Source organism: Cavia porcellus, unplaced genomic scaffold, assembly GCF_034190915.1.
Source record: "Cavia porcellus strain 051 isolate PalLab524CR breed Dunkin Hartley unplaced genomic scaffold, mCavPor4.1 scaffold_11, whole genome shotgun sequence".
Taxonomy (NCBI): Eukaryota; Metazoa; Chordata; class Mammalia; order Rodentia; family Caviidae; genus Cavia; species Cavia porcellus.
The window spans coordinates 18,220,294-19,373,726 of NW_026947494.1; the positions used below are offsets into that span (position 1 = coordinate 18,220,294).

Sequence of the window (1,153,433 nt, forward strand, 5' to 3'; positions counted from 1 at the left end):
AACATGCACATTCTGTTCAAAGTAACCTAAAAGAGCTACCGAGATAAACCACAATATGAGATATAAACTCACACAAACACCTTTAAAATCTAGAAATCACACAAAATGTGTTCTCAGTTTGCAATTTAATTGAAAATGGAAGTCAAAAACAGAAAATGGAAATTTCCTGAAATACGTGTAAATTAATCATTATGATTTTAAATAATGTATAAGCTAAGGACATTTCTGGAGAATTTAAAGATATTTTACACTCAGTGAAAAGTCAGCCTTTTGCAGTTTTGGAAATACAGAAAATAAAAAGTGTAAAAGAATGTATAAGATTTAATGCATTTATTCAAAAAGAAGAAAGAATTCTAACACATGCTAGCATGTTAAATTAAATCACTATAGGGAAAGTATGTAAATATAAAACTATAAAAAGACAACAAAAACTAGAACATAAATCAATGAAATTGAAATTAGGAAATAGAGAAATCAATAAAAATAATCACTGCTTCATTAAAAAGATAAATAAAAGCTACAAAAATCTAACCAAAATAATCAAGAAGAAAATGAGGGGAGTAGAAAGTCATCTCTATCACCTAAAAGACATTAAAATGAACAGGAATGAATACTTTGAGCAGCCCAGTCTATAAATTTGATAATTGAGAACTTATGAATCTATCATTATAAACATAAACAAACACAAAATTCACATAAGAAGAAACCGCAATCCTTCATCTATCTAATTAATTAAATTCCCAATAAGAGGCTATCAGAAAAATAACAGATCACAACTTCGCTTGAGATTTCTCCCAGAATAGTAAACAAGAACTAATTCTATTTCTACACCATTTCTTTCTAGAATATAGAGGGAAAGGATACTAGCAAATGAATGTCTTGATGCTTTCACTATTTTAATAATATAACTAGAAATAATATTAAGAATAAAAAATCAGTACAGATTTCTTGAATAATGAGGCAAGAATTCTCATCATATTACATCATATAAAAATTCAAAGGTATTCCAATGTTCAATAGATAATGGAATCTGAAATACTGTTATGTTTACAGAGAAAAAGTTACATCATATAATGCATAGAAAAAAAAGATGAGCAAAACCAACCATTTATAATTTTAAAAATCTCAATAATAGAATAGAAACAAATACCCCAACTTGATTTTATCTAAAAAAGACAACATGTATTCTTATACTTGGTTTCTAGCAGGCTCCTTGTAAGAATGTCAGTGCTCATAACTCTACTTAGCATCATAATGAAGTTTTTGCATAGAACAATAAAATAAATATAATAAAAGGAATGTATTGATTATATAAGAAGAAATAAAAAGTTCTTTATTTGAATGTGACATGCATATCATTGCATAAAATTCACATAATGTATAAAAATTGCCTGAAATAATCATAATATTAAAGGTTACACTTTTTCTAAAATAAAAGTCAGTTGATCTCATGTTTATCAGTAACAGTAATTAGATTAAATTTAAATGTCACTTATACATATCAAGATGAAATATTTAGGTAGAAATCTAATTATGTACAAGATTTTTATAAATAAAAACATAAAAACTTTCAAAGAAAAAATAAGTACAGAATAAGTAACTAAGTACAGAAGTAATCTGTGTTTAGATTAGAAAATTTAATATTTTGAGCTGTTAGTTCTTCCCAACTTGATTTATAGAATAAATAAAATTCCGATATAAATCCAGGCAAACTATATTTTAGGTAACAACTTGACTTCAATATTTCTAGGGAAACATAAATATGCAGAATAATTAACAAAACAAAACTTAGCTTGAACAGCAAATTAGAAATGTTGGCACTCTCCTATTTCTAAACACATAACATGTCAATGATCAAGACAGTGCGGTTTCAAAAAAAAAACACAGAGATCAAAGGAATTTAATAGTTCACAAATAAGCTCAAGCCAACATTATTAGCTCATTCTTGAAAATGTGCAGATAGCTCTCTGGAGAATAAATAACTCCATGAAAAGTGCTAGAAAAATTGGATAACTTTATGTGAAGAAGTAACATATATAAATTAATAAAAATTATCAAGAAGAAAGATCATAGACATATACTTAAAGTGTAAGGCCATAAAGTAGATTGAAAATAACAAAGAAGGAAATGTAAGTGATCATAGATTTTGTGATGAATTTAAGATAACATCCACAAAATGTGACTTATAGAATAAACAGTGGATTTTTAAAAAATGTTTAAAAGTTCGTTTTTTAAATATATATATACATATATATATGTATATATATATATATATATATATATATATATGAAGGAGGATGTCAAAGATTTATATTAAAACTACATAGAGAACACTTATGAAAAATGAATGAGGAGCTAAAATACACCCTAAAAAATACTGAGCAGAAGAGCTGAATACACACAAAAATAAAGAATACACAGAGATTGCATGACATATAATCATATGAATAGATGTTAAATATCATTTGTCACTAGGAACTCCAAATTAAAATTAACAAAATACTACTGTACATCTATTACAATTGCTGAATTCTAAGAAATGGATACTAGAAATCCTGGTGAGAAAGAATAGCAACAGAACTTGCACCCCTGGTGGAAGTGCAAAGCATTCTTTAACTTTGTAGCACATTTCAAGAGTGTCTTTTAAAGTGAAATAAAATCTTACTGTATCAAAAATTCAACCATGTGGCCTCTAGGTAATTTCCAAACTGATCCAAAAATGTATATTCACATAAAAACCTGCACATGAATATTCATAGAAGCTTTATTTGTAATCAGCAAATGTTCAAAACACTCAAAATGTTCTTCTGTAAGGGAATAAACTAATACAATGTGATGCAATTCCATAGAAATCAATGCACTGTTGCACAACACAAAATCATAGAAGAGTCTTAAATTCATACTGGTGAATAAAAAACATCTATGAAAGCTATACAGTGTACTTTCCCATTTATATAACCATACAGAGAGCAAACTTCTAAACAAATCTTTATTTCAAGAGTTCAGGAAAGGTGTAACATATATGAAGCACAAAGGATACTTTAATGATGAAATTATTATTTTGACATTGTACTGGTAGATAAACAACACTGTACATATGTCAAAATGTATGCAAGTTTATAGTACAAATAATACACTAATAGTTTTCAGGTGCATAAAGGATCTATGAGTTGAATGAACCACATGCTAAAAGAAACTTCTTATTAATAAATGGATGAAAATAACTGAGTGAGAAATTATATGACAAGAAACACTGAAAATATGTGGTGTATAAGATTAACAACAAAAATAAAACTTTGATAAAGCCTCCTGCATGAAAGTCTGGCTGAACAACATTTAATATTACACATACACACTGGCATTGAGCAATCTTCTAAATCAGTGGGGATGTAGGGAGGTAGCTTTCTCAGTGCTGGCATGAACGGTCATATACCCAACAAAGAAGACTCTAGGTTATGAGCCATGTAGTAAAGGGTATTTGGAGACATTAGAATGAACTCATACTTAGCTTAATATAAGTCACATGAAACATCTATTGACATAAATTATAGACACATGGGTTGAGACACACACATCTGTTTCCTCCTCCTTCCAGAAAAGAAATATATCAGTGTGCAAAAGTACATTTAGCATCCTGATATTTATTTATAAGATAAAAGGAAATGAGACTTTTTGGAGATATTGCAGATTCCAGAAATGGGTCTAAAATAAATTTAAGATGAGCTTGGAATTTTCAATGGCAGACTGTAAAACATACAATGCATACAATGAAACATATAGAAGACATATTAACATACAACTGTAGTGAGGACAGGTAAGGGACCATAGAAGCTTTATAAAGTAATATTGGAATATAAATCTAAGTAGCTAATGAATGTCTGTCTATATAAGCAATTGTTTATATTTGTGGATCCGGAAACACCTCTCATGCAGACAGTCCAATTATCCCATGTATAAAGACATTCCTTGAGACAGTGAGATTAATTGTGCACTGTTTAATGTGAACAAGAGCTGCATTAAGAGGCTGTGTAAAAAAAATACAGTGAGGGAACTTGACCAACTTCCTCAAGATGGTCCAGGTGAACATCAACAGTGGTGAGTCATTCAGACAGTAGAGCCCTGGGACACAGAATGAAAGTACAGCACTTCACCTCTGTGGTCTTCCCTACAACACACATCTCCTGTCTAATCACAAGAATATGACAGTCAGACAAAGGCCATAGAAGGGATTTTCTTCAAAGAACTGATCCATAATCCTCAGCACTGTCAAGAACACTAAAAAAGATGGCTGAGGAACTCTCACACCAATGCGACTCTAAGGGAATGAAAAATATGCTGAGTTAAAAGGTTTTGAAAAGATTTGGACTATTTAAAAAGAATTGACATTGAAACATTAATTGGGAAAATGTACCCTATTTATTTAAGGTGTTGACAGAGAAAACCAGGTGTGACTCTACACACTGGTGATTTTTGTATTATCTTAGTAATTTAAAATGTATTTTTCAATGGTTATTTCAGTAGTAGAGCAGAAAAACACTGAGACTCTCAAGAACAGAGTTGAAATGAGATCTTGAATATCAAAATGGAAACAGACCTGACCTGGCAGAGTAAGTGATAGGGAATCAAGACTATCGGGGAGAGAAAGACAGACAGAAACAGAGAGAGAGAGAGAGAGAGAGAGAGAGAGAGAGAGAGAGAGAGAGAGAGAGAGAGAGAGAGACACCAAAACAGAGTCCAGTGCCTATTTAAGAATAAAAATATAAAATTCAGAAGAAGAAACTTTTAAAAGTATGCTTTTGCATAACAAATTTGAAGCCATTGGTGTAAATATTTAGAAGACTGTCCATACAACCTGTATAGAAATATGTCATATCTAACATATGCGATCATTCTATATGTAAGTTCCACATAACATATAAAACCTATAGCTATTTAAAATTTATGAATACTGTTTGTAAGGAAATAAAAATTGCTCTTAGAAGAATCCCAAATATTGTTTATACAAAAGAAAGCTAAATTCTGTGGAATCCCTTGCATATACTCTATAAGGAGACAGAAGCCTTGAAACAGAAGAGAGGAAAAAAAAATCATTGAAGCCAAAAGAGGAAACAAGACTTTGACGGTGAGATTTGATGGTGTGCTTAACTTCAGAAAACCACAGAAAGATGAAAGGAGAGGAAGGATCACTGAACTTTTTCAATTAGGAAGTTACTGGTGAACTTCAAAAGAGAGATTTCAGTTTGGGAGTCAGTTTTAAGTCAGTGAGGTAGGAAAGTGTGGTGAACTGTATGTTACTTGTAGAGCACTAGAGCAAGTATTTCAGATTTCTGCTAGGGTCCTGGCTCTGAAAGGTGATAATTGTGTCCAAAAATGCACTTCATTTTATAGGCTTAAGCCTAATTTGCTAATTACTAAATAAAAAATAATAATGCACATCTCATCAGGTACTCTAAGCACTAAATATTTATCACATGATTTTCAGCCGGGCACATAGTAGTTAAGTGCTCTATAATTGCTACACTTTTAAAGTGTTGACGGAGCAGAAGAAGAAAAGAATTACTGATGGTCATATGTAATTGTCAATCACAGCAAACATCATATGGACTGGATAATGGAATGGGAGACACATAATTTATATAAATTACACTTGGAAATAGAAGATTTAGGTGACAATAATGATTATGTTATAGATGAAACCACTGAAAGCTAAAAATAAAGGAACATACAAATAGCTGAATTGGAAGGTCAGAAAGCTAAGGGTAGAGTAATACTGTTAATAATAAATAGATGCGTAGTTTACATTATGTAATAACTTTCGCCTACATGGGGCGAAAACTATTGTGTCTAACGATTTTGATTGTTGGGTTGAATATTGACAAGAGAATCAATGATGGCTGTGGTGACTTTTCTTGATGATGTATAATAGGATGCTGTAGCATGGACCAAAATTACTTTAGCTCACTATATCATTTTAAGGCCATAATTAACAGTGTAGAAAGTGGAAAAACAGGGAAGAGAACCCAAGTGCGGAAAATGACTTTAGATTTATTTTATTCTTCATAATTAAAGGACTTTGTCCCCTATTACTTTATTATTGTTTGGTTTTACACAAATTGGGCACTCTTGTCTCCTTCATTTTAATTTGTAAGTGAGGTTGTAAAAACAATATGTGGCTAAGTATGAACTTGAAAAAAGTCAGAATTTTTGAGAGGGTTAGTAGAGCAGACTGTTACAAAAATATGGAATGCTAAGCACAATAAGTAGCCACCCACGCTGGCGCATGACTGTAATCCCTACTGGTTGCAAGGCTGAGGCAGGAAGTTCATAAATGCAACTAGGCCTCTGCAACTTAGAGATCTAGAAAGATTCTGCGTCAAAAGTAAATTAAATAAAAGTAAATTAAATTCCTATCATTGGAAAGAAACAAAATTTAAGGAACTCAAGTACCAGCCCACAATGCAAATCAGACATTAATTGTCATTACTTATGTGTATACACACAGGCTAGATTATCATTTTATGAAAAATGAATAAAACAGCTAATTGTCAGAAAATTTTTTCCAGTTTTGTTTTATTTTGATGATTTGTTTGTATCACCTCTGCTTACTCAGAAATTACTATAATGATGATTAACTTAATAACATGGGGAATATTTACTTATAAAGTGTGTGTGTATGTGTGCATGTGTGTGTGTGGGCATGTAGCATGTTATCCATGAGGAAAAAAATACACTGCATAAATCATTGGAAGATAACGGAAAGTGATGGACGACACAGGACAGCAAATGGACAGACTGGACAGCAGTCCAGCAAAGTATGGAGAGCCCATCATCTCAGCAGAGAGCTGTACAGGTCAGGATATGGCAGATTAAGTGGAAAGAGAGATGAAGTTGAAATGAAATAAGTTCAAACTAGTACCTACACTTTTCTTTCCCTGGTAAGAGAGAGAAAAAAAAATCGCATCATATTGCTTTTAAAGCTACAATAGTCATCTGAAAGAGCAAACTCATCTAAAACAAGAGAAGAAGAACTGGGTTAAGGGAGAAAAGAGAGCAACAACACAGTTCTGCAATTAAAACAAAACTCTTACAAAGAAAATCAATAAAGTGGAAGACAAAGATGTAAAGATCATCATACAAAACCAGAAACCACATATAAAAATTCCAACAGAGGAAACAAGCACACCAACAGAGAATGAATAAAAGCAAATGTCCCATGCCAGGACTGGATAAAGAGGCTCCCTTTTGAAAGGGGATTTCACCATTTAGCCTGTGAACCACAGAAGGCTCATCTTAGTTATTGGTATGAAACTGAACTAAAATTAGAGTGTAAGAAAATTCAGAGAATTGTCATGCAAAATCCATATCACTCATAGAGAGGAGCACACTGTCGTTCATTTGTCTTACCAACTCTGTTGGCAGTTCAAATATGAAAGAAAAACACCTTCACAAAACTGAGAAAAAATTTAATTCCAAGGAAGATATAAGTACATAGGTGAGAACTACAAAGTAGGTGAGAAAATGAAAGGGAAATTTTCAAGCAAAGAGTACTTTATAAAATGATCCCTCTCCGCATACTTTGTGTTAGAAGGCAACTGAAACTGTGTACTACATTTTAGACTTTAGTCATAAATTGAAGACCATTTCAGATATAAAGCTTGCATATTTATATCTACTTTTAGGAATTCTGTTTTTATTCAATCATGCTAAACTTTGATTCCATCTTAAACCAGCTAACTAATAGTAAGCTTATATCAACCTTTATTTGCCATTTGGAAATACAACAGTTACTGAGGCATTTGCAGAAATGACTCTATGGAATATAATATTCTTCTTATTTTTTCTATCTATCTTTTATTTTCCTCTTTGTATTAAATCACGGGTCTAACTATTTTAATATTCTTTTTATTTTTCTTCCAGTGCACAGGGTTAACTTCCAACTTTCTGAAGAATTTCCACTTAAACAACAATGGTTTTCTTGTTGCGATGGAAGTGGTGAACTTTAATGCGTGATCCGTGAAATCTGTAGAGCAAATATTTTGAAGTAAATGTTGTGAGGATCTCAACAATTCTTAACATTTTATATAATCAGTATGTAAATTACTTAATGACTTTCAAGTGAGTGTAACTAAAATTTAGGAGTCAAGAAATTTCTGGGGAATCTGACATGATATAAGTGATACAGTTAATTTCACCAGTGTTAGTGGAACACTGAGAGGGGGGGGTGCTTGCTCCATAAGATATTTTTAATGAAAAATAGCATTTGGCATAAAAGAAATTTTCGGTTACTTGTAGTGTATCAATTGCAATGTTTGACTTACATGTGTTGATCTAATATTTATTTGACCATGAAGGAAATATTTTCGACATATATGATTACTGTATATGTTACTTATAATATGTACAAATATACTTCCTTAACAATAAACATGCAGGGAAATGAGAAAATTATGACTTAATACTAACATTAAAAATTACCTAGATGAATTCCAAACAACTATATAACGCTATTATTTGAATAAAGGACAATGACTCTATTGTAACTAAAAATACACAAACACTACAAATATTGAAAGAGTAAGTCTAGTGATTTACTTAGCATAAAAGATATCCCGTATTTCCAATGTATGAGCATCAAAAATATTTTCCTAGCAATGTAAACTTTGAAGATTCCCACTGTATCTAAAGTATTTCTAAGCAGTTTTTCTTCAAACATATTTCTTTTTGCATTTGTAAATTAATTGCTTTTCGTGTAGACAATCTGCATGGAGCTATGGAATAAATTCCTATGCTGAAATCCTAATTTCTAGTACCTCAGAGTGTGACTGTGTTTGGGGCAGTGTGTTTAAAGGTGAGGAAGTTCACAAGAAGCCACACTCACAGGTCCACTACTAATCGAACTGATGTTCTTGTAAGCAGAGAAATGAGAACACAAGCAAACACAGGAGGACCACATGAAAACAGTAAATACGGCCGCCTGCAAGCCAGCTAGAATGGCCCCTATCAGGGCACTCACTCTGTGATAGTCTGTTACAGTAGTCTAACAAAAATAAAGGATAGTAGTGAAAAAATTAAAGATGAAGACATTAAGGAAATGATTTTTGTTGTCATGAACTAAGGCCTGCACATTTCATATTTTTGCTTAGCATCATAAGCGTGTGCTTTGAAATGACCTCCCACCCGACTTCTCTTTGCAATGTCGTAGAATTTGTTGGCTGACTGCATGTAGAGGCGGTTACACTACCTAGCAAAATGCAAATGTAAAATGCAATGGAATGGCTTCTGACAAGAATCATTGTGTTTGTAGAAAGCGCTCTTGTGTATCAACCTTCTTCAGGAGATTATTCATCCTTCTGGAGAGAACCACGTTGCTTGAGGAAAACCACAGAGTATCACTGTTTTTCTTCTTGACATGAGCTTTTTAAAAATTTTATAGAAGTGGTTTCTAAAACATGTTATTCTGAAAGCTGTTTAAACTACATGGATATCAAAACACGGTTTCCATGGCTGAAACAAAAGCAACTTTGGGGAAAGGAATGGAGAAAAATAAGTGCACTAGTCATCCCCGATCAGAAGGAAAAGGGAGTCAGCAACTGGGTGACACCAAAAAAGGGGGAGAGATGCAGATTCCCAGGGACCCTGCCACCGCATCCACACAGGCCGGATATTGGAAAGTGAGCATTTATGAAACAATAATGCTGAATAAATACTGTCTGTGGGATATGGATTTCAACTCTATTTTCTCATATGTGAATTTTTATCTTCACACCCTTGCATGTTCAGTATGTTCATAGATGTTTTATAAGTACAGCAAGATACTGTCCACATCTTTTGCAAGAACCTATAAGAAAATCTACTCTATAGTGTCAGTGTTTCAGTAGTTACTTGTCTGGTCATAATACTGAGAAAATATACTACTTTATAATCAGTCCATTCCTTTTGTGTGATGTCCAGTTGTGGTGTACAATCTACTTGAAAGCAAAGTAAATACAAATTAATAATATACCAAAAATCTCATATTTCTCAGCAGCTTACATCGAATCAAAAAAGTTGTGTACCAGATGACTGTAAAGGAATTCTTGCACATGAGACAGGAAAGAGATAATGCTGAGCTCAGGTTTAAGAAACCTGTGTTTACAAACTGAAATATACCTCAGTAAAATAAGTGGACCAGCTGCCTGATTTTGCATTTGTGTTTCTTTTAGGCTCTACTCATTGGATTTAACTTTCTGAAGGCCTTGATTTTCCCTTTGTTAAGTAATAAGTGATACAGATTTGTGAGCATATTATAAATCTAGCCCAGGCTACTTGATGTGTATTTTCTTTATATATCTCATCAAAAAAATCCCTAAATTGTAAGGAACTCTGATAAGCTGTGATCAACACTTTTTCCCATGTTGAAGTTTAAAAAAAAAAACAAAACTATTTTTTCCTTAAAAACACTTTGCATATAAACACAAGCTGAAATCTTTTCTTTCAAAACAAAAATGATTTGGTGATTTTTAAAACCAATTTTCACACACAAGTTCAGTATTAAACAAAATCATTATTTATTTTAATTTGGAATTTGAGCCCTGAGGCCTCTCTTTATAAAGAGGGATAGTTTATTTATGTTTGTAAATGTGTAGTTTTTGGGAAAAAGTAATAGTTTAATTAATTTGCATCTTTAACATGAACTAATGCTATGATCAACCACTGTTTTAGAATCCATTACTTACATACTGAATTTGATATTATCACATTTATTTCCATTTTTGGAAAGTGTAGGAAAAACAAACGTGTCTTGGCATACAGTTTAGGAGACAAAAGCCGTTTAATTATACAAAGATAGAGTTCTGGAAGAGTTCTTGTTTATTTCCGGAAAGGAATGGGAAGAGTCAGCGTGCTGCTATTGCTCCTGGGCACAGAGAGGGTGTCTTTGTTTTGCTCCTCTTTGTCTCTGAATCCTGCGGCGCCATCACAGCGGAGGGTAGTGTCCACCACTTTAAATGATAAGAGTTTCAATAGGCACTTTAGTGGAATTAAGAACAATCTAACACTCTTCCACTGCGATGCCACAGAGTTACCTTCATTCTAGGTTGTCATGTCAGTCAGTTGTACACAATAGGCCTGAGCTTGTCTCAGTGTATTTCTGAAATAAGAAAACAAAACAAAGCAACTGTATGTTATAGGATTTATCTTGTGTCAGCAGAATGAACCAAAACTGAGGAACTGACAACATAATTATAGGAACTTGCTAGAAACCAGATAATCAAAGGAATCTTGTCTATGAAGCCTGTGTGTGTGTGTGTGTGTGTGTGTGTGTGTGTGTGTGTACATGTGTGTGAGTTCTGTTTGTCATTTTCTTTTTGTTGTTGTTGTTAAAATGTCTCCTCTCAGGTGTGTCAGCCTTCACCTCGCCCCTAAGTGACTTTATCAGGGTTATAGCTCTCTTCTTCTCCAAACATGTCTGCCAGGACTTTGAAGCGGGGTCCCCAGTCAGCCAGGTAGTCGTAGTCCTGGTCAGCGTCTGTGGTGAGAGAGTCTATGGAGCTGAGCGACTCTGCCGTGGACCCGTTTCCCTCATAGGCATATGTGGCCAAGGAGTCATAGGGTGGTGCAGTTGGGTCCCCATCATTGTCCTGCAGCCTTTGATTGATGAAATCCCTTATGTCCGTGTTGTCTTCCACAGGTGGCCTCTGACGTGGTAAACAGAGAGAGTCTGGTTTAATATCCCTGCGAATTTTGTTCTCTTCAATCACTTTTGGATTTCGCAGAGCCCCGATGTCAAAGGCCTGGGTGTCCTCTTCCCCGCCACCCTCATCATCATAGTGGATGACATTGTCTCTGATGTCTTCCTTAGAGGTCATCAGGGTGTCTTTCTTCTTCTGCCTTCGCAGAGCTACATAGAGCACAACTATGGCTGAAACAAGACAGTACAGTAACTTGAGCAGAATGCAGAGAAGTCATTCTGTGTCACCATAAGATTGAGCAGGGCTGACTGAATTGCTTTAATGATCCACTATTATTTGATATATTACCCACCCCCCTACTGGGGACTGAATTTACAACCTGGAGCTTGTTAGGCAGGCACTTGTGCCATGAAGCGAAATTCCTGACTGCATCATACTATTATTTTCAAAGTAAGCATACTGTAAGATTATAACTATGCTGATTTTTTTTTTTTTTTGTACCAGGGATCAATCTTACAACCTTGTGCTTGCCAGGCAGGCACCTGTGCTGATGAGATTTATCCCCGGCCCCATGCTGCATTTTTCCCTTGTCTAGAGTCATCTTCATTTTGGAGCCATAAAAGAAATTCAGTAAAGTTATTTTCTGTTTATTTTATCCAAGCACTTCTATACAATTTAGATGAAAAAAGACTGTTTTTTGTCTTTTTGTTTTTTCCGGGGAGTTTTTTGGTACTAGGGATCTAACTCATGACCTCACTGTCACCAGGCAGGCACTTATACTGCTTAGCTAAATCCCCAGCCCAGAATGCTTTTTAAAAATTATGAAAAGAGAACATAATGATTGTTCTAATTATACCTAACTGTAAAAATTTATATAATAAAATTGAACATTATATATTGTAAGTACAACAGAAATGTCAGTGATAGCTAATTTTCCACTTGTATTATTTCTCAATTGGATATTACATATTTCCATCTTTAATTAAATAACTCAAATACTCTGTGAAATAATGAGTTTTAAAAGGAATATATTAGAGAGAAAGATGAAGAAAAAAAAAGAAATGGAGGGAAGAAAGAAGGAAAATAAAGTAGAATATAAGGACTATAATTTAATAAATCGTGTGACAAAAGATTTCTGATCTTTGTAATTCTGTGTATTTGCTATTGTAACATTTGGTTAACCTCATGGAGCTAGATAATATTTTGAAATAATTGATACACTTTCGTGTTTTTATTCCTAGTTAACTCAGTGCTCTCCATTAAGTTGATGGGTTTTATTTCTCATTTTCTGATTTTATTTTTAGGGCATATTTGCAGTATACAATGATCACATTCCTTGCAGGGAGCTCATCTGTATACATATCACACATTAATTCTCTTTTCATCCCTTCTCCCATCCCCTCTTCTCTTGGTCTCCCTGTGCCTTTTATCTATCTTTATTTCACACTTTAATTTGTCTATACTTAGGGTGCTCGTTACTCCGAAAGGAAGATGAGCCCAGAGACTAGCAGTAAACTCTGCTCAGCTTTGCTCCATGGTATCTCACTTGCACAGTGATGGAGGTAAGATAAAAGCAGTTTCCTTTGCCCACCATAATTTGTAAGATATCTGTCAGTGGATTAGAACAGAGAGAAGTCTTGAAAGTAAAAGTGCTCGCGTTCCCTTTTCTTCTCAAGGGAGTTGGGTCAATCCAAGGGAGGAAAGAAAGCTGGACAGCACGTCTATGCAAAAGGCCTTAGAGAAATGTGTGGCACTCTGCCCTTTGCCCAGAGCACAGGGAATCCCAAAACTGAAGAGACCATTGTTTGATTATCCAGAGTGTGTGAGAGATGCCACAGCTCGTGGAGGAATCCTGCATAGAAAATATTGCCATTCTTGATGTGTCCAAGGACCACATAAAAGAAACTGCTAGATGGCATTGTTCCCATGATTCCATTCTCTGTGGGAAGGATGTGAAAATGAAAAGCCTAAGAATTCTGTGTTTGGTAAACAAATTGAAGGACTACAGAAGTTTTATGGTGGACACCATAGGAAGATAAAAACAGACAACAAACAACAGAGTGTGGAAGGAATCTACACTACCTGAAATGATTAGGGTGCACTTGCACATGTGACTTACTGAGGTAAATGAGTGTACTACAGGAGTCACCGCACCAACATCCTGAGCTGGAAGACGGACTGACTCAACATATGAGGGCAAGTAAGCCAAAGATCCAGACCCAGAATTTGCCCGGTCTTGTTAAATTTGTAGGGAGTGCTGGGGGGTGACCGCTACCACAGAAGGGAAGCAAGTGGGAGCAGGATATTGATTTGAAGTAAAACACCCAAATCAAGCACAGCTGTAAATATGCAGATGTTATTTTCACTGTGTCTTTTTGAAGTTTAAAGCATCTGAAAAAAAAAAAAAAAAACAGATGGGAAGGATGATTTATTATAAATTATAAGGACATCAAGCACGCTTTGTTCTGTGCTCCAAATATCTCGGTGCAGAATTAATAGCTGCCCTATGCAAAGTGAACTGGAACTTTCTTGTCCAAGTCAGTGTGACTGTCTGGCTCTGCATAGTCTCCACAGTTATCTGACGTCGTCCTCCTGCTTCCCTTTGTAGTATTTGTTTTTAAAATTCCGTTTTCAATCCTAGAGATGAAATTAGATGTTGACAGGTGTCACAATACTTTTGGTTAGATAGTGAGTATGCATATGTAATTGATACCACAATAGTCCTATTTGTTGTACATTGATTGGAAAGGAAATACTGGCAAAATGCATCACATGGACATGGCAGCGAAACCATGACTGATGGAAAAGCTGAGCAGAGTTGACAGAAGAGAGAAACTCCTAATCTAGTTTTGCATTCACTTACAGAAAGGCTACAGAATACACTGACTTCTATCCCTTTTCATTACAATAATTTTAGATATTTTAGTACACCCTATTCTGTAAGAGTAAAATAGGATTTTGGAGTGGGATGTGGGGAAAGTAAAATTACTTCTGGCTGGCAGTTTGAACAGAACAAAAACAAATTTGAAGTTCTTTTACACTGTATTTCATTCCTGTCTTTTTTCCAACCTTTGGAATTGGATTTTTGAACTATTTTGCATCAAGTATACATTTTTAAAGATGACATAATCATGTAGTAGATGATCATGTAATAGGCTTTAGTGATTACTGAAATGTAAAATAAGCAAAGAAATATTTTAAGTGCAAGATGATTATAAGAATTTCATTGTGCCAAAGGCCAAAATTTAAAAATTTCTCTAGAAGTTATGTGAACGTATCCTGTGTTTGATAATGTTATTCATTAGTTACAAAATAGAAAAGTAATCCATAAAATTTAACTTAGGTTTAACTCAAGATCTAGATGATCTTTTATTTAGAGGTGGTAGGTCAGTGAAAATGCTCATTTATAAAGTACACTGCAGAATGAAACAGACAGATAGGAGAGAAAGATGAGAAGAGGAGAGGAAAAGTAGAAGAGAGAAGAGGAAGAGATAGGGGACAGAGAGCAACAGAGAGAGAGGACTAATATTTAAACCAACCTAAAAGTATAACAATGCACAGAAGGATTGCGATCAAGGCCCCCGTGCTAAGTCCTACAGGTAGAAAAATCGCTTCCACATTGCAGGACAGAATGGTACCATCAGAGTCGCATCGGCAGACTCTGATAGTCATTGTGTTCGTGCTGCTTTGGACCGGGTAACTGCTGTCTTCTATTACCACAGGCAGGAAATACAACTCTTGCTGCCTGCGACTGTATCCGTTTCTTCGGGTTTCAATTCCAGCTGTGTTGTCTACAAAACAGGACATTTACGATGATATGGTTAACCTGAGCATCATTCAAAGGCTTACATTTGGTATCTAACAAACAATAGGAAGCTCTTGAGTTAGTAAAATGAATTCTTTAATGATTCCTTTTAACTTTATGAAAGACATCAAAAGGCAATAAATGTAATTAAAATATATCTTGAAGAAAGAAGAATCATTGATCTTGACTGGTGTAAGAAATAAATTTTCTTTTCAGAAAGAATATATGATGATTTTAAAGACAAGAAGCTATTACATTGCTTTATATTTTTCTGCTGTCAAAATCTTACTGAGAAAACAATCTACTTTTTGCATGTTCTCAGACGTATCACTGGAGGAATAACAAAGCATGAATATATAGATATTTTACATAAAAATCTGTTCTTTAAAATATATTAATAGTCAGTTGACTGCCTCATATTAAAACTTAGTTTCTCCTGTCATTATTTATGCATATAAATAATGTAACCTGGATATATATTTTTCCATAGATTCCACAAAAGAATATTATATTTGCAAAGAAAAGATGTACAGAGAAATTATTTGGAAAGAAAACATGTATATATTGTTATTATTCCCTAAACAACAAAATTAACAATTATTTATATAACATTCATATAGTATAATAGTCTAATGATAATTTAAGGATCTAGCAGCTTTGGCATAGACTGTATGCAAACACTGTAACTTTTTATATAAGAAATATGGGTATCTATATATTTTTGTATCCACAGATGGTAGGGATTTCTGATATGAATCCATCCTGAATAGCTAAGAAAGACTGTATATGCATGTATGAAGTTTTCTTGTGTTTTCACTTTTGTGGATCAGAAAATGGAAGGAGCATGGCAAAAATGATATATTATTTAAAAACAAACTTTCATTAAAATTTGTGTGCACAATGAGTTACAATACCTACTACATTAGTGTAATGACACTAATGTAATGACAAAATTAAATATATGTTTAACTAAGTCAAGAGTAATGTTAGGAATGTGTTATACTGTAAGACAATAAAAATTATAATTTTATATTTATTCAATCAATATTCCCATTGAAAGTAACAGGTGTTTTATTTCATTCCTAATGCAACTTTATTTTTGAGCCAATTAAAATAATTTCTACAAAAAATTTGTTATTTTAAAAATATACAGCATTTAGTATATTACACTCATGCATGATTACAAATTAGGAATAATTTTAAAAATTAGAAAAGTGTGCTACTCAGGACACTGTAGCTTAATATTTCAATCATGTTTTATTATTGCATTTGTACTCTCCAAATTGAACAATCTGAATTTAGGAACCTTGTCTTCATTCATTGCAATAGAAAATACCTTGTTGTGAAAACAATACGTAACATGATGAGACCTTCCTTTGCTAGGATAATGTGCTATGGTTACAGACAGGCTGTTTACAAACTGAGAAGCAAGAGATTATACTATTCTCTAGTAGATTCACTGAGGGCTAATGCTTATGGTGATAAAAGATGGAAAATGGGGACCGAAGTAATGTTGAAATCATTAACACTTGATTGTTAATATTTGATGATTAGGGAAAGGAACAGAGATTAAGTTTGCAACCTGATGAACATTATGGACAGAATTTTGATGTGTTCTTGATTAGAAAAAGCTGAGATTATTTACTTTTTAGTTTTTCAAAAGACAACCTAGCCTCAATTTAAAGTTTATTTTCAATGTATTTATTATTGAGAATTGATAATACGAAATTTATTGGCAGCTGGATAGATGGTCACATCATCCAGTAAAGATAAGTGTCAAATATCTCCTACACGTATAGACGGAAGGGTCTACATCGGGATAATCATGAAAATATGTGTCACGGAGCACAGTGCTTTCTCACAGAAAATTTATTATAACTTTAATCTTTCACTACACAACATTATAAAATCAGCCGTCTTAGTTCTTGTCTCATAGAATATAGAAGTTTAGAGTAGATAAAATGCAAAAAGTCACAGAACTAACACAGCCAGGGCAACTAAGACTCAACAGATCACACATACACCTTAATTTAGACACTAAGTTCCCAACATTACAGTGGGTCAGGATATTATTTTTTGGCTTCACAGTGGTATGGAAGGTTACCTATGCCACCACTGTTTCTCTTTTAGTGGTACTTAAGATCTTATGTGAGTATTTGATGCTTTTTTATGAAATAGGCTTTGTATTGAAGACTTTCCTCATCCTTAGGTAAGTGTGTTTTGAGCACATTTAAGACAGAGCAAGCTATGATACTCAGTAGGTTACACATAGTGAATATGTTTTCAGTTTAAGGTGTTTTAAAATTTTTGATGAGTTGTTAGATGGAAGCCATAATCACTGAGTAAGGAGTAGCTGGTTTCTAATGAAGTTTTTTTTTTTTTTTTTTTTTTTTTTTAATAGGCAGTAGTTTTAATGAAAATAAATTTAATAGTATTAGTAAAAATGGTGGCAGAAAGTGTAACAAAAGTATAAGAGTAAACACAGTGGCAGAAGTGTTATCTGAAACAACTGTGACTGCTGCATATTTTAGACATTGTGTTACAGCATATGAAGGTATAATTCTACCACAAATAGTGTGAAGCTGACATTCTTTAGTATAACTGTACACACTAAGAGTATGCCAGTCAGGTGGTGTGGAATGAGACTGCTGGCCTTTGTCATTCTTATTGCAATGCTCATACTCATAAGCTCTATTGAGCAGTGTATTATTCAGACAAAACCATTTCTATACTCTTAACTACTTGTATTTACAAGTAAATTGCTTCATGTAAAACATGTAAAATAAATGATATACTTAAAGCAAGTCTATTTTCTTGACTGTTTAAGAGATTGTCTCCTTCTATAATGAAAGTGTGTATTTTACTAGAGACCATCTAGATGGATCAGGCATTTCATACTGCCCAAAAGATTTTTGATTTCTCGTGGAGGGTTTCCATACTTCAGGAAATGGAATGCTTTGAGGTAAAGCATCAATTCCTGGTGTTTGCGCCCTTATACTTGAGAAGAAGTTCATCTTTATGGGGTTATACTTACTCCTGAAATCGCGGACTGTGAAATTTGGTTTGATGGCAGCCTCCGGTGATAATCTAAAGGAGAACTGCTGCCCAGAGGGTGAGAGATCGCGGTCTGCAGCACTGACTGTCTGAATGATCTGAAAGAGTTTTGAGACGAAACTTGCAGTCAGTCATCAGCTTCAGAGGGAACTTACACAGTGGACTAATGAATTTAATGCAAGTAGACAGCAATAAGTCTTCTGAATGGATATGGAGCAGGCAAATTATTTACACATAATTTTTATAAATGATTCTTTAAACACTAACTGGTAATAGTGGCAGGTACAATTATAGGACATGGACTAATTTTAAATCAATATGTGCATAATAAAAAGACTTACCAGCATTGCTAATTCTCACTAATAAAACAAAACAAATTAAAATGCACTTGCTTGCATTGAAGATCAGAAGAAATATATGCTTTCTCCCTAAAATTAAAAATGCTTATTCGAAACAATATCTGATTGTCGAAAAGTCCTTGCAATAGCAAGACTTTTGTAACAATTATGTTTATGGAAATGTTTTATTTTCATAAACAAAGCGATGAGAAAGAAAACCAAAAAGATTTTCATTTTATTTCTTTTTTTTCTTTTCCAATTTTCTGGGGAGGAAAATGGCAATTAAAAAAATACAAGTTAGTTTGCTTTTTTTTAATTTCAAAAAGTTCTCTAACTTGGTCCCATACATTGTATATCTTACAGTTAAAATCTGGGTACTTCAGGATGATATCTGTAACAAGGTAGACACAAATTAACTCATGAAAATTAAACTATAGAATTTATAATTCACTACACAAGTAAGCATACTAGAATATCTTTCTGTCATTTTGTCTTTTTGTTTTTTGAGATAGGATTTCACCATACAGTTCAGGTTGGCCTGAAACAGTCTTCTTTGCTCACCCTTTGCGTGATACAATATTTTTAAATTAAAATATTCAGTAACTATGTCAGATAGCATTTCCAAAAGTTTATATGGAAAGATAAAAGTAGATAAACTATTCAAAAATCCTTGAAATTAATTAGAAATTTCCAAAGGAAGACAGATTTCAAGTATGTTAGACTGGCCTCAGGGCATAAACAGCACATTGTATCATTGTAGGTTGTTGCCACTAAATTTGTTCCATATTCTGCTTTTTGTTTGCATTTGTAATTATAATTCAATGTCATGACTGTTGTCTACATCTCCATATAACTGTGCACATGCAATGGTATATAAAGGATGCAAAATAAATATTATAGGTATCATTTGGAAATTCAGTATCAGTGTATTAGTGGTAACTTGATAATTAGAAATTAATTGGTCCTCTACTAAGAATTAAAATTCCTTGTCTTACTATGAAATTAGTTACATACAATTGATTTATCTTGTAAAGTGGCCAATGGTTAGACTGCCACATTTCTGCATTAAAGACCCCATCCGTCATGCTCTTTGTGAATGCAGGTGAGCAAAGCAGAAAAGCTTATGAGACAGAAAAGCCATTATGACAAGCGACAATTTAGTCAAAAAATAATTATACAGACCCTATTAAACTTCAACTTCTATTTACTTAGGCCACTTTTCTCAGATCACACTGTTTCACTCACACAGTTTTTGTATGTTATGTAGGAATCAATATCTGGTTGACCAATCTAGCAAGCAGTATATAACATCAAAACTAATCATCAAGGCTATAACTTGAAGGAGAGCCTTTTAGGATTTCAGAAAGCATAAACACCTACCTGGAAGTACTACTCTAGAGTCTCTGTCCTAAAGAAAAATCTCCCATACAGATCTTGCCAGATCTACATAGCACCATTTCTCATCCAGTTCTTTCCCTCCTTTTCTGATAGATATGCACATTCAAGAACCATCACTAAGAAACAGAGGATTCCTATGCATAGTTCTAATGCCAGAGGCACCAAGAGAGGGAGACTGAAAATGCAAAACCCAAGGCCATTTCAGGGCTATACTTCCTGCACAAGTGTTGCCAAGGAGAGCACACAAACTCAGACACTAGAGTCTCACATGAACCAAAATTAGTTCATCTCTAGAAAATTCTCCATTTTCTTTTTCAGGTGAAAAAGATTTTAAAAATGCTCTTTTTAATGAAATCAAAATTTAAAATATTAATATTTACTTCTATTAAGAATTAGCAATTATCAAACTTACTCAAATAATTCATCCTGGTTATAGGTGAAATACACAGTAATTCAGTGCACATCAACATATCCTCCTGTTAGAACTTAGGTACACAGTGTTAGATTAATCATATTCTTGTTTTATGATACACTTTTCTCATATACACATGTTTAATTCTCCTTGTGTCATCATTCATTTTTTCACAGGAGAGTAGGAGAAAACAGGAAACCTGGCTATCCACCTTGACTCTGTAGAAAACTGAAGACTCTGGCAATCACTTTTAGTAACAACTTGATCCCATTTTAGAGCATCACCACAAAAAGAAACAAAACATAACCTAATGGACATAGTTCATATCAGGTATTTTAAATAGCACAGATGTTTTTAATACACAAAAAACTTTATCTCCCTCCTCAATAGGCTTACAGCTCCGTCATGCTCTTTGTGAATGCAGGTGAGCAAAGCAGAAAAAAAGAAAAACGGAAAAAGGCTCCTCAAGCTCTGCTTCTTGAGATTATAGTCACAAGTTCTTCAGAAATTTCACAATGATAATGTAAGAAAAACCCACAGAATCAACAATTCTAGATCTCTAATGATCCAAAGAGCTTTGATTAGGCAACCAAGACTTCCTCCCCTTAACATGTAGGCCATTAAATCTGGCCATTAAATAATATGAGTTTAGTACTGTACGTGGTTTACTTCATAAACAGTTTTGATCCAGAAAAATAAATACCATATATGTGGATGTATTCTTGTGTGGGTTTATGAGTTAATACACACACATAAATCTTTACCCATTCTAATTAACAGTTTTGGCAAGATACCTGTCCTGGTTTGGCATTTTCACAGACCGCTGTCTCATATGGCACAGATATTTCTGGTGGAAATTCATTGACATCTAGGACATTAATCAGTACGTTGACTTTGCTGGTTAATAATGGGTTACCTGTTAGAAACATTAAAGGATAAATGATGGTTATCAATTTTTGCTTCTTAAAGAGGATTTATTTCTAATTAGTCTTCATTAGTGAAAAACACCTTTACTATAATAAAAATTCTGAAAGTTCTGACTACAAGAAGATAACAGGATTAATAACTGAGGTTTTGATGATAAGCTGTCCAAGCATTAATGGGGAATAATACAAAGGCTCATCCCAGAAACCAACTGCCAGATAAGACCAAACATTAAAGCTGATGCTCTGTACTAGTAAGGCCTAAAGAATGAGTTAATCATTCTATCAAATTTTCTTCAGAAACAATCTTCATTAATAGTTTTATTTTTTCTGCACACAAAAATTTAGTTTTCTATTCTAAGTCAATATCATGGAAAGTTCACTGTCTGAAAGATGCTACTTATTTAAATGGTTCTAGAAAGCTAGAATACACCTTGAAATTATTTGCTGGTGATAAGAAAGGAAAGAATAGTAGTAACTTCTCCTGCAACAACACAAGTACCACCAAGAGGATCTCTCTGCTCAAATCCTATCACAGGTTTTGACTCCAGAATAATGGCATAGTGTCTTCATCTCTGCCATTTATTGAAGCCTAAAAATAACTTAAAAAACAAACTACAGAACAGCATAACACATGTATTTAACTCATTAAAACTAATATTTTACCTTATATTTTTTACACATGAATGCATTTTGAAGATCCTGTTCATAATACAGAGATTGAAGAATGGAGTTACAGTGCAAATCCAAGATTATGAAAACCCAACAATTCTGTATACTTTCTGTATTGATTGATTCTATTGGGTCGTGGGAGATTAAAAATTATCTTGCAACAGTCCACTGATGTCAAGGTCCAACACTGTGCCTGTATAAGTATTAAAACCTGTCTTCTTATCTCTTTGATGCAGTCTTTGTTTTGATTTTATTTCACTTGGGTATTTTCCCACAACTGTATTACTTAAAATTTCTTATTATCCAAAAGGTATTATCTTATTTCATGTAACAATTGGATCTGAATTGTGTGAGTTATTTAACCCTTCTTAATAATTATTTAACTAATGTATTTGATAAAAAAAGACACAGTATTTATAGACTACGCTTCAAAGGTAGTGGTATATAACGACACAGTGTTTTAAAATATTCAATACAGTTTTATATACATTGTTACTGCCATTATTAGTATATTCTAAAGATTATATAAACAGCCATTTTAGTGATACTTATAATTTAATTTATACAGAGTAAAATATAGAGAAATATAGGTCATATAGTGTAAAACGTAGGAAGTTGGTTAAACTAGGCTCACTTTTCTAAAGAAACTGGAAATCAACAATAGTACTAAAATTAATGCCTAATGCCTGTGTGATGACAAGCCAGTAATCCAAACAGGAAAGGTGGGGCAGAAAGATCTCAATAATGCTTTCAAAGTACCACTGTGATAATACCGTGCATAGATTAATTCAGAGTTCATAGAAAATACAGAATAGACATTATTATTATCTCTTTATTTGTGCAGTACTCTGATGAGAAGGGAAAGTATGCTTTTTTCTAAAATATAGAGGAACAGGGGGCTGGAGGTTTAGCTCAGCGGCATAAGCGCCTGCCTTGCAAGCAGGCAGTCGTGAGATCGATGCCTGGTACCAATAAAAACGAAAAAGACATATATATATATATATATATATATATATATATATATATATATATTAGTTATTCCAATAAATTCCAATATATATTCCATATATATATATATATATATGAACAATATAAATTTAAAGTAGAGGAGTTATGGCTTCTCATTTCATGGTTATAAATTTTATCACATATTATTAGTAAAACAAATAAGTTAACAGTCAGATAACTATTTTTTACAAAAGACAACAAGTTAAAATTTAGATGAGACTTTTATCACTAGCATGTGTAATGAATATTCTGCCTCTGGATGGTGAGACAATGACTACTTTCAGTTTTATGTGGTAAGCAAGGTGCAAGCCCTGAAGTCCCATGAAGGACAGATTTTCTCTGTTACTTATCAAGAATTAGTGTTTGAGTACATAAAGTTGCATTAGAATAGAATATTTTAGAGGGAAAATGTTTTCTTTCTTAAAAATGTATTTTAGCAATTTGCTTTCAAAGTATAAACATGTTATTAAAATACATTTAAGCCTATTTTTATCAAAAATTTTCTTTTGTTCACTTTAAGCTATCCATTCACTTGAAATGTAGTTTAAACTTGACATCAACAGTAAATCATCACAAAAGTTATCATCAGTATCATGATATCTCATTATTAATAATGTTTCTCAAAAGAAGGCATGAAGCATTTTAAGGAAGACCAATCTTTGCTGTGAGAAACTCTCCTATGCATTGTGAAATATCTCTATTTATGAAAAGTTAAGTATGGTAGGCATTGGAACAACTAAAAAATAATTCAATCAAGGACAGAAGAAAAATAATAACAACACATACATATTGCTGAATATGAGCAATGGTTTAATTATGATATTCTCTCTTGTATTACATATTTAAATTTTTTTCATAATTGCACGTTTAAAAATGTCACTTTATTTCTCAGTGCCAGCTAATGCAGCAATAATGTCTCTGAGTACAGAACTCAAAGCACATTGAATTTCTGTAGACAGTATATAATTTATGAGAGTAAAGTGGCATTCTTTCATATAGATGTATAATTTGTCAAATTGTCCTATAAAAACAATGATCTAGTTCCATTCTGATTTGTATAATCTATACTGAGTCTGTACAGCACCAATGAAGTTGATTTAAAACTGATTTAGAATCCATATCTTGATCAAATTATTTGACAAAATACCATACAATATTTAGTTTTCATGGAATGATTATAAAACCAATACAAGTATAGATTTAGTGAATACCAAGTTAGTAAAGACATAAGCAATTAATTTAATTTTTAAAACATCAAATCTTTTACCTTACAATCATCTTTGTGTTTAAAATGAGTTAACTTACATTTTTATGTTTAAGCTAATTGACTATTTCCTACTCACATAATCAAAAAGTAATTACATGATGCTCCCAAAAATGATCTGTTAAATTTATCTCCTAATCTTGATGGTATGTTAACTCTTACAGTTCTCTGAATGAATTTGAGTTAGAACGGCTTTATTTTTTACTTAATTTTAAAGTTCAGCTTTTACTAAGGAAAAGTGTAAGTTATCAAAATTAGGAAAGAAGGGAAATACATGATTTCATATCACAAGTGAAATATGAGGAATTGTGGTAAATATTTTTATACCAAAAATTGTTAACTAATTGGACAAATTTTTATAAAAATTTATATTAGGAAAATAAATATTTTATCTAAAAAATGCAATAACATTTAGGTACAATGCAAAAACTCTACAAGAAGATTCATATTCTAAAGGCTTCACTGGAGAATTCTATCAAGTTTTAAATGACAATATTATTTTTTACAATCATTTTTAGAAAATAAATGAAGAACTAACAATCAAATAGAAACATAACTGAAAATGTAATGAAACTATATAAAGTCCTAACAAAAGCAATAGTCCTGGGAGTATAGCGCAGGGGTAGAGCATTTGACTGCAAAAACAATAGTCCTATTATATCAATCCTGCTTCCATGCTTTTCAAACAAAAGACATCAAATTTTGAATACATATAGAAGATAAAATTCAATATGTGCTATGCACTAAATTGCAACTGCAATAAATTCAGGAAATGAATCATAGACTTTTATATCAAGAAATTAAATTATAGCAGTTCAAACTGAGTAAGATATAATGACTGAATAATGCTTTCTTTGGTTTTTATCTTTAAATCAGTTTATTTTTAAATTACAAATTAAGTTATATCATGTGTAAAAAAGCTCTTTTCAAATTACAGTGGTGTGATCCGCAGCTGGACTGAGGAAGATGTAAAAAGTATTTAAAATTTTGCATACACTTATCCCAAAGTCCAATATTACCTTCAGTGTTGTTGATGATGAAACAGTCTCCAAAGAAAAACAAATCTTTAAAAATTACTTAAATCAAATTTTTCCAAGAAAACTGCAGGAAAAACATACCACAGACTTTAAAAATTTGCAATAACATTAACCTTTTTCTACTTTGAGTTTGTTAATCCTCAGAGTGAAACAAATCCTCAGTATCTGCTAGGAAATTAAGTATCTAAATGAGTAAATATACATTGCTCAGCAAGCTGAATTGAAAAGATGAAATAAGCTAGATGTGGATACTTTTACAGGAAAGCTCTCTGGATCAGGACCCACTAATACTGTAATAACATGTTTTTTCTTGAATTAACTTATAGAATATAAAACCTGAATAACTCTAGAGGCCGTGTCACTTTACACTGAATTTTTTTCCATTTTAAAATTTCTTCTAAAATGCCTGGTTTAAACTAGTCACCTCATTAACTTATTATTCTGTGGCCCAAATTTATATGAAAAGTCCTAAGCATAAGTAATCATCAGGGAGAGTCTGGGGATTTAGCTCAGCGGCATAAGAACCTGCCTTGCAAGCAGGCAGTCGTGAATTTGATCCCTGGTACTGATAAAAAAAAAAAAAAAAAAAAAAAAAAAAGTTTCAAAAATGGCAGCTTGCTAGGGGATTGGGCAGAGAGTCTCTCCGGAGAAATCGTGTTAGATGCTAGAGAGGGCCAGATGAATGGATAAAAATTCTTTTAATCAAGATGGCTGGAGGATTTAAGATCATTCTGAGACTGCGATAGCTGATAATGGGAGTCTGCAAATCCTGCGCCTTTAATGTGGCAAACTGACCAGTGGACCCAAGAGAAAAAGCTGTATTGGCTTTTGGTGACTGCAGGAAGTTGAGACCCGGGACCCCGTGAAGCAGCCAGGGCTGCCTGGCTGCACCGGAGGAGATTATGAGAAGCTCCAGAGTTCCGAAGCCGAGCACCGTGCAGTTTTATGACTGTTCCACGCTATATCGGGAATGCAGTGAAGGCAAGCAGCATAGTGTGCAGTAGACTCAAGAGGGAGACCTGCACTGAGTCCTGGTGAGTACTGGGGACTGGGTCCCATGGCTGCTGTGGCTGGCTGGAAGACATCTTGAAACTGGGCAGAGCCACCACAGCGACATCAATAATACAGAGAGTCTGGTGGAAGATATCTTGGAGTCGGGCAGAGCTCGCAGCTCAGTGACATCAGACAGTCATCCCTGGCTTATAGAGGTCTGGTGGAGGACATCTTGAAAGTGGGCAGAGCCCAGCGCCATATCCGCGCCAGCGACATAGAGAGAACTAGTGGAAGACATCTTGGAATTGGGCAGACCTGTAGCCACGGGGACATTACATAGTCGCTCCTGGCACAGAGATGTCTGGAAGAGGACAGCTGGGATTTGGGCAGAGCCCTGTGCCATGGTGACATTAGCCAGCTGCTTCTGACACAGAGAGAACTGGCCAGACCTGCTGGGGCTGAACCAAGCCTCTGGTTGGGACCCAATAAGCAGATACAAAATAGTCACGATTCTGTGACACCCACAAATTACAGCCTAATTTGCAGATTGAATGGCACAGAGGCTGGAGGCTAGCCTGTACCATCCCTGCATCCCTGCCTACCCCAGATAAAAGCAAATTGGGGTGGACAGCAAAAACTCAAGTCAACACACTTCCGAAAGGCCCTAAGCAATACGGAGAGGGCCACAGACCCCCAGAACACTCCAGTCTGAAAGAAACCAGAAACATGACAAGAGATAGAAAAAAAAAAAGTCTCCAGCTGCCCAACATGAGAAAATAAGTCCAGGAGAAGTAAACACTGAAGAGAACAAGCACAGTAACCATCCAATACTGGACATAGCATCAGAAAAAAAAAAAAAAAAAAAAAAAAAAAAAAAAAAAAAAACCTCCATGACCTCATAGATGAATTTAAAGCAGTACTCCTGATCCAAGTGAGGAAAGATATAAAGAGATTAATTAAAGAAATGACAAGCCCTGCCCAAGAGAACACAGATGGAAGAACTGAGGAAATCAGAAAAGAAAGAGATACTTCTGAAGAAGAGTTTAAACATAACTTAGAATACACGAAACAGATCCAAAGAGATTACCAGGAAACTAAACACTCCACTGAACACTGGCAAAATGCCTTGACAGAAACTAAAGCCAGCCTTTTGAAACTTGAAGAGAGATTTAACATATATAATTGTGAAAGAAAAGGCCTCTTAAAAATAACAAGGAACCAGAAGGAAACAATTCAAAGGCTAGAAGATGACAAGAGGATACATAACTTAAGAATAAAGTTGTGAGTGAGAAAGCAGGAGCAACCAAAAATAAAATACAAAGAATATTCACAGATATATTAAAGCCAAATGTCCCATGTATAGCAAAAAGAAATGAGGTCCAGATAAAAGAGGCATACAGAACACCAGCTACCTACAATCAAAACAGATCTACACCCAGATATATAATAATCAAGATTCCAGAAATCCACCAAAAGAACAGAATATTAAAAGCAGCCAGAGAAGAAAAACAGATTACCTACAATGGGAAAATTATCAAAATAACAACAGACTTATCAACACAAACTCTTAAATCAAGAAGGGAATGGGGAGAAATATTCCAAGTCCTGAAAGAAAATAATATGCAACCAAGACTCATATACCCATCAAAACTCTCTCTCAAAATTAATGGAAAAGTAAGATGCTTCCAAGACAAGGAGGAACTGTGGGAGTTTGTGGCCACCAACCCAACCCTACAGAGAGTGCTGCAGAACATTCCAGAGAAAGAGAAGAAGGGATACCAGCATTCCAGCAACAGTGGCAGAGAGGCCTCAATGAATGGGGCAGACAGTGGAAAGAGGGAGTAAGGTGGACAAATTATAGCAGTAAAGTGGAGTAGCAGACATGAGGCAGAGACGGTAAGCTATAGGCTTTAGTATGGATAGCTTTGATACAATACAAAAAAGGCAGAGGTCATTGTTAATACTGTATCAGGATTTAAAAGTCTCAGTAGTCTTATTGCCCTATTTAGTTTGAATTTAATTTGTTCTGGTCTATCCACTCATATTGGATTTGAGGTCACAGACATCTGACCCAAACATAGCAGGTTATACTATGGTAACTATCCTTAATTTCCTATTAATTTGAGCTAAAATCCTGTACTACTTATATTGTCTTACTATGACTGATCTTATTTGAATCCAATTCATAAGACCACAGTTTTGCCTTGGCTGATTTTATTTAAATTTGATATGCTAGATAGTATCAACCCTAAAAGCAGAGCCAACTACTCTGGAGATGACATGATGTAAAAGATATCCATACCAGTATTAATTATTAACAGCTCTCAAGTCCTACAATGTTTTCAAAGTTGTGTTATAAAAATAGCTAGGTAATACTATGTTCAACTACATTAAGCCCGATGATGTGGACAAGACTATGGAAAATAACAACAGAAAGCATAGTAACTATGGTAGATCACCTAATATTGTGGTCTTATGTGTCTTTTTCACTGTATGTTTTTCTAGAAATTTGTTTTGCTGTCTAGTTATGATTTTTTCCCCTATAATACAGAGAGGATAGATATACATGTAGAAATTCATGCATGAGAAGATTCTTTAAAAAACTATTTATGGGAACAGATTATATAATGCAATATGTAATGAACAGATACTTTGAAGAAGAGACACTAAGAAACCCAATGCTAGTTTTATAGCATTATGATATAAAATCTAGCAATACTATTATTCACTAATCAGAGTGATATTAGTCTAGTCTCTTACGTTCAATATCAGCATATGTAAAGATAAGGACAGCTACTATGAAGAGAATGAGAAATGTGATGGTAGTTATTATTGTCTTCCACAATGTTAGGTCTTGAAGACCTAAAAAGCCTTCATCATCCTGTAATGATTTGATTAGTTCTATAACATGCAATATGTATTTAATGTGTGTGAAGATGGTAGCAACTATTTGGAAGAAACTAGAGACAATTAGATAGACAGTGAAAATCTCCAGTGGACTTGCTTTGAAATCTGTATTTCTTTAAAGTGTTATTTTTTAAAACTGTTTTGTTCTGTTTTGATATGTTTAATCTTTCCCTCTTTAAGATATAAAGCAAGTGTGTAGGACTCATAACCATATTACTAAGTTTTTGTTAGATCATTGAGTACAGCTGTTGGCAGTGTCATTATGTGAATGTCATTTTACATACTCTAATTTTGTAACCTGAACAGCTATTTCTAAGATGACAATATGTAACTTACCAACTGGTGATTTCTTACCATTTATTTTTCTGTAATTCTTTATTATTTCTACCATTTTTTATATCCATGTATTTTTTTTTTAGTTTCTTTCTCCTTAAATAAATAAAAAAAGAAATCAGATAAGGAGAAAGAAAGAAAGAAAGAAAGAAAGAAAGAAAGAAAGAAAGAAAGAAAGAAAGAAAGAAAAAGAAAAGAAAGGAAAGAAAATCTGGCACAATATTAATGTGTAGTAGACCTTGTTTGGGGTGACAATAAGTATTGTTATATTTAAAGTATTCCATGTTGTCTGTCCAATGCACATTTGGGGAACAGATCTGGCTCTGAACTTGTTTATTGTCTAAGGAAAACAGTGGGATGTTATGATAGTTTGAAATATGTTTTCTCTAAAAAATGTTGTAGTTTCAACTTCCACTACTAGTGACTATGACCCTCCTTTAGAAGTTATCTTTATAATTAATAAAGTCAAAGTGCAATAATTACACTCAGCTCCCATCTAATATTACTAGGTCTTCAGAAAAAGATGAAACTTCGACATCTTAAACTCCATTGCTTGTGTAGAGATTGGAATGGGGCTACCCCAAATCAAGGCCCTATCGGAACATAGAGAGAGGCCTAGAATAAATCCTTTCTTCCTGTTCATAGAGGAGGCACGGGCCAGCCAGCAGCTCAATCTCAGATTGCTGGCCTCGGAATTGTGAGATGATTATAAACATCTATTATTTACTCTCAAAAAAAAAAAAAGTAATCATCAGAGAAACGCATGTTAAAACCACTCTGATAAGAACAGATATTACACTTGATCTTAGCCAAAAGGCCAAGAAGCAATGATGGGGCTGGGGATTTAGCTCAGCAGCATAAGCCTTGCAAGCAGGCAGTCATGAGTTCGATCCCCGGTATCGACAACAAAACAAAACCAAACAAAACAAAAACAAACAAACAAACAAACAAAAAAAAAAAACCCACTCTGAGCTAGTGTATCACCCCAGCAAGAATGATTTATAATTAAAAGAGCTGACCTAAAAATGTGCTGGCAAGAATGCAGAGAAAAGTGAACTCTTGGACATTTGCAATGGTAGAGTATAAACTAGCACGGTCATTACAGAAAGCAGTAAGCAAATTCTTCAAATATAATAATTTAACTACCACATGATTTAAATTCACACTCTTGGGTATATATCAAAGGGAATGAAATCATCATGTGTAAAAGTCCCTTGCTTTGTTAATTTCTCTTCACAAAAGCCACAAAATGGACACAATTAGATTGCCCACCAACTGATAAATGAATGAGGTAAACACAGTCCATTTAACAATATTAATCATCTTTAGTCAGAAGAAGTCCCATTGCACAGATGGAAGTGGAGATCATGATGCTGAGTGAAATAAGCCAGACAAAGAAAGACCAGAACTGTATGATCTCCTCATGCTGCATCTGAAGACACTTATCTCCAAAAGTGGAGCTTAGGCTCCTGGATATCAGGCGCTGGGGCGAGCAGCAGAGGAAGGGCAAGGCGGACAGGAAATGGTCAGTGCTAACTAGGTTAGAAAGAGGTTCTGGTGTATGCAGAGCAAGTCATAGTGTAGGGCTCTACACGTTTTCATTTTAGTCGGCTGGGTCACAGAAATGGTGAGACTACCATGGACACAATCCTAAACTATATTTTATCCTCCATCCTTTCTTTTCCCAAACTTCCCTCGTTAAATTAGGTAACCGCGTGTTGTGCTGTGTCTAATGGTGCCATTGCTCCCCTCCAAAGCCACATCACGTCTGCCCTGTCTTCTCACTCACATCCAGAGGCACAGGACTGGCTGACCACACTTTGCACTTCACACACACACACACACACACACACACACACACACACCCCACAATCTGTATGTCAGGAGTTCCAAGTATGTTTTGCAAAACTAAGTTATTTTACTGATTGTTGGATCAGTGTACACAACTGGTCATGACTACATGTAAGATCAGCATGCACATTAAACTCGACCTCTTCAAAACTAAACCCAAAGCCTGTGCAGGACGCCGCTGTTCCTGGGCACCTTCCCTGTTCTCTTACTGCGGCCCAGCCTCCCTCCTCGCCTGGCAAACCTCATCACCCAAGGTCGACGTCCCATGTTCCCTTCATTCTCACCTCCCTTCAGTTTTGAATTTCATGATTTTATGGCTTCACTTTCTCCAAAGTCTTTTCTATTAGACATATCTGCCCTACCATTATTCATTAAAAATTCTTAAAATGTTAAGGAATTTCTATATTTTTAAAAATTTTTCCATATATTTAGTACTTTTAATATTCCTCAGTCAGTATACAGTTTCATGAATACCTGCATATTACACTCTCTGCTGCAACTTTTCAGTCTTTAATTCCTTAATTTGGGATCTTATTAAAACATCATAACAAGTTCAAGAAAAACCCAAGCTTTCACATTTCAAATTTGCTTTCTGTTATTACTGGAAGTAGTGAGTTATGGAGAGAGAGAGAGAGAGAGAGAGAGAGAGAGAGAGAGAGAGAGAGAGAGAGAGAGAGAGAACAAGGAGAAGGACAAAGAGCAGAAAACAAGAAAGGGAATGAGAGTCACGCAGGGCTGAGTTCTCACTTTGCTCACTCCCAAAATAGAAGCAGGAACCTTTATCTTTAGGTTTGCATTTTCATGTGTCCTCACTAGCACACTGTGCCCTGTTTGGTGGTGCTTGTATCCCAAGTACATCTGATGAGGAGGGTATCCTTTATTTTTTAATCTTGTGTCCTCAGCTCTAAGTATGGTGTGCTAAAATATAATGATCAATAAATAAATGGACTACAAAAGGTGATTTATATTGATATACATGTATTTATGTTTATAATACATAGTTTCTGAAAAATGAATAGCAAATATAACATTTTTGAATTAACAAGTAATATTACACACCATTTTGAAATATTTGTATATATGTGTGTGTGTGTATGAAAAATACAATAACTCTAAAAAGGCTTATTTACTAAGGAAATAAAAATATGGATCAGTAAATTATTTGATACAAAGAATTTCACAATTTAGAATTCCACAATGCAAGTAGAATATTATAACATAATACATGATGCCAATAAAATACTGTCATTTAAAACTACTTCCGACTTTTAGAGTTTATATAGTATGTGACATGCAAAAGAAATTTCAGGGGGCTGGGGATTTAGCTCAGCGGCATAAGCGCCTGCCTTGAAGCAGGCAGTCATGAGTTCGATCCCTGGTACCGATAAAAACGAAAACAAAACAAAAGAAATTTCAGAATATATATAAGTATATTTTTAAATCAAAGTTCAACCTTTAGGAAGAAGATCTTCATGTAGTTTGAACTTTTGGAGAAAATCAAGTGCTTATTAAGAAAAAGTAAATTAGCATTGATGTTTTGCATGTGATATTGATGAAACAATTACATTGATTTAAAGAACTTCTAAGATTTTCTTTGCCAAATCTGTGCTGGAGAATTTGGCACAGTGGTTACAGAATCAGTTTCCATTAGAATGTACATTTCCTGATAATGTTATGATTTATATTCCTTGAATATCCCCAACACCTGTCAGGTAAAAAGTATCTCAAGTGACTCTGATGCAGGTGATCATGGCTCAAACAGAGGAACACTAGTAAAAAAATGAAAGGCCTCAAGCTGTATTCAAAATGTACCTTTCATCCACAATGTGATGCAGGGTAAGACATACACACCACCTTAAAAATTGCATATTTTCTCTTTTATAAGTAACTCAAAATACAAATAAAGGGAAAATAAAAGATAGATGATAGTGAATAAAGAGATTTCCTGCAAAACAGAAGGGGGCTGAGAAATAGAGAAACAAGGGAGGGAATAGAGAGGGATGGGAGGTAAGTTAGTAAAGATGTGTCATGTACATGGAGCAACTCCTCAGGAGGAAGGCAATCATTACACACTGCAAATCCATAGCAATAAACATAGCACTGTGAAAAAAAGAAGGTTGCTCCAAGCGTAACTACTTTAAATGAATGTGCATAGAATTACTACAAGTCTTTGGAAAAAGGCAAACCATATTAAGGTGGAAAGCACTACTTTGAGGACAAGAGAAAATCTGTACTCACTCTTGATACTCGGTCAATCACAGAGAAAGCAGAGGATACTTGGTGACAGGATGCAGGTCCAGGGATAACATTCTGCTTGCGAAGTGGGCTGTCCCTTTCCACCTGCAATGTCTGATTTCAAAGGGAACTTTGATGCCTTAAGGTCTATGATGTACCTTAAGCAAAGATGTTTCCTCAGTCTAACAACCACTACTTTCTTCCATCACAATATATAGTTTACCTTTTAAACACTCACCTAAAATGAAAACTGCTATTCAAAATATTATGTTTATGCCTCCAAAATTATTTTTTTCTCTCAGGACACTTTGTATTTTGAATTTTAATTTAATGTGTGCTACAAGAAGTTTGAATCTCTCACAGCATTTATAGGACCTAGACGACATTAAATATGATCACAAAGTTTTCTTCTTTTTGAGAAGTAACATTAATATGATGCTTTTAATTTTTACCAATGGATAACCAAGAAGGGGAATAGCTTGGTCAAATGGAAACTCTAGTTTCAAAATTTTGAGAATACTCCACACTGATGTCCATTTTGGACAAGGCTAAACTCCACCAATAGTGGATACTGGTTTCTTCTTCCCCCACAACTCCTACAATATTTGTTATTGATTGATTTCTTAACAATAGCCATTATTTGGAAATTAGATCAAATCTCAGTGTTATTTTAATTTGCATGTCTCAAATGACAATTCACACTAGATATTCTTTCACGTATTTTTTGTACTTCATCTGAGAAGTTTCTATTCATCTCAGATGCCAATTTTTCGATTGGGTCCTATTATTTTGGTTGTATAATTTCTTTTAGTGTTTTATATATTCTGTTCTTTGTACATTAGTTCTTAATATATTAGTCCACTATCTGAGGAACTACTAGCAATTTTTTCTCACTCCCATGGGTTGTCTGTTTACTCTGTTGTTGGTTTATTTTGTTGTGGAAAAGCTCTTTAATATGATGAGATCCCATTTGTTGTTTCTTGTGATATTTCCTTTGCAGTCAGGGTTTGGGTCATGAAGGTTTTACCTACAACGATGTGTTCTAGAATTCTACTTATCTATCCTCCAAAAGATTTAGTGTTTCTGATTTAGTACTTAGATCTTTGATTCATTTCAATCTTAATATACAGCTTGGGGAGATATATGGGCCTATTCTTGTATGTTTAATCTTCAGCAAGAGTAAATCCAGTATTTCCATCACCATTTATTAAAGGAGCTATCTTTTTTTTCCACTGAAGGTGTTTGAATTCACTGTCAAAGATAAGGTGGCTGAGTATATTTGAAGTTGTTTCTGTATCTTATAATCTTCACACACATGTTTATAAAATTACAACTTGGAATAGCTAAATTTTAGAAACAGCTCAAATGCCCATCAATGATTGGGTAAAAAAGATGTGTGGAGTACTACTCAGTCATAAAGAATGATACATTTGAGACTTTTTTAGGTAAATGAATGTTCCCTGAGACTAGTCTAAGTGAAATAAATTGAACACATATGTTTAAGTATTATATCATTTCTCTGATATGATACATTTGAGACTTTTTTAGGTAAATGAATGTTCCCTGAGACTAGTCTAAGTGAAATAAATTGAACACATATGTTTAAGTATTATATCATTTCTCTGATATGATAACCCAAAAGTGTGAGAACCAAACTGCATAATTGAGATTAAGTCCTAAGGTTTAGTTCCTCATAAGCTTCTGTAGGGAGCGGCATATCTCACTACTGCCACCTTATCTCGCCCTCATGTGGGCCTCTGCCATGTCTGCCTACATTTCCCATGATCCTCATGTTTTCATACATTACCCATAATCCTCTCCTGCTTACGTCATATATCAGGGTGTGATGATGACCTATCAGATAACACTCGATGGCCTCTTCCTGCCCCTTTGGCCCGCCTCCACCCTATGTAAGTTGTAGCCATTTTAAGAATAAATGAGACTTGAATAGAATCCCGCCTTGTCTTCATCTCTCTTTTCTCTTACCCAGCCCCCCATCCCTATCCCCTCTCCAGGCAAAGACCACAGCCTTGATCCCCAGGCCGTATCAAGTGGCACCCACATGGGGGCTCGACCTGGCACGAGAGATAACAACGCGGGACCATTCATGGGAATTAAGTGCTGGCCAGCGTGACTGATTAAAGGGCTTCGTCCCTGTGATCTGTGTGAATGGCCACCTTCGTCTCACCTGAATCACGTTAGGCGAATGGATCTTATCTCTCTACTGGCATGGGGCAAGCACTAAGTGAACACGAATTGTTCCTCAGTGGCTTCAGGGAGGCACTCAAGATTTGAGGGATCAAGGTTAAGACTAAAGACTTGCTACAGTACTTTCAGTTTATAAATTCACTGTGTCCATGGTTCCCTCTAGATGGCACCATTGATTCAAATAGGTGGAAAAGAGTGGGAGATGCTCTCAAAGACTACTATGGGGTTTGGGGCCTGGAAAAGGTTCTGGTAACTGATTTTTCATATTAGACTTTAATCTCTGAGCTGCTGACACAATGCCATGCAGATCCCCAGTTTGCAGAGATACTTGCTCAGGGTGAGGCTGCATTATCTGCCTCCCGCACTTTTTGGCCCCCTTCCCAAGGACACTTGTGGATTAGTTCTTAGATGTGGCAGCACAATATTGAAAGGGTTACAAGTTGTTCCAGGAGTCACAGATAACGACTATACTGGTGAAATTGTTGTCATGGCATCCTCTATCTCTGGCCTGGTTTCCATTAGCCAAGGACAATGTATTGGTCAATTGGTGCTATTGCCTTTAGTTCAAACTCCTAACACAAGTGTGGCTTCCTATAAGGGAAATTCTTCCCTTGGATCCTCAGATTTATATTGGGCTCAATTCATGTCCAAAGATAAACCTCATATGGCTTTGTTGCTTAACGGGAAAAGTATCTCAGGGCTCATAGATACAGGTGCTGATGTAACCATCATTAGAAAGGAGGACTGGCCTCCCACATGGCCCTTAGAAACCACTATGATGCATTTGCAAGGGATTGGACAATCTAAAAATCCACAACGTAGTGCCAGTCTACTTACCTGGAAAGATAAAGAAAACAATCAAGGTCACATACAGCCCTATATTGTGGAAGGGCTACCCCTTAACTTGTGGGGCAGAGATTTGCTAACTCAAATGGGAATGATGATGGGCAGCCCTAATATTATAGTCACCAATCAAATGCTCACTCAGGGATTCCTTCCTAATCAAGGTTTAGGTAAACAGGGCTCAGGCATTAAAGTTCCTATCTCCCCAGCCCCAAACCCCTGTAAAACAGGCCTAGGCCATTTTCAATAGGGGTCATTGACACTCCTGCGGCCCATGCAAAAGAGATTACCTGGTTGTCAGACAAACCTGTTTGGGTCGACCAATGGCCCCTTACCTCTGAAAAGTTTACAGCCCCACAGCAACTGGTGCAGGACCAGTTAAATGCAGGCCACATTGTCCCTAGTGATTCCACTTGGAACACACCTATCTTTGTTATTTGAAAAAAGTCAGGGAAATAGAGGCTGCTACAAGACCTTAGGGCAATAAATAAGACCATGGTCTTAATGGGACCCCTACAGCCAGGCCTCCCTTCACCCAGTGCAATTCCCCTGTGATTTTTTAAAATTGTCATAGATCTTAAAGATTGCTTTTTTTCTATTCCTTTACATCCAAATGACCAAAACTGTTTTACCTTCAGTCTCTCATCAATTAATTTTAGAGCCTCTAGGCAAAGATTTCAATGGTGAGTTTTACCACAAGGGATGGCTAACTCCCCCACGCTATGCCAGCCTTCTGTCACTGCCGCAATACAGCCAGTTAGAGATCATTGGCCATATATATATATATATATATATATATATATATATATATCCCATTATATGGATGATATCCTCTTGGCAAGAGAGAGTCAAGACCAGACTTTACAGTGTTACCAGGCACTACAAGCTGCCTTACAAAAGGCTGGGCTTCAAATAGCCCCTGAAAAGGTCCAGTGTACTGACCCATATACATATTTGGGTTTTCAGTTGCAAGGCACTCAGGTGTTTTCTCCAAAGCCTCAACTAAGGCTTGATGGCCTTAAGACACTTAATGATTTTCAAAAGCTTCTAGGTGATATTAATTGGCTTTTACCCTATTTGAAATTAACCAAAGATGATCTACAACCCCTTTATGAGGTCCTCCGTGAAGACATTGACCCAACTTCCCCCCAAGAGCTCACACCCAATGCTAGAAAAACACTCCATACAATAGAAGAAGCTATTGCTCAACAAACTGTCTCCTTCATAGATTATAATAGGTCACTACAATATCTCATTTTTAACACAATACTCTCTCCCACAGCAGTATTTTTGGCAACAAGCTCCTCTTATGTGGCTTCATCTGCCAGTCTCCCCAAAGAGAGTATTATTGCCTTACTACCAAGCAGTCTCTGACCCGATAATTCAAGGCAGAAGGCTAGAAAAATGTTATTTTGGAAAGGAACCAGATGTCATCATTCAACCCTTCACCAAAGTTCAAGTGGACTGGCTGCTCCAGACGACTGAGGCATGGCCTATTGCTATAGCCTCCTTCTCAGAGACCATTGATAACCATTACCCTCCAAATAAGTTGATTGCTTTTGCTAACCGTCAGCCGTTCATATTCCCCAGGATTACAGCCTTACAACCTCTTCCTGATGCCCCAGTGCTATTCACTGATGGTTCCTCCTCTGGAAGGGCTGCTTACATAGCACAAAACAGTGTTTTTACCGTACAGACAGATACATCATCCGCGCAGCTGGCAAAACTACAGGCTATTCTTGCAGTTTTTACCGCTTACCTCGATCAACCCTTCAATTTGTTTACTGATAGTGCCTATCTCGCTCAGTCTGTTCCATTATTAGAAACTGTTGCAACCATAAGCCATGCCTCCCCAGCTGCAAACCTATTCAGGCAATTACAGGACATGATTTGGCTCCGCAGTCATAAGTTTTTCATTGGCCACTTGCCAGCTCATTCTAGCCTCCTGGGTCCCCTTGCTCAGGGAAATCATTTGGCTGATATTGCCACATGGACACAGGTATTCTTGACCCATTTTGAGGCCACAGAGGACTCGAAAGTATCTGAGGCCCAATGGACTCATCAGTTACAGCACCTCAATGCTCAAACCTTTTGCTTCCTCCACAACATTACTTGAGAACAGACAGACAAATTGTAAAAATTGCCCCTCTTGTGCCGTTCATTTGCCTGTTCAACACCTGGGAGTCAACCCAAGAGGTTTAATCTCCAATGCCTTGTGGCAGATGGATGTCACTCATTTTAATGAATTTGGCAACTTAAAATATATACATGTAATTGTTGATACATACAGCAGTTTCATCTTTTCACACTCCAGACTGGAGAGGCTACTAAACATATTATAGCCCATATGCTATCAGCTCTCTCAGTTCTGGGATGTCCCCAACAGCTCAAGACTGACAACGGCCCAGGCTATACTAGTACCTCCTTTGCCAAATTTTGTAAGTGCCTTAATATTCTCCACACCACTGGTATACCTTACCATCCTCAAGGACAAGGTATTGTTGAACATGCACATCACTCCCTCAAATCCACTATAGATAAAATAAAAGGAGAAGCCTAGTACCCAACCCGAGGGTCTCCTAGAAATATTCTCTCACATGCTCACTTTATTTTGAATTTTCTATCCCTGGATGCCTCAGGCTGCTCAGAGGCATCTCGTTTCTGGCACACACAGACAGCAACACAATTTGCATCTGTGCTATGGAGAGATCCCCTAACCAACACATGGAATGGCCCTGACCCAGTCCTCATCTGAGGATGAGGCTCTGTGTGCATTTACTCCAAACAGGAAAAAGGAGCTAGATGGCTCCCCAAATAGCTTATAAAACAAGTAGAGAGCCCTTCATCGAGGACCCTATGTGATGCCCAGGATAACATTCTTTCCTGAGGCACAATCCCCTGTGTTCTCTTACAGATGGTGCAACCTCTCAAAACTTTATGGACCATCGTTGGACTTTTGACACAACTACATCTAATGGATAGCAACCCCCATCAACCCTGGAAATGGAGCTTAGCTGCTGGAACAACCAAGAGACAGTTTGGACTTGGGTAGGGTCAGGAAGTCCATGGTTTGTGCCCACACCCTGTTGGTTCTTTTTGGGGCTCCAATGTCCCAGACAAAGTCAATTCTACCTTTATCCCACAGCAACAGGGGGCAGATCATATTGTAATTCCCCAGGAGAATATTCTTGTGCTTATTGGGGCTGTGAAACAGTTGCAACAGGATGGCAATCCGCCTTCCCCGATAAACACCTTAAACTGACATGGGGGCTACCCGGGTGCAGCCTAGATGACTACCCACTGGCCAATCAAAGACCCTGGCAGGTTCTAAATGTCACTGTCACCACTCCTGAGGACCCTGGCTGGCTGACAGAATGCACCTGGGGACTTCGAGTCTATGAGTCAGGCAAAGATAGGGGAAATCTTATTCTCATAAAAAAGATTCCCCTACAGGTTTCATCTGTGCCCATAGGCCCAAATCTTGCTCTAAAGCCAAAATACAATCCAAATCCAAAATACAATCAGTCTAATACAGATCCTGTTACTGCTGTTCAAACAACCACAGTAAGTCACCCAACTATAAGCGTTTCTCAAACCCCCCCACACCAGGCAGATCATATACCTGCCCCCCAATATTCACATTCTAACCTATTCAGTTTGATTAAAGGGGCATACACAGCTTTAAATCATACCCGACCTGATCTCACCCAATCCTGTTGGTTATGCTTGGCTGCTCCTCCCCCATATTATGTAGGAAAGGCCCTCAATGTAACCTTTAACAGTTCCGGTAGCTCATCTGCCTGTGACTGGGGCAATCACCACAAGCTAACTCTCCCTGACGTCTCTGGTAGAGGGACTTGTCTTGGGAACTCCAGCCGTCCACCAGCACTGACAGCATGACTCTGTGCCCAGCTTCATTCAGAGTTCAAGCCAAATAATTACCTCATTCCACCCCCAGGAATGTCTTGGGCCTGCAATTTCAGCCTCTCATCCTGTATAATAACCACTGTTTTTAAGAAGTCTGCAGATTTTTGTGTTCTTGTACAGGTTCTTCCTCACATAACATTCCACCCAGGAGACTACTATCTCCAGGCATCGCAGACCAGCTATATGTACAAGAGAAAACCTGCGAACTCACCTTAGCTGTGTTACTAGGGTTAGGAGTTGCAACAGGAATAGGAACAGGGACTACAGCTCTAGTGTTGGGAAATCAGCATCTAGCTCAATTACAGGCAGCAGTAGATAAAGATTTTAAAAGAAATAGAAACATCTGTAGTGACTTTACAGGCATCTCCAACGTCTTTATCTGAGGTAGTCCTGAAAAATAGAAGAGGACTAGACCTCCTATTTATGAAGGAGGGTGGCTTACATGCTGATCTCAAAGAAGAATGCTATTTTTATGCGGACCAGTCAGGAGTCGTCAGAGAGTCCATGACTAAACTAAGAGAGAGCCTCAAAGAGAGAGAAAAGGAGCACCTCAGAGAAATGACCTTCTCTTCCATGTGGGGCTCTTCCCTTACATTGCCCCCCTCTTGGGACCCCGGGCTGCTTTACTGCTACTCCTTACTATAGGCCCTTGTATTTTCCAAAGTATCATGACACTCCTTAATAACAGGATTGACACATTTATTGCAAAGCCCATTCAGGTACATTACCATCAATTGGAGATGGCAGAACAACAAACTTATCGGGAAAGAACATGTCCACATAATGATGTGGCCCCTGAGGCACTGGACAGGCAGCCAGAGACTGGTAACTAGGACACATATGTTATGCCATCGACCACCTAAGACAGGCACGGGACCAGATGTTGTCCTGCAGGCCCACAATGAGTAAGGCTGGATTGGGTACATATGAAGAGTCCTTGACCCAAGACAGGCGCTGTCCACACAGGGCCGGCCATACTCCTAAAAAGTATAATAAAAAGGGAGGAGATGTAGGGAGCGGCATATATCACTGCTGCCAACTTATCTCGCCCTCCTGTGGGCCTCTGCCACGTCTGCCTACATTTCCCATGATACTCATGTCTACCTACATTACCCATAATCCTCTCCTGCTTATGTCATATATCCGGATGTGATGATGACCTATCAGATAACACTCCATGGCTTCTTCCTGCCCCATTGGCCTGGTTCCATCCTATATAAGTTGTAGCCATTTTAAGAATAAACGAGACTTGAATGGAATCCTGCCTTGTCTCCATCTCTCTTTTCTCTTGCCCAGCCCCCCATCCCCGTCCCCCCTCCAGGTGAGGACCACGGCCTTGATCTGTGGGCTGAATCAAGCTACATCTTAATGAAGCTCTATAAAGAGCCTGTCATCTTCAGAGTTAATAATACTAAGTCCTTAATTTACTTTGAGCTTGAATAATAGATATCAATTTCACAGTTTGCTCTTTTGTTATTTGATGTTAAGAAAAAGGAAAGCTTACATCATAAAACATCTGTTATAGAAGGCAACATTAGAAATCATTTAACAAGGAAATCCAAACTCATAAAGTGATTCTTCATGTAAACATTTCTCAAATATAGCATTTAGTAAGAGGTTTCAGTGATTGTTTGCTTATTGTAGAAGTGTGGAACCAATCGACCAATATTTGCATAATTAATATTACCAAGAAATAACTATATCTACTATATTCTGTTTATAATATAAATTACAATGTAAGGCTTTATTGACATCAATGTCCATTATGTTTAACGAATGACATTTATTATAGGAACATCAAAAATAAGTCAAACAACACACAAATGAATAAAAACATCACCATGTTCAAACTTTCTGACACTTTGAAGAAGTATATTTTTAGAGCTTTCCATTCTCTTAAAATTCTCAAGGTCATCATCATAAAAATAGGAAAGCAATAATGCATAAAATAATTATTAAATCTAATAAATTTATTTGATCCTCCATCTACAGGAGTACTGATTAATGACTGCTTTTTAATTAACTGAAAGTTGTTGAATCATTATACCATTTCATTTCACCTGAGATTTCTTATAGATGGGACAGGCACAAACATATGCTGCTGCGGCCTGCAGTGAGGTATACTTACACAATTTTATTCCTCTTGACAGAGCAAGTATGGGCTATTTAGTTCTCATTCATTCACTGTGATGATATTCCCTGCTCAGCTGGCTAGTGTGATCAATAAGGCAGTCTTAAGCTTTATAATATGAATAAAATTTAATTTTAAGGTAGGCATCCAAATAAGATAAAGCATACTGTCTTAGTTAATTTTATGGTTTCTGAGACAAAATATCTGACATCCAAAGTTTAAAAAGGAAAGGTGTATTTAGCTCAAAGTTTATAGAGGTTTTAGCCTACAATCTGCTGGTTTCAAGGGAAGGTATCACATGGCACAGATTCAATTGTTCATGGCAGCAGAAAATAGTAAAAGCATAACAGCAAAAAAGAGGAAACAAGCCTCTTTCTGTCCCTTTTATCCTATCCAGACTGCTGGGATTACACTGGTGCTAATCCAATCAGTGAGCAGTCAACAATCATTCACACTTAATCCCAGCTCCATTAAACCTAGCATTAAACTATGAATGAATCACAAATCCTAGATTTAGTTAGTCCTAAAAGCCCCATCTAAAAAATCCATGAGCCTTGTGGGAGATATCTAGACAACAGCCAAAATTCCTACAATATTCTTGTATTATAGAATCTTTAATTATCTCACATGTTTAGCATCCTTATTTTGCAGACCGATACAGCATGCAATCTATATTTTAGCAGACTGTCTTCCTGGTTCTGAAATTTATTCAATGGTCTGTGAATAGATAGTCAAAACATCTATGGGTCAGTTTTAAGGATATTAGTTTGGCATCTGTGTTAGATTTTTTATACACTATGTGCTTTATTCCTAATTCTGAGTATGTGGCCCAAGATAAGGTATTAGCATGTATGATCTACTGTTTCCTAAATTTCAACTAATATAAAACTGTAGCAGCAGGGTGGTGTACTATGTTTTCCTAATCATATTGATAACTAATTCATTAGGATTCTATGAATTTAATAAATTTGATCTTTCAAGCATCAAATAATGCTAAGATGCACTGCAATGGTTCATGCTTTCTTTCATTCTCAAAATATTTGAAGTTCAAAGCTCTGAAAGCAGTCACTAGATCTTATTCTTAATATTTTGCTTATATCATGATGATGGTTTGGGTAATCTAAGAAGTACTGAGAAAAACAGGGTTTCCATAGCAACTACCATTGAACTACCCACAGACCCTTAGCTGGATGGAAACTAGGACAACTTTCCACTCCTAATCCTAAAATATGCACGCTGTGTGTGTGAGAATGCATGCATGTGTGTTTAGGCAGGTTCATGTTCAATAATAATCAATTTTTGATTGATTGTTATTCTATTACAGACAAATTATCCAGTAGAAGTAAAACATGATTATAGACTGCGTTTGATCACTTGCCATTTATGTTTAAACCAGCAGAGTGAAATAAGGTGGTTCATAGAAGATGTATTCCATGATTTAGACAACTCACTTTTACTGTTTATCAAAAATCTTAGAAAAGTAAAATTCATTTTCAGATGTAATATAATTAAGCTGCTTTCAAATTTTTTGTGAACTGAACATCAATTTATCATGAAAGGAGTAAGATACACATACAGAATGTAAAACAATAGAAGAGGATAGGAAATAAGAAGAGACTTCAGGAAAACACCTTGAAGAGAATACAAGTATAAATGTAGCTCGAAAAGGATGCTTGCATTCTGTTTTTCCTATAGAACATCTGCTTGGAGAGATTATTTAATAATCTTCTATGGGAGCCTATCGTAGGACAAAAGGTCTGTTTGAAAGAAGTTGCAAGGAAGAGAAAACGTTCAGCAGAGGAGGTGCCTGTAATGCTCCTGATTTCACTCAGCACAGTGATGGCAGTGTCCCCAAGGTCAGAGGGACGCAACAGAGAAGATCTGAATTTGAGAAATTTGCTACTAACTTGCTGAAGAAGACCACTTGCTTAGCAAAATGCGATGGGAAATGAAGAAGCTATAAGACGATGACTTCATCTAGTTTCTGTTCAAATGAGATGCCCAGAACACCCAACTAAAATTTATAAAAGTCACATAAGAACTTACAAAAACTACACAAGAAGAGTGTTAGTTTTGCACAACTACCTTCACTTTTAGTGCATCTCAGTCCTATCATGTATCAGCTATTGGAGCACTGCATGAGGAAGATAGAAGATATTTGTGCATTTTAATGCCTTATTCTATCCCTGGCACCAAGGAATGAAAGCTACAATTCATGTTGTCTTTATGTTTACCAGCTATGTGTATAGCTGTGTATCAATAAACGTCTCTGAAATGCACTTTCTAATAACCAGGTCCTATCTGCCAAGGAATTGTAGGTATGATTCAAAAAAAAAATAGTCTGCATTACATTCCTTTCACACAGTAAGTATAAACATTAAGACATTCAGGCAGCAAATGAACTATGAACTGTACTGGACTACCAAGAGATAGTCACAAATCCAACCAAAGAATAGGAACAGTGGGAAGACCAAGTGGAATAAGCTGGACCTGTGTTCTGAACACCAACTTGTGACTTCTCTGGTGTCACAGGCTAGTCAGACTTCTGGGATGACAGTCAGAAACCCAAGAAGATGCTTTCCAAAAGCAAGGAAGAAGCTGCATGGTCTTTATGTCAAACTTACTGTTATGAATCAGAGTAAACTGAAAATGATGATATGGGCTGAAGATCTCACTGAAGTCTGGGAAAGTTGTCTGACCTTTTGTGTCTGCCTTGGGGTATAGCACAGTGGTTTAAGCACCTGCCTGGCAAACGCAAGGTCCGGAGTTTGATTCCAAGTACAAAACAATCTGACTGTTCATGTTTGGAAGCAGATGTTATAGATTAATAAATTCATCTCCTATTTATACTCTCACCATTTGGAACCTGAACAAAATCTGTCCACGGAAATGTTATAAATTCTTCCTGGATTTAAAATTTTAAACTACCATTATACAGTGTTACAAATGTGCACCAGATACATAAAAGGATAAAGGAGAAAAGATGAAATCTCCTAAGAAAGCATTTCTCAAACTTTCAAAAAACTGCAAGCAGATAGATTGAGGCAATGCACTTGTTAAAAACTATGCCAAAAGTTGCATGTTACCATCTCTGCCTGATTATTACTTGAGAAACTTGTGAGCATATCTTTGGGTATCACATCAAACAAATAAATCTTGCAGTCACTCTCAGTTCAGAGGATTGTCTTCTTAACCAAGGTGAAACCAACTCAAATGATAATTTCTGCCAATCCTACAGATTCCAAGCAACTATTTGAAACACAGTTAAAATCCCCATATATGCCACACTTGTACTCATTAAATGTAATTTCTAGTGAAAGGAGAAAGAAAAGAAAAAGGATGCATTAAAACTCTCTTTAATATCAGAAGACATTTCAGAGTGAGTGATTTTACATGAAAATGTCTTCTTCCTGCACCACTCCAAACACACAATGCTAAAGATATGAGGATTGTGCAGGAGAAGTTTTGAAAGTTCTTCATGGAAAAAGATGAGGTCACATCAGGTATTCATGGAATCCTGCAAGACAGAACTTGTTGGCAGCTGTCACTATTTCTCTAGCCTTATGTTATGAGGAAAAGGAACAGGTTTCAGAGTTTCCAGGAGATCACTCAGCTGTCAGACCAAAAATGAAAAACTTCTCAGCAGGGACTCATTTAAACGTGTTAAATCCAAAGTAGTGCAGTGTAACATTGATTCATTCCATGCCATACTTACTAACTTTCCTCGCAATTATGGAGAAATTGTACTGCGCAGTGCTTTCTCTGTCTAGTAATTCATTGGTAGCGATGGTTCCTTCGGTTCCATCTATTGTGAAGGAGCTGTCCCCGTCTCTCTTCCAATCTATGAAGTACCTGTGCATGGAAAGAAGAGATGCAAATGTGCAATGATTCCACATTCATCATAATGGCAGTTAGGCTAACTTGACGTGATTCCTTAGTTTGCTCCCTGTAGCTATTATCCACATTGCAATAAAGAAGAGTGTCAATGACAGCTTCTTTATTGTGAAGTCAGTATGCTCAAGGGGAAACGGGAAATAATGAAAGATTTAGTAGTCCTGCTGTTCATATTATTTCAGGGTCTTGACACCTTGAAAGCTCAGCAGAGACCAAAATTCTAAAGCTGACCATGGATTTCCTTAACCTGCTTAATATTAAAAGGTTTCAGAGCAGTAAAAATTCCTTCACAGGAGGCTGTGGAAAGTGTTAGGGAATGGGGAGGCATCTGGAAACAAGTAGAAAACCTACTCCAGAACACAGGTAGAATCTCTGTGTGCCCACAAAAATAGAAAAAAAAATGAAAAGTTACATTATGGAAAATAAAGAAAAGATTTTATTTGTCAGTTTGGTGATGTTGCAAAATTATTTCCCCTCAAACACATAAAAAAGTGTCATTGTTGTTTTATTGTGTTATACATCAGGACAACTTTCTTTAAAAAAGAGTCACCTTGGCTAATGATGTCATTTTATTTGGTTTATTATCTGATATATTTGGTAATAAAGGTGGCTGACTTACATGGAGCAACTGGGCTACAAAATACAAGAAAATGAATAACAAAGAAATGGAATTGACCAACACTTTGATAGAAACATTTCAATCACAAGAGTTAGCATTTTTAAAGCTTAATTTGTAACAGGCATTATTTTCAAGGATTTCATATATTAATGTATTACTCCTCAAAACATCCCCAAAATGGGTGCTGTGAATCTGTGGAAACATGAGCAGAGCAAAGCATAGAAACATAAAAGGATGTTTCCAAACTGACTTAGCTTGAAAATTTTATGCCAATACTTGGACCAGATCATTATGAATTTGAAATAGAAATTTTATGGGGAAGATTCTTCTAATCACAAGGCACAGTGCACAGCACACTTATTAACATTATTATTCGGGCCTAGTAACCAATAAGAGATCCTTCAAAAGAGTGCTGAGAACAGACAACATTCTTGCAGTCCGCCTGCTGAAACCTCTTGGCTCAAGAAAGCGATTCCTTTGTTTGACATGAAATATCAGTTAAGGGATGTTTATCTTCAAACAGCATGTTACTATTTTCAGAAAGAAATCTTGTTATTTGAAATTGTAGTGGTTTGCATTTCATTGCAGTGGGAGTATCAAAATAGTTTGCCATTACAAACGAGATTTCTAAGCTTAACTTGCTGTTGTTTGTTACTTATTGATTTCTCAACCAGAGGTTTCTGAGTATTGTAGGATTAGCATAGAAACCATGCTGTTCATCTGCTTTTCATATCTCAGATGTTGATTTGAGGTGCGAGTATATACTGAAGGCTTCAAATTTCAATGCAATAGCTGTCTCACGGCAATCCTCTCAAAAATATAAATTAAGACACCTTTAAATTTAGGAAGCACAGGGATGCCTTGAGCTTTGTTTTCCCTGTGTGTTTTTCTGAAAAACAAAGCATTTGCTCACAGTACCCCTTTTTCAGTACCTGCAGTAAACCAAGGATCTGCCTAACTGAGAATAACTTGCCACTGAACAGCATTAGTATTAGTGAGCAGTTTGGAAGAAGTTTATGTAGACTGTTGTTATTTGTGCCATTCATTAAATATGTTCTGAGCATCACCTTTTCACACTGAAGCATACACAAAATGAAGTGTGATGAAAGACTGAGGAGAAGAGTGTCAGCAGATGATCTCTTGTTTAGGAGAAGACAGAGGGAGAGAGAGAGAGAGAGAGAGACAGAGAGAGACAGAGAGAGAGAAAGAGAGAGACAGAGAGAGAGAGAGTGCTTTACAGGACAGTCTAGGATACACTTCATGGTAAAATCTAATGATGTTAGGCTAAAGTTGGAAAACTACTTAGAAATAATATAGGAAAAATATTAGGCTCCCAAAGAGAAGAAAGAAAAATGACATTTTGAGAGGCTGTAGTAACACACCACAACTGGGGAAAGAGAGTGGAGAATTACACTGTCAGTAATTATTGGAAAAAATACTGTAGAGACCCAACAGCATTAAGATCATCATATTACCAATATGGTATGAGATGCTGTTGGGGCATAATTATAGTGTAAGTGCACACTGAGAGAATAGCACACTTTGGGCTGGGGATTTAGTTCAGTGGCATAAGCAGCATCTGCTTGGCAAGATGAGTTCAATCTCCCGTACAAAAAAAAAAAAAAAAAAAAAAAAAAAAGCAGACTTACGGGTATTTCACAGTAAAAGCTAGAGCTCAATCACAGGCCTGTGATCATGATCCTGCTGCTCATGATGTACCATCCCTGCTAACTTCAGTGACCTGGAGTGTCTGCATTGAGATAATGCATTGAGTTACCTTGGCTGTATTACTCACTTCAAGTACTTCAGGCCCAGAACAGACTGGCCCTATCAGGGACACATTTAACTCTGACTTTCCCTCAAAAAACCCTCTCCCCTACTTCACAGAATGTTCTTATATTATGATAAAAAAAAAAAACCATACGTTTAGAATGACCTGACTGACAACGTATATAACCAATGTGTAATAACCTTCGATTTGCTTTTGTACTTCTTGCTTACAAAATGCACAGAAGTTTCTGTTTCACTATCATTCCGTGGTAGTGATTTGAACTTGGTCCCTGTAGTCTACTAGCATAATAAACATTATCTTCTAGATTCCTCAGTGCAAAGTGTTCAACTCAGTTTTCTACTGGCTTTCCTACTACAGTGTTTCCTGTGATTTGTCCCACTAAGGAAGATCACTAGGGTATAGGCTAAAGATCAATCACTTTGAAAGGAATAATTTGGCTAACTTTGGAGGGAAAGGACTAACACATTTTCTGTACTTCAGAATCTCACCAACTGATTGAGAGGAAGAACAAGGCAATTTAGAGATTCAAGCAAAGAGGGATGTAATTCAATGACAACAGCACAGGACCTGCTTATAATGCTGCTGATCTAAGGTTCAGTGACAATGTCAGAGAGATACAGACAGAGACAGAGAGAGACAGAAACAGAGAGACAAAGACAGAGATGACAGAGAGACAGAGACAAAAAGAGAGAAATGGACAAGAAGGAGGAACAGACGGAACAACTGAGACCTGGAGACAAGACAGAGAGACACAGAGACAGAGAAACAGTGAGATTTGATCATACCTACATTATATAAGAATACTAGATGGAAAGAAAGAAGACACAAAAACATGGTATCCATTTCAACTTAACAGAAAAGAAGTTTATGTACAGAGCATGATTTGTTTGTTTTATGTCAGTTGGAGGAAACAAGGCAGCACTGATCAAAGGATCTTCATAAATACAGTCTTCAGATAAACAGGCAGGGCTTTCAAATCAGGACTGCACAGATCTGCAATGGGTTTCTCAGGAAACAGCACCATAGTAAATTCCCAGTCACTCAACAACATCTAATTTTGCAAAGAACGGTTCAGTTTTTCATAACATTTACAGAGATATAATTCATAATTACATGCTGAACAATTCACTTATATAAAATGTATAATCATATCACTGCATCATCAGAATTATGTAAGGAGGGAGTGGTTTTTAGGAAAGGGTTTAAATGTATAAACACTGAAATTTTTGCTATGCTGTTCTAAGAACTGATTATCTGGAATTCTCATTTATATGGACTGTGAATTGGCATGGTGGTAATACAATATAAATACATTTGAAGTGAGGGAAAGGACTTCAGAAGACATTAATTGCTAAGTTCCTTTTATCATGATAAACTTTTAAATTTTACATGTTAACTATTTTTATCACCTCATATGAGCCATCAGTAAGACCTTCCTATGATGTGCTACTCAATAATCCATTGGGATGAATTCCTGATTTATATATAAACATGGATGAATATCAAGTATTCTGCTATTTGAAAGAAGACTTACATTTTTAAAAGTAGATATTAAACATAAGAGAGCAAGATGACATTGAATCTGGGAAGAATTAATGACAAGAGGTGTACTTGAATATAATATTTAAAACTTACTGATTTGTATATGAATATTTCCCTGGTACAAGATTGACACTGGGTATTCCTTAACATGACTGACAAGTATCACCATTTTGTTTTATTTCTAAGAGATTAAATGTATGAAAAATTTTAACAATGATGCAATGGATTTTCACATGATGTTCCCTTTTATGCCTCAGGTTAATATCTTTGTGTATTTACTTTTCGATGTACCTATGCATAGTGAAATTTTTGGCAGACACATTTAGAAGCAACTTACAGACAATATGAACCTTGAAAATTAAAAGCTAAACTTGTTTCTTCAAGGATCAAGACAGTAAATTTAGCCACGTAGGGGTAATGTTAATGCTAGCCCCTTGGTAATGGAGATGCTAGGTGATAGTTTGGAAATAATTATTCCCACACTTGGTTTTAGAGCAGAGACAGAATAGAGCTGAATTTACTGCAATGTTAGGCAAATGTGATGATCAGGGTTACTAAAAACTACAGAAAAGAATGAGAAATGTCAGCTACTTTTACTCTTTATTGACAGAGGCTACAGGGCAGAGGATAAACATCTTTCTAGATGAGGTAGGTAAGAAATGTTTCCATATGGCCAGCTAGATTAACCTTAAAATGCAAACTGACAGCCCTTCAAGCCTACTCCTCTGCTCCCAGACAGAGAAATTGCTATCTAGGTTCACATTGTCTCAATTCCTATGTTTTTGGCAACGAATAGCAGACACAGGCAACATCAGACTCAGTGTGAAATGGGTGAGGTGAACTGGAAAGTGGTAAGAACGTTGTCTGTGCACCCTGGGGCTGTGAAGGCAATAAAGAGGTGCTAAGAGACAAGGTGGCCCAGCGCAGCTCAGTGCTGCGGACGCTGAAAACCTCACAGGGGCTTTCACAGACTGTCACACACGCAAGTCGGCTTGCGTGGCTGTCACTAAACTACAGATGTGCACCTCATCTGTTCATCAGTTTTTACACAGTTTTGTAGCTTTTGCACTTTTGTTTTTAATCCGTTCACATTTAGCTACTGTAAATAAATAATGCCCCGTGCTATTATTTTATATTATATAGACATTTAAATTTATAATAATATATTATATCTATGTTTCAGCACTCTAACAAAACTGTTGACAAGTATGCCATGATATGATTTTATATCTTTTAAAGCTGCATAACAGCAAATATTTGTGGAAGAACTTCAGAGTTGTGTGTTCCTTTTTACTGTATTCTATCCTGAGCATATACTATGAGCTTTTGTCCCAGACACTGAATGAAGAGAGATGACCCTGGTCTTCTTATTCACCTCTCCTGGGATGAGATTGAATCTCCATGTTATCTCTCTGTCACCCTAGGGAAGAACTTTTGCCCATAAGTGGAATTGGGTTACGGAAATAAGATGTTTATCTCAAAGACAATTTTACTAGGAATCTAGCTTTTGAAATTTGGAATTGAAGGGTGTAAGTAATGCTGGTACCCAGACCCTCCTGCTGGAATGTTATATCCTTGGGTTGTTTGCAAAGAAGGCGTGTCACCTCAAGCATACATGTCAGGCATGGCGTTTCTTATCATGACATCATGAAACAAATGAGAGTGAGGAAACAGGTTTGAAGTCAAAGTCTTTTGCTATTCATAGGAAATTTTGATAGATTTTCTTGACTGAATAATACTTCATTTGCTGTATGACCTTAGAAAAACTTCCAGTCGATAAATGACAATTTTTTTAAAAAATAACAATTATTGTTTTCATGTACCTAACCAAAAGGTAAGTATGCAGGATACCACATATGAACTTCATTAAGTGGATCTTCATTAATTTCTGTAATTCTTTGTTTCTCTTGACTTCAATTGAGCTAATATGCTGTTTTAAATCATTCTTTAATTGCACCTTTGCAAATATTTATAATGTATAAATCTTTATTTGATGCTGCATAATATTCAAATAACATGGAAATTTTGGCAAATGCAAAATGACAATCACTCATTTGGTCCATGTAATGTGACTGATTTTTCTTGTTAAAGGTTTTTTGGAAAGAGGGCAGTTTTGTTCATTTCATAGTGTCAATTGCACAGGATGTTTTTCTACATAAATCATATGCTACTTGAATAATATATTGAATTCAATGCAGAGAACCCAATTTTTAAGATAACCTACATGTTAAAGAAACATATCTATTTAATAAGAAATAGTAAAGCAGTAAATTTAACTTTAAGAATATTTACTGAGGGGGCTGGGGATTTAGCTCAGCAGCATAAGTACCTGTCTTGGAAGCAGGCAGTCATGAGTTCGAGCCCCAGTACAGATAAAAAGGAAAAAGACAAAAAAAAAAAAAAAAAAAAGAATGTCTTACTCAGATCAAACAGAATTTCTGATTTATTATGTACATTTTCAGCAGTAATACCCAGTGTCCTGAGAGCCAAAAATCTACTAGTCTAGACAAAAGTGGAAAAATTAATCCTCTTACATAAATTAATATTTCTATACTATGTTATTTACACTTGATTCAAACAGAATTCTAATCAATACAGAAAATCACAACCAAAATAAACATTAATTAAAATTTGAAATTTTTCTGACAATAAAAATAACAGAAAATAACATATAAAGTTGAATATATAGCTCAGTGTTGCCTATTTTGTACACGGATCTGGGCTGAAGATCAATTTACACACAAATATAAACTAGTGAATGTTTATACAATATATTTACATCAACCAAGGATTCAAAATCTTGCAGTCTTAGTCACTGAATTTCATGTAGTTCATTTAGTTCTTCTAAAGCTGACATAAAGATTATCATATATAAATTAACCAACCCTGACATACAATAAAATATAGAAAAAACAGGACAATAATTGTTGGGACAGAGATTATTGGGATGACATACAAATTCATTCTAAAATCAATATTGGACTCTTTCTTTCTAATGCATTTTCCCTTTCCAATGTATGAAATACACAAAATACCACCTGTTTCACAGTGTCACCATGGGCATTGTTATAAAAGCGAAGTGAGAAAGTATATATTGCATGGACAGAGAATCATGCATACTAACTTATGTCTCTTCCATGTGTCTTTCCTTCCTTTTGCCTTTGTTACATGTTTTATGTTATTACCTAGAAAAAAAAATCCTTCCTAAATGTATGTTTTGTTTTGGTGTCAGTTTGCAGCATACATCACTTTTACCTTTGAAATACCTAAAAAATAAAGCTGCCACACAATCTCTGAAGAACAAACCACATGTACAGATTCCTGGGCTTTATTTCCCACAGTGGTGCCTTGGCCTGACTCTCACTCACTATCGTCAGCTCTCTAGTTAACATACTCGTGACCTGTGAGAGCTCACACTCCTCTTTCTCTGGATGTTAGCCTACTAGAAAGCTTAATGCCTTCTAGTGTATGACAGGGAGTGATTATTTTTACTAAGCATCTTCAGCATGTGTCTCCTACCCAAGTAAGATGGACTGTAGTTAGAGTACTAGCACCTGGGATTTTCCTAACAACTTGCTTTTACATGGCCAGTTCCTATGTTTAATTAAAGTGCAAATGTTAAACAATAAGTGACCTATGTTATTGAAATGTTTTGTCCAAAATAATATCTAAGAGATAATTATGAGAAAAGATTATGAATGAACCAACACTGAAACCACTTCCATATTTTCTAGACATTTTCGCAGAAGATACGGCATAGGGGGCTGGAGATTTAGCTCAGCGGCATAAGCGCCTGCCTCGTAAGCAGGCAGTCGTGAGTTCGATCCCCGGTACCAATAAAAAGGAAAAAGACAAAAAAAAAAAAAAAAAAAAAGAAGATACGGCATAATTTGGAAATATGAATGGTTTTCAGGAGATATGCTCTCTCAAAGTGAAGCATCAAACATTTTAGTTTGGATTAGAAACAGCCTACTTTCAATCTAGGTTTTGTTATATTTTCATGTCAATTAGTCAAAACATTATAAAATATATTGTCTTAATTTGGCCTAATTTACCAGTTATGATGAGCATGTCTTAAGGATAAATATGTTTGAGTTATATTTCTTAAGTGTGTGGATACTGAAGTGAAAAAGTAGATATGATTTATGAAAAAATGTTTCATGCAATAGTACAACACTGTGTAAGAAATGTGCGTCAGCAACTAAATAGAAATCCAAATTTGAAATATTAGGCTAATCTGTACTGGTGATTACCTGACAGAGTCCAAATTTATTATTTTTCTGTAAGTGAGTTTTCAGAGTTGCCTTGAAAACTTTTACTGTCTTCATGAGGTAAGCAGTCACTTAAAATTGCTTCTTTAAAATTGCCTAATAATTGTTATTGCTGTTGTTCCAGGTTTTTTTTTTTTTTTGGCCTTTTAGCAAACAATGAATTAAAAGTAAATTCTGTTCAACACTTTTGCTAACAACCTGTCATATGCAACACTGAGGTTGCAACTGCACCTTCAGCAGTAACTACGTTTTTTTTTTTTTCTTTTACAATTAACCATGCTACTTGCAATTTGTCTATGTGCTGAATTCCTAGTAGTTCTTTGAAGTTTAGTTTAGTGTAGTTTAGTTTAGTTTAGTTTTATTTTCACATATCTTCTTCTTCATGATTCTTTTTCTCTTAGTAGATTTAAAAGTTGTATCAATTCAGATAGCTTCTACTTCTGTTCTTAAAATTTTAATGTTTAGGAGTATCCATTGGGATAGTTCATGCTGCCCTTTTATTCTAGTATTTAATTAGTAACTGAACACTTTAAAAGGTATAATTCTTCTGTCCTTAAATTTTCAACTTAAATATGTGTTATATGTTAAAATAAGTTTCTACAGGAGAAAAAATAGCATAAGCAATGTTATTAAATTTTAATTTTATATGTTTAATTTCCTCTATATTTAAAAAATTAAAGTCCCGTGTGGTAGTTAAATTGTGCATCTTATGTTCTTGCAATCAATGTTCAAACTCTCCTTTATTCTGCCATTCTCTTGGTCTATGTAGCCTTGCCCTGTTTCTTTAGATATTATCAGGTCAAAAACTTTATAACTATATCTTCCCCCAACGATTTGTATTTGGCCTTTGTTTATTGTGTGGAGAACCTGAAACAGCATACTCTGCTCAAGAAAATAAAGGTTTACACAAATATTTAAGCTCTATTAATAGCATGAGTCTTGGGATTTTTAATATATTAAAATATAGAGAAAGTAATATTGGAATATACCATACAAGTAAATATATAAGTAAAGAATGTGGTCAATATATGTTGACTTTTATTCCAAGAAATATCATTGACTTGAACTCTTAAAAATCCTTTATTAAAATGCTGTAACCTAGTTCTAACCAATGCACCTCCTCCTATTCTGTATGCATTGTTTCAATAGAGATTAAAATTTCATCTCCAGTGAAGATTTAAGTTTCAGCACCTTGTAAATCTCCTTCCCTTCCTATCTTTCTAGGTTAAGTTTCAGTTTCCTGAGACAGCTGTAAAAGCCTTAGGTATCAGTTTCCTGTAACCCCCTCCCTTATCCCTCTTCCAGCTATCTGAAATAAAATGTGCTGTTCTTTAAGAAATGCTTAACTTCAAGGAAATTACAGGAAGTTCTGTAAAGCCCAGATGCCACCTAACTGTGTCAGCAATTATAACATTCCTGTGGTTTTCAGCTTTAAAAGCCTAATTGCCCAGCTGTAAGACATGCAGTCTCCAAATTGGCTCCCGGGGATTGCGTCACCAGGCCTGGGCTAAAATAAAGCCTTTGCCCCCTAAATTTTAATTTCTTGCTTCCTTGGGTTTTTTTTCAGGGTCCAAGCTATCACATTTGGGAGCTCGTCCGGGATGGGAGCAAGACCCCGGACTCATTTCTGAACATTTGCTAGTAAGTACTCTGGAGGGTTTGTTTGGGCTACAGTCAGGTTGCACTCTTGGGGAGGGGACGCCTTCAATTTGGGAAGCGGGGACTTCCCGAGGACAGAGTCAATCAGTTTTTTGGGACAAATCTTGTCCATTTGTATAGTTTTCGGGACAAACTTCATCCAATTGTGACTCTGCCCCGGGTGGGGAATCACTCCGTTGGTTAATTTGTTAATTTCTCCAGATCCCAAAATTTGACCAATTTTTGAGCAAAGGCAATTTTGCTGCAGCTTGTCTTGTCTTGTATGTCTGTTTGTATGTCCATTTGTTTTAATTGTTCTCCTTTTGGTCACCCCAAATGTAACAGAACATTTTCTCCTAGGAACCCCTTCTATGAACCCAAAACAAAGGTATTTATATATTTATGTTCTGTGTTTTTGTACTTTAGAATTGTTGGCCTGTTTGAATTTGTTACTAACTTAGGGACTCACTGCCCATTTCTGTTGCAGGATCCATATGGCTTATTAGACTCAAGGTTCATAATAAGAAAATTATTTCCTTTTTAGCTCACCAAAGTGTGCACAAAACAATCTTTGTTTGTTTCTTCAATGTTGTGTCACCTTGTTTAATGTTTTAGTCCTCAACTGATTATTTGCAACCTTGGCATGCCTTTTTAAAAAAGAGTATTTTTCTTTCTAGTTAAAATGTAAACATATGTGCACATATATAGGTATATTTATGGTTTTTAAGAACCATATCAACTTTACCAAGTAAAAACCAGGTCATACTATATTTGAGCCAGTTAAAAGATTACAGGTTTTTTTTTTAAAATACAGCATTTTAATGTGGTAAAATACTTAAAATAATTAAATATGTTTTAGACTACTAAAAGGTGACTTCAAGGGTTTTGTTGAGAGTTTTAATGTTGTCTGAGAAGTGAGAGGAAAGGTAATTGACTGCTAATAGTAACAAAAGAGGGACAGAGAAAGTGGTTTTGTCTTCAAATAAAAATGTCTGGCTGTGCCAGAATGTGGAAGAAGATAAAAGCTCAACCTGAAGGTATATTGTAAGTTGTAGAAAGCTCGAGAGGATGTGAATTTTATTTGTCTTGGTTTATAGTACTGCAAGAAACAGGTTTCAAAATAATTAAATGTGTTCAGAATTTGACAGTATTAGATCAGCTTTGGTAGAAGTATTCATAAGATTGGTCAACCTTTGCTGCAAAATGTTTCCATTAAAATGAAATTTTAGGTGATTATAGAGATAAGATACAAGTTCTCACGTGTGCTGTGATCTGGAATGCTAGAACCATGTTTTCCTTTTGTCCCACCCTGATTGGACAACCAGAGGTAAGGAGGTTTCCCAAGTATCACCAATTGTTCTCCTTGCAGTCGGCCCCACGTTAGACAAAAATTGCAAAGCTTTAAGAGATTTGAGAAAATGCCCCTCAGCCAGTTAATAGAGGTAGCACAAAAGGTCTTTGAGAACTGAGAGAATTTACAAGAAGCTACCAACAAAAGATAATCAAGGTGTTAGAATTGCTCCATGAGAGAGAATTAAAAAAAAAAAAAAAAAAAAACAGATGAGGCTTTCTGGGGGTGGTTGGATACTATAGGCTATTTTATTGAAAACCTCACATTTATATGACTCCCATAAGGGAGAAACTCAAAACTCACTGAACTGGACTGATAAATGTGAATGGACCTTCCAGCAGCTCAAGTGGGCCTTGACAGAGGCCCCAGCCCTGGGACTCCCTGATGTCACTAAGCCATTCACCTTGTTCATAGATAAACTCAGGGGCATTGCCAAAGGAGTCCTAACCCAGGACATTGGCCCTTGGAAGAAGCCTATACCTACCTCTCCAAAAGACTTGATCCAGTGACAGGAGGATGGCCCCCCTGCCTGAGGATCCTAGCTGCTGTGGCAATGTTACTTAAAGAGGATAAAAAACTTACTTATGTACATGACATTTCTGTGGTGACCTCCACAGTTTAGAGAATTTTATCAAAACCCCTCCTGAAAAAATGGCTTTCAAACACTAGAATTTTACACTATCAGGCCCTGCTTCTAGACCCAGAGATGGTAGTTTCCAAGACTTCTTCAGCTTTAAACCCAGCCACCCTTATGCCTGATGACGACCCAGAGGAAAAAAGGACATCTCTCCATAAGTGTGCTGGCATCTTTGAACTGCAACAGAACCTAAGGACTGATCTTACCGACCAGCCTTTGGGAAATGCCGACAACCATTTCACCAATGGAAGCAGCTTCATCCAGAACGGCAAACGAGTGGCCAGGACAGCAGTGACCACCGAAAAGAAGGTACTCTGGGTTAAGCGGTTAGAGCCTGGCACTTCTGCCCAAAAGGTGGGGCTCATTGCTTTGACTGAGGCACTAAAACTAGCCACAGGAAAGAGGGTGAACGTCTATACTGACAGTAGATATGCTTTTGCTACTGTACATGTACCTGGAGCCATCTATCAGGAGCGAGGTCTCTTAACCTCAGCTAGGACTAAAAATGAGACACAGATTCTAGACTTGCTGGCAGCTGTCTGGGTACCTGAATGAGTTGATATTATTCATTGCAAGGCTCACCAGACAGGAGATGACCCTATCACCTTAGGAAACAGTTTGCCAGATCAAGCCACTGGAAAAATAGCAACCACATCAGAGGGGCCAACCAAGGAAGCAACTGCTTTGATGCTAGTCCCTCCGACCTTGTCAGAACCATTCTACACAAAGAAAGACCTACAGTTAGCATCTCAAGTTGGAATAAAGTCCTCCACCCCAGGGGGCTGGTACCAGTTACCTGATAAACAAGTACTGTTACTGGAGGCACTAGGACAGGAGCTGTTACACTGGGCTCACCAAACTACCCATTTAGGGAGAACTAAACTTGCTGAATTTTTCAGAACTCAGCTTTTTATTCCAAAACTCTCCAAACTGACCACCTCTTTGAGCTCCAGATACCTACAATGCTTGTTAGTCAACTTAGCCAAGAGCTTCATGCTGGAGACCACCCAACATAGAGGAATTGTTCCAAGAGAACATTGGGAAGTAGACTTCACAGACATGATAAAGCCTGGTTTACAAGGGCACTGCTATCTCTTGGTATTAGTAGATACCTTCACTGGCTGGGTAGATGCTTTCCCTACTAAGTCTGAGTCAGGCTTAGTGGTAGTAAAAAGCTATTACATGAGATCATAGCTTGATTTGGCCTCCCACTATCAATGGGGTCTGATAATGGTCTGGCTTTCCCAGCCCAAGTCACCCAAATGTTATCCCAGCTTTAAAGATTAATTGGAAAACTCCACTGTGCCTATTGGCCACAAAGCTCAGGGCAAGTAGAATGTATGAAACAAACTTTCAAGGACACATTAGCTAAGCTGTCTTTAGAAACTGGCAATAATTGGGTGAGCCTTCTTCCCTTTACACTGTTAAGAGCTAGATGTACCCCATGTTTCTGGAATTTCCCCCTTTGAAGCTATATTTGGGAGGTCCCCGCCATTGGTCCCAAGATTGTCAAAAGATAAATTAGCTAAAATAGCTAATTAAGATCTTATTAAGTCCCTGCAGACTCTCCAAACCATGTTGACTTCAATCCACCAGCTGTTTAGACAAAAACACCCTGATCTGTCTTCAGAGATGCCACTCAAAACAGCAATCCAGCTGGGGACTCCAGTCTTGGTGCAATGTCACCACGGTGACTCCCTCAAACCCTGCTGGGAAGGACCTTTCACCATGGTGCTCAGCACTCCCACTGGCGTCAAAGAAGCAGGAAAGACTGTGTGGATTCACCATACCCAAGTCAAGCCACTGGAAGCAACAGACAGTGAGGAGCATTCTCCATGGACTATACAGCAGACTGGTAACCCCTTGAAGTTAAAATTGACTAAATATCATTAGATTATGCTGGTCATGAACTGTTTTAGCTTGCTTGCTTTGATTTTAATAACATTGATGCTGACCTTGCATGGCAGCCTTGGGCCCCTGTAAGCAAAGAACAATTGTTAAGATCTTTGTATGGGAACCCTTGTGATTGTGGAGGGGGCTATATTACTAAAGGTAAAGAAACCAACTGGGGGGATTATACATACACTAGGAAACAAGGATCAAGGTCCTTCCCACACAAATGATAAATTGTATACATACAAACTTCGGACAGATTGTGGGGACAAGTTAACATTCCTCATTGCTATACCCTCAGTTACAGGGGGCTTGATTCAAAGGTGCATGTGTATGTTAAAGCCCTGTGTGATACCTAACAAAGGCAGCCAGCCAGGGCCATGCCTGGAACTCAGAATTGTTCTTAGTATTCAGAAATGCATTCCTCCTGCTATGACTCTGTACAAGAATGTATAGGCATAGATAGCAAAACTTACTTCACTGCTGGGCTTATGAGGACATGGGCTGAAAGTGTTGCAGCTGATTGGTCCACCAATCCTACAGTAATAGGAAGTTCAAAGTATACCCAAGCCTCATGTCTTGGCACGGTTGGTATATCAGTGTGCTGGAGCAGGGTGGCCCCTATACATGTGTCTGATGGGGGCGGCCCACAAGATAAGATCAGAGAACTCATGGTAGAGGAACAAGTCAAACAGCTAATAAAATAATGTTTCCCCAGATACATTACCACCCCTTGATGCTACCTAAATTGTGGGGAGTTGATCTGGATGCTCAAACTTCTGATATTCTAAGGCCATTCATAAAGCCTTAAATGCTTCCAACCCGACTTCGGCTGAACCATGCTGGTTATGCATGGCACATCCATGGCTTTAACCATGCCCCTTGCGATCCCCACCAATGTTTCTCTGACTATGCTGGAGGAACAAGATTACTTAAATTCTAATGTTGGTCCCCCCTGTAGAGTACAACTAGTAGGCTTCAAAGACTCTCTCTGTCTCCAAGGAGGTTTTCATAACAATACCTCAACATTGACATGGGGTTCGTTGCATTTACTAATTGTAGTTCCATAGTTAACCAGACTACCTCCCTTTTTCCTGCCAAAGGGCAAGTATTTATTTGTGGAAAAAATATGGCCTATACTTTCCTCCCAACTAACTGGACAGGGATATGTGTCACAGCTGTCCTATTGCCTGATATAGAGATCCTACCCAGGGATGAGCCTGTCCCCATCCCTGGTTTAGATTAATCATAGGCTGATCAAAGAGGGCAGTTCAATTTATCCCTTTATTGGTAGGCCTAAATATGAGGCACCTTAGATATAGGGGCAGCAGGAGTAGGGGTTTCTGTCCAACTTTCCAACCAGATCGTTAGTGATATGCAGGCATTATCTAGTATCATTCAGGTCATTCAAGACCAAATAGACTCATTGGCTGAAGTAGTTCTCCAAAACAAAAGAGGACTAGACTTCCTAATGGAGGAACAATGAGGGATCTGTTTGGCATGGCAGAATGATGTTGTTTTTAGAATGGAATCCTGCCCTATCTCCTGCCCTTGCTTGAACCTGTTAGTAGTACTGCTTTTGGTCACAGTAGGTCCTTATATACTCAATAGAATAGCTGCATATGCCAGACAACAAATGCAAGGCATAAAGTTTGTTTCCCAAACTGGCCAAGGATTTGGCCTCAGTCACAACATCAGAGGGGAATGTTGTAACCTAGTTCGAACCAATGCGCCCCCTTCCTGTTCTGTATGTGCCATTTCAATAGAGATTAAAATTCCATCTCCAGTAAAGACTTAAGTTTCAGTTCATTGTAAATCCCCTTCCCTTCCTATCTTTCTAGGTTAAGTTTCAGTTTCCTGAGAAAGCTGTAAAAGCCTTAGGTATCAGTTTCCTGTAACCCCCTCCCCTACCCCTCATCCGGCTATCTGTAATAAAATGTTCTGTTCTTTAAGAAATGCTTAACTTCAAGGAAATTACAGGAAGTTCTGTAAAGCCCAGATGCTACCTAACTGTGTCAGTGATTACAACATTCCTGTGGTTTTTCAGCTTTAAAAGCCTAATTGCCCAGCTGTAAGGCATGCAGTCTCCAAATTGGCTCCCAGGGATTGCGTTGCCAGGACGGGCCTAAAATAAAGCCTTTGCTCCCTAAATTTTAATTTCTTTCTTCCATGGCTTTTATTCCAGGGTCCGAGCTATCACATCAAATCCAGCTGTCAATCCAATTATTTTCTTCCTTTTATGTCACAACATCTCTCTAATTTCCTCAAATGCCAAATAGGCACTTTGCCTCATGTATTGTCTCCCTGTGAAGCCTTAAAAAACCTTCCAGGCAGCATCTATTGCTTCTTTTGCAACATTATGCTGTCTTATTCCTTTTATCTCACCTATCTACTTATCCTGGTGCTAAGGGAGTGTTTCAAATGAGAAGTGTAAAACAAGTAAATTTTGTTTTAGTAAATGAACAGGCCATTTCTTTCAGTGAGAAAAGATTCATCACTGAAATTGTTGTCTTATCCACAATAGCTTGTACTTGTACCTGTGCATTGACTTATTTTGTAAGAACATCTCCCTTACATCCTGATTAAAGTTTAGGAATGTTATGTCTTAATATGTATCACTGAGACTTCAACATATTTTTTCTTAAGTCGTTTATTCATCATAAACACTTTTGCAAAAGAAAATCAAATGTTTACGGTTCCGGATCTTTATTGCTTTTGTTTATATCCTCTGATGCTGTGGCCAAATGCTCTGAGGATAAATGCCATTTCACCTAGAGTTTTAACATTAGAAATTCAAATCATTTATTTCTCTTCTATAAAAAAAAAGACTTTTGTATCTTCTGCAGCTTGAAAAAAATGGATTAACTTCTTTAGTTTTCTACCAAACACTAAACATTACAGTACTTCCAATAGAAGAATTTCCAGTATGTTATTATTAATTCAAAATAATTCAACTTTAATAGTGAAAATATACAAAATTTTAAGTAAAGGGTCTACTATTCAATGGTAATTAAAGAAATTATGCACAAAAAGGAAAGAGGTCTTAACGTTGGTGAGTAAAGTGAATGATCTGAACCTTCAGCAAGCAAAAGACAAACACACACACACACACAGTTTAGATCAGTGATGCAGGTTATGCTGACCTGGACAGTAGCTTATTTTGGAAAATTTTGTGGAGCATAATGATAAAACCTTAAAGATAATCATCACCTTAACTCTCATCTACACACTTAGTATGGAAATATATTACTATAACAATGTAAAATGTATTTGAAAGGAATGTTCATTGGCGATTTTTTAATCACATACAGCATAAAAATTAAAGTCATAGGTCAGCATTATATGTCCATAGAGTTTGGTGAGTACACCCTTGTTATGTGTAGATCATTTACAAGCTTCATGATTCGGTATTTTTTTTAAAAAACTGGTGTTTAAAATCAATTACAAGTTGGCTTTTATCTATCTTTATGAATATCAATATTTTCATAGTGCAGTTTAGCACTTTTCTGACTTAGATTGGTGTAATTTATAAATCATTTAGGTGAATGTAAATAATTTAGATTCATTTAAGGTGTACTGCAGAGTCTACAGTTCCATCGGCAAAGCATCTAATGTATGGTTTTTCTTTCTTCTGTTGATATTTTAGGAATTTTTAAAATATGTTTTTGAAAATTATGGAATTTTAAATTTTATTCCCAACCAGACTAATACTAAAAAGCAATCAAGATTCAGATAACTTTTTCAGCTTGAATGAGTAGCAGAGCAATTAGCTGTGTGACCTGTGGTATCTGTCTGCGTTTGTTCAAATATTTTCCATCTTTCCTGAAAATAAAACTTGATCTTCCTGAACCTCAATTTCTCTATAAATTAGTGTGTTTAATGATATCTGAGCAATCTGTTCACCCCCAAACCAGAATAAATAGCCACTATAATGTCCTTATATTTGGATAGTCCATTGTCATCAGACTAAGTACTTTCTTAATATTCACTTGGTGTAAATTTGGAAAAAATGGCTTTTGTTCACCTATGCAAACAAAATGATCAGGGAAAAATTATAAGAGAATTATCTTTCTTTAATAGAGCCATAAATAAAAATAAGATTTCATTCTATGAAGGAAATTCACATAGACCTATAACTGGCTGGCTAAGAGCATATGTAAAATGAGTTAATTGAATTGTCTCCATGGAAGTATACACTGCTGAATTTCTCAGCAATGACCATCCACTGAGACAAGGAGAGCTTACAGACATGTACCTGAAGTCACTAGTCAGCTAGAAAACTCACACTAACATGAAGAAATGAGAGATATGGTTGATGGAAACTCAATGTTCTCTTTACCTTGTTCACAAAATCCCATTTATTATTGCAAATATAATATCTATTCCATTGCTGCCATCCAAAATATATGCACATTCCATTGCTTAATCCAGATCACTTCCCATGGTCCCTCATTTGAGTATCTAATCCTTCATGATTTTCACAGACACTGAATCCACCATCCAGAATGTGTCATGGCACTTGAAGCAATTTTTTCTTTGTAGCACAATTACCTATGTATCTGTTACAGTTTGCATTTGGAGTAGCCCACAAAGATTCTATGTTAAAGACTCAGTCACTGCACTGTGGTATATTGGGATGTGGTAGAAGCTTTAGTAGATGAAATCTAGTAGACGGAAGGGACTTAGGGGAGCTACTGAGACCTCAGCCCATTTGGTTTTTCTGTGGTTACTGGGCACTATAACGTGGCAAGCCTCCTTGGCCATTTTCTGCCACCATCAGGATGCACTGAACTTTCTCAGGTCAAAAGTAATGGAGCCAGATAATGATGGACTGAAATTTGTGAAACTGTGAGACCAGAAAAAAAAAAAAAACACAAACAAACAAATAGCAGCAATAACAGAAACCTACCTTTATTTTTAATTGCTTTTCCTCAGGCATTTTGTCACAGCAATGAATGGCTTTTTTAAATATCGTCCCCCAAATGTATACACACTTGGTAATCAGGACTCTATTGAATAAGTTCTCACAGGCTATGTGCAAAATTATTTAATATGTAATAAAATGTTATTGATGAAAAATATGTGTCCTAATATACAGTGCAATGTTATTAATGAAAGGTATTAGTTAAAACATTTGTGTATATATGCAAGCGCATTTTTTAATTGCATCATAAGCAGATTAATATGTGCAGGGAAATGAATATCTAATTCATAAACATACATAAGCACAATATGACCTTTTTGGTTAAGATATTCTGTATCAGAATATTCTGATATGACATTTATTTAAACTTTGTTATTTGAGTTAAATGTTGCCTTGCCTGTTTCTTCAAGAAATTATATTTTTGTGATAAAACAATTTCTGCATTCCTCAGCTTCTATAAATGCAGTTAATTAAAGCTAAATGCTATCAGCATATTTGCAAGTAGACTTCATGAAAAAACAGCTTCATAAAATATTTCTCATGAATGTACTAAACATGAACTATAACATATTTGTACCAAAATTGAATAGGACAGTCTCTGCAGAGAATCATATACATGGGTGTTCCTGCAGTTTCTAAATTCCAAACTACATATCTCTTTCTACTATTTTGCCTTTGCTTGAGGATTTTTTAGGTAGTTCATATTAAGTTCTGTCTACTTTTTTTATACACTCACAAATTCAATCACTAGCTTCATCTTTTTAATTATACATTTTTGGATTGTTTCTATACGTTTGTTTCATGCCTAATGTCATATGATGTAAAGATCTACAGAGTAGCATTTAGTGTTACTATTGTTAAAATTATTGTTATCTGTACTTACAATTAATAAAATAACTCACAAAGGATACTTTCTGTGGTACAAACTGACATGCTAATTTTAAAAATATTTTCTTTTATATGGTACACACTCCAAGTCCTTATTTTATATAATTGTATAATTCAATTTACCATATATTATTGCTCAAACGATAAAAGTAACTTGTTTTATGTCATGGATTTTAAAACATAATAAAGATTTGAATAGCTACAGGAAAGAAATTTCATATACATATATCTATGTAAAATGTGATTTAGGATAAAAAGTCCCTTTGAGTACTCCTCTCTAGATCCCTTATAAAATTTAAAATGTGAATTTTAATATAATGTATAAATTCTTAGTGTTACTAGAAAGATATATAAAAAGTATTTCTAATTATATATAAAGCTACAAGGTCATCATCCATATCAAAATAAATGTGATATTTCTTTGAATTAATTTCTATCAACTCATTATTAGGGATAATTTTGAACTAATACTTTGGAACCAGTCTAAGAGTTTAACTATAAGTCTCAATAGCTTCTTACACATTTTTCAGTATTTACCTATTTTTGTCTGTTTGAGACAGAATTTCATCATGCAGTTGAGGCTGATTTTGAACTCATTTTGTCACCCAGGCTGGCCTTCAGCTTACAGCAATCCTCCTGGCTCTGCCTCCTGAGTGCTATTTTTTCAGTACCTAAAGCAAATTATTTTGTCCTGTTGAATTTTTATGTAAAAAATAAATACAAATGAATACTATGCTGTTTTACTGTGTGGCTTGAAATTAGCAATATTCAAATCAAGTCATTCATTTAGCAAATATTTATTAACTATTCACTATGGACTACACAATGTCTACCTTATGTGGCATGCAAAAAAAGCAATGTGGAAAAATTCCTATATTATTAAGTTCATTTAAATGGAAAAACCAAACAAATAAATCACATAGGTAGCTCTCAGATGACACCAGGCACAGGCATAGAAATATTTTCCACCCATACTTTCTTTAATCTTCTGGAAGCTTACCAAGTAAAAACTAGAAAATTGATAATTTTCTAATCATTTAATATTTCCCACCTAATGTACTCAATAATTAAACTAAATCACATATATCACTTCATAATACTATACATGAAAAAGGGTGCATTCTCTTTCTTCCTTCGGGGCTGGGGATTTAGCTCAGCGGCATCAGCGCCTGCCTCGCAAGCAGGCAGTCGAGTTCAATCCCTAGTACCAATAAAAAAGGAAAAAGACAAAAAAAAAAAAAATACCAAAACTGTTTCTTCCTTCACCCAAATAGTATGCTGTGACAGTGTGAATTTACACATATGGTACAATTTTGATTCTGTTGGAAATTTCCCTTAAGTGAAAACCAGACGTTCCTTGCTAAATTGATCTCAATCCTATTTGACTCCCTAGGAGTAATTGCTATGAACTGCGTCATAACAAGTCCACCTAAAATACATACAACACCAAACAGCAAGGAGTAGAGGAAAGGAGAGAATAACTAGAGATTCTGTTGAGAATCTCTAGAGGAAGTGGGAGTAATGGCCTGACATGGGCTATTTACCAGGCAATAAACCAAGGTTAACCTTTCCTCCAAGTGCTCCAGTTCTGGGGAATGCCGTTGATCTATGACTATCTGCTGTATCCCGTGATAATGGTGATGATTATGACAGTAATAAAATACCCAGTGGCAAAAAACAACACGGCCCTAAATCAATACCTCACACAATGACCCTGTGAGCCAAAAGTTATACAAAGGCAAACAGAAATGAGCAAATCTCACTGTGTCTAATAATTTTATGTTTTGAACTCACTCTTCTCAACATGCTTGCACTGTCTTTCTTAAGTGAGCAAATATATATTTTAGACCAAAGCAAGATGACTCATTACCCACATTTCCTCAACTGATGTGACTCACGCTTGTTTACTCTAGGGACACAGAATGAAGACAGGTTTGATGTTGCTCACAAAACAGCTCATCTTCTGACAGCCCCTCAAGGGGGTCAATTAGATCCATCTGTGTGGAGAGCTGAGGTGAGGAGGAGATGCACGTTAGAAGGAAGACGGGCCCTCCTTTACTTCCTACAGGCAACGCGTGTTTGATGCTAGCTGCTCTGTTGTGAAAATTAAAAATTAAAAACAGGCTTCTCACAGGATTTCTATATGTGTGGCTTTTTTTGTTCCTCACACCAGGAGCATGACAACAGTTTTCTTGGAACTGAAACTGTGTTCCTTCACCAAGTAATATTTTCTACTTAGAAACTTTCCTATTTGTATCTGTGTTGACGGAGGAATGCACTAAAATTCTGCCTTATAATATTTCTGTTCATGTTTTGGCAACCATTGTGCTTTTATTTGTCTTGAAAATGGAAAACTAAGCATATGAAATTACATAATAAAATCTTTAAACATGTAGTTCCATTAGTTTACATAACTTTTCACTTATCGAACCTTGAGAACTTTCAGTGTTTATCTTTTATTTTTTTATTATGACATTCAATATTTTCTGAATAACTTTAAATTCATCAAAAGTACTATAATGCTACTCAGTGGGCATTTCCGATTTTCTGTGTGTTACCTGGGAATCATGCATATTTTAATAATGACAGGTAGACACACTACCTAAATCCAGTGAGTAAATTGGCCGTATTTGGATGAAAATGCAGGGGATGATCCAGCAATTGCTACTTTTATTTTTTCTGCTAAGAGAGATGGTCTTTTTTAGAGTTCTTTTCTGATCACAGAGATGACATAAGAAAGGAAAATATTTGCTATGGATCAAATGTCTGTATTTATCCAGAATGCGTACGTTTAAGTCTTATTCCTGGGAGTGTGGCGTCAGGGGCAGATAGAGATTTTGTGAAATGAAAGGATTAGGTCACGAGAGTGGTGTCTTCAAGCATGGGTCAGTGTCCCAGTGAGGAGGACCCTAGCCTTTATTAACCCTGCCTGTATTAACACAAGGAGAAAAAATTTAACCTCAGCAGACACTGGATCTGTTGCCATTTGGATCAGGGACTCTGTATTCTTTAGAATTGAAATATATAGGCAACGTTTATTGCTTAAGCCAGTCTTTTGGGGTACTTTGTTATAGCACCCTAAACTGGACCCCCCCAGATAAAAGCCTTACCAAGCAGTAGGAACACTGCTTGAATAATTATTTAAAAATGAATTAGAGCTGCATAATGGGTAAAGGCTAGTAGAATTCTGAATTTGTATAAACTTTAAGCATTCAGGGTGAATCTGGTTAAGGCTCACACAGAACAAAAAGAAAGATAGAAAGGATTCTTCCTTCCTGGAGAATAAATTCTCATGAACAGAATATTCAGAAAAAGGAAGATATAAGCCATTCTGAGGAATGCGGTCTATGTCATTGGAATCCAGAGGAAAACCAATCTTTGTTATCAAATGGCAAAGGTTCTCATAAGTAGTGTATATATTCTATTGTTTTGTGGAAGATAAAACTCTCAAGGGTGAAAATTCGATATTTATCTCATTTCTATAAACTAAATTTTGAAGAAGTAGCTGGGTTCTTTGTGAATTGCAATAACAAAATATGAGAGGAGAAATTTTAATTGAATATAAAAAGAAGTCAAACTTTAAAGCTGAAAATAACCTGTTTATAAAACCAAAAATGCGAAAACTCTTTTGAGAAGAAAGGAGTAATAGGCTGATTACTTGATAAGATGTACAAGTATGTAAACCGCAGTTTTCATCCACTATGTCAACAAAAGTAATGAGTAAAGATGGTGTCACAGTAGCCGACACAGTGCCAGGTGGGACTAAAGGAAATAGAGAGCTATTAAGTATGAAAGGAGACTTTCAGACTTCTTAAACCCTACAGGACCAGATCGATCATATCACTTGACACTATGTACTGTTCCTCAAGTAAAAGAACATTAAAAGTAACTCACCATCTCTGGGGCCAGGATGTAGCCACTTTCAATATTATTCCAAAGTGTGGGCCCAGCCCCTGGCAGTGACACGTGTGTGCAAGTTGCCTGGTGGAGCCCGGAAACTGTGATCTCCACACATCCACGTGGGCAGGGTGGGCCAGGTATGGGCACAGCACCACCCAGCGGTAGGGCGATGCCACAGATGGCAGCGTCTCTGCCTCAGTGAACATGAAGGCTCTGATCCAGGGGAAAATCATGCTTAAATGTTAGGGATTTATGGAGTTTGCCCTGATGGTTTGTTTGACTTGCATAAAACTCAGAACCAATTTTTTTTTTTTGTCCCTCTTGAAACAGGAATTCCTGCCTGCCCAATGCTTGTCACACCATTGTATTTTGGAAACAGAACTTGTTTTGTTTCATAGATTCACAGATGGAAAGACATTTTGCCACAGGTTGGATCTGCCATCCAGTCTCCTCTCTGCTTAGTACACCACACTTCAATGAAACTTTGGACTTCAGAGAGCAGTGTGGATGGTGGAATAAATTCATGATTTCAAGGTTGTAGACACGTAGATTACGAATTGCACAGGACAAGAGCATGGATCTCGGTGGGTCACTGCGGGATTTAGGACTCAAGATCTGCACTCCCCTCCCCAAATCATATCTTCGAATCCTCACTTCCATTATGATGGTATTGAGAGACTAGCCTTTTGGGGAGGTAATCAGGTCATGAGAGGATCCCCACCAAGAGTTTTGCTATAGAGAAAGCACAAGATCTTGGTTCTAGAAGACTCCGGGTTTAATGACTAACTTTTTTTACTTTATATTTGTCTTCTTTTTTTCATACAAGACAAAAGAAAAAAAAAAAAAGAAAACAAGTTGTGTAGGTTTCCTTTCATAAGGCTACTAGTCACTCATTTTCTTGGGTTTTCTTTTCTCCACATGTTTGAGAAATAAATGTTGCTGAAATCACACAGTCTACAGTATTCTAAGATAGCAACCCAAACTAAGACACTGCTCATGAAACTGGGGGGGGGGGGGGGATGGATTCAGATCAATGCAATAGGACAGACACGCAAGATTTCAAAATGCTTTCTACTATGTGAGATTACTGTACGAAGTCCTCCACTGCATTCACGATTCATTTTTTTTTCATTATTTTCTGCACATGACATAAAATGTTATCAAATATATCTATTTTTCTAAGTCAGTACAGACCTTTTCTTAATTGGTTCTTACTAAGACTCACATGTTTAGAGTTGTATGATTCAGAACAAATTTCATGCTCACCATTTGGTATCCCAATAATTGAAGCTGTGTGTAAATAAAATGCAACAAAGTACATGGGAATAAAATTCAAATATATTTTGGTATTAGTGTGTAAGTGAGGAAAAGGAGGGGAATTCCTGAATTATAAGGGAAAGAATGGGAGAGGGAAAATCAGAGGGAAGAGGTTGCAGCTCTCACCTGACCGCGCTGCTCCCCACGTCCAGGTCCTGCGCGGTCACCGCGCCGATGACGGTGCCCACCGGAGTGTCCTCGTACACCTCCATGGTGTACAGGGGCTTGCTGAACACGGGCGGCTCGTCCACGTCCAGCACGCTGATCTTCACCGTGGCCGTGTCCTTGAAAGGGCCCGCGGAGTGGAACCGGTGGTCCAGGTGGAGGTTGGAGGCCTCCACTTTGAAGGTGTAAGCCTTCTTGGTTTCAAAATCTAAAGGCTGCAGTGAGCACAAACAAAAGTGAGAAAGCGCGCGTGCACAGATGGGTGTGAAGTGCGCCACAGGTGACGGCTTTGCTGCCCAGCATTAGGCATCCGAGCATCACTGCAATGGCCTCACATTTTCCTGTCTTTTTCTCTTCCTAGGATACTGGGGATACTGAACCCCAGGGTCTCTGCACAGTTACATTCCACCGAATACCTACATTGTGGAGGAAGAGCTGGAACTTTTTTCTTTTTTCCACTGGGGATCGAACTCATGACCTCGCGCTTGCAAGGCAGGCGCTGTGCCTCTGAGCTATGTCCTCAGTCTGAGCGGGAACTTTCTATTATTCCCCCTCAGTCTCCTAACTTTTTCTTTTGTAGTTATTAAATGGTGAAAGCACAATGTAAATATTTTAATAAAAGAACCATGCACAAATAGGAAGCTATGGGTCGCTTTTATGGATACTCCGTGGCAGATATTAAAATAGAATAATACATGTATAGTGGATAGCGCTTTTTAACCTTATTTGTATGAGCAATAGGAAAGCAAGGAGAAACTAAAGAATTGCTGCTTTACTTTTATCCTGTACTGCCCTCTAGTGAAACTAAGAAATAACGACCAAAAGACCGAATAAAAAGAATTTGGATGATTGAAAATCTCATAAGATTCCCGTTGCAAATTCGGTATAACATACTATGGGATCTTTGTTTGTTTGGTTTTGTTGTTTAGGCAGGTTTTCTTGTTGTGACATTAATGCACTGTGTTGTTAAATACTTTAAATGCCAAGCTATTTTATTATAGAAGTTCTGAGGCAATATTTATAAACATATACAGTGGATAATGGTGAAAAAAACTTAGATTGCAGCATTTCTAGAACTATACATAAAATTAGTGGGATTGTACTGTATTTACAGGATGCTTTTAATTTCCATCAAGACATAGATTTAAACCTTAGTAATCAAATTAAAGAAAGCTATGGAATGTAATGCATGAAGTCACCTGCCTTATAATCACTGATGCTCACTTTTAGTTTACCATTACTGTAAATACTGTTATTTCTTCCTATAATTGAAAATAATATATTCCAAAATATGTTACAGTTTTGCTTTAAAGTGATACATCAAATTCCTGTGGCTCTGATTTGTAATTGCCAAAGAAAAACTAAGGCAATATAAATGCAAATTAACATGATGATCTTGTTACTCTTAAAAGTTTCTTTTCTCTAAAATAATTCCCTCTGGTGTGTCTCTAGTGATTTGATAATTGTTATGTCTACATCTGTTCTTTTACACAACATGCTATGTATGTAAACGAAAGGAGATTTTTTTTTTCTGTTTTAAATATATGAACCCTGATTTATGTATTTCTTCTGAGGAAGTTATAAGGGAAAAAAATCACTGTGAAATACTCAACTGTCACAGTTCAGTAGCATCTACTGCTCCCAAATTTGTAAAATATATTTGTGAATGACATCAAGTTTATTTCATAACAATTGTTAAAGGTGTGATGTTTATTTTGACTTTATGATTGTATTTTACCTGATTTATTCTATTTTTTCATGTCTCTGTAGTCATTTTTTGATTAAACTTATTTATCACGTACTGCTAACCTATAATGTTGATTTCTTTCAATTTCTTGTCAAAATTATGATTTCTCTTAAAACCCATAGAAATAAAAATTGAGACACCTAATTCTACTGTTGATAATCTAGCCTTCGGTGGCAAAATAAAAATGCATTATCTAACAAACGGAGAGTTTGGAGTCCCATAACCCTCTTTTGAGTGTCTAAAATTTACCTCCTGTAGTTTGTTAAAAAACACCAGGCTTGAGAAAAGACAGCCTCTTGAATATATGCCTGAAAGTATTAAAAACATCACAGTACAGTGATATACACATAGTTGCATTTATAACAGCACGAGTCACAGTAGACAAACTGTGGAAATATCCTACATGCCTATCTACACACAGATGAATGAACTTCTTTTAATGTGCTATGCACACATCATGAAATATTATTTAGTCAAAGAGGAGAGTGAAATCATGTCATGGTAGAACCTGAGAAAAAACTAAGTAACTCAGACATCGGTGGTTAAAAAACACACGAGTTTTCTTATATTAGAAACTTAAAATATAAATATCTATGTGAATGAAATACAGGATAGATGTTAGGAAAAAAAAGAGGGCAAACTCTTGGCTATGTAGAAGTTCAAGGAGGGACAGATAAAGCAAAATGTGGTAAAGAGATTGAACATAATGAAAATGTTTTATGAGTTGCCAGCTCCAAAATGAAACCAGGATTGAAAATGTCTGTTCAAACTGAGGATTCAGTATTGCAAACATGTGCTAACACAGAAAAGAAAAAAAAGCACCCAATTGCCAGAAGAAGATGGGAAAATTTTATTAAAAAGAAGGAGCGGATGCAATTGGAATGTTTAGTTTCCAATAAAGAATATCACAGCAAATTACGACAAACACTTTCATAAGTTAGGTTTAGTTTCTATGCCTCTGAGTGGTGAACTGAGAATAATAATATTTGAAAACAGTACTGTAGATAAAGAAATGACTAAGAAAAAAGTAATTCAGCATATAATTAATTAAAATATTATGGAAGTTTTCTTTAAAAAAAACATATGGTGGCAAAATCAGAGATGCATCCTAGGAGAACAACAAAAGATGTAAGGATGAATGATAAGGTTGCTTTCTTTTGACAACCAACAAATTAGAGAATAGTGGCATCTTGTCTAATGAATGTACCTGGAGAAGTAATAGCTTTCTAATAAAAACTTAGGACATGTCACAGAGAGAGAAAACTATCTGATGGAGAGTGCACTACCTAATTCAGATTAAAGAGCATGTAAAACTGTATTAAGTGAAGTAAATGAGACAAACTTTTATATTGCATGATTTCTCTCACATGGGAAATGCAAAAAATATAAATGACTTAAAAAGCTAAATGAAAAGTAACAGGAAACAAGGGAATGGGACAAAGAGATAGAGAGATGAAAAAGGGAGAGGAAGGGAAAAGTTAGAAGAAGATGTGTGACGTGCGAGGATCCACTCCCTATGGTGAAGGCAGTCGTACATGCTGCAAATGTGTACTAAACATTAAAATGTAAAACAACTGTACTTTCTATGTCTTATAAATCTAAACACTTGATAACTTGTAAGCAATATGATGTTTCTATGTTAGTCTTTCCAAATTCCACTATAAAACTCATTTGATTTTATCAACGTCGTTGTCCTTCAGCCCAGATCAAACCTGGTCTCCTTTGACTGGACTCATATGTGAACTTAGATTGAGGATATTGGTTCTGATTGTTCCTCTTGCCTTTCTCAGCTCTCTCCTTGAAACTGAAAGATCTCTCATTACCTGGATAAGTACACAAATTTCTTTCACATGAGATGTTCATCTATGTTCTCATTTGATATTACATATGTGGATAAATGTGATTTCTTAATGGTAAGTTCAAGCTCAAAATGAGAGCATTCTGATTTTTTTAAGAAACACAGGAATAATCTAGACCTCTAATAATTATTGACCTATCACAGCAGGTGAAAATTTGATGGTCAGTGAAGGAGAGAGATGAAAGCATCTTTTTGTACATACAAATATTTTGGAACTGAAAACATATCCCACAGTGATCAAAGAACTGTAATATCCTAGGTCTACTTACATTTTTTGTCTCTGACCTTAGGCAATCTCTTATTACAAAATAGAAGAGCAAGGGGAACTGATAATCATCACTCCCTCCTTCACTGTATCCATTCATCTGACTGACTACTTTCATTCGTAATCAATGAAAAATCTGAGCATTGAGATAAGTATAGGCCAACCAATATCTGTTTGTAATTGTAAGACAATGAATTAAATTCTGTGATAATGTTATATTATGAGATCAAAATAATTTACTTAAATTTATTTTTAATAAATTAGATAGATTTGTGACATTACTTAGAGCTCAGAAATTTATGAACCTTTCCAGAAGGATAAGAGAGAGAGGGAGAGAGAGAGAGAGAGAGAGAGAGAGAGAGAGAGAGAGAGAGACAGAGAGAGAGACAGAGAGAGAGACAGAGAGAGACAGAGAGAGACAGAGAGACAGAGACAGAGAGACAGAGAGAGAGAGAGAGAAAAGAAAGCAAGAAAGCAGAAAAGAAAGGCATGCTTGGTTCAGCAGCTCCTGGTTCTTTTGCTTGTATCTATCACAGAAGATTAGTGAGGTCAAAATTTTCAGGAGTCAATTGACATGTAAGGAGCTATGCAGGAAGAGACCAAACTATGACAACTATGAATTGTTATGTGGCATATAAAGAATCAACTGGGAAAGCTATAACCTTTTTCATGACTTTTTTTTTTGCTCCTGCATCTGCTGTTATTTTTCTCAAGTTCACCTCACAAAAGGTAAACCCTTGTGTGTAGCAGTGCACCCCTGTAATCCAGTGCTCTTGGAGGTGGGTTCCTAGCTGAAGCCCAGCCTGGGAAATTTAGTAATTTAGCAAAATTCAGTCTCAACAAATAAACAAACAAATGTAACAGTAACAAAACTTAAAAAGTTCTGAGGATATACTCACAGGGAAGGAGCTGGATTTCATCCTCAGTACCATAAACCAAAAAAGCAAAATAACATCATCAAAAAGTCTGTAGAGTGTTTTGTGCCAAATGGTTTTCTCCTTCCCCGGAGGGATAAAACGTTTTTAACATGTGCTATGGGAGAAAAACTCCGTTACCTCTTGCACACCTCACAGGGATTCCACACAATGTCTAGTGAAAATGAATGGCTACGGTTGTAGTTATGTTGAGGGATTTAAAAAACAATGTCTAGTGAAGGCAGAGTTCAGAGCTCACTCTGTCTTACTTTGCTTTTTTCGTGAATGATGCTCCACCTCTTGCGGGAAACACCTCTACCCTTAACTGTGGGAGAGACTTGGTCACTTAACAGCATATCACCTTCAACTTGCTGAGTTCAGTGGAAGCATAAATTATGTAGATGTAATTAGAGCCTTCATAAGTTGACACTGAGTTAAGACAAATTTTGCTTAATGTTCTGACCTAATCATATTAGCCTTTAAAAGAAAACTGTGATGCAGAGGAATTCTGAATTCTGGCTGACCGTGACGAAGGAATTTTTGAAACCAATATGGCAGGTGCCTAAAGCATACCTGTAGGAGCTTGTTAGTTCACATCTTGATTGTGAACTGACAAAAGAATAGGGACATCACTCACAAACTGACAAAGGAGCAATTCTACAGGGAATTTAGGAAAGGACTCTGAGCTTCACAGCAGAGATCAGCTGCAATCTGGACTTTGGTCCTTGAGGAAGGACACAGTTTCACCTCAACCTGACCCACAGTGGCTATGGCTTCCCATACAGATTTGCATTCTACTGCTCTATTGCTTCTGCTTTTGTGATGATAAAGCCATCATTCTAAAAGTGTGTTCATTAGTAATAAAATTCCATTATCTCAAGCATCTATCAGGTCTCAATGAGAAGGACAAAGGAAAATTATCTGCGAACATAGATGATCAGATTATAAGACTATCTGAAGAGATTAAAGATAAGCAGTTAGAAAACAGATTTATATCTGACTGAACAAGTGTGAACAAACAGAATGAACAAAGTCTTATAGAGTTTTTATACCAGGCTGAACGATAAAGATAAGATGTTCAGAGCAAGTAGTTTTTCAAAGGAAAACCAAATTTTCCAAGATTTAGTTTTATAACCAATAAAGTCAGTTCTTATCTGCAAGGCAATGTGGGAGAGTTTGTGCATATTTTATCATCACTGAGGAAAGCACTGGAGTCAATATCCATTAAAAGCAATCCAATTATTTGATGAATAAAGGATTTTTATATATCGAGTAAGACAGTTCCTGTAACAAAGGGAAAAATGCAAAGAAATATGAATATTTTTAAAGTTTAGTATTTAGTTTTGACTAAATTATTATAATATTTAAAATGACTTTACGGTGAAACAATATATAGACAAAAGTATTTTGTAAATAAGGTATTTCATCAAATAAATATATGTGCCATAAAATGTACTTCTGAAAATGTTTAGTTTGACTAATTATTGAAATATACTTTTTTGTGGAAAGTGAGTACTGTATTTCAGTTAATTGTAATGCTGCCCAATTTGATTATTTTGAAAAATGAATATAAAACTCATGCATTTTATTTTAATGCCAATATTTTAGTGACAGCGATTTTGAAAATATAATCAGCAAATGAGAGAAAAAGGATTTCAAGAATCTCCAATGATTCTAATTACAAAATTTCAGTGCTATTTCCCTAAAAAATGATAAAATATGTCACTGAATATTATAAGTACTTATATAAAGTATACAGAGTCTGCCAAAAACATATACACACTTCAGGAAAAGAAACATACTATGCTGTTTCTTTAACAGATGATGTTAAAATTGTACAGGGGATTTTAGGGGATGTTGTATATTGCAGAAAACATCTCCCTTACAGCCAGCCTTGAGAAAAGAAATTAAAGACAAGTGTACAGCAATCTCTCTGACCAAGGTTAGCCAAGCAGCAGTTCATATACTAATAAATGCTTGGAATCTCATGGTCACCACTTTGAGCACCTCTTTTAATTGCAGAGACCAAGGATAACTTGTATTAACCTCATGATATCTCAGTGATCTTAGTATTAAAATATTTACACAAGTCTTTCTTTTCCTGAAATGTGAATACATATTTTGGCACTGTATACATGTCAGACACAAATACAGCACAAATGACAACCTTCTGGGATGGCAGCTTAACCTTTCTAACATTTAAATCTGTACAATAGTTGAAAATATGTGATTTTCAAATATATATTAAAACACAAAGCAAGTTCCATGATTTAGAAAAAGCTACTTCTGTGAATTTAGAAACTCACATTTGTGAAATCAGTATTGAAAACTAGCAGTATTTTTCTGCATACTTTGCAAAAGATTATGAACATCAAATTTTATTCGAATAAAAAGGTAATAAGTTCATCAGAGATGAAAAATACAACACAAGATATTGTTTTTCTTTTAGCTAATAAACATTTTTAAATAGCTCTATTTTCAGGAATTTTCTTTATGAGAACAAAAATATGAAAGAATACTTCTAGGCACTTAAATACAGAAAGAAGAATCAAATGTCCTGTAAACATGGGCACCAAAAATATTACAGGTACTTTGAAAAACAACTTTTTGGGAAGAAAGTAAGAAGTAGTCAGCTTTATCTGATAGACTGGAGAAAGGGAGAAAATATTAAGCAGGAATGAAGTAAGCTGACATTCATGTTAAGCAGGGCTTTCTATGCAGGGTGAGGCCAAGCTAGCCACTGCTAGCAGACACATTGTAATAAATTTGATGCACCTGATAAATAGCTTGAGCTTGGCTGCACTGAGTTTGGAGGAGATGGTAGTGGGAAATATGTCATATACTCTTTTTCAGCAGTGGAAATCAGGAAAAAAATTATGGAAAGTGACAGAGGTAGTTTGACCATTCATTCATGGTGTAATGATAACTTGCAGGTAGATTAAGAGTGAGACTGACGGAAGACCTATTGTAACTGGAATGTTGAGGGTTGTAAGTCAACAATAGGAGGAGAAACTGAAGTTTTAACCCCTACTCGGAGGAATCCCTGGCCAAGTTTCTTGGGAAGTCAGTGGAATTAGGCTCTAACACAGCAATGTAAACAATCCCAGCAACAGGAAAGGAGAAACAGGATTAAGTACATTTTTATTGTTGTAGAAAAAATACATCTGTAGACACTTGGAATATGAAAAATTTCATAGAATATGCATTTATAAAAATTTACAAGGTAGCAGACAAACTGTTGATTATATTAATTTGGAGTTAATTTAGATTTGAGACTTCAAGAAAATAATGCAATGTCAACACAAATAGCGATAAACACAGGTACATCACATTTACAGAAGCAAATAAAGGAAGACAACTTTTCTTTGGAAATAGATATGTCAGAGTGCCTGAAAATAGAAGCAACTTACATTTAACAAATGGAGATATATTCCTGCCTATGTAAATATTTCCAAGTTTTAAATTTTGTTCTTAGCAGCTATTTAAAAATTAACCACATGATGGTGCTATGTTACCAAATTTTATGATATAGAATGATTTAGACATTTCTAGTATGGTAAAAAGAGAATCAGTTTTACTGACAAATGAGTAAATGTAAAATGCAAATCCCCATTGGAACTAATTACGGATTTAACCTATTTACTAAAAGGTTCACGTGAGTAGAAAAGCATTTCATCTCCTGTGCTTAAAATCATTTTACTCCAGTGTTAATGTAATTTAGTTATATGTGTTGAAAATAAAATAATATGCCCAGTAATATCAAAATGTTAAATAATTTAGATTTTAAATTCACAATTATTTTTGTTTCATAATAAAATGCAACCACCTTACTATTTCTCATTTTACGCAAATATTATCACTACTTATTAATCTCTAAGTGATTTTTTTTTAAACAGAAATGTTACTGACTCAAAATTTATGCTGGATGTAAATGAATTCATAATACTTAGAAGCATTGCCATTTTTAAAGACATAAATTGTTAAATCAATAAGAAGACAAGCAAAAATCTTCTGTATATATTTTTATGTTTTGATTCCTTGGAAAATTTTTACTCATGTACCTTTCTACTATACTTATACCCAATAAACTATGCATTTTAATACTATTCATCGGTTAGGAAACAATTGACTAGCATATATTTCATTTATCTTTCTATAAAAAAATGTTAAACTTAAAGGTCTTATTTTCTCATTTTAAATATAAGCCACTTCCTAGTTGTTAGATGATCTTCATTCTTGTTTTGCTAGTGTTTATATTGCTACATTGTTTAACAATACATAAGGTGATACTCATTTCGGTATAGTTTGTTCAGCAATATGGTGTAAGTAGACTGAGTAATTTTTATTTCATTTCATTTCTTAACCAAATCTGAGCCTAGGAGAGGTTCATGGAGTTTTGTGATGTTACTCTGACTTCAGAGTGACACAATGAAATGACATTTTGGAAAAGTCTTCATAAAGTGAATTGAAGTTGAAGTTTAAATATGCAAGAAATATTTTTTTCATAATTCTTCTCAGCACATGTAAACCTTAGTGTTATTCTTTATCTTCTTACATCTTCACTGTACACAGAAGAAAATGAGAATGCAGTAAAATAAAAGTAAATAAATACTCTTAAGATGAAATAAATGCTTTAAACAGTGATCCCATTAACTTATTTATTCGAGTTAGGAAAAAACCTGTGAAATCAAAGAATTTCATGATTTTCTGCTGCACCTTAAAATCGGCTACTCAAAAATTAAAATAACTGATATTTTGAAAAGCTACAATCCACATGTAGAATATATAATTTTGGTTTTCTGAGAAACTTCAGTATACTAAAACATTTGATACCATCATGATCTTGATTTTTACATTCAAATTCTTACACTACACTTCTATGCTGAGATATTGAAAGAAACTTACAGAAAACCATTTAAAGATCACTATTAAACTGAGATGTTTTTGTTGATGTTTACACACACAATTATTTTAATATACCTCTTTTTTCAAGGATGCTTAACAAGTATCAGCTAAAAGTTCCTAAGAATTTACTAGATATATGTCTGAATACTCTTAGTCTGCCATTCTCAAACCCTGAAAAGATACTGTACTTAAAGTAATATGCTTAAAATATTTTTTACTTTTTCATGAGCTTTATTTACATAGATATCTTCCTATTATTTTCATACAATCATATAGTCACATTAAATCAAGATTTAATAATGTTTGCACACATACATTCCACAAAATATATACGTATTAGAGATAGATGATGGATAATCTCTAAACTTTGTTACAAAACTTCAGTAATAGCTTAGTTTGCTGGTTGCATTTGACTTTTATGCTAGACCTCTAGTGGCCCAGTTAGGGATTGCTTCCGATCCAGTCTTCCGCACAGACATCAAACTACACTGTAACACTGAAAGCACATCCACTTGTTCTATTTGGCTGCGCATATATTCAATCACTGTATAAGTACTTAGGATATTTATAAAGCCATGCCTTCACAGATTCTTTTAAAATGTAGCTGGAATCTCGTCACTTCTCGCCATTTCCATGGTGATAAGCATCATGCTTTGTGTCACTCGGTTTCTAGGACTCTCTTAAGTTTCAACTGTGCTATTTCTAGTCTTTTTTTTTTTTTTCCTGCTAGTGATTGTCCATAAGCTCAAGGAGCAACCTACTTCTCAAGTATGAAGGTGGTTTAGATCTCCACTCATCCCAAGCTCTCAGATAGTATTGAAATTCAGAGTCCTTGGCCTGGTTCAAGGCACCTCATGAAGGCATCTTCCGCTAGGTGACCTCATCCTCAGCCAAGGACATCTCCAGTCAGTCTCCTCATCACTGCACACTCTCCTCAGAGATTTGCCAACAGATGCTCAAGTTTTCACAGCACACATCAACCAGACACCACACTGCTCCTGTTCCTTCAGATTTCTGCCCACACTTCTTCCTCACCAAAAAGTCTGATCAACTCACTGTAAGTCTCTGCCTCTCAAGCACTTGCTAGCTTTTTACCTCAGTTTATGGTCTTTAAAGTTACTGCCACAGTGATTTTTAATGTCTTTGTTTGTTTTCAGGCTTTCTTAATTAAATGGAAGCTTCTGGAGAATAGACAAAGTATCTGTTTAATTCAGTGCTCTGTGTGCTGAGACCAGATGAGTTCTAGCAAATGGTGACCATTCTGTAAATATCTGTAGATGGTACTCGCAAATAAACTATAGGTAACATTCATTTATAGTAACAATATCAATATAAATACATATATAAACATAAATATGTAATGCATATATATCATTGATCATTCTGAATTTGTCTCACTTTGTAAGAATTTAACTTTATATTTGATTTATGATCAGCTGGTATAAAATAGCTTCTACTGTTTTTCACAGTTAGAGAATTTATGTTTTTCCATTTAAATAGATGTTTGTAAAATATTTAACTATTAGTCTTTTCAATGAAAAAAACAGAGACAAGTCTGATTTGGTACTGGGGGGAAAGAGAAAAATAAACTAACAAAAGTAATGGATGAACATCGATAAGAGTTTAATTAAATTCCTAAGACTACCTTCCACTATCTTGTTATCATTTTGCCTTATGTTTTTCAAGTTTGAAGGTGTCACTGCTGATAGTGATGGTTTTTAGATCCTTTGTTTACTTTCTTTGCTTACTATCTCTATTTGTAATTTTCAAAATCAGCATAAATACACAATTTTGGTGGCTAGAATTAAATTCTATTCAGTGTGGTCATCATTTCTTTCACCGCACCCTTCCTCACGCTCCTCCTCTCCCCGCGTGTTTCTCTCTGTCTCTGTTTCTTGCTTCCCCTCCCTGCAGCCTTCTGTTCACCTCCCTCTTTGGTGCTCCCTCATTCCTGTGATTTCTTTCACTCCTGTGGTGACTAAAAGTGACCTGGGCTAAGGTTCCCCCGCTCTTTCCCCAATTCCTGTAAATAAGGGGTGTTTCAGATACTTTTAGTCTCAAAAAATCATAAAATGATCAAGACCACACCACACCAGGATATAGTAAAATTTGATTTCTGTATCTTTTTTTATAATTGACATCTATATTTATAATAACAAAATTAATTTAAAATGAAACTCATATGACTGTTAATATGCTCAAAATAATATGAATAATTTATTGTTAAGTGTACAAAAACTGCCTGTTAATTCACAGCATAACAGTGTTCATGGATATAAACATTTCATAGTTACTGGATCTATTTATATAAAATATTGACAACTGAGGGAAAATTTAAATTATCTACAATTTTTAATTCTTCCATTTTTCTTACATAATCAACTGCCAAAAATGTGTCTATGTACCTTTTTGAGTTTGATGACTCCTTCTTGGGTATCCTCATCTGTGACAATGTCAAACAAATTTCCACCATCTCCTGGAACAATATTATACTCGATTTCTGCATTTTGTCCAAAGTCAGGATCCACTGCTCTTATTCTTCCAATTGCTGAACCAATAGGAGATGACTCAGGAACTTTCAGGTGGAAAATGCCTGAAAAATAGTATTTGTATTGACAGTATATATTTAGTAAAATGTACAGTAAAATTTTGGATTTGAATATTATAAACCTACAGAAAGTAAAACAAATTTGCAACACTATCGAGTGAAATGCTCAAAAGGTGAATTTGTAGAGCTAAGGATTATAAAAACAAGACATAACTTCATTTTTCACTTCAGTAGGACCAGTTGTGGAACTCTAATTTAGAATTGAGAGTGTGTTAATTAAATTATCAAGTGGAAATATTATATATAGTAGTGGTATCACAATACACTGCCTACCAAATGTGAGGGTAGAGATACTCATACTCAGTACCAAATACAGAAGACAGCAACTGACACCATTATAAAAAATACGGGTTTCAAGATTCACATTACATATGTAGAAAAAAATAAGACAGATAAAGAGACAGATGATAAGTAGTAGTACATATAAGACAGATTCTTATGTATTAATAGAACGTTACGGTTGTAAATCAGTCAAGAATAATCTGCAATGATGATTTGTAGAATTAATGAATATCATAATTGCTCTATTTAAATGTAATATATTGATGGAGACTATGATGTTACATATTAAATTTTCACTGTGTTGATAATTTGCAAATTTTTTAATTCAGTATTTAAAATTTGATTTCCCATGTTAGCATTAAAAGAGCAAAAAATAAAATGATCATTGATACCACCAGGTGGAGCACACATATAACACTATGAAATTGACACTGAATCACAAAAATTAAAGAAACATACTCCAAGACACTGAAAAATTGTAAACCCTATAGAAGTAAAATTATATATACACACACACATATATATATATATACATAATAAGAATTGTGTTCATCATTTAGAAGTATGGCATGAAGAAAAATGTGCCTACTTTTACTGATATCTCATCAAAGCAAAAATATGAGGGTAAATATTATATACAAATCAAAGTAAGGAAAATAAAAGGAGGTAATAAAAATACGGAAGCAAAATTAAATACAAAAATCCAGACTTCTGTTTTTGATATTGAAATTGTATTTCACAGTCTGTTACCGGATTCTGATGGGTAATTTCACACTACAAAAACAAACATTGATTACTTTAATGGAAATAAAAGCTTATAGAAATTGAGTCATGAACGTAAAGTTCATTCAACAAATCACATTACACTTTTACAGTTATTTGCTTCAGAAATGTTTGAAAAGCATAATCCTGCATGAAGACATTCAGTCACTGTCTTATTTATAATTATTTTTTAAATGTTTCCTAATTTTTTTCACAACCAAATGTACAATTTAGCAAATTCTTTAGCCCCAGTACCAGTAATATCTTTACATCTTTTACATCATCATAAAAATTTTTCATTTGCTTTTGTAATTCTGTTCAAATTAGCATTATTTATATCCAATAGAAACACCACAGTGAATCATATAATTTTTCTCAACAGCGATAAATATTCACTAAAAGCTTTTTCATAAGGTACAAAACAGAAGACATATTTTTCAGGCTCTACAATACTATTAAAACTAACTGAATTACTTTTATATTTATCTTCAAGGAGCATATGAAATATTTTTCTAAAGTAATGTACTGTCAAGTTTAAATAAATAACCAACACAAACAAAAAATAATAAAACCTCCCAGTAGCAGTGCTGATATGTTGCACAGACTTTATGAAGAAGTCTAACTGATGTAAAATCAAATTAATTGATCACCCTTGTAAGTATTTATACCCTAGAATTCTACTTTTTTAAAAAATCATTTTCAAATATTTTACATAGTGGTTGCCAGATGTTTAATGGTTGTCAAATTTAAAATACAGTCTGAAATTGAAATAATCAAATCAAAGAAGAAAAATGTAAGTATTGTTATTTTTTCTCTGTTATCTCCAGAAAAATAGAGGAAGACATTGAAGTTCAATTTGTCTGACTTTTTTTGGTTTTTGTACCTGCAGTTGAACTCACAACCTCACGCTTGCCGGGCAGGCGCTTATGCCACTGAGCTAAGTCCTTGGCCCAATTTGTCTGATTTCAAACAGCCATAATTACATAAGTGGAATCTACTACAGCTTCACTACCTACTTTCTTCAAGGCACACATATTATATAGCTAACTTAATTCTATTAAAGATCTCTAGGGACATAAGCAAATATGAGGATTGGTGAATTACTGTTGATTGTAACAAGACACAGACATACTTATTTAAGTACAAAATACATGAGTTATTATTCATTTCCTTTTTTTTTTGTTTGTTTGTTTGAGGTTAGCTAAATAGAAATACAGTTTTCAGAAGCTGTATCTTGTATCCTTTGCCTGTCACTTTGTGACTGGTTTAAAGAGCTAGAAGCAAAAGACAGTTTTGAATCAATAACACAAATAGGCTACTCCAGTCTAATAGCCCGTCAGTATTAGGATGTCTTGATTTTTTTCTGAAAAGATAGAAAAATGGGAGCTTTTGTTGAACATTGTACTATAAATCCTTCCCTAGCAGAACATTTAGTTATGAGTGTCACTGTTAACAATTAACAAGGAAATGGGTAAAGATATTTGAGAGTGAGTATTAGTGGTGGCAGGAAATGAGCATCAGAGCACAGAAGGACAGATATCTGATGAGGTCTTTAGCACAGCATGGCGTGGAATACTCCATCTAGTATATTCACAAGCCATCCCATGAGAGCAACTTCAAGATAATGGTAGATTCACAAGTTAGCTTTTCCTTTGAAAATCTGTTAAATGTAAAAATAAAGTAATTAAATGTCAAGGGAAATAATATACTCAGAGTAAACTCTAAGGGATTGTGGAAATGTGAAGAGTTTAGCCAGAATTGAAATAGTCCAATAAAAATAATAAACTTTGAAAGGTAACTCAAAGGACATCCAATAATATCAACTACAGATGAGACAGCTTCCATATTAAGATAATGTGCCAAGATATGAATTTCATGGTTTTAAAAGAATGTTTTATGAGGCTAAAAACAATAAATGTGAAGAAATCCATTCTTGGTAGTACTCTATCAATATCTTATGTGAGCAGTTAATTTGGATAAATGGTTGTTTTAGAGCATGGCCACAGATTTCATTATCGTCTAATGGCTTTGGAAAACTTGCAGACAGCTGAAAAATAGCATTGTCTCAAAATTGAATGAATTTAGCATCCCACTAACAAGCATCACTCAAAATTAAGATATGATCAAAGTATAACTTTGATTCACCACTTATATTCCTTTGTGCATTTAGCTTTTAGTGCATATAAAACTGAAATATACAGAGCAGTGGGTTTTGTGTGCTGTATATAACAGACATACATTTTAGGAAGGCAGACAACAAACACATTCATTAAGACAAGCATTTCTCAATGGAAATATTGCAGTTGGTAATAAAATCTAAAGAATATGGAACAAGTCAGAGAAACTATGCGTTAGTCATGTCAGAGTGTTTGGACTATTCCCAGTGATTTGACATTTTATCATTTCTAGAATCTCAACAGCAGTAAAGCTGGGGTCACTCAGATTAATTCAAAACTCTAAACTAATCTCCAACTGTGCCAAAGTTGGAGCATTTATGATGTAGTATGTAATTACACTGCTATCACTTTCCAGGCATCTTACTTCTGACGCATATGAAGCATCTTGATGGCACTACCTGTACAAAGCAGATTAAGAAATAAAACAGGTGACAAGAGATGGACCACAAATTCAATAAAAATACATACTTACATATTCATCAAATATACACACTATGTTTAATAAAATCACCTTGTCCTGTGGAAAATGAGAAAATTGTTTGCAATGAACTAATCTGGAACTGTAATGTTCAAATTCTCTTAAGTTTTTACACATAAGGTCTGCAGCTAATTATGAAAAACAGTAACTGTCAGTGATAAACAGGCATTCAGTAAGAACTATGTCATTTAAAAACACTTTTATGATATTTTAATTATGAGGACTTTCACTGTGTGTGGGGGGGTAACAGGGAGTATTTCACTGCTACCAAAGGATAAAGGATATAAAATACATTTTGCCACTGGGCATGGTGGCACATGCTTGTAATGCCAGCAGTATTAGGAAGATCATTAAGACCAAGACCAGCCTGGGCTGCATAGTGAGTTAAAAGCCAGCCTGAACTACAGAGGCAACCCTATCTCAAAACACAAAATGAAACAAAAAACCGAAACCGCAATTTTCCTTTGAGAAAATTCTTCAATATGAAAGTACACATCACATCAAAGGACGTATTTCCTTAACAGAATGAAAATAAAAGGCAAAATTTACTCACATAAGTTGAGAATAAATATGCTATATTAATAAGTTTTAAAATTCTATAATATTCAGCAACATTAATAAAAAGAAGATGGAATAATTTAATACAGATTCACTTTTGACTTATACTTATGTTTACAGTAATAAGTGTTGCTGTATAATAATGTTTATACAGCAATACTTCAGCTGATGAACATAATTTGTGCTATGATTTTGGAAAAAGATGGTCACATTTGTATTTGTGTGGGAAAGATGACAACAGTTGTGGCTGTCTTCTGATGCAGTTTGCACACACATAAATAATTGCCAAATGCTTCTGTTTCTGAACCAAATTACTCACCAAGAAAAGCATTTGTGAACTAAGCTGCCACTATATAGAAGTCAAAGTTCAACTTTATGTAACAATTATCTATACATATGAGGAAACTAATGTAGACATAATTAGCTCTTAAAACAGAATACTGAAAATCCTGGATAGTTTAAGAGTCACTATTTCAAAGTATAAAAACATCAGACGCTTTTAAATGTTTAAAAACATATTCCTGAGACCATATAAATTGAATATTAAATGACTATGTACATTTACATTGAAATTTAAGAAAATAAATATATAGCCAATGAAATGTCCACCCTGTGCATGAAACTTAATAAGCACTATTGATTATTATCAACAATCTTTTAATGTATGCAATAATATTTTCTTAATGGAATGGCAATATGTAACAGGCACCTACCTGAAAAGACAAGGAACTGAAAGAAAGGTAGTGATCAAGAGAATTATGGATGGTTATTTTAATTTTAAAAAAATAATTTTTCATACTTTGACAATTGGATGACTCAGGAATAAAAAACATTTTGATGATTGAAATACATTAGTAGTCACTGATTTCTTTAATGCCTAAAGCCCTACTTTCAAATTGAGTAATAGAAATAGAGTCCACATAGAAATATCATTCTCCTAACTAGGTATTCAACTGAGCTTTAGTCAGGCACATTAAACATACTATGAATAGAATCATTCAGCAATGACAAAGAATCCACTCTGTCCTTGCTTAGAACGAGACAAGGCTGAACATGTTTCTAGAAGTGTCAAATATTTGGCATTATGGCTTTATTATATTAGATTACTTAACTTTTAAAGGCTTCAATAGAAAAAATAAAAGAAAGCAAAAGGAGTTGGGAAAACTGAGGTACTGAGGATAAGAAACTATTAGTGAAATGTAGTGAAAACCAAATTTAAGGAATTATGGCAGATTACAAATGCTTCTGTCTATTATGATCTCAGTCATTTTAAAAGAAGGAGGAAAACCATTTTTAGAATGCTATAATTACCTATTCTAAGACTGTAGCCATAAACATAGATACAAATGGCCAAGAACACAGCATCCAATTTCTGAGTGAACTAAATTTCATAATTTTCTGCCACACTAGTAATATTTTTTCTCAGAATAAAAATAAATTCAGTCATCTAAAATTTCTTTTTCTCAGCAGCTATATGCCACACTAAAATATAGGTCTAGATATTTACTTATCTTTGGAGGTTGAATTAATTATTAAGTGTTCCAATAATTCAATTTTGGTATTAAATTCAACTAAATCTTTTAGTAGACTGGTTCATAGAATTAATAAATGAATATTTATTCATATTCAAGATGAATAAAAATATGTTTTAACCTTTATTAAACATTATAGTTTGATTGCATTTATAATCTAATGATTTAAAAGACATTAATTGAAGATCACACATGAAAAATAGCAATGTATGATAAATATTTAAAGGGAAAATTCTATAATGCTATCGATGTTTAATACATCTAGGCTAAAATATGAGATGAATCATTTTGATATTGGGTTTGTAATGTCCCTTATTCAAAAGCAGTCCCAACTGAAATAACCATATGACAGAGATGATGTGATCATAATTTTTTACCTTATGGGGTTTATTTTCTCAGTCGCCCCACTTTCACTTATTAACTCTAATATCAAAGGACCTTCAGTATATTAATTTTTCTCTGCTCATCTTGTCCCCATTCTTACTCTTCCAATTGAAACGCACAGTGAATGATTTCAATATCATAACCTTTGGCAAACATATATATCCCAGATCTTTTTGTTACTGAAATATGGAAAAAGACAATGCTTAACAATAATTTTCCTCCTGAGGATGGAGTTTTCATTGACAGAGGACACGAAGGAGGCAGCTAAATGTCCCCATAAATTAAGAGAATTAACTTCAGACACACCGTCAGCATTGCCTGCAGAGCATACAGGTAACTGGCTGTCAATTGTCATGCCGACGGTTTTAAGCAATTACTCTCCAGGAACTTCACCTCACTGTGCTCTTCCTCTGTTATTGGTTTTGGCCTTGAATTCCACAGAGACAATTATACAAAATGATGCCACCTGTGAGACTTTTCCACTTTCCAAACCTTCACACTATCCTTGGCTCAGTGTTCCTGTTAGTATGAACAGGCACACACATGTGATGGCACACCCTGTTTCCTTTCCCCTTTCAATGTTCATAAGATTTCCTCTGTGAAGCGCAGTTAAGCTTTTGAATGTTTCGATTGCTACATGTTTGCAGTGTGTAATGATTACCTCCCCGTGGGGATCGGTGCACACATAGAGCTCGGTGATTCTTTCTTCATCCCTTGTGCCTCTTCTGCCTTCCTCTGCCCTCCATCTCGTGGTCACCTTCCTTTGGGCAAATGGTCTACCTTCCTCCTTTCTGTTATCTAGCCTTTATTTTGTTCTTTATTGAGTTCCTCATAGACAAGACACCAGGGATATTTAAGCTTGTGTCTCGTTTATTTTCACTTAACGCTGTGATCTCAAGACCCTTGATTTTCTTACAAACTTATGCTTCTTTAAATATTAGACTGTTTGACATTTTCTTTAATTCCAGAAGTTCTTAATATATCTTCTAATTAGTACAATAGTATGCAAACAAATTAAAGATTTCCTCCTTGCCATTCCCCTTCCATGTGGACTGGCCCAGAGGAGAGTGGGAATTTGCTCTGAGGACTGCATGGCTGGCCAGGTGTCACACTGCCCTGGTGCTTCTTCACCATCTCATCGCCTGGGGCATTCTCGCCTGTGCGCAGAGGCAGCAGGTGCAGGGCTTTGGGGCATTCTCACCAGGTCTCCGCCTTCTGTTCCTCTGAAGCACTTTCCAACAGCCTTTGAAGGATCTCTTCCTGGAGCCCCCCAAAGAGCATCATTGCCTCTGCTGGATGGAACACGACTTTCAGCTTCTGGATCTCCATGTACAAACCTCACTTAGAGGGCAGTCTCTTTGGGAGGATTTAATGTGACTCCGAGTTGGTTTCTCTTTTTGATCACTGAATTCCTATCTTTCTGCTTATTATCATGTAATCATTTTTCTAAACTAAGTATTGTCTTCCCTTTCTTTCTACTTTCCTAAGACATATTAGATTTCTTAAATATAATGTAAGCTTCCAGGGATTCCCTTTTTGTCTGTGAAAATATATCAAGTATTATTGTCATTCATAACAAAAGGCTTGGAGATCTAAACCTGAGAAGAGGAAAATGGCAAAAACCCTACTAACTTTTAAGAGATAGGATACCTACATCACTCATTTTCTGCCCAAAATTTTCCTTTTACCACTTTCTCTATGAAAACTTACTTTTAAAAGACTGAAGAATACTTTCTGACTGAAGGCTCTAAGAGTCCCCCCTCATGCCTGGTTCTTATTAAACTTGCAATAACTTGTAAATATTGTACAATTGATTAGAGAATCTGTTTTTACAGCTGGTATTTTTTTCTAATTTGAGATATTCCCAAGAAGAAATATAAGTTTCGTACTTGAGCATCTTAAACAATTAACCATTGTCCCATAATTTAGTCCAAATTTTCACTTTATATCCTTCCGTTCCAGCAGAATTTTTCACACATCATCACTACTATCGTTGCCTCCCAACAGTGACTCACAAGGACACTTTCTGTTTTCTGAATGAATCACTGAATGAAAACTTTTCTCTGATTATGGCAGAGACCTATATGTCAGAAGTAGAGATCTTCACAGCATTCCCAGCTTTCTCTTTTTTTTTTTTTTTTTTTTTTTTTTTTGAAGCATCTTTCTCCTTAATATCTCTGATACTCTACTTTCCGATTTATCTCACCTCACGGCTTCCTCCTTTTCACCTTCTTTTGTTAAGGCTGCATAAGTTGATTCTCACTGCATATTAGCATCAAATGGAAAGATCTGTAAAAACCTACTGCAGCTGCTGTATTGTCTGTGTTTAGACCAGAAAAATAGTATTAGTAAAATTCCCTTTGACTCTGCATAAATTCTCAGGCTCCTTTGACTTCATTTACTATCTTTATATTAATTTTATCTCCTCAACATTAAAGTTCTAGCTCCATACTTGATAAAATATTGTCTTGTTTATAAAATATCACTTTAGTCTGATCAGGACTTTCCAGCCTTGACAATATTCAAAGTTCACAGACTTTGCGCAAGCCCCACCCCAAGACCTGTCCTGATATTCACTGTCTCAGCAAGTAGCCTTGCGAGCTCTCCAGTGCACTGAAATAGAATCCAGCCTCCACCACAAATCACTGCTTGCAGTGACTGTTTTCATCACTTAAAAACCACTCAATTCTTTCACATAGTCCCATTTTTCACAACTACATTAGCCCTCATAATCACAGATTCAGCAACTCACACTTCGTATCTGTGGTGCCACAACTGCTTGCTGGCTGGCTTTCCTGTGCTACCCTGGGTCTCTGCAGTTGAAATGTCTTTCCCATGATGCACTGCAAGGGTAGAAGAGCTCACTTCCATCACTCCAGGGAAAAGCTTCGATTTTTGTTTCTCTTTTGTTTTGTTTGTGTTTTCTCTTACAGGGATCACTGGAAAGGAAATGTATAAACCCACGCCCATCGATACAAAAGAGTGGAACACTTTTTTTCTTGTTGTTTGTTTCTGGTTTGTTATGAGATAGTCTTGCTAAGCAGTTCAGGCTAGCTTTGAACTCACTATGTAGCCCAGGCTGGACTTGAACTCCTGTTTCTCCCCAGGGCTGGGATTACAAGCATGTGGCACCATGCCCCTCTGGAAGACATTTTTTTTAAAAAATAAAGATTATCTTTGAATGTAATAGACACTTATTACTGTTACTTGCATGGTACTTTCTAATTTCTGGAAATTTTTCTAAACACTTCCATAAGCAATATAATCCTTATATTAAGATTTATACATAATAATTCCTCACATGTCAGGTCTTAGTAAATGTTTAAAAACAGTAACAAAGTGAGAATATTTATTAGCCCTCAGTTTTAGTAGTAGTGTATTAATTGGGTTAGGCCTAATTGAAGAAATTTATTTTTTTTTAATTATCAAAGCTTGGAGAACAAAATCAGTCATAACATAGAATAAAAGAGCGTTAGGAGATGTGAGGATATTCTACAAGAGGTTGAAGCTCTAAAGATGAAATGACATCTTCTATCCACAAGAGAAAGAAAACTATCCCTTGCATCTTTCCAGAATCAAAGTATAAGTTATTAATACTATAGTTAAAATAATATGTATATTCAATAAACATATATTTGTGTTTCCTGGTAAAACTACTTTTGCTTGATAAGATTTAGAAAAAAACAGTGAATTAAAAATCTCAAACACACTCCAACTGAAATATGGAACCCCGCCCACCTATATAACTTAATGATTGCCAAAATAAACACTTTTTTCATTCTCAAAACTATGTATATTTAATACATGTGAATTATGTATCCATGATTCTTGTTACATAATATTAAACATGATGGAGATCTTGGCCTGAATTCACATTTTGAGTGGATCAATAACTTTCCATTGTTCATCCATTTTACAGAGTATGGTTAATATTTCCTTAAAACCTCTATTAAATATGTAAATATTTTAGTTGTTTTGTCTATGCAATTTCTGATCCAAGAAAATATGGCACATGGGTAATTTTCAGTGCTATCACTTTATAATTCATAAGGATATGCCATAAGTAAAAATTTCCTAATAAACTGGAAATTGAACACCTTATAAACCGTTCTCCTGAGAATTACTACGAAGTAAAATTCAGTTGAGAATATCTACAGATGAAAGTTTCATTTTTCAAAAATTTCCTTTTGAAACTCTAGGAAGATAGCCTGATAGCCTGAAAAATGAAACTTTGGTTTATTTTATTGAAAAAAGTTTTTTTTTTTTAATAACAGCCCATTCATTGATCTGCAAATTTAATTTTTAAAAAATTGTCATGTGGCCTAGGGATTTAGCTCAGTGGCATAAATGCATGCCTGGCAAGCACTAGGTCATGAGTTCAATTCTTGGTACAAAAAAGAAAAAAAAACCTGTCATGTGTTTATACATTATGTATATACACAATGATTTTAAATTTCTGCCATTGTCTGTGTTTTAATTCTTGGATACCCTCTAATTTTACTTAGGTATTTTTTAACTTAAATACTAAGTGTTTTACTTGTCTATAACTCTAAATACTTCTATATAAAAAATCTGTTCTTTTTGATAGCAAGATGAAGCCATTATTCAGTTATTTTCTTTCACATTTTCTTCATATTTTCAAAATTTCACATTTCCTTCATATTTTCAAAATCATGTATATACACTTGCAATGATGCAATGTTTTCCAGTTGTCTATATATTTAAATATACTTATTCTACCCCTGACTGATGCTTATTACAGATTTCAAGAATCAATGAGGATATCATTTATTCAAACATCTGATAGATGTGTTTTGTACTGATATGAATATATTTATTTAGCATTTTGGGCATAAGTCAATCATCATCTTTATTCCAAAGTTTGTAATTGTCAACAATCTAAATATTATGCATTAGCTGTGTGAAGGAAGAGATTAGACTTTTTATGTTCTTTGTAAATAGATTAAAAGTTTTATGTTCTTTATGAAGTGCAAAGTACAAATGATATAGTACTTTTTGCATTTGTATTTAAATTAAATTTTGATTTATAAGATTTTTTCACTAAGATAGTTTATGTAATATTTGTTAATAAAGTATTTCTTAATAGAAAACTTTTGTTCTTACATTCATTTCTGAATAGCATTCATAATGACATACTTTAGATATCCAATGTATAGGTGTACGTAATTTCTAAAATCATTAATATGGCAAAAATAAAAGTGTAACTTGAATCATATTAAATAAGTTGTAGTGCTAGGATGCACTATATTTGCCACAATGTTTGATAATCTATGCATTCAATGTTTGAGATGGTTATATTTAATATTCTCCTCAGACCATCATCCTCAGTTCAAGATTTTCTAATTTTCAAATTTATACGGAGCATGTTTTCCTAATCTAGTTTCATTTGTGACTTTGATGCCATGTATCACTTCTATGTTTATGTATCTTTGAAATGTTTTGACTGTAACTTCACTTCTGAGAATTTATATTTTCAATAATTTCTTGCTTACTTCAACTCAAATCTTTACATTAAGCAAAAATCATTTTCCGACTAAAATTATTTCCTAGGGCACACCTCATGTTACTTAATAGGTGCTATGAATGAAACAGATTTCAAAGTCATTTTTCTTTTATTTATGAAATGTATTTCCTTTGTGAATGACTGATCTAAATTTGCCCCACACTAATCTTTTATTTACCACAAAAGTGAAAGTAATTTTTAATACATTGGGATATAATATTCCCCTTTTACTCAAAAGCACATACATAAAACTTTCTTCATCTGTAGCTCTACCTTTTTAAGTAAGTGATGCACATGTAGATGTAGGCATATATAGATGTGGATACTGACATACATAGCAGCAATTCTAGATTCCTGCCTCATGGTCAATTGTAGAGCAGTCACCTGATAGCGATATATTGGGGGTAAGATTTAACCATGTGTTGGCTTCATTTTCTCTCTTTTTCTCCTGTTTATCATAATGGGTATTTAAATATATTCTTGTTTTAAGAATAGTGCATACACATCTATAGATTTGCCTTAGGAGTGTTTTCCGCGATTTGACAAAAGTGAAGATGTTTGTTTCCATTCATACATTTTCAGCATTAAAAATGAAAGGTAGCCAAAGGTTTTAGCTCATCAGCATAAGTGCCTGCTTGGCATGTGTGAGGTTGTGAGTTCAATCCCTGATACAAAACAAACAAAATCAGAATGAAGATGTATATATCTATGTTTTTATCTGTATACGCATGTATAATTAGATGAAGTTACAGGAAAATTAAACAACTTAGATGTTAATATGATTTTTAATCACTACAAAGTTAAAAATAAGATATTTAATAAAACTAGGTAAATACTAACAAAAAACAGAAAATGCTTTCCTGTTGTGTAAAATAAATAAATAAATAAATAAATAAATAAATAAATAATAGTAATACTGTCCTATAGTTCCATCAATGTTGTGACCGGCAAAATTTCTTTCTTTTCAAGCATGAATCAAAGCCCATTGATATTTTGATCCATTAATCAGTTGATCAACAGATGGCTTTCACTATGGATATTATGTTAAGAGCAATAGCTCATGCACAGAGAACATATGATTTCACTCATTTGTGAGACCTGAAAATATTGATCTCCCAGAACTTCAGAGTAGAATGATGGTTATCACATTACAGATTCATAGAAAAAAATAAAGTATTTGCTTTCTACTGTATAGCTGAGTAACTATATATCAAGATAATGTGCTTCATATTCAAAAATTTAGGAGCAAGATTTTTTTATCCACACAAAAATTTAAAACGTGTGATGAAGTATGTATGCTTGGCTGGGCATGGTGGCACACACTTGCCATCTAGCACTTGAGAGGCTGAGGCAGGAAGATGGGCATATACTCAAGGCCAACCTGGGTTATGCAAGTGAGATCAAGACCAGCCTCCTGCATATTGAGATTCTGCATCAAAAAAAATTAGTTATCTTTTCATGTTGAATAACATCACACTGTACCCCATAAATATGTACATTTTAGTGTGCAAACAAAATATTATTTGAGATACAGTTAGTGGGTCTCAGATTGCATAAAATGATAATTGGTTCTGCTGATTGTGTTAAGGAAGCATTTAGCCTCGCTAATATTTGGGCTGAATGAAGAGGCAGCTAAATTTCATGGGAGAAAGGATTTCATTTTTTTTCTTTCTTTAATTTTTATTTTGAAAAGAATAAAACCTAATGAGAAAACATTTTGGGGTCAATCAAAACAAAAGAATGGACATAGTACATGACTTAAAACCAAAATGCAAGGTGATCCACAATGGTTACCATGATGTCTCTTGTTATCTTCAATAGAATTGCCCATATCATCAGGTACAATAAAATTGCACATAGCAGTATGGAACTAAATTAATAAAAACAAAACATTGGAGACTTACAGGACTTCAAAAGAGGGTAATAGACAAACCAGAAGGGGTATCATAGTGAATCTTATTCCTGCAGAGTAGTTGCCTATACTCTCATACTGTCTGGAAGAAACCAGAAACATGACAAGAGGAAGAAACCAAAGGAAATCTCTAGCCTCCAACCCAAGCAGTAGTGGCCCAGAGGAGGTAAGTACAAAAGAGGTCAGGGTTTGCACACCTGCTGTTTGTGAAGAAACAGCATTTGACATAAAGAAATATCTTTGTGAAATTATAAAAGAACTAAAAGCAGAAATATTAATACAAGTAATGGAAGACATAAGAAAAATAATAAAGGAAATGCTAAGCACCTATCAAGAAGACACTGATGGAAGAATGGAGGAGTATAGAAAAAGGAGGGAAACCTTCGATAAAGAATATAAGAAACATCTAGAGTACATGACACAGATTCAAAGAGATTACCAGGAAATTAAAAACTCTATTGAAAGCTGGCAAAACTTCTTGAAAGAAACCAAAGATTGACTATCAGAACTTGAAGATAGGTTTACAATGAGTGATCGTGAAAAGAAACATCTTTTAAAAATAACAAGGAACCAGGAAGTAACAATAAAAGACAAGAAGATCTATAATTTAAGAATTAAAAAAATGTGAGTGAAGAGGAGGTATAAACACAAATGATATACAAAGGTTATTTACAGAAATAATTTAAAAAAACTTCCTAAGCATATGAAAAGGATATGATATCCAGTAGAGGAGGCATACAGAACTCCAGCCAGCTATAACCAAAATAGATCTACACCCAGACATATAATAATCAAGATCCCAGAAATTCAACACAAGAACAGAGTTTTAAAAGCTGTCAGAGAAAAGAAATACATCACCTAATAAAGGAAAACCTATCAGAATCACAACAGACTTCTAACCATAAGCCATAAAATCAAGAAGAGCTTGGAGCAAAGTAAAGAATTCACTTTTACCTGCCTATAATATTTTAATGGTAACAATGTGGTGATCATGAAGCAGACACAGACTTCCTAGGCAATATTACTCTGGCAACTGTGTCTAAGCCATGCAGTAGTATGATGAAATCAGAGTATCATTATTCAAAGCAGTACAGTCAGAATAGATGCATAGATTTAGAGGTGATAATATTTTCACCAATGGAATAGGTTATAATATTTTGCTGATAGAATTATTTGTTGTCACTTCCTGAATATGACCATGGAGTTGGAAATTTTTAAACAGATTCTCCTTATCTATCCTGGGATTTAAAATAGTTATTTTTGTTGATAACACCAATTAGAAATGTAGATGTTATCAGTTTTTTAAACTGCTTATCTTTGGGTTATGAAATTAATTGGAAAACATTATACACCAAGAGAAGAAAATAGTGAACCAATAAAAAAAGGATGTAAAACATTTTAGCCATAGAGAATGGGAATGTTGTGGAAAAGAAGCAGGGAAAATGAAAGACGGAGTAGAGGAGAAAATAATAAAAACTTCATTGTAAAAGTTGTATTATTTCATTTAATTGTTGCAAAAATACAGAATATTGATAGCCACGCAAAATATAACCCAAACAAAAACAGCTCTGAGTCTAAAAAGAATCACGTTCAGTAATTAGTTTAGAGTCACAAATAAAAAGTGAGATTTTCTAAGGTAATCGAGGACATTTGGTCACCCGATTAATTGTCTTACTTTGATGTTGCAGATATAGAGTGAGAATTTATTTGACTGACTCAGTTCCTAGCTGAGTTTTCATCAAGATTATTCCTGTAGTCTAGGTTCTCTCTACTTTACAAATCACTTTATAAATGTGAACAGTACGTGCTGTGACTTCAACACAGTGACTTAGCTCAGCTCTGAGAAGTGGAGCAGTAGATTCCAAGACCAATGTCACGTTCCAGGCTTTTACTGTTACCTTATTGCATCAACTCTGGTACTGGCAACTCCAGCTCTAACTAATATTTCCGTAATCTCAAATAGTTGACAACCTACCTTTAATACATTATCGAAGTATGCTGCACAACATCACAGTTGTGACTACAAGTTCCCTGGTCATTTCTTACTATCTTTTGTATTATTTTGTTTCTTCTTGTAACAACATGTAAATGAACAGAGCCTATTTATTAGGATTAAATACACAATGTGCAGTGTGTCTTTATAGACTGGGAATATATGTGAAACTAATTCTAGGGGTTTTTCTATCATCATCCTGTTTCATAAAATGTACCAAAACTGTACACCCTGGACACAAATCCAGTAGCTGATTTTCAGTTCAAGCATCCCACTGGAGAGGAGCAGGCTGAGTACTAGTGTGCTTGAGAATTTAATAACAAAAGAGATGTGTGCGGGGGCTGTAACTAGCACCTTAAGAACTTTAAAAGAAACTTTTGCTGGTGTCTATGTAGATGTATTTGCCAGGTGACTAAATAAAGTGGCACTTTTTACTTGCAGGATGCATGGAGGGGAGCTTTTCAAATAGGATGCTCTTATATGTTAATATATTTACCTATATAGAAATATCTCAGTAAAGTCTCATATCTGAACTATGGATTATGTATGATCACACTAAGACAGCTAAGGAAGGTCTCTGATATTTTAATTTTAGAAATTCCAATACCATATTCTTGAGCTTGAATGTATGCAAATTAATTTTAAGCTACTTTAAACATTCAATAGAATCATAGTCCTTAAAATTATTATTATTTTAACTGTTATTATTAACATTGGTGAGATTAGGGACAGATTAGGGATGATACTTAATATCATCTAAAATTTAAACTATTTAATCCAGTTAAGGAAAAACTCAAAACTGAAGGTCAGAATTCTAAAGGATTCCTGCATCGTAGTATGCTTATGTTTGGTTCCAAGTTTCTGCTGCTAAAGACACAATACAGCAAAGCTCCTCCATTCACCCACCCTCTCCCACATGGAACACAGGAACAAGTAACCGAACTCTTTCAGCACCACTTATAAACGATTCATGTGTGCGGTGGGGTCTGTGTATGTATCAGCCTCATCACTTAATTGATTTAATTTCATGATGCATAATTTAGATCTGCTTATTAGATGGTTCTGTCATTTAAAATTCAAGTAATGGAAACCATTGATATTTTCCTGTAGCTTATGAACAGATGGAGAGGCTTTACAAGTCTCTTTGACTGATGTAGATTAAAGTTCTATAACACTTACAGAAAATATTTTTCAGAAAAAATGCTCTATCTTCACATGGCTTCAAGTAGAGGTCTTGTATTACTCTGTGCATTATTTCTCCATTTGAAACGATACTTCTGGTATTATTTTGGTATAGTTTTCTTTGAGACAGACATGGGTATCAAAGACATGTTAACATTTAAGAAACAGACTGATAGAAAATTGAGGTTCTCATTTTGTGGCATTGGAGAGTGAACCCAGGGTGTGCACACTGAGCCACATGCCAAGACCTTGAATTTTCTCTTTTCAGTTTTGAAATAGGTTCTCCCCACGTGGACAACTCTGCTCTTGTCGAAGCCTCGCACAGTGCTGGGATTACAGGCATGGCCTTCTAGGCCCAGTAAAATTTAAAATTCCTGGTGTCTTGTATTGTGAATTTCCTAAAACAGTATTACTTTTCTATTTAGTTTCCTAAATTGGTACAAAAGTACACAATTTAATGAGAAGATGGGTACACTTGCTTTGCCACAGTGTGTGACAGAGTGGCTTGCTAGTCCTCTCATGCTTGTTGTCCCCAACCTTCCAAACTACAGGAAGTCATGATATCCTGGGAAGAATCTGTTTTAAAACAATGACAGCAGGCTATTTGGTAATGCATATTATAAATGCAAGTTCCTTTCATTTTCCCCATCATATTTATAGAATAAAATGCATGGAAATGTGTCCTTACATAAGCCCATATATCCATTAAACACATAGGGGCTGGGGATTTAGCTCAGCAGCATAAGCACCTGCCTTGCAAGCAGGCGATCATGAGTTCAATCCCTGGTACTGATTAAAAAAAAAAAAAAAAAAAAAAGAAAAATAAAAAGAAAGAAAAAAAAAAACATAGCCATATAAATATGCAAGAAGCCATCCCACGTTACAGTCAATCAATTTTAAGAAATTATCTTGAATGTTTAAGCACTGAATTGGTATGTGTTAAAGTGCAGCTGAAGAAAGTTTTATTTATTAGCATAACTATTATAGTTATAAACAAATATAGCTAGCTGTGAGAAAGTCTCTTTTGAGTTATTTATGTGTGAGATACATGTTTTGCTGACATTAACATTCAAATGGATATTATTTCATCTTGTAATTGTGTCACATTTGCTGTTTAATTGCTTCATATGAGAAATATTCCTGCTCAAAGAACCTTGGTTTCTAAAGAAGTGGCTCTTCTGTTTATAAATATGTTCTTTCTTTTTCTCTGAACGATGTAATTCAGAATGACAGCATAGTAAAACGAACGTGACACAAAGACTTGTAATTTTTCAGGGGAATTAAATTTATCTCTGCAAAACAGGACAACTTCTTTGTTTCATAGGATTCCAAACATTTTTTACCTATTACAGTTTCAGACAGTAGTTCAAATGTGCGTGTAATATAATAAAAATAATTTAATTACAGTGATTTACTTGATAATCTCTTTTGCTCTCTCATTTCTCTGTTTATGAATGGTAGCAGTTCGATGCATGCCAGACTCTTCAGATTCCATTGGAATGCTATGGTTTAACAATTGCAGATAAAGGAGGATGATAATCTTTTATTTAAATATCATGTTAATTTATAGGGAAATTGTACTTCTGAGTTTAAAAACCTATAACTTATATTCATTGATCTTGACCAAATGCTTATTCTCTATAAGGTTCAAGGTCTTATAGGTAAATTGTGCAGGATCATATATGCACATGAGTGCATTCTAAACAGAATACTCGTTGAACAGGAAATAGTACCAAAATTAATAATTGGGATAATATTGAACTCAAAATGTCTGCACAGAAAAACAAATAATCAACAGATTGAAAAGACAACCTACAGAATGACAAAAACATTGCCAGCTATTCCTCAGACAGAAAACTAAAGTCTAGAATGCAGAATGAACTAAAAGAAATTGGATACTCAAAAATATAAGACCTGATCACAAAATGGAAACTGAAATGAATGTATATTTCACTTCACATAAGAATTACAAATGGCTAATTGATGCATGAATTAATGCCTTAAATCTCAGGCCTTGGAGAAATTCATATTAAAAGAACATTGAGATTTCATCTTACCCAGTAAGATTGACCATTAGTAAGAAATCAGATGATAAATTCGGGTAAGACTGTACGGAGAAAAGCAACCCTTCTGCACTGTTAGTGAGACTGTCAACTGATACATCCACAAAGAGAATCAGCATGGAAATTAACCAAACACTGAAACTTGAAAGTCCACTTGACCTAGCCATGTATCTTCCAGGTATCTTCCTGAAAGAGTTAGACACCATATGACAGTTATACATGTACACTTATCCATGTTTAAACAACACAATACATATAGCTTAGTCTTGGAAGAAACATGTGTGTCCATCACCAGGTGAATGGATAAAGAAAAATTGGTTTTTATACATAAGACTGACTCAGCTATAAATAAAGGTAAACTTGTGTCATTTTTAGGCAAACAGATTCAACTTGAGACTATAATATTAAGCGAATTAACATCAGGCACATGAGTTTAAATATCTTCATGGTTTCTGTTATATGAGAATCTAAAAGTACAGATGAGCAAAATGAAAGAGAGATCACAGGATGTGGTGAGATAGTTCTTTTTCAAAGAGAAAGGGAATCAAGAAATGTAGGAATGAGGGAGAGAAAGGGATGAAGAGGGAATCAATATGTGTAATAAAAAAGTACCACTCCAATGAAGACAGCAAGTATCAGGTATTGCAAATGTAGGAAGAAAAAGAGGGAAATACCACGAGGTAGGTGGTAGAGGAGGGAGGGAAGAGAAAGAGGACCAAAAAAGATTTAAGGTGAATAAAGAACATGTAACAACTCTGTGCAAGGAATGTAAATATCGTGTACTATAAACATGTACAATGAAGAATATGATCTGGAAAATACTGATCTCGATGTAGTGAAAAGTTAAAAAAAAAAAAAAAGCAGTAATGGCTAAGTTTCTGAAACTGGATTCATTGTTTTACCAGTTGACTTTTCATCCCTTGTATATTTTCCTAATGGATCATGCCTAATAATGCTTAGACCTAAAAATTAATACTTCAGTACCAAAGAGATCTACTACAGTACTGTACCCAGATTCTTTTTCATTAAATAAGAACTGAAAAGGATCTTCAGGTTACTGTGAGATGCAGCACACCACGCATTTTCTTAAGTGTTTGCAGCCTCTCTGACACCGACCTCATCATGTCATGTGTGTCACGCTATTTGCCTGAGGTCTGCCTTATTTGTCTACAAACCACCCCTCACCCCTATCCACAGGGACTGTACCTGGCCTCCAGTATTGGTTTTGTATCCTGCTATGAAAACCTCGACTTCATATATCATGTAAGCGGGAAAATTTTTATTATCTGGGATACATTTGCTGTTTTATAAACTCCAATTTCAATATGATTTATATGTTCAGGCCCAAGCTCCTAGTGCCATCCTTTACATAGAAGCGAATTGTTCTTATCTGTCCTGTTCAACTCCAGCTTGCTACACTTAAACATAAAAGAATGAAAAACACAGGAAAAGGAAGAGGAAGGGAAGGAGAAAAACTATAACTGAAAAGTGTTGGAGTTGGAATCATATTCTTCAGTAAGTCCATATGCTATAGACTTAAGGTGCCTTGTTTGTTTCCTTTTAATTTCTTCCTTAATAGCAAAGGAAAATATTATTCTGTATTACTAAACAAATATAAGCAGTTGTGATAAGCACTTTATAACGTAAAGTATGACTTCTTATCCTGTAATAAGCTTATTTTTAATCAACAAAGGTAAATTCTATACATTTATAATATACAAGATAACCTTTTATGATATATATATCGGGAAATCATTCAGTTGAGCTAATTAACCTGCATTGAACTGTGGTAATTTCTAGTTGCGTATGATATCTTTCTGATCACTAAGGAAAAAAATCCTTAAGAAAATATCCGATGACAATATTTTAAAAATTTGACAGAGCAGAATAGTGTATGTAAATATATAGCCAAAAAATGAAATAGCCATTTAGTTATAAATATTCTCAGTATTATATATTTTATTACTTGGTCTCTAAACTGTTCTTTGACAGTGGGAAGGGGAAACACATTTTTAATTACCCAGGCAACTAACTACCTAGTAATTTAATCAGGTTATTTGTAAAACCAAGAATAAAAGCATTCTGTTCCAGTATTATAAATTTAGAAACCCAGAAGCAATACCTGAAAATGCACCAGGAAGTGAATAGGTTCTGATTGGTGTTAAATGTAATACTGAAAAAGAAAACTAGGTGAAATCCAAGTGAGAAGTACTCATTTTCGATAGAAAACAGAGTTATAGAGAGGACACAGGTGTGAATCATTCTATTACCATAGAAACTGTAGCAATTTTCACGCATTGCAAAACTAAAATGAAATAACTACTCAGAATTAAAGTACCGTAAATAAAATCAATATTACCTGATATATGGAAATCGTTCGCCCATATAATTGCTAGAAAATGTATAGATTTCTTACACAAATCATATGAAATATGAAAAGCATATTTATTATAAATCTAATGTCTCCCATCATACTTTGCATGAATAAATATAAATGCTTTTCTTAATAAGTTATCAGAGTCAGATCCCACTTATTGTAAGTATTTCAGTTTAATAAGAATTAACAGCACATGACTATGGTCAGTGATTTCTATTTCATATGAAAACATTAAACATGCTTTTCTTGAACATTTAAATTTTAAAAACATGTAATTTTTATCCATTAGCTTGTGCTTTCTAAATAACAGAAATATATGGGAGGTATTTCGATTTATGTAGCATACAGTGACATTATAAATAATAATTTAAATAGCATTCCTAAGATTTCTTAGGATGTAACATACTTTTGGGGAATCGAGGTGGATTGTCATTGACATCAGTGAGGGTAATGTTGACAATTGTGGTTCCAGCTAATCCTCCCAGCTGTCCTCCCATATCCTTGGCTTGAATGAGTACTTGGTATTGTTCTTTGACTTCTCTGTCCATGTTTGGCAAAGCAGTTCTAATAATACCTTGGGGGAAAATAATAATACAACATATGTATCATATATACTGTGCTTTCCAAACCAAAACGAGGTGGCAACAACACAGTGTTATATCCAGATTCACTAATGAGTATGTTGGCTAAATTAATAAGTCTTTTACAATTTAAAACACTCAAAATTGCTCAATACTTAGGATATAATTTACTTCATTATGGATCACTAAGAAACTGACCAATGAACAGTGAATACCTGGATGACAAAATGAATGTACAAATAATTACATTCAAAATCAGGAATCTTATAATATCCACATTTCCATGTGGTCCTCATTTTCCATACTTGTGGCCAAGTACAGAACTAATTTATATTTATAAAGGAATAAGTGAAACCTTTGGGGTTCTTTGCAAGTAAATTCATAAAGAAATTTTATACCAAATTCCAATTTGTACTAAGTGATTGTAGAGGTAGAAAGAAAGACTTTTGCTGTAAAGCTACATGGTTTTAAAGTGTGGTTTCAAAAAGAAGTAGCATATGTGAAGAACAACATAAACGTCAACCATGAAGACAAACATACACCGTTCAAATCAGAGATGCAATATACAACCGCATTTGATCTGTGCTTTCTGCCATCTACTTACCAAATGCTGTTTTGTTGCTAATTTGGACTGAAACACAGTCTGAGATTTGTTCTGACACTTGGCAGGAAATAGTTACAAAAAAGACATCTTCATTTTTGTTACTGATGTTTTATTCATGAATTGGTACTGACACCATTTTGATTCAATCTGTTTGTCGTCTCCTCAGCTCAAGTTTCTGAGGCTTTCTTTGCAAATCTCTTTCCCTAAGACTTTTCATCTCTGTGTTTCAGTGTTTTGGTCCTACAGACCTTAAATTCTGTGACTTCTGTCTGAAGTACAATGAGCTCAACTTCTAGATAAATGCCTGGGTTTAGCTGATGACCATGCTTCCTTTCCCTGTTGTTAACCAAGGTTTAAAAATACTTCGTTAATTTCCAGTAGGGAAGATATATAAATATATACATTCTTCACTTAATTCATTGCTGTGTAAGAATTCCATTATACATAAGAAGAGAGGGAAAAGTAGAAAAATTTGTGGAGTCTTTTCTCTCTGGTTGTTTGTTGAATTATGTAAAATGCTGTCCGCCTCAACTAGTTAAATTAAAAACTTAAGATGAAATTGAGAATAAAAATAAATAGGTGGTATTAATCATTTTACGAATCAATGCATGGTAGGTGAATTGTTAAAACTGTCACGAACTCTCACCATACCAACACTTTGTCCTATCACTAACTCTTCCCATGTCTGACAAGTGACCTGCCTGAACTTCCCAGCTTTCTCCTAACCTGAATGCAATGTGGGAGCGTTTGATAAGAGCGGTGGCTAGTTGATGAAGTTTGAAAGTCAATATCTATTGATAACAATGATGTACTTCCTGCTCCACATCCCCTCTGAGTCAAGTAAAACTGTTTCAAATAGACAAAGTATATAGTCTGCATATTTTTGAGAGGCAAGATTTGGAGAATCAGGAAGCCTATGATATTCAGCATGAAAAAATAATCTTTGTATTGTTTTGTAAAGCAAAATTCCTGGGGAAATTTTATTTTTCATGAAGCTGATCTGCTTATGTCTGTTCATTGCATACCACCTGCTTCAGAACTGAAAACAAACAAATACAGACTTTGTAATAAGGGGAAACTTCTTAGAGGAATGAGCTAAAGTATTTCAAGAGTAAAAGGAAGGAACAGTGCTGCTTCTCAAATCTTAAGTTTTGATCTAGTTATCTATTTATATCTTTCAGTATATGTATGAGATTACAGCAACCAACTCGTAGGACCATCGCTGAAGACAAAAATAAATAATAAAGAACAGCATAAATATTCCACCAAGGGTACCAAAATTTTAATTAATTTCACATAATCCTGAAATAAATCATACTTATGCAAAAATAAAGTTAATTGTACATATGAACTGGAATGATTTAAATATCTTATAAATGGTTTAATTTTCGAAAGCAAATAAAACAACTAGATTTTAAAAAAAGGAAAAAAAAATCTTGCAGATATTATTTTCATTAATATGAATGCACATATATGACTCAAAGACTTACAATTTTAAAATAATATATGAAATGATGTGAGTCCCCAAAGGATATATTTTCTCCCTGCAGGAACCTCCTGATATTAACATTTTCCCAGTCTTGATGGAATTTATTCACTTTGTAAAACTGGTTTAAATACTCCAATGATAATATTTTGAGATTTAAAAACAGGCAATATTTTGTAAGAAAACACCATAAGTAGTACCTGTGAGGAGTCAGGGTATGATTTCATGAGAGTTATTTTTTGGCAGAAGAATAAATTGCATTAGTAAGACCTAGGGAAGCAGATTCAATTAGGACTTGAACTGATTCGCACAGTGTTAGTGGGATTGAGGCTATAGTGATGGACACCATTCTCTTTGCCGGTCCAGGTCCACTTCATATACTTCTTTAGACTTTATTCTGCTCCCTGGCCCTGCTTGCCTGAGCTAACTGGCAGGAGGAAGGAGGGTGCCATGAGCTTGGCGTCCCATTCCTGTGGGTCTCGGTCAGCTCTGCTACCTCCTGTGTAGGTCCCACCCCTGACAGTGCATGTGTCCTTAGCTCTCTTTTTTGTCTTTGGAACCAGAAAGATAATTTACCTGCTTGTTTTGTTTGTTGGTTGGTTGGCTTTTCCTTTATCCAGTTCTTGCCCTACCCATTAGGCATTCTCTTCAGTCGGCTTGCACCTTTGCAAATACTCCTCTAGGAAACTAGGCTCCAATTTGCTCCTCAGTGCCACCTAGGAAACATCTGGGCTCATTGCTGATGTAATCTCAGTGCAAGTTTGTTCATGTGATTTATATTTAAGGAGTGGGCGTGTATGAGAATACTAATCGACAATAGGCAAAAAATTAAGCTGGTTTCACATAGTGATGGATGTTACAAGAAAAAGAAAATGTCAGAATAGATATCTCTGAGAAGCCTTCTTGTGAAAATCTTAGATGGAGGATGCAAAAGAGGAAAAACACATAGAATAAAGGAATCCAATAAGAAGAGTTGAAAAAGGAATCAACTTACAAAAACCAGCACCACCCCGCCTGGCTGCAGCCGAGCAGAGAACAGAACAGGTCTGAAGTGAAGCTGTAGGGAGCCCAGTAAGACAGTGGTTCTCAAAGATACATAAACTGTCTGAGAAGCGTCTCGAAAATTATGTGATCATTTTCGACCGACACAAAAAGGCGATCTTGTCCTGGCACCTATTTGGTGACAGGAATGCAAGTCAACTTTTGAGAGCCTTTTGTAATTCCAAAATCTTTACAGGCCCAGCTGGATCTCAGCACAGCTCTGATAAGATCATCACCATTATTACTGAGTCTATCAGGTAGATTGTTGATAGATGATACATCCCGCTTCTCATTTAAAAACTTCTCATTTAAAAGCATGTAGTGAATGTGTGACTCATGGAGAGAAGGATTTATATAAGGTATGAGGGAGGGTGATATACTCTAGGATTGATAACAAGGCTTCTACTCCAGGAACTAATAAAGATTTCACTGGAAGAAATGAATTCAAAAACAATGTTGAGTCAAAGAAAGGACAACTCAGAAGGTCACTAATCCTGCAGTTTACACAACTGTTCAGTTCCCCTCAGCAGAGTAAGAACCAGCAGGCTTCCCCACCAGGCATCCATGCCTGCAGTCATCTCTTGAGTGGGTGGTGCTCTGCATCCAGCTACTTTACCTATCCCAGAGAACCAGAGCCTCGGTGCTTCCTAAGCTTCTTGGACTCACTCTCTCCCTGATGAGCACCTTTCCAGTGGCAGGGCAGACTAATCGCTGTATTTTTGACTTCGGTCTTTTTCTCTTCTATGAAGTCATTTCAGCCTCACAGCACAACTCCAGGAAGAAAGGGGTACACCCTCGATGGTATGCAGTTACAGCAGGAAGAACGTTTCATTTCTTTGGCATTTTGCTGTTTATCTTCATTCACCACACTAAAAGCTATTACAGGACAGTGAGACCTTTATAATCTTTCATGAAAGTAGTTCACTTTTCCTATTTCTTCTTGTATGACAGAATTGCCTGTTTTCAGTATATGTGTAATAATTAAGTTTTTAGCTTTTAAATATATATATTGAAAAGCAACTTGCATTTTTAGTCTTTTGCCCCTAAACCAGAACATGCAAGAAATTTTTCTTTTATTTTTAGTGAAGTTGTTTGCATATTTCTCTCACACCCTCCCTGCATTCTGAAAATTCCATTTGTACCCGCTTCCTTCTCCCACTGATATTTTGCAAAATGAGTGAGGATTTTTCCTAGCAGAAGACCTTTTTACTCTCCCCAATTCACCTTGTTCTTACCTTGAAGCTACACGTTTAGGGAGGAAAATCTAGGATTTATTCTATTTTTTCTGAAAAAAAAAATCACTTACTACAGGTAGTATAGTAACTCAAGCCTCTTTTCCTTTAAAGTATTCAAGACTTAGAGAAGTCATGGATTCTTTTGTGAGTTTGGGTGAAGAAAAATAAGGGAATGGTTTTATTATCTTCTTACTGAAGATTATAGATACAAGAAGATCCACAGGCCATGTGTCTGTTCTCAGAGAATCAGCTCTCAAGACGAGGTCACTGTGCTCCTCTTCTCTGAAGTCCCCAGAAACTAGGTCCCTCTGACTTCCGTCTTCCCTCAGAGTTCTTGATAATCCCCAGGACCCTTCTTTCACTTGGCCTTTCCTTTCCTGGTCTGCTGCTTCAATGTCCATGGCATTTCCTTGGCGTGCTCATGTGAATTTTCTCTATTGCCTTCACATCTTTTCTCTAAGCTATGTTTACAGGGTTTGCTTGGTCACTTTGCCTCAAAATTTGTGTTAAACTTGTTTCCTATTTCTTCCATGACGATTTAATAGAAATGCAATGACATAAAACCATTCCAGATTATTATGTTGCAGTTCCAAAGATCTGAAATTCAACATTGGCCTTGCTGGGCTAAAATGAAATTGTCAGCAGAGTTGTGCTCCTCTAAGTGTCTTCATTTCATTTCCTATCTCCCCTTTTGTATTGTCCAAAGCTTCAGTAGACATGCTCTTCAGATGAAACAAGATAATTTCCCTCATCTCAAAAACAGGCCTTTGGCATCTTAACCATCTTAAAACTTAAAACATCTTAAACTTAAACTTAAAACTTAAAACATCTTAAAACTTAAAACTTAAAACAAAACCAATACATGTGGATCAAATATAAACCTCCTTCTGATCATTAATCTTGACTGTCACTTAGAGTGACTAAGAGATATCTAGTAGATTAGTAAAGTACTGTGTAGGTGTGTCTTGAAGGCTGTCTTTAGGTGATTGGCATGTAGGTTAGCAAACTGAATGGGGAAGATACAGCCTGACGGTGGCAGGCACCACCAAACCATCTTAAAACTCAGAAGAAATAAGAAAGGGAATAAGATAATGTCAGCCCCATTTATAAATAACTTCTCTACTCAAGGTGGGTACATCTTTTGCTACTGCCATTGTTTATGGACATGATGACCCCAGTTTCTTCAGATTGTCATGGGGACCCACACCAGTGACTCTGTAGAGTACTTCCAATATCAGAGTACTGCTGCACACTTGATTTCTCTTTTGCTGAGACTTAAGAAAGCAGCTACAAGGTCATGTGGTTCTCTAGAATTTATAGTTATTGTGGACTATTCCACTTGTGTCAAGTATAAACCTATTGAACAAATCTTCTTGCATATTTGTGTATTTGTTTTTTTCTACTAACTTTGTCCCTCTGAAGAACCTGAACACATACACTAGCCAATATTTAATACTCTTTCTTTATTATTCTCTTCTTTGCACATATTGATATTCAAAATCCCATGTTATGCATAGGTGTTATAGTTGCTGTGTCTTGATTAGTATTTTTTGAACATGAAAGGGATCTCTCTTAGTAGATCATAGGCTTCAGTGTTGGTCATCTCACAATTGCTCTTTCTTTTTGAATAAGGATTTCATAAAAGCATTAGAAAATGTACTTAGTGCATAAGTTTATTGAAGAAAGTTAATAGGTGGCAAGATAGGAAAGATAATACAGAAAACTAAAATTTTAATGATAGTGGGTATACTATATTTTCCTTTTTTAATTACTCAGTTATGTAATGTTAAAAATCAGTTAAGAAGACACAAGGTGATTTTGTGTCAATTTATATGAAATTAATTATAGTCATTTCACTATAGACTTGCATTAGCCTAAACTGTGGAATAGTTTCTTTTTTTTTTTAAGTTACTACATTTTTTCAGTAATATTAATAATAATGTTGTGTGCATCATTGTATAGATGAAATATTTGCATTTTAAAATTTATTATTATATTTAGATGATGTGAATAGTATCAGTTTACCTCATTTAGAGAAGAAAAGACATGATCCAAATTCCCAAATATTTAATGTTCCTTATACATTTACAGGTATTTCCCTCAGGGATTTTATTCTCAAGAAGTTTCTTTCTCGCTTTTTTTTTTCATACCTCATATTGCATTGTAATATTGATCATGGAACTTTGTCTGAAAAAGTGCAGTGTGATTTTCTGAACCCTTGATGGGTTCTCCTCATACATGGAAATATAATTATGGATTGATATGATTCATTTTAGAATGTAAGTTGTAATGCACCTCTCAGTGCATAAATGTGCATCAAACAAGGATCAAACTAATTGATAACCAATTTCAGAAGAGCATCATGGTATGTTTATGTTAGCGCTTCCAGGAATGTGAAGCTCCCAATGTGGTGGGGCGCTTCTTGTATGGATAAGTGACATCCTCTTTCATCTCTCTCTCTCTCTCTCTCTCTCTCTCTCTCTCTCTCTCTCTCTCTGTGTGTGTGTGTATATATATATATATATATATATATATATATATATATATACCCATGGGAGGCCAGCATGTTTTCTTCCTTCTATCACAATCATGATAGTGTTTTTCCTCTAGAGCAGCATGGAGTACAGCTAGTTGGTCTTCTGCATGACAGTTCTATGACTTCTGAAAGACGTGTATCGCATAAACCCAAAGTAGTTTCCTTTCAAGGTCGTGCATCCATTATTTCTAAAATTGGACATATGAAGCTCAAACAGAATTCTCTTTAATGTGATAGTGAAACCAAAAGGAATGCATTATCTGCAATGAATTTCTGATAAATTATTACAACATAGATGCAAAATATTACATAATAGTAAAATACACGTTAATCTTCATCAGTAATTGTGTATTTTCCTAACATAGTTACTTATTGTTTATTTGCATCTATTGATTTTCTTGCCCTTGCTATGTCCATAATCAGTCATTGACTGAATCCTTCCTGGAAATGCATTTATCTGGAAAAAATAGATAATAGGATTTAAAGGAACATTTTGTAGGCAAATCCTCTTTTATCTTTACATTAAAAGGACATCGTTTTCTAGTATGAATTGAGATGCTGGATTTCTGCAAAATTGGTGTTTTTAATTTCATGAAAAACAAATTTCAAGCCACCAAAAATAATAAGCCTTTGCATAAGACTATAAAAACTGACTTAAATATTTAGTACAGTACATGCTGAATTTTTACTATGGGGCTTTATAACCCCAAACCAGTTTGAAACCTTAAAGAATAAATGTCATTCAGAACATGAGAAGGTGTTGCCTTTAATGCATAGGCTTGCAGATTATCTCTACATGAAGACTGATAGCATTAAGAACAAAAATCTTATGATATAATACAAAATGCGCTAATTGTTAGTTATCCACGTCAGACTAGTTCCTTGTTACAGTTTATGAAAAAATACAGACCTTTTGAAAGAATTTTTATCATAAGTTAAGTCGTAGGGATCAATTACTTATAGCAATATTTGCTTTCCTGATTGGAATGTATCTATAATAATGTTATGAAGATACATACACCCTGATTCATGTACTGAAAAATATTATCAAAATGTCATATTAGTTTTCCTCTCATTTCATGATTCATGAATTATAGATGCTTTTTTTAAAATAAACATTATGTATGGTAATTTATATAATAAAAGGAAATAATGGTAATGTAATAATCACATGCTTCACAAATATGAATTTTAATTAGTATAATTGTTAATGTTTTATAGATTTAACTATATAGGTACTTAGAAAATACCACTTAGTAATAATTTGAGGCACTTAAATGAATGTATTAGGAATGTATAATTTTTTAGTTTAAACAGATAGTTACCAAACAGGACAATTTTTAAGGGAGCTATTACTTCTTATATTAGTTCATATATTATATTCATTCATACTAATGTTGCATTCCTATGTTTAGGAATAATTTTGCTTAGAGATTGTAGAAATATTTATGAAACAGAAATATTAATGCAAAAAAGTCCATTTTTATTGTTTCATTTCAAATGAATGAAAATGGCTGTATTTATGTTTTCCTAAATATTTAGGCATCAGAATTTGTAATGAGACTGTTCTTTGAAGAATTGTTTTAAACTTTTCTATGCTCAAATGTGGAAAATTTCAGATAATATTGGCTTTTCATGCATTTTATTTAATAACAGCAAAAGGAATCATAAAAGGAAGCTATATGGCTGGAACAAATGGAGACTATTTCTGAGAAACTGCACTCATCCTTGATTTTTGATTTACTTTTATCTACCGCAAGGTGATAAATTTGACAAAAGTCTTCTTAATGGGTTCTCTGAGCAGAGAACTAGTTTTCATGCTCTTAATGAAGTGTCTCATCATCCACTCTTTTCCTGTCTAGTGGGCTGAGGCGCTGTGTGTATCAAGACTTCTGTCTCCAGTGAAAATCAATGCTTCAAAAATCTATTAGGCAGTTTATGCTAGAATTGTTTCACCTTTAGTTCTAAATAAGAATCATTTATATAAATACAAAATACTAAGTCATAGTATGCATACACATATTCTAATGTAAAACAATGCTTTTTCCAACCATTAGAATTAATCTAAATTTTTTATCGGCCAAGGAAATCGGTCAGTATATGCTCTAAGTCACATAATTGATACCATTGATATTAATCTATGGAAATTATATTCTTAATTTAGGCCTTACGCTTAAACCGCACTTTAGTTTCATTAAATTTTTACCTTAGCTTGTCTTTGCAATACCTAATGGATGTATTCATTTTGAAGAAGTGGCACATACACGTCTCATCCTGATCCTTTTTACTTCCTCTTCCTCTCCTCATTCCCCCATCCCAAGATCTCCTAACATTGATTTCATTCATATCACACAAAGGTTTTAGCAATACTTAATCTTTAGTCTTGTCTTAGTCACTCTTATTCTGAATATATAAACTCTCAGACTGTAGAACTCATCTCCACAAACCCACAGAAAGACCTGAATTCAGATCCTCTTTTCTATTTTGTAATAATAATAGTATTAGTAAGAGAATCAATATTACACAGTGGGTATCACTACAATAAAATCAAGTGCTTAGAAAACAAAACATTTCCAAAAGATTCTTGTTTCTTTATACACTTCATGCTCCATCTTCTCTATTTTTTTCCTAGTACTTTGTCTCTGAGGACTAGTCCTCTGAAAGAAGCTAGAAGTGTTGGTACCCACACATCCAAATCTAGTCGATTTCTCATGATGGTAAATTTGGAAGTTGATATTTCCATACATACTCTTTATTTATTGCTATTTGTTCTGAAAAATAACCTGTAAATACCATGTCTCCATCACACATTCACTGGTATAAGTTAGTCCTTTGACTTTTGACTTCCAACACTCCTTCAAACCAGAGGAAGTTTAGCCCTTCGAGATATTCTCTAGCTTATACTCCTTAGAATATTTTTGAAGTAATCATGTGTCCTTATTACACTTTACTCATTTTTAAAGATTATATTGGCAGTATCTCCCTGCTTCCTCACAGATTTGATGTCCTGCTGACTTGATGAGGAGTATAAGAGACGAGGAGAGGAGATGGTAATGTGTTCAGGTCATTGAAAATTTTGCAGGTTCTGCATTTCTATTTTAATTGACAATCATTAATATTCTGTATGGTCTATGCAACATTAATAAATGCTTAATTGTTAATTATCACTATATCATAGATATAGTAGATTATAAACCTACTTCTTCATACATAGAAAATTTTGCAATGTTAGTCCATGTGTTTGTGTGCAGTACACAACATATAACTTCAACATGACTTTAGTCTTTAGTGATTAATTTACAAATATAAATTATAGGACTGGTCACACTTGCCTATAATTGAAGCTACTTAGGAAGCTTAAGCAGAAAGATCACAAGTATGAGGCGAACTGACAGCTTAATAGGACACTATCTCAAATTACTTTTAAAAAATCTTTTACATGCACCACTTCCTGTGCTTTCTATGCTGTCCAAATTATACTTGGCTTTAAAACCTGAAATCTATTTACTTTTTTATTTAGAAGTGAAATTTGCTTTAAGACATTGGCTAAGAACACCATTGATCTCGATGTTTCAAATCTCTCTAGTCTCTCCTTCCCCTCACTAACAGTATGCTGAAAATTTAAAATAAGGCAAACAGAGAACCCCTAGTTGAAAGTTTGGACTCCACAAATATAATGGGAAAAGATTTATGTTTACACAAAGCTCAATCAAAGGAAATAGTTCTGCAGCCAGCAGGTAAGATGCTATCTTATTTGCTTAATGTGCGGCTCACTGAATCTTTATTGCTGTATTAGAAGAGGCAATTTCCCATGCCAAGATTTAATTAAAGCTTAAATATTTGAAGGAGCAATGATAATGCTGTCTCTAATAAAAAATTTACCTGTCTTGGGATCGATAGAGAAATAAGGCTGTCCCTGAAGGATGCTGTAAACGACTCTGGCGCTGTTTCCATAGGTCGGGTCATCAGCATCCGTGGCCTTGACCTGCAGCACATAGGCACCTGCGAAGAAGATAATACACTCTAGCACTTTTTCTTTACAGATGTCAAGGTCATATCCATTATCTGGTGGACTCCATTTTTCACTGAAATGTGAAATTTCTCAGGGATCGAAGGATTCTATTATGTCACAGAGGATAATGCTAGCCACAGTGCTGAGCAATGATTAAAAAAATCCAAACTATTATGAAGTATCATGTCATTCTAATAAGAATGGATATTACAGACAGACACACAAAACTGATTTTAATTAGGACTACAGAAGATATGGAAAACACTCCGGCACACTGGTTGTAGGAGGCACACTGGTTGTAGGACTATAATTTGCTGCAGCTCTTACGGAAAAAATTAGAACTTCCATAGGAATTGGTATTTCCAGTATTGAGTACATATCCTAAGAATAAGATATTCGTATTTTAACATGGGAAAAAGACCTTGGCACTGCCATGTTCATTTCAATACTATTTTAAAAAAGTCAAGAAGTAGAAAAATTCCAAGTGTCCACTAGCTGATGAAAGACAAGATCAAGCATAATCTCATTCTTGGAATCTGAAAAAGCAGACTCCATACAAGGGTGCCATTTTGTTTGACAGAAGTGAGGAACACTACAGGAAGGCTGGTAGAGAGAGGTTTTTTGATGAATGGGTTCTGAGTTAGGGTTACATAGGAATGAGAATTTCTGACACTCTATTGACTATTCTCTGGGTGTAGAAAATAACATTGGGCTCTGTGTGTGAAAAACTAAAAGAAAACATGTTCAAAGTTTTCGCCACAAAGACATGATAATTGCTTGAGGATACAAGTGTGTTTAATTTAAAAATTATGTAACATACGCATGTATATAAAATAATGACCACTAAAACATGCAGTTTTTATATTTTATCAATTAAAATAATGCTGTTTAAATAACTGCAATCATATATGTTACTACATATTTTAAATGTCAATCATGATAGCTATATTCATGTCTAGTAGCTAGATCATTGAGCTGAAAGTCATCACAATAACGCTATCGATGTGTGTACCAAAAACATGGAAACCACTTCCATTAGCTCACCTACTTACTATAGATTCTTTAATTTCATGATTCAAATATCAATAGACAAGCTAAAAGGTTTAAAATGGCTTAGTGAGCTATGAGTGTCATTGAGTTATTCGCCAAAGAAATTTGCAGATCAACAACTACATGTTAGCATCGGGAATCTTTTAATTAGAAAAAAATATTTAAGACATTGAGAAATAATAAAAAATTGCAATTTCAAAGATCTACATAACATCTGTTGGTCTCAGGACTAAATTGACTTGAGAGTTCATAGAGATAGGAAACCCCTATTGATGAGCTAAATTATTGTAGTTTTTCTCCTGTTTTAAAACTCTAGAATATACACGAACTAAAGGAAGTCAAAAGTTACTCTTGTATCTTTCTTTATATTTTCATAAAAATGTATAAATAAGTCTCCAATAAATTTTAAGTACCCCCTTTCTAATGTTCTGTTCAATTTACTAACTATAATTGAGACATACAAAAATTGAAGCTATCAGGGGCTGGGGATTTAGTCCAGTGGCATAAGTGCCTGCCTGGCAGGTGTGAGGTTGTGAGTTCGATCCCTGGTACCCCCCCTATTGAAGATATTATTTGTAACAAATAAAATTCATTCCTGTTACTTAAAAATCTTTACTGAACACAAAGGAATGGGAGTATCTCAGAGTATCTCACACAGCCCTCTTTCACAAGTTTTAGTGTTCCACAATTCTATCCCTTGGAAGTTTTCATGGCTTGTATATAGATTCCTCCCAAAACCTTATGTCATCATAGGTGGGGATTTCCAAGGGTGTCTAGTATGTGTATATCTGTACTAAAAGTATGTGATAAATAAATTAGCTCCCAGATTTCTTCAGTTTAGTTCTGGTCTGGAATAATGAGATGACCCATCCTGGGTGTGGATGGTGACCACCATTTGGCTAACAGCCTTAATGGAATGAAAAGGAAGTTGGTCCAGTGCTGTGGCTCTGCTGCCTCCTGCCTCCCAGGGGGTGCATTTTTCTCCTCAAGGATGCCTCTCTGCACTGCTGCCCTGCCTGGGAGCCCCACTGAGTGTGAACTAAACCCTCAATAAACTGTGACCTAAAAGAATCCTTTCCTCCTTTAACTTGAGGGTCTTAAGGGTTTTGTCCCAGAGAAAAGAAAAGAAACTGAAGTGGAGGCCTTCTAATAACTTAAGCCTTCTGTTTGCAGAAAGCAGTATTGCCCTTCCTGTGCAGTCATCTATTCATTGCCTCTTCTTAAGAAACTACCAATTTAGATATTGAGGCCAGAAGGAGTCACGCTTTTAGCTTTCCTTTATTATTTTTTGTAATAAAGCATTGCCCTGATGACAATAGCCAGAAACTATAGTCTTCTGTATACTTTCATTGTCAAATACTTTTGTTAACAGTACTTCGATGAATTCTAGCTGTATGAACAGATGAAAAAAAAAAAAAATGAAAGAAGCTTTCCCCAGCACAGGGAACTTCTAGAAGGTAAGTAAGAATATATTAATAAAAAGCCAAATGTGATAGTTAATCGAATCTATCATCATCACCAGCATGCACATCAACGTCAATATTTGCCCTATCATTAATCATAATTTGGCAAATGTTTCTTTCTCTGAAGCATGGTGTACCCGTCTTAAAGATTTATTAACTCTTCCTTTTACTTACTACTGTAGAAATACAAATTTTATTGACAATAAATCTCAATAGGGATTTGTACCTCAGACTTTTTACCAGTTTCGCTGCATTTCCATTTACAATGCATGTGTCAGGTGGACAAAGTCCAATAATTTAATTGTACTCAATTTTAGATATAAGTAAGCAGTTGAAAAACAATGAATTGTTCAAGAGAGCTGGTGAATTTGAAAAGTAAAGTATTATATTTAGCATAATAAAACATAACATATTTAGGGAATTAAAATACTTAAGTAAGAGAAATATAGCGTAACAAATTTCATAAATGCTTCCCAACCTGACACTAGATGAAAAGCACATGAGGAATGTAATTAGAAGCCAATAATATCTTTTTTTTACAACTTTGTTTTAAATTTGAAAATAAACCTCAACTTTGCATAAGAAAAAAATTATTTCTTCCAAACTTGATAATATATTATTTTTGTTTGAGGTTTTCATCTTTAAAGAAATGAATTGAGAATTTTTTATTAATTAAGTTTCTTGGTACATTTTAGTGCACATAAAGATGACATAGGTTATAGGAAATTTATACCTGTTCCTAATATATCTTAATTTTCCTCCATTCCATCAGCCTCCCTTCAACTCCTCTTTCTTTCCATATTTACAAATGCTTTGTTTCAATTTTTCTTCCTTTTCTCATCATTTTTCTCTTTTCCTTCCTTTTCCCTCTCTTTTCTTAATTCCCTTTCCCATTTAAACATTATAGATAAAAATAACAGATATTTATTGTTCTTTCCCAGTCAAAATGTTCACAGAAGAGCAAAAATCACACTGAGATATATTTCTGTAGTTGATCTAGTTATTAAAAATAACTATTGATTCAAACTCAGAAAGCCCAGTCCTTTTTCATCCAGGGAGCATAGTTCAGTATGAATTCTCCCAGAATACTTAGCTTGTTTTAATAAGTGTCTTCAAGGGCACCATTAAGCACCTTCCTATCATCTTGTTTTTCCAACTGCTCTATAGCGTTCACCAAATACAAGCAATTAAGAGAAATTTCATGTTCCTCTAATCAGGAAGCCTCTGTGTATGGTCTGCAGGATATAAACCTCCCTTCCACAACAGCTCTTGACACTGTTTCTTTTTTCATTATTAATTGTGTTGATATATTTTAGATTTATATGATGATTGCATGCACCCTAGAGAGTTTGTTCCTGTGCAAAATATATCTTGATATTTCTTTCTTCAATCCTCTACCTTCCCTTTAATTTCTCTCCCCTTCCTTATTTACCAAAGCTTTGTTTCCATTATTTGTTTTATTGCGTTTTTTCTCTTTTTTCTTTCCCCCACTCTCCTCCCTTGTTCCCCTTCTCATTTGAATACTTCCTCCCCATTTCCTGATTTCTAGTATACATTTTGGTCCTTACTCACATTTTCTGCTTCCCACATCAGAGAAACAATGCAATATTTAAACATCTGTGTGCTTTTATTCTCCTTCTTCATATTTTCCCAAAACAATTAAAAGCCTCATGCTGCAGTCCTATATGCACAACCATGTGTAGAGCAGCACAATGTGTAATAGCTAATTATTGACATCAGTCCACATGCCCATCGGTAGATGAATGGATAAAGAAGATATGGTATTGTATATCATACAATACTACTCTGATATGAAGATGATAAAGTTGAGCCAATTATATGAAAATGGTTGCACCTTGAGGCTCCTGACACTACTAAACACTAAATACCCAAGAGATGGACGTGAAAGCTATGGAGAGAGTCACATATGATGTGCATCGTGAAAATAACACAACATTCAATAACTTGCACAGAGACTGCATGTTCCTAGTACTGTATGCAGCAATCAGCCTGGAATTTATTCTCTTATCACTTAAAGCCAAGGAAGGAAATTCAGCCCCAGGAGTAGAGAAAGAGAGAGAGAGAGAGAGAGAGAGAGAGAGAGAGAGAGAGAGAGAGAGAGAGAAAGAGAGAGAGAGAGAGACTACCTCAGAGAAAGCACCGCTTTATGCACCACTTGACATGGAGTGCAGAAATTATAGCAGAGGACCTAATCACTTCAAGTTTCCTTTAACACTGTTCTGATCATCAGCAAATCAACTATGTCATTTTTCAGTAACAGTTAATGTCAATACTAAAAGTTAGCCTGAGAGTAATAGCTCAATTTTAAATTTAAACTGGCGCTCAAAAGAGAGTAAAATATATAGAAAATAAGAACAAGGGAGAGATGATCACTGAAAGCACAGAACCGTGATGAACAAAGAAAACGTGTCAGGCAGAGCCTGCTTGGTGGAGACCTATGCAAATATTCACTAACTTCTAAATGACTATGAATTAGAGTTCATCTGTGAACCGATTTGATTATCATATTAGCTCAGGATACAGTAGGCTGGATAATGTGACAGAATTTTGTGCTCCTGCAATTTTGGAGGCATTAAGTATAAAATAAAAGAGTGGGAATTATTGGTTTCTGATGAAAACTCTTTCTGCTTCCCAAATGATGATTCTCTGTCTCTGTTTCTGTGATCTTTTCTCTGTGTACATGTAGAATGAGACAAATATCAGCTGTCTTTTCTCCTCTTCATGATATCATTTTTATCAGTTTAAGTCCAGTTTGTAATGGGTTTATTTAGTTTAAAGATTTTCAATTTATGTTGAAAACACTAATAAAACCGTACTCTTTGAATTTTTCATTTCACTATGGAAAAATAATAGTTGATAGGATCAGGCAATGCATAGGAAGAAATTCAGTTAATTAACAGTTTCTAGTGACATTTTCAAAATTGTGGGCATTTTTCATAGATTGAATGAGTTATTTATTTTACAAATATTCTCATACTTCCCATCAAGTGACAGGTATGTTGATTGTTACACAAATAATATGATCAAAAGTGCAAGACGAAAGGCTTAATATAATATGCTACATAGAAGGAAATAGAGGAGAAACAGATTTTAATTGACGAACTTCTATAACTATTAAGAAAAAGATATTTGAGCCCTTCATTTATAGAGTCCTGAATCAAATGAGGTGATATTTGCAATTTTACTCTGGTTTACTTGTTTAATTAACAAATAAAAGTTGTATATGTCTATTGTGTGCATCATGATTTAAAATAAAGAAAATCCTTGAGTTAATGACAATGCAACTAAAAGATTTTTGACATAATGACGACGTGAAAACCTTTGGAAGTATTCAGGAGCCATATCTCAGGTTTTGAATCCTAACCTTTAACTGAGCAGGTGACACAGAGTAGGGTACTGTGCCACAATGGTGATCTACACCTGCTGTCAGCCACAGTACAATCACGAGAGTAAACCACCAATGCACTCTGTCAGGTGCAGGCATTCAACAAGTAACACATTCAGCATTCCATCATAAAACAAGATTTGCATTGATTTTGTACAACTGTCAGCTAAAGTTAGTTTTGAGCATATGTAAGTTAGGCTATGCTGAGCTACAATTTTGATAGGTTAGCTATAATAAATACATTACTGAATGCCCTTTCTGTGGCAGGTTATTGGGATGTAACCCCATCTGTACATTGCTGCTAACTATTTTCTCCATGATGCACGATACATCCCTTGAATACATTTTTCCTATATTTTTTAAATCTTTGGACCAAGGACTCCCTAATTTCCACCCTCTGAATCTCTGGTAGCCTTTATTCTACTCCCTGCTACAGCGCGGTGTGATAAAGAAAGCTTACTTCGTGCAATCAGGAGTACCTACAAAACGCACCTAAGCAAGATGTCTTTATAGTGTTGATGGGAATCTCAGAGAAATCAGAGCTGCTGGGGATCACAAATGAGAGAGAAAGAATGGTAGAAAAAAGGACCTGCTTAGATTTTTTGTCTTTCTCCTTTATTTTTTCTTTTTCTTCTGTTTGCTTTTTTGCATTATTATTATTATTATTACATCTTTCAGTCTATGTGGTTAGATCCATGTTAGGCAGTAGCTAATGCTATTTAACACCTTTTTATTCTTTTTATTTCCCTTGTCCTCCCTACCAATCTCCCCCCTCATTTTCTAGTTTCCCTTTTTTATAGTCATGTTTGCAGTTTACCTATAAAGCCTCTGTGTGCAACATAGCTAGCAAATATTTTGGGGTTTTTAGGCAGTCTCTTTATTTTGTTTGCTGTTTCCTTTTTTGTTTAGATGCTTTTAAATTTATATAATCCTATTTATTTGTTCTTACTATTTCTTGTGCAAATAATGTCCTTTTCAGAATAGCGCTGCCTTGAACCTATGACTTCAAGAGTCATACCTATTTATCTTCCAGTAGGTTAAGTGTTTCTCATTTAATATTTAAATATTTGACTGATTTCTATTTTACTTTAGTATGTGCCAGGAGATGTGGGCCCAGATTCTAACTTCTGCCTTTGTTAGCCAGTTTTCCCAGCAACTTTGCTAAACAGGCTGTCCGTCCTCCAAAATACAATTTTTGTCCCTTTGTCAAAGATCAAATTGCTGAATGCTTCTGGGGTTATTTCTGTATGCTCTATTCTGTTCCATTGACCCACAGGTCTATTTTTGTGTGACTACCATGCCTTTCTAAATCACTGCAGCCATATATTTCAAGCCCTAGAAACAAACAACTTCAATCTCAGATTAGCATGTCCTATGAAACCTTTTTCTTTCAAAGAAATGGAAAAAAATATTACATTTCAGGCAAGAAGAACAATTTAAAAGATATATAATATAAAACCAGTACTCCAGAAAATAATTAAGAATATCATACACAGAGACATGACTCTCAAAAAGTCAAACATGCAGATGAAATGAAAATAAAATGCAAGTAGCTAAATAAAAGAGAAAAATAAGGAGTTAGAAAGCTAAAATCAAGAATAAATCAACACTTTACATTAGTTTCTGTCAGTGTTAATATCCTCAGTGTCCCAACTATGGCTCAGATTGACAGACGATCCAAAAAACGGAATCTGACTTTCAGTTTCCTTTAAGAAACTCCACTGTGATATTCATAGATCAGAAATGGAAAGAATGGAAAACAATATTTCATGCACCTGGACAGCATAAATAAAAAGTGGTAGACATTTTGATTTCAGAAAAATTAAGCTTCAAACTAAAACTAATCCGAAGAGATAGCAAACCACTTCATAGTTCTTAAGGGAATAATCCAACAGGAAGAGATAGCACTTGTAACTATATATGCATCCAATACTTCCAATTTCATAAAACAAATACTAATAGCCATAAAAAATCAGTCATCACCAACATGATCAGAATGGGTGACTGACTCAGTTAACACTCAACTTTCCCAATGAGACAGATGAACTAAGCCAAAATAAATGAAATATCAGGGTTTAACCAGACCTTTGAACGAATGGATTATTTATAGTGTGTTTCACCCTGCTACAGAATCACATTTGTCCTCAGAAGCACATTGAACTTTCTACAAGACATATCAGATTCTAATCTACAAATCATGTTCAAACAAGTACAAAAGAAGCAGAATTACTTCATGTTTACTATTAAATTATTACGCATTGAAACTAGAAATCAATCACAGGGCGAAAAGGCACACAAAAATATGAATACTGGAGAAATTAATAGCACACTTTTCAATACCCAACATGTCACAAAAGAAGTCAAGACAATCACAAAAGAAATTAAACAATTCCTGGAATCAAATAACTATGCCAGTACAGTAAACCAGAACCTAAGAGACACTGTTGGGAGCCGCGTCTGTGATAGCTCGCCTTGCGCGGCGGACGTGCGGCCTGTGGTAAAGAGCAAAGCCTGAGGTAGATTACCCCTCCCATCGAATATGTTAGTTTCCTGCTTACCGCGTAAACAACCCGCTCAACAATATAGTCTGCCTGGCAACTGATGATGTTAGCCAATCAGCTTGCCTTGCTTACTTTAACATGATTGGACACTGTACCCGTATATATACCGGTGCCACCCCTGGGCGGAAGAAGAAGCCAGGTAGAAGCCCAGAAGTAAAAGCCCAAAAGGAGCCGCGGAGAGCGGACCGGTAGAGGCTTTGGGGCAGACTGAAGCACAAAAGGAGCCGCGGGGAGCGGACCAGAGGAGGCTTCAGCTGGGAGAACCCAGGGCAGGCTGTACGGAGAAGGAAAATAAAAAGAAAAGGTTGTCCACTACCAGACTTTGTCATGTGTCCTTCCTGCCGGCCGGGAGCGGACATCGACATTTGGTGGCCCGTACGGGGACTGATCACCCCCGAGACGTGGAAGTGGACAACGCTCCAGTACAGAGCTGCGAGACAGGTGAGTTGGGGATAAGCCTGGGCTCTGGGTGGCGCGCACCTACAGGGCTTTTAGACTCCCCTCAGGCTCACGCGTAAGTGGCGGATTCCTTGGGCCTCACGCGGTGAGTAACATATTAAAAGATGGGAAACATGTTAGGTAGCAACACTAAGAGCGAGGGTGGTTGTGGAGAAAGCTCTCAAGAGCTTACAAAAGTACGCAGGGTATCTGAGCAGGCCCAGTCAGGGAGCTCCCGAGAGGGGTCCGTCAAGGGGAACAAGGATGCTAAGGAGGAGGACGGGGCTCTAGCCTCGGAGTCGTCTGACTCCGAGGACGAGGGAAAGTTGAATGGCAAGGAGGCCAAAGAGACCAGCTGTCAGGAGCCTAAATCGCTCAATAAGGAGTCGCAGGGTTCTTTTCCAGCGTCACGCCGCGAATTGCGCTCTGCTCAACCTGGTCTGCGGAGGAGTAGAGAGCTCCTGAGCGCTCCCCGGCACGAGAGGGAGGCGAAGCCTTCCGCCCCACCTTGGGGGCCGTTTCCGGAGGCGATTCCTCGCCACGAGGCGGCCGCCTGGGAGCTCTCTCCCCTTTCGCCAGAACAGGAAGTGATGCACGGGCCCCCATTTTCTGCCCAATCAAGGCCGCTGTCTTATGCTCCGCCGCCGGCGGGTCGGTATTTTTACAGGCGGCTTTGGCAGGGGGGACGCTTGTCTCATGAGGTACATCCACCTGGGATAGATAGTGGCCCCTACGGGATATTTCCTGTACAAGTAGCTATGGGCCAGGGACGCAATGTATGGGAGCCTTTTGAGATAAAGCAGATTAGAGAACTTAAAAATGCAGTTACAACCTTTGGGCCGACTGCGCCTTACACCATTGCCATGCTGGAGAATCTGTCTTCTGGGCCCCTCACCCCCGCGGACTGGATTCAGCTGGCAAAGGCGTGTCTGCCCTCGGGCAGTTACCTGGATTGGCGAGCCTGGTACGCAGAGTTCTCTGCAGAGCAGGCTGAGAGAAACGCCAATCGGGGAAACCGGGGGTGGAACAAAGAAATGCTTATGGGAGAAGGTCGGCACGCTGATGACCAGACCCAGTTCCCCGGCGCTGTCTATGAACAAATCAATGCCATAGGGCTCCGCGCCTGGAAACAGGTAAGTGGTGCCGGAACAGCCTCCTTTTTCCTGATCCGGGAGTGGCTCAACCGCTGGTAAGACAGCTGATTTTTGAGCAATGTACAAAGGAGTGCAAGGCAGCGATAGCTCCTCATAAGAACAAGGACCTCAACGCCTGGATTAGGATATGCAGAGAGATAGGGGGGCCGCTCTCCAACTTGGGAGTGGCTGCTCTCCTGGCCGCGGCTGTACAGCAGAGGGGACCTCGCGGGTTAGAAGGGGAATGTAAGGCTAAAGGGTGTTTTGCCTGCGGGGGGCCAGGACACATTAAACGTCATTGCCCAAACAATGCAGATGCTAGGCCTCGCCCTAGGAATGAAGAACCATATGTTTGTGGGCGATGCAAAAAGGGATCACACAAAGCTGAGGAGTGTAGGTCGGTCTTTGATGCTCAGGGCAACCGTATTTGTGGACAAGATGCTAGAGAGCCAAAAAACGGCCAGAGGGGGCCCCCTTCACAGGCGGGCCCCCGCCCCAGAGACAGGACAGCTCAGGGTGGCAGCCTTCAACAAGGGCCACCCCTGGGTCAGCAGGTGTGGACCTCAGTGTCGCCTCAGGACTTATATTAGTGCCTGATATGGGTGTTCAAGTGGTTTAAACCACCTTTAAGGGACCGTTACCCGAAAATTCCGTGGGTCTGGTGATCGGGAGATCCTCCACGGCCCTTCGGGGTCTCACAGTAGTCCCAGGGGTCATAGACTCAGACTACACAGGACATATTAAAATTATGGTTCAATCTCTTGTGGGTACTATGGTAATCAATAAAGGAGACAAGATAGCGCAGCTCTTGCTGCTCCCCAGTCTCCACAAGAGATTTCCCTCAAAGCAGAAAATTAGAGAAAGTCAAGGTTTCGGTTCCTCAGGGGAAGTCTTTGAGGGACTCCATATGACACTTGGTAAAAGGCCCATGCTCTCACTTAAGGTCAATGGCAAGAATATAACAGGGCTCCTAGACACAGGAGCTGACCGTTCCATTATCTCCAGAAAGGATTGGCCTTCCAACTGGCCCACCAACACTGCAGATAACACGCTGCAGGGCCTGGGGATGGTGTCAGCTCCTCAGGTTAGTGCTTCAACCCTGCTCTGGTGCGATGAGGAGGGTCATCAGGGCCATTTCCAACCATTTGTGTTGCAGTTGCCAGTGTCTCTATGGGGAAGGGACATCCTCACTCAGATGGATGTCACGCTTACGTCAAACTGCTCCCCCCAGGCTAAGGATATACTCAGGAACCAGGGATATACCCCCGGCAAAGGCTTGGGCAATGCCCTGCAGGGTCGGACATCCCCAATACCAGTAGAAAACAAAAAAGGTAGGCAAGGATTGGGTTTTTCTTAGGGGCCGCTGAAGAAGCTCTCCTACCCACTTCGATCAAAATCACCTGGAAATCAAATGATCTGGTTTGGGTACCTCAGTGGCCCTGCCTAAGGAGAAGCTATTAGCCTTGTCAGAAATAGTCAGTACACAACTTAGATTAGGACATATTAAGCCGTCAACCTCCCCATGGAACACCCCCATTTTTATAATTAAGAAAAAGTCTGGCAAGTGGAGGCTGCTCCATGATCTAAGGGCGGTCAACGCGCAGATGCAGCCCCTGGGGGCGGTCCAGAGGGGGCTGACAGCTCTCTCAGCCATCCCTCAGTCCTGGCCAGTTTATGTTATAGACCTTAGAGACTGTTTCTTCTCAATTCCCCTGCACCCAGAGGACACTCATAGGTTCGCCTTTACTTTGCCCACCATTAACCAAGAAAGCCCTGATCTCAGATACGAGTGGGTAACGTTGCCCAAGGTATGGCCAACAGTCCCACTATGTGTCAGATTTACCTTGATTCCCTACTGGCCCCCCTACGAAAATCCTTTCCCAAGATAAGATGTATGCATTACATGGACGACCTTTTGCTCAGCGGCAGGGACCCAGACATGCTAAATAATATGCTCAGCCAGTTGGTCGAGGCCCTGAGACAAGCTAATCTGCATGTTGCCCCCGACAAGATTCAGGGAGGAGAAATGGTGACCTACTTAGGCGCGAGAATCTCCCCTATGCTAGTCTCTCCGCAGAAGGTCACCATTAGGATGGATGGCGTTAGGACCCTAAATGACATGCAAAAGCTATTGGGAGACATTAATTGGATTAGGCCATATTTACATATACCAAATTCAGATCTCAAACCCCTGTTCGACCTTCTGAAGGGAGACCCAGATATAGCCTCCCACAGGAGGCTCACTCCTGAGGCAAGAGCTGCCTTACAGAGAGTGGAAAAAGCCTTATGTGGGGCTACCTTACACAGAATTGAACCAGGGCGACCCTTTGATGTCTGTTTGCTACAGACTAGTCTACAGCCTACAGCGGTGATTTGGCAGAAAGGACCACTACTGTGGATACACCCTAAGGTCTCACCTGCAAAAGTCATAGAGCATTACCCGGAGGCAGTCGCTTCATTGGCCCTTGAAGCGCATGATAGAGCTGTCCAACATTTTGGCTCAGGACCACAAGCCATCCGAGTACCCTATACCGCCAGCCAGATCAAGACCCTGGCTGCCTGCATAGATACCTGGGCCATTCTGAGATGTGTTTTCCATGGGGATATAAACAATCAATACCCTAAAGACCCTATCTTGTCATTTGTCACTCAGCACCCTATAATTTTTCCAAAGGTTACTGCCTCTGAGCCATTAGTCCTAGCAACTACAATATACACAGATGGCTCCAAGACGGGGATAGGCGCCTATGTGATCCTAGGCAAGCCCCCGGTTACCATACAATTTAAACCAGATCAGCCTCAGGTGGTAGAACTGCAGATCGTTAAAATGATTCTTGAACGGTTCTCAGAAGCCATTAACATTGTCTCCGATTCTAGGTATGTGGTCAATGCTATGCAAGTGCTTGAGACTGCCAGTTTAATTAGATCCACTTCCACAGTGGCTGGACTGTTCCTGTCTATCCAGACATTGCTTCAGAACAGACACCATAAGGTCTTCACCACCCACATAAGAGCACATACATCCCTGCCGGGGCCCATGGCACAGGGGAATGCGGCTGCTGACACTGCCACTCGCCCGTTATGGATTTTTACCTTACTAACACCAATCGAGCGAGCCCGTGCCTTCCATGATAAATTTCATGTTAATGCCAGGACACTAGCAAACCATTTCCATGTTTCTAGAGCAGATGCACGAGATATCGTGCGACTATGTGACTCCTGTGCCACATACAAACCTGCCATACCGATGGGAGTAAACCCTCGAGGTTTGATCCCTGGTGATGTTTGGCAGATGGACATCACACATATACAGGAGTTTGGGACTCTTAAATATGTTCATGTTTCCACAGACACCTGTTCTCACGTCATATTCGCAACAGCAGAAACAGGTGAAAAAGTGTCTAATGTGATCAATCATTGCCTGGCAGCTTGGGCTGCATGGGGCAAACCAAAAATATTAAAAACTGATAATGGACCAGCCTATATAGGCAAAGCCTTCAATGAGTTCTGCAAAATGATGGAGGTTCAATTAAAACATGGTATCCCATACAATCCCCAAGGTCAAGGAATCATTGAGAGGGCTCATAGAAGCCTCAAAGAAATTTTACAAAAACAAAAAGGGGGAGTAGGCCAAGGCCTGGCCCCAAAGGCACGATTATCCATGGCACTATTCACACACAATTTTTTAAATTTAAATAATGATAATCGCTCCCCAGCTGTGGAGCACTGCAACCCTTCCCCCAACCATAAAGGGTGGGTGAAGTGGAAAGATGTCCTGACAGGACAATGGATGGGCCCGGATCCAGTGGTCAGCTGGAACCGAGGCGCGGTTTGTGTTTTCCCACAGGAACCGGGACGAGAACCACTGTGGATACCGGAGAGACTGACACGGGCAACAAAGCCCTCGACTGAAGATCAAACCTGCCCTACTGGAGATCCATCACAGACCAACCAATAAGATGAATAGAAATAGCGGTAGCCCGAAATGGACAAGAAGATCCTCAGGCATATGCATGGCTTGCTCAATTGGCCCACGACCGAGTCTAGATATGGCGGGCATCCCTCATTCTCCTCCATAAGGTGACAATACACAGCAGGGTAGGTGAGTCAATGACGGGTAAGAGCGTGCCTCCCCAGCACGACTCGACCTAAGCCAGGCCCTACCCCATCCTTCACGTAAGCCGCTGGACTGTTAGATGCTGCCCAGGTCTAAATTTCTCTCCGAGGGGATTTCTTTACGGAGAGGAAATGAGTGTAAGCTTGTGTGCATCCAGGTTCCGTCCAGTTTGTGCCTGGCCCTAGAAAAAGGACGAGGGCCTCAGGGCCTTGGCAGACCATGGCATGGCCAACCAGGGTCTAAGCCAAGGACCTACGGTGGACCTACACATAGGGCATAAGCCTCTGCACCCAGTCCAGGAAGGGCTACGATGCGCACATTCATAAAAAATAAAATAGGGGGAGATGTTGGGAGCCGCGTCTGTGATAGCTCGCCTTGCGCGGTGGACGTGCGGCCTGTGGTAAAGAGCAAAGCCTGAGGTAGATTACCCCTCCCATCGAATATGTTAGTTTCCTGCTTACCGCGTAAACAACCCGCTCAACAATATAGTCTGCCTGGCAACTGATGATGTTAGCCAATCAGCTTGCCTTGCTTACTTTAACATGATTGGACACTGTACCCGTATATATACCGGTGCCACCCCTGGGCGGAAGAAGAAGCCAGGTAGAAGCCCAGAAGTAAAAGCCCAAAAGGAGCCGCGGAGAGCGGACCGGTAGAGGCTTTGGGGCAGACTGAAGCACAAAAGGAGCCGCGGGGAGCGGACCAGAGGAGGCTTCAGCTGGGAGAACCCAGGGCAGGCTGTACGGAGAAGGAAAATAAAAAGAAAAGGTTGTCCACTACCAGACTTTGTCGTGTGTCCTTCCTGCCGGCCGGGAGCGGACATCGACAAGACACCACAAAAATTAGTCCTAAAACAGAAGCTTATTTTAGCCAATGATTTAGAAAAGCACAGCAAACTGAAATAATTAACTTACTGATAAATATTATGATAGTCAAAACACACAACAAAAATTCAAACCCTAACAGAATTTAAGGAGGGCAATCATAGAGATCAGAGCAGAAATTTATGTATGAATTTTTAAAGTTCCTCTTAATAATGTTCTAGAGTTTACTAGTCTAACCTATACTTAAATTAATCTCTGTAACTATACATTTACCATATACTTATTTTTAAATGTTTCTTTATAAAAAAAATAGAATGATTCATTTTCTCTAACCTTACTTAAAAAATAAGATGTTGAATTGATGTTATACAAAATCATGCAGAAATGCATCTCAATAATTTTTAAATGTCTCCTTTCCAGTGACACTCTTCTCAGAGCACTTTATTTTCCTCTTATAAAAATTCTGTGGTGGCCAATTTTCCTCTCCCTGGAATACATGTTTCAAAAACATGAATTTAGCATATTGACAAATATTGCCAAATTGATTATGAATAGATTTGGTAAGCTTTCAACTCAAATTTCAAAAACACATTACAATTTCTTTTCAAATAGAAGTAAAAAAGCTGCATATTTTATAACCAAAAGAAATTAAGCAGCATAGAAATGCAATGCAGGGGAGTGTTCAGAATCAAGTCTAAGTAGGCATGTGCACAAGTGTGTGTATGAATGCAAGATGCTACCAATGAGTGCGGCATTGGAAGACATTTAACATGGGGTGTTTTAAGGCAGTTTCATTACAAAGTAAAATTAAGCATAGATGGATGACAGGGGTGTTTAGTTTTTAAAGTAACGGCTTTTTAATCAATGTTTGCATTAAATTTCAGTGAACTTCTCAAGGACGCTGGATTTTTAGACTCTTCTTATGGACACTCTAGCTGTGTTTTCCCCTAACCTCATAAATGAATTCTGCCCTACCATCCACTGGTGCTAGATACAAAGTTTTTAACCAGGGTTGTTAAGAACACCAGTTCCTGAAACCCACATGCGAGCGCAATTTATCGCTTTTGACTGTGTCAGTTGACAAAAAAATTTAAACCTCCACTCAGATTTGCAACAAGGCTGGAAGGCACAGTTTTATATATTTTTTCTAATCTAAACATCTATTTGAAAAAGCTGCATAACTTGACACTGTGATTCAGAACTTTGTTCTTGGGGCCCACATGTCCACTTTTGAATCCTAACTCTATTTAACACAGCAAATTACCACAGGTAAATTCATGTTTGTTTTAATTTATTCCTTTACAAAACAATGGAAGACATTTCTCACATTATCTAGGATTATTAAATGAGTTTAGGGCTGCGGATTTAGCTCAGTGGCATAAGTGTCTGCCTGGCAAGTACTAGGTCATGAGTTTGATCTCCGGCACCAAAAAAAAAAGTTTATACTCACAAAAATTATAGTAGTGTTTGCATATAGTTATTATTTTTATGTGTACAGAAAGCAAAATCATATTAACTTATTTTCTGTCATTTTTGTATGACACAGAGGATGCAAACAATTTAAATTTTAAACCTAGCATATGTCCTCAACACCAATACAACCTTTAATTTCTCAAATATCTATCTGGTTTTTATATCATGCCTTAGCTAAAGTTGATTTTGAGATGCTTTCTTAAAGTACATTCAAATAAAAAGAAGTATAGTTTGATGACGCTTTCTTGGAGATGCAAGGAAAGAGAGTTTATGTCTAGTTAAAGCTTTCTCAAATAATTAGAACATTTAAGATAGACTAGGAAAGACAATGGTTGGAACAATTTCACGGAGTAGAAGTTATGCTCCCTTGAACTATATTTCTAGGATCTGAACAGGTAGTTTCACTTTGCTTTGCACATCCAGCCTGATTCTGCTTATCTTGACCCCAGAATAACCTCACACACCTTGTCCTATGACTTCATTTTTTTGATTTGTCATTCAGGCAAGGACCCATAAGTACTCTGATGTTATAAATCTCTCCTTCTAGGTATGTCCTAAATATTTTACACTGTACATATTTACACTTGTGATTTAAAACTATTTTGATGGATAAGTGAATGTATTTTTATGAGCACTTTGTCTCTCAGTTTGTGCCAAGATTTTTATACCTTGAATACCAATACAAATCCTGATACCTGGGTCCAGTGACACTCACTGATCTTCACTGATGGTGCCCTGTGGCCTCCTCTAATCCTAATGCCATTTGAAAAACATTTTCACAGGTGTTATCAGGAAATTCCTCATTAATTATGATCAAATGTATGTATCTGGAATGCATTCACTCGGTGGCTTTCAACCCTAATTCAATAAGCCTTTTCTCAGAGTAGCACTACATCCTTGAAGGATAAAGAAGTCACTTTTGATTCAAATATACTGGCATTGTGATTAACTAGAAATTGTTTACATATTAACATGATGTTATTTGTTTATATTTGCTTGGATGATTTTCTCCTGATGAGTCAGATGCATCTATTTACCTATCATACTATTTACATATTCATTTTTCTGTTTTATCTATTAGATAACATTGTATACAGTAGACTTGAAGCCAGAAGTTCTGAGTTCCAGTACAACATGTCTAATCAAATGGAAATATGATCTTGTGATAATTATTGTAATTATGATGCAATTTTAATATAGAAAATCTTACCCTCCCATAAATTAAACCACTTACCATTAGAAACTTCCTGAAAGTTACTGATTCATATATTACTAACTTCTTCACACTGATGTGACATACAGGTTGAATACTAGAGTCATTTGGCTCAGTTTGAAAACAGTACAAGCTCTTTCTTTTTCTTTATTTATTTCCCATAGCCCCCAAAAAGCTTATATTTTACACATGTGATCATTGGCAAGCCATTAAACAAGAAGACATGTCTTCTAGGGCAATCTAATAAGTGTGTTAATCCTCTCTCTTTCTCTCTCTCTCTCTCTGTCTCTCTGTCTCTGTCTCTCTCTCTCTCTCTCTCTCTCTCTCTCTCTCTCTCTCTCTCTCTCTCTCCCTCTCTCCTTTAATCTGGACACCAGTATGCAAATGTCTGGCATAGATGCAGCCATTATAACACCTGCAGGGAAATTCAGAGAAACTCGCATACAAAAGGCTACACACTCTAGAATGGAAATGAATAATCTTGATAAAGTTTGCCCAAAGCTCAACTTCCAATGATTTTGACGAGTTGAGGCAATAAATCCCCTTTGTGTGTTATTTAAGATGTAGAGTTGAACTGAGATTTTCTGTTACTTCCAAATTAAGAAACTTTTGAAACAGGAATCCTCTCTGTCTATATTACTTCAAATCTAAATTGGGAGTGTAAATAGCCAAGGCCCCTTGGAACATATCTGTACATAATTTCATACAAAAAATGAAAAATAAGCAGTGTAATAACTGGCACATACTGAGCCCTCCTCAAAACAGATGTTAAAATCCATCAGCTTTGTAATGAAAGGGTAAAGTTTCCATCCATTTCTAGTAATTTGTTTTACAACTTGGAACAGTGATATATGAACTGTTTCCAAAATAATTTTTCTATTATTGCAAATCAGTCTTTTGTATACAAGGTTTTCAAAGCTCTGTCCCAAAACTTTCAAAGGAGTGGCATGAATAAGTTTATATTATGTGAACATCAAGATAGTCTCCAGTCTGATAGCTCTGTTTTTCAAAATTTATTCAGCTTCTCTAAACAACTTCTATAGGAGTTTTTTCTATCCATTAATGAGCAAGAATTATAGCTCCACTTCTGTTTGGGTAAAAAGACTAAATTTATCTAAGAATAAAACAATACTGCATTTTATAAAGAACAAGCAAGGCAAAGTTTAGCAATATATGTGAGACATCTTCTGCTGCTTTTTCTACCATTCTTGGGTGGAACTTCCTTTCCACAGTCCATCTCACTTTAGGAAGGACTGGAAATTGAGTCCCTCCTGCTAAAATTTCACACAATGATTCCATCAGCAGTTTACTTTATTGAAAGTCTTGTTTTCCCTGGACCTGTCCTTGTGGCTTTGGGTCCCAGCCCTGCGGTCCTTCAGTTTTCTAGCAGTGCTTCTCACTAACCCAACTTTCTTCCCAAGGGAGAGGAGCCCCTCCTGTGCAACTGTCTTTTTGAGAATATCTAATTACACCACCCAAGTCGTTTTTTTCATATTCTCCTCTATGGATTCTTCAACATTATTGCTCATTGCTGTTCATGGATCTTCTGATAACCACTTTGTCTTCTCTACAGTATATTTTCCCTGCTTTTAAAGCTTCCTGTGATCCAGATTTTTCTCACTCTGTATACCTTACAGCACAATCCTCATTCACTTTAATCCCTTAGGTACTGAAGACTAAATCCTGATTGCTACAGCTTCTATCCAGATGTCTCTACAAAGCCTCTTGTAATCAGCAGGTGAGACTTTTCAAAAAGGTGTGACAAAACTTTACTTACTGTAAAGCCAGCCATCTCTGGAAACACCCACATTCGAGCACATGAGATGTGGGGGTGTATTCTGATAGAAGCCATGGCACTAATTAGTATTCATATTTTCTTTCAAGTAGCAAAACTACACATGTGCTAGACCAAGATGATAATCTTGGTTTCATGCTATAAATTTGCAATGTTTTTCAAAATTAATGTAGTTCAGGCTCTTTAACTGAACAAATATTGCTAAATAACATCTTTCCTCTGTGTTCTGTGACTTCTTTTTTTCCACAGTTGGATTCTCACCTAGATTATGAAGTTATATTTAATAATACAAATGCTATTTATTCAACACCTACAATTCACCCAGTATACTTCAGCCATGCTGATGTTTCAAAAATTTAAATTCAATTTCTTTTCCTGGAGTATTTACCTAGGTTGGGAATCTTTCCATTTTCAAGTTCATCTCTTTTGATGCCATGACTACTTTATGTTGCCACAATCCAGTAATAGTTCATTACAACACTGTGTTCCTTCATGTTTGTCTTGCTTACTTTTCTCTCATTGCTGAGACAAAATACTCTACAACCAAAATTAAAGAAGGAAAGGTTTATTTAGCTTACGGTTTGTGGAGATTTCAGGCTATAATCAGTTGTCTCCAAGTCAGGGTGCCATGGCACAGGGGCAACATTTCCAGATGGCAGAAAAGAGCAAAACAATAAGAGCAAAAGTGGGGAGTTCAAGCCTCTTTTCCTCCCTTACACTGACCACAGTCCACCCCTGCTCCAGAGCAGGTATAGTGCTCACACCACCTCTTGACCTCCTCTTGCACAGACTCCAGACCTGTACAAAGTAAAGACTCTGGCTCCGTGCTGAGTCTGTTAGCTCTAAACTTTTCAACTTGACACAATGTATCAATCATAACAATGTTCTTTCCTCCATGTATCTTGTTTTGAATAAGAGAATTGTCATCATTTGACAACTTAAAGGACTTTCCTCAATCAGAAGCAAGTTCTGTTTTTAGAAACTGACTTTGTATGTTTTGAATATCTTTTATTCCTGTCTGTCATTTTCACTGTAGCTTCCACTATTCTGCAGATGTCATCTAGAGACTGATACTGATGATTTTTCTGTTGTTGTTGTTGAAATCTCAAAATCTACTATGGATCTTGATACCCAATAGGTAAATTCATTTGTGTCTGTGTTGTAGGTTAATAAAGGAAAAACGTGCCTGCCATAACTATTTTGGATAACTCATGCTAGATGTTTTCAATTAAGGATTGGATTCCTTGATTCGGCTAAAAGACTCAGAATCCCATCCCGTCAGTTACTGTGACAGGATTGTTATTGCACTGTCTGTTACAGAAATAAAAAGAGCAACTTCAAATCAAAAGTGTTCGGAGTACTGCTAAGATCTGTGACAAAAGAACACAAGAAATCAATACTACCATATCAGCAATCTTGAATCTTCAAGGCCTGGGAAGTCTACAGAGGAAGGTACAATACTACCTTTAGGTTGCAGAAAAAAAAAATATTTTCTTAAGAGCAAAGCAAATGCATTGATACCACACACATGTAGAAAATTCATTATATATGGTCTAGAACTAGTTACTGCAATTCACATTGCCTGAATCCAAGTGATGATAACTATAGATTGTTCACAAGGCCAATTGTAGCATGATACTCTTTGGTTTTGCCTCACTTGGTGAAGTGGTCAGGAATCCCCATGAGTAGTGACAGGTATAGGGTGTTGCTACAGGGCAGAAATAGTAAAGCAGGGCTGGGGATTTAGCTCAGTGACCTAAGCGCCTGCCTTGCAAGTGTGCCGTGGTGAGTTTGATCCCCGGTACCAAAAGAAATAGTAAAACAAAATTTAAGATTTATTTTATATGTTTTTGATTCAAATTATCCCAATTTGTTTATCTGACATCAGTTTCATCATCTATAAAATGGGATGTTTGGAACAGACGGCTTTAGACTCTTGCATACTGCATATATTATGAATCCGTCCACAGAGACTAATCGTGTTCATAGTTGCTGAAGTTAAATGTTGCTGGATTGGTCAGTCTTAATTTTACAGATTATTAAATTTCATTCCTCATAAGTTTTTCTGAAATATAGAACCCAAGATTTTGATTTGAGTTACAGTACAATAATCATCAACATGGTGTTTTATATTTTCACATTACAAAAGATTTTCAAAATTTGGGCTTCTTTATCAATGTTCACTTAAACAAATATGTACTTTTGTATTCTTTTATACGAAAATATTTAATTTGCTTACCACTCTGACTTTTTCAGAGTAGTATGGAAAGGCCACAAAAGAGGCATTATATTACTCACCTGTAATTTTGATGTACACAAATGCAATGCTGAATATCATTTCCTACCTGTGCTGTAGATGCCTCTAGCCAAGAGGCATCCTGTGACTTACAGAAGCAAATATTTTTTGTGGTGCCATAAAGTGTGTGATGATGAAATCAAAACTAATTATGCTATTGTTATCAAATGAAAATCATGGTTTTTAAATTAATTTATGGCTCCATTATTTATTTTGAAGCTTCTCCTACTACACTAAACGTATTGTTTTTCAGTATTTTGGCAAATGCATTCTATGGAATTCTTTACTTCAAAATGCTTTCGAGCTATTCAGTGATATGTTATGGTACTTATTAAAAGATAAAAATGGAATTAAAAATCTAAAGACTGTGAGTTATAGCTAAACGGGGTTTCCAGTGGATTTATTTTAATGACGCGGGGAGAAGCCACAGAAAAGAGACCCCATAAAAAGCAGCAAGAGCGAGAGATGATGCTTCCAGAACACAGGAAGATTCAGATACTACGGTAATGAATTTAAAAGGCAGACTGCCAATTTGCTGAAGGCAATTTTACTTGATACAAATTATGAGTGATTGGGATATATAAAAAAATCTTGAGAAACGTTTTGAGTAAAGTTTTGACAACCTTTTTCACACTAATTTCACAAATGAGCAGAAGTTTACCTGGCAGAAGGGTCACTGATGCATGATGGAGCTGAGTTTGAGCTCCCAGCTTACCTCTCACTTTTTAGAGCACGTTATAGACTTCAGGCCACCTTACAGCACAGGGTACCACGTGTCTGAAGTTCTGGACAGATGTTTGGTTTGTTCTATAGATCCCAACTCAGTGAGTTCCTAGGACTCAAAGTTGTAGTCTTCAAATCATCTTACTCCCAAATCAATGCTCTTGTGGCAGTTTTATGATATTTTGTGCAGAAAGTGTTGGTTTCCTTCCACTGGAATTAAGTCCAAGTGTGAAAATTGCTTTTACTTTGCAACTTCCAAACACTAAGTTGAATTTTGTTGTACAGGGGGATTGTGTTAGTTACATACAGAGTGTGTATGTGTGTGTGTGTGTGTGTGTGTGCACATGCACACACTGACATTCTGTCCAAAAGGATTTATTCTGTATGAAGTCTAAGTGATAGAATATAGTCCAGTGGATTAAAATTCTCAGAAAATTGGTTAACTGACACTCTAAATAGAAAACTTCAAAGACATACAATTGGCATTAAATTTTTGTTCTGCAGGGTAGAATTTACACTGAAATAAAAGGATGAGTTTTGCAAAACTTCACAAAATCACAAGAACTTCCAGCTGCTTTTATAGTGATTGGCTCAGATCTCACATATTTAATATCAGGATACTTGCTAGATACCTTATAGGCAGGGAGAAATCGTAGATTTTCATTTTTATAGCATGTGTTAAGTCACCATGGCTGCATGGCTGCAAATAGCCTGGACTGCAACAAGCGTATGTGATGAAAACTGCGGGCCCACAATAGAAGAGAGAGAGAGACAGACAGACAGACGGAGAGAGACAGAGACAGACAGAGACACAGAGACAGAGAATACAGAAAATCTATACTCTCATTTTTCAATGTGTGTCACCCTAATTTCCTGATGAATTCAAAGAATAATTCTCATCTGCAGATCTTTTTTTTTTTTTTTTTTTTTTTTTGTCTTTTTCCTTTTTATAGGTACCAGGGATCGAACTCACAACTGCCTGCTTGCAAGGCAGGCGCTTTATGCGGCTGAGCTAAATCCCCAGCCCCTGCAGATCTTTTCTAAAAGACTTGGAACATAATAATATACACAAAGCTACAACAATATATCAAACACTTTGTGAAATGTTTTGCAATTACACTTAATGATGTTATGGTTTGTTTAAATGACCCCCCCACCCCGTCCTAGAGCATAATGCCATCATGGAAATGGCTGAATCTAGCCTCTGTGATTGGTTCATTGACTAGTGCTGCATTTGGAGTTGTGAGTACTGCACTAGCCTGGAGCAGGGAGCTGGCACAGTATAAGGAGGGAAGGAGGTGGGTTTTACCCTTCAGCCATTTGCTTTTGTTGCTTCTGGTTTCTGCCCCAGCTGCCATGCTGTCCCTCAGCCCTGCCACACTGACTTGGAGCCAGCTGGTTAATGACTGAAACCTCCAAAAACTGTGAGCTGAATAAACCTTTCCTTCCTTCATTTTAAGCATAAGGAGTTTCATCTCTGCAAAGAAAAAAAAAAAAAAAAAAAAAAAAAAAAAACCTAAACAAATGGGCAAACCTCTTTAATTTGCAATAGTTTCACAAATCTTAAACTAACACTGGATGGAAATGGCAATTTTTTGCTAAATAGTGACTTGTAGCAAATGATGGAACAGCAGCAAATTCACGACTGACACCAAAACTTTGCTGAGAGCCAGCATCCTGTATCACATCTCAGGGATACACGGTGCTGTAGAGTTGCTAAGATGTTTTACTTTAGTCAAAATTAGTGCAATTTGTTTTTTCTTATGACTTTTATTTTTTAGATATGAAATTAAACTTCTTAGAAATATATTATGTGGGGCTGGGTTTAGTTCAGCGGCATAAGCGCCTGCCTTGCAAGCAGGCTGTCATGAGTACGATCCCAGGTACGGATAAGAAACAAAAAACAAAACAAAACAAAACAAAACAAAAGAAACAGAAATACACTATGCATTGCTGTGATTTAGCATAGTATTACTGCTACATTTATCTGCTCTGATATTAAATAATCACTGCTGGATTTTTATACTCAAAAAGAGATTTCAAATTAACAGAATACTTAAAAAGTACACAAGGACTTTTAACTTAGTTGCACAAACTTAACATCAAGTACAATTTATGCACGCACACAAACACAACAGACAACAAAAATATGATGAATGTTGTATTAAGCAAAAGGCACACACTGCCTTGCGTGAACGCCTTTATGTGATATGATCAAAATCCTGTGGCTGTGCTGCTGCTGTGTGTGTGCAATCTAACAAGAAAACAGTCTTGGAAAAACCAGTACAGCAGTCTTCATCTAATTTACTTACCTTGCTCATTGGTTCTCACACTGGGTGCCTTCTTGGATTCTCATCAAAGTCAAAATGACCATGAACGGTAAATGTTTTGCAATGATTCAAGTCATCAAGACAGCCACAACAGCACAACTAAAGACCTACACTTGGGGAGCTCCACAACTGCTTCAGAAAGTGGCCAGAACAATGGGGTAACTGTGTCTAAAGAAATGAAAAGTGTTGTGGTGTTTTGAGTGTTATTAATAGCAATCAGCCTTTTTACCATACATTTTAAACATTTAAACATTCACTATACATTTGGAGACACAGAGAGACAGACAGACAGATAGACAGAGAGACAGAGACACATAGAGGGAGAACTACCCTAGCTCATATGCTAAACTCCACAAATAAGGAGTAAATTGATCTGTTATCTAAGCCCTAGTTTTAGATGAATTTTTATATTTTATGATTATTGATTTCAAATGTCAAAATAAATAATAAATGTCTTGCTCAAAGTAAAAAACAGATTACACAGCATCATGTGTAAAGTTATACCAAACAGTGTTTCCAATGTTTAATTAAAAGGCAATGTCCAGGTTTTCTATGTCACTTTTTAGCACCACCCATTATGACTAGCTGGCTGTTTGTTGATGTCATAACAAACTAAGCAGCAGTGCACGCTGGTGATTTGCCATTACTGGAAATCAAGTTTCAGCGCAATTTATTCTCATGTAAAGATGTTCATGATATATATGTAATTTGCTCTCTCAGAGATACACACAGATGAGGTGAAATTCCTGTAGAATTTATGAGAAAGATGTACTCATATCATTATTTTATCATCACTATTTCAAATTGAAATTTTAATGAGAACCAAAAGGTTATTTGAACCAAACATAGACTGGCTGTATTTCTCCTACAATCTGGCAGATGTCTGTGCGTTCCATTTAGAGGCCAGCCACCACTCCAAGCACGTGTAAATACTAAGCTCCTGAAAATGCTACATATTAGGCAATCCTCTGAGTAGCCTGTTTAAAAGTATATTCACATAATTTCTGCAAATACTTTATCAGGTGATAACGTATTATAACAGGCACCAATCAAAACCTTGTCCTTGCTTTCACAGATTTAACACTCGCGGGGATCTATTGAGAATAACACTGAACATTGCTGCTTAGTTTGTTATGATGTCAACTATCACCCACATTTCACATTGAGGAAACTGAGGTTTTACGCAATTTCACAAGGACTCAACGTATGTAGACCCACAGCAAAGCTAAAATGTCTCATTTACTGCATTGCTTCTCAGTTTTCATGCTTCCGAGACTCTTGATTTACATCAAAATATTCATTTGTTGATTGCCTTAAGTAGCTACTAGCATTTTTTCATAATGTTTACAAAGGATCAGCTGGTAAGTAATTTATCTATTTCCCCACTTCTTGTTTTCTTTCACCCCATTCATTATTTTTACTGCAGGATTTTAATACAAGAGAAACAATGTGACCTTTAAGCTCATGTGCCTGATTTGCTTTATTATATTTAGCATTATGGCCTCATGGCATATTCATTTTTCTACAAATGACTTAAGTTTAACTTTCTTCAAGACAGAGTAGCACGTCCCAGTGTGTAAATACCACATTTTCTTTTAGTCCATTCATCTGTCAATGGAAACATGGGCTGCTTTCAAGGTTATAAATTGTGGTGCTCATTCTCAAAAGGGAAGTACAAATTTCATTAAAAATGTAAACTTTATGTACTACACATATGTATAAGCAAAAATTTTAAAAAGTAAATAATGAATTCATGCCAGTTTACTCTATACAGTAAAATGCAATTTGTAGATAGCAAACTAGAACCTATATTGTGATAATATAATTTTATATTTCACTGTCCTTAATTTGATCTGAAATTCAGTATTATTTTTGCATACAGATATATTTATGGTACATCCAAATACCTTCATATTAGCCTTAGAATAATGATTCTTTTTCCTTGTCCATTTATTATACTTTCTTTTTTTGTTTTTGTTTTTTGATTTTTTATAAAGTATTAATTGTATTTTACACCCTATTTCATCACAAATGCTTTTCAACCACTCAATAATATAGAAGAATACTAAATCCTATTGTTGACATGGCTCACTGTTCATATTTCTTTCTTTGTTTGACTTGCTGGACGAGTACTGTTCTCACTGTGACATGTTATCTCTTTCTTGATATGATCCCTTATTTTTACAAAGCAGTTGCTGGCATAACATCTCTAAATGTACTTGGAAGCTACATCTTGGAGTAGATTTATCTGTGGAGTGGATTGGTAATTTGGCTGCATATAAAAATTCTTAATTCAAACTATTTATTTTTAGTGTAAACTCATCACTTTGTTGATTCCTTGTATCCATATGTCATGACGTTCTTAAGATATCTAAAGTTCTGATTGTCTTTTTAAAGTGATTTATTTTGTATTTTCACCTATACTGTTTTGATAGCTGATTTTTTTTTCCTTTTCATTGGATTTTGGAAATGTCTCTCCCACTTTGGGATTCTTATTCCTAAAATGAAGTATGCTTTTTCACCCCATAATCTGTATATTTTTGGTGAATTATAAACATAGTCTTTTCAGCCGTCTTTTTTGGAAAATTTGATTTCTTTTATTATATATTTCACAGTTAAAGACATCCTCATAATTGATTCTATTTCTTTGGAAAATTCCTTTTCTTAAACATTTCTTCAAATATTTCATATAAAAAGTACTCTTCTCAATTTTTTATATACCTTTTGTTGTATTTCAGAGACAAATCCATCATAAATTCTACTCATCATGGGAAAAAGTTTCACTCTTTTCATGAAAATATTACTGCTAATTTTTCTAACTTAGCATTACATTTTCTCTTTGGTTTTTAAAATATCTTTTTTCTAAATTAATTGTGGCCTTTGCTTCTGAGCACATCTTTTAAGATGGAACAATAAAAGCTTTCTGAGAGACCTGTGTAAAAGTCCAGATTTTGATTACTTGGAGTGTAGTCTTTTAGTTATTGTGCTACGGACCAATGGTGTGCTCTGGTGATCATAACATAGTAGGTTTGGTCTCTGAATAACTCTCTCTCTCTCTCTCTCTCTCTCTCTCTCTCTCTCTCTCTCTCTCTCTCTCTCTCACTTTCTCTTTCTCCTCGAGCAATAGCTGTGTGACTTGAAGCCGAGAAATCCATGGAGTCAGTAGACAATTATCATTTTCCTTAGTGTAAGCTACAAATTTTCTTTCTATCAGCACATGTGACAGGATAATATCAGTATTTTAGGCACTTAATAATGTGATAAAATGTGATAGAAAAAGAAACAGGAAAATGTAGTTAGGATTTTTAAACATACTCCAATACAATGTAATGTAATTTCTTCTTTATTATATTTGAACTTGATAATATGTGACAAGATATTTCATGTATATGACGATTCTTGTCTAGCTTTATCTTCGCTTAAGAATTTCTCCCTGATGACAATTCTTTGAATCCACCTCATTTGCCCATTCTTTCCCTCTTTAATGAATGTTGTTTTCAGACTTTTGGATACTTCATAAAAATTCAAGCACAATGTATGTGATTTAGTTGATGACGATATAAAATATGACAATAGAAACACTATATTGAATTTAATAATATGAATAATAGTGAAAGGGATTTTCTGCATGAATATTGGTGTGAGTACCCTGAGTTGTCTAGAAAGATCTTTCTTACACAACGGAATCTGGCCTGTGTGCTTTTGTTTTTGGGACTAATTATGAATCTGTAGTTTATATAATGAGCTTCAGAAACTGGATATCAGCTATCTATACCCTTGGTCTTTGATCTTATTCTAATAAATATGACCACTTATTTCTAGTAATCCTTTTATGATATGATTTGTCATCAAGTGTTTTCTTGTCAAACATCCATGTTTATTGTACTGCTACTAAAAGTCTCTCCTTGAATTTAGAAATACTTTTTGAGTTGTAGACACATCCCTACCAGGCTGTGAGAGGCTGCACATTAATATTAATTTAGTGAAAGCCTATTTTAACTTTTTCACATAATTTGTTACATTATGCTGCAACTAAATATTTAGGTCTATTATGCATCCAAATTTAAGAAAGGAAAGTAAACTATATGCTTACATACGCACTTCCGTATAGCTTCATTTAGCAAAATTTAATTACATAATATGAATTTAACTTCTATGTTTTCATGCATTATAAAGATAATTACTAATTAATTAAAAACACCTCATCCATTAGTCCATACATAAACTATGTCATTAGCAGCACTGAGAGCTTTGGCCCTGAATTATTGAAAATGAATTATGATAGTTTTTTATAATTCCAGAAGTAATATATCTTCCTGGAGAGTCCAGTTCATTCATAATTCTAATATCTATGAGTTACTGTGTTTTATATAAAGATTTTTGTTATTTATACATAGAGAAAATAAACTGATAACAATATTAGCAATTTGCTCTACTAAAATTCAACAATATGTAGTAATAATCTCCCACTTTCTTAGCATTGCTGTTGGCATGTTTTTCATAAAGACATGATATTACATCAAGTAATCAGAAAGCTTTTTCTTTAAAAATCCTTTATTAATGACCTACTAATTTGCTTCATATTTCCATTATAAGTAGGGGCATATTGTATATTCTTGTACATAAAAATGAGTGCATGATATTTAATTTACCTTTAGATATTTAATGCGCATCATAAAGAGAAATGCATTTCCATTAATTATATGCATGAAATAAAACATTTATATACTTTAGACACTACTCTTAGATACTCAACTAGGAAATATAAGGTCGCATGCCTCACGGTATGTAATGTACATAATTCTTGTATTTTATCTTTAAAAAGCTTTTCGATAAATTAAAGAAAAGAAATAGCCTCAGTGTTTTCTAGAAAACAAAAATGATACATTAAAAGGATTTTTGCACTGAATTTGTGAACTGAACATTTTTTTGAGGGATGGGCTTCCTTCAGATATTATAATTTATGAATGCAACTGAGAGCAAGAAAGTTTGGCTGCTTGCCCCTCTAAGGGTGCCTTGGGGCACATCACAGAAAGACCACAGTTTCCTGTGCATTCCAAGACCTGGTTTCCTGATTTTGCAAAGCTGTGTTTGTCTCTACCTTAAACTAGAGAGGCTGACACGCCTTTATGGAGCCTATCTTTGTAAAATAAATATCTCTAATAAAATACTCTGAGGCTACACTTCTGGCACTACATGCATAGAAACATTGATTTTCCAAGAGAAGCCTCTTTCCAATCTGTATGTTCACACATGTGCAATCTTAGTAATACAGGCTTCCTGTACCATCAGTACCATAGATTCTAAGCAGAGTAGGAAATCCTCATTCTTTAGCTCTATTGCATTCTAGATATAGCAAAAATACATAGTTTTCTTTTTCCTCTGTGCTGGACACAGAAGTAACCATATCCACAAAGCAGTACTAGTCTTTCTCAATTCAGATAATTAATGGCTACCTTTCCCTATGTCCTCTATGTTAGCATCAGAGGCCAGAGACACTTTTAGTCAGTAAATTACATAGTCTGACTTTTATTATCTAAGGATCCAGGTAAAGAATCAGTTGCAATCTAAGACAATTCCTCTTACACTACATGACCAATACCTTAAACATCTCAAAAGCTTCATTCTATGTGTCAGGAAATATGGGAAGCAAATTTATTTTTATTCATTTTTTTCAAGATTTTAACTTTATTTTAAAGAGGATGAAATTAAACAGAACAAAATGGATCATAAAAAAAAATGTAAGGTACACAGATTTCAAAGCAAGACAACAGGAAATCTTCACTGTCTATCATATTGTCTCTTGTTTTCTCTCAAACCGTTGTCTATGTCTTCACATAAAATGAATTCATACAAAACAAATTAATGTAAAACTGATCAGAACAGGATGATGAAGGTATTTTAGGTCTTCAAGACCAGACAATTAGCAAGCCCACAATGACTGCCATAATGTCTCTCATTCTCTTCAAGATAGCTGTCCATACCTTCACCTATGTTGAAATTAAACAAAACAAAACAGACTAAAATCACTCTGAACAAAGAATAATAGTATTTCTGAATTTCACATTGTGATGCTACGGAATCAGCACTAGGTACCTTCGTGTGTCTTTTTCTTCAAAGTAGTAAAGTAGAATCGCGCATGATATAATGGTGTCTCATAAACTGTTTAGGAGAAGTTCTACACATGTATGAGTCTCTATATGCATACCTGTACTTTCTATACTAGAGGGAAATACAAGACAACAGAAAACAAATTCCTAGAAAAACATGAAATGAAAAAGACAAATAAACAACAATAGCAAGGAGCCCAGATATGGCAAGCAAATCTAAATGACTGAAATATAAATAAATAAAATACAAAATGTAATATATTATTTTCCTATTTGCAAACTAAAAGTACAGTTAACCCATACACTTGCATAGTCTTCTGTCATAGAATAAAATGTGTAAACAGTAAATTCAAAGCAAGAAGAATAAAAATACTGTACCCTTACTTTCAGATAATTAATTGTTAGAAAAGGATTTCTCATTTGATTTCTAATGTGATTTCTACAGGGTTTTAGACTCAATAGAGTGTTGTAATATAGTTGTAAGACTTACATTATTTTATTGAATTTGCTTACCAATAAATATGGACATGTTGCGTACTCATTAAAATACATTTGTAGAGACATGCCTTATCCATTTTGTAGTTTTACGACAGACATGCAAGTAATTTTTTTGTAAATTGGTGATTTTATCTCTATTTGGAACAGTAGGATAACTCAGTAAAAGTCATTTTTAAAAACTAAAAATATGAGAACATCATCAAGTGTAGATTATGAGAATAAATTTAAGCATTTAGAGGAAAAGTAGAAACTGACAATATATCAAAATGGGGGCCTGGGATTTAGCTCAGTGCCTTAAGTGCCTGCCCAGCAAGCAAGAGGTCATCAGTTTGAATCCCAGTACAAATATGTATATGTATATGTATATGTATATGTATATGTATATGTATATATATATATATATATATATATCAAATTAAAAGGTGTAGAAAATTTTTGCCACTCTCAGATCATTTCTAAACATAATTCAAATTTTATAAACACGTTTTTCAAGGAATGTTGAGTATATTTTCATAATTCCAATAATAAGTTAAAAATTACAATGTGTCAGCATACATGAGATACCTTTCAAAGAATTATCTACCAGATTTATCAAAAGAAAGCTTACATATATCACAAGATAAATTTATATTTCATTTTAAACCTAAGGTCTCACTCATCTTATGATAAGCAAGATATTTGAGATAAAGCAGCACTAGAGAGGTAAGAGTTCAGAAAAGGTTTTCCTTAGATATTTGATACTACAGTCAAATTCTCTTTTGACTTCACACATAAAGTCAGCTTACAAATACGGGAACTTTAAAGTGAATATTTTTTGAAAATCTAACAATGAAATATTAATGTTATATCTTTAAAAGGCTCAGAATTTGTAGTTTAACATTATTTAAAATAAAGTCTCAGATGAGACTTAAATGAATTATTCTACACCACATGACCTACCTATACCATCCATCAGGAAAAGAAAGTCAGATACCTCATTCTCAGTGCAAAACAACTACCTCTGTTCAACATTAAAGAAAAAATAATCAAAATTTTCGACCAGAGAAACCATGATGACAGTGGGTGATGTGCACTATGAAGTAAACACAATTACAGTGTATAAATATTTGCCAGGTTTTCTGCAGCTTATTTTCATGATAATCCTGCACAAAGTGTGTTATGAGATGAAGCAGTGCCAGAAGTTCGTATTCATGTCACGTCATCTGTTTGTGGATAGGGCCAGAGGACCTGGATTTATGTCAATGTGAGTTGGTAAAAGTTTCCTACCAGAAAATCAATATTCCGTGGTTACAGTGTCTATTTTTACTTAATTATCCTTGCTAAATGCACCTTGTTAACTTTTTAGAAAGAAGGAGCCGGGTTTGTGGCTGGATTAAATCAAAACTTTTTTAAAAGGAAGGAAGGAAGAGAGGGAGATGGGTGAAAGGGAGAGACGTGGTAGTAGACAGAAAGATGGTGGAAAGATTCCAGCTGGAGTCTTAATCGATGGCTGCTAATTTGTTCTCTTGGATTTCCTCAACTCTGTGGTGGGAAATTTAGCTGATGGTGGAAATCATGTCAAGCTGATGTGACGCATTCAGGTTTCAGTCCTGGATAGCATCCTGGACTCCACAGTAATAATACCACACTTGCATTCTTATGAATGCTATTTAAGGAATTAAAAATGCACAGCGCTTTGAAGTGAAGGTTGTGATAATGTTAACAATGTCATTGAGATTTTCTTTTAACAATAGAAGCTCAATAATTGACAAACAGCATCTGGGTTTAGCAATACGTATTTGGCAAGGCTCAGAATGATGTGACTATCAGTTGCGGTAATGAGCTGTCCTACTGGATTATAGGACTCTTCCTGGAATATAATAAAATGCCTCCGTAGAGAATCTTACAGCTATGGAGTGGACAGTGATTCTAAAATGGAAATAGAAGTAATTCACTTGTCTCAGGTTTCACAATCGGATAAATTTAGTTATTTGGGCCAGAGAGTAATATGGGCTATAAATAAATGACGTTTTTCATTTTGTCTAGTTTTGTTCACTAGGCTATTAAAGAAGAATCACCTGTTCTTCCCATGCCAGACTCACAATATATATATTAAAGTTTTTATTTGAGTTCAACTACATAAGCATAAATACATTTCTAAAATATGTTCATTGATATACATAGACTCATAATGGTTAATATTTTGGAAGCAAACAACAACAACAAAAAAATCTTTTGGCAGAGATTTGAACTACAGTTCTAATCTTCAAAGAAATGGATGCTACCTGATCTGGATTTACAAAAATCAAAAGCAGGTTTTGCACCTTTTTTTTTCTGCTCTACAAAACTATAAGTAATGGTTTGTTCATTTTCAAATATAAATAACATAGTAATCAAACCGCTGGCATTGCTACAATGGAATGGGCCTGATTCTTGATAAAATGACTGCGTAGATCAGGGGTACCCAGCTCTGTCTCTAGTCCTATTCTTTCTCCTGAGCCACCTACGTTAAGACCACCCTCCTGCACCAGCTTCTGTCTTTGTTTTTGAACTTCGGCACCTGCTAACAGGTACCTGTACCACACAGCAAATGCTTCAGCACAGGGTTGTTCATTACATCCACGTTAATTGTAAAATTACAGGCCCAGATGGATCATTTTAATGATGCTTGCAGAAAATATCAAGACTAAGGCATGTTTCAAGGTAGAAGACAGAAACAGAAAATTACACTTGAACCGAAAATTCCACAATAAATAGAAAGCTCAAGGGAGTGGTGAAGATAATAAAATTAGGTTCAGAATGCAAGTTAGTCAAAGAATGAACATATCAGAGAAGAATGGGGCTGGAGAAATAGCCCTTGTGCCGTTGCATTCTTCCTACGTCATGCTCTCTTCCTGTATCTAACAATCTTTTTATTTTTGGTATAATACAAATCAGCAAACCATTTTGCGGATCACTTCCCAAAAGCAAGAGTTTGAAAAAATTCATAATCCCTCTACTTATTGCAAAATGTAGAGAGTAGTTTGCTTCAAAGAATTGTATATATTTTCTTATTTGATGGAATCACAACAAATAAAAAAATATAACATTTTGAGATGATTATATCACCATTCTTCAATACTGATTTTGATTTCTAGTAGACTTCAAAGCAATATATTCCTAAGAGAAATATACCAAATGAAATGCATCTTTAAACGAATATTTTATCTGTTTAGTTAATTATAATCTTGGAATAAATATTTTAAAAATCTTTCAACATAAAAGACGAATTCATGAGATTTTTCTTTAACTATTCACTGAAATATGTTTTGAATGCTTGTGATGGTTGCTGTCGTGTGATAGTATTGTATACGATGACATTTGAGGGAAATAAATCTTGACTACTTATAGTATAATATATGCTTAATTTTATAAAAAAAATATACCTGAATACGTACACACAAACCCAAACCATAATCAACAAACAACTTAAAGGAAAGAAAACACATTCTTACAGAATTAAAACTGCATACCATGTATTTATAGTATATTCATAATTCAAGAAATATTGTATCTTTGTTCAATTGCAGTTTTTTTGACCAACTTCCAGAACTGAGGCAATGTTTATTCCATTTAATTTCTATCCATTAACAACACATGTAATCACAGTCTAGCATTATCTTTCAGTTATTTATAAGCTCCTTCTTCATGAATTACATCTTTGTTCCACTAATATCCTCCGTCTTTACAAGAACAACTACACAGAGCATAGATGATTACATCTTCTGAGGTGAATCTACATAATAAACATAATGAAAAGGACTGGTTTCCAGAGAATTATTGCTTACCTATTTATCCTCTTGACAGGTTATTTAAGGCTGTTTAACTGTTCCTACTATGAAATGGAAGACAGCAGCCTATAACACAGGTAAGAACACAGCGCGAAAGAGTTGATGCATTTGCAACTTCCAAAGGCATTTGTTCTGAGAGAAATAGAATACATCTCTCCAGCTACCCTTCCTCACTCTGTCTCTCACATCTTTTTTCCTAAAGAGATTACTTGGTGATAGTGCATGTGTCCAGATCAGAAGTGTGTCCAGGTACGTTCTGTTTCCCTTAGGAAAGGAACAATAGACATAGTAGGCCAGCAGTGGAACTGAGAAAAATGTGGGAGCAGTGATTGTGTATCCATGTGTTCACTAATGCGTAGAGGCAGCTTGGCTAAGCATAACACAAGCCTACATCTCTCCATTAAAAAGCTTCCATTCCAGAACTCCTCCATCCGTTAGAGCAGCAGGGAGTTTTTCACAAGCCCCATGTGCAACAGTTTAGGAAACTGTATGGCCTTGTTAACCACGCTGCTGTCCTTTCTTCATTCAGCTGCTGGCTATAGACAGCCTCTTATCTCAAGGAATGAAAATCTGCTGCTCAGAAAATGTAGCCCAAACTACCTTCCTAGAGAAATCCAAATCCAGCTAAAGTAGCTACATTCACCATTCAGCATAAAATACATAGTAAACTAGTTTCCATCAAACATTCCTGTGTGATGGTACAAATACAAAGTCACCCACATCTCAGACCAACAAGGCAAGCATACTCCAACACTGGATAGCTGACAGGAAGACTGTGGTACCTCATCTATTCAAGATTCAACATGTAGGGTCTGGGGATTTAGCTCAGCGGCATAAGCACCTGCCTTGCAAGCAGGCGGTCCTGAGTTTGATCCCCAGTACCAATTAAAAAAAAAAAAAAAAAAAAAAAAAAGGATTCAACATGTAAACCTCCCCCTGTGCAAAATAATGGAAATTTCATTCTGCCCAGCTATTCTCCTTCTAGGTATCTTCCTGAAAGCGTTAAAGTCATCATGTTAAGTTATGCATGCATGCCCTTGTTTATAGCAGCACAAATCTTAGAACTATATCCTGGAAAGTGTTTCATATATAAATTTCTTAAATACTCTGGGCATAATGTATAAGACGAAAACTCACAGCTAAAACTCACTAAATTATCTGAGATACTTGAAAGTGAAAAAAATTAGAGAGAAATTAACTGTGATCATGTATAATATATCACAAGGCTTCTTTATGTCTTTGGACAACAACCAAATATTCTAGAAGACTGGAACTGTAAATGAGCAGGCACTATAATTAGATGAAAAAATATCATCATTAAAAATGTAAAGAAAAATTGAGGTTATGTGTCAGTTAATATTATAATGGCTCTGATATTTTTATTACAGCCACCATAAAATTGGCATGTTCCTTCTTTAATGACAAGCATGACCTTATGTAGTTAAAGTAGTGTTTTGAATATTCAATGGCTGCTTAAATCATCAGGATACATCCAAAGGTTGGCTTACCTTAGGAATAAATTATGGGAGGAAATCATACTTGCAGCTGTTAAATGACATTTAAAATTTCTTAAAGAAACAATTTGAAACTAGTTGATTTAAATTTTATTTTTAAAAACCTGATATATGTGTAAAATCTTGTCACATTTAATGAGAAGTCTTCATGAAAACATGGAAGACCAAATAGTGACACTAACACTTAAATTAAATCATGGTACGCACATGTAAATGACCTTATCTAAAAAAACCAACCAACCAAACAAACAAACAACAACAACAACAAAAAAAAAAAAAAAAAACAGGGAAACAGACAGTGGTTCAGACCTCTTTTCCAGTTGTCTGACATAATTTGTCTTGTCTTCCAGGAAAGCTTCTATTGTGTACTATGATCTTGTTACCTGTTTGGTTTATTTAATATTCTTCTTCTCATCTGAGAAAGTTTACAGGCTGCTACGTAATACAAATATGCTTTCATTTACTCTTTTTGTATTTGTTGTAAATTTACATATCCTTGAGATTTAAACTTTACTATCAAAACCATCATGAATTTATGCAAGGTCTTTCTTGCCTAAATTAATTTTTTTTCTTCTGTTCATCCAAAATTGTGCTTTATTTAAATATCCATTGAATGTTTCCTCACAGTACAGATCATTACATATACAGCTTCATTCCTGGTGTGTAGCTTTCTAATAGCAAGAGTGAGGGTTAGGCTTAGAGTTAGGTTGGGTATAGGGTATCTGATTTCCCTAAATCATCCCTCATACCAAGAAAGATGATCACTTCAGATCATAAATACCAGACACATTGTCATGTAAATGAGTTATGGATACTGCAAATAGAAACTTTAATTGTAGAGCTTGCTATAGACAATGGCAATGTTACAAAATTTTAAATCATTGTGTAGAACAAAAGAAGCAAGCACACAGTATAAACCTAAGATTCACAGCATTTCACATATATGACGAATTCTAATGGCATATTAGTCAGAGGCTTTAAAGAAATTTCAGAGATATCTCAAGGCTTGGTATAGAAAAACATTAACTGCAAGATATAAAAAACCTGTAAAACAAAACAAAATTATTTGAAAGTTTGGTTCAAAAGGAGTGTCTTATTCAGCAATAGTTATAATTGATGGTGATATTAACAATATTACTACTGTGAAATCTTTGAGTTTTGAGCAGGAGCCAGAATCACTAAGCACATCTCTTTTTATGATATACTTTTACAATTTTGATATCATTCAATTTTGTTCACAGGGAATGATTATCATAACTTTTATTATAAATTTGAAAAATCAAGGTTAAGGAATTTATCTAAAATTTATAAATCTTAATTTATTATTTTAAATATTTTATATAACTAGATGGATAGAATGTATATGGAAAATTAGTTACAGTTATACAATATTCATGGCTTAGATGTCTAATAACCCACATTGATGATTTATCAATTCTTTCATGAATCTAAGAGTCTGTATTCATGAAACCAGTATCAATTCCAGAGAAAAACATGTTTTCCACCATATGTGTTGCAGGAAAGGAAAAACACCAGAAGGAAAAAAAGAAAGCAAGGGGTAAATGCCATTTATTGGCTAGTTAAGTTACACTGATACATTTAATATTGTAGTGACAACAATCAATCAAGCTTTTGCCAGTAAACAATAAGATATACATAGGACAGGTAGGTATTCTATTAATAAGCTATTGTAATCGATTCAAACATCAAGGAGTGTATGGTATCAGTTTCTATCAATGTTATATGAACTTAATATACATAAATTTTATTACATTATTTATTACAACATAATCACATTAAGCACATTAAAATTTGGTAGTTACTTGGGAAATAAAACACAGAAAAAAAATAACGTCAGACACTGCACAGGAAATGTCATGACATTTATTTCTTCACCATGGCTGATCAATTTTAACTTGGACATAGACAACAAATGTTTCCACAAATTCCTTTAAAACCTGTCCCGTTAAAGTACCCCCTTGCCATCATTAAATAACCTGTCAAAAGAGTGTTAAGACTCTGCAGTTGACTCTGAGTAAAGAGCAGTTTTGAAGCGAAGCACACAGAGCGTTAAGAAGCTGCCGTATGATACAAATATCCCCTAACCCTCTGCCATAAAGACGCGGAAGCCTTGGGACAGCAAGTGAGTGTCAAGCCCCGCAGACAAAAGACTTAAACTTGTTTTTTCTCCCCTCATTATTTCTGTGCACAGAGTGCAGGGTACCCGGCTTGCTCAGTAAATATTTTGGAGTCTCATAAAGCAACTTCAAAGTTTGATTTAGACTCGTTTGAAGGCAATGCAGCTTCCTCAGGGTTTTCTTCAAATGCATGCTGAACAGCACACCACAGTAAAAGCCACGCACTTATCTGTAAGATATAGGCTGAATTGTGCTCAAGAAAATTTTTGAATTTGCTTTTTCTCAGGCAACATTTTGAAAAAAGATAAAACATGTTTCTAGACAGTATTCAGGGTACCTAGCATTTAAGAATCACATAACTTACTGGTGTTGAGTTTTTAATTCTGAATATGGCCAAAAGAGGCTGAGAGTTGTTGTATCTTTTATATCTATTTTATTATTATTCTATCTATTTCTGGCCTGTTCTCTTGCTATGGATTCATGTTACATGTGATAAGAGCCTGTATAAATATTCACCTATGGAAATCTATTCAAATAGTCACAGATTTACAGGTTTCAAACACACTCATTTATCAGAGAGTTATTGGTACTGTCCTCATTCTATGACATGAATTCTCAACTAATTTAAAGAATCTTCTGGTATCATTTGCTTTAAATCTCTAAATTTGCTGTTTTCTGATTTTATACCTGCAGAATAAAAATCCCTGTTTGGTCCATCAAGTTTTGGCAAAGACCACTTCCACAACAATTTGGTTAATGTTGTTGTCAAGCCTCTAGCCTCATTTCAGCCAAAGACTGTGCTTACAATGTCCAGCAATTTTGAGGTTCCAAACATCTAGGCATTCGCCTGTGTCCTAGTCTTTTGAACCGGCTCCAGGCTTTGCAGATAGAATCACCACCTTACAAAATTTGTATCCTATCAGCTTTTTCACACTTTATTCATTCAATTATTTCCTTAGCAATTTTTCTCCATTTGCATATCACTCTGATCATTCTTGACTTGATTATGTAATAAAAAGGAAATATTTTTGTTTCATATGCACAGAGATTAACGCTGGCTATGAACGAAGTCTGAAGATTTTTCTCAGGAAACATCTGATGCAAAATAAAATGGACAAGTGAAGTTGTGACTAGGTGGATCTGGTAAAATTATGTGTCAGAAAAACAATCCTATTATTGAAGTATGTCTCTACCCTACTCTATTGTGTAGCTCTGCCCTCTCTTGTTTACTTGCAAATTATAATCAAATGTTGAAATTTACTAAGGAAATTGAGGCTCTCCCTTTTTCAGAATTGTATTACTCAAAATATGATTCCAAGACCAGCAGAATAAGTCTTATGCAGGGTAAGTTTTAGACTTGTAGAATCTTGAGCTCTGTTCCAATTGATGCATGCAGGCTAGATGGGGCAATATACCCAGGAGATCCATGTGCACATTTAAGTCTGCTAAGATTTTTTCTAAATGGGACTAGGAAGATTTAAAGACTAAAATTCCTAAAGAAAATCTGAAAAGGACAGGTAGTTTTAAATGTGTCCTAGTGTTGCTTAGATCTAAATGATTGTCACCCATTCACAGAGTTTACAATGACAGAAACGCTCTGTATCTGGACTGGCTGAGATTGTCTACAGTGATCACTTCAACAGAGATTACAATGAGTAAGAAGATAAACTAGTAATTACATTAAAATTTAACTTGCAATTATTTTCAATTAGCCATGTGTGGCTAATGACTACTTTATCCGGAGACCAGAAATCTATTTCATGCAATGTTCTTAATTAAACATTGGGAAACAAGGATGCAAAACGAAAGACCTTGTAACACTGAAAGAATATATAATAAGATAAGAGATAAACCTCAGTGGGGAAAAAAGCCATGCATCAACGTTATTATGTAGTACATTTTTACTTATTCATTTATTTATTTTTGGTATTAGGTTTCAAACTCGTGACCTCACACTTACAGGCAGGCACTGCACCACTGAGCTCTATTCTTGGCCCACATAGTAGATTCTAAAATGAGTTCATGAATTAATTATAATGTTGTGAATAATGAATAAGACAAATGAGTCTTTAACGGAAATATAAAATCTATCAGTATGCTTTGATTTCTCCTCCAAATCCTATAAAACAACAAGAAAGGTTAGTAAACTTAAAAAAGTAGATATAAGCTTTAGAAGACCAAAAAAATTAAACATAGAAAGAGGACAAATAAATAGAGATAGACATGATATGTCCCCAAATCCTGAAAAGTATAAATGTATGAATATCTGATTGAGAAGCAATTCTACTTATTCAAATTTGAAATGCTGATGACTGAAAGAACCAAGATTGGTGGAAATCAATAGTTCTTTTTAGAAATAAGACAAAGTAGAGGTGGTAGCATATTTGAGAAAAAAGTACCAAGCACACAGACACCAATATTTTTTAATTTTTTTTTAAATTTTATTTAAGGAGAAAAAGGAAAAAAAACAGAAAAAGGGTACAAGTTGTACAGAATTTAAAAAAAAATAAACAGTAGAAAATAACTAGTTAATAGATTACATATTGTCATCTTAGAAATAGTTGTTCAAGTTACAAAATTAAAGCATATCAAGTGGACATTCAGATAGTGAGAATCCAACAAAAACTCTCTCCTCAATGATCCAACAAAAACTCAGTAATATGGTTATCTACATTATATGCTTAAATATACATGCAGTTATATCCTTTAGAGCACTTTATTTTCCTCTCTTTTTTACAATGACAATTACATATTTTGGGTTTTATTACTCCCAAAGTTATTACTTTTTTTGAAAAGAATAAAACCAAATGTGACAAAACAAAACAGAATCAGTCAAATCAAAAGGATGGACATAGTACATAATGTAAAAACAGAATACAAAGTGATCAACTATGGTTACCATTATGCCTCATGCAATCTTAAAAAGAATTGCCTATATCATCAGTTACAATAAAATTGAACAAAACAGTAAGGAACAAAACCAATAAAACTAAACCATTGGAGACATTAAAGGACTTAAAAAGTAGATAATAGTCAAACCAGAATGGGCATCTTAGTGAATCTTATTGTCTTCACAGTTGTTGCCTATACTCTCAAACTTGGTACTATCAAGCAAAACAAAATAGAGCAAAACCAGTCAAAACACGATGGCAAGAACAATACAGGGTTTCAAATCAAGTTAATAGGAAATCAAAGTGGGTTACTATAATAATCCTGCTACTTTTTATTTATTTTTCCCTTAATTAAAAAAGATTAAAAAATAATAATAAAAAAGGAGATTGAAATAAAAGAGGACATAACAACAAAACAGTACAGGTCAGAACATAACCATTTAAGAAAAATAGTGTTTCACCACATGACATCCCGACATAAAATTAGTTACTACAGTGTCTCTTTCCTTGAAATCTTTGAGTATAGTTTTGTATACTGAAGCATCAAACATATCAAGACAATGTAAAAAACCATTCAGGGAATGACAGTATTACAGGATGTTTAGAACCAACTAACAGAAATGAACAATGGTTTCTGTATAATCTAATTGTCTATAAAAGTTTTTGTTTATATTATCACATATAATAAAATCCAATAAGATACAACATGATAAGACCAATGGAGACAGAAGAACAAAAGATTGATGGGACTTCAAAACAAGATGATATTAAATCAGCTATTATGATGTCTTGTTTTCTCCAAAATAGCTGTTCATACCATCTGACCTTCTCTGCCTCATTTCTGTTGAGCTCTTTTTCTATCATTAGTTGTCAGTTTGTTTTCTTCATTTCACTTTCTGCTCCATTCATTGTGGCCTCTCTGCCACTGTTTCTGGAATCTTGGTATTTTTCTCTTTTAGAATGTCCTGCAGTATTCTCTGTAGTGTTAAATTTGTGGTTACAAATTCCCGTAGTTCCTCTTTATCCTGGAAGCACTTTGTTTCTCCATTAATTTCTAGAGACAGTTGTGCAGGATATATCAATCTTGGCTGGAGGTTATTATTTTTCAAAGCTTGAAATATTTTGCCCCACGCTCCTTGTGATTTGATGGTTTGTGCTGAGAAGTCTGCTGTAATTCTGATGGGTGTTCCCTTGTAAGTGATCTGTTTCTGTCTTTGACAGCTTTTAATATTCTGTTCTTATATTGGATATCTGGAATTTTGATTATTATTTGCCTGGGTGTAGTTCTGTTTGGGTTGTGGGTGGCTGGGGTCCCGTATGCCTCATACATCTGAGTATCTTTAACTTTTGCTAAATTAGGGAAATTCTCCTTTATTATTTCTGTGAATAGCCTTTGTGTTCATTTGTTTGTATCCCTGCTTCTTCCTTTACATTCTTTGTTCTTAAGTTATAGATCCTCTTATCATCTTCTAGCCTTTGTATTGTTACTGCTTATTTCTTGTTATTTTTAAGAAGTTTTTCCTTTCATGCTGCCACATTACAAATCTGTCCTCCAGTTCAGATAATCTATCCTTAGTTTCTTTCAAGCTGCTATGCCAGGTTTCAATAAAGTTTTCAGTTTCCTGGTAATCTCTTTGAACCTGCTTCATGTATTCTACGTTTCTCTATTTTCTCCATCAAACAATTCTCCCCTTTTTTTCCATTCTTCCATTCTACCATCTATTTTTTTCTTGGGAGATGCTTAGAATTTCTTTACCATTCTACTTATATCTTGCTTTACTTGGTTAAATACTTCACTTTTGAACTCATCTATGAGGTCCCAGAAATACCGCTTTATGTCTATGGTGCCATGCCTGATATTGCATGTCTTCTGTCCTCATTCTCCTTTACATTTACCTTTCCTGGATCAGTGTTCTCAGGATTGGACCCTTTCTTATTGTTCCCTCTTCCCATACTTTTTGTTCCTTCCATATAAGTGTATATAGGAAGCCCAGTTTCTTTCTTTGTCCGTTACAGTTTGTTTGAATCATGCCGGCTAGGTGTTCACATCCACTGCAGTGTACTAGGGAGACACAGACCTGGGCAGCCTATGCTGGGCCTGCCCCTCCAGGTCAGTCAACCTGCTGAAGGTTTCACTGCATTAGGGTGCACTGCCAGGTGCAGGGACTGGTTTGGGCTAACCCTAGGGTCTTAGTCTGCGGCATCACCCAGGTCAAGTGCTCCCCACCAATCCCACTTGAGAGGAGAATATGTGACTGAAGTCACTGCAGTGTCCTGTTCCGGCTCATCTGCCTGGTCCCAGAATGTCCTCTGTTGGAGCCTCCTAGTCTATGGCAGGGCCCCGATCTTCTCACTCACTGCAGGTTGATGCAGGTTTTCCTAACAGCTCTGCTCTGAATTCGGTTTGCAGATTCCTGCTCTCAGAGCTTTCACGTCTCTATCCTTGCTGTGCTGATTCAGATGCAGCAGCGGGGTCAAGAAATTCAAGCTGTGGTTTCCAGAGGTGCGGGTTACAGCTTCAGCACTGAGACTTTAGCTGTTCCAGTCGTAGCACCAGGATTGCATTTCCAGTTGGCTTCTCTCAGCTTAGTTTATTCCTGGGTCAGCAGGGTATCTCCCTCAGCTTAGGACACCCCACACTGCACCATTCCAGGAATCTAAGCTGGCTATCTCAGAGAGCCTCCATAGCTGCTGTTATCTATCCACCATGTTCTCCTGGAAGTCCAACACCATTTTTTTTTCTCATTCTAATTGTCTAGAGCTCCTGCCTGTCATCATCATGGCAAGATCTTAAGAGAATGATTCTGTTTTATTAAAACAGAAGAAAAAATCTTGAACATGTTAAGTGTGATGAATTTGGAAATTAGAGGAATTAAGAGAATTTTTTGCTCCAAAAAGTTGAACATGGCTGTGTTCTGCCTACTTGGCTTATAGAACTGCAGCAAGTAGTTATGTCAATAAATAAAGAAAAACTTTGGGTAGTCAAATTGGGTAACAAAATAGGAAAAGAGAAGGGAGAATAAGAACAGAAGAGAAGAGAAAAAAGGATAGGAAGGGAGGGAAGAATAGAGGAAAGAAGAGAAGGGGAGGGGAGGGGAAGGGAAGGGAAGGGAGGAGAGGGGAGGGGAAGAGAAGAAGAAAAAAGTACATATACGAATGAAATACACAGATAAAGTTGAGAAAATCTTTATAACAGCAAAGCAAATGATAAATTCATGAAAAGTAAGAGCTAAAGTTAAGAAACTTTAAAGGAAATTAACTAAGAACTAGGAGTTCCAGCAGGTTTTAAACTTTCTGGAAAAAAATATCAGTACAGTAGCTTTCAATTCATATTGTAGAATAAAACACATGAATATCCGATCAAAACTAGTTTAATACTCCTGTACAATAGGTAAAAACTGATTCATAACCTTACTTAAGGTTAAGAATTTTCAGAAACGTCCCAGATCTTCCTCTGCAGTCTCTGCAGAGAAGCATCCTTCCTAGCCAACCCCAGCCCCTTATTCCACGTGGAACAATTCTAAGCTGCCGTCTGCACTGCTGATTTTGTTTCTTAAATTATGCCAGTAGACCTATTTAACAACTTTACTGTGTGTCTCTAGCAATGTTTGGCCTCTTTCCTCTTGCCCAACCTGAGATCTAAAAATGTTCCCAAACACTTGTCCTTTCTCAGAGTATGTGAGAGATTTTAGCCAACACAGAAAGAGGCCAACTTGGGGCAGAGGCAGATCAGAAGTTCTAGGACAGTGGCTGAACCCAGGAGCCAGGTGGCAGTTACCAAAATAAGGTGGTTACACAGTCGTCAGTGTTTGAATTCTACACAGTAGCCAAACCAGTTAGGAACAAGTCAGTGAAATCTGATAAAGACTTTTCTAAGGTCAAGGCCACAAAATGGAAAAACAAAACAAACAAACAAACAAACAAAAAACAACAAAAACCGTGATTAATACCACTGAAAGTGGGACTTAGGATGCATTAACACATACAAATAAATTACACCAAAGTAACCAGAAGGGAAATGTGGAGAGGAAAGCTAACCTCATGGATCGGTTTAAAAGTATTTATTTGCAACAATACAATAATGTTTTTTTGTTTGTTTGGTTGGTTTTTTTTTTTTTTTTTTTTTTTTTTTGTCTTTTTCATTTTTATCAGGGCTCAAACTCACAACTGCCTGCTTGCAAGGCAGGAATAAAGTATATTTTAAAATGTCAGTCTGTTGGTTTGTTTTTTTTTTTTTTTTAGAAATGAACATTAAGTGGCAGTAAAACCAACAACAAATTTTTACTGGATACAGTTGAGCATACTGAATGCAAAGATGTGAAATCAGGAATGCTCCAACATGCAAGACTGTGAGCACTGTCGTGATGTCCTAAGTGGGATACTGGGATCTCACCTCATGTGCCATGTCACAGTTACGGTGCTGGTGCACTAAATATGTTGTACACATTTCCTTCTGGCCTATGGTGTATAGGAAACATTAATAACTTTGGTGGTTAGATTTGGGTCCCATCCCAGAGACATCTCATTATGTGTATGCAAATGATCCAAAATAATAAAAAGTATTATAATTCAAAACATTTATGTCCTAAGCATCTCAGGTGAAGGATAGTTAGTTTGTATCAATGATGTTGGAAAATGAGTGTTGTGCCTAATATCAGGAAATTTCTACAGATTTCTAGTGCACGTTGGAATATGCTGAAATTTATAGAGTCAGTCTGCCCCATAAGCAACCTTATCGCTATCCAAAACCACTGAACTCAACCTAACACTTATGCCAAAAATTAATGCGAACACAAGACAAGATTTACGCTTTCAGAAGATCAGGAGTTGAAAGAAAAGGTTCATTCCTATTGTGACAATAACTATAGTTGGGACTCTTTATTGATTTCCTACTAGCTATTCTCCTTGCCATTGGGCCACACAGTGATGAAGAGATCAGCCTCAAATCACTGATTTTGTGATTTTTCTCTCCTCTTTGCAAATTGGAACCTGTGAAAGCAAGGTTGTTTATAATTTTCTAAATCCATATTTTAGGAGCTTCAGAAGTGACCATAATTTTCAGGCTCAGTCCGCCCCTCTGACCTCTGTACTGTTCCTCTAATCTCCTCCCCAATAAACTCTGATATTTCTCCCTAGCCTGTCATTCCTGCTTTATTGGACTAAAAACGCATATCATATATCCTGACACCACCTTCGTGTAAGTCCAGGAACAAATACTGTCTCATAGCAGGAACATCTTTGTCACTGAAACGCTTGCCGTTCACTACCTCCCTCTCCTCTTTCCCTATTTTATTTTGATTTCCTGACACTTTCAACCACCACATAATGTGATATGCATTTATTTGCCAAGCTATTAATTTTCAGCATTTTTTTGAAAGAAGCTATTTCCTTCAGTTTATTTCTGACTCTGCATTATTCAAGTCAGTTCCCAACATAGTAGATGCTTGACATTTACATTTTAAGAAAGCCATGTAAGAAAAAAGTATAATGCTATCTGGAAAATAAAGACTAAAATAAAGTTTTATAATATGTTACCAGATGTACATATTTGTAAAATTGTTTTACCTTCCAGTCATTAAATAAAGATCAAAAATGTTCACAATTCATTTCATTTTTTAAGCTAAATTATTTTCCTGTTTTGAATCTAATTAGACGAAGAAGAGAGATCAGGGTTTGTCATAATTGTTTTCATTCTTTTTAGGGTTCCGGAGATATCTTTTCTTTTAAGAATATTTTTTGGTTTTGCACATTAGTTAAAAAATGAGATTTCCAATGCTCTGTGTAGCACTTAATGAAGTTTGGACACATCCCTTAGAATACAGCAGCACTCTATTAGATATGGTGTAACAAAGAGGTAGTGAGCTGAGGGAAATAGACCACTCTGAAACCCTTCTTGCCACATTACTCTGGAGAAGAATAAAGAGCTAAGAGGTGCTGAACAACGATGAAAGATGAGGTACTGTGTGACACTGCTGCTTTGCATGATTTGCTGGCCATCCTTCAATAGCCTGCTTTGTTTTTTCCTGCCAACTTTTAAAAGGACAGATGAATTTTTATCCTGATTTTATCTTTAAATGTGCACAACTTAACCAGTGTCATGACTGGCTTGATCTCTGAGAGACTTGGGCTGCCCAACACAAATAATGGACGCTGCGTTGCTGGCAGTAGCTTGCCCTTGATAAAGGAGAAACAGGGACAGTAAAACGTCTAATACAGGAGTAATGTCACCCCGCATTCCCTTATGCCAGCTCCGTGCCCCAAAATGCACTCACTGCCCCCAAAGCCTTATCTAGATTTTTTGAAATTTATTAAATTTGCACCCTCAATCTTAAATTTTATATTTACTCAGTCTCCCCTTTAGATATTTGCTGACATTCACTCCAGTGTCAGTCTGCCTGTAGGCAGAGGAATAAAATATGATCTTCCCCACAGTTTCCATCTCAGGGTGATTTCTCACAAGGCATTGTGAGACAAGGTCTTTGGTGCTCACCAGTGCTTTTGAGTCTCCAGCAAGTCCTTGCTGGACTCCAAACATGGTGCAGCACTTTGAGGTACAGTCTGGTTCCCCCAACCACCGCCTTCCAGCTGCCCCCTGCCATTATTCACAATTCAGAGTAAGAAGTTATAGTTTTCTTCCGGTAGAGCCCAGCTTCTGTGAAAATCAGCAGCAAAAGTGATAAACCAGCTATTACACAAGACAGTCTCGGTCTGGACAGAAATACAAGCTATCTTGTTGTTTATGGGGCAGACTGACCTATAAGCTTCAGCATATTCCAAACGGCACTTGAAAAACCAGCGTTGTGGCTGCTGGAAGCCTCCAGTTAAAGGGCAAAAACAAGAAAGAAGGGTTCAGCTGCACAAGCCCAAATACAGAGGAATTAACCGAAAACTTTGTGCTAAAGGTCTCTTGCATTTGGAGGGGGGGGGGTAAGAAGGGCAGTGACCCAAATAGGATGGGAAAGGAGAACTGGGAAGAATTTTCTCACTAATTTTAGGTGCATTTGGATAGGATTTAAGTGTTGACTATATGTGAAATTGCAAAGCAAGCACATAAAATGTAACTTGATTCTATGTTGGCAAAAGGAGGGGACTGCAGGTGGGCACTGTGAAAATCTTCAGCGTGTAATGTAAGCCTGATGGAAATCATTTTAGGAAAGTGTGTGATTACAGCAACCAATTTGAAGTTAGAAATAAAAGATGATTTCTCTGATTCTGGGAGCTCCTGCCCCAGTTCTATCCCAGGTGGCTATCAAAGAATAGCCACTCAGAAACATCCTTCCCCAAACCCTGGAAAGACCTCTAGAGAAAATGACTGGTAGCATTAAGATTCTATGTCAATATGTTGGAAAAAATTACATGAAATTTCATTTCTAATTGTTGGTAGCAGATTCAGGTGTTCTTCCCTTCCAGAACATGAAAGAATCTTTGCCTAGAACGTTCTGGCCTGATGTCTTAAATGACCACTAGGGTGTCACCTCCATACTACCCCTCAGTTTTCTGGAGTGCACCTCCATTTTCCTTTATTCTGAGATCAAGGTTGATAACTAATGCCTTCAGCAACTGAGAAGCTCACTATGACAGTGACTTAAGCAAAAAGATAAATCCCAAACTTACACACACTTTCAACTTCTCTTTGTATTATGGCTCTAAATATCCCTTAAATCAAGCATAATGCATTACCATGTCTCCAAACAACGTGCAGACTGGCACCTTCTAAAGTAGGAGGAGAACTGGCAAAGTCACTCAGCAAGCCTACAAAGACAAGATGAGCCCTAATCTCTAACATGAAGCTGCTCTGTCCTCCTGTCTATCACAAACAGAGCTATCTTTTGTTTCTTCACTGTGTTGGAAGTAAGGCTTTGATGTTGGCTGGGTGGCTGTGAGATACTTCCTACATTAGAAGTAGCACATACATAAGCCTGCTACAGAAGAGTTATTTATTTGGAATTTAGTAGGGTTTCTCTGATTTAACAGCTTTCTGGAGCTCAATATTTTAGAATCATCTTTTTTTCCCCTTTTGTGTGTATTATTGTTCTACTCTTCCTGTATGTCAAATAGAATAAAGAAAAACAATAAAGAGACACCTGCTTTCCATTCTTTAATAATTTAGACTAAACTTATTTGAATATCACTATGGAACCAATTTCTAGGGAAGTCTTCATACGTTGCTCCTGCACCTGGGATTTGTGACACATCTAGAGATGATTATTCCCAGACTCTCCATGTCACTGTGAATGATCGCATTTTTAGATGTTTAATCTTTCTGTTTAATTACCCAGAAGACATTCATTATGCTGAGGTCCTCAGGGAAATCTGAATAATTAAAAAAAAAGAAGAAGAAGAAGAGAAAGGAAGATTTTTATAAGCATTTTTAAAAGTTTGGCAATGTTACATTCTTAAAAATGTAATGAATTGTCCTGGATTGCAGTTAGAATAAAGCAAAGAATAGCTAGATGTACTAAAACATTGGTGCCAGCCTGCAATGGTAGTGCACGCTTGTAACCCCAGCACTCTAGAGACTGAGACAGAAAGATCACCATAAATTCCAAGCCACTATGTGCTACATAGTGAGCTCAGAACAATGTTTAGCTACATAGTGAGACCTTGTCTCAAAAAAAAAAAAAAAAAAAATGGTTGCCACAACTTCAGATTTTCAAATCAGTTGCATTTAACCATCTTTATAATAATAATGATAAGAAAAATATTAATATGCTTAAATGATAGGCTTGTCAGCAATTTATTTGCCTGAACAAGGCCGTTACTAAATCAACAGGAATGTTACAAAATCTACAATCATTCATTAAACTCTTTAGAGAAAAACAGTTCAAAAATTGGCAAGAGGTATTCTTAGAATAAAGGACAATTTATGAGAAAAGGCATTGTCTTTACATTTCCTTACTTTTTTTTTTTACTCTTTTATGATTGACATGATGATAGATTGGAAGCTAAGAATAAACACAATACACATCCTGTTTCTTTAATCTCCCAAATTGAAGACGTTTTTAATTGGTACAGAATTTCAAATGCTATGGGAGTCAAATAGAAATCCCATTTGGTCACACTGGGAAAATACCTGCTATTTGATACAGAACAGGACTGGTTCAGTTTAGAAAAATCTATTGTTCTCAGCTATTTGACTGTCTGCAATAGTACAGCTAGCGGTTATTCCTCACTTGACATTCAGGCTACCACTTATCTAAATGAGTCTCCGTGTGGCAAATGTGTACCTATTCACACACAGAGCATCCTGCATGCATCCTTCAGGACTTGTCCAGGGAGAAGGAAGAGAGAATCAACGGGAAGTTTCTTAAGTGAGAAGTAGCATTGATTAACTCAAACAACTGAGAGGTCAAGCATGGTCCAGCTTCAAGCACGGAAGACTCAGGGGCTCTCAGCTTTTCAGCAGGACTCCCAGTGCTTCTTTGAGGGCTATGTTTTTACCTGCAGTGTCCTTTCTTAGACCCAGAGACAGGGCACCTGCCTGCAGCTTCAGGTTTACACATGTACCCTCAGAAAATATTCCTTTCTTATAAGATAGTTCCAACATGAGCTAGGAATTGGAATCCCCAGCTAGGAAACCATTTGGAATGGGCTGCATGCATGAATTCACAGCATTGGGCATAAGTCTTTTTATCTCTGGGCCTGATGCTATGGTTATTTACTTCTCATGGAAAAGAGAAAGGAGGAAGGGGCTCTAAAGAGAAAAGCAGGGTTTTCTTTTCTAATCAAAAGAAGAAAGAGCTAATGCTGGAGGGCTGACAGGCCAAACCACAGATTCCAGCACCATAAAACTGTCATCACATGAAAACCTCCCAGAGGCTTATCTACAACAAAAGTCACCCCTGCTCTGCATCCTGGAGGAGTGATTTATAGTTTCTTCATCTTACGTTTCCAAAGACCTCAATGTGTTAGGTCCCAAGTGCTAAAAGCTCTACAGGATTCAGCAATAAAATTCCAATTATCAACTTTGGTCCCTGGAAACAACATGAATTCTGAATATGTCTGTTGAGGGTTTTATGCATAGTAAGTGAAAGACCCTAATAATGAGGCCCATGATGTTTTGAAGAATTTGTAAAGTGCATTTACAATAAATAGAAACCGTATAGTTTTTCTTCCACATCAGCATGTGCTATATTTCCATTCCTAAAATGGTCCCAGACAGAGATAGCAACCATTTCTCTCCAGTGATTCCTAGTAAATATCTTAGTTTGTATAGTTCTTGTAAAAACATGGGGTTCATTAAAGTCAGAACTTACACTCTAGTCCCCAGAAGTATCAAATCTCATCATATCATATGAAAATTAAATAATTGTATGCCTCTAGAATCCATACCCATGGCTTATTTTAAAGTGCCTATTAGAATTCCTATCGTTATTGATCACTAGTAACTTTTGCTGAAAGTTTGGTCATATTGTCCAAATGTTAGGTGCTGCTCCTTTAAGTAACATTACATTGTTGATAACATCTTTTAACTTGTCATTATTAAAATTCATATTCCACAAAGCAAATATTAGGTGAGACAGAAGAATGATTAAATGTGGTTAAAATCATTCAGAATTTCATCTCTCTGAAGTTTTGCTTATGAAAATCGTTAAAATTTAAAGAAATGCACAGCATTTTAACCTTGAGAGCATTTATGCACTCACATCCAAAACAGGTTATAACTCTTATTTTTGAAAGAACACATATGTGTGTTTGCTGTTTTGATTACTGTCATTCTTCAATTTATAAGATAGAGGTTTTATATAAAATAGAGCTTTATTTTATATAAAATGCTATGTACTTCATCAAATATTAATTCTCATGTACAGCATAATAAGGTTCAATTTCCAAGCTGTTTTAACTTCAAAATAATTCTTATGCTTCATTTCACCTGGAAAGTTTGTAATTTTTGTGATTATGTTAAATTTATCTGGAATATGATAGTCATGCTACATGACTTGAACTATATTAAATATACTAACTACAAAATCTTGAAAAACTATCAACTAAGGAAACCTTTATATTCAAAAAGAAATTTGATTGGCAATTCATGTACAGTGCACATGGCAACAATCAGAGAACAACAGAATGAAGACTCCCCAAACAAACACCACACACACACACACACACACACACACACACACACACACACACACACGAGAAAAATAAGGCTCAAACTGTGTGATTTGGGGCTGATCTTTTTGACACTTTTTGATTCTTATAAATAGTGGGTAAGGTGAACATGATACATAAAGCCAAGGGCATAGTATATTTTTGAGTGAAAACAAAATGAGACACAGAAAGGAAATGGACTGGAAAATTGTTTAGTAACTTCATTTTTTTTTTTCCCTCAAAGGACTTACATAACACCTAATCCTATCCATCAGCTCTGCATTCAGTCATGTCACTCCAATAAACCCTTACACAACCAGATTTAAAATGAAATTCCTGTTTCCTTGGAGCTTGGACTAAACTCTCAAAGCAGAGAATAGTTTGTCAGACTTCTCATATTTGTAAAAAGCCTCCTCAGTGTTCCAAACCAGGCTGTCTCAAATGGTTTATCCAGTAAGCAGCCTGTGGGCTATTAGCCAGGTTATCTAAACAAAACCTGTTATTGGGAATTCCACATATTTCACATGCCTGGCACTTGTATATGATTTAAAACATTTATGAAATAGATGAATGAATACAGCACATGTTAACAGTGAATAAAGTTAGCTTCATTGGCACTGTACACACAACCAAATTTTTATCATGAAATATAAAGTGAACAATTGGTAGTTTAAACCCGCATTTTGCTAAAGACAAATACCAAAGCCCATCTTCTGATCCCTGTCTCTGAGTTCATCAATTTTGTTTCTTCTGTAATCTATTTTGCCCACTTTTAGAACGTCAATGCCACACAACAATGCAAACATTATGCATGGCAAATTCTGTTTGTAGTGAAAGAGGAAGAAGATCAAGAGGTCGGGAGGAGCCTTGGAGGGGAAAAGGGATGACAAGGAACGCAGATGAGCTGTGACCATGGGCCAGCTGCCCCTGAAGGATGTGGACCCTGAGCGCTGCAAACATGCACTCGTGAAGAAAAAGGTACAGACTCCCCCACATACTCCCATAGAGAGGTTTTCGCGTTTTACCGGTTTATGCATTCATTGAACTATGCCTTTCACATTGGAGTGTGTGGCTGCCACTTATAAAAACCTACTGAGCAGTGTCATGCTGAATTATGCCGGCAGCAGATTCACACATCTTGTGTCTACAATACCTCTTGATCTTCTTCTCTTAAGTTTGTCGGTACAATTAGATATCCATAATGATCACACTTGTCCCAGGGAATTTGTACTTGTATATGAAATCTCTTAATGCCTTTTTTCCATCCCCTCCTTATCTACAAAGCTTTGTTACAATTTACTCTTTTCTCACTTTTTCTTTGCTTCCTTTTCCCCTCCTCCATCTCGACTTCACCTGCACTTTTAACATATTCCTATTTTACAATTTTTACTCTATATTTGGTTTTTAGTTACACCTTCAGCTTCTCACCCTACAGAGACAATGGGATGTTTATACAATTGTGTCTGATTTATTTCACTTAAGAGTGTGGTCTCTTCACAAGTGAAATAAATCAAGCCCATGTGTGTAAACATAGTATTGTCTCACCAGCACCTTAATGAGTAAGTAAAATCCAAAATGTACTATAGATATTGTGAATTATGAACAAACTGTTTAAAAAGAAAGAGAAACTGGAATGTAGGAGGGAGAAAAGAACAGAAGGGAAAATTATATATATATATATATATATATATATATATATATATATAATCGTTAAGATAGTTCCACAGCTATTTAAAGGAAAGGTTTGTAGTAATATTGCTTGGACAAGCTATCATGCCTATATCTTATACACTGAGAAACTACTATGAAGGTAAAAAATCACAGTGTATTAATTATTGTTACTCTCTGTCTATTTTGAAACTGTATTTTATTGGTTTTTTATCTTTAAAATAAAAAAGACATTATGGCCTCAAGTTCCATCCATTTAACTTTAAATGTTTCAAGTTTATCATTCTTTAAGAATGAGTAAAACTCCGTTATACTAAAAAAATACTTATTTTTATGCATTCATCTGTCGATGGACATGTGGGTTTTTTCAAAGATGTAACTACTATAAACTATGTGTAGCTGAATACAAACTCAGCATTAAGAGTTAAGAGCAAAATTCAAAAAATATGAAAGAGAAACACAGTTAATTTGGGGAAATCCTCTGAAATGAGTCACAGTGGGAAGAATGTGACCAGAGTGAAGCCTGTCGAAGACCTCTTCCTTTTCTCCCTTGAGGGATAACCTCCATCCACACTTTACCCCTTCCTCAGTGTCCCCACCAAGGAGCAGAGGCACCTGCATGCTCCTGTGGGAGGCATTAGTGGGTGAGGGAAGAGGGCAAAGGCCGTGGCTATGATAATGGATCTGTCTGATCCTGGCACATTATAAATGAAAAGAGCTTCCCCATCTGCAAGCAAAGCCCACGCATTCCAAAGTAACTCATAATGAAATAGATGTGGCGATCTGGTCTTGAAACCTCTTATTCTTACGTCTATTCTTAACCTTGCTCAAAAGTGAGGTTGTGCTTCTTTCAGGAATCTCAGTAATCACCTTTGCCTTTTTTCTTGTCTAATGAGAAGAACCTCAGTGGTTTAATTTCTGGGTTTTGTTTTGGTTTTTATTGTTTGTTTCGATTGTTTTTGTACTTACCTTCTTTTCAGACTACTTAAACTTCAGTTATTATTTTGATACATATCATTTCTCATTCAGAATGAAAATATTATATTTGTACCAGGCTTCGCTAATATTCAGGCTTTCGTTCAACTTACGCTATAAAATAATAAGATTAAATTTATCTTTCCAAAAGGCAAAACTGCTTATCCTGCATTTTGCTGAAAATTTTCCAGGGCTCCTGGTTGCCATCAGAAAACAAACAGGCAAACATGCACACTGAACACACCGATGCTGACTTAACCTGACTTTCAAGATTTTCCTCTTGCTTGACTCCCTCTTTACTCTCTACCTGGCCTCCACATGCCCGCAATGCACAACCTAGAGTAGTGCCTCATCTCCAGTGTCTCCTCTACATCTTCTCTTTTTGTGGGGCTAATCGCACATTTTGAGTATTATTTATCAACACAGTGGCACACACTGTCATAGACTCACACACATGGACTCATTTGATCAAATGACAATTTATGAATCCATTAAGAATGTGCCACCTAATACCATTTTGATCAATGATGAGCAGCACACATGAGAGTGACCCAGTAAAAATCCAAAATCTAGTTTGTGCTGATGTACTCGGTGATATTTGTGAAATGGTCCAGTTATTTAATGAAACTATGAGATGTCATGGTGAAGCTGTCTGGCACATGTGGTTACCATCTTCAGGAAGCTGAGTTAAAGTTACAGAGCTTTCCCTAGGTGGTTTTTGGTCAGCCTTAGCCTATCAGTTGAGTTCATAGAAAAACTGCAAGTCTTGTGGGAAGGAAGAAATTCTGCCTTAAAACTGCATAATCAATATTTGTCTGAGTTTTCACACTCGAGAAATCCTCGAATCACATCTCTCCAAAGGACATAAAATGATTCTTTATCTCTTATATGTAGATTTGCAGCTCTATGATTCCATGTATCTATCATCTATCTATCTATCTATGTATCTATCTATCATTCATTCATTTATTTTCTGTCTGACATGAGCCATAGACTGCTATGCTCCCATAAGATTATACTGTCTATTGATTCCACAGCCATCTCTACAGTTCGTGTTAGTATAACGTACTCTATAATGTTCACACAAAAGTGAAAAACAACCTAGTAGTGAATTTCTTGGAACATATCCCCATACACACAGATGTGAACTATACTCTTAGCATGCCCTGTTGGTACGTTTTTTCTTGAAACAGCAATGCATGCTCTGGCTGGCATTGCTCACTACTAACCTGCCTGTACACACATTCCTCCTTTAGTGACCTGTGTAATGACTGTTCAGACTTTTGATCCATATTCAGACATACAGCACAGGAACATGAGTTCCACTAAGGCCTTACGGTGCCTTCTTCTATAGCACAGTACTGTCATTTTTGTGATTGCAGCATACCGTGCACTAGTTTTATGTTGTTGTGTATTACAGTACTGCATTAAGTGTTATGCAAATAAAAAGAAGTCATCAATTTGGAGTTTCCTTTGACTACTGGAGTTTCTTTGATGAAAATATTGTAATGCACTAACTCTACCCAATACTTCATTTAGTCACTAATTCATTTAATGACCTGTTGGCCAGAAAAAACCTGGGCGGTTAAAAGAGGAATGTCTGTTTTGTATTCTTGCTTGCCCTTTCATCTCATTAGACATGTACAATTTAGTGTCCTATGGTAGGTCTTTGTATCTGGACATTAATACCTGGTTGAAGAGAAAATCTGGACTCATTGATCCCCTATCAGTTATTTTCTTACTTCAGCCCATTCCACTGTAAGGATATTTTGCATGTTTCCAAACATAGGGAGAAAGGTTTCCCATGTGGACTTTTTATAAAGAGGGACTGATGAAGGGGGGTCCTCCGAGGAGGCTGGGAGGAAAAGCAGCACTGCCGCCCTGATGCTGGGGACGCACGTCACGTAGGACAGAGGCTTTCTTCTTTTACAACATAGAAATGGTCCCATTTAACAAACACGGAGAAATCATATTTCAAAAGTATAAAAGAATGTAATCAGTCCTCGATTTACATGTGTCAGAGCACATATTAACTTAATTCTTTAAAAAGTATACTTTACCAGAAGTAAGTTTTGAATTTTACACATTATTTATATTTGCAGAAGCAAAAGCCATGAATTACGTCTCAAAGAGAATTTTATTTTTCCACGCTATGTGAAATCACTTGAATTTTCCTTTCCTAGAGGTACAAACAACATTCTTCTGATTCCTTAAGAATCTAAAGATTGTAAGTGAAAATAAGAGGTGTAATCAGTGGGGGAGACACCGTGAAAGCTGCACTTGTAGAAAGCATGTGTTTATTCTCAGCTCAGGGCAGATTCAGACCATCTAAAGATGCCATTTTTGCTTCTTCTTTCATGTCCCTTTTCCTTAGTCACTGTATCAAGAAAGGAGCTACTCAAGTATGAAGATCTGACAGCAAGATGAAGATGCCCTGAACTTTTCCTTAGTATTCGCCATCTGATTTTCAGAAAAAAAAAAAAAAAAAAAAAAAATTATCCTGGATTTGTGAAAACATTCTTAAGACACAGCCCAGAGTCATTTTAGGAGAAAGCTATTAAAAGTAGACATTCTGAGTCACTTGAGAAAGATAAATCATTCAGGTTTTTAATTCTTTCTTTTATGAAAGTAACTTACACATGCAAAACTAATTTATCCTTAATGTGAATTTTCCCTTAAAGAAATAGTGAATTTTTGAAAGTGTTGAAAATGATAGCATTAATATTAGATTTTAAAATGGCCAGTTTAATAGGTTGAGAATCAGTGTTTCCCATTGTTATTTTCATGCTTCTTTTTAGTACATATATTTATCAAATTAAAAAAAATGAGCAAGCAGCAAACTTTAGGTATTAATTAGATACATTTGCCGGAAGTATAAAGTTTAAAGGGAAGAAGAAGGAAGGTGATTGGTTTAAGAGTTCACATTCAGGTAGTTTTCATCTCTGCTTGCGCGATTCCCCATAAAATTCTCAGGGATGGCTACTTTCTGTCACACTCAGGTAACCCCGTATCTGCCTGCGTGGCCATGCTGGTTCAAAAGCCAAATACCCCGAGGTCAGAGTTCTTTTTAGAAATCTCCAAAATCACTCCTCCACTGCTCTGTAAGAATACTCATTGCATATTCTAAACAGAGACATGGTGTCAGCCTCAAAATCATCTCATTTGAAAAGAAAAGCAAAAACATTTTCAACAGCAAACAACCACTAGAGAGAACCAGGTAGTCCACTTTCCATTATCATAACAAACTAGATAATGCCCTTACAAAGTGAGGTCTATTTAACTCATGCTTTTGGAGAATTCAATTTTTAATCAGATGGTCCTATAGATCACCTCAAGTAGCAAGGTGGCACATTTTTGGTGGGAGTGCATATTGGAGTAAAAACACTGACTTGTTTGTCTTGGAAGCCAAAGGAGAAAAGCAGGAGGGGGGGGAGTGGTGGTCACATGACTCCATCCTAGGGCACGCAGCCAATGGGCTAAGGTTTCCCATGAGGACCCACCCCTCCCGGAAGGTGTGCTCCCCTCCCTCGAGCACCACTGGGGCCTAGTCTTTACCTCTGGGATTCTGCAGGGCACTTCAGGTCCACTCCCTACTACAGCTGGACCTCTGTGACAAACTGTCTCACTTAGGGCATGCCAGAATCCAACACTAAATCATTTTTTTTTATTAAATCACTGAGGGAAAATTTTGTAGAGACTACTGTATACTACCCCAAACAATAAAGCATTATTGATCTGCAGATAATTACGAGGCAGCATACAACCGAGCAAAACTTCAGATTTCACTTTTTCTAAATTGTAGGAAATAAAGAAAAAAGCCACTTCTTTGAGAACAACTCATTCTTTGAGAGTCTCCCATAGGAAAAAACACATCAATAAACACGTTTGTTTTCTCTTAATCTTCATTTTTCAAGAGGGGTCAGTTTCAATAAAGAACATTTTCAGGTTAATATTTTGTCTTACACATCTTGACAAATATCTGTTGTATACCTAAAGTGTTCAATACAATATTAAATTATGTGGAAAAACTTTGCTTTTTGTTTTATTTGTACTGTTGAAAACCAGTGCATTTTAAATATTATCTCAGCTAGTTTTTAACAAACTTTCTTGAGAAAATTGGTTTTACTGATTTTTTTTATCTGAAGAAACTGAGGGAAGTAGTTATATAATTAACCCAAGATTGTAGAATTAGTGCAGTCAAAAGACCATTGAAAGGCAGATTCATGTAATTGTAGAACATAGTGGACTTTTCTCTAAGCACGATAAGTGGTCTGGAGAGAACCTATGTGCTAGTCATGGAGAAAGTACAAAGTACAAGAAAGTACAGTGATGTTTTAAGAGATATGCAAGGGACTTCTAATTACAATTTAGGCTAGAGTCAAAATCTGTAAGGCATTTCAATAAACTTGTCTTTATCGAAAGATCTAAATTGTCTACTAGCATATCTGTCTAGCATATCTGTCAGTCCCCAAAATGGAAGAAAATGAAAACATATATTGTAGCCAAGTATAAGCTGTGATCAGTGATCTTCTATATGTTACACAGCAGGATCATTTTAGTACTTGATAGGGATCCAATATTTACATTCTCATTGGTCAAACCAAATAAATATTTCCAAAGCCATTATCAATGCCAATTATACCACCATATTTTCATTTTCTGAAGGGAATTAAATAACTCTTTGAATTAAAATACCTTCTGTTTAACATTTATTTCTTATCTATTTCCAGTAGAATCTATACGGTTCTGTTTCCCATGGTCAGATGCACAAAAATACTAGTAAATGTTTTTTTTGTAAAATAAAATCTTTAGTTGTTTCCCTACTAGTGATGTGCTCTTTGCACGATTGCTCCATTTTCTATTTCAAAGGCCCCTAAAATGCCATCAGAGCAATAAAACTGTAAGAACTTACACGGATCACTCACAATTGCATCGACATCTATTCTTAATTGCAAAGTTGTACTCTCTTGAAAAAAATGGATTTAAAAGTGTTTTAAAAATAAACTAGAAATAGGTTATTGCCAGACCAAATGGCCTCAAATGTAGAGACGACCTTATGTTTAGTGAACACGTAACAATGCTTTTACAACAAAGAACTGCTTTTTTCCCTCTTTTTCTATTATTTATGCTGAAATGTTTGCTTAATTTGCCATAAAAATTTACTAGGGGATTTATAGACTATTCCTTACCAAAACTGAAACAACTACTTGATTTATTTGGAAATTTATTCTTTGCGTTCGTTTTGAAGGCTTGATACTTTTATCACAAAAAGTGTAATTTATACAGACTTCAATAGTCCCTACCTTTAGTCACGTGCAGTATGAATTCTTACCACAAGGTGTCTCCACACTCTTTGTATGAGACAGAGGCCTCTTGGAGAAACAGACTGATAAATACATAATTTATTAAATCTAAAGTCAACACTATCTGTGTGGAATCATTTAGATGCATTAAAATTTAATTAAATTGTGCTTACTACTTAAATATAATTATAAGCCTGACACATGAGGATCCAGCTTTGATAAACATTATCATTGTCAGAGTTAAAAGAGTTTTAATGTCAAGATTTCTGAATAGCTTCCCTTCAAATATTTAAGGACAGAAAAATTTTACAGCCACTAGAGTGTTGGTGCTCTAAATGATGATGTTAAAGTTAATATCCTCATATCCACTTTAAAGAAATAAATGAGAGAATATTGAATGTGACAGTTTGTTTTAGTCCTTATTTCCTTCCTCATAAATGATACAGTGTTTTATAAAGAATAATTATGTATACACCTCTCATACTTAGACTTACAAAGGCTTCATAACATGGTAAATATTCATTGATTCATACCTTTGCTCATCCATTCTTCCAATTATTTACAGGACCAATGCTTTTTAAGCACTGTAGTAGAAATTTAGGATTTATAAGTGAATAAAAAAATAAAAACAAATACCCCATCTTGAACCTATATCATGCTAATAGACACATAGTGATTATATTAGTTACAACATGTAGAATAACATACAAAAAAGTCGTATAAAAAGGGGGCTTGGGTCTAAAATCAAATATTTTGACTCCATTAGAAGCTTGGGGGACATGGGGCCACTGTGACTCAGGAATACACACCCAACTGCCAACACCCTACACTGTAAGCAGCGCAGCCTGTGATGCAGCACAAGAACCAATCAGAGGGCACAGTCAGGAATACTAGGATGCTACTGTCAAACTTTGCTTTTGTGTGGTATATTTTCACCCATGTGATTTATATCTAATTTTTATAAGCTTACAAATATCTAAACATATTTAAGGTAGTAAGTTGGGTGACATGAGAATAATAAGGAGACAAGAAAGTAAGCACAAGTAATGTTTAGATAGTCAAACTTGTTTCAGTGAAAGAAAATCTTCTGCAGTAGATGCTTGCAAAGTACAGATTTTCCTTAATTTTGCGATCTGCTGCTCACATTTTAGAAGGTAGCTACATATAGAATAAGCATTTACCCACCATTAAAATTGTAATTTCTCTTTTGTATGTGACCCTGAGCAACACAAAGTTGATCGATGTATTTGTTAAGGACTTTGTTCTTCAGAAATGTGGGGAATAAAGATAAATTTAAAATGACATATTGATGATGTCTCATACCTTGAAGCACAGAATTATATAGCTTTAAGTGACACATCTATGTTTTTTAATTTAAAATCAGAAAGATTTTGTCATACTGTCATAAAAGTTAAGGATCATGTACAGCATCTCATCCATCTGGTCCTGAAAACCAGGCTGTCTTGGTTACTTTCCTTACATTGTTGATACAAAATACCCAGGACCCAAAATTAAAGAGGTAGGAAAGGTGTATTCAGCTCACAATTTGTGGAGCTTTCAGTCCATAATCTGATGGGTCCAAGGCAGGGTAGCTCTTGTCAGTGGAAAACAGCAAGTCAGCAGCACCAAAAAGGGAGGAGCACACAGAGAAGACTCTGTCTTTCCTTTTTATTGTCAGCAGGCTCCCCAGCCTAGAATGGATGTACCACTCACACCAATAACTACAGCACTGGACCAGGAATCCATCATAAATTTTACAAGCCTGCTCCCATGACTGCATGAGACTGTGGAGGACCTTCCAGACACAAGCCATAACAAATGTACTCACTTATCCCACCAGGGAAATGAATTTACTTTTTTTTTTAAATTTAACTTTTCTTCTGAAAAATATTAACTTTCTTCTTTCACTTACTTCTGATAGAGGCTATTCTTTCCAATCAGTGTGAGGTCAGAATCGAGTTTTATATCCCACTATCATCCCATCCTTACAAGGCCTCTGTGAGACCTTCAAGTTTAGTGGGATTATTCCCACCACCAAAACCAATGAGAGCATTTTGAAAGACATCTGTTTCAAGTTCTCTTGTGCCTCAGAGATGCCATGACATCATTTGTTTTTGGGTACAACTGGAAATTATCTGACACTATAGATTCCCTTCTCCAAAGTGTGAACTGGAGTTCTCTATCTGTGCATTCAGCTGACTTCAATATGAACAGCATACAGCTTGGAAATCTCAGGCCCTCCTGGAGAGGTGGACACTTCACACTGTTTCCTCTACAAAATTCCTTGCTTTTCCTCTTTTGAAATGTGCTAATTTTCACATAACCACTTCTACACATTACCTAAGGTCATTTAGTTCACTGGCTATGCCTGACACACTATTTGTGGTACCATCCTGAATCTAGGGTTTTACAATTTTGATAATTTTAAATACAGAAAAGGCCCTTGATTTCTACTTCCTAAATAATCACTGTTTTACTACATTTCATATCATTTATAATTAGGAATTCAAAGGAAATAGTATTAAGAATTTTTTAAAAATGTTTGTGCATTACACCTTTTATTAACAAAAATATTTATACGTGATTATCAAAGAATATAAAGTATAGGATCTATAAAAAATCTAAGAGATAATAAATTAGCTTACTGTGCAATATGATTTTTTCAGGAAAAATGAAAAAAATATGCTTTAGAATACTTTCAGGTAAACCTTGATTCAAAATCTGAAATTATTTCTCTTCCAGAAATTCTAAATAATTTGCCCTTAAATTTAGAAAAATAACATTCAACATGTAGATGAATATTTTAATTTATAGATGTTTTCATTATGTGTTGTTAAGGATTCTTGATGAATGAGGTCAATTCTGACAACAAACATTGCAGATAAAATGATTAGTATTATGATTATTATTATCATGCACCATATTTTCAGCTTTGTGGTAATCACCTACAAATTTCAAGCAGAGATAGCCAAAAAGCTAGTCTTTCTTTCAATGCTGAAAATCTGTCTTATCTAATGTTCTTTATTTTCTGAATTCATCATACACTTCTAGGGAACATAAAAGAAAGTGCTGTTCAGATCCTTCAGTCAAGTGAATAATACAAGTCTATTTTGTGTCCCTCCATATCTTATTTACATTGTAATCTTGCCTTTTCCTTAAATAAACCTATAATAAATAAAATAATAAAAACCAAAATAACACATATTTGAGTATACATGTTTGTAGTAAAATCAAAAGAACTTGGGTGTGAATAAGTGAGTAAGCACACATATGAGAATCTGTACTTTGTAGTTGCACCATTGAAATTGTAATGTTTTAATTTTGTTTTTAATGCCATGAACTTGTAATTCATGCCAGACATGAGATACATTTTAAGGCACAATATATAAATGTCTGATTAGGATTTTGATGACACTGAACCATCAAAAGCTTGTTTAAAAATTTGAAAAGCACAGCTCTACTATTATAAGTACATTACAGATATTTGACAGTGAAAGACACAATCCAGACAGGTTAATTCAAATTTGTTCTCAAATCGAGAGTCTTTTTATTGGAAAACAGTTTTTGATGTTTATGTGAACACAGGAGCCGTTCAAACTTGAAAACTTTTCACTGTTCAGGATTTTTTGGTACCAGATATTGAACCCAGTAGCTCACGCTTGCCATCCCACTGCTGGGTATTAATTACAGGAACTGAGATGTTTTTCTCCTGGTTTATAAATCCACCTTACTCCTTCTCATCTAAGAGCTTCCTTTAAATCTTGGGCAAGAACTTTTGTCTCTCACCGAAGCAAAGCTATATAGTACAGTCTTCCTCCCACCTCTTCAAATGAATAAAGGAACCACTATAATTCTGTGTGTCTCCTACATCTTCTACTAGTTAGAGGGTCTTTGGTTTCTTTAGTGGATTCATATAGAAAGCCTGGAAGTCTTTGTGGCACATTCATGAATTAGTTTGACAACATTGGATAATTCCATAATTATTCTTTCAATAAATTCAAATTATGCTTCCAAGAGATAGCTTTCAACTCATATAGATTTTGGTGTAAATTTTATTCACTTAGGATAAACGTCTGTTTTTGTTATTGCTGTACTTCAATTCTATGTTTTAGAAGCTTGGGTGGTTTTAATATCAGATATTTAAAAAATGTTTTAAAATCTTCGTTGACAGGAGTAAAACACATTTTCTCTCCTGTAAGAATTAAGGATCTGAAACACTGTTTCTAAGATGATAGTGAGTAATCTATTAACTGGTGATAGCTTATTGTTTTATTTTTTTTGTGTGTGTAGTTCTGAATTACTTGTACCCTTACACTGTTTTGTTCCGCTTTTTTTCTCTTTTTCCTCTTAAATAAAATAAAAAAATAATTAAGGATCTATGTCTATTTGTTGGAAGATGCATATAAACAACTCGTTGTGATTTATTGGATGTACAGTGTCACATTGGACCGAGTTAAGAACTGGATTTCCAGAGAAGAATCATCAGTTAGATACCTTCCTCGCTTTATAGATTTATTTATTTATTTTTGCTTAAAATAGTCAATATAGACGCTGTAATGAATCCACTAATTCTTTTGTTGATTGAAACTTCAAAACAGAAACACTGGAAGAAAAGATTTTAACCAGTCCTTGCTTTTCTTCAATGAACTAGAAAAAGCAAGATGGATGAAGACAAGAACCATGTGCCCAAATGTGAGATGTTTACTTAAAACTTCCAGTACCTTCTAACACGTAGTCTCAAGCTTAAGCTAGGCTGAGGCTGCAGCACCACAAGAGGCTGCTTGCTTACATAGACAAAGCTCTCTGGTCAATGTGTCACACTTGAAACAAAACAAAACAAAATGACAAAAACAACAACAACCACAGCAACAAAAATCACTGAAGCTGCTAAGAAGACACAGTGTCTTATTTGTTCCACTGTTCTTATTAATGCCTGTCATATTTCTTAAGATGCTATTTCAGGAAGCTGGAAGAGAGCTTATTTTATGCCACATTATGTTGGAGACATAACTTTATGTGGCCTGCGTTTGCAGCCAATGTGAAAAATTGCTTTGAACACTTATTAAGCAAAATTATTCAAATGCATCCACTTTTTATATAGACTTTATTGATGCTAGCTCTTCTCCGGATTTTCCATTAATAATATAAATGACTGTACTATTTAGAAGTTCATACTCACTGTATCTTAATTAATGATGCTTCTTCCTGATTGAGATTATGTCTCAGACCAAATATACAATGGAATACACTGGAGTATTTCTTCTAGCTGAATACACCATACTAAATTTGATCAACAATTCAGTTATCTTTGCTCACCATGACAAAACTGAAAGTATAGGCAAAACAAAAAGAAAAAAATAAGTATGTGGAAAACAGATGACTGCATTATTATGCCAGCAAAGACTGGAGGGTCAAACCCTGATTGTTCCCCAAGCCAGTTTCACACTGATTTAATACATGTGGAGTCTTCCTGCCATTTGCAAATACATTTTACAGCTTTTTTTTTCCTTGTGAAAGAACATGAGTCAATTTTTTAAACATCATGATTATATGCAACCATGGTTCTAAAGGAAACTGCTTCCCAAGTCCTCTCCACATCATTGTATTTCTGAAACATTTGACTCAATAAACATTTCATCATATAAGTGAAAGACCAGAAAATGAGACAAGTCTCCAAATTATAGTTGACAAAAACATATGGAAGTGCTACCTCTTGTGCCTTATTTTATTGGCACAGTGAGTCTTGTGTTCAGGCGATGTTTTTTCTACTAAAAACTAAGAATATTTTTGAAAATTCAGTGTATGTGATCAAAGTCAAAACATACTATATTTTAAAAGAGCCTACTGCCATCACATAAAGTGCCATTATCAGTCATCAGAAATATTTCACATATTTATCCACTGTAACTAATTTAGAACACTCTTGCTTAGCCATTTCTGTGCATGCTAGAGTTTTTAAGTGAAGATAAGACATGAAATATCTTTAATTCAGTTTTCTGTATACAGTAATATTATATGCATTTGATATCACCAGACAATGCTCCCCGAATTTCGGTTTTTAATTAAAGAGTATGTGTTCCAGCATACCCCACAGTGGACAAAAGCAAGCCAGGAGACCGGTGAGAACACGTAAAAGGACATTGTTCTGTGCTACTGATTTTCCATTTCATTTCTTAGCAGTGAATTATGAGTCCAATAATATGCTTTTGATAAAAAAAAAAAAACAGAAATGATTTCTGGCATCTTGAGGGGGAGGATATGAAGAGGTTTTAAATTATATTTTGTCATGAAAATACACATCTTGTCATCTTTCTTTAGATGTTAGAATCTTTCATCTAGCTTGGAAGTTCAGATTGATCTGTAACCTTTTTTTGAAAAAAAATCTTTTGTTAGACACTTTGATGTGTTGCGCATATTTTTGCTCAGGAAGCTATAGGACTTAGGCAGACCATAACTGAGAAATGCAATTGAATTTTATACAGCATCCGTTGACCTTGGGTGGCGTGGGGATGCCCTGGGAATCAGACTGGCCTACTTTCAGTTTCCCTGCACAATTCAGTGACATAATTATTGACTTGGCTTAAAATCTGGGGACGAAGTGTACACAAACAGAATGACCTTCGTCTCATAGACACTGGGGGATGGTCCAAGGAGAAATCTTGACTTGTTGATTAAAACCAATTAATATCTTAATCCGAGTTCCAGACAATGACACTTCCATAGTCCTTCCTCTTTCTTTCTCTCAATTTTCCTTAGGCACAAATATCTTTTAGGAAGCGTACTTATGTTTTTAGAAACTTATTTTACAGCATTTGCAAGTAGACTACTTAATGGGTTGAGCTGGTGAGATAAAGTCCTATAGATGAGACTGTAAGTAGGACATCGTTTGTTATTCTTGCTTAGTTGATCGACCTATTTGGTACCTTAATGAAGGTTTGATTCTCCTGATTCCATGCGAAGGAGAGAGAGAAGAGAGGAGAAAGTCAGTCTGAATCTCTGACTCAAGGTGAAAAGTAGTGGAAAGTGATACATGATTGAACAAAATAGCCTCCACTCATAGTAGCAGGACTAAATAAAATACATGTATAGTTGTGAGAACTGTATTAAATACACTGATAGATATTCTCTTCGAGTTTGTTTTGTTTTCTGTATTTTTCTAAGCTGGAACCTCAGTTGCGAGAACACTTGGACAATGTGTTGGAGGTTTGAGAAAATGTCATAAGATCAAAAGATTTTCTAGAGTAGAAGACTGGGTGAGGAAATCTTGCTGGGCAGACAACTGTGCATTGTCACACACACACACACACACACACACACACACACTCATCATAGCAACTACAGCAAGGCATCAGGATCATGGTAGGAGGATGCGGAAAGGCAGATGCAACTGCAAGCAGTTAAGAAGAAAAACGTTTCAAGGCATATGTAGAGGAGTCATGATAACCATACTCATAAAATGTAAGATTTGTAAAAATGTACATAGAGTCATGTATGAAAAGTGAAAGAGTGCTTAAATAAATAAATGAATACATAAATAAATAAATATGTTAGTGTGTGTGGAGGTAAATTATTAGAATTGGATTATTGGGTAAAAGGAATTATGCAATTATGGAATGTAAATGTACTGGTAATGATGAATAAATTGATGACAAAATACAAAAATGATTATACTCATCTATAATTTTTATGACAAACTAAAATCACAATTTCATAATAGAATGACAAAATACCAATATTTAGTAGACTGTGTAATGTTAACTACAAAGAAGTTACTCAAGTGCAAGACATGAACCAAAACAACTGTTACAAAAGGGAAGCAAACAGGCAATAAGACAAATCATTTTTTTTAACAAGCTAAGATAAACTAGTAGGACAAATGGAACTCATTTTCATATCCCTTTATCATTTTATGCATATATGATTTACTTGGAATTCCAAGCAGACATTGTACAGGAGAGAAACTGACAGTGGGCTTCAAGATTGTGTTTTAATTATCTTGGGGGGTTTCCTTGGAACAGCAAAAGCAGGATCCAGAACTGACCGTGAGGAGAAGGAAGCAGCGTTATTCTAGCTTCCATTCTCATCTCCTAGAGCAAAAGCTATAGGGAAACACATCAGTCGTGATTTAATAGGAATTTGGGGTTAAAAGATGTTGGAGAAGGCCCCGTGTTAGAGCATGAGAAGGAAGAAATAAGAGATTAAGAGAGGAAATTTGAGTTTTAGCTTAGACAGATTACAGATTTCAAAGAACAATCTGGACATCTCCAGATACATATTTACAATGATATATTTCCTTGCTCATATATATTAATTCATATGAGTAGATGGCTATTATTTTCAGCATACGTTGCTTGTGTTTAATCCTAAAAATGGTAAATCGAAATTTTATTTTGCACTTTTGGAAATCTTAGTTGTTATTAGTTGTATGGATCATTGCTCAATTTTAATATTCTTTCTCTAAATGTATAAAAAGTTCTTAGCTTTTTAATCATTTTTTATTTTCCTTATTCATTCTTTGCTCATCCATCTATGTCAAGATAGATGATACTAAAGTCAAAACTTGTCCTCCCTGCAGAAGTTTCAGTATAAAAAGGAGGAAAAATTAGAATTATGGAAATGAGAACACCCCTAGGGAGTGAAGGGGAAGAGTGAAACCAAAGACACAGTAGAGATTTGGCTGTGGGAAGTTATTTTTTTTCCCATTGGCCAATCAACATTCAACATACAAAATCATTATGCTTATAAAATGAGAGACATATTGAAAAATACACAATATGGATTTTAAACTACAAAAACTGCCTCTGCATATTTTCCTCTGAATCATGATTTTGTTGCATATAAATGTAGATAGAATATTTGCATTTCCATAGTACACATATGTACGGAAGTGCTAACATGAAAGTGACAAAGTGCTTACATGAAAAATCTGTGATTTGGAATAATGTCATACAGAGTGGTGAATATTTCTTCATTGCATACTTTATTCCCAAACAAACCAAGAAAACGTATATTTTTATTAAAAACTTTGTAGTGGGAGTATGGGTAGCTATTTTAGGGAGTGAGGAGGGGGGGGAAAGAGAGAGAGAGAGAGAGAGAGAGAGAGAGAGAGAGAGAGAGAGTGAGAGAGAGAGAGGAGATAGCTCACTAATAATCCTAAGGTATCGTAAGTTTTCTTTCTTTTTCCAAAGCTTCCCTCTAATCTTGTCCTTTACTGACTTCTGTTTTTCTTTATTTTCTCCTTTATACCACTTCACAATTATTTTGGGGGGCTTATTTTTTTTTTTTTGGTCTTTTTGCTTTTTATCGGTACCAGGGATCGAACTCACGACTGCCTGCTTGCAAGGCAGGCGCTTATGCCGCTGAGCTAAATCCCCAGCCCCTTTGGGGGGCTTATTTGAGTCACTTAAAAATTTTAGATTCATTTTTTTCTCACAGTGGTAGGTACAAAATAGTCTAATGCAAGTATATATTATTTATAATTAATTAAAATTAATTATGTCAATTAGACGTTTGATTTTCAAACTGAAAATATGTATTTGGAATCATTGCATGTCAGTATGCCTTGCTACTTGTATTTGTCCACCAAAGCAATTCTGACTGATGATGTTGACACTGTAGTGCAAATGTCTTCTAAAATTCTTCCTTCAAACATTAATTTTGAAAAAACAAATATTTTGTAAGACAACAAAAATTCTACTCCCTGATTTTGTTGTTTGTTAATTACCTCAAAAACTCTGCTTTACCAATGATTTAGTGAAGAAACTAAACCTTAAGGACATTTGTTATTGCATCACTGATTTTCTGGGTGACTCATGAACAAGAATGCCTCATGTTAGGCGCTGTGAAGGATCGGAGTGATTTATAAGAACCAAAAAACGAATCGGAAAAGGATTATTATTAATTGTAAGGAAAAGAAGATGCTGCAGTTCTTAAGTGCTTGATGCATGCCGAGTTGATGGCACCACTGCTTCCTGGCCATGATCACTGAGAAATTCTTTCACTAATGATAAATCTAAGATGGAGAAGCTGACAGGGACTGCATGTATCTGAAAGTTTTGTTGCAGTGTGGGTTCAGGAATACTCCACGTTGGTGTGCCAGGAACAATCCTGATTTCTGGCCATTCCCCCATTACATCTTGGAGCTAACACTTCTCTTAAAACCACCTGTCTAGCTTGCAAGGAACAGGATAGGGATGTCCTCAATATTATTTAGAGCTTGCACACTGACTGTAGCAATATTTGATAAATATCACTATCACTGGGAAGACAGTCCAAGCTATGTTATGTTCTTTGTATGCCAGAAGAGCATTCACTTAGATTCTTCACCCTTACTGAAATAACATAGAAAGGATATACCATAATTTTTATTATTAATAGATGTATGGATCAATAACTTTATTCAGTAAGGCAAACTCATGTGATTCTTGATAATTATTATGTTTTAGTAGTAAGTTTTACTGTTTCTGTTATTATAAAATAAGAACATACTATTATCAATTAACTATATTAAGATAAACCTAAATTACTGGAACAGTGAATCACATTCCATAAGCCATAATCCCAAAATGAATTTTAAAAGGATTCAGGATGATCATACAGGACTCAGGGAAGTCGATGTGCCTCAAAAAATGTAGAACTTTAATTGTGTAAAATGTTGTGTTGATTTTAATACATGGAACACCTCTTACAAAAGAGCTCCTGAGTGGATTATTTAGAAGTCCAAGTTCAGCTCTGCATCCACAGACCCTGCATCATCGCAGCAAGAACAGTGCATCTTATTAGTATGCCAGAGAATCTGATGTAACAATTTACAGTATTCAAGAGCCTGTGAAATTGTGAGAATATTAAAAGTTGTGTTAGAGGGGAATAAAGCTAAGAAAAGAAAAGAGTAAAAGAGGAACATTTCCTTCACACTTGTTCCCAGCTGGGATTACAGCTGCTTGATTCATACCATCTGGGGGTGTCTAATTAGAAACCACCTAGAATAGTCTTTTAAAGAAGCAATTTGAGAATAAACTTAACATCAGCCGCAGTTCAGATGCCTGAGTGCTGGGAGTTAAGGCAGCATGAACTAATGGATCAATGAACAAAAGAAATATTCAGTAATCACAGTGCTAGAACCATGTTACTCATGAAGGAGGCAAAATGTCTCTGGTTCCTTCAGTGCACAATGAATCCGCCTGAGACTGACCAACCTTTAACTTAGCAAATAAAAATAGGGTAGCAAAGGCCTGCAGATTCACCTGCTACAACTGGTTTTAAGTGGTCTACAAGTTTAAAGCCAGTTTCCAAAGTACAGTGCTAATTCAAAAACAAACTGAACTTTTGTTAGCAAATTGATGGGCAAATTATAATAGGAATGATATACTTAAACTCTTTGGTTGGACCTTTATGAATAGACATATGGACAAATAAAATTCACTTTGTTTTTATGCAATGTTCACATAAATAATATAAATTAAACTTATTAATCAGATTGATTTGTATTTGAAGATTTCATGGAGACATTTTTAAGATATCTCTAAATCAAAAGCATGCTGCTGCTAACACATATTGTTAAAAGTCAGGATATAGAAGCCGATGTTAAAAGAAAAATTTTAAACATTTAAATTTAGAAAAATTCATTTTAACTGTATTCAGATTTTGACTGTATTGAGATGCAGTACATACTGGTGGCTCTGATTCTTACAAAATAACACTTTCATGTCATATATAAATGAAACAAAAATCAATTATTTTTATTTTAACCATAATAGAATGATATTTGTTTGAAACTTTGGGGCTGAATAATAATTAAATTTACCACTGTAATTTAAATCAGTAAAACTATGGCAATTCATAATGTGGCACAACCAAACTAAAACTAGAAACAGGCTTAAAAGTTTGTCTCAAAATTCATTTTTTTATTAATTTGGCAAATTATAAACAATCTTCATGTTTCACTGCCATTATTGTCTCTTCTACATAAAAAATAAAAAATAATCATTCTGTGAAGAGAGAAATATCTAGATGAGCATGCAAAATTAAAATAAAATTGAAAGAAAATTGTCCATGAAATAATTAGAGATACATTTTTAGATAAGTGCCAGGCCTTTTTTGTTTTTGTTTTTGTTTTTTGTTTTTTGTTTTTTTTTTAAGAGGGAAATAGGAAAAACTGAAGTTTAAAATTTCTGGACCTTTTTCATTGCTCAAAATTTGTTTTTATTACCCTTTCTATTATTAAACCGTAATAAAATATTTTCCCCAAGACATGATAAAAAGTAAACTACCATTATATTCTTTGGTAAAAGCTGTTAGATATTATAATACTAGAAAAGCCATCCACAAGTACTTATCAAACATAAATATTGTCAGTGACCAGTTCATTTATTTTTATCTTTGCTTTTTGGTTCTAGAGTAGTTATATGTTTCAAAAATATACATAAAACTAAAGTTAATTTCTTTATAATAGTTCTTATTTAATTCTTTATAATTAGTTTCTTTATAATCTAGTACCTGAGGAACTGCTGCATTATTTTCAATTTTAGAGAAAATACAAAACATTGTATATTAAATATTAGCAAACCATCATGAGGCATAATAGCTAGACTACATAAACAAATGGATCATGTTCTCATGGTAAATGAGAATTTAATATTTGTATCAGAGTCATTAAGACAATCTAACACCAAAAAGGACCATAGTTTCGCATCCCTGTTCTGAAATTATTAAATGCAATGTTTGCACCATTATTAATTTTGTTAATTTGAACAGTAATCATCTCCAGTTTTTAAATGTCAGAATTAAGTATGAGGTTAATAAACAGCATAATTTAATGAGATTTAGATGCAACATAAATGAAAATCCCAGAAGATCTAAACATAGTTTTACAATGAGAAACAGGACAGATCATCAAAGACACATTTTATTATTCCCAAATGGTCTTCAAGTAAATAAAACTTGGAACAGAATAGCACTTCTAAATAATTAAGAAAAGAGCAATTTGCACATAACAGGACATATTGCAGAAGTAAAACAGGGATTATATTAGTAAATTTTGAACCACAAGGTACACATTCTGCAGAACTGGGAAATGGGCAGCTTTTGCCTGGATATTTGTAGGAACCAAAAATTGCAGCTGATCATTGAAGGAAGAAGAAAGGAATTTGTCTACTGAGAAACTGGAGTTTACTCCAGGAATATAAATTGAATGGTAGAAATAGCAACCCAAGGTTGGGATGTGATAATACACCCTGACACAGACGTGGAGGAGAGAGGTTTATATATGGCAAGTCTTAGAAAGAAGAGATGCAAGAGAAGCAGTAAGACAGAGAGAATTCATTAAACATGTATTCACTGGACTCAAACGTGGCAGTGTACTGCCATGTGAAACTTCTGTAATCAGAAGATAAAACAAACAGAAAGCGTGAAGCAGTCACTAAATCTTTTCAGTATCTATGGATTTTAGGCAGAGCCATAGATTTATTTGACAAATGGATTGCTTGAAAACAGAGAATTGTGTCATTGGGTGTTTTTCTTTGGAAAATATTTTATCACCTCGACTTTCTCAAGTTCAGGTTTTACAAACTGTGATTCCACATTGGAGTCACACACAGAAACATCATCAAAATTACATGGATTTTATTGATGAATTTTATAAATTTCAAATTAATCACTGAAGATTTATTTTGTCCAAAATATCTCATTATAAAAGGAAACATATCTATGATGGAGATTATTCAACCATTTGGAGGACAACTTGAATAAAGTGATATCCAGCATTCAACATTAATGCTGATGAGAAAAAAGACTAAGTCTTGTTATATTAACTCTCAAAATTTATATTAATTGTCCAAATTTGCCAAATAAAAATATAATACTATTTCAACTCGAGTAATTGTATTAATATATGCATTGCTTCTTTTGACTATATACTGTGTCTTAAAATCTTGGATGATATTTGTTATAAATTAAGAACTGGTGGTCAACTAATGTCAGCTGGATTACATCAGCATGGCATTGAGCGTAGATGTTCCGCCTGAGGAAAGTTGCCAGCATAAGCAGAGATGTAGAGAAGGAGAAGATATGCATTGAGGCATTGTGGGTTCTCCTACAAGTTGCTGTTTGAGCCATTGGTTCTCCTGGAGAAGCTCTGGTCCTCTCACTGAGCATTGCTTTCTGGATCCTCTTCCTAGATGGGTGCCTCTTGGTCTCCAGGATGAATTCCTCATGCTGGCTTCCTGTAAAGTACTCAACAGTGCTTCTTGTCAGAGGAGCTCAGGGCCTCCATATCACTGAGGATGGCTGTGGTGCTTTTCAAGACAGTCCTGGTCTTTGTTGCGAGTTCTCAGCTTCAGTGTAGAATCCTCAACCTACCAGTACAGCTCCTTCACCCCACTGGCATGGACTTCCTGGCTTCCACCACTGACCTTTGGGCTTTCCCAGCTCGGATCGGTAAAAGAGACTGGCATGCGTCCTTGTGAACTTTAGACCTCCAGTTGGACTTGTGGGAGGCATTGTCATGAGCTCCAGGTCTTCATCTGGACTCATGTGGGACATTGCTGTGGGAGTTAGGACCTTGGTTGAATATGCTGTCTTCGGTGTTGTGTTTCGATTTCTTGTATTTTCTTGTGTTAACTCTGGGTGACCATCATAAAACAATATTATAAACTCCATATCCTATTTTTAATTGTTATCCCCACAACCCCTAACTACAGCAATATTTAACTACAAGGACATATTTAGAGTATGCTGAATATTTAGGACAAGTTAAGATATTTTGCTGATCCATAGAATACTTTTCAAATATCGCAAGTTTCTTTAGCCATAGGATAAATGTTAAGTTAAGTTTAAGCTCTATGGTTAAGTTTGTAAGTCCCCATAACTGACAGCAAGTCAAGAAACAAAGAATCAAACACCAGAACCAGTGAATTTCCAAAGAAACATGATTACACTTGCTAAAAGTTACTGAGTCTAGAGTAAAGCTCAGTAAAATGGATATAAGCCTGTGCTTCTCCATGTGATATACATAATTTTTTTCTGTAACATAGTATACATGTCCTATTTATAATGCAATGATGTGAAGTGTAAATAGTTAATGAATAGAACAATTATTTTAAATAACAAATGCAAAAAGTATATTCTTTTACTATAAATTTAAATGAATTTGTAATTCTCTTATTTCAAATTAAATTTAAAACTTAATTATGTATAAAAATACATGCCAATTAACAAGATTGCTCAAAAAAAGTATAATATAATCACCAAAGATATGACCATTCTTCAAAAAATATAGAAAGTGTGTACAAATAGAGAAAGGTCTTCAGGAAACAATACCAATGCATAAAGATAATAAAGTTGTCTTCATTAAAAATAAGAAAAGGGGAAATGAACACCCACATACATATGTGCACAAAAGATGCACACACCATGTGTATACACACGTGTGTGTTGTGTTTGTTCTTGTAGTGTAAAATGAGTGTGAGGAAAGCGTAGGAGCTCTCCACAGTGGTTGTCGTTAGTAAGAAGGGTATTACAAAACTAAAGGAAGCTTTAGTCTATTCCTCCTTTCTTACCCTTGTCGCTGTTTCTCCTCCTTCTCCTTAAGGATATTCCTGTGCTTTTAATCCTCCCTCCTCTCTTCTTTCTTTCTCCTTCCCATCTCCCCTGTACTTTCTGATGCTAAATTGCTGACTTGTCATGTCAAACTGGAAAACATTAAGTTGTTTCTCAGTGATTAGATCATGGGTTACTTTTAGATTGTTCATTTTCTGTAATTTTCCATAAGAAAATCTAGTATTATTAGAAATTCTTATTCAGTTCAATAGTGAGTATGTATACATTTGTTGATGAATTTTACACATAACTGCACAAACCTGAAAGGATAGGCCAGTGAAAAGTGACCCTTGTTTAAGCTAACTATTTCTAGTAAACTGAAATGTAATGTGTCCCTCTCAATTTTCCCCTTATACATTTCTGAATTAATTCAGGGAAATTTTACAACAATCATAAATTTCTCTTACATTTCCTAGGTAGTTCTATTTCTTTTCATGTTATAATTATTTATTTAAACTGCTGCATATTCAGAAGATACACAACCTCAGCCATTGTAATATGTGGAAAGGAAGCAAAGATGAATTAAGCAGAAGCACAAGAATGAAACCATTTAAATAAATGATGCCTATAAATTCTCAGAAGCACTACAATAAAGGTACACATGTTAAGGACGGAAAGGAAGGGATGGGAGAGTACAAAATTTGCTTTACGTTCTGGCAGGAAAACCTTACAAAAGATGATATACATCAATAGAATATTTAAGAAATTAAAGTTACCAACTGACATGCAGATTGAAAGAATTATTTTAGCAAAATAAATACAAAGCTTAGCTATATAATATTAAAACTACATGGGGAGTTCAGAGAATTAGAAAGACAATAAAAGTGCACAGAACAAGAAAGTGATAGAATAATAGAAGTCTTGCTCATCAGGAATGAAAATCTTATATAATACAAAAAGAGAATTGCTCAAAGAAAATGCAGGCATGTTTTTCTGGAATGTGACTACGCTTGGTTTTCAAAATTTAAAGACATGGTCTATAAATAAATATGGGTACAGACAAATAGAAAAGAAAGAAGTTACAAGATTCTTACAAGAGTCCAATGAAACTTGAACTATGGCCAAGATTCAGAAAAGATGAAAATGCAAGCAACTGAAGCTTCACAGGCCGTGGATTTCAGGACAATCAGTGAATCAATCAATCCATCAAAAAGATGGCTACAATATTCTCTGAATGTGTTTACTATATTTTACTAAATAATGTGATACAGAATTGATGTACTGTCTGTATATAATAAAATATTTAGAATGTATAACATTCAAAGCATAGGGAAAAGTAATTGCACTTGTAGTTTTGAGAATATGTGCATTATGAATAAAACTTAAATCTTCCTAAAACATGATCATCATAGTTTTAAAATGGCAGCAAGTTATTCAATAACATGTTTAATACTTGGTAAAATACTGGTAAGACATATATTAATAAAGTTTCCATATAATACAGGTACCCAGTTAAACTTAACATGGTATTTTCTTTTCAGTTTCTTTTAATCATATATGTAAATGTACTTCTTTTTTGTGTCCCTATATGTTTCCTATCCACCTATCGTGAAAGGAAATTAATAATATATAAAATTATTTTGGCAATAAACATAAGCAATGTAATAACATAAAAAGAAAGGGATAGCGTGCATTGATCATTATAAATACAAACGTTGAACTGTACTTAACATAAAATACAAAAAGACTAACATAGGAATTTCTCTTTTTAACTCTGAATACTTCAATGGCTCTTCTAATATTAAATTAGTTGTTTTTAAAAATACTTTGAAAATTTCAGCCTAATGTATGCATACTTTTGGCCTTTTCCTAGTGATTGAACATTTCAAGAAATTGATTGAATATTTCAAGAAATTGATTGAATATTTCAAGAAAAAGGTTGGAAAAAATTAATTGTGGGGAACAGGGGTTTAGTTCAACACCTGCTTAGCAAGTGCAAGGGCATGAGTTGGATCCCTGGTATCAAAAATAAGTTAATTGTTTATCATGATGAACAAGTATATAAAAACCCGCTTAATTTATTGAATGTAACTCTAAAACTTAGCAAGTAAACTAAATTTTTACGCTTATTTTCATTCTGGAGAAAGCATGGGCAATTTTTCCAAAGAATATATTAATAATGATTCTCTGTTTTTAACAAACACAAACCTTTGTATATTACATTTATTTGACATAAATGTAAGAATGTTTCAATATTGCTTCTTCAAGGAAAGATTCTTGTGAAGATCATTTTAATTAATCTGTGAAGTACACAAATATTTTTAAAAATGTGTTGAGTTCATTATACAAATCCACAATTATGCCTCAACACACACATATATTCTAGAACAAAAAGACTTGTATTTGTCTATCTATTTAACCCAATTCAATTTTCCCCAGAGAGTTACATAAATTTGGCATAGAGTTAGCAGATAATCAAAACTTAACGATCACAGAAATATGTACAGGTAAAAGTGAATAATGTGTTTTTGTGAATTCTGAACTGTTTCTCCTTGCTAACACTTATTGAAAAATATCAATTTGATATTGTGGCATAAAATTTTAAATTTGATTGCAATCTTTTTTATAGCTACATTCGTACTTGAAATCTACAGTGCTCAGGAAAAGTCACAAAATACCAAGTTTGAATATTACTTCTTTTCAAATGCATCTGAAGCCCTGAACTATACTATCGTATGCTTATATTAATATTCACCACTGGCTCAAGCTTGCTGCAGGTTATTTTAGTTACTAGAAGCAGCACTAATGTGTAATAACTTGCTAAGACTGTTTGTAGGTAAAAATTTGCAGGCAGCTGATTATAGCCAAAGGCATGCTTTGGGATAGCAATTTAATCCTTATAAGAAAATGAAGAAATAAGGTAAGTATCTAAACACGAAAAGGAAATGCACCTTGCCTTTCAATTTTTAGAACAACATACTGGTTTCAGAGACTGTTCTACTTTTATGAAAGATGAAAATTAAGATACTCATTTAAATAGCTTCTCTATTTTAGTCAATATAATCATTTTTAATTTTATAGAAAATGCTTTTTAAAAATTTTGAGTCCAGATGTTTCAAATTATAAATAATTAGTCAAGTTATGTTTAAAACCAAGCTTGAAATATTTGACTGGCCATTCCCATTAAAAAGCACCAACTCAAAAGTGTATTCCACTGAATTGAGCAAATTAGTAAGCCTGTACTGGACGCAGTTGAGTTCCAAGAACTTTCTTGACCAAAACTTTTAAATGAACTGTAGGTTTGGCAACATATTTGCTTTCTTTGAATTCAAAGTGCTGGCAACAAATTAAGTAACAAATCATAAATCAAAAAGAACATTATACAGAAAGTCTTTCTACCTGGAATCAAAGTATAACCAGCTTAAATTTCAGTGGAGACAGATGAGTTTGGTTTTATTTCCTAACCTAGATTCCTTGCAAAAGTGAACTGCTTTCAGTCACGGAAAATTGAGGTAGAACATCTCCTCAGGGTCATTTAATTAGACAACATTTTGGCTTCCCAAAATACATGGAACCTGTAACTCTGCTAGCTACATAATGAAGGAAAAAACATGTAAATGCAACTATTTAGTGATCCTTAAATGAGAAGATAAATGTGGGTTACCTGGTGGGACCCACATAATCCCAAGGGGAGGCAGAAATTGGAGAGATGGGATTTCAGGAGGGAAGAGATCGCCTTAGCAAGGAAAACAGATGGCTCTATCTAGATGGAAGAAGCTCCTGACAAAGTTATAACACATTCTTGACTTTATACAATATTAATAATACTAATTTCATAGAATTGGATGTTTGACTTTAAAAGACATGCTATAAATGTATTTATGGTATCATTAGAAACAGGTCTAAACCTAGATTTTCTGTCATCTAGTTTTTTATGTATTATATTATATATATAACTAGAGCTCCATGTTCTTCATATATTTTTCTATTTAGAGGCATCTTGAAAAGCTGTCCATCCATCTATTTATAAATCTGTCTATTTATCTGTGTATCCATGTAACCTTGTGTATTTGTGTGTAAATATATGGGCAGGTGCATATGCACTGACAGTGTCTTTCATTTCTTCATTCAGCGTGCCTTTTTTTGAAAGCTTAAGACTGACTGTCATGGTTTATGTCTGTGTCCCCCAGGCCTCATGAGTTTGCATTGTGCATTTGTGATTGGTTCATTGTCTAGTGCTTGGATTGATGGTGTCAGTGCTACACTCACAAAGGGGTGGAGCCAGGATGTGATGTAATGGCAGGAAGAAGGTATGTCTTGCTCTTTGCTGGTTCAAGTTTGCTGTTTGCAGCTGCCATGAAAGGCAGCCCAGCCATGCCTGCCTGTGTTGGAGCAAAAAAACCTTTCTTTTCCCAACTTTGGGCTTCAGGTATTTTGTCTCACCAAGGAGTATAAAGTAACTAAGACACTGACTAACTTGTGGATTACTATACTCTATTGGAGAGAATACAAGAGTAGAAGCAGTTTACAATCTTCAAATAAAGATCAAATTTCCAGTTGACTTTATTGTTTTAGCATTGACTACTATGAAATCCAGGGCACAGAGAATTAACAAGTCATGCATTTCTATCAATAATATATATGTACATTTTTATATGTTGAGTTAGCATAAATAAGCTGAAATAAGAATTTTAGTGGAGAAACATATAATGTTTAATTTATTTTTAAAATATTATGAAACAAAAAACTGATAGATTTTTAAAAATCCATAATTGGCTCTATTTTGTCCAGATAATTTTTGTGGTACTCCTCTTCAGTATAGTTGTGTGGAAATAAAACGTGATCTTAAAATTTGGTTCATGAAAGTGAAACTAACCAGAATACCCACACCAACACACCTAAGGGGTCCTCTGGAGATGTGCCTTTGATTCAGAGCTTCTGCTAGCATTATATTCCATAGGGATTCCTTTTGCTTTTTCACTGACTATTATAGCAACTGAAGAAAAGATTACACATAAATTTTAAGAATGGACTCAATGAAAAAAGGAGTCAGTGTGTGTTAATATTTCAATATTGCTGTTAAAATTTAATAATATATATATAAATGATTTTCTTTCATAACTACCTTATTAATTTTATATTTCTAAAGAGCGGTTTCAGCAAATTAGGAAGTCCAGCTTCAAAATTTCCAGTACCCTATCCAAAATTATAGAGCAATGTGTTCAAACATTATCTAAATTCATTATAGTAATATGAAGTGGGATATTAGATAAACACTGGACCCATGTAATTGCTGAAATCTAGCCTTGCCAAATTTGAGTTAAAAATATAGTTTCAAGTTAGAGACCAGGGCTATATTTTTATCTATATTTGCATCACCATCTATGCTCATCTAAATATAATCCCAGAGCTTTCTTCTTACAAGACACTACTAGTAGTATTTATCATACAATATTACACTACCTGACATTAGAAAAAAAACAGGTATTCTACACACGTTTTAAAAACGATATTGTTGCATAACTTCAAAAACTGGTACTTAAGGAAACTATATGATTCATTCTTGAAAACCTGAAACTGAACTGAAACACTTTAAAGATTAAACAGGGACTGTATTATTAATTATAATATATTGAGGAAACAATGAAAACATTACTGTCAAACATAACTAGATGCATATACTCTTTGTGTAAATGAAGCTAACATGAGAATGAAATTTAACACTTGGCAGCCACTGCTTGAAACACTTTGTTTGAATTAAGTTCTGGGTTTCTTACAAACTTCTGTGAGAATTCAGCATTCTGGTTTTAAAGACAAGAATATTGAGACACAGACAGGAAGCTCATTTCTTTTTACAGCTGCACAGTTTTTGAATGAATATGTTCATTTTTTATATGAAAATGGGTTCCAAGCCATACCTGAATATCTATATTTTGAAAGAAACATTCAACACTGTCGTGTATATATTCCAGTGTAATAGCTTGGCACAGATTATTTCAGTCCTGAGGCAATAATTACAGTGAAAACAAGTATTTGGCATAAGTTCTTCAATTATCACACCAGAATATTATGAAGCTTTCCTTCACTCTGCACTGCTTGGAAAAAAAAAAAAAAAAAAAAAAAAAAAAAAAAAAAAAAAAAAAACAGTGTCATTTCAGTACTCTGAGTATAACTTTGTTAAAGAACACGCATAAGTGAATCTGTACCCCACTTTTACCGGAGTTGCTGGGGGTTTGAGTAGGAAACTAAATTTCCAGCTCGTTGGTCTGCAGGAGCTAATGAAGTATGAATCAACGCCTACTTTTGGCACATTAGATTTAATCGGTCCCAGGAGCAAGTTGAACATGGACACCCACTCTGCGCAGTAACCAAAGGAAGAGATGTAATAATGGAAACGATTCTCAGCATGTAGGCGCAGAATAGACTGGAGAATGCAGAGGGTGCAATCACTGAACTCTAGTGCGTACTGATCGACTTAATGAAGTCAACCAACTGGGTTAAAAAGTGAACAGAATCACACCGACTCATTGCATATCCAAAAGGTGAACAGTTTGTATTCTCAGTAAAAGAAGAGGGAAATTAAAGAATGAAAAAGTATTCCAAAAATGACTGAAATTTTTCCAAATTTGGCTGATACCATAAAACTAATATTGAAGGATCACGCAAATTCTCAATATAACAAACAAACCAACCAAACAAACAAACAAACAGAAAAGTCAAATCCATCGCAATAGCAGACAGAGTAAAAATGAGATATTTCTCATCAGGAACCAATAAGGAAATTCAGTGGTCCCCAACATTTTTGACGCGAGGAGCCCAGCGTACGGGTCAGTGTCAAGGTGGAGTCAGCCGGAGCCACCGGGTCACCGAGGCAGACCCCTCTCGTGTCCAGTTCTCAGCAGCCTTCACATGCTGGGAGTATCTAACATCTAACACCTCAGGTATCTGATGGGACAGGGTGCTCAGGAGGGAGTGGGAGCCTCTGCTGGTGGATGACTGTAAATACAGGGAAGGCAGCTTCCTTCCCTTCCTTGTGCCGGCCTCCTGCTCTGTGGTCGGTTCCTTACAGAGCTTAGAACGGTGACCATCCATTGCCCTAGCGCAGGGAACCCCTATGGAAATGATAGCAGATTTTTTTTTTTTCTCTCTGAAACCGTCAAGGCTAAAAAGGAATTAATATTTTCAAACGACTGAAACAAGAGAACTATGGACTTAACCATCTTAAGTATTTCTTCCCCTTTCAATAGCACTTCAACAGACAGTGTGGTAAGTGTTAATTCAACTGTAGAAATAGCATAATGAGTTCAAGAGAAATTTTGTATGCATTCTTATATGGTCTCATTTTAACTTAATTTTTTAAGCTCCTTTTATCATGTCTTCTCCATTCTGACTCATTCTTCCAGGTGACCTAGAGGATTCAATATAATTTCATTATGATAAAATCTCCACCCAGGAGATTTTTAGCCTGCCATTTTTGAACTTCCTAACCATAAATTCAAACTGCACATCCCCTAGAATATGCTCATCTCAACACCTGATGAACGGTCCTTTTCACTATAAATGTACTGTGTTTGTGTTTCCCCATTGAACTCCTGCATAGTTTTCTTTCTTTCTTTCTTTCTTTCTTTCTTTCTTTCTTTCTTTCTTTCTTTCTTTCTTTCTTTCTTTCTCTCTCTCTCTCTCTCTCTCTCTCTCTTTCTTTCTTTTTTTCAGGGAGATGCTGCTTTAGGAGTTATCCTCTCACCTGCTCAGTAATAAACCTCTCTTAGTTCTGTATTTCCTGGCTATGCTTCTTGATTTCACAGTTGCCAGAGGCGAATTTACAGTGCTGTCTTGTTTTGTTTTGTTTTCTATCATTCCTGGGACAAAATAAACAACAGGAAGAAAAGATTTATTTAGTTCACAGTTTCTGGAGGTTTCAGTCTGTAATCAGCTGGCTCCAGCACAGGATGGCCTGTCAGAAGGGCAAGTGTTTAAGGTTGCAGAAGACATCAAACCATAAAGAGCAAAATGGGGAATGGGGAGCCAGCCTCTTTTTCTCCCTGATATTGTAAGCAGGCCACCACCTCTTGTGTCCTCCTCTTGCAGAAGCTCAGGATGGGTATAAAGCAAGGTTCTTTTCTCCCTCATGAGTCTCTTAGTTAAATTTCTGAACTCAAATTGACACAGTGTATCCACCATAACAAGTGCTTAGCTGCGGTTTGAATAAGCTCAGGAGAAGAAAAATATCTGACTGTCAGTGTTATCTCTGAGAATTAAAGCAAGTTCTAAGCTTTAACATACAGAGTCAAGACTGACTGATATCAGGATAATGGTTAAAAAATGAGAGTAGAAAAAGGAGCTAATTCTCCACTTCCTATTTCGAATTTTAGTTAATTGAACACAGAAAACGGTCTTGTATAGATAGAGCTTCTGTTGAAGTGGTTTAGTTCAAGGCTATTCTGACACAGTGTAAACATTTTGTTTTCAAAGATAATCAACTCTACTGTAATTTCTTTTAAAATATTTAAAATAGGCTCTATTCCAACCTTTTCATTATTTTATGACTTTAATCCCATGTTTGGCATATATAAGCATAGAGAGATATTTACTAAACTTAAGAATATAGTTCAGTGTTACAGAAATGTGACTTCTAGCAGAGTTAATGCATGACAACTCAATTCATAAACACATCTGTTTGTGAAAAACTTGGTTCATAAAAGCATCATTTGGCCAAATTTTGCTTCTGTTGGCAAACTCTGCGCCATGTGACTAAAAGCACCGAAGCCATCTTGCCCGCTCGGACACATATCCATGGCTTCCTCTTGTCAAGACAGCACTCAGCCTTGTGCACACTTGCTGTGACACTTTGTGTGTCTTTTAGCACATGTAGTCCTGTACAGTATTATTCAATCCATCATGAATCCAAAGAGCAAGGAAAAGAAAGTGCAGGGCGATAATTAAGGTGACAACAACATGCATACCAATAATGAATGTACCCCTCAAAAAGTGCAGAGCAATAGTGGTAAGAGGATTTTAAAGTAAATAACCATTGAATTGAAGAAAAAAATTGTGGAAAAGAATGAATGTTATATTCACATGCCTAAACTGGCCTCAGACTACAAGATGCTGAAGTGAACAATCTCAATTAATTTGAAGAATAAAGATGCCACCAAAGAAGCAGACCTGGCCAAAGGAGTAACAATGTTAGCCGAGCTAGTACACAGTACTGAAATGGTGGAAAAACATCTGTTAGTGTGGCTGAATGAGAAACAGCTGACAGGTGATAGTGAAGCTACGATCTGTGGAAGGGGCAGGAGCTGCACAGTGATTTCTTACAAGAAAAGCCCTCTACAGGTTCAGTGGGAAATGAATTTGAAGCCAGTAGAGGGTTGTTTGATAAATTATGCAAGAGAAGTGGCATCCACAGTGTGGTAAGATCTGAGTCTTCAAGATCTGACAAAGCCTCTGCAGAAACCTACAAGAAAGGATTTCTGGAATTCATGAAGGCTGAAGGATAGCTCACTCAACACCTGTTCATTTATAGTGAAACTGAGCTCTTCCGGACAAAGTGACAAAGTGAACCTGCACCTTGAAGGAGAAGAGGGCACTGCTGGTACAGGACCCCTGAAGGATAAACTGACCCTTTTGCTGTGTGTGATCTCAAGTGCTGATCTGAATATTAAACCACTATTGATGTGTAATTCGCACACCTTCACGCATTCACAGAACAGAATGTAAAGAAAACCAGCCTTCCTGTCACGCATAGGGCCAGTGTGAAAGCTTGGGTCACAAGGAAATTGGTCGTGCAATGGTTGCATGAGGTGTTAACATCCACTGTTAAGAGATACCTTTGTGATAAACAACTGCTTGAAAGCTGTCTTCTTCTGATATAGTTCCCCAGTGGCCCAATGTCCGGCCTTGAGGATGTTATGGTCACTGAGTATGACCTCATAAAGGTCAATTCCCCATCCCCAACATGATACCTTTTCTGCAGTCCATGGAGCAAAAGTGATCTGGAACCTTAAGACGCTACACACAAAGCCTCTCCACCATGTGTTTTAACATCACCAAAGAGACAAGCTTGACTTTGAAAGAGTTCTGGAAGAAACATTTCAAAGTCCTCCCCTGCATCAAACTCATTGACAAGGCCTGGGACGATGTCACGTACCATACCTTTAGCTAAACCTGGAAGAAACTATGGCCAGAATGTGTCACTAATGTGACCTCAAAAGCTGCCATGCATGGCTAGTGGACATTATGTATGTGCCTGAATGTTAATGGTGCAGACTTGAGGAGTGTATGGAGGACCACGAGGAGCATTTGATCATGGAAGAGCCTGCTGAACTCCACTGTGAGCACCAAAAAATGCTTGTGAGGAGTTTTCCACTAAGGAAAAGTAGACAGGAGGCTAGCAGTGATGGGTTAAAATCCATTATGGAAAAATGGAATGATTACCATTATTTCTTTGAGAAACACCCCAGTGTAACTGTAATGAAAATAATGTTTAATCTGAAACATCTGATGAAAGATAATGTATCTCATTTCTGAAGGGTTATGCAGCTCAGGTGAAAAACAAGTGACAGTAGATAGCTTTTTTTAGAATCAAAATTGACCCAGTAGCAAAGGAAAAAATAAACAGAGTACAAACCTTTAAAGAGGATCTTCCCAGTGCCCATATGGAAGGGGATTCTCTCTCCAAACAATACCTTCCTCCCAACCCACCTTTCTCTACACCAAAACAGAAGCTGTCTCAAGAAAGTTTTTTTTTTTTCTTCATACAGTACTGTACTATTTTGTACTGTAGGTTGTTTTATATTTTTTTCGGTTATAAAGCACATGTTTTAGAATGAATTAACCTTATTTACATTGACCCTCATAGGGAAATTTCATTCAGTTTGCAACCAATTTGGCTTCTGACCAGAATGATAGAACAGATTAAATTCATTAATTTAGGTAACACTGTGTAAGTCTAATGCACTATTTCATTCACTATATCAATGGAAAACTTATAAGAATGTAGAAAACAATTAATAGTGACCCTGAAATTCTAAAATACTCATTCCTTAAATAAGCATGGATAGAAAGTAATTCTAAGTTTTAAAACAATGACAAAGCATTTGTTTAGTCTATACAGGTAAAACCACTGCACACATTGGTGTTAGTATTACAACTTTAAAATGATAATCATAATGACATTTCTTGCTGTATTGCTGGGTCCTGGAATACAGATTTGCCATAAAATATATGCTTAGCACACAGTTCAGCTAGTGAAATTTATGGGAACTCTTTGCTTCCCTTGTTTCAATGAAAATTAAAATTAGATGCTACATATTGTTTCTATGCCTGTGAATATGTTTTTTGTGCCTACCAATCACATCCCCTCACAGTTCTGTGCATTTGTTTGTCTGAACTTCTTATATCTAAATTAATGTTATTCATTATTATAAAGTAGTATCATATCTAGCTTACAGCATTGGTGAAAGAAGTATGTGACTTGCTTTAGGTACTAACATAATGTAGCTTTGTAAATCAAGTGTTCTTTAAGAAAATGTATGCCAACATGTTAATATTCAGAAGCCAGGCTTCACTCTGAAATGCTTTGTGTGGCTTTTACCTGTCGGAGCATCTGTCTGCATTTTTATTGTAAAACAAGGGGGATTTTAAGACTAGAGGAAAACTGATGCATATTTCAAAGAGATAAAAATCAGTTATTAATTGAATTGTGTATTGAATTGTCTCAGAAGCTTTATTTCTCTAGGTAATATTTGATTATGATTATGAACAAGTAATTTATCCTCCATTAAATGTAAAATCAACAGGAGAATAGCAAAAATTTCGAAGGCATAGAGCAACAGTTTGTGAGTGACAGAGTCTCATATGTTTGGGAGAAATAAATGCCCCAGAAGTTCCCCAATGTAATACACGTTATTGAGCAAAGCGGTTATGTCATACATTCCCTTGGGAAATTCTATCAAGGAATTTCAGTAGTGGATAATATTGCTGAGACAGCTACAAACTTAATAATTTCATTTACAGTGATAGTATTTTTTTTTCCATCTAGGGATCAAAACATGGACCTCAATATGCTACACCAATACTTTATCACTGAACTACACCTGTTATATTTTGTACATTAATTAATTAATCCACATGCCACTCAACTGGACACCCCCACTTTACAAATAAGAAAATAGGGACTTAAAATGCCAAGTGACTTGCCCATTTTTTAAGGTAGACAAGATTATCTTAATCAAATACCAAGATGGCTTCATATGAAGTTTCAAAGTAAGTTTCAAAAGAAAATTAATTAGAAAGAGACAAGTGTCCCAGTACATAATACTGGTTACATACATGAGTAATCTGGGAATTCATTCTCAGGTAATGAATTAATTCCTACTGAATTTTTAAATATGCTAGCTGTTGTACATTTTAAAGTCATGGGTGGCTTATAGAATTTTGATGAGTTATAAAATCTGAGGCATAAAAAGGATCCAAGAGGGTAAGAGTATTACAGTATTAGCTATATCCTAATGATTACTAACAATATGAATGTTTATTTTTACTGTCTTAGGGTCAATAAGAAATAAATCAAACTCAGGACAACCTTGTTCTAAGAAGTTCAACAAGAGAAATGTAGGTAAACATGGAGAAGTCAACTGCTATACTTTCAGAGTAAGATAATCATATAGTCTAATAGTCTAGCACAGATCCACTATGGGAGTTTGTGTGTCTGCACAAACCAGTAATCTCAAGACTAAAGCATTTTTAAAATTTGTTCTGCTCATGTATCACCTTTGCTATTACAAAATAAGGAATTTTCAGTATTTTGTGAAGTTACTTTTAACCTGAATCTTGCAATATTCTTAAGGAATATAAAGAATGAAGAAAAACAATTGAAAGCAGAACAGGTTTATTTAGTGCAAAATCTTTGGAAATTTCAGTCCACAACTATCTGGTTCCAAAACAATCCAGCAAGGCAGCGGGGTTTGGCAGAGGAGAAACAGTCCATGGCATGGGCGGCAGGAAGCAACTCAGCCTCCTTTCTTTCTTCCATTTACTTCCAACCATGCTAAATGCCCATTTAGTGTTTCCAGCAACATACAAGGCAGATTTTTTTTCCTCTTCACTAAGTCCATCATCCACAATGAGAACAAATCAGTAAAGTAATCCAGCATTACGCTCATGATCTAGTATCACAAGTCGTGACACACTCACTCTCAAAAGCCCCACCTAAGAGGCTTTCAGGAGACATCTAGATGTAAGTCATTACACTTTACATTGAACCTTGGATGTGGTCGTGAATACTCTGCAATTGAACTATTCACACAGTGTTTACATTTTTGGGAGGTAGGGGTTGTTACCATTCCTTTCCTTGGTATTACATTCTTGTCTTAAAATAAAAGTATGTTTCAATATTCTATTATAATGTAAACAGTTGTTTTTTATCATTTGTTGTTTTCCTTTTTTTTGGTGGTTTTCTTGAAAAAAAATCTACATTGATTTTTCTTCAACAATGGAAAGTGTTGGAATTAATTTTTGCTCCTTTTCATTCTGATTCTTTAGGGACTGCATCTATACATATCAGTGATGATTTAATGTCTTCCTAGGTACAGTGGTACCTCAGTTCACGAACTTACTTTTTCACGATTTTAGAAACAGTGACCACCTTGCCCTATCTGCTGGAAAGATGACCAGGATCATATTTGTCAACCAATGAAGCATTTGCAAACAAATCAAACTTTGACGAAAAGTTTCAAAGTAAATATGAGTTTTGAGTGATATTTCTAGAAATATCTGAGTGATTTATTACAAAAATCATAAAGATAGGCATAGAACAGAAAAATCAATACACCTTTTCCAAATCTAAAATCCCAGAAGCAAGAATCTACTGAAAGAAGCAAAAGAATATAATGTATATTTAAACCTTTTCAAAGTTTATTGCTTTTTCTTTCCAAATATTTTCTCTTTCAATTCTTAGAAGAATATTTTAGTGATTAATACTATTTCCTTGTTAAATGTTACAAAAAAATACTTTCCCAAACACTCCTATATCCTGAGCCCACTAGGTCAGTTTGAAAACCAGAACTTTTGGATTCATAAGGTGCATTTTATTTTCCTGACATCATTCTCCTACCTAGAATTTACATAAGTCTTTCGCAGCAGAGTTAGGACAGTACTCTTAGCCTTGTGCTTGTTTATCTTAGTAGTTCTTCATTAGAGTCTTCCCAGATTGCCTCAAGGGAAACAAATGTCTGCACCTACAGAATAATGTTAACAGTTCTTCGTTCTTTTGCAATTTATAAAATAATATTTGAATTATAAGAAAAAATTCCGGAACTACAGAACCGTAATAACTCTCCCATTATCTTCATCTGTTTCTACTAGATGAGAAATCAATATAACACAGACTTTATTCTTCATGATTGAACACGTGAATCTGGTAAGGCTTGGGGGATACATAAAACAAGCTCAAGAGCAAAATAAATCTTAAACATAATTTAATAATGACTTGTATAAGGCTACAACCTATTAGGCAGTGAATTATGCATTATCATAACCCAACATTCTTCATTATCTGGTATCTTAGGTCTATATGAGATCACTTTTCAACAAAAGAAATGAAATTGAGACAGTAAAAATAAGTGACATTAATAGCTTTTTGATTATCTATTCTTACTGATGAGTAACAATGCGAATAATGATACTTTGAGTTTGAGTACATTAATGTATTTAACAATTGAAATATAAACATAAGCATAAGAATGAATTGTTTATTTGATCTCTCTCTCAATAAGCACCTAATGTTATTTAGAAAAATTTTATTTCAGTAAAAGTTGCAAGTTTAGAAATGGTATTTAAATTTTGACAAAAATATAGCAAAATAAATGTGTGGTTTCTATCCATATATTAAATTTTCTACTATATTCTTGTGATAACAATAATCTGGGTGTATAATTTAGTGTTGGAGTGTTTACCTAGCAGAGTCATTTTGGTTTGGATTCCAATTTTCACATGCACAGAAAAAGAAATAAAAATTGATATACTACTGTTTTTAGTGTGAATTGCTTCCGTGTCAAATAGCATATATGTGATTAAGCAAAGGTTAAACAGAGCTGATAAAGTCATGAAATGAAACGATTAAGATGGCCACCAATTGCTTTGTTACTTCATTTCAGCTGTGTAGTAGCTAAAAGAAAATTTGTTACTTTGCAGCCATCAAAGCATTTTATAAAATTATCAGTTTGCTTTCTTCAGAAGCAGAATTCACATAGTAGATACTTTTATTTACATGTATGACACATTTGTTTTCTTCTAAAGACTTTACGAATAAAATAAACTGTACCACATATCAAAATTCACTTTTGTGAATAATTTGCAAAATGCTAGCCTGTGATTTTTTGTTTGTTTTTTTTTAATATGTTTATTGTGAAAACAATAAAATCCCACAAAACAAAACAGAACAAACCAAATCAAAACAAAGCAGTGAAATTGGTACAGAACTTCAAAGCAGGATAATGCAAAAAAGAACTATGGCTACCACCGTATATCTTGTTATCTTCACAGTAGCTGTCCATTCCATCAGATAAAGCAAAATTAAACCAAAACAGAACAGAATAAAACCAATCAAAACAGAACATTGAATAAAGCAAAACAATTAATTGGAACCAAGCAAAACAGTGAGAAATGTATTGGATTTCAAAGACAAGACAGAAGGACGTCCCCCATATTTGTTATACTGCATGCTGTCATCCTTCCAACAGATGCTCAGACCACTGCAAGATCAATCAGACAATATCGGTCACACAATCCAAGTGCTCAGTTCTTTTTGTACCTCAGCTGCTATGGACTTAGCCTGTCCTCCAAACCAGCCAGTTGTTTGGAGTCGGGGTGGGGAGGGGTATTGATGCTCAGCTCACATGCGACTAGGAGGTACTATGTGAATTTGCTCTTCCTGTGCCCTGCATGGCTTTGTGGCTTACCAGAAAGACTGGCTACTGGGCTTCTTGGTGGGCTCCTCCAATCCCAGGACCACCCGTGATCTTTTTTTTTTTTTTTTTTTAATTTTCCAATTTTAGTATCTTGGTTAGAAGAAGAAATAATGTCAATCTTGATAAAAAAAATCCCCATAATCTTACTTCTTAAAGATGTTTTCTGTAATACTTATTTTGGTACAAAGTATTAATGCTTATGACATTTGTAAAGATGTATTTTCAGTAGTTACTCATTTTCTTCTATTTACATCTTAATGTGGTTATTGACTTGAAATTCCTCAGAAAGCAGTTGGAGAAGGAAGGTTGCTGGCCAATGTTGAAATTGGCTCTTTCAACCTTATTAGTATGGTTAATATTTTACCCTTAATTTGAAAAATAAAGTTACAGCGATATGAGAACTATTTTTGTAAAAGAGTTATAAAAACACACCAGCAAAGTAAAACTTTATCATGAACCCTTATCATGTAAAGAAAGCACACAGGAGTATAATAAAGCATAAACAAGTTTTCAGCTGGGACTAAAAGGGAATATCTGATTTCATGTTACACATTGCTACTAGAAGACTTCTAAACACTTTATGTCTGTCTGTGTAATTTATCCCCTCATTTCTGTCTCTCTCTGTCTGTCTCTCTCTGTGTCTCTCTCTCTCTCTCTCTCTCTCTCTCTCTCTCTCTCTCTCTCTCTCTCTCTCCTCTACTTTCATTGCTATGTATTTCTACTTCAAAAAGTAAGATAATGGGAAATCTATCCAGGTTTACACTATTTCCATTTCTGACCAAGAAACTGAATTTAAAGTAATAAAATCAGAAGCTAGGGAATACACTTTTTCATACTTCTGCTTTGAAATCTTTATCATACATTATTCTCCTGTCTGACACCCGGTACATTATATAATGGATCAATAGTTTTCTGAAAAAGATCAGAGAGTATAACTTTTATTCTTTGTAAGACAGTGTAATGTAAGGGTAAATCAAAATCAACACAATTCAGTAAGTGTAACCATGATGCAGTAAAAACAGATTTGTGTTGGATTTGACCAAAGATCATATTTTGGTGCCTCTGTCTTGGATGTTTGGAATAAAAGCTTCCTTGGACTAGAGATTTTTGTCTTTTAAACTTATATTTTTTTTTTACATAAGAACCTTGCCTGTCACATAGGTATTTGATTAGTATTTAAATCTATTGAGCTGTTCAACAATAAAGCATGTAATAGGAAATAATATTACACAATTTACAGGGAAATTGGATCCTGCAGAAATCAGACTTAGTGGATACTGATAATTTGGTTTCAAGAGAAATTCTGTACCTGCATGATACAGCTAATTCATTTTCCCACTGTTTCACATGATATAATTAATTTCATGTGAATTTGGTTAAAATGAAGGGATTTCCAGCATTCACTTCTGGGTAGACATTTATGTAGTGACATCATCTTCATCGTCTTTGACTTGTGTGTAAGCATCACACAAAATGACTTTCAGACATGAATTTCAAACTGTTCATCATGTTCAGGTTAACGATCTCATTAACTTAGTAGTCTTCCATTTGGCCTTTTTTGGGTACCCTCATTTCATAGTGTATCTTCATCTTGATTGATGTGTATAATCTATCAAAGCCTAGTTATGTAGCATTATTTTCTTAGTGCTAATGTTCGCGCATGCCCATCTTTATACTTGAACACATTACACAAGAAAAACAGATAAAAACAATTTTGAAAATAGATTAGACACCCAAGTAGAATATCCAGTAGTATCAACTGATCCTCAGCAACCTCCTGTCTCTAGAACGTTTTTATGTAAGTACAACTGCCCTGCTGCAATTACTAATCATAAAGCAATAGACAATTGAGCCAAGGTAGCCTCTTGCCTGCTTTTGTGTACAAAATATAAATTAAGTAGAGCAAATAAGGAAAAACAGTCCCACAGCTGGAAGGCAGCTTAAAAGAAAAATGATGTTCATAGTGTTCATAGCCATCTTGCCAGTAGCTGGCCAAGCAGTTTTTATAAAACATATTTAATGTTTATAACCGCTTGGAGGCTGGGGAAGGAATAACACTTTGAAAATATGTTTAATGTTTTCAACCACTCTGTGGCTGAGAAGCAAGTCCTGCTAAAATATATTTAATGCTTAGAGTCACTTGGCAGTTTAGGGAAAAATAGAAACTTCTTGTTAATTTTTAACATTTATTGCTGATCAGTGGCAGCTAAAGCAACTATCAGTGCAGCATACTTTATGTTCAGGGACACATTGTGGGTCCACTAAAACAATTCATATGCTTCTCTCAAGGCCTCACAAAAACTGTCAATAGCATTACCTTTGCATTTGCAGCACTAATAAAAACATAGGAATGAAACGGAAGAATAAAATGTTCTCCGAAAACAGCCATAACATCCTCTGGCCCTGAAAATAGTTCTGGCAATCTGTGTGATACGGACACTTCACCGCTGACACAGGAGGGATCATGGAGGTATCATCGGCCCCCTTCAATTCCATTCAATGTGTGAAACTCACTCAGAAGTTTGTGAAGCAAAAGTGTAACCTGATAATTGGTGTTTCTTACAAATCAACAACTTGTCTCCACACATTAAGGTAAAAGATTCCTCTGCACCAAAGGGAATGTAAATAGGGATAGAAGATCTAATTGGTTTTTAAAGAAACTTGCTTTCATTTGTTTAAAGGATCACTGTGAATATTGAGCTTCTAGATGAGAAAAGGGAAGGAGATAATTAGATGGATCCTTTGTAGTGTAGGCTTCTCTGGCTTGTTTCCTGAGAGTGATCAGGAAAATTGTCACAGCCCTTCTCCAGTTAGGGACTGCATTCTGCCAGGAATTGGGTTAAGTGGTATGCATACATTCTCTCTCTGCGACTTCCAATAACCATAAGAAGAAAGTATCATTGTTATTCCTCATTTGCAAGAAAGGAAATCAAAGCAAAATTAGAAAAAAAAATACATTGTACAATCCAAACAACTTGGAAGTGGTAATAAAACTTTTAAGCTCTGATCTCTAAACAAGTTACACATGCATATACTGTGGATATGCACTACATTTCATAGCAAGAGACAGCTGGCTTAGAAGGTGAAACCTGTGCCTTAAAGGAACCTTAGATTCACGGAGAGCTACACCAGATCATGGACTATAATCTGGCTCCCCACATCCACTACCTGGATTTTAGAGTTGTAATGAGCAGTGACTCCTTCCTACAAGACATTATCTCCCTTTTTCAACAGAAATGTCTCTGGAAGTCACCTCAAGCTTACCTGCCCACTGTTCTTCTTGTGCATAGCAAGTAATTGGCCTCTTTGAATCTCTCTGTGTCTGTCTGTCTCTCTCTGAATCCCTCTCTGCGTCTGTCTGTCTCTCTCTGTCTGTCTGTCTCTCTCTGTCTGTTTCTCTCTGTCTCTGTCTCTCTCTGTCTCTCTGTCTCTCTCTGTCTCTCTGTCTCTCTCTCTCTCTCTCTCTCTCTCTCTCTCTCTCTCTCTCTCTCTCTCTCTCTCTCTCCATTGTGTCGCTCACGTTCACACATGGGGAACCCAGCTGCTGTGTTGTAATACAGTCCTATGAGATCCATGCAGCAGCAGTCTGTAAACTACTAATAATCACATGAGGAAGCATGGAAGAGTCCCAAACAAGAGTTCAGACCAGGCTTCAAACTGTTCTGGCAACTTTACTGAAACCTTTTAAGAAATTTAATATCCTGCTAGAAGACTCCTGGACGCTCACACTCCTATGGTATAATAAATTCTTATTACTCTATGTATATTTTGGTTAATGTGTTAGGCAACAACAAATAACTAGTACACATTCTTCACCAAGAAACAAAATGAGTATTATTAGTAATGGATTAGAGCAAAATAATGTTCTACCTGATAGTTTAACAATGAAAAATAAAAACTATGTATTATTGTTTCTGTGACAAATATGACAAAAATGTATTTCCTTAACTCACGTGTGAGGAACCATATAAACCTAAAACAAAGGGTAGTTTAAACAATAATTAGCTAGAAAATTTCGGAAGTATTAAGGTGACGGAGATGTAAAGGACTGTTCCATACTGAAAGGAACTGAAGATGCCCAACATACAATTTTGTGATTTTGAACTTGAATTTTTTAAAGGCCATATGAAGACTTTCAAAGAAGCTGGAATGCAATGAAAGGATTACAATATAAATCCCTGTGTTTAAGGATTGTATGTTGGTTGCACAAGAAGAATATCATGTGCAGAAAAGAGGCAACCTCCTGAGTCCCTGACAAAGGCTGCTAATGAGATACAGGCAGGAGCGAAGTGCAGTTTACCTATTTTTACTGCAGTACCTGAACTACTTTGTCGTTATGGGTGGCTCATGGGATGAGAAGATGTTCGTATTTTATTGTTCTTTGGATTTTTTAACTATGTGACTTCAAAAAATAAGCATGTTTGAGCACTCATATATGTTTCTAAGTTATACAAGTAATACAGTAAATTACTGTATTGTTCAAATCTTCAATATGTTCTGCCTAGAGAAGTATTATTTCAGTTAAACCATGTAGAAAACATTTTGTATTAAATAACCTCTAATAAAAGTCTCACCAAAAGTTTCATATTAGCATTTCTTTCCAAATCATTCGTAAAACAGAATAGAATTTGGAGAAAAAAAAAAAAAAACAAGGGAGAACTTGCCTATTGTTCTTATTAAGTCACTAACCTAATTCTCTTTAAGTGGATCTTTATTTAATCTTATAATGAACTTTTTATTATGGTGTGAATACGAGATAACTTTTCCTCAGCTTTTGTTCTAATCATGGACCACTGATGCTCAAAATATGATATAACATAATGTGATATAATCCAATTACAATGAATTTCAAGCTCTTAACAAGATCATCTGAGATTGAAACCTAAAATTAAATTTTTAAGGATGTTCTAGCAGTTAACATAGAACAAATAGTGTATTTGACTGTGATTAATATTTTGTAAAGAAACCGAGAGTCATTTTCGTTTCTTATAGAGGGGAGTTATTAATTTTTTATGTAAAATTCAAACAGAAAAAAACAACATACAAGTACATATAATAGCTAAGTAAAATGAGAAAACTAATATCTATTTAGATCATCTGGCACCTTACTGCTGCTTAGGAGATTATAAGTCTTACTATATAAATCACCGCTCTTGATTCACTGTTGCAAAATACTTAAACATTTCATAGAGACATGGTTATAAATCATCCAATCAGTTGTCTTAAAAATTACTTAGCTGAGGCAGAGGGAGGTAATACAAGTGTGAATATGGATTTAAACTCTTGAAACCTGTCAGCACTCCAAGAAAAGTAACTCACACTACGTACTCTACTGATGCATAATCATCAGATATTAAAGAGGGCACATTACTGTATTTCACTGTAACTGTAGTGATCTTAAAGAATTAAGACCACATCCATAAAGTCCAAAATTGCCTCCAGGGACTAGATTTGAGTTGGGGAATATCTGGATCATTAAGTAATTTCCTTAGGTCAAAGTAAAAGCACTTTATCTCTGAATATTACTTCCATAGCACACTGGATGAAGCAGAAGTTAGTAACAGAGTGACCTTTCTCTTAAACAATTCATAGATTCCCTAGACTTTTCTTCATATCAGGGAATTAAATGCATTACATTTTGTTGCAACCTTAAATATTAATGTTCCTCTGAAATCCCAACTCACTCTGCTTATCACCAGGACTTGTTTTTACATGTATGTTTCACGGAATTTGGACTTTAATATCCATTTGAAGTATATTTTCAGTGGATAATCCATACTTCCTAAATTGATGGTTGAATAAGATACTTCATTTAAATATTATTTCATCTTCTGTTTTATAATATATAATGAACTACTTCTCTATATGTAATTCTAAATTGATTGGTCCTTCCTTTTTATTGAAAACTGGACCAAAAAAATAATTGGAGAAAGAAAAATAATGCATAGAGAATGTCTCCAACAAAGAAACCTACAAGAGAAAATGAACGTATTTCTATAATATCTGGACTGTCGATATAGCATGCCAAAGTAAATTATGTCTTGAGGAAAAAGCATTTTAATATTCCAAGAAAATGATGCAAAAGAATGAAGAGAAAGATTTAATAAAATTTATAATCTTTTCTTAGTTTGGAGCAGTGGACCATTGCCATCTGGTAAGAAGGTGTACTTGTGAAGAAGTTAAAATTCTCCAGGAAAACACAGTGAGTACAACCTGTGGACAAACAGCAGCTGTTGGTAGTGTTAGGTTGGTAAAGGAAAAGCACAAATAACAGGTGCCATATTTCTAGCTGGCTTCCCAGCGTTTTATGTAAATATGAGTACACTTGTGAGGAAAGGCAAAAGTAATATATAGTAGATATTTTACTTTTAACATTTAATTCAAAGCAGGTATTTATAACTCTTTGGATTCACTTGAAAAGAGCACATTATGCAAATACACTCTGAGAATACCTAGGCTAATTCACAGCGTACTATGTGGTTTCAGATTCAAAAGAAAATACTCTTGCGTTACCGAAAATGTTAAAGAGAACTACATTGAACATTGAATTAAATATTTATTAGTGTCTCTTGAATAACCAAGAAGAACTTCCAGTGATGGCATATAACATTGTATTTTAAACAGCTATGTCCTTGTAGGATAATAAATCATGCCCTACCCTACTATTGCAAAAAGTGGGACCATATGGTTTTTCACTTACTTGTCTTTTTCTTGATGTTCTAGGTTGATTTCTTTGATCATTACCTCTAAGCTTCTTATATAAGGGCTTTAGATCTGTACTCATAACTTTTATCCAAAAACACAATGAAAATCCTGATTGTTTATCTATTAAGACGGAATTCTCTAGTATAGAATGGAAAGAAATATGTGTGTTTGATTTAGAGATACTGTATTAGTATTAAAGAATTACTCAGGGTCCTACATTGATGTTGATATTTCTAATTTACACCTAGTAATCGCTGGGTAAGATTACACGCTAAATATTACTGCCTATGTAAATGTCTTTCCCTCAAATTGTATGTCTTTTACTTTTTTGTCCTTATAAAATCAAAGTTTAAAAATATCTTCTCCCATTTTTTAGAATTACTTTCTAATCAGATAAGGTTCTTCCCAATTGCACTTCTAAATCTCCAGAAATGGCTGCATATAACAAGCAACTCAAAAATGTATCAGAAGGTATGAGATTTGCAGTACTAAATATACACATTAAAACTTGAATCCGAGTGAACTACTTTCAGCTAACTTCTTAGATCAGTGGATGAGTATGGCCTTTGACCTATAAAGTCACATATACAATTGCAATGTGTTTGCAGTGAATTTAAATGACAACTTGTTCAGCCACTAACCTGTTTCCCCCTGGATGTGCAAACTTCACCTGTCCTGAACAGTTGTAAGAGTAGAGAAGCACCCTGAGAAATGCCAGTTTTAGGAAACAGTAGCAGTGGTTCACACGGAAGTTAGTGATTTTAACCATGTGTAAGTAAAGACTTCATCTTCCAAATGTGATAGGAAACAGAGGCTATTTTGAAATAAAAGAGATGGATGATAATGACTAAAGAAAAAGAATTATAAATCAAAATTGTTTAAAGTTGGATCAATTAACTTATTAAATCTGATAGTATATATTAAAAGACTCACTACATTTAAGATTATTCAAATATCAACATTTGATACATGTAAATTATTAAGAATGATATCATCATAGTATAACTGTATATTTTTTCTGACTTCAGAACAGTATTTGCTTTGTGTTTTGATGGGCTGACTACTAAGGAAGGCTTGCTTACACGCCCAATGGTATCAGTCTAGACTTCTGGAATCTCTATTGGTATTTACAAAATGCAAAACAATGCTAGAGAGCACTCAAGGTCAGATGGAATACATATCTGGTAACTTTACTTGAGCTCAATATTAGTATTTTTTGATGCTATGCAGCAGTTATCTTTGATACTGTACAGACTTTAATTCTGTAGCAACTTCTTCAATGGAAATAAAATTTACACTTAAAAGATAAATGCAATCTACTAGTCCAGATGAATTCAAATAAATTAAGAGTTTGAAAAATATTGATATGTTTTCCATTTAAGAATAATCATTTTGATTACAAATAAGATAGTTATGTCCATCTGAAAACGCTAAATGCTGGAAAATTCTCATAGCAGCTGACAGAATTTTCATTTGCCTACTCACCGACAGGAGACATCTCGGGAACGCTTGCAACGTAAGGGCCATCCAAAAACTTTGGCTCATTATCATTAATATCTTGCACTTTGATGATAAATTCTGATTCAGGTTCCAAGGGCTTCTTGGTTTCTATGTCCACAGCCTGAGCACGAAGCGTGTAGAAAGGTTTCTCTTCTCTGTCCAGGCTCCTTATGGCATGAATGTCCCCTGTGGTTTCATCAATGGTAAAAACTGTGCCGGCACCATCTCCCGAGAGGGTGTATTTAACGGTGCCCTCTCCTTTGTCTAAGTCAGAATGAAGCTTTATGGGAAAAAAAAAATAAGCAAAGGAGCAGAGAGAAAGAGAGAGAAAGAGAGAGAGGATTTAAGAAGTGTAGCCATATTAAAATTCATACAAATATATATTGTGTTATAAGTTCTTTAATCAAAAATTTACAGGCACACTATTGTCCTTTTCTTTTGTCTTGCAAAGTTTTGACTATAAACATTTTAATTTCTCCAAAAATTTGAAAAAATGTACAGTAAATGATATATATGTATAATCTCTATCCTAGATATTTTACCATTCATCTTTCACTGCAGTTGGCTTTTCTTAGGTTAGATCAAATATTGAACACTTCCTCAACCCATCCGATTTTTTTAACGTTATAAAAATCAGAATTATACTCCTTAATATATCAACAGGCATGGGTACAATCAATTCCTCATACGATTTATTTCCTTTGTCCCTCTTTACTGATAACATTTGCGCAGAAGTAATTGCAACAATCTTGATTATGAGTATTGCTTCTATTTAAAAGATTGATGTTTAAACATAATTTAGCTCCTAAATACCAAATCATAAAGCCTCAAAAATGACCCGCAGACAGAAAGCAATGAGGGAAATCCATCAAGAAACAAGGAAAAGAAAGTAAAATCAGAAAATACTGATTGCTTTTTCTTTTGAAGAAAGATCATTCAGTTTTATGTGGTAGAGTTTAGTGTATATGACAGTATGTATGAAAAATTTAATTCATTCCACAGTTTAGGGAATTGCATCCTTGTCTCTGTGGAGTGACCATCTGGGTGGTTCTTCCCCCAATGTGGACTTCAAGAACAGAAGCAAAATTTTACCAAAGACTTCCACTTGGGAACCCAATAGTTCAGGAACAGAAGCGTTTGTGAAGCGAGGTATGACCTCATCTCATTTTAACTGATTGTGATTGGATTCCTTATATTATTCAAATGATCAGAAGAATAACTAATTATCCTTTCAAATTCACAAATGATTTTGTGTTCATTCTGTATGTAGAATATTTGTTTTATATGGTGTGTAAAAATATGTATGAAATTTATTTAATTTCTCTTGAAATTTCACACGTGTAGTTCACTATGTTGCAGCATACGGAACAAGATAAACATGAACAATGCTTATAGAGATTCAAAAAGAAGAGAAATTGTAAATTAATTTTCCTCAAATTTGAGAAAAAAGAAATAAATGTCAAAGTCTTGTAAATTTATAAAATACCAACAGTAAAGAAATATATAATGAGACATCATTTAAATAGAATATTAACTTGTAAGCAATTTCATATTTTTATAATATGAACAAAATGTTTCTTATTACTTATATGCAAAAGTATGCATTTTTACAAATAAATTTATATATTTCTGTTTATTCAGATGTGCGTCAAAATATATTCTTATTAATTGTGATAATAATTAATTGTGATAATATTAATTGTGATAATAATTCTGATTCTCCAAGACTTTATATTAGAAGTTCACTCCAATAAAGAGATCACTCAGAAGATTTTTACCTTCTAATTTATCTGTAACTATTTTTACTGTACTTTAAAATTTATATTTAAACACTGCTGTACCAAAAATTTGATTACAAATGAGTTTTGCACTTGTTAAAAACTTTCAACACAAAGTCTCTGACAATATTTTAAATTACATAAACATTTTTATGCAGGTAGTTTACCAGTGCACTAATATTAATAATATAACAGAAATATGTATTAAAATGTAGGCACAACTTTGTGCCCATTATTAGTTTTAAACTCAGCATTGTGGTTTAGTTTCAGTAAAATAATTCTTTCAAATAACTATAATAAAATTGAATTTACTCTTTTTGTATATTCATATTTCAAAATTTTCATTGAAAGTATACATGTATAAGCATAACAATATGTACATGATAATGAGACATAATTAAAAAGACAATAAAAAGGTATACAATTTTGATTTTTCATTAAAAGTGTCTATATATTTTAGTGAAGTATAAGGAAAATTGCCAGGAATGTTAGAAGGAAGGGTTGTCCTCCTAATATTTTACAAACTGCTGTGAAGCATAGGAAATTTCAAGCATAAAAATCAAGCTATAGATAAATGTTCTTTGAACTTAGGAATTTCAAGCTACAAATTTAAACCATACCATTAAAGATATTCAGTACAGTAGATGTCACTTTTGGTTTCAAATTTATTTAAAGAAAAAGTCATCCAGAATCTCAATGTAGTAAGAATGCCTTTATAAACTGGAACCATTTTGCCAATGGCTCACAGAATATGTGGTGATATTTTGGGAACTGAGGGAAAATTCTAAGTGGATTTTCACAATGTGATTCAAGTAGAATTACAAAAAATTCCTCACTTTGCCAACGTCAAAACCATTTTCTTTTCAAACTGACATAGAATAAAAAATATTTTTTCAGCACCATTCAAACTCCAAATTATATTCAGCTGTGCTACTCCTTTACAGACATTTTTCTTCTAATTAAAAGACAAGTTTTACACAGATTAAAGCTTCAGAAGAAATACAAAAAAAAAAAAAAATGGGGGCTCAAAGTAAAGTTGATGCATATAAACTCTTGAAATTTTCAGGCTATTTATAGGGGTTACTACACGACGGTACCTAACAGAAGATCACAGGAAATACTCTATTTTGACTTCTAGACTTTTCTTTTTTAATTTTAAAGAAAAAATGAAAAACATTTACATAAAATTTTGAAACAAAATTGTAGGAGAGTAACAATAATTAGTACGTTGTCTGCTGCCATGCCACCCTGGACACAGCCTCTCCACTGTTTTCAAACTTAAGGAGGCTCAGGACTGTTTAGTACCTCAAGGGAGAGCATCAGATATTTAAAATTAGTCACTAGTCATTTGTTCAAATATGTGAATCAGAACTATAAAGTGCAATTGTTGCTCTTCCTGGTTGAATTATGATATTAATGGTGTGATTATGCCCTACTGTGAATGTTAGGAAATATTTTTAGTGAAATATATAAAATAATTGAAAAGAAAATGCTCTTAAGATGAAAATCTCCAGCATCTTTTCACCTAGAAAGAATTTATTTTGTCATGTTCCTCTTCAGTTGTATACATACAGAACCAAAAGAGCTAAGAGCAACATAAGTAGGTACTGGCCAGATATTCATAAATATGTGTATAATAATGCTATATATTATATAGCACATAATATCATAATAATATGTAATATACTAATGATATATAATAGTAATATATTATTAATATTTCTGGACATTTTAAATGTATTTGATCCAAAAGGTGTTTTGGTTTTGGTTTTGGTTTTGGTTTTTTTTTTTTTTTTTTTTGGTCCCGAGTATCAAACTTGCAACCTTGTGCTAGCCAGGCAGGTGCTTATGTTGCTGAGCTAAATCCCCAGCCCTTAAATGATTATTTTTAAGAACAAAATACCATAATTATTTTCCAGTATCACTTTAAAGTCCTCAAATTTGTTTTTTAAATGGATGCATTATATTTATTTATTCAATGAAACTGAGTGAATGAATGGGATTGTATATCTTTTGACCTTTCATAAAAAATACAGTGACTCTGTGTATGTATGTCTTCTGCTTATTTACTTAAAGATACTACTAGAAAGAGCAAAAATATGTTAATTTTTAAGAATTTTGAAAAATTCTGAAATTTGAAAGAGTTCAGGAATTGATATCTAAAGGTGTGAAATTTCTCAATCTTCTATGTAGGCTTAGCTTCGTCTCCTTTCTATGAAGAAGGAAGCAATATTTCTGAAAGTAGATTCACAAGCTTTGCCTCATTTTTGGGTGGCGTAAAGCACAGGAATAATTCACAGAACATCATTTTACACAGCCACTTTAAGCTACACAGACATCAAGTTAATAATTCCGCCAAAAAAAAAGTGTTGTTTTTTTTTTTAATTTTTGCTTTTCTTTAGAATTGTAAAAATAACAACTGGAAATGTGTCTTATTCCAAATATTAAAAATAAGCTGTTTTCTGAGTAGGTGCTGACTACATTTACAAAGTGAGGCAGCCAAGTCCAATAATACCATCTCTTAGTATTGACACTTAAAATAAAATTATTCCCACAACCAGAGTTCCATAAATGACGGATGTAGAAACAAGCACTGTCCACGCAGTTGTTTTGTGGAAGTGGTGGTGATATTTTCTGATGTGTTCCAAATCATCTCAGATGGTTCGTGAAAATGAGATGCCAAGAAAAGCTTAAAAAAGATCCCAAGAACGAGCTTCAGAGTGAGCCTTGAATCTCAGTGTTTAAAAGTTTTGAAAAGCTAGTCTAAATTTAAATGTTTACTAGTGTCTCTCTGATTGTATTTTGGAATTGCTGCACAAAATAAATGGAGTCTGTGGGTTGAGAAGTGCACATAAAATAGAAAATGTTTTTATATCACTTTGTCCAGTCATGAATTTGTTGTCATATGCCATTTGCCAAGACAGGGGAATATACTTATTACAGAAAAGCCATTGGATTACAGTGCCAGTTTACTGGACTATGTATCCATTTAAAGTTAAAAACAAATGTAAGTGTATGTAATACCTACATCTCGGAGTTAGGGGTATTTCCTGGATAAACAGTAACAAGGCTGAACAGTTAGCAAGGATGGCTGAAATTGTTATGATAAAAAGATTAAAACCCCAAAGTTACTAAGCAATAATTTATAAGGATTTTTAAAGAAAGTATTTACTATTTTTGCTTTTGAAATATTCAGACCTTAAATTCTTTAATATTTATTTTATGCATTTGTTCTTTTAAAATTGTGTTTTAAATTGGTTGTGATGTTCCATGTCCTGATCATTTACTGCTGTCTCTTTCTGAGCATTCACTTTACCTTGGCCTCTGGGTTTGCAAAATGTTGATTTTATTTATTTATTGTTTCAGTAGAATTTGTCTTTGGTTTTCTAAGAGTAAATAATATGAAATTATAGACAAATCAGGAATTGGAGGGTCATATTTGTTATCAGATTCACTGTAAAATTTCTGATTGGATGCACAGTCCTGAAGATTACTAAGCCTGTGTCATAGGTGCTGTGGTATGCTCTGTACTTTTTTGTGATTTGCCTTTCAGAAGGATTAAGCTTTAAACATTTTCAATATCAATAAATATAAATTTGGTGTTTCAATTAATTACAAGTACTTTAACCTTAGTAAAAGAAATTCCTAAAATGTCAACATATGGAAGCATTTTATTTATTTAATTTTATTTAAAGAAAGACTAAGCAAAACAGAAAATAGGTAGAAATAATACATACGTTCAGAGAAAAAATAAACAGTAAGAAATCACCAGCTGATGTTTACATATTGTCATTTTACAAATAGTTTTTCAAGATACAAAAATGGAATATGTAAAGTGGAAATTCAAACAGCGAGACTACAAACAGTTCTGTACGACGGTTCAGCAGAAACTTAGTGACATGGTTGTCAGTCCTATGCACTTAAACATACATTCAGTTATCCGTATCTTCATTTATGTTTAGATTAAACAAACTAAAGCAGGTTCAAATCATTGGGAACAAAGAATAATAGTACTGCTGGATTTCACATCATGACACTCCATGATCAGCACTGGGTATTGCAGTGTCTTTTTTTTTTTTTTAAACTTAATTTAAAGAAAGACTAAACAAAACAGAAAACAGGTAGAAATAATACATAATTTCAAAGAAAAAATAAACAATAAGAAATCACTATTTGATGATTACAGATTGTCTTCTTACAAATAGTTATTCAAGATCCTAAAGTGGAGCATATAAAGTGGGGATTCAAACAGTGAGATTGCAACAGGTTCTGTTCAACTATCCAACAAAAACTTATAAATATGGTTACCAATCCTATATACTTAAAAAATACATGCTGTAATCCACATCTTCAATTATGTTGAGATTGAATAAACCGAAGCAGGCTAATATCCCTCAGAACAAAGAATAATACTATTGCTGGGTTTCACGACACTCTAGGATCAGCACTGGGAATTTTAGTGTCTTTTTTTCTTCAAAGTTATCTGTTTATTTCATCATGTGTCATAAGATCAGTTCTCATAAACTGTTTATAGATTCTACACATGCATGGGTCTTAACATGTATTTCTATCTATTCTATACTAGAGGGAGAAGCAAGACAAAACAAAATATATTCCTATAAAACACATGAAATGAAATAAACATATAAGACCATTGTACAAAGAGTTCTACCATGGTTCCTGTGTTATCTCTTATTATCTCCAGTAGAATTGACTGTATCATCAGACATAGTATAATTGAATATATCAGAACATAACAGTATTAATAAAAACATAACTTGGTATATAGTATAAAACTTCAAAAACAGGTAGTTATCCAGCTAGAATGGGTATCCTGGAGTCTTGTCATCTTCAGTGTAGTTGCTTATACTCTCAGACTTGATACTATCAATCATATCAGTTTTGAATAAAATATTGTCTGTCTCATTTCTGTTATGCTCTTTTTTTGACATCAGTTGTCTGCTTATCTTCTTCATTCTGTTTTCTGCTCCATTCATTGAGGCCTCTCTGCCACTGTTCCTGGAATTCTAGTATTTCTCTCTCTCTCTAGAATGCCTTGGAGTATTCTCTACAGAGTTAGATTGATGGTTGCATATTTTCCAAGTTCTTCTTTGTCTTGAAAGTATCTTATTTCTACATTATTTCCTAGAGACAGTTTGGCAGGGTATATCAATCTAGGATGGAGGTTATTTTCTTTCAGGGCTTGGAATATTTCACTACAGGCTCTTCTTGACTTGATGGTTTGTGTCAAGAAGTGTGCCGTGATTCTGATGGGCCTTCTTTTATAGATTATCTGTTTCTTGTCTCTAACAGCTTTTAATATTCTGTTCTTATATTGAATTTTTGTGATCTTGATTATTATATGCAAGGTGTAGCTCTGTTTTGGTTGTAGGTGGCTGGAGTTCTGTATGCCTCATATATCATAATATCATTTCCTTTTCCTATGTTTAGGAAGTTTTCCTTAATTATCTGTGTGAATAATCTTTGTAGTTCCTTTGTTTGTACACCTGCTTTTTCATTCACATGCTTTATTCTCAAGTTGTAGATCCTCTTACCTTCTTCTAGCATTTGTATCATTACTGCTTATTTCCTTGTTATTTAAAAAAAATTCCCTTTCATAATCCCACTTTGCAAAATTGTCCTTCAGTTTGGATAATCTATGCTTAGTTTCTTTCAAGCAGATTTGCCATCTTTCCATAGAGTTTTTAATATCCTGGTGATCTCTTTGAATCTACTTCATGTATTCTATATTTTTTAATAATCTTCATCAAATGGTTCTCTCCTTTGTTTGAGTTCCTCCCTTCTTCCATCTGTGTCTGGTTGAGGAGTGCTTAGTATCTCTTTTATTAGTCTTCTTATATCTTGCTTTACTTGGCTAAATAATTCACCTTTGAACTCATCTATGAGGTCCTGAATATATCTCTTTATGTCCACTGGCGCCATGTCTGATATTGCATGTTTGGTGTTCTCATTCTCCTTTGTATTTACCTGTCCTGGTCAATGTTCTCAGGGTTGAGACCTGGGGACTTTTTTCTGTTGTTTTCTCTTCCCATCTTTTTTGCTTCTTCCTGGAGGCCCCAGTTTCTTTCTTTGTTGATTACAATTATTTCTTCTGAAGTGCACTAGCTAGATGATCCTTCCCTCTGCTGTGTGCTACTGAGTTGCACACAGGGAGAGTGTATGCTGGCCCCTCCCCTCCGGATCAGTCAAGCTGTTGTGGCCTGTCCTGTATTACTATGCGCCACCTCCTCTCTGGGTCTGTAAAACTTCTGAGACTTCACTGGGTTAATGTGGTTAGTGTGTGCCACCACTGTAGACCTTTGATTTTGGATAACCTATCGGGTCTCAGCCAGGTCATGTGACCCAGGCCTAGCTCACTCCACCAGTCCTATTGAGGAAGAGAACAACTGACTGAAGTCACTGTTGCCCCTTGTACTTGCCAGTCCTGCCCAGTTCCAGAATGTCATCTGCTGGAGCCCCCCTTTCTATGGAATGGCTGCACTCCCATCACTCCCCACAGGTTGATATAGGCACCCGCCAACTCAGCCCTCGATTCGGCTCGCCAAACCCTAACTCAATGAAACTGCGCCTCCAGTGAGTCAAAGTGGCAGGACCTTGGATGGCTCGGCATGTTGCATCAGGACCCCAGATGGGTGCAAGTCGCCCGCTGTGGCGGGAACACTGAACATTTAACTGTTCCAATAATAGCATCAGGACTGTATGCTTGGGTGGTTCTCACCTTACTTTCTTCTTGGGATGAGAGAATTCATCTCCGTATGTTTGAGGCTCCCCACTCTGCATTATGTTGAATTCTAAGTTGACTATCTCAGGGAGCTTCAGTAGCCAGTTGTTATCTACCCGCCATCTTTGCTCCAAGTTTTATGAAAGCATTCTTACTCTAACTATACCCTCTTCTTTCCCATTCTCCTAGAAAATCCTAAAATCCTATTTTATCTGCTTCAGTTTCACTTCTCATAAAATATTCATTAAATAATTAAATGTTATAGTAGTTTGTAAATGTTCAACCTAATGATATTTGTTTACTTTCAAACACCACATCACCTCTTTCCCCAGGAGACCTGTAACACAATTTAATTTACATAATGTCAGTGAAACACTCATCTACATAGTAGGTATTTATATTTTTGTTGCTGAGATCAGTATGGTCAGGTAATGGATCTTTGATCCTCTGTTTTCCAAGGTCATAGGATTAAAACGTTTGCTCTTCCCCTTGAAACTTCTTCCACCTCTTCCTCCCAGTTTCAAACATCTGTGTACATGGATTCTGTTTGGTTTTAAAGATTTGTGAATTCTGTCGTTTTTTATTTTTTAATTCTACATGATGGTTAGATGTATGTGTCAGCTTGACTTGGCCATAAGATGGTCAAATATTTGGTCAATAATATTCTGGGTGTGTTTGCCACGTAATTTCTAACAGAGATAACTACATTAATGCTCTCACCAGATTGATAAATGAAGGCCTTCATACACAGGGGCCACGTTCCATCAGTTGAAATACTAACCTGATGCAAAGGCCTGGCTCTTCTGTGACTTTAGAGGAACTCCTCTTCCTTCACTGCCTTCAGGACTACAATTGGCTAAACGTTTTCATCCTGCCTGTGAATTTGCTATGAAACATCATCCCTTCCTTGGCCTTGACTTGCCCGTCTTCATATTGGAGCCATAACCACAGCTCTTCTGGGTCTCAAACTTGCATACTGTGCTGCATACCTTTGTGCTAGTAATCTCTATAATGGGTCGTTTTTAAAATAAGTCTGGTACATATCTACATGCACATTCACATGTAACCTTTGTCAATATCTAAGTATTTTATTACATATGTTTCTCTAGAGACTCTCTAGTAACATATGAGCTTTTCAAGGTTTTCATAATTGATACTAAAATATTTTTTTCTAAATACCAATACTGTTTTTGCAATAATCAAAATAATGTAAATATTTTTGTTTTATCAACCAGTAATTTATAATGCCTGTATGATGACTGTACTTTCACCCAAAAGAAGAAGTTTTTGGGCAAAAACTTTTTGAAAAACCTATGTTACTTAGTGTTTTGATTACCTGAAGTACATTCTACTTCTTGGGACCAACATGAGACTTCTCTTTATATTATTCCTGTATTGAAGAGATCTATCCCTTGGTATAACAAGAGAATATGCTCAATTGTCAATATGGAATTCTCTACAATATTCTCCTGGCTGGAAACATACTTCTTGCATCTTAAATTGTCTTCTACTTTGATTTATTGCTTTGTTCGCTAAATGAGTACCATATAGTTCCTTAGAGTTATTTGAGACTTCGTTTATCAAAAAATGTCTTTATTCTATCTTCATAATTAGGTATTGTCTGGTTATATATTTCTCTTTCTCTTTTTTTTTTTTTTTTTTTTTTTTTTCTACCGGAAATAGAGCTCATGACCTTGGGCTTACCAGGCAAGTACTTATACCATTGAGCTAAATCCTCAGACCTGGTTGTATATTTCTTGTCTGGATTATTTCTTTTTAAACATATGCAGGCATTGTTGTATTTTCTTTTAGAAACAAAGTTATTCATTTGTTTCCCAGAAATTAGAGTATGGCATTCTGTTTACAAATATTTTATACCCAAAGAATCTTTACTTTCCATTTTAATCTTTAATTTCTCTAAAGTGCTTATAAATTTATTTTTGACTTGGTATTCTAATTACTTAGATACTTTCTCCAAATGTCTATTTAATTTTGAAGCAATTCTCTAAGTGATGATTTACATGTTTATCCTTGGGATGGTCTCTTAGTTAACTTTTCATTTAAAAGCTATTTTCCTGCAACTCTTAGAAATTTCCTCATATGGTTATTTTCTATCTTCTGATTTTCCTGATATTTACTAATAATTCATATGCTGAATGTTGGACCTCATGCATGCTGCATAGCTCATATACATTCTGCTCATATTATTGATTTCCATAAGCTTTGGTCTGCTTTCTGAAAAATATATTATAATTAATTTTTAGTATTGTTTTTCATTTTACTGTCAGTAATGTGTATGTACACATACACATTAATTCCTAAGATTTTGTTCTTTTGCTTTGAATGATCCTATTTTAAGGAATCATATATCAATTTTGGGAAAATGCATTTCCTTGCATCACTTGTAGGAGATGAGTTTTGAGTGCATGCATTTTCTTTTATCTATCTGTTTCTGAGATATTTCTTTTCTGTTTGGAATGTGAGTCTTTGCTATTCCTGTTGGCTCTCCACAAATGCTTACACTCTTTTCTCTTTATATTTAAAGAGAAATGATGTGATTTTGAGTTTGTGAGTTGAAATTATTGCTTAGTTTTGTCGTAGCATGAATAAAAAGAGAACCACTCACTGGTTTTAATGTCAGATACATAGCTGGGGTTGTTATAGCTACAGTGGCAGGCCACCAGCACCTTGGTTGTTTTGATTCTCTACGGAAGAACTTATTTTTGAAAAAAATAGTTTATTGTTTACACTTTGGTTTGCTGCCTGAACTTTATGTATTTTCATAGGGGAGCCTAACTCTGTACATAAACTATTGGTTCATCTTTCAATTATACCTGGAAAGTCTTACATTTTTCCTGAGTTAACTGCCATTGCTGAGTTTTTGTACAATACTGTCCCCCTCTGCTGCAACCCTCATTGCTAGCTCCTGGTTCTTGCTACAATGAAATTGTTTGACAGATATTCAGTCCTCACTCACATATCATTGTACAAAAATTGACTCTCTTCTCTGATGACTTACCTATCATTACCAAAAATATCATGGCTTGAGATTTTTATTTCTATACTATTTAATATTGATGGTCTCACAGCAGGGTTTAAAAGTATGTGAGCTTTACAACACTGACCATTAACGAAACCATATTAAACAAAATTTCAAGTGAATAGTAAAACATAAAGTGATAGAGTTTAAATTTCTGTCCCCAACATCTAGATTGAACAATGATTAATATTTTATTTTTGCTTCATTTTTATACACAATTAGAAAAATATTACAAGCATCACAACAATGCACCACACAAAATCAAACACCATTTTCTTGAACTTAAAGCCTTTCCTCCAATATCAAAAAGTCACAATTTTACTTAAGAGAATTAATCATTATAAATTATCATCTTTTAATAACCATCCCAGAGTCAATATTTCCCATTTGTCTCTCCAAAATAATTTTAACTCTTTATTTCTTTCTGCATGTGGATTTGTGCAATTTTAAGCACTGATTTTTTTTTTAATTTTATATCTCCTTTTTAAAATGTAAAATAACTTTACATTTAGTGTTACCTAACTCATTTGTTATCTTTTTCAAGTATGCAGGTCTTCCTGAATTTGTGTTCTGAAACAAGCAAATTCCAAATGTGTCTTTCAAGTCCTTGCTATTCTGTTTTACTATATCCTTTGGTCTAAAAATAAATACGGGCAAATATGATTATCTATAAAATCAATACAGACATCTTGATAACAAGATTAGCATACTTTGGCAATTCAGGATATAGCTGAGTGGAAGAAATAAACAAGGGTTACATTCCGACACCCATTTCTCTGTATACACACATTCAAAAGTAAGAGTAAAGATCCCTGGGTAGAATACACTAAGAAAATGTCTGTAATAACTACTTATACAGCCAATAATATTTCTTTAAAATGTTTGATCATAAATGATATATAATGCTTGCTAAAATTGTTCATCAATCAGTGCAATAATATTGCAACATTTTTTATTTATGTGCAGAACTGATTCAAACTGACCAAAATGAATACAAGAGTTTCTTTACTTGAAATCATTTTGTTTCAAAGAAAAATAAGTGAATCGGGTTATATCTTTCTTGGCAATCTTATAAAATAATTAAACTTTTCTTTTTCAGGGTTGTTTAGTTGAAGTTAGTATTTATTTTGTTTTTAGAAACATGAGCGAGCAGTGGTGCTACCTAAAATGTTATTAGGTTGTGCTTAAGATATTGTTTATAGACAAAAGAAGACCAGACCTAAACAAAAGCTGTAGCACTGAGCACTCTTAAAATGCAAAATTTGTCTCATCCCAAAGCCTCTGAATGCTCAAGAATATTTGGCATTCTATGCCCCTCTACTCTCCTGAGAGGACTCATTCGTTTTTCCCAGCTTGATTGTTACAATTCCAGCAACATGAATATCACTTTACAAGGTAAGAGATTTCCTGTTACAGCCAAATGGGATTTGAGAATCCCCTGGCTAGGTAAAAAACCCACAACTATTTATCAACTGGAAATATTTCACCTTCTATTTAAGAAAGTAGAAATCCATTTTAAAAAGGCCCACGCCTCCCAGGAGGCAGGGTAAGGAAGAACAAAGAACAACTTGCAAAGCTGAGGAGCAGCAAAAGGTGATGTGCTACGATGTATTATACATTGTACTAAAGAAAATAAAACACTCCTCTGCCAGTCTTCCCTTTCATCTTTCTTTGCATCTTGAATATTGCATGCATGATTGCATGTGAAGGGTAGCCTAACCCTCAGATGGTCATATTTTACAACTATAGTTCATTTAGATTACATACTATTATTTGAGTGTGTCATAATACATTATTCTTCTGTAAAATTTAGAGAGGTCATTGGTCTGGTTCCATGATTTTAGTGGAAACATGAGAGAGGAAGATTATAATTTCTTCCCTATATTCCAAAGCAGTAAAACATTTTTCATAAGTATGTTTTTAAATAACCACATATTATTACAATTGAAAAAATTTTTTATCAAATTGTCAGTAGTGGGTTGGGCGTTTAGCTCAGGGACATAAGTACCAGCCTGGCAAGCACAAGGTCACGAGTTCGACCCCTGATAACAACAATAAACAAAGAATCAAATTGTGAGTGGTCAAATTTATATTTTGAATGAAAGTAGACTTTGTGTAGGATCCCAGGAAGATTCAATATTTTTCAGAATACTAGATATATGTATGTAATTTAGTTTTGATTTCAATACTAATATTAACCAATTATAATATTAACATTATTATAGATATCATCCACAAGTTTATTGTTACTGTTATTTCTCCATTAGATTACATTTACTGGACTTTACCAAACACTATACACTATGTTACTTATTTTACAACTTTGTTTTCTGGTACCTGGATTCAAAATTAAGATCTGCATTTTCCAGGCAGTTTTGGGCCACACAGCTATATCCCTGGCTATACTATGTTACTTATTCTAAGGAACTTATTTGATTTCAGATTAGCCAGTGATATGCTACCAAGATTAATATGATAGTTAATATTTAACTAAATATAATAGTGCAAATGCAAAATATAATTTTCAAGAGCTACATGTATTACACTAATTTATCAGCATAAGCATTTAATAACTAGTAGATTAACACAGATCTTTACTCTAACATTAAATTAAGTGTAATGTTAGTTCTTATTATTAGTAAATTATTATAGTCTTTTCTATTAACAATTATTTCTTCTATTTTTAATTTACCTGTTTTAGTTTACTCTTTATTTCTGTTTGACAATAAAATGTAGTACATGAGACCAAAAATTATAGACAAATATAAGATTTCAAAATGAAAACTAAGTCTAGATAAAATCATGCATTAGTTTGGTATATCTAAAATGTGCATAAATTTTTAATAAAAATGAGTACTCTAGGAAAAAATTTAAATATAATCAATAAAGTCCAAATCCTTTACATCAGTATGTATCAGTGAAATAATAAGCAAGAAACACCCAAAAATATGCTTTCTCTACTGCTGACATATTTCAAAAACAGCTTTTTCTCAAAAGAGAAAATGAAGGTCACTCCTGGGACTTGGTGAATCATTTTTCGACCATAAAGGTAGCAAATTGCAAACATCTGGCTTGCTTTCAAAATGATACTCTCACTTCATCCCCAAGATTTATTTTTCAGAACAGAAAATTTAGGTCTTAAATTCCTGCATTTACTTCTTACTAATATTTAATATGGAGGTAGGCTTGTTCTGATTCAACTCTGAATAATTCTTAAATGTACCATTTTAATCAGTAAAATAATTTGAATCACTGTGTATTGATGAGTGAGAATTTATATGATTTAAAATACATATCACTTATATAATATCTGGATAATAATATAATTTTTACATATACATTCAAGGAGATATATTAATGCTTCTCAAATCAATATTCAGTGTGTTGTTTTAGTTTTACCTCAATTGATTAAACAACCAAAAGTCAAAAAATATCTCCTGTGCAAGGTTACACTTTTTTGCAAAAACTTGCACAAATGGTTAAGGAGATCTGAGGAAAAAAAAAAAACATTGGACTGGAAAATGGATCCAAAATTAATTTCTAACACATCTATTATATTGTATTTTATCTAGAAAAGTAAATCAAGAACTGGCAAATTGTCTTTAAAAGGGAACTACACACTCCTTCATAAAACACTGTAATTGTTTTTTTTTTTGTTATCACAATATGATCATAGTTATTCAATATCAGAAAATACTTAAGTGTAGATTAGAAAAAGGAAATACTCTTAATTTCTTAGTTTTCTGTGCATAAGAACTCTGAGATACCATGGGCATTCTGAGAAGGGTCAAAATACTTTAAGACAAAAAGACAGGAATTCAAAAGACAGTTGGGAATACTATTTGAATGATACTTAGAAAAACAATGAAAAGAAAACAATATCCACAGAAAGAAGAAACTGAGAGAATCCAAGATAATAACTACAAGATTACAAAAAAATTCATGTAGAATACACAATATTATTTTTCTATTAATGAAATAATTAAAATGAACATTATACCCAACCATTAGAGAAATACAGTGAACGTGTACTTCTTAACATAGTCCTTCAAATTACAGAAAACCCTTCCTTCAAAGCAATTTACCTAATTATTGTGAAAGTAATTGAGTTCTGTAGTATCCAGGGAACCTTTTTCACTTAAACCAGTTATTAATTAGTTTTCCTCAGGTGTATCATTTTTTTCTTCCTCTTTTCCCTAGATCTCTAGATTTTCATGTGTTTCCTATCTAGTTAGTACCTTGACAAAAAGTCGCCTCTTCCCCAAGCATGAATCTTCAGGTGGTATAAGACACGGTATTCTTATACCATCCCACCCTCCACTGACTCTGTGGTTTAAAAAGAAATGATTGCTTATTCAACAATAGTAGATCCAAATATGCTGGAATGTAGAATATAATTTAGATCTTCAAACTGTTGCATCAGCACTAGCATAACATGATTGTAAGCACTGGAGATAGAAATACAACTTTTTTCCCATTTAGAGAAGTTTATTCTACATGTACTAGTCGTGTTGGTACCTTCAACTTTTTCTTAGCTTTTGTTTCCAATTTAAAATACCTCACTGAAGGAAATCTGTATAAACTCTCTTTACTAAATCTTATCTTTTGTGAATGATTCATTTATTTCTTCTTTAATATATTATTTGTGTATCAACATCTGTATGTGTCCACAAAGGTTAAAAGTTTTGTTTTCAGTGGCATAAATGATTAGGTACAAATGGTCCATATTTAATGACTTCTGCTTCCACCTGATCTAATTCAGGACAAATTTTCATCCTCCATAACTGTTTAATGAACTTAATGCAAAAATAAAAGCATATAAAGATGAATAGCAAATGCTTACTTTTGTTTACTTCTTTGTTTTCATATTTAGCAAGTAAATAACACAAAATACCCCAAATCCACGATGATGAGCAATAAATATTTTGAGGTTAAGATATCAAGTCTATTACTCATAACCAAATGTTATTGTAAAATCGAAAAATTCTTTGCATTTCAGAGTCTTCATACATAACATGTGGACTATGATATTTAGAGTCATGTCTTGTGCCAACACTGTAGGTAATTTTCCTTTAGACTAGTTGTTTCTGTCCTCTCCATTTATCAAAATACAAGCTCAATTTAACGTTGTTTCCAGCACATTAATTTACAAAACAAAACAAATTATTTTTAAACTGATGATAGAAATGTCTATCAAACTTTTACTTTTGGGCAGTTTTCTAATTGCTTCACATATCCAAAGCATTTTTCCAGCTCAGAATAATCCTATTACTACAATCTAGTATTATGGTCTTCAAGTGGAGATACAAAAATCACACACAAACAGCCTGACCTGGTTCGAGGCACACAAGTAGAAACATACAGGGTGAGATTCAAACCAGGATGTCTAACCTCGTGTGTTTTTAGTCTAGCACTTAAGTCAAATCAATTCACATTTAAATTGAAAATATTGCCTTCAAAAATAAAATGCGTATATTTTATACTATAAATATTACGAAGACAACAGTATGTGATGTATTAACTATTGTAACTCCTTCATTAACCTGTTTTGAAACTCTGTTTTCTTGTTATTTTTATCTTTATCATTTAAAATAACACACACACACACATATGAAATTTTTCCCAATTATTTTTGCTTTATATGTAACACATAAATATGTTTTATATATATATATATATATATATATGTCATATTGATATATGAAAAACTTTCCCAATTGTTTTTGTCTTGAAAATAAACACCCTTAATTTTTAGTCATAGAATTGAATGAGCAATGTATGTAAAATAATCATGAGTTAGTTTTGTGACAGTAGTTTATTTAATCAAAACCAGTATTATTGTGAATGAATTAATAGTTATAGTTTCATTCAAAAACAATCTGAATTTCCCCTTTGTAATTACACTATACATTGCAATAGAAAATATGATATATCATTTGCTCTCAAGGGACAGAAATTCAACTGCAAATAGCAAGAGTCAGAGTAACAATATTCAAAACACTATTTCACCCTAGAGCTTTATGTCACTGAAATCACTTATTTCTATAAAATTTTAGCTATGTATGTGTTATATAAAAATCTTACCATATATGTATCTTATGTACAATACAAAATACTTATAGTTAGAAATTATGTCAATAATACATATGGAGTAATTAACAATCAATGAGAAAAAGTGAACAATATTTATATTAAATTAGAATATAATTTACATTCATGACAATACAAAATTTCAAAGCAAATATTTTCTAGTTTCCATACATTGGTTATACCATTATTTGACTTGAAAGATAAAAAGTAGTATGCTAAAAATATAATAGAATGATTCCTAAAGACATCATAAAGATGTCTACTCTCATCAAATTATATCAGTACACAGATGGCTATGTGTACGTCTGAGAATGTTTATGTAGGTGTGTATATACACTATGAGTGAAAGAGAAATGAGAGGAAGAGACTGTATTTTCTTGTTTCTACACAAGCACGTTTTTGCTAAGTGAGTAAGAAGCCAAGTAAAGGTACATACTATGAGACAATGCTCTTAAGATCCCCCTCTGAAAATACAGCGTCTGCTTACTTTCAAGGGTAGTTTGAAGGTGACCCATTTTCCGTAGCATCCATTACTATGGGGATTACTTTTGCACGTTAGAACACAAAGACATCTCACTAAAGGCTTTATCTCCTTTCTGTATTCCATAGAATCTACTTAAATGGAATTTGAAAGTAAAATATCACAAATACAAGAAAAATAAACCCAAGAACTTAAACAGCTTGCTTTTTTTGTACTGAGTAAAATTGCTTTTTTCCAAATTTATTGTTAAGGATTTGTATTTTCAGTCATACATACTATAATAGTGTCATGAACATTATCTTATTTGCATGATAATTTACACATTACATATTCATTTTCTCCCTGATAGTATGGAAATGAGTAATCTTAATTCTCAATTTCAATGTGTTAATGAGAAGTACTAACAGTACTGCAGTAAGTTATATCTTGCTTCTAAATACAGTTTTGCTAGTTTTTTTCTAAATGTCTCATCACAAACACACTAGGAAGGAATCATTTTCAGGGTTCACTTATTTCCCACTAAGGCTATTAGTGTTCCCAAGATCCCTCCAGTTTGGCTTTAAGAGAGAGAGAGAGAGAGAGAGAGAGAGAGAGAGAGAGAGAGAGAGTTACAAATGTTATAATTTGGACTTTCACAGTTTATTTAAACTGATGTCAAGCTGTTGCATCTTTAAAGGTGAGACATATTGATTTTTTTTGAAACAAAGAATTCAGGATTATGAATGCAGATGCTTAACATGATGTCGGTGGAGGCCTTAATAATGAATAAATTTTTTAAAAATTTGTGTGCTTTTCAGAAAAATCTGAACAACTTTTTAATCATTATTATCTTAAGAGTTCATCAAACTCATTAATAGTGTGCTTATGGTATTATAACACATTTTCCTAAAACTAACACAAGAACACCATATATTTTATGATTTATTATTTCCAAGAATTAGTTTGCTTACTTATTTCCTAATGTTTTACACAATTATTTTTTCCTCTGTGTATGTAATTGGTTGCTGTCATAGACAAAATTTCTAAAATGGGCCAGAGCCAATCACGCATCACTGTACAGTTTTAGATCATAAAATCTGAGCATACTCAATGCAAAACTGAATCTCAGCTGTCAATTGTGACTCAACTGCAGTATCTGGGGAAGAAGACTCCATTCTGTGTTATTTCACAGCATTTCTCTGCCTTTGAATTACGCTTCCCTTATAACTTTCAGGGTTGTGAAACTGCTGACTTCACTCCTATGACTAAGTTTCATTATGCAGCATCATTTCAACTTTAAGCAGAGTGTTTTGGACAGAATTAGTTACTGATACCTTCAAAATATGCATATCATTTTTTTTAAGTATAAACAATGTAATTCAAAGAAATGGTGTGGCTGGGTTAGAAACCAGCAGACAAAGATATTGTCAGCTGCTCTTCTGGAGGAACCAACTCCAGGAGTTGAAAACACTGGCTAAAGGCTTGTAGTAGAAAGAGCATTTCCATTGTCCAATAACAAGGGAAGGACTTCTGTCACCAGCATGAATGAAGTGAAGCTGTTTCATTATTAAGAGTCCCAAAAGACAGCTTAGCCCTACTGAAAACACAGCTTAATTTGTCGGGCTCTGGGCAGAGAACCCAGGCTTGCTGTGCTGGACTTCTGCCTGCAGAACTGAAACTTACTAACTGGAAGTTGTTACAGGATGACAGGGAATTTGCAAGACAGTGATAGAGGAGAGTGACTACAAAACTCTGATATTAATGTTTCTACAGTGTCAAAAAAAGTGATTTAAGGTACTGACATATAGCTACATAGCACAGTGCCTGCCTGGGTGGTGCATGGTCCTGAACTCCATTCCAGAAAGAAAAAAAAAAAAAAGTATTTAGGTCTTAAAGGTATGATTTCACTGTTTTTCTCACTATGCACCACGCTTTTCTGACACATTATTTAGTTTATGCGCTGACTTAACTTTCTTGGCCAATTTCCATTTGATCACTTGCCATTGGTGATTCAATATCTGTAAAACAACTGGTATTGATAATTACTGCTTTGGTGCCTATTGTGACAGTTTGGACAGCCTCCCCAGATCTAGCAGTCAAAGATGTAGTTACTTCTTTATTATTAGCATATTCACCTCAGAGCTCTTCCTCTCTGTTTAATAAAACAGAAACTGCGAAAAAATAGAAAAATGAATTCACACGCAAAAATAGAGAGGAGACAGAAAAAGATCTGATGACCTCATGTCATCTCCCAAGTATATCCTTGATTTTCCTACAAATAATAGACTACTTATCTGAATTTGTATTTGTGAGTAAATAGCACATAATTGGATCAAAATAAAAACAAAACTGGATGAGACTCTCCAAATTATATTTGTCCTCTTTCTTCTTCTTTCAAGAAGCCATCATTTATTTAAAACTGACTGTACTCAACTTCCACACATTTGTGGACAAACCCATCGGTGACTTCCGGAAGATCAGCACGGATGGAAAATCTTTTGTTCTACGTTAAGGTCTGTAAACCAGCAGCACTCAGTGCACTATTGTTACTTCATTCCTATTGCAACTTGAAACAGTTGTGATATTTGTGCAGTACAAAGTGAAATATCTGTGAATCCTAGCATTTCACAGACCATAACCTACAGCACAGTCAACTCAACACTGAGGGCAAAGCTTTCATCAGGAAAACTGTTGCATGAGGTAAATGAAACTTGTAGTTCAGTACAGATACTTGGTACAGTAGGTTTCAGCTTCTGCCATTCAGATAATGAGGTTTTATTAAACTTTAATCAAATGCATAGATTCATTAGTTTTATTATGATCCTATATGTATTTTCTAAACTAGCCCTTCTAAGCATTTCTTTTTAAAGGTGGAATTTTGAAAATGAAAGCTTAGCAGCTAGCGCATTATGCCAAATGTATGTTCAATGAAGGAGGCATCAGGTTTGTAATATTTCTTCACCTCTTTTTTTTTCAATTCAGAATCAAAGACATATATTCCCACATAGAACACTTTAATATCTTCTGCTTGATCTTTTATGATACAAATCCAGCTGCTGCCCAAATCAATATTCCCTTACACTTTTTTTTTTTTTTTTTGAGGAAAATAGTTTTCACTGAAGGTAATCTTTCTTTGTTACAAGTTTTGATTTTGCTCATGTAAAACTTATAGATCTGTGATTAGTTTAAAACAGGCCTCATTGACTGTCTTACAAATTGTTGAATATTGTTACTATAATCTATATAGGCTTGTAGATGTAACAGAGATGCTACTAGTTTATAACCTGAAGCCGACTCTGAGCTCTTGACATGCCATTTGTTGATTCTGAGTTTACACTGTCTGTTAATGAAGCTTGAAATGTATTTAACTGTTCATAAAAATGAGATGAGAATAATAAGATATTTGTATTCTCAGCTCAAACACATCTCAGTTGAAATACAAACTTGCAAAAATAATCTTCCAACTTGATATTTAAAATGTGTTCTTTTTCTTTAAAACTGTCTATCATGAGTCTTGAGCTCGCCAGTTGAGATCCATTCCCAGACTGGGTAGATTAGCTATGCCTGCCAACCCTCAGTGTATTGATCACATCGAGCAATCTTACTAAATTATGCTCATTACCTAAGAACTGACAGTGCAACAAATCTGTTAAAAGGAGGTACAGACTTTAAAAGAAAAGAATGGCCTTACTGTTTTGCTTATGCTGGAATAAAATCAGGCCACTGAAACTAGAAAGTTCCTTAGAGAGCATTGTTTCAATTACTTCATTTCACAAATGAGGAAATTGAGAATCAAAAAAACTGAGTGATTCTCCCAATATCATAGAGCTCGTTAATTACAGAAATGAGAATAGAAACTGGGTTATCCAAATCTCAGCCTAGGGTTCTTTCCATTACGCCAAATTAAATTGCTTGTCACTCTTTAAAGTACATGGCTCATGAAAAAGCATCATGATGTTCAGCCTGTCAAAATACTATGTTGCTACAAAAGTCAAAACGCTTCAGAGAAGAAACAAGCTTAATTTTCTGATGATTTCTGATAAAAGACATCACGTTAAGTGAATTCCATAATAATTTCATTTATAAATGCATCCCTGCATTTATATGAGGGATGAATCTGTACCACCAAAAGGCGTCAAGGACTAAGAATTGATCGATACTGGGAACAGAAAAGACATTAATTTCAAGCTTCATTAGTAACACAGGAAATATAGCATGGGATAAAATTAACAGATACGAGATCTGAGATCAGAATTGGGTGTGTGTGAGGAGAAAAACATGAGTCAAGAGATGTGAGATTGTTTGCTGTTAATATCACAATAATATTTTCTGCTTGAATAGCTTACTTAACTGTGTAAGAAATTTATAACATTTTTCTTTTTTAAATTTACTAACAAATATTTTCTCTTTAGCAGTGAACATGAGACAGCTGAAGTTTGAGGTATTAAAATACTTATCCAACTGAGTGGACCTAGCAGGCTCAGAGTCTAGAAGCACAACTCAGTTTTCGGGACTTAGATAAAATTATGCAGTCCTCTTGATTTATTATTATTTATTATTTTATTTTACTGTAATATATCTCTGAAATTTTTCACCAAAAAAAAATGAAATGCTTTCCTCAACATTTATTCCCATTTAAAAGGCCCAGGACATGTGGATGTGAGGAGGCAGTAAACAGTGAATATTTTCTGCACTTACATCTTTTATTATGTGGTATATATTGTGGGGTATAAAATTTTATGAAATTATAGTTACATGTTTGAAATGGGTTTTAAATCTCTTCATTTCCTATGTCACAAGTGAGAGTTGTAAACCTGAAAAATTAAAGCTGCAATGTAATTTATCTTAACCTCTAATTGTCTACTATACATAATACGGTTTTGAGATAATAATATTCAAGATTTAAAACTGTGATGAACAGTTTGAGATGCATGAATGTAACAAAAGCTATATTATATGGATATAGAAAAAGACTCCCCACCCTATTCTTTCTGACATTTGACATTTATGAAAGCATCTATTACCATGTAGTTTTAAAATATTTTGCTGTTTTCACTGCAAATAGGTGAATCAAAAAGATCTTTGATTTCCCAAACAGATAGACAATTATTTGTAAAATAATATGTCTGATAACTGAGGACTGCTTATAAAATCTACAATGATTTCACACCTCACAAGACTGTTTTAAATTGTAGTTTAAGAGTTGTTTATGCTACTAAGTGATTTGAGGTATATGGGTGGATTTTTCTTTTTTTCTAGGAAATTTACAAAATGAATGTGAGTTTTATATAAAGAGTTATTGTTTGAGCTCTCTCAATCAGATGAAGGTTACAATGCTAGAAGAAAATCTATGTGAAAATATGTATGTGAGGAAGACAAAAAGATACTTTAATGCTTAGTTTAGTAAATAGTCATTCAACCTTTCTTAGCCTAAACTCTCCCATGTAGCTGTTAAATTTTCCCTACGCTGACCCTATGCCTTTAATTATAGTAAGAACTGTTTATGCACACAGCAAAAAGAAAGTTAGTGATAACTACATTTAGTCATGCAAGAAAACAATAGCCAGTAAAAGGAAGAAGGGAGTAAAGTAGAATACTTTGTAAATGTGTGAAAAAATTAAGCTTCTAGAATTTAAACATTACATACACTAAGACCCCAATGATACTGTAATTTTAGCCCATCCTCATAAATCACATAGAGTTTCTAACATTAATTCTGTTTTGAACTTCATTTGCTCAGATGACTTGAAATAAGAGGGATGATGCAAATAGTTTTATGCTTGACATAAGATTTAATAGTTTTGTATTACTGTATCACCATAAATTAAAACTTAAAGGACAATGGTCTCTTCAATGTATTAAAAATTTGAACTTATTTTCTTGTGTTTGGATAAAATTTAATTGGTGTTTATACACTGTTTCCAGAGCCAGCATTTCCCAAATGACAGTAATTAATTTATTAAAGAGAAGACGATGTAAACAGTTCGGGACAGTCTATTGTCATGTGTCATTGGACTGAATAAAAGGGGGTCTCGTGAGAAGCTCTCCCCAGTTCAGTTACAATCCCTGTGTTTTTATTCTCTGTATTTTCATATTGTTTCCCTTCTCATGGGAAACAGAAGAATTTCTTCAACCAAAATACTATAGATAAGGAAGGAATAATCATATACTCACTTTTTATTCACATTTACTTTAAAATGTTACAGGTAGGAAATTAATGCTTCCTCCATCTAAAGAGAGTACAGCATCCTTATTTTTTTATTTTTTTTACAAATTAACTTAATTTAGTGCATTTTTTAGCTGAGACCCACAAATTTTTCTTCAGATGTAAACGATGATAGATATGTATTTCAGCCATGAGAAATTATTGTTTGATAATCTTTGGATTTTTTTGTCACATGCATTTTATCATCATCTTAAAAATGAAGCAGCAGCATTTAAAACACAAACATGGAGCTTTTTCTTCTATCATCCTGGTTGCATCTATTACCTGATTCAATACAAGAGTCTAAGAGCAAATCAAAATTGACATTTTAAATTCGGAATGCAAATCCATTGAACAATCCCTTCTGATTAGATTCTCCATCAGTTAACACTTCTATTTCCACAAGAAATACATTTGTTCTGAGTCCAACCGAAGCAGCTCGAGTCATATATTCCCAGAGCATGTCTCTAAGAGTACAGTAGCCATTAAATGTCTTTCATAACATGCATGATAAATTTTAGAAGAAGTGAATAGTATCCGTTAAAGGCATATCTGAAGAGCTTTTATTGTACCCCACAGGTACTCACCTGGAATTTTCCAATCATAAATACGACACAGACAGTCGATCAAGGTTTTTATCAAAAAGAAAACTCAGCAATAATTTCAAGCGTGATTAAATTGATTTGACATGGCTATGTAGATGCCATGTAAATCATTTAACTCACACGTACAACAAAACTACCTGCGTTTGGAACTGTGACCTTAATGTGATAGTTGCAAAGGTTAAAAAAAGTTATCAGAGTAAACAATTTGGTACAACACAAATAGGAAGCACTATTAAGCTTCACCTATTTCCTTGCAATGACCTGTAACTTTCTTTGTTTTTTTGTTTGTTTGTTTTTGTTTTGTTGTTGTTGTTGTTGTTTGTTTTTTTTGTCTTTTTCTTTTTCCTTTTTTATCGGTACTGGGGATCGAACTCACGACTGCTGCTTGAAAGGCAAGCGCTTATGCCGTTGAGCTAAATCCCCAAGCCCCGCTTTGTTTCTCCATGGCCACTGGAGCCGATTTGCTCTTTTGGTGTTCTTTCAATGTTCAATCATGGCTAAAAATATTTTTGTCTGTTATTCATATGTTTAATGTACTCTTCTCTTCTCATATTTGATTGCCTGAGGTAACATGTAGGTGTGCTATATAAACCTGACATAGATTATGAGAATAAAATCAAACCTACCTGAACAGCAAATGATACCTTAAGGATGAAATGCATCAGGAAGTATTTGTATATCTCAGGGAGGCAGGAGACTCAGACTCAGCTGGACACTTTTACCTAGTTAACATGGATGGAAAGGCAAAAGGCTACACTAAGCCTCTTGGTTTTTCCTGTAGCAAACCCAAATCATTATATAACCATGATTACATCCAGGTGGATACTGAAATTATTATTGTTAAGTCAGGTAAATTACTGTATAACATTTTGCTGAATGGAAACATTGCAACAACCAGTAGAAGAGACATATCCTCCCAGGCAGAAGAATCAAAAATAATTGCATTCAATACAAAAGTGATGAGCACAATAATGTACCCCTGCCACAGATATCAACCCAGTCAGTGTAAAATTCACTTTACAATAGTCTTCAGCTATAAAAATATTTTTAAACTCCGTTGAATGCCTATAAAGTTTAAAACCAAGTCAACCATAGCGCTTAAAATAAGATACTTTAAAAATAGAATTTGCTACATTGTTAGAAAAGATGAGTAATCACAAAAAAAAATCATGGGTATTTTATGTTCCTGAATATTTTAACTCAGGCTTTTTGAAATATTATTAATTACTTGAATTAAGAGAAAAATATAAATCGCTAAATTACTTGCCTATCTACTCTGCAAATTCACACTGACTAAAATTCTAAAATAATACAAATTAGAAAATTGTCATGAAATGTTAAAAGAAACTTCCTCAGTCCTACACAGATAGAAGATAAGGAATAAAAATCGATATGACTCCACTCTAAACTTTCCATCATTCCTTGTTCTACCATTGAATAAATTATTCGTTCAGGTTTCTGAATCGTAAGATAGAGTGGATGCTAATTTTGATTTCACTGAAGCCAGTGAACTCCCATTTTTAAACAATTTCTTCAGCAGCATTTTATTCTTTTACTAATTGCAACTTGTGAAAGACCATGGAAGCTACCTCTAGTGGCATGTCCAATGTCAAATTTCTCATTATTTGTAGAATTCTTCCATAGCAATGATATATATTATAAATAGGCTGTGTCTGAGGCTGTGTCCTGTATAAAAGTGTTTAATTCCCCAGGAAGGAGCCTCGGTGGAAGAGTAACTAAGTTTACCTAATGGTGTAATCATGGCAGAATTTCTTTTAGATTTTTTTTGAAAAATGGACACACTAATCTGATATATTTTTTGCTATTTTTTCTCAGTTTTTGTTTTCATTTTGTTAATGAAACAATGAATAGAGATGCAGAAGCTGGTTTGTGAACATAGAAAAGAAAGCTGCATGCTTAAAACAATGGATTAAAAATTAAAAATCCCTCTTATGATGGTAACAAGGAAGCATCCTATTTTGGGGCTACTTGTATACAAGAAACATAAATGCCCCTTAAAAGGTTTTCGCTGAAAGTGTATTCCAGGGTAAAGTCAACTCTGACTTGCAGAATAGTGGCTATTTTTTCTTCAAGTGATAGCAATTACATGTTTTTAGATTATTTACAAGTTTATAATAAGAAATATAACCATGTAAAACTTACAAAACGAGCAATCTGAAACTCAATTGGCTATACAAAGTAGATAAATAGAGCAAAATATATTGTAAATATCTTTGAGTCAGTGTATTTTTTTCTATATGTCAAATAAGCATCCTATACAAAGAAACCTTATCATAAACTCTGTATTAAATAATTTAGCAATCTTTTCATAAAGCATTTTAAAAACAAGAATATTTAAAGGAAAATTATCTTTATTAAAATACAAAACTATTTTTTCCTTTGAATCAGCTAACTTTCCTGTAAGTTAATGTGCATAAAATTGTGAGGAACCTAGTACTTCAATAATGGTGTTTTGGTTACTTAATTATATTTCCTAATAAAATGTAAATTTCTTTAAGGATATTCATTCTTTCATTGAGTTTCTCTTCCAAACTTCCTTCAAAATGCAATCAAAATTCAGTGAAACCAAATACAAAATACCCAGTTTTAAATTGTCATATAAGCAATCACCTATAAGCAATGTGTTTTCACAAAATGTCATTTTCTATAAAAATACACAGAGAGATTTTCAAGAATCTGTGGGTGTTTCTTTTACTGTATGTATTATATAAACTTTGTCTATATTATATGTTATGTATCTCCATTAGTCTGGAAGTACACAAAGAAATGTCATTTCTGCTTTTAAAATTCAATGTGTATAGCAGTACCAAAGCAATCAGTATAATGAACTTTTCTTGGGCTAAGATTTCTTGGTCAAGCTATGTGTATCTGAAGACTGACTCAGAATGAATGTGAATATAAGTATTTCCCTATTTAGTAATCTAAGAGACATTTTGGAACAACATCACATCTGTTTTGCAGTTGTCCTTTCAAAAAAGTTATCATTGAAGAATATAATTTAAATAATAACAGAATTCTGATTTTTACCTTTGAAAGGTATCTGTATGGGAACTTTATATAGATATTAAGGGGTCTATCATCAACCACACAACACGATTCATTTCTATGTTATAAATAACTCTTGATTAATAGTATATGCATATATAATTTTTCAATATTATACACAGGCATATATATGAACTATAATTTTAATATTTTTGTCCAAGAATTTATGTAAGACACATGTGATTTGGGGAGAGAAACAAGCGCTCATTTAATTGGAATATGTTAATGTAGTCAGTACTCACTGTTAATTTCATACCTTCCTATTATTAGAACATCGTAAGAGCCATCTAGTAAATTAATACTCAAATATATATTATACTTCTAGGTTTAGTTTTATTATAGATTTATAAATTAAAAAGTAGATATTTAAAAAACACAAGTGAAGGTCAGAATGGATATAATCCATGGGAATTAATTTTTAAGAGGTTCACTTACATTGACAGTAAAAATTCTGAATATTGTAAAAAATAATAATTTCTTTGAATAATAGTGATCGCTCACAGGCTTGAAAAATGAGAAATTTATATACATAAGTAAGGAATACTACATTATTAAAACTCGGAATATAAGTCAAAAAGCTCACTGGATTATGAGCTCCTTAAAGGGAATACCTGACTCAAGCCCCATACTAATTTCTGGAACACAGTCTATAAATTAGGGTTGGTTTTATTTTCTTATGTTTTATGAATGAATGAGTGTTCAGTAGGCAAAAATAGAAAAAAGACATAGGCTTATGCTATAAAAAATTTCAGATATATGGTATGAGGAACTTTATTTTTGAATTTCAACATCATGCTATGTCAAATTAGTTTTTAGAATTATCTGCTTTTGTCTCTTCTCTGTCTCAGTGCATGGCAGTTGTAATTTAGCCACACGAACCTGAATAAAATAAGATTCCATGATGTTTTTAAAAAGCTATCTGGATCAAGACTCAATGTATTTTTCTTTTATCACTGAATGAAAAATACAAAAATCTTCACAAAACTTCTGTTCCTTTTCCCTTTTTTCTTTCCTCTACAACCAACCCATTCTTTTTTTCTCTCTGATCATTTCTTAGCTGAAAACATATGGTCTTGCATTTTCATAAGACACTTGTCAAAAGACAATTCTTTCGTCATGATGTCTTTTTGCAGTAACTGTTAAAATGGGTTACGATGCCAAATTTCAGTGTCTACAGTCACAAAATGAACACTGCAGGAGGAATCTGAGGACTAGTGAGCAATGTTAGTGACAAAAATGGCTCTTATTTTACTCAGTGAAAGTGAAATCTTTGTCTTGGCCTTAAAATCCTTAAACACCGTGTCCTCTTGCAGTCCCCGTGTTATTTCTTTAGCCTCCAGTCACTCTCCTTGAGGTCAATCCTTTCTCTGCACGCTGCTTCTGCTCTGATGGCAGGGAGCTTGCATTGTTCCATCACCTGATCCACTGTTCTCCACGTGTCTATGGGACACATGACTGGCTCTCACTTCTGCTAGTCTGGGTTACATTGTGCTGAAATATCCTCCAAATTAAGTATCATTTTCCGCCTGCTCTAACTTCAGTCAAGCCAGATATTTCTCACTGATCTACTTCTTTTGTGAACAACATCATTACTTTTAATGTATTATGTAACAGTTTTTCCCTGAGGTTAGGTGCTTTTGTTTTCATCAGTGTGCTAGACCTAGTTTTCCATAAGAACTAGGGATATTGTCTCTTTTATATCTGAAATAAACCTCAGATTGTAGAGTAATGTCTTGTTCCCTTAGATTATTTAATAATTTGTTTTGAATTAATGAATGCATCTATAATTATGACTTCTAGTTATTTCCCTAATTGACCTTTCAGACATATTCTCTGCCACAGTTATCACAAAGTCATGGGGCTTCCTTTCAATTTCTAGTGTATAGTTTTATTTAAGTAATTTAATCAGGTTACCTGTGTACTCGGGCGGGCTTAATTCAGTGGAAAATTTAAGTCCCTTACATTTCATGTTGAGATGACTTTCTTTGGCTTCTGAGATACTGCACTGCCCTAAATTTTCTTTTATCCATGAAGAACTCTTGTCAGTTTCTTTTGCAGACTGTAATCCTTCCCTGTCTTGTAAATTTTCTCTTTGTTTCAGTCAATTTGTTTTCCTAGTTTAAGCTCCAGGGTTAGAGACTCGCCCTCTGCTTCCATTGCCACCAAGACCATGTTCCCCCATGACTTACCCTAATAATGATCAGGAAGCCTCAAATACTAGTGCCAACCCCCCTCTGCAGAAGCCTCCTAATCTGCCTGACCAATATCACTTCTCTCAGAAGCACTGTGTCACGGGAGGTTTTCTACTATGCAGCCTTCCTTTCATAGAGGTCAGACTTGGAGCACAATCAAGCATCTTCCCCCGTATGCTTGATGCTTTCCTCGTTATTTTTTTCAGACATCCTGCCCCTTAAAACCTCTTGCAAGTGTATTGAAATTTAGTGTTTATAACGTGGGGCAGACACTATCCCAGAGCAAGCAAAACACTTTGCTGGACCAAGATTGCTGTTGGCTCCACTGCTCGAGAATTTACAACATACTAACTTCAACTCCATAGCTATACAGTGATAAATAAATGCATTAATTGTAAAACTTGCACTTTTAAACCTAATTTTTTTGAAAATGATTGTAGTTTGCTATCATCAGAAATGAACTTCAAAACTCTCAGTCCTGAATCCATTTAATTAAGCATGCTCAGGAACTATGACATAAAATGTACCAGAGATGCTAATATACTAAGTGGTTTTAATTTGTTTTCAATATTTATTCTCTACAATTGTTAATCCATTACTTTTCTACAATATCAAGGTTATGTCACCAAAGTTGAACTGTTTTTTATGAGTTATGAGGATGGATAAATATGACTATATCTCAAATAACTGTTTCTTAATGTAATAAAATCACCTAATGGTTTGAGACATTATCTATTCCCTTTCCTTTTCTCCATTTCAGTTTACAAAAAAAAAAAAAAAAGAATATATATTTTTTTCTTTATATTTTGATCACGAGAAGGTTAGATGAAATATTCATGGTTATTAACCCCATCCATTTAACCACCTACCTTGATAGGTCTCAGATTTAACCAGGGTTGACTTAGCAAAGCTTTTATTCTGGGTGAGTGCCCAGCATTCCCTGAATCATGAATGCTCTGTGCTTCACAGAACTCTATTGCTATTCTTTGCAGAACCAATTATATCTTAGCTAATCGCTTGCCCCTTTAATTCTCCTTGATAGTTTTCTCAACAGTGTATGAAACTGCACTTCCATTAGCACTCCCCTTCTTTATCTAACCTATTCACGGATAAAAATCCACCTGATTACACACTCATTGTCCTCAATTATGATTGGTAACAATATTTCTCTTGGCCTGATTCGGCAGTATTATTAATTATGCAATTCCAACTCTATTAATGTGCTATTTAAAATTACTTGCTGGTCATTTTAGATATGTGTCCATAGCACAGCCTAGAGAGGATGTGTCTGTCTCCCCCAAGTTTCACATTCTCTGAGTGTCTCAGAATATTGAGCCCTGATCCCAACCTATTCAATGGATGAACCTTTCAGAGCTTTTGAGAGCATCATGAAAGAGTGCATAAAATCAGTGAATAAGAAAATAAAATTAATACTATATGAATAGTTCATTTCACCTAGTACAGCACACACCATTCTTGACATCTCATACATACTAAGTTAACTAAATGAAGAAAATTAGGGTTTGAAAAAAACTATTTCTTCCAAATGTTTTGTGTATTTGAAAGTACTATTACAGCTGTGGTCATAGTTTTTATCTAAAAATAGTCAATTTTCCATCTGGCAATAAAAAATTACTCATTAAAATGTAATTGCATCCAAAATATACCTACATATTTATATAAATGAAAATACTCATTACATTTTTGAACGGTTATTTTAATTATTGATAATTAGTTAAAATATTGAGAAATATCAGAAAATGTCTTCTACAGAAATTTCTGATTGAAAAGATAATTCCACACCCAGTCTTTAATATACAATGACATTGAAATTTCCTGTTCCCTAGTTTTATTATTATAATGCCAATATCAAAATGTGAAAAATAAAATAATTAAAACATAATTCTTATATAAAGTTATTAAGTAATTGAAAGATACTTAAATTTTGTGGAAACTCTTCTTATAGTGAGAATAAATTCATTATGATATGAAAGCAAAAGAGGAAGAAAGAACATATTTTAATTTCAATTCAGTTATTTAAGCAAAGAAAAGGTATAATATTGTCTGATCATATTAAAACTTATATTTCTCCTTTTTTTAAGAATTAAATTATCTGTCTTTTTACATCAAGTTACATGTGAAAGCTTTCACTCTGATGACATACAGAAATGCTAGAATGTCTATGAAACATAAAAGTGTAATGCACAGAAAATTGTAACGGACTTTTTTAGGATAAAAATGTGAAAGATTTTTCTTCCTTTTAAGATAACATTTTTACCTCTTTCATGAAATAATATCCCAATATAGATAATTTGGAACATCAATAACTTTAATTTTATTTTAGCTTCTGGTAGTGTAACTTTAAGCGAGTCATTTTGCCTTCTCAAACTGTTTCCTCTTACAGATGACAATAACATTTCCATCATTTTATCTGATTTCCCATGAGATCAAAATGGGGGATTAATGTATTTGAAAGTATAATTTGAACCTGGATTTCAGTTATTTTGAAACTTAATTTGTGCAACATGATACCATCTGAAAATAAGAAATTTTACCTCTGAATAGATGCAAATGCACTATTTCCATTATTGGACAGAGATAGACCTAAAACTTCTATTTGGTCCAAATTCTTCAATTTGTTGTAAGATACACAAGAGATCAGATGAGCTGACCAAATATATAAATATCTCAAAGCACAAAGAATCTAAATGCTTATTATATGAGGAACTCAAACCAGAGTGTCATGAGTGCTTTTATTAAATGTAAAATCTATCAAGAAAGAAATAAAGAAAAAAGTATGGTATAAGTCAACATAAACATTTATATGAATTACATGAATATTTATTTAATTACATAAACATTTATATGAATTACATAAATTTAAGACTCATGAACAAAAATACTAGCATCTCTAATACTATTTCTGATTTTTGACTATGAAAATATCAGAAAAGGAAATCAGATTAAGCTTCCATTAAATATTCTTTTTAAAATAAATATTTTTACTGTGTAATTATATTTTATTGAGATATAATTCATGTACTATTAATGTATGATTCGATTTTAATGTGTTAATGGGACTATAAATCATCACTTGAAGTTTTAGTAAATTTTCATTACACACAAAAGAAACACTTTATGCATAAATTTTTGTTTAATTTTTTTCATAAATTTTTTTTAAAACAATACTTAAATGACTATTTACTAACCTGTAAATAGGCTTATACAAAGTACTTCATCAGAGAAGTACTGTTATTTGATCAATGCTTGGAACATAAGTAATTCTCAGCGCCGATTTGTTAGCTATTACTCTTGTTACAATTCTTGTTATGATAATAAAACGATAAGGAGGATATTGTGGAGGCATAAATGATAAATGCTACACAAGGCAATCCAGGAAGCCTTGATCTTTGCAAGTCTATGGCTCTAACAAAGAATAAGGTTCAGGACTCAGAACGTTCAAGGCAGTTCAGCACCCAGTTTCCATGTGACTTCATCCAAGCCAGTGGGTTGTCCGGAAGTGGGACACTTGTCCCTCAATGCATGCTCTATAATGTAAGCAGGCTCAGCCTTTGCTGAGAGTCTGTTGGCACCACTGGGTGGGGAGCTGCTGCTCCCAGGAAAAGGTCAACTGTATGATGAACAGATGGAAATTCTTAAAAATAGATACTCTTAAGTAAAGCAGTGCAGACAGAAATATGGTTAAAAGATTGAATAAGAAAATGCTCACGTGTATCTGATTAAATTTAACCTTAATGAGCTAGTTTTAAGATCAAGATGATTTTTGTGAATATCACCTTTGCCTGTTAATTTAATATACTTCTCTTTACAGCATTGGTTTCCAAAAAGAAGCAAGATGTAAGAAAAGTGAATGGAATATGGAGAGACAACTGGTTTATAACAACAAAAATAAGAGTTATGATCTCATATCTATTTTAAATACACCTAAACAACAAACTATTTATACAATTTCACAAAAAGGAAGATTGCTGAGTCATTGTCCACCTACATATATGGATCTTCAGCATATATATGTATATATATGACTTTTCATACATAAAATATTTGTTATGTTCCAAGAGTAGCTAGAATGTATGTGAGACGCATGCACAATGTGTGCGTATGTCTCTGTTCTCTATAATATATCGTGAAAGTTTTCAGACATGTTCTTTCTTGAGGGTTTAGGTTAGAAGCTGAGTCTCTTAAAATAGACATTTCTGCTAGTAATAGACAAATAGATGTTAAAGCACAGGATGTGGTTGAATCATCCTACAATGGAAACTGAAGCATAAGTAAAAAAGAATTCACAATGAGACAAAAATTGTCATGCATTACAACATTGCTTTAACCTCCACGTCCAAGTTGTCTGTCCTATCTGCAACCACTTAAAAATATCACAGTGTTCATAGTTTGAACATTTTCAGATTCTCCATGCAGTTCCAAACTATACCACCACACACTTGGTATTATTAACTTTAAGCTGCAAAAATATATAAAAGAATGAGAGGTATACACTTAAATTATTATATATTTTTTAATTAGAAGTAAACTTTGCATTTTCTGACAGAAAGAATATAGTTTAATATATGTTCCTTTTACAACTACTAGGTCATTCTTCCAAAATATATTTTGCAGAATATTTCAAATTGTAAATAGGTTTAATTATCATGATAGCATTCCCTGTAAATTCAAGGAAACACCGTTAATGAAAGTTTTCCAGCTACTTAAAACAGGAGAATAAACTGAAGGAAATATTGCAGAAATAGAAATGTGAATTAATATCTTTAACCTCAATTCTTTTTTATTTTTCAGTTCTATATCATTGCAAAGAGAAAACGGAAGTTTCTGAAATACTGTGTCTTTCCTATTAAAGAAACATTAATTCAGTAAGAATTACAATATATATTTCTATGTTTGCATATTTTTGCTCCAAAAATAATACTTCTAAATTTCAGGATACAATAGCACATCACAAAAACCAATATTCATATTGTACCCATTACTTATAAAATTAGTGAGGACATCATACCATGAGCGAAATGTGATTCAACAAGAAAAATGAAAATTTATATTTTCCTTTGAAACTGAACACAAATTCTTCAAAAATTATTTGCTTTAATAAACTCTGTTAGACTGTTGAATATATGCAGCATTTAGACAAATGTCACCATCCTGTCTAGTCTAGACGTGCTATGGGGTCCATGTTCATCATTTCACTCATTATACCATCCACGCATATTAGACTACAAAGAATTTCCGTTATTAAATACATAATTGTGGTATAATATTCCAGGATATTAGGGTGCCAGCATAATTTTACACACATTCTTACATGTGCCTTTTATAGTGAAGTATTATGACAGATGTTAACACCAGAAATTTTTGAAGCAAATATTTGATATATATTCATCTGGCTTACAATATCATACTGAATTTTCATAGGCAGTTTCCAAAAAATAAATCTGACAAACTACTGAAAAGGCAGTGCATTTCCTATTATTACATTGCATGCTCATAATTAATAATTATTTTTAAAATGCAGTGAACTGAGAAATTTGCATAATGTCTCCCTAGTTGGGAGAATGCTATTTTTATCTCATTATGTAGGACAATGTCACAGTTACTTAATATTCTCTTTAGAATTAAAGTAAATTGCACTAAGTTATGACTCATATTGATAATATCTTAAATTAGTTTAATTATTACATATTTTACATTACATTAAATGTTAATGACTTTGTTTTGCATTTGTAGTTCATTGATACTTTTTGATCACTGGGTATACTGAAAAATAGAGAACACTGATTAAAATAGATCACTCAGATTATATTGCATGATCTGTTTTAACTAATGAAGCTAATTTATTCAAATCACAAAAGTATGAAGGGAACATTTTGTAATACATACGAATCCTAATTGAGTGACTGTAGTCAGATACAGGTAAGTTTCTGACAACCAAATATTCTTCCAATTCTTCTGCTAATTGATTATCTCACTTACATAAATGTTCAAAGTCAAAGCCTCTTGGAAATCTGGGCCGGAAGGATCACATGCACCCAGGGGTTCTAGCCATTGTAGAAATTATAGTAAAATCCAATCTCAAAAAGTATGAAATAAATTATATGCTATACATCATACATTAGAGAATATATAATATATTGTATATACATTTCCACTACACAATGCATAATAAAACATATACAGATATATATTCCCTAATTTACTCTTCTTTTAAAACTATTTCTTTTGGTGATGCTTGCCTTTGTGCACTTCCACGTCGTAACTTTTACTCTGCCTTCAAGTAAATTTGCACTATAGACAACTGTGATGCCTGACACGGATCATCTCACGCCAAGCAAAGGATTCACTATTTCCTTCCATAATTGGAATTACTGAAATCACAATTATGTCCTTTATAATTGCTTCCTTGCCAGGGCATATCTTTTTTTATGAAAAATGTCCTCACACCATGCTTTGGCTCCACTCTCTGCATCTCTAGACTTATTTTTACAAATGCTGCCAGACTGGAATAACAGTGGACTCCTAAGTCTGCATTGGTGAGAGTATTCCTCAAGGCCTAGATTACCTGGTTTATCCTTTGACCTTTGACATTTTGTCTCTCTCTGTCTGTCTCTGTCTCTGTCTCTGTCTCTCTCTCTCTTTCTTTCTCTTTCTCTCTCTCCTTGTAATTTCCTTGTAATCCATTTATCTTCCTTCATCCTTTTGCCTTAAGCCTTAAGTGCTAGAAAACCCTGGAGCCTTACTTTAAAAAGACAGAGTCTAAAGGAAAGGACTGCACTAAAAACTGCTTTTTAAGAACTCGCCACAAACAAATATCGTTTGCAGCAGCTACAAATGAAGAGCCTGCAAGCTGGGCTAGACCAAAAAGATTGCATTTTCTTCTTGCTCCTCATCCTGTAACAACTGCGATACAGTTGTTGAAGGGATTAGTTGGTCTTCAGATGCTCCATTATGTGAATCAGTTACTAAATATGCTTTAATCTTTATCTGTATAACAGTGAATTTTACCCTCAAAATATTTTCGGTTTCTCTGATTCCAGGAGCTCAGATAATCAAGAGACTATTCTTAGGGACTGCCCTTGCACAGAGATGATACAGAGTGCCAGAGAACGCCATGCACTACAGAAGCAGCAAAGGGGAGGGCAGGGGAGGGAGAGAGGTGGACGGTGAATACATGCAGACATCTGGGTGAGTTTGAACTTTTTCTGCCAAAATCATTTTGTTTATTCTTCAGTTAGATTATATGCTGTGTGAAAATTAAGAAATGGTATGCCATTCTAAGAAATATTTATTAGCTTTCTGTTATTAAACCACTTTGAAAGTTTTAATATTTGAAATCAGTATATTTTAAATAACACATTTGCAAAACAAAATTTGTCTTACTATTCCTTTATATAATAAATTCTTTCTTTAGAAAAAAGGTAAGAACTTGCCACATTTGTATATTTAATTTATTATGAGAATACTATTATTATCTTGTTTAGGACATTGATATTGCAAAATATGTTCACAAGAATCATAAATCATGCCTAAATGAGTTTCATCCTAGAGCTGTAATGATGATTCAACATATGAAAATCAATAAACTATATCATATAAACATAAGTAAATACAAAAACCACATGATCATATCAATAAATGTAGAAATGGCATTTTAGCAAAATCCAGCACCCCTTTATGACAAAAACCCAGAAGAAGGACTGTGGGCTCAGTGTCAGCCTGGCAAACACGAGGTCATGAGCTTGATCTCCAGTACCAAAACAAAACAAAAACCTATGAAGAAAATAGATATTGCAAGACTATGTTTGAATTTAATAAAAGCTTTTTAAGACAAAATAAGGACCAATATCCTAAATGAAAAAAAAAAAACTGAAATCTTTTACTCTAAATTCAGAAATAAGACAAGGATGGCCACTATCACCACTTCTGTTTGACATAATACTTGAAATATTAGCCAGAGCAATCAGGTGCTGGAGAAGATACATACAGGAAATAAAGAAGTTAAATTATCAATATATGCTGATGAAACAGTACTCTAGATAGAAGACCAAAAAAACTCTACCAAAAAAGCTCTTAACATGAGAACCAATCTCAGCAATGCACCAGAATGTAACGTTAATATATGACAGTCAACAGTATTGGTGCACACAAATAATAAACTCAATCAGAAGGAAATTAGAAAAACAATACATTCACAATCACATCAAAAAGTAAACACCTAAGTATGAACCTAATCAAGAAAGTGAAAAGACATATCCAAAGAAAACATTACTCTGAAAAAAAGATTGAAAAGGACTTCAGAAAATGCAAAGATGTTCTTTGCTTCTGGATAGGGAAAACCAATATTGTCAAAATGGCCATACTCCCTAAATTGATTTATAGATTCAAGGCAATTCCAATGAAAACACAGCATTCCTCACAGAACTGGAGAAAACAATCTTAATATTCATATGAAACTAGAAGAGACTTATAATAAGAAAAACAACAGTGAACAATAAGAGCAAAGTACAATGCACCACAATGCCTGTTTCAAGTTATACTCTAAAGCAACAATGATAAAACAGGCATGGTTTTGGCACATACACTGATATGTAGACCAAAGATACAAAAGAGAAGATCACAGAAATATCCGCCAAACAAATGAACTGTTTGATCTCCAACAAATGGACAGAAAATATGCACTGGAAGAAAACCTGTAAAACAGATAATACTTAGAAATTTGGCTATTCACAGAAGATTGAAGCAGCACCTAAATTTCTCACTATTTAGTAAACTCACATCAAAATAGATCAAAGTTCTGATCATTAAAACTGAAACAATTTACCTATTGGAAGATACAATAAAGCAAAACACTTGAAGTCATAAGTGTACAACCACTTTGGAAATTTGACTCGTTTGACTCAGCTAATCCCCTTTTACTTATCTTCCCCAAAGAGCTAAAGACATCATATTTCAGAGATATGTGTAGAACTATGTTTATAGAAGCATACTATATCAGAACTACTAAATCCTGGAAGCAGCCTGTAGGTCCATCAATGAATGAAATGGATTAAGAAAATATCTGTCCATAATGGAATACCACCATCATATTTATATAAAAGAATGAATTTAAGACATTTCTAGGACAATGGGTACACCTGGAAAATATCATGTGGAGTGAAATTCTACACACAAGCTTAAATATCATATGGCATCTTCATTTGAGTAGAACAAAGTACAAAACAAAGGCAAAATAAAGAAAAGATAGAAGAAAATAAGAGATAGACCTAGAGCTGATGGGAAATGGTCCAGGAGACAGCGGTAATGAGATGGAAGAAAGAAAAGAAAGATGAGCAAGAAGATTCCAGATGTGCCATATACAGGACGAACATTACCCACGATGAATGTGAACATTTTGTCATAAATATAAAATAAGCATAACAATAACTATAACAATAAAAATGAGGGGAAAGGATTCAAAAAGTGAATGTCAGAGTGAGGTAGGAAGGGGAAATGAAGAAGGGTTTGTTATGTACATACACCTATTGCCTAAGAAGAATTTAAACTTCATGTACTAGAAACAGGCACTATTAGATAAAAATGAAAAAGTAAAAAAAAAATCTATTTTTAAAACTCAGTAAAACTTTTGTGATTGCTTTCCCTTAATGACAAGAATTAGCTAAATATAACTCCAATGTTATAAATTTCATAATGAAAGTGATATTTCTAATTTATTACATTGCGTTGTACATATCAGCCTTCAAAATTATTTATGGAATAAGCAAGTACAAGAATCAATTGACAAGACATGCATACCTATTCTTGGACTAGAAACTAGAACTGTAAAAAATATAACGCTTCCAATTTAGCCTCAAATAGAGGAAAAGACACTCTGTTATTTATGGCAATGAGAGTCAGAGCTATTTTTTCAAAATTCTTTCAAATACAAATTGCAAAATTTATTAAAGTATGATTTAATGAAGATTCAAGACTATAGAAGCTAATATGTGTTAAACAGAATTGTTTCAATGTTTTCAGTTAAATGAGTTGGAATGAATATCTATCTATCTATCTATCTGTCTATCTATCTATCTATCCACCGAACTACTTATATCTTATCCATCTATCTATGTGTCATCTATCACCTGTTCGGTCATAGAACTTATGTGTATGCTAGAGAAATATCACTGCAGACAAGATAACATTTTTGGCTTCTTGTAACTTATGTCTTGATAGAGTAAACAAACGTGAAAAAAAAAAATAAAAGACCACATTGTCCCCTAAGAATTTACTTTAGGAAATAGTAGATTACAAAATAAAGATTATATATTGTAACAAATAACACTTACTTTCAATGTTTGCCCCTAAGATGCTTTTCTTGAATTTGTCAACCCAAAATCTAAGGAGGTGGGGCTTTAGGGAGATATTTTTATTTAGATGGGTAGATGAGGTTAGGAAACATACTTTCCAAGATGCGATGATAGTGTCCACACAGGAAGAAGTTACTGCACCACTCCTCTGTGTTTCTGTATCTTCTTTCTTCTATGTTGAGAGGACAGCAAGAAGGCGGCCATCTGAAAGCCTGAAAGGCCATCAACAAGAACTGACAATGACAACAATTTTGCCTTCTTCTTTAGGGTCCCACCTTGTGGAAGTAAATCTGTTGTTTACACCATCCAATCTATTATGCAATAGTACCATGATAGATTGAGGGAGACCGACATCACCTCTAATGGGAGTGACACAATTTTCTTCAGGTAGAACCATGATAAGTGACACCTTGAGGAAATCACAAACAAGAGGGTCCTCTAAGCAGATTCTTACACTTCAGTGAGATCTGTTTTATAAAGTTACCAAGGAGGATTCAGAAAAGTGGGAGGGTAAACAGTGATATGTGAGAAATCAAGGAAATTTTCTTTTAAGAGTGTTTTTCTCACATGACATACATTAGAACTAAAAGAACACTCGACAAGTGCTAACTAGATTGATTTCACTTGAACTTCAGATGCACTTTGATGTATAAAAACAATGATGTTATGCAATAATAATATTGTCATGTAATAACTACAAGGTGTTTTGAAAGTTCAGTCTTCCATAGTAAAATGTCACAGGCTGGTATCTTTAGAAGCAGAAAATTTGAGAAGTCCGAGATAAAGTTTCTGGCAGTTCTGTTTATCATGAAGGCTCTCTTTCAGGTTTATAAATTGCAATCCTATCCTTTAAACATCACACGGCCTCTCCATGTTGTGTGCATGCAATGCTACAACTTTGAAGTCATGGACCCATTGGATTAATGCTGTACCCTAATCATCTCATTTAACCTTACTATTTAAATGCTTTATCTACAAATATATTCACATTGGCCTTTAGGGTTTCATTCCATGAATTTTTGAAGGATACGATTCTGGACATAGCACAAGGATTCCACTTAGCTTCTTTAATGAAGTCGTCTTTAAACAAGCCTAACACATTTAATTGGATGGGTAATATTATTATCTCATTCTACGTAAGCATTAATATTATTATTTCTTCGTAGTGGTCGTAATATTCCTCAGGAAAAGAAGAGAAGAGGTCTTTATCAGAGGATGATATACAAACAGATTAAGCAAAGATTGAGCAAAGAAAGATGATTCGGGTACATATTGCTATCCTATAGTACGTATTTTTATAAATGGTTCTATAACAAAGCTGCTTATAGAAGTGGTTTATATAAATATTTCCTTCGTTTGTACATAGGAAATGAACCACTCATACAATGAATGCAGGTGCTCCTAGACCTACAGTGAGGTCATATACTGACAACCTCAATGTCATTAGTAGCAAGTTGAAAATATTTTAAGATTAAAATGCATATAATGATATATAATCTATGAGAACCACAACCTAGAAACCGAGTGCACTGCAGTCTTTAGTGCTTTTCCTTCTGATCAGTGAATAACACAACCCTGGCTTGGTGCCATTTTCCAGCAACCAGAAAGCAAGCGATCACACACTGCAAAACCAGAAAAAGGAAAAAAAGTTCAGATTTTGAGGGAAATGCCTCCTGCAGAATACTTACTGCTTTCACATAATCATAAACTCAACACATTTTAATTAAAATCATTTTAAATTGAGACCCTGGGTACAAAAAAGGCAAAACAAAATTGAAATGTTGTACTTAAAAAAAAAAAAAAATGCCCTCTTTTCTCATGAACTTCTTAGAACTGCTGATACAGCTCTCTCGGGTGTGTTCTCAAGAAAAGCCACTGGGTAAAGCTACAGAGCTAATGGCCCAGAGAACTGTGACCAAGGACTCCTCAGTGATCCTTCCTAAGACCTCATTTTATCAAGTGAGGAAATCATACTATATCAAGGAAAGAATGCAAGTCAAAGTAGCGGCACACAGGAGAATAAGAAATAAAACTGTCACTCAAATTGAATAGGGTGAGTCAGTGGCCTCGTGTGAGTGAAAAGTTTTATAGACTGCATGAGATTGATTAATACTAAGTGCAGCTAGGTAATTCAGCACTGTCATTAAAACCAGGAGTTAGTTAGGATACACAGCAGTTCTCTTTAGTCATATTATGAAGGCACTATTAGTTTATTATATCATGATTGAAATTCATACAACAATGTATTATATTTTGTTATTTAACACTTTTAAATGATTCTTAAATATTAATAGTCACAGATCTTTCTATTCCATGACTTTTGTGGTCATGCTCTATACCTAGTAACTTTGATAATTCAAAAGTAAATCCTAAGAATCATCTTTGACTTTTTTTCTGTTGATGTAACCATGATCTACCACTCTGTAGTTTTCATTTTAAATCCAAATAATACTTGGGTTTCATCCGATTGTCATTAGCACCTTTGTTACCACGAATAAAGATTTCATTATCTCATCTCATTATCTTTTGTTAAAAAGACCACTAAATAATCCAATTGTTCCCCTTCTTTCTACCCTCACCAATGTTTCAACAAAGATTCAGGCAGAATTTACAAGATCCCAAAAATTTCCACACAGATCCTATTGTTCGCTGCCTTATCTCCTAAATAGCTTTCAAGTATAGTTAGCATCCAAATTCTTCTGTCAGAAAGATAAGATTTGATCTACTCTTGAATTCTCTGATTTGGTCTCTTTCCACTTTCTCCCATACTTCCCAGCCACTCTGACCACTCACAGCCTCATAAAGTGAAGTGCTTTTCTGCTTCATGGCATTTACAAATGATTGTAAAACAGCTTCCTCCCTCACACCAACTTTTTAAAGGATACTTTACACCTACATATTACCCACTTCAATAGCCTGTTATTTCTTTTACCGAATCTTGCCAATCACAATATGCCTAATAATTGACACATAGAAATATTTAAAAATCTGTCTTGAGTAAATAGCAAAATGTTATAGATAGCAGATATTTTGCTATTGTTGATATGTTCTCCAATGTGACCTCATGAAGCTTGCATTTCCTGAGGTAGATGTTTACATCTTTCTGTATTGGCAAATAGAATGAATCAAACTAGGACACCAGAAGCAGGCAGCAGTTGAAGTAGCGATGATTTTACCAAAAAAATACAAATGTTTTCAAATTCAAATTACAACAATCATGGATAACATATTTTAATAAATCTATTCATCAGCACTGATGATTTAATACAGTAAAGATGTAACTAGGTTGCATGTTTCAGTTTTCTAGGAGAGCATTCTTGCACAGTTAAAAGAGAGCCTAACTTAATCTATCTTCTGGACATAGGCTTCTCCAGTCACTAGTGCAGGAAAAGAATGTCACTGAGGGTCCAGTGACAGATCTGTGTAATCTTTCTATTCACAGCCAGAGTTCGTTGATGGTTCCACCAAACTACAGACGGCCTCAGAGCTGGGTAGGAGATATTGGGACCATCCATGCTCTGAAAATGTCCTCACTCATCTAGAAAAGCAATTTGAAGGTAGGTGAGGTGGATGGATTAACCCAATAGATACAGTTAATGGTTTTGTGAATTCAAAATAAGCTTTTTCTCCCCCTGTTCATCTGTAATACATTAAAGTGTTATGCCTTTTTTTTTTTTCTTTCACAACATTTAACCTCATATAACCCTTTAGGCCAGTGAAATAAAACTCTCTATGTCTCTTTGGGTCCACTTTCGATAAAAAATAAATGGCTGACAATAACACGCAATGTATGGAATCATTCATATTTCTTACTTAAAAGAATGCTTAATGTTTGTTTAAAATCAAATGAAATGAAGTTATTCAAGGGTTTTTATCATGTATCTTTAAATGTCATCATGAATAAACAGATGTTTAAATGAATGCACATAATATTCAAATGTATGCACTTATTTTTGTCATATTATACAACTTGTGTTTTTACTTCTCTTACTACATGAATTATTTTATGCAACAGAATAAAATGGTAAAAACTATACATAATGAGTAAGAACTCTTCAATATTTATTGACCAATAATATTGATTTTCATCAAAATCTAAGGGAAGTATTGAATGACTATGATCACTTTAATAGACTTGAGAAAAAAATAAACGTAAAAACAGCCAGCACCATCACAAATCTGATAACTGACTGTGGACTTAAAAAGACAGGGTAAATCATTGTCAAATTCCATAAAGAATAGTAGATGAGTATTTTTTTAAGAAGAATGGTGCACCTTGATACTGTAGTGTTAAGTGCAGTAAAACAGACCCACAAGCTTAAATATTACTAAGTTTTTGTTGGATCATTGAACACAACTGTTTGCAGTCTCACTGTTTGAATGCCACTTTGTATGCTTTAATTTTCTAACTTGAACAACTATTTCTAAGATGACAATATGTAATCTATTAACTAGTGATTTCTTATTGGTTTTTTTTTTGAAATTATGTATTACTTGTGCCCTTTTACTGTTTTTTTTTTCTTTAAATAAAAAAAAGTTTAAATACAGCATGGTTTCTTATATATGGAACTTGAATATATAAATATAGTGTGAAATATAAGACAGATAATAAGGAAAAAGGAGAAAACTTACTGTAATCCAGTCTGAACAATGTACCTAATGGTGTATCATAATTTAATATTGTATATTCTTTGGCCTTTTATTCTGGCCTTTAATCTTTATGTATGATAATTAACTTTATGAAAACATAAATAAAATGAATCTGATACTTGCAAAATGAAAGGGGATAGACTGGAAAGAAAACATAAAGAATGGAGATGTGCTATGCATATGCACCAATTTTCTACAAATTATGCAGCAATTTTTAATTACAAATATGTACTAATGAAAATAAAAAATTGAAATTCAAAAGCTCTTATTTTTTTAGAATTAGAATTATCCGTATTCAGAGTACTAATGATATAAGAGCAATCTTAGATATATAGATAAAATTCTGGACTGGATAATATTTTATTGCTTATATTTATTGAAAAAACAGAAACATTTAATGTGTTATAGATATTGACATAATATATGCATAAAGTATGTATATATTTTACCCACATCATGTACCTAAAAATAAACACACTGAAAATTATCATCATAAATACTAGAAGAGATTTGTACATGAAGAAATGAAAGCATGTTATCACTACAGCAAATATGACACACTAATGCAGGAAATTCGATTTTAAGATATTCTCCTTGCCTGCTTGTAGTCTGCACTGCAGAGCATAACAATGAACAAAGGACTCGGGCCAGAATGTAAACTAGCACACAAGAGGGGCAAGCTGTTTTGCCACAGTGGGACACAAAGAATGTCTATTAACTGTGACTGTCTACTGATAAAGTATTCTTATTCCAACAAGGGACAATACTAATATCTTGCTCACACATTCCTCCAAATTGGGTCAGGTTTTTTTTTTTTTTTTCATTATTTTAAATTTCTTTAATAACATAGGACAAGGTTTTGTAATAAGTGCAAATGTGGAAATTTTTTTTAAAAAGTATTTTATTAAATGTACCATGATACTTATGTTCTATAAGTGAACATGTAACTGTAATGTGTATACCCAGTTTTTCTTCATGTGATCGCTTAGCAGTAGAAGAAAAAATTGAGCAAGGTTGAAAATCAAATCTATTGTCCAAGATTTTTCCCTGCACAATTATCTAAACAATGTTGGATTCATTCACAATGATTACCTCGAATGGAGCTTTCTATTATCTCCATTTTGTCAAGACTGAAAAGAACATAAAATCTTCTCCCAAAATGTTTCAGAACACTGTTATTCACAGAGAAAAAGATGTCGGTGATTCAGATGATCAAATTATATGAAATTTTATGCTTTGTGTCACGTTTAAAAGAGAGAGTTTCTTCAGCAATACCAGTTTGGAACTGGCTTGGGTGGAAATATTTAATATGACTCTGACTGTTATTTGAAAAAGTGAAAAGTCCTATGAGGAAACTAATGGAAAAACACTAATATTAAAATATGATTTTTTAAATGGGTGAAAATAACAGAGAAATTAAAACCTGAAAATTTCAGAAGCACACTTGAGAAATAGGTGGTCCTTGCTCATTGTTGCAGAGTGGTAAGAGCCCGAGTGAATTTCCCACCCATATCTAGCCCAGTTAGACTCATAATATTGCCTCCTTTCCCCTATATTGATTTATTGTTTTTCCATTGCAAAAAAAATGATGATTTGATTGAGAACATTCTAGCTTGAGTATAAATTTTCTAAATGCAGCGAATGTGAATAATTTTTCCCTACTCTTCACATATGTCTGTATACATAATGGGAAGTTGAATAAAAGTTTAAAAAGTTATTACATAAGTAATAGAATTCTGATTATGTCTCTAGAATATTGCAAATTTTTAAGCTTGTATTGAAAAATCATTTGATGCATTATGTATTTCCAAGTGTAAATAAAATGCATAGTAAGGACCATGGAGACCCATCACTGTGTCGGCAATCTCACAAAACTGAACATTTCTGCTGCCTTTGGGTTTATCCTACTCCACATAGACAATATACACAGGAGAATGTCCCAGTCTCACTCTTTTGCATGCATAAGATGTTATCTACCATCTAGTAAACAAAGGGTAAGCCCTACCAAAATCCAAGCCTTCATAATTGAAAAATATTTTGTTATAACTTAAAAGTATTTTCAATATTATATATTGTTTGCAGTGCGTGTATTTCTAACATAAAGATAAGCATACAATTTAGGTGATGTGAAGTTTTGTAAGATGTAAATATAATTATGTTTGAGTCAGATTAAACAAACTTATCTTCTCAAACATTTATTTTCTATGTCAAACATTTTCAAGCTAATTTTCCTTTTTTTTTTTTTTTTTTTTCCGGTCAGGGAGGAATCTACAATAAATTATCATTATATCAAGTTGCCCTACTGTGTGAAGTACACTGGAGCTTCTTACTCCTACTTAGCAATACCTTAAAATCTATTAATCAGCCTCTCTGAAGGCCTCTCTTCTTCTCTGCTCCCAACCTCTGAAGACTTCCAGAGGAAAAATTACTCACCTATCAATTTTCCAAATAATTTATAAAAAAGTATTGTGAAGAATGGAACAATTCATTAAAATTATATGTAAGTCCCAAAAGTAGCTATTGGATAAGTAACTTTAATAAAGTATAACTTTTCACTGTCCCAAATAAATAAAACAAATACGGATATTAATATAGATTCTGTGTTGTCTAATTATTCAGTTTCATTCTAGTGCCTGTAGGATGATATCCTGAGAGACGAGGAAGACAGAATTTATTCTCCATGAGTAACTTCAGCCCAGGGAAACCTGGAATGACTTGGAGCTGAGGTGTTTTTCTCTGTGACACATATGATCTAATTAAATACCAAGATAGTATGAACACTATGTTATGAATAATCATCCAATAAAAGGAAGGATCCAATTTACATAAACGGTTAGGTGCATTAACCTTGGCAGCCGTATATCTATCTGTAACTATATCTTTATCTATGCATATAATGCAAACATAATTTAGAATTCAGTAAAGAACTATGTACTTATTACTTTATTATTTAACACAGTGGAAACAGTTACAGGTGGTAGTTCCTATATGAAACACTATTATCAACAGAAAATCAGAAAAATCAATCATTGGGTATTATTAAATTGACCTCAGGTTAGAACTGAAATTTAGGAAGCAAAATGTTTTAATTTATGAAAAAATTATCTTCTTTTATATTTTACACATATCCACATATTTGTGCATAAAACTCACGCATATGCCTTAGAATCTGATTTAAGTACATGAAAAATGAAAACCTTTCAGAAACCCTGAAAGGAAAGTGGACCACTGTTTTAACTTCTCATTTTATTTATGACAGCCTTTAAGCTATATAAATGTCAGCTGCCAGAATTCATTAGGATTATATGAGAATCCCCTTAAGGATCTCCCGAAATTCATTGATCAATTCTGAGCATCTACCAGTTCTGTCAATTAAGGTTAAGCTAGAAACAACTACCTTCTGTCAGATAGGTGAAGCTGGCATTGACATATTAGGGCCGTTAGCTGGATTCTACTGCATTTTTGTGAGGAAAAAAAAGTATCTCAGATGGTATGATTGGTGCACCAAACAAACAAAGGAGATGCTTTTCCCTGTGACTCAGTGTTTATCAATTGATATATGTGCTCTTACAGGAGGAAATACATTTTTTTCAGCTATGGCTTGTTCCTCTACACAATACTGATTGGTTATGGAGATTAAATGCTGTGGATTATGTAAAACGATAAAGAAGGAACCATATTTGCTGAGAATTATACATTAGTGGCTCTCATCCAGGGACTACAGGCAGTGCTACTACACAGTAAAATAATTCATTTAAAATATAACAGGCCAACATTAATTTGATGAACCAACCTAAAGAAAATCATTGTCAACACTCAGGAAACCAAAATCCTTTAGAAAACTGTAAGTTGGAAAACACTGTATATTCTCTAATAGCTGCTCTTTCATGGAAAGAAAAGAAATGAACTTGGTACTGCTTTCAATTTCATTGTTTGCCCTTTAGGACAGCAGTTACTTTATGATCAGTTGATGCAGATTTCAGAACCTTCCCTTTGCTAATGGGCCTTATGTATACTAGAGATCTTTCTTTGTCATCTGAAAACAGGAAATGTACAAGACTGTGCGAGTTATAAAATTGAATCAATGGGTTTTTAAGGCTTACAAAATTTTCTGTAATCAGAATATTTTTAACATGATCTTTCCTAAACTGAAATGTCTCAGCCAAAAATAGCGAAGGACACCTTTGAGATAACTCATTGCCACGACCTAATACAGTGATTATTCCTAGCCCAAGAGAATTTTGCGTTTTATTACTTATAAAAATGAAAATGGATTGTAGGGAGCAAGAAAGAAAAATTAGTACTTATTTTAAGTTTATAGTGTTTGCTAATTAGCCCTAAATTTGAGAATCAAGAGATGCAAAACTACAAACAAAGCTGAAAGTAAGGATCAAAGGAAAAGTATAACGTGAATGAGTCATATACTAATGCACAAATAAAATAAGAATATATGCAGGAACTATGGTTAAAAAATAAATCTAGTATGTAAGATAAACCAATGTTAGATCCAACCCTTTAGCCACCCACATATGAATCCTGGGAGCGTATGGATATGTTACCTTATATGATATGATTCTACAGGAGTGAATAAGAAATTTGGTTGGAAGCACCATCTTCAGTTTCCAGAGTGGCCCAATGTAATCATGAGAGTCCTTACGAGGGTCAGAGGAGACTGGACTATGAAAACAGAAGACCAGAATGAAAGACCATAGAAAGATCTTATGGGCCACTATTTTTTGTTGTTTTAGCAACAAACAATAATGTAGGCAACCCTGTAAGCCAAAAACACCAAGAAACAAATGCCTGCCTAGAGATTCCAAACAGATTAAAATGCACTGCCATGTCACACTTAGCCTCTTGAGACTCATACTAGACTTCATTTTAGGAGAACACTATAATATTAAATCTGCATTGTTTTAAGCCATTAAATTGGTGGTGATTTTTTATAACACTAAGAAGAAGCTAATACAGTTTACTCATGGATTTAATAAGTAGCCTTGCCAGTTTAAATATTTGAACATGTATAGTCAGTCATTATCAGCCTTAAGAACATGATGAACTCATCACTTATACAAATGGTGTGAATTGTATGTCATCAAACTGGGCAATTTTAAAATAGAAGTTTGAAACACAAGTTTTAAAATTAAATATTAAATATAAATGCTTCTTTTATAGCCTTATAGAAATCTAGATATTATTAGTCCCCCCCCATGCCCTAAATGTTTATAAAAAAGCCTAAATCCTGAATTCAGTTTCCAGACACATCCTGATTGATACTTATAGCATTATCTACTTGAGAAATAACATAATTAATGAATTCTCTTTCATTAGTTCTATTCATTCATTCAGTGAGATTGGGGAATGAACCCAGAGTCTCCTCACAGAAGTATGCCTCCAGTCATTTCTACAGAATTTTAAAATTAAAAAAAAAAATACACATTGGTTTTGAAGCAGGTCCTAAATTTCACAGACCGTGCTTGATTTGCTGTTCTCCTAGCTCAGGCATGAAATGATTTAATATTCTGGGAGTTTGTCCCTGTTGATTCATCAGTTCTGTGGAGATTTCTTTCAGAATTTTGAAATTTAAATGTATGACAAACGGCATGATGCCATGCAGTGCTAAAATGGCCATCACCTTGTGTAAGACATCGCTACACATTTCTGAGCTTCTTTTGAATTGTTTGAAATCTCTGTAATCAAAAAGTTCTTCCTCATATGCCAGCCTCATTTGTGTTTTTATTCTATTTCTGGAGGCAGGAAAGTGTTTTTCTTGGGAAACAAGTTCCAAAAAATGTGAGATGTCTTAGTGTTTTTTTTTTTTTTTTTCCAGAGGTGCTCTAAATCCCCTTGGTTAAATTTTGGAAATGCACCTGCTCCGACGCTGAGGAGACAGGAAGGAAGGGGGCTGAGGTCTCTTTAGGAGCAGCTGCTCATCGCTGCCTCTTAACTGTTTTCTGGCAACTTTCCAGCAGCTTTAAGCCCAAACCCTAGAAACCTAGCATTACTCAGGCACAATCCATAGAAGCTTCTGTTGATGGCATCTACTATTTAAGAAATTTGAGCCCCTGAAAATGAGTTTGTACTTCTGCAACTACTGGATTTATTTCTCACTGGGATGACCTCTTTTTTAACCTACAATCTTCTAGTATTTTCCGAAGTGCCTGCTCATGCTGAGGTCTTTTCCTTAGATGTTTAATTCCAATCTATTTTATTATAGACCCTCTACATTCTTATATCCTGATGGTTACTGCTACCATTTCTTGTCATATATTAACACCTTATATTCTACAATATAGATTGCTTTGAGTATCTTACTCGAGTCTTCATGTGTACATTACATATAACTATGGAACAAAATTTGAAAGCTGGATACAAAGACTCTATAATTTCCATAACTATTGTTCCACTACTTTTTCATCAAAAAATACTCATGCACTGAATACTCTTCTGTCCCAAGCATGAAATAAAGTAAAATTTGTCAAAGCTGACTTCTTGTCTCATGTGATTACATGCAAAAAACTTCCAATACTTAACTGCCTCTTATGCATTGCTGACTTCCAAATCTCTATTCCCAAGTCTACACATAACTCCAGAGTCCAGTGGACACATCTAACTCCCTATTGTTCCTCTTCTCAAATTCCACATGTCCAAAGTTATGCTCATCATCTAGCTCTCTTTTTAGCAACTAGCTGTTTTTATTTCATTCTTCCTTTTTACTGATGTCAGTAGGATATCACGGATATTTCTGTTTTCATGCATCCATAATGGTCTCTTCTTTGAAGAAATGTTATATATTCTTCTATCATTTAATATCACTATGGGGTAATTTTTCAAATGTGATCCCTTTTTCTGCAAAAGAAAGTTGTGACAGAAACTAAATAAATCATTGTGTCCCATAGTCCTTCTATACATATTGATCATGTACTGGATACTGAAGAACCTACTTATGGTAATGACGCATTGTCTGCCTTTCTCATTAGGCTAAATGGATTAAAATGCCATAGATTTACCATAGCTAACATATTAAAGATATACACATATGCTACAAAGCAAAAATCAAATTTAAAATAAAGACTTTTAAACCAAAAATACCCATGATACTTGATACTTGTAGACATTCATTAATAGGTTAAAATTATTCTTAATTTTAAGTTTTGGTCCAATGACTTTTTTCTTCTCTTTTATTTAGGCGTTAAACTATATTCTTAACGTTTGGCATTAAAGGCTAATAATAAAAAAGATTGTATTAGTGCTGGTCAATAAGCAATACATGCTTATTTTAAAACCCAGTCTAACTTGATTATTCTGCTGAAGGACTCAGTTATTTATGAAATACATGAAAGAAATTGCTAATGAATCCTCAAGACCTTCAAAATGAAATGAATAGAGCTGAGAGAGATGGACAGAAAGAGGAATAGGGAGAAACGTGAACAGAGTGTGGACAACAATAGACTGACACAAGAAAAAATATGAGTCGAATGATAATAAAAATGAGTGAAGGAGAATACATTATGTTATGCAACTTATTGGTTAACATAGTGAACAAGGACAAAGAAGTTTTCAAAGCATAAAACATAAGAAATGAAAATGTGTGAAGTACTGATAAAAGTGTTAGAACTATTTGCTGACAGCGATGAAACTTTGGGAAAGGACTCACAAGGGCTGTGAAACAGAAGTTGGCAGCTCCAACACGGGGCTGTGTAGCACCAGTAGTATATATGACAATGAAGATCTGTGCATTTTGAAAAAGATAAATTTATATTAATATTCCAAACACAAGGTATTATATTTTTTCATTATTTATGAGTTATCCATTATGCAGTGCACAGCTTATAGTTTGTTGTTTCTAATTATGTCTGAATCTACCCAAGCATTTTGCATACCATTCCCATTATACAGTACAGGTTCAGTCATTGTCCTCAGATTTTTAGGGTTATGAATCAAAGATCCTTGGCTCATGTCTCATGTGGTAAACACATATACTGGTGCTGATGTGTACATATCCCAGGGAGTAGCGCTTTTTACCTATTCAAAAACAATTCTGGTATCTAAAATTTATCAACTCATAAAATTATAAAGATTCTTTCATTGATGAAAAATTAAATTACTATCATATATCACATTATGTCATCCTGAGTCTTTTCTCTCATGTCTATATTCAGAAATCTTTAATTATGAAACATAGTGCCAGTTTAGTTCATCTCTATCTGTCTATGCTAACTGCTGCAATTACAGATTTGGTACAAATCTTAATGTCTGTGCCAACATCTTTGCATGCACACTTCTTTAAGGGCAGAGTGAGTATAATTCCCTGTTGCCATCCTATTGGTCTATCAAAATAAAAATAGAATAATTTTCCTCTTCTGCTTTAAAGCCTCTCAAAAATGAACCTCATTTTCTACAGAAGGCAGACTAACTCTTTTATCATGAATGAAATCGCTCTCATGAAGTGCCACATTTGAAACACTTTGGCATAATTCTTTTCCTCTCTCATTCTTTGTCTTCTGCCTCTTCAAATGCTCTGAAAATCTTAGAATTTCTCCTAAGGCCCTTTTTGATTTGTGTAACTATTCTTTGAAAACATTTCTTCCTTTGTACCATATCTATTCTTATATATGGATTGATTTAAATGCTGATTTAACTTCATAAGCAAAGATAAGTTATTATGCAATCAGAAAATCTTTCTGAGATTGATTCCAATGCCTTCTTCACTTACCTTCCCATTTTAGGCTGTTCTCATCTGTACTTGAAAACTATTCAGTGCTGTGCTCCTCCTCTAATTTAAATTTTTATAATACCTTTTGCAATTTTATATTGTGTTTATTTGATTTCCATTGGTCCTGATTCCCTGACTGTATTTGGAATGTTCAGAACAAAACATTACCAATAATAAGGTTGCAAAAAGATTTGTTAAACTAATTAACCCTGCGTACTAATTCACTGGTTAGTTTTATTGCAATTTTCTGAGAGAAAAATGAAGTCAAACTTACAATCTCAGCAATTAAATACTTCTAAGCTATCAATGTATGCAATTTCTATTGCTGTATCAGTTCATCTGCTATGTAATTGCATTCTGCTAAGCTCCATGCACCTGGAATTCATTTAGTTTTGGATTACTGTAAAATTTCAAACTCTTTTCTCTGTACATTATGATCAATTGTGGAAATTGCAGTCTGTTCTCAAAACTAGATACTCCAAGTAAAATTTCTGAAAAACCTGACAATTTGGAGATTATGATTCCCTGTTGAGTATTCAACTGTGAAATTAACAACTAGTTTGAGAACTTGTCACTTGTGTTCTCATCTTACAACTGACACATAAGACACATTTTTCCACTAGTCGGGTTTTTTTGTTAAGATATAAAGTGATGTTTCTTGAAGTGTGGTATTTGGAATTCCTAAATACAGTCAACAAGGATTTCCTGATAAAAATGTGGATTTCAGATGGTAAGATCTGCTTGTGTTCCATCATAAAAAGTCAGAAAGACAGATTTTTTTTAAAATCACAGTTATTTTAAGCAATCAATCAATACTAATAACTTCTAAGAAAAGCAGAAATACAATTAAATCTGTTCACTTTGGCAGGACATGTACAGATCCAGACCACAAACTTGGTGCAGAGAAGGACAGTACAAGAGAACAAAAACTAGAAAATACATTTCACAGATGGAAAAGGTGTAGTCAACATGATATATATTTGGGGGGAGGCATGTAAAGTAAAATGCTAAAGAAAATAATAGAGTTGTAAGAATGCCTTCTTTCTGGGCTATGGATTCCTTCTATAACCTATAAGAATGGAAAGTAAGTGATTTGAACATTTGCCATGCATTTTATCAAATGAATACTTTATAACGGCAATTATGCTCTGGGAGTCAAACATATGGGCCATACTTCTTATATATCACAACTTTTGGTCAAATTACTGGAAAAAGTAAAAATGATGGTACATTTAAAACCGTCAGGATTTTGCCCTGCATAGGCAAAGTACAAGTTAAAACCAACAATGTTATTACATTTTCTTTTTCTTTGACTTTTATTTTCTGCCACATAATTTTAACTCAAATATATTTCTGTTGCATTTTTTTTGCTGTATTATCTCACACCAATAAAGAAATTGGAGTTTTGTTGCTGTTTTATTTTACAACTCATTAGTTTCACCTCAGTGAGTAACGCTGACAACCTGACTGTATGATTCTCTTTCCTTTCAGTCAGAGATTGTGAATACTTTCTTGGGAATCGCTAACCTATGACAGGCAACTCTGCTTCCTTCTAAGCTCCCTTCTGCGGAGGAGGCTGCTTAATCATTTGTATGGAATCATAGACCTGAAATTTAATTTTGACATTATTTGTGCAAATACACTGAGGTGTTTTGCATGTCTGTTTCCAGACTTTGCATTTGAATGAGGCAAGAAAATAACAAATTTTGCTCATTTTGTTTTGATTTGCAAGATTTGTTTTTCCTAAGAATCAAGAAACTGTATTGGAAATTTATTTTAGCAAATGGTGTATGCATTTGTTTTCCACATAATTTTTCAAGCATTATAATATCTCTGCTTCAAGGAAAATACTTATTATATTTATTAAATATATTTTAAACTTTGAGCAAGGCAATTCACTTTCCAACAGTTTATCATGACTATAAACAAAAGAAAATCACCAGCATCTTTCTGAATCCAGAGACATTTCAAAACAGAGTTCACAACTGTTTTGGAATAGACCTTATATATTTTGTTGTCTAGCATTTATGTAGTAAGAATAACATTTATACTCTCCTTTAAAATAGATATTTGAAGAGAAGAAAATTTTCTTTCTCTGATACTTTTATTAAAGGAATTTTTCTTAAATATTTCTATTTTCACCAAATAAAACAGGATCTGTTGGTAAAATAAAAATCCAGATAAATGCAAAAGAATGTCTCCAGTACCCCTCAGCATTTATGATCTGTCCCACATTTGTAATGGTGCTTTGCAAGTAAGTCTTCTTGCACCAGAGTTCTTCATTCCCACTGAAATGAAAGTTTCCTCAGCTATTCTTTAACCGATGATTGAATAACTGTGTCATTCTTCTTCAGGGACTGAATTAGCATATGTCTTAAGTTACAGCTCATTCAACACCATTTTTGTAGCTCCTTGAAAGTGACAACATGGGAATGAATAATGTGTGCGATGCTACATGCCTGCCCTGCGATTTCACCCATGACCCTGTCTCATTTGGGAGCTTGCTTTATTCTCGGTGAGTGTTGCTTATATGTCAAGAAGCATACTAAACTCTGCGAAGGATTTTCCCAGTTTTGCAGGCATAGCACCTCCATATGGCAATGATTCTGCGCTAGATTAGTTACCAGCCGACCCAGTGTTGGCCCTCAATGTCCTTGTTTCATGAGATACCTGAGATATGTTCAAAGTTTCCATGCCTCCACTTTCTTATCTTTAGGATGTAAAAAAGCAACAATGCTCCCCTCTTGAAAGTACTGAGAGAATTGATGGTATAATGCCTGACTAATGCCCACATAGATAGGAGAAAATACAGATTTAGTTATAAATAAAACTGCAGTTCATCACCACTTGCTTCTGTTACATCATCTCATCTAGAACAAGCATCTTCAGATGAATCTTATTCTAATTCCTAAGTCTTTTCCTAACGCTGTAGTTTCCTGTGCAATGATCCTCAAAGTAATAGTTTTATAGTCAGGAAGAATAATTTTGAGCTGTTATGAACAATTCATTTGTATTATTTCTCAATCACTGATGTAGTTTCAAAGCTCATTGGGATAATAAAAGTTGGCTAGCACTTGAAGGACCTGGCTTTTTTTTTTAATTTCTTATCTTTTATGTGATTTTAGTCAGCACTTTTTCTAATGTAGTTTTTATTTTACAGCCCAGGGAAAAATTTAAGTGCATTATTTGCTTGTTCATTTCCTCTAAGCTATAATACAGACCACATACTCAATACTAGAAATGCTGCTATATGAAGACATTTTTCTAAGCCTGAGGAAGTAACCCAGTAGCAGAGGGCTTACCTAGCATTTACATATAAGACTGCAATGGTTGATACTTTATGTAAACTTGCAAGGTTTAGAAGTTTAACTAAACAACTCAGCATTGGAACAGGATCCTCACTTGTAAACATCCTCATCCTGTGCATGAGGAGGGCAGGGAGATGGTGTGAGTGCTACACTGTCCTAGGGAGTGTTAACTGCTTAGAATACAGGGGAAGGAACGAAGCTTGCTCTTCCCACTTTTGCTCTTACTGTTTTGCTGTCTTCTACCACCTTAAACGATTGCCCTGTGCCATGTCAGCCTGCCTTGGAGCCAGCTGATTACAGACTAAAACCTCTACAAACTGTGAGCTAAATAAACTTTCCTTCCTTAATTTTGGGTGTCAGGTTTTTGTCTCAGCAGTGAGAGAAAAATAAGACAAAGGTTGTGCATTTCAAGGTCAGTGTCAATACAATAAGAAAAAAAATTATATAGGGACATATTTTGCATTCCATAATTTCCTCTTCTAAAGTCTTCACCTACTCAAATTTTATAAAATTATGAATAATTTCTAGAATTGCATGCTTACCTAACTTTTCACTAAACTATTATGCAACACAATATTATTGGCCATTTGATGAATTTTTGATTGTCATAATTTTGAAAATGTAAAAAAAAATCAACTGGAAAATTTCTACCTAGTTTTTGCCATCTAAAAAACTAGGTTTCCTTTTGTTTCAGACTTTTTCTTAGTTCTACAAAGAATTGATAAAGTATTCTTCTTTACTTATTTAGACACATGAAAAAGAATGTTCTCCTTTATATGGGGTCAAAATTTTATAAAAGGATATTTTTGAAAAGACATGACCACATTTTAGTTTTTTCTGACTTTTAAAATAGCTTACTCTTTTCTCATATTCACGTGATACTTTATGATGAAAAGAAGAATTTCCTGGTGGATTCTAACTTGATAAAGTTTGCCCAAAGCATGTGAAGTTCCAAAGGATTAGATAGATGATAGCTAGAAGGTCTGACAGAAAAGTCACTCTAGGGACTAAGAAAACCCGGTGGTCAAACCAAGTTTAGGCCACAAGCAGGAAATGTTTTTCTGTGCCTGGGATGCACTAACTTACCCAGATAATCCCCTGGACAAAGCAGCAGCATGCAAGTGCAACTTACTAGCGTTTTAATACTATAGAAGGGATCTTTGTGTCCTAAGCATCATTTTCCTTGGGTCAGAGTCTCACTATGTTGCTCAGGCTGGCTTCAAACTAACAATGATCCTCTCATCTCAGCCTCTTAAGGGCTGGGATTACAGGTGTTAACCATAATGCCCAGCCCACTTAAGCTGTTTACTGAATAATATGAATATTATGATGGCACATATGATAGGAACACTGACTAGACCCTGACCTCAAGTGTGTGACTCCATAGCCAACTGAATTCTTGCTGAAAGAAATAGCCTCTTACTTTGCACTGAAAGGCACAGCCTTGGGCTTGGCAGCCCAGCGGAGGTGTCCACTGCAAGGTAGATGTCAGCTGCATCAGCAGTTGCAGGGAAGACTTATTTATGACAGCTACAGGCCACCTGGGAGGACCAGACATTCTGCTCAATTAGCACTTAGGCTCTGGTTTTTCTAACGATTCTAAAATAGCTGCTAGGTGCGACCTGATTTTGTGGATCTATACTATTGAAACCTAGGGCTTAATTGGAATAAATGAGAACTAATAATGCCATTACTGACAATATTTAACGGTTCTTCCCAGATTGTATGTTACTCTTTTCCTAATATTTGTAACAAGTCCTGCTTTTATCCATTTACTTCAATTTTATTTGTTCTTCTGAACTGTCCTTCAGGAAGCTAATGTATTGAGAGCATTTATAATTTTTCTACTGTAAGCAATTATCTTTTTCAGTTGTAGTGGATCATTTCTATACTCAGTTATCTAATTATTAACTAAGTAGCTGCTCTTGGGAGTGATTTGATCCAAAAATATTTACTATCCATCCTTTACTAATGTTCATTAATAATTCATTAGTAAATAAAATCCATAAGTAAAGGCATAACTTTTAATATAGGAATAAAATATCTCAAAATTATCATTTAAATATATTCAAGTCCTACTGTCAGGAAATGATATTTGATCAAAAGTTACATGTTATTAAGTAATCTATACAATGTGGAAAAACTAAAAAAAAACATAGTGAATTAATAAATATTTGTTTGCCTGCATTAGTACAAATATATAAAAGTAAATCCAAATTTTGATTTTAAGTATTGGAATTCTAAAGTACGGTGTGTATAATATCCTCTACAATGTAAAACTTCAATCATGTAAATTATTAAAAAATTCATCTACTCAGTGTGTTTTGTAATGAATATCTTCAAAGTAGATATTACACAAAACAAACATTTAAATTAATTAAATAAAATAAACAGAATCTTGCCAATGTGTTCATTGTTCTTTCCATTATGAATCCTAATATGCATCTAATAATTATTATTTCTGTGTTAGAAATCTCAGTGTCCTGATTTCATTTTATTTTTTGTCTCACATGAATATACTTGATTTTGACCTAACTTCCCCAATACATTGCTAATGTTTAATAAACTTGTCATAGCTGTGCTTTGTGATAGAAATCACTGTACTCTTTACGAAGTGAACTTAGGGAATGCCAGTAATATTTTATGCATCCATTATGAATATATATATATATATATAATATATATGCAATGTTATACAATATTACTAGTACTGTGGATCTATTCCAGTGATGATGAAACTTTTAAAGCTTTCAGTGATACAAACAGCCCATTGTAGCACATGTACGTTGGATTTGCCACCAGTGTGCTAGTAATAAGGCTACATCTTGATAACAGAAAGAAACCATAGAATGTGCTATGATTTTCCTTCTGGAAAATTATTGCAAAACTACAAAGAAGTGCATATGGAAATCTATACTCATATGCATTTATGGATATGGATAGGAGTAATTATTCCTGTAGTCTTCCTTTCTTCCAGTGAGTGAAAAGTACACTTAGATGAATCCAGACACATTTATGTGGAGCCTAAGTCCATACCATCCAGATATATTACAGCTTTTACAGTGGGTGAAAAATAGTGTAATGAAAGTAATTCAGTAGCATTAGAGATACTTGGCTGAGAATCTATATCCATTTCCCATGCGAGGGTAAGTAATCACCACACTAATTATGATTTTATTTCCATATCATCATTACTTAATGGATGAGGGTATTGAAGTCCTGAAATTATTCAGAATTACAACAGAAACCACAGTTTTACTCCTCCACTTGCCATGCTGTCTTCAGCAGAATGTGAATGTTCCTACAATCACCCAAGCCTTTAGGACAGATTGGATGGAGAGATCTGACCTCCACCTTCACAACCGCAAGGCCTCAGCATTCAGGGTATTCCTGCTGTGTCAAATGCACTTGTGTCAGTAAGGGAAAGAAAACATTTCTACAAAGGACTGGGTTGTAAATACTGTCAATTTTATGAGCCACAGTGGAGTTTCAGTCAGAACTTCTCCATCTCGCCATTATAGTGTGAAGTAGTCATTGATAGTATGCAGGCGTGAGCATGATGGGGCACTGATAAAATTTATTTACAGAAATAGGTAGCAGGCTGCACAGGCTCTGAAGACCATATTTGTGTTTACATTTGAACTGAGTCACTACTGTCAGTGTGTGATTTTTCTTTGTTGCCCAAAATATTAACTGAGGACTGTTGACCTTGTGAACAGAGACAGCCTAAACAAAGACGTCTTTTTCGAGGATGAGTACAAAATTGTCAGTTGTTTGAAAATACAAGTATCGGCAATCTTCTTTACCTAAATTCAAAATTATTCCTCCTGTCCAGAAACAATGAAGTACTGGGATCAGTTAAGGGATGGACTCTAAATGGTTTGTGTGTGGGAAAGATTTCTGCAGGACTTCTCAGACACTGGAAACGGTTTCCTTATCCTTCATTTCTATGATTTCTCCTCCCAAATTGTGAACGTAGAAGCCTGCTTGCTTCATGATCCACAAGAGTTTGATATTTATAAAATGTGTCATTAAATGGGAACACAAAGTGTTTCTAAGAATTGTTATGGCGTATTGATGAAGTTGTATTTCAAGACAGCAAGGACAGCTGCCCACAGAAACCCACTGTCCTTTAAGGAACCAAAGGATGGGAAAGGATTCACAGTGAAAATATGTCTCTTGCAGGAATTGTATGGCATTTGAAACGCTACTTAGGAGGTTTTGAAATTCTTTTTCGGTACTATATGGAAACAGACCTAGTGTATATTAACATATGCCTACGGCTTTTTTACAGCTTTTTAACTGTCTAGAATATGTTATATTTTGTTCTAAATTTCTCCTTTCATTGTCTCTTCAGCAGTTTTCTAAACAAAAAAAAAAGAAAGAATAAATGAAAAAGAAGAAAGACAAAAGTTTTATATAGCACTCTATCTTTGATATTTCCTTTTATTTTACTCTAAATTTTCAAACTTGTAAAGGCTGCTAGCTACCTGTGAGGTGAGAAACACATTATTTAGATGAATGAATTCTCTCCAGACCTTTGATTAAAACTAGACTTTAGTTTCCATGTGCTTATTTTATGACACTGTAAGAATACAGCTGTAAGCATAAGGAAAAGATCAATACTTTAATTTGTAGACAGCTACAAAGAAAAGAAAAAACAACTAGGAATTCTGTGATCATGATGACATAAGAAAGATATGTTTAAGAATTTTCCAGCTGGTGGATCAAAAATTTGTAATCATCTGGGAAAAATAAGTGGTAAAGTTGTATTCTCCATCATTTCTTATTAACTAGATTTATTTTCAAAGTTGTGATTTACTTGTGTTTATTTGTTGATTGATTTTTTAATTATAATACTTATTTAGAGATAGTTTGAAAAAGTCTCCATGTGAAACAGATTTACTAAATAGTTTACACTGACAGCACAACTAAATAAGTCTTTCGTACTACTAGGCCATGATTCAGTGTAACATGAATTGTTTCATAGCCTTTAATATGTCATAAATATGTAATTGTACTATGTTAAGGCACTAACATAATTTAACAGTTGAATCATAATCTGACATTTTATAATAGGTGGATGAAAATATAACATTCTATGAATCTCTCATATTTTAAATTTCAAGAGGACTGAAAACTTAGGAAGAAAATTTAATTTTTTTATGAACACTCCCTTCTTTAGCACCTGCAAAAAGTCTTACATTTCAGTCAAAGATGAGATTATTAGGAATTACAAGGAAGATATACCCCAAACAGATATTCCTGTCCAGTGAATGAAAGATAAGTTAACATCTGTCTTTTTGATAAGTAAAACAAATATGTACACTGTAAAAGTTTTGCTTATCGAAAAGATAGTTAAAATTTTTTGTTTAATAATGTCACTGAGAACCACGAATTAACTTGGAAAGCTTCATAAGTTCATTACATCCGTTCTTTAAATTTACAATTCGGAATCTGATATTCAGAAAGGGAGTTTTTAAATGACACAAGGTTTTGAGTTACTCATTTACACACACACACACACACACACACACACACACACACACACACACACACAAAGAAACAAGAGAGATAAGAAAAAAGAAATAATAAAATTGGCCTGTTGCCTGGTTCACAACTGATGAACAAAAACTAGCCAGTCAAAGAGAATATTGAAATAGCTTCTAACTTTTTAAAACAATTACATTCACACTAATGTGTTCATATGTCAACATACCAGACGACCTTGGAAGAAAATTCCTCACTGGTTTTTCATGATAATGCTAATTTTGCATAGAAAAGTGCAAATTGCTTTTCTTTTTAAGACTAAATTTTACAGAATACTAATGTAACATTCTTTTAAAGTATATCTCTTCTTTGATTAATGAAGTTTCAGTGCTTTAGGGCACACGCAGTGCTTGCAAACTCAGTATTCTGTTAGTGTACTTTCGCGGAGTCAAATTTAAAAAAAAAATACAGAAAACAAGTCATCACTCAATTTATAGATTCAGTGTTGGAAATACAGCCACTGTGAAATAAATAGAATAGTGAATTGCAAAAAATTGCTGAACAATTTACAATAGTAATAAAAGCTTTAATAGGGAAAAAGCAAAAATCTAAAAAGAAAGTTTGACATGTGAAAAAATATATTACAAGAATAGATTATGGGAAGTGGTTCTGTGGTAGTCCATAAGAGCTGGCTGATTTTCACAATTACTAAATGTATTTTGAAGTCTTTCATCTTAATAAATAACTAATTTTTTGTCTTTTAGAGCATGGCTGTGATTGGAGAACCAATTTACATTCATTTTCTACATAGCATCACTCATCTTGAACATTTTCTGTGATTCTATACACACCAACTTGATCATTCCCTATTATGTTTGCCCATACTCTGGACCACTCATCTATGTTTGAAGCACATGAAAATTTATCCCACAATCCCTCTGTATATCAAAAATTTAGCAGGCACAATACAATATTGAAACAGCAACATGTTGCAGGGCTTTGCACCTTACTACCCACATGATCATTTTTTTGAAATAATTAGTCTCTTCCTTGGTTCTTAATGATATACAGTTTTAACTCATTTACAGCTCATAGAATTTTATCAACTGGAATAAACATGAACACAGACAAAAAAGACTCATTTTCAAACTGATGTTTGAATCACTGTGATGAATTATTTCCCAAATTTTAATTTTCTATGGCTCTTTAACACCTTTCTTTGCACCAAATTGGAACTGAAATTTTCAAGAGTTGAGGTTTTAAAATTTCAACATTTGGAATTTATATATATATATATATATATATATATATATATATATATATATGGATTGTGATTTTCAATATTTTACAACTAGGGATTTTTGATACTAGGAATTTTAGTATATGTGCTGCCAATGTGAGGATTAGACACTAGGAATTTTGATCTTTCAGGATTTCCACATTTGAGATTATTGCATTCAGTACTATGTCTTTCAAGATTATGATAAACACTAAATGGAAGTTGTTTGATTCTGCCAAATGACTTTTGCACCTTAGTTGAGATAATCATAATATTTTAATCTTTTATTCAGTTAGCTGAATATATCAAATATATTGATATTCATATATTGAGCCATCCTTGCCTCCCAAGGATAAATTCCATAAAATCAGTGTATATGATATTTTAAATATAATCTTGAGTTTGGTTTGCTAGTATATTGTGCAGGGTCTTTGAATACCTGTTCACTGGAAATGTGGACTTGTAAGTATTGTTTTTGTCATGACTTTGTATGCTTTTAGTAACACAGTAATGTGATACTTAAAATTCTAAATTTCCCTTCTACATTTAGGGGATAGTGGTTGAGACTAACCAGTGTCCTTTAACTGCTTCGCACAAATCACCCATGAGGCCTTAGTCCTTTCTTTACTGATAGATTTTAAATTACTGATTTAATCTCCTTTCAATTTCATAATTGACACTTCAGATTTCCTATTTCTTCATGACTCAGGTTTGGTAGGCTGTACATCTCTAGAGATTTATAAATTTATTCTGATTTCAAATTTGCTGGTATACAATTATTCATTGTAGTCTTTATGATCCTGTTTTCTGTGGTATCAGTTGTAATGCTCCTGTTTGATGACCTAATTGAATGCTCTTTCTTTTACCTAAAATTTTGAGGTTGAAAGTAAAGAAGTGGAAAAGATATTACTTATATATGAGGAAGCCAATGGAGAGCCGATGAAGTTATTCTCATATTAGACAAAACAGATTTTAAGTAAAAATGAGACAAGTAAGTTATTACCTAATGATAAGTTAATGTATCAAGGGACTACAACTATTGTAAGCATATGTATATGCACCCAAAACAGGAATCTGTAAATATATAAAGCAAATATTAACATCACTGAATAGAGACATAGACTTCAATAAAGTATTGATAGGGAATTTCGAACCCAAGTACATTAATGGATAGATCATCCAGATAAAAAATCATTACAGAAACAGTGATTTGAACTTCACTTTAACCAAACAGACCTAACAAATACATGCAAAACTTTCCATTACAAAGCAACACAATAATTATTTTTTGTTAGGATACACAGAATACTTTCCTATATATCCAACACACAGGTCTTAGAAAATTTAAAAGTATTGAAATAAAATCAACTATTTTTTCTAATAATAAGTATATGATCAGAAATAGTTTTGACTAACAGGAAGAATTTAGGGAAATTCACAAATACGTGAAAGTTTAACACACTTCTGGACTAATCTATCTTGAGATAAAAATGGAAAGACAAAATACCAAAACCTTGGAATAGCCAAAAAAAAAAAAAAAAAATTCACAGCAATAAACAAAACATAAGAAAAAAAAGTCTCAAATAAACAACTCAATTTTATATCTCAAGGAACTGGAAAATGAAAAAGCTATATCTACAATCAGTAGAACAAAAAAAAATATTAGAGAAGAAGTAAATGAAATTCAAAATTGAAATAAAAAATAATCAATGAAAGCAAGACTTACATTTTTGCAAAATTTAACAAAATTGACAAATCTGTAGTTATACCTAAGGAAAACAAAAGAACATTCAAATATGCAATATCCTTGAAGTACTCAGACAGTGACTCCTTTCAAGGAAAACCAAAGACATGCTTTTTATCTTTTAAAACGTAGCCTTCATCTCCTCCCAAAATAAAGTACAAGATTACTGAGGTGTTTCTATCACAATAAACCTATTGCTTGTGCTGAAATCCACCTGGTCTATCTGCTTTCTCCCGATGTTACTTGGGGCAGTGAGAACCAGCTCCATTTTGTCAATTTCACTCTGCTTACTTTGTTGTAGTAACAGAGTTCCTTTCCTTAACCCATACCGTCTTTCAACATTTACAGGGGTAGTGGGAGACCTATCAGTTCTTTACATTCGATGTACAGTGACAAAAAAATTTACCTAGTAAATTGTTTAATGATTAGTATGAGTCAGTGACAAAATTCTCCTGTCAAGTGGTTGCACTGATGTATTTTATAAAGGGAAATCTCCCTCTTTATGCGGATCCTATGAGTAAACTGAATGCTTTCCTAATAAAAACTCACATGCTAGTTTTATTGATTAAATGTCAGTAGTAAGAAATTGTGCTGTGCTTCATAAATAATAAAAATTATGTAGGTGTTTCCTCTCTACAATAGTTGCACTATTTTCAAAGTCCAGAAAAAAGAATATTTCTCACATGTATGTGTTTACAATTTTCCAAATCATTATTATTTAGGTTAGAGGTTTCAGTTGTGTGTGGTATATATTCATGAATTCAGCAAGGTTTGATGTTATCAAATTAAATTTGAAATTGTTAGCATTTAGCTCACTCATACACTTGATTTTCCCTGTGTTGTTTTCAGAATGGTGACCCCTCTCAGGGTATTTTTTTTTTTTTAATTTTGGTGTTTTGATACAGGATATCATTTTGTAGATCTGGCCTTGAAATCACTATGTAAATCAGGCTGATTTCAAATTCAATACAGTCTTCCTGTTTCAGCCTTCCAAGCACTGGAATTACAGGTAGGGGTCACCATACCTGGTGCCAGGGTTTAATTTATATGATTTGATTTGGGGTTTACCTTTTATTAGCTAGTCTAATACACACTCTTTAATTTCCACATTTACCTCATAGAAAGCACTATTTTCCAAAGAATCTAGTGAATATTTTAGAGAAACGATTTAGGAAAACCACACACACAAACAGTCACATACACAAAACACACCAATTGTAAAGTGCACTTTATCATAAAGCACTTAAAATAGTTCTATCACCAATATAATATGTGAATGTGATGCCACACTACATTATTAATCATATGGTTTGATATATGTGTTCCTACGCATGTTCCTATGCTTATTTAAGATCTAAACTTAGCATCAAAGCGTATCCCAGTTTGTAAGTAACTATAGCCAAACAAACAAACATTTATAATAGAAATAAATAATTGAAGAGAAAGAAGAATTGAAAAATAACTAGATATCTGATGGAAGGAAAACAGATTGAGAGGAAAAGAAATAAAAAAGAGCACAATGTTCAACCATTAGTGTTTTCTAAGTTAACTTTAAAACACTCATTTTAGTGACTCACATATTGATTTAAAGATAGCTGAATGTCATTAAAGGTCTTAGCAATTCAATTGATGTAAATACACTGAGCTTTTATTGAGTAGCTATTGTGAAACAAAGATAGTGCCCTTAGCAAGACATAAATTGCTAGAAAAAGTAAAGACTTGGCATACAATGAGCATCAGCTATTCAGGAAGAACTTTACCGTTCTGTTATTATTGTGTTCAAATTTCATTTCAAGCAGTTTTGCTTTTAAAAGTATTACTATCATCATGTACAAACACGGTTATTTACAAGATAAGCTTAAATTGAGAGACCTCCTAAATTCAAGGATGTTTAAAAATCAATTTGTACACAGAAATATCGGACTTTTCTAAGAAGTCTTCACAAAAGAATTATACAAAATGAAAATATATTGTATAAAACAAGCCCTTAAAATATTTTTCTGCAGAAAGAGAATATAGCTAACAGTTATATGATAAGCATCTAAGTCAACTTCTTTGGCAATAGAATTGACTAGAAATAAAATTTTGATTTAAGGTACTTGAATTCACTAAAATTGTTCTCAGCTGTATAAGTGAGCCTGGACTCATGTGAGTACATACGGATTGTAATAACCAAGTATTATTTTCAAGGTTGTTTTGAAAATAAAATTTGAGTTTTTCATCTTTAACAATTCCCAAGGAGACAATTACTTTGCAGTTACAGTGCCGTAACACATTAGAGCATGGAACAGGCTTCCATGGAGATTGAATTAGTACTTTTAGCCTTAAATCTTAAATGACCAGGAATTACTCTGATAATAAAACCCCCATTTTAAGAGTAACTTACAAAATTAAAGCTATATCATATTCCTTTCAAAAATCCATGACTGAAAAACCAAATCAATAGATGAATAAATAATATTGAGTCGTGAAAACAGTATTTTAAATATTTTAGTATAATTTTATACTTTTCATTTTTGGGGGGGTCCAAGGAGTAAATATATATGGGTCAAAATATGATTATCATACTGTGCTAATTTAAATATTTCAAAGCAAACCAATGACTATTTGCAGTACAATTGTTTCTATTCTAACAAGTTACCATGTTTCTTTTATGCTTTTTGTTGTAACTAAGGTGAATGGAAATTATAATACAGCATTAGTGTCTGTAGTCTTGCGGTGGTTTCTCTTGGGATCCTCCTTTATTAGTTACCTTCTGTCTTTCAAGCCACCACCTTATCTACCATAACACGTCAATCCAATCTCTCTTCACGTTTCTCCCATTTTCTTGGTTTCTAGCTGAAGACAAAATGACATATGCACTGATGATTGGTTCTTTCCCCATAGAATCTCTTTTTAAAAAAATCACTTCTTTTATGTCTGATGAGTAACCAGCACTACTAACTCCTAAGAGATGCATTAGCTGTGACATCTTTATCTCATTTCATTGGGCTTGTTATTCTTGCATTGCTTCATTTATGTGCAAATCTGATTTAACCAACGTGCTCAAATATTTGCACAAACATTACCCTAGATGCCTTTGTGATGAGATTTTCTTTAAATGTGTAGACGGAGCAAAGCAAACTACCACTCATAATGTGAATGAACTTCAGGTAATCAGTTGAAAGCTTTGATCAAACAATTTCTTCTCAAGCACAAAGGTATTGATTTGCAAATTTCTGGGGCTTCAGCTTACAACTCCTAGTCTACAGATTTTTAACTTTTATCTTGCCAACTGCATGAGATGATCCCTTAATTTCTGTCTGTCTGTCTGTCTCTCTTCTTTCAATATATGCACATGCAAACACGAATTCATGATACATACGCACACATGTGAGTAACTTCCTGTTCATCCTACTTTGTAAAGTGCTTGGACTAACGCAGAATTTGGTACCAAGAATGTTTTAGCATAAAAAGAATATCAAGTTTAAGAACGTGATTTTGTGCTGTGGCTTCTGGAAGAGACATTTTTTCCTGTTTATTTTGACAGACATAATTGATTCTGTGTCTAGTGGGAAGGATGGCATTGATAGCCCACTTTAGGAAAAGATGATATTACCAACCGACACTCCCACCTCATGTATGATATCTTAAACATGTCTGTCAAGTTCACAATTCTAGTGTAACTGTCTGATGGCTTCTAAAGTCAGTGAACAAAGAGAGAAAGAAATGGCTCAAAGAATTCCCAGATCCAGTACCACATGATTTCAAAGCGCCTTCAACAGTTGAAGAAATACTCTTTTCCAGTTGTTGATCAAAGTCATGTTTGAATTCTTTGTCCTCAGTGTTTGAAATACAAGGCAAAATATATTCTGAACTTGCAGTCTTTCATTACCGCTATGACGGTGAAGGACCAGGACACAGAACTGCACACTGTGGATTTGTACTATATGAAAAACTCAAGTCCCTAAATTTTGGTAAGTCTTCTGTCCATAGAAACAGGTTCTTTCTTCCATCTGAAATTGACCTCCACTTCCTAAGAAAGTTGCAGTGGTCTTCAGTAGGTCAGTTTGTCAGGAGACCACTGAGTGTCCTTAGAATGCATTTCCACTACCTCTTTTTGCTTCTAGTTCTGTAACTTTTCTTGAGTCCCAGAAAATAGATGAAGAAAAGTGATGAGAGCTACACTCATCACAAAGAATTGCTCCTGGTTTCTAACTTACACAAACAGATATCTGTGGAAATAAGTGTTAAAAGGTGGAAAATGATGGAAGGAACACAAAGCTGGATTGAGTTGAACTTACTGATAAGGACTGAGAAAGCCTGGATTCAGCATTTAACATTGCTGCTTGAAGCTTTAAGGCTCCAATGTTTTGTTTCTTTACATGGCTTAAAGATAGAGCAAAAGATACCCTATAAAAATGAATTTGAAGTGCCAGAGTCACCTTCATTTAGATCTGAAGAAGAAATTCCAAAGTACGGTAAATTGGAATCTTTGAGTGAATTTCTCAGTTAATCTATCAGAATTTTAGTTCTATTGTGAGAAATAAATTTGTAAGAGGCACCTCAGTATTACAGTAATCATTTTTTTTTTCTGTAGGCCAAGTCTTAGCAACAGTGGAGATTACTGCCAATGTACTGGGTAATTTGAATGCCACAAGAAGCACTGCATCTGTGGATTATAGGATAAGAGGGGATAAGACCCAGTTAACTATGGTGCACACTAGCCCAAAAACAAGCAAAAAAAAAAAAAAATCAGATTGTGACTCACAGATATTTAGGCACTAGCTAGTAGATTCAATCTGTCCTTAGAAATGAAATGGATAGAAATTCTATGGAATTTGTATTTGATCTGTACCAGAAGCAAAATTCAAGGTCAAAAGAATAATATTCTAGATTACTAAAACAGAAACCTACTATCCCTGGCAGAATTCCTAAATGTAACCCTGTTTATACACTCAGAATCACCAGGACGAAGGGATGGCTGAGTCTTTGAGGAAGAACTTTATTATTCTTATAAAGAACTGTCCTCAAATCTTTCTCTCAGTTTGCCTCAAAGGTATCTATAATGTGACTGCACATTGATGCGAAGAAAATAATCATAGCTTTGGATGAATACAGGGCACTGGTTCTGAGCTAAAGTTAATTCAAATTGTCATTGGATCTGCAATTTAGTGCCAGGATATATACAGTTCAAGTGGGGAATGGAATTTTGCTTACCATCTCACATTGAAGTCACTGGTTCTGTGGCACATTTTGTGGTTTGCTTCCCAATTGGAGAATATATAACTGAATTAGAAACACTCATTACAGGCAGAATCCCCACATGGGATTGCTGGCCTTTGGAATGAAAGTTATATAATAAGAAAGGTCGACTGTAGTTATCAGAACTGTTCCCACCTAGAAAAATACTAAACCTAAAATAATAATGAACCCTTGGAAGAATTGCTGAGACTAGTGTCACCACCAAGGGCCTGACAGATAAAGGGTGGTACCCCTGTCTCTCTTCTACTTGTGAAGAAGCCAGATAAAACCTAGAAAAGCAAATGGAATACCATGAATTGAATCAGCTGATGAATCCAGCTGAGGCTGCTGTACCAGATGTGGTTTTTTCAAGTATGAACAAAAAGGGACATTGGGGAAATATCAACTCTTTAGTCCTCTGCCATAATCTGCTTCACAAGGATCATGACCACCTTTTATGTCTAAGAATTCACACTGGTCATTACATTGAACATATTTTGCTGATTGGATTCTAATGAGCAAGAAGTAACAACTCCTAGACTTTATAAAAACTATGCATTTGTCAAGCGAGTGGGGGAAATCTTACAAAAAGAAAAAAAAAAAAAAAGTTTTCCTACTTTCGCGAACTTTCTACTTATCCCAAAGCATGAGGCACCCCTGCTAAGGTGAAGGATGGGTTGTGCATGAACTCACATGCAGCGAAAAAGGAAGCACAAAACCTAGTGGTCCTATTTGGACTTTGGAGGCAATATGTTCCTTGCTCACTGTGAGCCATTTACTCAGTGATCCCAAGAGCTTCTCTTTTTGAATGGAGCCAGGAACAAAAATGAGCTCTGTAGCACGTGCTTCCCATTCTGCCACTTTGGCCACTCAGTCAGTGATGCTTCAGATACCAGTGGCAAATAAGGCTGCCATTAAGCCTTTGGTGGGTCTCTGTTGGTGTATTGTACCACATACACTGAAGGTTTTGGAACAAAGCTTTCAACTTTCTGTAGGTTCACTGCTTTTTAAAGAAAATCCTCAGAGCTTGCTACAAGGTCATACTGAAGACTAGAATCCTAGCAATGAGATCACAAATTCTGTGACATGAGCAATCAGGAGCTTGGTATAATGAGATTCAGTGAGCCATAGAGTTGGGTGTACACAGCACTATTTTATAAGCAAATGAAGGTTGCAAATAAATATCAAGATTAAGCCGGTCCTCAAGACACTAAAATTTTATAAGGAGACATGGCCCAAATCTCCATAGTCCCCACATCCAATACCTTGTCATCTTTCTCTCACCTGCACCTACAATTTCTTGAATTACACTCTGTGATCAGTTGGCAGGAAAATAGTGGGCTTGGATCTGATCAACAGATTTTCCTTCATAATTTACAGGTCTCACTTGAAATTGGACATCTGCAGCATTATAGATTTTTCTGGGGTATCCCTGAAGGACAGTGGGGAAGGGAAATCCCATAGGAGGCAGACTTTACGCAGTGTACCTGCTTTTTTCATTTGGCTTAGAATGAGAATTGGCCATTCATGAAATCATTTATTGATCTGTGGGCTATGGCCAATGATTTGGCTGGATGGTCACGTACTGAGAAGGAACACAATTGGAAAATCTATTGCAAGGGAGTCTCGGGAAGAGGAATATAGCTAGACCTCTCTGAACATACAAACAATGTGGAGTTATTTGAATCCTACATGAATGGTCAAAAAAGAGTTTTATCAGCTAAGTAAATTTTATACGATAAAGTAAAAAGATGACTCATTATCTGGATACTAATGAGCTTCTTTCTCCAGTCTCCCCTATTAGAGACCAGTGAGCTTATGATCAAACAGGTCAAAGTGGTAGGAATGGTCTAAATGGGATCTTCAGCATGCATTTCCACCCACCAAGATGGTCTGCTTATAGCCATTGCCATCAATGGAGATTACTCATTCCTTGAGGTGATCAGCCAATTCTATGATGGAAGATTGATTACACTTGACAGCTACGGTACTGGAAAAAAAAAAAATATATATATATATATATATATATGTGTGTGTGTGTGTGTGTGTGTGTGTGTGTGTGTTTGTATGTATGTATAATTTTTCTTTCAATAGGCATTTAGAGGATACGTATATTTTTTTCTAATATTTAATGCATATGTCAAATATGCGAGCTGTGGACTGGTATAATGGCTTACCTAATGTCATGGGCTCCTACATTGCATTACTTTTAATCACATAACTAACTTTACAAGTTTAGTATAGTAATTGGCATATGCTCTTGAAATTCATTGTCTCTAACATGTTTTTTATCAGTATGAGGCAACTGGCTTAATGGATGGATAGAGGCCCTTTCACAGTGCAGTTACAGTGCCAATTAGTTGGAAATATCTTTCAGGGCAGAGCAGGGTTCTCCAGATGCTGAATAAGAATGCAAAACGTTGCACTATTGCTTCCATAGTGAATGATAATGCCTAAAGCAAGATGCACTGACCCTGAATGGAGAGCTGGGAATGGAAGTAGTACCACTGTTTCCTGTTCCTATAACCCATGCTCTGCTCACCTGGTAGGCTTAATCCCCAAGGGAAAAATGATTCCACCAGGATGGTGGTTCCTCTGTACTAAAAATTAAAAATGCCTCCAGCCACTGCAAGATCCTCATCGTCTGAATCAAAAGGAGGCAAGGAAGAGAATTATTGGTCTGGCTGAGGTGGTTCATCCTGACCACCAAGGGGAAGCTGTATCATCATTCCACAATGAGAGCAAGAGGGCAATTATCCAGAACACAGGACACCCCTGGAAGCACCTCTTACAATTCCTTGGCATGTGATGAAAGTACATGGAAAACTGCATTAACAGAGTTTTGTCAGGAACGTTCATAATTCAGACCAGAGCCATGAGGACTGGAAACAGTGAGTCATCTCACCAGGTCCTGAAGTTTCAAGGGGACTTGCTTGCTGAGGACAAAAAGTAACAGTGAATGGTTGAGGAAGATAACCCTGTCACCAACGGAATACAAAAAGCTAAAGACAAACTGTCTTCATCACGACTGTTTCTTATTTTGATATGAATATGTCATATTTGTGTATATCTTTATTTGCAATTATCTATATAAAAGATTTATTTTCTTTCCTCTCTCAGCTACTTATAATGGAACAGAAGCAATATTGATTTGGATCATGGTATTTAAGTATTGTCATTTTTCTATTACACAATTTAAGTTAGTGTAGTCATCAAGTCCTTGTAAGTCATCAGGGAGATGAGTAATTATTACTCAAGGATTTTTTCTTATATGCAGGACAGTTATACCACGTTACACAGAAGTGTGACATTGCTAATGTAAATATTTTATATAATTATTTTATTTTAATTACATAAAAATGTTTATGGGTACCAAGTTGATAAGGAATAAACTAGAGATTGTTAATATTATGTCAATTTGCTGGACTATGGTGCACTATTTAATCAATGACTTTCCTGAATGTACCTGTGGATGTATTTGTAGATGGGGCAAACATCTAAATCATCACCAACTGAGTGAACTATATCACCTTCCATAAAATGGAAAGGAAATACTTAAACAATTTATTACCTTAAAAAATTCACATTTTCTGAGGAGAAAAGGATTTTTCCAGACTTCCCTCAGAATCCAGCTACAACTGCTCACTCTGTCACTAAACTGCAGGCCTAATGTACATATTTTGGGCTCATAACTATGTAATTCCCTCAACCAAACCCCTAAAATTCTAACACTTTTTACGTAAATACATGTCATGTTGGTTCTGTTTCTCTGGAGAATATTCAATAATATAATATCTATCAGATCAGACCAGCATGTCAACAGGGTATTCCTCAGTTTCTCCATCTAAACTTTTGAAGTATCGCTCGCAGCCTGTATTCTCCCTTTTCTGATTTTTAAGTTAAAAGAAAATCACGATTCATTTTGATAAAAAACAGCTCTGACGTACTGATTCCCAGATTCAAAGGGAGTTTTCATGATGATTTAATTTGAACCCTAGGGTTCAGAATTTTTTGTCATTCCTTATTCTTAAAACATTTTCTTCTTTCATCTTCCATGAAACTATTTTCATGCTTGCATTTTTCTTATTAGTAAGAGTTAATTCTTCATCTGCTTTTCAATTAAAAATGATTTTTTTAAACCTCTCCATAGTATAGGCTTTTGCTACAATGCATTACTCATTTATGGGATTTTAACTCTGTCTATATGCCAGATACTCTTTAATGGATTCTACATTAATATATGTAAGCATCTACTATAATTCACCTGGGTATTCTAAGTAAGAATATATAATATCCAATATTGATTTTTTTTCTACATCTTAACACCAAATCTTTATAACATTGAAATAAAAGAGAAGTCATGATCCTGTCTTTTTACTTTCTTTCTCTTTTATTCTGTATATACTAGTATCCATTTATTTTTTAATATTTTATGTCTGCAAGTTTCTCAGATCTGTCTCTTCCTTTATAGTTCCATTGCCAAGCGACTTCGCTAATTTTTATTATCACTTCATCTTTCACATTTTCAACTGTAATATCATAATCCCTTTATTACTTCCGAAACAAACACTTTGACCTTCTCCAAATACTCCCTATCTCTATTTTCAATTCCTTGTTCCACATAAATGACTGTCTCAGGGGTCATTCTAGAAATGTAATTCTCCCAAGCTAATCGCCAAACAAGATTCTATGTCTGGATCTTGACTTAAATGCAACTTATTTGTGCATCTTATTTGAGACATTCCATACTTGTTCTATTTTCTTAAACAGTTGGCTTCACACATTGGCTATGCTGAAACATGGTTACCAAGGCTCACATGTGCTTTAATTGTCCACCTTTACAAAAACTTTACCCTACACTACTTTTCAAAAAAGAAAATCAAATTGTCTGTTTGAGAATTATCTTCTGTGCTTATATATCTGTGAAGTCTTTCTCAAATTTCTCTATCTTCTTGCCATAATCACAAATCTTCCTGGCTTCCTGGAGCATGTAATTATGTCTCTATGACTGTACATTTAGCAAAAGTATTGAAATTGTTGCTAGCCATTGAGAGGCATACATTGGTATTTTTTCTGACGCACTGGAGCTAAACTGCTTGCTATAAAATTTTAGCTTTGGAATGTTGAGTGTTGAGACATATGGAGGCTACTTAACTTTTTCTCTGCCTGAGATTTCTGACATATAAAATAAAGCTTCTAATAATATCCCTCCTACTGCTGTTTGAAGATTGTATAAGCTTATGCATGTATGGCAATTAAAACAGTGCCCAAAAGAAGTGCTCAATAAAACTTACCTAGTATAATAGTAATCCAGGGACCTTCATGCTTATATTTATCCCCACAAGGATTAACATCATCTTCAGACAATACATATTCTCTCAGAAATAGGCTGAGTAAATGAGTGTTTCAGAAGCTGTCTCTACATGTGTTTTAATTTAAAACATTTTTGTGCTTTTAAACAACTTACACTTTTGCTAGCAATCCTTAGATTCAAGGATTTCTGGTAATTGTAATTCATCTAAAGTTACAATTCAGTTTCCTACATTATTCTTTGATGATAAAAAAGGCACAACTGTCATGATGCCTAGCTTTGAGAGGAGAGGTAAAATCAGTCCTAACAGACAGGTATGATCTTATCTCTGTTGGTATAAGCAGTTGACTGCTTACAGTCAATTGACTGGTATGTGTACTATACATGTGTGGGTATGCCTATTAACAGGTTTTTACTTTTTTATTGTGAGTGATTGGAAATAATTGAATTATTTTTAATGTAAAATTGGTTTCTCCCATACTCCACAATGTGGGAACTTAACTCATTTCTAACAGTAAATTCAAAGCACATGTCAGAGAAAAGTATGAGGTTTATTTTCAGATACTCTAATGTTATCTTTGCAAAAATGAAAAATAATTTCCTTTTTATCACATTATTTGCCTTTAATTATTATAGTATTTTGGATCTTATTACTCTTTCAGCCTTTTATTTTTTGTACTTGGGAGACAATCTGCCATTTATAAATGTGAATTAGATTTATTTTATTTATAAACATGGTCTCAAGTTGCCTCTGTTTATCTATAAAAGCCTCAAGATTATCCTCTTTATAGCTGAGTAATGCTCCATTGCATAAAAATACCATATCTTTTTTCATTGTTTTTGTGCCTAGATCTTGTAATCTAAATAAAAACCTCTAAAACTACAATATGCAATATATTAACTAGTGTTAATTTCCAACTTTTTAAAAAATTCTGTATCATTTTTATCATTCTTTTCTCTTTTGATTTTTAAAATTAAAAAAAAAGAAAAGTAGTAATCACTACAAACAGTATCATAGGTTTGTTTTTACCTGAGTGCCAGCTTTTCCAGAAAAACATACAACATGAAACTATTATGATGACAACTGTCCAGTAAGCCACATAAAACTTTCTTTATAAAAGGGAGGATATGATCTTAGATTTGGATGCAGGAAAATCATTTTTTCTTTAAATAAGTGGAAATTTCAATAATAACTATGATAATTAATGTTTTCCTCATAAGCTTTTTCTTCAAGAAAACGGAAAGTCAAATGTGAACCTCACTGGTTGTCTCTTGTCCAATTGCCCTTTCCTGTGACTTTTTCTTTTGCACTGACTTCTGTATTGTTAACAACAATTTACTTTCCTATTGATCATCTACAAGCTTTAAAGAAAGAGCAAGAACATAGGTCTTTTTATATATTTATGCATACATACATACATACATACATACAAACAAAAATTTAAGTCAGTCTCCATGCTCTCATAATTCTATTCCCAAATCTAGAAGCATCAACACTGAGTTAATTTAACTTTAATTAGTTTCTTGTGGAAAGAAAATCTTGGCAACTGATGTTTCATTTAAAGAAGAAATGCATCTGAAAATGGTACAAAATGCAGTTTTGTTACCATATATCTGTAGAAATAACCCTGCTTAAATGTAATCATAAGTTAAATGTCATACCTTTTTTGTATCAAGTTTATACTCATTTGTCTTTTAAGCTAAATGGATAAATTTCATATATTCCCAGGTGTTATATTGGCGGGATTTGGCAATACCAAACAACAGCTTTCATAATCAAAGCCAAAGATCTGTTTCAATTATGCCCACTGGCAAGCAGAATGATATTTTATCCAGGATAAAATCAAAATGCATATTTCAAAAATCTATCGACTTTATTACCTCCAGTTCTGGCAACTAATACCTACAGATTTGATTGAGCCAAAAATAGAGAACAGTTTCATGCAAAAATATTTCAGGAACTTCAATGTGATATCTCTTTTCTGCTATAAGCAAATTTTGCCTGCAAAGTAATTTTAGAGTTGTGCTATTCTTTTACTTCTTAGATTTCTAAACACTATGTTTATATTAAATTTTTAAAAATGTACAAATTCTATTGTGGTACAAGTAAATTAAGTTATCTTATTCTGAAAATGTTTCCAGTAATTGTTATATTTTATGATCACACTTAGAAATCATATAAGCAGGAGATTTAGGAAACAACCACAGATACTTCAGTACATTCTTCAAAAGACTCTACGCAGACTCTGCAACTCCTTGAATTTTTAAAGACACTTCTCTTGCATAAGGCAATCTGACATGAGCAAGCCGCCCTGCTCTGAATTGGACCTGGCTGGGGTTTGATGCCTCTTTCTGCACATTTGGATCCATTCTTACTTTCTACTCAAAGTTCCAGGATTGCACTTAGGGGGTTTGCCCAGGACCATTAGAAAAGACTTGAGATTCTAATTAGGCAGGTTATGAAGGAAGAAGCCCCTTTGTAATGACCCTGTATTTGCTGTTACATTTTTGTAAAATCATTAGATACTGGATGCCCAGAATGGTACTCACACACTGATTTTAATTTTTATATGTAGATAGATGCCTTATAAACAATGTTTGCTAGAGACTACTTACATGTTAGTGTAAACCCTGATTGTAAATGCTCATTTCAACAAAGGTTTTATTAGAAGACCTCCTGTATTCTATTATTCAATAAATATTGAATACTTTTCCACAGGGATAATCTCAAAAATGTAATAAAGGGATTTAGATAGTGAATGGATATGTTTGTACAATCTAACTGTGGAATCCATATGAGGTATATCATATTTCTCTTTAGCTTAAAATTTCAGAAAGCTCAGGAATTTAATGGTCGAAAGTCAAGATATTCTATATCTATTTCCAAATAATCTCCCTGTTGATTTTTCAATTCTGTTATGTTTTTCTTTTTTCAATTCTCTCAAAATTAGATGCTTCTTTGAAACCCATACTACAAAAATTTAGAAAATTATCACTAAGTGCAAAAATTAAAAAGTAAAATTTTTGGATTATATTTACTAGGAAAATTTAGTATAAAGTGTAAGTTTGGCAAGTCGAATAATGTAAAACAAAATCCAAAGAGAATTTATATTTTGAGGTTATCAGGGATGAAATACTTTAAGAGATTCAAGATAACCAATACTAATTTAGAGTACATGTGCCTTCTAACTTTTCACTGTGTCTCTGATTGCTAAACAGTTCCAGAATAGCTGTGAGCAATGACTATATCTTTAATGATATTACCATATTCTGATGTCAGATACTCAGCAAAGACTTCAAAAGTGATAACAAAACACACACATAGACACATGATGTATAATTTTCCTTAAAATAATCAAGGAAATTTGAAACAAAGTGGTGTTAAATGGCATACATTATATAGATAACCCAGGCCATTGAGACAGGATGAGAAACCAGTCTCTTGAATTTCAATTCCAGTAATCTAGTCACTGGTTTTGCCAACTCCTGTGGGAAACATTCATGCACAATACCCAATTCATATTCCCCTTTCGTACCAAGTGGTGATGAAAAGAAATACATCATTACCTTCCCCACATACTGGGGTTCGGAGCCCATGTATTCTTCCAGCACAAAAAATTGATTCCATACCCAGCCACGTTTAACGCGTTGGAAATGGGATCGTTGACCTGGCAGGTGGACAGCATTTTCCCTTGGCTCTGTGGCTGCAGTCCTTGGTGGCTGTGGTTGAAGTGGTGTTAGGAGACCTCCATCAAACAGGACCCAGAGAAGCAGGGATAGACAGTTCCTTGTAAGCATTGGCAAAGGCTTTCCTACAGCAGAGCTCTAAAAACTCCCAGAGTTTAATGCAGATTTGTGGAATCCAGGTTTGAGGTGTCTATGGGCTTCAGCACTCAGCTCTTTGTTTTATTGCAGAAAATCTAATTCAGGCATTAATCTTTTTGAGGCTTCTGTTCTATTATATTCCATCTAATGGGACCTACAAAATAGATCAACAAAAGTACATTAAATTAATAACATTTCAAAATGATATTCACGAGCAGTAGCACTGCAAAAATAAAACAGTGAGGGCAGAAAAACATTAAATGGTTAAATACTCACTGTAATTGGACCTTTAAAACTTAGATAATTTACCTCTGTTCTATACACACTTTAAAACTTTGAAGTTACATTGAAGTAAAAGGTGTATCTTAAAGAGAAGCAATATATATTTAAATGCAATAATAGTTTCAAGGAGCATACTCAAGTTGCTGGTTTAAAAAGTAGAATAGTGCCAACTTTAGAGTTGGCACATCTAACTTCAGCTCTATCCTGAAGGTAAACTTAATTTTAACAAAAGTGTATTGTAGGTTATAATAGTCACCTAGATCTAAAGGAATAGGAACATTCTGCATTTTGCAAGCACATATTTGGGTAATGGACTTGAGTCTGAGTAGATTTCTGCACCTGACACTGGAGGGACAATCCTAAGGCCCGTGAAGTTTCCAAGTGATAGAAGCCAGAAAAACTATATAATGTTTCCAAAACTAAGAAATAAACCAAAATCAATGTAAGTTTAATTAAATGTGTGTAAGTATGGCATTTGCCAATAAGTCAGCTGATATTCAAACCGAAGATTGCTCAGCTCTTAGCATATAATAAAAATGTGCAAAGTATTCTTCATGAATATTGTAATTTAAATATTAGTATAAGAACAATTCAACATGATAGAGATAAGATGCAAGGTATAAGTAGTGTCCAAAAACTATACACCCTATATATTCTAGAGGGGCAGTTTTAAAGGATTCTGGCTTGTCTACTCTCTTAAGATTAATATCAACAAAAACCTAAATTTTATGTATTACATTACATTTTCCAATTCTGGAAAACTAATATTCATATAATTGATGTAGATACACATTGCCCATTGTGGCAGTTACTACTTATACATGGGTTTTTCACCAAAATCTGTTAATTTGGGACCAACATGTAATGCGATATTAAATTATACAGCAAATTTAAAAAAAAATAGTGGAAAACTTGTAGAGTGTTAATTTAGATATTTATGATTTTTTACAAGTCAGTAATCAGAAATACTATATTAAAGACATATATAAATTAAATTATGTTCTCTTATTTTTGCATTTTCAGTGTGCTTACTAAAAAAATAAATTGCACATGCAATTTACATTTTTGACTGTACTTTTTCCTAATGGACATCATTCATTTAGACAACAGAATTTAAATCACAAATTGGTTCAATGTTAGTCTGAACATTCAAAATCAAATGTCGAGCATAAATTATACTTTTTGTGTAGTAAAAATAAAGCAGATCCATGGAAATTTTCATCTACTTTCAACAAGCCCATGTAAGCATGACAGACATATTTTCTTTATCTCCTTTAGAATTTGAACATTCACCTCCAAAGTGCAGTAGTGTCCTGTCCTTTCCTTTTTTTTCCACATTTCTTCCCATTGTCATCTGCATCAGCGTTCAGGGTTACTGAGTTCAAATAGTTATTCATATATCTCAGATCAGTTTATCTCTCTGTTTTCCTAATTTATGGAATATTTCCTCCTCCGTTGATTTGTAGATGAGAGGTACTAAACTGTTGATTTTAGAACGCATTGACACCTAAATTCATTTCTCTAGAGATTTTAAACTAAATATAAATATATTTGATGCTGGACAACTGGTTATATTGATCACCATTGTCGTTGCTGTTTAGGTCCAGCATCCTCTCAGAAGGCAAAAATTATTCTGAGATGAGTTTTGATCAGCTAATACAGAACGAGTTTAGCAATTCTGCTGTACTTATGTTACATCTTCTCTCTGTCGTACTAGATGTGTTTACTGCCGTGAAACTAGATTACAAATGATTGGTGAGTAATGAGATATTCATGTACAACAGGGGAAGTTTGTTACTTTATAAGACAGTCCCCAGCACATCCATGATTGACATCTCCAGAAACAACAAAGAAATGCAAAATATGATAATAAGGGTGAAGTTGGCTGCAGCCACAGAGGACAATGTGCAACCAATTTCCCCTTCCCCTCAGCCAATATCCTCTTTCCATTGGCTCTGATTAGACAGGTACTCTTTCATAACATGCTGTGTTTCTTCTTCCTGTCTATATATTCCCCTCTTTCTCTTTCTAAGTAGAATGGTCCTAATATCTCCAATAAGTTAATTTCATTTTTTTCTTAGATTATTTTATTTGTAGATTTATACATTTATTAGTAATTATTTCTGCTAATCTTTTCATGAAAACAATGACTGCTTTTGGTGACTGGATACATTTTACAAGTTGTATTTTTTCCAAAAATTCTAATATTTTATATGAAATTTACAGTGTACAAAATATAAAGTTATGTATCATATTGCAGTAAACATAGTATACATGAGTTTATCGGGGCCTGTTTAACCCTTGGCATTCTTCTTTTCTCAAATTCAACTCCTTTAATTTTTAATAATACTACTAGTGCCTTATAAAAGAGATACATTCATAAGATTATTTTACTCTCATTTTACTTGAGGTGATGGATGAAGTGGGGGCATTTACAGTATTAAGTGCAATGTGGTAGGCGCAGCATACACATCTGTTACATTTCTGTAAATTACTCATTGAATCATAGTAGCTAATTTTATTGAAACTTTACTATGCCCTCATATATTGCGTACTCTGTAGGAACATCACAGCTCTGAGAAGGAGGTGCCATCGTTATGACAATGCTGCATAAGCAATGGCATGAAAAGATATTAAGTGGGTTGGCCATGCTGCACAAGGTGCTACATTAGTCAGACATGAAGCTGTGTATGCAGTGTGTCCCCAGAGCTCAGCCTTGTGGATGCTGTACTATGTTGTCCCTCTCTTAATGAACACAGGAACAGATAAAAAATACCTCGGGACTGGAGTTCTAGCAAAATTGAGAAATGAACTTGAAAGTCTACATTCTTGTTTCTAAACCAAGGAGCTACTTAATTATTGGGTAGCCTAAGTTTTCTAGTTATTTAATTCTTCTTGAATATAGGAGACTGAAGTTAAATCCAGAACTACCAACTTCCACTCCCGAGATGTAAGAAGATAAATAATTGCAGGCAGATGCAGACGAATTTCAGTAACTGTCTATATTGTGAATCAACAGTATAGAGTGATAGCTGATAATGGAGAAAGTACTCAAATGACCCCACAAATCCACCAAGCAACACGCTATATGGGTCCTCCGACCTGAAGTCACTGCTTGGTGAAACTGAAGCAATTTCATTTCTAGCTCTGCCAGGATCCTTGGCAGTTAGCCTGAGCTACAGGTGCAGGTAGGTGAGTTGGCAGCCTGTTGGACCTACTCAACAATTTTGAATTCAGGGATGGCTTCCAGTCTGTACATCACTAAATGTTAATTAATTAAAAAGAAGATGAGCTGGGGTACCATTTTAAGAGCAATCATACTAATGCTTATGCTAATTAGCTGTCCATTAAATACTGCCTGAAGGGTGGAAACACCATGTTTTTTCACCAATAGAGTTGCAGATGTGACTATATAATTACACTTTACCTTTATCACTCCTTTAGAATATGTGTGCAAATATTTTGAAACTCATCTTATCACTTTAGCACCCTAAAATCCATCCCAAGTCTCTACCCTTCAGTCCTTTAGGGAGTGGATGGACTGGCTTTTTCACTGTAGGTTGAAACTCCCAGCAAAGCTCTGCCTCTGGCACAGTGACAGCCATGGATCTTTGAAACCATTATAACAAATATAATGCAAGGAGATAGAATTCCAACTTGTAATTGGACAGGAAATAACTCTCCTTGGCATAAACCATAGGCTTAATTACAAGGAAAGACTTTATCAAGCTATCACCCTGGGTATTTGTTCCACTGCCAATGGTACTGTTATAAAAGCAAGAAAAGCAGGCTTATTCTGAGGTGTCAGCACCCTGTGGAATCATGTGAACCTTAAGTAGACACAATTGTTACAAAGGACATTGCCAGAGGTGTATTTTATTCCATATACAAGATTTCAGGCATAGTGTTTAAAAATTTATACAGGTCTATTATTTCTACTCTCGTTTAGAGCAGAGAGGCTTTCCAAATACTTCCCAAACCTTATGTGAGTTTTGGGAGTCAAACACTCCTTTTACTGGAGGGAGGGATGTTTAGAAAAATTACATATCAAAGCAGGGAGTGTTTGGCTGACAATAACAATTTCTCTTCAAATGTATTTCCCAAGCTAAGAGAGATACAGGAGTTATGGCTTCCATAGTTATATATTATATTTTACATATGATTACTTATAACACTAAGACCTATTAAGGGGTCTATTTAATCTAAATTATATTGAGAAGGTTCTTTTTGTCAGAGAAGGACTTAATTTGACAGATATTTTAATTATTAACAATAATTCTCCACTATGAGTTGCGTTTTAAGCCTACCTGCATATTTCAGGATTCTTTAACAATGATTTGAGTGTGATATTCTTTACTTTAATATTATATGAAATAATTTTTCAAAGACATTTCTCTAAATTAGAAGATTTATATTTCCCCACCCTTTTTTTGTGACAAATGAAATAATAATTGAAAGTGATTCACAATTCAAAAAATAACATAAAGGAAAGTATTCTAATTACAAACGTAGAAATAGTAACCACAAAAATATTAAAAAGTTAGCCATAAACTTTATATTTTCTTATATGTTAGTCTATATCTTGAAAACTTTTTTTACACATTTAGTTTTAAAATTTACATGTTATTGTTCTTTCTATAATAAGTCCATTTTAATCAATAAACACTTAAAGATTCTAGGGAAATCTCACAGTTTAAGGATATCACTTCTAAGTCAAGCATGGGGGTGCAACCCTAGAGTCCCAGCACTCAATACATTGAGGCAGGAAGAGTGCCACAATTTGAGTCCTGACTGGGTTACATCGTGAGTTCAAGGCCAGTCTGGACTACAGAGCGACACCCTGTTTCAACAAAAACAACAACAACTATTACTACTACTACTACCAATACAACAACAACAGAAAAGTTAAATAAAAACAAAAAAGTAATATGAGTTCTAGAAAAATACCTACATTGTTAAGCAACCTTCTAATGTGTTGGAGAGTAGTGGCTACTTGTGTCTTCTATAAACAAAAAAACAATAAAGGCCAAAAACCTGATTATGGAATATCTTTCCTCATCATTTCTTACTTGATAAGAGAGAACTTTCTCTTTCAACAAGAAAAGAAATTTGAAAATGCATGTGGAGTGATTTGTCAAAAATTCTTGCTATTTGATTCTGAATAGGGTAATTTTAACTCTGTAATCTTCTTTCCAAAGTGTCATAACCACAGTGTAATCATGAGAAAATAATCAGACAACTATCAATGGAGGAACATTTTATAAAATGCCTGAATAGTACTTCTAACAATGTGAATGTCATCAAAATAAGAAAAACCTGAAGAACTGTCACAGCAGAGGGACCTACCAAGAACTGACAACTAAACGTAGTGCAGGGGATCTTAACTAGAACAAGGATCTTGGGTAAGACAAACCAAAATCTGAGTAAGTATGGAATTTAATAACAATAAATCATATTATCTTAATGGTTATGAGCTCCAAAACTCTGTACCTTTCAAATATAACATGTTAATAAGGGAAACTGGTATCCAGTTCCCCTAAACAAGATCGTATAATGTACATTTTTTTCAAATGAGAAAATAGTACATAAGGAGGATCAGGAATGAATGCATCTTAGAAAAGACACAGGAAAGAAAATTTTGAGCAAAATGGGAGAAGGGAATTTTAGGAAGACAACCGCTATACAGTGAAGTATGAAAAAGCATGAATTCTGCCTGCATCAGAAGAAACAAATCTAAGAAAGACAGCTTCAAAAGGGGAAAGGTAATGGATTCAATGTAAGCATAAAAAAAGAGTTTAAATAATAAAGAGTATATTTAAGTAATTTAAATAATAAATGTGTACTTTAAAAGCATTTTTAACAATTAATAATGTCACAAAATCTACAAAATAAAAGACTTTTTCACTTCTTGGAAACAAAACAAGAAATGAAAATGAAGTCATGTTATTTTGATATATCATTATTTCAGAAAGTGCAATTTTGTAAACAAAATTAGCTTATCTATGTTAAGATAAAAGACAACATGCTTATGATAATATTCACTAGAAATAGGTCTTTCACCAAATTTCAGAGGATGACTAACTCTTAAGAAATTGAATTTTGTAAATTAAAAGCTTGTACTCAAGTAAATAAAAGATTTTTTAATTATTTCAAATCATTTGCTGATAAATGTCCTTGATATTGTTATCCAGTGATTTACGTAGGAAGTAAATGACATAATTTGCAGTCAGCAGACAATGTAGAAATATATAAGTAATGAAATAAAAATGGGGAAAATGGATTTAGATCTTAATAAGGGATTCCATTTGTAATGAATAGAAATCTTCAAACTGTAGAAAGATTCACTCAAACAATCTCTATTTTGATTATTGCTTAACAATGCCTGGAAGAAGTATAAATAGTATTAAAAATAGTATGGGTCTTTAAATTGCATTTGAATTTTTTTCAACAAGATAAGAGATAATTGTCCAGCAACAGGGATGAATTGAAAATTATTTACAGGAAGCCAGCCATTAGTGGCTTAGTGTAGGCTTACTTAGAGTAAGCTTTAATTAAATCCCAGATATAGCAGTATGGTCAAGATTATCATAAGGATTTTAAATTGCATCAAACTCTTGAATAGTCTCCCTGAATTCTCAATCTTATGAAGATAATAAAGTATGAAAGAAAAAGTAAAGATTAATAATCAGAATGGAAATTTACATAATAGGAGGGAATATTTTTGAAATGACCAATACAGAGTTCAGGTGACACTTCCAAAATGAAAGCTCTCCTTTTCTAAGAAACATATTTAATAATATTAATCATTTAAAGTCTGTGGAAATAGTCTTAAATATATGCAGCAAATGGAGAAACATCCACACAATTCATTTAAGAGAAACTTCTAAATCATTGCAAAAACAGTAAAAATCCTGTGTGAAAGAATGGAGGATTCAGTCAAGGAAGCTGGGGTTTTCCCTAAAACAAGCTTCAATCTGAAGCTATGATTTCACTTTAGCAGCGATACTATTCTCAGTCCAGTACGATTCTTATTTTTGTTCTCTTCCCTGATCTCCAAAGGTAGAAATACGTTTTCAGGGAGGTATGGAAGAGAGAACCAGACACTGCCTCGCATGTTACATGTAAAAGATAAAAATCTGCTCCAGACTCCTTGGGTCAATGACATTGAAATGTAACTACTCCACACTAGCTTTGTGGAAGAATCCATATTCATAGTGGAAAACTGAGAAGCCTGGAGCCTGGATCTCCTACAACCAACCCAATCCTCCCTCATAGAGGGAAGGCCTGGTTATAGCAAAAGTAATTCTTGGTACCCAGCTTTGTTCCACAGTTGCAAGTTCTCCTCCCGAAGGAAAGCAATGTCAAAAAGTGAAAACACCTCTGTGGCTTTTTCTCAAAGAAAACATTTTATCTGAAATAGACTGTAAATCCTTTTGCGAATTCTTTGTTGAATGTCATGTTAACCTGGTGCAGAGCACTTATTTGGAAGTTGACAGAACCATACTTCCAGCAAAGGGACAATCAGGAATACGCTTCATGGCATCACAGGCAACTCTGGAGGTTGGAAAATAATGGATAATTTCAAAGTTTTCTTAGTAGCAAACATTGAAGTACATGAAGTAGGTGCAAAAACATTCACACACCTCTATTTGGACCTCTCAACTTGAGGCAGAAGCCTGATTTTTACAAGTTGAATACAATATTATGCCAAGCACTTTTTGAAAAATAGTTACTATGACTCAGGGAAGTTCCTAGAAGCCAGCCTTTACAATGCTCCAGTCATCCCTCGAGGTCTGGGAGAATTCTGTGAAAATGTATGCGTCCCCAAATGTGTGCCTCCTTCACGTACCAGTCCATGGTTTAACTCTGATCAGTAACAGCAGCTTACAAGTTACTCCAGTATTCAAGGGTAAAAGGTGAAATCTTAACGTCCTAAGGTGGGTGATGTAGGCAGGGACTCCTGCTGACACATGGAAAATATCATACTTAGCTAGGCTAAAAGCTAAGGGGAAATAAATGTAGCTGAGGATCAGAGGCTGTTTTGTCACTGAACTGTTATATTGGTTAGTAAAGACCAGCACCATCCACAAGGGATTAGTGCTCCAATAACTAGAAATGTTATATTATTTTAAAGTCAGTTTTCAACATTACAAGCTATGTAAAGAAACAAGTAAGTGTAACTCATGTAGTGAGAGACAGAGAGAGAGAGAGAGAGAGAGAGAGAGAGAGAGAGAGAGAGAGACTTTGAAGGGATCCACATGGTGTCCTTGGCAGGTGAAAGTTTCAGAACAGGTGTGACAAACATCATGATTAAATTTTAAAAACTTCATAAAAATACAATGCCAGAGTAATGGCTTGTACTCAAGCAGATATTAAAGAGAATATTATTAAAAATAGATATTTTTAAGAAGCGGAGAGCAGTTTTGAAGATTAAAAAAAAATACAACAGAGGGAGGAGCTTAGCTCTAGCTTTGACCTCACACTGGAGCAAGGTTGAAATTTGGCGCCATTTTTTCAAGTTACAATTGCAATACACTGAAATTAAAAATTAACTACAGAAGTGAATTTGGGGATTTAAGGAGTGGGAAAAGCAAAGCAATCTTAAAGAGCAATCTATTCTGAAGAAATTGCAGAGGAATGACAAAGTAATTTGAGATGAATCCAGATGGCAATAGAACATTCCAAACTTGTATGTGTGACACAGCCATAGATACACAAGCGGGCTGTCTATTCCTATTGTTGGATAGATTTACCCATGTTACACAGTCTCTCATCACTGACAAACACCTGAGAAAACCAGCATAGGCGAAAAATGTGTTTGAGCTCACAGTTTCCGAAGTTTCAGTCCATGATAGCCTTTCTTAATACAAAATATTATCGTGGGAAGCATACAGTAGACTAAAGCTGCTCACCTCTGATGGCTAGGAAGCAAAGAAGGAGAGGAAGGGGCCTAATTTATTCTTCAAGAGTACAACCCCATTGCCCTGCTTCCTCCAAAGAGGCCACATCTCTAACGTTTCTAACCTCTCCCAATTGTGCCATAGATTGGGAAGCAAACTTTGAACCAGTGAGTTCCTATGGGGTATTTAAGGTCTAAATAATATCATGATGCATTAAATAAAAGAAGACATGAAATCAACATTCCAACTTTCTCCTCATGACATAAACAGCATAAAGCAAACAGAAAAAAAAAGAAAAATATTACAGTTAGAATACCTGATATAAAGGTATCCTGATATAAGAAGCCAAATGTTACTCTTTGAGTGTATCATTAATACTCAAAATGTTTTAGCTAAATTAACTATGAAGATAGAAATAAATTAAGTTACTGAAATGAATAAAAAATGGGTATATCACTATCGCATTTATATCAAGAAAGTAGTATGTAACAACTACTATTAAAAAGTTGTTCCCACTAATTTAATGTTTGATCAAATGAGATATTTGTAAAATTAATGAATTTAACATGATTTAGAAAATTTGACGAGACTTCTAATACATAAGTAAATAAAATAAATTCAAATACTTTCTCAATGCAAATGTCAGAATTCAATGTGTTCAATGTTAAATTTTACCCCTCAAAGAATATTTAATAAACTTTCATATGGTAAAAGAAATAAAAGTTGGGGAAACATGTAATGTTTTATTCTATGAAGTCATAAAATTCAATAAAGATGACAAAATAAAATCATACTTGTCTTCACCCACACATGCAACTCTAGACAAATATCTCTTATGATATCAAACTCTGATACACAAATTCCAAAACACATAAAAGCCACTGTGTCTCTCAATAAAGTAGAATTCTCCCTACAACTTCAAAGCTGTCTTACTACTCAATAATCATTCAATGTAGTATATATTCCAACAAAATAAATGATACACAACAAAACAAAACATACATAACTGTATTTGAATGCTCAATTATTTAACAATATCAACATATTTTATTAATAACAGTGACAAGGTGAACAAATAATAAACAAAACAAATGCAACCTGATAAAGGAAATCTACTAAACACAAATAATATCTTGGTGATGACTGTATGTTTTTACTCTGAGAAGAGAAATAAAACATATCTGTATGGTATGTATGCACTTTCTGTTTCTAAACAGAACATTTTAATTGACATTTGGTGGAATGATTTTCCAGAAAAAGGGGAGAAGGTGGCACATTGGAAATGAAAAAAATTCATCTCAGTTTGCAAATGATATGGTCATATATAGAGAATAAACTGAAGAATATATATATATATATATATATATATATATATATATGTCTGGTGTATGCATGTGTGTATTAATATACAAAAATCAGTTGTAGGCTGGAAATGATGTCACATACCTGTAACCCCTGGACCCTGAAAGCTGAAAAGGAAGGATGGCCATAAGTTTGAGGCCTGCCTGAGATACACAGTGAGTACATGATTAGTCTTGAATACATAGCAAGACCCTGCCTCAAAACAGCAAAAGCAACAGCGACAATAATCAATTTCATTTCTCCACCCTGGATATGACATTCTGAACTTTAAGAAAGTAATCCTATTTGCAATAACACGAGAAAGAGAATACTTAGTCCAAAATTTAACAAATGAATTTAGCTGAACAAATCCACAAAACATTACTAAATTAGGGAATTTTGTAATAAGAGGAAATGCATGTCATGTTCATACACTGAAACGGCTAGTGTTAATGAAAAGAATTAAGTCTCCAAATTGATATTTTAGTAATCCGTAGGAAACTTCCAGCTATAAGTATAGAAACTAACAATTATTCTAAAGTTCCCATGAAGATGAAAGGATTATTGAATATAAAAAATAAACTTAAATAAATCTTTTGTAGGGTGAGCAGTTTCCAATACAAACCCTTGGTATACACATTCCATACTAGACTTCTACAATATGAAAATATTAGCATGTGATGAATAATAGGTTTAAAATTAAGATTTAAGGCTATTAATTAATAACAGAGGCTAGGCAATGTATGCTTTTGTGTATTGTAAAAATATAATCCCCAAAGCACAAGTGATAAAATGAATATAAATTGGATTTATAAAAATCAACACTTACTTAAAAGAACAGTAGTGTGGAAGCAAGGAAAAACATAAGCTCAAATCATATACCTGAAAAAGACATTTGTATTCCAAATATACAAAGACACTTATTCCTCAACAGTAAAAAGATTGAAAAAGTCAATAAATCAGAGATTAGAATAGACATTTCTCTAAATAAAATATGTCAATGGATAATAAGCACATAAAGAATGGCAAATATTTATCTCTAGAGGAAGACAAAAGTCACAAAAATGGAAATAGCTAATAAAATATACAATACAAAGTATAGAAAGATCATGTGAAAAAATCAGAACAGTCATTTATTGCTTATAAACATGATGCAGCTTCTTTGGAGACCATTTACCCAATTTTTCAAAATGCTAAATGTAGTCAGAACAGAACCCAGACATTTAAGTCTCAGGTATACGCTCAGGAAAACTGAAGACATCTATCCATGCTAAAACAAGTACATAGGTGTTCACAACAACTTTACTCACATAATCAGGGCCACCATTCAGAGAGAAAAAGCAAAAGATGCTGTTACGGGTTAAGAACTGGTGGTCAACTTAACACCAGCTGGATTACATCAGCATGGCATTGAGTGAAGATGCTCCACCTGAGGAAAGTTGCCAGGATAAATAGGTGGAGAAGAAGGGAGGTGTTGAGGGTTGAGGCGTTAAGGAGGCATTGTGGGTTCCCTATGAGTTGCTGTCTGAGCTGCTGGTTCTCCTGGAGAAGCTTTGGTCTTCACATCGAGCACTGCTTCCTGGCTCCAGAGGGGAAGACATGTGCCACTTGGTCTCCATGATGAACTTGTCACGCTGCTTCCTAGCATGTACCTGACTGTGCTTGTCCTCAGAGGAGCTCAGGGCCTCAGTGTCACTGAGGATGGATGTGGTGCTTTCAGGATAGCCCTGGTCTTTGTTGTGAGTGTGACTTCTGGGCTCCAGCATAGAACCCTCATCCCACTAGCACAGTTCCTTCATCCTGCTGGCATAGACTTTCTGGCTTCCACCGCTGACTCTTGAGTCTTTCCTGCACGGATCCATAAAAGAGACTGGCGTGAGTCCTTCTTGTGGTCTCTGGACCTCCAGTTGGACTCGTGGAAGGCATTGTCCTGAGCTCTGGGTTTTTATCTGGACTCATGTGGGACATTGCCGTGGGGTTTAGGTTCTTGACTAAATAATCTATGTCCTTGGTGTTGCAGATACATTTCATGCATTTTCCTGTGTTTAACTCCCAATGACCATTATAAAAATATTATAAACTCTATGTCTTAATCCTAGTTGTTCTCTGTGTACAACCCCAGACTATATCAGATACTTTGAGAGGAAACCAAGTTTAGACAGGTAATTCACTTATCTAACTGATGTCTTTCTAGGTCAAAACATTCCAAAGGGCTTAGGAGCTTGGAATTCATAGCGAGAAAGCTCTGGATTGTGTATTTTTAGTATTTGTGGCATGAAGCTTTGTAGGGTAAGTAGGGTATTCTCTAAATGAATGTAAACCAACTTCTTTGCATTACTTGAAAAATAATTAAATATGTGAATATTTTTATTTTAAACACAGTGTAGTTTTCAGATAATGGCTTTTAGCCTATAGTCATGATAAAAATGAACTATAAGCCAATCAACGGGGTTCATGCCTGGTTTATTAATATGACACCATGCAGTTGAACTTTATTCAGCAATAAAAAGGGTTAATATCATACATACTAACAGATAAATGAAACTTTAAAGTGTTTTGCTAAACAACCACAAAACATTTCTAAAAAGACCATAATCTATGGATTTAATTTGTATATAATTACCAGGCTGGGAAAATATAAAATGGCATAAACTATATTAGCTAGTATTTGGGACGGGGCTAAGGAAATGCTTATTATTGGATATGGGCTTCCTTGGGAGAGGAAAAATTTTTGAAATCAGATTGTGGTGATGGTTTTTTAATAATGCAAATATGCTAATAAAATCCTGGATTTCATATTTTTAATGAATGAGTTATGTTGTATAGAAATCACACCACAGTAAATCTGTGTGCAATTTTTACTCAATGGCAAAGTTTGTTCACAAGATTTGGGACTATAATTAGAGGTTCTGAAATTACTCTTGAAGTGATTTGAATCTAGAAATATCTCATGCCTGAGTCAATATATTTTATACAATCATGATCAGAGTCTACCTCAATATTACCTGTGGCTCATTTAAACTATTTCTATTGATATACTATTGCTAACACCACAGCACTCCATGATGACCTGGCACCATCTGTTTTTCAGAAACTATCTGGGCTTCAAATGACTCCATGTTTGCTTCATTGAGGATGCAAAAGGTCATCAGGAAGTGACCGACACACGTATGAGTTTCTTTCAACATTCAAAGCCAGTGAACTTGATAGATACAAAATACTAAACCTTAGGCTGAGATGTAGCTTAGAACAGTTGCCTAATAACAGTTGCCTAAATAGCTTGAGGATACGGATTTGACTTTCTCATAGTGTAGAAAAAGCCTATACTATACCTTGACATTTTTGTGGGCCTGAAACTGAAAATCCCTTTACAGATGCCTAACCATAGAGAAACTCAAATCTTTGAAGAACAAGAATACTTAATGAAAAGAGTACTTTTATGCATCATAATAGCAGAGGCTAAAATTTTGGTGAAAATGGAGGTAGGTTTAGCAAAAAGCATATTTCTCAGAGGAATGTATACTGGGGAGTAGGGAATGACAGATACCATCATGGCAGGGTGGACAGCATGCATGCCTTATAGATACCTGGGCAAGAATAGGAGAAAAAAACATTTTTTGGAACCAATTTTATACTTGGACTGTGTATTAGCTAATATCAGTATGTAGCATATGATCCACTCTTCCCAGCCACTATTCTTTGGTTTGCTAGTTGACCAGATAATAGTTCTGGTTATAGTTTCTGTTACTTTGGTTTCTTAGAAACAGCTGATCACTGTGATGCATATTGTAAAAACCAGTTCCCAATTGATAAACTATTCTGCCTCTGTACTTCCTACTTAGTTATCCCATATAAACCCTAGACCACAAGAAATTGGGGCCTAATATTTTAGGCATGATCCCAATCAGTGCCCATCAATGCAAATAAATCGGCCCCTAAATCCTGGTTTCTTTTTGATATTTATGCTTGCCATGATATTTTGATATTTATGCTTGCCATGGTGCATTGACTGGAAAGGCCACCCATGCTGAGCAATTTGGTCCAAGGTCATGGCTCTCACAGATGGAGCAAAGACTTCTCAAGGCCCCTAGAGGAAGGTAGGCCCTCATGATTTGTGAAGCCCCTTCTTAGCTCCCTGCTTGAGTGCTCACATTGGGCCCCAAAGGGAGGAAGACACAATATTTGTGTTGTGGATCTGTCTGTCTGCTTGTCTGCTTGCCTGCCTGATTCTACTAAAACCCCCAGGGACACTCCAGTTAGTGATGTGTGTCAGTCCTGCACAGTTCAAGCAGAAAGATTTATTACCTCTTGTTAGTCAGGACTACACTCAAAGGAAGGGGGTTGGAATTGTTTATCCTCTGAGTGCCAGTTGAATGGATATGTCAGTCACTGGATTGGACAGCATAAGTAATAACAGTCTGCCTTGTCTGTGTTCCAAGATTGGAAGTACTGATTGTAGTGATTGATTGGGCCCTCACCTATATTTCTGTTGCGATCAACATATGGCATAATGGAGGTCTCACATGCTTTTTATCTAAGTTGTACCTAAGTTTCCACAAGGGCACCACCAGGTGGGTACCTGAATGGTCTCTCTTTGAGAGGTATTCACACTTTATTTGTTGCACCATAAATGAAGGCTACACTACATACACCATAAGGAGACAGAATGAAAACTAATTAGTTAAAACCTAGAGATCCTGACAGCAGGAAAAAGGGGCTTTATGGAGGTTAAAGTGAAATCAATCCAATCTCTCTGTTTCAAAGTAAAAAAAAAGGAATAAGGAGGCCCATTTTTTTCTGAAAATTCTTCCTTAGAACCCTCAATGACTTTAGTGGTTGCTGCCAACACATATAGTTTCACTATATGTGAAACTTCTTCTGACTCATCTACTTTCAGTTATTTGAAGTCATTCTACTTAGCTATTGCTTACATTTGAACAGAGAAGTCCTCTCTCCAGAGCCTTCTGTTTCTATCCTAATAAGATGGCATCATCTAATATCCATCTAAGATGACTGTTAATAATTACTTCTGAGTTCCAAATTTTGTGTGACAGAAATTGAGCTGTTAGCCCTAATGAATGAGTTGTCATGGCCTTTCCCCAAAGTCATATTGCCTAGAATCGTAAAACCAGCCAACTGTTTCTCAAAGACAACAAAGAGAGGAAACAAAAAGCCCCTCCACATATACCTAAAAGCCTAATAAAGCCCTTATCAAGTTATAGGCAAGTTTAAAGTCTATGGACATTCCCTTCTGCCACAAAAAGGTTACTATCACCAGGGGTTGATGCCTCTTGTTCCTTCTGCCAAACACAAACTTGCAGCCTATGAGGACATTTCACTAAACATAAATTTCTTTATAAGCCAGTCCCTAAACTGCTTCTCTGAAGAGATTTCATTTTCAAGTTAGAAGCAATGACAGATGTTGAGTATAACTTGTTTATGGATGGAAATAACTGTTAGGAATGGGGTTCAACAGACTGGATATTGGGTGGTCATCTTGGACATAGTTATTTTGGCCAAAGCTCTCCTGCAACTGCCTCCTGCAGCTATTTGGAAACCTCCCACCTACAATACAAAATATGCACTCTAAAGCCTCCTCAGGGGATCCAACTGACAAAAAGTCAATGCCAGTGAAAAAAATCTTTACCCAGTACTCCCAGAAGATCCATCTTAATCACAGCCAGGACTGTGCACACAGTATGTCCTGCAAGGTGAAGCCGTAATACTGATGCTGGTACCCCTGTAGCCAGCTCAGGTTTTAGCATCTGGGTCACCTGTCCTGACCTCACAAAATATATATTTAAAGATATACAGATAGACTTCACAAAATCATACCTTACAGAGGTTACAAATATCTGTTGGTGCTCATTGCACCTGCATATGCTGTCCCTATCTGCTCTGAGTTTATAGGGTCTTGCTATCAGCTATACCTGCAGACACTCCTGCACACACATACAACCCAAATGCCTATTAACTACCTCTGCAAGTTTCAGAAATCTAGCCTTACATCCACAGGAAAATTCACCTGGACCAGACAGCTTACGTATGCGCTCAAGCCCTTTGCCTTTGCACTCATGCCATTGTGCCCCAAGATGCTTACAATGCTATTCATGGCTGAAGTCTGAAGCTAAGTTCACAAGACTGCAGAAAATTCGTATTCACAAAGTACTTTCTCTCTTTAATTTTTATGTGTTTACAGGCTGCTTATACCAGTCCTGGCTTCCTCACTGCCTGATATTACTCTGGTTTCTGCCTTAAACTCTGTGGACATTTGCTTCAAGAGAATAGAACAATCAATCAAATACTTGACCAAGATCTGATGAACATCCAAGGCATATTGGACACTCTCCTAGATCAGATTAATTCCCACACTACATTGCCAAAGTAATGTTTAGAATAGACAGGCCTAAATTATGTCTCTGCCTAAACATAATTTAGAAAAAATTGATGATAAGAAAATCTTAGGGAACTTGCCTAGGGTCTACCCTATGATCACTGACAATCCTAATATTACTGCTTCTAGTTTGGCTTTGTCTCAAAAGACCATACATAATATGCTCAACATGGATTTGCCAGAAAAACTAAACAGCCAGAAAATGTAGCAGAATTTGCCTGCCCCCAGTCAGTATATTTCAGTTTGTTAGTTGCCCAGATAATATTTACAGTTACAGTTCCTCTTTTGTTTCTTAGAAATAGCTGATCACTGTGATGCAAAGCTGGTCATTATCATGCAACTGTTAAGAACCAGTCTCCAAGGGACAAGCCATTCTGCCTCTGTGCTTCCTGCTTATCTCATACAAGGCCTAGGCCACCAGAGATTAGGACCCAATATTTTGGGAATGATCTCAGTCAGTATCACTGACCATCAAAGTAAATAAACCTGCTTCCATGTCCTGGATGTTATTTGGGTGTCATCTGTTTGCAGTAGGAAATAGGTTTCAGGATAAGCTGATTACATATCAGCAAAGATTTCAAGATGCATAAACAATTAAGAGTCACAAAGCAATCAATTTCATTTTAAAAATCAAGAAAACAATTTGTCCTAAGTAAATAATAAATGATGTAATTACTGACAGATCTTTTTAAATATTTTCTGATTCCTAAACGTTATACCCAAAGAAGCATGCTTTATCACTTATCTGAGGAATAATGAAACATATATTGAAGAATATGAATGGAGATTGAATTTTAAACCTCCAATGTAAAGCCAGAGGAGGTGGAAAAAATGTCAGAACATATACTAAAGAGGATGGAAATATTTAAATAATAGAAAATATTATTTGATGTAATAATTCTAGAAAGTATTGAGATCATGCAAGACTCAGAAAACATTTTTATTAGAATTTTCCTTATATTCTTTTGTATTTGTAATCCTTGATATGTCTCATTGCAATGTTTCATATGTAAGACTCCAAAACAATTATATTATTCTCTATAGTCTTAACAATATTGTATCAATATGACTTATTTTATATCCTTTTTCATAGATACAGATCTATGTTACCTATATGATATATATATACTATTCATATTTATATGTGTATATAATATGTAATATAAATTGACATATCTATGTATGTCACAGAAAACTAATTTCAACTTTAAGGTGTATGTATATAATTGATTTATTCTTTTAAAATGTTGTTTTATTAAAGTATCTTCACATGTTTGATTATCACAGAGCATGTAGGGATATAAATAGTTTTCTTCTTGGGGTACCACTCTATGGTTTGCATCCTCATTAATGGGTTAAAGTTCCTTAGTGAATGGATTGTTAACGAATAAGTTAGACTTCCTGTCTCTCTCTTTCACTCTTTGCGTTGTGTCATGAATCCATATAACAGGAGAGCCCTCACTAGCTGCCACAAAACTTGTTAAAACAGGTGGAAACATCAACGTATGTTAGGAAAGATGGAGGAACAGACTGCACTGCATAGGTCAACAGCACTGGATTTTTGAAGAAATGCTCCCAGGATGACATGCATGCTCCTCAATTTCATGATGAATGAATGCAGTACTTCAGCAGATGTCTGCTCTGCTTTCAACACTTAGAGACAGCAGATGGTGACAGAGGAAGGAAAACAAAAGTCATAATTCTATGACAGCTTCTAATCTTGCATCTTAAAGTATCATATCTTATGGAAACAATTCTAGCAGGCATTCTATCTTTTTATTTATGTACTGTTAATTTTGTTCTCTTCATGCTGTGGCTTTATTTCTTAGGAATTATGATGCTGTTAAAATAAGTGGAAATACTTTGACATTGAACTCTAAAGGATGACATAGGTAGCTTCATTTGTAGAGCTGGAAGTCCAAAAATTGAAAGAGAATTTAACAAAAATAAGATCCTGTATCATACATATTTTCTCGAATGATAAACTGCTCTGTCTTGCATGGTGTGCATGTGCGGACAAAAACTATGATGTGAGCTGCACTTTTTTATTAGTTTCAAAAGTTTGCATCGTGTCTTATCTCTGTGCCCTTATTGCTCCTTATACACTTAGTCATTTATTGCTTATTCAGCACCTATTAAAATCCTCCAACTGGATTGTTTTACAGATTAGTAAGTATCTTCAAGAAATCTATATGTCAGTAAATCTGAACTTTTTACATAAAGAAAATAAGATCATACATTTCTCATTCAGCTTTAGGAAGTTATTTGAAATGAATATTTTTAAAACATCAGTTACACAAAAATGTAAGGGATAATGATGCTATGTAATTACAGGAAGTCACAGCTGCTTTTCAAGTTAGATGTTTGACCCTGAACATAAATTTGACATAGCATTTTATCAGTATTTTTTTAGAAGAAAAATCCACACATTTGTAAGGGTTGTATTCATTGAATCTAAACCATGAACATGTCCAGGGAGCCTGATTTTTAGTGAATTTACAATGGACTGTTAGAAAAAAATATAGTGGCACATCTAAAGATTTTAACGTTGAGATGTTAATCAGTTATAGAAACATTGCAATCAAGTATAGACATCATCAAAATTTTCTAGTGTACATAATAAAACATAGAAATTTAGGTGTAATAGTTGTCTTCTGAGTTTCAAATAACTTTGTAAATGGTACATTAGTGAAAGGGTTTTGGTCCAGCCCGGACAGTGCAGCCAGAAAAAGCCTCAGCCTGAACCAGGGAGCTCCTACCTCGCCCGCCCCTAGAGATTTACCTGTAACTCTATCTCCCCCCACCCGTAGGGATCTACCCCTGGCGCCACATATCCACCAGAGAGATCGCTGGATTCCAGCGAACAGGGGGGGAGGATCGAGGGGGGGGTGCGTGTGGGGGGCGGTCATCTCTCTCTGTGTTCTCAGAATAAAGGCCTCTTTTGTTTTATACTTTACATCTTTTGGAAATAATTCTATCATTTGGAATCCTATCCATTAGGTGACTATGAGTCATGTATTGAGAGGAAAGTAAATTATAATTCAGCCCATAATTGAACAGTAAATTTTAAGTTCTTAGGAACGCTACAATATTGTTTGAATGTGCTGTAAATATTGATTCCATGTTTGCTTACTTGCTTTGACTTATGCTAATTTAAACTTTTGTTATAATTTCCATAAATATTTCCAAATCTTCTGTTTATTTTCTGATATTCCAAGCCAATTCTATAACTTCTTTTTTATGTAGATTATCAGTTGTTTTGAATGTATATGCACGCCCAAAATGTGGAAGGTATTGGGCTTAATTTTATCTATCAAATGTGCCAATAGTCCTAATAGCCTTCAGTAAATAATAGATGTATTTAACTTACAAAATTGATATGAATAAATATTTGTCAAAGATGTCTATTTTCTAAAATTCTAACACATTTCTGAAATTGTTGTATCATTTGTTACTCATTATTTATACAGTTTTTTTTTCACATAGTGTCTGTTACCTTCATTTTATGGATGAGAAACCTGAGAGAAAGTAGAGTTTGTCCTGTATACTCCAAATGCTCTGTGTTCCAATGGCCCTAGCAAAGGATGAGTCCATGATGTTTTCATGTTCTAGAGAAGAATGTCCCTCTCACAGACTGAAAAAAATGGTTTCTGTCCAATAGACAATATTTTGGGCTATTTTCAATGTCTCTCTTGTGTCTTATTTATGTATTTTGCACAGTTCCAAAAATCCTTCTGAATGGTAGAGGCAACACTATTAATGTTATGTAAATATTCATATAAATAAAATGTTCTAGTCAGTCTAATTAGTGAATTAAATATATAATACATGAGAATTATTATTTTTTTTTTTAGCAATACTCAGAGAGAAGTCATTCTTTCATAGAAGAAAAGAAATTCCTAAGGGAGTTTGTTTTCATTCATTTTTTGTGACCTCTTCACTTTCCAAAACAGACCCTATAGTATCAGTTTTAGGACAGCTCCTTCAACTGAAATTTCAATCTTCCTCAAGTTCTGTCCAGTTATGCAAATGATGTTAAACCTAGTCTTCAGGAAATCCCATAGCACTGAGTTTCCACATTTTGTGATATAATGCTAGTTGAGAGGCTTCAAACTTTGAGTAAATACAGAAGAACTGGGCTATCTTCAATAGAAAAGCCTTCAGTAATGTGTGATAGTAAAACAGAATGATTAGTTAATTGGGTATAAACTCAGGAAAACTATAGTAAAAATTCAGATATACGAACAGTAATTCACAAATAGTTAATAAGAAGCAAGGCAAACAAAAACAAAAGAAGTAGGTTATGTGTATCTTGCTGGTCTTCATTAACAAATGTGGATATATTGCCACTAATTTTTACAGTGGTTCCTTAAGAAGATACACATGAAAGTTTGTGACATTAAAGGTTTTGATGTAGAAAATGAAAGTAGGCACATAACTATACTTCAATACTGCAGCAAAGATATAAAATGATTTATAGATTTTGGATGCAGCATTACAAAGCAATCAAATATAATGAACTAGATTCACATGTAGCAATATTGATATTGCTCATATCCATAATGTTGAATGAGAAAGCATGGTATAAAAAATAATTTCAACAAAGATTTTGGCAGCACTTTTGGAATCATGACAATCATAATCAAATTTTAAAACACTCATCTAAGGAAATGTATAGAAAGTGAACTGGAAGAATGCATATAACTTGAAAAACTCTTTTTAAAAAAGTGGAGGCTCAGAGAGGAAAGATGAAGGAAATAGCCTGAAAACAATGAAACAAAACATTGAAAAAAAAAAAAAAAAGTCAAGCAATACATTGCACAATGAGGCTATGGATTTATGATCTAAGCTATATGATCATTTCTGCTCTATACACTGAGATTCTTATAAGGAGGATACAGTATTCAAAGTACAGCAGGTAAGTATGTTAGTCCCAGTGTCCAATACTTAGACATGGAGTGATTCTAATTCTGCAAAGATGCCATCATGAATGATAACACAGATGATGGATAATGACAGGCTGTAGAAATGTTCTCTGTAATAATATATCTTATGTCACATTAGGCTCATAATGAATTGGAAGGGACTTGGAGCATTAATCAATGTTTTTCTCAGCAACACTAATAAAATTGAAAGCTTATAGACTTATTAAATTAATTTAAACACTTAAACACATTACTGATTTGAGATAGTTTTTTTTATATTAGCATCTATAATTTGAATAAAGTTTATAAAAGTACCAAGCAGTTAGTGAAGTCTTTTGAGCTGAGGAATTGCTTTGCTAAAATACGTTGTAAAATTTTGCCTATCTGCTCATCACATTTCTTCCTACTTTTTAGACTATTTGAAATGAGGGGTAAACAACTCTCTAGGTATCATTTGCTTCACACAAATGAGGCACTGACTCTTCTTTTGGTTCTGGACTATGTTTTGAAGCATGGAAGACAGAGATGAGGTCTTTTGCTGGAGCAAAGGCTAGATCTACTTAGAGTATGGGAGACAGAAGTTAAATATCCCACTAGAGCAAAAGTCAAGCAGAATTAGTGTGCATTACAAATGATTCACATTTTGAAGACTCAAGGGTCCCTGCCTGAAAGGCAACTCAGTGGTTGTGCAAGTGTCACTTGGTCTTCACATTAGCGTGGGATTCAAGGCACAGGGAACAGGCACAAGAAAATGCTGACAGAATGGTTACTGCTGTCACTGTGAGCATTGAAATACATTGCCTGTGACCTGAGAGTCTCAAACCTTTCACCAGCATTCAGGTAACTGGCAGTCTAACTTGTTAACTTACAGGAAAGCCGAACTCTGAAGCTTTTTACTGTTTCTATCAAGAATCAAGAAGAAACTCATTGGGCTGAAATCTGAATCTGAAATTTGAATTGTTTGTGCATTTGTGTCTATACTGAAATTCACTGAAAATATTAAAAGAGTGATTCCTTAGGTTATCAAAAGCGTAGTCATTGGGAAAATAAAAGTCAAAAATCCCTACTGTTAGGATCCCACGTGACTCAAGAATTAAACTGACATAAGACAACCAGGAGAGCACAAAAATGTGCTTATTAGAAGTTTTAACTTGTTAAGTAACCTTCATAAGAAATGAAGACTGACATAAGAAATCAGAATACTTTAATTATATAATAAAAATAGCAAGTTGTGCAATTGGACAATCGAGCTTGGACAGTTAGTGGTGTATCAAAGTGACTATGGAAGTGAAAGTTGGTTCAATAAATTTGTATGAAAAAATATCACTCAGCTTCAATTTCACGTCTTCATGATAATAATGTTGCTTTCTGATATAGAATGACATTTTCCATATGGGAATTTCAACTCCTGCTTTTAAGCACCAGAATGAAAGTCAGTGTGAAGATTTTGCATCTGCTGGATTTTTTTAAAAGTGTTTTTTTTTTTTTTTTTTGTCTTTTTCGTTTTTATCGGTACCGGGGACCGAACTCACGACTGCCTGCTTGCAAGGCAGGTGCTTATGCCGCTGAGCTAAATCCCCAGCCCCAAAAGTGTTTTTAATTTGAAGTAGTCAATATGTAAAAGCAGTGTATTTTGGGGAGGTATATTCTTAAATCATTCAGTGTGATGGCAAAGATTCCACACAGATAGTTAGACCCTCAACTGTATCATAGGATTTGAGTACTTCACAATACTCCCCAAAAGAAACATGGATGAACAGAGGAGCCCTGCACTCTCCTCCAACACAGAGAAATTGGGGCAATTAAAGAAAGTTTCCATTAAGAATGAATGACTGAGGGAGATCTCTGGAAATCAGCAATGAGGGGTGATAATTGGTGAAAAGCTTAGAGACATAGAAGTGCAGAAATATATGAGAAAGTATTCCACTGCAACTGTGGTCTACTCTTTCCAGCCACAAGGAAGAGTGCATTGCCAGTAAAAATGTAATTGTATAGCAACACAACCACCATCAATCTGCAGACTGGGAGTCTTAACTACTATACAATTTCAGAGTCTTGACGTGTTTTACACCCAGATTGGATACTTTCCCAGGGTCAGTGTGACTGCTTTGCTCTGGAAAAGAAACACATTGAAACTTCAGAACCCAAAGAGTTTCTGCACATCAGCATCTTCAGAACAGAACCACTGCTGGATTCCATCTAGGCCTCAGGGATCAGTGAGTGAACCTCACATTGAAATTGCTACTGACAAGGCCCTAGAGCTTGTGCTTTCTTTACAGTGATAGGACAGGTCTCCCTGCATGCCGCACCTGCAATCACAGAAACCACTGACACTTGACTCAGGATAGCTAAGTACATGCACCTTCAGAGATACATTTACTGTAAGTTACTACTTCCTACTTCTTTGCTATGCAAACTGAAACCAAACAAATGTTCACCTAAAAACAATGGAAAACCATCTCCATCTCTAAAGGAACACAATACTTTTCTATAAATAGACCACAACATAAAATAAATTTGAAATACCTGGAAAAGAATAAATTATGATCCTATGGAAACTCAGTAAATAATAAGAGGATATAGATATAAAATTCAGGTAAATGGGAAGATTAGACCAGAATATAAATGACAAATCAAACAAGAAATGTGCAATAATGAAAAATCAAATAGGAATTTTGAAGCTGAATAAATTAACTATCGGATTCAAAATACAATTCACACGTAAACAACAGGTTAGGCTAAGCAAAACAAAGCACTTTTGAACTTGAAGAAAGTTCTTTCAAAATCCCTTAGTCTGATTTTTTAAAATGAACTAAAAATAATTTTTAAAAAACCTGAGAGACTCATAGGATACCATTAGAAAAATATTTACACTATGGGTATTTCAAAAGAGAATAAGGACTTAAAATGTATTTAAAGAAATAAAAAAAAATTCATAAGCCATTGAAATAAAACTCAGAATTGCGCAACAGTCACTTGGTCAGCACCCCAACTACCATAAAAATTATCCATGTACATTGTAATCATACTTCCAAAAGTCGAAGACACTGATTTCTAAAAGCTGGAAGATAAAGCATCATGTTGTGTATAAAAGTTTTCACATTATTCTAAAAGAATTCTGAGCAGAATCTTCACAGGTCAGAATATGATGAGTTTATTTATTCAAAACTCTGAAATAAACTTTCAGCCAAGAATATCACATTGATTAAATCTATCTTGGAGAAATGAAAGAGAAATAAAGTCTTACCTAGATCAGGAAAAAAAGAAAATTGGTCATAACTAAACTAAGCTTTCAATAAATATTAAAAGAATTTCTACATTTGAAAGCAAAAGTATAATAACTACCATCATAGAAAGAAAATAATAAATGAATGAATAAGACACACTGTTAAAACAGGCATACAAATGAAAAAAAGAATATAGTGAAACCGTATGACACCAGAAAACCGTATGACAAAAGCACAAAGTGAAAAAGAGGTGGAAAGACATAAATAATAGTCACAATAGTTGAAAAAATAAAAATGCCAGGAATAATATTTAAGTATCAACAATAACCTTAAATGTGAATAAATTAAATTGTCTAATCTAATAAACAGAGTAAGAATACAGATTAAAAATCAAGACCCAAAATATGTTGTCACAAGTAACACACTACTCCAGTAAAGACAAAAACAGATAATAAGTGAAATATTGGTGAAGAAATATCCATGCAGATACACAATTAAGCAATAGTAATCTTTTCAGATAGAACTGGATTGTATAAATGCTTCTAAAAGAAAGACAAATGAGTTCATTACATATTTATGAAGGGATCAATTCAGCAAGGTAATACAATAGTTATATGCATAGTTTACCCAAATACTACTCATTATATATATATATATATATATATATATATATATATATGTAAATTAAATTTCAGAGGTAGAATTCAATACACTAACAGTTGAGAACCTTCATACTACATTTTCATCAGTATACAGTCATGCCAAAAATTAACATAGACAATCATAGTTGAAACATATGTTATATATTAAATGGACCTAGTACACAGTTATAGGACATTTCATACAACTGTGCAGGATACACATTTTTTTCATCAGCCTACAGAACAGGTTACAAGAGAGAACATGTAAAATAAATGAAACATTGACACATCTTAAAAAATTGAAATCATAAAAAAAGAGAAATTTTATCATGTATCTTCTCAGATCACAAATTTACAAAGTTTAGAAATCAGTAAGAGAAACAACGATGATTATAAGTGTACTTGTATTTGAACTATGACTAAATAATTGATGGAGCATGGAAGAAACTTTCAGGGAAAGATCAAATTTGTAAAAATAATGAAAGCACAATGCAATAAAAATCTTTGGAATACAGAAAAATCACACTTAGAATATTTATGGACATTTACTGAGAAAAATTTCAAAAAATTAAAACATGACTTCAAAAAAAGGAATAAATCCATCCTACATTATAAGAAAAGAAAAAGCATCAATGTCTTGAAGTGCCTCTCTTTTTTATTTTAGAATTTTTAAATCTTACATTTAGAGTTTGATGTATTTTTATATATGATGAGAGTTATGGACAAAGCTAAAATATTTTTCCTCTAACATCTGTACTAAAACTGATATTTTTTTTCTATTATATAATTCAGTATAGTACTTAAAGCCAAAGCAAGGACAAATAGGTAAGGGAAAAATTAAAAACCTTTAATTTGGAAAACAAGAATGTAAATTATCTTTATTTGCAGATGGTATGTTTATATATGATAGGGAAATCAAACATTTATTAATTATGTCAAATGATTTGAATTAAACAGTATAAAAATATTTAACATAAAAGTGATATTTTAAACCAATACCACAGCTGTTGAAAGAAAATAAAATAATCCTATTGTAATATTGAAAGGGAAAGAAAGTGCTCTAAAAGATATAACTGTATGTATGTTAAAGTGTGCAAGATACATGACTACACTATTTTTTGTTAATTTATCAAATAGAATACTTTATATTGTCATTGTTTATTGTCTTCTTTTTATTCATGCTTTGATTTTGTAACTTGAACTACTACTTTTAAAATAACAATATGTAATTTATCAACTAGTGGTCTCTTACTGTTTTTTTAAAATAAATTCTGTAGTATTTCTACCCTTTTTGTTTTTGCTTTTTTCTCTAAATTAAAAAATTGCTACTCACAGACATCTAAGAAATAGAATAGTTCAACAGTGAAAATTATAAAAGGTTGCTGCACAAATTGCAAGAAGGCTTAAAATGAAATTATATTGCATGTTAAATGAAAGAATTTATACTGGTAAATGTGGAAAGCAAACAAAGGAATCAACAGATTTCATGCAATCCCTGTTAAAATACCAATGAATATTACATTTCCTACCCAAAGAGAACATCAACCCTAAAATTCACAAATAAATAATCCTAATCAAAGGAATTTCGAGGTCAAAAACCTGAATGTATCACAATACAGAACTTGTTTTCAAAGTGTACTGCAAAATGATAGTAAGCAAAACTCAATGATAGCAGCATAAATTAAAGGAACAGAACTGAAAACATGGAAATTAATGCACACACATTCAGTTAACTGATTTTTGACAAAGATGTCAAAAACATACACTGGAAAACGACAATCTCATCAATAAGTGGTATGGGAAAATTGCAAGTCTGTGCACAGAAAAATTAACTAAATTCATAATCTGATCTTGTATAAAAATGAACTCAAGGGTCTGAGGGTTTAAATTAGTGGCTCAAGCACTTGCCTGGCAAGTGTGAATTGGTGAGTTCCATCCACAGTAAGAAAAAAATAAAAAATAAACAAAATAAACACAGTATGACTCAAACTCTAAATGTGAAGCTTGAAATTACTAAAACATAACAAAACAAAACAAAAAGAAAGAAACACTTCAACACATTGATATATAAAAAGATTTTTGGAAGATTTCAAAAGGTAATAAATTCAAACTTATAAAGGTAAATAACAAGGTAATACATTGAAAATAAATTTTAAAAATTCTGCAAAGGAAAGAATCCTAGTGGAGAAGACGTATGCTATGCTATGAGTCTGGATGTCCCGACAGAGCCTCATGCCATCATGGGAGCAGGTGTCTAGAATTTGTGATTAATTGATGATCCGATGCTGTGATTATGAGTATGAGTGCCATACACATTGTGGTGCCCTACATACAACATAAGGGACAGAGAAGTTCTTTCTCTATGCTACTCCCATTTTTCTGTTGCTCATTTTGCTGTCTTCCAGCCACTGTAAACTGTTGTCCTCTGCCATGTGTCACTCTGCCTTGGAGCCAGCCAGGTATGAACTGAAACAGCCACAAACTGTAAGCTAAATTAATTTTTCCTTCCTTAATTCAAGGTCTCAGGTATTTTGTCTCATCAATGAAAAAAAAAAGTAATCAAGACAGTTTATAAACTCTTTGTCTGGAGGGTGATTAATATGCAGACAACATAAGGAATTCAAAATATTCAAACTCAAAAAAATAAAATAAATAAAATGATTCTATAAATTTGACAAAAACTACATAGTCATTTCTTTAAGACCTACAAATGATCACTGCATATGAAATATACACAATGTCTATAATCTTCAGAGAAATAAAAAACCTAATGACATTTTATCTCATCCCAGTTAAAACAGCTATTATTCAGTATATAATGCTGGGCAAGATCTATTTAACGGGAAACTGCTATAAAATGTTTTCAGAGATGTAAATTAATATAACCATTATCATTGAAAAACTAAAAAAAGTAGACATTGCATAGACATACATACAATGCAAACAGTATATATGTATATAGTAATGCATTTATTTAAAGATTATTCACAATAGGAAAGTTATGAAACCAATCAAAGTCACAGATGCATGGATACAAAAAAATATAATACATATACACTGTGGAATATTATTCAACTATAAAAAGTCTAGTATTCTGTCATCTACACAAGTGCAGGTGTCAGTATAGGTCATCATGTTAAATGGAATAAGCCAGAAACAGAAGACAGATATTGCATTTGGTCATTCTATTTTGGAAGTTATAAAACAATGATGATTTCATAGAGTCAGTTGAATAGTGAGCCCTACAGAGAAGTGAAAAAGGAAGAAAGAGGGGAAAGAAGTGATATAAAGTTTCAATATATGAGGAATTAGATCTGGTATTCTATAGACCAGTAGAGAAACCATAGATTTTTTATCTTTTTAATCTACAATACATTTCTAATTAAACAGAAAAGTTTAGTCCCCAATATATATGAATGTTTAATTTTGAATGACAGAAATGCTAATTACTCTGATTTGATCAGTACACATTGTATACATCTATCAAATTATCATGTTCTAAACCGCATGTATGTATCAATACTACATGTGAGTAACACATATTTTTTAAAGCTTCCTGTGTGCTTAATGAAGGTAAGGGTAAAGACTAATTTGAGGAACTTTCCTCATCTCATTTATGTTTCAGTTAACCATATGTCAAATACGTACTTAGATTGGATTATCCTTCATTAAAAATTACTATGTGCTTATCTTTTATTAAAAATATTAGAGAATGTAAAAAAGAATACATTTATATCAGGTACAGGTGCAAATTCTCTATAATGAATGTAATCATTATGTATACATTAAATGTACCAACAAAATTAATTAAAATTTTTTAGAAAAGGGGTTATTCAAATAACCCTAATATATTTTCCTTCAGAAAATTGTGTTGGACACATCTCAGGCTCTAAATTATTTGAGTATGTTTTTTGGAAAAAAACTACTTAAATGCATGTTTTCATTTTAATATCTAATTTTACTAAATCATTATGATCTAATATGATAACCACCAGTCATAAATTGACTTGATATATGCTGAATTTTGCATTGCAAAGACATAGAGCATTGCAAAGTACTTTGCATTGCAAAGACATAAAGCAATTACAAAATATTTTACTGATACATTTTGTAATGACTGCATGTTGAAGTGATAATGTTTTGATGCACTGGGTTAAATGATATTCAAAATTAATTTATAAACAAAGCAATGTTCTCCCAATTAAATTATTTTTAATTTTTAAGGGATATGCCATTATTTACATATTTCCATTTTCCTAAATTCACTTCCAAATAACACCACCGTAAAGGTAATGTTCCCACTGCAAGCAAATGCACGTCCATTTCTCAAATTCTTTCCTAAAATGACAGTGCTGATCTGACAAGATGTGAACACTGATAAAATGAGGTTATGGATAAGAGGGAATTGTATTTCAAAGTCATTGTGTTCTATAATAAATGAAATATAAAACGGTTATGTAACACTAGTGTGGATAGTATTACACTGCTTCTCAATTTTTCCTGAGATCAGTTCCTTGGGCCCAGCTCATAAATCTGAGAGCATTCTTGACACTTTGTTGAATAATTCAGTTTAAGTTTCACTATATATTTGGCCCTCTTGGTTACAAGTGAATTTTTCATTTGCATAATCACATTCTGCCCATGTGAATATTCCCTGCACAGTTGTACTTTTATATATTATACTTGTTCACCATCTGTCCTTGATTTTGGTCAAGAGATACTTCATATTTTCCAATACTTTGCATAGTAATGATGCCACCCCAAGAGTCATTTTTGTTAATACATACCTTGCATACGTACTGTCAAAAACACACTTTAGACTTTTACTTTCCTTAGGACAAAAAGATGGATTTTTCATTGGAAGCTTTAATTCATAAAGTAAAACAAAGAATGCATTTCTACATAGCCATCAAATATAGTAGAAACTTGAAACACATGTATATCCACGTCTATAATCATTATTTTAGAAGAACTTAAGAAATTAAATGACTTTGGAAGTCAAAACCTACACTTATGTGTCTAGTTACATCTGTTTCAATACTGGAATTCTTTTTCAAGTTAAAATGAGATATAAAAGTAATTTAGTATTACGGACATTATTTTAAATTTTTCTTTAGTCATTCCCTATATGGCAATAAATTAAATGTTAATGTATTTAGAGAAAACTCAAAAATATGAGTAACTTATACTTCTCTGCTCTTCTTTGGTGATGTGAATGGACAAATAAATATATATGGTAAATCAAATTATTCTTAAAAAGTGTCTTTAGGTTGACTAAATCCTTTTTCTAACAGACATTTTGATGTGAAAAGTTTTGATAATCCAGAGAGACTTTTCCCTAAAGACAAGGCTCTAAATTTCTATTACACATGAAGAAAAGCATATTTTTCGTTGGTTCTTTTTGATATATTGTGTGTACATATACAGTCTATTGAGTTTACCAGTTTTACTTATCCCTGCACTATACTGAAAACCACAGCTCTAACTGTTTTCTGTTTAGATGATTACTGATGTAATTTATCCAAATATAAACTGATACTGAATTAAAAGATCAAGAGAAATGTGTATTTCCTGACTCATATCATACATATTTTAAAATATGTTAATTTTATTCCTCATCACTGCCCATTTTATCATCTCTAAATTACATTTAATTATCTATCATAAGGATGACATAGATAGCTAAAGTAAGCCAAATTTAATACAAAAACACATCCACAAAATTAGCCAAGTTTTGTAGCGGGAGTGTCAGGGAAGCACATAGTTCAGAGGTCATAGAAACGTCTGATAGTGAAAACCTAGCTTTGGTTAACTACTTTTCTTCCTGACTATAGGACTTTACTCCAAATTCTTGAATACTTACAAGCTTCTATTCCTGTTAAAGCAACAATTTATTTACCAACTGGCACCTCAGAGTTTCGTTAAAGTAAGTATGCAAAGAGAAAAACCCAATCTGATGCACAAAGTGAGCCTTGTAAAGCTCAGTAGTTGTTAATAAAGCAGCAGCATGAATAATAACAAAAGAAACAGTTATTCACCCAGATCTGAAAAGAGAACAGTCCTATTTTCTGTTATTTTTTCATGTCTGTACCATTTTCCCTGAGATTGTGTAGGGCTCATTCCTATTTTGATTATCTTCTATTACGCTTTTAAAGGGGAAGGCCGGAGTAGAGCAGATACTGGTCTAAAAGAAGTTAGTAGGCAACGTATTGCTTAGCTGTTCTATTCCAACAGCAATTTTCAGCCGTTTTCTTCTTTCATATTCATATGCAGCGTTACATATTTCCTCTTAACTGTGCTTCAATAAATCCTAAATCATGTATACAAACATGTCAATCACAAAGGGATATAATTATTGTTTCACATTCTATTTTTCTATTCAATGATAAAATTCATTTTAGAAACTTTAAAAACCTGATAAAAATTAGGGTATGTAAATCTACAAATCATGCATAATCCCACTTTCCAAAGTAAATCAGTGTGAATATTTTGTACTACATAATATTTCTGGTTTCATAGATTAACATTAACATAACAGATTCAATATGTTTTCAATGTAGTTTATAAATGTTTAACTTGGTTATACTTTCTTTGAGGAAATTAATTTTTAGCAAGATAAAAGTTGGTAAAAGAGAATAATCATAGTTTTTTGGGATATTTGTTTATTTGATTTTATATTCTGAGACAGAGTTGCACTACATAGGTCAGGCTGGCCTTGAACCCACAACGGTCTCCCTACCTCAGCTTCCAAGTGCTGCGAGTACAGGTGTTCTCCACCAAGCCCAGCTTTTCCTGGGTTTTAAAATGTAATGATAGTGCTTTCAGTGACAATAGTCTATTTTTAGTTAAGGTAATTTTGAGGCACCAAAAGATGAAGAGACATTACTCAAGTAAGGACATAAAAAAAAAAAAAAAAAACTCAGAAACCTTGAATCTTGATATCTTTGTGTGTGTGTGTGTGTGTGTGTGTGTGTGTGTGTGTGTGTGTGCCTGTGTCAATGTACATTGAAATACTAATAAGGTGCCAGAAAGGATTTCATTAATGGGACCTGGAGTGAAGTCACATTATTTGGTGTATATCTCTGCATCTCTGTGGTTTTAGACCCCTTCCTGGCTTATCTCTGCATGCTGTTTGTTTGGGGGACACTATTTTCATGTACAAGGTCTTCACTAACTGAATTACATCCTGACTTTGGTCTATCAGAGTAATTTTAAAGGGCATTATTATAGCAAAAAAGAAACATCTTAATGAGTGATGGAGAACCCTTGAGAGACTTCAAGGACACAAACAGACCTCTGCAGCATGCGTGCTATTGGCTCACCACCACCAGTTTAGAGACACCTTGCTCCTTCACGCCACACTGGTAACATTTCTAGCAATGGCTGGGCTTCGTTTTCATGCTCATAGAGATCAAATTTCACAAATAATACTTTCCGCCTTTTCACGGGACAACTGCCATGCTAACCACTTAACAGGATATCTTACTTTACCCAGTTTGGTTCTTAGTTTCTCTAGCTCCTAGGTAATGGTTACTTGAATTGAATTTTCCATATTTCAAATGCTTTGAAGACTTTTGTTTTCTTGGCTGGAGTGTAGTTGGTATTGTATACAGTTGAAATCTTGGCCTATATTTTAATTGTACATAGTATAAGCATACTGTTCCCTCTATAATCATTTTCTAATGATATAAATACATGTTTCTAGTATTAAATCTACACATACACTATCTGAGCTTTCAGACCTTTGGACACCTGGAAAACTTATATAATAAATTGTAAAGGATTAGATTATAAAAGAAAATACTACAAAATTGTCTTTTAAATCATTACTTTCCTTACTATATTGGGAATAGCACAACTATGTAACAACCATCATGAAAACTGCTGCACATCTAATATTTGTTTAAAAATTAAAAGCATACAGAGAGCCTGTCTTTTAAATTGTTCTTTTTTCGTGGGGAATTAGTTTCTAAATATGGAATCAATAAGCACTTTACTTGAAGGCACGTTATGTCAAATAGTTTCCTCTTTTCCACTAATGCACAGAAGAGAGAATCCAGCATGTTGATAACTGTGCAGCATCTCTCTCTGAAACAAATAAATTAGGTAAGTGTGTACAAATGGCTTCTTATTAAAGAGTAAAGAATCACTATGCCTCTCTGGTAACACAGGACAATGTCTGTGAAAACTACGAGGTGAGATTTTGAAGCATAATTTATCTGCTGCAGCAACTGTAAACCCCAAGGTTTACAATCTTGAGGCTAACAGTGTAGAAACAAAGAGGCTTAAAGTTTACATCTTGGTTTCAGTCCTTAAATCCCAAAATAATCTATATTGTCTTTTAGGCACACAGATACACACACTTTTGTTTACATAGATGCTATTTGATAGCATTCAAACACTATCAAATCTTAATGCTCTTGATAATATTGACAACACAGGGCGTTCAGTTATCTCCCAGGATTGTCTTTTATAAACAGCCGTGGGAGTGCTCTGCATTTTAACCAGGAGATCACACTGCCTGTGCCCTAATGGGGGTGCTTATGGTGTACTGCTCTGTTCCTTGGATGCTTTCATTTCATTTTAGAAATTGTAATTTATTCTTCATGTTTTAAGACCTCACATAGCTACAAACACATTATTTCTACTCAGTTTCAAGACTGATATGATAATCAGATCAGAGCCTGCATTGTAAGATGACTAGCTAGGAAGCACTGCGACATTACCATCAATTGCTTCACGGCACCAATCTTTTTAGTTATGTTTCATTTGCATATTTGCACTATTCAAGAAATAATCAGTTTATTTTATGTACATCGGTTGTAACACTGTGATGATATTTATCTGTGTTTATTTCAGAGTCTGGATAGGTAGCAGATTTGATGTCAAAACTGAAACCTATTTCTTTTGTCAGTGTTAAAGTCTTGGGTTATAACTTGGACAGACAGAATTTAGGACCTCATCCATTTTACCTCCAGCATCAAGCCTATAAACATTGTATGGTGAAGGGGATTTGCTTATGTAAAAATATTTCCAGTTATTGTTAAAATAGGCAGTTTATCTTGGACTATATAGATTGGGCCAATTTCATAACATAGGTCCATAAGAGCAGATGTCTCTACCACCTCACGGCTGTAGGGAGATTTGACAAAAAAATCAAAACATAAAAATATTACATAGAATTATTTGCATGAACATGAAAGGAGACCACATGCCAAGGAAATGGAAAAATCAATCCTATAATTATAACTAACTGGATTTGGCAAAGGAAGTTTTCAGGAAAAGACTTCAGTGATCTTAGGAAAGGAACTCAAACCCAAGATGACCAGAGAATTCCTAGCTGGGAGGTCAATTTTGACCCAGTGCCCTGAAGTGGAGAGTCAGTCAAGTTGTGGTGAGTTTCTGTTCCACAAAATCGTGAGATAATAAACGGATGTTTTAAAACCATTACATGTGTAGTAATTGGTTACAAGAGCAGTAGATAACAAGTGTTGGGACTGATGTCATCTGTATTTGGCTATGTCACAGCATAAGCATCGTTTCTCTGGCACGCTGCCAGATTTGTTCATATTTAACTCTTCAACAAGTGACTTTGCTTAAAACTGATGCTTTTTTCTTTTTTGGTCAAGGAGTAAATGAATAACAAAGGAATGACAAAGAAGCAGGGTGGTGTAGTGGAACAAGAAATGGAGGTCACAAAGCCTCTTCTATTTTGTAAATGCGTTCATGTCAGGTAGGATTCTGGGTCAAGTCTTCCCTCTCCACTACACAATGAAAGATTATGTAACAATACAATGTATTAATTATTGTAACTCTCTTACCAACCTATTTTGTAAATCTATTTTATTGTTATTTTTCTCTTTAAAACGAAAAAAAAAGATTTCCATTCCACTGTTAAGGTATAGGATCATAAGACATATTTGTTGAGTTTCTTGTATATAATTATTTTCTAGTAACTTTACAGAATATGACAAAAAGTTTAAGACACTGACTCAGTCTTTAAGTAGCCTGTTCATTAGAGGTAACAAGCAGAAGCATACAAAAATGCTTCTGAATGATAAATTTTGTCTTTAAGACAAATTCTTGGGTCTGTAGTTCAGAATCTTAAGACAATATATCACTGGGAAGAGCTTTTGGTGACTGAATTAAAAGTTTGGACCTAATCCAATTCTAAAGTGATGAATAGAAATATTATTCATTTTAAATCTATAAATGTTTATGAGCACTTAAGTGCTGAGCAACATGAGAACAATGAAGACAAATGAGGCAAAACTCCTGATCCCGATAGGATTGCAGGGCCACGGGGCACATATTCACATAATGAGTGCAGCATTAGCGATAAGACTAACTTCAACAATAACATAATTTTATTTTATGGATTGCTTTGTCCTTTGAGTATCAAACTTTACTTATTTTATCGTTTATTCCTTATAATAATTCAGTAACTTTAAGTGCTACCGTTACTGTCTTTTAACAATAAGCCACAACGTGGCACCGGCAATCTAAAAAAAAAAAAAAAAAAAAAAAATTAAAGTCAGATATGCAAAAGTGATAGGAGGATTTCCCGAATCAGCTCCCAAATCAAACCATGCAGAATCAAACCATTGTCCTGCAGATGCCTGGATTGTTAGCTCAGAAAGCTAAATTAGGAATTCCAAATTTCTATATGCTGTATCTGTGTGGATATAAAAAAGATAAGACAAACACCACATTGTTTGAAAATACAAAACTTCATTTTGTACTCAATCTTAGCCTTCTTTTAATTGTTTCTATTTCAGTTTGTAGTACCAACATCTAATTAGTAGTAAACAGCAACGAATCACTTAAAATCTTAAGGGAAGTAATTTTTCGCTCTTCCTGCAATATTAAATTCTAACCCATTACCCATGTGTATTGTCAGCCTTCTATGTATCTCCACTTTTCCCCCTTATCTTGAGCTTTAACACCACCATCTCACTATACAGAGTACCACAAAGACTGCAGACTGTGGTATAAACTCTTAGACAGCACTTTATGGCTGAAATCTTGCAACAGTATCCTAATCCAAATCCATTTAAAAATGGAAATTATTCCAGTTAATTCAAAGCCTCAAGTTATGCATGGACTCCGTGATGATTGGGGTATGGTTTGAATGTGGGTACTTCAGAGTTTCACATGCTGAGCTATGGTACCCTATACTGTTCAAATACTGTTCAAACAGAGGATTTACAATGAGGGCATAGTGGAAGGTAATTATCTTTTGTAAGAAGGTAATTCTTCTGAACTACAGAAATGCTGTAGAATGGATTGGAGCTCCTCTGGAGAATGGACCCTGCTCTCCTCCAGCCTCACCATGCAGCTTTTCTCTGCTGCTTGTGCTGCTGGCCTCTTCCATTTGCACTGCCACACTGGTGATGCTATCCTTCCTGAAATTCACACTAGCATCAAGTGCATTCCAGAAATGTAAGCTAAACAAACCCTTCTTCTGTATGAAACAGTCTCAGGGATGTGTTGTATCAACAAACAGACAAGAAACCTCTTTATTTGCATATCTTTAAAAAACAAACTAGTGTTCCAGGTTTTTGTTACCATTTCTTTCTTGTCCTATTCTCCATGGCTCAGAAATGTCAAAAACCATTTCTGTTCTAGATCACAGCACTAATCTCTTGGTTTCTCCTAATTGACTACCTGCTTCCATCATTGTGGCATTAGTGTTTTCTCCTTGCAACCCTTTTCTATATTACATCTCTGAAATGTCCCGTGCCACTTTCTAAAAAGTTAGTATTCTTTGCATACTGTGTTTTTCACCCAGGCTTCCATCATTATAACAAATACTTGATCTAGTCAACTTTTAAAGAGAACGTTTATTATGGTTTACAGTTTAGAAAGTTCCAATTCATGACTATGTGGCCTCCTTGCTTGTGGGAAATTGTTTAATCTGCACATCCTCACAAAAAGTGTACAGTGGATTAGAAGCACTTTCTTCTATGGCCACTTTTATGGATTAAAAGTAAGTGATCTGCTTAATGCCAACTAAATTGAATCAATTTAGTGCTGAGTGTAGACAGCTCCCCTGAGTATGTTGCCAGCATAAAAAGGAGAGCTGGAGAGGAAACGAGCTGTGGGTTCTCCTAAGAGTTGTTTGCAACCACTTGTTCCTGGAGTAGCTTGCCATGCTGGCTCCCTTGTTATGAACTCAGTTGTTAAATCATTGGAGGTGCTTGGAGCTTTGTTGCTGAGAATGGCTGTGGTTCATTTGGGGGTTAGCTCTGGCCCTTACTTTGAGTATCACTTCCTGGCTCTGGAGGGAAATATGTGTACTGCTCATCTCCAGTAGATGTTTGTTCTACTAGCTTCCTGATATGTATTCTGTTGTTCTCATCATCCTCAGAGAAGCTCAGTACCTCACTGTCATTGAGAATGGCTGTGGTAGTTTTGAGGGGAGCCCTGGTCCTTACTTTGATTGTTGCATCTTGGCTCCAGTGTAGAACCCTCAACCTTCTGGTACAGATCCTTCACCCCGCTGGCACAGACATTTTAACTTGCGCTGCTGATCTTTGGGCCATCTCAGTGCTTGAAATAGACTTGGATGTGTCATTGTCATGGGCTCTAGGACTTCAGCTGGACTTAGGCAAGACATGTGTGTTGGATCCAGGCCTGTGGCTAGATTTTCTACATTTTTAAGTGTTGTGGACAGATTTCCTGTACTTTCTTATATTTAACTCTGGGTGATCATCATAAATAATATTATAAATCCTGTGTCCTGTATGTGATTGTTCTCCTTGCAAAGCCTGACTAAAAAGAAAGAAGGGGTGGGATATCCAATCTCCACTTCAAGGGGATGCCCCAGTGACCTGCAAACCTCTTACAAGGCCGGCTCTGTCAGACATGCAATCTTCTCCCAACAGCACCGTGCTATGAACCATGGCTGAACTTGAAGTCTTTTGGGGGACAAACTATAGAACACCTTTACTTCTCTCCTCTGTAGAAAAAAGGACAAGGCAGGGTGATCTCAGTGGGGAAATATCAAGAGTGAAGTAGTTAAGCAGGCCACAATGAAATGTTCTATTCCAGAGACCTAAAATTGGAAGTACAAAATCGACTGCTGACAGTGAAAATTTTATAAAAGAAACGATTTTAGAAAGACAGAATGGTAATAAGATCACTTTTGGAGTCTTCCTTTGCATATCCCTTGGCTTCTAATCAAGACCATAAGCACTGAGCAAGTAGTAATTGTCTATAATCAATAAAGACTTAGCTTTAAGGAGGAAGGCACAAACCAAACCCTGTTTAATTTAATCCTCTTTAGTCTTACCATAACACAGTGAGCACTAAAACTCCTTTTGATGTCAATGACCTCATTACAGCTAAGAAAAAAAAAGAAGTTGGTCACTGGTATTAGCAGTGGTTGCAGTGTGACATGTAAAACATTCTTTGGGTGACATCAGTACACATACATAACACATCTTAATTCCTTTTATCTTTTCTTTCTATTCTTTTCCTCCTGCCTTAAGAAAGCCAAACTATAAATAATGATTTATTTTTTAAGACTCAATGAAAGGAAGAATTGACACCCAATATATGAATTAGAAATTCTTGTTCCAGTATTTTATATTTTCACCATAAAAGCCCTAACAATCTCTGGGAAGAGACTAAGACTTGATTATCTTTTTTATTAACTCACATAAAGTAAAGCTATTATGCATGGGAAAAATGAAAATGTGATATACATCTAATTTTAAAATGGATATAACTCCAAATACATATCAGTGTCCTAGGTTTCCTGAAATTACAAACTTTCACGATTAAACATTGGCATTATTCCTGAGTAAAAGGATGCTAATAACAGTTCCAATGGAGAGCAGGGAATCTGCACTTGAACAAGGCAACTTCATTCCACAAGGATAAAGTTTGGTTTTCTTAGAGCAAAGCAAGTATAACAAACTTGCCTTACTGCTTTTTATTGATTATTTTTGTACTCCTAGGAAATCAAGAGGAAATATCTCAGATATTTTATTTCCTTCTGTTTTGAACACACTGAATCATCACCTTCTTTTTCAGCATCTGAAACTCCCAGTGCTATTGTTTTCTTGTGGATCAAAATTCTTAGAGGTCAAATGTCCTTTACTGAGTATCATCCTACTTGTGTCGGACCATGTAAACACAGTTAATTTCTGCTTTGGCAGCAGAGTTGAAAACTAAAAGGAATAGCATGACAGGAAAACAAATATACATATTCAGTGGAATTTAAATTATCTTTCAATACAGAGTCAATTGCAAAAACATCCCAAGAATAAAAAACAACATTGCCTCTTGGGGAGGTGTAGTTAGGTATTTTGCATATGAATGGGTTTAGTTAAAGTTATGAAGGTCATGAAAGCAGTTGGTTTTTCAAGTTCTTAGGAAAAAATAAAGACAATAAGAAGCCAGAGTGAAACAAATACAGTGAAAAGCTATGTTGACATATTTTTATGGAAGATATAGGATACTTGCAGCTATTTTATATGATATTTTGACATCATGAAAAATATCTTTTACTGTTTTCTAATATGTGAAAATGTGAATAAATTAGTGCAGAGGGGAAGTGGTTATGAAATCGGTAATAATACATTCTGTAGAAATAATTTATGAAAGTTAATGTGACATTACGGTTTTATACATTGTTTTGTTTACTTTTCTTTATTTTCTTGTGCTGGATTGATTGCCTAAAAAATAATTTCGACTATGTAAAAAGATTCAGAATCCAGATGGAAGGCAAAATTGTTTTTTCTACTCTGCAAATGCCATTTTTTTATTCAAATGATTGTGACACTCCTATAACTCAAAGATATTGTTGTTTTTTTAATTGAATGTAATATATTTTTATTGTCACATGCTGATTTTTCTGGATAATATCAATAGAGATAACACAAAATGTATTTGCCAGGGGAAAATTGCTTCTACAATATTTTGTTAATTAAATATTTAGCCAAATGATGATATGAAATTATATTTTTAATGACAGTTTATCAAAAGATATCTATTAACCATGAGCAATTACTGATTACATTTTGCTTAATTCAAAAAATAGTATTCACATTTTATATTTATATTATATGTAAGGAATAAACACTTTCCTGCTTTTAATGATAGGAAATACTTGATGGGTCTTATGTAGCTTGGGAAGAGTTATTGATGGTTCTTGTTTCAGACTCATTTCAAGTTTGTGTGTCTAGAAAACAACCTTGAAGGATACAGATATTTGCACAGCTTTGAAAAATATTTTGAAATCTTTTTTAATAGGATTTTCAATTTTCTGAAAACAGAACTCCTCCTGAAAACAGAGCTCCAAAGTCTTTGTGCACAGGATATATACATAGGCCACTTTACATCCTTTCTTTGGCCTGGTGGGCAAAAAAAAATTGACTGAACATGAAGCTTATGCTGCTTGGTATGTTGTGAATGACAAAGAATTTTATGTCTGACAGAGCTGTTTCATTATCATCAGCACCTGTGACTTTGCCGCAAGTTCACTGGATAACTTGTAAGGAGTATAAAAAGTAATATTTCAGATAGTAATAAATAACATTACTTTTATCTGGAGCACATCTTATTGTTGTAAGCACATCTTATTGTTGTCCCGTGTGGTTGGAAATTAGGCCGTGGTGTTGCTCTACTCATAAGTGGATTCACCCATGGATGAGTTCAGTCATGGCGGATGCTGTCCCGCAGTGAGGGCTGGTGGGAGTGGGTCCCTAGGTGCCTGATCTGGAAGGGTAGATTCCTTTACCCAGCTCTTTTCTCATTGCTTCCTGATTGCCATGGTTGAACAGTTCTCTCCCCTACCTCCCCCTCCTTTTGTGCCGTTTTGCCTTGGAGTCAGCAGAACATAGACTGAAATCTTGACCCCAAATAAACGTCCTCTTTTAAACTGTCACTGTTGAGTATTCTTATTGTGTTCTGCAATGAAAAAGCTTAGAGCACATGTATTTATACATACTTTTTCTTATAGGAAGATTTGTTAATTCCTGTATTGATGACGTTTCTCAGGTCATCAGTATATAACCAAAACCATGCTTAGAAAAAAAAATCTATATCTAGCACTGAGATTAAGAAACAGGATATTATCAACCATCTGAAAATTCCTTATTCTCATTTCATATTATAAACTCCTAACAAAGATAACAACTATTTGAAACATAAACGCTATGGATTATGTCTTTTTACTACATAACACACAGGTAAAATCACTCGATAGATATTCTTTACACTTGACCTCATTCCTCAACAGAATTTTGAGGCTAATATTATTGTATAAGTTGTAATTGTCCATTTTGATAGTATTTTATCATGTAAATGTAGCATTACTTTTTAATCTGTTCCCTATGTTGTTGGCACACATTTCCATATTATGCAGTTTAAAGCTATTCTCCAGACACTACTGTAAGTATTCTGATATGTACTCTTTTGTAAATACTTAGCTGTATGCTTGTTATGGCTGTCTATGAGAAGAATTTCTGATCATAGGATACTTGTTTCTTTGGTGCTGGTAGAGACCAGCTAAACCACTGTATCAATTTGCAGTCGTAATGATAAAATAAATAGATGAGAATGGAGCCTACCGTTGTCAACCTTGTATTTTCTATTATTCCTATGTTAACCATATCGATAGATAAGTAAACACATTTCACCATGATTTTGATGTGCATTTTCTGGCAGGGTAATGAAGTTAAGCAAGAATATCATCATTTTTATAAACATGTAATTTATCCGACACAATAAATTCCATGTATAACAAAAAAGAGCTCCAAATCTCCCAAATCAGAAAATATCTACTATCAAAAATTTTACAAGTTTTCATTCTTTCATTAAGTCTTCTATTCAGTAAGAAGCTAATGGGCTCTTTTGACTCAGCTGTAAGCTCTTCTAAGCACTGGCATACATAATTATAACAGTCAGAAATGGGATCACAGACTCTGGTTTGGAAAATAGACTGATTATAAGGACTTGGCTTGTGCAATTTTGAGGGCTAAGAAGATCTCTAAGAAGATCTTGCAGATCTCAAGATCTACAAGATATGTTGGCAAAAATTGTGTACTTCCAAGATAAGTTGAAGGCCTGAGAATTGAGCAAGCTGGCCATGTAAGTCCAGTCTGAAACCTGACAGACTCAAAACCCATGGGCAGCATTTCAGGGGAAGCTTGAAACAAGGGGAAAAAAATGTTGTTTTTGTCAAGCAGTCAGGCAGGAAATAACCTCCCTTTTGCGGGATGGGTCAACTTCTGTGTTTCACTGTGGTCTTGGGTGAAAGATGCTGATTTACATTAGGGAGCATGAATGTTTTCAAGTCTATAGATTTTAAAGGCACCTTCACAGGTCCACACAGAATATTGCTTGACCAAACATCTGAACATTTGTTAATCCAGGTAAGTTGACATATATATGGTTCCCAGCTCAGAATCAGAATCTTAAAATATTTTCAACTATTTTCAAGCATATATATATATATATATATATATATATATATATATATATATATCTTATGAAGGCCTATGGGATTTTACCAAGAACTCATCTCTTTTCCCCCAACAGTAAAGCATCTCGTTTCCCTTCTGCTTTGTACTGTCAGGCTTGTTACTTGTTTTGCTTTACCTTTTCTTCATGCTACTTAGCATCTTTGGTGTTTCCTTATACAAACTTACTTGGTCACAGTCTGTTTATTTTAGTAGGATGTAAGCACCTTGAAACTTACTCTGACTTGACTCAAAATAAGTGAAACCACCAAAGAACTCATCTGCCCCTAGACATTAACTTCTGTGGGTATAGTTCTCTTTTATTCTGTTTTTTGAATGCAAGGAGCATTGTTTTTACTTCTCATCCATATCACTGTAGAACTAAATGAAATTTTCTTTAGAAAGAATGTCTCCACTAGAAGACTGTCTAGGATGTGGATTATAATTACACTGGTAATAATTTTATTATTATTTATGTATTCATTATATTTTTAAAATATGAAAATAACTAGAAAAGGATATGAAAAAGAAATACATTAAAAAGTTATCTACTATATAATATAGTTATATTTATTATTCCTTCATGGGAAGTGGATTTTTTTTCAAAGTGTCTATATTTGGAAGATTCAAATTTTAAAATATGCTATATTCAGTTTACTACAGATTAATTTATATTTTTAAGGAACTCAGCCAGTTCTTGGTGCTTTCACTTGCATTATTTTATTTAATTAAAATTATATTTGTATATATATATTTATACATATGTGTGTACAATCATATATTGACATATATTTGCACATAATTATGGAACACTCTATAAAAATCAATACATGTATACATTGTGTAAATCACCAAATAAGTATAATTGGAATTTATAGTTCCTAAATATTCATTATGTCTATGAACTGGGAATTTTACTTTATTCCTACTACCAACTTCTGCCAAGAAACACTTGGCTCCATTTCTGTCCTGAACCTGAACCTGCTCCAAATTCCCACTGAACAGGCAAATTCCAAGCATGGAATCCTCAGTCTTTCCTGAGCATCCTACATACATTTTGCCTCCATTAATGAGTTTTAATTTAGTTTTGTTTATGTTCTTACTTCATATCGAAGTTAAATTCTCTTTGGAAGAAAGAAAGCTGCATTGACTTTGTAATTCTTCATTTGCATACTTTAAATTTCTTCTTGGTCTGAATGACACTCCTTGAACTCTGAGATTAAAAATTGGGTCGTTCCCTATTTTCTGCTTTCCCCTGAGTTAAAAATAGGTAGCCATAACAATAACAACAAAACCAATGAAAGCAATCTATTTTTTATTTCACTCATTTTTTTATGAAATAGATTCTTCAAATTGCTATAATATTGTCTATTTTCTGCTAATATTTATACTTGCTACTTATAATATACTAATAATTTTAATAAAGCTCTTGTAAGAGTAAAGTAAGCACAGACCTTAGTACACAAAACTCCAGATCAATTTATTGACAATAAAAAAAGGGACTTCCTGTTCCAAAGACTTGGTCACTTAGGGGTCCAATTTCTGTTGTCCAGGTGAGAACACTGGATTATATTAGATGCCACCTGGAGCCATCCTAAGTGACCCTCCTTTCCTGCAGAGACAAATGTGCTCTTCTCTACACCTCACTTTTACAGAAAGCAGTTATGAGGCACTGAAAAAAAGTCACAGGCCACATCATGTGGTTCTTTGATTTTTAGATGGAAAGAAGGGCAGAATTTATTTGTCATGAAGAACCGTTCTAAAAGTATTGGAAACGGGTATTGAGATCATTAATTTATCTTGTATTTAAGACAGTTGTATTTATTAAAATTAAAGACAAGAATCCTTCCAATAGCAAGAAAAGTTTGTTTAACACCAACTTTATATTTGTAGCTAATGAGCATATGTTGTGTAGACATCTGATGCACTTCAAGAATGAAACCCATTCATGAGATGACTTTTACTCTACCATAGAATATGACTTCATATTCTCTCATTTCTTCATTTTTACCTGTATCTCCATTCAACTCCACTTGTAGACTGGAAAATACCTTCAAAAGCTCCAAAATTGCAAATTGTCATGATCTTAAGGAAATGACCATTTGCCTTTATTATTCTCACTGCCATATTAAAAAGGCTATGAAATACATTGTCTAATGTTTTGCACACATTGATTCATTTGTGTATAAATCATGCCATGGGGAAAAGGAAACTTTTTGAATAAAGCAGTGTCAAGAGAAAATATTTTAGTATAGATATGAAAAAATTCCAAAAAAGGGTACAGTAGCATATATCTATCTCTAATTCTCTGTATCAATCCAAGACTTTACTGTACGTGTGTGTGTGTATGTGTGTGTGTGTATATATATATATATATATATATATATATATATATTTACATATATAGTATGCATACTGCATATACATATATAGAATTTCATGGTTTATGCCACTCTCCCCCAGGCCTCATGCGTTTTCATTGAGCATTTGTGATCGCTTCATTGTCTAGAGCTTAGATTGCTGGTGTCAGTGCTCTACCCAGATAGGGGTGGAACCAGCATACAATGTAATGGCAGGAAGGTGTCTCTCTCTCTCTCTCTCTCTCTCTCTCTCTCTCTCTCTCTCTCTCTCTCTCTCTTTTTGGTTTCTGCCTTGTTGTTCGCAGCCGCCATGAACTGCAGCCCTGCCATGCCACCCTACCTCAGGGCCAACTGAGTAGAGCCTAAAACCTCCAAAAACTATAAGAAATAAACCTTCCCCTTCCAACTTTGAGCAGCAGGTATTTTATCTCAACAATGAGTAAAAAAAAAAAAAAAAAAAAAAAAAAAAAAACTAAGACAGAGACAGATAGAATGCATATAATTAAATTCATTTTTTAGTCTAGCTACAATAATGAGTGTTTTCATTCAATTCAGCATACCTAAGTGAGAACTACAAGAAGGTATAAAAAGGTTAAAAATAAGAAAAGTGGAGGTAAAAAATACAATGGAGTGTAGATGTTAGGAAAATATAGTCAGATACACATTTCAAAGTACAATTTTAATGTACTTTAAACCAAAGAATATTAGCCTAAGTCTTCTTTTTCTTACACTTGCAAATTTAAAGTTGAGTAATATTCATGTATTTTGCACAACACTCTAAAAACTTAAATGTATAATATGTATTTTCAGTGTATATTATCATGCAAAAAAGTCCTTCAGAATTGGTGTAAATTAGATTATATGAGGTCACTGTCATGTGTTTTCTGGCACAGGACATCATTTAGGTACCATAAAAAGCAATAGTATTTAGTGCAACACAGGAAATATCATTGAATGATATTTACATATCATATCATGAAGGTAAGATAAAATACAATCAGTCATTACATGCTGGAGTATAGTTTATTTGTAGAGGCATGTACACAATAAGATTTTCTCACTCAAACTATGTCCAGTGTAATGACCTGACATTATTACCATTTTGCATTTGTATGGGTCCTTTTAAACTGCTTTATTACTATCAATTTTCTGCTAGCATTAATTTTTGCTATTTAAAATATACTAATAGTTTTAACAAAGCTCACATAAGAGTACAGTAGCTACAGTAAGTAGTGGCCTTTTTCATTGGGACACTTTAGGAAAGCTATAAGCTATGACCTACTGTTCATTACACTTAGTTTCTGAGGTGCCAGTGATTGATACAGGAGCCAAAATGTATTACTGCTCTTTGCTGGACCTTTGCATTTATTAGTCACAAGTCTGATGCTAATGGGATTCACTCATTGTTGGATTGATGTCCAAGGTTAGATGGGCAGATGAGCTCTTGATCTTGACCAGAAATGATTTGCCCATTGCCAATTAGAAGAGGAAAAGGGCATGGTGGAGGTTGAATTTGAAGTTAATAGGAATAATAAATGCTGCGGGTGCATGATGAAACTCAGTAAGATAATGTGCTGACAAATTTACATAATGAAGATACTTCTTAACATTGTCATGCAAACAAAATATTATCCTATTGGAAATGGGCCAGATAGCTACTTTCTCTTTTTAAATGAGCCATAGAATATGAGTTAAATTCTGTTATGTATAGGCATTAATTTATAGACTTTAAACTCTCCTTGACACAATGATAATGAAAACCATGTTAGTAATAATCTTAATACATATATCAAGATGTATTGCCTTCTATAACTATATTGAATATGATGATTTTTCTAAAATGCTATTTCTATTTTTTTCAAGAGTGTCACACACTGAGTCTCTCATTGAAATGCACAGTCCTCAAAATTTTCTGAAGGCATTGGTGTTTACTAAGAAGAAATACTCTTGAATAAAATAGTTGAATGGTATCTTTCACATTTAACAAAAAGATTTCATAGTTAAAGTCTATCAAGAGAGAAAAATGAAAATTTGTACATAATTCCAATATTTGTTATTTATTATAACAAAATAGGTGAGGCTGGGTAATTTTATGAAGAAAATAAATTTCTTTTGTCTGTATTTTGGAGATTCAAGCTCAAGAGTTGCAATAATCAGCTTTGCTGCTATTGGGACAAACTATTTGGCATTTACAACTGAGAGGAAGCCAGGCTTATTTAGGCTCATGAGTTCAAAGGTTTCAGTTCATGATCTGTTAGCGCCAATACAGAAATATGGCAGAGGCACCCAGTAGGGAAAAGATCCTCAGCTTATAGTGGCCAGAAGCAGAGCAAGAGAGAGAGAGAGAGAGAGAGAGAGAGAGAGAGAGAGAGAGAGAGAGAGAGAGAAAGGAAGAGACTAGATACAAGGGAAGAAACCATGTCACTCTGCCAGTGATCCATGTCCTGAAAAAAAGGTTACTTTCCAACAGCACATTAACCTATGAATTCAACAATGAATCAATCCACTGACAGTTTAGCAACACTAATGGTAGATACAATGTGTCAGCTTGAGCAGTTTAGTAGCCCAACTAAGAGATACAGCAGTGCTACCTCCTAGAGTGCAGAGGACTCACCCTCGGCAGGTAGGCTGCTTACAATATAACCAGGAAAAGAGGCTTGCTCTGCCCTCTTTTGGCACTTGTTATTTTGTCCTCCTCCACCACCATGAATGGTTGCTCCTTAGCTTTTCCACCCCACCTTGGAGTCAGCTGAGTAGGCACTAAAACTTCCACAAATTGTGAGCTAAATAAATCTTTCTTCCTTTAACTTTGGGTTCAGGAATTTTGTCACACCACTAAGACAAAAATATCTAAGACAGCAACTTGACTATCAGATTACCTTCTGAAAATCAACCTTGGAAGACACTGTAGATCAAATGTCAACAAGGGCCCACATCAGGTGATGGTCTTTTTTCTGGAATAATCATGATGCTCAGGGTGTCCCATGGCAAGAAAGGGATTATAAAATGCATGTACACATATGTGTGCATGTGTGTGTGTGTGTGTGTGTGTGTGTGTGTTTCTTCCTCGTGTAACAAAGTCACTAAAATTGATTCTCAGGCATTTCACCTTGTTGACCTTTTCTTCTTCAAGGACCCACTGCTTAACCCCATATGCAGATTAAGCTTTTATTCTTTCACTATCTCAAATGATAACTTTATTCCAACATTTGGAAGGTGGGAAACTGTAGTAAAATCCAAGCAAAGCATTGCTTTCTAAACATTTACAATTGGGCAAATATAAAATAAAGGATGCATAAGTGTTGTGTTCCAGTTGCTATCGTTACAGAGATCAACTTACACATGCATGAGTAGAATATACAGTAAGTGGAAAATGACAAAAAAATAAAAAAAAAATTCAAATTCTAAAACTTTCTCTTTGAAAACATGAGAAATAAAAAAAATCCATCTGATAGCAAATATTTTCATGAAGGTTTACACAGGATGAATCATACGCAGGATGTTTTGTGACAGGAAAATAACAGCAAAAATAAGGCAGGTAAAATGGTAACTGATTCTTATGCAATGGATTTGCCAGGATTTATTCACTGTATAACTACAGTAATTTATGTAAAATTTCAGAAGTGCAACTGTAATATGGACTTCACAAATCCAACTTCATAGATAGTAAAGTATGGAAATATGTTCCAAATACAAGGTCTCTGGCCTAAATTAAGCATGCTACAGGTGGCATATAATTTTAAAGCTTATGATTAGTATCATTGTTCCCAAAAGTGAGAAAAATTCTCAACAGACACAAATTTGGGGAAGCACTATGCAAAATTATCAAAGGAGATCATTTCAAAAAGTGCTTGCAAGTGAATGGCAGGGTACAAAATGGGCAAAAGTATATTTTAAAATAGAAATGATATCTTTTGAATGTTTACACATAGATAACACGTATGCTCTTTTATTTTTCTGTGCCTATTACCACAAGGCTAATGCTTTTCAGTTTTAAATGAATATTTTTAAAATTTTGTTTAATTGAAAATAGATATTCTGCTGGAGTGGTGGCTGTCGTACCAGCACTAGGGAGGCAGAGATGAGAAGACTGTCAGGATCTGAAGCCAGCCTGGGACACATAGTGAGTTTAAGGTGAGCCTGAACTCAGTAGCAAGACTTTGTCTCAAAAAAATATGTATTAAAAATTAAATATTCTGATAAAAATGAAAGTGACAGGTAGATGAAAGATCTCTGTATTAAGGATATTATTTTGTGTCAATGTGTAGGATGAATGGAGGAAAGGAGAACAGAGCATGATTCTGCTAATTACGAAATTGTAAATTACCAGGATAACTGCAGAAATACGTAGTATTTGTGGATAAGGGAGATATATTCAAAGAGAAATTCATAGCTTCCATTAAAATCAGTTATATGATAAATCCCAGGGAAAAGGTGTTGAAGAATGTGATCAAGTTTAAGATTCAAAGTGTTTTTTTGTTGAAAAAGGTATGGAAAATTAAACTGAGGTACAATGACTTGATGACAGGAAGTTAAGATGCCACAATTTAACAGTGAATCAGAACTGAGGAGAAAAGTATGTATAGGAGATCAAAAATATGTTTTATTTCTTTTTTTGAGGTGAATAATTTTGAAATTTATTCCTATCATTCTATGATGTAATGGTTAGTTCTTTTTTATTCCGGGTGACTTCATTTTATGAATAATCTACACAAAAAGTTTTAATTCATCCATTTTATGTAAATCATCCATTCAACTTGTGATGGATATTTGGTGATGCCTTGGGATTTGCCTAATATTTATAAAACTATTACTAAGGATTATGTACAGGTACTATGTGTAAATATGTTTAACTGTGGAATTATACAAGAGCACATATTAAAAAATCTCTACTTTTTAGAGAAATTGGAAATTAGAAAAAGAAGAAATTAGAAAGGCAGGCATTTGGAATTCAGCATTAATGATCATATGTAGGTAAGCTATTATGTTCTGATTACTGGATGATGCAAATATTAAAATGCCCTTTTACTAACTAAATATTTTGGAATTACAAACAGTTAATTCAGTGGCCTTGACTATGGTTCCAACCCACTGTGGATCAATATTTTCTGTGACTGGAAAGATTGATTGTAGTCATCATTAGCAGTACTCTCCGTTATGCCTTGATCTTATAGTTTAAAACAATAAACTTAGTGAGCATTACATTGCTTTGACAAATGTGCAAGGTAATCAACTTCTAAGATAAAACTTCTGTCAACTGTCACAATTTGGGAATCCTACTCTATGATCAAACTGATTCATTAAATTTGGCTCTGGCAGAAATCCTTAATGCCAATGACAGGAAATCTTGATAGAGCTCGCCTCATGATCAGACAGTAAACAAAAGGAAGAGGCAGGAGCTGGAACTCCACAGTTCATTTTGGGGGTACACCTCAAAGGCACGGAGACCTCCCCTTATGCCCACATTGTCAAAGGTTTCGCCAACTCCAAATTGTATCACTCCTGGAGTGAAGCCTTCCAGTCTGTGCCTTTGGAGAAGATTTAGTATTCAAACTATAGAACATAGGAGTGTCGAAGTCATTTCCTTAGGGATTCAATGTATCCTTTCTTACTGTTCTAGGTCACCTGATTCCTAGATGAGAAAGAGCAGCTTCTCGCTGAGCTCTTCTCTCATCACTGCACAGGCTCTTAGCAGGCAGGTCTCATTTGCAAGGAATTCCTTCCAGGCAGAAGCAGAGGATTTTTTTTTTTTTTTCTTTTTTCTTTTTGCTTCTGTGCTACTTGAGACTGAAAAGAGCATCCTCTGCATTTCTAGATCTAAGGGAAGACAAGTATATCTGATTTCATTTCATTTACAGAAATGTTTGTTGGGTAGAAAGTCCTAAAAATGTAGTCCATCCTAAAGTTAAAAAACTATAATATATACACGAATGAAAGTGTGCAAAGAGGAATTAGAGGAGGAGGGATTAAACAAAAGAAACAAGCTGCATAATTTATCTGTACCCACTCCTTGAGATGACTGTAAATTGCCTGCTCTGAAAACATGTGCTAATAAAAATAAGTTTTAAAAATGATTTTAAAAAACACTGTAGGAAATACTCTGCTAGTTCTTAACTAACTGAAGTGAAGGTAGGAACAGCATTGTGCTTTACTCCTTGTTCTTGAGCTTAATCAAGGGAAATAAATGGGCTCAATCAAGATAAATAAATGAATTGGAAAAAGAAATTAAATGTTGTTTAAAATTTTAAAGTGCCTGCAAAATTGATATATATTGCCTCCAAGAAGTCCTTTTCCTTATACTGTAGTTTCATTTCTCCCTGTGTGTCTCTGTCTCTCTCTGTGCTCTGTCTCCTGTCTCTTCTCTGTCTCTCTGTCTGTCTCTGTTTCTCTGTCTCTCTACTTGTCTCTCCTTAGATAGAAACAGAAATGATAAATTTATATACAGCAGTAAACACACATGCACAAACACACTTATGCACACTAACACACACACCCATGCAACACACACACACACACACACACACACACACACACACACACACACACACATGTCTTGACAGAATGCATCACAAATCTCTTGGAGTAATGAGCTAAAAGCCCTATTTAAAAAAATAAACCAATTTTGTTGAAAGGAGGGGGTCTTCTGAGAAGAGAAGATAAAATTTTGGGCAGTGGAGAAGCAATATAAGAAAGATTGGAGAACAAAATATCTAACAAGGAGTCAAGCAACAAAATGGATAATGGCCCTGTGGTGAATTTGTTGATATGTTTATAGTATTCTTCTTTTCCATTAGACACTTGCAACAATTATTTTAAGTACCAATAATTTCAAGTTGTTGGTGCTTTTGGATTCTTATTTTCCAGAATAAGTGGTTGAATCTTTTATTTTTCCTTAGAACACAAAAATATTGTACATAATATGAGGAGAAATTATTTTTAAGAAAAAATACTATTGAAAATATTATTAAATATGAAGAAGGCAACTGAGTAATTACTTAGAAAAATAATAGTTAAGTTTCAGATCAAGAAAAGAAATTCTCAAAGTGAGTTCATTACTTGTCTTCAGATATAAGAAAAACAGGAAGGTGGGCACTGAACTAGTCATATTATCCATCCTTGACTACTTCAGAAGAAAAGTATCCAAGGATTGGAAGACCGGGATGATTTAGATTATATACTTTTTTTCATTCAATTTGGCCATACACCTTGAGCCCACAATTCCTTCCTGCTACTATGTAACTGAACTAAAATTCCCAAGGAGTTAGTGCATATTATCATGTTTTGCCCAGAACCCTCTGTTTGAGTCAAATGTGTTTTTTCTTATTGCATATTTTTTTCTAAAACTAAATATTTCTAGAACATACATGTCATTGTAGAAAATAAAACTCTGGATTCATCATTCCATTTTAAAACTCTGAGAATCATCTCAAACACATACATTGAAATTTACTGTGAAATATTACAGGTTTATAATAAACAGCATTGTTTTAAAAACTCATCAAGACATTCTTACTTTCCTCATATAAGAAATGAGTCAAATGCATTTTCTTATTTAACATTTCTGGAGGTGATTTTTTATTTTAACCAGTCTAATGAACCAGAAAACATGCACATCTTCCAAATACCTTTACTGGAAACATTCTATCACGTAATGTGGCACGTTTATCTTTCAGACTGTTCTAATTACACAGTATTGTGTGAGTATTGTGTGGTCACTAATGAATCTATCTCCATCCATTCATTTCAAGTTGAGTCTCACATTTTGCCCTAGATCCAAGTCATAAATCTGCAGGAAAATTATAATACTCTTATATATTAGAAGCAAGTTAAGAGGAATTAATACCTCTAAGGCAGTGGAGATAAAAATTATATCCTTGCTTATAATTAAATCCAAATTAAGAATTTTAGTTACAAAATTTAAAACAGTTTCAATTCCTTATGGAATTTTTACCTGTAAGTTCCAGATAAAGAAATAATATAAAATCTTATTATGGGAACAAGGGTAATTTTTGCATTATAAATTTAATTGTAAGTCATCCTCTGCATGATAGAATGAATTTTTGGGGGTAAGTAAAAATTTAAGTAAATATTTACATATTGTGCATTTATACATAAATAAATGTGAACATGTAGCTAAATATGGGCAATCAGAATTAAATATATATCTATATTAACACTAAATAGTAAAATGGTACATGGTAATCTTCATTTAACCAAGCAAGTAATTTTGATTCAGCACAAAACACAGCTGCTTTTCTAAGTAGAATGTTAATTTCATTTTTGATTATTTTTGTCAAAAGATAAGGTTTTCAAATAGATTTGAAATGGGATAATGATTAAAGATCAAAATTTTTTGTTGCAAAGCCAGGTTAATAATGCGATAGTTTGCACAGGGAAAATCAAGAAACAGTAAATGAACAGACATAAAGCAGGATTGAGTGAATGTTATAGAAGGCCCTTAAATTCAGACATTTTTCTCCAATGTCTGTGTATGTTTAATTGCCCATGTTTCATCAAGCTGCATGTCCACATTGACATGGTATCCCTTTCAGGTTCTGGGAATGGAATAAATTCTATCAATCACTTCTACCAGGTGGAGAAAGTGTCTGTAGTACTGATTCAGAAGCACTCTCACACGTAGTGAGAATTCTACTGCACTCCAGACGCTCAGCTTTCTGAAACACGACTAATAGTAGCTTCAATTGCACTGGAAAGGTTCGCTCGGAGAACCCCATAGTGCCTCCTTTCTGTGCAGAAGTATTTTCCAGGATCAGGCTAGGGTACATTTGGAGTTGCCATCAGTAGAGCAGAAGTGGGGGTGATAGGAGCTTCTGTCACTATGGGAAAAGAGGCAGCGGGCCTTGACAGGAACTGAGATAGATTCCCGCTGGAAGACAATTAGATAAACCTTTGATCTTTCTATCAGCAGCTGGGTAGAAAGAAATAAGCAGCAGGAAAGGAGGGACAGATAAAACAAAGTATCTTTTCTTCCTTTGCATGCTTATGATGTCCTGATTCTTTATCCTAGCATTTTAAATATTCTTGTAAGTACTTGTGAAGCTGTCATCTTACAGTGATTCTGTATGTGTTGAGCTCTGAAAGCTATAGATTCTTTATAAAGCTATAATGTAAATTTATTTCTCTCCATAATCCCTGTCACTTTCCCTGTCTTCACATAAAAACCAGAGATGTAACATTTCATTATTAATTACAGCAACAGCAAGCCGGCTGTCAGAGTCAAACGCCACACACTTCCTCCACCCACCGAGCTGCTGAGCTCGCAGCCATTTACTCATTAAACTTAGGATGATGATGGAGTTTTTAAAACCTGCCGTTTGTAATGGACAGCAGAGCCTAAAAGTCTGCCGTCAACTGCTCAATCGAAGGAAGCAAATGGCGACCAGAGTGAACCAGCGTTAAGAGCAAACAAATTACTCCATAAAACCAAGTTGTGCTTTAAATGAGCTTTTATTTTTCCGGAACATGTGAGGGCAACTCTGCCAGTGTAAGTGGACACTGCAGAGCTGCTTCACTGAAAGAAGTGATTCACTGATTCACCTTAAAGAGGCTGAAAACATTAGAAAAAAATGAAAAATGAAATAACTAATGCATCCTACGGTGGTTTTGACTGAAGTGATATCAAACTTGAGAGTGAAAAATGACTAAATTCATTTTTTAAGTGCATTTTATGCAACATTTTAAAACAAAACGTCACAAGCTAAAAGCACATTTCAAGGTGAATGCAAATCTGGTGAAGGATCTAAGTATATAAGAACTAGTCCAAAAATGTAGTGACTACTTTTTTTTTTAAATAAATTATAGTAAAAGACACATTGGCACAGATACTCCTGAAGGGATTCCCCTTGTGATGGAACGCACTTCTCCCATCCTGCTTGCCACTTTCTGAAACAGTTCTGGAAGTTTTCTTTCTTGTTTTTCCCAGATGTAGTAAGACATATAGTGAATGCTGCTGCCTCTACAGTCCAACAGAAAGGCAGGCTTGTGAAAACAGTATGGTTGGTCTTCACACTTTATCACTCAACTCAGCACTGTGCAACTGCCAGCTCTTCCCTAAAGTCAAAATGATCACGATGGATTAAAGTTTTGAATCAGTTCAGAAAATCAAGGCAGTCAGCACACTGCAATTAAAAAAAGAGAAGCAACAGTGATGGACAACTAACTGTGTTTGAAATGAGAAGTGTTGAGGGAGAGGCATGTCATGCGTCCTTTACTTGTATAATTGGTTTTAAATCTAAATATCTCTTGGGTTTTTCCACCACATTTGATAGCATGGAAGTTTGTCTTTCACTTTCAAATTGCACATGTTCACTAATTTTCATTCATGTATTCAAGTTATATTTGTGAATGTGCACTATGGTCCTTTTCATTCCCTAGGCGTTTTGGAATAAAAAGTTGAACCAAACCAAACAAAGCAAACAAACTAACAATCAATTCCTTCTCTGAAAGACGAAGAAACAAATAAGCAATGTGTTACACACATGTGCAAGTTAAAGCACATTTTGAAAGGGACAGAGGATGGAAAACACGGAAAGTAGAGGAGTGGAAGCAAACTGAACATGCAGAGTGTTGGAAGCGGAGGTTGCAAACTCAGTGAGGAAGAGAGGATAGAAGTACTTATCAGGAAAGTGAAGTTACCTCCCCAGAGAGAAGAGCTGCCCAGGTGGGGAGAGACCAACTTAAAGACCCAGGTCTCTGGGGCAATGCAACTCCCATTTGCATTCAATGGAAGCTCATGAATGGGGACAGTGCAGGAGCAAAGGAGTGGTGACCCCGCTGTACCCCTACACAGCACAGCTCCCTCTCCCATGGTCAGCAAGCATCTGTTAAATCACACCTCCCCCTCGATGATTATATCTACTAGAAATCTTTTCAAAGCATACATTTGGAACCAAAAGTAGCAGTGTGAAGAAAGAATTGTTTGTATTTGTACTGAAATTCATGTCGATCTCAATTATGCCTAATAATTAAGAATGCATATAAGGTTAGACTGGAGATTTAGCTCAGTGGCATAAACACCTGCCAGGCAAGTGCTAGGTGATGAGTTTGATCCCCATGAACAAAAAAAAATGCATACAAAGTAAACATATATTTATGATGTGACTTCTGCCTTATTCATGGCTACAGAATTTTTCTACCTTGTGGAATCATGTTACCAATTATTTAGAGTTTCTAATCCAGGAAACTATTCTACCTGACAAATTTAGATATTAAGTTGGGGAGGAAAAAAACTGAAAAAAATGAATTATGAGACAAAATCTTATTATGACACAAAATAGACTATTTAAGATGTGACATTTTATGCAAGTCAAAATAAATAATTTTGGAATTTGGATGCTGATATAAAACCCCAAGTATAAGCTGGCATCAATAGCAAAAAATTGCAAATATATGAGCTTTTCCAAAATCTAAACTTCATTTAAATTTTAAGTGTGAATGTCCTGACATATAATCCTCTTTATCTTGACCTTTCTTTGTGATGTATGAAGCACAGTTCCCACACTCAAAATCTTATACAATTCAAAAGTATCCTTTAAAGGAAAATAAAAAGAAAACTTTAACAGGAAACATAAGGAATGGGGCTGGGGATTTAGCTCAGCGGCATAAGAACCTGCCAGGTGGTCGAGAGTTTGATCCCCGGTACCGATAAAAAAAAAAAAGAAACATAAGGATTGAGTTTTAGGCTTTTGAAATTTTTTATACTAATTAGCATGCAAATTTTAATAATACAAAATTCTGTGTGTGACCTTATTGGTACTTCTAAATTATATTAAAATACTTTCACAGTGGTCTCCAACAGTTATAACATGTAAAGCATTAAAAATTCTGAATATTTATACAAGGACTGATTTAGTCTCTTTGGCCCGATATGTGGGTGCTGCTTTCAATTACTTAACATCCTACTGCGAACTTCTCAGAAGTAACTGCTGTCTACATTCAGTGGATGTTCCTCTTTACAGTGAGTTCTCCTATAACATTTCTGACTTTCACTTTGGAAAATAATCCTGTGCATTCAAGGCTGTGTGTTCTTCTCCATCCAGACCATCAGATTCCCAGGAGCAAATGGCATGATTTAAATCTTCATGTAACTATTCTCCTTCAACTGTAATTGGAGGCATCTATTTTTAAAGTCAGGTCTATTCTTGTACTGTTATGGTATTTTGGTAATTTATTGAGACTGCACTGCCAAAGCCAGGCACAGAGGTGGTATAAATAAAGCAGTCTGATAATTGCTTAAGTAAAACTGGGCCCGATGGACCAGCAACAAACTCTCATTAAAGTTAGGCTAGAGGAGCATCTGCAGGGTCTCTGGATAATGTCTTTTATTTCTTTATGTACACTACAGCACATTATGTAAAATGATAATTTGAAAATATACGGGAAATTTCTTTAAATTAAAAATTAAAAAATGACCATGGAGGTAGAATTTTTATTACATATTCACATTTTTCAAAATGAATATATGTTGTGGGAAAATTATTTGTCCAGAAGCAATGAGATGTCACTGTAGGGTTGCAGTTATTTTGCAATTTAAAAGCTTGCATTTAAAGTTCCCCTTGTGATAGCTTTTACATGTATTTAAATTTAAGTTAACCTTTCCTGTCTTCTAAAGTTCTAGTATTCATGGTCTTTTACTGTTTTTTTCCACAGTTCACATATAATTCAGAGTTTTATCTGGGCTCAGGAATTGTAAAGACTCAGGGTCTAATGTTAACTCATTTATAAAATTATCTACATATCTTACCCATAATGGGACAGAATTACAAATCTGAAGAAAATTTTGAAAGCCTGATTAACTTGAATATTATTATATATGATATAAAGATATTAAAATAAAACACAAAATTATGAAGAATAAAAAATAACATACATTTAAATAGTCCTTACAATGTTAGGAAAAACTTTTTTTTTTTTAATTGTTAGCCAAGTGGCCACAATATTGATGATTTAAAAGTTACTAAATTTGAACTGGGCATGGGGCACATATCTGAAATCCTCACACTTAGGAGTCCGAAGAAAGAGGACTGAAAGAGGTACAAGGCACCCTGTACCTTGTAGTGAGTTCAAGTCCAGCCTAAACTATACAGCAAGCGAATGCTTTAAAAAAAAAAAAAAAACTAAACTTGAATAAATAAATAGATAATAAAATAAATGTGAATCTTTTCAGGTTAGAAAAAAATTTTAAATTCACAGTCTTTAAATAGGATTGAATTCTTTTGAAAGAATTAACTTTGAATCGAATGTATGACCATGAATTATATCAAAGGATTTCAAGTTATATTTACAAATCTTCCAAAAAAATAAATTGAATACTATTTTGTCTTTCAATTGTTCCCTTCTATATTCTTTGACATGATGAATCTCTTATTATTTTCAGTGATTTTATAAATATATAGGATATATTCAGGCACATGAAACATTTAGGTATAAATAGAAAATCTACAGTTGACAACTATTGATCATCCATAATATCAGTCATAAACCAAAATCCTATAGACAAAACAGGTAACGAGATATTCTTTTACTTCTAATAAATGGACATTTGGGATGAAATTGGTTGCCATTTAATTGTTCAATAAATGTTATTTTCCACCAATAAGATAACAGTTACATTTCTGAAAGATTAGTAACACTAATTTATTAATTCAATCCCTATGATTCAATCCCTACTGATCAAGATAAAGTCTCCAATATGAAGACAACTGATCAGAGCAGCCTTTATATTAAAACAAAACAAAAACCGAAAAAACTCTCGTCCACAGTTAACAAATATATATTCTTTTATAGTTGAGTTTGCATAACAGAAACTCACTATTCCATTTGTAACATAAATATCTTTAGTTTTCTGATGTGGAGCTATGTGTCAGTGGAACTGTTCCATAAGGCATCTGCAGTAACTGTCTACATTATGTTTCCATTCAGCTCTTGGCACCAATCTGTCACTTTCATGCATTCCATAATTTGCACAAAAAGATAACGCGGTACAACAACCCTTTAAATTCGGGAAATGTATGGTAAGCTGTCACTTTCCCTTCTACAGGGTTGTTTATCTCAGGATTTTACTTGGCATACCATTTCTCAATTTCCTCCTTCCCAGATGCAAAGGAAATCCCACTGATCAATGCAGGTTAGAGAGCTTATCAATAACAAAATGGAGACAGTTTAATTCCTTCAAATAGCATTTGGCTCAAGCCAGCAAGGATTTCCTAAGAAAATACTATTAATACATTTAAAAGTATCCAACTTTTTCTATCTTAGTCCTATCAGCTCAAAATATAAGCCTGTGTCGTGTGGCTGCATCTCAATCACGCTCAAGTTGGAGAGGCAGCCGTTGAAAGCCTGTCTGAGTTCATAGATATGAGAGATTGTAATATTTTAACATTTCCTACTGCCAAGTTGCTAAGCAATAAAACTATCTTGGCACTTTGCTGCCAGTTCATCATGGAGAACTACTTTAGTTTTGCTTAGTCTCTTGATGCAACAAATGGAAGGCAGCTGCACAAAAAGGCCTTTCAGAAATGTGTTGCCAAACAAATCCTTGGAACTTTCACCCCTGTGCATAGTTAATAGAGATTGCTGAAAGCACAGAAATCCCACATATGTGTCAGCAAGGAAACCAAGTATCAAATAGCAGCAATTAAATTACACAAATATTAGCTCATTATAATTCTAGCATCATGTTCTCCTTCCATATTCCTTCTTCCGAGGCATACCTGAGTGTGACAATTTCTTAGCTCAACACACATTTTTTCACAGTAAAGTAAAACGAAAGTCAAGCCTACTTAGCAAACTATATGCTAAGTCAAATATATATCTCTACATGATATGTACTAAGCTTTTAGAAGTTTTCATTACATAAGCAGTGTCAAAAGGTATGCTCGATTGCTATTATCAAAATGAGAGAAATGCATAAAATAATAAATATAAACTAAAAAATGCATCACATTCAGTAATTTTTGTGCCTTTTTCAGGTCTTTCTTTGTGTATGTGTATATTCGTAGATCTACATACTTTTGTATACAGATTCAACTAATAATTACAATCCGCAAGTTTATAGGAAAAGTCAACACGTTTCTTTTTTATGAAAAGTGAGTCAGGTTTCAAGATTCCCAACTAGCTCTTAGGTGAGTTAAGTTCTCCCCAACACAGAAGGGGTCAGAGAGTGCTGAAGCCCTTGTTTCCAGGAGTCAGTTTAGGGAGAGTCCCTGGAGCCTGGAATCCATGGCTCCCAAGGACGTGCCCTCTCTGTGAACTCACATCCTGTCATGAACCAGCTGCCGGCATTCCATTTCCCACAGACTTCACCTTCTGCTTCCTCCAAGTCTGCTCAGTCTGCTCACCTCCTTCACCCAGCCCACTCAGATTCATCTTAAATCCGGGCCCCAAAGTGTCAGGATTCCTTAGTGCCAGCATTCTCTCTGCCTCTGTGTGCCTCTCTAATAGGCAAACAGGCACTTTGCACAATTCCTGCAAAACACTCCCCCCGTGTCTCCTTGCTGCTACTTTCTTGACTAAACTATAAACTCCGTTAGACCAGAGCATCTGTTGCTTATTTGGACAGATGTTTACTGTACATTTTCTATGATGTGTCAGTGTGCTGGATGCTGGGGATAAAGTGACACATTCATGCCATGATTCTTCCTCCCTTACCTTTCCTAGTCTTGGGGTAGAAGTGAAAAAAGTGCTACAATGCAGAAAGTTACTTCGTCACAATGGTGGTTACATGCATGAAGGGCAAGTGTGGTGCTCTAGTGAAGACATGGAAAAGGTTCCTCGGGTGAGAGAGATCACTGTTTAGGAAAATGCCTCGGAAAAAGCTACATTTACGCAGAGATATGAAGTGTAGACAGGACCTCCTCAGGTCTTTAAAAGAGTTGGGAAGTATGTAGGATAAGAATCTTAGAGCTCTTCAGGCAGTGGACCCAGCCTCCCGAAGGAGGAATAGTCTAAGGCAGTGCTTGCCAGCCAGGATTTTCTGTTATTAAATTTTTTGGCCACTGTCTTTAGGATACAAAGAAGCCACAAAGCAGTATTGGGCAGGGAAGTGATATACTAAATTTTGGTCCAGGTCATGACAGTGTGTTTTTGACCAAATGCTGGAAAACAAGAATAGAAGAATTAAAATTTTGTAGTTTGAGTTGAAAGGACTTAGCGTGCATACGTGCATGCATGCATGTGTGTTTGTCTGTGTGTGTACTAAACCTAATTTATGTCAAAGAGAGAAAAAATATAAAACAATTTCAAAACAGTATAGTAGAACAATAATAATAGTTAACACATTGCATATCATTATCGTCATAGTAGTTATTCAGAGTGTAAGATATAGGCATGAGTTATTGTCCAAATAATATTAGCTTAAATATTTCTTTTATAAATGAATAGCTGTATAACTATCTTAACTATTTGTGTGTATATATACACCTTTTTCTTTCCCTCCCTTGAAGTTTCTGATCAAACAAGAACAAATTAATAATAATAAAAACTAGCACCAATACTAGGTACAAATTCTTATTTAAATTTTTCATATTTTACTCTTATAATGTACATATGAAGTTGGATTATTATGTCAAAATCACAGATGAGAAAGTGAATTATGGAGGTACTAAATAACAGTAGTATAAGAAGGTTGGTTCTCTTTTGACTTCTAGTGGTTGAGATCCAGAGTCTATCACTTTAATATTAATTCTTAGGCTTTTTCAATGAGAACCCAAGCGGACAGAGGTGTGATAAACTGAAGCAGATAATGTTGCAGGACTGATTCTGCATTAAAATAAAATTGAGTTTGGAAATCTTGAAGTGCTGTGTTAATGTGCTCTACAAAAATGATAGATCTGAAATTCTAAAGCAGAAGCCGAAGAGGGGACACAATTTGGAGGCTCAAAGTACAGATGATAACTGAAACCAAAGAATAAATGCAGTCATTGAGTTATAGCTTACAGTAGGAGTAAAGAAAGCCCATGTTGAATAGAAAATACTGGTATAGGGCTCTAAGCAGGAATTTGCAAAAGACTAAGTGAAACCGGAATTATGTTGTCACAAGAAGCACGTAAGACCTCCTTCAAAAAGAATGCTGTCAACCAGTGCACGTAGGCTTTCAGCTGTCTGTTGGCTGACTGATTATTCACTAGACTGTACCCTAACATCTCTGTATTTTTAGCAGTGTTTCAGAACACATCTACTCAGACATAAATCTGTGGTTGTCATCTGTGAGATTCAGTTCTTTTATTATACTATTACAACCACATTGTAGAAAAATAAGAAATTATTTATGATGGAAACATAAAATGTTCCTTTCTTTCTCCATCCACTATTAACAGGTTCATAATCATAATTAATTTCTAAGGTCTGAAATAGTAAATCTTGAAAATCATAACCAATGGCTAATATCCAATATAGTTCCAGGAAATAAATAGATTTGAGTTAATTTTAGCCAACCAATACTGGAATACCATTGATTTATAATCTCCCAGTTTTTAAACGTTAAATTACTATACTACTAATTTTAACAGAATTATTTAGAATTTTATACTCAAATACAATTAAGACATGTGGATGTGATTTCTTTTAAATATTGTTAAGATTCTTCAAAATGAAAGTAGAAAATTGCGATTGAAATGTTCTTGTGTTTTATTTCCTATGAAGAAACACTTAACTGAAGTCCAATTTTAGCCAGTTATGGTTCTTTTTCTGTTCACGATAACTATATAAATATTTCTTTTTAATTGAGCACTTTTGTTACAGGTAAATTGGCAATTTATCAATTGTGTAGTTTTATAGTTTCTATCCATTACGCCTATCGATGCAAATTACAGTGCTCTACCCAACCAAATCTACATTATAGCTACATAGATTCAAGTGTCAGGTCTATTTTATTGTAAATGTACATAAACACTTTATGACAGCATATAAACCAAACTGTATTTACTTAACATGAAGAACACACAATTGTCTAATATAGTCAACATATGATATGGTGTATGCTTTTTAAAAAATGTATTCCTGGGGCTGGGGGTTTAGCTCAGCGGCATAAGTGCCTGCCTTGCAAGCAGGCAGCCATGAGTTCGATTCCTGGTACCGATAAAAACGAAAAAGACAAAAAAAAAAATGTATTCCTTTTTGTTACCCTGACATAACAAATGTATGATGTCCCTAATAGAACTCACATGGAATGACAAAATGATTCCTTAACTAGAATTCATTTAATTTTAATACATGCATGCATACAATGAATGATTAATTTGTGATATAAGCTGAAACATATTTTTAGAAATCATACTGAAAATGTGAAGTTTTAATTTTTTATGTTAAAGTAAAATTTTTATATGTAAAATTTAATGTTTTATTTAAAAGTTTAAGGGAATGTCAAAAACTCCGATAAGAAATTTACATAGTCTACTTTCCATACAATATCTATTAAGTTTCAAAAGTGATAGAGGAATATATCCTTTTTCCATATTTCAATTATTTATTCTCCTGCATTACCATTTTATCTTATCTACTTAGTTATTTTCAAAAGATTTTGAGCCATTCTAAGATTTCTATTATCATTTTAAAAAATGTATTGAATTTTTCATTAAAGGAGCATACAGTAATTCCAAAGGAAATAATCTTTTCTTATTGTATTCACACTTAGTATCCATTGAAGTTATATTATTCATGTTTCATGAAATATAAGTTTTACATATTTTTCAATAATGTCTGATTGAGTAGACTGTGTATTTTTTTTAGAACTCAGTCATATTTTGGTGATCATGTAGAATTTACATGATCATGTGGAGAGATTCATTTATATGATAACAAGAGGACTGAAATCCTAGAATTTTGCTGAAGCAGAGGAAGCATTTTTTATTTCACAGGAAGTGACTAAGATTATTAGTAGTTAATTTATCCAAAGAGGTGGATGATTCTGGGAGCCTAATGATTTCAATCTTGTTTTATTTAATCCTGTACCAACACAATTGTATTTTGGGGAAAAAATCCAGTGTTATTTGTCATATGATAATACATACACAATGTAAACTCAATTATACATGCATGTGTTTGTGCCTCCACATATAAACTTTAATTATCAAGGTTTTCCCATAGTCATATAATTAGCTACCAAAGGAAACAGGATTCTATTGCATTGCGCCTTTCCTGAAATTTGTTTTTATTTTTTCTATCGCATTTGTCACTTTGTCCATGAAGAGGTTCTTGATTATTTACAGAAACACTGTGAAAGCGTTCTTAACCCAGACTGCCAACTTAACCTTGATGAGTGCTTGACAAACTCACATAGACTACAGACAAATTAAACTCTAAACTTAGCTGTAGTGCTGTAGCCCATCGTGTATTAGTATCGATCTCTGTTTATCACTTCCAAAGGACAAACATATTGTATAGCTAATTCTTTTTTTTTTTTTTTTGTATATCCAACTCTTAATTCATTTATGTAGGAATAGGGATACAGAGAAAGGAAGACGGACACTGCAAAACTGGGCAAAAGTAAAAGGAACACGAGACTGTATAGTAATGCGTTGCATTTAATATTGCATGAATGATCCCTTTTAAGCCTTCGACTGAATAAGGCAGTCATGTGGGGGGGGGGCAAAAAAGGTTCAGAACAAATTTTGTCGCTGTATTAATATGATGAAGTTATAAAACAATGAATTTCATACTGAATGGTGAGTAAAGGAAGAAAACAGCTAAGATTTGAGGTGAGAATGTAGAAATTTCTAAACAACACGAAATATACTTACAGATTTAATTGGAGCTTATCGCAATACATTGTTTGCAAAACATTTACAGTGATGGTCTAACCCTTTTCATTTACAAAATCACCTCAAGCTGTTTGAACATTTTTCTAGCATGACTATAAAACTGGCTTATTCAGTATATATATATATTATATGTATATATATGTCATATATAATATATATTAAACAAACACATATATATATTAATCAAATATATATATATATATAATATATATATTAAAAATAGGAGTTAATTGCATGTGATTGTAATAATCTGGAAAAGCAATATATTAACTCTGGAATTCTAAAAAAACTATAAGTTAATGATGCATGTGTCAAACATGTTCCTTTTAAACAGTTTTAGAGACCATCATGATGCAGAGTCTCCCTTTTATGTTATATGTAAGTTTTAAACACTGCCACAGCATACATGAAATTTACCTGAAGCATTTTATGCTAATCGCTGAAGTAAAACTACCTAATACATGGATTTTAAAATGTTGATTTATTGTCATTAAAGTAGTTTTATTGTAGTTATTTTTATTTTTTGTATTTTTAGCATTACATTTTCAACTTCTTATTCATTTTAACAACAAATGGAATAAGACAAATTTCTTTAGCAGAAAAAGAACTGATGTTTTATGTGAATATAACAAAATATAATATGTAGGAATAATACTTTGGCTATAAGCATATACTTTAACTGCACTATATGGCTCTCATTAGTTAGGTGATGCCATTTTTGTCATAATCAGGGATATTTTACTATCAAATGGAGCAAAAGGGTATTTTATCCTGGTAGTTAGGAAATAAGTGATCAGTAGGTATTTTTTTGAGAAGAAAATATTTTTATTCAAATGAAGCTTAACATATTATAAGTGCCCCTTTTAATATTGTTTAACAGAGATAAAGAAAAAAAATTGCACACATAGCCTTAGAGGACAAATTTTGTTTTCCTTAAAGCAAAGTGTTGCTCCTTCCTTAACTGTTGTGATCGACTTTACTTTGTATCACACAAAATAACAGTCCCTGGCAAAGCTGTGAATGGTTTATTTCTGTACCCACAAAAAAAAAAATCAAGACCTTATGGAATATGGCAATTTAGCTATAACCTTTGGAAATTTCTTGAAATGATGTTTCTACAAATAGACTTGTACAATAAATACATATAAAATCACATCTCTGTGGTCTTAATTAAATGCATTGTATGGAAACATCATTTTATATTGAGCCTTACCTCTTCTGAAATGCATGTATTGCCATAATTAAGTTTGCATTTCTCTTAATCTTGGCTGTTTGCTACTCCCATGTTACTTCATTTTGTTTCTATACAAGACTTTGAAGCCTGCTTTATTTCCAGGACCATTTTGTTCGCAAACTAATGCCATGCGTTGAAAAACTGTCATTTGCTTTTTTATCTCAAGGAGCAGATTAGGCATTTGTCTGTCTTTTCATTCAATTTATAAAACAGTATGGTTCCCTTTCAACTGTGCTGATTCTTTATTTCCCTGACCTGCCTGCCAACATTAAAATCCAAGATAAACTTATTAATTAAATGGAGTTTGCAGAAGTCACAGTTGTTCTGTCAGAAACACAAGCAAATTGTAATCACCCAAATTTGCCCTATGAAGAAGAGTTAAAATGGTAAGTATCAAGAACTGACATTGCTTATTAATAACAAGTGGTCTTTTGGGATAGTATAATACATTACAGCTGTGTGGCAATCATGATGTCCATTGTACAGTCTCAAAGATCAATGGTCTCTTGTCTTCCTCCCTTCCTGCACCATAGATTTCTCACAATGGTGCAAATCATGCTTTTTATCTGTGTGCTGTACTTTCCTGATGGCCCAGTTACTCTAGGGCTGTGTCCATTTATATTGCATTTTCACTTTCACCTAGGAATCAATGAATTATTTGTAGACTTATTTCTATTACTCAAATATGGATTCTTATTTGGCTTTCTTTGTGCCAGATGTATAGACTTCTGATCCGTATCCATCTGCCATTGTATTACTACTGCAGTTTACAGGTACCATTTATTAAGCATTTGCTGTATTTCACACATTACCTTAAGTACTTCTAATGTCTCAGTCCGCACAGTTCTCTGAAGTGTAGCCTATATGTGACCACTGTCCAAATTATCCTGACTTTTAGCTCATTTTTAATTGTGAAATAGTCATTCAGGATTTTCAGAAGATATTTGATGGATATTGCACAGTGACAATGAGAATGATTTTAAAGTTATCTATGTTAATTTGGTAGAACTACTGCAACAGATTATTACACATTGAGTGTTTTACTCTAACAGAAATGTTTTTTCTCACTGTTAAGAATGTAAGAAGCAGGGCTGGGGATTTAGCTCAGCGGCATAAGCACCTGCCTTGCAAGCAGGTCGTCGTGAGTTTGATCCCCGGTACTGGTAAAAAAAAAAAAAAAAAAAAAAAAAAAAAAAAAAAAAAAAAAAAAAAAGTAAGAAGCCTGTGATGGAGGTGTAATCAGGGTTTATTTCTGGAAGTTTCAGGGAAAAGGTGGACTATGCCTCTTTGAACTCCTAATGGCCGCTTGTAAATTTTGGTGACAAACCATTAACACAGTACCTACATCACTCCAAACTCTCTTTCATCACAGAGACTTCTTGCTTGTGCCTTTTGTGGTTCTGTATCTAAATCTTTCTTTCTTTTTCCTCTTAAAGACACTAATATTACTGGAGCACACTGGGAAATGTATTTTTAAATAAAGTCATATTCAGAGATTTTAGGGAATATGATGTGAATTTTCCTTTTGGGTGAATACAATTCAATTCACTACAATGTCTGATTCCAAACGGAATGCTTGGTTATACAGTGTGACGTCCAGTCTACAGTACAGGATGCTACTTCTCTTGGATTATGTCATCCTAAGGCCTGGCATAGGCTCTACCACATTGCTTCACTGTACCACTTAGCTCTATTTTGTGTATTCTTTGTTTTCTCCACCTAATTTCAAGTCTTCTTTACCAATAATTTGAAGAGAAAACAATAATACTGTATATTTACTCCCTCAAATCCAAATAAGTAATGACTTTCCTGACAAATACCAGTCTGTTTCTTTTGCTTCTAGAAATTTCTATCCCCTAAGGTCCAATATGACTTGATGATATACTTCAATAGACACCACATTCATAATCCAATATCCTGAGCGCATATTTAAAACACTTAACTTATTTTATATTCAATAAGTATTTAAAATTGCTACAAATACATATCAATGTATAGTTCAAATAATTATCTACTTTAAATGCTAGAAATACTTTATATTGTCATTTAAATAAGTTATGTTTCTTCTCTCTATTTTTACATAATGTGCTTGGCCCTCTTCTCTATTTTTACATTTAAGTATGATAGTTATCAATAGTTACCCACAAAGTTATTTAATATCCTTTACATATTTATTTTCTCACTTGATTTACTCTTTTTATGCAATTGTCTTATCTTCTGAAAATTGCAAACCCTCCAAATTCAACTACATGATATAATATCCTTATGGTTTTTTAGTCTAACATATTATGTATTCAATACTCAGTAACTGGATAAGAATACACAGCGATAATGATTTAAATAGAGAAATTGTGATTAAAAATAGTTTGTTTTTATTTTTAATTGAAAAATGTAGCAGCACAGTTTAAAATAGCCAAATTTTGGAAATATCCCAAATGCTCATTATGCAATTAATTAATAAAGAGGAAGTAGATTATTTTTTAATAAAATGGACTACTACTGTGCCTCATAGATGGATACCGAGGTAGTTCTAAATAAATGGATGCACATTGAGGCTATATTCTTTAATTAAATAAATTGCACACACATATTTAAATACTGTATTATTTCTCTGGTGTGAGTAACCTAAATCATAAACAAGGACCAAAATGTATAATAGATACTGTGAGATGAAAACAAAATACTCAAATGGGAAGGGGAACAAAAGAGGGAGAGGAGGAAAGGAAGCAAAGAAAAAGAAAAAAAATAACACAGAATTGGAGAAAATGTAAATGAAGCTTTGCAAATAAGGAGGAGAATATGGATTGAGGGAGGGGAGGAGAATAAGGAAAAAAGAATAAGCAAAATATATCATGACAGGCACAAAGTCCCTATGATGACTGTGATCATTCTTCATATATAAATTGCATCAACAAAACTATTTTAAAATCAAGAAAATAAAAATTGTCCAGTTAAAGAAACATTGCCATCCTCTCAAATCAGTCCCCTCACTTTGAACAGATTTGTCCCGCTGACCTTGGCTCTTTCTAAAGCTATTCGGGCAGTTCTCTTGCCTAAGTGTCTTTAGTTATGCTCTTGTGGCTGCCTTGTCCTGAATTGACTGAAAATCTTCAATTCATGGTCATTTTGCCTTTGGGGTAGATCCAGACGTCCCACAGTGCGGGATCCAGTAAACAAGGTGAGGAAAACACAATGCAATATTGTACAAGACTTCCTTTTCAGTAGACGGCATGGGGCAGAAGCGATCACTGTATTTTTTTTTTTTTTAATCACACTACGACACTCATTCAAAAGATTCCAGAACTGCTTTCAAAAGTAGCATGAATGAGGGGATAATCATGCCCGAAAGGAAGGGAAATATTTCAAGATGCATCGATAGAAGTGTGCATTTTATTCAGGTCATATTTTTGTAACACACACACACACACACACACACACACACACACACACCGTAAGGAGTGATGCATAAGATTTTCTGTATATCTGTGATTTACATTTTATATGAACTTTAGAAAAAAAAATGGAAACTTTCCAATCTGGAGTGGCCAAGTGAAACTGGATTTTTTTGTTGTTGATATTGTTAATATATCTGTGATTTACATTTTATATGAACTTTAGAAAAAAAATGGAAACTTTCCAATCTGGAGTGGCCAAGTGAAACTAGATTTTTTTTGTTGTTGTTGATATTGTTAATAAAAATACAATAAATTCAGGCCTAAAAATTGGAGTAAACAGAACTACTCTTAGTTTGGTCTCCTATTAGAGCATACTCTAATTAGCATCTTGGTTAAGAAAAATGGGACCCTACAAATCAGCGACATAGGATGACTCTTAGTAGGCAGGAGCCTGTGAGCATGAGAAGGATGGTGAGTGAGGGTGGTACTTTAGCCTCTCTAATTCTTTCCATAAGCAGCGTGGGGCAAGGCACACACGGCAGAGTCATCCAAGGTGGCCTGAGTTCATTTCATAAAATACTAAGAACTTTCTAACAAAAGAGTGAGATTTTTAACCCCTTATGTAAATCTTAATTTATATAAAGCATTTGTTCATTGCTGTTGCCTTTCATGATTTAATCTACTCACTATGCATAGCTGCTAAATGAGTCTACACACACTTAACAACTTTTGAGGAAACCAAGGTACAGAGGGGTAAAATGAACCTTCCAAGTCACAAAGAGTTTCACATGGGAGATAACAATATTCAAATATACCCTACCTGGCTTCCTGTGTTCAAAACATTTCCATGTCACCGCTTTTGAATAGATGAAGAATATTAGAGAAAGTATAACATCCTGCAGCCATGAAATGTTTAAAGAGCTGTAAGTGGGGGACATTAATAAATCCAAGAATTAACTCTGAGGAAATCTGGCTTGGGGTATCACAGAATGGATTTTTAAAAGGCAAATCAATGTATCTAAAGTTGAGAAACCATTCAGTGTGTTGCAGATAAGCATCTCATTAGTTTTGCTCCTGGATAAAATCCCTCCTTTATAGATTAAATCAGAAAAGGGGCTAGCTCTTGGTTTTGCGTGAAATTGTTTCACTGTTAAATGTTTTGGTCTCTTCAATAGTCAAACAAGCAATTCCCAAATTAAGACCATGTTAGCCCCATACATCCTCATTTACCTAATGGCAGAGAAAATTATTTTAAAAGTAATTTTCCCCTCGGAAGCAATTCCAAGAATGAAAATTAAATATGTAGAGAAACTGCAGTTCAGTTGCTGTTTCCAAAGGAAAAATAAAATAGCTTCTTTAAAAAAATAAATGGTAATTGAAAACCCTTACTGAAAATATATTCAGTGACTAGGATTTTACTATCTATTTGACTCACATAAAAATTTTTGAAAAAATATCATTTTTTTATGGTTTGCATATCAGAGGTGATAGTCTCAACTTTGGAAAACAAATGAGCCCAGAATGCTGTGCAGATTTGGGAAGCCGCATGGAATTCCACTAGACAAGGTGATTGGGCGCTTATGAGGAAAGAGAGTCATGTAGCTAACTCTACCTCTGAACTATTATTCTCCAATGCTGGTTATTTTATGAGGATGTGGCACTGGGAGCATTTCCTCTTTTAGCATCACCTCACTACGAGGTCACTAGATGCCAGAGGTTGAAAATCAACTTCCATGAAGCTAGGCATGCTCTCAGGAGAAGGAGGCACTAGAAAATTTTCAGCCAATGCTTATATTTTGTATCCTTGGTCATTTTAAAAATATAACTAAGCGATTAATATCTACAACAGATAATGCGGTAGGCTTTGTGGAATAATTAAATTTGTAGAAAAGTGGTAGGCTGTGTAAAAGAAGGAAATCAAAATGTCAGAGAAAATAATTTTCCAAAATTCACATTAGAAGTTTATAGTTATCCTTTTGGAATTCTCATGACTACAATTACACTATATGTATTTGTTTGTCTAAGAATTCATACAGAAAAAAATCATGGAACATAATGTGCTCGGAGCTTATCCAAAGTGACACAGGGGTGACATGCTGTAGATCATGGGTTTGCTCAAGAGCTCACATCACTCAAGAGAAATGAAAGAACAGACTGTACCAATGTGCATCTGTACTACGATTTCTTACTCATTCATCACCCATGTACAAATATTTCAGATGTTTCCATTTTTTCTGACATATTTCTCTCAATATGAGATGTAGACTCTTTTATGTGATATATATATATATATATATATATATATATATATATGTAATGTGTATATATATATATAACTTTTTATGTGATATATATATATATATCATATATATAACTTTTATATGATATATATCATATATATGCTATTTCTAATACACACACACACACACACACACACACACACACATATATATATGCTATTTCTATTTTTAATGCTATAAGGAGAGCCCATACTGGTTTTTACACTAGTTTCATAAATTTACTTTCTTAAACTCAACATTTTGTGTAGATGAATGACTTAAAGGGCTTTTTTTTTTTTAGTACAATGTGTAGGATACAATGATCATGCACCTCCAAAATCTTTTTTGATAAAATGAAAATAGCGATTTAGTGTGGCTTTGGGCTTCAGAGAAAACCTCCCAGTTGATAGCTTTATTCCACTCAGAAATTTCTTCTTGTGTAGCAAAGACCTTTATTTAATACATACTAGTTTTTTCCTTAGATATAACCAGGTTAGATGGGCTCTAAGGTTTAAAACATACCATCTAAATTATTGGTTTTGTAGTCTGAGTTTGAAATTTAGTTATTATTTTCACCTTGAGGAATTTTTCTTATGGTGTTTTTGTAAAAATTAACTGAGAAAACTCATGGAAATAGGAACTCGGTATTTAATATAGTAAATGCTCAAATTTTTAAAGTTCTTTTTATAATGACCATTAAACAATGTTTTTTGCAACATGATTCACAGTAGAAAATTTATAGAATCAGCATAAGTCTTTATCAGGGACAAATGGACAAATATACATTATTTCTATAATAGAATATGATTTAACCTTCAAATGAAACTATTTCATTTGTGACAATCTGGAGAACATTACGCTGACTGAAGTAACCCAAGCACAGAAAAACTAAATACTGTGCATTCTAATTTATATGTGGCATCTTAAATATACAGGCACAGAAGCAGAGAGTAGAGGTAGAGTGGCTGTAACTGGTAGCTATGGGGTAGGAAAAGGGGAGATACCGGTGAAATCCTAGCAAATTTCAGTTACACAGGATGAAAAATTTCTACAGCTCTAATGGGAGTATGTAGGGTATAGTTAACATTCTTATATTGTAAAATGAAAATTTGTTTGGAGAGTAAATGTTGAACTTTCTATTTTAAAAAGATGTGAGGTGATAGATCAGTTAATTATCTTGTTTATGGCAATTATTTTACATGTCTCCAAGCTTCAAAACATTACATTTTATAAATGCTACATTATATTTGTATACATTTTTGTAAATTACACCTGATGGAAGCTGATAAAGAAAGCTATTAGTTTAAATTTTAAAGATATTAATTACACACAAAATTTGTTTGGGTAATTAAAGTGGCAGGACTCTCCATTGAATTTCTTTAATGTTATATAACATTGTATTTTTTGTGTGTTGTTATGTGAAGGATTTCCACGAATTTAGTGAGCTGATGCAAATTTATGATGACATCATTTCTGTTTTTTGGGACGGAGTCTGGTGTATTCAATTTAAAATCGCATTCTGTTGAAATCCAAGTGTTGACCAATGGCATCTTCATCTGGAGAATTGCCTATAGGTAGATCAGCTTTCAGATATACTGGGATGGTTGCCAGCACTCATTTCCAAGTGGGTGCTGGACTGGGGTTTCCACTGTCTTGCTAGCATTCAGCTCTGAATGATTTTATCGGAGTGGTTTATCTCAGTTTATGCCACGTGGCCTTCCATGTCAGCCAGAAGGAACCTCTGGAGCAGTAGATTTCTTTTACACCTCCAATCTCTCTGGTTTACCCTCCGTTACCAACCAGAAAGAAATTATGCTGCTCTCATGGTGCCACTTCACACGCAGATATATAAACACAAGAGTTTTAGGGTAACTAAAATTACTTTAAAATAAAGTTACTACTACTATAAATGAGAAGAACTTGATAGTGAGTGATAAACATTTCATCAGTACCATTTTTAAGGGAACATCCCTTTGAACAATAAGAGGACACAAATGCCACACTGATTTTAAAAAGATTTACAGACATGAGCTGTATGCAGTTGTTTTATGGTCTAGAACAATTCTATACCTTTTAAAAGCGGAGAATATGCACCGACTCATTCTGCCTTATGGGCATTTCAGAGCTTTTAATCTAATAAAACCTATATGTCAGCCAGTAACATGTCAGGGTCTCATTACTCTCTTCCCTTAGTGCTTGATGTGGATGTTAAGTTCCTGCACAAATGTACCCCTTGGGGTTCCTTGAGGTGGAACATGCAGGTCTGCAGCTTTATTTACTGACAACTTTTTTAAAAAGTGAGAGCATTAAATATTCTACTCCTGTTTTCAATGCAGCATTTGCTCAGAATGAAGAAAGTAGACCCCACAGCATGGCCTGAGAATTGTTCATGAGCACGCTCTTGGTCCTGCACGTCTCCTCAGAAGCCACTTTCAAACATATTCAGTAGACAGACAGGCTCTCTCTCGGTCATTCTGTCACCTAAGCCTCCTCAGAAATTGAAGGCATGCAAGCATTGCCTGAAAGTTTCAACTAGTGGAAAAGACACACACTTTAAAGACAAGAATTATCATAAATTCTGAATAAAACTCAGTGGTCATGTTATAAGAGCAAACAATATTTGCCTATGAGATTTTACTCAAGTTAGTGGAGTGAAGTGGTAAAGTAAATATTAAAATGTCTTTATATTAGCACTTTATTTCATGGAGTCGTGCTTTGAAAACCTTAAGAAGGAAATAAATAAAGGGGTGTTTGTCATCTTTCTATCATTAGGAGAAACAATTTTAAAATCAACATGCGTCCTTTATCTACACAAGGAAAGTGATTGTAAAGCACACAACTTTTACATAAGATAATAGACCGCATGCTGGGTTTTGCTAATGTTTTGAGATTTGAAATCATTAAAAAGAGAATGTGGCAATAAACACTAAAGAACTGAGTTTTAAAATAAAATTATAACTGCACTTAATCTCACATTGTCTCCTTAGCCTTTTTTTTGACACTTTAATTGCTGTGCCATTTTTCACTGAGATGGCAAACGTGGTTCTACATATGCATAAAGCAGTCTGCGCTAATGTGTATTGATTAAAATATAGATAGTGATGTCACAATGTTGGAATTTTCTCCTTGTGACTCTTCAGAAAGGCTTCACATTGTCTCATTATTTTCATTTTATTTTTGGAACAAAACATGTATATTTTAACTAGGCTGCATTTAAGTGAACTCTTGTTGTAACAGGTGAAAAAGACTTGATTTAACCACAACAAAAAAATAAAACTAGAAAGCAGCTAGCACACAAACCAGTGGGTCATTCACTGGTGCACTGATGACACTGTAAGAAAATCAATAACTTCCTTTGAGTGGAGTGATCTAGCTGTTTACGAGAAATTTACATCTTCCAGACAGGCACTTTATAAGAGCTGATTCACCTGGGTCAGGAGAGTCCACGTAATTTGCATCTTGAGCAATTTCTCTCTTCCCTTTACCTGTTCCATGAAGAGGGGAGATTGCACCTGGTCATAATGAGTAGCTCATTAGGACTCGGTTGAGAAGAGTAATCTTGTAGGAGTTCCCAGAGTGCAAGAGTATCATACAACGATAATATTTTTCATAGCACCTCAGACCTATGCATACACTAGCAAATGGGAGTAGCATGAATAGAGACACATTTGAAGCTTACGAGCTGTCATTTACCAGATGAAATTGAGGTGTTCCACCAAGGTCACTGGACAAAAAAGACTGCGAGATGGATACAGAAGTTATCAGACAACAAATACAAAACAAGGTAAGATATTTAGGTTACCTCTCACAAATTGAAACAAACAAACAAGCAAAGCACCTCTATATTTTGTTTTATCATTTAAAATGCACAACGCCTGACTATCAAACCAATGTTTATATTATAATGTACTAATAACTCCTGACAGATGTTTTCCTAGTGATACAATAAATACAGTTAAAAATAAATAAAAACCTAAGAAGGCAAGGCTGAAATACTTTTGAGTCACAAATAAAATGGAAAGACATTAATTATGATTTAAGTCTTTACCTTTTTGACACTCCCCCTTTGACAGACACTTTGACAGACCCAGTTAAACATGGGTCTGAATGAAGATCTACAAAAATAAATACCTGGCTTGGAGTCAGAAATCCATTTTTTTCAAGGTTTTCTCTCCTGGATAAAGTTTGTAATGAGATTTAAAGTAATATTTTTTTCTAGTAATCATGAAACCAATTTTCTAAGTCTAAATGAAAAGTATTATTATAAATTCAATATTTTGTGTTTAACCCAAGTATGATGGGAACTTATACTGTGTATAAAACAAATTGACAGTACAAATTTAGAATGGGATTTATATATTCATTTTCTAGTTTTCCTCTTTGGAATTCAAACTGAATCTTCTTTAAAATCATCACATTATTTTGCAATAACATTGTCCTAAAGCTTTCTATTTAGTATAACTAAACTTGAATACCAATAACCCTAAGATATTAAGACTGTCAATTGCTTAATGGTGGTTTACAGAATCAGCCTATCATATTTTGCAAAATATTCTGGAATAGCACTGTTCATAGGCATCACTTAGGAAATCATAGCATCACTTATTTTCATGAGCATAGTGCATTACTCCCACATATAATAAAATTGGTACTACTGTATTTAGTAAGCTCTTATCACAACTCCTATGTCTTGATTCATGAACATTTTCTGTTTCCCCAGAAAACCGCTCTGAGGTTGCTGCAACACAGCTGCATTTTATTGAAAGATTCATTCATGAAGGCCTGAATCACACATAATAAATAATTAATTTATCTCAGGAGAAATTAATTTCTGAATAGGTATGTTCATTAGAAATATCATGGTGATAATTCAGCTTTAACTATACCGAATACCTAAATCTCCTTTCTGTTTCACTGTACCTGGTAACTTAATTTACAACATGAGTCCTTGTACTCCCTACTTTAATATCTTTATAATAGGACACATCTTTTTTAAAGTGATAACTACATCTGTTGAAATAAATGCCTAGGCATAACTATAATCATCCATAAATAGTTTGAGGCATTTCAAAGGCTGCTTGACTTATCACATGTTGACAAGTTAGGGTTAGTCATTGTTTTAATTATCTAATATAGTACCTCCACATAAGAAATAACAATAGCAATATTTATAATAGTGTTCCTCCAGTGTTGAAACTTTCTAAGTACAGTAGTTTTACTTGCATTACTAATTTGAAGGTTACATACAGAATTAAACTTTATCATTTACAAGTTTTTGTACAGTTTATATTGCTGGAATTGGCTCGTTTACAATTTTGAACATTCTGATTTCTTAAAATAGCTTTAGTTTGCCCTGCAGAGGCCGCACAACACTGGTGAATCTGAGGAAAACGCTGAGAAATAAGGTTATATGTAAAACATGACCCTAGCAACAACTGAGCAAAAGGTAAAACCATTGTACATCCTCCTCAATAGCAAAGAAAAAGAAGACAGGGGACTGGGTGGGATATGATAGAAGGAAATAGAAAGATAATAATGATTTTCCACCTTCATTTGACATGATGACACATAAAAAATAACTAGTTTTTCCTAATAAAATGCTTTAAGATAATGAGACTATGCCTATGAATAAATGTATCTTGGTTAGAAAACTTGATTAATTAGTAAACAGTGAGTAGGTGTAATTTTCTGGAAAATCATTTTTTAAAACATTGTCACTTTTTTTAAGATATATTAATCAAAACCATATTATCTCCCCTCTGATCTGTATTTATGAGTTACATGTCCCAAATGAATTTCTTGTCTGACAGCTCTCTGTCTAACTTAATCACTGCTGATAAACACTACTGGCCATTTTTTACCCGCCAAGCAAGCAAACATTTTTAACCTAATGCATGTCATCTGTGTTGTATTTATATACTTAAAAAAAAAAAGCTGTCATAGCAAAATACACATAGGTTACAGTCAATAACAGATGATTATTTAATTGAGTCAAACACCTGCAAATCCACTAGATTAAACTTATTAGATTGGTATAACGATAGTGAACTCAAGTCCTTAATATAGTTTAATTATTGATAAAGTCAAAATTATTGCTTGTTTCTGTAAACATCAGATCAACAAACATGGACAGAGTCAAAAGACAGTAGGAAAATATATGGAATAGATGCATTAAGTATAAAATTTACAGCAGAATAATGAAAATTAAAAGGTCAGCATCTATCTGTTACATGTTATGTTTATTTTCTTAGCTTAATTTAGCAAACCTGGGTTCCACTGTGCTCTGAAAGTTGGCATCTTCAGTTCAATAAAGTATTTCTCATTTGGCATGCACATTTGAGACTGCAAGTGGATTTAACATGGTAGTAAATTATCCACAAGATTTAAAAAAAAAACAAGATAAAACAACATAATAAATTGCTGGCATTCTATATTTATAGGTTATATTTGTTTCCCAAGGGATGATATGTCATGTGCTTGGTTGAACACTTTCAAAATGTCTCAGTTCTCATCATTTATCACAGACACTGGTTCCTTTTATTTTGTGAATATGTAGTTATGCTTTGGAGAAGTAAAGCAAATAAACAGTTCTTTCTGATAAGGAAATTCTGATAAGGAAGTACTCATGGAAATTGGAGTGGCCTTTCACAAACCAACCATAATGAATGGAAGCATTTGTCCTGGTATGTCTAGACTACTGCTAACAAGTTCCCTGATTCACAGACTGTGCTTTTGGCCATGTCTTGAGAATGCTCCCCATCCCGTCAATCTCCTAAAAATTGCGGACCAGTGACCTGCAGCTCCCAGGACACTTATCCCATTCATGAGGGCTCCATCCTAGGCACTTAGTCACCTTGGGAACTACGTTTCAATACTTGAAATGTGAAGAGAAATAAATATTCAATTTTAATAGTATTAAATGCTATCAGCAGGCTGCAACAATCTTGAACACTGTTCAGAAACACGTCCTGTGACTCTATATAAAATCCCTTTTCTAATTTTGTTTAACTGGCAGAGCATTTGTCAACCATGGGCTCTGTGATGCTTTTGCACCACACTTTTTGTACCACAACATGGGGAGGAAATAAAAAAAAGGTACATAAGTAAACAATTAGAGAAGTTTTGCTCTATTCTTGCCCTCTGTTGACATTCTTATCTTTCTAACAATATATGCTAAAGTGTTCCCAACTTAAATCTCTCTACCTGTATGTCATCTCTTTTTTTCTCTGTTCTAAAAAATAACAAAAGAAAATTTAGATGACTTTAGAATCTTCTGGAAAAGCAACAAGTCAACTTAGGAAATGTAAATCATTAAATTATTTAAAAGAAAAGAGTCATATTGTAAGAATATTTTAAAAAATACAAAAACTTAAACCTAAGCAGTTTGACTGTATTAGCTATCAGCCTTTGAAAACTATATTTACATTTGAGCTTCCTGAAAGCGGTACTACTATATATATATATATATATATATATATATATATATATATTTAAATATTCACCTTATAATAACTTAATCATTGTGCTCTTTAAAAAGGATATATATGTTTGTCGTAGAGTAACACAACTTTCACTAAATTATCCTGCTCAAAATCACATCACTCCATGGTGAGCTACGTCTCACTTTATTTGATACTCTCTTCTCCCACAGGTTTCAATATATCTTAACCTCTTTACCCTACAAGCTGCTCTTTGTCTCTGTATTTCTGTCTCTTTCTCTCTCTTCCATTTTTTACTTTGAACCTCCAATGTTATATCTCAGAGCTCAGTGGTCCTGAGTCTTCTCCTCTATCCTGTAAATACGCATTTACTGAAATTTCTCTTCTAGTGTGGACTTCATTTTCATATGATGCCATATAACAGTTATATACCTTCATCTCAGATACTACTCCTTCTTTCTACATTTTATGTACATGATGCAGAGAATTGTACAGCAAGCATCTGCCCTGTATTACACACATTTGTTTGCAGCTTTACCTATTTCAGATGACCATACACCATTCAGGTGAAATATCTTGAAGTTATTGTTGAATCCTCTATTTTTTTTTTTTTTTTACAACCAAGAATACTGAGCTGAGCATTCATAACTTGAAAGTTTACATTGTCATTGTTGCTACTATCCTGACAGGAGACACCACCGTCTCTTGTCTGGATTATTGCCATCTATGACCCCCCAGGAAAGGACCACTAATGAGATTTTTTAATAGTTTCAAGGACAAAAAAACAAGCAAATATGGATGATGCAAGGAGAAATCCAGCATATCCAGTGTGATTTCATCAAATTATATCTGTTTCAAGTCATAGACGAGCTATCTACTGAAATATGATATCACCTCACTTTAAACAAAACAGGTATTCAGATAATAGGGGATTTTTATTTTATACTAACATAGTTATGCAGTTTATTTTATATTACCCATGGAATTCTGTTCAACAGATTCATAACTTTCAATTATCCTTACTTACTTTTGAGTTCTTTTTTCTCTTTTCATAGTTTCTGTTGTAGATTTTTGGTCTTACTTACTTTTTCAGTTTCTTACTCAAGGAAAACAATGTTTGTACATGTAGTTCTGTTTATTTCATTTATGATTATGGACTCTAGTGGCATCCATTTACTTATAAAAGGCTCAAGTATATCATTTTTTTGTAGCTGAGTAAGAATCCATTTCATAAAAATACCGCATCTTTTTAATCCCTTAATCTATTGAGGGAATTCGGTTTGAAATGATAAAAGAAGAAAGGGAAACGGAAATATATAAATATATGAAAGACAGCTAAGCTAATTGTACTAATTTTTCTTAGTTTATTGAAGAGAGCAGTTTGTGCTTATATTGTTTTATCAATTATGCATGCCTGTATTTTGTAATCTGAGCAACTACTTTGAAGATAATACACATTATATTAACAATTAGCAATTTCCTATTATCTTGTTTTTGAAAATCTATATCTTTGTTTTACTGTTTCTTTTCCCTCTTTAAAAAAATGAATCCTTACCTAAAGCAATTATAGAAATAAGCACGTCCTGCTCAAACATTCCATCACACAGACATTCCTCTCTGCACAAACTATTTGGCTTACTTGCCATGATGTATGTCATTGTCATGTTTAATAAATCAAATCCCTCACTATGCTTTCCTAAGAGCGTTTCTTAGGTAGAAATAATCCATTCATTAGTCTATAACAGATCTGCTGCATAACTATGAACGTTTTATTTTATAACAGTGTCTTTCCCACTCCCAGCCCTCCACATTACCCTCCCTAAGCAGCAGAGAAGGTGTCTGCTTAAATCACTTGATCCTCTCATTCCTTGGCCCATCTCACTGCAGATCTCCACATTGTATTCAGGATAAGCATCAAATCCCTGGTGCTGGCCCTAGTCCCCTTGAATTTATTTCACACTAATACCACTTTCACTTTCCCCTTCAGAGTAACACTAGCCCTTTTGATATTCCAGCTGTCAGGGGTCTTTCTGCTGCTCCTCTTGTATGTGCTCTTAGGATAATTCCTTAATTCCTTTATCTTTTCCTTAATTTTTTTTTTTTTTTGCCATGGATGTAAGCTTGATAACTCTTTTTAAAACTCTAGTCACAGTTCTATCCTCTAACACACAGAAACCCACACACACGCATTCACACACTCTATTTGTGTTCTGCACACTTACCAAACTTAACCAAGTTTCACTTTTCTTTCTGTATTGTTACTTTATTTTTATGCTTAATGGCTAATTCCTACTTTACACTGTTAGAACAAAGGTTTTGAAAAAGCAAACATATTCATCTTTTTGTTGTTGTGTGCTGGTATATCCCAAGTACCCGGAGACTTATCAGATATACAGTAGATTCCATCTTTTTTTTTTTTTTTTCTTTTTCCTTAACTACAGCTGTAATCACCCAGTTGCTTATTTGCAGTTTGGGCTTCTGTTCATCTGTTGAGTAGAGGCTCTTACTTTTTACTCACATTCATAAAATAATTCTTAATAATCAAGTATGAAGATAATTATTCATAAAGTGCTTTTCAGTTAAGAAGTATTTTTCTGCTTCTAAATTACTAGTAATCAAAAAAGATGTTTAACTATTTTGCTACAAAAACTTTAAAAGTCCATCGATTGCAATAATAATCATCTTGCAATCACACTGTGCCAAGTCCTTATATGGCACATTTTTTTCTAAGTTAGGCAAATATATGTACACATGCCTTTAAAATATTTTGACAGAAACCCACAGAATAGAACATTACTGTAAAATAATTTTGAAGAAGAGCTTAATTTCATAGAAACGCTGCTACTGTAAGGCATTATATTCTACATATATTTTCAATGCAAAATTTATATTTGAAGAATCCCTTTGAGAAACGAGTTTTCCGGGCATAGAAAAAACAGCTTTTACAGTCTTTAAAAAGAAAAAACACAACTCCAAAAGTCACATTGAATCAAACCTAAGGAATTTTTAATCTAATAAATTTCCTAATTTACCTATGATTTGAGATGCAAGAAAAGTTTTAACTGGTGAGCTTCAGGGCTTATGTTCATACAAAAATTTTTTGAAAATAAACAACCCTTATCTAAATATATTAAATTAATTTAAAAAACCTGTCAATTCACACTAACATACTTTCATGGGCATTATATATGAATATAGTTGAGATAATTGAGATCTCAATTTGTTTAGATTAAATCCATTTCAATCAGCAGGAGAAAGTACACACAGGAATGGATGTAGTTGGTGAGACAATGTGTTAGAATGTCTCTGTTTATATTCTAAATGCTGTTGGTCACAAAAATGCTTTTAAGCAGAGAATATGTAAATGCCAATCAAGTAAATCACTCACAGAGAGCCAATGACTCGCTGAAAGAAAGATACTCCAGGGAATTGGAATGACCTTACTCTGCCAAACCAAAGCAGATTGAAAAGTGTAATGCCACGGACAGATTTTGACAGTAGTAATGGTATTGGTGTCCTTGGCTTGTTCCTCCTCTGGGGAGTTATAACCTTAAAAGCTTTGATTTTTGTTTATCATGACAGGTTCTTCAAATATACAGCTCTTTGGACACAGTGGCTCTGGTATGCCCCATTTTTTCACTGTAAGCTTGGAATCAACCATGAGAAAAGAAAAGATGACGTTGTTTCTTTAGGAGAAGCATAATTTAAAACTTTAATTCTACTGTGGCACATATAAATAAGGTGAACTTGTAGTGCTATAAATCAGTAATAATATGATGCTGCCAGCTTTGCTGAATTTTGAACTGATGTGTCCGTCAACTTTGCTTCACTGTAAAGAAATACCTGATACATTTAGCATATGAAGAATAACTATTTAGGGCACAGTTCTGAAGCTTACAGTGTAAGACTGAGCAAATTCAACAAAACTTTGTGAGAGCTGGGGACATAGCTCAATGGCACAGTGCCTGTCCGGCAAGTACAAGGTTCTAAATTTAATTTCCAGTCGCTGAGCCTTCAAAAAATCCTCAAAACTTTGTGTTTTGGGGGGGTTATAGATGGCAGTGGTGGGGAGTTCATGGTAGAGTATCCTGTTCCTCTCATCAGCTAGGCAGCCAAAGAGAACAGGGATAGAACAAGAGCCCCCAAATGGCCCTGAAGTGCAAACCCCTAATGCATGCAGTTCCTCCTCCCCTTCCCCCCACCAAGCGTCTTACCACCTCCCAAAATTACCACTCTGGAGAGGAACCCTGAAATACTAGGTCCTTTGGGAGACAGTCACATTTCCAACTATAGCAAGGCCACTGGCTGTTTTCTTTTATGAAATATTCTATACATGACTACTGGATAGATATTCATTCGTGGACATGAAGTTAAGTTTTAAAATTCCACTTCCTATTTTAATAGTTTTTCTCTGATATATGGATACACCTGTTAACAGGGTGATATTATACTTGATTTCCTCAAGTATCTCAGTTTCCTCCAATCTCTCATCATAATACCAGCTAAAGATTGGACACATGTTTATCCGATGTCCATATCCCTCCTACTACATTTAGCTATTTAACTGCCAAAATTAGCACCTGAAGGACAAGAGACTTGTCAGAGTACTCAACAGAGGAAGTTGAGGACATAGAAAGATGGAAATGCCTGTCTGCTCCTTACTGTCTCCTCTCTCCTCTCTTTCTCTTTCTCTCTGTTTCTGTTATCTCTGTCTCTGTCTGTCTCTCTCTGTCTCTCTGTCTCTATCTCTCTGTGTCTTTCTCTCTCTCTCTCCCTGTGTCTTCTCTTTCTTCTTTCATTAGTTGTGAATTCTGGAGCAATAACTTTCTTTGTCTGCTTGCTGTGACTTCTGTGTAGAGTGACACACTCTATAGCCTTGTGTGGAAATGTATATGTGCTTGAAGATATGTATCACTTTGGATTGAATCACAGAGAAAAACTGAGTGATTCTTCTCTTCCCGACTCCTCTTGCATTCTTCCTTTTACAATCCTGGTCTTGTCTAAGCCTATGCTATCCTGTTTTCTGATTCTTTATCCCCGTTACCACTTAATTCTCTACTCAACCTGATATCTTCTAGTAGTACTGTAAACGCTCGTACAGTTTGTGAGTACTGCAAATATTTTATGAACTTGTTGCCTTAAGCCACTTGCAGAAAGGAGTCATTTAATTATAAAACAGATTAGTTCACATGCATTACAGTGTTCCAGAGAAGTTACACACACACACACACACACACACACACACACACACACACACACACATATGAATATTAATATTTATTCCTCCCCTGTTTCCATTTCTTTATACTAAACTTAAAAACAAATATACAAAATATGACTTTTGGTTCTGTGGGTTTTACTTTTCATCTTCTTTGCAAGCCAGGTCTCTTTGCAGCTTTCACATATGGACACGTATTATTTGTGTGGAACATGATTCAAGTACTGATTTGAGTTATGTGGTTCAATGTCTGATATACGCTGTATATAAAAATAAAGAGCCTAATTCATTCCTTCGAAGAATAATCAAGGTAAGTAATGTGCGCACTGGGCATACGCTGCACTAATAAATACCACTTGGAGACAGCAGGCCTTGCTTTGAGGCACGCATCTTCCCTGGTGACCTCGTCGTTGACAATAACGACACTCCACTAAGGAAGAATAAGGATCTTTTTCTGTCAGATGTTGAGAAAATACTATTCTACTACTTGGATGGATTTTTCTTCTCTTTTTCCATCTGTCCTGTTTCTTAGTCCATCCAATCTCTTTTCCTATAGTCTAATGTAACTTTGCAGATATTGTCTGCTCTTTTTTCCTCTTACATATGTCTGTTTCCCCTGATGTCTCAGCCTTTCTGTCATTTGTTTTTGATTTGCCATTTCATTTTCTCTCTCTGTTTCTCACTTTGTCTATTTCTGTGCTTGTGTTTGGCTGGATGTATGTAGGTGACTTTCTTTCATAAACACACACGTATCACATATCACTTTTCCTCTGTCATTTTATCCTCTTCTACACACACACACACACACACACACACACACACACACACACACATACACACATAGGAGAGAGAGAGAGAGAGAGAGAGAGAGAGAGAGAGACAGAGAGAGAGAGACAGAGACAGAGAGAGAGAGAGAATTTACATTTTATAGGTTGAACACTTTCCTGTCCTACTCTCTTGAATAGTAAAATATCAATCACTGTAAACCACTGTTCTTCCTTATGGTGGGGAAACCTCCTAAGAGCCTAAAAATGAACAGTCTTATACATAACAGTGACAGCATGCGTTTGATTTGCATAGTACCTTTTCAGTCAAACTGTGACTCAGCCCAGTTAGACTTCTGACTGCAAGAATGCACACAGAATTGTTTAACACAGTGACCTTGACAAGCTTCACAGCCAAGTCTTATTCTAAGAAAATCACAATTGAAAGAAAAAATATTGCCATTAGCATTTCAAAATCCAATTACACCCATGATAGGCATTATTTGTCAAGGATGATGCTATAGTTACCCTAAAGGAAAAGAAAGAACATTGTTGTATGCTTATAACTGATTAAATATATTGCCTATTGTCTTATATGTTATTCTATGTCACGTGATTATCATTTCAGGTTCTATGTGTTTTATGCATGAGAAAACTCAAATTCTGTGAAAATAAATATACATGCTTAATGTCATAATTTTAGAATGTGGTACGTTTGAAATTCAACACAAAAGCTGTGACTATTAAACTTCTTTTCTTGTAAATGTTTTCCATTTGCTTGTTGTAATGTTTCTAAAATCCTATGAGACTTCTATCTCTTTGCTGGGTTATTTACTGCTTATTAAAATAGGCATAATTGTAATAAGCTATTAAATTTATTTCTCATTACAATCTATGCGTTACCTCATATAAATGTTAATACTTACCAAATTCTGTGAGGCTGAAATGCATAGCATAAATGAAATACTTATACAAATAGGCAAAAAACTCAATGTCATTACAAAATAACAGAAAGTCAGAGGTTAGTTGGGGAAGATACAAGGCAGACCTGTTTCCCTTAAAAATATTTCATGGAAAACATCAATATTCAAAAAGCAAAAGGAAATACAGTGGTACCTCAGTTCAAGAATTTAATTTGTTCCACCATTTTGGAAAACATGGCCATGTTTGTGATTGCGTGGGAAATGGCCACTGTTATCTTTGACACCCAGAGTTTGCCAATAAAACAAAATTTTACCAAATGTTTCTGTTTGCAAACCATATTGGTTGCAAACACAAGTGTTCATGAACAGAGAAACAACTGTAGTATGATCCAGAACTCTAAGCTCTTCTGATTTTCTGAGCATTTTGGTCTTGGGTAATTGAATACATGATATAATTCAGTTGATTTTCACATTCTATTGACTAACATTTGATCAATATCTACAGCTATGTTAGTAATTTTACTTCTTTGACACTTTTCCATCTTAAAAACTTTAAATTGTAAATATGACAGTTATATGAGTTACATATGTATGTGAATATATGAGTGACTGTATATATTTCAATATGTAATACATAAATATGATTCAAAAAAGTATCATATATATATATATATATATATATATATATATATATAATCCAGTACTTTTTTTTTACCAATGTTCATTTTATCCCATCCAACTCTGAATTGAATTTTCTATATTAAGTATATTGAAAGAATATGACTAGCTTAACGCTGTACAAACCAACCTCTGGTAGCAGAAAGATTCTTGAATCTAAGAATGAAGGGAATATTCTATTTATTAATGATGCTCTTAACAGTAAGAATTGTTTTCTAACCTTCAGCTAGATTAGACTATAAAATTAGCATTTATCTTGGTTTATTCCTTTTGTAATGAGTGACTATTAATTAAAAATTTAATTAAGCTGCAGTTGTTAGCAATCAGTTCTGTGGTTAGAATTCATGATAACTGAAAACCAAACGGTTAGTAGATATTTGTTTAAAAATAGGTGCTAACTGAAGTCCGTAAACATTTATTCTTGACTTTTTTAAGTTATAATTAGATATACTTATGTGGTATTTGGAGTGAAGCAATTTATGAATACCAAGCTCAAGAATTATGGCAGTGCACTTAACAGTATTCTTGTCAGGGAGGCAGAGTTTCACTGCTATTCTTGGCTACCTGTTGAAAAAGTCATTCAGATTTAGCAAGCAGCTCACGGATTTTGTGTGTCAGTCCCGTTATCGCTAACACTGAGATAATAATTCTGACCTACCACATAGGGATCTGTAATGATGAAGTGGCTAGTACCCAGTAAGTGCTTCCAGCTACTTAGAACAAATGTACTATGTGGCTATTAAGCATTGTTATTATAAGATGTTGCTTTTATGTAGTATCAGTGACGGACTGCTCCATGATTATGAGGGAAATTACTTCCTGTGATAATATGAGTGCAATACATATTGATTTAAAATATACTGTTCGGAATACATTTGAGCTTCTTAAATGAGCTAAGCAAAGGACACTGTTCTACACAGATCTGTAGCTGCATATTTAATAATCCACAGTGTCTGTCAGGCACATTTATAAGCACGTCATTCTCACAATAACACTATATGTAGATAGTATTTTCTCACTTTTTATGGGAAGAACATGGGACAAGGCAACTTTAATGACTTTCTCAAAACTACACGGCAAGTAAAACGTAGAACACGGTTATAATCCTTGAAAACCCAATTTCAAACTGCCTGTGCTTAACCACTCCACTATAATGCACTTCTCTTCAGCTTCCATTTATATCATATTTTTCCTTTTTGCTCAAGAAAGAAAGCAGATGCTTTTAGTTATATAGCACACACAAAGCATGCTTATCCATCACCTTGAACTCAAACTTTGACAAGTCTAGAGAAATAATTTAAGGATAGACTGAATTAAGAAGACAAGAGGAGGATGTAGACTCAGAAGTGGGGTTTTCTATTCCAGATATAGCTTGTCTCAGCATGTAAACTGTCTTGCATAGTTTCAGTCTAATACTGAAACTGAGGTGTCACAAATGTTTGAAAATTCAGGAAAAAAAAACCCACAGAAAATGTCATGTGAGATTACAGCAACATATATTTCCTTCTCTAATCTTTTATCTGGTATGATGATCTTGTCTGTAGATGCACAATTTCCCCCAAAATGTGCTTCAATCATAAAACAAATTCCACTTCTCAAAACAAGAAGCCCAATAGCAAGCTATATATAATGTGAGTTTTAATTCAATACTTCAAAATCACCACCAAGGATCTTGACTCATTCTGTCTATCTGCTCCCCAGAATGTTGGCTGACTGTCTTTGTTGCCTCCTTTGCAAGATGATTGCAGTAGGTACAGGCACAGAAATGGTTGTGTTTCCATGCAGAGTACAAGCAGAGCAAGCAGTCAATGTTTGCTTTTCTTTTAAAACCTTTCCAGAGTCATTCTCGTCATGTCTCCTTGCATAATGCTGATTGCATTCTTGTTCCTAAAAATGAGTAGCAGGAGAAATGAAACCTTCATAGATAGCAAAATTAATCAAAATTCACTCCCTTGGTCGGGGATAGAGCTCCCCCTCTTTGAATCCCACACTTCATAAATAAGTGTGGTTTCCTGCCTATAATTAGCATTCTCATACCAAGGAAGAACAAGATGATCTCTTGGGTGGACAAGTGTGTAAATTTCCTATTATATTTATATATTATATTGAATTTACTTTCTTTTCTCTTCCCCGTCCTTTATATTCCTAAAATAAGAATTTATGTATTCAATAATTATTAATTTTATTATCTCAACATAAATTCTACTTAGCAAAATTAATGAACTATTTAGTTCAGTAGGTTTTATTGAACTGAGTTTTTTCCTAATGTCTTAACTCTATCGCGCACAACCCTTTTTCAAACAAAAATGGAGACACATAAAGGTCATTTAGAGGATGATATGACATTAATGACTGAGGTAGGCGATTTTCCAGACATCAATACAACCTGTACACTTCAACAGGTCACAAAGCAAACTCTACCTACATTTTCTAGGTTTTATTCTAATAGATCTTTCATACTTATCTTGCATTTTTTCATTGTGTTTCTAGCATGTTAGCTTTAGTAGTATGTGTTTGCATACTTAAATAAATTACATGTACATTTAAATTATATACAGACATTGAAATGGAGTGCAGAGACCTCTAAGTTTAAATATTTGTGTGGAATATAATAAATATTTTTAAACTCTACTGATTTTCAAAATACTGGTTTACATATCCTTTCTATATGACAGTATGAAATCAGTTACCCTGCTTTGAATACACCATGGGTCTGCTGAGTGCTATAGATATTTGTATTGTTTTATTGTTATTCCTACTACCCTAAGATAATAAACACATGGCTAACATTTACATACTCCATAGTTGTCTTAGAATTTTTCATCATGTAGTAAATTTTTGCAGTACTAAGGGTATTATAAGACTAAAGACTTCAGTTAAAAATTTCAACAAAATTTTAACAAAATTTTTGATCCTGTAAAATTTAATATGCAAAAGTCAATTCCAATGAAATGGACAGAGTTTTCTGTATTTCCCATAAATGGTTGATCAATTATCATTTTTTGCATTCACTACCATTGGATGAAACACATTACAACCACAAGAATGATTTGATTTGTAATTTACAAAATATCTTCAAGACATGTTTATTTGATTTTCACAAAACGTTATGGCTAGTCAAGTCAAGAATTAATAATAGACACATTCTTTAAATGAGGAAGCTGACTATATAAAATAAGACATGCAACTTTGATTACACAGAACAAAATGGGTTGATATATCTACTAAATCATTTTTCTGTGTTTATCGCACTGTTCCAAGCGCGGGATTACACACATATCTATTTATATTTCCTTCAGCATATAGGAGAATGTTTTTATGACTGACAGGTAAAGACTTTAAAATTTTGGACTTCAAATTTCATTGACTTTAGTAGCAAATTGGTATTAAAGCAAGAAACATGTAATCAGGAGATGTATGTGGTGAGGCACCCATAGATTTGTGTATACATTGGTATACAAAATTATGCTTATTTAATTAGTTCATTTCCAATTATCATTTCCAAAAGATTGTCAGTATTGCAATTGATTCTTTCTTAGTTATATCAAAGCTGCAAGCCAAATTTTAGTGAGCAATCAGGTATAAATCATGAATTGGAAAATCTTTTGTGACATAGCTGTAGGTAAATAATGGGATGATTAATCCAAACCATAATGAATATAAATGGAGTTCTACCTGCTCTATTAAGTGAACCACAGGAATTAGTCAATACCATTTGTCTTAAAGACAAGTAAAGACTGAGTCAATGTACACTCAAAAGGCTTTATTAATGGAAGTTTCTAATTAGCCAGAGCTTCCTCCACTCTCTGGTCATAATAATAATTTAAAAGTTGAAAATATACTTATATAACCACATGTATCTCTAGTATCATCCTTATTTATAAACATTTGAGTTTCAGAATGATAAACTGCATTAACTTTGAAATAAAATTTTCTGTTTTGAGATTGTAAGATACTAGAAACTTTTTCAATGCTTTCATGACTTTATTGAAGTTCTTTTTTGTCTTCTCCCCTTACTATAAATGCTAGTCTTGTAAGTGGTCTATGTCTGCTTAGAGAGAGGGAAAATGAAAATTTCATCCAAGTAACTATATAAGGTTTTTTTTAGGTACCCATATATCTACTTATACAGAAGCATTTATTTTTTATCAGTTATATTTTTCAAATAAAAAAATGCCTTGACTGTGAGAATTACCTAGAAAATTAATTCAGCTATTCCTTTTAACATGAATAGACCTCCTGATTACTCCTGGTTTAACAGGTTGTCAATATTTGCTGCCATCTTGCATGATCAAATTAATTTTGAAAATTTTAGGTACAGCTGAATTGTTCTTATTCACAAGCAGTGAAAAAAATTATCCAGGACTATATACAGAGGAAAACATATGTGCACAATGTAAGGCAGAATGTCATAACTTTTCCTATGTGTATGAACTTATTCTGTTAAATGAAGAAGTCCAGGCTAACAGGGAAAACTTATCTAGAATTATTTGGAAAATCTAAGAATGGAATAAAAATTATATTTCTTTAGCTGTTTCTGAAGCATAAGAATTAATAAATATAAAAATAAAAAGTCCATTTATACAAGAAAATTTAAAGAAAAATATGGTGTAATTTAAACAAAAGAGAGAGAAACAAGAAAACATTCAAGAAGGGTATGGTACATAAATTGAATCGGACATTTTCCCAACAAGCTGACACACATGGAACGTTCTCCTTTTTATATGGGCATGTTCATGAGATTCTTCAGTTTTCACCATTGGTAAATTTTTTTTTTTCATCTTCCTAAAAATCTGTAGTCCATTATGGGGCTGCATGCCCCTAGTGGAAACCTTTCTGTAATGAGTTCAACCAATCCAGTTATACCACTTCTTAATTTTTCTCAGTGGATTTGTGAGAACTCAGGGATCATGTCAAACATCCTACTTTTCAGATTATACATTTCCTCTAAGATCTCTATACTTTATAGCATGAAAGGTGTTAGTTTCCATACATTTTGAGCCAAGAGTCTTACATTTAAATGTACTGACAAAATCTTAACTTTTTATGGTAAACAAAAGTTTTCAAGCCATGGAACATAGAAAATCCTTTAGAGTTTTCTTTTGAAAAAAAAAATCTGTTTTATGGTAAACGTTTTACAATGTAACACTTATAAATTTACTGTTATTTTAATACTGATATACTGTAATAATCTGTACGTTTTAGCTGTTCTTATAGTTTATCTATGTTCACACAATCACATTGTATGATACTCTGTGCTCATTATCTCTTGTTTTGCCTCCTTTCCTCTTTCTTTCTTTGCCTAAGTAATTCAGAAACGTCATTTCATGTAACAGACACCAGGTGCCACAATTTATTCCTTTCATATCTATTCCAGGAGCACATCTGACTGGTTCTACTGCAGATATCTCCTCAACATGCTATCTCTCCCTTATAAAATAGCTTTATGTCTACCTGGTCCTACCCTAGATTCAACTATTCTTCATCTCAGGAAAAATCTCTTCCAAAGGGAAATGGACACAATCAAAACAAGTTATTCCCTTACTGTTACCAGGGGCAAAAAAATGCAAACCAAGAATGTTTCAACATCTGGTAATATTCATCCTGCTTTGCCTGTACTCCGTACCCTCCTGCACTTCACGCAGTATCTTCCAGCCAAATGTCCTAGAACGCTTTTTCCTGGATATCACCATGTGTATCACATTTACTTCCCTCAGGTCTCAACTATGAATGGCATGTGGTCTTACAAACAGGTGCACTTCTGACAGCCTCCTTGGCTTTCACAGTGGGCTAGTTTTCTGAGCCTGAGATGCAATAATCGACACCCAGAGTTAAGGAAAGAGAGGCTTAGTTTTGCTCACAGTTTGTGGAGAGTCAGTCCATAGTCAGCTGGGTCCAGGCCAGAGACATTATGGCAGAAGGCCACTAGAGAACAAAGATGCTTAGTTCATTAAGGCTAAGAAGCAGAGAAGTGGATAGTGCCCTGGGAGAGCGGGTCATATATAGTAACCAGTTCAAACCTCCAGGACACATTCAGTCACACCCAGAAGCTAGCTTTACTAAAATTGGTGACATTTCTCAATCCAATGAAGTTGAAGGATCAGGATTAATCCTCACAGATGAAATTTTAAAAAGCACTAGTTTAATTACCATCATATTGGCAATTTCAGTAATAAAACAAGAAAAATAAGCAATAGTATATGTCACTACTGATGGTGAAGGAAAGGAATGACTGGACTAAAGCTGCCCCATGCTTCTCCAGGACACTTCAGGAGCTACAGTATTTACTGTGTGCCGTGTAGCAGGGCTTTCCTTCAGCCTTGTTGGTTTAATTGGTCTTAATTTTCTGTCTTGGAGTCTGTGAACAAGCTGATTTCCACAGGAGTCTGGCAAATATTCATGCCATTTTCACACCAGACCTAAAGTTATAAATCTTTTAATGCTAACTTACATTCAGTGATCCTAAACAGGTTATACTAAAAGCAGACTCACTGAAATTCCATGTGTATCTCGAAGTGATACCACTTACTTAATTATCTACGTACTCATTACGGCCTTTGTTGGGTTATTGTGATACAGTTTTGTTATAGAGGACATTAACTATGTTCAGAGTGGCAAAAAAGGTTTGGTAAAAATTGTAATGGATCTTCAGTAAATGTACTTTTCAATAGTTACCTTAATAATCTATAAGACTATTTTTTCTATTACAAATAATAGATGTCTGTTTATGGTGGGAAAATTATTTACACAAACTATAAACTTTTCTGATTGATTGCTTCTGTACATTAAATACTTAAGAGCTCTTATTAATGAATAAATGGTACAATATTTTAAAATATTGTCAAAGTGATTTTCTGAAAGGCTGCATCCACTTGAATCAATAATCCATAACAGTGTACTCTACTCCATGCAAAGCAAACAACAACAAAAAAAAAAAAGTTGTATTTTTCTGGCAATCCTGGGGATTCATTCAACCCTTACCGCTGTACTACTGGGTTGCACCTCAGTTTTTTTTTTTTTTTATTTTGCATATTTTTAGATAAATTTTCACCACATGGCCCAATAATTTCTGATTCCTTGTCTTAAGTCTGTCAAGTGGTGTAGGCATAAGCATCTATTACCACACCTGGTCTTATGGTTGTATCTTAACAAATCAAATGTGTAATTAGTTAAAATAAAATTTAGCATATTGCAAATTAGAAATGAAAATAACTTTTCTGTCTTTATATATATCTTTATATATACTCAATTATATGCACCTAATATATATTCCACTTTCAAATTTGAGTTAATAAATCTATTGCTTTAATAGTAAGAGTAGTAAAATTATTTCTTTTGCAAAATCTCTTTTAATATTTTAACTCTGAAAGGTCAGTGTTGCATAATGTTTAAGACCATGAGAGGAGAAGTGACCAGGACATCAAGTTCAAGCGTACCTGTTGGGAATTCTTCATCATCTGAAATATGAAGGTGTAGGTGTACTTGGCTTCTCAAGGTAAAGTGACCTTGTACAGACAGGTTAAAGACTAGAGAACTACTGACACATAATAGGTTGTAAATAAAATATTAACCAGGAGACTCAGGATAAACACAACATCTCAGATTAACAAATTTTTCAAAAAAACAAAATAGGATTCAACCCCTTTATGTATAAGGAATACATCCTTGCCTTTCCTCCAAAGATAATGAACATAAAGTATAAAAATATATGGTAATATGAGTTTTTGTTATAAAAATGACTTTATGACATAAAACATTTTCTGAGATGCAGATTTAATTGTATTTTTCCAATAAAATGTGATTTAGTGCTATAAATAGAAAACATTTAAAGTTTTTCAGAATTGTCTTAAAAGTAATTTAAAACAAAAATGGGATCTTTTTCTCATTATCTTCAAGTTGTAACACGTAAATTAAATGTTTCAAAAGTTAATTGTTCTAACGTGAAGCTAATTCAAATTATTATTTGTATAAAATGCAAATAAACTTTACAAGACTGTTACTTAGTTACAAATTTAACTGAAAACAACTTCATATTTTATAGCACATATCTCCTTTTTAAAAGATTAAAAGTACAGATTTTTTAAACTTGATCAAACTATTATTCCTAATTGTTAAAGCCAACAGTACTATACAATTAAAGAAATATATCAACACAAATTCAAAGTAAGTTTACTCCTAAGTAATTATGGGCATTATATAAGTTTATTTTTATAAGTGACTGAACTAATTGATCAGTCATCCTTTAAACCAGCATAGATAAAATCATAGATATTAGTCATTTGCGGTGGTATTGTGTTCACGTGTTAAGAATGGAGAAATGAGTGGACATTAGAAGTGTAAGCTATTCATATATACAGATAGATTGGGTAAAAAAAAATAAAAAAAATGTTGCCAGAGAATGTTTGATTGATGTGATGAAACCCTGCTGCGGAAGATTGTGATTACCATCAGAAATCTGGTTCAGGATGGATTATACGAAGGACTTTGGATTTTATGTACTTTTTCATTTATCAAAAACCTTGGAAATCTTCCTATACTTTCTCCATCTTGTAACATGTGCTGCAAAATGACATGGATTATTCCTGACTCTTCAATCATTGACTATATCATCTGGCAACTTTTTTTTTTTTTTTTAACCAAAACTACTCTATCTTAGCTCAACTTTGATCTGTATCCTGCACCCTCAAATTCAGGTAATTTTATTTTCTTTATTTAATAAACTGAATCCATACATTGATAATGCCTTGTCTCTGCTCAACATACAAATTCATCTGGGACTAAATGCAACCAATTAAAAATAAACTTGTGACAGATAAGTAAGACAATCCAAACTTTTCTATGCTCCATGGAAAGAGTTCACTTTTTGGACTGGAATGCTATTAAGGTATATGATTTAATATCTTCAATAATCTATAACTGTTCATTGTTTCATACCAAGCTGTCTTATCTATATTGGATTATATGGTGAAGCACCTAAACACAAAGCACAAAATACAAAAGACCTTCCCCAAAGAAATTAAAGAGTTTCAGAGTTATAGTAAGAGAACACTATCTATCTGACAAATACTGAGTAAAATTATTCATTAATTGTTCTTATTACATGTTGTCTTCATGGATGAAAGACAGTAGTCTGAAAAAATATATATGAATAGTCCAATTACTCATATCTACAAAGTTTAAAATTAGAGAATGAGACCTATCCTTTAAATATGGTAACTCACTTTACACAGGGAACAGTCTCCTAACTCAAACTCTTTCCTTATTAAGTGGGAAGCAACAATTTCAACTTTTAAGCTTGCATGGAGAACTAAGTATGACAATAATGGCTATAAAATCTGTATAAACCTAGAAAACCATAGGTTATTTTGATAGAGCCCTAACCTGAAAGAAAATAATGATATGAATTCATAAAATGGATCTTTGGTTTTTGAAACTAAAAATACTCTTTTCCTTCAAATTTGAGTACTAATTGTCACTAATATAATTTATAGTGTCACTATCCCACTGAGCTGAAATCCAAGGCAGAATGTGAAAGCCATAAAGGTGCCTTCCCTGGGTCTGTTTCTTCATCCTTTATTCTATAACTGCAGCAGGAATTTTTTCCTGGGTATAAAAGTTCTATTACTAGCAATTGCGCATATCAAATTATTGTTCAAAAGACAGAAAACTAAGTAGTTATGTATGTATGTATATAGATAGATAGATAGACAGATAGATAGATAGATGATCTGAAGTAGCATATCTGTGAACACAAGAAATTCAAACCCGAAGAAGAAAGAATACACTGAAGAGACAACAGTCTTTCTGAGTGAAATAAAGTGTTTTACCCCAGAATTTTGTTACTGACTTCACAGGTAATGAACCAGATTGGAGTCAGAGTAGGAAGGCCATGTCATCACACAGTGCTGTGAATGTCACTCCAGTGACCTGTCCCCCATTCATCATTTCTCCATGATCAAAACAGACTTCTCAAGTTTTTTTTCATTAGAATCTAAATTCACTAACAGAGTAACTCTATGTAGTTAGAATTCAAGGCATGACTGCTGTGTTTTATTATCATATGAATTTTCTGTTTATCTAAAGATGGGTTTATATACTTTTCTTCTCCTTCCTCCTCCTCACAAATATAATACTGCATTTGTGTAATCTTTGTTTCTCTTTGTGATAGATATACATCTTCAAGTATGCAAGATATACACGCTTCAAGTACACTAAACACTGATTCAAGCATTGATCTACTCCAGACACCTCTGATTTGTATATTGTAAGGCTCATTAAAGGAAAAAAAAAAACTACACTGTGTGATTTATAGCAAGAATAATATAAACTAATGTTGAAGGACTTTATAGAAACAAATAGGAAATCTAGTCTCATTAAACACATTTGTGATGTCTAGAATATTCTGAGGAAATATCTGAGTAATTCATCTGGTTCTAAGTACCTCTGACAGGAACTCATCTGGGCAGCCCCTCAGGGCAAGCTTCTTTCCTAAATGTCCTTGAGTTGAATTTCTGGCAACGATTAGCGCCTGGCACTATCAAGAATCTTAATTTTATACTACGTTATTGTACATGCAGCATAAAATTTAGGAAAAAGGAACATTGCCTCTTTCAAAGTCAATTTAAAGCACACACCTACAAGGAGCAGAAAGTCAATGCGTTATGATTCAATGAAATCATCAAATGAAATTTAATAATGCCAAGGCTTTTGTTGATTTCATTTCATAAAAATATACTTTTGGAATCAATTTTCAGGCACACAACTATATCTTAATATAGATAAAGTAACAAAAATATGTTTGTATATTTTCATTTTACTTGAAAGATATAGTTATGCTTAATGAATATAATTTATAACATTTTATATTCCAACATAAGATATTTGAAATAACAAAAATAACTTTTAATCATTAAATTGATAGATACCAAACATTTCTTACTCCAATGTGCTGAAACATAGAAATAAATGTATGTTAAGAAAATATTTAAGAATACATGAAATATAAATGAAAAGTATCTAATTGAGTAAACTCCTTGAAGAAAATAATTTTAATGCAGTTTTGGAGACTAAACCTTAACTTCTAATTTAAGTGTTCCAGAATACTTCATTTAAAATATAAAGATGTGAAATAAGAGAATTGGTTCAGAAGTTTAGCTATAAATGAGGTAAAGCGATGTTCAAGTGATAAATCATAAGAACATGATTTAAGTTCTCAGTTACAAGTTCCAAATTTCTTCATCTCCTTTGGATTGTTTTTCCTATCAATTACTGGTGTTACTGATAAGTGCATATGGTTCACGAGTGACTGCTCTATGCAAACACTCACAAAAACACACGTGACATCCCTGAGGAGCAATAAACCAGATTCTAGCACCTTGGCAGATGTTGCTTATGTTGCTGGCAGGTGATGAAGCTGAGGAAAGACACTTGTCATCTCAAATCCCAGAGGCTAACACTTTCATCTCAGAAGTGAAAATATCCACTCATAGATCCCTGAGATGGAAAAAATGAAACAGACAGTGACCGTCAACCACACCTATGTTCTGGAGCCTCCTCCAATGTCATAAAGAAGTTCCCTCTCTTTTTTTGGCAACTGAACATCGCCCTGTCTTGTGTCTGAGCTCTTGGCATTTGCCACCATAGTGGCGATTTAATCAAGGTTCTTTTTAAAGTGGTGAATATTAGCTGAATGTCCCAAGAGATCTGATTCCCTTCAATTTCAAGTCCGTTTTGACCCCAAATGCATTAAACTGGGCTGCCCACATCCCTTCCTGTGCTGTCATATAAGATATACTCCGCATCAAATATAGAACATTGACCTATATAGAAGAGGAAAAAGGTAATGCATGCACTCCGGAACACACTCAGACACACACACACAGACACACACACACACACACACACACACACACACACACACACACACACACACCCCTAAACATGCACATGCTAGTAACTCCGGATACAATCTAGGTTCTGTTAAAATTTATTCTTACTTTGTTTTCCTGAAGTAGTGCCATGTATTATCACTTCTGGGTTCACATTTCCCAGCTGCGGCGACGTGGTAGAATGGGTAGTTTGCTTACTTAAGTATATATGGCTGTTCACGTTTTCATTGTGATTAAAAGTAAAATACATTTTGTGCTGGTAAACACAAAGTGAAACAAGGTGAGTGCTCTGGTGTTATAGTTTAGCTCTGTCACATCCCCAAAAGTCTCATGTGTGCAGCTGTGGAGCTGCCAGATGACCGGATCATGGAGCTGCTGTGACTCTTTGCTGGATTATTAATGCACTGATGAGTTCACAGTTGAGTGTGCTTGGAGAAGATGGGTAATTCTGAGAGATGAATAAAAGACCTGGAATGGTGTAACTTCATCGCTGACCCCTCCTTTCCTCTCCTGGCTCACTTCTTGTTTTTTCTGCTTTTCATTTCCCCTGTGTTGAGCAGCTTTTGTCTGCCATGCCCCTCCACTATGATAGTTCTGCCTTGGATTCATGTAACTATGGGTTGAACCTTCTAAAACCACGAACCAACAGTAAGTTTTTTCTCCTATAAATTGTGTATCTGTTATTTTGTCCCAGAGATGTAAAGCTGACTGGTTCAGGGAGGAAATAGGGGATAAGAATCATGAAACAATTCACAAATGACAGTTCTGATTCTGACTGGTCCTGTGGAATTCTTTTTCTAAACAGTGTGCTAACACCTGGTGGTGGTGAGGGCAGGGTGCTTAGTGACTGTGGTCCTCTTTTCATGTTATCCTATATCCTTCATTCAAGTTATCATCAAAAGTGAAAACAGAAAGCGTTTCAAAAGTGAAAATAGTTCTGGTCATTGGAGCCACATCTGACAAACTGTCACCTACCTAACCCATTACCATGCTGTATGATCTCAAACATGTCCATAAAATTCTTCTGCCGATTTACATTTTAAAGGGCTTTGTGGCCACCACACTCTCGTTATGGAGCCAGGGATGTTTCATTACAGTCAATTAAAACTCTCTAAGAAGCAAGATTGGCAAGCATTTATTTATATATTTTCCTTAGAGGCAGCATGGGAGGCATGGATTTTGTAAAGTAGGCGGGGTGCTGTTCTGTGCTGCTTTAAGAGGCAATGCTAGTGTGAAATCATTCTCCTAATGTGAAGCTATCCCCATTAAAACATAAAGCATAATTGTGGAAAGCAATTTGCTCAGTAGCAAAGAACTAACAGGGTTTCTTATTGTGATTCAATAACAAGGGAACATCGAGAAGCAATACTGCAAAAGCTCCCAAAACTCTTTAATTTTGTTCAAATGTGATTTTTCTCTGTGAAGCCAATGTGAAAAGTTGAAATAATTCCTGCTGCACGCAGAAGCAAGACGTATATGCATTTCCTATAAATTATACTTTTCTGACTTCAATGAATTTAAACACTTTCATTTGTGCTTTCCAAAATGTGAAGTGATGAAATCCTGAGCCTATGACGATGTCATCAACCAGTAAAAGCAAATTCTTAGCTAGGCCAAAAGTTGATGAGCTTAAAGTTCTGATAAGTATTGCTATAGTTTTTACAGTGTCTCCCTTTTACCAATTAGTGCGGTATTTCAGTAAAGATAGCACTGCAATGTGAAAGGTTAATAAATATTAATAATAAATATTTTAAAATCAATAGCATCATTAAAATATACTTTCCTGCATTATACAGTCAAATCAATAATACATATAAATATATCAGATACTAATGTTACATATAGCCTACTAAAGTCAAAATCAATACTAACAGTGGACTTACTTTTAAGAAATTAATAAGCCATCTTTCTATTTCTATTTCTTTTATTAGTTGTAACATACAACAAGCAAATGTCAGAAACCACATCTGATTATAGCAGATACATATCTACTTTCTAACAATAAAGCTAGCTTACTTTGTTTTATAGCATCACAAGGACAAGGAACAGAAACTTTTTATTTTCCTCATCAGTTTATAGTGGTAGTTCCCAGGAGTGACAAAAACAGTGATTTTGGACCTTTGCTGTGCCCAAGTGAGAAATAACTCAAGAGCACGGTGTGGCCTTCCCTAAGCCCCTGCCATCCAGGTGCTGTATCCTGGTGCCAGCCCTGTGCACTTGTCTGTGAAGCTTTCTGCACAGCTGGTGAGCAGACACTTCTCATCGCGTCACCTCTTGGCAACAGATGCCTCTCCTGAGGCACAGATGCTGAGCATCCACCCAACCCTAACATTAGCCCTGTGCTCTGGACTAATTGGGCCAGCAGAGTCACAAATAAATTGAATAATTAGATAACAGACATGATTACTTCTGTAATTAACCCTCACATTGAATCATCATGCTCTGTTCTGCTTCAAATAGATTGTGAGTTTTAAAAGCAATGAGTTACCAAATGTATCTTCAAACTGCTCCCCCAGAATGAAGGTGCTGTTGTGTGTGACACTATGTATATATACGCAGTTGAATTTTTCACATAGAAAGTCACATATGCTGGATGCAGATTCATTTCAATTCAGTGGCTTCCAATGGATTTGTTTTTGTGTTGATATCCATACTGAAATGTACGGAAAAAATCCATACGTTTTTTTCCTTACTTGAAAGGCTTATGGTATAACACACACACGCGCACACACACACACACACGAAATTAAAGAATTTCTTATGTTTGGTCATGCATGCCATGAATTCCATCTTTTATCTCTACTCTTTGTGTCTAGTCCACCACTATAATTTTCAAAGAAAAAAATCTACTGAACAATGCTTAAAACCAAGGTGCAGATAGTCGCCAACTATTAGAATTGTCCTTGTAACAAAGTCTGTCTGTCCTTTAGATAGATCACAGCTAGGGAGAAAGGGCATACAGAAAAGAGATGGGAGGCCAGAAAACTGACGAGGAGGCTGAGTCCCAAAAAGAGCTTGTTTCCACCTGCATAGGGGTAAGTTAAAGTAAGACCCTATACATCTAAGAAATAGCACATATGCAGATGAAATTAAATAGTTATTGAATTAGAAAGCAAAGTTAAAGACTGTGGCCCAAGGAAGGAGAATGGAAAACAAGTACTTCAGGAAGATGCTTAAGTTTCAAAAAGGCACGCTGGGGAAAACTATAGTTTTACTCAACACATTTTAGACTTTCTGGCCAACAATCAAGTCTTATGTCTCCACTACTCCTTGCTCGTTTTTGAATGTTGAATGCTTTTAACAATTTTATGGATTTACGGTCGAACGTGAGCTAAAGATATTTTAGCTTGTCAAATAATAATTTGCTGCTTTCTGTCCTCTATGTTTCTCTTTCCAGTTTCTCATTAAAGAGACACCATGAGATATTTATGCTGGAGTGTCTGATTTTCAAGATGCATGAAATCCTACAAATTACTAATGTTTATCCTTCTTTATGGCTGAGTAACGATCTATTGTGTCTCTCCTGAGAGACACCAGGTGGAAGAGCTCTGTGTACCATATTCTCTTTATCTGTCTGCTGCTGAACACACAGTGCACTATATGAACTTTGTTGCTATACATATGAGTTTGTGTGTATCATTGGATTATGATGTCTTAATTCGTCCAGGAAGATGTCTAGAATGGTAATAGCTGAGTCCAATGAAATCACTATGCTACATTTTGGAGGAATCCCTACACTGATTTCCATAGCCACCATTTTGTTTTATAAGAACAAACACCCATGAGGGCCACTGACTTAATTAGTTGATTTCACGGAACCATTTCAATAAAGACAGAAGTGAGAGAAGAATGCAGTTTTGCTCAGGACAGTTTACTGAAATGCATTCAGGTGGTATTTAGGAAGGAGTAGTGCAAAATGCAGTTATGCATTCTTTTAAAATTATTTTTATCAGAAATGGCTTAGTGGGTGAAAGTGAGCAATGAAACATTTATTATAATGAGCAGGTATCCCCATAGCCACCACTTATGAAGGATTATAATCAGAAAAAGAAAACAAAGGTTCCATAATCAAAGAGAGAGTTTCATCTCTGATGTCTCACTGGACATGATTCTGGTCTCTCTGCCAAAATATCTATTTGGTCACGGTCCTTTTGTGAAAGCTGGTCCTGTCTCAATGATAAGTTGGAGTTTTGCTCAAACATTTGAGCATCTGCTCTGAGAGATGACATGTTTCCTAGCTCCTGACTGGATCTTTTGTATCTAACCTCCTTACCATTATGTCTTGATTTTTTTGGGGAAAAGGACAAGCCAAACCAAACCAAAATAAAGCGAAATGAAAGCCTTGCCTCTTGGCCTGCTTGTCCTGTTCAGCCTTAATAAAAAGACCAGGCTCAAACTACAAGTAAATCTGATGAGAGCGAAGCCAGTGCTCTTGCCTCGGAGCTGTGGTGTTGAGCAGTGTAGTGAACAGGGCAGTCGTGCTCTCCTGAGAGACATCAGGTGGAAGAGCTCTCCCCGGCAGGTGACAACAGGTCAGAGAAGAAAAAAAGAGATCTCATTTCCCAAAGCATAAGCAAACCCCTCAGGAACCTCCCAGTGCTGCAGGGGAGATGTCTAGTACACCAGGGACAGCGGTCAAAGCGGGGTCCTGTGGCATCATAAAGTAGCATTCCATGAAAGTGGGATCTGATTTTACTGACCAGACATCCGAATTGTTATAGACCCTCAATAAAAGTTAGTTTTCTGGCTTCCTCATAAACAGAGTCTTTCTTAGCTCAAAATTACTAGAGACAGGTGGGAGCAAGGTTAAGACTGAGATCAGGGACACAGACCCTGCTAACTCTGAAACTGCGCGAGGTTGGAAAATAGAAAGATGAAGGCCAAGGAAATAGGAGGACTTGGGAAATGAAATTAATGTCTACAGCAATAGGGCAATTGCTGTAAGAAAGGCATTTTGCTAAGCACATTTATTATGGTATCTCTTTATATAACAACCTATAAGGTCGATAATATAATCTGTGTTATATTGGAGAAGAAAGCTGGGCATTAAAAGAGTAAAAGAAAATTGTCTAAAGCTATAGAGGTAATAAGACTTCGAGTCAGACTGAAATTTCGGTATGATGCACAGTAAAAGCCATTCTTTTAACTACTAAACCATTAATGGCATTCATGTTTTACTTTGCAGTTCTGCATTGTGCTACCAATGGAAATACACATGACATTTTTCTTTGAGAAACTGATATCAGTCACTGTGATGGGTGTCTTTTTAAATGTGATTTAATTAATGCTCAAAAAGTTAGAAAACATAAAATATTTTCTAATTTTTAAACATAAAGCAAAGCACTTGACTCCTACTCTATTACCCCAAGATTTGTTTCTTATGAAGATTTACATTTATGAATTTCTGAAAAAGAGCATTGTCTGTTACTTTTTCTCCCACATACTCTTTCTTATTCTTGAATTTTGTTCAACATGAGAGTAAAAGCCTGAGAAAAAAGTAATCTCTCTTTGTTCTACACAGTGTCTCTCTCACATAAGAGCACATATGTATCAGACATGAATAATGAACCCATCAATCAAATTTTCTCAATTTATTCCATCACTAATAATACACTTTAATCACAGATTACACCACTTTAATTCTAGAGAAATTTAAGGAACAGTGCACACAAGAACATGGTATATTTATGCATATTACACTATAAATTTCCTGGCTGAAATTGCACACATCTGCATATACATCTGTATATATTCTTATCACCTCTAGGAGATAAATAGAATTATCTCTAGTGCTCTCTGATGTGACCTATTCCAAGGTGCATCTATTTTGCAAGTCACATATACAGTCAGAAATTCTGGACACAGAATTGACCTCAAGTACAGCTTTCAAAATTCCTTTGCTTCTTCCCATAAAATTAATATATGCAAGGGAAATCAGGGCATTGACTTCAACATGCAAAGCAGGTTTAAAACAACATCTAAGGTCTTCATGGGCACTTGAAGGACTTTCCTGTATCCTCTCCTGTTCTCTCTGTTTTCTCTCACTTAGCATCAAGTCCCCGTGCATTTGGGATAAGGCTGTGGGTTCTGATTGGGCCTTCTTGCCCTATATTTATTACACAGCCTTGAGCTTCCTTCTTTTCCCCATCAATTGGGATCAGAGGGTGTCATATATTATTTCTTTATCCCTAGCTAAGCAGATAAAAATAGATCAGGATAAGACACTGATTTGAAAGAAAGTATTGTTAGTATTTCTGACACAAGGAAAATCAACACAGCCCAAAGAGAAAAAAAAAATTGCAAAGTAGATTTTCTCAGAGTTTTATTCTTTTGATGGAAAGTAGATTTCAGAGCCATTACCTCTGTTCCATTTAGGCAGCATTTTTTCTTTCATACCAAAATGGTAGTTCTTGCTTTTTATGAAGGTCGTGTATTGATTATAGAGTACCTTTTTTCCTGTTCCATATATAAAATTATGATACTATCACTTATTCTAAAATACACCTGTACGGTAAAATGATTGAGGAAATGATTTCATATCTGTCTCAATCTAGCCCAAGATGATCTCTTAAAATATAAAACCACTACCTTCAAAATGTATCAAGACACTCTCCAAGTGTGATTTATTTCTGATTTTTGAATGTGAACGTTCCTTGCAGGAAATAATTACATGCTTCTGCATTTCTTTCCCCACAGGTCTGCGTGTCATCAGTTTGAAACCAAAACAAACAAACAAACAAACAAACAAACAAAATTTTGCATGATCTTCTTCACTTGCAAGTTGGTGCAACAAAATTCATGATGGTAAAAATAACTGAAGGAATAGTATTTCCTTCATGAAAAACAACAATCTCAATCTTATTTTAAAAATAAATGAAAAACTTATGTAGTTACAATGCAAACTGTAGCAAACCAATCAGAATATAGGATTATTTTATTTTTTGAAATCTCACATCATAACTGGGTCTGCCTGTCATGCATGCTTTCTCCCTTCTTATCCAAGTGTTCATTTATCATCACTCAGATGTCGTGGTTTTGGACTTTGCTTAGTTAATACTCACACAGTGTCAGAATGGCTAAGGGAATAATGCTGAAACCCCATCTCCTTTGCATTGTCCTCCCATGTTACATCATTACTAGCAATAATGAAATGCCACTTCAAATTCATTGTCCACACCAAAGGAGATGCTGTGCTAACCCCATATAGAGTTGATAAGTTTTTTAACCAGCAACATACAAACACACATTTCTTGCATTATTCACTATTTTTATTTCAAGGAGGTTATCACACGTAATGACTAGTAGCTTGATGAATACAAAACTATTTCTACTGTTTAAATTATATCCAGAATCCTGAAGGCTATGCATGTGCTTTTTGCATGTATTCCTATATCATTGTTAGCATTTTTGTTAAAGTTCAGGAACTCTGGAGATCCTTCTTTCTGTTCCTACCCATTTCAACAGTTCCAGCCTCCCTAAATTTTGTAACTGACATACAAAATTTCAGTTTGATTCTCAAAGACATGTTTTAATTAGTGAAGGCTTTATGTCGACAAACTTGCCTATAGATCTGGAGTTTCCCCCTTGAAACCTCAACATATTTTAATGAGGATACCACCAACAGTGATCTTCCTGAATCTTTCCTAAGACTCCAGTGCTTAACAACTCGGTGCTATGGTTTGGGCTGGGTACATCTCCAAAAGTGTCATTCAGGGAAATTCAATTTGAATCACACTGAGGCACCAAGAGGAGGAAGCTAAACTGCATAGTTACAATATATTGTTTAAGAGCAGGTGCTTGGGACACAATTAAATTCCGTAAGGTCAAAGGGCAGAGCCCTGTGGCTATAGAGAAACCACCGGAGAGAAAGGTTCCCTCTCTCCCTCTGCACCATTCAAGACCCTGCCACCAAGAGGCCCACACCCTGACCTCCCAAACTTAGAGCTTCTTTAGCTTAGCCCACACACCCTGTTATAGTGTATCATTATCATCAGAACATAAACATACCTGGCAAGTTTCAATTTTACTTCTGTAAAACAAGCAAATAAGTTATTGTTTTCATATTTGGTATGAGTTGGAGGCAAGATAAACAGATATTCCATAAATTTAAACTGCATGTGTCCTACAGGGGAGCTCTAAATCTAGATTAAAATCATACAGAATGTACGTGTGCATTAAAAATGAGTATGGTAGCTCATGACTGCAGGCCCAGATACTTAGGAAGCTGAGGCAGGAAATCACTCATTCCCAGGAGGCTGATAGCAACCTAGGAAACATAGCAAGACGCTGTTTCTAAAAAGTGAGCAAATGAAAAATTTTAGAGGACTGGCCTGGATATTGATTTTATGAATAAATGGGTTTTCATATGGAAGATTAATTTCACTGTGCTCACTGATGTTTAACTGCTTAACAATTCCCTTTTTTGGGAATCAGATAATGAAATAAATTCAGCTCTAAAGAATCTCCTAACTATTAGTACAGAATTCTGCTTAAAATGGGAAAAAGTTTGCCTACTCAGGTTTCTCCAAAGAAGGAAAGAGATATTTGAGAAATAATAGAGCTTAAGTTTAATTTCCCCATTCAAATCATCAAAATGGTTGAGTAGAATACTATGCTGGATTCACAAACAAACAAAAAGAATTAGAAAAAAAATGGCATGCAAAGGAGTAGATGAGTGGTTGCTCCACAAATTTTGATGTAATTCATGAGCATGAGCAAGGGTAACCTAAGTTCTCATCACATAGCAGATTTTACTTATTGAATGGAATCAGTGTGACACTTTCATTACTTCTTGTAAAGGTTTGTGATCTACTTTGATTCATTGCTGCTTAACTGCTGGGTGGACTTCCCTTCCCAAGCCTGCAGAGCAAAACAAACTGAAGTTTTCTTCTCTTAAATGTCTTAAGAAACAAAAGAGTTTAGTTTTTAAAAGGGCTAAGCAGAGAAACAAATTCCTGCAGTCTTATTACTCTTCTGAGTAGGTGTGGGACTGTGAGATATTAAGCCGGGTTTCCTTATTTTCTGACGAGATCTTTCTCTATTGTGTTTATATCATGTTCCTCTTTAGACATCAGTCACGGCGTTTATCCATGCATTATGCTTCTTTCTGCCTTTCAGATGTTTGCCTTCAGGGACAATGATAGGAAAAAAATTATATTTGGTGGATCTGCATTAAAAATCTTTTTTTTTTTTTTTTTTCCTGACAAGCTATTTAAAATGTCATTTCTGCCTGGTTAGGCTTTTAGAAAATTCTGGAAACCTACACCCGGATGACCCAAACCATTTCTGCCTGGACAGCAGTTTCCTTTTTAGGATTATGGTTCCAGGGAAGATTGCTTCTAAATATCCGTGAGAGAAATACTTTCTAGAATTAATGCTGTTGTTTACTCTTTATTGATTTTTTAGAGCAATTCACCTCACCCCATTAAAAGGACAAATAATAAATATACAGTTTAATTATGGTAATATTATGGGATAAAATGTAATCATTCTTTAAACACAAGAGGTCAAAGCATATTTATTCTGCATGTGCTTTTTGATGACTTATGCATAAGTATAGGCAATTTCTGTTGTTTGTTCTGCCAATTATATTTTTATAAAGATCAAAAAGTGTAACAAAATGAATTAGTATAGCTCATCTTGTTATGAAATAAAAACATAAAATTGCTACTTTTGAAGGGATTGGACTTTTGAGTTGAAATATGCATTTCATTGATCACAAATGGATGAGAAATGTCACCAGTTATTACACAGAAAGGACCTGACTGAAAATAGATGACCTTTACCCAATGCTGTGAATAATTTCTACTGCTCATTAAAGGACAAGATATCTACATAATCCATACGGTGGATATGACAATTGAAGCACAAGTAGATTTTAGTCGTTTCAAACATGGCAAATGTTTTGAATTAATCTGTTACTGTTTATCAGTTTGGGCATTTCATGAAGATAATATAGAACATTTATATAGTTTTCTGAATGGCAAGAATTTAACTTTCCAAGTAGGAGAAACAAACAATGGCTTATGAATCCCTGCTCTTGAGGGGGGAAGATACTAAATTGATATTTTTGTCATGGATTTCTGTAAGTGCCTGAATGTGGTAATGATTGAATCATGTATAAAGACTGTAACTTATAAATCTGAGGTTTAGCATAATAAATAGCGTAGGGTTCTGTGATTTGCATGGATGGGTAGACTTTAGTGTAAAGTGATCTAACAGGCAAAGGGTTAATATAATATTGCAAATAGAAAAGATAAATCCTGAAACATGAAACAGAAATGATTTTGAACATGTCTAGATTAGACATCAAGAAGCACATGTAGAACTTGTTCAGAAGTGGATGCTAAATAAATGTTTCAACTGTATCTCAAAAAAGATGAGAAACTATAAGAGAAGCCTTTATAATAAAGAAAACTTAACCAGTTTGTGTTTGGAATGATCAAATTTCTGACATTATGAAGTGTGTGTGTGTGTGTGTGTGTGTGTGTGTGTGTGAGAGAGAGAGAGAGAGAGAGAGAGAGAGAGAGAGAGACAGAGACAGAGAGAGAGACAGAGAGAGAGAGAGACAGAGAGAGAGAGACAGAGAGAGAGAGAGAGAGAGAGAGAGAGAGAGAGAGAGAGAGAGAGAGAGAGAAAGAGAAGTAAAAAGACCCTAAGATAAGTGACAGTCAAAGGTGATATAATGTGTGGGAGGGTAAGGATGAAAATTCTTGCGAGAAAGATTTAGAAGCCAGAATTGAAAAGATGAGCTGGCATTTGGATCTGTGAGTGAGAGAAGTGCGAGGTCAAATCTGATAGTTGTATTTCTAACTTGACACACTGAATAGACCGCAGTCTTTCAGCTGTTTACAGAGATAGTAAAGGGAGAAGATATGGAAAGATTTAGGGACCAAAACTGGAAGATATATTCATCCTTCATCTCTATCATTACACCATCCTCCATTTCCTCTCTTTGCTTCCTTAGACTTTTCTCCTTCCTGTTATGAACAGGTACGAGCTGCATCATAGATGTTAATACAAGTTTTGAGAACAGAGTGGTATCCAACGTTTCTTATCTTCACAGAGCCTGATTCCCAAGGAAAAGTCATGAACAAGATATTAATCGTAAACATGAATTAACAGTAAGAATATGATGGGAGATGATACTTCACTACAAAGGTGAGAAAACATAAGTGAACTGTTGACATGAGCTATTTAATTTTAACAAAAACTGACAGTGCCACCAACAAAGTTCTTCACAAAACAAGTAGAGAGAGTTCTATTAAAGAGATTTAACAGTCAGTATTCTACTTAGTCATCTGAATTTCATCCTTTAAATGTGTTAATGACTTTAACTCTGGGTACATTACGTTGAGTTTGATTATCCAGCAAAAAGCAGATGCAACGTATTGATTTTTCTGTTAGAGTACGAACAACTGTCCACATCAACACAGACAAATATAGTCATCCACACTCCACTACTTTTCCTAAACCTCAAGAGCTGAAATAAATTCACTCATGTGATAATGTAATACAGAACCCCTGATGGTCACCTACAAATACACACTTGCTAAAATTCACGCTCAATAAACTTCTCATGTAGTTCAAAGTTTGACATCACACATTTCATGAATCTTTGGCACTACGATTTAAATTGGTAATGTCTCATTTTTTAACACCATCAAAAACGTACCATATCCTCTGGTATTTTCATTTTTTTTAAATTTCCCATATCTTTATTAAAAACTGATATCACAAGGAGGATACCACTTAATCATGGGAATATATTCTGAGATATAAGATGTATCTCATGGTTCTGTCATACTTAGGTGATAAAATTTCATAGTAACACCATTCACTATGGTTTTAGTCATCATCATTGACTAAAATATTCATTATACACCTCTGTAAATATACATATGTATCAACGTGTGTATTTTTATTTGGTACTAGGAATGTAACTCAGGAACTTGTGCTTAACAGGCAGGTGCTTATACCACTAATACATCCCTGGCCATGTGTGTATTTTTAATTTCAATTAGTTAAAAAATAATATTTAAGTTTCAGAGCAAAACACCAATAAACGGGTCTCTCCCATCCCCAAAATGCTTGAAGTGTTCCCTCTTTTTGTGTGGAAGTTTAAACTCCTCATATGTAAGTATGTAAAGTTCACTTCTTTTACGTAAGTATATCATCCTCATGTTGTAACACACTAATATAGTGACAAGGAGTGACAGAACTCACACAATATATTTCTGTGCTTACTTGCTTTATTGCCTCTATTAGGAGCTAATAACCCTTTTTCATCTGTATAAATTCAAGCTATCTTTCAACTTCTTTTTTTTTTTTTGGAAAACGATCCTGGCTTTTTTAACTTAGGAAAGTATCTATTCCCTTTACATTGAGAACAGTCTACATATCAGCCACATGACATTGTACTGTAATTCCTTCTCTTGTTCTCTTTCCCCCTTCAATCAAGTGAAGCACTTTATGCACAGAAAGTAGATACTGTCCCTACATATTCCTTGCATCCAGCACAATATCCAACATTTCAAAGGTATATGATAATTACTGAATAAAGGAACAGGATGGATGTAAATGAAAAATGTGCTGAAATCTTAACTCCAAACAAGAGCAAATGTAACACTATTTAGCCCTTACCTCTAGTTTAACAGGTACACCCTATAAATTTGAGGATAATCATTTATTCTTTGTTCAGCAGATATGTTCTAAGACAACTATTTTGGGTATTGGGATGCAGCTTTAAACAAAACAATCAAAATTCACACCTTCAAGAAATTTATGTTCCAACATTTAATAGCAAGTGGAGAGACAAATAATCAAATAAATTAACAAGTATATGGTTTGAATGATGTCAAACATTTTAAAAGAAAACATTACAAAAGGACAATAAAGAATTTGAGCTATGCCTTAAAATTTTAGAGTTATGATAACATTAATTATTCAACATTAATTATGTAGGTTTTACTAGTAACTAAAAGATAGCATTTAGGAATCAAAAAAGAAACAATACTGACAGCTGAAATCAGTGGTTTAGTGATTCTGGTGGGGAGAAAAAAGGAAGTTGAACTGACAGCTAACCTAGTCTTAGGGCTGTATTATAAAAGTGAAATGAACTGAGAAGGTGCTGGAGAAGTCACAACTTTCTGATAATTTCTGAACATTGGCATGGAGTTATGTTCATTAATACTAAAGACAAACGTTTTACTCAAAGGAGATTGAGTAAGCCATGATCATCCTGTTCCACAGTGGCAAAGAATTATATATGTTATTAATGTTTACTGAATATTTTTCTTGGTAAAGCACTGTTATTCTACAATCAGAGTGAGAATCACATGTATATATTGGAGAATATACATGTATATACTTTGCGCATTTGACATGGATCAGAAATCTTTCATGATGGGAACAGTTCTTGGGAAAAGCTATCTACTTCTGACCCACTGAGCAGTGAGTCTCATCTATGATAGGTCCTCAATTAAACTTTTGCACATTTATAGCAACTATGGGCTGAAAAAGAGCTGGAGAGGAATGAAGGTAACATTCCTCATCTACCAACAACATAGCATTATTGAGAGAGTTTTAGAAATATGCAGAGCCTTGAGCCAAGCTCCAAAATCATTGAATAAGATCCCCCAAAGTGCTTGCATACCCCTGTAAGTTCTGCTTTTGCTGGTCTATAGCAGCAACCCTTAATCTTTGGTGCACAGTAGAGTTACCTGAGGGATTAAAAAAGCTCTAGTGCTTAAGGCACATTTCTAAACACTGTCATTTTACTGGCACAATCTATACAGGTCTCAATACTACGGTTAGTGACTCTTTTTTGTAGACTTATCAGTCAGTGCTTCAAGAATTAAATTCAAGAATGTGATACTATACATCATATAGAAGCTGATATGGCACATGTCTTCAACTTTGTAGGTTCTATGATCTCATTGTGTTCAACCATTCAATGCTGACTTTGCAACACTGACACTACTTACTTCAGGTAAGTAGCTATGTTCCAGTAAGGCTCTATTTAACAAAACAGACCAGGAACTATTCTCCTTACTCTTGTAAATTCAAGTTAGGTGGTGGACTAAGAGCAGTCAAAGAGATTGGCTTTCAGTATTTGATTGCTTCCTTCATTGTTCTTAAGAAATATAGTAAAGGATTAAAGCATACATGAGTACTCCATCAAAAAGAAGGTTTCTCTGAGCTAACTCCCAATGTAACATTTTTTTTTCAAGAAAAACCCTTCTGCCACTGTAAATCCAGTGTAAAGGAAAATAAATGTTTCTAAAATCTAATTGTACTGCTCAAAATGCAGTATTAGGAAGTAAATCTGAGAATTCCAAAGTGTTCATTGTTGTAAGGAAGAGAGAATGACTTGAATTTGCTCTACTTGACAAGTAAAGTGAGGGGCTAATAATAGTAATTCCTGTTTATAAAAATGACTACTATGTCTGAGTATCTGGGATTATAAATATGGGAGACTAATTATTTATTTTACTCCTCAGAGCTTATAATAGCAGCAATACGATTGGCTGTATTTCTTTTCAAATAATATTTCCTTGATCCACATTCAAAAGTACAATTAGGATAATACAAGTTTAACAAATCTCTAGAGTATCAAAAGTTTGTGGATAGAGACTACACATTATTCTACATATTATTGACTGTGTTTCTAATCATTGTTATATCTATATTATTCACAATATCTGTTTTCTTTCTTTCTTTCTTTCTTTCTTTCTTTCTTTCTTTCTTTCTTTACTTCCTTCCTTCCTTCCTTCCTTCCTTCCTTCCTTCCTTCCTTCCTTCCTTCTTTCCTTTCTAATCAAGAGTTGGGAATGTCCTTGAGTGGAGTAAATGATCATAATTTATAAAGATGTAACCTAACTTCAAGTTACGACCTAATACATCTTTGTAAGTGACAGCTCGTCATATTAAATTTTCTAAGGCAACACTAATTTTACATTGCTCTCCTTTTGATGTAAAAGTGGGTCAAATTCTATTTGAATAAACATATTTTCACAATTTCAACATGATTAGCTATACCGCATGTATGTATATGTGATGGATTTATATAAAGTCACTAGAAAAATGTATTTCCAAAAATGTGAATTTAAAGTCTTCTTCCTACATTCAATACCAATTATCAGTTTCGATGTCTTTCTGATGTTCTGCATATCTTTTGCCACTAACTTCCCTTGAATTACATTTTAATTCAAGTGGCACTGAAGTTATATCATGTTGAAATTGTAAAAATATGTTATTTTATCCCAAGTGTGTTTAGTTTTCTGTAATGCTGTATGTATCACGAACACTCAAGTTAAAATTTCATATTATATTCACAAGAGGATGTACTTTCTGTTAGTAGTCATCAGAATTAGCTAGAAGCAAAGTGTTCCACAAAGAACTCTTTAGAATTTAAAAGAACATGTTACACACCTTTCTAAAAAAAATTGGTATCCATAGGATTGCGAAAAATGTTTATTTTATTAATCCAACAGTTAAATGACTATAAGGGTAATATAACTATTCATCATTGGCTTAAAATATTCTGAAAATATTCGTGTTTATCATGGTAGATATTGGAAGGAGCTTTCAAATGTAAAGTAACAGAGAAATGTGTTGTAATATATATTAAATTGCAATATCCAGCTATGAATTTGAATCCACATGTATTCATTATCTCAATTGTGCATGCTTGACCCAGCTCCATCTCCTTCTCTGTAAAAAGGAAGTCAGCAGTGCTCGCCTTTTGACTTGATGTTTGTAGAACCATAGTTGCAAGTTTATTACTTGGCTCTTACACACTTAGGAGGCATGGAAGATTTGTTGGACATTGCCTTTTACGTAGTCTTTCATTTAGAATACCATATATCAAGGGGCAGATTACATAACTTTAAGTTTTATGATTTTTGTTTGTTTGTTTTATCGGTACCCGGGATCGACCTCATGATCTCATGCTTGCAAGGCAAGCACTTATGCCGCTGAGCTAAATCCCCAGTCCACGAAGTTTTTATAGATCTTTTCATTCAACATTCAATTGCCTTAGTTTAAGTGAGGTTGTCCTTAAGATATTTCCTGACCTTGTAGCAGAAATGAATGCATGAACAGTGGGAATAAATACAGAACCTAAAAGTATGGTGGCAACTCAGGAAAATACGCTAATATCATATAAAGGTAAGAGGCGAGTGCTAATCACAATAAACAGCTGCTAATTTTCAATTGAAATCAAGGTGCTCTCCATTTGCTTTTCAGTCTGCATAATGCAAATTAAGACAACTACAGCCATGATACAATTGCTTCAGATATCTGGATAGATCTTTTGGAATAAGAACTTTAACTGGTTTCATGTTTAGACACACATATTTTATTAAACAGTTAATGCATGCTTTGATGATCATATACTGGTTATAAACTTCAGTGGTAAAAAAATCTATAAAAATTTATGCAGCCTGATGCCATCACCAGTTTTGAATTTGGCACATGAAATAGTACACAGATATTTTCAGTAGGGCATATGCTTTTTAGTATCAAATGTGTCCTTGATTAGTTAATGGTGTTTCTCCTGTTTACTAAGTTTGCTTGCAAGGAGAAAAAAAAAAAAAAAAGGAGAGAAACAACAAAATGACAAAGTCTCACTGGCAGTCATCATAGTCAACACAGTCTTCTTGCAGTTACCATGGAATCTGTCAAGAAACCATCTTCCAGCATCACAAATGATTTGTTGTTTGAATGCAATAAGTTCCATGCGCAGAAATGTTTGTTTATAGGAGAATGTGTCCAAGAGATGGTGAGAGGAAAACAGAGAAGAGGAAAGAATGTAAAATAAAAAAAATATATATAAATAAATAATTCCCCATGATAAATATAGTCACATGTACTAAAAATATGCACAAAAAAGATATAAAGGTCTCCCTGGGGGTAAAAAAAAAAGAGAGAGAGAGACAAAATAAAGTCTTAATGCAAAAGAGGTAGACAAATGCCTTCAGGGCTTGGCTGGATACATACAACCAGCAATTACACTTCAGTGCCTATGGGAATCCTGCAAATATTTTATTCCAGTGTAAGCCACAATAACATTGATATCAGCCTGAAAAGCTCTCCAAGGAATTTCAGAAAGATAGCAAATATAAAGTGCTCTTATATCTTTGCAAAACCTCCCATATCAAGATTCGCACAGAGGAAGTCGCAATCAACATTTCAGGAAATACGAGTGGTCGCTCTACAGAGCAAATTCAAGGTATCATTAGAAATATTTACACAAAGGCAGCTATAAATTTACACTTTGTATTAACATTACAGATTATGAAATTTAAGTCTTAAAATTTTTATTGCAATGTCTAGCTATATGAATGTTTCTTGTATGAAAATCAATTTATGTTAAAAGCCCTACAATATGCAAAGGTAAAAAGTTATTTTCTTCCTATATGTAAAGCGGTACTCAATAGGTCATTTACAATTATAGTGATGTAGTTTTTTGATTTCTCAGTAACTTACTAAAAATTAGCATAAAACTATAAGTCTGTGTTAATATGCACACACAAAGTCTGGAGAACTAAAGAAAAAAAGAGAAAGTTCAGATAACAAACTCTAACTTTGAGGAAAGTTTCATTCATTAACTCTCTAGATATTTATAACAATCTTATGAGGAAAATGGATAAAGAAGAAGCAATATGAACTAATTTATGAGAAAAAAATGAGTACAGAAGAAATAACATGAACTAGTTTTTCTGAATTACAGAGAAAATTGCCATACATTTATACTGAATGTAAGAGAGACTTCATTTCACTGTTGATGAACAAAATGTACCCCACATCAAAAACATCTGAAAGTAAAACTTAACCATATTCTCTTAAATTTTTTAATGAAATATATCCCTTTCATAAAGAAGCATTTCAGAAAGCAGTTAATTTTTCTTTACTGTTCCATTTATTACTCTATCATATGAAAAGGACTCCATTCTCTTATGAGAGCTATCAATTATATTAATGAAATATTAAATTTTCCAGATTCAATTTCTTAGAAATTTAATCAGAAATAATAATATTTCAATTTTAGTCTCACAATGAAAATTGTTAAAATAGCACAGATTTAGTCTTGATTCCTTAGATCTAAAGTGAGCTGAGGAACATTGCTAAAGTAAAAGCTACATGAAATCTCAACTCTCATTTGCAAAATTTCTTTCCACCTAATTAACTTTGAAGTTATCAGACTCAGATTTTAGCCCATAATACCAACAAATCACTTCATGCAAAATCTGTAGCCAGGCACAGTCCTCAAAAACAGTTTATTAAAAGGTAAAATGAGAAACTAGGTCTCTCTTCACGTTTCCTTTTCTATTCTTCTGATGTAAGGCAGAATCACTCTATTTCAAAATAATTGCTCTGAAATGTCATTATGCACAAATGCCAGTTCTCCTTCTCGGACACTTGCCGGGAAACTCAGCCTCTCCCTGACATAAACAGTCGCTTGCTGCAGTGCAGAATGCCAGTTTAGTCACTTAGAACTTTCAATGCAGAAATCCAGCGCGATGCCATGCAGTCACCCAGATAAAGCAGCACTTACCTTAATTGAAATATTCTCTCTGAACGTGGTGAGATATCCGTCAGATCAACCGTGAATGGGTCGGGGGAGATCCAAGTTTTCAATCAACACCCTCCAAGTGGCGGCATGCTGTGCTCCGTTCTCTGTTTATGTTGAGCTCCTCACTGTCTAAGGGGAGAGAGATTAGCTGAAATCCTCAGAGACTCCCGGTGAGTGAATGAGGACCAAGCGGTGTTTCTTAGCCAAGCTGCTCCCCAGCTTGCACGTCTGGAGGCTCCCTAGCTGCGCTGATGGACTCCCGTCGGTCCCCGGAGCCCGCCACATTCATCGACCTGATTAGCCAGCAATGCTCCCTCCACACGAGTCACTTACCCACGCAGGGGCTTGGTGGGGCTCCCGGGAATCAGAAAGGAACGCAGGCCACCGGGGAATCTGGTCTTTTCCTGCCGAAAGGGGGAACTACAACTATCAGTGTAATTTGCAAGGAGATTAGCCACCGTGCTAGCCATTTCCAGACTTAAACAAATGTGCTTTCCCTGGCCAGGCTGTTTTTGCAAGATGCGTTTGTGTTGGCTGTAAGGAACAGTGAACCGATTACTAGACTGATAGAGAGCTGATTTGTTAGACAAGTAAGCTGACAAACGCTTAAGCGGCATGATAAAAGAGATAGCTACACTTGTATTTGCCCCTAGCTTGCCACATATATCAACCTCTGTCTAAGTTAAATGAATTTAAAGATTTATCAGAGACCCCCCCCCAGGGTGCAACTCTCTAAAAAGGTAGTATTCATATTAAGTGAGTATATCTGGCAATTTTGTGCAGACAGGAACAGTCAAACCAAACCACACAGCACAGAACCCTGTTTTTGAGGTTCTTCCAACAGCGTTTTCACTTAGCATCCCAAGTGCTAAAGTCTTTTTACATTATGCTGCTAACCTGACTATCTCAGGAGAGAGACCTATGACAGGGATGCATTCTCTACTGTCTGTGAAAAAAATGATTTGTTAACTGAAAGAGTAACCAAGTTAATGAAAGCTTCCAAAAACATCCAAGAACTTTTCATCCGTGATCCTGCACTATCACCCACCTGGGACCCCGGCCACCAGCACCCCTTCTCTCTGACAAGAGCCCCTCTTCAGAGCACTGCTGCTCCTTCTGCATGCAGGGTTACAAGTCCCCCTCTTCTGGAGAGAAATCCAGTTCTCTAAAAAGAGGTCATGGAGCTGAATGCGGAAGCCCCAAATGGTTAATTTTTGACAGTTCTCATTTTTGCAGGAGAAAATTATGCAAATAACATAAAAAGAACACATGAAAAAAGTCATTTGCATGTCTTGAGAGTGAGAAAATTGTCATCGCCAGTGATGACGACTGTCCTCTCCCAGTGGTACCGTGTGATATGTACATCACTTCACTTTCCCCAAGGAGGTCTCACATGGGACATATGGCATCCCCTGGGTGTTGGGAGTGGTGTGTGACTGCGTGTGTGTGTGTGTGTGTGTGTGTGTGTGTGTGTGTGTGACAAGAAAAAGAGGGGGGAAGAAAGAAAGTTTTATTAACATTGCAATATTTACAGGTATCTTAGAAAAAAACATTTAAATAAGGGAATACACAAAACAAACACAAGAGAGCTTGTTTGTCTTATCTATCCCAAGCAAACTTTTTAAAAAAGTAACTAATTAAAATGCAAGCTCCTTGGAACTTCTTGGGCAGAACAAAACTACGAAGCTTGGTGCAGCTGAATTGCTGTAAATGGCACGGAGGCTCCTACTCCACATCAATAAAGAGGTCGCCTCCAGAAGCCATGGGAAGCAGGGCAACCCGCGCCCCGACCCTGTGCCAAGGTCTCCTGCTCCCTCAGCTGGTGGAGGGTGAGAGCTGAAGGTGAAGGAAGAATCAATACATTCCTGGAGCAGGGAGAACAACTCTGCTGTGAAGCAGGAAGCGCATTATCCAATTATAGACGCACCAGAGTGCTCCAGTAGGGAAGTTGCTTAAATTGAAGTGGATGCACCCTTGGCATTAACACTAAACAGGAAATAGAACCTCTAATTCCTTCTGCGACAGTCTTAACTATTTACTGCAGCATTTGTAATTGAAAATTGGGTAGATTTCATGCTCCTGATATGTAATTGGTCCTGCAGTTAAACACCTTTTTTCCTTGGATTGGTCTAAACTTCACTCTGATGGTCTTTTCTTATATAGGGACCTCTTTAAAACTTTAACCTAGCATATATTTTCCTGAATCCTGTATACCCGAAATTGTTTTAATAAACTGAACTATGCAACAGCAGATTTTGTGTCACCATGCTAGTTTATAGCTGGGACTTTGCATAAGATTTCACTGCTGGATACTTGCAGGTAACTTAATAAAAAGTCTTGCACGCTGAAACCTTTTCTATAGCAAGCCAGAGTGGCTCTTCAGAAAGTTTTGAGCCTATGTGATACTCAGTGGATTTGATGTGCACTCGCATCTCCGTGGTCCAGAGCAAAATAAAGACAAACAACAGGTGGCTAGAATGCAGGGCGAGACTTGCAATGTGAGCAGTAGTGGGTGCTGTGTGTGACTTAGTTGCCCTGTCTTGATGCATGTCATTTGCTACCTATGAATTGCTCAGATCAAACGCATTAAGTGGGTTTTACTATGTGTTTAAATTCCTTTTGTTAACACAGTTAAGGTTCAGAGAAGATATGTACAATGACCAAAGCCACAAAGTAAACTCAAACTTAAAATGCCCAATGTAATTTTTAAAATCTTCCTCTCTTCTCTTTTCTCCTCTCCTCTCCTCTTCTCCTCTCTTCCCTTCTTTTTCTGCTCTTCTCTCCTCTCCCTTCTTCCCTCTCTCCTCTGTTTCTTTCCCTTCCCTTTAATCTGTCTGTTTCCCCCTCCTCTCTCTCTGTCTCCTCTCTGTCTCTCTCTACATGAAACCTCAAACTTTCATAGTGAACTCTATCCCCAGTTGCCCACATTGTACATGAATTTTGAATCCTTCTGCCTCAGCCTCTCAGCTGGGATTACAGCATGTGCCAACCTGAGAAGTGCACTTTAAAATATGAATAAACATTTACCAACCTCCTCAAATGAAAAAAAAATATATATATATTCTTCCTACAGAATAGAAATCCTTTGTAGCTAGTTACAATGCTTAGAAAAATAAATTTGTATCCTTAAAAATATGTTTAAAACTGAGAATATACAATAATACTTCAGTTCATGAATGCTTCAGTTTGCTAACAGTTCTGCAAAACTTTCCTTCTGCTCATGAGCTCCTCATAGGTGGCGAATGAGACCAGGGCCGTCTTCCCCACAGGAACAGAAAAGTGATTACCTTCCCCACAGATGTGGGACAAATGAAGGCCATGAATGAGGTTCTATGGTACTGTATTGTAATAATTTTGGCATAAAGTATCATTTGGTGTGTAGTGCCAGAAATTCAAGAGTAAACTTTGGCCTAAAAAGTACTCTCAGTCTAGCATTTCCAAGAGGTGTTAAATTGATCAGCACAAATTGGTCCACTTCAAAAACAAAATTCTCTCGTTTGCGGTTGATTTGCTTTTTGAAACAGACATGGTGTTATTTAAACAGAAAAATGTCACTCTTCTAAATATGAGGCTCCTTCCAGTGAGTGTGGCTACTTTTAGTAAATATGTGGCTATCTCTTAAAAGTGTAATTGCCAAAATTTATGGTGATTTTTGAAACTCAAATTCCCTAAGAAGCATAATGTAATAAAAATGTTCAAGATTAAAATGGAATGAAACATTGTTCAAGCCTTAGCTAGATGTTTCTTAAATGTCATGCAAACCCACCATCTCATGTCGCCTTAAAATTTCCAGTCACATCCATAAATTTTATAGAGACACATCATTACCACACTTTAAATGTCTAATAAAAATTCTTTCTAAAATAAATTATGATTATTCAAATGAATTCAGTCTTTAAACTTTGCCAAGAATTTTTTAACCTATTATCTCATTTGATTCTTTACAGGAATCTTGTGAAATAGGTTACCATAAGTATTTTTTCTCATATTTTAATGATAAGAGGATGAATTTTTTAAAAAGTGCTTGCCCTTGGTGTTTAATACAAAATAGAAAATAAAATGTTCTTTTTTTCAACAAATTTTATGACTTAATAATATGACTAATGGATAAGTTTCCATATTAGAGTGGAAAGGGAATCTAAATGGACATATAAACAAGTCTCTTCACTTACTTAAATTTGTTCTAAAGAGTACTGTGATTGTTATTTAATGAAGGAAAATTATTTTGAGTTGATAGGGAAATTACGACTTATATTTACAGTCATTCCTTAACTTAGATTTCCCCTAGACTATGCCTGCCCTTGGTTATGAGTACTTACACGTGACAGGTTAAAATAATTATCAAATGTTGATCTTATGATTCTTACATAAACATAACCACACAAATTTATATTAAAATATTATTCCCTTACAACTTCTTATGTTGCTTTATCAAAAGAGAATTCATTTCAGAACATTAGCGTTAGTAGTTTTAAATATAAAAGAACTACAAGCTGTCTGACAAACTGATCTTTACGCAGTACTGTTGAGTTAATACTATCACAGATTTCTGCTGACTGCAAATAGATTCTCATACAGTATATTTTAGATATTTTTGTTTGTGTGTATTGAAGGTGAGTAACTGAATTTACTGGCCTTTGTAGGAAACTAAACATGTTTGAGATCAGTTTAATTTATTTGGATTCATGAGTCTGAAACATGAAATTAAAAACAAAATAAATCTAGACTAGGTATCAGAAAGATTGAACTACAGTCAGAATTGTGGCAGTAAGTTCTCTATAACCGTGAGAAATTTTTAAAGCTACTAGTTAATAATTTCATTGGAAATATGAGGAAATTAAACTTCATTATATCTAAGATTTCAATCAGGCATAAAACTTCATTATGTGGCATAACCTTTGATATTCTTTCTACCTAATTCAGAAATAATCAAGTAGGCAAGAAGACATGGTTGTATGGATATACCTCTTCCTGTCTTCCCACAATTCAATTGTTTTATTTTATAAATAACACTATGGCAAAAGTAATTTGATTTTACAGCTTAGTTTATTTATGTATAAGCCACTGAGTCGTTGATTTGAAATGATACGTGAATAGGTTAAAAATATTGCTGAGGTCAGTGACATTGTCTAAATATTTTTTAAACAACTATAACATTTTCCAGTGAAAGGCTATAGTTGCTTTATTATAAGTAGATAGAACGCTTGGACGCTTAGCTTTTTTTATTGTCATGGTCATTAAAAATTGAAAGGTAATTTAAATAAAATTATTAAGAATTAACTTAAAACTGGAAAATACACTCGAAGAATGCACATACAATATTAATATACTTTGTGTTTTTAAAACCACATTTCTATGTGAGTAGGCAGTTAATTTTAAATAACCAGAAAAGAACACTAGATAATTAAAGGAGAAAAAGACTTGAGTAGACATAATCGCTTGGCATTTTAGACCTTCTTCCTCAATTTAGACTTACCCTATTTTATATTCTTCAGCTATGAAAATTAAGTGGAACAAGAAGAAAAAATAATATATAAGATTTTGATAATCTTTAATTCAATTTATTTTTAAATCACATAATGTTGTTGAAAGTTAGTGATGACTAAAATCTCAATGACATAATTATTGCCACAGTTTTTAAACAGTAGTTATTAAATAAATATATGTATAAGAATGAATATTATTGTTTGATAGAATAAAGAAGGAATGCTTATTTCGTTATGGAGCATTGTTGAAACTTTTAGTGTTAAAAGCTCAAGGAGAAATAGAGATAAAAATAGAAAGCTCTGAAGACATTAATCTAGAAACTGCATCAAATGAGTTATCTGATTAAATACAAATATCCACAAAAATTTCTTAATGTATATTTTCTAATTTGAAACTATCTACATATATATTTATTTCAAAAGTCATTTAAACCACTTAAACCATAATATACCTATTACAAATAGGTATAGGTATATATAATATACCTTTTAGAAAAAATATATTATGCATATCATATATATGTAAAATATGTATATATAACTAGCGATATCAAGTCCTGGCATTGGTGTCAAATATCTGTAACTGTCATACATTGCTAAAAAGCATATGATATGATATAACCACTTTGAAAAACAATTTCATAAAAATAAAAAAATACCTTAATAACCTCAATATATGTTTATTGTGTGATTAAGTTATTTTTTCAAAGATATTCACCATAAAGAAAAGAAACCGTATGTTTATCCAAAAACTTGTGTTCAAATGAGTTAGTATTCATAATAGTCTGAAAGCAGAAGCAATCCACATATCTATTATCAGAAGATTGCATAAGCTCTGGTACACCTATGATGGATTTGGACTTGGCAGTTAAAGGGGTGCAGAGCAGTACACTCAAAACCCTGATGTGCCAGGTGAGTATAAAAATGAAAGTCAGAAATACATATATAACTATTGTATTCTTCAATTTATGTAAATTTTAGAGATACGGAAATTAATTTCCAATGACGAGGCAGGTAATTGGTTGATGGTGGATGAGGGTAGAATGAAGGGTGGCAAATATTTTGGAAAACTTTTAGCGTGATAGATATTTACTCTCTTACCTGTGGTGGTAGTAAAATTCAGGTGTGAAACCTTTGAAATGTTATCTAATTTACTTATTAAATAAGTGAAACTTTTTGTATATAAATTACCACCTTAATAAATATTCAAGAAAACCAACTTTTCTCCACTTTTCTTTCATAAAGCTTTATCATAATTAAACTATCAATGTCATATTTTATGCATAATAATCTAACAACTTACAATGCATTAATACTATTTCCTATTTTCTATAGAAACCATCTGGAATTTGGAATAAAATTACCCATTTTATATTTCTAACTATTTCTGAAATTGTGTAGAGAATTCACCATTAAATCATAGTTTAGGACATCATAATGTCCTAATTCATATCCAGATAATAGTTCAGTATAATTTTATATAAGGAAATAAATCTCCTTCCCATTTCAAACAATGACCACTATTAAATGCTTAATTACTTTTTGATACACATACATCATTGTTCCTTTATTGCTTCGTGCCCTCTGAGTCATGCTGAGATGTTACTCTACCATATATGTACCATGCACGGCACAGCAGGGGCCAGTATGCTATAGGCAAATAATTGGGCTTTCGGAGGCTCTACTTGTATTTGACAGGATTTCAGCTGAAAATACTGAACTAAGTAATGAAGACTGACTTTTACAGCATCAAGAAGTCCGTCTATTTGCAAAGCAGTTGTAAATGAATCTGTCTCTTGTTCTTGTTCACTTATTTACTACATTAAACTTTTTCGTAAGGTTTCGTGGTAACTATTAACTTCAAAATGTTTGGTTATCCTTTCAGTTACACCTGATCAGTTGCATCGAGTTGGTTATCCCGTCTCCTCTCATGGAAAATTGCTCTTTTCCATGCTTAGTAAGTTAGCAGTAATCTGGAGCCACAAGAACATAAAGAACAGATATGATCTCTCTGCTTTCCTGACTCTTATTTTTCTTATCAGAATAATATAAGTGCTCCAAAGTAACACAGGGTTTAACCTACGCTAAGCTCTCAGTGAGGAATCTGAACAATAATTTCTTATGTACTGTACATCAAATCCACAATAATCAAGGTTTTATAATAATGGCAAACTCCTGGTGAAATTGGGATAATTTGAGAAGTTTACTTCCTGAGACTTAAATAACACAATAAAACCAACAGCAATTTTAAATCCTTGAGTTAGTTGCCTGAGTCACATTTGTCTCAGTATACCTAGGTGAACAATATGATACATTTTTATGAAATAAGCTAATAATGCGTGCAGTAAAATAAAGCAAATGAACTAATAGATTCATAGCAGTAATAAGGTGATGGTCATAAAATGAGGTTTCAGTTAATATTACCTCTTACAGTCAAAACAAGTAATGTATGAACTGTACTTACCCCAAATAAAACTTTGGTTTTAATTGTAAATGATTATGTGTATTTGGAAATAGCCCAAGTATGTGTACTACTGTTGTTTATATTGTGAATATATTGGGAATTTTTCCATCAAAACATTTTATGATTTAATTAAAATGCAAAAATTGAGATGTCTACTTTTAGCAGAAGTGATAAAAACATACTAACAAAGTTCTGGTGGGCATCTACATGGTTATTATATCTCGGATAAGCTTCTGTTTTAGAAATATATTTTAATATGGATAAATTATCACGCCATAACAGAAAAATATACTGCAATACAAGATGCCTATACATGTATATAAATATAAATCTATAATATATGCATATATATGAGCTTATACATCATGAGAAAATAAACATTTTTCTTAATTTGCATTGAATTTTAGTAAGTTAGATTTTCTTACATCATTAAGTGTAAACTTGAGAAAGTTAATAAAAGTGATGATCTTTATTATCTCTTCAGCTTCCAGTGCCTTTCTGTTTTTGTATAAGTACCACACACTAAGCAAGTATATCACAGGAGCTCTCAGCTTTTGATGTATGCACATGAATAAAAAAAAAGAGGATATCACAATTTGGATGACTACCTAAAATTCAGGTTTAATTAAAGAACATCTAATTTCTTTCCAAGTAGACTTGTTTATTCTCTCACAGATTAAAATGACATTGCCTTTGGATGGCAAATGAAATCTGAATGAAGCGAAATATTTCAGAACCAAAGCCTTATGTTTGACAGATGGTAGTAGCTACAACTTTCTTCTCATTGCAATTCTACTCGTGGAGGATTGGTTAAGGTTAAGTAAACTGGTCCAGTCTTCCAGAGAAATAGAATAATTATTGATTTCTAACAAATATTGCTTTCTAAGAAGCTCTCTTAGTCATAAAAGTATATAAATAGTCCAGGACATAGCAAAATCCCATGAGCTAGGGCAGTCTTTTCCTTTTCACTGTTGATCTGGGTACTCTGGGTGGGTTTTTGATGCACTGCAGGGAGGGAATCTTGTGTTCAGGCTGGGCTTTGGAGCAAACTCAATGATTTACTTTGTTTAATTTATAATGTTTTTGTTCCTAATTTTCATTACAAAATTTCAAACATACACAAACAGCAGATGAAAAGTGTCAGGAGTCACCCATGTCCTCATTATGTAGCTTCATTACACAGACATCATTGGCCAATTTTGTGTCCTGCATATTCTGTACCTTTGCCACTCACCTCTTCATGGACACCTTTGAAGCAAATTCTTCCCATGCCCTTATTCCTCTGATAAACATTTCAGCATGCTCTATACACAAAGATTCTTTTTTGTCCTTTATTTTTAAAGGATATGCAAATTGTCATTATCACATCGTGTTTTCTTTTGCTTTGATTCCAGGAGTAATGCTAATTACATTTAGATTTTACTCTAGCATAATTGACTACATTTCTACAGTTGAGCTGTCTTCTACCTGATATTATTGTAATGTAGTCTGAATAGGATTTTACTCAGGAAATAATACCTTAAACTTTAGTCTAGTAGCCATTTCCCATGTGTTCTAACATGTCTAGTTGATAGCAGCCAAGAACAACATCTGAAGATGTTATTTACTATGACACATAATAACTGACAAGTCACTCTTTTGTTAAAAAAAAAAAAAAACTTCAATTGTCTATAAATGCTTTATGGGTAAAATGTAAATTTCATACATAAAATCAAAAATTCTCCTTGATTTGCCCATTAAGTCATTTCTTAGGATTTAAAATATGAAAGTCACTCTCTTTGTTATCAGAAATCTAAGACTTTATTCTATTTGCTTTTATTTATTCATTTATTTATTTTTTGGAGTATGCATCACTTTTGTCCAGACCCTCCAATATGTGTTTAATTACAAGAACCCATAGCTATTCAGTGGCTAGCACAATATTTTTAATATAAGTACTAGAAACAAAATAGACGCCTGGGATTTACTTGCTGAACACATGGTATAACACCCTATTGAAAAAAGGATTGGCTTTCTCTACAGGGCAGGTGTTTACCTGGCCTGTCATTTTACTATTCTATTTAAAAGCAGCACAGAAATATGTTTGGGGAATTAGATTTCCAGATGCTTCTGCCCTGCTCTGCAATATGAAAAGCTCTCACAATTCACCATACCACAACTCTTTTCATTTAGGACAGTTCTCTCAAAGGGGTTACAAAGCAAAGATCACTTATCTGTATCACAGGGTTATTATTTTACCTAAAGACCAAGAATTAGGTTTGTGATTTCTAACAGAAAAAACACTCCATATTTTGAGGCGGCTCTTTACGTATGTTATGTTTTACAATAACAAGTCAACTTTACAATTTAATTGAATAGCTTTCAGTGTCACTGAGTTTGTACTCTGCTTTAAAAATGAATTATTTTTCACTTAAAAAGATGGTCCTTTTATGTTTTTAAACTCAATGCTATAGATTTGAAAATATCAGAATCATATATTATTCATAAACATTTCTTGAGAAAATTAATATTTTACAATTTATATCTTCATTTATAATTGAAGTGTGCAATTTATTATATTAACAGCAGAGGACAATGTGTGTTCAGTACTTTGGATAGTGATGGATTATAGTAGAACTGAGGACCTGGGCTTTGTTTTTACTAGCTTTGATTAAGAAAGAAAAATTCAGATATTTAGGAAACACTTTCCAAAGCACAATGGTTTAGCAGTAGATCATGTAAATAACATTTATTAAAACAAGAGTAACAATTTCATAAAAAGTAAATCTCATTATTTTAGAATTACTAAAGTGAAAACTGTATGTGTGTTCTCTACTACGTGTGTGTAATAGGAAGAGGTTTTGATCTTTTTCTGGTGAAAATTTGATTGCTTTTAAGCTTGGAACTTCCTATAAACTCTGTCTCTCTTGCTCTGAGGTTTGTCATGTCATTAAATAGACATCTTAGTTCAGGATCTCCTGGGTGAGCACTCTTAGGGTTATTTATTCAATTCACTCTATTTTGGAACAGCTAGAGAAATATATTAATTGAAAGTCCTGGATGTGTTAAAGTGTGGATATTTCTAGAGCTGCTCTAAAGTTTGTTAAGAATAACAGTTGACTGAAGGACATTAATCATCTCTGAATCCTTGGGAGCTGACCGTGCCCCTTGGGTCTCCCTATGATGGGCAGTAGCATATGTATTAAGAATCTGTCTTAGCCACGTTCCTGGTTTCTGCATCTGATTGTGTGGCAGTCGCCTAGATTTATAATTACCTTCTTCTACTATCCATCCTGTAGTCCTCTGCCACTCAGCAAGAGGACCAATAACTTCATTCCTGATGGTTGTAGGGGAGTTGTCATCTTGCCTGAATTAGGTTTTGTATTTTCCCATTGACCTTAGTAACAGAACATAGTAATAGTAGGAAAAGAATCTAAGCAATCTCTTGCATTCCAAATATATTCTTGCTTATATCTCTTGTGGAAAAATAATTCAGTTTCTCCTTGGGAAAAATTAAGTGTAAAAACAAAAGTTGGGGGGCTGGGGATTTAGCTCAGCGGCATAAGCGCCTGCCTTGCAAGCAGGCAGTCGTGAGTTCGATCCCTGGTACCAATAAAAACAAAAAAGACCAAAAAAAAAAAAAAAAAAAAAAAAAAAAAAAAAAGTTGGGAACATAGCTCAGCAGCATAAGTACCTGCCTGGCAAGCACAAATCCTGAGTGGTATTTCCAGTACAAAAGTTTATAGAAAATAAATTCTCCCGTTGGCAGTCTACCTCAATCTCCTGGCCATCATCATAGTTTCCCTTTTAGCTTGCGTGCTTAGTCAGAAATATGAGCCCAAAATTCTTAGAGGAAAGCCTTAGTTTCTAATTCGGTGGGACCATTGTGGTGCTTCCTGCTATAATCCTTCCACAACCTGGAACTAAAACTTCTGAGTCAGCCAAGTGCAGGGTTCTGCGAACAGGAAACGAAATTTTCACCAGTGAGTGACTGGGGGTAATGGTGAGAAGCAGCATTCCCACTTTTGCTCCTTGATTCCGAAACTATGGACTTCGGGAAAGCAAGTAAAGTAAAACAAGGGTTTTAGTAGTCTTATGACTATATTTGTGTTTGGCTTATTCCAAACTAGTCACAATTATGCAGAATTTTTAGTGGTTGATTCACAGATTATGTATGAACAGATAATGAGACCATACCACTGGGTGTTTTATCTGGACGTAGGATTCCAAATATGCAGGAAGAACATTTTATTTGCATGATTTTAAAGTAAGACTCCCTACTATTGCTGTTGTACAAGCAAGTATGATTCACAACATTTCCACACAGCTAAAGGGGAAATTTTAGAATAGGAATTCCACTCCACTGTGTTTAGAATTCAGCAGGAGAAGATGGACCCACCCACACCCCACCTGCTACTGCTTCTTATTCCAGGGCTAGTGGAAAAAAAGAGTACATCAGAACATAACCCTTCTGCTTTGTGTAATGGGAGATTAAGTGATTAAGGCCTTTTTGAAACCTAGACTGAGAGACAATATCAATGTCACATGATCTTCAAAGAACACAGCAAAATCAGGATCTGATGTTTTCCCATAATTAAATCACACGAGATGAATCCCAGATAAAGGACATTCTAGTACCATTGATTACTAAGAAATAAACCACTGGACAAAGTCATAAATTTCCAGGAGAGAAGCAGGTAAGAAACACAGTGTTCAAAACTGAGGATGTTATGTCTAATTCTATAATCACATAAATGTAATCATTTGAAAGGATGGCTTTCCCATGGATGTATGAGACACAAAAATAGGCAGAAGGCCAAATTTAACCCACGAGCCTGTTTGTCAGCCCTAGACTATACCAATGGTAAATACAAAGAAAGAGTGCATATTTTATTAATTTAAATTATGCTTTTAATTAATTACATTTGTTAATGATCACACTCATTATAGGAATTTGTAGCTGTGTGTGATATAATTTGATTTTCCCCCTGATTTTCCTATCCTCCCTTTGGTAACTTTTATCTTCTTCACTTACAGAAGCTTTATTCTTGTAGGAAAACAATTGATGAGTTTTGACTGATAATAACGAATAAAAAATGACATAACTTGTAATAATCACGAAATACCTCTGTATTTTATACACATTATTATTTTCATTTGTGAAAAGGTATCAAAAATAACCCCTTTCAAAAAATTACAACCTGCAGCAGAATCAATTTAAATACTTTCTCTAGAAGTAAATTCTGTACATGGAAGTTATGCCATAATGTCTCTCTTATCATTTCTATTAATCATACAAGAGAATTTAGCATGTGAAATTATTTTTTTTCAAAATTTTACTGTCTGTGATACTTCTAGGCAATGATGATCTTATCACAATACTAGTTAATATGTACGCTTCGACTGAATGCATTCATTCAAGATCACAAACTTATGGAACAGTAGCTCTTTAATATTCCCTTTCTCCCCAAGAAACATATAAGCCCTTGAAGATTTTTCTAATTAAAATATAAATATATGAGAAACCAGTCATTTGTCTTTGGAGTTTTCTAGACTTTTATATTCTCCATGAATAAATGATGAATTGAAGACAGTAGAACAATTATTGGTAATACAACTGAAATGACATTTTAAAATCACTAATAATATTATAGTTTTGTCGTAAGCTTTTAATATTTTGCATCTTTAGTTTTAAGAGAGTACCGTTTTTTTAGAGAAAAGTTTATTGACTGATTTTTTTTTTCTAGATAAAAGGATAGCTTTTCCTTTTTCCTATTGTTTGTACTCTTAGAAATTACCTCGGGATAAGAGCGTGTCAGTTTGTTGTGCTGTGGTTTGATGTATGAATTCCAGTAATAGGAAAGGCTTTCTCGTAGGGAGGGCTTGCAATTAAGGTCCACATGAAAAACAGAGTATTTGCTCTAACAATCAGCCAAGCCACACAAGTTTTTCCAATTAATGAGCATTGTTCTCTGCATCATGGCTTTGTCTTTAGTTTAATATGGGAAAACACCACATTTCCCAGTAAGACTGTGCCACACTGTCGCACAGTGTTCACTTGAAACTGTTTTACTGCCCTGACGGTTGGATACCAATGAACAGCTGTAGGTGAGGTACAAGTTCACTCTGAACTTACTGCAACATTAAAATTGCATTTTAAATCACATATGAGTAATTTTACTTGTGTTAATATCTATGTGTTTGTATTGTTTTCATTCAAAGTACTAAAGTTACTGATTATTTTCAGAGGGTCATGAAAGTTGTTCGTATGTGGCTGAAAGTGTCTGAAAGTGTCAGAAAGAACTTGATCACTCTCCTCCTGGGTTTATTTATCAGCTTATTGAAAGTAAAAAATTCATGAAATCAATGCAGAAAGAAGATGGCTGTTTTTGATAATGAGATGTAATGCTTCCATGAAAGAAAGAAAATTGTCTGCATGATTAAATACTCAAAAAATAGTGGAAGAATCATTCTTGTGGGAACTTGATAGGACACAGTCCCCAGCCACATGATATTACACGAAATACTACTTTAGGTGTTGTTATGAAAGCATTTTGAGTTGAGACTGAAGTTCATCTCTAGCTGACATTGCATAGATTATCCGGGATAATTTTAATGGTGTTGAGTCAATCAGTTTCCAGTTTTCCAAGGTGCAGCTGAGGCTTCATAAACAAAGGGAAAATGTGACTTGTGAGCAGCAGCTTCAGGAAAAGCCAGCTGCCCCTTCTGATGGCCTAGAGCCAAGTGTGCCATGTTCTGGCCAGCACTTATATTCCCTAAAACCAGTTCCTGGGGCCCAGGATACAATATGGAACACAACAAGGAAAAACAGTACCAAACATAAAAGGTTAATGAGCTTAATTTTGTAAAAAGAGAAGTTTTGGGTCATCTTTAGACACTTAACCACACTTCCCTTTCTTCTTCTTTCTTTTAAAAATATTATTGCGCACTACCGTTTCCCGCACAAAGGGAAGCGACAATCTGCAAGGGACACTCTCTCCTCATTCTCTGTTCTATTCCTGTCACTGGTCAGCAGAACACTAAAAAGGTCCCTAAACTTTCTTTTATATAATAACAAAAGAAAACAAAAAACAAACAAACAAACAACAACAACAACAAATAGCTTTTGCAGTATAAATTAAGGTTACGATTGTGAAGAAAGCCTAGTACTCAGAGACCCAGAGTCAAGAATCTTAAAAAATAACAAAGCTTATGTAGAGGAATAAAGTTCAATATAATATTAGACACATATTAAATGATTTAAATTTGTACAATTAAAAATAAACAGCCAAAAAGTCACTTTGTTTAATTTTTAGTACTTTTCCCAGTATTCATTTAGAGGTATATATTTGCCAATCATTGATAGCAGTAATTTAGAAAATGAATTATTCTTCTAACCTAACGTGTCATAATTTGATTCTTTGGGACCATTTCCTTTGAATAAGATATAACACATCTTCATGCAAGAAACCTTTTATGGTTATTTAAAATAATGTTCTCTTTAATATGTTCCAAACACTGAGATGCTTCAAAGATACTAAAGCCAAACCTGTGAAAAGGTTGTAATTCCCTGCTTTCCTGTTTGCTTGGACTCTCTCCTCCATCTTAACACCTTTGGCATTACAATGGCCACAGCAGGATGCATACAAAATGAGAGTCCCATTGTCCTTTGACAAGAGTAACTCTGTGTTAGTATGTCACAATTAGTGCTTTTTTTTTAAAGAGGGCAACGTATTAGATGTGTTACTATCAATATGGAAATAAATTCACCAAAATACCATATCTTTCACACTTTTGTACAGGTAATACAGGGTTGGAAGATGCCAGTATTTATTCAAGTCTCGGCTTTTCTATGTCATGACTCCAAAATTGGAAGAAGTGATTTAGCTTTTGGAAATGTCAGCTTTGAAATTTGTGGAAGTATGTGATACAGTATCTACACGTAGAATATTTACAAATTATGAAACGAAATAATTTCAATGAAATAGAAAACCTATTGAAGTAAAAAAAAAAAAAAAAAAAAAAAAAAAAAAAAAAAAAAAGTATAAACCAGCTTCCTACTGTCACGATGGGTTGACCCAAAAAAGTCTCAGTGTACAACAAGATTCAGCCTAGATGATGTTCAGGTGGGCGGTGCCCGAGTGCATTCAAGCAACTGAGCCTCAGCCAATCACAATAGCCACGCCTGTAGCCAATGTCAGCCTGCGAATAAGGCAAAGCTACCGCACCCAAGTAAGGCAAATGCCAAACTGTACCAGCTTCACAGTCTCTCTATTTAGCCTCCTGCCTTTCTAGTTATGAACAGACTTCTTCCTATTTTAGGGTGCGTTCTGAAAGGTCTTTTTTCTAGAGTGTTGCCCAGTTCATCTTTTGGCTTCCTGAAGCTAATTTTGATTAATCAAGTATTTTATAGGTTTTTAAACAACCTATTGATATTTCTTAATAAAATATTACTGAGTTGGGGATTTAACGCAGCAGCACAAGCACCTGCCTTGCAAGTGCAAGGTCGTGAATTTAATCCCTGGTATCAAAATAATAATAATAATAATAATAATATAATAATGCATTATTTTGGTGTAGCTTTGATAGTAGTGTGTTCATATAAAGTAGATATAAATAGGAATAGAGAGATGGCTCAGTGGTAGATGCCTTGTGTGGTGTGTATGAAGCCTTTGGTTAATCTTCAATACCTTTAAAGGATGCAAATATAAAAATAGGGAAAAGTGTTGCCACATATAACTATATGACATGCTCAATTTCCCCTCTAAATCTTAAAAATTTTCCATATGATTTAATGAGGATCTGAAGCTCTGTAGACTCTTAGTGCTACTATTTTAACATTTAAAGAGGACAACATATAGTTGCAGTGAAGAGCATTATTTTCTCTCCATTTACAATTGCTTTTCACTTCTAATAAAAATGAATTATTAATTAAACTCTTTTTATATGGGAAGTTATACATTTTAAATATTTCTGATTTCTGATAGTAAAAAAATACATTCTTGAACATATTTTTTCATGAGTGTGAGTAGTTCTATTAATGAAAACATAAGCATGATTCTAATTAGCCTTGATGCACCCTGGAAACGCATAAATCCTTTCATCAGATACAGGCAGGGCACCACCTTAAAGTACCAGATTTATTTTATTATAAAAAAAAAAGTTATACACCTTTTCCATTTAAAATTAAAGTTTCCACAATAAAAATAATTAAAAATAAAATACTTAAAGATATATTTTTTCATTATATGAAACATATCATATTAGCTATATTAATAGAACTATCCTTCCATTTCCTTAGATTGTGTTAACCTTCTCATAATAACACGTATAACTGTTTAGCTGAGTAGCTTACCCAGTGATTGGTTGAATACACTGCCAATCAAAAGCACTAATATTCTGAAGAATTTCAAAAGATCAAACTCATTTCAACAGTAATGGCAAAACCACTCCTAGCTCCAACACCACTGCAAAATGTTCCCCTTCAGTAAATGTGTTTCACTGACAAGGTGAGTGAATTCCTTTCAGCAGTGTGATTTCAAGTTGTCCCCAACATGAAATAGCACTTTCTGTTTGTATTCTTTGGACTAAAGTTACTTTCTATGCATATTCTTTTATTTGATCATCTTCTTTCCTGACTTCTAGGATCAGTTAGATACAGCTTGTTTTTCCTTTTCTCTGTCTTTGAGAAAACATTGGAAGCCTTGGTATATAAAATAAGCTTTTGGCTTTGTTGCCTTGATGTGGACAGGTTATAAAAGTAATTTTGAACCGTGGAACTCACTTGATTGTTTCAGAAAGAGTATCAATTATTTGCTTATTTGATGAAGTATTACCCTTTGCAATGTTTCTGTCAGTAAAGTGTCTCATAATGTGTCAGCTTTGTGGTAGTTTTCCTCAAAAAAGTCTAGACTGCTGCATTTTGATGCCTTAAAAAGCTTTGCATGCCCTTTACAATGCATGCCCTTACTGTGCTTTGTGTTCTTTGTTTGCGATGTATACAGCACTGCAGAAAACTTGTGTATGTAACTTGCCCTCAGAGCCAGCCATGCCCAAAACAATGCCAGGTTAGGTGATTTCTTCAGATTTCCACACACACGTGCTTAAGCATACCTATGATTTATTTTATAAAAGAAAATATAAATTTGTTAATATTTTAGCTTTCTCAGTTGACACTGTAAAGCTTAATGATGAGTCGCTGAAAAATTAATGGCTATTGATATATGAAGGATGGTACAGATACGCTGCTATAAAGACATAGCAATTTGGAAATTAGGTTGGAGACAACTATTTAGAAACTCACAGCTGTCAAATACCTGGTTCAAAAGAAGATGCCTACTATGGACTTTATAAGACTATATAAGAACTTTACTTTGTTAAAATTGTATGTGGACAACCCTAGGACAGAAATGAAATGTGGAATTATATAACAGAAGTACACAAGAGTGCACCACATAGCTGTACCAAATGACATATTGTTTTATTTTATTCTGTCCGTTTCCAAAACACAGGGTGAATCAGTGAGAGGATAGTAAAAAAGTTTATGTGAATAACTTTTATTTACCACACTAATATGGATCACTTTAATTTTTTCAATATTTATAATATTGCATAAATAAGAGCTAGGAAACTGGCCCTGTGTACACCCTCACTACTGCTGTTTGTAAAGAACTGGCTTTATGCCAAACTAGTTTTTTTTTTTTTTTTTTTTTTTTTTTTTTTTTTTTTTTTATGAGCCAGTGTCACAGAAATGAGATGTTATGATTCTTTAATATCCAGTATGATTCATGGAGAAAGGTTGAGCAGAGCATTTGCAAATCTGTTTTACTCTGTAGTAAGCAATGGTTACAATATATAGATGATCTTAATTCAGAATTATGTATGTCAAAAATGCAAAATGACAAGTCATAAAATAGAATAAAAGATACAATTACGTTGTTTAAGACTACTTTAAATAATAATGCTATGTATCTATGAGGAGTTGAAAAACATACAGAATAAAGGAAAATATGATTTTGTTCTTATGAAAATAATTTGTTAAACTGGGAAATACACATTCTATTTTAATGTAAAGTTGTGTTAAATCAGCATGAAGAAAAGTTATCTCAAAATTAGCAGAATAAAAATTCCCACTTTTCAATAGTGATCTGTGCTTATAGATAAATCTTATAGATAAATGCAGCAACACCTATTAGCACAGATTATGTTGCAACTTCTGTAAGGTGAGATATTATTAAACACAGGTTATAGATTATGTATGAAGGATGACTAACATTTTCTTAATTATTTTAATGATTTTTAAAAATTTAATGAATATTCAACAAATTATTCATTAGGGGATTTTCTGTTTAATATTACTAATGAAAATAAATGTAAAAGAAACATGGTATCATTAAAGTAGCATGTAAGAAAAACAGTAGTGCTAAAATAACTATTTACTAGGTACCAAGAGATACATATGAAAACCATATTTCTTGAGATATTGCTTCTACTGAAAACTATTATGGTGTTGGGCATATTTATTCTTTCCTCTTTGTAGAGATATAAACACAAAGCACATTATTTTTGTCATAAAATATACACTTCATGCGTATTAAGAATAATTCAAAGTAGAGAAATTGAAAAAACATGTAAAGTTTACTGTGTATAAAAATAAATACAAAATTCTTATTTGACCTGCTTGAACTGCAATGGTGAAATTATGACTGAATTATCTCTCTATACATTAGTGCACGATGAATACAAAATCAGTGAAAATAGGAAGGTAAAAATTTATGTTATATGAAAAAATAAGAATATATTTTAAGAAAGAATATTACAAGATAAAATTATTTCAGGAGATATTGTACAGATTCTTTAAACATATATTTTTATAATATGCCTTCAAAAATAATATGTGTTAGTCATTAACTTTCTTAAATAGTGCAGAAAATGCTGTTTTTTTGCATTTACTAAGAAAAAATGAATTCATCATATAGAGCAATTCTTATTTATTTTCTATTTGTTATTTGCACAACTAACTTGGTCTTTATAAAATATTGTTTCATCAATTTTGAAGCAATAGAAATCCCTTTCCATAATTTTTATTTTCTCAAGAAATATGTTACAATAGCATTTTAAGATTTTGAGATTTGTTTTGATCTGTATGAAAGCCATTTGAACGTAAAAATCAGAAAACTATATTATTTTGTAAAATTGATAGCAAATTAAAAAATTAATAAGTGTCGAAAAGTATAGCATATACATAAAAATGCTCGTTTCCTATGAATAATTGCATAATGGGGAACATTGGGCAGACATCCATGGTGCCAAACAATACCATTAAGAGAATATTACCATTTTAAATATCTAACTATTCTGAAGGTTCAATAATATGGTTTTATATTGGAATGTTTTGTTAAGACAGGACATTTTACTTAGTGAAGATGCTTATCAAAATTGTACACCTGGAAATACTTTATCATCACAGTTGAGAAAAAGCTGCACACACAAATACACGCTTTTTCTTTCTAACTTCTAGAAATCATGTAATCATTCAGTGCACATTTCTTGAAAGCTTTAGCATAAAATAATACTCAATTCAGTGGGTATGGAAATGCATATCTGTAATCTTAATTACTTGTACAGCTGAGGCAGGGGTATCACAAGTGTGAGATCAGTCAGAGCAACTTACCAAAAGCACAACTAAAGATAAAATGATAAAAGAAAAATGGAATGGGGGATTTAGCTCAGTGGGAGGGCCTGGTTCAATCCCTGGGAGTAGGGGAATGAAAATAGAAAAAGAAAATTTAAGGAATCGTACATTCAGGAAGTAGCTACTTTTGTTAAGATCCAGGGGCCCAGAGAGCCAAGGTAAAAAGGAAACATCCCTAATGTTCACGTCCCTGCAAGTATAAAACAAACGAACTTCTTAGCTTACTGTTATGTTGAGTAAACCAGAAGCATCATCTGAAGCTCACAGTTTACTAATAAAAATGTCATGGGTAAGTCAATGTTACTGCCTTTTTACCGTTTGATATAAAAATAAAACAATATTAATGTGAGTGATCAAACACCAAATATCATTTCTTCAGAGTCAGAATCATGTTTTATGGAGACTCTCCTAAGGTAAGGATTTCCTGAACGAGAGGAATAGCAACATTGTATCAGTGTCAGAGCTCTATTTTTTGATAGTGAGTGATATAAAGCTGGACAAGGGAGACTAGATAGTGTCTATAAATTCCAAGACAGCACACAGAAACATGACTCATATTTTACTGAAGTTCAGCTGGAACTCAACGCTCTTCTGTTCTAATATACACACTGGGGCACGGACTCCAATCAACACAGCTTCACCGTCTGAAATAACTGCCAATCTAACGCCCAGCAATGTTATGTATTATTAAAGACATTTGATCATTTGAACAAGAACTCATGTCTGTGTCTTAGAATTCTGGTATGAAAAGTTAAAATGAAGGAAATAACAAACATCATGACAGCAATAAATTTCTCACTTTAAAGAATACATTTTTTAGAAACTCATATGATTTCAAAAATCCTTTTATTTATCACAATAAGTAGCTTTACTTTAACTAATGATTAATATACAGTAAATATAAAAATGATGCCACAATGGAAGCAAATGTTTCCTTCAACAGTCAGCGGTATCTGTAATGCCTTAAATCAATATCTATCTATCCTCTATCATCTGTTTACTAAGTTTTCCTTTTATAAGAAAGACATTAAATTTGGATGTTGTGAAAACACAGAAAATATTTCAACATAAAATAAAAGCATAAGTTAAAATATAAATAGCAACATGAAGAGAATATTTCCTAAGCTTGAAAGCCAAAGTAAAAGTTTTAATTCAAAAAGGTCATATAAGGGGCTGGAGATTTAGCTCAGAGGCATAAGCGCCTGCCTTGCAAGCAGGCAGTCATGAGTTTGATCCCTGTTACCGATAAAAAGGAAAAAGACAAAAAAAAAAAAAAAAAAAAAGTTCATATAAAAAATTGAAAAAAAGTTGGTAAAAATCTGGTAGAATATTTTTCCAAACTGTGTAGTGGTGACAAATTAAAAACAGTTTATAAACATATGGAAATGTTTCATCATTCAAGAGAAATACTATCTTACTTTCAAATACCTGTATTTTTGTCATCATCTTTTTAATATGCTATATAATCTGTATAGAGAAACTTAAAAAATGTATTCATATATACCAAGTCAAAAATACATAAATGCAATAAATAATTTTTTTTCTAATTTTAGAGTGCTATATTAGAATGAATGATAGCTAGTGCTCTGCTGAAAATATTACCTATCTGATTTAAAGTTGTGGTTTTGTCTGAATGTTTGTGTCCCTCTCAAACTTCAGATATGGAAATCTTAATCCCTCAGCAGATGGTATTTAGAGACCTGGCCCTGGAAAAGAGGGGTGTCTACATCCTAAGAAATGACCCCTTCCTGAATGGAATTATAATCCTTAGGAAGGAGTAGTTAATTGTAATCCCTGCAATCTGGGAGGCAGAGGTTGGAGGAACCCAAATTGGGGACCAGAGTGAGCCAGCCAGTGAGTTAGCAAGCCCATCTCAAAATACAACAATCAAACTACTGGCTTAGAACACTCTGGGTTCAATTTGTAGTGCAATCAACCAATCAGGCAATAAACAAATAAATACATAAATGAACAGATTTTCCAAAGGCTCTAAAGAACTTCCTTGCTCCTCTTACTTTGGAAAACAGCAGAATAATTGCCATTTAAAGAAAAGCATTCCAAACCGGACGCATCATCTTCTGGTTGCTTCATTGTAAGGCTCAGCCTCCACAATGGTGAGAAATACACGGCTGCTGGTAATAAGCCACCCAGCACATATTTTTGTGACACTGCCTTCAAGTAAGACAGATTTGTAATGAGAAGTTTAAAAGACAATTTTTTAAAAATATGTTACGATGAGGTAAACAATTGTAAATTTCCTTTGAAGCAGAAGACAGTGAGGTTAAAATAATGAGCAAACCACATTGTGACATCGAGATACCTTGGCTAAGAAACATAAATGTTGAGGCTGATTCTAATACATTCTCCTCTACGTGGTGGAAAACGACCTACTGTATTGTTCATCGTAATTCTTGTGCTTGCAATGCAGATAGATCAGACACAGCAAAAATTACCTTGAAGTTATAGTTAACACAATTTCCAAGTGATTGACCTTCCTTCTCACTGACACGTTTTGTATATTTGAATCTAATTGAACTAAACATAACAGAAAATTCAGGCGTGGAGCCAGTATCCTTCTTGATTGACCCTGTTGTGGATGCCAACTCCTGAAGGAGCTTCAAGAGCATATCAACGTCTCCAGGCAGTGTTTAAAATAGATTCTGCGCCTCAGCAATATAACCCAGCTCTATACTTACTACAACAGGGAAGAGCTTCTCGCAGAGTTCACTTGTGCGAAAATCAAGAAAACGTCATTCATCATCTGCATTGCTTTTCCTTACAACACTCTTAGTTTCCTAGTAGAAGCAGCTGAAATATTAGTAAAACAAAGCATCTTTGGAGCCAAGGCATGATAGTAATAAAAGCTCCAGATGATAACGACTAATTTTGTCTGTACTATGTATTACTGCAATAATTCTGTAAATAAAGTCCATAGGATCATTCTGTGCCCTGAATGGATGCCTATAATTTAAAAGATATGAAACTATAGATCTTTCTGTGACAGCAACTCAGAAACTGGGTCAAATTATAGAAATGGAAGAAAAGTCATTGAGAAACTTTTTTTTTTTCTTGCTAGCACTAATGCCTGGCAGGTTATCAATATCTTTTATCTAATAGGCAAGTGCAAAGACTTTTAAATTAAAAAAAAAAAAAAAAGTCAAAGCGGTCATAATTTTCCAAGTTTGCCAAAAAGTATCTCTAAGTTTTAAAGTGAATCCAAAATTGATACAATACTATCACAAGAGCTTTTTAACATGCTCCAAATATTTAATAGCCTCAGGTAACAAATAATGTCAAGTCTTGGCATTAAAGAAGATACTGTAAGTGCTTTTTCTCAAAATGAATACATTTTAAATTAAAATGTTGGGGAAAGAAAAAATTTTTCCATGAACTTTCTCTGGAACATATTAATGCAACAGAATGGTAAATGACATACAACAAGTTTTATAATAAATATGGAGGTTTTGTACCAAATATCCTGATTCTAAGAAAGTTGCACATTTATTTCATGAACTAGTAAAACGTATCAGCTCTCCACTGAGATAACTACATACTCCTCAGATATATCATCATCCACAGACAGAAGAATGTCTTACTCCTACAGCCTCTGTTGTTTTCAGGATTCGTATTTCCCTTTAAAACTAGCAGTAATTCCTAAGAAAATTAATCTCTTAGGATTCATCATAAGTCCATTATTGAGCCAATTTTGATCCAGGAAGTAAAATTAACAGTAGATATGTTTATTTGAAAGACTTGCATTGATAAACATTCACCGAGCTGTACAGCGCTATGGGGAGAGAATATTCTGTAGGAAGGAATGAAGAATGGGATTGATGTGAAGTGCCCCCTCTCAACTCTGCTGCACTAAGATTTTCTCCTACTTGGAACCGAATCCAGGGCCTCATTCACGCCAGGGAGCACTCAAGCACTAAACTCCAACCTCAGACTCACTATGCTAAGATTTAAGTGTTAAAATAAAAATCACAATTACAATATTCACAACACACGGAAGAAAAAGAGATAGTGAGATGCAATGCCCAGTGTTAACATCATCACAAGGAACTGTAATTTAACAGTGCTGATGAAATTAAGTGGTAAAAATTATACTGCACACGGCAATGCTGCAATGCCAACACACCTATCATTTGAAACCATATTGAGTTTATGACATCAGGAATGGAACCAAGTCACGACTGGAGAGTTATGAGCTAGTAGGTGACAGAAACATAGAGAAATATAGCAGGATAACATTTTTTTTTCTTTCTACTTTAACAAAAAATGTTAGAATCAGTGTGAACAAATATGATTTCAGGTCTTCTGCAATGCATGCAATAATTACAATAAGGTTTCTTACAATCCCCATAATCTCTCCATTAATGTAAAACATAATGGTATGTGCCCTTTTAAAAGAATTCTTTAATACCTAGTACCCCTCAATTAACACCATTGTTGTATGTGAACTCTAAGAACATTCATTTGCTCAGAGAACCTAAAACATCAGCACAGGACTTCTTTATAGTGTCAGCTCTAGCCTTTCTTTGTAGAATATGCAGATACTTTCCAAAATGATAAATTCCTGAAATGTATTGTTGTTTGTGAAATGAAGCATTGCTATTTTAAACTCATCTGTTTAAACAACTGAGATTGTGGTCATTTTCACCAGTATTGCTGTTTATATAAAGAAATGAACATTAGCTTAACAGTGCAGTATAATGACCTCCATGTCATATTTTCATGTAGGTGCACTATTGACCCACACTATAAAGATCCCAGGTGCAAATGGAGACCATTCATAAATCTTCCTACAGAATATCTTGTATATTTCTCTGACCATGTAAACAGCAATGGAAAAATTAAAAGTGAGAAAGTGGCCAAAATAGAATCTATATTGACAAATATGAAGACAAATGTCTCAAAGCATAGGTTATGATTCAACTAGGGGGAGGACTGTAAGAAGTGAAAGAAGAAAAACAGAAGAAAGGAAAGGAGAAGGGAAGAGAACTAGAAAATGGGAAATGAATAGAAAAAGACAGATACAGAAACATTTGAGACTTTAAGAGAAATATGTAAGTACTTTTTAATAAACACGATGTATTGCTTAGTGTGGGTTGCATTCAGAATGTTTAAGAAACTCCTAAGTGGCTGGAAAAATATTCTTATTATATACACTATTTATTCTTAAATATTGATGATATTTAATCAGACCTTTCCAAAAAAGCTATATTTTAAAACTAAACTCTCATTTAATATTAAAAGAACAAATTTATTTTAATCAAGACTTCAGATTCAGACTTAAGACTAAATTGAATTTCTGTCAGTATTGCCTACATGTAAAATTAATGAGTATAAACTAATATGATCAAAACTTTTCTGGAATAGTATGTCATCACCCATGTTTGAAAAGTTGCTGTGTTTTACAATTAGATATTTTCCATGTATTTTTATGATGTCTTCTATGGTAACTACAAAATTTCAAATGAAAATATGATTTTGGAATGTATTTTATCTAACATATGCTAGGTCCTCAACATGTGAATGATTCCATTCTGGGAGAACATTTGGTAGACTGAATCATTTGTAAGTCCAACAAAATAAATCTTATAAATCTTTAATACAAATACACAGTGCAAATCATAACCAAACTAAATGCAAGATCCATTCATATCTATGAAAGTTCATAACTTGAATGTTCATAGGTTAGAGACCTAGTGCATATATTTTCTCTACAATTTCATAGCGCTTGTTGTGTTACCAATAAATGTAATGAAAGACCTGCTTGAAACTTTATAGCAGTACAGTTAGAAATTCTGGTACAAAGTAAATAACTCCAGCCTACTTGTGATTATGGCTACACAAATGTTAATTAAAATGTTATTGATAATATCTACACATTTACATTTAACTTGCTAGAATTAATTACAATAAAATATGTTTTAAATTACAACAAAACAAAATTTTTAATCAATTGTGAAATCAATTTTTGAAATTTTATCCAGGAAAAATTCTGTTTTGTGGGTCATTGTAAATTTGCACACTATTTCAATCATATAAAAGCTTTCCTGGCATTTATTAGGGAAAACATAGTAATAAGTACTTTGACAAAGGAAAATGAGCTGTTTTCTTGATGATTTTTTAAAAACCAAATAAATAGGGCCTTTTTTGGAATAACGGTCAGCAATTACTCTACAAGGACCACAAAAGTATTGCAAGAAATGAGAGAAAAGCTACACAGGTGTCTCCAAAAGTGTTTCCACCTTGTGTAAATGGTTAGGTGGAGCCAGGATGCTGGAATGTTAATAACAGCCATGAGGGCCCTGCGATTGGAACTAATGGCCTAGGGAAAGTGTTATGTGAGAAATGTAGGAGAGAATACTATGAAGGGGCTTGTCCATGGTTTGCATTTATTATTTTATTTCCAGAGAGATGAAAAGCCATTGTAGTATTTGCAAGTGAGGATGCTTATACTTCTGTTTATAAAATTTGACTGCTATAAAATTATAAAAAGCTGGTTGAAATTTGCAGAATTTTTTTTCAAATATGAGATAGATATGATGACTTTACGTGGATTCCAGATCTATTTTCAAGGAAGTCTTTTGGACTTCCTGACAGATTAGTTGAGAAACAATAGAGACATCAAAAATATAGGTTTCAATGAGCAATGTTATTAACTTCAGTGATAAAATGTCAGGGTCAATTAAACACTAGAGAACTAAGGAAAAATGTAAGAGAAGTGGAAACAAAGGTATACAGAAGTTTCCGTTCTTTTCTGGCACAATTTGCCCAAGAACCAGCTTTACAAATATTGTTATTTTGAGTCTCGAGCTATAGTCTTCTTTTACTCTCTGATAAAGGAGAAATCTCTTCTGGAGAAAGTCCAGTCTCAAGACTCAGTTGTAATGTGTGCATTGACAAGGGTTTAGGTAGAGTCTCTCCACAAAAGGGGAAATGCCCAGCATTACTATCCTCCTCTAAAACAAGCTGAGATAACTCTTTGTTTGTAAGAATAGAAGGAAGATTTGTGACCTGAACAATCATGACATGTTCACCTTAGCTCTGGAGCAGGGCGAGGAATCAATATTATAATGATGTAACAAAAGCATTCATCATATCTGTTGACTCTGAAAGTTCATCTTGATATCCCACTTCACATCATATTTGATTAGCTGTTTAAATTAGTAATAATCATTTAACTTATATAGTCAATATTTTATACTTAAAATAATAATTATATTTTTGAGATTCAAGGGACTGTCTCTTCTATTATATGTCAGTGTTAATATAAAAATGGATTTTAAAGATATATTCTATTTTGAGCACTGGAAAAAATACATTTCTTGTGAGACACAGTAACTGTCATAATAATTTATAGTCTAAGATACTTTATTAAATGTTCAGTAGAAAGACAACTCATAATTCTAATGTCAATCCATCTGAATAACACATAAGTCACAAAACCTTATAAAAGAAAGGAGTTGAATTATTTAAAATGAATAATTGAACTGTTTGTGCTTTGTAAGTTCAGTTTTAATGACTTAGGTTTAATATTTTTCTATAAAATTATGATATAAAATTTTACACAATATTAAAAATATACATTTTAGTGTGCTAGGCTTAATAAAAATAAAACATTTGTGTTACTTTGGTCAAATATTTGGAATAATGTGAGAGAATTATTCAAGTTCCACATTTTCCTAAGTATGTAATTTCTCAGTAAGTGATTATTAACTGTACTGCCAGAACACATTTGCAATACATTCTCTCAATAAAAACTTAAGATGCTGAATATTGAAATGAAAATGTTTGAATGTAATGTGTATATATTTTTGGAGTTATTTTTATTTATAGAATTTACTTTGGACCAGTTTTTTTTTTAAAGCAGTTTGATCATCTTTAAAAGAATGAATGAAAAATTTTTGAATAAAATTGGCATTGGTATGAAGGAATAAAAGAATATTTTTTATTGCAGAGCCATTAAGTGTGATTAAGCTTTATGATTTAATCATATCACCATTATAATTACATAAATAAAAACTTTTGATACAGAATTATGTTTCAAAATATAGGTTGGTTATCCACATTTCAGCTAAGATTCACATATTTTCATGCTAAAAACATCTTTGCTCAGAGTTCAGAACACATCCAGGATAGATAGTATGCTTAGAATACGGTGATGAATAACATAGATGTTGTATCCACCTCCACATTAAAGTGAAAAAATTACATGAAATCTACTAAAAGATTATCAAATACCACATAAATGTGCAAGTCCTGCTCTCCTTAGACAATCCTTAATTTACAAAGTCACCAAATTTCACTGGACCTGAGTAAGTATAAGTGTCCTGGGTGGAGGTTTAGTAAAACTTTTTGAAAATATGAAACCATCACTTTTCCCCTATTCATAAAAACTGTGATATAACATTCTGTGACTCAGTGCAACAGGCAATACCTCTACATAGCTATTAAGAAGGAAGAAAATCACATGCAAATATCACCAATTTCAAGAAAATGCACACAGGTATGTGAGCTGACCTATGCTCAGCACTCAAATATACAAATATTTCATGGGGCTATAAAAAATTCAGTATCTTTGCATGAAGGCCCACAAGTTTAAATTTACTTTTTCTGTGGAAGGCCATTTTAATATCAAGAATATCTTATTTTCCCACTTTAGGTTATTTTTATTCATTAATATTTCAAATCCTAAATACCAAGAGATTCCCAGGAGTATTCTCAGAATTTTTCAAGAATTTTAGGGCTATTTCAAATCAGAGAGAAAATAATGTGCCTGCAACCTCTGTAGTCCTTTCTTGACTTACGCAAAGGGTATTTATGCATAAATACGTGCTGAAAAGTCTATTTTTACCTCATTGATTGGACAAGATCATTCTGGATATGACATTTTTGGCTGATGCCAATGAATGAGACATAAAATTAAAAGAGAAATGAATTCAAGACACAAAACCAGAATTGTTATTTTTTGAATCATACTTTTGTTTTTATGCTGAGAAGTGTAATAATATATTCAAGGTTATTTTGCAATCTTCAAGATTGATAATTACATATAGTTAACATTATTATACAACCCACATTTAGACTATTTAACTTTTGCTCATCAGAAAAATAACTAAACATTATCAAAAATGGTATCTTCTTTAATCATTTACATTAAAAATGTTAGTTTGATTTCACTAATAGTGCCATGTTTTGCAGAAATGTACTCTACACTTTACTCAACTGGCTTTTACTAGATTTACTGAATAATCTATTTTTCCTCATTTTCCGCAATCTGCCACCCTGTAAATGTGAAATTTACACTTGTGATTTATATGTAATGATGAATACAAGAGCTTTTTGCAATTTTTCTCTGAGCATCTAACGAGACTTTGTAACACTATACAAGTGTGATTACACAACTGATATCTTTTTTTACTGAGGGAAATGACAGAGACATGGTGGAACCATTGTGTCAATTAATTTAAAATTCATAGAACAGCTGTGAAGGTTTGAGCCACAGGGCTTTTCCCAGGACTCCTGTGAATTATCTGTCATGGTTAAAGGAAGCATAACAATTTGCCACAGGTATACCCAGAGGGCAGGAACACACATGAGCTAGAAGAAAGTGGAAAGATCATGAATGAGTGTGACCGAGACAGCGCATGGGGAGAGGAGATAAGGTGGTATGAAGCTGGGTTTCCGAGGAGCGATAATGAGAGCTCTGACAGAGGAGACGCATGGTGTGGAGATTAGGCTTACAAAGTGAGATATCTGTATCCAAAACTCCAGTCTTTGAGAAGAACATATCCACATATCAAAGAACATCAAGGAAATAGTTTACTTTTACTACAATTGGAAAGCAACAATGAAATGTCAGCGTTGTGGCTACTTCCTAGGTGTCTGATAGGGTACAATTACAACTCAACAATGGAATCATGAAATTTATTTTCTCGAAGTGCAGGAAACACAAACACAGCACATCCACAGCACTTCAGGTGTTATTGACTTGGTAGATTTGTTTTTGAAATTAGTATTGGCTATTAAGGTTGACATTTTCTCTAGAAAGGTAACCGATTTTAATATATCATTTTATTTATATGTTTGGTATGTTATATTTGTTAGTAGAAAAGAACTACATCTGCAAACTATTAACTCACTTCTGCATTATCCAATGTGAGTTGCATTTGAACTTAGGATAAAAAGAGAAAATGAAACTCGAGTGAAAACTAATTGCTATGAGAAGTCATTTAGATCAGGTGTCATATCTTTAAAAAGCTGGGGTGATAAGTAAGTGACCTACAAAAACTTGAACATCATATACAAAACCTTGGGACCTCTACAATAAATCTATCTTTGGGAAAATATAAACTGCGTGATATAATTTGTGTCAAGCAGACAGGACAGAGTGGAGGATTGGGTTTTAACACTTTAATATTTTTGTTTGTATGTCTCTATAAATGAAATAAACTAATGACTTAAAGCACTGAGAAAATCTACTTGTCAGAAGTCTCCAAATTGGACAGGGCTTGACATGAACAACCCACATGTGTCTCTTTCAGCATAGATGCTGACATCCTGGGTCTTCTCTAGCTTCTAACACTCACATTTTTGGGATTGAATGCTGGCCACCACCTGAGACCTCAGACGGGGCTATTATTAGATTCCTTCCAGTGGATGCTAGTTTCTACCGGTAGGTACTAGCGTTTGTGACACAGCCATAGAAATCATGCAGTGTTAACTTCACCATTTCTTAAAAGTGAGTTATTATATCCAATCTATAGGAAATAAAAGTTAACCTCTTAATGTATAATTGAAAATGATACACTAAAAAGATCGTGTAGGAAATGATATTTTGGTGAAATTATCTTTGAAACATAAACTCTCATACAATTACAGCTGTAAACTAAGAATAGTAAAATGTATTCCAGTGGCTTTCAAGTAGACAGACGTCATTGTCTGACATGAGGCTTACAGCGCTGTGTCTAGCAGCTTTGGGAGAAAGGATCAGAGTTTGCATTCAATAGAAGCCAAACCATTCCAAAGTCATCACAGAAAATAAGAATGAATGCTTGGATTACAGCAGTGAATGTGTGAAAATAATCAGCTGGTAATGTCCTTCCAGGAAAGAAAACTGGCCTAACAATGGTGAATCCTAAAGAGAGGAAGAGGAAACTAGAGTGAAACATGCTCATAGAACCTGGAAACAATTTTAGCATACTGTTAAATAGGAATAAACTAGCTCAAACCCATGTCCAATGCTAACAATGCTTTGGAAATTGAGCAACACAAGCATAGAGAATAGTGACTAAAGACAAGGAAAAGATGATAATAACCAGAGAAAGCAAATGAAAAGTTAATACACTATCACCTTTATTTCTACTTATTTGAAAAGGAGTAATGATGAGATTTCACTGGAGAAGGTTGAAGTCACATGGAGAAGCAAGACTGCTGTGGAGAATGCAGAAGGCAAGGTCAACTGTGGAGCAGTCTTCCACTGAGCCTCACCGAGAGTCTCATAGGTGAGACGCAGGTTCAGAATTGTTCTCTTGCTGATTCTGCTACTTATGAAAGGTTTGGAAATGAATCAGTTCCTTAGCTGTGACCCAGTTTTCATATTAAAAAAAAAAGAGTGATATAAACACGCATGTGGTGTATCAAATGACTTAATAGAAAATGCTTAGATTGGAGACTGACACATAGCTTTGTGTGACTATGTTGATTTATTAAATCAAACAACATATATAATATTATAAGCAATCTGATGGCAGAAAATGGATCACTGGCTTCGGATCACTTCCATATTTGATTTTAATAGAACAGCATTGGCTCTCCCCTTCCAAGAACTATTATTTACCAAAATACTTTAAAAGCAACTGAACGTTAACAAAGTAGAAGAAAAATTATAGATCTATATCCTTGTGATGAAAAAAATTAAAAACATATTCCCAACACATTCTAGAGAGTGAACATATGGGTAGATGTTAAATCTTCACAAAGGAAACGTGGATTAAAATAACATTTTTATTAATAATATAGAAATATCACTCTAAATTTGCTTTTTAAAACTGTATCTAAGCAGAGTTGGTTCTTAAACAAATCAATGAATATATAATTTTCTACATTCTCAATTGATCTTCACAACTTAAAAATCTAAACTTTCTATCCCACCTTTAAAGGCGTCATTGCTTTTGATCTTCTCCTTATCCATCAGGGCCTCACTCAGAATATTGCAACCTCTCTCTGCTTCTAGATTTGGAAATATTACCTCTCTAAAGTTTGCTCTCTGCTTGTATGGAGTGACATCAGAATCCCCTATGAGTTCCTACTTCAAAACATCAAGCAATCTTGCATAGAAGATGCTGGGTCCTGACCACTATGTGGGAAAAAGGATACTTCCTACATTTTAGGAGGGCATAAGCCCTTATAGCCCCCATGGAAAATCATTAAGGAGATTTAAAAAAAAACTATAGAAAACAACCTGGTTATACTTTTACAAAAAGAATTAGAGATTTCACACTATAATGACCCTTGTGTTTGCATGATCACAACAGCATAATTCAGATTATCTAAGCTGTGAAATCAGACTAGATGCTGGCAGACACATGAATGGGTGAAGAAAAAGTCATGCATAAGTCATGCATGTATACTCAGTGGAGTACTGTTCACCCATAAAGATGAATGAAACCATAAGATGTGCAGGAAAATGAATGGAACTCAAGATCATGAGGCTTACTGAAATCAAACAGGCCCAGAATGTTAAATATCTCATGGTTGTCTTACCTAAGACACATAATATGAAAATAAATGAATAAAACAATAAAGAAGAGATAATAGAAAAGTAGAAGGTAGACTTTGGGATATAAGGAAAGTGATCAGGGGCTGGAGAAAGGAAGACAGTTGTAGGCATGTGTCAGTTCTCCAAAGTGAGCATCATTATTTTGCATTACAAACATGCAAAAAACAAACAAATCTTCAAGTAGTGATCCTTGCTTGTGCTACTGACCAGTTTATTCTCCAGCCTGCTGAGCTCCGCCCATTTAAAGAAACCATTGGCTGCAGCTGTGCTGGATTCCATCCCTGCAACCCTCCCAAACCCACTGTGCTGCTGTTCCCTGTCATGCCTGTGCTTTCCTAAGTATCTCCTTCCTTCTTTGAGGTCTCGGGTATTCTGTTTTGTTTGTTTGTTTGGGGGGTGTTTAGGAATTTTTTTTTCTAATCTTCCTGATTTCTTCTTTTTATTCTCTTATTTTAGAAACTCTTATCAGAGTTATAATTTGATACTATTGATAATGATTAATGACAGCTTCACACATGAAAACAAAATTTCATTGAGAGAAAATCCAGCATCCAGTATATATGTTAGATATTACTGCCAACTTTAATGTCTAGCATTCTATCCAAATGACCTAGAATAATGCTGTTCATATACTAATACTTTCTTCATTATCATCTGTTGAATCAAATAAGTGCATTACATGATTTAAGATAATACAGTTTACAGTGTGACATGCTATTATGTGGTTATTTCAATTTTTGCATTTATATAAGAAGCTGTAAAATGTACAAAAAATAAAATTAATATTAAGAATAATAAATGAAGTAAGAAATGGTTTATTATCCATATCTATGGGTTCTACATTCATACATTCAGTGAAATCTGGGTCTTCAAATTTGGGGAAACTTAAAATCTGAATATCTCTATAAAACTTTTTCCATATGATTGTTTCCTAAATAATAACAAATTAGCACTTATTTATATTGCATTTGCCTTGTAGTGTATATAACGAGTTATATAAAGTGACAGAAAGCATACAACAGGATGCACAGTATGTTGTATGCAAACTGTTCAGAACTGTATGTAAGGAACAGGAACACCAGGTGATATGGGGATGGGCCTCTGGGTATGTGGAATCCAACTTTCTTCTTACCCCGAAAACAGAATGTCTAGTGTAATATAAAGGGATTACTTTTTTTTCAGAAACACCGTTATTTATGTTCACAATTGAAAATGAATAAAACTGTGCAATTTTACTCATGTACAATGTTTAAACTAAAAATACCACAATTTCAACAATAATACCAAAAAAGTAACAGATTCAAAAATATAGCATAACTACCAATTTAACTGAAATAATTTACCACTGTATTAGTTACTTTTCTCTTTTCTCTTGTTGCTGGCAAAGTAACAGATACCCAAATGTAAAGGGGGATAGGGTTATTTAGTTCACAATTTGTAGAAGTTTCAGTCCATAATCAGCTGATTTTAAGCAGAGGGGCGGGATAGAAGGAACACAGAGGAGAAAGAGTTCATGGCAGGCAGAAGGCAGCAAAGCAAGCAAGAGAGGAAACGAGCTGCTTTCTGCCCCTTATTGTGTATCCAGGATACCAGCCTTAGGGTGGTGGCCAGCCAATCAGTGGACTGAGTTAGTAATCACACACCTTTAATCTTAGCCTCGCACCATGAATCTACCTCAGTGTCACACGCTCTAGACTCATCTACCTCTGAACAAGCCCTGCCTGTGACCACATGGGACCTTGGAGTGAAACCGAGACACAACCATAATAAGTACCAAGGTACTTGGAGGAATGATCTGATAAATGCTTTAAACAATTTAAGTGGCCTCTTGTTTCTTTTAAAATTTTTGCACAAAAGCTTTTTTCATATTTTATTCTTACATTTTCTACGAACATAATTTATTCCTGGCACTTTCCAAACTATTGATTCTATTTTATTGTTTTTCTCATTGTTTGTCTTGTGGCTTCAAAATTTTAGAGGTCCTATCCTCCTCTTCCTATCCTCCCTCTTCTTCCTCTTCTGCTTCCTTTTCCCTCCTTTCTTTCTGCTTCTTCCCCTGTTTTCCCTCCCTGGTTCCTCTTTCTCTGTTTCTCTACCTCTTTCTCCTCATTTTTGGGTTATTTGCTATGTTCCCTGAGTGAAGATACATGGAAATGGTAGTTAGAACTAAAGGAGCCATAAAAATAGAGAGATTTCTATAAACAATTCAAAATCACTGGATGAAGACAATGTCTTTAAACATATGATTTTTAATTTTGTTTTATTTTTATAGTATATAATGATTATATTTACCAGGGGGAATTGGTACTTGTACAAAACATATCTCTTTTTTTTTTCTTTCCTACCACGTTACTTTTTTTGCCAATATCATATTTATTTACTTATCATGTAAATCTTTATGAATTTAAATATCATGTATACAGATTAAAAATCTAACAGGCTAAAGAACATATAAAACACATAGGACAGTTTTACAAAATCAAGGAACACTTTTAGATACATCATCCATGCTCAAACATATGTTTTTGTCCTTAGCATGATTCTGGTATCTTTCTTAATATCCTTAAATTAGGATCATAGCCAGAAGTCAGACATTGGAGACTACAGTGCTTCAAAAGAATTTAAGCAGAAAAGCATAATTTAAGAAGGAATTTCTTTCGGTTTTGCAGCCAAAATAATTCCCAATACATTCTAGATCCTTTTGCTCTTTAATATTATTCTTACATTAGATAATATGAACCTTTAGGTAATATGCTTGATAATTAGATTTAGCTCAATCAGAGATAAAACTGCTGCAATTCTGAGACTGGATTATATGACAGCATGACTGAAAATCATGTGAAGTCTTCCTTTGAAATTTGTAACTCATAATATTAAGGAAAACAGTAAGAACATACAGAATGATAGCTTTCAGTGGATACCACCACTCTGCTCTAGTACTGTGCATATTCATCAATACAGTTTCTCGTAACTTTTTAATTGTTTAAACCCAAAGCATCTGCCTATCACCAGGAAAAATATCAAGAACTCCGTTAAGTTTGATTTTCAGAAGGGGATGTTTCTTTGGTTCCTTAATTCAAAGTGCATGCAATTGCGTCAGGGCACAATGTGACAAAGCATTTGCTACTTTTCGAAACAAACATGACCCATGACTTAAGGCTCCAGGGAATATGTGAAGTTGTGTTGGTACCTCTGTGGACAAACGCTGTAACTACTAGGTCTTGCTTAGTTTTCCAGTGGTGGATTACTTTCTACTATCACCACGAGGCTCCTGTGAGTACCATTACTTTTAAGATCTTTGTGCTTAAATTGTTCATGATATGCTATAGATTACCTGTTTATCATTTGTAGTGGCATTTTTAAACAGTATAGTGTAGAGGTAATATTGGGCTGAGTAACTTCTAGGGTTGCAGTTGTATTCTGCTTTTATTTGTATTTTCTGTATTTGGTTTGGTTTTATTTTTGAAGTGCAAAGATTATATTTACCCTGCCCAGCCATATATATATATATATATATATATATATATATATATATATATATATGCTGAATTCCCACCAAATCACTAAGTTGACCAGTCTGGGCTACAGTTTGTTATGTCCTTCTTCAGCTTTCCAGCTGGGATTAGAGACACATGCTGAATGGCCAATTATGTGTTCTGCTTTTCAAAAGCAACACATCTTCACAGAGTGGCCATGATCTTCGACCCATTAAAAAAGAGATAATTTAAGATGGATCTTATTTCTATGTATTTATTATCTGTGTGTGTGCGTGCTGGTGATTATGAGCTCATGCTTGCTAGACAGGTGCTTATGGTGCTGAGCTAAATCTCCAGCCCAATTGGATCTTATTTCTTAAAATCAAAGTGCAATAAAAAGTGTAATTAATTCATTATCAGCTGAGATAAAGTTTCAAGCTGACCAAACTGAAGATCCTTAGAACACAATTCTAGTAAATTAATAATACTCCATGCACAAAAACTATTATTAAAAGACCCTAAATGTGAACAGCATTATGATCTAACAGATGAAAGAACTCAGGGCAAGTAGTGTCATCAAAATGAGTAGTTAGAAACATCTGTTTTGATATTTGGTATGTACATTTAAATTTTAAAAAGACATCTTATCTCTGTTGTAAAAACATAAAAATGTGTTATCTTTTACATTTGGATTAGTCTGCTTCTTTTTTAATAATCAATAAATTAACATTGATTTTTCATTTACTTGAAATATGGGAAACTTGAATAAATAATTTCTACCGTCTCTTAAATTCCAAGGTATATGTGTGTGTGTGTGTATAATATTTAAAATCATGAAAGTGGTGTAAATCAATAAAAACACAACTCTATTCAATCCTGCTGTATTTGTTGGAAACTGATGATGGTGTGTGATATAGCTTTACAACATCCTCTACTATTTATGATGCAGTGTTAATAAATGAATTAGTACAGTTAATTGACTAGCATCAAACCACTCACGCTCAGACTTAATGTATAAAATCCATACTTCTTTATTCTTCGCAGATTTTAAATGGATTTTCTGGCATCTTCATTGCGGGAATGTATACATGGGACAAAAACGAGACAAAATAAAAACACCACTTAACTATTCTTCTGAACAGTGTTGGTAAAACTTCTTGAAAATATAAATTATATCAGCACAGGGTTAGTTATACATTTTTCGTACTTAAATTGAAACAAGGCAGACACTATCTCCTTCTTCAGAAGAGACATTCTAACAACAAATCCTGCCAACCATAGAGTTAATTCTTCAGACAAGCTTCAATGTTTTTCTTTTGATGATATTTTTATTTTCTTCTGTCACAGGATATGCTATTTCTGAATTCATGTCTTTAGGTTATCTGCTCTTAAGGTGAATGTACTATAGAGAGATTAAAATCAGAATACTTTCTTTCAGATTTTCATACATTAAACATACTTGGATAATAATATTTTGAAAATTTACTGTATGCTTTTATATTCTAGATAAATGCTTCTTGTTTTATTAACACCTGAAATTTAAATGTTGAATCAAATATGTATGTAACTTTAATCAAATATTTAATGAAAGTGTGAATTTTAAAGAAATTTATAGCATAAAGCTGAATAATTAGACGTTATAGACAAAATCAAGGCAACATCAATTTAGTTTTGTTTTAGGTGCCTTTTGAAACTTATTTCCTATTTATAAAAATGCTTTTAAAATTAAATGAAATAAAAATTTTAAATAGGTCTCCAGTAATTAATATCTGTGATTACTTTTTGAAAATACTCTTGTACTTTATTTTACTTTAATTTTTAAGAAAAAAAAAACAATAAAAACAATGGCACAAAATTTCGAAATGATAGTTTAGGAAAGTAATAATGGTTACTACATTGTGCATTGTTATCTTCAAATAGTTGCTCAGATCACAAGATATAGGCATGAAAATTTGATTAAACAACACAGACACAAACTTTTAGTTTTGATGAACTAATAGCAATCAGTAGTATAACTACCTTAACTATTTTGTGTACGTATATATGCATATGTATTCTTCCCTTTCCCTTCAAACTTTTCTCATTTTTCCATCCCAGTTGTTATTTCATTCTGAGCAATTTCTTCCCATTTTACAATATCTATTATACATTTAAAAAATTATTTATTTTTTCAGTATCTCACAGTTAGGGAGATAATATTATGTTTAAACATCTGCGCCTGAATTATTTCATTTATGATTATGGTCTCAAGTTGCACTCATTTCCCTATATATGTTTTAAGTTTATCTTTCTTTCTGGCTGAGTAGTAATCTGTTGTATAAAAATATCACATTGTTTTTATTTATTCCTTGTATGGTGGCCATTTGAGTTGTTTCTAAGATTCAGCTATTATAAATTGTGCTGCTATAAACATATGTGCAAATATATCACTGTGGTATGATCTAATTTTTCTAGGAAAATATACAGAAAGGGAAAAGCTGAGTTAAATGGGACCTGTAATCATAGTTTTTTGTGGAATCCCCACACTGATTTCCGTAGTGGTTGCACCAGTCTGCATTCCTACCAACAAGGGAAAAGGGTTTCTTTTCCTTGTAACCCCTCCAGCATTTGTTATTGTTTGGTTCTTTGATGATAGTCATTCTTATTGGGGTGAGAAAGAATCTCAGTGTTGTTTTAATCTGCATCTCTTGAATGATCAAGGATACTGAACATTTTTCATAAATTTATTTGCTATTTGTAATTCTTCATCTGCGAAGTGTGTGTTCGTCTCACCTGCCCATTTTTGGACTGGGTCTTTGAATTTGAGTAGGCTGATTTTACTCAATTCTTTATATCTTCTAGATAGAAGTCCTTTGACTGAGGGACAGTTGGCTAGAATTTGTTCGCTCTCTTTTGGGTTGTCATTTCACATGTTGGTGATTTCTTTTCACGTGCAAAACTTTTTAAGAAGATGAGATTCCAGTTGTTGATTCTTTGAAATGTATCAATATTATTTTTTTTCCTGAAGTCTCTGCCTATGCCTATGTCCTCAATATTTTTACTTACTTTCTATTCCAGATTTACTGTTTCTGCTTTAATATTCAAATCTGATCCATTTTGACTTTAGTTTAGTGCATCGTGATAAATGTGGGTCTACTTTTAGTCTCTGGCATACAGAAAGCCAGTTTTTCCAGCACCATTTATTAGAGAAACTATCATTCTTCCAGGAAACATGTTTGGCCCCTTTGTCAAAGAAAGGTGGCTGAGTGTGTTTATAGTTGGTCTGCATCTTCTAATTTGTCCTATTGATCTTGAGGTCCTTTTTTTTTTTTCTAGTATCATGCTGATTTTATCATGTAGCTTTGTAGTATTATTTCAAGTAAGGGGGTGTGATGCCTTCTGTCTTGCTATTTTGCCCAAGATTGCCTTTGCTATTCTAGGTTTCGGTTTATAGATGCATTTTTGGAAATATTTTTATTAGTTCTGTGAGGTATACTAATTGTGTTTTGATTGGGATTGCATTACATATGTGTAACAATCTTAAGAGTTGACTGTTTCACTATGTTGGTCCTTCCTATCCATGAGAAGGGATATATTTACAGAAAACACTTCTTTAAAATTGAAGTTTGATATAAAATATATTCTTGTAAAATGAACTGATAATATTAATCAGAATCCTAAAGTTTATGTTTCATTCCTAACATCAGTTTATTAGGTACCTGTAGCAATTAATGCATGCACATAAGAATGACACAATTTGCTGACGAAAGCATTGAAGATTTTAAAGTCACCTGTAAATGGACAAAGGATAGAGTTATGACAGTAATTAAAGAAAAAATACAAAAACATTATTATTATTTAAATTGTTGCAAAAATAATAAAAGTATAATAGAGAAAAACTTGTTGGAGTTAAAATGTTGAAATATCCTTCAAAATATTGGTGCACATTGTATCTTTTCATAAAAGTCAAATCCTTTTTAAAATTGGAATATTATTTGAAAGGAATAAGTCTTACCAACTAATAATTTAAGATACTAATGTTAAACTTTCAGTACTTAGTGAAATTTTATATAATCTGAGGTACCATATGGTACACAAAAGTTTCACCACAAATATACAATTGCTATCTTACAACAGAATCAATAAAATCATTGCATTAATGCTTCCAATGCTTTGATAATATGGATCATAAGTAGAGTTTGCCTTAACAATGAAAATTCAACAAGTAAGGCATTTCACTCTGCATCATCTCATATTTCTGGTAATTTATTCTTTTTCTGCTTTCTTTTTTTCAGGTTTTCCAAATATTCTAATTTTATTTTTATAAGATAAAGTGTTCTCAAAAACTTGTGAAAGTGTGCTGTATCAGTATTTTAGTAATATTATGCCCAGATCATACATACAACTACAGTTGAAGTAGTGTCAGCATTTTCACAATAAAATTGTTCTTTAGAGGTCTGTAACTGAAATCTGCACAGTCACACTGAGCTTATCTTGGCATGTAAGTTCAGAGCCTGTAGCAAATTTGCTTTTACCCATTTTCAAACACATTAATCAAGTCATTACTCTAAGTGCTGCAAATATAAATCAAACATCAGAAAACTTTATCTACCTAAAATAATAACAGCCATTTGGTGGATAGTAATTTCCAAGTTATTTTGTTACTATAAAATTTGCATGTGTCCCACCCAGGTGTTGCTCGGATAATTTTAAGAGAGAAAGAATGCAAAAACTGATGGCTTTCCTCCAAACAACTAACACTAACATATGTGACCATAAAATAAATAGCGTTCATGACAGGTGCTTTACCCTCAAACAACAAACCAAATTTCTCTGTATTTTGCATAGAGAAATAAGCATAATATTAATACTTAATTTAGAGACATAATTGTCATATCCACACTTTTCTAAAGATATTTAAAATTCAGCTAAAAATCCCAGAATTATTTTCATTTTGCATAATGTAGGAATAACCAAAGATGAGTAATTTATATAACATTACATGATTTTATATTAATGATAAAAGAACATACACTCTGCTTCTACAAATATCCCTCCAAATGCAGACACAGCCAGACAGGAATGAATTTATATCATAATTGGCTCCATGAATTAAGGCTTTGGGAAAGAAAACCTTAAGTATTCTGTCTGCAGGTGCCATGGCCATCACTAATGTTCTTGGAACGGTAATGGGGAAACAAGAAAGAATAAAAACAAAGAAAAGATTTAATTTCAGTAATATTGATTACTATCACTATGTGAGACACAGGAGAAACATTTAATAGGAAAGCTATTATAAAGTATTGAAGATCAAGATAATTAGTAAATAAAATCAGACAAAAAAAGTCAAATAAAATCACCCTAAAACAATGTGGCCTCTTTGTAATTCCATTCTATCTGAGGAGCATAGCAACTCCTGGTTTCATCAAAGATGCAATGATAAAATTTTTATAATAGTCTTATTACATTCTTATTTTAAATATTATAGTTTTGCATAGCTATAATAATGATAAAAATTGTCATAAAAATAATAAGCCACATTTACAAAAACTTAATCTATGCTTAAAGTATCATTTATTTCATATTTACAACATTCAAATTAAACTTTTGTGCTCCAGTTTGTAAAGAAGAGTGAATGTTTGACTTAGGAATATAAGAAAATGGCACAGAGCCTCATGATTTTGGGGTAGTGAACCTTGAATTCCAAATCAGGAAACATACTTACATAAGAGTATTCTTCATCACTATATTAGATAGTTATTTAAAATTTTTTGCGAATTAAAAAAATATTTCTCTACTTTTAAGAGCAATTGTGGTATTCTATTTTTACTGTTTTGAAAACTAAATTGCATGAACATCTTACTTACTCGTCTATATTTTTTTTTTCTTTGAGTTTGATGACTGGAAGTGGTGTAGCTGGGACAAAATATACAAATTATATACACACATTCTGCTGTACTAAATATTACCCCTAATGTACAACCCACTCAACACAGAAATAAGTATCTGTGTAGCACACATATAGACAAGAATATATGTACATATCTAATTTAATGTTCTAAACAGATGACCAATAATTTATTAATCATTTTTAAGTTAGGATTAGAGTTATTTCTCTATTTTATTTATAACTTATTTCAAATCCATTCTACTAATTCTATGTTATTTTTAGTAAATTAATTTGAGTTTGTGATGAATTTTACTAGTTTGTGACAGAAAAACTATACTTATAAACACAACAAAGATTACAGAAATCTAGAAATGTTCAAATTATACTAGTAAAATTCAGAAATTTGATTAGGCTAGAATGTCGTGAGCTGAGTTGGGGTGTTCTTTGTGAGAGACCATATTCAGGTGATACAGACGGGAATGATCATGATAGTTGAATCATGTTCCAATAGTTTCGAACATTTGTACTGCCTGATGCTAGAGTGTGAGAATCTAAGGAAAACTTTTACTTCTTTTCTGTCATCGATGCTGAAAGTTTAACATTTTCATCAATACTGTGCAGGTAGCAAAGAGCAACAGTCTTGTCAATACCTGTGATTAATGACTGTTGAACACAAGTTGTTTATTTAAGCTATAGTTATTGCAAGTGTCTCATAGCACTATCTACACTCACATAGTAAATATTAGATCCACCATAAGATCTTATTATTTAAATAAAAAATACATATGTGTGTATGTACAGCATTCTTTTATATTAATAAATATATTTCAGATACATGTTTTTATATTAATAAATACATTTCAGGTACACCAAATTATTTAAATACTGATTACATCATTTGAAGAACATGGAAATAATTTTGGAGAAAAGAGTCGACCTCTTAAAAGAGTAACCAAGGAAGTGTGTGCTCTACAATAATATTGAGAGGTGAGGGCAGCTTTACCTGGACAGAGGTGGCCGGACAGTTATACCTGGCACATGTCATAAAGAAAGCACTTAAGCTAATTATCTGTCACTCTGTTCCCAGTGCATTCACTACTTCTGGAGTAGGCATACAGGGTTCTAATTCATTTTTAAAACACTAGATCTTACACTGTTTCATCCCTAAATAAAGTCCCGAACTGTGATTTCCAGCAATTCATGTATTAAAAATAATGATATCTTATGGTATTACGTGAAAGAGTAAATGCCTTCGAGGTGGACGGTATTGTATTTTGATGCAAAACTTAAGGCTAGTTTGACTATGAGCTCACGTTTCATTTGCTGTGTTGCAATATAAGATGTTGCTTTCTTCATATCACACAGAATTTTTTCTCCTACCTGTAAGTTTCCTCGTGTTGCTTGTGAGTCAGAAAGTGTAGCCACATGAGTCTTGCTGGGAATCTAATCTGTGTTTTACAAGCCTGTCACCCCAAACCATTTACAGTGAGACATTCTTTGACTTACAGACATTTGCCAAGGTCTTTTTGCTGCAAATGACCCTCAGTTTGAGAACTAAAAACAATCTTCACAGTAACTTTGCTTAGAGTAGTTTCTGTTCACTTGACATTTTCTTAGTTACCTGAGAAACCAGCCAGAGAACTTCAGAGACTAACAATTAAATCACATGTGGGTTCTAGTCGGTGAACAGCATATATATGATAATTGGTTTCTGAAAAAATGCCAGATACCAAGTAGAAATGGGATGGACGGAGGATGAAGCTCAGTGGCCCAGCACCTACCTGGCAAATGTAAGCTCATGAGTTCGAATTCTTGTAACAAAAAGCAAACAAACAAACAAAGGGCGCTATTGTGTATAAAGTAAAGCAATAAGATAAATGTGTTTTGGGGAAATAGTCAAGATAAAGCAAATTAGAAACAGGCAGAATATGAATTATTTTAAAACAAAAATTATCCTCATTTATTATAGCATGGACACCTTTCTTATTAACTAGGGTAGAAGACAGGTTTCCTGCACATTCTGAAGCAATCAGTTAAGGTTATATATAACTATGTTTTAATAACTGAGCTATAATTTCTTTGATTTCAGTGGTACTAAAATATTAGATATTATAATTCAGTTTTTTTCATAAAAACTAGGTTATCTGTTGCACACATTTTATTTTCATATTAAGGAATGGACTTAAGAATAAAACTTGGGGGCTGGAGGTTTAGCTCAGCGGCATAAGCGCCTGCCTTGCAAGCAGGCAGTCGTGAGTTTGATCCCCGGTACTGATAAAAAAAGGAAAAAAGACAAAAAAAAAAAAAAAAAAGAAGAATAAAACTTAATTCCTTTGTATGAAGGAGATATAATTTCAAAAATAATTGATACACTTGTTGTAAAATATTCATTTTAAAGGTCATTAGTTTTGAATAAGAAGGCATGATTTCTGTTTCCCAAGAGTAGAATATGTATTTTGCAATAATATTTTGGGGGAAAATATTTTAAAAAAATTAACTAATTTGGGTGGTAACTTCTAAAGTAATTTTAAAATTAATTTAGAGATTTAATTCTGGTCAACAACTCTCAAAAGTTCTAAGATAATATAGAATGTAAGATATAAACACGAGGCCACTCAGAAACCTTTAGTCATTGAGCTGAATTAATTTTAGAGACTTATCAGTAATATATCACCTATGAATATATTAGCACATCTCAAATAAGCTACTGTGATTGATACCCTACCTAGCTAACCATTGTTGAAGTTTAATCAAGCATTAACTTCACATCTGCAATTTTGCCCCCAATGTGTAAACACACAGTTTCCCCTGTGAGGCTCACAAGGCCTGTGCTCGCAGAGGCTGGGTAGCCTTGCACCTTGCTTGGAAAGAGAGCCAGCCTCAGAGTGAGTGGCATTAAAGGTGCACTTTGAGATGCTACAGATCGTACATCGTACATGCTGCGAGGAGGTGCAGATATACCCTGGGACAGGGGATTGGCAGAATCAAAATACATTGTGTTGACAAAAAATAAATAGTTTGATCACAATCTAAGATTTGGCAAGCCGCAGTTTACAGACATTTGAGCAGCACTGAAAAACTTGAAACCAGAGTAGTTATTATGGAAAACTGGAGTTACCAGCTTTCAAACTAATTGTAAATACATTATGAACTACATCAGGTCTTTTCAAACTTTCTGTAATTTTAATCAGCAATTTGTCTGTAAAAATTTACACTTGACAGGTTTCAGTTGGAAGGAATTATTATTTGAAATATGGGCTAATTTTGTTTTATAAACTCAGATCCGTTGAAGGCTTTAAGAACTATGAACAAACCACTTGAATGCTATTATTTGTTTCTAAGATTATTTCACATTTAATGTCAGAGGCTGGTGATATTTGTTATAGAAGTGATTGGTTCTTTTGTATTTATTGCTGCATGGTATACTACAGTTATGGGGTTATCTGGGGAGCTTGGTGAGATCTTTTGATTTATCTTAATTTCCATCCCAATACACCCTTCTCCCTTTCTTCACCTTCCTTCCTTCCTTCATTCCTTCCTTTCTTCCTTCCTTATCTCTTTCATTCCTTCCTGTATTTGTTTTCTTACAAAAGAGAAAATATGTACTATTTAAGTTCTTGGGTGTGGCTAATTTCATGTATAATGATAGTTTCCAGTTCCTTTCAATTTTCAGTAAAATACATGCTAATTTTTCATTAAGATTGAATACTATCTCATTAAGTCCATTAACTGCATTTTTTTATTCATTCACTTTTTGGAAAGTATCCTAGATGCTCAGCAAACTGATTTATTGTAAATTAAGTTAGAATTTTAGAAGTTCTTTTCTTCCTTCTTCCCAATATTATGTTATGGTTAATGTGAAAACAAAGATAGATTTAAACCATCTGTGCCTTCAAGGAGGTCATCTAATAGAGAAGGGAAATGGTTTAAAATAACTAAATGTTGTGTTTTGTGAAGACTACATGAAAATATAAAGCAGGCGGCAATGGTTCCTATGGGCCACAGGTATGAGAGAAAAATCTGTTCTGACAACATTTTATGCAGTCTTCCATGAAATCCACTGATAGAAAGTTATTGACAACTGCCAAAACATTTTACTATATAATGAAATTCAAACAGCCTATGGAAGTGGGCTATCTTTCTTGCATGTCAGTAATGCATACACTCATTTTGGAGTGGGATATATATAAAAGTGGCTTAGCTTTCTTTTGGCCCTTTAAGCCCTATGTGCATTTTGTTTTATAAATTTGGATGACAGATTATGATTTACTATATATAGAGAGAGTGTTTTATGTATTCTGCCCGATCAACACATATTCTAACAGAAAGAAGCACTTAGATGCAACTTAGATAAAAGTGAAAGCTTCTTTTACACCCCGAATTGTTTCATTACAGCATACTTCCATTTACTCTGAGGATGAAAAAAAAAATAAAGGAGTTCATTACCTGAAAAAGCCAGTACACTTCTTTTATTAAGCATAATTTGGATTTCTCTGAATCATATTATAGATTCCCAATGATAAATACAGAGGAAGCAGATTTATCATTGTTATACTTTTTCCTTTCTAAACTACACAATTAAAAAAAACACATCACTAATTATATGTGTTTCTGCAGCTTCTCAAAAAATAATGAGACACTTGTAGTTCGGAAATGTTAGTCAATTTAACTTCGTTCTCATCCTCGCCCCAGTGTCTCCAAAGCGCCTATGTTTTATCGTATGTGTTATGGCTGTTTATACATGATTATTGTTTTTTGTACTAGTAGAGGAAAGAAGAAAGACATTGGAAAAGCAATAAAATAGAGAAACACATTATTCTTGGAGCAATTACTTGAATAACTTCATTCTATTGATGCACTGGTAATAAGTCATCTGTTTTAACTCCTCAGTAGTCCACGGTCTTTATTGAGTATTCAGCAACAGCGCCTGTCTCTGGACTCCTCCAAGACCAGATGTAAACAGGAAAATTAATCCACCAGCCATTTGACCTACATGACTAAGAAATCCCATTACCATCTATTACATTAATATGATAGCCTTACTTCAAATCACTTAACATATTTAACTATCTTATTGCAGATACTTAAAACTCACTGCCAAGTGGTCTCCTCACTTCCTAACCCCCTCCTTTCTTCTCTGTTTATCCTGCTGAGTGACCTCTGCTGTGTTCAAAAGCATGTGTTTCTGGAGAGCCCATGATGTGATTCACAATAAAAAGCAATTTTATCATGACCAGAGAAAATTTGGATTGATCCTGACTAATCTTTGTGCTCCTATTTGTAGCTCTAGTTAGTATGATGTCATATCGTGTAGCCTGCTGCACAGTTTTTTTCTCTTCCTAGTACAAGTCAGTCAGGATAATGTCACTTACCATGTAGAATCATCCATCTCACTAAATATAATGAATTTTAAGTAAGAAAAATAGATTCTAATTATTTAATATCTCTTATGTAATGTCCTGAATACTTTTAATTATTGAGCATCTTTTGCACAGTGTACTTAGCATTAAATTAGGTGTGATCTTCCAGGAGGTTTTTAAGAAGACTCTCTATGTGCATGGTGCATATGCTAGAAAAGGCATTTAGTTTCATCAACACCCTCAGCACTAGAGCATCCATACAGGATTCAATCCTGCCTGGCCATTCAGATATTCTAGGAGTTGGCAAATTTGGTAATATCATGTGTCAGTATCAGCAGCTGAAAAATGAAAACAGTGTTAATATCTCTCACACAATCTTGCTGAGATAATGCAAGGTTAATATATGTGCTTAGACATATCATGAGAAAGAATAATATCACCATTAGTTTAATGATTTTCTTTTATTTCTTATTGCTTGTTAAAAAATCAAATGGTGATTTGTGAAACAGAGACTTCATACATGTAACTGTTTCTGTAATTCAGTTTTTGCTCTCTCTTCAAATGGCTAGCCCATAATATACTTTTTATGTCAGTATCTATATTGCATCTGTTGCTATTTTCTCTAAAGGTAATTTTATTCATGTGTTATTGAACAGACTCAATATGGCTCCTTGTATGATCAGTAGAGTTTTTCCCTAAACACATTGAATCTACCCATGTGGACATTTTTATCATGTAAGTTTTCTCATATTATCCCATTGGAGCAATGTCTCTCATGTTGGTGCTAACATATGCTAGCTGCAAAGCACAGGATTGAATCTTGTAACCAAATTCCTCACTCTAAATTGAGAGCAGGGCAGCTAGATAGCAGATGTTAGGAGACATTCCAGGTAAGAGTCTCTCCATCCTTCACCTGAAATGACATTCTGCTCAGAGAATATTATGAGATTAATTATACAACTCTGCAAGACATGAATAATTTATATTTTTGTGTAAAGTTTAAAGAAATAAGGTACCAAAAGTGTTTCATAGAAATAGTTTAAAATATAAGTTTGTGCCACATAAATCTCTCCCACACGCTTGAGCCCAATTTTAATTTTCATTTGAAAAACAAACCACCCTCATCACAACGTAGACATTTCCTGGAAGACTACTTCAGATTATAAATTATGGTTGGTTTGACTTTGGTACGGGTAATTGCATACAGATTTGCATATCATAAACCAGCTTCTTTTATTCTGTGTCATCTGATTACATACGCCAAGGTATCTTATATACTAAAGTCATCTGTAAGAATAGATGGGAACCTAGAATTGAACTAAGTGTTCAAATGTCATTATTGTCCTTCTCTGTTTTCTGCTTTATTTCTTAACAGCCTATCATTGTCAAGATAGATACCTTTACATAAGTATCCTCTTTTAATTATATTTACATTTTTACATTACTATTTCTAAAAGTAAAAGAATAGTACAAATTGAATTGAATTATATTTTACATATTGATAAATATATTTTATAAAATTTGTTGCATTTTGAACTTATCTTTCATATTTGACAACGAAATCTTTTCATCACTTTTTCTTAACAAGTGATATATTAAGATTAAGTCTGATTTGCTCTTTGCAAAACACCTATAATTATAGGATATTGCAATGTTAGTTGCTCTCATTGATCCAAAGACAATCCAGATATTTAATATCATTTGAAAAGTATGGGGAAAATAAGAGTTATTCATAAGCTTGGTAGCTGTTTGCTGTTTTCCCTGATACTATTCCAACCAGTCATCGCATCTAAGCAAAACAGTAATTTAATTGAGAAAGAAAGGAAAAAGTTTCACTGTTGGGGCTACATGGAAGAGTACATTCACCTATCCATCCCTCTCCTGTGAAATACAACTGCAATAATCACTTTCCTGTGACCCCAGGCAAATTACTAAAACCCAGCTCATGACTTCAGATATCATGGTCAGCTGACTCCAGGGCAGACAAATGATGGAAGAGTGGTGTGGCAGAGAGAAAATATCCTCAACTCAAGCGGAGAAAATAAGGAATAGCTCAAGACATCAACACGTCCTCCTGATCAGGCTCCCAGCAGCTTACCTCTAGCGCACGTCCTAAGAGAATATTTAGCTATGAGCATATACCGAATCCAACAACGAGTATAGCATCCCATTGTTTCACTCACACTCAGCGCTCAAATGAGTTTGGGGGAAAATTAAAAATTTAAAGCATAAGAACTATATCAGTCCTACTAAGCAAAATATAATGTAAAATTTTTAAAATGTCTGACATTTTAATATACTAAAAATACTCAGGTGTCAAAAGAAAGAGAAATATCAAAACCTCCTGATGGCTCCAGAAACTGCTTATTTAGTTCCTAGATGAAAACCTCAAGTTGGAATCCTTCAACTATTTTTTAGAGTACTCTATAACCAGATTTGCATAGTTTCCTTTTTAATTTAGTTGGCTGAAGGTTAAGAGTTTGTGCTTTTGTCCCTGTTTGGAGTAGTCTCCCTCTTATTAGTGTATAACGTTTTTACAATCCTTCACTTTAAATTCTGAACTAAAGCATGTCTTTATCTGCTGAATAATTTGTGTCACTCCTATGGAGTCGACTATGCTCCTACCCTCACGTTTCAAGTTCATATGTCTGTTAACAGTCCCTGGAAATTACACTGGGAGACAGGTGAAGAGGTAATTAAGTGAAACTGAAGTTTTAGGGTAGCATTGAATACAGAGAAAAACCAGGAATAAGAAAACACAGGGTAAATACCACCTGAGGACTAAGCCAGAGAGAGAGGACCCCTGGGAAGCCAAATCTGCCAACACACTGAGCTGGGACTTCCCACATCCAGAAAAGTGAAAAATAAATTGCCATTTTGTATGACAGAGCAGAATGATTATGGCAGCCCTGACAACCTAATATAACAGCTTTATGTGAAAGTGTAGAAAAAATACAAAATTAACCAATGTGGGGATTACTTGACTTGAAACATGTTTAGCAATCATTTATTGTCATTTAAATTTATAATTGCATGAAATTTCATTTTAATTTTTATTTTGATGAAGTCTCATCGACTTCATTATTCCTGTGAGGTTTTTGTTTTTGCCTCTTTTAAGAATTCTTCCCAGTTTCAAAGTTATACATAGAATAATATATATTTTGTTAAATTTAGTAAGGTTCTGGCTTTGGGAAAATCCTAGACTTACCAGAAAATCTTTCATTAAAAATATGAGAAACATCCTGAAACTAATAATGAGATACATGTTCTTATAATTGATTATTGATTATGTAGTCCAAGCTCCTACTACTAAACTTCCCATATACTACAAGGTATGTTCACAATATTATATTATACAAATCATAACATATTATACAACTACATTAAGTAATAAACACACAAAGTGGCTAGTCTAACACCTCATATAGGATGAGAGAGTAAATAATATTTGAAATCCCAAAATGTTACATGTACAACCTTAATTTTATCAGACATTTAGTATATTGTATTATTTCCATGAATGATAAAGGCTTTCACCTTATTACTGAATTTGCTATGCACAAGAAGAAAAGTTTGTACTGATATAACCTACCTTTTATTGTCAGTTCTCAAATTATGCATTGAAAGTCTCCACAATGTGGTGCTTTGAGTTTTTATAGCAGAGTTGAAAAAAACTGCTTAGCTTATGTTCTGTTGCCTAATGTTGTTACACATCTTCCTTCTATTCAAAAGCAGAAGTTAAAACATGAGGTAATAGAAATATATTGAGAAAAAGCATTGTAGTGTTCATCATCAAATTTTATAGAATCATAGCACCAAAGTAGTACTACAATTATTCCTAAAAACCCTGGGACTTTGAAGTACTTGTGAATTCCTTTTCACTTTAGTCATCATTAGGAATATTTAAGGCTTCAACAGGAAAATATCACAACTATACTTATTGTGAATTTGTAGCACCAAACACTGTGGTATACGTGATACCATTTTCCTTATTCATTCCTAGTTAAAATAGGAACAATAATATACAACAATTATTAAATCATTATAATTATGTAGTTATTTGCTGTTTGATATGTGTTTCTAAAAGTAGCATAAGGACATGATATTTTCCATGGAAACAGTAAAAGGAAAACCATTTGAATGTTCATAAGATAATTTTAACATTATAAACTAGAGTAAAATAAAAGCTACGGTTTTTATAATTCAACATCATTAAATTATTATCTAATTAAATAAGAATGTCACATATTCTATTCACTTTTTAATATTGAGAATCACTTCTAAGATTAATTTATAAGATGCATTTACCAAGGAATCTTGGATAAAATCTTGGAACGATCATGTATTAAACTTTAGAATAAACTTTAGAATAAACTTTAGAATACTGATGTTTGCAATGGACAAATAGGCACTCAAACATATGAGCCATAAGTTTCCATGGGTTAAGTATTTTAATAATTGAGTTACATACTTTATTTTCTATCTACTTGTACTCCATGGTATAAAGCAATATAAATGCAACATAAAAATAATTATGCATATCTGTATGATATACTTAGAAACCAAAACCATATAGAACCTAAAGAATCTTTGATTCTATAAGGAAGACAGAAGCAAATTTCATTGTCTCATTACCTAAAAGTAAATTTCCCTATAAACTGGAATAAAAATCGTGAGTAATGCTTTAAAAGGGACATTTCTCTAATGTTGAAAGGAGTGTAGACTGGGACAGGCACTGTGGAAACCTGCATGATGATTTCTGAAAATCTAAAATGAGAAGTTCCAACCCAGCTATTTTACTTCTTGGTACCTTCCTGAAAAATTAAAAGCATATAGAACAACAATGTATGTATATCCATATTTGTAGAAGTATAGTTTGTAATAGTTAAATCTTGGAAACACCCTAAACAGTCATCTACATATGAACGGGTAAGAAAAGAGATGTACATTTTTTTTTACTCAATGAAACATTACCCTGCCATAAAAACAGATAAACTTGAGACTTTTCTAGTTTAAATGCACACACCTTGAGATCATTTTTTTTTTTTTGTCTTTTTCATTTTTGTCGATACCAGGGATAGAACTCATGACTGCCTGCTTGCAAGCCAGGCGTTTATGCTGCTGAGCTAAATCCCCAGCCCCTTGAGACCATATTCTTAAGTGAACTAAATTGAACACTCACATTCAAACGTCACATGGTTTCTGTTGTGTGAGAAACAAAAGGACAAATAAAGAAAAAGTATATAAATTGGAAAGAAAATGTTCAAGTGAGAAAGGGAACAAGCAGGGGGAAGAAAGTGGGCACAACAGAAAAAAGATTAGTGGAAAAAAATGGAAATAATGCTTTTGTAAATAAGAAAGGAAAGGGAGGGTTGAAGAGAGTGGAGGGGAATGGAAAAAAAAGAGGAATCAAAATATATTATGTCCAGATAGAAATTCTCTTGGATAAATGGTACCACTCTGTATAACTAAAGTATATCAAAAAATTCACAAGAGCTTTGCATGTATTTTGGCTTTTCACTTTTTGAACTGAACTTCAGTTGCCTTTTTAAAGTAAGTTTTAATAAAACAAGAAACAAACTTATATTCAACAGTTCATTTGTACTATACAATTTGGATGAATTCCTTGAGAATCACAGTTGTTTTTGACTGGAAGAATGAAGTTCAAGGTTATAAAAAGTACCCCAGCTCCTGACTTTTATGGTTGAGCAACAGAAGCTAATTAAATCTTTCCTTTAATAAGAACTATGTTTAATCACATTACATTAGAATGCATTCATTTTCTTTTATCCTAAGAATCTACTTTCATTTTTGGTAAACTCTATCTTGTTATATATATATATATATATATATATATATATATATATATATATAAAAGTACCTGAGCAATAAAGAGAAGTGTACTCATAATTAGCATTAGTTATGATAGTTGAATGTTGGGATCTGTATTAAAAATTTTAATGAGTGTCATAAGAATTTGAATCAGGTTCTGCAGAAGTATTTGTAGTGTAAGCAGCTTAAGGCTCTTTTATTCCTTCAGTTCAGTAATTAGCAAGGGAAGCCAAGCACTTTTGCATGGAAGAACTGAAAAGGCAGAGTGACTGTCCTTTACGTCAGCAGATTCCATGTATGTTCAAGTATTCCCCAGGTAAGTCTTCCTCTAGCTGGTGACAAACATGTGAGAGTCAAAGGCTGTGAGGGTGCTCCAAAACTGATTTGATGATGTAAAAAGTCTAAAAACCAACTTTTGCCCACTTGGTTCTCTCATTACTTACAAATAACATGTGTCATAACAAAATATGGAGAACTATGAAAGAGTAATTTTTCAGGTTTTAATATGAAAACAATAATTCTTACAATTATATACAACTTGAAAAGCAATCTTTCCTTTTATTCCTTGTTATAGTAATTTTGATAACTATTATATTGCAGAATACAACTATGTAGTTAATGCAATCATGTAGATATGGTTTATCCAAGCTACAAATACTTTTAAAATGAATTATTTTAAAAAGCATGCATTGATCTGTCTGATTGGCATTTGGATTATTTCCATTATCCTATTGATTATTAGCTGCATCATTGATCAACAGGACATAAAAGCAAGGATTTTAGGAATGCTGATGAAGGAAACCTCAGACACTGACTTAATTTTCAATATAAAGAAAGTATGATATATGGAAATATAAAGATTAATCATGAAAGAAAAAATCTAGTAGATATATTTTTCAAGCCCGGTATGTATGGTACTATTACAAATACTGGATATTATATGAATCGTAGTAGCTGTAAATGAATAATGGTGCTAAAAGGAATAGTTTTTCTACTTGTAACATCTCATGCCTTGATAAACGATTCATATTTTGAAATGTACTATGTGAGACTTGTTCACCCATGACAAGCAGATATGACCATTAATTTGATGAATGAGCCTTTGTGCTCATGGAAGTGCTGTATCTAAAATAAGGAGAACAATCATGTTTTTTATTTAGTCACTATGACATACCAGGCACTATTTTAAACAATTCTTTACTTCAGTAGTTTATTTAAATCTTGTAATGGTCTTGTAAGATAGGTTAAAATATGATGACCATTGTATAGATGAGAAAATGGAGGCAAAGATTAAGTTTCTTGCCTAAATTTGGCGACACAAGTTACACTGGTAGAATTTTAACAGAAGCACTGTCGATTGTGTTTGTGCTCTACACCTCCTCAACCATATCATTTTACTCACAGATAGAAGTAGCCAAATAGCATCAATTACTAAAATTTGATCAACTTCGAAACCCGCTTCTCAAGCACAGCTATCAAGTCTCTCCAGATAGCTGTGCCAAGGCTGGTTTTACAGAGATAACGAATTGGGTCCCTCTGCCAAGATTATTCTCATTGGCAGACAAATTAGCTCCAGCTGAGGTAGGATCTCTGCTATCACCTACTACTACAGTGGCAGAGCTGAGAACCTTTGTTAGCAGGGATTGATAGAGTGTCCTGGATTCTGAGAGTTCTAGCTTATTTGGTAAAAATACTGTATCACCAGACATACCCTAGTTAGCTGGGATGGCTACGATGCCCAGGTATTTTTCTGCCCAGATGTTTTTCTGTGAAAGCCCTGATGCTATTGAATATTGGTGAATGCCCTTTCACAGGAAACGTGCATTCTGATAAAGGACTAAGTTAAGACTGATGCACAAACCAATCATAAGTAGCAGCACAGGAAAACAGCTGGATATTACAACCTTCACCTTCTGGAAATAGAAACTGAGCTTTCTTCCAAAGGTTGGCATGTATGACACTGTACATTGTGCCCTGCAAAGCTGAGCTTTTTGCTTATAAATGAATGAGAAGAAAGGCTGTGTATTAATTTACTTGTCCAACAAAAATGATGAAACAGGATGTTTCTTTCTAAAAGAAGGAGTCATTTTGTATATGGTAGAAAAAAAGCAAAATAGATGATCATAGAAATCAGTGAGGCACAACAAACTTACTTCTCACGTAATTGAACAAAGTAAAAAAGGCCAATGAAAATGCTGCTGTGACATTTAGAAGTGGGGCTTTGTGAAGTTTGCCAACATTTTACGTTCCATTCAAAATTTGTTGGCTCTACCACCTGGCCTGACTACTGAACTCGTGTCAGCCAGAAGGATGGGAAAATGAATCAAATAAATGTGACAATACAGACAGTGTTCAAATGAGTATCTAACTCTTTCCCTGTGAAATGCTGAGTTCCACAAATGACAAGACACAAATCACCTGAATCTGCTGAAAGAGGAGCTCAAAAGTATACGACAAAGATCATGCTACAACTATTTTAGTCACATTTTAGCACTTGAAAATGTAAATTCATGTTATCTGAAAATCCACTTACACAGCTTATAAGCATTTTATTAAACATGATATGCATATTTATTAATAACCAATGATCGCAGAATTCTTTCTAGCTTTGATCTTTATATACTTGATTCTAAGTGAATTAATTTACATATATTCTACTCTGTAAATGTGTACTTTCTTTTTCTACTTTTGAGGGAAAACTGCATTCCACATGGTAGAGAGGAAAGTAGTTTTAGAGGTTACTATCTAATGAGACTAAACTAACACACATGCAAAGTAAGTATATAAAATTATTCAAATTGTTTTCAAAGAGTTTACAGGTTCTTTAGCATAACTTTAGTATAATTTACAGAGAATGTAACTGAAAACTTTTCACTTTATCTTTACCAATTCCTACTCTTTTAAAATGGTTGTAGAATATACACATAAATATAATGTATGTTATATTCACAATTATAAACAGTCATAAATCTACTGTTGAAGCTGAATACACATGCAGGGTTGTGGCATGGTAAAGGCATGGCTGAACTGAGAAGGAGGAGATACCTCAGGGGGCAAGATAGGCCACCCGGATACTTTCTGGATAGCTTTCCTTAATTAGTATTTTCTGTTGCTATGAGGGGTCCTTGAACTTCGCCCAAGATCCTTCTCAGGTTTCCTGCATTTTGCACCCAGCTCTGGTTTGCTCTGAATAAATACGGGCTTCCCTGGGTCAGTCAGCCAGCCAGCTAGCAGAGTTACAAACTGTGCTAGGTTTGGTCCACCTGGAATCCTGAAACTCACGCCCCTTGTCTCATTCCTTTGGGCCTTACCCCGCACCCATTTGGGGGATTGGGGATCTAGGTACAGACCCCAGCACACTAGAAAGTGTAAAATTACTTTTATATATTTAAATATTCGTATGCTTTCAGCCTCCCTAGAAATTTTAGCATGCCAACGATCCTGGAAATATCTAACATGTAGTATAAAGTAACTATGAGGTGTAATTAAAGTTTAATGAATGTTCTAGTTACTTGACACAATTAGTTTCACATATTACTTTTATTTAAGTTTACATTAAAAGTTAGTATTTGTTATACCAGGATAAATTTATGTGTGGTATTTCCTAACTTTGTAAACATTGGTTTAAATATTAATTTTGAGCTTTTAGTAACAAATCCTTATATACAAATTGTCAAATGGATGTGAGTTGAAAATTAATATAATGTATTAGAATAAACTGAGATGGTGGACAGACTTTTGTAAACTGCTTACATTAATTTACTATGCTTCCTGTAGTCTAACTCTAAAGGAAGAAATACATATTAATTCCATCTCATTAATTTCTATTTTATTTTTTATTTAAAAAATAAAACAAAATAGAACAATGCAAGCAACACAGGACTTCACAACAAGACAACAGGAAATCAATAGTGGCTACCATAATGTCTTTTGTTTTATTCAAAATAGTTGTCCATACCTTCACACACAATGTAATCAAACAAAACAAAATGGCTTTGGACAGCTAGTTTGAAGAGAACAAGAGGCATTATAATAACCATGCGTGATTTCCTATTGTCTTGTTTTGAGATCCCATAATGCTTTCATTCTTTTTTTGTTTGATTGGTCATATATATTTTTTTTTTACTACTACACGTTTGCAGTATATGCATTTACATCATCTTGACGATCGAGTAGAGGTACAGTGTGTAATACTTTGATGCTTTAATTGCTTTCCCCTCTGTTACACCTCTCTCCCTCCTCCTCTAAATTCCTTTTCTGTATTTTCATCCTGGATAGTAATATTCATCTTATTTCATAAAATGTTTGCATCCATTGAGGTTATTGCTTCCTGTACATGGCATATGTTTATGGTATGTATGTCGCCTTTCCCTCTCCTGTCCTCTTGCCTGAGTACTCTTGGTCCTCTTCCCATTTGTAGGACATCTATGCCCTTGTTTCCTTCTGTCCTTCCTTTAGTAAACTCTTGTTTGGCATTTGACTTATTCAAGTGCAAGATACTATATGATATTTAAGATTGTGTGTCTCATTTATTTCACTCAACGTTATATATTTCCATTATCTTTTTTTCCTACAAATGTCTCAAACTTTTGCTTCTTTGTAGGGGAATAATATTATTATGTGTAGATACAACATTTTCTTTATGCAATCTCTGTTGCTAGTATGCCAGTTGCTTCTAGAATTTAGCTCTGGTGAATTGTGCTGCTATTATTAGTATGAATGTGCTCCTTCTTAGCATGTTGCTTTCAACTCTTTGGGGAATATAACTAAAGGGGACATTGTGTCATTTGGCATATCTAATTTTATTTCTTAGAAAACTCTAGATACTGATTTACATAGTGATTGCACTAGTTCACACTCCCAACAATAATGCATGTGTGTTCCACCTTAATTCCTAAGGGATATAATCATGAATGTATATTTCATCATGAAACAAACAGTCATGCCATAAATTACATATTCTTGAATAGATTATATGTAATCATTTTAAAAACAAATTTATATCATGCTATTAAAATAAAATAGTAGAAAGAGAAGTTACAGTTAGCTTGAAAAATTGCAAGCAATGACATTTTGTTAGGTAGAATTCAATGGTTTGTGGAACAGTATGATGTTAAAAAAAGTAGATACAGGAACTCCATAACTTCAGTTTAATGCTTGGCCCCTCTGCCAATCATATGTTGCTCCTTCAAGTGTAACTTGTAAAACAAGATTAATGTGACTGGCTCTGTTGATGTGTTAAGCTACTTCTGTGACTAGGCCAATCTTGCTTTTCACCTGCTATTATGATTCCCTGCCTTGTTTAGAGTATTTACATGATATTTTGAAATGAAGCTTGTCTAAACCACTGTAATCAAACAATGCAGACTGTCTTAAGGACACAAGGTTGGTGTCCTCCAAGGTGTCTTTTGTGCTGAAATCCTAATCCCTGGTGTGCCAGTATCAAAAATTTCACAGCTTGGGTGCTCAGGAGCCAATTCGGTTGATGAGGTTATGGTAGTAGAGTCCTCATGATGAGATTAAAGGCCTTTTACCAAGAAAAAGAGACTAGGTGCCTTTCTTACTCTAGCTCAGAGGATGTTGTAAGAATGCAGTCAGCCTGCAATTGAATTAGCTGGCACTCACTTTAGGAATTATTTTAGCTTCCAGCATGGTGAAAAATAGATTTTAGTTCTTTAATTTACCCTATGTTGGATATTCACAATGGAAGCTTGAGCTTGGTTTAAAAAAAAAATCTGGTCAGACAGCTTTCCACATGCCCATACTCATCTAGTAATCCAGTGAAACACAAAGATCAGGCAGAGATCTCACCTTCACACAAGGTTAGATGTGATGATGGCCCATGATAACCTCCATCTCTTTCTAAATGCATCTTGATTTAAAAGCCACCATATAGAACACACACTAGTGTAAGGAGAAAACTTGTATAGTGTGTCTCTGTTCAACTTATACCTTCATACATGAAACACTGAGACTGAGCTATGATTATGGAAAAATCTACTCTCATTTAATGCTAATTTTTGAGAGAACCTCAGTACCAGGTGCTCTCCATGGTCCTGAGGGTGAAGCAGGAAGATGAAACTACAGCTTAGTGAAGGTGTGATTCCTGCACATATGGATGAGCATGTGGAAGAAATTCATGCGTTTTCTACTTAACATTCTCTTTAAAAATTATCTTTGCTCTTATAATTATCTTTACCAGGTATTTTATAAAATGTATAAGCAACCCTATATCTTACTGACAATATAATTATTCCTACCCTGTTATATTATACACTGATAGGCATTTATTTCTGGTTGCCTTAAAGATTTCTTATTGTTTTTACTTTATACATGCAGTTTACCTGAATAGCAATTTTAGCAAATAAGTCACATCACATGTGTGTGTGTGTGTGTGTGTGTGTGTGTGCATGTGAACATGAGCTGAAATAAAATAGTGAATAGCTTTTAGTTGGGATTAACATGAACATTTAGTAGGAGGTGACCACTAATCTGAATACATTCCCTTGTTTCATTGTAAATAAATGTATTCATATTACTACTTTCAAAACCATAGTTTATATGTAGTTTGACTATTATTTTTTGCAGAATTAGAACATCTTGTACATAGTGTTCTGACCAAAACAATGCAGGTAGAAACTAAATAGAAAATTTAATTCTCACAAATCAAGACACACAAAGCAGAAGAATAAATGGCAGGCTAAAAATTTTTGCAATAATTTTCCCTCTTCAATTAATCAGACACTCAATTGGCTTGAAAAAATATATATCATCTAAGACAAGCCATCTGTTTTGGCTGGCATCTGAGCTAGATGGGCCATTCCTCACCTTATAGCATTTCAAGTATATAAACCTAAAAACATAAAATGAAATTCCAGACACACAAGGTGAAAGAATAGCAGAGTCAGGTTTCATTTTCTGCAATAACGTTAAGTGGTCAAGGTGAGGAACAAAAGTAATATCCATGTTTGGTGAAATATAAGGCAACGTGAAACAGAATGTCAGAAATGATGAATTTAACACAATTTCTTCAATAGAGGAAGTTTCCCTGCACTGCATTTTTAGCAAATAAGTCACATCACCTGAGTGTGTGTGTGTGTGTGTGTGTGTGTGCGTGTGTGTAAATGTGAACATGAGCTGACATAAAATAGTGAATAGCTTTAAGTTGGGATTAACATGAACATTTAGTAGGAGATGACCACTAATCTGCATACATTATATTGTTTCTTTGTAAATAAAGATGTTTTTATCACAACTCACAAAACTATAGTTTATATGTAGTTTAATTATGGTGATATTGAAACATTTATGAAATAAAGTAGTTTACAATCCATGCCTTTCCATCTTCTCCTGTGAGTTATAAAGTTCTTTTATGTTTCATTACACAGTATGAAAAATATTCCACTGACATTTAATAACCAAGTGGACACCCATGAAGAATCTTAACATTTGAACAAACCTTACAAGGAAAAAGGTCCATAAATTGAAACTTTATTTTGTTATCCCACCAAGCAATTCAAAGAAATAAACAAACAAAATGCCTGACTACTAGAGAGAAAAGAAGTAGAATTACACATAGCAGCTCACAGGAGAGACAAGATGTGGATATGCCCATCATGCTAGGGACCCTATGTTCCTTTATCGATCATGCCAAATTACGGGTTTATTTTCCCTAAGACTGAAAGAATGATAAGTAATTTTAAATTTTACTAAGTTCTGCTAAGTGAGGATCAAACCCCACCTTAATATAATTTTAGTTAAAATAACTCAAAGAGATTTAAGATTGATAGACTTTTATATTATAAATACATAAAGTCAATTGAATAATATTTACTATAGAATATGCCTTGTTAGTTTATGAAAAAAGAATGTTTTGTGCTTTCGTTGTCTGGTTGCTTGATCATTCTTTCATGCCTATATCTTCTTACCTGAACAACTACTTTGAAGATGACAATACACAATAGATTAACCATTGTTAATCTCTTATTTTGTTTTGAAACTCTGTATCACCATTATAATTTTTTACTCATTTTAAAAAGATGAAACAAAATACTTAGAGGTGAGACATAACACAAATTTGGGGTTAACATTTCTTGTAATCTTAAATTATGAAAAATGGCAGTTATCAGGATAGCAATGATTCATTGGTCTCCAGAAATTTGTGTCCAGATCTTTTTCTAACCAGTGGTTGTTTCCTGTGTGCAAGTTCAGAAGCTTAACATGTTTAAATGTTTAGAGCAGTTGTGCTAAATCAACCTCTGGTACAAAGACATTTATTTTTATGTTCTATTTATTTAAGAGCCCTAATGCTTTCATAGGCAATTTCACATTTTAAAGTGAACAATGAGACCATTTACTTAGATTTTTATGATTAAAGGCATGATTACTAGTCAAAGCCAATTCATTCCCAGGCATATCTACAGTAAGTGATAAATTTATTTAAATTATATATAGATGTTAATGTACAAAGTATAACATTGATTTTATGTCTGCATAAACAATATTATAAATGTATATGTACATTTAATAAATAACTCTTCCAAACAATGCCATCATAATTTGCTTGCAGAAAAATAGCATATGCCTATATCTGTATTTTTATTGTACTTATATTATTAAGTTTAGGAATGTTATATCTCATTTTCTTCATAAGGTAGAGAAGGACCTAAATTAATAACATTAAGTGTATGATTTGCATTTTCAATAAACTTCTGAGTTATAGGAAACAGGCATTTAGGAAAAAAATTGAAGGATTTTGATGTTTTCTGTCACATTTAGCTTGAAATCATAAAGTACTAAACTAAATATCTATTTTTACCAAAGGTTGTAATGCAGTAGACACTTGTCTGACACTGGAAAGGACCTGTGTGTGATTCCTACCACTGCAAAACAAAGCAAAATAAAACAAAGCAAAACAAAACAATCTATTATGGCCCTAGTTGTTTAAAATACTTCTGTTTTGTTGATACCCTGTGGCTTGAAAACTATTATACTCAATTAAAGGGATTAACCGAATCCAAATTCCAGAAATATGAAATGATAATTGCATCTCCCTGAAAAATTGCTTTAGTATTAGCCAAGAGAAAATTTCTAAATCTAATTCCAAGAAATATCACCAATACTAAATTGGTAATAGGGACCCAGAAAGCAAAGGAAGGAGAGATACTTTTGATTTCTCTCTCTCTCTCTCTCTCTCTCTCTCTCTCTCTCTCTCTCTCTCTTTCTGTCTGTCTCTCATTTACTTATTTATTTATTTGTCATTATGGGAAAACTGGCAGAATACAGATCGTAAAAAAGAAAAAAGACACAATACAGGTCATACAAGGGAATGTGAAATTTCCTAGGCAACACATTAAATTATTTTTTAGGCTATAGAATATTTAAAAGCAGAGGTAGTGGGGTATAGTTTTCCTGGAGGCATGAAGGAAGTTTTATCTTTTCTAAGCAAAGTAGGGTTGAAAATTCCAATCAGTCCACTCCTGTCACTCAAGCTTGGAACTCAGACAGACCTGCGGCATCACACTGACTGCATGTCTGGATGGGAGCCACAGCTGTGGGCTGAATTACCTGCATAGCTAGGGCTTAGGAGGTGATGGCCATTTACACTTGGAAGAATGAACCAAATATGCATAGAATATCTGTTATAAATAACATTAGCATTTACAATTTTGCTAAATAAGTAAAAATATGGGATAGTCACAATGGAAAGCTGAATTTTTGGTGTGATGAGTCAGTGGAGAGAAACTGCTCTAGTTATTAAAAACAATAAAGGGAATGAAATAATAAAGAACAGAGTTAAGAGTCTTTGGTCATAATGCAGCTGTTAATAGGAGGGAGTAAGCAGGGAGGAGATTGAAAGAGAAGGAATGAAGAACGGGAACCGGAAGTAACAGATGCATTTTCTCTGAGCTTGGAGATTTGAAGTGCTTGTCCCAGAAATGATTAATGGAAATGACACTAATGATAATCCTTTCATACAAAACTTCAATTCAAAACAAAGAGAAAATCTTAGTATGTCAGAGTAGAAAAGTAGAGAGAAAGCACCCTGGCCACAGCCTTTCTCTCTGATACACTGGAAACTGATGGACTTTGGAGTGAATCACTGGATTACAGGAAGAGGTTCTCTACTCTTCCAGAATGCTATGCGTAAGCAATGGTTATCCTATTTTTAATCGAAAAGAAGATAGAAAAACAATTCAGAACTTGCTTTTCTCGCATGTTTTTGCAAAAGCTAAAGAAATTGTTTTAGTTGCTATGGAATTGGAGCAGAATAAATTAGAAAGGAAAGATGAGAAGAAAGTGTAACAAACATTGAATTTTACAGTGTAATTCTAAACACACAGGCTAGACAATAATGTAATTTGCAATGTGCTATGCCAAATTTAGTTCTATAATGTATTAATGCTTTTGACAGATATTAAAAATTTTTGACAAAATTAAAAATGGATTTAAAAAGCCAAGAACTGGTACATAGGTAGATAGATAGATAGACAGAGAGGTACAGATGTAGATAGACAAAGAACTCAGGTCTAGGACAAGGATTAAAAGGCACTGATTTCTTATCCACGGAAAGACTAACACTAGAGAAATAGGCAAATATATTGTATTAGAGGATACTGCCGTTATCACTTCATTTCATGGAAAAAAGTTAAAGATTACCTGTGATATCTATGTCATAGATTATCTGAAGCATTCAATAATAATAGTGGCAACATCAACTAGAACAAAACATTAAGAAAAGTACAGTTGCTGAATAATATGTACAATACATAAGTTATTAAAATGGATCAAGAATTGCTGAGCCTGTTTCATAAGAGCATCAAAGGACTGGTACCAGCAAGCTAATGCCAATTTCCTAAGGCACTGTAAAAACAAGAAACAGCTGAAGGGTCACATGCTAATTGAATCGTCATGAAATGTGTAGCATTTCTATGGTTATTGAAATCCGATGGATATACAAAAACAGGTGATTGTGTTGCTTTAAAAATATCCAAAAAATTAACAAATGTCTAATTTTGGTGAAGTTAATTCTGGATGAAAATGCTTCCTAGATACAAATAGAATGATTCCTGTGAGAGAAAAAATAGCAGTTAAGACAAAAAATAATCAGCATACTGGTCAGATATGTACTGAAAATATTCTTGGAAAAATTGTAATTTTGTTTTCAATAATAAAAGATAAGTAATAAATGAATTATTAATCATGAAAGTAGCTGAATTTTCAGATTATAAACTAACAGAATTACAGGGAACATGAAATAATTTGTTAATCATCTATCTCAAAGTATCTACATAGGAAATATGGAAAGGAGAAAGCTGTTGTGAAGTATATGCATAAAAATTGATCCAGCAGCTAAATGCTTAATATATAAATACAATCAATAAAAAAGGAAATATGAGTATCAATTGAAATGTACTCATGATGTTATATATTAAGATCATGAATATTAAGTACTTTTTGATGTAATAATTTTCAATGTATAATGATTATTTACCAAATTAGAAAGCAGCTTTTTTCTTGTACTTTACTGCATCTCTATTCCCCAAATTAACTAAACTCCTAAATAGAAAAATAACATTAGAATTACTAAATATGAAGTAGCTCTAAACAATGATTTGGTAGACATTAGTCTGTCCTAATTAATTTGATTTCTATGTTTTCAAATACATGTGCTTCCATATTTTAGAGAAAGAAAGTTTTTACTAATAGATAAAATTAAACTGTGCTAATCTGCTCAAAGAATGAAGTTTGTTCTGGTTTAAGAGCTTATAAATGATTTCAGTAAGCCTTTCTAAGCCATAAAGTTTTGCTGCCTTGTTAAACAGTCAATTAAATATTGAAGACAGTGCAGTAGCTTCACTGCCAGACTTACACCCAAGAACACGAATACAGAAGGAACCAGGAGATTGGTAAAAGGATACAAATTGGCCAGTCTCTTTCTAAAAAGGAAGTACTATTACTTCTGTTTCTTTCTGAAAATGAGTTATACTTACACGTGTGTATTTTGGCATGTTTCTCGGTACATAAGATGAGGCTGTACCTTTAAATTTTGCAAAAAATTTTCCCCAAAATGTGTATTTTATGATGCTCCTACCTGATTCAGAGTTTAATCATAACTCACTTCATGCTTTCTTTCCACACTCCTAGATTTAATCTGAATTGATCAATAACATATATTCCAAAACTACTTTCTGACTTTAATCTGCTTCCAAACCTGAGTGACGATACGTAAATTGAATCTACGCTCATAATTTGTCTTCAATTATGACATTCATTAAATGGATTTAAAATATTTTTTAAACATCACTTACCTTGCTGGGTTGCTGCTGAAGAAGACAGAATATAAAGATGATATAACAGATCACGCAATTTGAGTCAGATCATTTAATCTTTGTGCAAATCCTTTCACTTATTTTCAATTTTGGAAATAATTATTTTATCCATACATCAGCAGTAAATGTTGATTTGTACATTTTCAGGTGTCCAATGGAAAGGATCATACTTAATACATAAGAACTGATACTATAAAATTGCACTTCCCCTGACTTATTATTGTTAAACGCTAAATTTAACTAATTGTATTTAGTAAATTTTTTCATATTAATGCTAGATATACTTTAAATAACATTTCATCTTTGCAAAAAGAAATTCAAATAAATTTAACTTTTATACCTTTTCTAAAGCATATCTCCATTTATGAAGCCATACCCTTTGCATGAACGTATACCCACATTCTTATGTACATACAAGCATACACACAAAAAACACACTTCAATCTTTTCATTCATGACATGTTTACATATACATTTACTCATTTCTAAATACATATGCAATTTTATAATGCTTGTTTTATTTTTATAAGTACTATATTTTATTTTTTGTATTTCTGAGTACATATCTAAGGCCACTTTTCTCTGCTGTTTTACACAACTATATAATGTGTTCCATAAATGAGACTATTAAATTTGATATTTTTCCTCTTCTTACAGAGACATATAGCTGAATATTTTGAGTAAATTTTGAACTTATTTTAATCATCTAATATGACAAATGTAATAGTATCTAATACATGTTCTATAATATACATGCAGACTTTCTATTTAAATAAACTGCTCTGTTCTCAAGAGTGAAAATGCTTTGTTCTTATCCATGCCAGTAATTGATTGTAGTAGCAATGACAAAGATTAAAATATCTCTTAACTGCCAAAATTTCTGACTGGTGAAAGGAAGTGGAAATGAAATGACATGGAATTAAACAGTAAGCGACTAATTTACTGAAAGATATCATTAAGGTAAAGATATTGAAAGATTCTGTTCATGTCTCTCCAGTCTATCAATACATAAAGTTTAGTGTATCAGTGAACAAGAATCTGTTTCATATACCTTTAACCTTATACAATGATGTTTTCAACAAATTAATAATTTCACAATCAATTAAGAACTAGCAGTAAAATGTATGGTGATATGCTATGATCTGGACACTGAATTTGGACATAGGAATAGAGCCGTGAAAACAAAAAATGGTTTAGATAGGAAAAATATATTTGAGATTTAGGCTACTGGTAGACACAAAACATTACAACATTCTGTTGCAAAGAGGAAAAAATATTATTTCAATCATTGTGAAAGAAGCACCATGGAATGACAGAAAGAATGCGCTTGAGAGAAGCTAGAAATATAAATGAACGAGAAAATGAGAGAATTTGCCAAAGAATTAGTTCTGTGGACCTGACCAAGTCACAGAATACAGCTTCAGGGTTCTTTTGACTGAGAGAGATTACCAGATTTCAAGTCTGACATTGCTCCCAGTTATAAATTTCTCTAACACTGTGTCCTAGGTAAATTTCCTGTACCTTATTCCAATTTGGAGCCAAGTAAATTTTTAATAATATTTTACTTATTTCAACTATCCTTTGTTATTTGAGAGAAGGGTGTTTTATTTTCTTCCTTCTTTAATTATTAATGTTAGGTGAAAAGCAATGTTTTAGTGATGGAAGATGATAGTAATATTTTAATGTTCATTTGTTTCTCCTATGATTTTGCAGTCACACACTTTGCAGAATGTAAACCCCAAACAAATTAACTATAACTTACATCAGATTTTCACTAAAATTCTCAAATTCTAAGGATAATGATAGGTTGAGAGGTTAATATCATGTTTTAAAATACAGATATATTAATTTAAACTGGTAGATTGAATTCATTCTTGTATAATTCATAACAGTAGTAGGAGTTAATAGGATCAGAAAGGAATGACATTTGGATGAAAATGAAGTTACTCCACATAAAAATAGCATTCTCTAATGGCACATATTATTTGTATTAAAGATGTGGACAGCCTGAATCCACAAAGTAAAAGTGTGGGTGCCACTGAGTCTGTGGTATGCACTTTGGCTGTGTAAAATCTATCACAACAGTATTTATTTAGAACCCACAATATATGTATCCTGGCTCCTCTTCTCAGTGCAAAACTTTCAATGGATTTCTCTAGAATTTTTAAATGACTGCCTAATATTAGCCAAGCAGTGTTGATGTTCCTTCCATCTGTGATTCCAAATTACATTTCCCATCAAATCCATACCTTCCAAAGGTCAAAAACATGAACTATCCTGTGAGGTTTTGCCAGGTTATTACAGCCGCCACTTTTAAAGAACCGATTACCAGCCCTACCTTACTATACTGTTCAGTTGGAAAACATGAATGACAGCAATTTCATAGCACGTGTTTTAACCCTGTGCAGTAGAGAACAGTTCTCAGTACTGCATATTTCATCCTAAAGTAAAATGCTATGAAACATTACTTAAATTGAAGAATTCATCCTTTAAGAAACTGATCTGGATTTTGTATGTGTAATGTGTCCATAAGGAATCCATAGTGGTCACGTACAAAGTACATTCACCTTTTAAATAGGTTTGACAGTGTTTTGATGTAGAGAAATAAGCGCATTCTTGGCATCAATTTCCCCTCAAACATCAACTGTTTTTCCCAAGGTATATAATTAAATTTTAAATATATACATTAGATTATATAATATTTACATGACGCCTCATATAGGAAAAGCATTAACATAGACTAATATTTTGCTTAGGAATACTATTATTTCTGACATTGTTATCATTGACCATAAAATGATAAAAGGAACACACTGACAATTGTAAAGTTGAGAACCGTAAAAGTGTTTGAATTGCATATTTTCCCTATTGTATTAGCCACCACGCCCAGAAAGAAATCTTTGTTGAACAAGTTTTGTTTGCATAAGTATTTAAAGTCTACTCAAGTGTACTGCAAAGTTCTGAGGCAGATGTTGGAATATAGTGGCTCTTATGATATGAACAACATTATTCTTTTCCTGAAGAAACTTTTTATCACGGCAACACAATTCCATTTATTCATTTGTTCACCAAATATTTTTTAAGAGTAGACTGCACACCTGTAAAACATGGCTATCATTTCAAAATCTGGCATTCCTCCAAGACACAATATGATAATAAAAAGCAATTGCTGTCATCAACTATACAGCATGAATACATGACAAAACTGCTGAATGCAACATGCAAAAAAGAGACAATGAAAAATAATCAAACAAGTTGCAGTTTGCAAATTAGATGACAGTACTTCAACCAGCAATAAAATATATTGCTAAATTAAAGTGAAATATAAAGACTTTGATCTTACCTTGATTTCTATAATAATGCAATTGAAAAACTCACTGAAAATAAACATGTTTCATTCACCTTTTATAATCATTTACATAAAAATAAGTCATTGTTAAATGACAGAGAAAGAAATAGAAAAATATTGCTGTATAAATAAGACACAAAAAGATTGTGACTGAATTAGCAAAAATGAAATTCAAATTAGGCTGAGTTTACAAAATAAAAATAATGAATAAAAAGAAAATATGAAACAAATATACCAAACTTTATATACATTGAACATATATCACCGGACACACAAACACACACATAGCCATATTAGTACATTTATCAAGAAAATAGACCTCAGAACAACATTTAAACCAGAGACTGTATAAATTACAGTTGTATAAGTTAGCAATCAAGTGTATATAGTATGTAATAAAGTGCCATTACTGTCTTCCAGATGGGTTATTCTGTGCGAATGTGTAATCAGTGAAGATTAAGTAGACATTTTTTTCTGGGAAGGCAATATTGACTTTAGAACTGGTGTGTTGCACCTAAACTGTTATCAGAGAATCTAGATGAAGAAGTCAGAGAAAGAACTGGAAAAATGTAGCTCTCGATTTTAGCAGAGTTAAAAAACCAGTTCGCAATTATCCATAGAGATGCTTATGTCAGTGGAACATATGGAATTCTGAAAAGAAAGGGAAACATATGGTACAATAACAAGCTATCTTAGCACAGGTTTCTTGATAACATCAAAATCCAGACACAAAGGAAAAACCGAAAGGGAGTGGTCTAGAAACTGAATAAAATGAACACTTATCTATTATGGGTCAAAAAGAGAAAATTTTGCAAAGAAGAATCCAACATCGATATCACTGTTGTTGGATTGTGAAATCACATGAAGACTTCACACATATACACGCAGCTCCCTCCCACAAACATGTGCACACACCTGCATGCACACGTGCACACACACACACTTTCCTACTCTGTATTTCCCAGTTGACTACGGAAACTCTTTACAAACCAAGATAGTAAGGTTGACATAAGTGTCAAAATGTTATGATCATATGACATCTTATTTAAAAAGAAACACTTGGAGATTATGGAATAACATTATTTAAATGACTTCATGGAATATTTTCACTAACGAAAGCTCGGTAGGTGCTGCTTTGCAGATGTTGCAGATGAAGGCTGACACTAAGTGTTCGTGTTGAAGGGTGATCACAAGCTGGTGATGCTGGGAGGGGGTGGGAAACCTCTGTAATGAGTGCCTGGTGGGTCTTCCTGAAGCCCTTGGCTCAGCTGCCTTCAGAAGGGACTAAAGTAACTTTCATGAGCACTAAAGCACCTTACAGAGAGTCATTAGAAGAGTGATCTCAATTCCTGAGTTACTCTCAGGGTTTTAGTTTTCATCTAATCCTTTATTCCTTTCTTGCTACCATCATTTCCAACTCCATGCGATAAGAGTCAAGCTGAGGCATGACTGTACCATTAAATCTCTAGAACTCTTAGCTCACTTAACCCGTGTTCTATATAAAGTTAACTTTCATTGGATAATTTGTTATAGTGACAGAAAAATGAACTAATACACATGGCTTTGTCTATGCAATGATAAACATTAAGTGTAAAATTCAACTTACTAAAAATGTATCATAATTGATTTATTGATTATATCTAAATTATAAACACATCTATATATCTAATTCTGATGACCTTAAAACCAACAGCCACAGAACACTTTATAGTGTTCATGATTTCATTGCAGCATTATAAAAATTCTTTACAATTAAAATGCATAACTAAACTGAAAATATAATATCTCTATAAACAAAAAAAATAGTTAACAGAAGCAATGAAATGTTATCATAATTAAAATCTTCATAACCCAAATACTCCTAGAAACTTTGCTGTTTCAAAGAGATTTCACCCACATAAGTCAGTTTTTTACTGATTATTTCATAGGTGTGTAACATTTTGGATCTTAAATGGTATTTCAGCCATGTTCAAGTGCATTATCTGAGAATTCTAAAGTATGGGCAGTCCGCTAACTTCTCAGAGCCTTATAGTATATAATCAACCTTGTTTTGTATCCTGGGTCAAAGATTCTTTTACAACATGATAGAGGTGACATAAGAATCATGAACAAATGTGTAGAGAGATCACATTACTCCTAAATAAACTACACTTTTTTACAAAAATGACTTACAGTAAATATTTTATAACACTCCAAATTACTCAGACCACTAGGTTTTTCAAGTTTTAATGATTTGATTTAAAGATGAGAAGTACTTAACAACAGGTTGATGTCAGATGAAATGTTAATGAGCATATTGATAGCTAATTTATTAATTAATGTAGAAGTTCCCCCCGCAATAGAAATGCATGCTCATAATTATAACAATTAAGAAACTGAGGCAGAAAGATTGGGAGTTCAGGTCCATCCTGGGATACAAGGCAAGTTCAAGCATTGGCTAGACTACAAGGAAGACTCTGTGAGACTTCAAAAACCAAAAAGAAAATAAAGGAAAAATAAGAGAACAGAACTGTCACTCAGGAGGCTATATTGCTTAATATGCAAACCAGGGCAGTATGAAAAGTTACACTACACTGTTAGTGACTGTATGGAGACAATTAGCAAGAACCAGGACCACCCGCACCAAGCCAGTACACGTGGTGACCCTGAATATATGTTGCTTTCATTTAAATATCTGTCAGTCTCACTTTGTATAAAAACATAGACTTATTTACATTAATACTTGCAGTAAAATATCTGACTATTCAGTGCTCCTTAAAGAAACCATTTTTATTCCTCTTCTTTTATTCAAAAGAAAAGCTTTCTGTGAGTGCACTTGTATGTCTATCAATTTTTTCATTTGTTTTTTTGTAGGAGGTGTCTTTCTTTTCATGCACTCAAGTCTAACTTGAAAGTCACACTTGTATATATTATTTACTTGGCACATCTTCAATACTCTTTAATGAAATGTGAAATCAAAACAGCATAAAGGGGTGGAATTGGGAGTAGAGAAATCTGATGATGATATTCAGAATTCAAATAAACATATAGGAGATATGAAGGTGAAGACATAACTTATCTTATATCTTTTCCTGTGTTTATAAATGATTGGCTGTGAGCTTTCACTAGCTACTCACATTTAAAGATGCAAGTTACCCTTGGGCATTAATTATAACTTAATTGGAGACATAAGTAACAGCTAACAACCAACATGTGTGAGTAGAAAGTCCCTTAAAACATAATCATTTTCCCATCAAAGAATAATATAGCCAAGCAATAGGGACATCTTGTTGGTTATGCATAAATTGGCCAATAAAGAAAACTGCTTGACTTAAGGAATTCTATCTGTTGAAGGGTCTGTTAAAGAAATGGAATCTTGACTTCAATCTGGACTTGTCTGTTTGGCACTTTTAATAACTTGTGCAAATTACAAGTCATACCAAAGAACTAATTTATAAATACTAAGTAGCTAAACTATAGATAGCTAAAATATTGTGTGCTCAGACTTAAAATAAAATTACCTGTTTACTTTGTTATTGGAATATGAAACAATAGGTTTCAAAATCTATAACATGAAAAACCTAAGGGTATGTTGGATTTATTTTTTTTTTTTAATTACCAAACATAAATTTTCTGCTGTTCTTTATTCTTGACTCATAATCCTGAACGTCTGTCTCTAGGAGACACTTGTCACGTTAGTCCATAGACACTCCAAAAATCTATGTCTAAGAAATGTAATATCCGGGGCTGAGGATTTAGCTCAGCGGCATAAGCACCTGCCTTGCAAGCAGGTGGTCGTGAGTTTGATCCCCGGTACCGATAAAAAAGAAATGCAATACCTTTTCATCTTTTCCCCATTGAGTGTTTTTGAGAATGAATCATCAATTTATTGATTTATTTACTTGTTTATTTATTTATGGGTACCATGGATAGAACTCACGACCCTGCTTTTTCCAGGCAGGTACTTGAGCTGATGAGCTAAATTCCTAGCCTGAATCATCAAGTCAAGCACTTGGCCATTGTTGTCCTTGCTGAATTCTCTGAAGGTAGATGCTGAGATGGTGTTTTGGAGTGCAGGCTTTTACTTTTTGTTTTTAGTATTGTCATGCATCAAAGGAAGGAAAAGATGAAAAGGACAGGTTTGGGCTAAGGAGAAATTCACGTTGGCTGGAAAAAGCCTCACACAAATCTCTGGAGTCAGAATGCTTGTGGACTGCACTGGGCAATGGGGAAAGGTGTGGACCCAGAGGGAGCTCCCCTGTTGCAGATGGTGGGCAGCTGCACCTGTCACTCAAGAGCTGAGCAGCGAGCCCTCCAGGGAAGCAGTGCCGTTCTCCCACACCTCACAGCTCACTGCCATATACACTCACTTGCTTCACCATTGGTCTGTCTGCCAATCTTTGTTGTTGTTTCTCTGTCTCTCTGTCCCTGTCTCTCTCTCTCTCTCTCTCTAACATCTTTATATTTCTGTCTAGACTTTTCTGACACATATGCTTTCCTTTGCCCCTGCCATGGCAGCCTGTTAAATGGTCAGTCTCCTGTTACATGCTTCTGCCCAATAATCCATTTACATCTGAATTGGTACCGTAGATAGCACAAACCTCAGCACAATGCCAAATTTTATGTTTTTCATTTCAGTGTAATAATAAATCACAATTTCTGTGATGTGCCTGACATCATGTGCATATGCTTTACCTAGGGATGAAAGAGAAACAGAGACAGAGACAGAGACAGAGACAGAGACAGAGACAGAGACGGACACAGAGTCAGGGACAGTGTCAGAGTCAGAGAAAGAGACAGAGACAGTGACAGAGACAGAGACAGAGGCAGAGACAGAGACAGAGACAGAGACAGAGTGAGAGGGTGGTACAGCAGAGAAAAGAGGGAGCAGAGGTATGAAATGAAATAGGGTACACACACAACAAATCTGGTAAAAAAAAATGCAGTGTTTTAGTCACATAGTGTTTTGAAGTAACCTACTTTCTGAAAACAAACATCTGTGTGAAGCCAGGAACACTACGTTACCTCTCTGACTTTTTTCATAATCAAATATGTAAAATGGGGCCAATGATATGACATGGAAATTAAGGAGGAAGGCAAGCCACTTGCTATTTTTAGCACACCTCTTGTCCTCAATAAGTTACAGTGATTATAATGTTAAACGGAGGAGAAGGGGTGGAGGTGAATGAGACACCTATTTGTTCTATTTATAAGCTAAAAATGTATCTTGATTTTAAAATTATTTCAAAGGTGTTTGTGACTATCCAGTACTTCAGTGCTCCTTAAGACACTGGGCTAAGATGCTAGACATTAAATTCTGACTAAAAATTAAATGTCAATCTCAGCATTAGATATCTTACAGTTTTAAAATCTTTGTCACTTTTTAAATATTACATGTAAAAATATCATTTTAAATGACAAATTCTGTGATTTTTAAGAAGCTATTTTCGTGCAAATATAGTTATATACTGACAAGAACGTTGTTTCTTAGAAGACTTAAGATTAGAATTTTTGAATTAGAGTGGCAGAGTTTTGATTATCACAGTTGTATGTGGTGAATCTGATTAAAAACATTTCTTTAAAGAAAATTTGAGTCCTGCAGCTCTCACAGCTCACTGGAGGCAATATTACTGAGACTTTAGGAAAGGATTCTAAATATCTCTAAAGGGGTTATAACCTTATCCTATTTTGACATTGAGAAGTGCTCTCTTGACTCTGGGAAGTCTCCAAGAAGTATCTGCCAAAAGTTTATTAGAATTTTACACTAAATGATTCTCAAAAACACCATCTTCCTTGTCTTTAAAGTACATTTAACTAAATTCCTGGCACCTCCAGCCTTTCTAGAGTCCTTGCTAAGTCTTCTGCGAGGAACTTGGTGCAGTTGATCAATGTGTCTGAGGTTATGAGTGAAGGAAGTTTAATCTCTTTGATGTATCTCAATTACTAATTTAATATCAGACACATAGAAAGTTGCAAATAGACTTGCCAGATGAGTGACCTTATTTCAACTTGTGTCCTTTATATATCATACACATACGTTTTTCTGGAACCATTGGGTGAATGACACATTGATGTCATTTAAAATTGAAATAAGAAAAATCTACTTTCACATTCATTTCGAAAACGGTGACAAATTTCTGTTATACCCATAAACTAATATGGGTCATCATGGTATAAACTGTCACCTTAAATTATAACTGCTTTGTAAGGAAATTTTCATATTTATATATTTATGCCTATATTTTAAATTCTTTGGAAGAATAAATAATAAAGATATGTAAATTGCTATTCTTATATTAAACTGGTGTCTTATCATTTTAGTCCAAGTGTTTGGGACATTACACTGGTTTGCAAAAACCCATCTCATAGTTTTATACTTTACATTTATACTTTAGCATAATAGTAGCTCGCTGTGAATCTCAGAAGCTGAAGCTTGGGAACACAAGAAAAAATCTTTGTGTTTATCTACTTGTTACTAGGTAAGCTGTATGTACATGTGCAAGACTGTTAAACTGAGATTTTTACCCATATAATGCTCTGTGTAATAGATTGGTGTATGTTTCCCTGGGCATCATGAAGGAGAAACTACACCCATGCCATTCTGTTATGTAAACATGCCTTATACCATACAGGAATGTCAGTGTGGCTCACAGCTACACATGAAGAAACAAGAAAGAAATTCAGAACAATGGCACAACAAAAGCCAGATTTGCAGGTTTTAGAAGAGACCCAAAGTGAATGAATGATCAGGTGACTCATGTATGGATAATAGTGAAGCTGACTTTGATTGTGTCCATATAATCTAAAAGTCCTGTGACAGTGAAACTGAGCTAGAATTTGACCAATACCTAGGTAATGAAGAACTCTGTTATTCAGAAAACAAAGGCAATGTGAGTGCATATTTGACTTGTATGAATGCTACAAAATGATCACACAACCAAAAGGAACAATCCAGCGTTAGAGTACAATGCAGATCTTGCCAGGGGTGAAACATATTGGAGAAAATACAAGCGTTGCCTACCATTCAGTGTTGGAAACCATTTGTAACAGATGAAATACTATTCTACAAGATATTGTGAAATGCACAAAAATAGAAGCAAAATGAGATACAAGTAAAATGTTCTATATTCACCAAAACCAGACTCAAAAATGTTTTCATTATGACACTCCATTAACTGAACTGAAAGCATTCAGAGGTCTGTCTTACTTGTAGCAGAAAATAGCCTTCACTCTAGCCAAGGTATTTTAGTTTCTTACACAGTAAGTTACTTTTTCAGATCTGACTGTTTTTGTCTCTTAGACACTGGCCACTGTGATGAAGCACATTTTATATGCCAATCCCCAATTGACAAGTTATTGTTCACCTGTCATGAATTTCTGTGGTAGGTTATTTGATTGTATTTACATTGTATTTCACTTAGGGTTTTCTTTCTTTCTTTCTTTCTTTCTTTCTTTCTTTCTTTCTTTCTTTCTTTCTTTCTTTCTTATTTATTTATTTTTTGTCTTTTTCGTTTTTATCGGTACCAGGGATCGAACTCACGACTGCCTGCTTGCAAGGCAGGTGCTTATGCCGCTGAGCTAAACCCCAGCCCCAGGGTTTTATTTCTGATGCTATCTTTCAGCTTTGATTAGCAAGTATGCAGCTGATGTGAAAATGTTGAAGTGTAGTCTATTCATTACACATTTGATATTTTATTATCTTGTTTGCCTGCAAAATGCACATTGTACAATATAGTTAGAAACTCTTAACAAAAGAGGAAGATAGGAGAGGTGTCAAACTGGTGTGCTACACAGTAAGTAAAGCTAAGCATATGTGCTGTCTGTGTGTCATGTGCATGAAACATGCAGTTCTCATGTGTGGAAAGTGCCTTGGGTGTAACTTTTAAAGTAAATGTTATTTTTCCTGTAGAGGTATATTGGTACTTTCATTGTGGTTTATATAAAAAATTTATTTCTGTTATTAGTTTTTAGGCTTTGTGCACCAAAAAATATTGATCTTGAAAGTTTTGATGCTTTTATATAAATACTCAATAAATATTAATATGTCAATGCTTTATTTTTCATATTTTTCTGTTAAACATAAATATCATACAATTAAATTAGTAATTCATCAAAAGAAATATTCTAAAGAATAAATATAGGTATTATATAATCACCACAATGTTTTTTTTTAACACAAGATTAGAGTCACGACTTTGGTGCTTCTTGGAAGATTTGAGAGTAAATTGCTTGGAACCACATTCATTTTCTCACCCTTAGCAAGACTGTCGTTTCTACTACATTGCTGGCAAGAGCATGACCAGGTGCTCCCAGACTGTTATCACCTCCATTGCCTGAGTTATGCTAACTTTTCATTGAAAATATACTGAGCATAGGCATGGCATTCCCTTGGTGTGATTAATTTATTTTAAAATTAAATTATTTTCATGATCGTCTAAATCTGTAAATGTATTTGTATTAGTTAATTTTTTATTGTTGAGGCAAAATAATTGAAACACAGTAGTTAAAGGAGGAAAGATGTAGTTTAGCTCATAATTTACAGAGATTGCAGTCAATATGTTGCTTGGCACCAAGGCAAGATGGAGTGGTGGAGAGGCATCAAAGAGGAAAAACAGTCCATAGCATGGAAGACAGAAGACATCAAAAATGCAAGCGGCAGCAGCATTAACAGTACACTGCCTTTCATCTTCCTCTTTTATTAAATGCAGGTTCAGGTTTTTGGGTGGTGTGATCCACATCCAGAGTAGGGCTTCTATTATCCACAGTCTTAATCCCAATATTGCATATGCAAAGCCAATATTCACTCTCCTAAAATCTAGCCACCTCTGAAAAGCCTCATGTGTGTCAGTGCATGTGATGCTGGAGGACAGCTGGACACAGGATATAAAATCCTACCTCTGCTCCCCAAAAGACTCATGCACATTCCTTTTGCAAAGAACATTTTGTCCATCTCTAAGACTTGTAGTAACAGTTTCAGCATTGCTAAAAAGTCCAAGTCCAATGTCTCTCCTGAGATTTAAGGTAAACTTTTAGCTGAGAGACCCCATACAAATGAAAATAAAGTTAAATACTTCCAAAATGCAGTGACACAAGATAAACATTGTTCTTTTAAAAAATTAAAAAATAGTGGATACAAAAATACAATTAAAGAACAAAGAAGTCCAAAATCCAACAGAGCAATCATTAATTCTCATTTTCCTATGTCCAACACCTGTGGCAATCTGTGGCAAGATGTAAACTCCACCCCTGCAGCACGCCTGTAGCTGCAGCTCTCGTAGCTTCTCTCCTGAGCAGGCTTTACTCAATCCTTGGAACATTCCATAGACAAAGCTTCCTGTGCTCTCCAGCCTTTGGACTCTCTCCAATGTAGCTTCAGCTTCACACCCACAGCCTCACACAGGGCCTCTCAGCAGCGCTAGGCTTGGCCTCTCAGACCCTGTTCCAAAATCTGGATGGAAAGCTCACTGTCACACAACTCGTGAATTCTGCTTGCACCTAAAAACAGCCCTACACAGATGATGCCAACGTCTGATGGCAACAGATGATGCCAAATACAGCTAGAGCAGTAGCTTGCCTTCCTACTTTTTGGATATAGGGGTTGAGTACTTGGATTCCTGAACACTACTAATGAAATACCTAGAAAAACCTTCCCTAGGTTGGCTGCCATTCTGGAACATCATTCTTTGGGGATTATCTTCTCAGAAGAAAGCTTTCACCTTGCAAGTTGTAGGCCATGAGTTTTAGAGTCCTGCTGATACCTTTCATATCTTCAGACCATCTTTTCCATTGTCATCCTCCTCCTCAGTAAAAAGACACTCCTCTGCTCTGTCTTTGCAGTATACAACTTTGTGGTGAATATTTCTTTCTGGCAAGATTCAAAACATTTTAAATCATTCTCTTGGGCTTTTTACTATTGATCCTCAAAACAGGTGTGGCTGAGATTTCCCCACGGCAGCCATGCAATCACCTCAATGTTAGATTGCATTTAAATTTCTTTCTCATGATTAGTTCACTGCTTTTAATCTTAGTATCACACATATCTCTGGATATGAGCGCAACAGGTAAGTTTTCAACCACGACCTAACACACATGGTTTGAGAGTCCAAATGCCAGTGGAGTCCTTCTGCCCAACTGAAACCACCTTAACCTGATCTTTACTGGAGGCATTTCCACCAGCATTCTGGTCTTCTGAGCTACGACCAGGATGATCATCAAGTTCACCTTACAGGATTCTAAGGCTATTTCTTGAGCCAGCAACTCCACACCTTCTGCTCTTTCCACAAGCTGTTTCCAAGGGCCTCTGAACAACATAGCCTGGTAGCCTCACAGCAGCATCCCTACTTGTCTAGTACCAAAATCCATCTTCATTATTTTCCTCATTGCAGAGACAAAAATGCCCAATACCCAAAGTTAAAGGAGAAAACATTGATTTTAGCTCACAGTTTGTGGAGAGTTCAATCCTTGGTGCAGCATGGCAGAGGTCAATAACAGAAGAGAAACAGTCCACGATCGGGCAGGCAGAAGCCAGCAAAACAGGAGCAGCAGTGTGCCTTTCTTCCATCCCTTTATATTTCATCTAGGCTGTAAGCCTACTGATTCGAGTCACCCAGAGCCTGCATTAGATGTCCATTATCTACACCTTTCTATTTAACTTCAGTATCACATACTCTAATCCATATCCCCTACCCACTTCTGGACAACTCAATATATAAGTGTGTGAGGTTTTAGGAAGACATCTAGATATAAGCTATAACATGACTAAAAACCATTTATTCACACATAAACATCCAACTTATATAAATTATATTGCAAATCTTACTCAAGTTCTACTAAATGATGCTGGACAATGTCTCCAACTCAAATTCTCTATCTTAGTCACATGCACATAATTATTTTTTTTTCATTTGAGGTACTTCACAAGTTCATAGATGAGTCATGAACATTCTAAGAGAGCCAGTACATAGCTTTTAAAAGGCTTATAATTTCAAATATTCATGCACTTAAAGATCATTTTCCAAGTGAAAGAAAAACAGGTGCAGAGATTGTTGTTCAATTATGTACTATTATATTAACTTATTCAATACTGAGAAAGATGAAAAACACTCAAGTAACAAATTATTTAGTGCCACACTATATTTCACATATAATTACAAAGTTCAATTTAGTTAAAATATTGAGGCATGCTTTAAAATTACAGTGCCAGTACAAAGAGAATATTATAAAACTTCCATTATTCTCTAAAATTGTACAAACCATTCAATTTAGTAAAGAATACAGTAAGATTTCTGTTTTGGAAATCCCAATACACAGAGGATTACTACAACAGTAATAAGAAAAATTGTGTGTGTTTAAGGATTCACAAATGCAGAGATAGATTGGAAAGGATAAAACAGAGAAACTAGTGGATAAAAATTGTGGATTTTTTAAATACTTAAAACACAAAATGAGTAAGCTACAAAATGTAACATCAATAAATCTCAAGTTATAATTTTTACAGTACAAACATTAAAATCTGATATGTTATTTTAGATACTGATGTGATTATTACTTTCAGATTATGTTACATCTCACTTCATATGCTTCATTTTGTCCCTTCATTTTGTAAGTACAGTTAAAATCCACTGTTCTAGCAAATTTGCAGTATATAATTATTAGTAATTCCTCATTGTGTACATTAGACCTCAACTTATTCAGAATTATTAAACCTACACATCTATAACTTTCAGTTTAATTATCTTAAGCTTAGAGTATGTTATGGATTAAAAACTGGTGGTCAAATTTATGCCAGTGGAATTAAATCGCCAAGGTGCTGAGTATAGATGGTCCACCTGAGGAAAGAGGCTAGCATAATTAGAGAGGTGGAGGAGGAGAAGTTAGGCATTGAGGCATTGTGGGTTTCCCAAGGTGTTGCTGTTTGGTTGCCCTGGAGGAGCTTATCATGACTTCCCCAGTGTAAGTAAAACCATTGTCATTGGAGGCGCTTGGGACTTGTGGGTGAGAGCAGCTGTGGTTCACTTTGGGGGAATTCTGGTCCTTACATGGAGAATTGCTTCCTGCTTCAAGAGGGGAAGATGCGTGCTGTCTAACCTCCAGAACAAACTTGTTATACTGGTTTCCTGACAACTAGTGGACTGTGCTTATCATTAGAGGAGCTCAGGACCTCTGTCCCTGAGAATGGCTGTATTGCTTTTCAGGACAACTCTGGTCTTTGTTTTAAGTGTGACTTCTGGGCTTCAGCATAGAACCCTCAAGCTACCAACACAGCTCCTTCAACCTGCTGGCATAGACTTCCTAGTTTCCACTGTTGACCCTTGACCCTTCCCAACATGGATCTGTAAAAGAGACTGACATGAGTTCTTGTGGACTCGAGACCTCCAGTTGGACTCGTGGGATGCATTGTCCTGTGCTCTGGGTCTTCATCTGGACTCATGTAGGAATTGCTGGCTCTTGGCAGAATATTCTATGTCTTTAGTGTTATGGCTAGATTTCCTACACTTTCTTGTATAACTCTATAACTTGTATAACCATCATAAATAATATTACAAACTCCACGTTCTGATTCTAAATGTTGTCTTCACTACGCCCAACCAAACAGAGTAGGACATTAAATAATTTCATTCTGAATATGTAATTTGGTATACAGTTCCTCACAGTCAAGAAAAGCCTCCTTAACAGGTTTTTTCATTGATGAGGGATAATGAAATACAAATTGCATTTCATAGTCTCAGGTTTCATCTCCATTAATACAACAAATAAGTATCAGGATTAAAGAGAACATCGAATCAAAAAATTAAGTCAAGCTACATTTAATCAATATAGTGTTAGAAATGAAATATTAATTTAATACTACCAAAATTTGACATTTTCCTTATCCATATTTTGAAATTTCTTTTTACTCCAAGTAAATCAGTCCCACAGTTCTATGTAATAAAGAACACATAAATGACCTTGTTAGCCATGTGACCCACTTGACTACAGCTTGCAGAGCACATGGTGATGCTTATGGTGTCAGTAACAACGTCTAAATAGCACAGGTTTTAATTGCAGTTGCCTTTCATCTTCATGGATGCTCCCCGGGCTCTTTTTAATTTGATCATTGTGGAATGTGCTGCACAGATTTTCATGAATTAGGACAAAGTCACCCTTAGTCACCATCTGAAGTCTCAGATGTTCTTTCTCATTCAGTAATGAAAATGAAAATTATCTTCTGTGGTAATTTAGGAGATTTTTTAGTTAATTACAGAGATGAAATTGATTAGTTGCATATTTTACAGCTAGAAAGTCTTCTATATTGTTGGCAGTTTTCTTGTTTAATTTTCTAACATAATTTATGATAACTATCCTTTAAAACCATTTTAAAGATTTTTTTCTACTTTTAAATTTTCTCCCTTTTTACTAGTGAACATTTTCGTATAAAGTAAATACAGTCATCATGGGGCTTTAACACATGTCCACGTACCATCCTGATACACTGTACCTCCTGCCCTCTCACCCCGTCCCTCACATTTCAAGACTATATTAAACTCTTCTGAAATTCTGCTATAATGTAGTTTCCATAGCCACTGGAAGGATATGCCTCATTTTTCTTTTACTGATTTCATGACATTTGTAAATATGACCACAATTGCATGATGTGAGCCCAATATTACTGTGATTGTAAAAGTCTATGTTATAAAACATAGGCAATGATAATAAATATAACAATATATATGCTTCAATGTTTTGGATTATTTCTAAATTGATTTCCAAACTAAGGTAAATTTAAAGAAGATATATAACCTACACATTCACTAAAAGCTCCATTCAGTAATAAATTGGCAAAAATTACATACTGTAGTAAATAAAATATATTATATGTAGAAATTTTACACTAACATGAATTATTTTGAGTAGAGAGCTTGTTAAATTCAATGATATCTACAAATTTCTTCACTAACTGGCTGGGAATGTGTTAAAAATGGGTATAACCAAATTTTAATTTCTCAGGTATTTTATGTCAAATGAGAAGCTGCGCAATTGGTTTGTGGTAGACACATGAAGTTCTTCTGTGCCTTTTCATACTATTACTTTTCTTATCACCATGATAAATCTCTAAAAAACAGTGTCATGGTGTATGTCAGAGGCCCCCAGGCCTTATGCCTTTTTATTATGCATTTGTGATCGGTTTATTGTCTAGAGTCTGGATTGATGATATCAGTGCTACACCCACATAGGGATGGAGCCAGCATACAATGTAATGGCAGGAAGAAGGTGTGTGTCACTCTCTTGCTGGTTTCCCCGTGATGTTTGCAGCAGTTATAAACTGCAGCTCTGCCATGCCACCCTGCCTTGGAGCCAAGTGAGTATGTTCTGAAACCTCCAAAAACTGTAAGAAATAAACCTTTCCTTTCTCAACTTTGAGCATCAGGTATTTTGTCTCAGCTACTAGTAAAAAGTAACTAACACAAACAGTGTAGAGAAAAAAATACACACACACACACACACACACACATATATATATATATATATATATATATATATATATATATTTCAAGAAGCTAATTTTTGCCAGTTAATACATCCAGATGCATTTAAAACCCATTTTTGAGAAAAGATTGGTATGAGTAAATATACTGTTCAAAGTTGTACAATGGAGTCAAAGCTTCTGAAATAAAGTGTTGATTCAGTACATCAGTTTAGAATTTAAGGAACAACTCCATGGTAGAGGAAATTTTTAGCATATATGAGGCTCTTGCTTAATCCAATGTATTACAAACATTTTTCATTTACTAACTTTTGCATGCCTTAAAATAATTGTCAATAAATGCCATTTATTTTATGTGTAGTTTATATGGTCTGAAATACATAAGCCATATTACTAATATGTTAAATAGTCCTTTCAAGAGATATATTTGTCATAGTATAAAAGAGAGATCAGTATGCATAAAAATCATAATTAGATCACAGACAGAACAAGAACTAAAACCTAGGTCTGAAAATATTTTGCTGTAATACCAGAACCTTAAAAGTAAATTACATTACAATTTTCCAATGGAACATAGTACTTTTCCTTTAAGAATGCTCATTTCCTACACATGAAGAGACACCAGATGCCTGTCTTCTAGCCTCTAACATCAGGGCACAGAATTATGAGACCAACAACTTTCTCATAGGTATTGATCCATGTGGTGCTCATATTAAATAACTAATATAAGAATATAAAAGGACAGGAAGAAGACTCATGCATAGTGTATTTGAGTCTATGCAAGAACAGCTGTCATTAACTCAATAAGGTGACAAATTCCAGAAATATGAAGTAGAGATATAGTTCTTAATTACCCTCACTCTTTACTACTAAAAATCATGCATATTACCTATAAAAATGCAAATGACTTTGAAAAATGGGGGAGGGGGACAGATAATCCTAGCTCTTCAGAATCTGAGAACACACAAGTATCATGCCTTCTGGTTTTAATTGTGCCTTATATGTCCTGGATATGGAGCTAGTGTCGTGGAAATGCCAATGGATATATAAATTAAACCACAAACACAGTCTTCATTCTCTATCCAAATGAATAGGAAAGACTCGGCTTAGCACAACACAAAGACTTGTGGTAACAATGCTTGTAGTTCACCAGAACAATACAGAAATCACAATAGAGCTATTTCCTAGACCCAGAAATGCCAATAAGATTGACTGGGGTACCAGGAATTCTAGTCTTGCCAGAAGCAGTAAGGTATTCCAAAAATCACGTGCATGTGATTGCAGAAAGGGCAAAACAGAGAGCTGGAGAGCTGTCCTTACCAAGGTAATGAAGCCATGTCCATCTACCTCCAGTGTCAGTGGAAATCACAGGAAAAACTGGGTTTCAGCTCCACAAATGCAAATGATCTCACACTCCACCTTTTTCCCCATTGAATGACATCAAAGGATGTCTAATGAAATTTCAGGCTTTGATCACTGTCCAGTTATAATATGTCTATTCCTTGAACTATGCTATTGATTTGAGAATAGATGATGAGTAATGATGAAACATTCAATGACCACCCAACCTGGGCAATGTCAATATAGATCTAGTGGAAAGTCAAAAGTCCTAAGCCTATGCCTGAATAGAAAGGAACCAGTTGCCTCCACTCATGTCATGGAGGCTAACATATACCCTTCTCGGTGTTCAATAGTTGTAGAAATTCAGCTAAAATCATCTGTAATGCAACAAAACAAGTTAAGGAAATTTCCTCTTAAATAAAAAAGTAAAAATGAAATTCATTAGGTACTCTCTTAATATGATCAAAGAGATAATAGAATTACTTGAAAAGAATTTAAAAGAGTCGTTATAAAAATCTTTCAACAAGCTATTATGAATACATTTTACACATAAAAATATATTCAACAAATAAATAGATTTCAGCAAAGAAATGAAACACAAGTTTTGAAACTGAATGCATATCAGAATGGACATGACAGAGGAAAAATCAGTGAGGTGAAACTGAGAATACCAGCTACATGATTTGACAAAAAAAAAAAAAAAAAAAAATTCCAAAACTAAGGAACAGAGCTCAAAGACTTGGAGTTATATAAGTTCTAAAATTGAAGTCACCAAAATCACAGAAAGAAAGGTAATTTGTACTCACAAAAATAATGACTAAAACTTTACTAAGTGGACAAAGGAGATAAACTTACTGGATGACTAAACTGGACAAGTCTCAAACTGAACATATACAAATAAATCTAGATATAAGCGCCTTATAGCCAGTTTGTTAGTACCTAAGGACAACAAAAAGATCTAAACAGCAGCAAGAAGGAAATTCTATAGGTATGTGAGGAAATGGATATGAATGGATTTCCCATCAGGAACCGTGAAAAGGAATCAAAAGGTGGAGGGAGAGGTCAGAGGGGAGAGGAGGAGATGAAAAAGTATTGAGATGTACTATGCCCCTGTATCTACTACACACAAGGAGTGTAAACAGTATGTACAGACAATGTCTACTAATGTGAAAATTGAAAGAAATAATAGAAACCAAAAGAAAGTGGCACAATTTTTTTCAATGGGAACAAAGAAGAACTGTCAACCCAGAAATCTACGCACAGTAAAATGTATACATAAAATTAAGGAAAAATTAAGATATATTTGGAAGAAGGCAAAGTAAGTGTTTTTTCAGCAATAGACTGGCAGTACATGCATAAAGGCAGAGCTTGAACCAAAGTGCTGGCAAATAACATGTCAGAACATCAAGGAGGAACAAACTCAAAAAAGATATACATAATTGTAAATATGTAACATTACATTTCATAATTAGTTTTATGAAATATCTTCATGGTTCATGGAAAAACAATATTATCTGATGTATCCTCAATTATATATACAGGAAGTAACAGAGAAACAGATTGGAGAGAGCAAAGAGGTATCAAGACTGGTAAGATTTTTACATGGTATATAAAATGTCATACTACTGGACAGTAAAATTTATGTACGATATAATACCTATAGCAAAAAGCTTCAATGGGCTTAAAGATACTATAATCTTATCAAATGAGACTAAATTATATTCAAATAATCCATATAAGGCATGAAACAAAGAAATAGAATACAAAAAAGTGGCCTTAATCTACTATTTACATCAATAATTAAGTTAAATATAATTCATCCAGATACACTGGTTAAGAAAAGATATTGGAAATAATAGGTTTTAAAATATGGCCTAATTACTATGTTCCTTATAGGAAATTCACTTCACATAATAACATAGGTTAGCACAGATTTAAAAAAGGATACATATTTACCATATAAATATTCATAAAAAGAAAAGATGAATATATATAGTGATATCACATATGGAAGACTCAAAGAAAAGAACTGCATAAAAGAAGAAATGGATATTAAATAAAGATTGATGATTCACGAGGCAATTCAACAGATTATAGATCAATTAATATATGCATGCAGTAAGTAAAACAACTCCAAAAAAATTAAACACAAATCTGATCAAAATAAAGGAGAAATAAGCAAATCCCCAATAAATACAGAATTTCTCCCTCTTATTTTCAAATATTGTTGAGCCATTCAAACAGAAGATCATTAACAATGCAAAGAACCAAGAGGATCCAAGTCACATCTGTGTAAAACTGCATGCAATACAACTGCAAATGAACATTCCTTTCAAGTGACCCTGGAATATGTACTGACAATATATTGTGTGCAATGAAATAAACTTTGCTTATTTGAAAATTAATTGAAATTATAATCTATGTTCTTATCAGATTGGTGTCAAACTGTAATCAGTTACAGAATCAAAATAGAAAATCTCTACATGCATAAAAATGAATAAACAAATTTACTGCTAATTCACTACATGAAGGAGAATTTTTGAGTACAAAGTAATTTAAAGTGAACTAACAAAGCACAACATATGGACGCTTGCTTACAATAGAGAGGGGGATTTGTAGCACTAATTGAATATCATATAAAAAGTTTCAAAGTATCAAATTGATCATCTAAACTCTCTCCTGAAAAGTTTGAAAGGTTCGGGGTATGGTGGTGCACTACCGTAATACCAGCACTTGGGAGGCTGAGGCTGGAGAACTGTTTGCAAATTTGAGACCAGGCTTGGCTGCAAAGTGAGCCTAAGCCAGGCCTGAACTGCACTGTGAGACCCTGTCTCAAAAAAAAAAAAAAAAAAAAAAAAGACCCAAAACGACGACAATTTAGAAAAGGTAGAAAAAGATAAATGACAGAAGGAACAGTAACTACGTATGAGAAGAAATACATGTAATCTACAACAGACACACAAAAAATAAAAATGCACCTAGAAAAGGGGACATTCTTTGAAAAGATAGATACAATTGACAGAACTCTAGCAAATCTGACCAAGAGAAAGAGACACACAGACAGACAGAGTCAGACAGAGACACAGCCAGAGAAATTAGAATGAGAAAACACAACTATTAGTAACATGAATGAAACAGTATACCCCAGGATAGACAGACCACAGAATTACTATATGGATAAATCTAAGCACATGTGTTTGAAAACATAAGTGAAATAGACCCCTCCTTTAAAAACACATTCTCTCCTATCGTATTCTGTATAACACACATTTGAAGAGTATTCTATGACTAAAGAAATGGAATACATAATTTAAAACTTTTCCCTAAAAGGTGTCTCACAGACCAGCTGGTTTCAATGGAGAAATTTATTGAATGTTAAAATATAAAGCTAGCCAGGCCTGTAACTCCAGCACTCCGGGAGGCCGAAGCAGAATTGCTGAGAGTTCAAGGTCAGACTGGGCTACCCAGGGAATGCTCATCTAAAAAAAAAAAAAAAACAAAACACCAACAAGTAAAATTAAATTTATGCAGTTTTATTAGGGTGAATATAATAAAATGTGAAGAAGATAATCACTGTGCACCTATCAGAAAGTTTGAAACAAAATATATTCGCATACTCAATGTTGGTGAAGCTGTCAGCAAGTAAGACTACAGTTCTGTTACAAATGCTAAATGTGTACAGACGCTTCGGAAAGCAGTTGTTTTAAGCAAACCAAAAAATGCAACTAATGTATAATAAAGATATTATATCCCTAATCGTTTGTACCAAAGGGGAAAGATAAGATAAAATAAAAGCCTGTAAATGAATATTCTTAGCAATCTAAAGTGCAACAGCTTAAAACTGGAGAATCCAGCTGCTCAACAATGGCTGAACCATTAAACACGATGTGCTTCTATCTACATCATGGAATCTAGAATATTTCACAGATATTTTGTGGTATAAATTATTGATATACAATGCTACATTGATAGAACAGCAGATAATTACAGTGATATTTTTAAATCCAAGTGTAAAAATATCTTTAGATTCCATTAATATAAACATCCTAAAATTTTAAATGATGAAATCTACAATTGGAAAAAATATACATCGGTAATTACTAGGTGACAGGGTCAATTTCAGGACCCAGTGAGAAGTGAATGTATTAACAAAAAAATAGTATCAAGAAGAACCATGAGTGAAATTATATGAATATCAAAATATTTAGATCATCATATTTCTATACAGTTTTACCAGCTGTTACCACTAGGAAAAGATACTCAAGGAGCCACAAAATTTATTACAATATTTCTTATAATGGGACCAGAGTCTATAATTACAACAAAATAGAACACTACATTCAGTGAATTGGTAACTGGTGGCCCACTTAAAAACCGCTAAACTGAATCACTGTGATGTTGAGCATGGATGGCCCCCTGAGGACTGCTGCCAGCATACAAAGGAGACCTGGAGAGGAGCAGCATTGTGGGTTCTCCTAAGAATTGCTGCTGGAGTCATTGGTTCTCCTGGAGGAGCTTGTCACGCTGGCTCCCCTGATACAAACTTGGCTGTTATCATTGGAGGAACTCAGGACATAGTTGATGAGAATGGCTGTGGTTCACACTGGGGGAGCTTTGGTCTTCTGAACATCACGTCCTGGCTCTGGAGGGTAAGATGTGTGCTGTTTCATCTCCCAAAGATTGTTACACTAGCTCCCCAATACATATTCGACTGTTAACATCACAGGAGCTTGAGACCTCGTTGCCACTGAGGATGGCTGTCATACTTTGCAGAGGAGCCCGGTTTCTTATTTTAAGCGTCACTTCCTAGCTCCAGTACAGAGACCATCACCAGTTGGCACAGATCCTTCACTCCCAGGCACAGACTTTGTAGCTTCCACTGCTTATCTTTGTGTCTTCGTAGGACAGATCCATGAAATGCACTTGCATGAGTCATTGTTTGGGGCTCTAGGCCTCCAGCTGAGCTCATGGGGGACACTGTCATGTACTCTAGGTCTTCAACTGGGTTCATGCAGGACATTGCTATGGGATCCAGACCCTCAGCTGGATTTCTTTGGCTTTTTAGTGTGTGGAATGATTTTCTTCATCTTTGTATTTATCTTCTTGTGTGACAATTATAAAGTAATATCATAAATGATACACTCTGTATTGTCTAGTGCTTCTTGCAATTGCTGGCTACCATACTGCATAAAAAGATAGGCAAATCTATGAAATGAAAGCTTAAAAATAGTTTCAGTTTTATTGTTTTGATTCACTTTCTCTTACTTATTCATATATTAATCACTTATTAATTTATTCATTTGTGCATATGTTTTTAATTTTTGTCCATCTATGAATGTATAGAAATTACAAGAGCATTCTGTAAAATTATTTATATGCACTATTGTATTCACTGTGTTATATTGCTTTAAATAACCCAAATTCCTAATAATGATAAACATACATACAGTCTAAAAAGTAAAAATGATATACCTTGAGTTTTTGAAAATCAGTTACTTTCCACTAAGCATATTTTCTTTCCATTTATATATTCCATTAATATTTATTGAGCACTTGATTTCTATAAATCGCTATTACATGACTGACAATTCTGAACAAAATAGAATTTTTCTCTCTACATTCAAATGTAACAGTAGAGGCCACATATGAACAAGTGAAAAAGGTAACATGTGCGCCTAACAGATTTTTTTAAATAATGATAAAACACTTCTCTGTGCATTTCACCTCTTGGGATGTTTATCAACACTCTAGTTTTGTGGGTTGGATGGTTCTCTAGGGGAATTATGCCATGTATGTTATCCAAATCTCAGGTTTCTACCCACTACATGCCACAAGCAGCCAGTCTCCCAATTACAAAAGTCAAACAGCTAGATTTCTTCATGGGTCCAGTAGGTGTAGAAATATGGTGACAGAGGGGAATTTGGTTTGCAAATCACTGCCCTGCAGATTTTTGTTGTCTCAGGATGCCCAAGGTGTGTACTAAAATGTAATATTAGAATAGTATATTTTAGAGCTATATACTATGGAGAGATTGACTAAACACAAATGGAAAGAAAGGCAGAAATTAAAGGCAGAGAGATGTCGCCAGAACTACGGTTGTAGTGAGATGACTACAGTCTGGCGGTTTTTGTTTGTTTGTTTGTTTTTGTTTGCTTGTTTGTTTGTTTTGTTTTTTTAAATTTTTCTGCTAAAAAGCAACATATGGTTTTCATCTTGGCTTGGTTGGGACAATCTTCCCCCTTAAGGTCCTTTTGCCTGTAAACTCTCTACCTCAGAAAACCAGAATTACATAACGAGGTCCTCCCAGTCTCAAAAAAAAAAAATAAAAATAAAAATAAAAAAAAAAAATGGAAAAAGAAAACCAGATTAATTTATTTATCATAATATGTAGATTTTATTTTAAAATTATCATTCTGATTGCTTAAATAATATATTAAAAGGTAGGGATTGATGACAGAAAATCGAGTGTATTAAGAAATTATTTTCATAATCCATTCAGGTCATGAAGATGGCTTTTGTATATCTGGTCCATTTTGGACACACTGCATTTGAAATGTGTACGCACATCACAACAGAAATGATAACTGCTGTAGTCAGGGATTGTGAGGAGAACAGTTAGAATCAGAATACAGAATTTATATTATTTATGATGGTTACCCAGAGTAAAACAAGAAAGTGCAGGAAATCTGTCCACAACATTAAAGACTCAGAATATTCAGCCAACAGCTTACAGCAATGTCCTGCATGAGTCCAGAAGAAAACCTAGAGTTTATGACAGTGCCTCCCCAGAGAGCCCACAAGAAGGACTCACACCAGTCTCTGTGCTGGGAAAGCCTAAAGGCAGCGGTGGCAGCTAGAAAGTCTATATCAACGGACTGAAGGAGCTGCGCTGCTAGGCTGAGTGTTCTACACTGGAGCCCAGAAGTCACTCTCGTAATAATAAGACCAGGGATGTCCTGAAAAACACCAGCGACACGGAAGTCCCAAGCTCCTCCGACAATAGCAGTTCAGTTCATGCCACAAAGCCAGCATGATGAGTTTCTCCTGGGGTTTAAATAGCACTCATCTTCCCCTCTGGAGCCAGGAAGTGATGCTGGATGTACCAGAGCTCCCCCAAAGTGAATCACAGCCACTGTCACCAACAAGGCCCGAGCTTCTCCGATGACAATGTCAAACTCACACTGGCGCAGCTAGTCAGGACAGCTCCTCCAGGAGAACCAATGGCTGACACAGCAACACTTAGAGTAACCCCACAACGCCTTGCTTCTCCTTCTCCATGTCTCTACTTATGATGGCAACTTTCCTCAGGTGGAACACCTACCTCAGCACTGATTTAATTCAGCCAGTGTTAAGCTGACCACCAGTTTTTAAGCCATAACATTAATAGACATTTTGCTCAAATCTGGAGTTAAAGAATTTGGATATCAATGTGGTGCTATCAGTTACCATAAAAGCATGTTGAGGTTGAGTCATACTTCCTTCAAATTCATGAAAAAAAAGTGAGGTAATGAAAATGTAGCAGAATTGAGAGTTTCTCAAGTATTCCTGAGATTCACAACAACAAAATCATTATGAAATTAATCAGGTAAATTAAAGAATGAAAAGTGTATGTGAAAATTTAGAAACTTAGATTTTAAATTCTACTCTGATGGAAGAAATATTTCTATTTTTGGAGCACTGGAAAAACTTTGAGAAAATGACTTTGGCTTCTGAGGGAAAACTTAGAAACATATTTTGGGAAAATATGAGGTGGAAAAGAAATAGGAAAGGAAGGGCTTTTATAAAAGTGTAAAGAAGTGATACGCAGGAAATAAAAACAAAATTAGATAATTGGATAACATCAGATTTAAAACCATGTGCAAACTAAAGACTTCAAACCAGCACAATGAAAAGACAATTTGTGCGAAAGGAAAAACAATCATGAGCTAATTTCTGAGAAGATATTTATTTCTCAGGATATATAGGGAACTCACAAATCTCAAATAAAGAAACAAAAGCAAATCAAGATAAACAAGTCAAAGGAATCACACTGATTAAAAAGTAGACAATAGATTTGGTCATGTGCAATGGAAGATACAAAGCCTATGAATATATGAAAAAATTGCTTTATATGACTAATCATGACAGAAATGAAAACCAAGTCACAATAACTTACCATCTCATTTTGATAAAAAATACTATTATAAAGCTTAAAGGTAAGTAGTGTTGATGAAGATATAAATGATTGCTTGCCAGCTGTGATAGTATATAAATTAGTATAGATATTATGGAAAATAGTATAGTTATTCCTAAAAAAACTAAAAATAGAATTGCAATATGACTCTAGAATCTTACTATTGGGTACACCATTTATTCCTACATAACATTATTTACAGTAGACAAGAAATACAAAGACACTCTGAGTCGATCAACTGATAAATAGGTAATGACGTTGACAGAAATAGAGTGAAATTCAGTCATAAAGGATGAAAGTTTATCTTCTGACATAATGTGAATATAACTGGAGATCATCATGGCAAGTAAAATAAAGCCACAGAAGGCAGGTACCATGAAGACATGATAAATGTTTGAGGACACATATGCAATTGATTTAATATGCATGTAGCAAAACTACATATTATGACATAAATATGCCCAATTGTATTTTAGGTATGAGTTAAAATGAATTTTGGATAAATAAAGCATAGTGTTTATATGGGATGGAATACTATTCTATTCTAGAAAAGACACATGATTCATTTGTAGGAAAATAGATGCTGCTTAAGACTGTAATATTATGTGAAATTAATCAGACACATGATCTTGAATATTACATATTTCACTTACAAAAGAAGCCAAAAATATAAATGAATAGTAAGATAAACATAGATAACAGGAAATTTCCAGTCTTAACTATTAACATGTGTGAATAGAAATAAGAGATAGAGGTGAGATGAAGGAGGGTAAGGACAGAGAGTAACAAAAGGATTGTTCACTGATACCAACTCCCATGACAGATGTAATCATGTAATGCAGAAATGTATGCACTAAAAAATACATGAAAAATATTAGTTTAAACAAATAAGTGATATGTGCCATTACTTAGTATTTACAACTATATATTTAGGGTATTTTTTGGTATTAGGATATAAAATTAGGTTCATAAAAACAAACCACACAAATGACAGGTAATGAAATTAAAGGCAGATAACATAATTTATTATTTCCTTATATTTTATAAACATCATTTTTTACTTGAATAATAAGTGAAACATTCTATGTGCACAGAAACCGGAAACCATATTAATATTCTGCTAGAATGGAAAAGTGCCACTTTAAAAACTTTAAGACTATTTCACTACGTGATTCACTAGTAAAATAAAAACTAAACATTTTAAACTCAAGTATTATATGCACCTAATTAAAAAAATTATCCACACATGTATTTGTGTGTGTGTGTGTATATATAGGCATCTATACACACACATGGATATGTACATATATAACACACATACATATTTGAAGAAAATGTAATATAACCATGGATATTGAGAAAAATAAAATGATAGGAACTTACAGAATTATCAATCTTGGTAAATGGCAATTTGGACGTGTATGCCTTATAATTAAAGCATTATAAAATGAGAAATAATGGATAGGTTTTTAAAATATTTACATTGTAGCTACAAGAAAATCCTAAAGCATAATAAGTGCATGGGAAACAAATATTCCTTGTTTATTCCATTAATGACACTAATAAAAGACTTTATAATAAAATTTAGTGATCGTCTAACTGCAAAGCGGCATCCACTAAAGCTTCTGTATAAAAAGAGTATATTCAGAAGCAATCACTGTGTTGACAAATAACAAAATTCACTTTCAATCAGTGTGTGCAGCTTGGGACTACATTTCTCTGTTTGGATAATAAGGTCCATAATCATCATGGCGAATAAAAGGTTGCATTTTTCAGGCCTGTCCTTACAAGTTCTCATTTCTTCCATCTTAATTTATAAACTCCAAACCCTTAATAGAAAAGAGCTGTTTCAGTTGCTTTGAGGAAATTAGAGAACTGAAATAGCCCCCATTTTGAAAACAATCAGTAGAGTAACTTCTACATGCCAAGCGGAGTGTCAAATCAAATCACTTTAAAAAGCAGTCCTCATGTGTTTGGTTTTCATTAACCAGTGGGAACAAATGAATTCCTGTTCCTATCTGCAGCTTTGTGGCTGATCTTCGAGAGTCCATGGAGACAGCACACAGCACTAATAAGTTTGACCAATATGCAATCTTGAGCTGTCTCTGATTTCAACATCTCCCGATTTTTTTTTTTTCTTTTACCTCTGCAAAGTTGAGTCCACTGCCTTTGCTGATCTATCACTGAGGAACACAAGTGCACTGTTGTAATCAAATTGTCAGCTTCTGTGTAGGGGGAGGCTTCTTTATCAAGCCTTATATGAGCATCATTTATCAAAGTTCCATTTGAAGATTACACATCTCGAAAGTGTAATACTTTTATTCCCTAAAGAACTCTCACAATGGTTTAGTGCACCTGGACTGAGGCAATCCAAGTAATAGGCATCAAGCTGCATCTGAAGCCACTGCCCCCGCAGCCCTCCAGACATACTGGCAGTTCCACATGGGAATTAGTGAGGGTAGGCTTGTTCCAGGAGCCTGCAGCAGCAACCTCAAAAACTGCCCTTAGAAGGAATTTCCCTGTGTACAAGGACAGAGATTGGTGTATTTGTATGTATATATGTGTGGCCATGTTTATCAAATGCTGAGTTTGGAGAAGCATATTGATTAACACTGTGATAACTTAATTTACAAAGAGAACTAGGAAAAACTAGATAAAAGAATGGCCTAAATATATAAAGAAAATTAGTCATGCAAGCTATATTCATAATCATTCAGCTTACTTTATCTTTCAGACGCATAAAAATATGTACTAGGTAATTAAATGAAAAGTTTTTTTTTTCCATTAGAATTATTTTATGAATCTTGGAGAGAGACAGGGACTAAGATGCGGATAGGGAGAATGCAGTAGTGATTAAGAAGAGAAAAGCAGGAGGAGAGATTGAGGCATACTGAATTTCAGCTGTTGATTAGCAGGGGATTTGGAGACCATGTCCTCAGGAGTTTAGATTTGAACTAAGGAAACCCTTGATGAATTAAATCCACTAGTATTATCCCTGAATCTAACCAAAAGATAGGTAAAACTTGTTCCTTATGGTTGGATTTGTGATGTGTGATTTAAAAAATGGAATATAAACAACATAAAGAACAAATGCAACCAGAACTCAAAAAGAGAATAGATAACATAAAACCTAAAAAATAAGGGCTGGGAATTTAGCTCAGTGGCCCAAGTGTGTGCTCGGTAAGTGTGAGGTTGTGAGTCCAATCCCTGATACACCCTCAAAAAAGGGGAACTATCCAAAAGTCATTGTATTATTTATATGGGAAAGAACTTAAAATGAATACACATTATGAAAATAATTAAGATATTTTACCACTTTAGGGTGACTGTATTTAAATAGCTAGCTTGGTGAGAAAAGCTCAAAAGACTTGTGCAATTTATTTTTATATGTACATATATATGCCATATATATGACAATATATCATCATTTTAAAAATGAAGTGACTGTTTTCTTTAAAAATTACTTCAGTAAATTATTTTAAAATTAAAAGCCTCAAGTTATTACTTATACATTGGAATGACTATATGTTGAATATTCTTAAAGTACAGTATACTTGTATGGCAAAGAACAAATAAATAAGGAAACATTCATGGAAACTGACTTAGAATTGATTTCATGATATTCTGAACAGCCTACATCTGTATTTACCATTTAACTCCATATAAAATATGGTGAAGAACCCTTTCACATAATATTTTAAAATTTTTTCTAGTATTACTTAGCTGAGTCTAAACTGCTATTTTGGAGACTACGAACCTGAATGATCCCTAAGACAGTTAATAACAAAAATTTATCTCTTGCTTATAATACCTGCCCATCATCTGTAGTAGTATTAGCCTATTTTCATTAATAAAACAAAACAGCTAAAGTAAAGTAACTGTTAAAAGTACAAGGCTTTAATATATCTGACAATTCTGGTCCCAGTTTGTAGGACAACACTTGTGATGCTTCTACTGGCAGAATCCTGTGGCAGGTGTAGAGCACTTGCATAGTAGGAAACAGGAAACATGCAAGAGTTTCTATTGGTTTCTCTCTTTTCTTTATATATTTGTTTGTTTTGTTTTGTTTGTGTGTGTGTGTGTGTGTGTGTGTGTGTGTGTGTGTGTGTGTGTATCTGTCTGTCTGTGTGAGCACATGCTATCTTCAAGGATGTTTTCCAGATACATTTCACTTAGCTACGTTGTCTCGAGGTTCATCTCTTTGTACTCTCCCTTTGCTTATAAACCCTCCAATATTCAATCACGAGGGCTCCATACTGGAGTACTCTTCTAATTCTCAGCAGTTCACCAAGCCCATCCTCGAAATATGCTATTTGAATTAAACTTGTATTCTCTTATTATATCAAATCATGATAATCTGCTTTGATATAATGTTATTTATGACTGTCCATCAATGAATCTCTCATCCAGTCCTTAGCACAAACCTTAGTCAAAACACGACAAACTTTATTATCCTTTAGTTTTTCAACATGCAGAGAGAAAGTAAAATACTGCTCATCTATATTGCTTGAAGTAAGTGCCTAAAATTTTTTAAATAATAATGGCAAAATATATTTTGTTCCAACTTTACCATAAAAGGCCAAGGAAGTTACTTTAAATACTTCTTCAGTGCCCCATAATAACTTGCCCAATACAAATAAAAAATATCATGTACTTGTCTAAAGATAAGCATTAAAACAATTCTTATTTTATGAAACTCTACAAATAGGCCTATAACACTAACAGAGAAGAATTAAATTGCTGTCTTTCAAAGCAATAAATTCAATGCTAAAGGCATTACTAGTTTCTTTGAATTTTGATATATTCATCACATTAGACTGAAAGCCAACAAATAAAAATATTATATGTATTTATTTTTGGTATCTCAGTTTAGGCCTTTTATTCACACACCCCTCAAGCATTAGGATAGCAAGCAAACCTATCTTTAAAGTAACTGTTGGTTTAGATTAGAAATTATAAATACTTTATGGCTATGATTAGAGAGACAAAAGTGATGAGAGAAAAATTTTAGATCAAAAGCTCCCTCTTCAGTCTGGACAGTACAATCTGTTTCTGACTCTTACACATAAGCAAATTTGATATGGATTTTATGAGTAACAAATAAATAGACAACCCCAGAATATCATTTTAATGAATGTGACTTTCCTAAGTAACCACACATTTGGTATTCACTGAAGCTTCCTGTGTCGGATGAGAGGCAATAAGACTTAAAAAGCACTTAAAAACCATAGCAGACAATGAGAAGTAAAAAGAGCTATTTAGGTTTGCTTGAAAGAGAAGCAGAACAATATGCCTTCAAAAGAGTGTCAAAAGGCATTGGTTTAGGATTCCTCTCCTGGAGGTAAGACTATGCATTAAAAGGCAAAACTATCAGAAATAGTAGAAACATCATTCTTTTAAAAAAAACTACTGACTGCTCCATAAATGCATTTTAGCTTTTTTTAAAAAGTAAAATAATCTGCTTTGATTTAATGTTATTTATGAGTGAATGAAAAACACTCTTGTGAGGGTTAGGACTCCAGAAATATTTTATCTCATTGCTTTTTTTCCCCCTGCTCAGTCAGCTTCGATGCAAAATAGTCATTTGGAACTCAGTAAACATAAATCAATTGTGGTGATTATAACTGCACTGAGAAAAACATATTCAAGGTTGAAAAATCAATTATTAAATCCATATTCATTTTACCTTTAAATTTGTTTTTCAAAAAATTGAAATCAGATCTATTTTGGTTTTGTCTCTATTTTATTTTGATAAGAAGTGGGGAAATTGCAGACACAGAGTTTTATATTGACATGTAGGATTTATTTATTAGGCTCATTCAGTGGGCTGCTTAGTGAGCTATCATCTTGATGTCGCCCAATGCATTCTGGGGCAATGAGCCCTTGTAAAATTACAAACTCAATCATAGCCTGAATTAATATTTTATACATTGAATTTCATAAGTTATACATGGTCGAGCAGAGTAACTAAATTAAAATATGATTTATAATTAAATCCTTATCAATCACTTTTAAGAATGCAGCCAATGTGTATATTTGGTCCTCAGTTCTCATTTAAAAGCATAAAGTGATTTGTCAGGTAACAAGAGTGATCAGTTTTAAGCAGGAGACAATTGCTTGCTGCAATACAGTCACATCTGTAATTGATCAGCAATGTCATGATGATTTATCATTCTTGAAATATGTACCAATCTTAAAGTTTAACCTGTAGAGTGGAGTGTTTCAGACTCAAATTTGAAAACATTTTACAGCTAGGACAGATTCTATTGAACAAATATGTTTCATGTTCTGTTCTCTTAAAGTATAGAAGTTAAAGAGGATTTAGTTTTTCAACATCATGTAATTTAGAATATTAAAATTTAAATTATATCAGACAAAAAAGTATATGTCTTTATTGTTATACTTTTGAATTAAAATCATACATTCACTTGAAAAATATCACTCTTGGTGATAGTAAGGAAGAATTACTTACACTGAACTTTTAGTTATCATAAAAATATGTAATTTTTATATAACTTGACTATGAAACATTCATGTATTTTCAGATGTTTAAATAAAAGAAGATAAATTCTAAGCTGGTTAGTATAGAGTATATAGAACAATGATATGACTATTCACATTTGATGCAGATTGTCATATATGAAGATTACAGCACCATGTACTCAAATTTTTGGTGGTCTAGGTTTTCAATTCTCAAGCGAGGCAAAAAAATAACAAAACCATGAACTAACACTTGAATAAGAAAAACAGTAGTTGTGTCACAATAAAGGTTGTGGGTTGGTGTGTTACTAAGTATTTTTCTGTACTTTGCATTAAGTTATACAAAGGAGGGGTGAAGATGTTATATGTATCTCACTGTAGAACCATATCCCCAAACCTGCTTTAAATTTGGCGGAATTTCTTATCATTTTTAGTCTTTTCTATGTCTGTAAATTTGAGAATTATTAGTTTATTAACTTTAGTCACCAGTGCTAACAAAAGAATTAATTAAAAAATATTTTTTAAAGCTTCCTGAAAAATATAATTCAATTAAAAGGTGTTATGATTGAAACAGTTCCTTCAATAATCAGATTAAGTGTCATATCCCTTTGTTGGCAAGATTTTATGGGCATACAAAGAATTTATTTGTTTATTATCATGCAAAACACTTGCAATAACTATCAAACATAGTCAATGAAGAAGTGTGTAATGATGGCATTCTAATGAACTTTTATTCACAAAATAGATCGTAAATTTTTAAAGATGAAAATTTACTACAAAATTATTACTAAATACAAAGTAAGGAAATCCTCCTGTTAATTCCTTCATTTTAAGATCACAGGCATCTTATTGGTAAATAACTATACAAAGTCATGATCGTTGTACTTTTATTAGAGAAGAAAGTCTAGGTTTATATATCCAAATGCAGTGAAATCATCTTGATTCATACTATGTTATTCATAGTGTAATAATTATAAGTTAGAGGTCATCATGAAGAATTACACAAACCAGATTTTGAGAAAGTGCTATATTCTTAAGATTCTATATCATTTCTAAATCTACCTCCAATTCTCGTCTAATAAAAAGTGAACACACATAAGAACACTTGGTGTTTCATGTTTAAAAAAAAAAAAGCATTAGACCATAAAATACACTTAAATATTTTATTTGACTTCCTAACTTTAAAAGCAGAAAACTATTTTTATATCTATTATTTTCAGTTTAGTGGAACTTTAAAAATAAACCAGACAAATGCAATCATCTTAATGGTGCTTTGTCTGATATGTGTTTAGTAAGGCAAAACAGCATGTTTCCTCATTCTAAATCTGAAAATGAGGTCTCCATTACTGTAATTTGTAATCAAATGTAACAGTTTATAGGAAAATTAGAGGTCAGTTTACTTTAAGCAGCACAACCCTAACTTAATAAAGCATGGTGGGAAGAGCATTATCTATGTGGGAGGCCAGCTTAATACACCTTCCACCAGTAAAATCCCATTCATAAACAAATGACTCAAGCTATATAGCTATAAATAGTAATTCAATACCAGTGAAAACCAGAGCATAAGACTGAGTAGCAGAAAATAACTTGCAAGAAAATAGTAGTAATATTCTCAATTGCTAGCTGGGATACTTTCCCATGATGGGGCCTGAAAATATCACTTAGTATATGGCAAAATACAAAAATTGTCTCTTCATTTACATTTAAATGATGTTAAAATATAAGTCAAGGCAAAAGATAAGTTTCATTTAATTGCATTCAAGCCTATATTTAATTTTATGCTACACTGCAAACAAAAATCATAATATGAATCAACAAATCATAGTTAAGAAGTATATTTGAAAAAAAAAATTGATTAAAAAGCAGAGAAAAAGGGACGGGAGGTTTAGCTCAGCGGCCTAAGCGCCCGCCTTGCAAGCAGGCAGTCATAAATTCGATCCCCGGTACAGATCAAAAAGAAAAAGACAAAAAAAAAAAAAAAAAAAAAAAAAAAAAGCAGAGAAAAATCTGATTAGATAATACTTTGAAACATAAATAATGAAGATTTTAATATTGATTTCATAGAACAGGACTATTAAATGTGATTCCTGAAAGTGATCAAATTTACATTGATATCAAAACACATACTATACAAAACAAATTGATCTCAATTTATACCACCAACCTGAACTTTAGAAAGCAAAACTTTGCTCTGCAGTATAATTGGTTTATTTCATTATTGTAGCTAATCTAAATATAGAGATAATCACAAGAAAAAGAGTCTAGCAAAGGAAATACACTGGATTAATAAAGAGGACAATCATATTTATTTTGAAACTGAAAAACACTGGGCACAAATGAATCTAATTGTAGAGCAGTTAATATCACACATATCATTGTGGAATACATTATTCAAGACATTAAATGTAGGTAGGATACGTTTTCTTTCTCTTTTTTAATGTCAATATTTAGAAACTACACAAAACAAAATGTATGATCTTAATCAAGGATTTATCTATTTCTGCAAGATCTTTATGTTCCACTTGGCTTTACAGCTCATGAAAGTACAAAGAATAACTGATTAACATTCTGAGCATCTAACAAGACGTCACATCTAATATATGTTCAAAAGTGTCCTAGATAGTATTGCAGAACAAGAAATAGACATAAACAAGAAGTGTTTCCTGTTCCATTGTGAAAATTTTTCTGTGTAAATTCTTGTCAAATTCTGTATACATATTTGACAGCAAAAATATACTGTGTTTCAAGTCATTTTTTTGAGCTACACTGCTGATTACGATCATATAACGATGGCAAGGTTTAACACTTCAAAATAACAAAAGAGCCTTCAATGTACTGATTTACTCCAGCCTTGTATGTAACCTCTGAAACCCCAAATGGCAAAATTATTTTCATAGATGCAAGGCAACAAAGGACTTGAAGCAAATTTGTGTTCCTTAAGAAATCTTATAACCTTGTTTTTTTCTAATTATTAAAGAAAAATTACTAAAATCTAGCAATTATTTCTTGTTTTGCTAGAAAAGTCATCATTCTTTTAAAGGGCACAAAAGACCAGAGAGAAATATATTTTCCAGTTGACATAAGACATTTGATACAATAGAAATGTCTAATTGGTGTCACACAAGGTCAGATGGCTTTGTCTCTGCACTCATGGGCTCCTGCAAAATGAAAGGTCAACATATAATATCTCCAAATCTATCAGGGAGGAACCCTAGTTTCCACAGAACATACAAAGAAGCCATTTTTTAAATAAAACTAAGCAAACAAAGAAAAGTGATGTTCATTAAAATGGTAATGCTATTTCATGAACTGACCATAGTGTATTATATATAAAAATGGCAGTTTACCCAGAAGGCTATTGACAGAAAGATAAACGTGGAGTGTGTGTGTGTGTGTGTGTGTGTATGTGTGTGTAAAGGAAATTTGTGTTTTCTATTAAAAGTTGTAATTTCATTTTTAAAAGACATTTCCACCAAGTAGACTGACATCTTCCACACATGCTTAAGCATCACTACGTACAATGAGTTACTCTTTTACAGGGTTTTGAAGGGCTGGCTATAGACAAGAATAAAAGACTAGAATTTTCCAATCTTTGATTTTATCTCCCTGTTCTATCCAATATTCTGAAGGCCTGTACACTACGTTTCTGTCTTACTATTTTGAGAAATCTACTAAAGTACTTTGAACCACTTCCCTCTTCCTGTGTGAGAAACTGCATATTCAAAAATCTTTACTGAGGCAAAAATGACCTTGGCTCTGAGATGTACTTGAGAAGTCTCACTAATATGTTCTAATTTGATAAATAGATTCCAAAAATATGTGTGTAGAGAATATGAATGGATTATAATGGTTGAATCTGTTAGCTCGCTGCTTATTCATTTGAAACTAAATTTATGTACTGTAATGACAAAGCCTAAGTGTGTAATCTAAGAAAATTTGTCATAATGCCTTAATTTATTGTATTTGGAAATGAAGTTGAAAGAGGGGGGTCAAGAACAGAAAAATACAGGCTTAATAAGAAATTGCTTTCACAGTTCTCCAGGGTCAAAAAATATAGAGGCCCTATTCATATACCCTATGCACTATCTATAATCCTGTTTGGGACAAAGTAAGTGATTTTAATTGGTGTTTATTTTCTTTTTTAAAAGATGTTACTACCTTTTTGGTTTTACTATTTATTGTTCAAACATAATAACTGAAGTATTGGCAGGTGACTTCATTTAGTATTTATAATTTCTTCTTATTGTTTCTAAAAGATACATCATGATATAAATGAGATGGTTGCAAAATAAATGATATATTTAACATACATTCTTTTAAAAATACCTAATAGGTATATCATGCCAAAATATCCAGCAGCATGTAATCAGTCAGAGATGATAAACAAAAGTTTCAGATATGCTCATGTGGTCAAAAAATGAAACATACATGTGAAAACCCCTCCTATTTTTTAGCAGAATTTTTATATGGTAGGTAAAAGATTATGAAAAGCAGAGAAGCAGGTAAATGACAAGGAAGCAGTTTGGAGAGCTATTTTTATCATAAAATGTCTAGATTTTGGGAAAGTTCTACAGTATTCAGTGTTTGAGTTTCAGGAATTATTGCATCTGGACTTTCCCAAGTCAATAGGAAGAGAAAAAAACATAAAACATTGGAAAGAAATTTTCAGTCCAATAATATTTAAACAGACTACTAGATTTGGAGGTAAAAATGTAAACAAATCATGACTCCTGAAGACTAAAATATATTTTAATATATTCTAGGTTCAGTGAATTATCATTAAATTTGGGGAGATAAAACTGAACATGATAACTGATGTAAGATGAGCAAATAATATCAAAGGTTTAATGGTATAAAATTGTTAAGTGGAGTGTAGTTAAGCAAAGCAGACCGTATTGAAATAAAATATATCAACAAATGGATAGTAGCATCATACATAAAATAGAATGAAACTCTCAGAAAGTTTTAAAATTACAAGACTGAAACAGAGACCCCACCTACAGGAGGCTGGACTGAGAAGGAAACCAGGAAGTACAAAGCTTTGTAGGATCAGAGATGTCAGTAGGGTGGTATGAAAATGGTATGGACCATCTGACTTTACCAAGGTCTTAGGATACTGGAGATAGAAACCATCTTGCTGGTTTGGGTAAGATGTTACTTTGGTGACAGGCTGAGAAAGTCTTTAACAGAATTTCCAAGAGCCATGATAATCCACAGCTAAGTGCCAGCAAGAAAGCAAAGGCCTCAGTCCTCTAGCCTCAGGGGACTGAAATCTTCCAAGGTCCACATGGGCTTACAGGATGACTTCAGTTTTAGAAAGGAACACAGTTCTGTGACAACTTCATTGTAGAAATCTTGTGATTTCTGAATAGAAGAAACTCCCAAAGCACCTTAGAATTTTGACTCATGGGAAATGTGACATAATAAATACTTATAGGTGTAAGCCCTTAGATCTCTTTTTCAATTTCCGACCTCCACAGAATAATACCATCTAGTCTTGTCTACACTTTTACCTGAAGACAAAGTACTGAGTGATTAAAGAAAAAATTCATATGCATGTGCCAATATTCAAATCCTATTTCTGAAAATTTTTATTGTTGTGAGCTTTACTTAACTCCTGTGTGAATCAATGACCTTTATTAAAGGCTAAAGGAGGTGGTATTATTCTTATCTCCTCAGACTGCTGTATTAAATCAGGTTGTATTAAATCAGGTTAAATGCTTGAAGCATAGTAAGTGCTCAAATAAATATAGTTATGCACACATGTTTGATTTTGAGGGATGTTTTGTTAGCTCTGTTGCATTTTAAAATATAAGCCAATTTGTGAAGTGAGGGTAAAATCAAGAGAAAACAATGATTTCCAAGAAAGAGATAGTTAGTATAATCTTATAGCATATAGATAGAGAAGAAATATGCACTAAGTAAGTATTGCCACAAAAATGCAATCTAATTTTAATTTATGATTAAAAATTAAACAGACTAACTGATTTAAGGAAAACAGTGAAAAAGCTTCCAGCAGGTTCTCAAATAAATGAAAAACCTCATGGTCAGTATTATACCCTGGCTTTGCCTTTATTTTTTACTTAAAGAGCATAACGGTGAGAGAAAGACATTGATACATATCCAGGAAGACTGTTCTTTTTAATGTGTGAAAATTATTCCTAATTTAAATTTATATCATAGGTGTAATTATTCCAAGTTCCATTTAAACATGTACACATGCATACCTGTGAATGTATTGGGATCAGTATACAGAATATCTAAACTATCTTACACATAAATATAAATATTAAATTAAATTTAGATAATTTTACATGTAAAATATCTTTTTAAGCAAATTACCCAAAGTTATTGGAGATATATGCATTACATATTGTATTAATGTAATATACATACTATATTTAGGAATTATGGAAAGTATTTTCTACTGCTGTCTTCTTTATCAAATCAAGATTCTTTAGCCCCATGGGTTAGTGAGTCTAACGGTATTTTTTGAGATACTATATTTCAATTTCAAACATCTTTCATGACTAAAAAATATACGTTAAATATCTTCATTCATTTAACATTACTTATTTACTTTTTCATTCATTGTCTTCAACTTAAATATTTATTAAATTTCTACAATTTAAGCTATTTCAGAAGCTAAGCCAAATATTTTTAGACAATAATTCTTTTTCTATTCTTATCATGAATTTTAATAGCACATAGATTGGAAATAGCTACCATCTCAGTTTTCACTAAAAATCTGTTACATTTATTTTTTCATGGAACAGTAAACAAAAACACTTACTTTTCCGTGAAAATGCATTCAGAACAAATTTTAACCTTTATAGTTGTCTTAAATTTCCACAGAATTGTTAATATATGAAAGATCTTGGTTTAGTATACTTAAGGCCTAGATTTTCATGCACCTCGTCATCTATTGCATCTAAAAATATTGTTACTCTAAATTTACATAAATGTTCCAAACTAGGACACTTATCATTTCATGAAAGGTGTTTAATTATCATTTATCTATCAATTCATGCATGCATCTCACTATCAAATAACAAAAACCACTACTTTTCAGAAAACGTATAAACAGTTTAGAAAAAAGTAAGGTTGGTTTCATACCCTTGTCTCAAAATTAAAGATTAATTCATTACTGTATAAAATTCCAAAAGAACAATCTTTAGAATTTTGTTTTCAGAATGAACTTTTAAGATAGACGTGAGTGATTAGGAATATATGGTATCAACTGACTGTCTGTCTAGTCTACCGATATATTACGTGTCTCCAACTATTACCTATCAATATATGGATAAGTGGATATAAAATTTTTTCAATGTAATATCACTATCTAAAAACAACTATTATATATTTGTTCAATGAAAACTATAAACTTCCCATGCTCTTCTCACCCTGGAAAATCATAACATTGCTTTATGACTTTTTAAATTCTTTTTTTTTTTTTATTTTCCCACTGGCTTCAGCAATAAAATTAATAGGCATAAAAATTGAACTGATGTTACTGGGCTTAACTTGGTGAGGGAACAGGATAAAGGATATATTTACAAGGGAGCTTCTGTAGATCAATTAATTTTAAAATCAAAGTTAACCTGGATTCAAGAACCAAATTTTTTCCATGGAGATTTAATTAATCTGGCTAGGAAATATTTAGCATCTCTATAACTCTATTCATTTTGCTTCTGTGACATTTATTATGATCTATTTATCATAAGCTTACTTGTGTCCATAATTTATTTCCTGAAATAACATAATCTGTTTGAAAAATGACATAGATATGCCAGGAGATAATCATCTAGAAGTTTTTCAATAATACCATGGATAAATATCTTTCACTATAAAATTACTTCCAAACTATTACAGTCAAAATGTCCCATTTGAAAAGTGCAGGTGAGATAATTTTCATAGAAAAGTACTATTTTAGTCTTGCCAGATTCTTTACATATTTGAAGAACAGATTGGATTCTAAATTCCACTATTGTTTCAAATTATCAGTAATAAATAAAGCAATTCAAACTCAAGGTTGTGTATATTTCTTAGAAATTCACTAACTTTCCCATTAGCAGAGGGAGAAATGCAACAGTTGTGAATAAAAATTGAATTTCTTAGTGTGATAAAAATAGAAAAATACATGTATGCAATTGAAAGAACTTATGGTAAATTCTTTCTATGTCTTCTGCTAGTTTACACTTTATAAGATTTGCTAACTATATTTGTATATAGTTAAAACATGTTTTACCTATTATTAATTTATCTCTTTGATAAGCACTTACTTGAATGTGGATGTTGACAAAATGTTAGTGTTAAAATTTTGTTCTTAACATTATTTCTTCAAACTTTCAACTCTAAGCCCCATTTACACACAAGTACAAAGACTGTTGCATCCTCACATTTAGAAGAGAGGTATTTAATCACTGACCATATTCATAAAACTATTATATGAGTGTTACTTTTGACAAAATGTTTTGAAATCACTTAGTTATGTATTCTTTTATTCATCAAAATTTTGGGTAGTCACTCTATGAGAAGCAGTCTTCTAGGGATCAAGATGCTTGAATTATATTTCTTCCTGCTTTGTTGTTACATTGTAACCATTTTTCCATTTGAACTGTGTTCCCTCAATTTTCACACCTGTAACTACCTTCTAACACCTGTTTGCTGCCATAAATTACCAAATAGAAACTCTCTAATTTGGAATCAACCTCAAGCCCCAATGTTCATTACAAATCAGCTGTGACATACGTAATTTCCCAGTAGACGAGTAAAATCATGGTGTTTATCAAATTTCCTTGTATGACTCCTCCAGAAAACTTTTCCACTCACATTTCTACCTGTTGAGTATACCACTCATGATCCAACACCTTCTATTTTTCCAGCATTCTTATTAAGGACATGTGAGCTTCTTTTTTCTTCTTTTCATTTCTAACCCATAAAGGAGAGTAACATAAAAACGAAACAGAGAAAAATTACATAGTATTTCTTCTGCATTTGTAATAAAATTTTGGCATGAAACAGTACATTCCTATTTTTCAAAGCTGTGTTAGATTGGAATGTCAAATGTATCTTTGGCAGAGTTTCCACAACTGCTTTATTGCTAATTGAGACACCATGATGGGTCAGTCTCAGAAAGGGGAGTGGGCTATGTGGCAATGGGTTTCCATGGCCACAGGATAAAGCATTACACAAATGAAAACCATATAACAAAAGCCATGGTTAGCAGAATAAGAGTCTACCAAGGAACTTTTCCCTGTATGTAGTAAACCCTCTTTAGTTATCTGATAATAGGTCGTTGAGTTTTACTTGTTTTAATTAAAGATGATATTGGTAATTGATGGCTTCATTTTTAGTCAATGCATTTTGTGCAGCTACAAAAGATGTCCTAAGATATCCAAAAACATATATTTTAAATTCTCTACCTCTGTAAGATTCTCATTTCACTGAAGGGTTATTCAAGCAACAGATACTCTTAAGCATATGAATGTAAACTAGGGTCACTGTTTTTTAATGTGCCTCATTTTACTATGCATATGTTATGATAAATAAATTCCTAAATATCTTCTAGGTCAGTACATAAATAATAGAAATTTCATTATGAGTAATATATTTTTGTTTTAAATAAAATAGCTGCTTTGTCATTTGGAATGTTATATGTCAATATCAGTGTAATTAAAATTCAGTGTATCGATTCTTAGGAACTAGCATACATGCATTTATTGGCTTGGAAAAGTCACATATGATAATCATATATAACTACTCTCACCATGGGTGGAAAATTACATATTTAGATAAGTTCAGAATGAAGTTTTTCTGTAATGTGTTTGCCCTTTTATATGTATCTGCTTGATTAAGATATTTTTGTATCAATAAGCCCTTTACCATATAATACTACATTTGAGAGACAGCATCAGTATTAATTTCATGATTTTTGTGGGGGCTGAGTTTATTTATCATACGGTTGTATTATTCAGACTCATGACATTCCAAATTGTCAGTGAAGTGTTAAACATGGATCCAATCTGATGACCTTTGGCAGTTGCATTCAAAGTGGCAATGTTTTTACTTCCAGTGCTTTCTAAGAAAATTTCCCTATGATTGTTCCTGAACTCACAGTTGTCCTGGCTCAATTCTGTGGGTCTGTTCATTTTTTTCTATCCCACGTTTCATCTCATCCTGGTGGCCATTCCAGCCCCTTCCCCTTCCTCCAGAACCGGCTGTCCTTACACATTTCAGGACAGCCAGCTATGGAGAATTACTTCTGTCATTCAGCTCTTCCAGTGCCCCAGGGCACAATCTGTCCACGGCCTCAGGAAATAAAACCAGACCATGAGGCCTATGTGAATTCACTGGTATTTATTGCCTACTTAATACCCAAAATACACTCACTTATACCCAGAATTCCAGTGTCATTCAAACACTATTTCCTCTTACCCAGGCCTTGGGGTAGCAGTCAGGACTTGCTCCCTAAAGAAGCAACTGCCTAATATATTACATGATATTTAAAGGTTAGAAAGATAGCCTGGTGTGGTGGTGGTGGGGGGGGGGGGCGGAGAACCAAGCTGGCATGCTAGCATGGAAAAGCTCTGATGCTGTGTTATATTTTTGATTCACCTTAATGATCCAGGGGGAAATACAGTTAACAGTACAGATGATAGGTTTGAAACCCATAATTAATGAAGTGTACATTAAAATAGCAAGCAGAAATGTTCCTGAAGTTTTATTAGTTCAGAAATGCATGAGGAGAAAGCAAGTATTGTAAAAGAAGAACATTCATCATGACAGTGTCTGCTTTTATGATTCTACTTCGTGTTTGGTTCATTTTATTATTTTTTTTTCATGTGTCTCCTGTTGAAATATATGTAATTTGAGGTTTTGTGTTATACATCTGAGCAAAAATGTTTATCAAATATTGTCTTTAAAAATAAAAACAAATTAATTAACTACTCAGCAACTCATGTATTCCCATTGGAAAAGAGACTTATTTAAATCAATCCACTATTTTTTACTTAAACTAATATTATAGAATTCTTGTTATTGTAAGTGAGAAAAAGTAAAAAATATATTTGTATGTTGACAATCATTTTCTGTTACGCTGCAATATACAGATAACATTTTAATCTTAATTAGAGTTCCTTTTTCATTTTCACAAACCATGATGGAACCATTTTGTGAAAATTTTTATTTTATTTGAAATACTAAGTCAATATTTGGTGCAGTATTTCTGTAAGCAAGATAGGTTTCTGACCCATGCAATCTTTTTTCAATATGTCAGTTTTAACATAGTTGTCAGCTGTCCACCTTGATAGAAATGTGAGTATAAATAAACAGAAATAAGAAATAATTGACAGCAGCTGCAGAGAAAATAATCCATCCATTCTCACAGGGGCACCCTACCTACACAATTTTGTAATTCTGGTGATCATTTCACGTCTAGCACGTTCACTATTTTCTTGTCAGAAATAACTATATTATTGGTTTGTTTTTCTTTTTAAGGAATAAAAACCAAGTAGTATCTTTATCTTATTTATATGTAGATATATATTTAGAAAAAAAATGACTAATCAAAAAAGTCCTCAGAGTATTCAGAAATTAATTTCAAAATAATTCAACTAAACCTAGTTTTCTGAATTGATTTCTCCACAAAATCTGTTTTGTCTCTAATCATCAGTTGCCATTTACAAGCAACCTTGTTTTTAGTTATCTATATACACTGTTTATCTGTAGAAACAATAATAATTTTGTCCTTCAAAAGTATTAGAAAAGTAAGATTCTTTTGAGATCTCAAACTGCATCTCTTGAATCACAATAATTTATGACAGCAATTGTATATTACTACTGTTACTGCATATTTTATTTTGAAATTAAGAGATATACATTAGTATATTCATCTCTCGTGAAAATATCCAATATAAACAGTTTAGTAAGTCAGAATATCTTTTTTTATTAACATGCTCACTATGGGCATGCTAGAAATAGATATTTTAGTTTATATTACATATAATATATTATAGTTAGTTTATATTATATATAATTATATATTATATAGTATATAGCACATATCACATTATATATGATATAATATATATTATACACCATATATAATATATATTTTGTATATATTGTTTATGTATAACAATACTTTAATATACATAATATATATCAATAATTCAGAGGGTTGAGTTATCATGGAAATTAAACCCTGAACTTTTGTATGTGCAATAGGAAGACCAATCAAATTCTATGTAAATTCTGAGGACATCATAAATTCGCCTATTATTTAGGTTATATATAGACTCATTACAGGTACAATATTAAAGACTGTTAGAGAAAACAAACAAATCACCTCTAAAGAAAAACCCATCAGAATCACGGCAAATTTTTCAACACAAATCATCAAGTCAAGTAGCTCTTAGAGTTTATAGCAAAATTTTCAAAGTTGTCTAGTGTTATTAATCATTATTTGCTTCTTTCATATTTAAATAACATGACTCTACCAATATGTAGGTAGGTTATATTGATTTTACTAGGATGAAAAGTAATACATAGAAATTAATACACAGAAGTATATGCCTCCTGTTTAAGCTTTTTTAAAGTATGTTTTCATTTTAGCCATACCAATGAAAAACAGTTGATACATTATCATTTATTTAATATTTTTTGCTTTATAGTAAAATAATTGCAACTATTTTGCTTATTTGTCAGAAAAGGCTAATAATGGCAAAACTTGACTGACTCTCTGTCAATTGACAGAATGACACATTCTGAAAATTATTTTTGTGCCCCTCTAATTGTGTTACTACTATCAGTTAGTCGTAGCAAATTTTAATTCCTTTAAGATCATAAATTTGTACTTGTGCATATTTCTATATATAGCCATGCATTTCATGTTACTATAGTAATGTTTCATATACAAATACAGGGATATGACCTTTTCAGACACAATGAAATACCAAGAGTGGAAACATTGCACTGGATAATAATCTAGATAAGACTTTTAGCAAAGATCCATTTCCTTATAACGATTTTTATGTATTATTGTTTTATTGTCATATGAGAAGCAGTTTCTTTAAAAAAGATGTTGCCCTAGACAATGGAAATTTACGCTGCTCAAAAGAAAATATGCATATAGCTACAGAAAAAAACTATATGAGAAAATGTCCAACATAACAAATCATGGAAACAGAAATGCAAATCTAACATATCACCCCACTAGAATATATGTGATTATAAAGAGCAAAAATAAATGCTGGTAAAGATGTAAAAAAGAAGAATTCATGAAACATTTGTGGCATCACAGATTAGCACAGTTATAATGCAAGAGTATAGTGGTTCCTCAAAAATTCTCAAAAAGAGTGAACCACCATATGGTTCAGCAATCCTACACTTGGGTATATCCAGAAAAAAAAAAAATCAGTATGTTAAAGAAATACTTGCAGTTTCTTTTTCTATTGCACTACTCTATTGGCAATAAACAAGATATGAAATCAACTTCCACTTGTATTAGTGACTGAATGGATAAATAAAATGCAATGTCATATATATGGTATCCAAATATATTACATCCCTACAGACATATGCACTTTGAAATGCTATCCAAACTTAAAAAAATAATAAAATCCTATTATTTGCAGCAACATGGTTAAGTCTAGAAGATGTCATGCCAACTGAAATAATCCAGGCCAAAGAAAAATTATTGCATGATCTCATTCAGACACAGAGTGACCTGAGTGGAGCTTAAAATAATTATAGATACATTCATGGGATTGGACTGGGGCTTCTTGTGTTTTAGGCAAGGGTGTACCACTTATCTACCTCCCTAGCTTCAATGCATTAGTTACTTTCTCATGACTGGGAAACAGTTCCCAAGAGCCACAAGATAAAGATTTTGTACATGATTTTCATTTATTATTATTATTATTTATTTTGGTACCCTGGATTTAACTCATGACTTTTTTTGTTCACCAGGCAGGTCCTTTGATACTGAGCTACATCCCTGGCTGGCTCATGAGTTTCAGAGTTTTCATTCCACAGTCACCTGGTTCCAAGGGGAGAAAACATGGTGAATGGGCATAATGGAGGGATACGCTGCTTACCAGAGGGCAGCCAGAAAGCAAGAATGAAAGGAGAAACCAGAGCAGACACATTCAACACCGTTACACAGCCAGGGACAGTCCTCTTTGGATCAAGCCACAGCTCCTAACATTACACAGAGTTTTCATGCCCCTGTGCCTATCATACCCCAAAAGTCCCACCTCTGAGCACATGAGGATCTTGGGGGATGTTTACTTGCATATCATTATATTCCATCCCTGGTCCTCAAAAGATTTGTGTGCAACTCACCATGAAAAATGTATTTAGTCCATACCTAAATATTTTCAAAATCTTAAGAGTCCTAGCATTGCTGAAAAGTTCAAATCCAATACCCCCTGGCTAATTTTAAAGCAAAATCTTACTTATGAGCTGTGTAAAAATGAAAAACAAAGTTAAATACTGCTGATGTACAATGACAAAATAAACATTCAAAGGAAGATTTAAAGTGTTAGAAAGAAACTGGACCAAGAAAAGACCCAAATCAAGCAGGACAAACAGTGTGTGCCACAGTTCCATGGCCAGCACCCAGAGCACACTGTTGTGAGATGTGAATTCCAAAAGGTGTGGGTAGCCCTGAATCTGTGGTTTTGTTGATAGTCCTAGCCCTCATGATTTCACTCTTGGGCTGCTTTTGCTCACCATACCTTTTCTCAAATTGTCCATGTTCCTTCTCCAATTCTTTGAGGTTTTAATTTCACTTTTCTGCTTCATTTTTAGAGCTTTGCTTAGTGCTTTCTCCATCCAAACATTTACAGGCCTTCCTTACCAGCAAAACTGAAAAATGTTTAAATGAGCTTTTTGTTCCTTATTTTTAGGATAAACTTGGCTTACAAGCCGTAAAAATTACCCATGCTACAGCCTAAATATTGGACTGCACTGAAATTTCCTACACCAGATTAATCTACTACTTAATTTCATTCTATAGCAAAATCTCAGAAAATGCACAAAACATAAACAAATTTTCTGTTAGATCACAATAAATGGCCTATAGTCCAACTGCCAAAGGAATCTTTGTTTCCAACAGAAACTTCCTAAGCTGAGGCATTACGGTTTGCTTTTAATCAGTTTTCTGGTCTTCTGGGCTCTGAGCAGAATTTGTCCTGGTGTTTGGCTCTCAGAATTCCAGGACTTGTTCCTAGTTGGCATCTCCAATCTCTTCCAAACACTGCCCTTGAATCAATTGTCAAGGCTTCTGTGCTAATGGGCATCTATAGTCATGGCAGGTACCCCACTTCTTTGGTAATAAAACCTGTACTAGTCATAGTTTTGCAGCTGGCACACAATATACCATAACCACAAGTTAAAGGGGTAGGAATTTATTTTGACTCAGCTTATTAAAAGCATCAGTTCATAGGCAGCTGCTCTTGGTAGATGGGCAAAGTGGAGGCAAAGATGCTCATCTTATGGCACCAAGGAATAGAAAAGTGAAGGAAGGAAGTAGGGAAAAAGATGCACCCTAAAAAGTCACCCCCTCACTCATGCACCTAGGCAGACCTGCCCTCACCTCAGGACATCTCATTTGGCTGGAGTGAATGGTCTGATCATCTTCCAAAAAACCCTGCCTCTGAGTGTGTGACAATTTTGAGGGACAACAACATATAAACTGTTACAGTTGATATACTGTGTTAACAGGAGAAGTCTAAAGGATATTTTGTCTCAGCAATAAGAGAAAAGTAACCAACATATACACCCTAATATCTAGCTAACAATAATTTATTGTATTTTTCTAAGTAGTTGGAAAAAAGGATAATGTACTTGACACAAAAAACGTAAATATTTATGGTAATTGTTATATTAATTTCTCTAATTTGATCCTTTTACAATGTATACATTCGTAAGTACATGTGTTATATACCATTAAAAAGATACTGCTGCATTTTCATTTTAAGATAATAAAGGACAATAACATAGTTCATTTTTAAATAAAGAAACTGGGTTGAGTGTTAATATAAGTCAAGCTTTGTTTAAAAACTGGTAACTTAAGAAATGTTTGTTATCCTTTAATTGTTTTTATTAGGACTTCATCACACCAATGATATTCCTACTTGACAATTTCAGTTTACTAAAGGCAAGCCGTATTCTGATTTCCTGTGTTGTGAAAACACATTAACATAAGAATATTATTACTGTATAATGACCTAATCCCCCACTGGCAGTAAATTACCGACAAAAAGGAAGATATCACTCACTTTATTACTATTTAGAAATGCAAATTTCTTTACTAATGACAGTCATTATCATGTCCAAATGAAGCAGTCATCTAAAATCATTTTCCATAATGAAATTAATCATACTCAAAATGAATGTCCTAATGTAAATATTTTTCCTATTTACAAATTTTTACAGACATGAAACACAGCATGGTACACGTATTAAATAAGGACAATTAGAGTGAGACGGCTATGGTGTGAGTCCCAGTTCTGTTGGATATTGTAAGTCATCCAACAATCCAGTAAAATTCCTAGTGTTTTAGCTTCTCCTGTCATAACATGGTGATGCTATTTACTCTGGTGATCATGGCCAAGAAAAAGAAATAATCCAAGTGGCAGCTGTTTGAAAGTTATTAACCATTATACTATTATCATTTGTTTTAGTTAGGGATTTAAACCAGTAGACAGGGGAAAGAATTTTAACATATTTTTAATAAGCATCTCTTTCGTTAATTTTAAAAACATATTTTTCCTCAGTGGAATTTTGGAGAATTTCTTTTGAAGCTGGAGATCATCAGTACCGTGGAATATTCAACAATGCTCTTTTGTCAGTGCTGTTTTCTCCCATGAATATCCTCTCATGCAGTGTAGCTATCCCTATCTAAATTAGATGGTGACCTCCTGTTATCTAAAGATCGTTGTCTAACACCCAAACAAACAGCATATAACATGGTCATTCTATTAAGAGCTGGTTCCTAACTCGTGTTCCAGCTTGTATTTGGATTTTTAATCACATATTTATACCAAAGGCAACTTTCCTAAACTGCTGATTACAGACTTCCTTCCCCATCACTAATGGCTTCCTGGTGATGGCAGAAACCAGTTTACCTCTTTCTGCAGCTCCTTGGAGCTGTCAGAGCTGCTGGTGTCTATGTGCCGTGAAGGTTTTTTCCTCATTGTTTTGTCAATCTAGTTTTGTTTTTCCTTATCTGCTTTCAAGGAGATTCTCATAACATGATTGATATTTATCTTTGACAGTCCAAGAAGTGCTGAAACCTGTAACACAGTTTACTTCCTTTTAACCGACAGCAGTTTCCACAACTTGGGTGCAAAGTTCCTTATTTTCCAAGGGACTCCGCTTACAGCATCTTCTTTTCTACATTCACATTTGCCTTTTCTCTCTAAATTCATTTCAATTTCTTTCAAATAATCTATGTTTCGCCCACATATTCTGAACTGTAAAACCATGATTATGTCGTGTTTCTCACAACTACATGTAATATACATGCATGTCATTAAGATAACTTCAACTCTGAACAAGTAAATGTAAATATTTATTGTAAAATATTAGAAAACTTAAGGTAGATAAATTAGATACACCAAATCCAGAAAATAACTGTGAAGCTTTCAAGTGATGTACTTCTGAGGCTTTATTTTTGAATGTGTTTTACAGTTTAAAAGTATTTGCTTATAGTGATATATTAAAATATTGTCCACAATTTTGAAGATCCCTTTTATGTGTGTGTGTGCATATGTGAATGTATGTTTTTAAATGTTAAATAAAATTGCAGTTATATAGATGAAAAAAATTCCATTATCTGAGGTAATCCAATATTTTTAGTCAAGCCTTAATGTAAAACTTTTAGAAACTATATTTTCTCTTAGAACATTATATATTTGCTACTATAATTATAATTATAAAAACACAGGAAAACAGCAGATACAGATAAATCTGAAGAACACCTATATTAGAAATTTTGAGCAGATTTTTGTGAATTCACTCACTGTGATTATGTGAAATATATTAGTATCTATGCATAAGTTAATTTATTTCTAAAGACAATTCCATATTTTCTCAGATATTTAATGATTATAAAAGTCAATTTTGTGAATTTAGAACATACACAGAAATCATTTATGAGAACAGAATTGTGCAGGGCTTTTGATCAATTTAAGAATGCTTTTTTTCTTTTGAGATTGCTATAGTTCTCCGAAATCATTCCATCCATCAATCTTCTAACTAGCATACGTGAGGATATGTTTAGTATCCAGCTTTTGCAAGGTGTCTATTTTAAATGAATTCTTTGCTTTGAAGAACTGATTTTGAGTTACGACTTTATCTTGTAAAAATTGTAATATGCATTGTTCTAGTCCTAATCATTTGATGCTGACTGTCAGTAGACTGTGTTACTGGTTCACTCAGTAGACTCACTCAACTCGTTTCAAATGTTCATCCCCACCAGCTTCAATGGCATTTAGTGTGATGCCCAAATGTAAGAGGCTTGCATACTGTTCTGTTGTAGAACAGTTAGTATTTCACTGAGCGCTCCAGCTCTAGTGTTCCTATTAATCTTGAGCAGAGAAGCAGATGGCAAACTGTTTCTCTTTGTGACATGCTATCCATTAATTGTATGGAGAACTCGATATTATTTTCCAGCTCTCACCTAAGAAGTTTGTGGATAAAATGTATAATGTTGTCTTCTATTATCTATTTTTTTCTCATTGGTATTCTTTACAGAACTCATAAACTCAGCAAGACAGAGAGCTGATCCTGTCAGAATTCAACTTTTTCTTTTCTCAGTACTTATTTTATTGACAGCAAACAACTTCTACATAGTGATATTTTTTCCTTTCCTTTTATTTCACTGTTTTACAATTCTCATTAGCACTGTGTCTCCCCACACTAGACAAAGCATAAGACAAGAGAAGGGTCAGTAATTTGAAGGGAAATGAAGATAAATAACTGTTAATCCAAACTACTCAGTAGCAAAAGCTAGTAGACAAGAATGAATTCAATATTATTGTGATCACCTACCACATATAAAATAATTCAGCTTTCTGAAAACTTAGAGGGGTAGTTAAGAGACAGAAACAGACAGACATAAAAACTGCTGCATTTCCAAATACATAATAGCGTGTCTAAAAATTCTGTACCAACACTTTAATAGGGTTTACCCATCAACCATTTTCATGATTTTTATTTTTAAAAGTAACTCACTGATAAGAAAATAAAGACATCATCGTATATCAGATGGTGGTAATACAAAACGTATTCCATTTCATCAGAGAATCAACTCCTTTTTATCCAAAGTGAAACAGTGGGAGGTTTTCTTTCCCAATTAGCATTGTCTAGGCCAGTGAAGAGAGATACTATTTGTCACAAAATTCTACAAACTGTCATTGCCACTGTGACTATACATAAGTCACAAAATTGTGAAATGAACATATAACTTAAAATAATTTACACACATTAAGAAACTAGACACAAAAATATTGTTGTCCTCATGGACCTATGCTTCTGTATGACCATATTAGAATGCTGTCAGAAAGTTATTGAAAAAATTGTATTTGATATGAATACATTAAAAAGCCATCACTAACATATTAGCTTTTGCAATGAATGCTAGAACAATGAGTTTGGTATTGAGTGGATATTAGTAAACATATATGCATTTTTGAGTTGCATTTTAGAAAGTACAGTAGTATCTTATTAAACAACTAACTAGTTTCAAAATGACACGTGACATATCATTTTGCAATGCTGTGACATTTTTCAACTTTTGCCCAAATAAGAATCACGAGGCCTGAGAAAATGCCATACATATGGGTATTATTTTATTTCTTCTTTTTTTATTTTAGGAAACTCTGAATGCTCATGCAGTTCAATTGAGTTACTGGCTTGGTGAGGCCACTATTTTTTGTTCATCTGTCCCGACATGTCATCATTCCAATCGTGACTTAGAGTAGTTCATTTTGTGATTCATTCCTGCTTATATTGACTGTCAGTCTACAGTGCCTAGAAGCGTGTCCTTATTTATTTCTGCCCTCACCATTTTCTGCTTTTTGTTTTCGCTCAATGCAGTGTTCAGGTCATATTATAGGACTCTCTGTGGTAATTCTGTGTAATTTTACTGCCACAGAAACTTTGCTCTTACTTAGATGTAACGTACCATTTTGTGAGCACTGAGGTTGAACACAGTGCGTAGCACGATACTTTGAATGTCATTATTTTGCACTTATATTAAAAACTTGTTACATTTCTAGCTATTTGTCTATCTGCAGTTTGATTTTTTTCAACCTCAATTCTAAAAAAATGGCAATGATGGAATAATACTTTACAAAGGGAATTTTCTCAAAAACCAAATTCAGTTCCCTGACTTTCTCATGGAATATTCGGTTACATATTAAATAATCCCTAAAAGATAATTTTGGCTTACTGAGAATAATAGTCTTGGGGTATTTTTAAATATGTACATTAATATTAAAAAAGTGAAAATATTTTCTGCTTTATTCAATGTGTTCTATTTTTTGGTTTAATTCCCAGCATACTTGACAATTCAATTCTGACTTTGCAGTTCCCATTTGGCAACTATTTCCATAAAACTAATGAAATTATTATTATATGAATACATTTAAACATTTAAAATAAATGCTGTTGCAAATTCTATAATTTTAATAATATTTATCCACAATCATTCTGTTGATTAAGAACTTTGGCTTTTATTGTGACTCTGTGATTTATGCAATCCGTCAAATAGAAAAATTAGATTCTTAGTTAATCAATATTTAAAATTATAGACATTACTATATCCTACATCTTTAATCACTACTGAAATTATAAATTTAAAGTGAGGTAGCATATAAGGAGTTAGATTCATTTCAACTAACACATTTGACAACTCCATAATGTATGTATGATATTTAGCATACTTGCACAATACTAAAAGAAATAACTGAGCCTATGCTTTTGGAAGGTCTGTATAACAAGCTTGGGACAATTAACTTATTTGTTCACTTAGTAAATCTTTTTTGAAGCTACTTGTGCATAATACTGTCAAAGATTCTCTACACTAGTGCTTGGTAAGACAGGGATCAGAACCCTTAATTGAATGTAAAAACACAAATTTTTAGAAAAGCAAAGAACAAATTTGAAGATTAGCAACAATCATACCTACATCAGGTTAACTGAGAAAAAAAGATAAAGATTAAAATGTTACTTGCAGAAACTTGAATGCCAAAATAAGCAATTGCATTGAGAGGAATGAAATTAAAAATACACAAAATAATCACAGATAGCAGTATAACACACATTAAAAACTAGAAACTCGGTACTTACAAAATTTAACTAGGATTTGAAATGTGAGCAATACATCTGTAGAGAAAAAAATTACTGTTTCAGATTATAGAAATATAGGCATAACACACTTGTATCTTTAAAAAGTGACTCCATACACTGTGTGTCTGAGTTAGAAACTGAAAGTGTGAGTGCAGATCAAAATGTATTTTGGGGGTAGCGGGATGGGTTTGGTAACCAGGGACGAACTCAAGACCTCACACTTGCCAGGTGTGCTTATGGCACTGAGCTAAATTCCCAGCCCCAGAATTATAATAGACAATGTGAAAAGGAAGAAATTGTTCAAATTGGAAGGAGAACTGGAGGCAGAGGGAGGGCAAATAAAAAAAAATGGGAAAGGAATAAAAATGGAAACAACACTTTTGTAAATAAAAAGAGGAAAAGAGATTAAAAAGAGCAGGAGAAGAGGCAAAAAAGAGAAAGCAAGTTTATCATGCACAAGTACAAATTCCCTGTGATGACTATGGTCATAATATACATCTACAGTATACCAATAAACTTAATTTAAAAAATAAGGGTAAAAGTTCCTGCAAAGTACAGTGGGGAAAAACGAAATGAACTATGTATAGAAGCTTTAAAATATAAGTATCTTAATACAACATAAAGGGAAACCATGAAACAGAATGATAATTTACACAGCTGATTGAGAATTTAAGTTGAAAGGAAAGATGGAAAATTTTAAGAAATACATACACTTTTGCCATTGAATGTGTATTCTGTGTCTAAAATAGATTTCTGAGAGATATCACAGAGGCAGAATTTCTGAAAGATCTGGAGATGGAAAAAGAAAGTAATACAAAACATGTCATATTGTCACCATTTTTTTTCCTAAAAAGTTGAGAATAAATAGTAATATTGACACTGGATAATCTGTATTTAAGAGTAAAGACACTCACAAAGAGCACTTCTAGGAATGTTTCAGAAAGTGGCAAGAATGGTGAGATACATGTGTTCTAAGTGGGAGGCATGCTTTGAGGTAGCTTAATGGTAAAGAGCTTTTTATTATTTTCTTTTTCAATTTAAGCACTCATTGCTATATGCTTTATATCATACTTCATAGTTTCCTGATCAAAAAAAAAATACACCTGTCAACTGAAGTTTTATACAATGAACTAAAATTGGTTAAGAAAACAATGTGTGTTGTGTGCAAATCCCATGTAATATTTGAGATTGTATGTATGACTTCACTAGATATTATGTTCTCAAGTTGCACCCATTTATCTAGAAATGCTTCTATTTTATCTTTATAGGAGCAAATTACTGCATTAATATATATATATATATTTATATTACAAATTTCTTATTAGTTCATTGAATATGAAGTTTTGTGTTTGTTATGGTTTATGTCTAGATGTACCCCCAAACCCTCAAATAGTCATTGGTGGGGCTTTTTCAGATGTGGCCGAATCTAGATAGTGTTACTGATTCTAGAATCCATCACAATGCTAGAATTAAGGGTGTTAGGATTAAGGGTGGGTGATTTCTAAATCAGTCCACTGATTGATACCCCCCCAATCCCAGCAGACTGGATACAATGTAAGGAACACAGAGATGTTTTATTTCTCCCTCTCTTTTTGCTTTTGATACCTTGAAGGTGCCACAGACTGTTCTCTGCAATGCCCCTCCACTAACCCATGCTACCTACCTTGAAGTCAGCTGATTATAGAGTGAAAGTTATACAAATCCCGGGTTAAATAAATCTTTCTCCCTTTAATTTGGATGTTGCATATTTTATCTTAGCAATGAGACAAAAGTAAGACAGTGCTACAATCTGTTTTGTTTGTTTGTTTGTTTTCTTGGTAAGAATCATTTGGTTTATGTCTTGTACTCAAAGTTATTAGTTAGAGAATAATGGAGCACAGTGTGGTCATTATTGTTATTCTCATTAGTTGATTATGGAATTGCTATTTTTTTCATAAAATAAAAATACATAAATAAACCCCTTTTCATGTTGAACCATGTTGGTTCAGCAGACAAAATATCTTACTCCAGAAATAAGTGAAGCTGGAAATGCATAATTTTAGGAAATCGACGATAACCTCTTTCTAATTTGTAAGGGTTAATAACAGGCTTCACAATTCTACTCCTTAACCCCAAGATCTCAGGCTTAATAGAAGCTTTATAATTCTCCAGCACAATGCCGACAATCTGGAAATGGGAAAGCCAGATGAGATTTTCTGAACCTTATTCTTTCAGGGCCATTGAGGTTTCTACTGACTATAATCATGGTGCCAAACAATACTTCACTGCACAAAGGACCCTCTCTGTAATAACGGCTTTCTGATTTTGGCTCTCAAAATCAGATTCTTTGTGCATGCGCAGCCATTCTGGTTTCTGGAAAATGACGTATTTTAAAGCAGATACCAAAACACATAACAAAACAAAACACCAAAAATGAAAACCCACAGGCAGACTGTTTGATCTCCTAGCCTCTTGCTAATGCAGTTAAGAGCGTAGGTCAAGTCTTGATCTCTACCTCAGAAGGCTGAATAAATTAGTGAAATCCACATGGGATGGATGGATTCTGCTCCCGTTACAGATGACATTACATTGGTAATACTCTAGGAACCATAACAAATACCAAGAATGATAACACCAATAGTACAGACGTTAGTGATGATCAACATCGTACACTTCAAATGGACTGATGGAAGTCCATTAATAAGCAACAATACTAGAATATGATTTTGCAATGCCAGCTGTAAAAATAGACATATTGATTTATTGTGAAGGACATATCTAAGAGAGGTGTTAAATTCACTTTAAACACGAGGAATTTCCAAAGGCTGATTTCTGTGTTACTTAAAGGAAGATACTTAGTAAATGGAGACAAGGAACTCAAGGCCACTGTCTTTTTTTTTCTTTCTCTCTCTCTCTCTCTCTCTCTCTCTCTCTCTCTCTCTCTCTCTCTCTCTCTCTCTCTCTTTGGTTTCCTCCTAGTTACCTACACATGATCTGAAGTGTACGCACTTCATTTTAGTGAGTAACATTTCAAAGAACTGAGAAGATATGTAACTCTCCAGTTTTAAGAATTTTGACTTTTCCATTGACCTTCTCCAGCAGGTTGTACTACACATGAATGGATTCTTTCAAAAAGAGTTCATAGTGGGCAATCATCCTCTGAGCAACTTTCAGCTGGAAAGGCCTCTGCAGTGAGCTCTGCATTTTATGTTCGGCTTTCATGTAATGCACTAAGCCCCAAGTTGGAGATTCTTGCACAAGAAATTTTCAGTAAATTTTAAAGTTTCATTTTATATTGTCAAGCCTAGTCTATTATAAATGTGGCAATCACATTCATATACTTAGTGTGGAAATTTACATACTTTTTAAAACCGTCTTTTAGGTTATTTATTTTCTCAACACATGTAAAACTAGTAATAAGACCTATTTTAGTAAATTTTGACCACAGTTAGCCAATAAGTTTTATCCTAAATATGGAGATAAAACTATCCTAAAAGTAAATCATGTCAAGAAATTGTGTTAATAATGTTAAACGTATGAATGATACGCCTCACAAAATTGGGATGAAAAGAATTATCTGGTTTGAGAATAGTTAAAATTTGTATTAATCCAAAACAAATTTTTATAGCACCATTATGAAGGTATGTGTAATAATTTAAAGTAAAAGGACAATAATCACTCAACATTATCAATTTCAGGAATTCATTATGACAACCAGTTCCCGTATCGATCTTTTTTTTTTTTTTTTTTTGTCTTTTTGAGACAGGGTCTCACAATGCAGTTCAGGCAGGCCTTGAGCTCACTTTGTAGCCCAACCTGGTCTGGAACTCTCAATGATCCTCCTGCCTCAGCCTCCCTAGTGCTGGGATTACAGGTGTGAGCCACCACGCCCGGCTCCATATCCATCTTGATATAATGACTTCATAGCACATCTTTGGAATTGGTTGGTAATAGGGGTATCTATTTCATTCAATAAATTTTTGTCAAAATTTCTTTTAACACTCTCTTCTGTAAAAGAGAGAAGTATGAATTTGTGATAGTACAATTGGATTATTTTATTTTTAATCTAGTGATTTTAATGAGTTATACAATCATTCTCAAATAGTCACTATAACTGCAGACATCAATTAAGGTTAATAAAATATCTTTAACACATATAGATTTATTAATGTTAAATCATACAATCAACACCTGTCTGCAAGTATTGTAGGGTAAAAATGTAAGTTTAAGAATATGAACATTATTTGATAACTTTTGTATCTAGATTTTGTAAGCTGAACAATTATTCTGAGATAACAATGTGCAATATATTAAGTAGTATTAGCTGCGGACAATTTTTGCTTTTTTGAAATACTGTATCCTATCATGTATGCCAAATGATACTTTGTATCCTTTTTTCTGTTTTACTTTTTAAAATAAAATTTTTAAAAAGAATCTGCACAACAGACATCTGATGCCTTGAATTTGATGCCTCCAATTGTACTGTGTATTAAATAACTTCTCCTGATTAGAATGATGTATACATTTTAACAAGATACATACTTCAAAAGAAAGCACTTTTGACATTAAACTTCAAAAAGACACTAACTGTGTAATTACAGCACAGGAAAAGAAATATTTCAAGAGTGTTTCCTTTGAAAAGTACGGCAGGTACCAGGCAATAATTGACTACAAACTCAGTGTGAGCCTTCAGTATGACATGGATGTTGAAAGAAAAAGAAGAAAACTAAAGTTATTTGTGCTGCATTAATAAAAAAAAATAATTGTCAGAAAAGAAATGCCATGGGCATTTCACACTGTCATCAACACACCAGTGCCTGAGTGTGCTGTTAAATCTTAGACATTATGTTTTAATTTAAAATTGGCAAATTTCAAAATAAAAGTTAGAAAAGACACTCACAATTCTGAAATGTTTGCCAACTCAAAAACAGCTCATTTGGAGAGAAATTATATTAAAATAATTTTGGTGACTTACCTTATTGACTCAGAGGTTTTATCAGGAAAATTTGAAGGAAAATGTCAATTTGGATGATACACCAGCACACACTTAAAAACATACACATAGATATATTTCTACTCTCAGATTAATAGCACATTTCTTTATGGTTTGGTTACACATGGAAATATGTGTATATTGGTAATGTTAATAATAAGAATGTTTTCCATTGTACAGATTGTGTGCCAAAGTCCAGATAGCCCCATAAAATACATAGTATATCGCGTTTTTATATAGCCTGAAGAGTAAGAATAATTGTTTCTCTAGATTCACCTATCTAGTACATACCTAATCATTAACTACCTTGTCTATAATAAAGTTTAATAGTGTTTAGAGTTCCTTGTTACATAGGAACCAGCTATGCATGACTGTAGCTGCCGATGAAAACTAAATTTCATGCTAATTTAAAATTCTGTACCAAATTAAAACATTTCTAATTTTATTATAGATTACATAATCACATTATTTTAATTCCATTATTGATTTTAAGATAGTCAACATCCTTATTACTGATCTACTTAAAAATAAACCTGCTGCATGCCATTTTCAACTGTGGATTAGAGAACAAGTTCTTCATTTTTTCTAAAATTTTAGAAAGTGATCATGACAGAGGGGTTTAAAGTGATTACTACACATAACACAAGAAGAAAGAAAACATGAATTGCTAAGATTTCTAGAAAAATTAAAAGGCATATGGTAAATATGCACATTTGCATTATGTGTATGTGTGAGAGTGAGAGAAAGAGACAGAGAGAGACACAGAGAGGAGAGAGTAGCTCTTTTTGCTGTCAAAGTCTTGAGTCTTCACCTTTGACCTACAACAAGGCAACACAGTTCTATATGGATGGACCACTTTGCACATTTTCCTCCATCATAATTTATTAGAACTTTATTTTTTTTAAGGAGAAGAACTTAATCCATTTTTCAACCCCTTCAGAATATTCCTATGGTGATTTTTTTTTAACTTGGTCTATCCCCAAGAAATTTTGCTGTGCATGTTCATAATGTATGAGGATTTGCAGCTTGTCATCATCTTAAATGAAGTTAAAGCACAGGGCATTAAAAAGTAAATGAATCTACAACATATGGAATCACAAAATGAGCAATTACCAACAGATTTTTGTGGTGAGAGATTTTTCGGTTATTAGGTATTCCTGAAAAATTCAGAGTGGTTATTAAATATGTCCACAGTGTGCACAAGAGACTTGAGAATTCTGTACGTAGAATAAAACCTTGGAATGACCATAGAAATCCTTTCTCTCTCTCTCCCTCTCTGTCTTTTGCTCTCTGTCTGTCTTTCTCTCTCTGTCTGTCTCTCCGTCTCTGTCTTTGTCTCTGTCTGTCTGTCTCTGTCTTTCTGGCTCTGTTTCTGTCTGTCTGTCTCTCTCTGTCTGTCTCTCTGTCTCTGTCTCTGTCTGTCTCTGTAATGAGTGTATTTTTAATCAATTTCTGAGATTTACTTTTGCCTGATTTAAACTTTATGAAGTTCTGGTGGCGGCTGATTGCAGTATATGGAAGTCTTCATGTTATTTAGTGTTCTACACCAATGGTATGAAGTATAAACATTTGATAAATCTCAGAAGTAACAAAGTTATTTCAGGGATCTCAATAAGAACAAACCGCAAGGATTCTAGATGTAGCTCAAAGGTAAAGCATTTGCTTTGTACATCTAAGGCTCTGCCTTCTAATTGCAGAGTTAAAATTAAAGCATGGGAGGAGGGGGACGAGGATGCATTTTAATAAGATTTGCTGAATGTTGAGGTGTGTTTTTAGGTCCTATACTGCTCCTGTAATTGAAGAGAAATGATGTATTAATAAATTCCTCAAAGCTCAGATATATTTTATAATTTCTATGAGTGAAATTACAGTTCTGATTAACTTGCCCTAAGACACTGAGAATAAATCTTTTCATCCTACTCTGTTGTGTACTGAAAGCTGATATATCCCCAAATTCCTATTTGGAACTCTGCTCTCCATAGTGATGGATTCTGGAGTTGTGACCTTTCCTTGGAAATGATTGGGTCATGCGGGTGAGGCTCACAGCACAGGATGGCTTTTCCTTCAAAGAAAAAGAAGCCTGAGGCTTCTCTTTTTAATGCATGCACCGAGGAAAAATTTGCATGAGGCACTAACTAGGGAACTGCCAAAATTTAGACGGAGCTTACTCCCTAATCTTGGGCTTTTATTCTCCAGAAACATGAGAACTGTGCACGTCATCCCACTGTATTTCCATTGGGCAACAGGAGCTGATAAAATGGCCTTTTCCCCAGCTCTTTCTAAAATTAAAAATGACCCTCAGTCTCAAGAAGTGCAACACACACACACACACACGCACACACACACACACACACACACACACACACACACACACACACACGTTAGAGATGAAAGGGGGAGGATCACCAGAAGACTCCTGGGCTTTTCAGAAATATTCCGCAACAGTGAACTTTAGGTGTTAAAGAGAAAGTATGATTGTCTTATTATGAAAATATGATATTAGAAAGGTTTCAGCTCAAAAGATAAAAGATGAAAAAAACCTTTATGCTGAAGTTGCTTAGCATTAAACTTTCATAGAAACATCTATAAACTCAGGACTTAAAATATTTTGTTGCTATAGCTTTTTATTTTGTATATAAAATCAAAATCATGATTTTTTTTGATCTTTGTAGTACACCTTACTGTATTCAGCAAATCCCTTTTTTACCAGCAATTAAACAACATTCTCTTTCATTTTAATAGCTCTAAAGGATGCCTGTTTATATTTTCAGTAAATAGTCAAATCTAATAGAGCTTACATGTTAACTTTCATTCTTTTATTTCAAGATCATCTATTTCCTTCCTTTCATATCTATGTAGAGTGACACAGTGATTACTGATCTTTGAGAAACTAAGTGATTCTTCAAATAGATCAATCTACACAGGCAGAATCTTAGAGGATTCACACTATGTTACAGGGTATAATAACTAAAAACAAAATTAATTTGCAAACATTAGAGAGCAATTTAATGAAGAAAAACAGAGTACAAACTTGGTTCTAAGTTTTGTTTCTGTTATTTACTGTAGGAATACTTGACCATTCACCATTTCTATTTCACAGAAATGCCTATTTTTTAAAATTTTTCTCACTCTCCCTCTCTCTTGGTGGTTTATTCATTCTTTCTTTTTTGCCATTGTTCAGAAATGTTTATGAACTACTTCTATGAAACACAGTCAATGAAAATATTAACTACTTTGCTTTTAAAAAAAAATTTCAATAGTAGAAATCTTAATTTATCTTTCCAGAGGCTTCTCTTCTCTTTTCAGTACCCCCGTTGCTTCAAGCATCTCGTCATCTCCTCTAATTCTGCCTCTGTCCCATTTTCAGCACTTGGGGAAGGAAGAGGAAGAGCTAGAAGGCTGAGATTTTAAAAGTAGCCTAGCAATGGTGAGTCAAAGAGAGAATCTGGGGTTCAGTGATATCTACATGGAATATTTTACGAAGTTTGATGTGTAGAATATTATACACTCCTCACTCCTGCAAATACTTTGCATTTTTACAAATATTTTAAAAATAATACATTAGTTAAAATTCACAACTGTACATGTGTTGCCCAAAATTAATGTGTGCTAAATGTGAGTGAAGTCCACACCACATGAAAAGAAACATGAAACACAAAACTATCTCCTATTTCTATGAAAATATCTTAACATCCATTATTCTGGGTTTGTTCTGGATAAGTTAAATATCTATTCATTAATAAAGTTATTTTAGACTAAATTTGTATCTAAATGTTAGTTAAATTTTAAATTTTGTCAGATATTTATATAATTTACAGAGCTCAAGTTCTAAAATAGGAACCTTATATTCCTTTCTATTTGAAGGATATATTTTTAATTTTACTACAATATACAGACCTGTGCCAACTAATGTCTAACTGGTATACACTGTCTTTCACTCTGTATGCTAAAGGGTGAAACAAAGTATTTTGCTACATTTTTCTTTGGACATATCACATACTATTTTTAATGTGTAATCTGAATTTAATGGAAATTATTTTGTAATAAATCACAAGAATGAATTTTCAAAAACATCAAAATACATGTTTTCTACAGTGAAGTCCCCTTTATATAATCTAAGAAATATAGAATTAATATTTTTAAACTTTTAAAAACTTTTTAACTCTGTATGTTGAAACATTTTCTTATGTATATTTATTCTAGATTGATTAGCTCAGCTCTTTATCATATGTTATTTAGCTTCTTTTTTTTTTTTTCATTCTGCCAACGTCAGTATTGTACCTAGTCAATTTTTATGGATCGAAATTCTGCATCATAATCAAATGCAGTTTAGGAAATGTTAAAAGAAAATGCCCTTATCTTGTGTCCATTTCCAAAAGAAATAAATTATTTCTAGGCAGTTCTCCAGTCCAAGAAGTAATTACTAGCTACCAATGAGAAACATACTTACATGTATCACGGTCTATTGCTGTCTAGAAAAAATATGTTATTATAATTGACTTCTCAATGTTGCATGGATTCCTTAATAATCATTTGCTAAGAGAAAAAGTATGTAGCCTAGTGGCAGCCACTGAGTAAAGAACCAGTAAAATCTTTATGAAAATAATTTTGTGAAAATATATTTTTCCAATGATTTATGTCTTCCACGCCCAGAACTGATATCCAGAGCTAATGATCCTAAACATCTTTTAGATAATTTAATATTTTATGGAATTCTCAACATTTTTCTCTGAATTCACTAGGTAGGTACTTATTTTCTTAATTAAAAAACCTTCATAATCATAGACTTAAGAATTCAAAGATAGCTACTAGCCAAGGCTTTGTCAGTGGAGATGTTATAAGCAATACAGAGAAAAAACAATGCCGAGCTGAGTAGAAAACCTTTGGTAGTCTTGAAAATCAGGTAAACCAAATGTAACTCTACTGGTAGTTGTGCAAGAATAACTTCAGCAGCTTGCTTTTTGTGCCTTCCTGTGGCACAAAAGCAAGAAAACTACCTGAAAAGAAAATAATTGGAAATATCCAGTAGTCAACGCAGTGATTCACTCTCACCCTCAAGGGTCCCATGCAGAGAAGCAATAGGAACAAAGACAGATCAATTAGTTCAGTTTCTTCTTGGAAAATATATTAAAGGATTTGAAAAGAAAAGGTACAGGAGAAGATAATAAATAATGAGTGATAACACATGGTAACATAGATCAGAGTAAAATCACTAATAAAGAAAAAATTCTGTTTTCAGGTTGAAATTTTCACAATATCTACATATTAGCAGCTGGACAATTTCATAGTACTGTTTCCTAGATCAACATACAAACAGTACTAAACTAATTAATAAACAAACTAAAATTTTATAAGAATAATTTTTACTTAAAGTAGAATAAATGTACACACTTTAAATGATTTTATGTAAATACTAAAAGTTAAAGCCACTCAGTTTATATTGATTTCAACATTCATCTCTTAATAATGTCACTCAATCCAGTTAAATAACTAAAAGGAAATAAATAATCCTGCTTTGATTTATAAGACAAATCAATTTTATAGATCCATCCAAAGAGTAATATATTGTGGCATGTTATTTTCAAACAAAGTGAATTTTCCTGCTTTTCTATCTAATTGCTTTTTTCTTTTCTTTTTGCTTAAACCAACCATCCCAAATTGTTAACTTGATAAATAATTAGACAAGAGATTAATATGTTAACCTGTGTGGACATTAATCTTTTAAGTAAGCATCTCTGTGTGCTATATATTACATGAATTACCTGGCGTTTAGCAGCCACTTTTTGTAGAAGATATATAAAATATTAAATTTTAAACTCCTTCTACAAGAAATACTAAAAGAAACACAAGAAATTTAAAAAAACAGTAAGTATTGAGAATACAGAAATTTGGATAGTGGAATAAAGAAAATTGAGTTTGAGGATATAGAAAGGAGGCCGTCTATGAAAGAACTTTGTAGGAGATGATACAGCTTTTTTGCCATTGTCCTTAGATATTTGGAAAACCTTTTTGGAAATTTTAAATTGGAGTAAGGCATGGTAATATTTTTATCATTATCACAGAGCCTGGGATCAGTTTGAAAAGGGACTTGTAGGACAAATTTATGAGCAGTTAAAAGAAAAACCTAATATTAAGCACTCTTCTAGAGATAATATCAATTCAGGCTTGCACTATTGGTATGCTCATTAAGAACAAATAGGCAGTTAAAATATTCTAAGTTATAGAAAAACAGAAAAATATTAAAATATAATTATTAGAAATTATAATTAATAGAAAAATTAGAAATCTCAATTTTTAAAAATAGTGTATTCACTTACAAGTTACTATCAGAAATACTTAAGGACTTTACTAAAGGCTATAAATAAGCATATATTGAAGCAGAACGTCCCGCATTTTCTTTAGGAGTTCCCTTACTTCCATACTGCACCTGAGTCTACATTGTCCATCCAGGGATTGTGTTGGTTTCTACTTTAACTTAAGGAGCCATTCAGTAATATCGAAGACTCAGATCATTTAATTTCTTTCAATGAACAGTACTTTTGTCCAAAATATTAGATGGATAATACATTGGCTTCTTTTGTATTGGAAAACTTGCATATCAGAGTATTTATTGGTTCAAGAAAGCAGGGTTTTCAGTCATAGTTGATGCATAATAGAAGTTTGTTAGATTTAGTGGCTCAGCAAGGTCACCAGTGGCACAGTGCTCTGTGCACGTTATGAACTGTCCCAGCTTTGCGCTAAAATGAGCTGTCCTGGTGGAATCAGATGACGCCACGCACAGCAAGGGTCAATGTGTTCTCCTTTGCACCCAGCTTTAAAAACAGTGTCAGGAACTTCCTTCTTAGTAAACTGAACTAAATGTTTCAAAACTACTTGGCAAGGATCTGCACCCCCCTTCCTTTCCATCTTGCAGGAGTTCAGCCGTTCCTTTGAGTACCTCACATCAAATGTAATTTCCATCTTTCACTCGCTTTTAGAAGAAAAAATCTTTTTTTCTCATTCAATAAGTGATACCCATGTCATAGTTTCTTAAGCCATATAGGAAAATGGGGCGCCACTCTAAACTCCTAATGGTAAAAGCCCAATAATGCTCCATGCAAACTAGTGTTCATGATTATCAAAAGGAGATATACTTCATCTGGTAATTCATACTGTGCTGCACTGCGAATGTACTCACATTTGCTACTTATTTTGTGAAAGTTAGTTTATAAAACTGCCTTTATTTCAATCACTTTCAGAAAAAAGTTTTTTTTTTCAGTTTTTATTAGACAATATTTTTAAGATTGTGGTAACTGCATTTTATGACTAATCATAACTGTTTTTCTCTCCACAATTTTTAGCACAATATATGCCTTGGTTTTACATCGTGATGTATTTAGCTTTTACAGAGCATCATTATCCCAGAATGGAGCTGCTTTAATATGTAGAGGCAAATCCACATTGTGTTGCTGTTTTAGAAGTTATTGAAATTCAGGACAAAATGCTTCACTGTATTAAAGGGAATAAGCTGAAGGACTTTTTCCTCAATCTTAAAATTCATATTTATCCTCTGATAAATATATATCATATATATTACTGCAGCCTGCCCAAAAACTATTTCATTGCAAATATTTATGTGGTTCTTTTTGGTTTGGTTAATGATGAATGGTTAGGAATGCTACCATTAACTGAAGAGCCTGCGTCATAACTCAAGCATAGTAGACAAGTATAGCAAAAGTTGTTCTGATAAGCAAAATCTTATAGTTGGTAGAGTTAGGTGAAATACAAACCTTTGGTTCATACCAATGTAAATGCATGATTGTGAATTAGGATTTAAAGCACTTAAAATGACTACTCATGTAATTTGTTTTAAAAAATGGAAGAATATATTTTACAAATTTTCATTTCCATAAATTTTTTCTACCTAGATCTTCTGGTTCAATGCTGCTGAGCTGTGTCTCTTCATATGAATCTGAATCCCTAATCTCTCCTAAAACAGGGATGAAGTCAATTACATAACTTTGAATGTTGTAATATTTTTTTGTTGAAAATTACATAGCATTTTTTTCAAACTCAATGTGTGAGTTATTTCTTTAATCTAAAATAATTGCCCACAGAAATATTTATTTTTCTGGTCACAAAATGTAATAATCCATATAATCCTACATTTACCATTTGAAGCATTGCAAAGCTGGCCAAATACAATCAAATATGTGTTGATTGTTTTTTATTCAATAAAAATATCTATTGTTTAAAGATTTGTCCATTTACTTCTTATTATATGGAATCTAATAAAGCAATCACATTGGGTTGTAACGGTAAATATCTCAGAGAGTCTTAGAATTATCCAGGCGGTAGGAAAAGTAAGTCAGGAAATATTTCAGAATTTCATCAAGAAAGTCAATGCAGTCCTGGGAAATGTACTAACTGCTTAAATAAAATGTAACAAAAAGTTTCCAATACATGGAAAAATATGCCTGTTAGATATCCTGCTTAATGATAAACTTTCTTGTGGTAAAATATAGGTTCAGTTACTGTCTGTATAGGGAAGAAGGAAAGAGAGATACACTGAGCAGACGTGGAACAAGCATCTTCACTCTTTCTAGTTAGGTAAGAAGCAGAAATGTTCAAAATATCCCAAACATTCAGGATTATCATCATGTTTCAAATCTGAATCATATTTGAGACAGGAAATGAACAGGGCTTGACACGATTAACTGATTGATTTATTTAGGATAATAAAAATGCACATTGAAATCAATCTTAACCAATACTTAAGGTTCCAAGTCTTCTACCCCTTAGTTTTAAATTTCTGGTCCTGACTTACTTCCTTAACAATGAATGAAGAATAATATATCTTTCCAAGAGTTACGCTGAGGCTCTCATGTGAAGAATATGTTCTGTATGTTGGCAAATTATGAAGCCTCACTAACACTTCAGGAATGGTAATATTTTAACTCAAACTTGAACACTAACCTAATACTGGAATGTAGAGGAGAAACACAGCTGATGAAAAGAAAAGCCAAACCGACAGTGGTGCTGCATCATAAAATTAATTATTCTTAGGGTTGGGAGTTTAGCTCAGTGCTATAGTGTTTGCTCAGCATGGACATAGGCTTAAAGTTGATGTGCTGTACTGCAAAATAAAAAAATCAAATTACTGTATTCTGAAATGCTTTTTTAATATAGATCTGAGAAAGGTAACTTAAAAGAAAATACCTTTAAAAGAGGCAATACAAAATGTCTTATTTGTAACATATCTTATTTGTACTATGTCTAGTACAGTATTGTCAGAATTTATTTGCTACAGTATTTTCAAATTACTATTTTCAGTAATAATATTAAGTAGCATGAATATAACAAAATATGAATTATTATGTCATAATGGAATTATTTCCATTTATTCATCTATATTTAGAACTCATGTATTTTTGAAGCTTACATTTAATTATAATTTCTAGTGTTTGTTTTTATGATATATGACTAATGATGTTGTATCATGTTAAATTAAGTTAGTCATCTCTTATTATTTTAGCAATTCATGTAAATGTGTAGTAATTTTGAAAATGTATGCAATAAGAATGCAGAAATGATGTAAGTCCCATTTTTATGTAAGCAGAATAATTAATACAGAAATCTCACACTCTCTTAACTGTCAAAATCAATATGCTTATAACAGAAAATTCCCAGTTTATTGCCTTGAACAACATAGAAAACATTAGGTAATTGGCTTTCACCAAATAAATATATTCATAAGCATGTAAATGAGATGCAAGAAGGTATTATACAAGAAATGCTGGAGGATATGATACTAAATTGCTCTTTTTTCTTCCATGATAATAAAGAAGACAAATTATGACAATGTTCATTTGACTAGAAAAAGACAATCGATCTTAATGTAAGAAAACAAAAATTTACATAGTTGATCATGATTGCATGTATTCTATTTTTTTTCTTTGAGAAAGCTAACATTATATATTCTCAGCAAGGTTTAATTGGAATAAAAGTGCACTTGTTTTCTGTCCTTTAGAATTTGTAAAGATGGTATCCCCCCTCTCCAGTAACCACTCTATAGTTAAATAAAAAGCATTCTATTTATCTGTAAATGTTTACCTTTAAATATCTAAAAAAGTATAACTATTATTGTATATAGAAACTATATCTAAATCCTGAAAATAGAATTCTGGTTCATGAAAAGCATAAAATTACCTTTTATTTTATTCTATTTTAAACCTTTTGGTTGGTCAGTGCTCTTTTAGAATAATTAATATGGGGGTATACTTGGATTTACACATAGTGCCTTCACACTGAGCTACATATGCAGCCTTTTAGCATCCTTTCAGGGGGCCCACTAAGTTACTAAACTGATCAAGCTCTCTCAAACTTCTGATCCTCCTACTTCAGCCTTCTGAGTGTTCTGGCTACAGGCATGAGTCGCCAGGCTTAAGTCCAGTATAAAATAATATATGCTCTCCCGGGATATTATGATATGTCTTCTCTATTTTGCATCACTGGGTACTAAGTCTCTGGTTTCTCTCTCTCTCTCTCTCTCTCTCTCTCTCTCTCTCTCTCTCTCTCTCTCTCTCTCTCTCTCTCTTAATTGGCACCAGGGATCAAACTCATGACCCCGTGCTTGCAAGTCAGGCGCTTATACCGCTGAGATCAATCCGCAGGCCCCAGAGTACTGAGTCTCTTATTAGCCACATATTAATTGTCCTAGTCAAGCATCTACATTTTCCTGGATGAAGGTGAACAAAATCTTAACAAAACATTCTTATTAAGGAGAGGGCAGTACTCCTATTAATAATCCTTGTATTTGTGTAGATAATAAATATCAGGGACATATTTTGATTTGAGAATTATTTTGTTTTCATTTTGGACTCCTGTCATCAAATATGCCCAATTTACACAGAAAGAAAACAACTATCTCCAAAGAATAATGTTAAATCGTTAACATAGATTAAGAAGCCACATATGAAAACATAAAGTTTAGAAGAAAATTGAGAACATTTTTAGATCATCTACACATGAATTTTCAATTTAATCTCTTGGTGAAAGTCCAATGTCATTACCAGAGCACAAGCATCAAAAAACCCTGATAACCTAGTAGTTATTATTACCTCAGTTGTGCATCAAGAGAGATGCATCATAACTTTCTCCTTGGCATACCAAAACTTAAGAGTTTTCAGGTCCCCTGAATAGTTGTTATGTCTGCTTTCCATCTATAAAGTTTTACTAATGATCCCTTTCTCTAAATTTCTTGCTAGTTGGGTCATAACATTAATAAAATATTTTAGTAGTTTCTTAGGAAGCAGTGAGCACCAGTATCTCCATACATAATCTGTGTCTTTATCCACAGACATTTATTTTTATTTATACTTGTGTGAAATAAAACTCGCAGTTCATATCCCTACCAGCAGTTGAGATGAAAATCAACTTTGTTCTAAATCTGGCATTAAGCTTTCCTAATTGAATAAATATACAACTGCAGTAAGTGTCCCAGCACACTGAGAATATAAAAATGAATGTGGAGAAACTGAACTCAGTGGCCCAGTAGTGTAATTGAGAGGGTTTAGTACCTCTGTAAAGTGACTGAGATGTTAGGAAGAGGGAGGAAAACACCAGTAGAAATGTGACCAAAGGAATCTGAAGTGTAATACAGAATACAGTATACACTTATACCAATCACAAAAGGAGTTAGGGGCTGAGGCTATAGGTCAGTGGCACAGTGCCTGCCTGGCAACATGAGGTCCTGAGTTCGATTCCCAGTAGCAAAAAAAAAGAGTCAAAACAAAAAATAATGAGTTTGCAAGATGAATCCACCAATATAAGTCTTGTGAATACATTCAAAGCAAACTTAAAATAGTAAATAGAAGGGGTGAGATATTTAGCTCAGTGGTATAAGTGCCTGCTTGGCAAGTGCAAGGTCATGCGTTCAATCCCAGGTATCAAAAAAAAAAAAAAAAAGTTAATAGAGATGAGGAGATTGATTGTTAGATGACAACTTGAGAGAGTATAAGTAAAGGGAAAGCAGTACACTGTGTGTAAGTTGAAAATCACTAGAGAGGTTCATTGGGCTGAAGTGTAGAACACTGGAGGTCAGGAAAGACGTTTCTGGTCGAAATTCCAGCTCAGGGTTCCCTTCCATTTGGGCATTTAGGTTCTCTGATTTTCTGAGACAGCAAACCTTCCAATACAAAATAATCTCTCTACAATGTGTGTAAATTTCTCTAACTGGCATAAATATAAGGAAAGTCTAAACTACCAGTGATAATTCTTAGAAATTTCCACATGCAGATGATTGTTCACTTGAAAAAAAAATATGCATGATCAAAAATTATTCTTTTTGGAAATCTCTCCTTATAACCCAGTTCTCCATCACACTATCTTCTGCTGTCTCTTTTTACTTTGCTAGGACTTTTATAAAATTTTATTTATTTAAAGAAAGAAAGAAAAAACAAAATAAAATAGAATAATACAGAATTCAAAAAAATTGACATAAGTAATCACTAGTTGATATATTACATATTGTCATCTTAGAAATATTTGTTCAATCTACAAAATCAAAGCATTAAAAGTGGATAGACACATTGATAGTGCAAACCATTTTGTTCAATGATTCGGTAAAAGTTTAGTAATGTGGTCATCTATCTTACACACTTATACATACAGTTATATCCTTTACAGTACTTTCTTTCCCTTTCACTTTTACAATATCTGTTTTACATTTTGGATCTTATTACTCCTTCAGTTTTTATTATTTTTACACTAGAGAAACAATGTGATATTTAGTAATGTGAGTCTTATTTCACTTATGAGGATAGTCTCCAGTTGCCTCTATTTACCTATAAAGTCCTCAAGATCATCCTTTTTTAGCTGAGTAGTATTCCATTGTATAAAATACTACACCTTTCTCACCCACTGTGCAGTTGATGGGCATTTTGGTTGTTTCCAAGAGTTAGCTATTACAAATTGTGTTGCTATGAACATGGATGCACATATATCACTGTGATATGACCTTTTGAATTTTTCTGGGAAAATACCCAGGAGGGGGATAGCTAGATTGAATGGAACTTCCAATCTTAGTTTGTTGACAAATTGCTAACACTTTTGAAATGGATATAACCACGTCTTTTGTTTTCTTAATCAAGGGATAAATAATTGGATATTAACTAGATAATTGATGGAATTGCCATGAATGCTAATGTTTGTGTTGTAAAGGATTTTTTCTGACCTTGTATTTTCTTCAAAGCATGTGTACAAATAAAATCAACTATTTTGATACCAAAAAAAAAATAAATAAAACTATTTGGTATCAGTTATAGTTACTGTTCTCCTTACTGAGACACAATACTTAATGCCCACAACTGTAAGCAGGAGTGATTATCTGGTCTCATCGTTTGTAAAGATTTCAATCTGCTGGCTCCAAGGCAGAGAGAGCAGCATGGCAGAGGGCGCTGGGAGGAGAAGTTCATGGTGTGACAGTGAGAAGCACAGAGAGAGAGAGTTCAAGGGAAGAGGGAAGGATTGGACATTTCCAGACCCACTCATCCAGCCAGGCTTCACTTCCCCACATCACGTCTAGCAATAAACTCATCAGTTGACTCATCCTCCCCTGAGAATCACGGCCCACTATCCGGTCACCTTCTGAAGTCCCACATATGAACACATGAAGCTTTGGGGGGCATCTAGACATAAACCATTACAATATTTATCAGAAGGAGCTCTTTCTGGATTCTTCTACTTCTCCTTTTTCTCATTTCTTGGGACATTTTGCTCTATTACTATACGGACACTGTAGGTTTACTTGGCCTAGATCAACATTAAAGAATTTCCAAAAGACAGAGAAAATGTCTTTTTTGCCCTTTGATATTTTTTTTTTTTTTTACCTATTCCCAAAGCCCAGAAGAAGAAGTCTTACTGTGAGTTTGGCAATGCACTCCTTTCTTCAAAAAGGACAGCAAGACAGTTCTTTATTAATTCACAAATTTTCAAAAATCTATGACTGCAAAACTTATTTACATTTAAAAGATTCCTGCAATAGTCCTGACTGATATTCTGAAATTAAAATGAATTAAATAACTGAATTTTAGTTTAAAAACAATCCTCTTTTGAGTTATAATGATAATGATAAAAGAACACATTAATATAGCATTTAAGTCAAATTTCGAATTTTTTGGTTATGCAAAATTCCCTAAGTAAATTCCATTGATTTTATATGCTACATTGCTTTCAAAATGTATAATTTATACACATAGTTAGTTCGAGACCAGCCTGAGCTACAAAGTGAGCTCAAGCCCAGCCTGAACTGCACAGTGAGACTCTATCTCAAAAAGACAAAAAAAATATATCTATATCTATTCTATATCTATATCTATATATCATTAAATTACTTTAAGATAATTGATCAAATTTAAGAATTTAATATTAAATTGGAATTCTTTTGGTAAGTGTATGAATTCCAATGAAAAAATTATAGCTATTGGCCAGCAAATCAAGTATAAATTGATTTTCTTCCTTAAGTACATATTTGGTGAAAAATCTCTTTAATTATATATATATATATATATATATATATATATATATATATGTATGTATATAATCTTATTTTGTCACCTTTCACTAAAATAAGTTTATTTCTCTTAACTGTATTATTTTGAGATAAACTTCATGATTCATCTTTGGTTATCTGTTACAATCTTTCTACCTTGACAGAATTTACACAATTGCATATTATTCTCTGCATCATTGAAAGTTAAAGCTCCTCACAGCTTCTTTCCATTTTACTACTACCTCGAAAAGTATTCAACAAAGGTAGGGCCCTGAGAAAGAATTAAAATGTAACATTTATAAGCATACATTAGCCGATACAGAGGGACTAACCCTATTAAACAACATCCCTATTAATATCTTCCAGTACTTTCTCCTAAGACAGTTATTTTTCTCTTGTTGCTGAGACAAAATACCCAAAGTTAAAGGGCAAGAGTTTATTTAGCTCAGAGTCTGTAGATATTTCAGTCCATGATCAGCTGATTCTAAGGCAGGGAAACATGGCAGAGGAGGAACACAGAGGAGAAGCTGTTCATGGCAAGAAGAAGGCAGCAAAAACAAGCAAGGAAGACAGGATAAGGCTCCTTCTGTCCCTTAGACTGTAGCCAGGCTACCCGAATCACACTTTTAATCCTGAACCACGTCAAGCCAATCAGTGGACTATTTAGAAATCACCCAACCTTAATCCTAGCATCAGACACTCTAGATCCAGTCACCTCAGAACAAGTCCTGTGGCTGAATGCAGCTTTGGAGATACAAACCATAGCAGAATCCTTGGTGTTTAATCACTTTGCCCCATTTTTTCTCAGCACAGTAACCCAGAGAGTGGCTGGGAAGTCATCCAGGAGGACACTGAGGCATGTTTTCCCAGTTCATCCATCATTATATTAGACTTACATCAATCTGTTTCAATAGTCTTGGCCTATTGCTTTGCAGCAGAGTGGTTGATGTGGAAGTAACCCAACTTAAAAAACAAAACAAAACAAGACAAAACAAAACAAGACACAGGTATGTGCCACTTACTTGAAAGGGTGAAGCAGAAATGAGATAGACCTAAGTGACAAGTATTTTACTCCCTTTTATTCCTACCCTGGCTGGTTGGCAACATGGCTTAGAGCTCTTACATTCCTGGGGTAGGATTTTAGGGCATGGATAGCTAGCCAGACAAAGAGGTATGATCTGCCAATCACAGAGACTCAGCCAGATGTAACAAGCTCTGCATCTGGAACCAATAAGAGAATGCTACCTTCAATTCTGGTCAACATCAGGTTGGTTTTTCATAGGGTGACCTAGATCGGATGTCAGAATGGGAGGTACAAACAACAGTGGCCATTAACCGTAGTCACTGTAAGCTCTTTTAGTGAGCACTGCAGAGCTCACTTTTTACCTTATTACCTTTCAGAAATGTAAGGTTTCACTAAATTTTGTTTTTTTTAATCCAATTCTTTGTTTAAGATACAAAACCAGAAAGTTATCTCTCAGAGGCAACAGCACCCAAGAATCCCAGTAACACTCCTGTTCTCTCTACCTTGAAGATGGACTGCAACAGCTTGCCTCAATGTTCTCCTGGATTACTTCCCACTCTGTTGGTTGCTGTGGCATCAGGTGCAGTTTAATGTCACTACAGTCCTCTTCCCCTTCTTGCTGCTCTGGCTGTTTTATTGTCTTTCTGTAGAAACCGTTGGGAAACCATCCCTAGTACAGAGATCAGAAAGCGATCTAATCTACTATTAACATCTTCCAACCAATACAAACCACCCTAAACTATTTCATAAGCAAACCTTCGTAGGGATGTTCTTGTTGTTTGTTTTCTATGTTAGTCACATAGATTCAGTATCTCTCCATAAACAGCTACATCTCCCCTCATTCCTCCATTCTTCTGTACAGCTGACAAAACATCTGCACAACAAACACCTTGTCTGAGACATGGCTTTCTCGACCACAGTAGGCTTGAATTGGAACTAAGTTTCAGAATTGAAAGTAGTCACCAGGCTCCAATGGAAACACCTGATTTTAGAACAGTTGGAGGCTCAAATCTGGATCCCTCTCAGGTCTGCAACTGATAGAGATCCAGAGCTCCACTCACACTTCTCAAGATTGTCTAGTGGCCTCTCTCTTCTGTACTGCTTGCCATATGCTGCCCCATACCCTTCAGTGTCCTCTAAATCTACTTGTGATTTATTGCTTAAGTAGTGTGGGTTTAGAAGTTCCTGGAAATCTACTTAGAATTATTATTCCAAGAAGAGTGGACAGTGTATTTGTTTTAATAGTAGCTATGAACACTTAGAGCTAGTAGCCCTGAAAAGTTCTAGAGACCAATAACCAAGATGATCCATGACAGAGACCAATAACTGGCAGAGTCAAATAATGGCATCAGGCATTAGCACATGTTGACTAATGATGATGGATGAAGGCAGGAACAGCGGCCAGCAGAGTAGACCAAGTCCATCTAGCAACGACTTCTCTGTAATGCAGCACCGGGGCCCAGAGTTATAACCAACACTGAAAGTCATTTGTGCTCAAAACTCAGGACCACTATTGGAGCTGCCCTTTACTGATTCATGATTCCTATCTGAGTTGAGCAAACAGAATCTCAACTGATTGGCAACAAGATTATTGTGAACTCAAGGCCAGTTTGGAAAATTTAGCAAGTTCTTCTACCTTAAAACAAGAATTATAAAGGGGTGGGATGTAGCTCAATGGGAGAACAACTCAGAGTTTTATGCATAGTACCACACAAAACAAACAAACAAATAAGCAAACATAATGAACTTAATATATGGGCTCAAGAAAAAAATAATCTAACCCACTACCATTTTTGTTTTGTGCAATACTTCATTTAGGACAGGAAAAAGATATTGCTATCTAGATTTCTTTTATGTATGGAAAACACATTAGTACTTTTTAAAAAGTATACATAAACACTTTTTTTAAGTTGGTAATTCAAAATATGCTATAGAGGTCCTACAAATTGTATAAAAGTTAGTGTGGTTTGTTAAGATGGAAAAATCAATAATATAATTCATTGCATTGTCGAATACAATACTAATATTTTAAAGTTAAAATTAAAGTTTACATTATATTATCTATTTTTATATTTATATATTTTGTTTATATGAAGGTAGACATTTGAATATGGTTTTATTTAAAGGTTTAGCAACAACTATAGAGAACAATAAAAGGCAAACTTGAGAGTATACTGTGACTTTTTAAAGTTAGAGAATTCTGATTTTTGCTTAAAGTTGTAGTACATATTAGTTCCAGTAAGTAATGAGTTATATTCCATTATATTGAAAAATAGAACAATTGCATTCATAAAGTAACACAACCAAGTTTTAACTAAAATTTGACTTTACATTTTTTATGGCAATAGAAATTGATGTTTTATCTGTAAACTAAGTTATCCTATGGTTCAGCTAGAGAACATGACTCATTTTTACCACCAAAGACTTAATTAATTCTAGGGCTGGGAATTTGGCTCAGTGGCATAAGTGCCTGCCTCACAAGCACACGGTCATGAGTTTAATGCCTGGTTAAAAAAAAAAAGTTAATTCTAAATTTTTAAACATTTTTTGATTTATTTTGACTGAAGTCCCTTTAAAAAGTAATATTCCTGAAATCATTTTTGTTACTAATATCTACTTGAATATGTTGCCTTTATATCTTTCTTTACCTTTTTATGCCTTCTTCTCTCTGAAAAACCTTGATTTTACTTTACTAACATTCATTCCATCTGTCTTTTAGGTTCAAGGCCTTTGTTTTGCTGTAGTACAAATGAATGAAACAGATCCAGGCATGGCCATAATCAATGGCACTTGATTTGTGCCAAAAAGTCTATTGGCTGCTACTTACAATGAGAACAGGAGTCAGCTATGTTTGCAGAGTGAGGCAGTGAGGCTTGTCTTGGTATAGCACTGCATGTGGCCCAGAGTTTATCTTGTTCCCTCTTTGGAAAAAAAAAAAAATCAGAAAAGAATGGTAGGAGGACATTGTATAAAAAGATGATACTTCTTTAATTTTTCAACAACAAAAATAATGTGTATTTAAATACACAAACATGAACCATTAAAGGAAAAATTGGCTATTCTTATCTCTGCTTCAAAAACACTTTATCCATGTCCTGTAATAGACATAAAATTAAAAAGACTATCTCATGATACATTTCAGAAAATCTATGAACTACATAGAACCAGTAATACTATCAAACTCAGCATCGGGAAAGTTCATGAGGTTGGATCAGCAGAGTTCTAAACAGGGCTACTGTAGAAATAAAACTTCCACCCAAGGTCCTGTATATGGTGACTGGAAAAAGACTGCTGCATTTACATCCTACAGATTTATTCTTATACCAAAAGTTACTAAGCAATTTTGGAAACAAAAATGATGCAATTAAGTAACTTGCTTAGCATCTCTAAGTCATGTATAAAGCATTCTTTGAATTGGTCAGTGGAATACTTCCTTTAGATTGGTGAGCAGAATATTAATTTTTCTTATATCTTGCCTTACAAGTGAAATGTAAGAGAATGTTGAAGTGCTGAAATAATTGATTTCAAGAGAATTCAATATCTTTGTGCAATTTCTAGTCCTTGAGATGATACAGCTACTGATCATCTCACAAAACAAAAAAGAAAATAGCATGGATACTGACAAAACTACCTTAGAAATGTATCACATAGCCAACATGAACACGGCACAGAAGTGGAATTAGTTGTGTCTCACACTTCAATAAAATAATGCTCTATCTTGAAGCTAGACAGAGGACTTTAAAAGTCAGAAGATTTATCGGTAACACCAGTGTAATCCGTTGTCCCTCTGTTAAGCAATTTCTCACACCAATTTAAAAATATATTATAGTTGTTTTAGTTGAAGAAACACTAATTCTTGCAATTCACGGCATGATCCAATTAAAGAATTTACCAGTCTAATAAGTTACTCCACACTATATACTTCAAAGCTAATCTCAAACTTTGTTCAGACACTAAAAGACCTTATTTGATAAACTCTACCTAATGTCAACTAATTACTAGCTTTGCAATAACAATGTTAGGTGCTGGAACCTGAAACCAAAACCTATTAATAGCTTTCTCCTACTCCTCTGTTTGAAGAAATAAGTAACACTGCTGAAGGTGGTGTTTTTTTTTCTTACAAAAGTAAGTTTTTTATACTTCAATTTGATTAAAATTTGAAATCTAAAAGCTGAAAGTAGCTAAAGAAATTCATTATTTCAAGATTTTAGGATGTTAGCAGCACTTTGGGAACAGTCTTCTGAAACACACAGGGAATCTCAATTTCTCTCAAAATTGAGTAATCTCTACTCAGTTGCATTTTAATTTGTATGATATATTATGAAAAATATACACAAGAGAAAGTTACCCATTCATAGGTAAAGTTAATATCAAGCAAGGCATAGAACTAAATTGTATTTATTTATGAAACTATATTGTTTGATTTAATCAAAGTATATTTAAGCAGGGACTAATTATTGATCAGGTAAAATTTTATTTGAAGGCAAACTATTATTAAAAGCCAGCACACAAACACAATCACCTAAGCTTATAAAGATTAAGACAAAAGTTCATATTAAAGGATAAAGATACTGGCCAAGATTAAAATTTCAAGACAAATCAGAAAAGGTATTTTAGTATATGCATTCTTTGTTTTTGGCCACTATCTTCTTTTATTGATATAATTTGACAAATCACACAAAAATTTATGATGTATTATATATAGTAGTTGTATAATAATTAAAATTTATTATAACAATAGTAACTTTAGTATCACACATTCATCACCTAAAAGTGAAATGCTTTTAGAAGGGGATGTGAAAGTGAACTTAAATGTCTACAACTTTTCTAGTAACTCTCAATTGTAATATGATAAATATTTGAAATTATGAAAAGAATATTGAAGTGCAGTGAAAATCCATAGTTGAAAGACTTACACTTACTTCTTGTAATGTGTCCAAGAAAAATAAATAATAACAGTAATGTATCATAAGTGGAGTTTAAACAAATGGCCATCCATTAAAGTTTTTCAAAACATTCAAAACGGTTTTCCTTATGGTTCTTGACAGCTGAGGGCAAACAAGGTTCTTTGTCAATTTATGGCCAGCCAATAACTATAAAGATCCTCTGAGATTACTGTAAGCTCCAACTAATGTCCATTTCTTTTATGCTACATTTGGGCATTCAAGAGTGATGTCTTCCTAGGTGGCTGTTTCCCAGATGCATTTACCTGAATACATAAAATGAAAAGTGATGAGCTTATGGGGTAGATTTAATATCTGGCATATTAAAATCTAATTTATTATAGATTAACATGACCTTAACAATACCAGCTTTTCTTCATTTCAGTTCCTCAGGTGAAAAGAACAAGACTTTACAGGATAAGGGCAAGCTGATTTAAAGTAGATTGCATACGTGAAGTTTTCTATACATAGCAGTTATACATATGTAATAAATAGGAATTCCAAATTGATGTATGATCAGGCTTCCAGAACATATTAAGGATGGAACTTTACTTTGAAGAATGAGCATTCTAATATTACTTTACATAATTGAGACAATAATTAGCATTTTTACTCAACTAAAAGGACGTTTTTCTTAAAATACCATAGTAAGAACACAGGTGAATTATTTTGTGTGAGCATAAACTGTAGGTGAGAATATAGACTCAATTTTATATTTTATAAAAATATCTTTACAAGCTACATAAAATATTTTGCTATATTTGATAAATACTATTAGAATATTCTTAGATCCACACAGAGTGTAAATTCATAGATATAGTAGCCTTTTGTGGGGACAATCATCATACAGGTCTTTTCTACTTTATATTTATATAACACAAAAGTATAAAACTAGACTTATTGTAACATCAGAATTTACTTCAAATTGTAACATATGTGAAAATATACCACAGTCTCCTGTGTCTTTTATAGAAATTATAAAATGGTTAAATAGATTTAGCATCTATAGTTGTTAATACATGTTTATTGTGAATGTTCTGTATATACGTGTGTGTGTGTATTACATTTCAATTTACATATATTTTAACTGCTTTTAAAACTGTATCTTATAGGATTTGGGAAGCAACTAGTTGGACAGTTGATGTATTAACACTGGGAGAAAGAAAAGTGTGACCACGAACACAAGGACATAATCACTTACATGAAAATCATAACATGAAGCTGCCTATAAATCGTTCCAGCACAGCACTTTTTATTCCACAACCTTAAATATAAGTATGCCCAAAGCCTTGGCAACTTAAAAATAGCAGTCGTAATGTCTAGACCTTAACACTCTAGCTCAAATGTTAATTTCAAAACACATCAGTCAAGTTAGCAAAGGGATAGATTTGCATTAGACTTTCTTTGATTGGAACACTGCTAAATTCTATAGAGTTAATTACAAGGGCTGCAGTTCTAGGGTAGAGTTAGGAACAGAGGACGCCTCTCTGTGTTGAGCTAGAAATAGCCCTGCATCTTTTCCCATGATAGAGCCATTTACAGGCTGTTATGATGCCAGTGGGGTTGCCAAAGAAGGTGAGATTCTAAATGAGTCCTGAATTAATGAATAGTGAGCCTGGGAAAGACATTTCATGTAGTGGGAAGTGATTGTTCTCAAACCAAAGATTACGTGAAATTTAAAAAGTAACTTAACAATTTCTGGTAATTTAAAATAATTCATTTATTGATTAAGACATACATACTTAAAAAATAGCCAGTTGAGCATACACATACCGTTTAAAAAGTCTCATCAAAATTTGGTATATCTATTCTATTTGAATTGATAGTTATGTGCAACACACTCCTCTAACACATTACTTCTTAATTACTTCCGTTTTTATTTCTATGCCTTTGATTAAGATGTCTTCTAAATATATGCTAAATAAATTCAGATGTTACATAACATACATTAAAATCTGCTCAGTATCACATTTAATGTACTCTTTAAGAATAAAATTGAAAACAAAAATTCAGGGCTTCTTTGGTATAGTTCCAACCAAAGAGCAAGAACTCATAAAACTTTCATTTATGCTATAACCATCATGGTCAGTAAAACTAATCAAAACTGACTATGTGAGAAAAAGGTAGAAATATGTTCATATAGTATAAACATATAAGTGAAAAAATAATCACCTTTTACTTAGCAGTAATTTCCTCCATTTAAAAACAAAGCTGTGCTCATTATAATTTTGAAGAATTAAATCAGAGAACGTGAGAATTCAGTAAGAGGCAGCAGTAAAGGCGTTAAAAAGATACAGGACTGCCAAAGCCTAATGAGAGAGATAGGAGAGAAAAGCTCTTCCCTAGGTTTCCATATGGAGAGACACTGAACTAGCATTTTAGGTTTCTTGACCTCCTGTATGCAGTTGGGTCCAGGAAAGCAAGAGCCGCTTGCTGAAGACTCATTTGGGAAAAACCGGCATGGAAAGACTGAGCCTCTTCTGGGTTATTTTCTCATCACCCTGACTGAACACAAGAGCCTTCTGATGTGTTAAGAAACTCAAAACTGTGCTGAATACTTTTATGCTATTTTATGGTGTAGGAAACCACACATAACACTCCTATTCACCCTGCAGTCTTTGATGAGTAATAAAATTTGATATTTAGCTGTATGATGGTACACACATAAAATCTCAGCTGATTACAGGGGCAGAAGCAAATGGTTACAAGTTTAAACCCAGCTGAACAGCTTAGTAAGACCTTTTCTCAGAATAAGGAAATGTAATAAAAAGGATTGAATATGTAGCTCTGGGCTCAACCCTGTAACACAAACAACCGTCAATCAGTGTTGATAATTGAGCTTAACTTGTCTCTGTACCTCTTTCTCAAGTACCTTTCATTGTTACTGCCTTTGTCTTAATCATCTCATGTGAAATAAATGTAACAACGGAGAGTTGATGTTAATAATATCTTGAAAGTTATTGAATTTCTATTTATGTGATTTTAAACACCTAAAATTTACTAGTCTTTTTATAACTCCAACGGTGAGGGCTAAAAAGAATGCAAGGTTTCTCTAATCTAGTTCCACCCCTGACACATCAAGAATTTTTGAATTTTTCAAGGCATTAAAGCTTGCAGTGTGAAGGCACGGGTTGTAGGAAAGAAGGAAGACTTACTTGGCTGTCCTCTAGGTAAGATGCAAGAGAGAGAGAGATCAATCCTTTGGAAAAGGGAAGGGAACCAAGAGATGGTGTGGAGGAGAGAGAGTGAAGCTGAAAAGGAATTAGGATGTGTAAGTGCGTGAATCAACTCCTTACAAGGAATCCAGCCATAATGCACTACCACAAAGTGCTAATAAATAATAAAAATTGAAATAAGTGATGCGTGGGGGGATTGTAAAATGGCGGCAAGCTAGGTGATCGAGCGAAGAATCTCTCCAGAGAATTCAAACTCAAAGATAAAAAAAGACAGCATGGAGAGGACCAGACAAATCAATAGCGATTCTTATTAACCAAGACAGTACAACTGGAGGATTTAAAGTCGTGCTGAGACCGGAGGCTACAAATCCCGCGCCCTTGAATCAACAAACAGACTCGTGGACCCAGCACGAAAAGCTGAGTTGCTTTTGGAGACCGCAGGAAACTGAGACCCAGATCGAGACTCCAAGTAGCAGCCAGTTCGAGACTCCAAGTAGCACCAGAGCGGATGTACAAAGCTCTGGCGATTCAAATCTAAACGGTGCACAGAAATCTGACCGGTCAGCGCTGAGCCGCGAGTGGGGGAAAAGTGGACAGCTTGGTGTGCGGCGGTCCCGGAACAAGGACTTGCACCGGACCCTGGTGAGTACAGAAAACCCCAGGCCGCTGCTGGGTTTGACCAGAGAACAGCTGGCCCGCCACCAAGGGGAAATCAATAACACAGAATCTGGTGCAGACATATTAGCCTGGCGGCAGATATCGCAGCTTAGTGACATCACCAGGTCGCCCTGTAGGGAGGGCTGGTGGAAGACATCTTAAGTCCTGGCAGAGCCTGATTACTTGTTGGCTTCAGCTCCACACAGAGAACTTAGTGGGAGCCATCTTTGTTTTGGGCAGATCTGCTTTTCTGGTGCACCTATCACAGAGAGGTTTAGAAGAGAACGGCTGGGACCTGGGCAGAATCCTGTGCCATTACCCAGCTGCTTCTGATTCAAAGAGAACTGGCAGGAGCTACTGGGGCTAAACCAAGCCTCTGCTTGGGGCCCAATAAGCAGATACAAAATAGTCACAACTCAGTGACAACCAGAAAGTACAGCCTAGTTTATGAACTAACTGACACAGAGGCTAGAGACTAGACTGTACCGCCCCTACATCCCAGCCTTCCCCAGATAACAGCAAATTGGGGAGGACAGCAAAAACTCAAGCCAGCACGCTTCTGAAAGGCCCTAAGCAATTCGGAGAGGGCCAGAGAACTCCAGGACAGTCTGAAAGAAACCAGAAACATGACAAGAGATAAAAATAAAAAAAACCTCCAGCTGTTCAACAGGAGAAATTAAACCCAAGAGAACTAAACACTGAAGAGAACAAGCACAGTAACCATCCTCTACTCGACACAGCATCAGCCGAAATTAAAAAGTACTTACATGATCTCATAGAGGAATTCAAAGATGTACTCCTGATCCAAGTGAGGCAAGATATAAAGAGATTAATTAAAGAAATGGCAAGCCCTGCCCAAGAGAACACAGATGGAAGAACTGAGGAAATCAGAAAAGAAAGAGAAGCATCTGAAGAAGAATTTAAGCATAATTTAGAATACATGAAACAGATCCAAAGAGAATATCAGGAAACTCAGAACTCCATTGAATATTGGCAAAATGCCTTGACAGAAACTAAAGACAACCTTCTGAAACTTGAAGAGAGATTTAGGGCTTATGAACGTGAAAGAAAAAGCCTCTTAAAAATAACAAGGAACCAGAAAGAAGCAATTCTAAAACTGGAAGATGATAAAAAGATACATAACCTAAGGATAAAGAATGTGAGTGAGGAAGCAGGAACATCCAAAAATGAAATACAAAAAATATTCACAGAGATATTAAAGCAAAATTTCCCACGTATAGCAAAAAGAAATGATATCCAGATAAAAGAAGCATACAGAACGCCAGCTACCTACAACCAAAACAGATCTACGCCTAGGCATATAATAATCGAGATCCCAGAAATCCACCAAAAAAACAGAATATTAAAAGCAGCCAGAGAAAGGATGCAGGTTACCTATAACGGGAAATCTATCAAAATAACAGCAGACTTATCATCACAAACTCTTAAGTCAAGAAGGGAGTGGGGAGAAATATTCCAAGTCCTGAAGGAAAAAAATATGCAACCTAAGTTCATATATCCGTCAAAACTCTCTCTAAAAATTAATGAAGAAATAAGATACTTTCAAGACAAGGAGGAACTGTGGGAGTTCGTGGCCACCAATCCAACCCTACAGAGAGCGCTGAAGGACATTACAGAGAAAGAGAGGAAGAGATATCAGGATTACAGCTACAGTGGCAGAGAAGCCTCAGTGAACGGGGCAGACCATGGAATGAGGGAATAAGGTGGACAAATTATAGCAGAAAAGTGGAGTAGCAGACATGAGGCAGAGACGGTAAGCTAGTCTTTGGTAGAGACAGCTCTGAAACTATATTTAAAAAAAAAAAAAGCAGAGGTCATTGCTAATGGTGTATAACGATTTAAAAGACACAGTAGTTCTAGTGACATATTTAGATTGAATTAAATTTGTTCTGGTCTGTCCACTCATATCAGATTTGAGGACACAGACCTCTAGAACCAAAAATAGCAGGTTATACCACGGCAACTATCCTTACTTTCCTATTGACTTAGGCTGAAATTCTGTATTACTTACATTGTCTTACTATGACTGATCTTAATTGTATCTGAAACATAAGACTATTGGTTGGCCTTGACTGATCCTATTAGAAATCGGTATGCGTGTTACAATCAACCCTAAAAGTAGAGGAAACTACTCTGAGCATGACAAGATGTAAAGGATATCCATACTGGTATGAATCAGTAACAGCTCTCAAATACTACAATGCAGTCAAAGATAAGTTTTTATAAAAATAGGTGATAGTATGTTTAACTATAATAAGCCAGTGTTGTCGACAAATCTATTGAAAATAACAAGAGAAAACATAGTAGCTACGGAAGATCATTTATATTATAGTTTTATAAGTCCTATCCATTGCATGATTATCTAGGAAATTGTTTCGTTATCTTGTTATGACTTGGTTTTCCCTATAATACAGAGAGGATAGGAACAAATACTCTGAGGAAGAAACATGAAAAACCCGAGGCTTATTTTGTAGCATTATAATATAAATTCTAGCAATCTATTGCTTGCTGATTAAAATGACTCTGGACTGGTTTCTTCAGCTCAACTTCAGCATATGCAGAGATGGGGACGGCTATCACAAAGAGAATGAGAGATGCGATGGTAGTTGGTATTGTCTTCCCTAATTTGGAACTTGAGGACCTAAAAAGACTCCATCATCCTGTAATGATTTGATTAGTTCTATAATATGCAATAAGTATAGAAAGTGGGTGAAGTTAGGGACAACTATTTGTAAGAAGCTAGATAGATAAGGTAGATCTCCAGTGGACTTGCTTTGAAATCTGTATTTCTTTAAATTGTTTTTTTTATTTTTTTTTAAATGTTCTGTTCTGTTTTGATATGGTTAACCTTATCCTCTTAGAGATGTAAAACAAATAGGTGTGACTGATAATCATATTACAGAGCTTTTGTTCGGCCATAGAGCAGAATGGTTTGTAGGGTCATTTTTTTTTTTTGAATGTCATTCTATATACTTTAATTCTATAACCTGAACAGCCATTTCGAAGATGACAATTTGTAACTTATCAACTGGCAATTTCTTACCCTTTGTTTGTCTGTAATTTAGAATTATTTCTACCCCTTTTTTTTTAATTTCCATGTATTTTTTTTCGTTTCCTTTTCTTTAAATAAAAATTAAAAAAAAAAAAAAAGAAATAAGTGATGCGGATGATACGAACTAGAACAGCAATTTTAAAATGCTTCTGTGAAAATCTTTAGTATTATTTATAAGATCTTTCACACAAAGTTTTCACTCCTAAAGAGATTACAGCTGTGGTTAGACCACAGTCACTGTCCCTCGGACAGCCTCTCTATTGTTCCTCACACAGACATTTCCTATATGTTCCAAGTAGAATGGCGGCCTCTGTACGGTGACTTCTCGTCCTGACCCAGGAACCCATCCATGTCACCTTCCCAAAGAAACAAGATGTGGGCATATTTAGCAAAGATAAAATTTAGAGATTTTGAGATCGTCCTGGAATGTCTGATTAAGTGTAAAATCCACTGATATGTCCTTACTAGAGAAAGACCAAAGAAAACTTCTCAAGATAAAAGAAAAAACACAGAATTGACAAGCCTGACATTAAAAGAACACATTCACCAACAGAAGACTACAGCAATCACGATGTCACAGTAACTGCTGGAATAGCCATTAGGTTCTAAGACAACAAGGCCATCAGTTCCCGGAAGGGATACGTGCTAAAGCATCCATAGGGAATAACACAGATTCCAGTTTCAAACAATTCTGCAACAAATACCTGAAAAGAGGGATGAGGTTTGGAACTGCTAATATTTAAAGGCTGGAAAAATGTGCAAAGTTAAGACAGAAAATGCCTGGAAGGCTTAAAGCGAACTTAAAGTAAAATCTCTAAGTTCCCAGAGAAAAAGTCTATAGCCATATGCAGAAAACTAATACACATGTGAATGCTAAATCCTAGTAGGAGGAACCTAAGTAGGAAATAAAAAGCAAGAGCAAAGAAAGTAGAGCAAAGGTAACCCTTGTTATAGTGGCCAGAAACTAAGTCCTGGTCTACTGGATACAAGGCAGAATTTGTGAAAAATTCTAGTCGAATGGATTACCACGCAGTGCCAAAGGTGCAGACCGACTGCTTTGCTACATATCAAAGAATGGGAAAGAAGAGAAATCAACTTGAGAAAGGAAATAGGAAATAGGAAGTGAAAGTAATTAAAAAAACAAAAATTAAAAACAATGTGATACTGATATTATAACAGCATTTATAGGTAACATTTGATAATTTTTGCAGTTTTTAAACCTGTCCAAATTGCAAAATAAAAAATCCTAAAATTAAAAAATTCACCACTGGAAAAATGCGTGTTCCTGAGAAGCCCTAAGATGTGGCCGGAGAATGTTACCCTGAATGTGGAAACACACGCTTATGAATTGTGAATCTAATTCAGAGAATTTATCAGAAGGCGAGGATAGAAATAGGACTCTCCAAAGAATGCTATATTAAAGACTATCTTATGTAATAATGCTGATATTTGTGATCCGCACAGAGAAATGCTACCTCTTAAAAAAGAATTTTATGGAAGTATATATATATATACATATATATATATATATATGTATATATATGAAATATACATGAAAGGAAATAAATCTAAGGGTACACTAGAAAGCTTTTGAACTTCCAAATTTTATAGGAAGTAAGCTTTTGTAGCTACTAAGCTGCAAGTACTCGCAAATGTTCAGAGAAAAGGAAAAATGGCTTCAAAACATAGGCACAGAGGGCACGGTGGGTGAAATACGAGGTCCAGAGGGGCCTATTTGGACACAAAACTGGGGCTTCAAGTCAAGTTACTTTCAGGCCTTGCAATTTAGGAGAATTCATGTTTCCACTTTTAAACTTCCACAGGACTGCTGATAGTCTTATGAGAAATAATTGCTCTCCTCTGGTTTGGGAATATCTGCTGTATCACAGTTCCACCATTTTATTTTGAAAATGATAGTTTGCTTTTCAGTTTTAGAGATTCTTAAGTGGCAAATAATTTTCTCTCAGAATGGATAGCATCCAGTGTCTAATCCATATCTGATTTTATTATGTTAAATAAGATTGTGATTTTTAAATTGATGATATATACATGAGATTGAGGGCTTATAATTAATTTTGCAACTTCTGGGGATGTTAGACTGGGTTAAGTATATTTTGTACATTGAACTACACAAATTTTGAGAGGACAGGGAAGAGGCTACAGTAGATTGGTGACTTTTATACAGAAGTTTTCTTATCCTAACCCTTAGAACTGATAAGCATGAACTTCTCTGGAGAAAAAAAAAAAAAAAAAAAGACTCTTTTGTATAGATAATTAACTATGGATTTTTGGATTAAGACACAATCTTTGATTATCGTGGTAAAACCCAGGCCCAAAGAAAAAGTCACTCCCCAAATAAATGCATCCAGGGGCATCTAATGGCAAGTTCTGGGGAAGCTTCGAGACATTCAGAAGAGGAGAAGACATACAGAAAAGGATGCGGTGTGATTGCCATCTAAGACTCTTAGTAAATGTCAGTAACCACCAAAGCTGGAAAGCCAAATGAAATGTCTTCTGCAGAATCCGAAGGCTGCAATAGGCTGCCAAAACAAAGACTCTGTACTCTTTTCTTCCAAAATTCAGAGAGAGTTGCTTTTGTTTAAAATTATCTATGGAGGCAATGTCATAGGAGCCACATAAAACTAATACTACCTAATACAACCCTTTCCCTCAATCTTCAGCTTTGCTTCTCTGAAATTTGGATTTAGACAACTGAAAAGATAAAGAGATTTTGCTTTTGAGAACACATAACATTTTTTTTCTTTCAGGTACATTATATCTTTGCTTCTGACATATTTCAATAGTGATGTCATACAGATAGCTTGATGGATGCATTCAAAGGTCAGGAGAGATGCCAAACTTGAAGAAGTGAATGTGGGCGATACCAACACATAGATGGTGTTTAGAGAATTGAGAATGCTTGAGGTATCCTGTTTAAAAGTTTGTAAATATAGAGTGGATCAATAAACATTTTTATGGAGGATTTCAGTATTGCAAATAGTATGAGAGTGAGCTGGGAAAACATTCAGCTTAAGTGTAAGAAGGAAGAACCAGTTAGGATTTGTGGCTTGATTACCAAATACTTCCCAACTCCACGCTCATTCTAGACTTCCTTGCTAATCTCTTGCCTTAACTTGATTCCATTTCTGCCCTCTGTGCTTTGTATCTTCATAGACTCAATGGGATTTAAGTGAAATTCAATGATGATAGTATTTTTTTGGTATAGGTAATAAATGGCTTATACAGTTTCATGAATTTGTTAAATTGAAATGTATTGCTGTTTAACACTTTGAAATAATTCCTAGAAACCTGTCTCAAAATATAACTGGAATCAAAAGAAATTTATCAGTATTTGTAAAAAATAAGATACTTTTCTGTTCACTGTTTCTAGTGTTTAAAGAGAAAATGTGGGAGTAAAAGAGATGTCTTTGTAATTTGGCAACAAAGACCATGGAAATCAACTTGAATGCAAACCTTCACTCCATGCATTTTGTGTACAACACATTCTGAAATAACTCCTTAGCCTTTGGCTTTTCAGATGAATTGAAATCAACCTCTTTCCTCATTACCTTGAATTAACTCTGGATCAATGTAACAGTAAAGTATTCATGGTTTTACTCTCTTATTTTTTATGTGCAAAACTTGTTTTAGAGCACAGCCTGATATCTGCCAACATGAGTATGCACTGTCTTCATATTCATCTTCACTTGGGTATCAGGCCACTCTAAAGAAAAGAGAGTTCTATGCCTCTTGTGTACCTAGGGAAGCCAGTGATATATAAGTGCAATTGCCAAACAGGTTCCAGGGGTTTTCTTTGAAAAAAAGAAAAAAAAAATGGGTTTGTCTCTGTTGCCCTTGAAATGTTTTCAGTGGTGGGAAGCCCAGATAATATCAACTCTAGAAACTGACTCCTTTGTAGAAAATGATGAATTAAAGGTGTTGGTGTCATTTTGGACACCTTGAGCCAACACAGTTTGTAATTCAAGAGATCACAATCAACATTTAAATGTGACATGTATCTTATTTACAACTCTTTCAACTGAGTACCTGTGGCATTTATATTTAAAAATAATCCCAAATTATACTGGAGATTTTTTTTTCTTTTTCACATTTCAGCTGTGTTTCTGTAAGTTCCAAGATGTGTGCCATAGGCTTAATAAAAGCCACCCAGCAACCAAAAACAAGGGTGCATATCAGAGCTCAGGATGTTGTGACTTTATAATGCACCAGGAAAACATGGGGATGTTTTCTTCTGATTTCCCCATAAGGCAGATCAGGTGCTGCTGAAGTTTCCAATTAAGGATTTATAAATGACTCTTCTCAGAGCTGCTTCTTCAAAGTCATGCATTGAAATCCTAATATCCAGCTCCTCATAATATGACCACATTTAGGGATCAGGTTCCTTGAAAAAGTGACTAGTTAAAACATGACCACTGTAGGGATTTCTCATCCACAACAATCAAAGTCAGTATAAGCAAAGGAAATCAGGACATACATAAGGGCAGGCAAGGCCTTTGAAGACAGTGAAATTGCCATCGACAAGTCAAGGAGAGAGACCCCAGAAGGACTCAACCCTGCTGACACCCAACCTTAGAATTCTTAGCTCCAGAACTGTAAAACTTGTAAGATAGGAATGTGCAGTAGTTACTCTTACCACTGTCCCTAAAATTTCATAAATATAGAAGGTAATTTAGCACATAAATGATTACTTGTTGAGAGGAAGAGGATAGTATTGTACATCCAAAGGCTTTCTCTGAGAGAAGTACCAGGGATTGAACTCACGACTGCCTGCTTGCAAAGGAGGCACTTATGCCACTGAGCCAAATCCCCAGCCCCTCTCTAAGAGAAGTTTACATTCACTCGTTAAAATCAGACCAAGAATAGGCTCATCACTGTGTTGAAAAGCCAGTCATTGCTGGCTCGCCTTGTGCAACAACTTTAAGCACTGGCTGTTTATTCTTAGCAGGAGATCAGGTTGAGACTCAAGTATTTGTGAGGAATCTGACATTTTGAAACATCAGCTGAACCCTGGAAATCACTGTGGGTAAAATGCTTGATCTGAATCACTGATTAAGACTAACTGCTATTAAAAATATTTCAAATTAGCATTAACAAAATTACGAAAGATGTGGATGTGACAGAAATTCGACTATGTGGCTTTCAGATGAACTTAAACTGTTCATTTCAAAAGATGACTGATTCTGTAAAGGTAAACCTCCATAGACCTCCTGGTGTTTCAGTCATGTGGTGGACCTCCAAAACAAAGCAAAGAAATCACCATTTTTTACCCTGCTTCTTGGGATTCTGTGGTTGGTAGACACAGAGTACTTTGTCTCCATGAACCAGAGATGTCAGTTTCTCATTAATTTATAATAAAGCTTTTTTTTTAATTCTCATAATCCTGTGTTTCTAATGTTGTGAATTTTTTTTTTTTTTGTAAATAAGGTCTATGTTCAATGCAGTATACAATGTAAGCATTCTTTTAACTGCATAGAGGAATATATGTCAGTCCCTATATAATCTTTAGGATTCTTAGTTTCTTCTATTATGGTATAGAACATTCTGGAGATGCCAAGTAAATTTTGTTCTCTTTAAATAAAACCATGAGGGATTGTGGTAAAGTGAAACAGCCATAGTACTAATTAAAAAACGTTTTCTCATCCTTTACCAATATCTAATGTTTGTGTTAGTATATTTGTGTGTGACTGTCAGTATATGTGTCTATAGACCTATCAAATTTATATTTAAATATATATATGTAACTATATCTTTCTTTATGGTAGAAATTCTTATCCATCTATCTGATAATCAATCAATCTGTCTCTCTAAAATTTGGTAACATCTCAAACTCTGTAGTTTTGAATTTAACAGGTATATTTTGTTACCAAAGACATGAAAAGACAAATATGTATAGGAATTATCCTACAATTTATTCTTTTATGTCTTTTAGAGTTTTATTTACAGCATAAGGAAAACTGAACTAATAAAATATTCCAATCCTTATCTACATTTCCTCAAAAAAATCCCTAGACCAACAAACCTATATCAATAAAGTGTCATTTTAAAGCTTTTCAGTCTCTGAAAAGGACATCTTGTTTCACTGCCAGCATCACATGTGGACAGAGTACATAATGGACAAAAATAAACCTTCCAGAAAAAAAGGATTCTGAGGCCGGAGAGGACAATGAAAAATGTAACTCCTGCCAGAGCCCAAATCCAGCCACTAACAGATGGTCTAACAGGAATTAACTGTGCTGCAGTGCAAGGAACCTTCAATTCCTTCCTAGGCTAATGACTGCCTTGTGTTCCTATTTTTTTGTTAACTGCATGCAGGTTTTGAAATGTTTTACTCATTACCTCAATACAATTGTACTGAATGTGTTAGGATGCATAAATTGAATTTTAATTCATAGGAGAAAAGTAAAATTCTCAATTTAGAGCAGTACTTGCATGGAAGAGATTAAAATTGACTGCTGTGTTTTATCACTGCCATTATAACAAACACAAACCACTGAAACTAGACTGATCTTTCAGTGACCCCTCAGTACATGAATTTTACTGTCCGAAAAAATGAACAGAGGCTCTTATTTTAATCTGTTATGCACAGACTTCTGTACTTCTTTTTTCCTAACCTGAAAGCTCTGCTCAGTCTTCGTTAGCGTACTTGAGGAGTATGGTGATATACGTTCACCCTTTCTATCAATTAAATACCCCTGGGCTACCTCCTTAAAGATCCATTCAGTGATGCTTTGTACATTTTTAACTAAGAAGTTAATAAATTGGAGTTGATAGTGTGGCTTGTTATTGTTTTTTAATGTATGTTCTTTAGAAATTACTGGAGACCTTTGTTAACAAAATATGCCAGGAGAAGGAGCTATATCTTAGTCAGATGGAAGAGTATAGACAGGGCTAGGGATATAGCTCAGCAATGCAGTGCCTGCCTGATAAGCATGAGGTCCTAGATTCAATTCTCCAAACCAAAAAAAATCTTGAATTTTGAATGAAATCAACTGATTGACTGGGACTTAAAGTGTTTTGGTTTTTTTTTTTTTTTTTGTTTTTTGTTTTTTGTTTTTTTCCTCTAAGTGCAGTTTTTGATGTGCAAAATGTATCTAGTTTTTTTTAATTTTTAAAGACATAGATTCTGGAGGAAACAAATGTGCTTTCTTCATTCCTTTAATTTTACTAAATTCTCATATTTTTCTGTGCATAAAGCACATACTTTAGCTTGCTCTGATAGGTAGAGCTTTGAAAGTCTGATCACTGGGATGTAACTGGAGGTGCACAGGTAGATGTGCCTCACATGAACTTTCATTAAATCACAACTTCTAGGCACCTTTCCCCTTTCTTCTTAAGTCCCATCCTTTCTGACAAATAAAACAAAACTTAGATGAGTATGTCAGACTGTGCAAATAGGGATTGAGAGAGGCTAAGAATGGAGTCTAGGTATGATGAAGCACTTATAGATTTTGTGCGTTATGGACCAAAGCATCAGGTTACTCTTAACTTCTATGCATCTGAATGTGAAAGAAATAAAGTAATATTTATGAAATCTTTTATCAGTAATCCATGATCCTTATAGTCAAACCTAGTCATAACTAATAGGCTTGTCCAACTCAGTTTTTAAATAGATGCCAGAACAAGTTTCATTCATTCTCTGAATACCACTGAAAACATTGTAGTTTCTATTTTATTTTCACAAAATTAAATAGCACAGCCATAATTTGAAATTTATAATTGTATTAATAGCTGCTGTAATATAAAAACTTAGAACTTGCGTTCTCAAAACCTGCTGTTCACAATACTTCACCATTCTCAAAACCTACTGAACTTATTTTTATTGTGAGCTAACTTACCAAAAAGCAGTCATTTATCATTGATATCTTTCTGGATTTTTTTTTTTAGGTTTTATTTGTTCCACTATGAATTTTGTTATTTTATGACACCAGTAAATTACATTTTATAGTAATTTCATTTTTCATGTTATTTTCTTTTGACAGCTATTTGAGAAATATTTCACTATACTAGTGAAAGTCATTATTGAGATCATTCATTGAGGTACATTGCATGCCAAACACTATAATATCTCATTCAATTTCAAAGTAAATAAGTTAATAATAAACAAAAAAATAAATACTGACCTAAAAAATATTTCCAAGTTCAATTCCTAAGTATCTGCAAAAATAATATAGTATAAAATATCTTTGTATATCTCATTGAATTAAAGATCTCAAGATGAGATAATTCTCAGGTGGACTGTGACTCCATCCAATGGAAGTATCTTTATAAGAGCCACAGGAGAAGAGACATAGAGGCACAGAGGGAAAGGCCACACAGAAATAGAAGCAAAGACTGGACTTACAGACCTACAAGTCAAGAATATCAGCATTGCCTCAGCTACCTGTTGAAAGACACATGGAACAGATCATTCCTAAAAGTCTCCAAAGTTTCGGTAAAAATTAACTGGATTTATAGGCACTATAATTTTGAATACAATAAATTTCTGTTACTGTACTTTTGTATCTTTTTATTTTCCTTCTTTATTGGCATATGTTTACTACATATAATAGTTAAATTCATCTTGGGGAATAAATACATCTCACTTCATCACCTTGACTAATTTTTATTTGTTAGGGTATCCCTAGGAAAATAACACTGGTATTATTCCCAGGCATATACTGTAATAGCATATACAAATCACTTCTTTTCTCTTAATATATATGAATTATTGCTTCTGGAGTCACTCAAAATATCAAAATCCATGGAGATTCAACTGTTTCCTATGAAATGGAATAATATTTTCCTAGACTTTATTATTGCCTGTGTAATATTTATAATTGGTAATATAACAGTTCATATTCTTACACAGTTTTAGACTATAATATTTTATTTAAAGATTAATGACAATAAAAATTCAGTACATTTTCAGCACACAAAACCACCATAAACTTAAGTATATTGTAGATCATTGATTGTTTGAAATTATGAATATAGAGCTCAGAGATATGGAGATCCAACTACAATGACAAATGTAGAATTTGATTTCCATTTGCATAAGGGGCAGAGGCTGCCACGGTTAAAATGTATCTCAGATTGATAAGATGATAGGTAGAAACATGGATATTAATGACAATTCTAATGAAGACTCAGAAGAAATTAAAAACCATAGGAAGAAAGCTTCTGTCCATTTAAGAAACACATAACATCATAAAGAGTTGTTGGTATAATAATGAAAATTAAAGGTATTGCTGATGAAGCAGGACCATAAGAATCTCCACAGGCAGGTGACCCCTGCTCCATCTAAAGAACCCTGGGCAGACTTGTGAGAGTGCAGGTGACCCCTCCCTCCACCTGGAGGACCCCCAGCCAGCAGAGTGCCTTGGACTCTTCCCTCCATCCAGAGGAACAGGGATGGGACTGGTGGATACCCAGCGACACAGCAGGGCCCTGGCTAGGGCTACACCTTGGACAGGTAGGTCTGGAAGCCTGGAAAAGTCTGAAACAACAGTAACAATACGAGCCAAGGGTCAGTTCACATTGATAACTCTAGTCTAGTCAGTCTAGGAACAATGCAAGACTCAACCAAATGGCCCTGCAGGAAGATTTCATGTGACTGACCTCACTCCTACACAGTGACTGGGTGGTACACTGGCCAACAGTAGGACCCTGAGTAAGATGCACAAGATGGAGAGCCAAGACTAGAAAGACAGAAAACAAAAAGTAAAAACCGAGAAGTGGAAATGACAAGACAAAAAAGCAAAATATGACCTCAGACCTCTAACCCATTCTTGAGTTAGTACAGGAGACACGGACACACAGCAAACTGGAAGACACACACCTAAAATTCCTGAAACGATAACAAGTAAAATACAGAAACAAATCCATGAGGCTATAGAGGAAATCAGCTCAGAAGTAATCTCTCAGGTTAAAAAAATAACAACCTTAATAGTGGAATTGCTCAGCATAGCTGTAAAAGATATAGATTTAGGGAAAAAAGGAGCATACGAAAATGATGGAAACCTTCAATGAACAATATAGGAAATAAATAATATGCATGATCAAAGATGCAAAGAGATATCCAGAAAATTAGTTTCCATTGAAAGCTGGCAAAACCCACTTGAGTGAAACTGAAGATGGTTTCCTAAATCTTGATAGAAAAATAACAAGGCACTATGAAACCATAATTCAACATCTCCAAGGTGATGCAAAGAAAAATAAAGTGGGAATAATAAATGTCAATGGAAAAGCAGCAATCAACACAAAGGACATTTAAAAAAACTGCAGAATTAATAGCAGAAGGAACAGAATGTGACATTCAGCTAAGTGAGGCATAGAGAACAGTTTAACTAAATGCAACGAAATTGAAATTATCCCAGGCACATTATCTGACCACAGTGCAATGAAATTGGAAATTAATGGCAAAAGAAACTGTAAAAACTTCATAAACACACAGAAATTAAATAACATCCTCTGGAACAACCAAAGAGTCAGAGAGGAAATTAAAGAAGAAATTAAACAATATCTATAATCAAATGAAAATGCAGATACAACAAAACAGAACCTATGGGATGCAATGAAAGCAGTCCTCACAGGGAAATTTATAGCATTGAATACTCATATTAAGAAAATAGAATGAGCACAAATAAACAACCCAATGCTAACACCTTAAGCTTCTACAAAAAGAAAAGCAAGTGAAGCCTCAAGCTCATAGAAGGGAGAAAATTACAAAGAACAGAATAGAAATTAACACACTGGAGGTTAAAAAAAATATAAAGCTTTAATGAATTAAAGAGTTGGTTCTTTGAAAGCATAAACAAAAATGATAAACCCTTGTCGACCTTATAAATAAAAGAAAAGAAAAACTCAAATTCTTGCAGTGAGAAATTTACTGTGGGAATTCAGAATCATCAATACCTGCTTCAAAATCTTTACTCACAAGGATAGAAAACAGAACAAATGGATAGATTCCTGGAAATGCATGAAGCATCTAAATTGAATCAAAAAGAAATAAAATTTTGAATAACCCAATATTAATTAATAGACCTGAAACAATAAAAACATCAACAAATAAAATTTCAGTACCTGATGGATCATAACTGAATGGTACAAGGAATTTAGAGAAGACTTAATGCAGATACTCCTCAAACTTTTAATGAAATCAAAAGGGAAGCATTTCTCCCTAATGCATTCGTGGAGTCAAGTATGACCCTGATTACAAAACAACACAAAGACCTAATCAAAAAACAGAAGTAAATGACAATCTCCCTAGTGAATATAGACTCTCAATAAAACAGCAAATATAATGCAGCAAATTATCAATTATATACCTTGATCAAGTGGGATTCATACCAGGAATACAGATCAACATATACAAATCAGTAAATGTAATACACGTATCAACAGAGCCAAAGCCAGAAATTGCATGATCATCTCAATATATGCAGAAAAAGCTTTTGACAAAGTCCAACACTCAATCATAATAATGAAAAAAAAAATCCTCTAGAAAAAATTGGAAGATATGATCTCTACCTCAATCTGATAAAGGCCACCTACGATAAAACAACAGTCAGTATCATGCTAAACAGACAAGAACTGATATCTTTCACTGTTAAATCCTGAACAAGAAAAGGACAGCCACCATAATCATTCCTATTCAACGTAGTTCTGTCAATTTAGCCAGAGCAATACTACAAGAGATGGAAACAAAAGGAATAAGGATAGGAAAAGAAGATGCTTTTTTATTGTTATTTGAAGATGACATGATACTCTAGAGAAAAGACACCAAAAACTCCAACAAAAGACTACTAGAGTTAATAAACAAATTTAGCAGTATACTTGATACAAAGTCAACATTCAAAGATTAATAGAATTCCTATTCACGAACAACAAATGAAAACGGCTATCCTGCCAAATCTGTTATACAGATTTACTACAATACTGATCAAAATACTGTTAACATACCTCAAATCTACAGAAAACCTTACTACAATTCACTTGGAACCTGAAGACCCTTAGAATAGCAAAGGCAGTCCTGGGCAACAAAGGCAAGGCAGGAGTCATCACCATTCCTGACTTGAAATTATACTACAAATATACTGTGACAAAATCAGTGTGGTACTGGAAAAAACACAGACATGAGGACCAGTGGAATATATTAGAAGATGCAGACACAATTAAAAAGACACTCAGTCACCTTACCTTTGCCAAAGGGGGCCAAATGTTCACAGGGCAAAAGGTAACTTCTTTAACAAATGGTGCTGGAAAAATTTGCTTTCCACATGACAAATACTAAAAGTTGACACCTGTCTGTCACCATGCACTAAACTAAATTCAAAATGGATGATGTTTCTGAATATTAAAATAGAAACACTAAATCTACTCTAAGAGAAGATAGGTAGAAATCTTGATGACACAGGGATAAGGCTGAGAACTCATAAACAAAATTCAAACTTCATGGAAAGTACTTCAAAGAATCAGCGACTGGGTTCTTGTCTTATTAAAAAAGTTTTTGCGTGTCAAAAGAAATAACAATGAGAAGACAACCTACAGAGTGGGAAAAATATTTTAGCCAATTGTCTCTCAAACAAAGCCTTCCTACCTAGAATTTTAAAAAGCTAGGCACCCCAAATTCTGAGACCTAAACAAAAAATGGACATCTGAGATGAATGCACACTTTTCAAATGAATAAATACAAATATTAAATAAATATATTAAAAAATGTTCAACATCATTGGTCATTTGAGAAGTGCAAGTTAAAATGACCCAGAGATTCCATCTCACTCCAGAAAGAATGGCTATCATTAGGAAATCAACCAATAACATGCTGGCAGGGCTGCAGGATAAAAGGAACATTTTTCCATTGTTCATGGGACTGGTTCAACCAGCGGTAGACTGGTTCAACCACTGTGGAAATCAGCTTGGAAGTTCCTCAAAAATTAGGATTCAAGCTGCCATTTCACCCAGCTATTTTCTTTTTGGGTATTTTCCTAGAATTGAAAACATACCACAGCACTATATGTGTACCCATTTTTATAGCAGCACAACTTGTAATAGCTAAATTTTGGAAAACAATCCAAGTGCCCATCAACTGTGAAATGGATAAAAGAAAAAGGCGTGGCATTTCTATCCAATGGAATATTACTTAGCTGTAAAGAAGGATACACTTGAGACTTTCATAAGTGTATGTATGCAATTTGATATTATACTTGTAAATGAAATAAATCAGGCTCACATGTGTAAACATCATATTGTGTCCTAGTGTAAAATATTGAAAGAGTAAATAATATCCAAAAATGTGTAATATTGTGATAGTAAAAGGGAAAGGAAAGAACAATTGCGATGGAGGAAAGGAGAAAAGAAAGAAGGGAAAATTATACATACATATATATATATATATATATATATATATATATGTTACTTATATATATATGATAGACAGTTATACAACTAATCTCTATTAGTTCAGCAAAATAAATGATTTGTGCTTTTATTGTTTGATCAATTTTCATGCTTATATCTTGTAATCTGAACAACTACTTTGAAGACAAGAATGTGCAATTATTCATTTTCTATTGTTTTGAAATTCTGCATCATAATTTTTATTTTTTATTTAAAACAAAAAATATAAGAACATTATTTTAAAACTGTAGGGAATATTTTATGTTACAGTGGTTAAGAAATTCTTTATGGTTTATGTTCTACTATTGGGCAGAAAGGAAATATTATAAATAATTAATATAAATATTTGATAATTTCTAAAGATGGTGTGGAAAATGGACTTGCCTTTCCCACATTCCTTGAAGTAAGTAAAATGAGGGTGGTATTGTTATGTAGCAAGAAACCAGAACTTGATTTAGGACACCTTGCCTTATTTAGAACATGAAAGATGCTAAAATTAGAAAATTTGCCATTGGAAATCATGTTCTAATAGGATTATACATACAGTCAGAGAAATTTCTGTTGAACAGATTAGAAGTGTGATGTGAGACTAGAGAGAGGATCATTCTAGAAGTGTACAAATATTTTTCTAATTATGTGGACACCAAATTTAGGAGACCTGAAAAATTTTAAGTGAAGGTTTTAGCAGCACAACACTGTTGATTGAATTAATCAGAAAATAAATACCATGATAAAAAGGGCATCAGATTTCTGGTATTAAAGATAGAAAATATGTTTCAAGAATAACTCAGTCTCAACTAAAGAGAAATGACTACAATAACTACAAATGTGCTTAAGGTACAGAGTCCAGTGCCAAAATTAGGCCATACCTCTGTGGAATGCATTCCTCAGTGGAAATGAAAGGAGCCCAGTCTGATGACATAGAGTGATCTCATTTCCAGCCACTAAAAGACTTAAAAAACACTTTACTGGGTTTATCGACTTCGTGGAAGTTTATTAAGGTATCATCCAGAAACTTATCCATGATGTGTTCATTCATGGAAATTTCTTATGGGAAATTTTGATAAGTTTACATATCACCTGTTCATTTAAAAAAAATCTGATCATTTGTATAAAATTAACTTTTACAATTAAACACAACACAGCAAGATATATTTGACTATATTATTTTGTAGACTATATTCACATAGTAAAATTACCTAGATGATGTTTTGTTTTAAAGTACATACTAGTAGGAAATTGTAAGATTAAGGAAATTTAGGAATGAAAGAGAAATCATGATATTCTTTGAAGGCATAACTTATAAAACAATCTTAGATATATTTGCATAACTAATGTCTTATTCAACCTCAGAACTTCAAAATCAGTAATCATAAAATGATATATATTTTGTAATTGCACACACACATGTATATATATATATATATATATATATAATTATACATAAACTATGTAATTTTTTAATTCAATAAGTTTCTTGATTGAATAACTTTTGTGGACTGATAATCTAAATTTTTAATTTTGAATTGTGGAAGTTGAAATCAGTAGTTACCATAAACTTGATAAAATAAAAATTTAATAAGGTCAAACTTCCAGATTCTATTTTTAGTTCTTATTTTTAGTGTATATTCTCCAATTACTTGTACTTCATAGGCTACACACTCCAGAGTTTACATTAGAAATACAATATATATGTATATATATATATATATATATATATATATATATATATATATATATTGGCAAATTACTTCCAGGTTTAGCTGTCTTTCTAAGCAACAAAACTGCTTTTTTTTATTCTTTGATCAGGTTATTAGACAAAATACATAATGCATAATTTACAAAAAGGTATTAATGTATAGAAAATGTTCTTACATACTTGCTTAAATTATGTATTTGATTAGAATTTCTATAGCAGTTATGCCTTTCTGGCCAGTAAAATGAATCTCATGTATCAAGGTAATGACTAGACATTTAACAAGATATATTGTATACTGTAATACCTGAAAAAATGAGCTAGAAAAGAGTAATTGCAGAGGAGGTATGCGTTTGAGGAAACAACTTTTGCAATTAGAGGCACACATCTAGGAATGTCAGCGTTTCTGTTTGTTCTGTGTGCTATTAAACAATTAGCAGACATTACAAACCATTCAATGTGAAAGTAAGGATTTATGCATGAGTAATATTTTAATGTCAACTACCTTTCATTACTTTATATTTGTGAGTCAAAAGCATAATGATGAATTTTGTTACAAGATCATAGCAATTTATTTCCTAAGGCAAATTGTTATATTTTACTAAGGCAATTGTATTGTATTCATTGTTTTCAACTCTTCATAACTGGATCATAGCATCAGGCATCAATACTGAAAATAAACATTAAAATGCTTTAAAGCTATCCAAAATAATTTAGTTTCTATTCGACATCAGTTTAATCTTTAAAAATTTGAGCTGATACAGCTTCATGAAATTTTGAAAATCCTCACATATTAGCAATTCAAATCCAAAGGAGAGTTCTCCAATTACAATTATCTCATGGCACAGATATAAATAAATATTTTCCAAAAATCTCAAATACTAAACAAAGTTTAATGAGTTCAGAGAAAATATAGAGTACAAAGTAAAATGTTTTGAACAATAAATTTATTTACAATTAGTCAGAGTAATTCAATAGTGACAGAAGAAATTCAAATGTACTGCACATTCAAACTGGGTAATCATGTTTCCAAACAATAGTAAAGATACTGGAAAGGTACTGTATTTGTCAGCTTTCCCCAAACAAATACTCAATATTTACCACTTAAAGGATAGGTTTAATTTCACTCATGTTTTCAGTTTTAAGTCCATGATTAGCTGGTTCAAAGTCCAAAAGATCGTGACAGAAAAGGAATGGTAGAAAAGAGCTGCTAATTTTGTGTCACTTAAGAAGACCAGAAGGCAAGATTTTTTTTTTTTTTTTGAGAGAGAGCATCTGTATTTCTGCAAGATCATGTCCTAAATCTAATGATCAAGTTTAACTATAATATTCTACACCTTATCAGGGTGTCACCCAAACTCATCTCCTTTAACCTATATTTAATATCAAATAACATAATACAGTTATAATTATGTCTAACATGATGGAACTATCCTGAGTATAACAGAAAATGTACTAATTCAATCCTCAAACTGTTAACAATCCTAATACATAGTCTGATGTTAGACTCAAGATAAATTCTTAGCTACGAGTTCAGAAAGAAAGTCACAAATTCCCAAAATCCAATGATACGGAATAAATTTTCTCGTTAGAAGTAACAGAAATAGGATAATAGATAAAAACAGGAATGAAGCAAGATTAAAACCGTGCAGGGCAAACACTAAGTCCTGCGATCTCATGTCCACACTTTGGGGCACATGATTATAGTATGTGGATGTCAGCGGGTTTCAGTGGTGTAGAAGCCAGTTTTGCTATCAATTAAAAAAAAAATCTGATACCTACAAACCAGAGGCCAAGGGGGTTAATACGTCTCACGATTTTGGAGGATTCACTGTGTGATTGGATGACTTCATGGTGGAAACACCATAGCACAGGGCATCACCAAAGATGCTTACTTCACAGTAGATGGGAAGTTAAGTAAGGGAACAATATCACAGAGGATCGAACTTCTGCGGTACGCCAGGTCACGACTCTTTGACCAACCAAGACACAACCAGAAGTGTGCCCCCACAAATCCCCTGGGGGTATCTATCCCAAGTCAACCAATTTCTTTTGAAATTGACACAATGATAACAACCAACTTATTTTGAACTGGACACCCAAACAAACCTACTTAAAGCATATTTAATCCACAAATCAGCACACGTCATAATTTTTCCCAACATAATTGTTTATAACTAAAAACACGATTATTCCTTCCCCAAACTTTCAACAGTTCAAGCATTTTTGAAACCTCAAGATTAAATCTCTTCTGAGACTCAAGGCAAATTCTTACATACAAACTTCAGTACAAATAAAAAATAAACATAATCCCAAACAATCACACATGTAAGCATTCCTACCCTGAAAAGGAGGAAAGGGGAGTATGAAAAATGAGGCCAAAGAAAACCAGAGGCCAGCAGGGAAAATATTAAATAGTTATAGCTACATCCTGAGAATCCAGGGAACCTGATGGCTGAGCTAACATAAATCTTTTCTTTTTTTTTTTAGCCGTGGCTGTCAGTATTGTGTCTCAACAGTGAAAATGTAAGACACATACACTCTTACCATTATTTATTTATCACAGGGCTAAAACATTTGAATTGGTGAGTAATGGGGTGAAGTGACCTAAACAAGGTGCTAAAATAACTTTTGTTTTTTCTAAGTCTATTTTCTTCAAGGCCTTCTTTTACAGTAACAGTAAGGTGACCAATAGAAAGATTAAGAATGTTAATATTCTCTCCACCAGAAAGCATCATATTAAGATAAACTAGTAACATTGGCAACAATGATTCAAAAATATATTTGGAAATATTTATGAATAAAACCTCCAAAATTAGAGAAACTGATAAATAGCTAAGGGAACAATAAAATAACCTAACATTAGGTTATTTTATTGTTCATCTGGGGCTTTTTGAATGTGGATTATTCAACAAATAAATTTTGAAAAAGTGTATCTAAAAGAAAACATATTCTATACATTTTAAAGAATCTTTGCCTATAACAAATATAAAAAACATATAGGCATAATTTTTAAGAAAAATAAAACATTCACAAAACCTAATATTGGGAAGCAGAAGAGAAAATTGAAGATCCCACGTGGGTTGTGGCTCATGCTTTTACTCATTCCTGCATACGGTCATTGATCTGACCCTCAGAAAAGTGCAAGTTAGGAACTTTGCCTTCATCCTGTTTCTGATTTTATGAATTACCGCCAATAAAGCCAATCCAACTCAAAACTCTAAGTAGCATGTTTAACAATCTATACATTAAATCTAGCTGCTGAATGGTAATTTTCCTCACATGAGTCCTGGAGCTTGGGAAACTCTAAACGTAATCCTAATTAAGCAATCTACCTTTTCTCGTCAGAGGATCCTCTCATAGGCCTGCATATTTTAGCAAGAGGTACTATTTACAGTTTAAACTAACCTTATTTCTTAAACCTTAGTCCTCCATAGTCTCTTTATTTCTTCTCCCATATCAATTAACACCAAATCCTATTTTCCATGTTCCATGTTCATACAGATAATTTGTCCCATCAAGCTATCATTGACAGTACCATCACCAATGTAAAGTATCTCCCTAGTCTAAGCTTTTATTCCTAATTATTTCTGTAGATTGCGGTAAAAATGACTTTTCTGAATAAATGCTGCCTTACTAAAATCCCTTTGCTCTTTCCTCAGACCATTTGCCTGAGTCTCACAGATGTCAAAATCATTCTTTCCCTATGTGTCATCAGACTTCACCCATTAGTGACACTTCTTAAGTAACTGGCATCTATAACTATACTGCTTACAACTCACTTGACTGAACTTTCTCTTTATAGTTACACTGCTTACCCTTTCCCCTTGTCCTCTTAACATGTTGAAACACTGGTTTGCCGTGTCTTTGGCACACCTTTTTTTTTTTCCCCCTGTATAAATTCAACACCTCATCTAGTTGGACTGTTTGTCAGTTACACACTCACACATGATATTTTTGGTTTCCATATTAATAACAATACTCATGGAGTTTGTCTATTTTATTTGCTGTCTCTTTACCAGACTGGAAGTATTTAGTTGCTGTATTTTAAATTCCTGACCTCTGTTACATCCTCAGATAATTTGCATTACTTCAATCACCATATTTCTTGTTTTTATAAATCTTTAGTGTAATACCTTATGTTATCGGTATTAACACTGATATGGGCAACATAAAGTATTGGCTTTAATAATTAGACAAAGATAAGCAAAGTGCAAAGCACAATTACATGATTTTTCACTTTTAGTTCTGTATGAATCAGCTAAATTTATAAAGTCAAGAAACTGTAAATATTTAATTTCAGAGACAGTGTCTCTCAGAGTAAGCATTGTTGAAGTCAATGACTCTACCACTGTAATAAGGGCTCACCTATTGCCATAGCCCACCACACTCCCATCACACACACACACACACACACACACACACACACACACACACACGCTTTTACTCCCACACATACAATTTAATGAAGTGGCATATTTTTTACTGTGCAGATTTTTAACATAGTTGACTACAATGTCGGTCAACTATCAAATATACATACTTCAACCTATGGAACTCATTTTCAAGGCATGATTTAGAATATCTGACAGCCTTATGATCAGCAACAACAGAAGAAAATTGAAAACCCTGCTCACCGCCAAGTAGCAGGTTAGGATCAAATCATACACTGGTGTTATGTACCTCATATATGTACAAATGCTATGTCTATTATATATAATATATTACAGATATTTGCATATTATATATAGAATACATTTATGCTTATATATAAATATTTATTTTCATATACATTATAAGTAAAGATAGTAATACAACTACGTGTTACCACTCAAATTGCTAGATGAAACTCAGCATCACTTAAAACAAACACATAGAAGTGTATTCTAAATCCTATATTCCAAAAAGTCTTTAAAATAGCCCCAGTTCCACCTGTGAAAGATCTTACACCTTGTTTTATTTTCCCTAAGCAATGGTCCAAAATCTTGCTTCTACTGTATATTATAGTTAAGTTTTTATAATAAAAATGATAAATTATATCTGAATGTCACTTATGTACCTGTATTCCACATAAGCTTCATTGATTTGTCTCTCACTAGAAGTTTTTAAAATTATATTTTGAGCTAGAATGTTTATATTAATATTTTAAGGAAAAGTTTCAGAAAACTATCTTCCCATAGAGTGGCTAAAATACATCTCTCAGAAATCCCTATAAATATTTCAAGGTATTTTTTGCAATAAAAAACAGAGTAAAATTCTCATACAAGGTCTCGAAGAGTTACAATGTATTAAAATTCCCAATATCAAAAATTTTCACATCGGCTAAGCTTCTCTGGCAGCCAGAAAAATTGCATTTTTCTGCTACTCTGAGAAAAAGTTCCAATATTCAGTTTCCCCAATGTTTATAAGTCTGCTTTTCTGAGGCACACTCATATACGCCAGAATGCTACAGGATTTTGTTTGTATATATAAAGAATTTTATAAGTTTATATGGACTCGTATAAATTTACAGTTCTGATATATAGAGAAAAAATAGGCTGTGGTATTTTTATCCCTTGCACTTTTCCAATTTAAAACTGACTGGCAAATAATCTATTTTTTAAAGTTTAGGATGACATTACTATTTGGTTTGTAATAACACGTTTCATTGATTTCAGAAAATAAGGCATAATGTGAGAATTCAACCACTCTCTTGTAATAGAAATCCATATTAATGGCAAAATATGATCTTTTCAACCTTAATAATGGTTGAGACATTTTCTATATCATAATTGAAAATAAAACTATTGCTTCTACTTAATGTCTCTTCTCCAAAATTAATATTATCCCAGAGGTGTCAGTGACATTGAAATAGAGCAAACAGAATTAATATTTTGGAGGGAAGAGAACCAGCAAATGCCTACGAGGCATTCCCACAGGGCTGCCGTGGCCATCTGGACTATGCGTTATTAAAGGTTTTGAGGTTGACTGGGGTAATTCTGGGGACTAGTGACATGCTCAATTACTGTTACTGATTTTTCACAGCTGAAAGTTACATTCTTAGATTCATGGCTAGTGTACAAAGTTATAAACTATGATTATTATTGCTATATGGCATTATGGTAAAAAATCTCAATGACTTTTTATCTACATGTATGGAATTATTTGAAAAAAATTAAATTGAAATAATATTACTTAATGGAAAACGGAAAGCTGGGTATAATTCTTAAAGATAATGTTATATTTGGAGACAATAATTCAACAATACGTCATTCAAAAGAAATTTTATGTGCTAGATTTTATGCAACCTAATTTTGAGAGACAGACAGAGAGACAGAGAGAGACAGTGAGAGAGAGAGAGACAGACAGAGAGACAGAGAGAGAGAGAGACAGAGAAAGAGACACAGAGAGAGACAGAAACAGAGACAGAGAGCAATGACCTAAAGGATGTAACAAAAGCAGCGTAACAAGTGCTAGATTTGAGCAAGCCATCTGCATCTGCCTTTCTAGCTGTACAAAGAAATGAGAAAGACTGGGCTGGGGATTTAGCTCAGCAGCAAAAGCACCTGGCTTGCAAGCGTGTGGTCGTGAGTTTGATCCCCAGTACGGATTAAAAAAAAAAAAAAAAAAAAAAAAGAGAGAGAGAGAAAGATGGTACAGCTAAGATCAAATAAAAACTGAATCTACTGTATGGAAAAGAAATCTAAAGAGCAAAGTGCAAAATTTTCAAAATGAGGATTTTGTAAATAAGGGTCTAATGTCCTCTATTGTGAATTTGGACATAGGTAAAAATTAAAAGAAATTAACAATCAGAATGTTAGATGAGTCATAGGAAATACAAAGAGAACAAAATATTAAGCTGATTTCACAAACTGAAGTTCATTTAATGATTACTTACATGAGTATATATTTCAGAACTGATAATATTTATAATGCAAATATAAAATTATATACATTTGTCATTTTTCTTTGGCAATCTCCAAAATGATGTGGGAAAAATAGAAAATCACGGTCATCATGAAATATATCCTTCATTCTTTTCTTTTTATTTTCATGACGATTACTTAGAGCTTATTAAAATATAGTATTATATACTAAGTCAGAAATAATATGATTTGGGTAATTGTATCATATATATACGGATAGTAGATTATTTTAAAATTCTATACTATAATCAGACATATACATCTTAATGAACATTTGTACAGATATAGGTATACTTCAAACCACATGTTACAGATCAATTTTATATTCTATATTTTTGCATTTTTTCAATGATTATATCTATGATTCTGAACTAAACACCTACCCTTCAAATGATGAAATGAAATAAAAAAAATTGAATAGTGTGTACAATTGCTGTTTCTGTGTAGTAACCATAATTTTGATTCAAGTTTCAGAGATTTTTGTCAATTACCTTAAAATAATTCCATTATTTTCTTGGATTACCAAAATGCAAATTTCCTAGGCCATTGTATTATATATTTTTATTGTAAAATGCACATTTGAAATTGTTCATATTGTACAGAGTGTTTTCATGAAAAAGAAAGTCATGGTTCAACCTAAAAACTATTACAATAAATTCAAAATAAGTAAAATATAATTATATTATAAAATTTTAATAGATTAATTATAATGGCTGATAAACCATATTCCAGTGCTTATATAGTAGCTCTATCAAATTCATCAAAGAGATAGCGATAGTTCTACTAATTTCATGAATTATATATTATCATTTAATTCCAATGATTAACAAATATAAAGAAATATTTCTGTCAGTCCATGATATCTACATAACTTCCAGGTGAATAACACACATAATTTTTTATCACAAGTTAGTTTCCTGGGTCCATGTTGATTAACATTATTAGCATGCAAAAATTTAGTGTATGAAAATGCTTTTAAGTATGATTTCTATCCAGAAGACAATTTTACAAATACGTAAGACATCAGTGTTTCTAGTAATATAATTGCCTAACAGCTATATTTATATTCAACATATATCTTTCAACGAACATTCTGTTGCTATTCGATGGAAATGTAGACAAATAATTTTCAGTTGAAGTTGCACTTTATGCAACAGTCCTAGTTCTGAGTTAGCTTCTAGAAAAATAGTGATTCAAGAACAGAGATACGTGAATTTTCACAAGGTCTCCAAGGTTCACTGTGCCAGTCTGTCTATTGAGATGAAGACTGAGTGGATATTATTTGGATATTGATCAATTATATTTTATTAATTGCAATAGTTTGGTGGTGTTTGTTCAAAATATTGAATGTAGTCTTTTGATGAATGAAAATAAATATATAAATTAGTGTGTATTAAATATAATTTAAATACTTTTAAAATTCAATTTTAAATTATACATAAAATGTGCTATTCTTACTGGTGTGCAGTACAACATTTCTATGCAAATATATAATGTATAATCAGATTAAATATACATATGCCTTCATTTATTATTTCTTCATGGAGAAAATTTTAAAAAACTTTTCTTCCAGCTTTTTGAAATGCACAGTTCACTGTTGCTCGCTACAGTTATAAGTACTCACTTCTTTCTAACTGTAACTTGGCATCCATCGATCAACCTGCCGCCATCCCTCTTTCCAAGACTCTCCCAGGTCAAAACCACAGTTCTTTTTAATTCAAAAAGTCTTCTTTTAGCCTCATGGGTAGAAAGACATCAACTCTTTGCAATTCAGAGCATCATTCAAAAGACACATTTTTTTCCCCTTGAAATTTGTTTTCTAATCTTTACCATGCATAAAAATCAGCTGGTTTACACTATTCAACTTCTATCAGGACAAAAGTACATTGCTGTGTTTTAAAACAAATACTGATCACCTCATTCGTGTAATAGTCCTATTCAAACAAAGCTCAGATGTACAGAACTCGAAGTACATGTGCAATACTCAGATTATGTCAGTGAGGTATGAGCCAATTAATTGGAATTAGGGTCCTACTGCAATTAAGGAATGGATGCACACTTTCTAGTTTGACAGGATTACTGAGTGCTAAATATTATAACTATTAATGGCCCTACATTAATACAGCTAACTTTTATTCATAGTCTACCTACACGAACAAATCTGTGTAATGTATTAAAGTAAATAAGCCTAATAAACATAATTATTAAATTGTATTTTGTGCACATATATTTTATTTCATAGAAAATATCCTTAATAAGATTATAGTAAATTAAATAATTTTCTGAATTAATAAGCTACTTTCCAAATGTAAGTGAAAACCTGTATTTCCATCAAAATAGTCATTTAATAACATATTGTGTATAAGCAAGAACTTATATACAAAAGATTTATTATAAACCATGTATTTTTCAGCACTAAAGTTTGGTATAGTAAATAAAAAAGCCATCTTTATAAATACTTAATGATGAGGGTAAGAAGCCTCACCCTGTAACATGCCTATTTATTAGTATATAATATTAATCATAAAAAATCAACATTGTTTCAATTCCTTCTCTTAAAAGAGAATGAAGTACATTTTCATGTCAAAGGGCAATATTTGCCCAAGTATTTTATGTCTGTATTCTTCACTCTTCTTTGTAGGTTTTGGCTCTGCCTTTAATCCAAAGTACACTATATTTGAAACATAAAACGTTCAATGTTCAACAAAGTCCTCCCCTGAGCCTACACTGCTATGATGGTCAGATAACATTTAACTACAGTGTTTTGTCAACAGCAACTTTTCTACAATGACAAGTAATTCACCACTATTACATTTTTCTCAATAAAAATTTTATTAAGACTTAAGCTATAACTATTAGGAAGATTTAGAAAATTTCCCCACGTGCACACAACTTGCATTGGTGGTACCAGATTCCTCTGGAATCACATACCCTGTACCATTCCTATATCGTATTAATCACCAGTATATTTTCAGGTAGAATTTAAAAACTAAGATTCTACACATAAAAGAGAATGCAGGCTACTTGTTTCTCTAATCTGACTTATTTCACTTAACATGATGCCTTCTGGTTCTATTAATTTTGCTGCAAATGACAAGATCTCCTTTTATGATTGTGTAAAACTACATATTGCCTATAGACAGACCACATTTTCTTTGCCCTTTCATTTGTTGACAGACATCGAGGCAAGTTCTTATGTTGGCATAAATAGTGGAACAATAAACATGAACATGCCAGCACCTCCTTTGTACACTGACTTACATACTCTCATTGATGGAGAGCTGGATCCCATGGTGTGATGATTAACATAATAGATCGCACAGTGTCAGTGATCCTAGGGGACCCACGAAGCATGCTACTGTCTGCATGTGTTGACTGTGGGCATGTAACCTTCATGACTGGATCTGGTCCCTTTCCCCTGACCTCTGGTTCCAGAAGCCAGGTGTGAGTCTCACTGTGTGTTGTTTCTACATTGCAAACAGCACATTGCATCCTTCTGAAGTGAGCACCGGAAGGAGCCTTATTTTCTTTAAACATACAGGTGATCGGTATTTTTTCACAGGAAAAATCAGGTAGTTGTATTTTTAGTGAATCTCCATACAACTCTCCAAATTGTCTGTACTGTCCCAGTATGCTTTTCTACCTAAAAAGTTCATAAGGTCCTTTTTCTTAACAAGTTACCAGTGATGGTTTTTTTGTTTTATTTTTTAAAATATCCATCCTAAGTGGGGGTAAGACATTTCATTGTATTTTTTATTTGCATTATCCTGATGGCTAATGATATTAAGCACTTTAAAAATCATTTTATTAGTCAGTTTATTAGACAAATATATTCAAATCATGTCTGACTTTATTGAAATATTTTTATTTTTGAATGTTTTAGTTATTTTTATATTTAGGATATTAGCCCGGTGTCTGATATATAGCTGCAACAGATTTTCACCTACTATGTAGGCTGTCTTGTACTCTTCTTTTATTTCCTTTGATTTGCATGAGATGTCTACTTTGATTTAACTGCATTTGCCAATTCTTGTATCATATGAAAATCTTGAAACATTTCCACTCTTTCTAGTAGTGCCCTCCCCTGAGACCTTTGAAACAACTTGAGCAGAATTTTGCCAGATATGAAAGAGAAGGTCCAGTTTCCCGCTATGATCTGTTGAAGAGGCTGCCCTTTCCCCAACACATGTTTTGGAAACTGGCAAGAATCTGTGTCAAGAATGTTCAAGTTTACATGTAGGCAGTGTATTGTGTTTTATTGTTCTATGAATCTGCTCTTATTTCCTGTATCATGCTTTTTTCTTATTACGGCACCATTATATGTCTTGTAATCAGTGTTATTGTGCTATTAGTTTTGCCCTTTTTGCACAAAATTACTCTGTCTCTTTATGGGCTTTTATGCTTCCAAATGAATTTTAGAATTTTTTTTTTTTTTTTTTTTTAGTCCCGTGAAGAGTGTCATCAGATCTTGATGAGGATTGTATTGACTCTGTGGAGCCCTTTAAGGCTTATGTACATTTTAACTTCCAATCCACGGACATGCAGGTCTTTCTATTTTTTTCCTGTCTTCTTCAAATTATTTTGTCAGCATTTTATAATGTTCATATAGAATCATTTCATTTTTCTAAGTTTATTCATAGGTAATATACTGATTGATTTATCCTTGTGACTGTTATGAATAATAATGCTTTCAAGATTTCTTTCTAGGCAAATTCATCATTGATGTACAGAAATTAGGCTGATTGTTACATGGTAATCTTACCACTGAAAAACTTGCAATTTTTTCCTATGTAAAGACAGGTGGTGATGCCCTCACAATTCTTGTTCAATATATTACTAGAATTTACCCAGAATGATTAGGGAAGAGAAAGAAATGAAAGGTGTCTGCATAGGAAAGGAAGAAAAGAAATTATCCATGTTTGTAAATATTATGGCTCTCTATGTAGAAAATCCTACAGACTAACTAGAAGACTATTAAAACAGATCCATTAAGGTAAACAAGACGGAAAATCTTCCTGTTTAAAAAAAATATGTGAATGTTTTGTTAGAACTGTTAGAAGAATTCAAATATGTGACAGGGTGAAAAATATTGCTTTTTAAAATGTTTAATTGCTGGGGCTGGGGACTTAGCTCAGCGCATGAGCACCTGCCTTGCAAGTGCATGGTCGTGAGTTTGATCCCCTGTACAGATTAAAAAAATATATATTAATTGCTTACTTTTCTGTAGAACATTTATCCATCTGTGGTTACACTGAAAAAAATTGGAGGTTAGTCTTGGGTATTTTAAACTCAAATGAAATATTCTTGGTAGTCAAAGGGAAAAATGTTTCCCAAGAGTTTGTAACCCATGCAAATCTGGAGGACAAACTTTTGGAAGGGAATGAGCTAGGATGGAAGAACAAAGGCAGAGATGCCAATTAAGGATAATTTTACAAATTAGGACCTAGTACAGATTACTTGGAGGGATACTAAAATTTCCACGGAACAATGGAATGAGTGGCCAGAAGTCGAAAGTCGTAATACAAAAAGAAAAATGATCATGTAAACATGAAGGTCATAAGTGACTTTGTTACCAAAGCTCACAGTGAAAGTTTGGTGGCTGAAACAATATTGTAATGTTCTGAAAAATGAATAATTGAGCAGCAAACATAGTATTTCCATGTTTACATTTCAAATCATTTGCTTGTGATAGAGAGTTACAAAAAAACAGCTGTGGTGTAGAGGCTTCAGGCAAAGTTGTGTTTCAAAGTAATGACATTTCTTTACATTAGCATAACATATAGACAAATATAAATACACAGAGGGAGTACAGTTATATTAGCTTATCAACTATTCAGTGTTTTATTTAGCTTTTTCTTATTTTTCAGTCTTTATTTTTCCTCAGCATTTTTCATGTTAATGCTACTATTATGAATAAATAATTCCACTGGAAGCCAAATTTTCTCTTCTACATATTATATGGTAAGTCCTCTTCCCTTTAAACATTACTATTATTTTATATTTTACATCTCAAAAGTTATTTAAAGAATGTTGTCTTAAACTTAGTGATTAATTATATTTATTTCTAAATGTCAAACAATAATTTATACTGAGATAATTTTTGAGCACACTTCACATTTATAATTGTATGCTTTATTTCAAAATGAAATTAACTCCAGGTGATAGGCAAGAACACATAGAATTGAAATCTAACTAATGTCTTCAAATTCAAGACTAAATCATCAATGCAGATAGCTATTATAATAGTGTATCAGTCAGTTTTCTCATGTCTGGGACATAACTATTGTCCACAATTTTATAAAGGAGAGGTATAATTTGGCTCAGTTTAAGGGGATTTAGTCCAAGTCAGTATGCTCCAAGACCTAAGCATCAAGGTAGAAAGTCTATGATGAAGGAAAGTTGCTGGTTTTATAGAGGCTGATAGCAGAGTGCAAGAACAGATCCAAAGAGAAAAGAGGTGAGAACAAAGGTACTATATTGAAAGTTATACCTCCTTGACCCATGTATACATAACCAGAAGTGTGCCTCATCAACACTCTGGGCAGATCCTAAACCAATCAAATTAACACAATCACACTTAACTGTCTATGGGCATATGTGAAAGCATTTGATCATTCAGTTTTATCCTTATTTGGCTGTTAGAGTGAAATTTAATTTTAGATGTACGACTGCAATCAATTACTACCTTAATGACAGAAGGATCTCATATATCCAAACTCTAACAATATTATGCCAATGCTGTTTGAATAAAGATTACCCAGCTTAATATAACAAAATTAAATTATTTTTTCACTAGAAATTTCTCATTAGATGTCCCATATTTCTCCACTAAATCTGACATTCAATAGTAGAATGTTTCAAGAGCAAAGAGGATTTTGGAAGTTAAAGTATTAGGCAAGATTAGAATGCAGTTTTCGTATAAGTTATACTTTCCTGTTTTCATAAAAAATTTCTAAACATTACAATTATTCCAGGTAATTTAGATACTTGAGATTAACAGCCTTTCTAAGGTCTTTTAATTAACTCACTGATTCATTAAATAAACAGAAGTGACATGGAATATTAATTATCATAACATTAATGTTCCGAACACCATTGCTGCATTTCAATAACTATATTTCAGAAATGAAATAGAATCCTTCAACTATTTTTAGCACTTATAGTCATCAAATAGGTAAAGTTCCAATTTATATGCATATGTACATTCTAATATAGTTTAAATAGCAATAGGACAATGTTTTGAAATAATCTCTGAGTTAATCAAACTTTTATCAAGTAAAATTGACAACACTGCTTAGAACCACATAATCAAAACTGTGCCCATATATGTTGGCAACCAATTGTATTGTCTGGGAAACAAACCTTAGATGAGTTCCTTTTTTACTAAAATAACTACCAGCTGATCTACAAGAAAGGTAAAAATATCCATTGAGAATATAATATTGTCTTTTATGATATGAAAATTAGGGCAAAACCTTATAAAATAACATTATACAATTTTTTAAAAATTAGATTTCCTACTCATTCTTTAGTAGTGCAGTATTGTTTTTGACATACATGAAAGAGATACAAAAAGACTGATACTATTTTTTTAATTCACATATTTATGGGAGGTAATTCATGAGTTTTAGAAAGAATAATCTATATCCAAGCTTAAAGAATAATGATGGGAACATTTGGTTCAAATTTATCTTTCATTTAAGATATGTTGCAAAATATCCAACAATTTTTCATCTTTCTCTTTCCACATGTCCTTCTGTGAAGCTTTGCTTTCCGTTATAGCTTGGTCCAGGCTTGTGATTTGCTTTGATTGGTCACATTGATCCCCATAAATATGTCCAATTATTACACATAAGTTAAAATAAAAAGTTTAATAGATTTGCTATCTAAAATATGATGTTAATAACAATGACAGTAACGTAAGCTTGAAAGGAGTTTACACAATGGGAATTTTCCCTCTTTCTTGCTATTTTGGGATTCCTGCTAATACTACAATGTACAGAAGCCCAGGCTGGCTAGATGGCATATGGGAGACAAATGGTTCAGTCTCTTCCTTTGAAAATAGGCTTTTCTGTTGGTAGTTAGTAGATCACAGATGATTGAATAAACTCAGCTGAGACAGACTGAGCACAGGTTATTAAGGAAAATTAAAATATGCAATTTTTTGTCCTGAAGCTAAAGCTTGCTGACATAGAAATTAGTTCTACTCGTGAAGTGTGTCTGTAAATAAAATCCTAAAACATTTGGCATTCACTTCTGAATAGGCTTCGTTTGTCAAAGCAAAAAAAAAAAAAAAAATCAAGAGAACCATTAGTAAAGATTTGATATTGCTCAAAACACAATGAAAATTATTCAAACAAAAATCAGTGGAGCTAAAAAAAAAAAAGGAAATAAACTGCTAGAGCAAATATGATAAGTTTTGACCCATGTTATATTTGTGAAACATGCTAGAATGTGTCCCATTTTAAGTTGGAAAATGGTAAATTTTAATTCTTTGTAAATAGATATCCAAAAGACTGTGTGATACAGTGAAGGATTAATTATTGGAATGAATTGAAAATATAATCTCTTTCTTAACACCCATGTTTAAAGTCAACAAGAAAGTATGGATACTCTTAGGAATGAAAACATTTTAAAAATGTGTCTATGTTGCAGTTGCTTAAGCCTCACAGGACTGAAGACAGTGAGGAGTCTAGCCTCTCAGCTAATCAAAAGATTGCCAAGGTTGTTGCTTATATAAACTTGTCACCCAAAGGCAAACTTGCCTTAAAATGAATTAAGTTATAGATCAGACACAAACTGGGAATCTAAGAAGCTTTTAGGACAATTGTCCTGCCTCCTAAGACTGAAAGGGATGAAGAGGATTCAAGAAGACAAGTCTCTGTGGTTTTATCTCTTGATCCTTCTTTACCCGTCATGTTTAGAAAGCTCCAGTTACAACTCTGAGCCATTTTCTTAATGAAAAAGTTTTTCCCCGAGAAAAGCCATGAGCTAAAGAAAGAAATATATTGCATCTGAGGTTATTAAAAATTCTGAGTGAAAGAATTCTTTAATCTCATAAAAATTACTTCAACTTCAGGTAGCCTTTGTTTTCATGTTTGTATCTCTAAATTTTTACCAACTAAATATTAAAACTATGAATTAAAGTACCAATATATTTAAAACAAGCTTACAAGTGTTGATGTATTTAAAGTAACAAGCCCATTACTACTATCATAAAAATGTAACATGTTTTATGAAAACTATTTTTTCCTAAAAAAACAATTTTGGTGAAGAGTGGCAATGCCTTGCATTTTTCAATAGACAGATGAAGAAAGAGACTATTCTACTTGACAATGTTTATGTGCTGGATTCAGATCGAATACTTCATCAGTATTAAATATGAGCATAGGAAGAAAACTAAGGCCAAAAAAAAAGGACAAAGCTTGAAGTCCAACAATCATGCGACTAGTTTAGAAGTCGGTGAGTCTTGATTTTGAATGTGCCCCTATCAGCTTTAATGAAAGCCCCTTTTAAGCTGTGAGAATGACTTCCTTTAAAAATATGTTGATGAGTCTAATTACCTCCAATCAAAATCACATGTTCTTCAAGACGCCAAACTCTCACTTCAGCCTTACACCATTTTTTGCACATTACATCCTGATTGAAACTCAATTAAGAATATACCATCTTCTCACCAATTCTCATGTGAAATATATTTAGTATAATTTCTGAAGCAACCGCTTTACTTCTCATCCCCAAATCTCCTGTCAATCAAAATTCCGCATTCCACATTCGAGGAGATTTTAAATTCTCCTCGATTCAAGAATTTCTTAAAAACAATTATTTTCCTATCATGCCTTTTTGCCTATTTTTCCGTGATGCTTGTTAGCTTAATATTCTTGTCCACTTCTCCTGGCGGCAACCTTTTGCCATTTCCACTTCTGTACATGCATAGCTTTTATTGTGACTTAATGTGAATTTACTAGGTCAATGCAATGAAACGTTTACCTTAGAGAGGAGGTTTTTCAAAGAACAGTTAACCGCATCAGGCCCTATTCATCTTTCCTATTTTGGCTAATTACACTTGGATCTCTATCACAAATTTCACTGCTACTAGGTTGTAGGTTCTCAGTATCTCTGACACTAAAACAAGTGGTTCTGGAAAACTAATTGGCTTGTGTAAAGACGTGACAGTGTTGCATAAAAGGTGAATGCTGTGCTACTAACGCTGATGACAAAACAATCAAAGAAACTAATAAAAACTCTAAAGATACTTTTAAAATGACTAGGATGTTATCAAGACAAACTTTTTCCATTTACTTTTTCTTAGACTCAAGACCTTTTCACTTCTTAGGAAAATGCCTTGAATACCACTGAAAGGGGGATTTTCTCCTAATTTGTTGCAAATAATTGACCACTGACATGCCGTGTAAATGGTCATGATCCAGAAATGATTTGAGGTATCCAAACACTTAGTGCCCAACAGAAATGATGGAGATCGCCTGAACAATTCAAGCCCACAAACAACAGATCAGATAACAAATAAAAAAAATTTAGTGATGAAACTCTCAGGCCATGCGAAGCAGAGCACTTATGAATGCATGTGCACATAGAAGAGGAAATGTATATATCTTGCCTGTAACTATCTGTGTTTTGGAAAATTAATTGGCAAATTAGTCAAATTTAGACAGAATGTAGTAGAGTAAGATAGAAAAACTCATGATAATAATCTACTTTACTTAGCATTTCTCTATTTTCTTCACTATTCTATTCCTCCCTGAGTCTGAGGTTATTGAATATCAACTATAAAACTGCATTTGTTTCTGCTCTTATCTTTCATGGCATATGTTAACTCTGTATGTTACACATCTACTCTAATAGTTACTAAGCAATTGGCAATTTATTGCTGGTATAAGTGGCTATCACACTGGAAATATTAACAAATTGAATGGATTATGAATATATATAACATGTCAACCAACAATGATTTGATTTTGTTCTTATCTGAGAAGCTAAAATTGAAAATAATTTAGTTAGTAAGTTGTTCATTTCCAACTTTTGCAGGTTAAGTATTCTCCAGAGACTTCTTTGTAATATGCTGTTGATTTTATTCCAAGTAAGAGAATGAAATTTAAATACTTATCAAGCATCTCACTATGTGATCTATTGATAAAGTTTTACATGACATTGTAAAATTGAATCAGGAATGGTGGTGGTGTATCCCTGTAATCCCAACTCTCTGGGAAGGCAAGGCAGGATTGCAAGTTTGAGCTCACCTTTAGCAACACAGCAGCTGAGGGGGACACTTTCTCTAAATAAATGAAAAAGAATAAATAAATGAATTTATGCTGCAGATGTAGCTATGAATATGAAATGGCACAAATAAAGCATATCTGATAAATTATTTAGTTTATCATTTAAGCAGCAGTTAATTACTTGTTAATGATAATATTTTAAAAGTTTTATAAACAAACACATATAAACACATGTATGCAATTTTGACTCAAAGAAATATAGATAAGCAAAAAGTATAAAATTATTCTTTTCCTGCAAGTCTTTTTTAGATAATGCTTTTTAAAATTTCAACCTTGGGGAACAATTTTTGTCCACTAAATTTAGCTCATGCTTCATTTTTCTTGGTAAAATTTTTCAAATATTCTAAGGTTATAACTTCTTACCTTCAATATTATTTCAACTTTCAGATTTTATAGAAAAGAGCAGTGTGTTGCATTTAAATCTTCAACATTTTATTCTTTTATAAGTGAGCAATAGTCTGGAAGTCATTCATTACTCCTGCCTTTATAACCTGTAAATGGATCAACCTGTAGTCACTAGGTTGAACTTGAAAATTGCTGAACCCTTGAAAATCTGGAGACACAAGACAAATATATGTTTGCAGAACAAGATTCCTCAATCTCTGGGCCCACAAAAGTGACAGTAATCAAAAGTGGGGTAAGAAAAACTGATACTGGTAGACCTCTTCTCCAAAGGGGAGGCCCCAGGAATCCACAGCAGTCTTTTGGGTTTCCACAGTCACACATCTGCTCTTAATCCAGCATCTTCTTCTCATAAGAACCTACCTTCTCTTATCTTGTTTCAGGAGTTCTGCTGCTTTCCCAAAATATTTATACTTCCTAATTGTGCATAAAAAATAGCATTTACAAAAATGATAAAAATTGAGTAAAAGAGTACTAATTTCTAATTAGTAAAATGATAGCTATAGATTTCAAATGTCCCCCCAAATCACATTTGTACAAATTTAATTGAGCATGGTTTGCATTATCAAGTCCTTTTTATATGCTTCACAATAAAATAAAAATAACTTGAAGTTAAAAAAGAAAAAGTGTTTATAATTCTTATTTCCTCTGCTACAAAGAATCTTCTGAATTAGTTATTTTGTTAGTCTTCTCTTTTTAATAGGATCAAACATTATTTAACTAAAAATTACTAGTGAGGCATCCTACAAATTGTTGTAAAATGTATATGAAATATACATTTTGTATATATAATAAGTTTATATAGTCTAACTTATAAATGACTATTTTAAAGATGAAGATGTGTAAGTTATTATGTTATGTCATTTCTAGCTCAGATATGCCATGTGTCAATTACAGAACATTTACAGTTTGTAATTGTAGCCATTAAACTTGATTTTCAGTTAAAAAGGATTGAGGGTCTTGGAGCCGTGGGAGGATGATGAAGGTTATCCTCTCATCATGGGTGAAGCCATTCACTGATGTGTCAACTGCCAGGAGGGGACCATGAGGCCGCCAACACCGGCACCAAGTCTGCTTCCTGACCCGTTCCTCTCTCACTCTTTCCAAATTCTTCTGCCTCCTGCATAGGACAGCTGAGGAGCTGTTTATCACCACGCCTCCCCACCATGATACCTTTTCTTTGAGGTTAGTTGATCATGGACTGAAACCTCTGAAACCATGTACCAAAATAAACCTGTCTTCCTTTGAACTGGACCCTCCAGGTATATGGTCATAGCGACCAACAAACAAATGAACAAATAAAATTCATAAAATTTAAAGAAAAACCGTTATCCTAGTAACATTCCATAAACACTAATATTTAGATTTTTTAAATGTATTCAAATAGTCAGTTATTAGGGTCTCATAATATAACACTCATACTTTCTATCACAGAGCATAGTCTCTAAGTTCATATTTACACCTTTTTCCAGTAAAAGGTTTGGTTGTAAATTACATGGTCACATTTATTTATTATTATTATTTGTTGTTGTATATTTACATTTTTTGCATATTTATTGTCTAATTTAACACCAATTATTCAATATCCAGTTAGTACCTCATGTGATGGTGTACCAGAAATACTAATGTTTTCCTTATTTAAGAAATACAAAACTCAAAGTATTCAAATATATACACATTTTAAGCTTCACAACAAAGGGAAAAAAAGCTATGAAGTAAATTATATGTTAGTGTTTATTTCACAGACTGTTGAGAAAATTATGTACTTCGCCAAAGAAAATGTGCCCGTTATTCTGAATCACCAACCTGAAAGTAAGGAAATTCTTCTGGAGTGCAAGCTATCCTAGGGTGCTATGCTTCTCAGTGAATCTATCCTTTACGTTTGTTGCTTAACCTGCGATTGCAAAGGGAAAACCAGGCGGAGGCAGGACACTGGGGAGTCTCTGGAATTTCTGTCTACAGGGTCACTGCTTCTGGGCTGTGCTCTGCTTCCTGGCCCAGTGAAGTGAGCTTCTGCACTTCCCCACAGCCTTCGGGGGCCTGCTTTCTCCTTGAAGCCAGCGAACTGGGAGACTGAAACTTGCACCCTGAAGTGCAGGCATGAGGTCTTTCAGCACACCATTTGCCAGGCCGACCAAGACAGAGAGCCAGCCAGGGTTTAAATCCAGGGCAAGACTGAGGGAGGCCTGGAAAAGATCCATCAGCTAGTGCATAGTCATGCTTAGGAGGAATGAGTTTAGTGTCGTCCTATGGCACAGTAAGCTGACTATGGTTATTACTATTTTATTGAACAATTAAAAAACAGCCAGATGACAGAATTTTGAATATTCTCATTACAAAGAAATCATTAAATAAGTGAGGTGAGAGACAGACCAAATTCTCTAATTTTATTACCCAATGTATATCTGTTCCAAAACATTGTATGGTACTACATAAACATGAAAATTATTGTGCATCAGTTAAAACAAGACAGTTTGTAAAAGGGTGGATAGGAATTTAATTATAGGCAATCTGGCTGTGGTAGTTGTGCCCTTTAACTAGGAGGGTACGCTTCTGGGAAGCTGCATTTTAAAGTTCAAAAAACAGTTAACTTTGAGCACAAGAATTCAAACTCAGGATTCAGAATCATACAATGGAATTTACAAATGTAGTACAGTTTTCTTAGAAAGTCACAAATTTCTAGAGGGCATGCTGTTCCCCCAGGAAGCATTTCAAAACTTCTCAGACCTGCTCAGATCACTTTCTCAGTGATTTTCATTGGACCTCGCCCCTGACTTTCAGAACCTCTACCTCTTTTTTTATTAACAGATTCATTAAGACATTAGCAGCATTTTCCCTATATTATGGGCTGCGCTGTCAAATCTGACTCAATAACAATTTCATCCATATCCCAGAAATTCTAAACTTCTCTTAGTCTTTCTACTCCCCAATCATTTCTCATTATGTAAACATACACAGCCTCGGCACATGACTTTTGTTATAGTAACAAAATATATAAATTTATAATATAGTGTCTTAGACTTTGATGTTTATCAGGGACTCCTACCTACATAATCCCTCTGCATATTTTACAGTCAAATATGTAATTCAGCGCTCACAAGTTGTATTTTCCATTTCAATTTCTTTTTCTACTCCTAAATTATCCTCCTTTTCCATGGACTCACCAGCTGTCTCTTTATTTAAGAGGCTCACAGGAGTATTAAGTAAATCATGTCTAAAATGCAGCTCATCTTTTTAGTTCCCAAGTGATCTTCTATATTTATTATTCCCAGTTAAATACGACTATTATCAACACAGCCTATCTTAATGCCTTCCTCTTTCATTCCCTGCTTTTATCATATTAGACACACAATCTTAGGGAATTTACATAATGTCATATTAACACCGGGTCTATCACTTAATCTTATTCACACACTCAATTCCATTGTCCACCTCAAAATTATACATTTCATGACTACTATATTTGCTTTCCTCTCATTCTATCACAAAACCTCTCAGCAGAGATATGCCACTCCTGTCTCTATAATCCACTGCTTAAGGAACATGGATATTGATCTGTTAGTGTCAGCCTCCTTCTCTCTTCTGTATAAAATTTTTAAAATAACAGAGCCATTAGACCATGCTATCTTTAAGGAAAAACTATGGCAAGCATTAACTATTTTTTGTAGTTGTTCAAGCAAAATACCATAGCTCTGTCATTAATCTGTGAAAAGTTAAATGCACCACTAACATTATAACACAAAGGAAGATTACCAAAGTGAGCATTACCAAATGTGAGCATGATTGTTGTTTTGACAGAACTGAGAAATGTTTGAGCTCACTCTGGCAATTGTGTTGAATTTACTTGTAAAAGTACAACCATATATAAACTGAAAGTGCATGTTATTTGTCTAAAATGCTTGTCAATTTCTCATTAAGCATGGAATTAATATGTCATTTGTATCTTTTCATTGTTATTTCCATAAACTTTGCTTTTTCTTATTCAAGCACAAATTCATACCACAGAGAACTTGCATTAAAGTATATCAAGTGCTTATCTTAAAAATAAGTGCATAAAATATGCTCTATCTAAGAAATGTTTAACACAGAAGCCTTTATAAAAACTCAAAGTCTTATTCCATTTAGTGCCCAGATTTTATCATTCTCTCCCTAAATTAAGATACAATGCTATGTTGAAGCAGAAACGTGCAACGTAGGTATACATTGGTCAGTAATTTTAAAATGAACAAACATAAAAACAAAAATAATACACAACTGAATGAAAAGAATAATCTTTTAGAGTTTTAGAATGGGTAAGCTTGAAATACAAACATAATATGTAACTTCTAAAATTATTTTGGCAGAATTCCATGCTAGAAGCTGTTTTCCTAAGTGTACTTTCAAAAAGGAATAAAACAGAGGAGTCGAGGAAGACCAAAGAAAGGAAGAAAACAGAAAGAAAAGAAGGAAATCAGGAGAAACAGCAGGAAGTGAAGAGGGAGAAGTGAAGGAAAATACAGGTGAACAAAAAGAAAGAAAGGGTAGAAAAAAGAGGAAGAAAGGAAGACTGTAATAAAAGTTGTTCTACACATACAATATTAAAGAATAGATTTTCCTAAAGAATTGCAACTCTCAAGATACCAGTGGAACAAGGTTTTACCCCAAAGTAACCATAATCCCAAAATGTCTTAACACATAGGAATGTATTTGTGCCAAATGCAGCTCTTACAAGTGTGTGTACAAATCAATATAATCTCATTTTTCATAAAATTATTTGCAATTTTTTTAGGATTCATGGTTGCCTAGTTTCTACATTATTTATTTTTTACTTCATCATTTTTAAAAGAAGTGAAATCACTTTTGTTCTAGCAATGAGCAGAAGCTATGGTATATTTGTTGTACTCTTCTTCACTTAAAAATTGTTTAACCGATATTAAAAATGAATAATAAATTTTCTCTGGTCATGAAGTATACTCTCCCTTCTTAAAGGCTTTCACTGGACATGTCTTTCCATGACTTTTAGAGTATTTCAATTTAGTAACTCATTATGACAGTATTGGAATGATTTCTCCTATAGAACTGGTAAGATTCTTAATTTTGAAGTAATCACCATTGTAAGCACTTGGCACATTTCATAGAGTTCTGCAGACCCTCCCAAAGGATTGCTGATTGACTAAATAAAAACACTGATGCTCAGTAAAGCTATATGTTTGCCTTCAACAGAACTATTGTGGATATGGCAGTGCTAACCAAGACAAGAGTTTAGGTCCAAAACTCAACCAACAACTTGTTTCTCTAGATATCAATGGCGCATCAGGGTAGCTATTCAGTCCAGTCAAATATTCAGCTATAGTTTAAATTAAATAAATTAACATTTCTTAAAATTTTAGGACCTCACTTATACTATGCATTTTTCCAGCTCTCAAAATTCTGTAGCCTGTGGCTAGTGCATTGGACAGTGATCACAATTGTTTCCATCTTTGCAGAGAGTTCTGTGATGCCCCCGACTCTTGATGCTGTCACAATGGAAACAGAGTGTGAAGAGGGAGGGGAAATGACCAAAATGGGATATATCTACATCAGGTCCCAACTGTTCGGAGTCACTGTGTACCAGACGCATTAATGAGTGAAAATGTTTAAGAAGACTTTGTTAGCTTAGAAAATGATAAATTAGACCTCTTGTATGATTCAATAATGACCTCTACAATACTAGAGTTTTTTTTATTAACATAGTTATTATTTTCAATGTCACAAAAATTTCATCCATGTCACTTAAAAAGTAAGCTTAAAAATAATAGCTTGAATATGTAGCTTACATAAAACACCAGTGTGATAATGCACAAATGAGTTGCTGATTTAACTCTGCCAATGATAGCATAAGAAGTTAATTACTCCTTGATAGTAGAAGTTTAATTAAGAAATACAACTTGACAGTGCTGTGTCTACAAGGCACTAAGTACATTGAAGATGAGTTTGATCACATGAATAATGTAAATAAAGAAAACAAATGAAATGCATTGTGATCTTTCATATATGTGGGATATGTGTATTGACTCTATTATCTGGTTAATGTGAACAATTATTCAAACTGGTGGAGTTAAAACTAATTTGGACAATGGAAAATCATATTCTGCAAAAAGAAAAACAGGTAGATTTTATCTTGGCACAAGTAGTACATTTTATTAATATTTACAAATGCTATTAAAATCCATTATTCTTTAACAAAATATATCTGAAATCTTTAAATAATCTTTTAAAATTATTAGTATTGAAATGGATGTAAAAGAATGATTTTAAAAGGATGAATTCAGACTAGTTTATTTAGAGAATAATTCATGGCGAGGAAACAGTAATTAATTCACCAATTTGTACACTGCTGAATTGAAAAGTTTTGATAGAAATGCAAATACTTTAATGTGTCAAAAATGAAAGCTCCCAGTTGATTTCAACAGAGGCTGCCTTTCAAAATAATAAGTATAGTCTCAGAAAAGATTCTCAAGGAGACACTCATTGTGCTATGATTTACGGTGTGGTGTTTTAAGAAATTGTTGGAATATCCAGATTTATCATAGACACTCAGAAAAATCTGTTATTGTTCCCACATGCATACATCAAGTAAGCAATTAGGAAAGTGAATATTCTCCAATGCATTAGAAGTAGTGAGCATAATATACAATCATCATGAAAGAGTCTAAAATCAGATTAGTCTGAAGAGTTTTGTCAATTTCCAAATGTATACTGATTTAGGCAATATCTTTTTATTTACATTTAGAAAAGTCTTATATCTTTGCTTATATCTTTTTATTTACATTTAGAAAATTCATGAAAACCACTTGAAAATGATAATTATTTTTCCTATTCATCACAGTATTGATGAATATCAACTCTTATCTCAGGAGCTAGAACTTAAATCAGAGACAAGAGAAATTTCAACCTGATATTTGCCCTTAAGTATATAAGACAAAGTCCTTAAAAAAATAAATGAAAGCATTAGAAAGAGTTAGTGGACACTAATCTATCTGTGATATGTGACAAAATTCAAAACAGTTTTGTTTAATGGGTTATTCATTTATGTGGAACTAAGGGTTGAACCCAGAGTCTTTAAATTAAGTTACATACACAGTACGCTTTTTTTACTTTAATTTTTTATTTTGAGACAAGGTCAATAGCTCAGTCACTGAGTCACCTTGGTTACTCTCAAACTTGTCATCCTCCTGCTACAGCCTCCCAAGTAGCTAGGATTACAGGCCTGTGTCACTGTGACTGGCTCTGATTCAAGGAGATATTTTCAGCTGATACCAATAGAAAAGCAATGGATACAGAAAGTGAGAACTGAACTGGTCCTTGAAGATTGTCAACAAGGAGTTTAAAGCATGAATTAAGGTGAAAGGTGTTTATTATATGCAGACCCACCGCTGAGGCAAGGTGCCTGCAGCCACATGCACCTTGGAACTTAAACGTGCTCCTGCATTTTCCTTGGAATCAGTTCTATTTTTCAAGGTTGCATTACTTCTCTACTGTCACCAACCCAGTGCTGAAAACAATTTAATTTTAATATCTTACATTTCTGGGAGCAGAATTCCCAGAACTGCAAGTTCTGTGACTAGAATCAAGCTGCAGTATTGCTGTTTTCCTGTGGGGATTCTAAGGGTGAATTCCATTTCACGTACTTTTCCAGAATCTAGAAAGAGATTCTTGATCATTAATTCATGTCCTTCACATTCCGACCTTTGTGTCTTTTCTTTGATTCTCCCCATCAGTGGCCTTCTTCTTCGGGCATTCTGGATTACATTGGATTAATTTGCAGATTCCATGGAAACTTTCTATCAAGAGTTGCTTACATTATGCACATTGGAAAAACCCCTTTTACAAATTCAGGTAAAGTGTTCACAGGCAAATATGATGCTTGATAACAATGATATGTATTTTGAGTACCTCTACAAGATTGCAAATATTGGGGAGCAGAACACAGGTTGAATTTTATCTGGGTTTTTTTTTTCAGCACAAAAAGAGCACAACTATATATGGTTAGCTTATTTTTTTATTGTGTGGCTGATTTTATAATATTTGATGACTGATTCAAAATGCACCTGTTAGTATTTGTGGACGCCTATGCAGATATTCATTTATTGAGCTTCTGTTTCGACATACTCTTTTCAGATATCATTGGTGATACATGCTTTCGGCAGAACAAGTTTTAAAATGAAGTTGATACATCCATCAGAAACTATATGTCAAAGGTAGCTTGCATACTTTTACATCAATAGCCTTTTTGGGAAGACAAGATATGGAACTGCTAACATAAAAGAAATATGTCAACAATCTGGCAAGCAAGTACTTGAAAATCTTCAAAGTTGCATGAAACAGTTTTTGTGTTGTTGTAAAAATTTCAGGATAGATTTTGATTCACTAATTTAACCTTTGGCTCTGACCTTCCTTTATAAGCCATTTCTGCTGTTTAAATCATTCCAAGTAAATATTCATTAGAGTAACTCAGGTTTTCCTTTACTCCAATAATGACAAGAATTCAGAGTATTGTTACTGACTGTTTAAGCACAGGCATTAGGTTTATTTTAACATAATTCAGAATGAAAAAAAAATGAGAGCAAGATAAACTACATGATATTTAGATATTAACATTAAAGTTGGATGCTTATAACTGATTTAAAGAAAATAAATCGTCTCGCAAGTTTATTTCCTAAAATATTTCAATATGTTCTTTGATATCTCTAGAATATTAGCCCAGAGTAAACGATGTTGCCTGAAACCTAATTTAAAAATTTGAGGACATTAATTACTCTGTCTTAGTACCAAAACACATTTGCCATTTTAGAGGATGATTCTTGAGGATAACTTTACTCATTATCCCACAGTAAGACAACACTAAAATTCCAAATAGTTTATATTCTCAAAATTGTGATTAAATACCTGATATATATATATATATATATATATATATATATATATATATATAATCTCTGTGAAATGTGTGGATTATAATTTTCAATAATTTCTTCAAAGTTAATTAATATTCATCATTGAAGCCAGTTGTAAATTTATGTGGCAGATGCACTTTCTAAATCAGAGTCTTAATGTTTCTTCTGAATATTTTTCCTGTGTATTCTAGAAAAACAAATTTTCTTCCAATTTTCTAACTATGCTTTCAATTAAGTCATTATGTAAAGTTATAAGTTGTTTTCTTGTTAAATATTCATGGAGCAAAATAATCAAATGGAAAAGTAATTCTGTGACACAAAAGAAATGATAAGTTATTTCTTATGACTATTAAGTAGTTACAGTTTTTCATTTTGCACATTTTTGAGAATGAAAAACTACAAAGAGTGCAGTTGAGTCTTAAGCCATAAAGTAAGTCTGAGAATACAATACTTAACACACAAATATTTTTTTTACTTAAGATGCTGGTTAGTGTTAAGGATTATAATTGCTTGGTTTGTAGCATTATATAAACAAAATGCAGGAAAGTCTTTTTCCTGTGGGGGCTAAAATACCAGAATAAACTGGGCCTGGTGATGCTCTTCTATAATCCCAGCATTCTGGAGGCTGAGGCAGGAGGATCTTTGCAAGTTTGAGGCCAGTCTGTGCTACAAAGTGAGGTCAAGGCCCATTTAAACTGCATAGTAAGACCCTGTCTCACAAACAAGATAAAATACAAGACTAGCTGCTTTGTTTAATCTGATAACAAGTGACTAACTCAATGGCTGTAAGTAAAATGTCATTTAATTTGTGTCAAAGTACATTATTCATGGTTATATTATCTCAGTTCAATAAATCAAAATATTTTTCAGCAGAGAAAATAAATCTGGAATGTGAAGGAAAGTTTCATAAATCTGTAATATGTTGATTTTTCCTTGTCTTCCACATTTTTCCATTTTCATTCTTTCACTGCCTTACTCTCTTTTCCTTTTGCATGTTTACACACTTAATAGGCAATTCCAGGGCTGTGAGTCATGATTTGCTTGGGATGTGTTAATTTTGAATTGTAATAATAAATTTCAGGAGCTTCGTGTTTATTTTACTGTTAATATCACTGTGTCAATGTTCAGTAAATAATCAAACATAATAAAGCAACTAAACGACTGGAAACACTGGTAAGATCTGTATTAGCTATATTAATAAATCAGAAATCTTAAGAATGAACAAGACTTGTTATAGACTCTTCTTTGACACTGAATGTGGTTGAGGGGACTTAAAGGGAAATTAATATTTCATCTCAGGTTCAAAATGCAATTTTGGGACCAGTCTTCTAAATGTGGATCAAAACTGGATAATATTTTATATTTTTAAGTTAATTGTGATATAAATCCAACATACAAATTGCATATTAAGATTGTATAGATAAGACAATGACTTGCATGTTTTTTCCTCACTGACTAGGTTTTAAGTGGACTGACATTATTTGATGTTCATTCATGCAGAATGTTATTCATCTAGATTTCTTTGCTTTATTAAATAAGTATTTATGTTCCCCAATGTAAATTTAGGGGAAAATACTATATTGGAAATAACCTATGTATCTACAAAAACAACTTCCTCACTTTACATAGAAGGGAACTAAATATCATCTTTTCAACCCTTAAAGATATTTTCTGATTTGTTTTCTACATCTGGATTTTCCCTTCATGTTAACAGCACATGTAATAAAATTTCACAAGGCCACATGCTTTAGAATCCTCTTATAAAATTTCAAAGTAGAGTTAGTAATTAATTACCAATTTTTTTAAAGTCCAAGGAATTGAATGTTGTACACAAAATTAGCCCACTGTTTCCTTGTTAAATCCTAGAACTGTCATGGAATTTAAAATTAGAAGTAGCTTGCCAATTATAAGAGCCAATCCTTGAGACTCGTCAAGTAGCAGCTGTCAATTAGATAGCTTATTGTCAATGCTAGACTGTTACAACAGCCATGGACCTTTACTAATCCATTTGATGTCTATCACATGGACCACACTTTGTTTTCATGGCTGAAGTTCATTTAAAATAAATTCTTAGGTTGCCCTAATCTATGATACAAATGCATACAAATACAGCCAATTTATATTTACCCCTCTATGTTTGTACACAACAGCCTTTAGTTAATAGAAAACATGCAACATGATTGAAATGAGTGGACATTAGTTATAAACTGAGGATTATGAAATTATTATACTAATACTACCTTATTGTTTCTAGAGACATCTGGCTTTGTAAATAGCAAATTATCCTTTCTTTATATCATATCGCATATATACACATTTATTATTCATGATAATGTATATATTTACATATAATATATACATATGCATGTTTATATGTCAGTATATATATTTTAAATGCAAATGAGAACTTTGACGTCAGTAAAAGGAAGGGATAATATTTTGATGACTTTAAGAAAGTGAAGCTTACTAATTTTTGGTTTGAATTACTAATTTTCAAAGCAAATTACAAGGTATGTAAGACAAAAGTAATGAATAATAGTGATGCTTTCAATTAAGCCATCCTCTTACAATTATATAACTTGAAAATATATTCCCAATATAAGGTATAATGGAGAATAAAATACTGTAAATCCGTTAGGTCATATCAAAATGTATTCACTTTGGAATGTCATGCAAACACAAACATCCCATGACTTTATACGCAGTTATATTCTGTGTATGTACATGCCAGCACTTCTAAACAGACACTCTCTCAGAGCCTCATTGCAGAATATTCCATTTCTCCTCTGCTATTTCTATGAAGCAACAACACTAATTCTCATAGGAAAATAGTATCTCGGCCATACAGTTTTCCTTTAGTTCATAGCTGTATAATTAAGCTAATAGTTTGCAGGGAAATATTTATCAGCACCATAACAACTTATGCCCCTCAATGGGACTGAATGCTCAGGAAAGAGGAAACCCGCCAGGCTGCTTTGTTCCCGAGGACTCAAAGATCAAAGTTGCTGATGCTATCACGCTTTCTTTTCAGCACAGCTTCAGAAAATGTTTACCTGGTTTGAGGATTGCTTTTAATCTTCCAGTTGAGAAACATGACTTGAGGAAATGAGAATAACCTGTAATTCTTCAAAGCCCCATTTACTTCAGTTGCTGAACTCAGCAGTATATTGGGAGACTTTTAAACAGAAAGACATTACTGAAAACAAATTCCATTTGAGGAATACTTCAGATAATGGGTAAAGTAACTGTAGATTAAATAAATCTCCTGACTATTATCAACTATTTCATGAAATACAGAAAGAGTTTTAGAAGGAGAGAGCAATTTAAAAATGTGTCTTGTAGTATTAGGGCATCATGTCCTATAAACAGAACTAAAATACATTCTCTACAGAGTGAATATGATTATGGCTTCTTTAAAGAATTTAACAAATAATGGTGGTATATTGTTCTTTTTAACAGTAATTCATATCGTTAATACTTTTCAAGCTCTCAGTATATCAGAGAAATCTTTTACCATTCTGTGCACTAATGAACAAAAGTTACTTTTCAAAAATGTATTTTTTAATTTCTTAGTATTTAATAATATGTGGGTTATAGCCTCAAAACTTAACTTATTACTTTCAAAATTAGTATTTGGAAATTCTGCCAAAAGTACTGCCATTATATGGCAGTTATGTTCAATCAGAGACACCACAATTTCTTTAAGAAAATAACTGCATTAACAAGAGCATTATTTTAAATGGAGACACTGTAAATTAATTTTAGAAGCAAAGACAATATTTTTATATATGTCACACATATTTTGTAAAATCTCTTTTAGATGCAGTGTAGAAAGAAAGTAGTAAACGGGAAACTCAAAGAGTTATGATTAAATTATCTGCATTATTTTTCCAGAATTATGGGTCCTGGAACAATAAACATACGCAAACTCCCCACACACTAAGATTCCAGAAAGATGAATAAGGGCTGAAGGTAACACTGAATCTTAGTTTCAACCCCTAGAGGAGGTAAGCAGCACAGATCTTTGTGTAATCTGAGTGCCACTTTATTTTCCTGTGCCCACCTGGTGCATAAACCTAATCTGTGGAATTCATGTTGTCCTTCTTGGATAAAATCTACGGAATGCACAGGATTGTTCTGGTTAAATGAATAAAAACTCATTTTACAATGATTAAGTGTAATGCCAATTTAATTCATATTTTTATGATTAATATATCTAGACCTACATTAAAATAAAATTTTAATTTAAATATCCACTTCATGTCTAAATTTTCCTTACCACCCATGGAGATAGAAATATCAACACTAGAGGAGACAGATCAATAAACAACAGCTAAGTTTCTGAGGGTCTTGCCTGTAACTAAGACTACATGGTGTGAAGTTTGTCCTTTATCATCGCCCTGTGTCCGTTTTCCTCTTTCCCCCACTGTAATGTCTTCTGGATATCTTCCCTTCATCTTTCCATGCACAGACAAATATGCCCTTCTCTCAACAAATCTCTGGCTTGCTTATAATTAATCTTTAACCCTTTTGGCATTTCATGGTTAAGTTCCAGCTTCTTTACAACGATGTTTCCTAGCCTTCCTCAAATGGTTTAGCTGTCTCTTTCTTACCTTTTCCTAGGAAAACACTCCTCTATCGTACTGAGAGATTCTGGGCAAGACAGAATTTGCCACTCAAGTATTCAATGTAATCTGCCCAGAAACAGATCAATAGTGCTAATTCTTAGTAATTGTGTTATGTAAGTCCGGGCCAGTGTGTCCTCTGTCCCTCAGTTGGAAGACATATGTCAAGTCCTCCAAGTCCTTCCTTTTGGATTTGAGGATACATAATTCACTGCTGCACTTTCAAAAGGTTTTAGAATTTCCAACTAAATATATGTTTCAACTTTGATCTTTAGAAATATTTTCCAGTAAATGTGCTAAATTTCAAAACCAAAATTAAGCATTGAATTTGCTAAATTTTTGCGTGGACTTATTTAAGAATAGCGGATAATTGATTTACATTATGTTCAACTCAAATGAGATGAAAACCGTCTGCCTACTAAACTACCTTTTCGGTAATATTATATGCATGCAACACAGATTGAAGTTTTTTTAAGAAAATAGACAAAGAAAGGAAGATCTTATCTTCTGATAAAATCAAACTCTTCCCTGTTGTCTCGGATTTAAACTTAAATGAAAGTTAAAGTTTAGGAGAAATTAAATATTACATTAAGAATATAAAGAAACAAGTTATTCTGTTTAGTGAATTTAATAGCTATAATAACCTAATGAATTCATTTATTTTTTAAAATTATGTATTTTTCATACTGGTTCTATTCAGATCAAATTCATATACAACATGCCCAGAATACATACATATATCAAGTCTGGAAATAATATTTTTTAAAATTTTTCATTGTGGAATATAAGACATGGGTAATGTAATCTCTTAGTTAAACCCAGATTGAGTTCTAAATGATCCTGAACTGAAATAGCTAATATCTATTTCCAAGTGTTATTGACATGAGATATATGCATTATTCTTCCTAACACTGAGTATGTTTCCTATCAGTCACACTATCAGAAATCTCACATGCAGGTAACATTTGACTGCATTAGCATACTATGTATATTTGCAAAAACGGGCTCTTCTATAGCTACAGAGACCCTTATTACCTAGTATTAATGATAACACAAGCCCAAAAAAGAATGACGCATTCTTGTACAAAGGCTTTAACTCAATTTTACATCACACTGTTTTTGTATGTCAGTATTGGTTTGTCTTAACAAACACTCAATTTTCCCTAAGTATCTTTCTGTTACATATTTCTTTGTAATAAATTATTTTGCCAAGGTTGTTGTAATACAATTTGAGTACTTATACCAGGGCCATACTGAGAGAGAGGTCTAAGAAACGATAAAAAAGAGTAATTTTGTCAATTTATCAGCAACAACATTAAATTTCAGCATGTTACACATGAGTTAATAAGGTTTATCCAACAGGATGCAATGCTGCACATTATTCCAGCACTCAGGAGGCTAAGGCAGGAGGATTATAATAAATTTCAAGTCAGCCTCAGTTACATTCTGAGTTCAAGGCTAGCATGAAATACATAGTGAGATCCTATCTCAAACAAACAAACAAACAAACAAAAACAAGGTTTATCCATAACTAATCTTTCTAAAATATTGAATTGACCTTAAAAATTTGAGTGAATTGAACCAGTAAAGAAAAGAAACTCTTATATAGGTATTAAAATATAAATACTTGGATGAAACCACATGTGCATAAGCTGAGTCTAAATTTCTAAAATCTAAACTATAGCTTTGTGACTGAGATACTCAATTGATCATATAGTTATTGTTCTGATTTTGTTTGTGTAATTATTACACAGGACTTTCAAGATAACTGTTTATCATTGTCTAACAAATATAAAATATTGCCAGATTCTTAACTTCCTTGGTGTTTCCCAACTTTTACACACAAAGTTTAAAATTCAAACTATAACAACAGTACATCTATAAATAAATTAGCACAGGCTACCAAATAAGTAAAATAAATTTAGATTTTACTATGTGAAATACATTAAAATTACTTTAAGGAATATTAAAATTTAGAAAATCAAGCTAATGAAAAACATAAATTAAAACAAAAAAATCTTATACTTTCTTTCAGTGCCCTTAATATATCTTTACATTTTAACAATTTCAATGAATAAAAATTAGGCCAAGTGAGTTAAATTTTTTCTATTTCTTTTCCCTAAATAAAAATAAACAGGAACATACTAAGCCACAATAATACTATAATAATACACAAACAGTTAAACATTTCTTAAAAAATGATTCAACAGAGGTAAAGTAGACACAGATCAAAATATCTTATTTTGGCAAAGTACAGTTATATAGTTAAGTAATTTAAATAACTGACAGCAAAAACAAGGAAGCTAAATTTCCAGAATAATTCATTTTTATTTTGACTATATGGTTCCCAGTATGAGGAATGATATACTCTAAATTAAAAAAAAAAAAATTACAGGGCTTTTTTCAAACTAAGATTTTTTTTTTTTTAATTAGTGGAGCCACTGTGAAAAACAGTATGGAGATGCCTCAAAAATTTCAAAATAGAACTGGCATATGATCTAGCAATCCTGCTGAGGAGCACGCATCCAAAATAGATGATATCAGTCACCACGGAGACACTGGCTTTCCATTTTCATTGCAGTACTAATCAAACCAGCCAAGATATGGAAACAACCAAGGTATCTGGCAGCTGATAAACAGATAATGAAAACGTGCCACCTACACAGAGGGGAATGCTATTCGTCTGTAAAAAGAATGAAATTCTGTCACTCACAGTAAAACAGAAGGGAAATGGAGATGCTCATACTAAGCAACTTCACCCAGGACCAGGTAAATATATACATAACACAAAGTTATGGTTAGGAGCAGGAACTGTGTATGTGATGCTATTGCCAAGTATGGTAAGAACATATAACTATCATATGTGATGTATTTCAAAAAGCTAGAAGAGTTTTAAAGTCTTCAGCATAAATAAATAACTAAAACTTGAGTAGATAAGTATGCGTAAGATTTTACAGTGTCCCCATGTGTCAACACATTACATGGTACTCATCAATATGTATAATTTTGTACGTCATGCATCTACTAAGAATGCATGCTACATACATCTCACATCTTCCCACCATGAATGTAACCATTATGCATTGTAAACATGTAGAGATCAAATTAAAAGTTAAAGTAAATATTGCAATTTTATAAAATATTTTTAAAGAAGAAAAAAAAAACAAGCTGACATCAGTTGCAAAAAGTATATAATTTCTTACAGTTTTTAAAACTATTTCTTCTGATATATAAAATAATATATAAGAAATTGGGAGAGGACTATGGAAAAGTAACAGTAATGAATAGATAAATGAAAAGAGATTGTGTAGAGATAAATATATTTTGGAAAACTTTCGCTTTGAAGAAGTGCCAATTTAGAAATTCATTTGTGTTAATATCCAACAAAAGTTCTTAATCACTTCTCAGTTCTTCATTTAAGAAAAAGAACAAAGCAAAAGCAAACTTTAAAGATGAGAGAACAAAATCTTCAGTCATATATATATTATATATATATATATATATATATATATATATTGCCACAAATACTTTAGTTATTTTATTAGCTTTGTGTGCAGATGTCATGCAATGAGTTTTTCACTGTTACTGCACTTTTTTTTGCTACATAAAGCTTCATATCAAAGAGTAGCACTGACAGAACGAAAAATAGTTTACAGTAACCGTGGAACACAATTACGTACCATTTCCTTGTACACGTTAAGGAAACCTGAAAGTCCTTTATTGGAATGCAATGTGAATAGATCTCTTTACAGCGTTTCCCTTTTCATTTTTCATCCCATTAACTTCCTTGACAAAAGATGCATGCAGATCCTGGGAGGATTCAGTCTCCTCTTTAAAGGTTTCAGGCATGCCGAATTGAAAGACTGGGAGCATTTTCCAAAAATAAAAATTCTTTTAGGCGTCAATAGCCTCGACCTAAAATCTCACAGAATGTGTCTGCTCCGTGGTATTTTCTGCTTTTAAATAAAAGATGTATAATCAGAAGTAACTTTGAAAATAAAGTGATTTGTTACATTCCAATGAGATCATTTGGAGACTGTAATTAATTTTGCACTCTGCCCTCTTCTCTGCATTAATGAAGGAAAGTATTTCAGTTACACTGAAAAAGCACATTTTTACAAAAAAAGTTATAATGGCATACTTATCATGAAATAAGCAACATAGAATATAATTTTTTTTTTCTGCAAATTAAAAAGAAGACATTTTCAGTGTCACACTGGAGAGGGGACAATACTATAAAAACCTCCCCAGTACATTCTTTTCAGTCCTAATAAAAGGTACAGAGCACACTGATTTTACTGCCAACTATGTCTTTTCTTTTGCTTCAAGTGATTTCACATGTCTGCTTAAAATATCTGTAAGCTACTTGATTACAAAACAATGAAATTATAAATTCACTTTAGAATGGGCTACATATATGTAGCAAATATCTAATTACAGAAGACTATTGGTGGTTTCCAGAATTAACATTTCTATAAATTCTGACATCTCTTCTGTTAAAAATTTTAATAGTTATTTACACAATTCACATAAATCAGTGAATAATAACTTTACAAGCAGAAGCTGCAGACATTTTTTTAGTTCTTCCACGCTAAGTGACCTTCAAAGTTGGTGGCCAGTGAATGCACAGTGTGTTCTTGCCATATATCAGCAGTTTTATTTTTATTTAATACTATCTCATGAGTAAGCACATAAAAGCTAAAATTCAACATGGCCGAAGAAAACTGTGAGTCAAACTTCCTACAAGAATCTATTCATTCAAACTTATCTCTAGTTTGACAGAGGTCAACTCTTGCTATTCCTTATCCAGTTTTTTAAGATAAAAATACAGAATTTATGTATCCCTCAGAATAATATAACTTTATAAATCTTTTTTGATTCCATATTAAAGTTGTGTCACCATTATGTCCATTTTTTAACCTTTTTGAAATACCTAGTATGGACCGTTACTTTCTCAGTTTTGCATAAATTCTAAATTCTTGTCTTGCATTACCCAGCAGCAAACTTCACAAACTTTAAGACATAAGTTGCATGATGAATTTTGTCTCTTTCAATTTCATCAATATCTCTTATACTGTTATGAATAGAATTCAACCCTAACATAGTGAAAAAAGCCCTATTTCAAAGTCTTGAAGCATGAAGACCTGCTTAGAGGTAAAGACCTGCTTAAAACTGCAGACCTTCCTCTCTGCCTGGTGCCCCTCATCCAGCTCACAAAAGCCATAAAGCAAGACACTTCCCCTTAGAGCCAAGAAGTTAGACTATTTTTGAATTTTTCAAACTAGTTGTATTTTGTGTCAAATTCTAAAACACTTTCCTTTAGGACTTTAAGATTTAAGATCCAAGGCATACTCTCAAAAAGTTCCTCACCCTTCTATTTAAAATATTGACTTAGAATTCTCTGTTATTGTTCCAGTCTCACTCTGCATATTTTACTTTCCTTCATTGTTTATTGCTAAATATTCACTTGTGATTCATGAGCAAATGATTATTAATTATTATATTCATTCTTTAACCTTCAGCTTTTATGAACAAGTATGTATGGTAGATGTTCAGTTTAGGGAATGGATGGTTAATATTTTATAACAATGAATTTTAAATTTATCAAAATAAAGCAAGTACATTAAACTTAGTTTTAAACAATTAATAGTTACTTGTATTGTTAAAACATACCCATTATACGCTATCCAGCATATCTACAATCAGTTTAGCCCAGTAGCAACAGGGATTATAATGTTAACTCTCCTATGTATGACCACTTTAAAAGTGTGTACAATATGGAATCTTCTTTAGATACTTACATGTACACTAAGCATTTCTGTATATGAGAGGTGATGATCAACTTATGTGAGCAGTCTGACATTGATTATATATTTATAAAAAGAAAAAAAATTCACAATTGATTCTCCTAAAAACAATTTGTGTTAGTTTTTGTTATTCTTATGATTCCTGTTAGTAAATGACTCTTGTTTGTTTTAACATTGCTCAAGACAGTTAGATGGTGCTGTGATGCAGACATCATCAAATGGCTAGTGGCTTGTGAATGCACATTCTTCTCTCCCTGTTTCCATCAAATGCCAACCAGAAACTACACTAAATTTTTTCCATTGGGTGCAGACAGTTTAATATCTAGTTTCTCACAGTGACAAAAATTTTGCAGAGGAGAAAGAGCTCTATTAAGTGCTGGTATTTGTAATAAAATGTTCTGAGCCAGAAGTACCACATCTTTGTTCTTCAATTCACTAAATAGAACTAGTAACTGAGCACTGAAATAGCACATGTGATATTACTATGATTCCAGGAAGTTGAACTGTAAATTCGTGTACTATAAGTATTAATAACTAATAATAGATTCCTGAATAGATGGATATTAATGGATAGAAAACTCCAGGATCTCTGTCTTTTATCACTATTCCATCAAATGCTCATCACTGTACAATTTATATTTTAAAGTAGTTATGTAGTAACTATGGTAAAATGATTTTTAATTTCTGTAGCTTCCATATATTTTAGAATTAAATGTTTCCTTAAAGTTGAGCAGATTGTTGTTGTTGTTGTTTTACTTTCAGAGTTTTCCAAATTTTATTCTTTTGCCAATTTTTGTTATAATTCTGTGCAAAATTATTTTTGTGTATTCTAGTAGCTTAATTCCTACAATTAACTAGAAATTACTGTTACTGGTTTCCATAAATCCACAAATATCTGGTATTTAAAACTCTTACATTAATCAAAAGATAACAGGCATTTATTACTTGGAATATCTATGAAATATAATTTATAGATATGGTGCAGAATAATGGCACTTTTTAGAAAACTTTAAATGCATACTCTAGGTGTAGTCATAAAGAATTTTTTTTTTCCTAAATAATCCTACTCTTAGAATTCATGGGGCATAAGCAGAGAGGAATCAGAATTTTCCTTTATTTTAGCCACTAGATATTAAGAAGTCTCATTAACTTTCTAGCTCAATATGTAATTTTAGGCAAAACAAAGTTTATTTAATCAATAATTTTGTATATCATAGTAAAATAAGAATAAATTCTATGCATTTAAGAAAACTCTGCATTCCTTTTGAAATTTCCCTTTAAAGTTAAAAAATGTTAAAGATATTTCCACAAAGAAAGAAAGAAAGAGTCTACAGAAGACCTTAATTTTGTTTACTTGGGCTCCCACAACAAATTACTATAAGCCGGTGGCTAAACCAGCATATTCTCATTTCTCACAGCTCTGGAGGCCGCACCACCTAACATGAAGCTACTATCCTATGTATGACTGGTTACAGCTACTTCCTCAGGGTGCTCACCTGGCTTCCCTCAGCTGGCGCAGCTGCACAGAGACTGAGAGCTCCCTTTTCCTACTTACCTGAGCACTCAGCACCTGCCCTCCTTAACTAACCTGCATCTCATGAAATTGCAAGTGCTACACCTCCAGAATCCATCACAGTGGATGTGGGGCCCTCACCATACAAATGCGGGACCACAAATACTCAAGTCATAACAGCAGGGAAGGATCCATGGCTTGTTCAAATAGCTTCACACAGGGGATGAGAGGGCAGAGGAAAATAAAACTTGATATGCAAGCAAAATTAAAGAGATGGAAGCCTTTGATGATTCAATTACATACACAAAGAGAAGGTTGGAAATATTACATAAAATTTGATGTAGGTTTTAAAATCTCAGGAGCTGTGAAGTAAATCACTGTTTGTGGAAGGCATGTTTAGAAACTGTCCAACAAAGCAGCTAAGGATGGTGTTTCACTGAGCTCAAAGATACTCTTGGGAGCCTGCTACCGGTTAAATTAGTAACAAAAATTATTATTAGTCATCACTGGCATGAATACCAAAGAGTGACTAGGTAAAAGCAAACTCAACAGATAAATTTTGGCATGATAAGTTTTAGCTATGGGTAAATAAGTGACCACTGTACAGGCCCCATAGCATTATCTTTCCCTAGGAAGTTGTTAAAATATATATATTCTCAACCTCGACCTCAGAAATATTGAATTGGAAATTCTGCCTTCGACATTCAGCAATTTGATTTTTAACAAACACTCTAAGTAATTTTGCAAAAGTTGAAGTTTGAGAACTGCTGCAAGCCATGCACATAAAGATGTCAATTAGGGGAATCCATATATATAGATTTATAGATTTCAGAGCAGAAGTTTGAGATACAGACATAAATCTGGGAGCAATCAGCACATTTAAAACCATAGGAATAATTGAAAGTAACTTCAATGAGAAGATGACAATGAAGTCATAGTCCTGAGGCCAACATTTCAAGTCTCAGGCGTAAACAAGTCATAAAAGTTAGCAGCCAAAGGGACTAGAAAAGGTGAGGGATGGGAGAGATATCCAGGAAGCCAAGTGAAGAGAGATTTTCAAAGAAGTAACTGATAAACAGCCTTCAGTGAAGGTAAGAAATTTGACACATCTTAAACAGTAATGCTTTGATTAATGCTTAACAACTGCTTAGAGATAGTTATCAGTTTCCATTCTGCAATTACACCCAGCATGGTGGATGTGGAGCTATCTATTTAACATAATCCAGTACTGTATAGATTTGGCAAGAGATAACAATAGCACCCCCTATGTAGCGTTTGTTCCATAGAAGTGGAGCAACTATTAAACAAATGAAAATGCCACAGAAAATGCACAGTGCAATAAAATGAAACTAAATAAATTCTGCATTTTTATAACTCATAAATAGGTGCTCAATGCTGGAAAATACCCATGTGTAACAAAAAACTTGAAAAATTCCTGAGAATTGAACAATTAGCTGTTGTTAAGGCAATTTTTAAAAATTTATTAAAGAATTGCTTACAAAGCAAATATTTAGAATAAGATATTTAGAGGTTCTATGAACTTCTTATATTGGTATTACTATTTCATTGAAAATGTATTTAATAACTTTATATTTTCTTACTAAATTTAAATTATCAAATTTGGGGAATTATGGTTTTATGACCTATTTCTCAAGTAGCATAGAACTTAGGATATAAGGGTAACCAACAAAATATTATTTATGCTATATGTGGGAGCTATTCCTGTTAGCTCTAAAAGAAGTTTTTGAGTGTAAAAGGAATTTCTGTAGGAGATTTTGAAAAAAATATGAAGAATAATTTGCATTATAATTATACATATAAAGAATTAGTTCTTATAAGATTGAAATCTGACATAATGTATTCAGAAACCTGATTTATTTTCCTTAGTTAAAGATATATGTCACCTAGGGATACAGGATATCTGCATGACTGACCTGTGCTAGATTTACTGGGTATATCAAAAATTACTGTATTTATTTAAACAAAATAGACAGAAAGATACACAGACTCTTATAATAAGATTGAGAGTCTAGTTTTGGATGATTTTGTTTTTGCTTTTTAGTAAAGTGTAATCTATTTTCTCTAAAAAAAAAAAAAAAAAAAATCAGACAATCAAGGTAATCTTGAAACACTGACAGCCCCTGACATGAAAGAAATCAGAAATAACAGAAATCCCACTGAATCCTAAAGCTCTGAGTTTGAATGCTATTCATGTAAAACTAAATTGCATTTTTTTCCAAAGAAAGTGCTCCTCTAATTTTCAGGAGAACTTTACCAAAGTTCCATGGTTTTTGAAGTCTCTCAGAGACTCTTGTAACTAAACACTGCTTACCAGGAGCTTAAAGCAATGTAAATCTATTCCTTAATGTACATGAATGTAGAAATTTAAAACTCTTGAAAATACTGGCAGAGACAAGGACTTTCTGAGCAGAAAACCAGCCTTATCACAAATATCACCAACTTTCAACAAATGGGATTATATCAAAATAAAAGCTTTGCAGAGGAATCTGGCAAAAGTGTAAAGAGAAAAATTCATAGAACAGGAAAAATTTTGACATCTAACCTTCAGACATCTGGATATTAAAAAATAATATTTAAATACATCTATAAATAAAAACCCAATCAAACATTATCTGAAATAAGCAGACACTTCTCAAAATGACTACAAATGGCCAACAACAAGTATATGAAAAATGTTCAGCAACTTTGATCAACAGAAAAATGCAAATCAAAATAAAACAGAGTCCATTATATTCCAGAAAGAATTGCTAACAGCAAGGACTACAAAACAGTGAACAAACTGACAAATGCTTATCCAGTTGTGGGGAAAACAAAACCCATCTATGCTGTTAGTGGAAATGTAAGCTAATATAACCAGTATGGAAATCAATATGTAGAGTCCTCAAGAACCTAAAAATAGAAATTGTATTTGATTTAGTTATACATCTTCTTAGTATACCGCTGAAAAAGTTAAAGACATCATGTTACCATAACACATACATACCATGTTTACAGTATCTCAGTTCATGATAGCTAAATCTTAGAATCAATCTATATGACCTTTAACAAATTAATTAGTAAAGCAAATTGTATATTTACCTACATCTACAGATGCATACATGCATACATATATATGACTAATGCTTAGCTATAAATAAGTAAATATTTCAGTCATCTCTAAGAAAATATGTTATTAAATCTATAATGCTAAGTTAAATAAACTAGACAGAGAAGTTTAAATATTACACATATTCTTATAGGATGTCATGGTTATGTCAGTGGCCCTCAGGCCTCATGCGTTTACATTATGTTTCTGTGACTGGTTCATTGTATAGTGCTTGGATTGTTGGTGTCAGTGCTACACCCACCTAGAGGTGGGGCCAGTATGTGATGTAATGGCAGGAAGAAGGCGTTTCTTGCTCTTTTGTCGGTTGGTTCTGCTTTGCTGTTTGCAGCCGCCATGAACTGCGGCCCCGGCATGCCACCCTACCTTGGAGCCAACTGAGTATAGACTGACACCTCCAAAAACTGTAAGAAATAAACCTTTCCTTTCCCAACTTTGGTCATCAGGTATTTTGTCTCAGCAATGAGTAAAAAGTAATTAAGACATAGGAGAAACGAAAATTTTAATTTAAAGAGCAATGTAAACTATACAGATGTAAAGGGGATCCGAGGAACAGGTGAGACAGAAGAGAGAAGAGCCAAAGGGAAAGTAAAGAGGAGCACGCTGTGAGGTGTGTATGTACCCTTATTGCAAGAGGAATCCATTTATCATGTATTGAAACATGTGTTATTTTAGTTCCTCTCCTCACTGCTGAGAAACTATACTTGACACCCCTAAGATACAGGAGTGAAGGTTTATTTTGGCTCTCAGTTACAGTCCTGATTCAGCTGGGTCTAGGGCAGAAAAGGAGGGAAGGCTATTCTGGTCAGGAAAGACGGCAAGCAGAGAATAAAGGGAGGAGAAGAAGAGGGAGATTTACCCTTCCGTGTCACCTCCAAGTATCAGGGTCCACCTCCTAACAGCATTCAACCACTAATCTCAGCAGCACATCCATCCATTGATGAGGACTCATCCCTCCAGATTCCAATCACCTCAAAAGTTAAGTACATAAGACACTCGGAGGATATTGCCAATCCATGCTCAAAAAAGAGAGAGAGAGGGAGAGAGAGAGGGGGGGGAGAGAGAGAGAGAGAGAGAGAGAGAGAGAGAGAGAGAAGAAAAAATAGAAAAAAAAACGAAAGTAAAGAAAAACATATCATTGGGCCATGTGTCTACTGAAGTCTGCAGAGCGGAAACCCTTGTTACCTCCTGCCTTCTGGCCACTTGTTGGGAACCATGCAGGTCCATCACTCCAATTTCTGTTTTCATTGTCACTTGGTCCTATTCTCCTTGTGTGTTTTTGTGTTCCATTATTCTCTTGTCCCCCAGATATATAGAAATATGATCCACATTAATGATTTTATCTTAACTTGATCCCTATCTTATTTACAAGTGAGGCCACATTCAGAAGTTCTAGGCTTAGGACTTCAACATTGCTTCTTTGGGATCCAACTGAGCCCATGGGCAGTAACCATATCTGTAAGTCCCAAGCTGGCCTCACTCTCCCACCCCCAGCCTGCAGAAGCACTACTGTCTGCCAGTAACTCTGCTCAGCACTGAGGTTGTCACTGGCAAACACAGGAAAGGAAATGACATACTGCAAGCAAGTCTACAGGGCCTGGAGACACCTGGAGAGACCCAAAAATTTACAACAGACACTTCAAAGACTCAGGCCACTCAGATACAAGATATCCAGAAAACTTTCACCACAGATGTTAACTGGGTTTTCCCGCCTAATGTCCTTTGCTTTCTCTCCATCCCAAAAAAGGGGACACACTGACTTCTGTCCAGGGCAAAAGATTTTATTCTATATATACCTGAACCCAGGCACAGTGCTTTCCATGTCATGCCGCCTTTACATAGGCCTGGTGGTGTCTGCTGCTTATTTACCTTATAAACTATATATGACACATTCTGTTAATAGAGAATGGAAAAAGAAAGCACCAGTTAGGTAAAGTCTAGCTAAATTATCAAGTATGGGGGTTTTAACTATGACACAATTGCTGTTACATAATTAATAGATCTTCATTTTGAAAAGTCTCACAAAATTGATCAATGATATCATTGAGATGGCCAACTGGAGTTTCATGGAGATTTATCTCCACTACAAAGGAACAAAGCAAACAAGCAAACAACAGCTGTTCCATGGGAGGATCAGAGCAAAAGTACAGTGGAATATTAGAGATTTATTGCACAAGACTGTGACATCATTATGCAAATCAGTATGGAGTTTTCTCACAGCATTGAAATTAGAAACTCCATTGACCCCAACTATTCCCTTCCAGATGTAGTCCCAAAAGAATTAAAGATATCATATTCCAACGATGTATGCACAACCATGTATACAGCAGGAAAATCATAACAGTTAATACCTGGAAGTTTTGAAACTGTATGTCCACCAATGGATGAAAAAATAGACAAAATTTGGTATTTATATGGAGTAGAGTACTACTCTGCCATGAAAATGTCATATTCAGGAAACTGGATACACCTAGACATCATGTTAAGTGAAATAAAACAGACACATGAGCTTAAACACCTCTTGGTGTTTCTGTGAGAAACACAAAGTACAAATAAAGAGCAAATCAAAGGTAGATAACAGAGTAAGTAGATCAAGACATGTTGTTTAGATTGGAATCAAGAAATGATAGGTAGGGAAGAAAAGGAGGAAAACATAATGAAAAATATCAAGACATTTTATGTACTTGGAACAGTCCTCCACAACAATGTAATCATAATGTAATGCAAACATGAACTAATAAAAAATAAAAACAAAAAACCCTACAAAATAGTATTCTTGAAAACACAGAGATGGAAAAGTTCTCAACAAAATACCAGTAAACTGTGTCCAATGACACATGAAAAACAGTGCACAATCATGGCTGGTGATATTTATTTCCAGGGTGTAAAGATGATTCAACATTTTAAAATCAGTAACTATAATTATAATGCATCAAATGAGCAGAATGAAAGAAACAATGTGATCATCTCAACACGTACAGAAGTGTGATAAAAGTGAGAATGTCTTCATGATCAAAAAACTTAAAATTTAGCTACTGAAAGAATGTACCTTACACAATGATGACTATGCATAATAAAAAATTAAAAACATTAAAATGAATGAGAAAGACCTGAAATCATTTTCCTAAAATAAGGAATAAGTCAGAGATGCTAGTTTTCACAACGATGATTAAATATAATATTGATGTTTTATTCAGAACAATAAGGCAAGAGAAAGAAATAGAATGCATCCAATTAGGAAAAAAGTTTAAAATATTCTTGTTTGTAGATGACATGGATTTATATATAGAAAACCTAAAATCCACAACAGAAAAAATATTTTTTACTGTTAAGCTAATATAACAAAGTCTCAGATATAAAGTCATCACACAAAACTGTGTAGCTTTTGTGCACACTAATAAATTTTTGTAAAAGTAATCCCAACCATGATAGCTTCAAAAAAACACTAATAATAATTTTAAAAAGACTGTGAATATCTAAATGGAAAAAAATATATGATACTGATGAAATAAATTGAAAAGGACATATACACTTACAGAATCAAAGACAAAACATATTCATGAATTAGAAGAATTAATATTGTTTTAAAGTACATACTACGCAAAGTGATTTACAGGTTTAATGCAATCCCTATAAAAGTATAAATGACCACTTTCACATAATTGAAAAAATGTAAACCTTAAAAATTTTTACAGAACTGAAATGACTGTAGCTAGCCAAAACAATCTTGGGGAAAAATATAAACTTGGAAGCATTTATGAATGTCTATACAAAGTTATACTAATAAGAACATGTTAGCATCTTAAAATCAGACACACAGACCAGTGACACAGATTTAAAATTTCAGAAATAAATCTGTTGATTTCCACTCCATTGCTTGTATTAAAGTTATTAAGAACATGTTTTGGTGAAAAAAATCATTTCAATAAATTGTGCTTGGAAAATTCAAAATTTAGGTACAGAAAATAGAAACTCTTATTAAAAAATAAAATCAACCCAAATGGAATAATAATAGAAGAATCAAAATAGCAAAATTAATTGAAAAAAATGAAGCAAAAGTAATTTCAGGATATTATTCTGACCTAAGATTATCTTGGAAATGATTTTAAAGCAAAATCAACAAACACAAAAGGAACATACAGAATTATATCAGCAGTAATAAAATCTCCCATACAATAAAGAAAATAAACAAACAATAAAGAGATGACGTACAGACCAGGCAGCAATATTTACTAAATATTTATCTAAAATCATTACTTTTCAAAATATATAAGAATTCAAGAGAATATAAAATCAGAAAAGAGAAGAAACGAAAGAATTGAATCTGATTGGAAGGTGTGAAATGATCTGAAATACACATTTCTTTAAAGAAGATATACAAGAAGATATATAAGAAGATGATGGTTGGTACCTTGCACTTGCCAGGCAGGCATTTATGCATCAGAGCTAAATTCCAGGCCAAAATGTACATTTAAAAAGTACTGAAGATCATTAATCAGCAAATAAAAAATCTCCACTGTTTTAGTCTAGTTAGAATGGTTATTATCAAAAATACAAAAAAGAAATACTGGTAAGTTTCTAAATAGGTTGTGAATATTTCTGAAACAACTAGTATTGGACCAATGATATGATCTAGTATGTTTACTGCACAAGGAACTCAAACCAGGACATTACAAAAACATGGGCATCTCTATTTTATTCCAGAAATATTGACAATTGCCAATATACAACATCAACTTAGATGTCCATCAATAAATGAATGCATTAAGAAAGAATAGTATGTACAGTGTAATGTTATTGTCATATCATGAACAAAATTCTGTCATTTGTTGGAACACTTGTGTAACTAAGGATAATATGTTAAATAAGACAATTCACAAACTAGAAGCCAAATATTATACATTCTCATATGTACAAGAGAATACTTTGAACCCAAAATTAAGAAGAAAACATTGGCTATTCGAGTCTGTGCAAGATATGGAGAGAGCAGATGGAGAGAGGGTGGTTAATTACAAGAGTAGCAGGACTGGACATGAGTAATGTATGATATTCTGCAGGATAATTTTGTTTGACAACAAATAACTGAATATCTCAAAGTCACTTCTATAAAGTCCTTTAATACTCCCTTTACAGAGAATAATAAATGGCTCAAGTGAAAGACTTTTTAAAATACCTATGTATTGTCTATATATATAGAAACATCATATTCAAATCAAATCATGTGTACTCTTACTATGAATTAATTAAAATATATTTTAAAAGAGCATAAATTATTCCTTAAAAGAAAATATGATATACTTTCAAATTTATATTTTTAAATAGTTTATTAATAAGCAATTATATTGTGCTGATCCTTGTGGAATGTCCATTTGAATGGATTATATATTAGTGTATATTAGTGAAGCATGCTCCTGTGTAAGTCATAGTGGATCTTAGGAAGGTGACGTTGGCTGGTATATGTGGTCACTGGCTGATGTTTCTAGGTCTATATTCCCTTGCCCAGCTTCCTAGTTGCCAAGAACTAAGCACCTGAGTTTTGCTGTGCCCTCTTATCAAGCTGTTTCTGCCTTTGAGGCAGCCAACTATGAGGAGAATTTTCAAACCATGAGCCTAATTAAACCTGTCCAGCCTTAAAGGGTAGATGGTGAGTATTCTGTTTCCGTGATGGGAAATCCAATCCAGATATACTTTGAAACACTTTACACACTTAAACTATTAAATACAGCATGTGAGACTAGTGAATATAGCCAGAGTGAATCTAGTCAGAATTTCCTTTTGTTTCTATTATAATGAGTCATGCTTTCTATTTACTTCATTTTAAAACCTCTGAATAATAGAAAGTATGACTTTTCTCTTACCTGTTAACAACTGCTATCTTCCCTGCACCTTGAGTGAGTATGCTCATTTACTAGACCATAAAAATTGTGGTGTGGTGATAAGGAGGTCATTAACTTTACTGTTGTAATCATTGCATGAGGTTAAACTGTACCCTCAGAAGCACAATTAGTGTCCACCAAGTGCAAGTGGTTTGCTAACATTTTTCTAATTAAAGCATATATTCCTATGCAAGTGAAATTTATTTATCTACTAGTCATGTTTTCATTTTGCCCCTTAAAAGGAAGCATATATCAGGTCATAAAAGACATTTCTTATTTATCCAACTTTCATTTATTGTCATTGTTTGATTTACATAATGACATGTACATTATGTTTTAAATAACTATAATTATTACTCATGCAAAATTTTATTGCTGTTTAAGTGCTCCAAATAAGATAGCAATTATTATGTACCATAAATTGTATATAATCAATTAAAATTATTATATTTGAAATTAAAATGTCACAAAACGAGATATCATTCAAAAATCAGAAATGAATAGATCATTTTTTTTTCTTTTGAGACAAGGTTCTACTATTCAATTCAGCCTAGCCTTTAACTTACTTGTAGCACAGACTGGCCTCTGACTTACAGCCATCCTCCCGCCTCAGCCTCCCAAAGGATTACAGGTGCGTGCCAACACACCAGGCCTGAAATGTTAACTTTATACATATAGTAAGATATTTAAGACATTCCATAATTTCATCAATATCAAGTGTATGAAAAACTAGATACAGCATGGCAGAAGACAAATTGGTGATATCATAGAGTATTTTAATAAGTTTTATTTAGTTTTGATAGTATTTATTTATTACTATTATATATTCACTATGCAGAATACTGGCAGTGTAGCCTGGCAAGATCAATTAGTTAAACATAGCATGAGTCAATCATTGATTAAAACACATAATCAGCAATTGCACCCATTAAAAAATAAGGTTGATTCTGCAAGGATTAAACAAACATATCCCATAATATCTTCTCCAGCATAGAAAGGTATAGCAATGTTCATAATGTAGGAGCATTCATTTTTTAAATTAATTATTTAAAAATATTATTAGAAGGAGTCAGAAAGAAAGAATATAGAATTTTCATATTTTACTCTATTTAGTTTGCTTTCATTCATTTTTTTATTATTCTCTTTGATATTTCAACCGTGGTTTCCTGAGAGATAATTTTAATGATGCATTCAGTATTTATTATTATATTTCACTATTGTTTTATAAATTCATTAAATGTGATATGGACATATTATAGAAAGAATGTGGAATTTATGTTTAATAAAAATTTCTGAAACAATTAGAAGTCTTAGAAACCAATTTTAAAATCACCTTTTTTCTAATTACCTCAAACTGCAATGCATTAACTTTAGCTAGAACAAAGTATCATTTAAATCAAGCAAAAATATATTCTAATAAAAATTTATCAAACACTTAAAGAATGATAATTTAGAAACCTTAGTTTTAACAGAAATTACAGCAACAATGGCAAAAATTACGCACAATTAAGTATTAAAATTTGTTGAGGATGTTACACGGAAATTCCCCATTAGTAAGTATGAGAAAGCATCAACAATACAGTAGAAATATCTAGCTAAATGAAAGCAAAAGTTGAAATCAAACTCATGGATATGGAGGAGGAAAGGAATAAAACAGGGACAATCACAGTGTCAGCAAGTCTGTGATGCTAGCGAGCAAAGAAATCTTCACTCTGGCTTCAGAGGGAAGCTACAAGTGGCCCCTTCCCACATTCTGAGTTGTACAGAAACCGTATAACTTTCTCAACGGAAGTTACAAAAATATCATTTTGCCCAAAAGTGTCTCATAAACATAGTCTGCCTTCTTCAGATATTTGGTGGGAAATCCATTGCTGAAGGAACTCAAGTGTTACAAACTCCTATAAAAATTTGAATTTCAGGAAACGGTAACATGATATTTGAACCAGAGTCCATACAATTCTATGGACTATTGACAAATTAAAAAATATAGTCTGCCCATTAGAATGCTTGTAAACACAAAGTACCTGCCAGTGTCCTCAAGAACTCATTACACACCAAAGACAACCTACAGTGTATGAGAAAGTACACAAGAAACTCACTGATAAAAATGCATTCACCAAATAAAAAAGAAATCAACTCACTCCATATGTTGTTTATACTGTTAATTGGAATATATTTATATTATTTATGTTTTAATGCTATGTATATTATCATATTGCTAATTGGAAAGTTATAGTTTTGCAATGCGATTATTTACTATATTATTAATTATATTATGAGTATTACTAATTGGAAAATTATTATATTTTTGAAAATCATGACCAAACTCCATGATTAAAAACTTGTTTCACTGAGGATGACAAAAACAAAAAAAACAATATATCATTAGGTAAAGAAGAAAACTAGCTGTGGTTTGAGTAAGTGAACAGGCAGTGACCACAGACATACGATTTACAAAAAGGTAATGTATAGATATGCATTAATCATCCAAAAACATTCAATCTGATATTAATATAAGAAATCTGAGACAATGCTATGTGTAAAGGCTTTCTCCTAAATTTAATTAGTATACGACTCAATCCATTCTGGCAACAATGAACTGTCAGTGCATAGTTTTCTAAGTCACTGTGTGTTTGTGTCTGTAAAATGCTATAAGGCACTTGGGTAAGATTTTGGTGTTATCGAGAGCCTTAAAGAGTTAATGGTTGATTTCTTGATTTATTTCTTAAAGTCTATTTAAAGAAAATCATTTTGTAGGGGCAGTGGTATTCAGACAAGAAAATAGTATGGGCCCTCCATAGGTCTTCTATCTACTCCTTATTAGAACACATTAAAAACAAATTTTACTAGAGAAATTCCGGTAGGTCAAAATGGGGGTAGAGAAAGAAAACAAAACAAAACAACAACAAAACAGCTTTATAAAGGCATCAAATGGCCTTGGGACTTGCACCAAGAGACCACAAAGAGCTGAGGGGCAGGACACAGAGACAAAGCCAAGGGAACTAATGAATGATAAGCTGTCCCTACCTCCAAGGAGGGCTGGATACCTGGGAGGCAGCAGGGCAAACTGAGCACTAACACATGTGCTTCTGTACACGCATACCTCTCGGAGTCACTGTATTATTCACTCCAGGGCCATTATAGAGTATAATAGACACCCCCATGAACCCTGGAAACACTAAGCTAACCAGAACAAGGGTACCCCCTTCTAGCCCACTGCCCACCCCAAAGATAAGGCCTTAAAAGGTATCTTAAGAACAAGTAATCAGACAGAAAGAAGCTGCAGGTAGACCATGAAGAAAGGATATTAAATAGAGATGTCCAGGGGAGGGGATGGGGGATACACACCTTGCAGGAGCGGGGGTCCCCACAAAAGCAGCTGGGAACAAAAAGCCCACAAGTATCCCATCTTTCCCAGAGTCCCCTACACTAATTCTTATCAGGGTAGCTGTCTCCTCCTTTTTTTCCCCTTCCTCTTCCTCTTTACAAATCGTCTTCCTTTTGCAAAACTTTCTCTCTCTGATTTTTCATTAAGGTTGAGTACACCTCATCACTGGGCTTCTGGGACAGTAGAGTAGTGGTTCTTTCTCATCCTTCACATGTGACATCTTTTGTTCCATGACTAGGAGCAAGACGTGACAATTTTAAATACAGTTTCTTGTAAATTCAAATGGGGTAGCCAAGTTTAATGAACACAAACAATGTCACTGTTGTGGTTTAGATCCAGAATGATGCCCAAAACTCTCACTTGCTTAGAGATGGTGCTTTTGGAAGGTGATTTAATCTTGCGATGTTACACTCAGTGGAATCAGTCATGGGTGAGCTCAGCCTGTCTGGAGTGGGTCGGTTAGATCAGGAAGGTCCCTAGGCCCGGAAGTGAAGGCCTGTGGGGCATCTCAGCTCCAGCTCTTTCCTTTGGGCTCTGCTTCCTGGAGGCGTGGTCAGGAGCAGCTGTCTTCCACTCAAGAGCTTCCCCCATGCAGCCAGCCAACCAGGGGCTATAAGTAACACTGAGGCAAAATAAATCTCTCTTTTTTAATTGTTTGGGAAAGTAAATCAGACAGCCATATAAAATGTGACTAAAATTCAGGAAGATAGGTATTGTTGCCTTTATTCTATAATATAAATATTTACAGAAAACTCATACTAACACCTAGTACTAGTCACTGGCTAATAATTTATTGCACATTTGTTTAATAATAAACAAATTTGAGTGGTTAACTCAACCAATAAAGTGGTACAATATTAGTTATAAAATGTAGGTAGAATATAACAGCCTTGTTGGGTACATGCTTAAATTTTTTTAAATGTTTGCACAAAATTTTTGAAAGAAACTCTTTGAAATACAAACAATTAAACTGTTACTTAGAAATAAATTAATAAATTAACAGTATAAACAAGCAATATATTCCTTTAATTGTACCTAAGAACATAGATATTATTTTATGAAAATGGGTAGAACAGTTTTTAAAACTCTATTCAGAATGTATTCGCATTAGAAAATCAATCACCTGTAGTATCAGAATATCAGAATCGTAGGACATCTGCAAATTTCTTTAGTAAATGTCTATGATGTTAAAGTACAGATATTGGAGTTCAGCTCAGCAACACAAGCACCTGCCTGGCAAGCACAAGGTCATGAATTTGATCTACTGCACCAAAAAAAAAAAAAAAAAAAAAAAAAAAAAAAGTTAAATGTTTGTTGTATAGTATTTTAATGTCCTTTGCAATGTTTTTCTGTTGAAAATTAGATGAGCCATCTTTTTTTTTTTTTTTTTTTTTTTTTGCCAAGGTTGCCATAACACAAAATTACAAATTATCTCCTTGAACAAAGGAAATGTAAGGTCTCAGTTTAAGAAACACAGATGGTGAAAAGCCAGGTGTGAAGAGGGTTGCTTCTTTCTGAAGGCTGTAAAGGACGGACCTGCTCCAAGCCTCTCTCACTGAGAGTAGAACATTTGTCTCATGAATTTGTAAATCACCTTCCCCATATGCAGGTAGATGTCCAAAAATACTCCATCAGAGCTCTCCTCAGTGACCCCATTGAACGGATTACTCCCTTGGCTAGAGAGCTGAGTCCTAAATAAGAAGTTGTTAGAAAGCACCAGGGGGCTTAGGAGGATTTTCACACATGATTTTGAGTGAGATGAGCTACTTTAACTTATAATCTCACTTAATGACAAGTATTTATATTCCAGTGATATCATCTATAGTTAATTGTATTGTTAATGGGAATATATCCTCTTTTCTATCCTAAGATATTGTTGTCTTCTGTGAGGTGAGCATCATGTTCCGTGTTCCACAGCTGATTTAGGAAGCAAGGTCAATGTGCCCAAGCACTTTCCCAGCTGGAAGCAGAACAGTCCTTACAGTGCAATCCCACAGAAATTTCTAATACTGAGTCGGGGTAATCCCTCCAAGCTCTGCCGCCTTTCTCTTTTCTCATGAGACATAAACAAGTGATTCTGTGTCTTTTCTTTTCTTTCCTTTCCTTTTTTTTAAGGAACCCTTAAGACAAGAGAATAAAAATTGTTGAGTTAACCCTGCCTGAGGTAAAAAGATCAAAGATGAGAAGATCTCTTCTGCTATGGACTCTTTTCTCATGATGAATAATGGATGACCACTGGAGAACAAAATTTGTAGTTTTGAAGCACCTACTCTTCAAAATGTATGGCTTTTGAATTTCAAGCTGCAAGAGGATTCTTATTTTACATTAAAATAACCTGGGTATTTACTTCTGAAGTTTTCACCATACTTGACTAGTTTAAAAACAACACGCAAAAAAAAAAAAAATAATAATAATAATAATTATGGAAGTCACGGAAGCCATTGAAATATTAACCTATTACAGAAGCTTGAAAAGTTCCAGTATTTTCTCCTCTCATTTTCTTTTACTTTATGAATATTATAAACTTCTTCTTTAATTTTTTTTTTTAAAGTTAGTGCTTGTCAGATTATTAGTTAGCTGTGCGACCACAATCTCTCCACATGAACACTTCAAGGAACAGGGTGTTTCTGAGCCTTCAACTCTGTCTTTCTGCCTTCAACTAACTCTGGATCTGAAAAGCTAAATTTGTTTGGAAGTAAACACAATCACAGTGTCCATTCTTAAATTTTTATTACCCCAAAATAGGGCATGAATGCTTCCTAGAAATTTAGCTAAAATTCCTTGTTCCCTTCCATCTTTCATCCACAAGGAGAAAGATCGACAGCTTCTTTTTTGTTAGTATTCTGAGATATTCTTTTCTCAGCTGATGACCTTCCTCTTTCTGTCTGCAGAAAATGAAAATCATTCAGGGGAAACACTTTAGATAGTTGCTCAAAACCAATCTAAAAGCTATCTTCTTGAGGAGCTGTATGTGAGTTTCTTTGCCCAGTTTATAATTAAAATGTAAGAAATGTTCATGCTGATCTATTCCAAAGTCTTCCTGTCCCTTGTACCTCTCCTATTCAAATGTTTACAGTTGTCTTTCCATTATTTTATTTCCTTGGTACTGTATCACTGCTATACAGATAAAATATTCTCTCATGCTATATCCCACCCTAAAACAAAACATTCCCTTAAACCTGTTTTTCACTCCACAAGTAAAGCTGTATTTGCTAAAATTTTTGATACAACTCCTATAGGGGCAGAATCTCTGTCTTCTGCCTCCAATTGAATGTTTTTTAAATCAAATCTAGAGAAAATTCCAAATAGTATTTGATTATCTTTCTTTCAGTTTGGGGTCTCTTTGAGATCACCAATGAGCTTATACAACCACCAATTCTTAGTCATTTGGTTGCTCTAATAGCAATTGTTCAATTGCTCCTTATTTTAGTGTTTTCTTTAGATTCCAGAGTATCACTTTCTAAAGTTTGATACCTTCTCTATTTTCTTCGAGCGAGGGGGACTATTTCGTCTCAGATTATGTCAAAGTATCTACTAATGAAAAAATTTACTATGCTACTTGTAAAAATGAAAAGGAAGATGACAACTGAAAACATCGATATTAGAACAAGAAATCATGCTTATTTCTGTAGTTAAGGAACCGAGTGAGTGGAACAGGAGAAGGAAAATTCCTAAGAGGAGGAGTCAAGAAATATGGTAGTCTTGGACACAATGGTTTACACCTGCAATCCAGGTACTTGGGAAGCCAAGGAAGGAACATTTCAAATTTCAGGCCAGCTAAACCAACTGAGGAAGATCATGTTTCAAAATTTAAAATAAATAAATAAATAAATAAATAAATAAATAGATAGATAAATTCATAATTGAATAAATAGGAAGAAAAGGCCTAGGGATGTACCTCTTCTAGGTCTGGTCCCCAGCACAACAACCATAACCAGGAAATTGGGAGGATTCCTGATATACTAGTTGAGGTTGATTCTTGCTAAAAATAACTTGAATTTGGACCCAGAGGCTGAGGTTACAGAAACATAAGGTCCTGGAGGCTGGATCAGCAACTCAGTGGAGCCTGAGTAAGATTTGATCAAGAAAGGTCTTTGCCGATTTTACTTAACTTTATCAAACACTCAATTTTAAAATGCCCCAAAATTCAGACTTTGGACCCTTTCTCTTAGGCATAATAATTCCCTATGCAATCTAAGCCCCTACTGTGCTGTCAGTTCTCACCAGATTCAGCTAATTCCATTGTTTGAACTTCTAACATAAATATTTCTTCTAAAGTTTAGAAATATTCCAACTAGATATATGAGTTTGGATTTTCATTAGAATTTAGTTATAAATATTCCCAATTGCTTACCCCAGAAATTGTTCCACAAAATGGCATCTTCTTCTTGTGTTTTAATCTCAAAAATCATAATAAATGTTCTCTTTAATATGCCTCTTTTTTTCTGCCATCTATTTTAATAAGACCTTATTACTTTTTCTCCCAAAAAAGATCTAAAATTTAATCACATCCAGTTACACAGTCTAAGTTCATAATACCATGTTTCCTTGTCTTCATTCTTAGCCATCTGAAAAACCTCCCTCTTTCTACATTTGTCTACAGAAGCCAGAGTGTTGCATTTATTTGCTTGCTTGCTTATCTGGTTATTTATTTATCTTGAGACAGGGTCTTGTCATAGTGGTCAGGTCTGTCCTGAACTTGTATTCTCCTCCCAGCTGCCCTATTACCTGAGATTATAGGCATATGTCACAACACAAGGACAGAGCACAATAATCCTTTTAAATTGCCAATCATATAACCTCATTACTTTGGATAATGCCATCTGATGACCTTGCATTTTACAAGTATGGAATCATAACTTATTATCATAACCTTTGCGATAGTAACTGATGTGTCCTTAGACTTTTTTATAACCTTGATGTACTCATCAGCCTTGGTTCATTACATGGAATATCTGGGGTAGCTAATTGAAAAAGAAAGATTTATTTAGCTCACACATTTCCAGGTTCAAATATAAAAATTAGGTGATTCCACTGGTTTACGCCCTAGTGAAGGGAGAGGATTGGTGGCACACTTTGGGAAGAGTTAATGTGTTTGGAAAAGCTCATATCACCAAACAGGATGAAAGAGAAACAGAGACAGGGAAAGATAGGGGAAAGGGAGGGAGGGAGGAGAGGAGAGGAAAGGAGAAAAGAAGAAAGAAAAGGAAAGAGAAGGTGTGGGAGGGAAAGGAAGAAAAAGGAAAGAGGGAGGAGAGAGAGAAAGGGAGAGGTAGAGGGAAACAGAGAGGGACAGGAAAAAGGAAAGGGATGAGTGGGAGTAGGAGGGAGGACAGAGGATGGAAGGGGAGGGAGGAAGGGATCCCAGTATCCCCGTTTCTTTTCCTGACCGGTCCACAATTTCCTAAAGATCTCCAACCAGGTCACTCCTCCCCAAATTATCATTAATACTCAGCCCTGACAGCCTGGTGGCCAGGACTTAAATTAGAATACACCACTGGGAAACGCTCAGAACGTATTCAGATCAAAACACCTGGCTCTGTCCGAGTCTTCCCTCCTCTCTCTACCTTACTTCAGCTACAAGCCTGGTGAGTTTGAGAGAAATCTGTGCACAGTCCCACATCTGTTTCTTTGCCTTGAGTTTTTCTTATTCAAATTATTAAGTGTCAATTTTTGATAGTTCTCATTTTCTCACTTGAATCACTTCTTGGCTCCGACATAAATTTATTCAGAGGTCCTCCTCAAATTCCCTGAATAAAGAGACCTGCAATCTGCTGAATAAGTACATTGGCACTTGATTCTGACTTATAGTCTTCCTTACACTATTAACCTATTAATATGAACTACATTCACTGAATATTATCTCCCTGATATGATATAAATTAAGTTAGAAGATGAATCTTGACATTTCCCACTTCAAACTTTCCATGGTAAGTATTAAATATCTATTTTTTGAATTAATTATATATATATATATATATATATATATATATATATACATTCATCTCAGTTTAAAATGTTCCATTTTGGAAATAAGCAATTGAATAAAACTATGAATCAGGATATATAAGTAATTTCATTAAAATTGGAGAAAGAACACATATAAAACAAGTCTAATTTTACTAACTAAAAAATTTTAAACAAAAAGCTAAAATTTTAAATCTGCCCCTGGTTTAACATGAATTGATTTCCTAATTAATATCATATATATTATAGATTTTTATAAATATATATGTATCTTTTATTTCTATCACTATTAAAGTATAATCACTATATAAGCATTAAGTGATACAATAAAAATTGCTATAAACTTAGTGCATACTAGAAATCTAGTATTAGTGTCAATCATGGTCTATCTCCTAAATTACTCCATCTGAAAAATATCAGCTTGGAATTTACCCTTAGTAAAGGGAAAAATCTACAAACCAATTAAAAGTATGTATATTTTATAACAGATTTGTATCAAAGTAACACAACTTTTCAACAGGGAAACACTGGAGTTATAATCCACAGATAATCTTGTGATACAGTGCAGTGCATGGTTAGGTAGTTGGAGTATTTAACTAAAAATAGTGAGAAGGAATTCCAAGATACAGCTCAATGTTACACATAATGACTTGCTTTCCTGTTATGAAGATCCCGACAAACAGAAAAGGAAATGCAGTGCTGATCACCTGACTGTACAGTGGAGTAGCTACAGCTCAGGTAGAAATGAAAGCATTGTGACTATCGCACAGTTCCGAAAGATAAACTGAGATCTCTGTTTTGAAGTAATCACGGGACATAACTGGGAAGCATGAATTAGTCAAAGAAGAGGGGGGTCACCAAGAGATGCAACTAAGAAACACTGAGGAAATTCAACCCAGGGGAATGATTCTCATCAGGAGCCAGGAAAAGAAGAAAGAGGTCATTCTAGCGGGGTACTGCAAAGATTACACATTTTAGTAATCTGAAAGGATAAGTAGTCACAGAAAATTCATCACGGGAATTGTCAGAGCTGACTGCAAACTTTAGAGTAAACTGAAGTTCAGGAAGAGGAACTGATTTTCATAGATTTATAGAGATGTGACTGTTTCCATTGTGACTATGACAGTAAGTGGAAAACTGTGGCCAAATGGACAAAAAACCTCGACCAGAAGTACAGCAAAGATACTGCATGCACATCAGCTTTGTTGCAGCTGTATATAATACTTCAGTACATGGGTATGTCCGAAATCAGTCTCTAATTGTGTGCTGTGTGTACACACAGTAGCAGAAAGAGCCCAGCTCCAAAAAAGACTCAACAAGTCTTTAGTTCCAGCAAGAGGACAAAGCAAGTAGCATATGCAACCAGAGTAAATCTGGTGAATCACATTTTGCAATTCTCTTCCTGGAAAAACGCAGAGGTAAAGAAGTAAAAAAACCTCTCCTACCTGAATCATATGTTTTCACTGGGGCAATGGTTTAACTTTCTTACTTGAAGTATTTGAAGAAAATATTTTAGCTTTTCAAGTTTGTTTATCACCCAATAAATTAAAAATACTCCATCCATTAATAGGAAATTAATTAATATACCACTTGTGGAACTCTATTTTTAGATTAAAAAGTACAAGTGAATGTTGAATAAGTATTTAAAAGAATGAAGGGAAATAAAATACTTCTTACATTACTATAATGATGCTATGTTTAACAACAAAATGCAATTTATATTTGATGACAGACAATATGATTGAAACTGAAATGTACATAAGGTTAGACTTTGTTTCAGGAAGGAAAACCATAACTGTTCTACAGTAAAAAATTATTTAAACATTTCACTCAGTTTCTGCAAAATCTTTTTATACAAAACTAAGAAATTGCATTTTAATTTTTAAAGACATGGATGAAAGTTGAAAAGCTATCCAGTGGTTGTAATATTTCCCAAGAAACAAAATAGTCTAAATGCAAATTTCAAATCACTTTTAAAAACTAGCCTCTGTATTAGCTGTAATTTATCTGGCTTTACAACATAAGATATCATAATCAGGCAAAAAAATTCCTGCAGAATATTTTTGCTCCTACTCATCAATATATGAATAAAAATTAGTAATGAAGAAATTGCCTTGCATCTAAATGTTACAACCTTAGCCAGTATACTTTATGAAAAAACGAAACATTCATCTGTATAATTACTTTACAAATTATGCCTCTCTCTTTATAACTATTGTATGTATCTATCCTCATAGAAATTTGAGATAAAATGATCTTGAGTTTATGTATTCAGTGGTGTGATAATCAGCTATCTACTTATCTTCTTTGAAAATTCTGATTACTTTTCATTAAGTAGGTAGGTGCTAATTTCTGTAAGATCCTACACTTATATGAATATACTGGCAATATTTCCTATCAGAGATATGAAATGGTAGTTTGCTTATAAATTATTAGTGTCTTTAAGAAAAAACAAATACTATGATTTAGTATATATTGAATGGTGCATATCATCCATGTTAAATAGAGACTTAAATTGATTTGAAGGAAATATTAATCTAAATGTAATATAAAATTCATACTTTAGGAAACTTACGAGTTTCATTTTATAAACTTATCAATGAGAGCTTTTCCCTTCCTCCTAAAAGAATAAATAAAACTATAATTTCACTGTTACTTCAGAAGTTTGTCTCAACATTGTCTTCTATCACAACTGCCCCATGTTGCTATCCATATTTAATATTCTAAATTGAGATTGAATTGACAGTTTAACAGGTCATCATCATTTTACTCAGTGTCTTTAATTATAAAAATGCCACACAATGAAAATGAATTTATTAATGTATCATTATGTTAAAATTATTTCAAGTGTACATTTTGTAACATATGCCAAAGAGTGTATAATACTCATTAAAATTCTTTACATACACCTCATTGATCTGGAGATTTAGAATTTTACCGTTTATTGAGGTGGTGTAATTTCTGAGTCAAAATGGTTTAAAAACAAAATATTTTCTTCCTATTAAGTTTTTGCTTGCCTATTTTTTATAACTGGAGAATGTAGCAGATGGATGACACGAAGTCACCAGGTAGAGGAATACTGAAGTATTTTATTGAAAATCATCACCAAGATGCAGAAGGATTTTTTTGCACTTAAAGTATTATCAGACTCTATTTATATATCCTAATCCTTCTACATATATACATGCCTTTCCACATGCACAGTGAGGGCACCCTTGCATAACTCTTGGGGTATTTAGGGCACTATTGGATTACCCCTCTGCTTAAAAAAAAAAAATTAAAAATAGCGCCAATAAATCACAAAGAAGAAAACTCTCATGGTCTTGGAGGACTCTTGGGTTTTCAGCTCTCACCATGAGTTCAATAATGACAATCCAAAGCTCGTGTAAGTGTTTCACATCTTAAGTCAAACCCCAAACCCATCTTCGAGAGAAAACGTAGATGTAAAGAGTGTCAAAAATGAAATATTTGTCCTAACAGTTACACTCTTGGACATTTTTGAAATAACATTGTATTATTTTTTGAAATAATACAGAAACTTTTAATTGAAGTAGTGGATTTTACTCAGATCACTACTTTGCAATGAATTCCTAAAGAAGGAAGGTTTCAGCTTCAATTGAAATTGAATTTTTAATTTTTTAAAGCTGCAAAGTAAAAATGTTTTCATCAATATTTATATTTTAAACACTCAAATTGAAAAATAAATTTCCATCAGCAATTCAATCAACAATGTTTACTCCTCAATATATTAATGATAACTGAAACAGAAGGGCATGTACAAACAGAGAAGTATAAATTCATCACTCTGTCGTAGCATTTAAATACAGGAAACGTATTACGACAGTATATTATTTCGGTCTTTATAACTTAAAAGACTTAGACTGTCACAGTCTTCTGACTGGACACCCTAAATAAATATAAAATGTATCTAACCTTAGAATTTTAGTGGCATTTTCCAATGTGCACAATCTTAAACCATATGAAATGCATAAGCTTCAAACATTTTTTTTCAAAGTGTCTCCTAATCACTAAGATTGGTGTAGAGGCTCCTTGGTAATGTCCATATATTAAGGGAGAAGGTTAGTAGTGAGTCCTGAAAGTTATGGGACACATCTGAGGTTCTTTTACATGGCTTCATTATAATTAGCTGTGAAATATACATCAGTATTTATAGGGTAGCTGGAAATTCTTATGCAATGAAATGTCATGTTAAGAAGCAATTGAAATACTTTTCCCCTGATAAATATTTTATATCTTATCTCCTCAACTACATGAATAATCAAGGTATTATTTAATAGTTACCGGTTATTCATTATTGTTTTTCATTACCATTAAAGTGGAAGCTTTTTATTGAAATTTTTCAGTTAACATTATCAATATCTTTTATGTTCCTATTTGTTCATTGTTTTCAACATATCAAATTCATTGACAAAATTGGGATCTACGTGATACACAGTGTATCAAACAGTGTCATTCCCTAGTCATTTTGTTATGAAATTTCTTTTTTATCAAAGTGAGAAATGTGTTTTTGTATTGTGCTTATTAACATCTACCTGAATTACATTAAAATAAAAATATATGTAAATCAAAATGACATTAAGATATTACCTCATGGATTTGGAGATTGCATTACAAACACTAGACCAAATAAAAATAACTTATGTTGACAATCTTAAAGAGAAATGGAAACTGTTGCACACTATTGTTGAAAGGAGAAATTGGCACAGACATTATAGAACATAATATTGTGGTTTGGCAGAAATGCATAGAAGAATCGTCACATGATCCACCAGTAACCCCATTTATAGGTATAGGGTGATTTCATACAAGTGAAATCAGCACCTTAAAGAGAAATTTCTGTTCCAACATTCCTTATAGCAGCATGTGTAAAAGTCAAGATATGAACACAAACTAAACATGTATCAACAGATATGTGAATAGAAAAGATGTTGTCTCATTCACACATGCACACATATGGACACAGAGGCTTGGCATATTCATCCTAGAATAGCATGCAGTCTCTGTAAAGAAGCAAATTTTGTCATTTGCAATGCCTTATAGAAGGCAGCAAAGCTAATGAACTAAGCCAATCAAAAAGACCAGGAAACTTCTTCAACAATCTCTGAAGTTAATATTCTCCCTCCATAGACTCAGTAGGGATAATTTACGTTGCTGAATGCTTAACATATGTAACTACTCAACTGCACTTCTGGCTCTGTTTTGGGTAGATATATTGCCAAAACTTTTCCAGTTTAACTCAAAAGCAGTGTGCCTCTCTACATCCTTTTACATTTTCCGACCCTAGCTAAAATAAAGGCATCATTTTGGAAAAGAAAGAAACTATTCTATGTTTAATTGAAGCAATATTCTTAATATAAAATCATCAGTAAAATCAGTAACTTTCCCCATTTCAAATTTTTAAAGGAAGCCCTGTTTAAGCAAGTTTTTATCTTATTATAAATGTTTAAATTCTATTGGCAGAAAGTATAATTTGTCCTTTGTCAAAATATTAAAACACATTCTGTCAAATATGCCATACATACACACACACACACACACACACACATATATTTTGTAATCTCTGTCATGTGTGAGACTAAAGCCCATCATCAAATTTCTACAAGGTAATAAATATTACTGTGTCAGGGATTTCCCAACAAAGACCATTCACCTTGTAAGGTGATGGATTGATATATATATATATATATACCCATCATAAAATGTCCAAAGTAACGCAGCCAATTCATCCATATGGCTGGAGCGCTCTCACGGTGATGAACACCCTCTGACAATTTAATGCTTCATTTGCTTAGAGGGAACTTCACTCAACTTTCTTCTAAAATTATCCAGTGACTTTCAGAAAGTAGATCGGAAGACACACGCATATTGCACTCTGTTTCTTACATCCATTACAGATATGAAGGCTTTTTATAATTAATTACTATAGTTAGAAAAAGAAATATGTTTTTTTTATTTTTTAATTGTGCCTATTGACTGAGACTGTGCCACATTATTTTTTTGACCCATTAAATCATTCCTTCAGGTTTATAAGAAGATGCACAAAGCACTGAAGACGGTAGCACTTCCTGAAGTTTCTTAAAGCCTACAGTCGAGAAATAAAGCTCAGACAAACACATTAAACAGCACCACTCTCACTATACACAAATATACTCAGGTTTTCTTTCAGTTATCGTTACTGAAGATCCACTGCGTGCCACACAGTGCTCTAGTTAAGTGTTGGGGAAACCTCAGTAGATGTGGCTCCCACCATGAGGATTGTGTTCTTGTGTGGTACACCAGGGAAGCAAAATAAAGAAGCAAAGCCATGGACCGAATAGTGACTGGATTCCCTGAGGTTCTGTGGTAATGGTAGCTTTAAGGAGGAGAGAACATCTGAGCAGCGATTTAGACACAGAGAGGAAATGAGGTTTCAGAACATATGTTGGGAAAATGTATTGGCAGAGGGAACAGAAATGCAGAAGAGTTAGAATGGAATTTAGTCTGTTAAAATCAGGGAAAAGGTGGGTAAAAACGTGAGAAAGAATAAATGAGAGCAGAAGATGGCAAAAGCCATATAAAATTGGGAAGTCAGAATTTCATAAATAAACATTGCTGACCAGTTGAGGACAGTTGACATAACGGAAGATTAATAGTTAAATGTCTTGTTGCTAATCCTAAAAATTAGGAAGAATACATAGAAAATTAAAGAAAATAACATCATTTTTATCTTTGAGTGCTGGGTTATGATGGATAGCTTTTATTCGTTTCTCCTAAAAGCAACTTTATGTTCATAACATACTTCACATAGTTTATTAAATTATACACTACATATGTGGTAAAATAGCATTTAATTTCAGATATCCTCTCAAGAGTTAGGTTTTCTCCCCCTGAAAGGGAGAAATTCTTCAGCTAAGCCATAAAAACCAGATAAAACCACGTGATTTGAAAGGTAACAATTTTGAGAGGAGGAAAGCTGGAGAATAAACAAGAAAAGACTCAACTCTTAAAGTATCTGGACCTGAACCTCTCCTCCAATTATACTCACTGTGTTATGCTCAGGGCTTTGTATTTACAACAGGAAGGAGTATTGGAGGACGTAAAACAATGTATAACACAAATGCTGAAGTTGAAAGAATAGATGATTACTTTGAATTTGGGTTAGATAACTCCGGCATATACTCCATTTTTGAAAACCTTAGAAGACTTTCAGAGAGTAAAATTAAGATTTTAAAGTAATAACATAGACTAAATCAACAAGGAGATGCCAAGACAAGCAAAGTACAAATTAAAATATAAACAGAAAACAAGAAGAAATAGAAACTTATTGCCATCTGGTTTACTTATAGCGTTCAAGAGCTTCATAAAAGTACAAAGTGCAAAAACTGTTTCACATTTCATGATTGATTATTGAAATTACATCTGTGTATACCTTATATTTTCAATTTACATGATAATATAGCACTATACTCTTAAAACTCTTTGAATACATGCAGTTAAATGCTGAAGGATATTATGAGAGATAAAAACTTGCCTTCAGAAAATATACAATGAACAATTACTTTCTATAAAGAAGATAGTCAGACATATTTCTCTTGGATAGTATTGCAATGAAAATAGCCAAAGGGACAGTGATTTATTATAAAATAATGTATCAATTGTTTATCTTATTTGCAGAGTATTTTGTATATGCTGAAGAACTTTTTAAAATCTTGCTTCATTCCTCTGTCCTACTGCTTTTTTTCTTTTATGTTGTAGTTTTATCATTCAGATTTTCTCTAGACATTATCGTAAATTGAATTTAGATTATTATTTTGTATTTATCTTCCAATTTATTCCCAGCTGTCTTCCACTGTACGTTTCAGATGTAGTTTTAAATTAGATTTTAGCTTAATTTATATGTTTACATCGATTTAGGAAACATTTAAAACACATAAGAAATCATTTTATGATATTTTTAGGAAATAAAGAAGACTATTCTGTTATAAATGAGAAATTATTCATAAAAAATATGGAGATTGATACCTATTTGCCCAGTTATTTGCTGTGTTTTTGATTGCTCCATTTATCAAAGCAATAAATGGACAAGAATTCAAGCATGAATATTGGCATGCCTTCATCACCGGGGTGGGTATCATTTAACAAGTCAAGTATGGGATAGAATTATCAATTAGGTGGAGAAAGGCATTGCTACTGGCTTCACCCTGCCACACCTGTTCTCAGCCTGTCCTCATTAAGATTCAGCCAGTGGTTAGCTCAGCCTACCACCTCCTTTGCTGAGACACTTTCTGATGATCCTTCTCTTTATGTCTGCTTTATGTCAACTTCCCCTTTTCCTTTGAAACAGTGCTAAAGTCTCTGATATTGTGTTCTACCTTCTGGTAAAGTTGCTCTTTCAGGACATAATATCATGAACTCTACTACAAAGTGGTTGTTATCTCCAATTTTCACACTGACACCTTGAAGCCCAGAGGGGTCAGATGGCTTGCAAAGATCTTTTACTACTTTGTTATCAAAGAGAGAAGTTTATGTGAACAGATCACCAATATCCTTAGTTAGGATACTGGTATGATGAACAAAATGGATTTTTAATACAAAACCAAAATAAAGCATTGTTAGGAGACATTAATGTCAGAGATCTGAGTAAAATGTGAATCATATCGTTATATACACAGACAAGGAATGTTGGATTAAAAAAGCCAGAGGTACTGAATCTCAAAAAGGAAATTGCTATAATTTAGCTTCCAGATGAATGAAAATAAAACCTGAGGACATAGAAAGCGACAGATGTGAAGATGTAAATTAAATGTGCAAAGTACAAACTGAAACACAATTATAAAGGTGAGACAAACTCTGACTCTAGGAGTTGGGAGAATTCATGTCAGTAATATTCATGAGAGATTAAAACAGCCTATCCAGAAATATTGTGATGCATTTTCTAGCTGCAAGAAAATCATGTACAACATTGAAGAAGGCAAAATCTTTTTTCTTAGGACTAGTAAAACTAAAAAGCCATGCATGCCCCTAGTCAGGACCCAATAGCCAGGTATAGAACTGTCCTGAACCTGTGACATCCACAAAGCATAGACTAACCTGCTGAAGGCACTTGCCAGTTGACTGTCTCAGAGAAGAGGGGCCAGCCAATAGTCCCTGTGTGCACCTCAGATGACAGCAAACTGGAGAAGGCAGCAAGCCCACAACCAGCAGGCTTTAGAAAAACCATAAGCAATACAGAGAGGGCCTGAGACTTCCACCTTACACCTGTCTGAAAGAAACCAGAAACACGACAAGACAAAGAAATAAGAAAAAGCCTCCAGCCATTGACCCTGGGAAAATAAGTCCAAGAGAGGTAAATACAGAAGACACGCAGTGCAGCAATCATGCAATATTGGCCAAAACATCACAGACATAAAGAAATACCTTTGTGAGCTCATAGATGAACTTAAAACTGAAATTCTAATCCAAATGAGGCAAGATTAAAAAAAAAAAAAAGAAAAGAAATGCTAAGGTCCTCTCAAGAAGACACAGATGGAAGAATAGAGGGACCCAGAAAAAGAAGAGAAACCTTTGGTGAAGAATGTAAACAAAATCTAGAATAAAGAAACATATCCAAAGAGATTATCAGGAAATAAAAACTCCATTGAAAACTGGCAAAATGCCTTGACAGAAACTAAAGTTAGCCTTTTGAAACTTAGAGATTTGCAATGTGTGATCATGAAAGAAAAGACCTCTTAAAAATAGCAAGGAACCAGGAAGTAACAATACAAAGACTAGAAGATGACAAGAGGATCTATAATTTAAGAATAAAAAATGTGAGTGAAGAAGCAGAAATAACCACAAATGAATTACAAAGACTATTCACAGAAATAATAAGGAAACCTTCCCAAGCATAGAAAAAAGAAATAATCTCCAGATAAATGAGGCATACAGAACTCCAACCAACTCCAACCAAAACAGGTCTACACCCAGACATATAATAATCAATAGCCCAGAAATTCATCACAAGAACAGAATATTAAAAGTGGTCAGAGAAAAGAAGCAGATTACCTACAAAGGAAAATCCATCAAAATAATTACAGACTTCTCAACACAAACTATCAAATCAAGAAGACCCTGGGAGGAAGTAATACAAGCCTTGAAAAAAGATAACTTCCAACCCAAATTGATGTACCCTGAAAAATTCTCTCAAAATTGATTTAGAAACAAGATGTTTCCAAAACAAGGAGGAACCGTGGGAGTTCGTGGCCATCAATCCAACCCTACAAAAAATACTGAAGAACATTCTGGAGAGAGATAGAAAAAAATACCAGAATTCCAGCAACAGTGGCAGAGAGGCCTCAATGAAGAGGGCAGACAGTGGAATGAAGAAGAAAAGTGAACAAATAATAGCAGAAAAACAGAATAGCAGAGATGAGGTAGAGAAGGTGGACTATAATTTCTCATATAGGTAGCTATGATACACTTACAAAAAGAAACACAGGCAGAGTAGATCAGAAGACAGAATCCATTGAGATGCTCTGAATAGGAAATATAATCAAATGAAAGAGGGTTAATAAATGAAAGTCAAAGATGAGAAAACAATGCTCTATGTGACAGGGAACCACACAGAAATAGGGACAACTTTTCCTGCAGCCGCAGATAGGTTGGGAAGTCATGAGACTCTGTGCATTGGAGAACTACTCAGCTATAAGGAAGGAAAATCTTAAGGCTTTAGTAAGTAAAGGAATACAGCTCAAGATCAAGCTTACGGGTAAAAAGGTTCAACACCACTTAGACAGATAATGCATTGCCCCATAATCTAAAACCTAAAAAAGTTAGTGGGACCCAAAATATACCTAGTACCTGAGAAAGGAAAAGGGGAGGAACTGTCTAAAAAGAGAAGACAGAGGACATTGTTAATAGTGTATCAGGATTTAAAAGCCACATTAGTCTTATCCCTCTGTTTAGTTTGATTTTATTTTGTTCCATTCTGTCTACTCATACTAGATTTGAGGACACAGACAGCTATCCCAAAATAGCAGGATATACTGTGGTAAATATCCTTAATTCCCCTTTAAATTAAACTGAAGCCATGTATTATTTATATTGTCTTACTATGACTGATCTTATTTGAATCTCATTTGTTAAACTACTCTTTTGTCTTGATTGATTTTAGTTGAATTTGGTGTGCTTGATAGTATCAAGTCTAAGAGTAGAGGCAACTACTCTGAAGATGACAAGATGTAATAAGATACCCATTTGGGTTTGATTATTAACTGTTTTTGAAGTCCTACAATGTCTCCAATGTTGTGTTTTTATTAAAATTGCTATTCAATGCTCTGTTCAATTTTATTATGTCTGATGATGTAGACAATTCTATTGAAAATAACAAGAGACAGCCTAGTAACTACTGTAGATCACCTAATATTGTGGTTTTATATGTCTTTTTTGTTTCATGTTTTTCTAGGAATTTGCTTTGCTGTCTTGTTTTGATCTGTTTTTCCCTATAATACAGAAAGGATAGGTACATATGTAGAGATTCACACATGTGCAGAATTTCTAAACAGTTTATAGGAACAGATTATATAAAGCATGATGTAATGAACAGATACTCTGAAGAAGAGACAGTAAGATACCCAGTGCTAATTATGTAGCATTATAATATAAAATCTAGCAATACCTTTATTCACTGTTCACAGTGAAATTAGTCTAGTCTCTTATGCTTAACGTCAGCATATGTAAAGATATGAACAGCTACTTCGAAGAGAACGAGAGACATTATGGCAGCTATTGTTGACTTCCCTAATGTCTGGTCTTGAAGACTTAAAAAAGCCTTCATCATCCTGTTCTGATTAGTTTAGTACTCTAATGTTCAGTGTGTATTCACTGTGTGTGAAGATGTGGACAACTATTTGCATGAAAACAAGAGACAATATGATATGTCCAGTGGTCTTGCTTTGAAATCCATGTTTCTTAAAATTGTCTCCTTATGATCTGCTTTGTTCTGTTAAATTTTACTCTCTTTAACATTAAAAAAAAAAAAAAAGAACAAAAAAAAAAACTAAAAAACCATGAATGTGTCTACATATAGTCAGGCAAATATCTGGCAATAATTTGGTACCTTTTGCGAGCATGTGAAAACTGGGTATAATATTGAAATTAAATTGTAAATGCTAAAATTTAACTCCTAACAAAATTATATATTTGACTAGTGATATAAATCTATCAGATTTATTTGAGACATACCCAATAATACAAATGTCAAATGGATTCAGTAAGTTATTTTGATACAACACCTATCACGGGAAAATTAAATTTGCAAGAGCAAATTTATTTAAGGTACTCTGGAATGGGAAATGGTGTATTCAGAAGAATGCACTTTGCAACAAAACAATGTACAATTGTAGTGCTCTGATTTAATGCGATTTGATGGAATGAATACAGAAAAGTATTGGAACGGACAACTAAGGAAGTTCAAAAAATCTGGCAATGTTCTTCGTCTGCTACTCCTTCATTACTTTTAAATTATGCAATAAAGGACATAATCACTTAAATTATGAATCGGTGGACTTCTATGGCTAGTGGAGTATAAACTTATCAAAGTATTTATTTCTTTTTCCCTAATCAGCATTGGCCAGATACCAGTATAGGACTTATGCCCCAGAGCCCATTGAAATTATCCTAAGGAGTCACGCCTAAACCCATTTACCCAGGATTTTCTGTACTCCTGTAAAAACCTCAATCACAAATACTTCCATAAAGACACACTTCACCGTTTCCCTTACACACACTGCTGGCTGGCTGACTGTCCTCCTTCATCCTTTGGCCCTAAGTGAGACAGCACACCTACTGTCTCTGGGGAACTGGGAATAGATACACTATTTTTCTCGGCAGCAATTTTTATGTCTGTACATCTTGTGATATCTGATTTTTAATGATACACTTAAAGTAAACAGGTATTCTTCTTATTAAATCTTTAAAATAAAAATTTTGAAAGAAAACAATTATCCAAAACCTACCTCTTGCTTTAGTAAAATCTCACTGTTACTGTTTATTTAATACACTAATTTAGAGACGTGATTCTTGTGCAAATGATAATGGGACCAGGAGACTGAGGGAAGAAAGAAGGAGGGGAAAAGTGACATTAAACAAATTAAGATGGTTATGTACATGTATCAACTCCCCACAATAAATGGAATCATTATTTACTGCAAACCTACACTAACAAAATTAAAATTAAAAAAAAAAATTAAAGTGGAGGAATAGATAAACAAAAAGGTCATTTGCATACAGTAATTTTGCAAGGAGGCTATAACTCATTAAATGATGACATTCTTTATTACCAGAAACCAGAACAAAGCCTCACAAAAGCACAGATACCAGTGCCATGGAGAATATTTTCCCCTCAGCCACAGAAAATTTTCCCCTCATCCCACAGAATGGGATGCGCAAAAAGAAACCTTTTCATTTCTCTACGATCATACCGAGCCTGTGCAAAGTTTGCCAAAAATATTTGTCATTCTTCAAGGTCTGTTTCAATGGCCACTTCCTCTCAGATGGCATTCGTTCCCTTCTACCACTATAAATATGATTTTGTTTCCTTTTTTACTATCCTCAAAAGTCAGCATCAATTTTCTTTTCATAAATACTGCTTGCCCTTTCCTAGCTCTAGATACTCTTAAACAATCACAGAGGATCTAAGCCTGTCATCACAGCTCATTTGAAATATTCAGTTCCTGACAGCCTGTTGGAGGTCATCCTGCACTCTCACTTGCCTTGTTCACCGATTTCATCTGGAATTCACCTTTCTTCTTCATGTTTTGGTGAACTCTTTTATCTCAGGACTTTTCTACTAGTTTGCACTCCACATGGCACAGTTTCCCAGTGTCTTCAAGTCCATTGAATCCTTACTGTCTATTCATATTTTGTCCTCACTTTCTCTGCCCAACAATCCGCATGTCTCCTTTTAATTAATTGCTTGAATGCCTTTTTTGTACTTCATTAGGACCTAATCATTTCTTGTAAATTAATTATTCATTTGTTGATTTTCTGTCACACTGAACCACAAAGCAAATTTTAGGAAAATGACAAAAATACACCAGATTTGTTTAAATCTAGCACAAGTAACCCAAATCACTTCATGGGATTGACTGGGGAACTTTTCAAATAAATGAATGAACCAATGGATGTGTTAATATAATACATTGCACTTATCTATGCATGGCTGTATTCTAGATATTAATATTATTACTTGGCTAGTTATAAAGTAGAAGGAAAATGAATTATTTCAAAGATGTTATTATCACTTAAACTAGAATTAAAATCTAGAGACAAGTATAAAAGATTCAATTTAACTTTTGTGTGAATTACTTTTCCTTTATTTTTATTTGCATGGTTTCCCTCTCTGTATCTATCTTCTCTTATAAAGAGTTTTCTATACTTCTAGCTCAGCTAGATACATAATTCATACAGTTAATGAATACATGAAGCTTTTGGGAATTTGGAACCATACTATAATCTCTGAATTCTACATGCTAAAGACTTAACTTTTGGGAAGTCATTCTTTATCTAAAATTGTATTATGTACTGTAGTCACTGAAAGCACATGTATGACTATCAAGCACTTGAAATTTATGAAGTATAACTAAAGAACTACTTTTTTCATTTGATGTTAGTTAAGCTAAATTTAAATTTAATGTAGACTAAAACATTTCTTATGAGAATAATGTTGAAATAGCTTGTTGATACATTTGCCTCCTATCAAAAATGCCACTCCATTATATACATATTATATAACATACAGATGTCAATGGATGTGGCATAAGGGCTGAAATAATGACCAATAAGGTCAAGTAAAATGAGCAGGGCCTCAAATATCCTTATATCAATTTCTCCTCTCCCATCCAGTCTCATAAACAAGTAGTCAAAGGACTTTTTTTTTTTTTTTTTTTTTTTTGAGACTTGATATAGTGCTTGCTTATTTCTGAGGACCAAAGGTCTGGTCCCTCACCAACTCAGGGTTATGCAAATAAAACACCTACATTCTCCTGAAGAACCTGAAGTACCTGTTTTCCTTGTTTACAAACCAACCTCCACATCCCTCTCACTCACTGGTCCCTTTGCAGCTCCCACATGGCGTTGCAGGAGCAGTGTTGTCCCCTGTGTTGCAAACATCTGTGACTAACAATCCTCTGTCCCACCCATCTGTCCAGTTTCAGTTGTTGAGATAAGATGTCTTTGATCCTGTGATGCTCTTGTATCCCAGTCCCCTCACTATACCAGAAAGAGAAAGTCTTCTGGATGACTGCTGCGGCTATTCCAAGACTCCTTCAGAGAGGTTTTCCCACATCATTCAGCATATTTTGAACTTTGTATGTCTGTCTAAAAATTTACTTTCTTCTTAACATTGTGCCATCTATGATGTTTAGAAAACCCTTTGGCTTCTATTGTTCTATCAGTGTAAAACTACATGATAAGAATATATGTTCTGAAAGATGGAAATCATGACGTTGTCCATAATTAAATATCCTGTTGCACATCATAAGAGTCTGGATCTTCTATGAATAATTAGTGGTTCTAAAATTGTTATATTTATGACCATTGGTTGACAACAAAATTTTGCTTTGGATGTGATTGGCACTTACTCTTATGTTTCAACAGCTTTTTTTTCATCTTGCTTTGTTAGAAATGTTAATTTTATATAACTGAATGATTTTTACTCCACTTAAAGTGTTGTAGGATGGATAATATATTTTGTAATCATCTATAACTATTTTATCTTCCTATGTCACTGATGATTATACTTATAATCTATAAGCTGAAGATATAATGTAAATATTCTTATAATATTCTATAATCATTAGACATACAGTGACAATTTTGCTTTTTTGTATTTACTTTTTTTTCCTGGAAAATTTCCATTAAATGATCTGAAACTTTGGGAAAATTTCCTAGGGACATTATACATGGAGTTAATAAAATAATTTCCTTTCAGGGTGAAAAAAATGCAAAGATATCCTGAGAAGGCTGAGAAAAGTTTGAGGAAGTAAAGGAATTTCAGATTGAAAGAAATACACTAAGTTGGATCATTGACCACAAAATGTCAGGACTTCCCACAAGGTTAGTAGAGCTTGAAACTAACCTACTGAAAGGGTTTTGGCCCAGGCTCCACACTGTAGCCTGTAAAGCCAAGGAGCTGCTATCTCCCCCACCCTTAGGAATCTATCTCTGGCACCAAACAAAGACCAATGGGCTATCTGTGCATCCCTAATGCCCCCTTAGGTTCCACCCCAAACCGAGGCTACTTATGTGCCTCACTCCAGGTGTTCCATGGAGAGATGGGGACCCCGGGGTGGAGATGCCGCACCCCTGGGGGGTCGGGAGTTTCTCTCCCTGCATTCTCAAAATAAAGGTCATTTATATTTCATACTTATCTTTTCAGCCGCCGCCGGTCACCCACAGTTCTATCACCTACCATTTAATGAGTGCAGATCAATAAGCAATTTCTAAAGACATATGATGAGATACGATGACACTTGATACAATTTCTGGGGACATGGAACATCTAACATTAGAATCCCAGGTGTTAGCCATGGGATGAAGAGAAATATGAAAGGGAGGTAAGCCTGGGTCCACTGGGAGCACCTCAACTCTACACGGGTTAGGAGAGCTTTGATGGAGAAACCAAAAGTTTGTAGCATATACAATTTTACATGGTATACAGCATGGGGAGTGGCTTGAAATAATGCCGAGAAAACAAAGAGCAGACCACGAACAGCGTATGATGCACACAAGGTCAGGATAAATTTATCACAGGAAGTTACCTGCTGCTGCTCCACAAATGCAGGAACTACTCTGTGTTGAGGTTGGAGAAATTGATTGAGGGCATAATTATACCCCAGATACATCCATGCCAAGCTACAGTATTTCCTTGCTTTAAGAATACCCATATGGCGTTGAAAGAAACTCAGGTGATAATTAGACTATCAGAGGCCGCAACACAGTACCTTGCACTCTAGAAGAAATACCAGGTGCAACAGGAATCTCCCTTTTGCACAATTGAAGAAGCAGTTATCCTATATGTCACCCCTTTTGTCAGGCCCTTGGGATACACAGGACATATGCTTTCTATCTAGTTACAAACATGTGCTTAGATCGCAGACATCCCTCAGGCAAAGAGGAAGAATATATTTCAAATAACATGGAAAAAAAGAGTAAATATCATGCTTAAAAATGAATTTCTCCATCTGTCTCATCAGACATAGCAAAAAATTTAAGGGCACATACAGCTCTTCAGAAAAACCTTTCTTAAACATATTAACTGAAAATCTGAATATTGATTATGTTAGTTAGCCATTCATGTGTGGAAAAAGAATGAATGAAAGTGCAAGAAAGGCTAGTGCATTTCCATAAATATCAAGTCAATTACAAGAAGATGGAATTACATACCCTCTGCATACACCATTTATTATATCAAGAACATTGTAGCCTTTTATTTTAAGCAGCACCTTCCATATGGAAATAATATTTTACCATGAACTGTATATAAGAAAAGAGCATGACACTTTGAAATTTTATACATATATATGTATATATTCCAATTAAAATTTTATTATATGATTTAGGTAACTGGCAGTATAATATAAAAAATGAAATTTAGCACTACAAGAAAAGTTAACTGCAGGAAAAGCAATCACTAAGAATGTAGTGATATCTATACAACAAATATTCTAAACAGGAGATTCTTAAGTCTCTGCAAAGGGTGTTAGCCATTTGATTTGGAGGAAACCCATGGATTCTTGGTATTCTTGTCATGCTTCCACTGCTGGAATTAAATACTAGACACTTGGAACTCCGAGGAGAAGAGGTTAATTTTGGTTCTAAGTTTTCAGAGGATTCAGTTCCTAATGTGTCTGCACGCAGAAGGCAGAGCACGGCAGAAGGGCATGGCAGAGGGAAATCTCCTTTTTCATTTCACTCCAGAAGTGGTGAGAGAAGAAAGGAGCCAGGAAAGGTGATGGAGATCAGCTGCAGGGACACACCACTTCTAACCAGGTTAGCAGCCCATTTAACTACACACTCAGCAATATACTGATCCATCGATGACAACAGTGCTCCCATGATATAATCACGGTGCAAACACATGAAACATTTTAGGGCACATTTTAGAGATAAAGCATACCATTTGGTTTCAGGAAAATTTAGAAAAAGGAGAACATTTGTTCCTTCCAAATCCTACATGGAAACAAACAAACAAAAAAATAACCTATTTGTTAATAAAACTTAATCTGACTTTTTCAACAAATGGTGCACTACACAAAATGTACACTAACAGTATGTACAAATAGTGATCTTGTGGAAGCTGGTGCCTGTGTTTTTTACAACTTGTTGCCATATGCCAGGCATCTACTAGGCGCGGATGTCTAATCTATTCATCCAACTGTGAAGGGTGCAGTGGAGAAGACACTGTTTGGGTAATAGCATGGTAATTGTGTATTTCATTATAATTTCGATGTCTTAAAATTTTGGAGATTGAAAAGTGATTTTATATGCTCTGGAAAAAGTGACAAAATATAATCTAAATGTGTTTAGATCTGTGTCACTATTCATGATCTCTCTTTGGTCACTTGAGATGTGTATGACAAATTGTTTCTGTGAAATGTGAGCCATGAGTCACACATTTGTCTCTGTGTTCCATAAAACAGTAAAAGATTCTAAAATAAATATTTCTAAACAATTCCTTACATCCATCTATCCTGATTTGGAAAATCAGCTTTGTCTTACTTAAGTTTCTGTAGCCCTCTCATGAAAATGTTGCTCTCTGTCCATCAGCTCTGCTCTTCAAAGTAAACAAGGGAATTCAAATTGCAAAACTAGTGGTTTTTCAGTCTCCTGATCTTTCCTTGATTCAGGAGCAGAACTCGATCCACTGGAAAGGCTTCCTCTTTGCACCTCTGATTATTGCTCTCACTCCTTCTCTGACAATGATCACTTTTTCACTGCCTTCATTCCTCACTTTACTGACCTTGTCATGGCACTGCCTAGCTCTTTGATGTTTATTCTTGCATCATCTTGTTTAGTGTATAATCTAATTCTCCAGCAAGGTTTTCAGATTATTTTTTGTGTCTTGGTCTGCATTCCAGTTCTGGCACTTTCCAAGTATGTGGTCTTGAAAAATGTGAATTATTCTCCTAGCCTCATGACATTCATCTGCTCAAAGAAAATAAGGTCAATAGTGTTTGTCTTTTATGGTTCTTGGATTCTTTAACACAACCGGAAAGCTTAAGTTTGCACTTAACATATGGACAGAATTATGCATTTACTAAAAAATAAATCTAATAGTCAACATCGTATAATTTATATTCCAGGATGATTTTACCCCTGAGTTCATATGTGAAAGGGTTTTGGTCCAGGCCAGACACTGTAGCTGGAAAAGCCTCAACCGGAACCAGGGACCTCCTATCTCCCCCGCCCCTAGGGATTTACCTGTGACTCTATCTCTCCCCACCCTTAGGAATTGCCCCTGGTGCCAAATGTGTGCCAATGAGATACCTGTGCTTCTCTAATGGCCCTAGGGCACTACCCTAAGTTTAGGCTACTTATATACCCCCTATGCCATGTGTACACCAGAGAGAAACGTGGACTCCAGCGGTCCGGGGTGTCGGTTCTCTCCGTGTTCTCAGAATAAAGCCCTCTTTTGTTTTATACTTCTCATCTTTTAGAAATAATCCTATCAATACGAATATACCAACTTAGCCAATTAACATTTTTCTTAGATATATTAAGGCAATTACGATTTGATAGCCTTAGGGAATGATAAAACGATCCTTCTTTATTCCAACCAGGCAACATGCTAGTATGCCAGATCCCTCTCTTTCATCACCATACGTCATCTCTCAGTCCTCTTCTTATTATTACCCTTGATATTCTCAGCCAGTATTTATTTCACTCCAGATAGTTACACCTGTAAACTAAGGATAGTTTACAGGTGTAAAGTAAAAGGATACCTTGATTACACTCTTTTGCCCCATCTTGTGTCGCCCAGACAATCACCAGACTAGTTCTCTGGGAGGACAAGTCCTGGCAATTCTCTGATCACAAAACCCTTACACTGCCTGGAAAGCCCCACTAGCTGTTCATTCTTGCCTCCTATAACCCTTTACTCTGTTTAACTTCAGCACATTGTTCCTCATGCTAATAGTGCTTTTTTGGTAGAATACAATGTTTATATTCCTTGTGTGTTGGTACTTCTGTATCACACATCTTACTTGCTTTGTTGATTCTTTTCCTTCCACTCCCTTCATTTCCAGGCCCTTTTTCTCCTTCTAGTGAAGGTCTGTCTCCCTATTTCCTATTACAGTAAGCCCCAGACTAAGGAATGTGCTCTGTTCTAGTACAACAGAAATCAGATTCTCCTGTAAATTTGACAACGTATTACACACCTTTGATACAAATGTAAAGAATCAAAAACAAAACACGGAGACAACATTTACACAGACTATTTTAAGTTTAGTTATCTTGAAGTGGTGATATACTACACTATAACAACTAGCATATTGGAATGGCACTGACTGAAGTGGCAAGAAGCATAATTACTACCTGGACGAGGGTGGGACAGGAGATGGTGGAGTGACTCCTCTTGCTCTACGATCTTTCCACTTCAGCCCAATTTCTCAAACATTTTCATTTTTGTTTCCACAGTTGTTGCTCTGAGTTTCCTAGCAGCCCTGGCCACATCTGCTTGTCCTCTTACAGGTGTCTGGCATCCTGGGCTCTGACTGAGCACCGCACTGCTGTTCACTACCGCACAGTAGAATAAGCATCCAGCAGCACAGCTGTGACAGGTCCAGCAGAGACACCATTTCTGAGATCTTTGCTCAACTACAAATCTTCTATAAATTTCTTTGATATGAGGTCCATTCATATCTGAGGAAGCTCACAATTTAAATGTTTGTACGTTGGGGGCTTACTATGTCTTTTGAGTTTTATTTACTTTAACTTTCTTATATAAGAAAACTAGGAAATATTTAAACTTGTATGTTTGATTTATTTCACCTAATATTGTGGTCTTAGGCTGTAACCAATTTTCCAGGATGACAGCAGTTTATTTTTCTTTAGGGCAGACAGAGTTTACTTCATTGTGTGTAAACACCACATTTTGTTTATCCACTTGCCAGTTGATGGACATAAAAGCTGTTTCCCAGATTTATCTCTTATGAATTGTGCTGCTATAAAATTGAGTATGCTTTTCATTGTGCATATACCACAATTGTGACTTGATATTTATGTTTTATTTGGAAGGCTTTTCCTGAGATATATTTTGGCTTGGTTACACATCTGTTTTAAAAATTTTCAAATTTTATCCTATTAGGATCGCATTACCTAAGTATGTTTTGGACATTTGCTAACATATCATTTTCCTTTCTTTAACAGTACAGAACCTTAGTGCTCTCTCCAGATTACAAAGCATTTTCTTTAAATGTATTTTCTATAATCTAAATACTAAATTTATTTTTATTTCCTTCATTAGAATGTACACACTAGCATGGTTAAGAGCATTTCTATATTTTTGAATTACTTAATGAATTTATCCATAAATGAATTTATCCATAAATTTACATATTGAATTTATTTATAAAATACAAAAGTATCTTTGGAACAACTATAGAGACAACTTTCAATAATTATCTTTCAGTAAATGCATCCATAATCTAATAAATTCACCATTCCCAAGAATACAGATGCATTACAGGGGCCAGGGAAAAATTGTTGAGAAATAACAGAGGACAAGTTTACTTTATTTGTTTTCATGTCACCCACCTTGAGAAGTATTTGAAATATAAATGGATAATTAAGAATTAAATAAAATATACTTAATGTGCTACAGCGTATCCTTCTGATGTATTCAGCTTCAAATTTTCAATTTTAATTGTCAATGATTATGTATTTATTGAAGACAGACTAACATTTATAAATACTAATGGAAATAACTAATAAATAAAGCTAATTAACATTACTTAATAGTTATTTAAAAAATAATCCCTATATGTTGATGCAGAGACACATACTTTACTCTTTTTAAAGGACAATCTATTTTCTACTGAATTCTTGGACCCATTTTTTCTTAGCAATGCCGTGTGTTTCTATAAACTGAAAGGTGATGTTATGCATGTTTATTTCACAGATGTATACTGAACTTGTCAGTGTATTAGTTTTACTGCACTCTTATTTCCTATGCCGGAGATCTCAGATGGGTCCCTGTGTTCTCTGAACCCCTTCTCTAGACTATTTCCTGCTAAAATTGGCACAATTTTGTAAGAAAACATATGAGGGAAAAACCAACTGCCATGATACATAGTAGAATGAAGCGGCTTATTTTTAAAATGATGTAAGCTTGGATCAAAGCATATGACACTTAATTGTTATGCGTCAGGAAGAAACAGTGGTAGTGAAGACAGTGGTAGAGCAGAGCCTGCCACCACACCAGGGTGGCTCTTCTTGGACTATAACATAGAATACACGTAGTGCAGCAGCAAAACACATTGCAATATGTAGTGTATCCCTCAGGTGTTGTCAAAGACAGGTCAGCTTACCTTTCCTAAAACAATGATTGAAATTAGTTTTAAATATGAACACACAGTAAATTATATTCCCAAACTGTCCAGCAAGCACAAGGCTGTGAGCACAACTGCCAGCACCAATAATAATAATAATAATAATAATAATAATAATAAATTAATTAATTAGATATACTCTTACACTATATAATATGTACTTATCTCTCTGCTTCTCCTTCTGCTTCTCCAGTATACACTATTATCTGGCACTCTGAACCAAGCCCTCTACAGCTCTCCTTAACAGAATAATATAATTAAGTATTGGCTACATAAAAAGAATAATTGTCAAGGTATATTTGATAGTAAACTAGGAAATCAGAAACTATAAAATCTATCTATATCTTTGCAAACAGGAACTGACCTTCATAACTTTGTTGAAGCATTTTCTGCCCTCTGCTGAGATTTTTATCAATTTAGCAATTTCAGTTTTGTCATGAACTTGGCTTAAAAGAACTCTAGAAAAATTAGCAAGTTATTATTTTTCCAAAGCTTTAACATTTGATTAAGGCTTCTATTTTCTGCACAAACTAAAATGTCCCTCACTGTGTTTAATTTATTCATTTGCAGCCAAAGACCTTTGATTAGAATAATTTTTCAAATATAAACAATTAGTAACAGATCATTTACTTACTAAATGTTATAGGGAGAGCCAGCTGTCTTTATGTTCTTCACTGACTACTTCGAAGTTAGTATTTCCTCATGACATTTCACTATTTAATAATATTCAATTAAACATGATGATCTTTACGGATTGGTTATTTGCAAGGTTATTTTCTATATTTTTTACTGTCCAAGAAGAAACATGTTCACTGTTAGTAAATGATTAGGATTTCCATATGATTTGAGTTCATTCATCAGTGCCCAGAAGTACATCTTATCACTTATTCAATTTAATTTCTTGTGGAAGAGGTCTCTTTTTAATCAACCTTAAAGGTATGTTCGGCTGATTTGCAAATGGAAGGTCAGTGCTAATTGAGAGAAGGCTTAAAAATCTCTGACCCCTTTTATCCCTGCACAAAGATTCTTTGCTCCTTATGTTCTGATACTTGGCTTCCCCATATCGCCTTACGAGGTTAAGAAGATGAATGCTCATTGCTTCTAATCCTTACTGTGATTTATGAGCCTCCCGGTATCTGTTCCCTAGAGCAGCTACAACTGTGTGTGGTTGTTTTGCCTGCTGTTTAAATTACACAGACATCTGCAAGAGTAAATTATGGATTTTGTCCCATGGACCTAACAGAGCATTCTCTTCATCTCTTCACAGTACTTTCTTTTTTATTAGAACAAAACCCATCTATGTACTTGTTTATGGACTAAGACAATTTTAAGCTAACCGGAATGACAGCACAATGACCTCAATTGTGAACTGAGACATAATATCAAAGCAGCATGATACAGCCACAGGATAACTTTAAAGACAAAGGGAAAAAACAAAAGGTAAATTTATCCACATGGCTTTCATCTTTAAGGGATAAACTGTAAACTTACAGAAGGAGAACGACCTTTACAATTAATTGAAAATATGTTCAATGGAATAAAACGTGGAACAGACCCTTAGACTCTGAATGTGGAAGATTTTAATTATATCTTGTGTTCTTTGACAATTTAAACTAAAAAACTGACCAAAGAAATACACAATCAAATATAAAAAAAATAAAAATAGGGGAGTATCTTAATTTGTGCATATTATATAGCTCATAGTAAATATATTTTAATAATCTTGGAGGTTTGTGGACATCATGGATGATGTAGAATGATCTCTTTATTTTGAAAAAAATATTTGCTAGAATTTAAGACAAAAAAGTCACTGATTCTACATTTTCTCTTCTTTTCTGTTCCTATTACTCTCTCTGGGTAATCAATCATAATCCCAAATGACAAGTCATTGTGAAATCCTAATAGGCATGTCCCAAGTTATTAACCTTTGACAAGTGCTATAATTAGAAGTACCCCTGCATTTATTTTATTCTTATTTACTGAATTGTGCTAATCACAACTCAAGGAATATCCAACCAGAGGAAACAACAAAAAAAAAAAAATAGAATCTGATTTCTACTTAGGCTTTACAAACTACATCAAAACAAAAGATGGCTTTGAGATTCAATTTTGAACCTATTGTCAACTCAGCAGGACGCTGTGAGCGGTAAAACCAGAAATGCTCAAGCCTATTCCTGGCTGCCAGGCTCTGCTCTCCCCCTGTGTTTCCATCAGTTTCTGTTTCACCTCATCACTGTGGGGAGCTGGTGTTTCCCCAGGGGTCGGGACCTGCTACTCATACAGTGCCCGAAAGAATTATTTTTTAAAAATAATTCCTCTGCCTCTTGGCTCCTGTATCTGTCAGGCAATAGCTCATTTCCAAAACTTTCCTTTTCTCAATCCTGCTTTCCTCCTCACCTTCAGAAAAATAGATGAAATATTGGTGGAATCTTGAAGAATTCTATTTACTTATAACCCTAACATACCTGTATCTCTAGCTACATAAACACTTTAAATGTGTACTAAATATAAGTGATTTTCTTAAAAAGATTGTACAAGATAGAAATAAAACTAAAATTTTGCTTCAAACAGATAAGGTTCCACTGATAATCCACTGCACTGCCATGATCATGGCCTTACATACACACAGAGATACACCAACACACATGCAGGTGTAGCTTCAGGTTACTTATCTACACTGAAATACAACAAAAACATAATGCAGTTCCCCATCATGTAGAGCATAAAGCCATGAGCTGAAATATGGTCTTAAATTCCATTCAAGCATCTTCATCACCTACTCTTACTCTTCTGGATTTACCAGCCAAATATTCTCATAATTTATACTTAGTTCATTCCTTCACTCTCTAAATGACCAAAAATTCACCAAAACACAATAACATTACAGGCCTACATGTCTCTTTTAAAACTATACATGGTTTTGTTACATATTTAGCACCACTTCTCAAAGTATCCAGGTCAGATGTCTCTTATCCACGTCTTCCTATCCTCAGCTAGCATAGCAGGTAAGAAGGAAAGTCAACCTCAAGCTCATTTTTATTCTGGACCTAAAACACCTGCTACATATTGATCAAGACATGCAGTTGCACCACATGGAAGACATCTAATTTATTTTGGTTTTCAGTCTAAGCAATAAATTAATATAGTTACATGTAAAACAAGCATGAGTATAGTTGAAGAGTACAACTAGCAATAAGTTTTGCAAAATTCTGCAGAACAAATAAGTCACCCTTCTTTATTGTTCAAGAAATAATTCCAGAAAGGAGTTGGTGGGGTCATAAATGGATCCTCAAAACCGCTGTATTTAAAATTAAGTTAAAGCTGTGCCTCAGTCTACAAATTGAATTTGCTTTACGATTTTAGGAAAGGGGGCCTCCTTTGTGTTTGTGTGGTGGAGACAGCAACAGCTGTGTTTGTAGTCTAGGAGGCTATGTGGAGATTGTGAGCAAAGCAGCAATTCTGTGGAATGCATTTGAGAACCAAATTATTTTTAAACAAATCATTCGTAAGCCAAGCCATTACTGTAATGCAAGAAAACGTGTTCTTTAATAAAGAATAATTAAAATGATTTAACTTGACACTTTATGTTTGATATTTTTAGATGTCATTTCCTTTCATTGTAGTAATCTGGCAGTATTTCTTTACAGCCTACTTATATACATGATGTATATGAAAACTTTCACATTAATAGGAAAGCAATTTCAACCCCTTCTCATTGTGTCTTCTGCATTTATATGCACCCTGATAAGAAATGGAAATTCTGATTTCTTTACATGTTTCCTATTTAAGGCTATTTTAAAATTTTCAATTTAAAGTACTATAAATCTCTTTTTAATTTTTAAACTTCAATTAAAGCACAAAGTGAACCAAAGTGCATTTGGGAAATTTTGTCTTTTTTTTTTTCCACTTTGGACTTTAGACATCATTGTGCTTTATTAAACTTTAAAGAAAAATGTGCATTAATAATTAGAATCAGAGCAAACTGTAATTCAGGGCTAAAGTACATGCCCAGCATGTATGAAGCACTGGGTTAGATCATCAGTAATGAATTACTCATATGACACATTACATGTAGGTCGAGGCCATCATGGGCATTATATGACAGGAAGTTACTAATTAGAATAAATATAATTAGATGTGTTCGTCTTTTATATATACTTGCATGTTTGTGTGCTAGATCTGGAATAAAACCATCATATCAATATGATTGAAGATATGAGTTTTATTAATTCTAATTTTTACAAGTCAAAGCCTTTGCAATGCAAAACAAGGTATTTTTTCCCAAAATTTGGTTATTGATGACAACAAATTAATGATCAAAGTGAATGATGATCAAAGTGAATAGATTTTATGAATATTTGAAATAAAAATATTTTTAAGTTTTAATATTGAAATTTTTTTCTAAATTTTGTGTAGTTTTATTCAAAGCTGGGACTTAGTTGATGAAAATATGATAAAACTGGGTCACTGTCTCCCATGTTTTAAATGAATTAATCTCATAAGTATTAAAACAGAAAGTAGTTTTGTGCTTATTAAATATGAGCAGGCACAGAGTTTGAACAAATATCACAGTATGAGCCATCCAGCCATATTAGTTTAATTACATGCCTGCCTTATGTCTTTAACCTTTTGCTTTGGAACTACAATATTAATGGTTAGGTTTAATTGATAACTGATTAAGAAGTCAGAATACCAAGGTTGTTTTGACTATGGCCCAAGAATAGACTCTAGCATTACGAAATGGAGCATGTCAGAGCACCTTTTAATTAATGTGTCCATGAAGGTTAAATGTAAGCATTTAAATACCAAGGGTTAGAAACCTGCCAGTCACAAAGGGAAAGCAGTTTACAATCGCCAGCAAACGAAACAAATGAACAAGATTGGACCATATTAAGAAAGCAAAAACATTGTTGACTTTGTTTCCTATGTGAAAGTTTCAACTGATATATGCCTTTGAAACGAGACACATCCAATAACAAAAGTAATATCCACTAATTATGAGAGAGAAAGCAAAGTGCAATAAAACTAGAATATAAAAGAACAAAAGTCTTTTTTAGGAGGCATATAACTGCTAGTTCTTCATCTGCATATAAATTGAAGGAGTATGAGAAATGTACAATAACACAGTAAGGCACACATAGGGCCTTGCTAAAGGAAATGATTACTTAAGTTTCATGATTGTGCACTAATTATGTCAACCATCTGGAAATACACAAAAAGTTTAATATTCTGTTTAGTAATGAAATACATTTTTAAAATTTAAATGTATGTTCAACTTTCAACAACTTAATAAGAGCTTAAAGGCATAAATCCTGGTGAGATTTGTCACTTACCTTTAAAAAGGTTAGCATGCTTTAAATGACCAAACTCCTAGTGAGTTCCAGTTCGACTGTATTCCCCAGTTGAGCCACGTGGTCAGGAAACAAAGCTAGAATGACAAGCACATGAAACCGGAATTTAACTATGTTAGTATATATTACCTGTGAATACACTGCCTTTACAGTCATGACTTGGTGTTCAGCTGCTTTCAGTGTGTTGAATTTACACTTACTGCATTTTAGCCGAGCTAAAACTTTGACCCAATACTTATCGTTTGATTGTTGTGAGATATGCAAAATTGTATGTAGTGCAAATTGTGCATGATTCGACTAATTGCACCTAAAGCAACCTGTTTGGTACTTACTGGTTTGGGCACTCAGCTCACTTACTGAAACCTCTTAACCAAGAGTACCAACTTACTATTCCACTTAAAAATTTTCCAGACCATATAGAAGGTTCCCACACCCAACTTTTATATCCCTCACCCAACTTAATCTACTATTACTGTCTTGCTCTATAATGATGTCCTGGTCACAATGTTCAATATATGGTAGTAATTGGACTCAAGAGAACAAGTATTGCTAAATCATTTCAATATTTTTCTTCTAATACTCAACATACTACATTGCCTTTAGTCTTTATGTCTTATTGGCCTCCTACTGACAGTTTCCAGACTTTCATTTTCCCGTAATGACCATGGTAATTTTGAAAAATAGTGGCCACACATACAGAGATTATCCTTGAATTGTAGTTTTCTCGCGCATGTCTCATGACTGGACGAGGATATAGGTTTCTGGGCAGAATGTGTAAAATGTTAAGTTTCGTCTCCCTAATTTCCTAGCTATCAGCTGTGCAGGTCACTATGATTAATTTAGATGCTAACTGCTAACAGCTGACTGGAATAATATTTGCAACATTGTGCACTGTAAAGTTACTTGTGTTCACCCTTTTCACACTGTTAAAAAGTTTATAAGAGAAGGTAGTAAATGAAAAGGGGGGGCTAATTTCTAGAAGAAGTAACATTACATGAATAAACTGGAGTCATTATGAAATTTCTGTTCTCCCACCTCCCTTTTAGGCTTGCTGTATTTACTCATATATATGTATGAATATATATATCATATATATGTATATCTCAATCATATATAAATATATACAGGCATATATATCAGTTGGAATCATTTTGTTCTATAATACAATACCACAGTGTTTCATTGTTTTTCTTGCTAAAATTACTTCATCTTTAACCTTTGAGGACTCTTTAAGTTGGTTTCAGTATTTTTTTTTTTTTTTTTTTTTTGTAAATACCAGACTGGTGTGTTCATTACATGGGCTGGCACTACAAATTAGTCCATTTAATTTCATATTGTATAGTACAAATCTTACAAACCTTTTTTTGCTTTGAAATTAAAGTCAGTCTTTTGTACAAGGATCCTTGGTTGATTTATTTGTTTTTTAAAGAGAAATAAACACAGAAAATAAAAATGAAAACAAAAAACACAAACAAACAACAAAAAAAAAAACAACAAAAAATACAAACCAATAACAATATGGGCTTTCAAAACAAGGTGATAGGAATTTAAGGATGGTTGTTATATCACATAATGTTATCTTCAAAAGAGCTGCTTACATTGCCAAATATAGACATGCAATATTGATCAAACTGTATAAGTATTATCTATTCTTTTCCATGAACTAATATGAATCTTAGTAAAAAACAAAGAATTGGCCAATAGTTTTGCTCCTTGCCACTGGGAGGGTATTGCTTCTACATCTCTAAATGGATTGATATATATATATATTTACTTTAATATATGTATTTATGGTTATAGTTGTTTCCATAATTATAAACGTGTACAAACGTGTACCTATAATATAACTAGGTAAAATTACTTAGTACTGGTAAATCTCTACTCTCATTATATATATATATATATATATATATATATATATATTTTTTTTTTTTTTTTTTTTGCTTGCTCATTTGTTTGACACCAGGGGTACTGACCATAACATTTTTTTAAATAAGCCACATCATGGATTTAATAGAATACAATATTCAAAATATATCTTCTATGTGAATTAATATTCATAGGTTCTATCAATCATGATATAAATGTTTTTAGGATGCCATTTTTCAGCCAAACTTAGACCATGTTATGGTTCTTGACCATTTATATAATAGGAAAATATTTTAATAAAACAACTTTCTCAGGAGTGTAGCTCATTATAAGAGAGTACCTGTAGCTAAGGTAACAGGAAATGTACAGGCCACACAATGGAAGAGTGCTTTTATAATTTGCTTAAGGCATCAAAAGATAATCATATTATTACCTTAATTAGAAAAATAGATATTACTTAATAATGAAAGTCAAGCAATTATTTTTCTTTCTAAAGTAGCATAACTAGTACCCTGAAGTTATTTTGTAATGGAAAAACTAAAACTATAAAACTATGTAACCTGTAAAAAGTATTAATTAAGCATGTTTCTAGAAAAAAAATTGAAGGAAATTTGTTCTAAATTATAAGCCATACATCGTTTGTAGAGATGTCATAACTCATCTCTTCTGCTGGATCCATTTACAAAGGTCTGTAAGGGACTAGCAAATAAGTCAAAGGCGTGAGAGGTTATGGTTCAAGGAATCACCAAGGATGAACTATGAATGGGTTTGGTGAGGTTTACATTATTAAAATTGTTAAACAAATTCTGTTCTTGCTACTTGGAGTAAAAAAAAAAAAAGCAATGAGCTTTTGGAAAGCAACTGGTAAACAGAAAATGTACCCCTTTCTACAAAATAGGCTTCAGTAATACAGTCTGATTTCCAGTTTTAAAAAGCTGCACAAATCCAGGGACCACTAGGAGCTCTAGATGAAAAGGAGCGTCCCTTTGCAAAGCAACTGACAAGCTTAGGATTCATGCATTGCCCAGGAGGTCCAGAGTCACAAGGCTCTGCATTATAAACCCAAAATAAGCATGTAAAACTTAACAGAGCTTTTGTGGACCAATAGAACCTCAAGAGAGCAAATAAAATTGACTGCACAAGATCCTTTTGTAGCCCACACACCAAACTCCCAAAGTAAGGAAAAGGAAAAATGAAAAAAAAAAACAAAAAACCAAAAACAGTATCAGAGAAAGTCAACAGCAAAATGAGAAAGAAATGTTGTTTGTTAGTAATTATAAATAACAGGATGATACGGGAAAGATTAATACAATAGCTAAAGCTTATTTATTTTTTGTCCTCGAAATTAAATTCAGGACAATAAACCTACCAGGCAGGTGTGAGGCTACTGAGCTGTATCTCGGGCCTATATCTAAAGCTTTTAAAATTAGTGGAAGGAGTAAAAAGCATAATGAAAATATATTTCATATATATTTCATATATCAGATATATAACAAATTCAAACACAAAGATTGTATGTGTGTGTGTCACCTAAAGGGTGCCTTTTGGGCCATACATAGTTAATCCAAATATTTATTTACCAGAACAAAGTCTAAGAAGTGAACAAATAATTGAAAATATTTTAAAAATGACTTATGGTACACCAAAAAACTTTAAAAGTGTTTTTAAAAATCATGAAGTAACATAATTTTTCAGAACTGTGGACAAATACTTAATAATTTGTGGACAAATACATTCTGTATATGATAATACAGAATAATATTTTGGAGATAAAAAATGCTTCCTTTTAAAAAATCTTGAAAATTAAAATTATGTATTCAAACCTAAGTTTACAAATAAAGATAAAAACCATGTCATCAGCTTTGAGAATCTATTTTCAATTCAAAGAACAAAGTTTAAAGTATAGATTATTTTAAGAATGTCAGCAATCAAAGAAATATTGAGTATTTATAGAAAGGAAAGCCAGGTTTCTAGAAATTGTACAGAAGAATACCACACAAGTCACTATCAGTGAAACAAAAAGTAAATCACCAAGGATATCAATCTCATGCAGTTAAACAGACAATATTTATTAAAACATAAAGCTACTGCTTGATATAATCAATAACTGGGAAAGGCACGAGGAAACGGACACTATCATTTGGGACTGGAAGTGAACAATGACACAGTCACCATGAAGGAACAGTTAGCAGTATGTACTAAAGGTGAACATGCAGGTAGCCCACCCCTGTAGCTCCATTCCTGCACAATCAGGTAGGAAAATCTTAGGAATGAGCACAAGAGATACGAACAGGAGTGTTTGTTCCAGGGCTTTTCAAATTCCTGTACAAACTGGCATTGTTGAATAGAACTTGATACATATTTGTAGACACTGAAAAGCAAAATATTTCAAAAATTGCACTTCTGAAAATGCCACTCATAATTTATAGGAAAATATTTAATTATTTTTGGTAATTATATATATCTGCACACATACACATAAATGAATGTGTGTGAGTGTGTATGTTGTAAAAAACTGTCAGATCAAGATTTCCTTCATTATACAGAAATCATGGTGAAGCATATATGCAACTTGGTCAAGAAGAAGAATCACAAAAACAGGTTAGTATTGGTAAGGTGAGCTAAGCATATGTAAATATTTGAAAATATTCAGAATCATGAATTTAATGAAAAAAGGCAAATCTAGAATCTGAAGAAAAAATGAAAAGAACAGCATAAAACTACTTTATCAGTAAAATGGACATAGGAAAGATGTAGATACATTTGTTTCATGTTCCTCCTTGGAGTAAAGATAAATCCCTTCATAATTAGGTGACCTCTGTTTCTCTTGGGTGTAGTAAAGAAACACAAGCGTGAAAATAAAAGGCACCAGAAGAATGTAATCTGAGGACAGTGTTGACATTACAGGTAGTCAATGTGCCTTAGGAAGTCCCAAGGTCCTAGTCCAGATTAGATACACACTGCAAAGGACAGGATTCACAAGGTCATTTCAGCCAACAAATGGGAATCCAGAGCTAATTTTATCAGAGAGAAAATAATTGTCAACAGTGCAGCCAGACCACTTTGAAAACACTGAAACTGGACACTGGCATTTATTTTGTCTCAAGTAGCTCCATTTTAATGAAAACAACTTGAAAATGAATTAAATACACATGCAAAATAAAGGATGATATCAGAAACAATGTCAGCCAAACACAGAGAGGTTGCCAATTCTAAGAATTCCAAGACACTGTGAAAAATTAAACATTATAAAGCAAAGTAGATATATCTTTGTCAAATTTTGGTCATGTCTCCAGAAGTAGAAAATTGATGGACTCAGTTATATCTATTGAACATTGCAGTTAGGATTTCTTTAAATGAAAAAGCAACTACACTATGAAGTTGACTAAAAACACCACAATCAATCCAAATACAGTGCTGCAGGTAGCCAAGTATTTACAATCAGTGGAGTCAAGTGTTACTTGCAAGGGAGCCAAAGTAAAGAGAAAGCCTGGCGTAGACTTTTACTGATACAGCAAAGTAAATGCACAGAATAAGTTTCTGTTTTTCCCTTACGAGCGTTCTCCAGCCCCTCACTACATCTCCCCTTCCATTCCATTGCTTACTTCACATGATGAACTTATAGTCACCAGATATCCTCAGATTATAAAGGATTAGCATGTGGCCCCTGTATCAGTGAGGTAGAGGCTAAATTATGCAATATGTATCAGGCTTGACTCAATAGATTTGTATTCAAGTTCCTGGAAAGCAAATATGAAGTCTATAAAGATTTTACATAGTACTTAAAACATGTAATATTTAAAACAATGTGATAGGGAAAGACACATTTTAAAATGCCACAAGAATTTTTCCATGCTAAAATTGGAGATTTTGGCTCAGATGAACTGAAATATAAGAGGTAAGTTGATAAAACAGGAAAATAATACAAAAATGTCTTTTGAATTAGGTCAAATGACAATATAATAATCTTTGACATAACTTTAAAAATTCCCATGAAATAGAGATGCAGATATTTTAATACATGAACTTATTCGCTACACAACATAATACACACACTGTAAAACATATACTTTGAAATGAATGGATATATTTGAGAGAGAATAAAAGAGGTGCTCTAAAATATAGAAAAAGGCTGTAAATACAGGGAGGCAGGTGAGTATGGCAAACAAGGAACTCACTGAGTATTACAAACAAAGAATTCATATAAAACTGGTGTAAATGTGGAGGTGTCTGGGTCAAAATGCACAAGGAATTGCATCCCAGAAAAGCTGAGTCTTCAGGAAAAAATATTCAACTTTCCCAAATGAAGGAAGGAAGGAAGGAAGGAAGGAAGGAAGGAAGGAAGGAAGGAAGAAAGAAGAAAGAAAGAAAGAAAGAAAGAAAGAAAGAAAGAAAGAAAGAAAGAAAGAAAGAAAGAAAGAAAGAAGAAAGAAAAAAGAAAGAAAGAAAGAAAAAAGAGATAAAGGAAAGGAAAGAAAGAGGGAAGGAAAGATGGAAAGAGGTAGGAAGAGAAGGAAATTTCATTTATGTTTATACTTTTAGAGGAAATAAACATCTGAGGATGTATAGGCAATGGTGGATTCTCATAGGGGTATGGAGAATTATTTCTCCAGTTCAAATTTGGCCTTAACATTAAGAGTTGAAGTTAAAGTGGATTGGGATATGTAAAGATTTCTAGATTTAAAAAAATATCAAGATATTTTGAAATGAATTCCAATAAATATAGTAATCCAGTTAAATGTAGAAAATAGAAAAGATGTGGGATATAATCAGTAAGATACTGGTGTGGAGATAATACAAGATAAAGATGAGAATAAAGAGAAAACAGAGAAGAGGTAAAATAAAAAATAAAATGAATAAACTTAGAAATACGATAGTGTATTCAAAAAAAAGTAACAAAGCTTTACCATTCAGAAAGAGTTTAAAGCCTTCTGAGTTATGTTTAGCAAATTGCATTTCAATAGAAGCCAAGAGGAGTTAAAAGTACATTTTTAAATTTATCTTCCTTACTGATATTTATTGAATATATCTAAAATTAATTTAGCACAAGAGCATCACACTGAAGAGACTTAAGCCCTTAACTGGTACGGGCTAACCATGTACACAGTGATACTGTATTCAGGGAATTTGACTGACAATTTAAGTCTCCCATGGTGGACACACCTGCAATCTCAGTACCCTGGGAGGTTGAGGAAGAAAGATCACAAGGTCCAGCCTGGACAATTTAGGGACTCTTCCAGACCCTTTTTCAAAGCTATTAAAAAAAAAAAAAAGAAAGAAAGAAAAGAAAAAAATACTGGAGTTGTTTTTTTAGTGCAAATGCCCTGTGTGCAATGCCCAGTACTACAAAGAAAAAAAAAAGACAAAGTCTCCAAATTCAAAGAACTGCAGTCCTGCCCCCCAAAATAGGGAACTCTTTCCCTCCAAGGAATATATTAAACTTACACTGAAATGACACAGAAGAAGAAATGCTGTAATAGCCAAGACTATAATACATAAGCAAAAGACAGTGGATTTGGCCTACTCAATAATATGTCATAAAATATACAGAAAAGAAGGTATGGACCATGAAAAAGCAAAGTGATGAACTGAATAGGAGAGAGAACCTTGAAACACCCCCATACACACTGATAATTTTAAACCAGGTACGTTATCTTCCTCAGATTAAGAAATGAGAGCTGACTAGTGACTTGTGTTGGCTGGTGTGTTGGGGAGGCCGGGGAGACGTGGCGCTGGGCACTGTGTGCTGTCCTCTCCCATTGCCACGTGCACGTTCTCTTCCTCTGCTTATCAGCCAGCAGATTGGATTGTTTTTATCTCTGAACATTAGCAAATTTTAAGAAATTTTCCTGAAATAGCAACAATGAGTTTATGTCAATGGAAGAATGCAATATATATCTTAGAAACTTGTATCTGGGCACAAGTCAAAGAAAAAAGACACAGAAACTAAGTATAAAATAATTTTTAAATTTTCATAACTTCAAAAATAGTTGGAGGGAGCAGGGAGGAAGGGAAGGAAAAGGACAAAACAATGGATTAAGGTGTCTACATGCACCAACTTTTCACAACAAATGTAAACATCACGTAGTGCGAACCTGTATGAATAAAATAGCAGATTTAAAAATGCACTTTAAATATAGAAATGCTTGTTTTAAAATGCATGAAAGTTAATAATGGCATTTGTAATATTATGAGCTATTATTTAAATATTTTATAATAAATATTTATCCAATATTATATTGGAAACTAATTTTGGTCACACTAAAAGATAACTGTCTTGAAAAGTTATAAAATTTAAACTTTTCACTTTCAGATTTATCTGTTTAAGTAACAAACTCACACCCTATTTACTTGAATATCTGTTATCTTAAATTTTAAAAGTAATTTCTAAAGCAGTTCCAGGAATCTACAAAAGAAATTCTGCTAAAGCAATTAATTTAAGACCTTCTGTATTTTGAAGAAATTTTAAGCTAAATATGAGACACATTAACTACTTGAACTGTATTACATCTAGACAACTTGTCTTTAAATTTTCACATGTATAAACTTGTTGAAGCTAGAGTTTTTATTATTGTTTTAAGTGACAAATTAAAAATCTATAGGTAGATATCCTGAAATTTCATTTAAAGTGTAAAAAGGTTCACACTTCCTATGTAGATTACTTGTAGCCATCAAATTGTTAGTCTTTCAGCCATGTATGATGTGCATGCCTCCACTCAGCAGTTCTTGGGGATGGAGTCAGGAGGATTGGGAGTTTCAGGCCAATCGGGACAAGTTATCTGATTAGCAAGATCTTATCTGTTGGGAGCCCCTGAAGCTGGGAAATTGACCACACGTGTGGGGCTGCGGCATAGTCAGGGCATGGCTGTCCCAAGAACAAAGAGCACACAGGACAAGTCACATGCAGAAGCTGTTGCAGCCCAGAAAAACACCAAGCCTTTAGACAATCCAAGCAATGGGTTGCTAGGCAGCAGGACTGAAATTCACATTATTCTTCTGAGCGTATAAATAAATGAGCTACAGTGGTTGCGCAGTCCCTTTCCACCTAACATGAGGGTAATGGCTCCACTCTTCCCTAGATTTTTCTCTTTTAATCTCATTTTCACTGTTGTTCACCCAAGTACCTCAAGAGTTCTAAAGTTTGCAGAACTTGTCTCAATATTAAAAAAAGAAAGAAAAACTAAAGATTTAACTCACTATCAAGGACCTAAAATCTGTCAATACATGAAAAACTTCAAAATTATTTTTAAATGAGTATCTAATGTAAATAAAAATGTGTTTATTAAAATTGGTAATTTGTATTAACTCAAGCACGTATATTTCTCATATTTTATTCAATTATGTTTATGAAAGTGGTATATGCATTAAAAAGCACAGATTAAAATACGACTTGATTATTTATTTAACTGGAAAACACATTATCATCTCTAGTGCTTGCATCTTTTATGATGAATGTAAGCAGGCTAGGGAGAGTGTATGTTTATAATTTTGTTGTTTTCATGCTTTATTTCCACCATTCATTCAATTACTCACTTATGGAATTATTTAATACACAATGTATCAAATAGAAAAGTAAATTAAATATAATATCTTTCCTGAAAAAATACACACGTGTGAATAAAATTCATGTGTATGTAAGAGTTTGAACATTGCAAGTTACATAATGAAGACATTAACTACATTGCCGCAAAGGGAAATAGATTTCTCACAAAACTTGAAATATAATGCATCTTCATAAATATGAGGATTCCAAGGAGAGAAAAAATAGGAGACACATTTCTGTGATCTAATCAGCAGAGGTCCATAGGGAACAGTGATCTGAAGTTTGTTGGTCCTGTGACAATGGTCTTAATTTCAACATAATGTGACCTGTTGAACCATATAAAAAGATGGCTCACAAAGCCAAGTGTGACAGTTAAGTTTACATGAAAACCTGACTGAGCCGTTTGGTGCAGTTTGTGTAGTTAAGCATTATTTCTGGGTGTTTCTGGGAGAGATTAGTGTTTGACTTGGGGGCTAAATAAGGTAAATGGTATCCTTCCCCATATAATCCGGCACATTGATCTCCTGCCCATATACCGCACCTCACACCACAGTCTCTCTTAGTTCTGTAGCTTTCAGAGGGGACAGAAATGTACACCAATAGGTTTCCTGATTCTGCAACTTTGCAGACAGATTGTCATAGGATTTCTTGGACTATAAATTCACAGGAGACAAAATGTTACTAAATTAACCTTAATTTAAGTCATTTGATCATTAATTTAACATACAACAAGTATCCAGTGGTTCTGTGTTCTAATGAATACCACAACTCAGAATTATGTCCATGGCTCTTGCCACAAATTGGAAAGAATATCAGTCCTAAAATTTTTCCTGGGTAGGTATATTTAATTCTGTCCTAATTAAGCCATGGTTTTTTCACAGTATAATGGTTATTTTTCCCCTTGTCTTCTCCTTCAGCTTGCTTTACCTTTGTTTTTCTCTTTCAATTTTAGCTGGATCTAGGTGACTATTATTTTCCGCTCTAGTAACTGGAGTGTCTGACACCAGGGGAGGAATGAACCCAGTTTTACAGATGAATGCCACTGTAAACACAGGCCCTTCCACCTCACCCAAGTCCTTCATGTTTCTCAGCCACCTTTCTAAGATATGTTTGTCAACTTTCTCAATCACTGCAATCGTGGTGACTGATGGCACACAGGCTGCAGCAGCCATGCAGAGCCCTTCCTGTCGGCACACCAGCCCAGCACTCGGGCACTGGACGATAGTTGTTTTTTTCTGAAATAAAACCTCAGTATCTGAGTCTAATTGCAGTGTTGGCAGTTTTCAATAAAGAAGTAGGTTTTAAGCTGCAGTTTGGGAAGTTAGTCTCTAAAATGTTCGCCATCGTTGGCCTGCAGTATTTTTTTATTGAGTTATTCCTAAAGTATAGCTAGAGAGGCCAAGATAGGCGATTTTGTGAAGTCAACATTTACATGAACAAATTGAACAGAATCTATACTTCAAAGTCCATAATTTCATCTAGGTTACGCTGATTCACTGGTGAACATAAAGGGTATGAATAGAAAACATAAATCAGACTCTTTGCTTATTCCCCAACCAGGACACATGAACACTGCTCAGTGTTCTAGCACTGTCTTTTTACTTTTTGTGATCAAAAGTGCAATTGTTAGATAAATGTTTATGTTGCAGCACAGAGAAAGGTAGCAGGGGCATTGGTTACACTGCCCCTTTGAAGGTGTTACATTGAAATAAAACAGAAGTCCTTGCTGCTGGAGAGATTTTCTGCTATTACATGAATGGTGACATTTATAACTTTACTCACTCATGGAGGGTTCATGAATATTGACTTTTGGTGCTTCACAAGGCTTGTGTTTGTACTTTTGATAATGATAATCACAAAAGCAATTCTTCACAAGATTACATAGGAAATGAAACATCACTTCTTTATACATATTGTATCTATTGTTTGAATTATTATAATATGAACACAGAAATGTAATATTTTCCAATCATTTTTCCTAGATAAACTGAACCATAATCATCAAATACTGACAGGAAAAAAAAAAAAGTCTTGACTGCATTGACCTCATCTCTGCCTTCCACAGGTGTTCACCTGGTGGGAGAGAGGGGAAAAAAAAACAAAACAAACAAACAAACATAACAAAAAACAAAGCAAAACAAAATGACAACAAAAAAATACCCACAATAACATGGAATAACATGGAATGAGTCAAGATAGGCAGTCCCATTGAAGTAAGATCACTACCAATTTTGTTCTCATTGATTATGACAATTTGTATGTTAGCAGGAACACTGAAGACATAAAATGAACTCACCACCGTGTGAGGTGTACCAACATTCACCTACAACTACAACTTTCAGGCATAAATGTATTCATACTTATTTTCACTTATCTGTATCACATTATGGTGAAATTTTGAGTCATAATAATAGAGTGTTTAAATCAAAGTTCTACTGTTACATGGAATTGCCAGTTTCTGCTCAACAGTGCTGAACTGTGTAGCTTAAAATCATTGTTTTGATTAGATTCAAAGTTCTCTCAAAATGTCTTTCTTTTGGAGGCTGGATCTGTCAACAATTGGGTATCACCACGAGCCAGACATGGAAAGGTTACTTTGTGCCATGGCTTCTTCCTTCCCTGTTTCTGGCTCAAACTGGTTGAGCAGCTATCTTCTGTCATGTTTTTTCACTTTGTAAATAACAGATCATGGACTGATGCTTCTAAAAACACCGTAACAAAATAACCCTTGTCTCCTTTAAGTTGGAGGTGTTGGGTATTTAGTTCCATTAGTGCAAAGTGGATAATATAAAATGGGGTCTTTTCTGTGAATGTCTTGCAATGTGATTTAAAAGCCTTCAGAAGTTGCAGGCAAGTTTGAAAAAGTTTGTAGAAGTGAACTAGCTCTAGATTCCTGTAAGCAAGTCTTGATGGGAGACTCTGGCCAGAACTCAGGAGGTCAGAATACTTATATAAAAATTATGGGGATTAATGTCCAGACTCACTAGTTTTTAGTGATCTAGTGGGAAAAGGACAAGATAACATGCATGTTTCATTTTGATTAATAACAGTTGGTTACTATTTCACCTGTTTTCTAACACTTTGTGTAAGGCTGAATTTAATGGTGATGATCTGTAAAAATTAATTAATTAATTAATTAATTAATTCTAGGTAGCCCAAAGTTCAGACTGAGGAGTTGGTTCAATACTTTTAGCTCAATTTATAGTGAGAATCAGGAGCAAAAAATAAAGCCTAAAAATATGAAAAATTTTCAATTTCATTAGAAAGACATTTTTGTAAAGTTGGGTTGTGGAGAGCATTGTTGGTAAAAATGTTACTATTAAAAATAAGTCATGTACTTTTCACGAGAGTAATAGAAGAGATTCTTTAAGAGGATCTCACAAAATGGCTAGATCCCACCCACTACAGATTCTCGGGAGTAGAAGGTTAAGTTACATTGAATGATCCACAAGCTTAGTCATCTACACACCCAGAGGTAACTTCCTCTGGATTAGCATGGGCCAGATTACTATGCAAGCTGGTAACAGTTCTTGATGTCATCCACATGGTACTGGTTTTACCCACATGCAGAAAGGAAGAGTTGTTGGGTCATGGAATCTTCCTCATCAGATTTGAAAAGACGTTCTCTGAGGCAATGGCACTCTGAGAGCTCAATGTTTGAATCTATAAAAGTGATGTCTAAGATACATTGGAATAACATGGAAATGGAGTCATCTTCTGAGGAAAACCACTAACAGTGAGCAGAGTCAGACAAAGGCAGAACGTATATGGGCTACAACCAGCAAGGCTACAGAGACAAAGCTATCCATGCTCTCTGGAACACACATGTCACCAAAAAGTGTCTTTGCAGCTGCAAATGGAGATTCAGGATTTTAGGTATGTCTCACTGGGACTCAGTCTTGCTCTAGCCACATTCCTTTTGAACTCACTATTCCTGTCTTTTGGAATGCAAATGATTACCTAGTGCCCTTGTATGCTGGGCATTTTAATTTTCTTTCTCATTTTTATGGATGCTGACAGCTAAGAATTTGTCTTAAGACTCACAAGAGACTTTGGACAGACTTTTCAGCAATTTTAAACTGTTAAGGTTTTGACAATCTTAGAAATAGACTACATGCATTTTTCATAACAAAATGGACAAAACCTTTTGTGGGCCTGGGACAAACTGTTTTAGTAGAGCTCTAGAATGTCTCAAGGTAGTGCTGTGTTTAGAGGTGGGGATTTGAAGGTCACTGGTCCTGAGTGTACTGTATTTATCAGTAGATGGGTGCACTGATGAGTTTATAGTGGAATGTTTTTAAGAACTTTTTGGAAGGGATGCATCACTGGAGGCAAGCTTTGCAAGAGTACATCTCCCCTTCTGTCTCCCCAATTTGCTCTGCTTCTTGGCTGCCATGCAGTCAGCAACTTTCTTCTGTTAGGCCTTTACACCATGCTGTTTCTGCCCCGGAGCCTCCAAACCATGGGCTAAAAACCCAAACCACAAGCCAAATTAAATTGCTCTTCATTTCAGTTGTTAGTGTGTGAAATTTTGCTCCAGCAGTGGGAAAGCTAATAGATACAATGATTCTATGTAGTTATGAAATGCATATATTGTCTAGTTCATAGAGTGCTGATGAGAGTTAAACATAATTATTTTTGTAGATAATAGTTTCTGGAATAAATAATAGTGTTTCCATGTTTATTTTTTACACAAAATGGAACTACTTGTACTAAGAAATATATAATTCCTTTGCTGAGATTGATCATAAATGATGACATAAAGAGCTATAACTAATGGGAAGTAAATCATGTTTTAGCTCAGAGATATGGAGTCAGACATAAACTATGTCTATAAATTTAAAGAGAAAAATGATAATCTATCTCTAAAATGGATACAAAATCTCTTCTAGGCTAGCTCAACAAAAAAAATTATAACACGGACAGCAGTGATGTTTTTTTTCCATCATCTCTTTAATCAGAAACAAATTTGTAGTTATCAATATAAAATTTGCAGTACTCTGATAGAAGTTTGATATTTCTATAAGGCAAACTGGCACAGTTGGAAAACAGTTCAATAGGTGGATGGGTAAAGAGAGAATGCAGGTATCATTTTTGAGTGAAACATCTTTTCTTCATTATTCATAAAGACATTCACAGTGCAGACTTTATGAAGCATCTGGGAAACAACTAATCATAAGAACAATTAGAGAGATGCCATTGAAACAATTTACATTACATAGCATGAATACTTGTATGAATAATGCATACATGCACTTTTATTTGCTAAAATTACAGAGTTATGTGTACTGGCATATAGATAAAACAGATTGTGTAGAGTTATGCAGGAATACATGATGCCTAGGTTTTACATACTGATTTCAGCTGAAATATAAGAATGCATCGCTTTCCAGTGATTCATATATTAGATGTTTTTGGAAGAAAAGGTAGTTGTTTGCATGCAGGTTTATGTATGACTAAGATACATAATATAATGATATATCTGGTAGTTAAACATAAAGTAGGTTAAAATAACTATGCTTTGTATTATTATACATTCACACAAGTATGTTGCACGTAGCTTATGTTAATTATCTGTCATGCAGTTCTGATATCTACTTCTTGATATCTTTTCCTCCACTGTTGTGTTTGTGAGGCAAAGGAACAAGTTTATTGTTCACATTTTTTTCTTTTCTTTTTCAGAGCATATCGTTTACAAATGATAATCCTTATCTTGGTAGGAAATTGGGGAGAGAAAGAGTGCGTTTCATCCCTAATAGAAAAGGACAGGATGCTGGTTAAGTATCACTAACATGATTCTGGCAATATAGAACTCATTAAGAAGACAATTCTAATACAAATGGTTTTGTATCCACTTTTATCAATTAAATTTTTGAACTTTATCTGCCTTTTGCAACTTAATGAGCCACTGAATAGGTTACACAGAATCACTGATGACAATAAATATTTTATTATATTAATATTTAATACTACTTGTCTTTGTCATATATATTAATTGGATTTTTAAACATATCTTTTTGTTATCTCACAGTGGTGCTAATGTTTGATGTGTACTGTTTACTATTATATTCTTTGAATTAAATATTTAAATATGAAAAACATTGACATTTTTGGAACCCATATTTATGGTTAGGGATTTAGTAAAAAATCTCCAGAGCCATGTAATATTTACCTACAATAAACTTCCAGACAAATGAAAAATCAATTTACTTGGAACAAACTGATGGAGGGGCTGGGGATGCAGCTTAGAAGCACAGAACCTGCCTGGTAAGCGTGAGGTCATGAGTTTAGATTCTTGGCACCAAAAATAAAGAGCATAATGGAAATTACTTAGCAATATGTATAAATGTTAATTGATGGAATATATGACCTATGAAACTATTTCAATAACTGTTGCTTTATTATATAAAACAGGGTTAATTCAACATAAACTGTTAACTTTTTCTCTACTATCTATAATTAAGTCACATATTAAATAGTATAGGCACTGCAAACCCTATGACCTCTTCACTAATTATACCCCTGTAGTGTGAAATTAGTGCTATTTGCCAGTTATTGAATGAATGTGGCTATGCTCCAAAGAAACATTATCCACAAAAATGAGACTTAGCCAGAATTCACATACAAGGCATATATGGCTGAATCCCAAGCTAAAGGGTATGTGGTAACTTTAGACTCAGTTTCCTGTACAATATGAGTTATTTTTAATGAAGTATCTATGCATAATTTATAGTAGATAATCACATGGGCAAGATGTTGAAAATTTAGTATTTACATTTTGATATTGTGTATTAATTACAATTATCAACCACTGATATACTTTTTAAATTGCTTATGAAAGTATTGAGATTCTATAATTCTTACTGATATGAGCATTTTCACAGGGATGATTTCAACATTGAGTTATTGTTTTTCAGTTACATAAGCAATAGTCACTGTGAATATGTTTATGGTTATATAAGCACTATCGGTGGGATACTTTTTATGAACATTATCTTAATTGTAATAAAGCAGTCTCACAAGGTAGACATGTTATCTGTGAGTTACAGCTTAGCAACTGAACGCTCAGCATGCACATAAAATATGACTAATTTATCACTGATAATAAGTTAAATTGGAGCTTCAAATAGCAGTTTCAAGTCTATCTGATTCCAAAATGCCCAACCTTATATTAATCAACTATGCACATTTTCTGCTACTTGTTTGGATTATGTAACATTTGCTTGAGGAATTTGCATGCTGTTTACAACCACTGTAAACTGAAAATTCCACTGAGCTCTGCAAAATGGGTCAAATACCTCCATATTTCATCTCTATTGCTATCCAAATTTAGAATTTCCTCACTCCCTCTTTAGAAGCAGCGCTGTGTATTCATTGAACAAAGCCATCTTACTTGGGCTGCTATAACTTTCCTGCTTCTTCCTCAAAATAGGTCTGAACTATTTCATTTCTTACCTTTCAATGTACTTTTCTCCACAGTAATATCTCCTTTAATTCACTAAAAGAGCCTATGAAACCTTCTTCACTCTCTTTGCTCACAAAATTTTGAGAATACTGTATAATGTGATGTTTTGCTTTTGCAACTTACTGATTTTAGTCATCAATTTACAGTTACATACACGTGCTTCTGGGTTGATTTAATTCTCTACTTAGTTGTGTTCTTTCGAATTGATCTCCATATCTTTCTTTCTCTGTACAACCATTTAGAAACACAACTTGTGCCCTTGAACTATTTTTTTTTTTTTCTTCCACTCACATACCATGGCCTCACGGACCATAGCTGCTGCATAGTTTGTCTGCTAAAATTGAATTTCTCCTGCATTTCTGAAGAAAATCTCTCATTGCCGGTCTTAACAGCAGTTATCTGGATCTTTTGGAGCTTCATGTTCACAATCATATTCCTAATTTTGAAAGATGAGTTTTGCTTTTCCTTGTCCTTCCCCTGGACTACTTCTAATTTTCCATAAGGACAATGTCAGAGCTGCATTCACAACATATTGTTTTTCTTTTTCAATATTATTTCCATAGGTCCACTATTTTGCTATATCCAGGAGTTATTTTATGGTATTCTATACCCATATAAAATCTGTGGGCTACACTATATCTTCACACATTTAATCTGTTAACTTTCTCTGGTTATAGTACCAACAATTAAAATGCAAGATTATGTTAAATAACAAGAACACCCATGCATATCTGGGCAAGAGAGCACATTTTATATCATCTATGGCTCAATCTCTTTTGTGTTCTTTCTTTCTTCCTTTTTTTTCCTACTTTCCTCCCTTCCTTCATTCCTTCCCTTTCCCCCCTTTCTTTCTTTCTCTCCTTTATTTCCTTGCCCTCTCTCAAATTATTTCCCTCCATTTTAAGTCTAGGATTATACACTGTTACTTGTCCTAATGTCCCTTTTCTAACTGCAAAATTGCATTGCTCCTGGTGGTTATTCCTCATGAGTTACCATTTTATTACTAATTTTGTTATCACCTTTATTTTTCTTACTACTCTTTTTTTTTTACTTTTTTATGGGTACCAGGGACTGAACTCACGACTGCCTGCTTGCAAGGCAGGCGCTTATGCCGCTGAGCTAAATCCCCAGCCCCTTTCTTACTACTTTTAAAATGAAAACCGAAAAACATTTTTCAAGAGTAGATGCCCTTTTACAGCTCTTTTCTTTAAATACTGTCGGTGCCTTCCAATCTGATTAAGTTGCACATTCTCTTCCCTCCCTGGCATCTGTAACTGTCTAATACAGTGGTGGCAAGTGTGCGGCATGGGATCCACAGCAGGCTGCTTGCATCACTGAAAGCGCTGAAAGGTTCACCTCCCTGGTCTAATGTACACACAGCTCCAGATTACATATTCAATTTCATTTTCAAGACACTCTGTACTGTGCTTAAATCAGATTGCATCAGAATAAGTGTCTAAACTGGAGTGAATCATACAGCAACACTTTTAAAACATTTTCACACTATTTCCAAAGCTTAAATTTTCTGTGCTTCATTTAAAATTTCCATCATTTGAAAATTTATGTCTTCTTTAAGATTCATTTCAAATTCTGGCTCTTCTGTAACTAGTTTTACTCAATTGTGCAACTGGAAACATCTTTTCTATCCCTTATCTCTCTCACTAATATTTTGTATTATAATTTAAAATGATCAAGCTACAAATTTTTTTCATTACAATACAACATGTAAATATGTGATGTGTAAAACTTATATGTAAATTTTTTTCTAAGTTTTCAGCATAATAATTTATTTGGCTTTCTCTTGAAGTAGAAGTGTTGAATCACACAAAAGACCTGAAAACAGTACCAGTGTTCCAGTGTCAGAACAGACCTCTGTTGTAGCAACAAGGGTCTTCAAATTGGCATGTGTTATCACATCACATTTTCTTCCTGCTCACATCATGTCCACCGCTACAGTGGCACATGCCACATCACATGTTATGTGAGTCACAACAAGTGACAAGACATGACCTAGTTAAGCAAGGTTTGGAGATGCAGGGGATGTTGGAGTACAATAAAACCACCTACAAGCAGAGCTAATGTTATATGCAGGAGTACATAAAAGATGTCCTTCATGTGACTGAAAGCATTTCTCTACACATGTCATTTGAAGCCCTCTGCACTCCACTTACAATCTCACTGTCTCTTTATCTTTTCTTTGCCCACCTCCTCAACGTCTTTTTCCTTATTCTTGTTTTCACCTTTTTTCTGTTATATACTTTTCTTCAAGGAAGCAGATTTATATAACCAGGGGAGACAGGAGAAGAGATAGTACATGATATTGCAGCCCACTCAGACGCCAGTGTTAGAGGCATTACCCAAGGGTTAGGAGCATAACTGCCTAAAATGGCAATGATGCTCTTTAGATGATGGACTCCAGATTATGTGTGCTTTAGTGAGTAGCAACAAAGATGGAGTGTTAACTAGGGAGATGTGCAAAGGACACTTCTTGGTATGAATAATAAAACCATTGGAGTCCATGTCTGGCCAATCCTCTTCTTCTCTGGTAAAAAAAAAAAAAAAAAAAAAAAATCTCCACTCTGCTTCTTGGAAGTCATGAACTAAGTATCTTCATGATGGTAGGGCTTTCTCTCAGGATGATTCTACCATGGAGGCCACTGACAATGAAGTGAAAACCCTGAAAGAGTGAACCAAATGAAAACTTACCCTTCTAAATTGTGGGTGCTTGATATGGTGCCCTCGCAACAAGAAATCTAACAGAGTGAATCTTGTCCAAGATCAGAATAGAAGATAAATAGAAAAAAAAAAAAAAAACCCTGAACATTCCTACCTCTTGTGGAAGAGCTCTAATTCTTGTGAAAGATTCAACTCCAAAAGTATCTGCTTAACATATACTTTCCCCTAATAGTGCCCCACATACATATTTCTTTACAAAGTCAAAAGAGCCTTTAGTCATCCCTCCCTCCACCAATTAAAAATACTCATCAAGTGTGAATTTACTGGAAACAGTGTTTTACATATGAACTAGATCTATAAAATATGTACCAATTCATTCATAAAAGAAAATGAAAGTTACTCGGGGAATAGAGAAAATATGAAAATTCAATATAGACTTACATTATTCAATATTAACATAGAGCCAATGAAAAAGGATCATTAATGTGATGGTCTAGTTTAATATCTTGCACAAAGGAGATGTGATCAAGTTTTCTGTGAATGGAATTATGACATAGACTTGGAAAGCTGATGTATCTCTCCAAGAAAGCAAGGGCTAACTGGTGGCGGGATTCCCTGAATGCGAAATAGGTTTGGTCATTTTTAATCACAAATATAGTGAAAATAACACATTTGTCATATCAATACTTGTACATCAGGCGCTCAAGAATATGTTAATTTGCTCAAGCAATGAAAATACATCTGGAGCAGCATCTGTATTTCAAGTCACCACCTGGTTAAGCATATGATAAGCAACTGTCAGTCTTCACAGGCTGAATAGGGAAGATGAATGAGAATGTGGTGGAAATCACTAATCTTGTAACTTCCAAGCCCTTGGTAATGGCAGTAATCTCTATAATGCTTCCAGGGAGGCCATAGTGCTTCTGGATTACTGTTTTCCTTACTGTAGTGGCAGTTTTAGTGGTCTAATTGGTCCTTTGTACTCTAATATCTTTATTGTCCCAAGTCAGGGAGTGAAAGTGAGGCTGTTTCCAAGTAATGAGCATGTCTATTCTGATTATGCATCCCGGATTTGGGGAAATAATGACAATATAGATTCAGGAATCTGGTATTTCCACTAAGACTGAATTGACCTAAAAATCCACTGACCTTCACAAATCCCTACAATGACTGGTAAATGACAAGTGATGGTTGGAGACTCTTGGTACTACATTCATCTGAAACCAGAAATCTGTGAAATTTCTTTCAATTTCAATTTTTCTTAATATACATTTCCATTACTAAAATTCCTTAAGTCTCTTGGCAAATGATAGGGAGTAAGACTGTAAGAGTGGGGCAGTTTTGGAGTGCTTCCTCAGTTCTGGTTCTATCAATTGGCCAGTTTTAGAATTCCTTGAAAAGACATGGATCTCCATTTTCGCAATTGAGGTTAGATTTCTGTCCATGCATCCTTGTAGGTCTTTGTAGGACTCCACTTATTCAGATCAAGTAAATGTTTAGCAGGCTTCCTGTTTTAGTTCTGTGAATATCCTGACTTCGTTGTTTGCTGCTTTGGTTGCTCTGTCCTCTATGGAAACCATATCTCCTGTGCATTTGGTTGATGAGGGCCACTACAAAAGGCCTCTCATTTGGAATGCAATGACACAACTTCATTAAAAGTTCACAATTCAGTGACTTAATTCCTACCCTGAAGCCTGGCTGATGGAAAAGAGTAATTGCAGAGGTCTTCTAGAATGCCAAGGCTCCCTTCACAAATTTATTTTTCAGTCATGGAGAAGGCTTGTCCTCTCCCCAATGTAAGTAAGACCTTCCTAATATAAGTAAATCTTAAATAACAAGAGCACTCTAACATTTCCAGTTTCCCTCAGCCTTTAAATGCCTTCCTATATAATCTGAGGCATTTACAGATTTCTACTAGCCAAAGTAGAAATTCAAAGTAGCCAAAGTTTGTACTAGCCAAACTTTTAAAGCCTTTTATAATTCTCTGAAATAAATCATTGGATGCAAATGTTTCAAGGCAGAGTACAGTTCCAGTGTGAGGGCTGAGACCTTGAGGATTAGGAGATGGGGGAATTCCATTCTGAAAACTTAACAGGTTCAAGAATAGGAGGGTCTGATATTTCGGTTTGTATCTATAAGCAGGAAAAGAGGAAAAAGTAATGTCCCAGATCATGGCACTCAGGCAAGAGGAACTTGGTCTTACTTATGAGAGGGAGGGTCCATGTTCTTGTAGGATTCAGGTCATTAGTAATTTGACAAGAATGCAACCCATCAAGAGGAGAAGTGCTTTACTCCACCTGTTGATTCAAATGTGCCTTTAATCCATCCACATGCACCCTTGCAGCAGTTGGCCCAGAATAACACTGAAATGTCTGCACATCTAGTGATTGGTCAAGTTTACAAATAAAATGAGTCATTGCTGTCTTCTCTAAACAAAAGCCAAATATTTGTAGAGGTAGATCATTTTTATGTAAGTCCCAAATATGAATGATAACAGTGAAAACTCTTCTCCTTATTGTAAAAGTTTTTCTTTTACAGAGGTAATGCCAGCAAAAGTGTAGCCGGAAAGGGCTTCCGGTGATTCATAGTCTGGTGACTGTCAAATCTGTTACTTGGAGAAAGTTCTGGGCAACACCTACAACAAGGACATCTCAAAGACGAAACAAAACTTCAAAAAAGGATTGAAATTAAACAGTAAGGATTCAAGTTTTCTGTCCATTAAAATGACTATTAATTTTGATTTAGAAGTTGTCATTCCTGCTTCAGATTGTGAGACATCACCTTAAATATGCACTTTAAAATAGTTTTAAATAACTTCCAAATCACCAAAAAAAAAAAAAAATAGATACGTTCTTTATGAAGAATGGGGCTTAAAGGAATGAGATCATTCCACAGAAATCACTTTGCAAGTCATCCGTCTTTATTCTAGAACTTAGAATTGAAAAGAGAAGGAACATTAGGCAAAAATATGAGCATATATATCTTTCATTTTCTCCTTTTTTTCTTCCATATATTTAGTATCTGTAGTAACCTAGAATAATTGTATGTAGACTCATTTGAAGGAAAGGACATTTTAATAAATTACCTTAAAGTATATTAAAATATACTGGCTTCAGATGTTTTCAGAAGGGCAGAGTTTAAAGATGTCTAATCTTCTGCTGAAAGCATAGAAGGCTTTTTTTCTTCAGAGAAATATTGTCTACTAGAAATATGTACCTTATTAAAATGCTCAGTTTGCTAACTTTGAACTTTAAAGTGTAATTTCTTTCCTAGTGAACAGTAATAGATATATTTAATTTAAATTGAACTTTTCCAGAAATGGTTGAATGGATTTCTTAAAACATCTTAAAACTAACATTGGTCATGAAAATAAAAATGTACTTTATTTAAAATTCAAAGTTTTATCATCAGTAAAAAAATACATTGGGATAACTATACCATTTCAATATCTTTAGTTACGCATATAAAATTAAATAGCTTCATTTAGACTTTTAAATTACTCTCTGAGGTAATTTACAGGCACATTTATTATTGTTACCAAAGAAATTAACATATTTTCTCATTTCTGCATGAGTACCAACATTTTGGACTATAATTTTTCTTTAAAATTATACTCTTCATTACAGAAATGAAATATTTCTTCTGGATATTTTTGTACTAAGATCCCTAAGAATATCTACAATTTTCTGTCTGATTTTTTGGTTTAAAAATATTTTTTTCACAAATCAATAGATTTAATTCCTTATCTTTTTTTTCTTGCCTACTTGCTCCTATCTGAAAAATATTGATAATAATGTGTTAAAGAAAATTATTTTCAGGACATTTTCATTTTTCCATGTAATCATATATTTTCTATATGAATGATGGGGAACGAATTATCTTTTCTGGAGGAAGAGGAGAGTTTTACAGAGCCATGATGCTATTTAGTGTTCATATTTTCTTTAATTTCCATATTTGTTTTATATTTTAATTCCTGTTTTGTGATGATGCACTAGAAATCGCATAGAAACTATGAAAGAAAAGGACTTTAATCCCAATTTCAAAATACTTTAACTCACATATATTTTGTATGCATGATATTTAAAACATTTTTGAAATATATCTACGAAACATATGGCATATTTGTCAGAGAAAGGTGATAAATAATACCTTAAAATTTTAATATGAGTATATCTTCATAGATGACATTAATCTATGCAAAATCGTACTCTAATTCACTTATGGTAGCATCTATTGTATTAATTATATATGCATAATCATATTGCTAAAATAATTTATTATGTTTATTATAACTATTTATCCTATTGCTGTATTTTTTTATTTTTTAACTTAATTTTATTATTATTATCATTTTTTTTTTTTTTTTTTTTTGTATTGGGGAGTTGAACCCAGGACCTTGCACTTGCCAGGTAGGCACTTAAGCCACTGAGCTACATACTCAGCCAAAAGGATCTAATGTTAACATTATAAAATAGAAATACAAATAAAAGTAACAGATCATATAAATAGAGAATGCTGCACTTAACAACTAACAGTAAATGAAAATCTTGTTTTCTATTTTTATTTTCTAAAGTATGATAGTAGTACTCTGCACATACATAAGTTTAAAAACTGTCAAATTTAAAACTCATATTAACTTGAAAAGATTTTTAATTATCTTTCAAATTCTCTGCTCTAAAGAAATATTAATAGATTTCTATGCAAACATTTTGGCATAAAGACATATTTATTTCTTTCTGTAAAACTACTAAAATTATTACTAACTGGTAAAATCCCACACTTGTAAGATCATAAAGAACAGAAGGCAAACAAGAACAAAATTTGGCATACCAACTGTGATAAATCACTAAAATATATTTAGACTGCAGGTACAGATGCCAGAAAGAAGTCCAATTTACACCTACGACCCTAGAAGACTTAAGAATAGAGACAGCTGTTCCTTTCAGCGGAGGGAAGCACAAACATAAAAATAGGAAAGTTAGCTGGAAATAGCTGAGTTCTGCTGCCCAGAGGAAGGTCTAGAGCAGTGGAAAAACAGGGCTCTTGGCAAGGAATTTTACTTATCAAGCGACCGTGCACAAGAGAGCAGTAAGTAGACACCCAGACAAAATTAACCACCGTACCAGGCCTGATACTTGATCTTGAATAAATTATTACATCCACCCAGAATTTCAAGTAAACATTGTGTGGTTATGTTTTTTATTTATGCTTTTTAAAGTTGATAAAACTTCAATTAAAATCTTCATATTGGCAAACCAATCAAAACACAAACTAGTACACTGCCATATTAAAACATGAGTTTGTTTTGGCATTTTAAAATCATAGGCCATTCAGTAACTTTATAGGACACTCATTATGCAGCATAAACATTTCTCTTAATGAAAATCTTTGATAAAGCCCATGGCTTTGTTGTCTATATAGTCCATTATCATCAATATGTGACCATTTATTAATCTAAACAAAAGGCAGCTAAAAAGTTCTCTAAAATTAACTCTGAGATTCTATCATTAGATTTTATTGTTCTTTGTCTAAGTTCTCAAATTGCATTCAAATATTGAGTGGTTTCACATATTATTACTACCTTGAGTTTTGGAGGCTAATGATAACTTGTATTAATTTTATGATGTATTAATAAGTATTTGCACAAGCTTTCCTTTTCCTAAACTGTATATGCATTTTTGATACTCTGTATATCAAAATACACATATACTACACAGAGCTCCCATTCATGCGCCAATTAGAGCAGCTTCTAGTCCTGCAAGTCCATTCACACTGTGTGCCAATTTGTATCTATTTTTATATTGTGTATTACTGTATTTTTTATGCACTTAGATATGTTTAAAACACAGATATTTACCATTCTGTCACAACTGATAATGTGCTCAGCAAGTAACATGCCATAAAGGTTTAGCATGTTCACTGAAAGCTATGGAATATGCCTTATAGATATGGGGTATAGTTGGCCGCCTCATGAATTCAGGCCTATGAAACTCCACACCATGATATTTGCACAATGACAAAATCACATCAGAACACATTTCTCAGAACATTCTCCCATCATGAGCGATGCAGAACTGTATATATATTTGTATAATAGTTTCAAGGTATATATGTATGTAATATTTACATTGCTCATATTTGAATTTATACACATTCTGGCCTTTCCTTTTGTGAAACTTTCATAGTAGTAAGAAGTAACTTACAAAGTGTACAATTGAATCTCTTACTTATCTGGTGCTCCTTATGTTTAAAATATCATCAAGGCAAATAAAATCATTTATATACTGGAAAAGAGTCTATTTTTCCACCTTATTTGATTAATAGACTGCAGGGAAAGCAGTGGTCTTGTAGGTTGTGAAGTTAGCTGCTGTATAGCCTCCTTCTCAACTTCTGCCACCAATGGTGCCAGTGTCCAAGCTGGACTTCTGAATAAGGAGAAAGGGCACTTGTGGACAGGAAACAAAGACGCAGGAGAGAATGTGAGAGTGGAGTTCTAATATTCCATGGAACTGAATTTCACATGTAGCTCGCTCCCTACCACTTAAAAATAGTAAATCATTGGTGTTTTGAGCCATATTGTATTTTAGAAAGTATTACAAAATTAAAATGCAGTTTAATTAGCAATTTATTAACCACAAGATATTTGTTTTTAAAAAAAAGTTACTCTTACAAAATGTCATTAATTCTTATAGATTTTACTATACAGTATATGAGTCACAATTTTTTAAAACTGGAACCATTAGTCATCCTATTATGTTTTAATAGATGATATCGCTGATAGTCTGACTATTATATCTTATGTTTAATTATATTTGAGATATTCTCTGTAGATTCAAAAATGAATTCTTCATATCACTTTTCTGCATATGACATAAAATGTTTAGAAGACTATAAATCAAAAAGTGTTATTAGGACTTCCAGGAGAACATGGCGGTCAGATAGCAGCATCTACGGAGGCTCTCTGAAAGACTCGGCTTAGAATTCAGGTATGGTGCGGACTAAGGAGTCATAAGCAGGTGGAGATATGTTCTGCTGACCCAGGAACGAACTGGGCTGAGAGAAACCAACTTGGAATGCTGTCCTGGTGCTAGAACAGGAACAGCGGGGCCTCAGTGTGGAGGCTGGAGCCCGCACCATTGGAAGCTGTGATTTGGGTTTCCCGCCACGCAGCGGCTGCGTCTACATCGGCTCAGCAGGGAGAGAGATGCGTGGAAGCTCTGAGAACGGGAATCGGTGAATGGAGTTGAAAGCAGGACGGGCGGGGAGCTGTGCATTGACTTGCGGTGAGGTGAGTGAGAGAAACTGACACTCTTCCCACGGTTTGGGAGACTCCAACAGAGGACATTCTGGGATTGGGCAGACTTGCGGGAGCAGGGCGCTGCAGTGACCTCAGCGCTGTTTTAATCTTATGCCCTTTTTTATCTCAATCTCCACTTCATTATTTACTTTTTTATTTTTATCCTTTTAATTAAGGGAAAAATAAATAAAAAATAGCAGGATATATTATAGTAACCCGCTTTGACTTTCCATTATCTTGATTTAAAGCCCTGTATTACTCTCACCATCTTGTTTTTGACTGATGTCCCCCTATTCTGTTTTGCTTGATAGTACCAGGTTTGAAAGTTTAGGCAACAGCTGTGAAGATAGTGAGATTCATTATGACGCCCATTCTCGTTGACTTTTATCTACTTTTGAAGACCTACAATGTCTCCAATGTTTTGGTTTTGTCAGTTTTGTTCTTTACTGTTTTGTTCAATTTTATTATAACTGATGATATAGGCAATTCTATTAGAGATAGCGGGAGGCATTATGGTAACCATTATTGATCACCTTGTATTATGCTTTTACATTATCTATTATGTCCACCCTTTTGATTTGATTGACTCTGTTCTGTTAGGTCACATTTGGTTCTACTCCCTTCCAAAAAAGTAATAAGAACTGTGGGAGCAACAAAACCCAAAATGTGTAATTGTCATTGTACAAAAGAGAGGAAAAGAAAGTGCTCTAAATGATATAACTGCATGTATATTTAAGTGCATAAGATGGAAAATGATATCACCGAGTTTTATTGGATCATTGAACAGAACTGTTTGCAGTCTCACTGTTGCAATGTCCACTTTACAAGCTTTAATTTTGTGACTTGAACAATTATTTCTAAGATGACAATATGTAATCCATTAACTATTGATTTCCTACTGTTTATTTTTTTTTCTGTAAATCTGTATAAATTGTACCCTTTCTCTGATTTTTTTCTCTCCTTAAGTAAAATTTTTTAAAAAAGTGTTATTAGGTATGGTAATGTGAGTTTAAATTATTTTAAAAGTATTAAACATAAACCATAGTAACCTAATGATTTGTGATTTTTCCAGACCGAATATAAAATGGGATATTCCTTAAAATTACTTGATTGTGGAACACATTTTTACTAAACTCATCAAGAGGCAGTAGGATATCAATATTAACTGTGGGAATAAATTATGAAAATATATATATTAATTATTCCTAAGTAGCATTTTGATTGATACTGACTTGAAATTCCAACCCTTCGCTAGCTGTATGCTGACCTCAAAAGAGCAATTTTGTTGTTTTGCTTCATAATTTGCTTAATAAATGATAGTGATCAGATCATCCAGTTAATAAGATAGCCATGAGTATGTGAATGTAGTAAAAATAAAGAGGTTAAAATAGTGATTAGAATATATCACGTGTTGCACAAATGTGCTCAGTTGTTGCTGAAGCCTTGTGTTGGTGGTGATGGTAGTTGTGGTGGTGGATGCGTTGTCCTCCAAAGATGCTTTTAATTATCAAGTGTTAAACATGATTTCCTCACAGGTTTGCAGTTATTTATAAATGTAATAAAAATACCATCTTTTTTTACAGGGATAGCTATACTCTTATGCCTGTATTTGAACCTATCATCATGAATGATTTTAATAATGTATGACTACATTAATTTTCCTGGCTAGAATCCTTTATCTTCTGTAGAAATTCTATAGAATAAATCTCATATTATACCTAAGAAAAAATGCATAAACAACACTGATCTAAAATACTGATCAGAAGCACAATTTGTACGAAGACTGTGAATTATTCTTTTGTTTATTTATGTTTCAGGTTAATTGCATGAATTTTTAGCTACATGTTCCAGTGCTCAGCTCAGCTGTTAATCCATTTGACTGCACAAGGCCTCTCCTTAGTTTTCTTTCTTTATAGTTTTCCTGATGTAAATGGCCTCTTGCATGACCTATAGAAATAACATTGCATTTTAAAAAGAATATTTAAAATTCATTAAAAAGACTAAAGACCTCACTCTTGGGCTTTGACCCCATCAGCATTGACACAATGAAAGTATTTTTTTTTTCAAAGTCTTGAAGACAAAATAAGCACTTTTTTTATGACCTTGAGACACAGACATTTTCTTAAGGTTCGGTTAATGGAAAATGAGCATGAGAACTTTTAATAATATGCTTATCAAGCAAAACTTTAAAGGTAATAGGATTAAATATCGGTAATGAAATGTTCTTTATATCCAACTACCATTTGGCCAAGAATGTTGCTGATAAAATGTGATAATTAACCTCCTACTGAAGATACAAAGGAGAGTGAAACGAACAAATGTAAATCCACTCCAGTGGTATGGAAGAAAGGGTAACTTTAAATAGAATCAATATGTTTAAGAAAACACAAGAACTGGAATACACATACAACAGTATCACTTCAATGTTCTTTAATGAAGCCTGTGATATCTGTTGTGTTTGGTCTATGATGTTACCACTATGATATCACTGACACTTGGGGCTTGATAGTTCTTTGTTATGAGTTGGTTTTGATGTCAGAAGCTGTTAATCAGAATATGCTGTCTTTAATGTAGTAAGATGGTTAGAGAGACATCCAAAATTTGGATGGTCTTTTCTACTTTTCTGAGTTAAGTTTGCTGTGAGCTGCATTTTTTTTTTAACCACCATAAGGACTGGGAGTCATAAAACTATGGGAGTCTTAAAACTATTTTCTTTTTACCACCATAAGGACTGGGAGTCATAAAACTAATCCTTACTTCTTTACCCCTGACATACACCATGTAGTTTCTATTTTTCTCTCTCTTTCATTCATTATAATCTCTACCCTAGTCTGAAAGCCTCACTTTGCCTTTCAATTACTTTGGCAATCCATTTCAGTCAATCTACACTTTGTCTCATTTTATATCAGTTTGCTGTCAACTCTCTTAAAAATTTTATGTGGAACATACTTTAGAGAACCTTCAAAAGATGATTTACCTTCTCTGCTGTGAACTCCAAACTTTTCTGAGTAGTTTTAAGGCAGTATTGATGAACTGCATTTTAAATTGTGTGATTCGTACCTTAGGATCTGCCTGGTACAATGTGGAGTATCGAACGGTAGCAGTCACACCTACCAAATACATACCAGAAAAATCACCAATCCAGTGTGACAAACTAAAGTGGTCTCCAGGTATTGGAGGAAGAGGGAATCAATAACCACACTCACTTGAAAATAAGTGGCCTAGTTCATTATTTCTCAAATTATTTTTAGATATATTTTGGTTTTTTAGGATGTTTCAGATTTGACACATTTGCAAAAATACTTATACTGTACAATTCTGATGCTTAATGGATGCATTTATGTGCTGATTCTCGAATACCAAATAGGTAGAAGATTTCATCAGGAAAATTGCCATTTTAAAATAAAGCTGTACAGATCCAGTCAACAGTTGTATTAATGTACAAGGTATGTGTAATGATTGATCCATTGCATCCACTCGAGAAGAATATCAGTTTAATGAAGCAACTGAGCAAGGGTCCAGGGTCTTCAGTTTGTAAACATCTTTTTCTGTGGGAGAGAAGGGCAGGGAGATGGCGTGCTACATCCTTCCTGCGGGGAGGTAGCCTGCTTACAATATAAAAGAGTAAAAGAGGTTTGCTTCCTCCACTTTTGTACTGTTGCTTTTGCTCTCTTCTGCTGCCTTGAACTGTTTTCCACACAGCCACTGGAGCCAGCTGATTATGGACTGAAACCTCCAAATCTGAGCTAAATAAACCTTTATTCCTTAATTTGAGGTTTTGGGTATTTTGTCCCAGAAACAAGAGAAAAGCAACCAACACATAATTTGGTATCAGAAAAGTGGATCCATTGCTGGCTATATCTTACCATGTGGTTCAAAAACCTGAGGGAAATTCTTGTGGAAAAGTTTGGAAAGGCTCATCTACATCACTTGAAAGCATAGCAGTGAAGACTTTAGGCTATTCTGTATGGGATACTCTGGTCATACCTTAGAAGACCAGAACGCCTATATAAGTCTTATTATTAAAACTATGTTCAGTAGGTTTATGCTGGGAAGAAGTACTTCACTGGTGGTTGAACTCCAGAGGATGTGTGTCATGGCTTGGCAGATACTTTGTCTGAATTTTGTTTCTGTCCAGAAATTTTGCCTAAGACTGAGATCAAGGGAAGCAGACTAATTAATCTCGTAGAAGAAATTTCAAGGAAATTGAATGTTGAAGCACTGGCATGGTTATCATTTGGGGCTTTTAGCCAGATGTATATTGAGAATCAAAAAAGTCAGTAAAATGATTTAAAATGTGTGTTTGGCCAGAAAAGAAGCTCCAATAAAGCTGTAGACAAGAAAAATAGAGCTGAAACAATCTTGATTTCTGAGAAGAAATGGAAGAATACAAAAGATGATCTTAAGGCATCACAAGAAGTAGCAAATTACCACTTTTTGAAGCCTCAAAACTGAAAAAGTAAAAGACTTTGCTTTAAGGAAAAAGTCACAGAGAATCATTTTCCAGAATGCTGATGACCACACCATGTTCGAGAATGGGGGGAGTATAGGTAATTTGTTCCTCAGAATTAGATTCAGAGACTGCAGAAATCCAGGCACTCAACCCCTACAGTTAAGAGAGGGGTGGGAGCAGAACTTGGTAGCATCCACATGTTGCTGATGTTAGGTACATGCACTATGCAAGAGTTGTGGAGTTCAGGTGGCTCCTGCTCCAATTTCAGAAGGCCCGGGATGGTAGGCAGTTTGCCCCTATGTGGGCAATATGTGAAGTTGTAAGAGTGAAGCCAATGATGCAGTGGAGACCCCAGAAATTTAGAAAAGACAGGGACATTGGTCAACTAAGGAAACCTACAAGGAGGGAGCAAAGTCAGCCCAACAGAGAAGCTATGGGAGCTGTAACCACAGGAAGTGGCCTAGGCGTGAAACTCACGTTGAAGGTCACAATTCACCACAGATTGCTTCAGATGTTGCACATGGAACTACAAGACTTGTTTGCCCTACTAACTTCTGAACATGCTTTGGTCTCAATCTTTGTATCCCCCTGCTAATAACTTTTGGAATGAATATGTTTATCTCATGCCATTAAATGTTGGACGTGTTTTAACATTTCATTTGTACAGGGGCTTGCAGCTAAGAGTTTTTCTTACATCTTGGAGGAGATGTGGGAGTTGGACTTTTCAGTAGTGCTGAAACTGTGAGGATTTTGGCAACTCTTTCAAAAGGGCTAAATATTTTTTGAATAAAAGGATGGACAAGAGTCTTTGAGGGGGCAGGGGCAAAATAGTATGGTTCTAATGTAATATAATGTTGATAGATTTAATACTGCCTCTTAACGATTGTTAAACCTGTGATATAATGTTCAAGTTATGAAGTGATAAGAATAAGCATGCCTTTGTATCTGGAAAGCTGTTTAAAGAAATATGTCTGTTTGCCACGTTGAGGAGTAGCTTGTAATGGTTGATACACTGTGCCAACTTCAGAAGTTTAGAAATTTAATGCAGTGACTCGGCAGGGATACAGGGTCATCATTTTGCAAACATTCTCATCCTGTGCAAGAAGAGGGCATGGAGATTATAAGTGCTACACCTGCCATAGGGGGTGGTATCCTGCTTCCAATATAAGGCAAGAAAAGAGGCTTGTTTTCTTCACCTTTACTCTTGCTGCTTTTGCTGTCTTCTGCTATTTTTACTGTTGCCCCTGTGCCATGCCACCCTGCCATGGAGCTAGATGATTATGGTCTGAAACCTCCACAGACTGTGAAGTAAATAATCCTTACCTTCCTTACTTTTGGATGCTGAGTATTTTTTCTCAGCAATGAGAGAAAGGTAACTAAGACAGACTGCAATAAGTTTAGTAACATAACAACACACAGAGATCTGAGCACATACATATGCAGAACTTGCGTCTCTTCGCTCAGGTGTTTTGAGAAGAATAAAGCCTTCATGTCCCATTGACACTTTGTGTAACAACCCCAAATCTGTCTGCACATAACAGCTACATGTATATTCCTGGAATGTCTAGGTGAATAACCATGACACTTAGAGAAGCATCGTGCTTTGAATGCACATAAATATGTGACCCTGAAAAGAAATGATTAGCTGAAGATATAGTTCATAAGAGCAAAAGCCATGTCTGCACATCACCAAGCAAGAACCAAAAAAAAAAATACAGTAATTGTTAAGTAAATTTGTGCTGAGATAAAAGGTAAATTATTAATTTCATTTTTTAAATACTGCAAATTAAAAAATAATGGGTGAATGAATGAAGGATTGTTGGAGGTTTTCTGGAGAAGGTGGTGAGAATTAGCAGACTTCTCTTCCATCCACAGCATTGCACTCATAAAAACGATGATTTGTATGAAAATATATGTCAGACCTTGGTGTAAATATGTAAAGATTGCAGACCAAGATAGAGATAAGTGGCCAAACACATGAGGTGGTTTTGAAATTCAATTCCAGAAAAATCTTTGCTCATTTATCCTTGAGGGTATATGCAGAAATATCTGAGAATGGGTGAGTGATCTGTGTGTATGCAATCTGTATAGATCCTCAAATTCCCAAAGATTCAGAGTTGCATAGTATAATCAAAGTAGCAAGGTTATAAAAGCTGCATCCTGAAACAGAACTCAATTTTGGTTTCAAATAATTTTATTATGTCAGCTCAACAACTTGATCAGATTGCTTGCCTTGTAAAATGTTAGACAGCTATCAGATTGTTCTTAATTTACTAACTTGGCCTAGATCCACTTCAGTTCTTGTCAGCACTGTTTCCCTATTGAATGTCAATGAGAGGCTCTTCTGTGATTTTTGTTTTTAGGCCAATATTCTAAATGATCTAAAAAATATGTGTTGATTGATACAGAAATATTTGTTTATTTTTTCCATCACAGAGAAATTTGTTTCAAAGTACAGGAACATCATACACTATATAATAAGGAAGGGTATATCCATAAATATCTGATAACTATGTAGGATATGTATCCTTCTTCCCCAGGGTACCTTTGGGAATGACTAGAAAAAAATTTAATATGATACACTGAAAGGGTGGTGTTAATGCTATATATAAAGAAAGGATGAGAATAAGCAAGAGAGAGAGAAAGAGAGAAATGGAAAGAGAGATAAATATTAATCTTTTATTTTTATTTTATATATTGTTTAAAGAAATATTACATAATATCATATAAATGGTTATTACAGTTAATTTCAAATAAGGGTTTTTGACATTATCCATTTTTCCATAATAATCATTCATGTTTAGAATAGGTCTCAGAAAAGGAAGGATATATAGCACACATTTGGGAAGCAGCTGTCTTCACTTTTATTACTAACATTTTGTAGGGAACTTTTTCTAAAGTTTTTAGTAATATAAAACTCACTGCATTTATTTGAAAGAATTCAATTTGTAAAATTCCTAGACTGGAGTATTTTATAGGCTGTTATACACATTCAAAATAAAATGATCAGAAGGATTACTTTTATTGTTCTGTTGTTCTGGTGAAATTTAAATATAATTCCACCTACACTCAAACTGAAATAATACTTAGATGTGTAAAGCCCAGGACATGTCTATGTCCCTTACATCTATTCACCAAGAGAGTCACAAAAGCTCACTTTATAGAAACACCCAAAAGTGGAAAAGGAAATTGCTAACTCTGTCAGGCATATGTACCTCGTAATGAGTTTACACATCAGTGATGCATGCATTAGATTTATATACATAGCAATTTTAAAGTTTTAATTAATTTCTCACACCTGTGTCTCATGTTTTGCTTTCTCCTAAAAAATATTTCTCCATTGAGATACAAATATGATATCACTCTTTCTAGGAGGGTTAGCTGGGTAAGAAAAGAGAGATATTCTGACTTTTAGTCTCCAAAGGAAGTCATTTGTTGCCTGGTATTTACATTTGTATTTTTAGAAGTGACTGATAAGTCTTGTGTAAAAGCCATTTCTGCCTGGAGGATTAATTGCAGCTATCATGCCCACTAAGCCATCAAAGATCCCAGCTCCTGCTGTTGGAAGACAATGGTGTCAGAGGCTTGAGTGACATCTCCCCTGTCACAACCCCATAAAATCCCACCTGGACAGGCAGCTGCTGCAGGGCTGTGGCAGTCTGCCCAACACTCTTCATTTCACGCATTTTTCTCCTAAATTCCACATGAAGTATGAGATGAAGGGCTCAACATGCAGTGAAATGATGCACAGCTCTTGCATCTAAAATAGACACAATTTTACAATTTTCAAGCTGTGTGGTGAGACACCATGTTTTATCTAAAATTACGACACCCTAAATGTTCAGAAGGCAAAAAGATTTTTCTTCCACATTTAAAAACTGCTAATTTGGTGGCAAAACCTGATAATATGTAAGACAATGAAAGTAAAATTTCCTTTTAATGAGGTGACTCTGGATGACAGGATGGCATCCTCAGTGATGTCATGTAACGTACTTTATTATTATCATTTTAAAATCCAGAAAAATGTTGAAATCTGAAATCCATTTGCTTCCTAAAACTTCAATAGTAAGATGAGGACCTGTTACTTATAGAGGAAATCCTGGCCTCTCAAGTGATGAAGTGTAAAACTAGATCTAAGTTTTGGGGCTTTTTTTTTTTTTTTTTTTTTTTTTTTTTTTTTTTTGTCTTTTTCCTTTTTTTTATCGGTATCTGGGATCGAACTCACGACTGCCTGCTTGCAAGGCAGGTGCTTATGCCGCTGAGCTAAATCCCCAGCCCCTTGAGCTAAATCCCCAGTCCCTAGTTTTGGGGCTTTTTAAAGACATAGCTGTCGCATTTGAAATGAAATATTTGGGGTTTTTACTGACTCTTCCAAAACTTGAGCCCAATAATAACATCTTGCAACTCACTGATACATTGGCTCTGAAAATAGCAGAATTAATCTATAGGTGTTACTTTTATTTGCTGTTATTTCACAGCCACTAAATATGATGTTTATTGCCTTCGCGTTGCCCTCACAGATCACTGTATTGAATTTTTAAAGAGGTACATGCTTTAGTCATTAGATGTTAGCATTGAAACCATGCAGTTTGGTGGTCTTTGCTGTAACCTACAATATTAACAAACAAAATAAATTTGACCTACTGGTTAGTGTAGGAGAAGACAATAGCACTACATTTCCAAGTATATGGTCCACTGTTCTTCATATGATATAAATACAAATGGTTGTTAAAAGAAAAATTGCTGGGGCTGGGGATTTAGCTCAGCGGCATAAGCGCCTGCCTTGCAAGCAGGCAGTCGTGAGTTCGATACCTGGTACCGATAAAAACAAAAAACAAACAAAAAAAAAAAAAAAGAAGAAGAAGAATTGCTTTTTAAATGGTCAAATTCTATGCATGTGATCACTGAAATATATCAGATAAATTTCTATATAATAGTCAGTAGAAAATGAGTGTGTTAAGGAATGAAAATTACTAATTTACCCAAGCAACTGTTCAACTGTGATTTCTACTGAATTATTTTAAAGCATATTAATGCAGTTACAAACCAATGTTAGTGATTTATAATCACTAGGGGAGTCCCCAGAAATGGACCTGAAATTAATGATCAGTTGGTACTTAAAATAACCATCTTTAGCTATGGCTTCCTTTAAGTGGAGCTTCCTTAAGAGTAGCACTCTGACTTAATTATGGTGACAGTTCATGTTTATCACCCTTCGGCTGCAGTGGAGAATCTTAAAATAAATTAACATAAATGTGTTTCCTTTTTTCTCTTGAGATGCAAGACTAATGAAGCAATGTAAGACATAGAGAAAAATTCTAAAAATAGCATTGTCAATAGAAACTAGGACATTGAACTTAATTGCTTAAGTTAATGATGCCTATGACACTGATTACGGTACTCCCTGGCAAAGGATAGGTAGAATTCCCTGATGCATGGATTCAACTTTGTGTTCCTTGCTACAGGTAATTTTTAACAGTATCATCTAAATAGGGAACCAGTAATAAATGACATGATTTGTTACCTAGGCATTTTGTGATGTGCATCTTGTTTAATAAAAATGAGATTTTACTAGTAATTTATTTAAAAAATCACAGAAAGCTCTCTTCCTCAAGTAAGGGAAAAGAACAATAAAATTGCAGTCATGGGATTTATGCTGATTCTTATTCCCTTATCTAGTTTACTATAAGGCTTAAGAAATATATCTTACCTTTTACACAGTTCTTAACTGTAGGAACTCTTACACTATATTTAAAAGCACAGGATTTATAAAATAATGAAACGACATAGTAGAGTAGACCCTATAGTGGTTATGTTTTCCGCTATAGAGAGCTGAACTGGACACCCATCATTTAAAAGAAGAGACAGGGGCTGGCGATATAACTCAGTGAAGCAGTGCTTGCTTGGCAAGCACAAAGTACTTAGTTCAGCTCCTGGTACAAAACCAAAACCAAAACCAAAACCAAAAACAAAAACAAAAAACAAAGGGAAGGAGAGGAAGGGAGGGGAGGGGAGAGGAGGGAAATGGAGGGGAATGGAGGGGAGGGGAGGGGAGGGGAGGGGAGAGGAGAGAGAGGACAGGAGAGGAGGGGAGGGGAGGGGAGGGGAGAGGAGAGGAGAGGAGAGGAGAGGGGAGGGGAGGGGAGGGGAGGGGAGGGGAGGGGAGGGGAGAGGAGAGGAGAGGAGAGGAGAGGAGAGGAGAGGAGAAGAGAAGAGAAGAGAAGAGAAGAGAAGAGAAGAGAAGAGAAGAGAAGAGAAGAGAAGAGAAGAGAAGAGAAGAGAAGAGAAGAGGAGAGGACAGCAGTGTATTTCCCCTAGAAGTTGACAGGATTCAGTCTGATCAGCAGGCTCCAATACAGCAGCCTCAAGGCAGACTGGCAGAGGAAAGTTGCTTAGTTCATGGTGGAAACAAGCAGAGCTCAAGGAAGAGCATCCCAGAAAGTTGTCAGGTACCAGGTATGGGACTCAAGGCCATGCCCCTAGGATGCACCTGACACATCCAAAACTGTGCTTTTCTATTCTGCTGGTGGTTCTCAGGCTAATCAAGTTGACATTCCATGTTCATTAACATAAATCCTAATTGGTAAGAGTCAGGCTCTGAACATTAACAGTAGATGCTTAAAATAGAGGATAATATATAATCCATTAATTTAATGTTTTCTCCATCTTAACTAACCAGTTATTACACACCATGACAATAATCTTACATTGTGATTTGCAACAAATCTAGTAAAAATTTGTTTTCCTTTTTCTCAGTTTCACAGATAGAAGACATTTTTTAACTGTAGATCTTAGCAAAAGTAGCACATATTTTTTTTAATCCTTACTATACCAAAGTTTTCTATTTTTCTTTTAAAAGGAGCACTTCTTTTTTGCATAATCTAATGGTTAGTGTCATGACTCTTGCGCTTTAGAGCCACCAGTAAGTAAAATTAGTTATTTGATCACAAGTATTGCACTACCACAAATGTTGCCCTTATACTAGTAACTAACGGAACAAAAGTAAGTAATATACAAAATGTGGAAATTCTTGACAAAAGGAGGATTTGGCTTCTTAATCTGTCAGTGGGAGATTGTATAATACTACTCAGAATGGTAGACGGTTTGAACTTATGAAAGATTTACTTCTGGAATTAAATTATTTATAATGAGGAAAAGTACTTAGTTGAAAGAATGACATGGATAAAGGTGGACTTCTGTGCACACTAAACAAATAAATAATAAACAGATTTCTTGGTTTTACTCAAGTTAAAAATATAAATGATACCATTTAGACATTAGCAACCTGGGTAGATTGGGTTCCAAAAGCAGCATACACCTGCCTCTTTTATTTATTTATTTATTTTTTAATATCACGAATCAAACTCAGGACCTTGCACTTGTCAGGCAGGCACTTGTGCTGCTGAGCTATATCCCTGATATTTTATATGCATCTATTTTCATGGAATCTACTGCTTTCAGTTTTTAACACATTCTATTTTATTAAATGGTGCAGTGTACTTCCTTTTTGATTACTGATTATAAAATGTTTACCAGGAAATCTGATAAATTTAGATTTCAGATTGAAATAGGATAAGGAGAGTTCAAAATTCCTGAGTCAATACTAAAAAAAAATTGAAGATTGAAGACTATGTAATGAATTCTTCTGAAAAATAATTTACATAAATAATATTAATTATCAAACTAATCTTTTAGCTTAATACCACTTAATGTGAACACTGAAATCAATAGTACTTGTAGAACTAAACTGCCAAAAGGAAAATAAAGTTAATGTTAAGACTATACTCTATATTTAAATGCTGTACATTTCTCTTTTTTCATATAATCTAAAGAAAAAATTAATAATATAAATGTGCACAACGTAGGCTTCTATTCACATGAAATCATCCTGAGCAAGTTTACTGGTCAGGATTTGAAACTAGGCAATTTCTAACTCAGTTACAATTCTGCAAATGTATAAATCTTTAGTTGTAAGACACTTGCATGCATCAATGTCCCTACATTAAACTCATTTTAAACTACATGCCCAGCATTTTGAAAGAAATAAAATAGATCAAATACATTTAAATTATACTTTTAAAGAAGGAATTGCAGTTATCCTTAGGAAATTGTAGTGTTTTGCGACAAATATATGAGTTATCAAACACTATCCTACCCCGCTTTATCCAAAAATCAAAAGAAAAGTAAAAAGTTCAGGATCAAAGAGATCAAATTAGGTCAATTTCTCTTCATTTTTGTCTAAAGCTCTTGAACCCTGCCAGAATAAGTTCATCATATATTTTTCTTTAATTATTGTTTATTTCTTCTCTCCTCTAGACTGTCTACAAATAATCATAGCTTCCTTCCAGTGGTGCATAGTACTATGAAATTAGACAGCGATGACAAGGAGTAATTCCTAAAATTTACAGCCCAATAAAAGTCTAAGTAGTAAAGAGAATGACAGAATGAGAATTGGCAAGCAATGTCCATTCCATATATGATAAAATGCAACTATTTGGAAACAACTAACTTTGTAGGGTACTTTAGGAATCCGTCAACATAAAGCAAAGATTATCAGGTATCAACATATCAAAGATATATCATAGTGTAGATAAGTACATAAAGAATCACCAGAACATATAATAAAATATTTTCTCCTCCCTTAAAGAGAAAACATATGCCTCAATATAAGGGGTGGTTATAGGTGATCTTCGTTTTTTAAATTAGGGAGACATAAGTATGAACTATACTCAGACAATCTAAACATATGCACATATACACACATGCAGAACATGCAAGCACATGACAAAATTTATAAGACCTTCCTCTGTCTAGGCAGCACATGATTTAGTGATGGTTTTTTATAAGGTCTTTTCTGCATCCTTTGAGGTGGATGTGTGCAAAGCTAGTGGACAGATTCCTAACCCTAAATTTATTGGGTTATTGAGCTGAGACTCTTAGAGCAATGTACTTTTAAAGGACTTAAAGAAGCCATCTCCGGTGCTGGCTCAATACACATTAATGCTGTGGGCCACTCTGCTTGTAAAGAATGCTCTTGGATTATTCTGAATACCCAGACAGGAAGCCACTGCCACAGCGGCATTTAAATCAGGTAGAACTATCTTTAGCTTCAGCAAGAATGGGTCATCCGTTTGCCACTTTGAGACATGAAATTGTTTAGAAGTGTGTGATGAGAATTAATATACCAAAGGACATATAGGGCAAGGCACAGCGAGATAAAACTGTTATAATATAGATCCCTTGATGATTCAGAGTAAACTTGGGAAACAAAAATAGTGCAGTCATAACAAAGTTTATATTAAGATTGAAATCAGGTTACCTGCATCCATAAATCACTATCTCAGATTATGCATCTCAAGCCTTTTCATCTAGTAAGTATGTCATAAAATTAAAGACATGGCCTTTAGGTGGCATATGCATAGTCATTAATAGTTATGTTTAATGCAAAATAAGTTTTCTATTTAACATATGTGATGATATATAAATCATTTATGTATGTATCACTTACACATACATATATGGTATAGGAAACACAAATATATACATTCTATTTTGCCTATTTTCTGTCATATGAACTTATATATAATTCCTAAAGCACAAGAGAAAATTATCAAGGAAATTTAGCTGAGAAAAATGATTATTGGAGAGAAATAGTACATAATGTACATTTATATAAATTAAAGAATATTAGCCAAATACTGCCTGCATTTATTATCAGAAAGGTATTGATTTAACTGCTTTGCTGAATATGTGCATGCTATTCAACTTACAATAAATAAAATGAAGAGTATAAATGAGTACAAACTATGAAAACAATACCAGCTGTCAGTCAAATGAAGAGAAAATGAAAATGATATAAAAACTCCAAGATCATTTTTAGCTTAAATTTCTGTGTATGAAAAAATAAATAAAAATATTTCTAAATATAAATTCAGTCTAACTGAACTAATGTTAGGTAATAACTATCTTGTAAGATTTGCAAACTTGATTGAATGCATGGAATATAGATTGTTATTCCAGTTTAATCCAAATGTTATCCTGGACTCCACTATAAACTGTCTATAATAGCACAGCATCTTAATTGAAAGAAGTGTATTAATCTAACCTATTCAAGAAGGAATGCAATGCATTGTTCTAGGTTACAGGGCATGTGGAGCTAAGATCTTTACTTTCATAGGTACTTGAAGATACAACGAAAGACTTTTGCATAGTACATCAAACTGAGTTTATTTTCCATAGCTCTGCCTATTTTAACACCTCCATATGCGTCCATGCAACAAAAGACAAGTTTATTTATCTTACTTTAGTTTCAAGACAATATGAAATAAGCTAATCTATTCAGAATTTTATATGTAATATGAATAAAATGTAAAGCATACATCCATGTGGAAAATGGAACTGCAGAGTAACTTAGATGCTGGTACTAAGAAATTACTGTACTTCTATTTATGATGACTTGTTTTAATGGTGTATCACTTGCTTAAAGCTTTTTTATACAAAATATCCTGAAAACAAAGCATCCTAAAGAAAATTTTTCTCAGAAATTTTATTGTAATTAAAAAGTCAAATAATATAAATTCATGCTACAAAAGTGAATGGGCTTATCTTAGTTTCCTGCTACAGGGACAAAAGTGCTGATATCTGCAAAGAAAATGATAAAAAGTTTATTGTGTCTCACAGTTCCAGCAGATTCAGTCAATGGTTGACTAGCCAGAAGGAGGAAATGTTATTATAGATTAAAGCCATTAACTGCATAGCAACCAGGAAGCAGAGACAGAAGGGAGGAGAGCAAGCTTTCCAGGTTGGGTTTTCAGTAACCCAGCAAGGATTCACATCCAAAAACAAGACTTCGGGGGAATATGTTAAGGTCTAATTGTTAGCAAGGGAGTAAAATGAATCTTATTTTTATAAGTTTCCTAATGAATATCTAATTAATCATTTTCTGTATCTTTTCATGTAGTAAATTAAACTTCATTAATAAAACATATATTCTTCACATAACATCAAAAGACATTGGGAAATACCTCTTGGGAACCAAGTAAGTATTTTCTCATTACTGGCACATGGTTCAGAATGCAGAACAGGAAGGTGTTAATAAGCTCTCATTCTATTTTCTTATCAATGAATAATGGAATTATTTTCAATGGCCATTATAAGGCAACATATTATACTGTAAACTCTAGCAATGTCCTTGTTTGAAACTCTTAGTAAAGAGTACTACTTTTTTCTACTCATATTGTATTTCTAAATTGAGATGAAATTAAAATAATTGGTGGTGTATTCCAGAGCTGGTTATATAATCTATTTGGGAATAAAAATATATAAAGTATGCTTTTATAAATCATGCACCAATTATATATATCAAATTCTGTTCAGCATGTTTTGACAGTGGGATAATAACATTAATTACAGTTTATTTACCTCTGAACACATTATGAGAATTTATAGAAACAAAGGTTTAATTAACAAAGTGCAAGATTGTAACATCAAGTAATGGGATGATTGAAATTCAGTCTCTTTAGTACCTTTTTTTGTGCAGGAAACCTTTTCTTCAACTCTGTCATTAACCTTACAGGGGGTAGCTATTACAGGCAAATGACTGTTTTAGATCCAGAGGATTAAAAATAACTTATTTTGATTATTCTGTCAATCTGTTTGCATAATTAATTTGATCTCAGATTTGAACTTCCTAAGAGTCTGCTTAATGAATAACATAGCAACTGTGAATCTGTAACTTACTGAAATAATCTACCCAATGGGTTCATTTATTATTTTTCTTTTAACTTGCCATTCATTATTTTTAAATAAAATCATTAAAGCCTGGCTACATAGAAAACTACATCAGTTAACAAAACGTTTGTTTGCATGAACATTCTTGTTAACACACCTTAAACTGCTTATGTGTGCATATCTGTTGTTCTCATTTTTATTTCTGTCTTCAAAAAGTAACAAATGAAACAGAGAATGTGCAGACCAAACATCTCCTCAAATGATTTTGCAATGCCCTTCATATATTTTGTCTGATGTGTATAATCTAAATACGCACAGTGTATTTCTTTGTATCTAGATACACTGTCAAAGTGATGTATTCAGTCTTACCAAGTTTAAAACTTTCAGGAAAAAATAGAGAAATGTCAGTGTTTTTCACATTAACTATTCATCACATGTATAAACGTCCCAAGACAAAGTCTGTCTTCATGTAATATTAACATAAACTAATTAAATACAATTATTTTGGGGGCTGGGGATTTAGCTCAGCGGCATAAGCGCCTGCCTTGCAAGCAGGCATTCATGAGTTCTATCTCCGGTACCGATAAAAAGGAAAAAGACAAAAAGGAAAAAGACCAAAAAAAAAAAAAAATACACATCGACAAACTGCAGATTGCACTGAAATGTAAACATAGTTTAACAGTAAACATTTTTCAAAGTATCTTCCAATATGCATCTCAACTGGGTATTCCTATACTACTAACTTTGATTAGTTTATAATAAAAGAATGAATGCTCTGTCCTTTCATTATTTGATCAATTTTTCATGCCTATATCTGAGCAAATACTTTAAAGATAACAATACACAATATATTAACTATTGTTAAACTACTGTGTATCATCATTGTAATTCTGTATCGTTTTTGTTCTTTTATCATTTTAAATTTTTTTAAAAATGTGTATTCCTTACACAGAACTCATGAGAGTCCTATGTATTCTGCCTCCACTTTGCTGTCTCATTCAATTCCTGTCCTTTTTGGATTTAAATTTAACACTTCACTGAAATTACCTTCAAAATTGTCCAACCAGAGACTCCTCTTACCCAATGAGCCTTCATTATTCAGTCTTCCAGCTTTTTGAGAAACATTTTGCACATTTAGCTGTTGCCGCTTGAAAAGCTTTTGACCCATGTAAGCAAAGATTGCTTCTCTGCTTGTATCAATTGCAGCTCAGGTGAAATTTCTTTTCCTTCTTTATTTTCCTTTCTGTTAAATAGTGTAAAGGGACATATTCTAGATGTTGGATCACTGTTCTCTTCTCCATCACCTGATATAATAGTATCATTTCTATCTTGAATACTGATCCCACTTGAGAATATTTGGCTTTCAATTTTCAACATCATCTTGACAAATCTGAATTTCTAGTAAACAGTTTAAACTTCATATATCAGAATTCAAATAATATTTCCTGATGGAAACCTAACCCTTTAATCACATTTGTCCTTCTGAATTAACTCCACACTACTCCAAGTCTCACCATCCTGACCATTCTGTGTTCATAAACTTTAGCTAAGCAGGGCATTTATCAACATTCAGGAAACAAAGAAAAAGAAAACACTGCATGTGTGGCTTACACTAAACATAGTTTCATAATAGAAGAATGAAAAAAATCTATACTTTTAATTTATTGGATATTACATGGAGCTGGTTGCTTGGTCTTTTGAACAAGAGTTTCCAATTCTATACATTAGAAGAAAAATGCATTTGTTTGAGTTCTTATCGTAAAAATTAGGCTGAATCATATAATTATACATACTACAGTTGGCATTTAGTTGATAGTGATATAATTAATAAGGCAATAGTACTGACTCCATAGTTCTCATGTTGGAAATCTATGAGTAATAGAAAACATATACTAAATCTAAATGTGCCTTTTAGGCATAGTAACTTTTCAAAATTATTTAGACAGTAATTCCACAGAAGTCTAAACTTAGTTCTTTCAATTGAATTTTGGTGTGTAACACACAGGCATTTGGAAGAGAGAATAGGTAGAATTCTTGAAGACACAGGTGTAGGAAAAGATTTCATGAAGAAAATCCAGAATGCATTGGGGAATAGTACAAAGAATAAACAACTGGGATCTAATCCTACTAAAAAGATTTCACATAGAGAAAGTGCCATTGGAGTGAAAAGGCAATCCATATAGTAGGAAAAAATTTTGGTCAGTTGCTCCTCAGTTAAAAGACTAATATCTAAAACATATAAAGAACTGAAAACATCAGACCCTCCATCTTTAAAGAGCCAATACAAAAATGGACATCTGAAATAAATATCCACTTCTTGGAAAGAGATGTATGAACAGCAAATAAATATATGAAAAAATAGTCAGCATCACTAGTTATTCAAGAGATGTAAATTAATATAATGCCAAGATTCCGTCTCACCCCAGAAAGAATGGCTATCATCTAGAAATCAAAAAACAACAAATGTTGGAGGGGTTATGGGAAAAAATCAATTTTTCTCCACTGTTGATGGGAGTATAGGCTAGTGTAACCATTAAGGAATCAGTGTGGGGACTCCTCAAAAAACTAAATTACATATCGCACTTGATCCATCTATTTCCCATGTGAGTATCTTCCATGAAGAATTGAAAACATGATAACACAGCATTGTATGCACATCATGTTTGTAACAGTAACACAGATGGTAATAGCTAAATCCTGGAAATGTCATAAATGTCCATCAACCAATGAATGGACAAAAAAAAAAGATGCACTTAACTTTTAAGAGAATTTTTATTTTACCAGGGATCAAACTCAGGACCTCATACTTACCAAGTAGGCTCTTGTGCCCCTGAGTTATATCCCCAGCTCTAAGACATATATTTTCTAAAAGATATTTGTTTAAATAATTCAAAGAATGTTTAAAATTTAACAATATGAAAATAAATGTTTAGATAAAATTGATCCCAAAATAAGTCAAAGATTGAAATAGAATTTCATCACAGATGTGTAGATATCAAATAGACACCTAGAAATATATTTCCTCTCATATATCATTAGCAAAATATAAATGAAAACAAAATGAAATACTACTTTAGGGGTATTATAATGGTCAAAATCTAAGACAAAGACAACATGAAATGTCAGCAAAGATTTGAAAAAGCAGTAACTCTTTCATTCATTATTAATGGGAATGCAAAATATTATAACCAGTGTAATTAACTGTGATATTTCAAGCTGACTTAAGAAGCACCTACTTGAGTTAGTTATGGATGACTGACATATAAGCTACAAACTAAGGAGGCAAGATGTGGGTGCCACTAACCAAAAAGTGTGTAGCCTAGATAAATAGAAAACAAGAAATCTGACCTTCTTTTGTCTGGGGACTTTGGTTTTAATCATGGTCTTCAGAAGTTGAATTTCAACTCCTTCAGGCTTCAAACGCAGTCTCTTGCACTTTCCAACACAGATCCTTCTGCTTTCTGACACAGAGTGACACTGAACTCCACAGTGGACTTTCATTCTTTTGATCTCCCATTGACTCTTCCTGCTGTCACATTCCTTGATAGGCACCACACATTCTTTTAACTCTTATCAAGCCAATAGCCACAAGGACTCTTCTACTGAAGTTCCCATAAGGCTATTTAGGAAATCCTTTGTGTAATCACACATATAGTTTACATTAAACCTGTTCATAAAGCGCTCCATAACTAATAAAGAATTTGAAAGCAGATAAGTGGGATAATTTCTGTGATTCTACATGACTATGGAAAAACATTGGAAAGGCTCAGAAATCTCAGCTGGTGACTCTCTAGAAAGTTATGAGCTAAACTTCATGGGAAATTCTGGCCAGAACTTAGAAGATCAGAATATTTATAAAAAGGCAAACAATAGACACCAGGATCACAAGGTATCAATTGGTTACAAGAACTTGTTCCTAGTGATTTGTCTAAGGAATTAGTTTGCCAGGATTAAATTCACAGTGTTCAGGAATTCAGTCACTCCAAGGCCACTGCAGCCATTATTCAAGGAGACCTCACTACTGCTCAAGCTGCCAGAGACCTAGGCATCATTTATGTGATGCTACTTTTGCAGGCACCACAGAATGCAAGAGTGATAGCATCAAGGAACCATTCATGACCATTTCACAAGAAGGCCTGAGAAATGAGTCAGTGTGCCTCTCATAGGGCAATGTGTTAAATTGTGAGTGATGTTGGAGTACAGTGGAGACCCCAGAAATCTTAAAAATCCAGCAATATGGAATATCTGTGGAAAGCTTCAAATAATGACCAAAGGCAGCTCAAGAAAGATACTATGATGGTTACAACCACTAACACAGTGGTGGAGATGCCCAAGCCATTTGGAGCTCACATTTGCCCAGGATTTGACAACTAGCTACAGGATTTAATGTTTGCCCTGCTAAGTTCTACTACTGTTGTGGTTATGTCTTTGTACTCTCTACTTGTCCCTTTTGGAATGGGAATATTTATCATGTGCCCCTATATGTTAACAATGTGTAACTTTCTTTTTTACTTTCACAGGGTTTCCTTTGAATCTGGGGATACTTTGGATTTAAACTTTTTAATGATTTTGGAAGAGTAAAAATTTGGACAGTTCTTAAAGAAGGAATAAACACATATTGCATGCAGAGATGTATCTGAGAATTTTTAGGGCCACGGCAAAATGCTGTCATTTATATCACCATGTACCCAAAGACACATCTGCTCATAGGCAGGACCTTAGAAAATTATTGAATCATGGGGACACTCTTAGTTAAATGTGATGTCAGGAAGTGGGGTTTGGTCAGATGATGGATGTGACCTAGAAGGGTATATCTCTCTTTCTGCCTCTGTAGGTAACTTTTTGCTTCCTGACTGCCATGAAGTGAGCAGCTTCTTCTTCTAACCAGATTCCACTTCCTGAAAAAAAAATTGATCTAAAATAATGTGCATGTATATATTATAAAAAACTATGCATTAGGAACATTTGCTTAATTAAGTAACTATTTATATAGAATGCTATGGAATGCATACTTCATAGCTATTTCAACATCTAAATTGATTGGCTATGGACACCTCATCAAATGCAGCACAATAAAACTCAGTATAACTTACACTGAGAAAACAGTGCTTACTACAACAGGCTATTTTATTCTGCAGTGATGTCTAGTAGCCTAGAGTGAGTTATTATCTCTGCTAGCTTCATTTAATTGATGTACATATTACTTGTTTATTTTAGGTGCCTCTGCTGTGACACAAGTCATATACCAGAGCCAGAGAATGAAAACAGATATCAAATAAAGGCTTTAAAAATCTAATTTAAATAGAATTGATTCTTGTGCTCTTATTTATTTAAATAGAATTGATTGTTGTGCTGTATCTATTACCCTTTCAAGAACACTTAATCACATGATTGGGAATTATTATTAAATTAACACATAAAGTTGTTCATTCAATCAGCATATATTTACTCATATTTAACTCAAAGCTATCTCAGGTGATACATGATAGAATCTGCTAGAGAAACTATTGGATTAACCATATTAAATAAAAATTTCCCACCAGCAGTCTCCATATCTCATCATCCTGCCTAACATTTCAGCTAATGTAAATTTTTCCTTAAAATGTAAGAGGATAAGATCAGAAAAAGAAATAGAAAATATGTTACAATAACTTGTTATAAAGGACACTCTGTACATGTTTTTCATAATTAAGGAGACATCTAAAAAATAAGCAGGCTATGTATTTACTCAGAGGAAAAGAATCAAAGCGTAGATGCCCCTGTGTGCCGCTGCTGCCATCAGAAGGTTTTCTGCTGGCAGGCAGCCTTCATGGGCAGAGAAATAACCAGATATGCCCTGTGTGCTTGCAGGCTATGATTTGAAGGCTTGCTTTCTGTGGGCAGCCAGTGCCCACTAGGAGAATCAGACAAACACACCTCTGTGTACTTGCTGCCACTGCAGAGTCCTGGCATAGACATGCAGGCTGAGATAACAGGCAGCCCCACTATCGTGATCCATGGTCATCGGTGAAATCTCAGGGTAGCTTCATACATTTGGAGAAGCCCACCCCACATCCTGCTACCTCCCTGGGAACCTATCTTCAGAGAAATCCAGGAGCCTGACCCATTCCCCTATACTGTGGAGGGGCAGCCAATGTGGGAAATGCTTGGGACTTCAAAACTGGCTTATTGAGAGGAACCAAGGAATATGTCAACACAAAGGAGCAAAAGGCAATCTCAGACCTCCAGCCTACACAGAACAAGTCTGGGAGAAACAATCAAGGAAGAAAATGGAAGTCACTCTTCTGAAATCTATGTGAGCATAGCAACCAAAGCAAAGGAACAGCTTCATGAGATTGTGAAATTAATCTGATGAGAAATAATTCTCAAGTAAAAAAAAAATTAACACAATGAAATCATTGCTGATATCTATAGAACACACAAATAAAAGAAGAGGAGCATAGGAAAATGATGGAAACCTTGAGTGAACAATATAGGGAGGAGGTACAAAGTATGAAGCAAATTCAAAGAGATATACATAAAATTAAAAACTCCACTGAAAGCTGGCAAAAGCTACTTGAATGGAATTGAAGAATGATTTTCAGAACTTAAAGACAGGATTGCAGTTAGCGATTATGAAAGGAAAGATCTCTTAAAAATAAGATGGAATCAGGAAATAATAATTTAAGAGCTGCAAGATGACACAAAGAAAAATGATTTAAGAATGATAGGTATCAGTGAAGAAGCAGGAGTCTATAAAATGAGATAAAAAGAGTATTTACAGAAATAATAGTAGAAAACTTCCCAAACATGGGGAAAGGATCTGGCAAATAGATAAGCCAACAATTCAGAACTCCAACTAGCCATAACCAAAATAAATCTACTCCCAGAAGTATAATAATCAAGATTCCAGAAACTCAGCACAAGAACAGCATATTAAAAGCTGTTAGAAAAAAGAAACATCATCTATGAAGGAAACCCCATCAGAATCACAGCAGCCTTCTCAACCCAAACCATCAAGTCAAGGAGAGCTTAGTATGAAATACTTCAAATCCTGACAGAAAGCAACTTTCAAGCCAGAGAGATGTACCCTGAAAAACCGTCTTTCAAAGTTGGTGGAAAAATAAGATGCTTCCATAAAGTACAATTGAAGGAATTCATGACCACCAAACCAACCCTACAGAGAGTGCTGAAGGATATTCTAGAGGAGATAAAGATGACCATGGTTCCAGGAACAACAGCAGAGGAGGATTGCCCACAGGACAGGCAACTCAATAAAGGAGAAAAGTGGAAGGCCATCAGCAGGAAGATAATATGGCAGAGATGAATCAATGCATGCCAGTTGTAACCTTTAATGTACATGGCCTCAATTTCCCAATAAAAAGAAGCACAGGGAACAAGAAACAAGATCCATCAATACATTGTTTACAAGAAGCATATTTAACTCAAAAGAAAATTAAAAGACTGAAAATCAAAGGAGAGAAAATAATTGTTCCATGTGACCAGAGACTAGAAAAAAGCAAGGTAACTTGCCCATTAACCACAAAATGGATAAGAAAGATACGGTATTTTTATACAATGGAAAACTACCTAGCTACAAAGTAGGATAATCTCAAGGCTCTTGCAAGTAAATTGATGCAACTAGAGATCATGCTGATGGGTGAAATGGTTTGAACTCATACTGGTGAACACCAAGTTATCTCTCTAGCATAAAAGACCAAAGGAGTTAGTGGGACCCAAAATGCACAATAGATATTATGAAAGTGATAGGGGTGGAAATGCCTAAAAAGGGAATGTGACAACCATGTCAATTTCCTATTATCTTGTTTAGAATTCTGTATCAGGGCTGGGGATTTAGCTCAGTGGCTTACGTGCCTGACTTGCAAGCATGCAGTCATAAGTTCAATCCCTGATCCTGGTACCACCAAAAAGGAAAAAAAAAAAGAATTCTTGTATTGTTTTCATAATTTTGTTAGGGTTGGTTTTATTCTGACTTGTTTTGTTAGATTATACTGTGTCTGATGGTATAGGCATTTTGAAGGTAGTATGATATATCATGGTAACTATTATTTACTTTCTATTGTCTTCTTTTGAAGTACTATAATGCTCTCATTATTTTGTTTTGATTGGTTTTATTCAGTTTAGTTTTGGTTTCATTTTATGTGTGATGGCATGGACAACTATTGAAGGAAACAAGAGACGTTATAGCTGCCATTGTTCATTTCCTATTATCTTGTTATGAAGTCCTTAATGCTTTCATTTTTCCATTTTGATTGGTTTTGTTATGTTTGATTTTATTGTGCTTGATCACATGAGCAGCTATTTTGTTAGCCATTGTTAATTCCCTGTTGTCTTGTTTTGAAGTCCCATATTGCTTGCATTGTTCAGTTTTGATTTGCTTTATTCTGTTTTGTCTTGCTTTGTTTTATTTTTTTTAAATAAAAAAGAAATAATAAACCCAATAGGCCCAGATTAGCTTTCTTTACATGTTTGCATTGTATCATATCTTCATAAGACACTTGTAAAGAAGTAGGATATTTATGGAAAAGAAAGTATACTTCTTTAAAATATCCTTAAAATATATCCTTAGAAACAATATTTAAGTTTTAATACTTTCAGGGAGATAACACATTAGAAGCTTGCATGTTAATAGAATCATTTTTAGCAACTTCATTTATTATTTTCAGTCTTTTTTGCTCGAAACAGAAAATTGATAGTGATTGAGTTATTCATTGATTGATTTATATTGGGAATCAAATTCACAATGTCACCCTTTAGTAATCAGGTGCTGTGTCACTGAGCTATATCACCAAATGGAAAGTACAAGCATTTATAGTTTAAAAGTATTTATAGTTTTAGAAAAGATAATGATGCTTCAAGTCTACAATGGCAAGATATCTATGTGTATTGTAAATCTTAAGGCTTATCAGCAATTATAATATAAGAAAATTATGGGTAGTCACATGTCTATAATCCCTGTAGTGAGCGAAGCTGACGTAGGAAGATTATAAGTCTGACTCCTGTAAATATTAGCAAGACTTTGTCTCAAAATAATTTCAAAAATAAAATAAAAAAGGGCTGGTGGTACAGCTCAGTGGTGAAATGCCCTAAGTTTGATTGTAAGTCTGGTGGGGGGAAAGGACTTAAGAGTTATGACTAGAATGAAGAACAATCAGAGACGGAGAGATTTCCACAAGCCAAGGGAAGAGAGGAAAAGATGAGCAGGTTGTGAAACTTCAGGAGAATATGGGTTTTACAGCATATGTAAAGACAGCCATAGAAAGTCAATATGTATGAAAACCAAAAGTCAAGTTGGTTCTTAAAGCAGAGGCAGCATACAGGAGGGATGGCAACAGTGCTTTTATGCAAGCAAACATAGCTACTGGCTCACTCACCCCAGAACACACTAGGAAACCAAAAGTTTACTAAAGAAGATGCCAGTTTGTTGAGTAGTTGGCTGGGTAGGAGAAGGAACATACAAAATACAAGGAAAGATAATAAGGGAGAAAAAAGTAACTAGGTAGGGGCTAGAGATTTAGCTCAGCGGCATAAGCACCTGCCTTGTAAGCAGGCAGTCGTGAGTTCGATCCCTGGTACCGATAAAAAACGAAAAAGCCAAAAAAAAAAAAAAAAAAAAAAAAGTAACTAGGTAGATCCTGTCAATTTATTTTCCTAATATATGAGTAAATTTCAGAACAGCTCCTTTTCTTCTGAATACAAAGTGACTTTCAAGGGACAGTTCTTGCTCACTAGGAGCCGGCCTTTATGAGACTGTGTTTTTAAACAGAAAGAGAAACCATAAAGTAAGCCAATATAAAAAAGATCTGAGTGAAAAGGCAATATAATAAACACAAAGTAAGAATCAAACATAGAGGGAAAAAACCTGATATTCAAGGAGATGATGATAATTTTGGAAACAAGAAATATAAAGTCCATGAACTTAGTGAAATCTTTCAAACAGGCACATGCCATTAAGATGCCAAAGTCTAGACAAGGAGAACCTGGAAATAACCTGAGGAGCATTTGTTTCACAGAATTGTGAGAGAAGTTCATGGAAAAAGGAAGAAAAAGACGTGAGGGCAGTCTTCTTCTACAGTGTAGCAAATTAATAGATGAGGTATACAATATTTAAAAAAATACGTACAGAAGTGGGTTTATTCATGACAACCACAAAGAGAGGTCACTGCCTCTTCGGTAGCTGTATAATTTCCCTTCTCCCCTCTCTGCTCCTTACCACCTGCCTCACATGCAGAAGTCCTACACTAATTCTGATAAACTAGCTGTAGGTCTGTTGTTCAAATAAAAACAAGTAGCTTGTTCTTCTACTCCTGATAGAAAAAGTGGCAAATAAGTAGCTTTACATCATAAAAACAACATGAAGGTCAGAGCAACTGCCGGTTGAGTTGTATAGGATTCCCGATAAAATGAGAAACAAATAAACAAACGTAGAAGACAATATCCAAGTGAAAATGCTTGACTCCGTGGTCTTTCACTTCAAGGGCTATATCAGAAGTATGTCGATCTATGTCCTTTTTCTGCACTGGCCTACATAAATAATTTTTTGAATCATCCTATGAATATGTTTCCATTTTCCAAATAAATAAGTAAATACATAAAATGAAACTTAAAGTCAACACACAAAATGGGAAGGCATTCAGCGAGGCTCATTTTATCACTTCTGGCCGAGAAAAAATTCAGCACTTTCATCTCCACATTTCTGCAAACTTCAACAGTATGCGAGTTGTGAGAGCTCTGCATGGAATCACAGGGAAACATTTTCGTGATGAGAAAAGGCTAGCATTTCTCACCAGTGCTTCATACTTTCTGGGAATGAGCTTCTGGTAAGTGTTAGTGCAGGCAGAAAATATCTCTAGGTATGAATCTCATTCAACTTTATCCCGTGATACATTGCTGCACACATGATAGAGCTCTAATCAGAAAAGAATGTTTTATTTTGTTTTCTGAAGCAATACCATTAGTTCATTAACTTGCATTAAGTAGAACCCTTTTTATTTAACTAAAAGATCTGAGATTGGAAAAATTGACCCGCTCAAGCATGAACTTGTTGCTCTCCACTGTCATTGCCCATAAAAAGGGTTTAGTTTTTATGGTAATACATATATGGATCAAGATATCCTAAAACTGATGTTGATGTTGGCATTTGTAAAATGTTTCAGCTTATAGAGATTTAATGAAACAGTTTTTTATCCCAATTCTCTATAGTATTAGCAAAATGTTGGAAGCAAAAATATTAATAGGACTTGCTGTGATGGTACATTTCTGAAACATGAAATCCCAGCTCTCTGGGAAGTTGAGGCAGGAAGATCGTAAGTTTGAACTTAGCCTGGGAAACTCAAGGGCTTAGCAAGACCTTGTCTCAAGATAAACAACTGAAGTTTAAATTGGGCTAAAGATTTAGTTCACTGTTGATATCCTATACTCATTTGTTAGCAGGGAAAATATCAAATATTTAAAACAACATAAAGAAAGGATAAGATGGGGTATAAAGATTTTGTTTTTCTGTTTTGTGTTCTCTTCCTTTCTAAAATGTTTATTGTGTATCAGAGTGCTTCAGGAAGCTGTTGGATTCTGCATTTTATATAATGCTGTTTAGTTTCTATGAATCAGAAATTACTATCTCTAATTTTGCAATGGCAAGGTGAACGGGACACTTGCTGGAGCACAGCACTATTTTCTGAATAATTAATAGTCTTCAAACCTGCTGCCCAGACAGTGAAATTGCCCAATACTCAATTACAGAAACAGATACAAATGATTGTAATGACTATGCTTTGCTCTGTGACACCTTAGTCATTCTTTGAATTCAAAACCAAAGATAAGATCAAAGTGATAAGCATTTATTTACTTTCAATTTCTAGGTAGTCTTGGTTGAAAAACAAAGGTTTTGAAAATTAACATTTTGTCAATATTTTGTACAACACTTCTGAGTTTTAAAAACACTTTACAAACTGCTGTCATATGTGCAGCCAATTTTGAAACATCAAAAAAATTATACTTGGGTAAATTATGTAACAGTGCTAACTATCATCAATAAAACTCACTGAGAAGTATTTCTGTCCCTACCCATGGAGACACAATCCTAACTTCTCAAAATACCTATTACATTTTAAACAGATAACTGATAAATATTTTAACCTAAGAAATGACTATAATAATTCACTATAATTTTATTTGAAATAATTATAAATATGTAAAAAAAATCAACACTGTTTAGTATAAGATAGTGTTACTTTCAAGGAGGTTGCTTAGATTAACAGATATAGTCAAGTAAAATAGGTTTAAATATATCAGTATTAATTGTTCTTTTGCAATGACTAATACAATTAGTAGTATAGTCAGTTTAGTTATCATAAACACATATACACATGTATATAGATACACACAAATTTATGTATTTTTCCTTTTCAATAAGGTAAAGCTTATTCCAATTACTTTTCCTCTTGTCACCTTTGCATAGTATTTATTTTAGATTTTGTAACATATATAATTTTTCAGTTTCTTAAACTAGGGAGACAATATGGTATTTATACATGTGAGTTTGATTTATTTCACTTATGAGGATGGTTTCAAGTTGCATCCATTTATTATAAAAATTTCGATGCAGTCTTTCTTTATAGCTGAGTAGTATCCCATTGTATAAAAATATTACTTCTTTTCTAACCATTCCTTGATTGTTGGACACTTGGGCTGGTTCCAAGATTTGGCTTTTACAGATCGTGCTGCCATAAACATGGGTGCACATACATCATTGTAGTATGATGTTTTCAATTCTTCTGGGAAAATGCCCAAAGCGAGGTCTAGTGTAATCTCTAATCCTAGCTTTTTGAAGAATCTCCACACTAGTTTCCACAGAGGTTGCGCTAGTCTACAATCTCACCAACAGTGCAGAAGTTTTCCCCGACAGCCCCTCCACAATTGTTGTTGGTTGATTTATTGATCTTGGCCATTCTTTCTGGGGTGAGATAGAATCTCAGTGTGGTTTTAATTTGCATTTCCCAAATGACCGTTGCTGTTGAACATTTTAACATTTATGTACTTGCCAATTCTATTTCTTCATCTGACAAGTGTGTATTCATGTCCAATGCCCATTTTGGGATTGGGTCCTTGAACTTGTGCTTATGCTGCTGAGCTAAATCCCCAGCCCCCAAACAAAACTTTTTTTTTTTTTTTTTTTTTTTTTTTTTTGTCTTTTTCCTTTTTATCTGTACCGGGGATCAAACTCATGACTGCCTGCTTGCAAGGCAGGCGTTTATGCCGCTGAGCTAAACCTCCAGCCCCCAAAGAAAACTTTTTAATAAGGCAAGATACCAGTTATTGATTCTAGGAAATGTTTCCCATGCAGTTGATTTTTATTCATGGACTCTCTGCCCAATCCTATGTCATCAAAATTTCTACCTACTTTATCTTCCAATACATTTCGTGTTTCTGTTTTAATATATAAATCTCTGATCTACTTTGACTTTAGGTTATTGCCTGGTGATAGACAAGGACTTAGTTTTAGTTTTCAGCATATAGAAATCCAGTTTTTCTAGTGACACTTATTAAAGAGGCTATCTTTCTTCCAGTGTACATGTTTGGCCTCTTTTTCAAAGTAGAGGTGCCTGAATACGCTTGTAGTTGTGGCTGTATTTCCTAACCTACTCGATAAATTAGTGCTACTTAAAGTCAGAGCCAAATCTTTAAAAAAGATAGTAAAATGTGGAATTTTAATATGTCTTTTCTTTTTATTACCCTCAAGGGAATTTGAACTATGACTCTACCTTGTTTTTTGGTGAAGTGAGAATTTAACACTATAATAGCGATTTCCCAGAATATGAAAGTTATCTAATATATTAAGGAAAAAATTCACTTTGTCTTTTGAGTTGAGTGAGTTATGTAGAAAATGAGAGAAGCAATCTTTGTCAAAGAAAGCTGAAGGCAAATGGGGCTTAAGTAGAATGAGCAATGCAGGATCTCTAAATTGCACTGAGAGCACAGACTTTTAAATTAGAAATCGCTCAAGTATTTCATAATGTATTACAGATGTGTACCTCTGTGAGGTCTTAAAGGTAAGACCTGCACCTTATGCATCCTTCAACCTTAAAATATGCTATCAGGAATGATTAAAAGCTAAGTATTTACTAAGTAGTAACACCTTTGAATAAATGTCAACATGAACAAAATAACATTTCCTAGGAGATTTAGGAAAATTTACAATTTAAAATAGAAATTTAAGAAACAAATACAGTCAAAGACACTTCATCACTATAACTTAAATGAAATAAGTGACTACAATGCAAAATAACCTTTGTAGTGTAAAAATATATTATCTATTTATTGAGGTAAATATGGCAAAATAGAAAACAACTTAAAATCAACATAAGCAATCTCAACTTCTACATTCTCTTAAAGTACATTTGACTTGACCCCTCCCAAAAACCAAGATAAGTATACAGAGTTTCTAAAAGAGAAAAATTCCTGTCCGTAAAATAAGTGAGACTTTGTTAACTTTCCAGAAAATAGAAAATAGTAAAGATTGATTTTTGTTTGAAAAAAACAGAGGGGAAAAATATAAATTGTACACATTAAAGAAAAAAAATTCTACTTTCTCAACCAAGGGAAGAAAATCCAATTATTAAATCATCTTTCTTAACAGGAATGGGTAATTAAGTAACTCTAGATAAATGTCAAGCTATGAAAACAAAAATTTTGACATTACAAGCGTTAATATAGAAGGAATTGTTTTTGATGCTGTAATATTTAGTGATATCCAAGGAGAAATATCATAAATAATCTCTTAGAGGTTAAAATCTATTTTTTATTAAATATAAGGAAAAAACTAAACTCAAAATAACCACAATGCCGAATGGCATAATAATATAAAGATTGCCACAGTTTATTGTGTGGAATTTACTCAGTCATGGCTATATTGGGAGCTTTACTTTGCTTCAATAAATTTAAATGATAAGCTTGAGTTGCATAATTCATGATAATTTAAAGCAGAAAAGATCGGATTACTTTCAGGAAACTGATAACCTTATCTTACCATGCTGAGGCATAATTATACAATTATTATCAGTTCACAAAACAGCAACAACAGAAGATGTTCATATGAATATTTTTAAAGTTACTACAATTAGCAATAAAGTAGGACTAATAAAAGTATCACAATAGTAAAGAGTACAAGAAGAGGTGAGTGGAAGAATTTGTGTTTATATTTTTCATATAGAATGATTTTACTTTAGTTTACTTAAGTTTGTTGGTACAATTTAGGTACACATAATGATCACATTCAATATAGGGAATTTGAATTTGTACATGATATATCCTGGTTCTTCTTCATTCCCCATTCCCACTCCCTTCTTTCAAATTGCTTCCCTCTCCCCAATTCACTATTGTATTTTTTCCTAAAAAATATGGATTTTTTTAGATTATTGGATATTTATTTAAAAACATAGGCATATATACATTTTCAAAAGTTAGGAAAGCAAACACTAGTCAGCATTTAAAAATCTGAAGGTTGAGAGATCTTTCTTTTGTATTCATAATTCTTTCACTACATAATTTCTATAATGTTGAATTTTAAATCATGGCAATGTACAAAAACATTTCCATGGATTAACTTATTTGTAAAATGTAAATGTTGGGCAAACATTTTTTGCGCCAAATACAATTTTTCGTGTTTTCAAAACAAAACAGAAAGAAGCAAGTCTCAGTTCAGGAATTGTTGTTATATACTAAATATAACAAATGCTTTATCACTTTATTTCAGAGAAGATAATAGGGTAATAGTAGAATCTGTGTTACATAATGTTCTTATGTTTTGCCTTTAAAACAAAAGATATTACCAGTTTGTTTTTTGTTTTTTTTCTAAATTAAATCTTCAGTATTAAGGTTTACTTGCAGTTATGGCACTTTGTGTTAAATAAGTAGGTTTTAGGTTGCAGCTTGGCACTGGGTCTCTAAAAGGTTCAACATCACTGTCTAGGGGAATGGCAGCCATCCAGTGAACAGAGGGAATTCTCCAGAGACTGTGTGGCTGTAGGCTCCTGGTTTCTTAACTCTGCTTCAGTATCTTTGGTCATTCTGATGATAACACCATGTGTTAGATGTGTTCTATTTGTGGTTTATTTTTCATTGAGATGCAAATATAACATAAACATCCAGAAAGCAAAAAGTAGGACTGGAGCTTATGAAAGACAGGATACACCCGGAAATGCTGAGCTGATGGATCTGGGCCACCACGAGCAGACATTTCTAAAGCTGTATTATTTTGAAAGAAGTCATCAATCACTAGTTTTACTTTTAAATTTGAAAATAAATAAGAATCATATTTGTACATATCACACTGTGTCTCCAGTGTGAAAAGTAATAAAAACTGTAGGAGTAATAAGATCCAAAATGTATAATCACTATTGGAAAAAAAGAAAGGGAAGGAAAGTGCTCTAAATGGTGTAGCTGCATATATGTTTAGGTGTGTAAGATTGATAACCATATTACTAACTTTCTGTTGGATCATTGAACAGAATGGTTTGCACTCTCATTGTTTGACTGTATACTTTTTATGCTTGAATTTTGTAACTTGAACAACTATTTCTAAGATGACAATATGTAATTTATCAACTAGTGATTTCTTAGTGTTAATTTTTTTGAAATTCTGTGTTATTTCTACCCCTGTTTCTTTTTATTTTTTCTTTAAATTTATAAAAAATAAAATAAAATAAAAGAGAGCCTGGACTGCTGTGCCAATGCCTGCATCCCAGCACATTTCCCCATACACTGGCCCTGAGGAGGACTGCGACACCACACCTGCACCCTGCAGGCTCTTCCTGCACACTGGCTGAGAGGAACACCATTTCCACCCGGCTTGATCTGTTGCCCTTGGCTGCCCTCGCATCTCTTAGACCAAGCACTGCTATGGATGTTTGGCTCGCTCTCTCCCTCCCCAGAACCTTGGACTGCAGGGATTGGCCATGCTGATTTGACGGTAGGCTTGATGGCCCCTTGCCTGTATAGAGTAGTTTGGCAGGTTCCCGTCACTCTGTACCTAACAATTGGACAGACTTCAACTGCACAAAAGGACCCTAAGAGAAACACTGCTGGCAGTTGTGAGTATTGCATGGTACTGGCAAACACATAGACCTGAGGATCAACTAAACAGATTTGAAGATGCAAACACAACTACAAAGACACTCAGCCACCTGATATTTGACAAGAGGGCTAAACATGTTCACTGGAATAAATATAGCCTCTTTAATAAATGGTGTTGGAAAAATTGGCTTTCCACATGCTAAAGATTGAACATAGACCCATGCCTATCACCATACACTAAAGACAAAATGGATTAATAATCTAAATATTAAAATAGAAACACTAAATCTGCATTTTATTCATGAATTCTCTGCCTACCCCTGTGTCTCCAAGATTTCTACTTACCTTGTCTATAATTAATCTGGAGCTACAAGTTTAAATTTCAGGAGCTCTCCAATGTTACAATGTCTACTTGATGCAAGTCTGATAGGTATGGAAATCTGTCCCCAGAGAGGGCTCACTTCTTAATATCATGAAACACGTCACTTCTTTCATTATTTAAAAGTTTTCTATTTCCTTATATAATTTAAAAACCATGCACAGGTTAGGGTAATTTTTACCTATTTACTTATTTTCATTTTTGCAATGATGGGATTTGAACCTAGGTACTTACGTTTGCTAAACAAGTGATCTACACTGAGGCCATACAGCTTTAATTTTTTCTAACTGTATGCATCCAAGTGAGCTACATTTCTAGCCCTTTTTAATTATATTTTTTTTATCCTGAGATACAATCTCACTAAACTGTCCATGTGGGCCTTAGTATTTCTCTCCTATCTCAGTCTCCTTCATTGCTAGGAGTATGTGTGCTTGGCCCTAAAGAAATTCTTTCAAAGTGTTATATTTTACTCTTCAATATCAGAAATTTTTGACCATATCGAGATTTTGGGGAGTATTTTCTGCTATATTTTACTATCATTACTCACAAATCAAATAAAAGATAAACTTTTTTTTCTTTTTCTTTTTTAAAGAACAAAGGTGGAATGTTGGTAAGTTTAATTTGACAAATATTGAACAAGTATATTCCGTTTGTTAAGATGAAAAGTGACTGGTAGTTGGTGTATGTACTTGAATGCAGACCAGTGTAGGATCCACATATTTGGTAAACAGTGAAGCACACTTTTTTTTTTTTTTTTTTTTTTTTTTTTTTTTTTTGTCTTTTTGAGACAGGGTCTTGCTGTGCAGTTCAGGCTGGCCTTGAGCTTACTTTGTAGCCCAGGCTGGTCTCGACCTTGCAAGGAACCTCCTGCCTCAGCCTCCCGAGTGCTGAGATTACAGGCGTGAGCCACCACACCCAGCGAAGCACACTTCTTAAGGTTCACACCATTAGGTCATATGTGAACTTATACCTGCCCACGTCTGCTATGTCCCCTTGTCCAACTGTATAAAGGAAAACTTTTATAATATTTTATCACAGTTTCACTTCTTCAGTGTCTACAATACACCGTTTGCCAACAGATCCTTGCTTCTGTGTCATTTTACATGTAAATGTGAAACAAATAGTTTAATAGTCTTAGACTTATTACTAAGATATTGAGGTAAAAATAAAAGAAATGGATTTTATTCCAAATTATAAACACCTTTTTGTCTTATATAAATTCATTTAGACACTGAGACATCTGAAATTTTTATACTAGTGAGTATTTGGTGACAGTGCAAACATACAGTTAAATAAATACAACTAAAATGCATCTTCTTTTGTTCCTGGTTTGCTTTCATGAACTTATTAAATATATTTGATACTGAGCCTGGCTCTTGCATGCCCACATATGCAAACCACACACATTTAGAAAAAGTAAGCAAAAGATAGATCGGGATGCTGATTTTGCACATGAAGTTTCCTTGCCTTTAGCCCTCAACTATAACGTCTTCAAATACTTTTAAGAAGTGAAGATTCTCTCTCTCTCTGTCTCTCTCTCTCTCTCTCTCTCTCTCTCTCTCTCTCTCTCTCTCTCTCTCTCTCTCTCTCCACTCCATTTAATTTTATCTGCTAAATGGTAAATGTATCTGCACTCAAATTCAGTCTTTCCTAAGTGATGTAGGTGCCAGAAAGCTATATAAATGCACTTAAGGCAAATAGTTATTAAACAGGTTAAAGAGAGAGAGAGAGAGAGATTAAATGGTGGCAGCACACTGAGTCCTAGTAATATAAATTGACTAAATAATAAACACTTAGATCTCTCATCATTTAAATACAATGTGTCTGTCTAAGAAACTACCTCCAGAAAAAGTTATGGAATATTTTACCATGCTTGAGACTCAAATGAATTAAGAAAAGAGAGTCGCTCGATGTTACTGATAAACATGAAAAAATATTTTTTATTCAGTAATGTGTCAATACGTTTTCTTCATTGAAAACCGATTTGAGAAAGATATATCTGTTTATTAATTATACTATAATTAATACTATACTATTAACTATACTATCTATTTATTAATTGAACTATAATTAATACTATATTAATTATACTGTCTTCATTGCTTAAGCACAATATACAAATGATATTTTTTTTTCTTTCATGACACCAGTTGATGCAGTGTAGGTTTGGCAGGCAGAGTTCTTTTGACCTTAATTCCTTCTCCCTGTGGATCTTTTTATTTCATGTGGTAAAGAGAATATCAAATTACTGTTCTGAACTTATTTAAAAATGTATAAGAAGCAAAGTTTAGTATGTTGGATTTGCATTTGTCTCAGGTTAACATCAATCCACTTATATATCAATAGGTGTATATATATATATATATATATATATGAGTTTAGAGTGTATAAAAGGACTAACAAATAAAAGGAGAATTTTGTGAAGCCTTCAGATTTTCAAAACTTTAGCAAGTCCAGCTTTTGTACGAAAGAACAGTAAGACAGTTTTGGTGACTTATATGAGGATTTCTACCTGTTGGGTCACACAAATTCTAGGAGTAATACTGTAAGTTTTAAGAATTTCACACATCAACAAAATATGACATTAAATGATTCTTGGAGAGGCATATCTCACATTAGCAAAATGAACATTGTAATTCTGCTATATTTTCATTACTCAGTTTGAAAAAAAATGCAAAACATAATTCTGAAAGCTGAACGGATCACTCGAGCGACATAAACTAGAGGGAACCTGCTGCGGAAGCCAAGCGTGGAAAGCAGTCGCTTCATGTGCTGCATCTAAGAGAAACAGCAACTCCCTGCCTCCTTCTGGATTTTAGAAGACCGTTAATAAAGCATCTGATAAACAGAACTTTGTCTACCACAGTCCTTTGAGAAAAGTAAAGGAAAACATGTTCAAGAAAGCAAATGAGAAGGCAACTATGAGTTTCAGCCATCACATTATTCAGCCGAAAGAAATGTCTTTTTGTTTCCATATTAATACATACCATGTATTTTCTGTTCTTGTGTGTATCTGTGTGTGTGTGTGTGTGTGTGTGTGTGTGTGTGTGTGTGTGTGTGTGTAGCTTTTCAGTTTTCAAAAGTTTTAAAGATTTCCTGGGGGTTTTAAGGGAAACCTTGCATGTACTTCAACATTTCAAGAGGATATTCCCAAACCAAGAAAAAAGAAATGGTTGCCTTAGTTCAGTGTTTATTGAAAAATGCTTAAAAAGGAACCATTGGCTAGATCTATGAAATATGAAATAAGTGCTTAAAGGACAAAGAAACAATCAAGGTACAAAAGCAGATGTTTTTGAACTGGCTTGTATTTACATTAATTGCCTTTCTGGGAAAAAAGAAAGAAATCACTTCTAAAATTAAAATTTCATTATAGCAACACATCTATCTTCATGATGAAATTTTATTAACCTTTTTAGCATAATATTGAACACTACATATGCTATGAATCATAATTTTTTTAGTTTTCCTTTTAGTTTTTCTAAAAATCACTGATGAACACAAAGTTAGATAAGCTCCTTGAGTCCAGGGCTGATGGCCTCTCTCCCTGAAACCCCACCATGAACTAAATATGCAGGACTGTGGAGGATCCATTCACCTATAAGACATGGGGATGCCCCCCTAAGCTGTCATATGTCTTTCTAACCCATCTGAAAGAAACAGCTCGCCTGCAAAGTGTCACACTGATACTGAGCAACACTCTCATTCTTTTAAGATGAAGATGACATTTACTGAGATCTCCTATTGGTAAATCCTTATAAGCTGGAATTCAACACTTTTCCTTGGTTACCTTCTTTCCTAAAATTAAAAACAGGAAGACTCTTGAAGATTAACTGTGCCCCAGAGCCCTCTCCTTATAGAACACAAGGTCAAGAGAAGAACCCACAAGAAAATTTTTTCATTATCTTTTCTGCCCAGTTTCATAGACAGTCTTCTAGATAGTAGGAATTAGGTTGTCTGGAGTACAAAACTGTATCAATCAACAGAATTCTTGAATTAGAAAATCAAGCATATTGTAAGTCAGGCAAGCAAATCCTATTGGAGACCATTATAAAGTGGTTCTGAGCAGGATTAAAAATTAACTAACTGGCTTTCTATGTTTATCTGTGAGTCCGACCTAGGCCTCTGCCCCTTGCCTGGCAATGGGAGCTGATTCATAGTAAGTGAACCTCTATGAATCACTGGTCCTGGCTGAAGCCTGTAGTGGCCTATGAGTCCAGAGATACCTCAAAGGGCAAGATAAGGCCACAGCTGCAGACACTTGGCTCAAACATCAAGCAGATAGAGACTGCAGCTGCAGAATTATTCCTACAGTCTCACACCTACCATGTCCTCATGATAAGACAGTTCTACTGAATTGACTTGATTTTTTACTTGGAGATGTCCTTGAAGTAATGCCCAAGCCCCTGCTCATTGCCTGCACTTTCCTCAGTTTCCCTGCCTTTTGCTGTTGGACTTAATAAAAATGGGTGGTTCAGAGAAGTCCTTGTCTTAGCCCTCGGAATCTTGCACTCAGCTAATGGGTTGTGACCCTCCTGGAGCCCTAAAATCATACTATTTGACTAATTTTATTTAAGTATCTACTGTACACTCATTTGGGAGACTAGGGATTTAGGTCAGGACCTGATAAAATGCTTTGTAATATCAATTCCTGTTCAAACATCAACAATGAGTACTGTCCAACATTTAAACGCCATCAAACGTTTTCTGGCTAAATTAAGGCCTTCTTTTCTGGTTTAGATATTTGTTTGGTTTCTATGTAATAACATACTTTAGAAATAAGTATTATTATCATTAGTGTTGCCTTTCATTATGAGATCAGTTATATAATAATATACTATGAGCAATTATCTTTGGAGGATAAGTTTTTTTGTTTTTCAGTATTTTCTGAGAGACACAGCACCTGTTAACTTTTAAATAAATATTTGGGATTGTCAATAAACCTTTAATGTATTTTTGCCATTTTGAAAATTTAATTTTAATTGACTTGTTTTACTAATATATTATTAAACATAAATCTGTTCATTATTTTTTCTTCACAGAGGAAATTATAAACACTCCTAACCTATTTCTACAGAGATTATCATATTTAAAACCATTCACAGCATTTGTCATAATCTGTTAAGGCTAATGTATTTCTTCTTTTTTTGTCACTGGCATCCACTTTGCTCTCTGTGTATGAGATCATTCTTTTGTGCCCTGTGAATCTGGGAAGCAATGAAGTACATTTGATCTATACTTATGAGTCTTTGAATTTCTCTTCACTTTTGTTCAGTAGTGACTCCCGAAAGCCCCCAACAGTACATAATACACTTTGGATGCCCTGGAATTTCCTATGTCCCTTGATATATGTAATTCCAATATTAATTTGCATTACAGCAAAAGTATATGGACTCCTTCTTTGGTGCTGATATCTGGAGACTGGTTTCATGACAGCTGAAGCTACTTACTCTTTAGAGCTTACTCTTTGGAGTCTCCTCATGAGCTGCTTTTCCAGACTCCAGAGCATGAGTCTACACCCTACTCTGTGCACACAGGCTAACACAGACAGGTAAAGAGAGAAGTGGAGATGATCCTCACATGGTGTTAAACCCTAAATGCCACTTCTACACGTTTAGCTATGTTGAACAACACAATAGGAATTAGGATGAATACGAAATATCTAGGATGCTGATAGGAGTAGACAAATAAATGCATTAACAGGCCATGGTTATACATTAAAATTCTACACTTCAAGCAGGATCCTTGTCTCAGCTTTAGTGCTTAAATAATGACAAGCTCTAAAAAACAAGTTTGGGAGGAAGTGTAATCAAGAAAGTTTATTGCAAGGTGGGGTGGGGGCCAAAGAGAGCATCCTTTGTAGAATTTCTGAGGGTCATGGCTGTATATCACTCATGAGGAATCAGAAAAAACTTCAATCACAGAGAACTGAAATTGAAAGGATGGAAGTGGGGATGGGGAGTGGGGAAGGCAAAGTGATTTTAAAGGCCACATTTGCCAAGGAATATATATACCTCCCAATCTTTTTCTCCACACTGTAAAGGACTATGAACTCTGATCACGTATATATTAACTTTTCAGGTGTGGGGCTGGAGCCCAGGGTCTTGTGTATGCTAAGCTGGAGTTTCCTCCTGAGCTACACCCTCGGACCTATCCCTTAGCTTCTCAGCAACTGTTTTGCTCATTTGCTTCTTAAAGGAAAAAAGTCAAATCGTTGGCTTTATTACACTAGACTCACAGGGTATTTTGAACTTGCAAAGAAGGTCAAGATAGAGAACATTAAAACATGGACGCATTGCTCCTCTTTCTACCATAACATTTAAAGGGCCATGTATTACCGTGGCTAAAAACAATAACCCTGAAGCTAGGTGGCTTCAGAGGATTCAGGGCTGTGGCCCTGATTAGCTCTCTGACATTGTAAAAGCTACTCAGCCACTTAGCCCTCATCTCCGGAATGAGGATAATCATGCAACACACAGTGTAGGAGTTTCCGCCTCAGTACAGGATTCAACACACGTTTGATATCACCAGCTTTATTTAAATTATAGAGCTGAAAAAGGTGAAAATGGTCACATTTATGAGGAAAGAGGCCATCACAGTATTTTTTTTCTTTTTTTCTCAGTAATGATTTCATCACAGAATAATATCTTATTCCAGGTATTATATAGTGTGGACAGCCTGGAAGGCAGAAAGTTATAAGGGCTTAATTTAAAGTCATCTCGGTCAAGTACATTAACATATTTTAATAACTTTCTACATCATGGTAATAAGCCTGAGGCAGGCTTGTGGGCTGAGAAGAGGACGCAGCCAGAAGGAAACTAGAAGAAGCATAAACAAAGTGAAGGACTATAGGCAGGTAATAGAACGATGAGACTAAAATTATACTTTTAACTTTAAGGTATGCCCTGAAATAACTTAAGCACATTAGACTCTTAAGTACTATTTCTATGTAATATTGAAGTAGTAATATAATTCCAAGCTTTTTTTCTGTCAGTATCATGTGTACAGTTTTCATTTAAGAATATAGCTCTATACACATTAAATTTTGAAAAGATGTAACATTGTGTACAATGTGTACAAATACAGTTGCCTTAATGCCTAAGAATCAAAAACATTTTTTAAAAACTAGAAACTAACCTAAATTATAGCTAGAAAACTTCTTCTCAATACAACTTCAAATTATATCTTATGAAACTAAAATATCACAAGGGCTTTAACTCTGAACATATTTAACAGTGTTTATGTCCACCAGCTAAGGGGTGAAGGTATATTTTTGGTACAGCATTAGAAAAGCTGAAATGTCTCTCAAGCCTTCTCATTACTTTTTTGTATTAATTGACTTTCCTCTCACTGGATACAGTACCCAACACCATGATGACAGGAGGAGAGGGTTCAGTTGGCTAATAGACTTTGGGAGCTCAGTCCATGGAGGACTGTATCAAGAGAGAAACAAACATGGCAGAGAGGCTTGGTGGCATGAAAGTTCTTGGTGCAAGGCAGCCAGGAGGCAGAGCAAGACACCAACATCAGGGAGGTACAGATGAGGGATCGTACACATAGCACCCAGTATCACACTAACACAACCCACCCAGAGAGACCCAGAAGCATGCCAGGGCTCTCTTAATCCAATGAGGTTGACATATCAAGAATGATTGCCACACTCATGAGTTATTACTTTTAACTATCTGTCTTTAAATGTAGTTTCATGTGGTGTATCTGTTTCTCTTTAATTGGTTATAATACAGAACAATCTTACAAGAAAACAAAAATAAATAAATAAGAACATAGCTTCCATAGCCATAGTAATAAGCATCAATATTTTCCATTAAGATCATTTGCTATGCAAGTTTATTTTAAAATTATTTGTATTCTAGAAAGATTATGAAAACTACACATCCTAATTATATTACATTTTTCTAAACACATTGTTAAAATACTAATGCTTTTTAAATTAAACTAATGGGGTAGCATGCTCTGAATATGTTAGAACAATTTATTAATTGAGGCAGTATGGTGTGTTATTTATTCTGTGAAATCAATTTAATTTGTGTGTAAGTGCTTATAAAACAAGTATCAGTTTTGATAGAATATGGTTTCAGAACCCAAAAGCTCAGCAAGGGAAGTCGAACATGAATTTAAAACAAACAAACAAATAAATCAGTTTTTGTTTTTACAAAAATCAGATACTCTTTTGTAATTTTCCTGAGTTCCTGTACATTCAAAAGCATTCCAGAACATATGAGTTTCCTGCTCTTCTCTTTTCTCTATTTTTAAAAACATTTTTGATTAGGTATATTGCCTGAATACACATTTCGTGAGAAAGAAAATTAAACTTATATTTACTCTGATTTGATCAATTCTATCTTGAATTGTCCCTTCGTTGTATGGCTGTATATTAAGTTCAAAGTTCAATTAGTAAAATTATAGTGTTGATTTTCCACAAAGATTACCTTTTAAATAAAACAATTTAATGAAGAACTGCTTTGTGAGTGATTACATTTATCTCAGCATGGATTTTATTCTTCTAGTTGGGACAATTATGGATGTAACAAAGGCCTAGGACTTACATCAATTTTAAAAATTCTACTATTAAATACCAACTCTAAAATCCAAAACCCAGTCTGAGAAAGATTACTTGAATCTCTAGTACAATTTATAGTTATGAATTACAAGCAGGAGGCTTATAAATATGGATATACACTTTTCCTTATGGTGTGATACACGTCTCCTTGGGTGACACTGTCTCTAGTTTTATGATTAAAGGAAAATAACCACAAAATAGAGGCATTTATACATGTGAAATGTTATACACTTAGTATTTTTTTTCTTGAAAATGATTTTTTGCATTTGGATTTAATAGCATCTCACTGTTAACCTTGGAATATTGTATAGTTCATTAAATAATGATGATATTAGTGAGTAGGTTCCTTGCCAATATGTCATACTGTATAAAATTTTTATTAGTTTCAATGCATAAAATTCACAATTTCTAAACATGATCAGGAGATTGGAGTAATTGCATTTAAATCTTTCTTACAACATCGCAATGAAAATACCCTACCATGTTTTCATTAGACAACAGAGAAAGGGAAGAAGAATTACAAGTTCGATCTCACACTCTTCTACCCTTAAAAAGCTTATTGGAGAAAAAGCCAGAGCTTAGAAAATTTTATGAAAATTAGGGTGAAAGGTGTCTACCAACAAGAACTAGAAGAGGAAAAATGAAAGAAGAGAGTACACTTTACATATTGATGAAGTTCAATATTTCTTAAATGAATGTGATACAGTGTATTATAAAAAGTTAATCCTTAACTATTTTTAAAGTAGTGCTAACTTAACTATGGACATAGGTACATTTTCTTTTCTATCAAAATTTATCAATTTTAGAACTGCATAGGTAGTATGCACAGCTCAAAAACTGTGCTATGCTTCAAGATACAAAAAGAGCTTGTGTCTCCCATTTAGATCACTGGTAGCAAACCTAGGGCGTGGGTGTTGCTTTTCTTTTAAGACAAAAGATGTTAATGTATCAGGGTTTTTTTTTTTTTTTCCCTAACCTAAAACCTCAGTATTCCGATTCAATGGCAGCATTGGCACTTTGCAGTAGACGAGTGGGTTTTGGATTGCAGTTTGGGCATTCATCTCTGAAAGGTTTGCCATCACTGATTGGTACTCCCATAGAATGCTCCAAGAACTCACATCTACTCTTCTCTCATTATTCCCAAATATACCTCCACCTCTATCATTACCAGGTCAACTTTGATGTGCTCTGTTACTTTATCATCCATGAAATAATCCTTAAATTTATTATTCAATACAAATTTTTCAACATTATATTTCTTATTTTCATCACTTATTTTCATTACTATCAGTGATATTTATCTACAGTGATTAAACAATATTTCATGACATTTTTAGGTCAAAATTTATCTATCCATTTTCCTGTGTCTGAAGTTTTGGGTCCTTTTCACACACACACACACACACACACACACACACACACACACACACACTGGTAAGAATAAGATGAACTCTCTTTTATGTATTTCCTGGTGAATGTATTACTAACTAAATTATTGAGCTGTGTGGATCTTGATCATCTACTTTACAAGAAAATCTAAAATTCCCTCACAATAACATTTAGGAGTTCTCATTGTCTCACATCTTTAGTAACACTCATTAGTACCAAACTTTTACAAAGGTGTTTTGTTTTGTTTTGTTTTGTTTTGTTTTGTTTTGTTTTGTTTTGGTAGTGACAAAATCCATATCTTGGCTTTCATTTGTGTTCCTTGATTATTTTATCATTTTTTACAAATCCAAATACCATATAATATGTCAGCTAATGGAGTTTAAAAAAATTGGAATTCTATCATGATTGTCCAAAACGCAAGATGAATAAAATGCCATTAGAATTTATCATATCTAGGAAAGGCATGTGGAGTGTGTACTCTTAAATTCTGTTACTGGCTATGGGCCTGCAGCTTAGAAGACCATATTCACCCTGATTCTGGTTCTCTATTCAAGAAAGAAAGCTACTGCTGTGGAGGAGACACCTTCTATAAAGGAAAAACAGCTGAGCCATCCGAGGAAAAACACAGCCAAGTGATAGGAGAAGCACAGGGCAATAGCTGGGAACCTCAGCAGAGGACCCTCACCCATAGTTGCTGAGCTGACAAGAGGGTCAAAGCAAAACTCTCCACTGAGCAAGCTTCTCTGTAACCATTTTTATAGACTATACCCAAGTGCAAAGCAATATTTCAATCAATGGACATGCAGAATTTACCCATATATATGGAGAAAACTTAAAACTAGAAAGATAAACAAAACTACAATTTGGCAAAATAACTTGCAGAAATTTTCTCAGTGGGCATGATTGGCAGAAAACAAGATGAACAAATTCAAATTATTTCATTGCTATTTAAAAATTCGCATGTCAATACATAAAGAACTCACAAGAAAAAAGTGATGGATTTTAATTAACATGTGTATGTAAGTCAGCACTATGGTGAGTTTGCTAAAGTAAGATAATGAATTAACATATTCTTTTGATGGCAGGAAGCTGTCTAAATCAATTTATATATATTGCTCTGTTGATAAACTTTTTCTTTTTTTGAAATTCTGTATTACTTCTACTCCTTTTTCTGATTTGCTTTTTTCTCTTTAAATAAAATTCTTTTTAAAAAAATCTTTTTTCTTTTTTTCTTTTTTTTTTCCCTTGGTGTGGTGTGTGGAGTGTGTGTGTGTGTGTGTGTGTGTGTGTGTGTGTGTGTGTGTGTGTGTGTCTGTTACTAGGGATTGAACTCAGGGCACACTAAGCTTCATCTTCACCTTTTTGTAAATTTGATTTTGAGGCACAGTTTCACTATGTTATCACAGTGAAGCTTGAACTTGGATCCTCCTTCCTGTGTCTCACACAACTGCAGTACAGGCACATGTGGTCACACATAGCTGCGTGCACCGTGTTTGAAAAGCAGCGTTAGACAAGGTCAGAACAAAGGAGAGCATCAGGATAGTGAAGGCATTCACAAAGAGGCAAACTGAATGACAAAGTCACAAAACCTGGAATATTTAACCTGGAGAAGAAACTTACTAAGAATATTACACATTAATATTTTTTAAAATTTCCAGTTTTGTTTATAGTGACATCAACTGTCCTAAATAAAGACATTTCGGTAAAAATTAATGGGTATAATAACTCAAAGACCTATATGATCAAGTTCTTATTAATGATATAAAACACAGTCAGTTCGCTGTAGGAGACACAAGATAATTTTTTCTTGGTCAGAATCGCAGGTTTTCTTCTACAGGGAAGCGTATACTCAGATTTACCCTTTCTCCTCTGCTTTTGGAAGAAAATTATCTATGAGTAATACCCAATATTTCTTGGTTTTACATTTCATATGAATGAATACATACCACCTATCTTTGCACTATTTTTCATTCTGTTATTCTATTAAAAGTAATTTTTACTTCATCTTGTTATAATTTCATTCATTTTTATTGTTTTTCATTTGAAAAACAAACCACAGTTTTCCTGTCTTTATTACTGAGGATTGACATCTGTGGTGCTCCGAGTTTATTGTCTATTCAGAAGAGAGTTGTCAAGCATTGTCCCTCATCTGTGTCCTGCTTAATGTTTATATCTAGGGTCACAAATGTCAGGTTATCTCAATTAGCACTTTAGATTTGTTCTCCTTGTGGTATTCTTTTGAGCTTGTTTCTTCCTTCTTTTATGTCTTGATTCCTTTTTTTTCTTATCATTGTATCTTTCCTATTCTTTACAAGTTATGGACTAAGGTGCTGTGGGTTTTTATAGATATCTTAAAATAGAGCCACACATATTCAGCTTATCATAGCTCATAATCATCACATACTTTTTACCTTTCTGACACAAGTAACATAAAACTCATTTGATATAATAGTCACATTTTTTTCAGAAAATATCTACCAGTAAAATTATACCTCCTAAAAAATTCAGAGCAATTTACTGTTTGATAGTCATATTTGGCTTAAGTGTGTACAACAGCAATTTGTTTAATAAATCAGGCCTTGTTTAAGTTACCAGCATTTATTATTCATATTCTTCAAACATTGTAGGTCTTTCTTACCTCAACATATCTGGGATGCTTTTTCCTGTGTGAACTATGTTCTTTAGTTAAGACCTTCCAGTACATTACACCTTTGTTATTTTTTCCTGAAAGTAACACTATTTTATCACTTTTGGAAAGACATTTTCTTTACATTAAAAAAGTGGCATATTAGAGGATACTTTTCTTTCCGTATCCTACCTATTTAACTCCAGTACATGACATCTTACATTGATGCTTTGGATCCTTCTTTGACTAAGGGGCCGCTTAGTTACACCCTTGAAGATTCTCTATTTTCTCACTACCTTTACTATTTTCTCCCACCTGCAATTTTCTGAAAACTCACTATCATTTACTTAGGGTTGAAATTTTTCTAATGCATACTTTTGGAGATTTTTTAAGGAAGTGAGTTTCACAAATTGATGAATTTTTATCTTTAAGTGTAGAAATTTCTTAGCAGTAAGTTCTTAAACATTCTCAATATTTATTATGATTATTCTTTTTTAGGGTATCCCAAAATGTTAGAAATTCTTATTAAGTTCTTCAAGTCTCAATTTCTCTTGTTTGTTCCCCTCTTTTTAATACTTGGGCTCATTCCTGCGACCTATCTTGAAGTTTGCCAACTGTCTTTAGCTAAGGAATATCTGTTATTAAACCTGTTCAGTGCTATTTAACTAGAATATTTTTCAAAGTTTAATACTGATATATTTTAGATGTGCTTTGTTATATCTTCATAGCGGTTTTTGTCTCCATAGATCTTTCTTTCAATGTTGTCTTTAAAGTTATTTTTAAACTTATATGTAACAAAATTTTATTTGTAATTTTGTATGATGCTTTTCCAGAGATATGCAAAACATTTCTTTAAAATCAAGCAACAATGTGTAATTATATAAGACAATAAACATATTGACCATTTATCTGCTTCATTTCTTTCATTTACTCCTTAATACCAACTTTTCTGGAACCCATTTCAATTTGTAAATGGAGTTTTAGATTCAGTGAATTCTATTGTCTTTGTCTAGTTTTGAAAGACACTGAGAGGACAAGATGAGAATGAGCCTGGAAAGTTTATGCTCATCAGTCATTTAGTTTATGGAACACTGTCTATAAACCAGCATCCAATAATTATTTCTCAAGACACTAGAGAATTCCTGTTAGTAGATAAACCTATAAATGTATTTATAATTTCATAAAATTTTAAAGTATAATAAATTATCATACTTCCATATGCAATCATTCTGTGTGTATTTAGAGACACTGGTTCAGTTAAATTATATATATACATATACATATATATATATATATATATATATATATATATATATATAATTCCATGTTAATGTATAGCGACAGAATAGATAAGAAATTATAACACTTAACACAATATTAAAAGTCAAGAAATCCACACCACATGTCAAAAAACTTTAGGAATAGTATAAAATTGATATCAGGCCATTTGGTCTGGTAGGTAATACCAATAGTATGAGAGATATGGCTGGGGATTTAGCTCAGTGGCATAAGTACCTGCCTAGGAAGGTTGTGAGTTTGATCCCCGTACTCCCTCAAAAAAATAGTATGAGAAGTAAGAAAAGAAAAATAAACAGATATACTTATAACTCAATTTTATCTGTTATTAAAGGAGATACCAAAACATGACTTGAAGCTGCTTAGCAATACGACCTGAAGAGGTTCAGTGTAACTGAGGCAGATAAAAACTTTAGGTATCATTTTGAGTTTTACTTGCTTAGATAAGTGTTTGAAATCATGGCATAGATTATAGTTCAAAAGCAGGCTGAAATTATGAAAGCCATGAGAACATCTTAGAAAAGAAAATATTTAGAAAAAAGAAGCGAAAAATGACAAAAATATGGTCAAGAAGAAGAATATTAGATTGAATGGCAAAAGAACCATTTTTCAACTCAACACCAAATTGAATCTCTTCATATCCCACTATTCCTTTCTACGAGAATTCGTCAATGGGCTCTGCTCCAATCCTGCCCTTTTCTCCAGTTTGCTCGAGGTAACATTTTCTCCCCTGCCTCTGTTCAGGACACTGCTTCTCCACCACCCTTCACTCCCTTGTGGTGTGCTTCTTTCTTTTCTCTATAAAAGGATGGGACTATATCATGATATTATCAACTCAAAAAACTCTCGACATAAATAGCCCTATGGTAGATTTAGTTGCATTTTTCATATGAACTATTAGTGCCTCTCTGTAAACATGGAGCTTTTTCCCCAGTCCTGCTCCTTTCAGCCTTGGCTTTGGGATTGCTCTGTCCAGTGGAGTGTCAGTGGATATGAATGTCTTTTTAATTCCTTCAGTCATTTTGTTTGCCCTCTTGAGTTCTTACAGTGCCCATAAGAAGCAAATACTGCATGTCACCTTGGGTTCTTTAGCCTGCAGCCTAGTATGAAGACATGAGGAACAAAACTGGAACCCACTGAAAGCATACAGTCTTTCTAGAGCAAGACAGAAACAATATAAAATTCCTGACACAGTCCATTTTCAGACAAGGAAGCACAAAAATTTTAGGTGCTTCACTGTATGGAGAGTGTGAGGCTCATTGCTCTTGAACTAAATTGGTAACTTTGCTCTCCTTCCCTGTTGTTACATCACTTTTCATTCTGGTTCTAGACTACATCCAAAGCTTTCCATGAAACACTTAAATTGAGGTATTCAAAGATGAAGATGTGACAAATGCTGACAGATCTGATGGCCAATTACTGTCCTTCCCTTAATGATGGAGAGAGTGGGCTGCTTTTGTTTTAGAATACTTCTCCACATGGCTCTCAAGATATTCCATTTTCCTTGTTATACTCTTAAATCACTATTTTTTTTATTTACTCTCTTCCTCTTTCTGGCCTCTTAGTGTCACATTATATCCAGATTTGTGTCATTTCTCTTCCTGATGTAAATTCACATTTCTCTCCTTTTTATAATTCAGATGTTCCTTTATTTTAATCTGATGCCTTCATATCATCTATCAAGATTTGTAATGCCTACAAAATTCACATACGTAACCTAATCCTCACCTTGAGGTTCTAATTCACTATTTTACAGAAGGAATTTTTTCTTACTAAATACTTAAGTAATATCCAACAAATAACATGACAAATCTAAAGCTTTCTCTCTATAACAGTGACGGGAAACCTTTTAGACACCAAGTGCCAAGTTGCAATATGAAAAGCACTTATACATTGCAAAGTGCCAACACTGCAATTAAACCAGAATACTGAGGCTTTAGTTCAGAAAAACAACTCCACATTAACATCTTTGCCTTAAAAGAAAAACACAACAACACACATGTCCTCGTGTCACCACCACTGCTCTAAAAGTTATTCCATATAGTGAAATTTTAAAATCACTGACATAGTTACTTACGTGATGGTGCTTCTTCATGTACTACAGTTTGGTTCTAGAAACAATGTTTTCAGATTTTTCATAGCAATTAAAATTATTTTAAATTTACTGTGGCATCGGTATGTTTTTAGCATATTCTACTTCAATAAAGGCCTCTTCTGTTGCGCAGTCTGCCTGGTTCTTCCTTTTTTCTGTTTTTAACTGAATCTCCCTTTGGTCTCATATATTTTTCTTGACACTAAAGCTATGCATTTTATTCTATTGGCTGCTTGTCCTGAGGATAATTGTAAAATCTGTCTTTTTCCAATTATGAGAGGTGTTCTATAAATTCTTTGGGGTATATTCGTTTTGAGATGTTTGCTCATAACTCCCATTAATGTCGTCCTTTTAAGCTTGATCTATTGCTTTCTTTTCCTAAGTAACTCCAGTCTCGCCTTAATGCACTTTTGTTTGTAATCTCCAAACTCCCCCTTCTCCACATGCAGTCTCTCACAAAAGCCTTGCATGGAGGTCATTTATGAAATTGTAAACTAAAGCAGTATGAGATCAGCTACTTTTTGAAAGGCGTGATATTATTATTTTTCAGAAACCATGGTGGCATTATATAAAATACAATATTTGAGCATGGTCAACTGAGAAAGAATAACACTGTAGTAAAACAAGCCTGGTTTTGCAAATAATGTGCTCCGAGTGATCAATGAAACAATGACTTTGGGAATTAATAACATAGAAGTTATATCCTAGACACTATTAAAGAGTGACACATTCCTAATTTTACAGAATATATTACTCGCCTATAAATCTACTTACTTTTGGGAGTATTCAGGAAAAGTCTTTCTAAATAAATGTGAGTATAACAGATCTGAAACATTTCTGTTTTTTTATGTCATCTCATTTTTTTAGCTATTCCAATCTCTAAAATGCGCCATTGTGTTCATATTATTGACTCATTAAATACCCCAAGTTCCAAAATATTGCCACACCACCACCCCTGTTGTCATTCTGTCATGGTAAATCATATTACCTGCATCCAGTTGAATTTTCTATAGAAATTGACATACCAGGTATTTTGCAATATTGCACATTTATAAATATAGCCTAGACCTCGTGATTGTCTGGAGTAAATGATATAAGCACCTAAACATTGGCATTGCAGGCTATTCACTTCTCTCCAATCACCCTTCTAGCAAACTCCTTCTTTGATGCATTTATTTGCTGCTCCTTGAGATTTCCTTGTGCAAGGCATTCAGCTTGAACACTGAGTTGATCATTCCACCCACTGGGTCACTCTTTCACTGTCTGCTTTCTTTGACTTGATAACTTAATATTTTAGCACAACTATACACAAATGGAGGGTGCTATGAGCGACTTTACTTCCCACATTCTGTACTAGGTCACTTCCCATCACTTACAGGGCTTCTTCCAAGGAGATTTAACACTTCCTCTGCAAACTTAGTGCAACTGGTAGATTTCCCAAAAACACACATTTTAATTTCATCTGATCCTTTCTTAATTCTTCAAAATCACTTTTTAAACTCACTTCTTAAGATCCCATCCCCATTTGCTTCATTCACAGTGCATCAGCTCGTCTCTAATTGCATGAAACACAGCAGTAATGTTGTCTGCTTTTCTCTCTTTTTCCTGAAAACTAACTTTCAGCTTCACTCTGCCTTCCCTGCAGGTTCATGCAAAATTCCCATCACAGGTTCCTGAAGCTGCAGCCTTCCTCTCTTTTTCTGGTACTGGGAATTAAACTCAGAACCTTGCACTTACTTGCCAGGCAGGCGCTGTGCACTGAGCTCCATCCCTGGCCCCTGGAAGCTGATTTACTTCTCGGCTGTACCTCTGCTCTCTTCTGTCTCTTCCTCCTTCCAGACATTCACTACAATTCTGAACTTTTAAAATCACTTCTCATTCCCTCCTTGCAAACCCTCTTCCCCTCCCTGTTCACAAAGCTGTTTCCATTTTATCCTTCTTTTCTCATTTTTCTTTCCCATTCTTCCTTTCCACCTCTCCCTCCCTAGCTCTTTTTCCCTTTTGAACAGTTTCTTCCTATTTCACACTATCTAGTGAGTATTTTGCTTTTTATTTATATTTTCAGTTTCTCACACCAGAGAGATAATGCAATATTTACATATATGTGTTCAATTTATTTCACTTATGATTATCGTTTTAAGGTCGAATCATTTAGATATGTTTCATTTTTATCTTTCTTTATGGCTGAGAAATACTCTATTATGTAAAAAAAAAGTACATTTTTTTAATCCATTCATCAGTTAATGGGTACTTGGGCTGTTTTCAATATTCAGCTATTACAAATTGTGCTGCTGTATACATGGATATGCACATATCATTGTGATAATATGTTTTTAATTCTTTTGGGAAGATACTCAGAAGGAGGGGGTGGGAATGGGGGAATAGAGGAATCAAGACATATACATACATATACATATACAAATTTTCTACAATGAATATGATGATTATATATACCTAAAATATACCAATAACTTTAATTGAATTAAATAAAATATACCCTTAAAATTGTCCTTCCCTAGGAGAATAATTAAATAAATCATGGAATCAAAAATAAATTAAAATAAAATTTTGGCAATACTAAAAATAGAATAAAATAAACTGCTTCTTAACCTATTTTCTTTCATGATTTTTCTTTTCTTATCACCATGTCTTGTCCTCCTTCCATTGCCAAGTTTACTGAAAAAGAGTATCCTTTTACAAGTTTTGTATTTTAACCATCTCTAAAATCCACTGTAAATAATGACTACGCTCATCATTTAACATTCTACAAAATAATGTCAATGATGCCAGGAATGCAAGAGTTAATAGATCTTTTAGTGACTCGCTCTTAGCCTAACTCTACACTTGCTTTTATAATTATTTTTTCCCTTTTTTGTGGACACTTTTCAATCTTGGTTTCTAAAACATGAGCAATTTTGATTTGTCTCTATGTATTCTCTTAACAGTGTCAGTAAATCTTAAAACTGACTATTTTTACTTAATGTTTCTCATGAGTTACAGACATATTTCTAATAGTTGTTTAGATCCACATTAATTCCAAATAGCTACCAATAACTCTAAATTCCCAAACTAAAACACTCTCATTCACTACCGAGAAAAATTATTTTCTTATGTTCCCTTCTTTTAACCTTTCAAATTTAATTATGCTATTCCAATTTTACAGTGATAATCTCTGCGTTTTTCTCTACTAGAGATTGTTCCATTTCATTATTACAGGTCTATTTTCATAGGATATTTTAAACGTAATTTTTGTTTATAAATAGCAAAAGCCTATGCCCAACTGATTTTTTAAAAGAATGTATTAGACCAATAATTCAAACCTCCTCAGCTTTGGTGTGACTGGATCTGATGAATTCCTCTGCGTTTCTTTTGCTCCCACATTGGATTCTTACTATCCAGTTTCTTGACAGCGCCACAGCCATGCTCCCAGCTCTATTGTGTCTGTTTAGTAATGTGGGCAGTGTACAGTGCTTATTACTTGACAATACCAAACAACTCATTATCTATGATTACTGGATTTATCATCTGCCTTACAGAGTGACCAGAGGAAGACAGTGCATGATACGCAGTTCTGAGACACATAGTTACGCAGCAATAGAGAGTGTGTTCAGGTCTATTTGATCCTAAAAGACTGAGAATAGGCGGACTGGTACCCTAAAAGGAAACAGACAACTCAATAATAGTTACTTGTTATATTCATCTAACAAATGAATTTAATTATTGACAGGTTCAGCCAAACTATTGAGAACAGCATTCCAAGTACCTCTCACAAATGTTCATCTTGCAAATTCTCAACATCTCTATCCTAGCTCAGCTATGATTCTATTTCTCAAGTCATTGCGATCACCAGCTATGCCTCATGTAATTGTCATGAAAACCTTTTGTTCTCCATGAATGGCAGTGCTTCTCTATCATAAAGGTACAAGTCACAAACCATTTTTCTAAGTTCCCCTAAAGGGAGTTATCTATCTCCATATAAAGATGAGATCCTACATTGAACCCAATAGTAAGCTCCCCACAGTTCACCACTACCTTCTATTATCTTCCTGAAATAGGGAACATTTATTACTTGCCTTTGAATCTACAGCATTAGGCATAGCCCTGAATGTAGTGCACTTGGAGAAATTCCTGGCAAAGATGAGCTTGTAAGTCCTTACTAACCCAAGGAAGAGTCAGAGTTGAGTAGAAAGCATATATTCACATTTTCTTGAATTACATAAGGACAAGAGTGATTATTGTTATTTATATTGAAGTTAATTCCAGGGACAAACTGCTGAGGGAAAAAGGCTGTTGTCTGCTCTCTAAATGGTCCTGAAAGGTTGAGCAAACATGTATGTTTTCATCAGTCAATTAATGATTCCTCACTACCTCGAATTTACTTCTCCATGTAATACAGTGGCCAATTTTCAGCTCTTCAGAACACAGTAATCTTCCCAAATATGAAACAGTTCTCTCAGTAATTTTCCCAAACCATTTTATCCTGAGAATTTATATTTCCACAAATGAAATTTAGTCTCTAGAGTTAACCATTCCCGTCCTGTTTTTATACATTTTCTTGGTGTAAACACCATGGTGTAAATCGTGAATCACAATCTATTCTAAGGAAATCTATTAAGTTATAAAGAAGTTTAACCTTCAAAACACACACAATCTTTCCCTTCAGACTGTAGCCAGGCTCAGAATATTTGGTACAGAGATGAGAGAGTTGCATGTGAATAGTGCAGTCTTCACTGCAGTATGAACATGTGCCTCTAGACCCCACTGAACACCCCACTTCTACATCTTTGGTCTTCTGCCCCTCTGTCTAGACTCACAGGTTTTCCTCTCTCACCAGATCATTCCATGGCTGTCATCTCCTCATTCATGCTTCTGTTCAACAAACTATCTCTAGTATATGGATTACTATTGAAGCCTCTTCATTTTTTTCTTATATTCTCAATCTTTTACCCCAAGAGTAATGCTGCCTCTCATCTAGTAGGTATTTAATAAATATTTGTGGAATAAGTGAGCAAATGCAAGGATGTATGAATAAATAATATTTCATCTATTAGCAGTAATTTTCTTAATGCAGATAACAATAATATTGCTCAATTTTTCTGTGTGTTTTGGAAACAGGATTTCACTACGCAGTTCAGGCTGGTTTGAACTCACTTTGTATCTCAAGCTGGCCTCAAACTCCCTGAAGTCTTCCTGCCTCAGCCTCCAGAGTGCTGGGATTAAAGGCATGCATGATCACACCCAATTGCTCAAACACTTTGATGTACAGCTTTTCAACTGGATTGAATATTTCCTCTCACGTACAGGGAACTTATTTACCTTTTCATAAAAGTAATGTAATAAAATAGAAATATGTTCTAAAGTAATAGAGAAATAAAAAAGGTTTGCTGAGTTATTATGCTCTGTTAAAAAGGAATAGAGAAAGTTCTGGAGGTACAGCTGTATTTCTATTTAATTGATTCATTTTTATTTGTACATTTTATCATCAAAATTTCAAATTATGAGATTTCAGTTCTAACTTTATCAATAACAGGTTAATTTTGTGCTTGAAGAGAGTATGAAATTAACAATTTGGATGATAAAATCCTAAAGTTTCTTTTCCATTTTAGAGTTTTGTGAATGAAAAGGACATCAGATAGAAAAGATGACTGTGTTATTCCACAGTGAACATAAAGATAAATGTGAATTTATAAATTCCTCAAAACTGTTAAAAATATCATATGCTCTGCCCACAATCATTATTTCATCAGAATTACAGCAATGTGTCTTAGTTTTGGATTGTAATTTTCAATATAATTACTGCTTTAGAGAATTAAGTGCATTATCTTAACTTACTTCTACAACCACACACACACACACACACACACACACACACACACACACCTATACCCAGTGCTATGATGCAGTTAACAATTTTGTCATATCTTCTTTCTTTCACAGAACCCCCAAAGAAAGAGATGTTGTAGTAGTTAAGTGAATCACGAGTGTGTACTCAATCGAGAGTACCTGACCTTTTTATCTGAGCCAATAGTCTAACTGATAATAACAGTACTATTTACTCTTTTGTGCTAGAGTTGTCTGCAGCCTAATAATACCACAAGGCTCTCATTTGTTTTTCTTTAGTAAATGTTTGCAGTGCATAATGTTTGCAATCTTTGTGCTGAGTTGTCACATGTACACAACACACTACAATTTTTTTTGCACATTTCCCTCTTGTCCCCTCCCTCCATCTCTTGATCCCCTTCCCATTTGAGGAAGATCTATTTCCATATTTCCTATTACCCATCTTTTATTTTGCTCTTTATTTATACTGTGAGTTTCTCATATAAGGGAAACCAATATAATATTTAGCTCATAAATCTGATTTGTTTAACTTAACATTGTGATCTCAAAGCACATCCATTTTCCTACAAAGTACTCAAGTTTGTTTTTAAACTTGGATGCCAAAAATCAGTGTTTGATTACCAAGTTTTTTCTCATAAAATGCATGAATATAAATAATGTGGCACACAAACACATAGAAATAAAAAATAAAAAAAATGCCAGGTGTGTTGGCATGTGTCTATAATTCCAGCTACCTGAAGACTGAGACAGGAGGGTTAACAGTGAAGCCCAACTTGAACAACTTGACAAGATTTTTATCACTAAATAAAAGTAAACAGGGCTGGAGATGTGCATCATTGATAGCCTCTGAGATCAAGCCTATATATATGTGTGTGTGTGTGTATGTATATATATGAATGACCCGTATAACCAACAGCCTAATGAACACTGCCAACTCTGTATCCTACAACTATATATGTTTCACACCATTGCATTTTATGAGGCTGCCTTTTTGCTGCATGGCACTCTCCAACAGCATGCAGTGTCCATTTGATCGTAACTCCTAAATACACAAAAGAGAATTTCAGAACTTCTTCAGAAAGGGAGAAGAGGAATGAATAAATGTGTTCAAAGAAAGGGAAATGATTTTGAGGAGGAAGGGCAGTCATGTATCATACAATAACTGGAAAACCATTACATAAGATATTTAAGATGCATGTAAAGTGAGATAATATGTATTCAAATTAATGGTGAACTAAAGAATGAAATTACTTACTCTCTTTTTGAGATTAGTGTTATAAGATGGACATTGAAAACAGCTAATTATTTCTAATTATTAAAGAATTCATAATATAGTGGTGTATTTCAAAATAGCTATCAGAAAAGAAAAGAGCTTGAATTATTCTGTGAAAAGTCAAGATTTCTCCCAACTATGATTTGTTTTATGTTGATTCAATAAATGCCAGACAAACAATTCCATTCAACCAAGAACCATAGCTTTTCTTCCGACCAGATGACAGAATGTATGACCAAAAAAGCTTGATATTTATTGAGAGTAAATGCATTAAATATAATAAGCTAGGAACATCAGAATAAACTAACAATCAGGGAAAGTATTATTAGCTTATAAATAACTAAGTCAGTGCTAAACAAATGAAAGCAAGAAATGACAACATGTTTTTTTTTTTTTTTTATTTCACTGCTTGATCCATACTCAAGCTCAATTTGTCAGGTGTTCACTATATTCCTAATGCAATTATCAAAGTTTTCTTGCAATGAAAACTAAGAGTCACACAGAAGATTCTAGAAAAGACCTGGGTAACAAAATACTGCAATAAATGTTCAAATAAAAATACCCCTATTATGCCAAAATATTGTATAGTGTTCCTAATGAGATGGCAGGTAGTGCATTTCCCTTTCAGTAGCTATGCATTATAATTACTGCTCACTAAAATCACCTGTCACTCAGGATCACATTATGTCTGGCATTTCATGATTCCAGTTCTTGTGGGTTACAAAGAAAATAATACCCTCATTAGCAGAGTGGTAAGTACTTGAGAGCTATGCCAACATTAACTCATGTCTGTCAATCAAAAAGGGAAAATGCTCTGTATTGATTGGAGAAAAAATTTTGTTTGAAGATAATTGACTTGAAGTCTTTCATCGACATAATACCACTTCTGGAAGAAACACATGATCATTGCAGAAAACAAAGTTCAGATACAAGAGGGTTGTTTTCTCTTTACTCAAGTACAGATCCTACTTACTTGGGTGGAAATTCTTTCTGCCTATGAATCAAAGGACTATAGATCATTTAGTCTAAGAAGTTGAAAAATTGCTTTAAGTAAGTTTACACAGAAGTAAGGTACATTTTACACAGAAAGTCAAGAATCTCACTTTGACAAAGAAGGCAGTGGAGTGAGGTGGCTAAGAAAAATGTAATTATTTCAAAAAGAGACAAAGACACACACTAAAGTAAGCACCTTCAAGATGTTGGTAAAAATAAGATGCTCAGTCTTCAAAATGTCAAGGATGAGGTTCTAATAAAAAGAACTTCCAGGTAAAGAACATGGAAGAAACTTAAAAGCTTACATTAATCTGAAGGAAGACAAAGTATATATATATATATATATATATATATATATATATATATATGCATGCACACATGTAGCTAGAGAGAAAACATCCCTCAGTGATGTAATATCAGAGCAAGGGATGCCAGGGAAATCAAATACATCAGCAATAAGAACATAGAAAGAATGGGGAGTGATAACATCTAGAAGAGAGAGAAACATTCAGTGACAGAGGGGAAAATTCATTGTTATAAGTGCTGCTGGGGGTCTAACAAACAACAATTCAAAATCCCTTTTGTGGTTTCTCAATGTAGATTTTATAACAAGAGGCTTGGTGTTGTCATGGGTGTGAAAGTATTTCATGATGTTGAAAAGAAGTATGGACAAAGAGTTTTTACAGATTTTAGAAACACACACTCTTTGAAGGAGTTTTTAAATAGAACAGACCAAAACATGGATCCATTGAACACAATGAAAATGGCTTCTCAAGAGGAATTGTCCGCTACTAGCAATGATCCCTTGCCATTAGCTGAGAGATGATATTCGAGAGGACAGAGAAGAAAGAGGCAAAAGTGGGACCTGTGAGTGGGTAAGAGACAAGGAAAACTAAATCATGCTGAAGTTCTGCCCTTCCTTAGGAGCAAATTCTTCCAAGCAAGGGAATGTAAGGAAGAATATGGTACCCATGACCGAGAGTATAAGAGATTCAGAAGATATAGATTAGACACATAGCAACATCTACATAAATTATTGTAAGACTGGCAGATGATGGTTATAACAGTTCTGATATGTAGGAAGTTTTACAGGTTACTGTTATCGCTTGTTTGTTTGTTTGTGCATGCTCTATTTGTTGCATTCTTCTATGGTCAGCACCTGTGGATATGAGGAACAGAACTGCAAGGACTCTAACTATCATCACTGAGATTTGATTTTTAAATCAAAACACTGCCTGTCTCAGAACAAACACACAAGAAACTACCAAGCCCCAACTATAGCTAGAAAGAGTCTCGGTACTTCAGAAATAATGGAAGATTCAGGTGGACCGCTCTCTTGCTGCAATAGCATAGGCATCAATAAGTACACTCTGAAAGAAAACTACATGACAAAAATAGCATATTTTTCAAACCTAAATATAGCTAGAGAGAAAAATCAACATCACTAAAATAAAAGTGATCCAACATGCTTAAAATAAAATTTTAAGTAAAAATATTGCCCTTTAAAGACATTTTTAAAATGATGAAAACATCAAGCATCTCTGATACTGGCAGCCAGGGTGGCTGGCAAATAGGTGTGCGAAGTTGTGGGGGTCCAGTGGAGGGCTGGGCTTAGGGCTGGGAGCACCACTGTGCAACCACCTTACTCCTTATGTATGAATGAAACAGAAGACATAGCTGGAGACACCATGTTATACAAGACAGCACAGATATGGTCTGCTTATCTACCATCAGCTCTGGCCAGTGACACTCCAGGGAATCATTGGAGGTGAGACTATTCCTGTCTTCTAATTTCTTGGTCATTCACGTGAGTTAATGTTACATTTTAAGCTGGAGCATATTTTTGGAGAATAACATTTAAATAAGTGAACTCTGAGAAAGCATATTGTGTGCCATAAAGTGTCTGAGTCTCTATTAATTAGTTGAAGGCTTAAATAGAGGAAAGAATGTGGCCTTCTCAAGCATGATGTAGTTATGCACCAGGCATCTTGGGATCTTCTCTGTGCTCTGGACTCTACTGGAACTGGGACCCATCTTAGACAGGTTCATAATTCCATGAAGGTTGTAAAAAATTTTGTTTTAAATCTGTCCTATAGATTCTGTTTCTCTGAAGAAGTAGATTCAGGCAACGCTGGACTTCCTCATAAGAGCTGTGGCTCTGTTCCTTCAGCCCCTCTGGGTTGACAAAAAAAATAAGCCTGTAATCTACTGCAACATTCTCACAGGGCAGTGCAATGAACACTCAGATCTCCTCCTCCAAATATGAATCTAAATGAGCTTCCCTGGAATTCAGTCTCCACCACCTGCCCTCTGATTCTAAAGCAGAAGCCAATCCAAGCCACGGTGTGGAAGGCTGCACTGGCCAACATGAAAGCCTGGCATATGGTCTCCTCGGCATCCCACTCCCAGGCAGAAGAGGGCGCCGAGTTTGCTTTCCTCTTCTAAGATGAGCCTGCATGAGGACGAGAAGGAGAAGCTGCTGCTGTATCAACAAAGAGGCTGATGGCTGTGACCGCACTTGGCCTCCTCACAGTGCAATTCGAGAGGAATCTCAGAGTGTCCTGTACCCTTCTCCTTGGTGATAATGCTGTGGCCAAAGAGCCATCCTTGAGGTCCTCTACATCTGGTTGTGACCAAAGTGAGCTTTGCAAGTCCAGCTGTTCCTGTCCACAGCAGGCAGACATCCACTATAATGGTCACCGTCTCCATCATAAGATGGCTCCAACCACCATCCTGGCCAGTGAAAGCCAGGACACCTTGGAAAGGAGCTGCTTGACTATCTGAGCAAGCACAAAGCTTGAAAGGGAGGCATGGGCATGGTCTTGAAGCATGGAAAAGACTCTGAGTGTTTATGAGGCCATCAGTAGCCAGGTGAGCAGAGTGCTGTACCTACTCTCACAGGGCCTCGCTGTGCTACCTGAGTAAGTATTCTCGGTTAGTTCCCCAGGAAAACAAGTCTCTATAATTAAGAAATAGGGCCTGATGCTCTTCATCATTCATCCACAGGATCTAAGAGATCATAAACTATGGAATTCTTGGTTTTTTGTTGTTGTTGTTTTGGGTTTTTTGTTTGTTTGTTTTATTTGTTTGTTTGTTTGTTTTGAGACAGGGTCTCATTATGCAGTTCAGGTTGGCCATGAGCTCACATTGTAGCCCAGGCTGGTTTTGAAGTTGCAATAATCCTCCAGCCTCAGCCTCCCAAATGCTGGGATTACAAGCATGCGCGACCATGCCTGGCTGATGTATGGAATTCTACAGTAAGCAGCATGAATTTAGTGAACATGCATTACCAGCTCTTTCATTCCACTGGTGTAAGTCTAATGCTCTTTAGATTATATTATTGCACCAAGGTGGATAATAGTAACAGAACCTTGAGGCCAGAGGTACCACTGTAGAATCTAAAATCTAAATGGATGATTAAGTTATACAAAATCTGGAGTAACCAAGGTGTGTGTGTGTGTGTGTGTGTGTGTGTGTGTGTGTGTGTGCATTTACACAGATATGGTTGTGTTTGTGGGTGTAATAGCACAGGTAAAAGGGCAAGAGGAGGGCATTACATATATAATGCATCCATCTAGCTTTTACTTTCTCAGCTGTCTTCTTTCTTCATTATGGGGCTTTAAAGTCTTATCTCTACCAAGCAATTCAATGTAACAGTCCAGACCATCTTACTACCTGTTCATCCTTTACACATAATGTACTTCACATGTCCACTCATGTCACTACATAAGCTGGCACGGGAGGTGCTTTTCCCCTAGGTATCTATGGGCATCAGGTTGAGTCTAAGAGTGGGTCCTATCTTTCATAGATCTTCATATTTCCAGTCATAATTTAGTGCTCAGAATAAAAATATCTGAACACAATTGCAAATTGCACGTACACACACACACACACACACACACACACACACACACGTATGTACAGCTTTTTGTATATAGTGGAGAGAAATGCTAAATTCTAAGCAACTTAAATGAGAATTTCATTCAAGAAGATAACTACAACTCTCAAACTTTAAGAAAATGCTTTGATAAGCTATTTTTAATGCAAGATGTGAGACTAAGTATGGCAGGAAAAGAAATAAGAAATATGTAGTTAACCATGTCTACTTTAGTAATATGTAAGATATTTCTAATTTCTACACTGAAGTGTTCCATGGACTGAAAACTGTGATAATCTTTTAGTTTTATTGTTTTTTACTCTAAAGTGATTCTGTGGAAGTCAAGGTAGCTAAATTGTGTATGTGGTCAAAATCAGTAAGTCATATCCTAGGGTATAAAATGATTTTTAGATTGAACTCATACATTAGTAAAAGGCATTAGAAAACATGTAAAATCCAAGTGTTTGTAAGATAATTGAGAAAACATTCAAACTTCCCTAATCCTAAATGTATACACTGCCTCTTATCTACTAACAATTACCCTTCTCCCTGGGCCAATTGTCAACCTACTCTCCTAACTCACCTGACACATTATTTATGGGACTAAGTTCTATTCACAGCCCAATAATGTGCATTTCTAAGACTATTTTGATCAATAAAAACTCACCAATGTGACCCTAATTATTCCACACATTTTCTATATCAAGATGAAGACAAGCAAAGAAACTATGAAAAATATGTGAAGCTACTATGGAACCAAATTTGAAAGGGAATTGGGTTCTTATATTGTAGAAGACAGACTCACATCAAATAAACACCCACTTTAGACTTTGTATTAGGAAGAAATAGATTTTATTCCACCTGAGTCATCATATATTTATAATATTTTAGAAGTTTGGCAGGTATGTAAGATTTCAGCATTAGTGCATATAATAAAACAGTCAATTAATGAGCAATAATAAAACTATTCTAGTAAAAATGTATTAAACCTAAAGATAAAAATGAATGAAATTTTTATAGTACTCTAAACTTTAGTTATGTTAGTAATATTCAAGTTTTCCATAATTTTAGACTTGCATTTTTTCATAGTCAAACTCTTGAATTTTGATACAATTTATATTATTACAGAGAAAAAAGTCTCTTATTTTCTATTGTTAATTTAGAAGAAATATCTTTCTCACCTTTGTAGTTGTAGATTCTTAATCTTCAAACTTAATCTGTCTTTGTAAATTTCTTTGTTATTTTCACACATATTTTACCATGCTGATATACTGAATGGGTCTTATTCAACATCGTTAAAATCATGCACAACACTTTTTCACTATGAAGTAAAAGAAAATAATGTTTTTGTTTATCTTCCATATTGTCAGGAACTGTGGCAAGTACTTCCATTTAAACATATGTTAATAATCCCCACCAAATGCATTTTGAGATATGAAAGTATCTAAAACCCATTAAAGACACTTACGTCAGGTGGAAAAAAATTCACAACTAGATTTTTGACTTTATATTCAGGATACTTATCAATGTGTTTATTATCTTTAAATGCTGTATTACACATAGTGTTGCTGGGGAAAATTTTGTTTCCTAACTTTCACATAATATTCTAACAGTGTGAAAAACCTTTTAGCTCAGATATTTCTTGTGCACTTGAGACCTACAGTTTTTCTCCTAGATGTTTATAGGATACCAGGATATCACAGACCTGTTCTAGAGCTGAGTTCATTTGTACATACAAATTTCTACTCATTCTATAAATTTCATTTAATTGCAAGTCTATTTATCTTATCAGTTAGGAAACAAATCTCACTGTCACCATGAACTCATTCACTTATTTTGTTTCTTCTGCAGTAAGTAAGCAAGTTTGTCAATCGTATTTTATTCTTGGTATCATCCTTTTATCTTGGTCTTTGTGTGGATCACAGTGCCAGGAGGAAAAACATGGTTCATGAAAATTCTAAACTTGGAAGATTGGTGAAAAACAGGATCTAGGGCATCCTGTAGGGACAGTGCTGTTCCCTTGCAATGACAATAATGCAGAAGGCTGTAACGTTCCCGCCTTCAAGAAGAAAGTAATAAAAACGGAAAAAGAGATATAATTTATAAGCTCAGGGCTACTTGACATGCAATACAGACTTTGGAAAGGAGAATGAGGCAAGAAAATAAAGCCAAAGAAAGTAGTTACACTCAGCTGACTGCATGCTTTATCATCCAGTTTCATGCCACTATTTAGCTCTGGCAGGCCAGCATCTGCAGTTGGAGAGCAGCTGAGTGCATTCCATCTACCTCTGCTCCAGAGCACGGGTCTCATCACAGAATGGTGAGGCCTGAATCTGGAGAAGCAGTGGTGAGAGAGCCTCTGCTTAGATTCCCACTGTCTCTTTCCCTAACATCGGCCCTGGTCTCTAATTTGGTATTTCTTGGTGTAAACTAATGTACTTTGTGAAGCCCTGTTTCAGCACACTTTTGATGTTTTCTCTTTTTCTTCCAATACCTTACTCAAAATGTATCCTCTGTAAGAATACTTTGCTATTTTAGTGCAAATTATGCTCATCATCTGCATTTTTGTAAATCTTCATACAGGTTAACACTTGTCTTTTAATAATGTGAATAAATATGTGAGTGTGCCAGAAACTTACACCTTACTTTCCTTGCCTTTGGAAACACGTTTCATATTTGTGCAAGCATCTTGAGTTAGGCACAGAAATCACAAGAGTTCATAAAAATGACAGTGGGGTGAAACTAAGAAATGAAAGCCGAAGGCAGTTGTTCATGATTGACCATCTTTCTAACACAGTGATAACTCAGCATTTTCTTTCTGCCTTTGTTATTTTTCTAATGAATCCATGCTATGTTAAAAGAGAATTAGGGTGTAAACGTTTTCTGATGGAGTCATGGCCTCATATTTTCACTATGAAGATACATCTGTGACTGTGATTCCTATGTTCAGTGTCATACAACATTTAGGATGACTAAGCACAGAGTTCAGTACTTCTGGTTAAGTGGCATTACTTCAGTACTGTCCCGTATCAAACTAGATCGCTCTCACTGTTTTTCCTTTCCAGTATATGTGTGATACGAAATTTTCCTGTGGCATTTAATAACATCCATATATTTTACTGTATTTAAATTGCAGCATAAATTGTACTCCTACTATCTGACATACTCCCTGAAGATTTTATTAAAAGGATCAGATCACCAAGATATTGTAGGGCTAGTTTAGGGAAGAAAAATAATGTTAAAGAATTTAAATTAGAAAAATGTACATATAATAAAGATTTAACATAACAGGACATACTTTTTTATCTGTATTACCAAATTTTTGCAGGTGAATTTGAGGTAAAGGAAAAGAAGCAACAGTGACCATCTTAATGTTATGACATCTATAAAAATCTACATATCACAATGTATGCAAGAGCTGATATTCCATCTCAATTATGATCCTCTGTAAATAGAAGACAGAATTGAAAGCCTGGAACATTTATCATTCTTGATCCCACCAGATTGAAATGTGACAATCTCACACAAAAATAAGTTTTGGTTAAATTCCAAAATAAATAATAAAAAGGAATAAGGACAGCATTTTTAATGTAAGGAAAGCAAATATGAATATTAAATTTAATATATCCTTATTGAGTCTTATCAGAGGTACAGAAATACGTCTCAGTATTAGTTTGATTTTATACCTATGCAACCACACAGCAAGCATTCCCTCCAGCCTTTCAGAGCAGCATGAGAGTCAAAATGCTCAATTACCCTGACGGAGTTGTGATGATTTATGAGACGCAGCTCTATTTCAGTACATAGAAAATAAAGCAGTGCTGTAACCCATATATTTGAAAATAGTCAGTATAGATTTGTAGTTGCCAAAACATTTTTACATGCTGCTTCCAAAGTGTTACGTATGTATTTATGCATGTCTTGACTTGTTCAAGAAAGGTTTAAGTGTGACACGAATGCATACACTGCAAAATAAAATACAGCTTGGCAAAGATGAGTGTGAATGCGATGCTGAGTGACATAGGGAGGCTTTTCATTAAGGGTAGAAGTGTTTAGTTAAATATCTTATTTGAATTCACCATGATTCAGAGGCCCAGATAAATAGATTCCCAGAATGCAGAAAATAGCTCAGAAACAAACTTCAGTTCAACTTCTTATATTAGAATTACTCTACACTTTTAATTTAAAAATGAAAATATTTTCTGATGTAAAAAAAGTAAAGCAGAAACGGGTGAAGTCTAACTTCTGTCTTGTTCTTCACGTATTTTGCTGGGTACAGAGGGCTTATTATGTGTAAGTATAAAATGTACTCATGGAATACACATAAACATCCTAGAAAATGAAAAGTTCACGCGAAGTTCAGGTATCAGGGATGCGTTGGATGCACTCTCACAAGTTTGACTCGCTGACTCCCCGGAGGACTCACAGCTGAGTGGGAACCACAGTACTACTTTATTGAAATGTAAACCACTATGTAATTCATGTTCCAGGTGAATGCCATGCAGGAGAATCATAGGCTATCAATAAAGCCGAGGACCCTTACTCGGGAGCGCATGCAGGATAGCACACTTTACCTGGAGACATTCTGAGCAGCATGCTCCATGACAGAAAAGCAGACTAAGTAAAGCAGGCAGTGGAAAAGAGAACTAGTTCTCTTCTGAGGGGAAAAACAGGGTTGAAAGGACCCTGAGGTTGAAAAGAGATAGGCTAATTTGAGGACACAAAGTTGAAAATCTAGTTTTAGGAATGTAAAACATGCCAATATTTTTAAAATTTATTTTTATTAGTTGATATTTTTTTATGTTAGCATACTTTATGTCAGAAAAAAAGAACAGAGTGAATGTAGCAGGCAACATGTACATTCACTAGGTTACAATATTGAAATGAGAAGTTCTGACAATAGTTATCTGGTGCCAAGAATATCTATCTATCCATCTATCTACACACATACACACACACACACACACACACACATATATATATATATAACACCATTAAGCAATGAGTCAAATCATGGTCATGAAGTACAAATGTAGGAATCTGTATACTTCTGATGCAAAAATACTTAACAGCTATAGGCAAACACCTCTTGAATGAGGCTAGGCAATACGGGTGATGTGAAGATTTCCTTATACGTGTGATTTCCTCTCCTCCTCCATTTGTCTCCTTTCCTTGTCTATACCCCTCCCCCATTTCATATCGGTTTTAGATCTTTTAGGCTACTGTAATACAATGCAAAAACAAAAATAAAGAAAAAAGTTTTCACAAACATCGGAAGTTTATTTCTCACTAATGAATAGGCTGGAAGTCTAAATGCAGAGTCCTACCAGTGTTGTTGAACCTATGGCTCACTGCGGCAGCAGACACGCAGGCCTCACTCTAAGGGCACGTGAGCTAAGATGCCCGAGCATCCGGGCACTGAGGTTTAATGGTAATGTTGGCACTTTGTGAAAATAAATGGGTTTGGGGTGGTGGTTTGGGTTGCGGCTCACTGTCATTGTGACCTAGGTAATTCCATGATGTCTAGTTACGTCAAGTTTTCTAGGACACAGACCACACATTTCTGCTGTTTGTTTTTAAGTACTGAAAGGGGCAAAGTGGCCCTCTTGAGCCTTTTTAATATGGGTTCTAATCCAATTCATGAAGATGGAGTCTTTATGATCTATTACCTGGCCCCAAATTCCCACCTCCAGTTTTGGAAGAACACAGATATTCAGACCATAGAATACCTCCTCTCTTTCTTTCTCCTTTATTTCCTGCTTTCCTTCTTTTATTTGCATAAATAATAGTTTTACTATTGATACTTTCTTTAGAAATTATATATATATATATATATATAATTTAATATATACATTGAAACAGTCCAATACTACAGAATAGAGAGCAAATTATACAGTATATACAAATGTTTATCACTTTATTTTCAGATGTTTACTAGATGTGCAATATAAATTTTTATAACTATAAATAACTTTATGAACTTAAAAATTTTAAAATATAAAATTTAAAAACTTTAACAAACACATCTCTATGTTATACACACTAAATACTCAAATATGCATTCAAATTATAAGGATGGCTTTCTAATTCTCATAATTAAATTCAGCACTTAATATATAGATTCTCTATTGCTAAATACTTTATGGTCACTTCTCTACTATGTTTTTTTATATTTAATTTATTTGAACAAGCCATAACCAAGTATTACAACTTATTTTACATTTATCTAATAAAATCTTTTTTTTTTTTTTTTTTTTTTTTTGTACCTATGACACTGTTTTGTTGAAGAGAGCACTTTAGCTGACATGGAAACATTTGAACAAATACAGTTAGACTACTTTGAACAAATTTATTTTGTGAGTAATTTATTGCACTGAATATTATTTCAAATCACAAGACACCTCAACATGGTGATATTATGCCCTGTGTTACCAAGACATTTTATTATTCTGAAGCATCAAAAAGCAGATACATCTTAAAATTCTTCCCTCTCAGAAAACACTGTAGAGAGTAATAAATAGCATCTATATCTTTTGTTTTCCCTTAATGTTTTACTCAGATTTCTGTACCCTTTGATGATACAGGATTTGAAAGAATAAGAATTTATTTTGAAGCCTATAATTCTCCATACAATCATTATCAGGTAGCCTTCAATTACAGAGGAAGGATGCAGGAAGAAGGAGAGACAGAGTCAGAGCAAGAGTAAGAGAGTGTGACAGAAACAATGGGAATCACACTCCTTGATTAATTGGTACCGCAGCTTTTATGAGCAAAAAGGCCTAACACTAGGGTACTTCTCATTTACAAATTTTGGATAAGAAAGTGAGCAAAATAATTATATCTTATTCCGACATACTTTTTCTCTTTCATTATTTTATCATGCTGTTTTGTTTGGCTTGCTTTTGTTTTGTTTGCTTCAGTGATCATCTCTTTCTCTTCAGTTTTTACAAGTACAAAAGATGTTTGGCAGTGTTCTTTTCTGTTTTTTGGTTTTGGTGCCAGGGGTTAAACTTATGATCTCATGCTTGCCAGGCATGAATTTACGCCACTGTACTAAATCCCAGACTTGGTGGTGTTCTTAAAGAAGTGTATCAATATCAATTTATAAACTTCCTGCAAATTCCTAAAATTTCTCCAGAATATAAGTATCTCTTCTCCTACTATACAAACTGTTTTTTATTTCTGTCTGATCTGCTTTCAAATTAATCACAAATGTTATTTCAAATTAAGATAATATTTAGCTTGCAGAAGCAAAATTGTATAGTGTTTCACAAGAGAATAACGACTAGAATATGATTTCCAGGACCGAGATCAATCTATTATGAGTTACAGCATTTTATCTTATTTTCTGTGACCACTCAGGCCAAGAAGAATTACATCTTCAGACCACTGTGGACATTTATCAGCTTGTTTACCGAGGCCTGATTACCAGGACCAGGGATCTACTGGGGTCAGTGTCAGACACTGCAGCTGCATTTGGGATGTACTCCTGGCTTTACACTTGGGAGCTCGGAGAAGTTTCTCTTGCTACGAAGGGCATTTTTTAGAAAGCTCTGAGGCACTGTGTTTGAACTTTGAATTGTGTGCTGACCTTAATTGGTAGTAGAACTCAGAAATAATCTTGTTACTGCCCAAACATCACCATAAGTATTAAGAAAACCTCACATTTCTGAATACCTATGTCAGGGGTCAGTAAGTGAGGAAAATTGCTTGCCTTTAACTGATTATCAAATGGCATGTTTTCAAAATCCTGAAGGCATTCAATGTGAGAGCCTGTTTCACCTTCTAGCAGTTTGTCTTATTTACATAAGCCAGATTTCTCAAAGTACATTCGGGACACTTCCACTTATACTGGTGAAGGTCTTGTATTTTTAAATCTCTAAGCCATTTTATCGTCACTGTTTTTCAGATGAGGAAAGCCCACACGTTTTACCCATTTAATGTTACAAGAAAATGCAGCCACATTGTTTTAATAAGAAACACAAAAACCTGTGAAAATCTAGCCCAGCAAATTGTCAAAACCACATAGCAAGTTCTGTTACTTTGATCTAAGTGATGTTAACTCCTGCTAATTTTACATTAAGCACTGACTTTTTAATAAGGCTATCTGGTCTACAATTGAATATCTCTGAATTTGGATACAACTTTCTGATTAAAAAATTGTGTAAGATGTATTAAGTAAGATGTATACAATTCTCTTTGTTCTGTTTTTATTTTATTGATACATTTATGTTATTTTATTGATACATTTTTATTCGACTGGTACATTTATTTTAGATATACATAGTGATCACATTCATCATAGGGAATTTACACCCGTGCATGGTTTATTTTTCTACTTTTTTTCGTTGTCTCCTCCTTTCAGCTCCTCATTTTAAAAAATCTTTTCTTGTAAGGTAACAGGTATATATTAGCATTCATTTGACTGTTAAAGAACCAAATTTTCAATATTTTCCCTAATTTTCCCAAGATCTTGGCTTTTACTGCCTTACAGAATGAAACCATTCTTATATAATGACCCTAATGCAAAGATATCTCATACTTCCTTTTTTAAAAATTATTAGCACGTTTGTTAGACAAATTAGAAAGCTTTACTAAATACATTTCTTATAGCTGCATATATCATGTATCATGCCTGTCTGGTATCTGACATACACAATGTAAAGTAGGAGAGTTTTGTTTTGTTTATGGTTTCAGTGCTTATAGTTCATGGTTGACTGACTGTAAGGCAGGCAGGAATATAATGACAAGGGGCATAGTGAAGGAAAGATACTCATGGCATCCTTGAAACAGAAAGAAAGGGTGATTTAAGACAGGAAGAGGCCATGGACTTGATACGGTCTCCAAGATCAGATCGGTATGACCCATGCAGACACACTCAGAGTGTGCTGTAATAATCTGCTGGTCTTTGACCAAATGTACAAAGTTGACAACCAACCTTAATCATCACAGTAGCCTTTCTAAGTGAGGTAAGATGATAATTTCATAGTATTTTTAATTTTCATTTCCTTCGATAATAATTGAACATTTAAAATGCATTTATTTGCCACTGGTGTTTGTGATATTTTAGACATGTCTTCAAATCATTTGCATATTTTGATGACTTCAGATTATTTTTTGCAATTTTTGAGATCTTTGCATCTTCCAAATATTAATATTCTGTCAGATGAATAGTTAGCAATGATTTTCACCTATTCTATTGTTGAATTTCACCTACTCTGTTGATAATTTCTTTTGTAGTACAGAAGATTTTAAAGTGTGATATAATTATGTCGTCCAATTCTTATTTTTGTTTCCTATATTTTTTGAATTTTATCTAGGCAATCATTGGCTCTGCTAAAATCTGATTTATTTCTCCTGTGTTTTCCTATAGGGTAATGGTGGTGATTATATGGCATGCATGTTGCTTTTCATTTTTGACAAAAGTTGTTAAAGTATGAGTTTTGTTTTTCTTTTTTTTTGTACATGAAAAACTTAGTATTCAAGGTTAGTTGCAGAGTTGGCATCTTGTGATAAATAAGTGAGTTTGGGGCAGCAGTTTGGGCAGTAGGTCTCTAAAAGTTCACCACCACTGCTATAGAAGTTTCAGAGTATCAGGTTTTACGTTAAGTTCTTCACAGTGTTTTGAGATGGTTTTGGTACAGAATAAATTACAGGGTCTCACTTCAATCTTTTACTTGTGGGTAACCCATTTTCTCAGCACTATTTCTTATAGAGGCTATGACTTATTCAATATGTATTTTCAGAACCATTATTAAAAACCATTTGGCTGTAAATGATAGATCAATTTCCAGATCCTGTATTCCGTACTATTAGTCTGTAGTCTGGTTTTTATGCCAGTACTGTGCTGTTTAGGTTTCTGTAAATTTATAAAACATCTTGAAACTCAGTACTGTGGTGTTTCTAGTACTACTTTTTTGCAAAGGACTGTTTTGAGTTTTTAAGGTATTTTATGATTCTATAGTAATTTTAAAATTGCCTTTTCTACTTCTAAAAGAATATCATTAGTAATTTGATAGGGATTGTATTGAATCTGTAGATAGCAGAGTAACCTGAACATTTCAACAATATTAATTCTCCCAATGCATGAACTTGGAAAGTCTATTTCTGTGTGTCTTCTTCAATTCCTTTTTTCAATGTTTTGTGATTTTCATTGTAGATATTAGACATCTTTACATAGGCCTATTCTTGTTTGTTTTTTTTTTTTTTAATTTTGGTGTGTGTGTGTGTGTGTGTGTGTGTGTGTCCATCTGTCTGTGTCTGTGTGTGTGTTGTGAATTGGATAATTTTAAAATTTCTTTCTCAACCTGTTCATTATTGGTATATAGAAAAGTACTGACGTTTGTATTTTGATATTGTATCATACTCTGTCATATTCAATTTACCATTTCTAATACTCTTTTGGCGATGTTTTAGGACTTTCTATCTATAGATAGAATCACTTTATTTACAAATGGGAATGACTTGATGAGTCCATATTTTCAAAACAAGTTCTACACTCTTTATCAGTTCTCTGTTTCTCCTGTCAAGCTTATATAAGTTATATATTAATCAACTATGAAATGCTGTAGAACCATGGCAATCATGCAAGATTTTAAATCCAGAACACTAACATTTAGTAATGAAGAAATTTGTATATTAAGGAAAAGAACAAAGAATTCATTGTTATTAAACTTTCCACACCAAAATAACCACATAGACAAAGAACCTTTAAAGAAGATCAGTTACATTTTAAAAAGGTCACAATACAATAGCTTGAATACATGAAAAGCAATAAAAAATAGGTAAAAGCAAATATATATGTAAATATAAAATTCAGTAAAATATTTTTATTTATAAATCTTTCCTATTATATTATTTTTAAAAATACTGCACAATGAGTGGATATATGTCTTTGAAGACAGTGACTGTAAATTTTACGTGTCAACTTGATGGGTTCTGGGTCCCCAGGAAGGTGGTTAAGCACAATTTCTCACTGTGTCTGTAAGGAAATTTCTAGATGACCCTGGAATTTGAATTTATCTAATTGGTAAAGTAAATGCTTCCTCCCAATGTGCACAGGTATCATCCAATCCCAAAGGTCTAAATAGAAGAATAAAGTAAAGTTGTTTAATGTCCTGAGCTGAAATGGAAATCTTCCACTGCCCATGGCATTCATGGGCTCGACACTGTTATCAGCAACACTGACTCTGCAGCTTTCACGCTTTAGGAAAAAAGTTTCTGGATTCCTAGCTCATTGGGGGTAGATTGTGGAACTTTTTATGTTCTGTGATATATGTGTCTCTATGCCATCCCTTAGATCCAAGGAGTACCAACCACCTATCTCCCTTTGTGCAGATGCATAGTAACCCTCAAGAATCCTTCATTATATTGGTGATGAATCATTTTAAAGAAAGGAAAAAGAGGAATATAAACTGAAACACTCACTAAGACAAGCACCAGATGCTAAAAAGTGCTACATAAGCACAGGGCAAAAGTATACAGTTTCCCAGACAGGAGACAAAGTACAGTAAATAGTCCAGTCAGAGCATCAAAATGGTGCAGATTGCATTTCCTGTCTTGGGATCAGCAGATGATTAAAGAGCATGGTCTCATTAGAGCCTCTTGCAATAAACCAGCAAACTGCTTGCCATGTGCTATTTCCTTTTTGGTCATCAGAGCAGATTGAGGATATTAATGAAAATGCACTCATCTCTAATAAGTTACTATGATATAGAAAAAGAAAAATGTACAGAATTAACAATATCAAATTTTTATGCTGAATAGAAATTCTCTTTCTTTGAATTCGACTTTCTTCTCATTATTATTGTGATTGTTACTGTTTTGCATGAAAACATCACCAGCTGGTTATTTTACATTTTGGAAATAAACAAGAACCAAGGTAAAGGTCAGGATGATTCATACATGATCATGAGATGATAGATTCCTTTGTATGTGTGAAAATCTAGAGAACTTTCTGGTTTGACAATTCCCAAAAACAATAATCATTTAGAAACTGAAATCCTAGTGAGAGAGCTCAATTCATAAGTGACCTTGCCACCAGAAGTATGCTTGGGAAATTACAAAAGAAGAGAAGCCGCTCTATTGCTAGAAATAATGGCTCTCAGATGAGCATATCTGACAGACAGATTTCGGTTAAACGTCAAGGTAGTTAGCCATGAAGATTAGTGTAGGGAACATTTCAGGAAGTGAAGATTAAAAGGATGTGAATTGTGTGATACAGCACACAGCAATGGAAAACATTCCATAACTATAGCATGAAACACTGAGCAGTGAAGTCTGTGCATGCTGTGCTATATTTAAAGAGGTGCATAGAGTTATAGAACCTGAGTTCTGGTCCAAGCACTACCAACAAAAAACAATTACTTGAACAGGTTTTTTATGCTTCCTGAGATAAGGTCTAAGATTTCTTTCAAATCTTCTCTAAACTGTAAGTCATCATCTGATGCTTCAAAGTACTCATATGCCCACAACCATATTAAGTCAATCTGCAGCTAGTTTTGAAATGAATTATAACCAACTGGTACCCAAACTCATCAGACTATCAACTGTTCTATACATGCTATTTTAAAAGATTTACCACCAATATTTCTACCTTGAAATGTCCAAGGATGAAAGTCCTTTTAACTAAGCTGATCATTTCATTTCTACTTGAAAAATTCAGTTTTTGTTAATCATTTTATATTTTTAATTGGTGCATGTTTGCATCCTATAATGATTACATTCCTCATGGGGAGTTGGTATATTTCACGATAAATCTTAATTCTTTCCTTTTATCAGTTTTTTGATGTTATCCTCAGTTATAATGCCATTCTGATTAGATCCCTCAATAGGAGGGCATAAAGCTTTATAAAATCTTTTAGATATGGGAAGGCAGTCCAAAAATACATTTAAAATATGATCTACCTCAGTGCCTTTCTTTTTCAATATGTGAGAGACACTGAGAGAGACCAGATGTTTTTAAAAGTTGTATGTCCTGCTATTATAGAGGCCTCTGAAAATACATCTCTGAAAATACATCTACTTTCATTTAATTTCTATATAAAGCAAGTTTTTTAATGGTTGCCCTGCTTTCATAATTTTCAAAAAAAAAAGGAAAAACAGAAATGCTGAGTGCTTGCCAGATAGAATGCAGTGTTTTTGTACTTAGAATGTATTTCTGAAAAAAAAAAAAAAAACAGACAAACTGTCCCACCATTTAGCTCATATTTCTTATGAAAGGAGAAGGAAAGCAGAGAGAAAATAAATGCTACAGGAATTAATAATAGACTATACCTAACTGCACTCTTTTGCAGCTGTCACCAAAGGAAAATTCACCCTATTTGATCCTGTGGTGAAGATCTCCATGCACTTATTTTTCTGCAATCAATTACATTTTCTCCAACTTTTATGATAGTTCCTCAGCTTCCCTGAAGGAGAGGATGCCATTTCTTTTTTACTCTTGATCTACCACATGATACATGAAACTATACATTAAAAGTCTTTAAAAATTACAAATAATTAGAGAATATTTATTATTATTTTTTCAGATACTACTTTAATACTCTTAAGACACATGTCCTCTGTATTGCTAGATCCTGGGGGATATGTCTAAAATTCTTAGCATGGTAAACCTGCTTCTTCTTCTGTGTGTCTCCCATTTTCATTTTTTTTCTAGTTATATTTTAGAGTAACTAGAATTATGTTTGCCTGATATCTCCACCATTGCCCTCTTTTTGGACCTATAAATTAACATTCCATTTGTTTGCTGCTATTGAATTTCTAGTAATACAGTCCTCATTTTCTTCGTGTATGCATTTTCATTTTTCTCATGTGGTATTCATAATGTTACTAAACCACTTAAATTGAAAAATATATACCTTTTTGAACTTTGACTTTAAATAACTACATATTTTCATTGAGTAAAGCATACTTCTAATTCAAATGTTTACAGTTATCCTAATATGACCAAACTTAGAATATGGCAGATCAATAAGCAGCAAAATAAAGAACATTTCTGAGAGAAACAGCTCAAATGCTAGAACAAAACATCCTGGAGAAGACCAAATGGAAGGAAGATAGATCCTCTCAACCTGGGAATAAACTAAAGGAGGAAAAAAAGAAAACTAAATCATGGACAGAATACTGAAGCCAGACATGCTGTCACTGAAGCTGGTCCCATTGTGTACGAAAAGCTGTTGGAATATGAAGATGCAGGGTCACAGTGAAGTTGGGAGTTGGAGAGCCTGAGGGCCTTGGCGGGAAGACTCAATCTCAGAGGGGAGTGGCAGAGCAGAGAACAGTACTGATTTGGAAATCTATACCAACTCCCAGTGAGTGCAGGAAACTCAGTCCTCCTGCGGGAGTGGGCAATTGGCCAGTGGACATTTAGGAGTTGGGCAGGATAAGCCTGTAACCAGAATTGCAGTGGCTTCAGACCACCTAGCACAGAGCAGATTGGTAAGAATTGCTTGGACAGAGTCCCACCCCTATGCATGATCCAATAGCCAATGACAAGGTCTCCCTGATACTATCCACATCCACATCCACATCCACACAGCACACACTAATGTGGTGACGACTCCCAGGAGTTGACCAGCTCGGAAGGGAGGGGCCAGCCTGCCCTATCCCTGCTTATACTACAGTGGTCATCAGCAGAATGGGGACGGCAGCAATCCTAGTCAGCATGCTTCAAGAGTAATCGTAGCCAATACAGGAAGTGCCGGGGACCTCCATTATCAACTCATCCGGAAGAAACCAGAAACGTGACAAGAAGAAGAAACAAAAGGAAATGCACTCCAGCTCCCTAACCCAAACAGTTCTGGCTCAGGAGAGGTAAATACAGAAGAGATCAGACACTTGTGGTGTCTGAAAAATCAGCATCTGACATAAAGAATTATCTTCATGACATTATAAAAGAACTAAAAACAGATATTCTAATACAAGTAAAGGATGATATAAGAAAAATAATTTTAAAAAAAAGTTATGTACCTCTCAAAAGACACAGATGCAAAAATGGAGGGGCATAGAAACAGGAGAGAAATCTTTAAAAGACTGTAAGGAAAATCTAGACTACATGAAACAAATTCAAAGAGACTACCATGATTTTAAAAACTCCATTGAAATCTGGCAAAACTGTTTAAAAGAAACTAAAGATAGACTAGCAAACCTCGAAGATAGGTACTCAACATGTGATTGCAAAACGAAAGATCTCTTAAAAAATAACAAGGAACCAGGAAGTAACAGTACAAAGCTAGAAGATGACAAGAGGATTTATAACTTAAGAAAAAAAGATACGAGTGAAGAAGCAGAGGTAAAAACAAATAAAATACAAAGGCTATTTACAGAAATAATTAAACAAAACTTTCCAAGCATAGGAAAAGGAAATGATGTCCAGATATATGAGACATACAAAACTCCAGCCAGCTATAAGTGAAACAACCAGACATATAATAATCAAAATCCCAGAAATTCATCACAAGAACAGAATATTAAAAGCTGTCAGACAAAAGAAACAGATCACCTATAAAGGAAAACCCATCAGAATCTCAACAGACTTCTTGACACAAACCATCAAATCAAAAAGAGCTTGAAATGAAGTACTCTAAGCCCTGAAAGAAAATAACCTCAAACCCAGGTTGATGCAAAAGCCTCTCTCAAAATTAATGGAAAAACAAGATGCTTCCATGACAAAGAGGAACTGGGGGAGTTCATGACCACCAATTCAACCCTAAAAAAAAAAAAAAAAAATACTGAAGGACATTCTAGAGAGAGAGAGAGAAAAAAAAAAAAAACATGGTTTCAAGAACAACAACAGAGGAGGCTTACTGAATAGGGAAGACAGTGGAATTAAGGGGAAAAATAACAACAACTGGCAGGAAAATAGCATGGCAGAGCTAAAACAGAGAAGGCTGGCCACAATCACTAACATAGATGGCCTCTATACATTAATAAAAAAAAAAAAAAAAAAAAAAAAAAAAAAAAAAAAAAAAAAAAAACATGGCAGAGTGGATCAAGAGATACGGTCCATCAAGATGCTCTATATAAGAAATATATTTAATTGGAAAGAGGGTTTATGGATCAAAAATCAAAGATGAGAAAATAATGCTCTATGTGACAGGGAACCAGAAAAAATTGGGGTAGCTCACCCATCAGCTGAAGATTGGTTGGAAAAGCAAAACTTTTATATAATGGAGAACTACTGAGCTATAAGGAAGGATAACCTTGAGGCTCTTATAGGTAAATGGATACACCTTGAGACCAAGCTCAGGAGTAAAAAGGTTCAGAACCACTTAGGTAAACAGTGGGTTGCCTCGCTAATCTAAAAACTAAAGGAGTTAGTGGGATACAAAATGTACAATACACCATGTGAAAGTGAAAGGGGAGGAATTGTCTGACAAGGGAAAGCAGAGGACATTGTTAACCTTATATCATGATTTGACACCCAGACTGCTTTCATCGCCTGTTTAGTTTGGGTATAATCTGTTCCAGTTTATCTACTTGTACTAGATTTGAGGGTATAGACAGCTATTCTGAAGATAGCAGTATATACTATGATAACCACTTTCAATTTCTATCAACTTAATCTGAAATTCTGTATTGCTATCATTGCCTTGTTTTGACTGATTTTACTTGAATCTGTCTTATTCTATCACTGTCTTGTCTCAACTGATTTTATTTGAATCTTTTATTTTTGATAGTATCAAGTCTCAGAGTACAGGTTACTACTCTGAAGACAATAAGATTCACTATGATACCCATTCTGGTTTGACTATGACCCTCTTTTGAAGTCCTATAATGTCTCCAATGTTTTTTTTTATTATTATTATTATTGATTTTGTTCCATACTGCTGTGTTCAATTTTATTATACCTGATGATATGAACATTTCTATGAAAGATAACAAGAGATATCATGGCAACCATTGTAGATCACCTTACATTATGGTATTAAATTAGGTACCATGTCCATCCTTTTGTTTTGAATTACCCCATTTAATTTTTTCTTCTCATTTGGTTTTATATTTTAAAAATAAAAATAAAATAAAAAACAATTATCCTAACATTGTTATATTTTATGTGGAAAACTGATCATTGGTTGGTGATAGATAAGTGCCCATAACACCCATCTCAGCAGCCAAGGCTCCTCAAATGTACTTATAACTGACAATGGCTCCAATATGAGTGCTATCTTCCAAATGTTTTCTACACTTTTCACATTTCCCTTAACTTGGAAATTTCTTATAACACCCAATGTCTACAAATTGGTAAAAGTGCTCACTGTACACTCAAATTCAATTACAAAAAAAAGGTCAAATCCTCCCCTACAAAATTCACACCTCATAATATACTTCATACGGTGATATGCACTATTAACTTTTTAAAACTTGCTAGAAATGAGACCACAGCAGCACAAGATAACTCAAGCAAAAACAAGAAAAGAAGTTAATAAAGGTCCTTTGAAAAGATCTTCATACTGGAAAATGGAAGGTACTCTGTCTAGCACTCATTTGAGATCACAGTTATGTTTGCATCTTTCCACATAATACTGACTGGCCTATCTGGGTACCAAAGCATGCTATCCATATGATCCAGACATTGAGAAGTAGTTAGTTACACCTCTCAAGAAGCTGATGCATAGTCCTGTGGCAGGAATGCCTTGGAGACCATACCATAACAGATAAACAACAATGGAGTTAGACCTGACCTGGGTCCAATTAAAGAAGTTGGCCAAGGATACACAAGAGGTGGTAACCAAAAGTGTGAATCAAAGGTCTGAGTAGCTGATATACTACAGGGAGATAACTGAGCCAGAAGCTACGTGAAACAAGACAAAGTTGCCAGTATTTTTGAAACAGAATAAAATGCAAAAACATAAACTCTATTTATAAATACAGTTTTTTTTCCAAATTCTTCTTATAATAGAACATTGTTAATTGACCTGCAAATAATTCTTATGAGTCTATTTCTAATTACAAACTTCTAAAATTATAAAAGTTGTTATAATTCAATTTGGTCAAAAATATAAGTGCACTACAATTTTATAAATAGATTTGTCATGCATATTTGGTTTTTGTCTCTGTGTCCAATCTGTAAAGAGCTGTTTTGTTTGAGCTGGACAAATTTTTCTTCTTTATGAATTTTTGGGCTTTTGAAGCATTTGTTTGACATGCTTCACCAAACTTGCCAGCTGGTAAAAATGATGTTAAAATTGGATTTATAAATGTAAAGGATGTTATTTATTGTTGTATTATGGTTTCAGAGTTTCTCATTGTTCAACAATAATGTGTTAATTAATATGATCTGGTTTTCATAAGCCATCAAAAATTGTTAAGCTAGTTAAACAAAACTCCATTAAGATAGGGAGAAATACTGAATAGGACTCCAATTGGTGAACAAGCAAGTAGCTTGCCTGGAATAATGATTATGCAGTTCCTCATTAATAGGAGGCTCTAGTAATATCCATAACCTTAGGGAAGAAATCATCAATATATGTTCTTAAAAATACATTATTGTGACATGTTTACATTGTTAATTTTCAAAATATTAAGTTTTCTAGAAATGAGACAGTAAAGTTTTCTGATATAAAGATGCTTTGGCAAAAGCTAAATTTAAAATGACATATTTCATAGGGTTATGATGATTGCCCTTTATTTTGTGGAACAATAAATATATCCATTCCTTCAGATTTATGGGCTTTTCAAAATGTAAAACAGGAACTGTTTATATGATATACTTTTCTTTCAGATTCAGACATTTGCCTTTAACAAAATTATATATGATGTGTATGATCTGTATGTGCCTCCATACTTAGAGAAGCCTAAATGTTAAACATTAGAGACAATGTCACCCATTTCTTCAGTGACACTACATGAAAAATCAACAAGTTAGGTGAAAGATCCTATGTGCTAGATAGAGATGACTGACTAAATGGGCTATCTTATGTCAAAATAAAAACTTAGATGTGTTGCAAAAATGTTGTTTATCATGCTACAATATTATATATGGCTTTTTATTTCAAATTTTCTGTTTAAAACTATAGAACTATTGCCTGTTAATACTCGGTAGTTATTCAACTACTTGAACATCCATAATTGGTAGAAAATAATGGTTCTACACTACATTTCAAAGTGCTTGATGTTCAGGTAAAATTGTAATATTAAGCTCACTGTCCCCACTACAATGTAATGTCATTAACCTGCTTTTCGGGATGTTCGACAACTAAAGTATGGGGAAAAAAAAAAAAAAACTAGAAAAATAGATGGGTCAAGATAACAGCCACTATTTTGACCCTGGCCCTCTGAGGTCAGTGAGGACCTATGACATAGGGGAATCTCCACTATGACAAACTACAATTCAGTGAGTTCCCAGGCTTCTGACCAATGAGATTGTTGGATCAGAGAGGATGGAGATCAACTGTGTACAGTGTGCCTAAGGAGGGTCATTAGGAGTGAAAAGTCCCTCAAGCTTTCAAAGAAAGTAACTTACTCAAGCAACAGCCATGACTCATCCAAATGTCTGACACCGACAGAAGAAGTAAAAGGTGCTGTACATGGTTCCTAGGTAAACCCTGAGAAAGCTTAACTGACCTTGATAGGTAGCAAAAGATTCATTAATATAGGTATCACCTTAACTTGATCTGAAACATCAAACAGAAAAGTATAATAGTAATGCCATAACATAGTAATGCCATAAAACATATGACACAATGCTAAAGTAATAGAACCTCAAATCACTAACACCATCTCTTGATTGCCAGCTACACTGGTAATTCACTACTGTTATGAGTTAATGGACTGTATACGGTTAAATTGCCAAGCACAGTGTCCTAAAATCCTTAGAATGGGAATCTTTAGCTTAGATAAGTAAATTTCTCAGAATGGAAAGGGTTCAAGAATGAGAAGTTCTATTAAGACCAAGTTCTATTAAGACCAAGTTCTATTAAGACCAGTTCTATTAAGTCCAAACACAGTTCCTCCAACTTTAACTTACCACCCATTGCTTGAAACTATAAAACAGAAACTGGGGAGACATGGGGAGCAGTTGAAGAAGATCAATCACATGCATGTGGCTAAAACAAGGCCAACACCCAGTACACAGAGTTCCTGAACCAAGCCACATGAACAAGCTCTTCCAGCTCTGAGAATGTGAGGTGCCTGAAGCAGGCCAGGCAAACCGGTTGTTAGGAGAGGGGTTTCAATTAACATTAACCTCCCCAGTGTGTAAACAGCTGTACTGCAATAATTGGGCAGTTGCTTATCTCCTTCACTCCTGCTAGGAGAGGAAGATGTACCTGATATCAGCTTTGCACCTTGACTCTTGTTTTTATTCATCCTCCACCACCTCTCCTCCAGAGTTTCAAGAGCTGTGCATATACAGCAACCATTAATGACCATGGTGTTAAAGAATAGTATAAAATAATAAAAGTCACAATATTTATGCTTTCAGGTTAATCTTATGTGTATAGACATGATAGCTATTGATGGTAATACAAGAAATGCAAATTGTAAGGCAGTTAGTCAAAATATTATGTCAAATATTTGACTTATTTTATTCAAAATAAATTTTGAAATGAATATAGTTTGCTAAGATCAACATCATCAAAATATTAGTTTCAAAATTCACTACAAACCATATATTTACTAAACTTTCCAAAGTTAAAGTAGAATAATTATATAAAATTATATACAAATAAAAATAAAGAGATAATTTAATGACTATATGCAATCCAATTTCAATCTTACTTTACTATTCTCGTTTATGTCCCTAGAATTGACTTTCTTTTTGTTACTGTCCAAGGGCACAGGGCTCTCACTGGAATTTATGTCCATGATGACCCATAATTCCCAGAAGTAATAATGAAAATATAAATCACTTTACTTCACAATGTGCCTATGAAGCTTTTGTATTGATGCTTAAATCAAATTAAAGTTAGGTCACAGAGATACCTTACTCTCTCAGCATTAAAAGTGCAAGGTATATTGAAAACGATGGCAAATATTTAATATTATTAAGACTTTATGAAATAGATCTAGCATTTAACGGAAACTCCCAATCATTTTAAGCAGGCGATAAGTCTGACTGGTAATAACGTTGATTTTTCACTCCGGAAAGTCAGCTGATTTAACATTAATACCTACTTACCATCATGGTTTATTTTGTAGGTTTAAATGCAGCTCCTGAAATGTGTTTGACCTGTCCATCATTGATTAAAAAGCAAATTGCCTTTTGTTACTAGCACTGTATTGCAATAAGTCAGCAAAATAACTCATACAAAGGAAAAAAAATAGAATTGCTCTAAATCTATCCAGGCCTTTCCCATAAAGATAGCCCTTTCATTACTAATGTGTGACTATTAATCGTGAGCTTTATTTGTCAAGGATTGTGGCCATACAATGCACATAACTTAGCACATTTTTGATGATGATATGAACAAGTTACAAGTAGATTTCTGCCAAAAGACATTAAAAGTTGAACACAATGAACCCTCTAAAAGTCAAAACAACTTTCAAAAGTTTATTAAAGAAATACATCAGACAATGAAAAAAACAAACAAACAAAATAGATCGTGGGTTTAAAGTCAGTAATAAGCTTTCCTACCAAAAGAGCCACTTTAGTTGACAAAATCAAGGAAATGCCTGATGTATTTATTTAGGCTCCCACTGATAACTACAAACTTTCTGGAGAATATATGTGAAAATATAATCAGTCAGTCATGCCTTTACTTCTTATAAATGCCCTAACAATTAACGATAGATCAGCACTCAGACTGAGATTGGGTATGTTTTCAATTTTCAAAGGACCACAGGAACAATAAAAAAGTACTGAGTTGTAACCATGCTTAGGCGAGGAATAGCAGTATAGCTATTCAAACCCAGAGCTGATCTAAGTCTCACTTTTCTCCACCCCAAGTAGTGGAGTGCACTACTTGATTTAAAATTATCTTTCAACAACAGAATGATAAATCTCATGGGATAATTGTTCCTCTCTCTTACTTCACAACAATAATCAAATTAAATATTAGCCCAACATCACACATACAATAACAAACCAAACAACATAAAGACTCCAATGAAATACTTGTAGACATGGGATCCAGATTACAAGGCCCCCTAGTACACAGAATGCAGAACATGTCTCCCATTTCCTGTGGAATGACCTTATTTATACCTCACTAAAATTTAAATGGAATTTTGCTGCCAATTGCTTTTAGGAAAGACTGCTTATGAAATTGCTATAGCATCTATAACCTAGCTTAGTTTATGTGCTTAATAAAAATATAAATATTAAAATCTATTCATATATTTTATTTAGTATGACAAATAGTTTATCTCCTAAGAAAAGTATTGAAAGTCATTGCCCATAAACTACTCTGCAAACTTTGTCTTTTTAATTAACCCAAGAGATTTTAACAAAAAATTTACTCCAAGTAAGCAAAATAATTACTAGGGCCTAACTTAGTAAGATGAATAATGCAAAGAACTCAATTCACTTATAAATACAGAAAGGTGATTAAAGACACAGATCTGTGAGCATAACCACCCAGTTTATAACCTTGGCTCTCTCACATCCAGAACTTACAATCATTTGGATGTGATATTTACTCATCTTATCTGTGCCTTGGTATCCTCAGTAATAAAAGAAATACAGTAATGTTACTTCAGGTAGGCAGGAATTAGCATATATTTGAAATTTAATAATGATATACACTAGTAATTAAGCTAATAGTGTTTTTTAAGGGTGTGGATATATTTTTATTTTATGGATCATATACTATAAATTGTTAAACTCCTTCAGCAATCATGACAAAACACGTAGACTTGGGTGACTTAAATACGAAAGCTTGATTTTCATTATTCTGGAAGCTATAGTATTTTAGATTACACTACCTAAATTGTCTGTTTCTGGTGATTGCTTTAATTTTTAGCTTGTAGGCAACTGTATTCTTGCTTGTGTGTGTGTGTGTGTGTGTGTGTGTGTGTGCGTGTGTGTGTGTATGCTCTCACATTCGTGTATGCATAAGAGAGAGAGAGAGATGGGGGGGATGACCTTCACTGCTCTGTTGTCTTATCCTCTTTTTATGAGGCATAAAGACATTTGACCTTAAATCTCCCAAATTTTCTATCTACAAATATAATCACAATGGCATTAGGGCTTCAAAACTTAGACCTCAAAAGTCACAATAGTAGTCCATAAACTTGTAGTCACTTGTAGTCCATACAAGTTCCTATTAACTTTTAAAATCATGGATATTAATTTATTATAAGCACAACATTTATCTTAAATTATGAATAGGTTAACACGTCATCAAAATACATTGCTGCAATAAATCTCAATTTTTACTTGAATAGGTTCTAGAGTATTGTCTTATATAGTTTTCTTCTGAGTTGAAAAGGAACCCATAATTTATATATATATATATATATATATATATATATATATATATATATATAAAATACATACTATACCTTTAAATACGTTTGTTTAAGTAGATCACGATATTTGTTTAACCAACATTTTTCGAAACTGTTTCTAAGTTAATTTTGACTAAGTACCATTTATTCAATTTATTGAGATTTAAAGTAAAATTTAATCTTGTTTTACATGCTATTCTAATGTAAAGACAAAATTTTGGCAAATGCTAATACAAGTTTGTTTGGATTTTGTCACCCAAAAGCACACCTCCCCATTCTCCTTGTGTACTTTTAAGTTGGAAGCTTTTAACTTAAACAGCTTTCACGCAACTCCTCATCCAGGGATCTCAGCTCTTTTCTACTGGCCCAGTCGCTCCTAGTATGTAGAGACTGGAACCTTAATGTAGCTAAGACCACTGAACTATGTCCAATACAATGATTTACAGGCTACGTGGATATTTTTTATATTTCTAGGCCAGCGCTGTGTTATTGTAATCTTAGATCTCGGGAAATACATGGATATTCCTTCTATGTCAGTGAATGTGGTATGATAATCTTTTCAGTTCTGTTGGGTTTAAGAAAATGTAGTTACAGTATTTTTAGGAAAATGTAGTTACGGTATCTTGTAGGAGATTTCTAAGTTCCTTTGGGGCATTGGCATGGGTTTAGGAAAATGTAGTTACAGTATCTTTTAGAAAATGTAATTAAAGTACCTTGTAGATTTTTAAGTCCCTTTTGGGCATGGTCATGTTCGATTAGCTTAGTAGTGAAATTTATTTTTCATGTATACATGAATGGGGGCCTAAATCTTGGACAAAATACAAAGCTTACCATGTTCACATGGAAAACTTTATTGAAATGCTCACTATTTTAATAGTTTGTTCAACAACAGACATTCAATTCTAACAATCTTTTCATCTTCCAAATATGACACACATACCTATAGTTTTTCTCACTTTAAATAAGAAACTTTTTTCCATAGCATATACCTTAATCTCAACAAAATATCTTCTGTGAGTCAGTAATCAGTAAAAATATTGATATTTAGTTTGCAAAATCTAATTCAACGAAATGCCAAATATGAAAATTAGATATTTTAAAATCTTTAATTGAAAGCTTTACATAATTTATAGAAGGATTAAGTGAAACCAGTCAGCAAAAAAGGACATGGAGAAATGAGATGATCAGAAAATTTAGAAGAATAAATAAAGGCTAAGGTTTTGGCTGTGAAACCCTCATGATAAAAATATTAAGTACCTTTAATTATCTGCCTCAAATGCGCCAAGCACTCCGCTAGGCTGTAGAAGATGATGTTTCTAGTGTTTATAATGTGTGTTATTATTAACAGGCTTTGTTTCTTCCTCTTTCCTGAGAGGGCTGAGTTAATAAAAGGTTGGGTGACTCGCCCAAGGCTGGCTAGCAGATTTGAATCGGATTGATGTTTTCTTTTTCCAGTGCCAATTTTCTAAGCATACTGCTACCACCCAAGTGACAATGGACAGCAAAAAGGCTCGTATTTCTTTTTCACACATAAATGGGACAGAAGGAAAAAGAAAAAAATAAAATAAAATAAATGGCAGGAGGACTAGATTTGAGATGGTGTTTTATTTTTTTCAAATGTCAATGTAGCATTGTAAAAACTAACAAAAAGAAGAAACACCATGTCACATAAAGATTATTTCACACTTGACTGAATAATGTAATATATGCCTTCTCAAACAAACAACAAAGCAATAATGCCATAATATAGTGACATATATCTCATGCACTGGTGCTGGTACAAATTTGCTATATTAGGTTTAAAAAATATATTTTGGTATTACTTAGTAAAACTGAAGAGAGATCATATAAATACAATATATCCATTCTTAGAGAGCCACAATTCTACATGAGGAACATGCACAAGACTCTACTACTTTAATGTATCGTTCTACATATATTTATAGAAATATAAAATGCTAATGTATGTTTAGTTTATTTTGTTGCAAATATATACAGGTTTGTGGGTAAATATTTGCAGGTATTTTTTAGCATAGATTAATATCAAAACTCAGTATGTATAACATTAAACCATAAAATGTACCTGGATTATAGCTCTAATTGCATAAACTTAAAAGCAGAAAAAAATAATGCCATGCTTTGTTATATGCCTACATGATAAAATTACAAAGACACAAAAACAAATGATTTATGCATACTGATGATTAATGGTAATCACAGAAATGGGTCAGAATTGCAAATTCTGTGAAAAGGTGCAATGGAACCATCCAAAAAAAAAAAAAAGATTTATTGTAATTGTTTTAAATTTTCTGGTCTTGGTCACACTGTCAGCCTTGAATTTTCATCCACAAAGATTATATCTTGTGTTCTAACTCATAATGCATCCTAACACTGTATAAATAAACCATAAATTAGTATTTGAAGTTGTTAGAGGCAACCAAATTATGTGCTTGGACTAACCACAGTTACACATTGCTTTACTTGTATAAGTGCTTGTCAATTTCTTACTCATTTAGAAATGTTCTTTGCACACAATTCCATCTGTACACGTTTGCAAGGAAATAATTAGAAAGACTGTAATTGCCACAGGGGTTTAGAAGACAGGAAGAAATGTGCTGCTCATTATGCACTGTGCTGTATCTGCTAGTGCAGTTTGAGGCTGTTAACCACTTTCATCTTGTGCATTCCAGCCACTAGAGAGAGAGACATGCGAGATGATCTGGGGTAATGAAACGTCACTCTCTGCATGCTACCCATCATGGAGACACTTGTACAACATCAATATCAGAAGCTACTGAGCAGGGAGGTGGCAGGTTCTTATCCATCACCACAAGTGGGTTTACAAGCAGAAACAGGACTGACACATGAGCTATTTAAATGGGAATCTTTACAGTGCCAGAGAAATGTTTCCTTATAAGCACAAGCATACATAGGTGTTATGTGATACCATTTATGCTTCCATTGTTATATAGTCATTAATATCGATGTCAATAGCAGTAAATTTTCATGCTTATGTAAGAAAAATCTCTCTGGAGAAGAAACTTAAAAGGCATCTTCTTTCATATCAGCAAAAGCCTTCTATTAACTTTCCCAGTGATGGGACAAAATAACAGACACATGCAAATTTAAGAAGGAAAAGGCTTTATTGCTTGATGGTTACAGAGGTTTCAGCCCATGGTTGGCTGACTCCAAGGCAGATGGATATAGTTCAGCCAATGTGCTCACGTCGAGGCCCAGGAAGTCAAGCACAGCGAACAAGATCAAGAGTTCAGAAAAGAAAGTAACAGGCATCCATTATAGTCTTCCAGTTCAAGCCTCTGTAACCTACTCAGATACATCCCAAAGTACGCTTTACTAATCTGTCAAGGCAATCAATTTGACAATCAAGATTAACTGTCATAGATTCCAAACTGACAAGAGTTATTTTTTTTTAGTTGATTTAAGTTTTTTGGATACAATTTAGGTATACAAAATGATCATATTAATTATTGGGAGTTTAAGACTGAAAGGAGAGAAGGAAAATAACAGATCAGAAAAGATGGACAAAGTGGACACAGCTTTATGAACGTGGGGGGAAAGTGATTTAAAGTGAGGGCACAAGAATGAGAAAAAAGGAGGACTTGAGATACACAATAGGTGATAGTTTTTAAAGACATTAAAGGAAGACTGTGAAGCATTAATCTCACTTTAATAAAAGAACTAGGTCACGTCTTTCAGATCTTGACTCAAACAGTATCTTCTTAGCCTTCCCGGGGTACATTATCCATAATTATGAATTGCATCCTTCCTCCTAAAATCTCACTGTTTAATATATCTTCCCTGGCTACTGTTCTTCTATTTAAAATATCAGATAGTCGAGCCACTGCAAACCTCCACATTGGGCTAATGAAGATGTTCTAAAAATAAATAAGAAGGCAGATGCACAATTCTATATGAAAAGCTATTGCTATTGAATCGTGTGTATTATGTCTCAAAAAGCTGTTAAAATGTAAAAAAATGGTACTGAAGGAGAAAATATTTTCAGTGCTCAATTCCAAGTTCTGAGTATGGTAAAGGCACTCTCTGACTCCAACATGTAAGCGTAGCAATGCTAAGGCATAATCAATTAGAACTACAAAGTGAAACTAGATCTAGTCTAAATATGGCAGATGGAAAAAAGATAGGCTCTGGATGCCTATTGAATACCTCTAAGATGTAGTTTATGCATACCATGAGCAGGAAATAGAGAAAGATTAAAGTATAAAATATAACCAAGGTAATGAAGACAGGCTACAGCAGGCATTCTGAGTGAAGAAGGTAACAGTGTAAGAAACCTGTAAGGACTTACAGAGTTGATAAATAGATTCATTATAGAAATGATCTCCGGCACTGCAGCCAGGAGATAATAACAATAACGTGCAACTGCCGAGCACAGTGGTAATCAACACCAATGTTTTTCAGAGTTGAAATTACATATGGTATATTTAAAGACAGTCCTTTCTTTGACATTCTTTACTCTTGTGTTATCAAAGAGTAAATGATGTGTATCCTAAGAAGCATCAGTCAAACTGGATTTGGTACTCTAAAACTGATACTTGAATCATGAGACATTATTTTTAATAATTTCATGTCAGATCAGCCTCTTTTGAATGATTCTCTGAACCCTCTCTTGCCTTTCAAATTTCTCCTAGTTTATTTTTTCTTGATTCATAGCGCCCTTATAACCGAAATGTATTAAAATGCAGTGAACATTAAATTCCTTCACATTTAATTTTTTATAGGTTATGCCACAGGTGATATTAAACATAGGATTTCACAAGCACAAATTAGAAGAATAACTCATTTTTATTTAGACAAATTATTTGTGTAAAATGGGCAAACACTCTTCCAAAGAACATGTCTGCAAAAAGAAATAAGCTACTTTGGGTTGGGAAATGAGTCTGAAGAGGTCAGTTAGTAAAATACCTAGTGGAAAGTTTGAATCTTCTTGGGAACTAGCTATAAAGCTCTATATGTAAAATGATTGAGACTGATTATATCATGGTACAAAGGCAATGAGGAGGCATCAAATAGTTTTGTGCTCAATTTGAAAAAAAAAAAACAGAAAAAATTACTCCATTGAGATTTAGTGAAAACCTTCAGCAATTAAACTTTTGTGGAAGACATGAGAAAGGATCTTAGGGATATAATACTATTGGACTGACAGCCCATTTCCACTACCCTGGCTATAGACAGCATTGCCATAATCATCATCATTCTCTTCACCAGTTTTCCACACACCCACTCTCAGATCCATATACACTTACCATATACAGGGTCACCTTGCCATAGTTCATGACTTTAACTGAGATCCAAGTGGAGTCCCAAATTATTAGTTTTAGCCTTCAGGCCTTCATTAAATCACAGATCTATATAGTTCTCTATCTTTCCAAGATCCTCAATAAGGGAGAAAACACAAATTTCAAAACTGAATTCTTGATCATACTCTACATTCAAACAAACCTTGTTCTTGTAAAGGTTCGCAGGGCAACCATCATTTAACATGAAAGCTTGTTGTTTTATATTCTTCCTTCCAAATCTGAAAGTGGTTCACTTTGCAAGCCCTGTTAGTTCTATTTTTATAACATATCCTGAATCTCGCGCCATCCCACCTTAACCCCTGTGCACCCATTTCATCCCTCGACTAAGATACAGCAAAGCTCCCTTTAGAAAATGAGCCACTTGTAATGCAGCTGACTACTGTCCATCTCCACCAAGCCGCTGGAGTCAGGGAAACTGTTTAAAAATGCAAATTAAATCTTGTCAGAAGTCTGCTTCAAATCCTCCTGTAGCCTCCTGTAATAGACCCTGTGGATAAAAGGCAAGGTCTCTATCATGCTCTAGGTGACTCTCTGCATATATGATATTTAATTGCAATACTGCTTTTGGTTCAACACCCTGTGACGGTTTCCAAATAAATTTATTATGTTCCAAATAAATGCATACATTTAGACATCTATATGTTCATAAAATATCTCCTGGATACTACCATCTATTTTCATGACTTGAAATATGATTGATAAGTTGTTTCTAAATTTTATTTACCAATATCACTCAAACTCCAGACTATAATATTCAATTATTAATAAGCAATTGTGCTTGAAAGCTTTAATAATTTAATTCACTCTTTCTTATCTCCCTTTTTCTTGCCAAAAAAATCCTAAACAAATGTTTACTAGAACCAGTATTAACCAAATTAACAAATGCTTAATTTGTTTGGTAGAATGTAACAAATCAAACCTTCTATTTAAGTCATAAGTCAGGAATTACTCAAACTCAAGAAAAGTTAGAGCATACATGTCAAAAAATGTACATTAAAGAAGTCATATTTACCAGTGACATAACTGCAGACAATCTGCTCATAGAAAGATGAATAAATATAATTTTACTCTTAAATAATAGGTTATTATACGGGACTAAACAATGAAATGTTTTCTAGATAATATACGTGATACTATTTACTAAAAGTGACAGAGAAAAGTAAATGTACCTATGATTGACAATGAACTGAAAAACAGGACAAGCACCTGAATCAGAACAACAGTTGTACTTGCAGGAGGGAAGATACAAGAGTTGATGGGCATGACCTGAATGTGACCTCAGGGACAGATCAGCTCACATCATGAATTGAAGGCTGATTTTATAAGTGTCCATTTATACAACAATAAGGATTCAATTAGAATCCTTCCAAGTAGTATGTTAAAATAAAACCTCACAATTATTCAATTCGAAACAATTAAAAAACACTCTTTCAAGTTACAGAAACCACTGACTCTTCTTGTAAGACATGATTTGACATCACTCCTGGAGTCCTCCATGGCTTTACTTAATTACTACAGGTGCATAAATTTTTATTACTCTATTATTCACAGTGTTCTGATTTAGCTACTCCGTATTTTTAAACTAATTTGATTGGAAATATTTGTATGATGACATTTATCACCAACAAATGGATTAAAATTTTAAATGTATTCCTAATGCTTTTTAAGAGAATTTCTTAAACTACAGTCTCTAACCCATTCAAAATAAAGTTTAAAATTGAGGAAGAAAGAAAATAGTAATTTGGGCATGAAGAATAGTGATAATTAGAGTAAACCAAAGAAAACATGTTCAGTTCTTTCCCTAATATCTCTATGAAGTACAGTGACTTTTGGATTTTAAAAAAGAAAGAATGCTGATTAAATTCAAATCAGAAGGCATTACATTTCTTATAAGTCAGGAAAGAAACTAAATTAGATGACAACAAGGAAAACTCAGATTTTCTTCAAATTTAGCTTCATGCCTAAGCAACTTCTTTGACTAAAATCAAATCTGATTATTTAACTTGTAACTAAAGGATGAATAAATTTGTCAGCAATGTATTTTAGGTTTCATAACAGTTCTATTTTTTATCGCTATCACAAGTTACAAGTTACCACAAAATAGTTACTTTAGTACTATGATTTTATTATCTTGTAGTTCTGGGATGTGATGAAAAGACCAACATAGATCACATTTGATATCAGCTGACCTGCAATCCTTTCTGGAATGTCCAAGGGAGAGTTATTTTTTTCACCTCTTTCTTCTGCAGGTCACCTTCATTCTTGGCTTGTGGTTCCTTTTCCATTTTCAGATCTAACAATGGCACATCTCCAAATGTTTTTTAGTAGTCACATTTCCATAAGGATGATAAATATTTACTACTTTTAAGGTGTGACACAAATATAAAAGACCCAATTAAATAATCCAGAATGATCTCCACATAAAGGTCTTTAAACACATCATGAAAAATCTTATTACTGAGTAATGTGAAATATTCACAGGTTCTAAAGATTAAGACATGGAAATGTTGTTCTGCTCACAATTCCTATCAACTTTGAAATGTCTGTCGCCTAAATGATAATGGACATAGCTGTGCATACGCAATGCTGACATAGCAGGTGACATTTCGGTTGGAGATATAAACTAAGAAATATCTAGGCAAGATGATATTTAAAATCTCAAATCCTGATCTCATCACCAGTGAGGAAAGTGTAGATAGACATAGGAAGACGAAATGGCCTGAGTCAGGGGACACAGAGGGGTGGGGGTAGGCAGGAACCAGACAGCTCAAAACGGGAGTGGACATGAAATCACAGAGGTGTGATGGCAAGGAAACAAAGGGCAAGACCATAATTGGCTAGCGTTCCCCAAGCCTCACCCCTAAACATAGTGAGTGATCATGGTAGCCTTAAAGGAGCAGTTATGACACAGTAGAAAGAAGAATACTGATTAAATGTGCCTTTTTAAAACTGAGAGAAGTGAAATTAATCAGTATAAACAATTCTTTTTAAAATTCTTTTATTATCTAGCTATAAGAAATAGAGTAGAAGATGTCAAAGAAAATGATGTATTTTCTCTTACTGTTTTCTGTTTTGTACATAATTACCTGTAGCAACCTAGTGGAATCCTCAAGCACACAGGGAAGACATAATTTGAGAGGTGAATTTTTGGAACATTGTCCTTGTCTTTGTGAGAGTGTCGGGTTTTGAAGGTAGGTAACAGGGTCATTCATAGGTGAAAGGTGAGAGAATTCACCTCAGGTAAAAAAGAGAAAGCAGAGTGTTTGGATTCAGATGCTGACAAGTGAGATTTGTCTTCCTTTCCTAGAAGGTCAATGACATGAAAGAGGTCAACAAAGGAACCATCTGAGGATGACACTGGAGGATGCGGAGTTGGTCATCTTAGGAGAACAGAGATGCTGTGAAGACATTGCCTGGGCAAGAAGGAAACTTCATGGAATTGTTCATTTTTAAGCAGCGTTATGCAACCAACGAAAGTCAATAAACTGCATAAGTCATGTGGAGATACAGATCTTACTTGTATTTAAGCATTTCACATACATAGATATTTTAGTCCATAATAAGTTTGATTTATGCTTGGAATTTAAAATGCCTTCTGAAAGATCTAATTTTATCTTCAGACATGATTAAGATTTATTATAAAGAACACAAATGCCAACATAATTTATCCAATTTACCACCATATCTGAAATGACTGAGAGTTTAAAAGGAAACAAAAACAAAAATAGTAACACACACCTTGGTTAACAGAAGAATAGGTAGGCTGTGGATGGAAGTTACAGACAATCTCCTTTATTTGAAAAATAATAAATTGAGCTAGACATGATTGGGATAGGAACATGGGGAGTTTCTAAACAGCTTGTGTACTTAGTGAGATCCTACCTCAAAATATAAAGTAAAAATGGGCTGGGGGTGTAGGTCAGTGTGAAGGTTCTGGGTTGAATTCTAAAAGAAGTAATAGATTGGTTTTTCCTATTTTCATACAAGGTGATTTTTTATTAAAATTATTTTATTTTATTTAATTTAATAATTTATTTTATTTAATAAAAATTTTATTAAAATTTTTCTAGATAGTAACAGAATTTGAGCTGGGAGCACTTGGTGAAGTCTTCCATTCCAAACAGGAAAGAAAGAACACTGGATTAGAAAGTGTAGGTTCAACTCTATCCTTGTTCGGTGACTTATACCCTGAGGAGCGGTGATGCCTCTAATTTTCCATTTTATTTGTCTCCAGTAGTTTTTTGTGGTATATTTTCAAGTAAATAAATAAATGAAAAATCCTGAATCTCCATAGGATATCAATGAGCCTCAATTTTTTTTTGACTTTGAACTTAGAGGATTAATTGCTCAATTTTTTTTTCCTTGAACTTCTTTATATTAGAGAATAAAGAAGGTGTTTCTCGACAGGCTATACATAGATAGGTAAGTGATACACAGCAACAAAAAGCATCTTAGAATTTTCCTAGGGTAGGAGACCGTTCTACCAGTCACTGGCCTGTAGGCTTCCTGCTTATCTATGGGCTACTAAAGAATGGAAAGATTTTGCTAGTTGGGTTCATTTGCATTGCCCTTATGTTTGTGTCCTTGAAATACAAGTGTTGAAGCACCGATATAGAACAAAGGCAACATATCTATATATGCAACTGATTTTAGTGTATAATTTTAATGGAAAAAATGCCTATTCTCTTCTGTAGTCTGAGCATCTTAGAATGTTGATATATTATAGATGTCTGTTTAAAACCAATTGAAGTGGGGCTGGGGATATAGCTCAGCGGCATAAGCATCTGCCTTGCAAGCAGGCAGTCGTGAGTTTGATCCCCAGTACCTATAAAAAGGAAAAAGACAAAAAAAAAAGCCAATTGATTTTACAAGTTTCACTAAAAGAGAGCATGATCATAAGTCTACCACAATAAAAAAGTTTTCCTGTACCTGTACTGAAAAAAAAAAAAAATAAAGCATTTGCCACCAATCTTTACTTTACTTTGCACTTGTCTTGGAGGTAATGCAAAGGCAGCGAGTAGGTTAATCCCAGCTGGTTACAGTCTCTGAGAAAGAAGACATCCTCCCATATAAGAAGAAAATTATCATGTCTCAGGAGTTCTATTGCATCTTTATTGCTCAGCTCCTTAATAAAACTACTGTCTTGCTCTGTCAAGATCTGCTGAATGAGTCAGAGTCAGAGATAAACTAAAAAAATCTTGCGAGGTAGCAAAAGTGAGAACAGCTTTTCCCCATGAATTAGGTACATTTCACTGGAGAAAACTATCTTCCATCACACTATTATTTTCTCAAAGTAAGGAAGACTTGTACGGCTGATGTATTTCACATTCTTCATTTAGAGTTCAACAGTTCAAATTTATCTCTATTAGTAAAGTCATCAATTGAGTTAACAAGTGAATTTATCTAACTGCTTTACTATCCAGTGGGACAATTTTCAGGTTATGACTTGCAATTAGGACATCAGTACGAATAAAAATGGCATGACAGATTTAATCACAGATCTAAATCTGTTTAATTTTCTGTGTCTATTATGAAACATTTTTTCTCTATATACTGACTGAAACAGTAAATTCGGTATCCTTTTAATTGTACTGTTTGATGAGGAAGCTTGGTAGTTTTCCAACATAAAATTACATGAAGAAAAGATATTTGAACCTAGGACTTCTTTCAAATATACTCGTGCTCTTTGTTAACTTAGGGAATTTACCTATATCTCAAACCTGGTTAGAGTACGTGAAATTATTTGTCACTCACAGTATTGTATAAAAACATTTAACATATTAAATAATACCATGGCAGCATGAAGTTTATCTAGTGTTAATAAAAGGAATTTTTATAGTAAGCAAAAAGTTCTCTTGGCTTGACTCCCTAAACCAGGATAGAAGTACACATTATGCATAGACATATTTCATTATTCATAGTTTCAAAGTTCAACCAATCATTGCTTGAATGAAACACAAAATACATCTATGCACTTCAATATTATGTGGTTTTTATGAAATGCTAAAATTTGTAAAGTATGTTTTGTAATATTATATCATTTTTCATATATTTACCCACACACATAGACAAATATATGTTCACACACTGCCACTCCACATACACATGTGTACATACAATATGTATCACACAGACACAATTCTTTAGAACTACTGAAATTTAAATTGTAGACATCACATCTATTCTTAAACACTTCAGTCAATGTTTAAAGTATAGAATTATTATTTTATATAAACATAATGTAAACATGAAAAATAGGAAATTCAACACACCACTTTTCATGTAAGTCACAATCAATATTGAAATTTTATCACTTGTTCCAAAAATAATTTTTATCTCAACTTCCAGCTGGAAATGTATTAATTCAATGTAAATGTAAAGGTAAAGAAAAATGCTTTAGAGTTAAAGGAATTTACAATTTATTTCCCTACATTCTTTAAAGGAAATGGTTCAAATTGCTTGAAGATTTTACATTCCAAGATGTTCCATGAATGCCCTCAAGAGCAGAATATTAAACCCTGTCTCACTTTCTCTTTTACACATTCCTATGAAGTAATAATGGATAAAGCAACCATAGTATGAGATTGATAATGATAATAAGAATAAACGATAATAATTACAAGACTATACTCATAAAATTTACTTTTATTCATGAATTCATTACTTTCTGGAATTTTCCACTTAATATTTTTATATCCTAAGTGACTGCAGGTATTCAAAACTGCAGAAATTGAAATCATGGATGAGGTAAGTCAATTGTATTAAATATTATATAAATTTTTCAGTGGTTTCAAAAACACTGAAAACCATATCGAATCTTTAAAATTCATTTTTTAGCAACTGACACTGAAACTGAAAAAAATGAAGCAAGTGCATATTTATGCACAAACCCACATAAATTCCAAACCAAAAAACATGCTCAACATGTACTGGATAATTCCTGTATCTCAAGGTTCCTTTAACTGCCAAAGTTGGATTAGCTCCAACCACTTACTGTAATGCATTGACAGTTAAATTACAGAGCAGGATGTACACTAATCCAGAAATTCACACCCCTCACTATAGTAAAATTTCCACCTGTTTTCTTACTTGGAGATTGATACTTGATTGGCAGTAATAATTACTTTTAATTTGCTCTCACCAAACTATGTTAATGATTACACAGATTTGCTATAGCACATATTGATGGGTTTTGTCTTAGCACTGTATGTGAAAATAGTAGAAGTTCTAAGATAATACTGCATTTACAATGGAAAGATCAGGTTAAATATAAGAAAAACAACAACAAAAATACTACAACTATTTTTTTTTCTGACTAAGAGTAGAAGAGAGAATTTTTCTGCTTTAGTTTCCAATATTGCCTTATGAATTTTTAAATGTTTCACACTTGATTTATTCAAGGATTTAAATATAAGTTACTAATTTATGTATTTTTAAAATGAGTTTTAATTAACATCAATATTGTACTGATCTCCAAAAAATTAGAATTTATCCTGATGCAATAATAGTCTCTTAAAGTTCATTGAATATATATACTTTGCATTTCCCTGGGTAAATAAAAACAACCAACCAGAAGTTTCCATACATTAAGGAGTTAAAAAGTCTGACTTGTACAATAGTCTAAAGTCTTTGCAATTACATCTCTGTATACTTTGTATTAGAATTTGTATTTCTGCTTCCCAGTAGAGGCTGATTCTTCTAATGGGCAATTAGAGGAACCAAAGAAACCTTGTTTGTACAAATAGAAAGCTAATGAGATGGTACAATCAATGAGGATACGTGATCACTTTAGAGCTGGAAAAACAGAATCCTCTGCCTCTTAATCTAATTCTTAACAAAGAATTAGCTTTAGCCAAGTGAATAACCTGAAAGAAACGAGCTCTTCTCTTGTTGGTCTTTTTATGATCTGTCTCGAATGCAAGAACCTCATTATCAGTTTTAATTCCTCTTTTAAAAATCATCCACATTGTTTTCTTTAAATATTTTTATTAGGCATGAGTCCACTTACCATCACTCCTATGCACAATTTTTACAAAATTCCCATAAAAACATATTCTTTCTGTTTGAAGAAAGTAGGTTTTAGAAAATGTGTAGCTAACTGCCCACTATTCAATAGTGTTTTTAGAATTTAAAGTGTTTAAGAAATATTATGTTCCCAAACATGTCTTAGGTATAAATTTAAAATATGTAAATAATTCTTCGAATCCATATAACACTTTTCTTTAGAGATTAAGGAATCAAAATATATAATTAGCTTATACTAATTATGGAATAAGAATAGGTAGAAATTACTCATTCCCACAATCACAAGCAGCCACCATCATCTGGATATCTCACCCTAACTTTAATTATGGCAGTTAGCCAATTGCTTCTATTTATACAAGAAAAATAGGAATGTTTTAAAGAAGATATTTATAAGAAATATTAATGAACAGAAAAAGATGCACCATAATACATTTCTTTTGTTTAGGAATGATTTTCTTTAGTTGGGTCATGAAAGTGAACACAAAGTTGAAAAAACAAAACAAAACAAACAAACAAAAAAAAAAAAACACAGGAAACAAAGGCGTTCATGTCTGGGAGTGACAGAGGACACCACCAAAGAGGATAGCACTGATTTCCACCAAAAAACTTCCGGATCAACCCAATTGATCATTTTTCTGCTTAGACAAATTAGACCCTATCTTTCAAATGCTTAAACTTTTGTGTAAGAGATGATAAAAGTTATCACATAGATGAATGAAATAGAATGGTGGCCACTAGAGACTGGAAAGCAACGTTGTGATGAGCAGAAACTTAATAAGAGACACCGAAATACAATTAGGAAGAAGGAATTAGTTCTGTATTTTCTCTGCTACCATAGGTTAACAATTGAGTAAAATAATCTATGGCTTATTGCAAAATGACTACAAAAGAAGATCACAAAGGTCCCAACCCACAAAACTGATTAATGTTTGAAGAGATGGAAATGCTCATTAGCTGATTTGATTATTACACACTGCAGCCACATATCAAATTACTATGATGCTCTCCATAAAAATATACAACTATTATGTCTCAATAAAACTTTTTAATAAAATGAGACAGACACTAAACCATATCTTGTCTTCTTTACCTAAAAAGAAATCAAAATTTCTGTTTAAAAGAACCGGAGCTCTGGGGAATAAAGATATTAAATACGAAAGTATAGGTGAGGTTCACGGTAAGAGAGTGGAGTAAAGCTCCCTGGAAACCTTCACCTGAAAGGAAGCGTGTAGAACAAGATAAAAGTCAGATGGAATTCTGTAGTGATGGGAGATGTAACAGAGAGAAAATACACAGAAGAAATGGGATGCAGACACCCGACCTTTGTATTATCCAAAGAAACAACAAGATATTATGGCTAACATTGCTTAAAAACACACTGCCTAATAGCAGAAAAATAAATTAACCTCTCTGATTTACAATAAAACTTCATGTGAATGGCAATATTATATAATGAGGATAAAAACAGGCTGCTTGAATGCTGCCAATTAGTAGTGAGCCTTATAGACGCTTTGATGAAAGTTGTCAGTGCTCTGTTCTCTGAAGATGAAATGCTGGCACACACTTCCTTTTTTTTGCTGCAAAGTGTTTGCTAATACATTGCAAATGGCTTGCTGGGCAGAGAAGAAAAATCAGCTCTGATTGCTGCCAAATATTTATACAATTATAACTACACAGCCTCTCTTCTCCAATGGTGAGAAGACACATATTCCAAAACTCTTTGCAGGGTCAGCGAAAACAACTAAACAACTTTAAAAACATAGTTTTCCTCTAAGTTGTACCAGTTATATTCTCCTCTTTCATTAATAAATGACCTGGGATGTATACTCACATCCTTAAGTGATTTCTACCCAAGGTTCAAGTTTTTACTTTCTCTGAACAGAAAATTTGTAATGTAGAAAAAAACTATGTTCTATGTATCTCTTTGTTCTTTTATGTTTAAAATTAATGATGAACTCAGGGTTACCTATATACAAACGAATAGTTTGTTCAAGCTCTGTGGGCCAGTTAAAGGACAAGAAAAGCAAGAGAAGCACATATTACTTTGCAGAGACTCATCCATACCCTAGATAGCTTCCATTCAATCATTCCCTTTCAAGAATGAAAATCTCACTTGTTTTTCCTAAAAACTGATTTAGTACGAGTTTTTGTTTTCATTTTAGAGTTGAGACAATTATTTTTTATAATTATTGAACCTCACAGCATTCAGTTAGTCTTGATGAGAAACTGTTTATGCCTTGAAATCTCACATTTCATTACTTTTTGCAGCTTACTGCTTTATAATTTTGAAATTTAAACATTCTTCATGCTGCCTCATGTTAGTAGGATGAATGGAAAGCAATTCATATTATTTAAAAGAAATTATATTCATAAATAAAACTACTGATCTTTAAAATGAGTTCAGTGCTTTACAGAAGAGACATTGTTATAATGCTTCATTTAATTTTCATAACCATTACTACTTTAAAAAATTCAGAAAATGACATTTTATCATTTATTTTAATGTAGTAAAAACACTAAAGCTGTCTTTGAACTTCAGTGTGTAGTTCTCTTAAAGTCCTAATTTCATTCAAGTAGCATCTTGAATCCTACATAACAAGCTGTAAGATACACTATGGTTTTAATTAAGAAATTAATATATAAAACTAAGCAAATAACAAAATGTTATGCCCAAATAATTTGTACTATTTCTCATCATTAATTCAAATTTGAGAAGAGAGAAACAGAGACAGAGAAAGAGTAAGAGAGAGAGAGAGAGAGAGAGAGAGAGAGAGAGAGAGATGGTGAGAATTAAAAATACACTTAAAGCATACATATTACACTATTCCAGGCATGTAAAATGTTACTAAAAGACCAGTGGTCTTCCACTCAAAGCTTCGGACTTTAAGAATGACTCATTATAGCTAACTTCCAAAATTAAAAATAAATTTTTTGGTTTTAGATTTTGATATATAATTTTTTGCAAATAATATTATATAAAACCACAAATTTATTAAGTAATTTTGGTCAAATGTCAGTCTTCTTTTTGCTACTTTTTTCTTGGGTACCTTTCATAATATATTTTATATTTAGGTTTTACAGGTCTCATAAAATATCTGGCCTTAGATGTCATCATTTTTTAAAATAAAGAGGAAAAATTACAGCACATAAATCCATTTCAATAGATTGATCAATATATATTAAAGCAGTGCAAAATTCATTACAGTTTAAATATTTATTGGATTGTTGAACTTCAATAATAAGTAACAAGATTTGAATTTATTTACTAAAGCTTTGACATAGAGTAATGGCAGTTGCTCATAATCATTACTGTCTCTGTTATTAAGAATAGCTTTTATCAATAAAATATGCCATAATAATAATAACTCCTATTATTCCTATTATTAGTGTACACTGGACCCTTCACAGGAATTGTCCTTATCCAGTATAAGTGAGTGAGATGAGTATCCTCAATTGAAATCAGAGAATAGTTACATATGTGTTAAGTAATTTGTCCAAGGCTATATAAAAGGGCTTCAAAATCAGATAACTGAAATAACATTCTAGCCCCAATACTATGAATTTACTAAAAATGCCTTAGAATACATTAATGTGGATTTGATTTCAATATAACTAAATATCTATATGATCTAGAAATATAATTCAAAGAGCAACATTTAGAATTTAAAATTATTCAATGAAACTACTTATCATAACATGGAATTCCTTTACATGACCATGGTCTGTTTCCCATGACTTTACCTAAACATTGAGAGTTCTGGACTCATCAAAAGGACACTCCTGTGTCTTCTCAGTGCCATAGATGGATTGTATATGTTGAATCTGTCTGTATTTTCATAGGGTTGGCAATTGGTTTAGGCAAAAAATTCTATATATAAAGTACAGAAGAATTTATGAGGAACATTGAAAGCACAAGTTTACAGAAGTGGGGAGTATAAGCAGGAAGCAAGCAAATATAATCACAGAAGGCAAATTAAAGAAGTAATAATGCAAAGAAATAACTAATAAGCCTCATAGTTGTCTCTTTGGGTTGTATACGTGGTTTTGTATTTCAATTCATAAATTGTCAAAATAAGAATCAACAAGGGTTGGACCTTCTTTTGATATGCTTGGGTTTGTATCCCATGATGCATGAGGAATTAGTCTTTTGTTAATGAATATAGAAGAAAACATAGAACAATGGTGGAATTCTAGTTTTGCTTTACAACCAGAGAAATTCAATATGGGATTATATGAAATTTTGCATAAAATAATAATGAGTAATTTTATTAAACACTCAATTTATACTACCTAAGTATAGTTTACCTCAATATAAACCATAACTTGTAGTAATGAGTTAAGGGCTTTGAGACGCAAAAATCAAAATAACTATTAAAATTGTATTTTAAAGTTACAGTTTCCAATATGTGTATCGGTTGTATTAATGTTATACTAAATTGTATAAATATTTTAAAATTTAATATGAACAGAGGAGCATGACAAATTAGATGTGTCAACTAATGAAATATTGCTAATTTATGTAAGCTTTTCTTTAACAGATTTACTTGTGACAATAGCAGAAAAATTACCACATTACAGAAATTTCAAGCACACAGAAGGCCTTGGATGGAGGCATTCTGATAATGTTCTTAACAAAATGTGAACCAAAACAACATTTCATTTTTATTTGGTTCGGCTTTGAATTTCAAATGTTCTGCTTACAGAGAAGCATCTAAAGAAAATGCTTCTGTTTCTTCATTGGCTTTGGATTCCAGCTCCATCCTGGCTTTTTAACATTGTTACATAGACAATCAACTCTCTCATTTATCTTTCAGTTATTTGTCTCATAGAATCATTTCTTGTCAGTATTTCTAGTGTTTCAATCCCCACTGTCCTAGAAAAGTCCCCCTCAGGCTGCTCTTCTATACTCTTTTCAGATACTCCTCTCTCTCACCCCTATAAATAAAGCATCATTTTGATGCCTCTGCTGTCATAGTTTTATTAGTTGAACACACTGCTCCCGCAGTAAAATTACTTCTCCGCACAGAAGCAAACATTAGTTCATATTTCTAAGTTCCATACACATGGCTTTTTCCTCATCCGTCCCCCTTGTGCTTCCAGAATATGCGGCTCAGCTGTACCTTTTCCTTTATTTGCAAAAACATAATTATCTGTGTCCAGATTTTCTGTTTCTGTTTTTCCAGCTGTTTCTCAGAAGGCTCATCGTAGCCTTCACTCCTTCTTCCAAGCAGTTATTAAAATTGGAGCTTACTCTCTGAGCTGTTTCTCTTTTGTCATATATGAGATCTCATCTTTCTCATTGGTTCAGTTTTAAACGTGTAGCCCAGATGTCTTCTGATTCCCACAGACTCCTACTTCATACATACTATACGTGAAAGCGATTATCTGGAAATCTCAGCCTATACTAATATGCCAGTCATGCTACTCCTTCATTCTTTGTTCTATAAGCAAATAGAACCAACATCAATGCAATTGGGCAGATCCTAATGGAGACTAATTTGAGACACCATCTTCATAACTGACAATCATGCATTATCCATTCCACTGTGTGACAAATCTATGCTCTATAACACTCTGAGTTTTCTAAACATCTTTAACATTCTTATCTTCGGTTTAAAACAATTTCTTATCTAGTCTACTGAAAATCTTGTAATTAGTTACTTATTAGTTGATTCTTATCTTCTATATATTAGGTCTATCATCATCAAGGATGCTGATTGTGAACAATGAAATTATAACAAGATTTTCTCTATACTGATTTTCTAAACTGTTTGGCAAGTAATTAGTAGGTTTATTTTAGTTATAGATGTGGATACATGCAAAAGAAATTAAGTGTCTTATGAAACAAAGTATTAGTGGTTTCCTCCAAGTCTTTAACAGACACAAAAGAATGCTTTATAAGGCCTATAAAACCTTGCATATTCTGTTTCTAACTATAATCTCTTTTAACTGCCTATTTCAATCAGCACATCAGTCAACTGTCCATTCTATGCAATGGCTATACAATGTCCACTGCTCTCCTTCTATATCAAGGTCCGTGCACACATCAGTCCTACACAGAATAAGCAATAGGAATTTGAGAATTCAACCTATAAATTTTATATTAACATGGAATTTTGTGATTTATGAATGCATTATTACTCCCAAATTTCCTCTTTACATATTTCTGAATTTTACTCTTTTTGTATGTGAGAAAGAGAAAATTGAACCTAGCAATTAAGAAGAAAAACAAAAAGACTGTATTCTATGTGAAATCTATGACTATAGGTTACAGGAGTCTGGTGAGGAGCCTTTTGTTAATAAAAGTTTTAGCATCACTATGAACAAGTGGCCTGACAGTGCCATTCTGTTACCCCAGTTGGGCTCAGGCTCCCACTGAGCCTTCTAAAATGTGGACTGTGTGTCCACATTTATTTATTCTGATCTGTATCACCGTGGGATCTGTAGTCACGGTCTAACTATTTGGGTGATGGTGATCAGTTACTGCCTTAGCTAAGCGGACTGCCAGTGGCTCAAGAATGAACTAAGTTTTACCCTCCACTGTAATGGTTAGAAATACCATGAAATTTTAAAAGCCTGCTCACTTATTTTCTTTGAAGACTGGAATGTGTTGTGTGGATAAATAGGCCCCATTACTAATTCACATATTGATAATAATTCCTGGCAGTAATTCAGCTCCTTTGCTCTTGTTCCTTTTCCAGCTTAAATGTACTTTTAGGTTACAACAAGAAATTGGATAAAATCCACTGATACCTAAGTGATCATTTCATTCTTATATTATAAAAAGAGAAAAAAATTATGTCATACTGGGAAATAATGGCTATGATTTAAATCATTTATGATCTTATATAACCCATAATGATTTGGCTAACATGAAAATATACTTTGCAATTTTTTAATAAAAAACGATCCCCCCATTTAAATTGTGCTGTTTAGTCATACTTTCTCTTTGGATTGCACTTGTTCACTATAGAAAAGGAATCATTTGTATTTGGACTTCCTAACTTTACTTATATCTGTTTTAAAAATCATCATTGAAGAATCTTTTGTCTACATTTGAATGTTGCTGTTGATTTTTTTCATCTTTCTGTCATTTCTACTCTAATTCTACTCCTCTCTTTTTTTAAACTATTCTCCCTCTTCTCTCTCTTTCTCTGTCATATTATCTCTGTCTTTTCCTGACTCGCTTGCTCATAGTCTAACTTTAAATTTAGATTTTGAAGGCTTTCGTATTTTCCATTAAACTACAAGCACTCCCTTGAAGCACAAAGATTCGTTGCTAGCGTAGGTTTACAAATGTATTATCACAACACTAGCTCTTTTCCTCTGACTGATGAAAATAAAATTACATTTCCCTTAAATCATTTTTCATCAAGAATCAGTTCTCCAATACAGAATACCAATATAATTTGTCCTTACTAGAAGATTGGTTAAAATACAATTAATTTGTTACCTTGGAAGATTAAATTGCAAACCACGAGCTCTTGCCAGACAAACTAAAATATGCTGACTTTCTTGTGCAAACCAAAGTTTTAAATGGTCAAATAAAAACTGAAGATACTTTAAGTGTGCAGCTACACAGGGATACAACTAGTGGAAAAAGAGGAAATTATTATTTGTGACAGACCAAGCTAGTTGTCTATCTAATATTTGTTTTCCTTTTATTCTTATGAAGGAAAACTATGGTTGGCAATATACACCACCAAGCATTTCCATCATATAATATTTTGTGCAATATTATAATAATTATTATATAATATTATATAATTATATAATATTATATAATATTTTGTGCAAAGTGATCTCCTGAACCAGGCCTGATCAAAGTTGTGAGCAGATGCCACTGGGGCTTGTTGTGTGAAAATTTCTCCATACTGATAATTGCTGTCTACCTAAACCTTTCTCCTCTTATCTGCTTTGAATCACATTTGGATTGATTGCAATGGAGTACAGATACTGTGGAATCAACTGTAAGTTCAAATACGTGAACGACCTGGCTGATCCTTCCTTTCTTTTAGTATGCTGCCCAGCATCAACATGAGATCACCTCACCAATCCATATTTCTTGCCTTATGAGTAAAATACATTATGGTTTGGCTAGAGTGACTGGAATTTCATTCTGTGGGTAGGAGAACTTACAGTAATGATGTTATGACTAAGCAAGAGGGAAAAATTATGCAGAGTAGGAGAACCTATATTGTATATTTGATAACATTTCTACCATTTCTTTTGTGCACTGATAATATTAATCAAACCACTTTGGGGTATTTTTGTGTGACCCTCAGCTATAGCGTATGTGTCAGGATTTAATTAACAGGGAAGTAACTTAGAACAGTGTTCAAATAAAGTAGGCATTGGTGAGTGGCCCTAAATGCACAGTTCTGTAGCAGCTTTGGAGGTTCTATACTTTGAACGAGGAGTCACCCGACATCTCTACATAACGTGATATGCCATTTTAAAATTCCAATAATATATAATGACAGAGAATTTTTCAATACGGTAATATATACAAGAGGTTATTGTGTTATTTTCAAAAATACTGATATTCTTAAATTATTAAGATAAATAATATAGGCCTTCCCTGTGATAACTATCACTAAGAAGTCAGAAGTATTCCTGGATAAATTTTGAGAAGATTATATAACCTTAAATGTTCTAATATATCCTTAAAAGAATTCTAGACTTTTGTTTTCAATTTACACAATCTTGGTAATGTGGTATTTATTTCTTCCTACTTCTCATTCAAAAGTCTAAAAATCACTACAATGAAAATAACCAATCCTCCAAATACTATGGAATCTTTATTTTGTGCTTTGTAGTTTTAATTTCTTACAATTTTTCCTCTGACTACTTTACAGTAATTATTTACAGTAATTGAATGTATATCAGTAAATGTTTATGCTTCTTTTTGTTAAGTTAGGACTATTTTAATATTGCATATAGTATGGAAACATAACGAAAAATATATTTGCTCACAAATTCCTATTTGCTACACCTGCACTGATGTAGTATCTATATACAGATAACAGTGTATATTTAATGTACTGTATACAGCTCCATTCATTTGGTCATAGGTATAAACCTGTGTATAGGAACATCACTGTGTTCCAAATAGTAAACAACGCAACATGCTCAAAAGATTAATTTGTGTCTCTGCTTGTGAGTGAGTGTGAATGTAGTCAGAACATAAAGTATAAGATCTACCCTGTTAAATATCTTAAATTTAAAGTACTTTATTCACTATAATGAGTTAAATCACATGGAAATGACTTAGAAAAATGTTAGAGTAGAGCTCTATCACTACTTTATACTAAATATCCTGTAGGTAGAAAAGAAAAATAGAGCAGATCAAAATTTTTCAATCTCAGAACTACAGGCTTTTCGCTACATTATTCACCTTTCTGTGTGAGAATTTACTGTCTATCATGTAATGTTTAGCAGCGCTTCCCTGTAACCACTCCATTAAGGAACCTCCTCACCAATAGAATAATAAGAATAGTAATTTGAAATATTTCCAATTTGTTTGCCATTGAGAACCAGTGGAATATCAGGGTATGCTAATTGTCCAAGCATGCAAATAGTTTTTATCGTGTTTAAATCACTAAAACTTACATGTAAGATGACACCAACAGAACAAAGGCGGACACAGGGGCTTCCGACGTCAAAGAAGTGGTGAAAAGGTGTATCACAATAATAAGAATTCTCCTTAACTGTTACACGGTGTCCTTACTTTTCCCAACTACTTTGTTTTGTCTGAATAGATGCTGGAATGTCCTTGGATAAAGCCCCCTTATTTGTTTAGTTTTGTATTTGCCACTTTTCTTGCCCCTTAACAGAATGTACACTAATCTTGTACCATGTGACCTTCTGTATAGTATTTTTATACATGAAGATGGGTGTATCCATTTTTCCTCTCCAAAAAAATGAGCCTATCCAATTTATTCCTGCTTACATTTTATGCTATTAAAATTAGACAATTTTCTGACTATTATAAGCAGTAATATGACGAAAAATTGTCTTTATCTAATTTAGGTGTATATAACTTATTAAATATGTGTTGAAAAGCAGACACATTTGATTGGAAATGACTCCATGTATGTCTAGTTTAAATTTGTGAAGATTCTGAATATTACACTCTTTTACTAACCTATTAAATAAGAATTTTGATATTTTCTTCTTTGCTGATTTTGTAAAGTATACGTTTGTAAACTATATGTGTGTGTGTGTGTGTGTGTGTGTGTAATATATTTAACTTTTAAGAGTTTTCCAAACCCACATTACATTTTCTACCTGCTGTCAATCCTGAGTACTATCTGAAACTCCTTTCTACCTCATAGTTTTTCCTTTAATCTTAATGTTCTAATCCTGGACTTTTATTTTTCCTTTCCAGGATAGTTCATATTGTACAAGAAATCAATTATCAATATTTCACCTCTCCAATCTGTCTGAAATCAAGTGTGTTAACAGCACATGTCATACAACACATTATTTATTTTTATACTGTCAGTTGCATGATTATTTTTAGAACATTTTATAGAGTTTGCATTAAAACAAAATTGATTCTTCTCTAGGTAAATTAAATTATATTCTTCCCAGGTGCCTATTATAACTTTAAGTAGAATAACATCTTTTGGCAAGATACAAATTCTTCCTGATATATTTAATCTAAGTTATTTGCAATTATTTTTTTTTCTTGTACATTTGTGAAAGAACATAGTCTTACAAATGTTTGCCTTGGTTCATACACATTTTGTACTATTGCTCCCTTATAGGAACTTTGAATCTTTTTTCTTCATTGTGAAAAGGTAAACCGTACACAAATGCAATCTAAACAAAGGATTTATATTAATATAATTTTAATGAAATTCATTTCACTGTAAATAATGTTAGTATTTTTGCTTACTTTTGACTATAAAGAAATTTGCCTAAATTCAAAGGTCTTCTAAAATTATAAAAAATTAAGTGTATTTCTCAATGATATCTTTAGAAATCATTTATGCAAGTGAATATGAACTCAGTATCGCGGAGGCTTGCATCATTACCCCACCAGCACAAGCCTATGAGGAAAATCTTGAAGATTAATGTTAATAAGAAAAGTCATTCACTGAATATTTATACTTTTGTGAATTTAACAGCAAAAAACAATTATGTTTTAGACAACTCAAGATAATATATGTAACTGAACACATAAATTCATATTTTTTTAATAAAACAACTTTTAGACCTGATCCTTATTTAATAACAAGTCTGGAAAAACATGTTTATACAAAACAAGACTGTTTTTAGAAGTTGTCCCCTTGTAGAGGAACAGCAAAATTACAGAATAATTTGGTCCAATTCAACATCACAGAGGGTAGTATTTGTACATTCTTACAAGCTTGTTTCTATTTGAAATTAAGACTATTGCTAAAATTGAAGGAAATATATATGTGTGTGTGTGTGTGTGTATATATATATATATATATATATATATATACACACTTTTGTTCATATGTTTTAGGGAACACATTCTTCTACATTTTCTGGATTTTAAATTTTATTATTTTATTATTAAAACATTACCTTCAGATCCACTATAGTACACATAAAGCAGTATGTCAACATAAAATATCAAAAACACTGAGTATTTCTACATATACCACTATTTTCCTAAATTATCTTACTCCAAGTCTAATTTGAATTTATTCCTCCAACATTTACACCCTTAAAATTAGACTACTAATCAGTACTAGGAATAATTCCTTGTTGTTATTGTTGTAACCTAACCTATGTAATTTTTACAATATCAAATAAAAAACATCAAGTGAACAATTATTTGTAATTGTTTAATATCAAATACAAATTGCTAATAAGTATTATTGAAATGAATCAGCAGAATATTAAATTGACTTAAAATATTTACAAGTGTCAGCAAATGATTACATTCTTAAATACACATTGTATACACTGTGACTTTTCATTAGCGAACTTAAAAGAATGCTGAACTCTTGCCCATCTGAAGGACCCGTTGATTGATTTTTGAGGAGGCAACGTCCACATCAGTTTGCTTCCCACTGCCACTCCCAAGCACCAGATTCCTCAGCCTTGTCTCTCAGAAGCAGCTGAGAAATTAAGAGCACTCTATTCTGTGATGATTCCAACCACACACATCCCATTTTTAACAACACAGTTACAACCAGAGAATAAGATTCTACTTTACTATTAAGCACTTTACCTGTATCAGCAGTATGAAGAAAATAATTCACAGTGTTTACACGTTAAGGCATGTTTCACTTTGCACTTAAACATCCAGTGTGCTGAGTTTCATAATCGATACACACATGCTATGAAGCTGCTTTATGGGACAGTATTTGTTATTAGTAATATAGATGAAAATTGCCATGACTTCTTTCAAGAGAAAAAGCAACTAGATTATTTAATCAGCTAAGTGTACCTTTTGTTTATATATAATTATAAATAAAAGCAATATTGTTCTCACTGAGATTAAATGCCACATGTAGCTACTGAAACTATCACAGGCCAATATAGATTAGATATTGGATCCGTTTCTTACATGCCGGTAATGTTGAAGTTCCTTGCAAAAGTGATTCAGACTAGTGATTCCAACCATAAAATATTCAATGGCTCCTGAATTCTTTTGGTGTATGCAAATATAAAACATAGATTAGATTGGGTGACAGATAAACATAGATTTGTGCGTTAGTTATACTCATACCAGTGATCCTGTCCCCTAACCATAAATATCTGAGTGAAAAGTTCAGACTGCCTCAAGTTAGGGATTTTGCTCAGTTTAAGGTACAATCAGAACATATCTTTGAATAGGTGAGTTATAAACAACAGAAATGTACTGTCATAGTTCTGGAAGCTGAGAAATCCAGCACCATGGGTGAGGGACTACTCCTCATACAAGTCCTCTTTTTGTATTCTGCTAGGCTGGAAAGTGCCCACCAGCTCCATCATGCCTTTTCCACAATGAACAATCCATTTATGTGGAAGGGAGCCTCATGACCTAACCACTGTTCAGAGGTCTCAGGTTTGAAAATTAAGTTTAAAAACAAGATTTAAAGAAACAAAATTTCATAGCAGAGCGCTAAGCTAATCAGAGGCAGCAAACTCCCAAGCATTGCATGCAGACAATGAAGGAGAGAGACAAAAAGAGAGAAAGACAGAGACAAGGAGGGAGGGAGAGGAAGAGGGAGACAGAGAGAGAGAGAGAGAGAGAGAGAGAGAGAGAGAGAGAGAGAGAGAGAGAGAGAGAGAGAGACAGACAGAGACAGACAAAGAGACAGAGAGACAGAGGGATAGAGAGAGACAGAGAGAGATAGAGACAGAGACAGAGAGAGAACCTCTACCCACACCTGCACATGTGCTTCCCAAGGCTTTCCTCCCAAAAGCTGATTTTGTAACTCTTACATTCCTGGAAACCACTCCTGCTCTATTCATCTCGGTTGGTTTGAGCTGTTCTTAGAACCCCATGCACTGGATGGCTTAGGCTACAGAGCAATAGACATTTCGCACAGTTTGTGAGGTGAGGAGTTCTAAATTCATGAAACAGTGTGACTACATTCTGGTGAGACTTCTCTTTTGGGTAATGTCTACCCTAATGCTCCTTGGAGGGGAGAATGGGTAAATCTTCCTGTTGGTCTTTCCCTTTCACAAGGTCAGTAATCTCATCATGAAGTTCCCTGCACACATGACTTCATCTAAACGTGAATATTTCCCAAATTTCCTACCACAAAATGCTATGATTTTGAGGCCTTAAGGTTTTAAGGTTTCCACCTAAGATTTAGGAAGGTACACAATATGTAATCCATTGTGTCTTCCGTTAGCCACAGTGCTAAAGTTTTATTATTGAATCTGACACCAATCTTTGTACACTGGTTTATTTTTACAAAAAAAACCCACTGTTTCTCTGATGCAAAATTAGTGACCTTTTTACCAAGGTATATGCACAGAAATTTTCTTTAGCATGCATGTAGTTAAAAAATGTTACTGAAGCCTGGGGATTTAGCTCAGCAGTACAAGTGCCTGCCTGGCAAGCGCAAGGTCCTGAGTTCAATTTAAATTAAAAAAAAAAAAAAAAAAAAAAAAAAAAAAGAAAGAAAGAAAGAAAGAAATGTTACTGAATAATCAAGCTTTATTATTATTGCCACAACGTTGAAATAATAAATGTTGTGATTTTATAAAATTAAAAATGGAATAAAAAGTTTCAAGATTAATAATAATTTGAAATAATAAAATAAATATATCCTCTTCTTGACACTGTGGATCTCATGTACCATAATTCACAAAGAATGAATGATGAAATGTCTTGAAAAAACTATGCCTATCATCTGAAAGCCTCCAAAGTATGTTCATTTTATAAGGAGCTGAAATAATTAAAACTAAACCAGAAAATATTTTGCACATTGCAAGTACTTTAGAAATCCTTTTGTAAATAATTTCCAATGGAGATAATATAGAAGTAAAACCAAAAATATTTTTAATAATTAAATTTAGAACAAAATAATTTCAAATGAAGAAGGAAAGAACAACTAATTTATGCTAAGAATACATCTGAATATTTTCTATATTTATGAAGTAAATGATGCATAACTAATTTCTATATAAATAGATACTTAGTTTTAGAGCTCTATACCATTAAGTGTAAGTACATTAATGCATTATTTTATATTACTCATTTTCCATTAAATGGAGAGATCTATATATCTCTCAAATTTGCAGAGTTAGGGAGTGTTTTTGAGGTCGTCCACAGGACAATCAGACAATGCATAAACACATTAATTACCTTTTACATGTTCCATTTAAAATAACTACAGTACCTTAAAATATATGCCTCTGGACATAGTAAAAGCTCATAGCAATAATTCATTTTCTGAATGATACAATGATGTCACTATTCTTATTATTCCATATAACAAGCATAATATTATGAAATTAAGACAAAATGAACTTAACTGGTGAATAAAATAAGAAAGTAGGTGAATCAGTATTATTATGCAAGTACATTCAATTTCACAGGAAAAAAAACAATTTGAAATTTTATATATCAGAAAGCAATCTCCAGTTCTTTTCCTGTAAAACAGAATCTAATTTGAAGAAATGTAATACTCTAGCACTACATAACTATAAAACAAAGGATATCAATCCTAGATTAATCATTTCTAAGTCTGAATTAGAGAAAGAAAAAAAATCCCTGTGGACTGTGGTATAATCTATTATATAGATTATCTGTGTACTAAGTTTCTACAAATGTATTAAATGAATATTTTTATTTATATTGGTAGTTTTGCTTTTGACATGTGGCAGATATCCTGAATATTGTCATTTGAATAGTTAAACTACTGCCCACAAAATATGTCATTTAATTCAAATTTTAGTTAATTTGATAAGTACAACAATTTTAAATCATGTCATCAAGAATAGTCATTAATCCCTCTACATTTTGTTATTTCAGAAAGAAAAATAATTCCCTAAGCAATACAATCTGACAAACACTGCATGGAAGTGTTAAGACCAGTAGAATTATAAAAACCCTTTCACCTAATGTATAGTAATGAGGTATGGAATTTACTCTACTAATTAAACTAATTATTCTACTATTTAGAATAAAGGTGTACCTATCTGTGCTTACCATGTAAATAAGTCATTAACACTTCAGGGCATATGTGTGCGCAGGTTTTGAGCTTTTGCTGCATCTTTTATTCTGCTTATCCTACTGAATACTGTAGTAGGCTGTTAACTCAAGAAAACAATAACAAATATCAAAGCTATTAAATGAGAAAGTGTATCCAAGAACTCTGTGGAACATGCCAAAGTAGTCACCCAACTGATGAGGGCTCACTGGCTTGAACTCAGGTTTTAGATATATCTGAATGGTCCTGACTCATTTACTGACTGTTATGACCTTGACAAGCCATTTAATCCTTCTCTACTCTTTATTCTAAACCAGATTTAGTAATATCGAGTATCTAACAGGTTGGTATAAAACAGTAACGTGTAAAATGCATTAATGCCACTTAGTATACTGACTCAATGAATAGAAAAAAATTCATTGCTTTTACTACTGTAAAACAAGGTCAAGAGTTATATTTGGTATATTATGAAGTAGTATTAACGCCTTATGCCTTCTCTTGTGATTTTTTACAGTAACACATTGCAGCAAGTTCACCTACTATTATTGCATGTAATCAGTGATGAAATGAGCTGGAGGACTTTGAAGGCTGGCTGATAGCCATAAGTTGAAAAATAGCAATGTCCAGATGAAATCAGATTGTTTAGGTCTATGTTTCCTGTCCTTTCAATATCCATAACTGAATGATGCTCTAGCAAAAGCCCTTGACATTTAGACCTTGTAATGTCTGGATTGCCATGTTGCCTGCTTCAGCAATTCCTACAAAACACACTTTGGAGAAGCACTTAGACCCCTGTGGAGTTTTGAAATGTGTACTGCTCATTTCTCATCTGTACTTTTATGCACAACCTCTTTTCTTTCCCACTGATTTCTGGAATTGACTTTAAACTGATTCTTCTCCTCTGTGGTACTGGAAACTTTCATCTTGAGATCACATCATGTGTGAGTGTACACTAAAACTTACTTTTTTTCTGAGCCGTAAGTATTCTAACATACTTGTGCATACAAAGCATGACTACTGTACATTATTAGAGTCTTTTTAAATGTATTTAAAAATTCTGAAGTTAATGTGTTAAGATTATAGGCTGTAGAGAAAGTGTCTGAAAGCCCATCTTTTTAATTAGTCAATTTATAGTTATTCTTTAACTTTTTAATAAACAGATAAACTCTGTAAGCATAATTTAAAAATAAGTGTGTCATGGGATTATGTAGTTTGCACTATTTGAGAACACAACACTAATAACTAATTGAGCAAGATGATTGCCCTCATGTACATGTCAATATAAATATATTCACAAATGTTCTTATAAAAGAGCTAGTAGAAAAACACGTTGATAAACACGTAAGGTTTTAACACTGAGTTGTTGAATATTTTGTGAAATCTGATAATTCCTTATGCTATACTTCAAATCTGATTGATTACATAGAGCTAGAAAGCTTTGTATTTTTTAAAATAAATGTTGTATAAATTCAGTCTTGATGCATATTTCACCAGAGAAAGGTACAGAACTTACATATAATACTTTGCTTTCATTCTGGCTTCTGCATCTGACAGTATGACATAATATCCATCAAGCAGTAAAATAGACCAGAAAAGTCTCTAAGTAAATACATTCACAGATATATAAATCAAACTACAAACTCTACAGTTTTAAGAAAATATGAATCTCTTTACACAGTAATGGAATCACCTTGAATTCCTTAAATCAATAGTTCACTGAACCTGCAGAACAATTTTCAAGCACTGGCACATATATAATCTACTTTATTCACTGTGCTAAAATTTCTTCTGCAGAACTGAGTTCATCTGTTAAACCAAAAATGCCTTTCCCATGTGATCTGCTTCAGACACTTTCAAACATTATAATTTCAGAATATCCCTGCTACCAATTAGCGTTTATGGATATTGCTTAGGTACTTACTAATTTGTCAATAAATGAATAATTTTGACAAAATTTTAAAAAGCTTTAAATAAATTGCTCAAAGTTAAGTAAATATAATTAATGGATGCATATTTTTCACTGTACACTATGCAGTATATAATATACAGTAAGACCTAGAACTATCTCTATAGTAATATTTTGTATGCAATAGACATTATATTCTCCAATAGAGGCTTGTACTTTTTCAGGAACTCACTCTATCCAAAACTCTTAGAAATCAATTACCTTTCTAAACCATTTACAGACTTAACTCCAAAGCAGTATCTTATTGTCGGTTTAAAGCAGCATTATCTCAGTAAGAAAAGACCGCCTGTGAAAATCTGATTTTTCTGTACTTTTAAAGTATAGAAAATTTTACTAGAATATTGATTTATTTTCAAAAAATTAATTCCCATGCATATCTAACTAAATAATTTGTTTTCCTAACAGTTTTCTTATGCTCATCACTATTTCCAGCTTCTCTGAAAAAAAAAATGCCATTACTAATTTGACATTCTATATATTAAATAGTAAACTGATGTATTGCCAGAAATTTAACTTGTGGAAAAACATTCATAGCTGTACCCAATATTCTCAGAGATGATCTATAAACACAAATTTTTTTCAATAAAAATGCAACTAAAGATTTCATACCAACTTCTCCTTTTCCCACAGTTTCCAAACTGTAATGAATTCTTTATTATCTTCCATTTAATTCCATGTCGGTTTATTCTCACGGAAAACATGATGTATTGTTCTCTGAGCCATGGTAAGATTGCCATTTCTTAAACAGACAGCACTTATTGGAAATTAAACCTCTACTAATGTATTATAATTATTACTTCGGGGTAATATGCTGTTCCAGCAGGGAGCCACAGCCAATGTGATAGTAACGTTTCTTCCAGGGAGCTGTTAATATTTCTTCTACACTGAAATCCCACATAATGGATCTTGCCTAAGGCTGATTAATGATTTCAGAGCTGGAACAGTGATTTGTAGCTAAATCAGTCCTCGCTGGAGGAGATTCAGGGTTATTTCAGTCACTGTTAAATAAGTATAAACAGTTACTTCAGTGAACACACATGTAATCTAGTAGGTAAGAAAGAGCAGCAATAAAAGGAAGTAAATTATGGTAATCTGCTGCCGTGCATTTCATTTACACTTATAACAGAAACAGGGGAGAAACACATTGCAGTGTCATCAAACCTGCGGAATTACTTCACCGCAACACATTTTTCTGCATTGAAAAAGCAATTTCCCAAACAAGTAAAAGCAAATTGAGGTAAGTGCCCAAAATAAATCAGCATCTTTCCCTCCCTCTTTTACTTTATCTCACTTTCCTCACTAAGGAAGAAAATGGACAGATAGTTTGGAATGAAATCTGTGCTAAGAGATTTCAAGTAGGGAAAAGTTTTGTTTAGGATTAATATCCTGCATGCACACCAGAGATCTAATACCCTACTTGCTGCATGAGCTCCTGGGATTTTCTCTTCACTCAAAATGATGCAGAGCACAGATGCCCCAAGAAGTAACCTTGAAATCTGTTTGAGTTGTGCTGTACTCTGGAATGTTGAGAATCAGTGCCCTCTGGTCACTAGCTTAATTCTTCTTTGCTAATGTAATATCAGTATCAAGAGAAAAGGCCCTGATATAACTACAGGAAAGGACAGTATAATGTACCTTAATGTACAAAAGTACATTGTACATGCATTTCTCTAATAATCCTGACTACCACTGATCAAGAAGTTCTTATCTTTTAATAGGTACTGTTCAAAACCTTGGTCTTTGATGAGCAAAATTAATTGATAAGCAACATCTAAATTCTTGCGAGATAAAAACGTGGGGCTGGTCACACACTGATTAAAAGCACAGCTACAGAATGACTGGTGAGGTAGGAATAAGAACTGATGATACTGTTACTTATCAATTACATAATGCCAATAAAATGTGAAAGATAGGCTTAGGTTTCAATCATCTGGCAGAATCTGCACTAAGAAATCTCTCCAATCAAAGAAAATGTTTTATACAAAAAAGGGAGAAATTAGTGTTAGGCTTGTACAAAACTGTGACCAAGCTCTGTTTCCATCTGTAACCTTCATGCACTGCAATGTCTCCCCCACCTTCTCTCAAACACACACCAGGCACACACGCACGCATATTCCTTGAGACAAGGAGTATCATTCTTTGATCAGAAGCAGTACAAAATCATACCTTCACCTTCAGTAAGAAGAACATGGCACAGCTTTCAATTGATAAAATAGGACATGAGTTTTATTTATTTGTTTTTTCTCTTAAAAGTATAAAAGGCAAAGGGAGTAGTTTCTCTCTTTTGTAAAAATACAGGAATTTCGGAGATTCTCAATAACAAATTCTAATCGCATTTTATTGTGACTAGAACACAAATCCTTAGGTTCACACCAAATCAGTTGTTTTTTTTTCAATACTTTATTAAAGTGTAGTTCATAAATATGTCATTCCCACACTAACAGCTATAAGTTTTTAAGTTTTGATGTATTCAGATTCAAAACCTTAATAGCCATCCAATTTTTGAATAGTTCACTACTTAAACCCATACATATATTCTTATGGGACAATACTCTGTTTAATCAGTATTGTACTAAGTAATCATTAATCTAATTTCTCTTTAAACTTTTCCCACTCCGGGAATTTCATATAAATGCAGTAATACATAGTGTGTTGTTCTTTGTGATTGGTTTCTTCCATTATTTTTTTTCAAGACTTAGCCATTTTGAATCATGTATCAGCATTTAATGCATTTTTATTGTGAAGTGTTATCCCACTACATGGGTATAACATATTATGTTTATTTATTTATCTATCAGGTAGTGAGCATTTCATTTTTTCTACACTTGAACATTACAAATAACAGAGTTATGAATGTTTATGCACTATTTTTTGTATGAACATTTATTTTTAATTCTCTTCTTTATACTCCCAGGAGAAGGAGTCCAAGGCAATATACTAACTGTATACAAAGCATCTTAAAAATCAACCAGACAGTTTACAAAATGGTACAGGTATTTTCTTACCCTTTTATGACTATTCTATTTTTTTTTCTTATGGACTTGCTAAACACTTAAAAATGCCTTTCTTTGACCACACCAATCACAATGGGTGTGAAACTCTTATATTGTAGTTTTGACTTACATTTCCTATGTGACTAATCACATGGAACATTTTTTCATGTATATATTGCATACTTGTAGTTTTTTAGAGAAATACATATTCCAATTGACTCCCTACTTTTAATTGGTATCTGTATTGTTAAATTGTAAGATTTCTTTATATTCTAGACACATAATGCTATCATCCATCTTGAAAATATTTTATGTTATATTGTGCATTGCCTTTTACTGTATTGATGGTGTCTTGCAGGCACATAGATAGTTTGACTTTATTGAAATTCAACTTATGTAAATGTTCTTTTGTCATTTCTTCAGTTGGTATCATCTGCAAAAACAAAACAAAACAAAACAAAACAAAAAAACCTTTCTGCATCCATGTTCATGAAGAGGTACTCCTGTGTTTTCTCCAAAGAATCTTGTAGGTTTAGCTCTGAAATTTGGATTATGATCAATTTTTAGTTGTTTCTCTTTCAATATTGTGTGGAAGGAGATCAACGTTAACATTGTTAAAGGGTCCAGATAGTTTTTAATACTGAACAGTGTACTTGTTTCTGTCCACTTTCAGTTTTGTTATCAATAGGATGGAATTGATGGATAAAAGTAATGCACTGACTTAGCTGTTTTCAGAACTATGCCTAAATATCCAGCACTATGTTTAACATATAACACTTGTAATTTAACTCTTAATAAATCCACATGTTATCCTAACCTATTTCTTTTTGTGTGCATTTTCTCCTTACCATACCATGAACTACAATAAAAAAGTATTCAGTTGTTAAATATACTTTTTCCTTATTTCCATCCCTGCAAACAAAATTTGTCTCCATGTGAGTCTTTCATCCTGCTACCACTTAAATATGTAAGAAATCAGTTCATTCTTAAAAGAATGCATGACAAAACATTATTATTCTTTAATGAAACTATGTTGGCTTTCTGGGGAACTGGATGAATTACCTGAAATTTCTCTTCACAACTTTTAAGGTTGCTTAATAATACTATATTAATGTTCATTCATTTGGCTATTCAAGGCTCCACAAAGATAGGTGACTTTGATTCACATAAAATGCAACATAGATGGGGTAAAATGTTGATTGATCACCAGTTATCACTTCAGAAAGAAAAGCAAATGTGAAACACGGTGCCAAAAAGATGTTTTCCCTCCACAGTCTTGTTAAATATCACACTCTCTGTAGGATGTCGCAGATGTTAGAAAGATGCCTTAGAATTGTAATTCCTCAAAGCAGGAAAATCCATGATAATTGATAGTACAAATAATTTATAGATAGGGTAGTATCCTGACTATGCAAATTACTGAATGTTTGATCTTGACTTGGTTATTTTCACCATATTCTTTCCCACTTTTTGTATGTGCCTGACAAGTAGCTCTCAGGAGATTCATGACAAGTAAATAAGACTGTGAAAAGGGAAATGTTAATAGTCACAAGTTAATTCCAGCTGGAGGGAGAAAAACGGGTAACAGCAGTTAGGCTGTTTTTTGGGTATGCAAAACCCATTATTTTAGCATGTTTAAAATATTCTAGTAAGACCCCTGACTATAATAATAATGTAATTACAGAATTATATGCAAAGTCAAATTATTTTCAGATCCTTAATGTTAAATAATATTGAACGATTTGAACTAGGAACTCTTCTCCCTCACTTTACAGTCATTCAGTGTAGATTTTTAGATCCACTGACAAACTAATAGTGGATCTTGCAATGATGGAACATTTACATTATTCCTGTCTCAATAGCTAGTAATACCCTTTGGTAATTTGAATATATTTCTCATCATCGCAAGCCAGTACAATGTGTAATTTGGGAAGAGAACTTCTCAAAAAAGCAAAATAAACATCTACTCATTGGATTAGATGAAAGAAGCACACCAACATAATGAGTGGATATATAACTTTAACTGCATCTAAAAAAATCATACACAAAATTAAACTTTTTCCATGAACACAAAATGGTCTAAATTATTATTAAAATCTCAAATTTTCAGCTTCTTGGCACTTGGTCTGGAAGTGTAAAATGACAGTATTCAAGATGCAAGCCTACTCATGAATTAATTAGAAACAAGGTGCTTTGAGTAACATAACTGCCAATTAATGTTTATTTACTTTTTTGAACAGGTGTTAAATGATTGATGTCAAGGTGCAATAATATAATGTGCTTTGTAACTAGAGCTGTGAAAATATTCAGAGCTTAAACTAAAAAAGACAAGTGTTAACAAAAGGGAGGACATAGTCTAACTAAGAGAAAAAAAATTCTGAAGTTACGTTTATGTTAACCCTATAGATACTATACAATGTACTAGTCTATATCAGAAATACATTTCTTTTTTGTGTGTGTGACTTTCATTGCTGGTTCAGCAGAACTTGCAAAATGTCCAGGTTTCAGAGTTTTGGTAATGTTAGTGTGGGTCTACAGAATGGAAAGGCAGAATACATAAATAAGGAATCATGATCAAGGATGTATGGTTTAAGTTGAATTCAGATTGCTATGATGTCCTTCATCTTCAGCTATCAGTAGAAGTGTTCATGCTGAGTGACAACTGGTGTACTTGGAAATCCATTGCTCTTGGAAATGTAATACCTGTACCAGGTACAATTTCCTATCTTAAATTGAAACTGTTAACCATAGAAAAAGAAGACTGACAAATTGGAAGACCTTTCTCTATATTAATTGGAAATACATAACAAATATCTAGTTTCATTTTTAGTTTAAAAGATTTTTATTGTAAGAACTTTGCAATCAAAAACAAGCTTCAGGAAATGGAGTAATAGACATGAAATGAGATAAACAACAAGTTTCAACAATCCTACTGTATTTCCAAATTCTCACCTATATTCAAAAACTATTCGTATATAAAGAGCTTTAATAAAGGATATAAACTTTGAGCTTTTCTATCAAAGAAGAAATAGAACAGAGTTGATCACATGGTATCATACATAGGCAAAGTGATGTGTACAGGTAATTATAACAAAATTTATTTTCTGGATTCTGAAATAAAAACATTGCAGAGATGATTATATTTAAGCTGCTTCTTAAAGGATGAGTTATTAGATTTAGACAACTATAAAAAATGGGGAAGTAGTTTCCTGGAAAAGAACTGAAAGAGATTAAAATTGAGTATGATTAGAATTTGTATTCCCTTGTGTTGGTGAGAAGAAGACTCCAAGCATGAGAAATATGTAGCGTAAATTTTCAGGTGATGGAAGACAGTTTGTTGTAAAAAAAAACATTGTTATATATATCATAAAATACTGCTTATTTTAAAATTTTTCTTGGCTAAAGTTATGGACCTACTAAATGACCTTTATAATAAGTAAGCTATAAATTGGGATATGGAAATTTGTGACTAGTTTAAACGTTATCTACCTACAGGATCTGGCAGAGTAATTTTCTGAGACTATATGGGTCTTATAGCAAACTTCAAGTGAAAAGGCAACCACAATATTCAGTGGCATAAGTGAAACTCTAATTATTAGCAAGTGTTTCATTAAATTAAGCCCACTACTGACTCCACAGAAGTTCCTCGTGGAATTACAGAGGAAACTACTTTAGATATACGATTTGGCAAAAGTACTTACATGACAGCATGACACATCATAAGAAGTACAAGAGTGGTAAAAAAAAAAGTAATAGATTGAGATACATAAACATCTAATTTTTTAAAGATTATGTACAAAGATACAAAATGAATTGTTTAAGATTTGAAAAAAAATTTCTTTTGTAAAAAATTACCCAGATCCACTGCACTTAATATTTAGCAGAAGGCCATCACTAAGAAGTTCTAATTTCAGGTTATTAAAAGATCATTAGTATTTTTGTTAGTCAATTTTCACACTTAAGGTTTTCTCTCTGATCACAGTCTCAGTTTTTCTTTAATTTTAAAGAGTAAAATTAAACAAAACAGACAAGCAGATCACAGTGGCTGTACCAGTTTGCACTCCCACCAACAGTGCAGGAGAATTCCTTTTTCCCTGCAGCCTCTCCAGCATTTGTTGTTGATAGTTTTCTTTATCCTGGCCATTCTTTCTGCGGTGAGATGGAACCTCAGTGTTGTTTTAACTTGCATTTCTCCAATGACCAATGATGCTGAACATTTTGCAATGTATTTCTTTGCCATTTGTATTTTTTCATTTGCACAGTCTCAGTTTTTGAGAATGACCCACAAGACAGTCTGCAGATCGCAGGCCACTGATTCACTCTCCCTGGGACACCATAGTTAATGTTTCAGACTGAGTCACCAATAAGTACCCCAAACTACAGATAAAGTGATAACTTCAGTGAATTTCCCTTTATCTGGATAATAGATATCAGCAAAATCTCCTAGGATTTACTTACGCTTTCCCACATAACCCTTAAAAATAGCTATTTAACATGCTGCAAATTCAAAAATGTCACAAAATATTTTAAATTTGTGGCCACATACCCCATCACATAGCACTTTAAATAGAAATACCACACTTTAGATGCATTTCTGGTATAAAAGAGAGCAGCTGATGCTTTTACTAGGGATTCTGCAATTTTTTTCAATATCAACCCATGCTGCTTAGAGTTGCCAATGCAATTTTACACCTTGGAACTATCTGTGATATTGTGTAACTCACAGCTCACTACTCTTGACACAAAGAGAAGTTTCTTCCTGAAAATAATGAAATTGTTCATAGGAATGGTGGTTTAATATAAGAGAGAAATTACACTGTTTGGATTTGAAATAGAGATCTGCCATTTACTATGATCTCAATATATTGGAATCATGGTTTATGCTCTTGTTAAAAATTTACCTGCATCAAAAAGAGGCCCAGGATTTCTATCTTAATTATATCACTATTCATGATCTCTAAGCAATGGAACAAGTTTAGATCTTAGTAATCGGATATAATAAATCAATAAAATATAATAGATGTATAACATGAATATAATGGATTATATGCATATATTTATAATGGAATTTTATTCAGCAATATAAAGAAAGAATTCAAGTCACTTGCAGGATAATACGTTTGATATCAAATGTCTTCTCTTGTGGAAATCAATAGATAATAAATGATAGATATAGATTGAAAAGTACAGACATGATTATTAGAGCAGAGGGAGTAACAAGGAATGAAAATAAAGAACATGAAAATGATTAAAGCAAGCATGTTATTTGCATATTTGCAAGTACGAAAATATCACACTGAACATGTCCCAGGTCAACTTGAACGCATCAATCTATTTGTCTTGGGGGCCATGTTAGGGGTTGGTTGTACACACTTCCAGGTTGTCTGAGTTGTACAGAGGTAACTTTGAGTAGTACATCTGGCCGCTGGCCTCACTATCTCTGGCAGGATTCTTATATTCTGCTCCCCAGCCAACTTGAGTTAGGCAGCTCTGATTGCCACGTCTTTCCACCATGATGTTCCTGCTGTAGACCCAGCTGACTGTAGGCTGACTCTCCTACGAACATGTGCCAACTCAAATCTCTCTCTTACTTTGTGAGTTTCACATACTGTGTCTCAGTAATGAAAAAGCTAATAACTGAAAATTAGTACTCAGGATTGGTTGTTACTATAGCTGTATCTTACTAGGTAGTGTGGAAACCTATGGAAGTTGTTTTTTAAGTGGAATTTGAAAGACTTGGGAGAAGCAGGTCAGAGAAGGCTTGGAACACCAAAAACAGAATTTGATACGTGATTCTGGTCAATGTTCAGAAGGACCAGTATACCAAGAGGATTGCAAACCAAAAAAGGATAGCATCAGGAGATTTTATTTGGAAATAGTGATCCCATTGGCAATTGGACTCTATATGTACTACGCGCTGGCTAAGTACGCGTCTACATTTTTCCCATGTCCTGTACTGAAATTAAGGGGAGTGAATTAATCTGGCAAATGAAATTTCAAATCAGTGCCACATTTAGTTGTGTCATGCAGAATGATGGCTGCTAATTACATCTGAAGTGAGAACAGGGGCCAAAAGCAGAGGACAACATTTGAAAAACTTATATTTTGTCCCTCAAGTAACCACCTATAAATTTGGAAACAACAGAGGCTTGGCAGTTAAAGAAAATAATAAAAAGTTATGAATAAAAAGAAACCAAGTAATCTGCAAAAGAACAAGAAGATGGCTTGACAGCATCTCAAAAATCAGTAAGAGTCACTCAAAATAGCCTAAAGGTACAAAAATATATATCTTCAATTTGAGAAGAAAGTTCCTACAAGCGTGTTCCAGGAGACCTCGTAAGACTTGGCTCCTGGAATTCATTTTCCCATTTAGCCATCTAAACATTCAGAAGCATCCACTGCTATGACCTGATGGAATGGGTGGAGCAGAGTTTAGGATACGCCTGATAGAGGTGTGACACAATATCTTGTCCCTGTAATGCTGTCTTTTCTGTAATGCTGTCCTGCTGTGACTTTGTGAACTAAGCAGCTTTCCCTGTCGTGCTCTTCAGCCATGAAGTTCCTAGCTTGGATTCAATTCACCATGAACCAAATGCCCCTAAACATGAGTCGAATCGAACTTCTTTAAATTGTGTATGCCAGGTATTGTGTCTTGAGGATGAAAAACCATACTAACACTAAATAATTCTTACAGTTGACATGAGTTAATTTTTATAATAAGAAATTGATAATAAATCATACTATGATACTTGAGGATGTTTTGAGAGTAAATAAAAACATATTTTAAATTTCTAATGTATTGATTTCCATTATACAGGGTATAATAGGCCTCACAAATCCTTCCTGAGAGAAGACTTGCCCTCAGCTTTAAAGCTTGTGTAAACATCTTCATCAGGGCTTACTACAAGGCCCCTGCCCCAAGTATAAATCACTTGCAATCTCTGAGACTTACTTTTGCCTTAAATAGAAATTTGATTTGGAGGCAGCATTTTCCTTATAGGCTTTCTATACTCTAAGCCTTGATTGTTATCCTTCACTGAATAGCTATCAGAGTTCCATGACCACTCTAAATTTTCATTAGACATTAGCAGAAACTGCAACTGGACTAATAGCCAAAATAATCAAAAAATTGAAAGTGACTTCTTTTATCTTCACATTTTACTTTGTCTTTCACAAGGACACATTGTTTGCCTGTCTTTTAAGCTCACTGCTTCTATGGCTTTCTTACTTTTTAGACCCTGAAGTCATTGAACATTTTTAATTCAATCGACAATTTAATTCAAACCACAAGGCTTACCATGTTGAAAGGGAACAGATCTTAGGGGAAAAATAAAGATCAACGATGATAAATAGATTTTATTTGACAAATAAAAAAGAGAAGTAAAAAAAAAATTATAGTAACTTTCTATCCAGAAGTAACTTCCTATCCAGAAGATTTTAGAATTTGATTTATGTCTTCTATGGTTTCTCAGGCACTTGTCAGGTTTTAAGGTAGACATGCGGCCAGGTATATGTGAGGTTTTCTTTTGGCGTAGTTAGTTGTCTAATAACACTGGATGAAAAGAAATGGGTTTGTCTTTCAAAAAGTCTTTGGATGATCCTAGCAATAGCTTTATTTCTCTTACCCCTTCATGCTCACAATATGTTTAAGGTGAAGTTTGCTGTTTACTTTATTGTTTAAATTTATGTTTTGGAGAAGAAAGGTAATGAACTGGGTTGGAAGACAAGATGAAGCTAGAGAGCAAAGCAAAATTTTTATTTTTATCCTTAGTGTATCTTCAAACACAAGAAGGTACTACATTTTCACTAGCTACATGAAAAACAGATTGAAGAAATTGAGAAAGAAAAAATGGGGAAAAGAAACAGAGACTGATTCTGAAATTTTATGCTCTTATGTGAATATCTAATGCTCTTCTATCAATCACTGAAGCAGAGCATGGAAAACACAAGAGAGGGTGGTACCTGGGCAGTGAAACTTGCAAGAACTTTGATAGTTTAATTCCCACCTCATTAGCAAAGGGAGGAATTAAAATCTGATGGACACTGAGAAAAACTGTCATGTATCAGTTGATACTACTTATAGAACCCCATATGCACTAGGTATTGTAAGTAATCTAGACGTATTTTAAGCACAAAGGAGCCATCCACACAGATTTTGGTACACGTAGAGTACTGGAACCAATCTCCTGTGAATGTAAAAGCATGAATGCCTATGGGTAGAGGCGCTAGGGCATTCTAAGTGCCTCTCCTAGCTTTGTTGTGGGTATACATCTTACCTTAAGAAAATCATCTGAGGGTCTTTCCATATAAGCTGAGTAGAGAGAATAACAAAGAAAATAATATTAAATATACATGAAGCAAGTGCTGCATGACAAGCTTTGCTCTCCTGATCACTCATTCAGTTATCAAGTATTCTTATGATAGACAATGCTACCATTACCATTAATCAATTTTCTAGATACACTTAGGCAGTACCAATACCACAGTGAACAGTAACAAGAACAAAATAATGATTAAAATCTTCAAGTATTTTGATGTCTTCTATTATAAGGTCTGCACTGAAAAAGGAGGCAGTATTTGTAATGTCATGTATCAGTAAATTAAAGAAAGAAAATAAAGTATAGATTTATGGGTTGATACTTTAAACAGCCTTATCTTGAAACCCCAATAAAAACATAACATTTGTCTGGCCATCTGTAACATTTGCTACATTTGACACAATTCTACAAGCAATTCTATACAGAATGCTGGAATGATAATTTTTAAAGTTTGAATAATGAAGGAAAATTATTGGCCAAGCTAATAATGATTGACATGAGATTGGAATGAAATGAAGGACCCTGTTTGGTAGGAGCCGGAATGCATGCATTTTCATAAATTGATGTAAAGCAAGCCAGCAAATGCAAAGGTTTAGTGTTCCATAGAAGACATCTAGAGGGAATCCAAAGGGACTAAATCTTTCTTAGTGGAGGTGAACACACAGTTTGTTTAGATGCAATCTAGCAAAAATAACTTTGGGATTATTTTCCATGATATTATAAGAAGCATATATTATATTCTAAAGAATGATATCTCATTGGAAAGTTTAAACTGGAGAGTGACAGTCTGATACAAAGACTCCTTTAATCTGAAACAGTCATTGCCTAGTTTAGATCTCATAGACCTGTACATTCAAATATGAAGAGTCTGGAAAGTTTAGTAGATTCCAACTGCTGAATGATGATTTTCATCTAGGTTATTTTCCTCTTTTTTTTACCAACAAGATTGGCTCAGTTCCTTTAGGTAGTAAGAAGATGATTTGGTAGAAAAGTTATTACTATTCGCCCATAGATTCAGTAATATTCACAGAAAGGAGAAAACTTTCATCTCAGGGTTCCCAGGAAGGAGGAAAGAAATGTTATGAATGGTCTTTCAACATATTTTTGCATGTATTTTACATGTCACAATTAAATGTATTTGAACTGATCTCTTGTAAGAAGGAACTAAGAGTAAACCAGAACTCGTTTCAGTGCACACTGCAGTCAGCCACCCCAAGACACATATGTGTGTTGTGTAAGAAAGAACTTTTTTTTTTTTTTTTTTTTTTTTTTTTGGTGGTAGTGGTGGGCACATCACACTTTCCAGGCAGGCACTGCACTATTGAGCTAAGTAAATCCCAAGCCATAGGTGAAAATTTCTAAATAAAGTCAAAGTTCTATCAGGAAAAGAAATCAGGGAAACAATAAGCAGCCTGCAGCATTCACTATAAATCATTTTAGGCTTGAAGTGGAAAAGAAAAAAAAAACATGTGCTAATAGAAATTTAATTAGATAGTATCTCTCAGAGAGAGTTAATTTATCAGGAAGTCATTATCACTCCTTAGGTAAACCCAAATCTCCTTGCTTTAGCTCACTAGTCGATCCAATGATTGTAAAGTTTTGTTTTTAATCAATTGAATGTACCTGTAGGAAGACAGCATTCTGTTCAAAACAAATCATGTATATCTCTTAAGTTACTTTCTGCAATATTTAAAAGTACACTTTTGAGTTTGTTTAACATTCATTAATTCTCATTTCTCATTTAACTGATCATATTTGCTTTTTTTTTTTTTTTTTTTTTTTTTTTTTTTTTTTTTTTTTTGGTACCGGGGATCAAATTCAAGACCACATGCTTGCTTGCAAGGCACTGACCTAAATCCCTGGCCCTTATATTTGCATATTTTACTAACATGTTTGTGGTATTTATCTCAGTACAAGATCCTAGAAAAGTATAGATGCCTATATTGTTTCCATGAAGTCCTGGTGTGGATACAAGTCCTCTCCAAAGAGAAATGCACATAAAATTTAAATGTTTCGTATGGTCAGTCTTTTTATCTAAATAAATCAATAAAACTTAGATAGGACCTGTGGGAAATTCTTTTACTCAAAACTCCATTATGTAGTGAATTCTATCAACATGTATTTACTGATATCAATTCCAAATCATAGTTCTACACTTTTCCTCTTGTCTATTTCAAGATTAATACAACTTTAAGGATTTATATTCAATTACTAAACCACTAATGAGAAATAAGATGTAGAAAATAGACTACAGAGGGCAATAGCAGAAGCACACACCAGATGGATAAACAAGCCTGAATCGTCGCCATGTGCTGCTCTTTTAGATTTTTATGTACACAAGAAGAGGCATGTAAGTGCTCATAGCATTTTATTTCGTTCTCTTCACATCACTGCTTTAGAGGCAATTCAACAAATTATTTTTCAGACCAGTACACACTTTTATCCTGTTTACACAATACAGAGTTTACTTTTCTTTCTTGACTAGAAATTCTTATCAATGGCAAGAAATCCAGGCATCATGGCAACCACAGTCTGGGAATCCCAAATGGAGAGATGATATGTAATTATAAGTAGATAAAAGTTATTTCTTCCACCATAAAATACATGCACGAGCTTTTATTCTCGATCAGATTTCTAGCCCTTGTAACATTCTCTTCTCCCTCCTCTCTTTCCTTCTGTCTCTCTCTCTGCAAACACACACACACACACACACACACACACACACACACACACACACAAACACACACACACAGCATACTTAGAAAAATTGCACACAGCTAGATGCAATGCTTTGTAGTTGAGAGGACATAAATTAAAACTTCTGAGATTGATGTTTAGCAAAATTCAGCCTGCCAATCATTCATGAAATAGGCATGCTATGATTTTTCACACAAATTTCTCAAAGCATTTATAGGTTTTAGTTCCCATGACTAACTGAATCTGGGATTGTATAAATAAAATTAAGTTCTCTTGCATTTAAGGGGTTGATAAAAGGCTATAATGTACAGAATTATTTTCAAAATTAGTACAAAGTTCATCTAATTACATTAGGCAGTGGAGGCTGCCATAACAAAATACTACAAAGTGATTCACTTTATCAACAGGAATTTGTTTTCTCCAGGTTCTGGAGGCCTGAGGTCTAAGGCTAAGCAATGATTACTGGTGTGACCTGTCTTCTGACATGGAAAGGCTGCCAGCTCACTGTGCCTGCATATGGCCCTGGAGCCCATGCTGAGAGAGTAATTTTTGATAGATGTTCTTTTTGCTTGAAAGATTCTACTTAATTAGACTCCACTCTTAAACCTTGATTAGCTTATAAAGAGCAAAAATCCAGTCATTTTGGTTTTTAGAGCAAAAACATGTTTGTTTTGAAGGCACACAATTTGCTCTGAGAACTCCTTAAGGTTAGCAGATGTGAATAGATGAAAATGTTTCTCCCTAGGATACAGTTATGATTCCTCTTACGTAAAGCATTGTCTAGCACTGAACTTAAACTCTGAACATTTGTGCATCAAAGCCCTTTACCCTGTCATCTGAACTCATCTCCTGTATCTAATTTAGTATAATCTACTTTTCTATTTCATATGAAAGCAAAAGAGACTACAGGAACACGATGTGACATCAAATGACAGTTTTTACAACAGTGCCCTAAAGGGGTTCCCCTGATGAACTGCCATGTGATTCTAATGCCAGGTTCAGAATTCATAACTCAGGTTTAATAGGAAGATCTTCTTAAATGATTTCAATTTGCATTACAATGGGTGATTTTTTTTTTTTTGCTTTAAAATTACATATTGCTTTGGGTGCCAGAAGACCTGGGACCTGGTGTAGACTTCTCTACAAGCTTAATTATTTTAGCAGAAATTGGATTCCTGGTATTCAACCTGAAAGACTGTGCCCAATTTTCAACAAAATGCACAACTATTTTAAAAACACTGAGATGACACATGGATATCTTTAAAACATGCACCAATGTATTTAATAGTGTTCAGGAGAAGGGAAGCATCTATGAAAGTCATCCCAGTTGTGATTCACCTACACAATTATGAAAAAACGAAACAAATGTTTACTTTTGACTGCTCACCTTCTAATAATGAAACACATTTAGTTGCTTGTGTTTCGTGTATGGAAAATACACACCTATCAATATTCTGAGTACCTTTTCTTTTCTTTGTACTGAGGGTCCAACTCAGGACAGGCAAGTGCTATGTCACTGAGCTATACCCCCGACTCGCGATATTCTGAAGAACTTAAAGATATGAAAGAGAAATACTATCTGTCCTTAATAAAGACTGAGTACAGAAGTATATATTGATACCAAACTGTTCTCAAAGGTATTTGACAGAATTTAGTATCTTTTCCTGAAAATAAGAGCACTCTATTTTCACTTTGAATTAAATATGGTCACAGTTTTTAAAAATTCTTGTTATTACACATTCGCAGGTCATTCTGTTTCCATTCCTGCTGTGGAGTAGGTCCCTGTTCATTGGGTAGCTTCACTTCTTTTTCCCCCCTCACACTCCCCTCTCTTCCCTCTCTCCATCTTTTGACTCCCTTCTCCTTTGACAAAGATCTACCTCTCTACTTCCTGTTATCTAACTTTATTTTGCTCCTCAGTTATAATCTGGGTTTCTGTTGTAAATTCCTTTGATAAAAATAGGAAAATTGGGGGGAAATCAGATTTTTAAAGAAGCAACACTGTAATCCTTGTTTTGGTGAGATTTAGAGACAAATATTATTTGTTGACAGATTTGTGTAGTTTAAGTTCCAACTAACATAATTTTGGCTGATTAAGATTGCTGACCTGGCTGGGTGTGGTGGTGCATGCCTACAACTCTAGCACTGGGGTGGAGGAGGCAGGAGGATTGCTGTGAGTTCCAGACCAGCCTGAGCACCAAAGTAAGCTCAAGGCCAGCCTGAAATACATAGGGAGATCCTTATCTCAAAAAGACAAGAAAAACATTTAACCTAAATCAGCAGTTAAAATATTATAGTACACTAGGACAAATATTGAAATTTAATTCATAATGAAAATCTTGTAAAAATAAAATCTTATGAAGACACAAAATATTAAGGAAGAAACATATAAAATCTTCTGGAACATCCATAACCAACTAGAATATATAGATATCGAGTATTTATACTCGATCTATATAATATGGAGTATTTATACTCCATCTATATAATTTGAAAATGCTGCTCAGATCTCAATTATTGCATGTTTGATTCAAAAATCCCAAATGATTACAATTAAGTGTTAATAAAACATTGCTTTTTCTATATCAAACATAATAAGCAAATATTTCCAAGGAGAAACTAAAAGAATTATAATAATAAATATTTAAATCTGTACTACTAATAATCTTAAAATATATGAGAATATGCCATAGTAATATGAGCAGAAGAATAGAAGTGGGTAAGGCATACATGAAGTCAGTAACTAGCATAAAGTTGTACAAGGAGTGAGTGCTTTATTTATAAACATAAAATATCTCACAAAAAGTGGATCTTGAAATGTATTATTTATGGAACATACCTATTTAATTAATTTAAAATGTATCATTATTATTCAATAGCATACATGTACCAAGTTCAGACAAGGAGAGTAAATATTATGTACTGCAAATATATACGACTAAAAATAGAAATATTGTTGCAATAAAAAATTCATCACAAGAAAAAAACCCTACAACACAGAAGAAGCAATCATATGATAAAAATGATACTATCTAGAAGGGAAAATTCAAGTGCAGCTATCACATTAACCAGTTACTTAGGAACAGTTGAAAAGAAACTTGTAATCCTGTTACTTACAACCAAATTAACATCAAAAGAACTTAGAAGTCCTATTATGTGTGGCCATGTCAATGACAATAAAATACAAGGAAATTTTATATTTTAGATTTTGGTAGAAGGATTTTCTAAACAGAAAGTCATACACGGATTTAGATTGTAAAGGAAATGCAGACTTTCTCAAAAGCAATCCATATTTTATGATTTCACTGTATAATATTATTTCTCTTACCTTTAATGAGCAAGTGAGGAAAACATTACTGGAAGCCAGGCCACAAGGACTCATATGCATGAGCTCTGCCCTACAGCTACAGAGATTTCCAGGGTCTTTGTTGTTTTACCTTTTGGTCTTAGAATAAGGGAAGAAGCAGTGGCTCGGAGTGCTGCCCAAATTCAGGTGAGTGGGGGGCAGTGGTTCCCCAGCCCCAGGTGTGCTACCTGAACTAGCAGGATACCAAACTTCTTCTTTTGCTCAGTGTTATCTTTTCTACTGTACGTACAATAAGGTACCATTTAAGAATCTGAAAAATAAATCAAATTTATTTCCCTGGTTTCAATTAAATTGAACCATTCTAGGATTTTGCACTAAATAAGAAGAAAAAAATCATGGAGAAAGAGAAATAAAGAAGAAAATAGTTCTTCATGGAAGTTTAGATCTCTAGCCCATTCTAATTGAAATACCTGCTACTACTCTAGAAAATCAAGAAAGAATAGTTGAAAGGACAGACAAAGTAAAGGGACAGATGCAATGACTTATTCCAGGGGGGGAAATGGAAGTTTAAATTCAATCATTAATAAAATTCTGCAAGTATATTGTGAATATTGTTTTATATTCCTCCCAACCACTATTTTCTCACTAAAACCGTATCACCCACTTTTGTGCTAGAAATAACACCTCATTAAATGAGTAATCTATCTCTTCTAACATAAGCAATCTTTTGTCTCATCTCATTTCCTCTTCTGTAGTCCATTCAAAACTGCAAGGCATGTAACAAATATTTCTGTGTCTCTCTCCTAATTGGAAATATTCTATAATTTTCTACTTCATAAATGATAACTTGACATTTAAAAATATGTATCTATGCACAGTCAAATCTTACTATTATTTCAAATTTTGCTTCCCTGCATCCATATAAAGTCATTTCTATTCCAGTCAAAGGGGTCTTTTTGCTACAAATCTATAAAATTAGTGCTTTTTGTCTGTCTTTGGATATCTTGTCCTCAGTATGAGACACAACCATCTTTCTCCATCTCACGTCCCAGTTGAAACACCAGCTATCCCACTGGGAGCAAGGTCACTTTACATGGTCTCTTTTCTCTGAGTTTGAACTAAAACCCTATAATACCATCTGGCACTTTTCCATGAGACCTACATTTCATCTGAATTTTTACTTCATTTAATGGGAAATGTTTGAAAAAAAGATTTACAAACTTTCTGTAACCATTTTTCCCCATGAAATAATAGGCACTCAAAATTGATTATTGCTTGTCCAATATGACAAATATTATTAACAAATGTAATAGTTCTATAATTGCTCACATATTACTTTCTTACATTAGTATAAGCAATATCTTATTAGAAATAAATATAACTTCTTAGTTTGGCTTATAAAGTTACTAAAATCGAGTTTTATATCTTTTTTTAATTACGTGAGTCTTCTGAAGTGTTTATGTATACATTTAAATTACTGCTTACTTGAAGTAGATTATATGACCTCAAAACACAGGAAAAAAGCTGAAACTCAGAAAGCTTAAAGATGCTAGCTCAGAGCTACAACACTAATCAATGTTTGAGCAGCAAGAATATTAAGATTAGTCAAATACACTCATAGCTTTTTATCACAAATCCCAAATCATGTCATCTGGCCTCTACCCAAAATCCTTTGTGAAATTAGGAGCAATATAAACTTAAACTAAGCTATTTAGGGTATGTAAGAAATCACTTTATGGAAATAATGCATACACACTCTTCTAATACATATGAATTTCCTGAATTAAACCATTCTGGTGCAGTGGAAATTATTGAAATGTTTTGAGTACTACAATATTTTGTGAAGAAAAAGAGTTTTCTTGAATTAAAAAAAAAAACTGGTGCAATGAAAAATTTAGATTGTGTATACCACTAAGGTAGCAGATAATTACTTTTTTCCTTTTAATATGCATAAAGGTATAAAGAAATATACTAAAATGGAAAACTATTACCACATTGTTTAGCATATACTCATTACTTTGTGTTATAATAAGACTAAAAGTGATGACTATTTCTTTATATTTTTCCTACCATAATGGAATAGTTCATTAAAACACTGAAAGGAAAGCTATTTTTATTACACCAGGTTTACTTGCATTTTTCTTTGAATAATTGTTATAAAATATCAAATGACATTATTTACATCATGTAATTTTGTACAGGCTTCAGATAGTTGGTAAATGTACTTCACAGAATCAAACATCTCAAAACACTGAGTGAGGCTTGAGCAAAAGAAATAACCTTCCAAGAAAGTGGATCTGGCACTGATAAATTAGGTCCAAGAGCAAATATATATTATATAATTTATATTTACAGACTACATTGACTATATAAGGAATTATAGAGTACATATGTATAATATATAGAATATATATATAGAATCTATAGAATATATATATTCCACTTTAAAATATTCACCAGTAAAGTACAATGCTAAATGTGTCTGAAAATACAATTTTTTAAATTGTAATTATTTCCTTAAATAACTTTAATGAAAATAGCTTATGTTTATATTTATCAAGTATTGCATTTGTAGATACATGATGATTTTATTTAGTAATATACAAACTATATTTTATGCAAAAAAGTATTGAGAGCATTATAGAATAGATATATGAACTAAACTATTCAAGTAAAGAATGCAGATCATATCAAACATAGCATACTTTGATACATAATGTAAATAATATAGTTCTTTCATTTTTAATTATTTATATTTTATTTGGCTTTTACTCCAAATTTAATATATCACCTTTTTCTCTTAAAATAACTTTTTCTGTTCATTGGAATAAATCTTTATATGTGAATTTATGAGTAAATGATGGATAACAATTTTATTCCACCATGGTTCAATTAGCTCTTCATGGATATGTAATTGTTTTGTATATATTGCTAAAACAAATATTGTTACGATACACTTTTACTAATGATATTTTCATATTTAAATTATTTGGTCAAAAATGATGGAATTCTAAATGTTGGTCATAGGTTTCAGAGTAGACATAAACTGAAGTTTGAATTTGTTTATGCTACATGGACTCATTATATTACTTTGTGTTACATCACTATTTTGAAAAAAAAAATCTCCTTTTCAGTTTCATTCTACTCTGCCTAGGAAAATAAATGCCAAGAAGAAGACAGACTTCATTTGAAGAACAGGGCTTAGATCCATGCATTTGCATGCAGGGGGTCTCTCTCTGCCACAGCCACTGCTCCTCATCAGGGTCCCATTACATCTTATCATGCATTTAGACTCTTGTCTTGGATGTACCACTGTGAATTGGTCTTATTGCAGTTAAATCACATCTCGTCCACATTACACAGCACAGTGATTCGAGAAGACACAACATTAATCCTACTAAATATGCATAAATCCCTTCAATTAAAACTCTGCAGTATTGTTTTCATGTTGAACATACAGTCTAATTGTTAATGTCCCTTAACTGTGCTAATGTGATTATTTGTGCAAATTAAATCTTCTTTGTGAATTTTTCTCTGAACTTTTCACTGTGTAACAGCTAACAGGAAAGAAATCTCCCATAATTCAGTTGACAGCATTTAATCATGATTTCACTCTTATTTAAATCTTTACCATGTTCTCAATATCAATTTTTAGTCTTTTCTGTATACAATTTTCCATCTGTATTGTAGAAATAAAGTGGATTGAAGAAAGCAAAAGGGTATTTAGATCTTGAAATATTATCAATATCATCTATAATAACAAAGAATTAAATGAGCAATACCAACACATAAAATCATCATACTTGAGTTTTTTTTTTTAATACTGATTTTGTGGAGAAATAAGTATTTGTGAAATTTTCATTAAAACAGTTTCTCTTTTAGGACACCTGAAATATTTTACTCACATTGGGTTACAATCTAAAATCTAATGCCCTTAGTATTTAAAAAAATGAAACATTAAGTTTATTTGAGCTCTATATTTTCTGCTGGCAAATACTGATGTCAAAACATTATTTCTTTTAAGCTAAAATCAATAATACATTCATTTTGCAGGTATTATAGTTTAGATCGACAATGTCTGAGTCTCATGTGTTCCAAGGTGGGCCTTCGGAAGTGGACTGCAAGAGGTGGGCCTTGCATGGTAGGGTGCATTCTTGCCTCTGGCTCTTCTCTCTTTTCCTTGAAGCCACACAATGACTAGATTTTCTCTGCCACGCTCCTCCACCATACCATTTCTGGCTTGCAGGTTTTTTACTACAGACTGGACTGTCTGAAAGCTTGAGCCAAAAAAAAAAAAAAAAAAACCTTCTGTGCTTCCATTTGAGAATGTCCAGTATTTTGTCCCAGCAAAAGGAAAAATGACTAATATTTGGTGCAGTATCTTTTAGTGGTTTGAGTATGAAGTTAAGAAAGCAAACCATCTTGGAAACATCCAGTTCAGAGAAACTATAGCCCTTGGAAAATGATACAGTCATTCTTCAGTGTACCATCCCAAAGATATAATAATGCCAAATATATCCTCAACAATGTTAGTGACCTGACAGCACTTCTAAAACGCATGTTATAGTATATATTTCGAAGATATAGTAACATATAATCTCATGTAAATTTATGTATAGTTAGAAAAGGATGTACATTTGGTAAGAAAGTATTAAGTCTTGATTGTTTCCACATTTTGTCATTTGAATAGATAATTCAAACAATATATATATATATATATATATATATATATATATATATATATATTTCACCCTTCACTAAATATTGTACTGAATATCAGAGATATAAAATGAGCTTGAACATACAAGTTTGCTGTCTTTATAATACATATACTCAACATAACTACATACAGAATCTCCTAAAACTCAGAGGAATGCAAAAGGCACACATAGTACTTTGCAGTTTTGTTGAGAATTAAGGGGCAAGGATTTGTTAAAACAAAAGATTTAAGATTAGCCTGTCTTGAGGAGATATAGATCATTCCAGTACTCTGATATTAGAGGGCTGTGTAGCAGGGATGGTTTGTGTATCAGGAAAAGCACCTTAGGCAAAAGGTACAGTTATATATATCAAGATACTAAAGTCAAAGTAAACATGCCAATTTTTATGCCATCTTGGTTAGAGCACAGTGAAATATGGGCCGGTATTTGGTAATGTGCTCAATTTGGTGTTAGAATTATTTAAATTGGATTTGATAATAGGGTGTATCAAAAGTTATATTAAAGTCATTTTTAGATTTTAGTAAAACCATAAACAAGAGATATTTAGATTGAAATAAATCAAAATGAAATATATTAGCCAAATACAAAACAGGTTAATCAAAATTTATATGACATTTTCCTATTATCATAGAACAGCAAGTTCTGAATAATCTGGAAAATTTTCTGCTCTGCCATTTTAAGTGACCAGTTGTTCCTCACAATATCTAGAAATTCAAGGTAAATATGTTTATATACGGAATCCACAAGAATTACAGGAACACTGTCAAGATAAAAGGGAATAAGTTGGGTAGACAATAAAAAGGATTAAATAAGTTGTCTTTATTTTAAAAGCTGCATTAGGAACAATGGTAGTATATAAAACTTAAGTTCATACTTAACTACCAAATAGTCTAAAACTGTGTACACCAAAACATGGTAAAATGTCAGGAATAAACTCATGCATCTTTGGTTTTAATAAAAGATACTCATAAGTTATCTCTCAGCAATTTTATAGTCTAGCAGAGAAATAATGTTATAGATTTACATCCATGCCAATATAACTCTACAACATACATACTTGATCTAGTGTACATCTCTAAATAATTAATCAATATATATCCTTTGCCTGCATCATGGAGGGTTTCCATAAAAATCAGTCTGAAGAATTTCCAACAAAGTTCAAAGAATTATTGTACAGTCTGCTGTCACTGAATATAATAGATTTCAGTTAAAAATGAGTAACCCATCAACAAATGGAAACTCATGCCAGGTTGATAAATTGCTGGTACAGTGAAGTATTTGTAAAGTTTAAAATAGAATTTGTTCTGAGCAAAACTTAGTGCTTGGATCACTGGGCCTGTGGCAGACTGAGGGTCACATTTCTATGGTTATCACTCTTTGATTTTTCTCTGGCATTGATTATTTCCTCATCTCCCCACTAGTTAGATGCGTGGGAATGCAGTCCACACTTTCTTTTTGTTGCACTTATTTATGATTATGTACTAGGTTTCTGGTATGTCAGAGTTGCTCTCTGGACATTTCCAACCTGTAGTCCACGGTATTTGGCACTCATTATCTGGGGAAAGTGGAATTGTCTTGTGTTGGACATAAAAAATTCAATGTAGTTAATTTATAGAAGAAAAATATTGGCTTTGTATTTTATTATAATATGAAAAAGGCCATAAAACTAAACAATAAGAGGCCATAGATTGCACAGTCCTGCAAGGTCATAAGACATAATCCAGGGATGGTAATGGAACAAAGTATAAGGAGGTCAGTTTCCTGCTAATTCTGAAATGAATTATTAGATGTGCTGTTGTACATAAACCTAGACTGTTCCAGGGACTACCAAGCTTTTGTAATTATAATTGGTGTTGTTTTGTTTCTTTCATAGCCAAATTTGTTTCCTAAGTACAAGAACTCAAACTCATTTCAAAGTGTAAAGTGACTAACAAAGATACTTCAAACCTCTAATTTTGACATTAAGATTTACAAAAAAACAGAAATTGGGAGGATGTGCTTCATGTTTATAGTTCACTCTTCAAAATCTAAGGGAAGACAAAATGTATTTAGGTATATTTAAAGTAAGGGTTTATTTTCAAAACATTTAGTATTAACCGGCTTTTGAAATTGGTATTCTGTAAGTGTACTGTTCACATTCTAACATGGGAAAAAATATTGTCAACAGGAGCAGCTGAGACAGTAATGAATGCTGACAACTGAACTATATAAGTGTAAATGGGATCAGTATAAGGTTCCTGTTAGGGACAAATAAGTTGGTTTTTAGAAAAAAGCTTCATAATGTATTTATCAGTGCTTTGGGAGAAGAAAGAGTTTTAAACTACTCACTGATAAAATTGAGGGCATCATTAGAAAATCCAGCCAGAATGAAACAGATGCTTACTTCTCTCATTACAGGATCAGATAAGACTGGTTTTGCTTTTTGAGATAGGGTACCACTATGTAGTTCAGGCTGGCATTGACTTACCATATAGTACAGGTTAGCCTTGAATTCAGAGGAATCCTCCTGCTTCAGTCTCACAGTGCTAAGACTACAAGACTGCACCACTACATCTAGCTAAGGATCAGAGAATTTTCTAAAGTCTATTTCATGACTAGTTGATATTTTATAATACTTGTTCCAGATGCAAACCTCAACATTTTCAGGCTATTTCATTTGTGGGAAGAAAAGCTATGCTTTTCTGGGTTTTACCACTTGAAGTTATTGTTTATGACCTAATAGAAAGACCAGAGCAAAGATACCCTTACAAGATTGCACTAGGTGTTAAAAATAATACATCAGAAAATGCTTAACACATTTTTGCATATGTTATGTAATGAAATTATATAATTTCACATATTGAAAAATCAGTACCTATTATACCATTGTATACACTATATGAAAATCTTGTGTCAAGTCTGCTAAGGTTAGAGTTACTCTCAAATTGTTTACCTCTTAGAGGAACAAAAGGTGTTCCTTATCTCAGTACTTGCTGAAGAACATGGCAGGTAGATAGCAGCAGCTACGGAGGCTCTCTAAGATACCCCGCTTAAAATCCAGGAATGGTGCAGTACCAGGAGTCCTAAGCAAGCGGAGATACACCCTGCCGACCCAGGAATGAACTAAGCTAAGAGAAACCAACTGGTAATCCAATCCTGGTGCTATAACAGGAACAGATAAAATAGTGCAGAAGCTAGAACCCATGCCACTGGAAGCTGCGATTTGAATTTCCTGCTGCTGCTGCTGCGTCCAAATCTGCAGGGCAGGGAGAGAGATGCACGAAAGCTCTGAGAGCGGCGAATCTGCGAATGGAGTTGAGAGTGGGACTAGCAGGGAGCCCTACATCAACTTGCAGTGTGGGAGAACAGGGACCCTTTCATAGAGTAGGAGGCTCCAGCAAAGGACATATTGGGATCAGGCAGACTTGCCAAAATAGGGTGCTGCAGTGACATTAGTCGCAAATTCCCTTCTCAAGCAGGGTTGGTGGGGAGCACTTGGCCTGTGTGATGCCACTGACTAAGACCCAGTAGGGTAGCCCAAACCAGGTCCCAGCACTTGGAGGTAGACCCTTAGCGGTGAAGGATTCGGTAGGTTACTTGGAGGGGTGGGCCCAGCAGAGGCTGCCCAGGTCTGTGTCTCCCTAATACACTGCAGTGGGCAGGAACACCTAGCCGGCACAATTCAAACAAACTATAACCAAAAAAGAGAAAAAAAAATTGGGCCTCCTACATTCACTCATATGGAAGGAACAAAAAGTATGGGAAGAGGAAGCAACAAGAAAGGGTCCTCAGTCCCCAATCCTGAGAACACTGATCCAGGAAACGAAAACACAAAGGAAGATAGAAAACATGCAATACCAGACATGGCACCAATAGACAAAAAGCAGTATCTCCAGAGCCTTATAGCTGAATTTAAAAATGAAGAATTTAACGAAACAAAGCAAGATATAAATAGAATAGTTAGAAAAATTCTAAGCACTGCCCAAGAAAAAAACAGATGGTGGGATGGAAGAACAGAAAAAAAGGGGAGAATTGTTTGATGGAGAAAATAGAGAAAACAGAAAACGTGAAGCAGTTTCAAAGAGATTACCAGGAAACTAAAAACTCTATCAAAAGCTGGTATAACAGCTTGAAAGAAACTAAGGATAGATTATCTGAATTGGAGGGCAGATTTGTAATACGGGAGCATGAAATGAAAAACTTCTTTAAAATAACAAGAAAACAAACAGCAATAATACAAAGGATAGAAGATAATAAGAGGATCTAAACTTAATTCTTAAGAACATAAAAGAAGAAGTACAGACACAAACAAATGGACTACAAAAGCTATTCACAGAAATAATCCAATAGAATTTCCCTAATTTAGCAAAAGGTAAAGATACTCAGATGTATGAGGCATACAGGTCCCCAGCCACCTACAACCCAAACAGAGCTACGCCCAGGCATATAATAATGAAAATTCCAGAAATCCAATATAAGAACAGAATATTAAAAGTCGTCAGAGAAAAGAAATAGATCACTTACAAGGGAACACCCATCAAAATTATAGCAGACTTCTCGGCACAAACCACCAAATCACGAAGAGCGTGGGGGGAAACAATTCAAGCTTTGAAAAATAACAACCTCCAGCCAAGATTGATATATCTTTCACAGCTGTCCCTAGAAATTGATGGAAAAACAAGATGCTTCCAGGATAAAGAGGAACTGGAGGAATTTGCAACCACCAATTCAACTCTACAGAGAATACTGCAGGATATTCTAAAAAAGGAAAAATACCAAGATTTCAGAAACAGTGGCAGAGAGGCCACAATGAATGGAGCAGAAAGCGAAATGAAGAAGACAAACTGACAACAAATGACAGAAAAAGAGCTCAACAGAAATGAGGCAGAAAAGATTGGATTTTAGGAACAGCTATTTTGGAGAAAATGAGACATCATAAGAGCTAGTGCTGATACATTATACATTATAGTAACCCACTTTGATTTCCTATTAACTTGATTTGAAACCCTGTATTGCTCTCACCATCTTGCTTTGACTGATTTTCCTCTATTCTGCTTTGCTTGATAGTACAAAGTTCGAAAGTATAGGCAGCAACTGTAAAGAAAATAAGATTCATTATGACGCCCATTCCAGTTGACTATTATCTTCTTTTAAAGTCCTGTAATGTCTCCAATGTTTTGGTTTTATTCTTTACTGTTTTGTTCAATTTTATTATAACTGATAATATAGGCAATTCTTTTTAAAATAGCAAGAGGCAGTATGGTAACCATTGTTGATCACCTAGTATTTTGTTTTTACATTATCTATTATGTCCATCCTTTTGATTTGACTGACTCTGTTCTGTTATGTCACGTTTGGTTTTACTCTCTTTCAAAAAAAGTAATAAGAACTGTAGGAGTAATAAAAGCCACAATATGTAATTGTCATTGTACAAAAGAAAGGAAAAGAAAGTGTTCTAAACATATAACTGCATATGTATTTAAGAGTATAAGATAGATAGCCATATTACTGAGTTTTGTTGGATCATTGAACAAAACTGTTTCCAGTCTCACTGTTTGAAAGTCCATATAAAGCTTTAATTTTGTAACGAACAACTATTTCTAAGATAACAATATGTAATCTATTAACTAGTGATTTCCTATTGTTTATTTTTTCTGAAATTCTGTATAACTTGTACCCTTTTTCTGTTTTTTTTTCTTTTTCTCCTTAAATTAAAAAAAAAATGACTTGCCCAAACAATCCTATACAAAATTGAGAAAAATCCAGAAAAAAAAAACCCCACAAAAAAAGGAAATGATACAGAGTAAAAGGTACAATAGAGGTAGTAAATATAAACATATGTCACAGTATCATACGAAATACATAGATCAAAGTAAAGTAATGGAAATCTATAAAAACTCAGGTACATTTCTCTCTGATGGATTCCAGATACCAACCTAAGTAGATAATTGAATGGTGACACAAAACAGCAAGAAGCTAAAATGAAATCACAGGGGTAAAAATAGTCTGAGGACCTGATTTCCACTCCACATGAAGAAAATACAACCTGACTGTGTTTTACAAGGCTCAGCACATCACATACAAAGTCCACAGTCTTAAGAAAAGATTCTGTTCTTCAAAGAAACAAAACTCACCCTTGGAAAATGGACAATAGCAACTATATTTTTCCACTGCTAACATTTAAATATTTCTACATGTTCATTAAAAAGCAGATCTTGATATAAACCACTAAGGTAATATGATACTATGCTTAGGAATAAGAAGCCTTATGATTAAGAAAACTTAATTCTGTACCAAATAAAGCATGAGAGGTACCACACATATATCATTGGAATGCTACTACTGACATTTGTCAACATATTGAAATCCTTATCGTAAAAGTAATAACAAAGGGAGATTTGATAATTGATTGATTCGTAAACGACACTTGAAATAAATATATTGAAAGTAGAGAAGTAATAACTTTGTGCTCTTCAGAGGAATTCATGTCGGCAATCATGACAAAATGAAAACCAGCATCTCCAAAGCTTCAGGTAATTTACAGTTGTTAAACAAATGCCACACATTTCTTGAATTCAAATTAAATTTTATTTTATAAATATTGCCTGTGCTTACCATACCATTAATGCCAGGCACACAGTAAGTTCTCAGTGACTCTTGATATTATAATTTTGAAGGTAGCACTTCCTTCTTAAGAACAGGGAGGGGAAAACATTTAAGATAGCTAGTAAAAATATTCTGTGATAAAATACTGTGATATAAAAATGTGAGTTTAAATCTTTATGCCTGTAAATCAGTATTCTTTTGTACTAATGTTTAAATCTTTATGCCTGTAAATCAGTATTCTTTTGTACTAATGAAAGCTCATTGGTTTTTTGAGTGTCAGATCTTTTGTTCAATCTTCCCTTACAGTCATTGTGAAAGGTGAGTGGACAACAGGAGTATTATTGCAGACTTGCTTTCAGGAGGTCACGTTATTGTGCCCATGACCTGGAAGGTCATATCCCCTTCTGGTCTCTTCCCTTAGCTGTCTCTGCTTCCTGTCCGCCATGCCCTAAGCAGCCATCTTTCACCAGGCCCCACCCACTATGTCTTCCTTCCTTGGAGCCAGCCTGGATTGAAATAGGAGTAAAAAAAAAATCTTCTTTAAGTTTTGGTGTCAGATATTTTGTCTCAGCAATGACAAAAGTGACTGACAACCTTTTTAATTTACTTTTACTTTTATTAAAAATATAAAGCACAAATTCCTTAGTATCAAAATCCTCTCTTTCATTTCCTTTCTTTCTTTTGCATTTTCTTGAATTAATGAAAAACGTCTTTTAGCAACCAGTTTCATTGATCCTGGAACAACTCCATTGGATAACCTGGTGAAATTATTCATGCTTCTACTCTCACAGGTTGTTTCTACATTCCTCTCCATTGATAGCTTTACTTGAATAATAATAAATAATATTTTAATTGTTTTTCTGTGTCTAGCACAGTTGAAAGTGTAAATTACATTTACCATTATAGTATTTACAGCATTTACACATTATAAGCTCCTTTGAACAGATAGGTATATTGGTACACAATAAGGTCTATGCTAATTTTCCAAAATTACAAAGAAATGAGAACCAGTAACCTTAACATTGTTCTATGACTTAGTTTCCTTATCTTCTTATTCCCCTAAACAATAACTTTAGCACTTGTCTCACATAGTTAAAGGGTTGAGTTGACATGTAGAAAATGCTTGGAAAATGCCTAATGTACAGCATGAACTGCATAAATGTTTTCAATCAATTATCTATTAGGAATAGTTTTAACAAGATTGTGACATCATAAAAATACAGTAAAGAAGCTGCAGAGGTAAATGAATGTTGGAGACATACATAGTAGAGAAGAAGGGAGTGTGTGTGTGTGTGTGTGTGTGTGTGTGTGTGTGTAGGTGTAAGTATCTGGTTTATCAATCATATTATTTAATTCTGTTATTTATTTTTAAAATGTTTTACTGCCTCTGATAATGTGACAGTCCACCTAACATAGATATTCAAAATCCCAATACTTCAGATTTTAGGGGTTCAGAATCTAATTCTATGACCAACGTATCTTCATGTTTGAAGCTATAAAATATTCCTTCCCTCACCCATTGATCTAGATTAGTTTTCATATGTGTTAATTCAATGTGGAGATCAAGTTACCTTATTCTTACTGATTTTCAGAAATAAAATACTCACTATACCATTTTGGCAATCAAATTTAGCCTTTGTTTTTTATGTCAATTCCACAACCTCTTACTAATAACTTATAATTTTGTTTTTTTTAAATCTTTTCTTTGTTTTCAAATCTAAATTTGTATAGCACTTTATTTCTTAAAATCAAATTAACTGATTAATCAAATTAATCAGCACAGCAAATGAAGTTGGCATTACAGGCAACTTATAATTTTCTATTGGTTTTTCCAGTTTATAAAATGTCCTGAACCATTCCCTTAATAGAAAAATCTAGTACTTGAACAAAGTTGATCTTCCTCTTTACTGAAATGTTCTGTCGAGCTCTTGCTTTTCTAATGCAGTGCAGCCCAGCTACATGCTTCTAAGTAGACCAACAGCTGGCCCATGACTTTTGAGCCCAATCATTCTTGCCAGAGATTAAGGTGTTTCTTACACATAGTAGCTCTACCCTCACAGGAGGGCTTTCAGTGGGCTAGAACAAGGGCAGATGTCATTGGAATACAATGTCTGCTTGATAAGTCAAGAAAACCTCTCATATTTGTTCTCTACCTTCTTCTACATTCACTGGCCCATAATAATAGTACTAACATACTTTCAAATAACATATTCCACAAATTTTTCATGATATCTGATGAATGGTCATGAGGATCCCATTGCAAACATAGTACTTCTTTACTTAATATAGATATGGAAAAAATTAAAAGGAGCAAACATTAATTCTAATGCAAAACTAGAATTATTCACACTCTAAAAAAGGCTGCTTTAATGAAGAAGTCATTGCATCATAGTAGAACTTTAGCAGCTAATTTATCCCATCTAGCTTTGGAATAATTTGTAAAACTCACTGTTCTCAGTAATCATTTGTAAGTTCTTTTAGTTTCAGAAAAATATTTCATGACAGATGCAGGACAAAGTGATATTTTACATATTGCTGAAATCAAATTCTGGTGTATAACCCAGTAATTTTAAAGGGTTAACACAGACATGAAGCATTTTATTTTTCTCTACTGGGTAAAACACTATTAACTTTCTCTTTGGCAATCTTTTAAAAATCATATTTCTGGCTGGACAAATATAATTTATGGGTCTGGGGATTTAGCTCAGTGGCACAAGTATCTGCCTGGCAAGCACAAAGTTGTGAGTTCGATCCCCCAACCCCCCCCCAAAAGTGCAATTTACACTTCCAAACTTTTAGTTAATATAACATTCACTTTGCTACCCTACACATCTGTTATTTAGAGCATCAGAATTCCTTTGCAATTAGTAGCACACTCAATGCTTGTCAAAATTAAACCTTAAAATCAAAGTATTACATGACACATCTGATATTAATCAGCAAATCTAGGAATCATGCTAATTATCTATCCGTTTACATTTTCTGGGAAAGAAAATCTGACTCTATTACCTCAGCCGTCTAAGCATGTTTTAATAAATTATAGTTTTATGTTACTTATTCATTTCATTGTGGTAAAATGTCAGTTCCACCTGTGAGTTGCATCTTAAGTGTTTATAAAATGCTCTTTGAAAGCACTAAGTATTTCACTCACTCACTTATTCATCAGTCACTCTTTCCCACTCTGTGAGAGATATTCTAAAGGCTACTGGAACAGACAGAAAGGGATGGAGAATCATACCCAGAGGTCAGAAGACACCAGAGACTGGGATGCCTTCAAGTACATGTAATTCAGCAGGCAGCACTGTGAAAGCAGGTAATTAAAAGTGAAAACCAAAATAGGGCTGGATTAACAGGGAAAAGGCAGCTGAGAGTTTGCTGATAGACTGACGAAGGATAGAAAGGAAATATGGGAAATGGGGTCTCCTCTATAAAGCAAAAGGACCTGAGCGTATGAGCTCACATGCCTGGCATGTGTAGAATCAAAGGTAGATACCTAATAACAAAAATATGTTTTCTGAAATGCCTTTACTGGCCATTTCCCACCTCAGTTTGTAATAAGTGCTAAGGGGTGCGCAGGGAGAAGAAGGTAATCATGTGTTAGGTCCAAGGGTACCTATTCACCGCACTGCTGCTGCTGCTGTCTGTGATTTTTACTCGGGAAACTATTTCATGACTGGCTTCATAAAAGTGTCCAAACATTCTCTGAATTCATATTTTTTTCTGAAGCCTAACATTCTTCCTGATTATATTTAAAACCTAATACTTGCGTATATGAAAATATACGCATATTCATAGCTACTAATCTTCCTAATCCAGATTTTTCTCTAGTTTAGTCTTTTCATAAAGCATGTTTAATTTGTAATTCAATATTTAGAGTCATTTATACTTTCATATAAATCACCCAAGAGAGGCTGACTTTCACATATTAACTGCCCCCTGTATTTAACAGATGCCTATTTTAAATAATACATGTTTACTAAATAGATATATTTATTGTGGAAACTTCTCAAATACTCAGTATCCATTTTCTATAAAGAACATTGGTTTAAGTCTTTAGAAAGTGATGAATATATCCGGCTGCACCATTAATACCACAAAAGTTATACAGTGTGCTTAAGCCTGCACAAACTCAGTGATAAATACTAGTTTTAAAAATTATACTGCTCTTTGCATCTGCCCCATTCTCATGGCTCCCAGTGAAGCTAGAACTTTAGGATTTTATGAACAATAAGTACTTTAAATAGATGTGAAATAAACTGTTTAACATTTCTAGTGTTACATGTATTTGGAAGCAAAGATAACTTCTTTTACTATTGCTTACAGGTCACTGGGATGTAGGTGTAAGGAATTTAAGTTAGTAAAAACAAACTCAGAAAGGCCATTAAAAACATTGGCACATTTCTAAATTGACAGGCTCAGCGTTAGCCCTTAGTTAAAGTAAGATGATTTCTAGGACACTGGCATGTTCTATCTGTTTGGAATATCTTTGTCTGCCCAGAAGTTCTGGCCACTGAACAGTATAACAATGTGGGTTTTCATGATGATTTTTGGAAATCCAATATCAATTCCAATTTCTAGAGAAAATGGAGACTAAATGTGCAAGATTGCAGGAGGGCTTGAATTTCAGGGTCAGCCAAGCACTAGGTGACCAAGACCCACTACAAACTCTGGACACCAAAGCTCAGATGAGCATCCCTTGGAGGTAGTATTCTCTCCAGAGCTAACGCCTTCCATTATCTAGGAAAGATCTCCCCGGACCCTTCAAGATCATTGCCTGATGTATCTCTTCCCTTGGCTGAGTGTAATTTGTGTCATTTCATTATAACAAAATGATAACTGTTCATGTATCCTTTTTCTTGATCTGAAGTAAAAGTAGCCAGGCTTACTCAAATTAGGGCTGCTGCTAAGGTGAGGGAAACCTTAGGACTCTGCAGTTAGAAAACTCACTGTAGATTTTAAGAGAAAATATTTTACCAGTTAATTGTAAGCACTTCCCTGTTTCTATAAAATACAATGGTAAATATACCGCGGTATGTCAAGCTTAACTGATAAGGGGTGGAGTGTAAACTTGATGGACTGGGAATCCAGGATCACTGATTCTAGGTGTGTCTGAGTTCCTCAGAGAAGTTTCCCCTCAGGGGTCTATGTCTCACTCTGTTTCTCTCTGGAATACACAAATGAAGTAGTTTTACTCCATTACACACTTCTGCCACGATGTTTCTGTCTTGGAGCCAGCAACTGATGACTGAATCCCCTTAAAATGTAAATCTCACTTTCTTTAAGTTGAGGCTGTCAGGTATTGCTTGTCTGTGATGAAAATATGACTAACACAAATAGTAAAAAAAAAATATCAATCAGCAAAGGAAATATTACCAAATTGAAGCTAAACATGAGTATGATGTAGATGTGTGCAGTGATGTCATAACTACTCAATATTTACTTAAGACAAGAGCAAACATGGAAAGAAAAAAACAGCCCTCTGTCCCTTGCACTGTGACAGTGGATGAAGCTAACGTGAACGAGAGGGCATAAGTACATGTAATGTGACAGCGCATCTGATGGCACTTCCTGGCAATACAGCCAGGTGTATAATTCAAAGAAAGAGCACAATAAAAACAGCTGAACCAATGGTTAGAGATATTTCTTCCTTTCCACCAACATTTACAGATATGTTTTGCCATGTATTGCAGAAGGCAAGGAGAATATAGGGCAGGGAAAAGCTGCATGTTTATAGTTTTTAAAATACTTTTCACTATTTCTATTTAATACACTTAGTAGACTCTACATGGCTTCAACAAGATCTTGAATTCCTCCCTTCCCTGTAATCAGCTACATTACCTTGAACTTGTTGTTTAGTTTGTCTTAGGCTTCACCTCCATATCCATATGGGCTCAGCACTGACATATATTCCAAGCAACAATTCTCAGGCTTAAATGGGGTCATGCCTTTCAAAGGTTTTGTCATGCCTTTCAAAGGTTTTCATACCTGATGCACAATTCTCAACAATATTTACAAATTAGTTTTATTCTCATACATAAAGGACATTATGGTCTCTCATTCTGAAAAGAGACTGACAATCTGCTCCGGGTACTTTGACAAAATATTATATGCTGGGTAGCTTGTAAGTAATAGAAATTGATTTCTCCTAGTGCTGGAATGGGAAGATCAAGATGATGGTACCTTCCAAAACCAACATGGTACAAGAGTTCTGGCAAAAAAAGACTGCTGACTTTCCTAAAAAGCATTTCTTTAGAAATTGTCTACTACAACTAGAATGCATATTGGATGTGTGTCTTGTTAAAATAAAAAATAAAAATTAATAATATAAATTAGAGAGATTGTGTGTTACATTAATATATAAAACTTCCATCATCAAATTTACTTGAAATACTTGAAGGATATGTTCCTATTTTCTCCTAAATATGCTTCAAATGGGACAGGGATTCCTTCCTGTGAAAGGAGCTACTGGAAAATCTAACATGTCTTAGACAATCCTGGATGCCCAGCAAGCCTATTTTCTGGTATGCAACCAGAGTGTTTCTTTCCAAATTAAGTAGCCTGAGACCTAAAATCAGTGTAAGAGGTGGTATTTTGCTCATCTCCTACAAATGACCACATAATCCTCAGCGGAATCATAAAGTGAGGTGAAGTTGTACCACTCTTTACTGAAAAGCCATAATTTGTTTCAAAGAGAGATTTTAAGCAGGGATTTTTTTCCTAGAATTAATACAGTTTAAATTCACAGTGACTGACCCTCACTTTTCCGATTATGACTGTGATGAATAAGTACAATAAATAGTGCACAGTCATGCAGAGTCAAGAGTCCACAGCTGATGTAAGTACTTAAAATACAAGACTTTTGCAAAGTTAAATCAGGGCAAGACAAACCCACCCAGATGTCTTTCCAAATATGAGTACACATAGCTGTAGCCTTTCGCTACTTTACACACATGTCCTCTTGAAGCAGATGCATATCTATATTCACACAGGAAATTGTGTGTGCTTGTATAACGAGCATGAAAGAAAAATGAGTGCAGATGAAAATAACTGCTCTCTAAGGGAAAACTCTAAAATTGATGCTAAATTTGTGTTTCTGCCCATATGTGTTTATGTACCTTGAATCATACATGAGCGAAGTGTATAATTCGGGTGCTTCTATTCCTGTTACATCATTCAAATGAAGAATTATTGTAAAATATCACCCTAAATGAAGCTGCATTTCACTGGGGGAGTCCCTTTAAATATAGCTTGTAAACACTGAGAAGCACTTTGTGTTCGAGGGGCAATATAATTCAAAGTGTAGCTATAGTAACTCTGAGAAAATCAGAAAATATAACACTACTGTAAAGAAGGTAATTGCTAAGTCTTTTCTCTAAAAGGCGTATAAGACTTTTGTTTTATTGCTGTTTTTCTTATTACAAATGCACGGCATACTCATTATAAGAAATTTCTCAGCTTTACCAAGATACAAAGATACAAAGAGGTTGAAGAAAAAATACATCAACTGCTTTGTACACTCTTTAGTCAAATATATTTCATCACACCAAGAAGATTATATATATACATATATATATATATATAATTGTGGATTAAATATGTAAATTATAAAGGAGCTATTGTCAAATTATAGGTTCACTTGCATTTCTGTAACCTATCCAAGGGAACAAAAGACTAGTTAAGTGGCCAACCATAAATTGCAGCCTGCTAGTGGATAGTGAAATATTTGAAGTTATACTAGACGCAAAGCAGCAGATCAGTTAAGGAGCACACTTAAGATGTTTATGTAGGACTCATGAATAGCTAATACAAAATTAGATCTTCGACTGTAGGCAAGAGCTTTTGAATGTCTCTTATCACAATCATTGTTCTAGGACCCCAGAATATTCCAGAACCTCAGCGCTGATCCTGTATTTTGAGATCATAGCTTTTAGACAATCTATTTTATTTTCTTAGCTTACTGTATTTTTACATTTTTTTAGGTAATTCTAAATGAGGGAGGGGAAAATAGGTGAAGTAGTAGTTACTAGACATTAGGAACTAAGGAATTTTAGGGAAAATTTCTTATGAAAGACAGTTTCTGAAACAGAAAGAATTTAAAAACACTATTACTTCATAAACTATAAAAATCACATGCAACCATTTCACATACTAAAGCTATAAGAAATAGTCTAAGCATTAGATCTATTTTCTCCTCACAAAACTCTGATAAACAGGATGTGCAGCAATCTTCTCCATTTTACTCACATAAAATGGCTCATGAAAAGGGAATTTCTTGATCTCACGTAGGCAACAGTTGGAAAAGAGAGACAAACTCAAGTTGTATGCATAAGGTCGATTTACTCTTTGCTAATATACTACTTCACATTTTTCCTCAATTTCATTTTATGGTGCCATTAAATTTATTCACAATATCATTTTTCAATAGCCACATAATATTCCATATTTTAAAGATGTTATGGCTGACCTAGAATTTTTCTATTTCTAAGTTGTGTTAGTTTTATTACTATCAAAACCACAGTTGTGATGATACTGGTATATCTTGTAACTAAATGAATTACTTTGAACTGAAAGAAGTTTTTTTCTTTATTTTCAAAGTTTTTCAAAGTACCTTCACCAATTACATTTTCAACAGGAGTGTCGGTAACTAATCAGCACATATGATTCTTATTAATATCAGTATAATTTTAGTATCCTGAAATTTTATGGTACTTAAGGCAATTCCTATAGGCTATCAATTCAAGATTAGTAGCATGAAGTGAAATAGTAAGACAGAAAAAATTAGGTTTGAATGACATTATTATAATTTCTATCTTCATAATATCACACAAAAATTATATCTAAGCCTCAGTATTCTCAGATACAGAAACTGTAAATTAGAGATTTGGAGTGTGATCTAAGAAAACAAAATATTAGATGAACATGCTTTGTGTAGTAGAAAATAGAATCCAGACTTGTGTGTTTAGATATAACATCAAGAATGAAAGTTACATTTTTTCACCCTGCTGAAGGAAACTGTGGAAACACTATTTACATAGCACTGATATTAATCTGGCTCTATCTCTTTTTCCTTTCACTGTGATTTATTCATTCTGCATGATATTAGTGAAACTATGAATAAACTCTATAATATATGTGACTCAGTTTATATGGGCCACTATGGCAAAATATCATAAATTTAGTAAATCATAGACATAGAGATCTATTGTGAAAGAAGGTAAGAGCAACTCTGTGATCTTTCTTATCAGGACATTAATGACATTCCTAAAGGATGTGATTCAGAAACCTGATCTACTTCCCATTCAAAGCCACAGTACCATCACCGTGGGTTAGAATTCAGCATGACATATGTGGACCATACAAACATTTAGATCCGAATGGCATATTTCTAAAGAAAAGACTATTTACTAAGTAAATACATGCTCTGCTAAAATGATGAGGCACAAGATGGGAAATAAACTGAGGTACACCTTCATTCTCCTTTGAAACATAGAGATGTTCTAGTGCATATGCTTACAGTAGACTTTTTATTTTTAAATAGACTTTATCTTTTAGGTGTACAGAAAAATACATGGACAATTATAGAATTGTTATAGATTTCCCATTATCAACATCTTGCAACAAATTGACATATTTGTTGCCATTGATAAACCTACTTTTGACATATCCTTGTCACCAAAGGTCCCAAGTTCACATGAAAGCTCACTTTTGCTGTTCATTGTATGCACTTTAAGACACGTATAGTGGCAGGCATCTACTCTTAGAGTATCATACACACAACGCAGATTGCCCTGAAAATCCTCCATGCTCCGCCTACTTATCGACCCTCGTGGCAGTCCTAGTCCCCATTGTACATATCACTGTCTCTAGCTCTGCCTTTCCCAGAATGTTACATAAATGGAAACACAATGTATGTAGACTTTTCAGGTTTGCTTACTTCAGTTAGGAGTATGCACTTACAGTTATTTCTTATCTTTTTGTGACCTGATAGCACATTTCTTTTTAGTAATAAATATCAGTGCATCAACTGGATATACTATAGTTTATTCAGTCCCCTAGTAAATGTGATCTCACTTCTTCCAAGATTTTATAATTATGAATAAAATTGCTATAAATATTCAAGTGCAGAATTTTGTGTGCACCTGTTTTAAACTCATGCATAATTTCTGAAAAATATGGTGGCCTGGTATCAAAGCAACAGAATATTTCACTTGGAAAGAAATAGCAAAATCCAAGTTGGCAGTAAAACTTGGCTTTCCCATGGCAGTAGATAAGATATTTAATTTTACACAGCCAGTTCAGTGTGGAAATTAATTCTATGTGAAACGTCTTTATTTAACATTAAGTAGAAAATGAGAAAGAAACAGGAAAACTTATTTCACTACACTGAAGATATTTCTCACTCACTTAACTTTTGTTGTTTCTTTTTTTAAAAATTGGTTTACATCTGTTCCTCTGAATGTAGTATGTCATTTCATGTGGCTTTTTGTTACATTCACTTTGAATTTAGCTGCAAATTTCCTTGAATTTATCCTATTTAAAGTTGCAGTCTTATCTATAAATCTGCAAATTAATGATTCATCCATTTCTAATAAATCTGAAGACTTTCTAAACTTGTGTTCTCAGTTGCTACAACTATTCTCTTATCACATGAGACTACAAGTAAATATGTTACTGCCCTATACTTGTTTTCAACATATTTAATATTTCTTGTTATTTATTTAGCTTTCCATGGCCTTTAACTCTTCCATCAGTAATTCTTTAATTTTTTTATCTCCTGGACTTTTAAAAATGTTGACTGAATTCTAAATTTCTAATTTAAAATGTTAATAGTCGCTAATAATGTTAGCCACCTTTTGCATTCTGCTATGTCACATTCCATATTTTCTATTCCTTTAGCAAAACATTCAATCTTTTCATCTGTCTTCTCTGGAATAGAGGTAGCAGTTTTCGAAGGCCTGTGATGATTTATTCATCAGAATTTTCTCTTGGCCTCTTTCTACCTTCCTATTCCTTATTTTCATTAATGTTTTATCTCCTAACTTCCTTGATTATCATCTACTTCTTGCTGGACCATTTATCCATAAACTATATGTTAACATCTTGAAGACTAGGAGCTTAAATAATTCAGAAAAGATTTGTTTTTACTTTTCTTATTCATCCACATGTGGCAGCAACCTAGGATTTCTCAGATGGGTACACATGATTGTCAGTTTGAGAGAGGTGAGTATTTGCCTTGGGGCTACCCTATGTATTTTAGATGGGTAAAAAACATCCTTTGGTGTCAATAATTAATCAGAATTACCCTTCTCTCCTAAATGGTGACAGACAACCATAACTATTTGCAGACATTTTCAATTGTTCTTAGTGGCAAACCTACCTCCTAATCCTGTCCCACTGAGGGTAGGGTTTGAATTTCTAGAAAACAAAAGCACTTGTCTGTTAGAGCCTCAGGTTTCCTCCTTAGCATATGTCCATGTTCCCCGGGTACAGCTATTCCCAAGTGCTGGATCAGCTTTCAAAATTTTAGAAGAGCAGTTCCTCAGTGACACACTAGCTCTCTGGATTAGTTAAATTTCTATCGGTTTTGCAACAATTTATCACATACTTGACACTTTTAAGTCCCTAATCTGTTCACTCACATTTTCTGTAGGTCAGCATAGCATAGTAGATTTTCCTGTCCTCAGGATCTAACAAGATCAAAATTCAGGTGGCTACAGAGATGTGATCCTCATTTTGGCCTTATGATCCTTTCTTGACTGCCAGTTTTTTTGACAGAACTAATTTCCTTCTTATCCTTTCTACTGCTACTTCAAGCAATTTCAGAAAGGAGGAAGTGGTTTCATGCTTAAATCTCTGACTTCCTCCACTTTGGCTTCTAGTGGTTCTTGTGATTATACTGTATCACCTATATAATCCAGACTAATCTTTGAATTGTATAGCCAACTGTTTGATGGCTCTCATTACACCTGTAAAGTCACTGTGACCATAACAAATGGCATGGATGATGTCTCATCACATTTACCATCCTAGGAAATAAGACATGGTATCCTCCTGCTACACACTTACCAATACTTTCAGGAAGGATTAAGAAATTTTTTTTTCAGTTTTTCTGATGTCCATAACTAACGCACTGCATTGGATGTTTATCCTGTCATTACTGTAGGCAGAAGTTCTGTTAGTTTGCCTTGAGTTCATGCTTTAAATCTGTCATTTTAGTTTCTCCATTTGTCAAGCACAGCAGGTAAGAGCATTGACTATCTGATACACTCACAGGCTTCAGGTCTCAGGGCTGCACTACTGTATGGCTGCCTATAGAATATTTCATTTGTTGGTGAATCTGATGTTTACTGTTAATTTTCAATCATATTACCTATTGCTATAGTGAATCACTATGAAGAATACATAAATTTTTGCAAGGTTACTTAGTCAACTAAACCTTCTATAGTGAATGTTAGTTTTCTTAAGGTTAATTTTTGTTATTAATCAAAATTTAGGAGAATATTTTTATCTTAACAATTAAGTTGGAAAGCAACCTACTGCATTTCAATACCAAAGTGAAACTCATCTTTAAAAATAATAGACTTCATTGCCTATTGTCTATATCAATATTGCCAATAAATCATAAGAAGCTGTTAAAATAAGATACAAACAAAAAGAAATAGCAAGAGAATATTTAATCTTTCTAGCTTCCTTTAGACTTGATTATCCTTAAAATTGTATAATGATTTAGAAAGTCATTCAGGGTTTGGTGACACTATCGTGAACAGGACAGAATACACAGTATGAGACCCATTTTACATGAAATTTCATTCTTGCCAACCTATAACGGTTTTCATTAAACTACCTCAGCAGCAGGCCGTAAAAGGTGTCCAAAAAAATCATTTCATCCCTACAGCTACATCCACAGAGCACATAATTACACATATTTTTCAATCCTTGTTGAATGTGTTTGAATTCAAGTTCAGATGTAATGTTTAAGCACATTCATACCAGCTCTCAAAGGAAAACAATGTCACATATAATTATAACTGAAATCACAGAAGAAAAACAGATCATCTGTAAGATACAAGCAGATGCTCAAAATATTTTTTAAGAGATTCTGAAGTTTAAGCAACTTGTATGTAGATGTGTAGAAGTCTACTTTAGAAGAAAGTCAAATGTAGGAATCTCAATGTGTACAATTTTTGTCACTTAATAGTCTTTAATATAGAGAGCTGATTTTTAGAAAAATACAGTGATATGGATACAGTAAAATATTAATAGAAGAAATAAAAACCATTAAACTTTCCTATGCCTACACGCTAAATGAGATGTAGCACTTTATGTTAACCACAGCACAATTTTATTAGAATTATTTTGTTGCTAAGAAAGTATTTTGCTGCTTCCTTCTGAATCAAGTAATCTCAATTAGCTTCTCCCCTCAATAGTTATATTCTAGTTTAATTCCTCATTTTCAAAACAACAGAAAATCAGAAAGCCTGTCTTCTTTAAGATTTACCAAACAGTAGAATCCCTGCAAAGATTTGAATTATCATCTGCCTGTGTTCCACAGATTACTCAGAATTTCCAGAGTTCAGACTTAAGCATCAATATATTTTATAAACCCTCTAGTCAATCCTTATGTACAATGCAATTTGAGAACCAGTATTTTTTTTTTTTTTTGTCTTTTTCCTTTTTATTGGTACCGGGGATCAAACTCACGACAGCCTACTTTCAAGGCAGGCGCTTATGCCGCTGAGCTAATCCCCAGCCCCTGAGACCAGTATTTTAAGAGTTAAGTATAAATTATTTAAAATAAATGAATAAATTGGCATTATGAATTATACAATTAGAATATATAATATTTATATGAAAATGTTAGTATTTTTGTAAACATGAATGTAAATCCTTTATCTACTTTTCCTCTCCAGTGGAAAATGAAATGTACGGCTCAGTCTCAAAATTAAAAATAAAATGTGGAAAGTAGTACATTCACAATTTTTCATTCCAGAAAAAAGGCTAAACTGCATCAGTTGGAAAAATGGAAAAACAGTTTAACTTTCTATAAAATCTCAGTTGCAGGCTAGTGATACAGGGCTGGCACTCTGGGGGAGACCTATTTCAGAGACCTCAAAGCCACTCCAACACCAGAAACAAACAAACAAAAATGCATTCTTTCATACTCTTTGCTAAAAAAGATTTGATCTTTAAATACCACAAATTTACTTTTAAAGTGATAGGCAATATGGTTAAAAGTGTTAATCCTTGGGCAGTCTTCTGTTATGACAAATTTATATGTGCTTCCAAATAGGCATGATTGGCAATGCAAAAATGTTTTATAATGTAAAGATCACTCAGTTTTCCATACACAACTCTTATGTGGTTCAGTTAAAAATATGTCATACAATTAAAATGTCATCAATTGTTTCAATCTTAAAGCCAGTACTAACCACAATGAAAAGGAATTCACAACTACCCAAATATGTAGCAAAAATGTTGAAGAAAATACAAAAAGGAAATCAGAGAAGCTAATTTAGGTACTGCACTGTATATTCCTAAAAGGTGTATGTTTCATTGTTGTCTATTTGGCAGGCCTGCTCAAGCAAAAACCAGATTCAGGGTTGCTCAAGAATCAGAACATATTTTCCTGCAGTAGCAGAGGATACAAGACTGAGATAAACGTGTGCAGTGGGCCCCGAAGAGTTGGGGTCTCTCCTTGGCTCGTGGTTAGCTATCATTTTCCCTGGATCATCCTATTATGTTCCCTCCAGACTTGTCCATGTCCCAAGCTCCTCTTTGTAAATGATTACTGTTATATTGGTTGGTTCATACTTTAATGACTTTTTTTAGACTTAATTATCACCTTGAAGCGAATATGGGCACCATAAGTAAACCTATCTATGGCAGGCTGACATAATTTATGAATACAAGGATTAAGGTGATACATCATCTGTAAGCTAAGGAAGGCACTAATTTTCCTGAAAAGCACTAGAAACTCACAGAGAGAAACTAAACAAATTCCCCATGTGTCAAAGCCCTCAGAAGATAGCACCTCCAGGTTTTACAGTCACAGAACACTTCAAGCACATCTGGGAGACAATAAATTTATATTAGCTCACGTCCTACAACTGTTAAAAATTAAACAGCTCTAGTAAACAAATACACATGCTTTGGAATAGTCTTTCCATATTGATAAACAAGAGTTTCTTTATATCTATAACATAACGTATACTTAAGTATATTTTGAGAACAAATTATGTGAAATACTTTGTGTGACTCGGTGTTGGATGGTTTATTGACATATAATTGGCTATCCTTTGTAAGAATCAATATTAGATAATTAATACAAGTTTAATTATAGACTGATCTTAAAAATACTTTCAAACTGAAAGGAAAAGACTTTTTTAAATTACCATTTGAGTTACAGAACTCACTTAAGAGAATAAATATAAAAGTATTTGTCATCAAGATCTACACGATTACCATAATCTTAAAAAATGTTTTCAAAATTAATTATGGCATGAATTTCTTAATGATTTTTCACACATCATGGCCTTACGCATATTTTCAAAAATATGTAGAAACAGTAAATGAAATATTTTATTTATATAAAGTGTGATCTTTTATTAAAATTCTGCCATTTTCTTTGTGAATCATTACTTCTTTTAGTTAAGCATATTCATTTTGATTGTGTCATTTTATGATTCATTTCTCCCACTAATGTTTCCTCTTTTATCTTTTATGAAAAGTAGAACCTCATTTATATGTATCTATGATGTCATATTTATTTTTGCCAATGTACAACTTTAAACTGATGAGTTATACTTCATTTCCATGTTGAGTTCCCTTCTTAGCTCAATCTATAAAATTTGAACAACATATGGTATAGAATGGGCAAAAGTACAAATGAAATATAAATACTAAAATGAATATATTTTTGTTATTTCAGAGGGGCTCATTTTATAGTAGTAAATTCAGGTTAAACATGTCTATTCTTGCAAGATTTATTATATCTTTAAAATGAAACACTTAAGATGCTTTGGTCTGACTTTTTGAAACGTACAGCACAATACTGTTATCTATTGCCACCCTTCTATATGGTAATATATCAAAACTTCTTGCTTCTCCCTATTATTGGGCTAATGTGGGCCTCATAAGAGCAATTTCAAAAGGTTCCCATTGCTTATATTTGCTGAAAAAATCTTGACTAGTAATACTATTTATTGTTTAAATATTTATAGAATATATCACTGAAACATAATAATGGTTAACTTCTTTTTTGTTTTAAATTTACATATAGTTTAACAGATAAATATTGAGTACCTTTCCTTGTGTAAGTTTAAGTAGTTTATCTTTTGGAGAAGTGTATAATTCTACTTATATTATCAAATTTTTTATCACACATTTGCTTTGTATTCTTTATTAGTACTTTTAATGGTAATGGCATAATATTAATGACCTTTTTATTACTGATAGTAGAAATCTCATTTGTATAGTGTGATGACACATTTATAGTCAAAGTTTAATAAAATTCTCTTAATCATTATCAATTATAATACATGAAAAATTTTATTGGTAAGAATTGGAAAGTTGCATTATTTTTTAAAAAAGTGTGTATATCCCATTATCAAATTTCTTAAAGGAGAATATATATAATATGTACTATATATATATATATATATATATATATATATATACATACCTATAATGGTTTAATATTCACTCTGTACTACATGAATTCCATAAAAATCATCTATGTCTTACTGTATTGTCTTAGAGAGATCTAAATCAATTTTATTATTTCATGATCAAATAATGATCAATTGATTACAATTCTTTATTATATCCCTGTTCACAATTTCTTTGATTCCATTCTATTTTTTATTATAGTTTTTATATTAGCCTAAAGATTAATTTCTTCCTTTAGTTTGCTGGTGTGAAATATATTGGTCTTTCATTTTCCTATGCTGAATGCACTTAATCATACTGCTCACAAATACTGGGAAGGTATACCATGGTTCCTCTAGTTATTTTCATTTCTCTAGTGAGATCCCAGATGCATATGTTATTTAAAAGCATATTCACTTTTCACACAATTGAAAATTTTAAACTATGTGTTATTAAATTCCACTTCAATTCTCACATCTTTAGGAAAATATTATGTATTACTGCTATCATTTTAAACTGGTAAAATGTGTAACAGTTTACAAAAGTGGTGGTGAAGCTATGGTACTCTGGTTCATATCACTGAAGTTCTGAAAGGTTTGCTACACTGGCTTAGAATATGGCTTAAGTTTGAGAGCAGGTCTTCTGCTATTGTTGGATGTATTATTCTGTAAATTTGAATTAAGTAATATTAATAAATAATTCTAACTTGGTGATTTATACTGCTCTTTTCTGCCTGTGAGAATTTTAATTTTCTAGCAGAGTATAGATGAATATATCAATTACAGTATATTTGCTTCTCCTTTCAGTGTCATCTCATGTACTTTGATATTTACTTTTAAAAAGATATGTGATTATTATTTCTTCATAGAGAATTTAATATTTCATCATTATTTTTCAGAAATATTCTTACTTAGAAATCTGCTTTGTTATTAATGTTAATACTTCAGTTGCCATTTGGTTACTGTTTGTATCATAAATATTTTCTTCTACCAATTATTTTTAATCTAGCTGTGGAATTATATTTAAAGAAAGTTTTTTGTGTTGAATTTGTTCTTTTGATCCAATATGATGATGTCAGTATTTTATTTGAGTAATTTAATCCATGTATATTTATTATACCCATGTAGAAATACTAATATCCAACACATTCTGTTACACAAAAACTCACTCATTGCATATGTTCTTGCCCCTTTCCCTATTTCCTGCCAACATAATTGATTTTGGACATTTTATGTCCTTCTGCTTTTCATTGAATATTTATTATACTTTTTTAAAAATTCACAATTGCTAAAAATTTTACATTATACACTGCTATCGTTGATATCTAAAATGTCCCCAAAGTCTTATGTCCTCCCTGGTGGAATCTGGAAGTTATTGAATCATGAGTATGGATTAGTCCACTTATTGGTTTAGCACTGTTCTAGGCAGAGGTGATGTGAAGACCCATTCTTGAGTATGGGTGGTATCAACCAATCAGTGTTTATCCTGGATGGGATAAAAAGGGAAAGAAAGGCTGTTTCCTGCCTCCTGTCAGCCCTCCATGGATTATTTCTCCTCTTGATGCCCTTGGCTATGCTTCCCTGTCTTGGGGCAGCTGACTATGGACTGAAATTTCTACATACTATGAGTTAAAATAAACATTTACTCTTAAATTGTGGGTGATTGGCATTTTGTCCCAAAAACAAGTAACGAAAATATATGCTTTATTCTAATTATTTTTTAAAAAATAAATATATTACTCAATACAGCATTCTCCATTGTTCCCCAAGTTTATAACATTGCTATTATTCATTTCATATAGCCATGTAATAGTCACCAAAAATATCAATATTGTTACTTCAAATATAATTGTTTTATGATAATAAAGAATACATTACATAAATGCAGTATATGAGCTATACTACATAGCTCATTGTCATTTTTTCCTTCTTCATGACATAAATGTTTCTGATATGCAGCTGTCTTTTCTCCTTGGAAAGCGGCTTATGGTATTTATTACAGGGAAGTTTTGTCGACTTTCAATTATCTCATTTTTACTTGCTAAAATATTAATCCTTAATTTCAAGAATAATTCTATTGGATATATAAACGTGTGTTAATGGTGGTGGGTACATTTCATCCCACTTTAATCTCTTGGCTTGGAAGGGATTCTTGGTGAGAAGTGTGCTGTAATTCTGACATGTTTCCTTGGAAGGTAACAATATTTTCCCCTCTGACTCCACTGAAAATTGGTTTAGTTTGTATGTGACATGTGACATGTAACATTGTCAACTGCAGTGGTAATGTTCCCTGCAAGATTAGTGGCTTTCAACAACAGATTTATCTTATGTTTGTCAGTGTCAGAGGTCTGAAACATACCTTAAAGAGCCAAGTCAAAAGTATAGAAAGATTGCGTTTTTCCTGGAGGCTCTTGTGGAAAATGTATCTTGCTACCTTTTTAAGATTCGGGAAGAGTCCTGCATTCCTTAGTTTATGATTTTGTCTTTCATTTTCACAGCCAGAAACACAGTATCTTTTCTACTACCTTCATCCAGTTAATTCTGACTCTATCCTCATATTTCCGTCTTTGGTTCTTTAACGATACCTGTGATAACACTGACCCCCAAGCTGATGGTCCAGAACACTTCTTAGCCTGCTAGATTTCACCATCAGACATAGTATTCATCATGCTTCAACACGCATGTGAGCTGGTTCCTTCAAATACGTCTCTTTGTATACATATGCACATTATACTTGTTCTCTTCCTCTGGCATACCTTCATGAAACACTGCCAACACCAAAATTAAAAAGAAATTCAGATGCACAGCTTACGAGATGACTAAGGAACTCTTAGTTCAAAATCCACATTATATCTAATAACACTGGTTGCCATTACAAGAACATGTTATGGAGACAAACTTTAAAATCATTCTCCTGTGACACTACTTATTATCTGTGTGATTTTTCCTAAATACACTTGTACTATAAATCAAAGTCTTTGAAATTATACAGTGGAGACAAGAAGGATAGCTAGAACACAGCATTTTGGGGATGCCTATGTGAGAGAAATGAACAAACTTTTCAATACATTAATGAATGTAATAATTTTACAAAAAATGTGACATTAATATTATTCCTAATAATTAATCAATTCATAGAGATGAAAGATTATTCCTTGTGAATTACTCTTATCTTAGTTTATGATTTTACTGAACTTATGAAGGAAATAGACTTTGGATTAGTTACATCAATTTCCAAATTGCTGGCTTTGATTTCACAAATTATGTAACATAGAGGGAATTATTAATGTGTTTTGAATTAAAATATCTTCCCCTATTGAACATGAAATTAAAAACTACCACAACTAAATGCGGAACAATCCTGTAACACACAGTAGTCATGAAATAAATGTTTAGCTACAATTACAGTTCTTCCTTTCTAAAATTCACAGGATATCTGACATTTTTCTGAGCGACTAGCCACAGAGTGATACATTGGTACCCTTCAAAGTGTTTTTGTTAAAAATGCATGAAGTTTTAGACAGACCCAGAGAGATACTAGAGCTAGAGCTAGAGTTAGAGCTACCGCTGCAACTGCAGTTTCAACTGGAGTTAGAGCTAGAAGTAGAGCTCTTAGTGATAGACATGTGGGGTAGGTGGCAAATTTCAGAGAAAAAAAAATATGTGCTAGTGCTGTGGTGGAAGCATAGACCAATAACCCACGTTTAAATTGAGCCTTTGAATTGAAATTCTAGTTTGACATTTCAAAAAATATACTCTATATTTCTAGAATAGTATTCTACAGAGATGCATTAGTATGTGTGCATGTGCACATATTAACACACAATTTAGGAAAAACAGTAAGTTTCTTTGCAGCTGTCACAACAAAGAAGTAATATTTTAAAAACTTATGTAGAAATTAGAATTCATACATCCTCCAAGTAAAGGGAAATCAACAGAGATACATCAGTGAATTTGAGACATCAGACACTGAAAATAATGATTATTTCAATTTCTTGAAAAATAAATATGCTGCTCATGTGTGTTGATGGACACTAGCATACTTACAGTTTTGTTCTGGATATTATTATAAATTAGTTTGAAAGAATGTATATAGAAATAGCTATCAAGCAATTGTCAAAAAATTATAGCAGAAATACTGAGGGATTTGTGATTAACTATATAACTCTATTATTCTGAAGTAATTATAAAACAGTATACCTACATTCATATTCTAATTTCTATTATCCAGAAATTATTTAACTACTTCACTTAAACTGTCTAAATTATTTAAATGTTCTCAGTTGGGATCTCTAGATCTAAAGAATTAAAAATTATAATTTTAATTCACGGCATGGCTGTAGATGATACTTTAAATAAAAGAATGGTACCATTTTGTAATCTTTCCCATTCTAATTCATAATAAAAGTTTTTGAACTAGTTAAGTAATCTATATTTTATAACTGAGAGTTAAAAATAGCTTTTTCTTATAATATACTTTTCTTTGATTACCTAATTTTGATATGTAAGTGTACATGAATATGTTTCTTAAATGAGATGATCCAACCCTACCAAAATATTTCTAAGAATGTTTCCCAAAATATATTCTGAGGTAAAATAATTGTTACTAATTTTAAAGTTCCTTTTCCTTGTCTGAGATTTGCATTCCTAACAAAAATCTATCAGAGTTAATAACATTCTTTACATGCACACACGCACACATTTTTTATATTAGAAAAAAAAGTATGTTATAGTCAGCATGTTTTCTACTTTAAAGGTTTTTTTTTTGTTGGATACTATTTCAAAAGTTCTATGAATATTTTTTCCTTTTTACACTTTTGTCAGCATTTTCACATATGTATCAGATAGAATGGAGGTGGGGGAAGCAAAACAACCTGGAGTCTGAAAGTTTAAATGTAAGAATGCTTAGAAATAGAGAAGTGATGGTTGTCATAGCAACATAGGCTGGCCATATTCATGTTATTCTTCTCCTCACTAGAAATGTTTCAAAGCTCCATAGTTTGTTCTTTTTTTTTTTTTTCAAACTTCACAGGAATGCAGTCTGTGTGCATTTAATATAGAACTTTTAGGTGCTGTTAATATATTCCATATTTCCTAGAAGCAACTCCATATTTTATATTTAATTCACAGGTACAATCGCTTAGGGAGATTGCTTGTAAAATAGTAAAAATTTTGAGCAATGCATACTGAAGGTCAAGCTTCTTTCCAGGAGGTATAAAGACAAAAGTTTCCTATAGTGATATTTAGAAAATATCCAAAGGTTTTACAAAATATATTTTATTTCTTAGTAGTTTTCTACTCACTGAGCTTTCTTTAATAAAGCAGTGGGTTCTTACATTTTCTTGTACTAAGAAATATTTTATATTTTATCTTACATGTTTAATTCTAAGTATAGTCATGATTCTCTTAATCTTGTGATGTTCCTTTTTTAACTTGAAGGTTATAAGGAAAATAATAACGTCATGAACATGTCAATTCCATAATTCAATCACTAATCTTTTCCTGGAAACAAAAACTTTTTAATCAAATATAAATAATTATAGATCTCAAAGTAAAACCTTTTTTATTTCAGATGTATTTATTTTTACATTCCTTTCTTACTCATTTAATTGTCTAAAATTGTTAGTATAATTAATCTCCAAGCAGGCATGCATAAGTGCTATAAACAATTTTAAAGTGGAAAAATGAAAAATCACAAAGTAAAAGAGAAACATAAATTTTTAACAGTAGAAAGTATTATATCATATAGGTTATCCGAAATCAAGTCTCTACACTGGTGGCACACACTAGCCACACTAACTCAGTGAAACCTCATAAGTTTGACTTATAGTGCAGGCCACAGCAGCTTGACTGATGCCCATATCACCGCACACCAGCTGCCACCTCCAGTGCCTCCAGGGCCACTGGTGAGACCTGTTGTTATGGGTCCACTGGAGGCTGGCTGAGCAGAGCCACTGGGCACCCACGGGTGTCCTGCACCCCTACCCCAGCCGCCACTGCGGACACCAATCCAAGGGGATGTGGTACAAAGTCCTCCTCTGCCGCCGCTCCCACCACAACTGCAGCCTCCTCTGTGCTCCAGCCACTGCCACCCAGAGGGGAGGAGTCACAAAGTAATACAGTGCAGGCCACAGCAGCTTGACTGATCTGGAGGGGAAGGGCCAGAGTACCCTGTCCCTGTCTGCAACTCACTAGCACATGGCAGTGAAAAGGGTTATCTAGTCAGCATGCTTCAGGAGAATTATAACCAATAAAGAAAGAAACTGGGGCCTCGTGGAAGAAGCAAAAAAGATGGAAAGAGGGAGCAACAACAAAAAGTTCCCAGGTCCCAACCCTGAGAACATTGACCCAGGACAGGTAAATACAAAGGAGAATGAGAACAGCAAACATGCAATATCAGACACAGTGCCAGTGGACATAAAGAGATATATTCGGGACCTCATAGACAAGCTCAATAGTGAAATATTTAACCAAATAAAGCAAGATATAAGAAGATTAATAAAAGAGATACTAAGCACCCCTCAAGCAGACACAGACGGAAGAAGGGAGGAACTCAAACAAAGAAGAGAACCATTTGGTGAAGAATATAAAAAAAATATGGAATACATGAAGCAGATTCAAAGAAATCACCAAGAAATTAAAAAACTCTATGGAAAGATGGCAAATCAGCTTGAAAGAAACTAAGGATAGATTATCCAAACTGGAGTACAATTTTGCAATGTGGGAATATGCAAGGGAAAACTTTTTAAAAATAACAAGGAAACAAATAATAACAATACAAAGGCAAGAAGATGACAAAAGGATCTATAACTTGAGAATAAAGAATGTGAATGAAGAAACTCGGGTACAAACAAAGGAACTACAAAGTTTATTCACAGAAATGATTAAGGAAAATTCCCAAACATAGGAAAAGAAAATGATATTTTAATATATGAGGCATGCAGAACTCCAGCCACCTACAATCAAAACAAAGCAACACCCAGGCATATAATAATCAAGATTCCAGAAATTCAATATAAGAACAGAATATTAACAGCTGTTAGAGACAAGAAACAGATAATCTATAAAGGAAGGCCCCTCAGAATAATGGCAGACTTCTTGACACAAACCATCAAGTCAAGAAGAGCCTGGAGTGAAATATTCCAAACCCTGAAAGAAAATAACCTCCATCCCAGATTGATATACCCTGCTAAACTGTCCCTAGAAATCAATGTAGAAATAAGATGCTTCCAAGCAAAGAGGAACTTGGAAAATATGCAGCCACCAATCCAACTCTACAGAGAATACTGCAGGGCATTCTAGAAAGAGAGAAAAGTACTAGGATTCCAGGAACAGTGGCAGAGAAGTCTCAATGAATGGAGCAGAAAACAGAATGAAGAAGATACACAGACAAATGATGGCAAAAAAAGAGCATAACATAAATGAGGCAGAGAAGATTTTATTCAAAACTGATATGATTGATAGTATCAAGTCTGAGAGTATAGGCAACTACACTGAAGATGACAACACTCTACGATACATATTCTGGTTTGATAACTGCCAGTTTTTGAAGTTTTATACTATATACAAAGTTGTGTTTTTATTAATACTGTTATGTACTGATATATTCAATTATACTGTGTCTGATGATATAGCCAGTTCTATTGGAGATAACAAGAGACAACACAGGAACCATGGTAGAACTCTTTGTACAATGGTCTCATACGTTTATTTAATTTCATGTGTTTATAGGAATGTTTTGTTTTTCCTTGCTTTGTTTTGTTTCTCCTTTTAATATAGAAAGGATAGAAATACATGTTAATACTCATGCAGGTGTAGAATCTATAAACAGTTAATGAGAACTGACCTTGTGACACATAATGAACAGATACTTTGAAGAAAAAGAGACAGTAAAATACCCAGTGCTGATACTGGAGTATCATAATGTGAAACCCAGCAATAGTATTATTCTTTGTTCAGAGTGATATTAGCTTGCTTGGGTTTATTCAATCTCAACATAATTGAGGATACGGATAACTGCATGTATGTTTAAGTATAAGTATAAGATGTAAGTTTAAGATTGATAACCATGTTTCTAAGTTTTTGTTGGCTAGTTGAACAGAAGTGGCTGCAATCTCACTATTTGAATCCCCACTTTATATGTTCCACTTTAGTATCTTGAATAACTATTTGTAAGAAGACAATCTGTAATCAACTAGTGATTTCTATTTATTTTTTCTTTGAAATTATGTATTATTTTTACCTGTTTTCTGTTTTATTTATTGTTTATTTAAATTAAATTTTAAAAAGAGACACTATAGTATCCAGTGCTAATCATGGAGTGTCATGATGTGAAATCCAGCAATACTATTATTCTTTGTTCAGAATGATTTTAATCTGCTTTAGTTTGTTTAATCTAACTATAAATAAAGATATATATAACTGCATGTATGTTTAAGTATATAGGATTGACAACCATATTACTAAGTTTTTGGACAGTTGAACAGAACTGTTTGCAGTCTCACTGTTTGAATTCCCACTTTACATGTTCCATTTTTGTAACTTGAAAAACTATTTGTAAAATGACAATATGTTAACATCAACTAGTGATTTCTGTTTATTTTTTTCTCTGAACATATGTATTCTTTCTACCTATTTTCTCTTTTGTTTAGTCTTTCTTTAAATAAAATTAAAAAAATAAACTTGAATTTAAATAGAAAAAAAGAAAGTATAATATGAATGAAAACAAATTTCAGTGACTTGAAAATAATGAAACTTATAATGAAAATAAAATATCTAGGATAAAATCTAGAGTGATACCTTTACTAGAGGTACTTTAAAAAATGGTACTATCTGATAGAAATATAGTAGCTAAATTTTTTTTAAAACTAGCATTTCCTGAAATTTGATGGGATTCAGACATATTCTATCACATATTTAACAATTCTTATTAAAGTATGCACAATTTATATCACCCATTTTCTATTTGTTTAGCTCTTGGGTATTATGTAAAAGCCAAGCAACAAGATAACATATTTTAATCTTATTATATGGATTTATCTCCTTTCTGGAATAAAATGAGTTCAAAAGAATACTTTAAACAAACATACGCAAATAAATAAGATAGCTTTCACTAAAATAATTTCTATAAAAATTTACAAAACTTATTCAAGTAGTGACAAAAATCAGTTCCTCACAAACTCTTGTAGGAAATAAAATTTAAAGAACACTTTCTTTGTCAAAATAGCACAGTCAGATGTGACTGGCATTTAAAAAGTTGTGTGCTTTTAATGATTACAGTTTTATTTTCCTTTGGTTCAAGAGATTGAACCCAAGGTCTTGCATGTTCTAAACACCTGTTTTTCCCTTATAGTCATCTGTTTCAAAATTTATTCCTACTCCATTATATTTGGTATTATTTTGTAAGAACATGTCACACAAGATCTAGCTTCTTAGCAAACTTAAAGTATAAGTTTAAACTATAAGTATCATTAGTTATGGCACTATGCTGTTTAGTAGCTAGCCTAAGCATATTTATCCTTATTTGAAACTCTGCCCTCTTGAACAATACCTTTACCATTTCCCTTTTGCTTCAGTCCCTGGCAACCAACATACTGTCTGTTTCCTTGCAGTCCTTTGTTACAGTGTATTTTTTGTGACTTATATCTTGATGTCCCCAAAGAGTTCCGTAGGCTCGCAGGTAGAACAGTAGTTCAGAGGTGGGAGACGAGATGTGATCAGAAGATGTGGATCAGTGAGGCTGTGGCCTGAAAGGATAGATCTCTCTCTGGCTCCCTTAGGCTGTGTCTACTCCAAGCCATTGTCCAGGCCACACTTCCTCTGCCATGTTTCTTTGCCTTGCCTTGGCACCAGTCAACTGTGGACTGAAATCTTTATAAACTATGAGCCAAACAAAACTTACCCTTCATTAAGCTTCAGGTGTCAGGTGCTTTGTCCAGCGATGAGAAAACTAAGATAATATTTGATATTACTATGAACTCGTAAAATGGATCTTATCTACTTAGATTCCAAACGGATTTTGATAGCACTGGCTCTATGACCTTAAGAAAGTCCTTAGATCATAAACTTCAAAATATATAAAGTGACATATATTATGCCACTAGACCTTGACTGATGAGTGAAGGAATAAATGTCATGAAATTACACCTCTTTATCACAGACTAATGCAATTCAATATGTCAAACCAAGTGGAATTTATGATTTCTCAATTAGAATTATAAATAATTTGCTCTTCAGCAAAAAGGAATAGGTTCTTATAGAACTTAATTTAATATTCCTTCCAGTTTCTTATGCAAAAAAAAAATTGTTACTTGTGTGCAGAATGGTTTCATTGCAGCATAAGCTTAACTACTTAGAAAGTATTGCTGTTCATAGGAGAAGATGATTTCTTAATTTTAGGCTATTTATTCTGTATAACATGAATTTCACTCAGCGATTCTAATACAGGATTATCTTAGCTTGAATTAGATCACTAATTTGTTCAGTATTAACTGCCTTGTGTACATAATCAGAAATTTGTTCTTTCATAGACATATGACTGTACATTTATGCTGAAACTTACCCATAGGCTTACATATTCATTAGATAATAACTCAAATCTATCTAAAACTGAAATAAAAGACTATTTATGACTCTGCTTTAATATTTGTTAATTTTATCATGCATATTTGTGGAGATTTGGGGTAAATTAATACAATGGGTTATTTCTATGCTTAACATTGATACCATTAGTGTTATTATTGGTGCTACATTACTAATGCTTATCATTGATATCATTAGTGTTAAGATACTTTGGGTGGCAAATATGAGAACATTTCTAATCAAACTCCTTTAAATGTCCTTTTATTTACTTATGTTTTAACAAAGCTTAATGGTGGATTCCAGGAGAAGTGACAATCTGAAAGGCTTTCATACAGCCTTGATTATCTCGTGGCACCAGCAGATGAAAGAGTGATATTTAGAAATAGAATATTAGGAGGAAAGGATGTTTTTATGTACTGGTTTCCCAGAAACCCTTCATCACTCTTCAGTCTGCACATCACATACAGGCAGCTTTGGAGTGAAAGCTCAGTGATACCCACATACATAGTCTCTGCACAGGTTTGTCACGCTCACCTGGAATAGATACAGGAGTGTTGACATGTAGGCTTCCATGTAGAGACTTGTTCAGTATGAGAAAAATGCTTTACAAAGCAAAACACAGCAGCAAGAACAAGGGATTTATCTTCCAAACAACCAAGGCTCTGATTTCTCTGAAAGTGCTCTATCCTGTGTCTTAAGGAATGTAGAAACTAACATAAACACATAATCCTAAAGGAGAGAAAACTGACTGCACGTGGCTTGCTGGAAGAAAGCTGCTGAAGTATCAGATTGGGGTAAATTTTTAGAAAGCTCATAGAAAGTAACAATAGGAGAGAAATTTGTAATTTGACTAATTCTTTCTACAGGGCAGCAAAAGTAGACGATCTACAGAACTTTCTTCACAATGAAGGCTTCATCCTCTATCCTTGGTATTCAGATATAGGAACTATCAACTATAATAGCAGGTTGCTCATGCTAGTTAGAAAAGCATATCAATAGATGTATCTATGATCTATTGTTCAAGCGGAAAATATTTACACACATATATATGCACATATGTATTTACTCATGTATCCATCTTCATTCAACCAAGCACATTGTCATCCCTAGTAAGTGTGGCTCTCATGCACTCAACTGAAGGTCTGAGTGCAAGGAAAAGTGTGAGTATCACTGAAGGACGTGAGATTTTCCTCTTGCCTGAATTTTTTTCAAATTAAAACATCAGCTCTTCCCAGGTTTCCAGCCATCCCTTTTCTGACCAGCCCTCACCCCCTGCAGCTGTCCGTGTTTTGATGTCTGCAGATTCAGACTGCAGCTGCGCTATCAGGTCTGCAGGTCTCCAGCTTGCTGACTCACATCATAGATCTTAGAATATTTCAGATTCTCTAACTGCTTGAGCTAAATCCTCATTATAAATTGATCTCTCTCCCTCTTATCTTCCTCTCTTCCATTACACATATGGACACACATACATATAGGTATGCTTAGCTAATTTTATATACATACTATATGTAAAGTTAATATATAGTATATCAAATATAGTATATGAAATATATGTGTACACTTCTGTTGGGAAGTGATTTTGACATGATAATCTGAAAACACGTGATGAAAGGAAGTGAACATGTGCTCTTCCTCCACAACAAACTTTCAATCCTTTACAATTTTCAATCCTTTAAAACTTCTCTTATTTTTTTTTTCTAAGGTTGTGGGTATAGGTTCATATTTTAAGGTAAGAGACCACGGATTTCCCTCAGTGGCTCAAGTCTTTGCTTGGTGAGCACAGGGTTCTGAGAGGGATCCCTGGTACCAAAACCAAACAACCAACAAACAACAACAAAAAAATGCATTGGTTCATATTTCAAGATAAATTATTCAAAACTATTATATAAAAAGTATATATTGATAATTTTACAGTTCACAGTGGTTATGTACCTCAAATGTTAATTGTATTATACTTTACACATTAAAATTTTATCATCATTAAAGATAGTAAGACATTTTAAAAATTCATATATATACAAATAAATGCAATACAGTTAACTATAGTACTAATCTCTGTAAGCTTATCAAAAAGAAGTTTGTTTTCTCATTGCTTGATCACTTTTTTATGCCTCAATCTTGTAACCTGAACAACTACTTCTAAAATAACAATATGCACTATATAAAAACATGTCTTTATCTTGAAGAGCAAATTTTTATCTCTGTCTCCTAAAAAGTATAACTAAAATCTGTATTAAACCATTCAAAGCCATAAATGGCCAACATTATATAAGAATAAGTACAGGTAAATACTTGCTTAACAGATTTTGACTGCCTGAAGTATTTTTTTAATTGCCTGTTATATCAGTGGCTTACTAATTCAAGTCTCTCCTACTAGCCATTTGGTTATTTGACAGATATTTCTAATACTTCATTAGAGGTAAGGTGGATAGTTCATAAGGCATGTGAGTTTTTAAATAGTATTATGAATAAAAGTAAAAAGATCAATTTACTCACCAGAATATGTGACCTCTTCTGTGACAGGCAGTGGTACAAAACAGGATTTCTGTCATCAAACACAGGCCAGTGCTACTTATTAATAGTTAAAAGTATATCATCATTAAAATATCAATTGAAATTTCATTATTTAATCTCACCATTGATTAAAATTTCAAATTTTTATTTACTCAATTATTCCACTGGGAAACCATTAGTTCCTTATTTCTAAGTAGGAAATACTTATTATACTATAAAGAGACAAACTGTGTGTCATCCTAAAATGGATGCATCTCCTAGTAAAGGTGGCCAATGGTGTTTTGTTTGTATTTCACTCTAAATATTAGCCTGCTGTGGTGGTGTACATCTGTAATCCCAGCACTCTGGAAGAGAGGCAGGAGGATCATAAGTTCATGTCCTACCTGTACAACTTAATAAAACCTGACTTCAACCTCCAGTACTACAAAAATGAAAATGTAATGATTAAGTAGTGAATAAAGAAATTATATATTATAAATATGAATTATAGCAAATACAAGGTCTTTTGCTGTAATTCTTTGTCTTCTATTAACCTGACTATACTTGAACTGAAAAGAAATGTACTGTTGTTCTATGACACATTCACTAAATCATTAAGTCAGGGATGTCATGTCATTTTTCTTCAGATATTAAATTTGTGTATATATACATATTATATGATAGCATAAACTGACTATATTGATAATTGCATTAGTTATTCTAAAAGAACAGTTAACAATCATATGTTTAGGTCAATTTTACATGTCTATATCTGTTAATCTAAGCAATTCTCTTGAAGATAACAGTATATAATATTGCAACCATTGTCAAATTCCTATCATCTTTTTGGTAAAGGTAATACTATTCTTATAGTATTTGGTTTCTTGTTTGTTTGTACATTTTTGTTTTTCTTTTCTGTGTCTTTTAATCTTATACTAAAAAAAGAATATTGGCGGCTTTTAATCACATTCTTAACTAAGTAGTTAAGTGAATAACCTCACAACTCAGCATCCAATTAGAAATTTAAAAACAAACAATGTGAGACTTGAGGACCAATTTGTAAAGTTTTGACATGTTTTAAAATTTAAGCCTCTCATGTAGGAGTATCTCATATAATTCACAATGCTACATTTTACTTATTCTAGCAATTAAGCTTTGTTCTTATGACGAGCAATTTAAATACTCAAAAATATTTACACTGAGAAATTTAATAATTGATGCATGTATGAAACACAACAAATGATTCATCTGTCAATTGAAAGAAAATATTTTAACATTTGGAATTTATGAAAATTATCATTTATATATGAGTAGAAAAAGAACATAGTTTTTATATATAGTCATCATATCTCTGCTACATAATCTCCAAAGTAGTCACCTATTTAAAAACATATGAAAGAACATTACATAATTGCCTTTTGTCAATTTGCTTTTGGTGTCTGTATGTTGACATAAAATTACTAGTTTCTCAAACTCCACAACAATCACCATTTTTAGAAAGAGCCATTTGCACTTTTAACAAATTAGTAGCATTAAAAATTAGCTGGATGTGGTATTGCACGCCTGTAACCCCAGAACTCTTACACAGAAGAATCTCCTTGAGTTTGAGGCCAGTTTGGGCTACATAGTGAGTTCAAGGTCAGCCTGAACTACATAAGAAGATCCTGTCTCAAAAAAAGAAAAAGTAAAAGGAAACAAAAATGGAGTAAATATTCTTGTTCTGTTATATTTACATCAGATTCAGTAAAGATCTGTCAAACAAAATTATAAAAGATAAGGATTTATTTGTAACTGTTTGCATTTTGAAAAATACTATTTTAAATAGTATATATTTAAGAAAAATTCTTCAGAGACATTGTATATATTTGAAACCATGTGGAAGAACTTTGAAATGAAATAAGCATAAGTATTACACTTGCTTATATTTCATGTAATTTTCAATATATGTCTCTGTTTTACTAAATTGTTATTTATTGTATATGCATAAACTTATTCCCATAGCACAACAAATCTACATTCTGCCTAGTTCTATAGAAAATATGATTGTAAAGTTTTATAGTGCATCAGAGAAGAAAGTTTAGTTTTAAATATATACATGTGAATTTTTATGCTTCAAACAATGACTAATGAAATAAAAAAAGATACATTCCTTATGTGATAGAGATAGAGATGTGATGCTCAGTACAACTATAGATAGTGCTAGAAACAAGGTCATACACAAAACTTTTAAAAATTGAGAACTTTCTAGGTACACTGAAGCCTTAAGAAGCTCAAAGTTTACCTCTATTGCCTGATATCTAATTTCAATCTGATGTACTTCTTGATGCTCTTAAAATTTCCAAGTCGTGGATGTAATGTATACTTTGTCAAAATAAAATATAGTGAAAAAAAAGTTAAAGTTAACAATGCCAAGCAATATAATCAGTGCACTGTGTAAGAGAAATGGTTAAATATTTTTGTAACTTTCCTCTATAGAAAAACCCTATTCATAACCAGTAACTTGAAATTTTTACAATAATGATTATTACTAAGCATTCAAAGAAAAATCCAAATCAATTCATATTGTGCTTACTTGGATTTTTTTTGGCCTAAATAAGTGAATTCTAACTGAAATTCCTACAGCTATTTCTTCAATAAGGCATTACAAACATATGCTTGTCTTAAATATTGATTTATAATTCCTAGTTTTTCAAACTCTGCTTTGTAGTGAAATCAAACCAATATTTTTTATTAATACATCTTTATTTTTCCTAAACAATGCAATAATGTATGGGCAGATACCTGTGGGAGTATGGTATGCTTATACTTCTCATCTTCTTATATTTAGGAAACACTGTGTCTCCTTTTAAGCAGATTAAAAAGAAACGGTTTCTCATAAAGTACATAAACTCACTATTATCATTGGAAGCAAAACCAATGAAATGCTAAAGTGGGCATAATGGCTGTTGCGATGCATCTGCAGAAATAATTATTTAAATCTGTTTCAGAGTAAAAACCTATTTGAAAAATGCCTTTAAAGAAACTGTATGGCCAAACAATACGACATAAAAAAAAAAAAGATTCTTCAAAAAATGGGACACATACGCTAATGAGTATAAATTCTTTTTTCTGCATGTAAGTGAATGAAGTGATTTCTGCTGTCACTGTTTGCAGTGAAATATAAGCCCAGCGCTCCAACACTTCAGTAGTGGAAGTGGTGCTGTACAAAAGATGATGATGGAACACACAAGATTTAAGTGCGGAGATTGGAGGCAGCAAAGAGCTCCCAAAACATAGATAATGCTTCCAGGGCAGGGAATGAGGACCCAAGTAAAATGCTTTTGAGAGATCTCAGAGGACAGACGGGGGAAGAAAGCTGAAGATAAAAGAAAAGCTGAACTGTTCAGTACAGAACATGGTGCAAATGAGAATGAAGATGCATTCTGTTTTCTTTTGGGTACTATTTCCAGAAGCTTAATGAAAGACTTGGGCTATCTTTCAAAACTCAAAGGGAGAAAAGCATACTTTGAAGATCTAAAGCAACTTTTTGTGTACACAGCACAGCAGATTCAATTTCAAGTATATCCCCAGAAAGGAAATCCAGAGAAATGTTAGTTCAGTCTACAGAAATCCTAATGTGATGTTTCAGTTTGAAGTGCGCTGCGGTAGCTACCTCCCACTAAACCTCATTAAAAATGTTCACTGTGCTTTAGTGGGAACATTTAAAAATAAACTCTCGCACAGTTTAGTGAGTGTGGCTTTTTGACTTCAGTTTGTTATCAACAATTGTTTTCATGCCAGTTTCTGCACTGCAGCCATAGTATACTCTCTTCTTGACACTGACTTGTTAGGGGCCAAACACGAAGTAATGTAGTACATGAGAGCAGCGAACTTAAAGGGGAAGGAAAAGCGTGATACTGACTTATGTCTTGAAAACTGGCCTTGGCAAAGAGAACTGATTCTTTGGAAGCTGAGTTGTAATTTGCCAGCAAAACACGGAGACTTGGTGGAAAGCAGTAACATTGGCAGACAAGAGACAGAGAGTCTGAATGTTCAGGGATTGGAGGTCATTTCTAAAGAGCATGTGAGAAGTTAGTGTGGAAAGGCGTAGACTGTCTAATTATAGGCAATTCTTATTGATTGATCCCTTAATGAGTCATTGAAGTGGGCCACAATTTTGTATTTTAATTGAGAATAACAAGGTAATTCAAATGTTAGATGTTTGTCAAAATTCTCGTCAGTGTTCAGCAGTGATTTTCATGAGCTTACAATTCTTACTACTAAAAGAACTGTGTTGCAAGATAATTGAAGGAATGCTGTAAGTTTATTCTCTAGATAGAATGTGCCCTTTTTAAGTAAAATCAAGTTTATATTACTAGTATGTGTAGAATAACCACAGAACCCCAATAAATCAAATTTGGGAATGCAGTGGTCTTTAGATATCTAAGCCACATGGTTCTGATAAGATTACTGGTCAATACAATGATTTTAAAATATTTTATTAGTTTGCATCTGTAACACATCATGAATATTCTCATGGGTTATTGCTGTGTATTCAGAATATGTCTTGATCTTTTTTGTGTCTCCTCCCTTCCTCCCTCTTATTCCCCAATTCCCAAACCCTTTTCACATCTCCACAAAGCCAATCTTCCTGTCCCCTATCATCTAAATACAGATTTGTGCAATGGCATAATTCAATATTACAGCAGACACATTTAATATGCTGCAGAAACAAAGCAGAAGAAGAAAGGATGACCCACACTAGAGGACTCAGGAAACCAGTGGTGGGGACGGGGACATTTAATCTGGGGCTTTGACGTGAAGAGCCACAAAAGATGCTACTGCAAAGGAAGTGGGTTCAAATAATGGAGGGCACTGATTATCATATTAAGGAAATTGGTGTTTATAATCTAGGCAATTCCATGCCTCCTGCATTCCTTAAACTAAGGCTTGTAACTGGGACTATTTTCTAGTCACAGATGTAATTGGACTGAATGAGTGAAAACAAAGAACAGTGACTACAGTGGGAAAGCCATGGCACTAGTCCAGGTGGGAGGAAATGACAGCCTGATTAAGGTAATAACAATAGGAGTAAAACTCAAAGATCGATACAATTATAAACTGTGGGATACTGCCATGGTTCACAGAGAAGAGTTAAAATACAAAGAAATAATCTGGGACAAAATAGGAGGTCACACACCTCCTGTAGGTCACTATGAGAAATAGAATGTGTAAATGTACTAAACACTGAGATACTGATGATCCAGTTAAACCGATGTAACTGAAAGCAGAATGTGAGAGTCACACACGGTGTTGCATCCCTCAATCTCACCTAATTGGGAGGCTAAAGCAAAAAGACCACAGTCTCAATGACTTAGTGAGACACTGTATCAAAAACAAATAAATGACAGGTAAAGTAGTTCAGTGGTAGAAGCCTTGTGTTATCTGTGCAGGGCTTTAAATTTACCTAATAAAGTGAAAGAAAGAAAGAAAAGTTTAGAGAAGTCAGGAAAGACAGGTCATAATTTCAGCAAATAACAAGGAAATAAACACAAGATGTCTAAGTGAAGCCATTTGGTATTTGCATAGGTGGTTTATTTCAGAGGTATTATCTCAATGCATATATATTTGAGGAAGTAAAAATGTAATTGTTCAATATCAGGGACACATATACTAGGAAAAAAAGGGAGAGAAACATGAGAAGGATACATACAATTCTCAGAAACTGTGAATTTAAAGGAAATCTTTGAATTTTGGACTAATGAGACAATAAATGATTTACAGGGATGCTGAGAATAGATATTAAACAGATTACGAAACACAGCAAAAGTGTTGAGAAATGAAGAAAAAAGATGAAAGAGGAAAAATAAATGGATTAATTTTCAGGAAACGGAATGTATGAGTCACAGTTTAAAGAAGAGGCACAACGGGAGGGAATATTTCTTTAACATTCAACTTTGATGAGAAAGCTGCAGTGTCCTCTTTTAAAAGTGCCAAGGGAACAGAGAAATTTACAAATGTAATTATTACATCATGCAAGACAAATATAATCTCTCAAGTTTCATGATCTGGTTTTTCCTTAAATTTAAGTTTCACCTAAAATTTTTGCTCATTCTAACACAATGTTAAGAGCCCTCTGCACTTAAGAATTATTTGGTACATTAATCTAATGAACATTAACTGTCTAGACATACAAGCATTGTCAGGCATGATAATGAGGATATATGTCTGTAATTTCAACTACTGGGAAACTGAGGCAACAGGATGATATGATCAAAACCAGCCCAGGGAACATAGTGAGACCCTCTCCGAAGTAAAAAGAAAACAGGATCTGGTGACGTGTTTCTGGGAGCATTCCTTAGATCCCAAAAGATCTAAAAGAGCATCCCAAAAGATCATCACGATAATACAGAACATTTTCCCTATATCTATCTGGAAAGCACTTACAAAAAGTTTCATTGATCATGTAAATGTATCTATCAAATTAATAGCATTTTTTCACTACTATTTCTGAAGGGAATTGATTTGAGTGCGTTATCAGCTAACAAAACACATCTAATGTCCTTATGAAATGTCACAGTAACATAATATCTATTGTTTTATTCCAAGCAGTTACTTGTAGCATAAAAAAGTATCACCTGTTTTGTTAGTTACTTTTCTCTCATCCAAAGTTAAAAGAGAAAAGGTTTATTCAGCTCACAGTTGTAGAGGTTTCAGTCCCCAATCAACTGGCTCCAAGGCACAGTGGCATATGGCACAAAAGCACAGTCATGATGCCAGAAGACAAAAAAAGCAACAAAAGAGGAGACAGACATGTCTCTGTCTGTCTCCTATGTTGTATCCAGTGTAGCAGAGTTAGGATAGTGCCAATCAAAACAGTGCACTGATCCAGCAATCACCCACCCTAAATCCTCCACCCTGAATCCCAGCATCATGCTATTAATCAATTATGCACTGCAGATTCAGCCATCTCTGAAAAAAGCCCTGTGACTGCATGAAGCTTTGAGAGATATCTAGATGCCAACAATGCCACACACATATAGATGACTTAACCACAAACTGAGAAACTTGGTACAGAAGCATCTATTTGGGTGGCCTTCTGTACAGCTGACCAAGCTGATACGACATTCTGTATTTTTTTGTAAATATAATCAATTACAATACTAAAGAAAGCAAGCCAGAAAAACCTGTATAGTTGAATTCCTGTTATTTCAACATAGATAATTTCAGAGGAGAAATGTAGCAGATACAGTACTAATAAAAGTAAATATGTTATTGGAACAGCTACTATTTGTTTTGTTTTATTTTGTTTTGTTTTGTTTTGAGGCAGATACAATCAATATTGTTTTAGGCCTAGATTTATAAAATTTTCTCCATGAGTAGTCCCATCAGAGAAAATGTTCACAGTTAAATACAGAGATTCTTTTAATATTTGTAAATAAAGAATATTTCAAGAAAAAGCAACTTTAATGGACCCTGCAAGTATATTAATTAACAGGAGTGACTTCAACAATTAGACTTTCGAGGAAACTAGTTTTACTAACAGTGGGTTTCCTGAGCACTCTCACTCTGTTTCTTGAATCTCATGGTACTCATGAAGCAGACTTGCCACTCTATTCATGGCTCACTTGGGGACTCACAGGTGACTTAGGTAGTGTGTTGCTGTGAGGAAAGCAGATAAGGCTGTTTCAGAAACACACAGTCTCCTGAAAAATGTAAACAACACAGGTAATAGACATGTAAACACATAAATACATCAAAATTTGTAACTTTCATCATGGAGAAAACAATAGATGCAGAAGGTAACCAGGACATGAGCAGCAAGGGGCAGCTGTGGGGAGAGTAGCCTGGAAATATCATTTTGAAGATGGGAAATTCAGGTCCAGTGTAGACTGGTGACGAAGGGCCAGGCATGTTAGGTTCCAAAGTGCAATTGAGGCCAAGTAGGAATCTAAAAGGCTCTAAGATAAGAATAAGCTGAATAACTCAAAGAAAAAAAAAGATACAAAGCACACAGAGATTATATTTAGTGAAAGGGTCCAGTAGCACGTGAGTCAGTGATGTAGAACAGAGGCAGATGACACAGGCCTCAGCAAGGAGTTTGAATTTCATTCTAAATACAAACTAAGTACATAAGAATATTTCAGCAAAATTTTTAAAGTGAACTTTTGAATATTACACAGTGTACAGACAGAAAGGGGAAGTGTTGAAAGAAACTGAGATCGTGATTTAGATGAATACTCCAGCCTGCAGAACGGAGAGAAAGGAAGAGTGGAAAGAAAACAAAATAAATGAGATATATTTCTACATATGAAGTGGGGGAGCAGAAGATAAACCCCTTAGGTTACGTCTCTCTGGGTCCTCTAAATCTGAATACTGAGAAACAGGGTTGCACTCTTGATTCTTATAAATCTTCCATAACAACTTGCTTTGTGAACAAAAGTCCTGAGAAATCAAAATCCCCAAATATTAAGTAAAGCTTTTCTGCTGAAATTATTATGCTTATTTCCTCATTTTGCCTCTTAATGAAAAGGGAAACAGCTGTTTATCATCATCTGTGGTCTTTTTATAAACTGCAGGTCTATTATTAAGCAGTCCTTAAGCCTGTGCTGCTAATTCACATGTAATCACCCAGATTGAGTATTTGAAGGCACAAGTACTGAAAATGACTTCGTCATCTAGATGATCAAAATAACCTGGCAATCATCCATTATCTAACCAAAAGAATGAGCCTCGTGTTTTGAAAGCAATGGAATGAGTAGAAAATCCCAACGAGGAATCTGAATGTTTGAAAAATTTGGACAAATAAAGTCATTACATTATGCCAAGGTTGTCGGGAGGTGTGGCCATATGTGTGACAATGGAACATTCATAGTATCCTCTTCTAGGGCCTGGGGTAATAGCTCTAGAGATTACAGGCCAGGGTTGGGGGCACGTGGATAAGGAGGATACAGGCGGCTACAGAACACTATGGTGAGTGTTGCAGATGGGCTGGGAGGATAGGGTTTATCGAGATCTGAGTTTCTCATGCATGAAGAATGTAAGATTTGTAAGATGTATAAAGCAACTAAGACCATTTCTCATTTTTCAACTTGATTATTTTAATTGTTCCTTTGACTTTTGGATTCCATTTTGATACTAACTGCTTTCTAATGTTTACCATCTCCTTTGTGATAGGAATTTAAGTTCTCAGTCTCTCTTGCCTAGTGATTGGTCCATGATCTATGAGCCCGATATGAGAGGCACTGAAAATTACATTAGATATTTAAACTTGCTTTTAACCTTTATTATTAGAATGTGTGCAATACCATAAATGACATTCATCAGAGAGCTGGTACATATCATTACACAATTTAATTCTTCTTACATTGCTTCCACCAATGTTTTTTCTCTGTCCATCTCTTGGTCCCTTTTCCATTTGCAAATTGATCTATCTCTCTTCTCATATTCTTGAATTTTAACTTTGCTCTTTATTTTGGGTTTCTCATATAAAAGAAATTATGTGATAGTTAAGCTTGTGTGTCTCATGTATTTCATTTAATAATATGATTTCAGTGTGAATCCATTCTCCTACAAAGTACTCAATTATCCCTTAAACCAGAGTAGTAATTCAGTATGTAACATCTAGCACATTAACAGACACTTTGGCTGGGGATATAGCCCAGTGGCATAAGCGCCTGCCCAGCAACACAAGGTCCTGAGTTCAATTCTCTGTACCGAAAAAGAAAAAACATATTATTCCCAAAAATACTCACTGTTATTTTAAATACTCCTCCTTGTTGTTCTTGCCATTTTCTGAATACTTGTCTAAGTAGTCTATGTTTTTCTTTTACTTGCTCTATCTGGGCTGCCTCAATAATATGGAATGGATGCAAATACCCTAAAATGTTCTTTTGACTTTGGGAAGAGTCACAAGGTGCCAAATGTGGTGAATAAGGAGGTTGAGATACACTGCAATGCTTTTACACACCCACATTTCTTTTGCATGGCTTTCAGATCAGCATTTGCTGATTTTTGTTCACACTTTCTGCAGGCACTTTTTTTTTTTTATTTTGAAGAGAATAAAAATGAGAAAAAAATGGGGTCAGTCAAAACAAAAGCATGCACATAGTACATGACTTAAAACCAAAATACAAGGTGATCTACAATGGTTAACATGATGTCTCTTGTTATCAATAGAATTCACCATATTAGGCACAATAAAATTGAACATAGCAGTATAGAACAAAATCAATAAAAGCACAACATTGCAGACATTATAGGATTTCAAAAGAGGGTAACAGTCAAACCAAAATGGGTATCCCAGTGAATCTTATCGTCTTCAGAGTAGTTGCCTGTACTCTCAGACTTGATACTATCAATCATAACAGATGTGAATAAAATCAGTCAAGACAGCAGTGAAACAAAACATTCAAATAAAATCAGTCAATGCAAGACAGTAAAAGCAATACAGGGCTTCAAATTTAGTTAATAGGAAATCAAAAATGATTACCATAGTGTATTCTGCTGTCTTTGGAATAGCTGTCCATGCCATCAAATCTAGTACAAGTAGACAAATTGGAACAGAATATAACCAAACCAAACAGAGCAATAAAACAATATGGGTTTCAAATCATGATACAAGATTAACAATGCCCTCTGCCTTCCCTTTTAGACAGTTCCTCTCCTTTCACTTCACAGAGTGTATTATACATTTTGGACCCCATTAACTCCGTTAGTTTTTACACTTTTTTTTTCTTTTTTTCTTTTCATCGGTACCAGAGATCGAACTCATGACTGCCTGCTTGCAAGGCAGGTGCTTATGCCACTGAACTAAATCCCCAGCCCACTCCCTTAGTTTTTAGATTAGGGAGACAAGCCACTATTTACTTAAGTGGTTCTGAACCTTTTACCCTTGAGTTTGATCTCAAGTTGTATCCATTTACCTATAAGAGCCTCAAGGTTTTCCTTCCTAATAGCCGAGTAGTTCTCCATTGCATAAAAGTGTTGTCTTTCCAACCAATCTGCAGCTGAATGGTGAGCTAACCTCATTTTTTTTTTTTCTGGTTCCCTGTCACACAGAGCACTATTTTCTCATCTTTCACTTTCATTCCATAAACTGTCTTGCAGGTTAGTTATATTTCTTATATAGATCATACTGATAGACCCTATCTCCTGATCCACTCTGCCTGTGTTTCTTTTTATTAGTGTATTGAGGCCATCCATGTTAGCGATTATGGCCAACCATATCTGCCTCATCTCTGCCATGCTATTTTTCTGTCTGAGTTTGTTGTTTGTCTACTTTTCCCCTTCATTCCAATGTCTTCGCATTCAGTGAGACCCTCTGCCGCTGTTCCTGAAGTCATGGTCTTTTTTCCCTCTCTCTAGAATGTCCTTCAGTATTTTTTTGTAGGGTTGAATTGGTGGTCATGAACACCTCAGTTGCTCTTTGTCATGGAAGCATCTTATTTCTCCATTAATTTTGAGAGAAAGTTTTGCAGGGTACAGGGTACCCAGATTAATGTGCCCTGAAGACACTTTCAAAGAGGACTTCCAGAACTGCTTCTGAAGGCAGCAAGATAAAGACTAGATTACATGGAGATGGAAAGGGAGCTAACGATATGAAGACCTAGACAAAAAGTAGGAGAGAGAAAGGGAAAACAAAAAGGTTCAAGAAAGATAAAATATTCCTTGTGATGGATGTGCATGTTGTACTATATAGCTAACCTACTTACAAAATTAGGATCCTGTTTTTAAAGTCATTGTGTTTTAGTGAAACTTTTTGCTATTCATATCCTCCACATAATTCTTCCTCAGGTGCAGATGTAGGTAAAAGCTACTTATTGAAGATGAAGTTGTCGTAGTACAATTCCAGCCCTACGATACTATCTTCTGAATTGTTTTATAAATTGTTATACTTACGGTTCTTATATCAAGATTGCCTATGTGAAAGGAATATTGAGTTTGCTTAAATAGATAGGGCTTCTTTGTTCCAGCAGCTCAAAATTGACTCTAATGTTTTTGTCGGGAAAAAAATCAACACACAAACTGGTAATCAATGAATACACACACACACACACACACACACACACACACGACAAAAAACCATGTGAAGTTGTCAGTTCATTTTATTCTTATTAGCTATTTGTCATAGTCATGTATACGGTATTTTATTAACATGCTTTTGATTAGAGGAAAAATAAAGATTGGTAACATAAGAATAACATACTTTTGTTGCCTTTGTTTCAAGCAATTTACATTTTCAAAACATATAATATTGAAGAATTAACCATCAAAATGTGTAACTTATTTGCAACTTTTCTGACAATCCTTAATGACCTTGGATTTTCAGTTTTGTCTTCATGTCAATAACAACTCATGAAAGTTTGAAGACAGGATTGGTCCCTCTTGAAATCCCTTAAATGAAACAAATTTTAACCTCCTGTCATGCATTACACTGCCAATCACTGTGGACAACCCCAGACAAGCTCCATAATTAGTATTCCAAAGGCAGGATTCCCACCTGCACCTTGGAAAACACCATGACGTGGGGAGGGGTGCAGAAAAGAAAGACTCCCAGCACACCTCCACAGGACAGAATGTGTGAATCAGTTTTAATTAATTCTGGCTTTTTAAATCTGCCTGCTCTTTGGGAAAGACTGCTCTCTGCCTGAGCCACTATAGCAAGATAATTAACATAAGCGCTGGAGACTGATAGTACCACCAGCTGATACCTGTGGCAAGAGTGCTCTGCCACCTATGTGCCCAAGTACTGTAAAGGTGAGGCATGTGCAGAGCAACACATTAATTTTACTAAATAAACACATTATTTAAATAAACACATAGCACATATATTACAGTTGAATTTATTCAGCTTGAGTGCTATCAATATCAAGAAGGAATCAACAGTGTAAAACCCAAAGAAAATCAACATAGGAGACTGAGAGGAGATGGTCTTCCTGTATACACGCTGATCATACCAACTGCTTATAACTATCATAAAGCACTATAATGTCTCTGAAGGGCTATCGCCAGACTATTTAAACTGCTATTTGCTACATGAATCACAAGGACCACAGACAGGTTAGATATTCAAGAACATGTCCTCACATTGTCCACTGAAAAACTGACAATCCCTGCAATAAGTCTAGGTAGGATCCTCTGTTTTGACACACTTTAAGTGCACTTTTAGCACTTATCTTTTAAAATCCTTTTCTTCCTTTGTGTCTCTGAAGAGGCACACAGTTTACTGTGACTTACATTTTCCCATTACATCGTTCTGCTATTCTTGAATAAACTTACTCTCTTTGGAGAATTTCTGTATGTTATTTAGGTTGACACTAGCATGCAACAGATAAAGGCAATTCAAAGCCCTTAGAAATGATTTTGGCATCTACTTTACACAATTCTGGCAAAGTATTTCCATGTACATACGGTACTACCCCCACAAAAAAGCACGCAAAAATAATTTATAGATGAAAGTTGTAACCAAATAGTTGAAACTTGTGTGTTCTCTAACACTTATTATACAGGATTTTTTCATTTTTATTCCTGGAATGTGATCTTTTAATTTTCTTTCAATAAATATAATTCTTATTTGGCAGTTTATGTGACATTAACAAAGCAAAAAGTCAACTCTGCTATAATAATAAAACATTTTTCTTTTAAAGTCCAAAGATTTACTCTTCTATTTGAGGATTAAATCTTCAAAATTGCAAAATATGTTAGACTAATTGATCAGTTTATAATCAACTAAATGTCTACAAGCTATATACTAAACTCTGAGAACAGAATAAATAATCACTCTTATATCCAATGTTTCAAATAATAATTATTGATAATCATTCTGTAGTTTGTTCAGGATATTCATTACCATTTTATCATTCCTGAAGAACTTACACTTGCAAATCTCTGATCATATATATTCTTTATTTGCATGATCCACTAAGGGAATAGCAGAATATTATTACCTGAACAAAATGAAGGTCAGAACATCACGTGGAAGGTGTCCTGTGAATTCAGGAATTTTAGTCTAGAAATACTTAGAACACTGTAACTCATTGGAATCAAAACTTGTAAGCTAGAGCTACGATGTCTAGCTCAGTAAGCATGTCACTAACTACACTATTTTATAAACTCAGAAAAAAATATATGTTGGCATAAATATAGAGGCATCATAAATGGATTTTGTCTTCCTGGTTTTATCCTGTTTTTCCCTCCAATTTCAGATAAATGCATATACATTTTGCATTTAAAAGAACATACTTTCTTGGTCATTTTGCAAATATATGTAGGAAAATATTTTCTCATTTCAGAGCTAACAAATATGAGATTTAGGGACATAACACAGGTGCATGCCGCAGTAGATAATTGCTTCTTGAAGACATGGAACAACTGCAGTAGCTTAACTGTCAAGGCTTACAGATTAGTCAGTCAGTGCTTGCCTCGGTTCTGCCTCCTCTAAATGCTCATCAACCCACACTCTGCCCAATCTAAACTAGCTCTTGAATTTCCCAGCTGTACTACAAATATAAATCCCTGACTCCTCCCTTTCAAGACTCTGTTTAATTCTTCTTAGTTATGTTATCTCTTCTGTTGGTGATGGTTCTCCTTAGAAAAAGAATGAATGGGGTGTATACTGCTATATAGAGAGCAGTTCATTTAAGGAATCAGATCATGCAGCTTTAGAGGCTGATAAACCCACAGTCTGCACTGTAAAGTGACAAACTTTAAACTGTGAGAAAACTTCATGTTTTACCTCAAGTTCACAGGAAGTCTGCCTGCAAATTTACCCATACAAAAGGGAAACTCTGTTTTTTAAGACACTCAACTGATTTGATGGGGTCCACTATATCACTGAAGGCAATATGGTTTATTCAAGTTCTATTGATTTAAATTGTATCCTCATTTTAAAAATACCTGTAGAATAACTCCCAGATATTTTTTACTAAACAGCCAGGTATTGTGACCTAGACAACTTGATATTTAAAAATAACCACCATATCCCTTTTATAGCCGCAAATTAGTTTACTTGGACACTAGTATTTCTAGTGATTTTTATGAGAACTTGACAGCTGACACATTTTAAAACATTACTCCATATATATATATATATATATATATATATATATATACAAACATACACACACACACATGTCTAATACAATCCAGTGTGTTGAATAAGACTAGAAACTATACAGTGATAAGATCCGTAATGTGTTATAATTTTTTATATTGCTTCAAACAAACACAAAAGAGCAGGTACTTAATAGATACTTGAAAAAGAATGGCCAAATGAATAGCCTAACAACTCGGATATTCTGCTACATGTTGTCAGAGATTACATTTTCAAGATGACCTCATGATCCCAATATAAACATTGGACAATCTCTTGCATTTCAGTAATTCAAATTCCACATCCACATGACACACAGCTAAGATCTATCAGTTTAACAAAAATACACAGATCCACAATATAGAAACAAAAACTTCAATTCTTTATTTGTTTTGATAAATAACAATTTTGTTTATCTGATAAATGAACATTCAGGGACACTTTTCATTACCCATGCACATAGTTGCTTTCGGAATTGTTATGGTTTAGATCTGCTTGTTCCCTGCAAAGATCATATTTTCAGAGGTGGGTCTTTGGAAGGCAGTTGGGTTAAATAGGTGCTGCACTCATTGCAGGGTGAGTTTACTAAGGAATCCAGAGTAGTGAGCCCTGATGCAGCGGCCGGGTCAGAAGCTGGAGGTCACAAGGGCTGTTACCTGGCAGGGTGTTTCTTCCTCCTAGGTTTTCTTCCTCTTTGCTTCCTGGCTGTCATGGTCTAAGCAGCTTTTTGTTTATCTTTGTTTGGTACCTGGAATCAAACTCACTTGCCAGGCAGGCATGGTGCCACTGAGCTACATCCCCAGCCCAGAGCAGCTTTTCTCCATCAGCCATTTCCTTCCTGTCCATTCTAGCTGGAGCCAACCAGTCATGGACTGAACCTTATAAAAGCAGTGAGTCAAAATAAACCTGTCCTTTTTTGAACTGTGAGTTTGGGGGGTTATGAACAGTGATAGGAAAGTGATTAAGACCATGATATTTTGCCTTTTTACATTGTTTTACAGTTTGTTACATTTAGTTTCCCCTTAAACTGTTTTTGTCACGCTTTTTCATACGTTCTCTCTCCATCATGAATGATGCTTTAGCCTGACTTGTCATTTGCTTTTATTCACAGTTCTCCATCTTGAAAGCTCTAGCAGACAGAGAATCTTGAAGCAGCAAACTGATGCCCAGCTTTTCATGAAGATTGAAGAAGTACTCCCCCTCTTGATTTATAGCCTTGCGTTTGTGCTCATACCATTTCATATTTAAAGGATTTTTCACAAATGTCAACTTTTATAAATCTTCATAAAAAGCTTGTAGAAAGCAACTCATTTTTCTTATTTCATTGAAAAACTGAAACTGCTCTGAAAAAATGTCCTCTTTCAAAGCTATATGAGGGTCCTGCATGCCTGGGAATGCCCACTAAGTCTTTCTGCACTTACAGCTAAACGAGTGTAATATTCAGTGTTGTGTAAATGTTTGTCAGACTGGACCTAACATCTTCTAAAATAATTTAAAGAGTCCCATTAGTGACATGCTCTGTTCTTTTATCCTAGGTGTGACCTTACTCTAGTTTAAGCATTAGGAACTCTCTTATAGACCCACAGTATGATATAAACAGCAGTATCTACTAGGAAACATCTATGCCTGATCTGTGAAGCTACCAATCACAATAGGCTTTGTTATTTATGTCTAACACTGGATAGACATGAGAAATGATAAATATTTTAGTGTTTTCTTCTGGAAGTTCCTGTAAACCAATTTATCATTACTGAGAAGTCACTTTCTGAGAAATCAATTCTTTATAAGTTAAACTGATACATTAAATGAAATTCCAAATGCCTGAAAATTATTTCTCTTTTTAAACTTTATAATTAACTCTCAAAAAACTTCTAATAAATCACAAAAAGTGCTACATTTTATTCATAAATCTTTTAGAGTGCAGTCACCTTTGTCTGACTCAATCTGTATTACTTCTAAAGGTACCTTAATCAGCTGCATAATTTCAGAGATTATGTCTTTGAAACACACACACACACACACACACACACACACACACACACACGATAGCTTTTCAACAATGTGAAAGATACAAAGACATGAAGGGTTATGAATTCCAAATTACAAACCTGCCAGAGAGAAAAGTGTTATATGCAAAGAAGTATGTCCTTGCAGGTCATAAAATTAATATTTTTCTCTAAAACCCAACATGTAAATTACAGAAAAAAAAATATATATATATAGTGTGTACATATAAGTGTTTACTCACACATATGCATGTATGTGACACAAATTTCCATCACACAAAATAAGATATGTTTACATAAATTTAATAGTCTTATGTAGAAGAAGTACTAATTATACAAGTGAGCTCTTAGAGTTTTTCCTTGGTTTCATGGTTTTATTATAATAATGTGTTGTCCTTTGAGTTTGCTTCTCAGTGACTTTGTGTGTGTGTGTGCTTGTTATGTTTTGTTTTGTTGTGTTTTACTGACTGTGTTTCACTATGTAGTTCAGCCTCATCTAGAACTTCCTTTGTAGCCCAGGATGGCCTCAGACTTGCTGTGATTTTCCTGCCTCAGCCTCCTGAGTGCTGTTATTACAGGTGTACATCACCATGCCCTGCTCAAACAGTGTCTCTTTAAAAAACACTATAATGCTGTGTTTTCAATTTTGTTTCAAAATTTTCATAAAATATTATTTATTAAAATAAGAAGTGAAGAATTCACTTTAAGTTAATGATATACACCCAAATATAATTTCTTAGTGGCGATGAGCATTAAGCTATTAGCTTTTGTAGCAAGAAAATCATTTAAACCTTACTAATTGAGAACAATTTAATCTACTTAGCCAAATGATCAGATTCGAGAACCAAGATCACTTGTGTCAAATTAACTCTAATCATTCTCTCCAGGCAACTCTAGCTAAGAAGATAAGGATGTAAACCAATTATTTACTGTTTCCTCCAAGAAATTTCTGCAAATATATCTATCTTGATAAACAGCTAGCTCATCTGAGCAAACAATTATTAGGAAATAGTTATCTGAGGAAACAATTTGTTATCCATATACAATTTAGTTATCATCACCTGCTTTAAGTTCCACCCAATTTTTTGCACCTAAATTCTAAATGACTATGAAGTTTGCTCATTTCCAAAGAGCTTTCTGTGTGCAATGTTTTTTCTTAACTAATTTGAGGCAAGGTTCCTGAACAGTAAAAGCACAACTCTTTCTGTCTCTTTCTCATTTATATATATATATATACACTCACTATACATACATACATATATATATATATATATATATATATAATATACAGAGAGAGAGAGAAGAGAGAGAGAGAGAGAGAGAGAGAGAGAGAGAGAGAGAGAGAGAGATCGGGTTTTATTTGGCTGTCATAGACTTAACAAACATATCTTTGAATTTTCAGTGGTTGTGGAGTTGACAGTTGGCAATCTGTTTCCTTTGTGTTGCACCCAAATAATAAAAGAACATCTTTAAACATGTTTGAATAAATGAGCATCATGGTAACCTGAGTCTCAAAAATAAAATTCAGAACAAATTCTGAAAACCGTCTCTCCAGAGCTTACTGTTCTTCACATATAAAGTGAAGAGAATCTGCCTTGCATTTTATGTAACATAGAAGGCCAGCACTATTTTCCCTTGGTTCAAAAAACACAACTGGAAAGAATCTATCATTATCTAAATATAAGTACAGCACTTTGATATCTCCCTATTTAAATTACAATATTCGTATATGGAACAATGTGAAACAAACTGCTATCATGAACCCAAAATGTAACTGTTAAGATAACGGTATACATTTATTCTTAAGATTTTTATTAGTATATATTTGAAATGCATAAAAATGTATTCACTGTATGCTATTGGTACATATATGATAACTAAAACTACTTAAATAATTAGTGATCACTTCTGTTAAAAGTGTTGAATGTTAATTACTAAAAACACATGAAAATGCTATTTGACCATGATGTTTAGAAGCTATTCTATTTGAACTTCATCAGTTGTTGAATCCATCTGAACTCTAGATGGAGGAACAGGAGATGAGGGAGGAGAAAGGGATGAGACTTGCATGGGGATGTGTTACCTGAGTAAGCCACCTGCCCAGGAGGAATGTAATCACTATGCGCTTCAAAGACAAAAGATATAATCTGAACAAGGATCCCTTGTTTAGTCTTTTCATTTTTTTCTCTAAAACTAAGACTAGAAAGTTTAAAAGGAGGACACTTGGCCATTTATTCTTGCTGTTCCACAAGAATGGTAAGCCACTTGCTACAGATTTCCTAATTTAAAAATGAAAAATGTTGCATCATTTTCTCCCTTGACAATGCATAATTACTTTCCTTTCCCAAGTTAGCTGTATATAGTCTCTGAGTGAAATACTCCGATCTCTACTTTCACAGCATATATATAAGAATAACACAGAGCTGTGCATGGTGGTGCATACACCCATTGTCCCAGCTACTCAGGAGGCTGAGGTGGCAGGGTCACTTGAGACTTCAAGTTTGAGACTAGTTAAGGTAACACTGTGAGACTTTGACTCAAGTACAATGCAGGAAAAAAAAAATAGAATGTGAGAGATAATAAGCTATGCTCTCCTGAGCAATAAATCCTCTTGCTTCCATCTTTGCAGGACCTTTGCTTCAATCCTAATGGTGAGAAATGCAGAGCTGTCTGTATGGAACCAGATGTTCTCTTAATTGGCCAAAAGAATGTGATTGAGATGGCAACTCATCTCATTTCTGCTCATGGTCAAGAACTGGCTCACCTCCCCCTATTGATAACTTGAATGGAGCCTGGAGCAAGAGCCTGTGAGATTCCAAGGCTAAAACATGAGCTAACATCTCAGTGGAGGCCATGATAGTCAAAAAGAATTATACTTTCCAGGCAGTAAAGTTGCCAGCATTCCATACATCAAGCTATACACTATATTTTTAATTGGAGGCCTTTGCACCTCTTATGAACTGCTCTGTTTCTCCGTACAGCCAATGCCTGTAAAATTTCTTTTCCCAGGAACTCTGCCATGACTGCCACACACCTCCCTAACTGAATGCAATAAAAGTCATGTGCTTTTGGACTCCTTGGCTTATGTTCCACAGAAAAATACTAGTTATCCCAGAGGTCCTCAACTACAGAATATCCTCTTTGTCTTTCTTTTGCATGAACATACGATAATGACTGGGGGATACCTGAACCTTCCATAGGGGTTTTGAGAAGAACAAGGATGAATAGGAGGAAGAGGAAGAGGAGGAGGAGAGCGCTCAGTGTTTGGGAGTGAAAAGAAGGTGCTAAGATACAGAAAATCAATATGCATGATTTGTTAATTAAGGTCTATTATATTTTATCTTAGGTACCTTGTGAATGTTTTAAGAGTTAAAAATGACATAATCCTTTTTTTATATTTTATGTATGTGAAAGTTATAAATTCACAAAAATAAATCTTATTATGTAAATAAATAAAGCTTATTATGTATCTGTGTGCCCACACTTGACACTTTATTTTTAAATTATTTTATATTCTTAAACGTTTATAAAAATAATGCACAAATAGACAACATAGTATCTGGATATTAGTTGGTTACAGTTTTTCTCTCTTACTTTACCATTCGCAGTTTCCCTGTTTGATACTCTCAATATATTGTTCTACTGAAACATTAAAAGTAAATTAAAGGTATTTTGCACATGTAATCCTAAATTCTTCAGTTATATTTCTCACATAAAACTGCTCAAAATATTTTAAAAGACATAATTTTATGATATATTATATCCAATATATAGCCATATTCAGTTGTTGATCTTTTATATATATTTGACTATTCATATTGTTATAAACATATGATTTAATGAAGGGAGAAAAAGATGAAAAGATCTCTCTTACAGTAAGATTCTAATAAGGTGTCAAGTGAATCATAGAATGAAGCAATAAATTTAGTCTAAAAGTGTAATAGAGATAAACAATATTATTTAATGTCAAATATTTCCCCTATAAATCAGTTAAAAGTGTATATTTGCTGTATAGTAGGGAAATGAAGCATACCTTAATGAAAGGTCTCAGTGAGTATCACTACTAAATCCTCACCACATTTCTCTAGATATCTGATGTCAGAGGGAAGGACAATACCATTTCACGGTATTGCTGCTTACACTGTCCTGTCCATTGTTCATGATTGAGAAAGCAAATGACAAATTCTAAACAATAACTTGCCCATACTCTATACAAATATTGTGATCATGAGAAACAAAACAAAATCTGAGAAACAGAGATTTAATATTATTAAACACAAAAGATAATTGAATGCATTGATTTCAGGAAAAAGAATTAATATGTATTTTGTTTCTATGTCATAAAAACTGATATTGTATTTCTGCTTGCCTTTTACTTAAACCTAATAAAAGAAAGTACCAATGATAAATAAATTATATGCTTCGTGGTAACCAAACTTGAAACAAAATAATAATTTATTCTCATTCCTATGATTAAACAATAGACAAATGTTAAAATGTGACATAAAGTGAGGCTTATCCCCATGGCCAAATTACCGAGTTTTAAACTGCTTCAAGTTTGACGTTTTTTAAAAGTCTATGAGAAATGCAGGATATATTATAGTAACCCACTTTGAATTTCCATTATCTTGATTTAAAGCCCTGTATTGCTCTCACCATCTTGTTTTGACTGATGTTCCTCTATTCTGTTTTGCTTGATAGTACCAGGTTCGAAAGTTTAGGCAACAGCTGTGAAGATAGATAGATAGATATGACGCCCATTCTGGTTGACTATTATCTACTTTTGAAGACCTTTAATGTCTCCAATGTTTTGGTTTTGTTGGTTTTGTTCTTTACTGTTTTGTTCAATTTTATTATAACTGATGATATAGGCAATTCTATTAGAGATAGCGGGAGGCATTATGGTAACCATTGTTGATCACCTTGTATTATGCTTTTACATTATCTATTACCTCCACCCTTTTGATTTGATTGACTCTGTTCTGTTATGTCACATTTGGTTCTACTCTCTTCCAAAAAAGTAATAAGAACTGTGGGAGCAACAAAACCCAAAATGTGTAATTGTCATTGTACAAAAGAGAGGAAAAGATATAACTGCATGTATATTTAAGTGTATAAGATAATGATATTACTGAGTTTTGTTGGATCATTGAACAGAACTGTTTGCAGTCTCACTGTTGGAATGTCCACTTTATAAGCTTTAATTTTGTAACTTGAACAATTATTTCTAAGATGACAAAATGTAATCCATTAACTAGTGACTTCCTACTTTTATTTCTTTCTGTAAATCTGTATAACTTGTACCCTTTCTCTGCTTTTTTTTTCTCCTTAAATAAAATTTAAAAAAACAGTCTATGAGAAATGTACTCAACTAGGAATTATAAGCTGGGTTACAATAATAAACGAAGAAGTTCATAAAAGAGTAAATATAAAAGTTATGTATCATTTTCAGGTGGTGTAACTGTAGTAGTAGAGAATGATACATATGGTTCACTTTAAAAATTACTCATGTAGGAATTCTTTATTGTTATTGGAGAAAGCCAATCATTTGTTTGAATGTGAAAGTTTCCTGCTGTGCTCTTTATAAAAATCACCTACAAGTGGAAGACTCTGGGATATCTGGTGACAGAATTAGTAAATCCTTATTAGTATCTTAAGCCATTATGAAGATTGTTTTTACCAGGTAAAGGCTCTTTATCAGACTATTTTTAAGCCACTATTCAATAAGTAGCCTTTTGAAAATACCTTAGGTTTTCACTTTAGGATTTGTTTATATATAATTTCACTTCTATGAAGTCATAGGACAAAACAGCAAGTTTGGAGCTTATGATACATAACTTTTGTAAAACTTATCAGAAAACATAATTTATTCAGAATGTTTTAATCATATAAATATAGTATATAGTTAAAACAGTTAAATATTTTAGTAATGCTTTTCAAATTAGATCTGTAGATTCTGGTGTGTGAACACATCATTTATCGATGTTTTAATTTATTTTACTTTTGAAACAATTCATTTATTACAGGTTTTGTAACTGAATATCTGTGAAACATCTGTTTATGAAGACTTATAAGTTTGAAAGTAAATTTGTAAGTTTTATGGTATATCCTTAAAATACATGTAATTCCTTAACCAAGTACAGAGGTCACATAAGAAAAAGCTCCATGAGAATGTCAACAACACTAAATTTTAAGCATTAAAATTAAAAAATAAATAATTTATAAACTATGTAAAGATTTTGTAAAACATCATACTGAAACAGGCTGTTTAACACTGAGATAAAAAATACCAATGAAGAATATGAGACAATGATTTAATAGAAGGAACTCAAAGTAATCAACAACTTCTGGAAAAAATACTAAATCCACTTGTAAAATTGAGCTGAAAGTGATGATAATATGAGGATACAATTTACCACATATCATACTGAGCAAATAACCATCTGATTTCAAATTAGTAGCATGAATGAGAAATATGAATTCTAACTTGTAATGAGGGTGGAAGTTGTCTTACCATTATACACATGATCACATACATAAAAATTCTTTTGCAGTATAGTTTGGGAAAACATTTGCACAAGTGCATAACTAAGGCATGAATAAGAACCTATAGAACAGCTTAATTTATATGTAGGAAAAATAAATCAACAGGAAATACAATTAATAATAATTACCTACATACACACAATGGAATTATTCCTCAGGAAAACAGTGAAACTTGGATACCTTCATCAGTATAAACTATGGGAATAGAATATTGACCAGCAAAGTAAGACTGCAGAAGGATACACACATTAAAAGTACATTTGGTAAAGCATAATATATTTAAAATTATGTAACTGACTATGAGATAAAACATAAAATAGGCACACAAGGGACTTCAGCTTTACTAATGTATTAAAACAGAAAGTTCACAGTGCTCATTCAATTTCTTCGTATCATTATTTGGAAAATTTCAGAATATTCTTACACGTATACTGCAAGTATTTTATGATTGGTTTGTTGACAAAATAGATTAACTACTAAATCTAAAGTTCATGAATTTCAAAATCTATTTTTACTTTATATTTAACATAATTGACATAAAACCATAGGAGCTTTTAAATACTAAATCATCTCATTGTAAAAAGACATTATACATTTCCAGTATGCCAGAGATCTATTAATACGGATGAAATTAAATTTGTTTGGACTTGGACAATTAAATGGAATGATTCTATTATAAATCAAAAGCACTTTAGATTAATTCATTTACACAAACAGTTTAAGACATATATTATTGTTGTGCTAATAGTATTTAGTGTTTTATTTGTATTTTCAACCAACTTTGAAAAGAAAAAATGTGATGCAACTCTATTAAGATTACTATGGCTACTGAGTGCTAAAGTAGACAAAACCAACCCCATGCAATTCAAATCAAAGGATATGTTTTTTTTTTCAAAAAGGGAATTTAATAATGTAACTTTTCTAAGGTGGTTAATAGTACCTGTACTATATTTATTTATTATTGTAAATTATCTATTGCAAGGTATTTTTAACTCAATTTAATAACTCTAACTATATACAGATACCTATAATAAGGAATATTAAATAAATTTATACATGTATTTCTGCTTTCTGTTTTTGTTTGTTTCATTGGTTGGTTTTTTGTGCCCGGAATTGAACTCAGGACCTTGCATTTGCCAGGCAGCAGCGTTGCTGAGCTTTAATCTTGGCTCAAAATTACACATATTTTCCTTTAAAAATATATTGTTTGCAAGTTGTCAAGCTATAATAGTTTAACAATTTATTTTTATTCCTTATACCGAAAGACAAATTTAAATATAAGTTATACTTTTTAAAAGAAAATATTTCCATTTGGTTTCACATTTTTACCACATAGGTGTTTAAACTATGGTTTATTTTAAAATAAGAAATTATTTAATAGGGTAATCATATGTAATTTGATGTGATTACTAGTTATTTTATTTATAAGTTCACCAGATAAAAGTCAAGGAACATTAGATTGCAGTATTTGGAATTATTAATTTTTTTTTTACTTTTGCTAGAAAATAATGCAAGAAGACTGAACTCAAATAAATTTCCAACTTGTAACTGCTTAATCTTTAGCAGTATTTCTGATAAATCACAGTATTTTCTTGCAGTTTTCAATTAAATTGGAAATGGGAAGAAGTCTTAATTTGATCCTAGGCAAAATAAAGTTGGATAACTCCATTACATGGAAACTAAATATGTATTATAATGTATTCCAAAATAAACAGGGCTGACTTTCAATTGAATACTGCATTCAAAAATGTTCAGTTATTGAGTTTTCATTATATCTAGTATGTAAGCCACACACAGGGACACAGTTTTAAAAATATATGAAAGAAGCCCTAAAATATTTATAATATAAATGTGTATGAGGTAGATGTACTGTTTCCATAAAGTGTTGATTTTTATTAGCATACTTGAAAGGTAAGTAAAGTTTTGTTTTATGAGAAATGAAAACTAATCAGAACTCAAAATATAAACTTTTTAGTAATGTGCGGCCAAGAACAGTTACATTTAATTCTTTAACATCATCTACAAAGAAGTGATGGACAATAATAATAAAAATCGTAAAATGGTTAGAATGGAAGTGAGAAAATGTGGTATCTTCTTTGCTCTTTGACTCTAACTTCTCACTTCTCTGAATAAGTGATTACTTATTCTTTGGGGCTTAATTTTTTCCATTTATGTAGCCATAAAATCAAGAAAATAGATCCTGCAATTTTCAACAACATTTATGGAAGAAGTAAATCCCCAGTAAAATATGTGACAAATAATTCAATTTTGCATAGCTGATTATTAGGGGTTTTTTTGTTTGTTTGTTTTGTTTTGTTTTTTGGGGGGGTTTTTTGTTTGTTTGTTTGTTTATTTATTTATTTATTTTGTCTTTTTCCTTTGTATCGGTACCGGGGATCGAACTCATGACCGCCTGGTTGCAAGGCAGGTACTTATGCCGCTGAGCTAAATCCCCAGCCCCTGATTATTAGGTTTTTAACAATTATTTAACATATTTTAAAAAATTGTACACAAAAACAAACAATATTTGAAACATGATTGGTTGAAGATCTATATCCTCTGTTTAGATTGTCCTGACAAGAGCTCTCAACTTGATTATCTGGAGCAGATTAAACAAAGCATAACAATTTTTTTTCTTAAAAACTGAGTTTTTTTTTCTTTAACAGTCTTTAATGTGTCTCACAGAAGAGAAGCTGCCATTCAGATATTTATTTTTGTAAGAAGTAAATGATGTGCTAAACAGACAGTCTTATGATTACTCTGATGCATCTCCATCATATAAGCAAATTTGGGTATAGATATTATGAGATTAACCAAAATAGTATTTTTATCATGTTTTATGGAAATCCAACTTAGGTGTCTTTATAATTTGAATATATAAAAGAGACAGTAATTTGTGCACAATACTGACCCATTTACAGAATTTGGCTTGTATTTCAGCCAATCTGAAGATGACTCTGAAAATTTTTTCACTAAAGTAGAGACAAATGTGGAAAAAAGATGCTTACTCTTGTGTAATAGGACTGATTAAACACCCTAAATGAACTGACAGATTTTCTTTAAGAGGGATTTTTCAAATTGATTCATGACAGTTAAAAACACACAATCCATGCCACAGTTATAATGTTCATCAAATAATAGCTTAAACTTAACACACAAATTAACATAAGTTTGTTCAAAATTTAAGTTATTATTTAACATAACTTAGTTTAAAATTTAAGTTACTTTTTGTCAAAGTATCTAAAATTAATTCCAAGTGAACTGGTCAACTTACTTTCCCAAATCAATATGACTTACTCTGCCACGTTCTTGATGAGACAGTTTTCTGTCCTCAACCTTATCAGTACTTATATAAATAACCTGGCTTATGTGAGAAACCCACTATTTTTTGAGATTGTAGTTTTTAGCAAGTGATGAATCCAACTTTGCTAAATGTATTCCTGGTAGTTTTGGCCTCATGACATTGACACGCTCACTATGCACATTTCAAAGTCAATGCATAAGAACCCAAGCAAAATACTCTGCTTATTCAAAAGCCCAGTGTATCAGACTTGTAAAATACTTGTAACATAACCAAGTCCATTTCCTAAATTTATAGAGAAAATAGTTACTGGAGGAGACAAATGATCAACGTCTAGTTTTAATTTCTTTTAACACTGAAAGATGTAAAGATTTCTCTTACATTTTATTATAAAATTACATTATCACAATAAATATAACCAAAAACCACTTTGTAAATGAAAATGCATTTATAGTAAATATAAATGTGTGTGAAATTTAATGTTTTTATTTCTAACTTATAGAATGCATCTGGACACTATATCTGTCCCCTTACGACTGGCTGGTCTGCTTCTCGGAGGCTGGACTCACGCTGCAGCATCGGTTCTTTAGGTGTCCTCCTCTCCTGCTCCTCTGCCTTGCAGGACTTTGAACTTGTCCATCTCTATCACCTGATCCACATTCTTAAATGTCTCTGTCTGGGTCTTTATGTCTTTCTTTCCCTCCTACCCTCTTTCTACTTCTTTCTCAATTTCTTCATCTATCTATCTATCTATCTATCTATCTATCTATCTATCTATCTATCTATGTATCTATCTATCTACCTACCTACCTACCTATCTTTGTGTCTCACTATAAAGAGGATGAATGCTACTGCTGAGTGACACCCAGCAGGAAGACAAGCTCATCAAAACACTGCAGTTTACCCTCATTCACCTTACTCACTGGACCACCTATCATATGGTTCCTGGCTCTTCCTCAAAGTCAAAATGACCATAGAAGGTCAGTGTTTTGAACCATTTTAGGACCCCAAGGCAGTCAATACAACACAACTAAAGACGCTCATAAAAGAGCATTGTTTCAGAAAGTGGCAATAACTTTGAAACAATTGTTTTCAATTGTTTAGAGGAATTTAAGGCAGTGTATCTTTACTGTAATAAGCTTCGTAGTTTAAATATTTGCCATGTTGTTTGGTCACATCTCAAATATATATCAGTGATCTCTGTCTCTGTCTCTGTCTCTGTCTCTGTCTCTCTCTCTTTCTGTGTTTGACATTTGATGTTTGACTGTATTGATCACCTTTTTCCCTAGAAAGGGAGAGAGATTTCTTCAGTGATTTTTACTTCAATAAATTGCATTGTAAAAGCACAGATATTTTTCAAGTTTAGTGAAATTGTTTAGTGAACTGATTGTACTTGGATGCGTCTGCCTGGATAGCAGGAGATGCATTTTAACCTCAAAATCTGTTCTTGTTCCACACAAGTTACGGGTTAAAGAGTGCCATAATCAAAGCAGATTTGTGTCATTTCTGAAAGCAATATATTACTGACAAAAAACCAAAGTCCATAACATTGCCTTGGGGTCATGATGGTTCATAATGATACACTTGAAAAATCTCTCTTCAAGAGTATTTCTAAGGTAAGGCTGCCGAGCCACTGAGTAAAACTGAAAACTGCCTTTTAGTTATTTCAGTAAATGTATTCATGTTGATTTAATTTATACTGTTAGAAAATAAAAAATTAGTCTAAAATAAATATAATTTTACAATTAAAAACTAGGGTAAATATTAATATTAAAGGTGATAGATTTTCACTTTTCAGTGATATGAACACCTTGTGTAAGATAGTTTAAGGACTGTAGTTTACATAGCTGAGCATTACATAAAAGGTTGGGAAGAGAAATATAAATTAAGATGTTAATAAAGTACTTTATATCTACTATATCATTTTATTATATGGTCTACTGCACTTAACAATTACCCTGAGTATTTATTATTTTATATACACTAAATAATTTAATAGACTCTTAGCAAATCACGGAAGACTTAGAATATTTATTAAAACGTTGAACTAGTTAAAAATAAATAAATAGCAAATCAACTCATGTACCATAAATACATACAGTATTAATTTTAAAATCTCTGAATACTCAGTATATTAGTATTCATATATATTTGATCATTTTATTATTTTATTATTAATTCAATAAGATGTGTATAAAACATTCATTAACACTTACTAGTGACCAAGGAAAGAGTGCTTGATTCTCATTGAGCTGAAGAAGTACACAGCATTTGCATACATACGTGTGTACGTGTGTTTGTTGTGTGTATCTGTTTGTGTATATGCATGTACATGTGTTTGTGTGTATGTGTGTATGTGTGTGCACATGTATGTGCATGTGTGTGTGTGTGTGTGTGTGTGTACGTGTGTGGTCTGGGAAATTATTCTGCAATATTTTAGTGCCAGTAGTAGCTCTAGGCACAGAGATTGTAGGCACAGAACAACATCTAACTATATTCTGAAAAGGGAAAGGATTTAAAAAGAATTTTACTCTAAATTTATTTAGAAGAACAAGTTTTTCTAGGAAAAAAAAAACAAGAATTATGTCTTATTACCTTCTGAGATGTGGAAGGATTTTCTGAGAGAACCTTCTAAATTGTTAGATGAACAGGGTTTTTCTAGGAGAAATAAGATTATACAGGAATTGGTGGAAATGTTTGAGCCATGAAAAAGACAAATGTCCTTAAAATCAAGTAATTTGTCACCAAAGTGTTAAATTTAATATATGCTTATATATGTATGTTATATATAATACAGAATTTGTATTGCATTACAAAGCAACATATAACTTCATGCCTCAATGATGGTTCTTTTTTTGTAGTGAGTACAAAATCCGGGGACACTCTACCACCGAGCTACCTTTCCACCCATTTTTCACTTTTTATTCTGAGACAGGGTCTTTGTAAATTTCCTGGGGGCTAGGTTTGCACTAGGGGCTAGGTTTGCACTAACAGTCTTCTCAAGTAGCCGGAATTACAGGTATGTGCCACCATGACCAGTTTTCTTTTCTTTTATTATGCTTTTCCCTCAAATACCCACTAAATAACAAGCTGTAAAAGAGGCCTATTTTGATATTATGATTGCAGAGAAAGATGCAAATAGTATCCAGTTACAAATACCATACAGAACACATTTAAATTATGCAGCACCCCCTTCCAGTAGCCTAATCCTAAACCTAGCACAAACAAATGAAGTAAAGGGGCAGAAAGACCAGCATCTCTGTTGCACTACATAGCCATGACCACCAAATATCTACAAAGAAAGAAACAATTTTAAATGGTGAAGAAATACCATAGAAAGAGTAAAGCGCATCCAAAGAATGGTTCTTTTCAACAACCAATTCCTAACATGGCTAACTTTTCACCTTTGGTAAGTAATATGACTTTCGTTGTGTTACACCTAATGCAAGGTCCATATTTACTGATTTATAGAGTAGTTTAATTAACACTTACATCCTGTGGAGCATATTTATTTGTTTTAGGTTAAAACAGAAATATCTTCTCATTAATATTAGTGAAATATTACTTGCACACCACTTAGGATCAGCATTCTAAGGAATAAATCATTATTATTAACCAACATGCATAACAACTGGGTTATAATCTTATTTAAAATATTTGAATCATTCATTAAATGACTATTGACTATGGCTATGAATACCCACCATTCATTTTTCTCTTGGCTCTGTATGTTTGATGCATTCATGTTTTATGAAATATCTATTATTTTATTGTTTTGCCTTCTATCCTATTGGCAGAGATTGAAGAAAGAACCCATGTCCTATAGTGAAGAAATTTTAAATGTATTTTCTCAACTGGTTACACTCTCTTTAAATGTTATGTTGAATTGTCCATGTTGTATTAAATATTTTCCTCCAAGAGATTCATCACATGGTTTTTAAAAACATTTCATAAATCCAAAGTTTCTACACATGGATCTGTGTCTTCCTGTAGTGTGCTGCTGTTTTTGTAAATGATCATGATTAATGAAGCTCAGGTCTTGCAGCCGTATGGCTTGCTACTATCTCCACACACTCATTAATCAACACACAGTGAAAGTCACTGTCAGAGTGCAGCACATAGATTCCTCCCCATTAAGGATTCACCCTTCCAGCAAGGAAGAGAATTTACACTGGTGCAAGGAGACATAGCTCACAAACAAAAAAGACCTGAAACAGCACTCCACAGTTCCACCAGCTGAATCTTTCTATCCATCCTTCAATTATTCCAGCTCCATGAAGAATCTCCACATTTGTCCTGCTACAAACTGAAACTTATGAGAGCTCATTAAAATTAGAAGTAGTTTGAATTCTATAAACATAATGTGTTTGGCACTCGCAGAGGGAATATTTCAAGAGCCTGAATTTGTCACCTTTGAATTTCTCTGATCTCTATTTTTAATTCAAGGAGATAAGCTATTTTTAATCTTCAAATAAAATCCGTTTCTGCTCCAAAATCAATTTCATATTTTGAAAGTTTTTAATCATTCCTCAGAAAGTTTTATTTCAACAGATTTTGCTGAATTGAGATAATTTGTTTGCAATGTCAATTTCCAGAGTGAAAAATCCAGAAACTCAACTTTTTAAGAATATATCTTTAAAACTACTTTTTTTTTCAATTTTCTCAGTAGATAATATATTTTCAACTGTTAACAGTGGTCTTCAAACTACATTTTTGTGTTTAGAAATAGGGATTGGCTGGGCATAGTAGCATATCATATGCCTGTAATCTCCTTCAGTAATATTTAGATCCCATGATAGAAAGTAATTTAACTGTAGAAACTTCTTTCAGGATTGAACCAAAGACAAGTGGTTGAGAATCAGAAACTGTAAGAAACATATAATAGGTTTTTATAAACTATCAAAGCACTCAGGAAGCTGAAGCAGGAGGATTACCAGTAGTTCAAGGCCAACTTGGACTTCACAGTGAGGTCAAGACCAGACTTCCAGACTGCTAAATAGTGAGACCATGTCCTACAGAGTAAACAGAAGCTACTTCAGAAATTCTCTTTCCTAAAATAATTTTGATGATAATATACTTTGATGGCTTATAAAAAAAGTAATAAATGTTTGTCCGAGGGTTTCTGATTCTCAACAACTTGTATTTCCTTCAATCCTGAAAGAAGATTTCACATGTAAATCACTTTCTATCTCAGGATCTAAACATTACTGTCCTTTTTGTGAAGGCACTTTGATGTTTACCAAAGTGTTAAGAATCAGCAAGCAAAAATTCAGAAGTATTTATCTCCCCACTATTGTTTTACACATAGGAAAGAAAACATTTTCACAATAAACAAATATTTCAAACAAATATAATAAACAAATATTTTAAACAAATATATTTCATGACATATTTTCCTAATTTTTGAAAGAACTTAAATGCACATTAAATCATGTGGAGTTAATAAAATAAACTAAAACAAATTTTATAGCATTTTCTAAAATTCGTAGTTACCTTTTTGATCAGGTAGTACCATCAAAATATTAATAATTATCCCTATCTCTGAAGACCAAAAATTGTTTTTCACCTTTACAATTTCAGTGTTTCATGCAGAATTGGGTCCCTAGAACATAATAATCCTTTAATAAATTACAAATAAACTATATATTCACAGTATATATCATGCTTGTAATAATAAAAATTACTTATAGAAAATCGTGAGTTTTTAGCTTTCTAAAATTTTTAAATAAGCTAATTACTCATTGATAATATTATTTTTTGATTTGTTAATATGGGATCAATAGAAATATGTGTCTGCTTAATTTTCTTAAGAGTTTGAGATAGAATTTTTGTACAAATAATAACTTTTATCTTTTAGCAATAATGGGAAGCCAGCTGTCACCTTAAACACAAGTGCCACCGACACAATAGGACTTTCGGGGGAAAAGCAAACATTCTGTGACCTTATTCATTCCTATAAATCTTCCTTCTTCACTATAAATGTGACACATGGATAAAGAAGAATGAATATTTAGATGAACTGTGAATGATTGTGATTATATCACTGATTATTTCAAACCTTTGAGACGTTATACTTTAAAATATATTTTGAATCTTCTCTAGTATGTCTTCCAACTTTGTATGATGTTATACACTATGCTGCTCAAAAAAGAAAAAAAAGATGAATCTTGATTTTTTTTCCTAAGCAAAGTTTTGCAGCTCAAAACTTAACCAAGAAGCTTGGTCATATTCAATGTCATTATAAATGCAAAAATTAAATAATTTTGCATGCGCTGGAATCAATATAAATTTCCTTTTCAGCAATAGAAATTGAAACTAAAAAGCACTTGAGGCACAGGGTAACTGCAATTTATATGACGAGGCTTTTGCCAATGAATCTTTTCTTTCCCTTCTGATCTCTTTCTTTCCTCCGGCTCTGCAGTTACCAAGCCAACACTCTCCAAATCTACCACCATTGACTCTTCATTTCTTATTTCTTCCCATGTACTGACCTATTTTCTTCCATTTTTAGCTCCAACACAGAACTGAAAAGCTTCCCGAGCTGTTATTCTCAGCTTTCCTTTGGAAATAAGTGGCTGCAATTGGCCATCTAATAGACTCTGCAGATTTTAGTGCAGAGTAATTGAACCTATTAATTTCCCTGCTTCTCAGGCCAAAATGTCCTTCCAGGGTAAGAATGATGAGAGAAGGGAGCCAAGCCTCGAGGAACACTCTTGAATAGCAGACAAAGGATTGGTGAAAATGATGATTTTGGGGGGGGGGATTATGTTTTAAAAAACTATTTTCTTTGAACTCTAACAATTTTATTCTGAAAGCCATAATGAGTAGAGATGAAAAGAATTCAGTTCCATCTGGAACAATGGTCTGCACTGCTTTTTAATGGACAATTCAACTTTTGAATGTTATTTGATGATAGCCTATGAATTAAAAACACACCTGCATTGTTGTTTGCTTTTCCTTGCTCTTTATTACTTATGTTATGCTGACATCGTGAATGGGATTTAATGTGGTAGCATGATAAATGTCAGATAGCACACTTCCAGTCTTACAGTGAAACAATAAGGTTAACTATGAAGTATTCAAACGAAATAGAACTACTACTTTTCTAACTACTTTTTCTATGTACCTCCATCCACAAATGTTTCTTTACTTAGAAAAGGTTTATACACAAAGTTTATAAATAGCTACGGATAAAATAACATCAAAGTGACAAAGATCCTACCATTTCCCTGTGCCTTAGAAATATGTATGTGGTACATACAAACTTATTTGAGTTTAGAGTACACTAATTTGTCGTATACTCTAAAAAATTAAATTTTGGTAATTTCCATATCATGTGAAAAATAAGCTTTTCTTTTACAATCCAACTTTAATATCAGATCCATATTGTTCACTTTTTGAACATTGTAACAGATTCATTAATATACTTCTGCCTAATTAAATGTTCTATCAGGAGCCATGTTCACGAGAAACCAAAGACAAGTTCCATAATGTTTAAAGATACCTGAGATAACTATGCCACTGAATCCCATTCAGAAGTCAAGGCAACACTATACTAACTAGAGATAAATGAAATGATTCCAGCCCCATGCTTGCAGTACCTCACTGATTTCTGTGACTCAGTCCACATTTATTAAGCCCAAAGAGAAAAACTGAGGTAAGACAGGATTTGTTAAAATCACATGATTCACAGAAAATTGGTTTTCTCACTCAGAAGAGTTAATGATCATAATATTAGTAAAAGGTTCCGATATTTATACACCTGCCAAATGTACAACTCTAGGCACAAATGTGGGTATTATTTGAGAAAACGTAAAGAGTGCTAGCATGATGACATGTTGTAACTATTAGCAATATTTTGGTGGAATTAGAAGTCCATGTAAATGTGTTCAGTATGCTAAAAGAACAAACGAAAAGAAAGCAACATGGTTCATACTGACACAAATGTAAGAGATTTTCAAGCAATAAATTTTAATGCCATGATTTGGTACTGAATTGTGTTCCAAAGCTTTATTTGAAGCTAGAGAAGTTTCTGAAATGAGATCTAAATTGTCTTAATTTTTTTAGTTGTCCTCCTTTAATATCTGTTTATCAGAGAGCAAGGTAGGTTCTCCACTGATAATTTCCTCCAAAAGTTTTTAAAATTACAAACAACTACTTAAGCATTAATCATGAAAGGATTTTTTCCTATTCTGTGTGTATCTATGGGAAAAATTTTAATAAGTTATCTCAATATTTATGAAGAAATAAAATTTATATTTCATATTAATATGTTAGCCTGTTCTGTTAATGTTTATATTTCTCTTACCATAGTCATATCAAAATAGATCAAACACTGAATGTAGGACACAAAACTTTGAAATTCTTAGAAAAAACAAGAGAAGACCTTCAGGAAATTGGTATACAAAAAACATTTTGGCAAGTCTCCAAATGAATAGGAACCAACAACAAAAATAGAAACAGTATCATATTGAATTAACGCCCTCCTTCACAAAATAAGAAACATTATAAAGAGCAGACAATCTAGAGAGGAAAAAATATTTCAATCTATTTTCTTATATATCCACCATATATAAGCTCAACAACTCAATATGGAATTTCCAAACAACCCAGTTTAAAAGTTTTCAAATGAAGAGCATACATATTTCTCAAAAAAGACACACAAGTAACTGTCACAACTTTACATGAAACAATGTTCAATATCTATAATCATTAAATTATCAAAACTTCTAATAACATATTATATTTCACAATACATGCCAAGCAATGTTATCGTATGAAAATTGCAAAGATTACGGTACTATTTTTTCTATCTTCCTATATAAAAATGCTGTACAACTAGGAAATTTACAGCTATGAGTTAACTATCACTTACATTTTTCTTTCCACAGTGCAGTATTTTTCTTGATATCCAAGACTCTATCCTGCCTCCCTGCTATATTTTAATACTTTCTAGTCCACATTTACAATTTATTTCATTTTCTTTAAGTTTCTCCACTTCAAATACTTCCTATTCTGGATAAAGATGAGTGATAAGCATCCTTGCTCACAAAAGCACCTGTTTGAATTGTTCATCATCAAGTCCTGTCAATTGTCCTTTCCTAAATATTCCTTGAATTTTTACTACAAATGTTCTATTGAGACTAGCATCATTTATACTGAAATGGAAATTTGTATAATCGATGGGAAGGTCCCTGACCAGTCCACATGCTTCACTTCCTTCTCTCTTTCATAGATCCAGAGTAGTCAAGGTCTAGATATAGTCTGTTTCTGTACTTATGTGGTATACCAGAAAGCAGGTTTTCAAGTCTAAGAATCATTGGATGGAAGCAATACATAGTAAAAATTTGGAAATATAATTTAAATCTATTCATTTCAAGGTACACTTTTAGGTACAACTGATATGAAGCTTACATTCACAGTACTGTTACCTAAGTCATTTTGAAAGTTTTAAGTCAATTTAAATAAACTTTAAAAAATTAAGTAAATGATAACATAGTAGGTGATCTGTGAAAATGGATCTATAGTTAAGTGCTTGATTCTTGGCAAGGGAGATACAACCTTTAATATTCGCATTCAACATTGCCCACCACAAATCCAAGGAAGGGTTTCATTGCTTTCTTCTCATTCATCTTTGATCCTCTTGTGCTTATTTGGGCATACTAGGTCTGTTTACCTACTCATGTTCACTTACCTCAAGAGTCTTTAATAAAGAAATCATTCATTGTGATTTCAGGGATGCATCATTTTTTATTTTGAGAAATGTTTATATTCTCAAGAGTCAATCTATGCATAGAGCTGACTATAACTTTTACTCATCCTTTAAAATTTTTATTGTCTGTACAGAAGATGATCCTAGCAGGTTGTCTAATACTTGATTCTAAACAATTGCTATGAAATTTTGTATTCTGTGGAATGTGTGTTATTTTCTGCCACCTCTGTTTATAACTACAATTATTTTCTCCACATTTGAATTAAGAGAATTTCTGAAAAACATCTTTATATTATTGCTTATCTATATGTATTTCTCATGATCAGACTATAAAAGTTGTTGTTAAGATCTTACACATAGAGAAAGCTTAAGCAAATATTCTATAAAACAATCATTAACATTTGAGGGAACCTTTGAAAAAATCTTCTTATACAAAAATTACTTGATACGCATTATCTATGTATGAGGAAGAATTTTTAAAATGGGAATAAAATGGCATGATCACTCTTTATCGATTGCTTTTTTTTTAATTTTCCAGGGGTATGAAAAATGTATTCAACATCTGTGAAAACTCCCCTACATTTTATGTTGCAGAATGTAGAAATTTTTTTCTCTGTTAAAGGGCTAGAAAGCCTGATAAACTTCTAAATAATATCCTATAGAAGTTTGGAAGAAACAATGAAGAAAACTAACAGAAGTAACATATAGACTATGTCGGAAAGAATGATTACTATAGCTCTTGTCAGACGTCATATGAGGAGAAAACTGAAAATCTGTAGCATACACGTGTGTCTCCTGAAGAAATGGGCACACAGAAGACCTGATGCTGCTGTGGTGCAAAGAACCCATGCTGTAGTTGACTTTTGACTGGAAACTTGAAAACTATCCAAATATCTGTTTTCCTCAAGTCTGGAATTGCACTAGTGGGGCTGGTTTTGGGATCTTACATGACCAAACCCCAATAAATACACTGGACTTTGAGTCATGCATCAAAGTTAGACCCATTTTGTTGAATGTTGCAGCAGGAGGAAGAAAGGCATCTTTTGAGAGCATATTGTGGGGTGGGTCAGAGTGAGAAGAGAAAATATGCGCAATGGTTGTTCCAGTCTTGAGCAAAGGGGTCTTATTAGGTACATTAATAAATAACAGTTGGAATCACAACTGACACAAAGTGAAAAGGAAACTTTCATTCTGTAATGCTCTTAGGCCATGCATTCACATGTGCACACACACACACATACACACACACACACACACTGCTGACGACAAATTAATTAGTTTGTACTCTGTACTCTCATTTTTCTTCCATTCAATTCGGTTTTACTCTATAACATTCTAGTTCATTCAATTTGAATGTACTCTGCTCTGTATCATTTCAATTAGAAGTCATGTGTCTTGCATTATGCAACTGCATGATCCACTAATGTGACACTGTTGCACACACCCTAACTTGCCATCTACCTTAATGGTTCAGCATCAGTTGCAAAGAAAAACACATAGAAATCTTTTCAAAGGATTTTAGTGGCAATCAATGATGAGACTTGTATGTGTGAATTATATGTTAGTTATCTAATGCGACACAAGAAATTATCCAAAATCTATGGCCTCAAACAACAATCACCTATTAACTCACCATTCTAGCTCTGGCCTGTAGCTCACAGTCTCCATTAGGCTGCAGTCAAGGTGTTCATTATCTTTGGCTACAGGCACTTCAGCTTTCAGCTGCGGAATCTGCTCAAGAATTGAGTCACCCAGTACATTTACTTGCGTGAGTTGTCTCATACTCATGGACTGAATTACAATGTGGCTGCTGGCTTCCCATAGAAAGCCAAAAACCAAGACATAACATGACATCAAACAATGTCTTTCTGTGACCGAAAGGCAGATATAGCATACAAAGGTTTATGTTTTTGGTTTTGCAGTGGAAGTTACAAGGGGTAGCACTAGGGATTGAATTAGGTGGTGATCTATAACTAAGCTCTGTCCCTAAAAATTTAAAAAATCTTAAATTTTTCAACACGTTCTCATCTGAGAATACAGATGTGCATTACTACCTCTAGACATTCTGCATTCATTAGAGATGTGAAAGTTCTGTCTCATTTAGACAATGGAGACTACACATGAGACTGAACTGTAGCAAGCATATTTAAGAATCTACATAGAATCTAACTTCTGTAAATAGGGAGAAATAAAACTTCCATGATGAGGCTACCACAGTTATAAATGTTGCCAAGATATAGAATGATTTATTTGTACATTCTATTCTAGATTTTTTTGACCCAAGATTTGAACCTAGGACCTGGCACTTGCCAGGAAAGCATCATGCCACTGAGGTATAACATCGGCCCCTCCATGTTTTTCTTCAGGGATTATTTGCGTCACCTGCACTAACTTTATTTAAAAGTCTCTGTGGTGACTACATCAGTTATTTATTTGTGAAGGCAGTCATTAGTTTCCCCAACCCCTGCAATGTGTCATAAATGTGTGATTATTTCATGCTATACTTAAGCTACTTTTGTACAAAAAAGGCAACTTTGTATGTGCCATTTCTTGCAACCACTTTATTCATGTGACTAGAAATTGAGGAAGGGAATAGAAAAAAAAAGATAAGAGGGAAAGAGGTAAAGTCTAAGAGAAGAAATGTTTCATCATTGTAATTGAAATGCATGCCTATATTATTCCAAGGACTCCTCATACATATATACTATATAAATAGAAATAGATATATGACAGTTCATATATTTGACTTCTGTATAAATATTTAAATGTGTATATGTACAAAATATGGTGATTGATGGTTATGTATGAGGTATGATAAAAATTTAAGATGAATATTTAAATTTTAAATTATTATTACACTAAAGAACACATTGCTATTAATTCACCTCAAAATAATCACCTTGCTTCAGACACACATATCCCATCATTCTTCTGCTTTCTGAAGTAGTTCTGGAGTCTACTTCTGTGAGGATTCTAAATTGTTCTGTCCTGGCTGCCTAGATATGTGGCATCAACTCAATGTTCACCTTTCGTGGTCATTTTGACTTCAGAGAAGAATCAGAAATTGCATAAGCCAGAATGCTAAGCATATTCAAATCCAGGGACAGTATTTTAAGAGGGATTCATGGCAGTGTATCTTTTATATTGACATTTTTAAAAACTTAAATACATAGCATTTCTTTATCATCCCTTGTATGTTTATAAAATGTGTATTAAAAGTTGTTCGTGGACTTAATTTCCTTAATCTTTTGAACAAAGAAATTAATTTTCATGCTTCAGTTCAGTAATTTGAAGGTAGCTGATCCATCCGAATTTTCACTCATAGAGTCTGGGTCCAGTTTACATTTCCAACTAGACAGTGCATGTGTTCAAATTCAGATTCCCACAGGCATTCAGAGTCAGACTCAACTCTATGCCAGGTCTTAAAACGCAGGTAAAACAAATTTAAGGAAAAAGCAAACACTTGCTCACTGTACATATCAGGTAATTCTTGAACATCATACTTTGAGTTGCCTGGAAATTGTCCTAGAAAAACAATATAGCTCAAGATGATTATTTTGAATACGTGAGTGCAAAAAAAGGAAGACAAAAGACAGAATTATATATAATTACAAAGTAAAGTAAAAGAAAGTAAAGAAGAAATGAAACATGGATGAAAGGGTAAACCCACAATCTTTAAGGAAATTTAATTTTAATGTGATACTATCTTTAAGAATTCAGATTGCAATTTTCTAAGAGTATATCACTCATTATAAACAGTTAAAACCCAGTACTGTGAATCTTTTGAAGTTTGAGAATTAAGTGACTTTAAAAAAGTTTGCAATATAAGGAAGGCTATAATTACATATATTCCAGAAACTAAAGAATCGTAAATACAAAATAATCATGTTCTAGGTTCCAAATTGTGGCAATGTGTAATACTCGCTATCAGCATAGAAATGTTAACATGAACATTTCTTTTTAGTTAAAACAGATAAATTTATAGTTATTTCACTAAACTCTGCAGGGTTCTGGAACGAAACAACTTATTGAATTTAATATATTTCTCATAAAAATGTCTCAGAAGTATTAATTTCATGCTTGACACAACTTTTCATAGGCTTTGTGATTTTATATCACAGATTTATAGCACACTAGTTTCGGTGGATGATAAACTCTCAAATTGCAGAAATTTTAAAACTGAAAGGAGATTTATTTTTTAAATATAGGAAAGAAGTTTGTTTGGTTTAGTATGAAATATGAACCTTACAGTGAGTTCATTTTGCCAATGATGACATAAATATAATGGTTCTATATTAGTAAGGATAAAATATAAATTAAATACTGAATAATCTTTGCTTAATTTAATTTTTTCATTCCAGTAGTTTTATGTGAAATCAAATAAAATTTAGCAAGCAAAATGATCGAGATTTTAATTATGTTTATTCTTTCCTATAAAACAGAAATAAAATTAACATGAAGATCAGTGTTGGCTGACACAATAGAAGTCTCTAAACTTCCTACAAACATTATTTATATCTGATTTTAAATCAGAGATGGTTCACAAAAAGATCCATTTTCCATTAAAAATTTAGATGTAAATTATACTTTTTATAAATGTATTGGTCAGTTTAGTGCAAAGAATAAAATATTTTATGATAAGAAGCAACATTTAGGAAATGCTACACTTTACAATAAAAAAGAACAGAAAGAAATCATCAAAATAGCCATTTGAAGGAATACTTGGATGCAGTAGATATTTTTAAATATGAGAAGAAAATTAATAGTTCTTCAAGTACATTTTTTAACCATTCTACAAGTTAGTCCAAAAATTTCTAGTGGTAAAAATTCAGTCCTTATAAATTAGGATTGCAATTAGTAGAGTAATTGAGATACCTTTCATCCTAGTAAAACCTTTAAGTACTATGGTCACCAAGCTATTGTATCTAGGACCATGTGACACTCAATAAATTGGTGCTAAGTAAAGAAGTCTTATAATTGAATTTTCTTTATAAAGTTGATTGTGACAGGTCTCAATATCTTAAAAGATGGAATTCACTACTATAGAAGAACAATTCACTTCTGAGAATTTTGCTTTACAAGTGTCTTTGATATATAAACTATGATTGGCCTTTAAAAAATCTGTCCATTAGATTTATGTTGAATTTTGTGAAATTAAAATGAATCCCTCTATTGAATGGCAAACTTCCAACTATTTGGAGAGTGGTATCATGAAGAGCTGTTGCAAACATTATTAAGGTATGATTTTCATGCACTGTATATCTGAATTCTTTTACCCTATGGCCTACTTCATAATTACTGCCCTATTTTTTCTGGTAGGGAGGATGTAAGATCAAAGCAAACTTAGCTGAAACACCTCCTCATCTGTATTTTATGAACATTTAAATTGACTATATCCAATGACAAAGACCACTTCCCACTACAAAGGGACAGTAATTTTTGTGCCTGCTTAAGAAGGTACGAAGTTACAACTCAGTACATACTGTTTGGCATGGAGCAACTGTCACTTGCTTTTGGGACCATCACACAGTCTTGCCATATGCTTCCATGACCTTCCATAGGAGAGTCCTCATGATGCCCAAGACTAGTTTTAATCCCATTGTATGGTGGCTATGTGCACAAATTTAGTAAAATAATCCATAGGAGGCCAGATCTGGCAGTGCAACCCAGTCATCCCATACTCTGGAAGGCTAAGCAGTAGGGTCACAAATTTGAGAAACTAGGTAAATTAGGTAGACCATGTCTTAAAAATAAAAAAAATAAGTAAGTGAAAAGACCTGAGGATGTAGCTCAATGTAAATGTCCCAGGTTCAGTCTCTAGTCAGAGAGAGGGGTCAGACACAGAGAAGATAGAGACAGGATAGAAATATAAAATAGAAATAAATACGAGTTTGCTCATCTACTTAATTTGAAATCAACATTTATATAGCACTTACAATTTTAAGTCTTGTCTTAAGTTGAAATTTCTTTTTTTTTAATTTTAAAATGAAAAAAGAACAAAGAAGATACAGAATTTCAAAACAAAATAATAGATTAACAATGGTTAATATATTGTGTACTGTTATCTACAAAGTACTTGTTCAAATTACAAGATATTAGCATAAAAATGATCAAACAATGGAAACACAAACTGTTCTTTCTGATACATTTGACTCTTCTCTTAATCTCTACTAGTTTTCAAAGCCAGATGAATAAAAGCGAGAGAGAGAGAGAGAAAGAGAGAGACAGAGAGACAGAGAGAGACAGAGAGACAGAAACAGAGACAAAGAGACAGGTATCTAGTGCCAGAAAGAAAAGTAGATTGTGATCTACTTACCCAGGGAAACCTTCTTTATCCAAGTCTAATGTTTTCACAGATATAAAATGGAAAGAGCAATGCTATTAGGCAATATTTGGAGCAAAACCATGAGGTGCTCACCACCCAAAACAGAAAGATAACAGCAGCATTGCCTGAGTGTTCAATCTATTTTAATACTTTTGGAACAAAAATGCAAATTCCTTTAATTTGGCAAGACATTTCTAATGTAGCCAGGACTACATGGAATGTGTTTTATCAGTTCTGGGGCTCATCATTGTGTTTATAGTGTAATATTTCTAAAGTGGAAATGAATCTTCTATTCAGGGATGTGTCAGAGTTAATTGGGAACATTTCCTTATTTTAGTCAAATAAACAATGGTGTAATTCACAGAAACACCCTTAGGGAGAGAAAGTCTCAGACTAGGGCTTTAATGCATGCAGTTTTAAGTCAAATGTAGTCCCACTGAAGCAAAGATGCACTAAGTCATCCTCTGATTAAAGCTTGCCTTACCAAGTACCATGTTACCATGGCAAAGTTATGCTGATAGAAAAATGAAGTGCAGTTTTCACTGTCGTGTCCTGGTTTGGTTTAGTTCAGTTTTATTTTTCCTCAAAATTAGTAAACTGATGATTTGAGTAAATCTGGTTTTGATGAACTAGGTGAACTTCAGTCAGCACTGCAAAGCATGACTAATTTTGTTGTGCTGATCCAATCCAGTCTCTGACCTAGTGAGTGGTCTGGAAGGAGATGTTGCAGAGTCAGCACAATTTCATTAGGGAACCTCTTGGTGGTAATCAGACGTTTCCTCCTAAAGTCACGTGTGAATATATCACTTTCATCACCTACGAGACATTATTATTTTATAAAAAGGAAGCAGCATATAAAGCATATATGAATTATACCTCCTAGAATTGCAAAAACCATTTTTACTTCTTGGATTGCTATTCTGTTTTTTTAAAATCTGACCAAGTACTTCTTTGTATGGTACCCAGAACTGACAAGACTTCTAAGAAGTTGCCTGATACTTCTTCAATTTGCTTACTACAAATCCACTCATGCAATACAATGTCTTATTCACTCTCATGGAGCCATATGACATGTATAAATTATATTGATCTCACTGTCCAATAAAACTTACGGCCCTTTCTATGCATGTTATTGCTCTTCCTGTGGTTGGCTTTTGGGATTTGGAGACACAACTTTGTATTTGCCAATTCAACGTGTTTCTTAATAGCTTTGGCCCCTAACTTGCAGTCTAAATATTGCAGATTCTTTATTCTACTATAAAATGTATGTCATGTTTCTAGGCTTTTTGGCATTCTTAAATCTGGTGGTCATAACTTTTTTGTATATTTCAAGACATAAATTCAACAGATCACAACAAAAAAGTACATAAGCTAAATTTAGATACTTGAAATATGGTGAGAACCTTCTTTTGACAACATTGTATGCTATACTTCATCTAACTAAAACTTTATTTATCATCAAGTTTACAATTGCACTTCATAGTCACCAATATTTTATGAGTACTGCTTTGTTATATATCAATCTACCTGGGCCAGGGATTTAGCTCAGTGGCTCAAAGCACATGCCTGGTGAGTGCAAAGTCGTAAGTTCGATCCCCAGTACAAAAAAAAAAAAAAAAAATCAATGTGCTATATTTATCTACTTATCTAGTCTTCTTATTTGAAAAGAAAACAAGTACCATGATTCAATCTTTAAAAAAATTTTTCTGAAGTCTAAGAAACATAATAAAACCTGAAGTCATCATATGCTAGTACCTTATAACTGATGATTTTAATACATCTCCATGCTTTGCTTATGGAATACCAGTACAAAATATAAACATATCTTCTATCATTCACAGGCAATACATGTCAGTGACACTTCTTTTAACTGCTTGTTATGTTTGCCTATAACTTCTTATCATCAGTATTGCCCTATTTTTAGCAATGTATATTTCTTATAAGCACCATTTCATGTTTTCTATCTGGTCTTAATGCCTTCTGATTTACATCCTTTAAACACTATCTGTTGAAAGTGACTGGAAAGAATGTGCTAAAATACTGGATTTTCTACATCTACTTGCTGTTTATTTTTAAATCTCTTCATTTTTGGCTGCTCCATCATCATCTACATTGCCAAGAGGCACCAGCCCTGAGGAGCTGACATGCCACAAAGAAATCACTCTGTCAATGCAATCTTGTTTTCTTGCAAACTATTCTTTTTGCCTGAAAGACATTTCTCTGCCTGATCCATCTTCATTTAGTTCAGAAGCAACTATACAAACAAACAAGGAGACAACTGACCACTTAGAATGTTTTCCTTTTGTTAATAACACAGTACTAGCAGCTGGAAAAGTTATACACAGGTTGATTGTGTCCTATGTTTTTGGTCCAAGTTTGCAGGGTCCCAGCAATGATGGTCTTGTTGCTAGCAAAACCCTTAAGCAATACAGGTCATCACATTTTGAGAGATAGGGAGCAAGCAAGTGAAACCTACCAAATTGGTTTTTAGAGAGGACATCTCTGAAAATACCATGAACTAACCCATTGTTCCACTGAGTCTTTCATCAGTCTATTCTTTCAGTCAATGTCCTTATCATGCCTTCAAAGTTCTATGTGTTATTACTTTTTCATTTCTCAGAATAGGGATTGAATTTCAACATTAATGTGACAGAGGACAAACCGTATTCAAATCAGAGCACCAGAATTATTTTAAAAATGATGATATATTAGAATACTAAAGAAGAGCTCAGTAGATTCTGAATGTCTCTCATATCCTTAGCTCCCTCAAAATAAAGTGACCAGTCTAACTGTACATATGGTTGCTGTGCTTTGGGCAAGTAATGTGTGAACACTGACCACATGTTAACTAGCACAAGGTCTGGTCTCTTGTCAAACTGGTCATTCGTAAGATAACTTCCAACCTGAGGGGAGGCCTGATGTGACAAATGTGCATGGCCATGAAACCCACAGGGCCAAAATTACCTTTGCAAAATTTCATTTAAATGAAAGATTCACTGAAATGGGACAAACACACAAATGATAGAAACAATGGATATGGAAAGAAAAAGAAGAGTGAGGAACAGAGAAATGCCACTTCTATACATGCGTGCAAAGCTGTCAATGTCTGAACGCTTGAGCCTGTGAATGTTTTCTCTTACATAGTTAAAGTACCTTCAATAAAGACTTTTGGGTATTATTTTTATGTAGATCAATGCATTCTAGTAAGAAGGAGACCATTATCCTCGAGACAGGAGATTTGGTATCGGAATCAGAGGTTAGCTTTATACATTAAGTATGGAGAAAAGAACTCAAGTTAAGGTATGCAGGTGTCTTCTAGACGCTGAAGAACAAAAAAAAAAAAAAAATAGAACATCCGTTATAACTTCTAGAAAGCATGAATACTGACTGCAGGATCCTAACCTGACAAGGACTCTAGGACTTCTGAGATCCAAGATATTAGGTGACACAATTTTTGTTGTTTACAGTCACTAAATTTTGCAGTAATTTATTAGAACAGCAGTGGAAAACTAATAGAAATGATGATACATAAAATGCTTTCAGAGAGACAAATCCATATGCACCTAAATCTTGATGCCACTTTATTTTCAAAAATTCAATAGGCATGAAAAATCAATCCATGTGTACATGAGCAAATTGACTGACCAACGATCTCAGAGAGACACAGGATGCAGTGAGAACTTGCCAGGCTGTGGACAGGATAAAAGCTAAAAGCAAAGGAAGTCAAATTAAAGAGTGAGAGAGTAAACCACATGGGTGCCATTGCATTTCAATCCAAATCAATATTTGTATACAATCTTTGAGTTCTCTGATAACATTAATTTTGTATTTAATTATGATAAAATACCTTTTTCCACATTTACTTCTCATCCCATTTTATACATTTCCCTGGATATATACATATTATTTATCTTCATTATTACTCATCAGATTTTTTCTATTTAATCCCCATGTTCTTTTTCACATATTCATCTCACCAGAAATAGTCAATAAGGAGACATTATCTTGGGGAGAAAGTTGGAAAGTAGCACCATTAAAACTGTCTTTGTGTCTAGTCTTACAACATACATTGCAAATAACAGAGGGAGAGTCTTAATGATGTCAGATATAGAAATCAAAGGATATCTAATGGGAAACAGGAGACTGTTCATCATCTAATGGATCTTTAAATCCCCCTCTCAATTCATAGGTTGGACTGCTAACTCCTAAGGTAATGGGATGGAGAGGGAGAGGTCTTTGAGGGTGAGCAGACCACAAAAGTTGCTCACCAATGAACGAGATTAAAGTTCTGATAAAATAAGTCTCAACAGAGAAAGAGATCCTTGTCCCTTCTGCCTTGGGAGGACATAGAAAGTCAGCTATCTACGAACCACAAAGAGAAAGCAGGCATTACTAATTACACAGACATTAGTTTTGGACATCTCAGTTTCCAAAAATATGATAAATAACTTATTGTTACTTATAAACTACCCAGCCAGACTGTTTTGGCTCTTATTCCTGCCTGAACAAATAAATACACTCCTAGTCACTGATATCTAAAGAACCTGTACCTTTTCACAAGGCATTAATCCTGTCTGTGTTAACTTGCCCCTGAGTTTCATAACTGTGTATATAAAGTTAAATTCAATATACTATAACTCTTATACTCCCTCCTAGAAGCAAAACAAGAGTAAGATGGATAGATTCCTAACAGTCACTAGAGAAAATTTTGAGAAAGAAACATCTATAAAGTGATAAAAACAATTTGTGAATTTGTAATCAAGAAAATTCTCTTCCAAAAATATTAGATATTTTTCCATTTTACTTCTTAGAAGTTTAAAGGTCTAAGCCAGTATTAGCAGGAAGATTCTAATTATAATCCAACATGTTACACCATGAAATCAAAAAACGATTGCTCAGAACATGCAGTTTAGAGGCAGAAAGGGTCTATTTCATATTTGCAAGTCTTGGGGTCCAGTTCCCATACCATAGGCAAAGGAAGTGATGAACATGTCTTTTTCACAATTTTGAATTGCTTACTGTTGTGTTCCTTAAAATTTTACTCCTTAATTTTTATTCATTAATATCATGATCTTTAAAACTATAGGTTTTATACTCTCATGTATAAAATTATTAAACAGCCCTGGTTCAAGGACTTCCTTTTTAGCAATAAATATAATACACACTCATGGCACAGCACCACGCACATTGTTATTTCTAGTTGAACAGTGTACATTTTTTCAACAACTCTGTTATACTCAGGAAGCCGTAGGCAAAACTATGACAAAAGAGAAGAATGTTTTCCATCTTCCTACACTTCCCTATTTTGGCTCTAACCTAACACTTACATTTTTCTTATTCTCTCATTCTCTGTCAAAAAGCCCCACAGGTTATCTTCAGTTTCACATTACAATGATTGATCTGTTCTGTCTTCTGAAGAACCCACATTCAACCTTATCACCATCATTTCGATTCGAAGCTGACTACCTTAACTTTCTCTTCCTCTCAGGCATGTAATTGGAACACCAATTTGATAAAAATATAACTGGTAAACATGTGTTTTAATAGTAACAAAACAATCATTTAAATGCTTGAATTACTTGAAGACATTTTAAATTCTAATTCACATGCACAGACATACATATACATACTTTATCATATATATACATGTGTACATAAAGCTCACTGCAAATTTTATCATAAAACAGATTGTTTTTAGTAATAGGGATATAAACTGTGATACAGCCCCACCTTAACAAAATAAATTCAAAAGCATTTCACAATATGGTTCAATAAAAGGTGTATTTACAAGTCAATTTTATATTATTATACCAGTTTGTTGTTTCAAATATTTTATCTGAATATCTTCACTTTAAAAACTTTCCTTAAAAATTATACAGTATAATTTCTATTTAAAAGTATTTTTAGAAAATGATTTAATGATGGTGACTAAAATAAACTGTCAACATATGTTGAGCTCTTGAAAACTTTTCCTGTGAGGAAACAGCTGTTTAATGCGAACAGTTGTTAACATTTGATAAAATATTTATAATATATATCATGAAAACATAAATACTACAGGATCATTAGAAATCATGCTATGACAAATGTTCTTTCCTAAAATTAATAGGCTAGTTCAGAGGTTACTGATGGAAATACATTCTAAATAATTTGTAATTTCTATCTTCATACTGTGCAGTGCCATGTATAAATGCATTTGTATTAACTTGTTAGAGTTAATGGATTGGAAAATAATACAATAAAGAAGGCAGAGAGAAATGACTGTTAAACTTTTATTTTCAGCCATGATGATATTATATTGAGAGAACTTTTACATAAAACACTTCTTTAAAATACCTTTGCTCTTTAATTGACTTATTGCAGTTCCAAATTGCTATCTTATTGAAATCTCCAACTGGTAATTATATTCATTTATCATGAATTACACCTCAGCATTCACTTAATGAATATTTATGAAACATAATAAACACTTTATGTTAGAAATATATACATATCCAGACACACATAAACACATACTTTGAAAAATTAAAATTATGCAGACATTTACAAAACACCAAATGATACATGTACACATTTAACTATTACTAAGCACATTCTCTGAACTCAAATTTTTATTCTTGAAAATCTCATACAAATTCTACAAAGTAAGAGACTACTATATAATAAATACTCATGGTTTGGAAATGGGTATGTAAATTAAGTTTTGAGTTATAAAATATTTGAATAAGTTTTACTGTCAGACACAGCACAGTAAATGTTATACAGGGATAATTACACAACATGTAAGTATTAGAAAGTTGGTCCAGGGAAGATGATGTGGTGACCGCTGAAGAGGCAGTATTTTATTCGATGGGGAATAAATCAATGAATATGCGAGATTGGAGAAACTATATCTGAGCTTTGCTGCCTCTTCCAGCAACTATATACTTGGCAATTTTACTTTTGTCATAAACAATTTCCCTACCGTCATCTGTATGAGAAAACTGTAACAGCAGTGACAACCACAAACATAACAAAAACAAAACACCATTGCTCAAGCTAACTTGTTTCTTGAGTGAATAATTTTTTCAATCTTACATTTCATACATAATTAGAATCATTTAATATATTTCTCATTTTGATTTTAATAAATTTCACTTTTATAATAGACTATTTTAGGACCACATTAGAGTCACAGAAAAATTGAATAAAAACTACCAAATTCCTTTATATCCTGTCCATCTATACATGCATAGCTTCCACTGCTTTTAACATCCCATATAAGAACAAACATTTATTGGTGAACTTACATTGGCACATTGCTATCGCATAAAGACCACAGTTTATAGTGAACTTCCTTTGCTGTATTCTAATGGATTTTTAAGAGATGTTTAATGGTATGTATCAGAGTACATTTACTCTCCTAAAAATCCTCTGCACTTTTCATTCCATTCTCATCTTTAATGTTTTGCCAATCACTAAAATTTTCAGTCTTTACAGTTATCTTCTTCCAGAATGTCATATACCAATGTTGAAGCAACATATTATGTAGTCTTTTTAAAATAGCTTCCCGTATTTAGTAAATGCCTTTAATCTCTTTCATGATTTAACAGCTTATTTAATTTAGTGCTGAGTAATATTTATCTATCTAGATGTATCATTTTTCCTATTCATCTATTGGAGAATATCCTAGTTGTTTCCAATTTTGACAATCACAAATAGTGCTGCTGTCAAAACGCATGTTGTGTGTGTGTGTGTGTGTGTAATTCTTTTAGGTAGATACCAAGGAGCTCAACTGTAGGATTTGTAAGAGTATATTCAGGTTTGTAAGATACATCAAAATGTTTCATCATGTTATACTTTGCATTTTAACCTACAATGTGTAAGTGTTCCTGTTGCTTCATACCCTCTCCAGCATTTGATGATGTCACATGTTCTGATTTTTTGGTACTTGAAAACATTTCTAGTAATCGGCTCTTGGATGTAAATACTTCAATACATCAACAGACTAGGCTCTTTGGTTAGTTTATGGGCCAAAGACAGTAGTCTGAAATGTAAAACCAGGCATGGTGGAACACATTCTAATCTAAGCAATCAGAGGGACTGAGGTAGGAAGATTTAAAGTTAGAACTCAGCCTGCATAACTTACTAACTCAAAGATACTCTCTCATGTTAGGAAAAAGAAAAAAAAGGAAACTAGACCTGGAGACATATCTCAGTGTAAAGATCTGGGTTCAATTTCTAGTAGTGTGTGTGCGTGTGTGTGTGTGTGTGTGTGTGTGTGTATCACATGTATAAATAGGTGGCCTTCATCAAATGAGCAATATATGAGCTCTGGAAATAATTTAAAAATATTTTGGATGAACTACTCAGGGATTCTGTTTTATAACACATTTTTAAAATTTAGTGAATATTTTATCTTTATCTCAGACTGCTTTCTAATTCCTTTTTATTTCGTAAGGCTGATAAGTTTACTGTACTGAAACACCTCGAAATATTATTGATATGCTCCCACTTTTCAAAATTAGCAAACAGTATCCTATATTCTGACTAAAGTTTATACCTAGAATTCTCTCACTTGTGTTTGCTACAACTTTTAATCTATCGAGTTTTATAACTCCAAATACATATTTTACAAGAAGATGACATCAAATAAGGATGAAATTATGAAAATAGGGAGTTGTGAAAGTCATAAAAAGTGAGAAACTTCTTGTATTAACTTTTAATTTTATTGATGCTTTAAAGTATACCTATGTACAGTAATTAGCAACTAGTGTGAACGTTGAAATATTTACAAATTCTTACTTCCTTATTCAGCATTCATATTTGCTAAGTCTGCACCATTTTCTTTAACAACATTTTACTGATGTTGAATTGAAATTTCTCTATGGATAAATCTTTAAAACTCATATTCCAAATTTTGCTTTTATATTTTTATTGATATGTATTAAATATATATATTGGGGTTCATTATATCTCAAAATATGTACATATATATAGTATACACTAGCCTCTGTTTAATAATTATTCTGCCATGAATAAGACCTATTAAAATATTTCTCTAATTCTGAATACAGGTTTTATACATCCTTATATAATTACTGCAACTGAGAAGACTGCTATTGTTCTTAGCGTTTGCATAGGATTTGTTACTACTCAGAAAGCTTTATATTTTTATTTTTTCAGTATCCATTTTTATTTTTCTTATTTCAGTCTGGGTTTACTTTAAACCATTTAATTCATTCTATACGAAATATTTTAAAACCAATTCTAAGATACCCTTTTGCATTTATTCCATCAATGATACCACTTCATTTTCTTGAAGTATTTTGTTATTTTACTAAACATATGCAGATCATGTAATTCTTCCTTCACTTTTACCTTTGCTAGATTGCTATATATGATTTCCTAGAACTGTTTTTTTTTCTAATTGTGATATTATCTCTGTCAATATATAATTTTGCTGATAAAAATAAATTTAAATTCAAATTCCAAAGAGGTTGCTACTGTTTCAATTTGCATTATTATTATAGATTATTACATTGCCTGTATTCATGGGATTGTGAACTCTGGCTTGCTTGTATTTTGTTCCCTCTGAAAGCAATACTGAAATCTCATCATCATCTGGTGGTCTATGGTGGGAAGTGAAGCCCTGAGGAGGGATTAATGCCTTTCTTACACAACTGTACCAGTTCTCATGAAAATCAGTTACCTCCAAAACCAGTCTTTAAATTTAGGCTCCTCCTTCAAGTGTTTTGCATCTTTGCATTTGTGCACCTTCCTCTTCAGCTTTCCACCTTGAGTGGCAGCAGCAGGAAGTTCTCAAAGCCAAGCAGAGGCTGATGCGATGCTGTTGGACTTCCAGCTCCCTGAAGAGTGAGCCAAAATAAATCTGTACTCTTTTAACATCTTGCTGTTATAGGTACTCTGTTAAAGCAACAAAATGGACTAAGATGCACCTTCAGTCAGCCTACAACAAATGCTTACATCTTTACATGTTTGTCATTTTTTCACTGTGAGGCTATATTTCAACATATTTATACAAAAAAGATTAAGGGTTGCATTTTCCGAATGACTTTTCCTTTGCTTCACCATGCGCCCTGGAAGCTGCATCAGTTTGAGATTGAATTCAGGTTAATGTCTTTATCCTACTGACTACCAAATGAGGTAAATAGCAGAAGTCAGGATCCCAAACACACAAGAAGTTTCAACTGTGATTTAAATTCTTATGAAAAACATGGTCTTGTCCCTACCTACGCTCTTTCAACACAGTCAATGGAAAGTAAGCATTTGGAATCCCACGGGAGGGAGGTAGGGAGTGATAAAATTTTAATTTTTACTCCAGGTTAACATTAAATTTGGAAGATACTCTAAGGGTACAGATTCATGTGGAAATGAAAATGGAATATATCACAAGGATCCAAATTCACCTTGAAATGGGTATTAGATTGTAAGCCACAGAGGATTTTTTAGCATTTTCTTCCAGCTCTCAACTAAAGTTGGCCTCATTAAATTTTCTAATTATCATCGTAAGTAGCTTTTATAAAAGGAGAAGAGTTTTCCCATTTTCTATTTATTAGTGATGTAAAATATTATTCTAGTGACTACATTTCAAACAGACATTTTTCAAATTTCCAAAATCCAAAGTCTGGATTTAAAAGAATCATTAGGTTGTGTGTGTGTGTGTGTGTGTGTGTGTGTGTGTGTGTGAATTTTTTTTCTTTTAAACTAGCTGAAAATCTGAAAGGCATGTTTCTGTGTTAAGAATATGTATAATGAGTACAATAAAATTTGTAATAATTAGGTAAGCAAGGGATCCCCCCCCAACTGGAATTACTCCCAAAGTAGCTAAAATTACAAGGATTTTTGATAGGGATGAAAATAAAAGTAACGCAATGTCAGTTCCCTCTTCTTTATTTCTATGATAGTCCAAGTCTATAGTCTGAGTCCATGTTTTATTTTTATTTTAAAGAGTGTAAAATGAAACAGAACAAAGCAGATCAGGAGAAAACAATGTGACACATATTTCAAAGCAAGACAACAGGAAATCTAAAGTGGCTACCATAATGTTTCTTGTTTTCTTCTAAATTGTTGTCTACATCTTCACACAATGAATTCATACAACACAAAATTGCCTAAAACTGATCAGAACAGAGTAATAAAGGCATTACAGGCCTTCAAAACGAAACAATAGAAAAATCAACAAAAGCTACCGTAATGTCTCTTGTGCTCTTCAAAATAACTGTACATACTTTCATGTATGTTGAGATTAAATGATACAAAACTAAAATCACTCTGAACAAAGAATAAAACCATTACTGGATTTCACAGCATGATGATATGGAATCAAATCTTGAGTGTTTTTACACCTCTTCTTTTCCTTCTGTTTAGCACTTGATCAAGCTAACAGCAAAGCTCTAATGTCCTATTCTTTGTCCCTCCTCCCATTTTTGTAGTTATTTGAGACAAAGTTTTGCTGATATGTGTCCCAGCTCTTCTTACAAAGCCTCATTCTGTGAAGCACATATTTTTTTTAATCATCCTGGTGTACAGTGCGTTGTATCAACAGTTTTGAAAACTAAATGAAGTTTAGGATATTAGGCTCCAGAGTCTCTGTGCGGTAGCTACAAAATAAGAGAGTATTTATTTGACAAATACTACTTGCTTATAAATTTAGAATCTTGCCACGATTTATTGAATGTGTTCCATGTATTATCTGTCCCACTACTTTTTAAGCTATTGCCTAAAAATACATGGAAATAAAGAATGAAAGAATTCCTTGGCTATTCTGAGGCAACTTATTCAAAAATACAGAAATTAAAGGGTATAGGGCTATAATTCAATATTTATGTGACTTTAGACATTTTTAAATTGGAAAAGTAACTTTTCTTATTCTTGATTGTGAATAGCATTAAATAAATGGGAATCAGCGTGAGTTAATGAAAATAGAATGTGATAGTTATTTTCCATTTAAATATGGATACATCCAGATTTCCCTTGTTTGATAATCTCTTCACATATACCAAGTACTTCTAAATTTGTTTCTAAATTAGTTCTTCTTTGTTGACAAAGACAGAGGAACAAACTGAGTGCTGTGTGGGTTGTGGGGCAGAGGGGTGAAGTGAGTTGGCTTATGTGAATTTAGGGGCTGTCAAAACCAAGAATTAACACAGCCCACAAGCACAATGAAACTAAGGAAAAGTGGGTATTGTGGTCTGGAACCTGATTTACATTTGTCAATTTGTGGGAAAGGCAGGAACCCCAGGTAGTAGGCCACAGATTTCGGTAAATTTCTTCTCTGGGGAGACTATTTTCACTCATAAGACCTTCGTCTGATAGGATAAGGATCACGTATATTATCAAAGGCAATCTCTTTTTTTTTTATGTCAATGATTATAAATGTAATCACATCCACAAAATAGCTTCCCAGCAAAACTTAGATTTCTGATTAAATAATCAAAACTATAATGCAGTCAAGCTGACACATGACTCTCACAGATGGAGTAAGATTAAGTACTGTGTAATTGTGAAATTGCATATACAATAGTGTATGAGCAATTAAAATTTAACTTTAGTAAAGTGAGTAACTGGTTTCTCGTTTTTTGAAAAAACTGATTATTCAGTGATAATCTTTGTCTTTTTTTTTTTTTGAGGCAGGGTCTTGCTACGTAATTCAGGCTGGCTTTGAACTCACTATGTAGCCCAGGTTGGCTTCAAAATCACGGCAATCCTCCTGCCTCAGTCTCCTGAGTGGTGAGATTACAAGTGTGCATAACACCCACTGCAAAGATCATCTAGAAGCAATGAGAATATCACCTGAATTCATTGTTTCAAAGAGAGCACAGTGGCAGAAACAAAGAGTCAAACCCTTTGTCCCTAGAGGGAGTTGAATGAAATTCCACAAGGCTGATAACTAGTGACCAGGCAGTGTGTGTGACTGAGGTTAGAGGACCGTGCATTGGGGGTGCAGGAATGGTTACTTTTGCTGTTTTCTAATTTTTTTTAATTTTATAAAGGAGAAAAAAGAGAGCAGAATTTCAAAATAACATAATAAGAGTAACAATAATCAATGCACTGAGGAACGATTAATCTAGCTAAGGAGAAATATAGGACAGGGCACCATCAAGGCTGCCGTGCTGATCTAGGTGGGTGAAGATTACAGTACAGTGAAGAAGACAATGATTCAAAAGTCAAATTTTGTTATAAATTTAAGAATGGTTTCAAGAAGAATAATGAAATTCAGGAAAAGGAACTCAGTTATATCGCATATAAGGTGTGCAAGATTTTACACAGAATTCCTAGGGAGTGAACAAAACTGCTTCTATAAGATGTGGGGTAAGTACTAACCTACATTACAAAGGGCAGCCAGAGTTGTGATATCATAAACAGACTCCAAATTTTACTCATGGCCAGGAAGTGATGTGTAAGTGCTGTGAAAACTACAGGGTGGTGAAAGTTATTAATAAGTGTTCCATCTGGAAACATTCTGCCCATTTTAGATACTATACTATAAAAAGCTATCCTTTCCTCTCTTGCTGACCACCATGAAAGCTGATTTTTCTCAGTGTTGTAAGGACAACAGAGTAGCCCATGTAGGTCAAGCTCTGATTTTCCTGAATTTGGTGCACATTTTTTCTCCTTTTTAAAATTAAAAAAATAAATTCTCTTTTCTTGGGAAAGGCCAAGACATGGGTCATGTCATTTAAATCAACAGAATGTAGCAAAAGTGACGCCGTTTCCCTGCTATGCTAGTGTTACATAAGATTGTAACTCATATTTTTTAAGGTCCTTGCACTTTCTCCCAGGCCTTGAGAAAAGGCCACACCAGATGGCTCACATGGCTCAGAACTAGGAACAGCATCTAGCCAAAAGTTCAAATGCAAGAAGCACAATTCTGAAGTAAAAGAGCCTACAAAACACTAAGTTCTGTTGAGAATCACATGACTTTAGCATTTTAATCTTTCTAGCTGAGGCTCAAAAGACATGGAAGCTAGTTAGTGTGTTAATTACAGCTTTGCAAGATCCTGGAGAAGACACCTACTCAGTCTACCCTGGCTCCACAGAAACAGAGACAGCAAGTGTACACTAGACAATTAATACAGTGTCAGAATCCCTTTGTCCTGTATTATATGTTAGACAAAGAGCACATTTCCACCTTATTTGCCATTAAATATTGCATACTGCATATTGTTGATTTGACCTTTAAATATCACATATACCTGAGAAGAATTTTTCTTATTCATATAATTGAAGTATAAAAGTATTATAAATGCTTAGCCAACAAAGTACCAGATGGGGATCTAGCCAGAGACTGGCCCATAAGTCAACCTTGAATGCCAAAAATAAACATGTTTTAGTCATATACTAAAATGACTTTCTTGCTCCCCATGATAATTCAAATCTACACTGAAATTCATTGCATTTGCATGTCAAGTAAAAATATAAAAATGTGGTACTTGCCAGTTGAATCATTATAGAAACAAGATAAAAAAATACAGTACTTTGTGGGCAACCCTGCAATTGGCCGTCATCTTATGTTAATAACACAACAGGCATCTTAGTGTTAAGTTTCTATTAGAAGTTTCCATCTCTCCTCACCTAGCCTGTCACATGTCCCCGTTGCTCAGCCCAGTCAGCGATTATGCTAATTAGCCTGCCTTATGGGCCCACGCACAGGAATTTCGAATTACCCTATATCCTTGGGCCTGGCTAGAACTTCTGGCTGTTACCTGCTGATGTGTCAGAACCCAACCTCTTCATCAATATATATTTGTTACTCTTTCTTTGAATAAACAATACTTGATCAGAGCACTGTCTTGTCTCCATTCTTCACGTCTCTTGTCTCTTTTCTCATCCCCACTTCCCCGCTAGGGCTTCTGTTGACTTACCCGCAGGTTGGGACAGTACTTGTCTTCAAGAATTCTGTTTTTTATGAATGCTTCTCCTTTGACACTTGCAGGACATTTTTAAAGTGTAATTCTGAACTTCTAAATGTATTAATGCCTTATTTAGCAAATAGATTCCTATTTTAATAGTTATAAATTCAGGCTCGATGCAAATAACAAATTGGTAAATACAAATGACAGGGAAAGAAAAAATAATCTAAAGTTAAGTTTCATTAATAACAGCATAAATATATTCAACCATTCTTGGTTATGTTTATTGTTTTTATGCATGCAAAGAAAAAAAGAGAGAAAATGTTTTAAGTGCCAAGCTTGTCAGAACATATTAGCTGTATACCCAAAATTTCTGACATAGAGGAGAAAGTGCAATGTTTGCTTGAAGATGAGAAAAAAAGATGTGTCAAGAAGGCTCAGTATTGTATCTTGCAGTAAGCTGGTGATGATCACATGCAATACCTGTTTCAGGAAGGAGGAGTCAAATTATAATATCACAAGTGAATCAGATTCCATAGAGAAACATCTATCATGCAATGCTGAAATCTGCGCAGAATTTGTAACACAGATGTTAAATGGATTAGGCTGATTTTGACAAGCTCCTATAGTAGAACGTCCATAATGGGAAGTTTTGACACAGAAATTAGAGATGGAAAACTTACCATGACTTATGGAGTTTCTCCCATTATATAGACCACAGTAGAGGGAGGACATAAACATTTCACTAAAGAATTTCAATTAAGAATGAGGAAGACTAGGAAAAAGGAACTAGATATATAAGAATAGAATTCATTAGCCATCAGGAAATGCAAATAGAAATTCTAATCAAATTCCATGTCACCTCAGGTAGAATGGTTACTGTCAAAAAAATAACATTTATGAGAATGCAAAGAAATAGAAAGCCTTATACACTGGGCAGGAATATAATTTAGCACCATAGCCATGGGAAACACTATGAAAGTTCCTCACAGAACTAAAAATAGATTTGCCATATGGGCCAGTGATCCCATTTCTTGCAAGGAAATGAAGTCAGCATATGGAAAAGAGATGCTAACATCCCTATGTTTATAACTACACTATTCACAATAACCAAGATATGGGATGAGTTTAAATGTCCATCACCAGGTGAATCAAGAAAATGTGCTGTATATATGCAATGGTTATTAAACTGTAAATAAAAGCATATAATTCACAGGAAAATTGATGGGAGGGATACCATGCTACCTAAATGAAACAAGCCAGACATAGAAATGTGTTCTGTCTTCTCTCTCACATGTAGAAATTAAAAAGAGGAGGAGCAGCAAGAAGAAAAGGCATTTTTGTATGACTGTTTAGATCTAACATGGCCCCCGAATTGTGTGTTCTGAAGGTGATAGATTATGGGAGTGAATAGTTGGTCTGCTTGGGGAGGCAGAGTTTGAAAGGGGGAGGTGGCTCAAGGGACAAAAGCCTGGAAGGGTTTATTCCTCCCCGAGCTTCTCCCTTCATGCTTTCTGCTTCCTATCCATGAGGCCATAAGCAGGTCTCTATCGCACCCCCTCTATCATCTTGGAGGCAACCAAACCTGAACTGCAACATGAATCAAAATAAACTTTTTCTCCTTTAAGTTATCTGGTATTTTGTTCCAGCAAGGAGGAATGTGATTAATACAGATTTGATTTTGGTACAAGGAATGAGTTATTTGCTGTGATGCTACACAATTACGTGGTTCCAAAGATTTCTGAAGTGGTTCTCTGGAGAAATTTGGAAATGTTTGTGGATGCCAGCTGGAGAAGCAGCCTTATCATGCTTGTACCTTTTGCTCATGTCCTGAGTGTACACCAGGAGACTGAAATGAAGGATGATCTAATCTGGTAGAGGAAATGTCATGGCAGTCCAACATTCAGGTGGTGACACTGGTACTACTGGCGGCTCTTAGCCAATTCTTCATTTGGCACATCCAAATAATTTTAAAAGTTTTGAGTTTAGTCAGAAGAGAACCTCAGGTAAAGATTGGACCTCTAATGTTGGAGCTGAGGAGAGCTTGGCTGTGGAAAAGATAATCCCTAAAAAGATGTAATTTGGAGCAGGACAATAGGAAAAAAGGTTTAAGGGCATTTGACAAACAGTAAGACTTCATGTTTCAATCAATAAAAGTGAAAGAATTTGCTTACAAAAGAGATTCTCCAGCTACTCTGTTGTAAATGGACCACCTAAGGGATTATGCCCAGGGACTGAGCTCACCATGCCCAGCCGCCATTCACACACACACACACACACACACACACACACACACACACACACACACGTCTTTGCAGCTATGATGGAAAACAGCCTAGAAAACATGGTGCCAAACTTTGGCAGTATACATATGATGCTGCTTTAATAGACATGCAGAATGCAAGATGTGGGGTCATGGAGAATTAAAAAGAATCAGGACATGGACTGTGCTTTGTGTCCTAGAGAGGGCAGTATGTGATGCTGTGAAAGTAAAGTCAAAAAATGCAATTAAGACGCCAGGAGGCTGGAGAAGACAGGAATGAGAATGTTAACATCAGAAAAGCCACAGGAGTGAACAAAGCTAGTCCAAGGGAAGCCATGATGGCTGCAACCACCTGTAATGCAATTGGCAGGACCTCAGAAGAATTTTGGAGTTCTAATCTCATAGCTACAATGGAGTGGATTTGCTCCGTGGAGTGGATATAGAATGCAGGATTTAATGTTTGCCCTTCTTGTGTTGAGGCTTGCTTTTTTCCCCACTGGCTTCTATCACCATTTCTCCCTGTGCCTTTGTACCCATACTGTTTAACTTTCTTTTTCATTTCTTACAGAAGCTCACAGCATTTGCCTTTGAGTCTCAGAGGAGACTTCAGAATTCAAGTTTTCTGTAATTCTGTAACTTAAAATCTGGTGACATTTAAAGGCAGAATGACTGAATTTTGCATAGATGCGCATGAGTCTTTTAGAGGCCAGGGGAAGGTGGTGGTATAGGTATAAAACAGCCTCCAATGCCTCGTATGTTTGGAAGCTGGTTGGATTACGGGGGTAGGATAACAGGCTTGCTCCTGGCAGGCTGATTAAGACAGTGGGAAACTGGCCACTGAGGGTGTAGCCTAGAAGAGTTTCTGTCCCTCCTTGATTTCTCCATTTATGCTCTTTGTTTTCTGTTCACCATGCCACGAGCTGTTCTTGTCTGCCATGGCCCCTGCCATGGGCTTCTTTCTTGGTGCTGGCTGACTCTGGACTGAAACGTGAGCTAAAATAAACCTCTCCTTTAAGAAGTGACTATTACCATGTACTTTGTTCTACCAAGGGGAAAAGTGACTAAGACACTTATGGGTAGGAAAAAGGGGTAACAGGGTAGGGGAGATTGGGAAAGCAAGAAGATAGAATGGAGAATGGATGGAATTACTGTGTGATATATGCATGTGTGGAAATACCACAGTGAATCCCATTACACATACCATTAATATGCCAATAATTACAACAAAAAGAATAGGAAAATGGATATATCCAACTAGAAAAAAAGCTCTTAAGAGAAAAATCTGAGTAAGACACTACCTGAAAAAAGATTAGGTGGGTTATGGCATTAGAAGAAAAATAAACTAGATTCTAGGTTTAGAAAAAGATGTACATATTGGAAAGGTATTACCTGATTCAAAAACTGTATAGTGTGGGCAAGCCTTAGAGCAGGAAATACAATGACACTGAAATTTGCTTAAATACAGTGATTCAAGTCAGATTTTCCCAGAAGTAATCCATATGGAACAAAACAAGCCTTATCTTCAAGTAAAGCTTCAGCAAGTAAACTTAATTTTCTTCTTTCTAACATGACTCAAAAGCTGTCTTATTTGAAAATTTGCTTAAAGTTGGGAAATTTGAATGAAACTGATTTTTTACTTCTTGTGCAGAGTGATTCCTTTCTTATCCTCAGCTGCCAGAAGAAGAAATTGTAGTATGGAGAACATCAGCAATTCTTCAAAGAAGTCCTGACAGGATTCAAACTAAGCAATTGCCATAAAGCATACAGGCTTATTTCTTTTGGACCTCAAATTCCTTTCTACAGGCTTTGTAAAAGCAAAATTTCATGATGCAGAGAGCTTGCCTAATCAGTGAGACTAAAAAGGCCAATGGGAATAGTTAGCAAGCCTTCCAAGAACGATCAATTTGTCAGATTTGACATGGACCGTACAGGAAATGATCTACTTCTCTTGGATGATTAAGCCAGCTCAGCTAATAGAACTATTTACTTCTTGCCAAGCAGAATATATAAATTAATGTACTACCTTATCAAACTCTTTTAGAGTTAATTAGATATGGCTGAAAACAACAATTTACAAAATTGTGGTATCCATACTTGTAACACAAGCTGAAACTCTGAACTCTTTTGGGCCCCACACCAACAATTTAACCTAATGCATTAAACCATAATTTGCTGCATACCATCAGTTTTTAAAATGAGATGGTTTTCTGAAGATTATATATATATATATATATATATATATATATATATATTCAAATTAAAACATGTAAATTAATAAAATAAAAAATTTAGTAATTTGAGTGACAAATACTTAAATACATGAAAAATTAATTAAAGCACCAGTTAGTTAACAATGCAGGTTTCAAATATTTGACAGCTGAGATTCTAATTGTAGGTTTCTATACATCCATTCATTCATTTGTTTAAGACATATTTATGTGACTATTAACCTCATCTACCTTTGATTCCAGATTAAAAATCTACTCAACTATGATTTTCAATGTTTTCAATGTTTAACTCTGGGAAGAGTTAAAAATATTTCTCAATCACATGTTCACTTTTTTAATATATGTAGCTTTTATATATTTATATGTATTTCATATGTATATAAATGATATGTGTATAATGGTTTCAATCTAATTCCTCAGTTCTACTCAAGCCATTAATTATCTTAATAATATAAAATATTTGTAAATATTAAAAGACATGTTTAGAAATACTCAAGCCAGTGTTTCAGTGAAGGAATATAATATGAAATACAGTAATAACCAAAAAACCCTCAAAGTAAATTACAAATTAACAGATCAGACAGCAAACCAAAGGTTTGAGATTTAGTGTCACCACCTCATTTTTCCCTTGAACATGTTCTGTTCATTCATTCATGCACATACTTCATCAAAATACTGGTTCCACCAATAGTATTGGTAAAAGAATATGACACCATTTCATTTTTTATTAGTATAAGTGTGTAGTACATAATGATCACATTCCTTTGCAATTGGTACCTGTGCACAGAGTATCTTAATTCCTTTTTAATAGGCTTTCCCTTCCCTCCCTCCCACTTCTCTCCATCTCTTGATTTCCTTCCAGCTGAGAAAGATAAGATGCTATTTCTTCAGTGTTACATTGATGGTAGTGATCACTTTGCTGCAGGTTACAGATAGGACAAGGATAAGACTAACAAATGCCATGTGAAATATTTTGTGTTCCCTTAACTCCTTCCATGGCAGCCTGCTTTCAAAGCATGCATGTAACACAGAGAGAATGTAGGCAATAAAACAAAAAATTATGCTGATGTATAAGTTTTACCTAATGAGTCTGTGAATTCTATGATGTTTCCCAGGCAACAATCTAAAAAATATGAAAATTGGTGTGGTGCACAAAACTTTTTGGCCAAATTCTAAAAATATTTTAGAATCAGCAGTTATGTAGAGATTATTTATCTTTATATATTCCAAATGCCAGGCCAGACCTAAACTTTCTAAATAGTCTAGGAGCTGGCCTGAAAGTCAATCTTCCTGTCTAGGCCTCCCAAGTTCTGACATCATAGGTGAACACCGTTATACCAAGCAAAAGCTTCATTTTGAAAAACTTAATTTCATTTATCTTTAATTATGATAGCCTGTAATTAATATCTTGTCACAATTATGATAGCCTGCAATTATAAAAGCAATATACTATATCATATAACATGGAGAAGGCTAAATTACAAAAATCAAACCATAAGTAATTTTGTGAAGAATTTAAACAAATTATTAATGTACCTGTATAAGTGCTATGCTTTGCTTTTAAGGATTTCAACACCTATAGTCTGTGCTTGTATGTTTATTCCTGAAAAATTTGTTAAAATTGCCAACAATCATTTGCTCCAAATTAAGCTAATATCCTTCAAATGGATTTAATTAAGTTTAAATATTATTTACACATTGGTTGAGAAACTTCAAAACATTTCTGCATCCTCTTAAGTACCAATTATCTTTTTTAATTCTAGTAACATTAACCGGGAGAAGGCACGATACAATTTTATAAGTATCCATAAATCATACTATCTTAATAATAGTGGGATCACTAAATGAGAAACTTGTAAGTTTCTTATAAGTTATTTTCCAAAACTTTTGCTTAATATAACTCATGCATAAAAATGAACAGTAAGGCATAAATCTGGTATTTTTAAAATTTTGGGTTTTTCATCTTAAATTCATTGCAAGCATGCTGTTAGTTATATTCCGAGTAAACCCTGAAATAGATTTTGTAAACCATGGAAAGTAAAAAGTATTGAAGAATGAAAAGTGGAAGAATTTTGTAGTATGTGAGTCGTGCTTAAAAATAGGACATAAAGATCAAACTGCAGTAAAACATGCTATATCTGTAACAATGCTTCAGAAATACCCTAAATCTAGATGAGCATCAGAAGCCTTCTGCTAATACCAGTTTGTTTCTTCAGACAAGGCATTCTCAATTAGATTTTGCGGGCTGTCCTAGAGAGGCTTCCAGTATGCAGCACAGATGAAGTGATTCAACACACAGCGAAGTCAGGACCTGCAAACACTCACTTGTGCCTCATGCTCCTCTTTAGTCCACTGTGCAAATCTCTATTGTCCTTTCTGCACCTCACATCTGTATTTTACACTGTGGATTACACATCAAAGCTTTCATTAATTCTCATTTTTGCTATCCCTTTGGCTCACTTCTAATATTAAACCAAAAAAAAAGAAAAAAAAATCAAGTTGTTCCTAGTTGCCCTGACTGTCCTGATTATCTGTGGATCCTTCTGCCTCGCTCTTGGGAACAGCTAGATTCCAAGGATGTAACCATGCCCGATTTCAGAAAGTCTGTGTACTAGAACAGTGTGTTTGATTTGTCTAGTTTACTTTTGATTCCTGTTTAGGCACGTGGGTTGGATGGAGAACAGGACTGAACTTGGGTCAGGATAGCTATGTGAGCGGATGTTATTCTCACAAGCATGAAAAAGGGCAAACAGTAACTTCCCTTAAATAAAGGATGCTTAAAATGTAAATACTAAAGCAATGGTTCTTGTTAAATGTGTCCTGTGTGAATTTAAAACATTATGCATTTCAATAATTTAGTAGTTGGAAAGATATCAAACAAATTTCAGCAGGAAAGTATAGTTTTATCCTCTGAGATTTTAAAGCAAGCCATACATAGATCAGTGTTCTTAAAGTAGCTTAAAGAAAACAGAATATATTGGTTGCTTCAAAAACCTAAAATGACAGCTGAGCATGATGGCATATGACTGCAAACCCATCACTTGAGAGGCCACAGCAGGAGGACTGCCAGGAGTTGGAGATACAGTGAGCTCAAGGCCAGTCTGTACTACAATGTGAGGCCCTGTCTTAAACAAACAAACCTAAATTGTAGCTAGTAATTTGTTTTCCATTGTATGTGTATATTTTTCCAGCTGGGGGCAAATAAGATAGGTCTGATGAGAGAAGAGATTGGTTCCAAGGCAATTACCATCTGTTGCTAATATGGCTGTGTAAGAACTCTGATTGGTCCCTGGTGGTACTGGGACATCTCACCTGCTAATTGGTCATTTCATTAGAATAACTCAGTAGAAGGTGAATAAATTCTGGCATTACTGCAACTTGTCTTAGCCAGTGTACTAGAGATCCTAGTTAACACAGAAGGCAAGGAAAATTAATACAAATTAGAAAGAATATTAATCATAATTATTTAAAGATGATGAATTCATTTTTAGAATAATAGCGAAGGATCCTGGGCACAAGATTAATATTCAATAATGTGTTTCTACTTAACAGCAACAATTAGAGAATAAAGGTGAAACAGATATTCGATTTGAATTACACTAATACTAGAAAAGATCTAGGAACACATTCATCAAATATGCAAAAAAGGAAAATTTATGGCAATAAATTACATACATTTAAAAAAAAAATAAATACAAATCTTTTTATTAATATTTATGTTAGAAAAAGAGCCATATTTCCAGTTGAAAGTTTTAAAATTTTGAGTTTTTTTTTTTAATTTGCTTAATTGTTTTGGTCTGAAATGTGACCAGCTGGGGTTAAAATATACAGAGGGAAGGAAATTATGGAGAGTATCACTTTTTTGTACCTGTACACAGGGAACATAACCCTGAACAAAGGAGGAATTGATGTGGTGCTTCATTTTATTTCATGCTTTGGTTTTAGTATTTTCACAGGTCTTCCAACAGCATCAGCTTGGAACACAGCATCAGAAGGTCACAAGGTATGTGGTCTACAGGAGCCACTATGAGAAACATCTAGGGAAGAATTTGTGTTTTCTGTGGAAAACAAGTGGCATTTATTAATCATGACAATACTGTAGGTCAGATCTGGATATGTTCCACCTTCATAGTAATAAGAAATAAGGATATTTTACTTTATCCATTTAAATAGCCATAAAGAGCATTTTAAGAGCTGCAATCTCTGTGAAAATTAAACACTTGAACTCAGAGAGCATACTGTATTTGTTCATAAACTTAGGACACGACAGATAGTCATTAAACGCCTAAGAATTTCACAAAAGCTGTACTTAGCAGATACAAAAAATTACGCTATCACATATTTTACTGCTACCTATATATCAGCATGATGACATTTAAGGCAATCACAATTCAAATAAAACCATTAGATGACTTTAAGAGAGTGTTCCTACGTGCAAGTCATTGCTACACACCTGTTACAGAATAACTTACTAAATCCGCTCACCATCATAAAGTAGGTTCACTAAATCTCCATATTTTCCAAGTTAAGACACTGAAGCACAGAAAGTGTATATAACTTTCTAATGGGGAGAGGAGCCCAGGTCAAGCCTATGTGCTCTGGTACCAGGTCTGGTTTTTATGATCCCCTGTTTTTGTTCATAGCAATACACAGCACAGAATAACACACAAGGCATTAATCAATGGCGGAAACCCAATGAACATTAAAATTTAAAAGATATAATGTTGCATATAATGGGCACAGTTTAAAATTAATAAAGCCAGAGAATGACAAACTCAATTGAAAACAGGATTTGTGTCAAAAGTGAGGAATGAAATATAAACTATGAACGCTGTCCACAGTACTTCAGTGTTATTCTAATTTTAGCCTTCACATTGGCTTTCTTTGAGCCTTCATCCATGCCAGTTCTAGAATTTTTAGAAATCCATAAATGTTAATTATGGTATTTTGTCTTAGAAAGCAGACATAAATATGTTAAATAATTTTTTGTTAAACCATTTTTGGAATAATTTTGAAATATATGAAAACTGTTGTGATTCCACAGTACTATTCATATTTTATATCTTCATTTTAATAAACACACACCAATTTTTTAAAAATGCATTTTCAGGACTTTCAGTAGGTTGAATTAAGAGGAAGTTCATTTCATAACAAAAGTCAGTTTTCATTTAATTAAAAAATTATTCTACCTTTAGTAGTGACAGGTTAAAATATATCATGATATTTACATTTATGTTGTATACTAACATAAATACAAAAGGAAAAATCCAGAAAGTGAAAACTTCATTCATTTTCAGACTTATCTCTGAGTTTCCTTGCGTCATAATTTTTTTTTATTCTAATTCTTCTTTGTCGAACAATTTGATTTGCCTGGGCAGTACTGTTCTCATTCATCAAGTCACTTATGTAGGGTCTCAGAAGTAGGCAGAGTACCTAGGCAGAACTTTTCCATTGTGAGAAGAGATACAATGTAGGGCTCAGCAAACTTAGAACAAACATTTCACCTTACACATCTCTGCTCTGTTCATATTTCTATTAAAATTTGCCAAAATTCCACTGTACAAAAAAAAAAAAAAAGACTCATGGCTAAGAACAAGACAAAGAGTGAGGAAAAAAGTCCTTCATGTGGATTAGCCAGGGTAGGATTATAATTGTATAATTTTCTAACACTTTTAGTTGACCTAGGTGATTTTATCTTAATTTTCAAGATCAGTTTGTGGTAATATTTTAATCAGCAGGTTTGTTTTCAAAATTCAATGATTTTTTATTGAAAATATATTCACTATCAGTGTCTCTGCACTCAGCAATTAATTTAGTGTTTTGTGCCTAATATTTTCCCCAGTCTACAGAGGTGTAATTGAAATAGTTCCCCAACTATATATCTGGTGGTGCAAATTTTGTTTTTAACTTTCACTAGGATCTAGGCTCAATGCTCCATAAAATCAACGATTCAGAATGCTTTGTATGTTCCTATTTCAACATGATAATTCCCCTAGGACCATGACTGGAGCACCATGCAAAAAAAGCAGACATAAAACTGTTCATTATGGTAGTTCAAGGCCAGCATATATTTTCAAAGAGTTGTGATTCAATGAAAATGCTATATCACATTTTATGAAATAACAGAAGCTGCCTTAAATTATAAACCATGTAAATGTATTCATCTAAAAGTCATATTATCATTAAAGAAGGTAAACCTTATTTTACAATAATTAATACAAACACTGCACACCTCATTACACATAAAATTAACTTAATTATCTAAAACTTATAAATTTAGTGGTGGTATATACCATATTTGGAAACACTGTTCTTCTAAAAAGCAGAAACTGCCATCAGTCTCCCTAATTTCTTTATTCACAGCCTTTAAGTATTTGAAATGGTCTCTCTAGGAATATTTTCTTTCTTTGGGAACCATACAATTGCCAAGTAATATTCTTTTGTCAGTTGTAATCATGATGCATAATGTCCTAATGGTTATTTGATTAAATCAAACCTCACATTATGTAGAAAAATCTCATCGTGTTGCAAAATCTTATTCGTTGACCAAAGAGTCAGTGACTGGAACACACAGTCATTTTCATACATCAAGCTAAACCATCAGGAAGTACGTTTTCACTAAAAGTAGTACTTCACATAAGACACAAAGTAATCCTCTTTAGTTCTGAACAAAAAGACATGACCCTTCATTGACTGCATTTACTGTTTCCCTAATGAGACTGCCATACAGCAGGACTATCAGATGTATTAGTTAATACTTGACCTTCAACTAATGAACACAAATTATTCTTGTTGTATCTATTGCAGTTTATAAATGCAAAACTCTTCTTTAGTGAAACCTCTTTCCACGCTGGAGTAGTTGAATGGTCACTTTGAGTACACCATAGTTGTTAGGAAGACAGAAAATGAGGTAACTGGCATGACTTTTTACACATCTTGTGTTTCAAAGCCAGAATGCTGATTTTTCAGAGGGCACAGTGGGAAAATAAAGAACTAACTAACGTAAATGATTAAAACAAAGACCAGAAAGAATGACAGGCTATTTACAGAAACACTCAACTACTTAATTAATTTGATCTCAACTCCAACAAAAACATTTCCAAGTGCAGCTCTCCTAGGTATGTACTAATTAAGCATGCTCATGTCAGTGAGCATTTATCATACAATAATGTACTCTTTCATTATGATGTTAAAACGGGTGGTTTAAAAGCTCCCTTTTCTAATCTCAATACATTTCAGTACAAAGCAAGGTAATGTTCAATATGGTTTTGAATACATGAGGTTATGCTCATTTTGTAGAAATTGTGCAATTGAGAAATCTAGTATTCAGGAACCCAACTAATTTATTATTAGTATGTAAGGACACTGAAAGGAACAGCAGTTACTTTCGACCGTCTATTTTACTGGCTTTTGCTGGCAAATGTATATCATTTCAACTGTTATTTTTATGCAGTACATTTGCAAAAAAGAATAATTAGCCACACAATTCTTTAAAAAAAAAAAGAAAGGAAAGCAAGGCAAGGCAGAAGGGAATCAGACAAGGGAATTCAGAGACATGGAGAAAAGAAAATGAAGAGATGTAAAAATAAAACTTGATGGAATATGGGCTGGGGATTTAGCTCAGCGGCATGAGCACCTGCCTTGCAAGCAGGCGGTCGTGAGTTCGATCCCCGGTACCGGAAAAAAAAAAAAAAAAAAGACTTGATGGAATATGAGAAACATGAATAGCATTTCAGCAAATGAAAATGTAAGGAATGTGTTCATCAAATAAAAGACCACACAATATTGTAATAAATTTGCATGTTATTTAGCGAAGTGCTGCATAAAAATGGAATTTGGAGGTTTCTCCTGTAAGAATCTATTAGCCCCGAGTTAAAATGAACTTTTACAACACTTAATATGAATGTTATGATCATACTATTATAATCTTTGGATTTCTATCTATACTTTTTTCACACATATTGTTTTTGGGGTTTCTCTAGTTTGTCTCATTTCCTTATTTCATTGAGGACCAAAATTTTTAGTTGTATTTCATCTTCTAATCCTTGATTTGGGGAAATATGGTGAAAACTTAAAGCAATCAAATGAACAATATGAAGATTTATAAAATATAGAAAATTAAGATTACAGATGGGAAACAGCATTATAAAATACATTAATATTTCAAACATAGACTAACATTTGGGAGTTATTTGTGTATTTTCTACTTTTTGTAGAAAATTATAACTACTCATATTTGTTTCTTAAATGGAGGCCAGATCAAGGAAACGAATCTTTCCAATAAGGAAACCGCTTTACTTAGTGATAATTCACTTGCTGTCATTACCTCTCTGTGAATGTAATAATTATTCAAGGACAATATTTCACTGACAAACTATTTCTGGCATAAGTACTGTACTTGTACTCCTAAGATTCTCCATGGATAATCCATGAATCTCAGGTTCCTTCACATACACAAAGCTGGGCCTGGGCAAAGCTACAGCACACTGTGCTTAACATGCAGTGTAAACAGTTCGCAACTGAATCCACTCATACTACTCTAGTTGTTGGGGTTCACGCCTCTGGAAAGAGGACTGGTGCAAACGGACCCAGAAATTAACTTCCACTACAGAGATACTGTTCCATTGGGTCAAATTTCACTAGTAAACTGAGTCAGAGACCAGTGATCTCAGTCTTTTTGGACATTACATTGTGCCTTTGTTACCATTAAGGTGTATGAGTTATGACTGAATCGTAGCTGTGGCCTGCACAGAAAATATAAGGTATCGTTCCTTCCTTTGTAAGAAGTTATGTAAGAAAAAATGAACCAGGAGTAGAAGCCTATGCTAAAAAAGACTATTATGTTAAACAGCACAGAAACATTTTATCGCTGAATATACTTTTGTTTTTAACCTCTAGTCCTTCCATATGGAATGGCAAAAATTCTATTTGAACGGATCTCCCTGGAGAGATGGAAAATTTTAACATCAAAAATAACTGTTGGAGTATTTTACTGTTCAGCTGATTAATTCAAAGAAATAGTAAACAAACAAACAAAGAAAACACCTTAGTTTTCTACTATGCAAGTACCAAAGTTCTATTGTAGAAAGTTTGGAAAACTAAGAGAATCCATTGAGAACAGTCCAGAATTGCTCCCTAGTTGTTTTTCTTAAATTCTATGCCTGAACATTGTAAAAGACTCATCTTCAGAGCTGTAAGTGCAGTTCCAATGGAACTATAATTTAATGTAAGAAGATATTAAAGGTAAAAGAAGAACAGTATGTAATGTTCCATCTAGACAAAATTTTTGTTGCTTTTTTTCTATCTACATTGTTTAAAACACTGGTATATCTGAGATCACTAAGTGAATATTTACTAAATGAAAGTATGAGAGGAGTCCAGTATAGCCTTAGGATATCAAATTCAATCAAAAATAACCCAAATACATGAAGAAATTCTTTTTTATTTTGAAGACAAAAACCACATAAAAAACACAAAAAACAAGAGACCAACAACAACTTCATGAACAACAAAAAACTCAAAATAGTAACAATATAGGCTTTCAAAATAAGATAGGAATTTAAAGATGGTTCTTACATTGCATATTACCTTCAAAAGAGTTGCTTAGATTTCCAAATATAGACATGCAAAATATATCTAATTGTATGAGCATTAACTGTCCTTTTCCAAGAAATAATAGAATTAGTAGTATAATCATCTGTACTATTTTATATATAAACAAATTTTTATATATTTTTTCCTTGTTTCTTCTTTCCCCTTTGCACAGTTTCTTACCTTTTCACAGCATCTATTATAGATTTTGGATCTTATTTATCCTTTCAGTCTCTTACACTAGGTGGACTATAGGGTATTTATACCTGAGTCTGATTTATTTCACGTACTAGTATGGTCTCACGTGTCATCCATTTATGTATAAAAGCCTTGATGTGATCCTGCTTTACAGCTAAGTAGTATTTCATTGTATAAAAATACCACATCTTTTTAATCTACTCTTTGGCTGATGGGCATTTGGGTTGTTTCCAAGATTTGGTTATCACAAATTGTGCTTCTACAAGCAAATTTAAACACCATTCCTAGACTCCCCAGACTGCTGGCATATGTCAGATAAACTGCAATACATATAAACATGTCTGAGACTATCCATAGGCTGCTGACATTTTAATCCTATAAAATATGTTACAAGAGAAGTGAAAGATTATATCATACTGTTAATATACATTCACAGAGCTCAACATTTCATTATATGATTTGTCACTCTTGTTGTATAAGAGATCATGCCATAAAAAATGGAATAATCTATTAAACTTGAACTACCATTCTCATGGGAATCTCTTAATGTTGGTTGAACATAGAAGGCTTGAACACAGGAGTACTACGGTAGATGGATGTATAATTTTGCTACTTATTTTATGCAGAAGGTCAACAATAATACGCAGGTGTATTTGAAAGCCAGTGTGATAAGAAGGAGACCTATTCCACGGTGCTGTCAGCTTGGTGGAACTGCGAGTGTCTCATATGTTTGTTTTTCCTGACGGTAACTAAGGAGAAATAACAAGAAGTACAATTTGTGGGCAGAAATGAACAAGGAATAGTTACTTTAACGGCCATCGTGAGAGACCTCTGACGGACGGATTCAGCTCTCCCTTGTTGCACTGGGCACCCCATGCAGGTATTATTCCTCATGCCAGGCCATGCTGATAAACAGCTGAGGAGCACTCAGCCCTGTGTTTTGGCTACAGACCAGTGGAAGCAGTTACAGAGGAGGCAAAGGTTTTAGCAATCTGACGGTCGCAGGTCAAGGTCCTGCCACCTCCTTGGCCATTGCTGATTGGATTCTCGGGCTGTCCTGTCACCTTTGACTACTCCCACTCAGCAGACATGTAGGTGCAGCAAGTGGTTAATTCTCTCTGACCCTCAGTCCTCATCTTCCGAACTGTCACTTTGCTGCCCCCCCCCCATTTTTTGCAAATCCATTAAAAATTGAAAAATCGCATTTTCACAAAAAATTTGTGTGGACTCTGTTTCCATGACTGAAATATAAAAATTCAGTGACTAATTTATTACTAATGAAATGAGTAACCACATCTCCTAAAGATGGGTAAGGCAGTTTTTACCTAATGGTAACTTATGTTTCTTAAAACATAGTTTCCTCTTCTATACTAGTGTGCTATTTAAGCTAAAATTTCTGTTGGTGGTGATATGCCCCCATTGAGGTTTATTTCTTAGCATAATCATGTTTAATATGGGATGTTTCTTTACTGGTTTGGCTCCTTGTTTAACACAACTTCTTTGTGTGACAACAGGTAAAACAAACAAGAAGCTAAATATCCTATTATAATAAATGAATGCAAAATATTTATAAAATATTTCAATTATATCTATTTGTGAATAGATAGATATAATTCCCTGTAAAAAAGCTTTTTTGAAAAATTTTATTTAAAAAATCAGACTTTTTCAATTCAGTACATGGTACATTTCATTTTCTAGTTTGTTCAATATTTTTCAGCTCAAGGATATTTCTGCTTTCTGAAGCATCCTAATTCTGGACAAGTGGGAATCAGACTCAACCAAATCAAAATTAGTACCAGGCAAACAAAATGTAGGGCACATCTGTAAATATATCATACATTTGAAAATTACAACATCAAGAAAGTGACAGAGTTTACAGGTGAAATAAAGCTATCAGGAACCAGCCCACCACAAATTTCTAACTCTGGACTGATTCACTGAGAAAATACGGATGCATAAGGTATAAATATAGATATATAAGTTTTGTTTACATCAAGTGGAATTAGAAATCCAAGCTCAGATGTCTTAAAAACCTATGCATGGCAGAAAACTTAACCAAAAGTTTATTTGCTCAACTATTTTTTAAAATTTTCTTTTATGAAAAAAAGTAAAACAAAATCTTATAAGGTAATAGGAAAGTAATAATACCTTACATATTGTTATCTTTAAAGTAGTTGCTCAGTGTATAAGATGCGGGCATAAAATTTTCCCATTCTATATTAGCACAAATACTGTATTTTTAAAATTTATTTTGGGAAAGGCATACTCAGAATCTAACTCATGACTTCACACTTGCCAGGCAGGCACTATAAACTTCATTTTTAATGAGCAAAGAGATATTTATAATATAACTGACTCAATTTGAAGCTTAACAGCTTCGTTCATGAATGAATTATTGAAAAACTCAAAATAATAGAACAAGAAAACTCATCCATGCTATGGTCTGTCAAAACTGGACATCTCCATCTCTTAAGCAAAACAATAGAATCAGAAAACTACTTACTTTCTCTGAAAATATTCCCAGGGTATCTAATCATCTTTTATAAGGAGACTATAATTTGTTATGAATCTTCTGCTATTTCAGCCTGTTTGCTATACATAAATATAATAATTTATGTTTGTTGTTTTTCTGTGAATGTGATGCTATATCAGAAAACCTAGCCTTAAATTTGACACTTAGTTTCTTCACCTACAAAAAATATTTATCTTAGTGTGCTACCAAAACACTACAATATAACAGGACAGCAAATGTGATAAAACATAGCCAATGCTCTCTAACCAAAAGAAAATTTCCAGAATTTCTCACTGTTTTCCTTAAAACTCAATTTTGCCCTAGTAATAAAACGCATTAAGATATAATTAGAAGATAGAAAGCTCAGAAGTATAGTTTTCTTGAAAATATACTACAAATAGAATTCATTAATGCCTCGTGGGCTGAAAACATGGTTTTAATCCTCACCTCTATTTGCTCTGACAGATTTCTCTTTGTCTTTTCTTTAGAACTTCCTCTCAATGTGTATGTGGATGTCATTACCTATGCCTAGTCTACATTTAACCTAATTTATAATTCTTATAACTTATAACAAGAGATACACAGAGAGTTGTTTATATACATCTACGTGTAGAAACATACTGCTTTATCTTGCAAATGGTTGAACAGTTAGAAGCAAAACTTGATAATAAAAATTAAAAATTGAAAAGAAAACTTTGGTTTTGTAAAATTCAAACCCCCAAAATAAGATGAAAACAGAGCAGCAAGCAATCAGGTTAGTCTCTGCCATTGTTGGGAGGGATATTAAGAAGCAATAGGTTAAAATTCTGATTTCACTTCCTTGGGTGCAATACAAAAGCTCTATTTGCTCAACAAGCAGACCAGATATTAAGCACTGTCGATGTTTCATCTATAAGTGATAAAACACAACCACATTTTTCTTACTATGAACAAAAATGTAAAATATCATGCAATATTTGTGTTTTATAAAATTTTAAGACAGACATATATTCATGCTAAGGAATGTTAAGCTTGCTTATATTACACAAAAGTGACATAAATCCTCAATAATATGTATGTGTGTGTGTACGTAATATTGCTATGAATTAAAAACTGTTGGTCAACTGAACACCAGCTGGATGAAATCAGCATGGTGCTGAGCTACCTGAAGAAAGTTGCCAGAATAGAGACAGAAAGAAGACAAGTTAGGTGTTGTGGGTTTCTCTAAGTGTTGCTGTTTGAGTCGTTGGTTCTCTTGGAGGAGGTCATCATGACAAGCTTCCCCAATGTGAGTATGACCACTGTCTGAGGAATCAGAGGCGCTCGGGACCTCGTTGGTGAGAGTAGCTGTGGTTCACTTTGGGGGAACTTTGGCCCTTACATCAAGCATTGCTTTCTGACCCTGAGAGGAAGATGTGTGCTGTTTAATCTCCAGGAGCAACTCATCATGCTGGCTTTCTGGCATGTACTCCACTGGTCTTATCATGGGAGGAGCTTGGGACCTCTGTGTCACTCAAGATGGCTGTGACTCTTTTCAGGACAGCCCTGGTGTTTGTTGTGAGTGTGACTTCTCGGCTCCAGTGTAGAACCCTCAACCTACCAGCACTGCTCCTTCATCCCACTGGCATAGAATTTCTAGCTTCCACTGCTGACCTTTGGGCCTTCCCAGAGCAGATCCATAAAAGAGACTGGTGTGAGTCCTTCTTATTGGGCTCTGGACCCCCCGTTGGACTGGTGGGAGGCATTGTCAGGGTTCTAGGTCTTCATTTGGACTCATGCAGGACATTGTCATGGGATTCAGGCCCTTGGCTGAATATTCCAGATCTTTAGTGTTATGGGCAGATTTCCTGCACTAAATAATATTATAAATTCTGTGTCCTGATTCTAGTTGGTTTCCTCACAAGATATATGTATAAATGTACATATATTACATATGTGCGTACAATTTAAAATATATGAGCACATAAGATGCAAAGATCCTTTTTCTTCTGGCAAGAGTTTACATGCCAGAAAGGAGAAGTGAAAATTAATAATATAATATGGAGAAATAAATATGTGGAAGAGCATTTAAAAAAAAAAAAAAGACTTGAAGACAGCTAGATAGTTGGGTACCAGGTAAGCAACATTTCGGTGAGAGGAAATGAATAGGAGAAATAGGAGTAAGTCCTATAAATTCCAGAAAAAGAAAGAAGAAACATGAGGAACTAAGAAAGAATAAGGGGAACAATAAAGGAAGTATAGATCAAAAATACATAAGATAAGGGCAAACAGCTCATAAACCCGGGACTTAGCTTCTGCATCAGATGAGTATTGGTTGACTGAACAAAAAGCTGACCTGATATGATGTATTTTAAAAGGAAGACATTTGCTGTTGAGGTTATCGTTATGGGGGCTAGAAGCTATAATTTAGGTAAGCAAATTCTAACACTCCAAAACACTGACGACAGCCATGGCACTGAGGAAATTTTGGGTTCTTGGCATATTTATCAACTGTAGAACAAATAGGTTTTCCTAGATTAGATATCATCTTTCAGAGACACAGAGGACATAAAACAGTTTGAGTGAGAGATTTTAGCTTGAATAAATGAAAAGATGCCCTTGATGTCTACAAGCATGTTTCAGTCTGAGCATATTTGAGAGTGAATAGCAAAATTTCATTTTTATACGTGAACTGGAGATGCTACTGACAATCCACATGGATATATAACAAAAACAAAAGCAACAAAGAAAAAGCAGTTGAGTGCAAAAGATTAGTTTGTGTGATTGGAGCCTAGAAATACATATTTTTGAGTTTTCAGCATGTGGTGTTTAAAACAATGAACTTAGATAAGATCACTTTGAGAGAAGGAAACTAAAGACACTCCAACACTGAGCATGAAATGGAACCACCCAGGAAAAATCCTCTAAAGCACTTGCTAGGGATGTGAAAGATAAAGCCGAAGGTATGTGGACATCTGAAATTCCAAGGTTAAAATTTTTACTGAGGACAAGTAATTAACTGGGTGAAACAGCCATTGACTAAACTGAAGACAGAGTAGTCTACCACACATTCATTCATTCATGAGTTGATGGAATATTTCTTGAAAAAAAAATCAAGAAACTGCTGGTGCTCTCAGCAAATAAAGATGAGTAGATAGCAGGTGAGCAAAGAGGTGATGATTTCAGTTTAGCCCATTTGACTATCACTTATTATCTTTGACCTGAACATGCATTAGGCATTTTGAAAATATGAAATGGCACTTAAAATAATAATCAGGAACTAGTTGATAAAAATACATCATGTTAAATTTGATGCAAATACTAAACAGATTACATGGGGGAGGGCGATCCTCAAAACAGCATCTATGAAAGTGACAGTGTAATGGAATCCCGTACCAAAAGCTATTAGTCATTTCTTGGATTTAACTTTACTTCCAGATGGCTTTAAAAAAATATAAACATGTTACTTGAAATGGATAATGTTAAGTAATCTCCAAAGTATTTTAAGTGGCAGATGGCTAAAATTATTACAGATGTTCCTCTACTTAGAATGGGGTTTCATCCTGATAAACCATTGTAAGTTGGTAACACTGTAAATCAAAAATGCATCTAAAACACCTAATTTACTGAAGAGAAAGGCTCAGCGCAGTAAGCTGTAGAGCCACCACTGTTTGCCTTTGTGGCTGTACATCTGAGTGGGATATATGCCTCACTGGTAACCACCAACATCTCAAAAGAGGTTTTTATAGCATATTCTTACCTAGGCTCAAAATTCAATGAATAATTTCTATTGAATGGATATAAATTTTTTACCATTCAAAATTTAAAACAAATGGTAAATCCAGCCATCAAAAATCATCTGTCCATGCACATACACAAGCTGAGAACAAAACTATACACAACACAAGGGAAATGAGAGATCCATTGCCTTGGCATTCCTGAAGAGAGGTTGCAGAGACTGAGCGGAGGGCTGGAGGGCAGTACACTCCCAGCCAAGGATGCTGAGGAAACTCTGGGCCCATGAGAATTCATCACATAAAGATTCTGAATGTCACTGGTCACTACAGAGACTAAGAATCAGAAGGGGCCAGAGCACAAGCTGAATAATGGATGAAGGAGGGTATTCCTAAGACCCACTGAACTCCCAGGTCAAGAGCATGTGGAAAGTCAAGAGTGAGGAGGGTAGCTCCAGCATCATAGTGGCAAAGTATGTAGCGGCCCCCAAGACTAAAGGCAGAACTCCACAATAAAATTAGAAATGTGAAACTTGGGTGTTATTAGAAAGGTGCAGAGACAAGCTAAAGCTATTCCCAGAAATAAAGTTAAGGAATGGCTACTATAAATGTTTTGATATTTTTATAATTAGTCACCAGAAGAAAAAGTCTTTTCTCCTGGTAAAATTTATTTCATACCATGATTAAGAAGCCAGTTGCCATCATAATGTCTGTAGTTGTGTGTGTGTGTGTGTGTGTGTGTGTGTGTGTGTGTGTGTGTGACAGTGAGATTTAAACCCAATGCCCTTGCGTTGAGCTTCATCCCCAGCCCCTGTTTTGTTTTAATTTATTATTTTGAAACAGGTCAAGCTAGAATTAAACTTGTTATTCCCCCTTTTCAGCCGCCAGGACTATGATGCTTAGTTTTCATACATTTATATCTCTTTTTATAGTTCTTAGTTTCTGTTATGGAAAGACAGGTGCATTTTTAGGAGGAGGGGATTTGTTTTTTTAAATTGCATTTTGCCTCTAGCTTTGAAACATAAAATTACCTTTTCTTATTTTTATGGACCTTGAAACATTTTTGGCATAAAAGAATAGAGGAGCAAATCCATTTACAAAAATTGGTTAAGTAACCATTAATGAAAATATATTGGCTCTGGGTTAAAGATATTAATCACAGCTTTGTGACTTGCAAGCAACATATAATCATTTCTCAGCATAGTTCTCTGTGAATCCACAATACTGGAAACTTTTTCCCCTATTCCACTTGTAAAAACATTCATAACTTACTAGTTCTCTGTGATGACACGAACTAATGGACCATCTTTAAATAAATTCACTTATAGAACCAGAATACGGGACAATGTTCTTTCTCTGTAGTGCTGTGAAATTAGCATTAAACACGGAAGGACTCACGATTCTTTACCTCCTTCATGGTTGTCATTTCTACACTGTAAATCACACAGCAAGAATAAATGAAGTTGTTTTTCTCCTGTCATTCATAGTTCATGGCTTTTTCCACAGTGTAGAAGTAATTCATTTTTAGGAAGGATTAATGCCAAAAGTGTTTATTGCCTTCTACGAGAAACATTTAGCAAGCTTACAGATCTTGTCGAGAAAGCTGCTCTTAACATCTGTGTGAGTGTGTGTGTGTGTGTGTGTGTGTACATACATACACACAGGGGTGTTGAGTATGAAATGTGAAGGCATTAAAAATGCTTTGAAAAGCATTTGGAATAGGTTCCTCAGCATATTTTGCTCAATTTTCATAATAGCTTAGGACAGAGCTTAGTGTGCCTCTCAAGAGACTATACAGAATTAAAGAAAGCAGATGCATAAAGGAATCAATCATCACCTTAGATCTGGGAAGAACACCACTTGGCTGCCTTGTAAGAGATGGATAAGTGATGTAATCGTTTTTGAATAACACGAATGGATTCAATGTCTGTCAATACTGTCCTTGATGTAGGTGTGTGTGTTTAGGTGCATGTTTGTATACACATGGATGAGGAAACAAGGGAACTGACATAAAGGAGTGTAGTTTAATGACATTTAATTGTGCAGAAGCTGCCATGTATTCTTTTTCTTACAGCACAAAAAGCAAAGAAACAAACAAAACACACACAAAAAAGGATACATGGAAGAGAGATGCTTTTCTGCTCAAGAAAATGCCAGACGAAGGCTGAATACGCTGCTGGTATTTTCACAAGAAAATTGATTCTTAGCTGAAATTCCATGCTCTAGGCAAAAAATAATAATTCACCTGCAGTTATCAGGCATAAAGCTTCATGGACTTGCACACTAAGGTTTCCTGTGATGCCTTGGAAATGTGTAGGAACAAGGAATGAGGCTGACTCTTTATTTGGATGTTATTACAGGACCCTACATGGATGTTAGAGATAATGGGCAACTTCACTCCCTGCAAATCAAACAGCTCCACAATCCATCATTAACCTAAGTAAGCCCTCACTTCATTGAAGCAACTCTCCAAATGAAAAGGTCAGGGCCTCTTTAAAGGTTCAGAGATTTGTTAATATTCCAAGGACTTAGAGATTTAGAGGAGACTGCCTGAACATGTACAACACTGTAGGTATTTTGGATAGCTCACGTGATGTAATAGCTAGACAGACAGACACAGCTATTTCTGTTCTTTAAAACTTAAACAAGGGATGCTGCATTTGTAACATTATCCTGCCTAACTGTGAAAAAAGAGTCAAGTTGAACACAGAGGACCCTGTAGAGATTTCTACAAGCTTTGCAGAGGAAGTAAGTTTCCACTCTTTCATAATGCAATTAACTCCATTAGAGAGAATGGAATTCTGAACACTGTTCAAATTAAGTCAGCGAAGTTAGAAACAGCAGCAATTTCGTAAGAATTAGCTCTGCCCTTCTGAAGAAAGCTACTGAATTAAATCTTGGAAGACTTTAAGCCATTTAATTGCTACTTTAGGAGTCCAGACTTTGCATAAACTGAAGTCCAGGTGTTAATAGTGATTCTCCTCTGTTCTCTTCAGATAACAAAACTGAATCTCAGAGCAAATTAAGGCAAATCTTTAAAGGCCTTCTCACCCTTTTTAGTGTATCCTGGGAGTTTTATTTTAATTGTCGTCAACATAGGGAATCAGGGACATCACACAGTGTGACAATTATTGAATCTCCAGTTGAAATGATAACTAATACCTATCAAATTATTCTGCATTAAATTAAAATAAGTATAGGCTAACACTCAACTGCACTTTTCTCATTCCCTAATCATTTTAACAGAAGACAGTTTTGGTACTACATACTAATATTAGACACATGACATGATTAATGATTAGTACATTAGACCATTATATGTATTAATATAATAGTCCTTAATATTGCACACTTCTCCTTAGAAGTATCCACTATTAACATGTGGTGTAAATTAAATAAACTCATATTATATGCATGGGTATGTTTATTAATTAAATCCATGTTCATCTATGCCTTCATTCACTGAACAGTGATTTGTATATGCAATCCTCCCTCAGAGTGTTTGCACTTTTCTTTTTTTTTTTAGAAGACAGTACACTGATGCACTTCACCTTGTAACTGGGTTACTTCACCATAAACCATCAACAGTTGAAAATATGTTGACTTACATTTTAAACCCCAACTCACAGAACACCAGAGTTTAACCATTCAGTGCACTGCAGACATCAATGTCCTACTTTCTGGCTTGTTTCAGCCACACTATGTGAGGAGGAATTGTCTTCAAACACTTGTAAGATATATAGTGCAGCTAATGCATGTAAGTAACAATGTCTCCTGTGTATGTGTATTTAGTGTAAATAACAATAAAGGAGGGCAGATGGCCCACAGGACACAAGTTAACCCTTTTTATAAGTTGGTTTACTAGCACTAGAGACTTGCTAGGACTGTCAAGTATAAAAACAGAGCATCAAAATATGATGAACCCAGGAAAAAAACAAAAATGTGAATAGCGGTTTCTTTTGAATGCATATCACTTTTGTAGTATCATCAAGTAAAATAAAGTTAATTAAATTCATCTTAAGCTGAGAATCACCCATGGTGAAGTATCATGTTAGGATATGCTAGTATGTAAGTCCTATTTAAAGAAAACTAAAGAAAGGTAAAAGTAAATATTTCTACTAGAAAAGGAAGTGTTGTTTACAGATCATGGGTAGAAAATGTCACCTCAAAGAAATGGCAAGTAAAAAAAAGAAATGAGTGTGAAATCTGTGTGACAAGGATGAGCTTGGTCTAATGGGTAAAAGGAAAAAAAGATAACAAAAGAAGTTTTGGCCAATTTTTGTCTATAATTTATGGAAAGTTCATGGTGATAGTAAGTAGAGTGACACTTGCCCCTGTACAACGAACTGGGGAGGGGCATGAGCCAGTGCAAAGGTTTTCACAAAAAGATCAATTTGGAGACCAACATAGTGTATTTGAGATGATGGTGATTGTACAAAAGTGGCCAACTTGGAAGAAGTGACACACAATTTGATTAAAGGTCTCTTTAGAGCATGAAGCTATGAACCAGGAGAATCAATATCACACTGGATGTGGGCAGAACAGAGGCTTGGGAAGCAAGATCTAAAGCTGACCCTAAGGATTGTAGGCACTAGATAGATAATTATGTAAAGTGCTTAGATGAAGTGATTTAAGAATGAGTGTATTTAACTTGTGGTGAGGATGAACAGAAACCAAGAGTTTAGTTTTGAGCAAGTCGCATTTTAAATGACTGTCAAACGCACAAAAGCAAACAGTGAATAGACATTCTGAGACTGAAGCTATGCTCGGTTACATGGACCAGACATTAAGACATAGTTTGGAGGTTTTCAGATAGGATTTAAACCGATGCCCCCAGGCAGGTGCTCCTCAGGGGGTGATCTGGCTCCACTATGACAGAGGCCCATGGTACCAATCCTTTCCAAGTACATTTCTGAGAACAAAGAGCAAGAAGAATGAGGAAAAATAGACTATGAAAGAGTACTGAAATCAGAAATGACAAAAAGCACATGAAAGTGTTGCTGTTAAGGAAAATAAAGGAAAAAACAAGAAGAAGTTGAAATTTCTGGATTTATGAATTTGATGCACACTGCCGTTTTTTTTTTTTTTCTTTGCCTAAATCCTGCTCATTAGAATCCACTTGAAATTCTATGAGTTTGGGTTTTTGTGATACCAGAATGAATTCTGAACATCCTGAGACTTCATTTTTGTTTTTAAAGCAGTAACACCTACTTAGCAACATGCTTCAAGGAGGCATGTATGAACTTATGGGCTAACGCAGATAACGTAACACTTATTTTTGATTTTACCCATATTTATGTCATCTCCAATGTTATATAAGTCTTTAAACACTATTATTAAACAAATGTGTATTTTGGTATATAGAGAGTATTAGAGATTAAGTATCAGTAATGCAGATAAACACACCATTCATTTAGTGTATAAATGCACAGCAGTTTTCAAAATGTGCAAGATTACTTGATAGAGTTTCAATTATTTTCACAACTATAATTCTCAGGCTTGGCTTGCCTATATCAAAATCTGATAATGGTAATTCAATACAAATATTGAATAATGATTAGGAAAACTAGATCTCACTGTAAAACACTCTTATTTTAGATAATGCCATAGTTTATAACTAGACGTCCCCCAAAAGCCTCATGTGTTCAGGACGTGGAACTTTTGGGAGAAGACTGCAGCACTGATGTGCCATATTGGACCTTGGGCATGAGACACTGGATTAGTCCACTGATGTATTTATAGTTGCCTGTTATGTTTAAGCCTAGTGACAGGAAGTGGGTCACTGTGAGCACATCAGATACAAAGCATGGAGAGAGAGACACAGATTCATGCCCCTCACCTGGAGCACTTGCTCCTCCTTATCTGCCACACCCTGGGCTGTTCTCCCTCTGCAATGCGCCTCTGCCTTCCTGCTCTATCTTAGAGCAGGCCAGCTAAGGATTGAAACCTCTACAAACTAAAAGCTTAAATAAATCTTTCCTCCTGTAACTTGTGGGTGTCAGGGATTTTCTCCCAACAACAAAAAAATAACTAAGACATAATAATTCTGAGTTTCTCATTCTTGCCTAAGTAAAAATATAACTTATAGTCTTGCCAAAAGCTTATTCTGCACTTTTCTCTCATGATCCTCCTGCTTGTCATTTAGGGAAGTGTGGAATTTCAGTAAAATCTTACCTTAAAATCGGCTCGCAGTCACATTTCTTGAAGCCATGGCAACTCTTCATGAGGACACTGACTGCAAGTTGTAGGAGTACAGCATTTGGAATACAAACTCAGACTTTGTTTATTAATGATAGGGAAGCATTTGGAGAAAGAAAGTATTAGGCAAGTTTGTTCTTATGTGTACTTCAAGAGTATGATTACAGAAACTTAGATGGTGCAGGACAATCAGTGGACATGGCCATGTCCTCAGTCAGAAGACATGGTATTTCTAAGATATATGAAGCTACTCAGTGGAACACAGCTTAATAAACATTTTACAGTATACTACTTTAAATAAGTAAATTAATTATGCTCTAAAATAAAAAAATAAGAAATATACAGCACTATTGGGCTACCATTGAGCATGAAACATATTGTCTGAAATATTGTGCAGTAGAGAACTGTATTATTATTTGATTACATTTAAGTCAAACCTATAGTTTACTCTCAGAAGTCATTTTAAATTCATAATTCATATACCACTTAATCTAAGGACAGAATCTTTTTTCCCATGCAAAGAATAATTTATTCATGTTCATTTTCTCTAGCTTTCAACTACAAAGCATTGAACTTTTGAAAAAAAGTATTATTTGGGTAATTTCATGACTACATTTTGGCTGAGTATATTCTAACAGTTTTATTGTGTTCAAAATACTATGTCAATATATGCTAAATATTAGAAAATATCATTCAATATTTTGTTTTTAAATGCTATACAATTGATCAAATAACGTATCATCTACCTATGTTTTGGATATTATAAAACTTCCCTTTGCTAAAACCTGGGTCCATTCCTATTTCAGTCTCTGTTTATGACCACCCTCTAGCTAAAGATTCCATTTAAGCTCATGTATTTAGGCTTCTACAAAAAACCACCTACTACAAACTCTCCTTGAACCTGTGCTCATTACCCTCACTGTGCTGCTTCCAACCCTCTGAATTAAGGTAGTAAAATGTCATCACAATCTAAACTTCATTGATTCTTCCAACTGCCAGAAGTCTCCATGCCTCCCTTTTGAAAGAATTCTCACGTATATAAGCTGAATAAGTGGCCCGAGGAGGGCTCTTCTTCCCAAATGCCAAGTAAAACATATAGTGCATAGCAAATCTTGATGACTACATTTCCTCTAACCCAGTGGGCCAGCTCCGGCTGTGGCTACCCTCTGCAGATCCAACCTTCTACACACATGGTAGATTAAAGAAGACATAACCACTAATGACTAGTATCTGTGGAGTAATATATTCAGTAAAGATAAATCTCCAAGAGTAATAATTATCCCCCAAATACCCTTGACTACTTCTCAAAACACTGTTTTAAACAACTGGGTGGCTTCCAAGTTTTGATCTTTTCTCATAATTATAAAGAAAATAAATCAGGACACTCATTTTCACACATGGAAGGTAGTTTTGCATATTATAGTAACTTTTTCCCCAAAATTAAGATTGTAAAACCCATTTTTATATGGTACCTTGAGGTAAAATTAAATGGACTTGAAACAATGTGCTACAGCAAAGACTGTTCTCATAACCCACCCCTCACCTTTGACCAAGTATTTGGTCTTGGAACTAAGTATGCATTATTCAACCATTTGAGTGCATGAATTAGCAGATGATACATGATATGTGTTCTTCTAATGAGGTTCTCGGTGTGGAGGCTCATCAGCTTCCTTTTCACATCTAAATGCATACATTTAGAAGTTACTTTGTTTAAATAACATGTCCCTACAGTCAAGGTAACACAAATCCCTTTATAGATCAGGAACTTAAATATTCCCAGAGTAAAGAGTATGAAAGAAACGTAATGTAAAAAAGTAAATGAAGCACATTAAATATTTAATATATCCCTAAATACAATGGTCTATAATATAATGGTGATACAAACTTGATTGCAGCTAAGGTTACAAAACTGCATATATTTTGATTTTTATAGGTCAATAGGTGCTTATTAGAAGAACTGAAAGTAATTTTAAATAAATGATTCAATGCTTAAAGCATCTATCCAGGATCTAACAAAAAGCAATATAGTATTATGTGGAATTCATCTATTCCTCCATTTTTTAATAGTCAAAACTTTCAGTGAGTCCTTCCTATGCTCATAAAAATGACTCATTTTATCACGTGATGCTTAAAAATAACTTTCAGTGACCACAGTTCTACAAAGGCAGCTATATATACATACACATTTTCCTTTTAGAGTTTGGTGATGAAGTATCACCCTTTTATCATCATAATTTAGAAAAAATAAAACTGCCTTAAAGTCAAACTTTCAAATGCTTTTAAAAACTGTGAGTAAAAACTGCTCCATTACCATGCATTATGAGTAATTCTGCCACTTAAAAATAATAAATTTCGCTTCTTGTATAATTACATTTACTTTTTTGTGATATTAATTGAACCCAATCATGAGAATAAATTTTAAACAGAGAAGATGAACTCCATTTATCCCATAAATTCCATTTAGAATTTAATATAAATGTAATAACACACTCACTACCTATGATAAGCTAATTGTTACCTGTGGATGTGGTAAGATGACATGTTAATGTAGCACATAATCACTTTTTATAGGGCAATGATTTGTTAAAAGGCAAACAGAACAATATCTTAAATGAGACATGTGAACCATACATTTTCTCTAGAATTATAAAGCCATTTACAACAGGGCCTATTAGTGGTACATGTTATTAGCTCGAATCTTTAGACCTGCTACTTCTAAGTGAAAACATGACTCACTTCTGAAAAGAAACATTACTCTGCATCTTCCTACCACGACTGTTAGACCGATTTAATGACTGACATCTAAATGATATTTGTGTGAAAACAGTGATATCTCACATCTCACATATGAATAGTTTAAGCAGAATATTTGCAGCTCTGTTTCATCAGCAAGAGTGACTGGATATGAATCATGAAGCATTTTCACAGACAGGGTGACTTACATGCTTATCAACCTCAAAATGATAAACAATTGGTTGATTTTAAGCTATACCATGACCTATTGCCTAAAGTGTGATCTGTCACAATACCAGATGGCTAAGCATGTTTCACTCAAGCTCAGGTTTGTGATCAATCCCTAAATAATGCAGTCATCCTGAGGTGTAAGTGTATCACGTGAAGCATTAGCAGGGATTTCCCCCATACACTCAGCACAATTTTTGCCACAATAAGAACTCAATACATCTCAATCCACATGTGGAACAAATGACAGTCTCTTCTGACAGTAGTACAGCTCTTTCTTTGAGAATTGTCTAATATGATCAACTCACTAAACAGATCAACAAGGAGTAAAGTGTGATACAGAAAAAAATCTTGCCTTGAAAACTTCCTCCTACTGCTTAGAAGTGGTACCTAGCGGTACAGGTCAAGGATAAAGGAACTGCAGTCTGTGAAACAACTGAAAATAAAAAGGAGATTTTTTTTTTTTTAATGAAGAAGAGGCTTACTGGCAGGTTAATCATGGAAGTCAGTCTTTGATGTAAAGAGTATTAAGGGAAAATATGTTACATTCTGGGATCAGACTTTCAAGTTAATATTATAGCACAGAGAGTCCCTGAACCTTCTTGCTGAGTAGCATGTAGGCTCTTTGGTTAAATGAAAGCTCCTGTTTTGCATGTGGTTGTGCCCTTGAGCGCTCTGAAACAATTTGTCAATCAACTGCTCATTGTTTGGGAAGAGTAACAATCTGCCTCTCAATTATGAAATGCCATTCTGAAACCCAGGCAACATTTACAACATAAACGTATTCATTGAAATTCTTTTTTAAAAATATTGAAAATTTTAAAATACTTAAAATTGCTTAGAAAAAATTAATAACAATATTAAAAATTGAGGACCAGTATTCCTATGTGTGTGCTGCTATTCTGTAAATTTTACAAATGATCAAGTGTGTAAAGATCAAACAACAGCAAACTAACAGCTGCTCAACACAGCTGGATTTTTCCTGGTTTGCTTCTGTATCATGAAATTTAAAACTACAAGCCTATATTCAGGATGCAATCCATTTACATTGTTGGCCCTCAGCATGCAAGGTGATTTTCTTGCTGAGCAGTTCGTGAATGAGCGTCAAAATACCTGATGAGAAATTGAAAAATCAAGATACGGTTCAGGAATCAGTCAAAAGTGTTAGCAGCTGCCTCTAGAGAACACAGCAACGTGTATCTGTAAGAGACATCAAGTGCCTTTAAGTACAGAGGCTTTGAAGTCACTGTTATCCAAGGTAGATTAAAAAAAGAATAAAAGGCAAGCAAATAATGGTGTTAAAAAATAAGGAAATATTTTGAAATGACTGCGGGTAACATGATTTGTTATCACGCTTCCGCCGCATACAGTTTCTCCTTAACATTATCATCAAGTGAGCGTAACCTTAAGATGATTCTGAAATGAGTATTATATAACTTAGAGCACAGCTGCTAATCGGCAGCTCTTCCACTTGTCCCAAATTAGTTTTGCAGCAGAAAACTCGAATGGCTCCGCAGACTGAGAAGCAGGACACTAACACAGCTGCAGTGGTCCCACGCTCGTGTTGTAAGAGAGGAATGAAGTTGGGCACGGTCGCCCTCGGTGGGGCGCGGTGCGGACGGGAGTCTCCGAGCAGAAGGCACCCCGGGACGGCACGGAGCCCGAGGGCACGTCGCCGGCCGGCCGGCCAGCGCGCCTCCGGCTTCCGCCCGCGAAGCCCGGCGCGGCTCCGGGCTGCGACTCGCGCACAACTCGCCCAAGTTTCCCGGCGAGGACCCGGCGCGAGCTCCCGGGCGGCCGCGGCCCCGCCTGCAGCCCCTTGGCTCGGGACCGCGCCGCGCTGCGCCCCAGACCCCGCGCGCGGCAGCCTTACCTGAGCGCAGGCGGCGGCGGCTGGGAGCGACCCCGCGCCCCCGCGCTGCTCTGGCTCCTCGCCTCCGGCTCGGCGTTCATTCACCGAAGGTCCTCTGGGCCGGGCACCGCGACGCCCCGCTCCTCCTGCAGGAGGCCGCCCCCTTCCGAGCACTGCGCGCAGCCCGCTCTGCAGCTCCGCCACCTTCTCCTCGCCGGGCTGCTCCGGGTGGCGGGGCTGCAGCCGAGCCGCGCGCGCGAGCCAATGGGGGCGCGGGACGCCTCCCTGTCATCTGCCCGCCCTCAAAACAAAGCGCAGCGTGCCTTTCACAGGGCGCACGCCGAGTTGTGAAAACTAATTGAGTCCTCCCTTTGCAATGTAGCTTGTTTGTTGTGTTTCTGCCCTGAGGTTCACTGCAGAATCCTTTAAGGGAGCGGGAGGATTGCGTGGCTCTCTGAAGGTTCATTACGGGAGCCTAGCTGAGGGTAATGAGTCGGGGCCCAGAGAGGGCCAGCACCTGGGGCAGCACCTGGGGCAGCACCTGGAGCAGCACCTGGGGCAGCACCTGGGGCAGCACCTGCAGCCTTGGTTTGCACAGGCTTTAGGGCTATTGAAGATCTGACAACTGGCAGGAGCTGGAGGCCAAAGGCTTGGAGTCTGCTCTTCAACAAGTAGCGTATTTCTTCTACTCTGTGGAACAGCACAATGCAATCCATTTACCTGGAAACGGTGTCATTTTTTTTTTTAAACATCCCCAGAATAAGAATCAGGTGATAATTGGGATCTAATCATAGATATGGCGTTGCTCCTAATTTATACACCTGTTTGTAGGCTGATTTAACTGTGGGTCATATTCTGCGAGGCACTAACAATTATTCATACTGTTATGTCAGTCTGGTCTGTTTTAATGCAAACTCTTATACATTGTAAGATTTTAAAATTAGCATCTTTGTTTTCCCTGAGATAATTGGCTTAGTGATTACTCAAAACTCATATTTTAATGGTAATAAAAATTGTAATAAAATAACTACTTTTGAAAGTAATGTGAAGCTACTCTAAAATCACCAAAACCACAATGTGTCCTTTATCCATGAGAATCTGTCTTTGTATTTTGCTATTAGTTGTGTATATACTGAATTAAATTTGCTTAAACAAGTTCATTCATGATCATTCATTTTCTCTTCGAGACTCTGTTATATTATCACTCCTGTATCAAGATTGCAGCAATATTTCATAGAATCAGCTTGTCTTAGTAAAAGTATCTCAGAATAGCTCAAAGCCATCTTAAAAATGTGCATTAGAATGAGTAGAATTGGAAGTTTAAATAACTACACAAATAATAATCCATTTTCAGTATCAGCACTGAGTAAGAATAAATGTCTTTCTGTAATCTTTTTTTTTCCACTGAAACAATGCAAATAGCTTGATGAACTTGGTGTAGCAAAGCTTTGTGTATCATGACAAGTTAAAATAGCTCCAGGAGACTTTACAAACAAAACAATTTTGTTACCTGTCCATCATGTGAAGGAAACATGGAAATTGTAATATCTACAGCATTGTAAACTGTGTCGCTATTAAAAAATGTGAATGCTACCTTAATTGTAACTCATTCACATAGCCAATAAAATTTTATTCAGGGTAGTGTCTTGCTGAGTGGAACCACCTGGCTAAGACTATGTTGTGGAACCATGAACAATAAACATTAGTTTTCATCAGGCTTATAATATAATATTTATTCGAACTACAGCAGAAATCTAATCGCATGCTTTATAAAATAAAGTTTTATTGAAAAACAATCACTTTGTGTGACATAGTATTAATGGCTTTTGTTGCTCTGCAAGTGTAGGGGTAAGTAGGTTGCAGGAAGCATTTCTGACCTCTTTGTTCTTCCTAGGACCAAATCCTTAGCACCCACATTTAAAGAAGGAGAAGTTTATGTGGCTCACGGTTTCAGAATTTTCAGCCATGGTCTGATGGATCCAAAGTACAGACATCATGACAGAAAGGCATAGCAGAGAGAAATTGCTTAACTCGTGGGGGCAGGAAACAGAAGACAAAGGCATGCAAAAGATGTGCCCTGCAAAGCCTCGCCTCTAGTTCTCCATGCACCTCACTCCGTAGCAGTGCATTCAGCTATAACCATCAGTGCGTTAATCTGTTGAGGAGTATTCTTCCCCCCAGAATACAGTAACCCTTCTGGGCAGCCTTTAATCTAGTTAAGTTGACAATTAAGCCTACCCATCAGAGATGGACAGAGATTGAAGCTTAAAATGCTCACTTTTTGTCCCTTTAAGAAAACTTCATTGATTTCTTCCCACAATATTATAAGATTCACAAAATAATTAATACAAATGGCAAAAATTGAGAAAAGTGAACATACGTGAGATGAGCAAAAGCACATTAACGAAATCAATGGGGTTTGAAGTAGATTCAAAGTGATCATTTGGAAAACTATATTGATGTGTGTGTGTGCATGTGAATGTGTGCTTACAGATTTAACTTCTTGGTAGGATAGAGTAGAAGTACTTTTCCTCTTGGAGTTGTTTCAAACTCATTTTGAGATAAAGAAATGTAAAGGAACAATCATTTCCAAAGAAAATATCAAAGAGCAAATATAAATCTGTAGACATTTTAATCAAGTCCAGGTAATGAAGAGAATGTTCAAGTCTTATCTGCCCCAAGGCTGACATGCAGTGGGGATGAGTGACTTAACTTTTATTTGTGAATTATGGCGCGTTTGGGATCATTTAGAAGTAAGCTGGAACTTAGTCTCTCCTAAGTTTACAATTAAACTGAGAAGAGATAAGGAAAAAAGCTACAGCAAAGGTACTTGCTGAGAAGAGACAACAAGCTATATACTCCAATACTATTTTGGAGAAAAATAAGAAACCATTAGACTTTCTTTAAATAAGTTATGACCTGAAAGATGAGAAATGGGTATTTAATGTAGAACACATTGTGAATGCTAATATGGTGAGAAATAAGGCTTCTCCAGGAGTCTGTTGAGAAAAAATGATATCACCAACATAATATTAGAAGAAGGGCTCTGCATTCCTAAAGAATGGATGGAAGAACAGGAAGTGAAATAAAATTTATCACAAAGCTGTGGAAAAGCAAAATTTCAGATCTCAAGCACTGCCACCTTTGCACTTAATTTGATGAGTCAATGTGTTCCATCAATTTTACTTTCTTAATGCCACCAAAAGCAAGAGTCTCTCGTGTGTTTTGTCCACCACTGTCATTGTTTGGAGTCCAGCTTCCATCATCCTCCCTGGACATCCGCAGCATCTTTTCATTAGCATTTCTCACCCCGTCATGTCTATTACCTGTCAATCATCGATTTGCTTTATAATTCCTTTACCCTGAACCCACCGAGGCTGACGGAAGATTTCTGATTATATTGAAAAAGGAGGCAGAAGGACCCAAAGAAGCCAATGAAGCCAGAAAACTCTCACTCCTGCAGCTGTAACTTTTGTGCAGAAGGGAGTAACTTCGCTTATGCTTGTATTTCCTTAGCTAGAGAAAAGTCTCAGGCGCTTTGCGAAAACACATGTCAGTGTGACAGAGAAGTATAACCCGCCTTCAGAGAGCAAACCGTGGGGAAGCCTCGCCACATTTTAAAGGATGATATAATGTACTGTAATTTCTCTGACACTAAAACAACAAAAATATGAGTTTGTGCAACAAGGGTCAGCATGTCTGGGAAATATTTCTTCTTAATTCTATCATGTCATATTTGTGCTTACTATTTTTTGAAACGATTTTAGAAAACTTATTTTATGAAATCTTTGAAAGGGTTTCTTGTGTTTAGAACCATAGAGGAGACATAGGAAGAGTCAAAATATCCCATTTTTTTTTTTGCCTTGAAATTTAGTTACCTGAAAGCAAAGGATGACTAATAGTTTATGTGTCAGAAGATCCCTAGAGCCAGTGTAAAGGGGCTAGATTATGGTGCATACTGTGAATAAGATAGCTTTATCATACAAGGAATTCTTTTTAAAAAATTAAGAAAAGCTATAAAATATGCCTCTTGGGATTTTTCAAGCCAAAGACAAGAACGTCCTTTATCTTATTGGCCGAAGCTTCCACTCAAAGATGCGACTACTCCCTCTTTGAGACAGTTATACAACTGCAGGCAGCAACTCCTATCTCCTTCTTCAGTATAAAAAGAGACTACGGGCAGAAAGGCAAGCTTAAATCATGTTCACTTGTGGAATTTACCATCAGCAAAAATAGAAAATCATGACAATGTGAGTCTATCTTTTTACTTGCAATGAAAGCAGGAGATCTAAGAAAATGTAAATTGTCATTGAGTATCCGAAGACAATGGCCATGGCAATAAGAAGGGATTGAGGGTTTCCGAAGTGGGCAGAATCTCCTGACAGGCTACAATGTGCTGATTGCTCCAGAAACTGAGCAGAACCTGCTGCTTGAAAGCCAAGAAGAAAGGGGTTTGGCTAATCATCCAGTGGCAACAACAGTAAAACTCCTTACTGTCCTTCACTTGTAACAAATGTTAATGTTTATTGAGCACTTACTAGTTATCAAGCATATGTACTCCACTTACAAGATTTTCATGTGGGGCTGGGGGTTTAGCTCAGCGGCATAAGCACCTGCCTTGCAAGCAGGCGGTCGTGAGTTCGATCCCCGGTACCGATAAAAATGAAAAAGACAAAAAAAAAAAAAAAGATTTTCATAACACATGAAACAGCACCATTATGCTTTTTCTTAGTTCACAGAAAATGACAGCATAGAGAATTTAGATAACATTTAATGATTATGGAGTGAACAGTAAAGCCAGCATTCATGGACTATTAGCTAAACTCCAAAGCATGTTTTTGTTGCTATTTGCCTTCTCCACCTCATCCCAAATATTTCTATATGGCTGGATATAACAAAATTGCTAATTATTGAACCTTATAGTTCTTTATTTCATGGCCATAAAATATTGATTTTTTTATTTTAAAGAGAAAAAAAAAAAACAGAAAAATCAAGAAGCAAACAAACCATCAAAAAACAACAAAACCAAAATGACAGCAACAAAAACAACAGATAGTAGTGATATAGGATTTCAAAGCAAAATGATAGAATTTAACCATGGTTATTTTGCAAACTGTTGCTGGTCAAAATAGTTGCTGGAATGTAAGACTGATCAAACAGCATAATTTCTCCTTGAAAATTTTCTTTCCCTTTTACTATATCTATTGTAACTTTTGGATCTTATTTACTCTTTCAGTTTCTTACACTAGTGAGACAATACAGGCAGGTCTGATTTATTTCACTTCTGATTATGACTTCTATTTGTATCATTTACCTATTAAAGCTTTGAATTTATCACTCTTTATGGCTGAGTAGTATTCCATTATCTAAAAATACCACATCCTTTGTATCCATCGCTCAGTTGATGAGCTTTTGGGTCTTTTCCAAGATCTGATGATTATAAATTGTGAAATTATAAACATGAATGCATATATATCAATGTAGTATGATGTTTTCAATTTTTGTGGGAAAATACCTAGATGGCAAATAAGTGAGTTGAGGGGAACTTTTAATCCTAGCTTTTTGAGAAATCCCACATATTAATGTTTTAAATCATTTTTCCTCACTAATTGAATGATATTTATGAAATAAAAGCATAAATTTACTTTAGGCCTGAAGTTTATGGCAAAATTGAATAGTGAATGCTCTAATCTCCAGGAACAAAAGCGAAAGTCTGTTTCCCTTAAGTTTGTAAGAACTGCATAGTCTGCTGCAAAGTAGATACACATTTAAGTATTTTTACAATGAAATACCATTTTCCCAAGATCGTTAGCACATCCCCACTAGAAGCAACAACAAGACCAAAATTTTGATAAAGAAAAAATAAGGCAAATGGAAGACTTTGTGATAAATCCATGAACTTCAGATTCCAAGTTTGGGAACAGGCAGACCCCAATCCTATTTCACTAATTTTCTCATTGTCTTAACTAGAAATGGGATGACACTAAAGGGACTAGTTTTCAAAGATAATGCTACATTCATCAGTACAACCTAATAAATCAGTACAACCTAATTTAAATGTCACAACAATAATATAAAATGACATTTTAATTATTTTTATATAAGCAGATGTTCAGAAGAAAAATATTTTCTTAACATCACACTGGAAATCAGCATAAGGATTCAGGGTTTCTATGTGATACGTTGCATTTCTATGCTTTTCTCTCTTTTCTCAACCAAATTCCTGTCCAAACACTATGTTCACTGGTACCACATCACTAAATAAAAACTTCTGCTTAGCCAGTGACCTGAGATCCATAAACAACTTCCAACTTTTGCTTCCCTACCTCCTTATCTCACTCAAAATTTGGATAGACTATGACTAGAAAAGTTTTGTGGGTACCCATGGGTGCTTGTGAATAAAATCAATTGAGAGGCATAAGAAACATGAATAGTCCTGACATGTCTTGAATGTGTGAGAGATGACCACAACATATTCTGGGTGCAACCTGGGCCATAAAAAGAAAGTAACCTGACCGGAGGAAAAACCACATATTCAAGTTTTAAGTCACTTTAAGTTGTTCTTGTTAAGTCTAGAAATTATACAGTGGAAAATTAATAGTCCATATGTCCATTGATCAATTACAAAATTGCGAGTTTTTAATCTGTATGAAATCAAAGAAAGGATAATGCCATAAAGCAAATATAAATGTTGAAGGAAAAATGGCCCCTTAAGAATGAGTAAAAATGGAAGATTTTGGAATATTTTTGGAAAAGAAAAAAGATACTATGACTGTAGGTGTATACAGTTGTCTTTTGAACAACCTGGGCTTGACATTCACAGATCCATTTATGTTCAGGGTTTTTATGTCACTTTTGGTATTTGTGATAATTTGAATAAACATATATATGAACCAAGCATCCAGAATTAGAAAATACAAAACAAACAATAATTTGTGTAGTTCATGAATGTACTAAATATATGTAGAGACTAGTCTAACTATGAAATGCATAGAAATCCATTATAAAGAGCTAAAAACCAAAAGCTGGATGAGGAGAGGAAGGGGATCTAAAAAGTAATAAGATGCATTATGTGCATTTGCCAATTCCCCATAACAAATATAATCAGTATGTACAGCAAACATGTATTAATAACAACAAAAATTTTAGAAGTCTATTTTTAAAAAAGGAAAACAAACAAAAATTAACAAAATGCACACACTCCGAAACATACAGGCTTTGCATTGTCAACATTCACAATTAAGAGAAATGTAAATAAACACAAACATACGGTATTAAAGCACGACTGGATAAAATTTGTTGCCATCCATAGAGTCTGCAGGGACAGCTTCCGACGGTATCCTGGTTTTTTTTTTTTTTTTTTTTTTTTTTTAATTCCATTATCACAATCACCTCTGTGTGAACAGTGCCTTTCTCCAATAAATTGTGTATAATAAAAAATTACATTTCAAGGTTATCGCTTTTTAAATATAGACGATACATATAATAAGCAACTTGTTAATTGACTATGTTAACAGTAAGACTTCCAGTCTGTGTAAGAGATCATTAAACTGTTAGTCAAAATTTGTTGCCGTATTTTCAAGTATTAAAGGCTTTGGTGAGTGTAAACCACCATACACTTCAAGTTTAATGCTACTGATAGTGCACAGGATGATGTAAAATTTTAATCTAAATTTTCAAGATTCTCTGACAAAGTATTGGTGACATTGACCTAATTTGGAATGTTTGAAGTTAACATTAGTTGTACAGGGAAGATAGGTTTTTAATACTTATCTGTACAAAGAAAATTTAAATGAAAAGGTTTTCTTTAATCCATTGTATAACTAAGTGGGGCTCAATGACATTTAAAGAATAATAACATTAACAAAAAAATTAATAGCGTATAAGAAATTAGAGTAAATGTGTAAAAATCATTGAATTTCACTGCTAATAGCAAGTATGCATTCAAGTATATTACATTCAAGAATACATAAATATTTTAAATGAAGCTATTTTATTTAATTATCCATTGTTTTACTTTGAGTTATATCATAATAAAATGTAAAGCAATTAAAAATTTAAACAAGACTTACAAATATGTGTTCTAGGTATTCAATTTGAACATCAATTAGCAAGCGGTTCAGTAATATTTTTGCCATATAAAGTATTAGTGTTGTAGTAAAGCTTATCTAAATTGTCTCTAAAATGTGCATAGGTGTAAATTTATTGGAAAATCAGTTTCTCTAGTTGTGATAATGCACTGTTCCTTAACAGCTATTATATTTAAGAGAAATATTTAAGAGAAACAGCTATATTTAAGAGAAGTATAACTTATTTTTAAAGAAAATCAACTTCTATTCAGATTAGCAGAAGTTACGTCTTTGCTATATCCTCTAGAACAGCAGTCTCTTGATTTTTTGGCAGCAGGATTGGTTTGGACAAGACAGATTCTCCAGGTATGGGTGCAGCCAGTGAGTGAGGTGCCTGGGTGGTGAGCATGGCTTCTGTGTTAGATAGATTCTTATAAGGAGCTCCCGTCCTAAACTCCTGCCCACATATTTGATGGTAGGTCAGGGCCTCCGGGATTCTCACTCGTGTCTCTGATCCCACAGGAGGTGCGGCCCAGGTAGTAAATAATGCAAACCATCCTGAGAAGCAACCCTGAAATCCAGAGGAAGTGTCCCTTGCCCGCCAGTGGCCAACCTGTGCCTCCTGCTGAGAGCACCTCTGGTAAACAGCCTCCAGCAATGCAAGTACGTGGACCAGAGTTTGGGCACCGTACCTCCAGAAGTGTAAATAATCAAGTTTGGGTACATTAGTAATATAATATTTAATATGTGTGTTCAAAATAGCTTGCTGTATGTCTTAGTAACTTTTATCTACTGTTTCCTACACAGATTTTGGATTTTGTTTTTTAATAGGAGTGACAATACTTGTTTTCAGATTTCCCACTTCAGAACTATATCTAAATAAAATATGGGTATTGGTTCACATTGTAATGTTAGGTCTTACAGTCAAATATCTGTGGCTGCACTGGAACAAATAGCAAGGGGGAAATGATAGTTGTATATAACTACATACAAGTAAGGAACACACATAAGAAGAAATTATGAGAGGCCCCAAATCATGTTTTTTCCAGCCTTTCCTCTCTGGCTACTGTGTGTAAGATCCAACATACATCTTACAAGAACCAGAAGGCTTGCAAAAATTCATCAATTTGATTTTCAGCAGTCAGCTTCTGCAATTCAGACTATCTCTGAAGGATAGAATTAAGCAACTTTAATATGACCTCGACCTAAAGAAGCCCTCAAAAAGCAAGTTTTGAAGAAGCTCCTGTGTTATATGTGCACAGACATGCAAATAAAGTCCATTTCCCTGTTTGAGTGGCATTATACACACATCCAGCTTTGTGTCCGGTATGTAAGCTAACGTCTCAATATTATTCTTGAAAATAAAACAAGCTTGAAGTAGGAGAGACATGGACGGGTCTGCCTCATCATAAACCATAAACGATGCAAAACAAAAGCATTAAAAATATACATAGAATATATGGATGGCTGTTGTGGCATCGTTCTAAACAGCTCTACAGTGAACACAGTAAATTTTTACTCTAGGAAGACTACCTACAGATGTACTCTCCTTTGAGATGGCCTAGGGGGCTCTTCATAATAAATAACCACTCAGAGTCAGCATGCTTTATCAAGGGCATCCAAGGATAGGTGTAGCTGCTGACAAATGGCCGAACTTCACTCCATCTGCAGTAAAGGAGACCATCACAAACTTTTAAGACATCCTGGAAATCACACATTCTAAATTGGCAATTTTTAGGGTGCCATTTCCTTATTGTTGCTTTGTTCAAGTTCATATTAATAGCATCATGCATGAGGACAAGAGAATTTTACTTCATTGTAAGCTGTACTGTAATTTATAATATATAAACTTCACATATGCTTATGAAATGAAATGGGAAAAAATCTGTCATTCATTCTGTTGCTGTATTACAGATGATATCATACAGATGATATCATGCAACATGGTTGATTCTAGAAGAGAATCCCAGAGTCTAGATAACTATTGTTTTCCTCTGCTAATTTCAAACCAGTAATTTATATACAAATACCAGCTTTCATTTTCTTTTTGTTTAAAGATATCTGTACCCTTTTTTTTTATTTTGTACTTAGATTCGAACTCACAACCTAGTGCTTGCCAGGAAGGCCCTTATGCCTCAGAGCTAAAGCCTGCTTTCATTTTCCTGAGCACTCTGTTTTGGGAAAAAAAAAAATATATATGGTTCCTGATATTATTTTACCACTGTTATTCAGTTACAGTTTACAGACCCTGAGATGCAGCCATCCTAAATGTGTACATCAGCATTTTAATACATTTATAAAGTGGCTGCAGCGATCACCAACGTCCAATCTCAAAACACCGCGTCATCTCGCTGTGAGAGCTGGTGCAGAGTGAGGAGTCCTCCTCAGTCCCACCCCAGCCCGGGAATGTGCTTATCTTCCTTTGCAGATTCGCCTTTTCTGGAAGTCTAATGTAAAAGGAGTAATGCCTGCTAGGTCCTGTGCATTACCATGATTTTGATACTCAAACACCTTCTTGCATCACGTTTTTTTCCTTTGTGTAATACTCCAAAGTCGGGTTATACAGCATCCTGTTTACCAGCAGTTGGTAAATAGATGCTTTGCCTTCACTTTTTGAGTATTAAGAATAGTTTATTTTTTCACATAATTTTTAGAGTAGACATGTATTTTAATAATCTCCTAAGCCTGACTTGATGGTGATGAATTCCCTAATTCTGTTTCCTAGAAATGCCATCATTATGTGATATAGAAGCTTTTAATTTACTCTTCTTAAATATACTTCTGCACTTTTTTAAAGTCTCCAATCCAGTTTACATTCCTACCAGAAACACAATTGGACTCTATTTTCCTATTTCCTGCCAATATATTTTACCAATTTTTAAGCATTCTCATGGGGTAATGTGGTGTACTGTTTTGGCTTAACTTGCTTTATCTAATGATTAATAAAGTTGAATATAATTTTTGAAGGAAAATAATTTCAATTAAGGCTTAGGTATTTCCATATGTAAATGTTTTATGAAAATTGAAATCTCATAGTTTCATATATTTATGTGTTAGGGATACTTTGATATAAATATTCAATGCATCAGGATCAATCTGGATAATTAATATTTGCCTCTCCCTAAACATTGATTATTTTTTGCATTAGGTTTTTGAAACCACTTTTTATTATGTACATAAAAATTATTCTGTATAATAATACATACTATATATAAATTATTATACATATGAAATTCTATATTATAATATATAAAGTCATTATATATATATACACATAATTGTTGTGAACTAAGGTCACACTGCTTAGCTATGCCATGTCTAAACTTTGGCCTACCTTTTTGTGCTTGTGTCTTTTAGAGGGCTCCCTATTAAACATGTAACATAATTGATGTACATAAGCAGAAAAATTTGATTTTTTTTTTCACATCAAACCCAAAATAAGTAGGGCATAGTTTGGACACAAGTATGAAAGATTTCAGATGCAAGTAAAAACATTCAGTAAATGCATTTCTGTGCTGATTTATTTCTCAGCATAAAGTACTCCAGTTTCTATTGTTCCTCATGGAAGAATTTCACTCCTTTTTACATTTATTTTAACTAGTACATAAAAAATCCCATAAACATCATACAGATCTGTGGGATATGATGTAATGTTTCAACACATGTATATACAGCACACTGTTAAAATCAGATTAAGCAATTTATCTCTTCACACATCTATTGGGACTTTAGAGTAAAACATTCCTAAAGTGATTCTTGCAGCTTTTTAATATGTGTGGTGTATGTTTGTTATCTGCAGTTACCTGCTGAGCTGTGACACTTCAGACCTCTCGCTCCTGTGTGCATAACACCTAACGGCATACACACCTATCACGTCTCCCCTCTCCTCGCCTCTTTATTCTGGCTTAGTATCTACCATGATAGTCTCAACTTCCAATGAGATCACCTGTTAGGGTCTACTTTTAAGTGAGTGTGTTTGGTACTTTCTTTGCTGTGCCTCGCTAATCTCATTTAACATAATCTCCATTCAATCTACATTGTTTCAGAGTCCAGCATTTATACTTTTATTATGGCTGAATAGTACTGCACTATACACATGAGATGTGTTTTTCTCTCCATTAACAGACTCTTAGTTGCTTCTGTGCACTGGCATTGTAAATTGTATTCCAATAACAAGGGGAGTATAGATAATGATCTAAAGGTCTTGCTTTGACATGCCAATTCCATTACCTCTAGACATATGCCCAGTAATGGGATTATCTGAGTTTTAACTGGGTCTTAAGGCAGCTTTATTTTTGCTGTATGGCTGATTCCACAGTGTCTCTCATAGCAGTTACAATTTACATGCCCAATAGATTTTGAGTTCCATTTCCTCTGCATCACATACAGTATTTCTGTTCTTTTTTTTGTCTTTTTGATTACAATTATTTTAACTGGCTTGGTTTTAATTCACATTTTCTTGATGATTAGTATCCTTGAGCTTTTTATTGTACCCCTCAGAACCATTTGTTAATCTGCTTTTGAGAAAAGCCTATCCAAATATCTGTTACATTTTATTGTACAATTATTTGAGGTTAATTATGAAGAATAATTTCACTTTCATGTGTATCCTATATTATTAATCTCCTGACAAAAGAAAAGTTTGAAAGAGTTTTCTGCTATCTTTCAGGTTATTTCTTTACTCTTTGATTCTTTCTGTTCATATAATGTTCAGGTTTTTAATTAGATAAAATCACACTTGCCTATGTTATTTTTATTGCCTTTATTTTTGAAAAAAATAACCTACTTAATAACTTTCAGTATTTCTGTTATGTTTTCTTCAAGTAGGTTCAGTTTCTTTCTTAGATTTAGGTCTTTGGTGAACTTTGAGTTGATTTTTGAGACTACTCAATGGTAAGGGTCTAAGTATATTTCTTCGGTATGTGAAAACATAGTTTTCAATACTACTTACTAAAAGACTTTGCTTTCCTCAGTGTGCACCAATGGGAACATTGCTGAAAGCCAGTTGATGAAAGATGAGTGAATTTGTATCTAGCTTTCTGATTCTGATCTAGTATTCTGTAGGCCATATTTTGTGCAGTGTCATGCCGTTTTGATGGTCAGAGTTTTGAAGAATGTTTCAGGTGAGGTAGTGTAATGCCTCCAGTTTCATATTTTTAAAGTTGCTTTGGCTGTTCAGGGTCTTTTGTGCTTACATAAGAATTTAAAACATTTTTCTGATTGTAAATAATGTTACTGGAATTTTGGAGGGGGTTAAATTGAATCTATAAGTATTTGTGAATACTGCAGACATTTTAAAAATATTAATTTTTCCAACTTATAAACACATTATGTGTTTAGGTTTTAGTGGCACATTTCAACTTTTTCACTACAGTTTTATAATCTTCACTGCAGATATATTTCATTTGTCTGGTTCAATTTATTTCTATATATTATAAAATTTTTCTGGCTGTTCTCAATGTGGTTTCTTTCTTGACTCCTCAGCAAGTTCATTATTGGTGTATTAAAAATAATGATTTATGTAATTGGCTCTGTAATCCTTCAACATCATGAAAAATTTCTCACCAGTACTATCTGCTCCTTGCTGACGTATTTAAATCATTAAGTGGGAAATCATGGCATGTATTGAGTTCCCTGTTCCATATTGAATGCCTGTTTTTCTCCTGTTTGCTGCTAAGGATTGGGCATGCATTACTATTCTGATCACAGGAGAAAAATAGTCTTTTCTCTTTTTCTTATTTTAAAGGAAAATGTTTCGCAATTCTTCCCTTCAGTATGAAGTTGATTTCGAGTAGTTGGATAGCTTGCACTATGTTGAACTGTTTTCTGTATCTGCTCTGCTGTGAACTTCACAGTGAAATGATCCTGAACGCTCTTGCACGTGACCTCTGCATCTATTAAGATGATCATATTAAGGATTTTGTCATTCATCTTGCTGATGTGACGTAAAACCTCAATTGATTTTGTGTGGTAAATCATCTTTTGAATTCCTAGGATAAATTCCACTTTGTCATGCTGTACAGTACTTTTGATGAACTTTTGAATTCAGTTGGCTAGAATCATACTGAGAATTTTTGAATCTGTATTTACCAACAATAGTATTTATTGACTTCTGTTGTTTACTGTGTGTTTAACTGGTGCAGTTTTGGGGCCAATGTTCAATTTGTAAAATGATTTTAGAGTTTTCACCTCCTTTTCAGTTTTAAAGAATAGGTTAATAGTTATCATTATTAGTTCTTTGCAAATTAGGTAAAATTCAACAGTTAAGTATTTGAATTTTGAGCTTGTCTTTCTCAAGACACTTTTTCTTATTGAACCAACATAATAATTCATTATTTTTTTATTTTTCATTGCTTTATTGTTCAACTTTGATAGACTATATTTGTTGAGAAATTTACCCATTAGGAGTTTTTCAATTTTTTTGCATATAATTGTTCATCGTTATCCTTAAGGAATCTTTATATTTTTGTTGCTATTTGATTTATGTTATTGAGTGCTGTAGTATTGGATGAGTAGGAATTTACAATTTTTAATCTTTTTTGTTTATTAGTACATCATTTCACTCTGACTTTCTTTAGTTTAATGTTATTTTTATTTGAAGACTATTGTGTCTGTTAGAATAGTATCTATTCCTGCCCATTTTTGGTCTCTGTTTATATAGAATATCTTTGTCTACACATTCACTTTAAATCTATGTTTATCTTCACCAGTGGAGTCAGTAAAAGTAGTCTATCATTTCTGTCATCATAAAATTATACGTTTAAACATCGTCTTGTCATTTTACATCACTTCCTAGCTAATTTCTCTACTTTTGTTCTTTGAAGTTATAAAGTTTATTTCTTCCTCTTTGTTGCCAGTTTGTTGTATTGAGAACCTTTCATTATTTTTGTATTTTGCTTTGTTTATTTGCTGCATTTGTGAGAACTTTTCATTATTTTTGTATTTTGTTTATTGGCTGCATTTGTGATTTTGTATTTTGTTTATTGGCTGCATTTTACGCTTATCTATCTTTTCATGGTTGCGGTTGTTTATATCCTTTCTAACAGAACTGCCTTAATACTTCTCCTAAGCCTGCCTGGTGGCGGTGATGAGTTTTACTTGTCTTGGAAATATTTTGTTTCTTCTTCATTTCTGAACGAAAAGTATTGTTTTGCTACAGTATTCTTGGTTGGCTGGCTTTGTTTCCGCACTTGGATGGTATCTATTTCTGGCCTGCAAGTTTTCTTCTGAGAGATGTGTCATTAGTTTCAAGGTGTTTTTCATGTATGTAAATGCATGGTTTTTTCCTTATTAATTTTAGAAAATTTTCTTATTCTTGCACAATTGATAGTTTAACCATACTAGGTCATGGGGAAGGTCTCTTTTGGCCCAATCTGTTTGGGGCTCTGCAGCCTCCTGAATCTGAATGTGGATATCATTCCAAGATTTTGGAAAGTTTTTAGCTACTATTTTGTTGAATATATTTTCTATGACTTTTCCACTCTACTCTTTTTGAAATAAACACATTTTATTTATTTGCTTTCATGTTTTATAATTCTTATGAGCATTTTCAGTTTTTTAATAATTTTTTAAATACTGTATATGTTTTCAAGATCAAAAGTTCTTCTGTTTAATATAGTTCGTTATTGAGGCTCTATATCTTTGAAATTTTTTTATTGAGTTCAGGTTCATTACTTCTATTTTCTTACTTTTTATATTTTCTTGGAATTTCCTGGACTTTTTTTTCTCTTTTTGAAATATTTCCTATATTCTGTTATACTTCCTTGGGGTTCCTAAAAATCATCATTTTCATTTATATTTCCAATGCAAGAATACTCTTTTCTTAGGTGTGTGTTGGCCAAGAATTAATGTCTTTTTAGTTGTGTCATATTACATTGCTTTTTAATGTTTCAGTCTCCTTTCATTGATGTTCACACATCTAGTGATATAGTTTCCTCTACCAATATTATTGGATGACTTTTATAGTAAAACACTGTCTTAGGAATGTATTCCAAGGACCTTGATTGGGATCACAGCATTTTGGATACAGAAGGAGTGCAATTTTAGATAACTTCTGAGCTGTAATCCGTTTTGGTGACATTTACCTGAATTACAATGACCTTGGCTATATAATGGGACTGTCCCATAAGCTAGAGTAACCTTTTTATATTGGACATATGAATGAAAGGCTCTGGGTACTGTATATCTAGATATGATTAATGGACCTCCATCAATTTTCATTAGTTGTGTGTGACAGGGCAATTTTAATGTGCCCGTTCTGGAGTCTTTGGTTGGCTTGGAAATACACAGAGGATGCTTGCTAGTCTCTGAGACCTACGCATGGAACAGGCTACTCATTTGGACCCCGAGAGCATGGCACATGTACCTGGTGACACAAACAGATTACCTATCAGTGTTTGGGATGCTTAGCCATATCCAAAGGTTCCATTAGGGACTTTTAAATAGCAGTTTAAGGCCTGTCTAGCTACTGACAGTGATTCATATTAGGTGGGTGAGACCATCCAGCTGCTTTTTGCAGGCTCAGAGTGCCCACCTTTTCAGGTGAAATGCTTGGATGCTTCATGAGGTGATGGAATTAGAGATAACACCCTCAAATAAGAGATGAAATCATCAAGCAGCCTTCAAGGTCAACAGATGAGTGTGGCGTCTCAGCCTGTTCCCTGGCTTCTTCGTGGAGTTCTACTCAGATGGGGTACCAGAGTCTGCTGTCTTTCTTGTCTTTCCTTTCTTCCTTCTTTCCTTCCTCCCTTTCTCTCTCTCTCTCTCTCTCTCTCTCTCTCTCTCTCAACTTTACTCAGGTACTTTTTTATTTAACTCAAGGTTATAAATATTTTCTCTTATTTTACTATAACATTTTTATTGTGTGTGACCTACTTTGTGTATGAGAAAAATGCTAAAATCATCTTTTTGTATAATGATGACCAATTTTCTCCCACACTAATTGTTGAAAAAAGGTATCCTTTTGGCAGTGAATTGCTTTGTCTCCTTTGTGAAAAGTCAATTGAAGTCGAAGATGACAAATTCTACATACATAAATAACTTGGCATCTCTGTTCCCTATAAGTAAGCCATATTTTTGAGGGTACAAATAAAGAAAATTAATGAGGTAGCAATACCATTTCTTTTATACCCACAAACTCCCTAATGGCACAGTAACCTGGGATTTACATAAAAGCCTGTCTAATAAAAATTTAGTGTTCAGTTATTTGACATTAACTGTTTGATGATGAGAACAGGGAAATTGTTTGAAAAATACTTTTTTCAATATTTTGATCTTTTAGAGTCTTTTGAAATAAAACTTGGTCTGAAGTTTCTCTTCTATTTATTTGCTAATGCCCGATTTAAAATACAGTGTATTTTTATTTTAAAAGTCTGAGATATTACTATCTTTCATTTTTTCCCTAAAAATGCAATTTAGTAGGTTAATTATGTGTTGACACAGTTTATGATAAGAGCTGTGGACCATATGGTAATAGGGAGACAGGTTATATTGGAAAGTGTTTTTTAAAATACTTTTGCTAAGAGCTGCTACTTATGAATGCCATGTCAGAGGTAGTAACCAACTTAAGATATTCCTCAGGGAATGGAAGGTGATCTTTAATATTGCAGGGGAGAAAGCTGACTCTGAAATACTGTTATAGCAGCTTAATGGTTCCCAGTGGGAGATAGTTACAGGATTTATTTCTTACATGCTGATGGGTGAAAAGTCATGCTTGCTTCCATGTTTTATATAAAGATTTTTTTGCAACAAACTTCACCGATATTGAGAGTAAATTTAGTGTTACACATAAAATAGACCACAGAAAGGAGAGAAACCTGTATTTCATTGGATGAAGTTTTAGTATTGAAAACATAAGAAGAACAACATTTTCCAGTGGGAATCAAATGCAAGAATGAATCAGTATAGATGGCAAATAAGACTGTGGGAAACCAGAACACTCAAGACAGAAAGCTAAAAGGAAGGAAGGAAGGAAGGAAGGAAGGAAGGAAGGAAGGAAGGAAGGAAAGAAGGAAGGAAGGAAGGAAGGAAGGAGAAAAAAAAGGAAAAAGAAATAAAAGGACAGTGACAATGTTGGGTAGTGACATGAATTGGATACCTGGACTAGAGTGGGACATGGCTCCTGTTCTGTTCACACCACTCTGTACCCAGTCTTTCAGTGATCAACCTCTAGCCTGATTCAGCAGTCAGGTGATAAGTAATAAGCAATGGACAGTGACAAATACAACACTAGTTATTTAAATATTGGAGCTTAAACCTAGTGCTGTTTTTGGATCCTCTGCAAGTGCTTCCATGTAACAAAAATAGATATAGATGATATTGATACCTTTATGTCATAAACATGTTTATGCTGAATGGAATTCACTTAAGGAAAAGTTGCACTATTTCAGAGAAAATGGACACCAACTACACAATACGGATTTACTAGGGCGTCACAGGCTTATGACTAACTATGGACAAATTAAACCGACTTTGGCCCAGATCAGAGAAACCCAGAGTCCCCTACCTTACCCTTGAAAATATTTCGGACCAAAACAATCATGAACTGAATCAATGGTTGTGAAGTAAATCACATTAATTTAGGAAGATTTGGTATGAAATAGAAGCAAAGATGATTTTCTTATTTTCAGTGAATATGATAGGCCACAAAACTAGTTTTCAGCCATGTATACATTGATTTGAGAAATTATATCATTTAGAAATATCTATCTAGTTTTTGATTGGCATTTTGAATATTGTGTAGTGAAAATACACTAATAACAAAGTATAGCACCTTATATTAGAATATTCTAGTTCCTTTCTCATAAAACTACCAATTATTTCTTAAAAACTAAGGAGTCAAGAAATTTTATCCTCAAGCAAAGTTAGCTTTAAGAAAATTTCTAATGGCCAGCATTAAATTAATAACCAAAAATGATGATGATGAGGATTGCATGTCCTATTGTTTCTTCTTGTGAGTTTTAAATATCAATTATAGTAAGTCCAGAAAACATCATTATAATTTTCTTTAAGCATCTATTTCTTTTCAGAAATGGATATTATTTCTTATTTTTTTTCACCCAGTAGTAAGAATTTTATAGGTCGGAGAAATTTATGTTTGCAAAGTAATGGGAATGGTAAAGAATGGCAGTGTATATTGGGCAAACAAGTTATTTCAATAGTGTGGAATGGCATCAAAACAAAATCATCTTTTTGTGTATTATGAAACAGTGTCTATGTATTTTCAAGTCTGATCATGCTTTATTTAGATTTGTACATCAGCAATTATTGATTTTCCATATAGTGTGTCTTCTTCTTTTATTTTCTCACACTTTCCAAATTCTTTCTGAAGTGCTTCTTTGAAAATCATTTCCAAACTCTTGAATTTCAGAACAGGTTGTAATAATCATCTAAATTAGATATCTGAAAATACTTGTGTACTACAATAACTTTGGAAAAATAACATAGAAATAGGGGTAGTGAAGAAATAGCAGGGATTGAATAAAAATATATCAATTTCATGGTAAATTAAATAATTAAATTAATAAAATTATTACTAAGTAATTCTTCCAGAAAGCATATAGACAAAATGAGCAGAAAACCAAAATTCATGGAAAAAGAAGGGAGGTTTTGGAAGTGTACTTTTTCTTTTACATGTACACCATAAAGAGTTACAGCTACAGGGTACTCTGTTGAAAATACACAAAATTAAGTGCATGTAAAAGATATTTCTCTTGCTTGCTTGCTTTCTCCCTGACCCTTTAGTATGCAAGTTTCTTTCCCAAAGGATGTGACTCTTTGTTTTTTTTTGTTTGTTTGTTTGTTTTGGTAGAGATGTCTTGAGTTTTTATAGTTCAGATTTTCTCTTTATTTGTTCAGCAAAGAGATTTTGGTGTTGAGAAGCCAATCTTATGTTTTTTTCTGTAGAATTTTTAAGAAACAAATATCATAGGATGCTGCTTTTGATCTGATCGAGAAGTGAAAAAAAGGGTGTCTCTTACATCCTCAATGTTTATAAAATCCATACAGTCAGTGTTCAAGAGCCCTACAAGTAATCTATATCTCCCCGGTCATTCAATTTCTGACCTCCCGAACTGAAAGAAACCGAGAAGCTTTCAAAGTAAGCTTTTTCATGATGTCAATTACAAGACCTTTTCGATTTTTGAGTGGCTTTATCCTGCCTGAATAGTTTCTTTGATTTCTGAAGAACAAACATTAAAACACTTTGAATACTTTCTTTTGTTTTGAAGAATAGTCACAGAAAATAGAACATGGTACCGTGTTGTATTTAATACAGTAATGAAGTCGTTTTCATTCAGCCTTTATAAATCCTTATTAAAATGTAGATTGCTTTTAATTATAAGAAAAATAACCTGCAGTTTTTCCTCAACTGTCAGCAGATTTTACGTTCCTGCCTAGGGTTGTATGACCTGCAGTGTTCCTTACTGGGGAGTTTACTGTGCCGCATGAACTGAAATCACACTTGGCAATTAGACTTTGTGTGTGTGTGCGGGAGGTGAGTGGTGATTGTGTGAACTGAAACCACATTAGAACATTAGGGTTGTCACATACATTTCCTCCTGCTAAAATCATAACCTGCTTATAAGGGATATTTAGTGCTCCTTGTTCTTTCTTTCTTTCTTTTGGTTTTTACATATAAAGAATAAAATTGTGTCTACTTCAGAGTTAACAGTTAATGAGATATATAAACCTCTAAAAAGTCAGTAGTTCCGCACACATAACAGGGCAAAAATGGACTAAAAATGTTAAAATACGAATTGTAGAAAATTACTTTTGAGCATTTTAAAGATATGCATTTGAGACACTGTGTGCATATCACATAGAAATAATTTGATTATAAAATACACTTATTTTAACTTTTCTTTACCAAGTATACAGGGGACATACATTTAATGGATGTGGGCTATACAGATGTGACCAACATAAATGTAGGTCTATGATAATTTTTTACAAAAAATTCTCTTTTAGTGATTATTTTATTTTGTTAGCACACATTTGCATTACATAAGTTCACAATCTTCACATTTACATAATAATTTTAACTCATTTTCAACGTCTTTCCTTCTCCCCCCCCACTCCCCTGCATCTCTTGATCTCTTTCCATTTTTGGAAAGATCTGCCTCCCTACCTCCTACCCACTATCTTTTTATTTTGCATGTTTTTACACTTTGGCTTCTCATATAAGAGAAATCATGGTATATTTAAACTTGTGTATCTGATTTATTTCAACATTATGATTTCAAGGTTCACCTAGTCTCCTAAAACGACTCGTTTATCCTGTTGCTAGCAGAGCAGAGTCCATCACATGTGAAAAGCACATTTTCTTATCCATTCATCTGTTGATAGACATACAGGCCACTTCCCAAATTTAGCCATTATGAGTTAGAAATTTAGAATTGTGAATTGTACTGATTGGAATAGAAACAAATATGTCATGAATTGTGAATTGTAATGCTCGAATTAGAAATATGAGGTGTGATATGAAATATAGTGAGTATCAAATTTTTAAAATTACAGTAAAAGTCACATAGCTTTAACCCCCCTTTAAAACTTTTCCTTACTTTAAGAGGACTTATCCCATCATTGCTACCACTTTCTGGATCAATTCCTTGAGCGTCTATAATCGCACCATTGTGGCTGTCTCAGTGCTCTGGATCTATTCAAAAGCTTTACCTTTCGCAGTCATTTTGAGTTTAATGGGGAGCTGGAACTTGCATGTGCCAGATCTGGGTTTCCATTGGCTGACACATATTTTTGAGCAATTTGCATGAAGATGCAAAAGAGAACTCCCAGAACTGCTTCCAAAAGAGATAAGAATATCAGGATAATGGTGTTGAAATCAAGAGGGGAAATTCTGAGGGCGATCAAGGGCAATGTATCTTTTACTGCAATAAAGACTTTTGTTAAGTATTTACCAGGTTCTGATCAGGCCTTTCATCAGCAGGACAATCTGAATAGTATGTACTTTATTAACAATTTTCAAACGGAAAAAATGCTTCATTGATACTTGAAATTGATATCTCTACTATAGAAACAAAGATGAGACTATTAAAAGTAACCATTGACTCTACACCTGGTTAGAAACACAAGATTTGGTTTCCTGCATCATGGCTTACACTTAAAATTTATAGGGGCATGTATCCCTGTGTGAAACCCAGTTTTGTCCATTGATAGCTAGAAATAGTTTAAAAGAGTAAAATCAGGATAACTTCTGAGAAATAAAACTTCTGGGGGTAAACACTGGTTAATCACAACCAATGAACCTGAGTGACATGTGTTATTACTTTATTCAATTTGAAGCAAATACAAGTTATATAGAACATGCATCCTGATTATATGAAGGGATGTGACAAAATCTCATTTTACTAGTTTTCTTTAAATTTTAGATGCACCTATTAAAAGAACACATGCTTTGACCTGTCACTCTGATGGCTAAGGGGACAGTGAATTTGCTGTGAAGTGAAGAAAAACAGTTAATCTCATAGTAAGACTAAAAAGAAGTTAAACTACCTCAAAGAAAGTTTTTAAGAGTTAAAGGAAGCAGAACACACTTTTTCTTCATTTTGGTAAAACAAACAAACAAACTGCACCACTGTTACCATTTTTAAATTTCTATTTCAGTATTGGTATGAGGTTTGCATACATAATTGTACACACAATCTCCAGAAATTTTCCTTCTAGAAAATTTTGTACTCTATACCTATCAACAGCTTTCCACCGCCTTGGGGAGTGTGCAGATGTATGTATACAATAGGGCATCCCCAAATATCTCTGTCTTCAGAAATACTTAGTGCAGTACTCGTTTTTCTGCATGAAAATCTTTTAAAAGGGCCGGTGAATTCTATACCTCCCTTTTTAGGTTCTCTTTGTATGTTAATAGATTAATCTAAACCTGGACATTTACCCTTGTTTATAGAGTCTATGTACCTAGTGCAAGGTCAAATTTGTGAGCAGTTGTCTTTTGCTAAAAGATAAATTCATTTCAGTCAATTTTGCGAGATGTTTCTTAACTTCAGTTTCCATTTGTACAATTTTCTTGCTTAGAATCACTGTTATATTCTTGTCTATTTATGCTTAGATAACAGAATACTGGTGTACACTATGTTATTTAAAATGAGAAGAATTAATTAGTTCACAGTTACAGAGGCTTTGGGAAGTGCAGAGCCAGGCTCCAGCTTCTGGAGAAAGACTTCTGGTTGTTTCATCTCATGGCAGAGACTGCATCCCCCAGCCTCCTTGCATTGAAGTATTAAACCCACACATAAAATGTGGGGATCTCACCGTTTGTTGACCTCTAAAAGGCTCCATCCGCTACCCAATTTGTTATACGAAAATGAATTTCAGCATAACTTTTTGAGGAGACAAATGTTCAAACTCTAGTAGCTCTGAAATTCATGATTCATAAATTTGTATGAGATATCCCATTTCTAGGTTTATGCTAAGAAGTTTATTATGAGAGGCTTGTTACTTTCATGGGTGCTTCACATATTAAACTTACTGCTAAGCATCTGTAAGATGAACAAAATTTGGAAATAGTCTACAATTCTGCTGTTGACACAACGATGGCCATGCAAAAATAGCAGAACCAGAAGTCATGAGAATGAAACCAAAAATGAGTCCAGAGAATACTGACTAGTTTTTAGTCGTGGAAATTATGACAGAAAGGTTTGATCTCATCGGAATGTGATGAAAACATTATCTTCTGTCAGAAATAAAAAAAGAAAAAGCTCAAATCTCACAGCTCATATACAAAAGATATTTGCTGAATTTTCCAACTCATAACAAAAATCCAAAAATTTTACTTAAAGTCACTAACAATGAACTGAGAAGCCTAAAACTAATTTTCTAAACCATAAAGCATATATCAGGAAATAATAATAATAACAATGTCATTTTATAATTATGATGCAGGTTTTGGGGGGTAATTTTGAATTAAGAGCGCAAATATTCAGCGAAAATATTATTTCATAATATGTGACAGATAATCCATTATTTTACAGCTTTTGAGAGGTTTGACTTTATGCTGTTAGTTTTCATTATTTTATTCCCGCTAAATGAACAGCCATCTGCCCTGTTAGATTTAGTTATAATTTTATATTATTTTTATATTATATCCCCCATTTTAGTATCATCCTCTGATAACTGGATCTTTAGTGATCTATGTACATAGTCTCTCCTATATTCATACTCAAAAATCAACCTCTGAGATTGTTTTTTCTACTGCAGAAAAACAAAATCCACAAGTTAGGGAAAAGAGTGGAATTACAGCAAAATGAGCTGCCTGAAAAGGAACATTTAAAAGTTGTTATTTCAATTCTTCACAGAGGTAAATAATTGAGATAACTCCAAAACTTTTGGGCAACGTGCATAGGAAGTGCTCCTGTGACAGAGAAGAGGACATGTGGAAAGTCACAGCGCCAGATTGTTCTTTTCCTCCATATGTTTGTGATACACCGCAGTTGCACAAGTTGGTCACCTGACTTCTCCCCTTATCTTACTACCAGAAAGCAGACTCAGATGTTTCTGTAAAACAAAACAGCAGCTGTCTGTATCCAGGTGTAGAGCGAGCTGTAAATTAGAAAATGCTCATTTTGTCCGCCCCTGGTGGTGGACACTGTTTACTCCCACACTCCACTCATTGTTTACCTATGTGACTGGCCCCACCAGTGGGATGTTAGCGAACCTGACTCAAGAAGAGATTTCGAATATGCTTTGCAATGGAGCTTGCTTTTCTAGGTTTCTACCACTGTCTGGGAATAACACTCTCTGAGTAGCAACCAGAATGGTTCTTGAGCCTTGACAAGGATTCCTTCTCAATCAGATTTTATTTAAGTTCCATAGAGTTCCCTACTGTCCAACTCTCCTCTTTGACTCAATTCTTGAATTCATAATCCAAGTTTTATCAAAGAATCCTGCAAAGGTAAGTGATCAAGAACCTTCTGACACTTGATAGTACATCTGCTTTCTCTATTCTACTATCTAACCATATTTAGGTTTATTTCATCAGTTTTCCCTCGAACGATCCTTTACCATGCTGCCTGTTGTCTGTCATTCTCAGCTGTCCCTAGTGCGTTAGGATTCGAGCTCAACTTTTTGTCCTCTACTGAAATAACTGAAAACTCTTCCTTGCTTGCTTAAGTGTCTGTTGTGATTTTTCTTCTCTAATAGCTGATTAATTACAGATAATGCATGAAGCCAAGCCATCCAGTTAAAGCCACTGAACTTGATCTAGAAGCAAAATGGTGGGTTTTTGCTGCTAAGATTTAGGAGGCTTATTACATGGTAACAACTTCCTGATACAGATATTGTACATAATGATAAATATCAAAAGGAAAATAAATCCTGCTGACCAATATGAAAATTAAAAATAGCAATCAAATTATTCCTTGCAAGCTGTTATTGCCAGGGACACTTTCTATTATTACATTAAGTAAATACTTTTTTTTAATACCAGGGGTAGAAATCATATTATTACAGTAAGATATAGATAAATAATAAAATAAATATTTCAGAGTTTTTTCATAAGATCAAGGGCAGTTGTAATGTCAAGTATTTGGAAGGGCAGTAGGTCTTTTGGAATATTTAGGTAACTCTAGAAGGAAAAAGTGCAGTTTGTTTATATTTTGCTTTTGCAAGTATACAATCAACTTGACTACCAAGTGTGTAATCCTGGATAGACATCTTACATTTATTCAGTCTTGAGATTTTCATCAGGAAAATGAAGAAAGTTGTACAATATGATTCAATATTCTTTCTAGATGAAGAAATCCATGACTCTAAGTATTTGCTCTGAATATTTACTGAGCATCAAATTACAAGTTTACAGGTTCTATGTGCGTAATAAGATATCTTTGATCTTAAATTTCTAGGTGAAAGGTAATGAGTTATACAAGTTTAGTTGTATAAACCAGCCTACATAGGGATTTTCTACCAAGGAACAAAGATTTATGTGGAGTAGAATAAAAGACTAAGCCACAATGACAAAATGTTCTGAATTCAGTTTGGGGGCATAAAGTAAGAATAGTTGATAATTTCCATCAGGCTAATAGTTAAAACAGTTTAATTGCCAGGCTGTACTTTACTGTTATTGCCAGCTAAACTACTTTAACTGGGACATCATACATGCTATGACCAGCTTTCCCCCCATGCATGACTACACTGTGATTGTAAAGGAGTCATAAATGTCACCATAGTCCAGTAACAAACAAATGGGTCCTAAGTCAAATGGATAGTAACTCCTCACTCATAATATATTGGGAAGATGGATTTTGGAGATAGACTTAAAAACCAAGAATCACTTACTTACGTCTAGAAGACATCCAGAGGAATAGGTATTTCTGAGGAAAGCCTCAGCACTGGGAATAAGGCTATCTAACATAAGAAATCTACAAGCATCAACACAGAAAACAACAAGTGGTGTACTACACAGCCATAAAGAAGCATAAATATGAGACTTTCATAGGTAAATGGATGCAACATGGTAACATATAGTTAAGTGACATAAATCAGACAAAGATCACATTGTCTCACTAGTGTGAGAATCTGAATGAGTAACTAAGATTTAAAATGTACAATGGTTATTGTGAATTGGGAAGAAATTTTTCAAAAGAAAAGAGAAACTGTGATATGAGAAAAGGAAAAGAAAGGAATAGGATATATATATATATATATGATAGTTTAGATAGTTACAAAGCTGGTTTCCCTTGGTTCGTTGAAAAGAATGGTTTGTGCTAATAGACAAGAGATCATGCTTATACTTTGTACTCTGAATAATTAATATAAAAATTATAATACACAATGTAGTAATTATAACTGTCCTACTAACCTGTTTTGAAATTCTGTTTATCTCTTTAAAATTAAAGAAGAAGCAAAGAAAAAAGAAACTAAATAAAAATGAAAATTGATCCGAAGTTTTCTTTATGTTCTTTTTGGTTTTGTATCATACCTGGAATTTTACTGTTTCACAATCAAACTGTACTATTGACATCTCTGCTTAACAAATAGCCCTTAACTGAGAAACCTGATTTTTATAGTATAAGGGAAAAAAAGGGTAAATTCACGTCCTATGTTTTAAGTAAAAGATTGTTTCCTTCCAGAGTTTCTTAAGATATCACATTGTTCAGCACGTCTAAAGCAATGAGTTCCTCATTTTATAGGATGTTTTACAATGTTAATACACACTATTTCCTTATCCTGCTCTTAATCTCGCACTATAAATGGGGGAATGCTAAAAACACTGAAAACCTGTTGAGTGATGACTGTATTGTGATAATCATTCCTTTCATACAGTATAAAATGTGCTTCTATTTCTTTTTCTGTTAGAGCTTAGCACAAATATATTCAGAAGGCTTATTTACTGCATTGATAATTTTCAATAAAAATAAATAACAGGATATGAATCATCACCAACAAATGTGTACATTATTTTAAAGAATAAATGTTCCTTTTTAAATGTTTATTTCTGTTCAATTCTGCAATATCCTCCAATGGATCTTTCCTTGCCCCCTGTGTTGGAAGTTTAGAACTAACATTTTTCATAAAAACTTATCCACAGCACTTAGAAGGAGGCCACTTATTCACAGCGTGAGTCTCAAGGTAAAGTAATGAATAGCAGACAATGCTGTAAAACATTTAAGGTGCAGCCATGTTCAGTATTCCAAATGTGCCCATGGATCCAACTCATTTTCATTGGAATAATTTCATCAGGTCTGACCAATTACATGCTAAAGATATTATATAAATGAAATTGTCTCTCAGTGCATTCTGTGAGATACATCTTAATTGAGACATTTGACAATCAAATGTTCTTTTTTGGATCTCATGCTTGTAAGTAGTTTTTATGCTAGTAACAATTCTCTTGTCTCCTAATCATGATTCCCTTGGTTTATGCAATTTTTCCCAGTAATTAATCCTTACACCATATGTTATCACTCCCCTGATTTCATTCAAAATTTACCACTCTCTAAAATGCTGAGATCTATTTCCTTATATTATTTTTGTTCTTTATTATATTATCTTATTTCTTTAATTATGTAAATGACTGCTAATTCCACATAGTTAAGAAATTATGAATAATTATGTATATTCTAACACTTTACTCTTATTCACTCCATTCTGCAAAATAAATCAATTTATGATCATTTTACTGATCTTTTATCAATAATATCTTGCATACTTCTGAAGTTTCTACTTTTCTGTAAATGCTATAGCAAACGTACATTGTCATTTTCAACATATTTTAGGATTGTAACTTGGAAATTACATAGAATATCGGTGTAAATATGTCTTTAGAATATAAACCATGAATACTTTGATTTTGCATTTTACATTATGTATAAATGCAGTATTTTTGTTTTTCAGAGTGGCTTATTAATATATATTTCTACCACTTCTTTTGAGAGACTTCACTTTCTTATATGATTTATATTTTATATCCTTGATAATTATTCTTATCTAATGCATTTGAATCTTAATTATTATAATTTGCAGGTTATTTTTGTAAGCCTCAAAAAAATCCCTTTTTTCATATTTTTTTCTTTCTTTAGTGATTTTCTTATTCACAACTTTGTCCTTTTCTTCTAGTGATTCAGTTTTTCTTTTACATAGATATAGATTTATATATTCATGGTGCTCGTGTTTACACTTTTTCTTACAATGGCCGTATTTTCATGTGCTTTATGGTTTACATTTCCTTTGGTTTAACTATTGTACTTTCTATGGACTTTTAATGTAAAATATCTTCTTCTAATAATTTCATTGACTATTTTTGAAAATACTATATATAACTATATATAAATATCTGTATACATTTGATCTCTAGTTTTCTTGTGTCTATCTAATTTATCAATTTTGATAAATGTCTTTTTATATTTGTTCTTAAATTTTCATTGATTGGATGTTTATTACATGACACATTACATATCGTACATCCAGTGCTATTTCTAGCGACAGTTGGAAAGTCATAACTTTTTTCTTTTCCAATCAAAATAGTGAAATTCGTCAGATGCGTTCTGGTCCTGAATTATCTTGCTTTGGTAACAAGCTACTTAGACCCACATATTTCTTTGTTTACCACTAGGAGGATAAAAAAGGATGCCATTTATTTTTGGTGAAAGAATAAAGGTTTGTTTGAAGCAAATTCTGAGGAGTGGGAAGGATTTCTTGCTTTGCCTCAAATCATGTTTTCACCATGTAGTGGTGCAGAGGTCTTAGAGTGAGGGCCAGGGGAGGCAAACACAGTGCGACAGCACACATCTCCAGGCTTGTTTTGCTGCTTTCTGTCTCCCTTTCCTGTGGAAAGGAAACTGGCCATGAGCCCTTGGGAACACCACTACCTGGGACCACTACCTAAGGCCTCAAAAGGTTCATTTCACTGACACAGGATAAGAAAAGGTAGAAATAAGTCAGACACCATGAGATTTATTTGCTGTTTCCCATATTATTGTCCAGAACTTACCTGATGGATGGAACAATTTGCTGAAAGTATCCTTGAGACATCAGCACAGAAGTAATATTTACAAAAGTGGGGTCAAGGATTCAGCATGCACACTGACTAAAAGCCTCTTCACAGATGATATTTCTATGTCAGGAGTATGTGTAGTTCCCTGAACCAAGGAATAAAATGGGAATGTCCTTGCTTAAGATCACTCTCAATGACTTGTCTGGGGGAGGGATACTTACTGTCTCACAATTCTGGTTCTATGAGTTTTAAGACTGTAGCCTAAACAGAGGAGGAACTGCCCAGAAAACACAATAGGAGATGTATCCTAACATACAGCTGCCTCAAGAGTGCTGTGTAGACCATATATATACATGGTAAATAGGCGATAAGAAAATGTCATATTTAAACAAGTGATACTGATCCTTGTTTTCTGTGCAAGGAACTGCTGTTAAGAAATAGTGGCACTCGATAATTACTGAGTTTTGTTGGATCATTGTACAGAACTGTTTGCAGTCTCACTTTATAAGCTTTAATTTTGTAATTTGAACAATTATTTCTAAGATGACAATATGTAATCCATTAACTAGTGATTTCCTACTGTCTATTTTTTTCTGTAAATCTGTATAACTTGTACCCTTTCTCTGCTTTTTTTCTTTTTCTCCTTAAATTAAAAAAAAAAAAAATCTTAAGAAATAGTCGCACTGATCCTACATTCAATGATAGGTAATTCACTTAGTGTCATTGTCATATTTCTGTGGCTTATTGATGATAAATGGGATTCTTCAGCAACTTTAAAATGGGACTTGGATCTTCTAGAATAATGATTTCATCTAGAACAGACAAGGAAGGAAAGAGAAAATGCCTATCTGTGGGGGATCTATAAAGCTGTAACTCTGGAAGTGCCCTTTGTCTCACTGTTACCCCACATCAGAGACCCACTTGGTTCCTTTGAGATCTGCTTCCCAATAATAAATTTAAAAATGGACGTAGGTGGATTGGTCCTATATCTTGGTGTGTGAATAAGAGCACAACAAACCTGAGAGTGAAGATGTCTCTTCAAAATGCTGGTTTTAAACAGCTTGGAAATACACCCAGACAAAATCATACAGTAGTTCTTTTTGTAGTTTATTGAGTAAACTCCACATGGATTTTCATAAGAAATAAAATATGGTATATTTACACAAATGGAATATTATTCAGCCACAAAAGGAAGGAATTTCACGAGAGTATAAACGAATCCAGAGAATACTATGCTAAGTGAAATAAATGAGGCTCATATGAACATGTACTGTATAATGTCACAAATAGTTAAATCCAAAACAGCTGAATGCATAGAATAAAAGAGTAGAACAATCATTTCAAAAGACTAATGTGATCTTGCAAGTCAAGGCCTTACAATTATAACAAGATAAATTCCTGTTTAAGCAACCTAATGCATGACATTGTGTAATGGCAGCTCCCTCTGGGTAATAATATACTGTAGTAGAATTAAAATGCTATGTAACAAATACCTAAATAGGTAGAAAAAACTGTGTATTTAGAAATGCGAGGAAGTAGGGGAATTTTGAGATGCATGCTAGAGAAGATCTACATTGCTTCGAAGGCAATTTTGCTAATAAAGGCAAATCTGATGAGATTACAGGGGGTGAAAAAAGAGCAACGCTAGAGAGAAAACCTGTGTCTTAGAAAATATACAGATAACTGTGAACAAAAAGGTAGACAACAAAGGCCATTCAGACAGAAAGGAAGAGGTAGTCCTTGGAAAATGGAGAAAAGTAAATCTGTAAAAAAAAAAAAAATGTGGCAAAAAATTGGGCTGAAGTCTACGGTAGTGAGGATAGAACTTATGAACCATAAAATCAATTGCTTCACTAACAGGGTCTTAAACAGATGTTAAGAGTGAGGCCTACGTTATTCGTGGTGCTTAAAAACAATATGAAAAAGAAACTGTGGTGGAAAATGGATTCAGAACTCCAAGATGTGCAATACTTAGCCAGAGATATTGAAAAGAAAAAGAAAGAAAAAGATTGTATGACCAAAAGGATGCAATTGAAAATCATTTGCTAAACAGATTAGTATGAGTTTAATCCATTCATTTCATTAGCCACCCGAAGGGAGTTTCAGCAGAGACACAGGATTATATCAGCAAAGACACAGCCAGTTTACAGTGTAGGCAATAGAACTGGATGATAATGTTGTTAGCTACAAAACATGCTTTGTTGTTCAAGAGAGAGATCCAATGTTTCCAAGAGGGATTCAGAGGCTATCAGGGATCCCACTTCTATAAAACTAGAAGGCAACAGTGCTCCCTCCTCTGTTCTGCAGGACCAGATTGTTAGCAGGGAGAGCCTACAGAATGGACCACTGTAGGGATGCATGGGTTGATGAAAACACCACATTGGTTTAAAGAACAGCACACTCCACCAAAGAAGGCTAGTTTCTCTCATGTCTTATGAGCTAATAAAAAAGAGAAAAAAAAACGAAACAGTGTAAGGGTACAAGTAATACAGAACTACAAAAAAAAAAAAAAAACAGTAAGATATCACCAGTTAATATATTACACACTATCATTTTTGTAACGGTTATTCAAGTCACAGGATCAAAGCATACAAAGTGCACATTCAAACAGTGAGACTGCAAATAATTGTGTTCAATGATCCAAACAAAAATATTAATATGGTCTTTTTTTACATTTGACAGTTGCATGGAAACTGTTAGCCTGCTTTTCCTTCCTTCCTTCTTCCTTCCTTCCTTCCTTCCTTTCCTTCTAATTTATTTCATTTAGATGGAAATCTCTTTCTTTTGCCTGAACAACCCATGTCTTTTGGCAGAAACTTTATCTGGTTTCACAGGTCCATAGCTAGAAAAGATTTTTTTTCCCCTTAGGATAAATCTGTACCTGAGTCTCATACATATATGGTTTACATATTTAGATGGAATTTTTGGTGATAAACTTTATAGTTAATACTGAAACATGTTAAGTGTTTGGGGGTACTGGGGTGGAATAAATGTATTTTAAATGAGGTACAGATATGAATTTTGGAATGCTGGCAAGGATTGGAATGCTGTGAACTGAACTATGTCCAGCAAATTTATATGATGAAGTTGTTTCCTAATATTACTAAATTTGGATATATGACATACAAGAAAGTTATGAGACTATCCATAGGGTCTTGATCCAGCAGCTTTAATGTCCTTTAAAGAGATACCAGGGCACTTTCTGTCTCTTTCTTCTTTTACAAGACTTCAGAATGCCATGTGAAATCAAAATACCAAGGCTGCCATCTATGTGATAAGAAATATCTTTCATCAGAAATTGACCATATTGGTATGCTGATCTTAGAATCGCAGCCTCAAAACTGTGCAAAATGAATTTCTGTTGGTTGAACTGCTATCTGTGATACTGGCGTAACACAACCCCCATTCACTAGTGCAGAATTTGATGTTAGGAAGTGGGGTGATATTATAAAAAAATCTGAAAAATGGAGAAAAGGCTTTGGAACTGGATAATATATAATGGCAGCCCAAGCTAACTAATTCAGATGAAATTTATTAATCAGATAATATAGAATATTCCCTAATTTTCTTGACTTTTTCACTTCTGATTTAGTTTTGCAATTTTTCAGGGCATCATTTCCCTTGCTCAATTAGAAATTAATGTGTTTTTGAAATCAAGTTCTAAATCCCACAACATTGTGTTTCTTTTAAGAACACCTTAAGCATTTTCATTGTGCTCCATTCTTCTCTGTGATTTATTATCATTGCTAATATTCTTAATATGCTTGTTTTGTCCTTTCTCTTTTCCCCCTTTTAGCATGCTTGTCAAATTATAATAGTGGGTAATTCTAGTGTTCTTTGTTGCTTATTATACTGCAGTGATTTCTGTTATTAACAATAATTTATATCCTGTCACTCTGTTTAATTTTATTATTAAATTTTTTATTTAAATCCAAATCATTTTACATTACTATAACTCTGTTTTTATTTATATTATTTGGAAGTGTGCTTTCTCATTGATTCCATTTTGACTTGTTTCCCCTTTGGATTATAACAAGTTGAATCTCTTTACATTATTCTACTAAATATATTCTTTTATTTCTTAAGATAAAATTTCTTAACTTAATCTATACATGAATATAAAAATTAGCTTTTGTAATCTATTATTTTGGTTGTACTTTAATTGTTCAAACTATGTAGAAAAACTTTAATATTTAATGGTTTATTTAAAGTTTTGTATATGAATAAATTACACGAATAATTTATTGGTCTATTTGTAACTTAATGTTCTATACCTTGTTTGGTGTCAGAACACTCATATCTTGCTCTCCTAGCCCGAGTATTAAAAAATAACTCTTTGCAGATGCTCTGTAGTCTTAATTATCTTCTATCTGCCTTTCAGGAAGAGATTGTTTAAAAATGCAACAGCAATTATAAATTTAGTGCATCTAAAGATTAAAGGTAACTTCTCCTCCTTTGGTCTTTGACCCTACTGTAACACCCGGGACGTGGCAAATTCCGAGTGAGTCTGTTTTAGAATGTTGCAAATACCCAAAATTAACAATTTAGTCCTTACATGAAACATTATTATATAGTAGTAAAACTGGGTGTTATGGATTAAAAACTGGTGGTCAATTTAGCACCATCTGAATTAAATCAGCATGGTGCTGAGCGTAGATGTTCCACCTGAGGAAAGTTACCAGCGTAAAATGAGATGTGGAGAAGGAGAAGTGAGTCATTGTGAGTTTCTGTAAGTGTAGCTGTTTTGAGCTGTTGGTTCTCTTGGAGGAGCTCCTCATGACTAGCTTCCCCAGTGTGAGTTCCACCATTGTCATCGGAGGAGCTCTGGACCTTACTGCTGAGAGTGGGTGTGGTTCACTTTGGGGGAGCTCTGGTCCTTACACGGCTCCAGAAGGGAAGACGTGTGCCATTTATTCTCCCGGAGAAACTCATCATGCTGACTTTCTGGCATGTATGAGACTGTGTTTATCATTGGAGGAGCCTGGGCTGAGGATGGCTGTGGTACTTTTCAGAGTAGCCCTGGTTCTTATTTTGAGTGTGAGTGACTTTTCAGCTCCAGTGTAGAACCCTCAACCTACCAGCACAGCTCCTTCATCTTGCTGGCATAGACTTTCTAGCTTTCACTGCTGATCTTTGAGCCTTCCCAGTGCAGATCTGTAAAACAGGCTGGCATGAGTTCTTCTCATGGGCTCTAGACCTCCAGTTGGACTTGTGGGAGGCATCGTCATGGGCTCTAAGTTTTCATTTGGACTTATGCAGGACATTGCTGTGGGATCTAGGCCATTGGTTGAATATTCTGCATCTTTAGTGTTGTGGACAGATTTCCTGCACTTTCTGTGTTTAACTCTGGGTGACCATCATAAATAATATTATAAATTGTGTATTCTGATACTAACTGTACTCCTCACAACCTCTGACTACAACACTGGGCATAGTAATTATAATACAATTATATTCATCTAGGAAAAAGTTTCTCTGTCTCTGTCTCTGTCTCTCTCTCTCTGTCTCTCTCTGTCTCTGTCTCTGTCTCTCTCTCTCTCTCTCTCTCTCTCTCTCTATATATATATATATATATACATACATAAAATATATATGTAATGTATATCCATAAATGGGAAGGAAGTACCCAAATTGAGTTCAACAACCAAATTTACAAAGAAAAATAACTCAAAATCAATCAATAAAATTTGAAGGTCTATAGATGGATCCAGATCAAGGGATTAATCTCCCAAAAGTATATTATGCATCAACTTGTGAACTGAAGCCAGGAACAGAGCTATTTCTAAGGTGGAATGTAAAGGGATTAATGGTCAGAAACTGATCAGCATACTAAAGAGGTATAAAACGTCCTTTCAGTGTTTTTTACTGCATTACAGTTTATATATTTATGCATTTTCTTCATAGGTCTATGACTAGTATTTTCTAAATTTAATTTGAGTATGAATTAACTGGGGACCATATTAAAGTGTGTGTGTGTGTGTGTGTGTGTGTGTGTGTGTGTGTATTCAGTGGTTAAATGTTGAGGGATGAGATTCTTAAACATCTCCCCTTGGGTGGGAGGGCATTGAACTTACTGCCACAATTTAGTCATATTTTACAGAGATGTGACAATCAGGAAAGGGCAGAGCAGGCAAGTATCATACAGGATATCTAGGGACAGATAGATGAATCTGCACATTTTAGATTCTGACTTAGGGGACCTTATGGAGCAAGGCAGGCTGCCAGACGCGCTGCAGGGCAGGCGTCTCTTGGGTATGTGCTGTTTCTCATGTTAAGGAGGAACTGTGGAATCAGAGGCAATGTTCTATGCCACCCACAGAACATGTGTTCCTCTGAAGGAAGGGAGACTGAGTTTCACATTCCTTATTTCTAGTGTTAAAAGCTTCATGATTTAAAATATCCTAAAATAAAGGATTGGAATATCCTATGATTTACAGAAGGAAGACTATTTCAGTGATTGCCTAGGAAGTAATAACAGCCACTGATAAAAATGTCAAGAAAGGCAAAATAATTGTTAAAATAACAAATAGTCATTAGTCCATTATTTGAACCTTATCTTTACAATGAGAAATGTTGACAATTTATTTAATTTCAGTTTGTCCAGGTTTTATAAAAAAAAAAAATATTTGTCACTAGGATCTGTCAGACAGAAATACTGATGATGCTATTTTTTAAACAAGTTAAAGAACAAGGTCACTAGAATTTGTATGTGATCCTCACACTATAAATCTATAACACACTTTCTAAAATATCCTTTCATGTAACTACCATTGGGTGCTATGTAAGTACACATTGTAATGATGATAGTATATGTTGGTTTTAATGTCAAGATCATTGCAAGAAAACAATAACATGCTGAATACCATACCAGAAAACTGTAATCACATATTATAAAGAATGATACAATTTAAACAGCATTCAGATTGAACATGTCTAGGCAATCTGAAGTGTTTCCCAAAGATACTAAGTGGCTTTAAAAGCTGTATAAGCTTTTCTCTAGAAGAACCACAGTAACTAGGAAAGCCCTTTAAGGGTAAAACAATGAAATATGATGTTAAGCAATTCAGCATGCTAAGTTAGTTTACAAGAGATATGTATGCTGAAATCTGTAGCCTATCTCAGTGTGAGATTTGCAATATACCACCATGCATCAGTTACAGAGATTCAAGTTTGCCAACTGGATGGGTTAAATAGTTCTAACGCCACCCCCTTGAATTTCTGAAAGATACATGTAATGAATGATTTCATCTGATTTGTCATTTTTAATCTAGCGTGACAGTATTGATAGAGATGAGAGATAAGAGAGTCACCTTTGATAACAATTTTCTTTCTCAAACCTGTTAAAATTTACCTCTATGCAACTTTTATTTTTCAGTTCCTCTCTTCTGACAATGTGGCTTTCTCAAAATGACAATTTGAGATCAATCTTTCAAAATATCAGTATTTTATATGTCTTGGCTACTTTTGTCATTGCTGACACAAAATACCTAGCATCAAATATTAAAGAAGAGAAGGTTTATTTTAGTTTACTGTTAGTAGGTTTCAGTTCATAGTTGGCTTGCTCCAAGACAGGGTAGCATGACAAAGGAACATCACAGAAGAGAACGTGTCCAGGTTAGGCAGAATGCAGCAAAGTATCAAAGTATCAAGCAGCGAGTGACAACAAAATCCCTCTTTCTGTTACTTTTATTCTGTCCAGGATACCCCGATTGGTGGCACTCACACTCAGGTTGAAGCACCTTTAATTCTGGCATTGTACCATGAATCAATCCCAGCATCACATCCTTAACCCTAACATCACAGAAACAAGCACTTCTGAAAAGCCCCACCCTATGACCACATAAGGCTTTAGGGGGATATCTAGATACAAGGCATAACAGCTCATTTTATTTACTGCATACAACTCAGTTTTACTAAAGCAAAGAAGTCCTGTTACACTGTAACCCACTGCTAGGTGATTACTCATATTTTGTAATTTCAGTGTAGTGTTCAGCCAAAGAGGTAAATGGATTCTGGTAAGTTTACATTTTACTAGTAATGTGATATGACAAACTTTTACCATTTAAATTTTTAGTCAGTCTCCACTTTAGTTTCCTTATCTGTAAAATAGAAATAATAAGGTTTAACTACAGGATTTCTGTGAAAATGAAATTAGGAAAGTTTTACTGTATAGTATATGCATTAGCGATGTAAGCTTTCTTTTCTTTGTGTCTTTTATATTCTTGAAATAGTAGAGCAGGCTTTGCATATACTATAAATAGGGAACCTGGAATGGGTTAAATCTCTAAAACTTGAAATACAGGAATTCACAGTATAAGTCTAGAGGGTTAATATTAATTATAAATGTGTGTTAGTATCTGACCAAATTTATCATTGGTTATTTTTCCAAATGAAAATATCAAATACTTTTCCCATTTATTTTTTCTGTTGAGGAAAACAGAATAATGATGATGAAAACAACTACTATACTTGTAGTGTCATTGACTGTGTACGAAAAAGTGGATGTTTCCAGAAATAGTATGTTTGCATAAATAGTGTAAACAAATTCATGAAATTTGTCCTTGGCCAAGTGTGATGTTTTCTCAGGAATTTTTTTTTGTGATCTTTACCATTTAAAAGTTAAAATCACTTTTCTTGTTAAGATAGAACTCAGGGGTTGAGGGTTTTATCTCAGCGCACAAGTGCTTGCCTAGGAAGTGTGAGGTCATGAATTTGATTTCCAGGAGCAAAAATAAGTAAATAAAATAGAACTCAGATTTAATTTAAATCAAAACAAAAATTCAAGTCTTATATCACTGTTTTATATAGTCTTGGAGAATACTACAAGGTGTATATCAAAATATAATTTTAAAACATGCAGCTACTGTAAGGCATTCTGAAGATGAGCACAAGAGGGCACTCTAACTTAGAACTCAGTCCAAGGGGGGCATGATATTTTATGACTCCAGTAGAAATATTAATGTGAGATCTTTATTACTTCAAAATTTTAGGAAACACAATAATCTAGAACATTCATATTTTCTTGATGCAGTAAAACTCAATTTTCCCTTAGCATAAAATCCTAGTAGGATTTCCAACACAAATTCTAATGTGTGATTTTCTGCCCTGTATCATTATTCCATCCAAAATATTTTCCTTGTCTCTGTCATTACTTCTTTGTGCAAATTTCACACAGTTAAAATCACTGTTCTTATTAGGACATTGCTGACAAATGAATTAAGAATTTTTTTTTTTTTTTTGTCTTTTACAGGTTACTATAAGTAAAAAAGAGTAAACATTAAGTAAAGCCGATTAAGAGGCCATCTCTTTGTAACAGGAAAGGCAGGTCAGAGGTGCAGCTGAATCTTTATTACAATGAAGTACTGGACTTGAATAAAAGCAAACTGTGTCTTCAGAATACAGCTTGGGTTTTCTCAACCAATATGCAGTTCTTGATGTTACATAATTATTTGACTCTTGAAATAATTTCTTAAAAGAAATTGTACAACAAAAAGCCTCCTTTAACCATAGTATAAAATCTTGTGTCAGTTAAACATCTAAAAAATAGCACAGCAGGCTGCCTCAGAGAATTTATCTGACAGGATCAGACTTTGAGTTGTACACAGAGCATACAATGCAGTGTTACTGCATGCTGTAGGATTTGGTAATGGCATATTCTAAAATTTTCTTCATATTTCATAGGTTGTATGTTCTTAATGTAGATTCTAGTATATATTAGAACACCTAGTTTATGGAGTTAGACTCGAAAATGTGAAATATTCAGGGCTTGAATAAAAGCTATATTCTCTTTTCAGGCCAGGCTCCATTTCCTGACGATCTTCTTCCCCTGAAACGACTGAATAGCATGTATATCATGATGAAGTGAATTTACATCCTGGCGTAAAGCTTCCCTTTGAGCTTGAGCTGCCCATCTGACTGCCTTCCTGAAAGATACACTTAGAACTACATCAAAATTCAAATTCAAATTCAAATTCAAATTCAAATTGATGAATTGCAAAAACAAGTTTTGATTGCTATGCCAATCCTTTTCATTGGCATTTAAACAAAAGAGCCCACCTTCCTCTAGATGACAGCATTTTCTGTTTTTTATCTTCTTTGTCCTCTATTACTAATTAATTGCAGAGCCCCTGATTCACTTCACATAATTCAGTCACATCAGTTCATTTTCCCTCCTCCCTTATTAGTCACTTGCGTCAATATCATAATCTACTAAAATTCCTGCCCTCTTCACTCTGCCCTATTAGCATATGCTTGCTGGACTCAGGTTCAGCATAAGTTTTATCAGATTAATGAATTAATTAGTGCATAATACTTCAATGTTACATGTAATATGAAACGAAACTCTCATATTTGGCTATACAACTCCATATATGAATTTTCCACGACACACAAATCTAATCTCATTGTTTCAATTTTTTGGCCAGTATGGTCCAGATATATTGAAACTTTTTCAGTTTCTGAAATAATTCAAACATACACATGTGTGTACTTGTACACGGTATAGAATTTGCAGTAGGTCTTCCTCAGTTTGTAAAAATCTCCTTCTAGAATTTAGTACTGTTGACTACATCTTATTCTTTGAGGCTCAGTTTTAATAGTGAGTTTTTCAGAGATACATTCCATCTATTTTTTTCTACTTTTATTTTTACTGATCCTGGCCTCTTTTAGATTTTAAATTATAAGACATTCCATCTCACAGATGACTATTATCAAAACATGACATACTGGTGAGAACATAGCATCTAGAACGCAGTTCCTAGAAAATGGCACATGTACATACAATGAAGTTGTTAAGATCATGATGTTTTGATTATGGAACACTTTGTTTCAACTTGATTGTTTAGCTCTGTAGAACATTTGTATTTGAATTGTACTATTTTCTTTGAAATTGTTCATTTAAAAAAATTATATTATAGCTATGTTCTTTAATGATATTTTTCTCATAATATTAATCCAATAACATTATCTTTTTTGATTATCTTAGAAAATGAAATTTTTTTGAGAATTTAGTATAGTAATAAAAACAAAAATCAAGTACTTAGCACATATCTGCTATGGTAAGATTGATCGTTACAACAGTAAATATGAACACTGTTATGACTATTGTCAATATAAGTTGTGGCTACATGAGCTAGCTTCATGGATATATTGCTTTAGTCATATGTGATCTGAATCCAAGGGAATCCTAACTGTACTCCTTTACTGATATCATTGTGAAATTCTTAATAATTTTGATCAGTGACCATGGCTTTATTATTCTGAATTTTTGTCTTCAATTTATATAGCCAGTCTTGAATTGCATAACATCTGATTGTCCTTCCATACATTATTTTTAATTTCTAAAGCAACATGGGGCAGACATACTACACTCAAGGAAAGGAATCAGATAAACATCACTGTTAGGGCCAGGGATGTAGCTGGTGGCATAAGTGGCATGAGTTTGACCCCAGGTACCAAAAAAAGAAAAAAAATCACTGTTTTTTTCTACTTTGGCAGCTATGAAACTCATATGCAAATTTATCACATAGTTAGGATGGTTTTTCTAAAAATTTTGATAATGTATTTGTATATACGAACTTCATTATAAAACTTTTCTTATTCACATATTATAATCATCCTATTAAAACAGTGTTTCTCATTTAGGTGTTTTTTTATTGTTCTTTGCCAAAAATTTATTTTATTAGTTCATGTTTTCATTACATAATATTTAAATCCTTTGTGGGAAATTGAACATATACATAATATGTTTTAATTCTTTTACTTAGCCTTTCCTTTTCCTCCCTCCATTTCCCACCCATAAAATTTTTCTTTAATACTCTTTAGAATGAAAGACATAAAAAATTGATTAGCATATGTTTGGAATTTATATATTGTTTTATTTTAGTATATATATATATATATATATATATATATATATATATATATATAAACTCGTGCATATATATAGGGATAAATGAGCATTTTTTTAAAAATCACATCGTCTATCCACATGAAATGGACATGAATAAAAGAATCTCACAGCTGTATGTTTTCCTTAGATAACAGATGTATATTTTCCTCTTTAACTGCTAAATACGTACAGGGGAATATTCTTTAATATTTCCATGACAGTTACCAAGTTTACTAGAAAAGGCTACAATCAGAATAACGTAACACTTGTAATATAGACAATCTAATACTGAAACAGTAGTCAGTAAATTTTTCCTGCAAAGGACTGCTAAGTAAATAATTGGGACACAGACTATCTAAATGCCAACTAGTCACATCCATTGTGTCAACACAAAAGACATAAAGAACTTACACATGCCAGGGAATTACTACGTCTTCACTTACAGAGCCAGAAGAGTGCAAAGTACATGGTTTGCACTGACGGATTTCAGTAATTAATTTCTGTTTGAACGATTTGATTAATGATGCTAACTAAATATGTTGGATAAGAAATATGTTCAAAGCAGTCAAAAGTAAGGACTCTTTAATGGTCTTGACTTCAGCCATCTATGTAGGATAGAGTATATTCTCTGAGAAACTGTATCTTGGAAAAAATATGAGATCTAATCTGGATGAGAAAATTGGATCAATTTGCAAATACCCTCAAAATTGAATTTTTATTCCTAAGTGTAAAGCTACATTCTGGGCAAAAACCATTATTACACAGCTATTTGTGCATCATATTATATAAAATTCATAAGAATGAATTTGTACTATTTCAGAAATCAGTATTAGTACTGAAGCATAAAGATTGATTGCTATTGAATTGTTACAGAGATACTTAATTTAAAATCAATTCAATGTGATTTAAAACATGTTGTTTAGTCTTCATTTACAAATATTCAATTGGAAACAAATAATGCATTTACAACTATTTTTGTGGCAGAGGTACATAAAAGACAAGTCCACCCTGGGCCATATTGATAATTCTAGTTTAATGGGAGGCACACCAGTTAAGAGTTATTATAGTTACATGGGTCATGAGACCCAAATCTGAAAGAAAAGCAGAAAAATTAGTTTCACTATTTTTTTTCTAAAGGAGACCTTGGATAGTTTTGAATCAGTTTATTCTTGAACCAGTAATAAAAATGTTTAAAAGACCTTTAAGATATTTCAAAGGACAAGAATGACAGAGTAAGAAACATGACTGACAGAGAAGTAGATGAAGGAGAGTTGATTGGAATATGTCCAAATTGATCTTTAGCAAACATCATTATTTTATAGGAAAGCAATTTACTGATGGTTTACTTGTTTCCCTGAAATTGTATTTTGAGTTGTTTAGGTTAAATAATTTAGAGATATAACCCAACATTTAGCAAATTTTACTAAACAGTTAATTGGATTTCTTCCACTTTCCCAAATTTTTAAGGTATTTGAGTTAATGTTCTTTTTTAATGAAGTATTTCAATGCATGCTGTTGTTTCTACAAACAGTGACAGAGAGAGAGAGAGAGAGAGAGAGAGAGAGAGAGAGAGAGAGAGTAATGAGGTAATGGGGGAGGAGAAGTAATATTCTAGAGATGCTAGGTAAGATAATTTATATTTTGCATTCTAATAGTTCAACCCAGAGGTTATATTTGTTACATTAACTTTATCTCCTAGATATTCTATCAGAAAGATCAAGAATGATGTTATTTTCTTTCACAGAAACTGAAATATATAAAATATATCTAACATAAAATCATATTTGAAATGTTTCTAGTGATTACAAGCCATTTGACATCTACCCGAAAAATTTATATGATAGAAAAATTAATATTTAAAAGTAAAACTCTAAGCACTGTTCCACATATATGGGATCCCAAATAAATCTCAAAATCTTCTTTGCTTTTATGCTCCATTTTAGTTAATTTTTACTCAGCCAACAATTCTTCAGAGTGGTTTTTTAAAACTTTTCTTTCAGAGTTACCCTTTCTTAGTTGTATCTAACTGAAAATACTCCAATCACAATAGCATGTGAATTCATACTCTGATCCTAAATACTTCTTAAAATTATATCTGAAGTAAGAAAGGAAGAGAAAATTTATATTTATACACAAGATAAAAATTTAAAATAGTTAAGATAGTTATACAGCTAGTTTCTCTTAATTCATTCCAAAAAAGCTTTGTGCTAGTATTGTTTGGACAAGATATCATGCCTATATCTTGTACTCTGAATAATTACTACAAAGACAACAATATGCAATGTATTAATTATTATGACTTTCATACGAACCTGTTTTGAAACTGTTTTATTGTTACTTTTAATTTTTTCTCTTTAAAATAAAAAGAAGATTTTGGCTGAAGCATGAGCACGCAGTGAACCTCAAGATTCACAATCCTACTTTATGACTGAATGACTAGGTCTTACACTCGGCTGTCTATGCCTTAAACCTTATGAACATAGCAGAAAGCATAGTGCATGACAATAGATATGTGACAATAGGCACATCTTTAGAATATCTACAACTCCATAATATTTTCATATTCTCCCCTCATGTTGAGCTATGACTTTTAACCTGTTTCATATTTTAAAAAAAGCTGACAGTAAGAATATATTTAGAAAAGTATTTCATATAATTGAAAATCTATGATAAGATGAAACCAATTATCATGTTCTGCACGTTACGCATTACATATATACATGTATTGCATTTTCAGACTGTGTACCCCATGAATTTGTATAATGATGTGTCTCAAAGAAAACAAAAATAAGATTCGTATTTTTCATTTTTGAAATATGGTTTTGTCAGTTGTCTTGTTGGAGGACTAATCTACTATGTATTCCTTTCATTTGTTTCTGGTAACTCCTTTAAGCTAAAGCAGATGTGTTGCACTTAATAAATAGGAAAAATTAATAAAAAGCATCTGTGTGTGTGTATAATTGGACAAACTGATTTAGGAAAAAGAGTGGTCAGTTGTTTCCTAATTAGGCAGGCATTACATTGGTCATCTGTGCCTGACCTACCCTATGTGTGACTGAGGGTTTAAAAGTTTTTGCAAGATAAGACAGTAATATCATCTTAGTACAATAAAGACACCTATTAGTCATGTCCCAAGCAAATTGGGATTTATGACTCAGACATAATTCTTCCAAATATGCTACTGTTCATAAAAAGGCAGAGATATATGACTCAAAAATAACACCAAGACTGAAATGATTTTGCACTTCACTTTGCCACATCAACTTTCCTCTAGAATGTGTGGCAAAATCTCCATATTTTATGAATAGGCTTTTGTCAGTAGTACAGTTATAGGTTTCTAGTTTCTAAATCAAGCAAATTTTGGAATCAAATAAAACAAATGATCACATGCATTGGAAGCAAAGGAGATATATACATAAAACCCATGCATCGAAGATTAACAGGAAGCCATATGCACTTTTAAATATCCCACTGCTAGTGTTGACTGTGCCTTGAAGATGTTAAGATTGTCACATATCACTGAAAATGATTAAGTTGTTCTACTCATTAGGCAGTGTCCTAATGCATGTGATTAACTGTGGGGGAGCAGTGTACAAAGTCTGAGGAGTTGGCAGAGAATACATGGGCAGATTATAATGCAGATATAGAATATATTTTCTGAATGCTAAGAGTATGCCAAGACACAGAGCATGCTTTGTGTACACTGATTTGGCAAAGTAACATAATTATGAATATTAAGTTGCATTAAGAATGACATTAGTAGTATTATTTTTCTTTGTGGACTCTGATATGTTTCAATTTAATTTTAGAATTTTTATCACCCATCAAAGATACAAATGAAATATTGCCTCCAAGGTATTTCTTTGTCCTTAATGGACAAAAGTCTACTTAGGTTTTTACATTAAAGTTAAATACATTTCCAAGATTCCAATTCCAATCATTCTACTCTCTCCCATCCATGTCTTTTAAAATTATCTACAAAAATCAGAAACATAGACATTGTGTTAGGTGAATGTTAAAATGTGGATCTTAAAATGCAAATGATTTAGTTATAATTAAATGATTTGTTTAATATTTTATGCCAGGGATTATCTAAAGGGATTTTTTTATTAGAAAGAAAAACAATGTGCACTTACAATTTGTTAAAAATACCAATTTCTAACTAAGTATATTAATATGTTAATGAATATTTTTAGAATGAAAAGATTTTATCTTATTCCAAGGTCCCAGGGAAAGTACTGACATTTAAAGAAAGAGAAAATCATTTGTTTTCTAAACTTCTACACTCCTCCGCTATGATGGATAATCTCATATGGTTGTGTTTAGTATGTTTCCCTAATAAAATGTTCAGAAAGTTTGAATATTGGGACTGATGAAACAATCAGACAAATGAGAAATTTTATCTCTGCGAAGAGAGTAACCAGGTGATTCAGTACCAGGCTAATTGCACAACAGCCACCTTGCCAAAATCCAAATGTGGTTTCCAAATCAATTTGATTTTGCTGGTTAGCATCCTATACTGAATATGAGATTGTCGTCTGAAATTTACTCTCCTGCCTTACTCACTAAAAGGCCTGCTGGGTGGTGTCCAGGCCACATGTGAACAATACTGTGCTTTGTGTTGTCCACAGCAATAATGACAGTTCTACTGATGGTCATTCTGCTACTTTACCCAACTCTTATCTAATTTGATGTGGAAAATGATTCAGAAATACTCAGTGAAATGTCAGAGAAATAATACTGCCTGGGACTTACTTTTCTACTTAAAAAGAATACATAATAGTTGACAACCTTCCGTTCTCCATTCTTTTAGCCCTGAAACCAAATATTACACCTGCAATTCACTGGCTCATGTTTTGCCCATGAAGTCAGTGCAGTGGACCAAATCACAGCATGAGAGAAGGTAGTCAAAAATATATATGCCCTGGGTGATCATTCTGGGAAATACACTATTGTCAGTAAACTTCCCTCCAGATTTTTTAAATGATAAGTATAACTTATACAAATTCAAATTTGTCAAATGGATTTTTGGGTACTTGCTATCATAGTATTCCAAATGTTTACAGTCTTTTTTGAAAGGCTAAAGTAAAATGAAGTGTATCTAAATATAGTTGTCTAAGAATTTAAAAAAATGATGATTTTTAACTTGGATGTGACCTCACTGAATATGTAAATATACAGTAATTGTTTAGATAGTCCTTATATCTGCAAAAATATTATGCAAAATCATAATTTCTATTTAAAAACAATAATAAGGTTGCATAAATGATGCATCAAGAACAAAACATTATAAGAAGAAAACATGAAGTCGGATGGATAAGCAGTGGGTTACTTTCAGTATATATATATATATATTTTTTTTAAAAAAGATTATTAAGAATTAATTTTACTTTCATTGTATTTCATTTTGTGTTTTCTAAATACATTCACTTCATATAAGAATAAAATATCAATTTTATATTTATAAATATTTCACTATAAAAGAGACACAAACAGAAAATGTTAATTTATCAAGGACAGATGGGTGTGATGGTGCACGGCTATATTCCCAGTAACTCCGGAGGCTGAGGCAGGAGGCTCACCTGAGCTAGGAATCAGAAATGAGCCTGAAAAGCATAATGAAAACCAATTTCAAAATCCAAATTTAACAAGGAGGGCTTCAAATGTTGTAACATTGTATTTAGCTTGCTTAAATTATGCTGTGGGGTTTGGTGCCTTCTTTGACTCTGCACTGACCGTGATTGTGAGTCTGCATTAGAGGATGCATAATTAATTATTAATCAGCTGAAGACAGGTTGTGGGGACACACTATATGGCACCGGCTTCCTGCTGTCGGTCAATATACTTGATCTCAAAATCATTTTCAACTTCGAATATGGTATTTTTGTCTGAAGATATAGACCCTACGTTTTAGAGACATGACTACAGAACAGAAGACTACCCAGCAGAGAGAACTATTGTTCAAGCATCATGATATGATTTCTAGCACTCAGGTTAGTAAGACATCAAATGCTACCCTTAGCCTCATTTCACACGATGTCACGATGTAGAAAAGAAGAAAGATGTGCAGGCCTGTGCTTGGCAGCACGAAGAGGGCGTGGCCGTGTTCACACTTCCTTGTGTTTTAATCTTCATCCGTTGTTTGCTCAGTGTTCAGTCCCAAAACATCTCATAGTAATACAGAGAAGTGAGCGAGAGACAGGAACCCAGGCTAGTTTTGGAGCTGGTTATTATTAACAGGAAGTCTCGATAACAATTCCTGGGTGCATTATCGCCTGTGTTTCCTGTGTAATAAGCCTCTGTTGCCTTAGTCCAGGTTTGCCTGACTCAGTTTCTTTCTGAGCAAGCCTGGTGCAAAGCAGCAGCATCCTGGCCCTTGGTTTGTGCTGCTTTCAGGTGGGGGCCCAGAATGCACTGTGAAGGCCTCCCAAGCTACACGGTTTACTGGTCAACCAAGAGCTCTTTAAGACTCTCAGGATGCATAAAAGACAGAAAATGAAGAATGGAACATTATGAAGTATTTTTCCAAACCAAAATAAACAACTATACAATGGCTTTTCACTACTTTTCAAGGATAGTGTATGTTTTTTGGAAAGAAGTGAATACAACCAGTTTTTCCCTAAAGGAAGCTTCTTTATGCAAATGTATCACAGACTAGCTTTGAGTTTATAATTATCACTTTGTAATTATAAATGGTATTTCATATAATAGATAATTTATATATTTATAATTAACTTATAATTCCATATAATTTATGTAATATAAATAGAAATTTTAAAAATTTATAATCCATGTAATTATATTTTTATATTTTAATAGATTTACATGATATATTCTAAACCTATGGCCATATTCTACTAAGATTACTATGAACATAACAATGCACAATGCATTGATTATTGTTACTCCTAACCTGTTTTGAACTGTTTTTTGTTATCTTTTATCTTTCCTGTTTAAAATTTAAAAAAAAAAAAATCTCTACACCTGCATCATAAGAAGCCATTCGAGTACAAGTTTAACAAACTGTGACTATTCCCTGTGTCCCTGGTGTTGCTAAATCTAGTTTTATTTAAATCTTAGAATTCTCCTTCCAGTACAGTAAGAGCAAGAGGAGTTAGTTTTCAATGTTGCACATTTTAGGATATAAAGTGGAATCCTGGTGAATGTGCTGAGATTACTTAGGTTTGAAGCTTATTATACTTACAATTGTTTTATAAAACCGGGAATTATACTCAACCTTGTACCTCCCAGCCAGGCATGGTGTCACTGAGCTATACACCCGGCTTGAAAATGTGTTTGTTTGTTTGTTTGTTTGTTTGTTTGTTTGTTTTTGAGAGACACAGTATTTTCCTCCATTTTTGTTTTCCCTCTGGGTAATGTCTCATAATATATGATACACATGGTTTGGAGTTCATGCAATCTGTGATAAAAGACTCCACATTTTGGGAGACTTAAATAATAGAAATTTGTTTTCTTATTCTGGAGACAGAGATTCCAAGATCAAGGTACCAGTGAAACTTCTACATTTAGATTACAGACAGTTGTTTTCTGTTTTTGTTCTCACATGAAATACTATTTCTCAAAGTCTGAGGAAAAATTATGCTGTTTCTTCCTTTTGTTAGAATATCAGGCCTATTGAATTAAGGTGCAATCTTTATGATAGTTACCATAGTTCATACCTGACCTTTCCTTCTTAAAGGGACTATTTCCAAATATAGTACAGTCACAGGTTACAAAATTGGCATATCGACTCTGGAAGACGCAATTAACGTCATAACATTAAGTATTGATTGGAAATCTTACATTCAAGCACTACAGTATGGATCATTGACAGGGAAATATTAAAGAATCATGAATGGGCTGGGGATTTAACTCAGTAGTATAAGCACCTGGCTGGCAAATGTGAGGTCATGAGTTCAATCCTCAGTCCTCCCAAAAAACAAAAACAACAAAAATTCCTAGAACCTCATAAACTATAATGGAAAAAATAAATGAATAGAAATAATAAATCACAAATTCATTTTAAACAGATAAAAAACTCAAGTTGATAAGTTTCTGAAATGAATCAGAATTTTTAAAATATTAACTTCAAATTAAGTAATTTTACCTGCATTAAAATTTTATGTATAAAGGCAAAGTGAAAATTTCAGTGTATCATGGTAGTCGAAATCTCAACTCAATTGGGCAGAATTATTGAGTAGAATTCTAAAAAAAATACTCAGTGAAGAATTAGTGGGAAAAATGCTTTTTGTGTCACAGATAATTTATAATTCTATTTGGACCAAATTTGAAGTAATTTTTCAACTTTAGGGGAAGAGAAGGTAAGTCTTTGGTATCCTGAGTGGTTCTAATCTAGATGTCACTTCCTTTGAGCTCACTCATAACACTAAAAAGGGAATCTTGACTAATCTCTGATTGAAAAAAAAGAAAAGAAAAGAAAAGCTTTTTTTGATAATTAAGTGGAGTTCTCTTAAACACACCTCAATTTCTATATAAAAATATTCTCTGCAGAAACACTTTTTATGTCCTTGACTCAAATTCTGTCTGGATCATACAAGGCTGTGTTGTCCATTGTGTGCTTTTTGCTGTTAATTTGCTTCTAGGGTAATCACAGTAACCCTTATAGCTACTGTTAAACTATCACAAGTTTTCATTCTAAGCAGGATTATGTGGACAGTTTTTAAACTAGGAATATTTTAGGAAAAGAAAGAAGGAAAAAATGAAACAAGAGAAACAAAAGGAAGAGATAGAGATAGAGATGAGACAGAGATGAAAGAGAGAGAGAGAGAGACAGAGACAGAGAGAGAGAGAGACAGAGAGACAGACAGAGACGAGAGAGCCTGGCAGGTCTATGAAATTCCTAACCTGGATTAGAGAAGGCAAATTTGGTAACTTGCTTTAAATAAGAAAGTGATAGACTTTAAAAGAAAGAGCTGCTTTATAAGGCAGAACTAGGAACATGCATATGAAAAGGAAGCAGTTTTCAGCTCAATTAAGGAATGCCTTTTAAATGTTAGAGTCTCTCATTAATTTAATGGTCTGCTTCTTAAGGTGGAGAGTTCATGACTTGGGACAAAGTCAGGCACAGTTTAGATGACGATTTGTTAGAGGTATTTAGAAGAAGCTCATAGCAGACTGGAATTTAAGAGAATAACAGTCAAGGTTTATTTTTATTTATTCTCACACTCCCAGTGACTGAAAACTGACTAACATTTTACAGGAGACTGGCCACAATGTGCCATGTACTCTAAACATTTAGAACACTACGTGTTAAGAGGTGTGAGGCGTAAATGATAGGACACAAAGAAAGAGTTGCATCTTTTGGTCAGTGAATAATCTAAAGGGAATGTTCATAACTAATTTGACACTGGAAAACTGACTTACTTTCACATATTATTAAATTCATATGTGCAAGTTAAGGCGATTTAAAATATTTCTGAAGTAATTTATACTAAGCAAAAATAAAAACCAGTTCACACATTTTCTAAAACTTTTGAATTTTTGACTGAATGGATATTAGATTGATATATTTTACATTTGTCCTATATCTGAAGGCATTTTAAAGCAGGAAAATTCCATTTCTTCTTGTCTTTTTGGTGCCTGGTAATATATTCGATTTTTAACCAATGCTCAAGAAATGTCACTTAAACTGAATCACAAATGATCTACAGTATTTCTCTTAAAGATATGACCTTCCTCCTATTCATGTCCCAATATAAACAAAAATAAACAAAATCAAAAGTACTAGCATGTGCAACTGAAGAATAAAAATACTGTGATAGCAGCATCGTAGCTGGCCTCAGCCAAAATAATTATAAATTGTTCAGGTACTAAAAATAACAGCATGCTGTAGAAACTATTTCCCTTGAAAAATGATGGGCAGATATTTTAATAAGATTATTAGGAAGGAGAATTTTAGCGCAAAACCAAGCAAACAGTAGTGCCAAGGAATATACAAAAATTCAAGTGGAATTATGTTCATTTCTTATTTTCTGTTCAGCTATATTGCACGAATTTTGTTTCCCACATCATATATACATATGTATGCTAAAACCCATTGTTTTGGGACGTAGGAATAACTTTTCTTTCCCACTGTTATATATTGCCAAATATTTTAGCGGTTCTTTATTCAGAGATGTGGCTGACTGCAAGAAGTTTCTCTCCGTTATTTTAACCTTGCAATAGAATTTCATTGAACAGTTGCTGAATCTTAAATATCAACTAATTTGGTACAATGAATTTGGATGAAAATCAAGGTGTCATTTTAGAAAACAGAAAAAATATTCCAGTGGTTGTGAATATTATCCTGTTAATTGTTTCCATTTTAAGTTAAATAGTAAAAATAACATCATCTGACATTGACTAATGCAAGCAACTGTATTAGGAAAAAGAAAAATAAATCCTGTGAAATGTGGCTTAAAATAAATCTTTGATCATTATTCAACATCTAAAACTTCTCTGGTGAGGTCTCAAAGCTACAACTTCTTACTGAAAACATTGAGGTAAAGATATCTTGGGTGGCTTTATTTGTGTTTTCTTAACATTTCTTTTATATGTGAAAGTGGAAAATAATTGTTAGTCTGTCCTCTAGTTTCCTTCCCACAAGTCCTCTTTTTTAGGACTGACAAACTCTCTAATAATTAGGACGCTCTGTGGCAGTCAGTGGGCTTGCATTATTATGTACCTTAAGGAAATCTAACTGGCTAGTGTTCTGTTGATGAGTATGTTATTTTGATTAGAGTATCATAATAAAACACCCCCAGTTGACCTAAATGACAGAAATTTATTTTTCTTACTCTTCCATTAGACTAGAAGTTTCTTATTTTTCTCGAGGTTAAAAACATGCTATAGAATTTTTTTTTTCTTATCCTGCAGACTCTCATTTTGGAGATGGCAGCCTTCTCACTATCTCATCATGTGAAAGTTCTGTTCATGGATTCATCTGTTATTCTTATACTAAAATTTCCTCTCCTTGTAAAGACACATCTTTCAAATTAGACTGTGGCCCACTTTTAACATATTAGTTTAACCCAATCACATCCTTACAGATTTTATCTTCAAATAAAGTTACTTATTTTTTTTTTTTTACTTTTTTTACTACTGTGGATTTGTGCTTTAATATAGGAATCTACCCAAATATAACCAATATCAACTTTCAGTCATGAACCAGAAATAGTCTCCAGGATTATGGAGATAGAAATACAGAGCTAAACGATACTTAGGACAACCAATGAGAATTAATTTGGTATTCAGAAAAAAGATAAAAGACATCTTTATCATTTTATATGTTACGAATCTGGTTAAATATATCAATGATTTGTATTCTGTGTCACATGAAGACTTTAGATATTAAACAACACTTATTTGAATTAATAGCTCCATTTATTATTGAGTCAATATCAAGTAAGTGGGAAGGGGATATATCATCTTTATAATGGTTCTAGTCTTTCAGACAAGATGGGATGCATTCAGAGTGGTATGGCCATAGATTGGTTCCAGTCTTTCATGGAATAATAACACCTATGAGGAATGATCTAAAAGTACAGTGAATGTTTAATTTCTTAAAAATATAACTAATGATACATTGTCATTAATCTCCATCAACCTCCTTCAAAAAGCATCTTCTAGCTTCTAACACAAGCTTACAACTCTTCTTGGAACTTTCAGAACCAGTTCTAGAAATCAGCATTCATGAGTGTCTTTAATTGTGGTTTGTGCACTAAATTGATTTAAAAAATTGGGGGGAGCATTTTGATCTTAGAGAAAGACTGATTCTCAAGGTACTAGATCTGGTGAGCAACGTGAATAGGGACACAGTATAATACGTTGAAGGGCTTGCCTTCCCATTGGATGGCATTTGATAGCATCATTCACTGAATTTTGATTGCATCTTGTAGACACAGCAGAAAAGGGATTTCTAGAATGTTTTCAGAAAGTGACAAGAAAGAACAAAGGTAGGGGCAGAGGAGGAGCTGGGCAGATCTGGGCTGCCCTCACTAGCCTCTCTGCGTGTCTGGAGGACTCTGGATATCTGCGCCCAGACTACTGGAGTTCCCTCAGGCTTCCAGGTGCAGTGAAGGAGAGAGGTGGGTTTGAGGCTTCCACATCAGCCTCCCCATTCCCGGCTTCATTTGGAGACCTGCTGAGCTCCCTATAGGTGGGCTGGCCCACACTACCAGCCTAGCCCAGCCTATTTAGCTGCCCCGCCTGGCCATAGGTCTGCAGATGAGGAGCTGGGCAGATCTGGGGTGCCCTCACTGGCCTCTCTGCGTGTCTGGAGGACTCTGGATATCTGCACCCAGACTGCTGGAGTTCCCTCAGGCTTCCAGGTGCAGTGAAGGAGAGAGGTGGGTTTGAGGCTTCCACATCAGCCTCCCCATTCCCGGCTGCATTTGGAGACCTGCTGAGCTCCCCATAGGTGGGCTGGCCCACACTACCAGCCTAGCCCAGCCTGTTTAGCTGCCGCGCCTGGCCATAGGTCTGCAGAAGAGGAGCTGAGCAGATCTGGGGTGCCCTCACTGGCCTCTCTGCGTGTCTGGAGGACTCTGGATATCTGCGCCCAGACTGCTGGAGTTCCCTCAGGCTTCCAGGTGCAGTGAAGGAGAGAGGTGGGTTTGAGGCTTCCACATCAGCCTCCCCATTCCCGGCTTCACTTGGAGACCTGCTGAGCTCCCCATAGGTGGGCTGGCCCACACTACCAGCCTAGCCCAGCCTGTTTAGCTGCCGCGCCTGGCCATAGGTCTGCAGAGGAGGAGCTGGGCAGATCTGGGGTGCCCTCACTGGCCTCTCTGCGTGTCTGGAGGACTCTGGATATCTGCGCCCAGACTGCTGGAGTTCCCTCAGGCTTCCAGGTGCAGTGAAGGAGAGAGGTGGGTTTGAGGCTTCCACATCAGCCTCCCCATTCCTGGCTTCACTTGGAGACCTGCTGAGCTCCCCATAGGTGGGCTGGCCCACACTACCAGCCTAGCCCAGCCTGTTTAGCTGCCACGCCTGGCCATAGGCCTGCAGAGGAGGAGCTGGGCAGATCTGGGGTGCCCTCACCGGCCTCTCTGCGTGTCTGGAGGACTCTGGATATCTGCACCCAGACTGCTGGAGTTCCCTCAGGCTTCCAGGTGCAGTGAAGGGGAGAGGTGGGTTTGAGGCTTCCACATCAGCCTCCCCATTCCGGCTTCACTTGGAGACCTGCTGAGCTCCCCATAGGTGGGCTGGCCCACACTACCAGCCTAGCCCAGCCTGTTTAGCTGCCGCGCCTGGCCATAGGTCTGCAGAGGAGGAGCTGGGCAGATCTGGGGTGCCCTCACTGGCCTCTCTGCGTGTCTGGAGGACTCTGGATATCTGCGCCCAGACTGCTGGAGTTCCCTCAGGCTTCCAGGTGCAGTGAAGGAGAGAGGTGGGTTTGAGGCTTCCACATCAGCCTCCCCATTCCTGGCTTCACTTGGAGACCTGCTGAGCTCCCCATAGGTGGGCTGGCCCACACTACCAGCCTAGCCCAGCCTGTTTAGCTGCCGCGCCTGGCCATAGGCCTGCAGAGGAGGAGCTGGGCAGATCTGGGGTGCCCTCACTGGCCTCTCTGCGTGTCTGGAGGACTCTGGATATCTGCACCCAGACTGCTGGAGTTCCCTCAGGCTTCCAGGTGCAGTGAAGGGGAGAGGTGGGTTTGAGGCTTCCACATCAGCCTCCCCATTCCTGGCTTCACTTGGAGACCTGCTGAGCTCCCCATAGGTGGGCTGGCCCACACTACCAGCCTAGCCCAGCCTGTTTAGCTGCCGCACCTGGCCATAGGTCTGCAGAGGAGGAGCTGGGCAGATCTGGGGTGCCCTCACCGGCCTCTCTGCGTGTCTGGAGGACTCTGGATATCTGCGCCCAGACTGCTGGAGTTCCCTCAGGCTTCCAGGTGCAGTGAAGGGGAGAGGTGGGTTTGAGGCTTCCACATCAGCCTCCCCATTCCGGCTTCATTTGGAGACCTGCTGAGCTCCCGATAGGTGGGCTGGCCCACACTACCAGCCTAGCCCAGCCTGTTTAGCTGCCTCGCCTGGCCATTGGTCTGCAGAGGAGGAGCTGGGCAGATTTGGGGTGCCTGCATCGGCCTCTCCATGTGTCTAGAGGACTGTGGATATCTCTGCAACCAGGGAGGGTCCACAGGTTCCTGAAGCACTGCGGCCTGTGGTGAGTACCCTAACCCGGCTGCGATTGAAGAACTGTGGAGCTTCCAAGGGGCAGGTGGGAGCACAGTGTCCCTGAGGCCCAGCTTGTCTGGAACTGCGGAGTTCTGAGCAGGCAGAGGAGGGCCACTGGTTCTGTAGGCCTAATGGCTTGGGGTAGCACTGCGCCAGAGTCTCAGTAGCTCCAAACATAGAAGGGGATTTTCAACAGATCCTGAGGAAGCTTTCAAATAACACTTGAAACACAGAAATATAGGAAAATGACAAAACGAAAGACCAAATTACAACCTCAAACCTCCAGCCCATCTCAAGAAACCCTAGGAGCGATGTATATAGAAGAAAATATATCCCATCCACCTCATATATCGGACACAATAGCCACTGAAATTGACAAGCAACTCCGGGAAGCTTTAAAGAAATTCAAACTCGAAATAATCTCCCAGATAAAAGAAGAAATGATAAAAGAAATGAAAGAGATTCTAAATATATCTAAAGAAAACACAGATAAAAAATTGGAGGAACTAAACAAAAAGATAGAATCCCTAGACGAACAATATAAGAAACAAACAGAATACATAATGCAGATGCACAGAGATATACAGGAAATAAAAAACTCCACTGAAAGTTGTAAAAACCGCCTTAATGAAAGTGAAGATAGAATTTCAGACCTTGAAGACAGGATTGCAGCTAGTGAACAGGAAAGGAAAGATCTTTTGAAAATAACAAGGAATCAGGAAACAACAATTCAACAACTGCAAGACGATGCAAAGAAGAATAACATAAGAATGATAGGGATTAATGAAAGAGAGGGAGACAACATGAAGGATGTCAGGAGGATATTTAGAGAAGTAATAGCTGAAAATTTCCCAAGCATGAGATCAGAAACTGACATCAGGATCAGTGAAACATATAGAACTCCAAACAGTCATAACCAAAATAAAACTACACCCAGACATATAATAATCACCATCCCAGAAATCCAACACAAGAATAGATTATTAAAAGCTGTCAGAGAGAAAAGACAAATCACTTATAAAGGAAAACCTATCAGAATCACAGCAGACTTCTCAGCACAAACGATAAAGTCAAGAAGAGCATGGAGTGAAGTATTCCAGATCCTAAAGCAAAATGATTTCCAACCAAGACTGATATATCCTGCAAAACTATCATTCAAAATAGATGGTGCAATACGATACTTCCATGACAAAGAACAGCTGAAGAACTTCATGAACACCAAACCAACCCTGCAAAAAATATTGAAAGACAGTTTAGATACACAAAGGAAAAAAACCACTAAGCAAAGCAAATAATTAAACAGAACCGAAAGATAAAGATGCAACAGCAGAGAGATAACATTCCTACAATTAACCAGCATTTAATAGTAATAACCATTAATGTAAATGGTCTCAATGCACCAATCAAAAGAAACAGACTAGCAGAATGGATCAAGAAACAAAATCCAACCATATGCTGTTTACAGGAAACCCATCTAACCCAGAAAGAAACTCACAGACTGAAAGTCAAAGGATGGAAAACAATTCTTCATGCAGCAGGAATCCAAAAAAAGGCAGGAGTAGCCATTCTGTTTGCAGACAACGTGAACTTTAAACCAACAATGACCATAAAGGACAAAGAAGGTCACTACATACTCGTAAGGGGAAAACTCCAAGAGGAAGAGATAACTATCTTAAATATATACGCACCAAACTCCAGAGCACCCAGTTACATAAAACAATTATTAACAGAAATGAAAACTCAAATTATCAGTAACACAATTGTAACAGGAGACCTTAATACACCACTGACACCAAGGGACAGATCAACCAGACAGAAAATGAGCAAAGAAGTAACAGAACTGAATCACACCTGTGAACAAATGGGTTTGATAGACATATACAGAATGTTCCACCCAACAACATCAGAATACACATTCTTCTCAGCAGTACATGGATCATTTTCTAAAATAGACCATATATTAGCTCACAGAACATATTTAAGCAAATGCAAAAGAGTTGAAATCATCCCTTGCATATTATCGGATCATAGCGCTCTGAAATTAGAAATTAATGACAAAGGATACTGCAAAAATTCCGCAAACACATGGAAACTAAATAACACACTCTTGAGTAATCAGTGGGTCACAGAAGAAATTAAAGAAGAAATTAAACAATACCTAAAAGAAAATGAAAATGCAGATACAACTTACCGGAATCTGTGGGATGCAATGAAAGCCATTCTGAGAGGAAAATTTATTGCACTGAATTCCCACATCAGGAAAACAGAACGAATACAAATAAATAACTTGATGCTACACCTCAAACAGCTAGAAAAAGAAGAGCAAGTCAAGCCCAAAGCCAAAAGAAGAGAGGAAATTATAAAAATCAGAGCAGAAATCAATGCAATAGAGACTAAGAAAACAATCCAAAGAATCAACGAATCAAAGAGTTGGTTCTTTGAAAGAATAAATAAAATCGATAAGCCCCTATCCAACCTTATTAAAAAAAGGAAAGAAAAAGCTCAAATTCATGCAATAAGAAATGAAAAAGGAGAAATCACTACAGACCCAATAGAAATACAGAGGATCATCAACACCTATTTCGAAAACCTCTACTCTCAAAAGTTTGATAACACAGAAGAAATAGACAGATTCTTAGAAGCATATGAAGTACCAAAGCTAGATCAAGAGGATATAAAACTGTTGAATAACCCAATCTCTGCTAATGAAATTGAGAATGTAATTGGGTCCTTGCCCACCAAGAAGAGCCCAGGCCCAGATGGATTCACTGCAGAATTCTACAAGAAATATAAAGAAGACCTAATGCCGACACTCCTCAAACTATTCAATGAAATTGAAAGGGAAGCAATCCTTCCTAAGTCATTCCTGGAAGCAAATATTACTCTAGTACCAAAACCTGAGAAAGACCCAACTATAAAAGAGAACTATAGACCGATCTCCCTAATGAACACAGATGCAAAAATCCTCAATAAAATATTGGCAAATAGGATCCAGCAAATCATCAAGAAGATTATACACCATGACCAAGTGGGATTCATCCCAGGAATGCAAGGATGGTTCAACATACACAAATCAATAAATGTAATCCACCATATCAATAAAGCCAAAAATAAGAATCACATGATCATCTCTATAGATGCAGAAAAAGCCTTCGATAAGGTCCAACACTTATTCATGATAAGAACGTTACAGAAAATTGGAATAAATGGTCTTTACCTCAATATAATAAAGACCATTTATGACAAACCAACAGCCAGCATCATACTAAATGGCCAAAAATTGAAAGCCTTTACTTTAAAATCGGGTACAAGACAAGGATGTCCTTTATCACCACTCCTATTTAATATAGTACTGGAAGTACTAGCCAGAGCAATTAGGCAAGAAAGAGAAATAAAAGGGGTAAAGATAGGAAAAGAAGAAGTTAAATTATCATTGTTTGCAGATGACATGATACTCTACATAGAAGACCCCCTAAACTCCATTGAAATACTCTTAGATACAATAAATAAATTCAGTAATGTGGCTGGATACAAAATCAATACTCAGAAATCAATAGCATTCCTATACACGAACAACAAAATTACAGAGAGGGAAATAAGAGAAACTGGACTATTCACATTAGCAAGCAAAAAAATGAAATATTTAGGAATTACTCTTACGAAAGAAGTGAAAGACTTATACAGTGAAAATTATAATACACGGAAAAAGGAAATTGAAGATGATCTCAGAAAATGGAAAGACATCCCTTGCTCATGGATAGGAAGAACAAACATTGTGAAAATGGCCATTCTCCCAAAACTGTTATACAGATTCAATGCAATCCCAATAGAAATACCATCAACATACCTTATAGATCTAGAGAAATCACTCCTAAATTTCATCTGGAACCAGAAGAGACCTAGAATCGCAAAGGCAATTCTAAGCAGCAAAGACAAAGCAGGAGGCATCACAATCCCTGACTTGAAGTTATACTACAAAGCAACAGTAGTAAAATCAACATGGTATTGGAATCAAAACAGAGCTGAAGATCAATGGAATAGATTAGAAGATACAACCACAACTACAAACACTCTCAACCACCTTATCTTTGATAAAGGAGCCAGGCAGGTTCACTGGAAGAACGACAGTCTCTTTAATAAATAGTGCTGGAAAAACTGGCTCTCCATTTGCCGAAAACTAAAGCTAGACCCATGTCTATCACCATGTACTAAATTAAAATCTAAATGGGTCAAAGATCTGAATATTAAAACAGAAACACTAAATCTATTGGAAGACAAAATAGGTAGAAACCTTGGAGACATAGGAGTAGGTAAAGAATTCATGAACAGGACTCAAACCGCACGGGAAATACTTCCCAGAATCAATAACTGGGACCACTTCTTATTAAAAAGTTTCTGCATGTCAAAAGAAATCTCCAGCATAGTGAAAAGAAAACCCACAAACTGGGAAAAGATTTTAGTGAACTCTCTCTCAGACAAGGGCCTCTTGTCTAAAACATATAAAGAATTAAAGAAACTCAGATCTCCGAAATTCAAAGATCCAATCCAAAAATGGGCATCTGAGATGAATATGCAATTCTCAGATGAAGAAATGCAAATGGCAAATAAATACATGAAAAAATGCTCATCATCATTGGTCATTAGAGAAATGCAAATTAAAACCACACTGAGATACCATCTCACTCCTGAAAGAATGGCCAGGATCAAGAAAACCGACAACAAATGCTGGAGAGGCTGTGGGGAAAAAGGAACTCTCCTGCACTGCTGGTGGGAGTGTAGACTGGTACAGCCTTTGTAGAGATCTGTCTGGAGATTTCTCAAAAAGTTGAGACTGGAAATCCCATTTATTCCAGCTATTCCACTTCTAGGCATATTCCCAGAAGAACTGAAAGCATCATACCACAGTGATATATGTGCACCTATGTTTATAGCAGCACAATTTGTAATCGCCAGATCTTGGAAACAACCCAAGTGCCCATCAACTGAGGAATGGATAAAAAAGTTGTGGTATTTCTATACAATGGAGTATTATTCAGCTATAAAGAAGGATCACATTGAGATATTTATCAATAAATCGGTGCAGCTTGAGACCATACTCATTAGTGAAATAAATCAATCTCGCATGTGTGAATACCAAATAGTTTCCCTAAAGTAAATAATGATTCAAATATATAAAAATATGTGGTAATCATGACTCCCCATTAGGTGGCCTTGAAGCCTTATAAAGTTTTCACTCATTAATTAGAAAGGCTTTATTCTGGGCTTCTTGATATGAAAATATTTGAAGCTAGAGTATATGAAGTTTTATCCAAATATTTCAAGGAAAAAGACACTCTGGTAACTACTATTAAGTCAGGTTATAAGGTGGTGAAGTACTAGGTTGTTGAAACAGTCATGCTGTGACCTCTATTGTTATATTGTTATGTCCTGTTTTATCTCAATCTCCCCCTTATTGTTTCAAAAAAAAATTATTTAGTCATTTCTTATGTTTGTCTTAATTAAAGAAAAAATTCAAAAAAATTAGGATATATAAATAGTAACTCTTTTCGATTTCCTATTAACTTGTTTTGAAGTCCTGTAGTACTCCCACGATCTTGTTTTGACTGATTAGACTCTGTTCCATTCTATATGATAGTATCAAGTTTGAAGACATAGGCAACTACTTTGAAGACAATAAGATTCACTAAGATACCCATTCTGGTTTGACTATTGTCTTCTTTGGAAGTCCTGTAATGTTTACAATGCCTAAGTTTTATTGGTCTTGTTCTCTACTGTTTTGTCCAACTTTATAATATCTAATAAGATAGACAATTCTTTTTAAGGAAACAAGGGACAACGTTGATAACCATTGTTGATAAACTTGTACTCTGTTCTATACCATGTGCTATGTCTATCCTTGGTATTGACTGACAGCTTTGTTTTGCCATATTTGACTGTATTCTTCCCCCCCCCCAAAGAAAGTAATAAGCACTAAGGAGTAATAAAATCCAAGATGTGTAAATTTTGTTGTAAAAAAGAGAGGGAAAAGAAAAAGAGCTCTAACGGATATAACAGCAAGTGTGTTTGGGGGTGTTAAATAGCTGACTTTATCAATGTTTTTGGAACATTGAACACAGCTGTTTGCAGTCTCCCTGTTTGAATGTCCACCTTGTGTTCTTTGATACTGTGATTTGAGGAACTATTTTCAAGAAGATAGTGTGTAATCTACTAGCAGGTAATTTCTTACTGTTATGTTTTTTTGTTTTGTTTTGTTTTGTTTTGTAGTTCTGTATTGCGTGTACCCTTACGCCGCTTTGGTTTGTTTTGTGTTTTTCTCTTTTTCCTCTTAAATAAAATAAAAAAAAAAAAAAAAAAAAAAGAACAAAGGTAGGTGTGTCGAAGGAAAGGGGATTTTTTTTTAGATAAATAATGGAATATATCTTTTGGTTTAAGAAATAATTTTATTTGAAATATACATCTCATGTTCTATCAGCCTGTGTATGAAACTCTTAGAATTAGAAATTACTTCCTTGGGAAAGTATAACTGGGTTGTGTCTAGGTGATACTGGATTAGTGTTCCCTGTTTGTATCAACATTCTAGTCAGATAATTATGCCACAAAGTTGCATTTTGAAAACACAACTATAAGAAAATTACAAAAGGAGTCAAAGATATTTTACATTTTAGAAACTAGTACATTCTATCCTAATTGTTTTTTTTTTTATTTTTATTTTTATTTTTTGAACACCAGAAAAATCTACCAAGTAAGAACAGGATACTCATCTCATTTTTTTCCACACTAGGAATAGATGAATAGAATGTCAAAAGCAGTGAGAAGGAAAATTACACAACATGTCCCTCATGAATATCTATAAAAATGCCCAGTGTCTTGTCACACACTCTGAGTGAAGTGTAATGAGGGGGATCACAGAAGGCATATGCAGTCTCATGAATATGCCATGTGGAGAGGTGGAAAAACGTTTCGCAGCTGAAAACAAGTGTTCGCTTGATCCTACTTTCCCTCAAACTATCACTGTTTCTGTTCTCACTGAGGGCAGAAATTCACAGTAGCAAACATGGGGCATATAATTCCTACCTCGATTCTCAAAAGAAACATAAGCTACTTTGCAAAAAACCACATTTCATTTGTAATTTATACATGGAAGAAAATTCAAACAATCAAGCAACATGTCATATACAAAATGTGAGCCCCTCTCATTCCTGCTCTTCAACCCCGACTGTAAAGCAGACACCTTCACATTTCTCCTATGTTGACCAGATATATCTAAGTAATATTTTTATAATTCTGTTAGCATGCATATTTGTACAAAATAAATTGAGTTATTTTGAAAGGTTGAGAATATCGCACACTTCCTCTAATCTTAACTTTCTGCAGTTCATACTACTAAAATATAGTTTATTACATAAGATATCCAAATGCATATATTTGCATTTATTAAAATGCATATATCCATTTATCCCTGTCAATGAATATTTATGCATCACCATATCGACTACACTTTTGATGAGGATGTATTAAGGAGATAATCCTGATTTTTTGCCTTTTTGTGTATCCATGCCATTTTTTTTTTTTTTTACTTGACTTTGTAGGTTTTCTCATCAAGCTCTAACATATGGCATCTGGTCTGGATTTTGGGCTCACTATGACCAGTAGAGTGTGGAGAAATGTAGAGAATCCCAGTGCAGATGCTAGGAGTCCAAAAGCCTTTGGAATCTCATCTCTCCTTTTGACAAAAGATTCATCATTAGACTAAGTCTGGCCAAGATTATGGGATCAGAACCACAGAGGGAAAGTCTAGTAATCCTCTCTGACACTATAAATAACCAGCTTATGTGGTTAGGCAACACCTCCTAACCACAAAGAAAACACAACCAATGCAGCACAGCTAACCACTGTTCCATTGATACCCAAGGGAGCCGGTTAGCATCAAGCTGATCTGAGACAGAGGACATATGTTTTGGTAGGGAGTTATAAATAACAGTAAATACATATGTCGATTAACATTGAGGTCTGGGAGGGTAATTCCCATGAAGCATTACCACCGAAATGGATAGCTGATGCATTCTTACAGTCTTTCTTTCTTTTGTTTTGTCAATGTAACTAAAATACTTTGTTTCTATGATCATGGCATTTTCTAGCACTGTAAATATTTTCCAGGCCTGATTTCATCTAAGAGAAATGTTCTATTGATTCTTGCGATCCAAATTTTTCTGTCTAACTTGTGAGCTTGGCTGAACATATTCTTGGTAAGTTTTTTTTTTTTTTTTTTTTTTCAAAAGCTGCAGGAAACATTTATTGGGTTATCCAAAAAGTAAAATGTCTTATTTTTTATTAGTATACTTATTGCTATATTAGTGACTGTATAATTATACTAATGTTCTGATAAATGCTAACATAGTGCCTTATTGTTGGATGTTATTGAATTTTTTGAGAAATGCTAATTTTTTGGTGACACTGTTTAACTTAAATAGATTCATGAGTACTTGTGGCATGTATAATATTCTCTTTATGGGACCTTATGAGATTTTGTGGTTTTCCGTGCTATTTCTGTCACTCTTTGAATGTGACTTTTGGCATAGAGAAACTATGTGATACTGCTACTTGTGTCTAATTTATTTCACAAAATCCTATGGTAGGACCTTCAGATGGGAGTCAAAATTTCTCTGTCCTTAGTAAACTTTCAAACACACACCTGGGCACATCCTTTTGTCATTTCTCAAAGCCAGATATTCTTAGTGGATTGAACAGACATACTGAGTTGTTGCCACATATGGCCTCACCTCCAGTACACACAAGAAAATTGAACATTTGATGTTGACGAAGATTATCAATGGTTTAGCTAAACACTGAAATAATTTTCTGCAAGAGCGAAAGAAAGAAAGAAAGAAAAAGAAAAAGAAAAAGAAAAAGAAAAAGAAACATGTGTGCCCAAAATAAGAGATTAAGGCCAGGCAAATCTGGTGGGAGAAGTAGATGTAATCTTGTTCATTACAAGATCCAAGAACATGTGTGCAAAACAGTTCCAAAGCTGGCACATGGTGTCCTCCCAAGAACTCGTGGATGGCCTAGCCTTGATGAGGCAGTGGGATCCCAGTACTGTCTCTCAGGATCCATGCATAGTTCTCACAGGTTTCCTGGAGATTTGGACTGCATAAAAGACACAGAGCCCCAAAGAACTTGCTACCCAGACGTTCATGGTAGCTTGCCATGCTTTAGCCAGGGGGTCCTTTTACTGGTTTTTCTCCTTTTACTTGGCCCAAGCTCTATCTTCAGAACCAGGATCTCCGTCATTCTTCAGTTTTACTTTCTCAAATAAACTTCACTGTTGCTTTCTGCTCCTTTCATTCAATTCTGTGTTTGAGATGAGAAGAACCTGGAGTCTGACTCCACGAGGAGAGGCCAGCTTCCTGTTTAACTGCTGAGCTTCTTTCAGGAGCAGGCTGCTCAGTGACCTGCCTGCCTGTGCACAAGCATCGCTCATGGGGTGCCCAGGCCTGAGGATTGACGTCCTGGAGGAAAGACTGAGAGTTGGCAAAGTCTAATGGCACATGACCCTTAGTAATTTCTCTTACTAATGCTGTCTTAAAATCATGATTCACAAGAATCATTTATTGTGAGAAATTCTGAAATCTAAAATAAAAATTCAATACAAACCAAAGTGATCATGATGATCATGAAGTGTTTCCTTTAAAAACAAGACTAAAGCAAAGACTTTTGTACTATTCTTTGGAAGATCTTTAAAACCTTACAGCCATAATTCAGAATGTAATATTATGATGAAACAACAATCATAAGTTAAACAATATTTAATTGAAATAATAATAGAAGAAAATAGAAGGAATGCACAAGCCGCTCAGCCTCCTATAATTCAGTCATTCAAAAAAGGAAATATGTCTTAAATATTTAAATGTCATAATTGCCACAAATAATAGAATTGGAAAAGAAAAAAAATCTAAAAAAACAAAGGATACTTCATTATATGAGGGAAAAATATTCTAGCTTCATAAAAATGTAAGATTTCACATCAAAAGAACCTGCTATGACTGATATAAAATTAAGAACAGTACCCGGAAGCAAATTCCAGAGAAAAAAGTCAGAAAATAAGATCAGTAAGTGATAATTTAACAACAAATCAATATGAACCAAATTTCAATCCAAATTGTTACAATGCTTGAATGACAGAACACAGTAAATCAACATCTTCAAAAATAGGAAGAAACAAAAAAAAAATTATTCAAAACATTAGTCAAACATGAAGAAACTAAAAAAGGCATTTTTGTACTTGATGAATTTGGAAAGCTGTGTCCCAGCACAGCTTTCTGAAAATATATTAGATGATACTTATAGAAAAAAATAAGTGAGTAAACCAAGAAGATACTGTAGTATCCAGAAATAGTGTAAACAACCAGTAAACAAATCAAAGAAAAAATCAGAATAAAATCTCCAGTGAGGCCTTAAGCAGCAGGATGCATGCTTCTGTAGGGAGGTTGCCAGAAATGAAGGAAGTCCTTAAAATAATGTGTTACTGAGTTGTTTCATTTGAACATATGAAATAATGTGCAAAAAGAGTAGAAATAATAAACTGACAATCTGAAAAATTCCAGTACACAGATGCTATAGAACAAATACAAAAAGTCAGCCCAAACTGGGACAAGAAACAAACACGCTGTAAGAAACAATGTCAGTCCATGCACAGGGTCAAGAAGAAAACTAGAAGACATAATTGTGGAATATAAGATGTATTTTCTTCTCCTGAGTTGAAAACACTAATGAAGCACATACCATATTATATAAGGCTTGTTTTTATTGTGGTTTGCAAATCTTATATGTGTTTATCATTTATATAATGAATCTAAGATATAATTTACAATTCAGCCTTTCAGACTTACTAATTATGTTTCAAAGTGGTCAGTAGTCTCATGTGCTAGTAATTAAGTTCAAAAGATAGCATTTTCATCCACTCAAAAATGACTGAACATTTCTGATGTAGAGTTATACAAATTACACTGAAAAATTAACACAAATTTATACTCTATGTTTTAAGTGCATTTCAAACCCAGCTTTGGTTACTATAACAAACATAGACTGAGAAACACCTTTTTCTTTATCTTTTTTCTCTTTCTTTCAGTTCTGAAGACCAGGCAGTTAAAGATCAAAACATGCACATCATTGTGTCCTAAGGGCTGTCTTCCTGGTTTGCAGACAAACATCTTCTCATTATGTTTTCACATGGCCTTTCTTGGGTTTGTGCACAAGAAGAAAGACGAAAGAGTCATAAAATTTCCACCATCATGAACTCACCTAATGTTGATAATTTTCCCAATGTCACAATTACTTATATTATTTCACTGGGAATTAGGATTTCAGCACATGCATTTTTGAGGAAAAAAGAATTTGATGCCTAGTAGTATATCTGCAAAGTACAAAAAAGTTAATATTCATAGATGAAATACAATCACACATTTATTTTATTGAATTTATGACATGCCACCATATATATATTTCTTTATATCTAGATCTGCATCAATATTATAAAGTTCAAAGGAATATTTCTAATAGAATTAAACATTCCTTTAGTTTTATGAGGATAAAATGTATAATTTGTCTTTTTGAAAATGTCCTCAACTTTGAATGTTTTATAATTAACCAGGAATCATCTTTCTTTGAGTCCAGAGGTTTTACATGAGTCATTTTTCTTGATTCTTTAACCTAGGTTCCGGTCACTTTTCTTCTCATTAATTTTGCCTGTTCTTAGCCCTGATTCCACTCTCCCTCCAGCTCCTATTGAGGAGATCAATGGGATCTCAACCATTTGGGGAGAAGAATCATCACCATTTCCTTTGTTAGAGACATTTAAGAGACAATCCCTGTCTTTCCAAGATGAAAGATTAAAGCAGTTATCCGAAATCTCTCTTAGGAACTCTCTGTTTTCTGTCTGACATATGTTTAGCCAGCTTCTACTTTCTTAAGGTAAATTTCTTCCAAAATGAGCTCATTAGGATTATTTTCCTATTAAAAATGTTTTTAGATTTACCAACACTAGTTTCAAGACTACAAATAACACTTCTCTATCAATTCCCAATCAAACTGTCTTGTGACATTATCTAGCTTCTTCATCCTGCTTTTTATTTCATCCACTCTTTAAAATTATTCATATTTTGAGGTCTGACCCTAAGATTATCTTCAAAAACTTACAAAACAAGTTCATTTTTCTCCAGTTTTTTAAAAAAAAACTGTATGAATGTAATGCATTATAGCATAGAAACTATTATTAAATAACTTTTACAAGATTCACAAGCTAATATATAAATTTGTAATTAAAGCTGTTCATATCAATATTGTTTACCCATGAAATCTAAAAAAATAATTGAAAATGCTATAGGTTTTCAATAAATGTCTACTGGTAGTACAAATACGCTCATGACAAATAGTGACAAAGTAAAGCAACGTAATTTTCTACTCTGTGCTCTTTTTTTCCTAAGCTTATTTCCTACATATTTCTAAGATTTGTGGTATATATTGTGATTGAGTTCTCAATGATCTTGTGTGTGTTAATGTAGTAACTATATCTTACTTTTATATATGACTGGTAGTGAGACAGATACTAATAATCAGGGTGGGACTGAGTTCTGAAAGAGGTCAATAGATACTAAAGATAACAAAAGTGTGACTTGAGGTACATATGAATACCCAACCACAGGATAAAATGTAATGATCAGGTCTACCTGCCTCCGCAAGGGATCAACAGTAACAGTATACTATAATTGGTTTCTCCTGGTCTATTAAAGTACTGATAGATATCAGTCAGCATGGGGAACTTCCAGACCCATTCCTTCCCCAAAATGCTTTTGTTCTTTCCATGTACCCTTACTATGTGACTTGCTTCTCTACCGGCTCAACTTTAGCTGAGCACCTATACCTATAATCCTGGGTGATTATGGTTTTACCCACATTGTACTCATCTTGTCATTTTGTACCTACCTTGCCATGCCATACCCACCTTGTGATTTTCCTCTGCAAAGCATTGTTAGGGAAGTGGTTTCAGTGGGTTTCCCTTTTGGGGCCTCTCCTGCCACACAGGAGCTATCTATTAGTGAATTTTTCCTACTCATAACCTCCACTGTTTCATAGAATTTGTTCTTCAATTTCTAGGGACCCAAACTTGGCATGTCTGACATCTAGCAGGTTTAGGGTAACATTTACCCTTATTTCAATTGCACCTGGAATAATATAAAATGAACAGGTTCAGTTCAGAACCGTTCAAAACAGATGAAAAGCAGGAAAAATATTAGAAATAAACCAATTTTGAAAAATTCCTGGCTCAAATATCATAGGACATTATTCAACAGACAATTGTATTTTTCATTTGCCTTTTATTATTGAAGAACATGGCAGCATATTTTTCATTATTTATTAGAAAAGAATATTTAGGGAATCCATCTTATTTGATTGCAATAAAGCACCTCCTCACAGTGTAATCATTGAAACATACATTTGTTGAAGGGATAAAGCCAATAACCAATAGATGAGTGGCACAGAATCCCACTACAATTGGAGTAAATGAAAGCTCAACATGCACTGAGATTTCCCTGTGGATGAAGCATTTTGTCCCTTCTCAACAAGATCAAAAAAAGATTCTCTGGTTTCCTCAGCTCTACTCTACCCCCACTCTAATTGAGTCTCCTCACTGCATTTGACAAAGCTATGTAGGCTGTTTCTATTGAATCAGATTAAATGTTTTCCTTATCCTAATTATTCATGCTGTTCTAGCAAAACACTCAAAGAAATACCAGAACGTGAACCAGGGTACATGTGCATACAAGTGTGTTCGATGCCTTGGACACACCGTTATTCTTTCTACATAGCACAGGGCTTAAATTTAACTCACTTTTAATACTGTTTAGAAAGTGACTCAGGATCATATCTGGTAAACTCCTGTTGCTGCCTTAATTACAAATTTTCATGAGTTTTACTCATTTAGTCTAAATAACGTGCTTGGTATGAACACTTGGCTTTCTCCCAATCAGATAAACACCTTTAGATGTTATAGTGGGTAAGGGAGTCGTGATGGAGAAATGTGAAGAAAGGAGCCAATTTGTTAAATAATAGAACAAACTAACAATGAATTCTATAAAACAGTAAGAGGCGGAAAAGACTGAGGGATAAGCAATATTAAAATGTATCCAGAAAATGATGAGACAAGCTGGGAATTCTGATGCATGACTGTAATCCTAGTTCTCTGGGAAAATTAGGCAGGAGAATAAAAAGTTTAAAGCTCAAAGTGGGTAACTTGGTGTCTTAGATTCAGAATTTAAAAATACTTGTAAAACTAAAGAATGGCTGGTATGCCAACTTCCTGTATTTAATTGTTACTACTGAAAATACTGCACAGAGAGAGAGAGAGAGAGAGAGAGAGAGAGAGAAACAGAGACAGAGAGACAGAAAGGGAGAGAGACATCACCTTTCATCTTCCTTCTATCCTACCAACGTGGAAATCATTACAAAAAGAGGAAAGAGAACAACAAATTAAATATTGAAGCTATTGCAGCAGGAAGAATTAATTTTCTTTTAATTAATGTACACTCTGATCAGAGTGAATATCACCATTATTATTTAAGCTTTCTTGCTGTAATCTTGATCATATGTTGAGACATTTTAAAAAAGTAAATTATATTGTCATTTTTCCTTCCAAAGAGAGACAGACAGACAGACAGACAGACAGACAGATAGATAGATAGAGAGAAGCAATCACAGATGAGATGAGATTGTGAGGGACTTTGTACAGGTTCTAAACCTAAAGTACAAAAGGCAATTTTTATGCTTTCTTCTGTGTTAACTATGATAATTCTGAGGTTCTGCTAAATAAGTTTATTTTTAAAAGGTTTCTTAAAACATATCTTCTTTCTACTGTTAAATGTAATTTTGTATCTGACTCCAATGTTAAAATAATTGGTACTTTTATTAAAAACTACATTTTATAGAAGTCAGCTTTATATCAAGCAAAATGTAATGCAGGGAGAAATTAGAATTTCAGCATTTAATGATGCGTTATCAGGACATATTAATGTGGAAAAGTTTGGTTAGTTTAAATAAGACATAATTAACCTCTAAGTGGCTCATTAGGCCACATGCTAGAGCTCTGAACAGAAATGGAGAAATTAAGTTACACTGCTATGTACGGTCGATCTTTGTTATCTCACTGCAGCCTGTAGCTTAGTCCAGGATGCCAGACAAAGTCACAGTAAGCAGTCTTTCTGGATGGAACAGTGATGATCAGATACGATTTTCTAGTTATACAAAATACTGGGATTCAGAAAATATATTGTCAAAAGCATAGTTACAATTATTAAGACATGTCCAATTTGGTTTAAGGTGACTAATCACATAATATTTAGACTAAAATTTAGTGCCATGTTGGTGGAGTCAATGCCATTGGCTATCTCATTAGATATCAAACCAAAACAAAATAAATGAACCATATTGTAGCTAGATCAGTGACTGTGGAAATATAGCCCATGCATTGAATCCCTATTCTACTATTTTCCATCTATAAACTTAAGTAAATTATTAGCCTTCCATAGACTCACATTTCACAGCTCTTGTCTCACACTGTCATCGTCTTTGTTGTGGTCACTATCGGTCATCATCACCATCAGTCCTAATAGGTCTGTGTAGTTCACAGTCTCTGAACCATGTACTCTGGGCCCTCCAATTACTTTTCACCTCTGCTTTTGGTAAATAGTTCACATGCTACCTCCTAGTGACATTTTTTTCTCTCTCTAATTTTTCTTGCTTAGTAAACAAGTTTGCTCAGATGTACTATCGCCAAAGAAAGCCCAAGGAGCAGCTACGCGGTGTGGAGAGAAATATGCATGACCTTCTGGTAAGATTCTACTTTTGTAATGGAGGTTCTATGCTTAACATTTTGCAGGAGTCTGAGGGGCTTACAGAGACGGAGCACTATTGGCCTACAGCTTAATGGTATCTCTGCAATTGTGGTACCTTACCACCTATTCCACTTCTACTTCCCTTTTTCCCCCTTACTCTTCCTTTTTTAAAATTGATATATTGAGAAATACATATATTGAAGGAGTTTTTTTTTTTTTTTTAATTGTTAGGGCTCTTACCTCAGTCCTGTACCTAACCATCATCCACTTCATCTTCACCTGACATCATTATAATTACAATTAGCATCATAATTATAATAAGATGATTATTCCATGGCTTATAGCTATCATACAACAAATATGATTTTCTTAGTCTAGGGAGAGATTTCAATGACCAAGATGGTTCCTAGACACACTGGGAAGCACAATGAGACCACCGTAAGTGACGGAGTATTACTTGTAGCTGTTTATGGTGATTTTCAACTTGCAAAAGGAAGAATCTTTTAGACTTGGCAATTTAGAATGATACTCTTCTTTTTGATATAATTTTATTGTATCAATGAACAAAGTCAAGTGATTTCTAAAAAACATTTTTAGAAAATAGGCAACATCATTCTCATTACTCTAAAGTATTTTGGGTCACATATTTATATAAAGGCATTTCAGCTTATTGTTTTCTTTTTATTTAAAGAGAAAAAAGAAAGGAAATAAAAAACAAAGCAGTAAAAGGGTACAAGTAATACAGAATTTCAAGAAAAAAAATATACAGTAAGATCACTAGTTAATAGGTTACATTTTGCCATCTTAGAAACAGTTGTCCAAATTATAAAATTAAACATATAAAGTGGACATTCATACAGTGAGATTGCAGGCAGTTCCATTCAATGATCCAATAAAAGGTCAGTAATATGGTTTTCCATCCTACACACTCAAATATACATGCAGTTATATCCCTTAGACCACTTTCCTTTCCTCTCTTTTTTACAATAAGAATTATACTTTTTGAGTTTTATTACTCCCACAGTTCTTATTACTTTTTTTAAGAGAATAAAACCAAACATGACTACACAAAACAGAATCAGAACAGAAGGATGGGCATAGTACATGATACAAAAATAGAACACCAGGTGATCAAAAATGGTTACTCTTGTGCCTCTGGCTATTTTTAATAAGAGTTGCTTATATCATCAGGTATAATAGAATTGATCAAAACAGTACAGAACAAGACCAATAAAACCTACACTGCAGACCTTACAGGCCTTCAAAAGAAGATAATAGTCCAACCATAATGGGCATCACAGTAAATCTTATTGCCTTCAAAGTGGTTGCCTATACCCTCAAACTTGATACTATCAAACAAAATAGAATATAGTAAAATCAGACAGAACAAGATGGGGAGAGCAATACTAGAGTTCAAATAAGTTTAATAGGAAAGCAAAAAGTTACTATAATATATCCCGCTATTTTTTAATTTAGTTTTCCCTTAATTGAAAAAAAAGAAAAAAATAGATTAATTTTAAAAAGGGGGGAGATTGAGACAGAAGAGGACATTGCAACAGAACAACACAGGTCAGAACCAAACAATTTAAGAATCATTGTGTTTCACCACCAGATAATCTAACATAATAGTAGTCACCATATTGCCTCTTTCCTTGAATTATTTGAGTATAACTTTGTATACTATAGCATCAAGCATATCAAGACAGTGTGAAGACATTCAAGAGAATGAAAGAATTATAGGGTATTTAGAACCAGCTAACAGAAAACAAATAATTGTTTCTATATTATCTCTTTGCCTATAAAAAATTTTGTTTATACTATCTCATATAGTAAAATACAGTGGAAACAGATGGACAACAGCTTGATGGGACTGCAAAACAAGATGACATTAAATCAGCACTAGCTTTTATGATGTGTTGTTTTCTTCAAAATAGCTATTTGTACTATTACAAATACTAAAATTGAACAACCCAGGTTAAAACCATTGCAATTAATGTGTGAAAATATATGGCTTCAAACCAATATGATTGGGAATCATTATTACCATATACTTTTATGTATTCTTATCACTTCTTACATTAGGGAAACTATTCAGTATTTATTCATGTGAGTTTGATTTATTTCACTTATGAGTATGGTCTCAAGATGCATCCATTTATTTATAAATATCTCAATGTGATCATTCTTTATAGCTGAGTAGTACTGCATTGTATAAAAATACCACAACTTTTTAAATCCATTCTTCCAACCTAAGTGAGGGACACTTAGGTTGTTTCCAAGATCTGGCTATTACAAATTGTGCTGCTAAAAACATGGGTGCACATATATCACTGTGGTATGATGCTTTCAGGTCTTCTGCAAATATGCGTAGAAGTGGAATAGCTGTGTCAAATGGTGCTTCCAGTCCCAGCTTTCTGAGAAATCTCCAGACTGACCTCCATAATGGTTGCACTAGTCTACACTCCCACCAACAGTGCAGGAGAGTTCCTTTTTCCCCACAGCCTCTCCAGCATTTGTTGTTGGTGGTTTTCTTGATCTTGGCCATTCTTTCAGGAGTGAGATGAAATTTCAGTGTGGTTTTAATTTGCATTTCTCTAACGACTAATGATGATGAACATTTTTTTCATATATTTATTTGCCATTTGTATTTCTTCACCTGAAAATTGTTTATTCATCTTAGATGCCCATTTTTGGATTGGGTCTTTGAATTTGAGGTCTGATTTTTTTTAATGCTTTATATTTTTAGATAGAAATCTTTTGTCTGAGGGATAGTTCATTAAGATTTTTTCCGTTTGTGGGAAGTTTTTCTTTTCACTATGATGCAGATATTTTTCGACATACAGATAGGTTTTCCTTTGTAGGTGATCTGTCTTTTTAAAAATTTTTTCTTGGTCTCTATTGTATTATTTTCTGCTCTGATTTTTATAATTTCCTCCCTTCTTTTGGCATTGGGCTTGACTTGCTCTTCTTTTTCTAGATGTTTGAGGTGTAACATCAGGTTATTTATTTGTGTTCATTCTGTTCTCCTGATGTGGGAACTCAGTGCAAGAAATTTTCCTCTGAGGACAGCTTTCATTGCATCCCACAGATTCCGGTAAGTTGTATTTGTGTTTTCATTTGTTTGTAAGTCTTGTTTAATTTCTTCTTCTTTAATATCCTCTGTGACCCACTGATTTCTCAAGAGTGTGTTATTCAGTTTCCATGTGTTTGTGGAAATTTTGCAGTATCTTTTATCATTAATTTCTAATATCATAGTGCTATGGTTTGATAGCATGCAAAGGATAATTTCAACCCTTTTGCATTTATTTAAATATGTTCTGTGAATTAATATATGGTTTATTTTAGAGAATGGTCCATGTACTGCTGAGAAGAATATGTTTTCTGTTGTTGTTGGGTTGAATCCTCTGCATATGTCTATTAAGTCTATTTGTTCACATTTCTTTTATTTTTTTGCTGATTTTCTGTCTGGTTGGTCTGTCCACTGGTGTCAATGGTGTGTTAAGATCTCCAGTTAGAATTGTGTTACTGCTAATTTGGTTTTTCATGTCTGTTAGTACTTGTTTTATGTAACTAGGTGCTCTGGAATTTGGTGCATATTTATTAAGTTAGTTATCTCTTCCTCTTGGAGTTTTCCCCTAACCAGTATGTAGTGACTTTCTTTATTCCTTCTGATCATTATTGGCTTGAAGTTCACATGGTCTGCAAACAGAATAACTACTTTGCTTTTTTTTTTTTTTTTTTTTTTTTTTTTTTTTCTGGTTCCTGTTGCATGAAGTATTGTTTTCCATCCTTTGACTTTTAGTCTGTGAGCATCCTTTTGTGTTAGATGTGTTTTTTGTAGACAGCATATGGTTGGCTTTTGTTTCTTGATCCATTCTGCCAGTCTGTTTCTTTTAATTGGTGCACTAGACCATCTACATTAATATTTTTAACTGCTATATATTGGTTTATTGTTGACATGTTATCTTTCTGCTGTTGCATCTTTATCTTTCTGTTCTGTTTAATTGTCTCCTTTGTTTAGTGTTTTTTTTTTTTTCTAAATGTATCTAGGCTGTCTTTCAGTATTCTTTGCAGGGTTGGCTTGGTGATCATGAAGTTTTTCAGCTGTTCTTTGTCATGGAAGTATCTTATTTCTCCATCGATTTTGAAGGACAGTTTTTCAGGGTACATCAGTCTAGGTTGGAAATAATTTTCCTTTAGGATCTGAAATACTTCACTCCATGCTCTTCTTGATTTTATTGTTTGTGCTGAGAAGTCTTCTATGATTCTGATAGGTTTTCCTTTATAGGTGATCTGTCTTTTTTCTCTGACAGCTTTTAATATTCTATTCTTTTGTTCGATTTCTGGGATGGCCATTATTATATGTCTGAGTGTAGTTTTATTTTGGTTATGGCTATTTGGAGTTCTATATGCTTCACTGATCTTGATATCAGTTTCCAACCTCATGTTTGGGAAATTTTCAGCTTTTACTTCTCTAAATATCCTCTTGACATCCTTTATGTTATCCCCTTCTTTTTCATCTATCCCTATAAACTTTATGTTATTCCTTTGAGTCATCTTGCAGGTGTTGAATTGCTATTTCCTGATTTCTTGTTACTTTTAAATGATCTTTCCTTTCCTGTTCACTGGCTGCAATCTTGTCTTCGAGAACTGAAATTCTATCTTCCCATTCATGGAGGTGGTTTTTACAACTTTCAATAGAGTTTTTGATTTCCTGTATATCTCTTTGCACCCCTTTATATATTCTGTTTGTTTCTTATATTGTTCATCCAGGGATTCTATCTTTTTGTTTAGTTTCTCCAATTTTTTAACTGTGTCTTCTTTAGATACATTCAGCATCTCCTTCATTTCTTTTATCATTTTTTCTTTTACCTGAGAGATTATTTTGAGTTTGAATTCCTTTAAAGCTTCCCGGAGTTGCTTCTATATATCAGTTACTATTATTTCAGGTATTTCAGGTATGTGGCATGTATTTTCTTCTATGCACATGGCTCCTGTGCTTTCTTGGGTTGGGCTGGATGTTTGAGATTGCATTTTTGTCTTACATTTTGTCATTTTCCTACATTTTCGAGCTTCAAGTGTTGTTCCAAGTGAGGGAGAGAGGTCCACCGGGCTGGATGGGGTTCCAACCAGGCTGGATGGGGTTCCAATCCTCAGCCAGACTCACTGGTTCTGGCAGGAAGCCTTGACCTGACCCCCAGGCAAGGGAGAGAGTTCCACCAGACTGAGACATGGTTCCGCCCCTTGGCCCAACTGCCCAACTGGTCCCAGCAGCTTATTGTGATTAATTCATCAAATATGCATAAGCTATTGTGGTTGACATTTGTATTAATGTACTGGTAGATGAAGCTATTGGTGTAAAGTACTAGATACCATAGCTGTTTCTTGCCTCAGATAAATGTTCCTAGGATCTCTGTATTTCATCTGCTCTGATATAACAAGCTTCATTTTATAATTATTGTTGCAAAATGTGTTATTAACCCAATATATTATATATTTAAATTTCACTCCACTCAACTTAAGAAATCATTAAAAGAGTTTTACCAAATTTTTAAATTATCAGGGCTTAGTTTTTTTCTACCTAATCATAATCTACATGCAAACCAGTAGATATGAGTAAACTGCTGATTCCCATCATTTTAATAATTTTAAAAATGTATGGTTTTGACATGCAATGGAAGTTTCTGGTGTATATAAAGTCTGCACGTCAGCACTAAAGATTACACAAAGAGAACTTAAGCCACTGAATGTGTTACCACTATCAGTTCAGTAGTAACTCATGTGAGAAGCTTTCACCATGCAGAGAAGTATGAGAGGTAAGAGAGAATCACTTCATTTTAGATAATAACATGTTAGGAAAAAAGTCTAACAAATAGTTACATGTATATTTTATAAATTAGATATTGTTATCAATTAAAATATATAAAATATAATAGCAGATAATGATCATGAAGATTCATGTAGAGATTACATTTGAAATTGACCTTGAAAAAATAAGAACATGGTTCCAAGCATGAGGAAAAGATTTCCATGTACTGCACACCTAATGGCAAAGATATGTTAGAACAAAGAGAATGTCATAATTAAGGCATTACAAAAATTGGAAGAATATTGAACAGAAATTTAAAATATCAACCAGGTCTTATTGTCACAGATAGTGTATTATTTGAAATTAGTTCAGTACTTAATAAGGATATATATTTTAATTTTTTTTTTTTTTTTTTTTTTTTTTTTTGTCTTTTTCCTTTTTATCGGTACCGGGGATCGAACTCACGACTGCCTGCTTGCAAGGCAGGCGCTTATGCCGCTGAGCTAAACCCCCAGCCCCTATTTTAATATTTTTAATAAACATCTCTATCTCACAGATAACGTTTAGATTTCTCAAGGACTTCTCAAAATGACATTTATTTTATTCATTTTCATCTTCTGTCCCTTCTGAGGAGATAATCTCTTCCATTTTCATAGTGGCCATTTGTCAGCCCTTATTTGATACTGTAACAAAATGCTCAAGACTAAGTAACAATCAGAAGAGAAATTGATTATGTCAGGGAATCTAGAAGCTGATAAGTTCAAGATCACCATATCTGAGGATTCTCTTGTCTGCTGAGGATGTCCGCCCTTTCCAAAATGGAACCCTTTATACCTGGAGGAGGGGAATACTGTGTCCTCACCAGATGGATGAATGAAATTGAGGAATTCCTTTTCTTAACTCATTTTGTAAAACATCTAATCACAGGCATAATGCCATTCCTTTTCATGATGTCACATTGTGTAGCTGTCTTTGTTATTGCTGTTATTTTTGCTGTTATTTCAGTAGTGGGAACTGAACCCAGGAACTTCCCATTGAGCAACATCCCCAGCTGTTTTTTACTTTTTAGTTTTCCTGTGCATCGTAGGAAGAACTTCCAGACCAGCTTTGCAAAGTGTCAAAAATGATGAAATGAATGTACTCAAAATGAGGATATTTTAAGGAGATTTGAGGCAATGTGTCCATTTGTCAAATAAATTTTCAAAGATTTAAACTTTCACTGTAAGTTTTGATCATGCCTTGAACACACTTAATATTTTTCTATAAAATCCTAAGTTCTAATTTACCTTTGAATTTACCTGAATTTGCCTTTGGACTCTTTTATTACCAGTATCCCTCATTTCAAAGAAACAGCATAAACATCTTCCAGCACACACACACACATACTCAGAGTTATTCTGAGACCATATTTATAAGTGAAATAAATCAGATACACATGTGTGAAGATCACAATGTCTCACTAGTATGAGCAGTTGATAGTTACTCAAGCTAAAATTAAAATGCACATTTCATTCCTTTTTCTCCAACACCTTACACGCTTTCGTACCTGCCAGCAGGTCTTGCTGTCTTCCTTTCCAAAAACATAGTGATCTCCTCTCCATTCTGTTTCCCTTTTCTACACTCATTCCAGGGAGCACACATCTTCTGAAACAGTGGAAGTGTTTATTAACCATCTCTTAACTTTTACTCTCTGTAAAGACTCACTGTAATCCATTTTTCATGTTGTCAAAAGAATCTTAGAAGCATCTGCTGGAGTTTTTGTTAAAGACTTTAGGTCTTTCTCAGTATGCATCAGTCACACTGTTTCTCTGACTGTTCTTGGAGCTGTAACATTCTGCCTCAAGTAATTTCATAGGTCTTTCTACATCCTGAGTGAAGTTCCCTCAGCAATTATCTTTAGAAGTTTTTACCATAACTTGCAGTAAAACATTTTACACTATCATTTTTCATTTTATTATTTAGCTATGATTTTTATATTCAATACTTTATTGTAATAAAAAGATTTTTCCTATTTTGTTTTCTGTCATGGCCCCTGTGCTTTAACAATATTTATAAAGTAAAGCAATGGAGCTGTGGCTTCAAGCAAAAAATATCTGTTGACAAAAATGCCTGGAGAACTCCAAAGATAATACAGTTTCACCTTTCTAATTCTCGGCCATTTTGTTGCTCTTCATGACAACCTGTAAGCTTTTCATCACAGAGGAATTTTTAATATCTAGAAAGTCACAGCTGACATAATGAAACTAAAGCTAAAACATTGTACTTAAGTCTAAGTAGTTTTGGCACTTTCTGGGTATAATTTTTTTCAGGGACTCTGGAATGATTCTGGTGTTGCTGATGCGAACTAAAGGTGATGATGCTGATGATATCACTGAGATTAAGAAGGAAATTTATAATAGTTCTACTACTAATTTCTCTGAGTTCATTGAAAAGCAAAGTTTGTGCTAATGTTTGGAAAATTAAATGTCAGTGTCTTGTACTCTAAGTTAAGGAAAAAATATAACCATTTTTACTCCTTATTATCTTGTTTTAAAATTTCAAGTTTTTTTCTCTTTAAAATAAAATTTTAAAATTTAAATGTTTTCTCTTATAAAAGATACCTAACACAATGTCACTTGTCTTTGTATCCAAGTAAATGCTCTATTTTTGGGTATGCTGCCAAAAGAACAAATATTTAAGAAGAGCCGTAGATTTTGTGAGCAAAAGTGCATGATAAAACCTTTCTGTCAAAACTCATCTAGAGTGTGTACTGTAACAATAACTTTGTCGTGGCTTCAATTAGAAATAAAACCAGTCATTAAGTACTAAAACCACTTACTTGGCTCAATTGCTGTACTTACATGATTTCTCATTATGTCTGACTGTCTAGAGATGGTTGCTGATGGATGATAATGACTTAACTCTTTAGGTGTGTTCATCACCTGTTTTGAAACTAATTCAGATTCTTAGGAAAGAAGGACAGACTTTAAAGACTGATTCCCACCCAGCATGATTCACAAGACTGTTAAAAAATAAATTTACAAAACTTTCCTTAATGAAACATTAATATAATTTTGGGCTACTCCAAAAATGGATGACAAGATTTTGTTTTACTTATTCAAAGATGTTATCAAGAGCACATTTTACAGCATTCTTGGTCCCAGGCTTTGAAATTTTGCAACTATTGATTCCTACTCTAAATTGAAAATTTCAGATTATTTTATAATTTATTGATATTTTGAAACTTCCTACTCTCATGAACTACAAATTCAGAATTTTTAAATTCATATTTCATAAAGTACTATTCTAGTTTATGATAGAAAATGGAAAATATGTATTTTTTGTGTTTGTCCTATTATTCATATACATCTTCTTTTTAAAATTTATTTAAGGAGAAAAAAAAGCAGAATAAGGGTACAAGTTATACAGAATTTCAGAAAAAAAATAAACAGTAGAAAATCACTAGTTAATGGATTACATATTGTCATCTTAGAAATATTTGTTCAAGTTACAAAATTAAAGCATATAAAGTGGACATTCAAGCAGTGAGACTCAAACAGTTCTGTTCAATGATCCAACAAAGCTCAGTAATATCATTGTCTACCTTATACACTTAAATATACATGCAGTTATATCGTTTAGAGCACTTTCTTTTCCTCTCTTTTGTACAATGACTATTCCACTTTTTGGGTTTTATTACTTATTACTTTTTTGGAAGAAAGTAAAACCAAATATGACATGATAGAACAGAGTCAGTCAAATCAGAAGGGAGGACATAATAGATAATGTAAAAACATAATACCAGGTGATCAACAATGGTTACCATACACCTCTCACTATCTCCAATAGAATTGCCTGTATCATCAGTCTTAATAAAATTGAACAAAACAGGAAAGAATGAAAGCAACAGAACCAAAACATTGGAGACATTACACATCTTCAAAAGTAGATAATAGTCAACCAGAATGGGCGTCATAATGAATTCCACTATCTTCACAGCTGTTGCCTAAACTTTAGAACCTGGTACTATCAAGTAAAACAGAATAGAGGAACGTCAGTCAAAACAAGATGGTGAAAGCAATAAAGGGCTTCAAATCAAGTTAATAGAAAATCAAAGTGGGTTACTATAATATACCCTGCTTTTTAATTTATATTTCCCTTAATTAAAAGGATAAAAATAAAAAAGTAAATAATAAAATGGAGATTGAGATGAAAGAGGGTATAACAACAAAACAGCACAGATCAAAACATAGCCATTTAAGCAAAATAGTGTTTCACTACAAGATAATCCCTACATAAAAGTAGTTACCATATTGTCTCTTTCCTTGAAATCTTTGAGTATAACTTCATATACTATAGCATCAAATATATCAAAACAATGTAAAACCATTCAAGAGAATGACAGTATTACAGGGTATTTAGAATCAACTAACAGAAAATGAACAATGGTTTCTGTATAATCTCCTTGTCTATAAAAGTTTTTGTTTATGCTATGACATATAATAAAATCCAATCAGATACAACATGTTAAGACCTATGGAGACAGAAGAACAAAAGCTTGATGGGACTTCAAAACAAGCTGATATTAAATCAGCATTACCTATTATGACTTTGTTTTCTCCAAAATAGCTGTTCCTATCATCCAATCTTCTCTGCCTCATTTCTGTTGAGCTCTTTTTCTGTCATTAGTTGTCAGTTTGTCTTCTTCATTTTGTTTTCTGCTCCATTCATTGTGGCCTCTCTGCCACTATTTCTGGATTCTTCATATTTTTCTCTTTTAGAATATCCTGCAGTATTCTCTGTAGGGTTGAATTGGTGGTTGCATATTCCCCTAGTTCCTCTTTATCCTGGAAGTACCTTGTTTTTCCATCAATTTCCAGGGATAGTTGTGCAGGATATATCAATCTTGGATGGATCCCCGACACTCTTCGTGATTTGATGGTTTGTGCCAAGAAGTCTGCTGTAATTCTGATGGGTGTTCCCTTGTAAGTGATCAGTTTCTTGTCTCTGACAGCTTTTAATATTCTGTTCTTATATTGGATTTCTGGTATTTTGATTATTATATGCCTGAGTGTAGCTCTGTTTGGGTTGTAGGTGGCTAAATTATGCTAAATTAGAATTATGCTAAATTAGAATTATGCTAAATTAGAAAAATTCTCCTGGATTATTTCTGCGAGTAGCTTTTGTAGTTCATTTGTTTGTGTCCCTAACTCTTTTATGTTCTTTATTCTTAAGTTATAGATCCTCTTATCATCTTCTAGTCTTTGTATTATTGCTGTTTGTTTTTTTTTGTTGTTATTTTTAAGAAGTTTTTCATTTCATGCTCCCATATTACAAATCTGCCCTCCAGTTCAGATAATCTATCCTTAGTTTCTTTCAAGCTGTTATGCCAAGTTTTCGATAGAGTTTTTAGTTTCCTGGTAATCTCTTTGAACCTGCCTCATGTATTGTATGTTTTCTCTATTTTCTCCATTAAGCAATTCTGCCCTTTTTTTCTGCCTATTTTTTCTGTTCGTGCATTCCACCATCTGTTTTTTCTTGGGTAGTGCTTAGCATTTCTTTAACTATTCTGCTTATGTCTTGCCTCAGGTCATTAATAACTTCATTCCTGAACTCGTCTATGAGGCTCTGGAGATAGCACTTTATGTCTATTGGTGCTATGTCTGCTATTGCCTGTTTCCCAGGATTGGGGGCCAAGGAGCCTTTCTTGTTGCTCCCTCTTCCCATATTCTTTGTTCCTTAAATACAAGCGTATATAGGAGGCCCAGCTTCCTTCCCTGTCAGCCACAGTCTGTTTGAATTGTGCTGGTGTTCCCACCACCGCAGCACACCAGGGAGTCATGGACCAGATAGCCTATGTGGGGCCCGTCCCTCCAGGTCAACCTACTGAAGGCTTCACCGATAGGGTGCATCTCCAGGCACTGGGACCTGGGTTGTGCTAGCCTACTGGGTCTCAGTCAGCAGCGTCATGTAGGCTAGGCACTGCTCACCAAACCTGCCTGAGAGGGGGATATGTGACTGAGGTCCCAGAATGGTCCCAGAATGTCCTCTGTTGGAGCCTCCTAGACCGCGGAAGAGTCCCATTTTCCCTTACTCAGCGCAGGTCGATGCATGGCTCCCCACCCGTCCCACTCTCAACTCCATTCACCAATTCCCGTTCTCAGAGCTTTTGTGTGTCTCTCTCCTGCCGAGCGGATTCAGATGCACCAGTGGTGGCAGGAAACCCAAATCACATCTTCCAATGGCCAGGATCCAGCTTCCACACTGAGGCTTTATCTGTTCCTGTTATAGCACCAGGATTGCATTCCCAGTTGGTTTCTCTCAGCCCAGTTCATTCTTGGGTCAACAGGGTATGTCTCCTCTTGCTTAGGATTCCTCACTCCGCAGCATTCCTGGATTCTAAGCTGGGTCTCTCAGAGAGCCTCGGTAGCTGCTGTTATCTGTCTGCCACGTTCTCCCGGAAGTCAGTTGCCTGTATTTCTAACTAACTCAGCATTTTTATGCTTGAAGATTTCCAAGGATACTTTCCAACCCTCAGTAAGAAGTCACAGAAACCAGAGAGGTACGATCAGCTCCAGGATCTCATCACCAAACTCAAAGTAAGCACTCCATATACATCTTCTTGTTGTCACAGATGTTTCCAACGAGTTAATGTTTAATATATGTTTTGCTAAGGAATATAACAATTTAAGTTATCATAATAATTCATATTTAATAATATAAAAACCTTTTTATATGATAAATTTTTGTTGAAAATACTTATGGATAGTCAATATTTCTATGCTGAGAGCTAACATTTGAGTTGGTTGACAATTCAGTCAGTCAACCTTTAAGGTTAATGCCTTTTCTCATCACTGAAGCAAAATCTTCAAAACCCAAAAGTCTAAGGCATTTTACTTTGTGAGGTTTCAGTCTATAATCAGCTGGTTCCAAAGCAGTACAAAATAGCAAAGGGACATGACAGAAAATAATCGTTCATAGCATGGCAAGCAGGAGGGGATGTATCAAGGAGGAGGGGGAGGTACACCCTTCCAGGCCTTGCCCACATTCTCCCACCTCTTCCTACAGGTTTCAGCTTCCAATATCATACTCAGTTCATCACCGGAATTACCCACTGATGGGTATCACAGCCTCATACTCCACTCACTCCCACAAAACTCCACCTGTGAACATTATGAGACTTTGTGACAAACTTAGAATTACAAACAACATTTGACCTCGGGCCCCCAAATAACTCATATGCATCCCTTTTGGAAAAATTAATCCATCTCTGAGAGTTGCCAATCCTAACAGCAGCATTGCTGAGAACTTTAAGTCCAACACTTTCTCTGAGATTCAAAGTAAACTCTTTGGTGTGAACCTCAGTAAAAGCAGAAGTTATATCCTGCCTACAAAGACATGGTAAAAAATTTCATTCCGAAGCAGACTAATAGGTGACTAGAAAAGAAAGAGAACAGATCAAGAGCACATTAAATAGTGTAGTTTCATGTCCAGCAACCTAAGCAAATTGTGGAAATATGTGAACTCCAAAGAGCTTGGATGATCCTCCCTCTAAGCCACTGTTGGTGGCTGTAGCCCTCATGGCTTCACTTTTGGGCTGGCTCTGGTCACTCAGTTTGGCTTTCCTCACATGTCAAACTACCTACTTTCTAGGGTCCTCACTTCATTTTTGGCTTCACACACTCACTTAACACATCACTGTCTCAAGAACACACTGCCCTAGACTTTCTTCTGAAATCTGAAAGGAAGCCTCCAGATCTCACAAATGTTGCATTCTGCATATCTGTAAAACCAGCACCACTCTGATGATGTTTAGGTTTCTTAGTATCCTGAAAAGTAACTGACTCATTTGGCATCTAGCTGGTGGTCATGGTTTATGTTGGTGGCCCCCAGGCCTCATGCATTTGCATTATGCATTTGTGATTGGTTCATTGTCTAGAGCTTGGAATGATAGTGTCAAGGCTACATCCAAAAAGGGTGAAGCCAACATGCAATGTAATGGCAGGAAGAAGGCGTATCTTGCTCTTTTGCTGGTTTCTACCTTGCTGTTTGCAGCCACCATGAACTGTGGCCCCACGACTCCACCCTGCCTTGGAGCCAACTGAGTATGGACTGAAACATCCAAAAACTGTAAGAAATAAACCTTTCCTTTCCCAACTTTGGACATCAGGTAATTTGTCTCAGTGACAAGTTAAAAGTAACTAAGTAACACTGGTGATTGCAGAGGACTCTGAGTGTCAGGATGAAAGAGCAGGTTGAATTGAATTCTGGAGAATCAATATCTTTTCTTTCTGCTGAAATCATTTTTATTTATAGTTCCCTGGTATTCTCTTCATAAAGTAAGGTCTTTTAATTTTGCAATTCTGAGTCTTCCAAAAGTGGGCTTCTGGTTAATAAGATGTTTTAAAACCATTTTTTCCCCCAGGGATTTAGCACAGCAATGCTTACACCTTACAATGTAAGCTTACAATGTAAGCACCTCCCTGCCAAGTGCAGTCATGAGTTTGATCCCCGGTACAAAAAAAAATTTTTTTTCTATTGTCCTGTTACAAACTATGAGACTTTTTGTTTTAGCAGCCAGGCTCTCATTTCCTCCATTTTTAAAGATCCCCAAATTTCATAGAGCTTCTTTTCTGAACAAACTCAGAACTGTTTAAATCATTCAGCCATGCCATTTAATCTTGATTCTCATTGTAGAGCTGTCTAAAAGCCCTCAACAGTACTCAAGCCATAGCCTGAATATTTGGCTGTGTGGAAATTTCCTCCTGAATAATTAATCCTGAAAAGTCTCAGGACAGGAGAAAAATGAAAATTTTCTGCCAGAGCATAATACCCATGTGTTGTAATCGGGGGTTGTACACAGCGAACAATTCAGATCAGGACATAGAGTTTATAATATTTTTATAATGGTCACCAGAGGTTAACACAGGAGAATGCAGGAAATCTATCTGCAACACCAACGACATAGATTAATTAGTCAAGAGTCTAAACCCCACGGCAATGTCCCACATGAGTCCAGATAAAAGCCCAGAGCTCAGGACAAGGCCTCCACAAGTCCAATTGGAAGTCCAGAGCCCACAAGAAGGACTCACGCCAGTCTGTTTTACGGATTCGTGCCGGGAAGACCCAAGGGTCAGCGGTGGAAGCCAGAAAGTTTATGCCAGCAGGATGAAGGAGCTGTGCTAGTGGGATGAGGGTTCTACACTGGAGCCGAGAAGTCACACTCACAACAAAGAGCAGGGCTGTCCTGAAAGGCACCACAGCTGTCCTTAGCGACACGGAGGCCCCAAGCTCCTCTGAGGACAAGCACAGTCGGGTACCTGCCAGGAAGTAGTGTGATGAGTTCATCCTGGAGACCAGGCAGCACATGTCTTCCCCTCCGGAGCCAGGAAGCAATGCTCGATGTGAAGACCAAAGCTTCTCCAGGAGAACCAATAGCTCAGAAAGCAACTCGTAAGAGAACCCACAATGCCTCCTTCATGCCTCAATCCCTCCCAACACCTATCTTCTTCTCCAACTATTTATCCTGACAACCCTCCTCAGGTGGAGCATCTTCTCTCAATGCATGCTGATGTAATCCAGCTGGCATTACATGACCACCAGTTTTCAAACCATAACATCATGGCTTAGTATTCAATTACAAATTGAGTCCTTCTTTCTAACTGATATCTTTTGAAACTGGTCTGCATTGGCTGCATTACTGTCAACATTCTGGTCTGAGCTCTGCTGAGTAGAATAGAATTTCCCATCAGGCTTACACAGCATGTTTGGGGTGCTTCTCTGTTGGAAGCCATGAAACCTGAAATTGAACACACATGCAGGGCTGCTTCATGGTCAGGGAAAGATAAGATAATGGCTAAGGACAACTGGCTTCAACTCCAATTAACTAAATAAAGACTATAGCCACAGGCATTTCACCCCTGTAGTGAAATGCAACATGGAGATCTTAAGATACTTCTCCTTGTTACCACAACTTATTACTTGCAAAGTCCTTGAACCACTCCAAAGATCTGTTCAGTTTCTTGTGTTTGAAAAACAAACAAACTAACCAACTAACTAATAAATATAGGCTGTCCAGAGGCAACCCTTGTTTAGCCACCAAAGTTCCGAACTCTGCAGAGGATTTTGATCCTCCTGGAGCTCTAAAATCACACCACTTATCTTATTTATTTTAATCTTCCACTGTATACTTTTTTGGAGATTGGGGATCTAGGCTGGGTCCCCAGTATGTCTCCATCTGCCATCTCCAAAATTTTCCAAATTCTTTATGGAAGCTAATTTCAAAGTCCCATGATGAGACAATCATGGCAACCATCCCACTTCTCTAGTATCAAAACTTGTCTTAATTACTTTCTTGTCACTGAGACCCAATTCAAGATATCCACAAGCCTGATGAGGAAACACTTATTTTGGCTCACAGTTTGTAGAGATTTCAGTTCATAATAACTGGCTCCATGGCAGCGAAACATGGTAGAAAGGCAGGGGAGAGGAAAATTGCTCATGGTGTGGCAGTCAGGAAGCAGAACAATCATGAGGGGAGAAAGGAGATACAGCCTTCCAGGCCTACACATTTTTATCCACCTCTTCTCAACAAAGTTTACATTCCAATATCACACCCAGTATTAATCTCATAATGGGACTAATCCGCTGGTGAGTATCACAGACCATGTTCCAATCACCTCCCTAAAGTACCTTTGATGAACACACGAGGCTTTGGAGGAACCTCTGGATATGAACCACAGAGTTAATATCAAAGTTGTCCCGTATTGATAGAAGGATTCCCTATGACAAAATAACACCTCACCCTCTCCTTTTTGGTGATCAAATCACTTGAAGAAGAAATGATATAGAAATTATTAAAGTAATGATGAAAATTTGTAATAACAATTTTCAGAAAGATAAACCAAGTCTGGAGACATTGCATAACTTGAAATTCCTTAGAATGGTATTCTAGCTTATATTTTTGATAGAATATCCCTGTGCATTTTAACGCAGTCCTTCCATGTCCACCCTCAACAAAATATTTATGTATTTTTTGAGTATTGATCCTTGTTAGGAAGTTTTGTTTATGGACTTAGCTGGTAAATCAATTACAAAGCAAGATCTATACAATGAGAATGACAGTATGAACTTTTAGAAGGTGGGAATACAGTATAAATGTAATTCAACAAATGGACAAAGTGAAATTGCTTTATTCACTAAAGTGGAGTGTTATCAGTATGAGGAGAATAATAAGAACCATGGCAAGTTTCAAAAAAACATAATTTAGGGAATTTTTACAGATAATTTCTTATGAACCTTCAAGAAAAATGCAGGTGTTTGGATTTTTTATATTATTGTGTCTCATTTTGCTTTAGCAGTAATAAAGAAAATTAATATGCTATTGTTAGTGATCCAGAAGCTTTGTTTGAATTAAGATGAAACCACAAACTTTATACAGCAAAATTTCTAAAATCAATGATGTGGAGCATTGTGTATGAGTCAATCTGAATCTTCAATAACTGTGAGGTCCACTTCATAAAAAAATAATTTCCTTAAAATGACTTCAAACCAAACTTAGTAATACACAGAGTTACAAACGTAGTATGTGCTATCTAAATGCATATTAATTCCTGTATAACTAAAACAAGTGTGCAGAGTTAGATATTAACAAACAGTTGCCAACAGACAAAATCTTGACTAGATGGCCTGAGGTAATATTTCAATGATGCATGTAAATTGGGTCATGAAGTTAAAAAATGACATACTCAGCAGCTTTAGAAGTACCTGAAAAATAGCTTATTTTCAACTTTTAACTGGAAGTTTTTAGAACTGGTTAGGCTCATTGTTCATGTGAATTATATTAGCTTATTCTATGAAATTAAATGTATCAACTATTATTAACATTCATTTAAATATATCACATAAGAGTATGCCTCTATTTATAGGCTGGCATTTTTCATTTTGAAGCAAATATTAGTATATTTTTGCCTAAAAATAACATAATAATAATAATACTTCCTATATTAAGACAACAGTTTTTGAAATGAGAAATTTTAAGCAACTAGTAACTAGAATTATTGAATTAACATAAAAGTTTTATGATTTTTTCATGTAAATTCTACAAGAAATAAAATCACTACAGTATGTGAACTTTAGGTTAGCAAAATCATTTAGAAAATATCACCAATAACATAAAAGGAAATTGCATTTAAGTGAGATTTCATTATATAGTGCAAAATACAAATAATGTCTTCACTTGGGGAACATATATTATATATGGAGTACAGTGTGAGTAAAAGCATTTAAATAACAACCTTTAATGAGTTAATACACAGTACATGCAATGTAAGCAGAATAAACTGTTTATAAAGAATAACATAGGTAAATGGAGTTCTAAACACTTTTGAAACTTACTCATCCATAATGATTTAGAGAACATATTTCAGGAGTTCACAGGTAAATGTAAAAGCTAATAATTGTAATAAATATAAGTTTGCTGACATTATAGGAACTTTTATTTACTGTGGGATTCCCTTTCCACACTTTTTAAAAGATCAAAACCATTATCAATTGATATCCACTATCACAGAGCCATCACAAAATTAATTATAATGAAAAGGATTAAAAACTAATTGTAATAATCAAGTATCCATACACACTCTTTTTTTTCACACACACTTCACTTTGGAGAAGAATAGCTGACTATTTTTGACAAATAAATTAATAGCTTCAGTGAGCTATATTCCTTTTCTCTATGAAAATCATAATGTCTCTTTAGTTTATTATCTTTAACTTTTGTTTATGAGCACATGTGTGTAGTACATCACATTTACATTCCTTGTGTTAAGTTGATCCATGTATGTAACTTGTAATTCTTTATTTCATCTTCTTTTACCTGCCATCACCCCCCTCAACTCTTCCCTGAACCAATTTCTTTTCTTTTTCGCACATGTTGGCAGTACATAATGTGTACATTCCTTGTGTTGTGTTGGTACATTTATATAACACAGCCCAATTCCTTTTTTTATCCCTTACTTCTTCCTTCTCACCTCCATTTCTTGACCCCTTTCCCCTCTGAGAAAGATAGATCTCTCCACATCTTATTATCTGTCTTTTACATGGGTCTTTATTTCTAATCCGTGTTCCTCATATGTGTGTAAGGTTGTATGGGGCCGAGGACACAGCTCAGCTGCACAGTGCCTCCGGGGAAAGTGCAAGTATGTGAGTTTTATTTCCAGTACATACAAAATCAAAAACATTATGTGTTTGATTTATTTATTTCACTTGATAACACGGTCTCAAGTTGCATCCCTTTCCTACACAACTGAGGATTATTTCCCTTTGGCAGATTAGTACTCCATGGTCTATAAATGCTACATTTTCTTTATAAAATTTAAAAAATAAAGAAGGTCAAGTGTAAAGGTGCTTTCTTACTGTTGTAACCCCCACAAAAGGCTCCTAGATGAAAAATGGGGCAAGACCCCCACGATGAAAAACAGGGCAAGATGACATCTTTTAAAGAGAGCGCTTTTATTTTAGCTGGCCCAAAGACACAGTGCAGATGGAATTTGCAAAGCCCTGCGACTGAGTTAGAATTTTGGCTGATTTTTATAGTTCATTTATTATTAGCTCATTGATCATTAAGTACATAGTGATGAGACACAGAAACAAAGTGGGCTTTTGTTCCCCTTTGCTTGAGGTCAGAGGCATTTCACAGTGGGTGGTTAGCCAGTTCATAGCCCTTGGTCTGCCAATCCCAGGAACATTTGTCTCTCATAAAGGGAACAATGGTTGACACAGGATCATTAGTCTCTTACAAAGGGAACAAAAGTTGACACAGCAAACAGGTTACTGGGGTGGGGGGGGGATGACACATACAGAACACTATGACAATGCAGTCAGTTAATCTATAACTGTGTGGTTGGTGCTTGGTTACTAGGGTAACGAGCTTAGCACAGAATGACAGTATTGCTTACAACTTTTACTAACTATTTTTGCTAATAATTATCTTTTAATTAATCTATTTTAATTTTTCAACATCTTAGTACAACACTTACAAGCTAGTTTATTATATCCAAGTAGTTTAAATTGACAGAGAGAAGAAACTGCTGTTCTATACCCTGTTTAGATACTAGACTACTTTACCTGAATATATAACACTGAATGGAAAAAGGGCTTTGTAGCCAGAGAGACCAGAGTTTAAGTCTTGGCGCTGCCTCTTTTAAACAGTGGGACTTGGACAATTCATTGCCATTAGTCCCTTTGCTTCTTAGGACAATGAAATAGCCATATATATTTCTTGCTGTTGTTTCCCTAAGAAACATTACTGGAGCTGAGTGTGGAGGTGCAGGTGCGAAATCCCAGCATTCTGAGGGGATGAGGAAGGAGGATCCAAATTTCAATACCAGCCTTGGAAAATTAGTAACTTAACAAGATGTTGTATCCAAGTAAATGAATAAATAAAATAAAATAAGGGCTGGGATATAGGTCAGATGGAAAGCCTTGGGTTTATTCCTCAGTATCAAAACAGAGAAACAGTAATAACTTGGCCTTCTACATTTAATAATCTGAGACATAACAGATCTTTCAGGAAAATTCTTGTTACCTCAGTATTTCTTAGGTGGCTGTGGTTATAGATGGACTCCTGTGTGAATCTGTAATAGATATATCTGAAGAGGTATGGAATCATTGTCACTTAAATATTAAAAATACTCATTTGTCTCAAAATTTGTGGAAATATTTCTACTATGTTTCAGGAAGCTATGAATAACTAAGTGAAAAACGTGAAAGAATTACACCTCACAGAAGCTCTAAAAATGAAAATATAAACAAAGAAGCTTACATCTAACCATTAGAATCAGAAAGTCAATAAAATAACATAATATCTAATGTAATTAGCTGTGTGGAGAAAATAATTCAGTATACAAGATGTTCTGGCATGAGGTATAATTTTGGGTTTGGCTACATTAATATGAGGATATTTGAAGAAAATAATAAAAAATGAGGAAATCAGCTTTATGGAAAATTTGAGGAAAATATTTCAAGAAGAAACAAAAGCTTCCAAAGAGCTGTGTGTATCCCAGTCTGCAAAGGAAACCCCAGTGGATAAACCATATAAATGAAAGAATTAAAGGAATAGACAGAAATAACTATGAAGCTAACAGCACTAGAAATATTTTACATATGTCTAAAATGAGAGTTGTGGCTAATTTAGTTTATAAATCAATAATATTATTATAGATACATTGGAGATTTGTTATTGAGCAACCAGGTTGGAGTGGAAAATCAATTTTCAAAATCATTCCATTCATCTAGCGGGAATACTAATAAATTTGACATATAATAGTGAAGAGGGAGGTGACCAGTTATGGACTTTTCATACAATAAATAAACAAATAAACACACAAGCTGGAATGATGAACAGCAGGAAAGACCTGGGTTTAGTCCCTAGTACAGCAAATACAAACCAGCAGGAAAGCATCACTTGGTTCTCTATTTTTAATAACCTATGACACAACAGAAAGTCGGAGGGCCTGAATATTTCAGAACCTGGTTGGTGGCTATTAAAAACGGTATCATGATTGACATTGATACACATATAACTAACTTGTGTTTCAAGATAGAGAAAGAGAATCTCAGTCGAGGTCAAATTAACACTGCTAAAAATGGAGCCTGGGAGGTTAGCTTAGGAGCGTAAGTGCCTTCTGGCAAGTTTGAGGTTGTGAGTTTGATCCTTGGTACATGTACACACAAAAAAGAAAGAGAGAGAGAGAGAGAGAGAGAGAGAGAGAGAGAGAGAGAAAGGATTATTAGTTTGAGGTTGTGAGTTTGATCCTTGGTACATGTACACACAAAAAGAAAGAAAGAGAGAGAGAGAGAGAGAGAGAGAGAGAGAGAGAGAGAGAGAGACAGAGAAAGGATTATTAGTTTCTTGCCTTTACTTGGGACACTGCAATCTCTTTCCTGTCATTCATTAGATAATAATTTTTTTGTTTAATTTTAAATGAAATAAAACAGAACAATAAAATGAGTTGAAACAGTGAGAAGACAGTAGGAAATCTACAGTATTTACTATATTGCTTATTGTTGTCCTTTAAATAATTGCTCATCTATCAGCTTTAAGCTTGCAAAGTCAATCAAACAATGCAATTCAACGAATCAGCTGGTGGCTCACAGAGGTGGGAGGCATGATTTTTCTCCCCCAGCCCTTGTGCTGATGGTGGGAGTTTGGCTTCCTTCTTGAGTCTCCACTGCCTGCGCCCTGGTTGGCTCCCGGGCAGGGACTCACCTTCCTTCCTCACATTAGATGACTCATTATGTAAGGTTCTCTTTCCCATTCTGATGTCATTGTTCTCATTGTCTATTGCTGTAACTATACCTTCTCTCATAGATAATGAAGGGTTGGACCAAGACTGAAATATAGTCCTGATTTCTTCTTCAATGCTAGTTAATTTTGAATGTTCTTGACTGTATATTTTCTATCATTTTTGGAAGGAAATGCATTTCTTCATTTTCACAACAAAATATTCTTGTAGTTTTGAATGACTATAACTGTAATAATCTGACAAGAATTGCAAATTATTCAGTCAAAATATATATTTGTACATTAATTTATTGTAAGTGCACTTATAGTTTACTTAGGTATATTAATATGTGCATATAGATAAAATATCAATATGCAATATGTAATCTCACTATAGACAAACTGAAAATTTTATTTAGATTTTTTTTCCTTCTTTCACAGGACATTGAATTCTATTCTGACTATAAAATTTCCAAAATTATATTTGGTTTGGTTTCTGAGATAAAGACAAAACTTAATTTTGTATATTGACCTAATATTTAACAGCTGCTCCATTTGATTCATTCCAGTACTTTTAGTTTTATTTGATTTTCCTTTTATATAATAATTTTTTTCCTTTTAATTTCTCAAATCTTAACATTGCCTTATGATATGGGTTAGCACTTACATGGACTATTCAGTGGAAATAGTTAACTAAAGGTGTGATCTTACCCTTAAACCAAAACCTCATCACAGAATATTATGTTTTCTATAGATTAAAATATACTTATCAGTTAGCAACAGGAGAATGCTCCTGTATTTAAAGTTTACTCTGTTTTTGTCATTAATGGCTTAAAACGTGTGCTCTCAAAGTGCATTTTGTTACATTAAGGAGATAAGCAATATTCCTTTTTATCTTAATATGCAAATTATGTGTTTTAATTTTAACTAGTTACTTCATTAAAAGTTTTCTTTTAGACTATGTAAAAAATAGAAAAAGGAACATTTTTTTTTTACAAATATATCAAGTTAAGTAGCTGAGACTGTCAGAATCAATTTTATTGGGATGCTAAAATAGTGCAATGTGATAGCAACAAAATAGTTGTTTATTTAAGAAACTAAATGACTGAAGCGCAGTAGGAGAACTTTATCACATCTTCACTTGCCCTTTCCTGACCTCTTTTTTGCTCTCCTCAGTGATGACCTGGGACACTGCAGCCATTACTCCTGGCATGGTTCTGGGTTCAGAGTAAGCAGAACCAGGGAATCCTCCTTGTCATGCAATTGTGTTTTTCTCTTTGGAATGGTCTGGTATTTCACTGAAGGTATATCATAAAAAATTTAGCTTTCCTTATAAGTTTGTGTAAGTTAGTACTTTCATCATGAGAGTAGGATCAGGTAGGCTGAATATCTCAAAAACAGAAAAGGCAAATTAATCAGAAACTGCCACTTGATACAGAGAATCTCAGTTATGACAAATTATTTACATGAGGAAAAGCATGGGCGCAAAAACTGGAGACAGACACATGTTGGGCACTAAAATCATTGTATACCTTGAATATATCTGTAGGTCTGTAGAGAACCAAAGTCCAAAAATATTCCTCGAATGAGACTGATACTCAGGGAATGCCTAGGATGTCACCCCTGGTATGCTTTCAAGCAGTGTGTAAATCAGAAGGAAGCCAATAATAAGGGGAAAAACCATGTAAATAAATACAAAGAACAGTGAAGAGACAGAAAAAGTAAAAAGAACCATATAAAAATTGTGAAATAACTGTGAAGTGAAATAACTGACATTAAAAAAAAATCACAGATCCCTAGGCATTGGTATGTATCTCAGTTTATAGCAGTTGCCTAGCATGTGTGAGGCCCTGGGTTAAATACATAGTACTGAAAATAAATCACTAGGGATGTAGAAGAATAAACATAAAATAAAATAAGATATATAGATCTGAACAAGCAGATGGTAGAAAAATCTCTGAAGATACAACAATTGAAATAAATCAATCTTAGGTTAACATAAAACTATAAAAAAATCATCAAATATTTCAACATAGACATGGTGTAATTCTTAGAATTAAAGGATGATGAGGACAGGATAAAAAGATAGTTGAAGAGCTACTTGATAATCTCAGGTGTTTGATGAAGGGCATACATCTACACATTCCACAAGCCTCTGCCCTTCAAGGAGGACAAATCCAAAGAGTAATACAAAGAGAACATAATCAAAACATGCAGTATCAAACACAAAGAAGAAAACTTCAAAGCCTGATATGGCTTGTCACATATGAGGAATGTGCAGGTGAAGAGACCAAGAAAGCTGGTTCCATCTGCTGCTTCCCCTCCCCTTCTCCCTTCAAATCTAACTAGGTTAAGCTTTAACTTCCTAAAGGCCATAAAACAAAGGCCTGAGGTAATAGCTCCTGGTAACCCCGGTCTTCCCTACCCGGTAGCCCCATCATAAATCGTGTTAATTGCATCAGATTGTATTAGATTGTACATTCTTCACAAAAAATAGCTTTCTTTATATCATAGCAATACCTGTAACTTGGCCTTACTGTAAATGTGTGTCTTCCTTTTCCTCTGGGCAAAGGATTGATATGTTAATCAATGTTCTCCTCTGTAAAGAATTGTAAAATCTTACCTAATTGATATGCTAACCATTGTTGCCCTCTACAAATAGAATGGTTGTGGTGCTAAAGTAAGGTAATTAAGGGTGTTAATTGCTGTTAGACTTTTTTATTCAGGAGGCCTTGTGGTGCGAGTTTCGAAACTATGTGCAGCTCCACCCCCACAGGACCCAGTGTTTCTGGGCCATTTGAGATAAACAGGCTGTTTTCTCAGTCATGGGACAAATGCCTGTTCCTAAGAAGCGCCACCCCTTCTTGCGAGACAACCCCCTAGCCCCACAAAGAAACCCAATCCCTTGAGGACAGCTAAAAATTAGCCCAGCTCTAATCGCTATGATTGGTTTCTGTAACAATGCTTGCTTGCTTTGCGGTTTTAGGCCTTAAAAGGCACAGCCCTGCTTGAGTAAGGGGTTCTCCGTTCCCACCTGTTTGGAGGACCCCGTGCGCACAGAAAATAAAACCCCTTTGTTCTTACATGAGAGCTGAGTCCTTGGGGTCTTCTTCGCAACAGCGGTCTTACACAGGGACATAAATACCTGATTTCTCCTCACAAATCATGGAACCAAGATAGTAGTAAGATGAATCAGTTAAAGTACTGAAAACAATCAGTTGGTAAACAGTTCCATAAACAGAGAAACACTCCTTCAACAAAAGGGTCAGAAATGAAGTTCTGTTTTTTCTAAACCAGCCAGCCCCAAGTATTTTTTGTTATGGCAGCACAAAAGCACTAAGATATTCTTTTCCTTTGCTGCCTCTCAACCTGTGGAACTCGGATGCTAACTTCTGCTTCCATGCATAACTCATTCAAATCCGTGAACTTTGCTGTCTGATATATTAATGCATTTGAAAGAATGACAGTCCTTGGACAGGTGATGTTTGCCTATTTATAATTGCATTGATTTCATCACATTTATTTTAATAGCCTCATCAAAGAAAATTAACAGAATTAATTAAATTAATAGTATACACTTGATAACTATCAGCCCACTGGTTACCTGTACACCATCATTTGTAACATATATTTAAACAAAATATGCCTGTTGAATTTGCTAGTCTTTACATGTACGATGTATAGGAAAATTGATTTACAGAAATGGATCTGCTGACTATGCCATGATGTGAAGGAGGAAAAGGATTAATTTTTACATAGTGAAAATTCTACATATTATAATATTTATAAAAAGATGCCAAGCACATGATCTTCAAAGAAGTATTATAGAATTTATTTTATAGAGGTTATATTGAAAAAATTAATAAACTCTTTATGCAACATATCTGTTAGTAGAGTTCTGTCCTCTCTATATTACCTATGAACTGGTATCTATCACTCTGCATGTATTAGCACTTAAAAAAACAATAATCTAAATAAATAAACTGAAGAATATGAGACACTTCTAAAAGGATAACAGGCTGATTAGACTTATTGCATTGGCATGATGGACACATACCCTAACTATTATTTTAAATACTGCATTCTTACACATACCGAGAAACTAAAAATACATTTTTCAAAAATTATGAAACACTAATGTTATATTTTCTGTAGAATATAAAGTTTGGGGAATGTTGGGTTCAAAATTGTTATCATGGTATCACTCTTCTAAAGGTTTGCATAGAGTTCAAATAATGGATTCCATTTTTATCAATCCACTGGGCCTTCAATTGATCATATGAAATTGTTTTCATTCATTTGGCTGACAGTTCATAAGTAACAGAAATGTAGGGAAACCTGGTAAAATTTTTTTCCCGAAGCATAATTTATAAGCCATTATTTTTAATTAGGAAACTAAACAGGAGTCTCAAGTAATAGTTCTTCTATGATACAATGGCATGAAATGCTAATACAGTAGAAAATACACAATAGGAATTTTCATGATTTTCAAATATGTTCTCCAGAGCATAGCATGTCATTTTACATTGTAGCAGTTGTTTAAAGCTTATATGAAAATTGAAAACTACAATAAAATGTGAATATCTCATTGATCATTAAACATTCTGCTTAAGAAAGGATAAAGACATTAACCAGAATATACCAAGAAAAATAACCATTAGCTTTATATGTCTTGATCCATGTGTTAATTTCCTTTTTAATGTTCATGTCAATTTACAATAAATTTGCAATCTAATAGTAAGGAATTATTTAAAAACAAACATTGTATAAGAAACTACAGAAAATGATATTATTTTAGGTGAATTTTTACATGCAAAAATCATGAACACCAAAATAATACTTGTGTGTGACTCTTTAGTAAAGTAAATGTCCCCAAATTCTAACAATCTATTCTATGATGAACATGGTCTGGTGAATAATTTTCTGAAACAATTCTATATTTTTTATTTTGTCCTTAGAAATATGTATTTTATAAAATATTTCAGTTTTATAAATTCTCTTAGGGTATAATAACATAAAAAGTCACTTTCATGATCAAATTAATCATATTTACTAATTTTGAGCTGAATTATGTGGTGCAATGACCACTTGTCACACGAGTATCTAAATTTTACTGTAAATTTCTTCATAGTGCAATCCACATTTGAGTGTGCTGAAGCATCCATGGTAAAGAGCACAGGTGCAGAACATTTTCATCGCTTCAAAAATTTTTCTTGAACAGCATTTTTTCAGAGTGCTGTTCATTGGAATTCATCTTCTAAATTGCCTAATAATTATAAAACATCTTCTTGTTACATGTCTTCTCTACACCATTATGGTAGAAAAAGAAAGATAATTTCATCCTTGATTTTGTCTAGTCAAATATAAGCTGAATAGAAAGCGATCAGCTCCTTTCACACTTTCATAACATTCTAATCGTGATGCTTTTGGAATACTGCTTTGGGAATGGGACATAATTTTGGAGTGCTGGATTACTTTATTTTTCTATTACTATGGTGTCTGTTACAATGTACATTGTTAAAACATTGTACGTAATTTTATCCAATTCTTTTTTTCTTTCTTTTTTTTTTTTTTTAAATCAGGGGAAAGCATGTACATAGTCCCCCACTACGACAAATTATGCAGTTGAGTTTCCCACACTTGGGGAAATCACAGGGGTCAGCACATCCACAGTGCAATGGATAAGCCTGGCCCTGGGAAAACCACTTTCGTGATCATGGTGTCTCCCTTGCCAGGTAAGTATCTATCCAATTCTTATCATTTAGATATATTCTTGTATACTTCCTATTACATCTCAAACACAGTGTTTTGCTTAGAAATGTAAATTATTCTTGGAAGAAAACACAAAAGAGGAGAGAAAATTGTAAGAAAAAATGAAAGCAAGGACAGAGACTTCTAAAGGAGAACACTTTAATTAGTAATACTGTATAAAAATAAAATTGGATATAAAGTGTTTCATCTTTTATATTGCAAAAGAAGGAAAGAGTGTTTAAATATTATAATAAATTTCTATGTTTTGCATTAATTGTCTTACTAGTGTAATGAATCACTACAATCTTAATGACTTCAAATAACACAAGTAAAATATTTTACTCTTCTTTTGATCAGCACATTAGTTATGGTAGACTAAAATCAAGGTATGCACAGTGTTGTATTATTGTTTCTGTTCTCTAGAGGTTCTTGCATGTTCATGATTTCCTTCTAAACTATTTGTTAATATACTTATTCACTGACACATATTTCCTTAGGTTTAGTTGCCCTCAAATTCTCAACTTACATTTATAAACAATTCAATTCCAATTTAAAATTAAACTACCTTTCTACTAAAGTTTGTATGTTTTAACAGAATAAAACTAATTCTTCCCTCTGGCCTATTGCAACATAGCTGTCACTCAGCATACCTGCTATCTGCAAACCTGAAAAACACTACTGTATTATTTTTTGAACAAATTGTCTGTTAGAAACATTAAGATTCAGAAGTACATGATTTACCCTTTACATAAGAAACTAAATTTCCAATTTATATCATTTATTTTCTGTGAAGAACACTTTTTTTTTTTTTTTTTGCATTCTAGATCTATTGGCAAAAATTCCATTGTTGTTTGTTAAAGAAAGCACTCTTTATTTCCTTTGTAGGATAATTCTGCTGAATTCAAACATCTTGGTCAGTGTTTTGTTTTGTTTTTCCTTTTGGTGGTGGTGGAATTTCTTTCAACATGTTAAATATCTTGTGTGCATATTTTCTGCCTGAAGAGGAAGTCCAGTGCAATTATGTCTTTGTTTCTTTGTAGTTGAAGTGTATTTGTTTTCCATTCCTCTGGATTCTTTCAAGATGTACTTTTGGTTTCTGCAGTTTAACTGTATACCTGTGTACAGATTTACTATGTATATTGTTTGATGTTGTCTTAGCTTCCTAAAATTTATTTGTTGTCTTGTTGTTTGAAAAGTATTATAAACCCAAATATCGAGTTCAGTCATCCAAGTATTGTAATCCTCTTTCTAGTTTTCCTCTCAATCCAAAAAATTGTATTTGTAATCCGATTGAGACGTTATTGGAATCCCAGCTGGTCAATTCCAATCTACCACCACCAATGCAATCCATGGCAAGAATAAAGACACCAAGACATATTCCAAGTTAAGGACAGCCCAGGGGTCCTAAGTCCGTTTCCCATGAGGACATATGGACAAAGACAGCAATCCTAGGTCTCTGCCAGCATTTATTCTCTTGTGTAGAAAAGGGAAAAGGGAGAGTAGCTCAGAGATGAGTGATAGTCAGGATGTGTGTTTGGGGGGTGTTACTGAGTAACTTGAGCTGGCTGGCCAGGTGCAGGAATGGCATCTCTGTAACTTGCAGAGGTAAATATATGCAGAAGGATCAATTTTAAAAGCCTAATTAAGGTAGCAATAGAATTGTTTTGTGAGGCTACTGCTTCGGTTTTTGATATGCAAACTCTTGTGCCCTGGGGAGTCATAGCCTCTTATCTTAAGGCTCCCACCCACTTGACATTCTCAGAGCAAAGCTCTACATCTCACCAGCTCAATCCTGTATTGTGGAGAGCACCATGCAAGGAAACAGGACTGTCTGATGGCTAGACTTTGCACATTAGCACCTCGGCTAGCCTTATTTGCAAAGCTTAGAGCCAACTGAAGAGAGAAGGAAATGCCCTAGCCAGCCTTTCACATATCAGTATAAGAAAATGAGTCTCCAAGTAATCAAAGTTACAGCAATTGTTTTGGATCCAAAGGGAACCACTGGAGTTGTCTCTCACATCTGTAATGGCTGCACATTAGCACTTGGACTAGCCTTGTTTGCCATGCTCAGAGTTAATTGCAGAGAAGGAAATACACTAGCCACCTTTTTTCATATCAGTATAAGGAAATGAGTCTCCAAATATTCAAAGTCATAGTAGTTGTTTTGGATTCAAAGACACTTGAGTTGTCTCCCACAGAAAAGTCCTCTATCATTTTTAATTCAAATACTTTTTCTGTAATTTTCTCTCTTGCGGTATTCTAGTTGCACACATTTTTACATTGTTTTAAATCTTGCATCAAGTCAATTCGTTTCACTATATTTTATCTTGCTTCAGTGTATTAACATGTCTTCTAGCTCACTAATTCTTATTTCCTGTCATTTCTCATGTATTGATGAGTCATTCAAAGACATTTTTCTGTTCTTTTATTTTTAGCACTTTTTGCATTTCTTTTTCAAAGTGGACATCTCGCTCTGTGCAGTACTAAGTAGGTCTTCTTGTTTTCACCTTCAGGAGCCCCTAGAATATTAATAACAGTTAATTTATATTCCTAGTCTGGTCATTGTAAAACCACTTGAACATCTTGTCTCTGAATATACTTCTCCCTTTTTAAAATATTTTGCAATATTGCCTTGAAAGTAGCCATGATACATCAAGTAAAAGGAGCTTATATAAACAGGCTTTATTTTAATTGTTTATATTTAAAAGTTGAAGGCTATATTGTTAAGCACTTGTTACAACTGTAGAATTTTGAGTTCCCAAATGTCTTTAATAGCTTTGCTCTTTTGTCCCTTTTTTCTTTTGCATAGGAGCTGACACTTGCATGCGTAATAGCTGTAATAAACTGCTATATAGGTTTCTCACAGCTGAGATGGTAAGGAGTGGCAGAAATTAATCTATAACCACTTCTCTGTGAGTAAGTCCCTGCTACCGGGCTGTGATTTATAGAAGAGACTCTCAGTGCCTCTGATCCTGCATCGCTTGTGTGAGATGAGCCAAGAAATGCAGAGGGGCTGAAGTGTTTTGTTTTGTTTTCCCCTTTTCCAACTTGTTTAGTGTTTGGTTCTCCTGGGTCAGAGACACAAAAGATGAGAGAATAGAGAGAGTGGGGGAGGGGAAAGGCCTTTCTTGCAGGCATGCAAGGGCTACAAAGGGACACAAGGAACAAAGCAATAAATGCTGGGCTTTATTCGAAATTGACATGGCAGAGTTAAAGGGGGGGCGGAATGACGTATTGACAGCTGATTGGGGGAACTTTGGCACGCAATTGAAAAGTTGTACCTATTCAGTTCCTTCAAATTTTTTGTTGCTTTGAAGATAGTCACTACTACTCAGCCCTTTACATGTCAGATCAGATAGTTACAAGATCAGGACTCTTTTCTGCTCTTAAAGTTAGAAACGATTGGTTGAGCTTTTCTCTGGGGCTTCTGCTTTCATGTTCATCTGTCAAAGAATTGGTATTATAAGTAGATGACCTTCATGTTGGACCTTTACAGGGACTATTTCTGAACCTCTTAAATCAAGCCTTTCTCTGTCTCCTCAAAATACCAACTTTTCAGTTTTTCTAATTAGAGTTATAGTTTCCTTTTTAGTTTGACTCTTTTCCTATTGAATCTGTACAATAGTGAACTTAATTCAGAACTACTCTCTCTGCCTAAGTGCACATGTTCCCAAAGTATACCTAGTAAATAGCATGAAAATTCATATTCTGTATGCTTACCAAAATACAGGCTATGGATAATATATTAAACATTCATTTAGCTAATGAGATCTCTTTCTTCTTAATTTAGGAATCATCTTCTAAATTAAACACATCACCATGTACTATTGAACACCTACAAACTCTTTTAAATATTATATAAATATATAAGTAAAGTAAGACATAAACACAAACATAAAATAAGTAATTATATGTTTTCAGATAAAAAGATTCATATAAACTTCTGTTAAAGTCTATTGGATGCAGCATTAAAATGTCAAGGATCCCCATTTAGCTTTTACTGATTGTTATGTAGAAGCAAAATCTCAATAATACTCTCATGTGAGAGAAAGTTAAAAAGTTTACAAAGCAAGTTCCATCAAAATAGCCTCAACATGACAGGATCAGAATCAAGGCATAATAAGAAAACTCTTGAAATTTTCAAGGACTTCATGTGTGAAAATCATTATTAATTTTGAAAATGTTCAATATAATGCATTAGTCTTAAATCAGGGTCAATTGGGTATTCAACTAAAGTTGGCATTCACTAGATATTTTTGAAATTCGTGTATTACAAATTTGTATTTAAATATGACCTAGGTCTCAAAAGATACAGAGCCTAAAATCATCATCTTGACTGGCATTAATTAGAAATTTTATTTGGCAATGTCTGTTGAAAGACCAAGAATTGAAATCACTAAATGTGTCACTTAATTAATTGCCCACAATGATAGAACATTCAGGGTAAAACATTGAAAGGGCATCTAAGAGCTGTTAGTTTCATGTAATACAGGCACTGCCAGCCTCTTCTCAACAAAAGGAAGGATTCTCCGTGGAATGCTTTTAGAACTAAGAGACATGAAGAAAGTTATTTCCCACACTGAATAAATTTTATAACAACAGCCACCCAGATTAAGAAGCTGTTCCAATACTTTTAATCATCTAACCTCATTTTGGAGGTATGTTTCAATAGAGTAGATTTACAAAGATTATAAAATCAGTTATTTTGAAGAAACCACATTTAATTACACAGACTGCATTTTAATAGTAACCATAAAAAATAACAAAATATATCAGAATGTTCTACATTATTTAATATGTATTCCTATATACCAAAGTTCAAATATGATTCATAATTATATGCAAACATAACGTAGCTATACCCATAGTATGAAAAGCAGACAGTATGTCTCTTTAAAGATCTTAAATAATGGCATAACGCATATTATTTTGTGACAAATACTATATATGGAGAATAGAAGAAAATAAGGTATAATCACTATACAGTTAGGAAGTAAATAATTATATAATCATTGGTTATAAAGCTGAGGAAGTAACTCAGTAGGGTACTTGTCTGCCATGACCAATAGCCTGGGTTTGAACCCAGGTAGGCAAAATCAAGCAGAACAAAACTAGTTTTATACCCATTTAAAGACATATAATATTAAGACATATTTTTTGTCTCTAAATGAAAAAAAAATAGATGATCCAACCTACTTTTAAATGGAAATACTATTGTTAGTGTGTTTTTCCTTTGATACACCTGTCTTGCAATGTTGTTTCTATGCCCTTTTATTATCTTACATATGTTAAAACATGCTCTGTGACAAATTAACTGAACGAAGATATTATTGAATTACACATATATTTAATATATGTATATCATTATTTTTATGCAAACAGAGGTGCAAACATTTGATATAACCTTTTCTTAGTAGATGTTTTAGATATTTTTATAGATGTCGAAACAAAATACTCAATATCCAATACCCACAAGTTAAGGGAAAAAAGATTTATTTAACTCATGGTTTATAGAGGTTGCAGTCCATAATCAGCTGGCTCCAAGGCAGAGTGATATATGGCAGAAGAGCAAACAGTTCATGGTGGTGGAAAACAGAAAAACCAACAAGTAAGGGACAAAACTCTTTCTGTTCCTTATATCGTATGCAAGAGACCTGCACTAGGGTAGTGATAGCACTCACATTCTTAATGCCAGCACTGGACCATGAATCATCAAAAACTCTAGATTTAGCAACTTCTGAAAAGCCTGTATGAGGCATTGAGGGGACATCTAGATACAAAGTGTAATAGCTTATATAGTACACGTAATATCAAAATAAAGCAAGATGTGGTGGTGCACACTTGTAATTCCAGCACTCAGGAGGCTGAGGCAGGAGGAGGATCATTGCAAGTTCAAAACCAGCATGGGCTATAAAGTGAGCTCAAGGCCACCCTGAACTACATAGACACACACACACACACACACACACACACACACACACACACACACAAATCAAAAAATCAAAATATAAACTAATTCTTATAAATGCTTTTTCTATGTACTTTTACATATTTAATACCCAGTAGTCATGATGAAAGTAATGGCAAGTAAGTATTTGGTGTAGTACTTGGTGTAAACTCAAGTGAATGTTTGCCTTCTCTTTTATCTATCTATAACTCTTAATTATTTGTCAGAAATTATTTTGAAGTTGATGTGAAGGTCAAGAAAGGAACATAAAAGAATTACTACTAGAAACAAAATGGTTTTGAGTCTTACACTTTGTCTCATCTATCTCTAGCCAAATCTACTATACTCTTCCTGGTAATTTATGCTATTGTTAGAGTTGTCAAAAAAAAATACAAGAAATCTGGTTAAACTTGGGTTTCAAGTAAACAATATTTTAGTATATGTTGGACCTGAATTGTACATAAAGCATACTATTACTACTAATAATATTAACTGAAGTAGCATCAAATCCAGGATATGAGTACCTTGTTATCCCATGCCACTTTTGAGAAGTAGATAGACCTTTTAAAAATCCTGTTTCCAAAAGTCACAGTTTAGTGGCTGTCTTAAATATTTTCTTATTCAATATGGTGGCTGTAGATATTGTCAGTTTGGTCAAGCTTGGAACTATCTTCCCTAGTATCTCTTTCATGTATATAGATTTGGCCATAAAAGACCTTGAATGTGATATAAATGCTACTGTTACTCTGTAGGTCTTTGAATTCAGATACAATGATGATCAAAGAAAAAAAAATGAGTTAACTTGATTTCTTTCTGCTCCAAGGATCTTCACCTAGACTACTCCTAAATTATGAGCAGTAGTCTCCAAAGAGGTTTGATTTTGGCAAGAACCTACATGGAACTCTCCATGCACTGGGAGAAACATGCTAAATTCTCAGCTTTCTCCACAAAATCTCCACTTTGACCATCTGCGCTGGCACCAGAAGGACTTGTCAGTCTGTCTTTTTGTGTTTCTAATCATCCAAGCCATACTACTCTTAAGACTGTCTCACAAGTTGGGTAAGGCTTGATTCTTATAAATTATTTGCCTTTCATAAGCAGACAGCTACATCCATAGATGTAGCCATTGAGGGTAGGGTTAAAAGAGAATCATTGTGCTGTATCTCTCACAATTCTTCAAGAAAAATTTGCTTCTTATCTGACATTGTTGATTTTGCCATGTTGGAGATACTATTTTCAGTAAAGGAAAGATTTCTTCAAGGTACACAAAAATATTTATAGAAAAATAATATTTATACTGAATTGAGAGTAGTGATTGCTTACATTGTAACCTGTATTATGCAAGCAACAGCCAAGAACGTGGCTACTTAGTATATTGACTTTTCAGACCAATTAAGAGTTTCTGCTTGAAATAGAAAAAGTACTGTGAATGTCTGGGATTCAGGGGATTCTCTAGAGCAAGAGTTTCCTAACTCGGACTGAAAGGCTCTTCTCCTTGGTCTGTTAGAAACCAGACTTCCCAGTGGGGAGTTAGCAGCAGGTTAGTAATGGAATCTTCATCTGTACTCACAGCCATTAGCCATAACTCCCTTGACCGATTGGCATCCACATACTGTTCAGATCAGCCAAAGCATTAAATAGTCATAGGAATTTGATGCTACTGCGAGTTGGGCAAGCATGGTGAAACAGTTTGGCCCCACAATGAATTACAGGATGTTATGGCAGAGGTCTAACAAGGGTGGGAGGCCAAATGGGGAATGCTTACCTGAAGGCCACTTCCTTCTTCTTCCTCTCAATGGATTACAACTCCTCTTTCCTTTCCCCATGTGCTCCAAGAAAATTCCAATCAGCTCCCTGCAAGTCATAAATGCTCACTGAAAATGCCACACCCAGTCAAAGGTCACATATGCTCCACCACTCCACATCCAGTTGAAGGGGACGGCCTAATCCCCATGGGCTGTGTGCTTTCCACATCCTCAATAAATGCCTTCCTTTCTTTTTTCATTTTCCCTTCTCTATTGAGCCGGAAAACTCTAGCTCATGGGATCTGGGCTCTCCCCACACTGACCATGAAAAAATCATCTTTGAAAAAAGAAACTGGTTCCTGGTGACAGAAAAGTTTGGTGTCACTACTGTAGAGTCACTGTTAGAATTCTTAGGACCTAAATTACATGCTAAAGGAAAATTTTACCAACTAGGTACTGATACAATTACTGACTGCTCAAATGCTATATAGTCTGCTATCAAGCAACCATTAATAGATAAGATTATTTCTAACACTAAAAAGAATATAAGATTAGAAATATCGGAAGATAATTATAACTGCTTTCGGACTTGGAAATATTGCTAACTAAAGAAATTTATTCCTTGTTTTAACAAAAATGTACTTGTATACTGACCACTTTTATAGTCTCACTGTATAAACAGCTAACAGAAAATAAAAATAATTACAATTAACTGTATTTTAATATTTAATTCACACAATATCAAAAGAATTACTATATTTAGCTACTAGAGGAAACAAATCTTGCTAAATCATGAGTAAAAGGTATTTACATATTTTCTTTTAGAAAGAGGGTGACTCATTATAATTACTTCATCTTTGTCTAAGCAAAAGATGGTTATTTTCTGAATTAGAAATGCATATAGTTGCAATAGATGACAGGTGCCAAAGTATGCTACTGTAATCTTGCTTAAACTGTACATTCCTTTAAACAGAGCATTTCCTGTATACCTCAGAGGAAGTGTGGATGGAGAGAGCAGTATTATTTCTACTACAGGGCTTGGATGCATTTAATTTCTTAGCTGGATTTTATGCTGACCCCCATTACTGCTTTTCCTACTAAACAGGAAATTTCAAGTAGGGGTGTCTCCTTTTATATTCGCAATTGCTGTATACGTGAATATAAAAGGCGCCTAAGGAGAGGCTGTGGAATGACAAGCACTGACTAACTAAACCAAGGAGTGCAAAAACAAATTCTGATTCCAAATCAGAAATTAGAAAATTAGAATGAAACGTGGAAATTAAAATTGTCCTCATTCTGTGTCAGGACAAAGAGTTATTAAAATTCAAATCACTACCATAAAATTACTTTGATAGAGGCTTTTAAATGACATTATAATTCTCCCATTGCAAGAATCACTACGATGTGGTATTTGACATCGGAATCACAAGTTGTTCACTGATAAATGCAGTTTATAGACTTTTCACTCAGGTATAATGATTTAAATGTCACTGTATAGAACTTCACAACATACATATTTAACAGCCTCCTCAAATTATTTTTACTTTCATAAATGTTTAATAATTTTTAGTAGAGATATGTAGCTTCCACCACCCAAAGTAAGATCTGTGTTATTCACAAAATGTTGGTGTTTTTCTGTGTTGCTTACAACAGTTGCTTATATCGAGTTAAAGAAAATAAAATGTCAGAATAAAACATATATCAAGAAATGACAGAATTATCTGAAGATCATCTGGATACTCAATTTCAGAATTTTATTTATGAGTTAAATTAATTTTCTTGATTTACTTGCTTTTGAAATACTAAAAGGCACAACAAAAAATTTTTAACTCAACTGTGAACACTTTCAGATTGCTAATTTTTTTTAAATGTAAGAGGAAACTATTTTATTTCTGTTAATTAGATCTCAGGATTATACAAATGAATTGTAATATTTCTTTTTTGGTACATTTGAAATGATGATATGTTGTAGTTTTTCATTAGTTTAAGAGTTTACTACATGATCTTTAAAAATCTACCCACCAAAAATAATAATATTTTACTGTACATTCAGTAATCAAGAAATTCATAAGCATGTATTACATTGATATCAGTAATATATTCTTATAAAAGTATTCTAATAAAAGTTTAATGTGAAATTTATTTACATTATATTTAGTAAAGGAAAACAAAGTTCCAAAAATCTGAGAATACTATACAACAATTAAAAATGGGAACTATACTAATTCACTATTATGTGTGTGATAACTGATAATTTTAATCAAATAACAAACTATTTCAATGATAAAATATTAAGCACTAATCTGCCTTTCCTTACTGCCTCTCCCTGTAGGATAAAAGCCTGAAAATCAAGCTGAGCATGTTATCATACACCTGTAATCCCAGCACTTGAGGGGCTGAGGCAGGAAAATCAGCAGGAGCTCAAGGTCAATCTGAAGTGCACAGCAATACTTTGTCTCAAAAAGAAAAGCAAACAAAGAAAAACCATGAGCATCTGACTGCATGTTGAAAAGTGATTTGAAATGAATTGTTTTTTAACAGAAATATCAGTGTCTTCAAACTAAATGAAACGTTATTACAAAAGTTACATTGAAATAAAAAGTGATAATACTGTAAGGTATATAAAAGAATCCATTTATTACTTTTCCAATGTTAAAATTGTATGGTATGAAAACAAAGACTCAATTCTTAAAATTTTGAAATTGGGAAGTTTCAAGCCTACTGAGAAAATGAGAGCCCCCTGAGAAAAAGTTATAAACCTCGTCAAGTAGAATGGATTTAATATGAAGGTGAGGCTTTATCAGTGTACCACTAAAAGGCAAGTGCTTTTCAAGGAACTATTAAAAAAAAAACTCAATAAAATATCACAGTCAAGATGACATTTTAGAAGCACGACAAACTATGACTTAGACAGCCACCAATTGTTTTTATACACACACACACACACACACACACACACACACACACACACACACACACATATAGTGATTATTTTATGGCATGTGTGTACATTCAAATGTGTACATTAACAAAATATGCGCCGTTTACAATGTTACTAATATTGTTAGTAATATTTTGCTAAATACTTTTTTAATCTCTGTATGTCAAATTGTATACAGCTAGTTGGCCACAGTAGTGAGAAAAATTAACTATACATGCAAGTTGAGACAGAAATATAATTTTTAATTAAAATTTAATAGTTAAATTCATTTTACTTGTTATGCTATAAATACTGAAATTTTGGAAAATTTAACTAAATGTTTAATAAGTATTATATTTTATTATGAAAAAACCCATATTGTACTATAAAACAAGTACTATACTGGGCAAGTCAGAACTCATACCTCGTTGTTATCCTGAAGTCAAATATAAATGGGTGGATAACAAAACTAAGCATGATGTTCACTCGGTCGCTTTTTAAAATTTTCAGTATTATGAATGAATACTGAAAGCTTAATGTCTATTTCCAAGGATATATTTCCAAGGATTTTTTGTCATTAAGTCACAAAACACTTTTATAAAATTTGTGAACATATGTAATTAAATGTTTTAAATGATACAATTGTATCATATACTAATAAACACAAAATACTAGCTGACTAATTACATTTAATTCATGCATATAAACTTTCTTTGTAAATACACAATGGAAAGACATTAGTTTCAGCCAATGGAGGCCTATTATTCCATTGTTTCTCTTTTCAGACACAACACTCTGGATTCATGGGACTTTAAGAATAGAGAGGAAATAGTTTAACATGTTCAGTTTCAGCAGAAGAGGACTCACATAATTCCAATGAAGTTTGACTATTAGCACCTTTCACAATGATAAAATGTTATAGGGTATTGTTAAGAAAATTGTGGGTTTTTTGAAAGGGAATTCTCAACATTACATGAGAATTAGGTCTCAGATGCTCTTATGCATTCCTAAACGACAAAGAGGGATTCCTTTTTATCCCTTTGTGTGTGTGTCTAAGTTTGTATGTAAGTAGGTAAATGTGAGCTCATCTGTCCCTGCTTGTCTGTCTGTCTTCCTTTCTGAGAAAAAGAGATATTCTCACCATCTGTAAGAATTTTAATTGCCATCTTAAATATCTTGTCTATCCCAATGTTAGGAAGTATAGGAATTTGTTTAAAAGCTTAACATTAAAACCAGAGCCTTGAAGTAGCGACAGAGAACTTCCTAAAGAAATTAGTGCTATTCCAAATGACGGATTAACAGGGCAAACATTTCTTCTGGAGAAGAAATGTCACACACTGGAATGGAAAATAGGGCATGATTTGGCATAGGCAACGTTATAAGGCTAGGGAAGAAGCAAAGACCAAATCATAGAGGTTCACGTGCTAAGCAGTTGGATTTTGTGGAATTCAGTAGGGAATCTATTGGGGCTTGTGGTGATTTTGCAGAGTGGCCTTGTGTGCATGTTGGGCGGCAAAGCTCCATTCTGTCTTGCAGTATCAAATGTGTAAGGTGCTTTCATAGAAAAGAAGACAAAGGGAAAAAGAAAATTGTACAACAATGATTAATTATATCTACTTTACACACAAAGCAGCCACTATGTTGTTTTGAGGCATATATACTTTACCAAATTAAATAAATGTTAAACTGCTAGAAAAATTATAGAACTATTTGTAATGTGTGATCAGCTATCATTATATTAGACATGATAGGATATATACTTTTTAAAGGAAGTTCAGAAACAACACTACAATTATCTCACTTTAGCTATTAGGAACCAGTTTCATCTTTTCCTCTAGTAAGAGTAACAATGTGAGAAATGTAAAGAAAGAAGACATTTCAATGATGCTATCAGAGGAAAACAGTTTCCTGCTGATAATTAAGTGTCTTGACAAAATTCAAACTATCATAATGTATGAAATACTGATCTTCAGTCGTGATGACTGTAGTGTCACTATTAAGAACTACAGTACTGATTTGAAAATTTTGGTTTAATGAATGTCTGTAAATAGCAGCATTGTTATTTATACATATTTTGAAAATTACTATTTATTCTCATTTTTCTTACTTTGAGAAAATTACTATGGTTTTCATGTAACTATATATGTAAATTTGTGTAAAATATTCCTATTAATATCTTCAACCATTTAATATTTATTCATTTCAAAGCAACACTAATACTTATTATAATAATTTTAGCCACTGTAATCCTTGTACAATCCTAACAATGTACTCATAACTTTCACAGAATAACGTTCTGCATACAGTTGTATTTTTCATTCACATGTCTCTTCATTTCATGCAAACAATTTTCTAAACTTAGAATCCCTGTTTGAAATTATTCAGGCTTATTCTATCTCTATTTTTTAGTACGTAATTTATTGCTTCTTGACTTTTTTATGGTGTCTACAGCGTTTCTAATACATATCTTCAAATAGTATAAATCCATCTTCAGATAACGCCACCTCACATCAGGTGCAGTACATGTATTTTCTAGTGGAATATTTACAATTCCTCCCGCTCAGCCTCTCAACTTGTATAACATTTAACTCATTTTTTTTTTCATTCATCTAGCAGCTTTTATCACTGGATGTATTCTTGTTATTAATTTTTAAAGTACTGCAGTTCACCAAAATGCAATAGAACAAAAAGATTTTATTTTGTGTATGTTTATGCCTTCTCTGATTTCCCTCCTCATGCTATGTAGAACCCCATTTCCCACCCTATATTATCATTATTCTGCAGCTCTTTACCATACTTGCTAAACAGGGCTGTAGGCAATACACTGTCTTTCTTTCCCTAGAAGGCCATTATATCTCCTCTTTCAAAAGATTATATTTCTGAATATAGAGCACCACAATGCTTTTCATTTTTACTCTTTTAAATATTTTTTTTCCTTGTTTGGGTGGTTTCTGATGAAAAATCTACTGTAATGTTTACTTACCCATGTGTTTCATAGATAACGCATTGTTTTCTTCAAGATTTTTATTTTTAGTTTTAGTTTCAGGCAGATTAAACATCATATATCTAGGTGTTATTATTTTGATGTTACTTAATTTACTTTGAATTAACTGATTCATCAATTAATTTTCTTATTCTTACCTTTAATCTGTAGTCTGATTTATATCTTTAAATGGATAAGATCTTGATATTTATACCACTAATATTTTTTTTTCTGTTTTGGTTTTTCTTTGAGATGTATCAATCATTTCAAAATAATCATTTATTGGTATGTATCAATCATTTCAAAATAAACGGTACACTTGAAGAATATCTTGTTTCATAATTCTAACACTGTGTCATATGAGATTGGTTGTGATAATTTGTTTTTCTTTTGAGGTTTTATTTTGTTTTGTGACTTTACTCCTTTTGTATCTGAGGCTGTCCTTTGAACTCATTAAGTAGTCCATGCTGTTCTCTGTTTCATGGTGATTTTCCTGCATCTGCCTTCCTAGTCCTGGGATCACAGGAGCACACCTCCACTCCTGGTGTCTTCAGATTGTTTTTTGTTTTGTTTTTCATTCTACCTGCTTTTGTTTTCCCTGTAACCTTAATGAGTCTAAGAAAAATAATTTTTTTCTGTTGGTCCAAATTTTCTAGTTTCAAGTGTATAAATTATAACTTCTAAACTCTTCTTCTGTCTGACCTATTTTTGAATATTCATGCAATTTAATAAATATTTAAATGCATGAAATATAAACATGTTTACGTATGTTTTACTATAAAATAAAATACGCCTTTTAATTTAAAAGCTTTTTAGGTAGGTTTAGTATAATAGTATTTACATTTTCACCATACTTTCTCTTGAAATACCAGCATAAGGTATATATCATCAGTTAATGTATAGCTTTATCAATTTATACAAGTTAAATCTTCCTTTGCCATGTTGTAAAGGATGGATTCCATTTCCAGTGGCTTCATGTCTTACCTGTTTATAGATATACACCATTCCCTTTACATTGCTAAAGTTTCAGCTTCCCAGAGAAATTCAGATAGGTAGAGAGAGCTGCCATATGCTCCTCGTTCCTACACACTTACAGCTTGATGAGCACTTGCTTTTTTCATATCTTGAATTATGCTCTCATGAATAATGCTGTACTGAACTTAGCAGTGCAGATATTTTTGAGATACTAATTTTGTTTCTTCAAGATATATCCAGACATGGAATTGTTGAATCATACTGTAGTTTTTGTCTTAAGTTTGGAAGAAACTTTTCATGCTTTTCATTAAGGTTGTAGACTTCACTGCCATTTGGTATCTCATTCAGTTCAGACTTGGTACTTTCTAGGTGCACTACCTCGAAAGCTATCCTGGACCAGTTTCAGTATGTTCTGACTGAAATTTCCATGTTGCTTTCTTTTTCCCTATAATTTCTCAGATGAAAGCCAGAATAGTCTTTGAAGATATGAAAGTATCTTTATCTTCTTTTCATTTTGTATTGACACTTTCATTTTTTTCTATTATTAAATTTACTCATACAATTTAGATATACATATTGATTATATTCCTCACAGGGAATTTGTAGCTAGGTATGATATATCTTGATATTTTTTTTTTTGTTCCATATACTTTTAAGTATCTGATATTGTTTTTCCTCTGCAGGTAAACTGATTAAGATTTTCAGTTTTAAATAAACTTGTAGTTTCAAATATTACCAAGATGCGTTGTCTAGTTTTTCTAGTCTTCTTCTTTCGTGACTCTGTTGCTTTGTTTAATCATTTACAATGGTATAATTGATATTTTTGTCTTCAGAAATATTTGTCATTCATTATAAAATTCTTCATCTAATAATTCAATCTTAAAATCTGTATTCTGTAACATTTTCCTTAGTAGTTTGTTAATTTGGCTTTATATTTTATGTACAGAACAATAACCTCAATTGTTTCTACTTGACCACTGTATTTTTTTGAATTTCATGTGTTTTTCTGTGAATTTATTTTTTTATTTATTCACTTTTTCCAATACATATTCAGCACCTAGGTAAAATTATTAAACCTGAGAACACTATCATGATTTTTAAGGAATCATGGTTTACTTTGTATCATCTATGTCAAGTACTACTTTAAATATAATCTTGATTTTTATTGAACACAAAATTGTTCTCTCCCAAAATATTGTGATATCTAATTATATTGTATATATATATATATATTTTACTTTCTAAATAGCTGATTAAAATTTCTTGAAAAATGTTTTGGAGTCAAGTTTCCCATCAGTTGTATCGTCCTGTGTGTACAACAGAAAATAATCAGAAATTCTTTTTCTATAGTTGGCTATCGATCCCAGGTATTAGAAGTATGGCAAGTGGGAGCCAACGGGAGAAGGAAATTTATGAGCAGAATTTACATCAGTTTATCAGGATCCATGGCTTAAATGGGTAAAAACATTGCTTTTTTTATTTTACCCATTTATAATCTAAAGGTGTATCAATTATTGGGGTTAGAGTTGTCAGATATTCACAGACAGATATGTAATAATTTACCTTGTACTATCTGCCTGTTCTGTTTCCTTTATTTTTATACTTCCCCTAGGTTTCTATTTGGAAATGAGTTTCCTCTTTTTTACTCCATTTATTCTGGGCTCTGCATCTATTCATCTGCTTCAGTAGTTACTCTGGTTCCATCTTCAACTCATATTCCAAAAATTTTATTGTATACCTTGTCTACTCATGTTTTTCAATTTTAAAGACAATAAGTTAAAATAACAAAAAACAAAGTTTCAAAACAGGTTAGTAGGAGAGTGACAGTAGTTAATACACTGCATATTATTATTTATTTTCCTTTCATTTAAGTAAGATCAGAAGAAAGACAAAAAAAAACCCTGGAAACTATTTTTGTAAGGAACTGTAACTCAGTGTGATCACTAACTTTCCTCTGAGTTTTGTAGCCTGTTATTGTTTATGGGTTTAATTATTTAGCACAACTGCCATATTGGCCTTGCCATCCATTTAACATGACATTACATTTCTTTCTTCATTCATCATTGATTTTGAGTCATTACTGAATTAGATAAAATGAATGTTAATGGTAAAATATTATATTTTTCCCTAGGCATTTATAAAATAATCAGCCTGTTTCTAGTATAGTAAATTTGATTTCAAATATACTATAGCAAAACAAAGAAGACTAAAGAGTCAATTGTTTCATATGAATAATGTTATTCTTTTGTTTTCCCTACTTATGATTGACCTTGTGCAGTGAAAAGTGATATTTCAACTCCCAAAAGATAAGAGTATCCATCAGTGTATGACTTTCCTCAAGTTTCACAACTAGAGTCAGAGGGAAAAAACAAAAAACCTCATGCATTCTTTTCTTGAAAGTAGATTTCTACCTGTATTCTCAGATAATTTCTTCAGCAAACAGACACACATTTCTTCATAGAAATTAGGTTGTCTGGGGGTTCCTGAGACACTTAAAAACTCAAAAACAGGACTTATGAAAGATTGGGCACATAACACTCTCTTAAATTTCAATAAACATCTGTATATTGAAGCATCAAAAGACTGGATATTTTCTGGAATCTGGTAGAAGCAATTGAGTAGACTTGAAATCAAATCCCAGTCAAATAAATGTCAACCCTGGATTTTCATAGGTGATATTTGTACAAGGTAGGAGGAAAGAAAAAGAAATCGCTACCCCTTTTACTCTGTTTTATGACTTAAGTGAGACCCCTATCTCTGTACCACACTAGCATATGTAAACACCTGTGTGAGTGCTTGCAGGCTGGGGAAAGCAGGTTGCATAAGTGTTTCAACACAACAGCTGAGAATGTCCACGGAGTTCTCATGCTTCCCATGTTAAGTTTTTCTTCATAAGTATGAATGGCCAGGCAAGAATCCTAGTATTTAAGAGAAGAAGAAGCACCACTTCAAATACAAAACTACACAAGGAAAACATTCAGCATCACTTTCATGGGCAGCCAAATCAAGAAAAGAATTTTGGAAAGAAATTTTTGTTAGTACCACAGAGAGATTTAAAAAGATGCTAAATACATCCAAATGGAAAAAGCTATTAAGAAAATGATGAATGAGAGGCTATGAAAGAGATTTTAGATATTGAAAACATGATTGCTTAAGGAAAATATTTAATATAAGGGCCAGAAGAAAAAATCAGGGAAATCTCAAAAATGTGGAAGACACAAAAGAAATAGAGAGGAGAAATGTGAAGGAAATGCTGAGCGGCACGAGTCATTAATTTAGGAAGTTTGCAATTCATCTAAGAGGAATTTGAGAATAGAGAGAAGAAAAAATGCAAAGAAGAATTTCATCAAAAACATGATAAAAGCAAATTTCCCAGAGGTGAGATACCCATCTTGCATTCACAAGTGCTCAGAGAGTACAACCTAACAGGGCAGATAGGAAAAATATAAAGAGAAGAAAATAAAGCCCTCCACATTGAGAAAGCCATCAAAATATCAGAATTATAAAAATATCCTAAAGCTTTTTATTTCAATTATTTGTTGACCCATCTTTAACGACAAAAGCTAAGTAGCCCTGAGATTGCAAGCAGAAAATTTACTGTGCTGTTAAAATTTTACTCTACCTTAATGACAAGGAAATGATACAAGCATTTAATACAACAGTGTTCATTTTCTTGGGCTTCCCCAGCAGAACACTGCAGCCTGAGTGGAGTAAGTTATAGAGATTCCTTTTCTTGTATTCTGTAGGTTGGGAAATCTAAGATCAACCTGCGGACAGGGTTGGTTTTTAGTTAAGTCTCTGTGGTTCTCAGGGGCATGGTCTCCTATCCACACTGCTAATTTATGTTCTTGTTTGTTTGTGTGTTTTGTTTTCCAATAACACCAGTTCTATTGGATTAGGGCTACACCATTACATTTAAATTCAGTGAACTTCTGAAAGCTATTGCCTCTAAATAGAGATCAAATGAGAGTTAGGGTCTGAATTGGAGGGGATGCAGTTCAACTCAAATAACAGTGTTAACTACAATAAAGGAAAACACAGCATTAACGCTAGTGGGAGCAGTGTGGTACCAAACATTTGACATAGGGTCAGAATGCAAGCTTTTTGAGATGGCTGATTTTATGCATCATGGTCTACAATGTTCCCAGATATTTGGTCAACTGTAAAGGTGGATGTTTTAGTGCAGGTGTTTATTGTTTGTTTTGTTTTGGGTACTGGGAATCCAACTCACTACTTTAGTCTTGCTAGGCTGGCACTTATGCTGTGGAGCAAAATCACCCATCCTAGTGTGGGTGTTTCTGTATGAGTTTAACGTTTAAATTCATTGACTGAAAAAAAGCTGATTGCTCTCCTTAGTATGGGTGAGACTCATCCAAACAGTGGGCAGCAGAAAAGAACCAAAAAGCTCAGGAAAAAGGCCCTTCAGAGAGAGACGCAGTTATTGATTAACATATGTTTTGTTTGTTTACCATTGGAATCAAACTGACTCATTATCTTCACCTGGGTCTCCAGCCTGCCAACTTTAACACTGGAGACACAATCATTCTCCTGGGGCTTCAGGTTATCAACTCACCTTTCAAAGTTTGAAACCTCACAACCTCTAGAATCATATGTGCCAAATAAATTGTCTCTATCTCTGCCTCTCCCTGTCTCTGTCTTTCTGTCTCAGTCTGTCTCTCACTCTGTCTCTGTCTGTCTCCCTTTCTTTCTTTCTCTTCTCTCACATTGCTTCTGTTTCTTCATAAAAAAAGCAGTATTTGAGTGAGAGTTACAGTGAAGTATGATAGAGGAAAATATAAGAGGCAGTATAATCCATATGGAGTAAGCTGTGAGTTATCCAGGCAGAACTGAACTTAACTGTTGGAGGCAGAGAAACGTAGTCAGAGAGTCTGAAACCGACACAGAGTGGTAGATACACTGATGGGCATGTTTCCCCGCATTACATGAAAAGATTGTAAGGCCAGGATGAGTTTTAATTTTGTCATGTGGTAGATGAATAATTTAGAGCTTAGACTAGAAAGTTTTATCATGTCTGCTGTGCTCATCCACAGTTCATGTTAGTTGGCTTGTGAACAGCAAATTTTGTAGATGCAAGTTAAAATAAAAGAGCTGTCAGAAAATCATTTTAATAATTCATATGAAAAAGTAAGTTGTGTGATGCAAAAATAACACAAGGTATGGAAAAAATTAAAAGATAAGTGACCTCAGAGTGATTCAAGACACTTGAACTTACAGACTATAAAAAATAGCTATAAAAAGTACTACTAATACATAAAGAGAATTGTGTAAAGTGGAAAATGAGCCTGGGTATGCTAATCTTTCATTGTTACTACATAAATGGGAGGCAAGCAAAAGCATATTGAGCACTATAATGACACAAAAATGTCAGTCACTAGTTGATGATACTCAGTGAAAAAGAAAAAAAAATCATGCTCTCCCTCGCTCTTTTCATCCTCTCTCTCTCTCTCTCTCCCTGTCCATTTTGCTCTTTCATTTTTCTAACTCTGTCATTCTAATGTTCAAATAGAAACAGTGTTTCTCACAAAGCACTTATTTAAACAGTAATGGAACTGACACCCTTCATCTTTCATGAACACACTCTTGGCATAGGAAAATGCAAATTATTTTCAGATATTTTTCTCACTTGGATGAAAAACAGGTTGAGATGGTTTGCTATGGACTTATAAGTGTTACATGCATTTATACAGCTGCCAGTCAACATGATCTCTATCATTATTATTCTTTATAGTATAAGTGCATTTGATCTTAATGACAGCTAATAACAAAACATTTTCTTATTTATCATAGTAGACAGCTTCCACGATACTATGTATGATCTCACAAATTTTCCCAGAGATCTTTCAATGAACATTTTTTGAATTAGTCCAGAGAGTATTTTTGCCTTACTCTGTTGATTTGGACAATTGTATTTGCCTTTGCCCCTGCATCTTAGTCCCATGATCAGGGCATTTCATCCTCCAGCACTACAGCTGGCTGATGTTTCTTCTACATACTTCAGGTTCCCAAATGGAAAATCATAGGCAAAAAGAAGACAATTCCTCCTTGAGTGATGAAAGGATGAGATGACAACAGTGTTTATGTGGAATCTGGAAGATGGTTACATGAGAAAAATAATACTCAACGTGTCAGATGTTAGATATGCAGAATATATGGTCTCATTACATTGAGGAATGAAGTCACTAACCAAAAATGGAAGGCAGGTGGATTCTACTGGAAATGAAGAGAAGAATAACATCTCCGGGATTGCGAGGAAGGGTCCTGAGTGAGTGGTAACCAAGGCTCTTTGTCAGGGGTGATTTATGTAGCAAAAGCACAACATGGTTGCAATGTGGGTCAAACTACAAACTATAGGATTACAAGTAGAGCCTCTTAGTTAATACTGAACCATAGGGAAACAAGTCACATAGCAAAAACATATGGAACAAATAAAGATATTTTTGTGAAAGTATGTGCCCAGGTTTTGGTCACTCATTTATGTGTCTGACACCTGTGGGACCACCAGACCAGGTGGTACTAATCTAATATAGAATAATCTTTAATTGCTGTTTATCACTAGATGGGTGTGCAAGCCCAGATACTGAAGTGTGACTCTCTTGAGATTTACCTCCTACCACAGTTCTAATGTCTGCATGTTTTATGCTGACTTCCTCCAGGGTAAAATGTCAATACTCCAAAGTCAGTAAAATTGCTGTACACAAACAACAAATTCACAATGAGAAAAATTAGGAAAACTACATCCTTCATAATAACATCCAAAAATGAAATACTTAGGGTTCAATCTAATAAGGTAAGTAAAAGATTTACACACTGAAAAATGACACTACTCTATAAAAAGAAATTGAAGAAGAACTCAGAAAATGGAAAGATATTCCTTGTTCATTGATAAGAAGAACCAAATTGGTGAAAATCACCATACTTCCAAAACAAATATACAGGTTTAATGCAATTATTATCAAAATACCATTAGTATACATCATAGAGTGAGAAAATAACATTCCAAAAATTTATCTGGAAGCAAAAGTGATCTAGAATAGCAAAGGCAATTCTGGGCAAAAAAGACAAGGCAGGATGCTTCACAATCCCTAACCTGAAATTACACTACAAAGCTGCCATAATAAAATCAGCATGGTACTGGCAAATAAAAAGACCTCACAATTAATAGAACAGAATGCAAGATACAGACACAATTACAAACACTCTCAGCCACCTTTTCTTTGACAAAAGGGCCAAAGAAGTTCACCTGAAAAAGATAGCCTCTTGAATAAGTGGTGCTGGAAATATCAGCTTTCCATATGCTGAAGACTTAAAGTAGACACATGCCTATCACTATGCACTAAATAAAAGTCAAAATGGATCAAATATGTAAGTATTAAGATAGAAACACTAAGTCTACCGCAAGACAAATTAGGCAGAAATTGTGAGGACATGGGGTAGGCAGAGAATTCATGAACAAAAACCAAATGGCATGGGAAATATTTCAAAGAAGCAAAAAACATGATCTCATCTTAAGAAGTTTTTGCACATCTAAAGAAATCACCAGCAGAGTGAAAAGAAAAGCCATGCATTGAGAAGAGATCTTTTTCCAACAGTTACTCTGACAAAGGACTTCTATTTAGAATGTATGAAGAATGGAAAAAAAAAAAATCAGACCTCTAGAATTCAAAGACTCAATCCAAAAGTGGGCATCTGAGATAAATATACAGTTCTCACATGAAGAAATACAAATGGTAAATAAATACGTGAAAAAATGTTCAACATCATTAGTCATTTGACAAATGCAAATTAAAGCAACACTGAGATAGCATTTCATTCCAGAAAGAAATATTAACAATAAAAAAATCAGTGAATAACAAACACCGGCAGGGTTGTGAGGAAAAAGGAACCCTTCTCCTCTGTTGGTGTGAGGTAGGCTGGTAAAACAATCATGGAAATCAGTATGGAGATTCCTAAAAAACATGGATTAGATGTTCCATTTGACCCAGCTATTATTATTCTGGCTGTCTTCCTAGAAGATTTAAAATCATCATATTATAGTAATATATGTGCACCCATATTTATAGCAGTGCAATTTGTAAATCTTGTAAACAATCCAAATGCTGATCAACTGAGACATGGACATAAAAATGTGGCATTTTTATACAAGGGAGTTCTGCTCAGTCATAAAGGTGGAAAAACTGGAGAGACCTGTGTGGAAAAATGGATGCTACTCGAGACCATACTCCTAAATTAAATGAATCAGAGCCATAATATCACATCGTTTCACTCTTGTGATGAATTGAATGAGTAAATATGATCCAAATTGTACAGAAGATATTGTAAATTGGGAAGAAACTCTTTTTTTTGTCCTTTTCCTTTTTATTGGTACTGGGGATCCAACTCACAACTGCCTGCTTGCAAGGCAGGCGCTTATGCCGCTGAGCTAAATCCCCAGCCCCCTGGGAAGAAACTCTTTAAAAGAATAGATAAACTATGTGAGTTGAAAGGGAAAGGAAAAAAGGGGAAAAGAAAAAAAAATATATATATATATACAAGATAGTATAGTTGTAGAACTACTTGCTCTTAGTTCACTGAAAAGAAAAGTTTTTGCCAAAATTGTTTGGACAAGAAAACATGCATGTATCTTTTTTTTTTTTTTTTTTTTTTTTAATCAGTACTGGGGATCAAACTCACGACTTCCTGCTTCAAAGGCAGGCACTTATGCCGCTGAGCTAAATCCCCAGCCCCTATGCATGTATCTTAAATTGTTATTAACTAATACTGACAACAATATGCAATATATTAATTATTGTAACTGTCCTAGTAAACTATTTTGAAACTTTTATTTCATTGTTATTTTTATCCTTTTTCTCTTTAAAAAACTCTTTTTTATTTAAAAAAGAATAAATACAATGACTTCAAACTAGTTCAGCTGCATAGACAACCTATTGCATTTTTCCAAGTACAAGGTGTCACCTTTGAATGTATTTCTTGTGATCTGTTTAACTTGAAGTTCAGTGAATCCTTCCTAAAATTGTGCCTAGTTTACAAGAGAAGACAGAGAGGGAAATGTGTGAATCACTACCCTGTTTCTTTTATTTTCTTAAATGTCCTGGTGTTTTATTTTGGAACAGTAATTTTTTCCCTGAATGCTAACACTGATATTCATGAAATTAAATTTGATTGATTGTGGTATTGAATAATATGATGTGAAATCAGGTGAGAAAAATTATCACTGAGCCTGTAAATATCAAGGCAGTTTCTAGAAAGTTAAATAAAAGTGCTTCATATGCAAAAATCTGAAGTTTTTTTTTTAATGGCACACTATGCAAAAGATAACATGTCGATATGAAAAAATGAGCAAAGATTTCAAATAACGATACATTTAAAAATTCAAAAATATGGCTTTCACTTTTTTATTTTAAAGATAATAAGACAAAATAGGACAGAACAAATCAGATCAGAACAGAACAACGTAAGCAACACAGCACTTCACAACAAGACAAGTGGATATTAACAGTAGCTACCATAATGTCTCTTTCTTTGAAACAGTTGAGTATACCTTCACATACAATAGTGTCTTAGTTACTTTTTACTCATTGCTGAGACAAAATACCTGAAGCCCAAAGTTGGGAAAGGAAAGGTTTATTTCTTACAGTTTTTGGAGGTTTCAGTCCACACTCAGCTGGCTCCGACTGGTGGGCCTGGCTGGGCTGCAGTTCATGGCGGCCACCAACAGCAAGCAGGAACCAGCAAAGAGCAAGACACACTTTCTTCCTGCCATTACATCACATCCTGGCTCCACCCCTAGGTGGGTGTAGAACTAACACCATCAATCTAAGCACTAGACAATGCAAATGCACAAATACACAATGCAAACTCATGAGGCCTGGGTACACAGACATAAACCATGACAAAGAGTGTCAAATATAACAAAATAGTATACAACCATTCAAAAGAGTGAAAGTATTACAAGGCATTCAGAACCAAATAATAGAAATGAACAATGGCTACTATATTGTCATTTTCCATATAAAATTTGTTTATACTATCACACATTAAAATTAAATAAGACACAACATGATAGAACCAATGGAAATAGAAGGAGAAAAGCATGGTAGGATTCAAAACACGATGATATTAAATCAGCAATGGCTGCCATAATGTCTTATTTGTTTCAAAATAGCTGTTCATATCACCACACATGATAAAATCAAACAAAACAGAATAAAACTATTCCAACTACTTAAGGGAAACATTATAAGACTTCAAAGCAATGTAATGGGGAATCACGATTACCATAAAATCTTATGTATTCTTACCATTATTTACACAAGGGAGACTATATGGTATTTATACATGTGAGTTTGATTTATTTTGCTTATGAGTATGTTCTCAATTTGCATTCATTTATTTATAAATATCTCAATGTGATCATTCTTTATAACTGAGTAGCACTCCATTGTATAAAAATACCACAACTTTTTTTATCCACTCCTCAGATGATGGGCACTTAGTTTGTTTCCAAGATCTGGTAATTACAAATTGTGCTGCTATAAATATGGGTGCACATATATCACTGTGCTATGATGTTTTAAGTTCTTCTGGGAATATGCCTAGAAGTGGAATAGGTGGGTCAAATGGGACTTCCAATCCCAGCTTTTTGAGGACTCTCCAGACTGACCTCCACAGTGGTTGCACCAGTCTACACTCCCACCAACAGTGCAGGAGAGTTCCTTTTCCCCCACAGCCTCTCCAGCATTTGTTGTTGGTAGTTTTCTTGATCCTGGCCATTCTTTCTGGAGTGAGACAGAATCTCAGTGTTGTTTTAATTTGCATTTCTCTAATGACTAATGATGATGAACATTTTTTCATGTATTTATTTTCCATTTGTATTTCTTCCTCTGAGAACTGTGTATTCCTCTTTGATGCCCATTTTTGGATTGGGTCTTTGAATTTGAGGTCTGATTTTTTTTAATGCTTTATATTTTTAGATAGAAATCTTTTGTCTGAGGGATAGTTCATTAAGATTTTTTCCGTTTGTGGGAAGTTTTTCTTTTCACTATGATGCAGATATTTTTCGACATACAGAAACTCTTTAATAAAAGGTGATCTCAATTATTGATTCTGGGAATTATTTTCCATGTGGTTTTATTCCTGTTCATGAATTCTCTACCTACCTCTATGTCTTCAAGATTTTTATGTAATTTGTCTTCCAACAGATATAGTGTTTCTTTTTTAGCATTTAGATCTTTGTTCCATTAAGATTTTTGTTTAGCACATGTTGATAGGCCTGGATCTAGTTTTAGTTTTCAGCATGTGGAGATCCAGTTTTTCCAGCGCCATTTATTAAAGAGACTATCATTCTTGCAGTGAACATGTTTGGGCCCTTTATCAGAGATAAGCTGGTTGAGTGTGTTTGCAGTTGTGGTTGGCCTGGGCTCTTCTTTGTTGGTAAGGACTTAATTACATTTTCAATTTCATTAATAGAAGTTGGGTTATTCAGCAGTCTTACATCTTCTTGACCCAGCTTTGGTACTTTATATGCTTCTAGGAATCTGTCCACTGCTTCTGTGTTATCGAACCTATGAGAATAGAGATTTTTGAAATAGCTGTTGATAATTGTCTGTATTTCCACGGAGTATGTAGTAATTTCACCTTTTACATTCCTTGTTGCATGAATTTGAGTGTTTTCTTTCCTTTTTAAAATAAGATTGGCTAGGGGCTTATCAATTTTATTTATTCTTTCAAAGAACCAACTCTGATTCATTGATACTTTGGATTGTTTTCTTAGTCTCTGTTGCATTAATTTTTGATCTGATTTTGTAATTTCCTCCCTTCTTTTGACGTAGGGCTTGACTTACTCTTCTTTTTCTAGATGTTTGAGGTGTATCATCAGGTCATTTATTCATGTTCATTCTGTTTTTCTGATGTGGGAACTCAGCGCAATAAGTTTTCCTCTGAGGACTGCTTTCATTGTATCCTACAGATACCCGTAAAATGTATTTACATTTTTGTTTGCTTGTAGATATTGCTTAATTTCTTTTTTAATTTCCCCTGTGACCCACTGATTGTTCAAGAATGTATTATTCAATTTCCATGTGTTTGTGGGGTTTTTGCAGTTTATTTTATCATTCATTTCTAGTTTTGTGGTGCTATGATCTGATAACATGCATGAGATAATTTCAATTGTCTTGCATTTATTTAAATATGTTCTGTGGGCCAGTATATATTCTATTTTACAGAACGTCCCATGTACTGCTGAATGCATGTTCTAATGTTGTTGGATGGAACACTCTGTATATGTCTATCAAGTCCATTTGTTCACAGGTGTGATTCAGTTCTGTTATTTCTTTACTGATTTTCTGTTTGGTTGATCTGTCCCTTAGTGTCAATGGTGTGTTAAGGTCTCCTGCTATAATCTTTATTTATCCTTACCAGGGATCGAATGCACAACTGCCTGCTTGCAAGGCAGGTGCTTATGCAACTGAGCTAAATCCCCAGCCCCTGATTTTTCATTTCTATTAATACTTGCTTTGTAAAACTGAGTGCTCTGGAATTTGGTGCATATATATTTAATTTGTTATCTCTTTCTCTTGAAGCTTTCCTGTAACTAGTATGTAGTGACCTTTTTTATCTCTTCAGATCAATTTTGATTTGAAGTTCACATTGTGTGCAAACAGAATAGCTAACCCTGCTTTTTTTTTGGAGGGAGGGGGGTTCCTGCTGCATAAAGCACTGTTTTCCATCCTTTGACTTTCAGTTTCTGAGTTTCCTTTTGGGTTACATGGGTTTCTTATAGATAGTATATTTGAGCCTTGTTTCTAAATCCATTCTGCCAATCTGTTTCTTTTAATTGTTGAACTGAGACCATTTACATTAATGGTTATAGCTGTTACATACTGCTTTATTTTTGACATGTTATCTTTCTGCTGTTGTATCTTTACTTTCCATTCTGTTTAATAGTCTTCCTTGCTTAGTGTTTTTTTTTTCTTTGTGTGTATCTATTATGTCTTTTAATACTCTTTGCAGGATTGGTTCAGTGATCATGATGTTTTTCAGCCTTTCTTTGTCACAGAAGTATCTTATTTCTCCATCCTTTTTGAAGGACAGTTTTGCAGGGTACATCAGTTTAGTTGGTTTGAAAGTTGTTTTCCTTTAGGATCTGAAGTATTTCACTCCATGCTCTTCTAGACTTCATTATTTGTGTTGAGAAGTCCTCTGTGATTCTGATAGGTTTTCTTTTAGAGGTGATCTGTCTTTTGTCTAGCAGTTCTTAATATTCTGTTCTTATGTTGGATTTCCTGGATGATATTTATTATATGTCTGTGTGTAGTTTTATTTTGGTTATGGCTATTTGGAGTTTTTTTGCTTCACTAATCCTAATGTCAGTTTCCATTCTCACATTTGGGACATTTTCAGCTATTATTTCTATAAACATCCTCTTGGTATCATTTGTGTTTTCCCCTTCTTTTTCATTTATCTCTGTCAATCTTATGTTGTTTTTCTTTCTATCATCTTGCAGCTGTTGAATTATTATTTCCTGGTTCCTTGCTATTTTTAAAAGATCTTTCCTTTCCTGTTCACTAGCTGCAATCCTGTCTTTGAGGGCTCAAATTCTATCTTCACTTTTATTGAGGTGGTTTTGATAACTTCCAATGAAATTTTTGATTTGATGTGTATCTCTCTGAATCTGCTGTATGTATTCCATTTGCTTCTTATATTGTTCATCTAGGGATTCTTTTTGCTTTGTCCCTCTAATTTTTTAACTGTGTCTTCTTTAGAAGTATTCAGTATTTGTTTTGTTACTTTTATCATTTCTTCTTTTACCTGGGAGATTATTTCTAATTTGAATTTCTTTACAGAGTTGCTTTTTTTCAGTTGCTATCATTTAAGGCATTTCAGGTGTATTGCTTATACTTTTTCTATTCAAATGGCCCCTAGGCTTTCTTGGGATGTGTTGGAGGTTTGAGATTACATTTTGGTGTTTCTTCTTGTCATTTTCCTATATTTCCATGTTTCAAGTGATGTTCCAAAGCTTCCTCTGAGTGTGCTGGAAATTGCCTCTTATGCCCTCGGCTCCTGGGACTGAATGGAGGTTGCTGAGTGTGGTCCAGTCAGGCCTGTGGGACCTCCCATGCCACCTCTGGTGTTCCCAGGAAGCTGGTCGGGCTCCTAACCACTGGGGATGATGGTTCAACGCTCTCCCTGGTCTAGCACTGATGTGCTGGAACTCACCTCATGTGCCTGCAGCTCCCCAGATTGAAAGAAGGTCACAGGGTGTGGTCTAGTCAGGCCAGTGAAACCTTCTGAGCCTAGTCTAGTGTTTCAGGAAGCTGGGCAGGCACTTAACAGCTGGGTGCAATGGTTTTAAACTCTCCCTGAGCCAGTGCCTCACCCTGGAACTTACCTCGCAAGGCCACAGCTCCCCGGGGTTGAAAGAAGATAGGTTGGCTTCACTTTTTAGTGACCTTGTCCAGATCAAATACTTAGAAAACATAATGTTTAATGTCCATTAAAACACACGCTGTTCTTTGGTTTCAGTGAGGAGGTAAATTGTGAAGGACATTATACTGTGGTTTACATAAGCAGCCATTTCCTTCACATAAAGACAAAGTTTATTTTAGGCTTTTATATGACTAGCTATAACTTACAGCTGATTAAATGCTTTACATGTAAATAATTTTATCTGCTTACCATTTTACAATAACAACATTCTATATTTTAATGTTATTTATCTGCCATTTTTATTCTTTCAAAATCCATTATAGTGAGAGCTTCTGTTTATCTTGTATAAAATATGTATTGAATAAATAATATAAGTTGCATTTCTGCATAGCTCTTAATTACAAGCACAACAGCAATTTTGGAAAAATAACCTAATTTAAATTTTGTTTTAATGATTTTTAAAGTAAATAAAAATATATTTTTGTTCTTATAGTAGAAAATACCTATATTTTTCTCATATGCAAAAACATCAGCTCATTGCCATATGTCATTCTTAATTTTGCATCCTCAGAATGTGATCGTCATAACTCTGAATTTATATGGCAACAAAATTAAAATACAATCTTATTTTACACAGTTTGTTGTGATCAGTTTGTCTGACCATATTAATGCAGACAGAAACCTGTGCAAAGTTTGGTCAAATAATGAATGTTTATCAACCATTTAGCTTGTTTGGAGTACTCTTCCCTTGAGAGAATATTTTCCAAGATTACAACAAAGACTCAGGTTTTATGGTCCTTTGAGAAATCTTTTCAGCCTCACAAAAGACTAATTCACATTTCATCATCTTCAATTTTCTATACAATGGCAAGAAAGACACTGAATCCTCTGATAAAATAAGTATATTGAATTCTACTTCTAACAAGTTGTTTCATTGATTTTCTCACTTTGAAATCCAGACATGAGTGTCATAGTTGTGTCTATTTTAAACAATAGGGTGGCAGGTGTAGAAATTAATCTTTAGAAATATTAATCTGATTTCCCCACTGGATCTGCATTGGCTGCATGGTAATGTCACTGCTGCTTCTTCAGGCTGTCTGTGGGTCTGCTTGGTGGTGTCACAGTGAAGATGTGGTTGCTTTTCATTTCAATTTGGATTGTACCAGCCTTATTATTTCATGATAAGCAGATGATCATACTTTATTATAATGTCTGAACATCCCTGGAGTTGAGAAATTAGAATTGTGACAACTCCTGACATTAATAGGGTTTAAAAAAATGGACTTTGAGTTCTTTCAGGAGGAGGCACTATAGTCCAGTTTTTGCAAGGGTCTGGCCAATTTAATGAAAATTTGATTATCTTTCAATGTCCAATTAAGAACTTCATCCTCCATCCGCCTGCAGGAGATGTATAATCATTGAGTTTGTCATCAAAATGTCAGTTTAGAAGGGAAGAGTGGTTCACATCTGTAATCCCAGGAAGGGAGAGGCGGAGGCAGGAAGATCACTGCAAATTCAATACCAGCCTGGGATACAAAGTGAGCTCAAGACCAGCCTGAAGTTAAGTGCAGAAAAAGTGAAGTCTCAGAAAAAGACACAAACAAAACAACAACAACAACAACGACGACAACCAACTCCCCCCTCCAAACTGGCCAGTTTAGTAAAAATTTCTCCCATTGCTGGCTGCTGTTAGTACTGTGCCCCCCCCCTGACATCCTCCTTTCAATCTCAGCCTGCTCTTGGGTTTTGAACCAATCCTGCTGTGTTCTACAAACCAGGTACTACTCCAATCGATTTACAAGCTAGTGCTAGCTTTCTCTGTATCTCTTGACTCACCCTTCCAATGTTTGTTGTCTATGCTGTGGATAGAGTCCCCAATTCTTTCTGAAAATGAGTAATAAGAAAATGAATTTTCATACCACAGGTGGGTAGTGATTGGCAAGTATTGTGGAAAACAGTATCTATAGGGAAAGACAATGAAAGATGGAATGTTTTCACTTTCACCGATTTTAAATGAGCCATTAAAAAATTAACATTTTGAAGGAAACATACAAATGAGATTTTAATCTCCAACAGCTAAGGCCAAATATGTCCTTGAAAAAAAAACTTTCTGTATTTATATCAAAATGTTTAGTAAAATAAATAAAACAAATTGAAAGGCATTGTTGGAACTGTAAGAAATAAAGATTAGGTCACAGGAACTAAACTGAAGCACATTTCCAGAGTTAAAAGCTACTGCTCAAACCAGAAATTACTCCTAGTAAATTCAAAGATTTCTGCTAATTTAGAGTAGCTTTGCATGGGCAAAAGGCTGAAACTAGTGCTTGAAAAACAGGTGAAAATGGACTGCATGTTCCACATTAATTTTTATCACTATAGAGGTATAACCGTGTGCACCAGGAAAATTAAGAGAGAAGAGAGAAAAAATAATTCTGAGGAAATAAAACAAGGATAAAAGGATGCAAGCAAGAAATGATCCTTTTAAGGACTAAATTACAAATTGGGTACCATGCAGATTTAAATACTGAATTAATTCCACATATATATCTTCTTCAAGATGGAGGGAGAGAGAGAGACAGCAAGAGAGAGACAGAGACAGACAGAGAGAGGAGAGAGACACAGAGAGAGACCAAGAGCAAGCAGCAAAGACATCTACCATAAGAAGCCATCACAATGGAAGGTAAAAATCACAAAAATGAGAGGGAATGCAAGAAATGATAATGAAATGGGTAGAATGTGCAGTGGATTTTGGATGTTGGCCATAGTGTGTCATTCTTTCTCTGGTTTCATATTTAGCCTACAGCTTTTGTTATTCCAGGTAACATCTTATGAATAGAATCTTTATTATGATTTTGAAGAAGCAAAATGAGAAGACAGAGTATGTCAGATTCCTCTGAGCCATGGCTACATTACAGAGAAGTCCATACACTGGAAAGGTTTACTGCAGATTTCTTTGAACCCTTAACTACTCCAGAATTATCATCTTTTAAACCAATATCTTAAAATCTGATATTCACCATTTCAAACCCACCCAACATTTCTCACGCAAGCTAAATATATATCAGTATGTGCTTTAATGTTTTAATTTAAGTAATTATTTATTTGAAAAGGACTTTAGTGGCAGTGAAGATACATAACTCATGACGTGTTTTATAGATAAACCCTAGCTATGATTCAACTCTAGAAATAAAAGTTAATTCATTTTTCCTTTCAAATAAGTTCAAAAGACTGAACTGCATTAAATGAAGTGGTACCCTTTCTTAGATAATCAATATTGCCTGAATATAGGGAGAAGAAAAATTTACAGCAACTCTATATGTTAGATTGCACTTATTGAGGTTACTTTTTGAAGTATGTAAGAAAACATCTTAAAAATTAAAACTAACATTTTTTTCCCAGAATATTTGGTATGTGAAGTTCTTTATAGTCTAGACCATAGATATCATTCCATTTTGAAGGTATCAGTGCAAGGAGTTTGTGGAGTAATTCATAGCTCTTATTGGGCAACATTAAATATAAGATTTTGCTACAATTTTTAAGACACATTAGCTTTGTAAGTAATTTTGCAGTTGTTTCTTCCTTTCCTCAATGTATTGCACATGCATACCTAGTAAATGCAGTTTAAAAGCCACAACCTGAATTAAACACCATAGACATTATAAACTTCACAATTTTATTAAAGTCTTGAGACTTTGGGCAGTGCTTTTACTTTTTGTTTATGGAGGCTTAACTAAAGGATGGTAAGAATTGAATGGTTACCATTTAACTCCTCAAAGTACATTTCAGTTTTTATTTAAAAAAATAAAATGCATACAAAGTTATGGCCAATTGATTAGCAAAGTATTATTAAATTAGACCCGAAATAATTTTTGGAAGAACAAAAGACTTTCTCTATTACTAAAGTGCATCATAAGAATGCATGTGTGTGAGGTTTCAAAAAGTGGAAAACACAGTATAATAATTTCATGTCCCTCCATTTCCCCAAGCTAGGAATTTAAGGTTCTTTGTAATAATTTGAAAACATTAATTTAGTTGAATTTAAATATTACAAAGTTGCAGTATATTGGAAAGTCACTTATAATAAGTTAAAACTCACTATAGTGTAAGCCTTTTTTGCTCATAAAATTTAAAATCACACAATAAATACAACCTTGAGTCCAATACTAATTTTATATCTGGGCTACTGAAGTAGATATAAATAACATTTCCATCTGTTCTAGCCTGTAAAAGTTACTTGCCTTAAGCAGTCACAATCCAGCACATTAACACATGGTGGAAGTCTTTCTTGGATAAGACCCTAAATTGGTGTGGCCCATGACACTGACCATTATTGCAGTCCTTTGAACTTTGAATTTAGAATGTCACTTGTTAAATTATAAGATGGTGCTTAACTCCTGAAAAATAAGCAATAAAGAAGCAAAAAGTGAGGTTTTATTGGAATACTATACAATAAAATGAGTGTCATCCTATATGTAAAGGCTTTGGGTTTCCATGAATGACTAAGAGGATTTTCTTCTTCAGCCACATGGATCAAATATTGCCACTGTTATGCTCTGTCTCCAAAGTTGAGTTGCCTGGCAGAGGGACAGAGAGAGAGAGACAGAGAGAGAGAGAGAGAGAGAGAGAGAGAGAGAGAGAGAGAGAGAGAAAGAGACAGAGAGAGAGAGAGACAGAGACAGAGACAGAGACAGAGACAGAGGACAGGAGATGATAATTACTGGAACACAGAAGTAAACAGGCTGCAAAGTATTTTTACCTCAGGACTTTTTCCCCTGTCAGGAAAATTATCTCCAGTGTAATAAATATGAAAACAGGTTAACTGGATCATAAACTCATGGCAAAGTTCTCATTTAACTGTGATGAGGGGCAAGATCCTTATTTGACTATAAAATGAGACATAAGTAACATTACTGTATCTATGTTAATGGTAATTCATGTTTTTAAGTGTTTAAGGTATTCATTCTGACTCTGAGGAAATTAATATATCATTTAACAAATTCAACTGACCACTTATTGAGTATTAGTTTTTTTTATACATTGTTTTTAGGTTGCTGCTGACAACACTGATTTAAATCGAGAGTTTTGTACTATGAAAAATGAAGGTAATATAATCTTAGATTTTTTTGAGAAAAACATATCAAAATTGTATTCAAATGATCTATAATTGAAATTTTGAAATCAACAGTACCAATTATAAGAAAATCACTTAGCAACATTTTGAAAAGAAACTAGTATTTTCATACTCAAGTGATTACTTACATTGCTCAAAGATGGGACACACACAGCTTGACTGCACCAAGTGAGACGTCCTCAAGAACTGGGCATGGGCCCACACACATCAGCAGTTGGTACTAGCAATGCAAAACACATAAAAAAATCTCTTCACAGATATAATGGAAGAAAATTTCTCAGCCATAGATAAAGAATTTGACTTACCAATAAAGTAGTTCTGTGCTTTGGCACAGACAGGTACAATAGAAGGGGGAGGGAAGGTGGGGCTGACACTCTTTCCTTTAAAATATATATATTTATATAATCTATTTAGTACATATCAATATTTATATTATACATTGATTTCTGTATTCATATACATTTATATAAATATATATTTGTATATGGATACATATATCCTTTGATATATATATATATATATATATATATATATATATATATCAAAGCATATTAATATGTTGATCTCAGTTCCCACATCTAGAGGCCAAGATCAGCTCTACACCTAGCATGAATCTCCCTGCAAACTTGGCTGGGATACACAGCACATTTCTATGATCAGACTTAGACCTACCAGAGAAATGAAAACACCAGAGAATTTTTACTTCTTTTGTTTTTCTATGTTTTCTGATTGATTTTCCTTTTTCTGTCCAGTTGAGGTGTTTTCTTAATTTAGTTTAACTTGGTCTTGGTTATTTTTTATGTTTGTTTCTGTTTTCTGTTTCTAGTCTCATTTTTGTACCTCTCTTTTTCTTTAATAACTTATATTTAGTACCTTCTTCCTGTTTTCATCCACTTGTCCTATGCATCTCTTTCACCAAGTATCTTGCTTGATTTCATGATATTTCCATGTGAATAAACATTGTCTCTCTTCCTAATACAGTTCAGCTCTCCTCTGCTTCCTCTTCCATTCTTTTCCTTCTCTGTACTCCAGTTTCCAAAAAACTTGGGTGATCATCCTATACCCTCCAGTCTTGCTCCTACTGTATAGGACCTCACTCATTTCTCTATCTTGCACACTATCATTTTTAATCCTCACCTCACAACAACGTAAAAATCACTTCACCAAAGAAAAACTTACTGCATATTGGATTCTGGTGTATGCCGGATTCTGTTATACACCTGCAGAATTTGCTCCTATGGTTAAAAGTATCTGGCTCCATGCCCAGCAAACTCCAAGCAGCTATCAGGGGCCAAATTCAGTCCCAGGCACTGAACCTGCACAGGTTGAACCCCAGTGCACAGGGAATCTTTGAAACGTTGCTCCCAGCTGGTAAGACCATGCTCCATGTCTGAAATCAACAGAGGATGCAAGGGAGGTCCCAGGGGCCTAACTTGCCCACTCCCAGTGAACTACAAGCAGCTAGTAGTTTCCTGCAGTCTACCCCAGGAGCCAAAAGTGGGTCAGGTGATTCCTAGGACACAGGAGAAGCTTTGAAATATCACTTGAAACCTGGAAATATAAGAAAATGACAAAACAAAAGAGCAAAATGCAACCTCAAACTTCCAGCCCAACCCAAGCAAGCCTAGGAGACACGCACATAGAAGGAAATATAAGCCATACACCTGATATTCCTGAAATGATAACAACTGAAATAAAGAAACAACTCTGGGAAACTATAAAAGAACTCAAATAAGAAATAGCCTCCCAGATAAAAGGAGAAATGATAAATGTAATGAAAGAAATGCTGAACATGTCTAAAGAAGACATAGCTAAAAAACTAGAAGAACAATGCAAAAAGATGGAAACTTTGAATGAATAATATAAGAAACAAACAATGCATGAAGCAGATTCAAAGAAATATATAGGAAATCAAAAATTCCATTGAAAGTTGGCAAAACTGCCTCAACAAAGGGGAAGATAGAATCTGAGACCTCAAAGACAAGATTGTACCTGGTGAACAGGAAAGGAAAGATCTTTTAAAAATAATAAGGAATCAGGAAATAACAATTCAACAGCTGCAAGATGATGCAAAGAAAAACAACATAAGATTAATACATATAAGTGAAAAGGAAGGTGACATTACAAATAATACCAGGAGGCTATTTACAGAATAGTTAAAAATTTCCCAAACATGAGAATGAAAATTGACATATGGATCAGTGAAGCACATAGAACTCCAAATAACCATAACCAAAATAAAACTACACACAGATATATAATAATCAACATCCCAGAAATCCAACATAAGTGCAGAATATTAAAATCTGCTAGAGAAAAGAGACAAATCACCTATAAAGGAAAGCCTATCAGAATCACTGCAGACTTTCTCAACTCAAACAACGAAGTCAAGAAGAGCAGAGAGTGAAGTATTTCAGATCCTAAAGGAAAATGACTTCCAATCCAGACTGATGTGCCCTGTAAAACTGTCCTTCAAAATGGATAGAGAAAATTCAATGTTTCCACAACAAAGAACAGCTGAAGAACTTCATGACCACCAAACCAACTCTTCAAACAATAATGAATGACATTTTAGATAGACATAGATAAAAAAAAAAAAACCCTAAGCAAAGCAAACAATTAAACACAGTAAAAATGTGAAGAATCAATAGCAGAAAGATAACGTGTCAAAAGTAAACCAATGGGGCTGGGGCTTTAGCTTAGTGGCATAAGCGCCTGCCTTGCAAGTCATGAGTTTGATCCCTGGTACCGCTAAAAAAAAAAAAGTAAACCAATATGGATCAATTATAACCATTAATGTAAATGGCCTCAAGTCACCAATTAAAAGAAACAGACTGGCAGAATGGATCAGTTATAACCATTAATGTAAATGGCCTCAAGTCACCAATTAAAAGAAACAGACTGGCAGAATGGATCAAGGAACAACATCCATAAGCTGCATACAGGAAATCCATGTAACCCAAAAGGAAACTCATAGACTTAAAGTCAAAGGGTGGAAAATAATACTCCATGCAACAGGTTCCCATCCAAAAAATCAGGAGTAGCTATTCTGTCTGCAGACAATGTGAACATCAAACCAAGAATGATCCAAAGAGATAAAGAAGGCCACTACATGCTAGTTAGAGGAAAACTTCAAGAGGCAGAGATAACAATCTTAAGTATCTATGCACCAAATTTGGGAGTACCCAGCAGTACAAAACAAATTAACAGAAATAAAAAAATCAAATAAGCAATTATAACACAATTATAGCAGGGGACCTTAACATGCCATTGACACAAAGGGACAGATCAACTAGACAGGAAATCAGCCAAGAAATAATAGAATTGAGTCACACCTGTGAACAAATGGACCTAGTGGATATATACAGAGTGTTCCACCCAGCAACATAAGAATATACAGTCTTCTCAGCAGCATGCAGAATGTTCTCTAAAATCGACCAAATTAGGCTGATAGTTACTGCAGTTTGTAAGTTTCTGGGCATTGGTAAAGACTATTGTTATTGTTAATGGTACTACCACATCCAGAATGCCATACCTGCTGTAATTAGTTTTTGTGTCCTATATGACAACACCATGATTGTATGGAATCATTGTCGATCAACATAATTCAGGGCCAAAAAACTGTGTGCTGTGTCAAGTAGGTAAGAACTTCTCATCCTCAACACATTGGCAATATAGATTCTATTGATCTACACAAAAACCAAGAGCCACCTACATCTAAATGTTTTAACAGTGGAATAACCATTTCCTAGGAAAACCTGGATATTAGGGTTAAAGCTGTATACTATAAGAAACCTATAAGCATCAGCACAGAAAACAAAACAACTCAAAAATAGAAAACAGAAATGACAAAACATAGAAGTAAAATTGAACTTCCGATCCCCAGGTTACCCAGGATTAGTTCAGAGTACAGTAAATTAGAGGAAATCAGGAGACAATCACTGGAGATTTCTGAAATCAAAGCAACAAAAGTGAAAAAAATGAATGAAAGAAGCTATAAAAATAATCTCTAAGGTGTAAATAGAAATGTCTATCAGAGTAAAAGACATTAACCTAGACACAGATAAACAAATGGAAGAGCTCAGAATACAAAAGAAAACATGAAGACCCAACAAAGGAAAGATATACCATCCAGAAACAGATACAAACAGAATTTCAAGAGATTAAAGCCTCCATTGAAAATACATGCAGCAACTGAATGAAGGCAAGAATAGAATATCAGATTTAGAAGACAGAATTGCAGCTAGTGACAATGAAAAGATACCTTAAAAATCGCAAGAGACCATGAAAAAGAAATTTACAATGACAAGATAAAGCAAAGAAGTACAACATAAGATTGACTGCAGTAAGTGAGAAAGTTGGATACAGCGCAAACGTCTTAAAACTCTTCACAGTAACAATGGCAGAAAACTTTCCAAAAATGGATAAAGAGTTTGATGTGCAAATAAATGAAGCATATACAACTCCAAATAGCCATGACAGAAATAAATCTTCACCAAGGTAAGTAACAAACAAAATTCCAGAAATTGTCACAAGAGCAGAATATTAAAAGTAGCTTTAAAAAAATCACCTGTAAAGGAAAATCAATCAGAATCACAGCAGAAGTCTCATCACAAACTCTCAAATCAATGAGGCTTTGGAGTAAGATATTTTAAATCTTAAAGGAAAAATACCTTAAACCCAGATTAATACACTTTGAAAAACAATCTTTCAAAGTTGATGAAGAAATAAGATATTTTTGTGACAAAGCTCAACTGAAAAAATTATGACACCAAATCAATTCCACAGACTGCCTGAAAGACACAGTACAATACAATTGTGATGGTTTATGTTGGTGGCCCCAAGGCCTCTTGCATTTGCATTATGCTTTTGTGATTGATTCATTGTCTAGTGCTTGGATTAATGGTGTCAGTGCTACATCCACATGGGGTGGAGCCAGCATACAGTGTAATGGCAGGAAGAAGGCGTGTCTCTCTCTCTTGCTGGTTCCTGCTTGCTGTTTGCAGCTGCCATGAACTGCACCCTCACCATGCCTCCCTGCCATGGAGCCAACTGAGTATGGACGGAAACTTCCAAAAACTGTAAGAAATAAACCTTTCCTTTCCTAAATTTGGGCATCAGGTATTTTGTCTCAGCTCTGAGTAAAAAATAACCAAGACAACAATAATGTAGATCACAAACATGTGTAAACAGAAAGAATCTGCCAGCAGGGCAAAGCATTAAAGAGAAAGGGGGAACAAACAACAGGAAAACAACTTGGAAAACAAAAGCCAACATGTAGCAGTTATAGCCATCAATGTAAATGGTCTCAACTCACCAATCAAAAGAAACAGACTGGAAGAATGGATCAGGAAACAAGATTCAACAATATTCTGCATTCAAGAAGCACATTTAATCCAAAAAGAAATTCATAGACTTAGAAGTCAAAGGATGGCAAACATTTATCCATTCCACAAAACCCACAAAAAGCAGGTGCAGCTATTCTAGTTGCAGACGATGCAAACTTGAAGCCAAAACTGATCAAAAGAGACAAAGAAGTTCTCTACATACTTGTAAAAGGAAAACTCCAAGAGGCAGAACTAAGAACTATAAATATATATGCAACAAACCAGGTGCACAGAACTATATAAAACAAACATGAGAAACCAAATAAATACTAACACAATTTTATTGAGAGACCTTAATACTCCATTCTCACAAATAGATAGATAATCAACCAGCCAAAATATCAACAAAGAAACATCAGAATTAAACCACATCTGTGGATAAATGGACCTGGTAATGTTTAAATAATATTCAACTCCAAAACATCAGAATATACAGTCTCCTCAGTTGCACATGGGATATTCTCAAAATAGACCATAGATTAGCTGACAAAATATGTCTAATTAAATATAGAGGAATTGAAATCATTCAAGGCATACTATGTGACCATCACACAATGAAACTGGAAATCAGTGACAAAGGAAATCACAAAAGTTATACAAACACATGGAAATTGAGCAACACACGTTTGAAAAACCAATGTGTCACAGAGGAAATTAACAAAGAAATTAAATGATATATACAATTCGATTATAATGCCAATATGCCATGCTGAAACTTATGGGACACAATGAAAGCAGTCCTATGAGGGAAATTTATAGTGATCAACTCTCATATCAGGAAAACAGAATGAGCTCAAATAAAGTAATGTTAAAATTCTTTTCTTCTTCTTCTTCTTTTTTTTTTTTTTTTTTTTTTTTTTTTTTTTTTTTTTTTGTCTTTTTCATTTTTATCGGTACTGGGGATTGAACTCACAACCACCTGCTTGTAAGGCAGGTGCTTATGCTGCTGAGCTAAATCCCCAGCCCCTAAAATTAAAACTTCTAAAAAAAGAACAAATCAAACCCAAATATAATGCAAGGGAGGAAATTGCAAATATCAGAGAAAAATTAATGCAACAGAAACTAACAATACAGTACAAAGAATAAATGAATTTTGAAAAGTTGGTTTTGACACAATAAATAAACTTGATAAGGCATTGTCCATTATTCCTCATCAAAAACAGGAAACAAAGCACAAATTCAAGCAATTAGGAAAGAAAAGAGCAAAATCACAATGGATCACAGAAATAGCTAAGAGATCACCAATACTTACCATGAGACTCTATATTCAATTATGATGGAAAACACTGAAGAAATGAACAGATTCTTAGACACAATTGAATTAACAAATATAAATCAATTGAAAATTCCAAGTAACATGATATAGTCAATGAAATTAAAAATGTAATTAAAAATTTACCAACAAAGTCCAGTCTCAACATTCACTGTTAAATTTTACAAGACATTTAGAGAAGAACTAATGCTACTAATATAGAAATTCTTTAAGAAAATTGAAAGGAAATATTGCTTCTAAAGTCATTCCTGAAGACAAGTATTACACTAATTCCAAAACCAGAGAAGAATCAAACCAAAATAGAAAATGAAAGGCCAATCTTCCTTGTGAGCACAGACATAAAATCTGCAATAAGACCACTAGCAAACTGAATACAGCAAATCATCAAGAATATAATGAACTTTCAACACATGGGATTCATCCTAAGGATGCAGCGAAGAATTACCATATACAAACCAATACATGTAATATACCACATTAACAGAACAAAAGACAAATATCACATGATTATCTCAAAAGATTCAGAAGAAGCATTTGACAAAGTCTAACATCCATTCATGATAATAATCCTACAGAAAATAGTAACAGATTGTCTTTATTTCAATTTGATAAATATCATCTATGACAAACCAACAGAAATACCATATGAAATGGTCAAAAAATGAAAATTTTCATCTGAAATAAGAAATAAGACAAGGATGTCAACTATCAACTCTCAGATTCAACATAGGTCTGCAAACATTAGCCAGGACAATTAGATAAGAGAGAGAAATAAAAGGAATAACAATAGGGCAGGAAGAAATTAAAATATCATTATTCACATACGACATGATACCCTATACAGAAGACCTCAAAGCTCCATTAAAAGATTTCTAGACTTAATAACCAAATTCAGCAGTGTAGAAATCAGTAACATTCCTATACACAAGCAACAAACTCACAGAGACAGAAGCTAGAGAAAGCATACCCTTCACAGTAGCATCTAAAAAATAAAATACTTAGGAATCATTGTAATAAGGGATATAAAAGATCTGTACAGTGAAAATTACAGTAACCTAAAAAAGGAGATCAGAAAGGATATCAGAAAATAGAAATATAACCCTTGCTCTTGGATAAGAAAAACCAACATAGTGAAAATGGCCCTACTTCCAAAACTGTTCTATGGATTTAATGCAATTTCAAATAAAACATCATTAGCATACCTCACAGCACTTGAGAAAACATTCCTAAAATTCATGTGGAACCAGAAGAGACCTAAAATTGCAAAAGCAGTTCTGGTCGAGAAAGGCAAGGAAGGAGTCATCACAATGCCAGACCTGAAATTATACTACTAAGCCACTGTGATAAAATTATCATTGTATTAGAAAACGAACAAACAAACAAAACAGACCTTAGGATGAGTGGAACTGAATAAAAGAAGCAGACTCATCTCCAAAGACACTCAACCAACCTATCTTTGACAAAGGAACTAAATATGTTCACTGGAAGATAGTCTCTTTAATAATTGGTGCTAGAAAAACTGGTTTTCACATATTCAGACTCATGTCCATCACCATGCACTAAATGAAAGTAAAAATGGATCAAAGATATAAATATTAAAAAAAAAAAAAACTAAATTTAGTGGAAGAGAAAATAGGAAGAAATCTTGACGACATATGTATATGCAGAGAGTTCATGAATGAAACATAGACTACAAGGGTAAAACTATAAAGAATCAACAAATGGGATCTCACCTTATTAAAAAAGATTTTGCACAACAAAGTAAATCACCAACAGAGAGAAAACACAATCTACCGAGTGGGAAAAAAATTATGGCCAGTTATCTTTCAGATGAAGGGCTTATATTAAGAACATAGAAAGACTTGAGAAAAATCAGCCCCCAAAATTCAATCACACAATTCAAAAAATGGGCAACTGAGATGGATACACAATTCTCAATGAAGAAATAAAAAAATAAATAAATTCATGTTAAAATGTTCATTGTCATTGGTCATTCAAGAGACACAAATTAAAACAATACCTAGATTCCATTTTGCTCCAGAAATAATGGCTACCATCAAGAAATTAACCAATCACAAATACTGGTGGGGATGTGTGAGAAAATGAATACTTCTCGACTATTGGTAAGAGTGTAAACTGGTGCAAACACTGCAAATCATTGCCGAGATTCCTCAAAAATCTAGGATTAGTAGTCCCATGCCACCAAACTATTCTCTTTCTGGATATTTTCTCAGAAGAATTAAGAACATCATACCACAACAATATATTTGCATCTCTCTTATAGCAGCACAATTTGTAACAGCTAAATCTTGTAAACAACCCAAAGACCATCAACTGAGGAATGGATGGAAGAATGTGGTATTTTTATACAGTGGAGTACCTCTCAGTGTAAATAACAACAAACTGTAGAACGGTGCAGCAAAACAGATGAAGCTTGACAGTACTAGTAAGTGAAACGTGCAAACATCATATTGTCTCACTAGTGTGAAACAATGAATGGGTAAATAAGATTCAAAATGTCCCTCAGATCTTCTGAATAGGGAAGGAATTGCTCAAAACAGAAGAGAAACTATGATGAGAGAAAGAAGAAAGGAAGGATGGGGAATGGGAAAAATGTGCATACACAACATTTTTAAGATAAGAACACAGTGAATTTCTCTTATTTCCTTGAAAGGAAAGATTTGTGCTAATATTGTTTGAACAAGATTTCATGCCTCTATCTTTGACTTTGAATAACTACTATGAAGACAGAAATATACAATGTAATAATTATTAATGCTCTCTTACTAGCCTATTTTGAAGCTCTGTTTTATTGTCATTTTTATTTTTCTTTACAATAAAAATCTGTTAAATAAAGTAGCGCTAAAATTAGAAGCAAAATAATTAAATTTATCATTTGAGTTTTAATTTTGTATTTACCTCATTACATGATAGTAAGAATAATGCTTTATCAAGCAAACAAATATTTATAAAATTTTTTAGCAGTATGAGACTCTATGATAGGTAAAAATTCCAAACCATATAGAGTGCTTTGCAGGTCAGACTTCGATTTTTGAAAGCAACTTTTATGTCTTTATTTTGCACATCTTGTTAAATTTTTGTTGCAAATAATAGTTCTTAAAATAGACATTTTTCCACATTCACTTATTCTAACATATTTACTTATCTCAGTGGTTGTGATGTTTCGAAATCATCAAGTACAATCCATGAGGCAATTTTACGAATACTCTCATAGGCCCTGACAGAATAAAGTATGACCCCTCACGCTCAGTATCACAGGATCACATGAAACTAAGGAAGCAAGAACATTGCCAAACAAACTACATTTTCTTGGAAACAAACTCACAGCAACCAGTTGGAAAGGACTCAGTCAGCCTGAACATTTAGTTGGAAAAAATTCTCCGTGGTTCCGTCCTTTGCAAGGAAAGCAGCCTGAAGTACCTGATGCTAACAAAAAGTGCTGTTTTTATTATTCTGTGTCCTTCTTCCCCGGCCTCATAAACCAATTATTCTGCTTTCCGTGTGGAGCAGTCATTCTGTTTCATACACTGAGAGCTGTCTGATTCAAGGACTGCTTATAGGATCCAATTAGACAGAAGAATCAACAATAGGGTTACAGCAAATAAAAAAGTTCTGCCTGGCAAAGGAATCAATTGAAATGACAGACTACAGAACAGGAAAAATTTTGCCAGCTATTTGTTAGACAGGGGACAAAAATGCAATGAACTCAAAACAATTAGGTCTCTTAAAACAAGAGCAAATGTGAAACAAACAAGAAATGGTCAATTGAAATGAACATTACAAACGGCCAACAACAAGAAAACATTTCTCAACATCTCTGGCCACTGGAGAAATGCAAATGAAAACAGTGCTACGGTTTCATTTTATGTCAGAAAGAAAGGCCAATCATCAGATTAAAATCTAACAAATGCTGGCATGATTGTGGAGAAAAGGGAATCTGTAACACTGTTGGTGAAGTTAAATTTGTATAACCATTCTGGAAAACAGTATGGAAATTCCTCAAGGAAATAAAATTAGAACTCCTATATGACCCAGCCATTCCTCCTCTAGGCTCTTCCCCAAGAGCTTAAGACATCATTCTACAGTGATGTGTACACACTGTGTTTATAGTAGCACAATTCATAATAGCTAAATCCTGGAAGCAGCCTATATCTCCATCAACAGATGATTGGAAAAAGAAAATGAGGTATCTATATAGAACGGAGTAATGCTTGGCTCTAAATCAGGACAAATTTGAGATATTAATAGGAAAAATGAATGAACCTGAAGTATATAATGTTGAGTGGAGTAAATGAAACTCATAAGCTAAAACACTTCATAGTATGTCGCATTTGACTAGCGTGCTCAAACAAAGAGCAGAATAAGGAATGGATAAAAGGAGACGAGGGGATAGACCTCTTGCCAGTGGGAAGCACTCCATGGGAACTTGGATGAGTAGTGCAGAAGAGGGGAGGGAGGAAATAAGCAGGATGAGGATATGCCACGTACAGGAAACCAATAACGCTAATGAATACAAATATTTCAACACACCACTATGAGATAAAATTGATGACATAAACAAGAATAAAAAAGTGATAAAGAGAATTAGGAGGAGCAATGAAGGAGTTGAGGCAGAAGAATGGGATTAAAAATAACCCATCGTGCTGTACTGTACTCCATCATGCTGTACTCCACAAAATGACTGTAAACTGCATGTACTGCAAATGTGTACTAATAGAAAAAGAAAAGAAACACAGAAACACACATACACACACACATACACACACACACAAGTGGGAATAATTCAAATTTCAAACTAACTTTGCCATAATTTATTTTTGTCCAAGGCATAAGAAATCACATCAATATAACCTTGATGAACACATTTAAAAATCATGAAGAAAACAATTTGACTTTTTTCCATCTTCCTTCCTATGATAAAGTATACACTGCTTCTTTCCCTTCTCCTTTTCTCCTCCTGCTTCTTTACTAGCAATAAGAATCAACATCTATCATTTTCAGAATATTTAAGACTTCTGAGCATATAACCCTATTTCAAGGAAAATATTATTTAATTTACCAAAATATAGAAATAGAAATGAGAGCAGTTGAAATGAAAACAAACTTGCAAACTTATTGAGCCATATTTAGGCTCCTGCAAGCACAGTTCAGAATGGTTTAAATGTTGTCTCTTTTCCTAATGGAATGAAACTATCAGTTTAACTCCTGAGAGACGAGTAAGGTTAACCAGAGAGAAGGTGCTGTTACCACTGATACCTGAGAAGGTCATCCTGAGTTCCACAGTCGTTTATTTTTCATGTATTATTGCTCGTAATTGCTCTTCTCTTGATTATTTGATAATAAGTAGTCATTAATTTGAACAAATTAAGATGCTGTCACACCTAATGAATTTCTTTGATTGAAAAATACACAAAAAACTATACTCATGCAAGCAAATTAATCATTCATAGCCTACCTTGCAGTGTGAACAGATGTTTTAATTAAAATTGACTGTGAGATAAATCACCCCGTAGAGTAATTTAATAAATAGTCATTGAAACACAAATTATAATACCAATAAATACTTGACCATTACTGCTCCTTTGTTGGTTTATTGCAACAGCTTCAATGTCATCTTTTATAATCTTTTGTTACGAAAACAGTTTAGTTTTTTTTTTTTTTCTCATCAGCTTTTCAGAACTTCTGACTGTCTGCTTTAGCATTCATTTGTTTTTATAGTCAGTAAACACATAGCTATCTTCTTGAGGTGAACAGAGACAAAAGTGTTTTAATGGTAATAATATTTCTGGAAATGTAATTAAAGCAACTATTCTTCCGCATTCTTTTCATTACATTTTTAGTGCACTTTGAAATCATGTTATCAGACGTTCATCACTTGAGTGATTTACTGGGTGGGTAGAGGAGTCTGTGAAAATGATGTTTTTAAGAAAATATGTATCAAGTGAGGATTTTATTTGGAAAGCATTAATATAAGGTGTGGTACTACAGATTAAGATTTATAAATGGATAAAAATAAATTACACATTTTGAAAATATAAAATTATAAAAATTAGTGTTACTATGAATAATTTATCAGATCTCACATTATCTAGAATTGAAATTTGGTTTTAATACAAATGATTATTTATACTAGAAGGAATTCTGCCTATGTTGCAAGAAAATTTGGAATCACTAAACATTTTAATTTAAAACCCTCTTTAAATTTTTATTAAGTCTATGCTCCTTTTATCACTCTAGAGTTTTCTTTTTATTCCCAAGCTCTACCTCTTTTCACACTTCATTATTTACATATAGTTAAGTTTATGAAAAATATAAAGCAACGCTTTGGAGTTTGAATTATGAGAATACCCGTAATACTCCAAAAATAGCTTTCAAGGATTGGGATTGCAAGAATTCTTGAAAATTTGTACATGATGTATAACGTGTTGAATGTCTTGCTTTGTTACTGTATGTGTTCCTGTCATAAAACAATAGCTATATTTATAATATTGTTTTTGTTTTTCAATACTTCATTTTGCATTTATCAAAATTATTTTGCATTTTTTGGTTACGAAATTCTGCTCAAGTCATAACATTACATCCTGTGAATTCTAATCTTTAAATCACTGCAGTAAATTTAATTCTGTAAATAGTATTAAAACAACCAAGATATTTTTAGACATAGTTGATTTTGGTTTAGGTTGGAAAAATATACTGTGAGTACTTATTTTGCTTAGTTGGAAGCATGAAAGCATATCACACGATTATATAATGCACATTTCCTGTTTACCATCTTACTTTTCACACAGAGTATTGCCAGACTTTAAGACTACAGATTTGCATGCAGAAATTTTATTTCATACTTGCAAAATGATCATCTATAGTTGGTATTAAGGAAGTAGATTCAAGAAGATGTATGCATTCTTATTTCACTCGATGGAAGACCCAGAGATGGGCTTCCTCCTTTCCTTTCTTCCTTTCTCCCCTCCACTTTCTTTCTTATCTTCCTGGGGAAGGATAGTGCGAGGCTTTCTGTAGGTCATCTCCACTTCGTGCAGCCGTGGGTTGTGCGCTTAACTGGGGAGCCACCTTGATGTGATGCAGCTCACTCTAGCAGAGGGTGAGCCCAAAAGGGGTTCAGCTGAGAACTTTCAGCCACCATTATTCCCAACAGCTGGGAAATGAGTGTCTTAGGCATTAGGTTTGAAATGGCCTTAAATAGCACCATGACACCAATCACAGTATCAAATCGGTACCCTGTGATTGGTAAATCATTCAATGAAGCTTCCTACTCTGTCAATATGGAATATGGGATTTTGTGTTTTCATAACAAGAGTCTATTTCTGTGCATCTTGTCATCAAGTTAGGTAGAATCTGCAGGTAGCAAATGCCAGAGACAAATAAATACTCTTATCTTTCTTAACCGAGAAAGGTTCCTGTCATTATCTTTTCTTCCAGAGAAGAGGTGTCAGAAGCTGATTACACATAAATAGGCCTATTGCCAACACAGATAATTTAGATTTCATCTCATCAGAAATGTGAAGAGAAGAGGGATTGGCAAGTCATATAGGATAATTTTATTCTTTGGTCAGTATTTCATATGCTTTATCAACAATTATGTTTACTCATAGAATTGAAATATAGAAAATGGATATGGTTTTATTTCATTATATACAATACAGATGCTTTTAATACAGTTTACAATACATATAATGCACATGTATATTAGTAAAATCATACAACTTTCTTATGTACTTAGTCAGCATTCCCACTAGATTCTTGCTAAAGTTTAAAGTCTTCAGTGTCTTTGATGCTATCACAGCATGCTGGTTTTATCAGCTGAGCCAGATAATTAAGAAGGTTGGGGAATTTCCAAAGGAGATAACCCTCTTATATGGATCTACAGATGGGTCATATTAGTCACTCAGGATGATCAAAAATTTGAAATAGTTTCTTATCTAAATGCAAACAAGCAGTGGAAACTAATGGCCATTCAATTTTTCCTATCATATCTTACAGAATACATTAAAGAAAAAAATTAGGCATTTGTTTCTGGCCTACTAATATGTGTTTTCAAGATGAAATATATTTTCCTTTACATAATTTGTAGTTTAATATGTTTTTATAAGGTATATTTTAATTTTATGGTCACATACTTAATTAAAACATTGTTCTTGTAAAAAAAACGTTGATAATTTTCTGGTATTTCTGGAGAATTCCACCAAAAGAAATTTCTCAGTAGATTTTAGGAAATCATTTAGCATGAAATCTATGGAGCGATGATGTTTAAAATAGTCTGTGATCATTTCTTTAGAGGTTAATTTTTACATCTGTAAAATTTTGTAAAGATACTATTTCAATTTTCAGAAAAAAATTATTGTTACTTAACCATCCAATATTCCCCCAACAAACACACCTATCATATTCTAGGTAGAAAGTATGTGTTAATTTGTGTAAATGTATTTTTTCTAAAATGTAAGTATCAGTGGGAAAAGCTAGGTTCTGAAATACTTTTATTCTTGATTCTTTGGAAACATGACTTTATTAAATTTTAAACTAATCTTGTATTTTCTTGATTGAAAACTTATGAATAGGAAACTCTTGAAATTAGCATCACTGATGTTATTTTCTCTGAAAGACATATTTTACATTCTGTTCTACTCCTACATTATATTATTTTGAAGAAGGAAGATTTCAGAGTGAAAATACGGAAGATGTTAAACTTATATGACACTACAAAAATTATAGTAAATAAGAATAAGAAATTCAAGGTTTTTCAATGTACTATCAATTATTACAATGAATTATAAAAAACAAAGGAGGAACTGCATGAGTTTGAAAGTTTGCCATCTAGTTTCAGGAAGGAGTTACTTTTTGTTTAGAGCAGTGACGGGGAACAGATATCCAGCAGTGTTTTTGGTTCTGTCTCACTGAGGATTGAACCTAGGGTTTTCCACTGTGTTACATTCTCAGAATTTTGTTGTTTTTATTTCCTTTTGCCTTGAGACAAGGTCAGAGGATATTGCAAAGTTGCACACCCTGGGCTTGACTGTATAATCTTCTTGCTTGGACCTCCCCCGAGTGTCAGGATTATAGTCATGTACCACTATGCCCAGCTGGGGTGGAATTTTCCTTTTTTGTAATTGCATGGAGATCATTTTTTTGTTTTATTTTGGGGCTCTGTTACCAGTAATACATCAATGAGTGTGGAGATGTTGAAAAGAAATTAGGTGAATTTAATTGATAGAAAAATAAACTATACTAGAGTAACATAAAATTAAACAACAACCACAAAAATAAAGATCAAAAATGATGTAAATAATTTGAGATTAATGTAGGGGTCATGTTTCTGCAAACAGCTTGTGAGAAAAATTTAGTGAAAAATATTGGAAAGAAGGTGATATTTTTTGAGTCAGAAAGACCCATGTTAAAATTGCATTCAATAAAATCTCTCTAGACTGAAGCATTTAGTCTGTGAAGAGAACAGAACGTCATCTAAATGCTTTGGTTAATTATTCTATTCATTTGCAATTATCAGATTCACATGAGAATAAGCACACTTTAACTGCTAGTTTGATTTACATCTTTCTAATGGTACCTTCATATAAAAACATACACTATTCGTTACCATTTTAGAAATACTTTTTGAAATCTAATGTTTAAATCAGCTTGTGAGTGAGATAGTAAAATGTATGTTGAAGAAAATTCTAATTCAGTAACCTAAGGAAACTAGAAAGAAAGAGGAAATTGCTTGTCTTCACTTCTACATAAGTTTGCTTACTGTTCCATAACCAGTAGAGCAAAAGAGTCCCTAATTCCCCATTTAATCAGAGGTTCTGGAGAACAGAGCAGACACTAAAAATATAAAACCAACATCATAGGACTCTGATTTATACTTTTTTTCAAAGGAAAAAAATCAATTTTATATTTGATTGTTCAATGGATCCTTGGTCTGGGTTAATTTGCAAGATGCCAATCTGCAATTTGAATTTAACTTCTTAAAAAATACTTGCAGAAAACCAACTTTTGATTTTGATTTAAAAGATGCCAAGTGCATGTTCTGAGTGATGAGTGTAGCACAAAAGCCAGGATCAACTGTGTGTTTTATCTGTGATGCCAGTTTCAAAGGACCAGCACCTGTGGGAATTTCAGACAGCATTATGAAACAAATAAACACTGGACGTACTCTATGAACAGGCCTCTGCTCATACATGTACTCTAGGTTGGAGACAAATGATATTGTCTTGTTATCAACTGGACAACTCAGGTAAAATAATGGTAAGTTCAAATGATATACTTCACAGTCCAAGTGATACAGAATCCTTGGCTGTTCTCCACAAGGAACACACAAGACAAAACTTAGATTTTTCAATTATTTCGCCCTCTCCTTACAAGAAATTTCAGAAGTTTTTTGCTTTAAAAAGATCATGTGATTGAACTTTTTCGCAATTAAATAGCAGATAATTTCAATTTTATAAAAGATTGCCATCAAGATAGTTTGTATTAACCCTAGATATTACTGGGTTGAGGCCATTATACACTGTATGAAATCCCCAGAAGTTTGATGTTCTTTTCATCTATGAGGCCAAAAAAGCTACATGAAATGTTTTCAACTTTTCTTTTATGATTATGAATTTATGTTTATATACTGTTTATTCTAAATTCTGTAACAAAGATTTTTCAGCTATAGTCATCTTAGAGCACTATAAATTACATTAAAAAGTAAATTAAAAACAACCAATACAAATTGTTCTAGGCAGAATTGGAAGCATAAATCTAAATCAATGTGGTATAATGAAGAATTAAAAAAAAACATGTATGTTACTTTTGGACCTACAAATATAGATGTATTCATAAGCAATTAAGCATGGAAATAGATAAAATCTAAATATACCTAAAACATTCAAGAATTACTGCTATGAGAATTTATGTAACAGTGGACACAACTATATGCTGAGAAACCATTCATTCAAATATCAGGTGTAGCCCCTTCCACTCCTCTTTCCTCCTTCTTTTCCCCCTCCCATCCCTCTCCCTCCTCCTCCTCCTCCTTTTCTTCTTCTTCTTCTTCTTCTTCTTCTTCTTCTTCTTCTTCTTCTTCTTCTTCTTCTTCTTCTTCTTCTTCTTCTTCTTCTTCTTCTTCTCTCCCTCTCTTTCCAAGTCTGGAGACTTGGAAATGTGAAATTATGTTGACTAACAGCATGGAAATCACTATCTTCCAGTTTGATGAAAATAGGTTTTTTTTTTTTTTTTTTTCATGAAAATATATATCGCACGTAAGTTAGCTCATTAACACTGGAATTTGAAATTATTATTTCTGTCTTAGAAATTCAATAGTGGACAAATATATTGAATAACTTTCCCAGAATGTCTCATACCTTTTTGACTCTACCTACAAACCTTCACCATCCTAGGCTCTCCATACTACCCCGGTGACTGTGGTGGCATGTGATTCCATCAGTTATCACTGGCTGAAACTAAACCATCCACTTCTCCAGAAAATCCTTGGGCCACTCTCAGATCCAGTGAAAAATTTATGGCAAGGAATTGTGGGTCATTTCCTGTCAACTATCAAATGGACCTGTTGATGCAATTCTAGCATCTTGGAATTTTAATTCTCACAATTATGGATCAAACTGACTAAGATCCAGTGGAGAAAAGCAGAAATAAGCCAATGAAAAAATCCTTTTATCCCTTTCTATGTAGAACTACTTCCATATTTGTTTTCTCCATATGAGTGATGTCCTAGTCCATTTTATACTGCTCTTAGGGAAAGAATACTTGAAACTGGACAGAAATGGATTTAGCTTGTGGTTGTGGAGGCTAGGAGGTCCAAGAGCATGGAGCTGCTGGCATCTGAGTTGACAAAGTATGAAGACAGAATGGCAAGGGAGGCAAAGCATGAATAAGAGAGGACCAAATTTGCTTTTATAAAAATCTCCTCTCAGTGGACTAGGGATTTAGCTCAGCGGCATAAGCGCCTGCCTTGCAAGTGTGTGGTCATGAGTTCGATCCCTGGTACCGATAAAAAGAAAAAGACAAAAAAAAAAAAAAAAAAAAAAAAAAAATACAAAAATCTCCTCTCAAAATGCCTGAGCCACTGGTGTAATAAACTATGAAATAGAGGGTTTAAGTCAATCCGTTCATTAGGGCAGAATGCATATGAACTAATTATTCACCCCCTAGCACTGTTGGACTGAGGATTCTGATGCTAAATGTGGAAATGTCAAACAATTGTCAATGTCACTTAGGCATCAGTGTAGGAAGAGCACTGCAGTGTCACAGCATCTTACACCCGCTTTCCAAACTGACCTGTCCGTGGTTCTTCCATGTTTCTACTCTACTGGGGTTATATGGCAAAAATTCTGTGTTTTTTCTGATTTCTCATCTCTAGCTCCTTGCTTTTAGATATTTGTTATAAAATGACACAATAGTGCTTGGATCTTAGAAATCCAGAAAGCCCATTTCATTCCTGTGTGTCGTTGCTCCTTAGCATGTAATCTGGAGCCTTGTACATGCTGATTCATGTGGGCTAAGCATTCGGATTATGAGAGGAGAGAATGTGTGTCTTTGGATTTACCTTTCTTTGCAACTGAATTTGACTAATAAAAGACATGGCTGTACATTTATTTACCAGTTACGTATGGGGCAACTGCATGTTTCAGACATTGCTAAATATCGAAATACATAAATGAGTAAGGTGTGTTCAAACACTATCGTATTCATGACTAAAACATAATTTTATACATCTTGCAAAAGCAAAACAATGGCACGAGCTTCTACCTGGATTTTATTCATTATTTAATCAAATTGGCATTTAAAACTGTGACACACACTATGAGACGTATTTGTAAATGTACTTTAAATTTTCTCAAACACAGATAAGGTGGGTTTGACTGACCCTGCTTAGAGTTAGATCTTACCTAAGAACACAGAATTCCCTGAGCCATGAGTCACTGTGTGGGTGAATGTAGCTCACTGTTCAGAAACAAGGTGAGACAGTGTAATACCTTAAAAGCACACATTATCTTGGGAATTACTTAAATCTGCTGTTTGATTCTGTTTATATCCTTGAGGAACTTTCAAAGTTTTAAAAATTTTAATCAATGAAACTCTAAAATTGTATTCTCTACTTTGTAGGATCTGTTTATTTGTAATTCTCCAAATATTTGTGGATTCTTTTCCATGTCTCAGTACGATTGCTAACACGAAAGGCAGCAGTAACACAGAATATTATCTTCCTGACCTTGTGGAGCTTATGTAACAAGGGATAGATACATAGACATTTTACATTATTTCCATGAATACTATGTTTACAAAACAAGAGGAGTAGAATGAAGCACACAGAATGACAAGCTTGGAGATATTTTAGCCCAGTGAGTGAGTCAGGGAATTAAGGAGGACAGCTCCAGAGGCATGGGTGGGAAAAAGCGTTTAGGCAAAAGGATCAACAGATCTCGCTGCTTACAGGCAACCTGCCTGGCACCAAATGCTTTATGGCCAGGGATGGAGAGAAGGTGAGAATTGACACCTAAGAAGTGGCCCAAGGTTGGTTCATTTGAGCCTCTATGATATTCAATCATTAGTTTTAAATCAGGAAGCCCCAGCAAGGCTTTGGATAGGGGCACTGAAATGCTCTGATTCACTGTCCAGTGATGCTCTGGCTCCTGGGAGGCAGAAACTATAGTGGGAGGAGCTGCAGAGGGACAGCAATGAGGATGGTTATTACAGTTGCAGAGATAAGAGGGCCCTGGAGGAGACATAGAGTAAATGACAGTAAACACCTGACATGCTGCTGCTGCTTAAATGTGTCTGCTGTCACACAGCCGCAGCTCGGACTGAGCCGGCTGAAGCAAATTCCTTAAGTGATCTATATCTCCTTGCTGCCTCATTTTTATTATTATTCCCCCTCCTTTCCCACCTGCTTCTTTCCTTTTTACCCTTTGCTCTGTGTCCTCTTTTTCATTGCCTTGATTTCTTTTTGTCAGTTTCTTGGTGTGGACAATTAATCGCTCAAGTTGTGTTAGGAATAAAACTCATTATGTTTTTATAAAGGAAACAGTTATCCAATGCACCAAGAAATGCATTTTTTTTTGCTAGAGATAAATAATTATTTCCATAATTCTTCAAATTCCTACAAAGAGAAGACAAACTAAATTTTTTAAACAAAGGTTTCTCTCTATTTTTTACATTAAACAAGTACTGAGATCTATTCTTCACAGCTACAGATGAGTCAAGAGAATAGTATTCAGCACTTTCTAATGTTATCTAGCTTGTGGGTTGCATTTACAAGTGGTCTACATACTTCCTTTTGTGTTCATCTCTTGAATTTTGATTTAAATTTTAAAATATGTACATTAACAAATAGCTGATGTGGGTGATATATTACTGATTCTTTTTTACATTTATTTTGTATTTCAGTATGATAGGCCATGATATGAAAATTTCTTGTATTTACCCTCAGGGAGTATAGAGCTTTGTGGTAAAACATACAAGTAGGCAGAATTAAATTGTGATAATCCCTAAATGGCACTCATTTATGCAAGAAAATCAGTCTATTGGAAACACTACACACACCTGCCTAAATGCTTGAGGGAAGGTGTTCCTGATGAAATGGACCTGAGCTACCTTTACACAGGAATCAGCAGATTGGAGATGGGATGGAGGAAGAGAAAAAACAAAGGTTTGTTGTAAGAGAAATTTGGTTTTTGTAATACTTCATCCTTGAAATGGTTTTGAGTAGAAAAGAACTGTAAACAAACAACAGATGGTCAGGGAGAAGCTTTTTAACGCAATACCATAGTTTTAGATTTTATTTTGCATGTAAGTGGTAAGAATATTTTAGGTATTTTGGGGTGCGACATTTCTTGAGCAACAAATACAGGAGAAACACAGGTTCAGAAGACTATGGACTTTAAAACTAATTGTGAAGATCTACTTTGTCTTCAAAGGACATGAGCATACGAAGCAGTATACTTGACTGAGATTACCTCAGACTGATTTAAAATTAAACTAGGGATATCTTTCCCCAAAATTCCACTGAGGCAGAGGGATTGTAGTAGTGGATTATAAGATATTGGTAGTCAAAATAAATGTTATTTTTGTGACATTCAAGAATCATGCTGTTATTATGGAGAACAAGCCCTTTTCACTGAGTGAGAAAAAGGGTACTCCCTCATCACTGACAGGGAGGATATTGCCATGACCCTTGTGGGAAGGAATCAATGTCTGCATTTCAGCAATAGTAGTGAAAAAAAGTCAGAGAATGAAGACACAGCAAGGTTTTTTTATGAAGTAAAGCCACAGCACAAGTTGTATGATGTGACAGTTGTAAAGACAGGAGAGTCAAAGATGCTCTCCAACATTTTGATTTTGATCACTAGGTGGATAGCATTGCCATGCATGGAGGTAAGTAATCAAAAAGAAAAGCAGTTTTCAAGAAGAACACTTGATGCTTTGTACTTGGAACGCAACCTTACGGACTTCCTCTCATTCCTTAGAATGACTACTTCTTTCTCTGATTTCTCAGTGAAAGCTTCGTTTACTCTAAGAATCACATCCTGGACTTGAAAGATCTTTCTTCCATAAGTGCACATAGCATTATCTAATTTCCTTTTTACCATTTCCAGGTTTTATTATGATCATATTTTTTAACATTTGCATTTCCTTGTAAACTGAGTTTCTATTACAGGAGGTTCTTACATCAGTCTTGTTTATAGCCTTATAGCTGTTGTAGCACTTAACATGCACTAAAAATATTCAATAAATGTCCATGTGAAGTTGTCCAGCAGAATTCATAGGGCAAAATCATTATCATCACAAGTACCTTTTGCCGTTCGTGCAGTGTTTCTTGGTTCAGTTCTCAAGTATCAGACATGTTTGCATTAACTCCTGATTGTCTGGCTCTCTGCAATACTGAAAGTAAGCCGTGAAAGTAAGCTCTTCATTCAAGAATCATGCTGTTATTATGGAGAACAAGCCCTTTTCACTGAGTGAAATAAAAGGGAATGATTCAGTGAATTTGTATCAATGAGAAATACACAAAAGTTTATACATAGCTTCCTTAAACTTTCTTAGACTGTTCACAAACTATATGTCATCCTAATTTTCCTTAGCCACTCTGAATGATTAATATTCCTGTTCTTAAGTAGTTTAGATGATATAGGACCTTCAACTACTTCACAGGCTCAGAAATCAACTGATTATCCAAGATTTGGATTCTCCAATTTCAGCTGTGAATATACAACTGTCTATACTTACACACAGTGCTCATGTCAAACTAATTTTTTCAGATGACTGACGATCTGAGTATATATTCTGGAGTTTGTAACTTTTCAATGTGATTTTAGAATGTATAGGTTTATATTTTAATATTTCTGTTAAATTTTCATAGCCATATTCTGTAATAAAATAAGCACTGATTCAAAATTTCCAACTTGTTGCATATTACAATCAGCTTTCACCAGAAGTGTATTCAATTATTGAAAAATTAATAAGAAAATAATCAAAGAAGACAGAACACTTCAACTCTACTTAGTGGCAAGTGTATAATAGGAAGGAAGAGACTACCACTCAATAAAAAAGAATTAAAATCTATAAACGAAGGAAATGTGCTTCTAAATAGTTTCTTTAAACAAAGCAAATGTGTTGTAATACAGGTAGAGGATTTAGAAAAATAGAATTCAAAGATAATTTTTTGGAATCAGGTTGTATATTTCAGTAATCTTAGTAAAAATATGTGTTTCATGCAGGAAACTTAATGCTCTTTCACTCCTTTACTTGTGTAAGCATCTCTCAGTGTGTGTGTGTGTGTGTGTGTGTGTGTGTGTGTGTGTGTGTGTGCAGGTATGTGTGTATAAAGCTTAGTGGTTTACTAGAATGAATGTACTACCAAGTCTAACAGTTAGATGTTACTATAAGTAATGAATCAATTTATTTGCATTTTTGAAAAGGAATTTAGAAATATTTTTTTAATAATCTCATTTTTCTCCCTTGTATCAGGGATCGAATTGTGACACTGGTATTTCTTCATCTTTAAGTTGCTCTCTCATTTGCAAGCCTCTGATGTGAAGTTTGAGCATTAGTAAGCTTGACATCATTCTCTTCTTTTTCTCCTTGTTTCTTCTCCTCCTCTTCCTCCCCGTTTCTCTCTCCTCCCCTGCTCCCTTTCCATAGCTTCCTCCCTCCCTTCCTCCATCTCCTCTTTTTTCTTCCCTTTTCCCTTCCCCTTCTCTTTCTTCCTTTTGTCAATTTCCGCCAAGGCAGTGCCTCCCCTGCAGTGAGGTAGGAAGCACAGCCCATGGCTTGAAGCATAATTTTACTGTACTGAAAAGTCTTTGGAAATGGTGCCACAAGATCTTCCAAGCTCACTGAACAAAAAAGGCTTAGGGCCTCCCTTACCACATTTTGGTATCTAAATTGACTTGTTTTAGTTTACATATGATTTGATTATTTCACTTTCCTTGGAGTTATCCAGGAAGCCTATGACCTGTACCCAGATTATTCCATTGACTGTAGATATTTAAACCAAGGGATTTAAGTCAGTTATTATAAGGTTGGGAAATCTGACACACCGTGCATTATCTCAGGTCAGATGTGAGACTAATTTTTGAAGAACGCTAGAACTTTCTAAATTTTGTATAGGAGGTCATAGTTTTCAGATTCTTTTCTACCAGTTAAGACATATATCTCTAAGCAAGATTTCATTCTGCAGATTATTCATAAGGGGCTACAGTGTGCTGAAGGAGTTTGAAATTGATACCATCGGTATCATTTAACTGGTAGCTCCAGAAAATAGTTATCACAGCCAGGAAGTCATGTCAGCAAGGCAAATAGCACTGCATGAAAGGGAAAGGAGCTCAAAGCTACCAAAAAAAAAAAAAAGTAAATAGGGAATTCATTGCATTTATCCTGTGAGCTGTCATAAAAACAGAGTTACTCTGACTTTCAGGAGTTGCTGGAATGGGAGAAAAGAAGGGAAAAGAAATATACAAGATACAAGATAGCAAAGATAATTATACTACTAATTTCTATTAGTTCATTGAAACAAAGCGCTTGTACTTACATTGTTATATCAATTTTGCCTGCTTATGTCTGATAATCTTAGCAATTACTTTGAAGATAACAATATGCAACATATTTACCATTTCTAGTTTTCTAATTTGTTCTTTTGAAATTCTATATCATTTTTTTTTCTTTAAAATAAAAACAAAAGAATTTTGGTCACCTCCTTTTCCAAAGCAAGGCCACATGACATATTTTATAAGAACAACATTTTGATATAACCAGCAACAAATATTTTCTCATTTCTTTTTTCAATCTGTTTTATAAACTTAATATTTAAATTTTGGTCTTTGATTAAACTTCAATTTACCTTAGTTATGACTGGAGGCAAAAAAAGTGTTTGTTTTATTATCTAATTATCTCACCATTTTCTAGTACTGTATATTTCGGAGTGGCTTCCCCTTTATCTTCAAACTCCTTTAGCACACTTGCTAAAAGTCAGTGGTCTATTTTGTTTCGCTGGTCTCTGTGTCCCTTCCTCTCCTGGCTTGATTTCTGTAGTTTCACAGGAAGTATTAAAATCAAACACTATAAGTCTTCCCAAATTTGGATTTAAAAATTATTTTTAAAATTATTTCATCTGAGCCAAGTATTTAGCTCAATGGTCCAGTGCCTGTCTGGCAAGCGCGAAGTCCCGAGTTTGATTCTCGTACAAAAAAACAAATAAATAAATAAAAAATAAAATAAAATAAAATTAAATTATTTCACCCTTTTAGTAATTTTTTAAGAAAACTGTAAGAGTTCTATGGAATTTCTATTGCAATTTTGTTTAATGAAGAAATAATATTATATTATCAATCTTCAATTTGCTATCTCAATATGTCGCATGTCTATTTAAATTGTACTTAATCGTACACATCATGTAGATATAGCCTGAAATTAAGAGAAACTGAATCACTTATGGTCTGTATTTTGTCATCTTTGTCATTTTTAGAAACTTTAAAAGCTATTTTAAATTATTGACAGTATGTGAACGTAAACCTTCTATCTTCATTCTGTTACCCGATCCACTTTATTTACTCAGTTATTTATTTTATACAGTCTTCAGAATGTCATGCAGACTTTCATGTCACATGGAAAAAGTTTATTTCTTCACATTTTACTCCTTATGTCTTTGATTTCTTTCAAAGCACAATTTACTTCTAAAGCGCTCATGATGGAAAGATGTTTTTAAAAATGTCTTTTATAGATAAAATGCTATTCATGTTTTCCTTTCATTCTGTCACAAAATTTTTATTTTTAAATTAGTTTTCATTTATAAGTCATCACATTTCTTGTTTACAGAATTCTCGGTTTCTCAAAAAATTTTGGTGGTATATTTAATATTAATTTCTTTTGTCTCTTTTTTTAAAATTAGCCTGGTTATGGCTTTATAGATTTTGTTGATGTCTTATATAAGTAACTTTCAGACTACTAGTGTTATTATTCATTTCAAAGTTTATAATTTTTTGCTTCTGTCTTCATTGTTTACAGAGTCTACATGCTTTATCTTTTCTTTCATTGCTTGGTAGACTACTATGTCACTGATGTTAGAGTTTCTAAAAGAAGAAGACAGTAAAATCTTGTAAATTAACATTTCTGTCTAACCAGAGCTTTATGTAAATCCTCAAAATTTTCATCTGTACTGTTTCAGTTATCATTTAGTTTAACTAACTTTCAAAATACTTTGGTAATGTCTTCCATAATTTGAGAAAATTATAACATTGTATAGTTTAATTTCCAAAAATTTGGGAATTTCTTATATATAACTACTGTCTCTCAGTCATAAGATTAGAAACTAATCAAACACAAATATTGAGAAAAAATGAATAATATACACAGAAAGCTGAATCTGAAAAATCTTCAAATATCATAGTATGTATACAAATTCTCCCTAGGAGAAAATGAAAGTATTTGAAGAAAACAATAGAGAAAAATTTTCCAAATTGTATAAAGATTGTAAATGTGAAGATCAAAGGAGCTTAATAAATTCTATGTAATAAAATATAAAAAGTGGTAGAGCTAACCTATTATAATAAACAGAATTTTAAAAGACTGCTCATACTAAATATTGATGAATACACAGAAGACCTTAGATTCTCATACACTAATGATGGGATCACTTCAGAAATTAATCTGATAGCACCTTAAAATGTCAACACAAACTTACTGTGATCAACCATTCTTAAGTGGTATCCACGAATAATGAAGGTAGATGTCCATAAAATGTCTTCTATACATATTCATGACATAATCAGTTATAATAGCTCAAAAAGGAAATAATCAAAATGTCCACTGATAAATGAGTGAATAAAAAATTATGTTCTATCCAGATGATGATATACAATTTAGCAATTAAAAATGAATGGCCTATTGGTAACCAAAAATATGGAATAATTTCAAAATAATTATCCTAAGCAAAATATGATTCAAGAATGACATCTTAATAAAATCCAACTTATACATTGTAGATGCTACAAATGAATCTTACAGTTTATGATCATCAGTTGTCTGGAGTGGATGGCGAGAACAGTATAATTGAGAGGGAAATTGATGAAAGAACAAAATAAAATTGTGCAGGGTGTATGTGTTCATTCTCTTGATTTGAGTTTAAGCTTTTATGAAAAATAAAAATCAGAAATTAGACTTTTCCCAATACAAGCAACTAGTTATACTTTGTGCAATTTAAACTAGTTACACTTTGTGCAATTCAAACTTGCTGCTTTTGTGTGTGTGTGTGTGTGTGTGTGTGTGTGTGTGTGTGTTTACAAGCAAATAAAATCCCTTTTCTTGGTAACCTAAATAAAATAACAAAAGCTGTAGCTCCTTGCCATTTCTCTTACATACATTTAGAATAACAATTAGACAGAAGGAGGCAGGTAGTGAGGGAACTATTCACTGATAGTTACTGTGGACAGTATCACTACTGAGTGTCGTTCTCACTCCCCCAGGAAATAAGAGGTGCTCCAATGTTAGTACTGAAAGGGTTGTTGGCCCTGACCAGACACTGTAGCCAGAAAAAACCTCAGCCAGAATCAGGGAGCTCCTGTCTCCCCCGCCCCTAGAGATTTACCTGTAACCCTATGTCCCCCCACCCTTCAGAATCTGTCCCTGGCGCCAAACATGTGCCAATGAAATACCTGTGCATCTCTAATGGCCTTAGGGCACAGCCCTAAGCTTAGGCTACTTATATTCCCCCACACCACGTGTCCACGAGAGAGATCCTGGACTTCAGCAGCCGGGTTGCCAGTCCTCTCTCTCTGTGTTCTCAGAATAAAGGCCTCTTTTTGTTTTATACGTCTCATCTTTCGGAAATACTTTTCATCTTTTGGAAATAATCCTATCAAGTACGTTTTGTGATATTTAAAGATTAGAGACTTCATTAAGATGGCAGAAATGCTAGTGGAAGCCTCATTCAATTATTATTTACTATTGTTTATTTTTATTGTTTAATTTTGTTATTTAAATATTGGATTATTAGTGTTCCATATTTCACCAAATCAAACAACTTTTTATAAATCAGTGGACTGATAACTGATTGTTATATCCTAAGAATTTCCAGTAAGAAATTTTTGTTATTTTCGAAAAAATATTAAAACATCCATGTTGCTTTTTATTCTAATAGTTTTTCTTTCAGAATTTAACTGATTTGAACTTTAGGATCCTTGGTTGATCATAGATTTTTTTTTATTTTAAGGACAATAAAATCCAACAAAACAAAATACAGCCAATCAAAACAAAGCAGTGAAATTGGTACAGAACTTCAAAGCAGGATACTAGGAAAACAACAATAGCTACCATAGTTACCTTGTTATCTTCACATTAATTGTCCCTTCCATCAGGCATTGCAAAATCAAAGCAAAACAAAGCAGAATAAAACCAATTAAAACAAAACATTGAATACAGCAAAATAATTAATCAGAATGAAATAAAACAGTGCGAACAATATTAGATTCCAAAGACAGACAGAAGGAAAGCTCCCATATTTGCTATATTGCACACTGTCATGCTCCCAGTAGATGCTCAGACTGCTGGCCCCACGCCTGCAAGGTCAACCAAACACTACAAGCGTCCAGTTGCTTTTTGTATTTCAGGTGCTATCAACTCAGCCTGTCCTCTGAGCCAGCTAGTTGCTTATGACGGTGGGTTTTGGGGTTGATTCTCAGCTCCTGTACGAGTAGGTTCTTGGGAGGAGCTGACATTTCTCTTCCTGAACCCCCCATAGCTTGCAGAGCTTACCAGAAAGGCTGGCTGTTGGTCTCTTGTTCGCTATTCCCAGTTTCAGCATGGCTGATGCTCTGGAAGGTCTGACTTTTCTTTTTCACTGATAGACTTTTTAAAGTACATAATATTACCTTTGTTTCAGTGAAAAGAATCTCATATATGGTTCTTTCTCTTTCTTTTACTGTTTCTGTTTCTTCTTTTTTCTTCCTTCCTCCCTCCTCCTCTAGAGAGACAGAATGATCATTTGTTAATCGCTGCACCCACCTTCCTGTTTCCCTTCATCTTTGCTGCCCCCCTCATTCTTTTCTGTGCTAACGTATATTGTTGCTGTAACACGTGCCACACATTGTGGCTCCTGGTATGACAAGAAGGGCCTGTTCAAATTCAGCGGTGAATGGAACTTCCAAGTAGTAATTTAAAGTTAGTGGCCGGAGTGATAGATTTGTACTGTTATATACAATAGCACAGAGCTCCAAATTCTACTGAGTAGGATTAAGTTAAACAATTTCATATAAAATTTCTATTATATTTAGAAAATAGTATTCTGAAGGACACAATGAAAATATTTTTGAATGACAGTCATGCATGCTTATGAATAACAGAATGTAGAATGAAATAATAGAGGAAATCAAGTTTTACAGGTTCACTTGTTTGTCTAAAGGTATCTTCCTGTATTGTCACAATGTGATGTGAGGTTCATTATCTTTACAAGTTCCTAACTGCAATCAGAGCTGATTTCCATAAAACACAGCAGGTAAAACAGTCTATAACATATTTGTCATGCATACAGGGAAAGAAAGGCAGAAGAAAAAGGGAAGAAAATCATCAAAGTGTTTATGAGGTTGTTTCCGAAACAAAGTCGAACATTAAAACACAGCCCTTGGCTTTGGATGGAAAAAATCACTTAAAGTTATCCAGGTTCCAGGAATGCATTTAAGGCAATATAGCAGATGGGCTATTGAGTAACATCTTGTGTTAATTTATTTTTAAAGCACACAATGAGTTTTTATGATAGAATTGAATTAGAAAATCAGAAGAAATATCTTTCTCCATTTATTCTGTTATCTTGGAAAAAGTATCTGGCTACTCGTACAATTATTTTCATAATATGTAAACTGTATGCCTGATTCAGCACCAGGTGCATGATATTTTTAATTTTTTTTAATTTAATTCTAAGAACAATATGCAAATGCCATGTATAAAATTGATAGTATGATGTTCATGAGCCCATTGGCCTCTTCTGTATGGAGCAAGGTCTTAGGTAATACAATTCTGGAATTTGAATGTATTATTATATTTTTATATAAATCAATAAAACAATTTTAGTTATTCATTTTGAAGTAGAAGTAAATATTCTCCAACTTCAGCTTAAACTATAAAGAATATTTAAATTTAAAAATTTAGTACAGGTAATAATTTTATTAATATAATTAAGTTAATGTGTGTTGGTATATATGTACTTAATGTCTCAAATATTACAAACATTCACTTTCATTCTTGAGAAAGAAAAATTAGAATATGGCTGAGGCAAGTTACACGATGACTTTTTATGATTTATCGTGTGGTACTTTCTTATCATTCTGTTAAATAAAACTTGAGAAAGTTAACTAGTACTGATCAAATATATGTCCAGGAATATTTTTCTGCAGCACATAGTGTTGCATCTATAAATGCATAAAATAACACACTTAATGAGAATGAATTAGATTAAAATATTTTAACTCATTAGAAGAACTTGGAATTCCAATTAGAAACTGGAAGAGAATGCAATCCTTTCTTCTGGCCATTGTGTTTCAATATCTCCTCCAAAGAGGCCTGGGAACAGACACACTGTCTGTTTATTGTCCCTTATCTGGAGTGAGATTTCCATTAGATTCTCAAGGACATAAGGATGATGCCTCCTTGCCTGTATGCATGATTCTGAGATATCAAACATACCAAAGCATCTATCATCACCCACTCTGCCGATTGCAGGTGACAGGCAGCTTGTCAGTTACACGTTCTTTCTTGCCACTGTGGTCACTTGGCAGCTCCTGTGCACTGTGTGTTGTGCAGGTGCTTTCTTTTGGCAGCTGTGCTCAGCTAATGGAGCAATCCAATCACAGCATCCGTGAGCCTCCCTACAGAACATGTGCTGCTTTGGAAATGTTTGCACTTACCATATGGCCAGGGTAACTCAGGCTATGAAACAGTGCTTGTTTGGACTTTCCGACTTTGAAAAGCAGGCAGGATTTATTATGGTGAAGATCCACACATTTTCAGGCGACTTGTGATGTAGCTGCACAGTTAAGTGGAAGAGAAGCTTGGATTTAAATGTCATGATATTAAAAAGTGCACAGTAAGTTCAGCCACTATTTTTAAAATTATTTTAAAAATTGTAATATAGTCACTCTGCTGAATCTATGCCTTCCACACACACAGCTTCATCCATCCATGCACAGAAAATACTCACAAAAGTAAAGTCTTTCATACTGAAAGTGCAGGCTTTTTTTTCATTTTATAAATAATTCAACACCATTTTACACAACATTATATTATATCCAGCACCATAGTTAATCAAGAGTTGACTTAACGGACAAAAGAATTTGTGTATATTATAAACATATACTGCATCATTTTATTTTATTTTGGTACCGGGGATCGAACTCATAACCTTGCACTTGTAAAACAGGCACTTATGCCACTGAGTTAAATCCCTGGCCCACTGCACCATTATATATAAGTAAAATACTCTGTTTTCATTGAGGTTCCTGAACCAACTCTCCTAGGGCCGTAAGGAATATATAATCTATTGTAATATTTTAAATGTTACATACTTTCATGTTTAAATTATAACATATTAGGAGACAACACCAAAAAGTAAAGCACTGGCAAAATGTTATGAAGATTCATTGGTTTATGAAATTGTCTCTCTAGGGCAGGCTTGCTGTGGCTTTACTTGGTGTCATCCTCACTGTAGATGTGGATTGAAGAGAACACTGTCATCTAGAAGTGAAAATGAGATTCACTCATGGGTGGGTGTAAGGCTGATTCTCAAAATTTTTACTGGGAGATGGTATATGTAAATATGCATGAACTTAATTTGCCAAAAAAAAAAAAAATAACAATGTAAGCCTGCTGGCAAACAGTATTGGTGGCATACTTATCTCTCCAAAGAGTAGAATATCCTAGGATATATAGATAATATGAATATATATATATATATATATATATATATATATATATAATATGCATGTGATAACATATTTACTTATACATATATTTACTTGAGGCAATTGAGGGAGACGTGCAGGTAAAATTAAATAAGAATTGTTGGACAGCACAGAAGCTGAATGCACATGCAGGGCTGTGGTGTGGCCCAGGCATGAATGAACAGCATCATCTGTTGCTCTGAGGGGTCCTTGAACCCCTCTCAAGAACCTGTTCAGGTTTCCTCCACTGTCCACTCAACTCCTTGCCTGTTCTGATTAAATATGGGCTGCTTAACATCAGTCAGCCAACTGGCTAGCAGAGTTATGCGCTTTGTTGAGGATTTCAGACCATACTGCTGGTCTCATTCCTTTGAGCCTTTGCCATGCACCTATTTAGGGGTTGAGGGTCTGGCACAGACCCCAACAAAGAAATGGCTACTGAATCGGTTAAATTATCAAAAACCCATGAAATTCTATGTATACAGCACTGTGTATTTTATTTACAGCTTCATTTTTGAAAATCAATAACCATTCATTACCTTTTGTGAAGTAATGCCATTACCTCAAAATAATATGCCATTATTAGTATTTTAGTTAAAAATACAAGGAAGAATTTTGTTTGCATGTTTGACTTACTTGAAATGAATTATAGAGATTTCATTACAACCAGCTAGTTGGTAGTAACAAGATTTTGACCCCCAACATGGATGCAAGAATCCTCAGATATACTGGAAAGGAGGCAAAAAAGAAAGCCAGTGTTCAGTCAACAGTTTCAAGGAAAACACTTACGAACAGGACACATAAGTTGTAGAATTATTTATAATGGTTGCCCAAAAACCCAAAAATAAAGAAAGTGCAGGAAATCTGACCACAACGCTAAAGACCTAGAAAATCCATACCATGGCCTGGATCCCATAGCAATAACCTGTACAAGTTCAGTTGAAAAACTAGAGCCCACAGCAATGACCTATTCAAGTCTATCCCTTAGATATTCACTGGAAAAGCCCACAGGTCAGAAGTGAAAGATAGAAAGTCTATACCAGTGGATGAAGGATCTGTGCAAGCAGGCGGAGGGTTCTGTAGTGGAGCCAAGAAGTGATGCTCAAAGTAATGACCAGGTGCCCCTGAAAAGTACCACAGCCATTCTCAGTGACAGTGAGGTCACCGACTCCTCCAATGATGAGAACCGCCAAATTCATTTCAGAAAGCCAGTGTGAAGAACTTCTCCTGGAGATTGAGCAACACACATCTTCCCCTCCAGAGCCAGAGAAGTGATGCTCAACACAAGGACGAAAGCTCCCCCAAAGTGAATCACAGCCATTTTCAATGAGAAGGCCCCAAACTCTTTGGATAATTGTTGAGTTCATAGTAAGGCAGGAGCATGACAGCTCCTCCAGGAGAATCAACAGCTCCAAAAGACAACATTTAGGAGAACCCACAATGCTGCTGCTGTCTCTCCAGGACTCCTTTTCATGCTGGCAACAGTCCCCAGGGGGTCCATCTACATGCAGCACCGTACTGGTACTGATTCAGTTCAGCTGGTACTGAAGTTGAACACCAGATACCAATCCACTACAGCCAGATAGGGACAGGATAACAAAAAGAAGTTAGACAAATCCCATTCAAGGATCAGTTAGATTTAGAAAAAAAGAACCATGTCATGCCTTGATCTCCTTCCCAACACACACACACACACACACACACACACACACACACACACACACACACACGCTTCTGTATTTCTGGGCTGGTATAAGCCACCTTGAAGAAAAACCAAGACCCTCCAGGAGAGTGCTTTACACAGAAGGTCGAAGAACTACACCAAACTAATAAAGAAACTTCAAAGAAAAGAACAACTGTAATAGAGAAAAAGAGAAAAGGAAAAAAAGAAAAAGATTATATGTATATTTCTATGTTCACTATTTGTCCACCATGATTGTTAATGTCCTTCATTTAGGATTTGAGCAACTTTGGTTAAAATGTATATTTATATGTTAAAATATAATTGCATTTATTTATTACTGTCACATAAGATACAGTATAGCCAATGAAATACCTTAAATTCATGGAAAATATTATAGTCCACATAAAACATAAGAAGGTTTTGTAGTATTCTCCAATAAAGAGAATATTTTAAATATTATTTTTTTCGGTATCACTGATGTTATAGGAATTTTGGTAAACAGGAAAAAAGAAACATTTTGAAAGTCTAAGTAATATTTCCTTTATATTATCTAATCAGCTACTCTTCTTATTATGGATTAGCCAGTTCTTTTAGCAACTACAATGTTTCTCGGAGCTCTGAAAACTGTGTTTTTTTCTTTAATAGGTTAGTTAAAGGCACTCAGAAAAATTGCTATTTTTAGCTCTTTTTCAGCTTTCAAAATGCTTGTCACTTTTCTGTTTGTTTTTTTTTTTTCCTACTTAATTGTTCTATTTTCTCATTCCAACACCTTTATAACAGGATACAATTGTTGAGTTTAAAACTTACACAATTTTATAATCTGTTTCTCAGGAGAGAACTTGATTTTATTAGTAAACTGGATTCCAAATAACATTTATGGTGGTGCTTCTTGAAAGGTTTCTGTTGGACATTTAATAGGCTTGTGTGGATTTTTTAGCCTCAAATTCTGACCTTTGTCTAACCCTTACCTTCGTTAATTACACCTTTCCAGGAAAATTCATCTGACTCCCTTTTACTAGGTGATGAATTTTTTCTGTCCACTGAAGAAAGCTCCCATCTTAAAATAGATTACAAATTAATTTTCCCCTATAAGCCTAAAAATCCTCCCCAAATCTCTTGGATTCCTTTATATTTTCCCATCAATATTTACTAGGGACGTTTGCATACGTCTGGTATTACTTGGTCAAAGTCTGAAGGCATATTGGTCATACTGTGCATATTAACTATGCATCGTCCTCTTTCTCCATAGTTTACAAGAAGCTTGCTGTTGGCAAGCAGTTAAATGTCTTTCACTATATAATATCGTCTGTAATTAAATTGGATACCTAGAGAATCATACTATTTTAAATTGAGAGCTTTTATCAAGTAAAACAGATAATTAAATTATTGTCTCTACTTCTGAAAAAAATAAGCTATGAAGGCACAAAAACTACAAAACAAATTTTAATTTTAACAAATACCACATATCTTTGTTTTCAATATGAAGAAACTGCTTAAATATATAACAGGAATAAAAATTCTCTAGAATTTAGCATTTAGTTCATTATGCCAGCTAATGAGATTATTACAAATTCATTTCATTATAATTTTAACATGAACTGAGGACTTTTTTCTTTTGTATATGAATTCTCTTGTGTGTCACGTATATTTATTAGCCTCAAATTGTCACAGTATTTACGATCAATGTTTAATCAGCTTGACAAGTGAAAAATAAAAAGACGCTTTAAAATGATTATAAGGACAAAATCAAGGAAAAAGAAATCTATGAAGAAACACTGGAAAGCATTTCATACATTATTTTGAGAAAGAAATGAATCAGTTTTGTACAAACACATACAGAAACACAAACATACAAAAATGCCATAGGAATAGTTTAACTGAGCATTTTCTTCTAACAGATTTAAGAACATTTTAGTAATAATATTTCTTGTGCTTTTAGGGTATTTCATTTGCCAAAATATGAGTATCTTATGTGACAATAATAAGTAAATGTAATTATATTTTAATATATACATATACATTTAACCAAAGTTGCTCAAACCCCAAATGAAGGACATTAACAAGCTTTACCAACCGTAATGAATTCTTAAAATTTTATGTAAACAGACACATCCACTCTTCTGCATTTACCCTTAGGGAAGAGTTGCTAGGGTCCTGGAAGGCAATGTAGCAAAGATCTATCAAAACATCATTATATAATTATGAAAGTGGATAGAACACATATAGGTTTAAAGAAACTATTGTCATCTTAGTACTTGTTCACAATACCAGTAATTTAGCCTAAGACACTTAGATAGAATGGTGTTATAGAAGTTTAGTAGGGATCAGAAATAAAACAAACAAATAAAAAAAACCCTAATGTGTTCCTAAAAGAGATTTTCACTGCCACATCTGTAGTATAAGTTTAGTTTATTTGAGTGGAGCGGGGCTGGCGAGTGAACCGAGTCTCGTACATTCCGTCTAGCTGGAAATTCTAGCCCTGAGCTGCAGCCTGATCCTCAGCAATTTTTCTTTAAGCACATTAATGGGTTAGAAAACCCATAGTGTTTTCTGTTGTAAGCTTCAAATTGAATTTCAAATAACAAATGATATCTCAATTATTTAAAAAATAGGTAACAAAATAATATATGCAATGAAATGAATTGGTCACTCCTGTAATCATATTTTACAATATATGTAATTATATAAAAGACATACTAATTGTCATTAGTATGATATGATATAATGGAAGCACTTACTCATTGGAAACATCGTGATGTTTCCAATAGATGTGACAGAATGTGTTCTACACTCTAAACAAATGTTATCAGGAAATATTACAACTTTAAATTCATTTGCAGAGTCCAAAGGCGAAATTCTGATCATAAAGACAGGATAGATACATGCAGTTCTCAGGAAGGGAATGGAGAGAAACTATTTAAAGTATAAGAGATTTTACTTTGAATAATGAAACTATTTTGGAATACAATGATTAGTAGTTGAAAATTTTGCAATCTACAAAGTGCAGTTGAATTATTTTCTTTAGATCATTCCAATTAATTATATATTAATTCCTCCTAAATAAAATATTTTTCAAAATTCAAAATTCCCATCAAATTCCCATGGCAATCACAGAAGGGACCCTTCCTTCTCAGTACTGATTTATGCTGGGCTCTCTACTCTGGTGCACTCTGATGAGGTCCATTTTTTTTTCCCAGATATTGTATTAGAATCATATATTTGCCTTTCTCACTTAAGAATCCTTAAACTTGTCAACAGTTTCACCATTAAAAAGATTGTTCAATACAGGGAGAATGAATGAATGAATGAATGAATGAATGCTGTTTTACAATTTTAATTTTATTGTTTTAATATGTCGCATTTATTTCTTTACAAATATACAAAAACATCTAAATATACACAGATTTCTCACAGTAAAGTAAATATAATAGGAAAACAAAATAGATTTGTATTAGGTTTTCTGTTTATGTCTAATTCAGTGCAAAATTTAACATTTCCTTCTAGCACTATACCCAAGTAGCCAACATTTTTTCTTTTCTTTTTAATACAGGATTTAATTGTGTAGTCTGGGGTGGCTCAAATTCATTGTGATCCTCCTGCCTTGGGAACGACTGGTGTGCACTACTATGCCCAGTTACAAGTAGCCTAAATTCTTATGTTTCTATAATCACACATTCACAATGCTATGATTTGAGATATTATCAGTAATACCTAACTGTGGGTTGGTAAATTAGAAAGAAATGTATGTGTGTACATGGACATATACCAATATCTGTGTGCACATACCACCATCCTGCGATAAAGGAAACACCCTGTACTGTGACCAGGTGCTAACAAACAAGTAGTACTAGTTTGTGCTGTGACAAATGTAGCACCTTTCAGCGGAAATTAGCATGGCTGAGGGGATATTCTGCCAAGAATTTACCTACCTGGGCTTCTCGCTCTGCTTATCAGGCTCTGGAATGCATTACATTAGTTGGGACTCATTGAGTCTAGAAGATGATTCTAAACTATTAATGAAGTGTACAGAGGGTCTCTCTAATTCATTTCCTTATGAACACAATAAAATCATTTATACACATTACAAACCCACACGACGGAATGGAATTTTTACAATAAAAGCCACATAAGCATAAAAATAAACCACAAAATATGCAAGAAATTAATGCAAAAGATGTCGGCTCGTTCACAGTTATGCTATTAAGCAGCTCGTGAAAGCCGCCTCTGAATATCCTAAAGAGAAATCTTCCTTGGGATTTGATGTAGACTTTTTCTTTTTGGTGTGACTCACACTGTTTTTTTCCGATACCAATCTGCTCAGAGATATTTTTCTTTTATAGATCATTTTCTATATTTTAATCTGTTTGTAAATGTATTCACAAGCCATACTTAAGACAATGTTTATCAATTTGTTTCAGAAGTCATATGCGCCTGGTGAGAATCCCTATTGCTCTATTTATCTTCACACTAGAATATTACCCATTCTTATAGCTGTTTCTCTAAGGCCCTGCAGCATTTTCACACAATCTGCTCCTTTTATGTGTTTCTTTTCTTTTTTTGTATAGTTTTCATGTTTTCAGCTTGCTGTGTTAATAGTCTTGTTCTCCCTCTGCTTTTTTTGCTAGTGAAAATATATTCCCAAATTAGCATGTGAGCAGGCAATAAAAAAAATCCCCCGCTAAATAGAAACGTTGATGTCATGATACCGCTTCTGTATGTAACCACTTCCTTTCTATTCTCAGCTTGTCTTCACCTGTTACTCACTATTAAACCAGCCCTTTTTATAGGCTACATGTCCAGTTATCTCACACCTGATGTTTGGTAGGGAACAAGGTAGTGAATTTGTTTTTATTCTTTATTTAAGGGTTATCTGAAGTAGGTAACAGTTAAAGTATGCTCCATTTATCACTTTTTTCCTCATAGTGTAGATGAAAACTGGAGAAAAATAGTCTTCAGTTTTTATATTATTATTATTCCCTCAAGTATACATAGCAAAATGTGACATTTATTTTGTTCGCAAATACATTTACACAACACAGTTTATAGACAATAGAAAATAGAGTTTAACACTGTTACACACTATGTAAAGGAAAGCGACTATTACCTGGTCTTAGATTAGTTTTTTGCTTTGCTCATTCTACATACAATTTTGGCTTGTGATCCTTAGTCATGATAACATATTTCACATCAATTTTTCAGTAGTTTCATCATGAATTAAAGTATGTACTCTACAACATAAATAAGTGGTTATTGATGTTCTATAATGAGATTATTTACCACATTCCTCAAAGGCTAAACTGAACTTATTTAGTGTAAATGTTTTGAAAGTTAAGAGGACCCTGTAGCATATCAATGGTTTAAGTTATTTGAAATCCTCTTCACAGTTTGTATCTCCACCGAGGATCTGAAATAGCTTGTGGTTATGTTCCTGAGTTGTACCTCTGGTATTTCTAAAGACCATTAATAATTGTACAAAGTCATTTTGCTTCAGTGAGTTAGCAGACATCAGGTGGAAACTAGGAAAGAAACAAACTAGACACGCTGTGGTAGAGACTTGAGCCTGGAATGTGTCCATGCTTATTTAGAAAGTTTATTTGTCTTGTTTAACATTTTGGTTCTGAGGATCAAATACAAGACTTCACTCATCTTAAACACTGATCTATATAAGCAACCCTTCATTTCTTAATGAGATGTGACACAAAATAGTGGACTAGGGAAAGTATCCTTACTGGTAATTAAAGAATGACAGGACATAATTTTCAAATGACTAATAGCTTAAGATAGTGAGCTTGCTGGTTGCTCTTCAAAGAGAGACACCAGGATGTCTCTTGGCTACTACTAGAAGAACACGGCTAGGGTTTATATTTAGATGTCTTCCAAGATCATCAAGAATTATTAGGCCAGGCTTGTGCAGGTTGTTGCATTATGTTTTGGAAGGCGAGCTGATTTGCTGATAGGAGGTTGACCTGGTTAGAAGGGGTGGTTTACCAGGGCCATGGCTGGACGGCTTTATCACTCTCCCTAGTTTTGATTTCAATCTCTACTTTGGGTTCAGGTTCTCCTCTAACATGTTCTTCTGTCTTGCTGCCATCACTTGAAGCTAGCTGACCATACAAGGCCTGATACATCTATACACTGTACACCAAAATAAATCTTTCTTGATTTAAGTTGCTGGTGTCAGTCAGTTTTTCACCAAAGACAAGAGTGATTAAGACATACATAACATTTAAGGTATATTTTGGGTTAAAATTCCATAGCCACCAAATGAAATGAAAGTTACACAGCAGTGAACATGCACTGTCCTTCAAGGAACAGAAAGCAGGTCTCTGGGGGCAGAGGAAGTGGGTAACAACAAAAACATCCACAGGCCGTGCGTGTCTGGCTGAGGTTTGCAAAGCAGAGCCCAGCCTCAAAAGACTGTGCTCCCACTTTGAAATCAGCAATGCTTTGAGCTTTTTTCAGACTAAAAATATCTTTATTCTTTGAAATTTCTGTCTTGCTGAATGGGAATGTTTGTTTGGTGCCTCTCCTATTCTTTGAAAAGGAGGTAACTTGTTTACTAGTTTCACAAGTAACAAATAGGAATAAAGCTGTCCCCTGGATAGATCAAACCCAGGGGTGCAGCCGTGTCTGATTTAGATGATGAGATTCAGACATTTTTTGAGTTAAAAAATTCAAAAATCTTTTAATTTAGAAAGTTGAAATGGATATAGACTTGAGACGAGCTGAGCATGGGGAATATGTATTTTACATGTCGATTTGACAAGAACTTTGAGGAACCAGATGGCATGTTAGTGAGGCTTGAGTAGTATTTCCTCAGAGTCAACTCAATCAAAATCTCAGAATGTGACTTTATTCTGAATAGATTCTTCCTTAATTTATTAGTTAGAAGGAGGTTTTAATGGCATCACAACCAGTCTGAAATACAAAGGGGTACCTCTAGAGAAGAAATGAAGATTGTTATGGCTTCTATCTAGGTATTTCCCCAAAGCCTTGTGAGTTCATAGATTGGCCTTTTGGGAGGGAGCTGGGTCATGGGTACATGATACTGGGATTAAGGGTGTCTGGTGATAAATTAGTTCACTGTTTGTAATTGGCATAGTTGTGTGAGGTTTTGAATAGATTTTCTGAAAGTGGAAGACCCACCCTGGGTGTTGGTGGCACACTCAAAAGGCTTACAGCCTGCATGGAATAAAAGGGACAGAATGAAGTTGGGCTTGCTCCTTGTTGCTTATCCCCTCCTGCCACTCCTGCCATGGACTGTTTCTCCTCTGTGATGCCCCTCTGCCATGCCACTCTGCCTAGGAACAAGCCGAGTATGGATGGAAACCTCTACAGACTGTGATCTAAATCAAGCTTTCCTCCTTGCCAGGGAATGTCTTGGTTAGTTTTCTCTCATTGCTAGGACAAAATACCCGACACCAAAATGAAAGAAAGAAAGTTTTATTTAGGTTACAGTTTGTGGAGGTTTCAGTCCATAATCAGCTGGACCCAAGGCAAGGTGGCTTGACATCAGGGTAACACTTCAAGGCAGCGATCAGCAAAAGCAGCCAGAGTAGCCTCCTCTCTTATATTAGAACAGGCCATCCCCTTTCTAGGGCAGCTGTAGCACCCCCAAAATCTCCTAGCACTCCTCTTGCAGGAGACCAGGATATTTACAAAGCAAGAATCCTGGCTCTCTGCTGAGTCTCTTAGTTAAACTTCTAACCTTCTTAAATTGATACAATGTATCAACCATAATACAGGATTGTCTGATATTTTGTCTCAGTGAAAAGGAACTAAAGAGAACACAGAGAAGACACGTGACATATACACACATACACACGGACACAAAGTTTTCTTACCACAATCCAAGGAGCGTCAGGAGCTTACAGAACTTGGAAAAGACAAGGAAGAATTCCTCCTTATGCTTTTGGGAGGGATTGTACACCTGATAGCATTTTGATTTATGACCTCTGGCTTCTAGAAATGTGAAAGAATGGGTTTCTTTTGTTTTGAGTCGCTCATTTTGTGATGCTTTACTACAGTTGCACTGTCATGATAGAATAGAATAAATACACAAACACTGAAAGTGGATGATGATAAATACTCTGTTTCATAATGTGAACAGTAATATCAATAGCAACAACATTCTACTAAAATAATACCAGTCATAAGTGATTTACACGTAGCACCCCATTTCGTATTTTGCCCTAAACTTATTTCCAGTGTTTGCTATTATTGTTATATTTACAGATAACACAAAATCATTTCAAAGATAAAATTCCCTAAGTTCTAAAATTCGTGAGCTATAATAGTTACTTGAGAGCAATTTGAATACTGAAGTCCTAAACTCTAGTACCTCATAATGTGATTTTAGTTGGAACTGTAGGTGAAATTATTTAAAACATGGTATTGAAGGTTACCCCTCACCATCATGACGGATATTCATATAAAAAGAAAAGCATTTAGATGTGATGGACACAAATAAAGGGATTATGAGTAAACACACAGGAAAAAGATATTAATCTGTCAAATGAGTGAAAAAGTGTGAAACTAATCCTTCCCTTGGAGCCTTCAAAAGATCCTAGTCCTCCTAATATAATGATTTTCTTGGTTTTATAGCCTCCAGAGTTGTTAAATACTGTAATTCTTTTGTATGAAGTACTAAGTTTATGGCATTTTGTTTCAGTTTTCCTATAAAACCAATACACCATTTATCATAGTTTATTTTTAAAAAGTATTTATCTTATATTAAAGACTGAAAAACCATCGTTCTGTATTATGCTTTTCCTAACCATGATCTATACTCTGGTCAGTGAGTTTTCTTGCGCTGTGGTAAAATGATGATGCTGGGAATATTACATTTCCTAATTTGAAAAATACAATTTTTTCATTTAAATATGTCAATATCATTGTTTTTTCATTTTTAAAGCGAAACCTTCTGTTTTATATTATATCTCTTTCTTCTGTATTTAGTTGTATATGCTTGCAAAATATTCAGCTTAACAGGTTTATGCATATAAATATCTTGATTTTTGAATCTCTGTTATACTCCATTCAATTTCTGTTGTATGTGATTTTAACTTTCTTTCTTCAGTCCAACTCTTGGTACTGTTTTCATTAAAGCTTTGTAACTCCTTTCATCAATGGTATCTACAAGTTTATCAGTGTTCAATTAAATTATGGAAGACTATACATACTTCAGAAATGTTTTTAGTTTACAATAACCATCATAACTGCACAATTAACAGAGACTAATCACTAAACAATAAAAGAATCCTTATTTTTCTCTCTTATCCATTCAAATAAGTTCCTTTGGGCCAAATTCTTTTTCATGTAAAAAAACATCAATTTAGCTATATTTTAATTCCTAATTAATAAAATCTTTCTGGGTATTTTAGAAAGTGTTTATTATAATTATACACATGACTAAATACATACACACATATTGCTGATATTTAACAGATGTGATTCTAGATGCTTGGAAATACCAGGAGGAGCAGACGTAAATCTCTGCTGTTCAGAAGTTTATGGAATGGACTGTGGATGTACTTCCAAATGAAGACTAAACTTGACTACTAACGTAGAATTCCTGGAGGAATAAATGGCCCATAACCATCCTATGTGTTTTCTCTATGAGAGCCCTTTGATGTGAAAAAGATGGTATAGATATTGTTCCTGATTTTAATTATCACAATCAATGACCTCACTTTGGCTATGGTATATTTTTAGTTTAGCCACAATCCAAGTCCACATTTGCTATGAATGACGCTATTACCTCATGTGTGCTTTATGCAGGTCGATCTCAAGTCTGTGCAACCTTAGAATATCCTTCTTCTGCACCTGAATCGATGTTTGGAGTCAAGTGAAAAGGTCAATACCAACACTTAACTGTAAAGTCACCAGGCATTCTAAGGTAGACACAAATAGCTTATTGAATGAGTTTAACTGCTTTGATCTAATAATTGCAGAGGACATCACTGAGGTCACTCTTGCACATTTGGTTTATCTTGCTCTTTGAAATCCATTTGATATAAGCTTTGTTTGTTCCCTAAGACAAAGGAAATAGATTTATCCCATGTCTCTGCTAGATTATTCAGTTCCTAATTCAATGGTGGATTGAAGGAAAATGTTCATAGAAGCTAGCATGAAGTAAAAACAGGTGAATCTACATTTTCATTACTGAAAACAATCGATTTCATTAAATTCATTCACATGTCTTTGGGTTGAACCATAGGGTCTCTAACTCCTCTGTTCTAAACCCTTTACTTTTTTTCCACTCAACATAGAGTATGTCATGGTCAAAGCACAAGGAGATTGTGTTAATTTCATTTTTAATCCAATACTTTGTGAATATGCATCAATGTTCTTCATCAGCAGTCAAAACAATGAAAGACCTTTATTGCTCCCCATTCAGGACCTGCAGATAAGAACGGTTAATATTAAATGTTAAGGAGTCTTCTCAAATCCCATATCATACTCATATATTGACCCACAGGATTATTATATCTTTTTCAGATCCAAGTCTCTGAAAATATACAATTACCCTCATCAAAACTGTCAAGAACATTCAAGGGTCTGAGATTTTGCCCTAGTTGTCATCTATGTATCTAGCTTCCCATAATTGTATGGATGCTGACATAGGACATAAGATTTCAGGATGATATCTGAAGCTTGACATTAATCTCATCACATAAAAAAGCCCAAATGCCATAGGGACCTCACACAAAATCCCAGGTGGATTCTGTGCGGGCAGCAAGATTGAAAGTAGCTGTGAAATCTTGAGTTTAAGAATCCAAACTTTCACAGTAGTACTCACCTTTGTCCCAGATGAGAGCTTTATTTTTGTCACACTGGGCATTAAACCATTTCCCCTGGAGGAAGACATTCTTTCAGGTTTCCAAGTCTGTTTCCTAGGCAAATATTCTTGAAAATCTGTCTAAGAAAAGTTTGTCATTGTCTCTGTATGTATGAAGTGCAGAAACATGTGAAGTCCATGGAAAAATATCTGACAACAGATCTGATGGCAAATACTTGGTTACTGCATTGTCTGAAACTTCACTGAAGGGGTAACTATCTGAATTAGAGCTTTTACTTCTCACACTCTGAAGCCCAATTCTGTTGCTGAGTTCTTCATGTACCAGCAACTCTTAGCTCCTCTTTTCTGTATCACAATGCCGTTTATGTAATAGAACAGCGTGATGTTCTGAGAGATGTGCAACCAGTCCAGATATCTTTGGATTATGTTATGACAGATGGTAGAGATATTACATAGCTCTAAGAAAAAGCTGTAGATGAATATTTCTGTCCATCTCATGTGAATGTGAGTTATCTCTGATCTACTTTTATGGTGGGAAACACATTAATGCCTGCACACTTTGCATGTGGACACTTCTGAATCAGCTTAGCAAACATCCTACACTAAATGCAACCACTGTCATCAGATCAACTGCTTGTTATGCCTGCAGTGACCTAGAGGCTTTCACCATAATGAACTCAGTATCTGTGACACCCAAACTTACATCCTGAAAGAAAATGCAGTTAGAACTACTGTTAGTGCTTGTTGCAGAATGCCTGACATTTACCTTAAGGTGGTCCTAATATTTATCTTTTAATTGAAATATAGAATTATTTTGAATTTGCTTTGCTTGATCCAGTTGCAAGAAAGTTATAGAAGTTTGTATTTAGTTTTAACCATAAGAGCACATGTCTAAAATGGAAAGGGCTGGATGGAAGCTGCTTTCCTAACTGCCAACAATACTATATTCAGAGACAGAAAAAATGACTTCTGTTTTACGGTCCTCACCTCTTGTACTGTTTGTGGTTTGGATTTTAGATAGGATTTCATTTATTTATTTATTTATTTATTTATTTATTTATTTATTTTTTGGTGGAGAGGCTGGCTCATAAAATCTCTTCTCTGAAAAAAAAGTGTGAATCTTTGAATCTCTGGATAACAAAGCCAACTTGGAAACTGTGTACAGTATAAAATGGTTGGAGTAAATGGTTTATAGACCTTTTTAAGGAAATCTGAGATAACAATGACAGCAAGTATTTGGTAAAATAGTACAGGAATCATGTTAGAAATAATTCTTAAAGCAAAGACTTTTTCTGAATTAAAAAATTGGTTCAGTCTGGGAAGGAAGCCAGAGGATATAACTCTTTACGAGAACAACCATCTTCTGCCCATTGCTCAGCTGTTTATTTTTACTTTTTACATTATATGTGAAATGGTGCCCTTGTTGACTGCATATAACATTCTTCAGAAAATCATGTTTTTTAAACTACCGTCTCACATCTCGAGGAACCAGGAGTCAGTTACTCCTTCAGGGTCACACAGTCTTCATTCATTAGCAACTCCTGCCTTCTTCTGTTCATGCATTGCCATCTAGAACATAGCAATTTGGGGTTTATAATTCTCACATATATAAATGAACCCAAGTACTTGATTCTGTGATTGTTTCTATAAAAATCTTCCTTGTTCGACAGAGGAGAACTACACATTTTTTATGAAGCAAATGCTTCTCTCAAAGTATTCTAAATGACTTAACAGGGGATAGCCAATGGGGGATTCTCTGCTAGGCGGTCTTCTGTTTTTAAACACTATTCTATTTCAATCTGTGTCACTACACACACTTGTTTATTTTTTATTTATTTTATTTTTTTTAGAATCTTTCAAGGCAAACTCTAGCAGTTAAGCTGGGCTAAACATGGACTCTTTTTTTTAATTCGGGTTTCTAAATGACATTTTAGGCGATAGTTACCTCTGAATTCTAGGGTCATTTTCACAGTGACATTTTAATAACCTTGTGCTTGTGTTGCTTCTTTACTCACTTTTAAACTCCAGATTTACGAATAATCTTCTGATTTTTACCAATATCTGGAAGCTCATTTTTGCAACTCCATAAATGTTCATCCCAGTTCCAAACTCATCAGTGTCAGGACATCAACAAGCATTTGCTTTGACCTCTAACCCTAATTATTAGTGTGGCAGACAAAACAAGATGTGAGGGCAGCTTCGAGGGGAGACCATCTCTATATTGTGAGTGAGAGGACTCCAAAGCATCTTTCTGAGGAATAGAATTGCTACATTCGTAATGCAGAAAGGTGAGTTAACCCTTCAAGCTCTTATACTGTCTGTGCCTGTAGAACAAACACATGCAAGAAACTCTTAAAAATATCTCTATCCCACATTTCAGGATATGGGGCTTTCCTAACTTGAATCTTGACTTGTATCATTGATCTGTATGGACTTTGCATTGCAATATCACTGAAACTTTCTACATCTACCAATAAATGTTTAGATCACTTAGCTAAAAATACAACCATGCCCACTCTGCCATCATAAGAGATGTAGAATGTTATAAACTACCAAAGTGGTCTTCAGTTTCTGAGTTACCTTTCTTCTCATTTTATCTCATTCATGCTTTGATATAACCTGGCAGCCATCTCTGCTCTTTTGGTGGGCATCTTTACTTTCTCTGTATATTCCAAATGTCGGGAGTTTATTCTTTTCCATGAGCAAATTTCAGTCAATCATCACTAGTGAAATATTTACCACTGGGGATACTGCAATATGCCATAGATTACCTGTACCATCCGTACCACTAGGATAGTAGTGTCCTCAATTAATGGTGGGGAGAACCAACCATTTTCTCATTGTCATATTATTGGACCATTCCAGGACTATCTCAAGACTCTTACAGGTGATTTCAAGTTTTCTAAGAACCACAAGGTATCATTAGATTTACAGAATGTATACTGAGGAGGAGGACTGGGAAGGAAATATGAGGTAGAACTGTAAGACCAGGACACAGGTCAGATCCCAGAGAATGGGAGAACAGTTTTGACTGCAATATGTTTCAAAGGAGTATTTCGATATTTCAGTGATGGATCTGTCAAGTAATACCATCTACAAGGGAAGTCCTAAGTCATGTGGGGACAGGATCCTTGGAGTCCTTGCTGTGCTCAGCCTTCAGCTGAAAAGAGCCTGCAGAGGACATGGCCTGGGTGTGGGTTGTGGATGGGCACACATGCATTTCCTGGTGTCTCATGCCTTAGACATGGCAGGATAGGACTAATGTGGAACAAACGAGGTAGGATGACATGGTTTTATGCTTCATGTGAATTGGGCAGGTGTCTCATTCACTTTCGCATTGCTGGTACAAACATCCCAACACTGACAACTTAACACGAGGAGTTTAATTTAGCTCAAGCTTTTAGTCCATGCTCAGTTAACTCCATGGCAAAACTACTGCATGGTGAGAGGGTTTTAAGGTGGAAAGCGCCTTCTATGGTGGCAGGCAGGAAATAGTAAAAGAAGGATCCGGAAAGGGAGCTCTGCCTTCCCAGGTCCCAGCTTCCATCACCCACCTCTTCTAACAACACAATCCCAGCTTCTAACCACACAGTCAGCTATGATCTTGCAACACACAAGCTCCACCTCCGCACACATGAAGTGTCAGGGGAGTTTTCTAGATCTAAACCATAGCGTAACCATGGAGAAGGCTGGACCCAGCATGTGCAAATGAGTCCTCTAAGCTAGGATAGGACAAATTGAGCATTTCTCTTAAGATTCAATACTTGCTTCATAGCTTCCCTATAAAACAAATATTATATTACACCAAATAGTTAAAAGCATTCAATGCAATTGAATAACTTTATCTTCTCATACGCTAGTGATGTGATCCATAGCTATTGTGGTATGTCTTAATCAAATTAAGAATATTCCTCAGTGGATTTAAACTGAGATAAATTGTGCCATTTCATCCAGCTTTTACCAAAAAAAAAAAAAAAAAAAAAAAAAAAAAAAAAAAAAGCTCGAATGTTTAAAATAGCCACAAATCCATTTGGAGGTTACATGTTTGATTTTAAAAATAACCCCCTAAGGCTTACTTTGAAATATTTCTAATCCTTCCAATTTACTCGTGAATGAAAAGTGACCTACATCATATTTTTTTCTTCTAATAGATGTAGGAATAGAACAGCATGTTCAGTCTGAAAATAAGCAGCATGCCTTGCCTGAATATATTTATAGCTGGTATATTATATTTTGCTCTCCATGCTTAAAAGATTAAAGGCTCCATGTATTTGAAGGAGAAAAAGGAGCACTACCCTGGGAAGTAAAACCATTAAGAGCAATGGACTTTCACACCACGAGTCCACACAAAAGACTTACATATTGAGCCCGATCAAATGTGTCTTTAACTTTGGCCTAGGAGGCAGAGTGGCAACAGACAAACAACACAAACTGTTCAGAACATAGCCAGAGACCAAGGTCAAGAGATCAAGTATGCAATCGTGGAGCTGACTTGGCCCAGACAATTTCACACTGCAGATAGAATGAAGTCTAAGAGACAAAGCAAACAAACAAACAGAAAAGATAAGGAAAAACAAACAAACAGAAAAGATAAGGAAAGCAACAATTTTTACTTTCTGATATATACCAGATGTTATAAGACTTTAAAATTCCAAACATATTTTCTCACACTCATAATCACACATTCATACTTAAAAGATATGTGTCTGCATCTCTCTCGTTGTGATGACCCCCTCTTCTTTAAAAATGTCTTATTTTGCATGTCATCCATCTACGCTGCTTAGTGCCTGCTCATGCTGAAGGAGTAAGTCTTTCCGTTCTCACGGATTTTAGTCTCTGGTTCGCAGGTTGTCTCCAGCAGGAATCCCATATCAGCACTGGTTAACTGTGTTCTACAAAAACAAGCTGCATACATCGGGATGTCTCAATTCATTAAATCTTCCTCCTTCAATGTTCATTTCTATGTTGCCTTAGCCACTGTCTCCTACGTAATTGATCCAAACTTCCCAAACTGAGTTTTCCACAACCATGTCTTTCAAACAGTATATTCTCAGTCTAATGATGCTTGCTAACCTTTGTTGTCCTCTTTAACTGTCTTTATAAAATTAGATTCTAATTTACCAGAATCTATAATCATTTTCTCCTATCATCTAACATATTGTAATATCCTCCTTTTCCTCCTCGGTTAAAATTTACTATCACTTTCTAAATGAACCTTAAACTCTTTTGCTCTTTTCTCTCTTTTTGACAGTTGGCTTAAAAAAGGGTATACATAAACTATGCTCAAATCCAGCTGCTTACTTCATCTATTCCTTCGTTGCTGCAGATATGGAGGAAAATAATCCTTGTAGTATTTTCCATTTCATTATGGCTCTGTTCATCACATCACCTCTAATGTTGCTACAACCCTTAACCCTGATGACGAACTTCATTGTACTGAGACAGCTACTGATTAGTAAAGGCTATTTTTAGGCACATCTAGGTGGATAGTGAGAAGTGTGATTTTGGGATCATAACTGAGTCTCTATCTCTTTTCCCCTCCAGTGCTCTTTTTGAACTGCAATCCCTAGAGCTACAATAACGTCCTGGCTTTCTTTCACAAAGCCTTCTGCTGTAATGCTTCTGCTTTGGAGCTAGTGACCATGAACAGAACACTCTGAAATGAAGGGCCGGTCTCTTTTCTTCTAAATTATGGGCTTGTTAAATTTTTTCAAGCAATGGGAAAGATGACCAATACATTGCCTAAGTTTTTCTATTTTCCAGAAAACTGTGATTTTCCCCAGCTCAGATACGATACATTCAGTCAGTTGCATGGTCAAATTTTACATATCACTGTGAGTATTCAAGAAACATTCAAAGGACAGCTTTGGGACATCCTTACCACTCTGAGCCTTCGGAAAACTTAGGCATCATGTGTTCTTTGCATCTTTCTGCTATGATAATGAACTCTTTTTTCTCCCTGTCAACTTTTTTCTATATTGGCTCATTTCTCAGTTCCTAGGGGATCCAGGAATAAACTTATATCTCCCTTTTAGAAAAAGAAAAACATGATCTTTTATCTTCATTTCTAGAACTCAATTCTTTCCTTGTAGGAAATTCAAGTGAATTTTCTTTGTATCCCTGCAATTATCTTCATTTTTCCTTACATGTTCTTTGATCAGTCTGTTGACCTTTCTACATTAATCAATAAATCCAGAATTCATTTTGCATCACATCTAGAAGTCCTTTGGGCCAAGTGACCCATCTCTCTTACTCTCTCTCTTCTTAGAAATACCTGTTTTGGATTCTGAGTTTCCATAGAATCACTTCCCTTATTGACCTTCAGGCTCCATTGCTCTTTCCTCTTTCCTCCAACAGATGTGCCCTCACTTTCTGTAGGAATCTTTTTTCTCTATGTTTAACCTGCTCATCCTCTGCAGTCTCATGATGTTAAATATTCTCCCTTAGTAGAAGTAACAAAATGTACTTCTCCTTCCTAATATTTCACCAATCACTTCAGGAGGACAAATGAATTATTGTTTATATTATCTTCCATCTCTTTTTATAGTTCACAAATTATCAATTAGCTTTGTGGAACAAAGGCATATATATTCTCTTGGTCCTCTGTTACTTTGAACTTTATATTCATAAGAAAATTCTAATTATTCATATCCTCTTTTCTATCCATATGATGAATTTCTTTGACAAGCTCTTCTCCAAATAAGAGTCTCCTAGTCTCTTATTTTATTGTTTATCCAGGACAGAGTCATTTGTTGACAAAGAATCAGATTAATCCATTTACAAAATGAGTGCAGTACTTACCATTCTTCTGTTGCAAAACATGTGGGACCAACACCTGTCCCAGATCACACACGTGTATTAGTTCTGTTTTCTCATGTGCTATAATTTTTTTTCCTACTATTTACTTTCTCTATTCTGCTTACCCTGGCTTTATTTTTCTTATAAACAACTGTGCTTTCTCCCAATCAGTGTTAGGATGAGTTTCTTTTGCCATGAATATCCCATTAACTGATAGCTAAATTAATTCCTTTTTGATCAAAATAGTGACTGGTTCAGTATAGTTTTATATATATTTGTTTATAAAGTGAATTACTTTGGGTAATTTTACATATCTCCAAGTATTAGTGAAAACTACAACCAGATATTTCAAATACAAATAACTAGAAATCTAATGCAATGTACTAGATTAAAAAAAGAATTTAGCATCATAAGGGTTTTTAAAAAATGATTTTTGACTTGAAAAATGTAATATGGGGGATAAAATGAGATGAACAGAATATCAAATTAGGGAGCAAATAAACCTCAAAACTAATCTAAATTTAGCTGAAATTTTAAATTTGTCTTTGCTTTGAAATTAAGGAATGAAAATTCTATTGAAACTTATCATTTAACTTGTTCAAAGAAGTAATAATCCTCATTTTACTCTCAAATTTCACTATAACAAGTTAAATATTACTGTACATTTTATAATGTTTCCTTAGAGTTGATAGATTATAGAATATTAGAGAATATGTGAGCTGAATATTGTTACTCTTGCGATGTTTATATATAAGTAATTTAAAAAGTGTTATTATTAAGAAAAGTATATAATCAAGTAGTTAATAATAAGAAAGAAGAGATGGGGATTTAGCTCAATGGCAAAGAATCTGCCTGGCAAAAACGAAGTCCTGTGTTTGATTCCTGGTACTAAAAAATAAATAAATAATAAGAAGACAGAATATATTTCATTTATGATTACTGATGAGAAAATTAAATTTCAGTGTTTATCTTGATCCATGATTATCATTATAATTATAGTAAAAATGTTCAATAGAACTTTTCAAGAAGAATGAATGGAAATTTTCTATAATAAATGGATAATTCTGTGCTGTTTGAGATAATAAACACAGATTATGTGTGGCTCTTGATTGGTGAAAAGCAATTTCAATTTTATTCAATAAACTAGTATAAATAAAAATACAAATAATCAGACATGCCTAGTAGTTAGCATAACAAACAACACATCAGCATGGTGTCTGCTTTGGAGAAAATGATTGATGTCAAATGCAAGAGTCTTGTTTTGGAGCATTTGCTAAAGATAAAGGACATTATCTAAACATACATTAAGATTCAGTGAAGTAATTGAAGGATGTGAGGATGTACTTTTAGGAGGGGCACTATTCTTCAAGTCTAAATTTATTTTGACTCTTAAATTCTCTCTAGTGATCTTATCTCAAAAAATAAAAATTCACCAAACTATAAATCACAGCAGCAAAAAGCATCAACAATTGTATCAAAGAAAGAAAATAGAGGACAGAACATTTCAAATCAAATTTACTACTTATATTTTTATTGGTTATGTATGTTTAAAATTAATTAACAAATTTAACTTTTTAACATTTCAAGTTTTACAGTCTCTTGAGATTTGAGGGGGTAAACGCAAAGTTGGGTTCACATAACATTGCTTGAAGTTGAATATTCTGTCGTATTTCCCTGCATAATTTGTCTTCTTGTTATTTGAGATTGCCTCAAGGTTCTTGGCTAGAAGTAACTGAAAATGTGTTTTATCTGTGCCCATTTACTTATATAAATAATGAAGACTACATAATTCTGGTTGCTATTTAAAAATTCATTTAATCATACCAAACAACAGATTTAACTGTTATTTACTAAAAAATATTCAAAAGAATCTAAAATTAATCCACATAAAGGCTGAGGTTTTAGATTTTCCAGGTGCAATGAACTGAGTGTGCTTTTCCAAAATTACTGAAATATAATCCCAAGTAGAAATGAATTTTAACTTGAGGCTTTAGGAAGATGACCACACTTAAGAATTTTGACTATTTTTCTCATCTTTGTTTTTACTAATTTTATTTTATTAGTGTGATATGTTTGTAGTGCATAATGCTTGCATTCCTCTTCTATTTTGCAAAAGTTAAAGCATAAAACTGTAAACTGCACAGACTTCAGGTTTTCTTTTCTTTTTTTAACAAATCCTTTGGTTATCTATCTTGCCTTTTTTCCTCAGTCATTAGAGGAACAGAGAGAAGACAGCAGTCTATAAACTCAAAGAGATCCATTACCCAAACTTGACCACTTTGGCATCATCCTCTAACTTCAAGCTACAAGAATTATGAGCAATAAGCTCTTACTGTATAGTCTGCCTACACTAATTTGTTATAGGAGGTAGAACCAACATAGGATGCAAGAAAATACTTCACATCATTCTAGAATAAGATGAGGGGATCTATCTAACTGTGCAATCTCAGGAAAAATGTAATACAGGAAGGATAAACATCTTCTGATTAACATAGAAACTGAAAGTTTCTTAAAAAGTTGGTTTCTCCAATCAAAAAGCTGTCCACTGAGGATTGGTATTTACAACAGCATAATAATGACTGGGTACAAATATCAAACTGTTCTAGAAAATTTCATGACTTGAGTCAGTGAAGTTTCACAATGCACTGACTTTAAAGGTCTATCATTTCGAATTTATTTTGCTATTTCTCATGAATGATATAGAATTCTCAATTTTAAATATTTGGAGCTATATTATACTAGAAATATCTCAGCACATACACACAAAAAGAAAAAGTTACCTGCTTTGATTTTAAATTAGAGAAAATCATATGCTTTTGAAAAATAGCTATAAAATTAATTGGGCTTGATGCTAAAGAAAAAAAAAATCTGCCTTCAGCTGCCCTCTGCAAAATTAGATAAGAGACAAGGAAAATGACTCCCCCTTTTTTCAGCCCCCTTATAAACTGCTTATCTGATCTACCCCATTAACTCTTCTTATAACTAACCGCTAAATCCTAAGGTCTACTTAGCACTGTGGAGGCACAGCTGAAATGGCTTGATCGATATCATTTCTCGAAAATGAACCATTTTTAAAATGTATTCTTCCAAATTACTTTTCTGTAAATGCCTACCTGAATTGAATACCTGTGCTGCCATTTTCTGAGTTTCCATTTAAACACAGCTGTAGCTACCATTTCCACTGATGAAAGCACCTCTGAGCCACCTCAGAGTTAGCTGTAAATTTATGCTCCCGCTGGAAAGTGCATAGCCCAGAGTTTCAGTGGATGGTTTGCAGGAGGGCTCTGGGATAGCTATAATGGTAATGGACGTAAATGTTTTAGAAGTGCTCCCTTGAACCTCAGGGACAATACTGGGACAGGGAGCCTTGGAAACATATGAAATTCTGGTTGGGAGCATGTATTTTAGGAGGTAAAGTTCTGTTCTAGCACATTTTGGGGAATAACACAAGTCTTTGTGGATTACATATTTTGTTCTTTTGTAGCTCCTTTACTTCATGTCTGCCAAAATCTCAGCTAGAAATTTCTAATGTGCTAAATGAGCTAATCTCTAAGGTTTCTTCCAGCTTTAAAATTCTACAACTCTGTGGCAAGCAGTGCCGCAAATGTACTCATGGTTATAGTTTGTTCACTAAAATAAAAATGGAATAAAACAGATGACGATCCAGGTGCCACATGAAAAGTGAAATGACGAGCTGTACCAACACGAAAGCACATCGAGTCCTGGCTGCTCAACTCCAAGGCAATAATTTGTCGCCCGCTTATTTTTATGCATAGAAATTCATGTATCCTGCAAGTAACCAAATTAATTCCACTCCTAAAAATTCAAAGCACAGTGGTAAAGAACAAAATGCAATCTGATTACTAAAATAAGGTTATGCTATATTTGCTACGTATTCATTAATTAAAACTAACTCCAGGAGTTAAAGATTAAAAATTGTTTTATCTACTTAATATTTGTAACATTAAAATTAATGTTTTATCTACAAAATATTAATATTTTGCTTGGCACAAGCCAATTATTTGATGTATCTGAGAATGTTTCTCATGGAAACAACAATCATAGATACTTAGAAATTAATTAGCAGTCAGAATTTTAATGTGATCTTTACATGTTAGTCACAAGTCTTTGTGTGTCTACACTGCACTCCTTGGGAGACCAAATGCATTTAATAAATAAGTAAATTAGGAAGTGGAATGTGCTTTGCAAACATGAGCTGGTGTTCAAGTAAATGTTTAAAATGAAGATGTGCTCACCTTCATGTTTGTTGCTTATTACGATAAAAGGAAATATAGATGTTAACTGTTGGCTAGATCTGTATACCTACAGGAAGCAGCATTAACAAAAATAAGATGATACTTCTGCTTTCCCCCCCTCCATTGGTTCAAGTCTGTCTCTCATCAGTAGCCAGTCACTTTAGTCACTTGAATGTTATGCAGAGGTCCAGGTATGAAAAATTAATTTTTATCTCCAGAAGAAATCTACTTTAGGAAGAGAAATTGCTAACCGAGGCTGTACAGAGGTTACCTGAGCTGTGGATGCTGAGCAGACTGAGGCTCCTGGGTAGAATGTCAATCTATCAAACGGGCTTCAGTTCCACAGCCTGTGAATTCATTCTTGTTTATGAATACAATAAAGGGCTGGTATCATTTTTTTTTTTTTCTAAGTAGAATGAAGTGCTACAGCGAGGAGAATAAGGAATTGTGAAGTGTGTGCCTTTTCCCCAAAAATGCAGGAATGGAAGCCTGCTGACATAAAAATGTTTGCAGGGTCAAATGGAAACCCTGGACAAAAAAGAAGTCAGAACGATTAGCAACTTCTGCTCCTACTATAAGAATTTATGTAGCGTCTCCTACCTCCAGGGGCTCTGTTCACCCCAGATAAAGAGCAGAGTTGGTGGTGCTGCTGGTTTGGGGGCGGTGTTTGACCTCAATGCATAAACCTTTTGCAGTGCTTCGCCTTTATTTTCCCCCAATTAGACCTCAATTTGCTAAACATCATTTTACGTTCACAGTGACACAAATTACAGCAACACTTATGTCGGAAATAGTACTATACTAATCTTTATTATAAATAATTTGTTTCATTAAGCTGAGGAGAAATGGATTCTTGAACTGCTCAAATCATGACAGAGTGGGGTGTGGTGGTATATATCTATATTTGTAGCCTTCCAGGAGGCTGAGGCAGAAGGATCGCAAGTTGGAACCTAGCCTTGGTGGTTCAGCAACTTTTCAAGACCCTTTCTGACAATTAATAATAATAATAATAATAATAATAATAATATAGCATTAGAGATTTAGCTAAATTCAAAGGTACTGAGTTCAATTGTTAGTACTAGAAAACAAACAAACAACAACAAATATTGAATACAAAATTTTAAAATAAAATAAAGGAATAAAAGTATTTCTGTGAAGGGAGTGGCCTACACAAAAGTGCCATGCCTAGGTACTAAGCTGGGGACCAACCATCCTCTGACATTGCACTGGCTGACACAAACACAGACACCCTGAACCCCTCCTGTTGCGTTTCCCCTCCTGAAGTGTGCACCAGGCTGCATGTTCAGGAGACTTTCAGGACTGAAAGAATTCTAAGATCGTGAAATCCTTCCTGTCTATTTAAGTTAATCATTCTATTTATTATTCTGTGTGTAGGCAGCAAACATATGTTGATTGTTACTTGTGCAAAAGAGAAAGTTCAAAATTAACTATCGTTATATATGTACATAAACATGATTGCAAGCAAAAAGAAATACGGTCAGAAGAGTGTAAATTCTTCATTATTATATTGAGGCACAATTGTTAAGTATTGGCTTTGTTAAAATGTTGTCAATTATTTAAATAATCCACTAAATGAGAAGATGGTTTCCTTGGAAATGAACCTCTGTAAGGATTTATTTGTTCAAATAGTTATCATTGAATAAAAGAATAGAAATGGCTCTGTAGGCCACTGGTGGTGTGGAAAACAAACAAAGAGAATTTAATATAATGTGGGGTCCTAAAGACTTCTGATAAATCAAACCAGAAAGGTTTATTCTCATTAAATTAGAAGTATAGAATGAAAGAATACGGAGAATTTCAAGAAAGAAAACAGTAAGGAATTCATAGACTAAATCAATAGATTGTAAATATCGAGAGTTAAAATGTAATGCGTCAGTCTGAAAAGAGTAAGATTAAAGGTTTAAGAGAACATATATTAAGGCAAATGAGTGAAGAACACATGGATGTATACCAGTGATGGGTACCACTACCGTTTTGGAAGATGGCGGGCGAGGAAAAAATGGATTAATTCACATTTACACTATGTAACACAAATGAGAAGGAAATGTAAGAGTTTATAGACCAAAATTCAGATAGGTGGTTGTCTTCAGTAAAATTAAATTTTTAAACACAAACTTTTAAATAAAAATTGAATCAGTATTCAAGGACTGGGTTAGTTCGCTGAAGCTATCACAAGGAGACACTGCAAACTCAGAAGCTTAAATATTTCAGTTTTTCACAGTATTAGGGGCCATGAGTTTGAAACCAAGGGGTGGGCAGGGTCACAGTCGCTCTGAAGTTTCCACACAAGAGTCTGTCTGCTGCTGTGTCTGAGCTCAGGCATGCAGGGTGGTCCAGCACTCACACAGCGCCTCCTGCAACACATCTGTCCTTGGGCTTCCCTCTCTCTAAGGACCTCAGTCAGTGTGGACCCAGAGTCTTCCCTGCTCCACTGTGGCCTGCTCCCAATTTGACTAATTTTCAATAACATCACATTCCAAAATAATGATGTTAGAAATTCAGTGCTTTACTTTTAGGAGTACAGAAGACAGAGTTTAACTCATAAAATTCATATACTGTGGAGAACAGAAGGGGAAAAAAGCACAAGATTTAGGAATATGAATAATTATTGAAAATAATTATAAAATTAGATGAGACAACCAGAATCTTTGACAAAAACTTCTTCAAGAAGAAAGATGATTTAATGAAAATATTCACTGATAGGAAATTTGATATGTAATGAAATACTAACATAAATATATTTCTTTACTGGAGCATGGTGATATACTAAGTAATTCATCTTTCTTCCCTTTGAGAAATCATCAAAAAGTAGAACTGTTTTATATTATCATTGGTTAAGAGTTTTGTAAATTTATATTGAATTTCTTAATAAAAAGGGTCACAAGTTATAAGCCATCAGGCCGTAAAGTTATTTCATATAAACTAGGTTTACAAAAATACAGTTTTCTCTTTTATTTTTCTATAATAGTTACAATTCTAGACCTAAAAGTTTGAGAAAATGCACAATGAAGTAAAAAATTAGCAGTCACATTTCTCTTGAGATTTTAAGTAACTATGCAATAATGAAATATTATCAAATATTACTATGAAACATCCTCTTTCTCATTAATAATGAAAATAATTTCATTTTTCAAATTAAAAATTTCACTTGAAAAATAAAGGCTGTCTTAATTATTTAAGAGATTTAATGTTAATTTATTAAAACAAATGTGCTTCAAGTTACAGTGTATTTATGATACAGGTAAAATTATGTTTTTCAAATGTCATGCATCAAAATTCTATTTACTGTACTCCAAATGTATCCTTGCTCAGAAATAGGATTTTTATAGATATGATTAGTTAAGATAAGGTAACTAGGATCTACCTTATTTCAGTATGGTTTTATTATAAAAAGAAAACATTTAAGGACTAATATATCCAGTGAAAAGATGTTATAAGATGATAAAATAACGTGATCATTTATACTTCAATGAGAAATGCTTAGAACAGATTCAATTTTTGTAAGTCCCAGAGGAGACCAGTACTGTCAACACTTTGATTTTTGAATGTTAGTCTACACAGTTCTGAGAAAATAAGTTTTGAGATATTTAGTTTTAGCAATTTGAAAATAAAATAAATATATATGATGCATATATGTATACATGTATAAGTATAAATATCAAATATATCACGATATTAAATATAAAATCTACAATGTCAATTATGAATTCAAATATAGTATTCATATGTGTAATATTTATAAGTTCAAATATCTTAAATATATATTCTAAATATACTTAAATCATATGAATTATAGATAACTGGTATTCATGAACTGTAACTCCATGAGCTATAATGAGCAATACAGAAATCATATTTCATTGTATATGCATACATATAAATATACTTGAGAGTGAAACAATAAAGGAAATATTTGTTTTTATTTTCACCTCAAGTTTATTTTCATGTCCTTGTGCTCCTGGTCGTTCTCACTAAAACTATCATCTCTTTGC

The 1,153,433-nt window shown here is 34.1% G+C and overlaps 1 protein-coding gene, 1 non-coding gene and 1 pseudogene across 6 annotated transcripts; all 3 read right to left on the reverse strand.

The window, feature by feature from the left end:
- Positions 1-10,523: 10,523 nt before the first annotated feature.
- Positions 10,524-960,490, reverse strand: Cdh12 (cadherin 12). 5 transcript variants are annotated; one of them, XM_063258013.1, is made up of 14 exons: positions 960,336-960,490; positions 669,837-669,931; positions 415,178-415,320; positions 297,224-297,635; positions 217,373-217,667; positions 116,726-116,845; positions 105,767-105,934; positions 83,934-84,121; positions 71,801-72,054; positions 46,724-46,860; positions 21,471-21,592; positions 18,509-18,626; positions 15,209-15,460; positions 10,524-11,899 (listed from the first exon to the last, which is right to left on the reverse strand). In XM_063258013.1, exons 4-14 carry the CDS (start codon positions 297,452-297,454, stop codon positions 11,400-11,402), a joined length of 2,385 nt encoding a protein of 794 aa, XP_063114083.1. In that variant the 5' UTR covers positions 297,455-297,635; positions 415,178-415,320; positions 669,837-669,931; positions 960,336-960,490; the 3' UTR covers positions 10,524-11,399. The 5 variants fall into 5 exon arrangements, with proteins under 5 accessions (XP_063114083.1, XP_063114082.1, XP_063114084.1 ...); XM_063258012.1 differs by having other exon boundaries at positions 415,178-415,324; XM_063258014.1 differs by lacking the exon at positions 415,178-415,320.
- LOC111755165 (U2 spliceosomal RNA) lies at positions 30,433-30,642 on the reverse strand (annotated as a pseudogene).
- Positions 960,491-1,059,446: 98,956 nt separating the features above from the next.
- Positions 1,059,447-1,059,610, reverse strand: LOC111755161 (U1 spliceosomal RNA). Its single transcript, XR_002789743.1, has one exon. It is a non-coding gene; the product is annotated as a U1 spliceosomal RNA (small nuclear RNA).
- Positions 1,059,611-1,153,433: the final 93,823 nt, after the last annotated feature.

Excerpts from the sequence above, each read along its gene's own strand:
- Cdh12 (XM_063258014.1), bottom strand. The coding sequence starts at position 297,454 with ATGCTTACAAGGAACTGTCTATCCCTGCTTCTCTGGGTCCTGTTTGAT. Across the intron at positions 72,055-83,933 it reads GAGTCATCAAACTCAAAAAG|CCTTTAGATTTTGAAACCAA; the intron begins GTACATAGACAC and ends TGCTCACTGCAG. Across the intron at positions 15,461-18,508 it reads CACAGTCCGCGATTTCAGGA|ACAACACAGCTGGAATTGAA; the intron begins GTAAGTATAACC and ends CCTGTTTTGTAG.